General features: G+C 40.9%; 2 protein-coding genes, 8 long non-coding RNA genes, 6 pseudogenes and 7 gene segments (V, D, J or C); 15 read left to right on the top strand and 8 right to left on the bottom strand.

Moving 5' to 3' along the window:
- Positions 1 to 140,989: 140,989 nt before the first annotated feature.
- LOC309866792 (T cell receptor alpha variable 22-like) lies at positions 140,990 to 149,072 on the top strand. The segment is given in 4 exons: positions 140,990 to 141,359; positions 141,546 to 141,841; positions 145,947 to 146,066; positions 146,420 to 149,072.
- A 3,818-nt stretch (positions 149,073 to 152,890) lies between these two features.
- On the top strand, positions 152,891 to 154,642 carry LOC309866790. Its single transcript, XR_014312806.1, has 2 exons — positions 152,891 to 153,070; positions 153,703 to 154,642. It is a non-coding gene; the product is annotated as an uncharacterized lncRNA (long non-coding RNA).
- A 70,991-nt stretch (positions 154,643 to 225,633) lies between these two features.
- Positions 225,634 to 233,038, top strand: LOC309866789 (T cell receptor alpha variable 9-2-like). The segment is given in 3 exons: positions 225,634 to 225,743; positions 227,631 to 227,710; positions 227,832 to 233,038.
- Positions 233,039 to 233,473: 435 nt separating this feature from the next.
- On the top strand, positions 233,474 to 234,789 carry LOC309867497 (malate dehydrogenase, cytoplasmic pseudogene; annotated as a pseudogene). The gene has a single exon. The product of its transcript is annotated as a malate dehydrogenase, cytoplasmic pseudogene (transcript).
- Positions 234,790 to 250,678: 15,889 nt separating this feature from the next.
- LOC309866598 (MOB kinase activator 1A pseudogene) lies at positions 250,679 to 251,533 on the bottom strand (annotated as a pseudogene). Its single transcript has 3 exons — positions 251,501 to 251,533; positions 251,123 to 251,319; positions 250,679 to 250,927 (listed from the first exon to the last, which is right to left on the bottom strand). The product of its transcript is annotated as an MOB kinase activator 1A pseudogene (transcript).
- A 26,621-nt stretch (positions 251,534 to 278,154) lies between these two features.
- On the top strand, positions 278,155 to 294,034 carry LOC309866779 (T cell receptor alpha variable 9-2-like). The segment is given in 4 exons: positions 278,155 to 278,281; positions 278,452 to 278,494; positions 291,243 to 291,325; positions 291,447 to 294,034.
- A 52,428-nt stretch (positions 294,035 to 346,462) lies between these two features.
- Positions 346,463 to 350,542, bottom strand: LOC309866597 (MOB kinase activator 1A pseudogene; annotated as a pseudogene). The gene is made up of 3 exons: positions 350,481 to 350,542; positions 347,867 to 347,941; positions 346,463 to 347,064 (listed from the first exon to the last, which is right to left on the bottom strand). The product of its transcript is annotated as an MOB kinase activator 1A pseudogene (transcript).
- A 152-nt stretch (positions 350,543 to 350,694) lies between these two features.
- On the top strand, positions 350,695 to 351,197 carry LOC309866596 (T cell receptor alpha variable 9-2 pseudogene; annotated as a pseudogene). The gene is made up of 2 exons: positions 350,695 to 350,740; positions 350,863 to 351,197. The product of its transcript is annotated as a T cell receptor alpha variable 9-2 pseudogene (transcript).
- A 29,079-nt stretch (positions 351,198 to 380,276) lies between these two features.
- On the bottom strand, positions 380,277 to 381,190 carry LOC309866778 (3-hydroxyacyl-CoA dehydrogenase type-2 pseudogene; annotated as a pseudogene). Its single transcript has one exon. The product of its transcript is annotated as a 3-hydroxyacyl-CoA dehydrogenase type-2 pseudogene (transcript).
- A 56,223-nt stretch (positions 381,191 to 437,413) lies between these two features.
- Positions 437,414 to 439,082, top strand: LOC309866785. The gene is made up of 2 exons (XR_014312802.1): positions 437,414 to 437,541; positions 437,682 to 439,082. It is a non-coding gene; the product is annotated as an uncharacterized lncRNA (long non-coding RNA).
- A 5,626-nt stretch (positions 439,083 to 444,708) lies between these two features.
- On the bottom strand, positions 444,709 to 445,313 carry LOC309866595 (MOB kinase activator 1A pseudogene; annotated as a pseudogene). Its single transcript has one exon. The product of its transcript is annotated as an MOB kinase activator 1A pseudogene (transcript).
- Positions 445,314 to 558,228: 112,915 nt separating this feature from the next.
- On the bottom strand, positions 558,229 to 1,047,529 carry LOC309866788. Its single transcript, XR_014312805.1, has 2 exons — positions 1,047,474 to 1,047,529; positions 558,229 to 558,424 (listed from the first exon to the last, which is right to left on the bottom strand). It is a non-coding gene; the product is annotated as an uncharacterized lncRNA (long non-coding RNA).
- On the top strand, positions 604,272 to 610,228 carry LOC309866782. The gene is made up of 3 exons (XR_014312798.1): positions 604,272 to 604,648; positions 607,440 to 607,561; positions 607,748 to 610,228. It is a non-coding gene; the product is annotated as an uncharacterized lncRNA (long non-coding RNA).
- Positions 636,463 to 637,472, top strand: LOC309866781 (T cell receptor alpha variable 12-3-like). The segment is given in 3 exons: positions 636,463 to 636,629; positions 636,835 to 637,008; positions 637,291 to 637,472.
- On the top strand, positions 641,418 to 645,763 carry LOC309866784. Of its 2 annotated transcripts, XR_014312800.1 has the most exons (4): positions 641,418 to 641,672; positions 643,894 to 644,184; positions 644,297 to 644,411; positions 645,519 to 645,763. It is a non-coding gene; the product is annotated as an uncharacterized lncRNA (long non-coding RNA). The 2 variants fall into 2 exon arrangements; XR_014312801.1 differs by lacking the exon at positions 645,519 to 645,763 and having other exon boundaries at positions 644,297 to 644,578.
- LOC309866783 lies at positions 667,848 to 668,804 on the top strand. Its single transcript, XR_014312799.1, has 2 exons — positions 667,848 to 667,990; positions 668,206 to 668,804. It is a non-coding gene; the product is annotated as an uncharacterized lncRNA (long non-coding RNA).
- LOC309866786 lies at positions 684,772 to 685,302 on the top strand. Its single transcript, XR_014312803.1, has 2 exons — positions 684,772 to 684,897; positions 685,085 to 685,302. It is a non-coding gene; the product is annotated as an uncharacterized lncRNA (long non-coding RNA).
- Positions 742,590 to 1,084,186, top strand: LOC309866777 (M1-specific T cell receptor alpha chain-like). The segment is given in 7 exons: positions 742,590 to 742,712; positions 742,886 to 743,171; positions 1,041,306 to 1,041,358; positions 1,080,446 to 1,080,700; positions 1,082,156 to 1,082,200; positions 1,082,874 to 1,082,981; positions 1,083,634 to 1,084,186.
- LOC309866776 (T cell receptor delta constant-like) lies at positions 896,128 to 1,000,859 on the top strand. The segment is given in 7 exons: positions 896,128 to 896,310; positions 896,490 to 896,792; positions 993,489 to 993,559; positions 997,360 to 997,638; positions 998,226 to 998,291; positions 998,616 to 998,747; positions 999,920 to 1,000,859.
- On the bottom strand, positions 964,183 to 965,699 carry LOC309866787. Its single transcript, XR_014312804.1, has 2 exons — positions 965,625 to 965,699; positions 964,183 to 965,256 (listed from the first exon to the last, which is right to left on the bottom strand). It is a non-coding gene; the product is annotated as an uncharacterized lncRNA (long non-coding RNA).
- On the bottom strand, positions 994,689 to 1,005,978 carry LOC309866780 (T cell receptor delta variable 3-like). The segment is given in 5 exons: positions 1,004,920 to 1,005,978; positions 1,003,748 to 1,003,998; positions 1,002,486 to 1,003,532; positions 1,001,625 to 1,001,849; positions 994,689 to 995,267 (listed from the first exon to the last, which is right to left on the bottom strand).
- Positions 1,084,187 to 1,095,291: 11,105 nt separating the features above from the next.
- Positions 1,095,292 to 1,117,046, bottom strand: DAD1 (defender against cell death 1). Its single transcript, XM_082734710.1, has 3 exons — positions 1,116,648 to 1,117,046; positions 1,105,933 to 1,106,107; positions 1,095,292 to 1,095,526 (listed from the first exon to the last, which is right to left on the bottom strand). Exons 1-2 carry the CDS (start codon positions 1,116,856 to 1,116,858, stop codon positions 1,105,977 to 1,105,979), a joined length of 342 nt encoding a protein of 113 aa, XP_082590836.1. The 5' UTR covers positions 1,116,859 to 1,117,046; the 3' UTR covers positions 1,095,292 to 1,095,526; positions 1,105,933 to 1,105,976.
- Positions 1,117,027 to 1,146,904, top strand: ABHD4 (abhydrolase domain containing 4, N-acyl phospholipase B). 9 transcript variants are annotated; one of them, XM_082734703.1, is made up of 8 exons: positions 1,127,503 to 1,127,565; positions 1,130,452 to 1,130,521; positions 1,131,189 to 1,131,277; positions 1,132,503 to 1,132,875; positions 1,133,003 to 1,133,157; positions 1,135,419 to 1,135,530; positions 1,138,281 to 1,138,467; positions 1,139,155 to 1,140,667. In XM_082734703.1, exons 1-8 carry the CDS (start codon positions 1,127,550 to 1,127,552, stop codon positions 1,139,242 to 1,139,244), a joined length of 1,092 nt encoding a protein of 363 aa, XP_082590829.1. In that variant the 5' UTR covers positions 1,127,503 to 1,127,549; the 3' UTR covers positions 1,139,245 to 1,140,667. The 9 variants fall into 9 exon arrangements, with proteins under 9 accessions (XP_082590835.1, XP_082590833.1, XP_082590828.1 ...); XM_082734701.1 differs by lacking the exon at positions 1,139,155 to 1,140,667 and adding an exon at positions 1,146,669 to 1,146,904 and having other exon boundaries at positions 1,127,505 to 1,127,565; XM_082734705.1 differs by having other exon boundaries at positions 1,127,529 to 1,127,676.
- The last annotated feature ends 6,529 nt before the right edge of the window (positions 1,146,905 to 1,153,433 follow it).

Below are 1,153,433 nucleotides of genomic sequence, written 5' to 3'. Positions count from 1 at the left end.
CCCCGTCCCAGGACCTTGAGATTATGATCCGAGCCAAAGTCAAGAGTCAGCTGCTCAATCAACTGAGCTGCTCAGTTGCCTTTTAAGATACTATATTTAATAAAGAAACAAAGAGAGAATGAAAAAGTTTGTTTAAATTAAACCAATGTTAAAAAGTGTATATTTTAAAAGTTCTAATTTGAACATAGTTAGCGTATAGTGTTTCCTTTTCTTTTGTTGATTTTTTAAAAGATTTTATTTATTTATTTGAGTGCATGAGGGAGAGGGAAAGAGAGCAGAGGCGGGAGAGAGACAGAGGGAGTGGGAAAAGCAGACTCTGCTGAGCAGAGAGTCTGACTCTGAACTCAATCCCAGGACTGGGGGATCAAGACCAAAGCTGAAGGCAGACACTTAACCAACTAAGCCACCCAGGCACCCCTGTTGCTTTTAAAATTCTCTCTTTATCACTACTTTCTGCCATTTTAATAACTGTATGGCTTGGTGTGGACCTCCTTCAGTTGATTTTGTCTGGGGGCTATCTGTGCTTCCTGGATCTAGATTTCTGTTTCCTTCCCCAGATTCAGGCAGTTTTCAGTTATTATTTCTTCAAATAAATTTTCTTCCACCTTTTCTCTCTCTTCTCCTTCTGGGAACACTATAATGCAAATATTACTACACTTGATAGTGTCTCTAGGTCTATTTTCATTTCTTTTTTTTTTTCTTCCCTCTGTTCATCTTGATGGCTTTCCATTACTTTTTCCTCCAGGTCACCTATCTGCTCTTCTTTTCCTCTAATCTACTATTTATTCCATGGCTAGGTTTTTTTTTTTCTTCTTCTTCTTCTTCTTATTTAAATTCTATTTAGTTAAGACATGGTTGTCCCATTTTTTTCCTTAATGGCACATGCCAAAACTGTAATTATACATCCATTTCTTTATTTACTTGTTTCTCCTCGTTGGGTTATTATAAGATCTATAATGGTAGTAACTCAATCAGTTTCTTTCACTAACAACACATTCAGTTACAACCAGAGTACTTAGCACATAGTAGGTACTTAATAAAATCTATTGAATAATAAAATGAATAAATAAACATATATTACTAGTCAGCCACTTGTAGAAATATTAAAGATGGATCCTAACTCACATCTTACAAAGTAAATTCTCAGTGAACTAAAAATTTAGAAGTTAGAACAATGTAGCTGCAGAATTTTCTGAGTTAGATAGTAGTAAATATTTAAAACCTTTGGTGTGGTTTTTCTTTGTCAGATTTCTTCCTCTTCCACCTCTTCTACTTTTTCATCTTCTCCTTCTCTTTATATACCTTCTTCTTTTTGTTCTATTTTTAGGATGGAGACATAAAAATCATACTCATTTAGTATCTTTTTTTTTTTTAAGATTTTTATTTATTTATTTGACAGAGAGAGATCACAAATAGGCAGAGAGGCAGACAGAGAGAGAGAAGGAAGCAGGCTCCCTGCTGAGCAGAGAGCCTGATGCGGGACTCGATCCCAGGACCCTGAGATCATGACCTGAGCCGAAGGCAGTGGCTTAACCCATTGAGCCACCCAGGCGCCCCTCTTTAGTATCATTAAAGAATACAAAAATACTGTCCAAACAATGAAAGTTCATTTGTATTCCATCCATCCATTTACTTCCATGCCCCACACAAACCAAGATAATATTTTTATTTGTTTTTCATTTGAGAAAAGCATTCTGTAAATGGACCAGAAGCTGAAATCATACTGATGAAAAATACTGCTAAATTTTACTGTGTATAAAATTTAAAATCAACTATGCATCAAACCTTTTATAAGCAAACTTAAAAGGCAAATGCAAACTTGGAAAAGTACTTTCAAGTCATGTTAAAACCATTATGATCTACAATGGACTAAATATGGCAGCACATTCTGTCACTCCTCCTTTGAGCCAGAGTATATATATTTCCCACCCTCTTGAATATGGCCCAACTCTGATTTTGTAACTAATAGAAGGTGGCAGAAGTGCTGCTGTGTCAGTTTTGACCTAAACCTTAAGAAGAAGCCCACCAAGCCTTAAGAAACTTCTACTTACTGTGCTTTGGAGAATACTGAGCTTCTGTGGAAGCAGTATAATTACTTTTCTGGAGAGCTACATGAAGAGACCACCTGGAGAAGCCATGTGGAAAGGAGAGGCTCTGAGATCTGATGCTATAGTGAGAGGAAGAGAGGGCCAATTCCACTCTCTAAATGACTCCAACTGGAGACAGCATCTGATGGCATCCTTGTGAGGGATCACAAGCAAAAGCAGTAGAATTATCCTTCCGAGCCCAGTCAACCCTAAATTCAGGACCATAATAAAATGATTGATATTTAAGGCAGCAATCAACAACAGAAATGTTGTTGGTATCTCTCTTAGTCTACTTGGGCTCCTATAAGAAATACCCATGACTATGTGGCTTATAAACAACAGACATTTATTTCTCACAGTTCAGGAGATTGGAAGATCCAAGATCATGGTGTTGGCACATTCAGTGCCATGTGAGGGCTCACTTCCTAGTGCATAAGCCTTGCCTTTTAGCTGTAACCTCACATGGTAGAAAGTGTTAGGAATTTCTACTGGGTCTCCTTTATGAGTACAAATTCTGTTCATGAGCTGCACCCTTATGACCTAATCACATCCCAGAGACCATTGATTTGGGCATTAGGTATCAACATATGAATTTGTAAAGGAAACAAACGTGTAGTCCGTAGCAGTAGCTAAAAATGCTACTGAATGAAAAAATCTAAAATGTGTAATATTGGCTTTGAGCCTGGATTAGAGACCAAAGCTGAATTGACCTCAAGGAGATTATAAAAGTTGGTTGATCATAAACTGAATTATATTCCCACATATAGCATAGTGTTCAGAAAATTGTATAGTTGCTAAACATACATCTGATGGTAAACAAATGAGGGGCTATAAACAAGTAAAACAAATACTCCAATTTTAAAAATGGGCAAAGTGAATAAATAGGCATTTTACCCAGAGTACAGATATCCAGTAGGTACATGAAAACTTCCTCAATTCCATTAATATTTAAAGATATGCAAGTTGGAATAGTATTCTAGCTGGGTGTTTGTTTTGCCAATCAACCTGACCAAAATAAAATATGTTATACTAGGAAGACATGTGCTCTTATATTTGTAGTGTTAGCAGATATTGATGTGTGTTTTTGGAGAGCAGTTAGCAATAGGCACAGTATGCTTCAAAAATGCATATGCTCTTTGAACCACCAACTTAATTTTTTAAAATTTCCTAAGAGACTAAGAATTGTACAAAGCTTTAACCATAAACATCTCAATGCAGCATTTTTTATCATAATAAAAATTTGTTTATGACTCTCTGACTTGAGATGAAGTAAATTGTGGTGTAGCAAAAATGATATTGCAAAATTATATTATTGGCTTGAAAAGCTGTTTGTGATACATTTTTTTTTTCCCCTTAAAGACTTATTTATTTCTTTTGGAGTGAAGGGAGGAGCAAAGGGAGATAGGGAGAGAATCCTTAAACAGAATCCCTGCTGCGCACGGAGCCTGATTCAGGGCTCTGTCCTAGGACCCTTAGATCATAACCTGAGCTGAAGCCAAGAGTCAGCCCCTCAACTGACTAAGCCACTCGGGCATTCCTCATGATACATTTCTGAGTTTAAAAAAAGCAGGTCACATAAATGAAGGGTTTGGTATGATTTGATTATTACTGAAAGATTATATAATATATAATATAAAACATATAATTTAAAATTTTCACACATATGAGATAGATACCATATGTCATATATATGACTTTATGTATGTGATACATATTATGATATGTGATATATTCCATATATCATATATGTGAAAAAAGTCAGAGAAAGCATCTGAGGGAGTGTTAACAAGTAGACTGTGCAGTGTAAGTGAGGCTGGAGAAGCATGCAGGTATCATTCAGAGCTTTTAGTTGCTAATACAAATTTGGTTACTTTCCCAACAGCAGGATGGAGCCATTGTTAAGATTTTAAAGCACATTAACAGATCTGGTTATAAAGGTTGCTGTAGGGAATATTGGAAGTAAGCAAAAATAAACCCCAAACAAAACAAAACAAAAAAATCCCAAAAACCCAAAAAACAAAAAACCAGCTGTAACTCAGTGACTAAGAACTTCGACCCCGCAACAAGACAGTCTGGAGTTGAATCCAAGCTACCCCACTTAAAAGCCATGTAGCTTTGGACAATGGATTTAATCCCTCTAGACCCCAGGTTTCCTCTTCTATAGAATGAGGATAATAGTGATTATCTCCCAGGAAGGTTATGAAGATTAAGTAATACATTAGAAAGTGTTCAGAGTAGGACTTAACACCTACTAAGCTCTATATGTTACTACTGTAACCTCCCACCCACCCCTGACTTTTAAAATAAGGAGACTTGCAGAAATTAAATAACTTGCTCGGGTGCCTGGGTGGTTCAGGGGGTTAAGCCACTGCCTTCAGCTCAGGTCATGATCTCAGGGTCCTAGGATCCAGTCCCACATCAGGCTCTCTGCTCAGCAGGGAGCCTGCTTCCCTCTCTCTCACTCCGCCTGCCTCTCTGCCTACTTGTGATCTCTCTCTGTCAAATAAATAACTAAAATCTTTATAAGTAAATAAATAACTTGCTCAAGACCATACAACTGTAATTTTGCAGTAGTGGTGTAACTTCAGTTGATGATGAGGTGGAATGATTATATGTTCCCGGGGTTATAGTATGGCTCTCTACATCACTAATTAGTATCCCAAAGGGAAAGCAGCTATGTTAAAGATGTGATAAGTCATGACTGTACTTACAAATACATACTTGATTCCAGGTATGGAAAGATATATAAGACATGAGTGGAGTTCTGCTTTTTTGAGATGATTGTAAATATTATTTATTTTTCATCAAAGTGAAAACTAAGTACAAAGATAAACTAAGTGTTCTGTATCCTGAAGTGTTTTACCTAATCTATCTGATTCGCTCCTTCCAATGGAATGCGTCTATTCCTGAAGTGGGGGGAGGAGGGATGAATTTAAAATGGGGGAAGGAAACATGGTGATGTATACTCCTCCTGCGGGATTTAATACCTCATCTGCCTAACTCTAAAGTTTATGCTTAGTCCATTGATTTATAGGCTTTTTCTTCTGTTAAAATGCATTGCTCCTGTTGATTTAGAATTCCCAAGATAACATTAATGAGCATCTCAAATCTCCTTGGTTACTGCAAAGTGATGCTGCCCAAAATGGTTTACTAACAGGGCTGGCTGCTGATAGACTTATCAAGTGGGTAAAGTTGGGGAGCCTAACCCTTTGGGAGCTTTCGGCCAGTTTATTTGTTCACATCAACTTGTTAACTCCCTGAGAACATACTTACTCCGCATCTTCCCTCGCCTAAACCTCATTTCATTGGAAAGGGCATTGTGACCAAGTTTATCAAATTAACCTGTGCTGATGAGTCAGTGGTGCTAATGGGCTATTTCATGTCGTTGTGCATTCAAGTAAAACAACCAGGAAATGTTTAGGCTCTTATTGTTCATTCAGTAAATATGCAGTGAACATCTATTATACTTTAGGTTCTTGGGGGGGAAAGAGCAATGAACAATCCATAAGACTTTAGTGCTGTGTAGTAGACTTTGATGCATTTTTTCAGACAGGCATTGTGAACACCTAGGAAGAATTTCTCCTCCATCAACTTCTTGATTCTAGTGCTTCTTTTTTTTTTTCTCCCCAGTAGTTGCTTTCCCTCCCTCTCTTTTTATTATTAATTCTCCATTGTGTGTCATAGGAAAGGCCAGAGGTATTGAAGTTTTTTGTCTCCCTTAGCAGTGGATTAAGGTATTTTTAGCTTGTACACTAATTGATCACTGTGCTTACTACCTTTATCTCTCTTCCTTAGAGGGAAATATTTTAATTCCCAAAACCTTATCAAGATCTTCCCAATTTAGCCTATATTCATTATTGATTAGTCCTTTCTTCTCCACTCATTTCCAGATAACAGCTAAACCTCACTTAAGACAATTTGTGTGTCTCAGGGACCTAGTGTATGTACAAGAGTCCTAAAATGTCATTTTTTTAAACCAGGTTAAGAATGCATTGGTAAAATTTCAGATATCCTAACAGAGCCAAATAATGAGAAAGATTCATGTTCAGAAAAGGAATCCAGTTGGCTTAACCTCCTAAAACCTTTCCTGGAAACAAATAAAAGTAGTGGCTATAAAAGACTAGAGAAGTTAAGAAGCCTCTGCTTCTTTTGTACGATGATAACACAGCAAAGGACCTGGAAAGATCATAAGGCAGCAGTAGTCCTCTGCTGGGAGCAGTAATGCCACTTGGGGACATTTTTAGTTGCGACCCCCCCATGCCTGGGGTTGCTTCTGGCATTTAGTGCCAGGGGCCCAGAATGCCCGCAGCACATTGCTTACCCAGAATATAAGCAACACTATTAGTTCATTTCTTTGCCAAGGGGAAGGAAATACATGGTGGAATAGTTGCCCCAAGGTCATATACCCAGCTAGTGCATAGCTACAGATAGCTTAGAACTCCATTCTGGGATTTTTCCCACTAGACCAACTTTTGTACATGACTGCTCTCTATACAGCCAAAGGAAAATTGTTCCATTCAAAGAGTTTCTTTATTTTTTTTTAAATCTTTTTTTTTTTTAAGATTTTATTTATTTATTTGACAGAGAGAGAGAGAGATCACAAGTAGGCATAGAGGCAGGCAGAGAGAGAGAGGAGGAAGCAGGCTCCCTGCTGAGCAGAGAGCCCGACGTGGGACTCGATCCCAGGACCCCGAGATCATGACCTGAGCCGAAGGCAACGGCCTAACCCACTGAGCCACCCAGGCGCCCCTTGTTTTTAAGATTTTTATTTATTTATTTGACAGAGAGATCACAAGTAGGCAGAGAGGCAGGTAGAGAGGGTGGGGAGCAGGCTCCCCGGCCGAGCAGAGAGCCCTAGGCGGGCCTCGATCCTAGGACCTCGAGATCATGACCTGAGTCGAAGTCAGAGGCTTAACCCACTGAGCCACCTAGACACCCCCAAAAGAATTTCTTTAAGGTGTAATCTCATTCTCCTTAGATGTATTCCTCCCACTCTAAATCCTTTGGGATGATTTTTCAGTGACATTTCAAAAACTACATAAGAAAACCAATCTCATTCTGTTGTAGTGACTTTTTAAAAAAATACATTTTTGGAGAGGGAAGGTAAGTTACATTGTTTATGCCCTCAAAAGTGCTTTTATTAAAACTTGATTATTTGCTTTTTTCTCTACTTAGTCCAGGTAAATTTTGACCAGTTTAGGAAATCAAACCTATCTTCAAATGTATATATAATGTGTTGTTTTTAAACATTGAAAGGAATGAACATTCAGTTTTCATTCAGCACATGGCATTCATTACAAGAGTAGCATTCCCAGATGTTATGTTAGTTTCTGTGGGTGCAGGAGATACACTGTGAGCAGAAAAGAAAAGCATGATTTCTCCCTCAGACATGTGAGAAGATAGGTCTAATATAGTGGTTATAGTGACCTCATGGGATGCTGTATGAATGTTGAGAAAGGGCACTTGAAGCCCGATGTTGGCAGTTAGATAGGCCTTCTGGAGGGTTGATGTCCCAGTTGAGAAATGAGTGGTAGCAGATGATAATCAGACAAGTGGTAGGAAGAAGAGGGTTGGAGTAGGAAGAATAGAAGATGGAAATCTGGACAAAGAATAGCATCTGGAAAGGGTTAAACAATGTGTTGCAACTGTAGAAAAGCAAATAGCTTACTTTGGCAGAAACATAGATAAGCTTGTCTGTCAGTTGAGAAATGGAATGAAAGGGATAAAGAGGCAAAGATGAGACTGGATGGGACAGATAAACCAAGCCAAGGAGTTTGGGTTCTATTTTGAGGGAAATAAGTAACCACTGAATGGTTTTAAAAAGAGAATTGATAATTATAAAAATAGAATTTTCAAAAAATCATTAGCTTCTAAAAGTCAGAGATTCATAGGATACACTTATTAGATATGGTATATTCTTGTTGACATTCTTGTGGAAATCATCTTCACCACTCTCATTGATGTTGTAAAACATTTCCGATCCTGGAGTAAGTTTGGCTCAGATCCTATCTTCTACTCTAAGTAACAAGTCTCTGTTCCCAACCAGAACTCCTAATTAGTGCACATCAGTGCTGGGGACAAATGTCACAGTAAAGAATGAAGAGACGTTAGTACAGAGTGCACAAAAACAGTGTCAAAGAGGAAGAATTACATTATTGTACATACAATGCAATTAAATATTAATGAAAAATGGTACGTTTCCTGTCATTACCAGGCTTTTGTTTTGCAAAGATAATCTACTAGATCAAAAGGTGGAAGATATATAGAATTACTTCTATCTGAATGAATGTTGGAGATGTAATTAACAATGTCTTTTGAAAAATGTGTTTTCACAAATCTCTAAAGAATAGGTAGGCAAAAAGTGTCCACTGTATATAAATGCAGTAATGACAGAAGTAATTTGAATGTTGACCAAGAAACTGTGCAACAATAGTAGCACTTTTTTGACTTTTTTCTACATGAAATTAAAGCCCCAACCTTACTCACATGTTTACTTTGTAGAAGTTACTAAATTTCACATGCTGATATACAAGTGAAAATTCAGTTTAAATGGCGATAAAATTTAAGTAAAACATTCTTCAGAAGATTGACTATGAAAAAAGTAATTAACATGGTAGGAGTGAAAGACAAAAGGTTTTCTCAAGATTGAAGACTTTTGTATTCACTTAAAATCAGACAGCAAGAAGACAGGTGGCAAGAGATTAAAGATACTGGAGAAAGGAAAAGAAATGGGACATTTGTTTTTCTCTAAGACAACATAAAGGAATGAAAGAAAATGAATTGAGACATAAGAACATACAGGGAATTGGGTGAGAAACAGAAAATTATTGTTTATTAATAGCCTCCTCTGTTTTCTAAAAGAATTTGATTTTGAGGCAGCTTATAAAAAAAGGACACGGGAATAATAAAGTTAACAAATGTAAAAAAAAAAACTGAGGACTCAGAAAGGAGGAAGAAACAAGTATGATATCATGAGGTTTAATATAGTTCAAGCAATTGAGTATCATATTTGGCTCTGAAGTTTTTGGCAGTTGAAGAAAAGGCAAAAGTGATATGCTTCCAGTTACATATAACAAGCTACCTCACATCAGTGACTTATAACATTAATGATCATTTATGATTATCTCTTATAGTTCTGTGGGTTGCTTGTAGTTCAGCGTGGAGTTTCTGGCTCTTGGTCTCTCATGCAGTTGTAGTCAGTGGCCTGGGGTTTGCATAATCTGAAGACTTGCTTGTTCACATGTCTGGTACCTGAGCTGGAAGACTCAAACAGTTAGGATGGAATAGCTAAGGCTCCTCAGGTGTCTTCATATTTATGTGGTCTCTCTAGCATGGCAGCTTCAGGATACTTCCAAAGGTACATGGTCCAAAAAAAGGCAAGCAGAAGCTGTATTTATTTCCTTTGTGACCTAGCATTGGAAGTCACTCAGCGTCACTTTTTCTGCAGTTCTTTAGAAGCAAGCGTCTAAAGCTGATCCATGCTTGAGTAGGGGGAAGTTAGACTTACCTTTGTGAAGAGAGAAAACGCCAAATAATTTGTAGTGTGTTTTAAAACTACCACGTGATGCAACAGATTTCTCATTGTTCAAAAAGCAGTAGTGTGTCAGTTATCCAAGTTAACACCTGATGTTGTCAGTCTGTTTTAGACAAAGTAAGGGGGAAGATCACCAGTGGTTAAGAGTAGAGATGAACAAAGAGTAACATTAAGGAGAAAGGTGTGTGTTTGGAATTTCTCTATGTAGGAGCATGTGACCCCAGCATAGTAGTACCTTGCTTCTCAGAGCATGGTCTAGGACCAGTAGCATCCGCACACCTAGAACTTGTTTGAAATGCAGAATCTTGGCCCCTACCTCAGACCTACTGAACCAGAATTGCATCTGAACAAGATGCGGGGGATAAAGTTGTTTTGTTTTGTTTTGTTTTTTAAAATATTTTATTTATTTATTTGACAAAGATCACAGGTAGGCAGAGAGGTAGGCAGAGAGAGAGAGGGGGAAGCAGGCTCCCTGCTGAGAAGAGAGCCCGATGTGGGACTTGATCCCAGGACCCTGGGATCACGACCCAATCGGAAGGCAGAGGCTTTAACCCACTGAGTCACCGAGGCTCCCCTAGAGTAAAGTTTGAAAAGTGCTGCTCAAGAGGACCAGTAGAATCGTTGGGTCATGGGGAGCACAGGTTATTCCTGTGCACATACTAAGAGTGGGCTGTGCATCATCCTTAATGGGACAATAATAGAATATGAGTGGGATAAAAAAAGTACTAAATAGAAGTCATATTTGAGAATTCCACACATTCATTGACCGTTGTGTATAGGGTGAATGTTAGGTATTTGGGAAGAACTGAAACGGGAATAAGATCTAAATGGATTGGGGAAAGAGGGGTGCAGTTATGCAGGATGAAAGCTGAAATACTGTTGCAGAAGTATAAATAGTGTTACTTAAATAAATGGCAGCCAGAAAGGGAAGATACCAAGTTAGTTTTCAGAGATAGATAAATATTATTTTGGTGCACTGAAATTGTGTTATATGAAATGTTACTTGAAGCAAGTAGGTTACTGAGTGAGGCATAACCTTTGTTTTACAGAAATATCTTCAGTAATGACATTTATTATCTTGATAAACATCCTATATATAGAGTTAAGGACAGACAGCCAGCAGAATGGTATCAAATATTAGCAAATTTCAGTCCATCATCACTGATATTTCAAACTGTGGTTTGTAGAGAGAGTGTAGAGCTTATAGAGTGTAGAGATCCTTGGAGAAATGACCCAATTCTGGGCCAGGAAATGCATAAAATATGTCTGGAATATCTTGTCATATTGAAAGACAAGTGGGTTATTGTAACAGGTGGGTTCATGTCTAATAGAGGGTTGCAGTTGCCCAAGATGGGATGGTATTTGCAATGAAAAGAATAATAATGATAATGGATTGAGACACATCAAGTATCTTAAAATCCATTAGTTCTTAATGGTATTTGTACACAAAAACTCTCATTAGTCACCTTTGAATATGCTATGGAATCAACACTTTATTCTGAAAACTGGTAAATGAAGTGAAACCAGCATTTATATCACATTTCTTGTAAAATAGTATTTAAAGGTGCCAAATAATTAATTAAGGAAGGACTTTCTGAAAGAATTTCATTGAATATGGAAGCAGTGGCAGAATTAGAATATCACCATTGAACTCCTAAAGAAATAATGGATTTGGGCCATGATCATCAGTGGCTATTAAAACTATTCGGTGATTTGCTTATGGGGAGCTTTGTAATGGTGGAGCAGGCTGATAACTGCAAACCCACTGTCCAGTCCTAATGTCACAAAATTAAAAAAACTACTAGGTATTATGTGTCTCCTAATGGAACTACACAACACTCCTCTAAAATAGTCTTGCCATAAGTCCAGGCTGAATCTGATCAAGCCTTTAGGTTCTCAGAAAATATAAGAGCCAGAAAAATGTATGAAAAAACCCCAGAGGGAGACAATCAGCAAAGTATAGAAGGTGGAAGTCTACTTCCTTCAACAAACTTGTGAAAGAAGAAAAACTGAGGGAGAATGTACTGATTAAAATATATATAAGTCGTACATTTTGGGTTCCAGTTCTGACAAGCAGAGAACTGAGAAATCATCACTTTCATTCTTACAACAAGACAAAAATGCTGAAAAAAGACCCATTAGAGAACTGAGGTTACAGAGCAACTGCCACCCCCAAATCTGGAGAAACAGGTGAACCAGAGAATCTTGGCCAGAAGCAGCTTACATGGAGCAGAAGCCACTGGATCCAATGATAAAAGCACTTAAATGGTAATTTTGATGAATTCCTGGAGGCTTATTGTGGACAAGGTCCAGAGTGAGAAACTACTGGTACAGGTTTAGGGGGTCCCCCAAATTTGGGAGTTTTAGTTCCAGAAATCTACCAGGTTTTCTAGGTATAAATCTGGGAAAAAAAATTTTGGGGTGTAGGAAGAGGGAAAATTAATGATTTTGAATTATGCCCATGGGAAAAGTAACCACTTGAAATACTCCCAGAGTGGACTCCATGACAAAGGGCTGTCGTTCTTACTTACCTTAAGTGAAAATACTTTATCAGACCCTCATTTGACCCAGAGGCAAAGCAATAAGCCAACTTTAGCCTCTCTAGCTTTCTTGTCTTACCTAAAACAAGAAAAAAGAGACTAAGAAACATTTATGAAGGTCACAGCCCAGGGACATATATTCTAAAAAGACCCTAGAAGGACTAAAAGCCTGAGATAAAATCAGAAGATTATAGAACACTTCCCCTTCCCATACCTTACCATCACATCAACAGGGCATTGGTATATTAACAGTGGATTACAAATGAGAAAGCTGAAAGACACAGACTTAATTTAAGAAATGGGTATTAAGAGGGCATGTATTGCATGGAGCACTGGGTGTTATACATAAACAATGAATCTTGCAACACTACATCAGAAACTAATGATGTACGGTATGGTGACTAACATAACATAATAAAACATAATTTTAAAAAAAGAAAGAAATTGCATTTAAAGAACCACCCCCCACTCAAAAAAGAGAAGAGAGTATCTTAGAAGACACTAGAAGAAACCAAAGCCTTTGTCACCTACAGCTATAGTAAACTTTCAGCACAGTCCAATTCCTTGTTAGATCACCATAAAGCCTCACACTACAGGCCTGTTTATTTCACAATTCCTGTTTCTCAGTATATCGTGACCTGTTTTCAGCAAGGAATTGCAAGGTATTCTAAAAGGCAAGAAAAAGAACGGTCTGAAGAAACAAAGCAAGCTTCAGAACTAGACTCATACGGCACAGATGTTAGAAATATCAGACAGGGAATTTAAAATAACTATGATTCATTGATTAATATATGAAGTGATCCAGTGGGAGCAGAAGATAGCATGAAAGAAAAGATAAGTAATGTAAATCGAGAGATAGAAACTCTAAGTAAAAATTGAAAGGGTATGTTAGAAATCAAAAACAATGAGAGAAATGAAGAATACCCATCTGTGCTCATCAGAGTGGGCATAGCCAAGGAAAGAATCAGTGTCCTTGGAGATAAATCAGTAAAATTTTCCAAATTAAAATACAAATAAGAAAAGAGTAATAAAAGAACAGAATATCAAAGAACTATGGGACAATTACAAGTTATAGAACATATGCCTAATTGGAATACTTAAAAAGAAGAGATAAAAGAGCGGAAGAAATATTTGAAGTAATGGCTGAGGTTTTTTTGTTTGTTTGTTTGTTTTAATTTAATTTAATCTTTTTCAATGTTCCAAAATTCATTGTTTATGTACCACACCCAGTGCCCCATACAATACGTGCCCTCCATAATATCCACCACCAGCCTCACATAACCCCCCACTCCTCTCCCCTCCAAAACCCTCAGTTTGTTTCTCTAAGTCCAAAGTCTCTTATGGTTTGTCTCCCCCTCCGGTTTCCCCCAATTCACTTCTCGTGAGGTATTTTTTGTTTTGTTTTGTTTTTGAAATTTTTGACACTGATGACAGAAAAACCACTATAGATCCAGGAAACTTAGAGAACACACACACACAGACACAAAAGACATATCAAGTGACATGAAATCAAAGATGAGAACATTTTGAAAGAAGTCAGAGGAAAGCAAAACACGTTACCACTAAATAAACAGTGATAAGAATTACAGTGGCATAAACCAGGAACCATACAAGGAAAAAAGAGATTGGAGTAAAATATTTAACATGTTGAGTGAATAAAAAACACCAACTTAAAATACCGTATTCATCAAACTTTTCCTTCAAAAGTGAAAGAGAAATAAGTACTTAGAAAACTAAAAGCTGAGGAAATTTATCAACAACACATTTGCCCTGCAAGAACTGTTAAGGAAGTCCTTAAGAGGAAAGGAAATAGGATATAGGACAGAAACTCAGATCTACATGAAGGGCCAGTGCAACAGAGAAGAAATAAATGAAAATAAAGTGTATAATTTTTCCTTTTTTTCTATTATTTTTTCTATTATTCAACATAGTAATTGTAACAGATGATTATGGCAAGTGGATAAGTAAAATGAATCACAGCAGTGTTCTAAGCATGGGAGGGAGGATTCAGAAATATTCTTGTAAGGTACCTCTGCAACCTGTGAAGTGGAATAGTGTTATTTGAAAAGTAAAATTAGATGAGCTGTAAATAGTGTACACTGTAGGGGAACCACAAAAAACGGGGGGAAAAGTAGTGTAATTTATTTGCTAACAGAGAGAAAAATGCAATCATGTGAAATGCTCAATTAAAAACAGAAGGAAGAAAAAGATTTTTAAGAAAGGAGCAAAGAACAGATGTAATATATAGAAAACAGTTACAAACCTGGTATATATTAATTCACCTATATCAGTAGTCACTTAATACACCAATTAAATGATGGAGATTGTTATGATAGATAAGAGCACGAGGCCAACTTTGATTAGAGACACAGATAAGTTAAAGAACATGAAAGGACATACCATGATAACACTAATCCAAAAAAAAAAAAAAAAAAGATGGAGTAGTTATTGTTAATTTCAGACAATTCAGACTTAAGAACATGGAAAATTACCAGAAATAAAGAGGATATTACATAATGATAAATCATTCAGTTCTCTAAGAAGACATAATAATGTTTAACATGTTTGCTTCTTAGAACATTAAAATACATAAAGCAAAACTGACACAATTGCAAGGAAATATAGATATCCATAATTATGATTGGAAACTTCAACATCCCTTTTTCAGTAATTGATAGATCTAATAGAAAATCGATAAGGATATAATTGAACTGAACAGCACCATCAATCTAATTGATTGCATCTAATAGATTGAACTGCATCTAATTGATATGTATAGAATATTTTCTCCAATAACAGCATTGTACATGTTCTCAAGCTGATGGAACATCCATCATAATAGGTCATGTTCTAGACCATAAACCACACCTTAAATTTTTAAACAATTGAAGTCATTCAAATTATGTTCTCAGACCAAATGGAATCAAACTGGAAATCAATCAAAGCAATACAAATATAGATTCAACAACATATTTCTAAATAAATAACATATCAAAGAATTGACTTATAGATATTAAAATATTTTAAACTAAATGAAAATAAAAATACATCTTTTCAAAATTTGTGGTTATAAGAAAAACAATGCATAGAAGGAAATTTATAGCACTGAATGCATGTATTTTTGAAAATAAGATACATCTAAAATCATTTTAAACTTCCACATTAGGAAGATATAGAAAGAATAATAATAATCAGCCTAATCCAAATAAGGACCAGAAATAATAAAAATTAAAGGAGATATCAAATTGAAATTGAAAATGGTGGTTTAATAAAGAAGGTTCTTGTAAATAAAATAAAAGCTGATTCTTTGAAAAGAGCAATAAGATTGATAAACCTCTAGCCAGAGTAACCATGAAAAGAGAGATGATGAAAATTACTAATAACAGAATGAAAGAGGGGGTATCACTACTGATATCATGGACATTACATGGATAATAAACAAATATAATGAACAACTCTGTGCCCTAATTTTGATAACGTAGATAAAATTGACCAATCACTTGAAAAATACTGTAGGGGAGGAAAAACATTTACTCATTTTAGCTTCTCAACTGTAACAAAAACACAGATTAACAAGAGAAAAGCAGTAAGTTTTTTCACATGTGTACCTCATATTTACAGGGGAAAAATTCAGAGATGAGTAACTTAAAGAAGTAGTTAATATAGCTCTGACTTATATAGCACCATAACCAAAGAACAATACATCTTTAGAAGAGTGGTAAGACAAAGGAAAATAGTTTTAGGCTTCCAGTGTGGCAAACTGTGGGAAGGTAAAGACATGGGAGGAAACTAATGGAGTAGGGTTTTTCTTTTGACTCCTATGGTGCCATTTTGGGCTGATCAGAGTCTAGGTTCATCTTCAAAAAATGCAGATATATACCCTGCCTTTAGGGAGAAAAAAGCATAGAGAGAGCTTTCCCTATGTTTACTGCTTCTTATTTGCCTTCATCTCAAAATAATCTGTATGTCAAAGAGGCATGTTTTAGGGTGACATATTCTAATTGTCTTCAATACAAACTATCAAAATGCGTTACAAGGAGAATAGATCATCTAAATAGGCCTATGTTAAAGAAATTGTATCAAGAATTTATAACCTTCAAAAAGGAAAGTACCAGGCCCAGTTGGTTTCACTGATGAATTCTGCCAACTATTTAAGGGAGAAAGGATACCAAGGCTCTACATTCTCTTTTAGAAATAAGCAGCAGAAGGAATAGTTCTTAGTTTATTCTAAAGGCCAGCATTATCCTGATATCAAAACCACATAATGGCATTACAAAAAGAAGATTGCTGACCAATATCTCTCATAAACATAGATGCAAAAATTCTCAACAAAGTATTAGCAAAAGGGATCTAACAGTGTTTAAAAAGAATTGTACACCGTAACTAAGCAGAATGTATTCTAGTTATTTAAGGCCAGCTCAACTCAAATATCAGTTAATGTAGTCCACCACATCATCAGGCAAAGGAAGAAAAATGTTATATTGATGATGCAGAAGAAACAATTGACAAAATCTTATACCCATTCATTAAAAAACTCCCTCAACCCTAGTTGACAGACAACTACCTTGTCATAACAAGTACAATAAGAAAAGGAAAGGAGATAGGCACTATATAGATTAGAAGGAGGGAATAAAAACAGTTCTGGTTTGCAGATAATATAATTGTCTGCCTAAAAAGTCACAATGAATTAAAAAACAATTAAAAATCAATCAATCCTGGAACTAAGTGATTATAACAAGATCATAGGACATAAGGCTAATCACGAAGTCAGTTGCTGTCCTATATACCAGCAACAAATAGGTGGACTTTGAAATTTAAAAACAGTTCCATTTCCATTAGCATGAAGTACTTGGCATACAAATAACAAAATATGTGATAACAAAATGTCTAAATGAGAAAAACTACAAAACTCTTAAGAAAGATTTCGGGGATGCCAGGGTGACTCAGTTGATTAAGCATCTGCCTTTGACTCTGGTCATGATCTCAGGGTCCTGGGATGGAGTCCTGCATCAGGCTGTCACTGCTCAGCAGGGAACCTGCTTCTCCCTCTGCCTGCTCTACCTGCCGCTCCCCCTGCTTGTGCTCATGTGCTCTCTTTCTCTCTGACAAATAAAATTTAAAAAGAAAGAAAGAAAGATATCAAAGATCTAAATAAATGGAGAGATATTTCATGTTTATGAATAAGAAGGCTTAATACTGTTAAGATGTCAGTTCTCAACTTGATCTATAGATTGAATTTAATCCCAATTGAAGTATTAGTATGTTATTTTGTGGACACTGGCAAAATGATTCTAAAGTTTATATTGAAAGACAAAGACCCAGAATAGCCACTATAGTACCAAAGAAGAATAAAATTGGAGAACTGATACCATCCAACATCAAGACTTACTATAAACCGACAATAATCAAGACTATGTATAGTATCAGTGAAAGCACAAATAGATCAATGGGTGAGTATAGACAGCCAAGAAATAGACCCACACAAATGTTGTCAGCTGATCTTTTACAAAGGGACAAAGACAATTCAAGGGACAAAGGGTAGTCTTTTCAAAAAATGGTAGTGGAACAAGTAGACATTCACATGCAAAATAATCTAGACACAGACCTTGCACATTTCAAAATGGATCATAGACCTAAATGTAAAACAAAACTAGAAAATGGGCAGTTTTTCTCCTCAAAGCCCATAACCCTTGCCTTATCATGATTAAAACTTAATTTCTTTTTTTTAAGATTTTTTATTATTTTATTTATTTGACACAGAGAGAGAGATCACAAGTAGGCAGAGAGGCAGACAGAGAGAGAGGGGGAAGCAGGCTCCCTCCCCGCCAAGCAGAGAGCCCGACGCAGGGCTCTATCCCAGGACCCTGAGATCATGACCTGAGCCGAAGGCAGAGGCTTAATCCACTGAGCCAACCAGGTGCCCCTAAAACTTAATTTCTAATAGAGGGGCATCCTGCAATATCTGACCAGTACTCCTCAAAATTAGCAAAACTTTAAAAACAAGGAAAGCCTGAGAAACAGGGAGCAATTTTTGTTAAGTGTTGCCTTTTATTTATATGTGTTACTTCAAAAAAATTATTTCTCCTAATGAAACTGTTCATGTCATTTCGATTTGGACTTGACTTTTGTTCTTAAGTATAGGTCACATGTTTCTGTTTCTTTGCATGTCTACCAGGTTTTGACTGGATTCCTTCTATAGTAGACATAGAGTGATTTTTGTTCTAGTCAACACTTAACCTTGGCTCCAGACTCAAACTCATACTCTTTCCTCTCTGCAGTCAGTAGCTGACATTTCCCTCAGATCTGTGATTTTCAGACTCTGGTTTTGTTTTGTTTCAGGGGAGTTTTTGTTTTTACTAGTTCCTCTGTGGTCTCTCCTGTGAATGTTAGTTTAGTGGTTGCCCAACACTTTCAGGTCAATATTGGGTGCGTATCTGGGGACTCATTCCCTATATGGTTCTTCCCTTCCAAACTCTTTTCTATAGCTTTGTGTTTGCTCCTCCGTCCCTGAACACTGATCTCCTGTCCTTCAGAGCCCTAAGGCTTTGGCATTCTGCTGCCTTAAGCTGCTGTGCAGTTTGGGAATTTTCCTCAGGCAAGAAACTGCAAATTCCCCATTGTCACCAGGTGCAATTCCTGTTTTACCGGAGTAGATTTTCTTCCAGTTTCTACCTGCTTTTGGTTGGTCTTTAGTGTCCCCAAATGGATTTTCTTCTTAAATAATTTTGTTCAAATTTTAAAACTTTAGTATGTGGTCCATTCGGTCCAAGCTGCTCTATCATTATCAGATTGAAGAACCAGTCCATGAACTCCTTTTGGAGGTTCAGCAAAGTTTAGCTAACTTTAAAATGAGAACTCTGTCTGCCCTATTTCTTGCTTATTTTTATTCCGTAAGTATTTATTTAGTGCTAAGTACCAGGAACTTTTCTGAGTTCTTTGCAAATACGAACCCATTTATTTCTTACAGACCAGCCCTGTGGAAACTGCTATTATTCCCATTCACCAACAGAAAAATTGAAGTAAAGAGAGGTTGTTACTTGCCAATGTTTACCCAGCTGGCAAATGGGCTAATTGCTGAACCCAGCCCACTATTTAGCCAGAGCTCATTCTTCTTCTCCTTTAAAAAAAACAAAGGTTAAAAAAAAAAAAAAAGGTTGATGCAGGGATTCTGAATGCCCCTCAAATCATGCTATCATGCTGCCCTTTATAATTTATGGGCGTAAATAAAATAGAAGCCTATATCAAGATACCCTGATTGTAGGGGCTGGTTCTTGCATTAATTTTACACATGACTTTGATATATCATGTTTCTTATCTCTCAGCCCCAGTTTTCTTATCTATAAAGTGGAGTGGTAGTAAATTTAACTCTAGCAGTGTATCCCAAAAGATCGGAAGACAGTGTCATCCACCTGACACCAGAACCTGCACGTTATACTACTCTGGAGTATACCATAGGTGGAGAACTTCTGTGGCATGAAGGTGAAGGTCATTGGTTTTGAGAATTTTGAAGAATTGTAATGTCAAGGTGATAAAAGGAATATTCACATGGAATTTTTTTTTTTTAAGATTTTTATTTATTTATTTGACAGACGGAGATCACAAGCAGGCAGAGAGGCAGGCAGAGAGAGAAGGAGATGAAGCAGGCTCCCCGCTGAGCAAGGAGCTGGATGCAGGGCTTGATCCCTGGGATTAGGACCTGAGCTGAAGGCAGAGGCTTTAACCCACTGAGCCACCCAGGCACCCCAATCACGTGGAATTTTTTTTTTTTTAAGAATTTATTTATTTATTTGACAGAGATCACAAGTAGGCAGAGAGGCAGGCAGAGAGAGAAAGGAGGAAGCAGGCTACCCGCTGAGCAGAGAGCCCGATGCGAGACTCGATCCCAGGACCCTGGGATCATGACCCGAGCCGAAGGCAGTGGCTTAACCCACTGAGCCACCCAGGCGCCCCTCACGTGGAATTTTTTTAAAAAAAGATTTTGCTTATCTCTTTGACAGAGAAAGAGAAGCAGGGAGAATAGCAGGCAGAGAGAAAGGGAGAAGCAGGCTCCCCACTGATTAAGGAGCCCAACTTGGGGCTTGATCCCAGGACCCTGAGATCATGACCTGAGCCAAAGGCAGATACTTAACGGACTGAGTCACCCAGGCACCCTTTAGCCTGGATTTTGTAATTGCCTGTTAATTGTCTACATTCCCTGCTAGAGGGAAATCACCCTGGAGAGAAGAACCTATCTCTCTTTCACATGTCATACCTAATGCCTAGAAAGTACCTATGAACAATATATCAGTAGTAGGTGCTCCATAAATATTTATGGAAAGAAGTAAGGAAGAAAGGAACTTCCAAGGATCTATCAGAATTCCAAAAGATCTATTTTAGGCATTACCCTCATTTTATCAAGTGTATTTTAAGTTTCTTAAGTGTGTATGACTTTCTTTTCCTCTCAGTTATTCTGGCACTATCTATAATCAGTGTTTAATAAGTAATTATTGACTGTCTGCAGTGTCAGAAAAATTAATGAAAGACTTTGAAATGGGCACTCATTCCAGTTGTCTCTGCCTTTCAATGTTATTTGGCTATTTTACAACTCAATGAGTTATATAAAATTAATAGTAATACAAATTATTTTGTCCATAGAAATGAAAATTAGTTGTATCTGGTGGAATGTAATTAAGTGTTGATCCATTTTATTTTGGCATTCCTTATCTGACTAAACACATTTGTTCTTTGAATTTTCCTTTGTACAGGTTACAAGAACTTAACTGGTTTTCTCTTAATTAATGAGTTAAGTAAGATCTTTGGCACAGGGTCATTTTATATCTGTTTATGAGTCATAATTATACCCTCTTTTAGCAACTATCCTTTAACAAGACAAAACACACAATTTGCTTTTTGTTTTTGTTTTTGTTTTGTTTTGTTTTCATTGACAGCCACATTTCTTCTTAGAAATGAGAAATAGTTTTTGATATCTCTAGATCCACTCATTCAATTATGAGGACCCACCTTGAGTAGTTTGTTTGGGGTTAAGCATTGTGTTTTTGCCTAGTTGAGGCACGTCCTTTTTAAATTTTAGCCCTTCCACAATTTTTAAACAAGTAGGCAGTCCCGATAGAAATTTACACTACCTTGCTAAACATGTTAGGACTCTGTCCACCAGATGTCACCCTTACGTCTTGGGCTCCATAGAAAACAAAAGCTAACTTTCCCAAGTAGGTTATTTTTTTGATAGTGCATATATAAACTGGTGGTATTTAATTTTCTAATATACTGAGGGCTGAGATGGGCAGGATTGGAGACAAAATTCCCGTCTTCATGCTTCTCCACATTCCTGCTTACCTGACAGACACTTTCCCATATAACATTGCAAATTTTTCTTTCACTACTTAGCTATGATATACCTTTTTATAATTATATAAAATATATAATTATATAAAAAGATATAATCTTTCAATAATTAACATGTGGTTATTTACAAATAAGCCTAAAATTCATGGTTACTTTCTGGATCATGTAAGAGTTCTCTTAATTCTAGAGTGGTATCCATTCAAACATCATCCATAGTAACAGTCTTTGAGGATTATGACAAAGACTCTCTTCTGGATCAAAGGTTAGTCAGACTCCTCTGAGCCATCTTTTCACTTAGGTCTTGTCCTGGGGTTTTGTCTTTGTCCCATCAAGTCCATTTGTAGTAAGAATCCTGCAAACTTGGGATGCCTGGGTGACTCAGTTGGTTAAGCATCTGTCTTTAGCTCTGGTCATGATCCCAGGGTCCTGGGATTGAGTCCTGCATTGGGCTCCTTACTCAGCAGTGAGCCTGCTTCTCCCTCTGCCTGCCAGTCTTTCTGTTTGTGCTTTCTCTCTCTCTTCTCTTTGACAAATAAATAAATAAAATCCTTTAAAAAAAAAAAAAAAGAATCTTGCAAACTCAGTTCAGCGAGAATCCCCCACCCTTTATATCTGATCACCTTGACTTGCCTTCAGCAAGAATCCTCTTAGTTGGTTTAGCAAAAATCTCTCTACCCATGATGCTTCCTTTTTGTAATTTTTTACCCACTGACACCTCACTCTCCTCCTTTGCTATAAATTTCCAGTTTTCTTTGCTATATTTGGAGTAGAGCCCTATCTCCCATTTTGTTACAGTGTTGACACCTATTGCAATAGTGCTAAGTGAAATCTTGTTAAAAATGTGTGTGGTCTTGGGGCGCCTGGGTGGCTCAGTGGGTTAAGCCGCTGCCTTCGGCTCAGGTCATGATCTCAGGGTCCTGGGATCAAGTCCCGAATCGGGCTCTCTGCTTGGCAGGGAGCCTGCTTCCCTCTCTCTCTCTGCCTGCCTCTCCGTCTACTTGTGATTTCTCTCTGTCAAATAAATAAATAAAATCTTTAAAAAAAAATGTGTGTGGTCTGTAATGAGAACCTACGATGGGCCTTACTCATCAGACACTTTCCATCATCTTCCAAAATTTGCATTTCAGCATTTTAATATTTTACATTAATTTTCTGGCTTTTCAAGGCAAATGATACCAAAGACAACTAATCCATTTATTTATTAGGATTCATTTATTAGGAAAAAAGGAAGTACACAAGGACAGAGAACCAAAATTTCTATAGCATTTACTATATGTCAGAAACTTTACATGTGTAAGTTATATGTTAGTTAAATTCTCTGGAGGTTTTTTTTTTTTAAGATTTTATTTATTTATTTGACAGAGAGAGAGATCACAAGTAGCCAGAGAAGCAAGTGGGGGAGGGGGAGAAGCAGGCTCCCTGCTGAGCAAAAAAGCCTGATGCAGGGCTCGATCTTGGGCCCTGCGACCATGACCTGAGCTGAAGGCAGAGGCTTAACCCACTGAGTCACCCAGGCACCCCTCTCTAGAGTTTTTTGAGATTTGCGTAAGATGTTAGAAAACCCTGTGCCATACCACCTTGGTGGGGGAGGGTCCAAGGTGTCTCATTTTTCGTTTCTTTATCTCTGGCTCTATCATCCTCAATTCTTTTTCTTTTTTTTTTTTTTTTCTTAAGTTACACTTTTATTTGAGTTACAGTTAGTTAACATACAGTGTAATATTGTGTATAATGTATTCAACACTTACATACAACACCAAATGTTCCTGAATTCTTGACCTTCCTGGTATTTTTCTTTCTAGGATTATCCTTCTCTATGCTGTTTAAAGACCCAGTATGAAATATAAAATGTTTCCTTTTATTTCCCTTCAAATGCTAGTCATACAGAAATTCAGAAAGTTTAATAATTTGCTTAACATACAGTAATAGCACAGAGACATATCTTCAAGGTTGTTTGCCTTCAAAACCAGAGCTATTTCTGTTTACTTTTCTTTCTGTAATATTTGCCAACTACATACGGTGGGCAGGGAAACTACTAACATAAAGTGTATTTGACTTATTGTTAGATAGGAAGCCTCATGAAATGATGAGATTTACATATGTATTTATTTTTTAAGTAGGTTCCATGTCTAGCATGTAGTCCTACATGGGACTTGAACTCCTGACTCTGAGAATCAAGTGTCAGATGCTTAGCCGAGTGAGCTACCCAAGCACCCATATAAATTTTAATTTGGAAGGAAAATTTCTGTTGTTTAAGGCAATGATTCTTATATCAGTATTCATTAATTGATGTGGTTATTCTTACCAAAGGTTTTGTAATAGTTAATTATATATGAAATAATCTAACATTCTAACATGTGCAAAGAAATTCTGCATTCCCTAATTCTATAAGAACCTGTCACCTCTCTACCAGTGACTATACCCGAATGGGCCACTAGGTGTCATTCTGGCACAGAAATGATCTAAAAGGCCCTCAGAAAAAAATGAGCTCACTTGCAAGGTAGAAAGATGCTCTATTTTGCCCTTTCAAGTATGGTACATGAATTTTATGTCCACTCAACCCTGGATATACATCTGTGCTAGGGAAAATTAAAATTATTTCACTGAAGTAAAATTATTTTATTGCCAAAAGAAATGTAATAGGTAGCTTTTGATAGTCAAAGTAGGGTTAGTCCTAACAGGTTTAATAATAAAGAAAAATCTCTTTTAGAGTAGTAACAAAAAATACAGTACACTAAGGAGTAAACCTGACAACAGTGTGCAAAACCTATATGAGAAAAACTTTATAGCAGTCTTGAAAGACACAATAGACTTGAGCAAAGTTTGAGCAAGTCAAAAGACTTGCTCAAGTTTGCTCAAAGGCATCCCTTCTTTCTGGATAGGATGTGTCAGTGACATGTAGACGTCACTTCTCCTCAAGTTAGCACTTAAATTTAGTGCTGTCCCAAATGAAATATCACAAGTATTTCTAAAGCAAGAGAAATTGATTTTAAGGTTCATATAAGAAAATAAGTTTGCAAGAATAGTTGTAAAAGTCTGGTTTAAATAAAATGAGGAGGAAAAAGTAGGTCTAGCCCCACCAGATATTAAAACATACTATAAACCCTCTGTAGTTAAGGCAGCATGGTATTGGTGGATAAGAGAGACTAGTGGAGAAATAAGTCTAGAAATATACCAAAGTATATGTAGAAGTATATTATGTATTACATGTGGCTTCTCAAATCCCTGGGGGGGGGAAAGATGAGCTTTTAAATAAATGACAGCTTGGCAACTTGAAAGTCATTGGATCACCCTAGATAATACCAAGAATGAACTCCAAATGGATCAAAGGTATCAATGTAAAAATATCATATAGCTTAGAAGGAAAGTTTAAGTTAGAATAAAATAGTAGGTAGAAAACTACCCTGAAGAAATTTACCCTGAAGTGCCCATCTATTAATACGAAACAAAACAGACCCATGGCTACTTGTTGCAGCATTTTTACTTCTAAGCACAAGAGATTGGAAATAACTTTAATGTCCCTCCTCAGGAGAATGACTAAATAAAGTACAGCACATCCACACAATGCCAAAAAATTTGTGGCCAAAAAATAAAACGGGGAAGATACTTCGAAATGGAAGATCTCTGATATGGAGTGTTTCCAGATATATTTTTAAGTTGGAAAAGGAGGTATAAAAGAGTATATACAACATACTAACTGTTGTATAAGAAAGAAGGGGATATAAAGATAAATACAACTATTTTTTGTTAAGGGGGTAGGAATAATAATACAGGAATTATGGACCAGAAACTCTTGAAAAATGGTTACTTAAATGGGTAGAGTGGGAACAGGATGAAACTTCTCTCTGTTACCCCCCCCCCCGTTTTTTAAATATAGTTTTGGCCTTTGACCAAATTTTTGCAAAACAATTGCTCTGGCCTATAAAAATAGTAATGTCATAAGAGACAAAAATAGTTGGGGAACTATTCTAGCTTAAAGGAAACTAAATAACTTTTTTTTTTTTTTGTAAGTGCAGGAGTTATAATGAAAAGCCAAGCACTTTTGATGTTTGCACTTAAGTGAAACTTCAACTTTAAAAGTCTTCAGCCTTGGGGCGCCTGGGTGGCTCAGTGGGTTAAGCCGCTGCCTTCGGCTCAGGTCATGATCTCAGAGTCCTGGGATCGAGTCCCGCATCGGGCTCTCTGCTCAGCGGAGAGCCTGCTTCCCTCTCTCTCTCTCTGCCTGCCTCTCCATCTACTTGTGATTTCTGTCAAATAAATAAATAAAATCTTAAAAAAAAAAAAAAAGTCTTCAGCCTCTATGACGCCTCCAGAGAACACTGTGAAGGAGCATCCGTAACCTTCTCTGTCCCACCTCATTTTGATACTTTTGAGTAGTCATCAGTTCTGTAATAACTAGAAGACATGGAAAATAATCCTCCAATATAAAAAAGAAGGAAAAAAAAGCTTCCTATTGCTGTGAGATGCCTCATGTCCTCTTTTCAAATTTGATCTCAAATCTTTGAAATTCAGTAGATTAACCTAATTTTTATAAGGCACTTCGCTTCAGCTAAACATAAAAATCATATTGGAATTATTGCTTAAACTGAGAAAAGAGGTGCCTGGGTTGTAGGAAACAACACATTAGTTACTTTAAGGAAAGTACCTGCAAACGGTTTTTTACTTTCCTCAAGTGAAAAAAATGTGTTTCTATGTAAAGTTGGAAGTTAAAATCCATTACTGGAAAATAATTTGAGCATGTATTATTTGTTTGTTAAACTGCAGATGGTATTACCTGATATTTTTGCCTGTAACTTGAGGTAAGGACAAATTTGTTAGATGATATTTGTGGAAGAAAATTGCTCTTTTAGGAGAGTGTGAGAAATCAGTGTGTTAAGTACTCCTGTGCAATCCCTGAACATCATAAGACAGATCATTTTTAGTTATCTAATCCATCAAATTAAAAAATTTGATTCTTAACCATATTTAGCATCCAGAAAGGCCATTGAAGAGTTCAAATAATATATTAATATTTATTATGGTAAATTTCAAACATGTGTACAAGTAAAGGGAATAATATGAATAATAATTTTCAACCCATGTCTAATTTGTTTTATCTATACTGACCTCCATGTCCCCTACTCTGAAATTTTTGAAGCAAATCACAGACATCATTTAAAGTTAGATTATATATTATTAGGATCTTTATAGCTATATATATATATATAGCTATAGCTATTATAGCTATTCCTGTTATTCCTATTATTATAAAATGGATGCATCTAAGTACTAGATCTAACATTAGTAGACCTCAACACATAAAGTAATATGTTTCTATAGGTCTTTAGTTTATTAATCTGTACTAGTACTTTGTGACATGTGTCACATGAACTTGACAGCTTCCCGTAATCTAGTTTTTTTCTTTAATGAGATCCTTTTCTATAACAAATATGGTTTGTTTTATTGTATAATAAAATGTCAATTTTGGAGGCACCTGGGTTGCTCAGTGGTTTAAGCCTCTCCCTTCGGCTAAGGTCATGATCTCAGGGTCCTGGGATCGAGACTTAAAATAAAATAAAATAAAATATCAAGAACTTGACTTTTTTTTCCTCATTGTTAATAGCACAGAAACACAATGGGCATTAAAGAAGAAAGGCTGCATTACTATCACCTAGAAAGGCAGGCCAAAGGATATTTGTTTCATTTCCATTTAAGTTTTCAAAAATGCAGGGCCTTAAAAAAAAAAAAAAATGCAGGGCCTTGGTTTGCAGATTTGGAGGAAATAGCTGGAGAACTAGAATTATAAATGGAGGCAGAAGATGGGATCAAATTGCTACAAGCTTATGATAACTTAAATGAATAAGGAACTCATACTTAACAGCTGGACAAGGAAAGTAGTTTCTTGAGATGGCAGCTATTCCTGGTAAAGCTGCTGTGAAGATTGTTGAAATGACACCAGAGGATTTAGAATATTATATAAACTTAGTCAATAAAATAGCAGCAAGGTTGATGGAATTAACTCCAATATTGAAAGTTCTACTGTGAATAAAATGTCATGAAACAGTGCCATATGCCACAGAGAAATTGTTCATGAAAGGAAAAGTCAGTCCACACAATGAAGTTCATTTTTGTTTTACTTTAACAAATTGCTACAGCCCTCTTGATCTTCAGCAACCAGACCCTAATCAGTCAGCAGCCATCAATATTGAAACAGGGTTTTCCAGCAGTCAAAAAATGACTCTCTGAAATCTGACATATTTTCACATAGGCCTCTATTCTTTTTTTCTTTTTCTAGTTTTTATTTAAATTCCAGTTAGTTTAAAAATAAATAAATAAATAAATAAATACCAGTTAGTTAACATACAGTGTAATTTTAGTTTCAGGTATAGAATTTAGTGATTCATCAGTTACATACACTACCCAGTGCCCATCACAACAAGTGCCCTGCCCAATACCCAATACCAATACCAATACTCACACATTCAACCCATCCCCCCAATCCTCCTCTCCTCAGTAACCTTCAGTTTTTTCTCGATAGTTAAGAGTCTGCTTTCTGGTTTGGCTCTCTTTTTTTTTTGCCCCCTATATTCATTTGTTTTATCTCTTAAATTCCACATATCAGGGAAATCATGGGGTATTTGTCTTTCTCTGACTTATTTCACTTAGCATAGTACACTCTAGCTCCATCCATGTCATTGCAAATAACAAGATTTCATTCTTTTTTATGGCTGAATAATATTCTCTCTCTGTGTGTGTGTGTGTGTGTGTGTGTGTGTGTGTGTGTGTGTTTTATCTTCTTATTCCATGTATCAGTCAGTGGACATCTGGGTTCTATCTGTAATTTGGCTATTGTTGATAATGCTGCTATAAACATTGGGGTGTATGAATCTCTTCAAATTTATATTTTTGTATCCTTTGGGTAATTACCAAGTAGTACAATTGTTGGATGATAGGGTAGTTCTATTTTTTATCTTTTTGAGGAACCTCCATACTGTTTTCCAGAGTGGCTGCACCAGTTTGCATTCTTGAGTTAAAAAAAATCTTGTTGGGGCAGCATGTGGGTGGCTCAGTTTGTTAATCATCCAACTCTTGGTTTTGGCTCAGGTCATTGTGTCAGTGTCCTGAGACTGAGTCCCACCTGGGCCTCTGTGCTGGATGTTGAGCCTGCTTAAGATTCTCTCCCTCCTTCTCCCTCTGCCCCTCTCCCCGCCAAGAAAATCCTGTTCGGAATAGGAATTCAACTTGGTTGGTTACATTTTGGGGCCGGAGGACAAATAAAAGAACCAGATAGTACTTTTGTTTTATTTCCTTTCATTTCTAACCATAATTTATGGGCTACAGATTGAATTTGACTTGCCTTGGAATTAATTTTTTTTCATTCTTTCCATAGGACAACCTTTCTGACTCTTACCCAGGGTTGTCACATATTAAAAAAATATTCTCCTCCAAAACTTAGATACAAAGCAACTTTTATATTTTAAATTCTTTTTATATATTAAACTGAAACACAGCTTAGTGTTTGACTTCCCTTATCATAATTGGAAAAATACATAGAATATGAAAGGAAAACATAATGAAGCTATCAGATAGAATTAGAAATTATCTATTTAGGAATTAATTAAGACATTTTTACTTGGAATTAAGACATTTCCACTTGTTGCTATTTGTGTATACGAAATTGATTAAAGATGGAAGAGTCTTCCTAGCTGGACTCTGAGGATCTTTGAAATGGTAGCTGTCATTATGTTTTATTAGCCCGTTGCCTACTCAGCAAGTGAAACACAGAAAGTACTATTTGTTTAATTGTAGAGTAAAATTGACTTTATTTAAAATGTACTTTTCCTCTAATTTAAAAACCTTTATTCTATAAGCTACATAATTTATTTCATTATATAGCATAGATATTAATTAACATGTTACATAATGTATTATTTGGGGGAAAAATAAGATAGCTATCTCGTCAGGATTGATGCATTACAAATCCACAGAGTTTCCTTGTAGATAATCCACTTTTTCTAACAGTTTTAAATTTTTTTCCCCTTTATCCTTTGGTAAGAACAGGAGCATTTTTGTTACTAATTTTAATTAAGGAAGGTGGTTAATTTAAGTGGTAATATAAACACAGTCTCCTCCAACCCAGAAATCCTCTTCATAGAGTTAGTTGATAAAGAAGATAATTTACTGTTGAGTAAACGTTAAAACAGAATGTGATGTGCATCTTAGGTGATCAAGTAAGAGGCTGCAAAGATGGAAAACCTGCATCCCCACCCCACCTTTATACAGCTAAGCAGGCACAACCCATTACATACAAGTTCTCAGGATAAACAATAGCTAATCCTCAAGTAGGCGAACTTGACAATGCAATTTGTCACACACAATTCATCCTAACCTTACATGGTGTTGGGGTGACCATTTGTGATAACTGCTTAGCCTTATCCAGAGGAAAACCAAACTTTTCATGTCTTTATGGCAAGAGAGAGTTTTGCAAGGTGTACAGGGATGTTACCCTTCTACAGAAACTCACCAGATGCTGGTGCTATCTTCCTTGATTTTTACATTTCAAACAGATGGCTCCAAGTCTTCAAGAAAGGCATTCCTAGATCATAAAGCTGGCAAATGGTGATGTAAAGTTAAAACGGTTTTATACCTTTCAAAGTAGATGGTACTTAAAGTCATAATTTTCTAAAGTAAATGCTCAAAGAAAAAAGAGGAGAGGGAAATCTCTTCCTTTATTCTCAACAGAGAGAATTAAGCCTCTATTTTTTATTTGTATTTGTCCCTCTAATACCTACTCTCTGGCTATTTGATGCAGGTGTTTATGGCAGGTGAGTGGGGTGGTGAAGAGAGGGAAGGAACACTATCCTCGTCTCTCTCATATCTTGCTTTGTTTGCTTTTGCTTGTTTGCTTGTCCTTTTTCTCATGTTTGGAGTGTTAAACTTTGCACTTTTTGACCAAGCCATGACTTGAAGTAATTATAGCCCTGCAAATGAAAAAGGTTTCTCTAAGTTTGCTCCTCAAGATCCTGGCATGCTGACATTTTTGGGAACAGCTTTCTCAACTTCCTCTTCCTTGGTCTCAGATTTTGAAGCCCCCAAATCAACCTGTGGTTAATAATAGCCAACTTAGTAAATAAAAAGATTAAATTGTCTCTTTTCATTATCCAGATTATTTCTCTTTTTTTTTCCATTTTGCCCTCCTTTTACAAAATCATTCTTTATATTGCTTATTTAAAACTTGTTTGCATTGGTGGTATGAGCCGCTAAAAGGCATGTTAGTGAATGTGTTTGAAAAAGCTTTCTTCTCTTCATCCTGCAATGTTGCACTCTTCTGGTTTTCCTCTTGTGTCACTGGCTACAACTTCTTGGTCTCCTTACAGGCTATTTTTTCTCTACTTGACCCCCAAACGAAGGAGAGCATCTGAATAGAGCCTCATGTTCTCTTTGTTCACTCCATAGGTGGTTTCTTCTCAACCCATGGGTTTAATACCATCTGATATTGATGAGTCTAAGTTTATATCTCCAACTTTTATATCTCCTATTAGTTCCAAAGCTTTATACCCAATAGAGTACTTGAAAACTTGATCAAATAGCTGAAAAGCAGCCCAGACTTTATATGTAGAAGTAGAATCTTGATTTCTCCATTCCTCTGGCCTTCTTAATTCAATAACAAACACCAATTTTCATTCAACTGGTCAAGCAAAACAAAAAACAAAACAAAGACCTAAGAGTCAGTCCACTGACCTACATGATTTATCCTAAGCTTTGTTAATTATACTTCTAAAATACGTTTTAGGGTGGTCTGGGTGGCTCAGCCAGTTGAGCAGCTTCCTTTGGCTTGGGGGTCATGACCTCTGGGTGCTGGGATCAAGCCCCACATCAGGCTCCCTGCTCAGTGGGGAGCTTGGTCTGCCCTCTCTGCCTGCCACTCTACTTGTACTCTCTATCTCTCTGTCAAATAAATAATAAAATATTTTAAAAATAATAATAAAATAAAATACATTTTATATTCACTTCCTCTCTCAATTCCTATAGCCTCCAACCCCAGTTCATGTACCATCCTTTCTCAGGAAAGAATGAAAAACTGGTTTAACCTCTTCTCCCATATATCAGCCACCATGATCTTTTGAGCATGGTCTTATTACTTTGGTAATTTTATGATAAACCTTTAAGAACTTTCCATTGCACTTAAATTAATTCCCTTTTTAAAAAAAGTTTTTATTTAAATTCCTGTTAGTTCACATACAACATAATATTAGTTTGGTTGTACAATGTAGTGATCCAACACTTTCCTACTGTAAGGGCCTATTTAGCCAGAGCAATTCCATCCAGTTAAACAATGACTTTGTTGTTTATACAGTAAAACTTAAACTGTCGCTGCCCCCCTTTCCCCCCAGGGGACTTACTTAAAAACAAGTACCGGACCCAACTATATAAACCAATTAATAACAAAATCAAAGAAACACATCAACAATAATACAATAATAGTAGGGGACTTTAACACTCCCCTCACTGAAATGGACAGGTCATCCAAGCAAAAGATCAGCAAGGAAATAAAGGCCTTAAACGACACACTGGACCAGATGGACATCACAGATATATTCAGAATATTTCATCCCAAAGCAACAGAATACACATTCTTCTCTAGTGCACATGGAACATTCTCCAGAATAGATCACATCCTCGGTCCTAAATCAAGACTTAACCGGTATCAAAAGATTGGGATCATTCCCTGCATATTTTCAGACGACAATGCTCTAAAGCTAGAACTCAACCACAAAAGGAAGTTTGAAAAGAACCCAAATACATGGAGACTAAACAGCATCCTTCTAAAGAATGAATGGGTCAACCAGGAAATTAAAGAAGAACTGAAAAAAATCATGAAAACAAATGATAATGAAAATACAACGGTTCAAAATCTCTGGGACACGACAAAGGCAGTCCTGAGAGGAAAATATATAGCGGTACAAGCCTTTCTCAAGAAACAAGAAAGGTCTCAGGTACACAACCTAACCCTACACCTAAAGGAGCTGGAGAAAGAACAAGAAAGAAACCCTAAGCCCAGCAGGAGAAGAGAAATCATAAAGATCAGAGCAGAAATCAATGAAATAGAAACCAAAAAGACAATAGAACAAATCAACGAAAGTAGGAGCTGGTTCTTTGAAAGAATTAATAAAATTGATAAACCCCTGCCCGACTTATCAAAAAGAAAAGAGAAAGGACCCAAATAAATAAAATCATGAATGAAAGAGGAGAGATCACAACTAACACCAAAGAAATACAAACTATTATAAGAACATACTATGAGCAACTCTACGCCAACAAATTTGACAATCTGGAAGAAATGGATGCATTCCTAGAAACATATAAACTACCACAACTGAACCAGGAAGAAATAGAAAGCCTGAACAGACCCATAACCAGTAAGGAGATTGAAACAGTCATTAAAAATCTCCAAACAAACAAAAGCCCAGGCAGACGGCTTCCCAGGGAAATTCTACCAAACATTTAAAGAAGAACTAATTCCTATTCTCCTGAAACTGTTCCAAAAAATAGAAATGGAAGGAAAACTTCCAAACTCATTTTATGAGGCCAGCATCACCTTGATCCCAAAACCAGACAAGGATTCCACCAAAAAAGAGAGCTATAGACCAATATCCTTGATGAACACAGATGCGAAAATACTCAACAAAATACTAGCCAATAGGATTCAACAGTACATTAAAAAGATTATTCACCACGACCAAGTGGGATTTATTCCAGGGCTGCAAGGTTGGTTCAACATCCGCAAATCAGTCAATGTGATACAACACATCAATAAAAGAAAGAACAAGAACCATATGATACTCTCAATAGATGCTGAAAAAGCATTTGACAAAGTACAGCATCCCTTCCTGATCAAAACTCTTCAAAGTGTAGGGATAGAGGGCACATACCTCAATATCATCAAAGCCATCTATGAAAAACCCACCGCAAATATCATTCTCAATGGAGAAAAACTGAAAGCTTTTCCGCTAAGGTCAGGAACATGGCAGGGATGTCCATTATCACCACTGCTATTCAACATAGTACTAGAGGTCCTAGCCTCAGCAATCAGACAACAAAAGGAAATTAAAGGCATCCAAATCGGCAAAGAAGAAGTCAAATTATCACTCTTCGCAGATGATATGATACTATATGTGGAAAACCCAAAAGACTCCACTCCAAAACTGCTAGAACTTATACAGGAATTCAGTAAAGTGTCAGGATATAAAATCAATGCACAGAAATCAGTTGCATTTCTCTACACCAACAGCAAGACAGAAGAAAGAGATAGTAAGGATTCAATCCCATTTACAATTGCATCCAAAACCATAAGATACCTAGGAATAAACCTAACCAAAGAGACACAGAATCTATACTCAGAAAACTATAAAGTACTCATGAAAGAAATTGAGGAAGACACAAAGAAATGGAAAAATGTTCCATGCTCCTGGATTGGAAGAATAAATATTGTGAAAATGTCTATGCTACCTAAAGCAATCTACACATTTAATGCAATTCCTATCAAAGGACCATTCATCTTTTTCAAAGAAATGGAACAAATAATGCTAAAATTTATATGGAACCAGAAAAGACCTCGAATAGCCAAAGGGATATTGAAAAAGAAAGCCAACGTTGGTGGCATCACAATTCCGGACTTCAAGCTCTATTACAAAGCTGTCATCATCAAGACAGCATGGTACTGGCACAAAAACAGACCCATAGATCAATGGAACAGAATAGAGAGCCCAGAAATAGACGCTCAACTCTATGGTCCACTCATCTTCGACAAAGCAGGAAAGAATGTCCAATGGAAAAAAGACAGCCTCTTCAATAAATGGTGCTGGGAAAATTGGACAGCCACATGCAGAAAAATGAAATTGGACCATTTCCTTACACCACACACAAAAATAGACTCAAAATGGATGAAGGACCTCAATGTGAGAAAGGAATCCATCAAAATCCTTGAGGAGAACACGGGCAGCAACCTCTTCGACCTCTGCCGCAGCAACATCTTCCTAGGAACAACGCAAAAGGCAAGGGAAGCAAGGGAAAAAATGAACTATTGGGATTTCATCAAGATCAAAAGCTTTTGCACAGCAAAGGAAACAGTTAACAAAATCAAAAGACAACTGACAGAATGGGAGAAGATATTTGCAAAGGACATATCAGATAAAGGACTAGTGTCCAGAATCTATAAAGAACTTAGCAAACTCAACACCCAAAGAACAAATAATCCAATCAAGAAATGGGCAGAGGATATGAACAGACATTTCTGCAAAGAAGACATCCAGATGGCCAACAGACACATGAAAAAGTGCTCCATATCACTCGGCATCAGGGAAATACAAATCAAAACCACAATGAGATATCACCTCACTCCAGTCAGAATGGCTAAAATCAACAAGTCAGGAAATGACAGATGCTGGCGAGGATGCGGAGAAAGGGGAACCATCCTACACTGTTGGTGGGAATGCAAGCTGGTGCAGCCACTCTGGAAAACAGCATGGAGGTTCCTCAAAATGTTGAAAATAGAACTGCCCTATGACCCAGCAATTGCACTATTGGGTATTTACCCTAAAGATACAAATGTAGTGATCCAAAGGGGCACATGCACCCGAATGTTTATAGCAGCAATGTCCACAATAGCTATACTATGGAAAGAACCTAGATGTCCATCAACAGATGAATGGATCAAGAAGATGTGGTATATATACACAATGGAATACTATGCAGCCATCAAAAGAAATGAAATCTTGCCATTTGCAACAACATGGATGGAACTAGAGCGTATCATGCTTAGCGAAATAAGTCAAGCAGAGAAAGACAACTATCATATGATCTCCCTGATATGAGGAAGTGGTGATGCAACATGGAGGCTTAAGTGGGTAGGAGAAGAATAAATGAAACAAGATGGGATTGGGAGGGAGACAAACCATAAGTGACTCTTAATCTCACAAAACAAACTGAGGGTTGCTGGGGGGAGGGGGTTTGGGAGAAGGGGGTGGGATTATGGACATTGGGGAGGTTATGTGCTTTGGTGAGTGCTGTGAAGTGTGTAAACCTGGTGATTCACAGACCTCTACCCCTGGGGATAAAAATATATGTTTATAAAAAGTAAAAAATTAAAAAAAAAAAAAAAGTCCCAGAAACCAGTCCCAGGTAACAAAGCCCAAATACAAGGGTGGGTCCGGCCAGATGGAGACACCCAAGGAGTATGGGCCCCACCCTTTGGGTGCCTTTTGGACGCCAATTCTGACGAAGGTGATAGGCTAGTTCAAATATCTACTATAGGGTAAATTGTTATTCAATTGATCACTTATCTGTGACCTAGCATGACTGTGCAGCTTTCTCTGTGTGTTACAATCTCATTGGCCACCTGTGCATGGCCAGGCCCAACCACATGGCCTTTGCCCTTAAAAACTAGTCTGTAAGGCAGAGAGGGGTCGCCCTCTCTGTAAGAGGTGACCCCAAGCGGTAGATTTGATTCTCAATGCTTGGCGCAAAATAAAGCTTTGCTTGACCTTCACTATGTATCAGTCTCGTTCCTTTGACCATGGACCCAACACATACTACACTTGCTGCTCACCACAAGTGCACTCCTTAATCCCCATTACCCATTTAACCCATAAACCCAACCAGTTCCCTAGTGGGAAACATCAGTTTGTTCTCAGTAGTTTTGTATCTATTTCTTGGTTTGCTTCTCTTACTTTTTTTTGCCTTTATCCTTTGTCAGTCCGAGAAAGACAGATACCGTATGTGTTTACACATATGTGTAATTTAAGAACCCACAAATTAAAAATCTTTATTGGGATGTTCTTCACACTTTTTATTCAAGTGCCCTTAGGTATTTAAAAGTTGACAGCTAAGAATAAATACTGGAGATAATTTCTTTGCATTATTAAAAAAAATATTTTAAAATAAAAAAGTTACATAATTCTAAATATATTTAACTACTTAGTTATTAAATATAACAAGTGAAATTGTTTTGTAAAATCATCCGTTAGTGAGATAACATATGGGAATTCTCTTCAATTAGATCATATTTCTGTGGATTGTAACATTTTCTTATAGCTAGAATAAGACAGGGTTCAAGATCCAGCATTACTTCTTTTCTTATTGTATATTTTAGGTTTTTTTTGCATAGCCAGATTTCAATTGTATAGGTCACTCGCCTATACCTTCATAAGTGTGATAGAGAGATGTGCCCTGAAGAATTATTATATATGGTTACATTTGTAATTTCATTTCATAGTTAAAACTATTAATTTATAATTATGCATTTGATGTAACAAGCACATCCTAACAACATCCTAATTGGCCAAAGCTGGTTTTCTATAGTTCAGAACATGTAATTTGAGAACATTTTGCTGCACTCATACTTAAGTTAATATTTAGTCTTCTTGAATATTATGAGTGCAATTTAATCAACTCTGCAGAAATTAATAGCAAAGAAGAGATAGTATTAGTCATCATCAAGTTTGTGTTTATAAAATGTGTACTGTTTACAGAAGAGCCTATAGCATATTCCTGTTAATTTAAATCTCAGATGTTAATCACAAGAACATATTAAATACTGGATAAGTGGCTGAATGACAGCAGTGGGAAGCTTTCAACCAAGTAAAGTAAATATGGCCTTATAGTACTAAGTGATCTTTTGGCAAAAGTTAGTGAGATTTTTTTTTTTCAACTCTGAGTAAATATTAAGAAAATACTTTAAACCTCTAACTTTTTTCTGATATATGTATGTTTTTCTTTATAATGTAATGCTGAGTGGAAATAAACTTAAAAAAAAAACTTTGACTTTGGGGTGCCTGGGTGACTCAGTCAGTTTAAGTTTCCCACTCATAGTTTTTGCTCAGGTTATGATCTTAGGGCTGTGGGATCTGTCCCTTATCAGGCTCTGCACTCAACTTGGAGTCTGTTGGGTTTCTCTCTCTCCCTCTACTCCTCCCCCTACTTGCAATCTCTCTGTCTCTGTCTTTCTCTTTCTCTCTGTCTCTCTAAAATAAATAAATAAATCTTTTAAAAAATCTTTGCCCTCTTCCTTAAGATCATGCAAAACATGCAGCTGAGACACTGGGTCGTAGCAGTGTACAATATCACTTTGGCTATTCTACCAGATTCACCCCAAATTATGGCCTTCTTGATCTGGATCTAAACTGATTCATATATAATATGGAATCTGTAGTCACTGTTCTTCCAGTATAAATCATACACAGATTTCAATATACTTGTTTCTCTTTAGTTCTTTCTAAAAAGGCTTATAGTTAGTTTCTTTTTTTTTTTAAGATTTTATTTATTTATTTGACAGAGAGAGATCACAAGTAGGCAGAGAGGCAGGCAGAGGAAGAGAGAGGGAAGCAGGCTCCCACTGAGCAGAGAGGCCGATGTGGGGCTCCATCCCAGGACCCTGAGATCATGACCTGAGCCAAAGGCAGAGGCTTTAACCCACTGAGCCACCCAGGTGCCTCTAGTTAGTTTCAATTGATACCATGATGTCCTGTTTAATTTTTCCCACTTAAAGGGTCAATATTTCTTTCAGAAAAATGTAACATTTAAAAATCCGTCCTTTTTAAAATGATATATTTTCCCCAGAAAAATATTAAAATTAAAATAGAATTGGTTAATGATTTTAAAAAGATAAAGTGGCTTCATTATTACTTTTTTCAAGTCACATACTTCATGGGACTATGTGGGTTTTTTTTTTCCTAGTTTAATTCTTTTGAAAATTGTGATTCATGTTGCAGATACAGTTAGAACTGGCTATCTTTCCAAGAAATAGGTCATTCCATCAGGACATGCAGTTTCCTGTTCTCTAAAAACAGTCTCAGCAAGAAATGCGCAATGGAATTTTACTGATAACAAGGCAGAATTCTATAAGACAGTTGTAATTTGGGGATATATCTTGTACACCACCTTGAATTTGGTATATTGATCCTTTAATACTATTTTTCCATATGACAAACAAGAAATATGGATGACCTTACATTTCTTTTCATTGTAAAAGTAAAGTATGCTTATCATATAAAAAGGGGGGGAAGCCAAAGGAATAAAATACCATATCTTTGACAGTATGTGTACGGTAGGAACACAGATTTTAGTGTTTAATTGGCTAGATTCAAATCCCATCTGTGCTGCCAACTAACTGCATGATGCTGGGAATGTTACTTTACTTGTCTCTGCCTCAGTTTCTTTATTTGTAAAATAGAGATGATGTTAACAGTAACTCTGCTCTAGGTGTGCTATGAAATAAAATGAGCAATTTAGAAAAACCTTCTGATTCCAGGAACTATTCATAGTTAATATTAGCTAATATTATCCAAGACAACCACTTTTGAAGATTTGCTATTATGCTTTTTCTTACATATTTTCAACATTTATTATAATAATTATGAATGTGCATCTTGCTTTTCTTCTGAAAGTAATTTTTAATAGTTTTTATGACTACAAAATTGTTATACATTCTATGTAGCCAAAACCAAAACAAAACAAAAACCTTACAGATACATTGACTCAAATATTGCTCTGATCATGGGAGCCATTTAAAATGCTTTTTCTAGAGTATCTTGGAACAGTGGTATAAACAGCTGAGGATAGCCCTCCTCATCTGTGAGAAAGTATAAGGTAACTGAAAACTGAATGTTTGTCCCAAGGATAATTAGACACCCTTCCCCACAATGTGTCTTTGGAGGCCACTTATAATGGGGTCCTTATGCTGTGACAGTATGTGACTTAAAGCCACTGTCTCCAAGGGAAACAGTCCCATTTACCACTCATCACCAGTTGCTATGTTGTTTCTCTCAGGGTGGAGTACCCAGAAGACTTCTTCAGCAGGGAAGAAGATCTAACATATTGGGGAACAGAAATATTAAAAGATTCCTACCTTAGTCAGTCCGGGGTCTATAACAGAATACCACAAGTTAGGTGGCTTCAGCAGCAAAAATTTACTTTTCACAGTTTTGGGGGCTGAAAGTCTAAGATCAAGGCTGTTGACAGATTAGGTTTGTGGTGAGAGTTCTCTTCCTGCATGGCAGATGACCACCTTTTGAAATAGAACTAGACAGAGGAACAGAGGGACACAGAGAGATCTCTATTCAAAGGCTATATTCCTATCTGATTAGGGCTCTGCCATTGTGATCTTGTTTAACCTTAATTACCTCCTAAAGACCTTATCTCCAAATATAGTTATTGGGGGTCAGGGCTTCAACATATGCATTTTGGGAGGATAGCAATTCAGTTCATAGTAGCTCACATGCACTGTGCAGGTGAAGAGGAATTCAGAGAATGTCAATCCTACATTCTGAGTTTGCATTTTCTTTGCCCTGTCATGCAATGGGAAAGGACTTTCTCTGTTTAATATCTGTTATCATCATGGAGACTTTTAATGAACATCTTCGTGGGTGCTATGAAGCACACAGTATGTTGTGTCCTGGGGCATGAACTGTTCTTCAGAAAACCCATTGCCTCCTTTTGTAAACTCATGCTGTGTATCAGGTCTCTGGATGATTTTCACTTTATTCGTTTGACCAGACTTACCTCTCACATAATACTCCAGTTTGAACCACTCACTGTACTTCGTTTCTTCATTCTGCAAATGCTTCTGAGTGCCAGTCACATGCTGGGTATGTCATAGGCATTGTGGATGCAGAGGTGATGTAAACTAAGTTTCTGCTTTCATTAATTTTAAAGCCAGTATGGGGTTCAGACAATGAACAAACAAAATAGCATGCTATCAGTTAATAACTCTTATTGTGACAAAACAATAAGGACAGGAGGCAAGAGAGCAGTTTAGGAGAATATATGTGCTATTTTGGAAAGGATGGATAAGGAAGCTTTCTTGGATCATGTGGGCATTTGAATAGAGACTTGAATAATTGAGGGAGGAAGTTGTCTGACTATTTAGAGGAAGGGCATTTCAGGCAGAGGGTAGAGCAAGTGCAAAGTTGTTGAAGTGGAAACATGCTTGAGGTATTTGTGAAATAGTGAAGCTGACCAAAGGGGACAAGTGAAGTAAAGTAGGGGGAAGAAAGACTAAGAAATGTAATTGAAGAGATAACCAGAGCTCGCGAGATTGGGGGTGGGCATGGTAAGCCTTTGACTTCCAAGTAGGTAGGAAACCCTTGGAGTAGGAGATGGGGATTGGTGGCTGTGTTGGGAATGGGAGTTGGCCATCAAGTGTGGAGAGAAGAGGTACTCTGCTCAAGCAGTTATCCAGTCTAGAAGACTCATCCCTGCCTCACTGGTAAGCATCCCTTAAGCATCGCTGCATTCTCGCTTCCCCATCTTTACACATCTCCTTATTCAGCGTCATTCCATTCCTCTTCACTTAATCAGTCCTTTGTGATCCTCAGCTCATCTCATTGACTGACTTCATCACGTTCAATGTGTTTTACATTTTATTTAATATTGTAGGTGACTTCTTTTCACACCTATAACATTCTTGGTTTCTGCCAACTAAATCCATTATTTTGAGAATGATTCCCTAAATCTGTATCATTCTATCTTACTAAAGTAATGTTATTCTTACGTGGAGTGTTCTAATGACAAACTTTTATCTAAATGGAATGCACAAGAGAATCCAGAAAAAAAAGCCTCTGGTCTGCCAAAAAAGACACCCCAAATCCATGCCCTAAAATTTGCATGTTTTCCTCTTACAGTTTCATCTCCACAAGTGACCTTTAGAAGGGATATATAATAAATGCCCATGGCATATTGTGGCAGGAAGTTTCTCTCCTTTTTTATTTCTGGGGATCCCACTTATTATCTCACTGAGTGTGAAGGAGAATTTGTTTTCCCCCAGCTGACAGGATAGACCACTCAGTTCACTCAGCATGATGTAGGGTAAAGTCAGTCCCATATACCTAAACCACTCCATCAACAGGAAATAGTTGGGATACCCCCAAAGAACTGAATAGGACATTTTGACCAGAAGGAGGAAGAATGTACCTGACATTTCTTAAAGTTTACAAGTTAGAGGTCCCAGGGTGGCTCTAGTCGACAAATTAAGAAGCATTTCTAGCTCTTAACTGTTCTGTTATTCTCCTCCTCTTCCATTTCTTTCCACTGTCCACTTACACTTTATCTAACTCATTTCCATTTCTGTACCTGGGGGAAAAGAGGGTAGATTTTGTATATCAGTCTATCTAATCAGTTTATCTAATCAGTTTATTATTTAAGTACCAGAGAGAAACTTCTGGAAATAAGGAAAAACAAGACAAAATACTTGGAGATATCTCAGAAATGCCTGCCAACGCATTAGTCTTTTTTTTTTTTTTAAGATTTTATTTATTTATTTGACAGAGAGAAATCTCAAGTAGATGGAGAGGCAGGCAGAAAGAGAGAGAGGGAAGCAGGCTCCCTGCTGAGCAAAGAGCCTGATACGGGACTCGATCCCAGGACCCCGAGATCATGACCTGAGCCGAAGGCAGCGGCTTAACCCACTGAGCCACCCAGGCACCCCGCATTAGTCTTTTTAATGGTGATTGCATAATACATTTATTTAAGTTTGGCATCTATTTCTTGTGTTGTAGAGTTAGTACTTGAGTTAATTCAAGAATAATGAGCTGGCCCTGAAAATAATGAGCAGTGTCTAAACAGCTGTGAAATAGGTTTTCAATGAATGTCTCCTGAAAAGAGTTGCAATTTCAATACTAATCCGTCCCATTAAATGAATATATAAATCCGGAGAAAGACAACTTGTAAACCCAGCTCATAATTATGTCAGCTATGAAAACATAGGAAGGACTTGGTTGACTCCTTAAAAACAGTGAAATGGATCTTTTACTCAGGTTTCCAAGGGGCTGTTCCAAACAAAAGATTCAAGTCCCTACTGTCAGTTTTGAAGCGGGGGGGGAGGGGGGGGACACTTTATTGATATAAAAAGCCAACAGAAACAGGAAGAAGAAAAGGAAATCTGCATGTAGGTGAAGGCCACAGTAAGCACTGAGGGACAGGAAGTCAGAGTTACATCAAATTGTTGTACTTATAACATGCAGCCTCATTAGCTAGGGAAGCCCGATGAAGGCAACCTGGTTGGAGTCCCATTTGAGAGGACTGGGCAGTGTCCTCACCTCAAGTGAGATTTCCAACTGACCATCCCCATAAGGGCCATATTTATAGGGCAAGTGATGGGGGTCTGAAGTTAAACATTTATTTGCCTATGTGCAGTTTGGAGCAAGCTGCATTCCTATGTTATCATGTCTTTTTACATATTCAAGCCTGGGCTAGGTGGTCTTTCCTCTCCTCCCAGATTCCATTCAGGGGGCCAGCCCAACCTGGAGCCAGGAGGATGCAAGGCAAAATTTACTGCTCTTAGCATCCAGACCAGAAGGGCCAATTCTGACCAGGAGGCCAGCTAATGTCAACTAACCAGGCTCCCAACATCCCTTATGCAGCAGAAGTCTCACAAACAACATTCTTAAGCCTCACAAGTGCAGGTTTAGGTGGTCGGTTATACAGGAGAAATCACAGAAACCTCCATGCAAACAATACAGAGACCCCTAAACTTGGAGAGATCTGGCTTGAAACTTGCTATTCCCAGTTATCAGCTGCATGAGGCATAATTTTCCTAAGTCTCTATTTTATCTATAAAATAGTTATAATGATTGGCACCCCTGTCACACTTTGACAAGAAAGATCCCTGGCCTAAGTGCTACCCTGGTCCTTTTCTGACTATGGCCCTCCACAAAGTGTGAAGAGTTAGCAGGGCCAAGGAGATAAGAGGCTGCAGTGCTGCAGCTCTTTCCCATAGCCCAGCCCTGAGCATTGAGGCCTCCAGAATTTTAGGCTTGTGGGGCTCTGAGCCTGCCTGAGATGACTAAGGAGGGGCTGCTTCAGAGGTGGAAGAGATATGTTCTACTGGGGATCCACAATGTGCATTTCAGGTGTCTTGTGCAGGGTATGTGGAGCCTGAGGTATGAAAAGAGGGGTGTACCTGGCATGGGTACTCTAGGGTAAAAAACCCCAAGAGTAACGTGATGCCCCCAGTTTTATTTTTGTTTTTCAACATTTCTTTAGCGATTCGGGGTCTCTTCTGATTCCATACAAATTTTAGGATTATTTGCTCCAGCTCTTTGAAAAATACTGGTGGAATTCTGATTGGAATGGCATTAAAAGTATAGGTTGCTCTAGGCAGTATAGACATTTTAACAATGTTTATTCTTCTGATCCAAGAGCATGGAATGGTCTTCCATCTTTTTGTGTCTTCTTCAATTTCTTTCATGAGTTCTGTAGTTCTTCGAGTACAGTTCCTTCCCAGGTATCTTATGGTTCTTGGTGCTCTATCTAGTAAATGGAATCAATTCTCTAATTTCCCTTTCTGTATTTTCATTGTTAGTATAAGAAAGCCACTGATTTCTGTACATTGACTTTGTATCCTGCCACATTGCTGAATTGCTGTATGAGTTCTAGTAGTTTGGAGGTGGAGTCTTTTGGGTTTTCCTATAATCATGTCATTTACGAAGAGAAAGGGTTTGGCTTCGTCATTGCCAATTTGGATACCTTTTATTTACTACAACGCTGTGATCACCAAGACAGCATGGTACTGGCATAAAAACAGACACATAGACAGTGGAACAGAGTAGAGAGCCCAGATATGGACCCTCAACTCTATGGTCAAATAATCTTCGACAAAATAGGAAAAAATATACAGTGGAAAAAAGACAGTCTCTTCAATAAATGGTGCTGGGAAAACTGGACAGCTATATGTAGAAGAATGAAACTCGACCATTCTCTTACACCGTACACAAAGATAAACTAGAAATGGATAAAAGACCTCAACGTGAGACAGGAATCCATCAGAATCTTAGAGGAGAACATAGGCAGTAATCTCTTCGATATCAGCCACAGCAACTTCTTTCAAGATACGTCTCCAAAGGCAAAGGAAACCAAAGCCAAAATAAACTTCTGGGACTTCATCAAAATCAAAAGCTTCTGCACAGCAAAGGAAACAGTCAACAAAACAAAGAGGCAACCCATGGAATGGGAGAAGATATTTGCAAATGACAGTACAGACAAAACGTTGATATCCAGGATCTATAAAGAACTCAAACTCAACACACACAAAACAGAAAATCATATAAAACAAATGGGCTGAAGATATGAACAGACACTTCTCCAATGAAGACATACAAATGGCTATCAGACACATGAAAAAATGTTCATTATTACTAGCCATCAGGGAGATTCAAATTAAAACCACATTGAGATATCACCTTATACCAGTTAGAATGACCAAAATTAGCAAGACAGGAAACAACATGTGTTGGAGAGGATGTGGAGAAAGGGGAACTCTCTTACACTGTTGGTGGGAATGCAAGTTGGTGTATCCTCTTTGGAGAACAGTGTGGAGATTCCTCAAGAAATTAAAAATAGAACTTCCCTATGACCCTGCAATTGCATTACTGGGTATTTACCCCAAAGATACAGATGTCGTGAAAAGAAGAGCCATCAATACCCCAATGTTTATAGCAGCAATGGCCACAGTCGCCAAACTGTGGAAAGAACCAAGATGCCCTTTAATGGACGGATGGATAAGGAAGATGTGGTCCATATACACTATGGAGTATTATGCCTCCATCAGAAGGGATGAATACCCAACTTTTGTAGCAATAAATAAATTATTTATTTATTTAAAAATAAATAAATAAATTTTTTTAAAAAGAGATAATACAGAGGGATCTCTTGTACACTTTGCCTAGTTTCCCCCAAAAGGTAACATTTTGCAAAACATAGCATGTTATCACCACTGCCAAGATATTAGCATTTATACAATCCAAAGATCGTATTTTGATTTCCCCAGATTTACCTGTACTCATTGTTATGTGTGTGTGTATTAGGTTCTATACATTTTATCACTTACCTAGGTCTATGTATTTGCTACCATAGTCAATACACTTGTCATATCACAAGGACTCCTTGTGGATTTATTACTTCTAAATATAAAAACAGGTAGAATGTCCCAACAAATGAGGGGAAGTGTATTAAAATTAAATATTTGGTCTAGGCTAAAATAAGAATATGTAATAGATCACAATGGAGAACACTTCTGAAAAGGAAAACGCTTCCTGAGACAAAATGCTACTATTAACCCCATCATTCCATTAGGAGAGGTTTTTCTCCCACCTGCATTTAGAATGGAATTGTGAGAAAGATGTGCTTGAAACTGCTGCCTCTGATTCTTAGGCCAGGCTCTTTCTCAATTCCTTATTGCTTAACAACCCCTATCTGCATATTGTTTGCTCAACATTCCATTTGTTCTTTTTTTTTTTTTTAAGATTTTATTTATTTATTTTCAGAGAGAGACAGATCACAAGTAGACAGAAAGAGAGGGGGAAGCAGGCTCCCTGCTGAACAGAGAGCCCAACGCAGGGCAGGATCCCAGGATCCTGAGATCACGACCTGAGACAAAGCCAGTGGCTTAACCTACTGAGCCACCCAGGCGCCCCCCTCTTGTTCTTTATTGCTCAGTACTTTTGTCCATGAACACAGGAAAGCTGACACTGTATAACCCTCATATTTCAGCAAAGCTCTTGGGCTTCCTGGGAGCCCTGCTTCCTATAGAGTTTATAGAAAGGTTGAGCACCACCTGCTAATCTTATGAGGACCTATAAACTTCTCAGGCTTACACTGTACCCTGGATATAGACTTTTTGGGCAACTCATAAGGCATAACTAATAAGGCGAACTCACGTTCTACTGGGGCTTTTAAACAAGGCAGAAAGGAATTTTATTATCTGTTAATAGTGGGAGTTATTGTTGAAAGGTGTAGAAAAGGAGAAAACGTTATGACAGGAAGAGATAAAAAGCAAGACCCTCATGGAACATAATCGAACGGAGTTAGGTTATGTTGGGACTTAGGTTTAGAACAGTTCCACCCTTGAACTCCCTGGAGCTTGTCCCAGATGTTCTGTGGTCTACCCTGGAATCCCTGTGATGGTTGGCAGGAGCCCCCCTCTACCCGATACAGCCTGTTGGATAGCTGACAGGCTGGCTCATTCTTCAAGCTCTTCTCTTCCAGTCCTTTGGCTTCTAAGTCTCTGCATTTTCAGCAGTTGGTTGACTCCTTGCAGGAGCCAAGACCTAACCTGGGAATGAAATCAGGACCTAGGACATCCAAAAAAAGGCAAAAATTGGCCGTGAAAATAAACCTAGTACTTCCCTGGGGATTCTAGTATGTTAACAGTGTTATAGAAACAAACCCGTTATTTTGGGGTCTGAATTTATGTATGTGTATATATACAAACACACACACACACACGCATAAGTTTATATATATATGAAGTCAAAGAAGTTTAAGAAAGATAATTTCTGATCTTCTAGGGAAGGAGCTCAATAGATAATGTCCAAAATTATGAAATCAAGAAGTAGCGGCACTGTGAGTTATAAATAGAGCCTCCCCTAAGGTATGTAGAATGCAGGATAATACTTCCATGGTGTCTTTTTTTTTACATAAATAATTCAATTTAAAACATGTGATAAAGTTCACGGGCCCATGTAAAATATCTGGATTTGATTAACTGCAGATGTAGAGAAAAGAGAGCTTTACATTTAGTATTGTGTTCTTTATTGTCAACCATGACATCCTTGCCTAATTTTAGATCTCCCCACCCCCCTGAGAAAAAAAGATAGCAAGGGTTTTATTACTCGTAATGCAATTATTTCTTCAAAATCTATTTGTATTGAAATAATATAAATCTTGCTTTGCAGTTCTCTAATTCCACTTATTTAATGACGGTTAAATTGTTACCTCTGTGAATACTGGTTTCCAGAGATTCTGAGAAGCTGCTAGTGTCTTATATTGATAATGATCACAAATGCAAATCTTACCTAAAGTACACAGGAATATGGGAATGAAAAGTCGTTTTCTGGTCTTGTTAAATTTACAAATCAGAATTTCATAATATAACGGTTTAACAACATCCTTCCACCTGTCTTCTCTGGAATGCTTTAAACTACAGTGCCCCTCTTCCTAGGATGTGATCTATTTTGACGGCCACATCTCTATTTTCTATCCACCATCACCAGCAAAAGTAAATAAGGAAAGTTACGTGGAGGACGAAGAATAGCCCCATTCATAAACAGACTGTCTGCCTCTTGTCTGGCACAGCTGAAGCCTGACCCTGGAGCATGCTACCTCTTCATCCACTGGACACAATTCGTGAAAAGGGATGAGAGGGGCCTGATGGTAGTGTGGAGCAAGAGTCTCAGGAACTCTGAAGGAGATGGCCCAGCAGTTCTGCAGGGCTGCCTGACAGTGGACAGCACCAGTGGCAAGGGCATCCAGGCTAAAGAATTCCTGCCATCACCACCAACACCACACACCCCATATTCATGCTATATTCCTGAAGGGCTGGATAATCAGAACATGGATGGCTGAGATCCCTGGCATGAACCTGTGTATGTGGCTCTAGGCCAAAGTTCAATAGTAGAAAGTTGGTAGTCCAGGGTCTGAACTCATCCTGTATCTGAAAGAAATGAAAGAGTCACCCCCAAATCAGCAAGTAAGTACCATCCTGATGGTTCAGTCTTAGAAGATCCCAAGAAAGAAATACTTGTGTTGTCTAGCAAGAATGATCTGATATTAGGCCACTGTCCTCCTGTAACTAGATCCATGCCTGGTCTAATGGTGGCAGTGTTCTGAAACATGAAGGCAAATGCAAGAAGAAACAGTTAAGGAATGTGAGTATTCTTTATTTCTGATTTATACTTAGAGAAGAGCTAGGGAGGAAGAAAGGTAGGTCAAAGGATCACTGGTTTTCATAACAGATCTTGTACTAGTATATTACTTTTTAAGTTCTATACATATATTACTTCCAAAAATAAAAATTAAAAAGAATATACAAAAACAAAATAAAATTCATTTATGGTATGTTGGCTTTTTTATAATCTGCCTTTTCTATCTAATGCTGTACGTTGAACATTTCCCCATATTCTTATAAAATATAACTTGATGATTAAATTGTATTCTACCACATAGGTGTGCCATAACTGATTTAACCATTTTCTTATTCTGAATATTTAAGTGATTTCCAGTTTGTCTTTGTGGAGTGGAAATCAGCAGGAATTCGGCACGGCACTTCCACATTCAGTGTCAGATGAACTTGCTAAGAATGACTTTGCATTCTGTCTGTTGCTTCCAGCCCTTGCTGTTTCTGGAAACTTGCTGTAGACAGCCTCCTCCCCTTTTTCCATTAGGGCATAGACCTTATTATATGGCAGTGTAGCTAAGAGTGTGGCTGCAGCAAGGACAGTTGGACAGTTGGACCAGGTTCAAATCATAAACCTTCTATTTTTTAGCTCTCAAAGACTCAGTTATCTTATATTTAAAATAGGGTTACTAGAAGAATTACGTGAGACGTTGGATCTGAACTTACGGAGTTGCTTAGTTGATAATAGTATTATCATTTATTGGCTCTTCTTTGACATTTCTTTATTGAGTGTTTTAATGTGGCAGGTATTGTGATAGGTGCTGAAGATGCAAGGATGGGAGAAATGAGGGAGCCCTGGCCTGTGGCTTTACACTATTGCATCATAGAAAATCACCAAATGGGCATATTTTTAAAAATTCAAAATTGCTGCTATGCCAAATGCCCAGATAGAGAGAGAGAGAATTGGTGCAATGAGTACATGTCTGAGGGGATTCGATGTAGTCAGAGAGGGGCCTTGTGTTCTCAAAGGCGTTTTAGTCTTTGCCCTGTGATTCTGGACAAGAAGGGGGTGCTGCAGGAAGGTTGGAAGACACAGTAGCTGGTCTATGATTTTTTTTTTTTTTTTTTTTTTTTTTTTGGTCTTCATTCTCACAGGAACAGAAACTCAATGAATGTGACTTTGCAATGAAATGCTGCAGACCGGAAGCCGTGGGACATGTCTTTAACTCTTTCCTGCCCACTGTGCATAGCCTTTCATGATTTTTTTTTTAAAGATTTTATTTATTATTTGACAGAGAAAAACACAGCAAGAGAGGAAACACAAGCAGGGAGAGTGGGAGAGGGAGAAGCAGGCTTCCCCCTAAATAGGGAGCACAATGCGGGGATCTTGTGGATCCTGACCTGAGCCGAAGGCAGACATTTAATAACTGAGCCACCCAGGCACACCAGCCTTTCATCATCTCTCCAGTGTATAGCATTTGTGCTCACCTAGCCTTTGCCTCACATAGCATGTGCCTCCAGGGTGGACCATTGTTAATATGCTCCTTTGACCAAGGTCTGTTGTCTTCCAACTTCTTCAGTGTGCCGCTGCCCTGGCAGTCTTTGTATAGGGTACCTGACACACAATAGTTTCTCACCACATGCAGAGCAGGTTGACTTAAATCTAATGTAAATATTTCAGGGCAGGAAAGACCACACCTGCTCAGGAAGATGTAGGGAGGAGAGAAGGGACTTCTGGTCCCTGAATATAATAGAGCCCTAAGACAGTTCAGTGTGAAAAGGAGTGGAAGGACACTATGAAGAGGCAGCTGCTAGAAAGGGTTCAGTGAGAAAGGTGGAGAGGGAATTCCAGATGGGAAGAGAATACGTGAAGTACATAGGGAAGAAAGGATGTACAACATTGTCTGCAATAGGAGTATCACTTTACGGCTGTGCCAGGAGCAGGGAGAGGCTGGGGAGAGTCTGTTAGATAGATCAATAGAAGATAACACTGGAAAAGTAGTTGGAGCTGAGTTCTGAAATGCCTTCTGTCATTAATATCAGAAACAGTTTTTTAAATAACAGGGTGGAGAAAAGCGGAGAGCTTTAAAAAGATAGAATTTAAGTACTGCTAATTATCTGACCTCTTAGAAAAATAACACAGAGCAAAACAAATCCTCCCAATGGTCACTAGCATGCTTGAGGATCTTGAACTTCACAAGCCCCTCAGGAACTAAAACTCCCATGATCCCAGAGTTAATATCATCTTCAGTGGGTGAATATAAAGGGGATCTTTAGACCTGAGAAATATTGCATCTTATTTTTTGATTTGTGGTTAGTTTTTGCATCTTTATTTTTTTTTCTCTTTATTTTTAAAATACATAAACAGTAAGGTGTTTAACATGACTTCATGAATAAATTCCTTATTATTAACACATTTCTTCATACACCAAGAGCTTCGGAAGTTTATTTGTATAAACTTTCAAGTTTATGCAAGGAAGTAAGAAATCTGTTACTGAAATAGATAGGGGCTTAATATGCTTGCTTCCATTCCATGGTCTATGGATTGCATGTTACATATTCCTGAGTGTAGAACTGTGCTTCCCGGGAACTCATTTCATTACCTGTCATCCTAATTTCTAGGAAAACACATTTGGGTTTATATTGACTGTGCTGTGAGACTGCTGGCTATCTAATTCTGGTCCCTCCTGCCGGCTATCTAATTCTTCTGGACCTTTCTTGGATTCAGAATTTAAGACCTTGTCCAGAATAGGTTATATCAACCAATGGACAGTCAGAGATTTTGCCATCAAACATTCTGATTTGGTGTCAGGCCTGGGGGAAAAAAAAAATGTATATGAACAGAGTCCTAGAAAACAGAAGTCACAATTCAAATTAGGATTATTTGACAAGGCTTTATTTTTGAGGGCCTAATTATCAAAGTTCAAAGGACTGAAAGTCATATAGAATTTTCTAAGAGCTGGGTAAGTCCTTTCATGCCCAGCTTTGCATATCATTGTCTATTTGGAACATAAAATGTAATGAACCTGTGTGCATATGCCAGTTATCTTACATACAATTAAAAATGAATCAAGGAGTAGAAAAGACTGAAGAAAACCTATCATGGCAGTCAGAATGTGTTTGTAACCAAATCCAAATTGTGGCTCTTCAGTTTAGAATACTGTGCCTTCTCTGAGAGCACAGTTCTGGAGAAAAGCAGCAAGTTCTTTCTGCCTCCATGCGCACCTGTCCACTGCTGGAATGCACCAATGGCATCTTCATTCTCTGTTTCCAGCTCAGCTAAGTGTCTGCCTTATGGATTTGCTGCCCACCCAGCCAGGAGCTGATGTGCCTTCTTGAAAAACCCAGTTGTTCATGGTAAGTTTTCACTGGTTTACTAAGCAGTATAAACATTTTAATCTTAAACAGCACTACTGTGCCTGCCCTCCTACTTCAAATGAACCTCATTTTTTTTTAAGATTTTATTTATTTATTTGACAGACAGAGATGACAAGTAGGCAGAGAGGCAGGCAGAGAGAGAGAGGAGGAAGCAGGCTCCCCGCTGAGCAGAGAGCCTGATGTGGGGCTCGATCCCAGGACTCTGAGATCATGACCTGAGCCGAAGGCAGAGGCTTCAACCCACTGAGCCACCCAGGTGCCCCAAATGAACCTCATTCTTGTTCTCAGTCCTAAGTCTGGGATTTTCACTGGCTGAGGTGGATGCTGTAGTTTTAGCTGCCCTGTTCTACAAAAGAGGTGCGAGGCAACACCACCTAGCACACAGAGACCATTAGGAGACCGTGGGAGAGGGAGGTGACAATCTCTGCTGAAAGTTTTAACATTTTACTTTTATAAAAGAAAATTTACTTAATGTCACTGGGCTTTGTGTACAATGTGAGGTAGGGATCTTATTTCACTTTCTTTTATATGAAAATTTCTCTCAGCACCTTTCCACATAGATTTGCAGTGCCACTTTTTAGGGATCACTTTTCTTTATATTTGCTGGTAAGATTCTGAGCTCTGGACTCTGTTCTACTGGTCATTTTATTTCTACATCAATGCATTCCTATTAGCTCTCTAAACTAATTTAGCTTAATAAACCTTGCTATTTTGTTAGGTAATGTTTCCTCCTTTAATCATCAGGTTTTTGTAACATTTTTTCATTTTTTTGGCTGTTCTAAAAAATTATTAAATTGGCTTATAATTTTCCATGAAAAAATAGTTTTAGGCTTTTCATCAAATTACACACATTTATTGAAAATCTCAGTAGCTTTACAGTATCTTCTTAATATAATATAAGCATGATATATTTATCCATCATTTGTCTTTTTCAATACTTTCAAAATTTTTATAATTTTTGTAAAATTATCCACATATGTCATTCATTCATTTACTTATTTTTTTAAGAAGCTTATTTTTCAAGCTACAATACTTGCTAACACACTTGTATCATTTTTTATTTTAAAGTAATGTGGTTTTTTTTTTTTAAGTCATTACTAGTGATGTTTACTCTAGGTTTTTTAAGGTATGTTTTAATAGGTTAAGTAAAGTTCCCTTTTAGACTTAATTTTTACTATGGATAGATGTTAAATGTTATTGAATGCTTTAATTCATCTATTGAGATGGCTGTATGGTTTTCTTCATCATTTGGAAAATTAGGCTAATAACTAATTGTTTTTAAGATTTTTTTTTTTTTAATTTATTTGACAGAGAGAGACACAGTGAGAGAGGGAACACAGGCAGGGGGAATGGGAGAGGGAGAAGCAGGCTTCCCGCTGAACAGAGAACCAGATGTGGGGCTCCATCCCAGGACCCTGGGATCATGACCCAAGCTGAAGGCAGATGCTTAACGACTGAGCCACCCAGGCATCCTTAATAACTGATTTTCTAATAAACTATTCTGACATCTCTAATATACATTTAAGTTGATGATGATGAACTGTTTTTATATATTTATGTTTGTCTTGATATTTTATTTCAGATATGTGCATTACTTTGTGAGAGGGATTACTCTGTACTTTTTCATTTTCATACTGTTCTTATCTGATTTTAGGTCAAGTTTTGCTACCCTCATAAAATAATTTAATAAATTATGAATAAATTATAAATTATAAATAAATTATAAATAAAATAATTTAATAAAGATTTGCTCATTCTTTGTTCTTGGAAAAGTTTATAAAAACATTTGAACATTTGGTATAAATTACTAGTAAGTAATTTATAGGAACTTTAAAGTTTGTCTAGGTTTTCAAATTCATTGGCATAGTAATTAAAAACATCCTCTTGCTATCTTAAAAACCTGATTATATCTCTGCTATGACCTTTTTTAATTCCAAGTATTTTATATGTGTCCTCTATTTTTTCCATGATTTCTAAAATATGTATGATATGTATATATGCATGTATATATGGCCATATGTATATGTATAGTTGTGTGTGTGTGTATGGTTTCTGTGTGGGGGTATGCGGGGTTTTTTTTAATTTTTATTTTTTAAAATTTCTTTTCAGTGTTCCAGAATTCATTGTTTATACACATCCAGTGCTCCATGCAATACCTGCCCTCGACAATACCTACCACCAGGCTCACTGAACCTCCCACCCACCCCCCCAAACCCTCAGTTAGTTCTTCAGAGTCCACAGTCTCTCATGGTCTGTCTTTCCCTCCAATTTTCCCCAACTCCCTTCTCCTCTCCATCTCCCCATGTCCTCAGTGTTATTCCTTATGTTCCACAAATAAGCAAAACCATATAATTGACTCTCTCTACTTGACTTATTTCACTCAGCATAATCTCTTCCAGTCCCATCCATGTTGATACAAAAGTTGGGTATTCATCCTTTCTGATGGAGGCATAATACTCCATAATATATATGGACCACATCTTCTTTATCCATTTGTCCATTGAAGTACATATTGGTTCTTTCCACAGTTTGGCAACTGTGGCCATTGCTGCTATGAACATTGGGGTACAGATGGCCCTTCTTTTCACTACATCCTTGGGGTAAATACCCAGCAGTGCAATTGCAGGGTCATAGGGAAGTTCTGTTTTTAATTTCTTAAGGGATCTCCACACTGTTTTCCAAAGTGGCTGCACCAACTTGCATTCCCACCAACAGTGTAAGAGGGTTCCCCTTTCTCCACATCCTCTCCAACACATGTTGCTTACCATCTTCATCAAGATCAAAAGCTTCTTCACAGCGAAGGAAACAGTCAACAAAACAAAGAGGCAACCCACGGAATGGGAGAAGATATTCGCAAATGACAGTACAGACAAAGGGCTGATATCCAAGATCTATAAAGAACTCCTCAAACACAGTACATGAACAGACACTTCTCCAATGAAGACCTACAAATGGCTAACAGATGCATGAAAAAATGTTCATTCATCATCACTAGCCATCAAGGAGAGTTCAGATCAAAACCACACTAAGATACCACCTTACACGAGTTAGAATGGTATGTCTTCTTTTACTTGAAAAACCTGGCTCTCAACAATACCACATTTATCTATTTGTTCAATTCTATAATACATCTAAAGTAATATTAGAACTGCTTCACTATACTCTCTAGTGACAATTATTCTTATTAGTAAGAATGCTTTTGTTCCTAAAGTTGGTTTTGTCTGGGGGTGCCTGTGTGGCTCAGTTGGTTAAGCATTTGCCTTCAGCTCAGTTCATGATCCCAGGGCCCTGGGATCAAGTCCAGCATCGGTCTTCCTGCTCAGCCTTGAGTCTGCTTCTCCCTCTCCCTCTGCCCCTGCACTCCTGCTCATTCTCTCTCTCTCTCTCTTTCTCTCAAATAAATACAATATTAAAAATATGGTTTTGTCTGACAAAAATATAGATTCACCAGCTTTTATACTTTTGCCCTCACCCTTTCAGTGTCTACATTTTAGCTTTGACTCCTATGAATAGCTTTTGAATTTTATCTGTTGTGACAGTCTCTGTTTTGAACCTGTTATTTTACCTCATTTAATTCATTATGATTATTGGGTCAGGTATTTGGGATTATTTCTAATATTTCTAGTAATTATATAGTGCTTATGATGATGCCTCTTTTTTTTCTTTCTTTCACTTCTCCCACTCCTATCTTGCCTTCATTGAATTGATACATTTTTTGCTTTCTTGTTTGGAAGTTAAATATGTATTATGTTTTTTTTAATTTTGTTTTTTAAAGACTACTAGTCAAATTTTGATATACATATGTAGTTTAGTAATATCAAATATTAATTAATAACCCTATATGAGAACTTCAGGACACTTAACTCTAATCAGGAGCTTTTCATTCTTTTTTTTTTTTTTAAAGAATTTATTTATTTATTTGAAACACAGAGATCACAAGTAGGCAGAAAGGCAGGCAGAGAGAGGAAGGGAAGCAGGTTCCCTGCTGAGCAGAGAGCCCGATGCGGGGCTCGATCCCAGGACCCTGGGATCATGACCTGAGCTGAAGGCAGAGGCTTTAACCCACTGAGCCACCCAGGCTCCCCAGGAGCTTCTCATTCTAAAATGGTATTGCTAGCAAGTATTTTATTTCTGCCCTGTCTTTCACTGTTTTCTCCCACCCATTAAGACTCATATCTCTAGGTTTATGAAAATTTCAAGTATTTCCTATGATTTGTTTCTTGCAACCATATGAACTTTTAAAGTATGAAAGAGCAGCTTGTCCAACTTCGCAAATTGGGTGTCTCAGCTAAGATCCCACTCCCTCAACACTATGTAAAAACCAGTAATTGATATTATTATTTTTATTATTAGGCATACAGAATTGGTTTTGCCTAATGAAATTATACTCAGAGGAAAGAGAATGCATGTTCAGTATTTTAGCTATACCAACAATATGCTGAGAACATTTTCCTGTTACTCTAAATTTCAGAGAATTCTCTCATTAGAATTTCAGCTCCACCAAAGAAAGATGATGTGTTGAACTAAGTAATTCATTGATAGCTTGCTGTGAAGGAGTTTATCAGTATTCTATGGAAAGCCATAAAGTGAGATCTGCTTCTGACCAAGTGAACTGTAGATCTAGAGTCACACTGAGAAGCAGCATGGAGAAGAGAAAGCCAGGAATAGAAACCTGTGAGACTTGAACAGCCGTAACCCAAAGTACTGGGCACCAGAGGTGGACCCTGAGGACAGGATTCAAAATGGTGGTGAGAAGCAAATGGTTAACATAACCTCATTCTGCCCTGATGACCAGGTCTTACAGTGCTTGTGTGATTCTTCCATCTGCCTTATGGGTCCCATTTTGGCTATGGATCAAGGCGTTAAGGAAGTATCAGTGTGAGCCCTCAAGGCTGAGATGGGAGGACAAGGAGGAACAGATTTGAATGAGCAGGATCCATAATCTGTGAGCAGAGTAGAGTAGGGGGTCCAGCAAAATGTATTTCTAGATGCCAGTATTCCAGTGCAATAATCTTAAGTGTGAGATTCAGAGGGTCAGTCCAGGGTCAAGCCATCAGAAGTATGCAAGAAATCCAGGAGCTCAGGTGTTGGTGAAAAGTATAGATGGTTTGCTTTCCATTGCCTTTTTTTGATGACCTAGTGCATGCCAAGTAATTCATATATATTATTTCTAATGTGCTCAAGAATCTTGGGAAACTGGGGTATTTCCAATCCCTATTCTATATGAAGAAACTGAAAAAGCTTAAGAGACTTGATCATTTTACATCTATCCATCAGTAGAACTTGGGTTTAAATACCAGTTTATTTTACCACAGCATCTGCTTTTTTCACTACAGCCTTTCTATCATCATCTCTCAGTGAAATGAACTCCTGTTCTTTTCAACTGGGTCTTGACAGCTCCAACCATGGTTAGACTGGAAAACATGCATTTTTCTTTCTTTAAAATATATTGTGGATGGATTTTCTTATTCTGTACTCACTTCACATCCTATTTCTCATTTTTTATTATGCATAAATCTGGAGGCAACTAATAGACGTTTAAAAAGTCAGGTCAAAAAATAAGATAGCTGAGAACCAGTATGTGGAAAGTTTACCTACTGTATTTAATTTTAAAAAGTTTATAGTACCTGTGATAGCTGGGTACTTTCCACAAGATGCCCTAGGAATAGTTTTGTGATTTTGGTTTGGGGAAAATTATTTTCTTATTAAGATCTGTGTTCTTATTTAATAGGAATTAGTGCTGAAAGATTGTCACAGGTCTTATGTAGATTTGCACCACTTGCCAGAGACAGTAAATAAGATTGTTACTGCAGCTGATTAATTTTCAGGACAAAATTTTCATCTCCTCTCTACAGGGATTTTGTTGCCATGGTGTTGTTATGACATCAAGCTTTGCACAGAGGGTTGCTGTTTCTTACCTGTAGACTTTGGCTCTGATATGTCTGGACCATTTGGGGAAATTTTTTATATATGTTAAAGCCAGGGTGTGAGGGTAGAGAAATGTTCATTAAGATGTGGACTCAGTGACTGTTATAATATCTCTTTCTATTTTGATGCCCATTGTAATATTCTGAATGAGCATAAGTGAGAACAACAAATTATACACTTGTATTTGGATAAATTTAAGCTTCCAGTAAGGTTTTGTTTTGTTTTTTGTTTTTTATATTTTTACTCTAGAAAATGTACTCTCCTTTGAAGATTTCATTTATTTATTTGACAGACAGAGATCACAAGTAGGCAGTGTTAGGGTCTGTGATCAAAAGAACAAGACCAACAAAAAGCTTAAGTCAAGCAAAGCTTTATTTGGTGCCAAGCATCCAGAATCAAACTGACCAGCTGGGGCCATCTCTTACAAAGAGGTGACGACGACAAGGACGACGACGAGGACGAGGAGGAGGATGACACTGCTCCTGACAACCACAATACTCCCAACAACTATGATCCCGACTGATGCCACTCCCGATGACTATCCCAACGACTAATACTCCCCCACACCAGCCTCACAGACTAACCTTTATAGAGGTGGTTGAGCCCGGCCCACACACAGGTGGCCAATGAGATTGTGACACACAGGGAAAACTGCACACTCCTGCTCTGTTGGTAATACGGGTGACCAATTGAATTCCAATTCACCACAGTAAATATATGCGTGCCCCACTGATTAGATGTCTCCATCCAGCCTGGCCCGCCCCTATATCCGGGAGTTTGCAAATAAGTTCCTCTGGGAGGGGCAGGGTCAATCCAAGTTTACAATGAAATGGCTCCCTCTGGCTAACCAGGCAGAGAGGCAGGGACAGAGAGAGTGGAGGAAGCAGGCTCCCTGCTGAGCAGAGAGCCCAATGTGGGGCTCAATCCCAGAATTCTGGAATCATGACCTGAGCTGAAGGCAGAGGCTTTAACCCACTGAGCCACCCAGGCGCCCCCCCAAAATGTACTCTCCTTTGTAAGAAAATTGCAATCATTGCACACTGGAAAGAATATTGACTTTAGGGTAGGAAATAAAATTAAAGTCCAGTATTACTTTTTGCTATGTGACTTTTAATTTTATCCCCCTGAATTTTGTTTTGTTCATTTATAAACTGTGAATAATTTTAGCTGTTGAGAAGACAAAACACCACTTTTCAGGAATAAAGTATCATCATAGGTGAATTTTCTGACAATACAGCATCCTGATTTGCCATTGGGAAAATATTCTCTGCTATTCTCAGTCCATGATGTTCAGATGAGGCCGACAATTTCCTCAGCTGTTGATGAGATTGTGACTTAGAACTGGGCAATTATAGTACTGTTTCCACTTGGTCATAATAAATGGCTCAGGAGGGACTCGACAGAAGCCAAGCCACTGAGAACCCTTCTTGAAATTTCAGTTTATCAAGAGAACTATGCTCTGTTTTAGGCATAGTTGCTTTGCTGTAGGATATAAGCCTGATTTAATAGACATCTCTGTTACCAGTTGAGGATATTCAGAGTAAAAATGAATTTGACTTAGAAAAACAGCAGAGAGAGTAGATGACACATTTTGACCACTTGAACCCAGTAACATCTACTCCTTAACTTTTCAAAAATTATATGAGGTGACTTATTGCTTAAGCCAATTAGACCTGGGTTTCTCTCCCTTGAAACTGAAGAAATTCTCAATACCGGAATCATCTATCTACTCTTACATATATACAGATTATTTTTAATTTAAAATTTTGCTAAATACCTAGAATTTTGCACAAAACTAGAATGGTCAGAGATCAATCTTCACTGACTTTTCTGTCCTATCCTTTTGGATGTTTCTCAGTTGAATTTTTGTTTTGTTTTTGCTATTTTTTGTACTTTTGTTATTTTAATATTTCTATTTTAGAGAAATGAATTGGGTCAGTTATTTGGTAAATATAACTTTTTCTCTTTTTTGTGATGTTTTTATTTTACTGATTTTTTTTTAACAATAAGTAATGAAATAGTAAGACTAGTGATATTGCTCTTGGAGAGGCCAATGGGCAGGAAAAGGAAAACTGATGTCAATGTTCTGCATATATGGAGAAAGAAGAGACTATAAGGGAGAATGAAAATAATGGTGAAGTGTATAGTCTCAAAGTCAAGAGAGTAAATGAAAGATTTCAGGAATGAATTAAAAGTCTGCACATTTATTTTTTTTTAAAGATTTTATTTATTTATTTGTCAGAGATAGAGGGAGAGAGAGCAAGTGAGCACAGGCAGACAGAGAGGCAGGCAGAGGCAGAGGGAGAAGCAGGCTCCCTGCCGAGCAAGGAGCCCGATATGGGACTCGATCCCAGGGCGCTGGGATCATGACCTGAGCCGAAGGCAGCTGCTTAACCAACTGAGCCACCCAGGCGTCCCAAAAGTCTGCACATTTAAATATAACATAGCAATCTTTGAATTTGAGAAATTTACTTAATTTACACATTTATAAAAAAGAGAGTTTAGTATTTGCCTTATAGAATTGTGTGAAGATTAAATAAGATAGTATTTTAGGTTGCTCACAAAACCAGGCATATTCACATATTAATATGTTGACAGTTAATTTGCTTTAAGGTGCCTTTAGGACGTTTTAAAGAATAGCATATATTGTTTACATCCTAATCCAATTTATTTTCAGAAATAATGTTTCCAGTAATTCTGAGTTCTTTTAGGAGGAACCTTTAGTTATGCCTTGATGATACATAATATCCAGACTGAAAGAGAGTCAGGAATATCTCAGAACACCTTATCAGGAGAACAAGGCTCAATGACTGTGATTACATGAGCTAACTCCAGAGAAGTCCAATCTCATAGGGTAGGGCCCAGCTATAGAGCTGAGGATTGAGAATAGCAGTACTGGAAAGACCTTTACAGAGCCATTGTCCTAGCCTATGGGGACTTGAGTGTCATGATGTTAGGACCAAAGTAAATGCCCAAGGAACATGTATCTGAACCCATAGTCAAAAAAGAACACTCAGCTAAAGAGATCTCATGCTAAAACTTTGAACTACTTAATTTTCCAGTGACCAAGTTCAAGACTGATCTTAGAATTTGGAGCAGAGTTGGATTTGCAGGATTTTAACTTTTCAGCAGTTATAAGTTTGGGTCAAGAACTATGGAAGATGATGTCAAATGAACCTGGCTAGCAAAAAGAGATCATAAAGCAGGAACCAGGCAAGAGATTTCACTGGCTAATTTTCTACATTTTTCTCTGGAGGAAGGCCTAGAGAAATTGACTTAAAGACAGGGACTACCCAATGGTACAAATAGCAAAGATGAAATAATAAGGTTAAACATGGACCATGTGGGAAGATAGACCTGTGTTTTCTTTGCCTACTTAGTACTTTGCTTCCCTAATCCACATACGTGGTTTGCATGAATCTGAACTTCCAGTGAAACAAGTAAACATATAATCAAAGTTGGACCAATCAAAGCACTTCATAACCTTAAAGTAATTGAGTATGGGCATGTGACATTTCATCTTAGTTGTCATATTAATGGTCGTAAATTTTTTTTATAATTTATCACTTTTTCAGTGTCTATTGGATCTCTGTTGAAATTTCTCCTTTCATCCCTGATGGTAATTTCTGTTCTTTCCCTTAATATCTCTCTCTCTGTGTCTCTCTGTCTGTCTCTCCCTCCCTCTTCCCTTCATCCCTCTCCTTCTCCCTCCTTATCCCCTCTCCCCCATTCCTTTTTCTTGGTGAGTCTACTTAAAGGGTTTTAACCATTTTGGATTTATTTTCTCTGTTTAAAATATTTTCTTCTGGTACTCATTTGTGATTGAAAGTGGAAACCAAGTTACCTGCTTTTTGGGTAGTTAATGCTGAAATAGAGAAAAGAGTATTAGGTATATGAGTAAGTTGTTGGAAATCTCATTGGAACTTTGAAGGAGTCTTTTAGAGAGAGGAAGGAAACTATAATTCTCTTAAGAAAGAGAACAAACTGAGGGTTGATAGAGGGGGGTGGGTGGGGGATGAACTAGATGGGTGATGGATATTAGGGAGGGCACTTGTGATGAGCACTGGGTGTTCTGTGTAAGTGATGATTACTAAATTCAACTCCTGAAACCAATATCACACTATATGTTAACTAAATAGAATATAAATAACAATTTGAAAAATAAAAAGGCAATCTTTTAATACCTGATTTGCCCTACAATGCAGTGGTTTAGCATGTAAGAGAAAGATAAGAATATTGTACTCAGATGAACACACATACCAAGCACATCCAGGTTTATGAACCTTGACTCCTGCTTCTATGCTGTGATTTGGTTGATGCCTCCAGCTCCCTCAGGTATGTGTATTTGGTAGGAGCTACTTGCCTGGACTCATTTCTGAAGAATTTATTCCCCATCATGGTCATGCAGCAAGGGATATTTGAATTACAGCAATGTAAAGTTTATTAGACAGAGTAATTTTAAATTTTGGATGGGAACATTTAAACTGAGGAACATGTTTGAATCCTAAACGATTTACATTGGTGTTGTGGGTTTTTTTTTTTAATAGTTACTGTCATAAGCAGCGTTTTTACGAGGAATTTGAACTAATCTGCATTAAAAAATGAGCAATTTCTATTTTACTTGCTTGACAGTCAAAGAAGACAGGAAATAAGATAGAAGAGGAAAAAAAAAGAATTTAGAATAAAGGATGAAATAGCATGGTGGGATACTGGAGCCCAGGTTGTAGATTTTTTTAAAAATCAAAAGCAGTGATAGGAAGGAAGAAAGAGGGGAAGAATAAGGAAGAAGGGGTATTTGAGGGGAGCCTGAGTGGGTCAGTGGGTTAAAGCCTCTGCCTTCGGCTCAGGTCATGATTCCGGGGTCCTGGGATCAAGCCCCTCCTTGGGCTCCCTGCTCAGTGGGGACCTGCTCCACCCCCCCCCCCCGCCTCTCTGCCTACTTGTGATCTCTGTCAATTTTTTAGAAAAATCTTTAAAAAAGAAAAAAGAAGGGGAATTTGAGAAGAAAGCACCCAAATATTGAGTATTAAGGGGTTTTTTTGTGTTTCTGTGATGTAAATACTTCCAATACCTCAAATCTTCCTGGGTGGCAGGGGGAGTCCTGGGGTGTGGCTCAGGGGTCCCTGATCTGGAGGGCTTGGGGGCCAGGGATCTAGGGATGGAAGTCTGAAAACCCAGCATAGGGTCAGGGTTAGGGCCTAGGGGCATGGCAGGCCCCATCTGCTGATGCTGAGGTGGGCTTCCCAGTGGGCTGAGTAGAAGGCGGGGGTTGCCAGCTTTCTGTGGCAATTCAGGAGGCAGGTGCCCTGGCATTTAGAGCTCTTTCCCAAGAGGTTTGGACTACAACCACTCTAGACCACAGGGCAGCCCCAGACAGCTCCCCTGTGTGCCCCTGTCATGGGAAGCAAATTCGCTGGGAGTTTCCGACCAATTCTCACAAGCTTTCTGCCCAAATCAATATTGATTTGGACAGAGAGCACGTGAGAATTGCCCAGCATTGTGCAGCGATTCAGGCCACTCATGCGCCTGGTGTTTGTAGCATTTTCTCCCTAGGTTTGTGAGGCCGGGCCCACATGACTCCCATGAGGTCCCCTGCTTAGGCGAGCTCCCTGGGGGCAGAGTTGAGGGTGGGGGTCAGATGGCACATCAGGTTCCGGGTTATACCCCAGAGTGCGCTGAAGGTGGGGATGGCCTCAGGGGCATGCAGGTTTTTCCCACTCTTGAGGGTTCTGCACAGCTCCAAATGCATGGCTTCCTCCTGGGTGGCACTCGGAGTCCTGCAGTGTGGCTAAGGGGTCACCAATATAGAGGGCTTGGGGGCCAGGACTCTGGACACAGAAGCCTGGGAACCTAAACTAGGATTAGGGTTGGGGCCTAGGGGCATGGCAGGCCTGATCTGCTGGGGTGGGCTCCCCAGGGGGCTGAGTTGAGGGTGGGGTCAGGCAGTGCATCAGGCTCTGGGTTTGTGGATAGGGGAGACGCAAAAGGTGCGGGTACCCTCAGAGGGGCATGCAATTTCCTCCCACTCTGAGGTTTTTGTGCAGCTCCAACCAGCATGCTTTCCTCCTGGGTGGAAGAAGAAGTCCTGGGGTGTGGCTGAAAGGTCCCAAATCTGGAGGGCATGAGGGCCAGGCCTCTGGGGATGAAGCCTGAAAACCCAGACTAGGGTTAGATTAGGGTCCAGGGGCATGGCAGGCCTGATCAGCCAGCGCTGAGGTGAGGTTCCTGCAGGGCAGTGGTGGGAGATGGGGGGGCTTGAGGGTGGGGGTCATGCTGCTGGGTGTCAGGCTGTGGATTTGTGTCCAGGGGGCCATTGAAGGTGGGGGTGGCCTCAGGGAATCATGGAGGTTTCTTCCTCTCAGATGGTTTCGTGCAGTTCCCAATGGCACAGTTTCCTTCTTGGGGGCAGTTGGAGTCCTGTGGTGAGGTTCTGGTATCCCCAATCTGGAGGGTTTGGGGTCCAGGACACTGGGGACAGAAGCCTGAAAACCCAACATAGGGTTACTGTTAGGGTATAGTTGCTTGGAAGGCCTGATCTGTTGGCACTGAGGGTGGCTCCCCAGGGGGCTAAGTTGAGGGCATGGGACAGGCTCAGTGTCAGTGGACCTGCTGATATTTGTGTCCAGGATAACTTTGAACATCTACCCCCTTGGCAACTTTCAAGTACAAGTCTTCCCCACATTTCTGAAAGTTCATGGTAAGACACTTGGTTTTTTGGAGAGACCTACGTTATTATCCAGCTCCAGTAGCAGGAAGAAACCTGAAGAGGATTTCTCTCTTACGAAAAATGTCAAAGAGTGGGCATCGCATTCAGCATCTGTTTTGTGGGGAACCACCACAGAGGCAGCGTGCACCCCAGCCAGCTCCTTCCTGGGCACTGCTTTCCACATCCAGCCACCAGTGCTTTGAATTGTGTCTGTGAGCATCTACTGTGTTTTATCTCCATTTATTTGGGGCATCCCTTAGGATGTTGTGTCCTGCAGCCTAAGAAGAGCCAAAGAGAAGGAACTTTTGGTGTCTGAGCATGCTCACTCATTTTTCTGTAGAAATGAAAGGTCATTCCTTTTTCCATTTACACCATTTCTGCTGTGAAAGGTTTCCTAGCAACACTGTACTTTCAATTAGTGGGGGAGCCTGTTCCCCAACCTGCTTAAAAGGTTGGCTTATAAGGGTTTGATGGTTTCTTTTGCCATGCAGAAATTTCAGTTTGATGTCCTTCCACTTGTTTATTTTTCCTTTTGTTGCCTTTGCTTTTGGTGTCTGATGTAAGTCTCTTCCCCAAAACCAGTACTGAGAAACTTATTACCTGTGTTTTTTTCTTGGAGGCTTATGGATTCAGTTCTCATGTTCAGGTCACTCATCCATTCATAATGCGCATGTGCAGTGTAAGAAAGTGATCCAGTCACATTCTTTGCACCTAGTGTCCAGTTTTCCCAGTACCATTCACTGAAGAGACAGTTCGTTCCTCATTGTATATTTTCTGCGGTCTCATAAGCTAAAACCATAAATGTGTGGTTAGTTCCTGAGATTTCTTCCTCCCTCCCTCCCTCCACCGCCTGCCTGCCTGCCTGCCTTCCTTCCTTCCTTCCTTCCTTCCTTCCTTCCTTCCTTCCTTCCTTCCTCCTTTCCTTCCTTCCTTCTGGTCTTACAGTTTATTTGTTGGGGAAATATTTTCCGTCAGAATATGTGCAGTGTGGACTTCATTGATGATGTCTTCATACTTTGTTAGGACATTTCTCTGACATCTGTGTTTTTGTACATCTTGTGTTTTTGAGTAGCTTTCAACAGATGGAACATTTGGTAGTATTCTGTTCTTAAGTAGTATTCTGTTCTTCCATCAGACACCAGATTGTGTCTGATTGTCTTTTTCTGTGATATTCTCAGTTGTGATGATGGATATCTATATTTCCTTTTCTGTGGTAGGTTTATTAAAGTGAATTTAACTTTTCTTACAGGTGTGGATACTAAATCATCCTCATTTTATAATATATATTTATCTAAAACAGCATGTTTAAAGAAATGCATTTATTGGAAGCAAACATTGGAACAGGACAGCAATATTATTAATTCCCATTCAGAGTTAATAATTCCTTCAGAGCTACATTTAAAGATGCCATTAATATACGCCTGAGTAAACCTTGCTGAAAGTACTATGATTATCAGTTTCCGAGCTTTCCTTTGTGTTCCATTGTCCTGTGTCTGTTTTTATGCCAGTACCATACTGTTTTGGTGACAACAAATTGGAATTTGAAATTGGAGTGTGGTGACTCCAGGTGGCTTAGTCTCTTGTTTGCTTTCTCTTTCTTGTTTTCTTTCTTTCTTTCTTTCTTTCTTTCTTTCTTTCTTTCTTTCTTTCTTTCTTTTCTTTTCTTTTCTTTTCTTTTTCTTTCTTTAATAAATAATGAGATTATTTATTTATACTTAGTTTACATTTGCATTCGAAATGTTTTTCTTTCACTTCTTTTTTATTATGATCATATAACGTGTTATTTGTTTCAGGGGTACAGATTTGAGATCCTTCTGTTTTACACAGCACACAGTGCTGACCACAGCACATAACCCTCCCCATGCACATCACCAACCACCCCATTCCCCCACTGTCCTCTCCTTCAGAAAACCTCAGTTGGTTTCCTGAGATTAAGTGTCTCTTTTGCTTTGACTCCCTCTCTGGTTTTGTTTTGTTTCCTTTTTCCCTCCCTCCCCCTATGATCCTCTGTCTTGTTTTTTAAATTCTACATATCAGTAAGATCATATGATAATTGTCCTTCTCTGATTGACTTATTTCACTTAGCATAGTACCCTCTAGTTCCACCCATGTCATTGTAAATGGCAAGATTTCATATTTTTATGGCTGCATAATATTCAGTGGTATATATACCGATATATATCCATTCATCTGACTATGGACATCTGGGCTCTTGGCATACTTTGGCTCTTGTGGGCATTGCTGCTATAGACATTGGGATGCAGGTGCCCCTTCCGGTCACTCCATTTGTATCTTTGGGGTAAATATCTAGTAGTGCATTTGCAGAGTAGCTCTATTTTCAACTTTTTAGGAACCTCCACACTATTTTCCAGGGTGGCTTCAACAGCTTGCATTCCCACCAACAGTATAAAAGGGTTCCCCTTTCTCCACATCCTCGCCGACACCTGTCATTTCCTGACTTGTTCATTTTAGCCATTATCACTGGTGTAAGGTTGTGTCTCATTATGGATTTGATTTGTACTTCCCTAATGTCGAGGGATGTTGAGCCCTTTTTAAAGTGTCTGTTGGCCATTTGGATGTCTTCTTTGAAGAAATGTCTGTTCATGTCTTTGTTCTATCATGTCCATATCTTGATTGGGTTATTTGTTCTGTGGCTGTTGAGTTTGGTAAATTCTTTCTGCCTTTAGTTCAGGTCATGATCCTGGGGTTCTGGGATTGAGTCTGGCATTGGGCTCACTGCTCAGCAGGGAGTCTGCTTTTCCCTGAATCTCTGCTGCTCTCCCTCCTTATGCTCTCTCTTTGTCTCTCTCTGTGTCAATAAATACATTCTTTAAAAAAAAGAAATGCAACATGTCTCTGTATATTGACTTTGTATCCTGCAGCTTCACTGAATTTGTTTATTCTAATTCATTCAAATTTGTTTATTTGTTAACAAGAAATTATTTTTCTTTTGTGGACTCCTTAGGGATTTCTACATCAAGTATCATGTCATCTACAAATAGTGACCATTTTCTTTTCCTATTTAGATTTCATATCTTGTTTTGTTTTTTTGTCTAAATGGTTTGGCAAGGGCTTTCAATACGATGATGAATGAAAGTGGTAAGAGTGCACATCTTTATCTTGTTCTTGCTGGTAGTGGGAAAGTTTTCAGCATTTCACCCTCAGGTATAACATCAGCTCTGGGCTTTTCATATAGAGCCTTTGTTTGGTTGAGGTATAGTCCCTCAGTACCCATGTAGTTTAGAGTGTTTATCATAAATTCATATAGAATCTTGTCAAGTGTTCTTTCTGCATCTGTGGTAACAATCCTAGAATCTTTATCTTTTATTTTGTTAAGGTGGTGTGTGCTATTGCTGAATGTGCAGATGTGGAATCATCCTTGCATCCCTGGAATAAATCCCACTGGATCATGTTGTGTGATTCTCCAGATGGATTGTTGAATTGATGTTGCCAATAATTTATTGAGGATTTTTGCATCTCTGTTCATGAGGGATGTTGGCCTTTCGTTTTCTTGTAGCATCCTTGTCTTGTTTTGGTAGCAGGGTAATGCTGCCTTCATGAAATGAGTTTGGATGTATGCCCTTCTCTTCTTTTTTAAAAACAATTTGGGAAGGGTTGGTATTAATTCTTCTATCATCTGGTTATAGCTCCTCAGTGCAACTGTCTGGTCTTGGGCATTTGTTTCCTGGGAGAATTTGACTATCAAACCAATCTTTTCACTAGTGATCAGTCTGTTCAGATTTTTTCCCATCATTCTTCATTCTATGTTGTTGTTAGGAACTTAATCTATTTCTTCTAGGTTGTCCAAGATGCTGGCCTCTACTTGCTCATAGTACTCTCTGATGATCCTTTGTATTTTTGTGGTATTCCTTGTAATAGCTCATGTTTCTTTCTTTTTTTAAAGTTTTTCACATTTTTTAATTTAAATTCAGTTAGCCAAGGTATAGTTTTCGATGTGATGGTCAATGATTCATTAGTTGCACATAACACCTAGGGGTCATCACCACATGTCCCCTCCTTAATACCCATTACCCAACTACCCTGCCCCACTATACCTCTCCTCCAGTTTATTTCCTATGATTAAGAGTCACTCATGGTTTGTCTCTGTCTCTGATTTCTTCCCATTCAGATTTCCCTCCCTTCCCCTGTGGTCCTCCACACTGTTCCTTGTGTTCCACATATGAGTGATACCATATGATTATTGTTCTCTGCTTGATGGGTTTCGCTTAGCATAATGCCCTCCAGTTCCATCCATGTCGATGCAAATGGGATGGGCATTTGTCCCTTCTGATGGCTGAGTAAAATTCTATGGTATTTTTTTTTTTTAAAGATTTATTTATTTATTTATTTGACAGAGAGAGATTACAAGTAGGCAGAGGCAGGCAGAGAGAGAGAGGAGGAAGCAGGCTCCCTTATGTATCATATCTTTTTTATCCATTCCCCTGTTGAAGGACATCTCAGCTCCTTCCACAGTTTTGCTCTTGTGGACATTGCTGCTATGAACATTGGGGAGCATGTGCTCTTCTTTTCACTGCATCTGCATCTTTGGAGTGCAATTGCTGGGTCATAGGGCAGCTCTATTTTTAACTTTTTGAGGAATGTCCATGGTGTTTTCCAGAGTGACTGCACCAGCTGGCATTCCCACCAACAATCTAAGAGGGTTCCCTTTTCTCCACATCTGTAACAACAGTTGTTTCCTGTCCTGTTAAATTTAGCCATCCTAACTGCTGGAAGGTGGTATCTCATTGTGGTTTTGAATTCCCCGATGACAAGTGAGGTGGAGCATTTTTTCATGGTCTGTTGTCCATCTGTGTGTCTTCTTTGGAGAAGTGTCTCTTCCTGTCTTCTGCCCATTTCTTAGTGGTTTCTTTGTTTCTTGGGTGTTGAGTTTCAGCAGTTCTTTGTAGATCTTGGATTCCAGACTTTTATCTGTCATGCCTTTTGCAAATATCTTCTCCCATTCTGTAGGTTGCCCTTTAGTTTTGTTAATTATTTATTTTGCTGTGCAGAAGCTTTTTATCTTGTTGAAGTCCCAATAGTTCAGTTTTTCTTTTGTTTCCTTGACCCTTAAAGACATGTCTTGCAAGAAGTTGCAGTGCCCAAGGTTGAAGAGGTGGTTGTCTGTGTTCTCCTCTAGGATTTTGATGTGAGACAGGAATCAATTGTCCTTTCCTGATTGTATTTGAGCACTCTTTCTTGGTGAGTGTAGCTAAAAGTTTGTCAGTGTGGTTTATCTTTCAAAAAATGGCAGTTCGTATTTTCATTGATCTTCTGTCTTTTTAGTCTCCATTGGATTTATTTCCACTTTCCTTTTTGTTTTCTTCTACCTACTGATTTCAGGCTTTGCTTTTTGTGTTTTTTTTGTTTGTTTGTTTGTTTGTTTTCCATTTCTTTCCCATTTATATTACATTGGTTATTGGAGTGCTTTCAGATGAATTGATTAGGATCTGAATTTCTATGAACTTCCCCCTTAAAGCTACTGTGAATGCATCCCATAACTTTTTATAGGTTCTCTTTTTCATTTGTCTCAAGATACTTTTAAATTTTCTTTTGGTTTCTTATTTGACTATTGGTTGTTTACTAGCATGATGCTGCATTTCACATATATGTGACTGTCCCATTTTCTTTTTGAGACTGATTCCTACTTTCATACTATGGTGATTGGACAAGATTTGAACCAGAGCATGAAAGGAACATTCAGTTTAAAGGTTAGTTTCCTGGGGTATTTTCTGAGGGCAGGCCATGACTTCCATGGGAACAGAGGAAGGTTTTGTGAGACTGGGGAGATGGTGGTCAACCCATGTTAAAATTACTGATTCCTACCTTGCCAGCTGTGTACCACTCTTCATACTGTAGCCCTGATGGACTTGTACTTCCTTAGAAACATCTTCCAGGAGGTGCAGGGTGTCATTCTCTAAAAAGGTGCCATGTGGGTTCATGGCATGGCCCCAAGTCAGCAACCAAGATGTATGGTAAATTAGGGGATCAGAACCCGACTTTCTGTTGACAGAAAGTGACAGAAATGGGGCATGGTGAGTTTCATGACAATAGCCGAGGTCCTGAGTGACCCACTGCATGTTGGTAGTGGGTGGGGTAGTGGGGCCTGTGGATCTGTCTCATCAGAACTTGTGGAATTCAGGGACACCTTCCTATTTGTTGAGTTATGTGAAGACAGGTAGACAGCTATCTCTGGCCAGGCATGAGGGTCACACTAGACTACCACCAGAGGGATGTGTGTGGTGGGAGCCAGTGCTTGGTTTCCACAAAAACTGATCAGGATCTGGTGACTGTGATTCCTAGCAGAAGCATTGGGAGAGGAGGGCAGTGGTGATGCAACACTTCCTAGGGATGTGGTTGGGACTAGTCTGGAGTCCACTGAAGGGAACCGTGCCTGGCACAGAAGGCACCCAGTCACTGTAGCTATGGGCACTGTGCCTATGGCAGTTTCATGCCAGGGGCTCCCATGCTACTGCTTCCTATTTTTCATCATCTTCATGGTCATGAGCCTCTGTTCTTGGCCCATGGTCCCCCAGGGTAAAATTTCCCTCCCTCCATCTGGCCCTCATCCTCTGCCTTGTGCAACCCAATGCCAGAGTAGCCTTCTCAAGAGGCAGCTCTGTCAGTGTCAGCACTTCCTTGGATCCCCTGTGAGATGAGGATGATGCCCTGCCCTGGAAGGAGGCTGCAGGTCCCCAATCAGGAGAGCCATATCTTCCTTTTCAGCCTGGCCTGCCCTCCCCTCAGTGCTCCTCAGGGAAGCTGTCATACTTCATCAGGTGACACCTCTGACCTTAAAAGCCAATATGTTTTCTGTTTCTCCATGCCTTAGTTTATCCATGGCATGTCTTTTGATCCTCTCAGTGGGTTTTCAGCAGTCCTGTAGGGCTGTCTGCTCAAAGAGGGGATGACCTCGGAGGGCCAGCCTTCCATGCCACTGACCTCTGCATGTCCCTGAGCCCTGGAGCCAGCTGCCCCACTGAGTACTGAGGGACCTGAGCCAGCCCATCCTGACCCCAGGCTGTGTCAGCAGTGTAGACTGATGTGTGTCAGGTACAGTGGGCAGGTGGCATGAGCCAGCTGCAGGCAGTTTCTCTTTCTCATTACTTTCCCCCGCCCTCCAGAGGTAGCTCAGAGCAGCCCTCATGCTCTGCATCATGAGATCCCTTGACCTGTGCCTCCAGCATTCAGCTGGTGAGCTTAGTGGCTTCCCGTTGCTTCTGTCCCCCATACCTGCACCCTGGATCAGGGGAGGGATTGTACCTTGTCTGTACTTGACCCTGTTCCTATCCCACACTGAGCCCACTCACCTCTGTATCTTCCACAGATGTTGCTTGGAAACAAGCTTGTCCACAAGAAATCTAGTAGCCAAATGGATCCAAGTAATGACCACTGAATTATTGATCCAGGATAGAGAACAAACCGGCTCTGAAACCTGTCCCACACTCTGAGACCATCTCATACTAAAAAAGAAACAGTAACAGAACAGTAATAGCTTTCTGGATTATGACATGGCATCTTTCTCTACTTACACTCCCTTGAATGCATAGGTGCTGATCCTGGATGAAAAGGGACCATGGCTCCTCTGGGCTAGGATTAACAGATGAAATATAAGAAATCAGCGAAATCTGAATTCCCAGCATGGAGTGAATAATTATTGTCAAGGAAACACTCCCAAGTAGGGCATATGAACATTGTGTGCCAAAGCTTTTCCAAATAGTTGACTGAAAGAAAAATCTTTTTTATAGTTTAATTCCAGTCAAGTTAACATACAGTGTTATATTAGTTTCAGGTGTACAATAGTGTGAGTCAGTAATTCTGTGTATTACTCACTGCTCGTCAAGAAAAGTGTACTCTTGGGGCACCTGGATGGCTCAGAGGGTTAAAGCCTCTGCCTTCAGTTCAGGTAATTATCCCAGGGTCCTGGTATCAAGCCCCGCATCAGGCTCCCTGCTCGGCAGGGAGCCTGCTTCCTCCTCTCTCTCTCTGCCTGCCTCTCTGCCTACTTGAGATCTCTGTCTGTCAAATAAATAAAATCTTCCAAAAAAAAAAAAAAAGTGTACTCTTAGTCCCCTTCATCTATTTCACTCATGCTTCCATTCACCTTACGTTTGGTAATCATCAGTTTGTTCTCTACTTAGGAATCTATATTTTGGTTTGTCTCTTTTTTCTCCTTTGTTTATGCATAGCCTGTTTCTTCAATTCTACACAAAAGTGACATCATATGGCATTGTCTTTCTCTGACTGATTTCACTGAGGATAATCCTCTCTAGATCCATCTGCATGGCTGCAAATGGCAAGATTTCATTCTTTTTATGGCTGAGTAATATTCAACTGTGTGTGTGTGTGTGTGTGTGTGTGTGTGTGTGTGTGTGTGTACACATCTGTCATCTCATTTATCACTTTATCAGTGGACACTTGGGTTGCTTCCATATTGTGATCTTGTAAATACTGCTGTAAGAAACATAGGGGTGGGGTGCTTGGGTGGCTCAATAGGTTAAAGCCTCTGCCTTCAGCTCAGGTCATGATCCCAGGGTCCTGGGATCGAGCCCCACATCAGGCTCTCAGCTCGGCAGGAATCCTGCTTCCCCATCTCTCTCTGCCTGCCTCTCTGCCTATTTGTGATCTCTGTCAAATAAATAAATTTTTTAAAATCTTTAAATAAAAAAAAAGAAAGAAACATAGGGGTGCATGTATCCTTCTGAGTTATTGTTTTCTTATGCTTTGAGTAAATACCCAGTAGTGTGGTTGCTGGATCCTAGGGTAGCTCTATTTGTAATGTCTGGAGGACCCTCCATACTGTTGTCCAGAGTGCCTACAGCAGGTTGCTTTTCCACCAACAGTGTATAAGGATCCCCGTCTTCCACATCCTTCCAGCACCTGCTGTTCCTTTTGCTTTTGATGGGAGCCATTCTAACAGTATGTGGTAATATCTCATTATACTTTTGAATTGCATTTTCCTGAGGTTGGGTGATGGTGAACATCTTTTCATGGGACCATTGGCCATCTGTATTTCTTCTTTGGAGAAATATCTGTTCATGTCTTCAAACTATTTTTTAACTGGATTATTTGGTTTTTGAGTGTTGAGTTGTATCCATTCTATATATTTTGGACACTATCCCTTTACAGCATAGGATATTTGCAAATAGCTTCTCCATTTTAGTAGGTTGTTTTATTATTATTACTTCTTCCTAGTTCTTCTGCTATGCAGAAACTTTTTATTTTGATGTAGTCCCAGTAGCTTATTTTTGCTTTTATTTCCTTTGCCTCAGGAGACAATCTAGAAAAATGTTGCTTTGGTCCATGTCTGGATACTGTCTGTGCCCTCTTTTAGGATTTTTATGGTTTCAGGTCTTCCACTGAGGTCTTGAAACTATTTTGAGTTTATTTGTATGGTGTAAGGAAGCAGAGTAATTTCATTCTTCTATGTGTAGCTGTCTAGTTTTCCCAACACCATTTGTAATAGAGACTTTCCTTTTCCTTTTCGATATTCTTGCCTGCTTTGTGGAAAGTTAATTGGCCACATAATTGCAGATTTAATCTGAGTTTCTATCCTTTTCCCTAGGTTTCTGTGTGTATTTTTGTGCCAGTGCCATACTGTTAGGATGACTACACCTTTGTAGTATAACTTGAAATCTGGAATCATGACTCCTCCAGCTTTGTTTTTCTTCTCAACATTGTGTTGGCTGTTATACATCTTTGGTGGTTCCGTACAAATTTTTAGGAGTGTTTGCTTGAGTTCTTTTTGTTCAACTTAAATTCAATGAGCTAACCTATAGTACATCACTAGTTTCAGATGTAATGTTCAATAATAGATCAAGTGCATATAACAACCAATGCTTATTGCATCACGTGCCCTCCTTAATGTTCACCACCCAGTTACCCCATCCCCCATCTAACTCCCTTCCAGCAACTCTCAGTTTGTTTCTGTAATGAAGAGTCTCTTGTGGTTTTTCTCCCTCTTTGATGACTTCCCTTTCAGTTTTCCCTCCCTTACTCTCTGATCCTCTGTGGTGTTTCTCCTATTTCACATATGAGTGAACCCATGTGCTGATTGTCTTTCTCTGATAGACCTATTTTGCTCAACATAATACCCTCCAGTTCCATCCAGGTGGATGTGATGGTAAGTCTTCATCCTCTCTGATGGCTGAATAATACTCCATTGTAGATATGAACCACATCTTCTTTGTCTATTCATCTGTCTGTGGACATCTGGGCTCTTCCCATATTTTGGCTGGAGTGGATAATGCAATGAATGTTGGGGGGCAGGTGCCACTATTTTTCACTTAATCTGTATCTTTGGGGTATATACCTAGTACTGCAATTGCTGGGTCATAGTGTAGCTCTATTTTTAAGTTCTTGACGAAACTCAGTAACATTTGGCAGATTGGCTGTACGAGCTTGCATTCCCACCAGCAGTGTAAGAGTGTTCCCCTTTCACCACGTCCTCGCCAACACTTGTTGTTCTCTGCCTTGATAATTTTAGCCATGCCAACTGTTGTAAGGTCATATCTCATTGTGGTTTTGATTTGTATTTCCCTGATGGTTCTTGATGTGGAGCATTTTGTCATATGTTTCTTGGTCTCTTGTATGCCCTTTTTGTAGAAAGGTGTGTTCATGTTTTCACGTATGTCTTAAGCTAGGATTAATGTAGTCCCAGGAGCATGGAAGGGGTGATCTGCTTAGATATGGAGACCTTCAGAGACATCTGAATTGAGGGCTAGAGTTAAGGAGAGTATCAGGCTCAGGCTTTGTAGTCAGTATGGTATGAAACTATAAATAAGCAGGAATTGGTTCAAGATGTCATTCAGCTTTCTCCTGCTCCAAATCCTTTCTGGAGTTCCAAAAGGCATAATTTCTGACTTTGTTGAGGGATGAGCCCTCTGCTTTGCATAGGTATCCCCATTCCCTGGGGACTTGGAGCCAGTCCTCTGGTTTTAAAAAGCCAACCTAAGGTTGGGAGTGGGGCCTAGGATCATGGGAGGTTCAACCAGCTAGCTTTGTAGCAAGACTCATAGAGGGTGAGTTGAGGGTGTCAGTCAGGGTGAGTGTCAGGCCCGAGGTTTGTGTCCAGTGGGCCACTGAATGTGGGGGTGGCATCAGGTGGGCATGCAGATTTCTCCTTCTCTGAATCATTTCTGGAGTTCTGAAGGCCATGGTTTCCTTCTGGGTGGCAGGTGGAGTCATCTGGAATTGCTCAGGTATCCCCAGACCCTGGGGCATTGTTGCCAGGTCTCTGGGGACAGACCCTTCCCAGCTCAACCTAGGGTCAGTATTGGGGTCATGTTTAGGGTCAGGGTTTAGGGTCACACAGGTAAAGGTCAGGGGTTAGGGTTGGGGTTTAGGGTTTGCTAGGTTTAATTTATTTGCCTTTTAATACAATATGTCCATGCTTAAATAAGACATTTTATTAGAGTATTTTATAGTGATTAAAGGTTAGTCTGTAACCCAAATAGTTACAGAGAAGAACCAAATGTTCCAAGGCAACACTTAAGACAATATTTGCTGACATTTATGTTTTATTGTTAAAATAATTAAAAATCGAGTTGCTCTGTGACTCTTCTCCCTGTCTTTCTGGTTTTGGCTAAAAGCATCTTTTCAGTGGGCTTCCTTAATGGGCCTCTCTGAATAGAATGGCTCTCTGAGCCCTCAGCCTGCATTCCTTCCTATTGTTGATCCATTGATTATATCCCATGCTCTTTGCAAACTCTTAGGTGGGACTAAAGCTATACATTTGCACTAAGTAGATACTCTGTATATATTTACTAATTGAACAAGTATGGCTTTCTTTTTAATCAAAAATATCCATGTTTTATCAGTGATTTTTTTTTTAACCATTTCAGAATATATTTGGAGAAAGCTCTTGTTCCATGAACATTCTTTTGTCAAGGCTGTGGCTTTATTTTATCTTGTGTTATGCTTCCCTCAGCCAGCCAGAGCCCTCATAACCCATCCATGAAGCTCAGCTTCAAACCTTAGGGGTGAACTCTGTGACAGCATTGTGGGGCATTTGGGGGGCTTGCCCTGCTGGACACCACTGTGTCATCTGGGGCCAGATGTGACTTGTCCACCCTCTCTTTCCCAGGATTTTTCCATCTTCCTCTACCCTCTGTCAGCATGTGGGTTTCCCACCAACCATATCTTTGCAGACAAACTCTGAGATGGCCTATGGCTTGGGACTCCATTGACATCCCAGAGTCTCACTGTAACCAGTGTTAGAGGTTTCTGTGGCACTGACATGGCCTTTGTTCCCAGAATATGCCCCCATGACGAGTCCCATAAGAGTCTGGGAGTCCAGGAAAGATCAATGGGTGGTTGCAGCTCTAGCTAAAGCCACTCTGGGGAATCATGCTGGAGGCTATCTCCCATCTCAGTCTGGGTCTTTCACTGATTGTCTACATGACCTAGGAGAGTCACTTCATTGGAACTTGAGGCTCATGCTTTCTAAAAGGAGGAAATGTTTTTAGATGAATTGATTCCTCCAAGACTATGGAATGAACTCCTAGGAAGTTCTGGGCAGTCTCCAAGATGGATTCTATTTCAGGAGTTCTGACTCCCATCGTCCCCACTCCTATGCAGTTCCCCCCACTGGACCTAAAGGCTGTTCCATGGAGATTCCCCAGGGCAACACTGGATTAGCAAGTGTCTTCAGGGTGTGCCCCCAGACCATCTGATGTGGCTGAGGGGCCAGGAGCAATTCTGAATCCAAACCAAGGTTTTGGCTGTGCTGTCTTCCTTGTACACAATTAGCAGTGCCTGGGTCAGGCCTTCACTGCAAGCACTGAGCCGGCTTAGTGAGGACCTTGCCCAGGACACTAGCCCCATGACACTGTGAGGGCACTTGGAGTCCACAGTTAAGTCATGCAATGCAACTGGTGGTTCTACACTAGGGTAGATGATGCAGGGGAAACAGCAAACATGACAAAAAACATTTCAGTGGCAGAATAGTGTGTAGTTAAATGTACTCTACACAATGGTGGTGATGGGAAAAGTGAAGGATGGGGTCAGAAAGGGGAATGGCAGTTACGAGAAGCTGGCTGGAGTCCTCAGGGCGTAGGGGGTGTCTCCTGGAGGAAGGGACCAGGAGGCTTGTCACGGGTTACAACAGTGCAGCATCCGGGTGGCATTCTGCCTGACACAGGACCCCCAGGGGCATTGGGGGCATTCAAGCTCTAGAGGATCTACAGAAATGTAAATTGGCCTGAGCAGAGCCTTCCTGCATGTGGCTCTTTCTCTGTTTCTTGATTCTCCTTTTGTTTTCCTCTGAGCTGCACTATTTTTTATGGATTCAGTGCTCTTAGTTGACACAAATTCTTGCTAAAAAGAAATGGAATAGAAGCCATTGTTCTTTCCTAAGTAGGCCTGAATAGATTCCATAATAGCCCTTTCCCAGGTCCCTGGGTCTTCATGTGCTCTCCAAGTCTGAGATTTTAGAAAACATCTTCTATTCTTAACAGGTTGAAAAAATTAGTATGGCTTTTATAAAATTCAGCAAAGTCACACTTTTCATCGTCTATACAATAACCTGTAAACATTGAATGAACAAGGCTTGACAGGATGAAGGAAGAATGGGCTTTGCAGTGGGGTTTGGGGGCACTGTTGACTCCCTGTTGCCCCTGTGTGGCCACTCTCCAGATAGCATGTGGCCGAATACGTTGGATTTACCAGATTCAAGGGAGAATAAGACAGAAGGTTGGTCTTTAGCCCCTAAAAACCATCCTCTAATTTATAAGCAATATGCTAAATCAAGTACATCCTAACTAGATAGTAGAGTTAGGGTCAAGGTCAAGTTATACCCATTAACTAGGAACAGCTTTTTGTATGTCAATCTTACCTGCCTAAGGGTTTTTTTTTTTTAAATACAGTGGGAGAAAATATAGTCACCAAAGCACTGAGGATGTGACCTGCCCCTGGAAATAGGTCACTACACATAATGATTGTTTCATCTTAGCTGAGGACCAGGAGCTTGTCCTATAGGTACTCGGCAGGTAGCATCTGTGGCCAGCTGGCCATCTCTCCCTGACAGCTACACTCAGCTCAGCCCATCCTCTGCTCTGCTCAAGGGCAGCAAACAGACAGATCAGGTGCACGTGGGACTCCCTCCTGTCAGGCATGGATCACTTCCAACAGGTAGAGAAGTGGACCTGCTCACATGCACATGTCGTGTTCCCTTGGTTCCTTGCTGTCGGCCTCCCCTTTCTGTTACCCTGGTCCTGAACCTTTAGCTCCTGTGAGAACTTGGGTTTGCAGATTTCTGTTGACATTTCGAAGTGTAGATCTGTGTTGCCTTTGTTCCCTGTCCTTGGGTCAGAGATGAAAGCGGGAAAAGTTGTCAGAGTGAGATAGAGTCAGAGAGAGAGTATGCAAGTGGACAGAGGCAGAGGGAGAAGTTAAGAGAATCTTAAGCAGGCCCCACACCCAGTGTGGAGCCTGACGTGGGGTTAAATCTCATGACCCTGAGATCATGATCTGAGCCAAAATTAAGAGTCGGATGGTTAACCAACTGAGTCACCCAGGTGCCCAGGACAGATTTTTAATTTTGAGGATATTATTATATCTAGTTTTTTCTTTCCCTTCTTGTGTTTTGGTCTCAGATAAAAGCATTGCTCCTTCCAAGGTTATGAAGATTTATCCTCATTTGTTTCTTCTAGAGTTTATAATTTTATCTCTTACATTGAAGTCTTTAACTTATTTTGAGTTAATGTTTATATGTGGTGTGAAGTAAGGGTCCAGTTCCATTCCTTTGTACATGGATAGCTGATTGCCTAGCACCCTTTGTTGAAAAGACCATTCTGTTACCCCAGTGTAATGTTGTCCACTCTTGTCAAAACTCAGTGGACCATAGATGAAGTTAAATCCCACTGATCTGGGGCGCCTGGGTGGCTCAGAGGGTTAAGCCTCTGCCTTCGGCTCAGGTCATGATCTCAGGGTCCTGGGATCGAGCCCCGCATCGGGCTCTCTGCTCAGCAGTGAGCCTGCTTCCCCCCTCTCTCTCTGCCTGCCTCTCTGCCTACTTGTGATCTCTGTCTGTCAAATAAATAAAATCTTTAAAAAAAAATAATCCCACTGATCTGTATGCATACTTAAAAAAATTTTTTTATTTAAATTTTTTTTGTAAATTTAAATTTAATTAATTGACATATAATATATTATTTGTTTCAGGTTGTATGCATACTTTTATGACAGTATCACAATGTCTTATTTACTGTTGCTTTGTATTAAGACTTGAACTTTGGAAGTATGACCTTTCACCTTTGATTTTTTTTTTTCAAGATGGTTGTGGCTATCGTGTGGTTCCTTAAAATTCCATATGACTGGTAGAATTAGCTGTGCATTTCTTCCCAAAGGCCTTTGTGAAATTTCTTGGGAGCACTTTGAACTTCCACATTGCTTTGGGTACTGTTGCCATCTTTACCAATAGCATGTATTTTTCATCACCATGGGGTGTCTTCAGATTTATTTATGTTTCCCTTACTTTCTTTTAGCAATGTTTTGTTATTTTTGGTGTACAAGACGTACACCTTGATTACTTCTATTCCGAAGTATTTTGTCAATGTTGATGTTCCTTCAAGTGGAATTGTTTTCTTAAATTCCTTTTTGCATGATCTATTGCTAGTGTATACAAATAAGAGAGATTATTACGTATTGATATTTTGTCCTGTCACTATGTGGAATTAGGAAACTGGCTATGATCATTTTTTGTTGATTCTTTAGGAAGCTTTCTATATGAGATGATGCCATCTCTGGCCTCTGAATAGACCTAGTTCTGTTTCCTTTCGCATGTGCATTTCTTATTTCTTGCCTTATTGTTCTGGGTAGAACTTTCAGTACAATACTGAGCAAGGAGAGAAAGCCAGCATGATGGACTTGTTTGTGATTTCAGAGTAGAGCTGTCAGTCCTCAAAATTGAGCATGATGTTTGATTAGGGTTAGGGTGGGGTTAGGGTTAGGGCTTAGGGTTAGGGTTTCCGTGTCCTCTGCTGTACAGAGCCCATTCTTCCCAGGTAACCAGCAGAGTGATCTTTCCTGAACAGAACCTTGAGCCTCTCTGTGATCTCTCCCTAGCTGTCTGTCCTCTCCAGCCTTACCTCTCTCACTGTATCCCCAGGGTTTGCCTGGGAGCTCGGCACAAGGGGAGTGTTCGTGGCTCCAGCATCATGACTGTGGGGCTGGTTTTTCTCCTTTGAAGCCCCAGGTTCTCCTTTATATTATAGGGTGCTGATGGCCCCCATCTCTGGGAGGAGAAGGTAGGGAGGCCCCATAAGCAGACTTGCTCAGGCCAGGCTGGGAGAGAGGCTGTTGCTTAAAGCAGCCCAGGGCCTGCCCCCTTGAAGAAGATGCACACACCCATGTCCAGCTCTGGGGTTCTGCTGCCAGCCTCTGACTGACCCTCCTCCTGCCTTGTCTCTCTCTTCGTGGATAGATGGTCTTCCTGGAGCTATACCTGCAGAGTACAGAGAAGAAGCCCATCATGCTGGCACACAGGAACACCTACTAGGTCCTCACCAACCAGCAGGCTGCTGGACCTGTGTGCCCCTCTGGGAGGGCTGGAGGCGATGGTCCTCAAGGTCCCTGGTACCCCGCACTAGCAGAATGTGTCCATGCAGCACATGGTCAGGTGCTGTGAGCAGCACTTCCTCTGTGAGGTGAATGACCTGGTGTGTGTGGATGTAGACATGAAGTTCTGTGACCATGTGGGCATGGATATCCTGTCCCCCCCTCTTTGGCATGCTGCACCCCAGATTCTACCATGTATCCTATGAACACTTCAGCTACCAGTGCCAGCCACAGCCCCAGGCCCACATCCCCAGAGACTAGGGCAATGTTTACTACATGGGGGCCTTTTTTGGGCATTGGTGGTGGAGGTTCACTGACCTTGGCCTGTCACCAGGTGATGGGGGTCGACACGGCCAGTGGGATTGAGGTTGTGTGGCATGACAAGAGCCACTTGAACAGGTACCTGCTGGACCACAAGCCCACCAAGGTGCTATCCTTGGAGGACCTGTGGGACCCGCAGCAGCTGGGCTGTCCTCCCCACCCTTCATGAATAATCTGAGATTCGTGCTGTGCCCAAGAATCACCAGGACATCCAGGACCTGTGGGGCCCGTGGCTGCTGAGCCATCCCCTGGAGGACCTGTGGGACCCATGGTGCTTGGGCTGCCCTCCCCGACCCTTCATGAAGAAGCTGAGATTCAGGCAATGCCCAAGAATCACCAGGACATCTGGGACTCATGAAGGGCTGTCCCTGTCTCCATCAGGGGGTGGTGTCCTGAGCAGAGCTGTCAGAGCAGGTTCCTACTTCTCTCCCCTTGAGGGAGACGATGGAGCTCAGCCCTGCTGACACAAGCATGTCCAGGGCCCTCAGCTGCACCTGCACACAGGAGGCCTATCTGGGAACACAAGGTCCCGTCTTTGTGGTCACTATATTTTGATAACTTCTGGGTCATTTGCAGCTGTGAACGGCTCCAGTTTTATGTCAGATGTTTTTCTGTGTCAATGCTGAGCAACCATCTTTAAAAAGAACAATCAAGGGAAAAGGTTTTCTTCCTGGTTCTAGACAGACATCTTCTGGTAGGGCTGGGAGTGGTCCTGCAATGGCAGTAGAGCCAGATGGCCTCTGGTCGGGTCTTCCCTTCCAGTCCCTGCACCTTGCCACTGCCATGGCAACCCACTGAGCCACAAAGGCACCCCTAATTTAATTAATTTAGAGCCACCCAGGCACCCCTAATATAATTTAATTTAAATTTTAAAATTTATATTTATTAACCAACATATAGTACCTCAGTAGATTTTAATGTAGTGTTCACTGATGCATTAGTTGCCTGTAACACCCAGTGCTCATCACAATATGTGCCCTCCTTAATACCCGTCACCCGGCTACCCCATCTCCCCACTCCCTTCCTTCTGTAGCCCTCAGTTTGGTTCCCAGAGTCCAGAGTTCCTCATGGTTTGTCTCCCTCTCTGATTTCTTCCTGTTCAGTTTTCCCTCCCTTCCCCTGTGGTCCTCTGCTTATTCCTTATGTTTGATGTATGAGTGAAACCATATGATTATTGTCTTTCTCTGCTTGACTTATTTCACTCAGCATAATCCCCTCCAGTTCCACCCATGTCGACGCAAATGGTGGGAATTCATCCTTTCTGATGGCTGAGAAATATTCCCTTGTATAAATGGACCACATCTTCTTCATCCATTCATGTGTTGAAGGACATCTAGGCTCTTTGCACAATTTGGCTATTGTGGACATTGCTGCTATGAATATTGGGGTGCAGGCAGCCCTTCTTTTCACTACATCTGTATCATTAGGATAAATATTCAGGAGTTCAGTTACTGGGTCATAGGGTAGCTCTACTTTCAACTTCTTGAGGAACCTCCATACTGTTTTCCAGAGTGACTGCACCAGCTTGCATTCCCACCAACAGTGTGAAAAGGTTCCCTTTTCTCCACAACCTTGCCAACACTTGTTGTTTCCTGTCCTGTTAATTTTAGTCATTCTAACTGGTGTAAGGTGATATCTTATTATAGTTTTGATTTGTATTTTCCTCATGTAGAGGGATGTTGAGCAATTTTTTATATATCTGTTATGAGCCTCCTCAGTCTCCTCTGCTCCCCTCATTTTGCTTCTCAGCCTGAAGATGGTCCCAACCAATCTGCAGCTTTGAAGACCAGTTCAGTCCAGATGCCAGGTGAGGTCTTAACCTCACCTACCCCATCTGTCCTGTCCACATCAGGTGCCTGCAACCCCCCACCAAGCTGGCCACCTGCTCCTCTCACAGATGTCTCCATCTCAGGAGAGGGAAACACCAAGTCCAGACCCTTGGATTCCTCTGTGACTTGTTGCTTTCCAACAACTTTCCCAGTAGTGAGGTGGCTACTGGAGGATAGTTGATGTCCAAACCATTTAAAGGCATATGTGAGTCTCTGCTGCCTAGGGCAATGGATAAGACTTGGGGCAAATAGAAACCAAGAAGAATCACTGGAAGAAAGGCCAAGTGATGTGGAGCTTTAGGGAAGAAGGTCCTGGAAGCTCTGACCTATTCCCAAGCCCCTGGGACACTGCATGCGTGGGCTGGGTGCCTGCCCAGGGCTGACCTGAGAAGGCCCTAGGCTCTGCCCCGTGGTGATTGTCAGACTTGGCAAGTAGGAAGTGAAGGCTAAGGCAGAGTGCTAAGAGGCCTGGATGGTGCTTGAAGGTGTATCCCAACATACACACACCCAGAGCCCTCCTCCACATCTGCGAAGACTGGAAGTTTTTTTTTGTTTTGTTTTGTTATGTTGTTTTTGTTTTTGTTTTCAGAAGGAAGGCAGTTTCCAGATGTCTAATTAAATCTCACCCAGTCTACAGTTGACTACTACATTCACAGACCAGACACTTCTGTGGCCCCATATGACAAGGGATACAAATTTGACAAAATCAGTTTAGAAATGTCACTAAGCCAACAGAAGAACTTCAGTGAGAGGAGCAGCAGCAGTGAACCCTGGGGAGGGGAAGAACTGGTATTTGACTTGCTACATTACACTAATCACAGTGTCCCTGATCCAAAAACAGAGAGATGAGTGGTGGTGACACAGGAAAGGAATGTAATTCAGAGCAGCTGATACTGGAAGACAGGACTGGCATGGCTTCAAGGTGTTGAAAACATTCCTGGGTTTTTATAGGAGGAAAATCTAGGACAAAGGTCGGTGGGCATGTGCAGGGGGTTAGTAAAGTTTCAGTCAATCATTGTCTTGGGGTCTATCACGTGGGGTCTTGCTGGTGTCAGGCAGTGGTTATTGTTTGAGGGGTCGTTTTGGTGCCTGCTGGATCTTTGACTTGAGTTACCAGATGAGCCTGAAGGAGGGACATTATCAGTTAGGAAGTACAGATGAAGGTCAGAGTGGAGGTGGATAAAGTCGTGTTTCACTCCGAGAGCAGGGGAGCTCCGAGCCTCTGCTACACACCTTACCCTGCTCATCGCTTCCAGCTGCCTGGTCCTGAGTTCTGTACTTTTAATGAACTGGTCATCTAGGAAGTAACGTGTTTCTCTGAGTTCCATGAGCCACTTGAGCAGATTATTCAAACCTGAACATAAGGTTGTGGGGCCCTCCAATCTGTAGCCATAGTTCAGAAACATGGGTGACCTCTCTGCCCAGCCACTGGCTGACCGCTAAGTTAACAGTAAGGGATTCAGTGGCCACACATAGCAAAGAACACAGACTTGACAAAATTAGTTCAGAAAAGTCAGTAAGCCAACAGTAGGAACCACAAAGAGCAGCAATAATGAAGCCTGGGCTGGGGAAGGTCTGATATTCAGGGTGCTTCCATTATAATATACATCTTCACACCCTTGATTTGTCAATGGGGCCAAGTCCCCTGGCTGGGGGGTCAGGTAGCTTCCTACATGTTCCACCTGCCTCGCCCTGGCTTCCCCAGCCCTGCACAACCCTGTGGTTATGAGCAGTTTTAACCAAGGTCAGGAAGGGGGCATGGATTTTCCTGACTCCACCAGCCACCACCACCACAACCCCTCCCCATCTCCCACCTCCACCCAGGGCTTTGAGAGAGGAAAGTTTTCTTAAACTCATCTTAGGGTCCCTGGCTGGGTCTGGAAATTGACAAAGACAGATGAACAGAAGAAAAGCTGACAAAGTGTATTGATTTTTTTGCTGGGAGCCTCACAAGAACATGGAGACCAGCAGAGGCAATTAGAGCAGACAATTCTACGTTTTAGGCAAAGAAGCAATAAATGTGTGAAGAATTGAGAGACACAGGGGTTTGAGCTAGGGCTGGTAAATGGTAAAAAAGTAACTAGGAAGATAAAGTTTGGTTTAACCAGGTTTGTTCCGATAACCTTTGGGGTCCTAAATTCCTTGACTCTGATGATAAGCTTGTCCTCCCTGTGGTCTGGGGAGATAAAGTGCCACATGGGAGTATTCTGACCTGCTTCAGGGAAGAAGGGCTGATGGTTGGGGATCAGAGGTTTCTTCCTGTTTCTGCTCTATGGAAAATTCTTTCAGATTCTATATTTGCCAAGGTGCCATATTTGGGGTAATGTGTCCTGACCCTCACTGGCCCGGTGCTGTACTCCATCTCCTAGTATCCAGGACAGTGAATGCGCTGCTGTGCTTCCAGGGGAGGGTTGCCTACGACTTCCCACCCGGGTGCCCTGTTGCTAAGGGTGGCCGCCCCCTCCTCGGGGAGATTGGGTCAGAGTGCGCAGATCTTACTTCGAAAAGCGGACTTCATTTCCTGAAAATATCTACCCATTAGTGGAATCATAAAGGAGTTCTATTTTTAGTATTTGGGGGAAACGTCATGCCTTTCCCAACATGGCTGTGCCAACCAAGGTCAATTCCGGCCGATTTTACCTATAAACCAGAGACTTTTCAAGAACCTTTCCAGCAGAGAACATGAGGAGAATATTTTCAGGGCCTTGCAAATTATACTAACCATAGGATCAAACCAGTAACTCAGAAACTATTGAAATGAAGAACTGGTTCTACTTCTTTCATTTTGGCTAGTGTGCTAGTCTGTGGCTCGATCCCACCTCAGGCAGCTGGAAGGTTGACCTCCCAGGCTGACTGCCACTGAGATGGCTACTGTTTCCAGAAATTCTTTGGGATGTGGCCTGGTTTCCCCACCAGTGTACAGATCAAGTTGGTGACCTCTGACAGTGGAGCCATGTGTCCTCCAGGCATGGTCCCTCCCCTATCCCCCAGTGGAGCCATCACACTGAGGATTTAGGGGGATGGAAGCTGCCCCTAGGCAAAACCACTGGAGATTCCCATTGTTCCTACCTGACCTTCAGATGTTCCTCAGTTACTTCTGTGCCTCTGGTGTCTTCCTGGAACCCTGACCTGGCTGTTTTCAGACAGCTTGTCCAGCAGAACCCTCATTTTCAGGGAGGGAGATTTACTGGAATCCGCAGTGTGTCCTGCTGCCCCACCTGGACTGCTTTTGAAGGCACATCATCTGGGCTGTTGGAGGACACAAGACTGTGGGTCTGTGATCTGAAAGGGTTCTGAGCGAAGTTGGTGGGATGGGAGGGCTGCAAGGCACAGAGGCAGGTTTCCAGAAAGCTGTCTGGGGTCCCTGGCATCCTACCATTTTTGAATCAAAGCCCTGAGATCTTTAAAATGCCAGCAGTGTTACAGCATGGGCCAGAAAATCACATGTCTCTGTGTGCGCAACACCACCTAAACTATTGGCCATTCCTTCCCCTTGAGGTGAGTGCAAAGGATTGGGAATAGGAGCTTGGGGGGAGGTCCTGGGCCAGACTTCATGTTTGAGGACACAGGCCATCCAGCTAAACTTGTGCTGAGCATCAGGACGGGGCCTCTGTGGAAACCCAGCTGCAGACACTGCTGTCCACTGATGACCCCTCAGTCCACCTCCGTGCACTTGCTGCTGGGAGAGCGCCTGCCTCCTCCTCTCTACCTAAGGGCTCTCTTCTGCACCAGCCGTGCCCCTCCCCTGCCAGTCACTGCCAACCTGCAGCCTGGGAGGGTGGATACCCCGATGACCTCTGCCCTGGGGACAGATCCAGTGCAGATGGGACATGGTCTCCCAGCAGGTCTGAGCACCAGGCCCCCTTGGTGCTCACTCCCTTCCTGGGGCCTCACTGTGCCACATCCTCCCTCAGGCTCCCTGGGCCCAACTCCTCCTCCACTCAGGGACCACTCTTAGCTCAGGTTCTACATGCTGGGACTGGGTGCAGGCTGTCTGGACCTTCTGGACTCGAACTTCCATGCCCATGACATGGGAGCACCCAGACCTTGCACAAAACATAAGGCTCATGGATCCCAGTGTGGGATGTGGGCACCCAGCCAAGGGGATGTGGAATCCTGGTGAAAGTGGCCCTGGTTGGGGGAGGGGAGACCACAGAGGGGTCGCAGAAAAGTCAGAGACAAGGAAGATGACAGGACAGAGCTTTGCAAGGAGGTCGATGGAAGAGTCAGAGGATCATAGAGACCCTTGGGAAAATTCGGAGGCCCTGTAGATGTTGGCTGAAACATTGTCATTTGGTCAGAAAAGTTGTCACAAACCCCCAGTCGACACTGGATGATTATACTCTTTGTTGCTTCTAGGAATCAGGGTGTATAGGCCATTAGCACTCACACTGTATGAAGTCTAGGGTATATTTATTTTTCATCACTTTCTAGGACTAGATTTTTCTAGAGGAAGTGCTAAGCATGGGTTTCTCCATTCTTTTCTTTGTGCAACTGGTCTCTGTTTTCAGGAGCAGGTTCCTGGTGCTCATCAGCACTGCTAGCCCTGAAGATTGCCCCCTTCATCTCCCACAGTGGACATGACCACATGGTTGGGGGAGTGCTCACTGATGAAGCCCCAGTGCTCAGTACAAAGCAGATACCCCGGATCTTCTGATGAATAAAGGAGGACAAGAGGGAGGGAGGGAGGGGAGGGAGGGTAAGGAGGGAGGCAGAGAGTGTGATGGAGTAGGCAACGGAAGGGAGGGGTGGAGGGGAAGGAGAGAGGGAGTAATGAATGAGACAGTAAATAAATGAGGTAGGGAAGGAGGGAGTGAAAGAGCAGAAGTCTGGTCCATGTATCAGGAGCCATTATTGGGGGGTGAGGTCCGAGGACATCACCTCCTGGGCCCTGGATGGTGGCTCAGGGCACATCCATCTGTCCTCCCAGTGCTGACCTTCCTTCTCCTTGGTCCTACTGTCACCCTGGATCCTCTCTACCTCTTCAAACAGTTCTGAAATTTCCCGGGAGCAGGGTGGCAGGAGGGGTTTCCCAGATCCTGTGCCTGGACGACCCTGGGACGGTAGCTACAGGACATTCTTTCATGAGGGCTGGGACCGTGGATCCCATCCATCTCCTTGAGCATTAGCGTTGTTCCATTCCCTGCTCTCTCCACCGCCACTGTGCTGAACACTTGATGATCCATCTGTGAAAAATCGTGCCAGACTTTCTGGGGCTGAGTCTGATGCCAAGCACTGCTAGGTGATGGGTGCACCTGCAGCCTGGGATGGGTGCTGCTCACTGTTCTCCCAGACAGGGGTGCCCATCACCCTTCTCTCCAGGGGACCTGCATTGGACCTTTGGTTCTTCACATTCTCCCCAGGGCTGCCGCTCTGAGGGTGACCAGCGCTGCCTTCCTAGTGTTTCCTTTGCCAGAGCCCTTCCCAAGGAGCTCCCACATCTCTGACACATACTTCCCACATGCCTATCCCCCCCTCTGAACTTGCATGCATTTTGGTCTCTGTCCCTGTGGAACCCCGTGACTTGGAGCCTGGTTTGGAGCGGAGTCAGGTGAAAGTTTTCTCTTGGGTTTCTCTGGCCTTGGGTTGTGAGCGATGTGTTTGCCCTCTGTGATGTGTCTTCCAGCTTTCTGCATTTCTCTGGTTTCTGTGTGGGCCACAGGAGGAACCAGCTATGTCCTGTCTGGGGTCAGGCTGTGGTGTCCCAGCAGGAACAGGGGTCTTGACTCTGACATTGTGGCCATAATTCCTAAAGGGGTCTTTATGATTAGATATCATCTGTAATCCATCAGGGCTTTCAATATTGAATAAGGGAAATTCTATGTCACATAAACACAGAAAAAAAAAAAGTCCCTTTTGAAAATAGGTGTGCAGACACAAAGGCACATATTGTGTGATTCTACATACAGAAACATCCAGAACAGGTAAAGGAATAGAGAGAGAAAGCAGCTTAGGAGTTGTGAGAGGCCGGGCTGGAGGAGAAATGGGCAAGGAGGGCTTTGGGTTCAGGGTCTCCTTTGGGGAAGGAGGTATCCTGCAGCAGTGTTCTGTGGTATGGTGGCACAGAGTTGGGATGTACTTAACGCTTGTGATGTGTTCAAGTGAAAACAAGCCATTTTATTTAAAGCAAATTAATAAACAGTATGCAGACCATGGAAAGATGAAGTAACAGTTAATATGTACCAAAGAGAAAGAATATACAGGTAGGGGACGAAACATTCTTGCAGGTCATCAGGGTGGGGGGCTGGAACAAGGGATAATTGTATGAGGATCAGGGCTGCAGGCTCTGGATGTGGCTCTGAGAGCCCTGCAGGAGCAGGGGCAGGGGTTGAGATAGGGGCGGGGCAGGAGTGTGGGCAGATGCAGGAGCACAGGCTGGGGCAGGGGAAGGGGGAGTGGCTCTGGCAGGGACAGTAGCAGGAAAAGGAGCAGGGGCTGGGGCAGGGACAGGAGCAGGAACTATAGCAGGGGCTGGGCAAGTAGGCGCCAGCTCTTCCGCGACAGCATCAGACTCTATGTGGGCTGATGGCTCACTTGCTGGCTCCTGGTCTCCTGCTGAAGTCTCCCCAGGCACCATTCCCCGCCCCCTCTGGAACTGTGGATGAATTTGGGGCCAGCTCTGGCTCTTCAGAGCTAGACCCAGGTATCCAGGCCCCCACATTCCAGAGACAGCCCCCTGCCCAGCTCACCTCATTGGAGATCCTGGAATGAAGAACATGTTTTCACGCCTTTGCAGAGATAGCGCTTAGTCCAGGGCCTCCCAGAGAAGCTACAGCCAGGAAGGAACCCTCACCGGAATATCTCACCAACCCGCTGGTTGCTCTGAGCCCAGTCCTTGGTCCTGGCCCCACACCAGCCTCTGGGGTCTCCTGCCTGTGGGGCCTAGCACCGACCCATCCCCAGACACCCACAAACATTCAGCCCCGGTCTTCTCACCCTCAGGCTCAGGGTTCATGGGCTCCAGGTCCTGAACCACAGTCCGGTGTGGTACCAGCAGGGACAGTGGCCTGGGCGGTGTCAGAGACCTGGCCCAGGCAGTCCCCAGTCCCTGCTCCTGGAGAGCCCCCTACAGTCACTCCCTGTGTCAGGAGATAGAGCAGGTGTCCGCCGGCCTCCTCCCTGTTTCATCCTCCCTGGTGTTCTGCAAAGACAGGGACCAGTGGCCAGCCCGGATGCATCACAACACATCACAGCCCTGCCCGTCCATCCTCACTGTCCTCCTGCCTAGTCCTCCTGCTGCTCCAGATCAGCAGCCCCACACTTGGGACAGGGACCCATACATGCAGGACACAGGATAAAATAACCCCTGGGGGAGACGCTCACAGCCCCCCACACCCTGTCCTACCCAGCCAGCCTTGACCTGGAGTGTGAACATGACCTGCCCACCAGGCATCTGACCCCTCGTCAACCTGCTCTTGAATGGGGTGGGCGCACCCCTCATGAGCCTTCTTTACCAACACACACACACACACACACATACATGCATGGGGAGGGGACCTGGGGCTGCCCAGACTGGACCAGAGCATATGGGGCTGGGGGCTGGCTCTGGGCCTCATGGTGTCACCTTTCTGTACTTCCAGCCAAATGACCAGAGATGTCGGGCAGTCCCGATATGACATCCCCAGTGAGGTAAAGTGTTTTCAGGGTGTGCTTTCCTCAGCCTGCAGCCTCCAGACTTTGGAATGCAACACATAAGCATGTTCTTCTTTCAAGGATCTCTAACAAAATGAGCTGGGTAGGGGGCTGTCTCTGGAATATGAGTGCCTGGTTACCTGAGTTTCAAATTCTGTTGGGCTCTGTTGTCAGGGAAGTACCCAACTTTCTCCACACACCAGAGCCCTTGAGGGCCTCCCTTCCCAGCTTCTCAATGCTCACGCTGTACCCAATGCCCTGTCCCTACAGTGAAACCCACACAGCCTACCCACAGGCCCATGAGGCCTGGGTGCAGACGGTGTCCCTGCTGTGAGGACACAAAGCTGGGCTCAGACTAGGCTCCTGCTCATGCCGAGGACTGTGACCCTGAACAGACTCTGTGCCTCTCAGGGCCTCCCCAGGCTCCCCATCTGCACAATGGAGTCTTCTGGCTTCTACTTCTAGGGATGCCATCAAAAGTAGGAGCTCTACATACATTCCTGCTATCACAGGAGGCTGGGAAGGATGAGTTGGGGGCTAGGTGGGGCACATAACACAGCTCAGAGGGGTCTGGGTCTGCTCTGGGATCCAGGCAAAGCCACCCTCCTCCTGCCTGTCTCCCAACCCCCATGGGAAGGTTTCAGTGAACAGCTTCTGACCTTGTCCTCTCACAACACAGACTTCCAGGGGCTCCCATTGGTTTAGGCTCAGTCTCAGGGCCTCGTCTGCACCCATGTGCTGGGAAGTCCCCACAGTGGTTCCTGGCATTCCCGAATCCTGGTCACACATCCCTGTGGAATTCTCTCCCCTCCAAGGTGGATGGCCTGTGTGGCTGCGCTCTAAGAAATAGAATGGAGCATAATGATGGGATGTTGTTTCCAACCTGATTGAAGAAAGTCTGTGACTTCTGGTTCCCTCTATTGTGTTCATTCTCTGTCTCTGTCTTCTCTGTGTGTCCCCCAGGAGCAGGACCTGGGAGCTCTGGGGGTGATGTGAGAAACCTCAGAAACCTACCTTCTCCCCATTTCCCTCTCTTGTCCTGGTGCTTGGTTCCTTTCTAAGGCCTCCTCACCCTGACCAGAGCACTGACTCTGGAACCTCTTTCAAATGGGGACCCTGAGGCTGCAACAGGGAGGGTCCTGGCCTTAGTCCCCAGACCAGTGGTCCAGTGTTCTGCCATATTCTGAAAACCAAGGTCCGCAGCCCCCCCAAATCCCCAGGCTATCCTCTACTCAGAAGGACCTCGAGGGAATACAAAGCCTTTTCCCAAGACTGGGAACACAGTGGGTCAGGGATGAAGATCCAAGGCCAACAGACATTTCTACAAGCCTGTGGGACCCTAGGGATACCCCATCTCTACGGCCCAGTTGACAGAAGAATAAGCTGAGGCCTTTTGTGCTCATCTGGACTTGGGGAGTATCTCTTCCTACTTCCAGTAGCCCAGGATGGTGGTGGGCACCAAACCCCAGACCTTGTCCTCTCCCAGTGCCCTGGCAACCCCCCAGGGCCCTTTGGGGATCCCGTGACCATCAGCCTGGCCTGCATCCCATTCCCAAGCTATGGATCTGGGTTCTTGCCAGGGTCCTGATGCCCCTGTCCTATGGCCCAGCTCTCTCCCCCTCTTTCTTCTTTCCCCCTTGTCACTCACTTCACTCCCAGGGTGTCCGCCCCTTCTGACCCTGAGCTGGGCAGTCATAGTGGTGTGTGTGTGTGTGTGTGTGTGTGTGTGCGTGTGTGTGTGCAAGTGCACATGCCTCTACTTGCCTGGGGATGCCCAAGGTCATGTGCCCACATGGGACAGGGTGGGTAGTTGTCCCTGAGGATCTGAGGGGCTCTCACACCCAAAGCGAACCTTTTGGGAGGGTTGGGGCTGGGACTGGAGAGCAGCCCAGCTTCTTGGACTCTGTACCCCTCATTTGTCCTGGGCGAGTCCCTGCCTCTCTTGAACCTAGGTTCCCAACTGTCCCTGAGGGTTGGACATAGAAATGTTTAAACTTGGTCACTCCTCCAGGGGTAGGTGAGGGACAGGTGCATCAGGCACACAGGCCTCCCTCCTGAGAGGGCCTGGTGTACACAGGGGACCTGCACACAGCACCTGTACCATGACCCAGTCCTGTGGTGGACGTGTATGACACCCGTGGCTCCACACCTTACCGGTCCCCCGTGTTTCCTCAACACTGCCAAGGGCGCTGTGACCCCAAAGTCCGCTTAGCCCCAGAACCATGCTCATCCTTGGCAGCAAGCCTCAGGGTGCAAGGCCAGGTGGGTTAGACATCTGGGGACACAAAGGTCACTGAATACCATCCCCCAAGCTGGCCAGGAATGCAGACTGCCTCCCAGGGTCTAGCTACGTGCAGGGCTGGGCCAGAGGACCTGGAGGCAGCAGTGGAGGCCGACTCAGGGCAGAGAGAGGATCAGTCCACTCCATTCCCTTTCTCTTCTCCTCCTCCTTCCTAGTGTTCCTGGTAGGACCCTGAGACAGAGGTCCAGCCTGTCCCTGGCTGCATCCCTGGCTGGAGTCAGAGGTGTGGGAAGGAGGCCGGGGAGGAGGGGCCCACCGCCAGATGTCTGAGTGTGAGGGTGTTGTTGGCAGACCCCCTTTCCCTGGATGGGAATCCTCCTATCCTCAGAGCTTCCTTCCTGCTGGTTTCAGTACCAAGGGAGAGTCTGTGATGTGGCTTAGAGGGCTCCACCCCAACCTCCCTCCTTCTGCACACATCACTGCTCCCCAAGAAGCAGGGGCTGCTGCTCCCACATGCCCTACACAAGGCTGGTTTAAGGCACTCATTCTTTCCAAGACCCAGCCACTCTGGCTCTGTCGCATGTACAGTGGCCACAGCTGCCTGGCTGGGCCAGGAGTCCCAGGAGAGCTCTCCTTTCCCAGGATCAAGGTTCAGAGTCCTGGCCAGAGAAAGAAGTCCCATTTGTCCTCTGCTAGAGAAGGTGACTCCCTGGGCCGGGTGGCCTCAAGTGCCTGAGAACATGGGAGTCCCCTGGAGAGAAGGGTGGTAGGCACCTCTATCTGAGAAAACAATGAGCAGCACCCATCCCAGGCCACAGGTGCACCCATCACCTAGCAGTGCTCGTACTCAGACTCACCCCTGGAAACTCTGGCATGATTTTTCATAGATGTATTTTTAAGATGTATTTTTCATAGATGTATTTTTAAGAGTGTTCAACACAGCGGTGGTAGAGAGAGCAGGGAATGCACCAATACCGATGCCCAAGGAGATGGATGGTGGCTCAGTTGGTTAAGCCACTGACTGTTGATTTTGGCTCAGGATGTGATCTCTATGGTGTGGGACTGAGCCCCACATAGGGTCTGTGTTCAGTGCAGTGTGGGCTCACGATTCTCTCTTCCACCTCCTGCCTCTCCCACGACTCTTGTGCCATGCTCGCTCTCTCTCTCTCAAATAAATTAATAAAATCTTTATAAAAATGGAATCATACAGAAGTACTTCTAAAAAATTGTAAAAAATCCCAACATTGATTTTGCCATTTTAAACATTTTCAGTATAAAGTCCAGTAGTGTTAAGCATATTTACAGTGCTATGAAACATATCTTGAGAATATTTCATATGAAATCTGAAATTCTTTTCTCATTTTCTATGTTTTCATGTAGAAAGCATTTTATTTCTTTATTTTATTATGTTCAGTTAGCCAACATATAGTACATTATTTTTTTACATAGTGTTCAACAATTCATAAATTGCATATAACAACAAGTGCTCATCACAACATGTGCCCTCCTTAATACCCATCGTGCTGTTACCCCAACCACCCCTCCCTTCTATAATCCTCGGTTTGGTTCCCAGAGTCCAGAGTCTCTCATGGTTTGTCTCCCTCTCAGATTTCTTCCCATTCATTTTTCCCTCCCTTCCCTTATGGTCTTCCACACTATTCCTTACATTCCACATATGACTGAAACCATATGGTAATTGTCCTTCTATGCCTGGCTTATTTCATTCAGCATAACTTCCTCCCATTCCATCCATGTCGATGCAAATATTAGGTATTCATCCTTTCTCATAGCTGAGGAATATTCATTCCATTGTAGATATGAACCACTTATTCTTTATCCATTCATGTGTTGAAGGTCATCTCAGCTCTTCCTGCAGTTTGACTATTGTGGACATTTCTGCTATGAACATCGGGGTGCAGTTGCCCCTTCTTTTCACCATGTCTGTATCTTTGGGGTAAATATCCAGTAGTGAAATTTCTGGGTGGTAGGGTAGTTCTATTTTTAACATCTTGAGGAACCTCCATGCTGTTTTCCAGAGTGGCTGTGGCAGCTTGCTTTCCCACCAATAGTGTAGGAGGGTTCCCCTTTCTCCCCATCCTTGCAAACATCTGTCATTTCCTGACTTGTTCATTTTGGCCATTCTAACTGGTGTATCTTCTTGTGGTTTTGATTTGTATTTGTATTTCCCTGGTGGCAAGTGATGTGGAACATGTTGCCATTTGTCTGTTAGCCATTTGTATATCATTTGAGAAATGTCTGTTCATGTCTTCTTCCCATTTCTTGAGTGGGTTATTTCTTTTTTGGTTCTTGAGTTTGAGAAGTTCTTTATAGATCTTGGATACCAACCCTTTATATTACATGTCATTTCCAAATATCTCCCATTTTGTGGGTTGCCTCTTTGTTTTGTTGACTGTTACCTTTGGTATACAGAAGCATTTTATCTTGACAAAATCCCAATAGTTCATTTTAGCTTTTGTTTCCCTTGCCTTTGGTGATGTGTCTACAAAGAAGTTTCTGTGGCTGATGTTGAAAAGGTGACTGCCTATGTACTCCTGCAGGATTTTGATGGATTCCTGTCTCACATTGAGGTCTTCCATCCATTTTGAGTTTATCTTTGTGTGTGATGTAAGAGAATGTTTGAGTTTCAATCTTTTGCATGTGGCTGTCCAATTTTCCCAGCACCATTAATTGGAAAGACTGTCTTTTTTCCATTGGATATTTATTCCTGCTTTGTCAAAGATGAGTTGACCATAGAGTTGAGGGTCAGTTTCTGGGGTCTCTATTCTGTTCTATTGATCTATGTGTCTGTTTTTGTATGAATACCATGCTGTCACAGCTTTGGAATATAGCTTGAAGTCAGGCATTGTGATGTCCCCAGATTTGGTTTTCTTTTTCAACATTTCCCTGGCTGTGTGGGGTCTTTTCTGGTTCCATACAGGTTTTAGGATTGCTTGTTCCAGTTCTATGAAAAATGCCAATGGTATTTTAATAGGGATGGTGTTGAAATTGTAAATTTCTCTGGGCAGCATAGACATTTTAGCCATGTTTATTCTTCTGATCCATGAGCATGGAATGTTTTCCATCTTTTTGCATCCTCCTCCATTTCTTTCATATGTGTTCTGTAGTTTCTAGAGTATAGATCCTTTGCCTCCTTCATTAGGTTTATTCCAAGGTATCTTACAGTTTTTGGTGCTATTGTAAATGGAATTGATTCCCTAATTTCTCTTTCTATAGTTACATTGTTAGTGTATAGAAAAGCAACAGACTTCTGTGCATTGATTTTGTATCCTGCCACATGACCGAATTGCTGTATGAGTTTAGTAATTTGGGAGTGGATTCTTTGGGGTTTTCCACATAAAATATCATGAAGAGATAGTTTGACTTCTTTGCCAATTTGAATGTTTCTTATTTATTTGTTTGTTTGTTTATTTATTTATTTATTTATTTATTTATTTTGTAGTCTGATTGCTGAGGCTAGGACTTCTGGTACTATGTTGTACAATAGTGGTGAGAGTGGGCATCCCTGTTGTGTTCCTGATCTTAAAGAAAAAGCCATCAGCTTTTCCCCATTGAGAATGGTATTCGCTGTGGGCTTTTCATAGATGGTTTTTATAAAGCTGAGGAATGCCACCCTCTATCCCTACACTCCAGAGTTTTAATCAGAAAAGGGTGCTGTATTTTGTCAAATGTTTTTTCTGCATTAATTGAGAAGATCCTATGGCTCTTGTCTTTTCTTTTATTAATGTGCTCTATTATGTTGACTGATTTGCAAATGTTGAAGCACACTGGTATCCCAGGAATAAATTCCAGCTGGTCATGATGGATAATCCTTTTAATGTACTGTTGGATCCTGTCGGCTGGAATCTTGTTGAATATTTTGGCATTCATATTCATCAGGGAACTGGTCTGTAGTTCTTCTTTTTGATGGGGTTCTTGCCTAGTTGTGGGATCAAGGTAATGCTGGCCTCATAGAACAAGTTTGGAAGTTTTACTTCTGTTTTTTTTTTTTTTAAATTTATTTATTTGATAGACAGAGATCACAAGTAGGCAGAGAAGCAGGCAGAGACAGAGAGGAGGAAGCAGGGTCCCCACTGAGCAGGGAGCCCAATGTGGGGCACGATCCCAGGACCCTGGGATCATGACCCAAGCTGAAGGCAGAGGCTTTAACCCACTGAACCACCTAGGCACCCCTGTTTCTATTTTTTGAAACAGCTTCCGAAGTATAGGTATTATTTCTTCTTTAATGATGGTCTTTCTGGATAGGTATTCTTGGCTAGATGTTCTTCTAATTTAGTATCCTGAATATGTCTTGCCAGCCCTTTCTGGCTTGCCAGGTCTCTGTGAACAGGTCTGACATTATTCTGATGTTCCTCCCTCCATTTATAAAAAACTTTTCCCCCAGGCTGTTTTCTGAATTGATTTCTTGGTTCTAAGATTTGTGGGCTTCCCACTTTTAATTCTAATAGTGTACTTATAGACTATTTTATATTTTCTGTGTACACCCTCATATTATCTATGAATTGTCACAATTAATCCCTTAATTCTTATTCTTTTTGTTTCTCTTGCCTTATAACATTTGTAGATTCTCCAATGCAATGTTGACTAGAGTAGCATGTTTGAAGATTTTAATATACGTTTCTCAATATCTGATAGAAAACACAGATGAAACACTGGTAACAAATGTGACCTAACTGACATATATGGAACATTACACATTAAGTACAGAATACATTATTTTCAAGTGGTCCTAGATATTTACCCAAGTAAATATCTACCCAAGTAGAAGAAATTTTGGGCCATGAAACAAGTCTACATGTTTTAAAGCCTGAAATTAACTAGATTATATTCTCAGCCCACAGGAGAATTGAGCTATAGTCATAATGAAAAGAAAACCACAAGTCTCTCAATGTTTAAAAATTAAATGTAACTAAGGGTCAGAGAGGGACTCACAAATGAAATTCTCAAAATTTCCTACATCAGAGCTTGTAGACAATGGCACTCTGTCTGGGAATGAGCAGTGTAATTAGCTAGACAGGAGTTGAGCCTTAAGTCAGAGTTCTGCCTGACCCAGCCTTGGCCTGTGGTCCACCAACAGCTTCCCTTTTTAGTAGCCCTGAGCTAAGAGGGACAACATGGCCATATGGAAATGGGAAGCTTCCCACTCCTAGTGATGATGGTGGCCCTGCCCAAGCTGCCCTTTCTGGTGGCCCTGAGCTAAGGGGGACAACATGGCTGTATGGAAATGGGAAAGTGCACACTCTTAGTGATGACGGTGCTATTATATTGTCCTCACCAATCCAACAGCATGTTTCCTGAGTGAAATATGACACAATAACATGTTCTTGACCTTCCTTAAGGTTTGAAAAACATCTTGAGTCAGCTCTTAGAAATATGGATTCAAGAAAAAAAAAAAAAAAGAAAGAACTATGGATTCAACATGCATTCTTTCTTCTGGAAAAAGAAATAGACCCCAATAGTAATCATGGCTTCCTGAACACTTGTTCTTGAGAGCCATCACACCGGCTCTTAGTGGAATTCGCCCTCTTAAACTTCCAAACTATGATGTAGCTATTATTTTCTGGGTAGTTAAACAGGGCCTCAGTGGTGACTCAAGTCACAGAGGATTTGAGTGTCAGAAACCTAAGTGGGATCCCCAAACTGATTCCAAATCCCTTGTTATTACATACATGGTACTATTTCCCTCTTATCTCTGGTCTTCTTGATCTGGAAACATCTCAAGTCTCAGGATTTTCTTGTGTGGTTAACTGGAATGAATTTAGCTGGCCCTTTTACCTCTGCTGATCATGATCATAAAGAGTGGAGGAACCTTTGAGTAAGATACACAAAGATACCTAGGAATAAAGACATTATAATATTTTTCTGATAATAAAGTTACTGAAGGAACTATCTTTTTAAACTTGATTCAAGTTCTGGTATGTTCAGAGTGTGCCCTAAGACAGGTCTGAAATAGTATTTTTTAAAACACTCAGCTTCTTCTACAAAGTGAGAAAATGCTTATAAACATTACTTAACTATTCCCTTACCCATAATCACTTTCTTCCCAACCATCGAAGTATTTATATGGTATGACTGTGACTTACATTAGTCAAAATCTGCAGGGAAAGAACTAAGACAGTGTATCCAAGCTATTGGGGAACTTCATGTTTAAATTAGTGTTGTGACAATGAGCTACTCTGTTTTATTCTGTAGTCCAAGGGAATGGTGCCAGACATCTCTAAGATGTCAGAAAGTTCTAAAATCCTTACTTTAAATTATCTGTGTGCTTCAGAGATTTGGGCAGGAGAAAGGGAGGAGACCATCTTCTGGGAACATCTCTGTTACCTGTGCTGACCATGGAACAGGTAAACTTCTGTAGGCATCATTTTGATTTCTCAGTAGGATTGTTACAGGTGCTTTTGTCTCAAGTTCCTCTCTTTAGTAGTAATTAGAATAATAATGGAAACTTTTGTCTTTTACCATCCATGGGCCCAGATCCTGGGCTCCCAGGGAAGCTATCCTTTAACATTTAACCAAGCTCAAAATGACAGGGCAAAACCTCAGAGAATGGGCCCTATTTCTGCCCTTAGCATATGTTGTAGTTCTCCTCCAAGAAGAAAAAGATAACCAAAAAAATGCCATTGCAAACATAAATATAAGAAAAACAAAATGACCTCTCCTGCTCTCATTAAAGTCATACTGACTTGCACATATTGAAAACATAAGAAAAAGTCTGTAACTTTCTGGAATGTTCTTCCTCATGGTGATGTGTAACTCTGTTTGTAAAACAGAACAGACGGAATATAGAAACCTGCCCCAAATGTTCCTCCCACAGAGCACTCCCTTCCTTGTGAAGATTGTGTCTCCCAGGCAGCTGTCTTGACTTAGGTTTGAATAAAACTCTCTTCTTTTCTCTCTAAAATGTTCAAAAGTGTTTACTCCTTTATGTGTCAACAATAGCAATATGTTTTCTTTTTAAGTGAAAAATCGATGTTCCTGGTTCACAACTCCAATAGCACGGAAGGGTAGTTGTTCTGGTGCATCCTGGAGCTTCCCTGCAGAACCAAGCATATGTATATACATTCCAGCACAAAAGGGCTCATCCTAGAAAGATGTTCCAAAGGTATGAGAAGCACTATCCACTCCCTGGGTGAGACCAGAAGGTGAAGTTCCTCCCATATAGAGCATTACTTTGGGTCTTAAAATTGCCTTGGAAATGTGGGAAACCATTGCATTTCCTTTTTTTTTTTTTAATTTATTATTTGTCAGAGAGAGGGAACACAAGCAGGGTGGAGTGGGAGAGGTGAAGCAGGATTAAAACGGAGCAGGAAGTCAGATGCAGGGCTGGAGACCAGTACCCTGTGATCGTGACCAGAGCTGAAGGCAGACACAAAAACTAAGCCACACAGGCGCCCCAACCATTAGATTTCCTAAAGCCCAAGCCTGGGAAGGTCTGAGAGCAGCTGGCCTTGCCAGGAGCCAGGAACAATTCCGCAGGCAGGGTTGGTGCAGGAAGGGCAGGGGCAGGTTTCTGAAGGTGGTCTGCAGCCAGAGTGGTCTCCAAAAGGGGCCAGATGTCTGGGGGAGGGGCGTCCTGCCCAGGACAGGCCTATGCCTGCCCCACAGAGCCAGGTGTTCCAGCGAGGAGGTGCTGCCTCCAGGAGTATGTGCAAAAGTGGGGAGGTGCGGCTGTAAGGGCGGGTCGCCCAGCACAGGCAGGCGCGGCATTCAATAGGCTCAGAGCACAACCCTCCGCGACCAATCAGCACGTAGGGGTGGAGCTATGTCCTCTATGGGCGGACACAGAGCTGCCTTAGGATGCAGAGGCGGGGTAGGTAAAGCAGCAGTGGGTGAGATCCTGGGCAGGGGTCCTGGCTTGGTGAGTGCAGGCTGTGTGCTGGCGTGGGGGATCCTGGGGTACAATCCTTGAAGGGTGCATGAAGCGAGTTCATTGTGGGGACTCAGATGGGTTTTCTTTTTCCCTTGAAAGTCTCTTTTACCCAATGTCCACCAACTGGCCCTCTCCCCCAGATCCTTGAACTCCAGGGCACCTACTCATCCAAGATTTTGTGGGATGGGTTGCGGACATTTCAGGGTTTCCCGTGTTCCCCAGGAAGAATGCGTGTAAAGACAGTCTATGGTCCCCAACTTCAGTGGGGTGCCTCCCGTCCCCTAGCACAGTGCAGGTAATGGACCTTGAGCAGCACCCTGAGTTCAGTAGGGTGTCCCCTGTCCCCCATCCCCCACAAGTGTGGTGCTAACAAGCCCCCAAACAGTTCCCCAGCTTCAGCATTTTGCACCCTGTCCCTGGGGTTGGTGGTCATGGACTGTCAGGGTTGTGTACGGGGTTCTCCAGGTTCCTGCCCCCGTCCCAGGCATAGGTGTGGTGGTAACAGCCCCAGAGCTATCCCCCAATTTTAGCATTGTGCCCATGTCCCAGGGGATGGTGGTTGGGGAGTATCAGGATCCTGCAGGAGCATCCTCCAGGTGGGGGCCTGGGAGCTGGAGGAAAGCAGACCCCACTCAAGTTGCATGGGGAACAATTGAGTTGAGGTGCTCATTTGGAAGGATAAATTCACTTGTCAAAAAAAGACAAAGACAGTGGTGTACTTTTGAATGTTGATAATTACTACTTAAGAAACAAGTATGTGTGGGGCGCCTGGGTGGCTCAGTGGGTTAAAGCCTCTGCCTTTGGCTCAGATCATGATCCCAGGGTCCTGGGATTGAGCCCCACATATGGCTCTCTGTTCAGCAGGGAGCCTGCTTTCCCCACCCCCACCCCCCACCCCCCGCCTTCCTCTCTGCCTACATGTGATTCCTCTCTGTCAAATAAATAAAATCTCTAAAAAAGAAAGAAAGAAAGAAAGAAACAAGTATGTGTTTCCAAAAAGAAAGAAAGAAGAAAAAGAAAAAATTATGTGTTTTCCATTCTCCCAGGAACAGAAGAAGATGTGCCCGCCTTAGGTCAGAGGTCCCTTCTTATCCCCACCTGACAACACTTCTCTGATCTGGCTCCACAAGACCCAACGTTTTGAACAACAGCGTCTGAGTCAGTCATGCAGCTTGTTACAGGATGTCAGTGTTCCGAGAAAGCAGCAGGTAATTGGGCCCAATGTTACTAACGTTTCAGGACTGGAGGTAAGACTTCTTTTTAAGCCAAAACATCTTGGGCTTTTCTCTTTTCTCTAGTTGAGCCACAGAGTAAAACTTAAGTAGCTGTCAGCATTCTGGATTTGGTGCAAGAATTACTTCGTTTCCCTGCAGGTAGAACATCGCAGGGAAACCATTTTCTCTGTTCATTTACTGGTTACAAAATATAATCTGCACATCTGTTTCCTAAGAAATCACTTGTATTAGAGAAGGAAGATGATATTTACTCTTTGTGTGGTTTTAACATAAAATTGGATCCTTCATCTAACAGCGTGTATTCACTTGGGCCTGGAGTATGGTCGAATAGCAAACATCAAGAGTTAGGTGGCTTTTTGCGGCCAGATACAGACATGGATGATGTCTTGTCATTTGTCAAAGGTGATGTTTCATAACTGATTAGTATTTTCATCTAAAGAGTTACAGTTAAGGTATAGAGAAGAATCAAAATGATTCAAAGTAAGCTTTTACCATTTAAAAGTAAAGCTTAACTTTCTAGTTTGACTAAATGTATCATCCAGATATTTTGACATGTCGTACTTTCTTTGGTGGTGGAGTCAGGAGAGTCTTAGGGAATTCTCCTGGATAGAGGCATGCTGGTGGCCTCAAGGGGCTTGGTGGACGTCAGGAACCCTGGGGTGAATTCTGGAACTGCTTGCCTGATGCTGGCTGAGTTAGGTTATCTCACAGAGCCTTTCCATAGATATTACCTTCAGCAATTTCTTCTCATGAAATTTTTACACAGAAACTTTCAGGCTAATGAAGAGCAACTGAAAATGAGGTGATTTGGGCTGTATTATTCTATAAATAATAGTATTATCACCCCATCATAGGCTATGGTATTTTATTGCACAAGGGTCCTCAGAAGTCTACAATGAAAGACTCAGATCTCAGAGCATGTTCATGTCCCATTGATGCGCTACTTACAGTTTGCCCAGGTAGGATGGTGAGTTGAGAGGAATACGACACATTCAGGAAAGCCTTGGGCCAGTGTCATTTTGACAAGAGAGGGGAATCCTGGATCTTTGCAGCAGACAGGGGAGTTCCAGGTCTGGGGAGAGCTGACAGAGGTCCCAGAGGAGAGCGGAGTGCATTCTGCAGGAGGGTGTGGGCAGGGCTGGCTCCAGGGGTGGCACTATGTTTCCCATGTGACAGTCTTGACAGGTCAAGGCTATGAGCAGGCTAAGGACAGGTGAGACCCGGGTGGAGAGCTGGCAGAGCCCCTTCTTCTGTGCTACCGCCTTCAGCCAAAACACATGAGCTCTTCGTCTGTCCCTGCTCCTCCAATTCAGACTTGTGTGTGTTGCCAGGCCAAGATGTTGGTTTGGGCTTCTTTCTTTGAGTGTATGTGGAGTTTCAGAACCTAGATGATGAAATGACAGGTCATCAGAATATCTTCCTCTTGAATTTCCTGCTCTCCTCTAAGTCACCGCAGTGAGTCGTACCTGCTAGTGGCAGGAGCTATCTGTGCATTTTTATTTCCTGCTTTAATTAAACAATGGGGAAAAATATTCTGAAATATTAAAAGAATTCTTTGTGGGTGTTCCTGTTTTTCTCTTCCGTGAACCACATTCCAATATTAGAAAATATTTTTTAAAGTAAAGCATAGGCATGGGGCTCTAACAGGGCGCAGTGGCCTTTGTGAGGACACATGGAGAAGGAGGATAGGTTGTTGAGTAGCTCATGGAGTGGCTCCTTGTGCTCCCAGAGAACAACTACCCTTCCCTGGGGGTGAGGGGTGGCTGCTTACTTGCTGGCCCATCATGGGCCCTGAAGCCTGAGCCAGTGAGTCCCTTGTGATTTGAACTGGGGAATGGATGAAGAAAACAGAATGAGCCCTGGAGGGGGCCTGCATCCTTTGCACTCGGACAACTCCACGGAGCAAAGGAACTCATCACCCGTGACACGTGTCAGTATCCCTGAGGATGTGGGCTTCGCTGCCTGGGAAGAGGCTGTGTCTTCATCCTTATCCAAACTAGAGCCATGTTGTCTGGTTACAGAGATCTAGACCTTTATGTGACCATATCATTATTATTCTTGTTATTTTAAGAAACCATTCAACACATCGGCTTCGAGATCTTAATGCCAAAAGGAAAAACACAAGGTCAACTATATATATGAGGACTGAACTTGTGGTGCCTCTCATTAGTATGGGTGACGTCGGGCTGCCTGTATGAGAAAGAACACGGAATTCTAGTTGGATAGAAGTGTGCTGTGCACATGTAGTGTTTTATTCTATCCTTTTCCTTACTTCTCTGAAGGGAAAATAGAGTGGTGACTGGAGCCTGGTTTCTGAGTTGAAGGAATTGGAGACAAGAGATTTGAAAGAGTAGTGTTCATGCTGATGTGATGCTCCGTGCCCCGTGAGTGAGGGTTTGAAGCTTGGACTTGGAAGCCTTGATGTTCAGGGAGGATGTAGTCTGAGTTTCCTGCACACACGGTCGCTCAGCTGGTCTGCCTAAACAGACCTGTTCCTGGGTGCCTGGGTGGCTCAGTGGGTTAAGCCGCTGCCTTTGGCTCAGGTCATGATCTCAGGGTCCTGGGATTGAGTCCCGCATCGGGCTCTCTGCTCATCAGGGAGCCTGCTTCCTCCTCTCTCTCTCTGCCTGCCTCTCTGCCTACTTGTAATCTCTCTCTGTCAAATAAATAAATAAAATCTTTAAAAAAAAAAAAAAAACAGACCTGTTCCTGCCTTTTGAAGGGCAGCTTGACGGTGGGAGACTATGAGGCCATGGCAGTGGGCTTTCACTCTGGTGCACAGGCCAGCTTGCTTCAGGGACAGGACTCTGCTCCCTGGCCAGGCCTCCTGCTGCAGATGTGAAAGGAAACTTGCTTCCTGTTGGGTTCCCCAGCCTTCATCTCAGCAGAACACTTGGTGGGAAGCAGTCCACAGACAGCATTGTGGATTCTTGCCCAGTGTGCCCCTTGCTTCCTCGGACGAGGCACCACAGATGTCCTCTGCCTGGTGCCTGTGAACTCTGCCAGCAGAAGCACTTCTTCCAGAGCCACACCCCTGAGAAATCCTCCAATTTCCTGTGCTTTGTGGAAGAGACCAGTATCCATTTGGAACTGAAATCTCAGCTCCTGCCATTAGGTTACAAGGCCAAATGACACACCAGTCTCCTTGAAGCTCTGGTTCCACGTAGGGCCTGACATGCGAGACTGAGGCTGATCCTGGGTGGCCTGCTGCTGCTGCTGCTGCTGCTGCTGCAGCTTCCTTCCTGAGAAGTGTGCAGCAAAGCCTGGTTTGTGATGGCGTCCCAGGAAAGAGGGACAGGTGCACCATTCTGCCTCAGCACAGGAGGATGCCATATGGCTGGTGCAGGGAGGAGAGATGTCTGTTTCCCAGCATCTTGGCCAGAGGAAGATTTGGACCCTGGGATGCTTTTCTGCTCACCTTCCTCAGATGAGCACATCTGGCAAGGAGGGTACATGTGTGTGCTCACCTGGAATCCAGCAAGGTGTCTGGTTTCAGGTTTCATGTGCAAGTGGATTCCTCTTATGGCTTATTTTCCTGATGGTCTTTAGGGTGCCATAGGGGGACCCATTGTCCTGGGCATCCTGACTGCAAGAGCTCTGGTTACCTTTTCCCACAGGTCTCTGGACTAGGAAATTGGAGGGACCCCGTGGTGGAATCATCCGAGCAGGGCTGTTTCTCCTTTGCCAACATGTCCTGGTAACTGTGATAACTGCTCTGGAAATAGAAAGCAGGAGACAGGGCTGGGGTGCTGAAGGGGAGGTGGTGGTGGTACTTGCTATTCACCAAGGGGCCAGGTAGGTCTTCACTAGAAAGGTGATGCTGGAGTCAAGTTCAAATGAAGGTGAGTGATATCACATCAAGAGCCTTCTGAAAGGAAGGGAAAGCATATGCAAAGGCCCTGGGGCAGGAGCATACTAGATATGTCCAGGAACTGCAAGAAGGCCCTGTGGCCTCAGCAGACAGCTTAAGACATGACCTCAAGGAGGCAATAGTAGGGTTCAGGGTCATGACTCCATGGGATCCTGTTTCACTGGACCATCCTGGAAATAGTGTTGAGAACAGATGACACAGGGTTGAGGATGGGCAAGGGAGGTCAATGACGAAGCTTTTCCACGAACTCAGGCAAGAGATGGGCTCCAGTGTGGACCAGTCAGATGGCTTTGGAAGGAGAGGTTAGTGATATTCTGGGTACCTATTGAAGATAGAGCTCTCAAGGCTTCCCAAATAGTTTGATTTGGGGAATAGGTGAAAGGAGGAAGTGAAGTAACTCTGAGATCTTGTTGATTGTCCCACGCAAGGTGAAGGTGAAGGTTTCTAGGGTAGTAGGTAGTCCGTGTTCCACCTGCTGAGGAAGATGCCTTTCACAGGGGACCTGCTAATGTTTGTGTCTGGGAGATCTCCGAACTTCTACCCCCTCAGCAACTTTCAAGTACAAGTCTTCCTCACTTTTCTCAAGGTTCATGTTAAGACACTTGGCTTTTTGGAAAGATCTATGTTATTATGAAGATCCATTAGCAGAGAGAAATCTGAAGAGGATTTCCCTCTTATGAAAAAAGTCAAAGAGTGGGCATCGCATTCAGCATCTGCTTTGTGGGCAACCACCACAGAGGCGCATGCACCCCAGTCAGCTCCTCCCTGGGCACTGCTCTCCACATCCAGCCACCAGTGCTTTGAATTGTATCTGTGAGCATTTACTGTGCTTTATCTCCATTTATTTTGGGTATCCATTAGGATCTTATTTCCTGTGGCCTAAGAAGAGCCAAAGAGAAGGAACTTTTGGTGTCTGAGCATGCTCACTCATTTTTTCTGTAGAAATGAATGGTCATTCCTTTTTTTGTTTTCACCATTTCTGCTGTGAACGTTTTCCTAGGAACACTGTACTTTCAAGTAATGGGGGAGCTGTACCCCATCCTGCATGGTTAGCTTTTGTTTCCATACCACAGAACATTCCATGACTTGTGGATTTTATCACTCAAACGTGCCACTTTTGACCAGTTTCCCCCCACCATCCCTGAATCTGGCAACTACTCATCTGTTCTCATTATCTATGCCTTCAGTATTTTTTTTTTTTTTTCCATGTGGAATGTCCATGAGAACCTCTGGTGTTTGTCTTTCTGTGTCTGAGTTACTTAGCATAGGGCTCCCAAGGTCAATGCTTCCATGTCTGGTTGTTGTGAATAATGCTGCCGTGAACATGGGAGCATCATCTCTTTTGGAGTGTGTTTTTGTGTCTCCAAGGAAATACTCAGTAGAGAAATTACCATGTCGTGTGGTAGTTGTGTTAATTTTATCCAGAAACTCCATAGCATTTTTCACAGTGGCTACACCCATTTCTATTCCCACCAACAATGCACAGGGTCCCCTTGTGTACACACTCTTGACCACACCTGGTGTGATGTGATAGCTGATTGTGGTTTGACTTCTGTTTACCTGACGACAATTAGTGATGCGGAACAACTTTCTCTTTGTCTGTTGGCCACCTGTATGCCATCTTTGGAAAGTATCTATTCACATATTCTCTCTAGTTTTTATTAGTTTTTGTTTGGATTTGAAGGAGTGTTTTGTGTATTTTGGATATTAGCTTGTTCTCACACATAGGACTTGCAGATATTTTTTCTAATTAGGAGGTTGACTTTTAAGGATTTGATGGTTTCTTTTGCCATGAAGAAATTTCAGCTTGATGCCCTTCCACTTGTTTATTTTTCCTTTTGTTGCCTTTGCGTTTGGTGTCTGATGTAAAAGTCTCTTCTCCAAAACCAATATCAAGAAATTTACTACCTGTGTTTTTTTCTTGGTTTATGGATTCAGTTCTTATGTTCAGATCACTCATCTATTCGTAATGTGCATGTGCGGTGTAAGAAAGTTATCCAGTCCATTCTTTGCACTTAGTGTCCAGTTTTCCCAGTACCGTTCACCGAAGAGACAGTCCTTTCTTTCCCCATTGTATATTTTCTGCAGTCTCATAAACTAAAACCATACATGTGTGGGTTAGTTTCTGGGGTTTCTTTCTTTCCTTCCTCCCTTCCTTCCTTCCTTCCTCCTTTCTCTTTCTCTTTCTTTCTTTCTTTCTTTCTTTCTTTCTTTCTTTCTTTCTTTCTTTCTTTTTCTTACAGTTTATTTGTGGGGAAAATATTTTTCCTGTCAGAATATATGCAGCACGGACTTCATTGATGATGTCTTCATACTCTTTGTTAGGACTTTTCTCTGATATCTGTGTTTTTGTACATGAGTAGCTGGATCTGTACCTTTCAACAGGTTGAACATTTGGGCAGAACTACTTAAGTAGTATTCTGTTCTTCCATCAAACACCAGATTGTATCTGATTGTCTTATTTTTGATGTTCTCAGTTGTGATGTTGGATACCTACAATTTCTTTTCTGTGGTAGGTTTATTAACATAAATTCAATATTTCTTAAAGGTGTGGATTCTAAATTATCCTCATTTTATAATATATATTTATTTAAAACAGTATATTTAAAGAAATGCTTTTATTGGAAGCAAACGTTGGAACAGAACACCAATATTATTTCCATTCAGAGTTAATAATTCTTTCAGAGCTATGTTTAAATATACCTTTAATATATGAATGAATAAAGTTTGCCAAAAGTACTATGATTATCAGTTTCTGAGATTTCCATTGTGTTCCATTGACCTGTGTGTCTTTTTTTTAATGCCAGTACCATACTGCTTTGATGACAACAGCTTTGTCGTCTAGCTTGAAATTGGAGTGTGGTGACTCTAGGCCGCTTAGTTGCTTGTTTGCTTACTTGCTTGCTTTCTTACCAATGAGATTATTTATTAATTTATTTTAACTGAGTTTACATTTGCATTCTAACTGTTTTTCTTTCACTTATTTTTTATTATGATCATATACTGTGCTATTTCAGGGGTACAGGTTTGAGATCCTTCGTTTTACACAGCACACAGTGCTCACCACAGCACATACCCTCCCCACACCCATCACCCAGCCACCCCATCCCCCCACCTCCCTTCCCTTCAGAGACCCTCAGTTTGTTTCCCGAGTTTAAGTGTCTGTTATGCTTTGTCTCCCTCTCTGGTTTCATCTTGCTTCCTTTTTTCTTCCCTTCCCCTATGATCCTCTGTCTTGTTTCTTAAATTCCACATATCATCCATGAAATAGGTCAAACAGAGAAGGACAATGAAAATTATCCTTCTTTGATTGACTTATTTCGCTTAGCATTATAACCTCCCATTTCATCCATGTCATTGCAAACGGCAAGATTTCATTTTTGGATGGCTGTATCATACTCTATTCTTTGTTCTAGCTATTCATCTGTTGACGGACGTCTAGGCTCTTTGCATACTTTGGCTCTTGTGGGCATTGCTGCTATAGACATGGGGTACAGGTGCCCCTTCAGAGCACTTCATTTGTATCTTTGGGGTTAATACCTGGTAGTGCAATGGCAGGGTTGCAGGGTAGCTCTATTTTCAAATTCTTGAGGAACCTCTACACTGTTTTCCAGGGTGGCTTCACCAGTTTGCCTTTCCACCAACCGTATAAAAGGGTTCCCCTTTCTCCACATCCTCGCCAACACCTGTCTTTTCCTGACTTGTTCATTTTAGCCTTTCTGACTAGTGTAATGTGGTATCTCATTATGGTTTTGATTTGCATTTCCCTAATGTTGAGGGATGTTGAGCACCTTTTTAAAGTGTCTGTTGGCCATTTGGATGTCTTCTTTGCAGAAATGTCTGTTCATGTCTTTGGCCTATCTCTTAATTGGATTATTTGTTCTGTGGGTGTCGAGTTTGGTAAGTTCTTTCTAGATTTTGGATATGAGCCCTTTATCTGATATGTCACCTGAAAATATCTTATCTCATTCTGTTCATTGTCTTTTGGTTTTGTTGACTGTTTCCTTTGGTGTGTAAAAGCTTGTTATCTTGAGGAAAACTCAACAGGTCATTTTTGGTTTTGTTTCCCTCTCCTTTGGAGATGTGTCTAGCAAGAACTCAAAGACCTTTGGCTGAGGTCAAAGAGGTTGCTGCCTCTGTTCTCCTCAAGGATCTGAATGATTCCTGTCTCACGCTGAGGTCTTTCACCCATTCAGAATCTATATTTTGTGTATGGTATAAGGAAATGGTCCAGTTTTATTCTTCTGCATGTGGCTTTCCCATGTTCCCAGCACCATTTGTTGAGAGACTTTTCCCCCCATTGGATTTCTTTCCTGCTTTGAGGAAGATTACTTGACCCTAGAGTTGAGGGTCCACTTCTGGCTTTTGTATTCTGTTCCATTGATCTGTGTGTCTGTTTTTTGTGCCAGGACCATGCTGTCTTGATATCACAGCTTTGTAATACAGCTTGAATTCTGCAATAGGGCTGCTACCAGCTTTGGTTTACTTTTCCAACTTCCATTGGCTATTCAGGGTCTTTTCTGCTTCCATACAATATTGTGGATTATTTATTCCAGTTTTGTGAAAAATGTGTATGGTATTTTGATATGGATTACAATGAACCTGTGGATTGTTCTAGGTAACATAGGCATAGAATTTGCCTGCGTTGTGCATTGACTTGGAACAGCACTCATGCCCGGTGTTTGGAGTGCTTTCTTGCTAGGGTTTGTGGCCTAAAGGGGCGCCCAAGGTGGGGGTGGCTCAGGAGGACATGCAGGGTTCTCTTACACTGAGGACTTTGTGCAACTCCAACTGGCACAGTTTCATCCTGGGTGGCAGAAGGAGTCCTAGGGAGTGGCTCAAGGGCCCCCAGTCTGGAGGACTTAGGGGCCAGGCCTCTAGGGACTGAAGTCTCAAGACACAACTTAGGGTTAAGGTTGGGGCTAGGGGCATGGCAGGCCCACTCTGCCTGTGCTGAGATGGGTGCCCCAGGGACTGGGTTCAGGGTGGGGGTCAGGTGGCACGTCAGAATCCGGGTTTGTGGCCAGGGTGGCAGCCGACAGTGGGGGTGACCTCAAGGGGACATGTAGGCTTCTTCTACTCTGAGCTTCCTGCACAGCTCCATGACACAGTTTCCTCCTGGTGGCAGAAGGAGTCCTTGGGTGTGGCTCAAGGGTCCCCAATCTGAAGGGCTTGGGGGCCAGACATCTGGGGACAAAAGCCTGAAAACCCAACCTAGGGTTAGGGCTAGGGCCTACGAGCATCCCAGACCCGATCTGCCATGGCTGAGTTGGGATCCCCAAACGGGGCAACTGAGGGTGATGGTCAGGCGGCACATCAGATTCCGGGTTTGTGCCCAGCCAGGCCATCAATGCTGGGGATGGCATCACAGGGCATGCAGGTTTCTCTGGCTCTGAGCATTCGGCTTAGCTCTAAATGTTTCCTCTAAAGGTTTCCTCCTGGTAGGCAGAGCATGGGGTGGCTCAGGGATCCCCAATCTAGAGGGCTTGGGGGCAGGACTCTGGGGACAGAAGCCTGGAAAAACAGGCTACAGTTAGGGTTAGGGCCTAGAGGCATTGCAGGCAGATTCTGTTGATGCTGAGACAGGCACCCTGGGGGGCTTGGTTGAGGGTGTGGGTCAGGCATTATGTTAGAATCCGGGTTTGTGGACGGGGGGACACAAACAGTGGGGGTGGCCTCTGGGGGGCATGCAGGTTTCTCCCGCACTGAGGGTTCTGCGCAGCTCTAAATCACACGGTTTCCTCTGGGTGGTAGTCAGAGTCCTGTGGTGTGGCTTAGGGGTCCCGGATCTGGATGGCTTGGGGGCTAGGCCTCAGGGGATGGAAGCCTGAAAATCCAACAAAGGGTTATGATTAGGGCCTAGTGACATGGCAGGCCGATTGTTCCAGTGTTGAGGCAGGATCCCCGGGGGGCTGAATTGAAGGAGGAATACAGTTTTCTCCCACTCTAAGGATTCTGTGCAGCTCCAAAGGGCCCGGGTTCCTCCTAGGTGGAATGTGGATTCCTGTGGTGTGGTTTAGGGGTTCCCAATCTGAAAGGCTTGGGGGCCAAGCCTTTGGGGACAGAAGCCTGAAAACCCAACCTAGGGTTAGGGATGGGGCCTAGGGCATGGCAGGCCCAATCTGCCTGCCTTGAAGTGGTATCCCCAAGGGACAGAGTTGATGGTGAGGGTCAGGCAGCCCCTGGCACTATGGGTTTGTGCCCAGCTGGGCTGTCGATTCTTGGGGTGGCATCAGGGGGCATGCAGGTATCTACCGCTCAGAGGGTTTTGAGCAGCTCCAAATGACAGAGTTTTCCCCTGATGGCCAAATCCTACAGTGTGACTCAGGGATTCCCAATCTGGAGGGCTTAGGGGCCAGACCTCTGAAGACAGAAGACTGAAAACCCAACCGAGGGTTATGATTAAGGCCTAGAGGCATGGCAGACCCAAACTGCCTGCAATGAGGGGGGTTCCCCAGAGGCCTGAGTTGAGGGCTAAGGTAAGGGGGTGCTTCAGACTCTACTTTTGTACTGAGAGGGGCCTTCGATTCTGGAAGTGGCCACAGAGGGGCATGCTGGCTTCTGCTCTAAGAGTTCCCTGCAACTCTGAAAGGCATGGTTTCCTCCTGGGTGGCAGATGAAGTCTGGCGTTGTTCCCAGTCGTCCCCACTCTGGAGGGCTTAGGGCCAGGCTTCTGGGGATAGAAGCCTGAACACCCAATTTAGTGTTAGGGTTAAGGCCTAGGAGCATGGCAGAGCTATTCTGCGGGTGCTGAGACGAGTTCCCCAGGGGGCTTGGTGAAGGGCATGGGTTAAGCATTGCATCAGCCTCTGGGTTTATGTCCCAGTGGGCCTTCAAAGCTTGGGGGGCTTCAGAGGGGCATGCATGTTTCTACTGCCCTGAGGATTCTGCACAGCTCTATATGGCATGGTTTCCTCCTGGGTGGGAGGCAGAGACCTGTGTTGTGTCTCAGGGGTCACCAATACAGAGACAGAAACCTGGAATCCCAAGCTAGGGTTAGGGTTAGGGGTTGGGGCATTGCAGGCACATTGTTAGGATTAGGGCCTAGAAGCATGGCAGACCCATTCTGCTGGTGCTGAAGTGGGCGCTCCTGGTGGCTTGTTTGAGGGCATGGAACAGGCATCTCGTTAGAATCGAGTTTTGAGGACAGGGGATAGGCAGTAGGTGGCGTGATTTCAGGGGGGCATGCAGGTTTTTCCCGCACTGAGGGTTCTGGTAGTTCCAAATGGCATGGATTCCTCCTGGGTGGCAGGTATACTCCTGTTGTGTAGCTCAGGGGTCCCCAGTTTGGAAGGCTTGGGGGCCAGGACTCTGGATACAGAAGCCTGGAAACACAAGCTAGGGTTAGAGTTAGTGCCTAGGAGCATGGCAGGCTCAATCTCCTGGTGCTGAGACGTGTGCCCCATGGGGCATAGTTGAGGGCATGGGTCAAGGGGCAAGTCAGTCTCTTGGTTGGTAACCAAAGTGATTGTCGATGATGAGGATAACCTCAGAGAGGACATGCAGGTATCTCCCGCTTTGAGCATTCTGCACAGCTCCAATCGACATTGTTTCCACCTGGGTGGAAGTTCTGGGTACAGAATCATGGAGACCCACGCTAGGTTAGGGTTAGGGGCTAGGAACACAGCAGGCCCATTATGCTGGCACTGAGGCAGGCGCCCCAGGGGTCTTGTGTGAGGACATGGGTCAGGCATCTTGTTAGAATCTGGGTTTGTGGACAGGGGTTATACAATGAGTGGGGGTGGTTTCAGAGGGGCATGCAGGTTTTTCCTGTTCTGCAGGTTCTGCACAGCTCCAAATGACACAGTTTACTCCTGGGTAGCAGGCGGAGTCCCACAGTGTGGCCCAGGGGTCACCAATATAGAAAGCTTAGGGGCCAGGACTCTGGACACAGAAGCCTAGAAACCCAAGCTAGGTTAGGGTTAGGACCTAGGAGCATGGCAGGCCCAATCTCCTGTTGTCTCCCCCCAGTGTCGGCAGAGCGGGCCTGCCATGCAAATAGGCCCCAACACTAACCCTAAGTTAGGTTTTCATGCTTATGTCCTCAGAGGTCTGGCCCCTAAGCCCTCTAGATTAGAAACCCCTGAGTCACACCGCAGGAATCTGCCAGCCAGCCTGGATGAAACAGTGTTCTGTGGGGCTGCCAGAAACCCTCAGAGCCAGGGAAAACTGCATAATCCCCTGAGTCCAACCCTGCATCAACTGCCCGGGTGGCCACAAACCCAGAGTCTGAGGCACTGCCTGACCCATGCCCTCAACTCACCCCTGGGGAGCACACCTCAGTGCAGGCAGACCAGACCTGCCAAGCCCCTAAACCTTAATCATAACCCTAGGTTGGAATTTCAGGCTTCTGTCTTCAGAGGTCTAGCCCCTAAGCCATCCAGGTTGGGAACCCCTGTGTCACACCATAGAACTCTGCCTGCCTCCCAGGGAGAACTGTGTCATTTGGAGCTGTGCAGAACCCTCAGAGCGGGAGAAACCTACATGACCCACTGAGGTGAGCTTCAAAAGCCCCCTAGGAAAAAAACCCAGAATCTGAGGGGACGCCTGACCCTCACCCTCAACTCTGTTCTCCGAGAGCCCGCCAAAGTGCAGGCAGAGTGTGTCCCAACCCTAACCCTAGGCTAGGTGTCAGGCTTCTATCCCCAGAAGTCTGACCCAACACCCTCCAGAGTGGGGACAACTGGGAACAACGCAGGATTTCATCTACCACCCAGGAGGAAACCATGCCCTTCAGAGTGGCACTGAACTCTCAGAGCAGGAGAACCAGCATGCCCCGCTGTAGCCACTCCCAGAATCAATGGCCCCTCTCAATACAAAAACAGAGTCTGAAGCACCCCCTGACTTTGTCCCTCAACTCACTCTCCCGGGGCGCCCGCCTCACCGCAGGCAGATCGGACCTACCATGTCCCTAAACCTTAACCATAAACCGAGGTTGGGTATTCAGGTTTCTGTCTTCAGACGTCTGGCCCTCTGAGCCTGCCAGATTGGGAACCCCTGAGTCACACCCCAGGACTTGGCCTGCCACCCAGGTGGAAACCGAGTCATTTGGAGCTGCGCAGAACCCTCAGAACGGGAGTTACTTGCATGCCCCTCTGAGGCTATCCTCAGCACAATGACCCCTCTACTCACTAACCCAGAGACTGACATGACCCTTGACCCACGCCCTCAACTCTGCCCCAGAGACTCCTGTCTCAGTGCCAGTAGAACAGGCCTGCCGTGCTCCTAGGCCTTAAGCCTAATCCTAGCTTGGGTTTCCTGGCTTCTGTGTCCAGAGTCCTGGCCCCCAAGCCCTCCAGATTGGGGGCCCCTGAGCCACACCCAAGGCTTTGCCTACCACCCAGGATGAAACATGCCATTTGGAGCTAAACAAAATGATCAGAGCAGGAGAAAACTGGGTACCCCGTGATGCCACCCCCAGTATCGACAGCTTAGCTGGACAGAAACCCAGAGTTTGAGGCAACTCCTGACTGTTGCCCTCAACTCTATCTCCCAGGGAGCCCTCCTCAGCACAGGCAGAGTGGGCCTGCTATGCCTCTAGGCCCAAACCCTAACCTTACCTTGGGTTGCCAGGCTTTTGTGTCCAGAGTCCTGGTCCCCAAGCCCTCTATATTGGTGACCCCTGAGCCACACCGAGGACTCCGTGTGCCATCTGGGAGGAAACCATGCCATTTGGAGCTGCACAGAACCCTCAGAGTGAGAAAAACCTGCATGCCCCCCTGAGGACCCCTACCTATTGTGTGCCCCTGTCCACAAAACCGAATTCTAACAAGATGCCTGACCCATGTCCTCAAACATGACCCCTGGAGCGCCCCGGGGGAGTGAGTTGAGGGACAAAGTCAGGGGGTGCTTCAGACTGTTTTTGTACAGAGAGGGTCCGTTGATTCGGGCCCTCTGTCCCCAGAGGTCTGGCCCCCAAGCCCTCTATATTGGTGACCCCTGAGCCACACCACAGGACTCTGCTTGCCACCCAGGAAGAAACTGCCATTTGGAGCTATGCAGAACCCTCAGAGCAGGACTAACCTGCATGACCCTCTGAGGGCACCCCAAGCTTCTAAGGCTCCCCAGGACACAAACCCAGAGGCTAATGCAATGCTTAATCCAGCCCTCCACTAACCCCCTGGGGCACCCATCTCAGCACCTGCAGAATGACTCTGCCATGCTCCTAGGCCTTAACCTTAACTCTAGGTTGGGTGTCAGGCTTCTATGCCCAGAAGCCTGACCCAAAGCCCTCCAGAGTGGGGATGACTGGGAACAATGTAGGATTTCGTCTGCCACCCAGGAGGAAACCATGCCCTTCAGAGTTGCAGAGAACTCTTACAGCAGGAGAACCAGCATGCGCCCATTTGGCCACCCCCCAAATCAATGGCCCCTCTCAGTACAAAAACAGTCTGAAGCACCCCCTGACTATAGCCCTCAACTCAGTCCCCCGGTGAGCCCGCCTCAGTGCAAGCAGATCGGGCCATCATGCCCATAAACCTTAACTGTAACCTGAGGTTGGGTTTTCAGGCTTCTGACTTCAGAGGTCTGGCCCCTAAGCCATCTAGATTGGACACCCCTGAGTTACACAGCAGGACTTGGCCTGCCACCCAGGTGGAAACCGAGTTATTTGGAGCTTCGAAGAACCCTCAGAGCGGGAGTTACCTGCATGCTCCTGAGGCTACCCTCAGCATCGATGACCCCTCTGCTCACTAACCCAGAACCTGATGTGCTCCTTGACACACGCCCTCAACTCTTCCCCCCAAGGAGCCTGTCTCAGCACCAGTAGAATGGGCCTACCATGCTCCTAGGCCTTAACCCTAATCCTAGCTTGGGTTTCCTGGCTTCTGTCCCTAGAGTCCTAGCCACCAAGCCCTCCAGATTGGGGACCCCTGAGGCACACCCAAGGCTCTGCCTACCACCCAGGATGAAACCATGCTATTTGGATCTAAGCAGAATGATCCGAGCAGAAAAAATCTGCATTACCCATGATGCCACTCCCAGTATCTACGACCTGGCTGGGCACAAATCACCAGTCTGAGGAGACACCTGACTGTTGACCTCAACTCTATCTCCCAGGGAGCCTGCCTCAGCGCAGGCAGAGTGGACCTGCCATGCCTCTAGGTCCCAACCCTAAACCTAGCTTGGGTTTCCAGGCTTCTGTGTCCAGAGTCCTGGCCCCCAAGCTCTCTATATTGGTGACCCCTGAGCCACACCGCAGGACTCTGTGTGCCATTTGGGAGGAAACCATGCTATTCGGAGCTGCACAGAACCCTCAGAGTAGGAAAAACCTCCGTGCCTTCCTGAGGCCACCCCCATGTATTGCATGGCCCCTGTCCATAATCCCGGATTCTAACGAGATGCCTGACCACACCCTCAAAAAAGACCCTCAGGGCGCCTGCCTCAGCGCCAGCAAAATGGGTCTGCCATGTTCCTAGGCCCTAACCCTAACAATGTGCCCGCAATGCCCCTAAACCCTAACCCTAATCCTACCTTGGGCTTCCAGGCTTCTGTCCCCAGAGGCCTGGCCCCCAAGACCTCTTTATTGGTGACCCCTGAGCCATACTGCAGTACTCTGCCTGCCATCCAGGAGGAAACCATGCCATTTGGAGCTGCACAGAACCCTTAGAGCAGAAGAAACCTGCATGACCGTCTGAGGGCACCCCAAGCTTCTAAGGCTCCCCGGGACTCAAACCCAGATTCTGGGGCAACACCTGACCCTCGCCCTCAACTCTCTCCCCCAGAGGGCCCGCCTCAGTGCAGGCAGAGCGGGCCTGCCATGCCCCTGGACCCCAACCTTACCCCTAGGTTGGGTGTTCAGGCTTCTATCCCCAGAAGCCTGACCCCAAGTCCTCCAGATTGGAAATGACTGAGGGACAACGCAGGACTTAATCTGCCACCCAGAAGGAAACCACGCCCTTCAGAGTTGCGGGGAAATCTCAGGAGAAACCAGCATGCCCCCATGTGGCCAATCCCAGAATCGATGGCCCCTCTCAGTACAAAATCTGAGTCTGAAGCACCCCCTGACCTTAGCCCTCAACTCAGCCTCCTGGGAAGCATGTCTCAGCGCTGGCAGATGGGGCCTGTCATGACCCTAGGCCCTAAACCCAACCCTAGGTTGGGTTTTCAGGCTTCCATCTTCAAAAGTCTGGGAACCCCTGAGTCACACCTCAGGACTTGGCCTGCCACCCAGATGGAAACCCTGTCATTTGGAGCTGTGCAGAATCCTCAGAGCAGGAGGACCTGCATGCCCCGTGATGCCACCCGCAGTATCAAAGGCCCGGTTGGGCACAAACCCAGAGTCTGAGGCGACACCTGACCCTCACAATTAACTCTGTCTCCCGGGACCTGCCTCGTCACAGGCAGAACGGGCCTGCCATGTCTCTAGGCCCTACCGTAATCCTAGGTTGGGTATTCAGGCTTCTGTTTTCTGAGATCTGGCCCCTAAGTCCTGCAGATTGGGAACCCCTGACTCACAATGCAGGACTAGGCCTGCCACCGAGGTGGAAATCATGTCATTTGGAGTTGTGCAGACTCCTAAGAGCGGGAGATACTTGTATGCACCCCGGAAGCTACCCTCACCATCGACGACCCCTCTGGTCACTAACCCAGAGAGTGACATGCCCCTTGTCCCATGCCCTCCACTATGCCCCCCATGTTGAACGTCTCTACACCATGAGAATGGGCCTGCCATGCTCCTAGGACCTAATTCTAACCCTAGCTTGGGTTTCCAGGCTTCTGTCCCCCACCATAGGACTCCGATTGCCACCCGGGAGGAATCCATTCCAGTTGGAGCTAAGCAGAACCCTCAGAGCGGGAGATACCTCCATGTACCCTGGAGGCTACCCTCTGCAACGACGAACCCTCTGGTCACTAATGCAGAGACTGACATGCCCCTTGACACTTGCCTTCAAATATCCCCCCAGGCTGCCTGTCTCAGTGCTAGGAGAATGGGGCGATGTTCCTAGACCCTAACCCTAATCCTAGCTTGGGTTTCCAGGCTTCTGTCCCAGATCCTGGCCCCTAACCCTTCTAGATTAGGGACCCCTGAGCTACACCATAGGACTCCATCTTCCACCCAGGAAGGAAACCGTGACTTTGAAGCTGCCAGAACCCTCAGAGCAGGAAAACCCAGCATGTCCCCTGAGGCCATCCCCACTTCTTGTGTACCCCCTTCCACAAACCCAGATTCTAACAAGATGCCTTACCCATGCCCTCAAACAAGCCCCTGGGCACGTCTTTCTCAGTATCAATGCAATGTGACTCCCATGCCCCTAAACCCTAAGCCTAACACTAGCTTGGGTTCCAGGCTTCTGTCCCTATAGGCCTGGCCCCCAAGCCGTCTATACTGATGACCCCTGAGCCACACCGCAGGACTCCGACTGCCACCCAGGGGGAAACCATGCCATTTAGAGCTAAGCAGAATGATGAGAGCTAGAGAAAACTGTATGCCTCCTGATGCCACACCCAGCATCGATGGCCCAGCTGGGCACAAACCTAGAGTCTGAGGCGACGCCTGACCCTTGCCCTCAACTCTGTCCCCCAGGGACCCTGCCTTAGTGTGGGCACAGTGGAATTGCCATCCCATTGGGACCCAACTGTAACCCTAGGTTGGGTTTTCAGTCTTTTCTCCCCAGAGGCCTGACCCCAAGCCTCCCAGATTGGGGACACCTGACTTTAAATGCAGAACTCCACCTGCCACCCAGGAGGAAACCATGCCATCTGGAGCTGCGCAGAACCCTCAAAGCAGGAGAAAGCTCCATGTCCCTCTGAGGGCACCCCAAGGTTTGAAGGCCCCCTGGGCCACAAACCCAGAAGCTGACAGGACGCTTATCTCCCGCTCAACTAAGCCCCCTGGGGTGCCCATCTCTATGCCAGCAGAATGGCTCTGCCATACTCCTAGGCCTTAACCCTAACCCTAGGTTGGGTGTTTAGGCCAGAAGCCTGACCCCAAGCCCTCCAGATTGGGGACCACTGAGGATCAATGCAGGATTTTGCCTGCCACCTAAGAAGAAACTTTGCCCTTCAGAGTTGAGCAAAACCCTCAGAGCCAGAGAAACTAGTATGCACCTCTGTGGCCACCCCTGGAATAGATGGCCCTTTTCAGCAGAAACCCAGAGTTTGAAGCACCTCCTGACCCTCGCCTTCAACTCAGCTCCCCGGGGAACATGCCTCAGCACAGGCAGATCCAGCCTACCCTGCCCCTAGGCCCTCACCCTAACCCCAGCTTGGGTTTTCAGACTTCTGTTCCCAGAGGCCTGGGAACAAAGCCATACAGATTGAGGACCCCTAAGCCACAGGGCAGGACTCCACCAGTGACCCAGGAGGAAACTGTGCCATTTGGAGCTAAGCAAAAAGCTCAGAGCAGGAGAATCCTGCCACCTCCCACCTACAGCTTACCCCTGGCCACAAACCTGGATTCTAATGGGATGCCTGACACATGCTCTCAAACAAGTTCCCTGGGGCGCCGGTCTCAGCATCAACAAAATGTGCCTGCAATGCCCCTAAACCCTAACCCTCACTATAGCTTGTTTTTTCAGGCTTCCATCCCCAGGGTCCTGGCTCCCAACCCTCCAGATTGGGGACCCCTGAGCCACACCACAGGACTCCGCCTGCCATCCAAGAGGAAGCTGTGTCATTTAGAGCTGCACAGGACCCTCAGAGCAGGAGAAACCTGCCTGATCCTCTGAGGGCATCCCAAGCTTCTAAGGCTCCCCAGGACACAAACCCAGAGCCTGATGTGTCGCCTAACCCACGACTTCAGCTAAGCCCATGGGGCGCCCATCTCAGCATCTGCGGAATGGGCCTGCCATGCTCCTAGGCCCTAAACTTAACCCTAGGTTGGGTTTTCAGGCTTTTGTCCCCAGAAGCCTAGCCCCCAAGCTCTCTAGGTCAGGGACCCCAGAGCCACACCCCAAACTCCACCTGCCACCCATCAGGAAACCATGACATTTGGAGCTCATCAGAACCCTCGGCACATGAGAAACCTGCCTACCCCTCTGAGGACACCCCCACCTTTTGTGCCCCCCCTGTACACAAACCTGTAGCCCGATGTGCATCCTGACCCCTGGCCTCAGCTCAACCATCCATGGATGACATGTGCTGACAGATGGGACCCCATGCCACAAGGCCCTAGCCATAATACTAGGTTGGCTTTTCATGCTTCCATTCCCAGAGGAATGGAACAAATATTATGAAATGTCTATGCCCCAGAACAATTCACAGATTCAATGCATTCTCTATTAAAATGCCATCCATATTTTTCACAGAACTGGAATAAATAATCCCCAAACTTGTATGGAAGCAGAAAAGACCCCAAATAGCTAAAGGGATGTTGAAAAAGAAAACCAAACTGGTGACAACCCAGTTGCAGACTTAAAGCTCTATTACAAAGTTCTGTACAAAACTGTATGGTCCTCTTTTGCAGAAATGTCTGTTTATGTCCTCTGCCCATTTCTTGATTGGATTATTTGTTCTTTGGGTGGTGAGTTTGCTAAGTTCTTTATAGATTCTGGACACTAGTCCTTTATCTGATATGTCGTTTGCAAATATCTTCTCCCATTCTGTCAGTTGTCTTTTGATTTTGTTAACTGTTTCCTTTGCTGTGCAAAAGCTTTTGATCTTGATGAAATCCCAATAGTTCATTTTTGCCCTTGCTTCCCTTGCCTTTGGCGTTGTTCCTAGGAAGATGTTGCTGCGGCTGAGGTCGAAGAGGTTGCTGCCTGTGGTCTCCTCAAGGATTTTGATGGATTCCTTTCGCACGTTGAGGTCCTTCATCCATTTTGAGTCTATTTTTGTGTGTGGTGTAAGGAAATGGTCCAATTTCATTTTTCTGCATGTGGCTGTCCAGTTTTCCCAGAAACATTTATTGAAGAGGCTGTCTTTTTTCCATTGGACATTCTTTCCTGCTTTGTCGAAGATTAGTTGACCATAGAGTTGAGCGTCTATTTCTGGGCTCTCTATTCTGTTCCATTGATCTATGTGTCTGTTTTTGTGCCAGTACCATGCTGTCTTGATGATGACAGCTTTGTAATAGAGCTTGAAGTCCGGAATTGTGATGCCACCAACGTTGGCTTTCTTTTTCAATATCCCTTTGGCTATTCGAGGTCTTTTCTGGTTCCATATAAATTTTAGCATTATTTGTTCCATTTCTTTGAAAAAGATGGATGGTACTTTGATAGGAATTGCATTAAATGTGTAGATTGCTTTAGGTAGCATAGACATTTTCACAATACTGATTCTTCCAATCCAGGAGCATGGAACATTTTTCCATTTCTTTGTGTCTTCCTCAATTTCTTTCATGAGTACTTTATAGTTTTCTGAGTATAGATTCTGTGTCTCTTTGGTTAGGTTTATTCCTAGGTATCTTATGGTTTTGGGTGCAATTGTAAATGGGATTGACTCCTTAATTTCCGTTTCTTCTGTCTTGCTGTTGGTGTAGAGAAATGCAACTGATTTCTGTGCATTGATTTTATATCCTGACACTTTACTGAATTCCTGTATAAGTTCTAGCAGTTTTGGAGTGGAGTCTTTTGGGTTTTCCACATATAGTATCATATCATCTGCGAAGAGTGATAATTTGACTTCTTCTTTGCCGATTTGGATGCCTTTAATTTCCTTTTGTTGTCTGATTGCTGAGGCTAGGACCTCTAGTACTATGTTGAATAGCAGTGGTGATAATGGACATCCCTGCCGTGTTCCTGACATCCAGATGGCCAACAGACACATGAAAAAGTGCTCCATATCACTCGGCATCAGGGAAATACAAATCAAAACCACAATGAGATATCACCTCACACCAGTCAGAATGGCTAAAATCAACAAGTCAGGAAATGACAGATGCTGGCGAGGATGCGGAGAAAGGGGAACCCTCCTCCACTGTTGGTGGGAATGCAAGCTGGTCCAGCCACTCTGGAAAACAGCATGGAGGTTCCTCAAAATGTTGAAAATAGAACTGCCCTATGACCCAGCAATTGCACTATTGGGTATTTACCCTAAAGATACAAACGTAGTGATCCAAAGGGTCACGTGCACCCGAATGTTTATAGCAGCAATGTCCACAATAGCCAAACTATGGAAAGAACCTAGATGTCCATCAACAGATGAATGGATCAAGAAGATGTGGTATATATACACAATGGAATACTATGCAGCCATCAAAAGAAATGAAATCTTGCCATTTGCGACAACATGGATGGAACTAGAGCATATCATGCTTAGTGAAATAAGTCAAGCAGAGAAAGACAACTATCATATGATCTTCCTGATATGAGGAAGTGGTGATGCAACATGGGGGCTTAAGTGGGTAGGAGAAGAATCAATGAAACAAGATGGGATTGGGAGGGAGCCAAACCATAAGTGACTCTTAATCTCACAAAACAAACTGAGGGTTGCTGGGGGGAGGGGGTTTGGGAGAAGGGGATGGGATTATGGACATTGGGGAGGGTATGTGCTTTGGTGAGTGCTGTGAAGTGTGTAAACCTGGTGATTCACAGACCTGTACCCCTGGGGATAAAAATATATGTTTATAAAAAACAAAAAATTAAAAAAAAAAAACTGTATGGTCCTGGCACAAAAAACAGACACACAGATCAATGGAACAGAATACAAAAGCCAGAAATGGACCCTCAACTCTAGGGTCAAGTAATCTTCCTCAAAGCAGGAAAGAAATCCAATGGGGGGAAAAGTCTCTCAACAAATGGTGCTGGGAACATGGGAAAGCCACATGCAAAAGAATAAAACTGGACCATTTCCTTATACCATACACAAAATATAGATTCTGAATGGGTGAAAGACCTCAGTGTGAGACAGGAATCATTCAGATCCTTGAGGAGAACAGAGGCAGCAACCTCTTTGACTTCAGCCAAAGGTCTTTGAGTTCTTGCTAGACACATCTCCAAAGGAGAGGGAAACAAAACCAAAAATGACCTGTTGAGTTTTCCTCACGATAACAAGCTTTTACACACCAAAGGAAACAGTCAACAAAACCAAAAGACAATGAACAGAATGAGATAAGATATTTTCAGGTGACATATCAGATAAAGGGCTCATATCCAAAATCTAGAAAGAACTTACCAAACTCAACACCCACAGAACAAATAATCCAATCAAGAGATAGGCCAAAGACATGAACAGACATTTCTGCAAAGAAGACATCCAAATGGCCAACAGACACTTTAAAAAGGTGCTCAACATCCCTCAACATTAGGGAAATGCAAATCAAAACCATAATGAGACACCACATTACACCAGTCAGAAAGGCTAAAATGATCAAGTCAGGAAAAGACAGGTGTTGGTGAGGATGTGGAGAAAGGGGAACCCTTTTATACGGTTGGTGGGAAGGCAAACTGGTGAAGCCACCCTGAAAAACAGTGTAGAGGTTCCTCAAGAAGTTGAAAATAGAGCTATCCTGCAACCCTGCCATTGCACTACCAGGTATTAGCCCCAAAGATACAAATGGAGTGCTCTGAAGGGGCACCTGTACCCCAATGTCTATAGCAGCAATGCCCACAAGAGCCAAAGTATGCAAAGAGCCTAGACGTCCGTCGACAGATGAATTGCTAGGACAAAGAATAGAGTATGATACAGCCATCCAAAAATGAAATCTTGCCATTTGCAATGACATGGATGAAATTGGAGGTTATAATGCTAAGCGAAATAAGTCAATCAAAGAAGGATAATTTTCATTGTCCTTCTCTGTTTGACCTATTTCATAGATGATATGTGGAATTTAACAAACATGACAGAGGATCATAGGGGAAGGGAAGAGAAAAGGAAGCAAGATGAAATCAGAGAGGGAGACAAAGCATAACAGACACTTAAACTCAGGAAACAAACTGAGGGTCTCTGAAGGGAAGGGAGGTGGGGGGATGGGGTGGCTGGATGATGGGTGTGGGGAGGGTATGTGCTGTGGTGAGCACTGTGTGCTGTGTAAAACGAAGGATCTCAAACCTGTACCCCTGAAATAGCACAGTATATGATCATAATAAAAAATAAGTGAAAGAAAAACAGTTAGAATGCAAATGTAAACTCAGTTAAAATAAATTAATAAATAAACTGGACCAAGAAAGCAAGCAAGTAAGCAAACAAGCAACTAAGCGACCTAGAGTCACCAAACTCCAATTTCAAGCTAGATGACAAAGCTGTTGTCATCAAAACTACATGGTACTGGCATAAAAAGAGACACACAGTTCAATGGAACACCATGGAAAGCTCGGAAACTGATAATCATAGCACTTTTGGCAAGGTTTATTCATTTGTATATTAATGGTATCTTTAAATGTAGCTCTGAAAGAATTATTAACTCTGAATGGGAATTAATAATATTGATTTCCTGCTCCAACGCTTGCTGCCAATAAATGCATTTCCTTAAACATTCTGTTTTAGATAAATATATATTATAAAATGAGGATGATTGGGGGGAGACAAGATGGCGGGGAAGTAGGAGGAGGTGCCATTTCACCTGTACCCTAAAATGAGCTGATTACCTACCAAAGAACTCTGATCACCCATGAAATCAGTCAGAGATTAGAATTATACACTTCTGGATCTCTATGGGGGCAGAAGACGCCAGTGGGCAGAAGCATTCCAGGGTGTACCTTGCCTGCACCATGGTCGATACATTCAGCTACACATCTGTTCAGACATCTCTCACCAAAATGACTAGGAGGAGGAATGCCCAACAGAAGAAAAATTCAGACTGGGCCTTCTGCAACAGAGCTAATGGATATGGACATAGACAATATGTCGGAAAAGGAATTCAGGCTAACAATTATCCAGGCAATAGCTAAGTTGGAGAAAGCCATGGATGACAAAATGGAATTGATTAGGGCAGAAGTGAAAGCCACCAGGGATGATGTTCACAATGTTCTCAATGAATTCCAATCTAATCTAAGTTCTCTAACATCTAGGCTAACTGAGACAGAAGATAGAATCAGTGATCTGGAGGACAAACAGATAGAGAAAAAGGATCAGGAGGAAGCCTGGAACAAACAGCTTAGAGGCCATGAAAACAGAATTAGGGAAATAAATGATGCCATGAAACGTTCCAATGTCAGAATTACTGGAATCCCTGAGCGGGAGGAGAAAGAAAGACTAGAAGGTATAGTTGAACAAATTCTCCGTGAAAAACTTCCCAATCTTGCGAATGGAACTAGTGTTTGTGTACTAGAGGCAGAAGGGTCTTCCCCCAAGATAATAGAATCTAGAAAGACCTCAAGACACCTGACAGTGAAAATGATGAATCATAATTGTAGACAGGAGCTCTTGAAAGCAGCTAGGACAAAGAAATTCCTTGCGTACAGAGGAAAGCCCATCAAAATAACGTCAGACCTGTCCACAGAAACCTGGCAAGTTAGAAAGGGCTGGCAAGACATATTCAGGGCACTGAATGAGAAGAACATGCAGCCAAGAATACTTTATCCAGCAAGACTAACATTCAGAATGGATGGAGAGATAAAGAGCTTCCAAGACTGACGAGGTTTAAAAGAGTATTTGACCACCAAGCTGACACTGCAGGAAATATTAAGGGCGGGGGGGGGGGGTTCTATAAAAGAGGAAAAATCCTAAGAATATCATTGAATACATAGTAGTGTCTGAGTGGCTCAGTCAGTTAAGCATCTGCCTTCGGCTCAGGTCAAATTCAGAGTTCTGGAATCAAGTCCCACGCCGGTCTCCCTACTCAGCAAAAAGCCTGCTTCTCCCTCTCCCTCTGCCTGCTGCTCCACCTGCTTGTGCTCTCCCTCTATCTCTCTTTCAAACAAATAAATAAATAAAATATTTTAAAAGAGGTTTATATAGAAGCCATCTCTGAATTACTTCTGAAGAGAACAAGATCTTTCTCTTTTATTTCTCTTCTCTTGCCTTGCTCTCATCTCCTATTTTGCCTCTTTTTAATGTCTCATTTTTCTTTCCTTCCATCTTCACCCAAAGCTATGCTTTTCCTTCTCTTTTCTATTTATTTTCCCCATTCCTATTAAAAATTTTCTATTTTCCTTCTGTCTCTTATGCTATCTTAATAGAGCATAAACTACTTAAAGCTTGGTCCATTCAACCTGTATTTTTTTCAACTTTGATTCACAAGCTCCTGTTTATTCTCCTTGAACACCAAATTCTCCCTCTGTGGCTCATGGAAAATGGGAACATCCAGAGAAGTCCGGTTGTGTGATACAACCTGGAAGCTCTGGCTACTTGATGCTACAGTAACCCCACTCTGTGTGTGGGTGCTAGGGGTTGCTACAGTGTGATGTTTGTCCCAGGTGCAAGAAGAGCAGCAATCTGGCTCCCCACAGAGCTTTGAGGAGTCTAGGCCAAGAGCTTGCTCAACAGAAAGAAGACACAGGTGCCAGGAAGGAATGGGTTCCCTAAAGAAGGAACCCTGTGCTGACACAGGGGTGCTGGTCCCTGTTCAAGAGCCCATTCTCCAGGGTGGGAATTTATCTCCTGTGGAGTTGGACAGCTTAGCATAAACCATGACCTCTGCGTGCATCTTAACACTTGGGATTCTCTTCGCACTGAGTACAATTCCTTCCCATTTACCACTTGTGTTACCCAAGTATGTGCTTTTCAGCAGCTTCACTGATGGGGTATGAATTCCTTACCAGGTGGACCGAGAGCTCCGTCGGTGTCACAGCGAATCAGGTTACTGTTGCTGAATGGAATCCACTGACTGAATTGCATCTATTCAGTTTCTGGAAGCCCTTATCTCTTTTGGTACGTCCAGTATCCCAACCAAGGTCTCCAGTTTCTTCTGAAATACATCACTGGGAACAACCTGATTAAAGGGAGCTATGGTTTTAAGGCTGAATTTAATAAGTCAAACCTCTTCCCATGTGAAGAAACCATCTGTCCTTGGGAGGGAGTTCACTGTGTACTTCTGTGTGGTGGCAGACATGTGGTGGGGGCTTCAGGGACAGCTAAATACAAACCCCTGAATACCACAGTACAACTGTTTTCCTGAAGACTTTATATCGCTCCACCAGAGGGTGGTGTGGTTTCAGGATACATGACTCATTATAACTAAACTACAATTTCAAGGGGCACCTGGGTATTTCAGTTGGTTAAGTGGCTGCCTTTGGCTCAGGTCGTGATCCCAGGGCCCTGGGATCAAGTGTTGGGCTCCCTGCTCAGCGGGAGTCTACTTCTCGCTCTCCCTCTGCTGCTGCCTTTGCTGTGCTCCTTCACACTCTCTCTCCAATAAATAAATAAAATCTTAAAAAAAAACCCTATAATTTCAAGCCACAGAATTTGTTCATTAGACAAATGTTTATGGATCCTTATGTGTTCAGTACTGTGCTGGAGGTGAAAGAAACTGTCATTGATTTCAGTGTGCCAGGTGTGATCCCAAACATTTATGAAGCCATGTAAATCTAGCAACTGTTATCATGAGCTTTATTTTGAAGATGAATGAACTAAGGCACAGAGAATTTAAGTTCTCACTTGAGTCACAAAACTATTGAATGGGAAACTGAAACCTAGACAATCTGCCTCTCAGGTGTGTGGTCTAATGGCTCCACTTCTCTGCCAGCCTAGAGGCACCCTGAGGGCATGAGACTGATTTTGATGATGGTGTAGCCTTAACTCCTGGGATAGTTCCTGCCGAAAACAGTGCTGGCTGTAGAATGAACAAACCAACAACTCAGAACAGGTTAGCAAGTGCCAAGACAGAGGACTGCACAACATGTTGTATGAGATCAGGAAGAGGGGGTAGCTTAGCTGTAAAGGAAGGAGAGAGTGAGGTCATAAAATAAGGAGAATTTGAATCAAAGGGGAATTTAAACATATAGTTTAAATATGTAGACTGCTTCTGGCTCCTCTGCTCGTATCTGCTTATATATGCCCTTGAGGGACTGAACTTGATGCCCTTCTCTCTTTCTCCAATTTGGAATATCCTAGTAAATCTCTGGTTAACTCTGTGAGTCAGGTATTCTTCCCTGGACTAACCAGCAGTGACTGTGGATTTAGGCTTCTAGGATTAGAGACCAGCTTGGCTTGCACACTTGGCCGATTAATGAGTGGCTGGAGGGATGACTTCAGTTAATGAGTGGCTGGAGGGATGACTCCAGATGCTAGCATCTCTGCTTTGAATCACATGACTAAAAGGACTACATCCTCAAAGAAATTGATTTTTACATAGGGTCTTACATTTATTTCTCCCAAATTCACAGTCAATAGTAGTAATACCACTTAATTGAAAAAATTTCTTCTTGTCCCATAGCTTTGATAAACTACATTTATAATACACTAAGTTCCCATATATACCTGGATCTGTTTTTGAACTCTTTATTATAGTTTTGGGCTGGAGGGTGTTGCTTCAAGCAGGGTCACCCTGGTCACTCTGGCTTACACAGTGTGATCTACTCCTTTCCCTTCCCTCCCCTCCCCTCCCCTCCCATCTTCTTCTCTCTCTCTCTCTCTCTTTTTTTTTTTTTTTTGGTTTTATTGATTTATTTGAGAGAGACACACAGAGAGAGAGACAGTATGAGATGAGGGAAGGGCACAGGGAGAAGGAGGAGCAGACTCCCTACTGAGCAGGGATTCCCCACTTGGGGCTTGATCCCAGAACCCTGGGATCATGACCTGAGCCTAAGGTAGATACTTAGCTGACTGAGCCACCAGGCACTCTGACTCCCCTTCTTTTTCTATCCCTAACTCCACCCCATATCTTGAAGGGCTTTCTTTATACACAAGGATGTGGACACCTTAGTCCATGTGCCTGCATTCTCTGCAAAGAGTCATCCATTGGCCACCCTGTGGGCCTAGGGTTGTGTACACTAGTGAAATATCTGTTTTTAGGAAGATGGTCCTTGGAAGAGGTCCATGCAGATATTAAAAATGGATTTGGGGACAGGTGTGCAGGGAATTCCAGGATCCCAGGTACCCAGGGCATGGTCTGGAAGAGGTTCTTAGACTCCAGAGGACCATGACCCCATGGCTGTGTGGTTTTCTCACAGGGAGTAGAGTGGAAGCAGGTGGAGGATGGCTGGAGTGGAGTATTTTAGGATGCAGGATCCAGAGCTGGGATGCTGCTTACTCATGTTTCAGAGCGGTTGTGTTGTGTATCATTATTGCCTGACATACATTGTGTTCATAAAATGGCGTCAGTATCTTAGGTTTAAATATATATTTGCCATACCTGCAGGCAAGCCCTCAACCCTCACCATTGTTCTGCTCCAAAGGGATTCATACCCAGAAGGCTATTCTCAGCACACTGTACTGATCAACTTGGCTCTGTGATCTGTTTCTGCCTTTGAGACTTTGAAGTAGGGTTTATGCAAGTCGTGAAAGGGAAAGAAGGATGTTCACACAATCACAACTCCTTCATTCATTTACCTACTCATTCAACAATTATTTGTTGCATGCTCACTGTGTTCCAGGTGTTGTTCTGGTTATTAGGAATACAGTGGTAAACAAAAGCTTCCCATCTAGTCATTGTCCAGACTTGAAAAGTGTTGATACCATTTCCTTACCCAAACAGAACTGTTTCTTGGTCAAAGGCACACAACTCTCAAGAATATTGCTTTTTCAGGAAGAGGCTCTCAGATGTTTGTTTTTGTCATGTGGTGTGAGGGGAGGAAGGTCATGGAGGGAATGGGAATCTATATTTTCCCCATTTTTTTGAGGTGGCTGAGAGGGAGCAACTATGGTTCTTCAGATGTTCTGATTCATCATTTGACTCTGGTCATTGGTCTGTTTTACTTTTAGGAGAAAAGTTAGCAAGTATTCTTTTATTCCTATGCCTGTTCGAAAATATTCCTATAACCAGGTAACATTTAGGCAAAACTAGTAATTCAGTAGGGTTTCTTTTCATAATATTCATTTTTTACCTCCTCTTTTATGTAAATATGTGACATCAGATAAGCCATTTAAAATCTATGAGCTTTGTCTTTTAATTCATAAAATTGAGATAATTGAAAGGATTGTTGTGACGATACTTTATATGTAAAAATATATCTGAGACCCCAAATAAAAGGGGATGTTGAGAGTGGCATAGACATCAGATACTTAGGTCACTACCACAGACTCTCCAGTACAAATTCATGTGTTGAGGCCTAATCCTTAGTGTAATGGCATTAGCAGATGATGCATTTGGGAGGTGATTAAGTCATTAGAGTGGGGCCCTTATGAATGAGATTGGTGCCCTTATTTAAAAGAGCTTAGAGGGGTGCCTGGGTGGCTCAGTTAGTTGAGCATCCTACTCCTGATTTTGGCTCAGGTTGTGATCTTGGGGTGTTGAGATCAATCTCTCAGTCTTGAGATTGAGTTGGATCTGAGCTCAGTGGGGAGTCTGCTTAAAATTCTCTCTTTCCCTCTCCCTCTGCTTGCCACTACCCCTGCTTGTGCTCTCTCTCTCTCAAATAAATAAATAAAATCTTTAAAAAATATATTTATGCATAGACTAAAGACTTAAAAGAAGTATACACAAATATTATCAGTGGTTTTTCTGGGACATGACATTATACATGGTTATTATTTTTTATACTTTTCCATAGTCTCCAAATTGTATATTTAGAATTCATTATTTTAATAACCAAAAAAACTCTCTTTAAAAAATTTTAAAATATTCCTCTGGTTGGTTTCTCTTCCTATGGGACACAGTTTTCTATCTTAACCTCAGGAGCTTTCTAAAATTTGCTTTAACAATGGTTTTAATTTCTAATATAATATATATAACAAATAACATTAATGTATGTGATACTCCTGTTTACTCAGATCTTTTGAAAACCAAAAATGTTTCCCAAAGGAGTAAATATTATAATATCAAACATAAGTATTGGCACCATGTAATAGTTTGCTAGGGCTGCCATAACAGAGTACTGCAAACTGTGGGACTTGAACAACAGAGAGATATTATCTCATAGCTCTGGAGGCTTCAAGTCCAAGGTCAAGGATGGTTCCTCCTGAGAGCTATAAGGAAGGATATGTTCCAGAACCCTCACCTTGGCTGGTAGGCAGCCATCTCCTCTCTCTACTTCTTTACATTGTTTTCTTTCTTTCTTTCTTTTTTTCTTTCTTTCTTTCTTTCTTTCTTTCTTTCTTTCTTTCTTTCTTTCTTTCTTTCTTTCTTTCTTTCTTTTTAAAGAGTTTCTTGATTTATTTGACAGAGAGAGAGAGACAGTGAGAGAGGGAACACAAGTTGAGGGAGTGGGAGAGGGAGAAGCAGGCTTCCCACTGAGCAGGGAGCCTGATGTCGGGCTGGATCCCAGGACCCTGGAATCATGACCAGAGCCAAAGGCAGACACTTAATGACTGAGCCACCCAGGTGCCCCCATTGTTTTCTTTTTATTCGTGTCTGTTTTTGTGTCCAAATTTTCCGTTTTTATAAGGATACCAGTCATACTGTATTATAGTCCACACAAATACCTCATTTAACTTGATTCTTTCTGGGGGAACCTGGTTGGATCAGCACTCAACTCTTGATATTGGGGTTGTAAGTTTGAGCCTTATGTTGGGTGTAGAGATTACTTAAAAATAAAATCTTAAAAAAAAAAAAAAAAAACTTGATTACTTCTCTTGACCTATCTCTAAAAAGGTCACATTCTGAGGTGCTAAGGATTAGGACTCCAACATCTTTTTGAGGGGGTGGGGAGGGACAGAATTCAACCCATAACACCACAGCTATTAATGATTACTTTCATTCCAGAGACTGATACATGTGAAAACTTCTAGTGTTACTTCCTCTAATTGCTTGATACCCAGGAATGCCCTCCCAAGTGAGATAACAGATAGCAACATAGAAATATCAAGATACATTTGTTGACCTGAACAGTGATATCATTTTGGTCTTGCGATCTCCTATGGTAAACATAACCTGCATCTGTGGTTTAAAAAGAACCTTCATATGCTCATTTAATTGATCTTCGTAATCTCTCTCAGAGAGACGAAGAGAATAAATGTTTTGCACAAAATATGATGTGCGACTAGCAAATTCGGAGAATTGCTTACAGTCCAGTTTGTCTAACTCCTCATTCAGGGTTTTTTCCACCGCATAAAATAAACTAAGCCAAACTGCCTGCTACTGTATTTAACGAAGAAGTATAATGTTCCATAAGTTGCAGGGTCTGAGACCTATTCACTTTTGGGAAACATTTCTTCTGTCCAAGTATAATTACTACATGGGGTCACTGTTGTAATTAGTCACCTCTAAACTAGTAACCTTTTATGCTTTATTTCTATCAAAGTTTTCTAACATCTTTAGCTCCCTCATAAATATTTCCTTTCTCCTCTACTTGCTACTGAGGGCAAGCTGGTTATTTACTCATTTTTTACTATTTGTTATTTACTCATTTTTTACTATTTTTTAAATTAAAATTAAATTAACTAACATATAATGTATTATCGGTTTCAGAGGTAGAGGACGGTGATTCATCAGTCTTATATAACACTCAGTGCTCATAACATCATGTGCCTTCTTAATGTCTATCACTCAGTTACTTCATCCTCCATTCACTCTCCCCTCCAGCAATCCTCAATTTTCCTATGATTAAGAGTCTCTTACCATTTTTTTCTCTCTCTGATTTTATCTTATTTTATTTTTTTCCCTCTTCCCCTTTGATTCTTTGTTTTGTTTCTTAAATTTCACATATGGGTGAGATAATATAATTGTCTTTCTCTAATTGACTTTGTTTTCTTAGCATAATACCCTTTAGTTCCATTTACATCCTAGCAAATGGCAAGATTTCATTTTTTTGATGGCTGGGTAGTATTTCACTGTATATATATATATATATATATACCACATATTTTTTTTAATTTTTACTTAGATATTTGAGAGAGAGCACAAGTGAGAGAGAAAGCATGGGGGTAGGGAGCAAAGAGAGAGGGAGAAGTAGATTCCCTACCAAGCAGGGAGACTGAAGTGGGGCTCAATCCCAGGACCCTGGGGTCATGACCTGAACCAAAGACAGACGCTTAACCAACTGAACCACCAAGATGCCCCCTCACATCTACACGCTTAACCAACTGAACCACCAAGATGCCCCCTCACATCTACTTTATCCATTCTTCTGTCAGTGAACATCTGGGCTCTTTCCATAGTTTGGTTATTGTGGACATTGCTGCTATAAACTTTGGGTGCAGTTGCCCCTTTGGATCGCTACCTTTGCGGCTTTGGGGTAAATACTCAGTAGTGCAATTGCTGGGTCATAGGGAAGTTCTATTTTCAACTTTTTGAGGAAACTTTGTACTGTTTTCCAGGGTAGCTGCACCAAGCTGGTTATTTATTCCATAACTTGTGGTATTTACTCTGTCAAAGTGTTACTAGAAATCATTAGCGCTCACTGATCTTTTACTTGGGGAAATGGAAAAATTGTTCACTCAGAATACATTGGGCAATTCTAGACCTAAAAGAGGCAGCTCCCAAATATTTTCTAGTGATATTCCATTTCCATATTATAAGAGCAAAGTACTCACAACACATTTATGTGAGTATCTAACATGTTTTGGTTATGGCAATTGGCTGATACAATTAACATTGTGTCTTTTGGATTTGTCTCTTTTCCTAAATGATGTTTTTTGTTGTTTTGTGTCTGGATGTGTGTTATTATTATTAAATTTACATTACATATGTCTTGATGGGAGAGTGAATGGCATTTAAAAAAAAATCATGTATATAACCTTGCACAATTACTTTCTACGGGACATAGTACTTGGCATGTGATTCAGATGATAAGGATGGAGATGCAGAAATCAGAGGAGTGAGTTGTCCAAGGTTAAAAGGTGGCAGAGCTAGGATTTGGATTTAGGTCTGTCTGACTCTGAACTTGTGTATCTTTCTCACTTCATTCCTCCCTGGTTAGTTGGATGATTCTGCCTCAAATGTTCCACTCTCACTGGTCAGGAGGGACTAGTGAGGGAGCTGGTCCCCTGTTACACATTTGTTAAAATGAAGACTGAAAAGCAGATGTAGGTGTGGGCTTCGATTATTAAAGGATCCTAGAGTGTCAGGAGATGAAAAGTCTAGTTCAGATGGGCTCATGTGCTCTTTTATGGAATAAGATTAGTGTTCTCTGCTCATTTGGCTGCATAAGACCAGTGGTAAGGATTTTCAGGCATATAGTACTAGGTCAGGGGTGTTAATCTCAGCTCTATGAATATCAGACTGACTACAGTCAATGACCACCTTCTGAGACTGTGGAAAAGTGATGGGGAATAAGGAGCCCACAGAATCTACCCTCTGATGTATTTGCTTCATTTGGACCAAATCTATAAGGAGTTATACCTTAGCAAAGATCTAAAAAGAAATCCAAGTTGCTATGTTGTTGTGCTGGAAGCTTTTACTTTTTTTTCTTTTTTAAGATTTTTAAAATTTGTTTGAGAGAGAGAGAGAGAGAATGAGCCAGGGGGCGGGGGCGGGGGGGTTGCTAAGGGAGAAGGAGAAGCTGGGAGCCCAACACGGGGCTAGATCCCAGGACCCTAAGTTCAGGACCTGAGCCAAAGGCAGATGCTTAACCACCTGAGATGCCCAGGTGCCCCTGCAAACTTTTACCTTTCATTCTTCCTGAGTGCTCAGTTGAACCTTCAGGGGAGGCTCATTCTGAGAAGGTACTGTCCCTGCTCTTGGTTTGCTGCTGGGGGCGGCCCCTGGTGACAGCTGACAGTGAGGGCTCTGGCTCTTTCTGCTGTGCCTCTTTCCCAGTTTGTATCCCAGTCCAGGTTCAGACTCCACAACAGAGCCTAAACCCTGGGTCCTTGTTTAAACCTAGAATATGAGCAAGTGACAAAAGTGGCTGTGCTCCTGATTTTGGGTGAGTTGTTTTGGAATTACAAGGAACTGGGATGTGGCCTGGACTGGGATCAGGAATCTTTCCTGCCAGCATTGCTCTGTACTCAACATGTCAAGGGCTGGCTCTGGGGTCCTGTATTTCTCTATGTAGAACATTACCATTTATTCGAGGGCAATAAAGGACAATAAAGTATATAGTCACACAAATTGTGCACACTTCCTTGGCCATTTTGAAGCATCTGTGAGGAGGTTTCTGAGTCTCCTGTGTGTTTAGATCTCTCCCTCTCTTTGTGGCCCCCGTCTCTCTTCCTTCATCTCACTCCCCGATGTGGGTTGCATGGCAAGGAGAATGGAGATGATGAGAGAGGAGGGAATGGGGAGCGTTTTAAAATTCTGACTGATATGATGGACTATTTTTACAATATGAGACAGAAACAGACATTGTGAGTTATGATCACTTTCCAGAGTTGGGTCCTTTGGGGTCCAAAGGGAGACAGGAATAATGACAAAGTTCCCAGGAATCTTGCTAGTGCTCCTGTGGCTTCATCAGGACTATAAGGGTATTATTATTGTCAATGATTTTGACAATGAGGAAAGTAATATTTGATGGCATTTTCTATTGAGACCGATAGACCATAGAATGGAAGAGTATTTCCGTCTAGCTCATCTTGGGGTTTGGTGGAGAAGTGGTATTATTGGAAAACAAAAGTTACAGAGCTTTAGAGCCCATAAACTCATGTTTGTTGGCTGACATCTTTCCAAACAGGGGCGAGGAGCCTGCTGAAGGGGAAGCAATATCCTGGGTCACTGAATGCTCAGGATATAGCCAGCCCTTCTCTCAGGTGCACTTAAGAAGACTGATTTCCCTGTACAACATGTATTACAGATAATAGCTGGGAAAAAGCCCAGAGTTTCTGGTTTCCATAATCTTGAATGGACAAAAGGAGGAAAGGAGATTCACAGCATTTGAACAAAGACAAGTAACACACTTCTCTGCACATCACAGATTTGAAGCTTGGAGACTCAGACACCTATGTCTGTGTAGCAAATTCAGAGTGACTTTTAAGTCCCCAGAGCTTCTGCCCAAACTAGCAGCAGAGAATCAAGCCACACTCTTGACTTGAGACTTGAGAGGGTTGGGTAGATGGGAATCTTTATAAAGTTCCTATGAAAGTAGATACCCATATCATAGCTGAGAGGTCATGTGTGATTATCTAGGGAAGACATTAGACTATTCTGTGGATTACTGATCCATGAAAGGAAATTATAGGTGGAATTCTGACCCAGAAAAATCTTCAAAAAATTCTATCCTCATTGAAGTCTCATTCTTGTTCATGCAGCTAGGTGATGCCTTGGTTGTAGTTAGGAGAAAAAGAGCCCTATCTTGGAGATAGAGGAACTAGGAGTGTGGTTTGTGTTCTTTCAAGGAGTCACTGACTAAGCAATCAACACAATTAGGTTTGAAGTTTAAGTTCTAGTTTTATAAGTGGGAATCTGCATGTTGAACAGTTTGAAATAATAGCCACTGAGGGGTGGTAGAAAAAACAGCAGGATTAGGAGCAGTGAATTCAAATCCTAGTTGTATTTCATCTTTGCAACTTGCCCTCAGGTAACAAAACAGAGTGATAATGAATAAGCTGTAGAGGCAGGCATTTCTGGATTTGAATCTCAGATGTTATTCTTTGGTCAAATTCTTAATGGTATCTTAATGCTATCTTCCAGGGTTATTATGAAGTTAAAATAATAACACACTAGGGGTGTCTGGGTAGCTCAGTCAGCTAAGTGTCCAATTCTTGATTTTGACTCAGGTCATGATCTCAACTTTGTGAGATAGAGAGCTGTGTCAGGCTCCAAGCTCAGCATGGAGTCTGCTTGAGGTTCTCCCTCTTCCTCGTCCCTCTGCCACTCCCACCCTCATGTGCACGCTCTTTCTCTCTTTCTCTTTCAAATAATAAGGAAGTAAGTAAATAAAATCTTTAAAATAAAAATAAAATAAAATAATAAAAATAAATTTAAAATAGTGTCACATTAAATGTCCAGCACTTAATCAATATCTGCCAGACAAATGCTATGAATATCCCATATTATCATTTCTGTCTAATGAGGTTATGAAACCTGATCTGCCAACCCTATAAAACTGGAGGATGACATAAAATCTTGTGGGTTCAGACTCTTCATAAATTAGAGAAGACCTAAAGAAATATAAGAAATTGGGGCGGGGAGATAAAATTCTAGGTCTTGTTATCTTTGACTTAAAAAAAAAAATCAATAAATCAAATAGCTGTTTTTCTGTAGAAAGATCACATGACTTTTTTGCAAAATGATCCCCAAGGCATGGCTTTCAAAAAAGTTCAAGTGGATAAATGATGGTTCATGGAATGATTGGTGACTGGACTCCCAGGATGGATGGGTGACTCTCTGCCTCCCGGCTGAAGATAGTGTGTGTAAATAAATGATTATGTTCAGACCTTTGTATTGCAAAAACCAGGATGACTTTTTGTCTGGGTTTCTGACAGTCAGTAGTTTATCAAAGTACACAACCCTGTTCTGATTTAGCATTATGGCTTCCATCATAGCGAGCAGAGCAGAAGTATTCATTAAGTACTCATGAGAGCAGGGCTCTGGCTTAAGTCTCATCACTGCACTAAGCACATTACAGGCACGTAGCCTGTGTTACTCAGATGCATTTCCAGACTCACATATGCACACACACAATTTCTCCTCAGCCTTCTCAGGGGTTCTTGTGCTATGCCACTTAGCTTGGAGGACAATATTTCTTTTCTTAGAAAGAAGACAGAGGAAATGCCCCAGGGCCCTGTCTATGAATACTTTTCAAAGAATTCTTTCTTCCTTTCTATATATCTCAACTTCTCTTATAGGCTGGAGGCTGGTGAAGGGCTTAGGGTTTCAGGAGAAATTTATCACTCTTACCAAGACTTGTTAGATATGCCTAACTTCTTAACTTAGATTTTATAGAAATTTTATAGAAATTTTTCCATATTGACCTCTGTCTTAGATGAAGTTATGAAAAACAGGAATACTCACTGCTTAATTAAGTTGTTACTAACCATTTGTTTCCCACAATGAAAGCTCATTTATATTATGTTTGATAGTTATATTACTTTTTACTTCTGTCTTTTAAATAAGATCCCTAGCCTCTACCTACTGGTCCATCATGTTAGTCAGTGTGTTCACTCCTCTCAAATGTAAGGCAATGTAGAGAGAATATTTCCTACTCTAGATAGTCAATGTCAAGGAGCCTGGCTGCCTCAGCTGGTAGAATATGCGACTCTTGATCTCTGGGTTTTAAGTTTGAGGTCCATGTTGGGTGTAGAGATTACTTAAAAAACAAAAACAAACCAGTGCCATAGCTGCCCCCCCACCCGAAAATTCCTAGCATCATTAATTTGGTTTTCTTTTTCTTTCTTTTTTTTTTTTTTTAAAGATTTTATTTATTTATTTGACAGACAGAGATCACAAGTAAGCAGAGAGGCAGAAAGAGAGAGAGGGGGGAAGCAGGCTCCCCACTGAGCAGAGAGCCCGATGTGGGGCTGGATCGATCCCAGGACCCTGAGATCATGACCTGAGCCGCAGGCAGAGGCTTTAACCCACTGAGCCACCCAGGCGCCCCAGGTTTTCTTTTTCTAAATTCCCTATGTTCTTTAAAATAATTTCACATTTTTATCACCTCTTTCTTGTACATTTTTCCCTCTGCAGTTTCTAATTATTTTTTTTAAATTTTTACTTTTGTGGAAAAGAACAACATAATTTCATTTTCTCATTTTTTAATATTCTTTTAAGTACTTATCTACTAAGAAGAACCTACCTTCTTTTATTTTTTACTTTTTAAACCTTTTTTGGCTTAAAACTCCCAGTTGTGGGAGTTTTGATTAGGGATTCTGCTTGTTCCTTTGTGAATCCCTTTCCAATGACGCCTGAAGTAACAATGGACAGGACAAGGCTTACTAGAAGAACTACTTATGTTTGGCCTCCAGAGGGCGATGTTGTACAAACGAGAAACAAAGTTGAAGCTCCGCTTCCTTCCTTTAGCTCCTCCTTCCCAGAGTTGACTTGAGGAGTCCAGATGGAGCCACCTCTTTGCAGACAGTAGCATATGAAGAATTTAGAAGTCGAATTTGTCAAGGAAAGAACTCTTCCAAACTCTCTGGAATGTGCTTATTGTGCTTATTCTGGAATGTGCAAGATTCTGGACTCACTGACTCAGCATTGATGTTTCAGGAGGAACTGGAGCCCAGTCGGTGACCCAGCTGGATGTGCACGTCACTGTCTCTGAAGAATCCCCTCTGGAGCTGAGGTGCAGCCACTCATCTTCTCTCCAGTCCTATCTCTACTGGTACGTGCAGAACCCCAACCAAGGCCTCCAGCTTCTCCTCCTGTACATATCAGGGGACACTCTGGTTAAAGGCATCATAGGTTTTGAGGCTGAATTTCGGAAGACTAAAACCTCCTTCCACCTGAGGAAACCCTCAGCCCATGGGAGCAACACGGCCAAGTATTTCTGTGCTGTGAATGACACAGAGTCTGGGACTGCAGGGAGAGATGAACACAAACTTCTGGAGAATGTGAGACTTCAAGTGAGTCAAAGGGACCAACCTGGGCCATTTTCAATAAGATCTCATGTTCTATTAAGACAAGAGGGCAGAGGGGACTAAACTGCTTAGCTCTTGGTGCAGACATGGTGGTACTCTTCAAAGAATCAGGATTTGTGAGGAAAAGACAATTCATGAGAAAAACACAGTGGCTCCAACAGACTGGAGGCTGGAACTTGTTCAGACGATCACTTCCCATGGGACAGTGATTTTGTGTGGTAATTGCCCATCTGACCAGTGACCAGGCAGGAGAGTACCATGACAGTCTATGTTGATAGTTTTAATCCATTAGGGGGGACTCTAGGCCTCCCCCTGACTGAGCAACTTTTCTTAAGATACTAGATAATTCCATCTGTGTGTGTCAATATTTGAAAATGGAAAATGAAGGTTAACAGTAGAGGAAGGGACTGAGGAAAATGTGAGAAAATAAGATCACTAAGCATACAGGGAGAATATTTACTGAAAGTTTCTGTCATTTACTCAGCTCTTCCATTTTAATATAATCTCAAAGAGGTGGAGCTCTGATCTCCATAAGTGCATTAATGGATCAGGTTGAGGGGGACCAGGACTGTGCTAATAAGACAGAGAAGATTACTGGAGTGCAGTTGAGAATAGGAATCTGTTAAATCCAAGTGGGCTGGAGGCTCCAGTAGAAAACACTTATATTTTCCTTTTCTCCTAATTTTTATAACTAAAAATTCTTAAGATGAACTTCTAACAAAGGAGATTAACAAAAAGATATGCACTCTGAAACAGTTTTCCTTTGTTATATATTCCATATAAATAAATTCTCCATTCTCTGTTAAAGTACATGTGTTGATCCCTGTTTAGAAAGCAGCCTCACTGCAGTTATCTCCCAGGACGTATTGACCCAACAGGGTCCCTATTTCTGTCTGAGTTGTCATCTCACTTTCCTTACCCTCTGTTCAGACTTTCCATACCTAAAAGAGTTCTGAAAAACAAAACAGAAAGACTGGGAAAGTTAGATATCTTCCTTTAGTCCTTCCTCTCTCCCCTCCAGCCTGAATCCTCCACCTCCAACACACGCACACCCCCGAGAAACCTTACACACTCAGCCAGGGCTGGGCCATCATGGGTAGAGTTTCCTCTTAAGAAGGAAAATGACAAAGCTCAAATGTGAGCGTGATTGGTGTTTTGTGATTGTGGTGGAATGGACTGACTGTAAGAACACAACTTATCTAGACCCAAGACGCTATACTCTGCACAGAAGGGGTGTTGATAACTAAGCAACTAGACAAGGAATCATGAGAAGACACTGCGGAGCACTGCTGGGGCTCCTGTGGCTCCAGGTTTGCTGTGAGTAGGGATGTTCCAGATGGGGCTGGGGCTGGGGAGTGGTCCACAGCTGGAAGGGGTGGGGGGAGCTGACACTGAGCTCCTAGAGTCCTACATCCTCAGGGGTGTTTCTTGGGATACTTCACAGGTTTAAAAACTACATCTATGACTCCCCAGTGATATCATTGTTTTTCTCTTTCCACGCAGGGGTGAGAGGGATGAATGTGGAGCAGAGCCCTTCAGCCCTGAGCCTTCAGGAGGGAGCCAGCTCTACTCTGAAGTGCAATTTTTCTAGCAGTCCATACAGTGTGCAGTGGTTCCAACAGCACCCCAGGGGCGGCGGCCTCACCCGGCTGTTTTTCATAGCTTCAGGGATGCAGCACAGTGGGAGGTTAAACTGCACAGTGAATACTAAGGAATGGTCCAGCACCCTCTACATCAGGGCCTCTCAACTGGAAGACTCAGCCACCTACCTGTGTGCAGTGGAGGCACAGTGCTCCCAGGTGATCTGCAGCCTGCACCCAAACTGCAGCTGCACCTGCAGCCCCCCCGCCCTTCCCCCAGGAGGCCTTGTACAGCAGCGATGTGTAGCCTTGAGTTTCCTTATTCGTTTGGTCAGTCTTTTCCTTCTCTCTATAATTATAGACCTATACTGCTAACATGGAGCCCTTAGAGATTCTAAAAACAATGGCAAGATTCAAATCCATGTTTAAGGAAACAGTAGAAACATCCAACTCAGGGTCAAAAGCTAGAGCTTCAATGAGCAGACACTAAATAAGTTCTTACGGTGTGAACCCCACCCATGTTGTGTGCGGCAGGTACAACGGACCTGTTAATATGAACGCATAGCTCAGCTTTGGAGAAGGGTGAAAAAGAGCCTAGTTTTATTTGGCCCTGCTTAAGCCTGTGACTTTTAGTTCCTGGAGGTTCTGAATAACAAATATAATAGCAAAGTAGCTATGTAGCTAATAGCAAATAGCTAACGTTTGGATAACAGCATGTGCGGTGAGCATTGTACAAACATCTTTAGTATCATGTCATCTCCTTGACACCTTATAGTGCAGGTGTTGTGTTATCCCCACCCCCATTTTTTTACAACAAGGGTTAGAAGCTTAAGAAATAAAAAGGTAACTGACTTTAAAAAGCCAAATTCCTAATCCACAGGCCCACTCTTGGAAGAGAAGCAATCTGACTTCAGATCCCATGTTCTCAATCCCTACACTCTGACTACCTTCTCAGAAACTTAAAAATCACATTATTTACAGTGATAAATATGCAGAATGTTTTCATAAAAGTCAAGGAATAAAGAAGCATATTTTGATAATTTTCCACTAGTGACATCAAAGGAAAAGCTGGTTCGAGGTCCCTTATGAAGTGAGGACTCACCTATTATCCTCAGTTCTACAGAAGCACCCACTGCCTCCCCCAGAAGGTCTCAGTGACCCAGGCAGCAGAGGCCAGAAGACAAATGAGACCAGGGTCATCCCAGGATTCAACCCTGGACCTACCAGGCCCTACCGGGGATCTGCTTTCTTCTAAGAGAGGTAGTCAAAATTATTTCATTCCGAGATCATCCAGATGTGCATTCACTCAACAAATATTTATTCTGTAGTGTGATGTGATAGGCACCAGTATCTGGTTGAAGATATCTAATTCCACAGTACAGATAAGTTTCCTGTATGTGTGGAATTTTTATTCTACTGTGGGGAGATAGGACAAGGAAACAATTGCATAAATTACTTCAAGATTTAAGTGACATTAAGAAAATAAAATAATATGAAAGACAATCACAGTGATGACATCTGAGCTCTCTGGAATGATGACATTTGAACTGTGTTCAATGACAAAAATGACAAAAAAGCAAGGTGATAAAACCTAGGAGAAGGAAGTTTTCAAATGCAACAATGGCCATGAGGCAGAAGCAAAATTGATATATTTGTGACAGAAGGCTCATGTTCCTAGAAGGTAGTGAGGGGGGAGTGGTAGTGATATGTCAAAGAGATAGTTAAGGGCCCTATCATATGTGGCCTTCTACCATTGTGTTTACATTCATATATTATTCTCTATGAAATGGGAAGCATTTGAGGGCTTTTAAATAGGTGCTCTAATCTGATTTATGTTTCAGAAGGGTCATAGTCCATGTTTGGGGGAACAGCTCATAGGGGGACATGGGGGCCAAGACTATGGCACAAAGACAGGAAGAGCTTCCAAGACCCAATAAAATTTGATGGAGGCCAAGTTCTGGGAGGAGTCCTATAATACAGTCACATTTTCTGTATCTGAAAATTTTGGAAGTAAGCTATTTTAAGATCAATTGGACAAAACCAGTCTTTTTCCATGCTAACTACACCTCTGCCGGGCTTGCCCTTGTTTAGGTGGTGTTGGAGTGGCTCCAAACATTTTTGGGAAATCTGGCAGAGGTGAGATTGAGTTGAGGACACATTTAGTTTACATTAGTGAGATATATTTAGCGTGATTTATAGTGATTTCTATATATAGTTAAGTTTCTGCTAACCATTCCTAGTGTGGAATTGCTTCCTGGACTGTTCCTTCTGCCTACTGTTGTCCACTCACTCAGTATTAGGATGTGAAACTGCAAAAAACTAGCTTGGGTATGTCCTATGGCCCTCAGTACTTAAGGATGTGGGTAGAAGAAGAGAATCAAGGTTTGAGATATTCAGAGATGTGTCATATAATTAAGTAATTAGCCTGTTCTAGGTACCTTCTATCAGTGGAACGAATCGTAATATTTGTCCTTTAGTGTCTGGCTTACTTCGCTGTAGCCTATTTTCCAGATTCATCCATGTTGTAGCATGTCTCAGTATTTCATTACTTTTTAAGACAGAATGATGTTCTGTTATAGAGATATATGAAACTGTGTTTATCCATTTGTCATTTGATGGACATTTGGGTTATTTCCACCATTTGGCTATGATGAATAATGCTTATGAACATTCATGTACAAGTTTTTATAAAAATATGGTTTTGAATCTGAGACTTGAAGAATAAAAAACAATTGGGCAAAGCCAGCAAATTCAGGGGAGTGAGAATCAGAAGTATAAGATAGTATCAGAAGTATAAGGTAGGAGAAGTAGTCTGGGGCCAGATCTTGCGGATCTTTGAAAGGAGTATAGTTTTTATTCTAAATATAATATCAGAGTCATTGACTAAATAAGAGCTCCACATTGACATGATCTAGTTTATGTTCTAGTACTGTCTTGCTGCTATGTAGTGAGTGGGTTGTAGAGGGCAGAACTAGGAAGGAGACCAGTTAGAAGACTATTGCAACAGTTCAGGTGAAGGCAGATAATAGCCTGGATTAAGGTTATGGTGGTGAATATTGAAATTTGTGACTGCATTCAAGATGTATTTACTAGTGGTTGCCTGAGGGGAGAGGGTGGAGGAGGGGCAACACGGGGGGGAAGGGGAGCAGGAGATACAGGCTTCCAGTTATGGGATGAATAAGTCATGGGAATAAAAGGCACAGCGTAGGGAATATAGACAGTGATACTGTAGTAGCACTGTATGGTGCCAGATGGGAGCTACACTTGTGGGGAGCAGAGCATAATGTTTAAACTAGTCAAATCACTATGATGTACACCAGAAACTAATGTTAACATTGTGTGTCAACTACACTAAAAAAAATAATAAAAATTATGTATGTATTTTTCATCAGGTTTTTAAAAAATTGATATAATTGACATATAACACTGTGTAAGTTTAAGAGAGAGAGTTGGGGGAGAGGACCAGAGGGAAAGGGGCAAGCAGACTCCATGGTGAGCACAGAGCTCTAGTCGGGGCTTGATCCCACAGATCTGACATCATGACCTGAGCCAAAAGCAAGAGTCAGATGATTAACTGACTGAGCCACCCAGGTGTCCCTATATACTACATCTTCTTTATGCATTTATCCATTGACATTTTCCTGATTTCAAGTAGACTAAGCCTGTTGAAAAAATGTGGGAAACATGTAACTTCTTCAAATTTATTTAAAATGACTCAATACTGTGTTGAGAAGATGTAATGGAATTCTGAACCCTACCTTCTCACTATGCTTGCTTTCTGCTAATCCACATAACTTCTGATTGGAGACACACTCAGAACTGTTGTAACACAACCCAGATCCTCACCAATGTGACTGGAGTCATGTCGAATCCTGTGAGAAAACTCCACGAGATGGAGGGCAAGAGTCTTCCTGGGTCAAGGCCAGATTAAACATGGGAGGATCCCTGGAGTGTTTTCTTGTTCTCCTTTAGATGGATCTGATAAGTGTGGAGAATCCTTAACTTGCTCTTGTCATTTAAAGCTAAGAGATATTATCACTGAAAGCTACAAGATAATGGTTGTTCACTTGTCTCACTTGATTGCCTGCACGCAAATCGCATCTCACATGTAGCCCACATCTTGCACATAAATCTATATCCTGTTTGTAATTGGATCTTGTGGAAGTTATAAAAGAAGTGATTGTAAGAAATAAAGACATCTACTGATCATCAGTTGGTAGTCCCCCCCATCACTTCAGCTCCGATCACCAGGATCCCCACTGTGAAGGTGACAAGAACTTAATTTATTTAATCTATTGCTGTTTTGTTTGTTCCTCTCCCATAGATACAGGGAGAAAAGAGGATTGGACCAGCTGGTTTTGCAGTTGGGCACCCGACCACAAGATGGCGAAGCATCTCTGCTGATGCAGATTATGTGAAAGGGTCCTTTTGGTTGACTGTGAGAGTAAGTTAAAGACAGAAGCAGATGCCTGTGTAGACAGTTTAAGAAACCACTGTGTATTTGAGGAAGGAAAGAAATAACCTGGTATTAGAAGTAACTTTCCTGGCTGGAGATTGCAGATCCCAGCTGGAGGAACAATGAAGACACTTATTGGAATGTTCCTGTTCTTGTGGCTGCAGCTGGACTGTGAGTGGAAAACTTTCGGGTAAAGGGTGTCTTAGTATTAGAAGTCTGAAAAGGAGATTAGCTTTTTCCAGACTTCCTGAAGTTGCTGCAGCAAAAAAGAAACAAAAACTCTGGAGAATGATGACCTAATGATTTTGTCTGACCTTTTTTTTTTTTGTTTTCCCCCACAGGGTTTAGTAGAGGAGAAGAGATACAGCAGCACCCTTCTTTGTTGACTGTCCGGGAGGGAGGCAGCTTTGTTATCAACTGCACTTACACAGACAGTGCCTCCGACTACTTCTTTTGGTACAAGCAAGAACCTGGAAAAGGCCTCCAGTTGCTTATATATACTCTTTCAAATGTGGTCAAGAAACAAGAACAAAGACTCACCGTCCTACTTAATAAGAAGGACAAGCATCTTTCCCTGCAAGACACAGCCACCCATCCTAGGGACTCAGCCACCTACTTCTGTGCAACAAGAGCACAGTGGTCCCCAGGCACCTGCAGCCTGCCCCCAAACCTAAGACTGGGGTGGAAGCCCCACTCTTTTTCCCTTTGTCACCAGCCTTCAAGCCAGAGATTTTGCCATATTCCATCTTAAATAAACATTCTTTTAAAAAAATATATATATGTATAAATATTCTAACTGATCTTAAAGAATGTCAGTTTCAGAATGACCCAATAAGTGTAAGAACATTTGGAATGAACACTTAAGGGAGTTAGTGATTTCTTAGTTAAGTATCTGGGCTTTAAGGTTCATGTTTTGGGTACTGTTCAGAGTTACACTTTACAAAGGACAATGTCAGGGAGTACTCTGCTTGATGGAAAGATTTTTTACCTTTTATTTGTTTAAAAAGATTTTATTTATTTGACAGAGCGAGAGAGAGATCACAAGTAGGCAGAGAGGAAGGCAGAGAGAGATGGGGAAGCAGGCTCCCTGCTAAGCAGAGAGACCAATGCGGGGCTCAATCCCAGGAGACCAATGCGGGGCTCGATCCCAGGACCCTGGGTTCATGACCTGAACTGAAGACAGAGGCTTTAACCCACAGAGCCATCCAGGCGCCCTGGTTTTTTACCTTTTAATAATAGCATTCATTAACTTTTTCTGATTATAGAAATGTTAACTCCATGTTATAGGAGGAAAACGAAGAATATATATATAATAGGAAGTTCAAACATAACGCTATTATCCAGATAAATCATGGCTAACATCTGGTATACCTTCTTTATTAAACTCTTGTTAAAGATTATAAGCACAAATGGGGCGCCTGGGTGGCTCAGTGGGTTAAGCCTCTGCCTTCAGCTCAGGTCATGATCTCAGGGTTCCGGGATCGAGCCCTGCATCGGGCTCTCTGCTTGGCGGTGAGCCTGCTTCCTCCTCTCTCTGCCTGCCTCTCTGCCTGCTTGTGATCTCTCTCTCTCTCTCTGTCAAATAAATAAATAAAATATTAAAAAAAAAGATTAGAAGCACGCAGACTGGTATTTGAACTTACTTCCACTTAACATTATATCATAATCTGAGCATTCACGTTTATCAAATCTTAAGAAATTGAACTTTTAATGATTTTATGAGTGATTTTATGTCACCATTTTATTTCTTCTTTAATCATTTCCTTATATTTGTGGGAATGATTAAATACTTTTCTTAATTCAAATGTTACCCTTTAAATAGCTTGTTATATGTGGTAGCCAATAATGATAATACCAATATAAATGATAGTAATAACTAGTACAAAGACAGTGGAAAAACAAGGAATGGACTTGAATATGAAAGACTTTGAATAAAACAAAAGAGGAATTCTAAATTATGGGGAAGAACAGGATTATCCTCAAATTCTGTTGAATCAATTGTTCAGATAAGAGGTTCTCATACTTTCTCCTGAAGCATCCCTACAGGGGAGGGCCACCAAACATGACCTTTTCCTTCTTGAAATCTGGATGTGTGGGCAGAGTCGCCCAAAGTAGTCTGATGAAAGTACAAGCAATCTCATGTTTACTTTAAAATTTTTGAGTTATCATCTTTATTTTACTGCATTATATATCCATGTTAATTTTAACGCGACATAATCTTGTAAATAATTTACCTATTCTCCAATTTTTCAGTAATAAAAGTGCTCCTAGCTGATGCATGATATTTATTACATTTTATCTTGAGGCAAGAGTACTCTAATTTGAAAAGCACAAAGTTGACTATTTGAAAACGAAAGTGTTGCAAAATCAATAGGCAATCAATAAATATTGGTTGGGCAAATAAATGAAGTACCTCACATGATGAAATAAATTCCAGAGAGATTAAAGTAATTAAATCAAGAGTTGTTAGTAAAAAATATGAATGTGTGTTAGTCAACAAACTGAAGAAGAATTTTCTAAACTTAAGAACAGTGAATGAAATCATGGGAAAAATAGAATAATTAATTACATAAATATTAAAAACTAATTTATTATATGAAAAAATGACCAAAATTACATTCAAACCAGTTTACTGATAACTTGCTGTTAATCTCACAAAAGATTAATAATTCTTCTGCATAATTTCTATATGCTTAAAAAGGAAAACATTAATATCGAAATAGGTAAATATACAGAAGATGTGATGAGGACACTTGCACAGGAAAAAAATAAATGGTTCAAAACACATGGAAAATGTTTAAACCCACTGGTATTCTTAAAAATGTATAGAAATAACTTTAAAAAAACATTAGGGAGTTGTAGGAATAATTTAATAGCAATATTAAAGAACAGAGAATTTGAGCAAAATGTTGTGAAATAAACATACACTAGTGGGAGAATAACTTTGTAAGCTATTTTGGAAAGTAATTAAAAAACATGACTTAGTAAAAACCAGATTAATTTCCTTGTAATTTTTTTCCCTGGAAAACTTGTCTTCAGGAAAACCCTCCATGCATATGAAAATAATTATTTACAAAGTTATTTGGGAAGTTATTTATATTACCCCAAATTTAAAATGAAAATGTCTAATCTTAAAGGGAAAGGCTTGGGGTGCCTGGGTGGCTCAGTCAGTTAAGTGTCTGACTCTTGATTTCTGCTCAGGTCGTGATGTCAGGGTCCTGGAATCGAGCACCATGTTCAGCTTCCTGCTCAGCAAGGAGTCTGCTTGTGGATTCTCTCTTTCTCTCCCTCTGTTCCTCCCCCTGCTCTTTCTTTCTCTCTCAAATAAATAAATAAACCGTTAAAAAGGGGGGGGGGGAAGGGCTTAGTCGTCCAAATGGAATATTATATAGCAAATAAATGGCACTTGTAAAGAGAATCTATAATGGTTATCAAGATATGAGCTGGTGTGATTGCTATTTTTTTTTTAAAAGAGACTATTTATTTGCTTATTTGCCAGGCAGAGATCACAAGTAGGTAGAACAGCAGGTGGGGGGGTGGGGGGAGGGAAGCAGGCTCCCTGCTGAGCAGAGAGCTTCATGTAGGGCTCAATCCCAGGACCCTGAGATCAGGACCTAAGCCAAAGGCAGAGGCCTAACCCACTGAGCCACCCAGGCACCCCGTGTGATTGCTACGTAGGGAAAATACGAACAGCACAAAGTTTGGAAAGTAATTCACAAGATATTGATAATGTATATCCTTGCTTAGCAGAATAAGCAGTGATTTTTCTCTTTTCATTCTCGTTTTTTCCATTTTCTAGTTGATTTAAGGTATCTCTAATCCTTATCTGCAAATTCTCTAAAATTCCTCCTAGCCCTGAAGCTCAGTGAGCTGTGGCTCACTGACTATGGTTCACAGTGTGAGGGCTGGCCCAGCAGCCTGCGTTGCATCCCTTTACTTAGACAGTTCCCATTTACTGCGTTCTTACTGTGTGCGATGTATGTACAAAGAGTTTTATGTACATTAGTCCATCCAGGTCTCCTCATAACTTCTGATAATATTTCTGTTTTATACACAATTACATTAAGTAGCTTGCCCAAGCTCAGCTAGAGATTAAATGCAAAAGTGGGTTTCAGAGCCTGGACAGCTTAAGGCTGGAACACAGTCCACAATGCCGATCAACCTCTGTCTCCAAATTTCTCCTGTGGACAAGCGTCCAGGTTAAATGTATAGGACTTTTATAAGATTACTTACTTGCTGAAAAGCCTCTGTAGGGTTTTGTTGTTGTTGTTGTTGTTTGCTAATAGATAAGCTATAAACTCAAGCATTCAAAATCGTTTGCTATCTAGACCCAAACTCTCCTTCCAGCTTTATTTCTCAGCATATACTAGCCCATTCTCCTTTCTTCCTTCCATGCATTTATTTGCCTGTCTGTCCATCTATCCATCCCTCTATTGTTAAAGCCACAGAATGGCTTAAATGTATTTGAGGAAGTGACAACAATACAGCCACCATGTCATTAACAAAGTAGGAAAGAAAGAAATTCTGATATACGCAATCTGTTGTATTAAAAAAAAAAAATTGACCTTCCAGGGAGTATGGTTCTGCATGAACTGGGAAACTTCCCTGATTTGAGTTTCTGCTGGATTTTAAGTGAGTATTTATTACACTATCTCAACAAGATCAAGAAGAAAGATCTCTTGAAGTCAAAGTGTTGGGTCCCCCAATAATGGGTCCATGATTAAAGGAGAGAGACCGATACAAAGCAAAGGTCAAGCAAAGCTTTATTTCGTGCCAAGCATCAAGAATCAAACCAAGGGGGATGCCTGGGTGGCTCAGTTGGTTGGACGACTGCCTTCAGCTCAGGTCATGATCCCGGAGTCCCGGGATCGAGTCCTGCATCAGGCTCCCAGCTCCATGGGGAGTCTGCTTCTCCCTCTGACCTTCTCCTCGCTCATGCTCTCTCTCACTGTCTCTCTCTCTCAAATAAATAAAAATAAATCTTTAAAAAAAATAATCAAGTCTAGGGGCGCCTGGGTGGCTCAGTGGGTTAAAACCTCTGTCTTTGGCTCAGGTCATGATCCCAGGGTCCGGGGATTGATCCCTGCATTGGACGTTCTGCCTGCATTGGACTTTCTGCTCAGCGGGGAGCCTGATCCCTCCTCTCTCTCTCTCTCTCTTTGCCTGCTTCTCTGCCTACTTGTGATCTCTGTATGTCAAATAAATAAATAAAATCTGTAAAAAAAAAAAAAATCAAACCAAACATTCGGGGCACACCTCTTACAAAAGAGGGCGACCCTTGTTTGTTTCACAGACTTTTATACAGCAAAGGCCACGTGGTTGGGCCCGGCCACACACAGGTGGCCAATGAAATTGTAACACACAGAGAAAGCTGCACCATTATGCTAGGTGACCAATTAAATTACAATTTACCCTAGTAGACATTTGAACCAGCCTATCACCTTAGTTAGAATTGGTGCCCAAAGGGCGGGGCCCATACTCCTTGGTAGCTAGGAGACAGTATGCACCCCCACTGATTGAATACCTCCTCCTGGCCTGACCCACTCTTGTATTTGGACTTTGTTACGTGGGACTGGTTTCCAGGACTTGTTTTTAAGTAAGTTCTCCTGGGGTGGGGAGCAGAGTCAATTTAAGTTTTACAACAAACTGGCAGTTCAACCTGGGTGGGGCCACTCTGGCTGAATAGGCTCTTACAAAAGCCATAATTTTCCTGCCTGTGGGAAGGCCAGGAGGAGTGAAGAGAGGAGGTTCACTCCCTGGATCTGAGCACTTTTCCTAGAATTCAGGCACGTGCTCTCCTGTGCTTTACATTATCGACAGCTGGTGACATCCTCTGGCTGTTGTAGAAAAAGAATAGTGAGGGCGGTGGAACTGAACCCTTTGGAAATGTGATCATTTGTCCTGTATCAAATCTTAATACTGCAAATTCCCTTTTCTGGACCAAGACGAGCATTCATATAGTCCTGCTACTTCAGGTAGAGGCATCGGCATTGCCAGGAATCTTGTTAGAAATATAGACTATCCAGTCCCACTGGAGACCCAACTGTGGGAGCCATAGACTGGCTGCCCCAAAATGGGTCACTTTGGCTTGAAGGTTATTTTCAGTTAAAAGGCAATCAAAATCCAGAAGATTCAGGAAAAACTCTTATCCACACACCACCACCCCCCAGCCTAATAAGAATTGAGATAAGCTATCTGCTCCAGGAAGACAACTATCACTGTAAATAACTACATTATACTGTGAATTAAGTATGGTAGACAGGGAGGAACTTAGCAAAGTCTGTCTGATCAAAGTCCTCTATGTCCCATTGTCTCTGAGTTCTCCAGCAAACATTTGCTTAGCAAATATTTACTTTTACATCTTCTTGTGAATTACTTCCTTCCCTTTGAAGTCCCAGACCCCTAACCCCTTTTCCTTAGTTCAGAATGACGTAGAAACCTCATTTTGTCTTTGAAATTTCCATGTCTGCGTAGATTCCCTGTAAGCACATCAGATTTAATTTTCTCTTATTAATCTGTCTCATGACGATTTGATTCTTAGTCTGGCTAGAAGGATGTTGTAAGGAACAGGATAGTGATAGTGTTGATCTTTGACATAATGAAAAACAATCTGTATTTTAGCAAAATCCCTAGGTAATTTGTATGCACAGTGAGAAGCACTTGTCTTCAACACACTTTGTTATTGTAAAAACCTTCTGAACACAAGATGGCGCTCTTTCCTATCTATTTGGCTCCTCCCTCAGCTTTGAGCCCTGTTCACTCTAAAGCTGGATGAGGTCAGTGAGTGTCTGCAGAGGGCTCTACAAGCTTGTCACTGATTGGGTAGGAAGCAGAAACTTCCTCCCACAGATGAACTCCAGTGACACCCACCAGACTAAAGGGAATGGCTTTTTGTTTCAGGAGAGTGAGTCCACATGCCAGGCCACAGCTGGGGAGAAGAATGAAACTGTTCCTGGGAGTTATTCTGGTGATTTTGTGGTTTCCAGTGGACTGTGAGTTGGAGGCTTCCTGGTGATGAGGGCAAAGAGATCCAGGCACCCAGCCCGCAGGATAGAGATGGGAAGGGCTAAGATCCATTCTGCTTCTTTGGTTATATCAACGAAGAAGTTGTGAAAAGAAAAATATGATACTTTAAAAAAAAATTATTTATTTTAAGGGTGCCTCGGTGGCTCAGTCATTTAGCATCTCCCTTTGTTCAGGTCATGATGCCAGAGTCCTGGGATAGAGACCCCATCAGGCTCTCGGCTCTGCAGGAGCCTGCTTCTCCCTCTACTACTCCCCCTGCTTGTCTTCTCTCTCTTGCTATGTCTCTGTCAAACAAATACATAAAATCTTTAAGAAGAAAAAAATATTTATTTATTTTAGAGAGAGAGAGAGCGAGAGCATGTGAGTGATCCAGAGGTGGGGCAGAGGGAGAGGAAGAGAGAATCCTAAAGCAGACTCCCTGCTGAGCACTGAGCTGAGTGCAGGGCCTGATCCCAGGACCCTGAGATTATGACCATAGCTGAAATCAAGAGTCAGCTGTTCAACCGACTGAGCCACCCAGTTGCCCCCCAAAAGAGACTCTTATGAGTGTCAATGTAGTGACTAAACCTCTTGTTTCTGGTATTGTGTTTCTGCCTAGGGGTAAGCAGCCAAAAGATGGAACAGAATCCACAGTCCCTGAGCATCCAGGAGGGTGAGAAGGCGGTGCTGACCTGTAACTACACGAATTATTCTCCAGTGGTCTTCCAGTGGTATCGACAAGATCTGGGAAGAGACCTTGTCTTCTTGCTACTAATACGTGAAAATGAGGGTGAAAAACAGACAGGAAGACTGAGGGCCACCTTTGATAAGACCCTCCAGCAGAGTTCCTTTTATATCACGAAGTCCCAGCCTGCAGACTCAGCCACCTACTTCTGTGCTGCAGACACCTGCTTCCTGCACCCAAACTCTGCCAGTGGCTCAGTCAGCAGAGCTGCTGGCAGAGCTGCTGGCTGTGCTGACCTCAAGGGCTGACCCCAGCTCCAGGCCGAACAAGTGGGGGCCACTTGAAAGGGTTAAAGGCTGTGAGCCAGAGCCCTGGATCTACCTCCAGCCTGAGTCTCTCCCTGCTGATACCGCTGTGTGTCTATGAGCAGCTCCTGAGAATCGCTGGTCTCATTTGCCTCATCGGATCATGAAGGGCTTACCACATGATTCTCAAGTTTGTCTCAGCAATGAAATCCAAACAGTCTAATTTTTTAGGAAAAAGAAATATGCCCTGAAGAATGCCAGAGATCAAGAAAAGAGGATTTATGTGATGCATGCACATGTTTATATATATGTGTATCTGTGTGCATGTTTAAGGACAATTAATTCTGCCCAGTTTTTGTGACTAGGCCAGAATAGCCTGAGACATATACAGGGTTAAACACATTCCTTTTAAACATTAACTGTATATTCCTCCACATAAACAACAACAGCAAACAAACCAGTCTAAACATTCCTGAGACCCTTTTAAACTGAACCTCAAATAATGATATAAAAAATTGACCTGTGTTTAAAAAAAAAAAAAATTCAACCAAGTAAAATTGAAGATCTAATTGTTTTTGTTAAATGATTCTTGCACTGAACAACATTCTATCCAGTAAGTAGAGGAAAGCTCTGCAGAGCTGCAGGAAAGGAAAGGTTTTTTTAAAGGCTGAGAGAAGGCATTAAAAAAAAAAAAAAAAGCATTTATTAGGAAGGAATCCAGTGTTTAGGCAAGGTTGCCCTCCTAAGAGGGGTGGAGCCTTTCAGGAGACTGCCTCTGGAAAATTCCAGCTTGGCCCGTTAAAAGTCCATTCCTGAGGGGGTTGAAACTGTAGTCAGGTTAGTTATTAAATCTTGGTTTACTGATTGGGGCCTTAAGTGGCTCTATTATGGATATGTGGTTTTTCTTTTGAACACCTATATTCTTTGATATTACTCATCTTGTGAAGGAAGGGCCAGACTATACTGGGCAACATGCCATAAGTCATGAACACCACAAAGATGGATTTAGTGCTGTAGGAAAGACATTAGGGTTCGAAGCTGACAGCCAAGAAAGAGCTCTTGAGATGTTATGCACAAAAAAGATGGTTTCATCGAAGCACAGGAATAGGGCCCATGGGCAGAAAGAGCTGCACTGGGGTCCTGAGGAGTGGCCCATTATATACTTTCAAGTTAGGAGGGAGTCAGGGATAGGGTAAGTCCCTAGGGAATTTGGAAGCAAGGTTTCCAGGACCAGGAGGGGACTAGCTGTTGTTAGGAAAAGATCGTGTTTTACTATCCGGTCAAACCTTGGTCCTGAGACCCTTCAGATGTATAGTGTGGGTTGTATGCTTGGGAGGTGACTGCCAGTATGCATCTTGGGGGTGGGAGTAGAGATAAAGGAAATTTCCAAAAGAATTTTTATATGTTAAAATGACTTACAGGATCTGGGGTTTGGGCTAAGATTGGCTTTGTCCTCAGCAAAGTTTTAACATGGAGGCAGCTGAGTTCCTGGAGGAATGGCATTCTGCCTGTTTCAAGGACTTGTCAATGGGCTGTAGGCAGTAAGGAAATAAAAATATTTTTCTTCTACCTTTGTCTCCCACATCATTTAGAACCTTTGTTTACTATGTATGTGGTGTCAGTGAGTGTGTCTAAGTATAACTTAGAGGTGATGAGGGAACAGAAGGCTGGCTGAGGACAAAGCAAAAGCTGACACTCTGCAACCTTCTCCCACCCCCACTCCTGGGTGGGACATTTGTGACATTCTTTGGGAATCTCCCAACTACCTTAATGTTAATTAAGATTAATGTTAGTCCCCTTGCTAAGAAGGGAAAAAATGACCCTGACACTGGCAATGCCTCTGGTGTCCAGTATCCTGTAAGTCTTCTTTAGCATATGAAAATTTATTGAAACATCCTTTTTCCCTAACCTCCCCTAATCCCATCATATAAAACCTGCCAGCCCTTGTAAGAGCCTATTTAGCCAGAGCGATTCCATCCAGTTAAACAGTGATTTTATTGTTTATGCAGTGAAACTTAAACTGACCTTGCCCCCCACCCCCACCAGGGGAACTTACTTAAAAGCAAGTCCAGGAAACCAGTAAAATATGGTCGACCAGTCCCTGATAACAGAGCCGAAATACAAGGGCAGGGCAGAGCAGGTGGAGGCAACAGAGCCCAAATGCAGAGATGAATCGGGCCAGGTGGAGACATCCAATGAGTGGGGGCACATACTGTCTCCCTAGCTACCAAGGAGTGTGGGCCCCACCTTTGGGGTGCCTTTTGGGGGCCAATTCTGACCAAGGTGATAGGCTAGTTCAAATAGCTACTATGGGGTGAATTGTAATTCAATTGGCCACCTGTGTGTGACCTAGCATGACTGTGCAGCTTTCTCTGTGTGTTGCAATCTCATTGGCCACCTTTGTGTGGCCAGGCTCAACCACATGGACTTTGCTCTTAAAAGCTAATCTGTGAGGATGGGAGGGGTTGCCCTCTCTGTAAGAGGGGGCCCGGAATGGTCACTTTGATTCTCAATGCTTGGCACAAAATAAAGCTTTGCTTGACTTTCACTTTGTATCAGTCTTGTTCCTTTGACCATGGACCCAACACCCTCACAACCCAGGGCAGCAGCTCTTTCTGCCCAGGAATCCTGTCCTCAAGCTTTAGTAAACCAGAATTTTGCACCAAAGATGTTTCAGGAATTCTTTCTTGGTCACCCACTCCCGACCTCACCCCACCAAACCTCACTTATATTCTAAACTTCATCAGAGGAAGCTTGCACTTTCTCACATTTGGCATGGGTTCCAAGTTGAGGACCTCTCTATTTTTTTTAACTTTTTTTTTTTTTTTTTTTAACCTTGCACTGACATTCCTGTGGAAAAGGTGAGGCAGATAGAGACTCCCTGGCTCCAGTCCCTTTCCACATCTGGCTCTCCTTTGCTCCTGGAGAGGCCCAAGAAAAGACCAAATAGCCATCCCATTTGGTTAAGATAAGATAACAAGTCATTGCTCCTGCTGAGACAGAAGAAAAAGACCAGTTGCCAGTCTTGTTTGATTAAGAAAATAAAAAGAAGTCCCCTGGGGTGATTTAGCACTCTCCTGAGACACCTCCGCATAGATTTTATTTCCACATGAAGGGGCCATTTGGCCTTGAGAGACTCGGAAAACACCCCTTAAGATCCCCCATCACCCGTAACCATAAAAACTTACTCTTAGCCCTGTTGGGTGCTCAGCCTTTGGGATATGATCCGGCTGGTCCTGCCTGCAATAATAAAGCTAAGCTTTCCCTGCTTTCCCTTGTGCCGCTTGAGTTTCCTCAGCGCTTCAGATTTTCCAAAACAAAGGAGCAGAATAAAGTTCTAGAAAATCTTATCAATAGAGAAGGTAGCAACTTAAATCTGCATAGTCACCATGACCTTTGTTTACTGTGCTTTGCCTGAAAACCTCCCATAACTAGCCTATCCCTCACCTGCTCCCCCCAACATCTTTCTTTTGTCTTTAGCTGAAGAAGAAGGTGTTTAAGGTGATGGCTTGGACCCTTTTGGGAAGTTACCCAGTTTTCCTGGATCTCTCCCATTCATGAGGGAGTAGAAGGCAAGCTGAGCACAAAGCAGGAGCTGACACCCTGCAACTCCTCCCCTACTCCCCAAATCCTGGGTGGGACAAGTGTGACATTCCTCCAAGGAAGCTTCCAACTATCTCATCACTAGAACTAGTGATTCAACAATTGTTTTTTTAAAGATTTTATTTATTTAAGAGAGAGTAAGAGCTAAAGAGAGAGCACACAAAGAGGGAGAGGAAGAAACAGACTCGGCCCAATGTGGGACTCAATCCCATGACCCTGGGATCATGACCCGAGCCAAAGGCAGATGCTCAACAAATTGAACCACCCAGGCATCCCACAATTCAACAATTTTGTACATTACTCAATGCTCATCATGATAAAGCTACTCTTAATCCCCATCGCCTGTTTGTCTCATCCCCAGCGCCCCCCCCATCTCCCCTGTGGTAACCCTCTGTTTGTTCTTTATAGTTAAGAGTTTGTTTTATGGTCTGTCTCCCCTTTTCCCCCCCTTTGTTCATTTATTTTCAATTTTAATTCTACAAATGAGTGAAATCACATGGTATTTGTCTTTTTCTGACTGGCTTATTTCATTAAGCATTATACTCTTTAGATCAATCTCTGTTGTTGCAAATGACAAGATTTCATTCTTCTTTATGGCTGAGTAATATTCCATTGTGTATGTATACACCACATCTTTATCTTCTTGGGTTGCTTCTATAATTTGGCTATTGTGGATACTGCTGTAATAAACAGGGGGATATATATATATATATATATATATATATATATATATGGATTATATATATTACATATAATGTATATATGGATATATACATATATCCTTTTGAATTAGTGTTTCATATTCTTTGAGTAAATACCCAGGAGTGTGATTACTGGGTCATAGGCTCATTCTATTTTTAATTTTTGGAGGAATCTCCATACTGTAGTAATGTTTCATTTATTTTTTCTTAATGATTTTCTATTCTTAGGTTTGGGTGATGATATCTAGCTCAATTTCCTCATTGTGATGAAGTTCTAGAACATAGGTGAGGATCAGTGGGGTGAGGTCCGGAGCCGATGACCAAGAAAAGAATTCTTGAGACATCTTTTGTGCAAAATGGTGGTTTATTAAAGCATGGGGACAGGACCGTGGGCAGGAAGAGCTGCTGCCCACTATCCTGAGGAGTGGCTGATTATATACACAGGAGTTGGGTAGTTTAGAACAAAGGGGGTGATGTTTGTCTCTAAGGAATTTTGGAAGCAAAGTCTTCAGGACCTTGAGGGGCTAGCTATTGTTGGGAGAAAGGTTATTTATTACTAGTAGTAAAAATCTTCTTGTGAGACCCTTTAGATGTATATCAGTGGGCCATATGCTTGGGAATGATTCTCAACACTATCTTGGAGATCTAGAGATTTCTCCTATCAAGTGTCCTTGTTAGTGAGATTTGGGTTTAGAAGAAATTTAACTTTATTTAGGGCTTGAGGAACTGAGTTATTTGCCTCTGGAAATTGTGCTATTGTTAAGATAGCTTCTTTGTTATAAATCTCTAGGACATTGGTAAACCAAGGGACTCCTGCCTTGCAGGATTGTGATCTCTGCAAGTTAACTATTTGTTTTCCTTTTAGGGCAGTCAGGGTTGCCTGAAGAATGTCACACATATTACCGAGGGGAGTGGGTGGAGAGGGAGTGCAAGGTGCCAGCTTTTGCTTTGTCCTCAGCCAGCCTCCTGCTCCCTCATCAACTGGGGACTGTCCTTTTATTCATAAATTCCTAAATAACAACGTTTTCATTATTTTAGGAGGGAACAGTGGAGACACGGTGACCCAGACAGAAGGTTCTCTTAACCTCCCTGAGGGGACACCACTGACTCCGAACTTCACCTACCAGAGTATCTATTCCATTTTTGCTTTCTGTTATGTCCAGTACCAAAACAAAGAGCCTAAGCTCCTCCTGAAGAGCTCATCAGAAAACCAGAGGGTACAGCATCACAGTTTTCAGGCCCATCTTAAGAGTAACAAGCCCTTCCACCTGGAGAAACACTCCATGCAAATGTCAGACTCAGCCCTGTACTACTGCGTGCTGGGAGGCACAGTGAGAGCAGCAGCAGGGGTAGCTGAGAACAAATCATAGGGGCACAGGAGGGGCCTGGATGAGGGCAGGCTGGAGGGCAGAATGATGATTTCTCTGGAGTCAGTGTGCTGGGCTGGACGCAGCTAGAGGGGAAGAGACGAATTCCCTCTCGGATGCCTCCACACTCAGGAATTCTGGCATTTCTTTGAGCTAGGAATGGAAAGAGCTAGGAATGAAAACTTGATTTATAATTTCCAGAAAAGTTCCTGTTTTCAGTCAGGATGCTGTTTTTTCATGCCAGATTAAAAAATATCCCACAGTAACCATTTACTGAAGTTCTGTGAGGCTCTGCTGCCTAGTAAGCATGTGGATTTCCTGAAACTGGAACACTTCAAGGATCTCATAGTTTTTAGGAAAAATAGCTTATAGACTAAATGAGATAGCAGGAATCTTGTCCCACTGATTTAGTTTCTTTATGGATAATTGTCTTACAACATTGTGTAAGTGCTAGGTGTACAGTGTGTTGATTTGATACACATACACATTGCAAAATGCTTACCTCTATAGGATTAGCTAACATCTCCTTGCAGTCACATAATTATCATTTTTTGTGTGTGTGGTGAGAACATTCAAGATCTACTCTCTTAACAATTTTCAAGTATATAATACTTTATTATTAACTGTAACCACAATGTTATATATTAGATACCCAGAACTTCTCCATTTTTTAAACTAGAGGTTTGAAGCCATGGCCAACATCTCCCTAGTCCCCACCCTGGTGCCCGATAACCACCAGTCTACTCTGTTTCTATGAGTTTCACTTCTTTCGATGTCATATATAGGTGATGTTAAACATTATTTTTCTTTATCTGTCTGATTATACGGTAAGGAAGCCCGATCTCTTTGGAGTACTGTTCTATCTCAACTACAGGTCCTCCTCCCAGGAAAGATCCTATAGTGTCAATGTGTATAAAAACATAGACAAGGGTGAATTGTCTTTCTTCGTGGTTGGCGAGTCAAACTAACATAATAGTTCTGTGTTTCTCAGGCCCAGGAAACAGAGAAATAAGTCCCTTACCATAAACTGGGCACACATTTTGGATTCCAGCATTGAGACCCTAATTGGCTTAAGGATACTCAGAGAAGACCCTGGGAGCTGCAGAGGTGACCTTTATGACTTTAGCTGGGTGTGATGATTTATATAGAGAGGGGTGGGAAAACCTAGGCAACATTCCCTACAATGCTGTAGATATCAATTATAGGGTTTCACATGGCTTTTAACATGATTTCAAAGACTCACGAAGCTAATGATTGAAAGACTTGATGTTGGACTGAACTGTGTCCCCACAACCCCTACTCCTCGACCCACATGTTGAAACTATATTTGCCTGTAAGGAAGTCATTAAGGTTAAATGAGGTAAAATTTTCATCAGATCCAGTGATTATGGTATCTTTAATATTTGGTAGGTTTTAAAGTTTGGTAAATAAAATACCCCTTAAAATTTGGATTCTTTTACAACAAAACCAAACCCAGGCTTGTAGGTATAGAGAACAGATTGGTAGGTGCCGGGAGGGTTGGGGTTAGCAGAATGGACAATGAGGGTCAAGAAATACAAACTTCCAGTTATAAAATAAGCAAGTCTTGGGGATATAATGTGCAGCATGGGAATACGTCAGTAACATGGTATTAAATTTGTAAAGTGGCAGATGGTAACTACACTTATTGTGGTGATCACTTCCTAATGTGTATAAATATTGAATCATTAGGTCATTCTTTCAGTTATATTATTACTTTCAGTTATATCTCAATAAATGTACAAAATTGTCATTTTTATAGACCAAAAGTGGTTTAATAGAGGCAATTTTATTTGGCTCAATCTAATACATAGATTACATTAAAATTTTGGAATTCTTTTAAACTTGTATATCAGTATAATAATTAAGCACAACTTTGTCTAGTTTATGGCCAAGGAAATACGCAGCTTTTTAATCCCCCTGGAGGAAGCAGAGGAGACTTGGTGACCCAGATGGGAAGCCAAGCGACCCTCTCAGAATGGGCTTTCCTTACTGTAAACCACTCCTATGCTCCCACAAAAGTGCTCCTCCCTCTTGTAGTGTATTTGATATCTTGGCGAAATTTTGTAGCTGTCTTGAGAACCATAAAAGAAAATGAGATGGAAGCAGCAAAGGCTTTGAATCCACAAATTAAAAAAAAACCCCACCTTTCACATGAAGAAACTTTCAGTCCCTATGCCAGACATGGCTGTGTGCAGCTATGCTGAGTGAGGACACAGGGAGAAGCTGCAGAGGAGCCTGGCACAGGCCCTCAGAGGGCCAGGCAGGACCCATCTGCTGAGGACCGTTCCTCATGATTCATTCTGGTTTCAGGAGAGTCTAGTTTATAATTCTAGTTTTTCAAATAATTTTTCATCAGCACCCTCTTTTTAAATATTTATTGATATATATCAATATTGATATATTGATATATTAGTGATGCTAAAAAATCTGATGTCAGTGTGATTGGTTCCCTCCCACCTGCCCCCGCCATAGGTAGTCCTTTTGACTTTACTTTCCATACACTTAAAAAAATATATTTATTTATTTATTTGTCAGAGAGAGAGAGAGCACAAGCGGGAGGAAAGGCAGAGGGAGAGGGAGAAGCAGGACCCTCCCCTCCCGGCACTGAGCAGGGAGCTCAGTCACATGGGCCAGGATCGCCACCTGAGTGAAGGCAGATGCTTTACCTACTGAGCCACCCAGGTGTCCCTCTTTCTATATACTTTTAGGATTTTTTAAATTCTTGGTGTTTAAAAGTTTTGCAAGGATGTGTTTAAGTGCCTTTTTTATTCAGCAATATTTATACTTTGGGGGTATTTTAATCTAAGTATAGGATGTCCTTTAGTTGTGGGAAATTTTGTTCTATCATTTCCTTGATAAATTTCTTTCTTTTCTTGTTCTGTAGGACAGATATTATTTGCTTATTTTATCACCTAGATTGATTTTTCTGTGTAGTATTATACACATATTTTTGATTCTTTGTCTTTTTCTTCTGTGTCCTGAAAGATTTTATTTTTGTTTTTCAAACCATTTACTGATTTTTAAAAAAGATTTTATTTATTTATTTGTCAGGGAGAGAGAGAAAGAGAGAACAAGCCAGGGGAGTGGCAGGCAGAGGGAGAAGCAGGCACCCCACTGAGTAAGAAGCTGGATGTGGAGCTTGATCCCAAGACCCGGAGATCATGACCTGAGCCAAAGGCAGACACTTAACTGACTGAGCCACCCAGGTGTCCTCCATCTATTGAGTTTTAAAAGGGGCTGGCAACAATATTTTTAGCTTCTAAAAGCTCTTCCTGATTGTTGGATCTTTGTTGTTGAATTTTTTTCAATATATGTTAATTAAGATATTTTTGAAATTCTCTTTCATTCTTGGAATTCTCTGTTTCCTTTTCTGTCAGGTTTTCTGACTTTTTGTTTCATTTTGTTTTGTTCTGATATTTGCCATTTGTACTGGAAGGAAGGAAAGATTCCTTATCCTTCAAAGTCTTCCAGCCAGACTAATAATTAAATTTACATGGGACAGATCAGCAGGAGAAAAAACCCAAAGTTTTATAATAGGCACATGGAGACCCAATAATGAAATTGAGACTGAAAGAAATGTCCAAGGTTTTTTATACTTTTTAGACAAAGAGACAATAAATCTGAGAGGAATTGGCTACGAAGATTTAACTTTAGGAGCGTCAATAGGTAAGGAATTCTAAATGGAATTTGGGCTGGGTAGTAGATTAGTAAAAAGCAACACATGTTGCTTTAGGGCATACTTGTCTCTCACTTTCCTTTCCGTGGTGCTGAGGGTCTCTCTAGCTCCTGGTATAGGAGGGGCACCTTTCACCTGGGAGGTTTATTTCCTGCTCTCAGGGGAACAGAGAATGTCTGAGTGTCCTTCTTGCACAAACTGTCTCTTAAGTAATTTTTATTTAAAATAATCAATATACCAAAACAGTACATTACAACTGCTTGCTTTACACTTATGGCTAATCCTTCCTGCTGTCCCTTCTATTGTAAGAATGAAGGACTCTGAGGTATTAGGTATTTTTTGTGCCATTGCTTAAGTTGGTCTGTTTTTGTTTAGTATATTGCTTTGCAGATAAGATTAAGTGAAGGACTTTGAGGTAGGAGTAGCACCCTGGATTATTCAGGAAGACCCAGTCTAATCACATGAGCAGTTAAAATTGGGGGGACTTTGCCTGCTGTGGTCAGAGGAAGATGGGACTATGGAAGAATGGTCAAAGACAGGAAACAGTGCTGGCTTTGGAGATGAAGAAGGAGGCCATGAGCCAAGGAAATGGGCAGCCTCTAGCACCGGGAAAAGTAAAGAACAAAACAAAATATTTTTAGGCCAAGAGGCTTCAGGAAAGAAGCAGTCCTGCCGGTGTCTTGATTTTAGCATCCTACCACGTCCTCCTCCCAGGCTGCTGCTTACTGCCAGCGAGGCCATCCAGAGCTCAGCCTGGAGATGCTGATCTGATTATCCCTGCCTAAAGAATGGCCCCGACACTTTTACAAGAAGGTTCGCGCGGATTCTGAATATTCTATTCAGATAGACGCACTATTCTATTCAGATAGACGCGTCTATTCTGATAGACGCACTGTGTAATCAGTTTCTCTGAAATTATGCCTCTACTTTACAGGCTTTATTATTCATAGAGGCAAGGATTAATATTACTTACTACAGAAGGCGATATATGATATGTTAGGAAAGAAAGAAAATCGGTTCAGTGGGTTTTTGATGTATCTCTAACTAGAAGGAAAGCACGGATGAGCTTCAGGTGCGGAGTCTGGATGGGCTCTCTGTCCGCTGTCTGGCCTCCAGAGGGTGATGCTGTACCAGCTAGAGCCAGCTCAACATCTTCCCCTCAGCCCCTCCTTCCTGCTGCTAAGGGACTGGAACATGCTTGCTGAGTTCTTTGAAGTTGAGACAAGTGAGATACTTAGACGTCAGAAAACACTCAAGAGCATCGGAGCAGTTTTTGCATTTTTAACTCAACAAGGGACTTTATTTAGGAAGGATTCTGAGAAGTAATTGTTCAGCAGTTGGAGGTTGATTAGAGTCGTGAAAGGCTCAGAAAACTGTCATGGCCATGTTAGTTTTGGCAACTATTTATAAATAGTACAGGAAATTGAAGAGTTGGAATTCATCAGTGTTTGTTCAAAGACTTTGTCTCAACTGTAAATGTAGCCTCCTATTCTTTCAGGAGCTCAAATTCTACAATCTACACCAAGTATTTATGGATATAATCTCTTTTGCTGCTTCCAGCTATGGACATTTTTTTTTCCTGTCATTCTTTTCACCCTGTTTTTGTTTTATTTCACTGCTGAATATTAGAGATTGATTCTTACATGTTAATACCATTACAATTAATTATATAGTAAATTTAGCCATGCCAAACTCTGCTAGAAATACTGAAGAGAATTGTAGTGGACCCTATGGGTCACTGAACCTGGTATAAACTTAAAACCCTGTATAAACCTGTTTTGTGTAGGACGGAAAGAACTGCATAAGAAACTTTTATGGTCCTTGTGTCCTTGAGGGCTTGAGAAAAACAAATACTCCAGAAAAAGGGAAGGAGAAGGAGGGAGCTTTCTAGCTACTTTTTGGCTTACTCTATAATGTATAGAAAGATACACAGGAGCCCTCAAATTATAGAGAGAATAAGTACATCATAATAATGGCACATCAGGAAAACAATAGTAGTTTTTATGACACAGTGATACGGTTACATGTAATAAAGGTGTTTGAGTGATTCCTGGAAGCATATAAGGAAAGTAAGTGGGGTGTTAGCAGATATAAAGTCTGGAATAACAAATGTGTATTCATTTAATGTCCTTCTCCCTCCCTCCTTACCTTTTTATTTTTGGACCATAATCTCTTCTACCTCTATTTCCAGGTGACTCACTGTCATCAGCTCAGCTACATTGCCCAAAGGGACTGTGGTGGGCAATTTATGCCCACCGACTTCTTTTGATTCTGAACTCAAGTTGAGCTTGAAGAAAAATAAATTTTACACCAAGGACCCCAAGTAGTTGGGAGATCACACCTGTACCTCCCCAACCCTAACTCTGCCTGAGAAATCCAAGTATCTTGCCTCCCTCCCTCCCTCCCTTTCTTTCTTTTATTAATAGTTTGTTATTTGTTTGTATGATTATATATGATTTTTATGAGAAACTTTCCACAATAAAGAATTATATTAAGAATAAAGTGGAAATCCTGGGTTATTTTATCAATCAAACAGATAATTCTGACTTTTCATGTGTAATTCACTGGTCTTACCACAAAATCTACCACTCAGAAACAGCTAGCCCAATAGAAAGGTGGACTATCATACTGAAGACTGAATTACAATATCAGTTGGGAGACACACTGATTGGATGGGGCTTTGTTTAATAGAATTAAACATGTGCTTCAAATCAGAGACCATCATTTGTTACTGTCTTTCACAGAGCCAGAATCCATGGAGCCTGGAATCAAAAGGTAGATGTGTGAGTGACTCCTCTCACTAATACACCTAATAACCCACTAACAGACTTTGAGATCCCCATCTTGGCCACTTTATGCTGTGTTGGCTTGGAGATCTTAGTCTTCAAGGAAGAATTCTTCTGCCAGGGGACAAAAAATGGCTCTACTCAATGGATGATGAGAGTAACTCCCGGACATTTTGGGCTCTTCAGCTGTTGAACCAACATGAAGGAAAGTATCTATTGACTGGAGTGGTAGATCCTGACTGACAAGAAGATACTGTGTTGCTTCTACACAAGGGAAGCAAGGAAAGCAAGGCATACTATCTGTGGAGCTTCTTAGTACTTTTATGCCCAATGGTAAAGCTTAATTACAAAAGCCAAACCAGAAAATTGAGAACTCAGATCTTTCCGGAATAAAGTTTTGGGTCACTCCAACAAGCAAAGGTTTTGGCTGAGGGTAGGGAAATAGAGAATAGAGATGTTTGAAGAAAGCCATAGGTACCAATTAAAGCCTGTGACCAATTACAGAAGCAAAATTGTAGTAATTTTTAAAGATGAGATATAATTAACCCATGTTATATTAGCTTCACATGGACAGCATATTGATTGAACAAATTCCATACGTCACTCAAAGTTCCCTATGGTAAGTGTAGTCAAAATTGTAGTACTTTTGCATATTTTCCATTTGCTTGTTATGTATATGTGTGTACTAGTATATGCTAGATCTTTCCTTCTTCTCTCCTTCACTTTTCATTTCATATACAAATTATTGGAAAATAACTTTACAATTTTGTATATAGGTAACAGAATTTTCAGAGGGACTCTAAATTTGAAGAGTTTATATTAATGGCACAGTTGCAACTAGGCATCTCCTAATTCTGGGGAAAAGGGATGAGAAGTTCTTCACATTAACAAGGATAACTATAGCTCGAAGGAGGTAGAAATATTGAGCTGTTTTATTGTTCTATTGGTTTCAAATATGTGTCTTAGAAGGTTACATATAGAAGATGAGTTGTCAAAGGGGGGGATCAATTTGTTGATTCTCACCTGCAAATTCATCTTTTGTTTGTTCTTGAAGATACTTTTGGGCCTTTCCAATATGTTTCTTTGTCAGTTGGCACATTAAACTTCTCAGGAGAGAGTGCAGGGGGAAAGGGTTTCCCTTCCTGGTCTCTGTGTGCTCTGTTGGCAGGACACTGCAGCATGGGAGGTTGCTCCAGCGATGAGCTCATGACGTGCATCTGCCCCGGGCTTCTGCAGCACAGTGGTCAGCAGCACCTGGGGGACAGCAGCTTCCCCCAGAATCCCCATTTTCAGGGGCTTTATAGAAGAGTGCTTCCAGTGAGAGACTTCCCTGTGAACATCTTTTCCCAGCATTCTAAAGGATATTTTCCTGGCAAGTTCTAAAGGGTGGATTTCTATCAAGTGCCACTGTTACAGCACGATAGTGACTTCTCTGCCATCCCAGGTTGCTACAAGCATGTCTTCTTCATGTACTGAGTCTCAGGACTGGAGTGGAGTGGGGACCTACCTCCTCTTTGCATGTTCTATCCCAATCATGGGAGTAGCTGCTATGTTTACAGCTGCTATGCCTACAGAGGTCTCTTTTCTTCCTATTAGCCATTCCCTTCTTACTCCAGTACTCTCTTATGGTTAATAGTTCTTTATACTAAGCTTTCCCTATTCAGTTTACCATTCAGTTTCTTTCTCCTGATTGGACCAAATTTGTTCACTCATCAGGGAACTCAAGCAGCTGGAGAGCATTCCCTATTTTTCCTTCCCCAACTCTGCCTGAGAAATCAAAGTAGATTATGCTTATTTATTGTTTTATATGATTATTATATAATTATGAGAAACTTCCCATGATAAAGAATTAAATTAAGAGGAACTTTGAAATATTATGAGTTATGTGAATTATCAGTGAACTTAATTTTAATTTTTCACATTTTGTACATATTTCACACAAAATTTCATTATACAATGGAGGTAAAATATAATCACATTTTAACAATATTTTATTTTATTTATTTAAAAAAAGATTTTATTGGGGCACCTAGGGGGCTCAGTGGGTTGAGCCTCTGCCTTTGGCTCAGGTCATGATCTCAGGTCATGAGACTGAGTCCCACATCGGGCTCTCTGCTCAGCAGGGAGCCTACTTTCCCCTCTCTCTCTGCCTGCCTCTCTGCCTACTTGTGATCTCTCTCTCTCTGTAAAATAAATAAAGTCTTTGAAAAAAGATTGTTTTAAAGATTTTTATTTAATTATTTGACAGACAGAGATCACAAGTAGGCAGAGAGGCAGGCAGAGAGAGGTGGAAGCAGGCTCCCTGCGGAGTAGAGAGCCCGATGTGGGGCTTGACCCCAGGACCCTGGGATCATGACCCGAGCTGAAGGCAGAGGCTTTAACCCACTGAGCCACCCAGGCGCCCCTGAAAAAAAGATTTTTGAGAGAGAGCATGAGCAGGGAGCAATGCACAAAAGAAGAGGGGAAGAATCTCAAGCAGACTCCAACATGAGTGCGGGGTCCCAGTGTGGGGCTGGACTTCACCACCCTGAGATCACGACCATAGCTGAAACCAAGAGTCAGACACTCAGATGATTGAGCTGCCCACGTGCCCCAGCAAATTTTGTTTTAACTTTAAAGACAAATGAGCATTTATTCAGTAATGATAATGTGTCTGGAGATTATAATTCCAAGTCATCTTATTGCATGTAATTCCCTTAATTTCTCCCTAATTTCTGACCTTTTCTGTCTTTAAAATGGGATGGAGGGAACACCTGTGTGGCTCAGGTGGTTAAGCGTCTGCCTTCATTCAGCTCAGGTCTTGGGATCTCAGTGTCCTGGGAAAAGTCCCACATCAGGCTCCCTGCTCAGCGGAGAGTCTGCTTCTCCCCCTGCCTGCTACTCCCCCTGCTTATGCTCTCTCTCTCTCTCTGACAAATAAATAAAATTTTTAAAAAACAAAAACACAAAAAAATGGGATAGAAAAGCAAAGATATTTTTTTTGAAGATTTTATTTTTAAATAATCTCTACATCCAGGCCAAACCCACAATCCTAGAGCTAACAGCTCCATTGACTGAACCAGCTCAGCGCCCCAGGGCAAACAATAATTTTAAAGTGATCTGAGGGCAGAATACTTCAAACACCTGACAAGGTTTCATGTGTTCCTTTCCAGTCACTCCCTTCCTGAAGACAATGACGGTTCTTATTGTTATCACTGTAGATTTATTTTAACTGTTCTATAACTTAAAATCAATGGAATCATATAGTAGGTACATTTTTGTCCATGGTTTCTTTCATTAAGCATGATTCACTTATGTTCTTGTGCGTATCATTCATTTATTACTTTCTACTATGGAGTATCCTATTAAATGAATATATCACAATTGCTTTGTGATATATACAGCATTCAGCTGCATCCACCACTGGGTGGAAACAAGATCTGGTTAAGAGTGAAAACTTTAATTCCATTTCATAATGTTTCAAGGTATAGACTACCCTAGATTTTTATATTCTTTTGATGCAAGAGTAGAGTGTGTCTCTAAAATATTTTGGCCAAAACCTATATCTTAGATACATTTATTTAAAGACCCATGTTGGACACCTGACTGGCTCAGTCAGTGGAGTATGTGACTTTTGATCTCAGGGTTGTATGTATATTTTTGTCTTCCCCACTAGACTGTAAACTATTGTCTCTCTTGATTTCAAACCCCATGTTGGGTGTAAAGATTTCTTAAAAACCAAACAAAACACAACAAGATAAAAACCTATGCTAACATTCATTTTGTTATGTAATATGCCACTACTTTTACTAACCCAAACCTAACATATGGTATGCTCTGTTATTTAGTAACGTTTCAGGAATTGATCAAGATGTGGATAGGTGAATTGTAGTTTCTTGTGTCATGGCAGTCTATTAGAATGTGAGCTGATCACTCCTGACATTTGCTTTCTTGTCTAGGACAAGAGTTGAAGAGTTGAAGCTTAATTTAAGTGGCACACATGATATTTTATTGCCTGTGTTGACAAAGTTTTAATGTAAATTACACATCCTAACACTTTGATGTGTTGACCCTTGTCAACATAGCTGACCATTGAACAGGATGGGGAAGGAGGCAGTGTATGGTCACTGACTCCCTGCCTAATGCTCCTGACCTTCCCTCTGCCTGGAATAATTTTCACCAACTAGTCTCATGAATCATTCCTTCACTTTTTCCTAGTCTCAGCTCTTAGAGAAACATGTGCACATGTGAATAAAGAAGAATGCTCAGAAGGGTTTATTTTTGTGTGGTGTTTCATAGATTAAAAAAAATCAGCACCTTAACATTTCATTAATAGAAGAAGGGATGTATAAATGGTTGTATATTCATAATATGGAATACAATGCAACAGAAAGATATGTGTGTGTTAACATAATAAGACCTACAAGATTTATTATTGAGTTTATAAAGCAAGTTACAGAAAGGTATGCACAGTATGTATCATTTTGTATTAAAACACTGTAAATAAAACTACACTATATATTTTCTGTGGATTCATATGTTTGTTGTATGTGTATGATCTACAGCAAAACACCTGGAGGCATCAACTCCAAATTGAATAATGGAAAGGTAAAAATTGAGAGTGGAAGGCAAAGGGGCTTTTTGGCTTTATGTAATATTTTATTCCTTTAAATACATTCAAGAATTCCTGTTAATGTTATTATTAATAACAAGTAATAAGCTATCATAAAAGTTTATGTTGTCCTCTATTCTTCTCATCAAAAAAGAGGAAAAGAGAGAATGATCACCTTTTTCATAAAATTTTGTCCAACCACCCCACACATAAAATATTTCTCCCTCCCGTAGATCATAAAGCTTTTAATTCATACTCTTCTTATGGTCCTACTTTTTGACTCTACTATAGTTATGTATATTTTTGTCTTCCCCACTAGACTGTAAACTACTGTCTCAACCCTTTTACATATTCTTAACACTTGGTGAATTACCTCATTTATGGTAAAACTTCAGCAAATGTTTATGGATTTATTTTGAACTATGTAAAAGAAATCAAATAGCACAAGATGAGAATTGCCAAATTATTTTATGATATTGATTTCCATTAAATTCCATTTTAAAAGTAGGATTTGGTTCAATTTTACTCCCCATCCAGTATAAACAGTTACTTTATTTTCTGATCATATGTCTCATCAAGAAGCATGGAATGATTACACGGGGCTGGACTTCTGTGCTGAGTCACTTGGTTTCAATTGGTCTTCTTTATGTTTTAGTCCACTAGGGAGCACTCTAGGCTTTACAAGAAATGAAGATCCACCCCCACCCACCCCCCTCCAGGCCCTTTGTAAGAGAGAATTGAACAGTTAGGAGAGAACAGAAAATATGTGAGCCAATCAAATTATAGATAGCAAAAGGGGGGGGGGGAGGAGCCACCCTGTTTGTGTGAAGTTCATCTTAGGTTTTCAGTTCTGTCATTCCATATCAACTTCAAAAAGTTGGAATCTGTATCTCTATACATCCACTGTGAGGATGATTCTCTGAGCAGAGGTATGGGAATAGGAATATTTCTGGGCACTTGAGTATAAGTTCAACAGAAAGTGTCCCATTGTCTGTTTTCAATTTTTTAATTGTTATAAATAAAATATCCCAAACCCACTGATAATTGAGAAATTATCTCAATACTCTTGCTATTCTACCGTTTCATATATCTTGGTTGAGAATGGAAGGAACAAGAATGAAGAGAAGAAAAAAGGAAAAAAACAAAAGGAACAAAAAGAGAAGGAAAGGGAGAGGACACTGTTGACTGTGACCAGCAACTGTGGCCTGGTCAGACTCAGCTGTGTGGGTTAGCAGGGTGTCCACCAGTTGCACACGAGAGGTGGAGATGTGGAAATTAAATCAGAGACAGCATTATGCAGACATCCTATTTTTCACCAACCAACTTCTGGTTGGAATCATTTTCTATGCAGATGGCGACTGTCTTGGTTTCTAGAACTCTCTTGATTTCAAGAAGCTGTATTTACTTCTACAATATACAATGCATGCTATCAGATAGTTTTCCTTTATCATTGTTTTTATTATTTTATTTTAAATATTTTATTTATTTATGAGAGAGAGAGAGAATGAACAAGAGGAGAGGTAGAGGGAGAGCCAAATTCCCTGCTGAGCAGGGAACCCACCCTGCCCCCTCTCAGGACCCCAGGGTCATGACCTGAGCCAAAGGCAGATGCTCCACCTGCTGAAACACCCAGGTGCCCCATCAGTATTTTTATATAATTGAATTCTCACATTGTCTATCAAACTATGTAATTTGGGGAATGGAATCACTCTTTGCTATGATGCTTCAAGGTTCTGAGTAACTCCCTTTCCGCAGTGACTCTAGAAAATATTATTCACTTTTCCTCACATACTAACGTACACATTTCTTACATAAAGTGTTTTAAGGAAAAAAATAAAACCTTATATCTTCCTAAATTGGAAATATTACTCTTACCTCCCTGCACTGCAGGCAAGCACCATTTTGGAGAGTTTACTCTGTACTGTCCAGGGCCACTGTGGGTGGAGTCTGGAGTTCTGTGAATGAGAGGGCTGAGGTGTGGTTGTTGCTCAGTGGTTCTGTTGGAAGGGATTGAGGGTAAGACTCAATTTCTCTGATTCAAGACTCTACATTCTGCTTGTAGGGGCATCAGAAACTCAGCAACTACACAAGGAATCATGAGGAGACACGGGGGAGCTCTGCTGGGACTCCTGTGGCTCCAGGTTTGCTGTGAGTGGGGGCGTTCCAGATGGGGCTGGGGAGTGGTCCACAGCCAGAAGTGGTGGGGGAGCTGACACCGAGCTCCCAGAGAGTTCTACATCCTCAGCAGTGTTTCCTGGGATTTTTTTTTTTTTTTTTTTTTTTTTTTTGCAGGTTTGAAAACTGGGTCGGTGACTCTCCAGTGATATTATTTGTGTTTGTTTTCTTCTTTCCACGCAGTGGTGAGAGGGGTGACGGTGGAGCAGAGCTCTTCAGTCCTGAGCTTCCAGGAGGGAGCCGACTCTACTCTGAAGTGCAATTTTTCCCAAACTGCGCGCAGTGTGCAGTGGTTCCGACAGCACCCCGGGGGCGGTAGACTCACCAGGCTGTTTTACGTATTTTCCGGGATGCAGCAGAGTGGGAGGTTAAACTGCACAGTGAATATTAAGGAACGGTCCAGCACCCTCCACATTGGGGCCTCCCGACTGGAAGACTCAGCCACCTACCTGTGTGCGGCACAGGCACCGTGCTCCCCCGTGATCTGTAGCCTGCACCCAAACTGCAGCTGTGCCTGCAGCCCCACCAGGAAGCCTTGCACCGCGGTCTCACACAGCATGCTTGGACCATCTGGGGCTCTTCTGGGGTCCAAAGCGGGTGACACTAAACTTTGACAATAAAGTAACTACAAAATAAAAGTGTGTATGTTGACATTGCATAAAACACATTGGAGGGATATTAGCTATTTTTTTTTCAAAATTTTATCTATTTATTTGACAGACAAAGATCACAATTAGAGAGGCAGGCAGAGAGACAGGAAGGGAAGCGGACTCCCCGCCTTGCAGAGAGCCGGATGCCGGATCATGACTCTAGCGGAAGGCAAAGGCTTTAACTCACTGAACCACCCAGGTGCCCCTGGAGGGATATTACTTCTTAAAATGTTTAGAAACTCTAGTTTTAAAAAATTACTGCAATGTTGGAAAGCATGTATCGGTAGGCTTAGAGATAGAAATTTAAGGTAAAGGTAATAGCTTTGGTGGAAAAGAATACCATTTTTAACACAGAGGGTAATCTGAAATTAATTTGTCTCGTCACTTAAGGCATAATAAGATGCATAAACAAGCATTCTGAATTATATACAAGTCACGAAGCTGCTTTTTAGTTTCCTATACACCCTCCAAAAGTTATAGAAAATGTCAGAGAAAACAATAAAGTGTTGCTGTATAAATTTACATTTGAATTTTTTCAAGATTTTATTTTTTTTATTTGACACATGCAGAGGGAGATCACAAGTAGGCAGAGGGCAGGTAGAGAGAGATGCAGAAGCAGGCTCCCCACTGAACAAAGAGCCTGATGGGGGGCTGGATCCCAGGATGCCGGTCCTACGACCTGAGTGGAAGGCAGAGGCTTAAACCTCTGAACCACCCAGATACCCCTAAATTTACATTTAATATTAAATTCAGATTTAGATGAAACTGATTGGTATGATATTAAATAATTTAGAACAATTATTCCACTAGAGACATCAGCTCTAGATTTACTTTATTTATATTTCAACTAATTTATCAGATACTTATTCTAATTTTGTCATAGCATATAAAATATCCTTTAAAATCTGCAATATCGGTTGCACCAACAGAAATACACTTCTCAAAATTAAAAGTGATCAAAAATTCTGTTTGCAGCATTGTATTTATCTACAGCAACTGACATTGCTTTCATAATTGAAAGCAGTCAATATAATTATTGACTGAAATGAAGTTACTAAAAGTATTAATTTTGGTAGCCACATAATTTTCCTACAAAATTAATTTGTAGGAAAGCCAGCCAGAAAAATATTATTAAGATATTATGCTACCAAAGTATTATTTATTGTATTATACAAAATTTTTAAATGTAATTTTCTAACAGTTTTTTTTCAATTTGTAAATTTATTTATTTTTAAGATTTATTTATTTATTTTATTTGACAGAGATCACAAGTAGGCAGAGATGCAGGCACAGAGAGAGGGGTTGGGGAAGCAGGCTCCCTGCTGAACAGAGAGCCCAATGGGGGGCTCGATCCCAGGACCCTGAGATCATGACCTGAGCTGAACACAGAGGCTTTAACCCACTGAGTCACTCAGGGGCCCTGCAATTTGTAAATTTATATCTTTACTTATGTACCATTGAAGTTCTATTGTGTTTTATAAGTAAAAGGATTTTTACTTTTTTTTTTTTATTTTTATAGCTTCTATTTATTTATTTGAGAAACAGAGGGAGAGAGAAGGAGCAGAGGCAGAGGGAGAAGCCGACTCCCCACTGGCCAGGGAGCCTGACATGGGACTTGATCCCAGCACTCCGGGATCATGACCTGAGCCCAAGGCAGACGCTTAACTGACTGAGCCACCCAGGTGCTCCAATAAAATAAACACTTTTAAGAGAGCTTTATATTTTATTACAGAATGTAATATTTTTTTCTGCTTTTTGAACATGGGGCCCCAGATTTTCCTTTGTCATTGTGGACCACAAATTATATAGCCATCTCTGTCTGGGAATTTTGAGCACCTGACTTAAACTTGAATGAGGGAGCTAGAAGCTGGAAAACAATCAGGTCCTTTGAGAAAGTAATTTTTGTTTTTACATATGTATGAGTAAGCTTATCTACCATGGAGCCAACCGTATGTCACTGCCTATGGTGAATATTATACTCAGTGAGTAAAGTTCCATTTTATTCCATTTTCCTGTAGATTTAGATCCTCCTTGATCCAACTTTGGTCTCATAGAAGAAAAGAAAACCCAGAGAGAATCTTACCCTGAAGACTCTCTCTCTGCTTCTGAAGAGGCCCTGGGGTTGGTTAGAGTCAACCTCAGACCCACTAGGTCACATGTGGCTGTGAAAATGAGAGTATCACTAATATATTGTTATAAAAATGTAACCACTGCAATTGAGAGGCTAAGGGAGAACATTGTCCTCATGGTGGGCATCCATGAAGGTATTAGAAAAAAACCTTTAGAGGTCAACAATTTTTGACGATGAGCCAGGCAATATTCAATGAAATAATCATGGACTGTATGGTGATTAACATAACACAATTTTTAAAAAAAGATTCTGTCTCTTCTCCCTGCTCCTGCCCTTCCTCATTATAAATAAATAAATAAATATCATGAAGGAATCATGATTCACTCTCTTAAGCAAAGAAAATGGAAAACCTTCCCTTTCTCCCAATCTACCACCCTTATTTGCCTGCTGTGGAGAAAAACTCTAAAAGGGACACAGAAGCCAAAGATTACATATTTCCAATGCCTCTGATCTCAGACTCTGCTTCCTTAAGCTGGTTTCACCAGTGACCTTGCAATTTCCATAGAATTGACAACACCAACAGACAAAATGTGGATTCTTCCCTCAATTAAGATGACAATATAAAAATTTCAGTGATAGAGAGTGGGATGGAGCGGGGGATTGCTTTCCAGTCACCTGCTGCCTGCACTCAAACCTGGGACTGGGGCAGTCCCTGTCCTCTGACACAGACTTGCAAGGATAGCTTTTGTGCTGTTGTTTATCCACAAGTGGAAGCTAACATATTAGACATTAAAAGCTTATAAGAGGAAGAGTAAGTTCATGATGACCTGGACAGAGTTAGAGCATTTTGTTAGATGACTGTTGCTTAATGGATTCTTGAAGGCAGTTAGTACTGTTTTATTTTGAAATCTGGGTTTTAAAGATGACTTTACATTTGGTATTCAGACTCCTTTCCTATAAATAACTCCTTAGTAACAGTATAACAGTCCTTATTATGGATGGACTCAAACACTGTGTTTCAAAAGTAGCATTTATGATATTTCTGATTCTGAAGGATAATTGGACATTTAGAAATATGGAAAGTACAAATATGAAAATGAAAATTTTGTGATCACATAATATTCCCATTACCTTTTAGTCTCTAAAAATCCTTATTATAATTATTATTGTGATTTTTTCACTTTATATATTTTGATTTGAGCTTGCCCCTTTCATCAGTTTTTTTCTCAAAGATCTGCTTTATTTTATTTTTTAAGTTAGTCATTTAACATGTGTTTTAAAATAGCTCTGTGAGATATTTTACTTAATTACATTTTCATATTAATTTTGTTCCTCTGTATTCCGGGCAAAATCTGAGAGCCATTTCTATGTGCTTTGATTACTTTCTTGTTCAGAAATTTTGTCACGGGTTTTCCTTTAGCGCCCAGGGATGGTAAGTAATATTTGTGTGTTTGAGGGAAATCAAGCAGGGAGTGGTTTGACAATGTGAGCTTCAGATAAAACTCAGAAATTTATTCTCATTTACAAAAATTCCATATATGTTCACAATAACACTTTCATAGAATTTAGGAGACAGAATTTTGTATTTCATTCACTGCTCTATTACAGTAGGTAGAACAAACTTTTTCACATAATTCATTATCAGTAGATGTTACTGAAAGAAGGAAAGAAGAATTCTGCTACCCATAATTTAATTTAAGCTTTATGATTGGATTGAATTTGTAAATTTATTTGTGACACATAAAGGTTCTTGAAGTATATGTCTGATTATTTGATCATTTTATTGACATACTGTTTCTTTCCATTTATATATGTCTTTAAAAAAAAAAAAAGATTTTATTTATTTATTTGACAGAGAGATCACAAATAGGCCAAAAGGCAGGGGGAAGCAGGCTCCCCACTGAGCAGAGAGCCTAATGTAGGGCTTGATCCCAAGACCCTGAGATCATGACCTGAGCTGAAGGCAGAGTCTTAACCCACTGAGCCAACCAGGAGCCCCTATATGTCTCTTTCTTAATAGCGCTCAGTGGTTTGACGATAATTCCATTTTTCCTGGACTTGTAATTTTTTGTTACCATTATAATGAAAACTTTTCTCTCTGAGATATATTGGAAAATATTTTTATGTATGTATTAGCCACCTTACTAATTTTTTAAAGATTTTATTTATTTATTTGAAAGAGAAAGAGAGAGTACAAGTAGGCAGAGAGGCAGGCAGAGAGAGAGAGAGAGGTGGAAGCAGGCTCCCCGCTGAGCAGAGAGCCTGATGCGGGGCTCAATCCCAGGACCCTGAGATCATGACCCGAGCTGAAGACAGAGGCTTTAACCCAGTGAGCCACCCAGGCACCCCTAAAGATTTTATTTATTTATTTGTCAGAGAGAGAGAGAGCCCAAGCAGGGGGAGGAGTAGGCAATGGAGAAGCAGGTTCCCTGCCAAACAAGGAACCTCAGGTGGGACTCAATCCCAGGACCCTGGGATCATGACCTGAGCAGAATGCAGAGGCTTAGCCAGTTGACCCAACCAGGCAAGGCTCATCCCCCTTACAATTATTAGTAGATGGCACAAAGGCATTTGGAGTAAAGGCTAATGTAGAAATGACATGTTACCAACCTCCCTCTGCATATATTCACATTTCATGAAATTAAACATTGTTAATCACAACCTTCTTTTTTAAAAAAGTTATTTCTCTAGTGTTGTAGAGACATCAGTGGAGCTAATGAAGTTGTGTAAATACTTAATTCTCTCATTCTCCCACCTCTGCTCAAGGGTAGACTCCTTACAGTGTTCCCCCAGGTCTTCCTCACTAAGGATGGCTATAATTGGCCATTGTCATGGTGAGAGTGGTTTCTCTTAGCGGAGTTAGAGTTGTGCGTTATTTGCTCACTGGCTTTTTCTTATTAGGAAATGCATCAAATTAGATTCAGCTTATCACATCTGACCAAAGGAGGATAAAACTGTAGCCCAACACGTCAATGGGCTTGATTCTTTCCCTCCTTATACTGCCAGGTCCTGTGCAGTAGAAGGAAGATGATTCCTGGCGGGTGCCTTTCCTCCAAGCCCGATAATGGAGTCAGAAGGAAGCATGCTTCTATATTCATTTGTTTCCTCTTAAGTCCAGTTAGAAACAAGAGAGAGGGTGCAGTTCTTAGAGGTTTGAATGCTTGATCATACTGAGGTGAGAATTGATGCAGGGGAAGAAAACAAGTGTTTTAGCCTGAGTGTGCACTGAGTCTCGATCCAGACACATTCAGGTTTAAACCTTTATCATGTTTGGTCTATTTGTTTCCTACGTGCTGGAACAAGGAAGTACAGACTTTAAGGCCTTCTCTTCATCCTGTGAAGCCAGACTGGGTGCTGAGAGTCTCCCTTTTGTTTGCTTTCTCTAGGATGGTGCTGACTGCATTTATGTGATTTCTCCCAGTCTGGCAGAGTGGGGCAGCCTTCTGCACAAGCTCACTAGTCCCCTCACTAGCTCCAAAACCTCACTGTTGTTACCGCCTTGTGTGCACTGTTGGGAGGTCACTGGGTGGGATGATGTATGGGTGAGAGACTGAGTGTTTTGTGTACTCATGGACCATTTGTGGGGGTTTGCAGACAACTAACTCCAGTTGCTCAGGGACAGATGCCATTTTATTTTATTTTATTATGTTATGTTAGTGACCGTAGAGTGGATCATTAGTTTTTGATGTATCATTCCATGATTTATTGTTTGCGTATAACGTCCAGGGTTCCATGCAGTCCTGCCCTCCTAAATGTCCATCACTGGGCTATTCTCCTCCCATCTGAAACCCTCCGTTTGTTTCCAAGTGTCCATAGTCTCTCATGGTTCATCTCCCTCTCTGATTTCCCCCCCTTTATTTTTCCCTTCCTCCTCCTAATGTCCCCCATGCTATTCCTCATGTTCCACATATGAGTGAAACCATATGATAATTGTCTTTCTCTGTTTGACTTATTTCATTTAGCATAATCTCCTCAAGCTCCATCCATGTCAATGGAAATGGTGGGTATTGATCCTTTCTGATGACTGAGTGATATTCCATCGTGTATATATGGACCACATCTTCTTTATCCATTCATCTGTTGAAGGTCATCTCAGTTCCTCCCATATTTTGGCTTGTGGATATTGCTGCTATTAAGATTGCAGTGCACATGACCCTTCTTTTCACTACATCTGTATCTTTGGGGGTAAATATCCAGTAGTGCAAATTCTGGGACATAGGGTAGCTCTATTTTTAACTTTTTGAGGAAGCTCCACACTGTTTTCCAAAGTGGCTGCACCAACTTGCCTTCCCACCAACAGTGTGAGAGGGTGCCCCTTTCTTCACAACCTCTCCAGCATTTGTTGTTTCTTGCCTTATCAATTTTCTAACTGATGTAAGATGGTATCTCAATGTGGTTTTGATTTGAATTTCCCTGGTGGCTAATGATGTCAAACATTTTTTCCATGTATCTGTTAGCCATTTGTATGTCTTCTTTGGAGAAATGTCTGTTCATGTCTTCTGCTCATGGACAGATTCCTATTGGAGGTTGTGTGGTGATTTGTAAAGTCCATGTTGTTTTACTGTCCTACAGAAGCCCTGCGTTCTGTTCTGTACAAATACAAATCATTGGTTTTTGGGACTTCATTAAGATAGAGAACTTCTGCACAGCAAAGGAAACAGTCAACAAAACAAAGAGCATAGTGGTGAGAATTCTTTTCTAATCACCTTAGATGGAGCTGTCCATTATGCAGTTACATGTTTTTTTCCTAGGATATTATGTGTACAGTTGTCATGGACTGTCTGCTTTTGCTGATTCTCCAGAGAACCTCAGTTTAAGGTCTCTAATATGAGTAAATTTTCCAATTTCTGTCAGTGAAGAATGTAGGTTGTCATATTATTTGATAAACATGTAACCAAGGATCCATTTCCTCTACTTTATCTGCTGAATTAGTAATGAGTGGTACCAAAAGTTTATTTCACAGTTCTCAATGACAGTTTTTTTCTGGGATTTTGTTCAGTACACCAAAGGTTTAGGTCATGTAATGGTGATGAAATGAGTGTCCACAGAGCAGCCTGTACCTGTGAGGAAAAGAAGAATGTCAAGGCTTTACTATCTAGTTCAATAGTTTGGGAAGGCTGGAATTCGTGTGGTTTGGGACATCTGAGTTATGTGGGCTACAGTGACCAGTTCAAAGTGAGACAGCCTAGGACTTTGTAAGGGAAGACACAGGGCCACAAAGGCTAAGGCTGTACCAGACCACAGTAGTTCAAGGGTAACTGCTACAATAACTCATTTCAGTTTAACATTGCATTTGTTGTTTCCATTTTTCCACAGGTGTGATAGGAGAAAAGAAGTTTCTATGTGAGTCCTAACTTTACCTAACTTTCCCAGAGACTTTTGCTCCACCCTCTAGAGAGTATTTGAAATGGTATAGGCATTAAACACAAAATCCAACTGATATTTGACTCTTAAAAAAAAAAAAACTTATTTATTTACTAGACAGAGAGAGAGAGAGCACAAGCATGGGAGTGGCAGCCAGAGGGAGTAGGATGCCGGACTCGATTCCCGGACCTCAGGATCAGCACCTGAGTTGAAGGCAGACACTCAACCGACTGAGCTACCCAGGCACCCCTGATATTTGAATTTGTGATTGTTGAGGCTTTCAGGAAAGAGAATGGTTCAATCCATGTAGAAAATAAAATACTATTACCCATCCAACACTCTTAGCTCATGCAGGGAATGCAACTGTGTTAGATCCCTTTGGAGATACTCAAATGTTTCCTTAGGACAGTATTTCAGAGCATATCCCACCTTTTCAGATTTTTTGGGATCTCATTGACTCCCAGAAAGGCATGGAAAGCCCCATTGTCTACCATCCTAGAAAAGTCTCCCCACTAGTGTTTGGTTTAATGTTGCATCCAGTATATTCCCAGTGTGAAGTGTTGTCTCTGCTGGATTGTAGCAAGTGTTCGTTGGTATCATTTGGCTGCACTAGGCAGCTGTCCTGGCTTTGCTACATCTTGTTCTCATGGATCATCAAATCACTCATTCATAGTGATTCTTTACAAAATTTAGTGCCCAATATTCTACAACCAAGATAGAATTAATTGAACTTTTCCTTGGTTTTGTTTTTATGTTTTTAGAGAAGTGCTTACATAAGGGCCATCTTGGAATTCATATTTATCATGATCTGCTCAAGCACTTTTTCTTAGCTTCTACCAGTGTCTTTTTAAATCTGAGACTTTTTTTTGATGACAATTTTAAAAAAAATTTTCTTGAATACATGAAATAATTAATGTATTTGCTGTTTCTTTCTAGTAGAATGCAGGAGATACACAAAAGGGTTCAGAAAAATTAGAACCTTAAGAAAGCTCATTGTCTTTATAGTTTTTGGAAGCAGTGACCTACCTTAAAAACATATTCACTGACACCAACTATATGATTTTTTGTAAATTGACAGATCCAAGAGATACTCATTAGTTCAGCTACTTGATTTAATGATGCTTCACAAGGAACTGGATTTTGTAAAGAGGTCTGGAGTAGTAACTGCACGAATAGTCTGGGGTAAGAATTCTGGACAACAAGCACCTATTTTAGCCCCTGTCCACCAGGGGGTGCAGCTTCCTACCACAATCACATTTCCTGTGTGAAATGTGGGCTTCCACTGATCATTTCTCTGTCACTCCAAACTTGCTTGATGGTAAGAATGAAGAACATTATTTAGGTGACGCTCCAGAGATGAAGTGTTCTCCTGGCTTCGTGACTGTGGTACTCTTAATGCTTGGTAAGTAAAATCCTTCTTAAAATTTGGATTCTTTTTCTTTTGTATCAGTAAAAAGTTGAACTATAATTTATAGTTCAAGGTGAACCGGAGGTGACACAGGTCTCTTTTCTTTTTCCTCAGGACAAACCCGTGGAGACTCAGTGACTCAGACAGAAGGCCAAGTGACCCTCTCAGAAAATGCTTTCCTAACTATAAATTGTACTTATTCAGCATCAGGGTATCCTGTCCTTTTCTGGTATGTCCAGTATCCAGGAGAAAATCTACAGCTCCTCCTGAAAGCCTTGAAGGACAAGGAGAAAGGAAGCAACAAAGGATTTGAAGCCACCTACGACGGCAAATCGAAATCCTTTCACTTGGAGAAACGCTCAGTGCAAGCCTCAGATTCAGCTGTGTACTACTGTGCCCTGAGGGACACAGTGACAGGGACTGCAGAGAGAGCTGAACACAAACTCTGAGCAGAACAGGGGCCTGGAAGCTGAGTGTCTCTGCTTGATCCATTCTGGTTCCAGCACAGTCTGTGGTTGTTTGTCCCTCAGTGTCTGGTTGATACAAAATCATACAGAGAACAAGAGCATAGGAGCCAGAATAACATTCCCCAACCCCAGGTGTTCCTTAGTGCCACTGAAAACAGTTTGATGCCAAGAGTTCCTCAGCCAGAGTGTAACTAATTTCAAGGTAGAGTCACAAAACAATGAAGTGGTCTTGTGGTCATCCTTGCAGTGAATGTCCAGCCCCACAAGTTGTTTATGGCACCCTGGTAGGTGTTTCTGTGTCTATGATACATTTAGAGACACACGGTGTGCCTGAAAGGGTGGTGATGCCTAATGTCTTCCTGACAGAGTATAGCAGGAGAGGTGATGGAGATGATCAGCCCCAAACTAGGTTTTAGTAGAGAAAGAAGGGAAAGGAAGAAAAGAGGAGGAACGCATGTACCTGACCGAGGAAAAGAGAGGCCAGAAACCTCTGCCCTGCTTTTTTTTCTAGTAAATCAGGTGATAGACTCAGGATGATACTTGACTTGAAGGCTTGGGGGCAGAAACAGAATGGAGGAAGTGGCTTATGTCTTGGGCAATTAAATAGATCAGTTGAATTTCTGACAGTAAGAACTCAAGGGAGATAGCTTTAGTGCCCCGGAAATATGGTGAGAAAAAATGCTCTTGCACTGAGGTTTCCTAAAGATATAGATAGAGAGGTGACACTGGGAGAGAAATCTTATTGATTTCTCTAACTCTTGTTTTGCAACTTCTCAGAGAGAGCCACAAATCATGGGATTGGGAAAATGTATGGGAGAGAGTGAAGATGTACAAAAAATAATAGAAAAAGCAATGTCTATTTTGCAGTGCAAGACTTTGCCAGTATTATTTCAATCTTCTTTAATTACTCTCTCCTTATTTGCAGAGTTTACATATGAGCTCTGATCAGAATATCAATATATTCCTTTACATATTTGTTAAATATTCTTGGTTAGTTAATTTTTATTTAATTAGTTTAAAATGAATATTTTATATTTAAACCTCTGTAAATATAAGTGCATGTAAATATGTACTTTAAAGTATTCAAAGGATATAAAATAAGAGTTTTCTAAGACTTCTGAGAAACATGGCAGACTAGGAGTGCCTGGATCACTCTGGTTTGAGCTGGAATTCTGGTTCTCTGGGTTGTAAGTTTGAGTCCATTTTGGGTAGAGATTACTTAAAATTGAAATAGAAAATAAATAAATAAATACTAATGGTCCATTAATAATACATGTTTATGTCTTGATTTCTTTAATACTCTTTTTTTGAAATCAACTATTTCTTTATTTGATGGAGAGAGTGCAGGAGCACAAGCAAAGGGAGAAGGGGAGGGAGAAGCACACTTCCCACTGAGCAGTGAGCCCAGCAGGGGGCTGGATCCTAGGACACCGAGATCATGATCTGAACTGAACTTAGAAGCTTGACTGAATGAGCCACCTAAGCCCCTCTAATACTCTTTTAACTTTAGCAAAGCTATCCTAAAGGGCAGAAAGCTGAAAACAGAAAGCAAAACAGGAAGAACCTATCAGCAGACTGTGCCATCAATAATTTAGAAAATGAGCTATATATGGATGGGGTGAACTTGTATGAGAGACTAAATAAGGAGAAACTCAGTCCTGGTGTAGAAGCACCTCAGTGTGTGCTGTGCCCTCCAGGAGGGGTTGGGGAAAAGGAGCACCACGTATTTTTAGATAATTGAGGAATACAACACTGCCCATGTTGGTACACATGTGTGTGTGTACGGGTGAGCCCGTGTGTATGTGTGTGTTGAGGGTATTGGGGCAGAAGGAACAATACAAGTAGATGGAGTGGTCACCTTGGGTCTCAGAGCTGAGCATATGATGCTTGGAAGCTTACTGTGGTTCAGATGAGGCAAGGGAAACACAAATTCAAAGGACTGATAGCTTATGATCAAAATTTGGTGTCCATTCTGGACTTTCTGAACAGTGCTGAGCTGAGCTGTGGAGACAAAACAATGAGAAGGAGACCTTGGTGAGTGGATCTATTGTCTGAGGGCCACAGCTTGAACCCTTCAGCAGAGAATGATCAGATTTTTCTGCTTTTGGCTCCAACATAGGCATCTGAACAGACATAGGTAGTGAGGAGGACCACAGGCATAACAATAGGTACATTGAAAGAGCTACAGTGATTAGTCTAAATGCTTTGCCTTCTTATCATAGTGTGATTTATTTCTACCTTAAATAAATCACACAGTGTGAACATACATGACCCTTACAACCCTTTCTTCATAATTCTTACATTTTATGTTGTTTACATAATTAATTACAAGCAGTTTTTAAAATTATGGAATGCTTCAGGAATTTGCATGTCATTCTTGCACAAGGGTCATGCTAATTTTTCTCTGTATCATTCTAATTTTGGTATATGTGCTGCCAAAGTGAGCCCTACCTGTCATATTTTCAGTAAGTGCCATCCCCCCACTATTATCACAGATGCAATGAATAAATATATCAAAGTTCGCTAAACCATCAATCCACAATCCTCATTTCAATATAAATTTTACTCATGTATATTTTCAGTTGTAATGTTTTTAGTTAAAATTGCTTAATGCCCACTGGGTGCTGTCCACAACTGATGAGTTGTTGAACACTACATCTGAGACTATGTGAGGTACTATGTGTTGGCTAACTGAATTTAAATAAGAAAAAGTTGCCTAATGCAAATGGATTTGGGGTAGTGAGTCTCTCAGCTAGAACACAGAGAATTATGACAGGACTCACACAACTTGCTATACCAGGAAACCCCTGTTTCCCGTTCTGGGGCCACAGCAGCACATAACCAGCAATCCTTCCCTCACCCAGTCAGGTTCTTCTCACAGTGCTGAGCCCTGAAGTTGAAGGGGAAGAAGACATTTTCCTTCTAGTGGGAGAACTCAAACATGGTGCTCTCCAACCTTCTCAAGGTGGTCATGGCTTCTGTGTGGCTAGGTAAGGATGGTCCCTGTGGGAATGTGTCTCCTCTATGACTTAAAATCCAGAGAGTTAGGCAGGATCTTTTGCATACCTTGGGAAGAAGGGATGACAGTGTGTAAAACAGAAGTTCTTTGTGCCACATCACGTATTCCAGAAGTCTCTGATTCTATGTTTGTTTGTTTTTTTTTTTTTTTCCCTTCAGGATCCAGTATTGCCCAGAAGATAACTCAAGCCCAGCCAGCAATGTTAGTGCAGGAGACAGGGACTGTCACTCTGAAATGCACATATTCCACCAATGAACCACGTTATAGTCTCTTGTGGTACAAGCAGCCCAGCAGTGGGGCAATGATTCTCCTTATTCGTCAGGATTCTTACAACCAGCAAAATGCCACTGAAGGTCGCTACTCACTGAATTTTCAGAAGACAAGAAATTTCATCCAACTTGTCATCTCAGCTTCACAGCTGGAGGACTCTGCAGTGTATTTCTGTGCACTGTGGGAGCCCACAGTGAGAGGCATGATGGAGGGAAGTATACACAAATCCCAGGGCTCTTATTGATGCATCTCCCTGCAGTAGGGCCCAAGGGGGACAATTGCCATCCCACACAGGAAATGGCACAGGTGCAGGCTTAGATTGAGAAATTCACTCAAAGAAAATACCACTCTGGTAATAGATAGTTGATAATGGGTCTTGCATCAAAGACCCTCTTTTATTTGTTTGGAAGGCAGATTTGTAGAGTAGAAATCTTAAGTATCTCCTCAAGTTTCTTTAATTAGAGAATCTGACCATTTTCACATTCATTTTTACCATTTGAGAATATTTTGAGTGTATAGTTCAGGGTTATGAAATACACTTACATTGTTGTTCAATCAGCAGCACCTTTCATTTCTAGAATCTTGTCACCTTGAAAAACTGAATATTTGGACTCATTAAACAATAACTCCCCTTTATGCCATTCCTCCACTTTTTCAGAACTACTGTTCTGCATTCTCCTTCCTTGAGCTTAAGCTCTTTAGCTCTCATAGAAGTGGCATTATGCAGTATTGGTCATTTTCCAAAATTTCGTTTGACGTACTGTCCCCATGATGCATTCACTTGCATCGTGTCTTAGAATTTCTTTACTTTTTAAAGTTGAACACTGTTCCTGTGTATGTAATACACCATTTTATTTATCCATGTCTATCTGTTGATGGACTTTTGGGTTGCTTCCACTTTTTGGTAGAAACGAATTCAAAAAATCTCAATATTTACAGAAATATCAAAATTCTTTCAATTTTTGAGTATATATCAGAAGTGGATTGTTGGGTCATAAGGTAATTCTATTTAAAAAAATTATACACATTTATATTGGTTATTTGGAAAAACTATGCTCTAGACTGCAGTATCACAAACAAGTTTCAGGGAACAGAAAAACAGTGATCACGAGTCGTGAATGGAGCTCTAATATATTGGTGAATCAGAAAATCCTAGAGGAGTTTGTCACTCTAGCTACAGTGCGTTGCTTGTTTCAGGTATGAATAATTGGTCTGGATGGAATGGTGAAGCCACTACCCACTGGTCAGCTCCTGGATAGCAGTCTGAGTATCCATCATTTCTTTCCTCATTTGGTAAAAATCCAAACTTGCAATTATTGAATTTTTTTTAGTAGTTCCAGTTGCATAAATAAAGAGCCTGTGAAAGACTCCCATAAAATATTTTAAAGGCTTAGGAAGAAGTCTTTTGCTACCCATTATCTTTCTCTGAAATTTGACAATCTATACTGTCAAAAGGAAGTAACAGGCTTTTGCTATCCCAGCTCTGTGTTGTAATCTATTAGCTTTGCCATGAACTTTCTTGATACTTTTGAGCTTTGTTTCATTATTTGTAAATTTATTATTATAAATTTATTATTAGGAGTAAATTTTTTATTAGTAGTATTATTAGTATTTTGTTGTGACAATTTATCAATAATAAACCCAGAGAGATTGACAAATAGCAGATAAGCAATTTAGGAGGATAATCTTTTTTAAAAAGATTTTATTTATTTACTTGAGAGAGAGAGAGAGTGAGAGAGAGCATGAGAGCAGAGAAGGTCACAGGGAAAAGCAGAATCCCCATGGACCTGGGAACCTGATGCTGGACTTGATCCTGGGATTCCAGGATACTTACCTAAGCTGAAGGCAGTCACTTAACCAACTGAGCCACCCAGGTTCCCCAGGAGGATAATCTTAATAGGTACAGAAAAAGCATTTGACAAAATTCAGATCCATCCCTGATTAAAACTCCCAGCAAATTACACAAAATTGAAGGGAATTTCCTCACCTTAAAAAAGGGCTTAACAAAGAGTCTACATCAAATATCACACTTGATGGTGAAAGCTTAATTGTTTTCCCCTTAGTTTCAGAAATAAGGGGAAAGTTTTGGCTTCACCACTTGTATTTAATATTGAAGTAGAGGTTCAAGACAATGTAATAAGGCAAGTAGAAGAAACAAAAGCAGTTTAGAAGGGAAGAAGTGAACTTCTCTCTACTACCAGAAAGCATATTTGTGCAGAAAATGCAAGAGAATCTACAAAACACAATGAAAGAAACTACTAGAACAAATTGGTTTAAGAAAGTCAAATGTACATCTACCATGTGATCCAGCCATTCTACTCCCAGATATGGGCCCAGGAGAAAGGAAAGAATAGGTCTATAAAAAAATCTTATATGCAAATGTTCATAGCAGTTTTGTTTGTAATAATCCGCTGGGACTATTCTATACGGCCAGCAACAGGTGAACAGACAAACTGTTTTATAGGCACATGATAAGATAGTACACAGCAACAGAAAGAAACAAACCCTTTTTTAAAAAAAGATTTAATTTATTTATTTGACTGACGGAGATGAAAAGTAGGCAGAGAGCCACGCAGAGAGAGAGGGGGAAGAACGTTCCCCACTGAGCAGAGAGCCCTATGCGGGGCTTGATCCCTGGACCCAGGGATCATGACCAGAGCCATAGGCAGCGGCTTTAACCCACTGAGCCACCCAGGCGCCCCAGGAAACAAACTCTTGATAGTATGACTATGGAGGAATTTTTAAATAATTATATTGTGAAGTGCCAGATAAAGAGTACATATAATTCCATAATTCAAAATTATACACACTAAAGCATGACAGAAGCATTCCCTGCAAATGGGAGTGATGAGGGTTGACAGAGGGGTTGCCAAGGGACATGAGGAAACTTTTGGGATGATGCATATGTTCATTATCTCGAATGTAGTGAGTGCTTCACAAATACAAATGTCAAATTATATAGAATTGTCTAAGGTGCAGCTTATTTTAATGTAAAATATGCATCAAGAAAAGCCATTAAGTATCCATATTTACTATGCAGTATCTTTCCTCAATGACTTGCAAGTCCTCCGTGTGACACAGAGTGCAAAATATTTCTCCTTTGGTTTTCATTGGCCTGAATGTTTTTTTCTAAAGGTATGGATAGGGACGCCTGGGTGGCTTAGTCTGTTAAGTGTTGGCTTTTGGCTCATGTCGTGATCCCAGGGTTAGGACTGAGTCCTGCATGAGGTCCTTGCTCAGCAGGGAGTCTGCTCCTCCCTCTGCCACCCTCCCCCTGCTTGTGCTCTCTGTGTGTCTGATAAATAAAAAAAAAAAATGAACTGTTTAAAAAACTAAAGTTACAGATAATGACTTTCTGCTTCCATGTGCTATATTGTTTATTTTCTTTTTTAATAAAGATTTTATTTATTTATTTATTTATTTATTTATTTAAGAGAGAATGATAGAGTCATAGAGACTAAGAGAGAGACACACAGAGAGAAAGCAGATTCTGAATGAGTACAGAGGCGCATTCAGGGCTCTGATCCTGAGATATGACCCTAGTCATAACCAAGAGCCTGAAGCTCTACCAGCTGAGCCCCCCTGGTGCCCCATGTTTATTTTCAACCATTATCATTCTAACTTTATGGGATTTCCTTTACATATCTGGATACAACTTTGCCTTGGTTTGTCCCAAATTCCTTTCTAGTATACTTCCGTGGCAGGACTGACAATGTGATTTGGAAGGTGGAGGGGAAGCTAAGGGACACATGAACCCAAACAGTATCCAGGCCAGAATTTCTTACTTCTCTCTGCATTTGGGAAAGTATTTCCATGTTGGCTTTGGACTCATGAACCTCCTGGATCTGAATCTCTGGAGAGTGGCCTCCAAGATATAGCTTGGGCTAAGCTTCCATCTATGTGTCTAGAGATAAATGTTTACAGAGCTTTATAGAAGATGTGCTCCTTTCTAGAACTTTTTCTTGATAGTCCTGATTTCTTGACTTGTGGGAAAAATTATTTGATTATTGTTTGGCAACGAAATGTGACAGATAGATGGTAATAGAAAGCATCCTTAAGGCTAAACCTGTTAAGAGTAGGATCGATATTTTTTGCTTAATACATATACACTAGTCACCTGATGTTGGTGCCAACAAAATATTGAAAACTTAATTTCAGATGATTCTATAGGAATTTGATGACTCCATGTATGATGTTTCTTCTGTCTGTATTTGCTATTTTTCACCTTTTAATGATTCTGAAAATCAGTAATATTTGACTATTAAAATGGTTGAATAACAAATAGTGTGACTTCTGAAAACTTTTATTAAAAAATAGTATTTCTAGCAATTGCTAATAGTTTAGGAATAAGTCGACACAGTAGTTCAATTAAAGGTCATTTGTTCATTATTTTTGTTTGATTTAGAAAACATTTAAAGAGTACATAAAAAATGACAGTCACAGTTCTACATTCTAAATATTGGGGTAAAGTGCCCAGAGCACAGAATCAGTCACTAATGACTTGGCTTCCTCTTACTTTTTCCATATGCAACTTGAACCCCATTTCTGGCAGTCAGTGGGTTTTGGGCTGGTCTACATGGACATATGAGAATATGAAGTACTGTAGTAAGATGCTTTAAGAAGTTTTGTTACCCTCCCAGCCACAGAAATGCCCTGGGATGCTGTGTGAAAGAACTTCCACATCAGGCAGTATCTTAAGAACAAAGCAGAGGTAATTGCTGTTGTTCAGACTTCCCAGGGTCACCTGAAGACTGACATGTGCCTCGTGAGGTCAGGGATGAAACAGATGGCTGACTTGGGGAGGATTCTGGGCAACATGCACGCATTTCAGTCCCTGTCCACCAGGGGGTCCTACCACAGTTACATTTCCTGTGTTAAATGTGGGCATCCACTGATCATTTCTGTCACTCCAACCTTCTCCAAGGTAAGAATGAAGAACATTATTTAGGTGATGCTTCAGAGATGAAGTGTTCTCCAGGCTTCGTGACAGTGGTACTCTTAATGCTTGGTAAGTACCATTCCTCTTACAATTTGGATTCTTCCTTCTGTGATGTTAGCAAAACCTTTAACTATTATTTATCTATGAGTTTTGTGCCCAAGGTGACATAGATCTCCTTTCTCTTTCCTCAGAACAAACCCGTGGGGACTCAGTGACTCAGACAGAAGGCCAAGTGACCCTCTTAGAAGAGACTTCCCTGACTGTGAACTGCACTTATTCAGCATCAGGGTCCCTTACTCTTTTCTGGTATGTCCAGTATCCCGGTGAAGGTCTACAGCTCCTCCTGAAAGCCTTGAGGGGCAAGGAGAAGGGAAGCAACAAAGGATTTGAAGCCACGTTTGACAGTAAATCGAAATCCTTCCACTTGGAGAAAGGCTCAGTGCAAGCCTCAGATTCAGCTGTGTACTACTGTGCCCTGGGTGACACAGTGACAGGGTCTGTAGGGGGAGCTGAGCACAAACTCAGAGCAGACCAGGATCCAGGAAGTGGAGCATCTCTGCCTGATCCATTCTGGTTCCAGCACAGTCTGTGGTTGTTTGTCCTTCAGTGCCTGGCTGATACAAAAATCATACAGACAACTAGAGCTTAGGAAACAGAAGTAACATTCCGCAAATCCAGGTGTTCCTTAGTGGCACTGAAATCATTTTGATGCCAAGAGTTCCTCAGTCAGGGTGTAACTAATTTAAGGTAAAACCACATAAAAATGAAGTGGTCTTGTGCTCAATTCTTTTTTTTTTTTTTAAAATATTTTATTTATTTATTTGACAGAGAGATCACAAGTAGATGGAGAGGCAGGCAGAGAGAGAGATAGACAAAAGCAGGCTCCCTGCTGAGCAGAGAGCCCGATGCGGGACTCGATCAGAGGACCCTGAGAGCATGACCTGAGCCAAAAACAGCGGCTTAACCCACTGAGCCACCCAGCGACCTTGTGCTCAATTCTTGGAGTGAACATTCAGCCCCACAAGTTGTTCATTACACCCTGGTGGGAGTTCCTGTGTCTTATGATAGTTTTATTTATTTATTTATTAAATATTTACTTATTTATTTATTTGACAGACAGAGATCACAAGTAGGCAGAGAGGCAGATGGAGAGAGAGGGGGAAGCAGGCTCCCCGCTGAGAAGAGAGCCTGATGCAGACCTTGATCCCAGGACCCTGAGATCATGACCTGAGCAGAAGGCAGAGGCTTTAACCCACTGAGCCTCCCAGGCGCCCAATCTTATGACAGTTTGAGAGAGACATAGTGTGACCAAGAAGGTCGTGATACCCAATGTCTTCCTGACAGAGTATGGGAGGAGAGGTGATGGGAAAGCTTCAGCCCCAAACCTATGTAATGGGTACATGTTGGCCAGAATCCTCCCCAAGTCACCCATGTGCTTCATTCCCGACTTCATGAGGCACATGTCAGTCTTCAGGTGGCCCTTGGAATTCTGAAGAACAACAATCCTCACCTCTCAGGTCTGTCGTTCTGATTATGGGGTAAGAGTCATCAGTGGGAGGGACAGAGAGGGAGGGAGAGAGAATCTCAAGCAGATTCCTCAAAAAGCATGGAGCCTGACATGGAACTTGATCTCATGAACTGATCATGCCTTGAGCAGAAACCAAGAGCCAGTTACTTAACCAAACTACTGAATCACCTAGGCACCCTATGACCTTTAATTTAGTAATTAAATTATTAAATTTAATAATCTCCTTATCAGTAGATTTTATGAATGAGCTATGATCAGAATATTAATACATTTCCTTATATATTAGTCATATATTCTTGGTTTAAGTTAATTTTTTTAGTAATTGGTTTAAAATATAACCTTTTATTCATACCTCTATAAATATAAAAGCATATGAAAATGTACTTTAAACAATTAAAGAGGGCATACAATAGAAATTTTTCTCTGACTTTTAGATAAACATTGTAGATTAGGGGTGCCTGACTGGCTCTGTGGGTAGAGCTGGGACTCTGGATCTCAAAGTCATAAATTTGAGACCCGTGGTATGTGTTGAGAATACTTTAAATCTCTATGGAAAAAAATTATAGATTAATAATACCATTTATCTCTCGATTTCTCTAAAACGGTTTTAAAAAGATAGTGCAGATACTCCAAAGGGCAGAAAGCAGCAAAAACAAAGAGAAACAAGAAAGAAGCTATCAGCAGACAGTGACATCAACCACTTTTAGAAAATAGGCTCTTTATAGATAGGGGCACACTTGCAGGAAAGACTAGATAAGAGGACACCGGAGCCTACTGGGAAAGCACCTCAGTGTGCGCTGTGCCCTCTGGAAAGGGTCAGGGAAAAGAAGCACCACATGATTTTGGGTAATTGAGGAAGATGTTGCCCACGCTGGTGCATGGGTGGGTGCGTGCATGTGTTTGCATATGCTGAAGGTATTGAGGTGGAGGGAAGTAAAATATGTGGACCCAGTGAGGCAATTTTCCAAGTCACAGAACAGCTATGCATCCACGACCCTATAAGAAACAATGATCATCTTCTAAACCCAGCAGAAAATGGGATTTTGGTCTTTGAGGAATTGAGAAGAGGACATAAAACATTTTCCCCAAATATTGTGCATTACAGAGCTTTTTGATTTTTGCTCACCAGTTCAACTTTCCTTTACTTAAAGATGTTCTTCTGTTCCTGCCTCTAATTCCTAGCAACCACTGGTCTTTTTACTGTCTCCATAGTTTTCTTCTTCTAGAATGTCATATTTTGGGTGTCAAATATAATGTAGCCTTTTCAGATTAGCTTATTTCTCTTTGAAGTATGCATGTAGGGCTCCTGGGTAGCTCAGTGGATTAGCCATCTGCCTTCAGCTCAGCTCATGATCTCAGAGTCCTGAGATGGAGTCCCAGGTCAGGTTCTCTGCTCAGCAAGGAGCCTGCTTCTCCCTTCCTTCTGCCTGTTGCTCCCCCTGCTTGTGCTTGTTCTCTCTGTCAAATAAACAAATAAAATCTTAAAAAAAAAAAGAGGAAAATATGCACATAAGTTTTTTCCATGTCTTTCCATGACTCGATAGCTCATTTCTTTTCAACACTGAATAAGATTCCCTTGACTGGCTGTACCATAGTTTACTTACCCTTTCTTCTACTGAAGGATGTCTTGGTTGCTTTCATGTTTTGGCAATTATGAATAAAGGTGCTATAAACACTTGTGTGTTGATTTCAATTCTTTTTCATAAATACTCAGAAGTGGGATTACTGGATCATATGGTAGTTCTATTTTATACTTTTTGAAGAACTTCTATACTGTTTTCCAGGTTACAGCATTGTGCATTGCCTCCAACAGTGAACAAGTGTTCCAGTCTCTTCACATCCTCGACCACACCTGAATTTTATGTTTTTGAAAATAGCATTCAATTTTTTTTTGATCTTTAAAGTATGGATGGTACCAGAGAATTTATTGTAAATGTAGAGGCAAATACATTGAGATAAAATGAACTAGAAAATTACACATTTAAAGTATTTGCTTTTTATCTGCCACGTTCAATTTGTGGCTAGTACCAACATTTTATTTTATTATATTTTATTTTTAAACTATTTACATGCAATTACTTAACAAAAAATGTAGTTTCAGAGGTACAAGTCAGTGATTCATCAGTCTTATATAACACCCAGCACTCATTAGATCATGTGGCCTCTTTGATGCCCGTCACCCTGTTCACCATCTCTCCACCCTACTCCCTTCCAGCAAGTGAGTTTTCTATGTTTTCTATGATTATGAGTCTCTTATGGTTTGTCTCCCTCTCTGGCTTCATCTTGTTTTATCTTTCCCTCTCTTCCCAGATGCCCTGTTTCTTATATTCCTCATATCAGTGAGATCATAAGATAATTGTCTTTCTCTGATTGACTTATTTCATTTAGCATAATACCTTCTAGTTTCAACCATGTCATTGCAAATGGTAAGATTTCAAATTTTTGATGGTTGTGTAATATTCCATTGTGTCTATGGAACAATAGATATAAGTTTTGATTCAATTCAATCATTCCTTTTTATCTATATTTTGATTACTGATATATTTGAACTTATTTCTAATATTTTGGTTTTGCTACATATGCTTTTGTTTCTTTTCTTTCCTTTTATGTTGCACTGACAGAATTAATTTTCTCTCTTTTTTTTTTTCTACTGATTTGGGAAAAGTAAAGTACCTTTCTGTTTCATTGACAATATCCTCAAACTGTATGTGTATGTACATGTGCAAGTGTGTACATTTTTTCAATGTCTAATTTTATTCTGTAATATGTTTTCCTTGTATATACCATGGCTTCTCCTTGGGTGTGCTTTTTCTCTTGCTGATTTAGTATATTTGGAAAACCTCAGTGCCTGATTGAAGCAAACTATACACTATCTCTATATCAGGACAGAATTTCAGAAAGAGTTTATCAAATGGGCTGATAAGCTCCAGTTTTAATGCACATTAAGGAAAACACAGAAAATAAAAATCTTCCAGCACAATAATGAGAACATGAGTTCTCTTCATTCTTCTTCAAGCCCTTTGTCCCTGACTTTCCTCCACCTGGAGTAATTTTCACCTGCCAGCCTCAGGGCTTATTCTTTCATTTCCTCCTAGTCTCTGTTCCTAGAAAAACATGGGCTTATGTGAGGAATGCTTATAAAGTTTATTGTAATGTAGTATTTCCTAGGTTAAATAAGATGTTTTAGCCTTTAATCAGTAGAGGAAAGGATGTATAAATGGAAGTATATCCACAATAATGATAATAATGGAACAAAGGATGTTGATGGGTTAATGTAATAAGACCTACAAGATTTACCATTGAGGTTATAAACAAGAAATGTATATTTATATTATAATAAAGTCTAAATAAAATGCTGTGTATTTTATGTTGATTCAAATCTAGTAAAACATCTGTGAACACCAACCCCAAATTGTCAAGATGAACAAAGAAATAAGGTAATAAGTGATGAAAGTATCAGAATTGAAAGTGGTAGTCAAAAAGGATTTTACTCTATGGGTAACGTTTTATTACTTTTGTAATTCACATATTCACAAATTTCTTTTATTGCTAAAAGCATTGAGAATCATAAAGGCCATCATAAAGGCTTATCTGTATTCTCCTCTTTTCTTGGCACCAAAAAGAGGAAAGGAGAGATGACCACCTTTTTCATAACATTATGTCCACTGACCTAAACTATGCATATTTCTCTGGGGTCACATAGTTTTTAGTTTTCATTTCACTTAGTGTCCTATTCTTTGACTCAATTATAATTGTATATATTTTCGTCTTTCCCTGTAGATGGTAAACTAGTATGTGTTCCTCTTTGTCTATTTTATTTATATATGTATTGTTTTAATTTTATTTCCAGTAATTAACATACAATGTTATATTAGTTTCAGGTGTATATATAGTGATGCAAAACTTCCACAGATCACCCGTGCTCATCAGGAACAGAGCACTCCTTCATCCCCTCACCTATTGAACCCATCTTCCAACCCTATCCATCTGGTAACCATAAGTTAGTTCTGTTTAATTGAGTTGTTTAATTGATTTATTTTTGTCTCATTTTTTTCCCTCTTGCTTGTTTGGTTTGTTTCTTAAATTCCACTAGAGTGACATCATAAGGTAGTTGTCTTTCTCTGACTGACTTATTTCCCTCAGAGTTATATTCTCTAGTTCCATCCATGTCATTGCAAATGGCAGAGTTTCATTTTTTGATGGCTGAAGAATATTCTACTACACTTTATATATTCTGAGCATCTAGGAAATTATCCCTTTGAAGAAGCTCAATGAATACTTATGGATTTCTTTCTTTTGAACTCAGGTAAAGAAATAAAATGACACAAAGTGAAATATATGAAATTTATTTTCTGATCTCAATTTCCATGCAATTTCATTTTAAAAGTAGGATTTGGTTTACCTGTAATACCCATTCAAACTAAGCAGTTATCTTCTTTTCTGACCATCTGCATTTCTTTCACCAGGAAAATTGGAATGAAAGGGGCTGGGGATTTGAATCTGCTGAGTGGCTTGTTCTAAGAGGTCTTTGCCACCAGCTTCATTCCTCTAGGGGGCACTCTAGACCTTAAGAGAAACCAGACTTCATGATGGGTGGAAGGTTGAATAGATACGCAGAACAGAAATCATGAGAGCCAGTCCACTTAAAGATAGCAAAGATAGGGAAGAAAGAGGACAGGGTTTTTTGTAAAGACCCTCTCAGATTTTCAGTTCTGCCATTGCATATCAACTTCAGACATCTGGAGGCCATGTCCCTAGAAATCCATTATGCAGATAATTCTTCACAGGTACCAGCATAGGAATATTTCTGGGCATTGTGAGTATGGAAACTCAACAGAAACTATCCCATTATCTGCTGTCAATTGTTATGAATAAAATCACCCAAATTTACTGGCCTTGAAACCATTTCAATACCCACATATCCTACCTTTTCATGTGCTGAGAGTGGAGGGAAACAAAAATGAAGAGAAGAGAGGAAACAATAAAGAACAAAAGGCAAAGGAAAGGGAGAGGACAATATTGACTTTGGCCAGCAACGTGTGGCTGTGGGTGAGCATGGTGTCTAGCAGTAGCACAGGAGAGTTGGAAAGGTGGAAATTATATCAGAGAGGACATTAAGCACTACATCCCATTTTTCATTGACCACATTCTGATAGGAATCATTTTCTTTACAGACAGTGACTGTCTGTCTTGGTTTCTAGAACTCTTTTGATGAATTGTATTTATTTCTGCAATACTGAGTGGATGCTATCAGATAGTTTTCCTTTTTTTTTTTTTTTTTAAAGATTTATTTATTTATTTATTTGGCAGAGAGAGAGAGAGAGAGATCACAAGGAGACAGAGAGGCAGGCAGAGAGAGACAGAGACAGAGAGGGAAGCAGGCTCTCTGCTAAGCAGAGAGCCCGATGCAGGGCTCGTTCCCAGAAAGGTGAGATCTTGACCTGGGCCGAAGGCAGCGGCTTAACCCCCTGAGCCACCCAGGCGCCCCCAGATAGTTTTCCTTTATCAGTATTTTTACCTAACTGAATGCTTACATTGTCTGTCAAACTATGCATTTTGGGGAATGAAGTCATTCTTCCCTATGATTCTTCAAGATTCTGGGTAATCCCCATAGGCTCTGACTCTTCTAGAAGAATTATTCACCTTTCTTCACACACTAACCTGCACTTTTCTTACATAAAGTGTTTAAAAAAAAAAAAAAAACCTTACATCCTCCTATATTGGAAATATTCCTCCTACCTGCCTGCACTGCCCATAAGCACAGTTTGGGAGAGATTCCTGTGCAGTGTTATAGGGCCACTGTGGGTGGAGTCTCAAGTTCTGAGAATGACAGGGCTGAGGTGCTATTGGTGCTCAGTGATTCTGGTGGGAAGGATTCACTGTAAGAATACAATTCTTCTCCACCCAAGACTACACTCTACACAGTAGAGGTGAAGGCACCTTATTAACTAGACAAGAAGACCCTGGGGAGCTCTGCTGGGGCTCCTGTGGCTCCAGGTTTGCTGTGAGTGGGAATATTCCAGATGGAGCCTGGGGAGTGGTCCATATCACCCACAGTGATGGGAGGAGCTGACACTGAGCTCCTAGAGTCCTATATCCTCAGGGGTGTGTCTGAGGATATTTTATACATTTTCAAACTACATCTGTGACTCTCCAGTGATATAATCTGTGTTTGTTTTCTTCTTTCCACACAGGGGTGAGAGGGATGACAGTGGAGCAGAGCCCTTCAGCCCTGATCCGCCAGGAGGGAGCCAGCTATACTTTGAAGTGCAATTTTTCTAGCAGTCCATACAGTGTACAGTGGTTTCGACAGCACCCCGGGGGCAGCGGCCTCACTGGGCTGTTTTACATAGCTTCAGGGATGCAGCAGAGTGGGAGGTTAAACTGCACAGTGAATACTAAGGATCGGTCCAGCACCCTCCACATCACGGCGTCCCGACTGGAAGAATCAGCCACCTACCTGTGTGCAGTGGAGGCACAATGCTCCCCGGTGATCTGTAGCCTGCACCCAAACTGCAGCTGTGCCTGTAGCCCCTCTACCCACTTACCCAGGGCGGCCTTTGCTCCCATGCAGGCTTTGCACATTTTCCGATTTTCAGATTTATGTAATAGTGTCTTTTCCCTCCTGAAATTAGACCTAGCAGTGCTCTCATTTCACTTGCTTTTCTTGCTCTTTTTCTTCCAAAAAGCTCTTTGCTGGTAAAAAGCTCTACCATGGAAACTTTGGAGCAAACAACAGAGATGCCCATATCCATGACCCTGGGAAGACAGAGGTCCTGGTAGCTAGCATATAAATTATATATAAATTACTTAAATGGAAAACCCTAAAAAAATAGATGGTCATGAACAAACAAAAGACATGACATAATTTTTAAGTTTTGTACATTATTTTTCAATGAAATGTAAAGAGACCATGTAGAATGTTTTTTCAAATCTGTATTCAGTTTTTTTTTACAACTAGAAATAGATATGTAATAAAATAATTTCTTCAAGGGTCACTCACTCTATTTATCTTATTACATTTATTTTCTTTATCAGTATGATAAGACCCTGTAAATAAGTACTTTCATTTTATGCATGAATAAAGGGAGGATTTTAATTTTTTTTTTAAAGATTTATTTATTTATTTATTTGACAGAGATCACAAGTAGGCACAGAGGCAGGCAGAGAGAGAGGAGGAAGCAGGCTCCCTGCCGAGCAGAGAGCCCGATGTGGGACTCGATCCCAGGACCCTGAGATCATGACCTGAGCCGAAGGCAGTGGCTTAACCCACTGAGCCACCCAGGCACCCTAAAGGGAGGATTTTAGAGTATAAGTGACTTGGGGGAGCTCATATTATTCCAAAGTTGGTGAATCTGAGGTGACACAAATGCTTATCCTCTGAATACCAATATAGGAGACCCTACAGAATCACAAAATCTCAATGATTTCTATTGATCAGTTTGTATGATGTGTTGACATTTATCACTGACAGAAGTAACCATTTCAGTCATTTCTGAATAGCACCTTGTGTGGATGAGCTCATGGAAAAATTCATTCTGTTCTATGAAAATCATTGTTCTCCCTTGCATTTTGAAGGAACCTATTTTCATGATCTTGCAGCATCATTCCCAGTTTGGAAAAGGGAGCAGAAACCCTCCAGGACAACCCAAAAGAACCCTACTCTGTTGTAGACTGCTGACTGCTGACCTCAAACCCAGAGTTGAAAATTGCATGTGGAAGATTCCATCACATACTGAGTTCCAGTCTGCACTGGTTTTTATGTTGAGAAAAGGGCATTGATAGGAAGGCCTGTGCCCCTGAAATTTCAGATAGAGAAAGATGGGCAGATTTCCTGAAGCTGAGAGAAAAGCCAGCTTCCTGAACATGGCACCTGTGCAATTACACAGCCCCCACTCTCCCCACGAACCATGCCCTTGGTTTAATGCTGTGCCCTCACTGTCTTGAAATTAATATTAATTTTATATTTGTCCCTGTCTATTATAAGTGAGTCCCGTAAGTGGGGTAATAAGTACCTGAGCAAAGAGATAGGTGTGGCAGCAGGATTCAGGCAGGAACACATGCAGGCTCAAGTTCTGGGTCACAGCGGGCTGTGTGTGTGAGCTGAGCAGTTGTCAGGGCCACCTGTGGTGTCTGTGCCTGCTTTAGACTAGCTGGGGTTTTGACATTTGATATTGTTAGGAAATACTCCAAACTGAATGTGTGTACCTGACCATTTCAAGAAAGCAGTTTGTCAGGTTTTTTTTTTTTTTAACAGAATTAAACATACTCTTACCTCATTGTCCAGCAATGGTCTTCCGTTGTATTTATCCAAAGGGTTTAAAAAGTTATGTGTACAAACAGACTTGTACACAGGTGTTTTATAGAGGTTTCATTCATAATTATCAAACTTGGAAGTAAGCAACCTGTCTTTCAATAAGTGAATAAATAAGTAAATTGTGGTACATCCAAATGATGGAAAATGATTTGGTGCAAAAAAGAAATGAGGCATGAAGTCATGAAGAGATAGGGGGAAATTGTATGCATTTTACTAAGTAAAAACAACTCATCTGAAAAGGCTATAAGGTATGATTCAGACTCTATGGCTTTCTGGAAAAGACAAAACTCTGGAGGGAGTAAAAGATTGTTGTTGCTAGGGGTTGAGGGGAACAAGAGGCATCAGTGTAGCTCAGAGCATGTTTAATGTAATGACTTACTCTCTATGATACTGCAATGGTGGATACATACTTTACACATTTGTTCAAACCCAAAGAACCTACAACAGCAAGAATGAGCTCTAGAGAAACTGTGGGCTTTGGGTTTCATGATGTGGCAACATAGGTCTTCCACGGGGAAAAGGTCATGGGGAAGGTGATAATGCGAAGGTGATACCCGTGTGGGGTCAGAAGGTATACAGGATACCTCAGCACAATGTCCTCCTTTTACTTTGAACCTGGTTGTGGTGATTGAAAAGAAGAAAATCTTTAAAAAATGAAATTGGGAGACATGAAACTAATACGTATGAAGAGTTAAAACATTTTAGATAAATGATTCCCCTAGAAACATTACTTAATGATATATTTTAACCTGGTGTTTGAATTATGTTCCCAAGTTTTCATTTTGAGATGATCTCAAAAATTGTAGAGGCATCCCTCGTTGGAAATTTTGAAACTGTGAACTAAGGATTCAAAGAGAAAGCCAGAATCCATAAAGCAATTAGGCTGTTTTAAAAAGTGCATCTCGCTTTCTATATTAGTAAGCTCATGCACCTCCCTTAAGTTGTCTCAACTGCAGAGATTCTTTCTTTTTTCATAAGGTACATAAGTTATATGAAAATATATTTATAAGAAATTGAAACTCCAAAAGAACTTCCTACTTACCCATCGTTCAGTCATAGTGCACCCTCATCTCAGTGCCTGTAAAGGACTCCACTCAGTGAATAAATTCCCATTTTATTTAATGTTAATTTGGGTTTATTTCTCCTTGATACACTAGTGATCTCAGAGAAGAAATGAAAACCCAGATAGTGATCTCAGGGAAGAAACAAAAACCCACCCTCAGGGTGGGTTAGGATCAACCTCCGACCCACTAGATCACATGTGGTTGTGAAAATGGTCCTGGGGTTGCATGATGCAGGCAATTTCACCCAATCTGACATCAGTCCACATTGCACACAACCAGTCACCAATAGATATTTGCTTTGTTATATAGCATAAAAGAAATTAAGAGCTAGAAGGGTCCTTAGAATTTCTTAAGTCCAACTTCATTTTACACATCTTTACTGTTTCCAAGATGACTATATGGAAAAATTAGGTAGTGAATGAGCTGGAGGAGAAAGACACTGGGTTTCCTAATTTCCTCTTTAGCATTCATTCCCCTGCCTCCTTCTTGTAGGACCATCGTGCTGAGTAAAGAGAAAGTGTCTAATGCAATCCCAGGCATTTATCTCTGTGCTTTGAGTCTGAGAAAGTTGTGGTCCCATCAGTTTGAAACCCTGAATGGAGAATTCCAATTTGTGTAAATGTCTGAGACATTGGACAGGAAGGGAGACTCAGGCTGAGCCACTGTGATTTTACCAGCAAACTCATGCATCACTCACTGTTTTTATAGGAGTAAGCCAAAGGTGATGGCACCATGTGAACACCTACATGTATTTCTAAGAACTTTCCTTTAAAAAAAAAAAAACAAATATATTTAATATCCCAGTTGGGCATCCCTTGAAGGCATGAACAGCATAACGTGCGTAACTCACACATTGTCTGTAAAAAAGATCACAGGAATTGGAAGACTTATGTAGCTGGCAGTCCATGAAGATGGTAGATGAAGGCTTTCTAGGCCAACATGAGGATCATGCTAAAACATGTGTCTAGGAAATAATCAAGGAGCTGGAAATTTTGCACAAGGGATGGCCTTATCTGTGCAATAGTTAATAAATGGAAAAGTGTTATTATTTAAAAAAAGTCATATTCAGACCATTAAATTCAGCTCTGTGTGTCATGCCTAAAAAGTGCAAATATTGACCTAAACAATCTATGTTGGAGAAGAGGGAAATTTACCTGGAGAAGTGTGAGAATTCTTACTTTATGGAGAATGGGTGTAAGAATGGAAGATTCTCAGAAACAAGAAGTTTTCCATACATTAAAACATGTTTCATATACACACATATATTAAGATATTGAGTTGATGTTCTGATAGCTGTCTTTACATTTTTCAGGGTAGAACAGGCAGAAGGAAGATGAACTGTTTTCTTTGCCATTTCAGAGGCTCCATGAGTAGGATTCACAGGAAAGGGGCTTCCATTTTTGGAAATGAGGTAGTCTTGGTTTCCCAGAGACCATTTCTCTTGATCAGTTCTTTAGGACCAGTTTCCTGTTGGTACCATCCCCAGCACACACAATATTTATGGTTTCCTGGATTTTTTCCTCACAGAAGTCATCAGAAGATTCCAAGAAACTCATAGGAATGAGAAAGGGGTTTTGGAAGAGAGAGAGATAATTCTGGAAACTCACAGGACTAGAGAACTTTATTAATGAGTCCTGGGGAAAGAACACTATAGTGGAGTTTAGGAGAAATATAATGGAGTATGGAATGTGAAGCAGTGTTGGCCAGGAAGTGGGAAGCATGACAGGACAGATGGCTAATACTTTAGTGGAAATTCTCCTTAGGCTGTGAGTCAGCCAATTGCATTAGAGGACATGCCGTGTATTTTGATTTGAGAAAAGGAAATCACATCAACGATAAACTTACATATGGTTATACTTTCTGAGATTGTAGCTTGATTTTTTTCTCAGAATTTCTATTGAGATTCTACTAAATCTACTGTCAGATTTCTCTATATAAATATTAGTGCAATATTAGGTCAAAATTTTCCCATAGTTGAAATAGTAATAACTGATGGAAGTTATCCCTGCTCCCTTATCATTTAGATTTGGTCCTTTACTTTATGTCATAGTCATCTTAACTGAAGGGATAGTCTCCATAGTGACTGTTAGTACTGTCAATCCTCTGGAAAAACAAAGTCAGGCAAGACCATCCAGGAGGAGCAGAGCCTGGGATCAGAGGCATTTGAAATATCAAATGATCTTCTCTCTTACTGTAATAATTGGTTACATTTTCCTTTTACAAAAGGTTTTTCTCCATAATAGACAATTGAGGACAGGGGATTTGGTAGAACAGAAAGGAAGTAAACCATGATTCCTTCCTGATTTCAAACATGTACACCAGAGTCATCACTGAATAAATAGCAATAGCATCTACCTCTTCCCACCTTACTAACAGTGACTCAGTAGTGTGCAGGCATGTAAACATTGATCTCCATATTCTTACTGTGCCCTTCATCACTGATCTAAGATATAATTTGCTTGACTGATTGCTGCCTTGATGCATGTGAGTCCCTCAGAGGCACAGGCAAAGAGAAGAGCATTTCCCCAGCGAGTTCAGTAGAGATGTGACCACAAGAGGGTAGTGCACCTGTGCTGATGCAGAACATTTGGAGGGTTCATTTTTGTGTATCTGGGACTATATACCATGGCAGCAGCAGAGTCTTTTTCTTATTGGCTGGTAGACAATGTGGGAAGTTACTCTGTTACAGGAAAGAAGGCATGCCCTGATAAGAAAAGGAGCTGAGCTGGCTGGAGGCTGCAATTCTGAACGTGAGTTGAACTGGGAAGAACCATGAAGACATCCATGGGGGCTTTAATGATGTTCTTGTGGCTATAGCTGAACTGTGAGTTGAGTGTTTATGGGCAGCAGAGTATATTAATGGATATTCTTCAGAGGGTCAAGACTGGCTTTATTCATGGTTCCTCCCATTGTGTAGAAAAAGAGAATTTTGAAGCACAATAACCTGGAATCTCTTCTCCTTTCTCTGACCTTTTCTTTCTGCACAGGGTTCAGCCAGGGAGAGAATGTGGAGCAGCATCCTCCTACCCTGAGTGTCCAGGAAGGAAGCAGCTCTGTTATCAACTGCAGTTATTCAGACAGTCATTCAGAGTACTTCCCTTGGTATAAGCAAGAACTTTGAAAAGGCCCCCAGCTCCTTATAGACATTCATTCAAGCATGGCCGCAAAAGAAGACCAAAGTCTCACTGTTTCATTGAATAGGACAGCCAAACGTTTCTCCCTGCATATCAGAGACACCCAGCCTGAGGACTCAGCTGTGTACTTCTGTGCAGCAAGCACACATTGCTTCCCAGTTACCTGCTGCCTGCACTCAAACCTGGGACGGGGACAGCCCCCTGTCCTTTGACACAGACCTCCAAGGATGGGCTTTGTACTATTGTTTGTATGTACATGGAATCTAATGTTTTAAAATTTTTTAAAATTTAAATTCAGTTAGCTATCATATAGGATATTATTTGTTTCAGGTGTGGTGTTCAGTAATTCATCCATTGCACGCAACACCCAGTTCTCATCACATCACATGCCCTCCTTAATGCCTATCATGCAGTTACCCCAGAAGTTAATATTTTAGACATTAAAACCAAATTATATAACTATTATGATGGCAATAACCCAAAAAGGGTTAGAACACTTTGTTGGGTGACTAGTGTTTAATGGGTTCTTGATTAGTAATGTTTTATTTTGAAATTCAGGTATTGAGGAACTCTACATTTGCTATTGAGACTCCTCTCCTATAAATAACTCTTTAGTACCAATTTCATAGTTCTTATCGATGGTCACTTAAATGTTGTATTTAAAATTAGTGATTTTTCAATAAATGGTGCTGGGAAAACTGGACAGCTATATGTAGAAGAATGAAACTCGACCGTACACAAAGATAAACTCAAAATGGATAAAAGACCTCAACATGAGGCAGGAATCCATCAGAATCCTAGAGGAGAACATAAGAAGTAACCTCTTTGATATCAGCCACAGCAACTTCTTTCAAGATATGTCTCCAAAGGCAAAGGAAACAAAAGCGAAGATGAACTTTTGGGACTTCATCAAGATCAAAAGCTTCTGCACAGCAAAAGAAACAGTCAACAAAACAAAGAGTCAACCCACGGAATGGGAGAAGATATTTGCAAAGGACAGTAGAGACAAAAGGTTGATATCCAGGATCTATAAAGAACTCCTCAAACTCAACACACACAAAACAGACAATCATATCAAAAAATGGGCAGAAGATACGAACAGACACTTCTCCAATGAAGACATAAAAATAGCTATCAGACACGTGAAAAAATGTTCATCATCACTAGCCATCAGGGATATTCAAATTAAAACCACACTGAGATACCACCTTACACCAGTTAGAATGGCCAAGATTAGCAAGACAGGAAGCAACATGTACTGGAGAAGATGTGGAGAAAGGGGAACCCTCTTACACTGTTGGTGGGAATGCAAGTTGGTGCAGCCACTTTGGAGAACAGCGTGGAGATTCCTCAAGAAATTAAAAATAGAACTTCCCTATGACCCTGCAATTGCACTACTGGGTATTGACACCAAAGATAAAGATGTAGTGAAAAGAAGGGCCATCTGTACCCCAATGTTTATAGCAGCAATGGCCACGGTTGCCAAACTATGGAAAGAACCAAGATGCCCTTCAATGGACGAATGGATAAGGAAGATGTGGTCCATATACTTATGGAGTATTATGCCTCCATCAGACAGGATGAATACCGAACTTTTGTATCAACATGGATGGGACTGGAAGAGATTATGCTGAGTGAAATAAGTCAAGCAGAGAGAGAGTCAATTATCATATGGTTTCACTTATTTGTGAATAAGTGAATGCTGAAAAGAAAAAAAATTCCATTAATCACAAAAAAATGTAGCGATTATGATTTTTCTGATTTTAAAACATTTCATGCTAAATATAGAAGGATTTAAGATGCAAATATAATTGTCAATTCTGTAATCATATAATATTGCTAATATACCTTTTAGTCTCAAAAATTCTTATTATAATCAGGATCATGATTTTTTCACCTCACGTGTTTTGATTTGAGTATTCCCCACTTCCTCAAGTCATTACCTCAATCATTTCCTTTATTTTAATTTTTTTTGTTTTCATTTAATCTGTGTTTTACAGTAGCTCTGTAAGATATTTTAATTATTTACAGTTGCATTTTCATTTTGTTATCCTTTATTTGGGGCAAAATATGACAGCCATTTCATGTGTCTTTATCACTTTCTTGTTCAGAAATTGTGTTACAAGATTTCCATAAGAACTCAGGGATGGTGTGTGTTATTTGTGTGTTTGAGAGAAATTAAGAAAGGGAGTCATTTGACAATGTGAGCTTCAGATAAATCTCAGAAAAAAATTCTCACTTACAAATTCTGTCCATATGTGTCACTATAATCTCTCAGAGGATTAGGAAGATAGATTTTTATATTCATTTGGTGCTATATTTGTAGTGCCTAGCACAATGTTTTCCACATAATTGATTATCAGTAGATGCTAGAGAAGAAAGAAGGGATAATTCTGTTACTGACTGATAATTTTAATTTAAGCTTCTGTTTGAATTATATTTATAAATTGATTTGTGAAAAATAAAAGTCCTTAAAGTATATATGTGATTATTTGTTTGAGAATATACTGTTTCATTCCATTTTTATGTCTCCCTTTCCTAATGATGCTCTGCTCTTAGAAAACTATTCAATTTATTCTTGAACTTGTAATTTTTTGTTATCATAATAAAAGATTTCTTTCTGAGGTATATGAGAAAACTTTTGTGTGCATGTGCAGGTACCTTACTATTATTAGTAGACTGCACAAAGGTATTGGGACTAGCGGCTAAGGTAGAAATGATGTGCTACCAACCTCCCTCCACATTCATGTTTGACTGATATAACATTATGAACCACAACGTATATTAAAAAATAAATTTCCTAGTGCTGCAAAGAAATAAATGGAATGAAACAAATTGAGTAAATATTTAATTTCCTCATTCTCCCACCCCTGCTCAAGGGTAGTAGGCTCCTTTCAAGGTCCCTCCCAGTCTTCCTAAATAGGGATGGATATAATTGTTAGGGTGGATGTTATAATTGTTTGAATGGATATAATAAATAGAGTGACAGTGGTTCCGCTTAGCTGAGCTATGGTTGCCAGGTATTTGGTAAATAGCTTTCTCTTCCTGGAGAAGTCCCCAGACTAAATTCAGCTTATCACATCTGACCAAAGGAGGTTAGAACTGTAGCGCAACACGTCAGTGGGCTACTTTCCCTCCTTACACCTCCAGCTCCTGTGCAGTAGAAGGAAGACGACTCCTGATTCATGCCTTTCCTCCAAGCCTGATAATGGAGTCAGAAGGAAGCATGCTTCTATATTATTCATTTGTTTCTTCTTAAATCAATTAGAAGCAAGAGAGAGGGTGCAGTTCCTACAGGTTTGAACGCTTGATCAGACAGAGGTGAGGATTGATGCAGTAGAAAAAAACAAGTGTTTTAGACTGAGTGTGCACTGAGTACATAGCTCAGATCCAGACACATTCAGGTTTAAACCTTCATCATGTTTGGTTTATTTGTTTCCTACATCAGGGGACAAGGTAGTACAAACTTTTAGGCCTTCTCTTGATCCTGTGAAGCAAGACTATGTGCTGAGAGTCCCCCTTTTGTTTGCTTTCTCTAGGAGGGTGCTGACTGAATTTGTGTGGTTTTTCCAAATCCGGGGGAGTGGGGCTGCTCTCTGTGCATGCTCACTAGCCGCTTACAAATGCTTACTGTGGTTGCCTTCCTGTGTGCACTGGTGGGAGGCCACAGGATGGAATGATGTATGGGTGAGGGACTGAGTGTTGTGTGTGCTCATGGACCATTTGTGGGGGTCTGCAGGCAGGCCACCTCCAGTGGGTCATGGGCAGACTCCTAATGGAGGCTGTGCCATGGTGTGTAGGGTCCATGTTGTTTCACTGCCCTCCAGGAGCCCTGGGTGCTGTTCTGCTAGGAGGACCCCACTCCCCAGTGAGCAGTACACCTCAGTGTTCTGGATGGGGTTAGAAAGAGGTTCTTCTTTGGGAACATCCTTCAGAGGTGGAGGCGCATGTTTTCACTTACATGTTTTCACATCCCTCTACAGTACAATCACAGGCTGGGAGGTTCCTCTTGGTTGGGAGCTGTGCCATGCGCAGGGGAGAAGAAGGTTAAGTGAAATTGTTCTTCGTGCCATCCTTAATCTGTCAAAATCATATTATTTGTTGTTGTTGTTCCACAGTGTTCTATGTGTTCTCTGTTGGACTTTTTCATAGGTACTCTTTTTAGTTTAATGTATGACATTGAAAAGCAGTGGTTTTAGGGAGGAGTGGATATGGTACAAAATTTGTTTTACCATTTTGATCTCAGTGTTTAAATTTTTTATTTTAAAATAATTATTAGGAAAAACTGACTATTTTTGATGTGCAGTTCTATGAAGTTTGAATATTAGTACATTGTATAGATCATGTAATGATACAAGATCATGATACAGAATATATCATTGCTCCCCAAAAATTCCCTTGAACTAGTCTAACGCCATCTCACACTTCCATATTCCCCATTCCTTGAAAACATTGGTCTATTCTTATTTTTTTTTTTAAATGTCATAATGATTGGAACATACAACCCATAATCTTTGAGAACTATGTGTCTTTGTGGGAGGAAGCATATGCCACAGGGCACATGTATGACCTCACCCTTGTCACCCATCTCAGTGCTTCCTACCCCTGAGGTTTTGAAAGTTGAAGTTATTTTTATAGGAATAGTTCATCATTTCAAGCATTTGAATTCCTTTTGACAGTTGATTTATGGTTCTACAAAATATATTTAGGAATTTATAAAACAGAATTGGTGTTGAAGTTTGGATAATCTAATAATAAAGTTAAGTCATGAACCAGCTCTACAGGAAATATTGAAAGGGGTCCTCTAAGCAAAGAGAGAGCCTACAAGTGGTAGATCAGAAAGGAACAGAGATCATATACAGTAACAGTCACCTTACAGGCAATACAATGGCACTAAATTCATATCTCTCAATAGTTACCCTGAATGTTAATGGGCTAAATGCCCCTGTCAAAAGACACAGGGTATCAGAATGGATAAAAAAACAAAACCCATCTATATGTTGCCTCCAAGAAACTCATTTTAAGCCCGAATACACCTCCAGATTTAAAGTGAGGGGGTGGAAAAGAATTTACCATGCTAATGGACATCAAAAGAAAGCAGGAGTGGCAATCCTTATATCAGATCAATTAGATTTTAAACCAAAGACTATAATAAGAGATGAGGAAGGACACTATATCATACTCAAAGGGTCTTTCCAACAAGAAGATTTAACAATTTTAAATATCTATGCCCCCAACGTGGGAGCAGCCAACTATATAAAACAATTAATAACAAAATCAAAGAAACACATCAACAATAATACAATAGTAGGGGACTTTAACACTCCCCTCACTGAAATGGACAGATCATCCAAGCAAAAGATCAGCAAGGAAATAAAGGCCTTAAATGACACACTGGACCAGATGGACATCACAGATATATTCAGACTATTTCATCCCCAAGCAACAGAATACACATTATTCTCTAGTGCACATGGAACATTCTCCAGAATAGATCACATTCTCGGTCCTAAATCAGGACTCAACCGGTATCAAAAGATTGGCATCATTCCCTGCATATTTTCAGACCACAATGCTCTAAAGCTAGAACTCAACCAAAAAAGGAAGTTTGAAAAGAACCCAAATACATGGAGACTAAACAGCATCCTTCTAAAGAATGAATGGGTCAACTGGGAAATTAAAGAAGAATTGAACAAAATCATGGAAACAAATGATAATGAAAATACAACGGTTCAAAATCTGTGGGACACAACAAAGGCAGTCCTGAGAGGAAAATATATAGTGGTACAAGCCTTTCTCAAGAAACAAGAAAGGTCTCAGGTACACAACCTAGCCCTACACCTAAAGGAGCTGGAGAAAGAACAAGAAAGAAACCCTAAGCCCAGCAGGAGAAGAGAAATCATAAAGATCAGAACAGAAATCAATGAAATAGAAACCAAAAAAACAATAGAACAAATCAACGAAACTAGGAGCTGGTTCTTAGAAAGAATTAATAAAATTGATAAACCCCTGGCCAGACTTATCAAAAAGAAAAGAGAAAGGACCCAAATAAATAAAATCATGAATGAAAGAGGAGAGATCACAACTAACACCAAAGAAATACAAACTATTATAAGAACATACTATGAGCAAATCTACGCCAATAAATTTGACAATCTGGAAGAAATGGATGCATTCCTAGAAACATATAAACTACCACAAGTGAACCAGGAAGAAATAGAAAGCCTGAACAGACCCATAACCAGTAAGGAGATTGAAACAGTCATTAAAAATCTCCAAACAAACAAAAGCCCAGGGCCAGACGGCTTCCTGGGGGAATTCTACAAAACATTTAAAGAAGAACTAATTCCTATTCTCCTGAAACTGTTCCAAAAAATAGAAATGGAAGGAAAACTTCCAAACTCATTTTATGAGGCCAGCATCACCATGATCCCCAAACCATACAAGGATCCCATTAAAAAAGAGAGCTATAGACCAATATCCTTGATGAACACAGATGCGAAAATACTCACCAAAATACAAGCCAATAGGATTCAACAGTACATTAAAAGGATTATTCACCACGACCAAGTGGGATTTATTCCAGGGCTGCAAGGTTGGTTCAACATCCGCAAATCAGTCAATGTGATACAACACATCAATAAAAGAAAGAACAAGAACCATATGATACTCTCAATAGATGCTGAAAAAGCATTTGACAAAGTACAGCATCCCTTCCTGATCAAAACCCTTCAAAGTGTAGGGATAGAGGGCACATACCTCAATATCATCAAAGCCATCTATGAAAAACCCACCGCAAATATCATTCTCAATGGAGAAAAACTGAAAGCTTTTCCGCTAAGGTCAGGAACACAGCAGGGATGTCTATTATCACCACTGCTATTCAACATAGTACTAGAGGTCCTAGCCTCAGCAATCAGACAACAAAAGGAAATTAAAGGCATCCAAATCGGCAAAGAAGAAGTCAAATTATCACTCTTCTCAGATGATATCATACTATATGTGGAAAACCCAAAAGACTCCACTCCAAAACTGCTAGAACTTATACAGGAATTCAGTAAAGTGTCAGGATATAAAATCAATGCACAGAAATCAGTTGCATTTCTCTACACCAACAGCAAGACAGAAGAAAGAGAAATTAAGGAGTCAATCCCATTTACAATTGCACCCAAAACCATAAGATACCTAGGAATAAACCTAACCAAAGAGGCACAGAATCTATACTCAGAAAACTATAAAGTACTCATGAAAGAATTTGAGGAAGACACAAAGAAATGGAAAAATGTTCCATGCTCCTGGATTGGAAGAATAAATATTGTGAAAATGTCTATGCTACCTAAAGCAATCTACACATTTAATGCAATTCCTATCAAAGTACCATCCATCTTTTTCAAAGAAATGGAACAAATAATTCTAAAATTTATATGGAACCAGAAAAGACCTCGAATAGCCAAAGGGATATGGAGAAAGAAAGCCAACGTTGGTGGCATCACAATTCCGGACTTCAAGCTCTATTACAAAGCTGTCATCATCAAGGCAGCATGGTACTGGCACAAAAACAGACACATAGATCAATGGAACAGAATAGAGAGTCCAGAAATAGACCCTCAACTCTACAGCCAACTAATCTTCGACAAAGCAGGAAAGAATGTCCAATGGAAAAAAAGACAGCCTCTTCAATAAATGGTGCTGGGAAAATTGGACAGCCACATGCAAAAAAATGAAATTGGACCATTTCCTTACACCACACTCAAAAATAGACTCAAAATGGATGAAGGACCTCAATGTGCGAAAGGAATCCATCAAAATCCTTGAGAACACAGGCAGCAACCTCTTCGACCTCAGCCGCAGCAACATCTTCCTAGGAACATCGCCAAAGGCAAGGGAAGCAAGGGCAAAAATGAACTATTGGGATTTCATCAAGATCAAAAGCTTTTGCACAGCAAAGGAAACAGTTAACAAAATCAAAAGACAACTGACAGAATGGGAGAAGATATTTGCAAGATATCAGGTAAAGGACTAGTGTCCAGAATCTATAATGAACTTAGCAAACTCACCACCCAAAGAACAAATAATCCAATCAAGAAATGGGCAGAGGACATGAACAGATATTTCTGCAAAGAAGACATCCAAATGGCCAGCAGACACATGAAAAAGTGCTCCATGTCATTTGGCATCAGGGAAATACAAATCAAAACCACAATGAGATATCACCTCACACCAGTCAGAATGGCTAAAATAAACAAGTCAGGAAATGACAGATGCTGGCGAGGATGCGGAGAAAGGGGAACCCTCCTACACTGTTGGTGGGAATGCAAGCTGGTGCAGCCACTCTGGAAAACAGCATGGAGGTTCCTCAAAATGTTGAAAATAGAACTGCCCTATGACCCAGCAATTGCACTATTGGGTATTTACCCTAAAGATACAAACGTAGTGATCCAAAGGGTCACGTGCACCCGAATGTTTATAGCAGCAATGTCCACAATAGCCAAACTATGGAAAGAACCTAGATGTCCATCAACAGATGAATGGATCAAGAAGATGTGGTATATATACACAATGGAATACTATGCATCCATCAAAAGAAATGAAATCTTGCCATTTGTGACAACATGGATGGAACTAGAGCGTATCATGCTTAGCGAAATTAGTCAAGCAGAGAAAGACAACTATCATATGATCTCCCTGATATGAGGAAGTGGTGATGCAACATGGGGGCTTAAGTGGGTAGGAGAAGAATCAATGAAACAAGATGGGATTGGGAGGGAGACAAACCATAAGTGACTCTTAATCTCACAAAACAAACTGAGGGTTGCTGGGGGGAGGGTGTTTGAGAGAAAGGGGTGGGATTATGGACATTGGGGAGGGTATGTGCTTTCGTAAGTGCTGTGAAGTGTGTAAACCTTGTGATTCACAGACCTGTACCCTTAGGGATAAAAATATATGTTTATAAAAAATAAAAAATTAAAAAAAAATAAAGTTAAGTCATGTTCTGTATACAAGTTATGTTTACAAACTCCATTCTAAATTTTTATTAATAGATACTTTCTCACATTTTGAGAGTAATTTAATTAATGAAGTTTTATTCTAGCCATACCAATTAGAGTATGATTATTATTTGGCTTTTCCAGGAATTGATATGGAATAATATATCCAAAAATTCTTACACTTATAGTATTCGCAACATCGTGCAGAGTTGAACTATAACAATAGAGTGGGTATTATGTCAAATAAAGGCCATACCCATGCAAGTTATTTTATTAGTAAGAGAACAAAATCAGAATAATCAGAAACATATAATATTTTACCTTTATAGGTGGAAAGTACCTCTAAAGGGATAAAAATAACCTGAAAAGTTCCATCCACCTCATTGCAAATGCAAGATTTCATTTTTTGATGGCTGCATAGTATTGCATTGCATATATACACCACCTCTTCATTATCCATTAATCTGTTGATGGACATCTAGGTTCCTTCCATAGTTTGGCTATTTTGGACATTGCTGCTATAAACATTGGGGTGCAGTTGCCCCTTCACATCACTACATTTGTATCTTTGAGTTAAATACCTCGTAGCCCAATTGCTGGGTCATAGGGTAGCTCCATTTTCAACTTTTTGAGGAACCTCTGTTTTCCAGAGTAGACTCACCAGTTTGCATTCCTACCAGCAGTGTAGGAGAGTTCCCCTTTCCCCACATCCTCTCCAGCATCTGTCATTTCCTGACTTGTTCATTTAGGCCATTCTGACTGGTGTGAGATGCTGTCTCATTGTTCTTTTTATTTGTATTTCCCTGATGTCGAGTGATTTGGAGCACTTTTTCATGTGTCTGCTGGCCATCTGGATGTCTTTTTTGCATAAATGTCTGTTCATGTCCTCTGACCATTTCTTGATTGGATTATTTGTTTTTTGGGTATTGAGTTTGATAAGTTCTTTATAGATTTTGGATACTAGTCCTTTATCTGGTATGTCATTTGCAAATATCTTCTCCCATTCTGCATGTTGCCTTTTGGTTTTGTTAACTATTTCCTTTGCTGAGCAAAAGCTTTTGATCTTGGTAAAGTCTCAATAGTTAACTTTTGCCCTTGCTTCCCTTGCCTTTAGAGACTTGTCTAGCCAGAATTTTCTGAGCCAAGGTCAAAGAGGTTGCTGCCTGTGTTCTCCTCAAGGATTTTGATGGATTCCTGTCTCACATTAATGTTTTTCATCCATGTTGAGTCTATTTTTGTGTGTAGTATAAGGAAATAGTCCAGTTTCATTCTTCTGCGTGTGGTTGTTCAATTTTCCCAATACCATTTGTTGAAAGACTGTTGTTTTTCCCCTCGACATTCTTTCCTACTTTGTTGAAGATTAGTTGACCATTGAGTTGCGGGTCCATTTCTGGGTTCTCTATTCTGTTCCATTGATCTATGTGTCTATTTTTGTGCCAGTACCATAGTACCAGTACCAGTACCAGTACCCATCTATTTTTGTACCATAGCCTGCCTTGTTGATGACAGCTTTGTAATAGAGCTTGGGGTCGGGAATTTTGATGCCCCCATTTTTGGTTTTCTTTTTCAACTTTTATTTGGCTATTACAGTTCTTTTTGGTTTCATATAAATTTTAGGATTGTTTATTCCAGCTCCATGAAAATGTTGATTGTATTTTGTTAGGGATTGCCTTGAATGTATAGCTTGCTCTGGGAAGTGTAGACATTTTCACAATATTTGTTCTTCCAATCCATGAGCATGGAAACTCTTCCCATTTCTTTGTAAACAGTTGCCTTCTTATCATAACATGATTTGTTTTTATGTTAGGTGAAAGAGCAGCACATAAAGTGTGAGGATACATAATTCTCAACCTTACATTGTTTTCATGGTCCCTTACATACAGAAGTGTTATGTAATTTAACCAACCCACTTCCATCACAGATGCAATGAATGAACATTTTCTCTGACAATTAGTAATGGCAAAAACTGAGAACAAGCTTTTGATATCATCCTGCTCTGTGTTCTAAACTATTAGCTCTGAAACAAATTTCTTGATACTTGGGAGCTATGTTTCATTATTTGCAAAATGGGAAAATTATATCTTCTTTATATTTTGTTGTGACAATTTATCAATAATATTAAAGAGATTGACAAGAAGCAGATAAACAATTTGGGATGGTATCTCAATAGATACTGAAAAGACATTTGAAAAATCCAATCAATTCCTGATTAAAATTTGATTAATTTGTTTACTGATTGCTGCCCTGATGCTTGTGAGTCCCTCAGAGGCGCAGGCTAAGAGAAGAGCATTTCCCCAGTGAGTTCAGTAGAGATGTGACCACAAGATGGCAGTGCACCTGTGCTGATGGAGAACACATGGAGGTTCATCTTAGTGCATCTGATGGGCTAGACTATGGCAGCAGCAGAGTCTTTTCTTATTGGCTGGTAACAATGTGGGAAGTTACTCTGTTAGAGGAAAGAAGGGACAGCCTGATAAGAAAAGGAGCTGAGCTGGCTGGGGTTGCAGTTCTGAACCTGAGCTTAACTGGGAGGAATCATGAAGACATCCATGGGAGCTTTAATCATGTTCTCCTGGCTGCAGCTGAACTGTGAGTTGAGCTTTTCTGAGAAACAGAGTATATTAATGGACTTTTTCAGAAGTCAAGACTGGCTTTATTCAATGTTTCCTCCACTTAGTGTAGAAAAAGAGAATTCTGAAGCACAATAACCTGGAATCTCTCCTCCTTTCTCCAACCTTTTCTTTCTGCACAGGGTTCAGCCAAGGAGAGAATGTGGAGCAGCATCCTTCTACCCTGAGTGTCCAGGAGGGAAGCAGCTCTGTTATCAACTGCAGTTATTCAGACAGTTATTCAGACTATTTCCCCTGGTATAAGCAAGAACCTGGAAAAGGTCCTCAGCTCCTTGTATACATTCTTTCAAGCATGGCCACAAAAGAAGAACAAAGACTTACTGTTTTATTGAATAAGACTGCCAAACATTTCTCCCTGCATATCAGAGACACCCAGCCTGAAGACTCAGCAGTGTACTTCTGCGCAGCAAGCACACATTGATTTCCAGGCACCTGCTGCCTGCTCTCAAACGTGGGATTGGGGCAGCCCTGTCCTTTGACATAGACCTTCAAGGATAACTTTTGTGCTCTTGTTATCCACAAGTGGAAGCTAACATATTAGACATAAATAGCTTATAAGAGAAAGAGTAAGCTCATGATGACCTGGACAGAGTTAGAGCATTTTGTTAGATGACTGTTGCTGAATGGATTCTTGAAGGCAGTTAGTAATGTTTTATTGTGAGGTTTGGGTTTTAAAGATGATTTTACATTTGCTATTCAGAACCCTGTCATACAAATAAATTTTAATACTTTAGCACATCCTATTATGGATAAAGTTTTAATTCTTGTCTTTCAAATGTTACAAATGTCACTTTTCCCTTGTTATAAAACACAACATGCTAAATACAGAAAATATTTAAAATATAAATAGTGAAATTGATAATTCTGTACCCAGATAATTTATTACTAATGTTTGGTTTGCTCTCTTCTTAAATCTAATGTAAGTAGGATTCTGATTTTTTTTTACTTAATGTTATATCATATAATTAAGTTATAACTTGATGTTATATCATATAACTTAATGTTATATATATTACATTAATGTTATACTCAATGAATTGAGTATTCTCAATTTTAAGTCTCCTCCTCCAACACCTGCTTTTTAATAGCTCTGTGAGAGATTTTCAGAAATCACAATTCTGTTTTAAATTTTCTTCTTCTTTTTCTATATTTCTGGTAAAATTTGAGAGCCCTTTGTAGGCGTTCTGATTATTTTCTTATTGAGAAAATGTGAGTTGGAATTTTCTTTAGAGCCCAGTGATTGTACATATTGTTTATATTTTTGAAAGGAAATTAAAAGAAGTGATTTATTCAAGAATAGGATCCTCTTCAAAAGAGGATTAGACTCTTCAAATTTTGTTAGTATGTGTTCACATTTACACTCATAATTTAGAAGTAAAAGTTGTACCTTATATAGTACAAACTTTTTTTCTAATTATCATTTGTTCAAGTGACTGTCTTTTTTCCATTGCATATTCTTTCCTGCTTTGTCGAAAATTAGTTGATAATAGAGTTGAGGGTCTTTTTTTGGCTTTCTATTTTCTATTCTGTTCCATTGATTTATGTGTCTGTCTTTGTGCCAGTACCATACTGTCTTGATGATGACAGCTTTGAAATAGAGCTTGATGTCTGGAATTGTGATGCCAACAACTTTGGCTTTCTTTTTCAACATTCTTCTGAGCATTTGGGGTCTTTTCTGTTTCCATATAAATTTTAGGATTATTTGTTCCATCCCTTTAAAAAAATTGTTGGGATTTTAATAGGGATTGCATTAAACCTGTAGATTGCTTTAGGTAACATAGACATTTTCATAATATTTTTTCTTCCAATCCATGAGCATTAAACACTTTTCCATTACTTTGTGTGTTCTCTAACTTCTTTCATGAGTACTTTATAGTTTTCTGAGTACAGATTCTGTGCCTCTTTGGTTAGGTTTATTCCTAGGTATCTTATGGTTTTGGGTGCCATTGTAAATGGGATTGACTCCTTCATTTCTCTATCTTCTGTCTTGTTGTTGGTGTATAAAAAGGTAACTAATTTCTGTGCATTGATTTTATATCCTGACACTTTACTGAATTCCTGTACAAGTTCTAGCAGATTTGGAATGGAATCTTTTGGCTTTCCCATATATAGTATCATATCATCTGTAGAGTGATAGTTTGACTTCTTCTTTGCCTATTTGGATGCCTTTAATTTCTTTTTGTTGTCTGATTGCTGAGTCTGGGACTTCTAGAACTATGTTGAATAGCAGTAGTGATTAACACAAAATTTTTAATATAATTGTTCATCAGTAGATATTTATTAAAGAAAGAAGGAAAAGGTGAATTCTGGTATATATTTAAAATTTTTATTTAGGCTTTGAGATTAAATTAAATTTATACATTAAATATATGAATTTATAAGTTAACTTGTGATTAATAAAATCTTAGGGGCACCTGGGTGGCTCAGTGGGTTAAAGCCTCTGCCTTCAGCTCAGGTCATGATCCCAGGGTCCTGGGATCAAGCCCTGCATCGGGCTCTTTGCTCAGCAGGGAGCCTGCTTCCTCCTCTCTATCTCTACCTGCCTCTCTGCCTACTTGTGATCTCTGTCTGTCAAATAAATAAATAAAATCTTTTTAAAAAATCCTAAAAGTCTGTATTTGGTTACTGAAGAACATAGTGTTTCCTTCTATTTATCTATGTCTTTCTCAATAAAGCTCAATTGTTTTAAGTAGATAAGCTAATTTCTAACCATTTAATTTTTATTGTTACTTATCATTAAGTATTCTTCCTGGTATATGTGGGAAAAATTTTATACACATTTATCATGCACCTTATTCAAGTTTTACTAGTGGACTGCAGAAGACATTGCGATTAATATTTATTGCAGATATAGCTTGTTACAAATGTCCCTGTCTTATCTTCATGTTTTGACGGAATTAAATACTACTTCTGCAATTTTTAAAAAGTAATTTTTTAGTGCTGAAGATTAAATTAATGTCAGGAAAGAATTTGCATAAATAATTGACTCCCTAATTCTCCCAACCCTGCTCAGGAGTAGGCTATTTTCTATATATCTTGTATTTTTCCTATGGATGGATATAACTGGTGATTTGGTATGATGAGAACGATCTCTCTTAGCGGAGTTATGGTTGACAGTTATGAGCTACCTGGTTTGTTCTTCTAGAGAAAGTCATTAGGTTTAATGCAGTATAAACTATCTGAATAAGAGGGGCACCTTGGTAGCTCAGTTGTTAAGCATCTGCCTTCACCTCAGTGATCCCATAGTCCTGGGATCAAGCCAAGCATGGAGCCCTCCCAACACACCCCAACACTCCTCCCCCCCCATAACCCCTCCCAGCCCCACATCATGTTCCACACTCAGCAGGGTACCTGCTTCTCCCTCTCCCACTATCCTGAATGTATTCTCTCTCTTGTTATATTTCTTTCTCTGTCAAATATATAAATAAAATTTTTAAAAAATATCTGAATAGGAAAGGTCAGTGCTGTAGCCCAACACCTCAATCAGCTTTGATTATTTGATTACACCACTAGCTCCTGTCTAGTAGAAGCAAGGTGACTGTTGATAGGTCCATTTCCTCCAAGCTTGATAAAGGAGTTGGAAGGAGGCACGGCTTATATTCTACTGTTTTATTTCTTCTTAAACCAACTTGGTTGAGAAATTGGGTACAGCTATTGTTAACTTAACTGCTTTATCATACTTAGGTTAGAATGTATTCAACAGAAGAAAAGACAATGCTTAGTCAGAGTGTGCAGAGTCAATACATAGCTTAGATACAGACACATTCAGGCTTTAAGATTTTTATCATGGCTAGCAGATTTGTTTCCTACTGTCTCTGGGCAATTTATCACAGGCCTGTTGGCTTAAAGCGACAGAAATTCTTTCTACCATTGTTCTGAAGGCCAGTAGTTGAAATTATTTTCACAGGGCTGATATCATGATGTCAACAGATCTATACCCACTCCAGAGGCTCTGGGAAAAAACTTTTCCTTGCCTCTTTGGCTCTGGGTGTTGCTGGCCTTTTTTGGCTTGTGATCACACCACCTAATCTCTGCTTCCATGGTTTCACTGATTTCTCTTTTCTCCTGTCATCAAGCCTCCCTCTGCTTCTTTCTTAAGTATATATGTGATTGAGTTTGAACCCATATTATCTAACCATCTGAGGATCCTTAACTTAATCATATTTTTAATTATTTTTGTTTTGTTTTCCTTCATTTTTCACCTGACTTTTGTTGTTGTTCTTACCATTTTGCCTATCACAGTTGGCATGGCTGGTGTTTTCTTTTCCAAATGAGAAAATAACATATATATATATATATATATATATATATATATATATATATATATATGGCAGTGCTGAGTCATGAAAATAGAACCCACATTAGTTGTTTTATTTTCTCAGTGTTTGAAGTTTTTATTAAAGAAACTATATAGAAAAATGGACTATTTTCATGTACAATTATATCTGTGAATATTGAATTTTAATATCTAGTATAGATTCAAATAGCCATGATACAATCATGATAGAGAACAACTTCATTGCTCCACACAAATCCCCTGTTCCATAACTTTGTAATCATACTCTCTCCCATCCATAACTTTTTATACATCTTGTTTGTTCTTTTATATTTTTCTCCTTTAAACATGTCCTATGAATGGAGCACAATACCTAATCACTCTGTATCTTAGGGATAGGAAGCACATGCCTTGGGCACAGGTATTATCTCCACCCCTGCTGCCACTCTCAGTGTTTCTAGTCTTGATTTTTTGAAACTTTATGTTATTTCATAGAAATAAGCTATCATTTCAAGTGTTTGCATTGGGTTTAAAGATTTAATTTATAGTTCTAGAAAAGAAACACTGTAGCAATCGATAACAGAATGGTTCAGTGGAGTGGTGAACCAATGCTCCATATGAGATGTCATATATTCAGGTTGAGACATGTTCTTCATATAAGTCTCATCATACCAACTCTATTCTAAAATTTTCTAACATTTTAAGACAAATTTTACTGATCAAAATTTCCTTCAGTCATTCTAATTTGGGTCTGGTTATTATTTGGCTTTTCCAGGCGTTGGCACAAAATAACATGTACAATAATTTTACTTTTGTTGCACTACCAATGGCTTAGTAAAGATGAACTACAGCATTAGGATGGGTATTGTCTCGAATAGAGGCTATACTCAAGTTATTTTATTAGTAAAAGAACAAAATCAGGTAATTCAGAAATATGTAAGTATTATTAAAATGGGAATACATTCCTAAAAGGACAAAGAAACAAAAGAATCTACAGAAGAGTATGATAATCAGTGTTGCCAAATATCTGCTATCTCTTCTAATGGCCTTGGATGGAGCTATCTGCTTCATGCTGTAGATGTTTGTGTGACATTTCTTGGGTCAGCACTCACTTTCATGAACTGCCTGCTTCTGCTGATTCTCTTGAGAACCTCAGTTTAAGATCTCTAATGTGAGGGGCACCTTGGCGGCTGTCGGTTAGGCCTCTGACTCTTGATCTCAGCTTAGGTCTTGATCTCAGGTTGGTGAGTTCAAACCTTGTGTGGGGTTCTACACTGGGCATGAAACCTACTAAAAAAAGAAAAAGAAAATGAAAGAAAGAAAGAAAAAGAAGGAAAGAAAGCAAGCAAGCAAGCAAGCAAAGCTTGCTCTATTATGAGCAACATTTCCCATTCCTGTCAATGAAGGCTGCGGGATGCCATACTAGTTGGTACACACGTAACCAAGGTTCCATTTCTGGTAGTTTATCTGCTGAACTGGTAATAAAAAGTGCATAATAAGGTTATTTCACATGTCTCAGTCTCAGTATTTCCCTGAGATTTTGTTTAGAGCTGATTAAATGAAAGGCCAGGAGAGTAATCTGTGCCTTCAGTTTTTGAAGGGCTAGGTTATGTGGGCTACAGGGAACAGTTTATGGTAAGACAGCACAGGACTTTATGAAAAAAGGATGTGCTACAACTAACATTACTAGGCCACAGTAGTCCAAGGGTATCTGCTACAGTAACTCATTTCAGTTTTCATATTCTATTTTTTGTTTCCATTATAAGAGAGGATTGGGGACAAAGGTGATAGGAAAAGTGAAATTTTTATGTGAGGGCTAAACTGTTCCAGAGAAGTTTTTTTCCCACTATAAGAGATTAATTAAAATGGCACCAGTAGTAAACACAAAATTCAGTTGATTACTTTTTCAAAGATTTTATTTTTTATTTGACAGAGAGGAGAAAGAGAGAACAAGAGAGAGAGTGAGAGAGAGCACAAGCATGGGAAGCAGCAGAGGGAAAAGGAGAAGCAGGCTCCCCACTGAGCAGAAAGCCCAATGAAGGGTTCAATTCTAGGACCTTGAGATCATGACCTAAGCCAAAGGTAGACACTTAACTGACTGAGCCAACCAGGTACCCCAAAATCCAGTTGATTTTTAACTTTTGTGATTGGTGTTATTTTCTGATGGGAGAGAGCTTCAATCCATGCAGTAAATAAAATACTATTATTAGTACATACACGTAGATGATGAAGGGAATGAAATTGTTTAAGATCCTTTTAGAGATACTCAAATACCTCCTTGGGACAGATTTCCAGACCATATTCCACGTTTCCAGATTTTGTGGGATTTTGTCAGTTCCAAGAGAGGTATGAAGAGCCCCATCATCTGCTATCCTAGAAATGTTTCCCCACTGATGTTCATTTAAAGTTGCACCCGGTATGATCCTACTGCGATGTCTTTGGCAGATTTTAGTAAGTGTTCACTGGCAATCATTTGCCTCTATCAGGACGCTATCCTGACTTTGATATATCTTGTTCTCATGGATCTCAGTCATTTTTCGTGATTCTTTACAAAATTTGGGCCAAATATTCTACATCTAAGATGCAATTGTTAAACTTTTTCATGGACTTGTCTTTATGTTCTGTAAGAGGCTCTTGCATGAGAACCTTGATCTGAAAAGTATGCTTGTACAATAACCTCATGTTTCCTTGCTTTACAGGGTCCTTTGTATTGTGAGATTTTGTCTTTACTGCAAAAATTTTTTTGAGTACCATGAAGACATTAAAAAAAATTCATGTATTTTCTGCATTAGAGGGTTAAGGAACACTAGAAAGTTAAGAAGCTTTATTATCTTTATAGTATTTGGAAGCTTTGTCCTACATTGAAAACATATTGACTGTCACTGACTACATAATTTTTTAAAAATGGTGCACCTGAGAGATATCCGCTAGTTCAGCTACTAGAATTAATGTTGCTTCTGCTAAGAGACTGGGTTTTATAAAGCAGTCTAGAGTACTAATTTCATGACCAGGCTGGTATTGTCTTCTTCAATGTTTAACATAAAATTATTTTTTAAAAATCTGTTAATTCAGAATTTGATGCCAGAGTATCCAAAAGATCTGTCCAGCACATGGGCACTTCGTGAATGACAGAAGCACAATTGTGAGATTCCTTTCATTGAGAAATATATTAAAGTTGAATGATAGAAGGAGAGATTAGTATTTCCCATTTACTCAGCTAGTTGGGCGTTTTTAGATAGTTATAGTCTATCCCTTAGAGAGGAGACCAGTTTTCCCTGTACGTGGTTCCATCGTACTTCATGCAGACATACACAACACAAGTTCTGACGATGCTTCAACCAATTTAGCTGGGGCTACAGTGGTGTTGAGGCAAAGATGTTAAGCCTTGGCTACTATAATCAAGAGACAGACAATGATAGGCAATGGATATTTGCTGTTTGCTATGATGTGGAGGAATATCATTAGGGCACAGCCTTACTTTTAACATATGTACACAGAGAAAGTTCTATTACAATCAATTATTATATGATCAACAATTCTGTGGAGGAGTATGGGGTAACCTAGAGTATATTCCCTTTAGAACTGAAAATACGAACATGGAAGCTTACTGTGTTTAGCTGAGGTAAGGGAAAAACATAAATTCAAAGGATTGATAACCTAATGACCAAACTCTGGTGTCTATTCTGGCCTTTCTGAACAGAGCTGAGCTGTGGAAACTGAACAATAAGGAGAAGACCTCAATGACAGGTCTATTGTCTGGGGGCTGCAACCTGAACTCTTCAGCAAAGAATGATTAGATTTTTCTGCTTTTGGCCTCAACATAGGCATCTGAACAGATATGAGTAGTGAGGAGAAACACTGGCATAACAACAGGTACCTTGAACGAGTTACAATGAATGTCTAAACACTTTGCCTTCTTCTCACAGTGTGATTTATTTCTACCTTAGGTGAGAGAGCAGCATATGTAATGTGAGGAAACATGACTCTCAATCATATGTTGTTTTCATAATCAACTACATGGAGTATTTTTTTTGAAGATTTTATTTATATATTCGACAGACATCACAAGTAAGAAGAAGTAGGTGGTGGTAGGGAGAAGGCTCCCTGCAGAGCAGAGAGCCTGATGTTAGGCTCGATACCAGGACCCTGGGATCATGAACTGAGTCAAAGGAAGAGGCTTTAACCCACCGAGTCACCCAGCGCCACACATGGAGTATTTTTAATTAAGGGCCACCCACCCATATTCATCACAGATGCAATGATTGAACATAGCATAGTTAAACCATCAATCCTCATTTCAATATAAAATTTTACTCATTCTTTTTCAGATATAATTGTTTCCAAGTTAAGGGTTATTGAATGCAAAAGGATGTAGGGTAGTGAGACTCTCACTGGGACATGAGAATTATGACATGACCCACACACTTGCTACACCAGGAAACTCCTGTTTCCTATTCTGGGGCCACAGCAGCAGATACCCAGCAATCCTTCCCTCCCCTGTCAGGCTCCCCTCACAATGCCAAGCCCTTATATTGAAGAAGAAGAAGACATTTTCCATCTCATTGGAGAACTTGAACATATTGCTCTCCAGACTTCTGAAGGTGGTCATGGCTTCCATATGGCTAGGTAGGAAGAGGCCCTGTGGAAATGTGCCTCCTCTATGATCTAAAACAGGGGATAGAGGCAGTTTTGTGGATATTGTGGGAAGGAGGCGTGTTTCCACCTGCAGGAAACAGCCTGTGCTAAACTTCCTCTATGTGTCTGGAGATAATGTTCATAGTGCTTTACTGAAGATGTTTCCCTCTCCAGAACTTTAATTCTGATTATCCTTAGAAGTGATTTTACTTTGTTTTGTTTTAAAAAATAAATGATCATAAAATGGGAGCTAAGGAAGTGCTTGTTTTTGTCTTTGGTGTATTGTAGAAAAAGACCAGCTTTTAAAAATTTGTTTAGTCACAGGGATGTTTTCCCATGCAGACTCCAGACCTTCTTCTCTGATATTTGATGACCATCTTTGTTGGAGTGCAGTTATCACAAATGAAATCTCACAAACTGCTTTGGGACTGGGTATGACAAAACCATGGTGGGGAGTTTTTAAAAAGTTTAAAAAATTATAAACTTGTGGGTCCCAATCCTGCAAAATATAAGTCTTGGAGTTATTGGTGGGATCATAATATGTGCAATTTATTTTTATTTTTTTTAATTTTATTTATTTATTTGACAGACAGAGATCACAACTAGGCAGAGAGGCAGGCAGAGAGAGAGAGAGAGGAGGACGTAGGCTCCCTGCTGAGCAGAGAGCCTGACGCAGGGCTCCATCCCAGAACTTTGGGATCATGACCTGAGCCGAAGGCAGAGGCTTTAGCCAACTGAGCCATCCAGGCGCCCCATAATATGTGTAATTTTAAATCACTGGTACATTGGTTTTACTATCAGCTACTGTGTGGATATAAGCTGTTATGTCTTTAACAATTTGAAAAGATGGGGAGAACGCAATCCTAAATCATGCTCCAGGCATTTGGTGCAAATCCACATGTTCAAGGTTCCCTTCCCTGTGGAGGAAAATTATTTGATTAACATATGGCAACATAATGATACACACAGCAACAGTGAAAAGCATCGTTGAGGCTAGATATCCACCTAATATATGATTGATACTTGTTGCCTGATTCACATGTACTAGTTATATTAGAATCATTGAAATTGTGGAATAAGGTATTGATCTCAGATAATTTCTATAGGAATTAGATAACTGTGATTATGATTTTTTTCTGGCTAAGGTTAATATTTTTCATTTTTGAAATGATTTTGCAGGGATATTTGAATATTGACAAGGTAATGTGAGTTTTTCATCCTAACAAGCTTTAATTAAAAATATTGCATGCCTTACAACTGGTACAATTTAGGACTGAGGGAATATTGTATTCTAGTAGTAGTGATTCCTCAATCAAAAGCTATTTAATTATTATTTTTGTTTAATTTAGCAGATATCAGTGAGCATGTTATGAATGACAGTCCTTGTTCCACATGTGGGGTGGAGATCTGAAAAGTGAACAATAAGGATGTGAATTCTTATTACTTCCTTAGATTTCAAGTTAAAACCCTTTTATGACATTCTATTGCATTATTGGCTGGCTCTGAACGGATATATAAAAATATTAAAAAAAACAAAAACTGTTCTAAAATGCTCAAGACAATGGGTATCTTCTCAGCTACAGAAATTCCCTGGGATGTGTGTTAAAGAATTTCCATATCAGGTAGAGTATTAAGAACAAAATAGACCCGAGAGGTCAGGATTGCTGTTGTTCAGACTTCCAAGGGCCACCTGCAGCCTGACATGTGCCTCATGAAGTCAGGGATGAAACAGATGGCTGACTTGGGGCAGATTCTGGCCAACATGCATGCATTTCAGTCCACCAGGGGGTGCAGCTTCCTACCACAATCACATTTCCTGTGTGAAATGTAGGCTTCCACTGATCATTTCTCTGTCACTCCAACCTTTCTTCATGGTAGGAATGAAGAACATTATTTAAGTGATACTCCAGAGATGAAGTGTTCTCCAGGCTTTGTGACTGTGGTACTCTTAATGCTTGGTAAGTAAAATGCCTCTTAAATTTGGCTTCTTTCTTCCATTGTGTCAGCAAATTGTTTAACTGTAATTTCTTGAAGAACTTTATATGTAAGGTGACACATGTCTCTTTTATTTTCCCTCAGGACAAACCCATGGAGACTCAGTGACTCAGATGAAGAGCCAAGTGACCCTCTCAGAAGAGGCTTCCCTGACTATCAACTGTACTTATACAACAACAAGTTACCCCACTCTTTTCTGGTATGTCCAGTATCCAGGAGAAGGAATAGAGCTCCTCCTGAAAGCCTTGAGGGACAAGGAGAAGGGAAGCAACAAAGGATTTGAAGCCACCTACGACAGCAAATCCAACTCCTTCCACTTGGAGAAAGGCTCAGTGCAAGCCTCAGATTCAGCTGTGTACTACTGTGCGATGGCTGACACAGTGACAGGGACTGCAGGGGGAGCTGAGCGCAAACTCTGAGCGGAAGAGGGGCCTGGATGCTGAGTGTCGCTGCCTGATCCACTCTGGTTCAAGAAGTCTGTTGTTTGTCCATCAGTGTCTGATTTATACAAAAATCATACAAATGACTAGAGCATAGGAACCAGAAGTAACTGACACTGAGAACAGTTTGATGCCAAGAGTGCTTCAGCCAGAAAATAAGTAATTTCATGGTAAAACCACAAAACAATAAAGTGGTCTCTTGCTCATCCTTGCAGTGAACTTCCAGCCCCACAAGTTGTTCAGGGCACCCTGGTGGGTGTTGCTGTGTCTATGACACTTTCAGAGACACAGTGTGCATGAGAAGATGGCCTCTCTCTGCCCAGTCTTCCTGACAGAGTATGGCAGGAGAGGTGATGGGAGAGCTTCAGCTCCAAACCAGGTTTTAGTAGAGAAAGAAGGGAAGGGAAGAAAGGAGGAGAAACACATGTACCTGAGCAAGGAAGAGAGAGACCAGGAACCTCTGCCCTTTCTTTTCTAGTGAATAAGGTGGCAGACTTGGGCTGATATTCAACATGTAGGCTTGGGAGCAGAAACAGAGGGGAAATTATGGCTCATGTCCTGACCAGTTAAACAAATCAGTTGGCTTTCTGATAGTAAGAACTCAAGTGTGATTGCTCTCAGTGCCCAGAAATTATGGTGAGAGAAAATGCTCTTTCACTGATGTTTCCTAACAATATTGATAGTTAGGTGACATGGGGAGGGAAATTCTGTTGATTTCTCTAACTCCTGTTTTGCAACCTCTCACAGAGGACAACAAATCATGGATGGGAGAACGTACGGGAGTCAGTACAGTTGTGTAAAGTATAATAGAAAAGCAATGTCTATGTCACACTAACCTACTTTGCCAGTATTGTGGCAACATTTTTAAATTATCATCTCCTTATCTGCAGATTTTATGAATGAGCTATGATCAGAATATTAAAATACTTCCTATTGTACTAGTTATATATTCTTGGTATAATGTAATTTTTTGTAAATTGGTTTTAAACATAAATTTTATTTTCAAACCTGTATAAATATAAATGCATGTGAAAATATAAACAATTCAAAAGGGTATATAATAAGAGTTGTCCTCAGATATTTGGATAAACATGGTAAATTGGGAGGGCTGTCTGGCTCTTTCAGTAGAACTGTGACCCCAGATCTCATGATTGTAAATTTGAGACCCATGGTGGGTGTTGAGTGTTCTGTAGTTCCTCGAGTAGAGATCCTTTACCTCTTTCATTAGGTTTATTCTCAGATATCTTATGGTTCTTGTTGCTATAGTAAATGGAATCAATTCTCTAATTTTCCTTTCTGTGTTTTCATTGTTAGTGTATAAGAGAGCAACTGATTTCTGTACATTGACTTTGTATCCTGTCACATTACTGAATTGCTGTATGAGTTCTAGTAGTTTAGGGGTGGAGCCTTTTGGGTTTTCCATATAAAGTATCATGTCATCTGCGAAGAGAGTTTGACTTCTTCATTGCCAAATTGGATATGTTTTATTTCTCTTTGTTGTCTGATTGCTGTTGCTAGGACTTCTAATACTATGTTGAACAAGAGTGGTGAGAGTGGGCATCCTTGTCCTGTTTCTGATCTCAACAGGAAGGCTGTGAGCTTTTTCCCAATGAGGATGATATTTGCTGTGGGTTTTTCATAGATAGATTTGATGAAGTTCAGGAATGTTCCCTCTATCCCTATACTTTGAAGTGTTTTAATCAGGAACAGATGCTGGATTTTTAAAAATGCTTTTTCTGAATCAATTGAGAGGACCATGTGGTTCTTCTCTCTTCTCTTATTGATTTGTTCTATCACATTGATTGATTTGTGAATGTTGAACCATTCTTGCAACCGAGAGATGAATCCCACCTGGTCATGGTGGATGATCTTTTTAATGTGCTGTTGGATCCCATTTGCTAGGATCTTGTTGAGAATCTTAGCATCCATATTCATCAGTGATATTAGTCTGAAATTCTCCTTTTTGGTGGAGTCTTTGCCTGGTTTTGGGATCAAGGTAATGCTGGCTTCATAAAAAGAGTCTGGAAGTTTTCCTTCTGCTTCAATTTTTTGAAACAGCTTCAGGAGAATAGGTGTTATTTCTTCTTTGAGAGTTTGGTAGAATTCCCCCAGGGAATCCTTCAAGTCCTGGGCTCTTGTTTTTTGGGAGGTTTTTGAGCACTGCTTCAATCTCGTTACTAGATATCAGTCTACTCAGATTGTCAGTTTCTTCCTGGTTCAATTTTAGAAGTTTATAGTTTTCCAGGAATGCATCCATTTCATCTAGGTTGCTTTACTCATTGGCATATAACTGTTGATAATAACTTCTGATGATTGTTTCTATTTCCTTGGTGTTATCTGTGATCTCTCCCTTTTCATTCATAATTTTATTAATTTGGGCCGTCTTTCTTTTCTTTTGGATTAGTGTGGCCAATGGTTTATCAATCATATAGATTCTTTCAAAAAACCAGCTTCTAGTTTCATTGTTGTGTTCTACTCTATCCCTAGTTTCTATCTCATTGATCTCTGCTCTAATCTTGATCATTTCCCTTCTTGTGTGTGGAGTTGGCTTAATTTGTTGTTGATTCTCCAGCTCTTTAAGGTGTAGAGACAGCTGGTGTATTCTGGGGTTTTCCATTTTTTTTGAGGGAGGCTTGATGGCTATTTATTTCCCCCTTAGGACCAACTTTGTTGTATCCCATAGGTTTTGGACTGAAGTGTCTTCATTCTCATTTGTTTTCGTGAACCATGTAAGTTCTTCCTTGATCTCCTGGTTGATCCAAGCATTCTTAAGCAAGGTGGTCTTTAGCTTCCAGGTGTTTAAGTTCATTCCAAACTTTTCCTTGTGGTTGAGCTCCAGTTTGAAAGCATTGTGATCTGAGAATATGCAGGGAATAATCTCAATCTTTTGGTATCAGTTGAGCCCTGATTTGTGACCCAGTATGTGATGTATTCTGGAGAAGGTTCCTTGTGCACTTGAGAAGAATGAGTATTCTGTTGTTTTAGGTTGGAATGTTCTGTATATATCTATGAGGTCCGTCTGGTCCAATGTGCCACTCAATGCTCTTGTTTCTTTATTGATTTTCTGCTTGTATGATCTATTACTGAGAGTGGCGTGTTAAGATCTCCTACTATTAATGTATTCATATCAATATGACACTTCATCTTGATTAACAGTTCTCTTATGTAATTGGCTGCTCCCATATTGGGGGCATAAATATTTACAATTGTTAGATCTTCTTGGTGGATAGTCCCTTTAAGAATTATGTAGTGTCCTTCTATATCTCTGACTACAGTCTTTAGTTTAAAATCTAATTTATCTGATATGAGAATCACTACCCTAGCCTTCTTTTGAGCCCCATTGGCATGAAAGATGCTTCTCCATCCCTCCACTTTCAGTCTGGGTGTATCCTTAGGTTTGAAATGGGTCTCTTGTAGACAACATATGGATGGGTCTTGTCATTTTATCCAATCTGCAACCCTGTATCATTTTACGGGCACATTTAGGCCATTCACATTGAGAGTGATTATTGAGAGATACGTTTTTATTGACATCATGTTACCTGTGAAGTCTTCATATCTATAGATTGTCTCCCTATATTTCTGTTCAATGCTATTCTTAGGATTTTTCCTCTTTTATAGAACTCCTCTTAATATTTCCTGCAGCATTGGCTTGGTGGTCAAATACTCTTTTAAACCTTGCCAGTCTTAGAAGTTCTCAATCTCTCCATCCATTTTGAACATGTCTTGCTGGAGAAGGTATTCTTGGCTGCATCTTCTTCTCATTTAGTGCCTTGAATACTTCTTGCTAGCCCTTTCTGGCTTCCCAGGTTTCTGTGGACAGGTATGATGTTATTCTGATGGGCTTTCCTCTGAACATAAGAAATTTCTTTGTCCTAGCTACTTTCAAGAGCACTTGTCTACAATTATGATTCATCATTTTCAATATCAGGTGTCTTGAGGTCTTTCTAGATTCTATGATCTTGAGGGGAGACTGTTATGCTTCTAGTACATGAACGCTGGTTCCATTCACAAGAATGGGAAAATTTTCATGGAGAATTTGTTCAACTAAATCTTCTAGTCTTCTTTCTTTCTTCTCCCCACTCAAGGATTCCAATAATTCTGACATTGGAATGTTTCATGGTGTCATTTATTTCCCTAATTCTGTTTTCATGGCTACTAAGCTGTTTGTTCCAGGCTTCCTCCTGATCCTTTTTCTCTATCTGTTTGTCCTCCAGATCACTAATTCTATCTTCTGTCCCAGTTACCCTAGCTTTGAGAGAATTTAGATTAGATTGGAACTCATTGAGAACATTGTGAACATCATCACTGGTGGCTTTCACTTCTGCCCTAATCAATTCCATTTTGTCATCCATGGCTTTCTCCAACTTAGCTACTACCTGGATAATTGTTAGCCTGAATTCCCTTTCTGACATATTGTCTATGTCCATACTCATTAGCTCTGTTGCAGAAAGCCCATCCTCTGAATTTTTCTTCTGTTGGGCATTCTTCCTCCTAGTCATTTTGGTGAGAGATGGCTGAATGGATGTGTAGCTGAATGTATTGACCTTGGTGCAGGCAAGGTTCACCCTGGAAAGCTTCTGAGCAGTCAAGAGTTCCCACCCAAAAGAAAGAAAAAAGAAAAGAAAAAGAGGTGGGGGGAAGAAAGATAAAATAAAAGAGAAGGCCAAGCCCAAATGTGCCCCAAGGTAAGATTTATGAAGTATACAAACAAAAACAGAGAAGCATAAAGACTGCCAAAAGTGGATGACAAGAGAAAAAAATATATATATAAAAACCAAACCAAACAAAAGAACCTCATCAAAAAGAGCCTCAAGTGTAAGATTTATATACTACCAGAACAAAAACAAATACACAGAAACATTGGTGGAAGAAAAATATGGGGGAATGGTTTTAAATTCTCAGTGGTCAAGAAAGGTTATTTTGATTTTTCCTGGATATAGCTTGATATCTTTGTTAAAGGACTCAACTTTCCTAAGATAAAGGGGGATTAAAAACTGGTTTATCTATAGGGATAGCATTGATTGGGGAAGGGGATTACCTTGAAGCTTAACTCTATATGAATATTTTAAAAAAAAGGATAAACTAAACTAAACTAAAATAAAATCTAAAAAAATTAAAAAATAGAAAAGCAAAAGAGAAACACAGGTATATGTATCAAAAAGTTCAGGTTAAAGGGTTATTATGGCATTTGATGTACTGGACATCTCACTGTGATGGTAAATAGGTTAAAAAGTTATATATATTAAAAAAATAAACCAGAATTGTGGGAACGAATTAAAAATGAAAGTTGTGAATTCCGCAGTAGAGGTGACCCGATTCCCTGAGGCTCTTTTTACAGGTGCTGGAATTGTTCGCGCTCTTCTTAATCATGTCTGAACCAATCAGAGTCCTTGTGACTGGAGCAGCTGGTCAAATTGCATATTCCCTGCTGTACAGTATTAGAAATGGATCTGTCTTTGGTAAAGACCAGCCAATAATTCTTGTGCTGTTGGATATCACACCCATGATGGGTGTCCTAGATGGTGTCCTAATGGAACTGCAAGACTGTGCCCTTCCCCTCCTGAAAGATGTCATTGCAACAGATAAAGAAGATGTTGCCTTCAAAGACCTGGATGTGGCCATTCTTGTGGGCTCCATGCCAAGAAGGGATGGCATGGAGAGGAAAGATTTACTTAAAGCAAATGTGAAAATCTTCAAATGCCAGGGTGCAGCCTTGGAGAAGTATGCCAAGAAGTCAGTTAAGGTTATCGTGGTGGGGAACCCAGCCAATACCAACTGCCTGACAGCTGCCAAGTCGCCACCATCCATTCCCAAGGAGAACTTCAGTTGCTTGACTCGTCTGGATCACAACCGAGCTAAAGCTAAAGCTCAGATTGCTCTTAAACTTGGTGTGACTTCTGATGATGTAAAGAATGTCATTATCTGGGGAAACCATTCCTCAACTCAGTACCCAGATGTCAGCCACGCTAAGGTGAAACTGCAAGGAAAGGAAGTTGGTGTTTATGACGCTCTGAAAGATGACAGCTGGCTCAAGGGAGAATTCATCACCACTGTGCAGCAGCGTGGTGCTGCTGTCATCAAAGCTCGAAAGCTCTCCAGTGCGATGTCTGCTGCAAAAGCCATCTGTGACCACGTCAGAGACATCTGGTTTGGAACCCCAGAGGGAGAATTTGTGTCCATGGGCATTATCTCTGATGGCAATTCCTATGGTGTTCCTGATGATTTGCTGTATTCCTTCCCTGTTACAATCAAGAACAAGACCTGGAAGATTGTTGAAGGTCTCACTATTAATGATTTCTCACGTGAGAAGATGGACCTGACTGCAAAGGAACTGGCAGAAGAAAAAGAAACTGCTTTTGAGTTTCTTTCTTCTGCCTGACTAGACAATCATTTTGATGTTACTAAAGGCTCTAAAGCTGAAGAATCTAAATGTCGTCTTTGATTCTAGTACCAAATAACAATAATGTTAAACTTAAATTACTTGTGAAAAACACCACATTTGAAAGATTGTGTGCTTCTTGGTATAAATTTGTGACAGTTTATCATCATGCTGTTAGTGCCGCATCCTAAATAAAATATATATTCAAATGAAAAAAAAATGAAAGTTGTATCTATGAAGTAGTGGTGGTTGTCCTCTTTTTTTTTTTTTTTTTTTTTTGGTTGGTTTTCTGGAGAGGGACCTGCTTCGTGGGTTTTCAGGCAATGTCCCTAGAGTTAAGTCCTCCTGCCCCCCATCAAGGGGGTGGGCTCTGAGGAAACCGGTTTTTCAGGCTTTTGTGCTCTGGAGGTTTTTTTGTTTGTTCATTTGTTCTCTCTCCCCTTGGCAGCTTTTGATGGTTTTTGGAGGTTTAGTGGGAAGTAAACTTCATCCAGACCTCCCTCTCAGCGAGAAGCCTCAGTCTGTTTTCCTCTGGGTGCTCCAGAGCACATAAATTCGCCCTGGGCCGGTGGCAGAGCATGTTCTCAGTACGGTCTCTGGGGTCACAGGAACTCCCGCTTGTACCCAAAATGACGATAGCCGTTAGCCGCGGCTGTCTGGGTAGCTCCAGACCGCCAGAGAAGTCCCAAGCAGGGATAGCGCCCTAAGATTTTCCTGCTGGCCCAGGCTGGGAGTGCTCAGACTCTCTGGGGTCCAAGAGAGTGCTGGCTGATGCCTGCACGCACCAATCTCAAGGGGGAGGAGGGGTGTAAGGCGGGCCTCAGGCTATGGCCACAGGGCATGCGGAGAGTGCTGCTCTTCTGCCCCAGTAGAGATCCAGAAGTGTATAATTCTAATCTCAGTCTGATTTCATGGGTGATCAGAGTTCTTTGGTAGGTAATCAGCTCACTTTCGGGTACAGGTTCAAACAGCGCCTCCTCCTACTTCCCTGCAATCTTGTCCCTCCTCCATACTCTATTTTGATTGCTCCCAGTTTATGAACTGTCTATTTGGTGTGTGCACATGACACTTTTATTAATTACCACTTTGGTGAAGTTCACTGCATTGACCTGGGCTATTCCTAAGTTTTTGACACTAACATTTGGTGGTATTAGTGTTTTAGATTTTGGCCATTGTAACAGGTGAGACCTGTAGGGTCTTATTTTTTTAAATTCAATCTGTAAAATATAAAGAACACTTACCATGACACAGAACCTCTGGAATTTTTAAGTGTACAGTACATGATTGTTGGAATGGGTACAATGTTGTAGAGCAACTCTCTATTCTTTCATCTTGCTCGTGCATCAGTAACTTCCCATTATCCTGTCCCCAGAGCCCATGGCAAACTCTTCTTTGATTCACTCTTTGATTATTTGAGTTTGACTATCATAGATACCACATTTAAGTAGAATCATGCATTATTTGTCTTACTGTGACTGGTTTATTTCAGTTAGCATAATGGCCTCAAGATTCATCCACATGTTTGCATATTTCAGGATTTCCTTTTTTTTTTTTTTTTTTTTGGTTCTCTTTAAGGCTGAATAGTACTCCACTTATGTGTTGAGCACACTTTTTTTTTTGAGCACACTTTCTTTATCCATGAATCAGTTTTTGGACATTCAAGTTGCTTCCCTAATTGACTATTGTGAACAGTGCTGTAAAGAACATAGGAGTGCTTAATATCTTTCCAAAATCCTGATTTCAATTTTTTAAAAAGATTTTATTTGACACATACACAGAGAAAGAATAAGCACAAAGAAGGAGCAGCAGAGAGAGAGGGAGAAGCAGACTCCCTGCTGAGCAGGGAGCCCAATGTAGGAATCAATCCGAGGATGCTGAGATCATGACCCTAGCCAAAGGCAAACACTTAACTGCCTGAGCCACCTAAGTGTCCCTCTTTTTTTTTTTTTTTTTGAGAGAGAGAGAGAGTTGGGGGTGGGGAGGGTAGGAGGAAGAAAGAGAATTTTAAGCAGGCTCCGCGCTCAGCACAGAGCACACCATGGGGCTCCACCTTAGGACACTGAGATCATGACCTAATTCCACATCAAGAGTGAGATGTTTAATCAACTGAGTCATTCAGGCAACCCTAAATTCTTTTTTGATAAATACTCAGAAGAAGGATTTCTGGATCACATTGTAGTTCTATTTTTAACTTTTCAAAGAACATCTGTACTGTTTTCCATGGTTACACCATTTTGCATTCCCACCAACAGTGTGCGGTGTTCCAATTGTTTCAAACATAAAAGCCATCATACAGGTTTATCTGTGTTCTCTTCTATTCTTTCACCAAAAAGGGGAAGGGAGAAAATGATCACATTCTTCATAAGATTTTGCACACTGACCCAAAGTACACGCATTTCTACCTCCTCTGGAATCAGATAGTTTTTCCTATTCATTCCTCTTAGGGAGGAATGATTGATTCTATTATAGCTAAGTACCTTTTTCTTTCCCCTGTAGACTGTAAACTAGTATATTACCCACTTTTATGTATGAACTTTTTAAAAATTTCATTCATTCATTCACTCACTCACAGATTTTATTTAAATTCCAGTTACTTAACATAAAATGTTGTATTAGTTTCAGTTGTATGATATAGTGATTCAACACTTCCACAGAACACCTGATGCTTGCTCATTGGGATAAGGGCACTGCCTCATCTTCTCACCTATTTAACCAATCTCCAGTCTCTCCCTCTGGTAACCATCAGTTTGCTCAGTTTAATGATGAGTCTTTCTTGATTTATCTCTCTCTGTCTTACTTTTTTTTCCTTTTCCTTATTTGGCTTGTTTCTTAATTTCCACATGAGTAAAATCATATGGTATTTGTCTTTCTCTGACTGACTTATTTCCCTTAATATTATACTCTCCAACTCCACCCATGTTGTTGCACCTGGCAAGATTTCATTCTTTTACACTGATGAATAATATTGCATTACTCATTTATATATTCTTAGCTCTAGTAAATTACTCCATTGAAACTAAAGGCTCAATAAGTATTGGATTTCTTTTGAACTAAAGTAATGAAATCAAATAAGTAGCACAAGATGAGACTTAGCAAATTCATCTTTTATATCTATTTCCATGAAATTCCCTTTTAAAAATAGGATTTGGTTCACTTTTAATCCTCACCAATCTAAGCAGTAATTTTATTTTCTGACCATGGGCATTTCCTTCATCAGGAACCTGGGAATGAATGGGGTTGGAGGTTTTGTCTGCAGAGCTGCTTCATCTGAGGTGTCTTTGCTGACAGCTTCATTACTCTAGGGGGCACTCTAGGCTTTACCAGAAATAAAGATTTTTCTGATGGTCCATGGTTGAACAGTTAAAAGAAAGAACAGAAATCATGTGAGCCAGTCCAATTATAGAAAGCAAAGGTTGGGGAGAAGGGGAATGGGGTTTGTGTAAAGTTCATCTCAGGTTTTAGGTTCTGCCATTTCAGACATCTGAGGCCATGTCTCTAAACTCCACTAAACAGATAATTCTTCACAGGTACCAGGAAAGGAATATTTCTGGGCATTGTGAGCATGGAAACTCAACAGAAAATACCTCTTGTTACTTAATATGAATAAAATACTGAAATTATTTCAAAACCCCAGATATCTCACCTTTTTATATATCTCTTCTGAGAGTGAAGGGAGAAAGAATGAAGAAAAGAAGAGAGGAAACAATAAGGAACACAAAGAGAAGGAAAGGAAGAGGACAACATTGACTTTGAACAGCAATGAGTGGCCCAGTCAGACTCAGCTGTGTGGATGAGCAGGGTCCATGAACTGCAACAGGAGAGATGAAGATATAAAAGTTAGGACATTGTGCAGACCTCTTATTTTTCATCAGCCAAATTCTGATTGCAATAATAATCAATACAGATTGTGACTGTCTGTCTTCGTTTCTAGAACTGTCTTGATTTCAGAAATTATGGTTACTTCAGCAATATATAATGCATGATGTCAGATCTCTTTCCTTTACCAGTATTTTCGTATAGTGGAATTCTCACGTAGTCTCACAAACTATGCAAATTGGGGAATGGAGACACTTTCACTGTGATTCTTCAAGGTTTTGTGGAATCCCCATTAGGCCTTGAATCTTTTAGAAATATCATTCACTTTTCCTCACACACTAACTCACAAATCCCTTAAATAAAGTGTTTAAAAAAAAAAAAAAACATTTATCCTCCTATATTAGAAGTATTGCCCCTACCTCCCTGCACTGTTGGCCAGCACAGTTTTGAAGAAACGACTGTGTACTGTCCTGGGCCACTGTGGGTGGAGTCTGGAGTTCTGTGAATGACAGGGCTGAGGTGTGATTGGTGCCCGGTGGTTCTGTTGAAAGGGATTGACTGTGAGACACAGTTTCTCTGAATCCAAGACTCATTACTCTGCACAGTGGGCAGAAGTACTTTATCACATAGGCAAGGAATCATGAGGAGACACGGGGGAGATCTACGGGGGCTCCTGTGCATCCAGGTTTGCTGTGAGTGGGGGCGTTCCTCATGGGTACTCGGGTGGAGTCCACAGCCCACAGCCCACAATGGTAGGGGAACTCCAAGAGGGTCCTACTACCTCAGCGGTGTGTCTTAGGATATTTTGCAAGTTTCGAAACTGCATCAGTGATTTCCTGGTGGCATCACTTGTGTTTGTTTTTCTCTTTCCACACAGTGGTGAGAGGGATGATGGTGGAGCAGAGCCCTTCAGCCCTGATCCTCCAGGAGAGAGCCAGCTCTACTCTCAAGTGCAATTTTTCCCAAACTGCGGGCAGTGTGCAGTGGTTCCGACAGCACTCCGGGGGCCGCGGTCTCACCGGGCTGTTTTACATAGCTTCAGGGATGCAGCAGAGTGGGAGGTTAAACTGCACAGTGAATCCTAGGGATCGGTCCAGCACCCTCCACATCTGGGCCTCCCAACTGGAAGACTCAGCCACCTACCTGTGTGCGGTGGAGGCACAGTGCTCCCCAGTGATCTCCAGCCTGCGCCCAAACTGCAACTGCGCTTGCAGCCCCCACCCTTCCCCCGGTTGGTCGGGCATTTGCACCACAGCAGTCTTTGCAGATTTCCAGACTTTCAGATTTATGTGACAGCCTGTTTTTCCTTCTAAAATTAGACCCATCGCCAGTTGTCATTTCACTTTTCTTGTCCGTTTCTTCCCCCAAAAAGCCCTTTGCAGGTAAAAAGCTCCACCATGGGACCGTTGGAGCAAGTGACAGAGATGCCCATTTCCAGTACCCTGGGAAGACAGATGTCCCTGCAGCTAGCATATAAATTATTTGTAACTAGTCAAATAGAAACGTCTTGAAAAATTAGAAGATTTTGAACAAACAGAGGAATCTGAGTGAATTTTTTAGTTACCGGAGATTTTTTTTATTTTCAAAGAATGGTAAGGAGAATGTATATAACATTTTTTATGTTTGTGTTCAGCTTTTTCACTATGGGAAATACAAACATAATAAAATAATTGTATTGAGGGTAAGGCACTCTACTTGTCTCCTTATATATATTTTCTATTTCAGTAAGGTAATACATTATAAATAGGTATGTTCATTTTACTCACAAATAAAGGGAGGATTTTAGAGTATAAGTGACTTGGTGGAATTGAATGTTAGTGAATCTGAGGTGACATGAGAGCTTATCCTTTGAGTACCTCATCTAGAAGACTGTAGAATCATAAAATCTGAATGATTTCCTTGAAGTATTTGTATGATGTGTTGACATATATCACTGACAGAAGTATCCATTTCAGTCATTTCTAAACAGCACCTTGTGGAGAAGAGCTCATGGAAGTTTTCCTTCTGTTCCATGAAAATCCATTTTTCTTCCTTCCATTTTGAATGAATCTATTTTCATGATTATGTAAAATCAGCCCCAATTTGGAAAAAGGAGTCAAAAGCTTCCAGGACAACCCCAAATGATCCCCTTCTCTGTTGCAGCTATAGACAAAGACTGTTGACCCCAAACCCAAAGTTGAAATTTGCATATGGAAGATTCCAGCACATACAGAGTCCAGCCTGCACTGGGTTTTATATTGAGAAAAGGGCATTGATAGGAAGGTCTGTGCCCCCTGCAAACTCTGAACACGATAGATGGGCAGACTCTCTGAAGCTGGGAGCAGAGCCAGCTTCTTGAGCATGGACCGTACACAGCTACACAGCCCCCACTCTCCCAAAGAACCCTGCCCTTCGTTTAATGCTGTGCCCTCACTGTCTTGAAATTAATACTAGTTTTATCTCTGCTCCTGTCTTTTATAATTGAGTCCCATAAGTTGGCGAGCAGGTGCCTGAGCAGAGAGATAGGTGTGGCAGCAGGACACAGGCAGGAACACATACAGACTCAGGTTCTGGGTCACAGAAGCTTGTATGTGACTTGAGCAGCTGGCGGGGCCACCTGTGGTATCTGTGCCTGCTTTGGAGTAGCTGGACTTTGATTCTGCAAAAGGTGTTGTAAATTCTGTCAAGAAATAACTACAAATGCAGTGTTTACATGGACATTTCAATTATGTGGTTTGGTTGATTCTTACACAACTAAACCTACTCTTATCCTATGACCTAGCAATGGCCTTCTTGAGTCCTTTTACCCAAAGGGTTGAAAACATATGTCCACACACAAACCTGTACACAGGTTTTTTTTTTTTTTTTTTAAGATTTTATTTATTTGACACACACAGAGAGATCACAGCAGGTAGAGAGGCAGGCAGAGAAAGAGAGAGAGAGGGAAGCAGGCTCCCTGCCAAGCAGAGAGCCTGATGCGGGCCTTGATCCCAGGACCTTGAGATCATGACCTGAGCCAAAGGCAGAAGCTTTAACCCACTGAGCCACCCAGGTGCCCCCTTGTACACAGGTGTTTTTTGGCAGTTTATTCACATTTGCCAAAGCTCTGAAGAAAACAGCATGTCCTTCAGTAAGCAAATGAATAAACAAATGGTGTTACATCCAAAGAATAGAATATGATTTGCTGCTAAAAAGAAACAAGCCATGAAGGAGTGAAGAGATAGGGGAACCTTAAAAGCATTTTACTAAGTGAATACAGCCCATGTGAAAAGGCTATGTAGGGTATGATTCTGAACCTATGACTTTCTAGAAAAGGCAAAACTATGGAGGGAGTAAAAGATTATGGTTGCTGAGGATTGAGGAGAGCAGCAGGGATCAATAGGTCACAGAAAATACTTGCTGTATTGAGCCTAGTCTCTATGATAATATAATGGTGGCTACATACCTTATACACTTGTTCACACCCACAGAATGTCGAACAGCAGGAGTGAACCCTAGAAAAACTGTGAGCATGGGGTGACATGATGTGGCAGTGTAGGCTCATCCATTGTGAAAGAGTCATGGGGAAGATGATAATTGGAAGCCCATACCTGTGTGGGGGTATGATGTGGACTGAAAGCCTCAGTACATTGGCCTCATCTTTCTTTGAAACTGGTTGAGATAGTTGAAAAGAAAAAAGGTCTTTGAAACATTAAAATTAGGGACACCGGGGTGTCTCAATGGGTTAAAACCTCAGCCTTCGGCTCAGGTCATGATTTCAGGGTCCTGGGATAGTGTCCCACATCGGGTTCTCTGCTCAGCAGGGAGACTGCTTTCTCCTCTCTCTCTGCCTGCCTCTCTGCATATTTGTGATCTCTGTCTGTCAAATAAATAAATAAATAAGTCTTAAAAAACATTAAAATCAGAGACATGAAAGTAATATGTATGAACAGTTAAAGATTTTTATATTTTTAATTATTTTTTTTTAGATTTTTTTTACTTGTTTATTTGACAGAGAGAGAGAGAGAGAGCACACACAAGTAGGCAGAGCAGTAGGCACAGGGAGAGAGAGAAGCAGGCTCCTCACTGAGGAGGGAGCCTGATGTGGAGCTCTATCCCAGGTCCTTGAGATCAGGACCATAGCCAAAACAGAAGCCTAACAAACTGTGCCACCTAGATGCCCCAAGTTAAAGAATTTTATAAAAATGTCTCCCCTTGCAACATTACCTAATGACACCTTTTCACTGGTTTTTGAGTAAAGTTCCCAAATTTTCATTTTGAAATGATCTCAAAAATGGTATACACATCCGTGGCTGGAAATTTTGAAACTCCAAACTAATGTTCTACAGAAAAGCCAGAATTCAGAAAGCAATTAGGATGTTTTAAAAAGTACTTCTTGCTTTCCATATTAGTAAGCTCATCTGCCTCCTCTAGTTTGTCTCAATTCTGGAGATTCTTTCTTTTCTTCATACAATACATAAGTTATATGTAATATATATAAGAAATATGTTTCCAAAAGAATATCCTGCCTACCCATGGCTCAGCCATGGAGTCCCCTGTCCCACGTCCTGTGAGGAGTTTTCAGTCAGTGAATAAACTCCCATTTTATTTCATGTTAATATTGATATAGTTCTCCTTGATACATTATTGATCTCATAGAAGAAAGGAAAGCCAAGATAGGATCTCATTCTAAGGACCATGTCTCTGAAGAGTCCTCAGGGTCAATTAGGATCAACCTCCAACCCACTAGATCATATGTGCTTGTGAAAATGGTCTTTGGGTTCCATGATGCAGGCAATTTCACCCTCTCTGACACCAGTCCACAGTGTGTATAACCAGTCCTCAATACATATTTGCATTGTTATATAGTATAAAAGAAATTTACAGGTGGAAGAGTCTGTAGAAATCCTTCAGTTCAATGTAATTTTACACATCAGAGACTGTATCCAAGATGACATTATGGAACAATTAGTTAGTGAATAAGCTTGGCAAGAAAGGAAGTGGGTTTCCTCACTTCTGGCTTAGCATTCTTTCCCCTGCCTCCTTCCTGTAGGGCCATAGTGTTGGGTAAAGAAAAAGTGTCTAATGCAAGCCCAGCCATATAACTGCAGCATTGCTCTGAGAAAATTATGGTCCATTTAGTTAGAATGCCTGAATGAAGAGTTCCAATTTGTGTAAAACTCGGGAACTCAGGAAGGGAGACTCAGGCTGAGCCACTGTGATTCTACCAGCAAACTCATACATCACTCACTGTTTCTGTAGGAGGAAGCCAGAGGTGATGGTGTCATGTGAACACCAACATGTATTTCTAAGGACTTTCCCAAAATAACAAATATTTATTATCCCAGGTGCACATCCCTTGAAGGCAGAGTGAGTATAATGAGCATAAGTCACACACTGTCTGTAAAATGATCATTGGGTATTTAGGGTTCCTGCAGCTGGCAGTTCATGAAGATGGTAGATGAAGTTTTCTTAGGACATAAGGAAAAGTATATTCTATGAAAACATGATGGAGATGGAATTTTACACAAGGGATAACCTTATCTGTGCAACAGTTAATCCATGGAAGAGAGTCATTCATATGAATGGTCACATTAAATTCTGAAGGTCACACCTAAAAATTGCAAAAATTGACCTTCCCACCAGGAGAGGGAATTTTGCCCAGAGAAGAATTTGAGAATTCTTACTTTATAGGGAGTGGAGGACGGAATGGAAGAATCTCAGAATCAAGAAGTTTTCCACACATAAAAACACATTTCAGGGACGCCTGGGTGGCTCAGTTGGTTGGGCAGCTGCCTTCGGCTCAGGTAATGATCCCAGCGTGCTGGGATCGAGTCCCACATTGGGCTCCTTGCTCAGCAGGGAGCCTGCTTCTCCCTCTGTCTCTGCCTGTCATTCTGTCTGCCTGTGCTCGCTCTCTCTCCCTCTCCCTCTCTCTGACAAATGAATAAAATCTTTAAAAAAACCACATTTCATATATATGCATATATTTATATTTTGAGTTGATATTCTTCACTATACCTGTCTTTAAATCTTTCATGGTGGGATAGGAGGATGCACATGACTTTTATTCTTTGTACTTTTGTGGATCTAAGAGTAGGTTTCACAGAAATTAGGAAAGTCTTAGACTTGGAAATGAGGTAGTCTTGGTTTCCCAGGGACCATTTCTCTTGATCGGTACTTTAGGACCAGTTTCTTTTTGGTACCATTCCCTGGGCACACACAATGTTTATGCTTCTCTGGATTTTTTCTCACAGACGTCATCAGAAGATTCCAAGAAATTCATGTGAATGAGAAAGGGGTTTTGGAAGGAGAGATAATTCTGGAAACTCACAGGATTGGAGAACTTTATCAATGAGTCTTGGGGAAAGAACACTGTCGTGGCATTTAGGAGGAATATGGAATGTGAAGCCGTGTTGACCAGGAAGTGGGAAGCATGACAGGATGAATAGTGGATTCTTTAAAGGAACTTCTTCTGAGGCAATTAGTCAGCATTGCTTTGGGGGGCATTCCATCTATTTTGATTTGGGAAAATGAAAGCACTTTAAGAATAAACTCATATAATTATATTTTCTGAATTTGCAGCTTGATGTTTTCTCAGAATTTCTACTGCATCTTTCAATAGTTTGCATTATATAAGACACATAACATTCAAGTAGATTTCTTAAAGCATGTCAGATTTCTCTATGCAAATTTGTCCCTCAGAGGCACAGGCTAAGAGAAAAGCATTATCCCAGTGAGTTCCCTAGAGATGTGACCACAAGACATCAGTGCACCTGTGCTGATGCAGAACATGTGGGGAGTTCATTTTAGTGCATCTGATGGACTAGACTATGGCAGGAGCAGGGTCTTTTTCTTTCTTTTCCTTATTGGCTGTTAGACAATGTGGGAAGTTACTCTGTTGAGGAAAGAAGAGATGCTCTGATAAATAAATAAATAAATAAATAAATAGTAGCTGAGCTGGCTGGAGGCTTTAATTCTGAACCTGAGCTTAACTGAGAGGAACCATGAAGACATCGATGGGAGCTTTAATCATGTTCTCGTGGTTGCAGCTGAACTGTGAGTTCAGAGTATATTAGTGGATATTCTTCAGAAGTCAAGACTGGCTTTACTCAGGTTTCCTCCTGTTAGTGTAGAAAAGGAGAATTTGAAGCTTAATAACCTGGGATCTCTTCTCCTTTCTCTGACCTTTTCTTTCTGCACAGGATTCAGCCAGGGAGAGAATGTGGAGCAGCATCCTCCTACCCTGAGTGTCCAGGAGGGAAGCAGCTCTGTTATCAACTACAGTTATTCAGACAGTACCTCAGACTACTTCCCCTGGTATAAATAAGAACTTGGAAAAGGTCCCCAGCTCCTTACATACATTCGTTCAAGCATGGCCAGAATTTTGTATTTCATTCACTGCTATATTTTCAGTAGGTAGAACAATCATTTTCACATAATTTGTTATCACTAGGTGCTAAGGAAAGCAGGAAAGAAGAATTCTGCTACTCATAATTTAATTTTAGCTTTATGATTAGATTGAATTTGCAAATTTATTTGTGACAAATAAAAGTCCTTGAAGTATATGTCTGATTATTTGTTTGTTTTACAACACACTGTTTCTTTCCATTTATATGTGTCTCTTTCTTAATAGCGCTCAATGGTTTGAAGATAATTCCATTTTTCCTGGACTTATAATTTTTTGTTACCATTATAATGAAAACTTTTCTTTCTGAGATACATGGGAAAATATTTATATGTATGTATCAGCCACCATACAATTTTTTTTTTAAGATTTTATTTATTTATTTGACAGAGAAGATAGAAAGATCACAAGTAGGCAGAGAGACAGGAAGATAAAGGAGGCGGGGGAGCAGGCTGCCTGCTGAGCTGAGAGCCTGATGCAGGGTTCAATTCCAGGACCCTGGGATCATGACCTGAGCTGAAGAGAGAGGCTTAAACCCACTGAGCCACCCCTAAAGATTTTATTTATTTATTTGTCAGAGAGAGAGAGCCCAAGCAGGGGGAGGAGTAGGCAATGGAGAAGCAGGTTTCCTGCCAAGCAAGGAGCCTCCTGTGGGACACAACCCCAGGACCCTGGATTCATGACCTCAGCAGAAGGCTGACGTTTAACCAGTTGAGCCACCCAGGCGCACAAAGTCATTTGGAGTAATGGCTAATGTAGAAATGACCTGTTACCAACCTCCCTGCCACATATATTCACATTTTATGGAATTAAGCATTGTTAAGCACAACCTTCTTTTTAAACAAAGTTATTTCTCTAGTGTTGTGGAGATATCAGTGGAGCTAATGAAGTTGTGTAAATATTTAATTCTCTCATTCTCCCACCTCTGCTCAAGGGTAGGCTCCTTACAAGGTTCCTCCATGTCTTCCTCACTGAGGATGGCTATAATTGGCAATTGTCATGGTGAGAGTGGTTTCTCTTAGTGGAGTTACAGTTGTGAGTTATTTGCTCACTGGCTTTTTCTTATTGGGAAATGCATCAAATTAGATTCAGCTTATCATATCTGACCAAAGGAGGTTAGAACTGTAGCCCAACATGTCAATGGGCTTGATTCTTTCCCTCCTTATACCGCCATCTCCTGTGCAGTAGAAGGAAGATGACTCCTGATCGGTGGCTTTCCTATAAACCTGATAATGGAGTCAGAAGGAAGCATGCTTCTATATTATTCATTTGTTTCCTCTTAAGTCCAGTTAGAGGCCTGAGAGAGGGTGCAGTTTCTACAGATTTGAATGCTTGATCATATTGAGGTGAGAATTGATTCAAGTTTAAACCTTCATCATATTTGGTATATTTGTTTCTTATATCCTGGGACAAGGTAGTACAAACTTTTAGGCCTTCTCTTGATCCTGTGAAGCCAGACTGCGTGCTGAGAGTCTCTCTTTTGTTTGCTTTCTCTAGGACGGTGCTGACTGAACTTGTTTGATTTCTCCCAATTGGGGAGAGTGGGTCTACTCTCTGCGCCTGCAAAAGCTCACTGTTGTTGTCATCCTGTCTGCACTGGTGGGAGGCCACAGGATGGGATGATGTATGGGTGAGGGGCTGGGTGTTGTGTTTAGGGTTTAGTCTAATTCGGTTTGGTTGTTGTGGGTCATCCATACTCACATTTACTTTCTGAAGGTCTACTCTATAATGTAGTTTGTACTAGTATTTGTTCCTTCTTATTCACACCTCTAGCATAGGTGTGCTCAGTTTCCACACTGCAGGTTTACTTGCTTCCCACCAGTCTTAACCACAAATGCTCATAATTAGGAGTTCTTATGGGAACACTGTAAAGGAGCAGAATGTGAAATTTCCACTTCGTTCCTGTCCTTGACTTCAACACTCCTTCAAAATCACTTTTTGCCAACACCTGGCTCAGTTTGCACACTTCCCAGCACTGTTTGTTTAATGTTCCACACTCCAAAATCCTCATTCTCTCCATTTCCCTCCTTCCACCTCTAACCCCATTCCTACAGTGCCTTAAATTTTGGATGGTGATGGATGATTGATAGTTGGTCTTGCATTCTAACATTCTCATATTTGATCTGAAGGCTGATGTATAGAGTAGAAATCTTAAAAAGAGTGTCTGAAAATATTTTTAATTATAAATTTTTACCATTTTAAGATACAATTTACCATTTTAACAGTTTTTAAGTGTACAATTTACAGGTATGAGATACATTTACATTGTTGTTCAAGAGCAACACCATTGATTTCTAGAATTCTTTTGTCTTGAAAAACAAAATATTTGTAGTCATTAAACAATAACTCTCCACCACTCCATCCCTCCAGTCCTTGGGAACTACCATTCTGCTTTCTCTTTTCATGAATTTGACTAGTTTAGATATCTCACAGAGGTCGATTCTGCAGTATGGGTCATTTTGTGACATTTTATTTAACATTATCTTCTCAAGATTCATCTATGTTGCAGCTTGTGACAGAATTTATTTCCTTTTCAAGGCTGAATAATTTTCCAGTGTATGTCATATCCCATTTTGTTTATCCATTCCTATCTGTTGATGGACTTTGGGGTTGCTTCCACTTTTTGGTAGAAATAGGAATTCAGAAACATCTCAATATTTTTGGTATATAAGCAAATTCTTCCCATTTTTGAGTATATACCAGAAGTGGATTGCTGAATCATAAGGCAATTCTGTTTCTAAATTTTTGAGAAAGGTTTATACTTGTTAACTGGAACAACTATGCTCTAGACTAGGTTACCACAAGCAATTGTTAAGGAATAGAGTGATCACTAGTCATGAATGGAGCTCCAATATCACTGAATCACAAAATCCTAGAATGGTTTGTCCCTTTTCCCACAGTCCAATGCATAGATCAGGTGTCAATAATTGATCTGAATGGAATGGTGAAGCCTAAACTCAGGAGTCAGTTCCTGAATAGCAGTTTGGGTATCCATTATAATATATTTCCTTTCCAGTTTTGGTAAAGGGGCCAAACCTGCACATATCTGAATCTCTTTCTTAGTTCCAATTATATAATAAAGAGCCTGTTAAAGAGTGTCTTAAAACATTTCAAAGGCTTTGGAAGAAGTCTTCTTGCTACCCTCCAGTCTCTCTTCCAATTTTTCTCTGTCAACAATCTTTTTAAAAAATATTTTATTTATTTATTTGACAGACAGAGATCACAAGTAGGTAGAAAGGCAGGCAGAGAGAGAGAGGAGGAAACAGGCTCCCCGCCGAGCATAGAGCCCAATACAGGACTCAATCCCAGGACCCCTAGACAATGACCTGAGCCAAAGGCAGAGGCTTAACCCACTGAGTCATCCAGGTGCCCTCTGTCAACAATATTTAGTGGCAAATACAGGAAATGGGTTTTTTTTTGGGCTTGTTTGTCTGTTTTGTTTTATTTTTCATTTCAAAGAATAGTACTTTATTGAATAAGTTTTGTTTGCAAAAAAATAAGCTTCAATCTTTGATGATGGCCAGATTATATGGTGGGAAGCAATTTCCTTTGTTATCCATACTGATGGAAAGGTTTCTACTAAATGAAAAAAAGTTATACAAGTTTATTCACACATATAGCATCTATCTCAAAACATTTCACATGATTATTCACATCACTCATACAATGACAAAATATCATTCTTTCAGATTGATTTGATAAAATATACTAGTAGTGAAAAAAATATAAAATCTTCTAACAAAAATTAATAAAAATGTACAAGACTGTCCTTATATACCTTAGAGAAATTATTTCTTATATACATACTCATAAAGTTTGGATTGGTTTACATGAATAAAATACCAAGTAAAGATAAAAAAAAAGTCATTTTAGAAATAACTCTGGTTACTCCCATACCACACAGGTCATATGAGGATTTGAACAGCAACTATGGATTTAAATATATATATACATATATATATGTATATACATATACATATAATCTTTATATAACCTTACCTATAAAACAGCAGTATACAAACTTCAAACTAAAAAGTTATGCAAAGTAACACACAAATGTCCTAAATTTTTAAAAAGATTTTATTTATTTATTTGACAGAGAGAGACACAGCAAGGGAAGAAACACAGCAGAGGGAATGGGAGAGGGAGAAGCAAGCTCCCCGTGGTGCACGGAGCCTGATGTGGGGCTCCATCCCAGGATCATGGGATCATGACCTGAGCCAAAGGCAGATGCTGAATGACTGAACCACCAAGGCATCCCCAAATGTTCTAAATCTTTTTTTTTTAAGATTTTATTTATTTATTTGACAGACAGAGATCACAAGTAGGCAGAGAGGCAGGCAGAGAGAGAGGAGGAAGCAGGCTACCCGCTGAGCAGAGAGCCCGATGTGGGACTTGATCCCAGGACCCTGAGATCATGACCTGAGCTGAAGGCAGCGGCCTAACCCACTGAGCCACCCAGGCGCTCCCAAATGTTCTAAATCTTAAGGAAACTTTAAAATACCTCTTCTATTTGTAAATAGAAGCAGAATAAAACTGATCTGATTGCCTTATTAGGAAGTTTATTCTGGAAACTTGTTAATAAATTATTGGTGGGAATTCTCAATCTTCATTATGCTGTTACCGGAAGTACTCAATCATTTTCTTCAGTAAAGGAATAAGTAAATGAATAGACTACATATTAGTTAACACATATTATAACCAGTCTAACTCTGACAATAACAGGAGTGACCACAAAGTGCCTCAGAGTCAGCTGTGTCTTGAATTTCTCACTGAAGGATTGGGACAATCTACATTTGGAACAATTTTATTGGTAGACAGAAACAATGAATGCCTTTTATCCTGTTTTCTTAAAGTCCATATCACTAGTCTTTAACAGATAACAATGAGATAGCTCTAGCAGATGAAGCAGGAAGGGAACTATGTTCTAGAAGAAGCATTTATCTGTCTTTGATACAAGCTTCTCAATTAATTCCTGAAGAGGTGCCAACTCATGCCTATCAATCAGATTAAGCTCCTGAACAAAGAAAATAAAGGGCTTAAGGGAGGTGTTGAGGTAGACCTTTTTCCACAGATGCATCACAGAATCAAACTGCTGGTGATAAATATGCATAAACCCAGAACAAATGCTTTAAATGGTCTTTGCCATAGACATAAAATTTTTTGGAAAGGGAACACCAATCTTGGAAGGCAAAAGACTTTCATCATCAAGCTGATCTTAACCCAAACATTTGATTGACTTTTTGATATTAGTACCAATTTCCCAATAGATATTCATATCTTGCACCTGCAGACATGACTGGACAGCTTGCTTCACTGCAGAATTCTGTAATAATTCCATACAGTAAGTTGATTGGTTGAAGAAATCTACAGTGTTAGCTGAAATCCATTCACCTAGGTCCTCTCCCTCTGTCAACAGAAGAGCTTGTCTCAGATTTCCACTTCCTAGCGTTGCTTCTGCCTGTTTTAAGAGATGATGAGAGCTGGAGAGAGCTGATGAGAGCCTTCAGGCATATTCTTTGGTTTGAATACTTGAGAGGAGTGGCGGCTGAAGAGATAGCTCAACTTCTATCCTCAGAGGAGAGGGACTGCTGGTCCCCAACACTGTCTGCATTTAGAGTCCAGGCAGGAATCACAAGGAAGCAAACAGTCCTCAACTCTTTGCCCACAAAAGTACTGGGTGCCCCTGCTATGAACCACAGGTCTAGCAGGAGCAAGTTGCTACGCAGGCCTCCCCCACCTTGCTGACCTGAAAATCAGGGAACAGGTATTTTTCTGTCATCTATCTCTGTGTTCAGAAGTATTAGCTCTGCCATCAAGTTCTTGATACTTTTGAGCTTACTTTATTTTTATTTATTTTTAAATATATATTTTTTATTTTTTAGAGGAATATATGATTTTTTTAAAAAATTTATTTTCAGCATAACAGTATTCATTGTTTTTGTACCACACCCAGTGCTCCATGCAATCCGTGCCCTCTCTAATACCCACCACCTGGTTCCCCCAACCTCCCACCCCCCCACCACTTAAAACCCCTCAGATTGTTTTTCAGAGTCCATAGTCTCTCATGGTTCACTTCCCCTTCCAATTTCCCTCAACTCCCTTCTCCTAACTCCCCATGTCCACCATACTATTTGTTATGCTCCACAAATAAGTGAAACCATATGATAATTGACTCTCTCTGCTTGACTTATTTCACTCAGCATAATCTCTTCCAGTCCCATCCATGTTGCTACAAAAGTTGGGTATTCATCCTATCTGATGGAGGCATAATACTCCACAGTGTATATGGACCACATCTTCCTTATCCACTCGTCTGTTGAAGGGCATCTTGGTTCTTTCCACAGTTTGGCGACCGTGGCCATTGCTGCTATAAACATTGGGCTACAGATGGCCCTTCTTTTCACTACATCTGTAGTGAAATTGCAGGGTCATAGGGAAGCTCTATTTTTAATTTCTTGAGGAATTTCCACGCTGTTCTCCAAAGTGGCTGCACCAACTTGCATTCCCACCAACATTGTAAGAGGGTTCCCCTTTCTCCACCTCCCCTCCAACACATGTTGTTTCCTGTCTTGCTAAATATTTTACTTATTTAATTGAGAGAGAGAGACAGAGAGAGACAGAGACAGAGAGGGAGAGAGATACAGAGCACAAGCAGAGGGAGTTGAAATCTCCCTGATGAGCAAGGAGCCACATGTCGGACTTGATCCTAGGACCTGAGCAGAAGGCAGCTGCTTAACTGACTGAGCCACCCAGGTGCCCCTTGAACTTGTTTTATTACTTGTAAATTTGGGAGAATGATATCTTCTTTTAATATTTTATTGTGACAACGTATCGGCAATATATCTGAAGAGATTGGCACGTAGCGAATGAGCAATTTAGGAAGGTACCTCAATAGGTACAGAAGAAGTTTCTTCTGTAAAAGAAGATTCAGTGTAAGATTCAGATTCATTCCTGAGAGAAACTCCCAGTGAATAAGGAATTGAAGGAAATTTCCTTAATGAAAAAGGGCTCAACCGAAAACCTACATCAGATGTCATAGTTGGTGGTGAAAACCTCAATGCTTTCTACTTAGTTTCAGAAATAAGGCGAGAGTTTTGGCTATCACCACTTGTATTTCATATTGAAGTAGAGGTTCCAGCCAATGCAATACAGCATGGAGAAGAAACAAACGCCACACAGTCTGGAAAGGGGGAAGTGAACTTATCTTTTAACAGCCAACATAAACGTCTGAGCAGAAAACTCAAGAGAATCTGCAAAACAGCTACTAGAACAGATTGGTTTAAGAAAGTCAAATGTATGCCTACCATATAACTCACCTGTTGTACTTCAGAAATTGATCCAACAGAAATGAAAGCACATGTCTATAAAACATCTTATATACAAATATTTATAGCAGCTTTATTTGTAAGAGCCTTACTGGGATTAATCGAGATGGCCAGCAACATGTGAATAGACAAGTTGTTTTAAAGGCACATGATGGGGTACTGCACAGCAACAGAAACAAAGTCTTGATAAATATGACTACGGAAGAATCTCATAATAATTATGCTGAGAAGAAGCCAAAGAAACACATGATTCCATTTACACAAAATTATAAAACATGAAAACTAATTCATGACAGGAAGTTCCCCTGGAAATAGGGATGAGGAGGGTTGAGAGGAGGATTACAAAGTGACATGAAGAAACTTTAGGGGTGATGTATATGTTCATTTTCTCAATTGTAGTGATGGCTTCACAAATACATACATCAAATCATATCGAATTGTTGAATTTGCTGCACTTTACTGTCATGTAAATTATGTATTAACAGAGCCATTCAATATCATTCTATGCACTATTTTCCCTCACTGTGGTGCCAGTCTTCTTGTGTAATGTAAAATTCAAAATATTTCTCCTGTAGGCTTTCATTGACCTGAAACTATAGATAGATAGATAGATATAGATATAGATAGATAGATATTTATTTATTTTTAATTTATGCCTAATGACTTTCTGCATCCAAGTGTTATACTGTTTATTTTCTTTCTTTCTTTTTTTTTTTAAAGGTTTTATTTATTTGACAGACAGAGATCACAAATAGGCAGAGAGGCAGATAGAGAGAGAGGGAAGCAGGCTCCCCGCTGAGCAGAGAGGCCGATGCGGGGCTCAATCCCAGGACCCTGGGACCACGACCTGAGCCAAAAGCAGAGGCTTTAACCCACTGAGCCACCCAGGTGCCCCTATACTGTTTATTTTCAACCAGCATCATCCTAACCTATTTAGCATTGTCCCAGCAGATTCTTTTTTTTTTTTAAGATTTTTATATATTTGACAGAAATATTTTTATATATTTGACAGAAAGATACAGTGAGAGGGAACGTAAGCAGGGGAAAGGGAGAGGGAGAAGCAGGCTTCCTGCTGAGCAGGGAGCCTGAGGTGGGGCTTGATCCCAGGACCCTGGCATCATGACCCCAGTGGGAGGCAGACACCCAACTAAAGAGCCACCCACGGGCTCCATCCCTGCATATCTGAAGAGAAGTTTGTAGTGGCTTGTCTAAAATTGCATTCTAGCATAATTTTGAGGCAGGTTCTGACAATGTAATTTGGAAGGGGAAGGGGAAGGGAATGGATACTTGAATGGAAACAGTATTCAGGCCTGAATTTCTTTACTTGTATCTGGGAAATCATTCCCATGTTGACTATGGGCTCTGATGTTCCTCAACCTGAATATTTGGGGAATAGCCTCCAAAAAACAGCTGAGCTAAGCTTCCTAATGTGCCTAGAGTATATGTTTACAGGACTTTAGAGAAGATTTGGCCATTTCTAGAACTTTTCTCTGATAATCCTGATTTCTTACTTTTTGAGAAAAATTATTTGATTAATGTTTAACAACAAAATGTGTCAGATGGATGATAATAGAAAGCATCCTTGAGGTTAAACCTATTAAGAAGATAGGATTAGTATTTGTTGCTGATTCACGTACACTAGTCACCTTAAGTTGGAGTCAATAAAGCTGTGAGAACATAAACTCTCAGATGATTCTATAGGGATTTGATGACTCCGTGTATGAATTTATTCTGTCTAAAATTCCTATTTTTCACTTTTTAATTATTCTAAAAATCAGGAATATTTGACTATTAGATAGTGTGACTTCTGAAACTTTTTATTAAAAATAGTATTTATTGCATTTGCTAATAGTTTAGGAATAAGTAAATACGGCATTTTAAATAAATGCTATTTGCTCATTATTTTTGTTTAATTTAAAAATATTTATTGAGTACTTAATAAATGACAGTCACAGTTCCAAATATTGCGTGAAGTGCCAAAAACACAGAATCAGTCACCAATGACTTGACTTCCTCTTACTCTTTCTGTATTAAACTCCAGCTCCCTTTCTGGCAGTCAGTAGGTTATAGGCCAGCCCACATGGACACATGAATATGAAGTACTGTAGTAAAATGCTTCTGAAGATTGTTACCCTCCCAACTACAGAAATGCCCTGGGATGCTATGTTAAAGAAGTTCCATATCAGGCAGTATCTTAAGAACAAAATAGACCTGGGGAGTTAGGATTGCTAGTTAGGATTTTTCAGACTTCCAAGGGTCACCTGAAGCCTGACATGTACCTCTTGAGGTCAGGGGTGAAACAGATGGCTGCCTTGGGAAGGATTCTGGCCAACATGTGTATATTTTAGTCCCTGTCCACCAGGGGGTGCAGCTTCCTACCACGGTCACATTTCCTGTATGAAATGTAGGTTTCTACTGATCATTTCTGTCACTCCAACCTTCTCCATAGTAAGAATGAAGAACATTATTTAGGTGACACTCCAAAGATGAAGTGTTTTCCAGGCTTCGTGAGTGTGATACTCTTAATGCTTGGTAAGTACCATTCCTCTTAAAATTTGGATTCTTTCTTCCACGGTGTCATCAAAACCTTTAACTATCATATATCCATGAGTTTTATGCCCAAGGTGATACAGATCTCCTTTCTCTTTCCTCAGGACAAACCCATGGAGACTCAGTGACTCAGACAGAAGGCCAAGTAACTCTCTTAGAAGAGACTTCCCTGACTGTGAACTGCACTTATTCAGCATCAGGATCCCTTACTCTTTTCTGGTATGTCCAGTATCCCGGTGAAGGTCTACAGCTCCTCCTGAAAGCCTTGAGGGACAAGGAGAAGAAAAGCAACAAAGGATTTGAAGCTACCTTTGATGGCAGATCGAAATCCTTCCACTTGGAGAAAGGCTCAGTGCAAGCCTCAGATTCAGCTGTGTACTACTGTGCGGTGACTGACACAGTGACAGAGACTGTAGGGGGAGCTGAGCACAAACTCTGAGCAGGACAGGGGCCTGGAAGCTGAGTGCCTTTGCCTGATGCACTCTGGTTCCATCACAATCTGTTGTTTGTCCCTCAGTGTCTGGTTGGTACAAAATCTTACAAAGGACTAGAGCATAAGAACCAGCAGTAACTTTCCCCAAACCCAGGTGTTCCTTAGTGACGTTGAAAACAGTTCAATGCCAAGAGTTCCTCAGCAAGGGTGTACCTAATTTCAATGTAGAATTACATAACAAAGAAGTGGTCTTGGAGTGCCCACTAGGTTAAGTGTCTGACTCTTGATCTTCTCAGGTTATGATCTCAGGTTTGTGTGATCAAACCCCAACATCAGTCTTCCTGCATGTTGGTTTGGAATTCTGCTTTTCTCCCTTTTTCCCTGTCCTTCTGCCCTCTCCCATTGACTAGTTTAAATAAATCTTTAAACTAAACAAACAGTTATGGATGAATTGGTCTCTTGTTCATCTTTGCAGTGAAATTCCAGGCTGAGAAGTAGTTCAGGCCACCCTGGTGGGTGTTGCTGTGTCTATGACACTTCTAAATACACACAGTGTGAATTGGAAGGTGGCTTCTGCCAAATATCTTCCTGACCGAGTATAAGCAGGAGAGGTGATGGGGGTGCTTCAGTGCAGAGCCAATTTTATTAGAGAATAAAGGAGGAGGAACACATGTACCTGAGCAAGGAAAAGAGAGGCCAGCCACCTCTCCTGTGGTTTCTTTTCTAGTAAGTCAGGTGATAGACACAGACTGATATTCAACATGAAGTGCTGGGGGCAGAAACAGAATGAAGGTAGAGGTTCATGTTCTGGCCAGATAATTAGCTCAGTTGGTAAGAACTCAAGTGAGATCATTCTCAGTGCCCAGGAAATATGGTGATAGAAAATGCTCTTGCACTGAGGTTTCCTAACAATACAGATTGATAGGTGATACTGGGCAGAAAACCTATAGATTTCTCTCACTTCTGTTTTGTAATGTCTCACAGAGAGTCACAAATCAGGGAATTGGGAGAATGCAAATGAGTCAAGAATGTCATACAGAAAGTAATAGAGACCCCAGTATGGAGCCTCAACTCTATGGTCAACTAATCTTTGACAAAGCAGGAAAGAATATCCAATGGAAGAAGGACAGTCTCTTCAATCAATGGTGCTGGAAAAACTTAGCAGTCACATGCAGAAGAATGAACCTGGCCCACTCTCTTACACCATACACAAAGATAAACTCAAAATGGTTGAGAGACCTACATGTGAGGCAGGAATCCATCAAAATCCTAGAGGAGAACATCAGCAGAGTAACTTCTTCAACATCGGTTCCAGCAACTTCTTTCAAGGTAAGTCTCCAAAGGTAAGGGAAACAAAAGCAAAAATGAACTTCTGGGACTTCACCAAGATAAAAAGCTTCTGCACAGCAAAGGAACAGTCAACAAAAGTAAGAGGCAACCCACGGAATGGGAGAAGATATTTGCAAATGACATTTCAGATAAAGGGCTGGTATTCAAGATCTATAAAGCACTTTTCAAACTCAACCTCCAAAAAATAATAATGAAGTCAAAAAATGAGTGGAAGACATGAACAGACATTTATTCAAAGAAGACATACAAATGGGTAACAGACACATAAAAAATGTTCAATTTCACTAGCCATCATTGAAATACCAATCAAAGCCACAGTGAGATACCACCTTACACCAGTCAGAATGGCAAAAATTAACAAGACAGGAAAGAACAGTGTTGGTGATGATGGGTGAAAGGGGAACCCTCTTGCACTGTTGGGAATGCAAGCTGGTACAGCCACTCTGGAAAATAGTTTAGAGGTTCCTCAAGACATTAAAAATAGAGCTAACCTACAACCCAGCAATTGCACTACTAGATTTTTATCCTAAAGATAAAGGTGTAGTGAAACAAGCGGCACAGGCACCCCAATGTTCATAGCAGCAATGTCCACAATAGCCAAACTGTGGAAGGAGCTTAGACGTCCTTCAACAGATGAATGGATAAAGGAGATATGATTCATATATATAATGGAATATTACTCAGCCATCAGAAAAGATGAATACCTACCATTTGCACTGAGATGAATGGAACTGGAAGGGATTATGCTAAGTGAAATAAGTCAAGCTGGGAAAGACAATTATCATATGGTTTCACTCATATGTGGAACATAAGGAATAGCCTGGAAGACCACAGAGGAAAGGAGGGAAAATTGGATGGGAAGAAATCAGAGAGGAAGATAAACTGTGAGAGACTCTGGACTCAGGGAAACAAACCAAGGGTTACAGAGCAGAGGGATGGGGTAACTAGGTGATGGGTTTTAAGGAGGGCATGTGTTGTGATGAGCACTAGGTGTTAGATGCAAGTAATGAATCCTTGAACACCGCATCAAAAACTAATGATGTACTCTATGTTGGCTAACTGAATATATGAAAAAACACAATAGAAAAAAGCAATGTCTGAATTGTGCTGCATCACTTTGCCAATATGGTTGCAATCTTCTTTGTTTTTTAAGTATTTTTTTAATGACTTCTTTATTTTAGGAGGACTTACAGAAAGGTATACCCAAAATGTTTATTTGTGTTATAACAATGTTTAAATAAAATACGGTCAATTTCCTAGAGATTGAAATCTAGTAAAATACCTTGAAACATCAACTCCAAATTATCAAGATGAGGAACGACTTAGGCTAGTAAGTGAAAAAGGGTCAGAATTGGGATTGTTAGTCAAAAGGTATTTTAGTTTATAGGTAGTAATGACTTTAATATATTTAATATATTCCCAAATTCCCAGTTTTGTTAAAGGTAATAAAAAGTCATAAAACCTTTCATAAAGGTTTATGCATATTCCCTTCTATTCTTGTCACCAAAAAGGGGAAAAGAGAGAATGGTCAACTTCTATATAACATTTTGTCCAGGCACCCAAAGTACAAGCATTTCTCCCTCCTCTGGGATCAGATAGTTTTTAGTGTTCACTCCTCTGAGTCCTGCCTCTTGATCCTATTAGAGTTATGTGTACTTTAGTTTTTACCCATAGATTGTAAACTAGTTTGTTTTCCCTTTTATATATTCTTTTAAAAATTCATTCATTCATTCATTCATTGACTCACAGGTTTTGTTTTTTCACTTTCAGGAAAGATTCATTTTAATTGGTTTCAGACTCATTTACCATTACCTTCTGAATCAGCTCTTAATGCAATATTCAAAAGAGTGCATTTCTTTTGCTTGTGAACTGCCTGATCTAGGGAATAGTCCTTTGTTCTTTGTGAAAATCTCCCCACCAATTCTTTCTACATTCTGTCCATCTAAGTTTGGGTAATTAAATGCACTTATTGTTATTTCTTGGCCTAATGTTACTGCTTCTCCAGATTTTTTTTTTAAATTAACATATAATGTACTATTTGTGTCAGGGGTACAGTTCTGTGATTCATCTGTCTTACACAATTCACAGCACTCACCGTAGCACATACCCTCCCCAATATCCACTCCCCTTTATCCCATCCCTCCCACCCCCTTCCTCTCCAGCAACCCTCAGTTTGTTTCCTGAGATTAAGAGTCTCTTATGTTTGTCTCTCTCTCTTTCTGGTTTTGTCTTGTTTCATTTCTTTCCTCCCTTTCCCTATGATCCTGTCTTGTTTCTCAAATTCCTCATATCAGTGTGATCATATGATATTTGTCTTTCTCTGATTGACCTCTTTTGCTCAGCATGATACCCTCTAGTTCCATTTACGTTGTTGCAAATGGCAAGATTTCATTTCTTTTGATGGCTTCATGGTATTCTATTGTTTATATATACCACACCTTCTTATCTATTCATCTGTTGATAGACATCTAGTCTCTTTCCACAGTTTGGCTATTGTGGACAGTGCTCTTGTAAACATTCAGGTGCACAAGCCCCAAGCCCCTTTGGATCCCTACATTTGTATCTTTAGGGTAAATACACAGTAGTACAGTTGTTGGGTTGTAGGGTAGCTCTATTTTCAACTTTTTGAGGAACCTCCTTACTGTTTTCCAGAGTGGCTGCACCAGCTTGCATTCCTACTAGCAATATAGGAGGGTTCCCCTTTCTCTGCATCTTCACCAACATCTGTCTTTTCCTGACTGGTTAATTTTAGCCATTCTCACTGGTATGAGGTGGTATCTCACTTCACTTTAGTTTTTATTTAAATTCCAGTTAGTTAATATATGGTGTTATATTAGTGTCAGGTGTACAATATAGTGATTCAATACTTCCACAGAACCCCCAGTGCTCATCAGGAGTAGAGCACTGCTTCATCCCCTCAGCTACTGAACCCATACCCCAACCCTCTCCCTTTTGGTGACCATCACTTTGATCTCTCTAATTAAGAGTCTGTTTTTTTATTTATCTCTCTCTTATATTTTTCCCCTTGCTTGTTTGGTTTGTTTCTTAAATTCTGTATGAATTAACATTATATAGTATTGTTCTTTCTCTGACGGACTTATTTCTCTCAGCATTATACTCTCTAGCTCCATCCATGTCATTGCAAATGGCAAGATTTCACCCATTTTTTTGGCTGAATAATATTCCATTATACTTTTATATATTCTAAACATTTAGTAAATTACCCCCATTGAACCTAAAAGCTCAAGAAATATTTATATTTTTTGACTAAAGACAAGAAATTAAATAAGTAGCACATGATGAGACTTACTAAATTATTTTCTGATATTAATTTCCATGAAATACCATTTTAAAAGTAGGATTTGGTTCACTTGTAATCCCCATTCAGTCTAAGCATTTATCTTATCTGCTTTTCCTTCATCAAGAAGCCTGGAATGTTCCTTCTATCCCTATACTTTGAAGTGTTTTAATCAGGAACGGATGCTGGATTTTGTCAAATGTTTTTTCTGCAATTAAGAGGACCATGTGGTTCTTCTCTCTTCTCATATTAATTTGTTCTATCACATTGATTGATTTGTGAATGTTGAATCATCCTTGTAGCCCAGGAATGAATCTCACCTGCTCATGGTGGATAATCTTTTTAATGTGCTGTTGGATCCTGTTTGCTAGGATCTTGTTGAGAATCTTAGCATCCATATTCATCAGTGATATTGGTCTAAAATTCTCCTTTTTGGTAGGGTCTTTGCCTGATTTGGGGATCCGGGTAATGCTGGCTTCATTGAAAGGATCTGGAAGTTTTCCTTCTGCTTCAATTTTTTGAACAGCCTCAGGAGAATAGGTGTTATTTCTTCTTTGAAAGTTTGGTAGAATTCCCCAGGGAATCTGTCAGGTCCTGGGTTCTTTTGTTTTGGGAGATTTTTGATCACTGCTTCAATCTTGTTACTAGATATCGGTCTATTCAGGTTGTCAATTTCTTCCTGGTTCAATTTTGGGAGTTTATAGTTTTCCAGGAATGCATCCATTTCATCTAGGTTGCTTAGCTTATTGGCATATAACTGTTGATAATAACTTCTCATGATTGTTTCTACTTCCTTGGTGTTAGTTGTGATTTCTCCATTTTCATTCATAATTTTATCACCTTACACCAGTTAGAATCGCCAAAATTAGCAAGATAGGAAACAACATGTGTTGGAGTGGATGTGGAGAACGGAGAACCCTCTTACACTGTTGGTGGGAATGCAAGTTGGTGCAGCCACTTTGGAGAACAGTGTGGAGATTCCTCAAGCAATTAAAAATAGAGCTTCCCTATGACCCTGCAATTGCACTCCTGGGTATTTACCCCAAAGATACAAATGTAGTGAAAAGAAGGGCCATCTGTAGCCCAATGTTTATAGCAGCAATGGCCATGGTCGCCAAACTGTGGAAAGAACCAAGATGCCCTTCAACGGATGAATGGATAAGGAAGATGTGGTTCATATACACTGTGGAGTATTATGCCCCCATTAGAAAGGATGAATACCCAACTTTTGTAGCAACATGGATGGGACTGGAAGAGATTATGCTGAGTGAAATAAGTCAAGCAGAGAGAGTCAATTATCATATAATTTCACTTATTTGTGGAGCATACCAAATAGCATGGAGGACAGGGGGAGTTAGAGAGGAGAAAGGAGTTGAGGGAAATTGGAAGGGGAGGTGAACCATGAGAGACTATGAACTCTGAAAAACAATCTGAGGGTTTTGAAGGGGCGAGGGGTGGGAGGTTGGGGGAACCAGGTGGTGGGTGGGTATTAGAGAGGGCACGGATTGCACAGAACACTGGGTGTGGTGCAAAAACAAGGAATACTGTTATGCTGAAAATTAAAAAAAAAAAAAAAAAAAAAAAGAAGCCTGGAATGAATGGGGCTCGAGTTGTTTCTCTTGACGGCTTGATCTGAAGTGTTTTTGCCAACCTCGTCAGTACTCTAGGGGCACTCTAGACCTGAAAAGAAACAAAGACTTTCTGATGGTCTAACCTTAAAAGTTAAACAGAGAACAGAAATCATGTGAGTCCGTCCAATTATAAATAGCAAAGGTGGGGAAGACAGGGGACAGAGTTTGTGTAAAGTTCACCTCAGGCTTTCAGTTCTGCCATTTCATGTCAACTTCAGACATCTGGAGGCCATGTCTCTAGAAATCTGTCATACAGATAATTCCTCACAGGTACCGGGATAGGATTATTTCTGGGTATTGTGAGCCTGGAAACTCAACAGAAAAATCCCATTACATGTTGTCAATTGTTATGAATAAAATCTCCCAACTTACTGGCCTTGGAACTATCTCAATATCCCAGATATACTACCTTTTCATCTATCTCTGCTGAAAGTGGAAAGAACAAGAATGAAGAGAAGAAGAGGAGAAGAAATATTAAGGAACACAAAGAGAAGGAAAGGGAGAGAACAACATTGACTTTGAACAGCAACAAGTGGCCCAATCAGATTCAGTTGTGTGGATGAGAAAGGTCCATGAATTGCACAGGAGAGGTGGAGATGTGAAAGTTATCTCAGAGAGGACACTATCCTACATCCTATTTTTCACCAAGAAATTATGGTTGGAATAATGTTCTATGCAGATGGTGACTGTCTGTTTCGTTTCTGGAGCTCTCTTAATTTCAAGAAGGTGTATTTACTTCTGTAATACATAACACATGCTATCAGATAATTTTCCCTTATCCATTGTTTTATATAATTGAATTCTCACATTGTTTGTCAGACTGTGTGACTAGGGAAATGGTGTCATTCTTCCTTAGGATTCTTTGAAGTTCTAGGTAACCCCCTAGGCACTGACTCTTCTAGAAATATCATTCATCTTTACTCACACACTAACTCACAAATCTCTTACATAAAGTATTTTAAGAAAATAACCCAACCATTTATCCTCCTATATTAAAAGTATTGCCCCTATCTCCCTGCACTGTTGAGCAGCACAGTTTTGGAGACAAAAGTGTGCCCGTCCTGGGCCATTGTGGGTGGAGTCTGGAGTTCTGTGAATGACAGGGCTGAGGTGTGATTGGTGCTCGGTGGTTCTGTTAAAAGGGATTGACTGTAAGACACAGTTTCTCTGAATCCAAGACTCTATGCTCTGCACAGCAGGCCGACGTACTCATCAAGTAGACAAGGAATCATGAGGAGACATTGGGGAACTCTACTGGGGCTCCTGTGCATCCAGGTTTGCTGTGAGTGGGGGCGTTCCTCATGGGTACTGGGGTGGAGTCCACAGACCGCAGTGGTGTGGGGAGCTCCAAGAGGGTCCCACAACCTCAGCGGTGTGTCTTAGGATATTCTGCAAGTTTGGAAACTGCATCAGTTACCTCTTGGTTACATCACTTGTCTTTGTTTTTCTTGTTTTCACACAGGGGTGAAAGGAATGACGGTGGAGCAGAGCCCTTCAACCCTGAGCCTCCAGGAGGGAGCCAGCTCTACGCTGAAGTGCAATTTTTCTAGCAGTCCAGACAGTGTGCAGTGGTTCCGACAGACCCCAGGGGTGGCAGGCTCATGGGGCTGTTTTTCATAGCTTCAGGGATGCAGCAGAGTGGGAGGTTAAACTGCACAGTGAATACTAAGGAACGGTCCAGCACCCTCCACATTGGGGCCTCCCAACTGGAAGACTCAGCCACCTACCTGTGTGCAGCGGAGGCACAGTGCTCCCTGGTGATCTGCAGCCTGCACCCAAACTGCAGCTGTGCCTGTAGCCCCCACCCTTCCCTGGGGCAGGCATTTGCCCGACTGCAAGCTTTGCACATGTCCAGACTTTCAGATTTACCTTAGGGCATGTTTTTCCTCCTAAAATTAAACCCATCAGGGTTGTCCTTTCACTTTCTTTTCTTGCCCTTCATCTTCTTAGAAAAGCCTTTGCAGGTAAAAAAGCTCTTCGAAGGAGCTATTAGATCAAGTGACAGAGATGCTCCCATCTAGTGCCCTGGAAAAACAGATCTGCTGGAAGATAGCATAAAATGTGTATGAAAATGAAAATGGTTTGAAAAATAATACTTTAATTAAGCTTTAATTTATAATTATTTATTAATGCTTTAGCATTTATTGTTGTGCTATCACTTTCTTGAAAATAATACTAGATTTACCTTTGTACCTGTATTTTAAAAGTGAGTCCTATAAGTGGGAAGAACAAGTTTCTGAGCAGAGAGATACATGGGGCACCAGGACACAGGCAGGAACACATGCAGGCTCAGGTTCTGGGTCACAGCAGGCTGTGTGTGAGCTGAGCACTTGGCCGGGCCACCTGTGCTGTCTGTGCCTGCTTTGGACTAGCTGTGGTTTTTACATGCAACAAAAGATGTAGTAAATACTGTCAGGAAATTAATGCAAAGTGAAAGTGTATACCTGGACATTTCAATAAAACAATTTGGCCATTTCTTGTGGAACTTTGGCCTCCTGAGTATTTTCACTGAAAGGATTGGAAACTCTTGTCCACACACAAGTCTCTTCACAGGTGTTTTATAGCTGTTTCATATATAATTACCAACGCTTGGAAGTAGCAGCATGTCCTTCAACAGATAAATGAATAAATAAATGGTGTTCCATACAAGCAATGGAATGTGATTTGGTGCTAAAATGATCAGGGCTATGAAATAATAAAGAGATAGGGGAATCTTATATGCATTTACCAAGTGAAAATAGCCTATCTGAAAAGCCTACATAGGGTATGATTCTGATCCTATGACTTTCTGGAAAAGGCAAAGCTATGGAGGGAGTACAAGATTGTGGTTGCCTAGGATTGAGGGGAAAAGCAGGGATGAAGAGCACAGAGAATACTTAGTGTAGTGAGCCTATTGTCTCTGATACTATAATGGTAGATACATGCCTTAAACAATTGTTCACGCCCACAGAATGTACAACAGCAAGAAGGAACCCTAGATAAACTGTGGGCTTTGGGTGATATGGTGTGGCAGTGTAGGCTCATCCATTGTGAAAGGGTCACGGGGAGGTTGATAATGGGAGAAGCTATACCTGTGTGGGGACAGGAGGTACATTGGAAGCCTCAGTACATCTGCCTCATTTTTCTTTGAACCTGGTTGAGATGGTTGAAAGGAAGAAAGTCTTTAAAACATTAAAATCAGAGACATGAAACTAAAATGTATGAAGAGTTAAAGCATTTTACATATATGATTCCCTTAGAAATATTACCTAATGATATCTTTTCCCTCCTTTTTGCATAAAGATCCCAAATTTTCATTTTGAAATGATCTCAGAAATTGTTTATGCATCCTTGGCTGGAAATTCTGAAATTCTAAATTAAAATTTCAAGCAGAAATCCAAAATTCAGAAAGCAATTAGGCTGTTTTAGAGAGAGTGCTCCTTGCTTTCCATATTAGTAAGCGCATCCACCTCCTCTAGGGTGTCTCAATTGAGGAGTTTCTTTTCTTCATATAATATGTAAATTGTATGAAATAAAAATATATAGGAAATATGTCTCCAAAGAGCATCCTGCTTGCCTGTGGTTGAGCCATGTTATCCATCGGTCTCACTACCTGTGATTAAAGTCAGTGAATAAAGTCCCATTTTTTCCAGTATTAATATGAATTTATTTTCTCCTTGATATATTATTGATGTCATAGGAGAAATGAAAACCTGATATAATCTCATCCTGTGTCTCTGTTTCTGAAGAGGCTTCAGCCATTGGTTAGGACCAACCTCAGAACCACTAGATCACATGTGGCTGTGCAAATGGTCTTGGGGTTCATGATGCAGGCAGTTTCACCCCACTCTGACACCAGTCCACATTGCACAAACCAGTTCTTAGTAAATGTTTGCTTTTTATATAGTTATATAGTATGAATGAAATTTGGAGCTGGAAGTACCTTTAGAAATCCTTTAGTTCAATTTAATGTTATACATCAGAGACTATAACCAAGTTGGCTGTAAAAAACAATTAGGTAGGGAATGAGCTGGAGGAAAGAGAAAGTGGGTTTCCTCACTTCCTCTTTGACATTCTTGCTCCTGCCTCCTTGTTGTAGGACCATTCTGCTGGGTAAAGAGAACGTTATCTAATGCAAGCCCAGCCACTTAGATCTCTGCACTTTGAGTCTGAGAAAGATGTGGTTCAATCAGTTTGAACACCTGAATGGAGAGTTCCAATTTGTGTAAATGCCTGAGACCATGGGCTGGAAAGGAGACTTGGGCTGAGCCACTGTGTTTCTACCAGCAAACTTATCCATCACTCACTGTTTCTGTAGGAGAAATCCAGAGGTGATAGTTTCACCTGAACATCTACATGTATTTCTAAGGAAGTTCCCCAAAATAGCAAATATATTTATTATGCCAGGTAGACATCCCTTGAAGACAGGATGGATATAATGAGCATAACTTACACATTCTCTGCAAAATGATCATAGGATTTGGAAGATTTCTGCAGTGCAAAAACCAGGAAGCTGTTTGACAATGTTTTCTAGACCAATACTTGAAAATAAGTAAAGTAATATTCTGTAAAAACATCGTGGAGCTGGAAATTTTGCCCAAGGGTTGGCCTTATCTGTGAAACAGTTAGTCCATGGAAGAGATCCATTCATATGAACGGTCACATTCAGTTCTGAGTCACACCTAAAATTGCAAAAATTGATCTTCCCATCAGCAGAGGGAAATTTGCCCAGAGAAGAATCTGAGAATTCTTATTTTATGGGGAATGGGGGAGAGAATGGAAGATTCTCAGACTCAAGGAGTTTTCCACACATAAAAACGCATTTCATATATATGCATATATTTATATATTCAATTGATTTTCTTCACCGTAGCTGTCTTTGAATCATTCATGGTGGGAGAGGAGGATGAAAATGAGTTTTACTCTTTGTTTTTTCTCAGATCTGAGAGTAGGCTTCACAGAAAAGGGGCTTCTCCTTTTGGAGGTAGTATTGGTTTCCCAAAAATCATTTCTCCTGATCAGCTCTTTAAGGCCAGTTTCTGGGTGGCACCATTCCGGGGGATGCACAGTATTTGTGCTTCCCTATTATTCCCCTGCTCCCTTATCATTGAGATTTGGTCCTTTAATTTTGTCACAGTCGTCTCAACTGACAATGATTCCACATTTTGACTGTTGGTATTATCTCTGGGAAGAAATTCAAAGTCATGGGCAAGAGCAAGTAGGAGGAGTAGAGTCTGAGGTAAGAGATACTTGAAATATCAAATGATTTTCATTCTCTTACTCTAATTCTTGCTTCCATGTTCCTTTTAGAAATAGTTTTACTCCATAATAGACAACTGAGGACAGTAGATTTGGAAGGAAGGAAATGTTTTCTGTTTTCTTTGTTTAAGGGAGTAAATTATGATTTCTTCCTAATTTCAAACATGTATACCCAGCCCATCCTAAAATAAACAACAATAGCATCTACCTCTTTCCAATGTACTAACAGTGACTCAGTAGTGTGGAGGCATGTAAATCTTGATCTCCACATTCCTACTGTACAGTTCATCCCTGATCTAAGATATAACTTGCTTGACTGATTGCTGCCTTGATGCATGTGAGTCCCTCAGAGGTGCCAGCTAAGAGAAGAGCATTTCCCCAGCGAGTTCAGTAGAGATGTGACCACAAGACATCAGTGCACCTGTGATGATGCAGAACATGTGGAATTTTCATTTTAGTGCATCTGATGGACTAGACTATGGCAGCAGCAGAGTCTTTTCTTATTAGCTGTTAGACAATGTGGGAAGTTAACCTGTTAGAGGAAAGAAGGGATGGCCTGATAAGAGAGGGAGCTGAGTTGATTGGAGGCTGCAATTCTTAACATGAGCTTAACTGGGCGGAACCATGAAGACATCCATGGGAGCTTTAATCATGTTCTCGTGGTTGCAGCTGAACTGTGAGTTGAGTGTTTATGGGCAACAGAGTATATTAGTGGATATTCTCCAGAATTGAAGACTGGCTTTACTCAGGTTTCCTCCACTTAGTGTAACAAAAGAGAATTCTGAAGCATAATAAGCTGGAATCTCTTCTCCTTTCTCCGACCTTTTCTTTCTGCACAGCGTTCAGCCTGGGAGACAATGTGGAGCAGCATACTTCTACCCTGAGTGTCCAGGAGGGAAGCAGCTCTGTTATCAACTGCAGTTATTCAGACAGTGCCTCACATTACTTCCCCTCATATAAGCAAGAACTTGGGAACAGTTCCCAGCTCCTTATAGACATTCGTTCAACCATGGCCACAAAAGAAGATCAAAGACTCACTCTTTCACTTAATAGGACAGCCAAACATGTCTCCCTGCACATGAGAGACATACAGCCTGAAGAATGAGCTGTGTACTTCTGTGCAGCAAGCACACATTGCTTCCCATGCACCTGCTGCCTGCACTCAGATCTGGGACTGGGGCAGCCTCCTGTCCCATGACTCAAACCATCAAGGATAGCTTTTGTGCTGTTGTCTGTCTATAGGTGGAAGCTAATATGTTAGACTATTAGGATTGAGATGACCCAAACAGGGTGAAAACATTTCATTGGATGAATCTTGTTTTTGGATTCTTGCTGTGATTTAATAATGTTCTATTTTTGAAATTCAGGTCTTCAAGATGACTTTACATTTGTTCTTCTGACTCTCTCTTATAAATATCCACTTAGTACTGATTTTACAGTCCTTTTTGTGGATGGGCATTTAACCATTGTGTTTCAAAAGTAGCCATAATGAATTTTGTGATTCTAAAACATTACATGCCAACATGGAAATATGGAATAGAGAAATGAAAGTGATAATTCTGTAATCACAAATATTGCAGATATTCCTTTTAGTCTCTAAGAATTCTTATTGTAATGAGAATCATGAAATTTTCACCTTGTGTATTTCAATTTTAACATTCCCTTCTTCACTAATTCTTTCCCTCAAACATCTGCTTTTTAAAATGTTAATTTTGGGTGGGGGGTGTCAAGATGTTGGAGAAGTAGCTGGCTGAGTTGACATCAGGTAGCAGGAGAACAGCTAAATAGTTTATCAAACAATTCCAAACACCTACAATTCCAATAGGAGATGGAAGAGAAGAAGAGCAGCAATTCTAGAAACAGAAAATCGACCACTTTCTAAAAGGTAGGACCTGAGGAGAAGTGAATCCAAAGTGACGGGAAGATAGACCGCGGGGGGAAGGGCCGTCTCACAGCAAGCGGCAGAGCAATGGAGCACTAAATCAGAACTTTTTTTTTTTTTTTTAAGATTTTATTTATTTGTCAGAGAGAGAAAGGGAGAGCAAACGAGCACAGGCAGACAGAATGGCAGGCAGAGGCAGAGGGAGAAGCAGGCTCCCTGCCGAGCAAGGAGCCCGATGTGGGACTGGATCCCAGGACGCTGGGATCATGACCTGAGCCGAAGGCAGTTGCTTAACCAACTGAGCCACCCAGGCGTCCCTAAATCAGAACTTTTAAAAATCTGCTCCACTGCGGGCCATCGCTCCAGAGGCTAAGTCAGGGTGAAGCCCATGTGGGGACAGTGTGGATTCATGTCCCATGGGGTCACAGTAGGATCGGGGTTCTTGAGTGTCACAGAGCTTGCAGGTATTACAGCAGGGAAGCTAGCTGCAGAGGTGGAGCTGTGGAGTGAGCTCTCAACTCGGGGTTACCTTAAACTGTGGTCCGTGTCACAGTCAGACCGCTGCTCTGTGAGCACAGAGCCCACAAGATCCGGGGAGATCCACCTGGAAATGTGCAGGGATCTGCTGGTTTGGGAGACTCCAGGAGGGGCTGTGTGCCAGACACAGAGACTCTTGGTCACAGGCTGGATGAGCTTGGAGCACGGCTGGAGGCCAGGGAGATGGGAGTAATTGAGCGCTTTTCTTGGAGGGTGCACTGAGGAGTGGGGCCCCCAGCTCTCTGCTTCTCCAGGACAGAGATTGGGAAGGTGCCATTTTCATTCCCATCCTCCAGAACTCTACAGAAAACAATCAGGGAACAAAAGCTCCAGAAAGTGAACCTGAACCCAAGCAGATTACTTAGCCTGGCCCCTGGTAAGGGCAGTGCAATTCTGCCTCAGGCAAAGACACTTGAGAATCACTACAATAGGCCCCTCCTCCAGAAGATCAGCAAGAAATCCAGCCAAGACCAAGTTCACTTACCAAGGAGAACAGCAGGATTCCAGAGGAGGGGAAAGCAAAGCATGGAATTCAAGGCTTTCTCCCCATGATTCTTTAGTCTTGTGAAGTTAATTAATTTTTTTAATTTTATTTTTTTCTTATGCTAAAATTTTTTTTAACTTTTAGTCTTTCCTCTTTCAACGTTTTTTAACTAGTTTAGCTTAACAATACCTTCCATAAAAAAATCTTTTTTGAGCCTTCATTATCATAGTCATATTTTACCCTTCATTGTATGTAACTTTATTTTTTGTATATACATAGGGTTTTTTCTTCTAAAAATTTTTTTGGGATAGAGCTTCTTCTAATACATCAAAATATACCCTAAATTTAGTGCAGGGCTTTGTTCTAGGCTTCAGCCTGAGCAAATTCTCTTCACTTTCTTTTTCTTTATTCTCCCAACGAACTTACCTTATCAACACCTCTTTTAGAAATTAAAAAAAATTTTTCTTTATCTTTATACTCATATCCCATCCCTTCATCGTGTTTACCCTTAGTGTGTACCCTTAGTTTACCCTTAGTGTATACCCTTAGTGTGTGTATATATATATATATTTCATTCTTTAAAATTTTTGGAGGTAGTTTCCTCTAAGAGACCAAAATAATCCAAAATTAATTGGGTGACTCTGTCCTATTCAATCGTCTAATATATATTTCTTTTTTATATTTTTTCTTTATTTATTTTAAATTTTTTCATTTTATTTTATTTTTTTTCAGTGTCCCAGATTTCATTGTTTATACACCTCATCCAGTGCTCCATGCAATATGTGCCCTCCATAATACCCACCACCAGGCTCACCTAGCCCCCTAACCCACCCCTCTAAAACCCTCAGTTTGTTTCTCAGAGTCCACAGTCTCTCAGTATTTATAACACTTAACAAATTTCTTATAATGGCCTTTTTCAAAAGAAATTTAGTTTAAAAAAAAAGAGAATAAGGGAAATGGTCTTAAGTAAGCATATGCTACCATTTAGGTGTTTGTATGCATTATTTTTTAATTAATTTAAAAATTTTTTATAAACATATAATGTATTTTTATCCCCAGGGGTACAGGTCTGTGAATCGCCAGGTTTACACATTTCACAGCACTCATCATAGCACATACACTCCCCAATGTCCATAACCCCACCACCCTCTCCCGAACCCCACCCCCAGCAACCCTCAGCCTGTTTTGTGAGATTGAGTCTTTTATGGTTTGTCTCCCTCCCAATCCCATCTTCTTTCCTTTTTTTCTTTTCATACCCCCAACCCCCCACATTACATCTCCATTTCCTCATATCAGGGAAATAATATGATAGTTGTCTTTCTCCGATTGACTTATTTCGCTAAGTATAATACCCTCTGGTTCCATCCATGTGGTCGCAAATGGCAAGATTTCATTTCTTTTGATGGCTGCATGGTATTCCATTGTATATATATATATATACCACATCTTCTTTATTCATTCATCTGTTGGTGGACATCTAGGTTCTTTCTACAGTTTGGCTATTGTGGACACTGCTGCTATAAACATTCAGGGACACGTGCCCCTTTGGATCACTACATTTGTATTTTTAGGGTCAAAACCCACCAGTACAATTGCTGGGTCGTCCGATAGCTCTATTTTCAACTCCATGCTGTTTTCCAGAGTGGCTGCACCAGCTTGTATTCCCACCAACAGGTAGGAGGGTTCCCCTTTCTCTGCATCCTTGCCAGCATCTGTTGTTTCCTGACATGTTAATTTTAGCCATTCTGACTGGTGTGGTTTTGATTTGCATTTCTCTGATGCTGAATGATGTGAAGCACTTTTTTATGTACGTGCTGGCCTTACCCAATAATTCTTATGCATTTTTGAACTAGCATTGTCTGTGCAGAGCTGAACTATAACACTAGGGTGGGTATTGTCTCAAATAAAGGCTATACCCATGCAAGTTATTTTATTAGTGAAAACACATTCAGGATAACCAGAAATATCTAAGATTTTACCATTAGAGTGAGAAAATATGTCTAAAAGGATAAAAATAACCTCTAAAGGATACAAAGGAAAGTATTAAAATCGGTGGTTCCTAATATCTAGGAGAATTCTTTTCTTCTTTTTTTATCCTTAACTTTTATTCAGTTCCTTTTTTTAAATTGTGTTATGTTAGTCACCATACAATACATCAATGGTTTTTGGGACTTCATTAAGATAAAGAATTTCTGCACAGCAAAGGAAACAGTCAACAAAACAAAGAGCCTGGTGGAGAGAATTCTTTTCTAATTGTCTAGGATGGAGCTGTTCGTCATGCAGTTGCATGTTTATTTTTCCTACAGTATTATGTGTACAGTCATCGTGGACTGCCTGCTTCTGCTGTTTCTCCAGAAAACCTCAGCTTAAGACCTCTAATGTCAGTAACTTTTTCAGTTTCTGTCAGTGAAGAATATATGATGTCATAGTATTTGATAAACATTAACCAAGGAGCCATTCCCTATACTTTATCTGCTCAATTAGTAATAAATTGTACATATAAGGTTATTTCACAATTCTCAATGACAGTTTTTTTTTTTCTGGGATTTTGTTCAGGGCACCAAAGGTTTAGATCATTTAATGGTGATGAAATGAATGTCCACAGAGCAGTCTGTATCTGTGATGAAAGGAAGAATGACAAGGCTTTACTATCTAGTTCAATAGTTTGGGAAGGCTGGAATGGGTATGGTTTGGGATATCTGAGTTATGTGGGCTACAGCGACCAGTTCAAAGTGAGACAGCCTAGGACTTTGTAAGGAAGATACAGGGCCATGAAGGCTAAGGCTGTACCAGACCACAGTAGTTCAAGGGTAACAGCGACAGTAACTCATTTCAGTTTAACACTGCATTTGTTGTTTTCACTTTTCCACAGGATCTGGGTGTGATAGAAGAAGAGAAGTTTCTATGTAAGTCCTAACTTTACCTAACTTTCCCAGGGACATTTGCTCTGCCCTCTAGAGAGTATTTGAAATGGTATAGGTATGAAACACAGAATTCAACTGACATTTGACTATTTAAAAAAAATCTATTTATTTACTTGACAGAGAGAGAGCACAGGCAAGGGAATGGCAGCCAGAGGGAATAGAAGCAGGCTCCTTGCTGAACAGGAGGGGACACTCGATTCTAGGATCTCAGGATCAGGACCTGAGGTGAAGGCAGACTCTCAACCCACTGAGCTACCCAGGCGCCCCTGATATTTGAATCTTGTGATTGTTGAGGCTTTCAGGAAAGAGAATGGTTCAATCCATGTAGAAAATAAAATACTATTACCCATCCACACTCTAAGCTCATGCAGGGGATGCAACTGTGTTAGATCCCTTTGGAGATACTCAAATGTTTCCTTAGGACAGTATTTCAGAGCATATATCACCTTTCCAGATTTTTTTGGGATCTCATTGACTCCCAGAAAGGCATGGAAAGCCCCATTGTCTGCCATCCGAGAAAAATCTCCCCACTAGTGTTTGGTTTAATGTTGCATCCAGTATATTCCCAGTGTGAAGTGTTGTCTCTGCTGGATTGTAGCAAGTGTTCATTGGTATCATTTGGCTACACTAGACAGCTGTCCTGGCTTTGCTACATCTTGTTCTCATGAATCAGCAAATCAATCATTCATAGTGATTCTTTACAAAATTTAGTGCCCAATATTCTACAACCAAGATAGAATTAATTGAACTTTTCCTTGGTTTTGTGTTTATGTTTTTAGAGAAGTGCTTACATAAGGACCATCTTGGAATTCATATTTATGATGACCTGCTCAAGCATTTTTTCTTAGTTTCTACCAGTGTCTTTTTAAACCTGAAACATTGTTTTGATGACAATTTAAAAAAAATTTCGTGAATACATGAAATAATTAATGTATTTGTTGCTTCTTTCTAGGAGAATGCAGGAGATACGTGAAAAGGTTAAGAAAAGTTGGAAACTCTAGAAACCAGATTGTCTTTATAGTATTGGGAGCAATGACCAACCTTAAAAACATACTCACTGACATCAACCACATAATTTTTTGTAAATTGACATATCCAAGAGATACTCATTAGTTCAGCTCCTTGATTTAATGATGCTTCTCAAGGGACTGGATTTTGTAAAGAGGTCTGGAGTAGTAATTGCATGACCAGTCTGGTCATGTTTTTCAGTGTTTAAGGATTCTGGCCAACAAGCACCCATTTCAGCCCCTGTCCACCAGGGGGTGCAGCTTCCTACTGCAATCACATTTCCTGTGTGAAATGTGGGCTTCCACTGATCATTTCTCTGTCACTCCAAACTTATTCATGGTAAGAAAGAAAAACATTATTTAGGTGACACGCCAGAGATGAAGTGTTTTCTGGGCTTTGGGACTGTGGTACTCTTAATGCTTGGTAAGTAAAATCCTTCTTAAAATTTGGATTCTTTTTCTTTTGTATCAGTAAAAAGTTGAACTATAATTTATCCAAGAGCTTCATGCCGAAGTTGACACAGTTCTCTTTTCTTTTTCCTCAGGACAAACCCGTGGAGACTCAGTGACTCAGACGGAAGGCCAAGTGAACCTCTCAGAAAATGCTTTCCTGACTATGAATTGTACTTATTCAGCTTCACGGTACCCTGCCCTTTTCTGGTATGTCCAGTATCCCGGTGAAGGTCTACAGCTCCTCCTGAAAGCCTTGAAGGACAAGGAGAAAGGAAGCAACAAAGGATTTGAAGCCACCTACGACAGCAAATCCAACTCCTTCCACTTGGAGAAACGCTCAGTGCAAGCCTCAGATTCAGCTGTGTACTACTGTGCCATGAATGACACAGTGACGGGGACTGTAGGGGGAGCTGAGCGCAAACTCTGAGCAGAACAGGGGCCTAGAAGCTGAGCGTCTCTGCCTGATCCATTCTGGTTCCAGCACAGTCTGTGGTTGTTTGTCCCTCAGTGTCTGGTTGATACAAAATCATTCAGAGTACAAGAGTATAGGAGCCAGAATAACATTCCCAACCACAGGTGTTCCTTAGTGACATTGAAAACCATTTGATGCCAAGAGTTCCTCAGCCAGAGTGCAACTAATTTCAAGGTAGAATCACATAACAATGATGTGATCTTGTGGTGATCCTTGCTGTGAACGTCCAGCCCCACAAATTGTTCATGGCACCCTGGTAGTTGTTTCTGTGTCTATGACACTTTTAGAGACACACGGTGTGCCTGAGAAGGTGATGCCTAATGTCTTCCTGACAGAGAATAGCAGTGGACATGATGGAGACCATCAATCCCAAAACAGGTTTTAGTAGAGAAAGAAGGGAAGGGAAGAAAGGATGAGGCACACATGTACTTGGCCAAGGAAAGAGAGGTCAGGGACACCTGCCCTGCTTTTTTTTCTAGTAAATCACGTGATAAACTCAGGATGATACTCGACACTAAGGCTTGGGAGCAGAAATAGAATGGAGGAAGTGGCTTATGTCCTGGCCAGTTAAATAGATCAGTTGGCTTTCTGACAATAAGAACTCAAGGGAGATAGCTTCCAGTGCCTCGAAAATGTGGTGGGAAGAAATGCTCTTGCACTGAGGTTTCCGAATGATATGAATAGATTGGTGACACTGGTAGGGAAATCCTACTGATTTCTCTAACTCCTGTTTTGCCACCTCTCAGAGAGAGCCACAAATCACGGGATTTGTTAAATGTCTGGGAGAAAGTGAAGCTGTACAAAATAATAATAGAAAAAGCAATGTCTATTTTGCAGTACAGGAATTTGCCACTATTAGTTCAATCTTCTTTAATTACTATCTCCTTTTTTGCAGAGTTTACGAATGAGCTATGATCAGAATATTAATATATTCCCTTAACATATTTGTTAAGTATTCTTGGTTAGTTAATTTTTATTTCATTGGTTTAACATGAAAATTTTATTTTCAAACCTGTGTAAATATAAATGCATGTGAATGTACTTTAAAGTATTCAAAGAATATATAATAAGAGTTTTCCTAGACTTCTGAGAAACGCAGTAGACTAGGGGTGCCTGGCAGACTCTGGTTTGAGTTGGAATTCTGATCTCCAGGTTGTAAGTTTGAGCCCATTTTGGGTAGAGATTACTTAAAATTGAAATCTCTAAACAAAAAAAAAAACCTCATGGTAGATTAATAGTAAGTGCTTATATCTTGATTTCTCTAATAGTCTTTTCTCTTTGAAATCAACTATTTATTTATTTGAGGGAGAGAGTGCATGAGCATAGCAGAAGAGGAAGGGGAGGGAGAAGCACACTTCCCACTGAGCAGTGAGCTCAACAGGTGGCTGGATTCTAGGACATGTAAATCATGATGTTAACTGAACTTAGAAGCTTAACCAAGCCCCTCTAATAGTCTTTAAGAACTTTAACAAAGCTGTCCTAAAGGGCAGTAAGCTGAAAACAGAAAGCGAAACAGGAAAGAACCTATCAGCAGACAGTGCCATCATAATTTTAGAAAATGAGCTGTATATGGACAGAGGGGAACTTGCATGAGAGACTAAATAAGGAGAAACCCAGGCCTGGTGTAGAAGAACCTCATTGTGTGCTGTGCCCTCCAGAAAGGGTTGGGGAAAAGAAGCACCACATAATTTTAGAAAATTGAGGAAGGTGGCATTGCCCCTGTTGGCACACGCATGTGTGTGCACAGGTGTGCTTGTATTTGTGTGTTGAGGGTATTGGGCAGAAGGAAGAATACAGTAGACAGAGTGGTCACCTTGGGTCTCAGAATTAAGCATATGATGCTTGGAAGCTTACTGTGGTTCAGTTGAGGTAAGGGATACACATAAATTCAAAGGACTGATAACTTACAACCAAAATCTGGTGTCCATTCTGGCCTACCTGAACAGAGCTGAGCTGAGCTGTGGAGAAAAAACAATGAGAAGGAGACCATGGTGAGTGGATCTGTCATCCGAGGGCTACAGCTTGAACTCTTCAGCAGAGAATGATCAGATTTTTCTGCTTTTGGCTCTAACATAGGCATCTGAACAGGCATAGGTAGTAAGGAGGAACACAGGCATAACAATAGGTGCATTGAAAGAGCTACAGTGATTAGTCTAAATGCTTTGCCTTCTTATCATAGTGTGATTTATTTCTACCTTAAATCACAGAGTGTGAACATGCATGACTCTTACAACCCTTTTTTCATAATTCTTACATTTTATGTTGTTTATATAATTAATTACAAGCAGTTTTTTAAAGTTATTGAATGCTTCTGGAATTTTCATGTCATTCTTGCACAAGGGTCATGCTGATTTTTCTCTGTATCATTCTAATTTTAGTATATGTGCTGCCAAAGTGAGCCCTACCTGTCATATTTTCAGTAAGTGCCATCCACCCACTTTTATCACAGATGCAATGAGTAAACATATCACAGTTCGCTAGATCATTGATCCACAATCCTCATTTCAATATAAATTTTACTCATGTATATTTTCAGTTGTAATGTTTTTAGTTAAAATTGCTTAATGCCCACTGGGTGCCATATCCAACTGATGAATTGTTGAACACTACATCTGAAACTATGTGAGGTACTATGTGTTGCTAACTGAATTTAAATAAGAAAAAGTTGCCTAATGCAAAAGGATGTGGGGTAGTGAGACTCTCAGCTAGAACACAGAGAATTATGACAGGACTCACACAACTTGCTATACCAGGAAACCCCTGTTTCCCGTTCTGGGGCCACAGCAGCACATAACCAGCAATCCTTTCCTCATCCTGTCAAGTTCTTCTCACAGTGCTGAGCCCTGAAGTTGAAGAGGAAGAAGACATTTTCCTTCTAGTGGGAGAACTCAAACATGTTGCTCTCCAACCTTCTCAAGGTGGTCATGGCTTCTGTGTGGCTAGGTAAGGATGGTCCCTGTGGGAGTGTGTCTCCTCTATGACTTAAAATCAAGAGAGATAGGCAGGATCCTGTGCGTACCTTGGGAAGGAGGGATGACAGTGTGTAAAACGAAGTTCTTTGTGCCACATCACGTATTCCAGAAGTCTCTGATTCTGTGTTATTTTCCCTTCAGGATCCAGTATTTCCCAGACGATAACTCAAGCCCAAACAGCAATGTTAGTGCAGGAGAAGGGGACTGTCATTCTGGAATGCACATATAACACCAATGAACCACGTTAGAGTCTTTTGTGGTACAAGCAGCCCAGCGGTGGGACAATGATTCTCCTTATTCATCAGGATTCTTACAACCTGCAAAATGCCACTGAAGGTCACTACTCACTGAATTTTCAGAAGACAAGAAATTTCATTCAACTTGTCATCTCAGCTTCACAGCTGGAGGACTCTGCAGTGTATTTCTGTGCACTGTGGGAGTCTATAGTGAGAGGCATGATGGAAGGAGGTATACCCATCAACAGGGCTCTTGTTGATGCTTCTTCCTGCAGTAGGGCCCAAGGGGGGGCAATTGCCATCCCAGACAGGAAGTGGCACAGGTGTAGGCTTAGAGGGAGAACCTCATTTTAAGAAAACACAACTCTGGATAAGAGTTATCATTCTTCAAACACTTCCTAATCCCTGAAAAGTTGTGCTAAAATTATTTTTTGGAGACTAGAGTAACCATAATAAATAATTTGCCATTTTGCAGTTAGATTCAGCCAGAGAATTGGCTAAGGAAGTGTAGAAACCTTTGGCTCAAGGTCAGCAATAATGTGTGTTAGTTGTTGGATTTTTCAAATCACTTTGTTCAGTAAACATTTACTGAGCTTGTATTATTGCTCAACTATTATTGAGCATATATTATGTTACAGACATTGTAAAATATGATAGGCCATGAAATGTCTCTGTGGATATGTGTGTGTGTGTGTGTATGTGTGTGTGTATACACTTTATGCATATGTGTATATATATACACACATACATTCATATGTGTATATATATGCACATAATGCTGTTTTATACCATTTAGTGACAGTTTAATTAGGTTTGTTTGCTGTGAGGCAATTGTACTCCTATTTAGTTTCCAAGGAGTCTGCTCTACAGTGTAGTTTTTCTCATTTTGTCTTATTAACACCACTAGGATACTTGTACTCAGTTTGCATACAGGAGGCTTACCTGCTCTCCACCAGACGTATCCACAAATGCTCATAATAAGGGGTTCTAGGGGGACACTGTGAAGGACAGAGTGTGAATTTGCCCCTTTGTCAGCTCCTGCCCTTCACTTCAACCTTTCTCCAAAGTCTGTTTTGTTATTTCACCTTCCTGGTTCCAGCGCTCATAGCATCTCCTTCCCCATTCTGTTTAATTTGAGTTGGTGAGACCACTTGGGAAAACATTGTGGATGTTCCACAAGAAATTAAAAATAGAGCTACCCTATGACCCAGCAGTTGCACTACGAGGTATTTACCCCAGGAAAGAAGGGCCACAGGCACCCCAATGTTCATAACAGCAATGTCCACAATAGCTAAACTGTGGAGGGAGGTAAGATGACCTTCAACAGAGGAATGCATAAAGAAGATGTGGTCCATAAGTACTCAATGAACTATTACTCAGCCATCAGAAAGGATGAATACCTACAATTTGCACTGACATGGATGGAACTGGAGGAGATTATGGTAAAAAAAATAAGTCAGACGGAGAAAGTCAATTATCATTTGGTTACACTTATTTGTAGAACATAAGGAATAGCATGGAGGACATTAGGAGAAGGAAGGAAAAAATGAAGGGCATGGGAATCCGTGAGGGCGATGAACCATGAGAGACTATGGAGTCTTGGAAACAAACTGAGGGGTTCAGAGGGGAGGGATTGGGGGTTGGGTGAGCCCAGTGACGGGTATTAAGGAGAGCACATATTACATGGAGCACTGGGTGTTATACACAAACAATGAATCATGGAACACTACATCAAAAACTAATTATGTACTCTATAGTGACTAACATAATGTAATATATGATATATAATATCATATATCATAATAATAAAAAGCTATTAAAAATCATGAGAGACTATGGACTCTGAAAAACAATCTGAGGGGTTTGAAGTGGCTGGGGGGTGGGAGGTTGGGGTACCAGGTGGTGGGTATTATAGAGGTCATGGATTGCATGGAGCACTGGATGTGGTGAAAAAATAATGAATACTATTTTTCTGAAAATAAATAAATAAATTTAACTTAAAAATCATCTATATTTAAAAAACAAAAAAGCACATTTTTTTGGCCAACAGATGAGTTAGTTTCCACATTTCCCAGCCATCCTTTTTGATCAATGTTCCACACTCCAAATCTTCATTCTCTCCATTTTCATCCTCCCAGTTCTAACCCCAATGACCTAAGGCCTTAAAATTGAATGGTAATAGATGGTTGATAATTGGTCTTGCATCAAACACCCTCTTATATTTGTTTGGAAGGCAGATTTGTAGAGTAGAAATCTTTTTTTTTTTTAATATAATTTTTTATTTTTTATAAACATATATTTTTATCCCCAGGGGTACAGGTCTGTGAATCACCAGGTTTACACACTTCACAGCACTCACCAAAACACATACCCTCCCCAATGTCCATAATACCACCCCCTTCTCCCAAACCCCCTCCCCCCAGCAACCCTCAGTTTGTTTTGTGAGATTAAGAGTCACTTATGGTTTGTCTCCCTCCCAATCCCATCTTCTTTCATTTATTCTTCTCGTACCCACTTAAGCCCCCATGTTGCATCACCACTTCCTCATATCAGGGAGATCATATGATAGTTGTCTTTCTCTGCTTAACTTATTTCGCTAAGCATAATACGCTCTAGTTCCATCCATGTTGTCGCAAATGGCAAGATTTCATTTCTTTTGATGGCTGCATAGTATTTCATTGTGTATATATACCACATCTTCTTGATCCATTCATCTGTTGATGGACATCTAGGTTCTTTCCATAGTTTGGCTATTGTGGACATTGCTGCTATAAACATTCGAGTACACGTGCCCCTTTGGATCAGTACGTTTGTATCTTTAGGGTAAATACCCAATAGTGCAATTGCTGGGTCATAGGGCAGTTCTATTTTCAACATTTTGAGGAACCTCCATGCTGTTTTCCAGAGAGGTTGCACCAGCTTGCATTCCCACCAACAGTGTAGGAGGGTTCCCCTTTCTCCGCATCCTCGCCAGCATCTGTCATTTCCTGACTTGTTGATTTTAGCCATTCTGACTGGTGTGAGGTGATATCTCATTGTGGTTTTGATTTGTATTTCCCTGATGCCGAGTGATATGGAGCACTTTTTCATGTGTCTGTTGGCCATCTGGATGTCTTCTTTGCAGAAATGTCTGTTCATATCCTCTGCCCATTTCTTGATTGGATTATTTGTTCTTTGGGTGTTGAGTTTGCTAAGTTCTTTATAGATTCTGGACACTAGTCCTTTATCTGATATGTCGTTTGCAAATATCTTCTCCCATTCTGTCAGTTGTCTTTTGATTTTGTTAACTGTTTCCTTTGCTGTGCAAAAGCTTTTGATCTTGATGAAATCCCAATAGTTCATTTTTTCCCTTGCTTCCCTTGCCTTTTGCATTGTTCCTAGGAAGATGTTGCTGCAGCTGAGGTCGAAGAGGTTGCTGCCTGTGTTCTCCTCAAGGATTTTGATGGATTCCTTTCTCACATTGAGGTCCTTCATCCATTTTGAGTCTATTTTTGTGTGTGGTGTAAGGAAATGGTCCAATTTCATTTTTCTGCATGTGGCTGTCCAATTTTCCCAGCACCATTTATTGAAGAGGCTGTCTTTTTTCCATTGGACATTCTTTCCTGCTTTGTCGAAGATGAGTGGACCATAGATTTGAGGGTCTATTTCTGGGCTCTCTATTCTGTTCCATTGATCTATGGGTCTGTTTTTGTGCCAGTACCATGCTGTCTTGATGATGACAGCTTTGTAATAGAGCTTGAAGTCCGGAATTGTGATGCCACCAACGTTGGCTTTCTTTTTCAATATCCCTTTAGCTATTCGAGGTCTTTTCTGGTTCCATATAAATTTTAGAATTATTTGTTCCATTTCTTTGAAAAAGATGGATGGTACTTTGATAGGAATTGCATTAAATGTGTAGATTGCTTTAGGTAACATAGACATTTTCACAATATTTATTCTTCCAATCCAGGAGCATGGAACATTTTTCCATTTCTTTGTGTCTTCCTCAATTTCTTTCATGAGTACTTTATAGTTTTCTGAGTATAGATTCTGTGTCTCTTTGGTTAGGTTTATTCCTAGGTATCTTATGGTTTTGGGTGCAATTGTAAATGGGATTGACTCCTTAATTTCCCTTTCTTCTGTCTTGCTGTTGGTGTAGAGAAATGCAACTGATTTCTGTGCATTGATTTTATATCCTGACACTTTACTGAATTCCTGTATAAGTTCTAGAAGTTTTGGAGTGGAGTCTTTTGGGTTTTCCACATATAGTATCATATCATCTGCGAAGAGTGATAATTTGACTTCTTCTTTGCCGATTTGGATGCCTTTAATTTCCTTTTGTTGTCTGATTGCTGAGGCTAGGACCTCTAGTACTATGTTGAATAGCAGTGGTGATAATGGACATCCCTGCCGTGTTCCTGACCTTAGCAGAAAAGCTTTCAGTTTTTCTCCATTGAGAATGATATTTGCGGTGGGTTTTTCATAGATGGCTTTGATGATATTGAGGTATGTGCCCTCTATCCCTACACTTTGAAGAGTTTTGATCAGGAAGGGATGCTGTACTTTGTCAAATGCTTTTTCAGCATCTATTGAGAGTATCATATGGTTCTTGTTCTTACTTTTATTGATGTGTTGTATCACATTGACTGATTTGCGGATGTTGAACCAACCTTGCAGCCCTGGAATAAATCCCACTTGGTCGTGGTGAATAATCTTTTTAATGTACTGTTGAATCCTATTGGCTAGTATTTTGTTGAGTATTTTCGCATCTGTGTTCATCAAGGATATCGGTCTATAGCTCTCTTTTTTGGTGGGATCCTTGTCTGGTTTTGGGATCAAGGTGATGCTGGCCTCATAAAATGAGTTTGGAAGTTTTCCTTCCATTTGTATTTTTTGGAACAGTTTCAGGAGAATGTTTGGTAGAATTCCCCCGGGAAGCCGTCTGGCCCTGGGCTTTAAATGTTTGGTAGAATTCCCCCGGGAAGCCGTCTGGCCCTGGGCTTTTGTTTGTTTGGAGATTTTTAATGACTGTTTCAATCTCCTTACTGGTTATGGGTCTGTTCAGGTTTTCTATTTCTTCCTGGTTCAGTTGTGGTAGTTTATATGTTTCTAGGAATGCATCCATTTCTTCCAGATTGTCAAATTTATTGCCGTAGAGTTGCTCATAGTATGTTGTGATAATTGTTTGTATTTCTTTGGTGTTAGTTGTGATCTCTCCTCTTTCATTCATGATTTTATTTATTTGGGTCCTTTCTCTTTTCTTTTTGATAAGTCAGGCCAGGGGTTTATCAATTTTATTAATTCTTTCAAAGAACCAGCTCCTAGTTTCGTTGATTTGTTCTATTGTTTTTTTGGTTTCTATTTCATTGATTTCTGCTCTGATCTTTATGATTTCTCTTCTCCTGCTAGGCTTAGGGTTTCTTTCTTGTTCTTTTTCCAGCTCCTTTAGGTGTAGGGTTAGATTGTGTACCTGAGACCTTTCTTGTTTCTTGAGAAAGGCTTGTACCGCTATATATTTTCCTCTCAGGACTGCCTTTGTTGTGTCCCACAGATTTTGAACCATTGTATTTTCATTATCATTTGTTTCCATGATTTTTTTCAATTCTTCTTTAATTTCCCGGTTGACCCATTCATTCTTTAGAAGGATGCTGTTTAGTCTCCATGTATTTTGGTTCTTTTCAAACTTCCTTTTGTGGTTGAGTTCTAGCTTTAGAGCATTGTGGTCTGAAAATATGCAGGGAATGATCCCAATCTTTTGATACCGGTTGAGTCCTGATTTAGGACCGAGGATGTGATCTATTCTGGAGAATGTTCCATGTGCACTAGAGAAGAATGTGTATTCTGTTGCTTTGGGATGAAATGTTCTGAATATATCTGTGATGTCCATCTGGTCCAGTGTGTCGTTTAAGGCCTTTATTTCCTTGCTGATCTTTTGCTTGGATGATCTGTCCATTTCAGTGAGGGGAGTGTTAAAGTCCCCTACTATTATTGTATTATTGTTGATGTGTTTCTTTGATTTTGTTATTAATTGGTTTATATAGTTGGCTGCTCCCACGTTGGTGGCATAGATATTTAAAATTGTTAAATCTTCTTGTTGGACAGACCCTTTGAGTATGATATAGTGTCCTTCCTCATCTCTTATTATAGTCTTTGGCTTAAAATCTAATTGATCTGATATAAGGATTGCCACTCCTGCTTTCTTCTGATGTCCATTAGCATGGTAAATTCTTTTCCACCCCCTCACTTTAAATCTGGAGGTGTCTTCGGGCTTAAAATGAGTTTCTTGGAGGCAACATATAGATGGGTTTTGTTTTTTTATCCATTCTGATACCCTGTGTCTTTTGACAGGGGCATTTAGCCCATTCACATTCAGGGTAACTATTGAGAGATATGAATCTAGGGCCATTGTATTGCCTGTAAGGTGGCTGTTACTGTATATGGTCTCTGTTCCTTTCTGATCTACCACTTGTAGGCTCTCTCTTTGCTTAGAGGACCCCTTTCAAGATTTCCTGTAGAGCTGGTTTGGTGTTTGCAAATTCTTTCAGTTGTTGTTTGTCCTGGAAGCTTTTAATCTCTCCTTCTATTTTCAATGATAGCCTAGCTGGATATAGTATTCTTGGCTGCATGTTTTTCTCATTTAGTGCTCTGAAAATATCATGCCAGCTCTTTCTGGCCTGCCAGGTCTCTGTGGATAAGTCAGCTGCCAATCTAATATTTTTACCATTGTATGTTACAGACTTCTTTTCCCGGGCTGCTTTCAGGATTTTCTCTTTTTCACTGAGACTTGTAAATTTTACTATTAGGTGACGGGGTGTGGGCCTATTCTTATTGATTTTGAGGGGCGTTCTCTGAACCTCCTGAATTTTGATGCTTGTTCCCTTTGCCATATTGGGGAAATTCTCCCCAATAATTCTCTCTAGTATACCTTCTGCTCCCCTCTCTCTTTCTTCTTCTTCTGGAATCCCAATTATTCTAATGTTGTTTCATCTTATGGTGTCACTTATCTCTCGAATTCTCCCCTCGTGGTCCAGTAGCTGTTTGTCCCTCTTTTGCTCAGCTTCTTTATTCTCTGTCATTTGGTCTTCTATATCACTAATTCTTTCTTCTGCCTCATTTATCCTAGCAGTGAGAGCCTCCATTTTTGATTGCACCTCATTAATAGCTTTTTTGATTTCAACTTGGTTAGATTTTAGTTCTTTTATTTCTCCAGAAAGGGCTTTTATATCTCTCGAGAGGGTTTCTCTAATATCTTCCATGCCTTTTTCGAGCCCGGCTAGAACCTTGAGAATTGTCATTCTGAACTCTAGGTCTGACATATTACCAATGTCTGTATTGATTAGGTCCCTAGCCTTCGGTACTGCCTCTTGTTCTTTTTTTTGTGTTGAATTTTTCCGTCTTGTCATTTTGTCTAGATAAGAGTATATGAAGGGGCAAGTAAAATACTAAAAGGGTGGCAACAACCCCAGGAAAATATGCTTTAACCAAATTAGAAGAGATCCAAAATCGTGAGGGGGGATAAAGGGGATAAAAAGTGGTTCAAAAAGGAAACAATAAAAAAAAAAGAAAAAAGAGAAAGAAAAAAAAAGAATTTTTTAAAAAAAGAAAACACCTAAGAAAAATATAAAAAAGAAAAAAATATATGTATTAGATAAACTAGTAAAAAATCGTTAAAAAAGAAAAAGGTAACAGTTAAAAAAAAAAATTTTACCCGAAGGCAAAAAAAAAAAAATGAAAAAGAAAAAATTAAATTTACTGCAAGACTAAAAAAAATCACAGGGAAAAAGCCATGAGTCCGTGCTTTGCTTTCTCCTCCTCTAGAATTCTGCTGCTCTCCTTGGTATTGAAACCGCACTCTTTGGTAGGTGAACTTGGTCTCGGCTGGATTTCTTGTTGATCTTCTGGGGGAGGGGCCTGTTGTAGTGATTCTCAAGTGTCTTTGCCCCAGGCGGGATTGCACCGCTTTTACCCGGGGCCGGGGTGAGTAATCCGCTTGGGTTTGCTTTCAGGAGCTTTTGTTCCCTGAGCGCTTTCCGTAGAGTTCTTTCAGAAAGTGGTTGTTTTTCTGTTTCCAGAATTGCTGTTCTTCTTCTCTTTGATCTGCTGATGGATTTGCAGGTGTTTGCAATCTTTAGATAAGCTATCTAGCTGATCTCCGGCTAGCTGAAGTGGTCTCGGCCTGCTACTTCTCCGCCATCTTGACCTGTAGAGTAGAAATCTTAAGTATCTCCTCAAGTTTCTTTAATTAGAGAATCTGACCATTTTCACATTCATTTTTACCCTTTGAGAATATTTTGAGTGTATAGTTCAGGGTTATGAAATACACTTACATTGTTGTTCAATCAGCAACACCTTTCATTTCTAGAATCTTGTCACCTTGAAAAACTGAATATTTGTACTCATTAAACAATAACTCTCCTTTATTCCATTCCTCTACACCTTCAGAACTACTATTTTACATTCTCCTTCTTTGAGCTGAAGCTCTTTAGCTCTCATAGAAGTGGAATTATGCAGTATTGGTCATTTTCCAAAATTTCATTTGACATACTGTCCCCATGATGCATCCACTTGCATTATGTGTCAGAACTTCTTTACTCTTTAAGGTTGAACAATATTCCCGTGTATGTAATATACCGTTTTATTTATCCATGTCTATCTGTTGATGGCCTTTTGGGTTGCTTCCTCTTTTTGGTAGAAACTGGAATTCAAAAACATCTCAATATTTATGGAAATATCAAAATTCTTTCAATTTTTGAGTATATATCAGAAGTGGATTGCTGGGCCATAGGTAATTCTATTTTAAGAAATTTAGACACATTTATAATGGTTATTTGGAAAAACTATGCTCTAGACTGCAGTATCACAAACAAGTTTCAAGGAACAGAGAAAGAGAGTGATCACTAGTCATGAATGGAGCTCCAGTATGTTGGTGAATCACAAAAGCCTAGAGGAGTTTTTCACTCTTACTACAGTACATTGCTTATTTCAGGTCTGGATGGAATGGTGAAGCCACTACCCACTGGTCAGTTCCTGGATAGCAGTCTGAGTATCCATTATTTCTTTCCTCATTTGGTAAAAGATTCAAACCTGCAATTATTGAATTGTTTTTTTAGTAGTTCCAGTTGCATAAATAAAGAACCTGTAAAAGACTCTCAAGATATTTCAAAGGCTTAGGAAGAAGTCTTTTGCTACCCACTAGTCTTTCTCTGAAATTTGACAATCTATACTGTCAAAAAGAGGGAATAGGCTTTTAATATCCCAGCTCTGTGTTGTAATCTATTAGCTTTTCCATGAAGTTTCTTGATACTTTTGAGCTTTGTTTCATTATCTGTAAATTTATTATTAGCAGTAAATTTATTATTATTATTAGTAGTAGTAGTAGTATTTTGTTGTGACAATTTATCAATAATATACCCAGAGAGATTGACAAGTAGCAGATGAGCAATTTAGGAGGACAATCTTTTTTTTTTTTTTTAAGATTTTATTTGTTTACCTGAGAGAGAGAGGGAGAGTGAGAGAAAGCATGAGAGCAGAGAAGGTCCGAGGGAAAAGCAGAATCCCCACAGAGCCCAGAACCTGATGCAGGACTCGAACCCGGGACTCCGGGATCATGACCTGTGCTGAAAGCAGTCGCTTAACCAACTGAGCCACCCAGGCTCTCCAGGAGGATAATCTTAATAGGTACAGAAAAAGCATTTGACAAAATTCAGATCTATTCCTGATTAAAACTCCCAGCAAATTACACAAAATTGAAGGGAATTTCCTCATCTTAAAAAAGGGCTTAACAAAGAGTCTACATCAAATATCACACTTGATGGTGAAAGCTTAATTGTTTTCTCCTTAGTTTCAGAAATAAGGGGAAAGTTTTGGCTCCACCACTTGTATTTAATATTGAAATAGAGGTTCAATCCAATGTAATAAGGCAAGTAGAAGAAACAAAAGCCATAGAGTTTGGGAGGCAAGAAGTGAACTTCTCTCTATTACCAGAAAGCATATTTGTGCAGAAAATGCAAGGGAATCTACAGAACAGAGTGAAACAAAATACTAGAACAAATCAGTTAAGAAAGTCAAATGTACATCTACCATGTGATACATCCATTCTACTCCCAGATATGGGCTCAGGAGAAAGGAAAGAATGGGTCTATTAAAAAAAATCTTATATGCAAAAGTTCATAGCAGTTTTGTTTGTAAGAACCTACTGGGACTACTCCATATGGCCAGCAACAGGTGAATAGACAAAATGTTTTATAGGCATAGGATGAGATACTACACAACAACAGAAAGAAACAAACTCTTGATAGTTATGACTATGGAAGAATATTAAAATAATTACATTGTGAAGTGACAGATAAAAGAGTACATATAATTCCATAATTAAAAATTATAAATTATGCAGACTAAAGCATGACAGAAATGTTCCCTGGAAATGGGAGTGGTGAGGGTTGAGAGAGGGGCTGCCAAGAGACATGAGGAAACTTTTGGGATGATGCATATGTTCATTATCTCAAATGTGGTGAGTGCTTCACAAATATAAATGTCAAATTATATAGAATTGTCCAGTTGGTGCAGCTAATTTTAATGTAAAATATGCATTAGTAAAAGACAGTAAGTATCCATATTTACTATGCAGTACCTTCCCTCAATGACATGCAAGTCCTCCGTGTGACACAGAGTGCAAAATATTTCTCCTTTGGTTTTCATAAAGTTATGGATAGGGATGCCTGGGTGGCTCAATCGTTTAAGTGTCTGCTTTTGGCTCATGTCATGATACCAGGGTCCAGGGACTGAGTCCTGCATGAGGCTCCTTGCTCAGCGGGGAACCTGCTTCTCCCTCTGCCTCCTGCTCCCCCTGCTTGTGCCCTTTCTCTCTCTCTCTGACAAATAAAAAAGTAAACTGTTTAAATGATTTTTTTAAAAATATTTATTTATTTGTCAGAGAGAGAGCGAGCAAGAGCGAGCACAGGCAGACACAGTGGAAGGCAGAGTCAGAGGGAGAAGCAGGCTCCCTGCGGAGCAAGGAGCCCGATGTGGGACTCGATCCCAGGACGCTGGGATCATGACCTGAGCCGAAGGCAGCTGCTTAACCAACTGAGCCACCCAGGCGTCCCGAAAGTAAACTGTTTAAAAAACTAAAGTTACAGATAATGACTTTCTGCATCCATGTACTATATTGTTTATTTTCCTTTTTAAAAAAGCTTTGATTTATTTATATATTTTAGAGAGAATGATAGAGTTATAGAGACTGAGAGAGAGACATAGAGAAAGCAGACTCCAAATGAATGCAGAGGCCCATGCCGGACTCTGATCCTGAGATCATGACCCTAATCATAACCAAGAGCCTAAAGCTCCACCAGGTGAGCCATCCTGGTGCCCCATGTTTATTTTCAACCATTATCATTCTAACCTCCTTGGAATTTCCCTTGCATATCTGAATACAACTTTGCAGGGGTTTGTCCAAAATTCCTTTCTAGTATACTTCTGTGGCAGGCCTGACAATGTGATTTGAGAGGTGGAGGGGAAGCCAAGGGACACATGAACCCAAACAGTATCCAGGCAAGAATTTCTTACTTCCCTTTGCATTGGGGAAAGTGTTTCCATGTTGGTTCTAGACTCATGAACCTCCTTGATCTGAATCTCTTGGAGAGTGGCCTCCAGGATATAGCTTGGGCTAAGCTTCCATCTATATGTCTAAACATAAATGTTTACAGGGCTTTACAGAAGATGTGTCCCTTTCTAGAACTTTTTCCTGATAATCCTGATTTCTTACCTTGTGGGAAAAATTATTTGATTAATGTTTGGCAACAAAATGTGACGGACAGTAATAGAAAACATCCTTGAGACTAAAGCTGTTAGGATTATAGCATTAATATTTTTTTCTTAATTCATACACACTAGTCACCTTGTTGGAGTCAACCAAATATTGAAAACTTAATTTCAGATGATTCTATATGGATTTGATGACTCCATTTATGATGTTTTTTCTGTCTGTATCTGCTATTTTTCACTTTTTAATGATTCTGAAAATCAGTAATATTTGACTATTAAAATGGTTGACTAACAAATAGTGTGACTTCTGAAAACTTTTATTAAAAAATAGTATTTCTAGCAATTGCTAATAGTTTAGGAAAAGTAAATACAGTATTTCAATTAAAGGTTATTTGTTCATTATTTTTGTTTGATTTAGAAAACATTTAGAGAGTACTTAAAAAAAATGACAGTCATGACAGTCACAGTTCTAAATATTGCGGTAAAGTGCCCAAAACACAGAATCAGTCAATGACTTGACTTCCTCTTACTTTTTCTGTATTCAACTCGAACCCCATTTCTGGCAGTCAGTGGTTTTTGGGCTGGTGCACAAGGATGCATGAGAATATGAAGTACTGAAGTAAGATGCTTTAAGTTTGTTACCCTCCCAGCCACAGAAATGCCCCAGGATGCTGTGTTAAAGAATTTCCATATCAGGCAGTGTCTTAAGAACAAAACAGACCTGAGAAGTCAGGATTGCTGTTGTTCAGACTTCCCAGGGTCACCTGAAGCCTGACATTAGCCTCATGAGGTCAGGGATGAAACAGATGGCTGACTTGGGGAGGATTTTGGCCAACATGTATGCATTTTAATCCCTGTCCACTAGGGGGTGCAGCTTCCTACCACAGTCATATTTCCTGTGTGAAATGTGGGCTTCCACTGATCATTTCTCTGTCACTCTAACCTTCTTCATAGTAAGAATGAAGAACATTATTTAGGCGATGCTCCAGAGATGAAGTGTTCTCCAGGCTTCGTGACTGTGGTACTCTTAATGCTTGGTAAGTAACATTCCTCTTACAATTTGGATTCTTTCTTCCATGATGTCAGTTAAACCTTTAACTATTATTTATCCATGAGTTTTATGCCCAAGGTGATACAGATGTCCTTCTCTTTCCTCAGGACAAACCCGTGGAGACTCAGTGACTCAGACTGAAGGCCAAGTGACCCTCTTAGAAGAAGCTTCCCTGACTGTGAACTGCACTTATTCAGCATCAGGGTCCCTTACTCTTTTCTGGTATGTCCAGTATCCCGGTGAAGGTCTACAGCTCCTCCTGAAAGCCTTGAGGGGCAAGGAGAAGGGAAGCAACAAAGGATTTGAAGCCACGTTTGACAGCAAATCGAAATCCTTCCACTTGGAGAAAGGCTCAGTGCAAGCATCAGATTCAGCTGTGTACTACTGTGCGGTGACTGACACAGTGATGGGGACTGCAGGGGGAGCTGAACACAAACTCTGAGCAGAACAGGGACCTGGAAGCTGAGTGTCTCTGCCTGATCCACTCTGGTTCCAGCACAGTCTGTGGTTGTTTGTCCCTCAGTGTCTGGTTTATACAAAATCATACAGACAACTAGAGTTTAGGAACTAGAAATAACATTTTCCAAATCCAGGTGTTCCTTAGTGACACTGAAAGCAGTTCAATGCCAAGACTTTCTCAGTCAGGGTGTAACTCATTTAAGGTAAAACCACTTAATAATGTAGTGGTCTTGTGGTCATCCTTGCAGTGAACGTCCAGCCCCACAAGTTGTTCATTGCACCCTGGTGGGAGATCCTGTGTCTTATGACAGTTTTAGAGAGACACAGTGCGACCAAGAAGGTGGTGATACCCAATGTCTTCCTGACAGAGTATGGGAGGAGAGGTGATGGGAAAGCTTCAGCCCCAAACCTATGTAATGGGTACATGTTGGCCAGAATCCTCCCCAAGTCACCCATGTGCTTCATTCCCGACTTCACGAGGCACATGTCAGTCTTCAGGTGGCCCTTGGAATTCTGAAGAACAGCAATCCTCACCTCTCAGATCTATCATTATGATTATGGGGTTAAGAGTCATCAGTGGGAGGGACAGAGAGGGAGGGAGAGAGAATCTCAAGCAGATTCCTCAAAAACCATGGAGCCTGACATGGAACTTGATCTCATGAACTGATCATGCCTTGAGCAGAAACCAAGAGCCAGACATTTAACTGAACTACTGTATCACCTAGGCACCCTATGACCTTTAATTTAGTAATTAAATTATTAAATTTAATAATCCCCTTATCAGTAGATTTTATGAATGAGCTATGATCAGAATATTAATACATTTCCTTATATATTAGTCATATATTCTTGGTTTAAATTAATTTTTCATGTAATTGGTTTAAAATATAAACTTCTCTTCATAACTCTATAAATAAAAAAGCATGTGAAAATGTACTTTAAACAACTCAAGAGGGTATACAATAGAAATTTTTCTCAGACTTTTAGATAAACATTGTAATCTAGGGGTGCCTGACTGGCTCTGTGGGTAGAGCTGGGACTCTGGATCTCAAAGGCATAAATTTGAGACCTGTGGTGTGTGTTGAGAGTACTTAAAATCTCTAAGAAAAAAAAAAAACCCATTGTAGATTAATAATACAATTTATCTCTTGATTTCTCTAAAACTGTTTTAAAAAGATAGTGCAGATACTCCAAAGGGCAGAAAGCCACAAAAACAAAAAGAAACAAGAAAGAAGCTATCAGCAGTCAGTGACATCAACCACTTTTAGAAAATAGGCTCTTTATAGATAGAGGCACACTTGCAGGAAAGACTAGATAAGAGGACACCGGAGCCTACTGGGAAAGCACTTCAGTGTGTGCTGTGACCTCTGGAAAGGGTCAGGGAAAAGAAGCACCACATGATTTTGGGTAATTGAGGAAGATGTTGTTGCCCACGCTGGTGCATGGGTGGGTGCGTGCATGTGTTTGCATATGCTGAAGGTATTGAGGTGGAGGGAAGTAAAATATGTGGACCCAGTGAGGCAATTTTCCAAGTCACAGAACAGCTATGCATCCACGACCCTATAAGAAACAATGATCATCTTCTAAACCCAGCAGAAAATGGGATTTTGGTCTTTGAGGAATTGAGAAGAGGACATAAAACATTTTCCCCAAATATTGTGCATTACAGAGCTTTTTGATTTTTGCTCACCAGTTCAACTTTCCTTTACTTAAAGATGTTCTTCTGTTCTTCCCTCTAATCCCTGGCAACCACTGGTCTTTTTATTGTCTGCATAGTTTTCCTCTTCCAGAATGTCCTATCTTGGATGTCAAACAGATGCACTCTTTTCAGATTAGCTTCTTTCACTTTGAAGTATGCATGTAGGCCCCCCTGGGTAGCTCAGTGGATTAACCATATGCCTTCATCTCAGCTCATGATCCCAGAGTCCTGAGATCAAGTCCCAGGTTGGGGTCTCTGCTCAGCAGAGAGCCTGTTTCTCCCTTCCCTCTGCCTGCTACTCCCCCTGCTTGTGCTTGCTCTCTCTGTCAAATAAACACATCTTAAAAAAAAAAAAAGGAAAATATGTATGTATATTTTCTCCATGTCTTGCCATGGCCTGGGTTCTCATTTCTTTTCAGCACCAAATAAGATTCCCTTGTCTGGCTGTACCATAGTTTACTTACCCTTTCTTCTACTGAAGGATGTCTTGGTTGCTTTCATGTTTTTGGCAATTATGAATAAAGGTGCTATAAACTTTTGTGTGTTGATTTCAAATCTTTTTGATAAATACTCAGAAGTGGGATGACTGGATCGTATGGTAGTTCTTTTTTATACTTTTTGAAGAACTTCTATACTGTTTTCCGTGGTTACAGCATTGTGCATTGCCTCCAACAGTGGACAAATGTTCCAAACTCTTCACATCCTCGACCACACCTGCATTTTGTTTTTGAAAATAGCATTCAATTTTTTTTATCTTTAAAGTCTGGATGGTACCAGGGAATTTATTGTAAATGTAAAGACAAATACATTGAGATAGTCACCATTAAAAAGGAATAGAAAATTACATATTTAGAGTATTTGTTTTTTATCTGCTACCTTCAATTAGTGGTTAGTACCAACATTTTATTTTGTTTTATTTTTAAACTATTTAAATTCAATTAATTAACATATAATGTATGATTATTTTCAGAGGTACAGGTCAGTGATTCACCAGTCTTATACAATACCCAGCACTCATTAGATCATGTGGCCTCTTTGATGCCCATCACCCAGTTAACCCATCCAACCACTCCATTCCCCTCCATCAATTCTCAGTTTGTTTTCTATGATTACGAGTCTCTTATGGTTTGTCCCTCTCTGCCTTCATCTGGTTTATCTTTTGCTCTCTTCCCTGATGATTCTCTGCCTTGTTTCTTATATTCCTCATATCAGTGAGAGCATAAGATAATTGTGTTTCTCTAACTGACTTATTTCATTTAGCATAATACCTTCTAGTTTCAACCATGTCATTGCAAATGGCTAGATTTCAAATTTTTTGATGGTTGTGTAATATTCCATTGTTTATATGGAACAATAAGTTTAGTTTTTGATTCAATTCAATAATTTCTTTTTATCTATGCTTTGATTACTGATATATTTTAACTTATTTCTAATATTTTGGTTTTGCTCCATATGCTTTCACTCCTTTCTTCTCTTTCCTTTTTTGTTGCATTGATAAAATTTTCTCTTTTTTTTCCCGATGATTAGACAATATCCTCAAACTATTTGTGTGTATACATGTACAAGTGTGTACATTTTTTATGTCTAATTTTATTCTGTAATATATTTTCCTTGTATACACCATGGCTTCTCCTTGGGTGTGCTTTTTCTCCTGCTGATTTAGTATATTTAGAAAACCTCAGTGCCTGACTGAAGCAAACTATACACTATCTCTATATCAGGACAGAATTTCAGAAAGAGTTTATCAAATGAGCTGATAAGCTCCAGTTTTAATGCACATTGAGGAAAACACAGGAAATGAAAATCTTCCAGCACAATAATGAGTACATGAGTTCTCTTCATTCTTCTTCAAGCCCTTTGTCCCTGACTTTCCTCCACCTGGAGTAATTTTCACCTGCCAGCCTCAGGGCTTATTCCTTCATTTCCTCCTAGTCTCTGTTCCTAGAAAAACATGTGCTCATGTGAGGAATGCGTATAAGGTTTGTTGTATGTTAATTACTGGAAATAAAATTAAAACAATACATATATAAATAAAATATACAAAAGAGGAACACATACTAGTTTATCATCTACAGGGGAAGATGAAAATATATATAATTATAATCAAGTCAAAGAATAGGACACTAAGTGAAGGGCAAACTAAAAACTATGTGACCCCTAGATTAAATAAGTCGACGTAACCTTTAATCAATAGAGAAAAGGATGCATAAATGGAAGTATATCCACAAAATGGAATATAATGGAACAAAGGATGTATACGGATTAATGTAATAAGACCTACAGGATTTACTATTGAGGTTGTAATCAAGAAATATATATTTATATTATAATAAAGTCTAAATAAAATGCTGTATATTTTATGTTGGTTCAAATCTAGTAAAACATCTGGGAACATCAACCCCAAATTGTGAAGATGAACAAAGAAATAAGGTAATAAGTGATGAAAGCATCAGAATTGAAAGTGGTAGTCAAAAAGGATATTACTCTATGGGTAACATTTTATTACTTTTAATAATTCACATATTCACAAATTTCTCCTATTGCTAAAAGTATTGAGAATCATAAAGGCCATCATAAAGGCTTATCTGTATTCTCCTCTTTTCTTGGCACCAAAAAGAGGAAAGGAGAGATGACCACCTTTTCATAACATTATGTCCACTGACCTAAACTATACATATTTCTCTGGGGTCACATAGTTTTTAGTTTTCATTTCATTTAGTGTCCTATTCTTTGACTCAATTATAATTGTATATATTTTCGTCTTTCCCTGTAGATGGTAAACTAGTATGTGTTCCTCTTTGTCTATTTTATTTATATATGTATTGTTTTAATTTTATTTCCAGTAATTAACATACAATGTTATATAAGTTTCAGGTGTATATATAGTGATGCAAAACTTCCACAGATGACCTGTGCTCATCAGGAACAGGGCACTCCTTCATCCCCTCACCTATTGAACCCATCTTCCAACCCTATCCATCTGGTAACCATAAGTTAGTTCTGTTTAATTGCATTGTTTAATTGCTTCATTTTTGTCTTGTTTATTTCCTCCTTGTTTGTTTGGTTTGTTTCTTTAATTTCACTAGAGTGATATCACATGGTAGTTGTCTTTCTCTGACTAACTTATTTCCCACAAAGTTATATTCTCTAGCTCCATCCATGTCATTGCAAATGGCAGAATTTCATTTTTGATGGCTGAATAATATTCTAGTACACCTTATATATTCGGAGCATCTAGGAAATTACTCCTTTAAAAATGCTCAATGAATACTTGTTGATTTCTTTTGAACTCAGGTAAAGAAATAAAATAAATAGCACAAGATGAAATTTACCAAATTATTTTCTGATCTCAATTTCCATGCAATTCCATTTTAAAAGTAAGATTTGGTTTACCTGTAACACCCATTCAAACTAAGCAGTTATCTTCTTTTCTGGCCATCTGCATTTCCTTCACCAGGAAGATTGGAATAAAAGGGGCTGGGGGTTTGTGTCTGCTGAATGGCTTGTTCTAAGTTGTCTTTGCCACCAGCTCTGTGCCTCTAGGGGGCACTCTAGACCTTAGGAGAAACAAAGACTGTGATGGTTGGAAGGTTGAATAGTTACAGACAACAGAAATCATGTGAGCCAGTCCACTTATAGATAGCAAAGTTAGGGAAGAGAGAGGAGAGGGTTTTTTGTAAAGACCCTCTCAGGTTTTCAGTTCTGCCATTGCATATCAACTTCAGACATCTGGAGGCCATGTCCCTAGAAATCCATTATGCAGATAATTCTTCACAGGTACCAGCATAGGAATATTTCTGGGCATTGTGAGTATGGAAACTCAACAGAAAATCTCCCATTATCTGCTGTCAATTGTTATGAATAAAATCACCCAAATTTACTGGCCTTGAAACCATTTCAATACCCACATATCCTACCTTTTCATGTGCTGAGAGTGGAGGGAAACAAAAATGAAGAGAAGAGAGGAAACAATAAGGAACAAAAAGGAAAGGAAAGGGAGAGGACAATATTGACTTTGGCCAGCAACGTGTGGCTGGTCAGACTGAGCTCTGTGGGTGAGCATGGTGTCTAGCAGTAGCACAGGAGAGATGGAGAGTTGGCAATTACATCAGTGAGGACTTTAAGCCCTACCTCCTATTTTTCACTGACCACATTCTGGTAGGAATCATTTTCTTTACAGACAGTGACTGTCTGTCTTGGTTTCTAGAACTCTTTTGATGGATTGCATTTACTTCTGCAATACTGAGTGGATGCTATCAGATAGTTTTCCTCTATCAGTATTTTTACATAACTGAATGCTCACATTGTCTGTCAAACTATGCATTTTGGGGAATGGAGTCATTCTTCCCTATGATTCTTCAAGGTTCTGGGTAATCCCCAATAGGCTCTGACTCTTCTAGAAGAATCATTCACCTTTCTTCACACACTAACCCACACTTTTCTAATATAAAGTGTTTTAAGAAAAAATAATAACCCTTACATCCTCCTATATTGGAAATATTCCTCCTACCTGCCTGCACTGCCCGCAAGCACAGTTTGGGAGAGATTCCTGTGCAGTGTTATAGGGCCACTGGGTGGAGTCTCAAGTTCTGAGAATGACAGGGCTGAGGTGTGATTGGTGCTCAGTGATTCTGGTGGGAAGGATTCACTGTAAGAACACAATTCCTCTGGACCCAAGACTACACTCTACACAGTGGGGGTGAAGGCACCTCATTAACTAGACAAGGTATCATGAGGACACCCTGGGGAACTCTGCTGGGACTCCTGTGGCTCCAGATTTGCTGTGAGTGGGGACGTTACAGATGGGGGCTGGGGAGTGGTCCACAACCCACAGTGATGGGAGGAGCTGACACTGAGCTCCTAGAGTCCTATATCCTCAGGGGTGTGTCTTAGGATATTTTACACATTTTCAAACTGCATCAGTGACTCTCCAGTGACATCATTTGTGTTTGTTTCCTTCTTTCCACACAGGGGTGAGAGGGATGACAGTGGAGCAGAGCCCTTCAGCCCTGAGCCTCCAGGAGGGAGCCAGCTATACTCTGAAGTGCAATTTTTCTAGCAGTCCATACAGTGTACAGTGGTTCCGACAGCACCCCAGGGGCAGCGGTCTCATCCGGCTGTTTTACATAGCTTCAGGGATGCAGCACAGTGGGAGGTTAAACTGCACAGTGAATACTAAGGAACAGTCCAGCACCCTCCACATCACGGCTTCCCGACTGGAAGACTCAGCCACCTACCTGTGTGCAGCCCAGGCACAGTGCTCTCTGGTGATCTGCAGCCTGCACCCAAACTGCACCGGGGCCTGCAGACCCGCCCTTCCTCGGGGCGGGCCCTTGCTCCCATGCAGCCTTTGCACATTTTCAGATTTATGTAACAGTGTCTTTTCCCTCCTAAAATTAGACCTACCAGTGCTCTCATTTCACTTGCTTTTCTTGCTCTTTTTCTTCCAAAACGCTCTTTGCAGGTAAAAAGCTCTACCATGGGACTCTTGGAGTAAGTGACAGAGATGCCCATATCCAGTACCATGGGAAGATAGAGGTCCTGGCAGCTACCACATAAATTATTTATAAATTACTTAAATGGAAAACCCTCAAAAAAATAGATGGTCATGAAAAACAAAAGACGTGACATAATTTTTAAGTTTCTTGTAGGTTATTTTTCAGTGAAATATGAAGAGATCATGTGGAATGTTTTTTCAAGTCTGTATTCAGCTTTTTTTTACTCCTGGAAATGGAAATGTAAGAAAATAATTTCTTTGAGGATCACTCACTCTTCTTATCTAATTACACTTATTTTCTTTTTCAGCAAGATAATACCCTATGAATAAGTATTTTCATTTTATGCATGAACAAAGGGAGGATTTTAGAGTATAAGTGACTTAGTGGAGCTAATATTATTCCAAAGTTGGTGAATCTGAGGTGACACAAATGCTTATCCTCTGAATACCGATATAGAAGACCCCACAGAATCACAAAATCTCAATGATTTCTATTGATCAATTTGTATGATGTGTTGATATCTATCACTGACAGAAGTAACCATTTCAGTCATTTCTGAATAGTACCTTGTGTGGACAAGCACATGGATATTTCCATTCTGTTCCATGAAAATCATCACTCTCCCTTGCATTTTGAATGAACCTATTTTCATGATCTTGTAACATCATTCCCAGTTTGGAAAAGGGAGCAGAAACCCTCCAGGACAACCCTAAGAGAACCCTACTCTGTTGTAGTCATAGACAAAGACTGCTGACCCCAAACCCAGAATTGAAGCTTGCATGTGGAAGATTCCAGCACATACTAAGTTCCAGCCTGTGCTGGTTTTTATGTTGAGAAAAGGGCATTGATAGGAAGGCCTGTCCCCCTGAAAATTCAGATAGAGATAGATGGGCAGACTCCCTGAAGCTTGCAGAAAAGCCAGCTTCCTGAGCATGGGACCTGTGCAATTATATAACCCCCAACTCTCCCAAAGAACCCTGCCCTTAGTTTGATGTTGTGCCCTCACTGACTTGAAATCAATACTAATTTTATCTTTGTACCTGTATTTTAAAATGTTGTCCCATAAGTGGGAGAACAAGTGCCTGAGCAGAGACATGTGGGAAGCAGGACTCAGGCAGGAACACATGCAAGCTCAGGTTTTGGGTCACAGCAGGCTGTGTGTGAGCTGAGCAGTTGGCATGGCCACCTGTGGTGTTTATGCCTGCTTTGGACTAGCTGGGGCTTTGACATGCAGCAAAGGGGCTAGTAAATGTTGTTCGGAAGTTACTACAAATTGAATATGTAGGGCGCCTGGGTGGCTCAGTGGGTTGAGCCGCTGCCTTCGGCTCAGGTCATGATTTCAGGGTCCTGGGATCGAGTCCCACATCGAGCTCTCTGCTCAGCAGGGAGCCTGCTTCCTCCTCTCTCTCTGCCTGCCTCTCTGCCTACTTGTGATCTCTGTCTGTCAAATAAATAAATAAAATCTTAAAAAAAATTGAATATGTATACCTGGTCATTTCAAGAAAGCAATTTGGCAGGTTTTTTTTACAGACTAAAACATACTCTTACTTCATTACTACATTGTCTAGCAATAGTTGTTCCTTTGTATTTTTCCAAAGGATTTGAAAAGTTATGTGTACACACATACTTGTACACAAGTGTTTTATAGAGGTTTTATTCATAATTACCAACCTTGGAAGTAAGCTACCTGTCTTTCAGTAAGTGAATGAATAAATAAATTGTGGCACATCCAAACAATGGAATATGATTTGGTACCAAAAAGAAACGAGGTATGAAGCCATGAATAGATAGGGGGAAATTGTATGCATTTTACTAAGTAAAAACAACCCATCTGAAAAGGCTATAAGGTATGATTCAGACTCTATGGCTTTCTGGAAAAGACAAAACTCTGGAGGCAGTAAAAGGTTGTTGTTGCCAAGGGTTGAGGGGAACAAGAGGTATCAGTGTAGCTCAGAGCATATTTAATGTAATGACTTACTCTCTATGATACTGCAATGGTGGATACATACTTTACACATTTGTTCAAACCCAAAGAACATACAACAGCAAGAATGAACTCTAGAGAAACTGTGGGTATGGGGTCACATGATGTGGCAACATAGGGTCTTCCACTGTGAAAAGGCCATGGGGAAGGTGATAATGGGAAGGCGATACCTGTGCGGGGTCAGAAGGTATACAGGATACCTCAGCACGATGTCCTCCTTTTTCTTTGAACCTGGTTGTGATGGTTGAAGAGAAGAAAATTTTTAAAAAATTAAATGGGAGACATGAAACTAATATGTATGAAGGGTTAAAGCATTTTAGATAAATGATTCCCATAGAAACATTACCTGATGATATATTTTAACCTGGTTTTTGAATTATGTTCCCGAGTTTTCACTTTGAGATAATCTCAAAAATTGTAGAGGCATCCCTGTTTGGAAATTTTGAAACTATGAACTGAGGATTCAAAGAGAAAGCCAGAATCCATAAAGCAATTAGGCTGTTTTAAAAAGTGCATCTCACTTTCTATATTAGTAAGCTCATGCACCTCCTTAGGTTGTCTCAACTGCAGAGATTCTTTTTTTCATACAGTACATAAGTTATATGTAAAAGATATTTATAAGAAATTGAAACTCCAAAAGAACTTCCTGCTTACCCATGGCTCAGGTCATAGTGCACCCTCATCTCAGTGCCTGTAAAGGACTCCACTCAGTGAATAAATTCCCATTTTATTTAATGTTAATTTGGATTTATTTCTCCTTGATACATTAGTGATCTCAGAGAAGAAAGGAAAACCCAGATAGTGATCTCAGAGAAGAAACGAAAACCCAGGTAGGATCTCATCTCATCTCATCTTGCTGAAGAGGCCTCAGGGTGAGTTAGGATCAACCTCAGACCCACTAGATCACATGTGGTTATGACAATGGACCTGGGGTTCCATGATGCACACAATTTCACTCAATCTGACACCAGTCCACATTGCATACAACCGGTCATCAATAAATATTTGCTTCGTTATATAGCATAGAGAAAATTAAGAGCTAGCAGGGCCCTTAGAATTTCTTGAGTCCAACTTCATTTTACACATCTTGACTGTTTTCAAGATGGCTGTATGGAAAAATTAGGTAGTGAATGAGCTGGAGTAGAAAGACACTGGGTTTCCTAATTTCCTCTTTAGCATTCGTTTCCCTGCCTCCTTCCTGTAGGACCATCGTGCTGAGTAAAGAGAAGGTGTCTAATGCAATCCCAGGCATTTATCTCTGTGGTTTGTGTCTGAGAAAGTTGTGGTCCCATCAGTTTGAAACCCTGAATGGAGAGTTCCAATTTGTGTATATGTCTGAGACCTTGAGCAGGAAGGGAGACTCAGTCTGAGCCACTGTGATTTTACCAGGAAACTCATGCATCACTCACTGTTTTTGTAAGAGTAAGCCAAAGGTGATGGCACCATGTGAACACCTACAAGTATTTCTAAGGACTTTCCTTAAAAAATAAACAAATATATTTAATATCCCAGTTGGGCATCCCTTGAAGGCATGATGAACATAATGTGCATAACTCACAAATTGTTTGCAAAAAAGATAACTGGAATTGGAAGACTTGCAGAGCTGGCAGTCCATGAAGATGGTAGATGAAGGTTTTCTAGACCAACACTAGGATCATACTAAACCAAGAGCCTATGAAATAATCAAGGAGCTGGAAATTTTGTAAAAGGGATGGCCTTATCTGTGCAAAAATTAATAAATGGAAAAGTGTTATTATAAATAATGGTCATATTTGACCATTACATTCAGTTCTGAGTGTCACACCGAAAAAGTGCAAATATTGACCTAAATAATCTATGTTGGAGAAGACGGAAATTTTCCTGGAGAAGTGTGAGAATTCTTACTTTATGGAGAATTGGTGAAAGAATGAAAGATTCTCAGAACCAAGAAACTCTATACATAAAAACACATTTCATATATACACATATATTAATATATTGAGTTGATGTTCTGATAGCTGTCTTTAAATCTTTCAGGGTAGAGCAGGTAGAAGGAAGATTAGTTGTATTCTTTGTCATTTGAGAGGCTCCATGAATAGGAATCATAGGAAAGGGGATTCCATTTTTGGAAATGAGTTAGTCTTGGTTTCTCAGAGACCATTTCTCTTGATCAGTTCTTTAGGACTAGTTTCCTGTTGGTACCATCCCCCAGCACACACAATATTTATGGTTTCCTGGATTTTTTCTCATAGAGGTCATCAGAAGACTCCAAGAAATTCATATGAATGAGAAAAAGATTTTGGAAGAGAGAGATAATTCTGGAAACTTGCAGGACTGGAGAACTTTATTAATGAGTCCTGAGGCAAGAACACTGTAGTGGAGTTTAGGAGAAATATAATGGAGTATGGAATGTGGAGTAGTGTTGAACAGGAAGTGGGAAGCATGACAGGATGGATGGCTAATACTTTAGTGGAAATTCTCCTTAGGCTGTGAGTCAGTAATTGCATTGGAGGACATGCCGTGTATTTTGATTTGAGAAAAGGAAATCACCTCGAGGATAAACTTACATGTGGTCATATTTTCTGAGTTTGCAGCTAGATGTTTTCTCGGGATTTCTACTGAGATTCTACTGCTGATTGCACTACTGCTGATTGCACTAATTTGTATAGAGGTATCTGACAGATTTCTCTATACAAATTAGTACAATATTAGGTCAAAAAGTTTCCTACAGTTAAAATAGTAATAGCAGATGCAAGTTATCCCTGCTCCCTTATAATTTAGATTTGGTCCTTTACTTTTTGTCATAATCATCTTAGCTGAAGGGATAGTCCCCATTTTGACTGTTGGTATTGTCATTCCTTTGGAAAAAACAAGGTCAGGCAACACCACCCAGGAGGAGCAGAGTTGAGATCAGAGGCATTTGAAATATCAAATGATCTTCTCTCTCTTACTGTAATCTTTGGTTACATTTTCCTTTTACAAAAGGGTTTTCTCTGCAATAGACAATTGAGGATGGTAGATTCGGTAGAACAGGAAGGAAGTAAATCATGATTCCTACCTGATTTCAAACATGTACACCAGGGCCATTTCTGAATAAATAGCAATAACATCTACCTCTTTTCAGGTTACTAACAGTGACTCAGTAGTGTGTAGGCATATAGACCTTGATCTCCACATTCTTAATGTGCCCTTCATCAGTGATCTAAGATATAATTTGCTTGACCAATTGCTGCCTTGATGCATTTGAGTTCCTCAGAGGCACAGGCTAAGAGAAGAGCATTTCCCCAGCGAGTTCAATAGAGTTGTGACCACAAGACGGCAGGGCACCTGTGCTGATGCAGACCACATAGAGGGTTCATCTTAGTGCATCTGATGGACTAGACCATGGCCGCAGCGAAGTCTTTACTTATTGGCAGGTAGACAATGTGGGAAGTTACTCTGTTAGAGGAAAGTAGGGATGGCCTGATAAGAAAAGAAATTGAGCTGGCTGGAGGCTGCAATTCTGAACGTGAGCTTAACTCGGAGGAACCATGAAGATATCCATGGGAGCTTTATTCATGTTCTCATGGCTATAGCTGAACTGTGAATTGAGCATTTATGGGCAACAGAGTATATTAGGGGATATTACTCAGAGGTTAAGACTGGCTTTACTCAGGTTTCCTTCACTTAGTGTAGGAAAAGAGCATTCTGAAACACAGTAACCTGGAATCTCTTCTCCTTTCTCTTACGTTTTCTTTCTGCACAGGTTTCAGCCTGGGAGAGAATGTGGAGCAGCATCCTCCTACCCTGAGTGTCCAGGAGGGAAGCAGCTCTGTTAATAACTACAGTTATTCAGACAATACCTCAGACTGCTTCCTCTGGTATAAGCAAGAACTTGGAAAAGGTCCCCAGCTCCTTATAGACATTCGTTCAAGTGTGGCCACAAAAGAACAAAGAGTCACAGTCTCATTGAATAGGACGGCCGAACATCTCTCCCTGCCCAACAGAGACACCCAGCCTGAAGACTCAGCTGTGTACTTCTGTGCAGCAAGCACACATTGCTTCCCAGAAACCTGCTGCCTCCACTCAAACCTGGAACTGGGGCAGCCCCTGTCCTTTGACATAGACAAACAAATTATGTTTTGTGCTGTTGTTTATCCACAAGTTGAAGCTAACATATTAGACATTAAAAGCATATAAGAGGAAAGGTAAGCTAATGATGACCTGGACAGAGTTAGAACATTGTGTTAGATGACTGATGGTTATGGATTCTTGAAGGCAGTTAGTAATGTTTTATTTTGAAATCTGAGTTTTAAAGATGACTTTACATTTGCTATTCAGAACCCTGTCATACAAATAATTTTTAATACTTTAGCACAGCCTCTTATGGATAAACTTTTAATTCTTGTTTTTCAAATGTTACAAATGTCACTTTTTCCTTGTTATAAAACATTACATGCTAAATACAGAAAATATGTAAAATATAAATAGTGAAATTGATAATTCTGTACCCAGATAATATATTACTAATGTTTGGTTTGTTCTCTTCTTAAATCTAATGTAAGTAGGATTCTGATTTTTTTTCCACTTAAATTTATATCATGAATTGAGTATTCTCAATTTTAAGTCTCCTCCTGCTTTTTAATAGCTCTGTGAGAGATTTTCAGAAATCACAAATTTGTTTTAAATTTTCTTCTTCTTCTATATTTCTGGTAAAATTTGAGAGCCCTTTGAATGCATTCTCATTATTTTCTTATTGAGAAAATGTGAGTTGGAATTTTCTTTAGAGCCCAGTAATGGCACATATTGTTTGTATTTTTGACAGAAATTAAAAGAAGTGATTTCTTCAAGAATATGAGTTGAGAATTAGACTCTTTTCAAATTATGTTAGTATGTGTTCATATTTACACTCAAAATTTGGAAGAAAAAGATACATATACAGCATGAACTTTTTTTTTTATTACCATGTAATGTATTATTAGCCCCATGGGTACAGTCTGTGAATTTTCAGGTTTACACACTTTTTTTTTAAATTTTTTATTTTTTATAAACATATATTTTTATCCCCAGGGGTACAGGTCTGTGAAACACCAGGTTTACACACTTCACAGCACTCACCAAAGCACATACCCTCCCCAATGTCCATAATCCCACCCCCTTCTCCCAAACCCCCTCCCCCCAGCAACCCTCAGTTTGTTTTGTGAGATTAAGAGTCACTTATGGTTTGTCTCCCTCCCAATCCCATCTTGTTTCATTTATTCTTCTCCTACCCACTTAAGCCTCCATGTTGCATCACCACTTCCTCATATCAGGGAGATCATATGATAGTTGTCTTTCTCTGCTTGACTTATTTCGCTAAGCATGATGCGCTCTAGTTCCATCCATGTTGTTGCAAATGGCAAGATTTCATTTCTTTTGATGGCTGCATAGTATTCCATTGTGTATATATACCACATCTTCTTGATCCATTCATCTGTTGATGGACATCTAGGTTCTTTCCATAGTTTGGCTATTGTGGACATTGCTGCTATAAACATTCGGGTGCATGTGCCCCTTTGGATCACTACATTTGTATCTTTAGGGTAAATACCCAATAGTGCAATTGCTGGGTCATAGGGAAGTTCTATTTTCAACATTTTGAGGAACCTCCATGCTGTTTTCCAGAGTGGCTGCACCAGCTTGCATTCCCACCAACAGTGTAGGAGGGTTCCCCTTTCTCCACATCCTCGCCAGCATCTGTCATTTCCTGACTTGTTGATTTTAGCCATTCTGACTGGTGTGAGGTGATATCTCATTGTGGTTTTGATTTGTATTTCCCTGATGCCGAGTGATATGGAGCACTTTTTCATGTGTCTGTTGGCCATCTGGATGTCTTCTTTGCAGAAATGTCTGTTCATATCCTCTGCCCATTTCTTGATTGGATTATTTGTTCTTTGGGTGTTGAGTTTGCTAAGTTCTTTATAGATTCTGGACACTAGTCCTTTATCTGATATGTCGTTTGCAAATATCTTCTCCCATTCTGTCAGTTGTCTTTTGATTTTGTTAACTGTTTCCTTTGCTGTGCAAAAGCTTTTGATCTTGATGAAATCCCAATAGTTCATTTTTGCCCTTGCTTCCCTTGCCTTTTGCGTTGTTCCTAGGAAGATGTTGCTGCGGCAGAGGTCGAAGAGGTTGCTGCCCGTGTTCTCCTCAAGGATTTTGATGGATTCCTTTCGTACATTGAGGTCCTTCATCCATTTTGAGTCTATTTTTGTGTGTGGTGTAAGGAAATGGTCCAATTTCATTTTTCTGCATGTGGCAGCAATCAGACAACAAAAGGAAATTAAAGGCATCCAAATCGGCAAAGAAGAAGTCAAATTATCACTCTTCGCAGATGATATGATACTATATGTGGAAAACCCAAAAGACTCCACTCCAAAACTGCTAGAACTTATACAGGAATTCAGTAAAGTGTCAGGATATAAAATCAATGCACAGAAATCAGTTGCATTTCTCTACACCAACAGCAAGACAGAAGAAAGAGAAATTAAGGAGTCAATCCCATTTACAATTGCATCCAAAACCATAAGATACCTAGGAATAAACCTAACCAAAGAGACACAGAATCTATACTCAGAAAACTATAAAGTACTCATGAAAGAAATTGAGGAAGACACAAAGAAATGGAAAAATGTTCCATGCTCCTGGATTGGAAGAATCAATATTGTGAAAATGTCTATGCTACCTAAAGCAATCTACACATTTAATGCAATTCCTATCAAAGTACCATCCATCTTTTTCAAAGAAATGGAACAAATAATGCTAAAATTTATATGTAACCAGAAAAGACATCGAATAGCCAAAGGGATATTGAAAAAGAAAGCCAACGTTGGTGGCATCACAATTCCGGACTTCAAGCTCTATTACAAAGCTGTCATCATCAAGACAGCATGGTACTGGCACAAAGACACATAGATCAATGGAACAGAATAGAGAGCCCAGAAATAGACCCTCAACTCTATGGTCAACTAATCTTTGACAAAGCAGGAAAGAATGTCCAATGGAAAAAAGACAGCCTCTTCAATAAATGGTGCTGGGAAAATTGGACAGCCACATTCAGGTTTACACTCTTCACAGCACTCACCATAGCACATACGTCTCCAATGTCCATCACCCAACCACCCTCTCCCTACCCCCTTCCCCCCGGCAACCCTCATTTTGTTTTGTGAGATTAAGAGGCTCTTATGGTTTGTTTCCCTCCTGTTCCCATCTTGTTTCATTTATTCCTTTCCTACCCCTCAAACCCCCCACGTTGCCTCACAACTTCCTCATATCAGGGAGATCATATGATAATTGTCTTTCTCTGATTGACTTATTTGGCTCAGTATAATACTCTCTAGTTCCATCCATGTGATCACAAATGGCAAGATTTCATTTCTTTTGATGGCTGCATAGTATTCCACTATATATAGTGGAATACTATATATATATATATATATATATATATATATATATATATATAATAATGTCATATATATATATGTCATATATATATATGGATAAAGAAGAATATAAAGAATATAAGAAGAATATAAATATATATGGATAAAGAAGAATATAAAGAAAAAAATTATATATATATGCCAACTCTTCTTTATCCATTTGTCTGTTGATCGACATCTAGGTTTTTTCTATAGCTTGCTTATTGTGGACATTGCTACTATAAAATTTGGGTGCATGTGCCCCTTGGTTCACTACATTGGTATCTTTAGGCTAAATACCCAGTAGTGCAATTGCTGGGTCGTAAGGTAGCTCTATTTTTCAACTTTTTGAGGAACTTCCATGCTGTTTTCCAGAGTGGTTGCACCAGCTTGCATTCCTACCAACAGTGTAGGTGGGTTCCCCTTTCTCATCCTTGCCAGCATATGTCATTTCCTGACTTGTTAATTCTAGCCATTCTGATTGGTGTGAGGTGGTATCTCATTGTACTTTTAATTTGTATTTTCCTAATGCTGAGTGATGTGGAGCACTTTTTAATGTGTCTGTTAGCCATCTGGATGTCTTTGCAGAAATGTCTGTTTACATCCTCTGACCATTTCTTTTTTGTTGTTGTTGTTATTTTTTTTTTTATTTTCAGCATAACAGTATTCCTTGTTTTTGCACCACACCCAGTGCTCCATGCAATTGTCTAGTGTGAGGTGGTGTCTCATTGTGGTTTTGATTTGTATTTCCCTGATGCTGAGTAATGTGGAGCACTTTTTCATGTATCTGTTGGCCATCTGGATGTCTTCTTTGCAGAAAGGTCTGTTCATGTCCTCTGCCCATTTCTTGATTGGATTATTTGTTCTTTGGGTGTTGAGTTTGCTAAGTTCTTTATAGATTTTGGATACTAGCCCTTTATCTGATATGTCATTTGCAAATATCTTCTCCCATTCTGTTGGTTGTCTTTTGGTTTTGTTAACTGTTTCCTTTGCTGTGCAAAAGCTTTTGATCTTGATGAAGTCCCAATAGTTTATTTTTTGCCCTTGCTTCCCTTGCCTTTGGGGATGTTCCTAGGAAGAAGTTGCTGCGGCTGAGGTTGAAGAGGTTTCTGCCTGTGTTCTCATGGATTTTGATGGATTCCTTTCTCACATGGAGGTCCTTCATCCATTTTGAGCCTATTTTTGTGTGTGGTGTAAAGAAATGGTCCAGTTTCATTTTTCTGCATGTGATTATCCAATTTTCCCAACACCATTTGTTGAAGTGACTGTCTTTTTTCCATTGGATATTCTTTCCTGCTTTGTCAAAGATTAGTTGACCATAGAGTTGAGGGTCTATTGTTACTTATCATTGAAGTATTTCTTCCTGGTGTATATGGGAAAAATTTCATACACATTTATCATGCACCTTACTCACATCTTCCTAGTGGACTGCAAAAGACATTGAGATTCCCACCAACAGTGTAAGAGGGTTCCCCTTTCTCCACATCCCCTCCAACACATGTTGTTTCCTGTCTTGCTAATTTTGGCCATTCTAAGTGGTGTAAGGTGGTATCTCAATGTGGTTTTAATTTGAATATCCCTGATAGCTAGTGATGATGAACATTCTTTCATTTGTCTGATAGCCATTTGTATGTCTTGATTGGAGAAGTGTCTGTTCATATCTTCTGCCCATTTTTTGATATGATTGTCTGTTTTGTGTGTGTTGAGTTTGAGTTCTTTATAGATCCTGGATATCAACCTTTTGTCTGTACTGTCATTTGCAAATATCTTGTCCCATTCCGTGGGAGCATACCTTTGTTTTGTTGACTGTTTCCTTGGCTGTGCAGAAGCTTTTGATTTTGATGAAGTCCCAAAAGTTCATTTTCGCTTTTGTTTCCTTTGCCTTTGCAGACATATCTTGAAAGAAGTTGCTGTGGCTGATATCGTAGAGGTTACTGTCTATATTCTCCTCTAGGATTTTGATGGATTCCTGTCTCATGTTGAGGTCTTTTATCCATTTTGAACTTATCTTTGTGTATGGTGTAAGAGAATGGTCGAGTTTCATTCTTCTACATATAGCTATCCAGTTTTCCCAGCACCATTTATTGAAGAGACTGTCTTTTTTCCACTGTATATTTTTTCCAGTTTTGTCAAAGATTATTTGACCATAGAGTTGAGAGTCCATATCTGTGCTCCTTACTCTGTTCCACTGGTCTATTTGTCTGTTTTTATGCCAGTACTAGCCACTTTGGAGAACAGTGTGGAGATTCCTCAAGAAATTAAAAATAGAGCTTCCCTATGACCCTGCAATTGCACTCCTGGGTATTTACCCCAAAGATACAGATGTAGTGAAAATAAGGGCCATCTGTACCCCAATGATTATAGCAGCAATGGCCATGGTCGCCAAACTATGGAAAGAACCAAGATGCCCTTCAACGGACAAATGGATAAGGAAGATGTTGTCCATATACACTATGGAGTATTATGCCTCCATCAGAAAGGATGAATACCCAACTTTTGTAGCAACATGGATGGGACTGGAAGAGATTATGCTGAGTGAAATCAGTCAAGCAGAGAGAGTCAATTATCATATGGTTTCACTTATTTGTGGAGCATCCCAAATAGCATGGAGGACAAGGGGAGTTAGAGAGGAGAAGGGAGTTGAAGGAAATTGGAAGGGGAGGTGAACCATGAGAGACTATGGACTCTGAAAAACAATCTGAGGGTTTTGATGGGGCGGGGGGTGGGAGGTTGGGGGAACCAGGTGGTGGGTATTAGAGAGGGCATGGATTGCATGGAGCGCTGGGTGTGGTGCAAAAACAATGAATACTGTTATGCTGAAAAAGAAAAAAAAAGACATTGAGATTAATATTTATTGTAGATATAGCTTGTTAAGAATGTCCCTGTCTTATTTTCATGTTTTGACTGAATTAAATAGTACTTCTTCAGTTTTTAAAAAGTAATTTTTTTAGTGTTGAAGTTTAAATTAATGTAAGGAAGGAATTTGTATAAATAATTGATTTCCTAATTCTCCCACCTCTGCTCAGGGGTAGGCTATTTTCTAGACATCTCGTATTTTTCCAAAGGATGGATGTAATTGGTGATTTGGCATGATGAAAATGATCTCTCTTAGCTGAGTTATGGTTGACAGTTATGAGCTACCTGGTTTGTTCTAGGGAAAGTCATTAAGTTTAATTCAGTTTAAAGTATCTGAATAAGAAGGGAACCTAGGTGGCTCAGTTGTTAATATCTGCCTTCACTTCAGGTCATGATCCCATGGTCCTGGGATCAAGTCAAGCATGGAGCCCTCCCAACACACCCCCCAACCCCCCCCCCATAACCCCTCCAAGCCCTGCATCAGGCTCCGTGTTCAGCGGCATACCTGCTTCTCCCTCTCCCACTCCCCTGCTTGTATTCACTCTCTTGCTATCTTTCTTTTTCTGTCAAATATATAAATAATTTTTTTTAAATATCTGAATAAGAAAGGTCAGTACTGTAGCCCAACACCTCAACAAGTTTTGATTATTTGATAACACTACTAGCTCCTGTCTAGTAGAAGCAAGGTGACTGTTGATAGGTCCATTTCCTCCAAGCCTGGTAAAGGAGTCGGAGGGAAGCACAGCTTATATTCTACTGTTTTATTTTTTCTTAAACCAAGTTGGATGAGAAAGTGGGTACAGTTATTGTTAACTGCTTTATCATACTTAGGTGAGAATGTATTCAACAGAAGAAAAGACAATGCTTAGTCAGAGTGTGCAGAGTCAATACACAGCTTAGATACAGACACATTCAGGCCTTAAGATTTTTACCATGGCTAGCGGATTTGTTTCCTACCATCTTTGGGCAATTTATCACAGGCTTGTTGGCTTAAAGCGACAGAAATTCTATCATTGTTCTGAAGGCCAGTAGTTGAAATTATTTTCACAGGGCTGATATCATGATGTCAACAGATCTATACCCACTCCAGAGGCTCTGGGGAGAAACTGTTCCTTGGCCCTTTGGCTATGGTTGCTGCTGGCATTTTTTGGCTTGTGACCACACCTCCCAATCTCTGCTTCCATGGTTTCACTGATTTCTCTTTTTTCCTGCCATCAAGCCTCCCTCGACTTCTCTCTTAAAAGTGTACATGTGAGGGGCACCTGGGTTGCTCAGTGGGTTAAGCCTCTGCCTTCGGCTCAGGTCATGATCTCAGAGTTCTGGGATCAAGCCCCACATCAGGCTTTCTGCTCAGCAGGGAGCCTGCTTCCCCCTCTTTCTCTGCCTACCTGTGATCTCTCTCTCTGTCTGTCTGTCAAATAAATAAATAAATAAATAAATAAATAAATAAAATATTAAAAAAAGTGTACATGTGACTGAGTTTGGATCCATATTATCCAGGATTAACTACCCAACTGAGGATCCCTAACTTAATCATATTTTTAACCATTTTTGGTTTTTTTTCTCCATTTTTCACCTGATTTTTGTTGTTGTTGTTGTTACCATTTTGCCTATCACAGTTGGTATGACTGTTTTTTTCTTTACCAAAATGAGAAAATAATATACATATATTTTTTTCATGATTCAACTCCGCCTAATATATTATATATATTAGGTTATATTAATATATAATATATATATTATATATATTAGGCAGAGTTGAGTCATGAAAATAGAAACTACATCAATTATTTTTTTCTCAGTGTTTGAAATTTTTATTAAAGAGACTATATAGAAAAATGGACTATTTTCATGTACAGTTGTATCTGTGAATATTGAATTTTAATATCTAGCATAGATTCATATATCCATGATACAATTATGATAGAGAACAACTTCATTGCTCCACACAAATCCCCTGTTCTATAACTTTGTAATCATACTCTCTCCCATCCATAACTTTTTTACATCTTGCTTGTTTTTTCATATTTTTCTCCTTTAAACACGTCATATGAATGGAGCACAATACCTAATCACTCTGCATCTTAGGGATAGGAAGCACATGCCTTGGGCACAGGTATAACCTCCATGCCTGCTGCCACTCTCAGTGTTTCCTAGTCCTGATTTTATGAAACTTTATGTTATTTTATAGAAATAAGCTATCACTTCAAGTGTTTGGATGGCTTTAAAGATTTAATTCATAGTTCTAGGAAAGAAACACTGTAGCAATCAATAACAGAATGGTTCAGTGGAGTGTTCGAGCAATGCTCCATATGAGATGTCATATATTCAGGTTGAGATATGTTCTTCATATAAGTCTCATTATACCAACTCTATTCTAAAATTGTCTAACATTTTAAGACAAATTTTATTGATCAAAATTTCCTTTAGTCATTCTAATTGTGGTCTGGTTATTATTTGGCTTTTCCAGGCATTGGCACAAAATAACATGTCCAATAATGTTTTACTTTTGTTGCACTACCAATGGCTTAGTAAAGGTGAACTACAGCATTAGGATGGGTATCGTCTCTAATAAAGGCTATACTCAAGTTATTTTAGTAGTAAAAGAACAAAATCAGGTAATTCAGAAATATGTAAGTATTATTAAAATGGGAATATATTCCTAAAAGGACAAAGAAACAAAAGAATCTACAGAAAAGTATGATAATCAGTGTTGCCAAATATCTGATACCTCTTCTAATGTCCTTGGAGCTATCTGCTTCATGCTGTAAATGTTTGTTTGACATTTCTTGGGTCAGCAATCACTTTCATGAAATGTCTACTTCTGCTGATGCTCTTGAGAACCTCAGTTTAAGATCTCTAACATGAGGGGCACCTTGGCGGCTGTCGGTTAGGCCTCTGACTCTTGATCTCAGCTTAGGTCTTGATCTCAGGTTGGTGAGTTCAAACCTTGTGTTGGGTTCTACACTGGGCATGAAGCCTACTAAAAAAAGAAAAAGGAAAGAAAGAAAGAAAAGATTACTCTAATATGAGCAAGATTTCCCATTCCTGTTAATGAAGACTGCATGATGCTGTACTAGTTGGTACACACGTAACCACGATTCCATTTCTGGTAGTTTGTCTGCTGAACTGGTAATAAAAAGTGCCTAATAAGGTTATTTCTCATGTCTCAATCTCAGTCTCTCTCTGAGATTTTGTTTAGAGCTGATTAAATGAAAGGCCAGGAGAGTATTCTGTGCCTGGGATGGAAGGAAAAGTGTCAAGAGTTTATTTATCTAGTTAGTTTGTGAAAGGTTGGGTTGGGACATTCTGAGTTATGTGGGCTACAGGGAACAGTTTATGGTAAGACAGTGCAGGACTTCATGAAGAAAGGATGTGGCTAAAGCTAACATGTACTAGGCCACAGTAGTCCAAGTGTATCTGCTAACATAACTCATTTAAGTTTTTATATTCTATTTTTTGTTCCCATTATAAGAGAGGATTGGGGACGAGGGTGATAGGAAAAGTGAAGTTTCTATGTGAGGGCTAACTGACCGAATTGTCCCAGAGAAATGTTTTCCACTACATAGAGATAAATTGAAATGTCACCGGTATGAAACACAAAATTCAGTTGATTACTTTTTCAAAGATTTTATTTTTTATTTGACAGAGAGGAGAGAGAGAGTGAGCACAAGCAGGGGGAGCAGCAGAGGGAAAAAGAGAAGTAGGTTCCCCACTGAGGAGAGAGCCCAATGAGGGGTTCAATTCTAGGACCCTGAGATCATGACATAAGCCAAACATAGACACTTAACTGACTGAGCAAGCCAGGTACCTCAAAATCCAGTTGATTTTTAACTTTTGTGATTGGTGTTATTTTCTGATGGGAGAGGGCTTCAATCCATGCAGTAAATAAAACACCATTATTACTACATACACATAGATGATGAAGGGAATGAAATTGTGTAAGATCCTTTTAGAGATACTCAAATACCTCCTTGGGACAGATTTCCAGACCATATTCCACATTTCCAGATTTTATGGGATTTTGTCAGTTCCAAGAGACATATGAAGAGCCCCATCATCCGCTTTCCTAGAAACGTTTTCCCACCAGTGTTCATTTAAAGTTGAGTCCAGTATGCCCCTACTGCGATGTGTTGTCTCTGACAGATTTTAGTAAGTGTTTGTTGGCAATCATTTGCCTCTACCAGGATGTTATCCTGACTTTGATACATCTTGTTCTCATGGATCAAACAAATCAGTCATTTTTAATGATTCTTTACAAAATTGGGGTCAAATTTTCTACACCTAAGATGCAATTATTAAACTTTTCCATGGACTTTGTCTTTATGTTCTATAAAAGGCTCTTGCATAAGAACCTTGATCAGAAAGGTGTGTTTGTACAATAACCTCCTCATGTTTCCCTGCTTTACAGGGTCCTTTGTATTGTGAGACTTTGTCTTTATGGCAAAAAAAATTTTTGAGTAGCATAAAGACATTAAAAAAATTCATGTATTTTCTGTCCCTTTCTAATAGAATGCATGAGAGGGTTAAGGAAAGGTAGAACATTAAGAAACTTCATTATCTTTATAGTATTTGAAAACTGTGTCCTACATTAAAAACATATTGCCTTAAACTGACTACACAATTTTTTTTGTTTAAAGTGGAGCACCTGAGAGATATCCACTAGTTCAGCTACTAGAATTAGCGTTGCTTCTGCTAAGGGACTGGGTCTTATAAAGGGGCCTAGAGTACTAATTTCATGGCCAGGCTGGTATTATCTTCTTCAATGTTTAACATAAAATTATTTTTTTTTAAAGATTTTATTTATTTATTTGACAGAGAGAAATCACAAGTGGGCAGAGAGGCAGAGAGAGAGAGAGAGGAGGAAGCAGGCTCCCTGCTTAGCAGAGAGAGCCCGATGCGGGACTCGATCCCAGGACCCCGAGATCATGACCTGAGCCGAAGGCAGCGGCTTAACCCACTGAGCCACCCAGGCGCCCCAACATAAAATTATTTTTAAAAAATCTATTAGCTTGTAATTTGATGTGGGAGTGTCCAAAAGATCTGTTCAGCACATGGGCACTTCTTGAATGACAGAAGCACAATTATGAGATTCCTTTCATTGAGAAATATATTAAAGTTGAATGATAGGAGGAGAAATTAATAATATTTCCCATTTACTCAGCTAGCTGGGTATTTTAGATAGTTATCATCTATCCCTTAGAGAGGAGGCCACTTTGTACGTTATGTGGTTCCATCATGTTTCATGCAGACATATACAGTGCGAGCTCTGAAGATGCTTCAAACAATTTAGCTGAGGCTACAGTGATTTCGAGGCAAGGATGTTAAGTCTGGGCTACTCTATCCAGAGACAGACAATAATAGGCAATAATAGGCAATGGATCTTTGCTGTTTGCTATGATGTGGAGGAATGTCCTTAGAGCACAGTCTTACTTTTAACATACATACACAGATAAAGTTCTATTACAATAAATTATTATATGATCAACAGTTCTGTGGAGGAGTATAGGGTCACCTAGAGTATATTCCCTTTAGAACTGAACATACAAACATGGAAGCTTACTGTGGTTCAGCTGAGGCAAGGGAAAAACATAATTTCAAAGGCTTGATAACCTAATGATCAAACTCTGGTGTCTATTTTGGCCTTTCTGAACAGCTCAGAAAGCTCAGCTGTGGAAACTGAACAGTAAGGAGAAGACCTTGGTGACAGGTCTATTATCTGAGGGCTGCAACCTGAACTCTTCAGCAAAGGATGATTAGATTTTTCTACTTTTGGCCTCAACGTAGGCATCTGAACAGATCTGAGTAGTGAGGAGGAACACTGGCATAACAACACGTTACCTTGAAAGAGCTACAGTGAATGTCTAAACACTTTGCCTTCTTATCACAACGTAATTTATTTCTACCTTAGGTGATAGAGCAGCATATGTAATGTGAGGAAACATGATTCTCAATCATATGTTGTTTTCATAATACATTACATGGAATTTCTTTTGAAGATTTTATTTATTTATTTGACAGAGATCTCAAGTAGGCAGAAGCAGGCGGGGTGGGGGGAGAGGGTCCCTGCTGAGCAGAGAGTCAGATGTGGGTTTGATCCTAGGACCCTGGGATCATGACCTGAGTCAAAGGCAGAGGATTTAACCCTCTGAGTCCCCCAGGCACCCCACATGGAGTATTTTTAAGTAAGTGCCACCCACCCATATTCATCACAGATGCAATGATTGAACATAACATAGTTAAACCATCAATCCTCATTTCAATGTAAAATTTTACTCATTCATTTTCAGATATAATTGTTTCCAAGTTAAGGGTTGTTGAATGCAAAAGGATGTAGGGTAGTGAGACTTTCACTGGGACATGAGAATTATGACATGACCCACACACTTGCTCTACCAGGAAACCCCAGTTTCTTATTCTGGGGCCTCAGCAGCACATACCCAGCAATTCTTCCCTCACCCTGTCAGGCTCCTCTCACAATGCCAAGCCCTTATTTTGAAGAAGAAGAAGACATTTTCCATCTCGTGGGAGAACTTGAACATGTTGTTCTCCAGCCTTTTGAAGGTGGTCATGGCTTCCATGTGGCTAGGTAGGAAGAAGCGCTGTGGAAATGTGCCTCCTCTATGATCTAAAACAGGGGAGATAGGCAACTTTGTGGGTATTGTGGGAAGGAGGCTTGTTTCCACCTGCAGGAAACAGCCTGAGCTAAGCTTCCTCTACGTGTCTGGAGATGAATGTTTATAGGGCTTTAATGAAGATGTGTCCCTCTCCAGAACTTTATTCTGATAATCCTTAGAAGTGTTTTTATTTTCTTTAGTTTTTAAAAATAAATGATCATAAAATGGGAGCTAAGGAAGTGCTTGTTTTTGCCTTTTGTGTATTGTAGAAAAAGACCAGTTGTTAAAAATTTGTTTAGTCACAGGGATGTTTTCCCATGCAGACTCCAGACCCTCTTCCCTGATATTTGATGACCATCTTGGCTGGAGGGCAGTTATCACAAATGAAATCTCACAAACCGGTGTGGGACTGGCTATGACAAAACCATGGTGGGGAGTTTAAAAATTTATAAACTTGTGATTATATTATTATAATAATTAGATAACTGTGATTATATTTTCCTAGGGTTAATATTTTTCACTTTTCAAATGATTTTGAAATGCAGGGATATTTGACTATTGTAAAGATAATGTGAGGTTTTCCTCCTAAAAAGCTTTGATTAAAAATACTGCATCCCTTAAAATTGGTATGATTTAGGACTGAGGAAATATTATATTCTAGTAATAGTGATTCCTCATCAAAAGCTGTTTATTCATTATTTTTGTAATTTAGCAAATATACAGTGAGTGTGTAATGAATGACAGTCCTTGTTCCACATGTAGGGTGCAGGTCTGAAAACTGAAGAATAATGATGTGACTTCTTATTACTTCCTTTTATTTCAAGTTAAAACACTTTTATGACATTCTATTGGATTATTGGCTGGCTCTAAATGGATACATGAAAATATTTTTTTTAAAAAGCTGTTCTAAAATGCTCAATAAAATGGGTGTCTTCTCAGCTACAGAAATTCCCTGGGATGTGTGTTAAAGAATTTCCACACCAGGTAGAGTAAGAAGAACAAAATAGACCTAAGGGGTCAGGATTGCTCTTGTTCAGGCTTCCAAGAGCCACCTGAAGCCTGACATGTGATGCATGAAGTCAGGGATGAAACAGATGGCTGACTTGGGGCAGATTCTGGCCAACATGCACGCATTTCAGTCCCTGTCCACCAGGGGGTGCAGCTTCCTACCACAATCACATTTCCTGAGTGAAATGTGGGCATCCACTGATCATTTCTGTCACTCCAACCTTCTCCATGGTAAGAATGAAGAACATTATTTAGGTGACACTCCAAAGATGAAGTGTTCTCCAGTCTTTGTGACTGTGTTACTCTTGATGCTTGGTAAGTAAAATACCTCTTAAAATTTGGATTCTTTCTTCCATTGTGTCAGCAAAATGCTTACTTGTAATTTCTCCAAAAGCTTATACATAAGGTGACACAGGTCTCCTTTCTTTTTCGTCAGGACAAACCCATGGAGACTCAGTGACTCAGATGGAGAGCCAAGTGACCCTCTCAGAAGAGGCTTCCCTGACTATCAACTGTACTTATACAACAACAGGTTACCCCACTCTTTTCTGGTATGTCCAGTATCCAGGAGAAGGTCTAGAGCTCCTCCTGAAAGCCTCGAGGGACAAGGAGAAGGGAAGCAACAAAGGATTTGAAGCCACCTACAACAAAGATTCCAAATCCTTCCACTTGGAGAAAGACTCAGTGCAAGCCTCAGATTCAGCTGTGTACTACTGTGCCCTGAGTGACACAGTGACAGGGACTGCAGGGGGAGCTGAGCGCAAACTTTGAGCAGAACAGGGGGCTGGATGCTGAGCTTCTCTGCCTGATTGACTGATTCCAGCACAATCTGTTGTTTGTCTGTCAGTGTCTGATTGGTATAAAAATCATACAAATGACTAGAGCATAAGAACCAGAAGTAACATTCCCCAACCCCAGCTGTTTCATAGTGACACTGAGACCAATTTCATGCCAAGAGTTCCTCAGCCAGAGCATAAGTACTTTCAAGGTAAAGCCGCATAACAAATGAAGTGGTCTCTTGCTAATCCTTGCGGTGAACATCCAGCCCCACAAGTTGTTCATGGCACCCTGGTGGGTGTTGCTGTGTCTATGACACTTTCAGAGACACACAACGTGCCTGAGAAGGTGGCCCCTGCCCAGTGTCCTCCTGACAAAGTTTGGCAGGAGAGGTGAGGTGGGAGCTTCAGCTCCAAACCAGGTTTTAGTACAGAAAGAAGGAAAGGGAGGAAAGGAGGAGAAACACATGTACCCGAGCAAGGAAAAGAGAGACCAGGAACCTCGGCCCTGCTTTCTTTTCTAGTGAATAAGGTGGCAGACTTGGGCTGATATTCAACATGTAGGCTTGGGAGCAGAAACAGAGGGGGAAGATATGGCTCATGACCCGACCAGTTAAACAGATCAGTTGGCTTTCTGACAGTAAGAACTCAAGTGTGATTGTTCTCAGTGCCCAGAAAATATGGTGAGAGAAAATGCTTTTTCACTATTGATTTCTCTAACTTCTGTTTTGCAAACTCTCATAGAGGGCCACAAAGTATGGGATTGAGAGAATGTATGGGAGTCAGTACATTGTGTAAAGAATAATTGAAAAGAATAAATTGAAAAGAATAAATATTGTGAAAATGTCTATGCTACCTAAAGCAATCTACACATTTAATGCAATTCCTATCAAAGTACCATCCATCTTTTTCAAAGAAATGGAACAAATAATTCTAAAATTTATATGTAACCAGAAAAGACCTCGAATAGCCAAAGTGATATTGAAAAAGAAAGCCAACGTTGGTGGCATCACAATTCCGGACTTCAAGCTCTATTACAAAGCTGTCATCATCAAGACAGCATGGTACTGGCACAAAAACAGACACATAGATCAATGGAACAGAATAGAGAGCCCAGAAATAGACCCTTAACTCTGTGGTCAACTAATCTTCGACAAAGCAGGAAAGAATGTCCAATGGAAAAAAGACAGCCTCTTCAATAAATGGTGCTGGGAAAATTGGACAGCCACATGCAGAAAAATGAAATTGGACCATTTCCTTACACCACACACAAAAATAGACTCAAAATGGATGAAGGACCTCAATGTGAGACAGGAATCCATCAAAATCCTTGAGGAGAACACAGGCGGCAACTTCTTCAACCTCAGCTGCAGCAACATCTTCCTAGGAACATCGCCAAAGGCAAGGGAAGCAAGGGCAAAAATGAACTATTGGGATTTTATCAAGATCAAAAGCTTTTGCACAGCAAAGGAAACAATTAACAAAACCAAAAGACAACTGACAGAATGGGAGAAGATATTTGCAAACGACATATCAGATAAAGGACTAGTGTCCAAAAATCTATAAAGAACTTAGCAAACTCAACACCCAAAGAACAAATAATCCAATCAAGAAATGGGCAGAGGACATGAACAGACCTTTCTGCAAAGAAGACATCCAGATGGCCAACAGACACATGAAAAAGTGCTCCATATCACTCGGCATCAGGGAAATACAAATCAAAACCACAATGAGATATCAGTCACCAGTCAGAATGGCTAAAATCAACAAGTCAGGAAATGACAGATGCTGGCAAGGATGCGGAGAAAGGGGAACCCTCCTACACTGTTGGTGGGAATGCAAGCTGCTTCAATCACTCTGAAAAACAGCTTGGAGGTTCCTCAAAATGTTGAAAATAGAACTGCCCTATGACCCAGCAATTGCACTATTGGGTATTTACCCTAAAGATACAAACGTAGTGATCCGAAGAGTCACGTGCACCCAAATGTTTATAGCAGCAATGTCCACAATAGCCAAACTATGGAAAGAACCTAGATGTCCATCAACAGATGAATGGATCAAGAAGATGTGGTATATATACACAATGGAATACTATGCAGCCATCAAAAGAAATGAAATCTTGCCATTTGCAACAACATGGATGGAACTAGAGCATATCATGCTTAGCGAAATAAGTCAAGCAGAGAAAGACAACTATCATATGATCTCCCTGATATGAGGAAGTGGAGATGCAACATGGGGGGTTAAGGGGGTAGGAGAAGAATAAATGAAACAAGATGGGATTGGGAGGGAGACAAACTATAAGTAACTCTTAATCACAAAACAAACTGAGGGTTGCTGGAGGGAGGGGGGTTGGGAGAAGGGGGTGGGGTTATGGACATTGGGGAGGGTATGTGCTTCGGTGAGTGCTGTGAAGTGTGTAAACCTGGCGATTCACAGACCTGTACCCCTGGGGATAAAAATATATGTTTATAAAAAATTAAAAATTAAAAATTAAAAAAAAGAATAATCGAAAATCAATGTCTATGTTGCACTAAAAGACTTTGCCAATATTGTGGCAAGCTTTTTAAATTATCATCTCCTTATCCACAGATTTTATGAGTGAGCTATGATCAGAATATTAATATATTTCCTATTGCATTAGTTATATATTCTTGGTATAATGTAATTTTTCTTTAATTCTTTTAAAGCATCAATTTTATTTTCAAAGGTGTATAAATATAAATGCATGTGAAACTATACTTTAAACAATCCAAAAGGGTATATAATAAGAATTGTCTTCAGATATTTGGATAAATGTGGTAAACTGGGGCGGGGGGGTTGCTGGCTGGCTCTTTCAGGAGAACTGTGACTCCAGATCTCATGGTTGTAAATTTGAGACCCATGTTGGGGGTTGAGGTTGCTTAAAAATATAATCTTTAATAAAACTCCATTATTAACCCATATTAATAATACACATTTACCTCTTGAATTCTTTAAAACAGAACAGACACTTCCAGTCTCCTCATGATATAAGCTGCTTTTTAATAATATACCCCCGAGCCTCTTCCTATAGCCAAGTTTGATTGCTTACAGTTCGTGAACTGTCTATATGGTGTGTGCACATGACACTTTTATTAATTACCACTTTGGTGAGGTTCACTGGATTGATCTGGGATATTCCTAAGTTTTTGACACCAACATTTGGTGGTACTAGTGTTTTAGATTTTGGCCATTATAACAGGTGAGACCTGTAGGGTCTTATTTTTTTTTTTTTAATTTAATCTGTAAAATGTAAAGAACACTTACCATGACACAGAACCTCTGGGATTTTTAAGTGTACGATATGTGATTTTTGGAATAGGTACAATGTTGTTCAGCAACTCTCTATTCTTTCATCTTGCTCATGGATCAGTAACTCCCCATTATCCTATGCCCAGAGACCATGGTAATCTCTTTTTTGATTCACTCTTTGATTCTTTGACTATCATAGATACCACATTTAAGTGGAATCATGCATTATTTGTCTTACTGTGACTGGTTTATTTCAGTTAGCATAATGGCTTCAAGATTCATCCACATGTTTGCTTATTGTAGGATTTCCTTTTCTTTTTTTGTTCTCTTTAAGGCTGAATAGTACTCCACTTATGTATTGAGCACACTTTCTTTATCCATACATCTGTTTTTGGACATCCAAGTTGTTTCCCTAATTGGCTACTGTGAACAGTGGTGTAATGAACATAGGAGTGCTTAATATCTTTCCAAGATCCTGAGTTCATTTAAAAAAAAAAAGATTTTATTTATCCATTTGACACATACACAGAGAAAGAATAAACACAAACAGGGGGCAGCATAGAGAAAGGGAGAAGCAGACTCCCTGTTGAGCAGGGAGCCCAATGTAGGGCTCAGTCACAGGACACTGAGATCATGACCCTAGCCAAAGGCAGACGCTTAACTGCCTGAGCCACCTAGGTGTCTCTCATTTTTTTTCTTTCCTTTTTTCTTTTTTTGAGAGAGAGAAAGGTGGGGGTGGGGAGGGTCAGAGGGAAAGAGAGACTCTTAAGCAGGCTCCACGCTCAGCACAGAGCCCACCATGGGGCTCCACCTCAGGACACTGAGATCATGACCTCATTCCACATCAAGAGTGAGATGTTTAATCAGCTGAGTCATTCAGGTGCCCCTCAATTTTTTTTGACAAATACTCAGAAGTAGGATTTCTGGATCACATTGTAGTTCTATTTTCAACTTTTCGAAGAACCTCTATACTGTTTTCCATGGTTACACCATTTTGCATTCCCACCAACAGTGTGCAGTGTTCCAATCTCTTCAATCATAAAAGACATCATAAAGGTTTATCCATGTTCTCATCTATTCTTTCACCAAAAAGAGGAAGGGAGAAAATGATCACATTCTTCATAAGATTTTGCACAATGACCCAAAGTACAAGCATTTCTACCTCCTCTGGGATCAGATAGTTTTTACTTTTATTCCTCTTAGGGTCCCACTCGTTGATTCTAACTATGTACCTTTCTCTTTCCCCTGTAGACTGTAAACTATTATATTATCCACTTTTATGTATTATCTTAAAAAGTTCATTCATGGGGGCACCTGGGTGGCTTGATGGGTTAAAGCCTCTGCCTTCGGGGGCACGTGGGTGGCTCAGCTGGTTGAGTGACTGCCTTCGGCTCAGGGCATGATCCTACAGTCCCGGGATCGAGTCCCACATCAGGCTCCCTGCTCGGCAGGGAGTCTGCTTCTCCCTCTCATCTCTCTCCTCTCATGCTCTCTCTCTCTCTCCCAAATAAATAAGTAAAATCTTTAAAAAAAAAAAAAAAAGCCTCTGCCTTTGACTCGGGTCATGATCCCAGGGTCCTGGGATTGAGCCCTGCGTCGGTCTGTCTGCTCAGCGGGGAGCCTACTTCCCTTCTTCTCTCTGCCTGCCTCTCTGCCTACTTGTGGTCTATCTGTGAAATAAATAAATAAAGTCTTAAAAAAAAATTCATTCATTCATTCACTCACTCACAGATTTTATTTAAATTCCAGTTACTTAACATACAGTGCTGTATTAGTTTCAGGTGTACGATATAGTGACTCAACACTTCCACAGAACACCTCGTGTTTGCTCATTGGGACAAGGACACTGCTTCATCTCCTCACCTATTTAACCAATCCCCAGCCTCTTCCTCGGGTAACCATCAGTTTGTTCTGTTTAATGACGAGTCTGTTTCTTGATTTATCTCTCTCTGTCTTATTTTTTTCCTTTTCCTTATTTGACTTGTTTCTTAAATTCCACATGAGTGAAATCATATGGTATTTGTCTTTCTCTGACTGACTTATTTCCCTTAATATTATGCTCTCCAGCTCTATCTATGTTGTTGCAGATGGTAAGATTTCATTCTTTTAAACTGCTGAATAATATTTCATTACTCTTATATATATTCTTAGCTCTAGTAAATTACCTGAATTGAAACTAAGGGCTCAATAAGTATTTATGGATTTCTTTTGAACTAAGGTAATGAAATCAAATAAGTAGCACAAGTAGAGACTACCAAATTATCTTTTATATCCATTTCCATGAAATTCCCTTTTAAAAGTAGGATTTGGTCCACTTTTAATCCTCGCCAATCTAAGCAGTAATTTTAGTTTCTGACCATGGGCATTTCTTTTGTTAGGAACCTTGGAATGAATGGGGCTGGGGGCTGTGTCTGCAGAGTTGCTTCCTCTGGGGTGTCTTTGCTGACAGCTTCATTACTCTAGGGGGCACTCTAGGCTTTACCAGAAATAAAGATTTTTCTGATGGTCCAAGGTTGAACCGTTAAAAGAAAGAACAGATATCATGTTAGCCAGTCCAATTATAGATAGCAAAGGTGTGGGAGAGGGGGGACTGTGTTTGTGTAAAGCTCATCTCCGGTTTTAGGTTCTGCCATTTCATATCAACCTCAGACATCTGAGGCCATGTCTCTAGAAATCCACTGTACAGATAATTCTTCACAGGTACCAGGAAAGGAATATTTCTGGGAATTGTGAGCATGGAAACTCAACAGAAAACACCTCTTCATTAATATGAATAAAATACCCCAAACTTACTGGTCTTGAAATTATTTCAAAACCCCAGATATCTCACCTTTTTATATATCTCTGCTGAGAGTGGAGGGAGCAAGAATGAGGAAAGGAAGAGAGGAAACAATAAGGAAAACAAAGAGAAGGAAAGGAAGAGGACAACATGACTTTGAACAGCAATGAGTGGCCCAGTCAGACTCAGCTGTGTGGATGAGCAGGGTCCATGAATTGCACAGGAGGGATGGAGCTGTGAAAGTTAGAGAGGACATTGTGCAGACCTCTTAATTTTCATCAGCCAAATTATTATTGCAATAATAATCAATACAGATTGTGACTGTCTGTCTTGGTTTCTAGAACTGTCTTGATTTCAGAAATTATGGTTACTTCTGCAATATATAACACATGATATCAGATCGTTTTCCTTTACCAGTATTTTCATATAGTGGAATTCTCACGTAGTCTCACAAACTATGCAAATTGGGGAATGGAGACACTTTGCATTGTGATTTTTCAAGGTTTTGGGGAATCCCCATTAGGCCTTGAATCTTTTAGAAATATCATTCACCTTTCTTCACACACTAACTCACAAATCCCTTACATGAAGCGTTTTAAGAAAAAAAAAATTATCCTCCTATATTAGAAATATTGCCCTTACCTCCCTGCACTGTTGGCCAGCACAGTTTTGGAGACATAAGCGTGCCCTGTCCTGGGCCACTGTGGGTGGAGTCTGGAGTTTTGTGAATGACAGGGCTAAGGTGTGATTGGTGCTCGGTGGTTCTGTTGAAAGGGATTGACTGTAAGACACAGTTTCTCTGAATCCAAGACTTTACGCTCTGCAGTAGGCAGAAGTACCTCATCACGTAGACAAGGAATCATGAGGAGACATTGGGGAGCTCTACTGGGGCTCCTGTGCATCCAGGTTTGCTGTGAGTGGGGTGTGAGTGGGGGCGTTCCTCATGGGTACTCGGGTGGAGTCCACAGCCCACAGCCCATAGTGGTGGGGGAACTCCAAGAGGGTCCTACTACCTCAGCGGTGTGTCTTGGGATATTTTGCACGTTTGGGAATTGCATCAGCGACCCCCAAGACACCTCACTTGTGTTTGTTTTTTCTCTTTCCACACAGGGGTGAAAGGGATGACGGTGGAGCAGAGCCCTTCAGCCCTTAGGCTCCAGGAAGGAGACAGCTCTACTCTCAAATGCAATTTTTCCGAAACCGCACGCAGTGTGCAGTGGTTCCGACAGCACCCCAGGGGCGACGGTCTCATGGGGCTGTTTTACATAGCTTCAGGGATGAAGCAGAGTGGGAGGTTAAACTGCACAGTGAATACTAAGGATCGGTCCAGCACCCTCCACATCGGGGCCTCCCGACTGGAAGACTCAGCCACCTACCTGTGTGCAGCGGAGGCACAGTGCTCCCTGGTGATCTGCAGCCTGCACCCAAACTGCAGCTCGGCCTGCAGGCCCCGCCCTTCCCCAGGGTGGGCACTTGCTTCAACTGCAGCCTTTGCACATTTCCAGATTTTCAGATTTATGTGACAGCATGTTTTTCCTTCTAAAATTAGACCCATCGGGGTTGTCATTTCACATTCCTTGCCCGTTTCTTCCCCCAGAAAGCCCTTTGCTGGTAGAAAGCTCTATCATGGCAGCATTGGAGCAAGTGACAGAGATGCCCATATCCAGTACCCTGGGAACACAGATGTCCTTGCAGTCAGCATATAAGTTATTTGTAAGTAGTCAAATGGAAATGTCTTGAACAATTAGAAGATCTTGAACAAACAGAGGGATCTGACTGAATTTTTTACTTACTGTAGATTTTTTTTATTTTTAAAGAATAGTAAGGAGAATGTATGTAACATTTTTTAAGTTTGTGTTTAGCTTTTTCACTATGGGAAATACAAATATAATAAAATAATTTTATTGAGGGTCAGGCACTCTACTTGTCTCATTACATATATTTTCTATTTCAGTAAGGTAATACACTGTAAATAGGCATGTTCATTTTACTCGCAAATAAAGGGAGGATTTTAGAGCATAAGTGACTTGGTGGAATCAAATTAGTGAATCTGAGGTGACATGAGAGCTTATTCTCTAAGTACCTCATCTAGAAGACTGTAGAATCATAAAATCTGAATGATGTCCTTGATCAATTCATATGATGTGTTGACATATATCACTGACAGAAGTATCCATTTCAGTAGTTTCTAAACAGCACCTTGTGGAGAAGAGCTCATGGAAGTTTTCATTCTGTTCAATGAAAATCTATTGTTCTTCCTTGTATTTTGAATGGATCTATTTTCATGATTATGTAAAATCACTTCATGTTTGGAAAAGGGAGTCGGAAGCTTCCAGGACAACCCTAAATGATCCTCTTCTCTGTTGTAGCCAGAGACAGAGACTGTTGACCCCAAACCCAGAGTTGAAATTTGCATGTTGAAGATTCCAGCACACACAGAATTCCAGTCTGCACTGGTTTTTATGTTGAGAAAAAGGCACTGATAGAAAGGCCTGTGCCCCTGAAAATTCAGATAAAGATAGATGGGCAGACTCTCTGAAGCTGGGAGAAAAGCCAACTTCCTTAGCATGGGACTTGTGCGGTTACACAGCGCCCCATTCTCCCAAGGAACCCTGCCCTTGGTTTGATGCTGTGCCTTCACTGTCTTGAAATTAATACTAGTTTTATCTTTGTACCTGTCTTTTATAAGTGAGTCCTATAAGTGGGGGAACAAGTGCCTGAGCAGAGAGATAGGTGGGCAGCAGGACTTAGGCAGGAACACATGCAGGTTCAGGTTCTGGGTCACAGCAGGCTGTATGAGAGCTGAGCACTGGGCGGGGCCACCTGTGGTGTCTGTGCCTGCTTTGGACTAGCTGGGGCTTTGACATGCAGCCAAGGGTGTATTAAGTATTGTTGGGAAATTACTACAAATGCAAAGTGTTTACCTGGACATTTTAATTAAGTGGCTTGGTAGTTTCTTACACAACTAACATACTCTTATCCTATGATCTAGCAATGGTCTTTCTGAGTCCTTTTATCAAAAGGGTTGAAAACATGTCCACACACAAACCTTACACAGGTGTTTTTTGGCAGTTTATTCACATTTGCCAAAATGCTGAAGTAAACAGTATGTCCTTTAATAAGCAAATGAATAAATAAATGGTGTTACATCCAAACAATGGAATATGATTTGCTGCTAAAAAGAAATGAACCATGAAGGAGTGAGGAGATAGGGGAAACTTAAAAGCATTTTACTAAGTGAATACAACCCATCTGAAAAGGCTACATAGGGTATGATTCTGGTCCTCTGACTTTTTGGAAAAAGCAATACTATGGAGGGAGTAAAAGACTGTGGTTGCCAAGGGTTGAGGAGAATAGCAGGGATCAATAGAACACAGAATACTTAGTGTAGTGAGCCTTGCCTATATGATACTATAATGGTGGATACTTGCCTTATACACTTGTTCACACCCACAGAATGTCGAACAGCAAGAGTGAAACCTAGAAAAACTGTGGGCTTTGGGTGACATGATGTGGCAGTGTAGGCTCATCTGTTGTGAAATAGTCATGGGGAAGGTGATAGTTGGAAGCCCATACCTGTGTGGGGGTATGAGGTGGACTGAAAGCCTCAGTACATTGGCTTCATTTTTTTAAAAAGAGATTTTATTTATTTATTTGACAGAGAGAGATCACAAGTAGGCAGAGAGGCAGGCAGAGAGAGAGAGAGGAGGGAGCAGGCTCCCTGCTGAGCAGAGAGGCCAACATGGGGCTGGATCCCAGGACTCTGGGATCATGACCTGAGCCGAAGGCAGAGTATTTATCCCACTGAGCCACCCAGGCATCCCTGCCTCATTTTTCTTTGAACCTAGTTGAGATAGTTGAAAAGAAAAAGGTCTTTAAAATATTAAATTTAGAGACAAGAAACTAATATGTATAAAGAGTTAAAGCAATTTATTTTATTTTTTAATTAATTTTTTAAAGATTTTTTTCACTTTTTTATTTGACACAGAGAGAGATGGAGAGAGAGCACACACAAATAGGTAGAGCGATAGGCACAGGGAGTTGAAGAAGCAGGCTCCCCTCTGAGCAGAGAGCCTTATGTGGGGCTCAATACCAGGACCCAGAGATCATGACCTGAGCCAAAGGCAGAAGCTTAACCAACTGTGCCACCCAGACTCCCCAAGTTAAAGAATTTTAGAAAAATGTCTCCCCTTGAAACATTACCTAATGACAAGTTTTCCCTGGTTTTTGAATAAAGTTCCCAAGTTTTCATTATGAATTGATCTCAAAAATTGTATACGTATACCTGGCTGGAAATTTTGAAACTCCAAACAAGTTTTAAGGAAAAAGCCAGAATGCAGAAAGCAATTAGGCGGTTTTGGAAAGTGCTTCTTGCTTTCCACATTAGTAAGCTCATCTGCCTTCTCTAGTTTGTCTCGATTCTGGAGATTCTTTCTTTTCTTCATACAGTACTTAAGTTATATGTATAGATAGATATATATTAGAAACACATATCCGAAAGAATATCCTGCTTACCCATGGCTCAGCCATGGAGCCCTCTGGTCTCACTGCCTGTGAGGAGTTTTCCATCAGTGAACAAAGTCCTATTTTATTTCATGTTAATATTGATATAGTTCTCCTTGATACACTATTGATCTCATAGAAGAAATGAAAGCCAAGATAGGATCTCATTCTAAGAAACATGTCTCTGCTTCTGTCGAGTCCTCAATGTAGGCTAGGATCAACCTCAAACCCACTAGAGAATAGTCTTGGGGTTCCATGATGCAGGCAATTTCACCCACTCTGACACCAGTCCAGAGTGTGTACAACCAGTCCTCAATACATATTTGCATTGTTATATAGTATAAGAGAAATTTAGAGTTGGAAGAGCCCTTAGAAATCCTTTAGTTCAACTTAATTTTACACATCAGAGACTGTATCCAAGATGACATTATGGAACAATTAGGTAGTGAATAAGCTGGGCAAGAAAGGAAGTGGGTTTCCTCACTTCCGGTTTAGCACTTTCCCCTGCCTCCTTGCTGTCAGGCCATTGTGATGGGTAAAGAAAAAGCATCTAATGCAAGCCCAGCAATATAACTGCAACATTGCTCTGAGAAAATTGTGGTCCATTTAGTTAGAATACCTGAATGGAGAGTTCTAATTTATGTAAATGTTTGAGACCTTGGGCCAGAAGGGAGACTCAGGATGAGTCACTATGATTCTACCAGCAAACTCATACATCACTCACTGTTTCTGTAGGAGGAAGCCAGAGGTGATGGTGTCATGTGAACACCAACATGTATTTCTAAGGACTTTCCCAAAATAACAAATATTTATTATCCCAGGTGCACATCCCTTGAAGGCAGAGTGAGTATAATGAGCATAAGTCACACACTGTCTGTAAAATGATCACTGGGTATTTAGGGGTCCTACAGCTGGCAGTTCATGAAGATGGTAGATGATGTTTTCCTAGGCCATAAAGAAAACAATATTCTATGAAAACATGATGGAGCTAGAAATTTTACACAAGGGATGGCCTTATCTGTGCAACAGTTAATCCATGGAAGAGAGTCATTCATATGAATGGTCACATTAAGTTCTGAAGGTCACACCTAAAAATTGCAAAAATTGACCTTCCCACCAGGAGAGGGAATTTTGCCCAGAGAAGAATTTGAGAATTCTTACTTTATGGGGAGTGGAGGATGGAATGGAAGAGTCTCAGAATCAAGAAGTTTTCCACACATAAAAACATATTTCATATATATGCATATATTTATATTTTGAGTTGATATTCTTCACTATAGCTGTCTTTAAATCTTTCAAGGTGGGAGGGGAGGACACACATGAGTTTTATTCTTTGTCCTTTTGTGGATCTAAGAGTAGGTATCACAGAAATTAGGAAAGTCTTGATCTTGGAAGTGAGGTAGTCTTGGTTTCCCAGGGACCATTACTTTCTTTTCTTTTTTTTTTTTTAAGATTTTATTTATTCATTTGACAGACAGAGATCACAAGTAAGCAGAGAGGCAGGCAGAGAGAAAGGAAGAAGCAGGCTCCCTGATGAGCAGAGAGCCTGATGCAGGGCTCAATCCCAGGACTCTGAGACCATGATCTGAGCTGAAGGCAGAGACTTAACCCACTGAGCCACCCAGGCACCCGGGACCATTTCTCTTGATCAATTCTTTAGGACCAGTTTCTTTTTGGTACCATTTCCTGAGAACATACAGTATTCATGCTTCTGTGAATTTTTTTCTCACAGAGGTCATCAGAAGATTCCAAGATTATCACACGAATGAAAAAGGGGTGTTGGAAGAGAGAGATAATTTGGAAACTCACAGGACTGGAGAACTTTATCAATGAGTCCTGGGGAAAGAACACTGTCGTAGCATTTAGGAAAAATATGGAATGTGAAACAGTGTTGACCAGAAAGTGGAAAGCATGACAGGATGGATAGTGGATTCTTTAGAGAATATTCTTCTGAGTCTATGAGGCAGCATTGCATTGGAGGACATGCCATCTATTTTGATTTGGGAAAATGAAAACACTTTAAGAATAAACTCATATAGTTATATTTTCTGAGTTTGCAGCTTGATTATTTCTCAGAATTTCTACTCTGTATTTCAATACTTTGCATTATATAAGACACATAGCATTCAAATAGATTTCTTAAAGCATGTCAGATTTCTCTATGCAAATTTGTCCCTCAGAGACACAGGCTAAGTGAAAAGCATTTGCCCAGCCAGTTCAGTAGAGATGAGACCATAAGAAGGCAGTGTACCTGCAGAACACGTGGAGGGCTCATTTTAATGCATCTGATGGACTAGACTATGGCAGAAGGAGAATCTTTTTCTTATTGGCTGGTTGACAATATGGGAAAGTCCTCTGTTAGAGGAAAGAAGGGGCAGTCTGGTAAGAGAGGGAGCTGAGCTGGCTTGAGGCTCTAATTCTGAATCTGAGCTAATGGTGTGGAATCATGAAGACATCCATGGGAACTTTAATCATGTTCTCGTGGCTGCAGCCGAACTTTGAGTTCAGAGTATACTGGTGGATATTCTTCAGAAGTCAAGACTGGCTTACTCAGGTTTCTCCACTTAGTGTAGAAAAAGAGCATTCTGAAGCACAATAACCTGGAATCTCTTCTCTATTCTCTGACCTTTTCTTTCTGCACAGGGTTCAGCCAAGGAGAGAATGTGGAGCAGCATCCTTCTACCCTGAGTGTCCAGGAGGGAAGCAGCTCTGTTATCAACTGTGGTTATTCAGACAATACCTCATAATTCTTCACCTGCTATAAGCAAGAACTTGGAAAGGGTCCCCAGCTCCTTGTGTAAAGGCCTACTTAGCTAGAGCAATCCCATCTTGGTAGAACAATCATTTTGCTGTTTATGCAGTGAACTTAAATGGACCCTGCCCCTCCAGAAGAACTTACTTAGAAACAAGACTGGGAAACCAGTAAAATGTGGCCAACCAGTTCCTGATAAAAGAACCCAGATGCAAGGACGATTCAGGCCAGGTGGAGGTATCCAATCAGTAAAGTGCACCTACTACCTCCCTAACCACCAAAGAATGTAAACTCCGCCTTTTGGGTAATCAAACTAAGGCGCTAATTCTGACCAGAGTGATAGGCTAGTTCAAACAGCTACTAAAGGGTAAATTGTAATTCAATTGGCCACCCGTGTATCACCTAGTATGACTATGCAACTTTTTCTGTGTGCTATAGTCTCATGGGCCAGGCTCAACCACATGGCCTTTGCCATATAAATGCTGGTCTGTGAGCCTCGGGGTGGGGATTGCTCTCTCTGTAAGAGACGGCCCCAACCAGTCAGTTTGATTCTTGGTGCTGGCATGAAATAAAACTTTGCTTTAACTTTGCTTTGTATCAGTCTCCCTCCTTTGATCATGGACCCCAACATTTGGGGGCTTGTCCAGGATTAAATGACGAGACCTGAGCCAGCATCAGAATATCTGGGAAAAGCCTCCGGAGGTAAGATCTCAAGATTTTATTCTGCGAGATTCTTTCTGTCTGTCTGCTTGTGGAGCTCCAGGGTTATAGCCCACTGGGGTGAAGCTGGATGCAGCATTGCTCCCCAAGGCTGGAGTGGATGTAGGGATGCCTTATTCCTCCACTGGTAGATCGCCAGGGGGTTTAGGTCCCCCTAGGCGGTCAGGGGACTGAGAAAATCCCCATCAGTGGCAGGTTGTGTTTTTGAGTTGGGATTATATCTTGCACATCATTAGACTTGATATCTGGTCAAGTAAGGGCCGCTGGGTCTGCGGTTGTCTTTGTCTTGTCTATTTGTTGTCTGTTGTATTGTTTGTTGTGTTTGAAGAAATGGGGCAAGTGGGGAGTAAGTGACACCCCTATGACACACCTCTGACACCCCTAAGTCTTGTTTCTCAGCATTTCAAGGATTTTCAGGGTAAAGCTACCCAGCTGGGTGACAAGATTTACCAAGGAAAACTAAAAACACTCTGCCAGTTAGAGTGGCCCACTTTCTCCACAGGGTGGCCACCAGAAGGAACATTTGCCTTGGCTCAAATCTATTGTACCCAGAGTAAGGTTTCCGAACGCCATCGAGACCAAATACCATACATCATGGCCTGGCGATACCTGGTGGAAGAGCCACTATCATGGCTCAAGTCTCACCTTTTCCCTACTAACAAAAGCATTTTTCTCCCTCTAAGGCAGGTAAGATCACCACAACCAGAACAGAAAAATGAGAGGGAACCAGGCAAGAAGACTGTCCTGCCTCTGTCAGATGTGGAGGACATGGAACTTTCCCCACCTTATCTGTCCCCTAAACCTTACTCTTGGTCCCAAGATACCCTTACTAGTCCACCTCATATGCTGTCGGGATCCACCTATGGCACCACCAAGCAGAAAGACCGCCCCAATCCTTCCCCTTCCCTCTACCCCCCTCTGCCACCCTCTACCTCACTGGTTCCATTGGCACCAATGCTGCCTCTCTGTGAGGTTGCTCTACCAGATGGGAGAGAGCGCCCCCACCTAACCTATATCCCTTTCTCCTCTTCTGATATCTATAACTGGAAGGCCCAACATAAATCCTTCTCTGTCAATCTCAGGATTTAATTAGTCTCTTGGAGACTATCTTTCTTACCCACCAGCCCACTTGGGTGTATATTCAGCAGCTCCTTATGGCCCTCTTTAATGCAGAAAAGAGGGATTGCATTACGTGAGAAACCTATAAAGTGATAAATGAGAGACTTGGCTGGGACCTCGATTCCTGGCAAATGAAGGACTACTGCCCAAAGGAACCCCCCAACTGGGATCCAAACTCCGATGAAGGTAAGGAGAGCTTACGATCTACCGCCAGGCTCTACTGGGAGGTCTCTGTGTGGCTCCAAGGAGACCTATAAATTTATCTAAAATTAGTGCGGTGACTCAAGGTAAGAATGAGTCCCCGGGGGCTTTCCTAGAAAGGCTTATTGAGGCCTATAAAATGTATAGTCCGATTGACCATGAGGTGCCTGAAAATCAGAGGCCAATAAATTTTGCTTTTGCCAGTCAGTCAGCCCCAGACATAAGGAAGAAACTTCAGAAAATTGAAGTTTGAAGGGAAGATTTGAAGGGAAGAATCTGATTGAGTTAATGGAAATAACAGAAAAGGTGTTTAACAATAGGTATGCACAGGAAGATGGAAAACAGACCAATAAAATAGTTAAGGTTTTGGCATTACATGAGGCAGGAAAGAGACAGGAGGCAAGAGGTAATTGTAAAGGGAAAAGGCAGGTAGGAGATGGTCAATGGAAAGAAAAGCCTAAGCACAGAGAAAACAGGTGGGAAGACTTAGATGCAGACCGGTGTGTTTACTGCAAGGAAAAACGACACTGGGCCAAGGAGTGCCCCCAAAAGAAGGCAGCAATGCGGGGCACCAAAGACAGAAGGGACCATGGTTCAGAGCCCGTCCCCAAAACTCATGTCAAAATTGAGGTGGAGGAGAAATCAATTGATTTTTTGGTGGACTTGGGAGCCCAATTTTCATCACTACTTAAACCTATGGGAGAACTATCTGGAGAGGAAGTCTGGATACAAGGGGCAAATGACACAGAAAGTCATAAATGGACAGCAGAAAGGACTCTAAATTTGGCCTTGGGAGTAGTCAAACATTGATTCTTGGTCCTCCCTAATGCCTCATATAACCTGATGGGAAGAGATCTCCTCCACAAACTATGAGCTGGCATTCAGTTCTCAGAAGGAGATAGAACTGTAACTTTGAGAGAACCCACTGTGCACATGCTTGTGGCAGCAGTAGATGAATACCTTCTTTACAAGCCAGACTCAAAACCAGAGGAGACGGTGGGTGGGTGAGGGAGACCTTCTCCAAACTCTACAGGTCAAATTTCCTGAAGTCTGGGCGGAAGGGAAGCTCCCTGGCTTGGCCAAGGGACAGCTTCCAGTGGTGGTACGGTTAAAAGCGACGGCTACAGCCATTCGCATCTGGCAATACTCCCTCCCCTGGGAAACAAAGGAAGGGATCAGAAAACACATTAACCACCTCCAAGGAGATGGGATCCTAGTTCCTTACAAGTCTCCATGGAACACACCTTTGCTACCCATCAAAAAGGCTGAGACTGGGGAGTACCGACCCATTCAGGAATTGTGGGAAGTTAGTAAATGGGTTGAAGATATCCACCCGACAGTGCCTAACCCCCATACCCTACTCTCCCTCCTGGGCCCCAAAGAACTATGTATACCATCTTAGATCTCAAGGAGGCATTCTTCTGCATACCTTTAGCAAGGGAGTCTCAGCCCCTTTTTGCTTTTGAATGGTCTGACCCATAGGAAGTGTTCCAAGGCCAGCTTACCTGGACAAGACTTCCCCAAGGATTCAAGAATTCACCCACTATCTTTGACGAGGCCTTGCACAAGGATTTACATGAATACAGAACCTCTAACCTGGGAGTCACTCTGTTACAGTATGTTGATGACTTGCTAATAGTCACTGAGGACTATAAGTCATGCTTGCTGAGGAGTAGAGCCCTCTTACAGACTCTGCAGGAAAAAGGGTATCGGGTGTCAGCAAAGAAAGCACAGCTTTGTCAGAGCCATGCCACTTATTTAGGCTTTGATCTCCATGAGGGAGTGCCTTCACTCTCTGAGCCCAGGAAAGAGGTGATCACCTGATACCCCCACCCCACCATGCCCTGACAAGTGGGGGAGTTCCTTGGGATGGTGGGCTACTGTAGGCTATGGATACCACGGTTTGAGGAGATTGTCCTACCTCTCTACAAACTGATTAAAGGAGGACTCACTCAGCTGAGGCAGAAGGAGCATTTCAGAAATTACAAACAGCCTTACTGAGTGCCCAGCATTGGCCATCCCAGATGTTACCAAGCCCTTCCACTTGTATGTGGATGAAAAGGCAGGGGTGGCCAAAGGAGTTTTGACTCAGGCTCTGGGACCTTGGCAAAGGCCAATAGCCTATTTTAACAAGAAACTAGATCCAGTAATGGCTGGGTTCCCCCCTTGCCTCTGCATAATTGCTGCCATGACCCTCCTGGTCGAGGATGCAAGTAAATTGTCTTTGGGTCAAAATCTCATCTTGACCAACATTCATGCTATTGAGGGCCTTCTCTGGACTCCACCAGATTGATGAATGACAAACGCCTGAGTGATGAGTATCAGGCCCTCCTCCTCAATAAACTGAAAGTGACTTTCTGGCCCCAGGTGGTGCTACATCTAGCAACGTTGCTACCAGAGGAGCTGGCTGACCACCCACATGACTGTGGGGAAGTCCTCACCCAGGTCGCAGGAATAAGGCCAGATCTCAGAGATGCTCCCCTCCCAGATGTAGAAATGACTCTGTTTACAGATGGGAGTAGCTACATGGTTGATGGAAAGAAGTATGCGAGGGCTGTGGTGATTTCTCCTGAGCAGGAACTCTGGACAGTAGCCCTGCCATGAAACCTTCCCACTGAGTGGGAAACTTGGAATATCTCTGGAAGGAACCATTTACTGTCATCCTGACTACCCCCACGGCAGTAAAAGTGAGGGCATTGGGGCCTGGATTCACTTGGGTCAGGTCAAATGAGCCAAGGACGAGGATGCCCCCCAGAGATGGATTCCACTGCCAATGGATCCTGCCGATAATGGACTAAAGCCAAGACTCAAAAAACAATGAGTTTGTTGAGTTAATTGTTGCTCCTATTGTTACCTATTTATGTAAAAACTTCTGAGTCACCCATCAGACAGAAAAGTATAGATGGGAAATTAGACAAATGGAATTAGTAGAAGTAGAAAAGGTTATACAAAGCAGTGAATGGCTAACTCATCAGCCAACTGTGCATTTAATGTAACCATATGTCAACTGGCACCCATAACCCCCTGCATTGCATACACCCCTTATTACATGTGTCCTAATACAGGGGTCCATACAGAATATGGGGGGCTTCAGACTATTACTATGCATGATGGGGTTGTGAGACAATAGCCTCTGACTGGGGAACAAACCATGATCCCCATATAACTGTAGTACCCACCAGAACGAACAACTGTGTAACACAAAAAAAATTTGTCAGGAATTTGGCTGTGGGGATCTTCCCCTAAACCAAGTCCTGGCAGTATAGGAGGTTTTGTGCAAATATATCTATCACAATCATCAACCCCAAAGACCGTCTTTGGGAGTATAGCCAATCTTGGGGCCTCAGATATTATAAAGCTGGCACAGACAGAGGCGGGCAATTCACCATCCAAAAAATAAAGATTAGAGAACCACCCCAGCCTATAGGGCCAAACCCAGTTTTAAATCCTCCCAAGCACCAAAATCAACCAGACAACTCATCACCCCAACTCCAAAAGAGGCTGTCGTGGAGGATAAAAAAGAGAGTGTTGACAATGACAACAGCACCACCAAAGTTTTACTCCCATTGGTAGATTCAATGTTTAGCTTTTTAAATACTTCGGATCCTAATATTACTTGGGACTGTTTGCTATGTTTAACTACCCCCCCCATATTATATTGGAATGGGGGCCAACCTTACCATAGGGATTCGGAAGGGACAGATTAGGAATGAAAGTTCTTATGACCCTTGTGAATGGGGAAAGGTGCCTAGACTAAACCTAGGGGATATAGAAGGAATGGGACTTTGCCTTGCGAAACAAAAAGGAAAGCAAGCTTCCCAATATAAGGACCTATGTGAGACCATAATAGCCCCTACTGTCTTTACTAACTTCCTTAAGGCTCCCGCTGGGGCCTGGTTTGCTTGCAGTTCAGGGCTCACGCCATGTCTTAATCTTGCTTTGTTCCCAAACTCTTCCTGGAATGAACCCTGTATAACTGCCCACATCCTTCCCCAAGTAGATTATTACGGAGGAACCGAGGGGTTTCATCATTTACTGCAGGGATAGAACGGACAAAGCATATGGTTCCCATCCTAATTCCAGCACTAGTGGTGGCAGGGATAGCAGGTCCCACAGCAGTAGGAACCGCAGCCTTAATAAAGGAAAAAGTAGATTTTGAGGCTCTTGGGTCCCAAGTAGATGCTGACAGATGCTATATGCATGAAAATATAGACAAACTAACTGATTCCTTGAGCTCTTTAGCTAAAATAGTACTGCAAAATAGAAGAGGGCTTGACATACTATTCCTAGAAAAAGGGGGCTGTGCATAGCCTGGGAGAGAAATGCTGCTTCTGGGTAAATCACACCGGAGTCATTAAAAACAGTCTGATAGCCATTAAAAAAAAAAAAAAAATAGATGAGCGCAAACAACAACACAGAACCCCCCAGGGATGGTATAAAAGTTTGCTCAACTGGTCTCCGTGGATGACTTCCCTAGTATCAGCAATTTCACGCCCCCTAGTTTTACTATTACTAATGTTACTTTTTGGCCCCTGCATTATAAACACCCTAATGTCATTTGTACAGAAGAGAATTGGGGCAGTAAAAATGTTAATCTTACAAGCTCAATATAACCTCTTACAACAGGAGGACATAGAACTGGCTGAAAAGTCAAGTATTTGACTAATCTCCAAAGAAAAGGGGGGAATGTAAGGGCCTATTTAGCCAGAGCAACCCCATCTCGGTAGAACAGTCATTTTGTTGTTTATGCAGTGAACTTAAATTGGCCCTGCTCCCCCCCCCCCCCCAGGAACTTTCTTAGAAGCAAGTCTGAGAAACCAGTAAAATATGGCTGACCAGTCCCTGATAAAAGAGCCCAGATGCAAGGACGATTCAGGCCAGGTGGAGGTGTCCAATCAGTAAAGCGCACCTACTATCTCCCTAACCACCAAAGAATCTAAACTCTGCCTTTTGGGTGCCAAACGAAGGCGCTAATTCTGACCAGAGTGATAGGCTAGCTCAAACAGCTACTAAAGTGTAAATTGTAATTCAATTGGCCACCCGTGTGTCATCTAGTATGACTATGCAACTTTCTCTGTGTGCTACAATCTCATTGGCCAGGCGCAACCACACGGCCTTTGCTCTGTAAAAGCTGCTCTGTGAGCCTGGGGGTGGGAGGTTGCTCTCTCTGTAAGAGACGGCCCCGAATGGTCGGTTTGATTCTTGGTGCTGGCACAAAATAATCTTTGCTTGACCTTCACTTTGTAACAGTCTCGCTCCTTTGATCATGGAACCCAACACTTATATACATTTGTTCAAGCATGGCTACAAAAGAAGGCCAAAGACTCACTGAGATTCAATGAGACAGCCAAACATCTCTCCCTGCACATCAGAGACACCCATCCTGAAGACTCAGCTGTGTACTTCTGCACAGCAAACACACATTGCTTCCCAGGTGCCTGCTGCCTGCACTGAAACCTGGCAATGGGGCAGCCGCTGTCCTTTGACACAGACCTTTAAGGATAGCTTTTGTGCTGTTGTTTATGTACAAGTGGAAGCTAATGCATTAGACATTAAAAGCATATAAGAGGAAGAGTAAGCTCCTGATGACCTGGACAGTTAGAACATTTTGTTAGAAGACTGTTGCCTAATGGATTCTTGAAGGCAGTTAGTAATGTTTTATCTTGAAATCTGGGTTTTAAAGATGACTTAATATTTGCTGTCAGACTCCTTTCCTATAAATAACTCCTTAGTAAGAGTATAACTGTTCTTATTATGGATGGACTCAAACACTGTGTTTCAAAAGAAGCATTTATGATATTTATGATTCTGAAACATAACTGGACATATAGAAATATGGAAAGTATAAATATGGAAATAAAAATTCTGTGATCACATAATATTGCTAATATTGCTTTTAGTGTCTAAAAATCCTTATTATAATTATGATTGTGATTATTTCACTTTATATATTTTGATTTGAGCTTGCCCCTTTCATCAATTTTTTCCCTCACAGATCTGCTTTATTTTATTTTTTAAGTTAGTCATTTAACATGTGTTTTAAAATAGCTCTTTGAGATATTTTACTTAATTACATTTTCATATTAATTTTGTTTTTCTGTATTTCAGGCAAAATTTGAGAGCCATTTCTATGTCCTTTGATTCCTTTCTTGTTCAGAAATTTTGTCACAGGTTTCCCTTTAGCGCCCAGGGATGGTAAGTAATATTTGTGTGTTTGAAGGAAATTAAGCAGGGAGTGGTTTGACAATGTGAGCTTCAGATAAAACTCAGAAATTTATTCTCATCTTCAAAATTCTGTATCTGTTCACAAAAACATTTTCATAGAATTTAGGAGACAGGATTTTGTATTTTATTCACTGCTATATTTTCAGTAGGTAGAACAAACATTTTCACATAATTCATTATCAGTAGATGTTAACAAAGGAAGGAAAGAAGAATTCTTCTATTCATAATTTAATTTAAGCTTTATGATTGGATTGAATTTGTAAATTTATTTATGACAAATAAAATTCCTTGAAGTATATGCATGATTATTTGATTGTTTTACAACATACTGTTTCTTTCTATTTATATATGTCTCTAATAGTGTGCAGTGGTTTGAAGATAATTCAATTTTTCCTGGACCTGTAATTTTTTGTTATCATTATAATGAAAACTTTTCTTTCTGAGATATATGGGAAAATATTTATATGTATGTATCAGCCACCTTACTATTTTTTTAAAAGATTTTATTTATTTATTTGACAGAGAGAGAGTGAGAGAGATCACAAGTAGGCAGAGAGGCAGGCAGAGAGAGGGGTGGGGGAAGCAGGCTCCCTGCTGAGTAGAGCCCAATGTGGGGCTCAATCCCAGGACCCTGGGATCCTGACCTGAGCTTAAGACAGAGGCTTTAACCCACTGAGCCACCCAGACGCCCCTAAAGATTTTTTATTTATTTATTTATTTATTTATTTATTTATTTGTCAGAGAGAGAGAGAGAGAGCCCAAGCAGGGGGAGCAGCAGACAGGGGAGAAGCAGGTTACCTGCTAAGCAAGAAGCCTCATGCAGGACTCAACCCCAGGACCCTGGGATCATGACCTGAGCAGAAGGTAGAGACTTAACCAACTAAGTCACCCAGGTGCAGCTCAACCCCCTAATTATTATTAGTAGATTGCACAAAGGCATTTGGAGTAATGGCTAATGTAGTGATGACCTGTTACCAACCTCCCTGCTGCATATATTCATAGTTCATGGAATTAAACATTGTTAATGACAACCTTCTTTTTAAAAAATGTATTTTTCTCTAGTGTTGTAGAGACATCAGTGGAGCTAATGAAGTTGTGTAAATATTTATTTCTCTCATTCTTCCACCTCTGCTCAAGGGTAGGCTCCTTACAATGTTCCTGCAGGTCTTCCTCACTAAAGATGGATATGATTGGCAATTGTCATGGTGAGAGTGGTTTCTCTAGGCAGAGTTACAGTTGTGAGTTATTTGCTTACTGGCTTTTTCTTATTGGGAGATGCATCAAATTAAATTCAGCTTATCATATCTGACCAAAGGAGGTTAGAACTGTAGCCCAACACATAAATGGGCTTGATTCTTTCCCACCTTACACTGCCAGGTCCTGTGCATTAGAGGGAAGATGACTCCTGATCGGTGCCTTTCCTCCATGCCTAATAACGAAGTCAGAAAGAAGCATACTCTATATCATTCGTTTATTTCCTCTTAAATCAATTAGAGGCAAAAGAGAGGGTGCAGTTCCTACAGGTTTGAATGCTTGGTCATACTGAGGTGAGAATTGATGCAGTGGAAGAAAACAAGTGTTTTAGCCTGAGTGTGCACTGAGTCTCGATCCAGATACATTCAGGTTTAAACCTTCATCATGTTTGGTGTATTTGTTTCCTATGTCTTGGGACAAGGTAGTACAAACTTTTAGGCCTTCTCTGGATCCTGTGAAGTCTGATTGGGTGCTGAGATTCTTTTGGTTGCTTTCTCTAGGATAGTGCTGAGTGAACTTGGGTGATTCTCCCAGTCTGGGAGAGTGGGGCTGCTCTCTGCGCATGCTCACTAGCCGCTTACAAAAGCTCGCAGCTGTTGCCCCCGTGTGCATGCACTGGTGGGAGGCCACAGGGTGGGAAGAGTATGGGTGAGGGGCTGAGTGTTGTGTGTAGTGTTTAGTGTAATTAGATTTGTTTGTTGTGCGTCATCTGTATTCCCATTTAGTTTCTGAGTGTTCTGCTCTGTGGTGTAGTTTTTACTAGTGTCCTTTCCTTCTTATGAACACCTCTAGCATTAATCCTCCACACTGGAGGTTTACTTGCTTCCCACCAGTCTTATCCACAAATGCTCATAATTAGGAGCTCTTAGGGGAACACTGTGAAGGAGCAGAGTGTGAATTTTCCACTTCGTTCCTGTCCTTGACTTCAACACTCCTTCAAAATCACTTTTGGCCAATACCTGGCTCAGTTTGCACACTTCCCAGCACTGTTTGTTTAATGTTCCACACTCCAAAATCCTCATTCTCTCCATTTCCCTCCTTCCTCCTCTAACCCCATTCCTACAGTGCCTTAAAATTTGGATGGTGATGGATGGTTGATAATTGGTTTGCATTCTAACACTCTCATATTTGATTTGAAGGCAGATGTGTAGAGTAGAAATCTTAAAAAGAATCTCTTAAAATGTTTTTAATTATAAAATTTTACCATTTTAACATACAATTTACCATTTTACCAGTTTTTAAGTGTAGAATTTACTGGTATGAAATACATTTACATTGTTTTTCAATAAGAAACACCATTGATTTCTAGAATTCTTTTCATCTTGAAAAACTAAATATTTGTAGTCATTAAACAATAACTCTCCACTACTCCATCCCTCCAGTCTTTGGGAACTACCATTCTGCTTTCTCTTTCCATGAGTTTGACTAGTTTAGATATCTCATAGAAGTCAATTCTGCAGTATGGGTCATTTTGTGACATTTTATTTAACATAATCTACTCAGGATTCATCTATGTTGCAACATGTGACAGAATTTCTCTCCTTTTCAAGGTTGAATAATCTTCCAGTGTATGTCATATCCCATTTTATTTATCCATTCCTATCTGTTGATGGACTTTGGGGTTGCTTCCACTTTTTGGTAGAAATAGGAATTCAGAAACATCTCAATATTTTTGGTATATAGGCAAATTCTTCCCATTTTTGAGTATATACCAGAAGTGGATTGCTGAATCATAAAGTAATTCTGTTTCTAGGTTTTTGAGAAAGGTTTATACTTGTTAACTGGAACAACAATCCACTGGACTGGGTTACCACAAGCAATTGTTAAGGAACAGAGTGATCACTAGTCATGAGTGGAGCTCCAATATCACTGAATCACAAAATCCTAGAATGGTTTGTCTCTTTTGCTACAGTCCATTGCATAGATCAGGTGTTAATAATTGGTCTGAATGGAATGGTGAAGACTCTACTCAGGTGTCAGCTCCTCAATAGCAGTTTGGGCATCGGTTATAATGTATTTCCTTTCCAATTTTGGTAAAGGGGCCAAACCTGCACGTGTTTGAATTTCTTTCTTAGCTCCAATTATATAATAAAGAGCCTGTTAAAGAGTGTCTTAAAATATTTCAAAGGCTTTGGAAGAAGTCATTTTGCTACCCTGCAGTCTCTCTTCCATTTTTTTCTCTATCAACAATCCTTAGTGGCAAATACAGGAAATGGGTTTTTTTTTGTTTGTTTGTATCTGTTTCATTTTAAAGAATAGTACATTATTGAATGAAAGTACATTATTGAATAATGTACTAATAAGTTTTATTATCAGAAAAATAAGCTTCAATCTTTGATAATGGCCAGATTATATGGTGGAAAGCAATTTCCTTTGTTTTCCATACTGATGGAAAGGTTTCTACTAAATGAAAAAAGTCATACAAGTATATTCACAAATATAGCATCTATCCCAAAACATTTCACATGATTATTCACATCACTCATACAATGACATAAAAATCTGTCATTCTGTCAGATAAGATAAAATATACCAGTAATGAAAAAAATGCAAAATATTCAAACAAAAATTAATAAAAATATACAGGACTGTCCTGACATACCTTAGGGGAATTATTTCTTATATACATATTCCTAAAACTTTGGATTGGTTTATGTGAATAGCATACCAAGTAAATATTAAAAAAAAAAAAAAACCAAACAACTCATTTTAGAAATAACTCTGGTGAGGTGCCTGGGTGGCTCAGTGAGTTAAAGCCTCTGCCTTCAGCTCAGGTCATGATCCCAGGGTCCTGGGATCGAGCCCCACATCGGGCTCTGCTTGGCAGGGAGCCGCTTCCTCCTCTCTCTCTCTCTGCCTGCCTCTCTGCCTACTTGTGATCTCTGTCTGTCAAATAAATAAATAAAATCTTTAAAAAAAAGAAATTAAAGAACTCTGGTTACTCCCATACCCCACAGGTCATATGAGGATTTAAACAGCAATCATGGATTTTGAAAAAAAATGTATATGTATATATAATTTATATATATATAATCTTACCTATAAAAACAGTAGTATTCAAACTCAAAGGTTATGCAAAGGAACACACAAATGTTCTAAAATTTTTTTAAGATTTTATTTATTTATTTGACAGAGAGAGACACAGCAAAAGAGGAAACACAGCAGAGAGAGTAGGAGAGGGAGAAGCAGGATCCCCGTGGAGCAGGGAGACTGATGTGGGGCTCCATCTCAGGACCCTGGGATCATGACCTGAGCCAAAGGCAGATGCTGAATGACTGCGCCACCCAGGCACCCCCAAATGTTCTAAATCTTTTTTTGTTGTTGTTAAGATTTATTTATTTATTTATTTATTTGACAGACAGAGATCATAAGTAGGCAGAGAGGCAGGCAGAGAGAGAGGCAGGAAGCAGGATCCCTGCTGAGCAGAGAGCCCGATGTGGGGCTCGATCCGAGGACCCTGGGATCATGACCTGAACTGAAGGCAGAGGCTATAACCCACTGGACCACCCAGGCAGACCCCCCCCCCAAATGTTCTAAATCTTAAGGAAACTTTAAAATACCTCTTCTATTTGTAAATAAAAGCAGAATAAAACTGATCTGATCGCCTTATTAGGTAATTTATTCTGGAAACTTGTTAATAAAGTATTGGTGGGAATTCTCAGTCTTCATTATGCTGTCACCTGAAGCACTCAATCATTTTCTTCAGTAAAGAGTAAGTAAACAAATAGACTACATGTCAGTTACCATGTGTTACAACCAGTCTAATTCTGACAATAACAGGAGTGGCCACACAGTTTCTCAGAGTTGGCTGCATCTTGAATATCTCACTGAAGGATTGGGCCAATCTAACTTGGAACAATTTTATCAGTAGACAGCAACAATAAGTGTCTTTTTATCCTGTTTTCTTAAAGTCCATATCACTAGTCTTTAACAGATAACAATGAGATAGCTCTAGCAGATGAAGCAGGAAGGGAACTATGTTCTAGAAGAAGCATTTATCTGTCTTTGATACAAGCTTCTTGATTAAATCCTGAAGAGGTGCCAACTCATGCCTATCAATCAGATTAAACTCCTCGAGAAAGAAAATAAAGGGCTTAAGGGGGATGTTGAGATGGGCTTCCTCTCACAGCTGCATCACAGAATCAAACTGCTGGTGATAAATAGGGACATAAACCCAGAACACATGCTTTGAATGGTCTTTGCCATAGACATAAAGTTTTTTGGAAAGGGGACACCAAACTTAGAAGGCAAAAGACTTTCATCATCAAGCTGATCCTGAACATCAGATTCGCTTTTTGATATTAGTACCATTTTCCCAATGATATTCATATCTTGGACCTGCAGACCTGACTGGACAGCTTGCTTCAGTGCAGAATTCTGTAATACCATACAGCATGTTGATCTGGTTGAAGAAATCTACAGTGTTAACTGCAATCCATTCACTGAGATCCTCTCCCTCTGGCAACATAAGAGCTTGTCTCAGATTTCCACTTCGTAGAGTTGCTTCTGATGAGAGCTGGTGAGAGCTAATGAGAGCCCTCAGGCATATTCTTCTTTGGTTTGAATATTTTAGAAGAGTGGCGCCTGAAGAGGTAGCTCAACTTCTATCCTCAGAGGAGAGGGACCGCTGCCCCCCAGTGCTGTCTGGATTCAGAGCCCAGGCAGGCACCAGAAAGAAGAAAACAGTCCTCAACTCTTGGCCCATGAAAGTACTGGGTGCCCCTGCTATGAACCACAGGTCTAGCAGGAGCAAGTTGCTATGCTGGCCTCCCCCACCTTGCTAACCTGAAAATCAGGGAACAGGCTTTTTTCTATCATCTATCTCTGTGTTCAAAAGTATTAGCTCTGCCATCAAGTTCTTGATACTTTTGAGCTTGCTTTATTCATTTTAATTTTTATTTATTTTTAAATATTTTACTTATTTAACTGAAAGAGAGAGAGAGATACAGAGCACAAGCAGAGGGAGCTGCAGGCTCCCTGCTGAGCAAGTAGCCAGATGTGGGACTTGATCCTAGGACCCCGGGATCGTGACCTGAGCAGAAGGCAGCCGCTTAACTGACTGAGCCACCCAGGTGCCCCTTGAGCTTGTTTTATTATTTGTAAATTTGGGAGAATGATATCTTCTTTAATATTTTGTTGGACAACGTATCAGTAATATATCCAAAGAGACTGGCACATAGCAGATGAGCAATTTAGGAAGGTACCTCAATAGGTACAGAAGAAGTGTCTGACAAATCCAGAAACTCACGGTGAATAAGAATTGAAGGAAATCTCCTTAATGAGAAAGGGCTCAACCAAAAACCTACATCAAATGTCATAGTTGGTGGTGAAAACCTAAATGCTTTCTCCTTAGTTTCAGAAATAAGGTGAGAGTTTTGGCTCTCACCACTTGTATTTCATATCGAAGTAGAGGTTCCAGCCAATGCAATACAGCATGGAGAAGAAACAAACACCACATAGTCTGGAAAGGGGGAAGTGAACTTATCTTTTAACAGTCAACATAACCATCTGAGTGGAAAACTCAAGAGAATCTATAAAACAGCTTCTAGGACAAGTTGGTTTAAGAAAGTCAAATGTTTGCTTACCATATGACCCAGCTGTTGTACTCAGAAATTGATCCAAGAGAAATGAAAGCATATGTCTATAAAACATCTTTTACACAAATGTTCATAGCAGCTTTATTTCTAAGAACCCCACTGGGATTAATTGAGATGGTCAGCAACAGGTGAATAGACAAGTTGCTTTATAGGCATATGATGGGGTAGTACAGAGCAACAGAAAGAAACAAAGTCTTGATAAATATGACTAGGGAAGAATCTCAAAATATTTATGCTGAGAAGAAGCCAGGCAAAAGATACATATGATTTCATTTATGCAAAATTGTAAAATATGCAAACTAATTTCTGACAGAAAGGTTCCCTGGGAATGGGGATGAGGAGGGTTGAGAGGAGGATTACAAAGTGACATAAAGAAACTTTTGGGGTGATGTATGTGTTCATTTCTCAATTGTAGTGATGGCTTCACAAATACTAAATACATCAAATCCTATAGAATTGTTGAATTTGCTGCACTTTATTGTTATGTAAATTATGTATTAATAACAGCCATTCCATATCATTCTATGCACTATTTTCCCTCACTGCAGTGCCAGTCTTCCTGTGTAACATAAAATGCAAAATATTTCTCCTATAGGCTTTCATTGGCCTGAAAGTACATGTTTTTTTTAATTTATGCCTAATGACTTTCTGCATGCAAGTGTTATACTGTTTATTTTCAACCAGCATCATCCCAACCTATTTAGCATTGTCCCAGAGATCTTTTTTTTTCCTTAAGATTTGTATTTATTTGATGCAACATGGGGGCTTAAGTGGGTAGGAGAAGAATAAATGAAACAAGATGGGATTGGGAGGGAGACAAACCATAAGTGACTCTTAATCTCACAAAACAAACTGAGGGTTGCTGGGGGGAGGGGGTTTGGGAGAAGGGGGTGGGATTATGGACATTGGGGAGGGTATGTGCTTTGGTGAGTGCTGTGAAGTGTGTAAACCTGGTGATTCACAGACCTGTACCCCTGGGGATAAAAATATATGTTTATAAAAAATAAAAAATTAAAAAAAAAAAGATTTGTATTTATTTGACACAGAAAGATACAGCGAGAAAGGGAGATAAGCAGGGGAGAGGAAGAGGGAGAAGCAGGCTTCTGAGCAGGGACCCTGATGTGGGGCTTGATCCCAAGACCATAGGATCATGACCCCAGCAGAAGGCAGAGGCGCAACGACAGAGCCACCCACGCGCCCCGTCCCTGCATATCTGGAGAGACATTTGTAGTGGCTTGTCTAAAATTGCTTTCTAGCATAATTTTGAGGCAGGTTCTGACAATGTGATGTGGAAGGTGAAGGGGAAGGGAACGGATACATGAACGGAAAGTGTCCAGGGCTGAATTTCTTACCTCACTATATATATGGGAAACTGTTCCCATGTTGGCTCTGGACTCTGATATTCCTCCACCTGAATGTGTGGTGAATCACCTCCAGGAAACAGCTGAGCTAAGCTTCCTAATGTGTTTAGGGTATATGATTACAGGGCCTTACAGAAGATGTGTCCCTTTCCTGAACTTTTAACTGATCATCCTGATTTCTTACCTATTGAGAAATATTATTTGATTAATGTTTGGCAACAAAAAGTGTCAGATGGATGATAATAGAAAGAAGCATCCTTGAAGTTAAACCTGTTAAGAAGATAGGATTAGTATTTGTTGCTGAATTCATGTACACTAGTTACCTTATATTGGAGTCAATAAAACTGTGAGAACATAAGACTATCAAATCATTCTATAGGGATTTGATGACTCCATGTGTGAGTTTATTCTGTCTGAAATTCCTATTTTTCACTTTTTAATTATTCTAAAAATCAGGAATATTTGACTATTAGTGTGACTTCTGAAAATTTTTTTTTCCACTTTTTTTTTTGAACTTAATTTTTTTTATTTTTTTTATAAACATATATTTTTATCCCCAGGGGTTTAATAATTTTTATTAAAATAGTATTTATTGCAATTGCTAATAGTTTAGGAATAAGTAAATACGGCATTTCAAATAAATGCTATTTGTTCATTATATTTGTTTAATTTAAAAATATTTATTGAGTACTTAAAAAATGAGTCACTGTTCTAAATATTGCATAAAGTGCCAAAATCACAGAATCAGTCACCAATGACTTGACTTCCTATTACTTTCTCTGTATTCAACTCCAGCTCCTTTTCTGGAAGTCAGTAGGAGGCCAGCCCACATGGACACATGAGAATATAAAGTACTGTAGTAAAATGCTTCTGAAGATTGTTACCCTCCCAGCTACAGAAATGGCCTGAGGTACTGTGTTAAAGAACTTCCATATCAGACCTGATATGGAAATAAGAGAACAAAACAGACCTGAGAACAAAACAGACCTGAGAAGACAGGATTGCTGATATTCAGACATCCCAAGGCCACCTGAAGACTGACATGTGCCTCATGAGGTCAGGGATGAAACAAATGGCTGACTTGGGGAGGATTCTGGCTAACATGCACGCATTTTATTCCCTGTCCACCAGGGGGGTGCAGCTTCCTACTGCAGTCACATTTCCTGTATAGAATGTGGGTTTCTACTGATCATTTCTGTCACTCCAACCTTCTTCATAGTAAGAATGAAGAACATTATTTAGGTGATGCTACAGAGATGAGGTTTTCTCCAGGCTTCATGACTGTGGTACTCTTAATGCTTGGTAAGTACCATTCCTCTTAAAATTTGGATTCTTTCTTCCATGGTGTCAGCCAAACCTTTAACTATTATTTATCCATGAGTTTTATGCCCAAGGTGACACAGATTTCCTTTCTCTTTCCTCAGGACAAACCCACGGAGCCTCAGTGACTCAGATGGAAGGCCAAGTGACCCTCTTAGAAGAGGCTTCTCTGACTATGAACTGCACTTATTCAATATCAGGGTCCCTTACTCTTTTCTGGTATGTCCAGTATCCCGGTGAAGGTCTACAGCTCCACCTGAAAGCCTTGAGGGACAAGGAGAAGAAAAGCAACAAAGGATTTGAAGCCACCTTTCACAGCAAATCGAAAGCCTTCCACTTGGAGAAAGGCGCAGTGCAAGCCTCAGATTTAGCTGTGTACTACTCTGCCCTGAGTGACACAGTGATGGGGACTATAGGGGGACCTGAGCACAACCTCTGAGTAGAACAGGGCCCTAGAAGCTGAGTGTCTTTGCCTGATGCAGTCTGGTTCCAGCACAATCTGTTGTTTGTTTGTCAGTGTCTGGTTGGTAAAAAATCATACAAATGACTAGAGCATAGGAACCAGCAGTAACATTCCCCAACCCCAAGTGTTCCTTTGTGACATTAAAAACAGTTCAATGCCAAGAGTTCCTCGACCAGGGTGTAACTAATTTCAAGGTAGAATTACACAACAATGAAGTGGTCTTGGCGTGTCCACTAGGTTAGGTGTCTGACTCTTGATCCGCTCAGGTTATGATCTCAGGTTTGTTTGATCGAGCCCCAACATCAGACTCCCTGCATGCTGGGTTGGAATTCTGCTTCTCTCTATTTCTCCCTGTCCTTCTGCACCCCCCCCAACTGACTCTCTCTCTCTCTCTTTCTCTCCAAAATAAATAAATCTTTAAATAAACAAACAGTTATGGATGAATTGGTTTCTTGTTCATCTTTGTGGTGAAATCCAGGCTGAGAAGTTGTTCAGGCCACCCTTGTGTGTGTTGCTGTGTCTATGACACTTCTAGATACACACAGTGTCCCTGAGAAAGTGGCCTCTGCCAAATACCTTCCTGACTGAGTATAAGCAGGAGAGGTGGTAGGAGAGCTTTAGTGCAGAGCAGAGTTTATTACAGAAAGAATGGAACAGAAGAAAGGAGGAGGAACACATGTACCTGGGCAAGGAAAAGAAAGGCCATCCACCTCTTCCATGGTTTCTTTTCTAGTAAATCAGGTGGTAGACACAGACTGATATTCAATATGAGGGTTGGGGAAAGAAACAGAATGGAGGAAGAGGTTCATGTTTTGGCCAGATAAATAGCTCAGTTCGCTTTCTGACAGTAAGAACTCAAGTGAGATCATTCTCAGGAAATATGGTGAGAGAAAATGCTCTTGCACTGATGTTTCCTAACAAGACAGATTGATAGGTGATACAGGGGGAAAATCCTGTAGATTTCTCTAACTCCTGTTTTGCAATGTCTCACAGAGAGCCACAAATCAGGGAACTGGAAAATGCAAAGGAGTCAGCAAAGTAGTGCAAAAAGTAATAGAGACCACAATATGGACCCTTAACTCTATGGTCAACTAATCTTTGACAAAGCAGGAAAGAATATCCAATGGAAAAAGGACAGTCTTCTCAATCAATGGTGCTGGGAAAACTGGACAGTCACGTGCAGAAGAATGAACCTGGCCCACTCTGTTACACCATACACAAAGATAAACTCAAAATGGATAAGAGACCTACATGTGAGGGAGAATCCATCAAAATCCTAGAGGAGAACATCGGCAGAGTAACTTCTTCAACATCGGTCACAGCAACTTCTTTCAAGATAAGTCTCTAAAGGTAAGGGAAACAAAAGCAAAAATGAACTTTGGGACTTCATCAAGATAAAAAGCTTCTGCACAGCAAATGAAACAGTCAACAAAAGTAAGAGGCAAAAAAAAAAAAAAAAAAAAAGAAGAAGAAGAAGAAGTAAGAGGCAACCCATGGAATGGGAGAAGATATTTGCAAATGACATTTCAAGTAAAGGGCTGGTAGTCAAGTTCTATAAAGCACTTTTCAAACTCAACATCCAAAACATAATAATCCAGTCAAAAAAGGAGCAGAAGACATAACAGACATAACTCCCAGAAGACATACAAATGGCTAACAGACACATGAAAAAATGTTCAATATCACCAGCCATCATTGAAATACCAATCAAAACCACAGTGAGATACCATATTTCATCAGTCAGAATGGCAAAAATTAAGAATATGGGAAAGAACAAGTGTTGGTGATGATGTGGAGAAGGGGAAACCCTCTTACACTGTTGGGAACACAAGCTGGTACAGCCACTCTGGAAAATAGTTTATAGGTTCCTCAAGACATTAAAAATAGAGCTAACCTACAACATAGCAATTGCACTACTAGAGTTTTTTTTTTTAATTTTTTATTTTTTATAAACATATATTTTTATCCTCAGGGGTACAGGTCTGTGAATCACCAGGTTTACACACTTCACAGCACTCACCAAAGCACATACCCTCCCCAATGTCCATAATCCCACCCCCTTCTCCCAAACCCCCTCCCCCCAGCAACCCTCAGTTTGTTTTGTGAGATTAAGAGTCACTTATGGTTTGTCTCCCTCCCAATCCCATCTTGTTTCATTTATTCTTCTCCTACCCACTTAAGCCTCCATGTTGCATCTCCACTTCCTCATATCAGGGAGATCATATGATAGTTGTCTTTCTCTGCTTGACTTATTTCGCTAAGCATGATACGCTCTAGTTCCATCCATGTTGTTGCAAATGGCAAGATTTCATTTCTTTTGATGGATGCATAGTATTCCATTGTGTATATATACCACATCTTCTTGATCCATTCATCTGTTGATGGACATCTAGGTTTTTTCCATAGTTTAGCAATTGTGGACATTGCTGCTATAAACATTCGGGTGCATGTGCCCCTTTGGATCACTACATTTGTATCTTTAGGGTAAATACCCAATAGTGCAATTGCTGGGTCATAGGGCAGTTCTATTTTCAACATTTTGAGGAACCTCCATGCTGTTTTCCAGAGTGGCTGCACCAGCTTGCATTCCCACGTACAGTGTAGGAGGGTTGCCCTTTCTCCGCATCCTCGCCAGCATCTGTCATTTCCTGACTTGTTGATTTTAGCCATTCTGACTGGTGTGAGGTGATATCGCATTGTGGTTTTGATTTGTATTTCCTTGATGCCGAGTGATATGGAGCACTTTTTCATGTGTCTGTTGGCCATCTGGATGTCTTCTTTGCAGAAATGTCTGCTCATGTCCTCTGCCCATTTCTTGATTGGATTATTTGTTCTTTGGGTGTTGAGTTTGCTAAGTTCTTTATAGATTCAGGACACTAGTCCTTTATCTGATATGTCGTTTGCAAATATCTTCTCCCATTCTGTCAGTTGTCTTTTGATTTTGTTAACTGTTTCCTTTGCTGTGCAAAAGCTTTTGAAATGAAATCCCAATAGTTCATTTTTTCCCTTGCTTCCCTTGCCTTTTGCGTTGTTCCTAGGAAGATGTTGCTGCGGCAGAGGTCGAAGAGGTTGCTGCCCGTGTTCTCCTCAAGGATTTTGATGGATTCCTTTCGCACATTGAGGTCCTTCATCCATTTTGAGTCTATTTTTGTGTGTGGTGTAAGGAAATGCTCCAATTTCATTTTTCTGCATGTGGCTGTCCAATTTTCCCAGCACCATTTATTGAAGAGGCTGTCTTTTTTCCATTGGACATTCTTTCCTGCTTTGTCGAAGATTAGTTGACCATAGATTTGAGGGTCTATTTCTGGGCGCTCTATTCTGTTCCATTGATCTATGTGTCTGTTTTTGTGCCAGTACCATGCTGTCTTGATGATGACAGCTTTGTAATAGAGCTTGAAGTCTGGAATTGTGATGCCACCAACGTTGGCTTTCTTTTTCAATATCCCTTTGGCTATTCGAGGTCTTTTCTGGTTCCATATAAATTTTAGAATTATTTATTCCATTTCTTTGAAAAAGATGGATGGTACTTTGATAGGAATTGCATTAAATGTGTAGATTGCTTTAGGTAGCATAGACATTTTCACAATATTGATTCTTCCAATCCAGGAGCATGGAACATTTTTCCATTTCTTTGTGTCTTCCTCAATTTCTTTCATGAGTACTTTATAGTTTTCTGAGTATAGATTCTGTGTCTCTTTGGTTAGGTTTATTCCTAGGTATCTTATGGTTTTGGATGCAATTGTAAATGGGATTGACTCCTTAATATCTCTTTCTTCTGTCTTGCGGTTGGTGTAGAGAAATGCAACTGATTTCTGTGCATTGATTTTATATCCTGACACTTTACTGAATTCCTGTATAAGTTCTAGCAGTTTTGGAGTGGAGTCTTTTGGGTTTCCCACATATAGTATCATATCATCTGCGAAGAGTGATAATTTGACTTCTTCTTTGTTGATTTGGATGCCTTTAATTTCCTTTTGTTGTCTGATTGCTGAGGCTAGGACCTCTAGTACTATATTGAATAGCAGTGGTGATAATGGACATCCCTGCCGTGTTCCTGACCTTAGCGGAAAAGCTTTCAGTTTTTCTCCATTGAGAATGATATTTGCAGTGGGTTTTTCATAGATAGCTTTGATGATATTGAGGTATGTGCCCTCTATCCCTACACTTTGAAGAGTTTTGATCAGGAAGGGATGCTGTACTTTGTCAAATGCTTTTTCAGCATCTATTGAGAGTATCATATGGTTCTTGTTCTTTCTTTTATTGATGTGTTGTATCACATTGACTGATTTGTGGATGTTGAACCAACCTTGCAGCCCTGGAATAAATCCCACTTGGTCGTGGTGAATAATCTTTTTAATGTACTGTTGAATCCTATTGGCTAGTATTTTGTTGAGTATTTTCGCATCTGTGTTCATCAAGGATATCGGTCTATAGCTCTCTTTTTTGGTGGGATCCTTGTCTGGTTTTGGGATCAAGGTGATGCTGGCCTCATAAAATGAGTTTGGAAGTTTTCCTTCCATTTCTATTTTTTGGAACAGTTTCAGGAGAATAGGAATTAGTTCTTCTTTAAATGTTTGGTAGAATTCCCCTGGGAAGCCGTGTGGCCCTGGGCTTTTGTTTGTTTGGAGATTTTTAATGACTGTTTCATACTCCTTACTGGTTATGGGTCTGTTCAGGCTTTCTCTTTCTTCCTGGTTCAGTTGTGGTAGTTTATATGTTTCTAGGAATGCATCCATTTCTTCCAGATTGTCAAATTTATTGCCGTAGAGTTGCTCATAGTATGTTCTTATAATAGTTTGTATTTCTTTGGTGTTAGTTGTGATCTCTTCTCTTTCATTCATGATTTTATTTATTTGGGTCCTTTCTCTTTTCTTTTTGATAAGTCGGGCCAGGGGTTTATCAATTTTATTAATTCTTTCAAAGAACCAGCTCCTAGTTTCGTTGATTTGTTCTATTGTTTTTTTGGTTTCTATTTCATTGATTTCTGCTCTGATCTTTATGATTTCTCTTCTCCTGCTTGGCTTAGGGTTTCTTTCTTGTTCTTTCTCCAACTCCTTTAGGTGTAGGGTTAGGTTGTGTACCTGAGACCTTTCTTGTTTCTTGAGAAAGGCTTGTATCGCTATATATTTTCCTCTCAGGACTGCCTTTGTTGTGTCCCACAGATTTTGAACCATTGTATTTTCATTATCATTTGTTTCCATGATTTTTTTTCAATTCTTCTTTAATTTCCCGGTTGACCCATTCATTCTTTAGAAGGATACTGTTTAGTCTCCATGTATTTGGGTTCTTTCCCAACTTCCTTTTGTGGTTGAGTTCTAGCTTTAGAGCATTGTGGTCTGAAAATATGCAGGGAATGATCCCAATCTTTTGATACCGGTTGAGTCTTGCTTTAGGACTGAGCATGTGATCTATTCTGGAGAATGTTCCATGTGCACTAGAGAAGAATGTGTATTCTGTTGCTTTGGGATGAAATGTTCTGAATATATCTGTGATGTCCATCTGGTCCAGTGTGTCGTTTAAGGCCTTTATTTCCTTGCTGATCTTTTGCTTGGATGACCTGTCCATTTCATGGAGGGGAGTGTTAAAGTCCCCTACTATTATTGTATTATTGTTGATGTGTTTCTTTGATTTTGTTATTAATTGGTTTATATACTTGGCTGCTCCCACGTTGGGGGCATAGATATTTAAAATTGTTAGATCTTCTTGTTGGACAGACCCTTTGAGTATGATATAGTGTCCTTCCTCATCTCTTATTATAGTCTTTGGCTTAAAATCTAATTGATCTGATATAAGGATTCCCACTCCTGCTTTCTTCTGATGTCCATTAGCATGGTAAATTCTTTTCCACCCCTCACTTTAAATCTGGAGGTGTCTTCGGGCTTAAAATGAGTTTCTTGGAGGCAACATATAGATGGGTTTTGTTTTTTTTATCCATTCTGATACGCTGTGTCTTTTGACAGGGGCATTTAGCCCATTCACATTCAGGGTAACTATTGAGAGATATGAATTTAGGGCCATTGTATTGCCTGTAAGGTGACTGTTACTGTATATGGTCTCTGTTCCTTTATGATCTACCACTTGTAGGCTCTCTCTTTGCTTAGAGGACCCCTTTCAAGATTTCCTGTAGAGCTGGTTTGGTATTTGCAAATTCTTTCAGTTTTTGTTTGTCCTGGAAGCTTTTAATCTCTCCTTCTATTTTCAATGATAGCCTAGCTGGATATAGTATTCTTGGCTGCATGTTTTTCTCGTTTAGTGCTCTGAATATATCTTGCCAGCTCTTTCTGGCCTGCCAGGTCTCTGTGGATAAGTCAGCTGCCAATCTAATATTTTTACCATTGTATGTTACAGACTTCTTTTCCCGGGCTGCTTTCAGGATTTTCTCTTTGTCACTGAGACTTGTAAATTTTACTATTAGGTGACGGGGTGTGGGCCTATTCTTATTGATTTTGAGGGGCATTCTCTGAATCTCCTGAATTTTGATGCTCATTCCCTTTGCCATATTGGGGAAATTCTCCCCAATAATTCTCTCCAGTATACCTTCTGCTCCCCTCTCTCTTTCTTCTTCTTCTGGAATCCCAATTATTCTAATGTTGTTTCGTCTTATGGTGTCACAATCTCGAATTCTCCCCTCGTGGTCCAGTAGCTGTTTGTCCCTCTTTTGCTCAGCTTCTTTATTCTCTGTCATTTGGTCTTCTATATCACTAATTCTTTCTTCTGCCTCATTTATCCTAGCAGTTAGAGCCTCCATTTTTGATTGCACCTCATTAATAGCTTTTTTGATTTCAACTTGGTTAGATTTTAGTTCTTTTATTTCTCCAGAAAGGGCTTTTATATCTCTCGAGAGGGTTTCTCTAATATCTTCCATGCCTTTTTCGAGCCCGGCTAGAACCTTGAGAATTGTCATCATGAACTCTAGATCTGACATATTACTGATGTCTGTATTGATTAGGTCCCTAGCCTTCGGTACTGCCTCTTGTTCTTTTTTTTGTGTTGAATTTTTACGTCTTGTCATTTTGTCCAGATAAGAGTAAATGAAGGGGCAAGTAAAATACTAAAGGGGTGGCAATAACCCCAGGAAAATATGCTTTAACCAAATTAGAAGAGATCCAAAATCGTGAGTGGGTAGAAAGGGGATAAAAAGAGGTTCAAAAAGGAAGAAAGGAAAAAAAAGCAAAAAGAAAAAAAAAAGAAATGAAAAGAATTTTTAAAAAAAGAAAACACCTAAGAAAAATGTAAAAAAGAAAAAATATATGTATTAGATAAACTAGTAAAAAATCGTTAAAAAAGAAAAAGGTAACAGTTAAAAAAAAAAAAATTTACCCGAAGGCGAGAAAAAAAAAATGAAAAAGAAAAAATTAAATTAACTGCAAGACTAAAAGAAATCACAGGAAAAAAGCCATGAGTTCCGTGCTTGGCTTTCTCCTCCTCTGGAATTCTGCTGCTCTCCTTGGTATTGAAACCGCACTCCTTGGTAGGTGAACTTGGCTTCGGCTGGATTTCTTGTTGATCTTCTGGGGGAGGGGCCTGTTGTAGTGATTCTCAAGTGTCTTTGCCCCAGGCGGAATTACACCGCCCTTACCCCGGGCCGGGGTGAGTAATCTGCTCGGGTTTGCTTTCAGGAGCTTTTGTTCCCTGAGCGCTTTCCATAGAGTTCCGGAGGACGGGAATACAAATGGCGGCCTCCTGGTCTCCGGCCCGGAGGAGCCGAGAGCCCAGGGCCCCACTCCTCAGTGCGCCCTCAGAGAACAGCGCCCAGTAACTCCTGTCTGCCTGACCTCTGGCCGCGCTCCGAGCTCACCAAGCCTGCGACCAGTTCAAGGTAACACCGAGCTGCGAGCTTACTGTCGGCTCTGTCTCTGTAGCCGGCTTTCCCGTTCCAATACCCGCAAGCTCTGCGACACTCAGACACCCCCCGATCCTTCTGTGACCCTGCGGGACCTGAGGCCACGCTGACCCCATGTGGGCTTTGCCCCGGGTAGCCTCTGGAGCGATGTCCCTCAGCGGAACAGACTTTTAAAAGTCCTGATTTTGTGTGCGGTTGCTCCGCTGCTTGCCGGGAGCCGGCCCCTCCCCCTGGGGTCTATCTTCCCGTCGCTTTGGATTCACTTCTCCGCCGGTCCTACCTTTCAGAAAGTGGTTGTTTTTCTGTTTCCAGAATTGCTGTTCTTCTTCTCTTCAATCTGCGGATGGATTTGCAGGTGTTTGCAATCTTTAGATAAGCTATCTAGCTGATCTCCGGCTAGCTGAAGCAGTCTCAGCCTGCTACTTCTCCGCCATCTTGACTCCTCCCCGCACTACTAGATTTTTATCCTAAAAACAAAGGTGTAGTGAAATAAGGGGCACAGGCACCCCAATGTTTATAGCAGTAATGTCTACAGTAGCCAAACTGTGTAAGGAGCCTAGATATCCTTCCACAGATGAATGGATAAAGAAGATACGGTATAATGGAATACTATTCAGCCATCAGAAAAGATGAATATCTACCATTTGCACTGATATGGAAGGGATTATGCTAAGTGAAATAAGTCAAGCTGAGAAAGACAATTATCATATGGTTTCACTGGTATGTGGAACATATGGAATAGCCTGGAGGACCACAGGGGAAAGGAGGGAAAATTGGTTGGGAAGAAATCAGAGGAGCAGATAAACCGTGAGAGAGTCTGAACTCAGGGAAACAAACCAAGAGTTACAGAACGGAGGGGTGGGACAGCTAGGTAATGGGTATTAAGGAGGGCATGTGTTGTGATGAGCACTGGGTGTTATATAAAACTAATGAATCCTTGAACAGCACATCAAAAACTAATGATGTACTATATGTTGGCTAATTGAATATAAGAAAAAACATAATAGAATAAACCAATGTTTGTATTGTACTGCATCACTTTGCCAATATGGTTGCCATCTTCTTTGTTTTTTAAGTATTTTTAATGACTTATTTATTTTAGGAGGACTTACAGAAAGGTATACCCAAAATGTTTATTGTGTTATAAGAAAGTCTAAATAAAATACTGTCTATTTCCTAGTGAAAGCTAGTAAAACACCTTGAAACATCAACTCCAAATTTTCAAGATGAGGAACGACTTAGCGTAGTAAGTGACAAAGTGTCAGAACTGGGGTTGTTAGTCAAAAGGGATTTTAGTCTATAGGTAATAATGACTTTAATAATTCACATATTCACAAATTCCCACTTTTGTTAAAAGTAATAACAAGTCATGAAACCCTTCATAAAGGTTTATGCATATTCCCTTCTATTCTTGTCACCAAAAAGGGGAAAGGAGAGAATGGTCAACTTCTATATAACATTTTGTCCAGGAACCTGAAGTACAAGCATTTCTTCCTCCTCTGGGATCAGCTATTTTTTGGTTTTCACTCCTCTGAGTCCTGCTCCTTGACCCTATTACAGTTATGTATAGTTTTTGTTTTTACCCATAGATTGTAAACTAGTGTGTTATCCCCTTTCATATATTCTTTTAAAAATTCACTCATTCATTCATTCTTACATTCATTCACAGTTTTTTTTCACTTTCAGAAAAGATTCATTTTAACTGGTTTCAGACTCATTTATCATTACCTTCTGAATCAGCTCTTAATGCAATAGTCAAAAGAGTGCATTTCTTTCGCTTGTGAACTGCCTGTTCTAGGAAATAGTCCTTTGTCCTTTGTGAAAATCTCACCACCAACTCTTATTACATTCTGTCCATCTAAGTTTGGGTAATTAAATGCACTTATTGTTATTTCTTGGCCTAATGTTACTGCTTCTCCAGACTTTTTTTTAAAAAATAAACATATTATGTATTATTTGTGTCAGGGGTACAGTTCTGTTGATTCATCGGTCTTACCCAATTCACAGCACTCACCGTAGCTCATACCCTCCCCGATGTCCACCCCCATCATCCCATCCCTCCCACCCCCTTCCTCTCCAGCAACCCTCGGTTTGTTTCCTGAGATTAAGATTCTCTTATGGTTTGTCTCCCTCTCTGGTTTCATCTTATTTCATTTGTTCTCTCCATTTCCCTATGATACTGTCTTGTTTCTCAAATTCCTGATATCAGTGTGATCATATGATATTTGTCTTTCTCCTGATTGACCTATTTCACTCAGCATGATACTCTCAGTTCCATTCATGTCATTGCAAATGGCAAGATTTCATTTCTTTTGATGGCATATACCACATCTTCTTTATCCATTCATCTGTTGATGTACATCTTAGTCTCTTCCCACAGTTTGGCTATTATAGACATTGCTCCTGTAACCATTGGGATGCATGTGCCCCTTCGGATCCCTACATTTGTACCTTTAGGGTAAATACACAGTAGTACAGTTGCTGGGTCGTAGGCTAGTTCTATTTTCAACATTTTGAGGAACCTCCTTACTGACTTCCAGAGTCTTGCATTCCCACCATCAATGTAGGAGGGTTTCCCTTTCTCTGCATCCTCACCAACATCTGTCATTTCCTAACTGGTTAATTTTAACCATTCTCACTGGTATGAGGTGGTATCTCACTTCACTCACAGTTTTTATTTAAATTCCAGTTAGTTAATATACAGTGTTATATTAGTGTCAGGTGTACAATATAGTGATTCAATACTTCCACAGAACACCCAGTGCTCATCAGGACTAGAGCACTGCTTCATCCCCTCAGCTTTGAACCCATACTCCAACCCTCTCCCTTCTGATAACCATCACTTTGATCTCTCTAATTAAGAGTCTGTTTCTTTATTTATCTCTCTGTGTCTTATTTTTTCCCCTTTGCTTGTTTGGTTTGTTTCTCAAATTATGTATGAGTATCATTATATAGTATTGTTCTTTCTCTGACTGACTTATTTCCCTCAGCATTATACTCCCTAGCTCCATCCATGTCATTGCAAATAGCAAGATTTCACTCTTTTTTTATGGGCTGAATAATATTCCATTATACTTTTATATATTCTAAACAACTAGTAAATTACCCCACTGAAACTAAAAGCTCAAGAAATATTTATATTTTTTGACTAAGGTAAAGAAATTAAATAAGTAGCACATGATGAGACTTACTAAATTATTTTCTGATACTAATTTACATGCAATTCCATTTTAAAAGTATGATTTGGTTCACTTGTAATCCCCATTCAGTCTAAGCAGTTATCTTCCTTTCTGACCATCTGCTTTTCCTTCATCAGGAAGCCTGGAATGAATGGGGCTGGGATCTGAGGTGTTCTTGCCAACCTTGTCAGTACCCTAGGGGGCACTCTAGACCTTAAAAGAAACAGAGACTTTCTGATGGTCTAACCTTGAAAGTTAAACAGAGAACAGAAATCATGCAAGCCAGTCTAATTATAAATAGCAAAGGTAGGGAAGATAGGAGACAGAGTTTGTGTAAAATTCACCTCAGGTTTTCAGTTCTGCCATTTCATGTCAACTTCAGACTTCTGGAGGCCATGTCTCTAGAAATCCATCATACAGATAATTCCTCATAGGTACCAGAATAGGATTATTTCTAGGTATTGTGAGCCTGGAAACTCAACAGAAAAATCCCATTACCTGTTGTCAATTGTTATGAATAAAATCTCCCAACTTACTGGTGTTGGAACTATTTCAATATCCCAGATATACTACCTTTTCATCTATCTCTGATGAAAGTGGAGAGAACAAGAATGAAGAGAAGAAGAGGAGAGGAAACAATAAGGAACACAAAGAGAAGGAAAGGGAGAGAACAACATTGACTTTGAACAGCAGCAAGTGGCCCAGTCAGACTCAGCTGTGTGGATGTGCAGGGTCCATGAATTTCACAGGAGAGGTGGAGATGTGAAAGTTATCTGAGAGAGGACAGTATCCTACATCCTATTTTTCACCAAGAAAATTATGGTTGGAATAATTTTCTATGCAGATAGTGACTGTCTGTTTCATTTCTAGAGCTCTCTTAATTTCAAGAAGGTGTATTTACTTCTCAATACACAATACATGCTATCAGATACTTTTCCCTTATCCATATTTTTATATAATTGAATTCTCACATTGTCTGTCAGACTGTGTGACTAGGGAAATGGTGTCACTCTTCCTTAGGATTCTTTGAAGTTCTAGGTAACCCCCTAGGCACTGATTCTTCTAGAAATATCATTCACCTTTACTCACACACTAACTAACAAATCTATTACTTAAAGTATTTTAAGAAAAAAAAAAAACAACCATTTATCCTCTTATATTAGAAGTATTGCCCCTATCTCCCTGCACTGTTGAGCAGCACAGTTTTGGAGACATAAGCATGCCCTGTCCCGGGCCACTGTGGGTGGAGTCTGGAGTTCTGTGAATGACAGGGCTGAGGTGTGATTGGTGCTCGGTGGTTCTGTTGAAAGGGATTGACTGTAAGACACAGTTTCTCTGAATCCAAGACTCTACACTCTGCAGCAAGCCAAAGTACCTCATCACGTAGACAAGGAATCATGAGGAAACATGGGGAAGCTCTCCTGGGGCTCCTGTGCATCCAGGTTTGCTGTGAGTGGGGACGTTCCTCATGGGTACTCAGGTGGAGTCCACAGCCCACAGTGGTGGGGGAACTCCAAGAGGGTCCTACAACCTCAGTGGTGTGTCTTAGCATATTTTGCAAGTTTGGAAACTGCATCAGTGACCTCCTAGTGACATTACTTGTGTTTGTTTTTCTCTTTCCACACAGGGGTGAGAGGGATGACTGTGGAGCAAAGCCCTTCAGCTCTGAGCCACCAGGAGGGAGCCAGCTTTACTCTCCAGTGCAATTTTTCCCAAACTGCGGGCAGTGTGCAGTGGTTCCGACAGCACCCTGGGGGCGGCGGTCTCACCAGGCTGTTTTACATTGCTTCAGGGATGCAGCAGAGTGGAAGGTTAAACTGCACAGTGAATACTAGGGAACGGTCCAGCACCCTCCACATTGGGACCTCCCGACTGGAAGACTCAGCCACGTACCTGTGTGCAGTGGAGGCACAGTGCTCCCTGGTGATCTGCAGCCTGCACCCAAACTGCACTGCACCTGCAGCCCCCGCCCTTCCATGTGGCTGGCATTTGCCCCACAGCAGATTTTGCACATGTTCAGACTTTCAGATTTACCTTAGGGCATGTTTTTCCTCCTAAAATTAGACCCATCGGGGCTGTCCTTTCACTTGCTTTTCTTGCCCTTCTTCTTCCCAGAAAGCCCTTTGCAGGTAAAAATTTCTTCGAAGGAGCTACTGGATCAAGTGACAGAAATGCTCCTATCTAGTGCCCTGGAAAAACAGATCTTCTGGCAGGTAACATAAAATGTATATGTATATTACTCAAATGAAAAAGGCTTGACAAAATAATGCTTTAATTATGCTTTAATTTATAATTATTATTAGTGCTTTAACATTTATTGCTGTGCTATCACTATCTTTTTTTTTGTCTTTTATATATTGATCTTGTATTTGGCAGCTTTATTAAATTTGTTTATTCAAAATTTTTTGTGAAGTTTTTAGGATTTTTTTACATGTAAGTTCATGTTATCCAAAAAAAGAAAATTTTACTTCTTCCTTTTTTTTTGGAGTCTTTTATTTCTTTGTGTTCCTTGTTTCTCTGGCTAGGACATCCAGTACTATATCAAATGAGAGTAGTGAAAGTGGACACACTTGTCTTTTTTCTGATCTTTAAGGGAAAAACTTTCAAACTTTTTTGATTGAATATGAGATTAGCTCTGGGCTTGCAATATGTGTTTTTTCTTTAATGGATTTTTAAAATTATTTTTTAAAATTTTTTATAAACATATAATGTGTTTTTATCCCTAGGGGTACAGGTCTGTGAATCACCAGGTTTACACATTTCACAGCACTCACCATCACTCACCATAGCACCTGCCCTCCCCAATGTCCATACCTCAACCATCCTCTCACAACACACCTCCCCCCAGCAACCCTCAGTCTGTTTTGTGAGATTCAGTCTTTTATGGTTTGTCTCCCTCCCAATCCCATATTCTTTTATTTTTCTTTTCGTACGCCCGAAACCACCTATGTTGCATCTCCACTTCATCATATCAGGAAGATCATATGATAGTTGTCTTTCTCAGATTGATTTATTTCACCAAGCATAATACCCTCTAGTTCCATCCATGTCATCACAAACAGCAGGATTTCATTTCTTTTGATGGCTGCACAGTATCCCATTGTACATATATACCACATCTTATTTATTGATTGATCTGTTGAAGGACATTTAGGTTCTTTCCATAGTTTAACTATTGTGGACATTGCTGCTATAAACATTTGGGTGCATGTGCCCCTTCAGAATGCCACGTTTGTATCTTTAGGGTATATATCCAGTACTACAATCACTGGGTCATAGGGTAGTTCTATTTTCAGCTTTTTGAGGCACCTCCACGCTGTTTTCCAGAGTGGTTGCACCAGCTTGCTTTCCCACGTACAGTGTAGGAGGGTTGCCCTTTCTCCACATCCTCGCCAGCATCTGTCATTGACTGACTTGTTCATTTTAGCCATTCTGAAAGGTGTGAGGTGGTATCTCATTCTGGTTTTGATTTGTATTTCCCTGATGCCGAGTGATGTGGAGCATTTTTTCATGTGTCTGTTGGCCATTTGGATGTATTCTTTTTTTTTAATTTTTTATTTTTTATAAACATATATTTTTATCCCCAGGGGTACAGGTCTGTGAATCACCAGGTTTACACACTTCACAGCACTCACCAAAGCACATACCCTCCCTATGTGCTATCACTATCTTAAAACTAATATTAGTTTTATTGTTGTACCTGTATTTTAAAAGTGAGTTCTACAAGTGGGGGAACAAGTGCTGAACAGAGAGATATGTAGGGTAGCAGAACACAGGCAGGAAGACATGCAGGCTCAGGTTCTGGGTCACAGCAGGCTGTGTGTGAGCTGAGCACTTGGCCGGGCCACCTGTGCTGTCTGTGCCTGATTTGGACTAGCTGTGGTTTTTACATGCAACAAAGGGTGTAGTTAATATTGTCAGGAAATTACTACAAAATGAAAGTTTATACCTGGACATTTCAATAAAACAATCTGGCTGTTTCTTACAGAACTATGGCTTTCCTGAGTATTTTCACTGACAGGGTTGAAAACTCTTGTCCACACACAAGTCTCTTCACAGGTGTTTTATAGCTGTTCATATATAATTACCAAAGTTTGGAAGTAGCAGCATGTCCTTCAACAGATAAATCAATAAATAAATGGTGTTCCATACAAGCAATGGAATATGATTTGGTGCTAAAACAATCAGAGCTATGAAGTCATGCAGAGATAGGAGAATCTTAGATGAATTTTACCAAGTGAAAATAGCCTATCTGAAAAGGCAGTGTTGTGTATGATTTGATCCTATAACTTTCTGGAAAAGGCAAAACTATGGAGGGAGTAAAAGATTGTGGTTGCCAAGGATTGAGGGGAAAAGCAGGGATGAATAACATGGAAAATACTTAGTGTAGTGAGCCTACTCTCTCCGATACTATACTGGTAGACACATGTCTTATACAATTGTTTACACCCACAGAATGTACAACAGCAAGAAGGAACCCTAGACAAGCTGTGGGCTTTGGGTGATATGGTGTGGCAGTGTAGGCTCACCCATTCTGAAAAGGCCAGGGGGAGGTTGATAATGGGAGAAGCTATACCTGTGTGGGGACAAGAGGTACATTGGAAGCCTCAGTACATCTGCCTCATTTTTCTTTGAACCTGGTTGAGATGGTTGAAAAGAAGAAAGTCTTTAAAACATTAAAATCAGAGACATGAAACTAAAGTGTATGAAGAGTTAGAGCATTTTACATATATGATTCCCCTAGAAATATTACCTAATGATATCTTTTCCCTCCTTTTTGCATAAAGATCCCAAATTTTCATTTTGAAATGATCTCAAAAATTGTACATGCATCCCTGGCTGGATATTCTGAACCTCTAAATTAAAATTTCAAGGAGAAACCCCAAATCCAGAAAACAATTAGGCTGTTTTAGAGAGAGTACTCCTTGCTTTCCATAATAGTAAGCGCACCCACCTCCTCTAGGGAGTCTCAATTGAGAAGTTCCTTTTCTTCATATAATATGTTAACTGTATGAAATAAAAATATTTAAGAAATATGTCTTCAAAAGAGCATCCTGCTTGCCAATGGTTGAAGGATGGTACCCCTCGGTCTCACTGCTTGTGAAAGAATTTCAGTCAATGAATAAAGTTCCATTTTTTTTCCATTGTTAATATCAATTTACTTTCTCCTTGATACATTATTTATGTCATAGGAGAAATGAAAACCTGAGAGAATCTCATCCTGTGTCTCTGTTTCTGAAGAGGCTTCAGCCATTGGTTAGGACCAACCTCAGAACCACTAGATTACATGTGGTTGTGCAAATGGTCTTGGGGTCCATGACGCAGGCAGTTTCACCCCACTCTGACACCAGTCCACATTGCACACAACTAGTTCTTAGTAAAGTTTGCTTTTTATATAGTATAAATGAAATTTGGAGCTGGAAGTACCTTTAGAAATCCTTTAGTTCAATTTAATGTTATACATCAGGGACTATAATCAAGTTGGCTGTAAAAAACAATTAGGTAGGGAATGAGCTGGAGGAAAGAGAAAGTGGGTTTCCTCACTTCCTCTTTGACATTCTTGCTCCTGCCTCCTTATTGTAGGACCATTCTGCTGGGGAAAAGAGGACATATCTAATGCAAGCCCAGCCACTTAGATCTCTGCACTTTGAGTCTGAGAAAGATGTGGTTCAATCAGTTTGAACACCTGAATGGAGAGTTCTAATTTGTGTAAATGTCTGAAACCATGGGCTGGAAAGGAGACTTGGGCTGAGCCACTGTGTTTCTACCAGTAAACTTATCATCACTCACTGTTTCTGTAGGAGAAATCCAGAGGTGATAGTTTCACCTGAACATCTACATGTATTTCTAAGGACGTTGCCCAAAATAGCAAATATATTTATTATGCCAGGTAGACATCCCTTGAAGGCAGGATGAGTATAATGTTCATAACTTACACATTCTCTGCAAAATGATCATAGGATTTGGAAGATTTCTGCAGTGCAAAAACCAGGAAGCTGTTAGATGATGTTTTCTAGGCCAATACTTGAAAATAAGTAAAGTAATATTCTGTAAAAACATCATGGAGCTGGAAATTTTTCCCAAGGGTTGGCCTTATCTGTGAAACAGTTAGTCCATGGAAGAGATCCATTCATATGAATGGTCACATTCAGTTCTGAGAGTCACACCTAAAAATTGCAAAAATTGACCTTCCTGCCAGCAGAGGGAACTTCACCCAAAGAAGAATCTGAGAATCCTTATTTTATGGAGAATGGGGGAGAGAATGGAAGATTCTCAGACTCAAGAAGTTTTCCACACATAAAAACACATTTCTTATATATGCATATACTTATATATTGAATTGATTTTCTTCACTGTAGCTGTCTTTGAATTATTCATGTTGGTCCAAAACCATAAGATACCTAGGAATAAACCTAACCAAAGAGACACAGAATCTATACTCAGAAAACTATAAAGTACTCATGAAAGAAATTGAGGAAGACACAAAGAAATGGAAAAATGTTCCATGCTCCTGGATTGGAAGAATAAATATTGTGAAAATGTCTATGCTACCTAAAGCAATCTACACATTTAATGCAATTCCTATCAAAGTACCATCCATCTTTTTCAAAGAAATGGAACAAATAATGCTAAAATTTATATGGAACCAGAAAAGACCTCGAATAGCCAAAGGGATATTGAAAAAGAAAGCCAACGTTGGTGGCATCACAATTCCGGACTTCAAGCTCTATTACAAAGCTGTCATCATCAAGACAGCATGGTACTGGCACAAAAACAGACACATAGATCAATGGAACAGAATAGAGAGCCCAGAAATAGACCCTCAAATCTATGGTCAACTCATCTTCGACAAAGCAGGAAAGAATGTCCAATGGAAAAAAGACAGCCTCTTCAATAAATGGTGCTGGGAAAATTGGACAGCCACATGCAGAAAAATGAAATTGGACCATTTCCTTACACCACACACAAAAATAGACTCAAAATGGATGAAGGACCTCAATGTGCGAAAGGAATCCATCAAAATCCTTGAGGAGAACACAGGCAGCAACCTCTTCGACCTCTGCCGCAGCAACATCTTCCTAGGAACAACGCAAAAGGCAAGGGAAGCAAGGGAAAAAATGAACTATTGGGATTTCATCAAGATCAAAAGCTTTTGCACAGCAAAGGAAACAGTTAACAAAATCAAAAGACAACTGACAGAATGGGAGAAGATATTTGCAAACGACATATCAGATAAAGGACTAGTGTCCAGAATCTATAAAGAACTTAGCAAACTCAACACCCAAAGAACAAATAATCCAATCAAGAAATGGGCAGAGGACATGAACAGACATTTCTGCAAAGAAGACATCCAGATGGCCAACAGACACATGAAAAAGTGCTCCATATCACTCGGCATCAGGGAAATACAAATCAAAACCACAATGAGATATCACCTCACACCAGTCAGAATGGCTAAAATCAACAAGTCAGGAAATGACAGATGCTGGCGAGGATGTGGAGAAAGGGGAACCCTCCTACACTGTTGGTGGGAATGCAAGCTGGTGCAGCCACTCTGGAAAACAGCATGGAGGTTCCTCAGAATGTTGAAAATAGAACTGCCCTATGACCCAGCAATTGCACTATTGGGTATTTACCCTAAAGATACAAATGTAGTGATCCAAAGGGGCACATGCACCCGAATGTTTATAGCAGCAATGTCCACAATAGCCAAACTATGGAAAGAACCTAGATGTCCATCCACAGATGAATGGATCAAGAAGATGTGGTATATATACACAATGGAATACTATGCAGCCATCAAAAGAAATGAAATCTTGCCATTTGCGACAACATGGATGGAACTAGAGCGTATCATGCTTAGCGAAATAAGTCAAGCAGAGAAAGACAACTATCATATGATCTCCCTGATATGAGGAAGTGGTGATGCAAGATGGAGGCTTAAGTGGGTAGGAGAAGAATAAATGAAACAAACCATAAGTGACTCTTAATCTCACAAAACAAACTGAGGGTTGCTGGGGGGAGGGGGTTTGGGAGAAGGGGGTGGGATTATGGACATTGGGGAGGGTATGTGCTTTGGTGAGTGCTGTGAAGTGTGTAAACCTGGTGATTCACAGACCTGTACCCCTGGGGATAAAAATATATGTTTATAAAAAAAAAAAAAGAATTATTCATGTTGGGAGAGGAGGATGAAAATGAATTTTACTCTTTGTCCTTTCTCAGATCTGAGAGTAGGCTTCACAGAAAAGGGGCTTCTCCTTTTGAAAATGAAGCAGTCTTGGTTTCCCAAAAATCATTTCTCCTGATCAGTTCTTTAAGGCCAGTGTCTGATTGGTACCATTCCGGGGATGCACAGTATTTATGCTTCCCTGTTATTCCTCTGCTCCCTTATCATTGAGATTTGGTCCTTTACTTTTGTCACTGTCATCTCAACTGACAAGTGATTCCACATTTTGACTGTTGGTATTGTCAGTCCTCTGGGAAGAAATTCAAGCCATGGGCAAGAACAAGTAGGAGGAGCAGAGTCTGAGGTAAGAGATACTTGAAATATCAAATGATCTTCATTCTTTTACCCTAATCCTTGCTTCCATGTTCCTTTTAGAAATAGTTTTTCTCCATAATAGACAACTGAGGATGGTAGATTTGGCACAAAGGAAAAGTTTTGTTTTCTTTGTTTAAGGGAGTAAATCATGATTTCAAACATGTATACCCAGCCCATCCTAAAATACACAAAAATAGCATCTACCTCTTTCCAACTTACTAACAGTGACTCAGTAGCGTGCAGGTGTGTAAATCTTGTTCTCTACATTCCTACTGTACAGTTCATCCCTGATCTAAGATATAACTTGCTTGACTGATTGCTGCCTTGGTGCAGATGAGTCCCTCAGAGGCACCAGCTAAGAGAAGAGCATTTCCCCAGCGAGTTCAGTAGAGATGTGACCACAAAACATCAGTGCACCTGTGATGATGCAGAACATGTGGATTTTTCATTTTCGTGCATCTGATGGACTAGACTATGGCAGCAGCAGAATCTTTTCTTATTGGCTGGTATTCAATGTGGGAAGTTACCCTGTTAGAGGAAAGAAGGGATGGCCTGATAAGAGAGGGAACTGATTGGAGGCTGCAATTCTGAACGTGAGCTTAACTGGGAGGAACCATGAAGACATCCATGGGAGCTTTAATCATGTTCTCGTGGCTGCAGCTGAACTGTGAGTTGAGTGTTTATGGGCAACAGAGTATATTAGTGGATATTCTCCAGAATTGAAGACTGGCTTTACTCAGGTTTGCTCCATTTAGTGTAGAAAAAGAGAATTCTGAAGCATAATAACCTGGAATCTCTTTTCCTTTCTCTGACCATTTTCTTTCTGCACACAGTTCAGCCAGGGAGAGAATGTGGAGCAGCATCCTTGTACCCTGAGTGACCAGGCAGGAAGCAACTCTGTTATCAACTGCAGTTATTCAGACAGTGTCTCGTGTTACTTCCCCTGGTATAAGCAAGAACTTGGGAACAGTTCCCAGCTCCTTATAGACATTCGTTCAACTGTGGCCACAAAAGAAGACCAAAGACTCACTCTTTCATTTAATAGGATGGCCAAACATCTCTCCCTGCACATCAGAGACACACAGGCTGAAGACTCAGCTGTGCACTTCTGTGCAGCAAGCACACATTGCTTCCCAGGCACCTGCTGCCTGCACTCGGATCTGGGACTGGGGCAGCCTCCTGTCCTATGACACAGACCATCAAGGACAGCTTTTGTGCTGTTGTCTGTCTATAGGTAGAAGCTAATATGTTAGACTATTAGGATTGAGATAACCCAGATAGGGTGAAAACATTTTGTTAGATGAATCTTGTTTTTGGATTCTTGATATGATTTAATAAATTTTTATATTGAAATTCAGGTCTTCAAGATGACTTTACATTTGTTCTTCTGACTCTCTCTTATAAATACCCACTTAGTACTGATATTACAGTCCTAATTATAGATGGGCATTTAACCATTGCATTTCAAAAGTAGCCATAATGAATTTTGTGATTCTAAAACTTACATGCCAACATGGAAATATGGAAAATAGAAAAATGAAAGTGATAATTCTGTAATCACAAATATTGCGGATATTCCTTTTAGTCTCTAAGAATTCTTATTATAATGAGGATTATGAAATTTTCACCTTGTGTATTTCAATTTTAACATTCCCTTCTTCACTAATTATTTCCCTCAAACATCTGCTTTTTAAAATGTAAATTTTGGGTGGGAGGTGTCGAGATGGTGAAGTAGCTGGCTGAGTTGACATCAGATAGCAGGAGAACAGCTAGATAGTTTATCAAACAATTCCGAACACCTACAATTCCAACAAGAGATGGAAGAGAAGAAGAACAGTAATTCTAGAAACAGAAAATCGACCTCTTTCTGAAAGTTAGGACCTGCTTTGAAGTGAATCTAAAGCGAAGGGAAGATAGACCGTGGGGGGAGGGGCCATCTTATGGCAAGCGGCAGAGCAATGGAGCACAAAATCAGAACTTTTAAAAGTCTGCTCCATGTGGGCCATCGCTCCAGAGGCTAAGCCAGGGTGAAGCCTATGTGGGGACAGTGTGGTCTCATGTCCCATGGGGTCACAGTAGGATCGGGGTTCTTGAGTGTCACAGAGCTTGAAGTATTAGAGCAGGGAAGCCAGCTACGAAGATGGAGCTGTGGAATGAGCTCTCAACTCGGGGTTACCTTAAACTGTGGTCCGTGTCACAGTCAGACCGCTGCTCTGTGAGCAGAGAGCCCACAAGATCCGGGGAGAGCCCTCTGGAAGAGTGCAGGGATCTGCTGGTTTGGGAGACTCCAGGAGGGGCCATGTGCCAGATTAGAGCCTCTTGGTCACAGGCTGGGTGAGCTTGGAGCAAGGCCAGAGGCCAGGGATATGGGAGTGATTGAGCACTTTTCTTGGAGGTTGTACTGAGGAGTGGGGTCCCCCAGTGGGGTCTCTCCAGGCCAGAGATTGGGAAGCTGCCATTTTCATTCCCATCCTCCAGAACTCTATATAAAGCATTCAGGGAACAAAAGCTCCAGAAAGTGAACCCGAACCCAAGCAGATTACTTAGCCGGGCCCCTGGTAAGGGCAGTGCAATTCCACCTCATGCAAAGACACTTGAGAATCACTACAACAGGCCCCTCCTCTGGGAGATCAGCAAGAAATCCAGCCAAGACCAAGTTTACTTACCAAGGAGAACAGCAGAATTCCAGAGGAGGAGAAAGAAAAGCTTGGAATTCAAGGCTTTCTCTCCCATGATTCTTTATTCTTGCAAGGTTAATTAATTTTTTTAATTTTATTTTTTTCTTATGCTAACTTTTTTTTACTCTTTCCTCTTTTAACTTTTTTTAAACTAGTTTACTTAACAATACCTTCCATAAAAAAAAAAATCTTTTTTAAACCTTCATTATTATAGTCATATTTTATCTTTCATTGTATGTAACTTTATTTTTTGTATACCATAGAGTTTTTTCTTCTAAAAAATATTTTGGGGGAAGCCCACGCGGGGTCAGCATGGTCTCACGTCCTGCAGGGTCACAGAAGGATTGGGGGTGTCAGAGTGTCGCAGAGCTTACAGGTATTATAGCGGGGACGCCAGCTACAGAGACAGAGCAGACAGTGAGCTCACAGCTCGGGGGTACCTTGAACTGGGCACAGGCTCAGTGAGTTCAGAGCGCGGCTGGAGGTCAGGCAGACAGGAGTTACTGGGCGCTGTTCTCTGAGGGCGCACTGAGGAGTGGGGTCCTGGGCTCTCCGCTGCTCCCGGCCAGAGACCAGGAGGCCGCCATTTGTATTCCTGTCCTCCAGAACTCTATGGAAGGCGCTCAGGGAACAAAAGCTCCTGAAAGCAAACCCGAGTGGATTACTCAGCCGGGCCCCTGGTAAGGGCGGTGCAATTTCGCCTTGGGCAAAGACACTTGAAAATCACTACAACAGGCCCCTCCCCCAGAAGATCAACAAGAAATCCAGAGAAGACCAAGTTCACCTACCAGGAGTGCAGTTTCAATACCAAGGAGAGCAGCAGAATTCCAGAAGAGGAGAAAGCAAAGCACGGAACTCATGGCTTTCTCCCTATGATTCTTTAGTCTTGCAGTTAATTTAATTTTTTTTCTTTTTTATTTTTTTTCTCTTCTCCTGCTAAAATTTTTTTAACTTTTGCCCTTTTCTTTTTTAACATTTTTTAACTAGTTTATCTAATATATATATATATATATATATATATATAAATATAATTTCTTTTTATACTTTTCTGTATTCATTTTCTTTTTTAAATTCTTTTCTTTTCTTTTTTTTTCTTTCTTTCTTTCTGAACCCCTTTTTATCCCCTTTCTCCCCTCTCATGATTTGGGATCTCTTCTGATTTGGTTAAAGCATATTTCCCTGGGGTTGTTGCCACACTTTTAGTATTTTACTTGGTCCTTCATATAATCTTATCTGGACAAAATGACAAGGCGGAAAAATTCACCACAAAAAAAAAGAACAAGAGGCAGTACCAAAGGCTACGGACCTAATCAATACAGATATTGGTAATATGTCAGATCTAGAGTTCAGAATGACAATTCTCAGATTCTAGCCAGGCTCAAAAAAGGCATGGAAGATATTAGAAAACCCCTCTTGGGAGATATAAAAGCCCTTTCTGGAGAAATAAAAGAACTAAAATCTAACCAAGTTGAAATCAAAAAAGCTATTAATGAGGTGCAATCAAAAATGGAGGTTCTCACTGCTAGGATAAATGAGGCAGAAGAAAGAATTAGCGATATAGAAGACCAAATGACAGAGAATAAAGAAGCTGAGCAAAAGAGGGACAAACATTCACGAGGGGAGAATTCGAGAGATAAGTGACACCATAAGATGAAACAACATTAGAATAATTGGGATTCCAGAAGAAGAAGAAAGAGAGAGGGGAGCAGAAAGTATACTGGAGAGAATTATTGGGGAGAATTTCCCCAATATGGCAAAGGGAACAAGCATCAAAATTCAGGAGGTGCAGAGAATGCCCCTCAAGATCAGTAAGAATAGGCCCACACCCCATCACCTAATATTAAAATTTACAATTCTTAGTGACAAAGAAAAAATCCTGAAAGCAGCCCGGGAAAAGATGTCAGTAAGATACAATGGTAAAAATATTAAATTGGCAACAGACTTATCCACAGAGACCTGGCAGGCCAGAAAGCACTGGCAAGATATATTCAGAGCACTAAACGACAAAAACATGCAGCCAAGAATACTATATCCAGCTAGGCTATCATTGAAAATAGAAGGAGAGATTAAAAGCTTCCAGGACAAACAAAAACTGAAAGAATTTGTAAACACCAAACCAGCTGTACAGGAAATATTGAAAGGGGTCCTCTAAGCAAAGAGAGAGCCTACAAGTGGTAGATCATAAAGGAACAGAGACCATATACAGTAACAGTCACCTTACAGGCAATACAATGGCCCTAAATTCATATCTCTCAATAGTTACCCTGAATGTGAATGGGCTAAATGCCCCTGTCAAAAGACACAGCGTATCAGAATGGATAAAAAAACAAAACCCATCTATATGTTGCCTCCAAGAAACTCATTTTAAGCCCAAAGACACCTCCAGATTTAAAGTGAGGGGTGGAAAAGAATTTACCATGCTAATGGACATCAGAAGAAAGCAGGAGTGGGAATCCTTATATCAGATCAATTAGATTTTAAGCCAAAGACTATAATAAGAGATGAGGAAGGACACTATATCATACTCAAAGGGTCTGTCCAACAAGAAGATCTAACAATTTTAAATATCGATGCCCCCAAAGTGGGAGCAGCCAACTATATAAACCAATTAATAACAAAATCAAAGAAACACATCAACAATAATACAATAATAGTAGGGGACTTTAACACTCCCCTCACTGAAATGGACAGGTCATCCAAGCAAAAGATCAGCAAGGAAATAAAGGCCTTAAACGACACACTGGACCAGATGGACATCACAGATATATTCAGAACATTTCATCCCAAAGCAACAGAATACACATTCTTCTCTAGTGCACATGGAACATTCTCCAAAATAGATCACATCCTCGGTCCTAAATCAGGAATCAACTGGTATCAGAAGATTGGGAACATACCCTGCATATTTTCAGACCACAATGCTCTGAAGCTAGAATTCAACCACAAGAGGAAGTTTGGAAAGAACCCAAATACATGGAAAACTAAACAGCATCCTTCTAAAGAATGAATGGGTCAACCAGGAAATTAAAGAAGAATTGAAAAAGTTCATGGAGACAAATGATAATGAAAACACAATGGTTCAAAATCTGTGGGACACAACAAAGGCAGTCCTGAGAGGAAAATATATAGCGGTACAAGCCTTTCTCAAGAAACAAGAAAGGTCTCAGGTACACAACCTAACCCTACACCTAAAGGAGCTAGAGAAAGAACAAGAAAGAAACCCTAAACCCAGCAGGAGAAGAGAAATAATAAAGATCGGAGCAGAAATCAATGAACTAGAAACCAAAAAACAATAGAACAAATCAATGAAACTAGAAGCTGGTTCTTTGAAAGAATTAATAAAATGGATAAACCCTTGGCCAGACTTATCAAAAAGAAAAGATAAATGACCCAAATAAATAAAATCATGGACGAAAGAGGAGAGATCACAACTAACACCAAAGAAATACAAACAATTATAAGAACATACTATGAACAACTCTACGCCAACAAATTTGACAATCTGGAAGAAATGGATGCATTCCTAGAAACATATAAACTACCACAACTGAACCAGGAAAAAGTAGAAAGGCTGAACAGACCCATAACCAGTAACGAGATTGAAGAGACTATGGACTCTGAAAAACAATCTGAAGGGTTAGAAGTGGTGGGGGGGTGGGAGGTTGGGGTACCAGGTTGTGGATATTATAGAGGGCACAGATTGCATGGAGCACTGGGTGTGGTGAAAAAAATAATGAATACTGTTTTTCTGAAAATAAATAAATTAATTAAAAAATAAATTTAAAAAAAAAAATCTCTAAACAAACAAAAGCCCAGAGCCAAACAGCTTCCTGGGGAATTCTACCAAACATTTAAAGAAGAACTAATTCCTATTCTCCTGGAGCTGTTCCAAAAAATAGAAATGGAAGGAAGACTTCCAAACTCATTTTATGAGGCCAGCATCACCTTGATCCCAAAACCAGACAAGGATCCCAACAAAAAAGAGAACTATAGACCAATATCCTTGATGAACACAGATGCGAAAATTCTCACCAAAATACTAGCCAATAGGATTCAACAGTACAATGAATGGATTATTCACCACAAGCAGGTGGGATTTATTCCAGGGCTGCAAGGTTGGTTCAACATCTGCAAATCAATCAATGTGATACAATACATCAATAAAAGAAAGAGCAAGAACCATATGATACTCTCAATAGATGCTGAAAAAGCATTTGACAAAGTACAGCATCCTTCCTGATCAAAACTCTTCAAAGTGTAGGGATAGAGGGCACATACCTCAATATTATTGAAGCCTTTTATGCAAAACCCACCGCAAATGTCATTCTCAATGGAGAAAAACTGAAAGCTTTTCCGCTAAGGTCAGGAACACGGCAGGGATGTCCATTATCACCACTGCTATTCAATATAGTACTAGAGGTCCTAGCCTCAGCAATCAGACAACAAAAGGAAATTAAAGGCATCCAAATTAGCAAAGAAGAAGTCAAACTATCACTCTTTGCAGATGATATGATACTATATGGGGAAAACCCAAAAGACTCCACTCCAAAACTGCTAGAACTTGTACAGGAATTCAGTAAAGTGTCAGGATATAAAATCAATGCACAGAAATCAGTTGCATTTCTCTACACCAACAACAAGACAGAAGAAAGACAAATTAAGGAGTCAATCCCATTTACAATTGCACCCACAACCATAAGATACCTAGGAATAAACCTAACCAAAGGGGCAAAGAATCTATACTAAGAAAACTATAAAGTACTCATGAAAGAAATTGAGGAAGACACAAAGAAATGGAAAAATGTTCCATGCTCCTGGATTAGAAGAATAAATATTGTGAAAATGTCTATGCTACCTTAAGCCATCTACACATTTAATGCAACTTCTATCAAAGTACCATCCATCTTTTACAAAGAAATGGAACAAATAGTCCTAAAATTTATATGGAACCAGAAAAGACCTCGAATAGCCAAAGGGATATTGAAAAAGAGAGCCAAAGTTGGTGGTATCACAATTCCGGACTTCAAGCTCTATTACAAAGCTGTCATCATCAAGACAGCATGGTACTGGCATGAAAACAGACACATAGATCAATGGAGCAGAATAGAAAACCCAGAAATAGACCCTCAGCTCTATGGTCAACTAATCTTCGACAAAGCAGGAAAGAATGTCCAATGGAAAAAAGACAGCCTCTTCAATAAATGGTGTTGGGAAAATTGGACAGCCACATGCAGAAAAATGAAACTGGACCATTTCCTTACACCATACATGAAAATGGACTCAAAACGGATGAAGGAACTCAATGTGAGACAGGAATCCATCAAAATCCTTGAGGAGAACACAGGCAGCAACCTCTTCGACCTCAGTCACAGCAACATCTTCCTAGGAACATCGCCAAAGGCAAGGGAAGCAAGGGCAAAAATGAACTATTGGGATTTTATCAAGATCAAAAGCTTTTGCACAGCAAAGGAAACAGTTAACAAAACCAAAAGACAACTGACAGAATGGGAGAAGATATTTGCAAACGACATATCATATAAAGGACTAGTGTCCAAAATCTATAAAGAACTTAGAAAACTCAACATCCAAAGAACAAATAATCCAATCAAGAAATGGGCAGAGGACATGAACAGACCTTTCTGCAAAGAAGACATCCAGATGGCCAACAGACACATGAAAAAGTGCTCCATATCACTCGGCATCAGGGAAATACAAATCAAAACCACAATGAGATATCATCTCACACCAGTCAGAATGGCTAAAATTAACAAGTCAGGAAAAGACAGTTGCTGGCGAGGATGCGGAGAAAGGGGAACCCTCCTACACTGTTGGTGGGAATGCAAGCTGGTGCAACCACTCTGGAAAACAGCATGGAGGTTCCTCAAAATGTTGAAAATAGAACTGCCCTATGATCCAGCAATTGCACTACTGAGTATTTACCCTAAAGATACAAACGTAGTGATCCAAAGGGGCACGTGCACCCGAATGTTTATAGCAGCAATGTCCACAATAGCCAAACTATGGAAAGAACCTAGATGTCCATCAACAGATGAATGGATAAAGATGTGGTATATATACACAATGGAATACAATGCAGTCATTAAAAGAAATGAAATCTGCCATTTGCGACAACGTGGATGGAACTAGAGCGTATGATGCTTAGGGAAATAAGTCAAGCAGAGAAAGACAACTATCATATAATCTCCCTGATATGAGGAAGTTGTGATGCAACATGGGGCTTAAGGGGGTAGGAGAAGAATAAATGAAACAAGATGGGATTGGGAGGGAGACAAACCATAAGTGACTCTTAATCTCACAAAACAAACTGAGGGTTGCTGGGGGGAGGGGGTTTAGGAGAAGAGGGGTGGGGTTATGGACATTGGGGAGGGTATGTGCTACGGTGAGTGCTGTGAAGTGTGTAAACCAGGCGATTCACAGACATGTACCTCTGGGGATAAAAATTTATTATATGTTTATAAAAAATAAAAAATGAAAAAAAAAACAAAGATTTTGGGATAGAGCTTCTTCTAATACATCAAAATATACCCTAATTTAGCACAGGGCTTTGTTCAAGTCTCCAACCTGAGCCAATTCTCTCCGCTTTCTTTTTCTTTTCTCCCAACCAACTTATCTTATCAACTCCTCTTTTAGAATTTAAAAAAAATTTTTTTCATATTCATATCCCATCCCTTCATCGTGTTTACCCTTAGTGTGTGTGTGTGAGTGTGTGTCTGTGTGTGTGTGTGTATTTCATTCTTTAAAATTTTTGGAGGTAGTTTCTTCTTTTTTTTTTTTTTTTTTGTTTGTTTGAGAAATAGAGACTTTATTAGGCACGGGGTGTGATAGCTAGGCAGTTACAAGATGGCTGTGGGGCTTCCTCCCAGGTTGCTGTAAAGTACTCCAAGGGAAGCAAGGAATGAAGAGCGTGGGTTTTCTCTGCCCTCTCCCTTCAAGGCTGCATGTGAATGGCCCCATCCAGCCGGATGACCTCTCCATTGATGAATGGGTTCTCAATGATAGCTTGTACCAGATGAGCATACTCAGCGGGATCACCCGTCAACTGGGGAAGGGCACCTGGCTGGCTAAGAAGTTGCGTACTTTTTCTGGGAGGGTGGTGAGCAGCGGGGTGCCAAACAGGCCTGGAGCAATGGTCATCACTCGGATGCCCATGGGAGCCAGATCCCGAGCAATTGGCAGGGTTATGCCCACTATGCCCCTCTTGGAAGCAGAGTATGCAGCTTGTCCAACCTGGCCCTCAAAGGCAGCCACGCTGGCAGTGTTGATGATGACCCCACGTTGGCCTCCCTGGTCTGGTTTGTTCTGGCTCATCTCACTGGCCACCAGGCAGATCACATTGGAGATTCACATTAAGAACTCGCTGGAAATCCTCCAAGGAATGGGCCTGATTCTTCTTTAAGTTGTATGTCTTCATGGCCACTGCAATGCCTGCACAGTTGACTGCCACATCCACACGGCCAAATTTTTCTTTTGCTAGAGTCAGGGCTGCTTGCACGTCCTTCTCTGAGGTCACATCAGCTGGGGCAAAGGCGCAGCTCTTCCCTAACTTATTGGCTTGGACCTCCCCATCTGAGTTGGGCAGGTCTACAAGCACAGCAGTGGCCCCTTGCCCCACCAGTCGCTCTGCTGTGGCCAGACCTAGACCAGAGGCTCCTCTGGTTATTAGAGCAACCAGGCCCTTGACTCCCTGACATGTCGCAGCCATCTTGCTCTGAACTCTCCCGGAGGTAGTTTCTTCTAAGAGACCAAAATACTCCTAAAATTAATTGGGTGACTCTGTCTTATTCACTGGTCTAATATATATATTTTCTTTTTTATATGTTTTCTTAATTTTTCTTTTTTTAAATTTTTTCATTTTATTTTATTTCATTTCTTTTCAGTGTTCCAGGATTCATTGTTTATACACCTCATCCAGTACTCCATGCAATATATGCCCTCCATAATATCCACCACCAGGATTACCTACCCCCCCAAACCTCCCCTCCAAAACCCTCAGTTTGTTTCTCAGAGTCCACAGTCTATCAGTATTTATAACACTTAACAAATTTCTTATAATGGCCTTTTTCAAAAGAAATTTAGTTTAAAAAAGAGAATAAGGGAAATGGTCTTAAGTAAGCATATGCTACCATTTAGGTGTTTGTATACATTTTTTTATTAATTTAAAAAATGTTTTATAAACATATAATGTATTTTTATCCCCAGGGGTACAGGTCTGTGAATCACCAGGTTTACACATTTCACAGCACTCATCATAGCACATACACTCCCCAATGTCCATAACCCCACATCCCTCTCCTGACTCCCCACCCCCAGCAACCCTCAGCCTGTTTTGTGAGATTGAGTCTTTTATGGTTTGTCTCCCTCCCAATCGCATATTCTTTCCTTTTTTCTTTTTGTACCCCCAAACCCCCATGTTACATCTCCACTTCTTCATATCAGGAAATAACATGATAGTTTTCTCTCTCCGATTGACTTATTTCGCTAAGCATAATACCCTCTGGTTCCATCCATGTGATCGCAAATGGCAAGATTTCATTTCTTTTGATGGCTGCATAGTATTCCATTGTGTGTGTGTGTGTGTGTGTGTATACCACATCTTTATCCATTCATCTGTTGGTGGACATCTAGGTTCTTTCCACAGTTTGGTTATTGTGGACATTGCTGCTATAAACATTCAGGGACATGTGCCCCTTTGGATCACTACATTTGTATTTTTAGGGTTAAAACCCACCAGTGCAATTTCTGGGTCATAGGGTAGCTCTATTTTCAACCCCATGCTGTTTTCCAGAGTGGTTGCACCAGCCTGTATTTCCACCAACAGTGTAGGAGGGTTCCCCTTTCTCTGCATCCTTGCCAGCATCTGTTGTTTCCTGACATGTTAATTTTAGCCATTCTGACTGGTGTGGTTTTGATTTGCATTTCTCTGATGCTGAATGATGTGAAGCACTTTTTTATGTATGTGCTGGCCTTACCCAATAATACTTATGCATATTTGAACTAGCATTGTCTGTGCAGAGCTGCAATATAACACTAGGGTGGGTATTGTCTCAAATAAAGGCTATACCCATGCAAGATATTTTATTAGTGAAAAAACATTCAGGATAGCCACAAATATCTAAGATTTTACCATTAGAGTGAGAAAATATGTCTAAAAGGATAAAAATAACCTCTAAAGGATACAACGGAAAGTATTAAAATCGATGGTTCCTAATATCTAGGAGAATTCTTTTCTTCTTTTTTTATCCTTAACTTTTATTCAGTTCCTATTTTTTTAAATTGTGTTATGTTAGTCACCATACAATGCATTATTGGTTTTTGGGACTTCATTAAGATAAAGAATTTTTGCACAGCAAAGAAAACAGTCAACAAAACAAAGAGCCTGGTGGTGAGAATTCTTTTCTAATCGTCTTAGATGGAGCTGTTCGTCATGAAGTTACATGTTTATTTTTCCTACGGTATCATGTGTACAGTCATCATGGACAGTCTGCTTCTGGTGTTTCTCCAGAAAACCTCAGTCTAAGATCTCTAATATGAGTAACTTTTTCAATTTCTGTCAGTAAAGAATGTAGAATGTCATAGTATTTGATAAACATGTAACCAAGGATCCATTTCCTCTACTTTATCTGCTAAATTAGTAATAAGTGGAACCTATAAGGTTATTTCACAATTCTCAATGACAGTTTTTTTCTGGGATTTTGTTCAGGGCACCAAAGGTTTAGGTCATGTAATGGTGATGAAATGAATGTCCACAGAGCAGCCTGTACCTGTGAGGAAAGCAAGAATGTCAAGGCTTTACTTATTTAGTTCAATAGTTTGGGAAGGCTGGAATTCGTATGGTTTGGGATATCTGAGTTATGTGGGCTACAGTGACCAGTCCAAAGTGAGACAGCCTAAGACTTTGTAAGGAAGGCACAGCGCCGTGAAGGCTAAGGCTGTACCAGACCACAGCAGTTCAAGGGTAACTGCATAGCTACTCATTTCAGCTTAACACTGCATTTGTTATTTCCACTTTTCCACAGGATCTGGGTGTGATAGGAGAAGAGAAGTTTCTATGTGAGTCCTAACTTTACCTAACTTTCCCAGAGACATTTGCTCTGCCCTCTAGAGAATATTTGAAATGCTATAGACATTAAACACAAAATCCAATTGATATTTGACTCTTAAAAAAAAAAAACTTATTTATTTACTAGACAGAGAGAGAGAGCGCACAGGCAAGGGAGTGGCAGCCAGAGGAAGTAGAAGCAGGCTCCTTGCTGAGCCAGATGGGGGACTCGATCCCAGGACCTCAGGATCAGGACCTGAGGTGAAGGCAGACACTCAACCGACTGAGCTACCCTGGTGCCCCTGATACTTGACTCTTGTGATTGTTGTGGCTCTCAGGAAAGAGAATGGTGCAATCCATGTAGAAAATAAAATACTATTACCCATCCACACTCTTAGCTCAGGCAGGGAATGCAACTGTGTTATATCCCTTTGGAGATACACAAAAGTTTCCTTAGGACAGTATTTCAGAGCATATCCCACCATTCCAGATTTTTGGGGATCTCATTGACTCCCAGAAAGGCATGGAAAGCCCCATTGTCTGCCATCCGAGAAAAATCTCCCCACTAGTGTTTGGTTTAATGTTTCATCCAGTATATACCCAGTGTGAAGTGTTGTCTCTGCTGGATTGTAGTAAGTGTTCATTGGTATCATTTGGCTGCACTAGACAGCTGTCCTGGCTTTGCTACATCTTGTTCTCATGGAACATCAAATCAATCATTCATAAGTGATTCTTTTTTTTTTTAAGATTTTATTTATTTATTTGACAGACAGAGATCACAGGTAGGCAGAGAGGCAGGCAGAGAGAGAGGAGGAAGCAGGCTTCCTGCGGAGCAGAGAGCCCGATGTGGGGCTCGATCCCAGGACCCTGGGATCACGACCTGAGCCGAAGGCAAAGGCTTTAACCCACTGAGCCACCCAGGCGCCCCCATTCATAGTGATTCTTTACAAAATTTAGTGCCAAATATTCTACAAACAAGATAGAATTAATTGAACTTTTCCTTGGTTTTGTTGTTATGTTTTTAAAAAAGTGCTTACATAAGGACCATCTTGGAATTCATATTTATGAGGACCTGCTCAAGCATTTTTTCTTAGCTTCTACCAGTGTCTTTTTAAATCTGAAACTTTGTTTTGATGACAATTAAAAAAAAATTCGTGAATATGTGAAATAATTAATGTATTTGCTATTCCTTTCTAGTAGAATTCAGGAAATATATGAAAGGGTTAAGAAAAGTTGGAAACTTAAGAACCAGATTGTCTTTATAGTATTGGGAGCAATGACCAACCTTAAAAACATACTCACTGACATCAACCACATAATTTTTTGTAAACTGACATATCCAAGAGATACTCATTAGTTCAGCTACTTGATTTAATGATGCTTCTCAAGGGACTGGATTTTGTAAAGAGGTCTGGAGTAGTACTTGCATGACCAGTCTGGTCATGCTTTTCAGTGTTTAAGGATTCTGGACAACAAGCACCCATTTCAGCCCCTGTCCACTAGGGGGTGCAGCTTCCTACTGCAATCACATTTCCTGTGTGAAAGGCAGGCTTCCACTGATCATTTCTCTGTCACTCCAAACTTATTCATGGTAACTTATTCATGGTAAAAAACATTATTTAGGTGACACGCCAGAGATGAAGTGCTCTCCGGGCTATGTGACTGTGGTACTCTTAATGCTTGGTAAGTAAAATCCTTCTTAAAATTTGGATTCTTTTTCTTTTGTATCAGTAAAAATTTGAACTATAATTTATCCAAGAGCTTCATGCCGAAGGTGACACAGGTCTCTTTTCTTTTTCCTCAGGACAAACCCGTGGAAACTCAGTGACTCAGACGGAAGGCCAAGTGACCCTCTCAGAAAATGCTTTCCTGACTATGAATTGTACTTATTCAGCATCAGGGTACCCTGCCCTTTTCTGGTATGTCCAGTATCCCGGTGAAGGTCTACAGCTCCTCCTGAAAGCCTTGAAGGACAAGGAGAAAGGAAGCAACAAAGGATTTGAAGCCACCTACGACAGCAAATCCAACTCCTTCCACTTGGAGAAACGCTCAGTGCAAGCCTCAGATTCAGCTGTGTACTACTGTGCCATGAATGACACAGTGACAGGGACTGCAGGGGGAGCTGAGCGCAAACTCTGAGCAGAACAGGGCCCTGGAAGCTGAGTGTCTCTGCCTGATCCATTCTGGTTCCAGCACAGTCTGTGTTTGTTTGTCCCTCAGTGTCTGGTTGATACAAAATCATTCAGAGAACAAGAGTATAGGAGCCAGAATAACATTCCCCAACTCCAGATGTTTCTTAGTGACATTGAAAACCGTTTGATGCCAAGAGTTCCTCAGCCAGAGTGTAACTAATTTCAAGGTAGAATCACATAACAATGATGTGATCCTGTGGTCATCCTTGCAGTGAACGTCCAGCCCCAGAAGTTGTTCATGGAACCCTGGTAGGTGTTGCTGTGTCCATGACACTTTTAGAGACACACGGTGTGCCTGAGAAGGTGGTGATGCCTAATGTCTTCCTAACAGAGAATGGCAGTGGACATGATGTTGACCATCAGCTCCAAAACAGATTTTAGTAGAGAAAGAAGGGAAGGGAAGAAAGGAGGAGGAACACATGTACTTGACCAAGGAAAGAGAGGCCAGGGACCTCTGCCCTGCTTTTTTTTCTAGTAAATCAGGTGATAGACTCAGGATGATATTTGACATGAAGGCTTGGGACTAGAAACAGAATGGAGGAAGTGGCTTATGTCCTGGCCAGTTAAATAGATCAGTTGGCTTTCTGACAATAAGAACTCAAGGGAGATATCTTTTAGTGCCCAGGAAATGTGGTGGGTAAAAATGCTCTTGCACTGAGGTTTCCTAATGATATGAATATATAGGTGACACTGGGAGGGAAATCCTATTGATTTCTCCTAAATCTTGTTTTGCCACCTTTCAGAGGGAGCCAGAAATCATGGGATTTGGAAAATGTATGGGAGAAAGTGAAGCTGTACAAAAAGTAATAGAAAAAACAATGTCTTTTGCAGTACAGGAATATGCCAGTATTATTTCAATCTTCTTTAATTACTATCTCCTTATTTGCAGATTTTATGAATGAGCTATGATCAGAATATTAATATATTCCCTTATATATTTGTTAAGTAATCTTGGTTAGTTAATTTTTATTTCATTGGTTTAAAATTAAAATTTTATTTTCAAACCTGTATAAATATAAATGCATGTGAATATGTACTTTAAAGTATTCAAAGGATATATAATAAGAGTTTTCCTAGACTTCTGAGAAACGCAGTAGACTAGGGGTGCCTGACGGACTCTGGTTTGAGTTGGAATTCTGATTCTCCAGGTTGTAACTTTGAGCCCATATTGGGTAGAGATTACTTAAAATTGAAATCTCTAAAAAACAAACAAACAAACAACTCAAGGTAGATTAATAGTACATATTTATCTCTTAATTTCTCTAATACCCTTTTTTTAAAATCAACTATTTATTTATATGAGGGAGAGAGTGCATGAGCACAGCAGGAGAAGAAGGGGAGGGAGAAGCACACTTCCCACTGAGCAGTGAGCCCAGCAGGTGGCTGGATCCTAGGACATGGAGATCATGATGTTAACTGAACTTAGAAGCTTAACCAAATAGCCAACCAAGCCCCTCTAATAGTCTTTAAGAAATTTAGCAAAGCTATCCTAAAGGTCAAAAAGCTGAAAACAGAAAGCAAAACAGGAAAGAACCTATCAGCAGACAGTGCCATAATAATTTTAGAAAATGAGCTGTATCTGGACAGAGGGGAACTTGCATGAGAAACTAAATAAGGAGAAACCCAGGCCTGGTGTAGAAGAACCTCAGTGTATGCTGTGCCCTCCAGAAAGGGTTGGGGAAAAGAAGCACCACATAATTTTAGAAAATTGAGGAAGATGACATTGCCCATGTTGGCACGCACATGTGTGTGCACAGGTGTGCATGTGTGTATGTGTGTGTTGAGGGTATTGGGCAGAAGGAAGAATACAAATAGACAGAGTGGTCACCTTGGGCCTCAGAACTGAGTATGTGACCCTTGGAAGCTTACTGTGGTTCAGTTGAGGTAAGGGAAACACATAAATTTGAAGGACTGATAACTTACAACCAAAATTCGGTGTCCATTCTGGCCTTTCTGAACAGAGCACAGCTGAGCTGAGCTGTGGAGAAAAAACAATGAGAAACAATGAGAAGGAGACCTGGGTGTGTGGATCTGTCATCCGAGGGCTTCAGCCTGAACCCTTCAGCGGAGAATGATCAGATTTTCTGCTTTTGGCTCCAACATAGGCATCTGAACATACACAGGTAGTGAGGAGGAACACTAGCATAACAATAGGTACATTGGGCGCCTGGGTGGCTCAGTGGGTTAAGCCGCTGCCTTCAGCTCAGGTCATGATCCCAGGCTCCTGGGATCGAGTCCTACATTGGGCTCTCTGCTCAGCAGGGAGCCTGCTTCCTCCTCTCTCTCTCTGCCTGCCTCTCTGCCTACATGTAATCTCTCTCTGTCAAATAAATAAATAAAATCTTTAAAAAAAAATAGGTACATTGAAAGAGCTACAGTGATTAGTCTAAATGCTTTGCCTTCTTATCATAGTGTGATTTATTTCTACCTTAAATCATAGAGTGTGAACATGCATGATTCTTACAACATTTTTTTTCATAATTCTTACATTTTATGTTGTTTACATAATTAATTAAAAGCAGTTTTTTAAAATTATGAAATGCTTCTGGATTTGCATGTCATTCTTGCACAAGGTCATGCTGATTATCTCTGTATCATTCTAATTTTAGTATATATGCTGCCAAAGTGAGCCCTACCTGTCATATTTTCAGTAAGTGCCATCCACCCACTTTTATCACAGATGCAGTGAATAAACATATCACAGTTCGCTAAATCATTGATCCACAATCCTCATTTCAATATAAATTTTACTCATGTTTATTTTCAGTTGTAATGGTTTTATTTAAAGTTGCTTAATGCCCACTGGGTGCTGTCCGCAACTGATGAATTGTTGAACACTACATCTGAAACTATGTGAGGTACTATGTGTTGCTAACTGAATTTAAATAAGAAAAAGTTGCCTAATGCAAAAGGATGTGGGGTAGTGAGACTCTCAGCTAGAACACAGAGAATTATGACAGGACTCACACAACTTGCTATACCAGGAAACCCCTGTTTCCCGTTCTGGGGCCACAGCAGCACATAACCAGCAATCCTTCCCTCACCCAGTCAGGTTCTTCTCACAGTGCTGAGCCCTGAACTTGAAGAGGAAGAAGACATTTTCCTTCTAGTGGGAGAACTCAAACATGTTGTTCTCCAACCTTCTCAAGGTGGTCATGGCTTCCGTGTGGCTAGGTAAGGATGGTCCCTGTGGGAATGTGTCTCCTCTATGACTTAAAATCAAGAGAGATAGGCAGGATCTTGTGCGTACCTTGGGAAGAAGGGATGACAGTGTGTAAAACAGATGTTCTTTGTGCCACATCACGTATTCCAGAAGTCTCTGATTCTGTGTTGTTGTGTTTTTTTTTTTTTTTCCCCTTCAGGATCCAGTATTGCCCAGAAGGTCACTCAAGCCCAGCCAGCAATGTTAGTGCAGGAGAAGGGGACTGTCACTCTGGAGTGCACATATAACACCAATGAACCACGTTATAGTCTTTTGTGGTACAAGCAGCCCAGCAGTGGGGCAATGGTTTTTCTTATTCGTCAGGATTCTTACAACCTGCAAAATGCCACTGAAGGTCGCTACTCACTGAATTTTCAGAAGACAAGAAATTTCATCCAACTTGTCATCTCAGCTTCACAGCTGGAGGATTCTGCAGTGTATTTCTGTGCACTGAGGGAGGCCACAGTGAGAGGCATGATGGAAGGAGGTATACCCAAACCCCAGGGCTCTTGCTGATGCTTCTTCCTGCAGTAGGGCCCAAGTGGGGCAATTGCCATCCCAGACAGGAAGTGGCACAGGTGCAGGTTTAGAAGAAGAACCTCACTTTAAGAAAATACCACTATGGACATTGGGGAGGGTATGTGCTTTGATGAGTGCTGTGAAGTGTGTAAACCTGGTGATTCACAGACCTGTACCCCTGGGGATAAAAATATATGTTTATATAAAAAATAAAAAATTATAATTAAAAAAAAAGAAAATACCGCTCTGAATAAGAGTTATCATTCTTCAAACACTTCCTAATCCCTGAAAAGTTGTGCTAAAATAATTTGTTGAAGACTAGAGTAACCACAATTTGCCATTTTGCAGTTAGATTCAGCCAAAGAATTGGCTAAAGAAGTTTAGAAACCTTTGGCTCAAGGTCAGCAATAATGTGTGTTAGTTGTTGGATTTTTCAAATCACTTTGTTCAGTAAACATTTACTGAGCTTATATTGTTGCTCAAATATTATTGAGCATATATTATGTTACAGACATTGCAAAATATGATAGGCCATGAAATGTTTCTGTGGATATATGTGTGTGTGTGTGTATGTATGCGTGTGTATTCACTTTATGCATATGTGTATATATATACACACAGACATTCATATGTGTATATATATGCACATCATGCTGTTTTATACAATTTAGTGACAGTTTAATTGGGTTTGTTTGCTGTGAATTAATTGTACTCCCATTTAGTTTCCAAGGAGTCTGCTCTATAGCGTAGTTTTTCTCATTTTATCTTATTAACACCACTTGTTAATACTTGTACTTAGTACAAGTACAAGTCCTTAGTACTAAATACTTGTACTTAGTTTGCATATAGGAGGTTTACCTGCTATCCAATTATCCACAAATACTCATAATTAGGGGCTCTAGGGGGACACTGTGAAGGACAGAGTGTGAATTTTCCTCTATATCAGCTCCTGCCCTTCACTTCAATCTTTCTCCAAAGATTTTGTTATTTCACCTTCCTGGTTCCAGCGCTCATAGCATCTCCCTCCCCCTTCTGTTTAATTTAAGTTGGTGAGACTACTTTGGAAAATATTGTGGATGTTCCACAAGAAATTAAAAATAGACCTACCCTATGACCCAGCAGTTGCACTATGAGGCATTTATTCCAAAGATACCGAGGTAGTGAAAAGAAGGGTCACAGGCACCCCAATGTTCATAGCAGCAATGTCCACAATAGGCAAACTGTGGAGGGAGGTAAGATGACCTTCAACAGAGGAATGCATAAAGATGTGATCCATAAGTACTCAATGAACTATTACTCAGCCATCAGAAGGATGGATACCTACCATTTGAACTGACATGGATGGAACTGGAGGAGAGTATGGTAAATGAAATAAGTCAGACGGAGAAAGTCAATTATTTTTTGGTTTCACTTATTTGTGGAACATAAGGAATAGCATGGAGGACATTAGGAGAAGGAAGGAAAAAATGAAGGGCATGGGAATCAGTGAGGGTGATGAACCATGAGAGACTATGGATCTTGGAAACAAACTGAGGGTTTCGGAGGGGAGGGATTGGGGGTTGGGTGAGCCCAGTGATGGGTATGAAGGAGAGCACATATTATATGGAGCACTGGGTGTTATATGCAAATAATGAATTTTGGAACACTACATCAAAAACTAATGATGTGGGGCGCCTGGGTGGCTCAGTGGGTTAAGCCACTGCCTTCGGCTCAGGTCATGATCTCAGGGTCCTGGGATAGAGTCCCGCATCGGGCTCTCTGCTCAGCAGGAAGCCTGCTTCCCTTCCTCTCTCTCTGCCTGCCTCCCTGCCTACTTGTGATCTCTATCTGTCAAGTAAATAAATAAATAAATAAAATCTTAAAAAAAAAAAACCTAATGATGACTAACATCATTAGTGGTGATGGTGACTAACATATGTAATAAATGTTGACTAACATAATGTAATAAAAAGCAATTATGGTGCTAACATAATGTAATATGGTGACTAACATAATGTAATAAAAAGCAATTAAAAATCATCTATATTTAAAAAACATAAAAGCACATTTTTTGGCCAACAGATGAGTTAGTTTGCACATTTCCCAACCATCCTTTTTGATCAATGTTCCACATTCCAAATCTTCATTCTCTCCATTTTCATCCTCCCAGTTCTAACCCCAATGACCTAAGGCCTTAAAATTAAATGGTAATAGATGGTTGATAGTTGGTCTTACATCAAACACCCTCTTATATTTGTTTGGTAGGCAGATTTGTAGAGTGGAAATCTTAAGTATCTCCTCAAGTTTCTTTAGTCATAGAACCTGAACATTTTCACCATTTGAGAATATTTTGAGTGTATAGTTCAGGGTTATGAAATACACGTACATTGTTGTTCAATCAGCAGCACCTTTCATTTCTAGAATCTTGTCACCTTGAAAAACTGAATATTTGGACTCATTAAACAATAACTCCCCTCTATTCCATTCCTCCACTCCTTCAGAACTACTATTTTACATTCTCTTTCCTTGAGCTGAAGCTCTTTAGCTCTCATAGAAGTGGAATTATGCAGTATTGGTCATTTTCCAAAATTTCATTTGACATACTGTCTCCATGATGCATCCACTTGCATTATGTGTCAGAACTTCTTTACTCTTTAAGGTTGAACAATATTCCTGTGTATGTAATATACCATTTTATTTATCCATGTCTATCTGTTGATGGACTTTTGGGTTGCTTCCTCTTTTTGGTAGAAACTGGAATTCAAAAACATCTCAATATTTATGGAAATATCAAAATTCTTTCAATTTTTGAGTATATATCAGACGTGGATTGCTGGGTCATAAGGTAATTCTATTTTAAGAAATTTAGACATATTTATAATGGTTATTTGTAAAAACTATGCTCTAGACTGCAGTATCGCAAATAAGTTTCAAGGAACAGAGAAACAGAGTGATCACTAATCATGAATGGAGCCCGGAACCTGATGCGGGACTCAATCCCGGGACTCTGGGATCATGATCTGAGCCAAAGGCAGTCACTTAACCAACTGAGGAACCCAGGCTCTCCGGAAGGATAATCTTAATAGGTACTGAAAAAGCATTTGACAAAATTCAGATCCATTCCTGATTAAAACTCCCAGCAAATTACACAAAATTGAAGGGAATTTCCTCACCTTAAAAAAAGGGCTTAACAAAAAGTCTACATCAAATGTCACACTTGATGGTGAAAGCTTAAGTGCTTTCTCCTTAGTTTCAGAAGTAAGGCAAAAGTTTTGGCTTCACCACTTGTATTTAATATTGAAGTAGAGGTTCAATCCAATGTAATAAGGCAAGGAGAAGAAACAAAAGCCATACAGTTTAGAAAAGAAGAAGTGAACTTATCTTTATTACCAGAAATCATATCTGTGCATAAAATGCAAGGGAATATCCAGAACAGAGTGAAACAAACTACTAGAACAAATTGGTTTAAGAAAGTCAAGTGTACATCTACCACGTGATACATCCATTCTACTCCCAGATATAGCCCCAGGGGAAATAAAAGAATAGGTCTATAAAAAATCTTATATGCTAATGTTCATAGCAGTTTTCTTTGTATGGACCCACTGGAACTACTCCATATGGCCAGCAACAGGTGAATAGACCAACTCTTTTATAGGCATACGCTGAGATACTACACAGCAACAGAAGAAAACACTCTTGATAGTTATGACTACGGAAGAATTTTAAAATAATTATATTGTGAAGTGCCAGATAAGAGCATAAATATAATCCCATAATTCATAATATAAGTTATGCAGACTAAAGCATGACAAAAGCGTTCCCTGGAAATGGGAGTGGTGAGGGTTGAGAGAGGGGTTAAAAAGAGACATGAGGAAACTTTTGGGATGATGCATATGTTCATTATCTAGAATATCTTTTTTTTTTAAATCTTGAATATCTTGAGTGCTTCACAAATACAAATGTCAAATTATATAGAATTGTCTAATTGGTGCAGTTTATTTTAATGTAAAATATGCATTAATAAAAGCCAGTAAGTATCCATATTTACTATGCAGTACCTTCCCTCAATGACATGCAAATCCTCCGTGTGACACAGAGTGCAAAATATTTCTCCTGTAGGTTTTCATTGACCTGAAATTTTTTCTAAAGTTATGGATAGGGATGCCTGGGTGGCTCAGTCCATTAAGCGTCTGCTTTTGGCTCATGTCATGATCCCAGGGTCCAGGGACTGAGTCCTGCATGAGGCTCCTTGCTCAGCAGGGAGTCTGCTTCTCCCTCTGCCTCCTGCTCCCCCTGCTTGTGTCCTTTCTCTCTCTCTCTCTCTCTCTCTCTGACAAATTAAAAAAAAATAAACTATTTAAAAAATTAAAGTTACAGATAATGACTTTCTGCATCCATGTACTATATTGTTTATTTTCCTTTTTAAAGAAGATTTTATTTATTTATTTTAGAGGGAATGATAGAGTGATAGTACGAGAGAGACACAGAGAGAAAGCAGACTCCGAATGAAAGCAGAGGCCCATGCAGGGCTCTGATCCAGAGATCATGACCCTAGCCATAACCAAGATCCTAAAGCTCTACCAGGTGAGCCATCTTGGTGCCCCATGTTTATTTTCAACCATTATCATTCTAACCTCCTTGGGATTTCCCCTGCATATCTGAATACAACTTTGCAGGGGTTTGTCCCAAATTTCTTTCTAGTATAGTTATGTGCAGGACTGACAAAATGATTTGGAAGGTAAAGGGGAAGCAAAGGGACACGTGAACCCAAACAGTATCTAGGCCTGAATTTCTTACTTCCCTCTGCATTTGGGAAAGTGTTTCCATGTTGGTTCTGGACTCATGAACCTCCTTGATCTGAATCTCTTGGAGAGTGGCATCCAGGGTATAGCTTGGGCTAAGCTTCCATCTATGTGTTTAGAAATAAATGTTTACAGGGCTTTACAGAAGATGTGTCCCTTTCCTTATATATTAGTCATATATTCTTGGTTTCAATTAATTTTTTATGTAATTAGTTTAAAATATAAACTTATCTTCATACCTCTATAAATATAAAGCCTGTGAAAATGTACTTTAAACAATTCAAGAGGGTATGCAATAGAAATTTTTCTCAGGCTTTTAAATAAACATTGTAGACTAGGGGTGCCTGACTGGCTCTGTGGGTAGAGCTCGGACTCTGGATCTCAAAGTCATAAATTTGAGACCTGTGGTATGTGTTGAGAGTACTTAAAATCTCTAAGAAAAAAAAACCCATTGTAGATTAATAATACTATTTATCTCTTGATTTCTCTAAAACCGTTTTAAAAAGATAGTGCAGATACTCCAAAGGGCAGAAAGCCACAAAAAAAAAAAAAAAAAAAAAAAAAAAAGAGAAACAAGAAAGAAGCTATCAGCAGTCAGTGACATCAACCACTTTTAGAAAATAGGCTGTTTATGGATAGAGGCACTCTTGCAGGAAAGATTAGATAAGAGGACACCTGGGCCTACTGGGAAAGCACCTGTTTTTTTTAAGATTTTATTTGTTTATTTGACAGAGAGAGCAAGCACAAACAGGGGGAGTAGCAGGCAAAGGGAAGGGAGAAGCAGGCTCCCTGCTGAGCAGAGAACCCCATCTGGGACTTGATCTCAGGACCCTAGGATCATGAGTGTGCTCATGTGTGTGCTGTGTGCTGTGCCCTCTGGAAAGGGTCAGGGAAAAGAAGCACCACATGATTTTGGGTAATTGAGGAAGATGTTGCCCACGCTGGTGCATGGGTGGGTGCGTGCATGTGTTTGCATATGTTGAAGGTATTGAGGTGGAGGGAAGTAAAATATGTGGACCCAGTGAGGCAATTTTCCAAGTCACAGAACAGCTATGCATCCACGACCCTATAAGAAACAATGATCATCTTCTAAACCCAGCAGAAAATGGGATTTTGGTCTTTGAGGAATTGAGAAGAGGACATAAAACATTTTCCCCAAATATTGTGCATTACAGAGCTTTTTGATTTTTGCTCACCAGTTCAACTTTCCTTTACTTAAAGATGTTCTTCTGTTCTTCCCTCTAATCCCTGGCAACCACTGGTCTTTTTATTGTCTGCATAGTTTTCCTCTTCCAGAATGTCCTATCTTGGATGTCAAACAGATGCAGCCTTTTCAGATTAGCTTCTTTCACTTTGAAGTATGCATGCAGGACCCCTGGGTAGCTCAGTGGATTAGCCATCTGCCTTCAGCTCAGCTCATGATCCCAGAGTCCTGAGATCGAGTCCCATGTCGGGTTCTCTGCTCAGCAGTGAGCCTGCTTCTCCCTTCCCTTTGCCTGCTACTCCCCCTGCTTGTGCTTGCTCTCTCTGTCAAATAAACAAAATCTTAAAAAAGAAAAAGAAGAAAATATTCACACATGTTTCCTCCATGTCTTTCCATGGCTTGATGGCTCATTTCTTTTCAGCACTGAATAAGATTCCCTTGTCTGGCTGTACCATTGTTTACTCACCCTTTCTTCTACTGAAGGATGTCTTGGTTACTTTCATGTTTTGGCAATTATGAATAAAGGTGTTATAAACATTTGTGTGTTGATTTCAATTCTTTTTGAAAAATACTCAGAAGTGGGATTACTAGATCATATGGTAGTTCTATTTTATACTCTTGGAAGAACTTTTATACTGTTTTCCATGGTTACAGCATTGTGCATTGCCTCCAACAGTGAACAAGTGTCCCAATCTCTTCACATCCTCGACCACACTTGCATTTTGTGTTTTTGAAAATAGCATTCAATTTTTTTTTGATCTTTAAAGTATGAAAGGTACCAGGGAATTTATTGTAAATGTAGAGGCAAATACATTGAGATAGTCATCATTAAAAAGGAACTAGAAAATTACACATTTAAAGTATTTTCTTTTTTACTGCCACCTTCAATTTGTGGCTAGTACCAACATTTTATTTTATTATATTTTATTTTTAAACTATTTAAATTCAATTAATAAACATATAATGTATTATTAGTTTCAGAGTGATTCACCAGTCTTATATAACACCCAGTGCTCATTACATCATGTGGCCTCGTTGATGCCCGTCACCCAGTTACCCCATCTCTCCACCCCACTCTCCTCCAGCAACCCTCAATTTGTTTTCTATGATTATGAGTGTCTTATAGTTTGTGTCCCTCTCTGGCTTCATTTTGTTTTATCTTTTCCTCTCTTCCCTGATGATTCTTTGCCTTGTTTCTTATATTCCTCATATCAGTGAGATTGTAAGATAATTGTCTTTCTCTGATTGATTTATTTCATTTAGCATAATACCTTCTAGTTCCAACCAAGTCATTGCAAATGGCAAGATTTCAAAATTTTTTTTTCTTCAAAGATTTTATTTTTTTGACAGACAGAGATCACAAGTGGGCAGAGAGGCAGGCAGAGAGAGAGAGGAGGAAGCAGGCTCCCTGCTGAGCAGAGAGCCCAATGCGGGGCTTGATCCCAGGACCCTGAGATCATGACCTGAGCTGAAGGCAGAGGCTTAACTCATTGAGCCACCCAGGCACCCCAAGATTTCAAATTTTTTGATGGTTGTGTAATATTCCATTGTTTATATGGTCAATAGGTTTAAGTTTTGATTTCTTTTTGATTTATTTTTATTTATGTTTTGATTACTGATATATTTGAACTTATTTCTAATATTTTGGTTTTGCTTCATATGCTTTTGCTTCTTTCTTCTCTTTCCTTTTTTCTTGCACTGGTAGAATTTTCTCTTTTTTTTCTGCTGATTTGGGAAAAATAAAGTACCTTTCTGTTTCATTGACAATAGCCTCAAACTGTTTGTGTGTGTACATGTGCAAGTGTGTACATTTTTTCTCTAATTTTATTCTGTTATACGTTTTCCTTGTATATTCCATGGCTTCTCCTTGGGTGTGCTTTTTCTCCTGCTGATTTAGTATATTTAGAGAACCTCAGTGCCTGATTGAAGCAAACTATACACTATCTCTATATCAGGACAGAGTTTCAGAAATAGTTTATCAAATGAGCTGATAAGCTCCAGTTTTAATGCACATTAAGGAAAACATAGAAAATGAAAATCTTCCGGCACAATAATGAGAACATGAGTTCTCGTCATTCTTCTTCAAGCCCTTTGTCCCTGACTTTCCTCCACCTGGAGTAATTTTCACCTGCTAGCCTCAGGGCTTATTCTTCATTTCCTCCTAGTCTCTGTTCCTAGAAAAACATGTGCTCATGTGAGGAATGCATATAAGGTTTGTTGTAGTGTAGTATTTCCTAGATTAAATAAGTCGACATAACCTTTAATCAATAGAGAAAATGATGCATAAATGGAAGTATATCCACAATATGGAATATAATGGAACAAAGGATGTATATGGGTTAATGTAATAAGACCTACAAGATTTACTATTGAGGTTATAAATAAGAAATTTATATTTATATTATAATAAAGTCTAAATAAAATGCTGTATATTTTATGTTGGTTCAAATCTATATACATATATATACATATATACAAATCTAGTAAAACATCTGGGAACATCAACCCCAAATTGTCAAGATGAATAAAGAAATAAGGTAATAAGTGATGAAAGCATCAGAACTGAAAGTGGTAGTCAAAAAGAATTTTACTCTATGGGTAACGTTTTATTACTTTTAATAATTCACATATTCAAACATTTCTCCTATTGCTAAAACTATTGAGAATCATAAAGGCTTATCTGTGTTCCCCTCCCTTCTTGGCACCAAAAAAGGGAAAGGAGAGATGATTACCTTTTTCATAACATTATGTCCATAGACCTAAACTATACATATTTCTCTGGGGTCACATAGTTTTTAGTTTGCCCTTCGCTTAGTGTCCTATTCTTTGACTCGATTATACTTATATATATTTTCATCTTCCTCTGTAGATAGTAAACTAGTATATGTTCCTCTTTTGTATATTTTATTTGTATATGTATTGTTTTCATTTTATTTTCAGTTAGTTAACATACAATGTTATATTAGTTTCAAGTGTATATATAGTGATGCAAAACTTCCACAAAACCCCCCTGCTCATCAGGAACAGAGCACTCCTTCATGCCCTCACCTATTGAACCCATCTCCCAACCCTATCCATCTGGTAACCATCAGTTAGTTCTGTTTAATTGAGTTGTTTAATTGATTCGTTTTTGTCTTGTTTTTTTCCTCCTTGCTTGTTTGGTTTGTTTCTTAAATTCCACTAGAGTGACATCACATGGTAGTTGTCTTTCTCTGACTGACTTATTTCCCTCAGAGTTATATTCTCTAGCTCCATCCTTGTCATTGCGAATGGCAGAATTTCATTTTTTGATGGCTGAAGAATATTCTACTACACTTTATATATTCTGAGCATCTAGGAAATTACCCCTTTGAAAAAGCTCAATGAATACTTATGGATTTCTTTCTTTTGAACTCTGGTAAAGAAATAAAATGACACAAAGTGAAATATATAAAATTTATTTTCTGATCTCAATTTCCATGCAATTTCATTTTAAAAGTAGGATTTGGTTTACCTGTAATACCCATTCAAACTAAGCAGTTATCTTCTTTTCTGACCATCTGCATTTCTTTCACCAGGAAGATTGGAATGAAAGGGGCTGGGGATTTGAGTCTGCTGAGTGGCTTGTTCTAAGAGATCTTTGCCACCAGCTTCATTCCTCTAGGGGGCACTCTAGACCTTAAGAGAAACCAGACTTCATGATGGGTGGAAGGTTGAATAGATACACAGAACAGAAATCATGAGAGCCAGTCCACTTATAGATAGCAAAGATAGGAGAGAGAGAGGACAGTTTTTTTTGTAAAGACCGTCTCAGATTTTCAGTTCTGCCATTGCATATCAACTTCAGACATCTGGAGGCCATGTCTCTAGAAATCCATTATGCAGATAATTCTTCACAGGTACCAGCATAGGAATATTGCTGGGCATTGTGAGTATGGAAACTCAACAGAAAATCTCCCATTATCTGCTGTCAATTGTTATGAATAAAATCACCCAAATTTACTGGCCTTGAAACTATTTCAATACCCACATATCCTACCTTTTCATGTGCTGAGTGTGGAGGGAAACAAAAATGAAGAGAAGAGAGGAAACAATAAGGAACAAAAAGCAAAGTAAAGGGAGAGGACAATATTGACTTTGGCCAGCAACGTGTGGCTGGTCAGACTGAGCTCTGTGGGTGAGCATGGTGTCTAGCAGTAGCACAGGAGAGATGGAGACGTGGAAATTATATCAGAGAGGACATTAAGCACCACATCCTATCTTTCACTGACCACATTCTGGTAGGAATCATTTTCTTTACAGATAGTGACTGTCTGTCTTGGTTTCTAGAACTCTTTTGATGAATTGTATTTACTTCTACAATACTGAGTGGATGCTATCAGATAGTTTTCCTTTATCAGTATTTTTACATAACTGAATGCTCACATTGTCTGTCAAACTATGCAATTTGGGGAATGGAGTCATTCTTCCCTATGATTCTTCAAGGTTGTGGGTAATCCCATAAGATCTGTGTCTTCTCGAAGAATCATTCACCTTTCTTCACACATTAACCCACACTTTTCTTACATAAAGTGTTTTAAGAAAAAAATAAAAAAAAAAAAACCTTACATCCTCCTATATTGGAAATATTCCTCCTACCTGCCTGCACTGCCCACAAGCACAGTTTGGGAGAGATTCCTGTGCAGTGTTAAAGGGCTACTGTGGGCGGAGTCTCAAGTTCTGTGAATGACAGGGCTGAGGTGTGATTGGTGCTCAGTGATTCTGGTGGGAAGGATTCACTGTAAGAACACAATTCCTCTTGACCCAAGACTACACTCTACACAGTAGGGGTGAAGGCACCTCATTAACTAAACAAAGAATTATGAGGAGACACTGGGGAGCTCTGCTGGGAAACCTGTGGCTCCAGGTTTGCTGTGAGTGGGGACGTTACAGATGGGGGCTGGGGAATGTTCCACAATGCACAGTGATGGGAGGAGCTGACACTGAGCTCCTAGAGTCCTATATCCTCAGGGGTATGTCTTGAAATATTTTGCAAATTTTCGAAGTGCATCAGTGACTCTCCAGTGACATCATTTGTGTTTGTTTCCTTCTTTCCACACAGGGGTGAGAGGGATGACGGTGGAGCAGAGCCCTTCAGCCCTGAGCCTCCAGGAGGGAGCCAGCTCTACTATCAAGTGCAATTTTTCTAGCACAGTATACAATGTGCAGTGGTTCCGACAGCACCCCGGGGGCGGCAGCCTCACCAGGCTGTTTTACATAACTTCAGGGATGCAGCACAGTGGGAGGTTAAACTGCACAGTGAATACTAAGGAACAGTCCAGCACCCTCCACATCATGGCTTCCCGACTGGAAGACTCAGCCACCTACCTGTGTGCAGCCGAGGCACAGTGCTCTCTGGTGATCTGCAGCCTGCACCCAAACTGCACCTGGGCCTGCAGACCCGCCCTTCCTCTGTGCGGGCCCTTGCTCCCATGCAGCCTTTGCACATTTTCAGATTTATGTAACAGTGTCTTTTCCCTCCTAAAATTAGACCTACCCATGCTCTCATTTCACTTGCTTTTCTTGCACTTCTTTTTCCAAAAAGCTCTTCGCAGGTAAAAAGCTCTACCATGGAACCTTTGGAACAAGTGACAGAGATGCCCATATCCAGTACCCTGGGAAGACAGATGTCCTTGCTGCTACCATATAAATTATATATAAATTGCTTAAATGGGAAATCCTAAAAAAAAAAAATAGTCATGAACAAACAAACAAAAGACGTGACATAATTTTTAAGTTTCCTGTAGGTTATTTTTCTGTATAATGTAAAGAGACCACATAGAATGTTTTTACAAGTCTATTCAGCTTTTTTTTTTTTTTCCAACTGGAAATAGAAATGTAATAAAATAATTCCTTAGAGGGTCACTCACTCTACTTATCTTATTACATTTATTTTCTTTATCAGTAAGATAAAACCCTGTAAATAAGTACTTTCATTTTATGCATGAATAAGGGAGGATTTTAGAGCACAAGTGACTTGGTGGAACTCATATCATTCCAAAGTTGGTGAATCTGAGGTGACACAAATGCTTGTCCTCTGAATGCCGATACAGAAGACCCTACAGAATCACAAAATCTCAATGATTTCTATTGATCAATTTGTACAATAGGTTAACACACCACTGACAGAAATATCCATTTAAGTCATTTCTAAATAGCCCCTTTTGTGGTTAAGCCCATGGAAATAATCATTCTGTTCCATGAATATCATTGCTCTTCCTTTCATTTTGAATGAATCTTTTTTCATGATCTTGCAGCATCATTCCCAGTTTGGAAAAGGGAGCAGAAATCCTCCAGGACAACCCTAAAAGAACCCTTCTCATTTTCGCCATGGAGCAGGACTGTTGACCCCAACACCAAAGTTGAAACTTGCATGTGGAAGATTCCAGCACATACTGAGTTCCAGCCTGCGATGATTTTTATGTTGATGAAAGGGCATTGATAGGAAGGCCTGTGTCCCTGAAATTTCAGATGAAGGTAAGTGGTCAGACTACTAGAAGCTAGGAGCAGAGTCAGCTTCTGGATCATGGGACCTGTGCAGTGACACAGCCTCCAACTCTCCCAAGGTGGTCAAATGGTGTGCCCCCATTGTCTTGAAACTAATACTAGTTTTATCTTTGTACCTGACTTTTAAAAGTGAGTTCCAAAAGTGGGAAGAACAAGTGCCTGAGCAGAGAGATATGTGGGCAGCAGGACTCAGGCAGGAACACATGAAGACTCAGGTTCTGGGTCGCAGCAGGCTGTGTGTGAGCTGAGCAGTTGGCTGGGTCACCTGTGGTGTCTGTGCCTGCTTTGGACTAGCTGGGGCTTTGACATGCCACCAAGGGTGTAGTAAGTATTGTTGGGAAATTATTACAAATTGGAGGTGCATATCTGGACATTTGAAAAAAGCAGTTTGGCAGTTTTACAGACCTAAACATACTCTTACCATATTGTCCAGCAATGGCCTTCCATTGTATTTTTCCAAAGGGTTTGAAAAGTTATGTGTACATAGAGACCTGTACGCAGGTTTTTATAGAGGTTTTGTTCATAATTACCAAACTTGAAAGTAAGCACCATGTCTTTCAATAAGTGAATGAATAAATAAATTGTGGTACATTGAAACAATGGAATAGGATTTGGTGCAAGAATGAAATGAGATATAAAGCCATGAAGGGTAGGTGAAAATTGAATGCATTTTACTAAGTAAAAACAACCCATCTGAAAAGGCCTTAAGGTATGATTTAGACTCTATGGCTTTCTGGAAAAGACAAAACTCTGGAGGGAGTAAAAGACTGTTGTTGCCAAGGGTTGAGGGGAACAAGAGGTATCAGTGTAGCTCAGAACATATTTAATGTAATGACTTACTGTCTATGATACTGCAATGGTGGATACATACTTTACACATTTGTTCAAACCCAAAGAACATACAACAGCAAGAATGAACTCTAGAGAAACTGTGAATATTGGGTCACATGATGTGGCAACATAGGGTCTTCCACGGTGAAAAGGTCATGGGGAAGGTGATAATGGAAAGGCAATACCTATGTGGGGTCAGAGGGTATACAGGATACCTCAGCACAGTGTGCTCCTTTTTCTTTGAACCTGGTTGTGATGGTTGAAAAGAAGAAAAACTTTAAAAAATTAAATTGGGAGACATGAAACTAATATGTAGTAAGAGTTAAAGCATTTTAGATAAATGATTCCCATAGAAACATTACCTAATGATGTATTTTAACCTGGTTTTTGAATTATGTTCCCAAGTTTTCATTTTGAGATGATCTCAAAAATTGTAGGGGCATCCCTGTTTGGAAATTTTGAAACTATGAACTAAAGATTCAAAGAGAAAGCCAGAATCCATAAAATAATTTGGCTGTTTTAAAAAGTGTATTTCGCTTTCTATATTAGTCAGCTCATCCCCCTCCCCTAGGTTTTCTCAACTGCAGAGATTGTTTCTTTTTTCATACAGAACATAAGTTATCTGTAAAAGATATTTTTAAGAAATTGAAACATCAAAAGATTTTCCTGCTTACCCATGGCTCAGGTCATAGTGCACTCTCATCTCAGCGCCTCTTAAGGACTCCACTCAGTGAATAGCTTCCCATTTTATTCGATGTTAATTTGGATTTATTTCTCCTTGATACATTAGTGATCTTAGAAAAGAAATGAATACCTAGATAGTGATCTCAGAGAAGAAACGAAAACCCAGGTAGGATCTCATCTTATTTCATCCTGCTGAATAGGCCTCGGGGTGGGTTAGGATCAACCTCAGACCCACTAGATCACATGTGGTTATGAAAATGGATCTGGGGTTCCATGATGCAGGCAATTTCACCCAATCTGACACCAGTCCACATTACACACAACCAGTCATCAATAAATATTTGCTTCGTTATATAGCATAGAAGAAATTAAGAGCTAAAAGGGCCCTTAGAAATTCTTGAGTTCAACTTAATTTTACACATCTTGACTGTTTCCAAGATGACTGTATGGAAAAATTAGGTAGTGAATGAGCTGGAGGAGAAAGACACTGGGTTTCCTAATTTCCTCTTTAGCATCCATTCCCCTGCCTCCTTCCTGTAGGACCATCGTGCTGAGCAAAGAGAAAGTGTCTAATGTAATCCCAGGCATTTATCTATGTGGTTTGGGTCTGAGAAAGTTGTGGTCCCATCAGTTTGAAACCCTGAATGGAGAGTTCCAATTTGTATAAATGTCTGAGACCTTGGGCAGGAAGGGAGACTCAGGCTGAGCCACTGTGATTTTACCAGCAAACTTATGCATCACCCACTGTTTTTATAAGAGTAAGCCAAAGGTGTTGGCACCATGTGAACACCTACATGTCTTTCTAAGAACTTACCTTAAAAAGAAAAAACAAAACAAACATATTTAATATGCCAGTTGGGCATCCCTTGAAGGCATTATGCGCATAATGTACATAACTCACACATTGTCTGCAAAAAGATCACTGGAATTGGAAGACTTGCAGCTGACAGTCCATGAAGATGGTAGATGAAGGTTTTCTAGGCCAACATTAGGAACATACTAAAACAAGAGTCTATGAAATAAGGAGTTGGAAATTTTGCATAAGGGATCGCCTTTTGTGTGTAATAGTGGATAAATGGAAAAGTGTTATTACACAGAAGGATTATATTCATACCATTACATTCAGTTCTAATAGTCATGCACTATGACTATAAAAGTCACTTTTTATGACTAAAAAGTGCAAATATTGACCTAAATAATGTATGTTGGAGAAGAGGGAAATTTACCCAGAGTAGTGTGAGAATTCTTACTTTAGAAGAATGTGTGAAAAAATGGAAGATTCTCAGAACCAAGAAGTTTTCCATACATAAAAACACATTTCATATATACACATATATTAATATATTGAGTTGATGTTCTGAGAGCTGTCTTTAAATCTTCCAGGGTAGAACAGTAGAAAGAAGAAGAGTTGTATTCTTTGTCATTTGAAGGCTCCATGAGTAGGAATCATAGGAAAGGGGATTCCATTTTTGGAAATGAGGTAGTCTTGGTTTCTCAGAGACCATTTCTCTTGATCAGTTCTTTAGGACCAATTTTCTGTTGATACCATCCCCCAGCACACACAATATTTATGGTTTCCTGGATTTTTTCTCATAGAGGTCATCAGACGATTCCAAAAAATTCATATGAATGAGAAAGGGGTTTTGGAAGAGAGAGATAATTCTGGAAACTCACAGGACTAGAGAATTTTACTAATGAGTCCTGGGGAAAGTACACTGTATTGGAGTTTAGGAGAAATATAATGGAGTATGGAATGTAGAGTAGTGTTGACCAGGAAGTGGGAAGCATGACAGGATGGATGGCTAATACTTTAGTGGAAATTCTCCTTAGGCTGTGAGTCAGTAACATTGGAGGACATGCCGTGTATTTTGATTTGAGAAAAGGAAATCACCTCAAGGATAAATTTACATGTGTTCATATTTTTCAAGTTTGCAGATTGATGTTTTTTTCAGAATTTCTATTGGGATTATTCTAAATATACTGTCAGATATCTCTATATAAATATTAGCGCAATATTAGGTCAAAAAGTTTCCTATCGTTGAAAAAGGAATAACAGTCGGAAGTTATCTTTGCTCCCTTATCATTTAGAGTTTGTCCATGACTTTTTGTCATAGTCATCTTAACTGAAAGGATAGTCCCCATTTTGACTGTTGGTACTGTCAATTCTTTTGAAAAAACAAGGTCAGGCAACACCATCCAGGAAGCAGAGTCTGAGATCAGAAGCATTTGAAATATCAAATAATCTTCTCTCTCTTACTGTAATCTTTGGTTACGTTTTCCTTTTACAAAAGAGTTTTCTCTGTAATAGACAATTGAGGACAGTGGATTTGATAGAACAGAAAGAAAGTAAATCATGATTCCTTCCTGATTTCAAACATATACACCAGGGCCATCACTGAATAAATAGCAATAGCATCTACCTCTTTCCAACTTACTAACAGTGACTCAGTAGTGTGCAGGTGGGTAAACCTTGATTTCCACATTCTTACTGTGCCCTTCATCCAGCATCTAAGATATAATTTGCTTGACCAATTGCTGCCTTGATGCATGTGAGTCCCTCAGAGGCACAGGCTAAGAGAAGAGCATTTCCCCAGCGAGTTCAATAGAGATGTGACCACAAGACGGCACTGCACCTGTGCTGATGCAGAACACATGGAAGACTCATCTTAGTGCACCTGATGGACTAGATCATGGCAGCAGTGAAGTCTTTACTTATTGGCAGGTAGACCGTGTGGGAATTACTCTGTTAGAGGAAAGATGGCCTGATAAGAAAAGGAGCTGAGCTGGCTGGAGGCTGCAATTCTGAACGTGAGCTTAACTGGGAGGAACCATGAAGACATCCATGGGAGCTTTAATCATGTTCTCATGTCTACCACTGAACTGTGAATTGAGCGTTTATGGGCAACAGAGTATATTGGGGGATATTACTCAGAGGTCAGGACTGGCTTTACTCAGGTTTCCTTCACTTAGTGTAGAAAAAGAGCATTCTGAAGCACAATAACCTGGAATCTCTTCTCCTTTCTCTGACCATTTTCTTTCTGCACAGGGTTCAGCCTGGGAGAGAATGTGGAGCAGCATCCTTCTACCCTGAGTGTTCAGGAGGGAAGCATCTCTGCTACCAACTGCAGTTATTCAGACAGTAACTCAGACTTACTTCCCCTGGTATAAGCAAGAACTTGGAAAAGGTCCCCAGATCCTTATGATATACATTCTTTCAAGCATGGCCGCAAAAGAAGACCAAAGACTCAATGTTTCATTGAATAGGACTGCCAAACAAACGTTTCTCCCTGCACATCAGAGACACCCAGCCCGAAGACTCAGCTGTGTACTTCTGTATAGCAAGCACACATTGCTTCCCAGGCCTGCTGCCTGCACTCAAACGTGGGACTGGGGCAGCCCCCTGTCCTTTGACATATGCCTTCAAGGATAGGCTTTGTCCTGTTGTTTTTCTGAATCTAATATTTTATTATTTTCTAAAATTTAAATTCAGTTAGCTATTGTATAGGACATTACTTGTTCCAAATGTAGTGTTCAATGATTCATCCGTTGCATGTAACACCCAGTTCTCATCACATCACATGCCCACCTAATGCCATCTTCTAGTTACCCCAGAAGCTAATATTTTAGACATTAAAAAACAAATTATATAACTGTTATGATGATAGTAACCCAAAAAGGGTTAGAACACTTTGTTGGATGACTAGTGCTTAATGGATTCTTGAATGGAGTTAGTAATGTTTTATTTTGAAATTCAGGCATTGAGGAGCTCTACATTTGTTATTGAGATTCCTCTCCTTTAAATAACTTTTCAGTACCAGTTTCACAATTCTTATTATCAATGGTCACTTAAATATTGTGTTTCAAAAGGAGTGATTATGATTTTCTGATTCTAAGACATTGCATGCTAAATACAGAAGGATTTAAGATGCAAATATAAATGTCATAATTCTGTAATCATGTAATATTGCTAATATACCTTTTACTCTCAGAAATTCTTATTATTATCAGGATCATGATTTTTTCACCTCATGTGTTTTGATTTGAGTATTCCCCAATTCCTCAAGTCACTACCTCAATCATCTCCTTTGTTTTAATTCTATTTTTTGTTTTAATTTATGTTTTACAGTAGCTCTGTGAGATATTTTAATTATTTACAGTTGCATTTTCACTTTGTTCCCCTTTATTTGGGGCAAAATATCACAGCCATTTCATGTGTCTTCATCACTTTCTTGTTTAGAAATTGTGTTATGAGATTTTCATAAGAGTTCGGGGATGGCATGTGTTATTTGTGTATTTGAGGGAAATTAAGAAATTTGACAATGTGAGCTTCCGATCAATCTCAGAAAAATATTCTTGTTTACAAATTCTGTCCATATCTATCACAATAATTCTCTCAGAGGATTTATAAGACTGAATTTTATATTCATTTATTGCTATATTCGCAGTGCCTAGCACAATCTTTTCCACATGATTGATTATCAGTAGATGCTAGAGAAGAAAGAAGGGATAATTCTGTTACTGACTCATAATTTTAATTTAAGCTTTCTGTTTGAATTATATTTATAAATTGATTTGTGAAAAATAAAACTCCTTAAAGTATATATGTGATTATTTGATTGTTTGAAAACATACTGTTTCATTCCATTTTTATGTCTCTTTCATAATGATGCTCTGCTGTTAGAAGATTATTCAATTCATTCTTGACCTTGTAATTTTTTGTTATCATAATGAAAGGCTTTCTTTCTGAGGTATATGGGAAAACTTTTGTGTGCATATGTCAGCTACCTTACTATTATTAGTAGATTGCACAAAGGTATTTGGACTAATTGCTAATGTAGAGATGACATGCTACCAACCTCCCTCCATGTTCACGTTTGACTGATATAACATGAACCACAACAGTTATTAAAAAAAAAAAATCCCTAGTGCTGCATAGAAATCAATGGAATTAAACAAATTGAGTAAATATTTGATTCCCTCATTCTCCCACCCCTGCTCAAGGGTAGTAGGCTCCTTTCAAGGTCCCTCCAAGTTTTCCTAAATAATGATGGATATAATTGTTAGGGTGGATGTTATAATTGTTCGGATGGTTATAATAAGTAGAGTGACAGTTGTTCCTCTTAGCTGAGTTATGGTTGCCAGGTATTTGGTGAACGGCGTTCTCTTCCTGGAGAAGTCCCCAGACTAAATTCAGCTTATCACATCTGACCAAAGGAGGTTAGAACTGTAGCGCAACACGTCAGCGGGCTACTTTCCCTTCTTATGCTGCCAGCTCCTGTGCAGTAGAAGGAAGATGACTCCTGATTCATGCCTTTCCTCCAAGCCTGATAATGGAGTCAGAAGGAAGCATGCTTCTATATTATTTATATTTCCTCTTAAATCAATTAGAAGCAAGCCAGAGGGTACAGTTCCTACAGGTTTGAATGCTTGATCAGACTGAGGTGAGAATTGATGCAGTGGAAGAAAAGAAGTATTTTAGCCTGAGTGTGCACTGAGTCTCAGATCCAGAAATATTCAGGTTTAAACCTTCATCACGTTTGGTATATTTGTTTCCTACGTCAGGGGACAAGGTAGTACAAACTTTTAGGCCTTCTCTTGATCCTGTGAAGCCAGACTGGGTGCTGAAAGTCTCCTTTTTGTTTCCTTTCTCTAGGATGGTGCTGACTGAATTTGTGTGATTTCTCCCAGTTCAGGATAGTGGGTCTACTCTCTGCGCATGCTCACTAGCTGCTTACAAAAGCTCTCTGCTGTTGTTATTCTGTGTGCACTGGTGGGAGGCCACAGGGTGGGATGATGTGTGGGTGAGGAACTGAGTGTTGTGTGTGCTCATGGACCACTTGTGGGGGTTTGCAGGCCATCTCCAGTGGGTCACAGGCAGATTCCTAAAAGAGGCTGCGCCATGGTGTGTAGGGTCCGTGCTGTTTTACTGCCCTCCTAGAGCCCTGGGTGCTGTTCTGTGAGGAGGACCCCACTCCTTAGTGGCAGTACAGCTCAAGTATTCTGGATGGGGCTAGAAAGAGGTCCCTCTTTGGGAGCATCCTCCAGACCTGGAGCGGCATATGTTCACTCACATATTCCCACGTCCCTCTATGGGGAAATCACAGGCTGGAAGGTTCCTCTTGGTTGGGAGCTGTGCCATGTGCAGGGGTGAAGAAGGATAGTGAAATTGTTCTTCATGCCATCCTTAATATGTCAAAATCGTATTTGTTGTTGTTGTTCAACAGTGTGCTACGTGTTCTCTGCTGGACTTTTTCATAGGTACTCTTTTTAGTTTATGATTTTGAAAATCAGTAGTCTTGGGGAGGGGTGGAGATGGTAAAAAATTTCTATTTTGCCATTTTGATCTCAGTGTTTGAATTTTTCATTTTAAAATAATTATTAGGAAAAATGGACTTTGTGTGTGTGTATGTGTGTGTTTACATGGCTCTATTTCTTTTTTTTATTATTTTTTATTTATTTTTAGCATAACAGTATTCATTATTTTTGCGCCCCATCCAGTGCTCCATGCAATCCGTGCCCTCTATAATACCCACCACCTGGTACCCCAACCTCCCACCCCCCGCCCCTTTAAAACCCTCAGATTGTTTTTCAGAGTCCATAGTCTCTCATGGTTCACCTCCTCTTCCAATTTCCCCCAACTCCCTTCTCCTCTCCATCTCCCCTTGTCCTCCATGCTATTTGTTATGCTCCACAAATAAGTGAAACCATATGATAATTGACTCTCTCTGCTTGACTTATTTCACTCAGCATAATCTCTTCCAGTCCCGTCCATGTTGCTACAAAAGTTGGGTCTTCATCTTTTCTGATGGAGGCACTATTTTTGATGTGCAGCTCTGTGAATTTTGAATTTTAGTACGTTGTATAGATCATGTAATGATACAAGATCATGACACAGAATAGTATCATTACCCCCCAAAACTCCCTTGAGCTAGTCTAACGCTATCTCACATTTCCATATTCCCCACTCCTTGCAAACATTGTTCTATTCTTATTTTGTGTTTTTAAAAATGTCAGAGTGATGGAAGCATACAACCCATAGTCTTTTGAGTACTGTGTGCCTTGGTGGGAGGAAGCACATGCCACAGGACACATGTATGACCCCACCCTTGTCACCTGTCTCAGTGCTTCCTACCCCTAAGGTTTTGAACTTTGAAGTTATTTTCATAGGAATAGTTCATCATTTCAAGTGTTTGAATTCCTTTAGACAGTTTATTTATAGTTCTACAAAATATATTTGGCAATTGATAATGCAGAACTGGTGTTGAAGTTTGGATCATCTTATATAATCAAGTGGAGTCATGTTCTGTATACAAGTTCTATATACAAACTCCTTTCTAAATTTGTATCAATAGATACTTTCTCACATTTTGAAGGTAATTTAATTAATGAAGGTTCATTCTAGCCATACCCATTAGAGTATGATTATTATTTGGCTTTTACAGGAGTTGATATGAAATAACATATCCAAAAATTCTTATACTTGTAGCATTCACAATGTCTGTGCAGAGTGGAACTATAGCAATAGGGTGGGTATTATGTCAGATAAAGGCCATACCCATGCAAGTTATTTTATTAGTAAGAGAACAAAATCAGAATAATCAGAAACACATAATATTTTACCATTAAAGTGGGAAAGTACCTCTAATGGGGTAAAAATAACCTGAAAAGTTCCATCCACCTCATCACAAATGCAAGATTTCATTTCTGATGGCTGCATAGTATTCCATCGCATATATATACCACCTCTTCATTATCCATTCATCTGTTGATGGACATCTAGTTTATTTCCATAGTCTGCCTATTGTGGACATTGCTGCTATAAACATTCAGGTGCAGGTGCCCCTTCAGATCACTACATTTGTATCTTTGGGGTAAATACCTAGGAGTGAAATTGCTGGGTCATAAGGTAGCTCTATTTTCAACTATTTGAGGAACCTCTATTTTCCAGAGTGGCTGCACCAGCTTGCATTCCTACCAGCAGTATAGGAGGATTCCCCTTTCTGCACATCTTTGCCAACATCTGTCATTTCCTGACTTGTTAATTTTAGCCACTCTGACTGTTGTGAGATGCTATCTCATTGTGGTTTTGATTTGTATTTCCCTGATGCTGAGCGATGGTGAGCATTTTTGTGAGTATCTGTTGGCCATTTGTATCTTTTCTTTGGAGAAATTTCTGTTCATGTCTTCTGTCCATTTCTTGACTGGATTATATGTTCTTGGTTGTTGTGTTTGATAAGTTCTTTATAGATTTTGAATACTAACCCTTTATTTAATATGTCATTTGCAAAATCTTCCCCCATTCTGTAGGTTGCCTTTTGGTTTTGTTGACTGTTTCTTTCACTGTGCAAAAGCTCTTCATCTTTATGAAGTCCCAATAGTTCGTTTTTGCCCTTGCTTTTCTTGCCTTTAGAGACTTGTCTAGTCAGAATTTTCTGGGCCGAGGTTAAAGACATTGCTGCCTGTGTTCTCCTCGTGGATTTTGATGGATTCTTGTCTCACATTTAGGTTTTTCATCCATGTTGTGTTTATTTTTGTGTGTAGTGTAAGGAAATTGTCCAGTTTCATTTTTCTGTGTGTGGCTGTCCAATTTTCCCAACACCATTTGTTGAAAGACTGTCTTTTTTCCATTGAATGTTCTTTCCTGCTTTGTCGAAGATTAGTTGACTGTAGAGTTGAGGGTCTATTTCTGGGCTTTCTTTTCCATTCCATTGATCTATGTGTCTGTTTTTGTGCCAGTACCACACTGTCTTCATGATTAGAGCTTTGTAACAGAGCTTGGGGTCAGTAATTTTGAGACCCTCAATTTTGGTTTTCTTATTCAACTTTTCTTTGGCTGTTACAGGTCTTTTCTGGTTCCATACAAATTTTAGGATTGTTTATTCCAGCTTCGTGAAAATGGTGATGGTATATATTTCACTGACTGTATATCTTGCTCTGGGAAGTGTATACATTTTCACAATATTTGTTCTTCCAATCCATGAGCATGGAAACTCTTCCCATTTCTTTGTAAACAGTTGCCTTCTTATCATAACATGATTTATTTTTACCTTCAGTGAAAGAGCAGCATATAGAGTGTGATGATACATGATTCTCAACCTTACATTGTGTTCATGATCCATTACATACAGATTGTTATGTAAGTGCCACCCACCCACTTCTGTCACAGATGCAATGAATGAACATTTTCTCTGACAATTAATGATGGAAAAAACTGAGAACAGGTTTTTGATATCTTCCTGCTCTGTGTTCTAAGCTATTAACTCTGCCACAAATTTCCTGATACTTGGGAGCTATGTTTCATTATTTGCAAAATGGGAAAATTGCATTTTCTTTATATTTTATTGTGACTATTTATCAATAATATTAAAGATATTGTCAAGAAGCCGATAAGCAATTAGGGATGGCATCTCAATAGGTACTGAAAAGACATCTGACAAATCCAGATCCATTGCTGATTAAAATTTGATTAATTTGCTTTACTGATTACTGCCCTGATGCTTGTGAGTCCCTCAGAGGCACAGGCTAAGAGAAAAGCATTTCCCCAGCGAGTTCAGTAGAGCTGTGACCACAAGATGGCAGTGCACCTGTGCTGATGCAGAACACGTGGAGGGTTCATTTTAGTGCATCTGATGGACTAGACCCTGGCAGCAGCAGAGTCTTTTTCTTATTGGCAGGTAGACAATGTGGGAAGTTACTCTGTTAGAGGAAAAAAGGGATGCCCTGATAAGAAAAGGAGCTGAGCTGGCTGGAGGCTGAAATTCTGAACCTGAGCTTAACTGGGAGGCACCATGAGGACATCCATGGGAGCTTTAATCACGTTCTCGTGGCTGCAGCTGAACTGTTAGTTGAGTGTTTATGGGCAACAGAGTATACTACTGAATATTCTTCAGAAGTCAAAATTGGCTTTACTCAGGTTTCCTCCACTTAGTTTAGAAAAAGGGAATTCTGAAGCATAGTAACCTGGAATCTCTTCTCCTTTCTCTGACCTTTTCTTTCTGCACAGGGTTCAGCCAGGGAGAGAATGTGGAGCAGCATCTATCTACCCTGAGCGTCCAGGAGGGAAGCAGCTCTGTTATCAACTGCAGTTATTCAGACAGGGCCTCAGAATTCTTCCCTTGGTATAAGCAAGAACTTGGAAAAGGTCCCCAGCTCCTTACATATATTCGTACAACATGACCACAAAAGACCAAAGACTCCCTGTTTTATTGAATAGGATGGCCAAGCATTTCTCCCTGCACATCAGAGACACCCAGCCTGAAGACTTAGCTGTGTATTTCTGTGCAGCAAGCACAAATTGCTTCCCAGGCACCTGCTGCCTGCACTGAAACCTGGTACTGGGGCAGTCCCCTGTCTTTGACATAGACCTTCAAGGATAGCTTTTGTGCTGTTGTTTATCCACAAGTGGAAGCTAATGTATTAGACATTAAAAGCATATAAGAAGAAACGTAATTTAAGGATGACCTGGACAGAGTTAGAGCATTTTGTTAGATGACTGATGCATAATGGATTCTTGAAGGCAGTTAGTAATGTTTTATTTTGAAATCTGGGTTTTAAAGATGACTTTACATTTGCTATTCAGAACCCTGTCGTGCAAATAATTTTTAATACATTAGCACATCCTATTATGGATAAAGTTTTAATTCTTGTCTTTCAAATGTTACAAATGTTAACTTTTTCCTTGTTATAAAAACATTACATGCTAAATACAGAAAATATGTAAAATATAAATAGTGAAATTGGTAATTCTGTACCCAGATAATTTATTACTAATGTTTGGTTTGCTCTCTTCTTAAATCTAATGTAAGTAGGATTCTGATTTTTTTTCACTTAATGTTATAACATGAATTGAGTATTCTCAATTTTAAGTCTCCTCCTCCAACACCTGCTTTTTAATAGCTCTGTGAGAGATTTTCAGAATTCACAATTCTGTGTTTAATTTTCTTCTTCTTCTATATTTCTGGTAAAATTTGAGAGCCCTTTCTACACATTCTGATTATTTTCTTATTGAGAAATGTGAATTAGAATTTTCTTTAGAGCCCAGCAACGGTACATATTGTTTGTATTTTTGAAGGAAATGAAAAAAGTGATTTCTTCAAGAATGAGTTGAGGATTAGACTCCTTTCAAATTTTGTTAGTGTCTGTTAACATTTACACTCATAATTTAGAAGTAAAACTTGTGTCTTATATAGCACGAACTTTTTAAATTATTATTACCATGTAATGTATTATTAGCCCCAGGGGTATGGTCTGTGAATTGCCAGGTTTACGCACTTCACAGCACTCACCATAGCATATACCTTCCCCAATGTCTATAACCCAACCACCCTCTCCCTAATCCCCTTCCCCCCGGCAGCCCTCAGTTTGTTTTGTGAGATTAAGAGTCTTTTATGGTTTGTCTCCCTCCCGTTCCCATCTTGTTTCATTCATTCCTTTCCTATTCCCCAAACTCCCCATGTTGCTTCTCAATTTCCTTATATCAGGGAGATTATATGATAATTGCCTTTCTCTGATTGACTTATTTCGCTCAGCATAATACCCTTTAGTTCCATCTATGTGGTCACAAATGGAAAGATTTCATTTCTTTTGATGTCAAAGACAGGGGACTGCCCCAGTACCAGGTTTCAGTGCAGGCAGCAGGTGCCTGCATTTCTTTTGAAGCATAGTAACCTGGAATATATATATATATATATATATACATATATATATATATATATATATATATATGCACACACACACACACCACCTCTTCTTTATCCATTCATCTGTTAATGGACATCTAGGTTCTTTCCATAGTTTGCCTATTGTGGATATTGCTACTATAAAATTTGGGTGTACGTGCCACTTGGATCACTAAACTTGTATCTTTAGGCCAAATACCCAGTAGCCAATTTCTGGGTTGTAGGGTAGCTCAATTTTCAATTTTTTGAGGAAACCTCCATGCTGTTTTCCAGAGTGGTTGCACCAGCATGCATTCCCACTAACAGTGTAGGAGGGTTCCCCTTACTCCTCAACCTTGCCAGCATCTGTCATTTCCTGACTTGTTCATTTTAGCCATTCTGACTGGTGTGAGGTGATATCTCATTCTGCTTTCAATTTGTATTTCCCTGATGCTGAGTGATGTGGAACACTTTTTCATGTGTCTGTTGGCCATCTGAAAGGTCTGTTCATGTCCTCTGCCCATTTCTTGATTGGATTATTTGTTCTTTGGGTGTTTAGTTTGATAAGTTCTTTATAGATTTTGGGTACCAGCCCATTATCTGATATGTCGTTTGCAAATATCTTCTCCCATTCTGTTGGTTGTCTTTTGGTTTTGTTAACTGTTTCCTTTGCTGTGCAAAAGCTTTTGATTCCCTTGCCTTTGGGGATGTTCCTAGTAAGAAGTTGCTGCGGCTGGTATCAAAGAGGTTGCTGCCTGTGTTCTTCTCAAGGATTTTGATGGATTCCTTTCTCACACAGAGGTCCTTCATCCATTTTGAGCCTATTTTTGTGTGTGGTGTAAAGAAATGGTCCAGTTTCATTTTTCTGCATGTGACTATCCAATTTTTCCAACCCCATTTGTTGAAGTGACTGTCTTTTTTCCATTGGATATTCTTTCCTGCTTTGTCGAAGGTTAGTTGACCATAGAGTGGTCTATTTCTGGGCTTTCTATTCCATTCCATTGATCTATGTGTCTGTTTTTGTGCCATTACCATATTGTTTTGATGATGACAGCTTTGTAATAGAGCTTGATGTCTGGAATTGTGATGCCACCAACTTTGGCTTTCTTTTTCAACATTCCTTTGGGTATTTGGTCTTTTGTGGTTCCATATAAATTTTAGGATTATTTGTTCCATTCTTTTGAAAAAAAAAATAGATGGGATTTTGACAGGGATTGTATTAAATGTGTAGATTGCTTTAGGTAGCATAGAAATTTTAACAATAATTGTTCTTCCAATCCATGAACATGGAACGTTTTTCCATTTCTTTGTGTCTTCCCTAATTTCTTTCATGAGTAATTTATACTTTTCCTAGTACAGATTCTTTGCATCTTTGGTTAGGTTTTTTCCTAGGTATCTTATAGTTTTGGGTGCTATTGTAAATGGGATTGACTCCTTAATCTTTCTATCTTCTGTCTTGTTGGTGGTGTATAGAAATGTAATAATTTCTGTGCATTGATTTTGTATCTTGAGACTTTACTGAATTCCTATACAAGTTCTAGCAGATTTGGAGTAGAATCTTTTGGGTTTTCCACATAAAATATTATATCATCTGCAAAAAGTGATAGTTTGACTTCTTCATTGAATATTTGGATGCCTTTAGTATCTTTTGGTTGTCTGATTGCTGAGGCTAAGACTCCTAGTACTATGTTGAGTAGCAGTGGTGATTAGCACAAACTTTTTTACATTATTGATCATCAGTAGATATTTATTAAAGAAAGAAAGAAAAGGTGAATTCTGCTACATATTAAAATTTTTATTTAGGCTTTGAGATTAAATTAAATTTATACATTAAATTTCTGAATTTATAAGTTAACTTGTGGTTAATAAAATCCTAAAAGTCTGTATTTGGTTACTGAAGTACATAGTATTTCCTTCTAGTAATCTATGAATTTCTCAATTAAGCTCAATTGTTTTAATAAGCTAAATTCTAGCCATTTCATTTTTATTGTTACTTATCATTGAAGTATTTATTCTTGGTATATGGGAAAATTTTATACACTTTTATCATGCACCTTACTCATGTCTTGCTAGTGGACTGCAGAAGATAGTGAGATTAATATTTATTGTAGATATAATTTATTACAAATTTTCCTGTCTTATTTTCATGTTTTGACTGAATTAAATAGTACTTATTCCATTTTTAAAAAGTAATTTTTTAGTGCTGAAGATTAAATTAATGTAAGGAAAGAATTTGCATAAATAATTGATTCCCTAATTCTCCCACCCCTGCTCAGGGGTAGGCTATTTTCTAGATATCTTGTATTTTTCCTATGGATGGATATAACTGGTGATTTGGTATGATGAGAATGATCTCTCTTAGCTGAGTTATGGTTGATGGTTATGAGCTACCTGGTTTGTTCTTCTAGGGAAAGTCGTTAGGTTTAATTCAGTTTAAAATATCTGAATAAGAAGGGAACCAAGTGGCTCAGTTGTTAAGCATCTGCCTTCACCTCAGGTCATGATCCCATGGTCCTGGGATCAAGCCAAGCATGGAGCTCTCCCAACACCCCCCCACACACACACCCCCGTAACCCCTCCTAGCCTGGCATCAGGCTCCACGCTCAGCGAGATACCTGCTTCTCCCTCTCCCACTCCCCTGCTTGTATTCACTCTCTTGCAATCTTTCTTTCTCTGTCAAATATATAAATAAATTTTAAAAAATATCTGGATAAAAAAGGTCAGTACTGTAGCCCAACACCTCAACAAGATTTGATTATTTGATAACACCACTACCTCCTGTCTAGTAGAAGCAAGGTGACTGTTGATAGGTCCATTTCCTCCAAGCCTGAAAAAGGAGTCAAAGGGAAGCACATCTTATATTCTACTTTTGTATTTCTTCTTAAACCAAGATGGAAGAGACCGCGGGTACAGTTATTGTTAGCTTAACTGCTTGATCATACTTAAGTGAGAATGTATTAAACAGAAGAAAAGAAAATGCTTAGTCAGAGGGTTCAGAGTCAATATATAGCTTAGATACAGACACATTCAGGCTTTAAGAATTTATCATTGTTAGTGGATTTGTTTCCTACCATCTCTGGGCAATTTATCACAGGCTTGTTGTCTTAAAGCGACAGAAATTCTTTCTACCATTGTTCTGAAGACCAGAAGTTGAAGTTATTTTCACAGGGCTGATATCATGATGTCAGCAGATCTGTACGCACTCCAGAGGCTGTGGGGGGAAACTGTTCCTTGCCTCTTTGGCTCTGGTTGCTGCTGGCATTTTTTGGCTTGTGACCACACCACCCAATCTCTGCTTCCATGGTTTCAATGATTTCTCTTTCTTCTTGTCATTAAGCCTCCCTTGGCTTCTCTCTTAAGTATACATGTGATTGAGTTTGAACCCATATTATCTACCCATCTGAGGATCCTTAACTTAATCATATTTGTAATTATTTTTGTTTTTTTTCCTCCATTTTCACCCAATTTTTTTTTGTTGTTGTTACCATTTTGCTTATCACTGAGGCATGGCTGGTGTTTTCTTTTCCAAAATGAGAAAAAATATATATATATATGGCAGAGTTGAGTCATGAAAATAGAAACACGTTAGTTGTTTTATTTTCTCAGTGTCTGAAATGTTTGTTAAAGAAACTATATAGAAAAATGGACTATTTTCATGTATAGTTGTATCTGTGAATGTTGAAATTTAATATCTGGTATAGATTCATATAACCATGATACAATCATGATAGAGAACAACTTCATTGCTCCACACAAATCCCTTGTTTTATAACTTTGTAGTCATCCTCTCTCCCATCCATAACTTTTTATACATCTTGCTTGTTCTTTCATGTTTTTCTCCTTTAAACATGTCATATGAATGGAGCACAATACCTAATCACTCTGAATCTTAGGGATAGGAAGCACGTGCCTTGGGCACAGGTATAACCTCCACCCCTGCTGTCACTCTCAGTGTTTCCTAGTCCTGATTTTTTGAAACTTTATGTTATTTTATAGAAATAAGCTATCATGTCAAGTGTTTGGGTGACTTTAAAGATTTAATTTATAGTTCTAGAAAAGAAACACTGTAGCAGTCCATGACAGAGTGGTTCAATGGAGTGTTGGACCAGCACTCCATATAAGAAATAACATATTCAGATTGAGACATATTCTTCATATAAGTCTCATTATACCAACTCTATTCTAAATTTTTCTAACATTTTAAGACAAATTTTATTGATCAAAATTTCCTCTAGTCATTCTAATTGGGGTCTTGTTATTATTTGACTTTTCCAGGCATTGGCACAAAATAACATGTCCAATAATATTTTACTTTTGTTGCACTACCAATGGCTTAGTAAAGATGAGCTACAGCGTTAGGATGGGTATTGTCTCTAATAAAGGCTATACTCAAGTTATTGTATTAGTAAAAGAACAAAAATCAGGTAATTCAGAAATATGTAAGTATTGTTAAAATGGGAATATATTCCTAAAAGGACAAAGAAACAAAAGAATCTACAGAAGATTATGATAATCAGTATTGCCAAATATCTGCTATCTCTTCTAATGGCCTTGGATGGAGCTATCTGCTTCATGCTGTAGATGTTTGTTTCACATTTCTTGGGTCAGCACTCACTTTTATGAACTGTCTGATTCTTCGGATTCTCTTGAAACCTCAGTTTAAGATTTCTAACATGAGGGGCACCTTGGCGGCTGTTGGTTAGGCCTCTGACTCTTGATCTTATTAGGTCTTGATCTCAGGGTGGTGAGTTCAAACCTTGTGTGGAGTTCGACACTGGGCATGAAGCCTACTAAAAAAAGAAAAAGAAAAAGGAAGAAAGAAAAAAAGAAAGAAAGAAAGAAAGAAAGAAAGAAAGAAAGAAAGAAAGAAAGAAGGAAGAAAAGAAAGATAACAAGCTTGCTCTAATATGAGCAACATTTTCCATTCCTGTCAATGAAGGCTGCAGGATGCCATACTAGTTGGTACACATGTAACCAAGGCTCCATTTCTGGCAGTTTATCTGCTAAACTGGTAACAAAAAGTGCCTAATAAGGTTATCTCACATGTCTCAATCTCAATCTTTCTCTGAGATTTTGTTTAGAGCTGATTAAATGAAAGGCCAGGAGAGTATTCTGTGCCTGGGATGGAAGGAAAAGTATCAAGAGATTATTTATCTAGGTAGTTTGTGAAGGGTTGGGTTGGAACAGTCTGAGTTATGTGGGCTACAGGGAACAGTTTATGGTAAGACAGTGCAGGACTTCATGAAGAAAGAAAGTGGCTAAAGCTAACATGTAGTGGGCCACAGTAGTCCAAGTGTATCTGCTACAGTAACTCATTTCAGTTTTCATATTCTATTTTTTGTTTCCATTATAAGAGAGGATTGAGGATGAGGGTGATAGGAAAAGTGAAGTTTCTATGTGAGGGCTAACTGACCAAACTGTCCCAGAGAAATGTTTTCCACACAGAGATTAATTGAAATGGCACCAGTAGTAAACACAAAATTCAGTTCATTACTTTTTAAAAGATTTTATTTATTTATTTGACAGAGAGGAGAGAGAGCGAGCAAAGAGAGAGTGAAAGAGAGCACAAGCAGGGGGAGCCGCAGAGGGAAAAGGAGAAGCAGGCTCCCCACTGAGCAGAGAGCCCCATGAGGGGCTCAATTCTAGACCCTGAGATCATGACCTAAGCCAAACATAAACACTTAACTGACTGAGCCAACCAGGTACCCCAAAATCTAGTTGATTTTTAACTTTTGTGATTGGTGTTATTTTCTGATGGGAGAGGGCTTCAATCCATGCAGTAAATAAAATACTATTATTATTACATACACATCGATGATGAAGGGAATGAAATTGTGTAAGATCCTTTTAGAGATACTCAAATACTTCCTTGGGACAGATTTCCAGACCATATTCCACATTTCCAGATTTTATGGGATTTTATCAGTTCCAAGAGATGTATGAAGACCCCATCATCTGCTTTCCTAGAAAAGTTTCCCCACCAGTGTTCATTTAAAGTTGCATCCAGTATGCCACTTCTGCGATGTGTTGTCTCTGGCAGATTTTAGTAAGTGTTCATTGGTGATCATTTACCTCTATCAGGATGCTATCCTGACTTTGATATATCTTGTTCTCATGAATCAAAGAAATCAGTCATTTTTAGTGATTCTTTACAAAATTGGGGCCAAATTTTCTACATCTAAGATGCAATTGTTAAACTTTTCCAGGACTTGTCTTTATATTCTATAAGAGGCTCTTGCACAGGAACCTTGATTAGAAAGGTGTGTTTGCTATTGGGTATTTACCCTAAAGATACAAACGTAGTGATCCAAAGGGGCACGTGCACCCGAATGTTTATAGCAGCAATGTCCACAATAGCCAAACTATGGAAAGAACCTAGATGTCCATCAACAGATGAATGGATCAAGAAGATGTGGTATATATACACAATGGAATACTATGCAGCCATCAAAAGAAATGAAATCTTGCCATTTGCGACAACATGGATGGAACTAGAGCGTATCATGCTTAGCGAAATAAGTCAAGCAGATAAAGACAACTATCATATGATCTCCCTGCTATGAGGAAGTGGTGATGCAACATGGGGGCTTAAGTGGGTACGAGAAGAATAAATGAAAGAAGATGGGATTGGGAGGGAGACAAACCATAAGTGACTCTTAATCTCACAAAACAAACTGAGGGTTGCTGGGGGGAGGGGGTTTGGGAGAAGGGGGTGGGATTATGGACATTGGGGAGGGTATGTGTTTTGGTGAGTGCTGTGAAGTGTGTAAACCTGGTGATTCACAGACCTGTACCCCTGGGGATAAAAATATATGTTTATAAAAAATAAAAAATTATATTAAAAAAAAAGAAAGGTGTGTTTATACAATAACCTCCTCATGTTTCCCTGCTTTACAGGGTCCTTTGTATTGTGACACTTTGTCTTTATGGCAAAAAATATTTTGAGTAGCATGAAGACTTCAAAAAAAATTCATGTATTTTCTGCCCCTTTCTAATAGAATGCATGAGAAGGTTAAAGAAAGTTAAAATGTTAAGAAACTTCATTATCTTTATAGTATTTGGAAGCTGTGTCCTACATTAAAAACATATTACCTGACACCGACTACATAATTTTTTTTTTAATGGCGTGCCTGAGAGATATCTACTAGCTCAGCTACTAGAATTAGCACTGCTTCTGCTAAAGGGGTCTAGAGTACTAATTTCATGGCCAGGCTGATATTGTCTTCTCCAATGTTTAACATAAAATTATTTTTTTAAGAACCTATTAATACGGAATTTGATGCGGGATGTCCAAATGACCTGTCCAGCACATGAGCACTTCTTGAATGACAGAAGCACAATTATGAGATTCCTTTCATTAAGAAATATATTAAAGTTGAATGATAGGAGGAGAAATTAATAATATTTCCATTTACTCAGCTAGCTGGGCATTTTTAGATATAGTCTATTCCTTAGAGAGGAGGCCAGTGTGTATGTTATGTAGTTCCATCGTGTTTCATGCAGACATATACAATGCAATTTCTGAAGATGGTTCAACCAATTTAGCTGAGGCTACAATGATGTTGAGGCAAGGATGTTAAGCCTTGGCTGCTGTATCAAGAGACAGACAACGATAGGCAATGGATCTTTGCTGTTTGCTATGATGTGAAGGAATATCATTAGGGCACAGCCTTACTTTTAACATACTTACACAGGGAAAGTTCTAATACAATCAATTATTATAGGATCAAAAGTTCTGTGGAGGTGCATAGGGTCACCTAGAGTATATTCCCTTTAGAACTGAAAATACGAACATGGAAACTTACTGTGGTTCAGCTAAGGCAAGGGAAAAACATAAATTCAAAGGCTTGATAACCTAATGACCAAACTCTGGTGTCTATTCTGGCCTTTCTGAACAGAGCTGAGCTGTGGAAACTGAACAGTAAGGAGAAGACCTTGGTGGCAGGTCTATTGTCTGAGAGCTGCAACCTGAACTCTTCAGCAAAGAGTTATTGGACTTTTCTATTTTTGGCCTCAACATAGGCATCTGAACAGATATGAGTAGTGAGGAGGAACACTGGCATAACAACAGGTACCTTGAAAGAGTTACAATGAATGTCTAAACACTTTGTCTTCTTATCACAACGTGATTCATTTCTACCTTAGGTGAAAGAGCAGCATATGTAATGTGAGGAAATATGATTCTCAATCATATGTTGCTTTCATAATCCATTACATTGAGTTTTTTTTTAAAGATTTTATTTATTTATTTGACAGAGATCACAAGTAGGCAGAAGCAGGGTGGGGGGAGAGGAAGGAGGCTCCTTGCTGAGCAGAGAGACTGATGCGAGGTTCAATCACAGGACCCTGGGATCATGACCTGAGTTAAAGGTAGAGGCTTTAACCCACTGAGCCACCCAGGTGCCCCACATGGAATATTTTTAAGTAAATGACACCTACCCATATGCATCACAGATGCAATGATTGAACACAGCATAGTTAAACCATCAATCCTCATTTCAATATAAAGTTTTACTAATTCATTTTCAGATATAATTGTTTCCAAGTTAAGGGTTGTTGAATGCAAAAGGATGTAAGGTAGTGGGACTCTGATTGGGACATGAGAATTATGACATGACCCACACACTTGTTCTACCAGGAAACCCCTGTTTCTTATTCTGGGGCCACAACAGCAGATACTCAGCAATCTTTCCCTCACCCTGTCAGGCTCCTCTCACAATGCCAAGCCCTTATATTGAAGAAGAAGAAGAAGAAGAAGGAGAAGGAGAAGGAGAAGGAGAAGGAGAAGGAGAAGGAGAAGGAGAAGGAGAAGGAGAAGGAGAAGGAGAAGGAGAAGGAGAAGGAGAAGAAGAAGAAGAAGAAGAAGAAGAAGAAGAAGAAGAAGAAGAAGAAGAAGAAGAAGACATTTTCCATCTCATGGGGGAACTCAATCATGTTGCTCTCCAGGCTTCTGAAGGTGGTCATGGCTTCCATGTGGCTAGGTAGGAAGAAGCCCTGGGGAAACATGTCTCCTCTATGATCTAAAACAGGGAGAGAGGCAGCTTTGAGGATATTGTGGGAAGGAGGCGTGTTTCCACCTGCAGGAAACAGCCTGAGCTAAGCTTCCACTACGTGTTTGGAGATGAATGTTTATACAGCTTTACCAAAGATGTGTCCCTCTCCAGAACTTTATTCTGATAATCCTTAGAAGTGTTTTTACTTTGTTTAGTTTTAAAAAATAAATGATCATAAAATGGGAGCTAAGGAAGTGTTTGTATTAGTCTTTGGTGTATTGTAGAAAAAGACCAGTTTTTAAAAATTTGTTTAGTCACAGGGACATTTTCCCATGCAGACTCTGGACATTTACCCCTGATATTTAATGACCATCTTGGCTAGAGGGCAGTTATCACAAATGAAATCTCACAAACCGGTGTGGCACCGGCTATGACAAAACCATGGTAGAGAGTTTTTAAAAAGTTTAAAAAATTATAAACTTGTGGGTCTCAATCCTGCAAAATATGAGCCCTGGAGTTAGTGATGGGATCATAATATGTGTAATTTTAAATCACTGGTACATTGGTTTTACTATCAGCTACTTTGTGAATATAAGCTGTTATGTCTTTAACAATTTGAAAAGCTGGGGAGAAGGGAATCCTACATCATACTACAGGCATTTGATACAAATCCACATCTTCAAGGTTCCCTACCCTAAGGAGGAAAATTATTTGATTAAAGTGTGGCAACATAATGATACACACAGCAAAAGTGAAAAGCATCCTCAAGGCTAGATATCTACTAAGTATATGATTAATACTTGTTGCATGATTCACATATACTAGTTATGTTATATTAGAATCATTGAAATAGTGGAATAAGGTATTCCTACCTTAATAATTTCTATAGGGATTAGATAACTGTTATTATGGTTTTTTTCTGGCTAGGGCTAATATTTTTCACTTTTCCAATGATTTTGAAATGCAGAGATATTTGACTATTGCCAAGATAATGTGAGGTTTTTCCTCCTAAAAAGATTTGATTAAAAATATTGCATCCCTTACAATTGGTATGATTTAGGACTAAGGAAATATTGTATTCAAGTAATAGTGATTCCTCAATCAAAACCTGTTCATTCGTTATTTTTGTTTAATTTAGCAAATATACAGTGAGCGTGTAATGAATGACAGTCCTTGTTCCACATGTGGGGTGCATGTCTGAAAAATGAAGAATAATGATGTGACTTCTTATTACCTCCTTTGATTTCAAGTTAAACCTCTTATGACATTCTATTGGATTATTGGCTGGCTCTGAATGGACATATGAAAATATTTTTTTTAAAACTGTTCTAAAATGCTCAAGAATATGGGTATCTTCTCAGCTACAGAAATTCCCTGGGATGTGTGTTAAAGAACTTCCATATCAGGTAGGGTAAAAAGATCAAAATAGACCTTAGAGGTCAGGATTGCTGTTGTTCAGACTTCCAAGAGCCTCATGAAGTCAGGAATGAAACAGGTGGCTGACTTGGGGAGGATTCTGGCCAACATGCACGCATTTCAGTCCCTGTCCACTAGGGGGTGCAGCTTCCTACCACAATCACATTTCCTGTGTGAAATGTGGGCGTCCACTGATCATTTCTGTCACTCCAACCTTCTCCATGGTAAGAATGAAGAACATTATTTAGGTGACACTCCAAAGATGAAGTGTTCTCCAGTCTTCGTGACTGTGGTACTCTTAATGCTTGGTAAGTAAAATATCTCTTAAAATTTGGATTCTTTCTTCCATTGTGTTAGCAAAATGCTTAACTGTAATTTCTCCAAGAGCTTATACATAAGGTGAAACAGGTCTCTTTTATTTTCCCTCAGGACAAACCCATGGAGACTCAGTGACTCAGGTGGAGAGCCAAGTGACCCTCTCAGAAGAGGCTTCCCTGACTATCAACTGTACTTATACAACAACAGGTTACCCCACTCTTTTCTGGTATGTCCAGTATCCAGGAGAAGGTCTAGAGCTCCTCCTGAAAGCCTCGAGGGACAAGGAGAAGGGAAGCAACAAAGGATTTGAAGCCACCTACAACAAAGATTCCAAATCCTTCCACTTGGAGAAAGGCTCAGTGCAAGCCTCAGATTCAGCTGTGTACTACTGTGCCATGTACGACACAGTGATGGGGACTGTAGGGGGAGCTGAGCACAAACTCTGGGCAGAACAGGGGCCTGGATGCTGAGTGTCTCTGTCTGATCCACTCTGGTTCCAGCACAATCTGTTGTTTGTCCCTCAGTGTCTGGTTGATACAAAAATCATACAAATGACTAGAACATAGGAACCAGAAGTGACATTCCCCAACCCCAGCTGTTTCTTAGTGACACTGAGACCAGTTTCATGCCAAGAGTTCCTCAGCCAGAGCATAAGTAATTTCAAGGTAAAGCCACATAACAATGAAGTGGTCTCTTGCTCATCCTTGCAGTGAACGTCCAGCCCCACAAGTTGTTCATGGCACCCTGGTGGGTGTTCCTGTGTCTGTACACTTTTAGAGACACACAGTGTGCCTGAGAAGGTGGCCTCTGCCCAGTGTCTTCCTGACAAAGTGTGGCAGGAGAGGTGATGCGAGAGCTTCAGCTCCAAACCAGCTGTTAGTAGAGAAAGGGAAGGGAAGAAAGGAAGAAAAACACATGTACCCGAGCAAGGAAAAGAGAGACCAGGAACCTTGGCACTGCTTTCTTTTCTAGTGAACAAGGTGGCAGGTTCAGGCTGATATTCAGCGTGAAGGCTTGGGAGCAGAAACAGAAGGGAAGATATATGGTTCATGTCCTGACCAGTTAAACAGATCAGCTGGCTTTCTGACAGTAAGAACCCAAGTGCGATTGTTCTCAGTGCCCAGAAAATATGGTGAGAGAAAATGCTCTTTCACTGATGTTTCCTAACAATATTGATAGTTAGGTGACATGGGGAGGGAAATCTCATTGATTTCTCTAACTCCTGTTTTGCAACCTTTCACAGAGGGCCACAAATCATGCAATTGGGAGAATGTATGGGAGTCAGTACAGATGTGTAAAGAATAATAGAAAAGCAATGTCTATGTTGCACTGACAGAGTTTGCGAATATTGTGGCAATCTTTTAAAATTATCATCTCCTTATCTGCAGATGCTTTGAATGAGCTATGATCAGAATATTAATATACTTCCTATTGTATTAGTTACATATTCTTAGTATAATGTAATTTTTTGTTAAATTGATTTAAAACATAAATTTTATTTTCAAACCTGTATAAATATAAACGCATGTTTATATGCGTTTAACTATACTTTAAACAATCCAAAAGGGTATATAATAAGAGTTGTCCTCAGATATTTGGATAAACGTGATAAATGAGGGGGGTGCTGAATGGCTCTTTCAGTAGAACTGTGACTCCAGATCTCATCATTGTAAATTTGAGCCCCATGGTGAGGGTTGAGGTTGCTTAAAAATATAATCTTTAATAAAACTTCATTATTAACACACATTAATAATACACATTTACCTCTTGAATTCTTTAAAACGGAGCAGACACTCTCGGTCTCCTCATGATATAAGATGCTTTTTAACTATATACTCCTGAGCCTCTTTCCATATCCTAGTGTGATTGCTCCCAGTTCATGAACTGTCTTTTTGGTGTGTGCACATGACACTTTTATTAATTACCACTTTGGTGAGGTTCACTGGATTGATCTGGAATATTCCTAAGTTTTTGATACCAGCATTTGGTGGTATTAGTGTTTTAGATTTTTGCCATTGTAACAGATGAGACCTGTAGGGTCTTATTTTTTTAAAATCAATCTGTAAAATATAAAGAACACTTACCATGACACAGAACCTCTGGAATTTTTAAGTGTATGATACATGATTGTTGGAATGGGTACAATGTTGTAGAGCAACACTCTATTCTTTCATCTTGCTCATGGATCAGTAACTCCCCCTGTCCCCAGAGCCCATGGCAAACTTTTCTTTGATTCACTCTTTGATTCTTTGAGTTTGAATATCATAGATACCACATTTAAGTGGAATCATGCATTATTTGTCTTACTGTGGCTGGTTTATTTCAGTTAGCGTAATGGCCTCAAGATTCATCCACATGTTTGCATATTGCAGGGTTTCATTTTTTTGTTGTTGTTCTCTTTAAGGCTGAATAGTACTCCACTTATGTATTGAGCACACTTTCTTTATCTGTATAACTGTATTTGGACATTCAAGTTGTTTCCCTAATTGGCTATTGTGAACAGTGCTATAATGAACATAGGAGTGCTTAATATCTTTTCAAGGTCCTGATTTCAATTTTTTAAAAAGATTTTATTCATCCATTTGACGCATACACAGAGAAAGCATAAATATAAACAGGGGGAAGCAGAGAGAGAGGTAGAAGCAGATTCCCTGTTGAGCAGGGAGCCTGATGTAGGGCTCAATTCCAGAATGGTGAGATCATGACCCTAGCCAAAGGCAGACACTTAACTGATGTGCCACCTTGGTGTCCCTCTTTTTTTTTTTTTTTTTTTGAAAGAGAGAGAGAGTTGGGAGTGGGGAGGGTCAGAGGAAGAGAGAGAGTCTTAAGCAGGCTCCACGCTCAGCACACAGCCCACCATGGAGCTCCATCTTAGGACACTGAGATCATGACATAATTCCACATCAAGAGTGAGATGTTTAATCAACTGAGTCATTCAGTCGCCCCTCAATTCTTTTTGATAAATACTCAGAAGTAGGGTTTCTGGATCACATTGTAGTTCTATTTTCAACTTTTCGAAGAACTTCTTATACAGTATAAGAACCTCTATACTGGGGCACCTGGGTGGCTCAGTTGGTTAAAGCCTCTGCCTTCGGCTCAGGTCATGATCCCAGGGTCCTGGGATCGAGCCCCGCGTCGGACTCTCTGCTCAGCGGAGAGTCTGCTTCTCCCTCTCTTTCTCTCTGCCTGCCTCTCTGCCTACTTGTGATCTCTGTCTGTCAAATAAATAAAATAAAATCTTTAAAAAAAAAAAAGAACCTCTATACTGTTTTCCATGGTTACACCATTTTGCATTCCCACCAGCAGTGTGCATTTTTCAATCTCTTCAATCATAAAAGCCATCATAAAGGTTTATGGGAGTTCTCATCTGTTTTTTCACCAAAAACAGGAAAGGAGAAAATGATCACATTTTTCATAAGATTTTGCACACTGACCAAAGTACAAGCATTTCCACCTCCTCTGGGATCAGATAGTTTTTCCTTTTCATTCCTCCTAGGGTCCCACTCATTGATTCTATTATAGCTATTTACCTTTTTCTTTCCCCTGTAGACTGTAAACTAGTATATTATCCACTTTTATGTATTATCTTAAAAGGTTCATTCATTCATTAACTCACTCACAGATTTTATTTAAATTCCAGTTACTTAACATACAGTGCTGTATTAGTTTCAGGTGTACGATATAGTGACTCAACACTTCCACAGAACACCTGGTGTTTGCTCATTGGGACAAGGGCACTGCTTCATCTCCTCACCTATTTAACCAATCCCCAGCCTCTCCCTCGGGTAACCATCAGTTTGTTCTGTTTAATGACGAGTCTGTTTCTTGATTTATCTCTCTCTGTCTTATTTTTTTCCTTTTCCATATTTGGCTTGTTTCTTAAATTCCACATGAGTGAAATCATATGGTATTTGTCTTTCTCTGACTGACTTATTTCCCATAATATTATGCTCTCCAGCTCCATCCATGTTGTTGCAGATGGCAAGATTTCATTCTTTTAAAGTGCTGAATAATATTCCATTACTCTTTTATATATTCTTAGCTCTAGTAAATTACCCCATTGAAACTAAAGGCTTAAAAACTATTTATGGATTTCTTTTGATCTAAGGTAATGAAATCAAATAAGTAGAACAAGATGAGACTTACCAAACTATCTTTTATATCCATTTTCATGAAATTCCCTTTTAAAAGTAGAATTTGGTTCTCTTTTAGTCCTCATTCAATCCAAGCAGTTATTTTATTTTCTGATCATGGGCACTTCCTTCATCAGGAATCTTGGAATGAATGGGGTTGGGGGTTGTGTCTGCAGAGCTGCTTCCTCTGAGGTGTCTTTGCTGACAGCTTCATTACTCTAGGGGGCACTCTAGGCTTTACCAGAAATAAAGATTTCTCTGATAGTCCAAGGTTGAACAGTTAAGAGAGAACAGAAATCATGTGAGCCAGTCCAATTATAGATAGCAAAGGTGGGGAAGAAGGGGGACGGGGTTTGTGTAAATTTCATCTCGGGTTTAACATTCTGCCATTTTATATCAACCTCAGACATCTGAAACCATGTTTCTAGAAATCCACTATACATATCTCTGTTGAGAGTGGATGGAGCAAGAATGAAGAAAAGAAGAGAGGAAACAATAAGGAACACAAAGAGAAGGAAAGGGAGAGGACAACATTGACTTTGAACAGCAACAAGTGGCCCAGTCAGACTTAGCTATATGGATGAGCAGGTCCATGAACTGCACAGGAGAGATGGAGATGTGAAAGTTAGAAAGAACACTGTACAGACCTTTTATTTTTCATCAGCCAAATTCTGATTGCAATAATAATCAATACAGATTGTGACTGTCTGTCTTGGTCTAGAACTGTTGTAATTTCAGAAATTATGATTACTTCAGCAATATATATAACACATGATATCAGATGGTTTCCTTTATCATATTTTCATATAGTTGAATTCTCACATGGTCTAACAAACTATGCAAATTGGGGAATGGAGACACTTTTCACTATAATTCTTCAAGGTTTTGTGGAATCCCCATTAGACCTTGAATCTTTTAGAAATATCATTCACCTTTCCTCACATACTATCTCACAAATACCTTCTATAAAGTGTTTTAAGAAAAAAAAATTTTTCCTCCTATATTAGAAGTATTGTCCCTACCTCCCTGCACTGTTGGCCAGCACAGTTTTGGAGACATGACTGTGCCCTGTCCTGGGCCCCTGTGGGTGGAGTCTGGAGTTCTGTGAATGACAGGGCTAAGGTGTGATTGGTGCTCGGTTCTGTTGAAAGGGATTGACTGTAAGACACAGTTTCTCTGAATCTGAGACTCTACGCTCTGCAGTAGGCAGAAGTACCTCATCAAGTAGACAAGGAATCATGAGGAGACATTGGGGAGCTCTCCTGGGGCTCCTGTGCATCCAGGTTTGCTGTGAGTGGGGGCGTTCCTCATGGGTACTCAGGTGGAGTCCACAGCCCACAGTCCATAGTGGTGGGGGGAACTCCAAGTGGGTCTTACAACCTTAGCGGTGTGTCTTAGGATATTTTGCAAGTTTGGAAACTGCATCAGTGACATCACTAGTGTTTGTGTTTCTCTTTCTACACAGGGGTGAGAGGGATGACAGTGCAGCAGACCCCTTCAACGCTGAGCCTCCAGGAAGGAGCCAACTCTACTCTGAAGTGCACTTTTTCTAGCACTCTAGGCAGTGTGCAGTGGTTCCGACAGCATCCTAGGGCCAGCAATCTCACCAGGCTGTTTTACATAACTTCAGGGATGCAGCACAGTGGGAGGTTAAACTGCACAGTGAATACTAGGGAACAGTCCAGCACCCTTCACATCGGGGCCTCCCGACTGGAAGACTCAGCCACCTACCTGTGTGCAGGAGGCACAATGCTCCCTGGTGATCTGCAACCTGCACCCAAACTGCAGCTGCACCTGCAGCCCCCACCATTCCCCGGGGCTGGCATTTACCCCACAGCAGGCTTTGCACATGTTCAGACTTTCAGATTTATCTTAGGGCATGTTTTTCCTCCTAAAATTAGACCCATCTGGAGTGTCATTTCACATTTCTTGCCTGCCTCTTCCCCCAGAAAGCCCTTTGCAGGTAAAGAGCTCTACCATGGCAGCATTGGAGCAAGTGACAGAGATGCCCATATCCAGTACCCTGGGAAGACAAATGTCCTGGCAGCTAGCATATAAATTATTTGTAACTAGTCAAATGGAAATGTCTTGAAGAATAAGAAGATCTTGAACAAACAGAGGGATCTGACTGAATTTTTTAGTTACTATAGATTTTTTATTTTCAAAGAATAGTAAGGAGAATGTATGTAACTTTTTTTTTAAGTTTGTGTTTAGCTTTTTCACTATGGGAAATACAAATATAATAAAATAATTTTTTGAGGGCCAGGCACTCTACTTGTCTCATTACATATATTTTCTATTTCAGTGAGGAAATACACGGTAAATAGGTATGTTCATTTTATTCACAAATAAAGGGAAGATTTTAGAGCATAAGTGACTTGGTGGAATCCAATGTTAGTGAATCTGAGGTGACAGGAGAGCTTATCCTGTGAGTACCTCATCTAGAAGACTGTAGAATCACAAAATCTGAATGATTTCCTTGATCAGTTTGTATGATGTGTTGACATATATCACTGACAGAGGTATCCATTTCTTGTGGAGAACAGCTCATGGAAGTTTTCATTATGTTCCATGAAAATCCATTGTTCTTCCTTCCATTTTGAATGAATCCTTTTTGATGATTATGTAAAATCATTCCCAATTTGGAAACGGGAGTCAAAAGCTTCCAGGACAACCCTAAATGATCCCCTTCTCTGTTGTAGCCAGAGAAAAGACTGTTGACCCCAAACCCAAAGTTGAAACTCGCATGTGGAAGATTCCAGCACATACTGAGCTCCAGCCTGCACTAGTTTTTATGTTGAGAAAAGGGCATTGATAGGAAGGCCTGTGCCCCTGAAAATTCAGATTGAGATAGATGGGCAGACTCCCTGAAACTGGGAGGAAAGTTAGCTTCCTGAGCATGGAAACTGTGCAGTTATACAGCCCTCCACTCTCTCAAGGAACCCTGTCTTTGGTTTAATGCTGTGCCCTCACTGTCTTGAAATTAATACTAGTTTTAGCTTTGTACCTGACTTTTATAAGTGAGTCCCATAAGTGGGGGAACAAGTGCCTGAGCAGAGAGAGAGGTGGGCAGCAGGACTCAGGCAGGAACACATGCAGACTCAGGTTCTGGGTCACAGCAGGCTGTGTGAGAGCTGAGCAGTTGGCTGGGCCACCTGTGGTGTCTGTGCCTGCTTTGGACTAGCTGGGGCTTTGACATGCAGCAAAGGGTGTAGTAAATACCTACAGGAAATTACTACAAATGCAAAGTGTTTACCTGGACATTTCAATTAAGTGGTTTGGTAGTTTCTTACACAACTAACATACTCTTATCCTGTGATCTAGCAATGGCCTTCCTGAGTCCTTTTACCCATAGGGTTGAAAACTTACGTCCACGCAAAAACCTTACACAGGTGTTTCTGGGCAGTTTATTCCCATTTGCCAAAACTATGAAGTAAACAGCATGTTCTTTAATAAGCAAATGAATAAATAAATGGTGTTACATCCAAATAATGGAATATGATTTGCTGCTAAAAAGAAATGAGCCATGAAGGAGTGAGGAGATAGGGGAACCTTAAAAACATTTTCTTAAGTGAATACAACCCATCTGAAAAGGCTACGTAGGGTATGATTCTGATCCTCTGACTTTCTGGAAAAGGCAATACTATGGAGAAAGTAAAAAACTGTGGCTTCCAAGGGTTGAGGAGAGCAGCAGGGATCAATAGAACACAAAGAATACTTAGTGTAGTGAGCCTAGTCTCTATGATACTATAATGGTGGATACTTGCCTTATACACTTGTTCACACCCACAGAATGTCCAACAGCAGGAGAGAACCCTAGAAAAACTGTGGGCTTTGGGTGACATGATGTGGCAGTGTAGGCCCCTCTGTTGTGAAATAGTCATGGGGAAGGTGATAGTTGGAAGCCCATACCTGTGTGGGGGTATGAGATGGACTGAAAGCCTCAGTACATTGGCCTCATTTTTCTTTGAACCTGATTGAGATAGTTGAAAAGAAAATAAGTCTTTAAAACATTAATATCAGGAGTGCCTGTGTGGCTCAGTGGGTTAAAGCCTCTGCCTTTGGCTCAGGTCATGATCTCAGGGTCCTGGGATCGTGTCCCACATCGGGCTCTCTGCTCAGCAGGGATCTTGCTTCCACCTCTCTCTCTGCCTGCCTCTCTACCTGCTTGTGATCTCTGTCTGTCAAATAAACAAGTAAAAAGTCTTAAAAAATTAAAATCAGAGACATGAAACTAATATGTATGAAGAGTTAAAGCATTTTATGTTATTTTTTTAATTAATTTTTTTTAGATTTTTTTACTTGTTTATTTGACAGAAAGAGAGCACACACAAGTAGGCAGAGCGGTAGGCACAAGGAGAGAGAGAAGCAGGCTAATCACCGAGCAAGGAGCCTGAGGTGGAGCTCAATTCCAGGACCCTGAGATCACGACCTGAGCCATAGGCAGAAGCTTAGCCCACTGAGCCACCCAGGTGTCCCAAGTTAAAGAATTTTAGAAATATCTCCCCTAGAAACATTACCTAATGACAGCTTTTCCTTGTTTTTTGAATAAAGTCCCCAAATTTCCATTTTGAAATGATCTCAAAAATTGTATACACATCCCTGGCTGGAAATTTTGAAACTCCAAACTAAGTTTTAGGAAAAAGCTAGAATCCAGAAAGCAATTGGGATATTTTATTTTATTTTATTTAAGATTTATTTATTTATTTGACAGAGAGAGATTACAAGTAGGCAGAGAGGCAGACAGAGAGAGAGAGGAGGAAGCAGGCTCCCTGCTGAGCAGAGAGCCCGATGCGGGACTCGATCCCAGGACCCTGGGATCATGACCTGAGCCAAAGGCAGCGGCTTAACACACTGAGCCACCCAGGCACCCCGCAATTGGGATATTTTAAAAAGTGCTTCTTGCTTTCCATGTTAGTAAGCTCATCCACCTCCTCTAGTTTGTCTCAATTCAGGAGATTCTTTTCTTCCTACAATAGATAAGTTATATGTAATAAATATATATAAGAAATATGTCTCCAAAAGAATATCCTGCCTACTCATGGCTCAGCCATGGAGTCCCCAGGTCCCACTGCCTGTGAGGAGTTTTCAGTCAGTGAATAAAGTCCCATTTTAGTTGATGTTAATATTGATAAAGTTCTCCTTGATACACTATTGATCTCATAGAAGAAATGAAATCCAAGATAGGATCTCATGCTAAGAACCATGTCTCTGCTTCCAACGAGTCCTCAGGGTTGGGTAGGATCAACCTCAAACCCACTAGATCATATGTGCTTGTGAAAATGGTCTTGGGATTCCATGATGAAGGCAATTTCACCCACTCTGACACCAGTCCACAGTGTGTACAACAAGTCCTCAATACATATTTGCATTGTTATATAATATAAGAGAAATTTAGAGTTGGAAGAGCCCTTAGAAATCCTTTAGTTCAACTTAATTTTTCACATCAGAGACTTTATCCAAGGTGACAGTCTGGAACAATTAGGTAGTGAATAAGCTGGGCAAGAAAGAAAGTGGGTTTCCTCACTTCCGGTTTAGCATTCTTTCTCCTGCTTCCTTGCTGTAGGGCCATTGTGATGGGTAAAGAAAAAGTGTCTAATGCAAGCCCAGTCATATAACTGCAGCATTGCTCTGAGAAAATTGTGGTCCATTTGGTTAGAATGCCTGAATGGAGAGTTCTAATTTGTGTAAATGTCTGAGACCTTGGGCAGGAAGGGAGACTCAGGCTGAGTCACTATGATTCTACCAGCAAACTCATACATCACTCACTGTTTCTGTAGGAGGAAGCCAGAGGTGATGGTGTCATGTGAACACCAACATGTATTTCTAAGGACTTTCCCAAAATAACAAATATTTATTATCCCAGGTGCACATCCCTTGCAGGCAGAGTGAGTATAATGAGCATAAGTCGCACACTGTCTGTAAAATGATCACTGAGTTTTTAGGGTTCCTGCAGCTGGCAGTTCATGAAGATGGTAGATGCAGTTTTCCTAGGCCATAAGGAAAAGTATATTCTATGAAAACATGATGGAGGGCGCCTGGGTGGCTCAGTGGGTTAAGCCTCTGCCTTCGGCTCAGGTCATGATCTCAGGGTCCTGGGATCGAGTCCCGCATCGGGCTCTCTGCTCAGCAGGGAGCCTGCTTCCCTCTCTTTCTCTCTGCCTGCCTCTCTGCCTACTTGTGATCTCTCTCTGACAAATAAATAAATAAAATCTTTAGAAAAAAAAAAAAAAGAAAACATGATGGAGATGGAATTTTACACAAGGGATAACCTTATCTGTGAAATAGTTAATCCATGGAAGAGAGTCATTCATATGAATGATCACATTGAGTTCTGAAGGTCACACCTAAAAATTGCAAAAATTGACCTTCCCACCAGTAGAGGGAATTTTGCCCAGAGAAGAATTTGAGAACTCTTACTTTATAGGGAGTGGAGGACGGAATGGAAGATTCTCAGAATTAAAAAGTTTTCCACACATAAAAACACATTTCATATATATGCATATATTTATATTTTGAGTTGATATTCTTCACTATAGCTGTCTTTAAATCTTTCATGGTGGGAGAGGAGGATGCACATGAGTTTTATTCTTTGTCCTTTTGTGGATCTAAGAGTAGGCTTCACAGAAATTAGGAAAGTCTTGGTCTTGGAAATGAGGTAGTCTTGTTTTCCCAGGGACTATTTCTCTAGATCAATTCTTTAGGACCAGTTTCTTTTTGGTACCATTCCCTGAGCACACACAATGTTTATGCTTCTCTGGATTTTTTTCTCACAGAGGTCATCAGAAGATTCCAAGAAATTCATGTGGATGAGAAAGGGGGTTTGGGAAGAGAGAGATAATTCTGGAAACTCACAGGATTGGAGAACTTCATCAATGAGTCTTGGGGAAAGAACACTGTCATGGCATTTAGGAGAAATATGATGGAGTATGAAATGTGAAGCAGTGTTGACCAGGAAGTGGGAAGCATGACAGGATGGATAGTGGATCCTTTAGAGAAAACTCTTCTGAGGCTATGAGGCAGCATTGCATTGGGCGACATGCCATCTATTTTGATTTGGGAAAATGAAAGCACTTCAAAAATAAACTCACATAGTTATATTTTCTGAGTTTGCAGCTTGATGATTTCTCAGAATTTCTATTCTGTCTTTTAATATTTTGCATTATATAAGACACACAGCATTCAAATAGATTTCTCAAAGCAAGTCAGATTTCTCTATGCAGATTTGTCCCTCAGAGACACAGGCTAAGAGAAAAGCATTTCCCCAGCGAGTTCCCTAGAGATGTGACCACAAGATGGCAGTGCACCTGTGCTGATGCAGAACACATGGAGGGTTCATTTTAGTGCATCTGATCGACTAGACTATGGCAGCAACAAAGTCTTTTTCTTATTGGATGGTAGACAATGTGGGAAAGTACTCTGTTAGAGGAAAGAAGGGACAGTCTGATAAGAGAGGGAGCTGAGCTGGCTGGAGGCTGCAATTCTGAACCTGAGCTTAACTGGGAGGAACCATGAAGACATCCATGGGAGCTTTAATGATGTTCTTGTGGCTGCAGCTTAACTGTGAGTTCAGAGTGTATTAGTGGATATTCTTCAGAAGTCAAGACTGGCTTTACTCAGGTTAGTTGGTGTAAAAAAGAGCATTCTGCAGCACAATAACCTGGAGTCTCTTTTCCTTTCTCTGACCTTTTCTTTCTGCACAGGGTTCAGCCAAGGAGAGAATGTGGAGCAGCATCCTTCTACCCTGAGTGTCCAGGAGGGAGGCAGCTCTTTTATCAACTGCAGTTATTCCGATGGTGGCTCAGACTACTTCCCCTGGTATAAGCAAGAACTTGGAAAAGGTCCCCAGCTCCTTATATACATTCGTTCAAGCATGGCTACAAAAGAAGACCAAAGGCTCACTGTCTCATTGAATGAGACGGCCAAACGTTTCTCCCTGCACATCAGAGACACCCAGCCTGAAGACTCAGCTGTGTACTTCTGCGCAGCAAGCACACATTGCTTCCCAGGCGCTTGTTGCCTGCACTCAAACCTGGGACTGGGGCAGCCCCCTGTCCTTTGACACAGACGTTCAAGGATAGCTTTTGTGCTGTTGTTTATCCACAAGTGGAAGCTAACATATTAGACATTAAAAGCATATAAGAGGAAGAGTAAGCCAATGATGACCTGGGCAGAGCTAGAACATTTTGTTAGATGACTGTTGCCTAATGGATTCTTGAAGGTTGTTAGTAATGTTTTATTTTGAAATCTGGGTTTTAAAGATAAATTTACTTTTGCTATTCAGGCTCCTTTTCTATAAATAACTCCGTAGTACCAGTGAATAGTCCTTACTATGGATAGACTCAAACACTGTGTTTCAAAGGTAGCATTTATGATATTTCTGATTCTGAAACATAATTGGACATTTAGAAATATTGAAAGTACAAATATGAAAATGAAAATTATGTGATCACATAATGTTGCTATTATTATTTTTAGACTCTAAAATTCCTTATTATAATTAAGATCGTGATCTTTTTACTTTATATATTTTGATTTGAGCATGACCCTTTCATCAATTTTTTCCTCAAAGATCTGCTTTATTTTATTTTATTTTTTAATTTAGTCATTTAGCATGTGTTTTAAAATAGCTCTGTGAGATATTTTACTTAATTACATTTTCATATTAATTTTGTCCCTCTGTATTTCAGGCAAAATTTGAGAGCCATTGCTATGTGCTTTGATTGCTTTCTTGTTCAGAAATTTTGTCACGGGTTTTCCTTTAGAGCCCAGGGATGGTATGTACTATTTGTGTGTTTGAGGGAAATTAAGCAGGGAGTGGTTTGACAATGTGAGCTTCAGCTAAAACTCAGAAATCTAATTCTCATTTACAAAATTCTGTATCTGTTCAGAAAAACGCTTTCATAGAATTTAGGAGACAATTTTCTATTTCCTTCATTGCTATATTTTCAGTAGGTAGAACAAATTTTTTCACATAATTCATTATCAGTAGATGTTAATGAAAGAAGGATAGAAGAATTCTGCTACCCATAATTTAATTTAAGCTTTATGATTGGATTGAATTTGTAAATTTATTTGTGACAAATAAAAGCCCTTGAAGTGTCTGATTATTTGTTTTTATTTTTGTATTGTATTTTATTTTATTGTAATTATTTGATTATTTAATTGTTTTACAACATACTGTTTCTTTCTATTTATATATGTCTCTTTTTTAATAGTGCTCAGTGGTTCAAAGATAATTCAATTTTTCCTGGACTTGTAATTTTTTGTTATCATTATAATGAAAACTTTTCTTTCTGACATTCATGGGAAAATATTTATATGTATGTATCAGCCACCTTACTACTTTTAAAAAGACTTTATTTATTTATTTGACAGAGAGAGAGATCACAAGTAGGTAGACAGGCAGGCAGAGAGAGAGGAGGGAAGCAGGCTCCCTGCTGAGCAGAGAGCCTGATGCAGGGCTCAATCCCAGGACCCTGGGATCATGACCTGAGCTGAAGATAAGGTGCCCTTAAAGTCTTATTTATTTATTTGTCATAGAGAGAGAACCCAAGCAGGGAGAGCAGCAGGCAGGGGAGAAGCAGGTTTCCTGCTAAGCAAGGAGCATCATGTGGGACTCAATCCCAGGACCCTGGGGTCATGATCTGAGCAAAAGGCAGAGGATTAACCCACTGAGCCACCCAGGTGCAGCTTAGCCCCCTTATTAGTAGTAGTAGATTGCACAAAGGCATTTGGAATAATGGCTAATGTAAAGATGACCTGTTACAAACCTCCCTGACACATATATTCACATTTCACAGAATTAAACATTGTTAATCACAACCTTCTTTTTTAAAAAAAGCTATTTCTCTAGTATTGTGGAGACATCAATGGAACTAATGAAGTTGTGTAAATATTTAATTCTCTCATTCTCCCACCTCTGCTCAAGGGTAGGCTCCTTACAGTGTTCCTCCAGGTCTTCCTCACTAAGGATGACTATAATTGGCAATTGTCATAGTGAGAGTGCTTTCTCTTAGCGGAGTTACATTTGTGTGTTATTTGCTCACTGGCTTTTTCTTATTGGGAAACACATCAAATTAAATTCAGCTTATCACATCTGACCAAAGGAGGTTAGAACAGTAGCCCAACACATCTATGGGCTTGATTCTTTCCCTCCTTATACCGCCAGGTCCTGTGCAGTAGAGGGAAGATGACTCCTGGCAGGTGCCTTTCCTCCAAGCCCGATAATGGAGTCAGAAGGAAGCATGCTTCTATATTATTCATTCGTTTCCTCCTAAGTCCAGTTAGAAGCAAGAGAGAGGGTGCAGTTCCTTGAGGTTTGAATGCTTGATCATATTGAGGTGAGAATTGATGCAGTGGGAAGAAAGGAAGTATTTTAGCACAAGTGTGCACTGGGTCTCAGATCCAGACACATTTAAGTTTAAACCTTTATGCTTGGTGTATTTGTTTCTTACGTCCTGAGACAAGGTAGTACAAATTTTTTTTTAATTTTTTATTTTTTATAAACATGTGTTTTTATCCCCAGGGGTACAGGTCTGTGAATCACCAGGTTTACACACTTCACAGCACTCACCAAAGCACATACCCTCCCCAATGTCCATAATCCCACCCCCTTCTCCCAAACTCCCTCCCCCCAGCAACCCTCAGTTTGTTTTGTGAGATTAAGAGTCACTTATGGTTTGTCTCCCTCCCAATCCCATCTTGTTTCATTTATTCTTCTCCTACCCACTTAAGCCCCCATGTTGCATCACCACTTCCTCATATCAGGGAGATCATATGATAGTTGTCTTTCTCTGCTTGACTTATTTCACTAAGCATGATATGCTCTAGTTCCATCCATGTTGTCGCAAATGGCAAGATTTCATTTCTTTTGATGGCTGCATAGTATTCCATTGTGTATATATACCACATCTTCTTGATCCATTCATCTGTTGATGGACATCTAGGTTCTTTCCATAGTTTGGCTATTGTGGACATTGCTGCTATAAACATTCGGGTGCACGTGCCCCTTTGGATCACTACGTTTGTATCTTTAGGGTAAATGCCCAATAGTGCAATTGCTGGGTCATAGGGCAGTTCTATTTTCAACATTTTGAGGAACCTCCATGCTGTTTTCCAGAGTGGCTGCACCAGCTTGCATTCCCACCAACAGTGTAGGAGGGTTCCCCTTTCTCCGCATCCTCGCCAGCATCTATCATTTCCTGACTTGTTGATCAAATTTTTTTTTTAAAGATTTTATTTATCCATTTGACAGAGAGAAATCACAAGTAGACAGAGAGGCAGGCAGAGAGAGAGAGAGGGAAGCAGACTCCTTCTGAGCAGAAAGCCCTATGCGGGACTCATCCCAGGACCCTGAGATCATGACCTGAGCCAAAGGCAGCGGCTTAACCCACTGAGCCACCCAGGCACCCCAAGGTAGTACAAATTTTTAAGCCTCTTCTTGATCCTGTTAAGTCAAACTAGGTGCTGAAAGTCTCCCTTTTGTTTGCTTTCTCTAGGAGGGTGCTGACTGAACTTGTGTGATTTCTCCCAATCGGGGAGAGTGGATCTACTCTCTGCGCATGCTCAATAGCCCCTTACAAAAGCTCACTGCTGTTGTCACCTTGTGTGCACTGGTGGGAGGCCACAGGATGGGATGATGTATGGGTGAGGGGCTGGGTGTTGTGTTTAGGGTTTAGTCTAATTCAGCTTGGTTGTTGTGGGTGTTCCATACTCATATTTACTTTCTGAAGGTCTACTCTATGAGGTCGTTTGTACTAGTGTTTGTTCCTTCTTATTAACACCTCTAGCATAGGTGTTCTCAGTTTGCACACTGGAAGTTTACTTGCTTCCCACCAGTCTTACCCACAAATGCTCATAATTAGGAGCTCTTAGGGGAACACTGTGAAGGAGCAGAGTGCAAATTTTCCACTTCGTTTCTGTCCTTGACTTCAACACTCCTTCAAAATCACTTTTTGCCAACACCTGGCTCAGTTTGCACACTTCCCAGAACTCTTTGTTTGTTTAATGTTCCACACTACATCTCTAACCCCATTCCTGGAGTGCCTTAAATTTTGGATAGTAATGGATGGTTGATTATTGGTCTTGCATTCTAATACTCTCATATTTGATTTGAAGGCTGATGTGTAGAGTAGAAATCTTAAAAAGAATCTCTTAAAATGTTTTTAATTATAAAATTTTACCATTTTAACATACAATTTACCATTTTAACAGTTTTTAAGTGTAGAATTTACTGATTTGAAATACATTTACATTGTTGGTCAACAGCAACACCATTGATTTCTAGAATTCTTTTCATCTTGAAAAACAAAATATTTGTACTCATTAAACAATAACTCTGCATTACTCCATCCCTCCAGTCCTTGGGAACTACCATTCTGATTTCTCTTTTGCTGAGTTTGACTAGTTTAGATATCTCATAGAAGTCGATTCTGCAGTATGGGTCATTTTGTGACATTTCATTTAAAATTATCTCCTCAGGATTCATCTATATTGCAGCTTGAAATTCTTTCCTTTTCAAGGTTGAATAATCTCCCAGTGTATGTCATATCCCATTTTGTTTATCCATTACTATCTGTTGATGGACTTTGGGGTTGCTTCCACTTTTTGGTAGAGGTAGGAATTCAGAAACATCTCAATATTTTTGATATATAGACAAATTCTTCCCATTTTTGAGTATACACCAGAAGTGGATTGCTGAAGGCAATTCTGTTTCTAGGTTTTTGAGAAAGGTTTATACTTGTTAACTGGAACAACTAGACTGGGTCACCACAAGAAATTGTCAAGGAATATAGTGATCACTAGTCATAAGTGGAGCTCCAATATCACTGAATCACAAAATCCTAGAATGGTTTGTCCCTTTTGCTACAGTCCATTGCATAGATCAGGTGTCAATAATTGGTCTGAATGGAATGAAGCCTCAACTCAGGAGTCAGCTCCTGAATAGCAGTTTGGGCATCCATTATAATGTATTTCCTTTCAAATTTTGGTAAAGGGGCCAAACCTGCACGTGTTTGAATTTCTTTCTTAGTTCCAATTATATAATAAAGAGCCTGTTAATGAGTGTCTTAAAATATTTCAAAGGCTTTGGAAGAAGTCATTTTGCTACTCTGCAGTCTCTCTTCCATTTTTTCTCTGTCAACATCTTTAGTGGCAAATACAGGAAATGGTTTTTTTGTTTGTTGGTTTGTTTGTCTGTTTTGTTTTGTTTTTCATTTTAAAGAATAGTACATTATTGAATAAGTTTTATTATCAGAAAAATAATCTTCAATCTTCAATGATGGGCATATTATATGGTGGAAAGCAATTTCCTTTGCTTTCCATACTGATGGAATGATTTCTACTAAATGAAAAAAGTCATACAAGTATATTCACAAATATAGCATCTATTTCAAAACATTTCACATGATTATTCACATCACTCATACAATGACATAAGAATCTGTCATTCTGTCAGATTGATTTGATAAAATATACCAGTAGTGAAAAAATACAAAATCTTCTAACAAAAATTAATAAAAATGTACAAGACTGTCCTTGCATACCTCAGGGAAATTATTTCTTATATACATACTCCTAAAACTTAGGATTGGTTTATATGAATAGCATACCAAGAAAAGATGAAAAAATAGTCATTTTAGAAATAACTCTGTTTACTCCCATACCACACAGATCATATGAGGATTTAAACAGCAATCATGGATTTTGAATATATATATATATATATATATATATATATATATATATTCTTTATATATATAATCTTACCTATAAAAAACAGTAGTATACAAACTTCAAACTAAAAAGTTTATGCAAAGTAACACACAATGTTCTAAATATTTTTAAAGATTTTATTTATTTATTTAACAGAGAGAGACACAGCAAAAGAGAAAACATAGCAGAGAGAGTGGGAGAGGGAGAAACAAGCTCCCCGTGGAGCAGGAAGACTGATGTGGGGCTCCATCCCAGGACCTTGGGATCATGACCTGAGCCAAAGGCAGATGCTGAACAATTGAGCCACCCAGGTACTCCCCAAATTTTTTAAATCTTAAAGAAACTTTAAAATACCTCTTCTAGGGGCGCCTGGGTGGCTCAGTGGGTTAAGCCGCTGCCTTCTGCTCAGGTCATGATCTCAGTGTCCTGGGATCGAGTCCCGTGTTGGGCTCTCTGCTCAGCAGGGAGCCTGCTTCCTTCTCTCTCTCTCTGCCTGCCTCTCTACAAGTACAAGTGTACTTGTAATTTCTCTCTGTCAAATAAATAAATAAAATCTTTAAAAAAAAAATAAAAAATAAAAAATAAAATACCTCTTCTATTTGTAAATAAAAAACAGAATAAAGCTGATCTGATCACCTTATTAGGTAATTTATTCTGGAAACTTGTTAATAAAGTATTGGTGGGAATTCTTATTCTTCATTATGCTGTCACCTGAAGCACTCAATCATTTTCTTCAGTAAAGGAATAAGTAAATGAATAGACTACATGTCAGTTACCACGTGTTACAACCAGTCTAACTCTGACAATAACAGGAGTGGCCACAAAGTGCCTCAGAGTTGGCAGCGTCTTGAATTTCTCACTGAAGGATTGGGTCAATCTACCTTTGGAACAATTTTATCAGTAGACAGCAACAATAAGTGTCTTTTTATCCTGTTTTCTTAAAGTCCATATCACTAGTCTTTAACAGATAGCAATGAGATAGCTCTCGCAGAAAAGCAGGAAGGGAACTATGTTCTAGAAGAAGCATTTATCCATCTTTGATACAAGCTTCTCAATTAATTACTGAAGAGGTGCCAACTCATGCCTATCAATCAGATTAAACTCCTGAACAAAGAAAATAAAGGGCATAAGGGAGGTGTTGAGGTGGGCCTCCTCTCACAGCTGCATCACAGAATCAAACTGCTGGTGATGAATATGCATAAACCCAGAAAAATCCTATGAAGCATCTTTGCCATAGACATAAAGTTTTTTGAAAAGGGGACACCAATCTTAGAAGGCAAAGACTTACATCATCAAGCTGATCCTGAACCCAAACATCAGATTGGCTTTTTGATATTAGTACCATTTTCCCAATGATATTCGTATCTTGGACCTGCAGACCTGACTGGACAGCTTGCCTCAGTGCAGAATTCTGTAATAGTTCCATACAGCATATTGATCAGGTTGAAGAAATCTACAGTGTTAACTGCAATCCATTCACTGAAGTCCTCTCTCTCTGGCAACATAAGAGCTTGTCTCAGATTTCCACTTCTTAGAGTTGCTTCTGCCTGTTTTAAGAGCTGATGAGAACCCTCAGGCATATTCTTCTTTGGTTTGAATATTTTAGAAGAATGGCAGCTGAAGAGGTAGCTCAACTTCTATCCTCAGAGGAGAGGGACCGCTGGCCTCCAGTCCTGCCTGGATTCAGAGCCCAGGCAGGCACCAGAAGGAAGCAAACAGTTCTCAACTCTTGGCCCATGAAAGTACAGGGTGCCCCTGCTATGAACCACAGATCTAGCAGGAGCAAGTTGCTATGCAGGCCTCCCCCACCTTGCTGACCTGAAAATCAGGGAACAGGCTTTTTTCTATCATCTATCTCTGTGTTCAGAAGTATTAGCTCTGCCATCAAGTTCTTGATACTTTTGAGCTTGCTTTATTCATTTTTATTTTTATTTATTTTTAAATATTTTACTTATTTAATTGAGAGAGAGAGAGATACAAAGCAGAAGCAGAGGGAGCTGCAGGCTCCCTGCTGAGCAAGTAGCCAGATGTGGGACTTGATCCTAGGACCCTGGGATCATGACCTGAACAGAAGGCAACTGCTTAACTGTCTGAATCACCCAGGTGCCCCTTGAGCTTGTTTTATTATTTGTAAATTTGGGAGAATGATATCTTCTTTAATATTTTGTTGTGACAGCATATCAGTAATATATCTGAAGAGACTGGCACATAGAAGATGAGCGATTTAGGAAGGTACCTCAATACGTACAGAAGAAGTGTCTGACAAATCCAGATTCATTCCTGAGAAAAATTCCCAGGGAATGAGGAACTGAAGGAAATTTCCTGAATGAAAAAGGGCTCAACCAAAAACCTGCATCAGATGTCATAGTTGGTGGTGAAAACCTCAATGCTTTCTCCTTAGTTTCAGTACTAAGGCGAGAGTTTTGGCTCTCACCATTTCTATTTCATATCGAAGTAGAGGTTCCAGCCAATGCAATACAGCATGGAGAAGAAACAAACGCCACACAGTCTGGAAAGGGGGAAGTGAACTTATCTTTTGACAACCAACATAACTGTCTGAGCACAAAACTCAAGAGAATCTACAAAATAGCTACTAGAACAAATTGGTTTAAGAAAGTCAAATGTATGCCTACCATATGACCCACCTGTTGTGCTCCCAGAAATTGATCCAAGAGAAATGAAAGCACATGTTTAATTTATACACAAATGTTCATAGCAGCTTTATTTCTAAGGGCTCCATTGAGATTAATTGAGATGGTCAGCAACAGGTGAATAGACAAGTTGTTTTATAGGCATATGATGGGGTAGTACAGAGCAACAGAAAGAAACAAAGTCTTGATAAACATGACTAGGGAAGAATCTCAAAATATTTATGCTGAGAAGAAGCATACGATTCCATTTATGCAAAATTATAAAATATGCAAACTAATTCAAGACAGGAAAGTTCCCTGGGAATGGGGATGAGGAGGGTTGAGAGGAGGATTACAAAGTGACATGAAGAAACTTTTGGGGTGATGTATGTGTTCATTTTCTCAACTGTAGTGACGGCTTCACAAATACATACATACATCAAATCCTATAGAATTGTTGAATTTGCTGCACTTTATTGTTATGTAAATTATGTATTAATAACAGCCATTCAATATCATTCTATGCACTATTTTCCCTCACTGCAGTGCCAGTCTTCTTGTGTCACATAAAATGCAAAATATTTCTCCTGTAGGCTTTAATTGGCCTGAAAGTATATATTTTTTAATTTATGCCTAATGACTTTCTGCATCCAAGTGTTATACTGTTTATTTTCAACCAGCATCATCCCAACCTATTTAGCATTGTCCCAGAGATCTTTTTTTTTTCTTAAGATTTCTATTTATTTGACAGAGAAAGATACAGCGAGAAAGGGAGATGAGCAGGGGAGAGGAAGAGGGAGAAGCAGGCTTCCTGCTGAGCAGGGAGCCTGATGTGGGGCTTGATCCCAAGACCATAGGATCATGACCCCAGCAGAAGACAGAGGCGCAATGACAGAGTCACCCACGCGCCCTGTCCCTGCATATCTGAAGAGACGTTTGTAGTGGCTTGTCTAAAATTGCTTTCTAGCATAATTTTGAGGCAGGTTCTGACAATGTGATTTGGAAGGTGAAGGGGAAGGGAACGGATACATGAACGGAAAGTGTCCAGGCCTGAATTTCTTACCTCACTATATATATGGGAAACTGTTCCCATGTTGGCTCTGGACTCTGATATTCCTCCACCTGAATGTGTGGGGAATCGCTTCCAGGAAACAGCTGAACTAAGCTTCCTAATGTGTCTAGAGTATATGTTTACAGGGCTTAATAGAAGATGTGTCCACTTCTAGAAATTTTTTTCTGATAATCCCGATTTCTTACCTTTTGGGAAAAATTATTTGATTAATGTTTGGCAACAAAAAGTGTCAGATGGATGATAATAGAAAGCATCCTTGAGGTTAAACCTGTTAAGAAGATAGAATTAGTATTTGTTGCTGAATTCACATACAGTAGTCACCTTATGTTGGAGTCAATAAAACTGTGAGAACATAAACTCTTAAATCATTCTATAGGGATTTGATGACTCCATGTATGAATTTATTCTGTCTGAAATTCCTATTTTTCACTTTTTAATTATTCTAAAAGTCAGGAATATTTGACTATTAGATAGTGTGGCTTCTGAAACTTTTTATTAAAATAGTATTTATTGCAATTGCTAGTAGTTTAAGAATAAGTAAATATGACATTTCAAATAAATGCTATTTGTTCATTATATTTGTTTAATTTAAAAATATTTATTGAGTACTTAAAAATTGAGTCACTATTCTAAATATTGCATAAAGTGCCAAAAACACAGAATCAGTCACCAATGACTTGACTTCCTCTTACTTTTTCTGTATTAAACTCCAGCTCCCTTTCTGGCAGTCAGTAGGTAATAGGCCAGCCCACATGGACACATGAGAATATGAAGTACTGTAGTAAAATGCTTCTGAAGATTGTTACCCTCCCAGCTACAGAAATGCCCTGGGGTGCTGTGTTAAAGAAGTTCCATATCAGGCAGTGTCTTAAGAACAAAACAGACCTGGGAAGTTAGGATTGCTGTTGTTCAGACTTTCAAGGGCCACCTGAAGCCTGACATGTGCCTCATGACATTAGAGATGAAACAGATGGCTGACTTTGGGAGGATTCTGGCCAACATGCATGCATTTTAGTCCCTGTCTACCAGGGAGTGTAGCTTCCTACCACAGTGACATTTCCTGTATGAAATCTGGGTTTCTACTGATCATTTCTTTCACTTCAACCTTCTCCATAGTAAGAATGAAGAACATTATTTAGGTGATGCTCCAGAGATGAAGTTTTCTCCAGGCTTCGTGACTGTGGTACTCTTAATGCTTGGTAAGTACCATTCCTCTTAAAATTTGGATTCTTTCTTCCATGGTGTCAGCAAAACCTTTAACTATTATTTCTTCATGAGTTTTATGCCCAAGGTGACGCAGATCTTCTTTCTCTTTCCTCAGAACAAACCCATGGAGTCTCAGTGACTCAGACTGAAGGCCAAGTGACCCTCTTAGAAGAGGCTTCCCTGACTGTGAACTGCACTTATTCAGCATCAGGATACTTTACTCTTTTCTGGTATGTCCAGTATCCCGGTGAAGGTCTACAGCTCTTTCTGAAAGCCTTGAGGGACAAGGAGAAGAAAAGCAACAAAGGATTTGAAGCCACCTTTCACAGCAAATCGAAAGCCTTCCACTTGGAGAAAGGCTCAGTGCAAGCTTCAGATTCAGCTGTGTACTACTGTGCCCTGAGTGACACAGTGACAGGTACTGCAGGAGGAGCTGAGCACAAACTGAGCTGATCAGAACAGGGGCCTGGAAGCTGCGTGTCTTTTCCTGATGCAGTCTGGTTCCAGCACAATCTGTTTTTTGTCCATCAGTGTCTGGTTGATACAAAATCATACAAGTGACTAGAGCGTAGGAACCAGCAGTAACATTCCCCAATCCCAGGTGGTCCTTAGTGACATTGAAAACAGTTCAATGCCAAGAGTTCCTCAGCCAGGGTGTAACTAATTTCAAGGTAGAATTACACAACAATGAAGTGGTCTTGGAGTGTCCACTAGGTTAGTTGTCTGACTCTTGATCTGCTCAGGTTATGATCTCAGGTTCGTTTGATCGAGCCCCAACATCAGACTCCCTGCATGCTGGGTTGGAATTCTGCTTCTGTCTATTTCTCCCTGTCCTTTTGCCCTCTCCCATTGACTCTATCTCTCTCTCTTTCTCTCCAAAATAAATAAAACTTTAAAATAAACAGTTATGGATGAATTGGTCTCTTGTTCATCTTTGTGGTGAAATCCAGGCTGAGAAGTTGTTCAGGCCACCCTGGTGTGTGTTGCTTTGTCTATGACACTTCTAGATACACACAATGTCCCTGAAAATGTGACCTTTTCCAAATATCTTCCTGACCGAGTATAAGCAAGAGAGGTGATGGGAGACCTTCAGTCCAGAGCAGATTTTATTAGAGAAAGAATGGAACAGAAGAAAGAAGGAGGAACAGATGTACCTGAACAAGGAAAAGAGGGCCAGCCATCTCTGCCATAGTTTCTTTTCTAGTAAATCAGGTGATAGACACAGACTGATATTCAACATAAGGGCTGGGGAAAGAAACATAATGGAGGAAGAGGTTCATATTATGGCCAGATAAATAGCTCAGTTTGCTTTCTGACGGTAAGAACTCAAGTGAGATCATTCTCAGCGCCCAGGAAATATGGTGAGAGAAAATGCTCTTACACTGATGTTTCCTAACAATACAGATTGATAGGTGATATGGGAGGAAAATCCTATAGATTTCTCTAACTAGAGACTAACTCTAGATTTTTGCAATGTCAAACAGAGAGCCACAAGTCAGGGAATTGGGGAAATGCAAAGGATTCAGGAATGTTGTGCAAAAAGTAATAAAGACCCCAGTATGTACCCTCAACTCTATGGTCGACTAATCTTTGACAAAGCAGGAAAGAATGTCCAATGGAAGAAGAAGTCTCTTCAATCAATGGTTCTGGGAAAACTGGACAGTCACATGCAGAAGAATGAACCTGGCCCACTCTGTTACACCATACACAAAGATAAACTCTCATCAAAATGGATGAGAGACATACATGTGAGGCAGGAATCCATTAAAATCCTAGAGGAGAACATTGGCAGAGTAACTTCTTCAACATTGGCCACAGAAACTTCTTTCAAGATAAGTCTCTAAAGGTAAGGGAAACAAAAGCAAAAATGATCTTTTGGTACTTCATCAAGATTAAAAGCTTCTGCACAGCAAAGGAAACAGTCAACAAAAGTAAGAGGCAACCCACGGAATGGGAGAAGATATTTGCAGATTACATTTCAGATAAAGGGTTTGTATTCAAGATCTATAAAGCACTTTTCAAACTCAACATGCAAAAAATAATAACCCAGTCTGAGGGTTGCTGGGGGGAGGGGGTTTGGGAGAAGGGGGTGGGATTATGGACATTGGGGAGGGTATGTGCTTTGGTGAGTGCTGTGAAGTGTGTAAACCTGGTGATTCACAGACCTGTACCCCTGGGGATAAAAACACATGTTTATAAAAAATAAAAAATTAAAAAAAAAAAAGATGAGCAGAAGACATAACAGACATTTCTCCCAGAAGACATACAAATAGCTAACAGACACATGAAAAAATGTTCAATATCACTAGCCATCATTGAAATACCAATCAAAACCACAGTGAGATACCATCTTACATCAGTCAGAATGGCAAAAGCAAACAAGACAAGAAAGAACAAGTGTTGGTGATGATATGAAGAAAGGGGAGCCCTCTTACACTGTTGGGAATGCAAGCTGGTACAGGAACTCTGGAAAACAGTATAGAGGTTCCTCAAGACATTAAAAGTAGAGCTAACCTACAACCCAGCAATTGCACTACTAGATTTTTATCCTAAAGATAAAGGTGTAGTGAAATAAGGGGCACAGGCACCCCAATGTTCATAACATTAATGTCTACAATTGCCAAACTGTGGAAGGAGCTTAGATATCCTTCAACAGATGAATGGATAAAGAAGATATGGTTCATATATATAATGGAATTTACTCAGCCATCAGAAAAGATGAATACTTACCATTTGCACTGACATGGATGGAACTGGAAGGGATTAAGCTAAGTGAAATAAGTCAAGCTGAGAAAGACAATTATCGTATGGTTTCACTCATATGTGGAGCATATGGAATAGCCTAGAGGACCATAGGGGAAAGGAGGAAAAATTGGATGGGAAGAAATCAGAGAGGAAGATAAACCATGAGAGATTCTGGACTCAGGGAAACAAACCAAATGATACAGAATGGAGGGGTGGGGTAACTAGGTGATGGGCATTAAGGAGGGCATGATGTTGTGATGAGCACGGGGTGTTATATGCAAGTAATGAATCTTTGAAGAGCACATCAAAAAAACTAATGTTGTACTATATGCTGGCTAACTGAACATAAGAAAAAACGTAATAGAAAAAAGCAATGTCTGTATTGTACTGTATCACTTTGCCAATATGGTTGCAATCTTCTTTGTTTTTTAAGTATTTTTAATGACTTATTTATTTTAGGAGGACTTACAGAAAGGTGTACCCAAAATGTTTATTTGTGTTATAACCACGTCTAAATAAATACTGTCCATTTCCTAGTGATCAAAATCTAGTAAAACACCTTGATACGTCAACTCCAAATTATCAAGATGAGGAACGACTTAGGGTAGTAAGTGACAAAGGGTCAGAACTGGGATTGTTAGTCAAAAGGGATTTTAGACTATAGGTAATAATGACTTTAATAATTCATACATTCACAAATTCCCGCTTTTGTTAAAAGTAATAAAGAGTCATAAAAGCCTTCATAAAGGTTTATGCATATTCCCTTCTAATCTTGTCACCAAAAAGGGGAAAGAAGAGAATGCTCAACTTCTATATAACATTTTGACCAGGAACCTGAAGTACAAGCATTTCTCCCTTCTCTGGGATCAGTAGTTTTTAGTTTTCACTCCTCTGAGTCCTGCTCCTTGACCCTATTAGAGTTATGTATAGTTTTGTTTTTACCCATAGATTGTAAACTAGTGTGTTATTTTCTTTTATATATTTTTTTAAAAAATTTATTCATTCATTCTTTCATTCATTCACAGTTTTTTTTCACTTTCAGAAAAAATTCATTTTAACTGGTTTTAGACTCATTTACCATTACCTTCTGAATCAGCTCTTAATGCGATAGTCAAAAGAGTGCATTTCTTTTGCTTGTGAGCTGTCTGTTCCAGGAAATAGTCCTTTGTCCTTTGTGAAAATCTCACCACCAACTCTTATTACATTCTGTCCATCTAAGTTTGGGTAATTAAATGCACTTATTGTTATTTCTTGGCCTAATATTACTGCTTCTCCAGACTTTTTAAAAAAATTAACGTATAAAGTACTATTTGTGTCAGGGGTACAGTTCTGTGATTCATCGGTCTTACCCAATTCATAGCACTCACCGTAGCTCATACCCTCCCCAATACCCACCCCCATCATCCCATCCCTCCCACCCCCTTCCTCTCCAGCAACCCTCAGTTTGTTTCCTGAGATTAAGATTCTCTTATGGTTTGTCTCCCTCTCTGGTTTTGTCTTGTTTCATATTTTTCTCTCCCTTTCCCTTTGTGTATATATACTATATCTTCTTTATCCATTCATCTGTTGAGATATGTCTAGTTTCTTTCCACAGTTTGGCCATTGTGGACATTGCTCCCATAGCCATTGGAGTGCACATGCCCCTTTGGATCCCTACATTTGTACCTGTAGGGTAAATACACAGTAGTGCAGTTGCTGGATCATAGGGTAGCTCTATTTTCAACTTTTTGAGGAACCTCCTTACTGTTTTCCAGAGTGGCTGCACCAGCTTGCATTCCCACCAGCAATGTAGGAGGTTCCCCTTTCTCTGCATCCTCACCAACATCTGTCTTTTCCTGACTGGTTAATTTTAGCCATTCTCACTGGTGTGAGGTGGTATCTCACTTAACTCACAGTTTTTATTTAAATCCCAGTTAGTTAATATACAGTGTTATATTAGTGTCAGGTGTACAATATAGTGATTCAATACTTTCACAGAACACCCAGTGTTCATCAGGACAAAAGCACTGCTTCATCCCCTCAGCTATTGAACCCATACCCCAACCTCTCCCTTTTGGTGACCATCACTTTGATCTCTCTAATTAAGACTCTGTTTCTTGATTTATCTCTCTATGTCTTATATTTTTCCCTTTGCTTGTTTGATTTGTTTCTTAAATTCTGTATGAGTTAATATTATATAGTATTGTTCTTTCTCTGACTGACTTACTTCCCTCAGCATTATACTCTCTAGCTCCATTCATGTCATTGCAAATGGCAAGATTCCACTCTTTTTATGGGCTGAATAATATATATTCCATTACACTTTCATAAATCCTAAACATCTAGTAAATTACCCCATTGAAACTGAAAGCTCAAGGAGTACTTTATTTTTTGACTAAGGTCAAGAAATTAAATAAGTAGCACAAGATGAGACTTACTAAATTATTTTCTGATATTAATTTCCATGCAATTCCATTTTAAAAGTAGGATTTGGTTCACTTGTAATCCCCATTCAGTCTAAGCATTTATCTTCTTTTCTGATCATCTGCTTTTCCTTCATCAGGAAGCCTGGAATGAATGGGGCTGGGAATTGTTTCTCCTGAATGGCTTGATCTGAAGTGTTTTTGTCAACCTCGTCAGTCCTCTAGAAGGCACTCTAGACTTTAAAAGAAACAAGACTTTCTGATGGTCCAAACTTGAACAGTTAAAGAGAGAACAGAAATCATGTGAGCCTGTCCAATTATAGATAGCAAAGGTAGGGAAGACAGGGGACAGAGTCTGTGTAAAGTTCACCTCAGGTTTTCATTTCTGCCATTTCAGGTCAACTTCAGACATCTGGAGGACATGTCTCTAGAAATCTATCATACAGATATTTCTTCACAGGTACTAGGATAGGATTATTTCTGGGTATTGTGAGCCTGGAAACTCAACAGAAAAATCCCATTATCTGTTTTCAATTGTTATGAATAAAAACTCCCAACTTACTGGCCTTGGAAGTATCTTAATATCCCAGACACACTACCTTTTCATGTATCTCTGCTGAAAGTGGAGAGAATAAGAATGAAGAGAAGAAGAGAAGAAGCATAAGGAACACAAAGAGAAGGAAAGGGAGAGAACAACATTGACTTTGAATAGCAACAAGTGGCCCAGTCAGACTTAGCTGTGTAGAAGTGCAGGGTCCATGAATTGCACAGGAGAGGTGGAGATATGAGATGTGATGTCCTCTATCTCAGAGAGGACAATATCTTGAATCCTATTTTTCACCAAGAAATTATGGTTGGAATCATGTTCTATGCAGATGGTGACTGTCTCTTTTGTTTCTGGAGCTCTCTTAATTTCAAGAAGGTGTATTTACTTCTGCAATACACAATGCATGCTATCAGATAGTTTTCCCTTGTCTTTATTTTTATATAATTGAATTCTCACATTGTCTGTCAGACTATGATATTAGGGGAATGGTGTCATTCTTCCTTACGATGCTTTGAAATTCTAGGTAACCCTGTAGGCAATGACTCTTCTAGAAATATCATTCACCTTTCCTCACACACTAACTCAAAAGTATTTTTTTAAGATTTTATTTATTTATTCAACAGACAGAGATCACAAGTAGGCAGAGAGACAGGCAGAGAAAGAGGGAGAAGCAGACTCCTGGCTGAGCAGAGAGCTGGACACGGGGCTCGATCCAAGGACCCTGGGATTATGACTTGAGCTGAAGACAGAGGCTTTAACTCACTGAGCCACCCAGGCGTCCTTCTTCCATAAAGTATTTGAAGAAAGAAAAACCACCATTTATCTTCCTATATTAGAAATATTGCCCCTACCTCCCTGCACTGTTGGCCAGCACAGTTTTGAAGACATGATTGTGCACTGTCCTGGGTCACTGTGGGTGGAGTCTGGAGTCCTGTGAATGACAGGATTGAGGTGTGATTGGTTCTTGGTGGTTCTGTTGAAAGGGATTGACTGTAAGACACAGTTTCTCTGAATCCAAGACTCTGCTCTGCATGGTAGGCAGATGTACCTCATCAAGTAGACAAGGAATCATGAGGAGACATTGGGGAGCTCTCCTGGGGCTCCTGTGCATCCAGATTTGCAGTGAGTGGGGATGTTCCTCATGGGTATTCAGGTGGAGTCCACAGCCCACAGCCCATAGTGGTGGGGGAACTCCAAGAGGGTCCTACAACCTCAGAGGTGTGTCTTAGGATATTTTGCAAATTTGAAAACTGCATTAGTGACCTCCTGGTGACATCACTTGTGTTTGTTTTTCTCTTTCCACATAGGGGTGCAAGGGATGACTGTGGAGCAGAGCCCTTCAGCCCTGAGCCACGAGGAGGGAGCCAGCTCTATTCTCAGGTGAAATTTTTCCCAAACTGCGAACAATGTGCAGTGGTTCTGACAGCACCCTGGGGGCAGCAGTCTCACCGGCTGGCTATTTTACATCGCTTCAGGGATGAAGCAGAGTGGGAGGTTAAACTGCACAGTGAATACTAGGGAACGGTCCAGCACCCTCCACATCGGGAACTCCTGACTGGAAGACTCAGCCACGTACTTGTGTGCAGCCCAGGCACAATGCTCCCTGGTGATCTGCAGCCTGCACCCAAACTGCGCAGCACCTGCAGCCCCCGCCCTTCCCCCGGGCGGGCATTTGCCCCACAGCAGATTTTGCACATGTGCAGACTTTCAGATTTACCTTAGGGCATGTTTTTCCTCCTTAAATTAGACCCATTGGGGCTGTCCTTTCACTTCGTTTTCTTGCCCTTCTTCTTCTTCCCAGAATGCCCTTTGCAGGTAAAAATTTCTTCGAAGGAGCTACTGGATCAAGTGACAGAGATGCTCCTATCTAGTGCCCTGGAAAAACAGATTTTCTGGCGGGTAGCATAAAAGGTATATGTATATTACTCAAATGAAAAAGGCTTGACAATACTTTAATTATGCTTTAGTTTATAATTATTAATAGTGTTTTAGCATTTATTGCTGTGCTATCACTATCTTGAAACTAATATTAGTTTTATTGTTGTACCTGTCTTTTAAAAGTGAGTCCTATAAGTGAGGGAACAAGTGCCTGAGCAGAGAGATACCTGCGGCAGCAGGACTCAGGCAGGAAGACATGCAGGATCAGGTTCTGGGTCACAGCAGGCTGTGTGTGAGCTGAGCACTTGGCGGGGACACCTGTGCTATCTGTGCCTGCTTTGGACTAGCTGGGGCTTTGACATGCAGCAAAGGGTGTAGTAAATACTATCAAGAAATTACTACAAAATGAAAGTATCTACCTGGACATTTCAATAAAAACAATTTGACCATTTCTTATGAAACTATGGCCTTCCTGAGTATTTTCACTGAAAGGGTTGAAAACTCTTGTCCACACACAAGTCTCTTCACAGGTGTTACCAAAGCTTGGAAGTATCAGCATGTCCTTCAACAGATAAATGAATAAATAAATGGTGTTACATCCAAGCAATGGAATATGATTTGGTGCTAAAACGATCAGAACTATCAAGTAATGAAGAGATAGGGGAATCTTATACTCATTCTATCAAGTGAAAATAGCCTATCTGAAAAAGCTACGTAGTGTATGATGCTGATCCTATGACTTTCTGGAAAAGGCAAAAGTATGGAGGGAGTAAAAGATTGTAGTTGCCAAGGATTCAGGGGAAAAGCAGGGATGAGGGCCACAGAGAATACTTAGGGTAGTGAGCCTATACTCTCCGAGAGTATACTGGTAGATACATGTCTTATACATTCATTCACACCCACAGAATGTACAACAGCAAGAAGGAACCCTAGTATGGGTGACATGATGTGGCAGTGTAGGCTCATCCATTGTGAAAGGGTCACGGGGAGGTTGATAATGGGAAAGACTATACCTGTGTGGGGGCAGGAGGTACACTGGAAGCCTCAGTCCATCTGCCTCATTTTTCTTTGAACCTGGTTGAGATGGTTGAAAAGAAGAAAGTCTTTAAAACATTAAAATCAGAGACATGAAACTAAAATGTATGAAGAGTTCAAGCATTTTACATATGTGATTCTCCTAGAAATATTACCTAATGATATATTTTCACTGCTTTTTTGCGTAAAGATCACAAATTTTCATTTTGAAATGATCTTAAAAATTGTATATGCATCCCTGGCTGGAAATTCTGAACCTCTAAATTAAAATTTCAAGGAGAAACCCCAAATCCAGAAAACAATTAGGCTGTTTTAGAGAGAGTACTCCTTGTTTTCCATGTTAGTAAGCACATCCACCTCCTCTAGGATGTCTCAATTGAGGAGTTTCTTTTCTTCATATAATATGTAAATTGTATGAAATGAAAATATATAATAAATATGTCTCCAGAAGAGCATCCTGCTTGCCCATGGTTGAGGCCATGGTACCCCTCCCTCGGTCTCACTGCCTGTGAAGGAATTTCAGACAGTGAATAAAGTCCCATTTTTTCCCATGTTAATATCAATTTACTTTCTCCTTGATACATTATTGATGTCATAGGAGAAATGAAAACCTGATAGAATCTCATCCTGTGTCTCTGTTTCTGAAGAGGCTTCAGCCATTGGTTAGGACCAACCTCAGAACCACTAGATCACATGTGGTTGTGCAAATGGTCTTGGGGTCCATGATGCAGGCAGTTTCACCCCACTCTGACACCAGTCCACATTGCACACAACCAGTTCTTAGTAAAAGCTTGCTTTTTATATAGTATGAATGAAATTTAGAGCTGGAAGTACCTTTAGAAATCCTTTAGTCCAATTTAATGTTATAAATCAGAGACGATAACCAAGTTGGCTATAAAAAACAATTAGGTAGGGAATGAGCTGGAGGAAAGAGAAAGTGGGTTTCCTCACTTCCTCTTTGACATTCTTGCTCCTGCCTCCTTGTTGTAGGACCATTCTGCTGGGTAAAGAGGACATATCTAATGCAAGCCCAGCCACTTAGATCTCTGCACTTTGAGTCTGAGAAAGATGTGGTTCAATCAATTTGAATGCCTGAATGGAGAGTTCTAATTTGTGTAAATGTCTGAAACCATGGACTGGAAAGGAGACTTGGGCTGAGCCACTGTGTTTCTACCAGCAAACTTATCCATCTCTCACTGTTTCTGTAGGAGAAAGCCAGAGGTGATAGTTTCACCTGAACATCTACATGTATTTCTAAGAATATTCCCCCAAATAGCAAATATATTTATTATGCCACTTAAACATCCCTTGAAGGCAGGGTGAGTACAATGAGCATAGCTTACATGTTGTCTGCAAAATGATCATAGGAATTGGAAGAATTCTGCAGTGAAAAAACCAGGAAGATGTTAGATTATGTTTTCTAGGCCAAGAAAACAATAGCATGCAGGACAAGGGGAGATGGAGAGGAGAAGGGAGTTGGGGGAAATTGGAAGGGGAGGTGAACCATGAGAGACTATGGACTCTGAAAAACAATCTGAGGGGTTTGAAGGGGCGGGGGGTGAGAGGTTGGGGGAACCAGGTGGTGGGTATTAGAGAGGGCATGGATTGCATGGAGCACTGGGTGTGGTGCAAAAACAATAAATACTGTTATGCTGAAAATAAATTTAAAAAAAAGAAAAAAAAATTTAAATTAAAAAAAAAAGGAAGAACTTGTACAAGGACACTCATACCCTCCTCGAAGCCCCTGAAAGCAGGAAACAAATCTCCTATATGAAAAATATCTTTCTTATACTAAGAAGTAAAAAGACTCCTTAACCCCAGAAATGGGAACTTTAAATCAGAGAAAACTATAAAAATAAACTTCGTTGTTTTTCACACACACAAAAAAAGATTAGTACATTGTAAAGATCCTCACCTGTATATAACCATCATAAGATCATGAATCAAAATAGTTTAATTACCCTCCAAAAGTCCTTTGTGCTATTCTTTTGCCATTACACAATTCCATATTCCCAAATCCTTACAAATACTTTCTATTCTTATTTTTGTGTTTTAAAAATGTCATATTGATTGGAGCATGCAGCACATGAGCTTTTGAGAACTGTGTGTTTTGGCGGGAGGAAGCATATGCCACAGGCACACACATGACCACACCTCTGTCACCAGTCTCAGTGTTTCCTACCTCCAAAGTTTCGAAATTTTAAGTTATCTTCAGAGGAGGACGCTCATCATTTCAAGTGTTTGAATTCCTTTAGAGAGTTGATTTATAGTTCTACAAAATGTATTTGGCAATTGATAATGCAGAATTGGTGTTGAAGGTTAGATCATCTCTCATAATCAAGTTGAGTCAAATTCTGTACACAAGTTGAGTTGTACAAACTCCATTCTAAATTTTTATCAATAGATACTTTCTCACAGTTTAAGGGTAATTTAATTGATGAAGATTCACTCTAGCAGTAGTGTTAGGGTATGGTTATTATTTGGCTTTTTGAAAAGTTGACATGAATAACATATCCAATAATTTTTTTTTTTACTTTTCCTTCTTTAATTAATTAATTAATTACCCTATAATGTATTATTTGCCCCAGGGGTACAGGTCTGTGAATCGTTAGGCTTACACATTTCACAGCACTTACCTTAGCACATACCCTCCCCAATGTCCAGAGCCCAACTACCCTCTGCATACCCTCCTCCCCCCAGCAACCCTCAGTTTTTTTTGTGAGATTAAGAGTCTCTTATGGTTTGTCTTCCTCCTGATTTCCATCTTGATTCTTTTTATTCTTCCCTACCCCCCCAACACCCCCACTTTGCCTTTCAAATTCCTTGTATCAGGGAGATGATATGATAATTGTTTTTCTCTGACTGACTTATTTTGCTCAGCATAATACCCTCTAGTTCCATCCATGTCATTGCAAATGGCAAGATTTCATTTCTTTTGATGGCTGCATAGTATTCTGGTGTGTGTGTGTGTGTGTGTGTGTGTGTGTGTGTGTATACACCACCATTGTGTGTGTGTGTGTGTGTATATATATATATATATATATATATATATATATATCACCTCTTCTTTATCCATTCATCTGTTGGTGAACATCTAGGTTCCCTCTACACTTTCACTATTGTGGATACTGCTGCTATAAACATTTGGGTGCATGTGCCCCTTTGGATCTTTAGGGTCAATACCCAACAGTGCAATTGCTGGTGCAATTTACTCTATTTTCAACTTTTTGAGGAACCTCCATACTGTCTTCCAGAGTGGTTGCACCAGCTTGCATTCCCACCAGCAGTGTAGGAGGGTTCCCCTTTCTCTGCATCCTCGCCAGCATCCATCATTTCCTGACTTGTTAATTTTAGCCATTCTGACTGGTGTGAGGTGGTATCTCATTGTGGTTTTGATTTGTATTTCCCTAATGCTGAGTGATGTGGAGCACTTCATGTGTCTGTTGGCCTTATCCAATAATTCTTAAACATTTTTGCACTAGCATTGTCTGTGCAGAGCTGAACTATAACACCAGGGTGCATATTGTCTCAAATAAAAGCTATACCCATGCAAGTTATTTTATTAGTGGGAAAACATTCAGGATAACCAGAAATATCTAACATTTTACCATTAAAGTGAGAAAATACGTCTAAAAGGATAAAAATAACCTCTAAAGGATACAAAGGAAAATATTAAAATCGGTGGTTCCAAACATCTAGGAGAATTTTTCTCTTCTTTTTTTATCCTTAGCTTTTATTCAGTTCCTTTTTTGTGTGTGTGTGTTATGTTAGTCACCATACAATGCATCATTGGTTTTGGGGACTTCATCAAGATAAAAAGCTTCTGCACAGCAAAGGAAACACAGTCAACAAAACAAAGAGCCTGGTGGTGAGAATTCTTTTCTAATTGTCTTTGATGGAACTGTCTTTCATGCACATACATGTTTTTTTCCTAGGATATTATGTGTACAGTTGTCGTGAACTGTCTGCTTCTGCTATTTCTCCAGAGAACCTCGGTCTAAGATCTCTAATATGAGTAACTTTTTCAATTCTTGTCAGTGAAGAATATAGGATGTCATTTTATTTGATAAACATGTAACCAAGGGTCCATTTCCTCTACTTTATCTGCTGAATTAGTAATAAATTGTACATATAAGGTTATTTCACAATTCTCAATGACAGTTTTTTTTCTGGGATTTTGTTCAGGGCGCCAAAGGCTTAGGTCATGTAATGGTGATGAAATTAATGTCCACAGAGCAGCCTGTACCTGTGAGGAAAGGAAGAATGTCAAGGCTTTACTTATCTAGTTCAATAGTTTGGGAAGGCTGGAATGGGTATGGTTTGTGATATCTGAGTTATGTGGGCTACAGTGACCAGTTCAAAGTGAGACAGCCTAGGACTTTGTAAGGGAAGACACAGGGCCACAAAAGCTAAGGCTGTACCAGACCACAGTAGTTCAAGGGTAACTGCTACAGCAACTCATTTCAGTTTAACACTGCATTTGTTGTTTCCATTTTTCCACAGGATCTGGGTGTGATAGGAGAAGAGAAGTTTCTATGTGAGTCCTATCTTTACCTAACTTTCCCAGAGAAATTTGCTCTGCCCTCTAGAGAGTATTTGAAATGGTATATGCATTAAATACAAAATCCAATTGATATTTGACACTTAAAAAACTTATTTATTTATTTGACAGAGAGAAAGAGAGAGAGAGAGAGAGAGAGAGTGAGTCAGCACAGACAGGGGAGTGTCAGCCAGAGGGAGTAGGAGAAGGAGGCTTCTCACTGAGCAGGATGCAGGACTCAATCCCAGGACCTTGCGATCAGGACCTGAGGTGAAGGCAGATGCTCAACAGACTGAGCTACCCAGGTACGCCAGATATTTGAATCTTGTGATTGCTGTGGCTTTTGGGAAATGGTTCAGAATTTCAGAATGGTTCAATTCACGTAGAAAATAAAACACTATTACCCATCCACACTCGTAGCTCATGCAGGGAATGCAACTGTGTTAGATCCCTTTGGAGACACTCAAATGTTTCCTTAGGACAGTATTTCAAAGTTTATCTCACCTTTACAGATTTTTTGAGATTTCATTGACTCCCAGAAAGGAATGGAAAGCCCAATTGACTGCCATCATAAAAAAGTCTCCCCACTAGTATTTGGTTTAATGTTGCATCCATTATATTTCCAGTGTGAAGTGTTGTCTCTGCTGGATTGTAGCAAATGTTCGTTGGTATCATTTGGCTGCACTAGGCAGCTGTCCTGGCTTTGCTACATCTTGTTCTCATAGATCATCAAATCAATCATTCATAGTGATTCTTTACAAAATTTAGTGCCAAATTTTCTGAAATCAAGATAGAACTGATTGAACTTTTCCCTGGTTTTGTTTTTATGTTTTTAAAGAAGTGCTTACATAAGGACCATCTTGGAATTCATATTTATGATGACCTGCTCAAGCATTTTTTCTTAGCTTCTACTAGTGTCTTTTTAAATCTGAGAATTTGTTTTGATGATAATTTTAAAAAGTCGTGAATACATGAAATAATTAATGTATTTGCTGTTCCTTTCTAGTAGAATGCAGGAGATACATGAAAGGGTTAAGAAAAGTTAGAAACTTAAGAAACCTCATTGTCTTTATAGTATTTGGAAGAAATGACCTACCTTAAAAACATACTCACTAACATCAAGCACATGATTTTTTGTAATTTGAAATATCCAAGAGATACTCATTAGTTCAGCTACTTAATTTGATGATGCTTCTCAATGGACTGGATTTTGTAAAGAAGTCTGGAGTAGTAGTTGCATGACCAGTCTGGTCTTGTTTTTCAGTGTTTAAGGATTCTGGCCAGCAAGCCCCCATTTCAGCCCCTGTCCACTAGGGGGTGCAGCTTCCTACCACAATCACATTTCCTGTGTGAAATGGGGCTTCCACTGATCATTTCTCTGTCACTACAAACTTTTTTCATGGTAAGAGTAGAGAACATTATTTAGGTGACACTCCAGAGATGAAGTGCTCTCCGGGCTATGTGACTTTGGTACTCTTAATGCTTGGTAAGTAAATTCCTTCTTAAAATTTGTATTCTTTCTTCTTTTGTATCAGTAAAAATTTGAACTATAATTTATCCAAGAGCTTCATGCCCAAGGTGACACAGGTCTCTTTTCTTTTCCTCAGGACAAACCCGTGGGGACTCAGTGACTCAGACGGAAGGCCAAGTGACCCTCTCAGAAAATGCTTTCCTGACTATGAATTGTACTTATTCAGCTTCACGGTACCCTGCCCTTTTCTGGTATGTCCAGTATCCCGGTGAAGGTCTACAGCTCCTCCTGAAAGCCTTGAAGGACAAGGAGAAAGGAAGCAACAAAGGATTTGAAGCCACCTACGATGGCAAATCCAACTCCTTCCACTTGGAGAAACGCTCAGTGCAAACTTCAGATTCAGCTGTGTACTACTGTGCCATGAATGACACAGTGGCGGGGACTGCAGAGGGAGCTGAGCGCAAACTCTGAGCAGAACAGGGCCCTGGAAGCTGAGTGTCTTTGCCTGATGCACTCTGGTTCCAGTACAATCTGTTGTTTGTCCTTCAGTGTCTGGTTGATACAAAATCATACAAACGACTGGAGCATAGGAGCCGGAACACATTCCCCAGCCCCAGGTGTTCCTTAGTGAGATTGAAAACAGTTTGATCCCAAGAGTTCCTCAGCCAGAGTGTAAGTAATTTCAAGGTAGATTCACATAATAATGAAGTGGTCTTGTGGTCATCCTTGCAGTGATCATCCAGCCCCACAAGTTGTTCATGGCACCCTGGTAGGTGTTTCTGTGTCTATGACACTTTTAGAGACACACGGTGTGCCTGAGAGGGTGATGATGCCTAATGTCTTCCTGACAGAGTATGGCAGTGGAGGTGATGGAGACCATTAGCCCAAACCAGGTTTTAGTAGAGAAGAAGGGAAGGAAAGAAAGGAGGAGGAACACATGTACCTGACCAAGGAAAAGAGAGGCCAGGGACATCTGCCCTGCTTTTTTTTCTAGTAAATCAGGTGATAAACTCAGGATGATACTGGACTTGAAGGCTTGGGGGAAGAAACAGAATGGAGGAAGTGGCTTATGTCCTGGGCAATTAAATAGATCAGTTGACTTTCTGATAGTAAGAACTCAGGGGAAATAGCTTTCAGTGCCCAGGAAATATGGTGAGAAAAAATGCTCTTGCACTGCGGTTTCCTAACGATATAGATAGAGAGGTGACACTGGGAGGGAAATCCTATTGATTTCTCTAACTCCTGTTTTGCAACCTCTCAGAGAGAGCCTCAAATCATGGAGTTGGGAAAATGTATGGGAGAAAGTGAAGACGTACAAAAAATAATAGAAAAAGCAATGTCTATTTTGCAGTGCAAGACTTTGTCAGTATTATTTCAAACTTCTTTAATTACTATCTCCTTATTTGCAGAGTTTACAAATGAGCTATGATCAGAATATTAATATATTCCCTTACATATTTGTTAAATATTCTTGGTTAGTTAATTTTTGTTTCATTGGTTTAAAATGAATATTTTGTATTTAAACCTGTGTAAATGTAAATGCATGTGAATATGTACTTTAAAGTATTCAAAGGCTATATAATAAGAGTTTTATTAGACTTCTGAGAAACACAGTAGACTAGGGGTGCATGGCTGACTCTGGTTTGAGCTGGAATTCTGGTTCTCCAGGTTGTAAGTTCGAGTCCATTTTGGGTAGAGATTACATAAAATTGAAATTTCAAAAAAATAAAAAATAATGGTCGATTAATAATACATGTTTACCTCTTGATTTCTCTAATACTCTTTTTTTGAATCAACTATTTATTTATTTGAGGCAGAGAGTGCGTGAGCACAAGCAAAGGGAGAAGAAGGGGGAGGGAGAAGCACACTTTCTACTGAGCAGTGAGTCCAACAGGGAATTGGATTCTAGGACACTGAGATCATGATCTGAACTGAACTTAGAAGCTTAACTGAAAGCGCCAACCAAGCCCCTCTAATACTCTTTTAGAACTTTAGCAAAGCTATCCTTTAGGGCAGAAAGCTGAAAACAGAAAGCAAAATAGGAAAGAACCTATCAGCAGATAGTGCCATCAATAATTTAGAAAATGAGTTGTATGTGGATAGGGGTGAACTTGCATGAGAGACTAAATAAGGAGAAACCCAGGCCTGGTGTAGAAGAACCTCAGTATGTGCTGTGCCCTCCAGAAAGTGTTGGGGAAAAGGAGCACCACGTATTTTCAGATAATTGAGGAATACAGCATTGCCCATGTTGGTACACACGCGTGTGTACCACTGGTGAGCACATGTGTATGTGTGTGTTGTGGGTATTGGGGCAGAAGGAACAATACAAGTAGATAGAGTGGTCACCTTGGGTCTCAGAACTGAGCATATGATGCTTGAAAGCTTACTGTGGTTCAGCTGAGGTAAGGGAAAAACACAAATTCAAAGGACTGATAATTTACGACCAAAATTTGGTGTCTATTCTGGACTTTCTGAACAGAGCTGAGCTGAGCTGTGGAGAAAAAACAATGAGAAGGAGACCTTGGTGAGTGGATCTATTGTCTGAGGTCTACAGCTGAACCCTTCAGCAGAGAATGATCAGATTTTTCTGCTTTTGGCTCCAACATAGGCATCTGAACAGACATAGGTAGTGAGGAGGACCACAGGCATAACAATAGATACATTGAAAGAGCTACAGTGATTGGTCTAAACTCTTTGCCTTCTTATCATAGTGTGATTTATTTATACCTTAAGTAAATCACAGAGTGTGAACATACATGACTCTTACACCCTTTTTTCATAATTCTTACACTTTATGTTGTTTACACAATTAATTATAAGCCGTTTATTAAAATTATGGAATGCTTCAGGAATTTGCATGTCATTCTTGCACAAGGGTCATGCTGATTTTTCTTTGTTTCATTCTAATTTTAGTGTATGTGCCACCAAAGCGAGCCCTACCTGTCATATTTTCAGTAAGTGCCATCCACCCACTTTTATCACAGATGCAATGAATAAACATATCACAGTTCACTAAACCATCGATCCACAATCCTCATTTCAATATAAATTTCACTTATGTTTATTTTCAGTTGCAATGTTTTTAGTTAAAGTTGCTTAATGCCTGCTGGGTACTGAATGCAACTGATGAATTGTTGAACACTACATCTGAAACTAGTGATGTACTATGTGTTGGCTAACTGAATTTAAATAAGAAGTTGCCTAATGCAAATGGATGTGGGGTAGTGAGACTCTCAGCTAGAACGTAGAGAATTATGACAGGACCCACACAACTTGCTATACCAGGAAACCTCTGTTTCCTGATCTGGGGCCACAGCAGCACATAACCAGCAATCCTTCCCTCACCCAGTCAGGTTCTTCTCACAGTGCTGAGCCCCAAAGTTGAAGAGGAAGAAGACATTTTCCTTCTAGTGGGAGAAGTGGGAGAACTCAAACATGTTGCTCTCCAACCTTTTCCAGGTGGTCATGGCTTCTGTGTGGCTAGGTAAGGATGGTCCCTGTGGGAATGTGTCTCCTCTCTGACTTAAAATCCAGAGATGTAGGCAGGATCTTGTGCGTACCTTGGGAAGGAGGGATGACAGTGTGTAAAACAGAAGTTCTTTGTGCCACATCACGTATTCCAGAAGTCTCTGATTCTGTGTTATTTTCCCTTCAGGATCCAGTATTGGTCAGAAGGTCACTCAAGCCCAACCAGCAATGTTAGTGCAGGAGAAGGGGACTGTCACTCTGGAATGCACATATAACACCAATGAACCACGTTATAGTCTTTTGTGGTACAAGCAGCCCAGCAATGGGGGCAACGATTCTTCTTATTCGTCAGGATTCTTAACCAGCAAAATGCCACTAAAGGTCGCTACTCACTGAATTTTTAGAAGACAAGAAATTTCATCCAACTTGGAAGACTCTGCAGTGTACTTCTGTGCACTGAGAGAGGCCACTGTGAGAGTCGTGATGGGGGAGGTATACCCAAACCACAGGGCTCATGTTGATGTATCTCCCTACAGTAGGGCCCAAGGGGGGCAATTGTCATCCCAGACAGGAAGTGGCACAGGTGCAGGCTTAGAAGGAGAAACTCATTCTAAGAAAATACCACTCTAGATAAGAGTTATCATGCATAAAACAGTTTCTAATCCCTGAATATTTGTGCTGAAATTATTTATTGAAGACTAGAGTAACCACAATAAATAATTTGTCATTTTGCAGTAAGATTTAGCCAAAGAATTGGCTAAGAAACGTTTGGCTCAAAGTCAGCAATAGTTTGTGTTAGTTGTTGGAGTTTTCACATCAGTTTGTTCAGTAAATATTTATTGAGCTTATATTATTGCTCAAAATATTATTGAGCATATATTATGTTACAGACATTGTTAGAGTAAGATAGACCATGAAATGTCTCTTGGATATATATATATATATATATATATATATATATATCTACGTGTGTGTGTATACACATCATGCATATGTGTATATCTATACACATACATACAAATGTGTATAGATATGCACATCATGCTATTTTATACCATTTAGTGACAGTTTAATTAGGTTTGTTTGCTGTGAGTCAATTGTACTCCCATTTAGTTTCCAAGGAGTCTGCTCTATAGTGTAGTTTTCTTCATTTTGTCTTATTAACACCACTAGGATGCTTGTGCTCAGTTTGCATACAGGAGGTCTACCTGCTTTCCACCAGTCTTATCCACAAATGCTCATAATTAGGGGCTCTAGGGGGACACTGTGAAGGAACAGAGTGTGAATTTGCCCCTTTGTCAGCTCCTGCCCTTCACTTCATCCTTTCTTCAAAGGCATTTTTTGTTATTTCACCTTCCTTGTTCCAGCGCTTATAGCATCTCCCTCCCCCTTCTGTTTAATTTAAGTAGGTGAGGCCACTTTGGAAAACATTGTGGATGTTCCTCAAGAAATTAAAAATAGAGCTCCTTACGACCCAGCAGTTGCACTACTAGGCATTTGCCCCAAAAGATACAGAGGTAGTGAAAAGAAGGGCCACAGGCACCCCAATGTTCATAGCAGCAATGTCCACAAAGAGAAAACTGTGGAGGGAGCCAAGATGACCTTCAACAGACAAATGGATAAAGAAGATGCGGTCCTTAAATACTCAATGAATTATTACTAAGCCATCAGAAAGGATGAAAACCTACCATTTGCATTGACATGGATGGAACTGGAGGAGATTATGGTAAATGAAATAAGTCAGATGGAAAAAGTCAATCAATTATCATTTGGTTTGACTTATTTGTGGAACATAAGGAATAGCATGGAGCACATTAGAGGAAGAAAGGGAAAAATGAAGGGGATGGGGAATCAGTGAGGAAGACGAACCATGAGAGACTATGGACTCTTGAAAACAACTGAGGGTTTCAGAGGGGATGAATTGGGGGTTGGGTGAGCCCAGTGATGGGTATTAAGGAGAGCACATATTACATGGAGCGTTGGGTGTTATACACACACAATGGATCATGGAACACTAAATCAAAACCTAATGATGTACTGTATGGTGACTAACATAATGTAAGAAAAAGCTATTAAAAATCATCTATATTTAAAAACAAAAAAGCACATTTTCTTGCCAACAGGTGAATCAGTTTGCACATTTACCAGCCTTCCTTTTTGATCAATGTTCCACATTCCAAAATCTTCATTCCCTCCATTTTCTTCCTTCCAGTTCTAACTCCAGTGACCTAAGGCATTAAAATTGAATGGTAATAGATGGTTGATAATTGGTCTTGCATCAAACACCCACTTATATTTGTTTGGAAGGCAGATTTGCAGAGTAGAAATCTTAAGTATCTCCTCAAGTTTCTTTAATCATAGAATCTGACCATTTTCACATTCGTTTTTACCACTTGAGAATATTTTGAGTGTATAGTTCAGGGTTATGAAATACACTTACATTGTTATTCAATCAGCAGCACCTTTCATTTCTAGAATCTTGTCATCTTAAAAAACTGAATATTTGTACTCATTAAACAATAACTCTCCTTTATTCCATTCCTCCACTCCTTCAGAACTACTATTCTGCATTCTCCTTCCTTGAACTGAAGATCTTTAGCTCTCATAGAAGAATTATGTAGTATTGGTCATTTTTCAAAATTTCATTTGATGTACTGCCCCCATGATGCATCCACTTGCATCATGTGTCAGAATTTCTTTACTTTTTAAGGTTGAACAATATCTCTGTGTATATAATGTACCATTTTATTTAACCATGTTTTCTATGTGTTGATGGACTTTTGGGTTGCTTCCAATTTTTGGTAGAAACTGGAATTCAAAAAATGTCAATATTTTTGGAAATATCCAAATTCTTTCCATTTTTGAGTACATATCAGAAATGGAATGCTGGGTCATAAGGTAATTCTATTTTAAAGATTTGACACATTTATATTGATTATTTGGAAAAAACTATACTCTAGACTGCATTATCACAAAAAAGTTTCAAGGAACAGAAAAACAGAGTGATCACTAGTGATGAATGGAGCTCTACTATATTGGTGAATCACAAAATCCTAGAGGAGTTTGTCACTCTAGCTACAGTGTGTTGCTTCTTTCAGGTATGAATAATTGGTCCAGATGGAATGGTGAAGCCACTACCCACTGGTCAGCTCCTGGATAGCAGTCTGAGTATCCATTATTTCTTTCCTCATTTGGTAAAAATCCAAACTTGCAATTATTGAATTGTTTTTAGTAGTTCCATTTGCATAAATAAAGAACCTGTAAAAGACTCTCTTAAAATATTTCAAAGGCTTAGGAAGAAGTCTTCTGCTACCCGCTATCTTTCTCTGAAATTTGACAATCTATACTGTCAAAAGGAAGTAACAGGCTTTTGCTATCCCAGCTCTGTGTTGTTGCTTTGCCATGAACTTTCTTGATACTTTTGAGCTTTGTTTCATTTTTGTATACTTATTATTGTAAATTTATCATTAGCAGTAAATTTATTATTAGTAGTATTATTAGTATTTTGTTGTGACAATTTATCAATAATATACCCAGAGAGATCAAGTAGCAGATAAGCAATTTAGGAGGATAATCTTTTTTTTTTTTTTAGAGAGATTTTATTTATTTACTTGAGAGAGAGAGTGAGAGAGAGAGCATAAGAGCAAAGAATGTCAGAGGGAAAAGCAGAATCCCCATGGACCCGGGAACCTGATGCAGGATTCGATCCTGGGACTCCAGGATCATGACCTGAGCCGAAGGCAGTAGATTGACCAATTGAGCCACCCAGGTGCCCCAGGAGGATAATCTTAATAGGTACAGAAAAGGCAATTGACAAATTCAGATCCATTCCTGATTAAAACTCCCAGCAAATTACACAAAATTGAAGGGAATTTCCTCACTTTAAAAAAGGGTTATCAAAAAATCTTAATCAGATGTCACACTTGATGGTGAAAGCTTAATCTCTTTTTCCTTAGTTTCAGAAGTAAGGCAAATGTTTTGGCTCGGCCACTTGTATTTAATATTGAAGTAGAGGTTCAAGCCAATGTAATAAGGCAAGTAGAAGAAACAAAAGCCATACAGTCTGGAAGGGAAGAAGTGAACTTCTCTTTATAACCAGAAAGCACATTTGAGCAGAAAATGCAAGGGAATCTACAAAACAGAATGAAAGAAACTACTAGAACAAATTGGTTTAAGAAAGTCAAATGAACATCTTCCGTGTGATCCATCCATTCTACTCCCAGCTATAGGCCAGGGGAAATGAAAGGATAGGTCTATAAAAAAAAATCTTATATGCAAATGTTCATAGCAGTTTTGTTTGTAAGAATCTGCTGGGAGTACTCCATACGGCCAGCAACAGGTGGATAGACCAACTGTTTTATAGGCGCACGAGATACTACACAGCAACAGAAGGAAACAAACTCTTGATAGTTATGACTATGGAAGAATTTTTAAATAATTATATTGTGAAGTACCAGATAAAAGAATACATATAATTCCATAATTCAAAATTATAAATTATTCAGACTAAAGCATGACAGAAGTGTTCCCTGGAATGGAAGTGGGGTTGGTGAGGATTGAGGGAGAGGTTGCAAAGAGACATGAGGAAACTTTTGGGATGATGCATATGTTCATTATCTCGAATATCTTGAGTGCTTCACAAATACAAATGTCAAATTATATAGAATTGTCTAATTGGTGCAGTTTATTTTAATGTAAAATATGCATTAATAAAAGCCATTACTTATCCACATTTACTATGCAGTACCTTCCCTCAATGACGAGCAAGTCCTCCGTGTGACACAGAGTGCAAAATATTTCTCCTGTAGGTTTTCATTGGCCTGAAGTTTTTTCTAAAGTTATGGATAGGGATGCCTGGGTGGCTCAGTCCATTAAGCGTCTGCTTTTGGCTCATGTCATGATCCCAGGGTCCAGGGACTGAGTCCTGCATGAGGCTCCTTGCTCCGCGGGGAGTCTGCTTCTCCCTCTGTCTCCTGCTCCCCCTGCTTGTGCCCTTTTTCTCTCTCTCTGACAAATAAAAAAAGTAAACTGTTTAAAAAACTAAAGTTACAGATGATGGCTTTCGGCATTCATGTACTATATTGTTTATTTTCCTTTTTAAAAAAAGATTTTATTTATTTATTTATTTATTTATTTATTTAAGAAAGAATGATAGAGTCATAGAGACTAAGAGAGAGACACAGAGAGAGAAAGCAGATTCTGAATGAGTACAGAGGCCCATGCAGGACTCTGATCCTGAGATCATGAGCCTAGTCATAACCAAGAGCTTGAAGCTCTACCAGCTGAGCCATCCTGTTGTCCCATGTTTATTTTCAACCATTATCATTCTAACCTCCTTGGGATTTCCCCTGCATATCTGAATACAATTTTGCAGGGGTTTGTCCCAAATTCCTTTCTAGTATACTTCCATGGCAGGACTGACAATGTGATTTGGAAAGTGACAGGGAAGCGAAGGGACACATGAACCCAAACAGTATCGGGCCAGAATTTCTTACTTCCCTCTGCATTTGGGAAAGTGTTTCCATGTTGGTTCTGGACTCATGAACCTCCCTGATCTGAATCTCTGGAGACTGGCCTCCAGGATACAGCTTGGGCTAAGCTTCCATCTATGTGTTTAGAGATAAATGTTTACAGGACTTTACAGGAGATGTGTCCCTTTCTAGAACTTTTTCCTGATAATCCTGATTTCTTACCTTGTGGGAAAATTATTTGATTAACGTTTGGCAACAAAATGTGACAGATGGATGGTAATAGAAAGCATCCTTGAGGTTAAACTTGCTAAGAGTATAGCACTAATATTTTTGGCTTAATTCATATACACTAGTCACCTGATGTTAGAGTCAACAAAATATTGAAAACTTAATTTCAGACGATTCTATATGGATTTAATGACTCCATGTATGATGTTTCTTCTGCCCATATTTGCTATTTTTCACTTTTTAATTATTCTGAAAATCAGTTATATTTGACTATTAAAATGGTGACTAAGAAATAGTGTGACTTCTTTTGAAAACTTTTATTTAAAAATAGCATTTCTAGGGGCACCTTGGTGGCTCAGTGTGTTAAAGCCTCTACCTTTGGCTCGGGTCCCGATCCCAGGATCCTGGGATTGAGCCCCACATCGGGAATCTCTGCTCAGCAGGGAGCCTGCTTCCCCTCTCTTTCTGCCTGCCTCTCTGTGATCTCTGTCAAATAAATAAAATCTTTAAAAAAATAGTATTTCTAGCAATTGCTAATAGTTTAAAAAAAGTAAATACAGTATTTCAATTAAAGGTCATTTGTTCATTATTTTTGTTTGATTTAGAAAACATTTAAAGAATACTAAAAAAAATGACAGTCACAGTTCTAAATATTGGGTTAAAGTGTCCAAAACACAGAATCAGTCACCAATGATTTGACTTCCTCTTACTTATTCCATATTCAACTCAAATCCCATTTCTGGAAGTCAGTGGTTTTTGGGCTGGTCCACATGGATACATGAGAATATGAAGTACTGTAGTAAGATGCTTTAAGAAGTTTGTTACCCTCCCAGGCACAGAAATGTCCCAGGATGCTGTGTTAAATAATTCCATATCAGGCAGTGTCTTAAGAACAAAACAGACCTAATAAGTCAGGATTGCTGTTGTTCAGATTTCCAAGGGCCACCTGAAGCCTGACATGTGCCTCATGATTTCAGGGATGAAACAGGTGGCTGACTTGGGGAGGATTCTGACCAACATGCACGCATTTTAGTCCCTGTCCACCAGGGGGTGCAGCTTCCTACCACAATCACATTTCCTGTGTGAAATGTGGGCTTCCACTGATCATTTCTCTGTCACTCCAACCTTCTCCATGTTAAGAATGAAGAGCATTATTTAGGTGACACTCCAGAGATGAAGTGTTCTCCAGGCTTCGTGACTGTGGTACTCTTAATGCTTGGTAAATACAATGCTTCTTAGTATTTGAATTCTTTCTTCCATGGTGTCAGTTAAACTTTTAACTATTATTTATCCATGAGTTTTGTGCCCAAGGTGATACAGATCTCCTTTCTCTTTCCTCAGGACAAATCCGTGGAGACTCAGTGACTCAGACGGAAGGCCAAGTGACCCTCTTAGAAGAGGCTTCTCTGACTGTGAACTGCACTTATTCAGCATTAGGGTCCCTTACTCTTTTCTGGTATGTCCAGTATCCCGGTGAAGGTCTACAGCTTCTCCTGAAATCCTTGAGGGACAAGGAGAAAGGAAGCAACAAAGGATTTGAAGCCACCTACGACAGCGAATCGAAAGCCTTCCACTTGGAGAAAGGCTCAGTGAAAGCCTCAGATTCAGCTGTGTACTACTGTGCCCTGAGTAACACAGTGACGGGGACTGTAGGGGGAGCTGAGCACAAACTCTGAGCAGAACAGGGGCCTGGATGCTAAGCATCTCTGCCTGATCCATTCTGGTTCTAGCACAGTCTGTGGTTGTTAGTCCCACAGTGTCGGGTTGATACAAAATCATACAGACAACTAGAGCTTAGGAACCAGAAGTAACATTCCCCAAATTCAGGTGTTCCTTAGTGACACCGAAAGTAGTTTGATGCCAAGAGTTCCTCAGTCAGGGTGTAACTAAATTAAGGTAAAACCACATAATAATGAAGTGGTCTTGTGCTCATCCCTGGAGTGAACGTCCAGCCCCACAAGTTGTTCATTGCACCCTGGTGGGAGTTCCTGTGTCTTATGATAGTTTTAGAGAGACACAGTGTGACCAAGAAGGTGATGATGTCCAGTGTCTTCCTGACAGAGTATGGCAGGAGAGGTGATGGGAAAGCTTCAGCCCCAAACCTATGTAATGGGTGCATGTTGGCCAGAATCTTCCCCAAGTCACCCATGTATTTCATTCCTGATTTCATGAGGCATATGCCAGTCTTCAGGTGGCCCTTGGAAATCTGAAGAACAGCAATCCTCACCGCTCAGGTCTGTCGTTATGATCACGGGGTCAGGGACATCAGTCGGAGGGGCACAGAAGGAGGGAGAGAGAATCTCAAGCAGATTCCTCAAAAAGTATGGAGCCTACATGGAACTTGATCTCATGAACTGATCATGACCTGAGCAGAAACCAAGAGCCAATCATTTAATCAACCTATTGAATCACCCAGGCACCCTATGGTCTTTAATTTAATAATTAAATTATTAAATTTAATAATCCCCTTATCAGTAGATTTTATGAATGAGCTATGATCAGAATATTAATACAGAATATTAATATAATTTTCTTATATATTAGTCATATATTCTTGGTTTCAATTAATTTTTTTGTAATTGGTTCAAAATATAAACTTTTCTTCATACCCTTATAAATACAAAAGCATGTGAAAATGTACTTTAAACAATTCAAGAGGGTATACAATAGAAATTTTTCTCGGACTTTTAGATAAACATTGTAGTCTAGGGGTGCCTGACAGGCTCTGTGGGTAGAGCTCAGACTCTGGATCTCAGGGTCATAAATTTGAGACCCATGTTGTGTGTTGAGAGTACTTAAAACCTCTAAGGAAAAAAAAAAACCATTGTAGATTAATAATACCTGTTATCTCTTGATTTCTCTAAAACTGTTTTAAAAAAGATACTCCAAAGGACAGAAAGCCACAAAAACAAAGAGAAACAAGAAAGAAGCTATTAGCAGTCAGTAACATCAACCACTTTTAGAAAATAGGCTCTTTATGGAGAGGGGCACACTTGCAGGAAGGGCTAGATAAGAGGACACCTGGGCCTACTGGGAAAGGACTTCAGTGTGTGCTGTGCCCTCTGGACAGTGTCAGGGAAAAGAAGCACCACATGATTTTGGGTAATTGAGGAAGATGTTGCCCACGTTGGTGCATGGGTGGGTGCATGCATGTGTTTGCATATATTGAAGTTATTGAGGTGGAGGGAAGTAAAATATGTGGACCCAATGAGGCAATTTTCCAAGTCACAGAACAGCTATGCATCCACGACCCTATAAGAAACAATGATCATCTTCTAAACCCAGCAGAAAATGGGATTTTGTTCTTTGAGGAATTGAGAAGAGGACATAAAACATTTTCCACAAATATTGTGCATTACAAAGCTTTTTGATTTTTGCTCAGCAGCTCACCAACTTTTCTTTACTTAAAGATGTTCTTCTGCTCCTGCCTTTAATCCCTGGCAACCACTAGTCTTTTTATTGTCTGCATAGTTTTCCTCTTCCAGAATGTCCTATCTTGGGTGTCAAACAGAATGCAGCCTTTTCAGATTAGCTTCTTTCACTTTGAAGTATGCATGTAAGGCCCCTGGGTAGCTCAGTGGATTAACCATCTGCCTTAGGCTCAGCTCAAAATCCCAGAGTCCTGAGATCAAGTCCCAGGTGGGGTGGGGGGGGAATCTCTGCTCAGCAGGGAGCCTGCTTCTCACTTCCCTCTGCCTGCTTGCTGCTCCCCCTGCTTGTGCTTGCTCTCTCTGTCAAATAAACAAATAAAATCTTTAAAAAAAAAAAGAGGAAAATACACACGTATATTTACTGCATGTCTTTCCATGGCATGATAGCTCACTTCTTTTCAGCACTCAATAAGATTCCCTTGTGTGGCTGTACCATAGTTTACTTACCCTTTTTTCTACTGAAGGATGTCTTGGTTGCTTTCATGTTTTGGCAATTATGAATAAAGGTGCTATAAACATTTCTGTGTTGATTTCAATTCTTTTTGGTAAATACTAAGAAGTGGGATGACTGAATCATATGGTAGTTCTATTTTATACTTTTTGAAGAACTTCTATACTGTTTTCCATGGTTACAACATTGTGCATTGCCTCCAACAGTGGACAAGTGTTCCAACCTCTTCACATCCTCAACCACACCTGCATTTTGTGTTTTTGAAAATAACATTAATTTTTTTGAACTTTAAAGTATGCATTGCATCAAGGAATTTATTGTAAATGTAGAGACAAATACATTGAGATAGTCATCATTAAAGAGGAACTAGAAAATCACACATTTCAAGTATTTGCTTTTTTTCTCCCACCTTCAATTTGTGGCTAGTACCAACATTTTATTATATTTTATTCTAAAACTATTCAAATTCAATTAATTAACATATAATGTATTATTAGTTTCAGAGGTACAGGTCAGTGATTCATCAGTCTTATATAACACCCAGTGCTCATTATATCATGTGGTTTCTTTAATGCCCGTCACCCAGTTACCCCATCTCTCCACCCCAATCCCCTCCAGCAACCCTCAGTTTGTTTTCTATGATTATGAGTCTCTTATGGTTTGTCTCCCTCTCTGGCTTCATCTTGTTTTATTTTTTCCTCTCTTCCCTGATGATTCTCTGCCTTGTTTCTTATATTCCTCATATCAGTGAGATCATAAGATAATTGTCTTTCTCTGACTGACTTATTTCATTTAACATAATACCCTCTAGTTCCAAACATGTTGTTGCAAATGGCAAGATTTCAAATTTTTTGATGGTTTTGTAATATTCCATTGTGTATATAGAACAATAGTTTTGTTTTGATTCAATTCAATAATTTCTTTTTATCTATGTTTTGATTGCTGATATATTTGAACTTATTTCTAATGTCTTGGTTTTGCTCCATATGCTTTCACTTCTTTCTTCTCTTTCCTTTTTGTTGCACTGATAGAATTTTCTTTTTTTTTTTTCCCTGATGATTTGGGAAAAGTAAAGTACCTTTCTGTTTCATTGACAATATCCTCAAACTGTAAGTGTGTGTACATGTACAAGTGTGTATATTTTTTCTATGTTTAATTTTATTCTGTAATATTGTAATATTCCTTGTATATACCATGGCTTCTCCTTGGGTGTGCTTTTTCTCTTGCTGATTTACTGTATTTAGAAAACCTCAGTGGCTGATTGAAGCAAACTATACATTATCTCTATATCAGGACAGAATTTCAGAAAGAGTTTATCCAATGAGATGATAAACTCAGTTTTAATGCACATTAAGAAAAACATAGAAATGAAAATCTTCCAGCACAATAATGAGAACATGAGTTCTCTTCATTCTTCTTCAAGCCCTTTGTCCCTGACTTTCCTCCACCTGGAGTAATTTTCACCTGCCAGACTCAGGACTTGTTCTTCATTTCCTCCTAGTCTCTGTTCCTAGAAAAACATGTGCTTAGGTGAGGAATGCTTATAAGGTTTATTGTAATGTAGTATTTCCTAGGTTAAATAAGTCATATTAGCCTTTAATCAACAGAGGAAAAGATGTATAGATGGAAGTATATCCACAATATGGAATGTAATGAAAACAGGATGTATATGGGTTAATATAATGAGACCTACAAGATTTACTATTGAGGTTATAAACAAGAAAGGTATACCCTAAATCAATATTTATATTATAATAAAATTTAAATAAAATGCTGTGTATTTTCTGTTGATTCAAATCTAGTAAAACATCTGGAAGCATCAACCCCAAATTGTCAAGATGAACAAAGATACAAGATAATAAGTGATGAATGGGTCAGAATTGAGAGTGGTAGTCAAAAAGGATTTTACTCTACAGGTAACGTTTTATTACTTTTAATAATTCACATATTCACAAATTTCTCCTATTGTTAAAAGTAATGAGAATCATAAAAGCCATCATAAAGGCTTATCTGTGTTCTCCTTCCTTCTTGTCACCAAAAAGGGGAAAGGAGAGATGACCACCTTTTTCATAACATTATGTCTGTAGACCTAAACTATATGTATTTCTCTGGGGTCACATAGTTTTTAGTTTTCATTTCACTTAGTGTCCTATTCTTTGACTCTATTATAATTATATATATTTTCATCTTCCCCTGTAGATGATAAACTAGTATGTGTTCCTCTTTTGTATATTTTATTTATATATGTATTGTTTTCACTTTATTTCCAGTAATTAACATACAATGTTACATTAGTTTCAGGTGTATATATAGTGATGCAAAACTTCCACAGATCACCCGTGCTCATCAGGAACAGGGCACTCCTTCATCCCCTCATTTATTGAACCCATCTCCCAATCCTATCCATCTGGTAACCATCAGTTAGTTCTGTTTAATTGAGTTGTTTAATTGATTTATTTTTCTCCCCCTTTTTTCCCCTTGCTTGTTTGGTTTGTTTCTTTAATTCCACTAGAGTGACATCGTATGGTAGTTGTCTTTCTCTGACTGACTTATTTCCTTCAGAATTATATTCTCTAGCTCCATCCATGTCATTGCAAATGGCAGAATTTCATTTTTTATGGCTGAATAATATTCTAGTACACTTTATATATTCTGAGCATCTAGGAAATTACCCCTTTGTAAAAGCTCAATGAATACTTCTGGATTTCTTTTGAACTCAGGTAAAGAAATAAAATAAATAGCATAAGGTGAGATTTATGAAATTATTTTCTGATCTCAATTTCCATGCAATTGCATTTTAAAGTTGGATTTGGTTTTCCTGTAATCCCCATTGAAACTAGGCAGTTACCTTCTTTTCTGGCCATCTGCATTTCCTTCACCAGGAAGATTGGAATAAAAGGGGCTGGGGGTTTGTGTCTGCTGAGTGGCTTGTTCTAAGTTGTCTTTGCCACCAGCTCTGTGCCTCTAGGGGGCACTCTAGACCTTAGGAGAAACAAAGACTGTGATGGTTGGAAAGTTGAATAGTTACAGACAACAGAAATCATGTGAGCCAGTCCACTTATAGATAGCAAAGATAGGGGAGAGAGAGGACAGGGTTTTTTGTAAAGACCCTCTCAGGTTTTCAGTTCTGCCATTGCATATCAACTTCAGATATCTGGAGGCCATGTCTTTAGAAATCCATTATGCAGATAATTCTTCACAGATACCAGGATAGGAATATTTCTGGGCATTGTGAGTATGGAAATTCAACAGAAAATATCCCATTATCTGCTGTCAATTGTTATGAATAAAATCACCCAAATTTACTGGCCTTGAAACTATTTCAATATCCACCTATTCTACCTTTTCATATATCTCCGCTGAGAGTGGAGGGAAACAAAAATGAAGAGAAGAAAGGAAACAATAAGGAACAAAAAGAAAAGGAAAGGGAGAGGACAATATTGACTTTGGCCAGCAACGTGTGGCTGGTCAGACTGAGCTCTGTGGGTGAGCATGGTGTCTAGCAGGTGCACAGGAGAGATGGAGACGTGGAAATTACATCAGTGAGGACATTAAGCACTACATCCTATTCTACACTGACCACATTCTGGTAGGAATCATTTTCTTTACAGATGATGACTGTCTGACTTGGTTTCTAGAACTCTTTTGATAAATTGTATTTACTTCTACAATACTGAGTGGATGCTATCAGATAGTTTTCCTTTATCAGTATTCTTACATAACTGAATGCTCACATTGTCTGTCAAACTATGCAGTTTAGGGAATGGAGTCATTCTTCCCTATGATTCTTCAAGGTTCTGGGTAATCCCCAATAGACTCTGACTCTTCTCGAAGAATCATTCACCTTTCTTCACACACCAACCTGCACTTTTCTAATATAAAGTGCCATAAGGAAAAGAAAAAAAAAAAAAAACACCTTACATCTTCCTACATTGGAAATATTGCTCCTACCTGTTTGCACTGCCCACAAGCACAGTTTGGGAGAGATTCCTGTGCAGTGTTATAGGGCCACTGTGGGCGGAGTCTCAAGTTCTGTGAATGACTGAGCTGAGGTGCGATTGGTGCTCAGTGATTCTGGTGGGAAGGATTCACTGTAAGAACACAATTCCTCTCGACCCAAGACTACACTCTACACAGTAGGGCTGAAGGCACCCCATTAACTAGACAAGGAATCATGAGGAGACACTGGGGAACTCTGCTGGAAATCCTGTGTCTCCAGATTTGCTGTGAGTGGGGACGTTCCAGATGGGGCTGGGGAGTGGTCCACAATGCACAGTGATGGGAGGAGCTGACACTGAGCTCCTAGAGTCCTATATCCTCAGGGGTGTGTCTTAGAATATTTTACACATTTTCAAACTGCATCAGTGACTCTCCAGTGATATCATTTGTATCTGTTTCCTTCTTTCCACACAGGGGTGAAAGGGATGAATGTGGAGCAGACCCCTTCAGCCCTGAGCCTCCAGGAGGGAGCCAGCTATACTCTGAAGTGCAATTTTTCTAGCAGTCCATACAGAGTGCAGTGGTTCCGACAGCATCCCGGGGACAGCGGCCTCACCCAGTTGTTTTACATAACTTCAGGGATGCAGCAGAGTGGGAGGTTAAACTGCACAGTGAATACTAAGGATCGGTCCAGCACCCTTCACATCACGGCATCCCAGCTGGAAGACTCAGCCACCTACCTGTGTGCTGTGGAGGCACAGTGCTCTCTGGTGATCTGCAGCCTGCACCCAAACTGCAGCTGTAGTTTGGGGCTACAGCCCCTCCACCCACTTACCTAGGGCGGGCCTTTGCTCCCACTGCAGCCTTTGCATATTTTCAGATTTATGTAACTGTCTTTTCCCTCCTAAAATTAGACCTACCAGTGCTCTCATTTCACTTGCTTCCCTTGCTCTTTTTGTTTCAAAAAGCCCTTTGCAGGTAAAAAGCTCTACCATGGAACCTTTGGAGAAAGTGACAGAGATGCCCATATCCAGTACCCTGTTAAGACAAATGTCCTGAAACCTAGCATATAAATTATATATAAATTACTTAAATGGAAAACCCTCAAAAAAAAAAAATAGATGGCCATGAACAAACAAAGGATGTGACACAATTTTTAAGTTTCCTGTAGGTTATTTTTCAGTGAAATGTAAAGAGGCCATGTAGAATGTTTTTTCAAGTCTATTCAGCATTTTTTTTCTCCTGGAAATTAGAAATGTAATAAAATAAAATAAAATAATAATGTAATAAAATAATGTAATAAAATAATAATTAGAAATGTAATAAAATAATTCATTCACTCTACTTATCTTATTAAATTTATTTTCTTTATCAGTAAGTAAGATAAGACCCTGTAAACAAGTACTTTCATTTTATGCATGAATAAATAGAGGATTTTTAGAGCATAATTGACTTAGTGGAGCTCATATTATTCCAAAGTTTGTGAATCTGAGGTGACATGAATGCATATCCTCTGAGTACCTGATGTAAAAGACCCTACAGAATCACAATGATTTCTATTGATCATTTGTACATATTTGTTAACACACCACTGACAGAAGTCGCCATTTAAGTCATTTCTAAATAACGCCTTTCATGGGCAAGCTCATGGATATATTCATTCTGTTCCATGCAGATCATTGCTCTTCCTTTCATTTTGAATGAATCTATTTTCATCATTTCCAGTTTGGAAAGGGGAGCAGAAATCCTCCAGGACAACCCTAAAAGAACCCTTGTTGTTGTGGCCATAGACAAAGACTGCTGACCCCAACCCCAAAGTTGAAACTTGCATGTGGAAGATTCCAGCACATACTGAGTTCCAGCCTGCACTGGTTTTTATGTTGATGAAGGGGCATTGATAGGAAGGCCTGTGCCCCTGAAATTTCAGATGAATGTAAGTTGTCAGCCTACTAGAAGCTAGAAGCATAGCTAGCTTCTGGATCATGGGACCTGTGCACTTACACAGCCTCCAACTCTCCCAAGGTGGTCAAATGCTGTGCTCTCATTGTTTTGAAACTGATACTAGTTTTATCTTTGTACCTGTCTTTTAAATGAGAGTTCCATAAGTGGGAAGAACAAGTACCTGAGCAGAGAGGTATGTGGGCAGCAGGACACAGGCAGGAACACATGCAGATTCAGGTTCTGGGTCACAGCAGGCTGTGTGTGAGCTGAGCAGCTGGCAGGGCCACCTGTAGTGTGTATGCCTGCCTTGGACTAGCTGGGGTTTTGACATGCAGCCAAGGGTGTAGTAAGTTTTGTTGGGAAATTACTACAAATTGAAAGTGTATACCTGCACATTTCAAGAAAGCAGTTTGGTAGTTTTTTACAGAACTAAACATACTCTTACCATATTGTCTAGCAATGGCCTTCTGTTGTATTTATCCAAAAGGTTTGAAAAGTTATATCTACAACCAGACTTGTACACAGGTGTTTTATAGAGGTTTTATTCATAATTACCAAACTTGGAAGTAAGCTGCCTGTCTTTCACTAAGTGAATGAATAAATAAATTGTGGCACATCCAAACAATGGAATATGATTTGGTGCAAAAAAGAAATGAGGTATGAAGCCATGAAGAGATAGGGGAAAACTGTATGCATTTTACTAAGTAAAAACAACCATCCGAAAAGGCTATAAGGTATGATTCAGACTCTATGGCTTTCTGTAAAAGACAAAACTCTGGAGGCAGTAAAAGATTGTTGCCAAGGGTTGAGGGGAACAAGAGGTATCCGTGTAGCTCAAAGCATGTTTAATGTAATGACTTACTCTCTGCAATGGTGGATACATATTTTACATATTTCTTCAAACCCATAGAACCTACAACAGCAAGAACGAACTCTAGATAAACTGTGGGCCACATGATATGGAAGCATAGGGTCTTCCACTGTGAAAAGGTCATGGGGAAGTTGATAATGGGAAGGTGATACCTGTGTGGGGTCAGAAGATATACAGGATACCTCATGTCCTCCTTTTTCTTTGAACCTGGTTGTGATGAAAAGAAGAAAATCTTTAAAAAATTAAATGGGGGAAATTGGAAGGGGAGGTAAAACAATCTGAGAGGTTTGAAGCGGCGGGGGGTGGGAAGTGGAGCGAACCAGGTGGTAGGTATTAGAGAGGGCACGGATTGCATGGAGCACTGGGTGTGGTGCAAAAACAATGAATACTGTTATGCTGAAAATAAATAAATTTTTAAAAAATTAAATGGAAGACATGGGGAACTAATATGTATGAAGAGTTAAAGCATTTTAGATAAATGATTCCCATAGAATCATTGCCTAATGATATATTTTAACCTGTTTTTTTTTTTTTTTTTTTTTTTTTTTTTTTTTTGTCAGAGAGAGAGCAAGCAAGAGCGAGCACAGGCAGACAGAGTGGAAGGCAGGCGAGTCAGAGGGAGAAGCAGGCTCCCCGTGGAGCAAGGAGCCCGATGCGGGACTCAATCCCAGGATGCTGGGATCATGACCTGAGCCGAAGGCAGCTGCTTAACCAACTGAGCCACCCAGGCGTCCCTTAACCTGGTTTTTGAATCTAGTTCCAAGTTTTCGTTTTGAGATGATCTCAAAAATTGTAGAGGCATCCCTGGTTGGAAATTTTGAAACTCCAAACTAAGGATTCAAAGAGAAAGCCAGACTCCATAAAGCAATTAGGCTGTTTTTAAAAGTGCATCTCACTTTCTATATTAGTCAGCTCATCCACCTCCCCTAGGTTGTCTCAACTGCAGAGATTCTTTCTTTTTTCATACAGTACATAAGTTATATGTAAAAGATATTTTTAAGAAATTGAAACTTCAGAAGATTTTCCTGCTTACCCATGTTGGTCATAGTGCACCCTCATTTCAGTGCCTGTAAAGGACTCCACTCAGTAAATAAATTCCCATTTTATTCCATGTTAATTTGGATTTATTTCTCCTTGATACATTAGTAATCTCAGAGAAGAAACGAAAACCCACATAGGATCTCATCTCACTCTGCTGAAGAGGACTCAGGGTGGGTTGGGATCAACCTCAGACCCACTAGATCACAAGTGGTTGTGAAAATGGTCCTGGGGTTGCATGATGCAGGCAATTTCACCCAATCTGACACCAGTACATATTACATACAATCAGTCATCAATAAAGATTTGCTTCGTTTTATAGCATAGAAGAAATTAAGAGCTAGAAGGGCCCTTAGAAATTCTTGAGTCCACCTTCTTTTCACACATCCTGACTGTTTCCAAGATGACTGTATGGAAAAATTAGGTAGTGAATGAGCTGGAGGAGAAAGACACTGGGTTTCCTAATTTCCTCTTTAGCATTCATTCCCCTGCCTCCTTCTTATAGAACCATCGTGCTGAGTAAAGAGAAGGTGTCTAATGCAATCCCAGGCATTTATCTTTGTGATTTGGGTCTGAGAAAGTTGTGGTTCCAATTTGAAACCCTGAATGGAGAGTTCCAATTTGTGTAAATGTCTGAGCCCTTGGGCAGGAAAGGAGACTCAGGCTGAGCCACTGTGATTTTACCAGCAAACTCATGCATCACCGACTGTTTTTATAAGAGTAAGCCAAAGGTGATGGCACCATGTGAAGACCTACATGTATTTCTAAGGACTTTCCTTAAAAAAAAAAAAAAAAATATATATATATATATATATATATATATATATGCATATTCACACATTGTCTGCAAAAAAGATCACTGGAATTGGAAGACTTGCAGAGCTGGCAGTCCATGAAGCTGGTAGATGAAGGTTTTCTAGGCCAACACTAGGATCATACTAAAACAAGAGTCTATGAAATAATCAAGGAGCTGGAAATTTTGCGCAAGAGATGGCCTTATCTGTACAATAGTTAATTGAAAAGTGTTATTATAGTAATGGTCATATTCAGACCTTTACATTCAGTTCTAATAGTCATGCCTAAAAAGTGCAAATATTGACCTAAATAATCTCTGTTGGAGAAGAGGGAAATTTACCCAGAGAAGTGTGAGAATTCTTACTTTATGGAGAATGGGTGAAAGAATGGAAAACTCTCAGAACCAAGAAATTTTCCATACATAAAAACACATTTCATATATACACATATATTAATATATTGAGTCGATGTTCTGATAGCTGTCTTTAAATCTTTCAGGGTAGAGCAGGTAGAAGGAAGATTAGTTGTATTTTTTGTCATTTGAGAGGCTCCATGAGTAGGAATCATAGGAAAGGGGATTCCATTTTTTGGAAATGAGGTAGTCTTGGTTTCTCAGAGACCATTTCTCTTGATCAGTTCTTTAGGACCAGTTTCCTGTTGGTACCATCCCCCAGCACACACAATATTTATGGTTTCTTGGATTTTTTCTCACAGAGGTCATCAAAAGATTCCAAGAAATTCATACGAATGAGAAAGGGGTTTTGGAAGAGAGAGATAATTCTGGAAACTCACAGGTTTGGAGAATTTTATTAATGAGTCCTGAGGCAAGAACACTGTAGTGGAGTTTAGGAGAAATATAATGGAATATATATGGAATGTGGAGCAGTGTTGACCAGGAAGTGGGAAGCATGACAAGATGGATGGCTAATACTTTAGCAGAAATTCTCCTTAGGCTGTGAGTCAGTAATTACACTGGATGACATGCCATGTATTTTGATTTGAGAAAAGGAAATCACCTCAAGGATAAACTTACATGTGGTTATATTTTCTGAGTTTACAGCTTGATATTTTCTCAGAATTTCTACTGAGATTCTACTAAATCTACTGTCAGATTTCTCTTTACAAATTAGTGCAATATTAGGTCAAAGAGTTTCCTATAGTTGAAAAAGTAGTAACAGATGGAAGTTATCCCTGCTCCCTTATCATTTATATTTGGTCATTTACTTTTTGTCATAGTCATCTTAACTGAAGGGATAGTCCCCATTTTGACTGTTGGTACTGTCATTCCTTTGGGAAAAACAAGGTCAAGCAACACCATCCAGGAGGAGCAGAGCTGAGATCAGAGGCATTTGAAATATCAAATGATCTCTCTTACTGTAATCTTTGGTAACATTTACCTTTTACAAAAGGGTTTTCTCTGTAATAGACAATTGAGGATGGGAGATTTGGTGGAACAGAAAGGAAGTAAATCATGATTTCTTCCTGATTTCAAACATGTACACCAGGACCATCACTGAATAAATAGCAATAGCATCTACCTCTTTCCAACTTACTAACAGTGACTCAGCAGTGGGCGGGCATGTAAAGCTTGATCTCCACAACTTACTGTGCCCTTCATCGCTGAACTAAGATATAATTTGCTTGACCGATTGTTGCCTTGATGCATGTGAGTCCCTCAGAGACACAGGCTAAGAGAAGAACATTTTCCCAGCGAGTTCAGTAGAGCTGTGACCACAAGATGGCAGTGCACCTGTGCTGATGAAGAACACGTGGAGGGTTCATCTTAGTGCATCTGATGGACTATATCATGGTAGCAGCAGAGCCTTTTTCTTATTGGCTGGTAGACAATGTGGGAAGTTACTCTGTTAGAGGAAAGAAGGGATGGCTTGATAAGAAAACGAGCTGAGCTGGCTGGAGGCTGCAATTCTGAACCTGAGTTTAAGTGGCAGGAACCATAAAGACATCCATGGGAGTTTTAATCATGTTCTTGTGGCTGCAGCTGAACTGTGAGTTGAGTGTTTATGGGCACCGAAGTATATTAGTGGATATTCTTCAGAACTCAAGACTGGCTTTATTCATGTTTCCTTCCACTGGTGTAGGAAAAAAGCACTCTGAAGTACAATAACCTGAAATCTCTCCTCCTTTCTTTGACCTTTTCTTTCTGCACAGGGTTCAGCCAGGGAGAGAATGTGGAGCAGCATCCTTCTACCCTGAGTGTCCAGGAGGGAAGCAGCTCTGTTATCAACTGCAGTTTTTCAGATGATCGTTCAGACTATTTCCCTTGGTATAAGCAAGAACTTGGAAAAGGTCTCCAGTTCCTTATATACATTCGTTCAAGCATGGCCACAAAAGAAGACCAAAGACTCACAGTTTCACTGAATAGGACGGCCAAACATTTCTCCCTGCACATCAGAGACACCCAGCCTGAAGACTCAGCTGTGTACTTCTGTGCAGCAAGCACACATTGTTTCCCAGGCACCTGCTGCCTGCACTCAAACCTGGGACTGGGGCAGCCCCCTCTCCTTTGACATAGACATTCAAGGATGGGCTTTGTCCTATTGTTTGTCTGTACATGGAATCTAATGTTTTATTATTTTCTAAAATTTAAATTCAGTTAGCTGTCATATAGGACATTATTTGTTTCAGGTGTGGTGTTCAGTGATTCATCTGTTGCATGCAACACCCAGTTCTTATCACATCACATGCCCTCCTTAATGCCTATCACCCAGTTATCCCAGAAGCTAATATTTTAGACATTTAAACCAAATTATATAACTATTATGATGGAGTTAACCCAAAAAGGGTTAGAGCACTTTGTTGGATGGGTAGTGCTTAATGGATTCTTGTGGATTTAGTAACATTTTATTTTTGAAATTCAGACATTGAGGAACTCTACATTTGCTATTGAGATTCCTCTCCTATAAATAACTCGTCAGTACCAGTTTCACAGTTCTTATTATTGGCGATCACTTAAATATTGTGTTCCATAAGGAGCGATTATGATTTTCTGATTCTAAGACATTGCATGCTAAATATAGAAGGATTTAAGATGCAAATATAAATGTCATAATTCTGTAATCATGTAATATAGCTAATATTCCTTTTAGTCTCAAAAATTCTTATTATAATCAGGATCATGATTTTTTTCACCTCATGTGTTTTGATTTGAGTATTCCTCACTTCATCAAGTCATTACTTCAATCATATCCCTTGTTTTAATTTTATTTTTTGTTTTCATTTAATCTGTGTCTTACAGTAGATCTGTGAGATATTTTAATTATTTTACAGTTGCATTTTCATTTTGTTCTTCTCTACTCGGGGCAAAATATCACAGCCATTTCATGTGTCATCATCACTTTCCTGTTCAGAAATAGTGTTATGAGATTTCCGTAAGAGCTCAGGGATGGTGTGTATTATTTGTGTGTTTGAGGGAAATTAAGAAAGAGAGTCATTTGACATTGTGACCTTCAGATCAATCTCAGAAAAATATTCTCATTTACAAATTCTGTTCTTATCTGTTGCAGTAATTCTCTCATAGAATTTAGAAAACAGAATTTTATATCTCATTCTGGGCTATCTTTGCAGTGCCTAGCACAACCTTTCCCACATAATTGGTTATCTGGGGATGCTAAAGAACGAAAGAAGAGATAATTCTGTTACTGACTTATAATTTTAATTTAAGCTTTCTGTTTGAATTATATTTATAAATTGATTTGTGAAAAATAAAAATCCTTAAAGTGTGTGTGTGATTATTTGATTGTTTGAGAACATACTGTTTCATTCCATTATTATGTCTCTCTTTCTTAATGATGCTCTGCTGTTAGAAGATTATTCAAAGAGATTACTGCCTATGTTCTCCTCTAGGATTCTGATGGATTCCTGTCTCACGTTAAGGTCTTTTATCCATTTTGAGTTGATCTTTGTGTACGGTGTAAGAGAATGGTCGAGTTTCATTCTTCTACATATAGCTGCCCAGTTTTCCCAGCACCATTTATGAAGAGACTGTCTTTTTTCCACTGTATATTTTTTCCTGTTTTGTCGAAGATTATTTGACCATGGAGTTGAGGGTCCATATATGGGCCTTCTACTCTTCCACTGGTCTGTGTGTCTGTTTTTATGCCAGTACTATGCTGTCTTGGTGATCACAGCTTTGTAGTAAAGCTTGAAATCAGGTAACGTTATGTCCCCAGTTTTATTTCTGTTTTTCAACATTTCCTTAGTGATTCGGGGTCTCTTCTGATTCCATACAAATTTTAGGATTATTTGCTCCAGCTTTGAAGAATACCGGTGGAATTTTGATCAGAATAGCATTAAAAGTATAGAGTGCTCAAGGCAGTATAGACATTTTAACAATGTTTATTCTTTTGATCCAAGAGCATGGAATGGTCTTCCATCTTTTTGTGTCTTCTTCAATTTCTTTCACGAGTGTTCTGTAGTTCCTTGAGTACAGATCCTTTTCCTCTTTGTTTAGGTTTATTCCCAGGTATCTTATGGTTCTTGGTGCTATAGTAAATGGAATCGATTCTCTAATTTCCCTTTCTGTATTTTCATTGTTAGTGTATAAGAAAGCCACTGATTTCTGTACATTGACTTTGTATCCTGCCACGTTGCTGAATTGTTGTATGAGTTCTAGTAGTTTGGGGGTAGAGTCTTTTGGGTTTTCCATATAAAGAATCATGTCATCTGCAAAGAGAGAGAGGTTGACTTCTTCATTACCAATTTGGATAAATTTTATTTCCCTTTGTTGTCTGATTGCTGTTGCTAGGACTTCTAATACTATGTTGAACAAGAGTGGTGAGAGTGGGCATCCTTGTCGTGTTCCTGATCTCAACGGGAAGGACGCAAGCTTTTTCCCATTGAGGATGATATTTGCTGTGGGTCTTTCATAGATAGATTTGATGAAGTTCAGGAATGTTCCCTCTATCCCTATACTTTGAAGCGTTTTAATCAGGAACGGAGTAATCTCTTCGATATCAGCCACAGCAACTTCTTTCAAGATATGTCTCCAAAGGCAAAGGAAACAAAAGTAAAGAAGAACTTTTGGGACTTCATCAAAATCAAAAGCTTCTGCACAGCAAAGGAAACAGTCAACAAAACAAAGAGGCAACCCACAGAATGGGAGAAGATATTTGCAAATGACAGTACAGACAAAAGGTTGATATCCAGGAACTATAATGAACTCCTCAAACTCTGCACACACAAAACAGACAATCATATCAAAACATGGGCAGAAGATATGGACAGACACTTCTCCAATAAAGACATACAAATGGCTATCAGACACATGAAAAAATGTTCATCATCACTAGCCATCAGGGAGATTCAAATTAAAACCACATTGAGATATCACCTTACACCAGTTAGAATGGCCAAAATTAGCAAGACAGGAAACAGCATGTGTTGGAGAGGATGTGGAGAAAGGGGAACCCTCTTCCACTGTTGGTGGGAATGCAAGTTGGTGCAGCCACTTTGGAAAACAGAATGGAGATTCCTCAAGAAATTAAAAATAGAGATTCCCTGCCATTGCACTACTGGGTATTTACCCCAAAGATACAGATGTAGTGAAAAGAAGGGCCATCTGTACCCCAATGTTTATAACAGCAATGGCCACGGTCACCAAACTGTGGAAAGAACCAAGATGCCCTTCAATTGACGAATGGATAAGGAAGATGTGGTCCATATACACTATGGAGTATTATGCCTCTATCAGAAAGGACGAATACCCAACTTTTGAAGCAACATGGATGGGACTGGAAGAGATTATGCTGAGTGAAAGAAGTCAAGCAGAGAGTCAATTATCATATGGTTTCACTTATTTGTGGAGCATAACAAAAAGCATGGAGGACATGGGGAGTTAGAGAGAAGGGGGTTGGGGCAAATTGGAAGGGGAGGTGACTCATGAGAGACTATGGACTCTGAAAAACAATCTGAGGGGTTTGAAGTGGCAGGGGGGTGGGAGGTCGGGGTACCAGGTGGTGGGTATTATAGAGGGCACGGATTGCATGGAGCACTGGGTGTGGTGAAAAAATAATGATACTGTTATGCTGAAAATAAATAATTGCACAAAAAAAGATTATTTAATTTATTCTTGGACTTGTAATTTTTTGTTATCATAATAAAAACTCTTCTTTCTGAGGTATATGGGAAAACTTTTGTATGCATGTGTCAGCCACCTTATTATTACTAGTAGATTGCAGAAAGGTATTTGGACTAATGGCTAATGTAGAGATGATGTGCTACCAACCCCCCTCCATGTTCATGTTTGACTGATATAATATTATGAACCACAACATTTATTTTAAAAAAATATTTCCCTAGTGCTGCAGAGAAATCAATGGAATGAAGCAAATGGAGTAAATATTTAATTCCCTCATTTTCCCACCCCTGCTCAATGGTAGTAGGCTCCTTCCAAGGTCCCTCCAAGTCTTCCTAAATAATGATGGATACAATTGTTAGGGTGGATGTTATAATTGTTCAGATGGATATAATAAATAGAATGACAGTGGTTCCTCTTAGCTGAGTATGGTTGCTAGGTATTTGGTTAATGGCTTTGTCTTCCTGGAGAAGCCCCCAGATTAAAATCAGCTTATCACATCTGACCAAAGGAAGTTAGAACTGTAGCCCAACATGTCAATGGGCTTGATTCTTTCCCTCCTTATACTGCCAGCTCCTGTGCAGTGGAAGAAGACTACTCCTGATGGTTGCCTTTCCTCCAAGCCTGATAATGGAGTCAGAAGGAAGCATGCTTCTATATTATTCATTTGTTTCCTCTTAAATCAATTAGAAGCAAGACAGAGGGTGCAGTTCCTACAGGTTTGAATGCTTGGTCATACTGAGGTGATAACTGATGCAGTGGAAGAAAACAAGTGTTTTAGCCTGAGTGTGCACTTAGTCTCAGATCCAGACACATTCCAGTTTAAACCTTCATCATGTTTGGTATATTTGTTTCCTACATCCTGGGACAAGGTAGTGCAAACTTTTAGGCCTTCTCTTGATCTCATGAAGCCAAACTGGGTGCTGAGAGTCTCCCTTTTATTTGCTTTCTCTAGGACAGTGCTGACTGAATTTGTGTGATTTCTCCCAATCTGGGAGAGTGGGGTTGTCTCTGTGCAAGCTCACTAGCTGCTTACAAAAGCTCACTGCTCTTGTCATCCTGTGTGCACTGGTAGGAGGCCACAGGGTGGGATGATGTGCGGGTGAGGGACTGAGTGTTGTGTGTGCTCATGGACCATTTGTGGGGGTCTCCCAGTGGGTCATGGGCAGATTCCTAATGGAGGCTGTGCTATGGTTTGTAGGGTCCATGTTTTTTTACTGCCCTGCAAGAGCCCTGGGTGCTGTTCTGCTGGGAGCACCCCCACTCCCCAGTGAGCAGTACACCTCAGTGTTCTGGATGGGGCTAGAAAGAGGTTCCTCTTTGGGAGCATCCTCCAGACTTGGAGGGGCATGTGTTCACTCACATGTTCTCACTTCCCTCTACAGGGAAATCACAGGCTGGAAGGTTCTCTTGGTTGGGAACTGTGCAATGCACAGGGGTGAAGAAGGTAAAGTGAAACAGTTCTTCATGCCATCCTTAATCTGTCAAAATCATATTTGTTGTTGTTGTTGTTGTTTTTCCACAGTGTGCTATGTGTTCTCTGCTGAACTTTTTTATAGGTACTCTTTTTAGTTTAATGTATGACATTGATCATCAGTGGTTTTGGGGAGGAGTGGAGATGGTAGAAAATTTCTATTTTGTCATTTTGATCTCAGTGTTTGAATTTTTTATTTTAAAATAATTATTAGGAAAAATGGACTATTTTTGCTGTGCAGTTCTGTGAAGTTTGAATTTAACATTGTATAGATCATGTAATATACAAGATTATGATACAGAATATATCATTGCTCCCCAAAAGTCCCTTGAACTAATCTAACGCCATCTCACGCTTCCATATTCCCCATTCCTTGCAAACATTGGTCTGTTCTTATTTTGTGTTTTTAAAAATGTCATAATGATGGGAGCATACAAACCATAATCTTTTGAGTACTGTGTGCCTTGGTGGGAAGAAGCATATGCCACAGGGCACATGTAAGAGCTCACCCCTGTCACCAGTCTCAGTGCTTCTTACCCCTGAGGCTTTGAATGTTGAAGTTACTTTCAAAAGAATAGTTCATCACTTCAAGTGTTTGAATTCCTTTAGACAGTTGATTTATAGTTCTACTAAATACATTTGGCAATTGATAATGCAGAACTGGTGTTGAAGTTTGGATCATCTCATATAATCAAATGGAGTCATGTTCTGTATACAAGTTCTGTATACAAACTCCATTCTAAATTTTTATCAATAGATACTTCCTCACATTTTTTTAAATTTTTAAATTTTTTATTTCTTTTCAGCATAACAGTATTCATTGTTTTTGCACCGCACCCAGTACTACATGCAATCCGTGTCCTCTCTAACACTCACCACCTGGTTCCCTCAACCTCTCACCTCCCACCCCTTCAAAACCCTCAGATTATTTTTCAGAGTCCGTAGTCTTTCATGGTTCACCTCGCCTTCCAATTTCTCTCCACTTCCTTCTCCTCTCCATCTCCCCTTGTCCTCCATGATATTTGTTATGCTCCACAAATAAGTGAAACCATATGATAATTGACTCTCTCTGCTTGACTTATTTTACTCAGCATAATCTCTTCCAGTCCCGTCCGTGTTGCTACAAAAGTTGGGTATTCATCCTTTCTGATGGAGGCATAATACTCCATAGTGTATATGGACCACATCTTCCTTATCCATTCGTCCATTGAAAGGCATCTTGGTTCTTTCCACAGTTTGGTGACCGTGGCGATTGCTGCTATAAACATTGGGGTACAGATGGCCCTTCTTTTCACTACATCTGTATCTTTGGGGTAAATACCCAGTAGTACAATGGCAGGGTCATAGGGAAGCTCTATTTTTAATTTCTTGAGGAATCTCCATTCTGTTTTCCAAAGTGGCTGCACCAACTTGCATTCCCACCAACAGTGGAAGAGGGTTCCCTTTCTCCACATCCTCTCCAACACATGTTGTTTCCTGTCTTGCTAATTTTGGCCATTCTAACTGGTCTAAGGTGGTATCTCAATGTGGTTTTAATTTGAATCTCCCTGATGGCTAGTGATGATGAACATTTTTTCATGTGTCTGATAGCCATTTGTATGTCTTCATTGAAGAAGTCTCTGTTCATATCTTCTGCTCATTTTTTAACACGATTATCTGTTTTGTGTGCATTGAGTTTGAGGAGTTCTTTATAGATCCTGGATATCAACCTTTTGTCTGTACTGTCATTTGCAAATATCTTCTCCCATTCTGTGGGTTGCCTCTTTGTTTTGTTGACTGTTTCCTTTGCTGTGCAGAAGGTTTTGATTATGATGAAGTCCCAAAAATTCATTTTTGCTTTTGTTTCCTTTGCCTTTGGAGACATATCTTGAAAGAAGTTGCTGTTGCTGATATCGAAGAGGTTACTGCCTATGTTTTCCTCTAGGATTCTGATGGATTCCTGTCTCACGGTGAGGCCTTTTATCCATTTTGAGTTGATCTTTGTGTACGGTGTAAGAGAATGGTCGAGTTTCATTCTTCTACATATAGCTGTCCAGTTTTCCCCACACCATTTATTGAAGAGACTGTCTTTTTTCCACTGTATATTTTTTCCTGTTTTGTCAAAGATTATTTGACCATGGAGTTGAGGGTCCATATATGGGCTCTCTACTCTTCCACTGGTCTCTGTGTCTGTTTTTATGCCAGTACCATGCTGTCTTAGTGATCACAGCTTTGTAGTAAAGCTTGAAATCAGGTAACGTTATGTCCCCAATTTTATTTTTGTTTTTCAACATTTTTTAGCGATTCGGAGTCTCTTCTGATTCCATACAAGTTCTAGGATTATTTGCTCCAGCTCTCATTAATGAAGGTTCATTCTAGCCATACCAATTAGAGTATGATTATTATTTGGCTTTTCCATGGGTTGATATGAAATAATACATCCAAAAATTCTTACACTTGCAGCATTCGCAATGTCTGTGCAGAGTTGAGCTATAGCAATAGGGTGGGTATTACATCAAATAAAGGCCATACACATGCAAGTTATTTTATTAGTAAGAGAACAAAATCAGAATAATCAAAAACGCATAATATTTTATGATTAAAGTGGTAAGAGATAAAAATAACCTGAAAAGGTCCATCCACATCATTGCATATGCAAGCTTTCACTTTTTTGATGGCTGCATAGTATTCCATTGCATATATATACCACATCTTCTTTATCCATTCATCTGTTGATGGACATCTAGGTTCTTTCCATAGTTTGCCTATTGTGGAAATTGCTGCTATAAACATTGAGTTGCAGGTGTCCCTTCAGATCACTACATTTGTATCTTTGGGGTAATACCTACTAGTGCAATGGCTGGGTCATAGGGTAGCACTATTTTCAAATTTTGAGGAATCTCTGTTTTCCAGAGTGGCTGCACCAGCTTGCATTCCTACCAGCAGTGTATGAGGGTTCCCCTTTTTCTGCACCTTTGCTAACATCTGTCATTTCCTGACTTGTTAATTTTAGCCATTCTGATTGGTGTGAGGTGGTATCTCATTATGGTTTTGATTTGTATTTCCCTGATGCTGAGTGATGGTGAGCATTTTTTTCAGTGTCTGCTGTCCATTTGTATGTCTTCTTTGGACAAATTTCTATTCATGTGTCCTGGCCATTTCTTGACTGGATTATATAATCTTGGGTGTTGTGTTTGATAAGTTCTTTATAGATTTTGGATACTAACTCTTTATCTAATATGTCATTGGCAAAAATCGTCCCCCATTCTGTAGCTTGTCTTTTGGTTTTTTTGACTGTTTCCTTCACTGTGCAAAAGCTTTTGATCTTGATGAAGTCCCAATAGTTCATTTTCAGCCTTGCTTCCCCTGCTTTTAGAGACATGTCTGCTAGAATTTTCTGGATTGAGGTCAAAGAGGTTGCTGCCTGTGTTCTCCTCAAGGATTTTGATGGATTCCTGGCTCACATTTAGGTTTTTCATCCATGTTGAGTCTATTTTTGTGTGTAGTGTAAGGAAATAGTCCAGTTTCATTCTTCTGAATGTAGTTGTCCAATTTTCCCAACACCATTTGTTGAAAGGCTGTCTTTTTTCCAATGGATATTCTTTCCTTTTTTGTTGAAGATTAGTTGACCATTGATTTGAGGGCCTATTTCTGGGTTCTCTCTTCTGTTCCACTGATCTAATTGTCTGCTTTTTTTTGCCAGTACCATACTGTCTTTATGATTACAGCTTTGTAATAGAGCTTGAGGTTGGGAGTTTTGATGTCCCCAGTTTTGGTTTTCTTTTTCAACTTTTTTTAGCTATTACAGGTCTTCTCTGGTTCCATACAAATTTTAGGATTGTTTATTCCAGCTCTGTGAAAATGTTGATTGTATTTTGTTAGAGATTGCATTGAATGTATAGCTTGCTCTGGTAAATGTAGACATTTTAACAACATTTGTTCTTCCAATCCATGAACATGGAACCTTTTCCCATTTCTTAGTAAACGGTTGCCTTTGAAACCATATGATAATTGACTCTCTCTGCTTGACTTATTTCACTCAGCATAATCGCTTCCAGTCCTGTCCATGTTGCTACAAAAGTTGGGTATTCATCCTTTCTGATGGAGGCATAATACTCCGTAGTGTATATGGACCACATCTTCCTTATCCACTCATTCGTTGAAGGGCATCTTTGTTCTTTCCACAGTTTGGCGACCATGGGCATTGCTACTATAAACACTAGGGTACAGATGGCCCTTCTTTTTACTACATCTGTATCTTTGGGGTAAATACCCAGTAGTGCAATTGCAGGGTCATAGGAACTTATCTTTATTAATAGCATCGTAATTTTCTGAGCAGAAAACTCAAGGGAATCTGTGAAACAGCTAATAGGAAAAATTGGTTTAACATGTCAAATTTACACCTACCATATCATCCAGCCATTTTATTCTCAAATATGGACCAAGAAAAATGAGATCATATGTCTATAAAAAACCTTATACACAAACATTCACAGCAGCTTTATTTATAACAGCCCCGTGGAACTAATGGATATGGTCAGCAACATGTGAATAGACAAATTGTTTTATACGCACATGATGGCATACACCACAGCAACAGAAAGAAACAAACTCCTGATAATTGCAACCAATGAAGTCTCTCAAAACAATTATGTTGAGAAAAAGCCAGATGAAAGAGTACAATTTGTGAAAAATTTATACAAAACTTTAAAATATGCGACTAATTCATGGCAGAAGCATTTCCTGGAAATGAGACTGGTGAGGGTTGAGAGAAGGATTACAAAGAGACATGACATTTGGGGTGGTGCTTATGTTCATTATCTCCAATGTGGTGAGGACTTTCCAATACATACATACGTCAAACCTTATAAAATTGTTTATTTTTATTTGGTACAGTTTATTTTTATGTAAATTATGCATTACAATAACCATTAAATATCCAAATTTACTATGTGATACCTTCCCTCAATGTTGTACCAGTCTTTTTGTATGATCCCAAATACAAAATATTTCTCCTATAGGCATTAATTGGCCTGAGAGTATTTTTTTAAGTTATAGATAATGAATTTCTGCATCCAAGTGGTACTGTTTCTTTCTTTTTTTAAAAAAGATTTTATTTATTTATTTATTTGAGTGTGAAAGAGAGAGAAAGAGAGTGTGCAATAAGACTAGGGGGAGAGGTGGAGAGAGATGAAGAGGGAGAGAATCTTTATCAGACCGCTTATGAACTAGGAGCCCCATGTAGGGCTTGATCCAACTACCCTGAAATCATGACCCCAGTCAAAACGAAGGACCTGAAGACCAACAAACCAAGCCCCTATTTGCCCCCTGTTTATTTTCAACCAGCATCACCCCACCTCTTTGGGATTGTCCCTGCATATCTGAATACAAATTTATAGTGGCTGGTCCCATATTCCTTTCTAGCATAGTTTTTTTTTTAATTTATTTTTTATTTTCAGCATAACAGTATTCATTATTTTTGCACCACACCCAGTGCTCCATGCAATCCGTGCCCTCTATAATACCCACTACCTGGTACCCCAACCTCCCACCCACCCGCCAATTCAAACCCCTCAGATTGTTTTTCAGAGTCCATAGACTATGCTTTCTAGCATAGTTTTGTGGCAGGTTCTGACAATGTGATTTAGAAGGTGGAGAGAAAGGGAAGCAATACATGAACCTGAACACAGTCTTGAGTTTCTCACTTCACTCTGCATCTGGGAAAGCATTTCCATGTTGGCTCTGGGCTCATGAAGCTACTTGATATGAATCAGTGTAGATTCCATTGATTAGCTCCTTTAACTAAACTTCCATCTATGCATCTAAAGATAACTGTTACAGGGCTTTATAAAAGATGTGTCCCTGACTAGATCTTTATCCTGATAATCTTGATTTCTTACCTTTTGGGGCAATTTTTTTTTTTAAATTGAATGCTAGCAACAAAATATGACAGATGCATGGTAATGATTAGCATCCTTGAGGGTAAAGCCTGTTAAGAGGATAGCATTAGGGGATGGGAAGTTGGGGTATCAGGTGGTGGGTTTTATAGAGGGCACGGATTGCATGGAGCACTGGGTGTGGTGCAAAAATAATGAATACTGTTATGCTGAAAATAAAAATAAATTTTAAAAAAAGAGGATAACATTAGTATTTGCTGCCTGATTCACATAGACTTGTCACCTGATGTTGGAGTCAACGAAACAGTGAGAACATAAAATAAGAATCTCAGATCATTCTACAGGGATTTGAAAACTTCATGCACCATGATTCTTCTATTTAGAATTCCTATTTTTAATTTTTTAGTGATTCTGAAATTTAGGAATATTTGACTATAAAATACTGTGGTGTTTCTTCTATAATGCTTTTATTAAAAAGATAATATTCCTTACAATTGGTATTATTTTAGAACTACATAAATGCTGTATTTCAAGTAAAGACCATTTGTTCATTTGTTTAATTTAACAAATATTAATGAATGCTTAAAAAAATAACAGTCATAGTTCTAAATATTGGGACACAGTGTTGAAAAGAGACAGAATCACTCAGCAATGACTTGACTTCTTATTACTTTTTCTGTATTCAACCCCAACCTCTTTTCTGCCAGGCAGTAGGTTATAGGCTGGCCCACATGGATACATGAAAATATAAAGTAGGGTAGTAGAATGTTTCGAAAGATTACTATCCTCCTGCTACAGAAATGCCCGGGATGTGTGTTAAAGAATTCCCATATCAGGTAGTGTCTTAAGAACAAAACTGACCTGAGAAGTCAGGATTGCTGTTGTTCAGATTTCCAAGGGCCACCTGAAGACTGACATATGCCTCATGAAGTCAGGGATGAAACAGATGGCTGACTTGGAAAGGATTCTGGCCAACATGCACGCGTTTCAGTCTCTGTCCACCAGCGGGTGCAGCTTCCTACCACAATCACAGTTCCTGTGTGGAATGTGGGCTTCCATTGATCATTTTTTTCTGTCACTCCAACATTTTTTCATGTTAAGAATGGAAGACATTATTTAGGTTAACACTCCAGATATGAAGTTTTCTCCAGGCTTCATGACTGTGGTACTCTTAATGCTTGGTAAGTAAAATGCCTTTTAAAACTTGGATCCTTTTATCTATTGTGTCAGCAAAACTTTTAACTATAATTTTATCCAAGAGCTTTATGCCCAAGGTGACACAAGTCTCTTTTCTTTTTCACCAGGACAAACTCATAGAAATTCAGTGACCCAGAGGAAGGCCAACCGACCCTCTTAGAAGAGGCTTCCTTGACTTTGAATTGTATTTATTCAACAACTATGTTTCACACCTGTGTAAGTAAAAAGGCATGTGGAAAATATGCTTTAAACAATTCAAAGGGTATATAATAAAAGTTTTTCCAGACATTTGGATAACCATGGAAGATCAGGAGTTTCTGACTGGATCTGTGGTTTGAATTGGACTCTGGATCTCAGAGTTATAAATTCAGGCCCATGTTGGGTGTATAGATTATGTAAAAATAAAATCTGTAAAAAAAAAATTCCACGTTAGATTAATAATAAACATTTATCTCTTGATTTTGGAATATCTTTTTTTAAAGATTATTTATTCATTTGAGAAAACAAGTGCATGAGCATAAGTAATGGGAGGGGTAAAGGGAGAGACATACTCTCCACTGAGCAAGGAGACTGCTGAGGGGCTTGATCCTAGGACCCTGAGATCATTACCTGAGCTGAAGCCAGAGGTTTAAATGGCTGAGCCACCCAGACACCTCTCTAATGCTCCTTAAAAATTTTAGTAAAGACATCCCAAAGGGCAGAAAGCCACAAACAGATAAAGATGAAGGGGGCTATCAACAGACAGTGATTAACCAATTTAGAAAATGAGTTGTATGTAGATAGGGGTGAACTTGCATGAAAGACTAGATTAAAGAAACCTGGGCCTATTGTAGAAGCACCTCAGCTGTGCTGTGCTTTGGAAAGGGTCAGGGAAAGGAAGCACTTCATATTTTTGGATAATTGAGGGAAATGGCATTGTCCACATTGGTGCACACATGTGTGTGCACAGGTGTGGTTGTGTGTGCATGTGTTGAGGGTACTGGAGGAGAGAAAGTATAAAAGAAGACTGAGTGGTCACCTTGGGTGCTCAGAACTGAGCATACAAAGCATGGGAGGTTATTGTGGTTCAAATGAAGTTAGGGGAAAACATAAACTCAAAGGATTAATAATCTAATGAACAAATTCTGGTACCTGTTCTGAGCTTTCTGAACACAGCTGGGCTGTGGAAACTAAACAGTGAGGAGGAGACCTCGATGACAGATCTGTTGTCTGAGAGCTGCAACCTGAACTCTTCAACAAGAAATGATTAGATTTTTCTGCTTTAGGCTTCAACATAGGCATCTGAACAGATAATGAGTAGTGAGGAGGAACACTGGCATAACAATAGGTACACTGAAAGAGGTACAGTGAATGTCTAAATACTTTGCCTTCTTGTCATGTGATTTATTTCTACCTGAGGTGAAATAACATACTGGGAGCATACATGATTCTTACAGCTTTTTTATTTTATTTATTTATTTTTTTTAATATAATTTTTTATTTTTATAAACATATATTTTTATCCCCAGGGGTACAGGTCTGTGAATCACCAGGTTTACACACTTCACAGCACTCACCAAAACACATACCCTCCCCAATGTCCATAATCCCACCCCCTTCTCCCAAACCCCCTCCCCCCAGCAACCCTCAGTTTGTTTTGTGAGATTAAGAGTCACTTATGGTTTGTCTCCCTCCCAATCCCATCGTCTTTCATTTATTCTTCTCGTACCCACTTAAGCCCCCATGTTGCATCACCACTTCCTCATATCAGGGAGATCATATGATAGTTGTCTTTCTCCGCTTGACTTATTTCGCTAAGCATGATACACTCTAGTTCCATCCATGTTGTCGCAAATGGCAAGATTTCATTTCTTTGGATGGCTGCATAGTATTCCATTGTGTATATATACCACATCTTCTTGATCCATTCATCTGTTGATGGACATCTAGGTTCTTTCCATAGTTTGGCTATTGTGGACATTGCTGCTATAAACATTCGAGTACACGTGCCCCTTTGGATCACTACGTTTGTATCTTTAGGGTAAATACCCAATAGTGCAATTGCTGGGTCATAGGGCAGTTCTATTTTCAACATTTTGAGGAACCTCCATGCTGTTTTCCAGAGAGGTTGCACCAGCTTGCATTCCCACCAACAGTGTAGGAGGGTGCCCTTTCTCTGCATCCTCGCCAGCATCTGTCATTTCCTGACTTGTTGATTTTAGCCATTCTGACTGGTGTGAGGTGATATCTCATTGTGGTTTTGATTTTTATTTCCCTGATGCCGAGTGATATGGAGCACTTTTTCATGTGTCTGTTGGCCATCTGGATGTCTTCTTTGCAGAAATGTCTGTTCATGTCCTCTGCCCATTTCTTGATTGGATTATTTGTTCTTTGGGTGTTGAGTTTACTAAGTTCTTTATAGATTCTGGACACTAGTCCTTTATCTGATATGTCGTTTGCAAATATCTTCTCCCATTCTGTCAGTTGTCTTTTGATTTTGTTAACTGTTTCCTTTGCTGTGCAAAAGCTTTTGATCTTGATGAAATCCCAATAGTTCATTTTTTCCCTTGCTTACCTTGCCTTTTGCGTTGTTCCTAGGAAGATGTTGCTGCGGCTGAGGTCGAAGAGGTTGCTGCCTGTGTTCTCCTCAAGGATTTTGATGGATTCCTTTCGCACATTGAGGTCTTTCATCCATTTTGAGTCTATTTTTGTGTGTGGTGTAAGGAAATGGTCCAATTTCATTTTTCTGCATGTGGCTGTCCAATTTTCCCAGCACCATTTATTGAAGAGGCTGTCTTTTTTCCATTGGACATTCTTTCATGCTTTGTCGAAGATGAGTTGACCATAGATTTGAGGGTCTATTTCTGGGCTCTCTATTCTGTTCCACTGATCTATGGGTCTGTTTTTGTGCCAGTACCATGCTGTCTTGATGATGACAGCTTTGTAATAGAGCTTGAAGTCCGGGATTGTGATGCCACCAACGTTGGCTTTCTTTTTCAATATCCCTTTAGCTATTCGAGGTCTTTTCTGGTTCCATATAAATTTTAGAATTATTTGTTCCATTTCTTTGAAAAAGATGGATGGTACTTTGATAGGAATTGCATTAAATGTGTAGATTGCTTTAGGTAACATAGACATTTTCACAATATTTATTCTTCCAATCCAGGAGCATGGAACATTTTTCCATTTCTTTGTGTCTTCCTCAATTTCTTTCATGAGTACTTTATAGTTTTCTGAGTATAGATTCTGTGTCTCTTTGGTTAGGTTTATTTCTAGGTATCTTATGGTTTTGGGTGCAATTGTAAATGGGATTGACTCCTTAATTTCTCTTTCTTCTGTCTTGCTGTTGGTGTAGAGAAATGCAACTGATTTCTGTGCATTGATTTTATATCCTGACACTTTACTGAATTCCTGTATAAGTTCTAGCAGTTTTGGAGTGGAGTCTTTTGGGTTTTCCACATATAGTATCATATCATCTGCGAAGAGTGATAATTTGACTTCTTCTTTGCCGATTTGGATGCCTTTAATTTCCTTTTGTTGTCTGATTGCTGAGGCTAGGACCTCTAGTACTATGTTGAATAGCAGTGGTGATAATGGACATCCCTGCCGTGTTCCTGACCTTAGCGGAAAAGCTTTCAGTTTTTCTCCATTGAGAATGATATTTGCAGTGGGTTTTTCATAGATGGCTTTGATGATATTGAGGTATGTGCCCTCTATCCCTACACTTTGAAGAGTTTTGATCAGGAAGGGATGCTGTACTTTGTCAAATGCTTTTTCAGCATCTATTGAGAGTATCATATGGTTCTTGTTCTTACTTTTATTGATGTGTTGTATCACATTGACTGATTTGCGGATGTTGAACCAACCTTGCAGCCCTGGAATAAATCCCACTTGGTCGTGGTGAATAATCTTTTTAATGTACTGTTGAATCCTATTGGCTAGTATTTTGTTGAGTATTTTCGCATCTGTGTTCATCAAGGATATCGGTCTATAGCTCTCTTTTTTGGTGGGATCCTTGCCTGGTTTTGGGATCAAGGTGATGCTGGCCTCATAAAATGAGTTTGGAAGTTTTCCTTCCATTTCTATTTTTTGGAACAGTTTCAGGAGAATAGGAATTAGTTCTTCTTTAAATGTTTGGTAGAATTCCCCCGGGAAGCCGTCTGGCCCTGGGCTTTTGTTTGTTTGGAGATTTTTAATGACTGTTTCAATCTTTTTACTGGTTATGGGTCTGTTCAGGCTTTCTATTTCTTTCTGGTTCAGTTGTGGTAGTTTATATGTTTCTATGAATGCATCCATTTCTTCCAGATTGTCAAATTTATTGCCGTAGAGTTGCTCATAGTATGTTCTTATAATAGTTTGTATTTCTTTGGTGTTAGTTGTGATCTCTCCTCTTTCATTCATGATTTTATTTATTTGGGTCCTTTCTCTTTTCTTTTTGATAAGTCGGGCCAGGGGTTTATCAATTTTATTAATTCTTTCAAAGAACCAGCTCCTACTTTCGTTGATTTGTTCTATTGTTTTTTTGGTTTCTATTTCATTGATTTCTGCTCTGATCTTTATGATTTCTCTTCTCCTGCTAGGCTTAGGGTTTCTTTCTTGTTCTTTTTCCAGCTCCTTTAGGTGTAGGGTTAGATTGTGTACCTGAGACCTTTCTTGTTTCTTGAGAAAGGCTTGTACCGCTATATATTTTCCTCTCAGGACTGCCTTTGTTGTGTCCCACAGATTTTGAACTGTTGTATTTTCATTATCATTTGTTTCCATGATTTTTTTCAATTCTTCTTTAATTTCCCGGTTGACCCATTCATTCTTTAGAAGGATACTGTTTAGTCTCCATGTATTTGGGTTCTTTCCAAACTTCCTTTTGTGGTTGAGTTCTAGCTTTAGAGCATTGTGGTCTGAAAATATGCAGGGAATGATCCCAATCTTTTGATACCGGTTGAGTCCTGATTTAGGACCGAGGATGTGATCTATTCTGGAGAATGTTCCATGTGCACTAGAGAAGAATGTGTATTCTGTTGCTTTGGGATGAAATGTTCTGAATATATCTGTGATGTCCATCTGGTCCAGTGTGTCGTTTAAGGCCTTTATTTCCTTGCTGATCTTTTGCTTGGATGATCTGTCCATTTCAGTGAGGGGAGTGTTAAAGTCCCCTACTATTATTGTATTATTGTTGATGTGTTTCTTTGATTTTGTTATTAATTGGTTTATATAGTTGGCTGCTCCCACGTTGGGGGCATAGATATTTAAAATTGTTAAATCTTCTTGTTGGACAGACCCTTTGAGTATGATATAGTGTCCTTCCTCATCTCTTATTATAGTTTTTGGCTTAAAATCTAATTGATCTGATATAAGGATTGCCACTCCTGCTTTCTTCTGATGTCCATTAGCATGGTAAATTCTTTTCCACCCCCTCACTTTAAATCTGGAGGTGTCTTCGGGCTTAAAATGTGTTTCTTGGAGGCAACATATAGATGGGTTTTGTTTTTTTATCCATTCTGATACCCTGTCTCTTTTGACAGGGGCATTTAGCCCATTAACATTCAGGGTAACTATTGAGAGATATGAATTTAGGGCCATTGTATTGCCTGTAAGGTGGCTGTTACTGTATATGGTCTCTGTTCCTTTCTGATCTACCACTTGTAGGCTCTCTCTTTGCTTAGAGGACCCCTTTCAAGATTTCCTGTAGAGCTGGTTTGGTGTCTGCAAATTCTTTCAGTTGTTGTTTGTCCTGGAAGCTTTTAATCTCTCCTTCTATTTTCAATGATAGCCTAGCTGGATATAGTATTCTGGGCTGCATGTCTTTCTCATTTAGTGCTCTGAAAATATCATGCCAGCTCTTTCTGGCCTGCCAGGTCTCTGTGGATAAGTCAGCTGCCAATCTAATATTTTTACCATTGTATGTTACAGACTTCTTTTCCCGGGCTGCTTTCAGGATTTTCTCTTTGTCACTGAGACTTGTAAATTTTACTATTAGGTGACGGGGTGTGGGCCTATTCTTATTGATTTTGAGGGGCGTTCTCTGAACCTCCTGAATTTTGATGCTTGTTCCCTTTGCCATATTGGGGAAATTCTCCCCAATAATTCTCTCTAGTATACCTTCTGCTCCCCTCTCTCTTTCTTCTTCTTCTGAAATCCCAATTATTCTAATGTTGTTTCGTCTTATGGTGTCACTTATCTCTCGAATTCTCCCCTCGTGGTCCAGTAGCTGTTTGTCCCTCTTTTGCTCAGCTTCTTTATTCTCTGTCATTTGGTCTTCTATATCACTAATTCTTTCTTCTGCCTCATTTATCCTAGCAGTGAGAGCCTCCATTTTTGATTGCACCTCATTAATAGCTTTTTTGATTTCAACTTGGTTAGATTTTAGTTCTTTTATTTCTCCAGAAAGGGCTTTTATATCTCTCGAGAGGGTTTCTCTAATATCTTCCATGCCTTTTTCGAGCCCGGCTAGAACCTTGAGAATTGTCATTCTGAACTCTAGGTCTGACATATTACCAATGTCTGTATTGATTAGGTCCCTAGCCTTCGGTACTGCCTCTTGTTCTTTTTTTTGTGTTGAATTTTTCCGTCTTGTCATTTTGTCCAGATAAGAGTATATGAAGGGGCAAGTAAAATACTAAAAGGGTGGCAACAACCCCAGGAAAATATGCTTTAACCAAATTAGAAGAGATCCAAAATCGTGAGGGGGGAGAAAGGGGATAAAAAGTGGTTCAAAAAGGAAACAATAAAAAAAAAAAGAAAAAAGAGAAAAAAAAAAGAATTTTTTAAAAAAAGAAAACACCTAAGTAAAATATAAAAAAGAAAAAAAATATATGTATTAGATAAACTAGTAAAAAATCGTTAAAAAAGAAAAAGGTAACAGTTAAAAAAAATTTTACCCGAAGGCAAAAAAAAAAAAAAAAAGAAAAAGAAAAAGAAAAAAATTAAATTAAATTAACCGCAAGACTAAAAAAAATCACAGGGAAAAAGCCATGACTCCGTGCTTTGCTTTCTCCTCCTCTAGAATTCTGCTGCTCTCCTTGGTATTGAAACCGCACTCTTTGGTAGGTGAACTTGGTCTCGGCTGGATTTCTTGTTGATCTTCTGGGGGAGGGGCCTGTTGTAGTGATTCTCAAGTGTCTTTGCCCCAGGCGGAATTGCACCGCTTTTACCCGGGGCCGGGGTGAGTAATCCGCTTGGGTTTGCTTTCAGGAGCTTTTGTTCCCTGAGCGCTTTCCGTAGAGTTCCGGAGGACGGGAATACAAATGGCGGCCCCCTGGTCTCCGGCCCGGAGGAGCCGAGAGCCCATGGCCGCACTCCTCAGTGCGCGCCTAGAGAACCGCGCTCAGTTACTCCCGTCTGCCTGACCTCCGGCCGCGCTCCGAGCTCACCAAGCCTGCGACCGGTTCAAGGTCACCCCGAGCTGCGAGCTTACTGTCGGCTCTGTCTCTGTAACCGGCTTTCCCGTTCCAATACCCGCAAGCTCTGCGACACTCAGACACCCCCGATCCTTCTGTGACCCTGCGGGACCTGAGGCCACGCAGACCCCGTGTGGGCTTTGCCCCGGGTAGCCTCTGGAGCGATGTCCCTCAGCGGAACAGACTTTTAAAAGTCCTGATTTTGTGCGCGGTTGCTCTGCCGCTTGCCGGGAGCCGGCCCCTCCCCCCAGGGTCTATCTTCCCGTCGCTTTGGATTCACTTCTCCGCCGGTCCTACCTTTCAGAAAGTGGTTGTTTTTCTGTTTCCAGAATTGCTGTTCTTCTTCTCTTTGATCTGCTGATGGATTTGCAGGTGTTTGCAATCTTTAGATAAGCTATCTAGCTGATCTCCGGCTAGCTGAAGTAGTCTCGGCCTGCTACTTCTCCGCCATCTTGACTCCTCCCCCTATTTTATTTTTTTTACAATTCTTACACCTTATGTTGTTTACATAATTCATTTTAAGCAGTTGTTAAAAATCATGGAATGTTTCAAGAATTTGCGTGTCATTCTTGAACACAGCTATGCTGATTTTCTCTGTATAGTTTGGATTTTAGAAGATGTGCTGTCTAAATGAGTCCTACCTGTCTAATTTTTCAGTAGTGCCATTCACCCACTTTTATCATAGATGCAATGAATGAACATATCATAGTTAGCTAAATCATCAATCCTCAATTCTAATTTCAGTACAAATTTTACTCATGTTTCTTTTCAAATGTAAGGTTTTCAAAGTTGCATCATGCAAAAGAATTTTAGGTAGTGAGACTCTCACTGGGACATAGAGAACTATGACATGACCCACACAACTTGCTACACCAGGAAACCCCTATTTCCTATTCTGGGACCAGAGTAGCACATAACCAACAATCCTTCCCTCACCCAGAATCCCAGTGCCGAGTCCTGAAGTTGAAGAAGAAGACATTTTCCATCTTGTGGGAGAATTCAAACATGTTGCTCTCCAACCTTCTCAAGGTGGTCCTGGCTTCTGTGTGGCTAGGTAAGGATGGTCCCTGTGGGAACGTGTCTCCTCTATGACTTAAAATCAGGAGAGATAGGCAGGATCTTGTGGGAGCCTTGGGAAGGAAGGATGACAGTGTGTAAAACAGAAGTTCGTTGTGGCACATCACATATTCCAGAAGTTTCTGATTCTGTGTTTTTTCCCTTCAGAATCCAGTATTGCCCAGAAAATAACTCAAGCCCAACCAGCAATGTTAGTGCAGGAGAAGGAGACTGTCACTCTGGAATGCATATATAATACCAGTGATCCACGTTATATTCTATTTTGGTACAAGCAGCCCAGCAATGGGGCAATGGTTTTCCTATATTCATCAGGATTCTTACAACCAGGAAAATGCCACTGAAGGTCGCTACTCACTGAATTTCCAGAAGACAAGAAATTTCATCCAACTTGTCATCTCAGCTTCACAGCTGGAAGACTCTGCAGTGTATTTCTGTGCACTGTGGGAGCCCACAGTGAGAGGCATGATGGAGAGAAGTATACACAAATCCCAGGGCTCTTATTGATGCATCTCCTTGCAGTAGGGCCCAAGGGGGGAAATTGTCATCCCAGACAGGAAGTGGCACAGGGGCAGGCTTAGAGGGAGAACCTCACACTAAGAAAATACCACTCTGGTTAAGAGTTATCATGCATTAAACACTTTCTAATCCCTGAAAATTTGTGCTATAATTATTTATTGAAGGCTAGAATAGCCACAAAAAAGAATTTGTCATTTTGCAATTAGATTCAGCTAGAAAAATTGGCTAAGGAATTTTAGAAACATTTGACTCAAAAATCAGCAATAATGTGTGTGAATTGCAGACTTTTTCAGATCAGTTTCTTCAATAAATATTTATTGAGCATATATTATGTTACAGACATTGTTAGAATAAGGAAGGTCATGAAATGTCTCTGTGGTTTTCCTTTTTTTAATATCATGCTGTTTTATACCACTTAATGTTTTATTTTAATTGTGTTTGTTTGCTGTGAATCATTGTACTTACATTTAGTTTCTAGGGCGTCTATTTTGTGATATGTTTGTATCCATCTTATTAACACCTCCAGGATAGATGTGCTCAGTTTGCATACAGGAAGTTTACCTGCTTCCCACCAGTATTATTCACAAATATGCACAATTAGAGGTCCTGAAGGGGATATTATGAAGGAGCAGAGTATGAATTTTTCCAATAGTCTGTTTCTGCCTCTGACATCAACACTCCTTCAAAATTACTTTTTGCCAACACATTGCTCAGTTTGCATACTCCGCAGCACTGTTTATTTAGGGTTCCACACTCCAAAATCCTCATTCGCTCCATTTCCCTCCTTCTACCTCTAACTCCATTCCTACAATGCCTTAAAATTCAGTTGGTAATAGATGGTTGATAATTGGTCTTGCATTCTAAGACACTCTTATATTTGCTTGGAAGGCAGATGTATAGAGATCTTAACAAGAATCTCTTAAAATGTTTTAATTACAAAATTTTACCCTTTTAATATCAAATTTACCATTTTAACAATTTTTTGTATTTCTTTTTTTTAATTAAAAAAAATTTATAAGCATATAATGTATTATTAGCCCCAGGGGTATAGGTCTGTGAATTGCCAGGTTTACACACTTCACAGCACTCACCATAGCACATACCCTCCCCAATGTCCATAACCCCACCACCCTCTCTCTACCCTCCTCCCCCTAGCCACCCTCAGTTTGTTTTGTGACATTAAGAGTCTCTTATGGTTTGTCTCCCTCCTGATCCCATCTTGTTTCATTTATTCTTTTCCTAGCCCCCAAGCCCCCCACGTTGCATCTCCACTTCCTCATATCAGGGAGATCATATGATAGTTGTCTTTCTCTGATTGACTTATTTCACTAAGCATAATACCCTCTAGTTCCATCTATGTGGTCGTAAATGGCAAGATTTCATTTCTTTTGATGGCTGCATAGTATCCCATTGTATATACATACCACACCCTCTTTATCCATTCATCTGTTGATGGACATCTTGGTTCTTTCCATAGTTTGGCTATTGTGTACATTGCTGCTATAAACATTCAGGTGCATGTGCCCCTTTGGATCACTACATTTGTATCTTTAGGGTAAATACCCAGTAGTGCAATTGCTGGGTCATAAGGTAGCTCTATTTTTCCAATTTTTGAGGAACCTCCATGCTGTTTTCCAGAGTGGTTGCACCAGCTTGCATTCCCACCAACAGTGTAGGAGCATTCCCCTTTCTCTGCATCCTCACCAGCTTTTGTCATTTCCTGACTTGTTAATTTTAGCCATTCTGACTGGTGTGAGGTGATACCTCATTGTGGTTTTGATTTGTATTTCCCTGATGCCAAGTGTTACGGAGCACTTTTTCATGTGTCTGTTGGCCATCTGGATATCTTCTTTGCAGAAATGTCTGTTCATGTCCTCTGCCCATTTCTTAATTGGATTATTTGTTCTTTGGGTGTTGAGTTTGATACGCTCTTTATAGATTTTGGGCACTAGCCCTTTATCTGATATGTCATTTGCAAATATCTTCTCCCATTCTGTCAGTTGTCTTTTGATTTTGTTAACTGTTTGCTATGCTGTGCAAAAGCTTTTGATCTTGACGAAGTCCCAATAGTTCACTTTTGCCCTTGCTTCCCTTGCCTTTGGTGATGTTCCTAGGAAGAAATTGCTGTGGCAGGGGTCAAAGAGGTTGGTGCTTGTGTTCTCCTCAAGGATTTTGATGGATTCCTTTCTCACTTGGAGATCTTTCATCCATTTTGAGTCTATTTTTGGGCGTGGTGCAAAAAAATGGTCCAATTTTATTTCTATCACTCTTTGCAGATGATACGATACTATATGTGGAAAACCCAAAAGACTCCACTCCAAATATGCTAGAACTTGTACAGGAATTCAGTAAAGTGTCAGGATATAAAATCAATGCACAGAGATCAGTTGCATTTCTTTACACCAACAACAAGACAGAAAAAAGAGAAATTAAGGAGTCAATCCCATTTACAATTGCACCCCAAACCGTAAGATACCTAGGGATAAACCTAACCAAAGAGGCACAGAATCTATACTCAGAAAACTATAAAGCACTCGTGAAAGAAATTGAGGAAGACACAAAGAAATGTAAAAATATTCCATGCTCATGGATTGGAAGAACAAATATTGTGAAAATATCTATACTACCTAAAGCAATTTACACATCTAATGTAATCCCTATCAAAATCCCATCCATTTTTTTCAAAGAAATGGAACAAATAATCCTAAAATTTATATGGAACCAGAAAAGACCTTGAATAACCAAAGGTATATTGAAAAAGAAAGCCAAAGTTGGTGGCATCATAATTCCAGACTTCACACTCTATTACAAAGCTGTCGTAATCAAGACAGCATGGTACTGGCACAAAAATAGACACAAAGATCAATGGAACAGAGTAGAGAGCCCAGAAATAGACCGTCAACTCTATGGAAAACTAATTTTCAACAAAGCAGGAAAGAATGTCCAATGGAAAAAAGACAGCCTCTTCAACAAATGGTGTTGGGAAAATTGGACAGCCACATGCAGAAAAACGATTTTAGGTGTAGAGCCTACTGGTATGAAATACATTTACATTGTTGTTGGACCAGCATAACCATCCATTTCCAGAGTTCTTTTCATCTTGAAAAAATGAGCATCTGTACTCATTACACAATAACTCTCCATTACTCCACCCCTCTAGTCTCTGGAATCTTCCATTTTGCTTTCTCTTTCCATGAGTTTGACTAGTTTAGATCCCTCATAGAAGTGGAATTCTGCAGTATTGGTCATTTTGTGACATTTCATTTAACATAGTCTCAGGGTTCATCCATATTATTAATAATATATCCAAAGAGATTGACAAGTAGCAGATGAACAATTTTTGAAGATATCTCAATGGGTACAGAAAAAGCATTTGACAAAATTTAAATCCATTTCTGATTAGAACTCCCAGCAAATTATATAGAATTGAGGGGAAATTCTTCAACTTAAAAAGGCTCAACCCAACACTGACATCATGGACCATAAATACTATATTTTAAATAAAGGCCATTTGTTTAATTTTTTTTAAAAGATTTTATTTACTTATCTGACAGAAAAAGAGAGATCACAAATAGGCAGAGAGGCAGGTAGAGAGAGGGGGAAGCAGGCTCCCTGCTGAGCAGAGAGCCTGATGTGGGGCTCAATCCCAGGACCCTGAGATCATGACCTGAGCTGAAGGCAGTGACTTTAACCCACTGAGCCACCCAGATACCCTCATTTGTTTAATTTAATAAATATTTAGTGAGTGCTTAAAAAATTATGGTCATCGTTCTAAATATTGGAGCACAGTGCCAAAAACACAGACTCACTCAGCAATGACATGACTTCCTGTTACTTTTTCCATATTCAACTCCTACAACTTTCCTGGCAGTCAGTGAATTATAGGCTGGCCCACATGGGCACATGAGAATATGAAGTACGATACTATAGTAAGATGCTTTAGAAGATTGCTATCCTCCAGCTAAAGAAATGCCCTGGGAGGCTGTGTTAAGGAACTTCCACATCAGGTAGTGTCTTAAGAACAAAGCAGACCTGAGAAGTCAGGATTGCTGTTGTTCAGACTTCCAAGAGCCACGTGAAGATTGACACATGTCTCATCAAGTCAGGGATGAGACTGATGGCTGACTTAGGGAGAATTCTGGCCAACATGCACGCATTTCAGTCCCTGTCCACTAGGTGGTGCAGCTTCCTACCACAATCACATTTCCTGTGTGAAATGTGGGCTTCCATTGATCATCTGTCACTCCAACATTTCTTCATGTTAAGGATGAGAACATTTTTTAGGTGACACTCCAGAGATGAGGTGCTCTCCAGGCTTCGTGACTGTGGTACTTTTAATGCTTGGTAAGTACAATGCCTCTTAAAGCTTGGATTCTTTCTTCCATTGTGTCTGTAAAATTTCTAACTATAATTTTATCCAAGAGCTTTATGTCAAGGTGACACAAGTCTCTTTTATTTTTCCCCAGGACAAACTCATGGAGACTCAGTGACTCAGACGGAAGGCCTAGTGACTCTCTTTGAAGAGGCTTCCCTGACTATAAACTGTACTTTTTCAACAACACAGTACCCTGCCCTATTCTGGTATGTCCAGTATCCAGGAGAGGGCCTAGAGCTCCTCCTGAAAGCCTCGAGAGACAAGGAGAAGGGAAGCAACAAAGGATTTGAAGCCACCTACAACAAAGATTCCAAATCCTTCCACTTGGAGAAACGCTCAGTGCAAGCCTCAGATTCAGCTGTGTACTATTGTGCCATGTACGACACAGTGACAGGAACTGCAGGGGGAGCTGAGCACAAACTCTGAGAAGAACAGGGGCCTGGGTGCTGAGCATGTCTGCCTGATCCACTCTGATTCCAGAACAATCTGTGGTTGTTTGTCCCTCAGTGTGTGGTTGGAACAAAATCATACAAACCACTAGAGCACAGGAATCAGAAGTAACATTCCCCAAACCCAGCTGTTCCTTAGTGACATTGAGAACAGTTTGATGCCAAGAGTTCCCCAGCCAGAGCATAAGTAATTTCAAGGTAGAATCACATAACAATGAAGTGGTCTTGTGGTCATCCTTGCAGTGTTGTTCAGGGCACCCTGGTGTGTGTTGTTGTGTCTATTACACTTTTAAAGAGACACAATGGCATCTCCTCAGTGTCTTCCTGACAGAGCATGGCATGAGGGGTGATAGGGAACTTTAGCCCCAAGCCAGGTTTAGTAAAGAAAGAATAGAAGGTAAGAAAAGAGGAGGAACACATGTACCCAAGGAAGAGAAAGAGAGGCCAGAGACTTCTGCTCTGCTTTCTTTTCTCGTAAATGAGGTGGCAGACTCAGGCTGATATTCAACATGCAGAGGTAGGTGCAGAAACAGAATGGAAGAAATGGCTCATATTCTGACTGGTTAAATAGATCAGTTGGCTTTCTTTTTTTTTTGAGAATGATTTTTATTTTATATAGCTGTATCTGTATATGCATACATATGTGTATGTGTATGTGCAAACACATTTATACAGAGTGGAGGTTTTTTTTAAATTAACATATAAAGTATTATATGCTTCAGGGATACAGGTCTGTGAGTCATCAGTCTTGTATAATACCCAGTGTTCATTAGAACACATACCCTCCCAAATGTCCATCACCAATTTACCCCATCTTCTTACCTCCCTGCCTTCCAACAACACTCAGTTTGCTTCCTGTGATTAAGAGTCTTTTATGTTTGTCTCCCTTTCTGGTTTCATCTTCTTTCATTTTTATTTCTCTTCCCTGATGATTCTCTGCCTTGTTTCTTAAATTCTTCGTATCAGCAAGATCATATGATTATCGACCTTTTCTGATTGACTTATTTCACTTAGCATAATACCCTCTAGTTTCATTTTTGTAAATGTCAAGATTCAATTTTTGCTGGCTGTATAATATTCCATTGCGTGTGCACACACGTGCGCGCGCACACACACACACACACACACCACATCTTCTTTATACAATCATTGGTCAATGGACTCTTTTCATAGTTTGGCTACTGGACATTGCTGCTATAAACATTTGGGTGCAAGTGCCCTTTTGGATCACTATATTTGTGTCTTTGGAGTAAATACCAGTAGTGCAATTATTGGGTTATAGGGTAGTCCTATTTTCAACTTTTTGAGGAACCTCCATGCTGTTTTATAAGTGGCTACATCAGCTTGCATTCCCATCACTGTAGGAGGTTTCCCCTTTGTCTGCATCCTCACAAACATCTGTTGCTTTCTGACTTGTTAATTTTAGCCATTCTGACTGGTGTGAGGTGGTATCTCATTGTGGTTTTGATTTGTTATTTCCCTATTGCCCAGTGATGTTGAGCACTTTTTCATTTGTCTGTTGGCCAACTGCATGTCTTCTTTGCAGAAATGTCTGTTCATGTCTTCTGCCCATTTCTTGACTGGATTATTTTTCTTTGGGTGTTGAATTTTATAAGCTCTTTATAGATTTTTGGATACAAACTCTTTATCTGATATGTCACTTACAAATAACTTCTCCCATTCTGTTGTTTGTCTTTTGGTTTTGTTGACTGTTTGCTGTGCTGTGCAAAAGGTTTTTATCTTGATAAAGTCCCAATAGTTCATTTTTGTCTTTGTTTCTCTTGCCTTTAGAGACATGTCTAGCAAGAAGTTGCTGCAGCCAAGGTCAAGGAGGTTGCTGCCTATGTTCCCCCTCAATGATTTTGATGTATTGTTGCCTACTTTTAGGTCTTTCATCCATATTGAGTCTTTTTTTGTGTGTGTGTATGGTAGAAGAAAATGGTCTGAGTTCATTCTTTTGCATGTGGCTGTTCAATTTTCCCAACACCAGTTGTTGAAGAGACTCTGTTTTCCATTGGATATAAGTTGAACATTGAGTTGAGGGTCCATTTCTGGGTTCTCTATTCTGTTCTGTTGATATATGTGTCTATTTTTGTGCCTGTACCATACAGTCTTGATGATTACAACTTTGTAATAGAGGTGGAGGTCAGGAATTGTGATGCCCCCAGCTTTGGTTTTCTTTTTCAACATTCCTTTAACTATTTGGGATCTTTTCTCATTCCATATGAATTTTAAGATTTTTTGTTCCAGCTCTGAGAAGAAAGTTGATGGTATTTTGTTAGGGATTGGTTTGAATGTGTAGATTGCTCTAGGTAGCACAGACATTTTAACAGTAATTGTTCTTCCAATCCATGAGCATGGACTGTTTTTCCATTTCTTTGTGTCTTCTTAAATTTCTTTTATGAGTATTCTATCGTGTTCTGAGTACAGATCCTTTGCATCTTTGGTTAGGTTTATTCTTAGGTATCTTACAGTTTGGGGTGCAATTGTAAATGAGATCAACTTCTTAATTTCTCTTTCTTCTGCCTCATTGTTAGTGTATAGCAATGCAACTGATTTCTGCGCATTGATTTTATATCCTGCCACTTAACTGAATTGCTGTGTGATTTTTAGCATTTGGAGTGACATCTTTGGGATTTCTGCATAGAGTATCATGTCATCTGCAAAGAGTGAGAGTTTGATTTCTTTGCTGATTTGGATTCTTTTTACTTCTTTTTTGTTGTCTAACTGCTGAGGCTAGGACTTCTAGTACTGTCTTGAACAGCAGTGGTGATAGTGGTGATAAATAGCAATGGTGATAGATACTGTTGTGTGCCTGACCTTAGCGGAAGAGCTCTCAGTTTTCCCACACTGAGAATGATATTTGCTGTGAGTTTTTCATAGATGGCTTTTATGGTATTGAGATATGTACTCTCTATCCCTTGATAAAAGAGTTTTAATCAAGAAAAGATGCTGTACTTTGTGAAATGCTTTTACTGCATCTCTTGAGAGGTCAGATGGTTCTTGTCCTTATTTTATTTAGGTAATGTATCACATTGATTTATTTGTGGATGCTGAACCAACTTTGCAACCCAGGAATAAATCCCCCTTGGTCATGGTGAATAATCCTTTTAATGTACTATTAGGTTTTATTTCCTAGTACTTTGGTGATAATTTTTGCATCCATGTTCATCAGAGATATTGATCTATAATTATTTTTGTTGGAGTCTTTGTCCAGTTTGGGGATCAAGGTAAATCTGGCCTCATAAAAAGAGTTTGGTGAGACTGGCTTTTCAGTGCTATGCTGGATAAAAGTAGTGACACTGAAAAAAAAAAATAAAAATAAAAATCAGTCAGTCAGTCTTATTTTTTTTTTTAAGTTTGGAAGTTTTCCTTCCATTTCAGTTTTTTGAAAAAGCTTCAGAAGAATAGGGATTAATTCCTCTTTAAATGTTTAGTAGAATTCTCCTGGGAAGCCATCTGGCCTTGGGCTCTTGTGTATTGGAAGATATTTGATTACTGCTTCAATTTCCTTGCTGGCTATGGGTCCATTCAGGTTTTTTATTTCTTCCTGGTTCAGTTTTGGTAGTTTATATGACTCTAGGAATGCATCCATTTCTGGCAGATTGTCTAACTTTTTGGCATATAGTTGCTCATATGCTTTTATAATTGTTTGTATTTCTTCAGTAATGGTTGTGATCTCTTCTCTTTCACTCATGATTTTATTTATCTGGGTCCTTTCTCTTTTCTTTTGGATAAGTCTGGCCAGGGGTTTATCAATGCTGTTCTTTCAAAGAACAGCTCCTACTTTTGTTGATCTGTTCTTTTGGTTTCTATTTTATTGATTTCTACTCTACTCTTTATTATTTCTCTTCTCCTGCTGGGCTTAAGGTATATTTGTTGTTCTTTCTTCAGCTTCTTTAGGTGTAGGGTTAGGTTGTGTATTTGAGACCTTTCTTGTTTCTTGAGAAAGGCTTGTAGTGCTACATTCTTTCTTCCTGGACTGCCCTTGCTATATCCAAAAAAATTTGTTGTGTTTTCATTTTTGTTTCTATGATTTTTTTTTTAGTTCTTTAGTTTTCTGTTTGACCCATTCATTCTTTAGTAGGATGCTCTTTAGCCTCCATGTGTTTGAATTCTTTCCAACTTTATTCTTGTGATTGAGTTCCAGTTTCAAAGCATTGTGGTCTGAAAATGTGCAGGGAATGATCCCAATCCTTTGGTACTGGCTGAGACATGATTTGTGACCCAGTATGTGATCTCTTCTGCAGAATATTCCATGTGCACTAGAGAGAAATGTGTATTCTGTTGTTTTGAGATGAATGTTCTGAATATATCTTGAAGACTGTCTGTTCCAGTTTGTCAATCAAAGCCCTGACTTTCTTGTTAATCATTTGCTTAGATGATCTGTCCATTGCAGTGAGGAGGTTGGTAAAGTCCCCTACTATTATTGTATTATTGTCGATGTGTCTCTGATTTTGTTATTAATTGGCTTATATAATTGACTGATCCCATTTTAGAAGCATAAATACTTACAAATGCTTGATCTTCTTATTGGGTAGATCTTTTAATTATGATATAGTGTCCTTCCTCATCTCTTATTACAGTCTTTGGTTTAAAATCTAATTTGTCTGATAGGATTGCTACCCAGCTTTCTTTCTCTCTTTTTTTTAAAGATTTTATTTATTTATTAGACAGAGAGGGAGAGAGAGAGAGAGAGAGAGAGAGAGAGATCAGAAGTAGGCAGAGAGGCAGGCAGAGGGGGAAGGGGAAACAGGCCCTCTCCTGAGCAGAGGGACCCATGCAGGAGTCGATCCCAGGACCCTGAAATCATGACCCAAGCTGAAGGCAGAGGCTTAACCCACTGAGCCACCAGGCACCACCCTCCAGCTTTCTTTTGATGTCCACTAAGCTTTCTTTTGTGAGGGGTTTTCCATCCCCTCACTTTCAATCTGGTGGTGTCTTTGAGTCTAAAATTAGTCTCTTGCAGAAAGCATATCAATGAGTCTTGATTTTTTTTTTTTTTATCTAATCTGATACCCTGTGTCTTTGATTGGGACATTTGGCCCATTTACATACAGTGTAACTATTGAAAGGTATTAATTTGCTGCCGTTGTATTGCCTGTGAGGTGACTGTTACTGTATATTGTCTATGTTACTTTTAGGTAACAAAGGTCTATGTTACTTTTAGGCTCTCTCTTTGCTTAGAGGACCGCTTTCAATATTTTTTGTAGGGCTAGTTTGGTGATCACAAATTTTTCTAGTTTCTGTTTGTCCTGGAAACTTTTTACTGCACTTTCTATTTTGAATAAGATCCTAGCTGGATAAAGTATTCTTGGTTGCATATTTTTCTCATTTAGCACCCTAAATATATCATGCCAGTCCTTTCTGGCCTGCCAGGTATCATGAATAGGTCTACTGACAATCTAATGTTTCTACCCTTGTAGGTTATAGACCTCTTGCCTCAAGCTGCTTTCAGGATTTCCTCTTTATCCCTGAGATTTGTGAGTTTCACTATTTTATGTCGGGGCATTGATCTATTTTTATTGATTTTGAGGGGTGTTCTCTGTGCCTCCTGGACTTTGATGCCTGTTTCCTTCCCCCAGGTTAGGGAAGGTCTGCACTATAATTTGCTCCAAATATACCTTCTGCCCTTCTCTCTTTCCTCTTTTTCTGGGATCCCACTTATTCTAATATTGTTTCACTTTTGGTATCACTTGTCTTTCAAATTCCTCCCCTCATGATCCAGTAATTGTTTATCTCTCTTTTTTTCTCAGATTCTTTATTCTCCATCATTTCATCTTACATATCATAAATTCTCTCTTCTGCTCCATTTAACCTAGCCATTAGAACCTCCATTTGTGATTGTATCTGATTAATAGCCCTTTTTATTTTGACTTGGTTAGCTTTTATTTCTTTTATTTCTACAGAAAGGGATTCTTTACTGTCTTCTATGTTTTTTCCAAGCCCAGCTAGTATCTTTATAATTATTATTCTGAACTCAGTTCTGAATTCTTACTAATGTCCATATTGACTTGGTCCCTGGCAGTCAGTACTGCCTCTTTTTCTCTTTTTTGAGGTGAGTTTTTCTGTCTTTTCATCCTGTCCAGAGAATAATAGATTATGAGAGAGCAAAATACTAAAATGGCAACAATGACCCTAGAAACATATACACTAAACAAATCAGAAGAAACCCAAAACTGGAAAAAAAGAAAGAAAGTAGAACAATATAATCAGACAGCTGAACAGAATGGAGCAATACACTGGATTCTGTGTCGTTTGGGTCTGTTTTTTAGAAAACCAGATCTCAGAATTATAAAGAAAGAAAAACTTATATATGTACAAAAATAAAATTAAATACAATGAAAGGATAGAATGTAACTGTAAAAAGGGGAATTGAAAGACAAAAAAAAAGAGAAAGAAACAACAGCAACAAAAGGGATATAAACAGACAAATGAATGGAACACTATCTTCTGAGAGTATTTTCAACAGTTTGTAAGAGGAAATTACATGTCAAAATTACAAAGGAAGGAAAACTTATAAATACAAAAATAAAATTGAGTACATTGAAGTGATAGAACTTAACTATAAAGATGAAGATTAAGAAAGATTAACAAAACAATTTTTAAAATGGAGGGGAAAAAAAAAGAATATGATCAGGTGAATGAATAGAACAGAGCCATACACCAGATTTGGGGTGGATTTTGGTCTGTTAGAAGAAACTGCATCTCAAAATTCTAAAGAAAGAAAGAGAGAAAGAAAGAAAAAAAGAGAGAAAGAAAGAAAGAAAATTATATATATATATATATATATATATATATATATATATGTATACACACATATGAGATTAAATACATGAATAGATAGAATGTGACTAAAATTTTAAAAGATTTTTTAAAAGAAGTTGATAAAATGAGAAGCTGGTTGAAACAGAAAAGAAGAAAAATTTTAAAAAAAGAAAAAAGCAAAGAAATTTTTTTTTAAAGTTGAAAGATTAAAGAATCACGGGGAAAAAAACATGTGCTCCATGTGCTGTATTCCCCTAGAGCTGGAGTCATTGATCAATAATCTTGGTCTTCACCGGATATTCTTGCTGATCTTCTGTGGGAGGGGCCTGTTGTGTTGATTCTCAAATGTCTTTGCCCAAGGCAGAATTGCACTGCTCTTGCCTGGATAAGTAATCTGTTCAGGTTTCCTCTATATGGCTTTTGGTCCCTAAAGTCTTTCTTAGCAGCTTTAGAGGATGAAAATGGAAATGGCAGCCTCCCAATCTTCAACCTCAGAGCCAAAAGCTTGGAGCCCCACTTCTCAGTGTGCCCTCAGGAAAAAGCGGTCCCTCACTCCTGTTTCCCTGGTCTCTATCTGCACTCTGTGTTCACCCAGCCTGTGACCTAGCATTTCTACCTCAGGCACACCACCCCATTTTGAGCCTCCAAACCCAGCAGACTCCTGCAGTATGCTCTCACACCACTCCTCATGGGGGAAAAAAGGGGGTCTTGCAGGTTTAGCCATTTGTTGGGACGCTGCTTGAAGAACAGTGGCCTGACTTTGCTGTGGATCACAGTGTATGGTAACCCTGAGCTGAGAGCCCACTCCTGGGCTCATCCTTTGCAGCCGGATTCTCCACTCCAATACCTATGAACTCTGCCACACTCAGGAACCCTCAGGTTTCCTGTGACCATGAGGATCCTGAGACCACACTGTCCCACCCAGTGAGTGTTCTACCACCTGCCCCCCCCCCCCGCCCAACTCAGCTGCCTGACCAAAGTCCTTCACCAGAGCAGACTTCTACAAATTCCAATTTTGTGCTCTGCTGCTCTCCCTTGATGGGAGATGGTTGACAGAGGCCCCCTCCCCCTGCAGTCTATCTTCCCAGATATCACCTTGGATTCACTTCTTTGGACCTCCTACCTTGCAGAAAGTGGTGGCTTTTCTATCTGTAATAGAGTTACAGCTATTCTTTTCTTTGATCTCCAGTTGGGTTTGCAGGTGTTCAGAGTGGTTTGATAGCTATTTAGCTGAGCTCCTGGGACCTGAAGAAGTTAAGACCTCTTATTCCTCAGTCTTCTAGGACTCCTCTCTTAGATCAGTTAGCTTTCTTACAGTAACAACTCAAGTGAGATTGTTCTCAGTGCCCAGGAAATTGGTGAGAGAAAATGATCTTGCACTGAGGTTTCCTAACAATATAAAAGGAAGACACTGGGAGGGAAATCCTATGGATTTCTCTAACTCCTATTTTGCAACCTCTCATAGAGAGCCATAAATCACGGGATTGGTAATATGCATGAGAGTCAGAGAAGTCATGTAAAAGATAATGAAAAAGCAATGTCTGTATTGCACTGCCAGAATTTGCCAATATTGTTGCAATCTTCTTTATTCTTAAAATACTTTTAAGTATTTTTTAATTTATCTTAGAGACAGAGGGAGAGTTGGGGGGTGAGTAGAGAAGGAGAGAGAATCTGAAGTGGACTCTGTGCTCACACTAGAGCACAACAGGGGGCCAGATCTCATGACCCTAAGATCAAGACCTAAGCTGAAACCAAGAGCCAGTTGCTTAACTGAGTGTGCCCAACAGGTGCCTGCAATCTTTTTAAAATTATTATCTATTTATTGGTAGATTTTATGAACGAGTTATAAGAATATTAATATTAGATTTCCTTATATAAGTTATATTTTCTTTATTTATATTAGTTTTCTATTTAATTGGCTTAAAATACAAAATTTTTCAAACCTCTATAAATGTAAATCCATGTCAAAATGTGTCTTAAACAATTCAAAAGGGTATATAAGAATCTTCCTCAGATATTTGGATAAATGTGGTAAACTATGGGTGCCTGGCTGGCTTAGTTGCTAGACCTACAACTCTTTTTTTTATTTTTTTTAACTTATACAATTGGCAATACTGTGTACATTTTGAATTAAGCACTGTAGATAATTTGTTTGCAAAAATTCTAGATATGCTACCTAAAGCAATCTACACATTTAATGCAATTCCTATCAAAGTACCATCCATCTTTTTCAAAGAAATGGAACAAATAATTCTAAAATTTATATGGAACCAGAAAAGACCTCGAATAGCCAAAGGGATATTGAAAAAGAAAGCCAACGTTGGTGGCATCACAATTCCGGACTTCAAGCTCTATTACAAAGCTGTCATCATCAAGACAGCATGGTACTGGCACAAAAACAGACCCATAGATCAATGGAACAGAATAGAGAGCCCAGAAATAGACTCTCAACTCTATGGTCAACTCATCTTCGACAAAGCAGGAAAGAATGTCCAATGGAAAAAAGACAACCTCTTCAATAAATGGTGCTGGGAAAATTGGACAGCCACATGCAGAAAAATGAAATTGGACCATTTCCTTACACCACACACAAAAATAGACTCAAAATGGATGAAGGACCTCAATGTGCGAAAGGAATCCATCAAAATCCTTGAAGAGAACACGGGCAGCAACCTCTTCGACCTCAGCCGCAGCAACATCTTCCTAGGAACAACGCAAAAGGCAAGGTAAGCAAGGGAAAAAATGAACTATTGGGATTTCATCAAGATCAAAAGCTTTTGCACAGCAAAGGAAACAGTTAACAAAATCAAAAGACAACTGACAGAATGGGAGAAGATATTTGCAAATGACATATCAGATAAAGGACTAGTGTCCAGAATCTATAAAGAACTTAGCAAACTCAACACCCAAAGAACAAATAATCCAATCAAGAAATGGGCAGAGGACATGAACAGACATTTCTGCAAAGAAGACATCCAGATGGCGAACAGACACATGAAAAAGTGCTCCATATCACTCGGCATCAGGGAAATACAAATCAAACCCACAATGAGATATCACCTCACACCAGTCAGAATGGCTAAAATCAACAAGTCAGGAAATGACAGATGCTGGCGAGGATGCGGAGAAAGGGCAACCCTCCTACACTGTACGTGGGAATGCAAGCTGGTGCAGCCACTCTGGAAAAAAGCATGGAGGTTCCTCAAAATGTTGAAAATAGAACTGCCCTATGACCCAGCAATTGCACTATTGGGTATTTACCCTAAAGATACAAATGTAGTGATCCAAAGGGGCACATGCACCCGAATGTTTATAGCAGCAATGTCCACAATAGCCAAACTATGGAAAGAACCTAGATGTCCATCAACAGATGAATGGATCAGAAGATGTGGTATATATACACAATGGAATACTATGCAGCCATCAAAAGAAATGAAATCTTGCCATTTGCAACAACATGGATGGAACTAGAGCGTATCATGCTTAGCGAAATAAGTCAAGCAGAGAAAGACAACTATCATATGATCTCCCTGATATGAGTAAGTGGTGATGCAACATGGAGGCTTAAGTGGGTACGAGAAGAATAAATGAAAGACGATGGGATTGGGAGGGAGACAAACCATAAGTGACTTTTAATCTCACAAAACAAACTGAGGGTTGCTGGGGGAAGGGGGTTTGGGAGAAGGGGGTGGGATTATGGACATTGGGGAGGGTATGTGCTTTGGTGAGTGCTGTGAAGTGTGTAAACCTGGTGATTCACAGACCTGTACCCCTGGGGATAAAAATATATGTTTATAAAAAATAAAAAATTAAAAGATTTTATTTATTTATTTGACCCAGGGAAGAGATCACAAGTAGGCAGAGAGGCCAGCAGAGAGAGAGAGGGAAGCAGGCTCCCTGCTGAGCAGAGAGCCCGATGTGGGGCTCCATCCCAGGGCCCTAAGACCATGACCTGATGTGAAGGCAGAGGCTTAACCCACTGAACCACCCTGGTGCCCCATGAATGACTATTTTTATCATTAGATATTTATGATTTCTTAAAATTTGCTACTAATATAAATCATTCTGTAATGAATATCCATGATTGTACTTTATTTTAAAATGCAACTTGAATTCTGGTTCTGCCATTTAGAGTCCTTGATAAAATCATTTATCCTATCTGAGGATTATTTTTATTTCTTCATAGATAAAATAGAGACAATAATTGCTATCTACAGTATTATTGTTATAAGGAGTAAATTAAAGTATATTGAAATCTCCTGGCTCATGGTAGATGTTCAGTGCATTTCCTGAAAGGGTTTTGTAAAAGTAAGGTGAATATTTCTTAGTGTTCTGTTTTCAATTTTCTGTGTTTTTCCATAAAAATTACTGTAATTAAAACAAACTAAATTTAGAAGTACTAGGATATTTGAAAGTGCCAGTAGTAGTAAGTGAAAAAGTCTAATAAACTTGAAATATGGAAAAAAAAAATTCTAGAGTGAAAGCTCTTGAATTTCATGTTTCCCCACCTTTTCCCCAACGCCACAGTTCTAAGAGATAGCTGGCACTCTTTTTATTGCCAGAGCAGTGTATAGCTGGAGCTGCTACACTGGTAAGCTGGAAGAATGGAAGAAACAAAAAATGTTTTAAAGAATTTATTTATATATTTTTGTGGGAAAGGGGGAGAGAGAGAGAGTGTGTGTGTGCACAAGCACAGGGTGGGAAGGGGCAGAGGGAGTAGTAGAGTCTCCACTGAGCAGGGGCCCAGATGTGGCCCATGACCTGAGCCAAAGACAGATGCCTAATGGACTGAGCCACCCAGTCACCCCAAACAGCAACTCTTGATCTCAGGTTTGTAAGATTCCACCTCATGGTGGGTGTTGAATTACTTAAACTGAAGCTTTTCAAAACAATTCATGGTATTAATTATATATGCTTTTCCCTTGATTTGTTTAAAACTCTATTAATAAGATAGTAAAGACATCCCAAAAGGCAGAAAGTGACAAACAAAAAGAGAAACAGAAAAGAAGCTAATAGCAGACAGTGAGGCCAACCAATTTTAGAAAATGTGTTGAATACAGAGAAAAGCAAACTTGTATGGAAGACTAGAAAACTTGGCCTAGTGTGGAAGCACCTCAGGGTGGTCTGTGACATCTGGTAAGAGTTAGGGAAACGAAATAACACATAATTTTGAATAATTGAGGAAAATGGTGTTGCCAAAATTGGTACGTGTGTGTGTGTGTGTGTGTGTGTGTGTGCATGTGTTGAAGCTAGTGGTGTGAAGGGAAGTAAAATAACTGGACTGAATGAGAAAATTTATAAGTCACAGAAGAGCCATGCATCCATAGCCCATTATAAGAAGCAATGATCACTTTCTTAACCCAGCAGGAAACTGGATGTTGGTCTTTGAGGACCTGAGAGGAGAACATAAATAATTTCCCCCAAATCTGTGTGTTACTAAGCTTTTTTATTTTTGCTCAAGTGTTAAACTCTCATTCCTTAATGAAGTGCTTCAGTTCCTCCCTCTATCTCCTGGCAACCACTGATTTTTTTTACTGTCTCCATACTTTTTCTTTTTCAATAATGTCACATACTAGATATCAAAGAGAATGTATTCTTTTTCGGATTGGCTTCTTTCACTTAGAAATATGCATGTAAGTTACCTCCCTGGCTACCCATTGCTTGATAACTCATTTCTTTTAAGCACTATCAGACTTTTTGTCTGATCTATAAAGAATTTTTCAAAATCAACAACCCCCAAAATAAAAAAGAAATGGGCAAAAGAATGAACAGACATTTCTCCAAAGAAGAAATACAAATAGCCAACAGACACATGAAAAAATGCTTAACATCACTCAGCATCAGGAAAATACAAATCAAAACCACAATGAGCTATCACCTCACACCAGTCAGAATGGTTAAAATGAACAATTCAGGAAACAACAGACGTTGGCAGGGATGTGGAGAAAGGGGTACCCTCTTACGCTCTTGGTGGGAATGCAAACTGTTGCAGCCATTCTGGAAAACAGTATGGAGTTTCCTCAAAAAGTTAAAAACAGAGCTACCCTATGACTTAGCAATTGCATTACTAGGTATTTATCCAAAAGATACAAACATGGTGATTTGTAGGGGCACCTTCGCCCCACTATTTATAGCAGCAAGGTCCACAATAGCCAAACTATGGAAACCATCCAGATGAAAGGATAAAGAAGATGTGAGATATATACATATATCAAACACACACACACACACACACACACACACACACACCATGGAATATTACTCAGTCATCAAAAAGAATGAAATCTTGCCATTTGCAATGACATGGTTGGAATGAGAGGGCATGATGATAAGTGAAATAACTCAGAGAAAGACAAATACCAATGATTTCAGTCATATGTGGAATTTAAGAAATAAACATATGAACATAGCGAAGAGAAGGGAAAATAAAATAAGAGGAAAACAGAAGGAGGCAACCTCTAAGAGACTCCTAATTATAGGAAACAAACTGAGGGTTGCTGTAGGGGGCTGCATCGTAGACTGGGGTAACTGAATGATGTGCATTAAGGATGGTACTTGATGTAAGGAATACTTGGTGTTGTATGCAACTGATGAATCACTGAATTCTACCTCCAAAACTAATAATACAGTATATGATAATTCAATTGGGTTTAAATAAAAATTTTTAAAAATACAACTTTGAAAAAAAAAAAAAAAAAGACTCCTTTATCTGGATATACCATCCTTTACCTGTTTTTTTTTTTTCTTTTTCTTTTTCTTTTTCTTTTTCTTTTTCTTTTTTTTTTTTTAACCTTTTCTTCTACTGAAGGTCATCTTCCTTTCTTCCATATTTTGGCAATTATGAATAAGACTGCTATAAATATTTGTGTGCAAGTTTTTATGTACACAGTTTTCTAGCCATTTGGGTAAACACCAAGAATTGTCATGGCTAGATCATATGGTAGGAATCTGTTTAGTTGTGTAAGAGCCTACTAAATTTGTGTTCCAATGTTGAGGTACCACTGTGTATTCCTGTCAGCCAAGAAGGAGGTTTCCTGTTGCTGGACATCCTTCCTGTGCTAAAACAACAACAAAACAAAACAAACAGACAGACAGACAAACCAAAAAACAGATGAGCCTTGAAATTTCCCTCCCTGAGCAGACAAAATCAGTGTAGTCCTACTGATAAAGTTTAATTTAGTTTATTTGCCAGACTATCTTGACCTGCATCATTTTTTGCTATGCTTCTGGAAATCAAAGCAAAATTTGAACTATTTTCCAAGTTTGATATGAAGTACCCACTGAACGATATCTGATATCATTTATAGCAATTCTGATATTATAACTAATCACTGTGAATAATAGACATTCAATGTCTCCTCACTTATATAAGCTGCTTTCTAACAATATATCCCTGAGCTTCATTCCATGTTTTGGTTTGAGTGCTCCCAGTTCATGAGCTGTCTTTTTGGTGTGTGGACATGACACTTTTACTTATTACTACTTTGGTGATATTCACTGGATTGATCTGGTCTATTTCTAAGTTTTTGACACCAGCATTTTGTTGGTATTAGTGTTTTAGATTTTGGCCATTCTAATAGGTGAGATCTGCCATGTCTCTCTCTTTTTTTTTAATTTAATTTGTAACATGTAAAGAATACCTAACATGAGATAAAGCCTCTTAAATCTTTAAGTGTACAGTACATGATTGTTGGAATGGGTGCAATGTTGTACAGTAACTCTCTATTCTTTCATCTTGCTCATGGATCAGTAACTCCAAATCACTCCATCCCTAGAGCCCATGACAAATTCTTCTTTGGTTCACTCTTTGATTCTATGAATTTGACTATTTTAATGCCAATTTAAGTGGAATCGTGCACCATTTGTCTTACTGTGACTGGCTTATTTCAGTTAGCATAATGTCTTCAAGATTCATCCATGTGCTTGCAAATTGGAAGTTTTCCTTTTTTTTCTTTTTAGGCTGAATAGTACTCCACTTTTTGAAGAACGTCTATACTGTTTTCCATGGTTAGAACACTGTGCATTGCTTCCAAAAGTGTACAAGTGTTCCAATCTCTTTACATCCTTAAGAATACTTCCCTGAGAATATTTTGTGATTTTGATAATAGCTATATATTTTAATGTATAAAATATGGATGTTATTAGAGAATTTATTGTAAATGTAGTGGCAAATACATTAAGATTGTCATTACTAAAAAGGAACAAGAAAATTACACATGTTTATAGTATGTACTTGTTTCTGCCACCTTTGTAAGTTGTGGCTAGTACCAACATTTTAAATACTGAAATATTGAATGGATTGGTCCATTTTCACATACCTGCATGACTGTGTGAGGTGATATTTCACTGGAACTTTGATTTGCATTTTTCTTATAATTAGTGATATTAAATATTTTCTCACATACTTGTTGGCCATTTGAATATCTTCTTTAGGTAACTGTCTATTCTAGTCCTTGGACCATTTTTAATTGGCTTATTAGTGTTATTTTTTTAAGTTATTGTTGTGGGAGTTCCCTATACCGTTTGGATACTAGCCCCTTATCATATATGTGGTTTGCAAATATTTTCTCCCACTCTGTAAGATGACTTTTGATGCTGTGGATTGTTTCCTCCATTTACTGAACTTTTTAGTTTGAGGTAGTGCCCCATGCTAATTTTTGCTTCTCTTCCCTGTGCTTTTGAATGATCATTGATCATTCCCAAAACCAGTAACATAGAACTTTTTTCTATGTGTTCTTTTCAGAAAAATAACTCTTAGGGGCAGCTTCATGGCTCAGTCCTTTAAGCCCCCAACCATTGATCTCACCTCAGGTCATAATCTCAGGATAGTGAGATTTAGCTCCTTCTTGGGCTCTGGGCTGAGCATGGAGTTTACTTAAGATTCTCTTTCTCCCTCTCCATCTGCCCTTCCAAACCACCCCCACCCCCAGCTTACATGGACTTTATTTCTCTAAACAAACAAACAAACAAACAAATAAACAAAAAAACAGCTCTTAATTTGTGACTTTTTCTATTGTTTTGCTATTTCTGCTGTAACTTTTGCTATTTCCTTCCTTCTCTAGACCTTGGACTACTTCATTCTTGTCCTAGTTCCTTGAGCTGTAAATTAGGTTATGTAGTGGGTATCTTTTGTTAGGATGTTAGACCTCTATACATAATTCCTAGGGGAATATCTAAGACAAAAGAACACTTTAATCTAGGAAACAATGCACTAAAGCATGCATTTAAAAGATAAACTATTAAAATGATTAAGATATTTATATGTGTGGGTATGATTCCAAGATTGCTTTTTGTGATACACTTCATTTAATAGGATACTAAAATTGTCCCTCTAGTAAATAAATGTGATGTTCATAAACAAAACAGTTGAAGTCTCCCTTGATTCAAATTTGCACTTGATTTCTTATGCAGAGTATGATTATACACAATTTTGATGATGGTTTCTCAACTTCTCTTAATGGGTTTTTAGAGGCATTAGCAATGTGTGCTTTCAATAGCTCTTAATGCATTCCCAGTTGTGAAAGAATTGATATTTGGGGGACCACTGATGAGTGTGTAGAGGCTCACACTTGTTTTTATCCTGTGCTCTATCAAGATGTGAAATTTGCTCAATTTTACTTTCATCCTTTTCTGTAAGTCTCAATTTATTCTTGGTATTTCCTCTCTCCCAGTTTTCTGTTTTCTCTCCTATTTAATATTAAATGCTTTAATGTCTGTCTTTTCTTTCTTAGTTCTTTGCAGGTATTACCTTAGTTTGCTAACTAGGTGTTCTCCCAACTTTGACAGCTTCTTCCACAGAACTGACATTCTTTGGGATCTCTCTGGTGGGTGTGGTGGGGTTAGCAAGTGAAGAGGAGGCTTTGGTCTTTGCACAGAGAGGCAGCAGGAAAATCCCATCCTATCTGCTCACATTTCTGGGCTGTTTTCTTTTAAGTTTGTCTCTAAATCAATACATAGCAAGATTTTAAAATTTTGCTTCAATCCAATAATTTCTTTTTTAGTATGTTTTGATAACTGATATATTTGAAATAATTTCTAATATTTTGGTTTTGCTCCATATGCTTTTGTTTCCTTCTTTTCTAGACTGCCCTCTGTTGCACTGGAGAATTTTCTTTCTGTTTTAATGACAAATATCCTTAAATTGTGTGTTTGTGCTTGTGCAAATGTGTATATTTTCTCTATGTCTAATTTTATTCTGTAACATATTTTCCTTGTATATACCACTTCTTTCTCTTGGTGTGCTTTTTCTCTTGTTGCTTTACTATATGTAGAAAACCTCAGTGTCTAGCTGGAGCAAACACTACATTAGGTACCTATCAGGACAGTAATTTAAGAAACAGTGTCAAATGAGCTGATAAACTAAAGCTGAAATGCACATTAAGAAAAATAATAGGGGTGCCTGGGTGGCTCAGTCAGTTAAGTGTCTGCCTTCAGTTCAGGTCATGATCCCTGGGTCCTAGAATCAAGCCCTGCATCAGGATTCTCGCTCAGCAGAGAGGCTGCTTTTCCTTCTCCCTCTGCTGCTTACACACACACACACACTCTCTCTCTCTCTCTCTTTCTGCCAAAAAAAAAAAAAAAATCAACAAAATCTTTTTAAAATTCTTCATAAAAAAGGAAAAATAATAGAAAAAAATCAAACACGATAATCAGAACATGAGCTCTCTCCATTCTTTTTCACACTTTTTGTCCCTGGCTTTCCTGTGCTTTGAGTAATTTTCACCTAGTAGACCCATGGCTTGTTCCTTCAGTTCTTCTAGTTTCTGTTCCTAGAAAAACATGTGCACAATATGATGAATGCCTATAACATTTTTTTGTAGAATAATATTTTATAAATTTAAAAAATCATCTTAACTATTACTCAGTAAGGGAGGTATAAATGGAAGTACACCCACAATATGAAATATAACGGAACAAGGGATGTGTATGGGTTAGTATACTACAAGATTTGCTATTGCATTTATAAAGCAAGTTACAGAAAGGTATACCCAAAATGTGTATTTGTATTATAACAAAATCTAAATAAAATACTGTCCACTTCCTGGTGACTGAAATCAAACAAAACACCTGGAAACATCAACTCCAAATTGTCACAATGAAGAAAGAATTAGGGTAATAAGGGACAAAATGGTCAGAATTGGGGGTGATAGTCAAAAGAAATTTTAGACTATAGGCAATAATAGTTTTAATGATTCATATATTGGAGGCACCTGGGTGATTTAGTAAGTTAAGCATCTGTCTTTGGCTCATGTCAAGATCCAAGGATCCTGGGATTGAGCCCCATGTTGGTGGGGAATTTTCTTCTCCCTCTCCCTCTGCCTGCGCTCCCCTTGCTTGTTCTCTCTTTGTGTGTCAAGTAAATAAATAAAATATTTTAAAAAATAATTTATATATGCACAAATTCCTCCTATTGTTAAAATTATTTAAAATTAATAAAAGCCATCATCAAGGATTAGGCATATTCTCTTTTGCTCTTTTCACCAAAAGATTTTGTCCATCCACCCAAAGTGTAAACATTTCTTCTTCCTGGTGTCCCACAGTTTTTAGTTTTCACTCCTCTTAGACACTATTATAATTATGTGTATTTTTGTCTTCCCCTGTAGATAGTAAACTTGAGTGTTTTCCACTTTTAAATATTCTTTTAAACATTTCATTTATTTATTTATTTATAATTTTTATTTGAATTCCGGTTAGTTAATATACAGTGTTATGTTAGCTTCAGGTGTACAATATGGTGATTCAACACTTCCACAGAACACCCAGTGCTCATCAGGACAAGGGCATTGCTTCATCCTCTCAGCTATTTAACCCATCCTCCACGGCTCCTCTCTGGTACCCATCATTGTGGTCTCTTTAAGTGTTTGTTTCTTGATTTACCTCTCTCTATCTTGTTTTTTCTTCCCTTTGCTTGTTAGGTTTGTTTTTTGAATTCCACATGAGTGACATCATATGGCATTTGTCTTTTTCTGACTGACCTTTTTCCCTTAGCATTATACTCTCTAGCTCCTAGCATGTCATAGCAAATGGCAAGATTTCATTTTTTATGGATGAATAATATTCCATTACACTTTTAGATATTCTGAACATCTAGAAAATTAACCCACTGATACTAAAAGCTCAAGAAATACTGATTTCTTTTGAACTAAATGAAGAAATGAAATAAATAGCACAAGATGGGATTAACCAAATTATTTTCTGATATCAATTTCCATGAAATTCCATTTTAAAAGTAGGATTTGATTCACTTGTAATCTCCATTAAATATAAACAGTTATCTTCTTTTCTGATCATCTGAATTTCATTCATCAGGAAGCTTGGAATGGCTGGGGGTTCTGACTGTTGAGTTGCTTGGTCTGAAGTGTCTTTGCTGACCACTTCGGCCCTCTAGGGGGCACTCTAAGCTTTACCAGAAACAAAGACTTTCTGATGGTCCAAAGTTGAATGGTTACAGAGAGAACCGAAATCACGTGAACCAGTCCAATTATAGATAGCAAAGATTGGGAGAGAGTGCGGACACGATTGGTGTAAAATTCATCTAAGGTTTCCAGTTCTGCCATTGCATATTAACTTCAAACATCTGGAGGCCATGCCTCTAGAAATCCATTAAACAGATAATTCTTCACAGGTACCAGGATAGGAATATTTCTGGACATTGTGATGGTGGAAACTCAACAGAAAGCTTTCCATTACCTGTTGTCAATTGTTATGAATAAAATCCCCAAACCCACTGACCTAGAAATTATTTCAAAACCCCAGATGTCCTACCTCTTCATACATCTTGGCTGATTGTGGAAGGAGCAAAAATGAACAGAAGAAGGAGAAAAAAAAAAAAAAAAGAAAGAAACAAAAAGTGAAGGAAAGGGAGAGGACAGTTTTGACCTTGACCAGAAATGTGTTGCCTGCCCAGACTCAGCTGTGTGGGTGAATAGAGTGTCCACAAGTTGAACAGGAAATGTGGGGAGGAAATTAAATCACAGGGGACATTATGCAGACATGTATTTTTCACCAACCAAATTCTCTTTGGAAACATTTTTAATGCAGATGGTGACTGTCTGTCTTGGTTTCTAGAACTCTCCTGATTTCAAGAAATTATAGTTACTTCTGTAATACACAATACATGCTATCAGATAGTTTTCCTTTGTCAGTATTTTTATACGAATGAATTCTCATTTTCTGTCACACTATGCAATTTGGGGACTGGAGTTACTCTTCCCTAAGATTCATCAAGTTTCTTTGTACCCCCAATGAGACACTGACTCTTCCAGAAAGACCATTCAGCTTTCCTCACACACTAGCCCACAGATTTATTCCATAATGTGTTTTAAGAAAAAAAAAGAACCTTTATATCTTTCCATATTGGAAATATTGCCTCTACCTGCCTACACTGTTGGCAATCACAATTTTAAGAAAGATTGCTATGAGTGTCACTGGGCCACTGTGGGTGCAGTCTGGAGTTCCCTGAATGACAGGGCTGAGGTGTGATTGGTGCTCAGTGATTCTGGTGGAACTGATTGGTTGTAAGAATACAATTTCTCTGAAAACAACTCTACTGTACTCTCTGCAGACTTAAGGTCTTGGTAATTCAGCAACTAGACAACGAAGAATGGAGACACACTGGGAAACTCTGCTGGGGCTCCTGTGGCTCCAGGTTTGCTGTAAGTGGGGCATTCCAGATCGGGGCTGGGGAGTGGTCCACAGCCCACCGTGGTGGGGGAAGCTGACATGTGCTCCTAGAAGGTACTACATCCTCAGGGGTGTTTCCTGGGATATTTTGCAGGTTTGAAAATGGCACTGGTGATTCCCTAGTTATGTCATTTGTGTATGATCCTTTCTTTGCACACAGTGGCGAGAGGGATGACGGTGGAGCAGAGCCCTTCAGACCTGAGCCTCCAGGAGGGAGACAGCTCTACCCTGAAGTGCAATTTTTCTAGCTTTGTGAACAGTGTGCAGTGGTTCCGACAGCATCCCGGGGGCGGCAGTCTCACCCGGCTGTTTTACATAGCTTCAGGGATGAAGCAGAGTGGAAGATTAAACTGCACAGTGAATACTAAGGAACAGTCCAGCACCCTCCACATCAGGGCCTCCCAACTGGAAGACTCAGCCACCTATCTGTGTGCGGGGGAGGCACAGTGCTCCCCGGTGATCTGCAGCCTGCACCCAAACTGCTGCTGTGCCTGCAGCCCTGGCCTCTCCCTGGGGCAGGCATTTGCTCCCACATCAGCCTTTGCATATTTTTAGATTTATGTTACAGCATATTTTTCTTCCCAAAATTAGACCCATTGGGGCTGTCATTTCATTTGGTTTTGTTCCTCCTTTTCTTCCCAGAAAGTCTTTTGCTGGTAAGGAGCTCTACCATGGAACCACTGGAATAAGTGATACAGGTGTCCATATCCAATACCCTGGGAAAACAGATATCTTGGCCGCTAGCATGCAAATTATATGTAAATTACTCTGATGGAAAAGGCTGAAAAAGTAGACTTTGTCAACAAATACAGATTACTAAATTTTTAGTTACCTGTTGAAGTTTCCATTTTCAAAGGATAGTAAAGAGAACATGTGCAGGGTTCTTTCAAGTCTGTATTCAGATTTTCTCTCCTGGAAATACAAATATAATAAAACGATTTTATTGAAGGTCAAGCACTCTACTTACACTATTACATTTATTTTCTTTTTCAGTAATTTAATACACTATAAATAGGTACTTTTATGGACAAATAAAGGGAGGATTATAAAGCATAAGTGACTTGGTGGAGCTCATATTATTCCTAAATTAGTCAACTGAAGTAACATGACTTATCCTCTGAGTACCTGATATAGAAGACTCTATAGAATCACAAAATCTAAATGACTTCTTTTGATGAATTTGTACATTGTGCTGCCATATACCAATGAGAAAATGATGCTTTTAAGTCGTTTCTAAATAGCACTTTGTGGGGAAGAGCTCATGGAGATTTTCATTCTGTTCAATGAAAATCCATTGTTCTTCTTTGCATTTTGAATGAACCTATTACTTATAATTTTATAACATCATGCCCAGTTTGGGAAAGGGTGCAGAAATCTTCCAGGACTACTATAAAAGAACCCTTCTCTGTTGTAGCCAGACAAAGACTGCTGACCCAGACCCAACTTGAAACTTGCATGTAGAAAGATTCCAGCAATTTTGCATTCCAGACTGCACTTGCTTTTATGTTGAGAAAATGGCATTGATAGGATAGCCTGTGCCCCTGAAAATTCAGATGGAGGTAATTGGGCAGACTCCCTGACGCTGGGAGTAGAGCCAGCTTCTTGAGCATTGGACCTGTGAAGTTACACAGCCCTCAACTCTCCCAAGGAACCCTGCCCTTGGTTTAATGTTGTGCCCTTACTGTATTAAAATTAACACTAGTTTTTTCTTTATACTTGTTTTTTTATAGGTGAGTCTCATTAGTGGGAGGAACAAGTGCACGTGCAGAGAAGTACATGGGCAGTAGGACTCAGGCAGGAACACGTGCAAACTCAGCTTCTGGGTCATAGCAGGCTATGTGTGAGCTGAGCAGTTGGCAGGGCCACCTGTGGTGTCTGTGCCTGCTTTGGACCAGCTGGGGCTTTGACATGTAACAAAGTGTGTAGTAAATATTGTCAGGAATTACTACAAAGGAAAGTGTTTACATGGACAATTCAATTAAGTAGTTTGGTAGTTTCTTACACAACTAAACATACTCTTATCCTATGATCCAGCAATGGCCTTCTTGAGTATTTACCCAAAGGGATTGAAAACTCATGTCTTCACACAGTCTTTACACAAATATTTTATAGCAGTTTATTCATAATTGTCAAAACTCTGAAGTAAAAATCATATTCTTCAATAAGTGAATGAATTAATAACGGAGGTATATCCAAAACAATGAGATATGATTCAATGCTAAAAAAAAAAAAAATGAACTATGAAGCCATGAACAGATAGGGGAATCTTATATGCATTTTACTAAGAGAAAGAAGACCATCATTATTAGCCATTAGGGATTCAAATCAAAACCACATTGAGATACCACCTTACACCAGCTAAAATGACCAAAATTAACAGGGCAGGAAACAAATGTTGGAGAGGATGAGGAGAAAAGGAACCCTCTTACACTGTTGGTGGGAATGCAAGTTCATGCAGCCACTTTGGAAAGTGGTGCAGAGATTCCTTAAGAAATTAAAAATAGAGCTACCCTATGACCTAGCTATGGCACGACAGGGTATTAACCCCAAAGATAGAGATGTAGGGAAAGAAGAGCCATATGTACCCCAATGTTCATAGCAGCAATAGCCACAGTCACCAAACTGTGGAAAGAGCCTAGATACCCTTCAACAGACAAATAGATAAAGAAGATATGGTTCATATATACAATGGAATATTATGCCTCCCTCAGAAAGGATGAATACCCAACTTTTGTATCAATATGGACAGGACTGGAGGAGATTACGGTGAGTGAAATAAATCAAGCAGAGAAAGTCAATCATCATATCGTTTTACTTACTTGTGGAGCATAAGGAATAACATGGAGGACATTAGGAGAAGGAAAGGAAAAGTGAATTGGGCGAAATGAGAGACTGTGGACTCTGAGAAACAAACTGAGGGTTTTAGAAGGGAGGGGGGTTGGGGAATGTGTGAGCCTGGTAGTAGGCATTAAGGAGGGCACATATTGTATGGAGAACTGGGTGTGGTGCATAAACTATGAATCTTGGAATGCTGAAAAAATAAAATTAAAAAATAATAAACTTACACGTGGTTATATTTTCTGAGTTTGTACCTTGCTGTTTCATCAGAATTTCTACTCTACTTTCAGTGCTTTCCAGGATTTAAGACACACAGCATTCAAATGGATTTTTTCAAGCACACCAGATTTCACCTTGCAAAGTTGTCCAATCTTGGTTCAAACAGTTTCCTGTTGTTGAAATACGAATAACTGATGGAAGTTTCTCCCATGCTCCCTTATCATTGAGATTTGGTCCTTTACTTTTTGTCACAGTCATCTTAACTGGGGGAAGATTCCACATTTTGACAGATGATACTTTTAATCCTCTCCAACAGCAAGGTTATGAGAAACACCAGCTAGGAATGAGCACAGTCTGAGATCAGAGACATTTGAGATATCAGATGATCTTGACTCTGTTACTCTAATCTTTGGCTACATGTTCTTTTTTTTTTTTTTTTTAAGATTTGTTTGACAGACAGAGAGGGTACACACAAGGGCCACATGAGTCAGTGGTGGGATGGGTTGGGCAGAGAGAAGGAGAGGAAGAGAATCTCGAGCAGTCTCTACATTGAGTGTGGAGCCAGGTGTGGGGCTCCAACTCATGACCCATGAAATCAAGACCTATGAGATCACGACCTGAACTGAAATCAAGAGCTGGCTGTTTAAGTGACTAAGACACCCAGGCGCCGTGCTACATGTTCTTTTTACAAGGAGTTTTTCTACATAACAGACAATTGAGGGTGGTAGATTTGGTAGAAATGGAAGACCTTCTATTTTCTTTGTTTAAGGAATGGAATCATGATTTCTTCCTGATTTTTTAAAAAAGATTTTATTTGTTTATTTGACAGAATGAGAGAGATCACAAGTAGGCAGAGAGACAGGCAGAGAGAGAGGGGCAGCAGGCCCCTGCTGAGCAGAGAGCCTGATGTGGGACTCAATTCCATGACCCTGAGATCATGACCTAAGCAGAAGGCAGAGACTTAACCCACTGAGCCACCCAGGCACCTCCCTTCCTGATTTCTAACATGTACGCCAGGGCCATCACTGAATAAATACCAAAAGCATCTACCTCTTTCCAACTAATAACAGTGACTCAGTAGTGAGCAGAGATGTAAATCTTGATCTCCACATTCTTCCTGTGCACTTCATCTCTGATCTAACAAATAATTTGCTTGACCGATTGCTACCTTGATACATGGGAGTCCCTCAGAGGTACAAAGAGAAGAGCATTTCCCCAATGAGTTCAGTAGAGATGTGACCACAAGACGGCAGTGCATCTGTGATATGCAGAACACGTGGAGGGTTTATTTAGTGCATCTGATGGACTAGACCATGGCAGAAGCAGAGCCTTTTTCTTATTGGCTGGTAGACAATGTGGGAAAGTACTCTGTTAGAGGAAAGAAAGGATGGCCTGATAAGAGAAGGTGCTGAGCTGGCTGGAGGCTACAATTCTGAACCTGAGCTTAACTGGGAGGAACCATGAAGACATCCATGGGAGCTTTAATCATGTTCTCGTGGCTGCAGCTGAACTGTGAGTTCAGAGTATATTAGTGGATATTCTTCAGAAGTCAAGACTGGCTTTACTCAGGTTTCCTACCATTAGTGTCGAAAAAGAGCATTGTGAAGCACAATAACCTGGAATCTCTTCTCCTTTCTCTGACCTTTTCTTTCTGCACAGGGTTCAGCCAGGGAGAGAATGTGGAGCAGCATCCTTCTACCCTGAGTGTCCAGGAGGGAAGCAGCTCTGTTATCAACTGCAGTTATTCAGACAGTGCCTCAGACTACTTCCCCTGGTATAAGCAAGAACCTGGAAATTGTCCCCAGCTCCTTGTATACATTCTTTCAAGCATGGCCACAAAAGAACAAAGACTCACTGTTTTATTGAGTAAGATGGCCAAACGTTTCTCCATGCACATCAGAGACACCCATCCTGAAGACTCAGCTGTGTACTTCTGCGCAGCAAGCACACATTGCTTCCCAGGCACCTGCTGCCTCCACTCAAATGTGGGACTGGGGCAGCCCCTGTCCTCTGACACAGACCTTCAAGGATAACTTTTGTGCTATTGTTCGTCTGTAGGTGGAAGCTAATATGTTTGACATTAAAAGAGTTTAGTAAGACTATTAGGATGGAGATGATTCAGAGAAATTTAGAATATTTTGTTGGATGACCATTTTTTAATGGATTCTTGATTGGAATTAGCAATGTTTTATTTTGAAATGCAGGTATTAAGGAACTCCACAATTGCTTTTGAGACTCCTCTCCTATAAATAACCCCTTAATACTAACATTACAATCCTTGTTATTGATGGGCACTTATAATATTGTGTTGCAAAAGTAGCATTCATGGTTTTTTGACTTCTAAAACATTACATGCCACACATAGAAATATTTAAGGTGCAAATATGAAAGTGATCATTCTATGAAGAATTTTGGGTAGTGAGACTCTTCTGGAGCATAGAGAACCATGACATGACCCACACACTTACTACACCAGGAAACTGAAACTCCTGTTTTCTGTTCTGGAGACACAGCAGCAGGTACCCAGCAATCTTTCCCTCACTCTGTCAGGTTCCCCTCACTATGCTTAATCCTGAAATTGAAGAATAAGGCATTTTCCATCTAGTGGGAGAACTCAAACATGTTGCTCTCCAACCTTCTCAAAGTGGTCATGGCTTCCATGTGGCTAGGTAGAGAGAACCCCTGTTGCAATGTGCCTTCTCTATGACCTAAATCAGGGGAGATGGACAGTGTCTTGTGGGTTTTGTGGGTAAAAGGGATAGTAGCACATAAAATAGAATTTCTTTGTGCCAAATCACTTATTCTGACACCACTAATTCCATGTTTTTTCCTTTAGGATCCAATACTTCCCAGAAGGTAGCTCAAACCCAAGCAGCAAAGGTAGTGTATGAGAAGGGGGTTGTCATTCTGAAATGCACATATGACCCCAGTGATCTAAGTGATAGTCTATTGTGGTACAAACAGCCCAGCAGTTGGGTGGTGTTATACCTTATTCATTAGGATTCTTAGAACCAGCAATACACCACAGAAGTTTGATGCTCATTGAATTTCCAGAAGACAAGAAAACCCATCCAACTTGTCAACTCAGATTCATAACTGGAGAACTCCACAGTCTATTTCTGTAAACTGAGGGAGCCCACAAGAAGAGGCATGATGGAGGGAGGTGTGCTCAAACCCCAGGGCTCTTGCTGATGCCTCTCCCTTTTATAGGGTCCAAGGCAGGGAATTGCCATCCCAGACAGGAAGTGGCAAGGTTTAGGCTTAAAGGGAAAAACTCACTCTGAGAAGATACCTCTCTAGATAAGAGTTACCATGCATCAACAATATCATTATCCCTGAAATTTGTGTTGAAATTATTTATTGGTGACTAGAATTTGCACAATAAACAAATTACCATTTTGCAATTAGATTCAGCTAGAAGAATTGGCTAAGAAAGTTTAGAAAGATTTGACTCAAAAATGAGTAATATTGTATGTGAGTTGTTATATTTCCAGATCAAATTTGTTCAGTATGTAGTTATTGAGTATATATTAAGGTACAGACCTTCTTTAGAATCAGAAATGAGAAATGTCTCCAGTTTTCCTTTTTCTGTTTTATTTCATGCCATTTTATACCACTGAATGATTTAATTTAATTAGGCTATTTTACTGTGAGTCATCTCTACTCACATTTAGTTTCTTTTCCTTTCTTTCTTTCTTTTCTCTTCTTTTCTGTTTCTCCCCCCCCCCTTTTTTTTTTTTTTTGGTTTTTGCATGTCAGCTTGGCTTGTTTTATTTTTTTTATCTGTTTTAAAGATTTTATTTATTTATTTGAGAGAGAGTGAGAGAGAACGTGAGAGGGAAGAAGGTCAGAGGGAGAAGCAGATTCCCTGCAGAGCTGGGAGCCTGATGTGGGATTTGATGCCGGGACTCCAGGATCATGACCGGAGCTGAAAGCAGTGGATTAACCAACTGAGCCACCCCGGCTTGTTTTATTTAAAAAATTTTTTGCCCATAGAGTTGAGAGTAATCTCGACAAAGCAGGAAAAATTATACAGTGGAAAAAGACAGTCTCTTCAATAAATGGTGCTGGGAAAATTGGGCAGCTATATGTAGAAGAACGAAACTCGACCATTCTCTTACACAGTACACAAAGATAAACTCAAAATGGATAAAAGACCTCAACGTGAGACAGGAATCCATCAGAATCCTAGAGGAGAACATAGGCAGTAATCTCTCCGATATCAGCCACAGCAACTTCTTTCAAGATATGTCTCCAAAGGCAAAGGAAACAAAAGCGAAAATGAACTTTTGGGACGTCATAAAAATCAAAAGCTTCTGCACAGCAAAGGAAACAGTCAACAAAACAAAGAGGCAACCCACGGAATGGGAGAAGATATTTGCGAATGACAGTGCAGACAAAAGGTTGATATCCAGGATCTATGATGAACTCCTCAAACTCAACACACACAAAAGAGACAAGCATATCAAAAAATGGGCAGAAGATATGAACAGAGACTTCTCCAATGAAGACATACAAATGGCTATCAGTCACATGAAAAAATGTTCATCACCACTAGCCATCAGGGAGATTCAAATTAAAACCACATTGAGATATCACCTTACACCAGTTAGAATGGCCAAAATTAACAAGACAGGAAACAACATGTGTTGGAGGGGATGCAGAGAAAAGGGAACCCTCTTACACTGTTGGTGGGAATGCAAGTTGGTGCAGCCTCTTTGGAGAACAGTGTGGAGATTCCTCAAAAAATTAAAAATAGAACTTCCCTATGACCCTGCAATTGCACTCCTGGGTATTTACCCCAAAGATACAGATGTAGTGAAAATAAGGTCCTTCTGTACCCCAATGTTTATAGCAGCAATGGCCATGGTCACCAAACTGTGGAAAGAACTAAGGTGCCCTTCAACGGACGAATGGATAAAGAAGATGTGGTCCATATACACTATGGAGTATTACGCCTCCATCAGAAAGGATGAATGCCCAACTTTTGTAGCAACATGGACAGGACTGGAAGAGATTATGCTGAGTGAAATCAGTCAAGCAGTGAGAGTCAATTATCATATGGTTTCACTTATTTGTGGAGCATAACAAATAGCATGGAGGACATGGGAAGTTAGAGAGTAGAAGGGAGTTGGGGAAAATTGGAAGGGGAGGTGAACCATGAGAGTCTTATGGACTCTAAAAACAATCTGAGGGGTTTGAATTGGCGGATGGGTGGAAGTTTGGGGTACCAGGTGGTGGGTATTATAGAGGGCACGGATTGCATGGAGCACTGGGTGTGGTGAAAAAATAATGAATACTGTTATGCTGAAAATAAATAAAAAATAAATTTAAAAAATTTTTTATTATGTTATGTTCGTCGCCATACAGTGTACATCATTAGTTTTTGATGTAGTGTTTCATGATTCATTGTTTGCTTATAACACCCAGTGCTCCATGCAATATGTGCCCTCCTTAATACCCATCACCAGGCTTATGCATCCCCCACTGCCTCCCCTCTGAAACCCTAAGTTTGATCCCTGGAGTCCATAATGTCTCATGGTTCATCTTCCCATCTGATTCCTGCCCCCCTTCATTTAGTTTCTAAGGGGCCTGCTCTATGACTTAGTTTGTACTAGTTCTCATTCCATCTTTTTTTTTTTTTTCCATTCCATCTTATTAACACCTCTAGCATAGGTGTGCTCAGTTTGAGCACTGGAGGTTTACCTGCTTCTCACCAGTCTTACCCACTAATGCTCAAAACTAGGAGCTCTAAAGGGAACACTGTGAAGAAGTAGTGTGAATTTTCCTCTTTGTCTGTTCCTGCCCTTCATTTCAACAATCCTTCAAAAGCACTTTTTGCCAGTATGTGGCTCAGTCAGCACACTTCCAAACCCTGCTGGTTTGAACAGTGTTTCACACTCCAAAATCATCATTCTCTCCATTTCCCTCCTTCCACCTCTAACCCCATTTGCCCAGTGTCTTATAATTTGAATGGTAATCGATTGATAATTGGTCTCACATTCTAACACCCTCTAATATTTGATTTGAAGGTAGATGTGTAGAGCAGAAATCTTAACAAGAATCTCTTAAGATGTATTAATTACAAAATTTTACCATTTTAATATTAAATTTACCATTTTAACAATTTTTAATTGTACAATTACTGGTAAAACACATTTACATTGTGTTCAACCAGCACCACCATCCATTTCCAGAGTTGTTTTCGTCTTGAAAAGCTGAATATTTGTACTCATCAACAATAAGTCTCCATTACTCCATCCTTCCAGTCCTTGGGAACTACCATTCTGCTCTCTTTCCATGAGTTACTACTTTAGGTATCTCATAGAAGTGGAATTATGCAGTATTGGTCATTTTGTGACTTACACTTTTTTGGACATAACGTCCTCAGGGTTTATCCGTGTTGTGGCATGTGACAGATTTCCTTTTCAGTGTTGAATAATACCCTACTGTATGCACATTTTGTTTATCCACAACCATCTGTGTATGGTCTTTTGGGTTATTTTTGCCTTTTGGTGGAAATCAGAATTCATAAACATCTCAATACTTTCATTAAATAAAGCCAAATTCCATCCAATTTTGAATATATGTCAAAAGTGAATAGCTGGATCATAAGGTTATTCTATTTAAAAGTTTTTGGGAAACATTTGTAGTAGTTAACTGGAACACCTATGCTCTAGACTTTGTTTTCAAAAGCAAGTTTCAAGGACAAGAGAAAAAGAGTGATCGCTAGTCATGAATAGAGCTCCAATATTTGGGTGAGTCACAAAATTCTGAAAGAGTTTGTCACTCTTGCTACAGTGCATTGCTTAAGTCAGGTGTCTAGTAACCACTCTGAATGGAATGATGAAGCCACGCTCCAGTGATCAGCTCCTGAATAGCAGTTTGGGCATCCATTATAATACGTTTTCTTTCTTATTTTGGTAAAGATCCAAACTTACAATTACTTAATTTTTCTTTAGTAGTTCTATTTGTATAAAGAAAGTACCAGTAAAAGACTGTCTTTAAAATATTTCAAAACTTGGGAAGAAGTCATTTTGCTACCCTCTAGTCTCTTTCAGTTTTTCTCTGGTAACCATCTATAGTAACAAAAACAGGGAACAGGCTTTTGCTATCCCAGCTCTGTGTTGTAATCCATTAGCTCTGCTGTGAACTTTCTGATCCTTTTGAACTTTGTTTCATTCTTTGTAAAATGAGAAGCGGTATAGTCTTTAGTATTTTGTTGTGACAATTTATTAATAATATATCCAAGAGATTGTGAAGTAGGAGATGAGCAATTTAGGAGGGTATCTCAATAGGTACAGAGAAAGCATTTGAAAAAATCCAGATCCATTCCTAATTCAAGCTTCCATTAGATTATATAGAATTGAAGGAAATTTCCTCACCTTGAAAAAGGGCTAACAAAAGACCTACATCAAATGTCATACTTGAGGGTGAAAGCCTAAGTGATTTTTCCTTAATTTCATAAATAAGGGAAGATTTTTGGCTTTCACCACCTGTGTTTAATACTGAAGTAGTGTTCCAGATAATGCAATAAAACACATGAAAGAAACAAAAACTATAGAGTTTGGAAAGGAAGAAGTGAAATTATCTTTATTAACAGCCAGCATAACTGGCTCTCTGAGCAGAAAATGGAAGAGAATATACAAAACAGCTACTAGAATAAATTGGTTTAACAAAGTCAAAAATGTACCTAGTATATGATCCAGCGTTCTACTCCCAGATATGGACCCAAAAGATAGGAAAGCATATTTTTATAAAAATATTATATACAAATGTTCACAGCAATTTTATTTGTAAAAGCTCCACTGGGACTAACCAATATGGTTAGCAAGAGGGGAATAAACAAATTATTTTGTAGGCACATGATGTGACACCACACAGAAAAAAAAAAAGTCCTGATAATGATGATCAATGAGAATTTTTAAAATAATTAGGTTGAGAAAAAGCCAGACAAAAGAACACATATGATCTCATTTCATAAAATTATAAAATACCCAAACTAATTCGTGACAGAAGTGTTGGCTTTAAATGGGGGTAGGAGAAGGTTGAGAGGATTACAAAGAAACATGAGGAAACTTTTGGGGTAATGCATATGTTCATTATCTCCATTGTGGTGATAGCTTCACAGATAAATATATATGTCAAATCTTATAAAATTATTCACTTTATGGGGAGCCTGGGTGGCTCAGTCATTAAGCATCTGCCTTCAGCTCGGGTCATGATCCCAGGATCCTGGGATGGAGCCCTTCATCTGTCTCCCTTCTGGGTGGGAAGCCTGCTTCTCCTTCTCCCTCTGCAGCTCCCCCAACTTGTGTTCCCTCTCTCATTGTGTCTCTCTCTGTCAAATAAATAAATAAAAATCTTTTTAAAAATAAAAGCAAAAGTCTTCCTTTAAAAAAAAAGAATTGTTCACTTTAATTTGGTAGTTCATTGTTATACAAATTATGTATAAATAAAGCCATTAAATATCTAAAATCTACCAAGTACTATCCTCCCTAAATGTGCAAGTCTTCTTGTGTGACACAAAATGGAAAATATTTCTCCTGTAGGATTTCATTGGCATGAAATGTTTTCTTTTAAATTCTAGATAATGACTTTCTGCATCATGAGCTACAATGTTTATTTTCAACCAGCATCATCCCAACCTATTTAGCATTGTCCCTGCATATCTCAATAGAATTTTGTAGTGGCTTGTCCCAAATTCCTTTCTAGCATAATTTTGAGGCAGGTTTTGACAATGTGATTTGGAAGGTGGAGGGAAAAAGGATACATGAACCCAAATAGTACCCAGGACTGAATTTCTTACTTCACTCTCCATCTGGGTAAGTGTTCCCATGATGGATCAGACTCATTAAATCTGTGCAGAGATGCCTCCAGGAAATAGCCTGAGCTGTTTCTGTATGTGTCTAGAGATAACTGTTACAGGGCTTTATAGAAGATGTGTCCCTCTCCAGAACTTTATGCTGATAATCCTGATTTCTTACCTTGTGTGAAAAATTATTTGATATATGGATGATATATGGATGTGACATATGGATGATAATAAGAATCTTTGAGCTAAAACCTGTTAAGAGTATATATACTGTGAGTATGTGTTGCTTGATTCATATGCAATAGTCACCTTATGTTGGAGTCACTAAAACTGACAATATTAGAGTCTCAGATCATTGAAAACTTCATGTATGGTGTTTCTTTTGTCTAGAATTCCTGTTTTTTACCTTTTAATAATTCTGAAAGTCAGGAATACTTGATTGATAAATGCCTGCCTATGAAATAGTGTGACATTTCTTCTGAAAGCTTTATTAAAAATAGTATTTAATTATATTAGTAATTGCTAATAATTTAGAAACAAACAAATATGGTATATATCAAGTAAAGGCCATTTGTTCTTTTTTTATTTTTTGTTTAATGTAAAAATTATTCAGTGAATACTTAAAAAATGATAGTCACAGTTCTAAATGTTGGGGCACAGTGCCAAAAATCACAGAACCACTCAGCAATGACTTGACTTACTATTCCTTTCTCTGTGTTCAACCTCAACCCCTTTCCTGGCAGTCAGTGGGTTTGGGGCTGGTCCACATAGACACATGAGAATATGAAGTACTGTAGTAAGATGCTTTAAGAAGTTTATTACCCTCCCTGTTTCAGAAATGCCCTAGGATGCTATGTTAAAGAACTTCCATATCAGTCAGTGTCTTAAGAACAAAATAGACCTGAAAAGTCAGGATTGCTATTGTTCAGACTTCCCAGGGCCACCTGAAGACTGACATGTGCCTCATCAAGTCAGGGTTGAAACAGATGTCTGACTTGGGGAGGATTCTGGCCAACGTGCATGCATTTTAGTCCCTGTCCAACAGGGGGTGCAGCTTCCTACCACAATCACATTTCCTGTGTGAAATGTGGGCTTCCACTGATCATTTCTCTGTCACTCCAACATTTCTTCATGGTAAGAATGAGGAACATTTTTTAGGTGACGCTCCAGAGATGAAGTGTTCTCCAGGCTTCGTGATTGTGGTACTCTTTATGCTTGGTAAGTAAAATGCCTCTTAAAAAATTTGGACTTTTTCTTCCATTGTATCAGAAAACCTTTAACTATAATTTTATCAAATAGCTTTATACACAAGGTGACAGGTCTCTTTTCTTTTTCCCCAGGACAAACCCAGGGAGACTCAGTGACTCAGACGGAAGTCCAAGTGACCCTCTTAGAAGAGGCTTCCCTGACTGTGAACTGCACTTATTCAACAACTGTGTTTCCCACTCTTTTCTGGTATGTCCAGTATCCCGGTAAAGGTCTACAGCTCCTCTTGAGCTCCTCGAGAGACCAGGAGAAGAAAAGCAACAAAGGTTTTGAAGTTACCTTGGACAGCAAATCCAAATCCTTCCACTTGGAGAAAGGCTCCGTGCAAGCATCAGATTCAGCTGTGTACTACTGTGCCCTGAGTGACACAGTGACAGGGACTGCAGGGGGAGCTGAGCACAAATTGAGCAGAACAGGGTCCTGGGTGCTGCACAGTCTGTTGTTGTTTGTCCCTCAGTGTCTGATTGGTACAAATTCATACAAGTAACTAGAGCATAGGAAACAGAAGTAACATTCCCCAACACCAGCTGTTCCTTAGGAACATTGAGTATAGTTTGATGCCAAGAGTTCCTCAACCAGGGTGTATGTAACTCATTTAAGGTAAAACCACGTACAATAAAGTGGTCATGTGCTCATCCTTACAGTGAAGGTCCAGTCCCACAAGATTTTCATGGCATCCTGGTGGGTATTACTGTGTCTATGACACTTTTAGAGACACACAGTGTGCCTGAGAAGGTGGCCTCTGCCTAGTATCTTCCTGACAGAGTATAGCAGGAGAGGTGATGGAGATGATCAGCTCCAAACCAGGTTTTAGTAGAGAAAGAAGGGAAGGGAAGAAAGGTGGAGAAACACATGTACCCGAGCAAGGAAAAGAGGCCAAGGACCTCTGCCCTGTTTTTTTTTTTTTTTGGTTTTGGTTTTTGTTTTCCTAGTAAATCAGGTGATAGACACAAGCTGATATTCAACATGGAAGGGTGGGGACAGAAACAGAGTGGAGGAATTGGCCTAAGTCCTGGCCAGTTAAATAGATCAGTTGGCTTTCTGACCATAAGAACTCAAGTGAGATTTTTCTCACTACCCAGGAAATATGGTGAGAGAAAATGCTCTTGCAGTCATGTTTCCTAACAATGTAGATAGATAAGTGACACCGGGAGGGAAATCCTATAGATTTCTCTAACACCTGCTTTGGAACCTCTCACAGAGGGCCACAAATCATGGGATTGGAGAATGCATGGGAGTAAGTGAAGTTTTGCAAGGAACAATAGAAAACACAATGTCCATATTACACTGCCAGATTGGCCAGTAATGTTGCAATCTTCCTTATTTTTAAAATATTTTTAAGATTATTTATTTAACATAGAGAGCTAGGGAGATTGAGGGGGGAGGGGTGAGGTGGGGGGGAAGCAGAGAGGGAGAAATTTATCTGAAGCAGATTCTGAGCTCAGCCTGGAGCCAGACAAGGGGCTGATCTCACCATCCTGAGATTATTACCTGAGCCAAAACTAATAGTCAGTCACTTAGATAATAGTCAGTTGCTTAGCCAACTGTGCCAGCCAGTTGCCCTTTGATCTTTACATTATTATCTCATCAGTATATTTTATGAATAAGCCATGACCAAAATATTAATATATTTCTTTATATAGTAATGATATATTCTTGGTTTAAATTAATTTTTATTTAATTCTTTAAAATATAAATTATTTCAAAGCTCTAGAAATATAAATGCATGTCAATATGTACTTTAAGCAATTCAAAAAGGTATATAATAAGAATTTCCCTGACATTTGGATAAACAATGTAGAATAGGGATGCCTGGCTGGATCAATCAGTAGAATTGCAACTCTTGATCTCAAGGTTGTAAGTTCTAGCCCCACAGCATGCTATGAGATTACTTAAAGTTTTTTTTAAAAAAAAAATCATGGTAGATTCTTGCTCATCTATTGATTTGTCTAAAATTCTATTAAAAAAATAGTAAAGACATCACAAAGGGCAGGAAGCCACAAACGTAGAGTGAAACAAGGAAAGAAGCTACTAGCAGAGGGTGACATCATCCAATTCTAGAAAATGTGTTGTATATGGAGAAAGCAAACTTGCATGAAAGACTAGCTGAAGAAGAAAACCAGGCCTAGTGTAGAAGAAATTAATTGTGTGCTGTGCCCTCCAGAAAGAGTCAGGAAAAAGAAGCACCACAGAATTTTTGATATTTGAGGAAGATGGTGTTGCCAGCATTGATGTGTGCTTGCATTTGTGTGCTCTGTGTGCCTGTGTGCATGTGTTGAGGGTAGTGGGGTGAAGAAAGTAAAGCAAGTGGACTGAGAAAACTTATAACTCACAGAATAGCCATCCATCCATAGCCCATTATAAGAAGCATTGATCACTTTCTTAACCTAGCAGGAAACTGGACATTGCTCTTTGAGGAACTGAGAGGAGCACATATATAAATTCCCCCAAATCTGTGTATTAGTAAGCGTTTTAATTTTTGATCACCAGTTCAACGTTCCTTCCTTAAATAAGTTATTCAGTTCCTCCCTCTATCCCCTGGCAAACACTGATCTTCTTACTGTCTCCATACTTTTGCCTTTTCCAGAATGTCACATTTTCACATATGAGAATGCAGCCTTTTCAGATGGGCCTCTTTTACTTAGAAATATTCATGTAAGTTTCCTTCATGTCTATCCATTGCTTGATAATTCATTTCTTTTTAGCACTGAATAAGATTTTTTTTATCTGATCTATAAAGAACTTTTCAAACTAAACACCCCCAAAACACAAAAAATACCATCAAGAAATGGACAGATGAATGGACATTTCTCCAAAGAAGACACACAAATAGCCAACAGACACATGAAAAAAATGCTGAACATCACTTGGCATCAGGGAAATATAAATCAAAGCCACAGTGAGATACCACCTCACACCAGTCAAAATGGCTAAAATTAATGAGACAGGAAATGACAGATGTTGGCGAGGATGCGGAGAAAGGGGAACCCTCCCACACTCTTGATGGGAATGCAAGCTGGTGTAGCCACTCTGGAAAACAATATGGGGGTTCCTCAAAAAGTTGAAAATAGAGCTACCCTACAACCCAGCAATCGCATTACTGGGTATTTACCCTAAGGATACAAATGTAATGATCTGAAGGGGCATGTGCACCCCAATGTTTACAGGAGCAATGTCCACAATAGCCAAACTATAAAAAGACAAACTATGGAAAGAACTTAAAAGTCCATCAACAGAAGAATGGATAAAGAAGATGTCACACACACACACACACACACACACACACACACACACACAATGGAATATTATGCAGCCATCAAAAATGAAACCATGCCATTTGCAACAACATAAATGGAACTAGAGCGTATTATGCTAAGCAAAATAAGTCAATCAAAGAAAGACAATTATCATATCTCTCTGATATAAGGAATTTTAGAAGCAGGGTGGGCATCATGGGGGGAAGGGAGGGAAAAAATGAAACAAGATAGGACTGGGGAGAGAGACAAATAATAAGAGACTCTTAATTTCAGGAAACAAAGTGAGGGTTGCTGGGGGGTGAGGGGAGGATAAGGTGATTAGGTGATGGACATTGGGGAGGGTTGTGCTCTGGTGAGTGCTGTGAATTGTGTAAGACTTGTCTGTACCCCTGAAACAAATAATACATTATATGATAATTTTTTAAAAACAAGCACAATGAGACACCACCTCACATCAGTCAGAATGGCTAAAATTAACAAGTCAGAAAACAACAGATGTTGGTGAAGATGCAGAGAAAGGGATATCCTCTTAAGTTGTTGTGGGAATGCAAACTGTTGCAGCCACTCTGGAAACAGTATGGAGTTTCCTCAAAAAGTTAAAAATAGAGTTATCTTATGACCCAGCAATTACTTTACTAGGTATTTATCCAAAAGATACAAACATAGTGATTCGTAGGGGCACCTGTACCCCACCGTTATAACAGCAAGGTCCACAATAGCTAAACTGTGGAAAGAGCCCAGATGTCCATGGACAGGTGAATGCATAAAGAAGATGTGGCACTTGTGTGTGCGTGTGTGCGCACACACACACACACACGAATATTACTAAGCCATAAAAAAGAATGAAATCTTTGGATCACTACGTTTGTATCTTTAGGGTAAATACCCAATAGTGGAATTGTTGGGTCATAGGGCAGTTCTATTTTCAACATTTTGAGAAACCTCCATGCTGTTTTCCAGAGTGGCTGCACCAGCTTGCATTCCCACCAACAGTGTAGGAGGGTTCCCCTTTCTCCGCATCCTCACCAGCATCTGTCATTTCCTGACTTGTTGATTTTAGCCATTCTGACTGGTGTGAGGTGATATCTCATTGTGGGTTTGATTTGTATTTCCCTGTGGGTTTGATTTGTATTTCCCTGATGCCGAGTGATATGGAGCACTTTTTCATGTGTCTGTTGGCCATCTGGATGTCTTCTTTGCAGAAATGTCTGTTCATGTCCTCTGCCCATTTCTTGATTGGATTATTTGTTCTTTGGGTGTTGAGTTTGCTAAGTTCTTTATAGATTCTGGACACTAGTCCTTTATCTGATGTGTCGTTTGCAAATATCTTCTCCCATTCTGTCAGTTGTCTTTTGATTTTGTTAACTGTTTCCTTTGCTGTGCAAAAGCTTTTGATCTTGATGAAATCCCAATAGTTCATTTTTGCCCTTGCATCCTTTGCCTTTGGCGTTGTTCCTAGGAAGATGTTGTTGTGGCTGAGGTCGAAGAGCACCCGAATGTTTATAGCAGCAATGTCCACAATAGCCAAACTATGGAAAGAACCTAGATGTCCATCAACAGATGAATGGATCAAGAAGATGTGGTGTATATACACAATGGAATACTATGCAGCCATCAAAAGAAATGAAATCTTGCCATTTGCGACAACATGGATGGAACTAGAGCATATCATGCTTAGCGAAATAAGTCAAGCAGAGAAAAACAACTATCATATGATCTGCCTGATATGAGGAAGTGGTGATGCAACATGGGGGCTTAAGTGGGTAGGAGAAGAATAAATGAAACAAGATGGGATTGGGAGGGAGACAAACCATAAGTGACTCTTAATCTCACAAAACAAACTGAGGGTTGCTGGGGGGAGGGGGTTTGGGAGAAGGGGGTGGGATTATGGACATTGGGGAGGGTATGTGCTTTGGTGAATGCTGTGAAGTGTGTAAACCTGGTGATTCACAGACCTGTACCCCTGGGGATAAAAATATATGTTTATAAAAAAATTAAAATAAAAAGAATGAAATCTTACTGATTTGCAATGATGTAGAAGGAACTAGAGGGTATTATGCTAAATGAAACAAGTCAGTCAGATAAAGACAAAAAACATGATTTCACTCATATGTGGAATTTAAGAAATAAAACATATGAAAATAGTGGAAGGGAAGGAAAAATAAAGTGAGAGGGAGGCAAACTCTAAGAGACTCCTAACTATAGGGAACACACTGAGGGTTTCTGGAGGGGAGGTGGTGGGTTGAGGCAGAACTGGGTGATGGGCACTAAGGAAGCACTTGAAATAATGAGCACTGGGTATTATACGCAACTGATAAATCACTGAATTCTATCTCTGAGATAAATAATACAGTATATGTTAATTAAATTGACTTTAAATAAAAATTTTTTAAAAATACAACTTTGAGAAAAAAGAAGTCTCCTTTATCTGGATATGCCATAGTTTATTTACCCTTTCTTCTACTGAAGGACATTTTGATTGCTTCCATCTTTTGGCAATTATGAATAAGGCTGCTATAAATATTTGTGTGCAAGTTTTTGTGTAAGCAAGAGTTTTCCAACCATTTTGGTAAACATGTAAGACTGCCATTGCTCGATCATTTGGTAGAAGTCTGTTTAACTGAGTAAGATACTGGTAGTCTTGTGTTCCAGTGTGGTGGTACCATTGTGCATGAGGTATCCTGTTGCTGGACATCCTTCCTGGTATTAAATTAAAAACAAAAAACAAAACAAAACAAAACAACAACAACAACAACAACAAAAACCAGATCAACCTTGAAAATTCCCTGGGCATTGGGGAGGGTATGTATCAATTAAATCCTTCAAATAAAGCTTAATTTAATTTATTTGGGCGGACTACCTTGGCCTGAATCATTTTTTGCTGTACCTTTGGAAATCGTAAGTGAAACTTGAACTATTTCCCAAGTTTGGTATTTGGTGTCCACTCAGCATCTTCTGATATTGTTTACAGGAATTCTGATATTATAACCAATGCTGCCTGTGAAGAGTAGACACTCCCAGACTCCTCACTATATCAACTGCTTTCTAGCAATATACCCCTGAGCCTCATTCCATGTTTTGGTTTGAGTGTTCCCACTTCATGAACTGTCTTTTCAGATGTGCACATGACACTTTTATTATTAATTACTACTTTGGTGAAATTCATTGGATTGACCTGGGCTATTTTTGAGTTTCTGACACCAGCATTTGGTGGTGGTAGTATTTTGGATTTTGGCCATTCTAACAGGTGAGACTGCGCTGTCTTTTTTTTTTTTTTTTAATGTAATTTGTATTGTGTAGCAAACACTTACCATGAGATATAGCCTCTTGAAATTTTAAGTGTACAATATGGGATTGTTGGCTATGGGCACAATGTTGTACAATAACTCTGTAATCTCTCATATGCTGCATTAGTAACTCCCTCTTACCCTGTATGCAGAGCCTATGGCAACCTTTTCTTTGATTCACTCTTTGGTTCTATAAATTTGAATATTTTAGATACCACATTAAGAGTGGAATCACATACTATTTGTCTTCCTGTGACTGGCTTATTTCAGTAACCATAATATCCTCAAGATTCATCCATGTGGTTGCATATTGTAGGATTTTCTTTTCCTTTTTCTTTTTAAGGCTGAACAGTACTCCGCTTATGTATATAGCACACTTTCTTTATCCAGCCATCTGTTGTTGGGCATTCAAGGTTGTTTCCCTATCTTGGCTATTGTGAACAGTGCTGCAATGAGCATAGGGGTGCTTAATAACTCTTTGAGATTCTGATTTCAATTATTTTTAAAATATTTTATTTATTTATTCATTCATTCATTTATTTATTTATTTATTGTCAGAGAAAGGAGGAGAGTACAGCAGGGGGAGGAGCAGGCATGGGGAGAAGTAGACCCCCCACTAAGTAGGGATCCTGGGATCATGACCTGAGTCAAAGGCAAACATCTAGCTGACTGAGTCACAGAGGTGTCCCCTGATTTCAGTTCTTATTATTACATACCCAGGAGTGGGATTACTGGATCATATGTTAGTTCTGTTTTCAACTTTTGAAGAACCCTTATATAGTTTTCCATGGTTAGAGCATTGTGCATTCCCACCAAGAATGCACAAGTGTTCCAATCTCTTCACATCCCTGACAACACTGTTGTTTTCTATTTTTGATAATAGTCTTCATTGTTTAATGTATAACATATGGATGATATAAAAATTTGTTGCAAATGTAGTGGCAAATACATTGAGATAGTCATCATTAAAAGGGAGTAGAAAATTACACATGTTTAAAGTATGTGCTTTTTTTTGCCACCTTTAGGTTGTGGCTAGTATCAACATTATATACTGAAATATATAATGGAATGGCCCATTTTTACATATTTACATGACTCTATGAGGTGATATTTCACTGGGACTTTGATTCATATTTTCCTGATCATTAGTGACATTGAGTATTTTCTCACATACTTGTTGGCAATTTGAGTATCTTCTTTGAAGAAATGTCTACCTAGTCCTTAGACCATTTTTAAAAGTTGGCTTATTAGTATTTTTTAAACTATTATTATAGGAGTTCCTTTTATCATTTGGATATTAGCCACTTATCATATATATGTAGTTTTCAAATATTTTCTTCCACTCTGTAGGATGACTTTTGATGCTGCTGACTGTTTCCTTTGTTGTACTGAGTTTGATGTGGTCCTTCTTGTTAGTTTTTGCTTTTGATGTCACATCATTGATCACTGCTAAAACCAATATTGTGTAACTTCTCTCCTATGTTTTCTTTCCAGAAAAATAACTTTTAGGGTTGCCTGGGTGGCTCAGTGGGTTAAGCATTAGACTCTTGATCTAGGTTCAGGTCATGACCTCAGGATTGTGAGACTGATCCTTGTGTCAGGCTCTGGACTGAATGTGGAGCCTGTTTAATATTCTCTCTCTCCCTCCCCCAGCTTGCATGTACTCTCTTTATAAACTAACAAAAAAAAATTCTTAGTTTGTGACTTTTTCTATTGTTTTGCTATTTCTGCTGTAATTTTTGTTATTTCCTTCCTTCTCTAGTCTTGGAACTTACTTTATTCTTTTCTTAGTTCCTTGATCTGTAAATTAGGTTATTTAGTGGGGATCTTTTGTTAGGATATTAGATCTATATACATAATTCCTAGGGGGGAATATCTAAGACAAAGTAACACTTTAATTTAGGAAGCAATGCATTAAAACATGCATTTAAAAGATAAACTGTTAAAATGATTAAGATATTTTTATGTGTAGATTGCTTTTTGTGATACATCTCATTTAATAAGATACTAAAATTGTCTCCCTATTAAATAAATGTGATATGCATAAACAAGACAGTCAAAGTCTCCCTTGATTGAAATTTGCACTTGATTTCTCATGCGGAGAATGATTATAGACAGTTTTGATGATGGTTTCTCAACTTCTCTTAATGGGCTTTTAGAGGCATTAGCAATGTGTGCTTTCAATAGCTCTTAAAGCATTCCCAGTTGTGAAAGAATGGATATATGGGAAACCACTGAAGAATGTGTAGAGGCTGTTACTCACACTTGTTTTTATCCTGTGCTCTATCAAGATGTGAAATTTGCTTAATTTCACTTTCATCCTTTTCTGCAAATCTCAATTTACTCTTGATATTTCATCTCTCCCAGTTTTCTCTCTTCTGTTCTCTTTTCTACTGGAATATTAAATGTTTTAATCTCTTCTTTTCTTCTTTAGATCTTCCCTTTGCAGGAGTAACCTTAGTTCACTAACGAGGTGTTCTCTTAGGTAGCTTTGACTGATTCCACAAGACTGACCTTCCTTGGGATCGCTCTTGTGGGTGTGGTGGGTTAGCAGTTGAAGGAAGGGCTTTAGTCTTTCCACACAGAAGCAGCAGGAAAGTCCCATCCTATCTGCTCACCTTTCTTGGCTGTTTTCTTTCAGCACTTCCACAGATCACCTGGTGCTCATCAGGACAAAGGCACTTCTTCATCTCCTCACCTATTTAACCAATCCCCAGCCCTCTCCCTTCTGGTAACCATCAGTGTGTTCTGTTTAGTTAAGAGTCTGTTCTTCCTTTATCTCACTCTGTCTTATTTTTTCCCTTTATCTTGTTTGGCTTGTTTCTTAAATTCCACAGGAGTGAAATCATATGGTACTGGTCTTCCTCCAACTACATTATTTTCCTCATTTTCCCCTCATTATTATACTCTTTAGCTCTGACCATGTTATTGCAAGTGGCAATATTTCATTCTTTTATATGGCTGAGTAATATTTCATTACTCTTCATATATTCTGAAATCTAGTAAACTACCCCAATGAAACTAAAAGTTCAATGAATATTTGTGGATTTCTTTTGAACTGCAATAAAGAAATCAAATAAATAGCACAAAATGAGATTTACCGAATTATTTTCTGATATAATTTTCTTTAAAATTCCACTTTAAAAGTAGGTTTAGGTTTACTTGTAATCCACATTCAATCTAAGGAATAATCTTCAATTCTGACCATCTGCATTTCCTTCATCAGGAAGATTGGAATGAATAGGCCTGGGGATGTGTGTCCGAGGAGTTGCTTGGTTGGAAGGCATCTTAGTTGACCCCTTCAGTCCTCTAGGGGGCACTCTAGGCCTAACAAGAAGCAAAAACTTCCTGGTGGTCCAAGCTTGAACAATTAAAGAGAGAACAGAAATCATGTGAGCCAGTCCAATTATAGATAGGAAAGGTGGGGAGAGAGTGGGACCAGGTTTGTGTAAAGCTCATCTAAGGTTTTCAGTTCTGCCATTGCATATCAACTTCAGACATCTGTAGGCCATGTCTCTAGAAATCCATTATAGAGATAATTCTTAGAGACAGGTGACAGGATAGGGATAGTTCTGGACCTTGTGATCAAGGAAATGAGACAGAAAACATTCTGTTACCTGGTATCAGTTGTGAATAAAAGCCCCTAAACCTACTGGCATTGAAATTATTTCAAAATCCCCAATATCCTACCTTTTTATATACCTCTGCTCAGAGTGGAGGGAACAAGAAAAAAGGAAAAAAAAAAAAAGGAACAAAAATAGAAGGAAAGGAAGAGATCAATATTGACTTTGACCAGCAACATGTGACTTGGCCCGCCTCAGCTATGTGGGTGAAAGAGTATCCACCAGTAGCACAGGAGAGGTGGAGAGGTGGAACTTAAATCAAAGGGGGCATTATGCAGAAATGTATTTTTCACCAACAAAATTCTGGTTGGAATCATTGTTTATGCAGATGTTGGCCGCCTGTTTTGGTTTCTAGAACTCTCCCGACTTCAAGAAATTGTAGTTACTTCTGCAGTACACAATGCATGCTACCAGATAGTTTTCCTTTATCAGTATTTATACATAGCCTAATTCTCACATTGTCTAAGTATGCAATTTGGGGAATGGAGTGTCTCTTCCCTATGAGTCTTCAAGGTTCTATGTAACCTCCTTTGGGACATTGACACTTCTAGAAGGATCATTTAGCATTCCTCACATGCTAACCCATAAATCTTACATAAAGTGTTTTCAGGAAAATCCCTTATATCTTCCTTTATTGGAAATTTGGCACCTACCTCTCTGCCTTGCTGGCAAGCATACTTTTGGAGAGATTACTGTGCACTGCTACTGGGTCACTGTGGGTGGAGTCTGGAGTTCTGTGAATGACAGAGCTGAGGTGTGATTGGTGCTATGTGGTTCTGTTGGAAGCGATTGAGGGTAAGAACACAATTTTTCTACACTCTGCAGACTGGAGTGTTCCTAATAAAGCCACTGAAAAAGAAACATGAAGACAGACTGGGGAGCTCTGCTGGGGCTTCTGTGGGTCCATGTTTGCTGTGAGTTGCATTCCTTATGGGTATTGGGAGGAGTCCACAGCCCAGTGGTGAGGGGAGTGAGCGGACAGAGAACTCTAGAACCCTACATCATTGGGATTGGTTCTTTGAATATTTTACAGGTTTGAAAATGGCACCACTGACTCCCCAGTCATATCATTTGTGTTTTTCCCTTTTCACACAGGGGTGAGAGGGATGACGGTGGAGCAGAGCCCTTCACACCAGAGCCTCCAGGAGGGAGCCAACTCTACTCTCAAGTGCAATTTTTCTAGCCCAGTGAACAGAGTGCAGTGGTTCCGACAGAATCCTGGGGGCGGCGGCTTCACCTCATTGTTTTACATATTTTCGGGGATGAAGCAGAGTGGAAGGTTAACCTGCACAGTGAATACTAAGGAACAGTCTAGCACCCTCCACATCACGGCCTCCCGACTGGAAGACTCAGCCACCTACCTGTGTGCGGGGGAGGCACAGTGCTCCCCGGTGATCTGTAGCCTGCACCCAAACTGCAGCTGCACCTGCAGCCCCCGCCTCTCCCTGGGGCTGGCATTTGCCCCCATAGCAGCCTTCGCATATTTTTAGACTTAAGTTACAGCACTTTTTTCCCTTCTAAATTAGAACTACCAGTGCTCTCAATTCACTTGCTTTTCCTGCCCTTTTTCTTCCAAAAAGCCCTTTGTAGGTAAAAAGTTCTACCATGGAACCTTTGGAGTAAGTGACAGAGATGCCCATATCCAGTACCCTGGGAAGACAGATGTCCTGGCAGCTAGCATATAAATTATTTGTAAATAGCCAAATGGAAAAGGCTTGAAAAAATAGATGGTCATCAAAAATAGAGAGAGTTGACTAAAATTTTTAGTTACCTGTAAATGTTTTACTATCAAAGGATAGTAATGAGAACATGTGTAATGTTTTCTCCAGTCTGTATTCACCATTTTCCCCTTGAAAATACAAATAAAATAAAATAAAATAATTTTACTGAGGGTCAGGCACTCTACTTACCTAATTGCATATATTTTTATTTTAGTAAGGTAAACCCTGTGAATAAGAACTTTTATTTCATGCAAGAATCAATGAGGATTTTAGAGCATAAGTGCTTTAGTGGAGCTCTTATTATTCCGAAAGTTAGTGAATCTGAGATGATATAAGAGCTTATCCTCTGAGTATCTGATATAGAAGACACTTTAGAATCACAAAATCTTAATGATTTCCATTGATCAGTTTTACAATATGTTAACATATCACTGACAGAAGTATTTAAGTCATTTCTAAATAGTACCTTGTGTGGACGAGTTTATGAGAATTTTCATTCCACTCCATGAAAATCATTGCTCATCCTTGCATTTTGCATGAATTTATTCCTCATGATTTTATAACATTATTCCCAGTCTGGGGAAGGGAGAAGACAGCGTTCAGGATTACCATAAAAGAATCCTTCCCTCTTGTAACCAGAGACAAAGACTGCATGAAATACATGCAGAAAGATTCCAGTAAAAATGGGATTCCAGCCTGCACTGGCTTCTATGTTGAGAAAAGGGCATTGACAGGAAAGCCTGTGCCCCTGAAAATTCAGATGAAGGTAAATGGGCAGATTCCCTGAAGCTGGGAGGAAACTCAGTTTCTTGAGCATGGGACCTGTGCAGTTACACAGCCCCCCAAATCACCCAAGGAACCCTGACTTTTGATGCTGTGCCCTGTCTTGAAATTAATACTAGTTTTACCTTTATGCTTGCCTTTTATAAGTGAGTCCTATAAGTGCGAAGAACAAGTGCCTGAGCAGAGAGGTACATGCGGCACCAGGACACAGGCGGGAACACATGCAGGCTCAGCTTTTGGGTCACAGCAGGCTGTGTGTGAGCTGAGCAGTTGATGGGGCCACCTGTGGTGTCTGTGCCTGCTTTGGACTAGCTGGGGCTTTGACATACAGCCAAGGGTGTAGTAAATAATGTTGGGAAATTACTACAGATTGAAAGTGTATATCTAGACATTTCAAGAAAGCAGTTTGGCAGTTTCTTATGGGACTAAACATATTCCTATGACTTTTTGGAAAAGGCAGAATGGGAGAAGATATTTGCAAATGACATATCAGATAAAGGACTAGTGTCCAAAATCTATAAAGAACTTAGCAAACTCAACACCCAAAGAACAAATAATCCAATCAAGAAATGGGCAGAGGACATGAACAGACATTTCTGCAAAGAAGACATCCAGATGGCCAACAGACACATGAAAAAGTGCTCCATATCACTCGGTATCAGGGAAATACAAATCAAAACCACAATGAGATATCACCTCACACCAGTCAGAATGGCTAAAATCAACAAGTCAGGAAATGACAGAGGCTGGCAAGGATGCGGAGAAAGGGGAACCCTCCTACACTGTTGGTGGGAATGCAAGCTGGTGCAACCACTCTGGAAAACAGCATGGAGGTTCCTCAAAATGTTGAAAATAAAACTACCCTATGACCCAGCAATTGCACTACTGGGTATTTACCCTAAAGATAGAAACGTAGTGATCCGAAGGGGCACGTGTACCCAAATGTTTATAGCAGCAATGTCCACAATAGCCAATCTATGGAAAGAACCTAGATGTCCATCAACAGATGAATGGATCAAGAAGATGTGGTATATATACACAATGGAATACCATGCAGTCATCAAAAGAAATGAAATCTTGCCATTTGCGACAACATGGATGGAACTAGAGCGTATCATGCTTAGCGAAATAAGTCAAGCAGAGAAAGACAACTATCATATGATCTCCCTGATATGAAGAAGTGGTGATAAAACATGGGGGCTTAAGTGGGTAGGAGAAGAATAAATGAAACAAGATGGGATTGGGAGGGAGACAAACCATAAGTGACTCTTAATCTCACAAAACAAACTGAGGGTTGCTGGGGGGAGGGGGGTTCGGAGAAGGGGGTGGGGTTATGGACATTGGGGAGAGTATGTGCTTTGGTGAGTGCTGTGAAGTGTGTAAACCTGGCGATTCACAGACCTGTACCCCTGGGGATAAAATTACATGTTTTTAAAAAAATAAAAAATTTTAAAAAAATGAAAAATTTAAAAAAAAGTACTTCTCTCTTTCTGTATTAGTAAGCTCATTTACCCCCTCTAGGTTGCCTCAACTGCCAACATTCTTTCTTTCTTCTGTAGGATATATAAATTATATGTTTTATATATATATATATATGTGTGTGTGTGTGTATGTGTGTGTGTATGATATATATATATATAATATATATATATATCATATATATATAAGATACATCTCCAGAAGAATATCCTGCCTTCACATGCCTCAGCCATGAATCCCCCTGATCTCACTGCCTGTGAAGAACTTTCACTCAGTGAATAAATCCCATTTTATTACATTTTCATATGGATTTAACTCTCCTTGATACATTATTGATCTTCTAGAAGAAATGAAAATCCTGATAGGATTTCATTCTGAGGATCGTATCTCTGCTTCTGAAGATGCCTCTGCCATTGGCTAAGATCAACCTCATACATACTCGGTCACCTGTGGCTGTGAAAATAGTCTTGGAGTTCCATGATGCAGGCAATTTCACCCACTCTGACACTTGTCCACAGTGCACACCACCAGTCATCAACAAATATTTGTTTTGTTATATAGTACAAAAGAAATTTAATGCTGGAAGTGCTCTTAGAAATTCTTGAGTCCAACTTCATTTACACATCAGAGACTGTAACCAAGATAACAGTAAGAAACAATTAGGTATTGAATGAGTGAAGCGAGAAAGAAAGTGGGTTTCCTCACTTCCTCTTTGACATTAAACATATTGACTGTTGGTACAGTCAACTCTCTGGGAATCGCAAGGTCTGGAGCAAGACCAGAGGAGGAATAGTCTGAAAAAAGAGGCATTTGAAATATCAAATGACCTTCTCTCTCTTACTCTAATTTTGGGCTTCTATGTTCCTTTTACAAATGGTTTTTCTCTGTAACAGACAAATGAGGACAATAGGCTTGGCAGAAAGGGAAGGGTTTCCATTTTCTTTGTTTAAGAGACTGAATCTTGATTCTTTCCTGAGTTCAAACATGGACACCAGGCCCATCACTGAATAAATAGCAATAGCATCTACCTCTTTCCAAATTACTAACAGTGACTCAGCAGTGTGCAGGCATGTAAACTTTGATCTCCATGTTCTTACTGTACAGTTCATCCCTGATCTAAGATATAATTTCCTTGAACGATTGCTGCCTTAATGCATGTGAGTCCATCAGAGGCACAAGCTAAGAGAACATTTCCCCAGCAAATTCATAGAGATGTGACCACAAGATGGCAGTTGACCTGTGCTGATGCAGAATACATGGAGGGTTCATTTTAGTGCATCTGATGGACTAGACTATGGCAGAAGCAGATCCTTTTTCTTATTGGCTGGTAACAATGTGGGAAGTTACTCTGTTAGAGGAAAGAAGGGACAGCCTGATAAGAGAAGGTGCTGAGCTGGCTGGAGGCTACAATTCTGAACCTAACTGGGAGGAACCATGAAGACATCCATGGGAGCTTTTATCTTGTTCTCGTGGCTGCAGCTGAACTGTGAGTTCAGAGTATATTAGTGGATATTCTTCAGAACTCAAGACTGGCTTTACTCGGGTTTCCTCCACTTAGTGTTGAAAAAGAGCATTCTGAAGCACAATAACCTGGAATCTCTTCTCCTTTCTCTGACCTTTTCTTTCTGCACAGGGTTCAGCCAGGGAGAGAATGTGGAGCAGCATCCTCCTACCCTGAGTGTCCAGGAGGGAAGCAGCTCTGTTATCAACTGCAGTTATTCAGACAGTACCTCAGACTACTTCCCCTGGTATAAGCAAGAACCTGGAAAAGGTCCCCAGCTCCTTACATACATTCATTCAACTGTGGCCACAAAAGAAGACCAAAGACTCACTCTCTCATTGAATGAGACGGCCAAACGTTTCTCCCTGTGCATCAGAGACACCCATCCTGAAGACTCAGCTGTGTACTTCTGTGCAGCAAGCACACATTGCTTCCCACGCACCTGCTGCCTACACTCAAACCTGGGATTGGGGCAGCCCCTGTCCTCTTAGACAGACCTTCAAGGATAGGTTTTGTGCTGTTGTTTGTCTGTAGGTGGAAGCTAACATGTTAGACTATTAAGATGGAGATGACCCAAACAGGGTGAAAACATTTTGTTGGATGATTCTTGTTTTTGGATTCTTGAAGTTATTTAATAATGTTTTATTTTGAAATTCAAGTTTTCAGGTTGCCTTCATATTTGCTATTCAGACTCCTCTCCTACAAATAACCAGTAATACAGTCCTTATTATGGATGGCTACTTAATACTGTGTTTCAAAGCAAAATTTATAATTTTTCAATTCTAAAACATTACATGTCAAATAGAGAAATACAGAAAGTGCAAATATGAAAGTGATAATTTTGTAATCACATAATATTGCTAATATAATTCTTATTATAATTAGGATCATGATTTTTTTCACTTTATGTATTTTGATTTGATTATTCCACACTTCATCAAGTCTTTCCCTCAAACATCTACTTTTTTTAAAACTACTTTTATAAGTTTTCATTTAACATGTGCTTTAATATAGCTCTGTGGTATATTTTAATTAATTACACCTTCAAATCAATTTTGTTCCTCTGTATTTGGGGCAATATTTGACAGCCATTTCTTTTTCTTAAAAAGATTTTATGTGTTTATTTGAGAGAGAGAGAGAAAATTAGAGTGCAAGTATGAGTCGAAGGAGGGGCACAGGGAAAGGGAGAAGCAGATTCCTCTCTCAGCTTGGAGCAGGATCCTGGGAACCTGAGATCATGACACGACCTGAAGTCAGTTGCCTGGTTTACTGAGCCACCCAGGCACCCCTGACCACCATTTCTATGTGCTTTGATTAATGTCTTGTTCAAAAATTGTGCCCCAGTTTTTCCAAGCACACAGCTGGTAAGTACTATTTGAGTGTATAAGGGGAATTAGATAGTGATCTGACAATGTGAGCTTCAGATAAAGCTCAGAAATCTGTTCTCATTTACACAATTCTGTATGTATCTGTTCACAATAACTCTCTCATACAATTTAGGACACATAATTTTTTATTTTATCCATTTCTATATTTTCAGTACCTAGGAAAACTTTTCCACATAATTGATTTATCAATAGATGATAACAAAAGAAGGAAAGGACAATTCTGTTACTGACTCATAATTTTAAGCTAAGCTTTCTGTTTGAATTATATTTATAAATTAATTTGCAAAAAATAAAAGTCTTTAAAGTGTATGTGATTATTTGATTGAGTACATAGTGTTTCTTTCCATTTTTATATCTCTCTTAATGATGTTCTGCTGTTAGAAGATTATTCAATTTATTCTTGAACTTATAAGTTTTTGTTATCATAATGAGAGCCTTTATTTCTGAGATATATGGGAAAATTTTTGTATGCATGTGTCAACCGCCTTACTATTAGTAGATTGCACAAAGGCATTTGGACTAATGGCTAATGTAGAGATGACATGCTACCAACCTCCCTCCACATGTTCATGTTTGACTGAATTAAACATTACTAACCGTTACATATATTTTAAAAAATCATTTCTCTAGTGTTGCAAAGAAATCAACGGAATAAAACAAACTGAGTAAATATTTAATTCTCTCATTCCTACCCCCACCCCTGCTCAAGGGCAGGGTCCTTTCAAGGTCCCTCCAAGTCTTCCTAACTAACGATGTATATAATTGGTAATTGGTAAGGTGACAGTGGTTCCTTTTAGCTGAGTTATGGTTGCTAGGTATTTAGTAACTGGCTTTCTCTTACTGGGGAAGTCCCCAGATTAAATTCAGCTTATCACATCTGACCAAAGGAGGTCAAAACTGTGCCCAGCACATCAATGGGCTTGATTCCTTCCCCCTTATACCGCCAGCTCTTGTGCAGTAGAAGGAAGATGACTTCTGATCGGTGCCTTTCCTCCAAGCCTGATAATGGAGTCAAAAGGAAGCATGCTTCTATATTATTCATTTATTTCCTCTTAAATCAATTAGAAGCAAGACAGAGGGTGCAGTTCCTACAGGTTTGAATGCTTGATAGACTGAGGTGAGAATTGATGCAGTGGAAGAAAACAAGTGTTTTAGCCTGTGTGCACTGAGTCTCAGACCCAGACACATTCAGGTTTAAACCTTCATCATGCTTGGTGTATTTGTTTCTTACGTCCTGGGACAAGGTAATACAAACTTTTAGGCCTTCTCTTGATACTGTGAAGCCAGATTGGGTGCCAAGAGTCTCCCTTTTGTTTCCTTTCTCTAGGAGGGTGCTGACTGAATTTGTGTGATTTCTCCCAATCCAGGAGAGTGGGCCTACTCTCTGTGCATGCACAGTAGCTGCTTACAAAAGCTCACTGCTGTTGCCCCCTGTGTGCACTGGTGGAAGGCCACAGGATGGAATGATGTGTGGGTGAGGGACTGAGTGTTGTGCGTGCTCATGGACCATTTGTGGGGGTCTGCAGGCAGGCCATCTCCAGTGGGCCATGGGCAGATTCCTAATGAAGGCTGTGCCATGGTTTGTAGGGTACATGCTGGGTACTACCCCTCAAGAGCCCTGGGTGCTGTTCTGCTGGGAGCACCCCACTCCCCAGTGAGCAATCACCTCAGTATTCTGGATGGGTCTAGACGATGGTTCTCTTTGGCAGCATCCTCCAGAAGCTGGGGAGACAGATGTCACTCGCGTGTTCTTACTTCCCTCCGTGGGGGATTCACAGGCTGGATCTTCCATATACACTCATCTCTGGCTTCTGCTGATTCTCTAGACAACCTCTTAAACTCTAAGAGTTTAAGATCTCTAATATGAATAAATTTTTCAGTTCTTGTCAGTGAAGGGTGCATGATGTCATACTAGTTAGTAAACATGCAACCAAGGATCCATTTCTTATACTTTATTTGCTGAAAAGATAATACATAGCACCTAATAAGATCATTTCACTGATCTCAATGGCAACTTTTTCTGGGATTTTGTTCAGAGCACCAAAGGTTAAGATCTTGTAAAGGTGAATAAATGAAAGGCCAGGAGAGAAATCTGTGTCTGAATAAAAGGAAAGGACCAAGGGCTTTCTTACCTATTTTAGTTTGTGATGCTGGAATAAGTATGGGTTGGGACATCTGAGTTATGTGGGCTACAGTGAGAAATTTATGGGAAGACAGCATAGGACATTGTGAGGGTAGGATGCAGGGCCACCTGGGATAAGGGTAACATGTACCAGACACTAGTAGCTGTGAACTACATTAAAAACGTATTGACTGACACTGACTACATCATTTTTTGTCAATTGGCATGGCCAAGAGATATTCACCAATTTAACCACTTGAATTAATTTTACTTCTGGTTAACCCTACACCTAAAGGAGCTGGAAAAAGAACAAGAAATAAACCCTAAGCCTAGCAGGAGAAGAGAAATCATAAAGATCAGAGCAGAAATCAATGAAGTAGAAACCAAAAAAACAGTAGAACAAATCAACGAAAGTAGGAGCTGGTTCTTTGAAAGAATTAATAAAATTGATAAACCCCTGGCCAGACTTATCAAAAAGAAAAGAGAAAGAACCCAAATAAATAAAATCATGAATGAAAGAGGAGAGATCACAACTAACACCAAAGAAATACAAACTATTATAAGAACATACTATGAGCAACTCTACGGCAATAAATTTGACAATCTGGAAGAAATGGATGATTTCCTAGAATCATATAAACTACCACAACTGAACCAGGAAGAAATAGAAAGCCTGAACAGACCCATAACCAGTAAGGAGATTGAAACAGTCATTAAAAATCTCCAAACAAACAAAAGCCCAGGGCCAGACGGCTTCCCGGGGGAATTCTACCAAACATTTAAAGAAGAACTAATTCCTATTCTCCTGAAACTGTTCCAAAAAATAGAAATGGAAGGAAAACTTCCAAACTCATTTTATGAGGCCAGCATCACCTTGATCCCAAAACCAGGCAAGGATCCCACCAAAAAAGAGAGCTATAGACCAATATCCTTGATGAACACAGATGCGAAAATACTCAACAAAATACTAGCCAATAGGATTCAACAGTACATTAAAAAGATTATTCACCACGACCAAGTGGGATTTATTCCAGGGCTGCAAGGTTGGTTCAACATCCGCAAATCAGTCAATGTGATACAACACATCAATAAAAGTAAGAACAAGAACCATATGATACTCTCAATAGATGCTGAAAAAGCATTTGACAAAGTACAGCATCCCTTCCTGATCAAAACTCTTCAAAGTGTAGGGATAGAGGGCACATTCCTCAATATCATCAAAGCCATCTATGAAAAACCCACCGCAAATATCATTCTCAATGGAGAAAAACTGAAAGCTTTTCCGCTAAGGTCAGGAACACGGCAGGGATGTCCATTATCACCACTGCTATTCAACATAGTACTAGAGGTCCTAGCCTCAGCAATCAGACAACAAAAGGAAATTAAAGGCATCCAAATCGGCAAAGAAGAAGTCAAATTATCACTCTTCGCAGATGATATGATACTATATGTGGAAAACCCAAAAGACTCCACTCCAAAACTGCTAGAACTTATACAGGAATTCAGTAAAGTGTCAGGATATAAAATCAATGCACAGAAATCAGTTGCATTTCTCTACACCAACAGCAAGACAGAAGAAAGGGAAATTAAAAAGTCAATCCCATTTACAATTGCACCCAAAACCATAAGATACCTAGGAATAAACCTAACCAAAGAGACACAGAATCTATACTCAGAAAACTATAAAGTACTCATGAAAGAAATTGAGGAAGACACAAAGAAATGGAAAAATGTTCCATGCTCCTGGATTGGAAGAATCAATATTGTGAAAATGTCTATGCTACCTAAAGCAATCTACACATTTAATGCAATTCCTATCAAAGTACCACCAATCTTTTTCAAAGAAATGGAACAAATAATGCTAAAATTTATATGGAACCAGAAAAGACCTCGAATAGCTAAAGGGATATTGAAAAAGAAAGCCAACATTGGTGGCATCACAATTCTGGACTTCAAGCTCTATTACAAAGCTGTCATCATCAAGACAGCATGGTACTGGCACAAAAACAGACCCATAGATCAATGGAACAGAATAGAGAGCCCAGAAATAGACTCTCAACTCTATGGTCAACTCATCTTCGACAAAGCAGGAAAGAATGTCCAATGGAAAAAAGACAGCCTCTTCAATAAATGGTGCTGGGAAAATTGGACAGCCACATGCAGAAAAATGAAATTGGACCATTTCCTTACACCACACACAAAAATGGACTCAAAATGGATGAAGGACCTCAATGTGCGAAAGGAATCCATCAAAATCCTTGAGGAGAACACAGGCAGCAACCTCTTCGACCTCAGCCGCAGCAACATTTTCCTAGGAACAACACAAAAGGCAAGGGAAGCAAGGGCAAAAATGAACTATTGGGATTTCATCAAGATCAAAAGCTTTTGCACAGCAAAGGAAACAGTTAACAAAATCAAAAGACAACTGGCAGAATGGGAGAAGATATTTGCAAATGACATAACAGATAAAGGACTAGTGTCCAGAATCTATAAAGAACTTAGCAAACTCACCACCCAAAGAACAAATAATCCAATCAAGAAATGGGCAGAGGACATGAACAGACATTTCTGCAAAGAAGACATCCAGATGGCCAACAGACACATGAAAAAGTGCTCCATATCATTCGGCATCAGGGAAATACAAATCAAACCCACAATGTGATATCACCTCACACCAGTCAGAATGGCTAAAATCAACAAGTCAGGAAATGACAGATGCTGGCGAGGATGTGGAGAAAGGGGAACCCTCCTACACTGTTGGTGGGAATGCAAGCTGGTGCAACCTCTCTGGAAAACAGCATGGAGGTTCCTCAAAATGTTGAAAATAGAACTGCCCTATGACCCAGCAATTGCACTATTGGGTATTTACCCTAAAGATACAAACGTAGTGATCCAAAGGGGCACGTGTACTCGAATGTTTATAGCAGCAATGTCCACAATAGCCAAACTATGGAAAGAACCTAGATGTCCATCAACAGATGAATGGATCAAGAAGATGTGGTATATATACACAATGGAATACTATGCAGCCATCAAAAGAAATGAAATCATGCCATTTGCGACAACATGGATGGAACTAGAGCATATCATGCTTAGCGAAATAAGTCAAGCAGAGAAAGACAACTATCATATGATCTCCCTGATATGAGGAAGTGGTGATGCAACATGGGGGCTTAAGTGGGTACGAGAAGAATAAATGAAAGAAGATGGGATTGGAGGGAGACAAACCATAAGTGACTCTTCTTAATCTCACAAAACAAACTGAGGGTTGCTGGGGGGAGGGGGTTTGGGAGAAGGGGGTGGTATTATGGACATTGGGGAGGGTATGTGTTTTGGTGAGTGCTTTGAAGTGTGTAAACCTGGTGATTCACAGACCTGTACCCCTGGGGATAAAAATATATGTTTATAAAAAAATAAAAAATTATATTAAAAAAAAAATTTTACTTCTGGTAAGTGATTGGATTTTAAAAGGAAGTCCAGAGTAGTAATTGCATGATCAGTCTGGTATTGTCTGTTTCAATATTTAAGATAAGATTATTAAAAATCTATTAACTCAGAATTTGGTCTGAGAGTGTTTAAAACGTCTGTCCTGGACATGGACACTTCTTGAATGACAGAAGCAAAATCATGAGATTCTCTACACTGAGAAATCTATTAGAGTTGAATAATGGGAGAAGTAATGAATATTTCACACTTATTCACCCAACTGGTAGAAAAATGTTGGGTGTTTTTAGATAGTTATAGTCTATCCCTTAGAGAGGAGGCCAGTTTGTACTGTATGTGGTTCCATCATATTTCATGCAGACATATGCAATGCAAGTTCTGAAGATGCTTCAACCAATTTGCCTGAGGCTACAATGATTTTGAGGCAAAGATGTTAAGCTTTGGCTACTTTATCAAGAGACAGACAATGATAGGCAATGGTTCTTCGCTGTTCGCCATGATGTGGAGGAATATCCTTGGGGCACAGCCTTACTTTTAATACATACACAGGGAAAGTATTATTACAATCACTTATTATATCATCAAGAGTCCTATGGAGGTATATGGGGTCACCTAGTGCATATTCGCTTCAGAACTGAGCACACAAAGCATGGAAGCTTACTGTGGTTCAACTGAGGTAAGGGCAAAATGTAAAGTTAAAGGATTGATAACATAGTTACCAAACTCTGGTGTCTATTCTGGCCTTTCTGAACACAGCTGAGCCGTGGAAACTAAACAGTAAGGAGAAGACCTCGGTGACAGGATCTATTGTCTGAGGGCTGCAACCTGAACTCTTCAACAAAGAATGATTAGATTTTTCTGCTTTTGGGCCTGTACATAGTTATCTGTAGAGACATGGGTAGTGAGGAGGAACACTGGCATAACAATAGATACACTGAAAGAGCTGCAGTGAATGCCTAAACACTGCCTTCTTGTCATGTGATCTATTTCTACCTTAGATAAAAGAGCAGTATACATAGTGTGAGGATACATCATTCCTAATCCTATGTTGTTTTCATAATCCATTACATGAAGTATTTTCATGTAGGTGCCACCCAACTACTTTCATCACAGATGCAATGAATGTACATATCATAGTAGGTTAAACCATCAATCTTCATTTCAATATAAAATCTGATTTTCAGATGTAATTGTTTCCAAGTTAAGGGCTGTATAATGCAAAAAGGATGTTGGGTAGTGAGACTTTCCCTGGCACATTAAGAACTATGACATGACCCACACAACTTGGTACACCAAGATACCCTGTTTCCTGTTTTGGGGCCACAGCAGCACATACACAGCAGTCCTTCCCTCACCCTGTCAGGCTCCCCTCACAATGCCAAACTCTGATACAGAAGAAGAAGGAGAAGGAGGAGGAAGAGGAGGGGAAAGAGGAGGGGAAGGGGGAGGAGGAGGGGGGGAGGAGGGGGAGGGAAAAGAGGAGGGGGAGAAGGGGGAGGAGAAGCTAGAAGAGGAGGAGGAGAGGGGGTGGGAGGAGGGGGAGGGGGAGGAGCGGGAGCGGAAGGAGGAGGAGGAGAACTCAAACATGTTGCTCCCCAGCCTTCTCAAGGTGTTTGTGGTTTCCATACGGCTAGGTGGGGAGAACCCTTGTTGGAATGTTCCTCCTCTATGTCCTAAAACGGGATGATGGGCAGTGTCTTGTGGGTGTTGTGGGAAGGAGGGATAATAACATGTAAACTACAATTTCTTTGTGTCACATCACTTATTCTGACACCCCTAATTCCATGTTTTTTCCTTCAGGATCCAGTATTGCCCAGAAGGTAGCTCGAGCCCAACCAGCGAAGTTAGTGCTAGAGAAGGGGGCTAACATTCTGAAAAGCACATATGACCTTAGTGATCTAAGTGATAGTCTATGGTGGTAGAAGTAGCCCAGCTGTGGAGTGATGACATTCCTATTCATCAGGGTTCTTAGAACCAGCAATATGCTATCCTCCTAAGGAGACTAAAGGGCCTCTTCTCTGTTCGTTCCATCTTATTAACACCTCTAGCATAGGTGTGCTCAGTTTGCACACTGGAGGTTTACCTGCTTCTCACCAGTCTTATCCACAAATGATCATAATTAGGGACTCTTAGGGGGACACTGAGAAGGAGAAGAGTATGAATTTTTCTCTTTGTCTGTCCCTGCCCTTGACTTCAACACTTCTTCAAAAGCACTTTTTGCCAACATGTGGCTCAGTTTGCACACTTCCAAACCCTGGGGTTTGAACAGTGTTTCACACTCTCAAATCCTCATTCTTTCCATTCCCTCCTTCCACCTCTATAACCCCATTCCTGCCTTAAAATTTGGACAGTAATGGATGGTTGATAATTGGTCTTGCATTGTAACACCCTCTTATATTTACTTAGAAGGCATATGAGTAAAATAGAAATCTTATCAAGAAACTCTTCAAACTTTTTTAATCACAAACTTTTAACATTTTAACCTACTATTTACCATTTTAACAATTTTCAAGTGTACAAATCAGTAGTATTAAATACATTGACATTGTTGTTCAACCAGCACCACCATTGATTTCTGGGATTCTTTCCATCTTTAAAAACTGGATATTTGTGCTCATTAAACAATAACTCTCCATTACTCCATCCTTCCAGTCCCTGGAAACTGCCATTCTGCTTTCTCTTGCCATGAGTTTGACTGCTTTAGATAACTCACAGAGGTGGAATTATGCAGTATTGGTCATTTTGTGACATTTCATTTAACGTAATGACTGCAGGGTTCTTCCTTGTTGAATCACATGACAGAATTTCTTTCCTTTTAAGGCTGAATAATATTCCAGTGTATGTCATACCACATTTTGTTTATCTATTCCTATCTGTTGATATACTTTTGGGTTACTTCTACCTTTTGGTAGAAACAGGAATTCATAAACATCTCAATATTCTGGGTATATAGCCAAATATTTCAATTTTTGAGTATATACCGGTTGTGGATTGCTGGATCAACGAAGGCACCCAGGTGCCCCCCAACTCTTGGTTTTTGGCTCAAGTATGATCTCAGGGTCTTGAGATGGAGTCCTGCATCAGACTGAAAACTTGGCATGGAGTCTGCTTTCCCTCTCCCTCTGTCTTGGGCCCTCCCCTCTTTCTTTCCTCTCTCTCTCCCTCAATAAATACAAAACTATATTTTTTAAAAAGAATCTGAGATCATCTTGTGGGATTCAACTTCACTTATGATGTTTCTTCTATCTAGAATTCATATATTTCATTATTGAATGATTCTGATTTTCCAGAATATTCAACTATTAAAATTATTGACTATAAAATAGTATGACTTTTACTCTGGAAAACTTTCATTAAAAAGATAGTATTCCTTACAATTGTTAACTTTTATGACCAAGTAATATGGTGTTTCAAGTAAAGGCCATTTGTTCATTTTTGTTTAATTTAACAAATATTCAGGGAGTGCTTTAAAAATTACAGTCACAGTTCTAAATATTGTGGTACAGTGCCAAAAACACAGAATCACTCAGCAAAGGACCTGGTTTCCTATTACCTTTTCCATATTCAACTCCAACTCCTTTCCTGGCAGTCAGTGGGTTATAGGCCCGCCCACATGGACACATGAGAATATGAAGTAAAATGCTTTAGAAGATTGCTATCCTCCAGCTACAGAAATTCCCTGGGGTGCTGTGTTAAAGAACTTCCATATCAGGTAGTGTCTTAAGAAGAAAATAGACCTGAGAAGTCAGGATTGCTGTTGTTCAGACTTCCAAGGGCCACCTGAAGCCCGGCATGTGCCTCATGAAGTCAGGGTTAAACAGATGGCTGACTTGGGGAGGATTCTGGCCAACATGCACGCATTTCAGTCTCTGTCCACCAGAGGGTGCAGCTTCCTACCACAGTCGCATTTCCTTTGTGAAATGTGGGCTTCCACCGATCATTTCTCTGTCACTCCAACCTTTCTTCATGGTAAGAATGAGGAACATTTTTTAGGTGACGTTCCAGAGATGAAGTGTTCTCCAGGCCTCATGACTGTGGTAGTCCTAATGCTTGGTAAGTACAATGCCTCTTAAAATTTGGATTCTTTCTTCCATTGTGTCAGCAAAACCTTTAACCATAATTTTATCCAAGAACTTTATGCCCAAGGTGACACAGATATCTTTTCTTTTTCCTCAGGACAAACACATGGAGACTCAGTGACTCAGACTGAGGGTCAAATGATCCTCTCAGAAGAAGCTTCCCTGACTATAAACTGTACTTTTTCAACAACATGGTCCCCCACTGTTTTTTGGTATGTCCAATATCCAGGAGAAGGTCTAGAGCTCCTCCTGAAAGCCTTGAAGGACAAAGAGACGAAACACAACAAAGGTTTTGAAGCCACCTTCAACAGCAAATCCAAATCCTTCCATTTGGAGAAAGGCTCAGTGCAAGCCTCAGATTCAGCTGTGTACTATTGTGCCATGAATGACACAGTGACGGGGACTGTAGGGGGAGCTGAGCGCAAACTCTGAGCAGAGCAGGGTCCTGGATGCTGAGCATCTCTGACTGATCCATTCTGGTTTCAGCAGAGTCTGTGGTTGTTTGTCCCTCAGTGTGTGGTTGGAACAAAATCATACAACTAGAGCACAGGAACCAGAAGTAACATTCCCCAACCCCAGCTGTTCCTTAGTGACATTGAGAACAGCTTGATGCCAAGAGTTCCTCAGCCAGAGCATAAGTAATTTCAAGGTAAAACCACATAACAATGAAGTGGTCTTTTGCTCATCCTTGCAGTGAGAATTCAGCCCCACAAGTTGTTCATGGCACCCTGGTGTGTGTTGTTGTGTCTATGACTCTTTTAGAGAGACATGGTATGCCTGAGAAGGTGGTGATGCCTAATGTCTTCCTGACAGAATATGGCAGGAGAGGTGATGGGAGAGCTTCAGCCCCAAACCAGGATTTATTAGAGAAGGAAGGGAAGGGAGGAAAAGAGGAGGAACACGTGAATCTGAGCAAGGAAAATAGAAGGCAGAGACCTCTGCCCTGCTTTCTCCTCTAATAAAATCAGGTGACAGACTCAGGCTGATATTCAAAATGAAGCGGTGGGTACAGAAACAGAATGGAGGAAGTGGCTCCTGTCCTGGCCAGTTAAATAGATTAGTTGACTTTCTGACAGTAAGAACTCAAGTGAGATCCTTCTTAGTACCGATGTGAGAAGTGTGAGAGAAAATGCTCTTGCACTGAAGTTTCCTAGCAGGTGACAATGGGAGGGAAATCCTTTAGATTTCTCTAACTCCTGTTTTGCACCCTCTCCCAGAGGGCCATAATCATGGGATTGGGTAAATGTTTAGGAGTCAGTGAAGTTATGTAATGAATAATAGAAAAACAGTGTATGTATTGCAGTACAATACTTTGCCAAAAATGTTGCAATATTCTTTATTTTTAAAATATTATTTATTTTACTAAAAATTTTTTTGAAATATTTTTAAGAATTTATTTATTTATTTTAGAGCAAGAGTGAAAGATAGCCAGAGGCTTGGGTGGAGTGGGTGTGGGAGAAGGAATGAAAATCTCAAGCAGAGTGGGAGGAGTAAGGATGGCTGAGAAGTAGCAGGCCGAGACTACTTCAGCTAGCCGGAGATCCTAGATAGCTTATCTAAAGATTGCAAACACCTGAAAATCCATCAGCAGATCGAAGAGAAGAAGGACAGCAATTCTGGAAACAGAAAAACAACCACTTTCTGAAAGGTGTTTTCTTTTTTCTTAAAATTCTTTTCTTTTTTATTCTTTTTTTTTTCTTTTTTTTTTCTTTCTTCCTTTTTGAACCTCTTTTTATCCCCTTTCTCCCCCCTCACGATTTGGGATCTCTTCTAATTTGGTTAAAGCACATTTTCCTGGGGTTGTTGCCACCCTTTTAGTATTTTACTTGCCCCTTCATATACTCTTCTCTGGACAAAATGACAAGACGGAAAAATTCAACACAAAAAAAAAGAACAAGAGGGAGTACCGAAGGCTAGGGACATAATCAATACAGACATTGGTAATATGTCAGATCTAGAGTTCAGAATGATAATTCTCAAGGTTCTAGCCGGGCTCGAAAAAGGCATGGAAGATATTAGAGAAACCCTCTCGAGAGATATAAAAGCCCTTTCTGGAGAAATAAAAGAACTAAAATCTAACCAAGTGGAAATCAAAAAAGCTATTAATGAGGTGCAATCAAAAATGGAGGCTCTCACTGCTAGGATAAATGAGGCAGAAGAAAGAATTAGTGATATAGAAGACCAAATGACAGAGAATAAAGAAGCTGAGCAAAAGAGGGACAAACAGCTACTGGACCACGAGGGGAGAATTCGAGAGATAAGTGACACCATAAGACGAAACAACATTAGAATAATTGGGATTCCAGAAGAAGAAGAAAGAGAGAGGGGAGCAGAAGGTATACTGGAGAGAATTATTGGGGAGAATTTCCCCAATATGGCAAAGGGAACGAGCATCAAAATTCAGGAGGTGCAGAGAACGCCCCTCAAAATCAATAAGAATAGGCCCACACCCCGTCACCTAATAGTAAAATTTACAAGTCTCAGTGACAAAGAGAAAATCCTGAAAGCAGCCCGGGAAAAGAAGTCTGTAACATACAATGGTAAAAATATTAGATTGGCAGCTGATTTATCCACAGAGACCTGGCAGGCCAGAAAGAGCTGGCATGATATTTTCAGAGCACTAAATGAGAAAAACATGCATCCCAGAATACTATATCCAGCTAGGCTATCATTGAAAATAGAAGGAGAGATTAAAAGCTTTCAGGACAAACAACAACTGAAAGAATTTGCAAACACCAAACCAGCTCTACAGGAAATATTGAAAGGGGTCCTCTAAGCAAAGAGAGAGCCTACAAGTGGTAGATCAGAAAGGAACAGACCAGGGGGGGAGGAGTCAAGATGGCGGAGAAGTAGCAAGCTGAGACTGCTTCAGCTAGCCAGAGATCAGCTAGATAGCTTACCTAAAGATTGCAAACACCTAAAAATCCATCGGCAGATCGAAGAGAAGAAGAACAGCAATTCTGGAAACAGAAAAACAACCACTTTCTGAAAGGTAGGACCGGCGGAGAAGTGAATCCAAAGCGACGGGAAGATAGACCCCGGGGGGAGGGGCCGGCTCCCGGCAAGCGGCGGAGCAACCGCGCACAAAATCAGGACTTTTAAAAGTCTGTTCCGCTGAGGGACATCGCTCCAGAGGCTAAACCGGGGCGAAGCCCACGCGGGGTCAGCGTGGCCTCAGGTCCCGCAGGGTCACAGAAGGATCGGGGGTGTCTGAGTGTCGCAGAGCTTGCGGGTATTGGAACGGGAAAGCCGGCTACAGAGACAGAGCCGACAGTAAGCTCGCAGCTCGGGGTTACCTTGAACCAGTCGCAGGCTCGGTGAGCTCGGAGCGCGGCCAGAGATCAGGCAGACGGGAGTAACTGGGCGCTGTTCTCTGAGGGCGCACTGAGGAGTGGGGCCCTGGGCTCTCGGCTCCTCCGGGCCGGAGACCAGGAGGCCGCCATTTGTGTTCCCGTCCTCCGGAACTCTACAGAAAGCGCTCAGGGAACAAAAGCTCCTGAAAGCAAACCCAAGCGGATTACTCACCCCGGCCCCGGGTAAGGGCGGTGTAATTCCGCCTGGGGCAAAGACACTTGAGAATCACTACAACAGGCCCCTCCCCCAGAAGATCAACAAGAAATCCAGCCGAGACCAAGTTCACCTACCAAGGAGTGTGGTTTCAATACCAAGGATAGCAGCAGAATTCCAGAGGAGGAGAAAGCCAAGCACGGAACTCATGGCTTTTTTCCTGTGATTTTTTTTTAGTCTTGCAGTTAATTTAATTTTTTCTTTTTCATTTTTTTTTTTTTCTTTTTCTTCTCGCCTTCGGGTAAAATTTTTTTTTTTAACTGTTACCTTTTTCTTTTTTAACGATTTTTTACTAGTTTATCTAATATATATATATTTTCTTTTTTACATTTTTCTCAGGTGTTTTCTTTTTTTAAAAAAATTTTTTTTCTTTTCTTTTTTTTTCTTTCTTTCTTTTTGAACCTCTTTTTATCCCCTTTCTCCCCACTCACGATTTTGGATTTCTTCTAATTTAGTTAAAGCATATTTTCCTGGGGTTGTTGCCACCCTTTTAGTATTTTACTTACCCCTTCATTTACTCTTATCTGGCCAAAATGACAAGACGTAAAAATTCAACGCAAAAAAAAGAACAAGAGGCAGTACCGAAGGCTAGGGACCTAATCAATACAGACATCGGTAATATGTCAGATCTAGAGTTCAGAATGATAATTCTCAAGGTTCTAGCTGGGCTCGAAAAAGGCATGGAAGATATTAGAGAAACCCTCTCGAGAGATATAAAAGCCCTTTCTGGAGAAATAAAAGAACTAAAATCTAACCAAGTGGAAATCAAAAAAGCTATTAATGAGGTGCAATCAAAAATGGAGGCTCTCACTGCTAGGATAAATGAGGCAGAAGAAAGAATTAGTGATATAGAAGACCAAATGACAGAGAATAAAGAAGCTGAGCAAAAGAGGGACAAACAGCTACTGGACCACAGGGGAGAATTCGAGAATTAAGTGACACCATAAGACGAAACAACATTAGAATAATTGGGATTCCAGAAGAAGAAGAAAGAGAGAGGGGAGCAGAAGGTATACTGGAGAGAATTATTGGGGAGAATTTCCCCAATATGGCAAAGGGAACGAGCATCAAAATTCAGGAGGTGCAGAGAACGCCCCTCAAAATCAATAAGAATAGGCCCACACCCCGTCACCTAATAGTAAAATTTACAAGTCTCAGTGACAAAGAGAAAATCCTGAAAGCAGCCCGGGAAAAGAAGTCTGTAACATACAATGGTAAAAATATAAGATTGGCAGCTGACTTATCCACAGAGACCTGGCAGGCCAGAAAGAGCTGGCATGATATTTTCAGAGCACTAAACGAGAAAAACATGCATCCCAGAATACTATATCCAGCTAGGCTATCAATGAAAATAGAAGGAGAGATTAAAAGCTTTCAGGACAAACAACAACTGAAAGAATTTGCAAATACCAAACCAGCTCTACAGGAAATATTGAAAGAAATCCTCTAAGCAAAGAGAGAGCCTACAAGTGGTAGATCAGAAAGGAACAGAGACCATATACAATAACAGTCACCTTACAGGCAATACAATGGCACTAAATTCATATCTCTCAATAGTTACCCTGAATGTTAATGGGCTAAATGCCCCTGTCAAAAGACACAGGGTATCAGAATGGATAAAAAAACAAAACCCATCTATATGTTGCCTCCAAGAAACTCATTTTAAGCCCGAAGACACCTCCAGATTTAAAGTGAGGGGGTGGAAAATAATTTACCATGCTAATGGACATCAGAAGAAAGCAGGAGTGGCAATCCTTATATCAGATCAATTAGATTTTAAGCCAAAGACTATAATAAGAGAAGAGGAAGGACACTATATCATACTCAAAGGGTCTGTCCAACAAGAAGATTTAACAATTTTAAATATCTATGCCCCCAACGTGGGAGCAGCCAACTATATAAACCAATTAATAACAAAATCAAAGAAACACATCAACAACAATACAATAATAGTAGGGGACTTTAACACACCCCTCACTGAAATGGACAGGTCATCCAAGCAAAAGATCAGCGAGGAAATAAAGGCCTTAAACGACACACTGGACCAGATGGACATCACAGATATATTCAGAACATTTCATCCCAAAGCAACAGAATACACATTCTTCTCTAGTGCACATGGAACATTCTCCAGAATAGATCACATCCTCGGTCCTAAATCAGGACTCAACCGGTATCAAAAGATTGGGATCATTCCCTGCATATTTTCAGACCACAATGCTCTAAAGCTAGAACTCAACCACAAAAGGAAGTTTGGAAAGAACCCAAATACATGGAGACTAAACAGCATCCTTCTAAAGAATGAATGGGTCAACTGGGAAATTAAAGAAGAATTGAAAAAAATCATGGAAACAAATGATAATGAAAATACAACGGTTCAAAATCTGTGGGACACAACAAAGGCAGTCCTGAGAGGAAAATATATAGCGGTACAAGCCTTTCTCAAGAAACAAGAAAGGTCTCAGGTACACAATCTAACCCTACACCTAAAGGAGCTGGAGAAAGAACAAGAAAGAAACCCTAAGACCAGCAGGAGAAGAGAAATCATAAAGATCAGAGCAGAAATCAATGAAATAGAAACCAAAAAAACAATAGAACAAATCAACGAAAGTAGGAGCTGGTTCTTTGAAAGAATTAATAAAATTGATAAACCCCTGGCCCAACTTATCAAAAAGAAAAGAGAAAGGACCCAAATAAATAAAATCATGAATGAAAGAGGAGAGATCACAACTAACACCAAAGAAATACAAACTATTATAAGAACTTACTATGAGCAACTCTACGGCAACAAATTTGACAATATGGAAGAAATGGATGCATTCCTAGAAACATATAAACTACCACAACTGAACCAGGAAGAAATAGAAAGCCTGAACAGACCCATAACCAGTAAGGAGATTGAAACAGTCATTAAAAATCTCCAAACAAACAAAAGCCCAGAGCCAGACGGCTTCCCAGGGGAATTCTACCAAACATTTAAAGAAGAACTAATTCCTATTCTCCTAAAACTGTTCCAAAAAATAGAAATGAAAGGAAAACTTCCAAACTCATTTTATGAGGCCAGCATTACCTTGATCCCAAAACCAGACAAGGATCCCACCAAAAAAGAGAGCTATAGACCAATATCCTTGATGAACACAGATGCGAAAATACTCAACAAAATACTAGCCAATAGGATTCAACAGTACATTAAAAAGATTATTCACCATGACCAAGTGGGATTTATTCCAGGGCTGCAAGGTTGGTTCAACATCCGCAAATCAGTCAATGTGATACAACACATCAATAAAAGTAAGAACAAGAACCATATGATACTCTCAATAGATGCTGAAAAAGCATTTGACAAAGTACAGCATCCCTTCCTGATCAAAACTCTTCAAAGTGTAGGGATAGAGGGCACATACCTCAATATCATCAAAGCCATCTATGAAAAACCCACCGCAAATATCATTCTCAATGGAGAAAAACTGAAAGCTTTTGCGCTAAGGTCAGGAACAGGGCAGGGATGTCCATTATCACCACTGCTATTCAACATAGTACTAGAGGTCCTAGCCTCAGCAATCAGACAACAAAAGGAAATTAAAGGCATCCAAATCGGCAAAGAAGAAGTCAAATTATCGCTCTTCGCAGATGATATGATACTATATGTGGAAAACCCAAAAGACTCCACTCCAAAACTGCTCGAACTTATACAGGAATTCAGTAAAGTGTCAGGATATAAAATCAATGCACAGAAATCAGTTGCATTTCTCTACACCAACCGCAAGACAGAAGAAAGGGAAATTAAGGAGACAATCCCATTTACAATTGCACCCAAAACCATAAGATACCTAGGAATAAACCTAACCAAAGAGGCACAGAATCTATACTCAGAAAACTATAAAGTACTCATGAAAGAAATTGAGGAAGACACAAAGAAATGGAAAAATGTTCCATGCTCCTGGATTGGAAGAATAAATATTGTGAAAATGTCTATACTACCTAAAGCAATCTACACATTTAATGCAATTCCTATCAAAGTACCATTCATCTTTTTCAAAGAAATGGAACAAATAATTCTAAAATTTATATGGAACCAGAAAAGACCTCGAATAGCTAAAGGGATATTGAAAAAGAAAGCCAAAGTTGGTGGCATCACAATCCCGGACTTCAAGCTCTATTACAAAGCTATCATCATCAAGACAGCATGGGACTGGCACAAAAACAGATACATAGATCAATGGAACAGAATTGAGAGCCCAGAAATAGACCCTCAACTCTATGGTCAACTCATCTTCGACAAAGCAGGAAAGAATGTCCAATGGAAAAAAGACAGCCTCTTCAATAAATGGTGCTGTGAAAATTGGACAGCCACATGCAGAAAAATGAAATTGGACCATTTCCTTACACCACACACGAAAATAGACTCAAAATGGATGAAGGACCTCAATGTGCGAAAGGAATCCATCAAAATCCTTGAGGAGAACACAGGCAGCAACCTCTTCGACCTCAGCCGCAGCAACATTTTCCTAGGAACAACACAAAAGGCAAGGGAAGCAAGGGCAAAAATGAACTATTGGGATTTCATCAAGATCAAAAGCTTTTGCACAGCAAAGGAAACAGTTAACAAAATCAAAAGACAACTGGCAGAATGGGAGAAGATATTTGCAAATGACATAACAGATAAAGGACTAGTGTCCAGAATCTATAAAGAACTTAGCAAACTCACCACCCAAAGAACAAATAATCCAATCAAGAAATGGGCAGAGGACATGAACAGACATTTCTGCAAAGAAGACATCCAGATGGCCAACAGACACATGAAAAAGTGCTCCATATCATTCGGCATCAGGGAAATACAAATCAAACCCACAATGTGATATCACCTCACACCAGTCAGAATGGCTAAAATCAACAAGTCAGGAAATGGCAGATGCTGGCGAGGATGCCGAGAAAGGGGAACCCTCCTACACTGTTGGTGGGAATGCAAGCTGGTGCAACCTCTCTGGAAAACAGCATGGAGGTTTCTCAAAATGTTGAAAATAGAACTGCCCTATGACCCAGCAATTGCACTATTGGGTATTTACCCTAAAGATACAAACGTAGTGATCCAAAGGGGCACGTGTACTCGAATGTTTATAGCAGCAATGTCCACAATAGCCAAACTATGGAAAGAACCTAGATGTCCATCAACAGATGAATGGATCAAGAAGATGTGGTATATATACACAATGGAATACTATGCAGCCATCAAAAGAAATGAAATCTTGCCATTTGGGACAACATGGATGGAACTAGAGCGTATCATGCTTAGTGAAATAAGTCAAGCAGAGAAAGACAACTATCATATGATCTCCCTGATATGAGGAAGTGGTGATGCAACATGGGGGCTTAAGTGGGTACGAGAAGAATAAATGAAAGAAGATGGGATTGGGAGGGAGACAAACCATAAGTGACTCTTAATCTCACAAAACAAACTGAGGGTTGCTGGGGGGAGGGGGTTTGGGAGAAGGGGGTGGTATTATGGACATTGGGGAGGGTATGTGTTTTGGTGAGTGCTGTGAAGTGTGTAAACCTGGTGATTCACAGACCTGTATTCCTGGGGATAAAAATATATGTTTATAAAAAATAAAAAATTATATTAAAAAAAAAAAGAAAGAAAGAAAATCTCAAGCAGACTCCTCTCTGAACAGGGAACCTAACTCGGGGCTGGATTTCATAATCCTGAGATCATGACCTGAGCCGAAAGTGAAAGTGAGTCGCTTAACCATCTGAGCCCCCCAGATGCCCTGTAATCTTTAATTATTATCCACTTTAGTAGATTTTATGAATGAGCTATGATCAAAATATTAATATATTTATATATATATTAGTATATATTCTTGGTTTAAATTAATTTTTTGTTTAAATGGTTTAAAATATAAACTTTTAAAAACTTCTCTAAATATAAATGCATGTCAAAATGTACTTCAAACAATTGAAAAGAATATATAATAAGAATTTTTCTCTGACACTGGGATATAGTGGCAGACTAGGGGTGCCGGCTGGTTCAGAAGGCAGAGCTGCAATTCTGGATCTTGTGGTTGTAAGTTAGAGACCCATGTTGAGTGTTGAGACTACTTAGAAATAAAATATTTTTTAAAAAACCATGGTAGACTAATAATGTATGTTTACCTCTTGATTTTTCTAAAGCTCTATTAAAAAGATAGTAAAGACATCTTAAAGGGCAGAAAGCTGCAAACACAGAGAGAAACAGGACAGAAGCTATCAGCAGGCAGCAAAGTCAACCAGCTTTAGAAAACGAGCTGTTTATGGAGAAAAGCAAACTTGCATGATAGACTAGATAAGGAGAAACCCAGGCCTCCTGTGGAAGCACCTCAGTGTTTGCTCTGCCTCCTGGAAAGGGTCAGGGAAAAGAAGTATCACGCATTTTTGGATAATTGCGGAAGATGGTGCCGCCTACGTGGGTGGGTGTGTACATATGTGAGTGTGTGTGTGTGTGTGTGTGTGTGTGTGTGTTGAAGGTATAGGTTGGAGGGAATAAACTAGGTGAGCCACGTGAGAAAATTTTAAGTCACAGAACAACCATGCACTACACAGCCCTTTATAAGAAGCAATGATCACTTCTAATCTCAGCACAAGACTGCAAGTTGGTCTTTGAGGAATTGAGAAGAGTACATAAAAACTTTCCACACATCTTGTGTATTACTAAGCTTTTTTAATTTTGCTCACCAGTTCAACTTTCCTTTTCTTTCTTTCTTTTTTTTTTTTAAGATTTTTTTCTTTATTTATCTGACAGAGATCACAAGCAGGCAGAGAGGCAGGCAGAGAGAGAGGAGGAAGCAGGCTCCCTGCAGAGCAGAGAGCCCGATGTGGGGCTCTATCCCAGGACCCTGGGATCATGACCTGAGCCGAAGGCAGAGGCTTAACCCACTGAGCCACCCAGGTGCCCCTCAACTTTCCTTTTCTTAATGAAATTCTTCCCTTCCTCCCTGTAATCTCTGACAACCACCGATATTTTACCTTTTCCAGAATGTCATATAGTGGATATCAAACAGAATGCAACCTTTGCAGATTGGCTTCTTTCACTTAGAAATATGCATGTAATTTTCCTCCACGTCTTCCCATGGTTTGATGGCTCATTTCTTTTCAGAATTGAATAAGATTCCCTTATCTAGCTGTGCTATAGTTTGCTTACCCTTTCTTTCACTGATGACATCTTGGTTGCTTTCATGTTTTGCCAGTAATAAATAAAGCTGCTACAAATATTTTTGTGCAAGTTTTTGTAGACAGAAGTTCTCCAGCCATTTGGGAAACACTAAAGATTGTCATTGCTAGATGATATGGTAGGAGTGTGATTAGCTATGTAAGAACCTTCTATGCTTGTGTTCCAAGAAGGCTGTACCATTGTGCATTCCCGTCAGCCACAGATGAAGTTTCTTGTTGCTGGACATCCTTGTCCATGTTAAAATAAAAACCAAACTAGGCAGCCTTGAAAGTTCCCTGGGCAAAGATTACTTCCCAAATCAGCTTAGTCCTACAAATAAAGCTTAATTTATTTTATTTTGTTGAATTAACTTTACCTGCATCATTTTTTGCTCTGCTTCTGGAAATCATAAGCAAAACTTGAACTGTTTCCCAGGTTTGATGTGAGGTACCCCTGACTAATTTCGGATATCAATTACAGCAACTCTGATATAACTAATCACCAGGAAGAAGATAGACTCCTGGTGTCCTCACTATACAAATTGCTTTCTAACAATATACTCCTGAGCCTCATTCCATGTTTTGGTTTGAGTGTTCCCACTTTATGAACTGTCTTTTTGGTGTGTGCGTGACGCTTTTACTAATTAACACCTTGGTGTAAGTCATTGGATTGACCTAGGCTATTTCTGAATTTTTGACACCAGCATTTGGTGGTATCAGTGTTTTGGATTTTGACCATTTTGATACCTGTGGTTTCTTACTTTTTTTTAAATTTAATATGTATCATGCAAAGAACACTTACCATGAAATTTAGCCTCTTAAAATTTAGGTATACAATACATGATTGTTGGTGTGGGTACAATGTTGTACAGCAACTCTGTATTCTTTCATATGCTGGATTGGTAATTCTCCATTACCCAATAGCCAGAGCTCATGGCAACCAAATTTTTATTCACTCTTTCATTCTATGAATTTGACTATCACAGATACCACATTTAGGTGGAATCGTCCACTATTTGTTTTACTGCTACTGGCTTATTTCAGTTATCATAATGTCCTCAAGATTCATCCATATGGCTTCATATTGTCAGATTTCCTTTTTCTTTTTCCTCTTAAGGCAGGGTAGTACACTACTTCTGTATATACACCACATTTTCTTTATCCATTCTTCTGTCTTTGGGCATTGATGTTGTTTCCCCATCTTGGCTATTGGGAAGTGTTGGCAATGAAAAAAGGAGTGCTTAATATCTCTTCAAGATCCTGATTGAAATTCTTTTTGATATGTCCTCAGAAGTGGGATTACTGGATTATACGGTGGTTCTCTTTTTAACTTTTTCACAACCTCTTATATTGTTTTCCATGGTTGCAGCATTGTGCATTCCCACCAACGGTGTGCAAGTGTTCCAATCTCTTCACATCCTCGGCAACACCTGAATTTTGTGTTTCTGATAATAGCCATCAATTTTTTTAAAAAAATATAAACTATGAATGATATAAAAGAATTTATTGTAAATGTAGAGGCAAATACATTGAGATAGCCATCATTAAGTAGAGGCAAATACATTGAGATAGACATCATTAAAAGGAACAAAATTACACATGTTTATAGTATGTATTTTTTTCTCCCATGTTTAAGTTGTGGCTAATACCATTTTAAATACTGAAGTACCAAATAGGGTGGTCCTTTTTTACATAATTGCATGACTGAGGGAGGTGATATTTCACTGCAGCTTTGATTGCATTTTCCTGATAATCAGTGACATTGGGTATTCACTCACACACTTGTTGGCTATTCGAATGTCTTTTTAAAAGAAACGTCTATTCTAGTCCTTAGACCATTTTTAATTGGCTTATTAGTTTTCTTAAAAACTATTATTGTAGGAGTTATTATATTGTTTGGATATTAAACCCTTATCATGTATGTAGTTTGCAAATATTTTCTCCAACTCTGTAGGATGACTTTTGATGCTGTTGATTGTTTTCCTTCTTATGCTGACTTTTTTAGTTTTGTTTGTGTTTTTAGACTTTGTTGTTTTTTCTTAAATCTTCTCTTTGTAAGGGCTAATTAGTTTGCTAGCTAGGTCTTCTCTTAGGTGCCTTTTGACTGTCTCTTGGGCAGAACTGACAGTTCTTTGTGTTCTTTCTTTGGGTGTAGTGGGTTTAGTAGATGAGGAGAGGACTTCAGAATATGCACGCTGGGACAGCAGGAAAATATCATCTTATCTGCTCATGTTTGTTAGTTGTTTGCTCTCAGGTTTGTTTCTTAAGCAATATGGAGAAATGGTTTTAAATTTTGATTCAATTTGGGGCATCTGGGTCACTCAGTCAGTTAAACAGCTGCCTTCGGCTCAGGTTGTGATCCCGGGTTCCTTGGATCAAGCCCGCCATTAGGCTCCCTGCTCAGTGGGAGCCTGCTTCTCCCTCTGCCTGCCACTCTGTCTACTTGTGCGCTCTCTCTCTCTGTCAAATAAATAAATAAAATATTTAAAAATTTTTGATTCACAATTATCATACAATCTCTCTCACATGAGGAATAATTTCTTTTTAATCTATGTTCTGATTACTGAATATTTGAACTTGTTTCTAATATTTTGGTTTTGTTCCATATGCTTTTGCCTTTTTCATTTATTTTCCCTTCTGTTGCATTGACAGAACTTTCACTTTTTCTCTACTGATTTGAAAAAAGCAAAATGTGCTTCCATATTATTGACAATATTCTCAAATCGTGTGTGGGGGTGTGTGTGCAGATGTTTACATTTTTTCTGTGTTTAATTTTGTTCTGTAATAGTTTTTCCTTATATATACATACCACTGCTTCTCCTTGGGTGTGCTTTTTCTCTTGCTGATTTGCTATATTTGGAAAACCTCAGTGAATGGTTAGAGCAAACTATATACTACCTCTGTATCAGGACAAAATTTCAGAAAGAGTTTATCAAATGAGCTGATAAACTCCAGTTTTAATGCACATTAAGAAAAAAATAGAAAATGAAAATCTTCTAACACAATAATGAGAACATGAGTTCTCTTCATTCTTCTTCAAGCCCTTTGTCCCTGAATTTCCTCTACCTGGAGTAATTTTCACCTGCCAGCCTCAGGGCTTATTCCTTCATTTCTTCCTCATCTCTGTTCCTAAAAAAAACATGTGCTCATGTGAGGAATGCTTAATAAGCTTTATTGTAGTGTAGTATTTCCTAGATTAAATAAATCATTGTAGCCTTTAATCAATAGAGGAAAAGATGTATAAAAATATGTACACTATATAGAATATAATGGAACAAAGGATGTATATGGGTTAATATAATAAGACCTACAAGATTTACTACTGAGTTTATAAAACAAGTTACAGAATAGTATACCTTAAATGTATGCTTACATTATAATAAAGTCTAAGTAAAATACTATATATTTTCTGTTGATTCAAATCTAGTAAACATCTGGAATTATCAACTCCAAATTGTAAAGATGAAGAAAGTATTACGGTAATCAGTGATCTAAGGGTCAGAATTGAAAAAGGTAGTCAAAAGGGATTTTAGTCTATAGGTAATGTTTTATTACTTTTAATAATTCATATATGCACAAGTTCCTCCTATTATTAAAAGTAATAAAAATCATAAAAGCCATCATAAAGGCTTATCCATATTCTCTTCTATCCTTAAGGCCAAAAAGGGGAAGAAAGATTTTCGCAAGATTTTGTCCAAGGACCTAATGAAAATGTATTTGTTCCTCCTCTCAGATCAGGTAGTTTTTAGTTTCCTCCTCTTATGGTCCTACCCTTTGATTCTATAATTATGTATATTTTTGCCTTTCCCCACAGACTGTAAACTAGTATGTTTTCTAATTTTATATATGTTTTTATTTTATTTTCGGTTACTTAAGGTACAATGTTATATTAGTTTCATCTGTACAATATAATGATTCAACACTTCCACAGAACACCTGATACTCATCACGACAAGGGCATGCCTTCACTCCCAGACCTATGGAACCCATCCCCCAGTCCTATGGAACCCATCCCCCAGTCCTCTCCCTCTGGTAACCATCAGTTTCTTCTCTTTAATTAAGAGTCTGTTTCTTGATTTATCGCTCTCTATTATATATTTTTCCTTTGCCTGTCTGGTTTGTTTCTGAAATTCCACATGAGTGAAATCATATGGTATTTGTTTTCTCTGACTTACTTATTCCTTCAGTGCTATACTCTCTAGCTTAATCCATGTCATTACAAATGGCAAGATTTTGTTCTTTTTTGTGGCTGAATAATATTCCATCACACGTTTAGATATTCTGAATATCTAGGAAATTACCCCAGTGAAACAAAAAGCTCAATGAATGTGGATTTCTTTTGAATTAAGTTAAATAAATCAAATAAAAGCACAAGATGAGATTTACCAAATTATTTTCTGATATCAATTTCCATGCAATTCCATTTTAAAAGTGGGATTTGGCTCACTGGTAATCCCCCATTCAAACTAAGCAGTTATTTTCTTTTCTGATCATCTCCATTTCCTTCATCAGGAAATTTGGAATGAAAAGAGCTGGGAGGTTCTTTCTGTGGAGTTACGGTCTGAAGTGTTTTTGCTGACCGTTTCAGTCCTCTAGGGGGCACTCTAGGCTTTACCAGAAACAAAGACTTTTTTTTTAATCTTTTGTTTTTTTTTTCAGTGCTCCAAAATTCATTGTTTACGCCACACCCAACAAAGACTTTCTGATGGTCCAAGGTTGAGCCACTAAAGGGAGAACAGAAATCATATAAGCCAGTCCAATTATAGACAGCAAAGTCAGGGGAGGCAGGGATGGACAGAGTTTGTGTAAAGTTCATCTCAGGTTTTCAGTTCTGCCATTCTATATCAGCTTCACACATCTGGAGGCCATGTATCTAGAAATCCATTATACAGATAATTCTTGGAGCATAGGTGACAAGATAGGATTATTTCTGGGCATTGTGACCATGGAAACGCAACAGAAAACGTTCCATTACCTGTTGTCAGTATCAATAAAATCCCCTAAATTTACTGACCCTGAAATTATTTCAATACCTCAGAAACCCTACCTTTTCATATATCTCTGCTAAAAATGGAGGGAACAAGAATGAAGAGAAGAAAGGAAAAAATAAGGGACAATAAATAAGAGAAAGAAAGGGAGAAGACAATATTGCCCGTGACCAGCAATGTATGGCCTGGCCAGACTCAGCTATGTATGTAAACAGAGTGTCCGCTAGCTAATGGCAAAGGAGAGGTGGAGAGGTAGAAATTAAATCAGAAGGTACATCATGCAGGTATTTTACTTTTCACCAACAAATTCTGGTTGGAATAATACTCTATGCAGATGGTGACTATCTGTCTTGGTTTCTAGAACTCTCCTGATTTCAAGAATTTGTAGCTACTTCTGCAATACACAATGCATGCTATTGATAGTTTTCTCTTATTAGCATTTTTATATAACCAAACTCTCAGCTTGTCTGTCAAACTATGAAGTTTGGGGAATGGAGTCACTCTTCCCCATGATTCCTCAATCTTGAGTGCAACCCACTGAGACACTGACTCTTCTAGAAGAATCATTCGCCTTTCCTCATACACTAACCCACAAATTTCTTATATGAGTGTTTAAGAAAGAAACCTCTTATATCTTCCTATATTGGAAATATTGTCCCTACCTCACTGCACTGTAAAAATCACAATTTTAGAGAGATTGTTAATGAGTGTCACTGGGCCACTGTGGGTGGAGTCTCGAGTTCAGTGAATGACAGAGCTGAGGTGTGATTGGTGCTCAGTGATACTGGTGAAAAGGATTGAGTGTAAGAACACAATTTCTCTGAATCCAAGACTACACCCAGCACAGTAGCATTGTCAGTAATTCAACAACTAGACAAGAAATCATGAGGAGATATTGGGGAGCTCTGCTGGGGCTCCTATGGCTCCAGGTTTGCTGTGAGTAGGGTGTTCCAGATGGGGCTGGGGAGCAATGCACAGCCCACATTGGGGGTGGGGGTGCTGACACTGAGCTCCTAGAGGGTCTTACATTTTCAGTGGTGTGTCTTGGGATATTTATTTTACAGGTTTGAAAATAGCACCAGTGACTCCCCAGTGACATCACTTGTGCTTGTTCTTCTCTTTCCACACAGGGGTGAGAGGGATGACGGTGGAGCAGAGCCCTTCACACCGGAGCCTCCAGGAGGGAGCCAGCTCTACTCTCAAGTGCAATTTCTCTAATGCAGTGAACAGTGTGCAGTGGTTCCGACAGAACCCCGGGGGCGGCAGTCTCACCCGGCTGTTTTACATAGCTTCAGGGATGAAGCAGAGTGGAAGGTTAAACTGCACAGTGAATATTAAGGATCGGTCCAGCACCCTCCACATCGGGGCCTCCCAACTGGGAGACTCAGCCACCTACCTGTGTGCAGTGGAGGCACAGTGCTTCTTGGTGATCTGCAGCCTGCACCCAAACTGCAGCTGTGCCTGTAGGCCCCACCCTTCCCTGGGTTGTACATTTGCCCCCAGAGCAGGCTTTGCACATTTTCAGACTTTCAGATTTATGTTAGGGCACTTTTTTTCTCTCCTAAAATTAGACCCATCAGGGCTTTCATTTCACTTACTTGCCCTTTTTCCTCCCAGAAAGCCCTTTGCAGGTAAAAACCTCTACCATGGAGTCACTGGAGCAAGTGATATAAATACCCATATCCAGTACCCTGGGAAAACAGATGTCCTAGCAGCTAGCATATAAATTATCTGTAAGTAGTCAAATGGAAAATACTCAAAAAACTCAGTGGTCATCAGCAAACAAAGAGATGACTAAATTTTTTAGTTATCTGTGGGTGGTTCTTTTTCAAAGAATGTAAAGAGAATATGCACAATGTTTTCTAAAGTCTGTATTCAGCTTTTTACTCCTGGAAACACAAATACAATAAAATAATTTTATTGAGGGTTGGGCACTCTACTTATATATTTTCTTTTTCAGTAAGATAATACTCTGTGAATAAGTACTTTACTTTTATGCATGAATAAAGGGAGGATTCTAGAGCATAAGCTACATTGTTGAGATCATATTATTTCAAAATTAGTGAATTTGAGGTGACATTAGAGCTTATTCTCTGAGAACCTGGTATAGAAGACCCTACAGAATAATAAAATCTAAATGATTTGTACAATGTATTGACATACATCACTGACAAAAGTATCTATTTGAGTAATTCTAAATAGCACCTTGTGAAGAAGAGCTCATGGAAATTTTCATTCTGTTCCATGAAAATCTATTGCTCTTCCTTGCATTTTAAATGAATCTATTACTCGTGATTTTGTAACATCATTCCTAGTTGGGGAAGGGAAGCAAACAGCCTCCAGGATTTCCCTAAAAGATCCCTGTCTGTCTGTCTTTGTATTTGAGGTCTGTTGTAGCCAGACCTCAAATACAAAGTCGAAACACAAAGTCAAAACTTACATGTGTAAAGATTCCAGCACAAACTGAATTCCAGCCTGCAGTGGCTTTTATGTTGAGAAAAGGGCATTGATAGGAAGGCATATGCCCCTGAAAATTCAGATGGAGGTAAATGGGCAGACTCCCTGAACCTGGGAGGAAACTCAGTTTCTTGAGCATGGGACCTGGAAAGTTACACAGCCCTCCACTCTTCCAAGGAACCCTGACCTTGGTTTGATGCTGTGCCCTCACTGTCTTGAAATTAATACCAGTTTTACCTTTATGCTTGTCTTTTATAAGTGAGTCCAATAAGTGGGAGGAACAAGTGCCTGAGCAGAGAGGTACGTGGACAGCAGGACATAGGTGGGAACACATGCAGGCTCAGGTTCTGGGTCACAGCAGGCTGCATGTGAGCTAAGCAGTTGGCAGGGTCACCTGTGGTGTCTGTGCCTGCTTTGGATTAGCTGGGGCTTTGACATGCATCAAAGGGTACAGTAAATATTATTGGGAAATTACTACAGATTGAAAGTGTGTACCTGGACATTTCAAGAAAGCAGTTTGGCAGTTTCTTACGGGACTAAACATACTCTTACCATTTGATGCAGCAATGACTTTCCTGAGTATTTTCCCAAAGGGTTTTAAAAGTTATGTCCACACAAACTTGTACACAGGTGTTTTATAGCAATTTTATTCATAATTGCCGAAACCTTGAGGTAAGTTGAATGTCTTTCAATAAGTGAATGAATAAATAAATAGTGGTACATCCAAATACTGGAATATGATTTGCTGCTTTAAAAAAAAAAAAAAAAAAGGAGCTGTGAAGCCATAGGGCAACTTCATATGCATTTTAGTAAGTGAATACAGCCCATCTGAAAAGACTACATAGGGTATGATTCTGATCCTATGACATTCTGGAAAAAGGAAAACTAGGAGGGAAAAAAAGATTGTGGTTGCCAAAGTTTGAGGGGAGCAGCAGGGATAAAGAGCACAGAGAATACTTAGTGTATTGAGCCTAGTCTCTATAATAGTATAATGGTGGATACATTCCTTATACACTTGTTCATACCCACAGAATGTACAACAGCTGGAGTGAACCCTAGAAAAACTGTGGGCTTTGAGTGTTAGGATGAAGCAGTGAAGGCTCATCCATTGTAAAAGGTGTCCTGGAGAAGTTGACAATGGGAGTCTGTACCTGTATGGGGGCAGGAAATGCACTGGATACCTCAATATGTCTGCCTCATTATCTTTGAACTTAGTTGAAGTGTTTGAAAATAATAAAGTCTTTAAAAAATTAAATTGAGAGACATGACACTACTATGTATGAAGAGTTAAAGCATTTTAGAAAAATGGTCCCTTAGAAACATTACCTAGTGACACATTTTCCCTGTTTTTTTAATAAAGATCCTACATTTTCATTTTGAAATGATCTCAAAAACTGTATAGGTATCCATGGCTAGAAATTTTAAACCTCCAAACTGAAGTTTTAAGGAGAAAGTCAGAATCCAGCAAGCAATTAGACTGTTTTAGAAAGTGCTTCCCACTTTCCATATTAGTAAGTTCATCCACTTTGCCTAATTTGTTTTTCTTTTTGACTCCAGAAGAACATCCTACTTACCCATGGCTCAGCCATGGAGCCCCCTGGTCTCACTGCCTATGAAGGACTTTCCACTCAGCGAATGAAGACCCATTTTTTCCCCATGTTAATTTGGCTTTAGTTCTCCTTGATACATTATTGATCTCATAGAAGAAAGAAAAACCCAAATAGGATCTCGTCCTGAGAATTGTGTCTATATTCTGAAGAGGCCTCAGGGTGGGTTAGGATCAACCTCAGATCCATTAGATTACATGATATTGTGAAAATGGTATTGGGGTTCCATGATGCAGACAACTTCTCCCACTCTGACACTAGTCCACATAGCACACAATCAGTATTCAATAAATATTTGTTTTGTTATACAGTATAAAAGGAACTTAGAGATGGAAAAGCCCTTAGAAATCCTTTTGTCCAACTTTGTTTTACAAAATAGAGACTGTATTCTAGATGACAGCATGGAACAATTATGTAGTAAATGATCTGGGTGAGAAAGAAAGTAGGTTTCCTACTTCCTTTAAAACATTCTCTCCCTTGCTGTAGGACCATCCTGCTGTGTAAAGAGAATGTGTTTAATGCAAGCCCAGATCTCTGCAGTTTTGGTCTGATAAAGACATGGTCCTATCATTTTGAAACCCTAAATGAAGAGTTCCACTTTGTGTAAATGTCTGAGACCTTGAGCAGCAATGACATTCTGGCTGAGCTACTTTGATTCTACCAGCAAACTCGTGCATCACTCACTGTTACTGTGGGAGAAAGCCAGAGGTGATGGTGTCATGTGAACACCAACAAGTATTTCTAGGGACTTTCCCCAAAATAGCAAATATATTTATCATCCCAGGTGGAAATCCCTTGAAGGCAGTTTGAGTATAATGAGTATAATTCACACATTGTCTGCAAAATGACCATTGGAATTGGAAGACTTGTGCAGCTGGAAGTCCACGAAGATGGTAGGTGAAGGTTTTCTAGGTCAGCACTTTAACAAAAGGAAAGCAATATTCTATGAAATCATCATGGAGCTGGAAATTTTGCTCCAGGAATGGCTGTTTCTCTGCAATAGTTAATTCATGGAAGAGAGTTGTTCATATGAATGGTCATATTCAGACCATTATATTTGTTGTTAGTGTCACACCTCAAAAGTGCAAATATTGTTTTTTTGGTCTCTGAGAAGAGGAAAATTTGCCCAGAAAGTGTTTGAGCATACTTATTTTATGGGGAATGGGTGAAAGAATGGAAGATGCTCTGAATCAAGAAATTTTCCAAACATAAAAACAATTTCATATATACACATATATTTATATATTGAGTTGATTGATATTCTTCACCATAGCTATCTTTAAAGCTTTCAAGGTGAGAAAGATGGAAGGAAGATGAGTTTATTCTTTGTCATTTAAGAGGATCCATGAGTAGGAATTAGAGGAAAGGGGCTTCTTTTGAAAATGAGGTTGTCTTGTTTTCCCAAAGATCATTTCTCCTAATCAGTTCTTTAGGACAAGTTTCTTGTTGGTACCATCCCCAGAGCACAGGGAATATTTGTGATTGCCTGGATTTACTGTCACAGAGGTCATCAGAAATTTCCAGATAATTAATGTGAATGTGAAAGGGGCTTTAGCAGAGAGAGAGATTTCTCGATACTCACAGGGCCACTGAGCTTTATCAAACACTGTAGTGGCGTTTAGGGGAAATATGATGGCATATGGAATGTGAAGCGTGCTGGGCAGGAACTGGGAAGCATGACAGGGTAGATGGCTAATACTCAAGAGGAAATTGTCCTGAGGCCATGAGTCAGTAATTGCATTGGAGGACATGCCATCAATTTTGATTTGAGAAAAGGAAATCACCTCAAGGATAAACTCACATGTGGTTGTATTTTCTGAGTTCGCAGGTTGAGGTTTCATCAGAATTTCTACTGGGTCTTTCAGTACTTTCCCGAATATAAAACACATAGCATTCAAATAGATTTCTTAAAGCATATCAGATTTATTTATGTAAATTACTGCAATCTTGGGTCAAAGTGTTTCCTGTAGTTGAAATATTAATAACTGATGGAAGTTATCCCCACTGCTTATCACTTAGATTTAGTCCTTTACTTTTTGTTATAGTCATCTCAAGTGAGAGAATAGTCTACATTTTGACTGTTGGTACTGTCAATCCTCTGAAAAAAGCAAGGTCATGGGCAAGACCAGCTAGGCGAAACACATCCTGAGATCAGAAACATTTGAAATATCATATGATCTTCTCTCTCTTATTCTAAGCTTTGGGTTACATGTTCCTTTTACAAAGAGTTTTCTTCGTCACAAATGAGAATGATAGATTTGGCAGAAAGGAAAGTTTCTCTAATATCTTTTTTAAGAGAGTGAATAATGATTCCCTCCTGATTTCAAACGTGTGCACCAGACCTATCATGGAATAAATAGCAATAACATCTATAGCTTTACAACTTATAAACAGTAACTCGGTAATGCACAGAGGCATAAACCTTGATCTCCACGTTCTCACTGTGCCCTTCATCCCTGACCTAAGATTTAATTTGCTTGACTGATTGCTGCCTTGATACATGGGAGTCCCTCAGAGGCACAGGCTAAGAGAAGAGCATTTCCCCAGCAAGTTCAGTAGAGATGTTACCACAAGACGGCAGTGCACCTGTGCTGATGCAGAACATGTGGAGGGTTCATTTAAGTGCATCTGATGGACTAGACTATGGCAGGAGCAGAGTCTTTTTCTTATTGGCTGGTACATAATGTGGGAAAGTACTCTGTTAGAGGAAAGAAGGGATGGCCCAATAAGAGAAGGTGCTGAGCTGGCTGGAGGCTACAATTCTGAACCTGAGCTTAACTGAGAGGAACCATGAAGACATCCATGGGAGCTTTAATCATGTTCTCGTGGCTGCAGCTGAACTGTGAGTTCAGAGTATATTAGTGGATATTCTTCAGAACTCAAGACTGGCTTTACTCAGGTTTCCTCCCATTAGCGTAGAAAAAGAGCATTCTGCCTGGAATCTCTCCTCTTTTCTCTGACCTTTTCTTTCTGCACAGGGTTCAGCCAGGGAGAGAATGTGGAGCAGCATCCTTCTACCCTGAGTGTCCAGGAGGGAAGCAGCTCTGTTATCAACTGCAGTTATTCAGACAGTACCTCAAGTTACCTCCCTTGGTATAAGCAAGAACTTGGAAAAGGTCCCCAGCTCCTTATAGACATTTTTTCAAGCATGACCACAAAAGAAGACCAAAGACTCACTGTTTCATTGAATAAGACGGCCAAACATCTCTCCCTGCACATCAGAGACACCCATTCTGAAGACTCAGCTGTGTACTTCTGTGCAGCAAGCACACATTGCTTCCCAGGCACCTGCTGCCTGCACTCAAACCTGGGACTGGGGCATCCCCGTGTCCTTTAACACAGACCTTCAAGGATAGCTTTTGTGCTGTTGTTCGTCTGTAGGTGGAATCTAATATGTTAGACATTAAAAGAATGTAGTAAGACTATTAGGATGGAGATGACCCAGACTTGTTTAGAAAATTTTGGTGGATGACTGTTTTTTAATGTATTCTTGAATGGACTTAGTAATGTTTTATTTTGAAATTCAGGTATTAAAAATGTCTTTACATTTGCTATTCAGACCCCTCTCCTACAAAGAACCAGTAATACAGTCCTTATTATGGATGGGCACTTAATATTGTGTTTCATAGGTGGCATTTATTATTTTTCTGATTCTAAAACATTACATGTCAAATATAGAAATATGGAAAGTAGAAATATGAAAATGATAATTCCGTAATCAGATAATATTGCTAATATTCCCTTTAGTCTCTACTATATTTATTAGAATTACATTCACGATTTTTTCACTTTATGTATTTTGATCTGAGCATTCCCCACTTCATCAATTCTCTCCCTCAAAGGTCTTTTTTTTTTTTTTTAAGTTTTCATTTAACATTGCTTTAAAATATCTCTGTGAGGTATTTCCATTAATTGTAGTTTCATATTAATTTTGTTCATCTATATTTAGGGCAAAAGTTCATCTATATTTAAGGCAAAAGTTGACTGCCAAAAACTTCTATGTGCTTTGATCACTTTCTTCTTGTGTCATGGGTTTTCCTTTAGAGCCTAGGGATGCTATGTATTGTTTGTGTGTTTAAGGGAAATTAAGATAGGGAGAGATTTGACCATGTGTGCTTCAGATAAAACTCAGAAATCTCGTCTTGTTTATAAAATGTTGTCAGTCTCTGTTCACAATCACCCTCTCATAGAATCTAGGAGACAGAATTTTGTATTTCATTCACTGGTATATTTTCATTAAGTATCACAAACTTTTTCACATAATTAATTATAAGTAGATGTTAAAGAAAGACGGAAAGGAGAATTCTGCTACTTACTCATAGTTTTAATTTAAGCCTTATGATTGAATTAAATTGATTTGTGAAAAGAAATGTCCTTATTCTATATCTGAGTATTTGATTGTTTTTACAATATACTGTTTATTTCTACTTATATGTGTCTCTTTCCTAATAATGCTCAGTTGTTTGAAGATAATTCAATTTATTCTTGGACTTGTAGTTTTTTGTCATCATTATAATGAAACTCTTTCTTCTGAGATATATGGGAAAATTTTATATGCATGTACCAGCCACCTTACTATTACTAGTAAATTGCACAAAGGCATTTGGACTAATGGCTGATGTAAAGATAATGTGATATCAACCTCCCTGCCACGTGTTCACGTTGACTGAGTTAAACATTATTAACTACAACCATCCTTTAAAAAAAAAAAAGTTATTTCTCTAGTATCTTGAAGAAGTCAAAGGAAATAAAGAAGTTGTGTAAATATTTAATTTTCTCAATCTCCCACCCCTGCTCAAAGGAGTCTCCTTTCTAGGTCCCTTGAAGTCTTCCTAACTAACAATGGATATAATTGGCAATTGGCACAGTGGGAATGGTTTCTCTTAGCTGAGTTATGGTTGTTAGATATTTGCTAATGACTTGTTTTTACTGGGGAAGTGTTCGGATTAAATTCAGTTTAAAACAGCTGAACAGAGGAGGTTAGAACTGTAGTCCAACACGTCAATGGGCTTGATTCTTTCCCCCTTATACTGCCAACTCCTGTGCAGTAGAAGGAAGATGACTTCTGATCGGTGCCTTTCCTCCAAGCCTGATAATGGAGTCAGAAGGAAGCATGCTTCTATATTATTCATCCATTTCCTCTTAAATCAATTAGAAGCAAGACAGAGGGTGCAGTTCCTACAGGTTTGAATGCTTGATCAGACTGAGGTGAGAATTGATGCAGTGGAAGAAAACAAGTGTTTTAGCCTGAGTGTGCACTGAGTCTCAGACCCAGACACATCCCAGTTTAAACCTTCATCATGTTTGGTGTATTTGTTTCCTACATCCTGGGACAAGGTAGTGCAAACTTTTAGGACTTCTCTGGATCCTGTGAAGCCAAACTGGGTGCCAAGAGTCTCCCTTTTGTTTCCTTTCTCTAGGACGGTGCTGCACTAGCCACCTACAAAAGCTCACTGCTGTTGTCATCCTGTGTGCACTGGTGGGAGACCACAGGGTGGGATGATGTGTGGGTGAGGGACTGAGTGTTGTGTGTGCTCATGGACCACTTGTGGGGGTCTAGGCAGGCCATCTCCAGTGGGTCATGGGCAGATTCCTAATGAAGGCTGTGCCATGGTTTGGAAGGCCCATGTTGTTTTACTGCCCTCCAAGAGCCCTGGGTGCTGTTCTGCTGGGAGGACCCCACTCCCCAGTGAGCAATACAGTTCAGTATTCTGGATGGGGCTAGAAAGAGGTTCCTCTTTGGGAGAATCCTCCAGAGCTGGAGGGTCATGTGTTCACTCACATGTTCTCACGTTCCTCTATGGGGAAATCACAGACTGGAAAGTTCCTCTTGGCTCGGGACTGAGTCACATGGGCTGGGGTAATGGAGGTAAAGTGAAATTGTTTTTCATCCTCTCCTCAATGTATCCAATCTCAAATTCATTTTGTTCCACAACTGCTGTGTCTTCTTTGCGGGACTTCTTAATAGGCACTTTCTTTTAGTTTATTGTATGACTGTGAAAATTGGTGGGGGGGGGGGTTGGGGAGGGGTGGCAGAGATGGTAGAAATTTCTATTTTGCCATTTTGATATCAGCGTTGAAATTTTTATTTATTTATTTCTAATACCTCAAGTGAATTTTTAAAAGATTTTATTTATTTGAAAGAGAGTGAGACAGAGGGCGTGGGCAGGAATGGTGGGGTTGGGGGGGCAGTGGGAGAAAGAGAAGCAAATTCCTGGCTGAATAGGGATCCAGATGCACGGCTGGATCTCAGGACCCCAGGATTATGACCTGACCTCTCAGAAGACCTTTAACCAACTGAGCAACCCAGTTGCCCCTAAATTTTTTATTTGAAAATAAGTATATAGAAAATTCACATTTTTGGTGTATGTTCCTGTGAATTTTGAATTTTAATACATTGTATACATCATGTAACCATCATACAATCAGTGTACAGAATAATTTCTTTGGTCTCCAAAACCCCCTTGTGCTATTCTCTTACCTTTACACAATTCCATATTCCCCACTCCTTGCAAACATTGGTCTATTCTTATTTTTGTGTTTTAAAATGTCATAATGATGAGAGCATACAATACATGAGCTTTTGAGAACTATGTGTCTTGGTGGGAGGAAGCACATGCCACAAGCACATGCATAATCTTACCCTTTCACTACTCTCAGTGTTTCCTACCCCTGAGGTTTTGAACTTTGAAGTTATTTTCATCAGAATAAGCTCATCATTTCAAGTGTTTTGAATATCTTTAGAGACTTGATTTATAATTCTATAGAATGTATTTGGCAATTGATAAGGCAGAGATGGTGTTGAAGTTTGGGTCAACTCATAATCGAGATGAGTCACATTTTGTACACAAGTCTTATTGTACAAACTTCATCTTAAGTTTTTATCCATAGATACTTTTTCACATTGTATGAGCAATTTAATCGGTTAAAATTCACTCTAACAGTACCAATTAGGGTATGGTTATTACTTGTTTTTCCCAGGAATTCATTTGAGATAACACATCCAATGATTTTTTTTTAAGTTAATTTATCTATTTTAGAGAGAGAGCACAAGTGAGAGGAGCACAAGAAGAGGGAGAGAGAATCTCACGCGGTCTGCCTGCTGAGCATGGAGCCCAACACAGGGCTCAATCTCACAATCTTGAGATCAAGACCTGTGATGAAACCAAGAATCCAGTGCTTAACCAGCTGTGCCACCCAGGCACCCCTGCAATAATTCTTAATCTTTGTTACACTAGCAATGTCTGTACAGAGCTGAACTATAACACTAGGGTGGATATGTATTGTCTCAGGTAAAGGCTATACACGTGCAAGTTATTTTATTAGTAAAAGAACAAAGTCAAGATAATCAGAAATATGTAACATTTTACCATTAAAGTGGGAAAGTACCTATAAAAGTATAAAAATAACCTCAAAAGAAGCAAAGTATTAAAATTGGTGGTTCCAAAAATCTAGGAGAATTCTTAGATTCCATCTCTTCTAATGGCTTAGGTGGAAATCTGCTTTAAGCAATTACCTGCTTATTTCAAGGCTCTTGCTTATACACTCATCTGTGGACTATCTCTTTCTGTTGATTCTCTGGGGAACCTCAGTTTAAGATCTAATATGAGTAGCTTTTTCAATTCTTGTCAGTGAAGGATGCACAATGTCATATAATTGATAAACCTGTAAGCAAGGATTCATTTCTCATACTTTATCTGCCAAACTGGTAATAAATTGTACTTATAAGCTCATTTCATACATCTCAATGGCAATCTTTTTCTGGGATTTTGTTCAGAGCACCAAAGGTTTAGGTCATGTAATGATGATGAAATGAATGGCCACAAAGCAGTCTGTACCTGTGATGAAAGGAAGAGTGTCAAGGGTTTATTTATCTAGTTCTATAGTTTGTGAAGGTTAGAATGTGTATGGGTTGGGACATCTGAGTTATGTGGGCTACAGTGAACAGTTAAAAGTGAGACAGCCTAGGACTTTGTAAGGGGGAAACAAAGCCATGAGGGCTAAGGCTGTACCAGACCACAGTAGTTCAAGGGTAACTGTTATAGTAACTCATTTCAGTTTTAATATTCCATTTGTTGTTTCCACTTTTCCACAGGATCGGGGTGTGATAGGAGAAGAGAAGTTTCTATGTGAGTTCTAACCTTACCTAACTTTCCCAAAGAAATTTGCTCTGCCCTCTGGAGAGTAATTGAAATGGCATAGGCAGTAAACACAAAATCCAGTTGATATTTGGCTCTTGTGATTGCTGTGGTTTTCAGGCAAGAAGGTGGGCCAATCCATGTAGGAAATAAAATACTATTACCCGTCCACACTCATAGCTCATGGAGGGAATGCAACTGTGTTATATCCCTTTGGAGATACTCAAATGTTTCCTTAAGACTGTATTTCAGAGCATATTCCACATTCCAGATTTTATGGGATTTCATTGACTCCCAGAAAAGCATGATTAGTCCCATTGTCTGCCATCCTAGAAGTCTGCCACTAGTGTTTGTTTAATGTTGCAACCAGTATATTCCCAGTGTGAAGTGTTGTTTCTGGTGGATTGTAGCAAGTGTTCATTGGAGATCATTTGGATTAATTGCACCAGGCAGCTGTTCTGGCTTTGATACATCTTGTTCTCATGGATCATCAAATCAATCATTCATAGTGATTCTTTACAAAATTTAGTGCCACATTCTCTTTTTTTTTAAATTTAATTTTTATTTATTTTTTATTTGAGAGAGAGAATGAGGGAGAAAGAGAGTATAAGCAGGGGGAGAGTCAGAAGGAGTGGCAGACTCCCCGCTGAGCAGGAAGAATGAGTGGGACTCGATCCCAGGACTCCAAGATCATGACTGCGCCGAAGGCATTTGCTTAACCAACTGAGCCACCCAGGCGCTTGGTGCCAAACTTTCTGTAATTAAGATGGTATTATTGAACTGTCTCATGGTTTTGTCTTTCTGTTTTTAAAGAGATGGTTACAGGGATGCCTGGATGGCTCAATGTGTTAAGTGGCTGCCCTCGGCTCTGGTCACGATTCCCAGGGTCCTGGGATTGAGTCCCGCATTGGACTTCTTGCTCAGTGGAAAGCCTGCTTCTCTCTCTGCCTCTGCCTGCTTGTGCTTTCTCCCTCCCTCTGACAAATAAATAAGTAAAATATTTTAAAAGAGTAAATAAAAAAGAGGTGCTTACATAGACTCTTACTTGGAAATGTATATTCAGATAACTTACTCAAGCTTTTTTTCTTAGCTTCTACCTTGTCTTTTTTACTATGGGATTTGTCTTTCTACAAAACTATTTTGAATTACATGAATTCATCAAATATTCATGTATTTGCTGTGCATTTCTAATAGGATGCAGGAGATATGTGAAAGGGTTAAGAAAAGTTAGGAAGTTAAAAAACCTCATTGTTGGGTGCCTGGGTGGCTCAGTTGGTTAAGCATCTGCCTTCGGCTCAGATCATGATCCCAGGGTCCTGCATCATCAGGCACCCTGCTCAATGGAAAGTCTGGTCCTCCCTCCTCTGCTCTCTCTCTCAAAAATAAATAAAATCTTTAACACAAAAAAGGAAAGTCATCTTCTTTATAGTATTTGAAAGTTGTGACCAACATTAAAAACATATTGACCAACACTGACAACATTATTTTTTGTAAAATGAGATATAAATGAGATGTTCAGTAATTCTGCTACTTGAATTAATGTTACTTCTCCAAGGTTTGGATTTTATAAAGGGGTCTGTAGTAGTAATTTCTTGACCAGTCTGGTTTTGTCTCAGTGTTTTAACGGACTCTGGCCAACATGCACACATTTCAGTCCCTGTCCACCAGAGGGTGCAGCTTCCTACCACAATCACATTTCCTGTGTGAAATGTGGGCTTCCACTGATCATTTCTGTCATTTCAACATTTCTTCATGTGAAGAATGAAAAATATTGTTTAGGTGATGCTCCAGAGATGAAGTGTTCTCCAGGCTTCGTGACTGTGGTACTCATATTGCTTGGTAAGTAAAATGCCTATTAAAATTTGGATTCCTTTTTTCATGATGTCAGGAAAAAGTTTTAAGTATACTTTTATCTAAGAGCTTTATGCCCAAGGTGACACAGTTTTCTTTTCTTTTTCCTCAGGACAAACACATGGAGACTCAGTGACTCAGACAGAGGGCCAAGTGACCCTCTCAGAAGAGACTTCCCTGACTATAAACTGTACCTATTCAGCAACTGGGTATCCAAATCTCTTCTGGTATGTCCAGTATCCAGGAGAAGGTCTAGAGCTCCTCCTGAAAGCTGTGAGGGACAAGGAGAAGGGAAGCAACAAAGGATTTGAAGCCACCTACAACAAAGATTCCAAATCCTTCCACTTGGAGAAAGGCTCGGTGCAAGCCTCAGATTCAGCTGTGTACTACTGTGCCATGTACGACACAGTGATGGGGACTGTAGGGGGAGCTGAGCACAAACTCTGGGCAGAACAGGGGCCTAGATGCTGAGTGTCTCTGCCTGATCCACTCTGGTTCCAGCACAATCTGTTGTTTGTCCTTCAGTGTCTGGTTGATACAAAAATCATACAAATGACTAGAGCACAGGAACCAGAAGTAACATTCCCCAACCCCAGCTGTTTCTTAGTGACACTGAGACTAGCTTCCAAGAGTTCCTCAGCCAGAGCATAAGTAATTTCAAGATAAAGCCGCATAACAATGAAGTGGTCTCTTGCTCATCCTTGCAGTGAACGTCCAGCCCCACAAGTTGTTTATGGCACCCTGGTGGGTGTTGCTGTGTCTATACACTTTTAGAGACACACAGTGTGCCTGAGAAGGTGGCCTCTGCCCAGTGTCTTCCTGACAAAGTGTGGCAGGAGAGGTGATGGGAGAGCTTCAGCTCCAAACCAGGTTTTAGTAGAGAAAGAAGGGAAGGGAACAAAGGAGGAAAAACACGTGTACCTGAGCAAGGAAAAGAGAGACCAGGGACCTCTGCCCTGCTTTCTTTTCTAGTAAATCAGCCGGGGGGTGGGGTACAAGCTGATATTCAACATGAAGGGGTAGGGAGCAGAAACAGAATGGAGGATGTGGCTCACGTCCTGACCAGTTAAATAGATCAGCTGGCTTTCTGACAGTAAGAGCTCAAGAGAGATTGTTCTCAGTGCCCAGAAAATACAGTGAGAGAAAATGCTCTTGCACTGAGGTCTCCTAAAAATATCGATAGTTAGGTGATACTGGGAGGAAACTCCTATAGATTTCCCTAACTCCTGTTTTGCAACCTCTCACAGAGAGCCACAAGTCATGGGACTGGGAGAACGTCTGGGAGTCAGTGCAGTTCAGTAAGAATCATGACAAAAGCAATGTCTGTGTTGCAGTGCAAGACTTTGTTAATATTGTTGCAATCTTCTTTAATTATTATCTACTTATCTGAAGGTTTTATGAATGAGCTATGATCAAAATATTGATACATTCACTATTATGTTACTTATATATTCTTCATTTAAAATATTTTTATTTAATTGGTTTAAAATGTAATTTTTATTTTGCAACCTGTATAAATATAAATGCATGTAAAAATATAGTTTAAACAATTTGAAAGGTATTTAATAAGTGTTTTCTCAGACATTTGGATAAACACAGTAGACTAGGGGTGCCTGGCTGGCTCTGTGGATAGAGCTGGGACTCTGAGTCTGAAGGTTTTAGTTTGAGCCCATGTTGAGTGTAAAGATTATGTAAAGGTAAAATCTCTAAAAAAAAAAAAAAAAAACCATTGGTAGATTAATAATATATATATTTATCTCTTGATTTCTCTAATGCTCTTTTTTTGTTGTTTTTGTTTTGTTTTTGTTTTTGTTTTTTTTACCATTTGTAAAATTTTTATAAACATATAATATATTTTTATCCCCAGGGGTACAGGTCTGTGAATCGCCAGGTTTACACATTTCACAGCACTCCCCATAGCACATACCCTCCCCAATGTCCATAACCCCACCCCCCTTTCTCAACCCCCCTCCCCCCAGCAACCCTCAGTTTGTTTTGTGAGATTAAGAGTCACTTATGGTTTGTCTCCCTCCTAATCCCATCTTGTTTCATTTATTCTCCTCCTACCCCCTTAACCCCCCATGTTGCTTCTCCACTTCCTCATATCAGGGAGATCATATGATAGTTGTCTTTCTCCAACTGACTTATTTCGCTGAGCATGATACCCTCTAGTTCTATCCACGTCGTCGCAAATGGCAAGATTTCATTTCTTTTGATAGCTGCATAGTATTCCATTGTGTATATATACCACATCTTCTTGATCCATTCATCTGTTGATGAACATCTAGGTTCTTTCCATAGTTTGGCTATTGTGGACATTGCTGCTATAAACATTCGGGTGCATGTGCCCCTTCAGATCACTACGTTTGTATCTTTAGGGTAAATACCCAGTAGTGCAATTGCTGGGTCATAGGGTAGTTCTATTTTCAACATCTTGAGGAACGTCCATGCTGTTTTCCAGAGTGGTTGCACCAGCTTGCATTCCCACCAACAGTGTAGGAGGGTTCCTCTTTCTCTGCATCCTCACCAGCATTTGTCATTTCCTGACTTCTTAATTTTAGCCATTCTGATTGGTGTGAGGTGATATCTCATTGTCGTTTTGATTTGTATTTCCCTGATGCCAAGTGATGTGGAGTACTTCAGTGCTCTTTTTTTTAAGGATTTTATTTTTTTGAGAAAGAGCGTGCATGAGCACAAGCAGTGGGGGAGGGCAAAAAGAGAGGGAGAAACTTCCCACTTAGCAGGGAGCAGGAGGCATGGTTCAATCCCAGGACACTGAGACCATATCCTGAGTTGAACTCAGAAGCTTAACTGACCGAGCCACCCAGGCACCTCTTTAATACTCTTTAAAATTTTTAGTAAAGACATCCCAAAGGGCAGAAAGCCATAGACACAAATAGAAATATGAGAAAAGCTATTATCAGACAGTGACATCAACCAATTTTAGGAAATAAGATATATATGGAGAAAGGGAAACTGGCATGAAAGACTAGATAAGAAGAAACCTGGGCCTACTGTGGAAGCACCTCAGTATGTGTTGTGCCCTCTGGAAAGGGTCAGAGAAAAGAAGCACCACATGTTTTTAGATAATTGAGGAAGATGGCATTTCCCATGTTGGTACATGTGTGTGCACGGATGTGGTTGTGTGCACGTGTGTTGAGGGTATTGGAGGAGAGAAGGTATATAAGAAGGTTGAGTGGTCACACTGGGTGCTCAGAACTGAGCATACAAAACATGGGAGGTTACTGTGTTCAAATGAGGTAAGGGAAAAAAATAAATTCAAAGGATTGATAACCTAATGACCAAATTCTGGTGTCTATTCTGGCCTTTCTGATCAGAGCTGAGCTGTGGAAACTAAACAGTGAGGAGAAGACCTCCGTGACAGGATCTATTGCCTGAGGGCAGCAGCCTGAACTCTTCAGCAAGAGTGATTAGATATTTCTGCTTTTGGCTCCAACATAGGCATCTGAACAGACATGAGTAGTGAGGAGGAACACTGATATAACAATAGGTACATTGAAAGAGCTACAGTGAATGTCTAAACACTGCCTTCTTATAAAGTGATTTATCTCTACCTTGGGTGAAATCATGTAGTGTAGACATACAAGATTCTTACATTTTTTCATCATGATTCTTACATTTTCATTGCTTCCATAATTCATTATATGTAGTATTTAAAAATTATGGAATGCTTCATGAATTTGCATGTCATTCTTGCACACAGGCCATGCTAATTTTCTATGTATCATTCTAATTTTAGTATATGTGCTCCCAAAGTGAGCCTTATCTGTCATGTTTTCAATAAGTGCCACCCACCCACTTTATCGCAGATGTGATGAATGAACATCAGTTAGTTAAACCATCAATCCTCAAATCCTCATTTCAATATAAATTTTACTCGTGTCTATTTTCAAATGTAAGGTTTTCAATTAAAGTTGCTTAATACAAAAGAATTTTGGGTAATGAGACTCTCACTGGGACATAGAGAAGTGTAACATGACCCACGCACTTGCTATACCAGGAAGCCCCTATTTCCTGTTCTGGGGCCACAGCAGCACATAACCAGCAATCCTTCCCTCACCCTGTCAGGATCCCCTCACAGTGCTGAGCCCTGAAGCTGAAGAGGAAGAAGACATTTTCCCTCTTGTGGGAAAACTCAAACATGTTGCTCTCCAACCTTCTCAAGGTGGTCATGACTTCCGTGTGGCTAGGTAAGAATGGTCCCTGTAGGAACGTGTCTTCTCTATGACCTAAAATCAGGAGAGATAGGCAGGATCTGGCAGGAACCTTGGGAAGGAGGGATAACAGTGTGTAAAATAGAAGTTCTTTGTGCCACATCACGTATTCCAGAAGTCTCTGATTCTGTGTTTGTTTGTTGTTATTGTTTTTTTCTTCAGGATCCAGTATTGCCCAGAAGATAACTCAAGCCCAACCAGCAATGTTAGTGCAGGAGATGGGGACTGTCATTCTGGAATGCACATATAACACCAATGAACCAAGTTATAGTCTTTTATGGTACAAGCAGCTCAGCAGTGGGGCAATGGTTTTCCTTATTCGTCAGGATTCTTACAACCAGCAAAATGCCACCGAAGGTCGCTACTCACTGAATTTTCAGAAGACAGGAAATTTCATCCAACTTGTCATCTCAGCTTCACAGCTGGAGGACTCTGCGGTGTATTTCTGTGCACTGTGGGAGCCCACAGTGAGGGGAGTGATGGAGGGAGGTATACACAAACCCCAGGGCTCTTGTTGATGCTTCCCCTGTGTTGGGCCCAAGGCAGGGGGAAATTGTCATCCCAGACAGGAAGTGGCACAGGTACAGGAGTAGAGGGAGAAATTCACTCTAAGAAAATACCACTCTGGATAAGAGTTATCTGCATCAAACACTTCCTAATCCCTGAAAATTTGTGTTGAAATTGTTTTTTGAAGACTAGTCATGAAAAATAATTTTATTTAGCTAGATTTAGCTAGAAGAATTGGCTAAGGAAATTTAGAAACATTTGACTCAAAAATCAGTAATAATGTGTGCAAATTGTTGGATTTTTCAGTACATATTTACTTGTTCAGTACATATTTATTGAGTATATATTATGTTACAGGCATCTCTTGAATAAGAAAGGTCGTGAATGTTTCTGTGATTTTCCTTTTTTGTTTTATATCCTGATATTTTATGCCATTTAATGATTTAGTTTAAAATTAGGTTTGTTTGCCATGAGTTATCGTATTCACATTTAGTTTCTAATGAGCCTGCTCTGTAAGGTAGTTTGTACTAGTGTTCATTCCATCTTACTAACACCTCTAGCATAGATGTGCTCAGTTTGCATAATGGAGGTTTAGTGCATCTCCCCAGATTGATCCACAAATGATCATAATTAGGGACTCTTAGGAGGACACAGTGAAGGAGCAGAGTGTGAATTTTCCCCTTTATCTGTTCCTGCCCTTCACTTCAACACTTCTTCAAAAGTACTTCTTGTCAACATGTGGCTCAGTTTGCACACCTCTGAGCCCTCCTTGTTTGAACAGTGCTCTACTCTCCAAAATCCTCATTCTCTCCATTATCCTCCTTATATCTCTAACCCTATTTGCCCAGTGCCTTAAAATTCAGATGGTAATGCATCCATTACCATCTGAATAATTAGTTGTACATTCTAACACCCTCTTATATTTGCTATAAAGGCAGATGAGTAAACTAGAAATCTTAACTAGAATCTCTTCAAATGTTTTTAATTGCAAACTTTTATGATTTTAACATATATTTTTACCATTTAAAAAAATTTTGAGTGTACATTTCAGTGGTATTAAATACATTTACATTGTTGTTCAACTAGCAATACCATCCATTTCCAGAGTTCTTTCCTCTTGAAAAATTAAATATTTGCACTCATTAAACAATCACTCTCCATTACTTCATTCCTCCAGTCCTTGAGAACTATCATTCTGCTTTTTCTTTCCATGAGTTTGACTACTTTAAGTACCTCATAGAAGTGGAATTATGCAGTCAAATGCCCTACCACTGAGCTGTACCCCCTCTAGAAGTGGAATTATGCAATGCTGGTAATTTTGTGACATTTTATTTGATATAATGTCTCAACATTCACCTCTGTTGCAGTGTGTGTGAGGATTTCTTTCCATTTTAAGGTTGAATAATATTCCAGTGTATGTACATAGCACATTTTGTTTATGTACATCTATTTGTGGATGGACTTTAAGGTTGTGTCCACCTTTTGGTAGAAATAGGAGTCCATAAACATTTCGATATTGTGGGTATATAGCCAAATTCTTGCCATTTTTGAGTAGAATCTTAAAGTTGAATGTGGAGGTGTTCTTAGAAAATATATTGTAAGCCCTAAGGAGCGACTGTGGAAGCAGCTGAAATGTCAACGGCATTCCAGCTCTCGAAATATTGAAGGCAATAGTCCAGTAGGAGTAGGATAAGATCCCCAGGGGCAGAGCATAAGTTAGGAGGTATGAAAGAATTCCACCCTCAGCCCCCCCTTTCTGCACCTGGCGATTGCTAGCCCAAACATTCGGCTCCTCCCTTACCCCATGACTGACTGGCTGTGTTCCTACTTGTAGGGGGGAGTACAAACCTGCTTCAAGTATCTGCCATCCCATTTTAATCCTTTCCCATGTTTTGAGGAGTCTTTTTTTTTTTTTAATTAAATGGAATACTATGCAGCCATCAAAAGAAATGAAATCTTGCCATTTGCGACAACATGGATGGAACTAGAGTGCATCATGCTTAGCGAAATAAGTCAAGCAGAGAAAGACAACTATCATATGATCTCCCTGATATGAGGAAGTGGTGATGCAACATGGGGGCTTAAGTGGGTAGGAGAAGAATCAATGAAACAAGATGGGATTGGGAGGGAGACAAACCATAAGTGACTCTTAATCTCACAAAACAAACTGAGGGTTGCTGGGGGGGGGGGTTGGGAGAAGGGGGTGGGGTTATGGACATTGGGGAGGGTATGTGCTTTGGTGAGTGCTGTGAAGTGTGTAAACCTGGCGATTCACAGACCTGTACCCCTGGGGATAAAAATATATGTTTATAAAAAATAAAAATTAAAAACAAAACAAACAAACAAACAAAAGCTATGTGCAGGATTCAGCTGCTGCTGCTCTCCCTTGCAAAGGCAGTGCTGCATGACTTCTCAGACTGGTGTCTGAGAACTTTATTTCAGTGCATGATGACAGTTGAACTTCTGGATTATAAGGCCATTCTATTTCACAATTTTTCAGAAACTTTTATACTTATTAATCAGAACAACAATGTTCTAGACTGCCTTATCACAAACAAGTTTCAAGGAACAGAGAAAGAGAGTGATCACTAGTCATGAATGGAGCTCTAGTGTATCAGTGACTCACAAAACCCTAAAAGAGTTTGTCAATCTTGCTTCAGGGCATTGCTTAAATCAGGTGTCTAATATTTGGTCTGGATGGAATGGTGAAGCCACTAGCCACTGGTTAGTTCCTGAATATAAGTTTGGGTACCCATTGTTCTATGTTTTCTTTCCTCTTTTGGTGAAAGAGTTAAACTTGTCATTATTTAATTCTTCTTTATTAGTTTCATTTGCATAAATAAAGATCCTGCTAAGGTGTGACTTAAAATATTTCAAAGGCTGGGAAGAAGTCATTTTACTACCATATAGTCTCTCTCTCAATTTTTCTCTGATGACAATCAAAGTAGCAAAAACAGGGAACAGGTTTTTGCTATCATTGAGCTCTGTGTTCTAAACTATTAGCTCTGTCATGAAACTTCCTGATCATTTTGAGCTTTGTTTCATTATTTATAAAATGGAAAAGTGATATCTTTTTAAATATTTTGTTGTGACAAATTTGACAGCTATGTATCCAAAGACTTTGACAAATAACTTTGATGAGCAATTTAGGAGGGATCTTGACAAAGTCCTGATCTGAACCTGAGAGAAAGTCCCAGTGAATTAGATAGAATGGAAGGGAATCCTCACCTTTAAAAAGGGCTCCACAAAAAGTTTGCATCAAATGTCATACTTGATGGTGAAAGCTTAAATGTTTCTCCTTAATTTGGGATGTAAGGAAAGAATTTTCATTTTCACTTATCTCTAATATTGAAGTAGATGTTCCAGCCAATGCAATAAGACACGTGGAAGAAACAAGAGCCATACAGTTTGGAAAGGAAGACGTGAACGTGTCTTTATTAATAGGCAGCATAATTGTCTGAGCAGAAAATGCAAGGGACTCTACAAAATAGCTACTAGAACAAATTGGTTTCCGAAGCCAATTGTATACGTACCATATGACCCAGCCATTGTACGCCCATATATGGAGCAAGAAAAATGAAAGCATATGTCTATAAAAAAGTCTTATACACATATATTCACAGCAACTGTATTTGTAAGAGCCCCTCTGGGACTAATGGGATATGGTCAACAACAGGTGAATAGACAAATTGTTTTTTACGCACATGATGGGATACACCACAGCAACAGAAAGAAACAAACTCTTGATAATTATGATCAATGAAAAAATATATCAAAATAATTATGTTGAAAAGAAGCCATACAGAAGAGTACAATACAGAATTTCTACAAAATTAAAAATATGCAGACAAATTCATGCAGAAATATTACCTAGAAATGGCGGGGGGAGTGTTGAGAGAAAGATTACAAAGAGACATGAGGGAACAGTTGGGGTGATGCATATGTTCATTATCTCAACTGTGTTGAGGGCCTCATATGTCAAATCTTATAGAATTGTTCACTTCAAATTGGCACAGTTTATTTTTTTTTACAAAAATTACCCATTATTAAAGCCATTAAACATCCAAATTTACTAGGCATATCTTCCCTCAATGCTGTACAATTCTTTTGTGTGAACCAAAAGGCAAAATAGTTCTCTTGTACATTTTCAGTGGCCTAGAAATACTTTTTTTTACTAGGAGTTATAGGTAATGACTTTCCGCAACCATGTGCTAGACTGCTTATTTTCAATCCAGCATCATTCCAACTTATTTGGTATTCTATCTACATGTCTGAATACAAGTTTGCAGCTACTTGTCCCAAATTTCTTTTTAACATAGATTTTAGGCAGTTTCTGATAATGTGATTAGAAGGTGGAAGGGAAGAGAAGGAACATGTGAACCCAAGAAATATCCAGACCTGAATTTCTTATTTCACTCTGCATCTGGAAAACTTCCCATGTTAGCTCTGGACTCATGAAGTTCTTTGATCTGATTGTGTGGAGAGTAGCGTCTAGGAAACAGCTTGAACTAAGCTTCCATCTCTGTTTCTAGAGATAAATGTTTATAGGGCTTTACAGAAGATGTGTTCCTTTCCAGAACTTTATGCTGATAATTCAGATTTCTTAGCTCATGAGGAAAATTTTTTTGATTAGCATTTGGCAACAGAATGTGGTAGATAGGTGGTAATAGAATGCATCCTTGAGGCTAAAACCTGTTAAGGGTATACAGCGTTAGTGAGCCCCTGGGTGGCTCAGTCAGTTAAGCATCTGCCTTTGGGTCAGGTCATGATCTGAGTCCTGGGATGGAGCCCCATGTTGGGAATCCCTGCTCAGCAGAGAGTCTGCTTATCCCTCTGCCCCACTCCCCCTGCTGGCTTGTGCTCTCTCTCTCTCTCAAATAAATAAATCAAATATTTTTTCTTTAAAAAAAGGAGTATAACATTAGTATTTGTTACCTGATTCACATACACTATTCATCTCATGCTAGAGTCAACGAAACTGTGAGAGTATAAGATAAGAATCTCAGATCAGTCAATTAAGCATCCAGCCCTTGGTTTGGCTCAAGTAGTTATCTCAGTTTTGTGAGGTTGATCCTCATGTTAGACTCTGTGCTCAGCCTGGGGAGTGTTTTCCCTCTCCCTCCGCCCCTCTGCCCATCCCTTGCTCTCATACTCTCAAACATAAAAAAAAATAAATCTTAAAAAAAAGAAGAATCTCGCATCATTCTATAGGTATTTGACAACGTCATTTGTGATCTCTCTTCTGAATACAATTGATATTTTCCATTTGTTTATGATTCTGAAAATAAATATTTGACTATTAAAATGGTTACCTATAAAATAGTGTGACTTTTATTCTGAAAAACATATATTAAAAAGATAGTATTCCTTAAATTGCTAATTTTTATGACCAAGTAATACAGTGTTTCAGGTAAAGGGCGTTTGTTCATTTTTTTAAATTTAACATATATTTAGGGAGTGCTTAAAAAAAAATGATAGTCACTGTTCTAAATATTGGAGCACAGTGCCAAAACAAAACAGACACAAACGAATACAGAATCACTCAGCAAAGACTTGACTTCTAATTACTTTTTCCATACTCAACTCAAACCCCATTTCTGGCAGTCAGTGGGTTTGGGGCTGGTCCACATGGACCCATGAGTATATGAAGTACTATAGTAAGATGCTTTAAGAAGTTTGTTACCCTCCCAGCTACAGAGATTCTCTGGGATGCTGTGTTAAAGAATTTCCATATCAGGCAGTGTCCTAAGAACAAAACAGACCTGAGAGGTCAGGATTGCTATTGTTCAGACTTCCAAGGGCCACTTGAAGACTGACATGTGCCTCATCAAGTCAGGGATGAAACAGATGTCTGACTTGGGGAGGATTCTGGCCAACATGCACACATTTCAGTCCCTGTCCACCAGAGGGTGCAGCTTCCTACCACAATCACATTTCCTGTGTGAAATGTGGGCTTCCACTGATCATTTCTCTGTCACTCCAACATTTCTTCATGGTAAGAATGAAGAACATTATTTAGGTGACACTCCAGAGATGAAGTGTTCTCCAGGCTTCGTGACTGTGGTACTCTTAATGCTTGGTAAGTAAAATGTCTCCTAAAATTTGGGATTCTTTCTTCCATTGTGTCAGCAAATTGTTTAACTGTCATTTCTCCAAGAGCTTTATGCACAAGGTGACACAATTCTCTTTTCTTTTTCCTCAGGACAAACACATGGAGAGTCGGTGACTCAGACACAGGGCCAAGTGACCCTCTCAGAAGAGGCTTCCCTGACCATAAACTGTACTTTTTCAACATCATGGTCCCCCACTCTTTTCTGGTATGTCCAGTATCCAGGAGAAGGTCTAGAGCTCCTCCTGAAAGCCTTGAGGGACAAGGAGAAGGGAAGCAACAAAGGATTTGAAGCCACCTACAACAAAGATTCCAAATCCTTCCACTTGGAGAAAGGCTCAGTGCAAGCCTCAGATGCAGCTGTGTACTACTGTGCCATGTATGACACAGTGACGGGGACTGTAGGGGGAGCTGAGCACAAACTCTGAGCAGAACAGGGGCCTAGATGCTGAGCGTCTCTGACTGGTCCATTCTGGTTTCAGCAGAGTCTGTGGTTGTTTGTCCCTCAGTGTGTGGTTGGAACAAAAATCATACAAACAACTAGAGCACAGGAACCAGAAGTAACATTCCCCAACCCCAGCTGTTCCTTAGTGACATTGAGAACAGCTTGAGGCCAAGAGTTCCTCAGCCAGAGCATAAGTAATTTCAAGGTAGAATCACATAACAATGAAGTGGTCTCTTGCTCATCCCTGCAGTGAACATCCAGCCCCACAAGTTGTTCAGGGCACCCTGGTGGGTGTTGCTGTGTCTATGACACTTTTAGAGACACACAATGTGCCTGAGAAGGTGGCCTCTGCCCAGTGTCTTCCTGACAGAGTGTGGCAGGAGAGGTGATGGGAGAGCTTCAGCCCCATACCGGGTTTTAGTAGAGAAAGAAGGGAAGGGAACAAAGGAGGAAAAACACGTGTACCTGAGCAAGGAAAAGAGAGACCAGGAACCTCTGCCCTGCTTTCTTTTCTAGTAAATCAGGTGGGATACACAGGCTGATATTCAACATGAAGGGGTAGGTTTGAAACAGAATTGAGGAGTTGGCTCATATCTAAATCACCCATTGTGTCCTTCCTTTTATTCTCGGCAAGTACATGGATCATTAACCTTCTAACAAGTAGGCCTTGAGTGAAGTGGTTTTTCAGTGCCAAGGAAAGTTGCACCATACATACTCGTCTCTATACCCCTGAAGCCCTGTTAAAAAAGTGGTAAGGAAATTATAAAGAGAACAGACAAAAAATGACAGTGGACAGTGATGTTAGAAAAACTTTAGAGGGTGAGGTGTATGCAAACTTGCTCAGCAGACCAAATAAAAAAGAAACCAAGGAGAAATTAGGAGAGAAGCATCTCAATGTATGGTGTATCCTTGGAATGGGTTAGGAATAGGAGGCATCAATTACATTTTAATAATTATGGCAAGTACTCTGTGTGTGTGTGTGTGTATGTGTGTGTGTGTGTGTGTGTGTGTGTGTGTTGGGGACATTTGGAAGATCTTAGGAGGACTGAAGAGAAAATATGTGAGTAATAGACAACCCAGGCTATTTACAGAGCCTATATAATAAGCAGTGATCACTTTTCAAACCCTGCAAAAGATGGAAGGTAGTCATTAAGAACTGAATAACTGCGCATAAAAAGTCCAAAGGTCAAGGAGCACCTGGGTGGTTCAGTCAGATGAGCCTCTGCCTTTGGCGCAGGTTATGATCTCAGGGTCCTGGGATGGAAGCAGGTATGGGGCTCCCTGCTCGTCGGGGAGCCGGCTTCTCCCTTTCCCTCTGCCCTTCCCCCTGCTCATGCTCCTGCACTTGGGTATGCATGTTCTGTCTCTCTCAAATAAATAAATAAAATCTTTAAAAAATGAGAAAGGCAAAATAATTAAAACAGAAAAATATGATGATTAATTATTCACTTCAGAGAAAATAAAATACTACTCAGGAAAGGCACATACTCATAACAGTCCATATGTTTCAACCAAATTGTCTTCTAGATAAGTTTTAGTAATATGTACTGCTAATAATGGTGATTGGGCAGAAAACATATTACACCTTGTGTATTACTGAGATTTTCAACTTTTGTTTGTCAGTTAGGCTTCCCTTATTACTAATAGTTTCTTTAATTTATGTATGTGATGGAGTTTCATCTCGTGTATTTAAAAGCTGTTTACATTTTTTCTGTACAAATTGTCCACATATATATCTGCCTATTTCCGGTTATGTTACTGTCTTTTAAATAAACATATTTTAAGGAACATTGTCTGTGTTAAGAAAATTGTAATATGACTGTCATATATATGTGCCTTTTTAAAAATGTCTATTATTATCCTCTTGACTTTCCAGGGTTTTCTTGCTACCCAGAATTTTTAAAAATAGTATATAGTACTTGGTACACTAAAAAAAAGAATATTAAGCTACCTGATTATTTTTTACATCCATTACTTATCTTTTTTCATAGGTAAATTCATCTCTCAGAGAATTAGCATATGATTCCCCAGTAAAGACAAAATGTCAATTTTCTTTAGCATATCAACTGTATAAAATAATAATAAAATTATTCTTAAAATCCCCTGAAAATAGTAAATAGTAAATTTAATGAATTTTTAATGGAGTCTGAGTCATTGCATGCTGCTTAATAATCCTCAGCACTCTAAAATGTAACTTTTTTTCCTTTTTTTAAAAATTAACTTATAATGTATTTTTAGCCCCAGGGGTACAGGTCTGTGAATCGCCAGGTTTACACACTTCACAGCACTCACCATAGCACATACCCTCCCCAATGTCCATAACCCAACCACCCTCTCCCTCCCCCATGCCACCCTCAGCAACCGACAGTTTGTTTCCTGAGATCAAGAGTCTCTTATGGTTTATCTCCCTCCCTATCCCATCTTGTTTCATAAAATGGTAACATTTTATCTCATTTTTTCTTTAGTTTCTCCCAAATTATTTTTATTTTTAAATCTCTCACTTGGATGTGTGAGTATAAGATGTAAGCTTGAGGTTCAAGGCTTTCTCTTTCCCTTAATTTTGTTTGTTTAGTTTGAAGCAACTAACCAGGCTCAACATCCACTCTTGAATGACTAATTATTCTTCATTGATATTAAATGTTCTCTTTGGGGTTTTTTCCACTTATAAATTTTTCCTTATTAAGGTTTTCAACATAGCCACGGTGTTTTCATCCAAAATTATACTTGAATATTTTGGTGCTTCCAATAGCTTACTGAATATGTAAAGAATATATATGTCCATTCAGCCTGGAGCCCATTCTAGAACTTAATACAGAGAAGATGTTGTGAATGGAAGCAATGCCATTAGAGAAGGAGGGAGAGGTAAACCCAGCCCATGACTTGACAAGATGTGTAGTGAGAGATCCTTTCAGGCCATGTGAACCAATCACTGGTTCTTCTGACTCTGCCAGTCATTTTGGATTGAAAAGACCCAAAGTACCTGATGCTATGCTCACAAGCGATTCACCCAAGAATGGAAGTAGACAGCCAAGTTTGAAGAATAAGTACAACTTTGTAGCTCTTGTGTCCTTCTTTAAGCAGAGGAATTAAATAACCAAGACTTGGTTTTGGAGTTCAGAAGAATCCCAGCTACTTGAAATGCTTTGAAAGCTGATGCTGCCTCAGTGTTTTGGATCCTGTTACTGTTTTGCAGGAAATTTCCTAACTTTTCTTCTATTACTGTATATGCTTCTTGATGAAGTTTATGAAAATCCATTGTAGTAACAATCATTGCCTCTCTTGAGGGTGCTGTTCAAAGTACATTTTATTTCAAACAGAGTGCGTTTATTTTCAGCAGAATGAGTATGGAATGTTCTATTGTCTGAGACTCTTTCTTTCTTCCTCTATCCTCTCCTCTCTTTCCTCAGCTTTCTCCCTCCCGAGTTTGTTGGACCGATTCTGTGTTTTAGTTCTTCCTTGAAGTGAGTTTCTCTGAGGGATCAACCATTTCTTGGGGCTACAATATCTTCACCATCGATACTTTTTATTAAAAATCATTTTACTGTGAAATCCAACAAATTTCACAAAAGTAGACAACACAAACACACCATCTGTATTACTTAGGGGTATACAAATTTAAGACTGATTTTTTTGAATATGAAATTTCTTCATTAATTTTTAAAATTACTTTCTGTATTAGGGTTCTCCAGAGAGACAGAATCAATAATATCAACAGAGTGTGTGTGTGAGGCTGTGTGTGTAAAGAGAGAGACAGACACAGGGAGACAGAGATTTTAGGAATTGGTTCATGTGATTGTGGAGACTGGCAAGTCCAATTCTATAGGGCAGGTGGGCAGGCTAGAGACCCAGGGAAGAGTTGATGTTGTAGCTTGTGTCCAAAAGCAGTCTGGAGGCAGAATTCCTTCTACCTCCAGGACCTCTCATTTTTTTCATAAGATCTTCAACTGGTAGGATGAGACCCACTCATGTTATAGAGAGTAATCTGCCTTACTCAGTCTATTGACTTAAATATTAATCTCATCTAGAAAATATCTTCACGGGTGCCTTGGTGTCTCAGCTGGTAAAACATACTGTCTCAGTTGGTTAAACATATGACTCTTGCTTTCAGCTCCGGTCATGATCTCGAGGTCGTGGGATGGAGCACCATGTGGTGTGGAGCCTGCTTGGGATTCTCTTTCTCCCTCTCCTTCTGCCTACAGCTCTTGAAAGAGAACAAAACAAAACAAAAATGAAAAAACATTCATAGTGACTTCTAAACTGATGTTGGAAAATATCTGCATGACCTAGTCAAGTAGACACATGAAATTAACCATCACACCTTCTTTACCTCCAATAATTCTATATCTAAAGCCTAGTTTGTTTTCTATGCATTCAGTATGCCAAGCTTTTTTTTTTTAATAAGGGTTTGCATGGTCTATTTCTTTCCATCTTTTGCATTCAGCCACTGTGTGTACTATATCTCAAACTTGCAATGAAACCTCATATATATACACCCTCAACTATTCATTGAAAAAAATAGAAGCAATAAGAAGAGAATTTTCACAAGCTTCTAAACTTACAATTTACCAGTATCTATGCTCAAATATTCTGCCTTTCCTCTTACTAGATTGTAATTCCATGAGAGCAGAGTCTTTGCTTATTCTCAACATGTACAAGCATACCTGACTAACAGTAGGTCTACAAAAAAATTGTTGAATTACAAATGAGTAATAAAAAATACCACCATCAGTACTAGAGCAAAAAATTATCATTAATTCATTCAAGGAAACCTTGTTATGTTCCCATTGTTACAAACTGACGGTATAGTAGAGAATAGAACAGATATCCTAAGGAGTTTATATTTTAGTTAAGGGAATAAACTATTCCCGGCTGTAGGCACTTTATATGCATTTTCTGTTTTGTTTAAAAATTTTTCCAGCTTTTCTGATGTAAAGTTGCCTATATATAGGCATATATATTGTCTAAATTGTCTAAATATAGACAATAAAATTTTCTAAATTGTCCAAATATAGACAATAAAAATTGTCTATATTTAGGGTGTCCCACATAATCTTTTGATGTATGTATACATTATGAAAGGATTACCACAACAAAGCTAATTAACATATCCACTATCTCACATAGTTACGTGTGTGTGTGTGTGTGTGTGATAAGAACACGTACGGTCTGTCTATTTTCTTAGCGAATTCCAAGTATGCAGTGCTATTAACTATACCCTAACTAATATCCTAATATCTTAGATATTAGGTCTTCAGAAATTTCTCACCTGGCATGACTGAACCTTTATTTCATCCTTTGACATACATCTCCCCATTTTTCCCCACACCCAAACCACCTTAACACCACCATTCTACTCTCTATTGCTGTGAGTTTAACTTTTTAAGATTCCTCATACAACTTGATTCATGCAATATTTTTCTTTCTGTATTTGGTTTATTTCATTTACTGTGTGTCCTCAGGTACATCCTTGTTGTCACAACTGGCAGGATTTCATCTGTTGGTGGACATGTAGATTGTTCTCCATACCTTGGCTGTTGTGAATAATGCTGCAGTGAACATGGGAGCACAGATATCTTTTTGAGTTACTGATTTCATTTCTTTTGGATTTATACCCAGAAATGGGATAGCTGGATTGTATGGTTGTTCTGCTTTTAACTTTTTGTGGGACTTCCATACTGTTTTCCATAGTGACTGTACCACCAACAGTGCTCAAGGGCTCCCTGTTTTCTTTCTTTCTTTTTAAAAAAGATTTTATTTATATATTTGACAAAGGGAGAGAGAGAATACAAGCAGGGAGAGCTACAGACAGAGGGCAAGGGAGAAGCAGATGCCCCGCTGAGTCCCACTTGGGACTCAATCCCAAGACCCTGGGATCACGACCTGAGCTGAAGGCAGACACTTGACTCCCAGTCACCCAGACACCTGGCTCCCTGTTTTCTACATCCTCACCAACATTTGTTATCTCTTGCCTTTTTGGCAATAGCTATTCTAACAGGTGTGAAGTGGTATCTCATGGTGGGTATTATTTGCATTTCCCTGATGATTAGTGATGTTGAGCCCCTTTCTATACACCTGCTGGCCATTTGTATGTCTTCTTTGGAGAAATTTCTATGTAGGTTCTTTGCCCATTTTTAAATAACTTGTTTTCTTCTTGTTGAGTTGCTTGCGTTCTTTATATAGTTTGGATGTTAGTTTCTTATCAGATGTGTGGTTCACAAATATTTTCTATAATCCCATATGTTATCTTTTCACTCAGTTTGGCTATTTCCTTTGTCATGCAGAAGCGTTTAATTCAATGCAATGTAAGGGTCTATTTAGCCAGAATGATTTTATCTCGGTTAAACAGTGATTTTGTTGTTTATGCAGTAAAACTTAAACTGACCCTGCCCCCTCCCCCGCCCCCCCACAGGGGAACTTACTTAAAAGCAAGTCCAGGAAACCAGTAACATGTGGCCCACCAGTCCTTGATAACAGAGCCCAAATACAAGGGCGTGTCAGGTCAAGTGGAGATAACAGAGCCCGAATGGAGGGATGAGTCAAGCCAGATAGAGACATCCAATCAGTGGGGCGGGCATACTGTCTCCCTAGCTACCAAGGAGAGTGGGCCCTGACTTTTGGGCGCCTTTTGGGCGCCAATTCTGACCAAGGTGATAGGCTCGTTCAAATAGCTACTATGGGGTGAATTGTAATTCAACTGGCCACCTGTGTGTCACCTAGCATGACTGTGCAGCTTTCTCTGTGTGTTGCAATCTCATTGGCCACCTGTGGGTGGCCAGGCTCAACCACATGGCTTTTGCTCTATAAAAGTTAGTCTGTGAGGCTAGGAGTCGCTCACTTTCTCTGTAAGAGGTGGCCCCAAATGGTCGGTTTGATATTTGATGCTTGGCACGAAATAAAGCTTTGCTTGACCTTCACTTTGTATCAGTCTCGCTCCTTTGACCACGGACCTAACAGCAATCCCACTCATTTATTCTTGTTTTTGTTTTCTGTGCCTTTGGGGGTCATATCTTAAAAAAAATAAATAAAAAATAGCTAACTGAGAGGCTTAAGCTCTGACTGTCTTTCAGTGCTCTGTATGAGGTGAGATAGAAACTGGCTCATGGAGGGTGGTTGGAATTACCAAGCATCAGGCCTCCTGCCCTTCCATCCCTTCCTTGTGGGGGTAAAATCTTGGTTCTGCACCTATTCCCAATCTTGCAAACCATACCAGTGGTAGAATGATGCCTTTCTTTTACTTTTGTTCCCAGCTGTCCTAACAGATTGGGCTCTACCTGTGGTTCTCCACTGGTATAAGGCAAAATAGAACCCAGCCCCACAGAGGGGGCCCCAAGAGGCTGGGAAGCCAGGTGTGTGCTTGATTCTTACTCCCCACTCTCCAAACACCTACTTCTCCGTGGAAGAAATCACGGGCCCAGGCAATTGTCTTGGTACTGAGCTAACTTGATGGGGTGGAAGGACAGACCTGGGTTCAGTGAAACTGGTCTTCTTACCTGGATCAATGTAGCTATTCTCAGTTTGTGCTCCTCTGAGGTGCTTTTAATTCTTAGCTGGATTCTGAATTTGTCTCCAAGGTACCAATATCATTGTTAAATCAGTGTAGTGGTTCTGTGTAGGGAGAGATGGTCTGCATCGTGCCTTCTAAATCTTTCCAAAATTGTCAAAGAACTGTTACTACACTTATTCTTAGATAAGAAAGCTGAGGCTTAACTCTTCAATCCAATATCCGCTATAGCCAGAATTCAGACTGAAGTGTTCAAACATATATTTTAAGTATATGCTTATACAGACACATCAGGGCTTATATCCTACACTATATTGCAAATGGCAAGGAGAAAACCTGGCAAGAAGGTTAATCAGAGCGGGTCACCTAGGTGGCTCAGTGGGTTAAAACCTCTGCCTTCCACTCAGGTCATGATCTCAGGGTCCTGGGATTGAGCCCCAAATTGGGGGGGGGGGGTGGTCTCTGCTCAGTAGGGAACTTGCTTCCCCCACCCTCTCTCTGCCTGCTTCTCTGCCTACTTGTGATATCTGTCTGTCAAGTGAATAAATAAATAATCTTTTTTTTTTTTAAAGAAGAAGAAGAAGATTAATCAGAGCTTTTGAGGAACTGTAGCTACAGCAGCAAGATGGCAGTGTTTTCAACCACCTTGCCTATAGAAAGACTGTGTGTAGGAGGGGCGTGTTGTCTCTGATTGGCTGATCATAACCCCTGTGAAACCCTTTGTTTACTGTTTAAAAAATGTTGAATAGATGAGTCAGCTTTTGGGGGCAGCCCTGTGCAGAAGAAGGATGGAGAAGCATCTGAGAACCCTGTTGGTGGTTTTGTGGCTCCATTTTTGTTGTAAGTTAATGCCGAGTTTTAGCCAGGTTGATGCAGGATGTTTAGGGAACATTCTCTTAGGATTTTCAGCAAAAGTGCATTGCATTGGGATAGGATAAGGGAATAAAATGGGGTCATTATATAGTTTACCTGGGATTCAGTGGAGAGAAGGAAGAGTGGCAGATTAAGAAGCATTCAAATGGTTATTCTATGTCTTAAATCTCACTTTGCTTTCTGGATAGGGGTGAGTGGCAAAGACCAAGTGGAACAGAACCCTCAATCCCTGGTCATCTTGGAGGGGGAGAACTGCACAATTCAATGCATCTATTCAGTGACCCCCTTTGGCAGCTTAAGGTGGTACAAGCAGGGCACTGGGAGAGGTCCTGCTTCTCTGATAGTCATGGATAATGATGACGGCAGAAAGTCCAATGGAAGGTACACAGTGACTCTGGATACAACCTCCAAGCACAGCTCCCTGCACATCAGAGCCATCCAGCTCAGCGATTCAGCCCTCTACATCTGTGCAGTGAGCGCACTGTGTTCCCTGGGCACTTGCAGCCAGTACCCAAATCTGCACCTGCAGGTTGTTAAGGAAGTTTAGGAGGTGAGTGGAGCATTGTTGTTTTTTTTTTTTTTTATGTCATTTATACTTTCACAAATGAGCTGATACTTCTTTCTTGCATATTATTTTGAACTTAAACTGGGATGTCTACAAAGCATAAAGTTATCTTCATTCAACACATAAATTTAACTGCCACATCTAGCTATTCCCAAAGGTAAGACTGTCATATTGCTTTACTGCTGTTGAAGTAAATAATAATTTTGCTTTAAAGGGACAGATCAGCTCTGTCTGGTGTCTGGCAATTAGTAGAATGTCAACCAAGTGGAAAAGCAACAAGTTGATGGGGCTGAGGACAATATCTGATAAGCTTCCTTCCCCATGAAAGATTTTAGCCCTCACTTAATGGCTATTCAAGTTCTGAGGAAGTATTCTGTGGGGAGAGATATGCTTTACCAATTTATCCATGCTCCATATCAAGCCACCTTTCCAGATGCACCCCCAACTCATTTATTGCCTTTTACAGCTGCTCCTTCCGAGAATGTCTCTGCTCATACTATTATGCCAACATAATACTGGCAGGCACAGTCACTCTGAGACAGCGGGGCAGCCGTCCCAGGCTCTTCAACTAATAGTATTTTAGAAAATAAACATAAGGGACAGAATGTCTTCACGCTAAAGTCTTAGATTGCACAAATTAGCTACGATGTTCTTTTTTGAGAGACTTTGAGAAATTTATATATGGTTTGAGAGTTAGATGAGATAAATATTTGTTTTATTTGAAACGTAGATATTAACTGAGAAAAAGAAAGAGAAGAATATATAATAAGATATTTAAAAAGGTAATCTCTGAGTGCTAAGAATAATTTTATTTTTATATCTTTTCTTGTTTATATATCTAATTTTCTATACTTCACAGGTTCTGCTATGTCAAAATAAAGGTCATAAAAAACAAAAACTTGGGACTTCCAGTTTCTTGTTCTGTGTGTAAGGAGCTTAATTTTTTATTTTTAAGATTGCTTGATTGGTTGATTAGTTTATGAGAGACAGACAAGCAGGAAGGGCAGAGGGAGAGGGAGAAGGAATCTCAAGCAGACTCCACAGTGAATGCAGAGCCAGATGTAGGGTTGGACCTCAGAACCCTGATTTCAACACCTGTCTGAAACCAAGAGTCAGATATTGAACCGACTGCACCACCCAGACAACCCTGCACGTAAGGAACTTTAAAGTTACCACTTGTCCTAGCAAGTAAAGAGTTGAACAGGCTGAAAAATTGACAACTGTCCTTGGATATGTAGAGGAGGAGAACACAGGACAAATTGCTGTCCCTTTTGGAGAGACAGACAGTGGAAACATAGTTGCAGCTTATTAGAGCAAAGACTCATGAGCATAAACTGCATGGGGAACCAGTGCTGGACAAGAAATCCCAAACTGTAATTGATGAATAGCTGGAGGCTTAGTGTGGACAAGTCTGAGAATTAAAAACTCCAGGGCACACAGTCATAGGGGAACCCTACAATATTGTGAGATTACATCCAGCAGCTCAATCAGGTACCCACAGTATATTCTGGAGAAAAATCCCCTAATGCTCTGCAGAGAGGGGTGGGGGAAGAACTACTTGTAAATGCACTAGAGCAATCTATTCTTCCTTCACAAGGCTTGCCCTCAGAGGAATAGTTAACAGGCACTTAACCTGCTAGGGTCCTATCAGAGCCTAACTAACCTAGGGGAAAGGAAATACCCAACTCTGGCCAGTTTAGCCATCTTGTCCCTCCTAATGAGGGAGAAAGAAATAGAAAAAGAAAACTTGAGAAGTTCAAAATCCAGAAGTACAGGCTTAGTCTTCCACTTCCCTTTAGCAGGACCATGAATGCTTCCCCTCTTCCCATCTCTCACCACCACCTTCCCAAAGGTTTATTTCAACAAATCCTTTTGCCCAGTACATCTTGTCTGGCTATTAAGGAAAATGACATGGCAGACCAAAAAACAAAAAGCACACTTTGGAGAAACATAACAATAAGACGTGGCAGAGATGTTGGAATTATAAGACCAGGAGTTTAAGACAACTACAATTAATATGCTAAGCCCTCTAATGGATAAAGCAGACAGCATGCAAAAACAAATGAGCCATTTCAGCAGAGATAGAATCACAAGAAAGAATCAAAAAGAAATGTGAGAGATCAAAAGCACTTAGAATAGAAGCACCTGAAGAAAAAAATCTCTGAACATGATGGTAATGGTATCTCAACAGAAACATCTAAAATTGAAAAGCAAAGAAAACAAAGATTGGGAAAAAAAAAAAAAACAGAGTATCCTAAAGACATGTCACAGCTACAAAAGTTGTAACATATGCCTAAAGGAAATATCAGAAGAAGAAACAAGAACAGTGAGAGGAAAAGAAGAAATAATTGAAACAGTAATGGCTACTTATTTCCCTCATTTAATGTTAGACACAGATTTGGGGAACTCAGAGAACAGCAAGCAGGATAAATGCCAAAAAAAACCCAAAAACAAATAAATAAATAAACGACACTTAGGCATATCACTATCTACATAGATAGTGATTTCTATCATACATAGAAAATCAAAGGTAACACCCACAACAACAAATCCCTAAAAAATCCAAGGCAAAAAAAAAAAAAAAAACCCTGCCTATAGAGGAACAAATATAGGCATTACATCTGACTTCTTTTAGAAACTACACAAGCAAGAAGAGAGGGAAGTGAAATGTTTAAAGTCTGAGAGAAGGAAAAAAACCCACCAACCTAGAATTCCGTACCCTGTGAAATCTTCTTTCAAAAGTGAATGAGAAATAAAGGCTTTCTCAGACTAACAAAAATTGAGGGGATTTTTTTCTGCTAGACCTGCTTTGCAACAGACATTTAAAGTTCTTTAGAGAGAAGGAAAAGAATATAGGTCAGAAACTGAGACTGACATGAAGCTGTAGGGGCCTGGTTAGCCAGAGGGAGCCATTTGGTTATAAACTTAGATTGACTCCACCCCTCCCAGAGGAACTCATTTGCAAACCCCTATACTGGGGTGGGCCAGGCCGGATGGAGACATCCAGTCAGTGGGGCGCACATGTATTTGCTATGGTGAATTGGAATTCACCTGAACATGACTGTGCAGTTTTCTCTGTGTGTTGTAATCTCATTGGCCACCTGTGTGTGGGCCGGACTCAATCACCTCTATAAATGTTAGTCTGTGAGGCAGGGGAGTAGTAGTAGTAGTCATTGGGGGTAGTCGTGGGGAGTATCCGGGTCATGGGAAGCTGCATCGCTGGGAGCAGCGTCCCTGGGAAGGGTTGTCATGGGGTAGCGTCGTGGTAGAGTCATTATCGGGTAGCATGGTAGTGTCAGGAGCGTTGTTGTCGGGTAGGGGAGTTGAGAGCAGCGTCATTGAGGTCGGTTTCCTTGTCGTCATCTCCTCTTTGTAAGAGACACCCCGACCGGTTGGTTTGATTTTCTATGCTTGGCATGAAATAAAGCTTTGTTTGACTTTCGCTTTGTGTTGGTCTCGTTCCTTTGATCACAGACCCTAACAAAAGCAAGGGAAAAAAGGCTAAGTGAAGGTAAAATAGAAAGTTTCATTTTCATTTTAGTCATAATTGATCTAACAGACACACATTGATTTTATTTGTTATACAATTATTTATTGAACACACAATAAGTGACAGATGTTTTTGTAGATATAATGTAGAGTACTGAACAAAACAGACAAATGAAGATACCAAAAGACCTTCCCTAATGAGGTGTGAATCTAGATTGGTCTATGATGTTTACTTTCTTTTAAAGGAATATACTATTAAATTTATTTTCCAACATATGCATTTTCTTTGCTTGCTTTCTGTAACTGGCATGTTTCATGTGCTGATGAAAGACATAGACTTTGAAATTTGCACTTACTAAATGATGTGATGACAAAATTACTAAACTTAGAGCACCTATATTTCATTATCTATAACAACATATAACCTCATCACAAAGTTGTAAGGATTCAATTCAATTAATTAAATTAAAATAATGGCATTAGCAGAAAATGATTTTTCAACTAATGTTTATTTGTGGACATAGATGGAATGAGACAGTGAAGATAATTTAAGAAAAAAATAACAAAAAATATCAAATATAAACTAAGGCTTAGGTTTCCATCATTCTACTATTGATTATGTTATTTTCCTATGGTGATGGCTGGGAGTCTTCCTCTATTTGACATATCCCATCCAATTATCTCAACAGACTGTAATGGCTTTCTTGGGTTTGTTTTTGTTTTTGTTTCATAGGTGTTATGCCCAACAAAATCACAATTTCTTGCTTCTAGTGTATTTTTTTTTTAAGTAGGCTCCATGTCCAGTGTGGAATCCAAAATGGGGCTTGAACTTACAACCCAGAGACCAGGACCTGAGCTGAGATCAAGAGTTGGATGCACAGCTGACTGAGCCACCCAGGCACCCTACTGCTAGTGTATTTAATGTAAATTGTAAGACGGATCCACAGGACTTTATGAGCAGGGGTTAGATACAAGATCACTGTACTGAGCTACAGTGTCACTAGGTAGGTTCCTATGCAGGGGCTCATTTAGTAGATTTCTGCACTGAGAAAAGAGAAAAGACCCTCTCTAGGTTTTCCTTGGTGGAGGGATGCCTTTTTTATTATTCAATTTATAACTTGTACATGATACATGCTGAAGAATTTTATAAAAGACAAAAGGAAAGAAAACAGTCTAGGGGACAAACAATAGGTGTAGCTCTCCAACTAATCTGCACTTGGTCTTGACATGGTGCTCTTCCCTTATGATCTCTTCAGAGGTCAGGAGTAGCTGAGTGAATATGTGCCCAGGCAAATGGATCTAATTCTGGGACTCTCTCTGCTTCCTGTGACAACTGAAGGATAAATGAGGCTTGTATGTCTGAGAGCTCTCAGACTCCAAGCTGAGTCCTCTAAAGTCTGAACATAGGAAAATGGAGAAGTCCTGGGGAGTTTCATTTGCTACTTTCTTTGGCAGCTGTGCTGTGAGTTTTGGGGCTTTGGAGATATGAACCAAAAGATCAGATCCTAGTCGTTTTTGCCATAAATCTGCAAGCTAGGGAAGGGTGGCTAGAAGTACCAGGTTCAGCTGGAGGGATTGTGAAAAGACACTCTATTCTTGCAAAAATAATCAGCCATTAATAAATCTTTTCTGTGGTTCTATTTAACCACAGTTGAGCAGCTCATATACATTTGAATAGAACCCTTCATTCCTGAGTATCTAGGAGAGAGCACACACCATTCTTAATTATACAACTTCCATTGGTTCAAGCAGGATTCTGGGAAAGGGTGTGCATCTTTAACTTTAATTCAATCGAGCTGAAAAAAAAAAAAAAAAAAAAAAAAAAGAACAGGCAGGCAAAAATTTTAAAGAACTTCCTGGAAAGGAGAAATTGTATAGAGTTTTGCATATTCCAGCCTGTCATCCTGGAAATTAGACCATCTACTTCTGTTTTTATGGTCCAGTGCTCTCTGAGCACAATCCAAGAGCTGGGCCTCTTGACACAAGTGGGTGTGAGCGAACCTGTTGCCTTTATTTATAGAGGGAATTTTCCGTATCATTTTTGACTCCAAACAGAGGTGAAGGATAATATACCAACTCCCTTATGTGATGAATCCGAATTTATATTGACTTCAATTTCCTTTAGTTGCTACTGAAATTTCATTGCTCACTGCAGATTATATTGATGCTGGACCTGGGTACCCACAGAGTGCCTTCCACTGCTGTTACTGGAAGAGGGCAGACTCTTTTGTGGTTCAGGCTGTCATTCCTTGAAGCAATTTTTGCCAAGTGGCACCCTCACCAGCAGCATTTTACTCATTTGTTTATAATCTTCATGACATCTTCTATATCCATGTACAGTTTATATCATTATTTAATAATTTAATACTAAATTGACTTTTATATTAAATAGACTTTTAAAATAACTACATAAAAATAATGTAGCTTGTTTTAACTGACGCCATCTGTGAAACCGTGTATTTGATGTGCTCATATTTTTTTATTACAGATTAAAACAACATGATTTATATATAACAAATAAAAATATACTACCTAACAAATTTCTAGTATCAATCACACTTTAGGAAATACTGATTCAGCCATACCCTTTATTTAACAGACGGAAGAATTAGGATCTATCGGCATTGCATGACATACTCAAAGCATGACTTACAGCAAAATGGAAGGTAAAGGTAGAACTGAGACAGTTTGACCCCTTATCAATTGCTTCTTCCACTAAAGATGCAAAGTAGGATCTAGAATTTGAAGGAATGAGTTATGTGTCTTAAATTTAAATTAAATTTAAAATTTTATTATTTAATTTCCATGTTGACCATAGATTAGTTAGGAGATATAAACCCCCCTTCCAAAACAGAACAGTCCCATAATTTCATAATATAAAAATGGTAACTATTACTATTTTTCAATTTTTTGTGAGTCCACACATACAGCTATATTTTTCTATGAAAGGTACTTACAATGTACCTGGTATTTATTAGCACACTTCTTTCTCTCAATATCATAATAAGGGAGGTATTTCCCTGCCAGGAAACATATATGCATGTGAGATACTATATATATATATATTTTTTTTTTTTTAAGATTTTATTTATTTATGTCACAGACAGAGATCACAAGTAGGCAGAGAGGAGGCAGAGAGAGGGAAGGAAGCAGGCTTCCCACTGAGCAGACAGCCCGATGCGGGGCTCTATCCCAGGACTCCAGGATCATGACCTGAGCCGAAGGCAGAGGCTTTAACCCACTGAGCCACCCAGGTGCCCCGACATATATATATATTTTAATAAGTAATCTCTATGCTCAATGTGGGGCTTGAACTTATGCTCCTGAGATCAAGAGTCACATGCTCCACCGACTGAGCCAGGCTGACAGCCCCAGGAAACACAGGAAACATCTATTAAGGGCTGGGTTTCCATTATATAGATGTATTTTTTAAGATAATCACTTTGTTTCCTCTTTTAAAAATTTAATTTAATTTATTGTTTTTTTTTTTAAGATTTTATTTATTTATTTGACAGAGATCACAAGTAGTCAGAGAGGCCGGCAGTGAGAGAGGAGGAAGCAGGTTCCCCGCTGAGCAGAGAGCCCAAAGCGGGACTGGATCCGAGGACCCTGGGATCATGACCTGAGCCGAAGGCAGAGGCTTTAACCCACTGAGCCACCCAGGCGCCCTAAAATTTTAATTTAATTTAATTATAATTCTAGTTTTAGTTAACATGCAGTGTTATATTAGTTTCAGGTATACAATATAGCGATTCAACAGTTTCATACATCACCCGTGCTCATCACAAGTGCACTCTTTAATTCCCATCACTTATTTCACCCTAAATTAACCACTTTTTGATATTATTTCCAACCATCCAGTACGACAGACAATGCTTTTATGAACATCATTAAAGCTGTAGCTTTAATGGAATTGAAATTGCTTGGATAAGGGAAAAGACATGACACTGAATGTCTGATTTCTCTGAAGAATTTTGTAACTGAGCTATGACTTCAATAGGAGTATATGAAGCTGCTGATTTTCTAACACTTTACCAGATAAGGATATTATTATTTTAAGGTGGTTTCCATTTTACTAAGTGAACATTTTCCGTGTTTTAATTTTCTCTTCTTTTAACCTGCAGGTTTATGCATTTTGTCATTAAAAAATAAGATTGGAAAACACCAGGGTACACTACACAGTTAGAATAAATATCCTTTCATAAAACATTAAACAGGATTTGAAAACCACTCTTCTGGTCCAAGCTACCTTCTAACAGGTCTTTTTTCTCTAAAAGAAAGTCTATTTCCTACATATCTGCTACTCAAAATGTGGATCAGCAGTATTGCAACTTGTGCAAAATCTCGGGCTCCACCTTAGATTGATTGAATTTAAGTCTGCATTTTACCAAGAGCCCCGGGTAATTCTATCACTTAAAAGTTTGAGAAGCAGCAGCCTGATGGGTAGCCAGAGGGATTGTTTAAAGCATAAGTCAAAAGTTGTCTCTCCGTGCCTAAAATGCTTCAGTGGTTTTCTATTAACTCCTACAGTAAAATACAAACTCCGGGTTGTGATATACAAGGTTAGGCATCATTTGAATCTCTCCTGACCCCTCAGTCTCAGCTCTTAGCTCTCCTTCCCGGCCTCTCTGTGCCACAGCGACACCGAGCTCCTCTCAGTTTTCTGAATTTGCCATACCCTTTCCCACATTTGGTCTCACTCTTTCATCCATGTGAGAGGCTCTTCCCCTACACCTCAGCAACCTGACTCGTTTTCATCTCTCAGCTCAGATGCACGACTGTAGAAAAAGCCTTCTGACTTCTGCTGGTCTCTCTGACTAATGCGACCCCCCCACAGACCTCCTCCTAACTCCCCGTCCCAACGCCCCAGCTACTTCCCTGGTGGTAGTAACCTCCGCGTGCATTATATGGTTGACTTATGTATCGATGTGGTCATTGCCCATATCTCTGATTAGAATACAAGCTCTGTGAGGCCAGAGGTATTATTTATTTAGTTCATGGGTTTGTTCTTAATGCACAGAATAGTGACTGAACCCACAGTTGTCAATTATATGAGGCAGAAGAAAACTCAGGGAGCTTACTGCTCCATCATTCTACTGAATGAATGCATAAAGAAATGGAGGAACGAATGAATGTTTTGGCTCTCCTTTCTGTCCCCCTTTTTCATTCTTCTCATCCCCAACCCAACATTCTCTATATTCTCTTTGCTTAAATATGTGGTACAATTTAGTTCTCTGTGGCCCTTATCCTCCCCATTCAGATCCTGGCCTTACTCTGCTCAGTGGGGTCTGCCAAATAATTATATCCACTCGGAGTCTCAGCCTGTCTCCACTCAGCTGAACTCACTGTAACTCACTGTATAATCTGAATGAGCTGAGCCAGCTCAAAGGCTAGTCATGCCATAATGAAACACCTAAAAAGAAAAAGAAAAAAAGACATATCCAAAAGGCTTTGGAAAGTAGAAAAGTGAACTCAAGTCAAATAATCATGAGCACATGTCAAAGTTTTATTTCAAATTATTGCAAGAGGAAAGTTCCTCAGGAAACAAGTTCAGATAATCAGCCTTGTTAGAGACATTTCGTAGGAGACTAGATTTTTTTAAAAGCGGCTGCCTTCGGCTCGGGTCATGATCCCGGCGTCCTGGGATCGAGTCCCACATCGGGCTCCTTGCTCGGCGGGGAGCCTGCTTCTCCCTCTGCCTCTAGCCTGCCACTCTGTCTGCCTGTGCTTGCACTCTGTATCTCTCTCTCTTTCTAACAAATAAATAAAAGTCTGATTAAAGATCATTAGTATGGTCAAAGGACTGGTTCATTATTATTCTATTTTTGAATGTCTGTGCACTGAATATTAGGTTCCTCAGATTATTAATAATCATTTGAGTGTGTTAACACTAATTTCCCAGAAGGAGTTTATTTCATTAAAGTAAATCAGAAAATTGCTCTAGCATTTTATCAGAAATTATAAGTCCCATATGGGGCTATACATTACATCCTTCAAAAAAAAAAAAAGTCCATTCTAGACCAGTTTGGGGAAACGTATCTTTCTCAAAGGCATTCAAATCTTTACTATAGTATTTATAAATGTGGGAGAGAAGGAGTTTGGCAGGACTTGGATGTTAACCTTCTTACAAGCTAATAATCTTATTGTTTCTTTGAAGATGCAGGACTCCTAGGTCAGAGACAAAGCATTTTATTTTTGCAAAGCAAGAACATTGGCATATTTGTTTCAGTTGCCTTTGCTCTTAATTTTCACAGGGTGATATAATGGATGCACAGGGAAGTTATGCATGCAGTGGGATTATGTCATAGCTAAGGAACACTGAGCTTGGGGAATTTACTGCTTTTTTAGCAAGCAGCAAGCAAGCTTGTTCTTTGTCTCCGAGAAGACATTACCATATTGCTCAAGGTTGCTTGCTGCAAGCACAGTGCTAAAAATTGGTTCAGGTTGAGTGGTCATGACCTTACATCACTGGCACACCCAGCAAGATATGTAGAAGTATGAAAGATTCATGGTGGATAGTCTTTCAACAATAACCGCTCCATGTTCTTACACTGTGCATTTCTAGAAATGTTTCTCATGAATATGCCAGTCCATCAGCCATGCTGATTAGTCTGACTGAAAGAGACCAAGACTAAATCCATTCAATTTGTCTTCAACAGCAGTTGATTCAAGCTACTGTTGGCAGAACTCTAAGCAGCATGATGACACCAATTTGCAACATTAACCTCAACCATGCCTCCTAGGATCCCAAATTCAGTCATCTGTGATTAAGTCCCAGGATACAGACAGCTAGGATATAAGTTAATATTCATTATGATCTATGCGAGGGAGTTTAAACTGACACACAGATCTTTGGTTTAATTGTCCAAAAAAAAAAAAAAAAAGACAAAGAAACAACCACGTTCCCGATAAAACAGTGTTCTCTGGCCCTTTTCTCCCCAGACATCAACATATAACCCAAGAAATCACAAGTTAACCCAGTTAGGGATTTATTTTTAAACTCGATGAAAGTCAACATTCCATCACTTTGGTTAAGCTATATGAGCATTGTTACTGAGTATTTGCAAACTTTAACACTTCATGAGGCATAGCTCAAGACTGCTTGGATGTCAGAAGCATATATGTTGGTACCAGTCAGATTGGTACCAACATATATTTATATTTATATTTGTGTGCACATGTGGGGATAGGACTCCATGTTGAGAAGCTTCCACTGATGGTGTCAGACACAGCAGAATAGTTCAGGACAGGCCATATTCATTTCAGTTTTTCTGTTTTCGCAGAATGTGCAAGAGGATGCCCAAGCAGAGGAGGTCAAATTGCCAACTGCAGCTGTTGCTTGGCCCCAGCAGCCCACATGGTTGTCTTGCCAGGTGGCAGTCCTGGATCTAGCACACAGAGACAGCATTCATCCCTCACCCTTCCTGGCCTCTCAAGGTCTAAGGTTTTCCTTTCTCAGGTGCCAGGGCTGTTGTTCTTTTTCTACTACCACAAAACTGGAGATTTTTATATGCACGGAAACACATCCGTCTTTACCCATTGTGTGCTCGTTAACATCACTGTATTGTTTATGTACTTGACTTTTAAATCGTACAAAAAAAAAAAGAGGAGATACAAGCAATGTATGGCACTGCCATGTCATCAGTACCCAGAACGTGGACCTGACGCACATTTGAAATAGGTGAATTTAAATGGACACAAAATTATACTAGCATTTTCAATCTGAGATAAATCCCCTTTGAATGGAGGCTGCTCTGCAGTCCTTTGAGGTTCATAAGACATATCTTAAAAATGTACTAGTGTCGAAAATGAAGACTACTTAAATCAAATGAGAGAGGGACTGTGGATTTCCTTTTTGATTGATTTCTCAGCACCATCCTTCCATCATCCGAAGCAGTTCCATATATTCTTTAGACAGCATTAGGCACGGAAGCTTCTGCAGGCAGGACAGCGCTGATACTATGTGGATTCTGTCATTCTGCCAGCACGGATATGGCTTTGCAGCCACCACAGTATTAAGTCTATTGGAAATTGATATTCATTTTTGTGACAAATCTTAAAAAAGGGTGGAGTGCTTCATATAAAGACTTTGCTTCAGGTCCACGTTCTATTTTTAAGGCTTTGTATTTGGTGTTCATAAATTTCCCAAGACCATGTATGGTTGCTAATTTCTGTGGCTGTCCCATCTCCTTTGGTTTTTACCTTTACTGAGAAGTGACTATGTGGTTTCTGTCCAGTGGAGTGTACTGTTAGAGAAGGGATTCCAATATTAGCCTCTTTTCCCTCATTCTGTTTCTGCCACAGTTTGGGAAGGGCCTGACCAGTCTCTTTTGTCTGGATACTGATTGCATGACTACATGGCCCTTGAACGGAAGAGGACTGTGCCACTGCTCATCCGTAGCCACCAGCTTCTGTGAGGACACGTGACACGTGACAGGCTATGGAATAGGAAGGATAGCTATTGTCTGTGATTGTTTCTCTGTAGCCCTAGGGAAGCTTCTGGCATACATTGCCCTCAGATAAACCTGGTTTGCTGGCTAGGATAGGATGGATCTGCATAGAGTGCAAGACCAGATCTGCAACTTTTGGAAATGAATCCCTAAATCCCTAAATACTGAAGCCTTATGCAAGAAAAGGAAATAAGAAGAATTAGGAAAATGTACATGTACACTAGGTTTTATTTATAGTTTACATATTGAAGTCAGATCCGTCTCTATAGTAATAATGATAATAATAATGGCAGCTATAGTAAGCACTATTTTGACACACATGTGTCATTGATGCAAAACAGTATGAAGAATCGCAAGTTCCTCTAGCCCTTGGCCTTGCTAAAAAAAATACTGCCCAAGTTTTGAGCTGGAAACATGTTTATTTGATCAGATTTCACTGTCTTGAAAGGATCCTTTTGATTTAGAATACATTTCTTTAAAAATTGGAGATGAGGGAATGAGATAGGAAGTGTCTGGCCTGATGTGGAAAAGAGTACACAATATAAAATCCTCCTTGAATCACACGAACCTCACGGGGCTTCTAAAACAGAATCCTCTGACTGCTTTTTCAGTGCAGGAAAGTGGCTGTTTTCTGTAACTGCTTTTGCTCAGACAAGTGTTACCATTTTATGTAAAATACATACACATCTCCCTCTCCCCACACACACTGACTTGAACCATGTGCTTCTTAAAATTTTAATTTTACTAAAGTGGCAGATTTTTACTCTATCAGTTCATATAATAAGGATCTGCATTTTGAACATTTCTTTGATGACTATCATGAGTCCACAAGATGGCAGTGTTTTCTCAGGGAGTGAAGAAACCTCAGGTGTGTGTGTTTGTGAGAGAGAGAGATAGAGAGTCGAGAGGAGGGGCTTGGTGTTGTAGCAGGGGTGGTGAAAAAGTCTCTTTTTTCCTAATTGGTAGGAAAGCAGAAGAATTTGAAATGTCTGACCTAGACTCACTTTTTTAGGGCTTAAAATCTGAATCCTCAGTGAACCTGGGGAAGAAAGAACGATGAAGTCCTCAAGAGTTTTACTGGTGATCCTGTGGCTTCAGTTAACCTGTGAGTTTGGGGCATCTCTCTGGGAATATAAAGTCCAGTATTTGGAGTTATCATCTATTCTGGGCCTGTGGGTAAAAACATGAATGATTTCCCCCACTAAGGGAGGGGTGGGCTAGGAGGCCTGTGAAAATTCATTTAAATTCTGGAGAGTAAGCATCCACTACCCAAAGACTATCCTTTGACTGACCCCTGTCTTTTTTCATAGGGATGAGGAGTCAACAGAATAGAGTGGAGCAGAGTCCTGGATCTCTGAGCCTTCGGGAGGGAGATGCTGCCTCTCTCAACTGCACTTACAGCGACAGTGCTTCCCAGTACTTCACGTGGTACAGACAGTATTCCGGGAAGGGCCCTGAGTTGCTGATGTACATGTACTCCAAAGGTAACAAGACGGAAGGAAGATTTTCGGGACAGGTTGATAGAACAAAACAGTATGTCTCCCTGCTCATCAGAGACTCCCAGCTCAGCGACTCAGCCACCTACCTCTGTGCAGTGAGCACACAGTACTTCCCTGGCACCTGTTGTCTGTACCCAAACCCTCTAGGATCCCAGCACTGTCTGATATAGAGCCTAAGCTTCAGGGTAGAGAAATTCTCTTTGCTCTCTAGAAGCACACAGGAATTAAAAGCATTAGCCATGGCCATAAAACGCCTTATACCCACAGGCAGAGCATGGGAGCACAGAATGACTTCAGATTTCCTGAGAAAAATCGCCAAGTAAGTATCTAAAAAAGTTCCAGACACTGAGGAGTTTTGTTATAGTGATTAAAGACCTGCATGGATCAATTATGAAAATACCACATGGTATTGAAGATGATGTCTTAGAAAATGTTGTTAGGGAAGGAAGTTGATAACACCAAAGATTATACCAAAAGACCCTTCCTCTGGGGGGGGCGCTTGGCTGGCTCAGTGGGTTAAGCCTCTACCTTCCGCTCAGGTCAGGATCTCAGTGTCCTGAGATCGAGCCCCACATCGGGCTCTCTGCTCAGCGGGGAGTCTACTTACTCCTCTCTCTGCCTGGCTCTCTGCCTACTTGTGATCTCTCTCTGTCAAATAAATAAATAAAATCTTAAAAAAAAAAAAACCCTCCTCTGGAATTGCCCTACAACTTATGCCCAAGTCCAGGAAAAATGTTTCTGGCTTGATAGAATTAAGGCCTTGTGGTAGATGTTACAATTACAGGGGAAGAATGTAAAAGTCACATTTACTATAAAGCTGAAGACGTGGCCCATTAGACAGGACACTGTTTATGTAGTCTAACGTGTGGGAAAATCTGGAAATGGGGAGTTAAGATTTCTGTTCATTTTTGTTCCCATAATCACTGATAAAAAGATGCAACCTGGAATTTCCTCTCATTTCCAGTATGCTGGCTGTACTCCATCCAGCTTTACAGAGTTCATATAGATTCACTATTTGAATGTCGTATTTTTCTTACAATTATAATTCTGCTCACGTTTCTGGTTTTTTTTAGTGTGAGGCCTCCATCATTTGGCAAAATTTATCAGTCTGTTCTGGCCACTGACAATAATAACAGGACTCTCCCTTTCTCCACTTAAACATAGGGTGCCCAGGTTACTCTCTCATAGCATAAACACACATCAAATGTGTTCCCCTGAAACCAAGGAATCTTCTTCACAGTTTCTACCTGACAAAGAAAAGTACTGCCTTTGTAAGTCGGCACTGATTAGATAATGTCACATGTTCCAGGCTAATTTTAAGTATCATCCAGCAACACAAGGCCATATGAAGCTCAGCTCCACTGAGGCAATTGATTTTAGTCCTTCTGCCTGATGAATGGCTTTCAAAAGTAATATAAAGCCTCTCAAGCCTACTCCAAAGCAGAATATTCTCTTCTGTGACTAATTTCTCAGTGAAGTAGATTACTCTTCTATTTTTACAAAACTCCCATTTCTCCCTTATTTTGAGACTAATACCATGTACTACAGAAGGTGACGTGATCACAGATTCAGAGAGGAAGGAACACTTTCTGTTGAAGTTCTGATGACCACCTCTCTGAAATGAGAACAGAAGACAGCTAGCTCTCTCAGATCCTTGGTCCTGCCAGTGTTGGCAGAGTGTGATGCTGCACAGAAGAGACGTTTGTTCTGGTTCCAGGTCCTCAACAGACACTAAGCCCCTCCTCCCTGCAGCTGGCTGACGTTGTGCAGGGAAGAAACCATGACAAAAAGAGGCCAGAAGAGGAAGACTCCTTACAGTCATTGAAACTCATCAAAGCCACGGACTTGTCCAGCCCCACCTCTCCATTCTTCCTGTAGCTCTGAAGGCTCAGTGATCTCGGCTACTGCCCCACCTGCTCAGGAAGCCCAGAGTGTCTCCACTGCTCAGCCATGCTCCTGCTGCTCATCTCAGTGCTTGATGTGATTTTTGCCCCAAGTGAGTAACATTCCCTTGGACCATGAGTAACATGATGTGATTTTTGCCCCAAGTGAGTAACATTCCCTAGGACCATGTTCTAACTGGATGCGGAATAAAGACACCTTCTCTTACCAGGTAAGTCTGTCTTGGACTCACTGATTCGGCATTGATGTTTCAGGAGGAACCGGAGCTCAGTCGGTGACCCAGCCCGATGCCCATGTCACTGTCTCTGAAGAAGCTGCTCTGGAGCTGAGGTGCAACTATTCCTATAGTGGAACTCCTTATCTCTACTGGTACGTGCAGTACCCCAACCAAGGCCTCCAGCTTCTCCTCCGGTACTTTTCAGGGAACACCCTGGTTAAAGGCATCAAAGGTTTTGAGGCTGAATTTAGGAAGACTGAATCCTCCTTCCACCTGAGGAAACACTCAGCGCATGGGAGTGACACGGCCGAGTACTTCTGTGCTGTGAGTGACACAGCGTCTGAGACTGCAGGTGGAGCTGAACACAAACCTCCTGAGACGCTGGGACTTTTTGTGACTCAGGACCTCAAGAGAGAGTTTCCCCAGATCTCTTCCTCAGTGAAGAAATATAGGGCAAGACAGGCTGGGCTCTGGGAAACGCTTTACTCTTGAGTAAAGCTTTCACATTACATTACTGCTTCAGCAGTAATGCTCTGCTGCATTAAGATAGACTTTGTTCCAGATGGAGGTCTTCTGATGAATTTCTCCAGGACAGATGCACTTCCACCAATTCCCCACGCCACTCCCACTCTGAGTATGTCATGAAGTGTCAGAGTTCTGAAGTGGAAAAGGCAAGAGCGTTTTAAAAAAATCACTTTTAGCATTCATTAAAGTAATTAGCACTGCCTCAGGTGTTGATCTCCATGTGGAAAATGGAAGTACTTGGTTATGATGTTAGCGGACAAGTTGGGCCACGTATGTTCTCAACGAAGGCAACGCGTACAGCGTAGATTTTTATTCAGTGCAATATAGTCTCCACCTAGATTTGAAGCTTAACTGCTAGCACCTAAATATCCAACTGTGTGACACTGACATACTTTAATGTAAAATAGACATCACAATACCTAGGTTTCCATTCTTGTGTAACAGAAAGCCAGTGAACCTAATTTATATGATTCTTAAAGCAATATTGAGAATCTAAAAGCCACCCAGTCATAATTGTTTTCTGAAATAGTTATCCCAGTGATTTTTGAATTGAAAATTTAAGGCTCCTAACCCATAAAAGGATATCAAAAGTAATATCTGCTGAAAAACTCTTAGGTATTTTGTAAAAAGCCACACTAATTCATGATATAATGTAAAATAGCATATTCAACAAAGATTTCTAGTCTTTCAAACCACATTATCAAAGTTCATAGGAAAATAGATCTCCATGACCAACGCTCACGATGTCAAACAAAGATTACATTAATTCTAATAGGGGTATCCAAAACCAGGGAATATTTTTATTTCCTCTGAAACAGCTGTATCAAAGAGCTCATATGTTTAAGATGTTTTATATACACGATTATAACTCTAAATTATTATATGTGATTTATGTGATTTTAAAAATTGCCCCAAAATGTTATAAAAGTTTGTACACACCGGAATTAAGCCTCACAGAGCAGAAATTCATTTTGAAAGTAGTAATAAGTAAGCAATTATACTTCACGTCCTCCAACTTCTTTCTACATCTCTGTTCACCTCCTCTTTTTTTCAAAGATTTTATTTTTAAGTAAGCTCCACACCCACCGTGGGGTTCAAAGTTACAACCCAGAGATCAAGAATCACATGCTCCTCCAACCAAACCAGCCAGGCACCCTATCCCCCCTCTTTTATTTTCTTCTGGGAAACATCTCTAGTCTACTCCCAAAATAGTATCTCTACTTAATCTACTGATAACATTTCTTTCTATCTTTTCTGGGAAAAGGACAAAATGATCATGTTCTTATTAAATCTTTATCTAACTGTCCTCTGTTATAAGAAATGTCTCCTTATTTCTGGGTTCATTTTGTACTTTTCCGGGATGCTATTTGGGATATGAATACACACACACTCACATGTTTGTCTTTCCTGCTATACCTCAGTGTCTTAAGAATAGCGACAATGTTTCATTCAGTTTTTGATTTCTTAAGACCTAGCACAAGATCTAGTTTAAGAAGACCTTCAATAAATTGCTGTGGAATTATTTTTAAATAGATTGGAGAAATTACATGCAACCTTGAAGTTTCAATTTGACAAGATATTTTAAGACAATAGCCTTCATTAAATGGCATTTTGACGAAGAAACCAGTTCACTTAAAAAAAAAAAAAAAAAAAAAAAAAAAAAAAAAAAATCCCCAGCCTGGTTTTCGACCAGTAGGGGCACTCTAGGCATTACTCTAAATGAGCGATTTTTTCCTTCTAGTTCTGAGATAGTTGGATGTTAGTGAAAATTTGAATGAGAGCTAGCAGCAGTTGGGAGGGCATCTGAACTAGTCATACCTTTTCAGGACAAGGAGATCGCCATATATTCATCTGTGAGAACGGTCTGCTGCTGTGATGGGTGTGACAGAGAGGACTCCAAGCAGAACTGAGCATCATCTAGAACAAAGGGAAAGCTGGAAGCTCCAGGAGAAAACATTTACAATACTTATTTGCCATTTTGATGTTTATGACTAAAAATTATAAAGTATGAGCCTTTATCCTCACTTCAAAATTATTCCAAAGATTTCTACTTTCTGTTATACCTCTTCTGAGATTAGAAAAACAGTATAAAAAGGAGATGAGAAGATGAAATGGGAGAAAAATAATGAGCATATGTAGAGAGAGAGGAGAAAAGAGAGTGAGGAGAAGAGAGATTGGGGAGAAAGAAATGGACACTTCAAAATGTGGCCTATATGTCATAGTCACAGAGCAGAATCGGCCAGGTGTACCTGCAGGGTATACAGGGAAAGTGTTGGAAAAGAGATGAAGGGAGATAAAAATGAGATCAGGGTGACCATCATATACATGTTCTATTTCCTTCCATCAACCAAAGTCTTGTTGGAGACATTGCATTTGTTCATGATGACCACAAGTCTGAGATTTACAGAATTCTCCTAATTACATTTAATTATGTTCACTTCTTTAAGGGGATTTAATAAATTAACAATGCATTCAATGATGTATTCCTTCTTTGACACAGCTTTCCTTTTTCTTTTTTCTTTAAGATTTTATTCATTTATTTGACAGAGATCACCAGCAGGCAGAGAGGCAGGCAGAGAAAGAGGGGGAAGCAGTCTTCCTGCTGAGCAGAGAGCCCGATGCAGGACTTGATCCCAGGACCCTGAGATCCCATGACCTGAGCTGAAGGCAGAGACTTAACCCACTGAGCCACCCAGGAACCCCATGACATAGCTTTCTTATAAGTGAATTCTCAATCACTTTTCAGAGTATGTGTCCTGATTTTCGGCTAAGGAAATTGGGTCACTGACCCTGATCATTTTTTCAGGCTGTACTTGACCCAGATGAGGACTTTATTTCTCTCTGAAGCTTCTTTTTCCTTTCTTTACTCCCCTTTGACAAGTCTGATTACTGAGGGCAGGCTATGTGGAGGCGATCCTATGAGAATGATAAGCCTAGATGTTTCTGTGCCCTTGGTCAGCCGTGTAGCAGTCAGCAGGGCAACGTCAATACCCTGCTGAAAAAACGAGAAGGAAACTTTTTTGCTCTCTGATCTTCTTGTACTCCTCTTCATTAAGGACAGACTCGGCTTACTTATTACTTCCTTTTCAGCTATTTGGGGGCTAGAGGATAGGCTTTCTCAAGAGAAAAGCTTCCTTCTCAGAGGCCCAGTGATCTTGGCAGGCCAAGCTCTCTCAGTGTTCCATAGTTTTCTCCTCTTCATCCTCGAGTTCCCTGATATCTGACCCCAGATTTATATGTGACTCCACATAGGATTCCCCACTTGAGCTCTCTCGGCATAACCTGGCTGGTCACCACTCTTTGGCAAAGCACAGGGAGTCAGGGACACTTTCAGTCTATCATCTATCTAGAATTGCCTTCTTTCTAAGCTAAATGGGTGTTTATTTTTATTAACATATAATGTATTATTTGCCCCAGGGGTACAGGTCTGTGAATCATCAGGCTAACACACTTCACAGCACTCACCATAGCACATAACCCTCCCCAATGTCCGTCACCCAGCCACCCCATCCCGCCCAGGCCCCTTCCCCTCTAGCAACCCTCAGTTTGTTTCCTGAGATTAAGAGTCTCTTATGGTTTGCCTCCCTCTCGATCCCATCTTGTTTCATTGTTTCCTTCCCTACCTCCCAAACCCCCTACCCGGCCTCTCAAATTCCTCATATCAGAGAGATCACATGATAATTGTTATGACCTGTTTTTTAAAAAAAACTTGTAGAACTTAAATTCTAAAGCGCCACTTCTTGATGTAGGGAAGGTCAGAATCAATGATGATGGATGGAAAATCTCTTGATCTGGTAATGTTTAAACATTTCATTAGCATACTTGCACAAAAGTTTCAATTTCTATGAAATGTGATCTATCAATATTTTCTATTATGCTTTCTGACTGACATGCTTAAGCAAACTATAACATCCTAAATTTATTAAAAAATAGCTTCTCTTTTATTTTATTTTAAAATGTTAAGTATTATCTCACTTGGAATTTATTTTGTAACAGATACTAAGGTAGCTGTCCACATTCGTTTGTTAATTTCTAAATGACTCTCCATTTATCAAGGCACATTTAATTTTTTTTATCTTACCTTTCCCCATTTTTGTTACAACTAAGTTTCCATCAGTAATTTGTATGTTTGAACTTTCAATTCCATCCCATTGATCTATGTGAACCTTTATAGTAGCACACTTTTTCAATTAGTAAAGCATTCCACTTTGTTTTATTAACTGTAGAGGAAAATGTCTCTTCATTCTGAGAATGTCAAGGCTTCCTGAAAGACCAAGATCACCTGCAGTATCCAGTTTTGCCTCTAGAGGAGGACGTTACACAAATTGAACTTCACAAAAGCCAGAAACCAACCAGGTCTTTGAAGAAGAGCTTTCACTTTACATACCGATAAACTCACTTACCACTCTGTCAGTGTCCATGTGGCTGAACTGTTTGCATAAAAGAGCCCCGGTTTCTCTGCAGCTCTGACATGAAGGCCACCCTCCTCTCAGTGTTGGTGACAATATTCACACTCGGTGAGTATAATGCCTTTTTATTCTCTTTCTGGGGTCTTCCTGATTTAGAATAGTTGAAAGGAATATTCCCCTCAGTCTGCAAGACTTCTCTGATGTTAATTTGGTGTTACAGGAGGAACAAGAGCTCAGACAGTGACCCAGCCTGAGGACCACATCTCTGTCTTTGAAGGGGACTTCGTGCAGATCAAGTGCAACTACTCGTATTCTGGGAGTTCCATACTCTTCTGGTATGTCCAGTATCCTAAACAAGCCCTCCAGTTACTCCTGAAACAGATCTCAGGAGAGAGTACCAAAGGCTTCGTGGCCAACCTTAACCGAGATGAGACATCTTTCCATCTGAAGAAACAATCAGCTCAACAGGAAGACTCAGCCATGTATTACTGTGCTCTGAGTGACACAGTAACTGGTTTCATAAGGGAAGCAGAGCACAAACCCTTTAGGAGTTACAGAAAGTAACCTGAGCCAAAATCAAGAGTCTGACACTTAACCGACTGAGCCACCCTGGTACCCCTCTTCATAAGTTCTCTATACGGCCATGGTGGGGTATTCTTTCTCTGGAGACTCACATTGAGTTTACCTCTTAGATATAATATCATTGGTTGTCAGTTAGCTATAGATTAATCTCAAAAATTTGTCCAAGGAAATTCTCATTACCAACTCTGTTTAATTAGTTTTAAAGATATAAGTGTGTTTCTTCTGTCTAGTAGTACCTGGAAAAAGTACTTCTGAAATAAACTATATAGCACAGCATAAAATTTTTTTTTTTCTAGGCCCAAGACAACTCTCCAGTGGGTTGGGTCTCACCTCTCCAACTCCTCTGCCACCCAATCCCGCCCCATATATGTTCATCACCTTATACCTAAGCACAGTTCCTTGAAGGTACTCTACTGTTTCATGGCATGTGAATGCCTTTCCTGTCATGCACTTCACAGACTCCTACTAACTCAACCAGAAGAAAAAAGAAACCCACAGTAATCCAAATCTAATCAGTAATTATTAATACAAATAATTAAAAAGAACTCTAAAGAACATAGAAATAGCATATGTAGGGAGAAGCTTTTACCTTAGGATTAGGCCAGGGTTCCCAAGGAAGTGACATATTGTAATACCGTACTCTCCAAGGATTCTGATCTCACTGGGGAGTGTGTGGCTGCAACTTGCAGAATGGTGGAGAAGTGTGCTGAGGTGCCAGAGAAAAAGGCTAGCAAGTAGAAAAACACCCACCAGGGTTCCAACAAAGTTATAGGAAGCTAGAAAAGGAGCAAAACTTGCTCTGGGGACTCAGCAGTCTTGCCAGGAAGCTGATGTGTGGCTGTCACTGAACCTTACTGCAGGTGAATCCCGCTGCATGTCCCTCAGGCTGGCTGGACAAGAACTTCAGGAACAAGAAATGCAAAGACATACCAGCACCAGGAAAAGAAGCTTCTCCCTCCTGCCTTTCCACGTTCCTCTTATTGGCATAGCTTGATATCATGCCAGCTGGTGAAGGAGAATGTTCCATGGAGCGGGTCCAATATCGCAAAGGGGGCACTGATTTGGCAATAAGAAAGAAAGGCAATAAATCAATGACTGGCACACTTTATTCTTATGGTTACTTATCTTTCATAGGTACCTCTGCATGCACATTTGAACTTCTAAACAACAATGAAATGACTATGTTACAATCTAGCAAGCTAAAACTGTCCTTTGAACAAGAGAAGTTCTTAACCTTTCCCCAAAATGAGACCTGTAGTCCCAACAGTCATTAGCCCTCTCTTGCTGTATTAATCATTTCTAAAAATTCAGAGGAAATTCCTTTGAATATGCTGTTATGCACAGACTAAATCACAAAACTAATCTCTGACAATTTATATATAGTGGTGAGAAGGAGGGAGAAAGAAGAAAATGACAACATATACAGAAGAACACACACGTATAAAGAACAAAGGGAAGACAGAGAAAGTGACCACGTTCTTGGAGTCCAGATTTTGTCAGGGGGCTGCAGGTGACACAGCTCCGTTTCCCTGCCCAAAGCCAGAACTCTGCTGGATTTGGGTTGTTTGCCTTGAAAAGTGACCCCAAACTTCATTCTCAAAGGATCTGAGCCCTAAATGATCCTGCTTTTTCATATATTGCTCGGGTGTTCCATTAACATTTACAATGAAAAGTTTCCCTTTCACCCCAGCTAGCTCACCTCCCAGTTCTTTCCAGAGGTCAGTAATGTTTCCGTTTCCTTTTTTTTTTTTTAAGATTTTATTTATTTGAAAGAGAGATCATGAGTGGGGGAAGGGAAAAAGGGAGAGAGAGAAGCAGACTCCCCCTTGAGTGGAGACCCGAATGTGGGGTTCCATCCCAGGACCCTGGATCATGAGCCGAGCCAAAGGCAGATATTTAACTGACTAAGCCACCCGGGTGCCCCTCTGTTTCCTCTTCCTGCTTCTCAATATACTTTTCCTGTATACAGCCAAATAGATACAAATAATAATGGAGCTAGATTCTTGTGAAGCGGTGGAAGAGTCACTTAATTTCTTAGAGCCAGGGATCATCTTTTAACCACTAGTAAAAAATTTCATCACAAATTTTTCAAAATTATGTAGCAGAGACCAGACAGATTAAAATGTAAACTCCTTAAATTACATCAGTTCTTGCTCAGAAAGCTTTACTCTTTCTTTGTCGCATAGTGACAAACACCCAGGTTTGCTGTGGTAGTCACCCAACACAAACCTTCTTCTAGAAGTACCTCCTAGCACTCTCCAATCTCCAGCCAACAACCTCTCCCCTTCTTCCTTTCTTTCCTGTCTTCCTTATGTGTCTTCCTTCCCCTCTTCCTCGTCTCTCTAGTTTACACACAGAAGGTCTTAAAGTCAGTTTTTGAAGCCATTTAGAAAATACTCTAGGGGGTGTTTGCCATTCTTTTTTACTGCTCAGCATCAGGAACCATTTTCTACATTGTAACAACAATAATTTTTGAGTCATTAGTAAATGTCAGGCTCTGCTTTAAATAGTATTTTATTATCTCATCAATCATTTCCAGAACTCTAAAAAAGCAATATTATTATTACTCATCATCCACATTTTATAGTCAAGAGAGTACAGGCACAAATGATATAAACAAGTACTGAATGGGTAGATCTAAACTTGACCTCCCTGGCCTGATTGCAAAGCTGGTTCTCTTCCTGTACCCTACCGATTGCTTCCATAGAAACAGAAATATCAGATACTCATTATTAGGAGATGAATTGTCTCCCCACCCAAATTTGTACGTTCCTAGCCCCCCCCCCCAGTACCTCAGAATGTAACTGTATTTGGAGTAGGGTTATTAAAGAGGTAATTAAGTTAAAATGGAATCATTAGATTGGGCCCTCCTCCAGTATGACTGCTGTCTTTATGAGAAGAAATTAGGATTGGACCACAGGCACAGAGGGAGGACAGTGACGTCACGGCAGGAAGGTGGGCATCACTGCTTTATAATGGTTTCTGATTCGTCCTTTTTTCCTTTTAAGAGTACATTCTATCAGGGAGCCTGGGTGGCTCGGTGGGTTAAAGCCTCGGTCTTTGGCTTGGTTAATGGTCTCAGGGTCCTGGGATCGAGTCTTGCATCGGCTTTCTGCTCGGTGGCGAGCCTGCTTCCTACTTTCTGTCTCTCTGCCTGCTTGTGATCTCTGTCTGTTAAAGAAATAAATACAATCTTCAAAAAAAAGAGAGAGAGAGAGAGAGAGAGAAAGTACATTCTATCAGCAATATGATGCTGCTACCACAAGATGGCAGGGTCTCTCCCCAGACTCAATAGGTTTGAAATCAGTTTGTGTGTATTGAAAACGATTGGGTTGGCTTCTGATTGGCCAGGTAAGACTCCAGCATCCAGACAGAACAGATAAATATACGCCACAGAAACAGCCAATGTTTTCGATTGAGTATCCTGGCCGCATTTCAGTCCATAGAGCCGAGTCTGCTGTGATCCCAATAAGGAAGAAGAATGGAGAAACTCCTGGAAGTGTCTTTGCTGATACTATGGCTTCAACTGCCCAGTAAGTTGGGGCTCTTGGTAATGGAAACGGGGGTGGGGTGGGGGGATGGGGGAGAACCACATTTATAGGAACAGGGTGACCTATGCTCAGAGCCCTCAAGACTGAGTTTGGGCAAACTCTTCTTGTTAAGTTGAAAATGTACCCGAAAATTATGGTAAGAAATGTAAATACTAAAGAGTAAAAGTACAATGACTGACTCTTGGTGTCTGGCCTTCTGTTTTTGCCTAGGGGTGAACAGCCAACAGGAACAGCATCATCAGGTCCTGAACTTCCAGGAGGGTGAAAATGCCACCATGAACTGCAGTTATAAAACTTCGATAAGCAACTTACAGTGGTATAGACAAGACTCGGGTCAAGGCTTTGTCCAGCTGATTTTAATACGTTCAAATGAAAGAGAGAAATACAGAGGAAGGCTACGGGTCACCCTGGACAACTCCAACAAAAGCAGTTCTTTGTCCATCATTGCTTCCCAGACTGCAGACTCTGCTACTTACATCTGTGCCACAGGACACAGTGTTAACCAAGCACTTGCAGCCTCTGCACAAACTCTGCCCAAGCTGCCCCTTTGAAGCCCCACAGTGGGTAGCATTCGTGGTTAAGTCTTCACAGGAAGGAGAGTTTATAAAGAGCGGGCAAGATGAAAGACGGACCCTCTCAAATTCACGATTTTTTTGGAAGCACCTTGTACCAAGGCGAAGGGCATGAAGTTTAAAGTGAGAAACTACAATGCCAGGTTCAAATCTGCTAATCCCAGTTCTATGGCTTTGGGCAGAGCATCAGCACAGCAGCCTTCCCTTTCCTCAATGGATATGAAGGACTTGGAATGACAAGCCCGAAAGCTCTAATTTTATCAGGGAAGAAGCTAAGCTCTGGACACTTATAGAGGATGAGGAAGGAATTCTCTGTATTAGAAGGTCTCATATGTTCAATCCTCTGGTGACCCAGATGGCCCCTTGAGATGTATGTGTGAGATTACTATCACCTCCCTCCAATTCCTGTATAGAAAAAAGAAGTAGAAAGGATCTTGGAACTCTTTCAGCCAAATTTTCCAATTTAAATCTGAGGAATGGAAACATTGTACCCATAGAAACAAAACTGCAAATCTCATTCTGCGTTTACTAGTCCTGTGATTTCCAAGCCTCAATCTCCCCACGAATCAAAGGAGAACTTACGAGATAAAGGCAGAGCAAGTGGTTCTCCCCACTTGGGTGAGAGATGTATGTTCCCCACTGCCACTGCCCTGAAATTTTGTTTTTAAAAATTGGGCACTTCTATTATCAAACACATAGCAGTTTTCATTTATGTCTCTTCGTAATAGTAAATAAATGTTGCCTATAGTTGTCAAGTATAATTCAAGTATCATTAACATACAGTGTTATATTAGTTTCAGGTATACAATATAGTGATTCTACAATTCTATACATTACTCAGTGCTCATCATCATAAGGGTACTCTTAATCCCCCTTGCCTATTTCACCCATCCCCCCATCCACCTCCCCTCTGGTGACTACCAGTTTGGTTATTTATTTATTTATTTATTTATTTATTTATTTATCTATTTCTGTGTTCACTTGTTTTGTTTTGTGAATTCCAAATATGAATGTAATCATATTGTATTTGTCTTTCTTTGACTAATTATTTTGCTTAGCATTATACCCTCTAGGTCCATCCATGTTGTTGCAAGTAGCCAGATTTTATTCTTTTTCATGGCTGAGTAATATTCCATTATATTCATCTCTAGCTATGTCTATAGATCTCACATCTTCTTTACCCACTCATCATCAATGCATACTTGGATGGCTTCTACATCTTGGCCATTGTATATAATGTTACTATAAACATAGAGATGCACATATCTTTTCATATTAGTGTTTTCCTTTTCTTTGGGTAAGTATCCTGTAATGGAATTACTGGATCCTATGGTTTGATGTAGCTTTCTTAATTAAATTTTGATACTACTGGAAATGTGTTTGTGGAGAAAATTGGGAATTTCTATTTATGTACATGTTTGGTGAAAAAGGTGGGGGAGGATAGAGGAATGTTCTACAGGGCAGTGGTTCCCAAATGCCAGACTTCAACCATCAGCATCACCTGTATCAGAATCACCTAGAGCACCTTTGAAGATCTGAAGTATTAGGCTCTATACCAGCTTACTCCCTCGGTCTCTGATGGAAACAATGAGTTTGTGTTCTTAATGAACATTTTCTGTATCAGTTTAGAGATTCGTTCCGGCTCATGTCACAGAAAACTCAAGTGATAATATTTTTAACAGGCTGGAATTTATTTTCCTCTCACACAAAGAAGCTCTATCATATGCAAGGGTGGTATGCTGGCTTCATCACGTTAGGAAGATCAAGTGTCTTTCTAGTTCACTGCTCTCATCCTGAAGGTGTCACTGTTGGTTTTATACTTTAAAGAAACTGCTAGAGATCTGTCCATTTTATACACCCTCCAGGAAGAAAGAAAGAGAAAATCAGAGGGCAAATGGGCACATGATGGCTAAGTTAATCTTTTCCAGAAACTATACCCAATGGCTTCTATTTCCATTTCATTTTCCTGAGTTTTATTTAATGTCTCTACCTCTCTCCCATCTGCAAGTGAGGCTGAGATATCAGGACTATCTTTTGTCTTAACATGTTGCCACCCACGTTAAAATCAGGATTCTATTAGTAACAAAAAGGAGACAATGAGCATGACAGAAGGAATGAGCAGCTTCTGCCACAGCCTCACACTGTGGCAGGTGTATCAAGGCTCATATGCCTTGTGGTGTATCAAGGCTCATATGCTTTTTACTTATTCCTAATTATTTATTTTTGAAACACCAAAACCAATCTATCTCCCAGTTCTGTCAAATTTCTCCTAAAAGTCTTCCAGAAGACATCACAACCCCCACAACCTCTCAGACTCTACTCCACAATCCTAATTACAAATCCACCTTGATCCTTCATTTCCCCACTCTTAGCACATTTAGCATTTGACCTCATGAATCCTCAGTGTAATCCTTTGGGGTCTGGTCAGAGTGCAAATTTGACAAGGTCAGTCACCTGGATCTACACCTGCTCTTAGAATAAAGAAAAACTTCTTAATGACCTACAAAACCTTGCATGATCTAGGATCTTGCTACTTTGACAAGTTCATTCCACAGTATCTCTAATCTCTCTCCCTTCTTCCCACTCCCTGTCTGCCTATCTCGGTCTTCACAAATACTGGTGTTATTTAGTTCCTTAAAAGCACTTTGTTTCTCCTATATGACCCTTTCAGAGCAACTTTAGGTGATTTTCTCATTCTTTTTCCCTCTCTGAAAATTCTTTTCCCTCCCTTCAAAAGAGTAAAAATTACCAAATGTCTGCTCTTTCTTGTACATCTGGTGAAGAGTAACTGAAGAAACTTTGATGTGTACTCTTAGAATCATAGGCCCCTGCCTTTTCAAACTTGTAGTTTTTCTTTTATTTCTTTGATTATTTTATTAAAAGCTATTTCCACTACTACTCCGTAAGCTCCCTAACAGCAGGGACTATATCTGAGTTTTTACTCCTTAATCCTCAGCACCAAAATATCTTAGGCATTAAGATCATCAAGTCTCCTTCTTCTCCTTTCTATTATTTGCTTATTTAATATCCTCCCTTTATTTTAAGCATCCTCAAAGATAATATTGATAATATTGCAATGAAAGGACAAAAAATGAACACATGGCTGAGTCTCTCAGACTGTAACCTGTGGGACTTTGGAGGTTTTGGGGTAAATTCCCAAGGCTAAGTAGGGGTTGGAAAACTACAGCCCACAGGTCTAACCTGGCTGCCACCTGTTTTTATAAATTAAGTTTTATTGGGAAAAGAGCCATGCCCACTTTTTGTGCACTGACTCTGGCTGCTTATACTGTGACAGCAGAGTTGGGTATCTGCTCAGAGATATGACTTCAAAGCCTAACATATTTACTATTTTACAGAAAATTCTGGCAACCCCTGAAAATAGGAATTACTTGAGAATTTTTATATTTGTGGAGTTTTCTGTTTGATGACAACAAAATAAAACAATAATAGCATATTTCTAACAGTCTGTATGACCAACTTAGAATACTCTCCTTGGTTTTGATACTTTTGTTCTTTGTGTCACTTTTCCTAAATTAAAGACAAAAGAATTAATGACATTTTACAGATAAAGACATCACAGTTGTTTAAATGGAGAAAATGGCTTGAGAAATTTTGGTTATGATATGGCACGTGGTACTAAACACGGGCCAGACTCCCAAGAACCTATGTTACCATGGTTACCACAATGTTTCCATTGGAAAAGGGTGAGTCACTCACACTCAGTGTTTGAATATATCAACATACAATTCAATAGATTTAAGAGTATTAAAAAATGCATAATGTGTTTTACTTTTCAGTAGTGAATTTTGGGAGTTTTATTACATTATTTATTTTACTTTTGTAAAGTGGTAAGTTAAATGACTGTTTTTGAATAGGAAAAGTAAATGTATTTGGAACAACTGATTATAATAATCCAGACAATAGTACATGAAGCTCCAAATCATTTCAATCCAGTCAGTTATTGAACTACACATATCTTTAGTATTCCTCTAATGAGTCTACACCAATCCTTTAGTTTCAACAGAAGATCATCCTTCATGTTATTTGAACTTGAATTTGATTGATTTTATATTTTGTTTGCATTTTTTGTTTGGTGTGGTTGATGAAGTTCTAGAACCTAGGTGAGGTCCGGAGCCGATGACCAAGAAAGAATTCTTGAGACATCTTTGGTGCAAAATGGTGGTTTATTAAAGCACGGGGACAGGACCTGTGGGCAGGAAGAGCTGCTGCCCTGGGTTTTGAGGGATGGGGTTATATACCTTTTCACTGGGGAGGTGTGAAGAGAAGGGAGATTCTTGGTGGGCTGTTATGATCCTGCTATCATTTACATTCCCTTCTACCTCAGCCTCCTCCAGTTCATGGTCGGGAGAGAGACATTAGGGCTTCAGGAACTGAGAGTTATTTGCCTCTGGAAATTTGTGCTATTGATAAGGTAACCTCTCTGTTTGTAGATCTCTAGGACATCTGTAGAGCAAGGGAGATTCCTGTCCTGCAGGATTGTGATCTCTGCAAGTTAACTATTTATCGTTTTATGGCAGTCAGGGATGCCTGACTGCTCTCCATATTACGGAGAGGAGCGGGTGGAGAGGAGGGTGCAAGGTGCCAGCTTCTGCTCTGTCCTCAGCCAGCCTCCTGCTCCCTCATCATGGTAATTGTGTAGACCTATGAGCCTAAAACATTTATACTAAACTTCATTTCGGTGTGTATTATGGCATCATAATATTTTTTTTAATAGCATAAGAATGGTTCCTTATATGAAAATCTGTAACTTACTCAATTTTGAGAAACACTGAATGCACCTGTTATTGAGGTCTGGGATCTGACTCTGGAAAAAGTTGGTAACAGGTTTCACCAGCTTACGCTTCATAAGAAGATAATTGTACCTACCAGACATATCCACTCATTCATTAATCACTCATTCTTAAGATATTTTTTGAGCATCTCCTAATGGCTTATATATTTTGAGAAACTGGCCACTGAGACTAATGAGATTAAGTTCCTGATCTCAGGAGCACCAAGTCTAGTTTGAAAAACAGAACACAAATGATTCTACTATGAGGTAGTAATGACAGTGTAGATAGATATGTAAAGTGGGAACAGAGAGGGCCTCCCTTGAAGACCTGGGGGTGTCCTTTTGCAAGGAAATGCTGTGTAAGTTGGTTCTTAAAGAATGAATAGAAGTTACTTAAGCAAAATCAGGGGAGAAAGGGAGCACATTGTCAGCAGAAAGGCTCTTCCCTTGGCTGGAGGGGGAACAGTGGATGCATGTGTCAAGGAAAGTCTCAGATCATGCTTTTTTTACACTCTCAGTATATCCTAAGTATACTAATATATCCTCAAACTAGCTTAATACTCAGCGTCAAGAGACACTAGATGCTAGGATTAAGGAGATTTAGGGAGCCATGGTGTCCTGCATCTTAGAGAGGGTGATAGAGGTTTACCCATTGTCTCAGCCTCAGGCACCACCTTGCAGTCTGCAAAAAGTCCTTCCAGGAGCCCTCCTCCTCCCCCTAAAGTCATATTTCCTTTCTATGTCTACAACTTCAGCTCTGGGCCAGGGTAAATACCAGTTCAGTTGGAAAGTGGCAGGGAGGATCACGGGGGAACCACAAGAGGGCGCTGCTCTCTTCAGTCTGTGGTTTGACACAAATTCATCTTCCATTTCTGAACACATCTCCTTTTTTAGAGCCTGTGAGATGAACTTGCAGGGCAGTTTGTCTTGCTAAACACATGAACCCAGATTTTCTAAACAAGTCCACTAAAGGATCAAGAAACTAGAGGAACGGCCCTCTCAGCTTTGGATGTATCCCCAGATAAAACCTTCTGCTGCTTCTTCACAAGCCATGTTGTCTACTTCTTGCTCAGGACTTGTAATCCTGCTGATACTGAGTAAGTAACATTTATTCAAAATTCCCAAGATGTTCTATTCTTTGGTTTTAGGATGACTTTTTTTTTTTTTTACCCTTCCTAAAATGGAAACTATCCTTTTTATATTATCAATATAACAAAGTCTTTACTTCTTTTTCCCCTAGGAGGGACCAGTGGAGACACAGTGACCCAAACAGAAGGTTCTGTTACCCTTCCTGAGGGGACACAGTTGACCTTGAACTGCACCTACCAGAGCAGATACTCGGTTGTTGCTTTCTGGTATGTCCAGTACCAAAACAAAGAGCCCAAGCTCCTCCTGAAGAGCTCATCAGAAAACCGGAGGGTAGAGAATCACGGTTTTCAGGCCAGTCTTAAGAGTGACAAGTCCTTCCACCTGGAGAAACGCTCCCTGCAAATGTCAGACTCGGCCGTGTACTACTGTGCCGTGGAAAGCACAGTGAGAGCAGCAGCAGGGGGAGCTGAGCGCAAACCCAGAGGGGCACAGGAGGGGCCTGGATGTGGGCAGGCTGGAGGGCAGAAAGATGATTTCTCTGGAGTCAGTGTGCTGGGCTGGACACGGCTAGAGGGGAAGGAACGAATTCCAGCTCAGGTGCCCCGCGCTCAGGAATCCTGGCGTTACTCTGGGCTAGGAATGGAAAGAGGTGATCTAGGTGAAAATGTAGGTTATAGATATGCTTGTAAATAGAATCCTATAGCACATGGCCTTTTGTGTCCACCTTCTTCACATAGCATCATCTTCTCAAGGTGTATCTATGGGTCAGTACTTTATTACTTTTATGGCTGCACAGTAATCCATTGTATGGACACCTCATATTTTCTTTTTCCATTCATCCTTTGATGGGCATTTTGGTTGTTTTCACTTTTTGGCTATTGTGAATAATGCCGCTATGAACATTCATGTACGGAGTTCTGCTCTTTTAAACTCTAATATATTGGTTAGAGGTTTCTGAATATTTTTGGTTTTTTGATTTTGCTTTTTTTGGTACTAACATTTCTTTGTGGATATAAAATGAACAAATATATGAGAAAGTGCTCCTTACAAATAACGATTTATACCAAAGTAAGATATTATTATTCTAAGGTATAGCTACAGTCATTCAAGAAAATTTCTAAACATCTACTCATATGTGCCAGTTATTTTAATAAGTATTGGGAATACAGTTTAGGTAACAGAGTTTCCTGTCTTAGAATTTTATAACAGTGCATTCAAATACTGCATAAGTCTTAAAATAATGGCTTTTTTCACAAATCATTTTATTCATGCACTGACTTCTATTTGTTCCCAAATATTTATGGTGCTTACAGTTTTATAGGCATTGGGCCAGGTACTTTAAATTCCTCTCCACCTCTCTCTAGATACTACCAAATTCTCATTTTACAGATGACAAAATTGAGGTTTAGAAATGTTAAGTGACTTAAGGTTACAAAACTAGCTGGGAGCAGTAGTTGGTCTAGGCCCAAATCTGATATGTGACCAATATTCTTAATAGCTAATTGATTGAGCCTTCTAGAAATCTGTCCTTTTTTTTTTCTCCCAGAATACTATTATAATCTTAGATTTCATAATTGTCCATGTTTTCCTTTGGTGGAGAAGAACCCAATGCAATAGTAAAAGCTGTAGTTTACTCAACTGGCAATCACAGGAGTCTATATTCATGCTTACTGAAGACAACACAGTCACCATCTTTGACGTTCTTGAACCACAAGGCTGCTCATACACTGTCTGACTGAATAGCCTGGCTATTTGAGGAGTCACTGTTGAGCCCCAGGGGTTGTTATCAGGAGACATACAGGTATTTAGCATGGAAATGGGGGCTATATTTTCCAAATACAAACAAAAATACTGGATGTGGCAAATACATCTAGTCATTGACTGCAGGACACAATACTTTTGCTTTTGCTACTGTGTAATATCTCATTTAAAAATTCTTTTTCAAATAATTAGTAAATGCAGGTATAATGTCAATATGATGTGAAAGTTTTGATTCTCATGGACTTTTCCAAACACACTGAATAATTATTTCACATCAAAGAACTATGAGGGGCAAGTTTCTCACTACAAGAAAACCTGAACTCTAGTTTAGTGTCAGCTGAGCTTGTTTTAGTGGTTTTAAGAATTCCTAGGGTTTTTAAGGTAAAGTTACCATATGAAGCTGAGAGTGAGAATAAAAGGACCAGGGCGCTATCGTCACCTCTTGTGTTAACAATTCTGATTTATGAAGAGTAATAATATCAAAAATGTTGAAGAACTGACTCTCAAAGAGATACATATTCTCATGGACCTAAATCTACAGAGGCAAAACACAAAAGTACCAATATTTAAGGCTGTGAAGAGTTTACTGACTATAATGCAAGTGCCAAATGCCAACAGATATTGAATTCCACTGCTATTTTTGCTAAAATTTCTGTTGTTTTTGAAAATGCTGTGGCTACAAAGTTGTATGTTATTAGGATTTTCCCTCTTCTGTTTTCCACCATAATTTATGTCTGTAGTTTGGAAGAGCAGGGCTATTTCAGAAATATGTGTATTGAGTTATTACAGAAATTCCCAAGCTTAGGCACTGAGTAGCATTTTCTAGACAGTAGCTCCTGTGTCTACTGAGAGGTAGGCAGGGCCACTTTATTTCCCTTAACTAAATAATTTAAGGTATATTTCCACATATTTGCTGACAGTCTAAAGAAGAAATGTTCTAAGACGTGAGCAGTAATCACACCAGCCTTCAAATTGTATTTGATCAGAATTGTTAACACAAAAGGTTTCAACCTTGAGCACTACCAGAATAAACATCATCAAAGTTCCACATGTCAAGACAAAAGCTAACAAGGAAATGGCACTTTCCCCTGAGGAAATATTCAACTCATAGGTAAGTTGCAAGACACTAAATCTTTATAGGTTATGGTGGGGTTTTTTTCCCTTCTTATTTTAAGAGTATGTAAATATTTTTTGATACACCTGAAATATGACTGACGAGTGAACTTTCCCCAAGATGAGGTCATAGTTGGCAAAGAGGATATTCTCATCCTCTAACCAGTTAAAATGCAAGCTGCCTTTCTAACCTGCTTGAAGAAACTAGGAGAAAGTATCGTCCACTCCCAGAGCACGAGACAGTCTCTCACTCCTCTACTCATCAACAGGAATATGGATGGTACTTTGGTCACTGGCCTGTCTCTACTAATAGTGTTGCCATCGCACCAGATGCCCTCTCTGCCTCTTTGTGGCCAACGACCTGTTTGTATACACCTCTGCGGATCATACTTGCTGGAAGGAAAATGGGGAGCACAGCAGGAGACAAAAAATATGTTTTGCTGCTGGAATATATGGCCTAGGCACCGAATCCCTGCCATTTCATCATTTCTTAAAATGTGGAGTAGTCTTGGAGAATAGTCAGTCACCCTTCTCACCTTACAAGGCCTAGGTCTCCTTCCAAACACAACAGATGTAATCCCTCCTCTAAACTTTCCAATCATGGAATGCCTGGGTGGCTCCGTAGGTTCAGCATCTGCCTTCAGTTCAGGTCGTAATGCTGGGCTCTATTATCCGGCTCCCTCCTCAGTGGGAACTGCTTCTCCCTCTCCCTTGGCTGCCCACACCGTCCTGCTTATGCTTGTTCTCTCTCCCTCTCTCTCTCTCTCTCACTCTGTGACAAATAAATAAATAAAATATTCATTAAAAATTTTTTAAAAATCAAATAAATAAACTTCCCAATCACTCCTTAAGCCTTCTTGGTACTTGCCACTCGATACTTTGTCTTGTGGTCCTGAAAATTCGTATCTAGAACGACACTACAAACAAAGTGGGTAAAGTGAAGAAGACATGGAGTGTCTACAAGAGCATGGAGCAATGGGGGTTCTCAGATGCCACTGGAGGCAACGTGAACTGGTACAACCTTGCGAACCATTTGACAACACCTACTGAAGCGGAACATATACATAACCTGTGATCCAGCAATTACACTTGTAGGTATATACACAACAAAAAAATGTGACCCCTGTTCATTCAGAATCAATGTACAAGAATAAGAACACATACAGCATCAATAATTGTAGGATCCTTAAGCTAGAAAACAACCCAGGGGTCCATCAGCAATTTCAAGGGTAAATAAATTCTGATAACTGACTACACAGCAAGAGAATGAATAACCTTGCTATGAATAGAGTGAAAAATGTCAGACACTAAAGAAGCTGAAAAATCAGTCAGACTAATCTAAGAAATGATAAGTCAGGAGAGTAGAGGTGGTGGTTATCCTTATGGGGAGATAGTGACTCAGAGATTGAACAAAGGAGGTTTCTAAGATGTTGATAACATCCAGGACTTCAAACTGGGTGTTAGTACTATGGGTGAGTTCACTCTGTGAGAATGCACCAAGTCCTACACTTAAGTTTTGTTTATGTACACATAATACACTTCAATAAAGTTTTTAAAGGTATACATTATTTCTCCATTAATTGGATTCTGAGAACACAATTCATAGTCAATCTATTTTCATATCCCCATTGTCCCTCACACTATGCCCTCATTTAACAGATGCTTAATAAAGGTTTGTTCAGTAAGACTGAGCTACTTTGGATATGTATTTGCAAAGATTCTTTGCTTCCAGTTCCAGGAATACAACATGCCAGGTGGACTTGAACTTCCCTCTAGAGCTTTCTTCTCCAGAGGGCTGCCCAAGTTGAGACACTCAGCTGCTCACATCCGGTTTTCTGTAACAGCCTTTGAACTTGCCTTCCTTTTACCAAGGTCTCCTCCCTGGATCCTACTCCATATCTCACAGGATAATGTATCCTTTTAAAAAACACAGCATTGATCACAGTAATCCTCTGTTTAACGACCTTCAGTGACCATCCTTTGTTTGCAGTATTAAGGTTAAAGCTCTCCGTGTGACTCTCAGTGGCCTCTAACAGTTTTGTCAGGAACTTTCTGCTTCAGCAGATTAAGTCTGACTCAAGAATGAAATTGGGGAACACTCACTGTACTCTTTAAATAGCCCTGCCTACAGCCTGTTTCTCCCATGATCACCTCTAACTGAGTGCTTGCCATTTCGATTCCTCCCAATCCTAGAGATCTTCTCAGACCCTTCCTGCCTCATGAAGAATTTCCTGGTCATTCCAGCTCACGGTGACCTCATCTTTCCTGTGAAAGCCCTGCCACTAATTATTGCCTCTGATAAATTAACTGGTATTTTAAAAATATTTCAATTTTACCACCTAACTTTACAATGCACTTTCATAAGCATTATCTCATTTACCCCTCCTAATAATGTGAGTAAGCCATGGAACAGAGAGTTAATCTCATTTTCCAGTTTAAAAGCCCTAAGGTTCAGAGAGGTTAGGTGACTTAAACCAGTGTGCTCAGCCATGGGTACATCCCAGGCTCATCCAAGCTCTCTATACTGAATTACCTGGCTGTGGATGTATATAATATCACCCCAGAAAGATTATACATTTTTTGAAATGTGCTTATACTTTTGTATCCTTCAAGCACTGGACAAGGCATTTAGGGGCTCAGCAATTCTACCCCCACATTGTCCCCACTCAGTTCTTCTACCCCCACATTGTCCCCACTCAGCTCAAGGACTGATAAAAACATGCTACTTTGGCTCTATGAGACTTCTGTAGCAAAAGTTGAAGAAACACATCATTTCATCTTCAAAATATTTAGCTTTAGGGAGTAGGGAGAAGGGAGGAGCCCTTCTAATGCCAGGCAGTCTTAATTTTACCTCTGTATCCTAGGCTGTAAATTGGGAAAAAAAAAAAAAAAAGGTTCAAAGGAAGCCAGTTGAAGTAGTAGCAATGAACTTCAAGAACCTCAGTTTAATCACAATAAAATAAATTTCAAATTGATTGCATTCCAGATATCATTTCTCAAATAATTCAACTTTCAGGCAAAATGGAGAGCTTTTTAATTCTGAAACTCAGTTTTAAAAATTTTAAGATATGTCAGGGATGCCTGGGTGGCTCAGTGGGTTAAGCCTTTGCCTTCAGTACAGGTCATGATCTCGGGGTCCTGGGATCGAGTCCTGTGTTGGGCTCTCTGCTCGGTGGAGAGCCTGCTTCCCCCTCTCTCTCTGCTGGCCTCTCTGCCTACTTGTAATTTCTCTCTCTGTGTGTGTGTCAAATAAATAAAATCTTTTACAAAAATTTTAAGATATATCAATTAAAAAAGCTTAATTTTATTTATGCCATGGATAGACAATACTAAATCTTTCCGGAAGCAAGTCAGAGAACTAATGTGATGAAATGAGAGGGGAGAAGGATTTAGGCTATGTTTACACACGAACCCTGAAGGTAAACACTTCCTTAACATTCTGGACTCCTTCACACTGGGTATTAGATACCTGAGGAGCGAAGGTTAAACATCTTGATAAACAGGCCAAAGAAAGGGGTAGGGAGACAGAAAAGCAAAAATAAATCTAAACACTAGAAATAAGATATTCAAACAGGTTTCATTCACCCAGTGATAAATGCATCAGCTATCTTGTTGGGCTGGCAGGAAGGGCTACTAAATATGGTAAAAGTTCCCGCCACAAGACCTGAGGAGAACAAAGGCCCAAGCAGGAATCTGAGACCCCCGCCCCGGGCTCCTGTGGACCAATGGGATCCCGATGAGCGGCGGGATATCCAAATAAGGAAAACTTGCCAAAAGACCCCTGAGCTTTCCCCAAGACCCCTTAAAAGCCCCCTCCTCTCTGCCTTGGGCGCGACTTCCGCCACTCTGCTTTCCAGAGTCGCAGAACCTCGCCCGTGGGTGCCCACCTCCTCCTGGCGCAACTTTCCTGGCTCCCCTTCTCCTGAGCCCTGAAACTTCGCCGGAGAGTGTTTTTAATAAATCTTGCCTTGCACCCACTTTGCCTGGTGTTGTGTTTATCTCGCCGGAAAAAACTTTACATATCTAATACCTGTCTGATCCCTCATTCCACCTGCCTAGGCCTGGGCTACAAGGGAGTACAGGCAGGAAATAGAATTTACTCTACTTATCTGATCTTTACCAATTGAATGCAATTTGAGATAGGAATCACATCTTGTTTTGGTTTATATGCTCTTCATGGTGTTTTGCACATCATAGATATCTGCAAATTTCCAGAATGAAAGCTTGAGCTTAGGGATTCCTGAACATGCAGAATAGATTAAGAGCAGGAAGGTGATATGCTTAGCTAGAGAACCTTGCCAACATAACTCTACTCAAGACCCTAATTTTAGTAAGAGTTAAAACAAAGTTAATTTTAGTTGGTGACAAAAATCTATTCAAAGTGAATATTTATCATCTGAAGAAGAAGAATCATTCTTGTATTCACTGATTTGATCATAGTAATTTTTATTATGTAAAAGACACTATCCCTCAGAGCCTATGTAAGAAAATATCACAGCTGTTTGTTCACAATAAAAAAAGTCCCAATGCCTAAAAATTACATAAGCCGGGAACACTGTTTTGACTTCTTACTATAATACAATCATACCCTGCATAAAGCAAACCCAATCTGCAGAAATATAGAAGCAACAAGCTATGGAAGTGACCCTTCTAAATCTGCTGGGTTTGTTTCATTAGCACAAGTAATTACAAAAGAAACTAAACAAACAAACCAACTGAGACCTTAATTGATATTCTTGAATTCTGTAATAAAATAACATAGCAGCAGACAGCTAAATACTATATGCATGCCTCTGGAATGAAGAGAACCTGGCTAAGAATATTAAATCTCTAAGCCTGGCTTTCTAAAAGAAAATACTGGGGTGCCTTGGCGGTTCAGTTGGTCAAACGTCTGACCCAAAAATATGACACAGGAGTTGGAAAGATCAGACATGTACTTTAAAATAATTATAGTAGGGGTGCCTGGGTGGCTCAGTTGGCTAAATGGTTCAAATCTTGATTTTAGCTCAGGTCATGATCCTAGAGTCCTGGGATCAAGCCTTGTATCTGGCTCCCTATTGCTTGGACAGCCTGCTTCCACCTCTCTACTGCTTGTGCTCTCTTGTGTGTTCACTCTCTCAAATAAATAAATAAAATCTAAAAAAAAAAAAAAAATTTTCTCTCCTGTCCCATCCTCCCATTCATGCTTGTTCTCTCTCTCTCTCTCTCAAAAAACAAGTAGTAAAGTAAAATAAAATAAAATAATTATGGTAAAAATGCCAAAGGATTTAATAGAAAATGTAAACAATACACATGCAATGATGTAGAAATTTAGGAGAGGTTAAAAATATGCATTAAAAAAAGGAAGTGATTAAAATGAGCTAAATAGAAACTTGGCAATAACAGAAGAAAAGATCAGTGAACTTGAAGACAGGTCAATAGAATTATCTCAACTAGAATAAAAGAGGTAAAATGGTATTAATAAATAAATAGAACAAATTTTTGAGATCTGAGGGACATAACAAATGGCCTAACAAGTGTATAATCAAAAATTCCCACAAGGAAGGGAAAGGATGGAGCAAAAAGTATATATTTGAAGAGATAATGGCTGCGAACTCTCACATTTTTTTCAATTAACATATAATGTATTAATTGCATCAGGGGTACAGGTCTATGATTCATCAGTCTTACTCAATTCACAAACCCTCACCATAATGTCAAGAACTTTCACATTTGAAGAAAGCTGTTAATGGACAGATTAAAGAAGGTCAGAGAATCCCAAGTGTGAAAAATACAAAAGGAGACCCATCTAGGCACATCACAGACAAAAATTCTGGAAAACAAAACAAAACAAACAAACCAAAAAAAAACAACTTAAATGAAGATCAGATCTTAAAAAGCAGTCAAAAGAGAAAGATAGACCCATTATCTGCATGTAGGAACAAAGATACAAATGATAATTAACTGGCTACTAAAAACAGTAGAAACAAGAAGACAATAAAACAACATTTTCTTTTCTTTTTTTTTTTTAAGATTTTATTTATTTGACATAGATCACAAGCAAGCAGAGAGGAGGAAGCAGGCTCCCCACTGAGCAGAGAACCCAACGTGGGGCTTGATCCCAGGACCCTGGGATCAGGACCTGAGCCGAAGGCAGAGGCTTTAGCCAACTGAGCCACCCAGGCGCCCCTAAAACAACATTTTCAGAGTGCTGAAAGAATCAAAATATGATCTCCTAGAATTCTCTTATTTGCAAAAATATCCTTTAAAAATAAAGGCAAAATAAATATACTTTCAGAGAGACAAAATCAAGGATTGTTTGTCTCCAGCTGATGTGCAGTCCCAGAGATGTTGTAGGTCTTCATGTTATCATATGGAAATGCAGATTCACAAAAAGAAACAAAAAATATCTGAAAGGGTAGATACCTAAGTAAATTTTTTAAGTTTTTTTTGGTAATTATAATAACTTCACTTACTTTAAAAAGCTACTATTTCTGGGGTGCTTCCGTGACTCAGTTGGTTGAGCATTAGACTCTTGATTTTGGTTCGGGTCATGATCTCAGAGTCGTAGATCAAGCCCCATGTGGGGCTCTACACTGGGCATGTAACCTACTTATGATTCTTTCTCCCTTTCCCTCCACCTCTCCCCAACGCCAATTCACTTTCTCTCTTACTCTCTTTCTCTCTCTCTCTCTCAAAAAAAGAAAACAAAACAAAACAAAACAAAACTGTTTCTTTAAAACAACATAAAAACAATGTGTTGTGGTCTTACAGCATATTCAGATGCAGCAAGAACACATTTTCTTCATAAGGAGAAATAATTTTATTTAAAAACAAGCTAGGACAAATTAAGATGTTTGTTTTCATCTCAAGAGTGCTACTCCTAAAACTTGCACAAAACAGCAGAGAATATCTTTGAGACCTCAGAGCAGGCAGCGATTTCTTGGCAAGTACAAAATACACTAACCATAAAAGAAAGTCTGAGAAGTAGGACATGAGCAAAATTTAAAATTTCTACTCATCAAACAACAATAGTAAGAAAATCAATAAGCTATCTAAAGTCTAGACAGAAGTGATGAGGGAGCAGGAGGCTGGTTGAGGACAAAGCAAAAGCTGGCACCTTGCACCCCATCTCCACGCGCTCCCCTTGGTAATATGTGTAACACTCCTCAGGCACCCCTGACCACCATAAATGAGAAACAAATAGTTAACTTGCAGAGATCACAATCCAGCAAGACAGGAATCTCCCAACTATCTTGATGTTAATGGCTTGCTAAAAGACTGCCTTGGTCTCTCGGCACCATCCAGGCCCTCCTTAGCATATGAAAACTCCGTTGAAACCTCCCTTCCCCTCACCTTCCCCCAACCGCAGGGTACATAACCTGCCATCCCTCACAACCCGGAGCAGCAGCTCTTCCTGCCCACAGGTCCTGTCCCCGTGCTTTAATAAACCACCATTTTGCACCAAAGATGTCTCAAGAATTCTTTCTTAGTCATCGGCTCCAGACCTCAGCCCACCGAACCTCAGTTCTAGGCTCTAGAACTTCATCAGAAGTATTCCAGAAAGAAGTATTTGGAAAACAATTATTTCCAGAATATAAAAAGAACCCTCATAAATCAACAATAAAAAGATAACACAATAATAAAATACAAAAAGAGGATTACTAGTAAGTAATAGCTCAACACTATTAATCATTAGGGAGATTCTGATTAAATTCATATGCAGATACTATTTGCCCCCCACACACACACACACTAAAAGGCCTAAAAACAAACCATAGGACAACTTCAAATATTGGCAAAATCATGGAGCAGCTGGACTTTCCATGTACTCCTGGTAGAAGGGAAGTTGGTACCATCACTTTGGGGAACAGCTATGGCCCAAAAAGTCCTCAAATAGATATTTACTGAAGAGAAGTGAAAACACAGCCCAACAAATGACCCATACAAAAATGTTTGTTGTGGGCTTATTCAGATTTGCCACAAACGGGAAACCCCAACCTAAATGTCCATCAACAGAAGAATAGGTAAACAATTAATGGTATGTAAGGAATCTTACTCTGCAGTAGAAAAGAATGAACCACTGACTGATACACACAAAAATAGGATGGATTGCTAAAATCTATAGTAACTGACAGAAGCCAGGTCCTTCCTTCCAAATGCTGTATGATTCCATTTAGATGAAATTCAAGAACAGAAAAAAAAAAAAACGAAGCTTGATTGAAAGTAGAAAGGCGGTGTCCTCCAGGGAGGACAGTTTGACCAGAGAAGGTCACAAGGGGACTTCCTGGGGTTAAGTAAATGTTTTCAATTTTGTTTGGGTGGTGATTACATGGGTATATAAAATTCTCAGACTCATTGAAATGAGCATATAGACACTGTGCATTGTTTTGTAAAGAAGTTATATTTCAATAAAAAGAACCAATATACGGGCGCCTGGGTGGCTTAGTGGGTTAAGCCTCTGCCTTGGGCTCAGGTCATGATCTCAGGGTCCTGGGATGGAGCCCCACATTAGCCTCTCTGCTCGGCAGGGAGCCTGCTTTTCCCTCTCTCTCTTTGCCTGCCTCTCTACCTACTTGTGATCTCTGTCTGTTAAATAAACAAATAAAATCTTTTAAAAAAGAACCAAGATAAATAAAATAACCCATACATGGAGAAGTGTGCACCTGAATAATTACAGAGCGGGGTGAATTGTCACATACTGGAAACACCCAAGTAACCAGCACCAATATGGAAAAACAGGACATTACCCACGTACCAGGCCACTTCTGTACCTTCCCCCTGTCTCTACCACCCTCGGTAAGCACTATCCTGACATCATTTGAACAGAATAGTTTTCTCTGCTTTTGTACTCTGTGCAAACAGAATCAATTAGCATGTACTCTCATAGCTGGCTTCTTTCATATAATCTTACCTTTGTGAGATTTATTCCTATAATTAACTGTAGCTGCCGAGGTCTTTATTCTGAGAGCTGTATTCCATTTTGTATAATCATCTCATTTGTATATATTTAGCCTTTCAGCATAGTCTTTGTCGCTTCCTAGTCTTGGGTGGTTGTCAAAAAGGTTGGGAGTATGCTGTAATCACAACAGACAGACCACAGCTGTTCTGTAACAATTAAAAAATATAAATAAATTTCTGCAACACCTACAGAACATTGGACAAATTAATTTTCTCTGTACACATTTTATTTTACTGTGGTTCACTTTTGTTTATTGAGGTATAATTTTTTTCTGCAATAAAATGCATAGATCAGTCTGGTGTGTCTCGAGAGTTATATATATCCAAGGAACAAAACAATATATAAAATATTTCCTTCACCTCAGAAGTCCCCTTGTGCCTCCCTCCAGTCAAACCTCTCCTCTTGGAGATAACTATTTTCTGATAGTTGGACCATCCTGGACTCCTAAAAAACTCTTTTCTCACAATATAACATGGATGTTAGATGTCACTAAATTGATATATTCTCTTCAGGAAGAGAAAATAAATAGGTGATTAAAAGCTGCAGTTGACTGAGTCCCAGTCATAAACCAGCACATTGATGCCAAGCAAATCAGACACAGACTTCCTCGCTATGAAAATAGGAAGCTATTGAGCTACTGTTTCTAGTGAAACTTCTGAGCCACAGCTGCTGCTGCAGAAAGCTGAAGAGATATTTGCAATTTTTGAGTGGCTACATTTTTGATATAAGAAAATAAGAATGCATAGTCTGGTGAATTTGACCTTGTTTCAACTGTAGGGTGCAATATTCAAAAGCAAGATTTTTCTAACACTCTTACTATTGGTTGCTGTTAGACACGTGCTGCTGGTCACATTTTGTCAATCACAAAACTTGCTGTGATAGCATTAAAAAGACAAGGAACTTTATCCAGTGGAAATTTCCTCAGAACCCATGCCTTGGAGTGCATGAAGAAAAGTTATGACAATTGAGGGTGAATAGTTTTCGCTTCTTGTCTGGAAGAAATTTCTGTGAGTATATTTTATTGTAGACTTTGGCTGGAGATAAAAAAAAAAAAAGAAAGCATACACTGTACAAAAAGATGGATGACTACTTGTCCTTAGAAGTCACCATAATCATAAGTAATTGTATTTCTTTTGGAAACTTACCAGTCCATCATAGATGCACTGGCTAAAGATGGCAAATGGTTGCATCCTTAATATCCTACAATTCAACTTAATTCATATACATGTCCAGATATAATGGTTGCGAATTAAATTACAAAAAGACTAAATAAACAAGTTAGACTCCATCCCCACCATGTAAACAAGCCACACATGACACAAGCCCACGGGTATTTCCTGTTGTGGCACAGAAGTTTCTTACAGCTCAGTAACAGTGTGTGCACCCTGTGAGGCACAGGGCAGGCATTTAGATCTGAATTTGAGGCAGAGCACAGCACATTTCACTCAGAGGAAGTGCTCCAACATGCTACTCCTTAGCCTGCTGAGAGCAGTGATAGCCTCCCTCTGCCTTGGTAAGGCTAGTAAGGATGGCCACAGACATAGATTCAAGCTCCTCTGAGTCCTGAGTCCGGGGCTAGAGGCAGGTGGGGTTATTATTATCTGGTGGGGTATAGGAAGGGAAATAATGGTCAGGGAAATCAGAACTCTCAGTCCTACATGAGTTCCTTAAAACCCTAGAGATACTACCAGAGGAATCAGCCTCATTCTCTCTCTTTTCTTTTTGCAGGATCCAGCATGGCACAGAATGTAACTCAAGCCCAGCCTGCCATCTCTACACTGGAGAATGAGACTGTGACCCTGGATTGTGTATTCGAAGCTAGTGGATCGACTTATTATTTATTCTGGTACAAACAACTACCAAGTGGGGAAATGATTTTCCTTATTCTTCAGGAGTCATACATGGAGCAGAATGCAACAGAGGGTCGGTATTCTCTGAACTTCCAGAAATCAGACCATTCCATCAGCCTCACCATCAGAGCATTACAGCTTGCGGACTCAGCAGTGTATTTCTGTGCTCTGAGAGACACCACAGTGATGCAGCACCAGAGGGAGCCCCACAAAAACCTCAGATCTCCACAGGAGGTATCCCCCAGCTCTGAACACCTGGGGAGTGGCGAGTGGAAGGAAGAAGCAGGGGCTGCACTTAATGGGGGTGGGGATTCTGAGGTGGATGCTTCACTGGAAGGAAAATACTATTTCTCTGGCTCAGAAAGCATATGGAACAGTGTCATTCAACAAAAGCATCTTTATCTTCAATTCTTTACCTTGCAGTAGATCATTTAGCAACAGATTAAAAGGAATTTGTTGGTGATGATTACATTAAAATGGAAGACCCCAAATCTAAATGGTTTCCTTGTTTCAATCCGTAGTGCCAAACGCAGTCATATGGTGCCTAAATCTGTCTTGGGGTTGGAAAGGGGGTCTCTAGGAGGCTTCATTTGAAGGATCCAATGTCTTCCACAACCTAAAGCTAAATGTGCTTCTCTGTCATGGATATACTTGTGCTCTGCAGAACGTCCCCTCCTTATGCCCTCTTCTGGTCACTAACTGCTCTTCCAGAGAAACCACAATCCCATAGATAGATTCATTTTGCCTGGTTTTGAACTTTATATAAATAAAAGACTCAAGTTTGTGTTTTTTCTATCCCATCTGGATTCTTCTCTTAGTACTCTATTTCTGAGATTCAGCCATACTGTGTATAGTCTAGTTTTTTTGGTTTTGTTTTGTTTTTGTTTTTGTTTTTGTTTTAATCACCGTGTGATTACATTACAGGTTAGCCATCTGCTTAAATGGTTATTTGGATTTTTCTAGTCCTTGGCTATTACGAGTAGTGTAGCATGAATATTCTTATAGTGTTCTTTGGTGAACATAATTACATACTGCTTTTGGGCATATATGTTGGAATTTCTGGATGATTCCTATAACTGTAGGCTCCACAGAGTAAGGAAGACTGCATGTATTACATGTACAGAATACTTGGCACATAGTGGCTCCATATTAAGTATTTGTTGTTTGACGAAGAATAAATTGATAACATCAACAGATAATGAGTTTCTAGACTTGGGATGCATATGATAAGTATGGGTTAATTATTTCTTGTATTTGTCCATTTCTATGACCATGAGAACACTCCTTCTGTTTGCCATAAATTCCCTTTCTTTTCCTACAGATTTTTCTCACATGACACTGTTTTCCAGGTTTGCAATTTAGATGGTCTCTAATTGTTAGCATAGATGCGGGCATCTTCATCACCTGAGTGAGGATATAGAAAGGCATATATCTTTTTCAGTTTCTTGTGGCCTAGATGCCTCTTATATATGTGTGTGGATTCTTCTTGGTTTAGGCTAGTGTTTTATCCCTTCTCTGGTTTGATCTCCTGGGTTTTTATCTTAGGATTTGAACCTTTATATTTACTGTGGCTGGAAATAGGAGTCCTATAAAACTAGGGGTGATGATGGCAGGGGGTGTGTGGTCTAGGCTGAAAGAAAATCACAGCTAACTCAGTTCTCTCTGTGTCCCCATATTTTTCAATTTCATCCTGATTTCTGGACCATAAATGAAATGACCTTTATACTACAGGTGTTCTCCACACAATAGATAGTGTCCTTGTATATAATTGTATTGTCTCAAACTGTCTATTGCCCTTTGTCTTTACTCTTGCCATCGTGTGTTCTACTTCACTGTATATTTTTTCTTTCAAGTCTAGTGACCTAGTTGATTTACTTAGCTTTTGGGTAGACATTTCTGTTATTGGATGTCTTAATCTAAGACTTAAGGAAATGAGCTTGTTTTTCTAATTTCCTGATGCTGATTCCAAGTGCTGAATTATTTCAATCAAAAATACTTTAAAGCTCCTAGATTCTTAGCCATTAATAAAACTTTTAAGATAAAATTTAAAAGTTTATATTAAGGGCTAATAAAACTATTAAGCCCTTAATAAAACTATTATCCTCAAGTGTAATACTGGTCTTTTCAAAATCCTCTCATGAGAGCAAAATCATCCCTGTCCCTGAGATAATAGGAAGAAAACATCACCACATCCTGGAGGAACTGAGATATTTGGTCTTGGAAATGTGTCTGTGGAAAAAGGTAGATAAAAGAATGTGGTTTTAGTGAAAAGTAATAACAAGAAGAGAATATTCTTTTCTTCAAGAAACATGTGCCCAATTATCAGAAAAGAAGTTAAAGACAAGGAAGGAGATTCCCACTTTTAGTTCAGGTTAAAGTTCAGACTTAAAGATGATAGATGGGTATTTTTCTCAGAGAATTTCAAAATTAAAAAAAAATGTGAATGTTAGGCAATATTACGGTTACCCTTTGTCATGTGACCACTTAGCAAACTTATACTAGAAAACATTTGAGAGCCTGATGAGGTGAGAAAAGTTTGATTTAGGAATCATATTTTTAAATTTACCTTTTAGGTAGAGAAATCATGGTAAGTATAAAAAAAATTGCAAGCTCACTCCTCTGTGAGAAGTCTTCAACTTACTTTTTGGGTATGCTGCTTTAAGCTAGTTACATGATCAGAGCAAATTGGCAAAGCTCCAGACAAAGATAAGGGCACATTCCTCTTTTTAAAAGAATCTTTTAAAAATTATAAAAAGTTAACTCAAAATGGATCATGGACTTAAATGCAAAACATAAAACTATGAAACTTTTGGAAGAAAACATAGGAGAAATTCTTCAAGATTTGGAGCTAGATATAATACTAAAGTTCTAAGATTTGACACTAAAAGTACCACACATACACATACTTAACTACATCAAAATTAAAAACTTTTCCTCTGCAAAAGATCCTGTAAAGAAGATGAAAAGATAAGCTACAAATGGGGGGGGGGATGGTAAACATTTACACACCATGTAAAGTTGTAAGGCATAGGGCTTATATCTAGAATATAAAAAGAATCCTTACATCTCAACAGTAAAAAACAAATAAACAATTAGAAAATAGACAAAAGAGTTGAATAGATATTTCACCAAAGAGGATATAAAGATTGCTAATAAGGAAATGAAAAGATGTTCAACATGATTAGCCATCAGACCAATGCAAATTACACCAACAATGAAATAGCACTATGCACCTACAACAGTGGCTAAATTTTTTTAAAAAATAGTGATAACACCAAATACTGGCAAACATGTGGAGAAACTGGATCATTTATAAATTGCTGGTGGGAATGTAAAATGATAAGGTACTCTGGAAAATAGTTTCATAGTTTCTTAAAAACTAAGTATGTCCTACTATATGATCTAACAATTGCACACTTGGGTACTCATCCTAGAGAAATGAAAGCTTATATCCACATAAAAACATAGACATGAATATTCACAACCGCTTTATTCATAACAACCAAAATTTGGAAACAACCCAAATGTCCTTCAGTGGGTGACTGATTAAGCAAGCTGTGGCATATCCATACCATGGAATACTACTCAGAAATAAAAAGTAACCAACAGGTTGGATATACCCAATATCTTGGATAGATCTCACACTTTTATTACTCATGTGGAGTGAAAAAAAAATCTCAAGAAGTTATGACTATGCAAGCCTATTTATACAACATTATTGAAACAAAATGGTAGAGATGAAGAACAAACAGATTAGTGATTGTCAGAGCTTAAGAGTGACATGTCAGATGTCATGCTACAAAGGGGATAGCATGAAGAAGACTTGGGGTAGAAAATCGTGCATCTTGATTGTGGCAGAGGATCTATACATATAATACACATGAATTTATCTATCTGTATATGTATAAAATTACACAGAACTACACATACACACATACAGTCAAATGAGTGAATGCAACACTGTGGAAACCTAAATAAGCTCTGTGGATTGTACTGACATTAATTTCCTGGTTTAGATATCACTGGAGCAGACTCGGTGAAGAGTACGTGTGACCTCCGTGTAGGTTTTTTGAAGCTTCCGTGAATCTATAACCATTTAAAATTCAAGATATTTTTAAAAATTTCTATGTTATTCATTCATTCATTCATTCATTGCGAGCACACAAACAGGGGGAGGGTCAGAGGGAGAGGAACAGTCTCAAGCAGACTTCCTGCTGAGCACAGTGCCCGATGAGGGGCTCCATCCCATGGCCCTAAGATCATGACCCGAGCCAAAGCCAAGAGTTGGATCCTTAACCAACTGAGCCATACAGGAAGCCCCCCAAATTTAAAATGTTTTCTAAAAATTTAACAAAATTTCCATCAAACTCACAGTTGTGAATTAACTTCTCTGGCTCTATTACACATCACATATTCAGCTCCCCGGTTCTTGTCATTCCTGTCCTCCACAGAGCTCCTGCTCTAATTTTGCAGTCATCTTTTCTTTTTTTTTTTTTTTTAATATTTTATTTATTTATTTGAGAGAGAGACAGTGAGAGAGAACATGAGCTAGGAGAAGGTCAGAGAGAGAAGCAGACTCCCCGTGGAGCTGGGAGACCGATGCGGGACTCGATCCCGGGACTCCGGGATCATGACCTGAGCCGAAGGCAGTCGTCCAACCAACTGAGCCACCCAGGCGTCCCTCATCTTTTCTTTTTCTGGGGCACACATATTCAGTGACAGAGAAAAACTGCCTTTAAATATGATTTGTACAAGTCAGAGTTTGCTAAGTCTGACTAGAATAAATCATATAAGTCAATGATAAATTGTATACAGGTTAGTGCAGTGACTTTTAGATCACTAAGAAATTATCTAACTCTCAAATAAAAAGCCAAAAAAACAATGAGCGTTGTACTGTTAGTACTACACATTCTGTGAAGCTCATATTTTCTGGTTACTGAGTGAGAGGACAACGGATGGAGTGACATCAAAGCAGTGCATCAGAGAGTTGATTTTTTTTTCTGGGGTGCAAAGTATGCCATTTGGACAAGTCTGAAGAGAACTCATACAAATGGTGATTAATGCAACAAGATAATGCATATTCAATGACAAAATACAATGGCATGTCATAGAATCAAACAATTAGACAATACTTGTTTTGCCACAGATAGCCTAGCTTAGTGTTACTAATTTCAATATTAGTATTGAAATATTAGTTACCCTCTAAATTCAATAGCTCTTGTTTTTTGTAGTAATGTGATACTGTCTAGAACATGATTACTTTGAAATTTTTACCATATTTACTTAAAAACAGACATGCTGCTTCTAAAACTCAAGTGAAAACAAAATGTGCAGAAAATCAGAATCAAGTTTGAAACAGAAGAATGATGGGGATGGAGTAGACCCAAAACTCTATCAACCATCAAATATTATAAAGCTGGAATAATTAAAAATAATTAGTACTAGCAAATGTAGAACTAGAGAGACTATGGAAGAGAAAAGAGAAGACAAAAATAGAAACAAATTATGAATAGGAAATTACTATAACACAAAGTACTGCTTATCAGGGAGAAAACAATGAAGGAGCAGATAATGTTGGGGCAGTGAACTAGCCACTTGAGAAAAATTGGCCCCAAACCTACTCCTTAGATCAAAGTAATTCCATGTGGTAGACTAAAAATACTAAATTTTAAACATAATAGGAAATTTCAGGACTCTTTAAAAACAATCTTAGCAAGAATAAGGACTTTCTAAGCATGACTCAAATTTCAAACTTCAGGCAGAATGAACAACAAATATTAATAATAAATAAGAGCACATCAAAGCAAACATTTCTACATGGCAAAAACTTCATCAAAAGCCAAAATCAAGTGCCAAAATGGAATAAAAGGATTCAAAACCAGAGAAAATATAACTTACTATATAAAGAGCTTTTTAAAATCAATAGGTACATTAACCCTCCAAAAGAAAATTGCAGCAATAATAGCTACACTTAATCAGGTATATTTACTATGTCCTAGCCATTATTCTAATTGCATATAACTATATAAATATATACGTAATCTATCCGTCAATACATATTTCAAATGATACAGCAATTCTAGAAGGTATGTACTAATCTTTCTCCACTATTCAGAAAAGCAGGAAAAAGGAGGCTCCCCACTAAGCAGGGAGCCCAACACGGGACTTTATCCCAGGACCCCGGGATCATGACTAGAGCTGAAGGCAGATGCCTTCACCCAGCTGCCCCAGTAACACTTACTTTTACCATATATCATTTACTTATGTAAAATGTTTGTGATTTGCATGGATAATAGTTACCCTCCCCCAACACAGTGGTGACCTTCTGTCTCCTTTGAGATCTAGAAGTGGAGAGGTCTTTTTTCCCCTCTGTTATGCTCTTCCCTCCCTTCTATAAAACTCTCAAGTTTGTGACCCTGAGTTTTGGTCACAGTTGGTCCCTAGAGCCAGGCATAAAATTATTTGAAGAAATGGATTTCTTATATTCCCTATCTCTAATCAGTGAGGTTTCCAGACATTGCCACACCCTATTTGATTTCCCTCTTTTTGAACTCAGGTCCTTTTAAGTGTAAGTTTCTGCTAAGATTCTTGTGTATTATATGAAGAAACACAATCCATTACACCTACACTTGGGTCCAACTCTTTTATAAACTCTGGTAGCAGTTTAAAGGCTATTCAAGGAACAATGAAGTAACTAAAAGTGTAAATAAGAGAAGGCTTTTCTGACTCTTTGAACCTCATAGACACTATGCTCCCCCAAAGCAAAATGTCCTTCCCTCAATCTTTTCTTTGTGGGCTGCATGGAGTGGGTGCTGTGAGATTGTGTTGTTGACCAGGAGGTGGCAGTGGTTCCATTCCTCTCCTTCCTTGATTCTTTAAACATCAAAAGCATGAAAGTTACTCTTGATTGGCTGAGTCACTAAGAGAAAGGCTCTCTCCCGACTGTCAGAGAACAAGAGCCAAGCCCCAGAGACAGCGCCTCAGAGAAGATTTGGAATCATTACAAATTGTACCAAGACTCAGACGTCAGGATGGAGAATATGCTGGAATGTGCATTCATAGTTTTGTGGCTTCAGCTTGGCTGTAAGTTGGCGATTAAGAGAGCCACCAAGGACACATTTATCCAAAGCTGGGGAGAAGAGATAGGGGTTCCGTGTCCACTCACCGCTGGGTTTTTTCAAAAATGTTGTACTAAAGGCTTTCTATCATTTCTGATTTTGTTTTCCTGAACAGGGGTGACTGGAGAAGACCGGGTGGAGCAGAGTCCTCAGACCCTGAGACTTCAGGAGGGAGACCGTGTCCACCTCAACTGCAGCTACACGGTCAGCGCCTTTAACGGGCTACAGTGGTATAGGCAGGATCCCGGGCAAGGCCCAGAATTCCTCTTTGTCCTATATGCAGTTGGTGATGAGAAACAGAAAGAAAGACTAAGAGCCACACTATTAAAGGAGGGAAGTTCTCTGCACATCGAAGCTTCTAAACCTGAAGACTCAGCCACTTACTTCTGTGCCGTGAAGACACAGTACTCCCAGGCAGCCTGGGAGCTGTACCAAAACCCTGCAGTTGCACTCTGGAATAAGGGCATCTCTGCTGTTCCTCTTCCTCAAGGAAGTACTTAGCATTCAGAGCCTCTTTCCAAGTGGTCCTGTGGAGAAAGAAGTCTTGTGACACAGCTTAGATGGCATGGATTACTGTTCCTTCTGTTCTGGTCTTTAGGATAGTTCCTTTGTGTGTTCTGTATCAGTCTGCTCTTTGAAACAGCTCAGGGCTTTCCTCACCTGAATACAGAAGGGATAGCTGTGCAATGGACAGCCTTGGTTTCTTGCTTTGGGTCACTTGAAAAGAGACTGACCAGAAATACACACTCTTCCCAGAAGTTTTTTTTTTTTTTCTTTTTTCTTTTTTTTTTAAGTGCTTTATATTCTCTTACAATAATCTGGTCACATCTTTATTAAATGAATCTTTCCCATTTTAATACAGTCTTCTCGAAGCCCACATCTTCACCAGCCATATTTCTACATTTCTCTTCTCCTTAATCACCAAATTAATGGAAGGAATTTTCCGTACTCACTGTGTCCATTTCCTCAACCCCCATTCTTCACCCCTGCCAGAATCTGGCCTCTGTTAGTATCAGTCCAACAAAATCTTTAGCCTTCACTCCCATGACTTTGGTGTTGTTGAAACCGATGGATTGATGTTTTATCCAGTCCTCATTCTGTCTGAAATTCACAGCAGTCTCTCTTCCTTTCTTTTTAAATATCTTTCTTTTCTTCTCTTTTCTTTTTTTTAACCACAATCATACTTCATATATTTACAAAATCAAATAGCACCCCTTTTTGGTCCCCACTCCTCCACATACTTCAGTCCTCCCTCCCTGGTGGAAATGCTTTTAATTCTCAGGTGGTGGCAGTGATATTCATTTCAATATTTTTAAATGCTGTTTCTTTGGGGCACCTGGATGGTTCAGTCAGTTAAGCATCCGACTTGGTTCAGGCTCAGGTCATGGTCTCAGGGTTCTGAGATGAGTCCCAGATGGGGCTCTCTGCTCAGCAGAGAGGCTGCTTCCCCCCTCTCTCTCTCTCCCTCTACCCCTTCCCCCATTCATGCACATTCTTGGTCTCCCTCTCTCACATAAATAAATAAATCTTTTAAAAAAAAAATAAAATTTTCTGTTTCTTGTTTTTTTCCCTCTTTTTTTTTGTAATTGAGTTACAACACGTATAACCAAGTGCACAAAACTTAAAACCTACAGCTCAACAAACCTTTACACTTCTTTATAGCTATGTAATACCATCCGGATCTGCAGAGTGAATATACCTGTTGCTCCAGAAGATTTTCACATGCCCCTTCCAATTCAATAGCCCTTCTTTCCACTCTCCACCCTGAATAACCACTGTTCTGACTTCTGTAATCCATTCTGGAACTTCACTGCCTAGAATTGTGCAGGATGGTGCAGTATGTATTCTCATATCTGGTTTCTTTCACTCAGCATAGTTATCTTTGCAATTCATTGATTCTGCCCTGTGTATCAGTTGTTTACTCTTCCTTATTGATGTGTAGAGTTTCTTTGTATGAATAAACAACAATTTACTTCTCCATTCTCCTTGAAATAGACGTTTGGGTTATTTGGATTGTTTACAGTTTGGTGCCATTATGAAAAAGTCTGTGTTTTGGTGGACAGATAAACTCATTATTTTTGGATAATTCCACTAGAATGGACTTACTGGGTCAGAGAGTAGGATATATTTAACTCTAGAGCCAGCTGATAAACATTCTTCCCAAAGCATTGAACCAATGCATGAGAGTTCCACTTACTCCATATTCTCACCAAAAATTGATATGAGTTTTCATTTGTTTTTAATTTAAGCCATTCTGGTGATGTATAGTGGTATCCATAAAATTGTGGATTTAATTTTATTTTCCTGAGGAATATTGATGCTGAGCACCTTTTATACGCTCATTGGCCATCTGGATATTCTTTTGTGGCCAGTATGTGTTTCAAGTTTTTGCCCATTTGTATGTTTATTATCCACATGCATACATTCTTTATATTTTCTGGCTATGGACTCATGTTAAAATTCTGTACTGTGAATTCCTTCCTAATCCACTGTTTGGCTGTTCACTTTCACAATGATATCCTTCAATATACAGATATCCCTAATTTTAATAAAGCACAGCTAGTCCTTTTTTCCCCATATCGGTTAATATTGTGTGTGTGTGTGTGTTCTATTGAAAAATCTTTGCCTACTTCAAGGCATGGACATGTTTTTTCATTTAGGTCCATATTCCACCTCACACCAGTATTTGTGATAATATGCAATAGGTGTCAAGGTTCCAGTTGCTTCGTAACCATTAAGAGAAAAGATCATCCTTTCTCTCCTAGAATTGCAGTGGCATTTGTGTCACATATCATGGACCTTACATATGTAGGTCTCTTCTTGCACTATCTTCATTCCATCTATAGAACAAAGTGTTTATTAATATAGTCTATAAAATTTGAAACTCATTGTGTTTTTCCTTCATCTTTGTTCTTCTCCAAATTATTTTATCCATTCTAGGTCCTTTGCAATTCCACACAAATTTTAGAATCGATTCCTAAATTCTAAACCTTTTTCAATTTTCACAAAATTTCTGTTGCAATTTTGATTGGTTTTGCATTAAATCTATGAGATCATTTTGGGGAGAATTGATATCTTAGCCACACTGAGTTTTATGTTGTAAATTTAGACTATCAATTTATTTAGGTCACCTTCTATTTCTCTAAGCAATATTTTTTTGTTTCTTTTTTATTTAAATTTAACTAATTAACATGTAGTATATTATTAGTTTCAGAGGTAGAGTTCAGTGATTCATCAGTTCCATAAGATGCACAGTGCTCATTCCATCAGGAAATGGTTTTAATTTTTAAGATAGTGATCATACACTTCTTATGTCAGATTTACACCCATGGATAGAGATCTCAAGCAATTTTTTAAAATGTTATTTTCCAACTGTTGCTTATGTATAGAAATACAGCTGGTTTTTATATTGACCTTGTGTTCACTGAACTTGCTAAATTTAGTAGTTAATTCTAACTGTTTGTGAATTTGTTTGGATTTCCTACCTCCATAATGATGCTACTTGCAAATGAAGAAAGTTTTATTTATTTTCCTTGCTTTATTTGCCAGCCTTGTGGCAGAGTCAGTTTCCTGGAAATACTGAGATCTGCTTATTATGACAGGTGGGCAAAGATTTAAAAATGCAAAGGATATAAACAGACCGAGTGGAGTCTGGAGGCCTACCTTATCAGTTAGACCAACAATTGATCTCCTCATAAACGGACTCTGAACAACAGACTCAACTGTCCCATCCCTGTCTTGTGGAGAGGGGATGGGGGAAGGACTAGAAATCAGGGAAGCAGAAATGCAAGCTTCCTGATTTAGGGAGAGAGACAGAATTATTCTTTTATCCACATCACCTGGTTTTGTCCAATTTTAGCCCATTGGGTTTATAGCTTTACAGTTTTACCCAACATAGAGAATAATCCCAGGATTCTTGTTTTAATCTGCCCTCATCTTTCCATCCTCATTGTGACCACTGTTGCCTTTATTACCATTTATTGAACATTTAGCATATGCCAAGTACATTGCCCAGCACTCTACTTACTCATTTCATAATACAAAAAACTGTGAAGTAGTATTAACACATTTTCAGATAAGGAAACTGAGACATACTGGGTTGAAAGGTGAAGGAATTTCTGAGATAAAGGATAATATTCTGGGCACCGTAACATGAAATTTAAAAATAAGAATGCCTGAGCTAACCAGCTGGACAGTACTTCTCAAATGTCTGGATATTTAAGAATCACATGAAGACTTTTTTCAAAAGTACAGATCTGATTCTGATCAATAGATTCTGAGTGAATAGGTCTGGCATGAGGTCAAGGGCCACATTTTGGTGAGTTGGTGGTGATTTGGGTTTAAGGGACTAGAAAATCTTACCTTGAGAAACCACTGTCATTGTGAGGCTGCTGCCTTTCAGGAGGATGGGTGATACAGACTTGCAGGTATTGGGGGTAAACGTAGATGAGAAGTGCTGAGGGATCCTCAAGCCCTACTTTGACATGCCTGAGTGCAGCTCACACCTTATTTCTGGTTAAGCCATATCCTATTTTAGTTAGTAGAAAATTTCCTTCTTAATGATAAAAAGACAATAATTTTTTTTCAACAACAAAAAGAAAACTATCCAAGGTTTGAAAAGCAGCCAAGAGGAATAATGGACAGACAAGCCTTCTGGTTGCAGACTTAACCAGAAAAAAATGGCCAGAACAACTTATTCCACTCTCCAACATGGATAATAGTTTATTCGTTCTTTATATTTTTTTAGATTTATTTATTTATTTATTTGAAGGGGGCAGCAGAGAGAGAGAGGGAAAGAGCATCTCCAGCAGACTCTGCACTGAGCACAGAGTCCCACATGTGGCTTGATCTCATGACCTTGAGATCAGGACCTGAGCTGATAATCAAGAGTCAGACGCTTAACCAACTGAGCCACCCAGGCACCCTTATTCTTCATTTTTAATTAAAAATTAAAACCTCTCTATATGTTAAAGGCCATAAGTCAATTATCCCTTAATATTTTCTCCTCTCTTCCAACATTTAAATATATTATATTTAATTTATTTTAATTAATCTTTTTACTCTTTCTGGATTCTTTCAAACATTTTAACTTCATATTAAAGAAAGCTGGTTACAACACTCATAAAGATCTGCTTGCTGCAGAATATAGCACACTAGTTCTCTAATCTCTGCCTTTATAGTTCTCTTATTAATTTCCAGCAATCGCTTCTCGGCCTTTTGGCTAAGATCAAGTGTAGTATCTTATTAATTTCCAGTAAAGACTACAAGATAATGTATAACCGTTTCATGACCATGTTTAAACTTTTGCCATATCCTTATAGTCAGGCTTTCCCTTTCCAATATTTATGTTGAATTTTGGTTAGTGTGAGGTTTATTATTTAATTTTGTCCCCCAAACTTACCCAATATTAATAGAACAGTCTTAATGCTCCTAATATTATTGGAATATATAAGATATATTTATTTATATATTTATAATCTATATAATATTTATACATCCATATATATTTTATAATATATTATTATGGGATATTTATATTATATAATACATAATTATGAGATCATATGTATATATATTTTCATATTGTCTTTTGAAGAATTAGAAATCTTTATTTAGAATCATCTAGGGGTGCCTGGCTGGCACAATTGGTTAAACCTTGGACTCTTGTTTTAGGCTCAAGTCATGATCTCAACATGGTAAGATAAAACCCCACACAGGGCTCTGCTCAGCGTCAGGTCTATTTGACATGATATTCTCTCCCTCCCTCCCCCTCTGCCCTCCCCCCTTTCCCTCTGCCCCTCCCCTTGCTCGCATCCCTTTCTCCCTCTAAAATAAATACATAAAATCTTTTTAAAAATAAGATAAAGAATTGTCTATAGAATTAAATTGTCTATAGAATTAAATATTCTTTTTCCAGTTAGATGAATAGTATGTACTGAAGGGCATTTTCCACTGCCACAAATTTGGCAGCTAGGACCCAAAACTAGGGACCAAGAAGGCTTAAGCATCTACCACTTCCCGTTAAGAAAGTCTCACAGCCAGGCACTTCCTCTAGGATTTATGAGAAATGAGTGAATAGGCGCTATATCCCCCAACCTCCAACCTTCGCCCCCTTAAGCTGATATGAAGAATGGGAGGAGCCAAGAGGGAAAAAAAAAGTGTTCCCCTTTCCCCAAAAGCCACTTGAGGAGTCTGCTTCTGAAGCAGATTGTGATCTATGTTTATACCTGCTTAACAGAAGACAAGGAAATTGGAGAAAGGTGGTGGAGTGGGGAGAAGTAGCAACCTTGCTGCCTGGGTTTCTCCACTAGGCTTGGTGAGGACCAGCGAGGATTCATCTGGGCAAGTGGTGCCTCTGAAGGCAGCAGGGCCTGCACTGTCCTGCAGCGCTCCCAGCAGAAGAAAAGAGCTCGAGAAGCTGAGGAGAACGCCCCCCGAGTAGGGACTCTCTGGGTGGGGACCATCAGCAAGGGGAGAACCCAGGCTTGAGGAGGCCCCTCTGGGTCCCCTGGTCTCTCATGGGGATGCCTGCCTCATGGAGGCCATCTAGAAAAGATGAGAAGGAAGTGAACAGAGTAGCCAAACTGACCTCACTGTAGCCAGGGGCCAAGACTCAAGTTCAGAGAGCAGAGAAGAGATGGCAATCTATGGAAGATATAAACAAGACTACGCTGAGATATATTTAATAACTGAAAATGGCCCAGAGGTTTTGCCGTTTTCTTTCCAGGAATTCTTTAAGGGAATAAGGTCCAGCATCCTTCCAAAGCACCCGCCAATACTTTAAGCCTCTTCACTTGTCTTTGATACTCTTTCCTCTCCCCTTAGAAAATGTTTGCACCACCTAGAAAATGTTGATTTTTTTCTTGGTTAAGTAAACTTGCATTATATCTTTGTAACATCTCCTAAATCTACAGTTGTTTCAGATCCTCCCATTTGTCCATACGGCTGAAATTTTGAAATAAAATGACTAACAAGGCATCTGTATTTTCTTTTTCCAGCTGTGTGTCCTGTTCTTGAACTGATGAGCCGACAATTACACCACTGTCTGAAAGGAAGATCATGTGGGTTTTTTTAACAATGAAAAAAAAAGCAAAAACTCTTAATATTCCAAAAATTGTCCTGTCTCACATGATGATCATCCTGAAACCACAAATGACCAAAATTGAAGTCCTTTCTTTCTTTTTTTGGAAAGATCTTATTTATTTACTTGACAGAGATCACAAGTAGGCAGAAAAGCAGGAACATAGAAAGGAGGAAGCAGGCTCCCCGCTGAGCAGAGAGCTGGATGCGGGGCTCAATCCCTGGAATCATGACCTGAGCCTAAGGCAGATGCTTAACCCACTGAGCCACCCAGGTGCCCCAAGTCCTTTCTTTAACATCATAAAAACATCTCAGCGATTCTCCTCCAGGTCTATAAAGCAACTTTACTAAAGCAGACTGTTGGACTTGGCCGGGGTGGGAAGGAAGGCCTTCATGTGTTTAGTCACAAGAGGGGGATGGATGCTCTATTGTCAATAGCATCCCTGATCCACTGGGGGAGAGAGTGTTTGGCTAGCATTCAATATTGAGGTTGTACAAAACTGTGACAAATGATATATTTTATTCTCTTCATTATAAGCAGAACAGTCTGTGCACAGCTTCCAACATTCAGTGATTCCTGGCCTTGTCCCAATCCATTATGAAAGGTTTTCATTCCACTTAAAATAGGACAACAGAGGAAGATGGGAAGTGGCTGTGCCACTTTCGAGCATAAATAATCTATTTTTATCAATTTTTTGCAATGATAGAGAAAAGTAGAATTTGGGGGGTAGTGGGAAGGAAATTATTTTATTCAATCTATTTCAGTTCTCTTAAATTTGGGAAGATAACAGGAAGAAATGTTCAAGGTCACTCCTCCTCCTTTCTTACAGAGCTTTTCCTCTCCCTCCTTTCTGTCCTCCTCTGTAGGTCAACTGTGTGTGATCATGAAACACACACAAACACACACACAGAGAAGGAGGAAGGTGGGTTTTGAGCCGGTTTGTGCAATATAAAAGGGGGTGCCATTCCAGGTCTCTTGTTTTCTTTATACCAACTTGTGAAGTCTCTGAATGCCCCCTAGAGAGACATGATCCCTGGCGGTATTTTAGGAGACCAGAGAATCCGAAAACCTGCCTTCTAGATCAGGCTCTGACCTTCACCTTCCCAGTCAGTTTGAGCACGTCACTTTGTGCATCTGAGTCTCATTTGCTGATTCTTGTCATTTATCTGGGCTTTCTTGGTCCTCTGATGTACATTATCTGGTGGTTTTCCTGAACATAAAGAAAAATCCTTGGAGCTCCCCAGACCATCAGTTTATTGATAAGCTGTATTCTCTCTTGGGTTGTGAAAAGGCAGTAAGAAATGGATTCTGGGCGGATGCGGTCCTTCTTTTCCTCTTTCAGACTCATCTTCTTAGAGTTTAAATTCATAAATCTCCTCAAGAGAACCCCTGAGTTGAAAGTGGATGCCTTTGTTCATGTTGTTACCCTGGTTCCAAGGACAACACTAAACCAGGGACCTGTTGTCAACCAAGAAACTACTATCTCACCTGCTACTGGAGGCCTGGAATTCCCCAGCACGACAGCCACCAAGGGAGGGGCTGCAGTGACTCAGCTGGTGTGTCTGTTGTCTTACCTGTTACCTGATGGGTGAGAAATGATATAAAATAATATAAAGGGGGGCGCCTGGGTGACTCAGTGGTTTAAGCCTCTGCCTTCAGCTCGGGTCATGATCTTAGGGTCCTGGGATCGAGCCCCACATCGGGCTCTCTGCTCAACGGGGAGCCTGCTTCCCCCTCTCTCTCTGCCTGCCTCTCTGCCTACTTGTGATCTCTCTCTGTCTATCAAATAAATAAATAAAAATCTTTAAAAAAAATGATATAAAGGGACTTCTCAAGAAGGTGTGAGCCGAGGAAAGCCAGCACTTCCGGGCTGAAGTGGCAAGAAGAGGGAAGTAGTTCTAGGAATCTAAAGAAAGCAACAACAACTGGATAGTAAAAACTTAGATTTCTTTTCTGACATAAGCATTTATAATTTGCGTTTTTTTCTATGCACGGATATTTGGCAGTCGACACATTTGGTATTTAAAACTTTGTTGTCATTCAGGAGGAGGAAGAGAGAGAAAACATTTCTCTGGCAATGCTGGGGTGGGTCCTCAGATGGCAGTGTTTCCATTTCTACCTCCTACTCTTTGCAGATCAGTATGGGGTTGCGGGTGGTGAGTGCAGCTGTGTGAGCATGTGACCTTCCTCCGTTTGGCTGGGCTGATGCTGTTTCCTATAAATGTTTGAACATATGTGGCAGCAAAGCAGATTCTTTATCTTGTGAGACCTTGTCAATACTGCAGAAACAAGAACAAGTTTCAGTAACTCTAAGTGGCAGAAAGAATGGACAAATCCCTGGGCTTGCTCATCCTTTGGTTACAACTAGACTGTAAGTTAAAGAGATTTGGAAATGGGCAAAGAACAGACAGACCCCAGGGCATTTCTGCTGGGGGTGGGGGAGATAAGGACTTGTATCCAGTGTGATGTTTTGCATAGATTGAAAAAGCAAAATCAAAAGTAATTTCCAAAGAAGAGTTAGCCACTAACCCGCCTCTCTGTGTTCTCTTTCTGGGCAGGGGTGAGCAGCAAACAGGAGGTGAAGCAAAGTCCTGAAGCTCTGAATATCCGAGAGCAGGACAGTGTGGTTCTCAACTGCAGTTACACGGATGGCACTCTTTATTCCGTTCGGTGGTTTCGGCAGGACCCCGGGAAAGGGCTCACATTGCTAATGATAATTCTGTCAAATCAGAAGGAACAAACAAGTGGAAGAATTAAAGTCTTGTTGGATACCCGGGCAAGACAGAGCTCTTTATACATTGTAGCTTCTCAGCCCAGCGACTCGGCCACCTACCTCTGTGCAGTGAGGCACAGTGTGCAACAGGCTCCCCCCACCAGTACCCAAACTCTGCAGCTGGGGCTCCAACCACATGTCCTGTCTTGAAGCTGAGGGGCCTTTCTCCATCTAGGGGTTTTCTAAATTGACTCTCTCCCCAGATAGAAGCAATTAAATATGCAAAACCTGCTCTATATATGTACCATACATAGATACACACACATACATATATGTTTGTGTACATACATATATGCATATAATACACATATGCATCTGGAGTTAAATTTAACCTTTCATTTTTTTATCAACTTCAATTTAAATAATAGCTTTACTGAGATTAATTCCCATGTCATACAATTCACGCTTTTAAAATGAACCATTAAGGGGCGCCCCGTTGGCTCACTTGGTTAAATGACTGTCTTTGGCTCAGGTCATGATCTCCCGGTCCTAGGATGGAGTCCCGCATTGGGCTCCCTGCTCAGCGGGGAGCCTGCTTTTCCCTCTTCTACTCCCCCTGCTTGTGCTCTCTCTTTCTCTCCTTTTGTCAAATAAATAAAATCTTTTAAAAAAATTTTTTAAAATACAATAAACCATTAAGTGTCATCTAGTACATACACAGTGTTGTGTAACCAACAACTCTACCTAGTTTTAAAACCTTGTCATCAGCCTGAAAGGAAACCACATACCCAGTAAAAGGTTATTCACCCTTCTCTACTTCCCCCACCCCCTGGTAACCTGCTTTCTGTCTCTATGGGTTTGCCTATTCTGTCCATTTAATATAAATGGAGTCATACTGCCTTTTGGGTATGGCTTCTTTCACTTAGCCTATTGTTTTGGAGGTCCACCCAACCCAGGATCAGCTGGAGAAAGGCAGATATTCACCACTACCCAATCACACAGGATGCCTTACTTCTAGTTAGGTTGCTACATCTTCTCCATTTTTTTTCCTTGTTTTGCTAGAATCTTGTCAGTTTTACTGAACTTTTTAAAGAACCAGTTATTTGTTTTATTGATTTTCTCTACTGTTTTTCCATTTGCTATTTAACTGTTTTCTGCTTTTTTTATTTCCTTCCTTACACTTGTTTTGGATTGATTGTTGTTTTCTTTTTCTGGATTTTTGAGGTGAGCCCTTAGATGATTGATTTGAGACCTTTATTCTTTTCTAATATTTGTGTTTAGTGTTATAAATTTCCCTCTCAGCACTACTTTGGCTATGTCCCCCAAATTTGGATATCTTGCATTTTTATTTCCATTCACTTCAATATACATTTGATTTCCTTTGAGACATTCTTTATGACCCTTAGATTAAGAATTGTGTTATTTAGTTGTTAAGTATTTGGAGATTTTCCTGTTATTTTTCTGTTACTTATTTACAGTTTTATTCTATTGTGGTCAGAGAGCACACTCTTTATTATTTTTATTCTTTTTCATTACGCTTATTAAAGTTTGCTTTATGGCTCAAGATATGGTTTTATTTGATATGTATTTCATGGGCACCTGAAACCAATGTGTGTTCTGCTGTTGTTGGGTAGGGTGTTGATGGGTAGAGCTGGCTACTAGATTCTGCTGATTTGTGGTGGTATTGAGTTCTTCTATATCCTTGATGATTTTCTGGCTAGTTGGTCTCTCTTGTGGACAGAGAGATATTGATGTCTCTATAATTCTAGATTTGTCTGTTTCTCCCTTTAGTCCTGTCAGTTTTTGTTCCACTTATTTTTCAGCTGTTGGTGGGTGCATACACATTTAGGATTGCTATGTCTTCTTAGTAATTTACCCTTTTTATCAGTATAGAAGCTTCCTCTCTGTTTCCGGTAAATTTTTTTGTTCAGAAGTCTATCTACTTTATCTGATATGAATATAGCCATTACTCCTCTCTTTTCATTAATGATGACATGATATATCTTTTTCCATCTTTTACTTTCAACATACCTGTGTCATTTAAAATGAATTTCTGGGCGCCTGGGTTGCTCAGTGGGTTAAAGCCTCTGCCCTCAGCTCAGGTCATGATTCCAGGGTCCTGGCATGGAGCCCTGCATCGGGCTCTCTGCTCAGCAGGGAGCCTGCCTCACCCCTCTCTCTGTCTGCCTCTCTGCCTACTTGTGATCTCTGTCTGTCAAATAAATAATTAAAATCTTTTAAAAAAATTAAAAAATAATAAAATGAATTTCCTGTAGAGAGTTATTATTGGATTATGTTTTTTAATCCACCTTTTTTTTTTTAACTATCTTTTCATTGGTATATGCAGGACAGTTTCTGTATCTTAACTGATATATAATTTGCATTTAATGTCATTGATATTTTATAGATAGATCTGCCATTTATATATTTATTTTTTTGTTCTCATTGTTTTTTGTTTTCCTGTGTTCTTTCTTTTGAAATTCTGTGAGTTACTTAGCATTTTCTAGAATTCAATTTTAGTATATCTACAGTGTTTTAGATGTATCTTCCTGTATAGTTTTTTTTAGTGGTTGCTGTAGGTACTACATTGTATATACACAACACAGTCTACTAGTGATGTCATTTCACCAATTTGAATGAAGTCTAAAAACACTGTCTCCTTTTTACACCCGTTTATCCTCCCTTATTCAGAGTATAATTTTCTTTAATATTTCTTATATATATATATATACTTAGAACATCGTTAGACATTGTTACAATTTTTGCTTAATCCATTAAATGCAATTTAGGAAACATTTATCTGTATTTTTGTTTACTGTGTTCTTTCTTCCTTCCTGATGTTCCAAGACTCCTTCTTTTATCATCCATTTTTCTGTTCTAGATTGACAGCTCTTCTGTTTCAGCAATTGAAAAACATTCGTTTACTTCCTTCTGGCTTCCTTGGTTTCTGTTGAGAAATCCACTGTCCTTGGAATTGTTTTTCCTTAGGTAGGGTGTCATTTTTCTCTAGCTGTTTTCAAAATTAATTTCTTTCTTTCTTTCTTCCTATCTTGCTTTCTTTCTTCCTTATTGAAGAAATTTTTCTTTTCTTTCTTTTCAGATCTTACTGTGATGTGTTTGGGCATGAATTTCTTTGTTTTCTGATTACTGTGAATCTGATTACTCTTGAATCTGCATGTTTATGTTTTTTAAAGAAATTTGTAAGTGTTTAGTCATTACTTCCTTGAGAATTTTTCAGGCCTACTCTTTCTTTTCTCTCTTCCTGGAATTCTGATAATTCAGATACTGGATCTTTTGGCCTAGTGCTACAGGTCTCTGAGGCTCTGATCACTTTTTTCAGTCTGCTTTTCTCTGTTGCTCAAATGGGCAGTTTCTATAGTTTTATCTTCTTGCTCATTGATTTTCTATTCTGACCTATCCATTCTGCTGCAGTGCTCATCCCCTGAGTTTTTCATTTTGCTTTGCATTTTCAGTTCTAAAACTTCCATTTAGTTCTTCCTCATATTTCTTTGCTGAGTCTTTCTTTAAAAAAAAAAAAAAAAAAAGATTATATTTATTTTATTAGAGAGAGGGAGAGAGAGAGAGAGATCATGAGCAGGGGAAGAGGGGTAAGAGGGATAAGCAGTCTCCTGCTGAGCAGGGAGCCCAATGTGGATTCAATCCCAGGACCTAGGATCACAACTTGAGTGGAAGGCAGATACCCAACCAACTGAATGACCCAGGCACCCTCTTTTTTTTTAAAATCTATTTTGAACATGTTTATTGTTGCTTGTTGAAGCACTTTTTATGATGGGTGTTTTAAAACACTTGTCAGATAATTCTAACTTCTGTTAGAATGAGTGAGGTGTTGGTGTTGATTGTATTTTCTCATTCAAGTTGAAATTTTCCTTGTTCCTTCTATGGTGAGTGATTTTTAGTTGCAGCCAGGATATTTTGAGTATTATGTTGAGAAACTATGGAGCTTATTGAAACTTTTTGTTTTAGATGGATTTTTCTGACGTCACTCTGTCAGAGGAAGAGGAGGTTCAACCTCATTATTGCCAGGTAGAAGTAGAAATTTAGGTTCACTCTTCAGCCTTCTTGATACCCAAGAAAGATAGTGCACTTCATGACTGCTGGGTAGGAGTGGGATCTCCAGCTCCCCACAGGATCTCCACTAACACTGTGGAGGTGGCCTTGTTACTATTGGGCCATAGTGAAAGTCCTGGCCTGTATTATCTCTATTAGACCACTCCCGTGGGGGAAAGGGAAAGGCACTTCACTACTCCTGGTGACAGTGGAAGTCTAGACTCCCCACAGAATCTCCACTCACACCTAAAGAACAAAGTAAAGTTCATTACCAGAAGGCAGGAATTAAAGTTCCCATTCTCTATTTGTCCTTCTCTGACACTACATTAGTAGAGGCACTAAAGGTGCCTCTTTATGTTTGGAAAGCAAAAGTCTAGGCTCCCCACTTGGTATTTGATTGTGATGGTATGCATGGGGTCACAGTTTTTCCTGTGGTGTTTGGTTAAAATATAGTGTTTATCGTCTAAACATTTTCTATCTTGTTAAACAAAACCCTTTTCTGGCCCTTGGACTAGAGAAAGCAGGCTTTTTTAGGTCTTTTAAAGGTAATATTCTCTGTAATATTTAGACCTTTTCACCTGGATGAACCATGATGTTCCCTTCAGGATGAACCATGATGCTTAGAATTTGCCTAGGTTTGCAATGGAATGATTGTCAGTATGCACGAAGATGAGGTCGTGGCCTATGTAGTAGAAGGCATCTGTTTTTCCAGCTAGGATTCATTCCTACTTTTTTTAGTAATTATACTTCATACTTGCTTTGAGGCACAACTCCTCTTCCACTTTAAGTATACGTGGTTTAGGTGAGGTTCTAATGTTGGCTTTAGTGATGGAGTCCAGGCTGATCAGTGGACTGAATCTCTCTTGGCCAGGTTTTTCAGCCTTGAGAGCCCATTAGAACAACCCTGGGGCTTAAAAGAGCACTGAGGGGTGCCTGGGTGGCTCAGTGGTTAAAGCTTCTGCCTTCAGCTCAGGTCATGATCCCAGGGTCCTGGGATCGAGCCCCGCATCAGGCTCTCTGCTCAGCGGGGAGCCTGCTTTCTCCTCTCTCTCTGCCTGCCTCTCTGCCTACTTGTAATCTCTCCCTGTAAAATAAATAAAATAAAATATTTAATAAATAAATAAATAAATAAATGAGCACTGATACCTGGGTCCATCTCAGGCAATTAAATCAGGTATCTTTGGGTGGTTCCCCAAAACTGAAGCATTGTGTTTCTCTCTGTCTCTCTCTCTCTCTCTCTCTCTTTTTTTTTTCCCCCAGCTGTCCCGGATTCTAATGTGCAGCAGTGATAACAGCTGGATCCAGATACAGTTACTGGAGTAAGTGGAGGCTTGTGGCTCAAGTCTTGAGAATTAGCTCAATTCTATACAGACAGTGACTGGTTCAAGGGTGAGATATACTTTGAGGGTTTTGTTTTTTGTTTTTTGTGTTTTTTTTGAGATTTTTATTTCTTTATTGGGTGCCTGGGTGGCTCAATGTGTTAAGTGTCTGGCTTCAGCTCAGGTCATGACCCCAGGGTCCTAGGATCGAGTACCCACTGGGTCCCCTGCTTGGTGGGGAAACTGCTTCTCCTTCTCCCTCTGACTGCTACTCCCCCTGCTTGTGTGCGCGTGCTCTCTCTCTCTCCCTCAAATAAAGAAATAAAAAAATTTTTAAAGATGTTATTTATTTATTTGACAGAGAGAGAGAGCAAGTACAAGCAGGGGGAGGGGCCAGTGGAGAGAGAGAAACAGACTCCCTAATGAGTTGGGAGCCCCACATAGTGTTCAATCCCAGTACCTTGGGATCATGACCTGAGCTGAAGGCAGATGCTTAACCTACTGAGCCACCCAGGTGCCCCAACTGGGGAAGTTTATTCAAGTGAGAAGTACGCTCTCAAGATAGGAGAGAGAGTGAGCTCCGGAGAGAGCTGCACTGCAGGGCTTCCTGACTGAGCTCATGGGTGTTTCCTGATTGTCAGCTTCCTCAGCTCCAAATCTGGAATGAGACAAAAAGAAAAACCCAGGAAACGCACCATGTTATTCCTTCTCAGGTCTCAAAGTCACTAGTTGGTTGGACTTCTTATCGCCACCATTTTTTATTTTATACACAATGTTTAGGGATTTTAATCATACAGGACTTAGAGAAAAGTACATCTATTCCATGCTCCCAGTAGTGAAAGTTCATGCATTTAATTATCAGAAGAAGTTCATAACATTGTGTAATTATTTAAGCTTCTTTTCCTGCAGTTCATATTTATAAACCTTATGGCATTACATAGTTCTGCATTTAAACAGATTTGAAAAAACAATAATAGTATCATGGATGCAGAGAGAAACATAGTATTAAGTCACTCAATTTTGTTATTCATGTGATCATTTATAGTTTCTATTTGTGTTTAATATAAAATGGAGTGAACATTATAAGGGGTAATTTTTAAGTGCAAATTTAAGTCACAGACAAATCATTTATTGAATTTGAGTAATATTCTAAAAATTGAAATACCTTCTTCATTAAATTGTTAATTACTTACATAAAAACTAAAGACTGAATCAAGAAAGTAAGTCTTCTCCCAAATATACCATAACTATTAAACATTTTTGTGTATAGTGGAGAAGAGTCTTAAACTTTTAACTTAAATCTTAAAGTTAAACTTTGTTTGATCCAGATGTCAAATAAGCTAGTCATGCCACTAGTCACGGGCCAGAATTTTTCCATCATTGAAGTCCAACTTTGTCAGATGGCGATCATCTGTTCTGATTTCTCTCATTTGGATACTCCCACCAAATCTGTTCTTTAATAACATTTGATCCTCCAGCTCCTTCCTGTCTTCAGTTCCATCCTCTATGTTCTCTTCCTTCTCATCCAGCATTCTCCATGGCATATTTCTTCAACTGCTTTGTGTTTGTATTTTCATCTCATTTCATCCATTTGTTATCCTATGACACTTGTATTAGTCATGGTTCTTCAGAGAAACAAAATTAATAGGGTATACAAATAGATAGATAGATAGATAGATAGATAGATGGATAGACAGGTAGATAGGTTGACTGATCGATTAAAGGAATTGGCTCACCCATTATAGAGGCTGATAAGTCCCACAGACTACCATCTGCAAGCTGGTAGGAAAGCCAGTGGTATAATTGAGTCCCTGTCCAAAGGCATGAGAAACAGGAGCTCCATTGTATGACAGCCGAAAAGATGGATGTTCCAGCTCACGAAGAGAGAAGAAGTAAGAGGGAGAGAATTTGCTCCTCCTCCACCTTTTTATTCCACTCAGACCCTCAGTGGACTGGATGATACTTGCCCACATCAAAGAGAGCAGATTGCTGTTCATCCCACTCAGTTAAATGCTATTCTGTCCTGGAAACACCCTCAGAGACATATGCAGAAAGAATATTTTACCAGCTATCTGGGCATCTCTCAGGCCAGTGAAGTTTGACACAGAATTAACCATCACAACACAAGTGCTAGATTTCCCTTCTGGGCCAATCATAATTTTTAGTCATATTGCTTGATTGGTGAGCATAGTTGGTAAAAGTTATATAGCCATACAGAAGGTTGTCTCCATATAGTTATGGTTTTTAATAGCAATTGTACATGAAATGGTGCATGAAGGTATTTTATGTTTCTGTAATCTGCTATCATCCCATACTCCGCAATATATCCCTTGAACCTCTACACTGCCAAAATGATGTATCCACCACCTTTTGATTAGCCATGGTGGATGACCATAAAGAGAATTGATATCAATAAATGAATTATCTTCAACTTTCTGCATCCCAACTAAAATTTTGCTGCTTTTTATACATATAATTTACCCCCCCCATAATAATGTAAAAGTCATCCCTCTTATTTTGAAGCAGTACCTTGTGCCCAAACTCTTTATCCATACCATTCTGTCTCACTTCTTGGGCACCTTAGCCCACTCTAATTACCCAAACTCTATAGTCCTTTTTTTGGGTGGGGGGGCACTGTTTCCCTTTCATCATTTAAAATATTCATGCTTTCTCATCTTAAAAAAATACCTAAACTACTCCCCAAACCCATACATGCCTCTCCTGCCACCAATCCATTTCTTGGCTCCCTGTCCCTTTACTTGGTTCCCTGTCCCTGAGTCATAAATGCTCCCATCTTGTCACCTTTCATTCCATACCTCCGTTCATTTTGGTTTTTGCCCCAACCCTTCTTCAAATCTGTTTTCTCAAAAGTCATCAATGACCTCTTCATTGTTAAATCCAAAAGCCATTTTTAAATTGCATTAAAACACTAGGTGAGTATTTCTCAAATTTTAACGTGCACATGAATCTTACTAAAATACAGATTCTGATTCGGGAAGTCCAGTTGGTGTCTGAGATGGTACATTTCAGAGTAGTCCCCAGTGATGCCCATGCTACTTACCGCATTTAGAGCAGCCACTTCCTACAGTGTTAGCCACTGTAGGAAACTTTTTGGAAACTTTCTCACTCTGGTACTCTGCACTCCCACTTAAATATTATAGATCTGGGGCTTTCTCACTCTGGTACTCTGGACTCCCTCTTAAATATTAAAGAACTGGGGACACCTGGGTGACTCAGTTCGTTAAGCGTCTCCCTTTGGCTCAGGTCATGATCCCAGGGTCCTAGGATGGAGTCCCTCATTGGGCTCCTTGCTCCTCCCTCTGCCTGCGTTTCCCTGCTTGTGCTCACTCGCTCTCTCTCTGACAAATAAATAAATAAATAAAATCTTTTTTTAAAAATTCAAGATTTGGGTGATCTTTTGCATGGTCCTTTTATACTAATCTTCTTTGATTATTCTTCATCATGAGCCTTCTTCCTGCTATAAGCCCTCTTTCTCTCTCAATCCATATGCTGTAGTTCAGAAATTCCATCTACTCATCTGGCTTCAATTAGGCTTTCAGCAGCCTAGGAGACTAGAAATAAGACCGGGTTCTGGAGTTCAATCTAGATTATAATTCCTGCTCTGCTACTTAAAAGTACAGTGATCTTGTACAATTTCACTTAACTTCTCTGAAGCTAGGTTTACTCATACTAAAATGAAGAACAAAATTAGTAACCCAACAGATTGTTACATTAAGATATTCCTTATGAAGTATATAGCTGACAAATAATTCCTAAATAATTGATTGTTGATTGTTCATTGATTGAAAGCAGATTTAATGTGGGGTTAATCAGGTTTAAACTTCAGGGCCCCTTATTTGGTTCTTTCCAAGACCCTGGGAAGGGTCCGAGCATTGTGCTCATGTGTCATGCATTTTGTAATGCATGACAATCTTATTTCAAAAAATAAGATTATAACCACAGTCAGTTAAGACTCTTGCTGTTACATTCCAGCTTGCTCTCATTGCAGTTCTACTCCTGTCAGGTGCTGATAAACTGGCCACAAGCATACTTTTGTCTAGCATACTCACTGGCTAAGGTGAGTTTGAATTAAGGATACATTTAATTTGGATTTTGTGGGGCCTATGGAAGTGGTTCAGGGTCACATCAGTATATTTTTAAGTGTCTAGCAAGATCTCACAGGCTAAACATCAGAGACAAATTTTGAGCAAAATTTTTGTTTGACACTAATATTAATTATTTTATATTACATTATATTGCTGTTCCTTTGTTAATGTCCATTAACAAGTCTTTGTTTCTTTAAAGGCCTGATGGTCTACTGTTGGCAACTTTCCAGTGTTTAAAACTATATCCTACCTTCCTAGCTGGTTCCAATCCGCTTTCATAGTTTTACTGCCTCCTGTTACTGTATCTGGGTATGCCACTCTATATAAACTTGATTCCCTACCTTTTGCTAGAGGATGCCTTTGTTTATGTTTTCCTTTGGTATAAAATGGCCTTACCCAGTTGTATCTATTAAGGTTTTTATTAATTTCTTGCTGATTGGTTATAAACTTTTTATATTTATGGGAATAATGTAAAACTTATAATACACCAGAACAATGAAGACATTAGCAACTGTGGTAGGCAAATTCTAAGATAACACCTAAGATGTCTGCCCTCTGGTGTATATGTCCTGTACAATCTCCTCCTCTTGAGTGTGGGCAGGACCTAGACTATGATGGATGCCACTTCTGAGACTAAGTTCGGGATATGGCAAAAGTAAAGAGATTCTGCAGACATAGTTAAAGCCCCTAATCTGAGTTTGATTTTGAGTTAGTTAAAAAGGACATTATCTTTTTTGGGTCTGATCTAATCAGGTGTGCTCTTTACAAGAGGGCTTAGGCTTTTGCTGAGATCAGAGAGATTCTCCTGTTAGGCTTGAAGAAGCAAACTGCCATGAGCTCTACAAATATAAGGAAATGAATTCTGCCAACAACTACATGAGCTTGGAAGAGGACCCCCACACTTCAGACAAGAGGGTGGCCTTAGTTGACTTCTTGACTGTAGGCTTGTAAGTTCTTGTGTAACTGTGCCTACACTTCTGACCCACAGAAACTGTGAGATAATAAGTAGGTATTGTTCTAAGTCACAATGCTTGTGGTAATTTGCTACACAGCAGTAGGAAACTAATATAGACTTAATAAACTGGTTGATGAGTATCATCAGTTCATAGAAAACTTGAAATGTAGTAAAATCTTACAGTAGTACATAGTAACTTAATAGATGTTTTCCAAAATTTGACTATAATCTTAAAAATTTATGTAGCATTATCATAATGCACTGTGAATTAAAAATTTTTGTGATCAATCATGCTAGGAGTAAAGACTGAATTATCTTTTTTTTCTGTCTAGGAAATATTACAATTTGTTGTCAAATGAAGGGAAAACTAAAAAGCATGGAGCCAAAAAACAAAGGAACAAAAAATATTACATAAATACAAAAAGCATTACGTAAAGGTATTTATGTATTTATTATTACATAAATTACATAACAAAATATGTAATTTTCTAGATTTTATGATGTTGGTGGTATTCATTTTATAAAATTTGTAATTCGTTGTGATTTTAGATTCCATTCTAAAAAATTATTTTGTGAGGAAGGTTCGCGAAAAAACATGAATGTGTCCGTAGCGCCACTTGGCCCCTAGAGGGCGCTGTTGCCTAAATTGGAAATGTTTTTCCCGTGAAAGCTCCCAATAGCCCACGAAAACCTTCTTTCCCTGCAGCTTAAAGAGCTGTTCTGGTGACAGTGTTAGACAATGACATGCAAAGAATCTCAGACACTGGGGGCAGACAGTTTTGCCCAGACAGCATCTCTTCGTTACAGTCCCTAAGAAAAAGGAATCTAAATCCCCTATCACTCCTCCTCAACCTCAGAGCCATGTGGATTCAAGTACCGGAGGCATCAGATCTTATTTTATTTATTTTATTTGTGAGGAATTTTCCAGAAAGAAATTCCCTCCTTCTTCAGTGTTCGGCCACGACCTTCATGTTCATCTTGACGCTTGGGGTGCTTCTGTTCCTAAGTAACATTCCTTTTGACTCCCTTGTCCGCAAATAAAACATTTTTCTTTTAGCAGAGTTCGCTGACTCAGCGTTGATGTTTCAGGAGGAACTGGAGCTCCAGTCAGCGACCCAGCTTGATGGCGCAGGTCACTGTTCCTGAAGAATCCCCTCTGGAGCTGAGGTGCAGCCACTCATCTTCTTTCCAGCCCTATCTCTACTGGTACATGCAGAATCCCAACCAAGGCTTCCAGCTTCTCCTCCTGTACATATCACGGACACCCTGGTTTGAGACATCAAAGGTTTCAAGGCTGAATTTAAGGGCAGTGAAACCTTCCATCTGAAGAAACCCTCAGCCCATGGGAGTGACTCAGCAGTGTACTTCTGTGCTGTGAGAGACAGAGCGTCTGGGACTGCAGGGAGAGCTAACACAAACCTCCTGAGACATTGTAACTTAAAAGACTCAGGGGGTGCCTGGGTGGCTCAGTCCTTAAACCTCTGCCTTCAGTTCAGGTCATGATCCCAGGGTCCTGGGATTGAGTCCCACATCAGGCTTCCAGGGAGCCTGATACTCTCTCTCCCTCTGCCCTTACTCCTGGCTCATGAGCAGGCATTCTCTCTCTCTCTCAATCTCTCTCTCTCTCTCTCAAATAAATAAATAAAACTCAAAGAAAATTTTTTGAAATAGTGATGGGCAAAGATTGTTTGGGGTTGGCCATGTGAGTTGGCATAAGGCAAATCAGAGAATTGCTCTGCAGAAACCCAGGACAATTGCTTATGTCAACCTGTATTATCTCCAGAATATTTTACTAGTATCCTGAGAAGCTTCTTTCAAGAACTCAACACTGGGGCACCTGGGTGGCTCAGTGCGTAAAAGCCTCTGCCTTCGGCTCAGGTCATGATCCCAGCGTCCTGGGATCAAGCCCCACATTGGGCTCTCTGCTCAGCAGTGAGCCTGCTTCCCTTCCTCTCTCTCTCTGCCTACTTGTGATCTCTATCAGATAAATGAATAAAATCTTAAAAAAAAAAAAAGTCAACACTATGACTAAAGTATTTGAGAATGGGCCTAATTAAAGCTGATATTTTAAGGATACATACAGGTGACCTTTAGAACGAAGGGAAAAGGGCCTTCTTTATTCAGTGGTCCTTGGAAACAGACACCCTAAATCAAACACACTGTCCTGTTGGAGTTCCATGCGAAATCTTGGGTTTCTTTGTTCTATGAGTGACCAGCCTTTCTTTATCAATAGACACCCCCAGGTTACTGCTCCCCTCTTTTTCTTTCCTCTAATTCAATTTCTCTAGTACCCGTTGAATGCCTAATAATAATTAGTGAATCCTTCGTCATCTTTTCTTTCCTATACTTTTTCTCGCAGTACCATTGATAAACATTTGCACTATTCTTGAGCAAGTCACCCGATCTTCTGTGTCTGCAGATCACTTCACTTCAGTAAAAATATGGAGACCCTCATTTTCCATTCCTTGAACCTCCAAATCCATCTGTTATTTATAGAGTCTGAGATAAGAGCACAAACTAAAATTATATTTATGTTTTGAAACTTATTATTCTTTTAAAATTATCAAAGCTAAAAAGCAAAGTACAAAAAATAATAATCAACATTTTTAATAAAAGGTATTTAAAACTGAAATTTTATTTAAAAATTTTAAGCTTAGTTATATATTTTTTTACAAAAATAAGGTTATTCACAGTTTTGGTGTCAATGTTCATCTAGTTGCTAAAGTAAATAACACCACTTTTTATGTAGGTTTGGCCTAGAATAAATATGCATCATTTTGAAGTAGTATTGGTAAATTCTTCAAAGTGTTCCAACCATCATGAGCAACTGTTGTGAGTCCCATATTGATGTGAGGAGCCCTCAGAGCCACAGCTGTGTACATAGAGAAGCAAGAAAATGGATACTCAGTGCTCCCAGGAAATAATATTTCATTATGCAAGAACTTGTTATATCTATGCCATCTGAAAGGAAAGACTGGGTTAGTTCACTGATTTTTTTTTTTCTTTTCCCTCAAATCCACTCAATTCCAAATCAAAATTTGCAGCAGCATAGTTCACAAATTTTTCTGAGAGTCAAATGCAGTTTCAGAGGCAGCCATTAAGGTATGTGAATAAGCCTTTTCCCTGAGCCTAAATGGAAATTAGTAGTGATTTAAGGTTGCAGACTGTGCCCAGATCTGAGTGACAGAGATGTCTGAATACTTTGATACGTGTGTGTGTGTGTGTGTGTGTGTGTGTGTGTGTGTGACCAGTGGTCCTGTCCACATACTTGCTTATCTTCACTGTTCTTTGTATTTAAAGAGCGGACAACCCTTCAAAGATTGCCCATTTTTGCTTTTGTTACTCTCCACTCTTGTCACCTGCATAGAAAGCATACGGTATCACATCCTACACTGAGCTCCCGCCTATAATAGAGATGTAGAGTAGTTGTTGTGGTGTTGGTGTTCGTGTAGTATTTATGGCATGCTTTTACTGCTGTGTCCTCTAGACCTTTATTACAATTGAGAGATGTTTGTCTCCCTCACTATGATCATAAGCTCTCTGAAGGGAGATCTAGTGGCTAATTCATTTTTGTATTTTCCCAGATCTGGAATGCTCTTCAATACATTGGCTAAACTGCATTGAATCACATTGGAGGGAAAATCACATTGGGGGCTTCATTTTTTATAAGTTCCTAGCTAAGAATTAATTAAGTAGACTGTTTTCATAGCATTACCTAAAATTATATTACACGAAAGTATTTATTTTCATAAAAAGGCACTGGAGGGGATTCATGGTCTAATCCATGGTTCTCTCCATCCTTGTGTACACTTCTGTGGTTTCAAGTCAATCCACAGGTACACCCCTGACAAGGATGGCTAGGCTGAGCTATGTACACCTACTGAGTAAGAGGTGTTTCTTTTTTAAGATTCTAGCCCATTAGGAGGCACTATAGGCTTTTCTTAAACCAGGACTACGCTCAGGGATCTAGTTGTGAATAGTACTACTAACAAGTAGTAGAGAAAGCAAAATAATTCTGTTTGAGGAAAAACTAAAGCATGTAGGAAACATGCTTTTAGCTGAATATTCATTTCAATTAATAGCTCTGCCTTATTCCCTGATTCAAGTACCAGAAGTTTCTAGCTGTAATGCATATATTTGTGTTTACAGTGTTAGGCTCTTTATCTGTATCATTACCTTAATCTGCCTCTATCAGAAAAGACTTTTAGGGGCCCGTGGGTGGCTCAGTGGGTTAAGCCTCTGCCTTCCGCTCAGGTCATGATCTCAGGGTCCTGGGATCGAGTCCCACATCTGGCTTTCTGCTCAGCAGGGAGCCTGCTTCCCCTCCTCTCTCTGTCTGCTGCTCTGCCTACTTCTGATCTCTCTCTGTCAAATAAATAAGATCTTAAAAAAAGAAAGAAAGAAAGAAAGAAAAAAAGAAAGAAAGAAAGAAAGAACTTAGATTTGAGAGTCCTATAAAGCAAAAGGGAAGATGAAGAATTCCAAAGTTCAGAAATCAAATTTTTCTGATTTGTTTCATTTTTGCTGCCTAAGAATTTTCTGGATCAGGGGAAATAGGAACTTCTGGTCACAGATCCAAAATTATTTCTAAATCATCACATGCCACCTTTTCTTTAGTATTCTGTCTCTTTCCTATAACTAGGAAACTAAAAAGAGGGAAGACAGAAAAGCTAAGAAAAAAAGGAGAAAACGAGGAAGTAGAAGCACACTGAGGAGAAAGATGGAAGGAAAAGAGAAAGATAGAGAAATTAGAAAAAATATTCACAGAATTGCAAGTGTGAATTACAGGAAAATTTACAGCAAGAATTAGAAAAACAAAACATTATGCAGCAAAGTGAATATGTAGAAATAATGTCCAAATTGACCCTATTTTTTCCCTCACAATTTACAGTCTTATTAGGTTCATTCCCCATAATAATATTTACCACCAGTCTTGGTAATTCCAGGAGAGTCTCAAGCCATAAATATTTCACATATTCCAATAATAGGAACTCATTAAGTATGTAATATATAACATTTATGTTTTTATTATTTGGCACGACTGAAATGACTCTCATATAATTAATTCATAGGTGAGTAAACATCTTTTTGTCAGAATACTTGCTTTTCAGATTTTAAAATGTGGAGATTCTTTCTGTGATCTCCCTCCCCCATTAGCTTAGATGAAGCCAGCTTCCCAGGGGGCATCCTCTTTCCTTCTCCCCTGCTGTGATTTCCAGGATTACCAGCAAATGTTTCTGAAGTATCAGAGTAATGCTCTTTGTCATACCCACACAGCCCCTTCTCAGTGGGCTGGGGGTGGGGCTTCGTGTCCCAGAGGTCAGGCCAGAGCAGTGCGTGGGTGAGGATGATTGGTCGCAGAAGCAGAAACAGTTCAGATACTAGCTTTGACACTCACGCTCCAGGGTTTAGTAAAATATATCTGGAGGTAAAAATGTCCTGGTCAACAAGGAAAAGCATCATCGAGAAGCTCTCGGTCACTGTGCTGGGACTTTTGTGCACCCAGGTTTGCCGTGAGTAGGGATTGTCCCCCGTGGGATTCTGAAAGGATTTAGTAGCTGCAGTATTATTGAGGGAGGAGGGAAGGGGCTCACAAGTCTTATAGACTTTCTATCCACATAATCTACGGGGATGTTTTCCAGGTTTTGTAGGTGTTACAGTGACCATCACCCTGACCGTGTCTCCGTTTCTCATCAGGTGTGACAGGCGCGGAGGTGGAGCAGAGGCCCCCAACCCTGAGTCTCCAGGAGGGAGCCAGTGCCACGCTACAGTGCAATTTTTCCACCTCTGCCTCTAATGTGCAGTGGTACCGCCAGGATCGTGGGGGCCGCCTCATCCTCCTGTTTTACATTCCTTCGGGGACAAAGAAGAATGGAAGGTTAAGCTCTACGACAGTCGCTAAGGAACGCCGCAGCTCTCTGTACATTTCCTCGTCCCAGATCACAGACTCAGCCACTTATTACTGTGCCGCAGAACCACAGTGCTCCCCAGGCACCTGCAGCCTGTGCACAAACCGTCAGCTGTTCTTGGCTCCTCCTCCAGCCGCCTCCTCCAGCAGGAGCCCACCACGCAGCACCTGCACAGCTTACTACTCTTTACTCTTGGTAGAGCTGGAACCAGATACTTTTTGGTCCTACAGATTTGGGACGTTGGTCTTCATCTTCCCTTCTCAACCCGGTATCTCTTTCTCTGCACTATAAACCACTATAAACCTCTAACTTGGAACATGCAGAGTAGCTAATAAGAAGACAGAAATCAATATTTAAGCCACAGGAGGATGGACTCCAAAAGGGCAAAAAGTGAAAGGAATCAAAAGGGGGAAAAGAAATCACTCCAATAAAGATGTTACTAGACAATGATCCCCCTTAGCTCGGTGTCTCAGGAGTATTCAGGTCTGTTTCAGCAGAATGTGTCCCAACAGACAATTGCACACAGTTGCATTCCATCCTACTAATGCAGCAAAACAACAAAAAAATCTTCTGCTGAAAGTTCATATATGAACTTGGTCACTGAACACAAAACAGCTTTTTTTTTTATAGTTTTGGACTCAACATGTCTAAAATTAGTTTCTCAATCTAGTAAAAGTTCTTGGTAGCGTTGAGTTCTTTTGAAAGCTCTGGAGGATAACCCATTTCCTTGCCTTTTCTAGCTTCTAGAGGCCACCTGGATTCCTTGGCTCATGACCCTTTCTTGAATCATTCTAGATTCTTGCTTCTACTACTGTATCTCTTTCCTCTTCTGGAGCCAAATCTCCTACCTCATTTTTATAAAGACACTTTTAATTCTATTTTGGTCCTACTCAGAAAATCAGGGATAGTTCATATCAGGATCCTTACATTAATCACATATCCAATCCCTTTTGCCATATTTGTTCACATGTTCAGATACCCAGCATATCAGGACCTGGATATCATTGGGGGCCATTATTCAGACCACATGTAGTATAGCAACTTTAAATTTCCATTCCCCACCTCCTTTAGGGCTTGTTTTTGTTTGCTTGTTTATTTGTTTGATGACCTGACTTTTTCAGTTAAGCCGATTTTCCCCATGGTATGTGGCCTCTGACATTGGTCCTAGGAGAACAGTGTTGGGTATATGCCCAGACATGCAGGTATGACAGTGGTTTTAGCGAGACACTCTTTAGTAGTCCTTTTCCCTGATCTATAGTAAGTAAAGTCCCTGCCCCTATTTGTATGGCACCTTGCAATTAGCCTCAATTAAGTGTCAGATGATTGTTCTGTCATTTTCAACAATGTCTCAGTGGGCATAAATTGCTTCAAGCCCCTTCACAGAGGTAGTCTTTGAGATTTATTATTGAGGCTTGTTCTGATGCCTGGAGCATACTTTCTCTCTCCCTTTCCTGTTAAATTTCTAGCCAGTTCATGATTTAGCTTATTGCTGTCCTTGAGCTACCTGCCTTTTATTAATTGCTTACAACCAAAATCTCCACTGTTTCAAAAGCACCCTTCAACTTGAACTTCCCGATGCTCTGTTCCAGATGAAGTGTTCTCTAGGGGAGAGTTCTGTTCTTACAGCTTCTTCTCTCCCTGGGCATAACCTCCATGCCACTACTCTGGAGTTCTGAGAAAGGACAGTGGTATGCATTTCTCAGAGTGATATTCCTGCTTTATGAGCAGTGTGCTAAGGGCAGTAGTTTCTGGTCTTCTGGACAATGTCCAGAGACTTTAATTTTTTAAAAAGTAATTCCACCAATTTTGATTTTCACTAGTTATGATTGTTTTGCTGGGGGCAGTATCCATGAATCTGATGTGGGAAACAAAGGTAGAAAGAAATGTAGATAAAAATGTCTTTATAACCTGCAGCCCATTGACAAATACCTGAGGCAAGCAGAGTATAATGTTCCTCCAGGAAGCTCCCAGCTATCTTAATGTTAACACCTTAATTGAGGGAAAAACAAGCTTTGCTTGACAATAGCAAGGCCTCCAGAATCCTGAAAGTCACCTTTAGTGTATGAAGATCCTTTTGGAACTTCCCTTACCTTTACTTCCCCCAACCTCAAAGTATATAATCAGTTGCTCCTTACAATCCTGGGGCAACAGCTCTTTCTGTCCATAGGTCCTGTCCCCATGCTTTAATGAAACCACCTTTTTGCATCAAAGACATCTCAAAAACTTTTCCTTGGCCGTCGACTCTGGGCCTCACCTCACCAACATTCCAAAACTACCTCAGATCTACTCACGCTGCCATTCTGGAATTTACAGCCTCCTATTCATGCTACTAGCACATAGAATAGGCCTACAAAGAGAATAGTCAAAAGTTCAGCTTTTCTTTGAGATACATTGATTTTCTCTATTGAGAAAGAAACCCATCGTCTTGCTTTTAGCCTAACCTTGCCCCAGATATAATTAATCAAATACACCCTGTATCGTCATCGTAAAACAACCATGGTTGGAATACCATATCTTTTTTCAAATCAAAAAGCACTAGTTGTGCTTAGAGCTATTATCCAAAATAAATGAAAACTAAGGCTCATCTCTGAGTTTCTGACTCTTTTTTTTAAAGATTTTTATTTATTTATTTGACAGGCAGATATCACAAGTAGGCAGAGAGGCAGGCAGAGAGACAGGGGGAAGCAGGCCCCCACCAAGCAGAAAGCCCGACGTGGGGCTAGATCCCAGGACTTTGAGATCATGACCTGAGCCAAAGGCAGAGGCCCAACCCCTTGAGCCACCCAGGCACCCCCGAGTTTCTGACTTTTTAACAGAAAACAGCATAGTGTTGATTTTTACAAAGTCCAACAGTGTAGGTATAGGTATGAGGTAGGAAAGGGTTGGGGCTCAAAGCTAACAGCCAAGAAATAATTCTTGAGATGTCTGCAGTGCATAAAGGTGTTTTTATTAAAACATGGGAACAGGACCTGTGGGCAGAAAAAGCTGCACTGGGGTCATGTGGAGTGGCCCATTTTATACTTTCACGTTGGGAAGAGGTTGGGGATAGGAGAAGTCTCTAAGGAATTTGGAAGTAAGGTTTCCAGGAGCTTGAGGGGGCTAGCTATTGTTAGGAAAAGGTCATTTATTACAGTCTAATAAAACCTTAGTCACGAGGCCCTTCAGATGTATATGGGTGGGTCATATACCTGGGGGATGATTGCCAACATATATCTTGGGGATAGAGATAAAGGAAGTTGCCAAAGGAATTTTTATGTGTTAAAGTAGACTTTCAGGATCCTGTGGGGTTGGGATAATGTTAAGCTAAGATTGCCTTTTGCCCTCAGCAAAGTATTAATATAGAGGCAGCTGAGCTCCCAGAGAGTCACTCTGCCTGCTTCAAGGACTTGTTAACGGGCTGTAGGAAGTAAGGACATTTAATTTTTTCTCTTGTCTTTGCTTCCCACATCAGGTACATCACATCTATTGAAGATATCACAATTATAAGACTACTATATGATTATTATATAAGACAATTATATGACTATATTTTCCACCAATAGAAAATAATGAACAATTTAGATACCCATTGTCTTTGGTTCTATTCCCCAGAGACGCACCTTGAGATGAGGATTTGTGCACCTGAAAAGGAAAAGGTCAGATTTCAGATGATGTTCCCAGATATTCCATCAGCCTGATTTTGTGGAGAGCTCTACAGCATAAATCCCACCACAATTTGCCTTATTCTTTGATGGCAGTTGGTGCATATTTTCTTGTGAACTATTTGGACTTGGGCAATTAAATTTTTAAAAAATCTTTTACTATCTTTTTCCTGCACTCCACAACAAACCTAACATCAAAGATGTCTGTTCTTGTTTGAAACTCAATATCAGCAGTATTTGACATGATATCAGAACTCATAAAATCATCAACATTTATGATTATGGGAAAACAAATTTCTCTTTGCAGCTCATTCTAGTCAGAATTATGATGTTTACTGCTCTGTACATCTGCTAAGTTGCTGGTTCCAAAGTCAGATTTTTCAAAGCAGTTGTGGACTGCTTTGATGGGTGATTTTGTCCACATGGCAGTAAGATTCTTCATTGAATCACGAACACAACATTAAAAAAAAAAAAAAACCCTCTATAAAAGATAAATTACCCAGTTTAAAAATGGGCAAAAATATTTGAGTAGACTTTTCACAAAAGTTATAGGAAAAGACCAAAAAGCACATAAAAAGATGCTCTACATCAGGGGTCAACAAAATATGGCCCACAAACCAAATCTGGCAAGCCATCTATGTTTGCAAATAAAGTTTTATTAGAACGAATCAATGCTCATGTATTTTTGTATTATCAGTGGCTTCTTTCATTCCACAACAGCAGAGCTGAGTAGTTGTGGTAGAGACTGAATGGCCTGCAAAGCCTGAAATATTTACCATTTGGCTCTTTATGGAAAAAGTTTACCAAACTTTCTACATCATTAGTCATCAGAGAAATGCAAAGTAATACCACAAGATCACTATACAACCATTATGTTAGCTGAAAAAAAAAAAAATAGCTGACTATATCACATTTTGGCAGAGATGTAGGACAGTTATCTACATTAGAATTTATTTAAGGACATGTTCTCTTCCATATAAAGGGCTCTCCCTGATCTGATATGGTACTATAGGAGGAAGGAGAGCCCACGCAGTGACCCAGTTGAGGGCCAATTTCTGCACCTGAAAGGACCCTAGGACAGGTGAGATTGACAGGATCCCTCTTGCCTCTTGGTAGGTCCAGCCTCACAACCAAGACACCCCCAGGTCCATCTGAGATAAACCTCAGTAAACAAAAGCAAGCGTTTCATAGGGGAATCCAACAAGAACAAAATCTCCTCCATCTGAAGAAATCACTGGCTCAAGAAGAGTCAGCCACTTACTTCAGTGCTCTGACTAATCCAAGGATTTCTGAACACAAACCTTTAAGCAGCTGCGCAAAATTGTTCAGTGTAATTTTCTATATGGCCACCAAGAGGCAGTGCTACTTCAGAGAAAATTAACCTTGGTCTCACACAGGATCAACTCACCAGAATTTTTAATCTTTTAAAAATTTAATATATGTCTTCTGCTTTGCTTCAATTTGTATCTATCAGTCATCTATCTATGTATCTATGTAACTATCTGCCTACCTATCCATCCATCTACCTAAACAATATCTGTGTTTATTCTAGTCTAATAGTTTGAAAAATATTACTTTGAAAAGCAACATTTTTAAAATAATATACCTTGTCCTTCAAGGTCAGGACCATATTAACAACTTTAATATGAATTTATGTTGTTTTCACCATACACAACCAACCTCCAGTCACTGAGTTAATGTGTGCCTAGAATTCTTTTATCCCATTATTTTTACTGGGAAACCTATAATGAATTAAGTCCCAGTTCAAGCGTCTCCTCCATTTGAACTCTCCTCTTTCTGGGCCCAGAGACAGAATTCATTATTCTTTTCTTTGTCACATTGTATAGATACACCGTTCTCTTTTGTAAGGCTTTATTTGGCTAGACTGGAGTACTGCTAGGTTGACTAAAGATCAGGACTGTGTCTCTTTCATGAGTGAGACCCAAGTGTTGCCAACTTAGTAGGCAATTAGCAGGCACTCAACAGGCACTCTGTTATATATTTTGGAAATATGCATTAATGAATGAATAAATGAAAAAGAAAAAAACACATCACAAATTCAGCAAAAAATAAAAAAAAAATCTCTTCACGGCACTGGACTGGAATGAGATTAGATTGTAGAATGAGGAATGGGAACTCTTAACATTGACTCCTGTTGGACTGTGATATACTTATTTTTTTATTAGATTTGAGATGATATCAAATACAGATATAACAAAATTTTCTCTGTGCTTCAGGAAAAGAATATGTGCTTCTTAGTTCTTCTAATTTCTATTATTTATAATGCAGATCACCCCCATTTTTAGGACTGTTTTGGAGTTTATCCTCAATTTCTGTCTCTGTGTCCTGCTGTGTTAACATCTAAAGCCAAATTGGTTCTTTGTATTTTCATATTTTACCCATAAAGACAAAGTGTGGAGAAGTTTCATGTGTGTTCAAAGTCAGGTTCAGCACTACCAAAAATGCTACACCACTGGATGGCCAAGGCCCCAGATCTTTTGAAATCTTTCCATTCAGAATCTTTCCATTCTGTGTACCCATTTGGAGATCAAAGCTCCTGAAGGACAGATAATTCTAGTACTTCCTAACTTCTTTCCCCCAGGCATATTCTTAAAGACATTTAATTTACCTAATTTCTATTTTAGAAGAAATATAAAGAAGTTGAAATTGATTTAATTACTTTCTATCATTTCTTCGGCTCATATAAAATATGGACATATCTGAAAAATTGTAATAAAATTTAAGTTCCCTAAGGGGAAAGGGACCACATATTCTTTATGCTCTGCTCCATTACCCTAGCTGGTAAGGGGATATTGTACATTTTGTGTGTCTTTAATAGGCTTTAATTAGCACTTGTAATAAAAAAAGAAATGCCCCCATACAAGCTGATCTTGTGGCTTCATAGGAGTCCCTCTCTTCCCCACCATAAATGTAATCTTTATTGACATATTATAAGTCATATATATATGGTTTGGTTTATGATTTTTAACATTTTAGGAGGTATGAGGAAAAGAAAGGGGGATTTTGAAGGAAAGATATTCTAAATGCATCCTGATCTGTGTGTAAAGAGGAAATCTCTGATTCCCAATGAAAGTATTTTCCACCATTCTAAGTTAAGACAAAATGAGGAAGTGCTTTCTTTGACAGAAATAGTTTCAAGTGAACTCACTTGTGAAGGGGCGGGGACTGTTGATGGAATTAAAAGCGGATGTGAACTTTAGGTTAGAGTCCTAGCAGGCTAGGAAGACCAGAAGACCAGCTGAGTTGTCACTGAGCTTTGGTATCAAGAGGAATGGCCAGGATCCTGAGAACACCTATTTTAATTCTATGGCTTCAACTAGGCTGTGAGTTGTGGAGGAATAACTCCAGGATATGTCATTAATCTGGGGGCGGGGGGAGGGGGGATGAGAACTTTGGTATACAGACAACCTCATGCAGGTAGGGAAATATAAATTTGAGGACCTAATGACTTTTTGTTATCTTTTTAAGCAGGGGTGAGTGGCCAGCAGAAGAATAAGAGTGGCCAGCAGCAAGTGAAACAGGTTCCTCAATCTCTGACAGTCCAGGAAGAAGAGATTTCTACTCTCAACTGTACTTTTGAGAACACAGCATTTGACTACTTCCTATGGTACCAACAATACCCTGGTAAAGGCCTTGAATTATTGCTAACCATGCTGTTGGGTGGGAGTGCAAAGGAAGATGGAAGATTCAAAATTTCCCTCAATGTAAGTGCCAAACAGTTCTCATTGCACATCACGGCTCCCCAGCCTAAAGACTCAGCCACCTACTTCTGTGCAGCAAAAGCACAGTGGTTCCCAGGCACCTGCAGCCTGGCACCAAACCTGAAGCTGAGGCTCCAACCAAACCCTACTGTGTAGAGGAAACACACACACACCCACACACACACACACAAATTGTTTGGTCACAAAAAAAATTTCGATCCATTTAAAAGGACTGAAATTTTTATAGAATTTATTCTCTGACCAAAGTGAAACTGATTGAGAAAATCAATTGCAAACAAATGTCTATAGAAACTTATCTAAAGACAGTAGAAATTAAAATTTTATTAAGAAAAATTATGCTGAGCCAGTAAGTTTTTAAAAACTATGAGAAAAAGGAACAGCTTACTAGACAAAATATATTATCAAAAAATACATATTATCAAAAAAACATTAGTAATAGAAGGGGAATTTTAGCCTGCATGGGAACTTCACTACAAAATTAAAAATGAGATGAAGGATGTATTTGTAACCATATAACCAAGAAAATACTAGAAATTATGGTTACATAGGGAACTCCTAAAAATAAATAAGGCAAACATCCAATATAAAATAGGTAAGAATATAAAAATACCCTAAGAAGAGGAACTAGACATATGAATGAAGTGAATATATAAAACATCAACTTCTATAGTAATCAGGGGAAATTAAATTAAATTAAATTAAATTGAAAGAAATTACTATTTCATTTCTATCAGGTCAACAAAGAATTAAAAGTTTGATAAAAGTATGTTGACAAGAATACAGGGAGATGAGGACTCTTATCCCTTTTCAATTGGAGAAAACCACACAGAGAACAATTTATTCAAACACTTAGGAGAACAGTTTGCCTAACATAATAAAGAAGATATACATATCTAAAAAATCCAGCAGTTCCAATTCCTGATATCTACACTAAAGAAATTCAAACATTTGAACAAGGAGTCATCTACAGGGTACTCAAGACAGCACTGTTTTAACATAAGAATAATCAGTAATGGCCATAATCGATAAATAGTGGAGTATTCACACAATGGAAGTATAACATAGCTATTACAAGCAAATAAGCAGTTCTATGCAGATTTTCTTAAATGTGTCTTTAAAAAAGGGGTAGAATGGGGTGCCTGGGTGTCTCAGTTGGTTAAGCAGGTGCCTTCAGCTCAGGTCATGATCCCACTGTCCTGGGATCGAGTCCCACATCACACTCCTTGCTCAGCAGGGAGCCTGCTTCTCTCTCTGTCTCTTCCTGCTACCCTGTCTGCATGTGCTTGCTCTCTCTCTGACAAATAAATAAATTAAATCTTTAAAAATAAATAAATAAATAAAAATTTAAAGGGGGCGGAGTGTAAAAAGTACCATGACATGTATTGCATCACACTTATTTATGAGAAATGTCAAAATACAGAGTGTGATATATTGTTTAATGATATGTATCTGTAAGGCTAAAATTTTAAAAGACATGCATGGAATATTCCTAATAGTGATAACTACTTTAGAAACAGGAGAAGGAACAGGGGTCACTCTTTTAGTTCTGTTTGTAATGTTTGAGAGAGAGAGAGAGAGATCTGTAGAAAACATAACAAAATTAAATATTTGTTTGTTCTCATTGCCAGGGCAAAGATGTCTCCTAGACAATTTTTATACTTTTCCATGTGAAAATTACTTAATAATTTTTTTCTAGCTCTGCCAGTTCATAGAATGGAGAATGCAATGCTTATTACCTTACAACCTCACCAGATGTGTTCCCAATAGGCTAAATAAATGCCAATAAAAATTTCAGTAGAAAAATCTTTCAATTGGCTTGGGAGTTAAAAGGTATTCAACCTGAAATAAACAACACGGAGACTTCCTTCCCCAGTTCACACTGTGCATGTTTTCAATACATAAAAAGGGAAAGTGGAGGGAAAAATCAATTGGCTCAGCAATGAGAGATATGCCACAAGATGTCAGTATATGTTAGAAATAATATATGATTTCAATGAAGTTGTGGGGTACAAAATCAATATACAGAAACAAGTTGTGTTTTTATATGCTAATAACAAACTCTCAGAAAAAGAAATTAAGAAAACAATCCCATTTACAATTGCATCAAAAAGAATAAAATGTCTAGGAATAAATTTAACCAAAGAGGTGAAAGACCTGTATAATGAAAACTATAAGACACTGATGAAAAAAATTGAAGAAGACACAAATAAGTGAAAATATATTTTATATTCATGGATTGGAAAAATTGACATTGTTAATACAGTCATACTATCCAAAGTAATCTTCGGAATCAATACAACCTCTAGAAAAATTCCAATGGCATTTTTCACAGAAACAGAATAAACCTAAATTTGTATGGAACCACAGAAGACCCTAAATAGCCAAAGCAATCTTTGGAAAGAAGAACAAAGCTGGAGGCATCACACATCCTAATATCAAACTATATTACGAAGTTGTAGCAATCAAAACAGTATGGGATTGGCATAAAACAGATAGAAATATAAATGGAATAAAACAGGGATAAATCCATACATATTTGATCAATTTATTTGTTATAGAGGAACCAAGAATATACAACGAGGAAGGATAGTCTCCTCATTAAATGATACTAGGAAAAGTGGACAATCACGTGCAAAAGAATGACACTGGACCCATCCATTTATTACACCATACACAAAATTCTACTTAAAGTGGATTAAAGACATGAATGTAAGACCTGAAACTATAGAACTCCTGAAGAAAACGTAGAGGATAAGCTTCTTGACATCAGACTTAGTAGTGACTTTTTGGATTTGACACCCAAAGCAAAGTCAACAATCAAAATGTACATCAAAAGATGAATGAATAAAAAGTACTTGGTATATATATGTACAATGAAATACCATTCATCCACAAAAAGGAAGGAAATCCTGCCATTTTCAAAGAATGGATGGAGCTTGAAAGCATTATTCTAAGTGAAAAAACTCAGAGATAAGACAAATAGTGTATAATTTCACTTATTTGTGGAATCCAAACAATAAGGGCAACAATAACAACAAACTCATAGATACCGAGGACAGGTTGCCAAGAGACAGAGATTGGGTTGGTGGGCAAAATGGGTGAAGGTGGTCAAAAGATATAAACTTCCAGATATAAGATATACAAGCCTTTGGGATGTAATATACTGCATAGTGCAGTAAAAATTATAAAATAAATATACTATATAAGGTATATGAACTCCCCTAGTTCTCAAAGTTTGTTTGGCTTCTTTTTCTAGCAGTCTGCAAAGTTGGATAAGAAATATGGAAGAGTATATATGTATGACTAGAGTAGCTTTCATTGGACTGAAAGAGATGAGATTGAAAGAAAATAATGCCCATATTAGAATGTATGTGCAGATCAAAGGATAGCCATTGTCAAGGATATAAGAAGGAGGGAGGACAGGGAAGATGTGGGACCCACAATAGTGATTCTGTGGCATCATATGATATGTGAGTTTGGGGATCTCTGTAACAAAACCAAGGAGAGTCTGAGGACAGTTTATCATAAAATAATTCAATTATTCTCATTTGTGTTTCTTTATTAGGTGGCCAAACAAAAATAAAATTGGGGGAATTTGATAATTTGACATAAATCCCTTCACAATAGGATAAGATGGAAAACAACCTTTAGTCCTTCAAGGTCTAGAGAGGGGAAATACTTTCACTTTGAAAAATATTTATACTATTAATAACTTGGGAGGTTCTCACTGATAAAACAGCATTTGGGGAGAGGTTTTGTTTTCACAATAACTATAATAAGGATGGTAGAATTGCACCAAACATTACCTGTGCACTCCTGGCAACAATGTGGCCAAATTTATTTGAATTTAGAGGACTCATAGATTCTCCCTTCCTATGCTTTTTGTTTTGTTTGTTTTGTTTCTTTTTTTTTCTTCCTATAACTTCTAATAATTAAGCATAGAGTTACATCACAAATGAATATGATTTTACTGCTGTTACATTTGGTATTCCAGTACACATCTGGAGAGGTTACAGAAGTCAGAAGCATATTTTGATATCATTTGTCTGAGCAATGTTTGCTGTTGTGAAGTTACCAGTTCTCATGGTTTGGTGGTAAGCAGGAAGGAAAGGAAGTCATGATTTCTCATTTTTCTCATGGAGGGAAGCCAAAGTTTCAGTGAGCCCATTTCACCTTAGAATCAGTTTGGAGGCAAGAGAAGAATCAAAAGGTGAGTAAGTTTTTGCAATCAGAGCCATGGTTTGAAGTAAATTTGTTTCAGGTAAGCCTGTCAGATCTTATCTTAGATTAATTTACTAAACTTGGAAATTTTAAGTAATAAATATCCTTCTCCTTATTCCTTAGGTATTAAGCTTGAGGCTTGTTCTTTACCAGATATAATCATTTATTGTTAAATCATGAGGAAAGACGCAACAACATTTGGGACAGACCGAGTGGATGTCATAGCACACTCAAACTTGATCCAGCCAGAAATCACATTTCAGAGGCCACTGCTATATGCCACTAAGGGACCTCTGCCTCTACTATCAGAAATACAGCAGGGCCATTTCAACAAGAGGGAAATCTTGCCATCATGCTATTCCCCAGACTAACATGCCTACAGCACATGGTCTCCTTTGCTAGGTTACAAATAATTGCCCACCAAGGCATCAGTTACCTGTAAGCACTCAAAGGTGCGATGGGACAGAAGGGTGGATGTCTCAACTGAGTATAAACTCTCTTCCCTGCAGCACTCATATAAGTTACTTGGACCTTAGAATCAAAGAACTGCCATTGTTTTAAAGACCTTGTCTGTACTTTCATATCTAGTTATTCCCCTTTGGTACTTTTTGATTAATTCATTCATTTAAACAATGAAACCAAATAGAAGAATGATGGCTACATTCCATATGGTCAGTAACAGGATATAAAACTTCAACCACTGTCTGGTGTTGACATGTCCTAAGTGTGTACGACCTATAGATGTCGCATCTGTAGGAGCATTGCATCACTGAGAGATCTAACATGCTTATCTTGACTTTATTTTAAAGAAAAAAAAAAAAAACCCCACAGAATTTAGTAGGTGAGACCAAACACTCTGGACCAATGAGAGAAAATGGGACATCAGGGAAATTCTCGGACACATAATCTAGTAAGTACAATTCTACTCATGGAGGCAATAAGTTTGAATATACTGATCCTTTTCTGAGTCTAATAAGTGAAATTCAATGTCAGATTTCAAATGAATAATATTTTATTTGTTTTAATTTCATGAAAATAAACTGAATGGATTCGGAAAGTCAGAGGGCTGATTATTTTTGTCATTTGATTTTGAAGTAGCTTTATTTACTCTAAAAGTTAAGTATAGCCTTAGGAGTCAATAAGGAAGAAGAAAAAGAGATGCACTCATTTCTTTGGATAGGATTGCCTTTCACTCTTTCACTGAGAAACCAAAGATCTCTGAGTGTTGGTATATTTTGATTTTTGTTGTTTTTTTTTTTCCTAAAGATTTTATTTAATTATTTGACAGACAGAGATCACAAGTAGGCAGAGAGGCAGGCAGAGAGAGAGAGGGGTTAGAAGGCTCCCCGCCAAGCAGAGAGTCTGATGCGGGACTCAATCCAAGGACTTTGAGATCATGGCCTGAGCCGAAGGCAGAGGCTTCAACCCACTGATCCACCCAGGTGCCCCATTGGTGTTTTTTTTTTTTAAATCATTAGGTTCTGGGTAGACAAAAGTACGGATCAATTAAATTAACAACCAGTAAGTATATTTACAAGGAAAGTCCACAAGCCACAATAAATTCTATTTCCAATGGGCCCCTAAAATTATTCCTCTGCAGATTATCAATGTTACATCAACTGGTTCAATCTTCATTTCCCCTCAGCTCAAAACTTCAATGCTAGTTGCTTTTTCCATGTCCCTTTTCAGGTACTGTCTAATTTAACTATCAGGGAAAGACCAGTAGACAAAGTAAGGGTTTGGAGTGAGCCAGACTCTTATCTGTGCATGGACCATGTGGTTGATGAATATAAGAAACCCTCTTTCCTATTTGGGGGAATAGCATCAGAACTCGGGAACTCTGTGTATGTGCTGCCAGGAACTCAGAGACATACCTCTCAGCCTGAGCAAAGCTAAACACATCTGTACCAGGGAACACAGCCCACATGCTGCTCCCCAGCCTGCCAAGGGTATTCGTGGCCTCCATCCACTCTGGCATGGATGGCTCCAGACAAGAGTAAACATGTTAAGAATGAAAGAACTGCATGCTGGTGTATGGTACTTCAAGTGCCTTTGAGGAAGGAAGGAAGACTGGAGAAAAAGAAACATTACATATTATTATTTCAGTTTGGTTTGTCTTTGGGTCCTAAATTAGTCTAATTCTCTATCCCTCTCTCTCTCTTTTTATCTTCTAGAGAGAGAGGTATGGATCGGGGTAGAGGGAAAGAGAGTATCCCAAGTAGGCTCCACACTCAGCATGGAGCCTGACACAGGGCTCAATTTCTTGATCCTGAGATCATGACCTAAGCTGAAATCAAGAGTCAGAGGCTTAACAGAAAGAGCCACACAGGCACCCCAAATTTGTCTAATTCTTTTTTTTTTAAGATTTTATTTGACAGAGAGATCACAAGTAGGCAGAGAGGCAGGGAGAGAGAGAGAGAGAGAAGCAGGCTCCCTGCTGAGCAGAGAGCCTGATGCAGGGCTCGATCCCAAGACCCTGAGATCATGATCTAGGCCAAAGGCCAAGGCTTAACTCACTGAGCCACCAGCGGCCCTCAAATTCATCTAATTCTTAACCATATTTTATTTACTACATCAGCTCTGTTGTCTGATTTTCCCTTCAGGATCCTGTATGGTCCAGAAAGAGACTCAAGTCCAGCCAGCCCCATCCATGTGAGGGGGCAGCCATCCAGTACCCTGAAGTGTCTGTGTGAAACAAAACAGAGCACATACTGTACTTTTGGGGACATGCATTTCCCTGTGGAGAGATCACTTTCCTTGTTCATCAGAAGAATTCTTTTGACCAGAACGCAGAGAATGGTTGCTATTCTATAAACTTCCGGACAGTAGCTAAATCCATCAGCTTCACCATTTCAACCTTACAGCTGGAAGACTCAGCAAAGCATTTCTGTGCTCTCCAGGAACAGAGTGTTTGAAGTGATAACAAAGCTGAACAAAAACCCCAGAGCTCAATGAGAGAGAGACCCCCTGCTACAGGAGCCAAGCCGAAATGCATACCTGAAGATCCCAGAAAAGAAATGTTAGTGAGTGTGGTAGCTTAGTCTGTGGTCTGAATCAGATTTAGTTCTAAGTTAAACCTTTTTCTATCTAATTTAGAAGCTCGTGTCCAGAGTAACTTTCTTCTAATACATTCTCAGTCTTGAATTTTTGACTTAAAGTCAGTCATACAAAAAATGTGCAAAGTTGTCTGAAGTTCAATAAATTTGCCCCATAATGATTTAAAGTGGCAGTATCACTTAAAGATGTTTACATCACAAATCTGGGTCCACTTATCTGGAATCATCATGAAAACCATCTCCTTAGACTTTTCCTTTTAGGCTTTATGTCAGTTAGGGTATAATCAGAGATGCAGAACCACCAATCACAATGAGTAGTGTAGAATCAGAGATCAGTTATAAAAAGGTGACCTCATGCAATTGTGATAGCTGGTGGGGAAGTCTATGCCGAAATGCATATGCAAAGCTGTTGTCTATGCACCTAGTTTTGAGCCTGAATTTACTGGATGTCAGTTAGAGTAACATTTGTGAAGGAAATGTGGATGAAAGCAAAGTCATGGACAGACTTGTAAGAACATACTAGAACTTGTGAAGACAACTGTAACCCACAAAGACAAACTAAAACTTGCCTATCTCCTACCTCCTTCAATGGTGGTGGCTGACCTTCAGGAGGGGTGGGTATGCTACCTGCATAATTGGCCCATGACAAAGAGAAGCTGAACTTGGAGCTGTGGTGGGAAGTGAAGGAGGTAAGAGCCAACAGTAAGAGGAGCCAGTGAATTGGCAGCAGCATGTGGGAGTTGCCACAGTGCCTGGAGCCCTACAGCAACCTGCAGAATGTGAAAAATATGGCTGCTGCGTCACAGCTACCTTCTGATCTTGCACAAATGTCTTTTGTGGCTAACCCAGAACAGTACAAGGAAGCAAACTCTGGGAGACATACCTCCCGCTTGTTAAGATGAGACAGTACAAAGCTACCACAGTACCCTTCTTGTGGACCTGGCATCCATATGTACCTCTTCTAACAACGCTTAACTTTCAGTGAAGACAATAGCAACATCACGCCTTCTGCTATTATAATGCAACTATTCTTCATCCAACCAAAACCAAGATAGCCTTCTCCCACACTGAAGATACAAAGCTTATTTATTGATTTTTGGGCGGTGTTCTTTTCCTCTTCCATTTGAGTCACACTCTGCTAGTCATATCCTGTAGCTTAACTACTGAGATAAAATGAGATATAAGATTAATTTATGTTACCATATCTTACGCTACTATGTATAAGCAAATGGGAAAAAGAGGAGTAAAAAAGGTTAATATATAAATATATGCATATAAAAGGGAAAAAATAAATTCTCATAGGTGCTGCTGTTTGTTTCTGTAAATGGTCATTTGATCGTAGTTGGTATTCATGACCACCTTTTCCATCACCCGTTCCATAACCTTTTTGTGTATAGCAAGCACTTCCACTCACTGTTATACTTAGCTTTCTATAATACAAGTTCCTTATTCAGCAGCAACTTTATGTAGAATTCCACAAAGTTGCATAAAAAATTCTGTAAGTAGGAGTGCCTTGGTGACTCAGTCAGTTAAGCATTTGACTCTTGATCTCAGGGTTATGAATTCAAGCCCTGCATTGGGCTCCATGCTGGGCATGGAGCTTACTTTAAAAAAAAAAAAAAAAAAATCAGCAAGTCTACCACTGTGGCTTTGGCAGAAGCATTGCAGTCACTGAAGGCAAATCCATATTCAGAGTATCTATTAAGTGGGGGGAAAAAATCTTGTGATACCCTGAGAAACTTGATACATTGTGTTCTAGAAAACATCCTTAAGAATGATACCTGACTTATCATCAGAACCAATAGAAGATATCAAGAGAAAACATTTTTAAAGTCCTTAAAGAAAACAAAACTTTTAAACTGGCTTCCTATGAATATGAAAGTATATTTTGATGTTTCTTTACTTTTAAATTGAAGTATAGTTGTCATATAATATTATATTAATTTCAGGTGTACAACATGGTAATTTGACAATTACATACATTATTAAACCCGATGATGAATGTAGTCACCATCTTTCATCATATGAAGTTATTATAATATTATTGACTACATTCCCTATGCTGTACTTTCTATCTCTATGACCTGTTTATTTTATAATTGGAAGTTTGTACCTCTTAATCCTCTTTGCTTAGATTGTCTTTGTTAAAAATCACTTCTAAGAAGGTGAAAAGTCAATGCACACTGGTAAATTATATTTGCAATGTATATTTCTGGAAAAGAATTAAAATGCAGAATGTATAAAAATCTCATATGATTCAATAAGAATACACAACCAATAAAAATGACAAAAACGTGAAAAGTCACTTCAGAAATATGATATCCAATAGCTAACAAACCTACAAAAAAAAACCTCTTAATAGTATTACTTGCTAGGAAAATGAAAAAAAAAAAAAAAAAAAACAAAAACCACTTGAGTATTTCATTTGCCCTGAGTATATGAATGTAGCTAGGTGGAAATAACCCGAATAGAATAGCAGGGAAAAAATGACTACCTCTCAGGAAACAGGCAAGTGAGTGAATTTCCTAGAAGCTTCTGTCACTGAACCCATGTAAAGAGAAGAAAAAGCAGTAACAGGTCACAGACCTGGACATTGAATTAAAGGCAGGCTTTACTAGGAAAAAAGAAAATTGTTATTTATTAAACTTTTTATATGTTAGGCACTGCAGTATGCATTTTAAAAAGATTTTATGTATTTACTTATTTATTTACTTAAGAGAGAGAGCACAAGCAGGGGAGGGAGGCAGAGAGAGGGGAGAAGAAGCGGACTCTCTGCTAAGCAGGGAGCCCAGATGAAGAGCTCCATCCCAGAAGGCCAGGATCATGACCCGACCTAAAGGCAGACTCTAAACTGACTGGGCTACCCAGGCATCCCTGCAGTATGCATTTAGATTCACTATCTAATTTTCACATTGCAAACCCTTTGAGATAGGTTATATTGTTCCCAGTTTTTAATTTTTGTTTTAAAAAAATTTTAAGGATAGTGGACATACGTGTTCCCATTTTTTATATTTAGGAAATAGACATAGCTTTCCTAACTTTAAGAGCTTCTCTAACTTTTATTGTCAGCCAGGGTGTAGCATCTTACAGGGCTCCTACAGAGTAAAGTTGGGAATATGGAGAAGAAACTGGCCCCAGAAAAGGGTAGCTGCGTTTCCCAGCAATGGTGACATTACTGGTTTCAACTGGAACTCAAAAGGAGCTGGAAAAGAAGATAACGAAACCAGCTACAAATTGCCCTATGATCAATAGATGAAATCATCCACTAACCAGTTAATAGCACTGAACGCTTTAGCAAATCTCTCATACAACAGTGTTCTGGGGATAATACAGGGCTCCAGGAAAAGAAGAGATATTGTTCCTTAAACACTCAAAACATGTCTCCATATAAAGTTATGCGCTGCTTGCCTTTGCCCTCTCTGCCTGTAATATTCTCCCCTCCAGATATCTGCATGGAGTATCTCTGAACTTCCTTGACATCCTTATTCAGATGTCACCACTTTGTGAATCTTTTCTCTCTCCATTTTTCTACCGGGAGAACCAGGTTCTAGTATACCTCCAGTAGCAAGAACAAAAGCAGGTCTTTGCTGAAACTCTGCCACCTGGTGTTCGCTAAAATACTCTGTGACACTGACCAGCTCTGCCCTCCAGGGATGACAGACAAGTTAAATTGTGGTGAAGACTAGTCCCACTGGGAGCCACAATGGCTGAATCAAAGTCAGTAAACTTCCCATTGCAGTAATCATGCAAGAGAAGAAGAGCAGGGCTGGCTGATTTTTAATCTTTTGCCTCGCCAGTTGTAAAAGTGATTGACTTTAAATGATAAATACAATATGTGGGATGATTGGGGATGGAGAGTAATAGGCTATCATGAAAATAAAGCTTAACATTGTTGCAGAGGTTGGGAGGTTTTTCTTTGTTAAGTGAAATTGTGTTTACTGCTCTGTCCTTTATTGTAGTATGGAAATATCCTGAGAAGCAGGAGCAAGAGTCAGTGATGGAAAAAAATAATAATTGCATTGTAGGGAATCATGCTTGATTTACTCTGTTCATGTTATAACATGCCACCCAAACTCCCAATACGACATCATAATGCCCTGACATCCCATTAACGTTAAGAAACATGATGGACCAGGGATACTTACAGTAATACCTGAAATAGGCTATGGAAATTACAAAACACATCTCAGAAATACTGAGCTTTATCTTGTCAATAAACTCCACTGCAATTTTAGATTGTGTTCTCCCAACTCTTCAATATTTTATACATTACATGCATCTGGTTGAGTGCCTAAGGTAGGGAGGTTATTATACTAGGTGATTTGCATGTGTGTTCTCATTTAATTCTTATTGGAACAGGTCAAGATTGGCTGCATCATCCTTTCAGGAGGCAGTGTAGCTATGTGCTTGAGACCGTAAACCTGGGTTGGATTTCTAAATCTTCCATTCGTTAGTTAAGATCTTGGGCAAATTACTTAATAATTTTTATGCTTTAGTTTCCTCATCCCTACAGCATGGGTACTGGTGGGAAGTAAATGAGATGATGCATGCTAAACCTCAGCCCAGTGCCCAATAGAAATACACTAGCTACTTACAGAAAAGAAACTTGAATATAAGAGAAGTTAAATACCTTGCCATGTAAGTGACAGAGTGGAGGCTTCCCTCCATATCCTATGTAGAGCAGATAACTTTTCCTCACCCCAAAAGTAATTTTCTATTTCAGTATAGTATTATATATTCTTTACAGTGCTCATCACTATTTAAAATTACATTATTTTTAAACCTGTTTGTTTAATTTTTTTTCTTTTCCCACTGTACCTTGGGCCTTTTCTGTCCTCTTCACCACCGCTTCTTCCCTGCCTTAATGATGTCTAGCCCAGAGGAGATACAATCAATATATATTTGTTGAATGATTATGCAAAACATGAAATTACAGATGACCCTTGAACAAGTTGAACACTGGGGACATGGAGCCCCGCACTATTGAAAATCCGTGCTTTTAAATTTTGACTCACCAAAAAACTGCTGAGAGCCTGCTGTTGACCAGAAGCCTTACTGATAACAGTCAATTAACATATATTTTGCTTGCTATATACATTATATAATGTATTATTACAAAACTAAGCTAGACAAAAGAAAATGTTATCAAGAAAATCATAAGGATGAAAAAATACATTTACTGTATTTATTGACACTGTAAGTTTACATTGTCCATTTACAAGATAAGTTGTCTGTCGGTATCTACATCGATATTGTCTTATAGGATACAAAACACCATAGATGCGATACATATTACTGACATTAGACGTCAAAAGTGAAATGATAATGTGAAAAAGAAATTCATATTTATTTACCGGTATAACAGCTCATGCATTGATAATGAAGAAGCAGCAATATGATTGCATTATGGAAATCTAGTGTAATTGATATGACTGTTTCCCAATCATAGTGTGTAGCCTTTGCGTATAGCCAGAGTGTAATGATTATGACTCATCATCACTAGGGTATAGCCTCGCCTCTACACTGATAAACGAATCATTATAAAATCTTTATGGCATATGGGACCACAGTCATATTTATAATATGGTATTGGAAACATGGTTACATTTTTTAAAAACCATTTACCAAATCCACAGTTTTTCCAATAAAGAGAGAGAGAGGAATACTTTACAGTAATGCAATTCTTTGAAAGCAAAGTAATAAAACGGTAAGAAAACTAGTGATTTACTAATTTTATATGAACTCTCACTTACCTATGCCTCTATAAGGATACGCTGTGAATGGTTCCATGTACAGTAAGTATTTGTGTGCAAAAGTTTTGATCAGTTTTGACTTTTATAATACATTGGTGTGTATTTTATAGTAGTAAATGGTAAAATAGACTAGTATCTTCTTATATTTTGTACATGGACATATCTAACTTTTTCTTAATTTTTCCCATATTTCTAGTCTATCCAGTTCATCTGCAAGTTTTCCAAATTATTGTAAATCCCCCACAATTTTCTAATATATTTATTGAAAATAAACCTCTATGTGGTCCTGCACAGTTCGAAGCTGTGTTGTTCAAGGGTCCACTTCATGTCTAGAGTCCTTGTGATTCCAGTACTAATGTAAAGGATCAAACTGGACTAATTCTCCGTGTTTTTTATCTAGAATTGTCAAGATTTCTACCCTGCAAGTCGTTTAAGACACGATTTAATCTATGCAAGGTATCTAGTGGTCAGTTGGCGTGGCTTCTACTTCAGGCAAAATAGGCAGTGATAGCTTGCAGATTTGGCCTTACTGGGTATGGGAATACTCCTCCTCTTCCAGGTACCCCTTTCTTGTTAAGGATGTTGTCCCTCCAACGTGTGAGTGAACTTAGCAGTGAACCAGTATTTTCATCAGATACAAACTTCACAGCAAGTTGTCTTTCTGAGTAGTGAGGCCAGGTGTTCCCTCTAACTGAGGCATCTGAATGCCAGGATCCAAAGAAAAAAGGAGCTTGACTTGGAATGGCCTTTGTTTATCGCACAGCCCACCCCTAGCTCTAGCCCTTACACTTCTAAATCAGGAGACATTTCCAGGATTCTCTTTTCTTAGAGAGGAAAACTCTAAGTTAACCATCGAGATGCCTTTCCAGCCTATTCCATTTTTCAGAATACGGTTTGAGTATGTGGAAGGCACTCTCTTCTAGTATTAGCCACTAATAAAATACTGTTTCCTTTGCTTATTTTAGTTGTTTATAGAAAAGGTTTGAAGTCAACTTATAGCACTAATTTCCCAGAGGTAGGTGTATATTCTGAATAATCTTAATTAATGCTATCTTAAACTATTAAATTTTTCCTGGACATATCTTGTTTCTCCAACACATTTTCACAGACAGCAGAGAATGTTGCTTTTGTAATTTTCAGAGCTTGGAGGGAAATTCTAGACACAAAAATCACTGTTTAGGCAAATATGTGTCTGTTAAATCAAACTAAAATTATACCTGGACTATGACACAGGCAAGACAGACCATAATTACTATTTACTTTTTAAAACAGCTTTATTGAAGAACAGCTTATGTTTCATAAAACTCATCCATTTTGAATTTATAGTTCAATGGCTTTTAGTAAACTGACTTATAAAACCGTTACAATCGTCCCTTTTTAAACATTTTATCACCCTCAAAAGATCCTTCATTCCAATTACATTAAATCCTTGTTTCCATTCCTAGTCAACCACTGAATCTACTTTATCTCTCTCTAGGTTCCTCTTCTGAATAGTTAATATAAATGGAAGGATTGACTAGGTTCACTCTTGTATCTGGCTTCTTTCCCTTAACATATTTTTTAGATTCATCTATGTTTAAGCATATAGTAGTATTCAACTCCTTTTTATTGTTGAATAGTATTCTGTTGATGAATATGCCACATTTCATTTATCCATTTTCCAGCTGTTGGATATTGGGGTTTTCCCTCATTTTTGGCTACAAGGAAAAATAATCGCAATACAGATGCCCGTTATTCTTAGAACATATATTCTCTAACATTTAAAACATTTATAGGGCATCAAAAATGTAGGTGGCACGACAGATTCCAAAATTAGACTCCAGAGAGAGATAGATTTATGTTCTCATTCTTATTATGCCACTTACCAGATGTTTGACCTTGAGTTAATTAGTTAAACTCTTTGAACTTTAGTTTCCTTGTTTGTACACTGGGAATAATAATACTCTTGTGTGACTTTTGTATTAGTTTAGCACCTAGTATGGATAAACATTCACAATTTGGGGTGATTTGCAAGTTCTAATTTTTTTTTTAATTCATAGAAAGATTTCTAACCAAAATGCTTCTCCTAACCCCTAGATTGCTATGCACCTGCCACTCTCTCTGCAGCTGAGTAATGGCAGTCTGTGATGAAACAGATGAAACGCCGACTTCTGAAGGGCTGTCAACTCTCTTTTTGTTACGAACCCATGGGTCTTTCTTCAACACTTTTGAAGCTAGCTGGACTCAAGACAACAGTTTGAACCCCAGGAAACTGAATCTAGGGCAGAGTTGGTTGGTGTGTTTCCAAGACATTTATATGAACTTGTCTCTGATTGGCTGGGCAACCAGATGCAGAATTCTGTTTTCTGAAGCAGAATATTCCACAGACCTGGGCTGCAGGCCGTTTCCTCTGCTGAGATCCTTGCGCGGGAGAAATGGAGAAGAGTCCTTTGGCAGCCTCGCTGCTAATCCTGTGGCTTCACATTGGCGGTAAGTCCTTGGAATTTGGAAGACCTTTTGAACGTGGATGATGACAGAGAAGGGGGGGGGGGGGAGATGCAGTCAGGCACCCCTAGGTTTTACTTGGGAAAGTGTGAAGAAAATGGAAACTGTAGAGAGACCAATTTCTATGCGTGACTCTGTCTTTCTCAACAGGAGTGGGCAGCGTATCGAATGTGGAGCAGAATCCTCCATGGCTTCATGTTCAGGAAGGAGAGAACACCAATTTCACCTGCCGTTTTCCTCCCAGCAATTTCTACTCTTTACACTGGTACAGATGGGAACCTGCAAAACCCCCCATGTTCCTAATTTCAGTTACTTTAAATGGGGATGAAAAGAGGACAGGACGAGTAAAAACCACTCTTAATACACAGGAGGGTTATAGTTCCTTTTACATCAGAGGATGCCAGCCTGAAGATGCAGCCACGTACTTCTGTGCCATGACACAGTGCTTTTCAAACAGCTGCAGCCCATACCAAAACCTGCAGCTGATGCTGCTCTGGCACCAGCATTGACAAGGGCCATGTGTGGGGCACCGGAGTGGTGCAGCTGGTGAAGCTTTGACTCTTGGTTTCAGCTCAGATCCTGATCTCATGGTTATAAGATCCAGCCCCAGGTCCCTGGTGCTCAGAAAGGAGTCTGCTCGAGATTTTCTCTCCCTCTCCCTCTTATTCTCCCACTCATGCTCTTCCTCTCTCTTAAAAAATAAGTCTTAAAAAGAAGAGCCATGTGTGGGTAGAAAAGGCAAATTCATTGAATTATAGTGTTTTCAATAATAGGGGAGAGTGAAGACATAGCTAAACAAGTCTTCTAGTCATTGTAGCTCCCTCAACTAACTGGACTGTTACTGAGCACAACGAACCTCAACACCCAGCAATATATCAGCCACATCACTGAGTTAGATCCCTTGCCTCCTCTTGGCACAACCAATTTCAAATGAACTAGATGGTTACTCCGCCCTATCTAAAATAATCTGGTTAAACTAGGGTAATATTTACTCCTCATTGTTGCTCCTCATTCTGTCATATCTCTTCACATGTGTGAATGGAGCATGTAATATGCACTCTTCTCACTGCTGGCATGGAGATCTGAATGTTTCATACCAGAACAGGCAATACTGTCTCTGTTAACTCACTGAGGGTTTCAGTTTTGGTTCAGTTCAACCTTTCCCCTACATGATGTTCTCCTACATGAATATCTGGATTTCATTCCTTCTTATATGTGGCTATTTGCATTTTCGGCCATTTGCATTTATTTATTTATTTATTTATTTATTTATTTATTTATCGTAGCCTCCATGGTCCATGTGTAGCCCAACATGGGGGCTTGAACTCAGGACCCTGAGATCAAGACCTGAGCTGAGATCAAGAGTTGGCCAACTGAGCCACCCAGTCATCCCTGGCCATTTGTATTTTTTTAAAAATCACTTGTGAAATCTGAAAGGAGAACTGATAAGGGACGTTTACTAGGACACTTGGTCTGTCCTCCAGCTTATACTGTGATTGTGGTAAGTACCTGAATGCTGTGATGATCTAAGTTTCTTCATTTGTAATTTCCAGGCATAGGAGGTGAATGGAGTATCTGGAGACATACATATGGAAAGATTGTTTTTCCAAAAATCATTCACAGAGTAGTAATAAATTTATTTGACCATCTGACTAGGAATGGTTGAATCTGTTATGTCATTGGCATGTGTGTAGAATAGGAAATGTGCAATACAACACTGAGTGAGGAGAACCTACAGTCCACTGCACACTAGTGTTGGTGGAATAAAACAACACAGAAGAAGACCAGTCGCTGTTCAGCTGTGGGTCAGCTTCCCAAACAAGATCTCCATCATTATTGGCATAAAGATCAATGGTAGGAATTTAGAATATTTTTAGTAATGATCCTGTGGCTTTAGCTAACTGAATTGGTAGAAACAAAAGACAAAGGAAGACGTCAAGGACAGAGTTTGGTTCATTTGTGCATTGTTGCAATACAAGACTTCACAGGCTTTTCTATGTAATAGGCCATAGAGAAGTAGATTATGTTTACACAGTGCTTCCAAAAAGAATGCCACTTGGAACTGGTCCATGACTCCAACTTACCTGGGCCCCTTGCTTATCTTTGGATGTGAGGCAAGAAAGCTCTCTACACACATGTGATCAATTCCTGGATACAGTGGCACATAATTTGGAAAATCTACTGTTAAAAGTATGAGGGGAAATGTAAAATCTGGAATGCAGAGTCCTTACAAAAAAAATCCATGTCTTTACAAAAGTCGTGTGTAACCAAGGAAATATGAATAAAAATTCTCAGTCTCTGTTCTAAAGTTGATCTGAAATTGAAAATAAATCTGTTAAACTTTGATTATTCACAGAAATACAGGCATGTTCTTGTAAATAGTCCCCACAGTTTTGGGGGGTTTGTTTGTTTGTTTTTTAGAGTTTAGTAAATGGAATGAGAAGAACAAGTGAAGTATAAAAATGACATTGAACAAGAAAACCTTCCATCTCCCTGTTTTTTTAGGGCCCCAACTTGAACAATTTGCCACCTGTTCCTGGGGCTGTGGAGACCCAGAGCTCACATTATACCCGAACATTGTCACCATGTCTTCTATGCCAGAGCAGGAGCCCAAGGACCATATTCGAAAAGAAGTTTGGTGAAATAGGCAGCTGTTCCACGTTGAGCTATTAGAGACCATCAGGAATCAGATAGTGGAAAACATTTTAATTCTTGCCAATTTCCCCCAAGTCCTCAACAAGAATCTGCAAAGGACTTCAGTGCCACCCGTAGTTTGCGGCATAACAAACCGCCCCAAAAACTCAATGGTTTTAAACAGCTACCATATTACTATCTCATAATACTTCTGCTCCATGTGACATCTGAGGATTGACTGGACTGAAACACCCCCAAATTGCTCAGTGACATATCTGGAGCCTTAGAGAATGTCCGGAAGGCCGGGCTCAGCTGTGACTCAATTAAAATGAATCACAAAGCTTGCCCAGATTCACTGTGGAGGGGGAACATGGAATTCAGGAAGCACGGACATTGGGGGCATCTTGCCAAAAAGCTAAAGGAATAAACACATTCCTTATGACAGATAGGTACCAGAGTGCTAATGACGCACAACACATATCCAATAATTTTCAAGGTCATGTCATTTTGATCTCTCAAGCAGCACTCATAGCCATTTCCTTATCTTTATGCTCCTGCTACTGTCCTAATTCAGGCATTCAGCATCTCTCACTTGGATGATTGCTATGGCCTCTTAATCATGTGCTGCCTCTAGTCTCAACTCTTTGAATCTCACCACACAGCCTCTAGAATTATTAAAAATATATATATTTGATCAGATCACTTCTTGTTAATCTTTGGGTAATGAAGAACCATTAGAAGTTGTAAAGATCAATCTTATATTAAAATATATGAAGCCATTCATCATTTTCCCCTAAGTTATCTTCCTTTTTTTAACTTATTTAAAAAAATTTTTTTTTTTACTTATTTGGGAGAGTGAGAAAGGGAAAGAGTGATAAAGGGAGAGAGTGAGAGAGAGCACAAACAGAGGGGAGGAAGATTTGCTCGATCCCAGGACTCTGGGATCATGACCTTAGCCGAAAGCAGTCACTTCACTGACTGAGCCACCCAGAGATTCTCCCTCTAGTTATTTTCTAATTTCACCTTCCACGCTCTCTCACTACATACTCCAGATGCATATTAACTATTTAAAAAGTCTAACCATTTACGCACACACTGAACTCTTTCTTAAATCTGTGTCTTTGCCTTTGCTGCCCCTTTTGCCCAGATTATACCTTCCCTATTGTCAAATGCACACAAATCTATGCGTCCAATGTGTCCCAGTTCAGACAGCATTCTTGATTTCTTTCTTTTATTTTTTTACTTTTTAAAAAAGATTTTATTTATTTATTTGACAGAAAGACAGTGAGAGAGGGAACAGAAGCAGGGGAGGTGAAAGAGGGAGAGCAGGCTTCCCACCGAGCAGGGAGAATGATGTGGGATTAGATCCCAGGACCTTGACCTAAACCCAAAGGCAGACCCTTAAAGACTGAGCCACCAATGCATCCCTGGCATTATTGATTTCTTATCTGAAGGATATCCTTTCATAAGATAACGCATAACATTTTAGTAAAAATAAATATTCTTGAATCTATCCTCCCTTCTGATAGCTTTAACAAGAATATTTGTTACTTTGAGCTATCTTATATTTATATTCAGTGCAAGCATTTCCTACCAGGAGTGTAGAGATTCCTTCTACTCCTTCTGCCAGTGCATGGTCAGGTCCTCTTCTCCTCACTTAGCAAATTTCTACTTCAGGCTGATGAACCCAGAGAGAGGTTACACCAGAGACTACAGTTTGTGTTAGGGAAGAACGCCAGAATTCCCTGTGCCAGGTTACACTTCTGTAACATTCTGTGACAGAACGATGAATACACTTGCAGGTGCCCCTTCCCCACTTTCTGCTCTTGGGGACGGAAAGGAGTCTACCACCACAGCACTGATAGCTTTGTCTTCATTTTGGGACCCATGTCCAACACTCCTGTTGGGAAGAAAAAGTATTCCATAGCGTGCATGTCCAAAGGTTTATCTTAACCCATAGGATTTTCATTTTCTGGCACATCCAGAGACTGCCTCTTGTTCTGTTTCTGTATTACGCGTCAATTCAAATTCAGATCCACCTTTGATTCTAAATGAAGTGTTGAGATTTTTACTATTAAAACATTTACATGGCAATACTTCAAAGACATGAAAACTCCTATAGTGGGCTAACCGCTGGGCCCCCAAAAGATAAGCCCACATCTTAATCCATGGACACTGTGAATATAACCTGATCTGACAAAGAGCCTTGCAAATGTAATTAGGTTAAGAATAGCAATATAAGATCATCCTGGATTATCCCTGTGGTTATAAATCATAAATGGCAAGTGTCCTTTTAAGAGACACACAGATGAGAAGGCCTTGTGACGCATTCTTGCTGGAGGTAAGAGTTTGAGGGATGCAGCCCCAAGCCAAGGAGTGCCGGGGACACCAGAAGCCGGAGGAGGCAGGGAAGGATTCTCCCCTAATGCATTCAGAGGGAGTACTGCCCTGCTGATGTCTTGATTTCATGCTTCTGGCATCCAGCACTGCTAGTAAATAAGATTTTGTTCTTTTGAGCCACCACATTTGTGGTAGTTTGTTATGGTAGACATAGGAAAAGAATAGTTTCTCCCCCAAAGTAACATTTCTTAGAACATGAGGAAGTGGGGTGCAGAGGAAAAAACAGACTCCCCACTGAGCAGGAAGCCCTACCTGGGCCTCTGTCCCAGGACCCCAGGATCACAACCTGAGCTGAATCCAGATGCTTAACTGACTGAGCCAATCAGGCACTCCTCCAAACTAACATTTCTAAATAGCTACAACCAACCCTTGATTGTTTACCTTCATAGAAGGATACATTTAGATTGGTCTTTGGAAAATTTTGAGTTCAAACTTTCACATATTGTATATGAAAGCAACACATTAATTTATCATTTAACAAATATTTCAGTATCTACTCTTTGCCAGGTGTTAGAATAGTTTCTGCGAACATTGAGATGAATAAAGACAAATATTGACTGAGTGACTATCACATGTCAGGACTTTACTCGTGACCCATCAGTGAACCAAACAGACAAAATTCCTTGTATTCATAGACCCCACGTTCTGGAGTAGCATGGTCCAACAGAACTTCCCGACATGGTGGAAACGTTCTATACCTGTGCTACTATACCCACTAGCCACTAGCCCTATGTGGCTACCGAGCATTTGAAATGTGGCTCATACAGCTGAGAAACTACATTTTAAATTTTTTTTAATTTTAGTTACTCTAAGTAGTCTCGTGTGGCTAGGACAGCACAGTTGTTGAGGATGATACAGTACATACCCTCAAGATATACGAGGCAGCTCAGATAATGAACAGATCATTATAAGACAGGACAGTTAAGTGTTATGGTAAGTGAGAGTGAAAATCTATGGAAACATATGGAGTTATTCTACCCAAGTGTTGTGTTTTATGGAAGCCTTCATAGAGAAATTCATGTCTGCTATTTCAGACATTTTTTTCCAAATTATATTTATTTTTTAAAAAATCCCTAATATGTGAGAAAGTAACATAGTGGGGCAGTAGAGATGACCTCTAAATTGGGTAATTAACAACCAGGGTAATCTGTATGACGACAGAGAATTCGGTACTTTTTATCTTCTCCTTAGAGATCATGAGTGACCTAACAAAAAAAAAGTGAGTCTTTTCCCCATTTATTAAAATATTTGTGGTCTCGTATGTTCCGTTAACACACGCATAGACCCATGCTACATAATTCTGGATGAAACTGGAAATGACAAATGGAATTTTTTTTTCTTTTCACACCCCAGTTGTAAATCACAGAATCCATTTTTAAAAGACAAAGTATTCCTCCCTAAACAATATTAATATCATTAAACTCTTGTTTCCCCAAGTCTTGACAAATATATATACCATTGGAATTAGAAACAGTGTGTAAGAAATCAGTTATAAAATCAGCAATTCTCGAGTCCGGCCACAGGGAGGCAGCATCTGTAAGCATAGACCCTCCTCCAAAAGTGGCTGAGGAAAACGGTCCGATTGGCTGTCTTAAAATTACAGTCACTTCTTTCCCCTACCCTCCAAAAGGTAGCGGTAGACTACGTTTCTTTGGGTCTGGAAGACGCTTGTGCAGGGGAAACATATTTAGGAGCACCCAGATTAGTTCACTCTTTCTGAAGAGGGAGGAGAGAGATGTTACTTACAGTACCAGTGCTGATCTTATGGATGCGAATATCACGTGAGTTTGAGATTTCCCTCATTGTTTCCCGAGAATCCAATAAAGTGGATTATTATCAGCAGGCACCTGCAGGAATGAGGTTTTCTGATTGAGAGCAAAACAAAGGAAGGGGGAAACTAAAAAAAAAGAGAGAAAGAGGGACTTGGGGAGGGAGACTTGGAAAGGAGAATATTAGGCAAGAGTGAGAGGCCATTGTAGCTCAGAGAACGGGGATCCAATGCGATTTTCTCCCCCCCCCTCTCCTTTTTTTAAACAGAAATAAATGGACAAGAGATAAAGCAAAATCCTCAATTTTTGCTTCTACAAGAAGGAAAGGACTTCACCATTTCCTGCAATTCCTCAAGCATTTTAACCAGCTTCCAGTGGTACAAACAGAGGCCTGGGGGTGGTCCTGTTCTCCTGATCTCGTTACTTAAGGGTGGAGAAGTAAAGCAGAAAAGACTGACAGCTCGGTTTGGAGAGTCTAGAAAGGACAGTTCTCTGCACATGGAGGCCTCCCAGACTGCAGATGCAGGAACCTATTTCTGCGCAGGGACACAGTGCTCTCAGAGCACCTGCAACTGGTCCCCAAACCTTGATGTAGAGATCCAGGAACAACCCTTCTTATCTGTCCTTAGGAAGAAGTCATAGAAAGCTGAAGTCATGGGGTGTCTGGTGGCTCAGTCAGTTACGTGTCTGCCTTCAACTCAGGTCATGATCCCAGGGTCCTGGAATGAAGCCCCACATCTGGCTCCCTGTTTCATGGGGATCCTGCTTCTCTCTCTGCCCTCCCTCCTGTTCTGCTCTCCTTTGTTGTCTCTCCCTCTTAAATGAATAACTAAAATCTTTTTTAAAACGCTGAAGTCAAAATGTGAAAAACTAAGTGTTAAATAATAATAATAATAATAAATCTCTAGACTCAAATAGCTTAATTGGAGAATTCTATTAAAAATTTGAAGAGTTAGCATAAATTTTACAGTTTCTTCCAGAAGATAGAAAGAAAGTAATTCCTAACTCGTTTTAAGAAGCTGGTATTTCCCCGATACCAAAATCAGGCGAAGACCATACAGAAAAGAAAACGGCAGAGAAATTTCCCTTGTGAATATAGGCACAAAATTTCTTCACAAAATATTAGCAAGTAGAATTCATCAATTTATGAAAATAATAATACCAAATGCAAATGGATTTTTTTTTTCAGAGACTCAAGTCTGCTTCAATGCTTGGAAATTAATTGATGGAATCCACCACATTAACAGACTAAAAAAGAAAAATCACATAATCATGTTAATCTATGCAGAATTTTTTTTTGGGGGGGGCCATAATTCAATGCTCATTCATGGTAAAAACTTTAGTAACATAAGAGTAGTGGGGGACTTCCTCAATAGCTAATGGTATGCTCACCAGTAAAATACTATACACTTTTGCACTAAGATCAGGAAAAAGATAAGGTTATTCACACTTGTCAGTTTAATTCAACATAATGCTAGATGCTCGAGCCAGTGCAGTAAAGTAGGTACAAGTAAAGACAATCATATAGATCAGAAAAGAAGTAAAACTTCCACTCCTTGTAGATAACATTATTGTCTAATGTAGAAAATTCTGATGTATATACAAAAAATATCCTAAAACTATTCAGTGGGTTCAACAAGGTCATGGGATACAAGATAAACATACAAAGGTTAAATGCATTTCTATATGTTAGCAGTTAACATGTAAACACATAAATTAAAAATATAATGCAATTTACAATGCTTCAAAAGGATCCCAAACTCGTAGGTGTAAATCTAATAAAACATTTATCAAAATTTTGTGCTGTAAACTCCAAAATGTTGATGAAGGAAATCAAAGAAGACAAATGAAGACACCTCCTGTGTTTGTAAATTAAAAGGCTCAAAATGATAGATATGTCAATTCTCCTCAAAATGACAAATACATTTTACATAGTTCCTGTTGAAATTCATACAGGGTTTTTTATACATATATGCAAGATTATTCTAAAATTTATATGAAAAGGCAGAATACTAGAATACCTGGAAGAATCTTGAGAAAAGAAGAATAAAGTGGGAGCAATCAGTCTATGTGGCTTCACACCACAGCTACAGTAATCAAAATGATGTGTTAATGGTGCAGAGATAGAGATATAGATCAATGTAAAAACTAGAGAACCCATAAAAAGATCCACACAAATATACAAGACTGATTTTTTTTTCTTTTACAAAAGTGCCAAAGAAACTAAATGGAGGAAAGATAATCTTTTCCATCTATGGTTTTGGAGCAAGTGGACCTCCATCGGCAAGAAAAATGAAACTTGATTTAAGCTTCACACTTCATAAAAACTAAGTTAATAAAATCAACCTAAAGTGTATCACAGACAAATGTAAAATGTTAAATTGTAAAACTCTTAGAAAAAGCATAAGACAAAAAATTTTTTATTGTGTTATGTTAGGCACTGTAAAATACATCATTAGTTTTTGATGCCGTGTTGCAAGATTCATTGCTTATGTATAATACTCAGTAAAGGTCTGACAAAAGTATGTGTTTTTATCTAGGAATGTTGATAACTAAAAGAACATCCAGGTTTTGTTTAGAAGGATCAAGAAGTAAATTCACTATTTGTAGGGGACAAGCAAAACCATCCATAACCTGAAAAGACTCTCATGGCATCATGGTAAATTATGTGGTCAATGCGATTTGTTAGCCAACACCTTTCCCAAATTAACAGTACCCTAGAATCTAGTGTGTGGTTCCAGTTTGTTATGATGGTGTATGAGGGAGTTCAGCCAGTCTTTGTATTTGGCAGGATGTTGCAATGGAAGAGAGAGGAATGTGTTGCTTGATGGCGTCTATAAAAGAGCTTTGGAATTGTTGCCTTTGGGCTTCATGTTAAATAGGAAGCAAAAGAATATAAGAGAGGAATGATGTTCAGAAACAAAGTAGGAGAGTCAGGTCCTTAACACCAACAGAAATAGATGGGAAAGAAAGAAGATTCACAGTCATCCAGAATAGACATCCCAGACTCTCCTTGCACATTACAGCTTCTGTTGCTGAGATCCAGGCAATTATGTACAAGCAATGAGGGCAGCGATAGTGGAACTTCAGGGACTGTGCTCCAGGTGTGTCCTCTGCCACATGCGTTTTGAATGGGAGGTAGACATGCTTTCCTCTAAGGCTTCTATCTATAATTAGAAGCAGATGCAGATTTTGGAGTGGGATGCAATGCAGTGTATGAGAGCTGATTCAGCTAGATAGCCAAATTTTGCTGATTCTTGACACCTGCTGAGAGACTTGAGCACCAGCTAATCTTACTGTGGCTGTGATTCTCTGTACTAAGACCCCTTGCAAGCACATCCAGTCCTTCCTGTGATCAACTCTTTCCAGAGAGGAATGAGGCCCCAAGGGATCTTATTTTTTTAAGCTGACATAACTGTCTCTTACCCTCCAATGAAAAGTTTCTGCTGTGTCCTCTAAATTCCCAATCTGTTGCAAACAGACATCCAGTAGCCCCTGTGGAACGTGCTTCCACGCCTTAACCAAGCGTGACTCTTTCTCTTGTGGTTGCTCCTTATTCTCCCTCATCTAAAACACCTCAGATTTAGAGAGAACAGCATTCTCTTCACCACCACCCACAAAACCCAGACCATCGTCTCTATACCTCTCACCCCTACTTTCCCCACTTCTTTTTGCATCTTTATAAACACCAGATACTTTTCCTTATATATTGAAGGCTATAACACAGTTAGGAGCCCAGTGTAATCTAAAATACCACATGACTTAAGTGTCCACAAGGGCCATTCAGAGAAAGCCTGAATTAATCAATTTTAAAGACTGTTAATTAGAATCCCCTTTAGCCATTAATTCCTGTACCCACACTCTAGAAATATCCCGTGATAATTCTCTGGTTAGATATTGTTCCACCAATGAAATCTTACATCAGGTCTAAAACCTCACATACTTACTTTCAGCCATATCCACTGGCTTATTCTTTGGCTATATATGACCATTTGGTTCCTGGATCTCTTTAATGTCCTGTTATTTCTCAGAAGCATTTTTTTTTTAATTCAGAGAAAGAGCAAGAGGGGTGAGTGAGGGTGGGAGGGGAAAGGGAGAGACTGAATCCCAAGCAGGCTCCACACACAGAGCAGAGCCCCACAGAGGGCACAATATCATGACCTGAGCAGAAATCAAGCATCAGGCACTTAACTGACTGAGCCACCCAGAAGCCCCCTATTTTTCATTTGCTTATCTACACCATCTGAATTCCATGGCCTTACTTCAATCATATTTTAGTCATTACCCAATTTTTTCTCTCCCCAGTTCTGTGTCCTGTCAGTGGCTTTATTAATTCCTAATTATGGATCAGTATCTGCTTTCTCCTAATGTATGCTTTATCTGATAAGCAGAGTTCAAAATAATCAGTGTGCAGACTGGTGCCATTAAGACATGCTGTCATCTTTGACACTAACCAGGCCCCCAGTGTTGCCTCAGAAGTATTCTCTGTAATCATCTCCCGCTGTCATTTCCTATAACTATTTCAAAAATTCTCACACTCCCCAGACTTTTTAATCCAGAACTTCCTCCATTTGTTTTCTTGGGAGACACTTAATTTCTATTTATAAGAACAAATAAGATTCCATTAGAAATTAATAAACATTTCAACTTTCTGCTGTCACACTTTAAAAACTTGTTACAATCTAAACAGATCCTGTCCTCCTCCTTTTCAATAAAACTGGAAATAACTATTTCCCCTCTTATCAAAACTTGATCCTTCTACCTTTGGTACATATTCCAATGTTTTCTGTCTCATCAGAAGTTTGATCCATTGCCTTGAGGACATGTAAATAGATCCTAATCTTTAAAATCTTTAAAGACCCAGCCTTGCAAGAGATTCTTGGGTCTCCATAAGCCTGAAGGCAGAAGTCTTCTACTTGGAATACCCCACTTAAAAGAAACAATTTACTGCATATTGGATAATATTTTTAATATTTATGAATCCTCTCCAAGAGGGTCATGTTTGTGCTTCCACTCATAGATCCAAGTGACACCATTTACAGTTTGTGTGAATGATGATTGGCAAAGAGTGGAGCTTATCTCTGATTATGTTCATAACAACACACATCATTCTATTTCTTGAAGTTTAAGATCTTGAACTTAAAGCATCTTAGGTTTGGTTACTCAGCCAGAACCAATGGAAAAGACCCTGGCGTCTGCAGCTTGATCTTGAGGCTTCGCCTTGGATGTGGGCACCGAAGCTGTCAAAGACTTTCCCAACAGGCTAAGGGAAGTAACATAGTCATGCTCATTTGGGATCATTCAGGGTTTCCTGCAAGAAGGGTACAAAAACGGTCTAAATTCTCTAGTAAGATTAAACTTAGATGTCTTATGCTGCCTTGCCAATCAACAGGGAACTGGGTTCTTGAACTCCGCATGTCAAAGCAGGAGAGAGGTTGAAGGTGCTATTCCTGTTTCTTTGTATATTTCCCAGGTATAAGCAGAATCCCAGGAAGGATGGCCAATATCCTATTTGTAATAAATTTAATTTGGGTTGGAAAAGAAGGGAGAAACTAAGAGCTACCCTTGCTAAGAAGGAGACTCAAAAGCTCCCCGCACACTTCTGCCTCCCAGACTCTGTGTTCTGTGTCCTTTAGAAACCTGCAGCCTGTTTCCCATCCTGCTGCTGGGGTTGTGATCCGATGTTGAGGCAGCAAACTTGTCTTCAACAGGTGTTTTGAAAAATCTCACAAAACAAACTGAGGGTTGCTGGGGGGAGGGGGTTAGGGAGAAGGGGGTGGGATTATGGACATTGGGGAGGGTATGTCCTTTGGTGAGTGCTGTGAAGTGTGTACACCTGGTGATTCAGACCTGTACCCCTGGGGATAAAAATATATGTTTATAAAAAATAAAAAATTAAAAAAAAAGCAACCCCAGTGAGTCAAATATTTTTGAGTCTGAAAAAATTATCTCAGAATGTAAATATATATATTTGATAATGTAGCTACCTCTGCCTTAATTTGTCAACTTCTCTTCCTCTGCATCAGCCATGTCAGTAACTCAGTTTATCCTCTCATTTTTTGACATTACATAATGTGATGCTTTAGATTAATCAGACCTACACACTGAGTTATAGTAATGGTTTTTCATAATTTCCCATCTCCTAAATGTTGGTTATATCAACTTATTTCCCACCCTTGCATGAATGGGACTTGCAATGTGAATATTTTACTTTTTTTTAAAGATGTATTTATTTATCTGAGAGAGAGAGAGAACATGAGCAGGAGGGGCTGAGGGAGGGAGCATCTGAAGGAGACTCTGCTGAGCCCAACACAGGGCTATATCTCACATCCTTGAGATCATGACCTGAGCAGAAACAAGAGTCAGCCACTTAACTGTGTGTACCACCCGAGGTGCCACGTGAGCATTTTACTTTTGCTCTGGTTTCTTCCATACCTACATGGACATTTCTTTCTCTGTCCCATCTCACCATTCCCTTTTTCTGCTTTTCTGTGGTACCTAAAACGAAGATGCAAGAGGAAACTGACTTTTGACTCTTGTCTATTCATCCCTAATCTGCAATCATAGACAGATTTCCTCCTCTACTCTGAAAAATCTAAAATGTATTCTAAAATTAAGATGTCTTTGGGGAGGGTATGTGCTATGGTGAGTGCTGTGAAATGTGTAAACCTGGCGATTCACAGATCTGTACCCCTGGGGATAAAAATACATTATATGTTTATAAAAAATAAAAAATTAATAAAATTAAGATGTCCATTGATCAACTAATAAGAAACTCATAAAGAATTATAAAAATGATGGGATGAGTCTCATTGTGTGGGTAGTGTAAAATGTACACTATTTCTGAAATGGATTGGATAAAAAATTGCAATCTGGTCAATGTACAGTTATTCATATAAAACAGAGTTAGAGACAGTGGTGTTGATGAGTCAGCTAGAAACAGAGGCCAGTTAATTAATTAATAGCACCTGTGAACACACAAAGGCACTAAATCCTAGACCCCAAAATGAAGCTCTAGCTCTGCACAGAAAGCACCTTCAGAACTGTGTAAAGTTACAAGTTGACGTGAATAAATTGAGCAAGATATGAGATGTTTTTCTTGGAAAGAAAAGATGTAATCTCAGCCTTGGATAGAAAAGATTTCCCTAGGCCGAGATTTCGGAGATAAAAACACAAGATATCTCCAGCATCCACATTACAGACTTAAGTTAAGGGAATAAAAATATCTCAGTGGTTGAGTTGTGAAAGCAAGTCAAGGAGATGAATATCTACAGCTGCTTTAAGAGGAAATATATATTAGAATATTCATAAATTCAAGGTAGTTTTATAGCTAAGTGTATATTATTTTTCTTGAATACACCATGATCCTTGGATGCATATTTATTTTCTACAAAGAACACAATGATCTGGAGTGGTCACTCTACCACTTCCTTATCAGAGGTCTTCAAACTTTGATCATGTGGGGATCTTATTAAACTACAGACTATGATTCAGTAGGGCCTGTAGATCTGCATTTCTAACAAGTTCCCAGGTGATGCTCTTGGTCTGCTGACCCCCTCGTGGCCAAGTTCACACAACCTGAGAGACAGTAATCTAAGATGGTCAAGTTTATGCAATTTTTAGCATAGATTCAAATCTGCCTAGATTTGAAGCCTGACTGCTTTATGATCTTGGGGAGCTTCTTATCCTCTCTCTACCTTAATTTGCTCCTCAGTAAAAATGAGATTAATATTAGCTACCTCCTAGTGTTGTCAGTGGGATTAAATGAGTTGATTTATATAAAGTTTTTAGAGGGGTTGATAGCACTGCTAGTTGTATGCATAGTTTATTAAGTTTACCAAATCAAAAATACGCCTTTTGATCTACCTGGATATTTTGTATACCAACTGATTAAAAAGGGAAAGGTGACTAATTGGATCTTGTGTGCTTATCCTACCTCTTCACATGACCCTTGTCAGAGGGCAGGATGTTCACACATTCTGGGTGTTTTCAGTTAGGATGATTGTGACATGCTCTTGGATTTTTCTGAATAAGGACCCAGCTGGACCTTTTGCTAAGACCTATTGCAGAGGAATATGAGGAGTAGAGATGTGCTATAGGGAATCCTCTAAATAGGTTGATTGAAACACAGTCTGATTTATGTACATAATCCCAGTGTATCCTCAAGACATACACATGGAATAAGTAATGTAAGCCCCATTCTACTGCATAGGAAGCTATTAGATGAGTGGGTGAAGTAAACCGATGTCACCTTACTGGCAAATGGCAGTGGTGCAGTATCAATCTAAATATGTCTGATTCTGACATCAAACATTTAGTCAGAATGTATTCCTCTATCACCAAAAGATTTTGTATAATTTGTTTTTAATATTCAACATGCTATCTGTTTTAATGAGTTCTAAGCTCCCTTGAGAAACTTTGTGGCACCGAAAAGAATACAGAACTGGCACCATGAACTCTGTTTCATTCTACCACACTTCTTCTGCAGGGCGGACCCAGGAGAGAACCATCCATATGGGCCAAAAGGCTGTCATGGCTGCATGCCTTTGAGGGACTCAGTGGTTCTTTTTAAGTTCTGAGAAAAGGGGGGAACACCCTGGGGTCAACAGTTGACCTCAGCCCTTTCCTCTCTAGCTTCAGAGCACTATTCTAGTTCTCATGCTTCTCACTTAACTCTTTGTGTGTAAAAGCAAGTGGGCAAGCTCCCCCCAAACAAATCTTTGTTGGGCTACCTCTTTAGACCTTTAATAAAATCTCTTGGACAAAAGTCTGCCTTCTCCCAGGTGGCTAGCCTCCTGAATAAAGTTCATATTCCTTTTCAGTCAAAACTCATCTCTTGAGTACTGGACTTTTGTGAAATGGGCAGCTGAACTTGAAGATCAGTAACAATTATACGTGAGACAGATCATCGTGTTGTTTGAGCATGACTAGTTTTTATTTTCATTTTAATGTATGATTACAAACAGATCCATTTATAATGGGCATCAAAAGAAACATTTCTTCGACGACTAACTGAGGTTGATAGTAATTCCATTTTACTTCAGAATATGAGTAGTTATGCAAGCTGATTCCCTCTCCAGGGGGCCTGCTCGTGTCCCTCTTCAGGAAAGTTACAACCTGGAAGAAAATCTGGCATGCTTGTGGTTGCTGGTGGAGAGAGCATTTCTGTTTCCCTTGTCTTCCTTTGGCTGTGTACACTCACTCCAGTCCCTTCCAGCTCGATTGCGTCCCCTCCTCAAGCTCATGCTGATGTGTCCTCTCTCCTGACGTGGACCAGAGGCATTGATGTGCAGCAGATTTCTTTAGTCATCAACTATGACCTTCCCACCAACAGGGAAAACTATAACCACAGAATAGGTCCTGGTGGATGATTTGGCCCTAAGGATGTGGCTATTAATATGGTGACAGAAGACAAGAGGACTCTTCAAGACATCGAGACCTTCTACAACACCTGCATTGAGGAGATGCTCCTCAGTGTTACTGACCTCATCGGAGGGGCTGTCCTGCTACTTAGCCCCACCCAGGGTACAGTCTGGGGGGCTGAAGAGGAGCAGCAGAGGGGAGGGAAGGGATCCAAGGGATGGGCATCTTGACATTTTTTCCTTTTTTTTTTCTTTGAATAAATGTCATTTTTTGAGGCAAAAAAAAAAAAAGAATATGAGTAGTTAAATAGTGTGGCTTAGTTCTATCAAATTATGACTAATATAACTCATGACAAAAGGATGATGTAGTACTTAAAACTCAGTAGTACTAGATGGAGCATACGATGGCAGAGAAGGAGGAAAAGCATTCACCTGGACACCCTTCATACCAAATAAAATCTCATTATACTTGGATACAACTAGTCACATGGCCAACACCAGTGATCTTTACCAATGGGTGTGAGCAGTAGCTAAAACAACCATGATGCTATTTACCCAAGATTTTATGAGATCTGAATACATACTACATTCACATCACAATATATACATACTTGAATCACTAGATTAATGTATACACACTCTCTCATGCATTCATTCAATAGTTTGTTAACTATGTATCAACATTTTTCTGCCTAGCAATTGCTAAGGCACAAAAGTGAAAATGGTACGATCTTTTTGTCGAGGAACTTGTAGGGGAATCCAACAAATGCAATCACAATACTATGTGTTGAAGACTTTGCTGATCATAAGTCAGGGACCTAATGGAAGAGTAATGAAATAGGATATCAGAAAAGTATTCTTAATTAAGTAATATACAACAAGGTTGGGGCACCTGGGTGGCTCAGTCAGTTAAGCGTCTGCCTTCGGCTCAGGTTGTGATCTCGGGGTCCTGGGATCAAGTTCCCCAACAGGCTCCTTGCTCAGTAGGGAGTCTCCTTCTTCCTCTCCTCCCTGTTACTGACCTCCCTCTCTCTCTATCTCTGTCTTTTTCTCTCTAGTAAATAAGTAAAGTCTTAAAACAAAAAGTAATATATAACAGGGTTATTCATCTTTAATTTGGCGAAAATGGGTTTATGACCGGGTGCTTACCTATGCCATATTGACCTAAAAAATATACTGTAGTTTAAGGAAGTGGTGATGCAACATGGGGGCTTAAGTGGGTAGGAGAAGAATAAGTGAAATAAGATGGGATTGGGAGGGAGACAAACCATAAGTGACTCTTAATCTCACAAAACAAACTGAGGGTTGCTGGGGGGAGGGGGTTTGGGAGAAGAGGGTGGGATTATGGACATTGGGGAGGGTATGTGCTTTGGTGAGTGCTGTGAAGTGTGTAAACCTGGTGATTCACAGACCTGTACCCCTGGGGATAAAAATATATGTTTATAAAAAATTTAAAAAATTTTAAAAAAAACTTAAAAAATATATACTGTAGTTTCAAGCACAATACAACACAGACACACACACGCACACACACACATCTAGAAATACAGTTTGTGGACACAGTACTGCTCACATGCTTGTTAAGGATACCAGAAATGGTAAGATGATATTTCCTTTATCGCTGTTATTCTGTCTGAAAATGATTTTTTGAAGAATGTGTTTTCCGTTTCTGAAAAAGGTCATTAGACTCTACTTAAATCTTGATTTTTGTGCATACCCAATGAAATTGAGAGAAAGAGAAACATTATTGAAAGTAAATCACTTTCCCATCTCTCCACAGGAGGGTACTATTTCAAAAGGCAAAATCCTTCCCAGAGTCAAAGCAGAGTGTGAAGGTGGAGGAAGGGGAGGCTGGGGGGGGAGTGATTCGATTGGCTGCCACACAGAGACCTCTGCCTTTTTATCCAAAGCAACGTGGGTGGCAAGAGTTAACCCAGCTCAAAAAAGCCTCCTTCAGGAGGGGATCTAAAGTCCGTGACCAAGGCCATCCTGTGACAGGAAGAAGAGATGCTCCTGAAATGCTCAGTGTTGGTCCTTTGGATTCAATTGGCATGTGAGTTTGACAAGTTCCCGGTTATATTAACTGAAAATCCAAGGGAAAATTAAAGGAAGAAAGGGAGAGAGTGAGGGAAGGAGAAGGGGGATAGGAGCAAGGAAAAATCTTATCAGGCTGGGAAAGAGGCCCCAGGGCCCTTCCCCAGCGCCCACTGCTTTGGTTTTAAACAGGGGAGAGCACCCAGCAACTGGAACAGAGTCCTCGCTTTCTAAGCATCCAGGAGGGAGAAAATTTCACTGCCTACTGCAACTCCACGAGCACTTTCACCAGCTTTCAGTGGTACAGACAGAGGCTTGGGGAAGGTCCAGTCCACTTGATGACATTATCTAAGGGAGGAGAAATGAAGAAGCACAAGAGACTAACAGCTCGGTTTGGTGAGATGAGAAAAGACAGCTCCCTGCTCATCACTGCAGCCCAGCCTGTGGATGCCGCCATCTACATCTGTGCAGGCGCACAGTGCTCTCAGGGCACCTGCCACCTGCTCCTGAACCCTGCTGCAGGCTCTGTCACACTGTGTTCCCTGGTTCCTCCTCCCACATCTCTTGACATGAACAGTGGTAACAATCTCAGCCCCTTGTGGAATCATCTCCGCTTTCTTTCCAGGTATTTCCCACATACACTGGAGAAGACGATTCCTCTGTTATAAGATGAACTTCTAGAAATGCAGCTCACTAATTGCACCAGTAAAAATATGGGTCTACAGCTCCCTGGGAGGGCAGTGAAGGAGGAAGGAAAGGAGTTGGTACAGAGGGACAAATGGGAGATCTCAGCCACAGCGCATCCTAATTCCAAGGAGTCGTTCCATCTTCCTAAAGACCAAGGCAGGGATGGTTTGTAACAAGGAGACAGAAGTGAATGATTCTGCAGCTTTATTCTAGTAGAGCTGATAAAATTGCTACCTCCCAGTCTATTAAACTAAAATAAAAGGATAGTAAAAAGTAAGTAGAAGAAAGTTGGTACTATTTTGGGCAGGAAAAATGTCTAACATATACTCCAGTAACATCCAACTGTGATTTCAAAGTAATATCCCCATTTGGTGGCTCTGAACTGTTTCAACATTAACTACAATTGCCTGTATTTACACAGGATTTGCTTGGCGATTATTACACTTTGAAAGGCAGATATCAATAACTTCCACTTCTCTAGGCTGAAGAAGATAGGATATTTTTGGTTTTTAAAAAAATCCTCTATTTGAGTGTAGCTGACACACAACGTCACATTACTTTCAGGTGTAGAACATGGTGGTTCTACAAGTTTATACATCTTGCTATGATCACCATAAAGATAACTACCATCTGTCACCATACAATGCTATTAAAATATCATTGGCCACATTCTCTGTTATGTCTTTTATTCTGGTGCCGTGCCTGTGCCTCTCACTCCCCTTCCCCCTTGTTGTTTACCCCTTATCCCCAGTTTGTTCTTAAGAAGTTGGAAGCTGATGGTTCCCTCCACCTGGCAAGCCTCCCACTGGCCCAGAACTCCTATTTGTCTCTAAAGCAAGATGATATAATGCAAAACACATGGGTTTTAGAGTTATCAAAGCCAGGTTCAATTCCCACGTGCAATTTTCTAGCTCTGTCTCCTTAGGCAAGTATTCGTCTTCATCCAAGCTTCCTATTAATACATGAACTACCCATCTTGTTGAACTTCTGTGACTTAAATGAGATAAAATGTGTAAAATTATATGAAGACCCAGGTGCAACTTATATACTCAACAAATGACCTATAAATACAATGATCACTGCCTCTAAGGAAATGTGATCACTACTCTGAAATTTTTACTGACTTCTCAAGGAGGAAACACTTCATCTCTGCCCAATATTCTGAACCCCCACCTTAGTGGTCAAGAAGGCAGACACTGCAAGTTGCCAACCTAATCACCATTGTCTTCTGCCTCCTTATTAACAAACCATCAGTGTCGATTTGGACTATCTCCCAACTATCTCCTCACCTCAAGAAAAAAATGGGGAGTGGCACCTGGGTTTCCCAGTCTGTTAAGCATGGGACACTTGGTTTTAGCTCAGGTCATGATCTCAGGTTCATGGGCTCGCTCCACATCAGGCCCCACACTTAGCAAGGGTATGCTTCTCTCCCTTCTCCCTCTGCTCCTCCCCACACTTTTGTGCTTTCTGTCTCTGTCTCTTTTGTCTCTGTCTCTATCTCAAATAAACATATAAATCTTTAAAAACAAATAAACAAACCTGCACTATGTCTCACATCCTTTCTTACAACTAAGGGTTGCACATAACACAGTTCTGACCTATGAGATATAATCAGAAACCTGCTAGGAGTTTCCTGTAATGGTTTTGCTGACCTGGTACAGAACTACATTTTCCTGACCCCTTCCCAACTATTTTCTTCCTGCAACACAGAAGTGATAACTTTATCAAAAAAGCATCTGTCTCCTCCCCAATCCCACATGTGTCCTTTACATGTCAAGTCAAATACCTCCCCCATATTTATTTGTGTATGAAAATTGAAAATGTTTAATAAACCATTATTTGGTTGAATTTTCTGTTACTCACAGCTAAACTGTAGCAGGATTGACAAAAAAATGAGTTTGTGATTTTCGGGGTTCATGTGTAAATGCAGAAAAAAGATGTGAACAAAGTACTGTGTTTACACAAAGAAGGAACCTGCATTTATATTGATTATATGTACTTCTTGAAGTATTAATGTTCTTATAATTTTTTTATTAGGAAAAAAACCTTCATCTTCCACAGTAAGTGGCCTCATTTAAAAATTTCCATCAATTTCCTACACTCATGGGAGACTATGAAATTCAGTTACTCATCTGGTCTTTTAACCATAGATGATATCAGCTTCCATGTAAATAATTAATAACTGTAGTCTTATATTTTTGCCCCTTTTAGATTCCAAAGGTTCTTTTTTGTTGTTGTTTTAAATTCTGTATTACTCCAGGAACCTATTCTAAAGAACTCCCTGAAAGTTTTATCATATGGAACTCCTTCATCTTGAAGATTGTAAGGGCAATTATAAATTAAAGCTACAAATATGTTCTAATTCTCCCAGTATAAAAAGGGAAAGCACTCTCCCTCTCCTTTTTCTTAAAGTATTTACTTTAGAAAACTTGTAGTTATAAATTTCTCTGTCCCTTTGAGATGTATAAATCTTTTAAAAAGCTGAATAGATCTCTTGCCAGTTTTATAATCCAAGAATATTTTTCTCAAGCACCTGGAAGCCATCTCTTTGAAATGGAATCATCAAGAATGACGGCACTCCTCTCTCTCTCAGTTTCTGTGGGAGGATAGGAGACGGAGCTCCACAGACACCTAGCTCTAAGTTGCAAACTTGCCTTCTGTCATAAGGATATGAGAAATTCTTCTTTCAGATAAAGGCAATTAGCCAACACAGGTGCTATCCCAATTACCAGGTAAATTAAGGAGGAACTGTGACAAATGGCCCTGTCAAGTCCTTTTACCTGAGGACCAGTTATTGTTTATTTTGAGAAAATGCTTATAATGGGTTGTTTCTGTGGGGCGATATAAAGGGGTAAAATTTCTTGCTGTTTGTTCGCAATCTCTTTAATGGATTGCTCATGGTGCCTGTCACCTCTGGCTTAATGATTCTTCAATAATAAATCTGTTTTCTTCTCTCTCTTCCTTTGGGGAGAGGTGTTTTGGACTAGCAGGAGATTTTGTTTTTATTGTCCCAGAAGATGGCTCCCGTGCCTTTCCATAATCACTGTTCTTCACTGGCTGTCTCCCTGAAAGGTGACCAAACACTGGGAAAAGTACAAAGCTTCTCATGGCTCTTCCGCTTAGTGGCTGTGTAACTTTGGGCATTTTAGAGAGGAATGATTTTCTCCCAAGTACCTTGGAAGTAAGCACAGTACCTACAGTGTCATCATGAGGATTAACAGTGTTTTGTGACTTGCCTAGCACAATGGATTAAAAATGAAAAAACTGGGGTGTAGGAACCACAGCTTGGAACTTCACTGTGTCCTGGGATATGTTCTGTGTATATCAGGGAATAAAGAAAGGGCTGTTCCTGTCTTGGGACAGAGGAACCCCCTGTCTTGGGGACAGAGGGGCGTTGGCCACAGCCATCATGCTTGCGAGACCTAGAAGCTGAAGAATCCTCTGCCCTACCACCGCCATTCAGAGCAATTATTTCGAAGAGCACTTGGGCCACTCATCATGCTCCGGGAGCATTCTAAAACATGCTGTTTTGTTTTGCTTTTTAGAATTGAAAAGGACTTTGTTCACTTTTTTAAACTACATAAATTTTTTTTATTTTTTATTTTTTATTAACATATAATGTATTATGTGCCTCAGGGGTACAGGTATGTGAATCATTAGTCTTACACAGATCACAGCACTCACCATAGTACATATCCTCCTCAGTGTCCCTCACCCAGCTGCCCCATCCCTCCAACCTCCTCCCCCTCCAACAAACCTCAGTTTGTTTCCTGAGATTAAGAGTCTCTTAGGGTTTGTCTCCCTCCCGATCCCATCTTGTTTCATTTTTCCCTCCCATCCCCCCACAGACCCCAGCCCTGACTCTCAAATTCCTTATATCAGAGAGATCATAACAAAATTGTCTTTCTCTGATTGACTTATGAAACAAGCTGTTGATGCCAAAGGCCACACTCAGAAATCCTGGGTCAGGACTGCATTGCTCCTGATACATGGTGTCAGCACGAGGTTAGTCCACAAGGGAACACTTGACCCTGAGAAAAGTACATTTCAGCTTCCAGGATCCATTGCTGAATGAAGAATGCAAATCCCTCAAACAGAAAGACAGCTACTAATTTAAGCCAGGGCAGCGGAGGAGGAGAAAGAAATAGGTGGGCCAGAGAACTGTTAAAAACATACATGATCCTGCTTTCTCATCACCCCTTTTCTTTTTACCTCCAAAAGTCAGAATGAAGCTGGAGATTAAAACAAGACAATTTGTTTCGTTCTTCTGTAACTTCTGGGATTCATGAATCCATATTTTTTAACATCAGGGACCACTATGAGCTTTCATTTATTCGTGTAGAAATTGTTGTTCTTCTCTAAGCCTTGCCTATACCTCATGTAAGATCAGAAATGGAAGGATCAGAAAAATAAAAACAAAGAAAGAGGCCAAGAAAGAAGAGGTAAGGTACCTAAGGGCAGAAGCAGATGGAAAAACAAAAGGTAAAAGAAAATGGCTGAGGGTTGTTTGAACTGAAGACCATTGTCTACATAAATCTCTCAGCAGAGCATCAGAAACACTTAGGGCCAAGGGATTTAGGGCAAGTGGCTGTCCTATGCATCTTAAATATTTAATAGCATCCTTGGCTTCTACTTAGTAGATGCCCGTGGCAACTGTGGAGGCCGAGAAAAATTAAGGCCATCCCACCTTAGGTTTAGCCTTAGCGTAAGTACTGCCATCTTAGTTTCAGCAGCCATCTCAGGCCCAAGGGCTGAACTTTCTTTTAGTTCCAGGGACCCCCACCCTGCTTTAGTTCTAAGAAAGTACCCCACCCTGCAACACCCCGGCAACAACTAATCCGCTTACTGCAGAAAAGTCTGAAACTTCTCCTCCTCCCCCTGCAAACCTCTTGTAATGACCCATAAAAAACCCTGCCTTAACCAGCCTCAGAGTCCAAGTCCCTACTCCGCCGCTGCATCGGGCATACTTGGGCCCAAGCTTAAGCACGTCATCTCGGGGTCCAAGTCCCTACTCCGCTGTGTTGGGTATACTTGGGCCCAAGATTAAGCTTGTCAATAAACCCTCATGTGATTATATCGGTGTTGGCTCCTTGGTGGTCTCTCAGACACGAAAACTTGGATGTAACAGCAACCCCCTCCCCTCCCCAGTTGTGACAATCAGAAATGTCTCCAGGCATTGCCAGATATCCCCTGGAGAGCAATAGTCCTGATTAAAAACTAATTCTCTATATGTTAAATTGATAAAGTGGAAATTTTCAGGAAATAGATAAATGATAGAGATGATAGATATTTCAGGTATTGTGTACACACACACACACACACACATATATATATATCTCCTAAAAGTATTTGCTCTATCAGTTAACTTATAGACTATTTAACATTTACTTCCTCGATCCTTTTCACATATATGTAAAATATATATGAAGTGTGTGTGTGTGTATACATACATATATATGAAAAGGACTGAGGAAGTAAGTATTTTTCTTTCTACTATTTTGATAAATTTCTTATTTCTATAGTGTTCAAATGTCCTGACCTCTTATTCTATCATTTGACTTTCATAAATTCAACAAATAAGATACATGGAATGTAAAAAAGGTCAATTGGTTATATATATTTGTAATATTTATGCGTATCTATATATCATGTATATATATAATTCATATGTATATATGTATATGTGCATGCATATATACATGTATATAAAATAAGTCATTCACAACTGAGAAAATTTTCTCAGTCTGATCATGTCTCAGGTTTCTGTTCTGTCAGTATCTCTTCCTCATAATATATAAACTGTTTGTCTATTCTCCCACTGAGCTAACATTTTTCCCATTTTTTAACACAAATTATGCTACATAAACTCAGAGTTTAAAGAAAAAAATATTCTTAAATGCTGGAAAGACAAATCCTCCATTATCCTCAACACACACACACACACACCCTTACAGTGTGGGAAGGTGCCCTAAGCCACAAGTAGGTGGAGCTTCCCTTTACAAAGCTGAGTGACAGTGCTTTGGAGTGGCTGCTGCCAAATCTATGAAATGAGAGTGACAGGTTCCAGAACCAAGTTAGCTTCAAATTCCAGGTATGATGTATACCATTATTTAAAGGGACTTGATGAAAGGAATATCCATACAACAGAAGAGTCAAGAACCATGCAGACACAAATGGGAGTCCTGCTGGGCCTCCTGTGGATACAAACTTGCTGTGAGTTAAGAAACATCCCAGAGGGAACTTGAAGAAATTTCACAACTGACCTTGGAAAGAAGCAAAAGAGGGAAAGAGAAGTGGAGGAAAAGAGGGAACACCAGTCTCTTGGGCTGTGTCCTCTACCATGAGGATGGAGGCTAGGGGAAAATATCCTACATTTGGGAACAGTAAGTCATTTTGCAGTTACCCTCACCCATGCTTATTTTTCTCTTTCTCAACAGGGGTAAGAGTACAGATGAAGGTGGAACAGAGTCCTAGGGTCCTGATCCTCCAAGAGGGCAGAAATGCCTCTATGATGTGCAATTATTCTATCTCCATGACCAGTATGCAGTGGTTCCAACAAAGCCCTGAAGGACACCTCACGTTCTCGTCGTACATTGCTTCTGGAACGCAGCAAAAAGGAAGACTAAAATTCACAGTCAATATCAAGGAACGTAACAGCCACCTATATATCACAGACTCCCAGCCTGGGGACTCAGTCACTTATTTCTGTGCTGTGGGGGCACAGTGTTCTCCAGACACCTGCAGCCTGTACATGAAGCCAGAGCTGAAGACCTACCCAACCCATGGAGTGGGAGTAAGTGCTCAGTATGATTTGAATTGCATGTCCATTGTCTTGCATCTCCTGATTTATGCAGAAAGCAATTCTAAATGAACCACAACTTGGCACTACAGTGCAGGCATGTGCATGGTTTGTCCTGAGGTCCCTGTGGCAATCGTGGTACTAAGTAAATACTACAGATTGATCCACTCTCTCATACCTGATTCTCTTTCTGGACAGGAAGGAGCAGTCAACTTCAATGTGGACAGAGCCTCCCACTTCATCTCTATGAGCAAGAAAACACTGATCTCACCTTTATCTCTTCTAGCTTACAATCTGGAAAAAGCTCCATGATCCTTTTTCTAATATATTTAAATGGGGAATAATAAGAGGAGAAAAAACAAAGGACCACTATTAGAAGGATGGGCAGAGCTTTCCACATCCCAGACCAGAGATTTAGCCACCTGCTTCCATGCAGTGGACACACAGAGCTTCCCACCTGAAGCCTGAACCCAGGAGTGTGACTATAGTCCCTGAAACCAGCAACACAGGAGAGATGTTTGCATGCTTTCACTCGCTTCTACCATGATGTGGAGAGCTGCACATTTGATCAAAGTGATTCCACTTTCAAGACACTTGGAAATACTGATGAATATTCAATGTAGTGAGCATCTCTGTCCTAGATTAAACCATGCCTAACATCCTAATCCCTAAATCAGGGAACCAGTGAATTAGCAAATCCAGTTAGAAGATCCCTGAAACCCAATTATAAGGCTTATGTTAAATGGGTATTTTCAATGGGTATTTTCACCCTGAAAGCTGATTTCTTCCCTATAATATAGCACAAGCTCATGTATGAAGGGAAATCATAGAAGAGTCAAACCTACGACATAAGGAAGTATCAAAGAAAGAGCAATGCTATGCTTTGTATTCCTTCTCTTGTTTTTTGTTCCAGCTTTTCACAGTGCATTTAATTCTTCATTCTGTTTATATTTAATACTACCTATTTATATCATTTCCCTCTCGGTTGTTATTTGGAAATCCATTGGAAAAAAAGCTAATTTTCAATAGCAAGTATGCTATATCATCTGGGGTGAATAAGTCACACTTTTTGTACCTCAGCATTTCCTCATTTAGATGAGGACAGTGTTTTCTGCTGCCATTACTCATACTTCCATACATTCAATTATTCAGCAAATATTTATTGAATACCTGTGAGATCCTGGATAGGCACTTTGATTAAATGAAGAGTTCCTTTCATTGAACAAACAGTTTAGTAAAGAATGCATTTTTGCTACCATAATGTTCCTGCAAACTAAGAGAAGAACTGAATTAGGAGAGAAAAGGATATTATGAAACCAATAGCTGTCTGTCAGTGATAGCTTTCTGGAGTGTGTGACGCCCCAGCCTGAAACCTAATAGTTTAATAGAAGTTCATCAGACTGAAGGATGGAAGAGGGTGGGGAAAAGTGCTTCAGGTCAAGGAAAACTGTGGGTGGAGTGTGTGTGTGTGTGTGTATGTGAAACAAGGTAGATCATAGCAAATTTAAATCCTAAAATATAATTTGTGAATGATAGGACACCATATATGGGTGACTCTCATGCTATGAGAGGCTTAAAATAAACCTGATCCTTGAAATAAGTTGTCTATATATTATAAGACAGTAAGGTGAAGGGTATTGGGAGCACTCAGCATGCCTACATACTTACAGAGCATGGACAAGGATAACTGCATTGAGGACTAATAAAAAGAATTGTGAAACTAATTAATGATAAGAAACCTTGCTTTTCTAGAGACCCTGATTCCTTTTTAAATGTGAAGCCATTTCTAAATAAGCTGCACAGATATGATAAATATGATACATAAACATGATACATTTTGACTATCGAATAAAATGGACAATTGCCTTTAAAGAGAGGAAATATGTGAGAGTATTATCTTAAGAGAAAAAGATTTTCTGTTCTTGCAGTATAGCTGATAGTGGAATTATCTTCTAGCCGTAAACTACTATAAAATTGGAAAACAAAAGGAAGAAGTGTTTTCAAGGAGTGCAGACCATGAATGCTTGCAATCCTTGGGAGAAAGCAAGCCCGCAAAGGGACTCCCCTGTGCACTCAGTGTTCTCTCTCCTGAGACTGTTTTCTACACCTTAGCACAAGGACTTGGAGCCCAGCAGAGAGCAGGAGGCTTGCTGAATGGCAAAACAAGAGATGATAATCAGGGTTGTTAATATAACTAGGATCAGCGGGAAACTGGTATTGGAGAGAAATGAGCCTCATATAATAGGACTGTGACATCGGTACAGGGGTTTTTCTGAGCCTACACATAAACTGTGCATGCACAGAGAAAAACATTGGAAAGCCTGGCAGAAAACAGCATCTGAGGGTCTAAAAGCTCCAAGGAGATTTCAGAGGTTGCACTATGCTGAGAAAACACTGAAGCTCTGGCCTTTCCAGAGCAAAGAGGTCTTGCTCAGCACCTTAGACTTTCAGTTGAGTTACCAGAATAAGGACTGAACACTAGGAGAAGGGCTGTGACTAAAACAAAAAGAAAATTGAATAGAAAAATATCTCTGCTGTAGCAGAGGTTAAAGTCAGCCTCAACAGAATCTAAGTGATCTGATAGTAATATAACAAAGTTAATATTTTTTAGAGGGAGACAAAATAATCCAGGGTTTCTGCAATTATTACCCACATTATGTAGCACACAATAAAAAATATTAAAAATGTTATGAAGCAAGAACAAGGGTTACATAATGAATAGTTGCAGACCCAAACTGATTCACATTTGGAGTTCACACACAAAGATTTCCAAAATAAATATGAGTGCATTGTCCAGCACTGTCTCCTGTTGCTGACTCTAGTGACCAACCACTACCATCTATCTGGCAATGGACTCATGGGGATGATAACCAGATGGGGCAGTAGCTTCCCTAGATCCCTCCACAAACTTCCCCTCAAGTCACACTTCCACAGCTAGATGTGCTTGGTTCTTAGATTGACTGGTTAGGGATTCCTTCTTTGACCATCTAGCTGCCCTTAGACCTTCACTACGGCTCATGTCACAGTCGTGTAAGATGGATTTCCTGGAACTTACCTTTATCCCACAGCACTTATGGTAACTCTGCTTCGCTGACTGTACCCTAATTGATATCCTAGGCAAGAATGTAAGTGTATAAAATGAGAATCTTTTTCATTTTCAAGAAATGTGTGTCCAGATACAGATTGGAAGAAGTAATAGAAACTAGTATATGTGCTTGCTAGAGCCACCATAACAAAATAACCATTGTGTTTTCCTCAGTAAGAACTCTTACTATCATGTCGTGTTGTAAGGATGTACCTTCACAGTAGTCATCCAATTTAGACCAACAGGTATATAAGATCGAAGATTGTTCCATAACTCTGTCTGGAACCTTAAACCAAACATAGTGCCAGGTACCTCATAAATAAATGTTGATAAAATATTTATATACATGAATGAATCAGAGAACATTCCTTCACTAGAAAGTTTGAATTATGAGGGTTTAAACTATATAATATGAAACACAGACAACTTATCAGATTGTCCTGAATTGGTTGGTTAGTGTGACCTGGAATGTTAGTTTCATTATTATTCAAATAAAACTTTAAAATGTTTCTTTAAAAAAAAAGATTTTATTTATTTATTTGACAGAGAGATCACAAATAGGCAGAGAGGCAGGCAGGGAGAGAGGGGAAGCAGGCTCCCTGAGACCAGGACCAGAGCCAAAGGCAGAGGCTTAACCCACTGAGCCACCCAGGAGCCCCTAAAATGTTTCTTCCCCTATAAAATATGCATTGAAAATTATTTATCTTGTGTTCTGTGTCTTTGCTCAAATCAATTCTAAAAAATTATTTTGAGATTTATCATTAGCTGAAATCATTAGTTGCCCTACTGATTAAGCATTGAAAACACAATAAATTCTTCTTGCCTAGTCCATTGGATTCAAATGAGGAGACATAAGCTATTATATAGATCAAGAGTGAATATAAACAAACATGCTGCCCTTTGGCAACTTCTGGTGCCTTTCAAGATTATGGCTTCATGCTGTTTATAAACTTCACAGGATCATGTAATGTTTTCTCACTTGACAATAAAGAATACACGAAATGATCACATCTCAGTTCTAAGAGAGACAATCCAATGCAGAGGATGATTTAATACAGAGGATAGATTCTGTTGTGTTGATTTGTGTTTTTAAGAGAAGTGTCCAGAATTTATATGAACATTAATTGCCTTGTGGCATTTATTTATTCAGGGCAAGTATAGACAGCCTCATGTTACAATGCGATTACATTAAAGGCTAAGCTATCAAAACTCCCTGTGTTCTAAATCTGTAACCATGATAAAGACATCCTACCCCGTGTTCTCCCAAAACACCACCACTCTCTTATTTTAAGGTTTTTACGAGACAGGGATTGCAAACTGATTGTTAGGAACAGAGAAATGCATTTTCAGATTTTTCTACATGAGGACTAAAGGGGGCAGTGCTCTCTTTCATAAAGATAAACAGCTAAAAACAAGGTTGTTCATATGCGGAAATAGGAGGCTCTGGGGAAGAAAATGAACAAAGTGCAGGAAGTTTAAGTCAGATTTATGGTTGCTTGGGCAAAAGAGAAGACAACTTGAGTCCACAGGAGAAATGGACAAGCTCCTGGGAGCATCACTCTTGATTCTGTGGCTTCAACCAGACTGTGAGTTCTGGGCGGGAGGTCTGAATCTGGCAGAAAACCTCCACGAGGCAACCCAAGGCTGGGAAATGGCATAATTGGGAAGTTGTGTTTTATTTTGTTTTGTGCTCTGGCTTATGATGTTTTTCTGTGGGGACTTTAAAAGTAAAATCTAAAATCTCTTATTCTCTTTCTGAACAGGGGTGACTAGTCAACAGAAGGGTGACCAGCAGCAGGTCAAGCAAACTCCATCCTTAAGTGTGCAAGAAGGAGAGATTTCTATTCTGACCTGTGACCACAATAATGATTTATTTGATTACTTCTCATGGTACAAAAAATATCCTGCTAAAGGTCCCAATTTCCTGATATCGATACGCTCAGTTATGGATAAAAATGAAGATGGAAGATTCACAGTCTTCCTCAACCAAAGTGCCAAACATCTGTCCCTGCACATTGCAGGCTCCCAGCCTGGAGACTCAGCCTTGTACCTCTGTGCAGCAAGTGCACAATGTTCTCCAGGCACCTGCAGCCTATACCCTAACTTGCAGCTGGGTCTTTGCCTCTTTGGGGTCTCTACCAGGAGGCACCTACTTGCTTCCATTTACGCACAGCAGGGAGAGAGGCTGTGCTTTAAAGTAGGTGAGTCGGATGAACTTTAAAGAAGACTAGACATAGCAAGTCCTACAAATGAGTTAAGAATATTCCTTGGGTTTTAGGGTGTCAAAAGTCTAATCAGTCCCACTTTTAGAGAGAGGCTACTATTTAGCTAAAGCACCCATCTCTGCTGATGTTTTGATCCCACCAGACCCTGGAATGAAGATATAGTTTTCCCTGTAGTTCAGGGAAAAATATTCCGTCAAGATGAGGAAACAAGAGCCTACTGCAAGTTCTCCCAGTGAATGTTTGTGTATCTTTAAGTACTAGCAATTATGTGCTTCATTTTTGTGTCAAATGAACAAAATAATCTCTAATCATTGCTTTTGGATAATTGTACCTTTACATTACATGCGTTTGAGGATGTACATGTTATAAGTCACAATCATTCATTGTTTCATCACTCACAAGATACTTCCAAGCATTGCTTCAGTAAATCACTTACTGTGTTTTCTTTTCCTGAGGAAGACATTGAACTATTTGACACACTGTTCATCAGTAAAAGGTGCTGCCCTGTGGATCATGATAATAAATAAAAGCATATCATGAAGACGGTCAGCTGCAAGGATCTTGTTTAGAGTAGCCATCCTGATTCCCAGATGAGATGGTTACATCACATTTGAGTATGTAGGATGCAGTTCAAAGTGTGAAGAACCAGGCCAAGATCATTCTAAGACTTAGAAGATGTAAGAAATGCCCCAAATATACCAAATGTGTATTAATCAGAGGAGTCTCCAGTAGCTTTTCAGTTAATCAAAAACATAAGCAGTTTGCAGCTTCAGACTTAAGTGATCTGACTGGCCCAAGTTACTTACCTGGGAGTCCCTTTTCTAACAAATGAGTGGTAATGAAATGAGTGTCATAGCTAATAAAAAATATCCTGGTGTTTTATATTCTAACTTCCCCACTGTCAATTTTTATGACTTTAGCAATTTTATTAGTCACTAAGATTTCTGTGAAATACAGGCTAGAACAAGTTGATACTGCAGTCCACTGAGAGTACATGATTCCACTCAAATGTTTACTGACCACGGTTTTTTTTTGTTTGTTTGTTTTTCACTTATGTGATGAATAGAAGGAAATTAGTCAACCTAAATTTCTATGAAAATAATTTTTTCTTCATGTCTTGGATTCTCAGTCCCTTAAATGTAGAATTTCAAGCTGAAAAGAGAAAAAAGATGCCAACTATTAGAAAGAAAAAGAAATATGATGAAACACCCATAGCTCTCTTGAGAAAACAAGAGACTACTTGTGTACATCATGTATGTGTAGTGTAGTTTGTGTACGTGTGTGTGTGTGTTTAATATTTGCAAAGGAACTTTCTCCTGATTCTTCAAAAAAAGCTAAAAGAATTCCTGAAATATTTTTCTTTTCTTCCACTTTATCTTGCTTGTTTGATTTTATTTTTTTTAAATTAACATATAATGTATTATTTGCCCCAGGGGTACAGGTATATGAATCATCAGGCTGACACATTTCACAGCACTCACACATAGCACATACCCTCTCCAATGTCCATAACCCAGCCACCCTATCCCTACCCCCCAACTCCCAGGAACCCTCAGTTTGTTTTGTGAGATTAAGAGTCTCTTAATTTTTTGTCTCCCTCCTGAAATATCTTTTTAAGAATAAAACCATGTGGCCATTGAAAGTGGTCCCTGAGTCAGGAAGCTATATTACACAGGAGATAATTTCAACAGTCATTCCATTTTGGATGGGTTCAGAGATTCCAGAGCTCTGGAACCATGAGACATCTAATCGTGGAGTCAATACAGAGCTCACTAGAGAGCCTACCTATTCTCCTGTAATACAACATATGTTTATCTTTTCAAAGCCACACCACAGGCTGTTCAACTAAGTACCCACATCTCCTGCTATATCTGTAAGTGACTGTTACAATAATGGTGCATAACTCTAAAACTGAGATACTTAAAACAGCAAATCCTTTCACTCATAAATTTGTGAATTGACAATTTAGACTGGGCACAGATGAACACTTCCAGGCTTGGCCGAGCTCACTGTTATGTCTGAAGATTGATAGGCAGTTGGATGGTCTGGAATCGCCTTGTCTGGGATAACTAAGACTATTCAACTCTTCTCCACCTGCCTTATCCTCCAGCAGCCTAGGTCAGGCATATTTCCATGGCAATCATGGGGGAGCAAGACTTGAAACATGAAAACATCTTTTAAACCTTTACTTCCATCACTACTTGCAATACCAAATTGGCCAAAGCAAGTCTCAGATTCCTACCACACTATATCACTATATATTGTACATATATAATGTTTATATATATATATTTCTCATATGTATATTCCACAACAGCAAGAGCTGGCTGGGAAAATATATATATATATATATAACAATAGAATATTATATACTATTTTATATAGCACATACTATTTATCTATATATATTTTAATATTTATTATATGCTGTCTATTATTATGGATTAAATTTTTTATCATTTATTTTTTATTTTTTCCTCAACCTCTCCCTATTTATTTTACTGCTCAGCTCCTCACAACCACTTTTCTACTCCTTTCTGTAAGTTCAACTTTTTAAAAAAGATTTCACATACAAGTGATTCTGTGCAGTTCATTTAAACTTCAAACAATATGGAGATATGGATTATCAGTCTAGTTATTGCACATTCCTGTTCTTAACAAAACTATTTCTAACATCCTAAGCCAATAAGCCAAATACCTTTTCTCATCTTCAGTTAGATTTAACATGATTTATAAATTATTCAAACTTCGTTATAAGTCCCATTACAATGGACATTTTTCACTCTGCTTGTCATTTATATTTACCTTATTCCATGTCTATGTATGAGGGAGGCTATAACGCAGTTTAGATTGATACCTTTTCTACATTCCTAAGAGTACCGAAAACACCATGCTAAAAAGGAATGCTATATACAATCTCATCCATATTATTTTTGGTCAAGCTCTATTTCTACAGTGTTCACATTTATTCAATCCCACGCTCATCAATCTATATGCTTTCCTTATTTGATATACTTGAGAAGTGACATTGATAAAGAGTTGCTTTCTACCATTAACCTAGCCATGAGCATGCCAGGTCGTCTTGAACAAATGATCAACTTCTTAGCATCTCATATCTGGACACATGTGTAGTGCAAGGTTAATAATTACCAGCTAATGTGGCTCTCGGACTTTATTCATTCAAAATCAACCAACAGTTAATCATTGAGTACCTGCTAAATTCTACATATGTGTTACATGCTGGGAAAAAAGGAGCTATGAGAAAATAAATAGTATCTTCTCTCACTGAATTTGTACTCTAAAATGAGTCAAGAACTAAGCTTAAGACAACAAAGGCTGATCTGAAGGCATATAGATTCCACCCCCACTCAGCCTTAGTAGTGAGTCAAAAACAGTGTAGAGTCTGTGATGTGATGCCTAAGCTGAGGCCTGGAGTTTAGTAGGAGTTAATCAAGTTGAAGAACAGTAAAGGTGGGGAAAGTGATCTTAAAAATAGGAACAGCACAGGGGTACCCAGGTGGCTCAATCAGATAAGTGTCTGCCTTTGGCTCAGGGCATGATCAATCCCAGGGTTCTGGAGTCCTGGGATCAAGTCCTGTGGGCTTCCCACCCAGTACAGAGTCTGTCTGTCCCTCTCCCTCTGCTCTCAGCCCCACCTCCCCACAAACCAGACAGTAAAGATCATAGTGAACTTTAGAACAGAAAGCCAAGGTTATGTCATGAATAAAATTATATATTTATCTATTTATATTTTTCATACTAACAATGCAAAGTAACCATATTCTCAATTTTACAAATGAGTAATCATATTCTTTGTGAAGTTGCCAAATGTCTTCTCTCTACTTGAGATTCTTCTAATAGTTCATGTATTGGACACCTGATACGTACCTTAGGCTTGAATACAGGAGATTCAATCAAAAAGAAATCGGCATTGTGTCTGCCTTTAGGAAACATGTAATATTGTGGAGTGTATTACAAAATAGTGTGATCAAAGCTACCATAAGAGGCAAGTGAAATAAAAACCACCTAACAGGCATCTAAATTGGAAACAGAGTGCAATGAATGGAAAGCTACCTGGGACAGGTGTTGTCTTACTTAGAAAACATTTATCAAAGAGGGAGTCAGGAAAAGAGTATTACAGAAAAAGAGAAATAGAATATCCAAAAGTATAAAGACAAAATGAGTTTAGGAGAATTACATTAAAGTAATTCAGAATGGCTGGAGCATACAACTCCGAATGGGCAACAGTAAATATAAAATGAAAGCAATAGGCAGAAATCACTTTGTGAAAATAATTATAAGCCATTATAAGATGCCTGTACATTATCCTGAAGGCATTAATGAGCACTAAAAGGGATCTGAACAAGCAAATGTGCAATGAAATGTTATACTATTTAAAATATTATTTTGTTTTCATATATGCAGATATATGTTTATACATAATAGTATATATATTTTCCCTTAATTTTTCTTTTTCCTCTTAATGTTGGAGTAATTCTCTCTCTAACACAGTACATTGAGAGGCTCTTCCTCATAGCAAGAAAAGGACATATCTTGGATGTAAACTTACTTTAAAAGGATTCTATCTAGATGTATGTAATTCCAGGGGAAGAGTGAAAGTGTTGTGATGCCTCTCTGATTGGCTGTCCTCCAAAGCTGCAGCGTTCTGGAAACAATTGCAACGGGCCTCACTCTGAGCTCCAAGGTTAACTGCTGCTTAGGAAGCCCATCAGAAGCTGACCTAGCCCACTCTCCTGAAAGGGCTTTTGAGCACGCTGTTGTGTCAGTTGGCCTATCAGTACCTGGTTCGGTCTGGGAGAGGCTTATAACTGTGACAGTACTCTGAGGGCAGGAACTGAGTCATTTTTCTGTCCTGGGAAGGATCTTTTTGAGAAGCAGACACAAGAGGAAGTGTGGGCCACATTCTGTAATCTGTGATTATGTTTATTTGGAGTAAGGAAGGAGGGGAGGAAATCACCCTTCCTTTTATGAGATTGAGATATCATGAAGGTTTTCTAGGTTCTGATCAGGTATGAGAAGCCAAGAAGTGGAGCAGAGTCCTCAATCCTCGATCATCCAAGAGGTGCAAGACTCAAAGATTTGCAATTCCTCAAAGACTTTATAATCCTTACCCGTATGGGCAGAAGCATGGTGAAGCTCCCATCTTCTTGATGATGTTGCTGAAAGGTGGTGACAAAAAGAGTCATAACAGAATAGGTGCCACATTGAATGGGAAAAAGCAGCAATACTCCCTGTACATCATGGCCTCCCAGCCCAGCCACACATATGAAAAAAGCAAACAGAAAGTCGCTTTGAGTTGGCGCAAGTTATTGAATTTAGCAGACAAATATAAAGTGCTAAATAAATATGTACAAAGAACTAAAAGAATATGTATTCCAAAAATCGAGTTCTTAATAAGTGAACAGAAAGAAAATCTCAACGGAGAAACGTAAAACCACAAAAAAGGAAACAAAAGGAAATCTTAGAATTTAGGACTGTATCAACTAAAAAATTCATGGGATGGCCCAACAGCAGATTGGGCGTGGCAAAAGAGAGAACACATACGTGAATAAAGAATAACTAATAAATTCACAAAATTGAATACAACTCAGTAACAAAAATAAATGGCTGATTCATTCATTCAGGTGGAGGAATGTTTCATTATCCTGAAAAAAAGAAGCTAAACACAAAAGAGTATCTCATCCATTATTTCATGTATATGAAGTTCCAGAAAAAGGCACTCCTAATCTGTGTTGACAGAAATCATGTCAGTCGTCAGGGGCTGGGGATGGAAGGAAGGCACTGACCACAGTGGATCAGAAGGAAACTGGTAGGGTGATAAAAATAACCCGTGTATTAATTGGGGTCGTGGTTATGCGGGAGTATACATTTGTTGAAACACCCGAAGTGTTACACTTGAGATGGGACGCATTACTTCATGTAATTTATATCCAACAAAAGGACGTTAAAAAAATAAGGTGGATAAAAGCTGTTTAGGTACTAGATCTCTCAACATCAGCAACAGTTCTTTCAACTCAGCAGTTAAGTAAATTTTCTGTTTCAATTTAGAAGAAAACATGAAAGAAAGAGAAGCAGAAGGTGAAGGAATCTAACAAGAAGTAGCATGTAATAATTAAAGCTCAGGCTCTTAAAAATTTTTTAGGTCCCAAGTCCACCATTTACTAGCTCTGTGGTCTTGAGCAAATGTCTGGGTCTGTCTCCCCTCTATAAAATAGGAGGGATGGGGGAAATAACAAAGTTCACCTCTCCCAGAAGGTGAGGATAAAGTAGGATTATGTGCATGAAGTTCCTAGAACATGCTAAGTGTTCAGTAAATTCTACCAACTGTTTTTATTGTTAATCAAACGTGATCATTTCAAGTCGGTCTAGCTTGTTCAAATGAAATTGTGGGAGATGATCAATATGGTATGGTGGGTCCAAGATTTCTTGATTTTAGTTGTCAGTGTGAGGGGCTGGAGTTGAGGATAGAGGAAAAAAAAAAGGTAATTCTTGCCTAATCTCACAGATTGGCTAGCGACCTGGAATCATGGTAATAACATTTCATCATAGAAGTGATCTTCTGTTATAGCTGAGCCCAGCACAAATAACATAGAATGAAATGGAAATTTTCTTTTGCCTAATGAAATGTAATTATTTAGATCACAACCAGAAGTCCAAGACATTCAGAAAAGGGAGTGGACTTCAAAGCAAAGTGTTTGAAAACATGAACCAAGAAGGAAAGGAAACAGAAAAGAATGCATGGCCACCAGTAATCCATGAAATTCTTTGTGGAAAAGAATCTTATCTATCCCCATACAAGGATATAGAGCCTTAACTGCATTTCAGTTTAAAGTATCTTTTCTTTATTTGGGAAAGAAAACACTGGTATTGTATTTTTTTAATGTCATACTAAATCTGTGAATAAATTTACACGGTCCCCAAATTTCTGGAGAACAACTTTTTCAGGAGGAAAGTGGCTATCCTAAATACGACTAATGGCTCAACTTTGTCTATGCAAGTATGAGCAGGATATGGTCTGACAGCATTTCTTTACCACATGCTTTGAGACAACGGCAAACAGAGTAAGACTGAATTCCAGGCTCAGAGCAAGAGATTATTTTCCTAGAGACAGAGATGCCAACATGACTCTTCTCAGCATGTTATAGAAACTGATAGCCTCTGTCTTCCCTGGTAGGAACAGTTGCTGATAGTGAAGCTGAGGACAGTCTAGAATTGAGGGGAGATTGTGGGAAGGGGGCAGTGGGATAAACAATGGCTAATTATGATAGACACTCTTGGGAGAAAAAAGGAGAAAAAGAAAGGAACAAGATTTTTTATTCCTTTTGCTTTGACTGAGGCTTTTACTTGTGCCTTAGTAACCAACTCCCTTACAGATCAGTTCAGCCCATCAGTCTTGTTATTTCTTCTGTCTAGTATGTTTAAAAAGGTCATTCAATCACAACCAATAACATCAACCAATAAGACCAAAGCAATCTCAACCAATAACATCAAACCAATAACATCAATCAATAACATCAAAGCAATAACAACCAATAATCATCAAAGATGGAATGATTGGACATCATTCAATCTCAACCAATAACATCAAAGCAGTGAAACTGGACTCTTTATATGGTGCCAGGGGTATATATTATGTGTTGTATTGGTACAGAAGGCCTCCCAGTGGGGAGATGATTTTCCTCATTTCCCAGTACACAGATACAGAAACCAATGCAACACAGGGTCAATAATTTGTGAGTTTCCAGAAAACAACTAAAATGATCAGGCTCATCATAAAACTGTCACATTTGGAAGACTACAACATATTTCTCTGGTCTCAGAGAGGGCCTTACAAAAAGTCCTGAACTCAACCTGAGACAATTGCCTGTTCCCATATTCTCAGAAAGTCTCAAACCTTACCCAGACTTTTGTTAGTAGCAGGTGGTTAAGGTGTGTAAGATAAGATCTAGAAAGAAAGCTGTTGAATTCATTCCAGGAAACACTCCTTCACAGCTGGCACAGGGACCACTCAGAAGCATTTGCAAAAGTCATACTCTTCAGATACCATCATATTTCTTACTTCTTCCCATGGAGTATATAAATTTTTTAAAAATCAGCATATGAAAGACAGTATTTTAAAATTATACTTGATTGTTGCTGATTTTATACCTGCGCAACTCAATCTTTTGGGGCAAATAGTTCTTTTTGGGTTCCTGGACCCAATTCCAACATGAGAGAGAGAGAGGATTCCCATAACACCAAGCAGTTCTCCAGACACTAGCTGGGTGTCCTACAATTCACCAACCCAGAAGATCTTTGAACCCTGTCCAGATAGTTCTGACACTATCTGGAAATAGAACTCACTGGTTGAGGACTCAGTCCCACAAGACTGTTCCCCCACAACTTCAGATGCCAGTTGAAAACCCAAGTTTTACTTGTACTTCTGACACACTGGCTACATACTGGAGGTTCCAATGAGCCCCTTCAACTCAGCAGTCCAATCACAAGACCAGGTTTTTACCTGTACTTCTGACCAACTTGCTATAGGTAAAGGACTCCAACAAAACCTTCCTTAGACTTCTGGTTCCAGGTGCAAATCCAGGTTGCTATCTGTACTTTTGACAGGCTGGCTATATATCAGAAGTTCCCATGACCCCATCCTCAGGACCAATTAATTTGCCAGAATTATTCACAGTACTCAAAGAGATGTTTTACTTATGAGATTACTGTTTATTATAAAAGGATGTAAGGAATTCAGGAACAGCCAGATGGAAGAGTTGCATTGAGCAAAGTATAGGGAAAGGGTGTGGAGCTTCCATGCTCTCTGAGAACACCACTTTCCCAGCACCTTCCTGTGGTCACCAACCCAGAAGATCTTTGAACCCTGTCCTTTTGGGTTTTTATGGGGGCTTCATTACTTAGCCATGATTGTTTAAATCACTGGCCATTGGCAATTGATTCAACCTCCAGCCCTTCTCCTCTCCCTGGAGGGTGGGGGTGGGTACTGAAAATTCCAAAAGAATCACATGGTTGTTTCCCCAGCAACAGCCCCATCCTTAGGTTGCCTAAGGGTTTTCCAAAAGTCACATCATTACATAAAAGACAACTTCTTTGCACTTATCCCAGAAACTCCAAGGATTTTAGGAGCTCTGTGCCACAAATGGGCTTAAAGACCAAATACATATTTCTATTAAAAATCATTAAAGACACTGGGGAAACTAAGCACACAAAACAGAGATTTATTTGCTGAAATGCCTAAAGCCTGACCAGAGAAATGGAACTTCTGCTGAGATTATAGACAGAAGTATATCACACCATGTAGTAGAGTAACACGTTCTGGACCACTTTTTCCTATCACCTTGGCCACATTTCCTTCTAATTCTTGCCAACTCCAATTTGGCTTACCATGCCCTTTGATTCTCATGCTCCATATAGCTGGGTTTCTTGATTGGAGTCCCCCTAAAGTCACATACCTGTCTCAAGTTTAATTAATCATGACAGAGAAAGGATGAATGTGGTGAGACACTACTACAGACACCGGAGTCTGAAGTTGATCCCATAGCCACCTGACTTGTTCATAGGAAACAAGAAACCAGACCGTGGTTTCTAAACCAGGTATTTTTTTGTTTTGTTTTGTTTGTTTGTTCGTTTGTTTTTAATTCAGATGCCTATTTCCCAACTGTTTCTATCAAGTCCCCAGGACTAGTTTTTCAGTTCTGATGAGTCATTTTCCTTGCCTTAGGAATTCCCTAAAATCCCTCTTAGGACTTCTCTGCTAAAGATAATGAATGGCCCCTATCTCACATGTCTGCAGGTCTGACACAGTGCCAAATCCTTAACTTCCTTTCTTCTTAATCTTATGCCCTGAACCAAGGCTTTGACAGCTTATCAGAACCAAAAATGAAATACATAAAGTATCAAATCTTTTGTGGTTGTTCCCCATTGCTGGACAGTTTGGACATTCCTCCCCTGAAACTGTATCTGTGTATACTTAAAGTAAGATTGCTATGCTTGTTAAATACTTACTCCCATTGGTTTAGTCAGTCACTTGTTCACTCAGGTCACATGTAAAATCTTTCAGTTGTTTCTAATTGCTTTAAAGGAAATGTCTATGTCCGAGTTCCCTTGTGTATATTACAAAATGTTCCTCCTTATGATCTTTGGATCAAGACCAAGGTGAATAAGAGAGGATGTTCTTTGGATATCTAAACTATCCATAAGCTCATCTTCAAGTCCTATTTTTAAAGATTCCAGAAAGAACCATCTGGGCCAGAATAAACTACCATTACCTGATTCCTCAGCCTTGCAGCTGGGATTTATTCTTGTTGGGTCCTGATTTACTTCCCTGATTCCCAACCTAGCTGAAGCCACAGAATCAGCAACAATGCATTCTGGAACTTGCCTATTCCTCCCTCAGCAAAGCTCCAATAAAGATTCTCATTTCAATGATATTATTAAAAATAAAGTATAAATAAAAAAATAAAGTATAAATAGGCTCAAAATACAACCAGCAGAAGGTAAAACAGTGCCATCTTTTTCTGATTGAATAGGCAGGAGATATTTCAATTATGAACTGTGATTTACAATGTAATATGCGTTGCAGTGCTGCATCCCTTATACCAATATTTCAATTTTAGGTACACTGGAATATGGACAGAGTTCCAATTTTGCACAGGATATACAAAGCATGAAAGAGGGCCACTTTCACCCTATCTTATAAAACCAGATAAACAGCAAAATCATAAAATCATTGCTTTTACTCAGAGACCTGAAGTCACAGGAAAACCAATTAAGCTGGACTCCAATGAGGAAGAGGCTTCTCAAAGAATAGTTAGGCATATGGACTGACACCACATTAGCAGAGCATAGGTAAAACAGGTGCTGACTGTCATACAAGCAAGAGGAAATCAGCCAAAAGACTAAGACTGAGTGAGGGGTCTCATGACAATGTAGAACTGTAGGGAGTCACAGACTTAAGAGGAGTCTGCATTCACTGGTGGGACCATTTTCACAGACTTCTGCTATATGTTCACAAAAATGACTGGGAGCAGGGAGGGTGACAGAGGGAGCCCCATCAGAGATGTTGGTCTGCATAATGTGATTGGCTGTGACTGCAGGAGGCAGGAGCCTAGGGACCTTGCCTAGATCAGTCTTTCACATAAAGGAAAAGTGTGAGGCTGTTGGGCATGAAGATAAAGAGCAAATTCTTCATATGCGTGTGCACATGTGCATGGGCAAACACACACACACACACACATACACACACACACACACACACACACACACATACACACACACACTCCTAGGGCACAGATAAGATCCACTGCAACAGAGGGAATAGTCAAGGAAAAAGTCCATTACCTTTGGTTAAGGTAGAAGGGCAGGAAAACATTCTGAGCTGAAAACCCTGTAACAGCACCATTAATCATTCTGCTATTTGTAACTTAACTAGCGTGAGTTCCCTCCCTTGGAGTTACAGATGGAGACTACACAGAGCAGGGAGTTGTCACACAACATAATCTTTATTTGCAGTAAACAGGGAGATCATGGGGAATAATTTCCAAAGCCATGACGCCCCAAACAACAAAATTGGGAAGTTTTAAGCCTCGGGTGCATGTGTATTCAGGAAGGGCTTGGCAAAGGAGAGTTCAGTGTAGAATTGTGGCAGAAGCCATCCTCAAGCTGACAGAGTCCAGGTCCCAGTTGACTGAAGTCATGAATGCCAGCAAGGGTCAGTATCTTCAATTCTCTGCTGCAGTCAGTCTGGTGTTTGAGGCTCAAAGGGGTTTAAATCCTGCAGAAACAACTCAAGAACGTGTGTTAGGTCAATCCTTACTTTGGAAAAAGCATGGGGACTTTTACCACTGACTTACCATCTTTGTATGTTAGGCTCTCTCCGGGCTTAGTAGAGACTGCTAGTTTTTGCATTCCCTTTGTTTCTTTACAGTCCTTAACTGTGGAGGGGTTTTGCATTCTTTTGTAATTCTAACACCTCTTAGGAAGCTCTGCCAGCGATGTGCTTATGCAGGCAGTCCCACTGGGCATAACTCATAAAAATAGATGAGGGCCTGAAATAATTTCTCTCGTGTCCTGAAAGCTGTGCCTCATCTCTCTTTTTCTGAGGATCCCTCTTTCCGCTTACACAATGTGGAAGAGGCAGAAAATCTTGCACAAGAGGCACAGAGAAACATGGCAATGTTTAGCCTCCACACAGAAGAGAACACAAATGCTGAGAAAACCTTACATCCAAGATCCAGGTACACGGACCCATCTAAATTGACAGTGGATCAAGACAACAGGGTCTACCTGCCCACACAGTAAGCCTAGCAAGCTCTGAACGACAAACAGCGTGTCTGATGCTGGGGGAGGAGAAAGGGAGGAGAAAGGGCACGTAGAGAGATCTCATTGCCATGGAAATTCAGGGACAGCTTCAAGGTGGGGATGGAACTAAAAGTTTAAAGTGGAGTACTCCAAAAGAAGGAGATTCCTCTTTAACATAACTGCAATAGAGTTATTAAATTTATATATATTAACAATAATTTGAGAAGCTAGAGTTTCGCTGGCTCCTGAAGCAGTAAGATTGTTTCAGGAAAACTTAGATCCTTAAGTCAGGGTAGTCTTAATGTAGAACTCTCTATATTTTCAGGGCTTCTGCTTTCTGTTCCTAGAGATGACATGACTGGACACTCCTGTCAGTGATGTTAATTCATACACTTTTATTCACTAGGTATCATTCTGAAGGAGCAGGTTTAAAAAAAAAAAAAAAAAGGATGTTTCTTGTTAATATTTTCATCTGTCCAAGATTTGTCATAGACGCTGACACTCTAAGTGCAGGGGTTTCTGGAAAGAGCCATCACAAGTCTGGGAAAGAAAAGGGTCATTCTGGTTCTCAAGTTTCCTATAGACTCTAGAAATAAAACGTAAATTCAAAAATTGTCCAGTAACCCATCTTCATTGTCTCAACAGGGACAAGTGACCAAAAAAAGGATGTGGTACAGAGTCCTTCAATCCTGAATGTCTGGGAGAGAAAAATGGCTTTTATCAACTACAATCACACTGAGAAGACTTTGAGGTTTTTTCTTGGTAAAGGAAAGAAACTGAGAAAAACCCCTACTCCTCTAACAGAGATTCACCCGAATGTGGATAGAAAACAGGACAGGAGATTCACAGTGCTATTGAATACAAAAGTTAAATGTGCCTTCCTCCATATCACAGCCACCCAGCCAGGAGACTCAGCCTTGGATTTCTGTGCAATCATCACACACAGAACTTTCCAGGCACCTGCAACCTGCAGTGAGGGACCCAGTCACATTCTTTGTCCTTGAATTGGTTTGAGGTTGAAAGACTTGCCATCATGTGTTTGTTTCCAACTTGAAATGAATGCAGAGCTCTAATTATTGTGAATATAAAAAACTCAGTTTCCAATGACTCAAGATGAGCTACTACAATTTGTATTAATTCCAATATATTCTAGAGGAGAAATGATAGTGTGTTAAGTAGATATGTAAATTGTAAGGGTAACCTCATTGGGATATTTAAGGTTCTCTGATTGAAATCCTGCATGTTTCATAATGTGCCAAAGAGATCTAAAAGTTTTCCAGGTGACAACGTGGGTGGCTTTCAGAAAAAAATATCTATGTTGTCTTAAAAAATTATTGTAAAATCAACACATATTCATCATGGACACTTTTGAGAGTATAGAAAATGTAATAGAAAAATTAAAGTCATTTAAAATTCTGCTGTCTAGCGATGATCATTTGCCACAAATATTTTTACTCTAGGTGTCCTGCATGTGTCTTCATATCAACTTAACATATAAAATATACTTTTCTTTTAAAAGTTGTTATTATTTTATTTATTTGAGAGAGAGAGAGAACAAGGAGGGTGGAGGGAGCAGAGGGAGAGGAAGAAGCAGACTCCCAGCGGAGCAAGGAGCCTGACATGGGGCTCCACACAGCGCTTGATCCCAGGACCTGAAGATCATGACCTGAGCCGAAGGCAGACACTGTAACAAATGAGCCACACAGGCTCCCCTAAAATATATTTCTCATGTAACATCTATATCCCTTTGCCTCTGTACAATTCATCTTCAAAGTTGTGGATGCTTGGTTCTAAAAGATACAATTCAAATAACAATCAGAGGAATTCCTGCAAAGTTTTTCACATTGCGACTATTCCGTATTCAACAAAAATTTACTGTCTCTATCCGTCTGACACTGGTTTTGGTGCTAAAGATTGAGCAGGATGAACAGAATGGGATAACAACATTTAACTCGCTTTTGCATCTCTCCTCTGATGAATGTTTGTTCAACAGAAATCACCGAGAAAATTTTTGACCAAAGTGTACACCCAGGGTTCAACTGATACTACTCGAGAGTACTGAGATTTTGCCCAAACATACCACCAATCCCTCCATAGCTCATAGGTCTGTATATACATCAGCAACAGTATGAAATCTTTAAGTTTTTCCCAACGTTCTTTCTTGAAAGGAAGAAAATAGCTATTGTACATAAATGATTCAAATGAGAGAGGAATAAATTTAACCAACTCCTTTATACAGCCAAAATAGTAATTAATATTTATAAAGGAAAATTAAGAGCAGTGAAAATAATTGTAATACAAATTATCCTTGGGTTTTGGAATAGGTTATAAAAACACAAAGTAGAAAATAAAAATTATATAAAAGAAATATAATGAGGGGTGCCTGGATGGCTCAACCAGTTAAGTGTCTAGCTTATGAATTCAGTTCAGTCATGGGATGAAGCCCCATGTTGGCTCTGTGCTCAGCAGGGAGTCTGCTTGGGATTCTCTCCCTCTACCTCTGTCCTTCTCCTGACTCATGTTCACTCTCTTTCTCTCAAATAAATAAAAATCTTTAAATAATTTTTTTTAAAAAGGAAATATAGTATACCTGTCACCTTTATCCCCACTATCCCCAGCAGCCTAGGAATACCACTGTTAAAATTAAAATTTTCGGGGTGCCTGGGTGGCTCTGCCTTCAGCTCAGGTCATGATCCCAGGGTCCTGGGATCGAGCCCCACATCGGGCTCTCTGCTCAACAGGGAGCCTGCTTCCTCCTTTCTCTCTGCCTGCCTCTCTGCCTACATGTGATCTCTGTCAGATGAATAAATAAAATCTTTTTTAAAAAAATTAAAATTTTCCTTGGGTTATTTGGTTCCTATAATCCTTAAGTTATACAAGTTCTTTATATATTTTGGACTCAACCCTTAACAGGTATACAGTTTACAAACAGTTTCTTCCATTTAAGGGGTTGTCTTTCGCACTTTCTTAAGAGAATCTTTCAAAGCAGAAGAGCTTTTAGTTTTGATGAAGTCTAATTTATCTATTTTTTTTCTTTATTGTCTTGTGCTTTGATGTCATGTTTTAAAACCATTGCCTGATTCAAGGTCACAAAGATTCACATCAAAGTTTTCTTCTAAGACTTTTAGAGTTTGGGTTTGCATGTTGAGGTCATGGATCCATTTCAAGTTAATTTTTTAATACGGTGGGAGGTAGAGATACAATTTCATTCTGTTGCATATGGATAACAAGGCAGTTGGAGTCCCTAACCAAAAGAATCCTATGTAGCTATACTGATATCAGATGAAGTAGACATTAAACCAGGAATTATTACTAGAGATACAGAGCAACACTTCAAAATGATTAAGTGCACAATCTACCAGGAAGATAAAACAATTCTATTTTTATACACACCTAATAGCATGGCTTCAAAATATATCAAACATAAATCAGTAGAATTAAACTAGTAGAATTCGTTTATTTAAAAAATCAATAAACAAATATACAACTGCAGTGCCAGGCATTAACACACATCTCTTAATAGAAATGGAGAGAAAATGTGACCAAGACAATTAATATTCTTTACCTAATTCTTTACCTAGAATGCTTTAACCCCCAAAACAGAATATATATTCTTTTTAAATGTACACAGACTATTTATCGAAGTTGACTATTTCTGGATCTTAAAGCAAGACTTAACGGCAAAGGATTTAAATCATTCAGAATATAGTTTCTGATCACAATGACATCAAGTGAGAATTCAATAACAAAAGGATAATTAAACTTCATATTTGTACCTTGCTGGATATAAAAGCCATTCTTCAAATGTATTGCTACAGAAGAACATCCAGGCAAAACAGAGCTTTGCAGTGGGATAGATTTTCAGTCTCTGAATAGAACAGTGTAACACCCTATTTGCAAACTTCACTTCCTGTGTTGGGGCAGAAACATCTTATACCCCCAGGAACTCTAGTCTCAGGCATTCAGATAAGGGCCAGTCTCTGGACTGGAGTGAGAACAAGAGAAATTTCAATGAGAAGAAGAATTTCTATCATGCTCTGCCCTGGCCTGCTGTGGGCATTTGTAGCCTTCTTTGGCTTCAGTAAGTGTGGCCCAAAACATGGGGCTCAGCTTTCTCTTGGAGTTCAAGAATGGGACTACACAAGTTGTAACTGACTGGGGTATTAAGAGGGAAGGGAGATGGGGAAGTGAAATGTTGTGTGATTCTTTGTCCTTGTGTCATAAATTAATCTAGTCCTCATGACCCATCTGAGACATTTCAGAGAACCAACCTTGCCTTTTTTCTCCATAGGATCCAGCACTGCTGAGAAAGTCATCCAGACTCAGCGTACATTAACAATACAGGAAGGAGAGTCGGCCACCTTTTACTGCAAGTATGAAACCAGTTGGAGTAATTATTATACTTTGTATTGGTACAAACAGCTTCCCAGTGGAGAGATGATTTTCCTCATTTACCAGGATGAAAGCAAGCCAAATGCACAGCAGGGTCGTTTATCTCTGGACTTTAAAAAGGCAATAAAATTCATCAGTCTCACCATCTCTCCCTTAAAACTGACAGACTCCGCCATGTACTTCTGTGCTTTGGGTAGCCCCACAGTAATAAAAATAATAGTGGAAGATGAACAAAAACCTTAGCTCCATAAAGGCAGACACCTGCCCTGGGGCTTAGGGAAAACCCGAGAGCCACCGACAGGAAGAAGGCAGGAGTGTGGTAGCCCAGTTGAGCCCCCCTAAAATAAACTTCCCTTCTATAAAAAAAAAAATGTTCTCATAATTAAGCTCAGTGTATAAAATAGCATTGTTTCCTGAGATTTCCAGGTATTAGGTTTATATCTTGGGTGAAAATAAACCACAAAGTGGTTTTTCAAATGATTCCTTAACAGTTAGATTTGTTTAAAAATAAAAAAGAAAGAAAGAGAAAGCTCAAAATGGACTCATTTGTGCTAACACCCATATCAGTAAACCAAGACTTAATTCCTAACCTAACTATAGTTCCAACCTCCCAGGAATGTGACCATTGACCTGTCAACATGGAATTACCTGGTCAGCACTAGTGAGATAACCTGCGGGAGAGAGTCCTCTCTCTTCCTCTTAGGAAGGTAACCTTGCCTAAAACGATGCATTCTTTGCTAATAATTTCTTTTTCCTGCTCCCTTTCTACCAAATCCCATGCCAAACAATTAACAATGTGGACTTTGGCAACTGCCTTCAAACACAGGAAGAACAAAGCCCTAAGGAAAGTAAAAGGAATTTGGTTGAGAGGGATTTTTAGAACTACTTCTAGGAGAAAAAATATCATAGAAATAGTTCTAAAATCCCCAATGACTGAAAATAATTCAGTTTTATAATCTCTTAGTATTGTGGTAGAAAGCTCTTCACTGAGCCTTGCCACTAGAGGGAGGTAGCATATACAAGGTATTTATCTTTAGACCTAAAACACAAATCTTGAAAAGAAAGAGAGGAACAGAGAAAGAGAAGGAGAGGAAGGAAGGAAGGAAAAGAAAGAAGAAAGAAAGAAAGAAAGAAAGAAAGAAAGAAAGAAAGAAAGAAAGAAAGAAAGAAAGAAAGAAAGAAAGAAAAGGAAGGGGGGGGAGGGAGGGAGGGAGGGAAAGAGAGAAAGAAGACGGAAGAAGAGAAGAGAAAGAAGGGAAAGGAAGGGAAGGGAAGGGGAGGGGAGGGAAGGGGGAGGAGAGGAGAGGAGAGGAGACAGGCTGTGGAAAGACTTGGTTCCTAGTTCTAAGTAAAGGAGTTTGTACATGCAGTCACAAGAGGGAGCTGTTACACCTGCAAACAAATGCTCCTTCGAGAGTGAGAGGAAGGTTATCACAGAGTTGTGCAAAAATTTAATTTTCCTCCTTTTTGTCACCGTACTTCATAATCTCACATGGAGTGTGTGCACAGCTTCAAGGATGCAGGCAAACCTCTTCCCCAATACAAAGAACTGACCACTCCTAGGAAGATAAGAGAGAGGTGACTAAGTTTAATTTTTAATGGCCAAACATTGGTTCCTATAGTAGAGTGATAAGCTTAGTTATTATAGCAGAGAAGGATGCGTAATTTTAATTTTATTCATTCCATTTCTTTAACAACAACTGTTTTTTAGAATAAACAGGGAAACTCTTTAATGTTTATTTCCCCTTATCTTGGGAAATGACTTCATATCAAATCATCTCTTCTCATTCCTTCTTTCTTTTTAGTGGCCTCAATGCATTCCACAACCAGGCATGGGCATGGAGATGAGAAAATATGTGTTAAAGAGGAGCTCTGGTGGGACAGGAATAAGTTTCGCTCAAGTCATTGGTTCCTGTATCAAGACAAGAAACCTCCAACAATGCCTGTCTGGAAGATATTTAAAACATCATTCTCGAAGCCAACGTGGGAGACCTGCATACCAGGCACCTTGGCTCTTAGACTGGATTCCAATTTTACTTTTTCCTGCTAGACTGAGTATAGTATGATCATAAAGCTATGAAGTTATTTTTGTCACACAGTTGCAAATATTTTCTTCTTATTGGATGTTTAACTCATTTATGATTTTTTTTTTAACCAGGAAGAAATCTCTAACTTTTGAAGTTAAATTGTCTATTACTGCTCTTGAGATGTACTTGCTCTGGCTAGGAATATGGATAGGAATTCTCTTCTTCCCTTTGCAGTCCAGGGCTCAACATAGTTTTCTTAGATTAAAGGACATTTCATACCAACTCAATGGAACATCAAGCCACCGATTAGTGATAGGTTTTGCCGCGTATCACAAATGAGAGATGGACAATCTCTTTGGGGATGATTTTCCTCATTCAGGTTCACTCAGACCTGTTTGAGTTTAAACCTTGAAGAGGATCTCAGTGTAAACCCTCTGAATTAAGGTTAGACACTGGGAAAATATTCTTAGCTCTCTTTTCAAAAATTTTTTTAATCCTAAGCGTGGGAGTAGACCCAACCAAGATACTGTTCCATCCTTAACCAATGCTAGGCAGGGGAACACCCAGATTGAAAGCTGCCTGATATAGAGCTGTGCTAGTGGGTGCTGTGCTGTTCCTGGGCCCTCCCCCAAAACTAGGTTAAGATGTAAACCCGAGCTCAGAGACCTGGGACCCTGGTTTGCACTGGAACTATGAGATCACTAACAAAAATCACTATTCTCCTAACTTTAGGTAAGTGATCTGGGTCTAATAAGGATGACACTGTATCTGCTACTTCTCCTTCTTCCACTGTCTTTACTACACTGTTGGGAAAAAAAAATGCATCTATACTTTTCTCTGTGTCTATATGATTCTCTATAGAGTCTGAGTATCATTGTGAGGGCTGATCATATCCACTCTTCACAGAAGGTCTCCTGAGTCTCACAGCTCTCAGGCTTGTAAGGAGGTTTGGGTTCATTGAGCCCAATGGTCATGGAACGCAGAAACTTATCTTTGGCCTTGTGGCTCTAGATGGCTCAATAATGAATACCAGTAATATTTCTCTTGTCCTGTGATGCAAAAATGCTTAAGTTTTGGTCTAAAGCCAGATAGGAGAGTTCTGGGAGTGCTTGTGAAGCTGACCTTAGGGATACCCACATTTGACAAGCCAGAGCTCATCTATTGTTTCTCAACCCCTCAGGTATTATGAGCGATGCTGACCCCACACAGCCAAATGCAATGGAGGGTACTGAAGGAGAGCCTGTCCACCTGCCCTGTAACCACTCCACAATCAGCGGAAATCAGTACATATATTGGTATCGGCAGATTCCTAACCAGGGTCTGGAGTACATGATTCATGGTCTAAAAGACAATGGGACTGAAGGAATAGCCACTCTGATCATCACAAGAGCTAGGAAGTCCAGTACCTTGATTCTGCCCCGGGTTACCCTGGGAGATGCTGCTGTGTATTACTGCCTCCTGAGAGAGGCACACTAAGATAGATGGGGCTGCCCCCATACAAGATCTGCCCGGTGGGGGGAGGGGAAGGAGCAGTCGCCTTCTCCAAAGGCCACCGCACAAGAATGAGTGGGAGCCTGCTAGGAGAGAGAAGTAACACAGAAAAGAGTAAAGAAATGAAGATAGTGAGGGAATCAAAGAGGAAAGAATAGAAGGAACAAAGGGGATGAGGAAGAAGAGTTTACGTTATTAAAGGGAGGGACTAAAAAGCTCACAAGAAAACTGAGAGACACAATTGGAAACCTGCAATAAAGGGAAAAGGAAATGAGAATTTGCCATAGCTCTTAGTCTTAATCAAATGTTGCTTTCTAAATAGGTCTCCCTAAAATAGATGAGAGCAACCACGGGGTTGTCCCAAAGACTTTCTTCATTCAGACCCAAGAAGGTGCCTAAGCTCTGGATATCGCGTCATATCAGTCCTTCCAACTCCTCAAAAATGGGAATGAATTTCAGAAACTGATTCATTTGCTTATCTGTAGCACACACATCATTGTGCTAGCGGGTGTTGTGCTGTTGCTGGGACCTCCAGCAATAAAGACAATTTGGTGGAAGAGAAAATAAGAGACACATATGTGGATATTAATTTCATTTCTAGAATTTATGCTGAAATATTATTATTACACACAAAAACCACACAAATATTTTCTCATTGTAAAAGACTCAAGTTATTACATAAGGATGTAGAGTAAAGCCTAAAAGCCCAGTCTGAGTTTCCCCACTTCCTCTCCATTCCCTTTTCAATCCTACAATAACCTATTTTGACAGTTTGGAGTATGTCTTAACAATCACATTCTTTTTCATTTATCAGAATGCTCATGTAAATACCCAATTTTCTCACACAAATTGGATCATATCAGGTGTATTTTTCTGCAGTTTGTTTGTATTTTTTATTTAAAAATGTATTTTTAACTTTTTTAATTTTTTATTTTTTTATTATGTTAGTCACCATGCAATACATCATTAGTTTTTAGTGCAATGTCCCATGATTCATTACTTGCTTATAACACCCAGTGTTCATTACAACATGTGCCCTCCTTAATACCCATCACCAGGCTACCCCATCCCCCCACCCCCCTCCCTTCTGAAACCCTCAGATTGTTTCTCAGAGTCCATAGTCTATCATGGTTTGTCTCCACCTCTGATTTCATTTTAAAGATTTTATTTATCTAGAAAGAGAGAGAGAACATGCAAGCCAGCAGAGGGGCAGAGGGAGAGGGAGAAAGAAAATCTCAGGCAGGCTCCCTGCTGATGCTGGAGCCTGACATGGAGCTCAGCCTCATGACCCAGAGATCAGGACCTGAGCTGAAATCAAAAGTCTGATGCTCAAACGACTGAGCCAACCTGGCATCTCTAAAAATGTATTTTTGAAGTGTGTTCATATACATACACATTCACATATGGACTTTATCCTATGTATAAAACTTCAATCAACTTGCACACATCCTAATAATATTTCAATTTTTTACTTCTCTTAGGTCTCATAATCAGAATCACAAATAAACAAATATATATATACATATGATTTATATACAGATATTTTTATATGGATGAATTCTTAGAGATAAAATTGCTGGGTCAAAGGATAAACCTAATGTTATATCTTTACAAGTATTGAAAAGTTGCCTTCCAAAATGGCTCTAACACTGCAAAACACAACATATGGGGAACCTACTTCCCTGCATCTTGGTTAACACCATTATCAGTCGTTTTTAGATTTTAGACAACTTGAAAGGATTTTGTTGGTTTCATTTGCATTTTCCTGATTACGAGGGCAGTTGAACAACTTACTCTGTACATTTGCACTGTTATAGATTGTCTTTTCCTTGTTTTTTTGTAAAAATTATTTTAATACAATGAACATTACTTTGCCTGTTACATGCATTACACACACTCCAAATATACTGTTTATTTTATGCTTGTTTATTCAGTGATTATCAGGGATGTTTTTATTTTTATATTGTCAAATCCAAGCCTTCTAAGAAGACTTTACCTATTCCAAGTTGATAAATCAAAATTCTTACAAGGTCTCCTAATCAAGGACATTCTTTTAATCAGCCTGAGAGTGATTGGGAGAAAGAGAGATTGGGAGCTCTGCTAGGTTTAGATATTTGACAAAGGGAGACAGGAGTCTCAGTCAAAATGACAGACTCCACAATTCTGCACTTCACTGTAGAAGTGCCAATGTACAAGGTGAATTTTAAAAATTAAAGAGTAACAGGCTTACTGATTAAAAAAAAAAAAAAAAAAAAAAAACTGGGCGCCTGGGTGGCTCAGTGGTTAAGCCGCTGCCTTCGGCTCAGGTCATGATCTCAGGGTCCTGGGATCGAGTCCCGCATCGGGCTCTCTGCTCAGCAGGGAGCCTGCTTCCTCCTTTCTCTCTGCCTGCCTCTCTGCCTACTTGTGATTTCTCTCTGTCAAATAAATAAATAAAATCTTTAAAAATAAAAAAAATTAAAAAAATTTTAAAAAATTAAAAAAAACTACTTACTGTTTATTAGGGGTTGAATTGTGCCCCCCACACACACACATACATCACACACACACACACACACACACACACACACACACACACACACATTGCAGTCCCAACCTCCAGAACTTCAGAATATGACTTTATTTGGAAATAGGGTCTTTACAGAGATAATCAGTTAAAATCAGATGATTATGGTGGGCCCCCACCCAACATGACTTCTATCCTTATAAAAGACAAAATTTGTGTTCATGGATTAAAAGACTCATATTAAAACATTAGTTCAAGAGACTTGGGTGCTGTAGTCAGTTGGGCATCCAACTCTTGATTTCAGCTCTGGTCATGATCTCTGGGTCATAAGATCAAGCTCCAGCTCTGTGCTCAGCATGGAGTCTACTCAAGATTTCTCTCTTCCTCTCCCTCTGCCCCTCCTTCTCATTCTCTTTCTCTCCCTCAATCCTAAAAAAAATGTTAATTCCCTCCAAATTGATTTATAGATTCAATGTAATATCAATAAAAATCCCAGTAGGAAGTTCTGTAGAAATTGTCAAAAGGATTCTCAGATACACATGAAAATTAAAAAGGACTATGTTAGTAAAAATATTTTGAAGGGAATAACAAATTTGAAGAAATAACACTACTGATATTAAATTGTTTTTATGAAGATATAATTGAGAAATTATAGGATTGATGTAAAGATAGATAAATACAACGTTGGAACAGAATAAAAAGTCCAGAAATAGACTCACACATATAAAATCAGTTGATTTTCAATAAAAGTACCATAACAATTCAATGAGGAAAAAATCTTTTTAATAAATCATGCTTGAACAGTTGATAGCCATATTCAAAAATATAAACTCTAACCCTCAGCTCTCACTATATAAGAATTTGACGCCAAATAGACCATAGATCTAAATGAGAGGGCTAAAACTATGACCTTCTAGAATAAAACATTGGGGAAAATCTTAGATACCATGGGTTTGGCAAAGATTAATTATGACACAAAGGATACATGACGTAAGATTTCAAAAATCTACACAAATTAAAAATAGAACTACCATATGATCTAGCAACTCCATTTCTGGGTATATACACAAAGGAACTGAAATCAGGATCTCAAAGATATCTGTATTCCCATATTCATTGCAGCATCATTCACAAGAGCCAAGGCACGGAAACAAGCCAATGTTCATTGACAAATGAATGGATAAGGAAAATGTAGTGTTTATATACAGTAGAATATGATTCAGCTTTTAAAAAAGGAAGAAAACCCTGTCATTTGTAATAACATGGATGAACCTGGAAAACATGATGTTAAATGAAGTAAGCCAAACACAGAAGAAAAAAATACTACCTGACCCCTTATATGATAAATCTAAAATGGTCAAATTCATAGTGGCAAAGGATAGAATGGCGGTTAGTAGGGGTTGGTCGAGAAGAAATGCAGAGGTGTTGATCAAAGGGTATAAAGTTTCAATTATGCAACATGAATGTATGCTAGAGATCTACTATACAGCACAGTGCCAATAGCTAACAATATTATATTGTATACTTTAAAATTTCCAGGGGCTGGAAATTTTCCAGGGACTGGCTGGCTCAGTTCAGCAAAGCATGCAACTCTAGATCTTGGGGTTGTAGGTTTGAGTCCCACTTTGGGTATAGAGATTACTTAAAATAAATAAAATCTTTAAAATAAAATTTGCTAAGAAATTTTTTTAAATCCTATGTTAAGGGTTCCTATCACAAAAAAAAATTAAATTTAAAAATAGAGAGTAGGAAGAAACTTTTGGAGAAAACCACGATATTAATTGTAATGCCAGTTTCATAAATATAGTCTTGTCTCCAAACTCATCTAGTTGTACACATTAAATATATACATCATTTTGTATGCCAATCATACCTCAATAAAGTGGATTTTTAAAAAATCAGTACTCAGGACTTCACAATATTAAAAATATTTGCTCTTTAAAAGAAACTATTAAGAAAATAGAAAACTAAAGCCAGAGACCAGGAGAAAATCTTTACAAAATGTTTATCTAAAAAAAAGACCTGTATCTAGAATATATATTTTTAAAACTCTTACAACTTAGTAGGCACTCAATTTTTTTAATAGGCTGGAGATTTGAACAACAAAAACAACAAATCCCTATGTATTGTAAATAAACATGAAAAAATGCTCAGCATCAATATTCTTAAGGAAAATGCGAACTAAAATGATAAGATTCCACTACATACTTACTAGAATGGCTAAAATGTAAGTGACTGACCACACCAAGTTTTGGTGAAGTTTGGGAGCTACTGGAACTCTCAACATACTGCTGTTGGGAATGTAAATGGTACAATCACCTTTACTAAAAGGTGAAACATGTTAAACATGAACCTACCATATAGCCTACCAATTACACTCCTGGATACTAACCCAAAAGAAATAAATGTTTATGTCTACACAGACGGTTATAAGTGTCTTCATAATAGCTTCGAAAACAGTAATTGGAAATAACCCAGAATTCCCTTAGCAGGTGAATGGATAAATAAATTGTGGTACAGATAAACAATGGAATACTAGTCAACAATTAAAGGAATGAATTACTGATAAATGTGACAATGTAGATGAATCTCAAAATAAATATGCCAAAAGAAAGCAGACAAGAGAGAGTATATACTACTATGAGTCTATTTACATAAAACTCTAGAAAATGCAAACTCATCTATAGTAAAAGAAGGCAGACCAGTGATTGCCTGGGCTGAATGGTGGGTGGAGGGATGTGCCGGGAAATTATAGAAGAGGGGTTCAAAAGGATACAATGAATAGGATCAAAAGGGGATCTAGGGAGGTAGTGCATATGCTCACTACCTAGATGGTGATTATGGTTTCACATTTGTATTTCCATGTTAAAAATGATCAAATTGTACATTTTATTTTTTTAAAGATTTTATTTATTTATCAGAGAGCAAGCAACCACAAGAGGAGGAGTGACAGGCAGAAAGAAAAGCAAGCTCCCTGCTGAGCAAGGACCCTGGGATCATGACCTGAACCAAAGACAGACGCTTAACTGACTAAGCCACCCAGATGTCCCCAAATTGTACATTTTAAATCTATGCAGCTTATTATATGTCATATTGGGTATGCCTCAATAAAGCAGTTTTTTATAAAACTAAAATCAAAAGTAGGCAGAACTAAATGTTGAAAAATAATTAGTTCTAGAGAGCAGAATCTTTCACTTTCTTTTCATTATAAAGAGGAAACTGTTTCAAACATGCAAAAGTAGCAAGGTATTTTCGATATCCAATAATAAATACCATACTCATTGCAATAAATAAATGTACCTCATCTGTCTGTATAAATTGATTCTAGAAGTCATCCATTATTCAGTATTTCTCAATCTGGCCAAAAGGTGGCAGTGTTAAAAAAAAATTTGAGTTCAGGTTTGCAGTGCTGGAGGAACTGGAAAGCAGGTCTGGTCTTTCTGATTGGTGCAGCGTTCTACACCAGTGAGACCCCACTGAGCTCAAGTAACCTGTGCTAGGGAAGCTCATTCGAGAACACCCAACTGGGCTGTCTCCTGAGGAACCAGAGGATGGAGACTCTCCTGCAAGTACTCATCGGGATATTAGAGTTGCAGGCTGCCTGTAAGTATGGGGTTAGTCTAGGAGAGTTAGGGGTTGCTGACAGTCCCTGGGGTCAAGGACTGAGTCATCTTCTGCCCTGCCCATCTGAGAGCCAGATACATGCTGAAAAGATAGACAATATTCTATGTTGTTGTGATAGTGTTGCTGCCCCAGAAGAACTGAAGGGTGGGGGTGGGCAGAGAAAACCCATCCCTTCCATGAGCATGAAGATCTGATGTGGCCACCTACATTTTCTTTACACTGTCTTTTTGAACAGGGGTCAGTAGTCAAGGACTAGAGCAGAGTCCACAGTCTCTGATCGTCCAAGAGGGAGAAGATTTCACCATAAACTGCAGCTCATCAAAGCCTGTGTATGCCCTACACTGGTACAGACAAAAGAAGAGCAAAGGTCTAATCTCCTTGATGATATTGTGGAAAAATGGGGAAGAAAAGAATCATGAAGAAACCACTGCCACATTGGATGATAAAAAACAGCAGAGTTCTCTGCATATCAGAGCCGCCCAACCCAGCCACTCAGGCACCTACCTGTGTGCAGCAGATGCACTGTGATCTCCAGGCCTCTGCAGGGTGTCCCCAAACCTGCCGCCAGGCTGCAGGTGCTCTGCCAACACAGGGCTCCTGAGCAGTGCTGGGACATTTGCCAAGATGAGAAGCTTGAAGAAGAGGCAGTAGTCTCATCGCAAAAAAAAAAAAAAAAAAAACACCAAAAAACCAAAAAACAACCCCCCCCCCCCAAAACGAAAGGTTCTGGAGTGAGAATAGGAGAAGTTCTACCTTTATTTCCAAGTTCAATTTGACTTTTTGTCTTGGTAATTATTGCTTTCTAGTAGGTAGAAACCTCAGCTTGGGATAAGGATGGCATGAAGTTCAGTGATTTTTGCAATCACTGTGCACAGATCTGGTGACTTTATTGCTCCAAGGAAACTTTCTCCCTTCTTCTACTCATTTAGCTTGTTAATAGAAAAAAATCTGAGTCATTTAGATTTCTTGTGGCATTTTAGGACTATACTGTGAGCAATATTGTCACACTGGGAGGAGTCAGGGGCAGTGGTTTTTCCCAAGTTTATATTGTAAGCATAGAGATACACAAATGGATGCATATGTAGATAATAAAGAGGGTTCTAATCCAGTCTCAGCCCACCCCTCACTTCAACAACATGGCCTCACCTGTTCACACTGCCCACCACCTCAGCCACACCCAGTTTGCCCCTCACCTCTGATGTAGCTTCCAAAAGAAACAGATTATATTCAGTCCTTGTGGCAGAGCTCATCTTGCAGATTTTGTTTTCACTTGTCTTGCCCACTATCCTTGATAAAAAGATGTGCACTGGGGTGCCTGCGTGGCTCAGTGAGTTAAAGTCTCTGCCATCAGCTTAGGTCGTGATCTCAGGGTCCTGGGATCGAGCCCCAAATTGGGCTCTCTGATCAGCGGGGAACCTGCTTCCCTCTCCCCCTCTGCCTCCATGTCTGCCTATTTGTGATCTCTCTTTAAAAAAAAAAAAAAAAAAAAAAAAGATGTGCACTTAGAGCCAGATAGAGCACGCAAAGATTTTGTCCTTATTTCTTCCACATGCCAGCACCTTTATTTGCCTCCTTCCTGAGGCTGCTCCTGCTCCCTCCCTCACTCCTAATGGTACTCTGTGACCTTCAATACCCTTTTGCCCACCCAAACCCTAATGTTTTCTAGTCATCGATTGCTTTCCAAAATCTTCTCCCATTTTATTGATTCCATATCCATTTCCCAGCTCACTCTCCAAAATGGAGTGGTTTGTAACCTAACTCATATCTCTATGCAACATTCCAGATTAGCTCTCCCTGGATTGCTTATATTTGAAAGGGGAATGTTGGAGGAGACTCAGAGGAAGTCACCTCAACTGGTGCACTTTTACTTATGGTGACAGTTGGAGAGGAAGGATGTTTCATAGCATTTTGCTATTTCCCATGCGGCTAAACCATCATGTAGGCCACCTGCCTGTATGTAGGGCAGTTCTCGTGGGCAAGAGGTGCAGACACCACACTGCAAGCATTGGTTAAAAATACATTATTACTCAAATCTGTTTAGAAGGATAATACGAGGGGCACCTGGGTGGCTCAGTGGGTTAAAGCCTCTGCCTTCGGCTCAGGTAATGATCCCAGGATCCTGGGATCAAACCCCGGATTGGGCTCTCTGTTCAGTAGGGAGCCTACATCCCCCTTTCTCTCTCTGCCTGCCTCTCTCCCTACTTGTGATCTTTATCAAATAAATAAATTAAATCTTAAAAAAAAAAAAGGATAATATGATCCAGCAAAGAACAAGGTCAGAGATTCTAATGCTTGATACTACACATAATAATTTGCAGCATGGGTTATCTAAGATAGACTCCATCTCCATACAGTTGTTGTGATGGGATGTGTGATACCCCACACTGAAACCACCATACCCACTTAGAGTTAATACCATAAAAGGCACAGACTGGCATATATAATTATCTGCATTTTACTTATAAGAAAACTGAGAGTGAGAAGAAATTTCCATCAAGGAGTTCTTTTGAGAACTTGAATCCTGAGGAAGCACATTGGAGGCCACAGACACTCCAGACACACAGAAGCCACTTGCCTCCCACTCGCCTATAACGTGGTGCATCCTCACCTTGCCTGCTTCCTTTCAGTCGTGCCATTGAACACATTTTCTCGTGGTCTCTGCCCACTGAAGCCAGGAGGCAAGCCGTGCTTTGTACTCACTTCTGTAAAATGCCGTTCAGAAAATGATGGAATCCGGTCACTCTGCTCCTGGCCCTACAGGAGAACTGAGCTAGACCTTTGTTGTGTCTCAGATGTCTCCCCTGGGACAATAAATGCCGCCCTAGAGCTGTGTCATTTTCCAGTACTTAAAAGTGGCCCTCTGTATTTACTTCCTTTTGTTCTGTTGGGGTCCCTGATTGGCGTCTTCCTTCTCCAACTTTATATAGTAATAATCCATTCTTTTATGGCAGAGTTTTCTTTCTGCACAAGCTCACTATAGCCACTTGTTAACCTTGATTTTCCGGCATACTAATTATAATTAGAAAATCATCCGGACATTTAAGTTAGAATACATAGCAACCATATTTCTTAGGTTGCTGTAGAGACACAGAGGAGTCTTAAGACCTGTATGCATCTTCTGATTAAGCTCAGTGTTTTTAAAAATTTCCTTACAACCTCCTCCTAACACCCAGGAGAGTGAGGCTATATTCGTGTTAGGCCTGGGAGATGTGGTCTATATATATGATATTTCTTTGAAATCTCATGTTCTACCTAAAATTCACATGTTGTGTTCTGTAATATGCCCTCATTTGTTCCAATATGCAAAAAAAAAAAAAAAAAAAGGCTTTAAATTCATGATCCAGAAATGTATGCCATGTTTATCTCAATGCCAACTGTCATCCTACTTAGGCTACTACCTGGCCTATTGCTCTGTTAGAGAACAGAGATGGACTACCAGAATTCTCAAGAAAATGGGGACACTCTCAGGGCTGAGACAGTAGGTCTTCATGGAGAGTGGAACAGCTGCTCAGCATCAGGGAGACTATAGCAGCAACCATGATGATCACAAGGGGACAGTAGATCTAGTGGTAAACTTGACCTATTACCTCTTTGCCTCCCACGTGCCATAGAGTATCAGAGTAATGCAAATTTGTTCGTGTATTGTGTCTGTGTTCTTATTGGATTTATTTTTTTCTCTCTTTTTTAAATTTTCTTATTGACATATAATGTATTATTAGCACAAGCAGTTCAGGTCTGTGAATCATCAGGCTTATACATTTTACAGCATTCACCATAGCACATACCCTCCCCAATGTCCATAACCCAATGCATATTTGTTTTTTTCTAAAAGGAAATGTCTTGGTTTTTTGTTTATTCTGTTTGCTTTTTTTTTTTTTTAATGCATTACTTCAATAAAATGTTGCAGAGTCATTAAAAAAGAAAGAAGGGCCTCCTGGTTGGCTCAGTTGGTAGAGCATGTTAACTCCTGATCCCAGGGTTGTGAGTTTAAGCTCCATGTTGGGTATATAGCTTGCTTGGAAGGAAGGAGGAAGGAAGGAAGGAAGGAAGGAAGGAAGGAAGGAAGGAAGGAAGGAAAGAAGGAAGGAAAGAAGGAAGGAAGGAAGGAAGGAAGGAAGGAAGGAAGGAAGGAAAAGAATGATGTCAGGTTATCAGTATTTTTGCTTTAGGAAATATACTCATTTGGTAGGAACACAGAAGAAACAAGATAAATATATACACAGAGGTTACTCACTGGCAAACCTAGACCTAAATTAGCATTGACCCTAGAAGGAGAAAAGGAGACTCAAGAAAACAGAAAGCCATTTTCCTATTCTTCCAAGTCTGAGAAGCCCAGTGGGATAGAACATGGCGGTCAGGACCTGGTAGAAGCTCATTTATGTAAATTAGGACAGAAGCTTCAAGGCATTCCTCAGGTACTTCCCCCAGATCCTAGGCATTTGAAACTCTAAGTTGCCATTTCAATTTTTTTTTCTTAAAGATGAAACTTCCCTCTAAAATTCCATTCCATAATAATGATGTTTTGCTATTATTCAGAGTTTTGTCTCTTTAAAAAAAGGAGTTAGAATTTCACAGGACTATGTTAATAAGCAACAGTAACCTTCCTGCATTGTCTCTGTCAGGGTCCTTTTCCCTTTTTGTTTTTGTCTCTACCTTTCATGTTAAGGCAATCTTTTCAAATGCCTAGTGATCCCAGATGCTCATTTATACTTAGTGGGATATAAATCTGGGATTTGAGCAAAGGGAGGACAGCTCTGGTTCCTCAGTTTTTAAATGTTTGCCTCTCTTCACTCTCAACTGAGCTTATCCCAGGCTCTTATATGCCTCCTTATTCAATATCTTCAGAAAGCACGAAAGCAGGTGGGAAGGAGCGGACACCTGACTTTTCCAGGTCAGGATGGGAGATCTGAGAGTATAACAGTACTTAATACTATTTTACTTTAGACCTGATACATTCTGTTTAAAGTCCTCTTACTCCACATTCCTCATTCTGATCTTCTGAGGTATCAAGAGCCCAAATTCTTGAGACTCTCTGAGCACCTGGATTTTTTTTTTTTAGCATTCCCCTCTGTGGGCCCTTAGGATTCAACTTTCTTCAGTTGACCAAACCAGTTACCACTTGTTCATTCACTCTCAGGTCCCAAAACAGCTTATGGATGTCATCCTTTGTCTGTTCTTTATGTCCTTTGGGGTTCATAACTTTAAAAAAAATGTTTACTCTTATTTCAGCGGGTTATGAGAAAGGCACAGAGAAAAAAAATGTCTTTAAGTCACCATGCTTAATCCTAAATCTGTCGTAATCCTAAATCTGTCTTATTCATGTCTTTCTATGTCCTAGCAGATAGTGGTACTCAATAAGGCTTCATCAACTGAATGGGGGAAATAGGATTATTTTTTACAATTCTCCAAGAGTGGCATGAAGGAACAGCAATCTACTGACTAGTCATAAGAGGGCAGTGTCTCCATTCATAGTTCACCTTCAAGATTGGCTCAAAACTCAGAGAAGCCTCCAGTTAAAAATCAGATTGGCTGATAAACAGAATGGGTATTTTCACACCACAGCGGTATTTATAGTGTTACCCTAAGCTCAGAGGAGTTTCTTGAAGCAAAAACCCTTTAAGGAAATAATTCTCTCAAGGACGTGTGATGACCATGCCCCTTGTAGATTTATTAATATTCCTGTGGATGCAACTGGCATGTGAGTCTTGGGGGTTTCTGAGTCTCACAGAGAGAATTTCAAAGGGGTGGAAATTCTCAGAAGGCAGAAGGTGAGGTTTTATTCAGGTCCATGAAAAGAGAGACACAGGAGAAAAGCTTTAGAAAGGGAGGGAGGAAAGAAAAAAGCACAGCTGTATGGCTGGGAGTTGGAGTTAGGGAAGAGTCCATCATGGCTCTGACAAAGGTGATCTAAAAATGATTTTGAATATCTTCATTTGTCTTCCTACACAGGGGCGAGTAGCCAGCAGTTGAATCAGAATCCTCAGTCTGTGTCCATTCAGGAAGGAGAGGATGTCTCCATGAACTGCAATTCTTCGAGTATGTTCAATACCTTTCTATGGTTCAAGCAGGATCCCAGGAAAGGCCTTGTCCTCTTGATAGCCTTATATAAGGCTGGTGAATCAATCAGAAATGGAAAACTGACTGCTCAGCTCAGCGGAACAAGAATGGACAGCTTCTTGACCATTTCAGCCTCCGAGATGAAACATTCAGGCACCTACTTCTGCAGTGGGAAGCACAGTGCCCCCTGAGCACCTGCAGCCTGCACTCAAACTGGCAGCTGAAACCCCAGTCACTATGTTGCCTCCAGCAGCTGCTCCTCTTGGCGTGAAATAAGATCGTGCCACTATGTATCCTGCTCTCCCATTACTGCAAATTCTCACGCATCCAAGGCTTTATCTTCCAAAGATTGTGCTCTTTGCTTAATGAACACAAACCCATATATATATATATACACATATATATGTATATATGTATATGTACATATATATTTTTTACTTACTCTGTCAGTATATAAGGAGAAATGATCAGTACATAAATCACAGTAGATTTAATACAGCTCTCTTTAAATGGGTGGATATTAATGAAATAGAATTGAGAGTTTGGGACTAAACCCGGACATCCAAGGGCAATTGATTTTCAACAAGGGTGGTAAGACTATTCAGTGGGAACATAGTGCTAGGACCACTGGATAGCCTCATGCAAGAGAATATACACATATTCAGATATTAACTCAAATGGATCAAAGACCTAAATGTAAGAGTTAAAACTATATACTCTTAGAAGAAACTACAGGCAAAATTTCAGTGATCTTGGACTATGAAACTGTTTCTTAGATATGATACCAAGAACACAGCAACCCAAAAAATAAATAAAGTGGCCTTTATCAATACCAAGAACTTTTTCAAAGACCACAAAGTTTTCCACAAATGAAAGTGAAAATACAACCCACAGAATGGAAGTCTGTTTGCAAATCATATATATATATATATATATATATATATATATATATATATATATAAACTTACAACTCAATAATAAGAAGGCAAATATCAATTTAAATATGAGCAGTGGATTGCAAATAATGGACTATTACTCAGTCATTTAAAAAAAGAATGAAATATTGCCATTTGCAACACCATGGATCTAAAGGGTATAATACTAAGTGAAATAAGTCAGTCAGGGAAAAACAGATAACCTATAATTTCATTTATATGTGGAATTTAAGAAACAAAACAAACAAAAAAAGAAAAGAAGAGCAAACCAAAAACAGATTCTTTTTTTTAGTTCTTTTTTAAATTATATTCAATTAGCCAATATAAAGTACATCATTAGTTTTTGATGTAGTGTTCAGCAATTCATTAGTTGCATATAACACCCAGTGCTCATCACCACATGTGTCCTCCTTAATATCCATCACTTGGTTACCCCATCCTCCCACACCCCCCCTCCTTTCTGTAACCCTCAGTTTGGTTCCCAAAGTCCAGAGTCTCTCATGGTTTGTCTCCCTCTCTGATTTCTTCCCAATCAGTTTTCCTCCCTTCCCCTGTGGTTCTCTGTGCTATTCCTTGTGTTCCATATATGAGTGAATCATATGATAATTTTCTTTCTCTGCTTGACTTAATTCATTTAGCATAATCCCCTCAAGTTTCATCGATGTCAGTGGAAATGGTGGGTATTCATCCTTTCTGATGGCTGAGTAATATTCCATTGTATATATGAACCACATCTTCTTTATCCATTCATCTGTTGAAGAGCATCTCAGCTCCTTCTACAGTTTGGCTATTGTGGACATTGCTGCTATGAATATTGGGGTGCATGTGCCCCTTCTTTTCACTATGTCTGTATCTTTGGGGTAAATACCTAGTAGTTAGGTATTGCAGGGTAATAGTGTAGCTCTCTTTTTAACATATTGAGGAACCCCCACACTGTTTACCAGAGTGGGTATACTCATTTGCATTCCTACCAAAACTGCAAGAGGGTTTCCCTTTCTCCACATCCTCACCAACACTTGTTGTTTCCTGTCTTGTTTAATTTTTGCCATTCTTACTGGTGTAAGGTGGTATCTCACTGTGGGTTTTTCTTTTTTTTAATTTTTAATTAAATTTTTAAAATAAACATATAATGTATTTTTATCCTCAGGGGTACAGGTCTGTGAATCACCAGGTTTACACACTTCACAGCACTCACCATAGCACATACCCTCCCCAATGTCCATAACCCCACCCCCCTCTCCCAACCCCCTCTCACTGTGGTTTTGATTTGAATTTCCCTAATGACTAGTGATGATGAATATTTTTTCATGTATCTGTTGGCCAATTGTATGTCTCTTTTGGAGAAGTGTCTGTTCATGTCTTCTGTCCATTTATTGACTGGATTATTTGTTTTTTGGGTGTTGAGTTTGAGAAGTTCTATATGGATACTGGATACCAGCCCTGAAATGTCATTTGCAAATATTTTCTTTTGGTTTTGTTAACTGTTTCCTTTGTTGTGCAAAACTTTTTATCTTGATAAATTCCTAAAAGTTCATTTTTGCTTGTGTTTCCCTTGCCTTTAGAGACATGTCTTGAAAAAAATAACTGTGGCCAATGTCAAAGAGGTTACTGCCTATGTTCTCCTCTAGGACTTTGATGTATGGAACTGGAAAAGACTCTGAATCACCAGGGGATTGTTGAAAAAGAAAACCAAGGCTGGGGGCATCACATCACCCGATTTCAAGCTATATTATAAAACTGTGATCATCAAGACAGTGTGGTACTGGCACAAGAACAGACACATAGATCAACAGAACAGATTAGAGACTTCAGAAATGCACCCTCAACTCTATGGTCAGCTAATCTTCGACAAGGCAGGAAAGAATATTCAATGGAAAAAAGACAGTCTCTTCAATAAATGATGCTGGGAAAATTGGACAGCCACATGCAGAAGAATGAAACTGGACCATTCTCTTAGACCATACACAAAAATAAACTCAAAAAACAGACTCTTAAGTATAGAGAACAAACTGATAGTTACCAAAAGGGAGGTAGATGGGGGATGGGATGAAATACATGAAGAAGATTAAGAGTACAATTATCATGATGAGCACTGAGTAATATATAAAATTATTGAATGACTATATTGTATACCTAAAACTAATATCACATTGTATGTTAACTATATTGGAATTAAAATTAAAAAAACATAAAATAAAATAAATAATAAATAATCTGGTTAACACAGTTAAGAAAGGGAAATTAAAGAGAAATTTCATTTATGAAAATAACTGAAAAAAAAATTAAAAAATCAACAAATATAAACTAGCAATGAATATGTGATATAATATAATATGAGTAATTAGAATTTATCTTAGAAAGGTGTAGAAGGCTTAACATTAGAAACATCTATTCATGTAATTCCAACATTAGCAGATTAAAGGTGAAAATGACAAGGGCATCTCAGTAGATAATATTTTTAAATTAATGTTTTGTTATGGACATTTTCAAGGGTTCACAAAAGAAGAAAGAAGAATATTATAAATATGTACTCATCATCTGAATTCAACAATGATAAATTATCACTCCATGACCAATGTTTTTTCATCCATATTCCTCATCTCTCTCTCTTAAAGCAAATTCTAAACATTAGTCATCCTATCCATAAATAATTCAAAATTCATCTCTGGGATAGATGTATTTTTAGCATAACCAGAAGTACATGATCACAGCTAGAATATGTAGCAATATTATTTGTTTGTCAAGGATAAGACCTTGATCATACTGATTCCTTGAGATTTGTGCAAATATGCTTTAGGTCTAATATTTGGTTAACTTTTTAAAGAAGATTTTGTTTATTTGAGAGAGAAAGAAAGAGGGAGAGAGAGAGAGAGAGAGAGAACATATGCAGGGGGTGGGAAGAGGGAGAGGGGGAAGCAAACTCCCTGTAGAGCAGGCAACCCAACCTGGGGCTCCACCCCAGGACCCCCAGATCATGACCTGAACCAAAGGCAGATGCTTTAACCAACTAAGCCACCGAGATGCTCCAATATTTGGTTAATTCTTTATTATCTACTTGTGCTTCAGAAGAAATATTCTCTCATTTTTTTGTGCAGAGTTCTATATATGTCAATTAAATCAACTTTGTTTGGATATTCTATATGTTAAATAATGTTTTCTCCTTGGCCTGTCAATAATTGATAGAGATGTATTGAAATATCACTGTAAGAGTGAACTTTTCAATTTCTATCATTCTATCAATTCTTGCTTTATGCATTTAATATTGAATGCATGAAAGTTCAGAATCATTATGCCATATTGGAATTAATTAAAACTTTTATTATGGTTTAAAACCCTTTCTTATCCCTAAAAATGCTTCTTGCCTTAAAGTCTCTTTTTTTTTTTTCCAGTTATTAACATAGATTTATAAGAGGTTTTTGTTTAGGATTTTCCTGAATATATTTTTCCATCCTTTACTTTCCCAAACTTGCTTGACTCCCATGTTTAAGTTGTTTTCTTCAAAAAAACCTGTGATCAGATTCTGGCCTTGTATCAATCCTACAATCTCTCTTTTTAATCAGTGAGTTCCAATTACATTTGTTATAATTTTTCAGGATTAGGACTTGATTCCATCATCTAAATGCGTACTTTTTATTTGTTTTCTCCTTTTTTCCCCATTTTGTATGTGGTGAAGGGTGATTCAATTTGTGTCTTTTTTGTTGTTTTGTTTTGTTTTGCTTTTTTCTTATTCCATATCTCCCTCTATTGGTTTAGAAATTACATGCTCCTTTTAAAAATAATTCTTTAGTATTTATCTTTGAAGTTTTACCTTGCATACTTAAAATCTGAAGTTAATCTATGGCTTAACCATGTTTCTGAAAAATTTAAAAACTGTAAGATACTACAGCTTAGATCAAACTATACTGGCTTACATGCTATCATCAGCCAATGTTTTAGAAACTGACTTGAAAAGACATTATTAAAACTTTTACTGTTATTGGATTTTTACTGCCAAGATTTATTTAGATTACCCCTGTATTGCCAATTCCTTTGCTCACTATCTCTTCTTGCTTCTCAGACCTTCCCTGAGATCATTTTGCTCCTTCCTCAGATACATCCTTTAGAATTGAAAGTCTGTTGGGAATAAACTTCTGTAGCCTTCGTTTCAGCATCATCCTTGCAAGATCGTTTACTTAAAATTCTAGTTTAGTAGCCATCTTCTGTCAGCATTTTGAAGGTATTTTCCAGTGTATCATGCTTCCACTGTTGATTTTAAGAGGTCTGCTCTCGGTGTTACTGCCCTTCCTTTGTCAATAACCTCTTTTATTTTCTTACTGCTTTCAAAACCTTTACTTGACAGTATTTCTAAAACTTGGTGATTTATACACATAACCTGTATAGTCATCCATTTGGAAATAAAAGATTAAGAACAGATGAATACAGTTCATTCCTTCTCTCTTTTTCATGACATCTAAACTAATGTTGATTGCAAAGATACTCTTGGTAGACATCCCAATGCAATTTGCTAGAATATAAATGAGAGTGTTTTAGGCACTGTTATGAACTTACTCTGCCATGTTATGTTAGAATTGGTTGGGGATTTTTTTGTAATGAAGATTGAAATTTAAGAATTTGTAGATGTGGCTGGCTGAAGAATGGAAATTAGTCATGCAGCCCATCTAGCTACGTATCCAGAGAGATGCAAGAACTAAAAGAATCCCAAACTAAATGGTAATGTTGTGCTAAGAATCCCTTACAATAGAAATTCATTACTAAAAGAAAGAAGGAAATTAGAAGAGTCCTAAATCTATTACTAACTAAAACTTCACAATATACATGATGGTAGAGAAACTAGGAGTTATGTGTTCAGCACTCAGTAAGTGACGAAATAATTGTATATCTATACTACAGAATACCATCCAATCATTAAAGAAAAAAAAATAGTACACCTCCATGTAATGATGTGGAAATACATTTAAGGTAGACTGTTCAGGTGAAAAACAAATAAGTTACAGAATAATATAAAATAAAATTTTATTTTCTTTACAATTCATGTTCCCTTGATCTGAAAATCTAGCCATTTTATCTTCTTTTGCTCTCATTCAGCCCATTATGGGTTGGGTCGTGAGAAGTCACCTTGTCTGGTAGGGATTGTAAATACCTCATCTTCCCTAGAACTAAAGAAAATAGACTCCATATTTCCTGTTCGTAAAGCATGAAGTTCTGCTTGAAGGAGCACAGAGATTCTTCCAGGAGAAACAAATGAATAAAAAAGAAGATAATGAGACTTTTGATGTAAAGGGATAAAGAGGATTTTAAGGGAAGTCAGGGGAGGCTGGAGAGTCAGGCTGCAATGTCAAGTCCTTGATGCCAGAAAGGACTTAAGAATGGGGCACGAGGCAAGACACAGCTGCTAAGGACACAGTTTAAGTGCCCAAGAGCCATGCTAGTCCATGCCCTTCACGACCCACTAGCTCTTATTCCAGGCAAATCTCCAGAAGTTTGGTGGCCCATAGAGCCTGTTCTAGGTGAATTTCCACACTTCACACAAGTGACCACTTCTCTCTCTCTGCAGCAAGAACCCTCTCGAGCCCTCAGTCAAACTTGAATGCACCACCTTGCAGTGTCTTTAAACAGCTCAAGGCCAATATGTTGTCTTGGACACTTAGCAGGATGGTTAGGAGATTCTCCAGCAACCATGCACTTGAGTGGGAAGGCAAGGTGGACACCAGAGTTGAGTACCTTAGATTAGATTATATGAGCTGGGACAGTTAGGGGAGGAGCCACTATGTTTCCAAATGTTGAGCAAACATTCTATCTATCCTTTTCAGCTCTGCTTAAAGTCTACAGTGCTTCAGAAAATTTTAGAAAAATGAGAAAAGAAAGCAACTTTATTTTGACAAATCTATGATGTATTTTGTTGATGAAAAAGAAAAAAGTTCTGGATGGAGCTATGTTGAAGGTAGAGGTTAGAATTGCAGGGGATTTATATTTTCTTCTTTGTGTTTCCCTATAGTTTCCAAATGTTCTGCAATGTCCATATATTTCTTTAATAATTAAAAAAATGTATTTGCAAAGAATAAGTAGAAATCTATTTTTTTTTTTTTTTTAGCTTAAAAAGAGGAGATAGTGGCACCTGGGTAGGTTCAACCAAGAGTCTGACTCTTGATTTCGGGTCTTGATCTCAGGGTTGTGAGATCGAGTCCACTCTGGGTATGGAGCCTGTTTAAGATTATCTCCCTCTCTCTGCCTCTCCCCCTCTCAAGAAAAAAAAAGGAAGAGAGACTCATATCACAATTTTGTGTAGGAATACGTACCCAAAAATACATGGACAGATACACCTTAGTCATACACAGTACAAAATGTGTTCCCACCATTGCGTTGTCACCATCTGGAAAGAAAATGTATTTAGCACAGGACTTCAAAGAAAATAGAAGTCTATAGAATGGATAAATGGAATAAACAATGGATTTGTTAAATTAATTAATTTATAATTTTCTATTTTATTTTGCCCTTGAATAATCTTTTTCAAATTTTTATTTGAATTCTAATTAGTTAACATAGAGTGTACTATAGGTTTCAGGAGTGGAATTTAGTAATTCAACACTTACATACAACACCTCGAGCTCATTGCAACAGGTGCCCGCCTTAATACCCATCACCCATCTAGCCCATCCCCACCCACCTCCCTCCATCAACCCTCAGCTTGTTCTCTATTGTTAAGAGTCTGTTATGGTTTGTTTTCTGTCTCTCTTTTTTTTCCCCTTCCCCTATGTTCCCCTATGTTCCTATTTTATTTCTTAAATTCCACATATGAATGAAATCACATGGTATTTGTCTTTCTCTGTTGTATTTCGCTTAGCATAATATACTCTAACCACACACACACACACTATATCTCACATCTTCTTTTTTTTTTTTTTAAGATTTTATTTATTTATTTGACAGACAGAGACCACAAGTAGGCAGAGAGGCAGGCAGAGAGAGAGAGAGAGAGAGGGAAGCAGGCTCCCTGTGGAGCAGAGAGCCTGATGCGGGGCTCGATCCCAGAACCCTGAGATCATGACCCATGCCGAAGACAGCAGCCTAACACACTGAGCCACCCAGGCGCCCCAATCTCACATCTTCTTTATCCATTCATCAGTCAATGGATAACCAGGCTCTTTCTATTGTTTGGCTATTGTTGATAAAGCTGCTATAAACATCAGGGTGCATGTGCCCCTTCAAATCTATATAGTTTTGCATCATTTGGATAATTACCTAGTAGTGCAATTGCTGGGTCATAGGGTAGTTCTATTTTTAACTATGTGAGGAACCTCGATACTGTTTCTCATAGCAATACACTCTGTTTTAAAATACCAAAATCCAAACCAGGTGAAACTGCATTTTGTGGTTATTATCTGACACTCACATTTAGCTGGAGTACAATGATTCACTATACATGACCAAGTGACACAGCATTAAAACAAGATGTTTTTATTGCTAGTCCTTCAAATCACTGTGGACTAATGCTCCCTTAAGTTGGGAAGGTGCAAAAATTACAAAAAGACCTACTTCTGATAACTGATTTTAATGATTATTCCCATACGTGGTGTGCTTAATGCCCCATCACTGTAGGCAAGGGAAGACAGCAAAGGAAGATGGGGCTCGTGAGTTTGTTAGGAAGTGTGTTGCAATTGAAACTAGTTTACAATGCACCGTCAAGGAAATGAGATAGTGCAGGGAAGGGGCAGGTAGTTTTTCAAGGAGAAGAGAAGAAATCTGATGCAAATTCCTACAATGTACCTGCCAGTTTTCAACTTTCACATGCCTCTGCCCATTTTCTTTCCTTCTCTCCTTTTCTGTCTACTCCAAGAACCAGAAACCAGGAAGTGGAGATGACAGGAGAATCCAGCTTTTCTTTAGGTAAGATTACAAGATAGAAGTGGGAAGTCCTGTGTAAGTCTCCCAGCATTTTTTTTAAGATTTTATTTTATTTATTTGACACAGAGAGAGACAGTAAGAGCAGGAACACAAGTAGCAGGAGAGGGAGTGTGAGAAGCAGACTACCCATGGACCAGGGAGCCTGATGCAGGGCTTGATCCAGGACTCTAAGATCATGACCTGAGCTGAAGGCAGACGCTTCACGACTGAACCACCCAGGTGCCCCATCCCCAGCATTTCTAAGGCAAATATTGTAAAGTGAACACAACAGAAGAAGAATGTATTTGTTACTTATTTCTTCATTTGAAGACCTAGGAAGTAAAGATTTAGAAGACTAAATAACTAATCACTCTACAGGTGTCCATCCTTAATACACCAGGTATGTTCCTCGAAAGTTGTGTATATACTGGATTTATTATCTTATCACTCCCTCCTTCATCCTCAAGATTTGTACAGGGCCAGAATTGAAAAATTAAAAAATCACAATATCAACCCTAATTATTCACTGCAAAAATCATCTTACCCTTAGCAGTTAATAGTGTGCACGCCCTCAAGCTCTCCCATACACAGTAGCTGCTAAGAGATTCAGTTCCAGTGTATTTAAGATAGATATAAAGATTTCCCTAACGGCATGTTAAAAATTATGACTGAATTTTAACATATATTAGATTCATATAGCATGTAAACAAAGTCTATTAAATTATTTTATCCAATTTTCAATCTGCTTAAAATATTTCGTAATGTTAGATATTGGTTTCGTACATGGTAGAGAGGGATCTTAAGAGATTTCCCACATATGGCTGAATGCACTGGGATGTGGGCTTTGACCCAGTCAAGCTCACTATCATCTTTGACTACAACTCACAAGGGTAAAAGTGGGCCCTTTTCTCCCTTAGCAGATGGCTGTGTAAATGGCTGGGAGTTTTGACCCATGAATCCCATGCCATTTTTCCTAAGGAGGAAATTTGTTAAGAGAACCACCACCAGGGGCACCCGGGTGGCTCAGTGGGTTAAAGCCTCTGCTTTCAGCTCTGGTCGTGATCCCAGGGTCCTGGGATCAAGCCCTATATCAGGCTCTCTGCTCCACAGGGAGCCTGCTTCCTCCTCCCCTCTCTCTCTGCCTGCCTCTCTACATACTTGTGATCTCTGTCTGTCAAATAAATGAATAAAGTCTTAAAAAAAAAAAAAAAAGAGAGAACCACCACCACAACAACAAAAAACAAGAAATTTCAGATGTTGTCACCCAAATTTTACAATAAAGTAAATAGTCAGCCATAAGATTGAGCCATCAGTTTGTTAGATTATGTTTCAAGATAAGAAAACCTCTAAAATATAAAGATTATGAAGTGAAATAGGAAGTGCTTATAAGGTAATACTAAGTTAAAGAAACGGGCAATTCTGTCACCCCATTCCCCAAGCATTCTCAGTGTTGTGCCCACTAAATCCATTTGTTTCTCTAAGTGTCTGTCTCAATAATTATACGTTTCTTATGCAACAGGGTTTTTAAGGCTCTCCTCACCACCTTCCTCTTTTTGTCCTCACCTGACACAGCTGGATCCAGAAGAGCCCATATCTCTTCACAAATCACCTGAAAGTCCTCAGGAGATACACTCAAAAAATAAATAAAAGTGCATATTTTTATAGGCTTCCAAGGCCTTGAGCTTATACCTCAAAGCTCATGTGTCTGGGGGTGCCTGGGTGGCTCAGTCAGTTAAGCGTCTGCCTTCAGCTCTTGTCATGATCCCAGGGTCCTAGAATCAAGCCCTACATTGGGCTCTCTGCGCAGGGGCACCCTACTTCTCCCTTTGCCACTCCGCCCATGCTCATGCCCTCTCTCTTTTTCTCTCTCTCTCTCAAAAAAAGAAAAAAAAAAATTAACCAGTCGCAGCCTCGGTAAGCTCGGAGCGCAGCCAGAGGTCAGGCAGACAGGAGTAACTGGGCGCTGTTCTCTGAGGGCGCACTGAGGAGTGGGGCCCAGGGCTCTCGGCTCCTCCAGGCTGGAGACCAGGAGGCCGCCATTTGTATTCCAGTCCTCTGGAAAGCTCTCAGGGAACAAAACCTCCTGAAAGCAAACTGGAGCGGATTACTCAGCCCGGCCCCTGGTAAGGGCGGTGCAATTCCGCCTGGGGCAAAGACACTTGAGAATCACTACAACAGGCCCCACCCCCAGAAGATCCACAAGAAATCCAGCCAAGACCAAGTTCACCTACCAAGGAGTGCGGTTTCAATACCAAGGAGAGCAGCAGAATTCCAGAGGAGGAGAAAGCAAAGCACAGAACTCATGGCTTTTTCCATGTGATTTTTTTTTAGACTTGCAGTTAATTTAATTTTTTTCTTTTTCATTTTTTGGTTTTTTTTTTTTCACGACTTCTGGTAAATTTTTTTTTTAACACTTACCTTTTTCTTTTTTGACGTTTTTTAACTAGTTTATTTAATATATATATTTTTTCTTTTTTATATTTTTCTTATTTGTTTTCTTTTTTTAAATTCTTTCCTTTTCTTTTTTTTTCTTTTTTCTTTTTCTTTCTTTCTTCCTTTTTGAACCTCTTTCTATCCCCTTTCTCCCCCCTCACGATTTGGGATCTCTTCTAATTTGGTTAAAGCATATTTTCCTGGGGTTGTTGCCACCCTTTTAGTATTTTCCTTGTTCCTTCATATACTCTTATCTGGACAAAATGACAAGACCGAAAAATTCAACACAAAAAAAAAGAACAAGAGGCAGTACCGAAGGCTAGGGACCTAATCAATACAGACATTGGTAATATGTCAGATCTAAAGTTCAGAATGACAATTCTCAAGGTTCTAGCCGGGCTCGAAAAAGGCATGGAAGATATTAGAGAAACCCTCTTGAGAGATATAAAAGCCCTTTCTGGAGAAATAAAAGAACTAAAATCTAACCAAGTTGAAATCAAAAAAGCTATTAATGAGGTGCAATCAAAAATGGAGGCTCTCACTGTTAGGATAAATGAGGCAGAAGAAAGAATTAGTGATATAGAAGACCAAATGACAGAGAATAAAGAAGCTGAGCAAAGGAGGGACAAACAGCTACTGGACCACGAGGGGAGAATTCGAGAGATAAGTGACACCATAAGACGAAACAACATTAGAATAATTGGGATTCCAGAAGAAGAAGAAAGAGAGAGGGGAGCAGAAGGTATACTGGAGAGAATTATTGGGGAGAATTTCCCCAATATGGCAAAGGGAACAAGCATCAAAATTCAGGAGGTGCAGAGAACACCCCTCAAAATCAATAAGAATAGGCCCACACCCCGTCACCTAATAGTAAAATTTACAAGTCTCAGTGACAAAGAGAAAATCCTGAAAGCAGCCCGGGAAAAGAAGTCTGTAACATACAATGGTAAAAATATTAGATTGGCAGCTGACTTATCCACAGAAACCTGGCAGGCCAGAAAGAGCTGGCATGATATTTTCAGAGCACTAAACGAGAAAAACATGCAGCCAAGAATACTATATCCAGCTAGGCTATCATTGAAAATAGAAGGAGAGATTAAAAGCTTCCAGGACAAACAACAACTGAAAGAATTTGCAAACACCAAACCAGCTCTACAGGAAATATTGAAAGGGGTCCTCTGAGCAAAGAAAGCCTACAAGTGGTAGATCAGAAAGGAACAGAGACCATATACAGTAACAGTCACCTTACAGGCAATACAATGGCACTAAATTCATATCTCTCAATAGTTACCCTGAATGTTAATGGGCTAAATGCCCCTGTCAAAAGACACAGGGTATCAGAATGGATAAAAAAACAAAACCCATCTATATGTTGCCTCCAAGAAACTCATTTTAAGCCCAAAGACACCTCCAGATTTAAAGTGAGGGGGTGGAAAAGAATTTACCATGCTAATGGACATCAGAAGATGGGAGCAGCCAACTATATAAACCAATTAATAACAAAATCAAAGAAAAACATCAACAATAATAAAATAATAGTAGGGGACTTTAACACTCCCCTCACTGAAATGGACAGATCATCCAAGCAAAGATCAACAAGGAAATGAAGGCCAATATTTCTGACCAGATGGACATCACAGATATATTCAGAACATTTCATCCCAAAGCAACAGAATACACATTCTTCTCTAGTGCACATGGAACATTCTCCAGAATAGATCACATCCTCAGTCCTAAATCAGGACTAACTGGAATCAAAAGATTGGGATCATTCCCGGCATATTTTCAGACCACAATGCTCTGAAGCTAGAACTCAACCACAAGAGGAAGTTTGGAAAGAACCCAAATACATGGAGACTAAACAGCATCCTTCTAAAGAATGAATGGGTCAACCAGGGAATTAAAGAAGAATTGAAAAAATTCATGGAAACAAATGATAATGAAAACACAACGGTTCAAAACCTGTGGGACACAACAAAGGCAGTCCTGAGAGGAAAATATATAGCGGTACAAGCCTTTCTCAAGAAACAAGAAAGGTCTCAGGTACACAACCTAACCCTACACCTAAAGGAGCTGGAGAAAGAACAAGAAAGAAACCCTAAATCCAGCAGAAGAAGAGAAATCATAAAGATCAGAGCAGAAATCAATGAAATAGAAACCCTAAAAACAATAGAACAAATCAATGAAACTAGGAGCTGGTTCTTTGAAAGAATTAATAAAATTGATAAACCCCTGGCCAGACTTATTAAAAAGAAAAGAGAAAGAACCCAAATAAATAAAATCATGAATGAAAGAGGAGAGATCACAACTAACACCAACGAAATACAAACAATTATAAGAATATACTATGAGCAGCTCTACGCCAACAAATTTGACAATCGGGAAGAAATGGATGCATTCCTAGAAACATATAAACTACCACAACTGAACCAGGAAGAAATAGAAAGCCTGAACAGACCCATAACCAGTAAGGAGATAGAAACAGTCATTAAAAATCTCCAAACAAACAAAAGCCCAGGGCCAGATGGCTTCCCGGGGGAATTCTACGAAACATTTAGAGAAGAACTAATTCCTATTCTCCTGAAACTGTTCCAAAAAATAGAAATGGAAGGAAAACTTCCAAACTCATTTTATGAAGCCAGCATCACCTTGATCCCCAAACCAGACAAGGATCCCATCAAAAAAGAGAGCTATAGACCAATATCCTTGATAAACACAGATGCGAAAATTCTCACCAAAATACTAGCCAATAGGGGGCGCCTGGGTGGCTCAGTGGGTTAAGCCGCTGCCTTCGGCTCAGGTCATGATCCAGGGTCCTGGGATCGAGTCCCACATCGGGCTCTCTGCTCAGCAGGGAGCCTGCTTCCTCCTCTCTCTCTACCTGCCTCTCTGCCTACTTGTGATCTCTGTCTGTCAAATAAATAAAATCTTTAAAAAAAAATACTAGCCAATAGGATTCAACAGTACATTAAAAGGATTATTCACCACGACCAAGTGGGATTTATTCCAGGGCTGCAAGGTTGGTTCAACATCCGCAAATCAGTCAATGTGATACAACACATCAATAAAAGAAAGAACAAGAACCATATGATACTCTCAATAGATGCTGAAAAAGCATTTGACAAAGTACAGCATCCCTTCCTGACCAAAACTCTTCAAAGTGTAGGGATAGAGGGCACATACCATCAAAGCCATCTATGAAAAACCCACCGCAAATATCATTCTCAATGGAGAAAAACTGAAAGCTTTTCCACTAAAGTCAGGAACAAGGCAGGGATGTCCATTATCACCACTGCTATTCAATATAGTACTAGAAGTCCTAGCCTCAGCAATCAGACAACAAAAGGAAATTAAAGGCATCCAAATCAGCAAAGAAGAAATCAAACTATCACTCTTCGCAGATGATATGATACTATATGTGGAAAACCCAAAAGACTCCACTCCAAAACTTCTAGAACTTGTACAGGAATTCATTAAAGATTCAGGATATAAAATCAATGCACAGAAATCAGTTGCATTTCTCTACACCAACAACAAGACAGAAGAAAGAGAAATTAAGGAGTCCATCCCATTTACAATTGCACCCAAAACCATAAGATACCTAGGAATAAACCTAATCAAAGAGGCTAAGAATCTATACTCAGAAAACTATAAAGTACTCATGAAAGAAATTGAGGAAGACACAAAGAAACAGAAAAATGTTCCATGCTCCTGGATTGGAAGAATAAATATTGTGAAAATGTCTATGCTACCTAAAGCAATCTACACATTTAATGCAATTCCTATCAAAGTACCATCCATCTTTTTCAAAAAAAATGGAACTAATAATCCCAAAATTTATATGGAACCAGAAAAGACCTCGAATAGCCAAAGGGATATTGAAAAAGAAAGCCAAAGTTGGTGGCATCACAATTCCGGACTTCAAGCTCTATTACAAAGCTGTTATCATCAAGACAGCATGGTACTGGCACAAAAACAGACACATAGATTAATGGAACAGAATAGAAAGCCCAGAAATAGACCCTCAGCTCTATGGTCAGCTAATCTTCGACAAAGCAGGAAAGAATGTCCAATGGAAAAAAGACAGCCTCTTCAATAAATGGTGTTGGCAAAATTGGACATCCACATGCAGAAAAATGAAATCGGACCATTTCCTTACACCACACACAAAAATAGACTCAAAATGGATGAAGGACCTCAATGTGAGAAATGAATCCATCAAAATCCTTGAGGAGAACACAGGCATCAACCTCTTTGACCTCAGCCACAGCAACATCTTCCTAGGAACATCGCCAAAGGCAAGGGAAGCAAGGGCAAAATGAACTATTGGGATTTCATCAAGATCAAAAGCTTTTGCACAGCAAAGGAAACAGTTAACAAAACCAAAAGACAACTGACAGAATGGGAGAAGATATTTGCAAATGACATATCAGATAAAGGACTAGTGTCCAAAATCTATAAAGAACTTAGCAAACTCAACACCCAAAGAACAAATAATCCAATCAAGAAAAGGGCAGAGGACATGAACAGACATTTCTGCAAAGAAGACATCCAGATGGCCAACAGACACATGAAAAAGTGCTCCATATCACTCGGCATCAGGGAAATACAAATCAAAACCACAATGAGATATCACCTCACACCAGTCAGAATGGCTAAAATTAACAAGTCAGGAAATGACAGATGCTGGCGAGGATGCGGAGAAAGGGGAACCCTCCTACACTGTTGGTGGGAATGCAAGCTGGTGCAACCTCTCTGGAAAACAGCATGGAGGTTCCTCAAAATGTTGAAAATAGAACTACCCTATGACCCAGCAATTGCACTACTGGGTATTTACCCTAAAGATACGAATGTAGTGATCCGAAGGGGCACGTGCACCCGAATGTTTATAGCAGCAATGTCCACAATAGACAAACTATGGAAAGAACCTAGATGTCCATCAACAGATGAATGGATGAAGAAGATGTTGTATATATACATAATGGAATACTATGCAGCCATCAAAAGAAATGAAATCTTGCCATTTGCAACGACATGGATGGAACTAGAGCGTATCATGCTTAGCGAAATAAGTCAAGCGGAGAAAGACAACTATCATATGATCTCCCTGCTATGAGGAAGTGGTGATGCAACATGGGGGCTTAAGTGGGTAGGAGAAGAATAAATGAAACAAGATGGGATTGGGAGGGAGACAAACCATAAGTGACTCTTAATCTCACAAAACAAACTGAGGGTTGCTGGGGGGAGGGGGGTTGGTAAAAGGGGATGGGGTTATGAACATTGGGGAGGGTATGTGCTTTGGTGAGTGCTGTGAAGTGTGTAAACCTGGCGATTCACAGACCTGTACCTCTGGGGATAAAAATATATTATATGTTTATAAAAAATAAAAAATAAAAGAATTTTTAAAAATATTTAAAAATAAAACAAAACAAAGAGCAAAACAAACAAACAAACAAAACAAACAAACCAAAAAAAACACCTCACCTTGATGGAACGGCAAACTTCATGACCAAAACCTCTTTTGGAGGATGTGAACACTTTTCCCTGCACTGGTTCAGAGCTGCACAAGGAGGACACTTACAAAACCAAATCCTTCCTAATTCAGGGAGAAGAGGATCCAATTCCTGATATGCCAGAAGGGAGTCAGGGACAAGACTCGCAAGTGATGACACTGAAAGGAAAGGCTCCTGAGACCTATTCCCAGCCATCCTGTACATAGTAGGTGTTCATTGAGTGTGTTTAGTATTACTTTGTTTTATTACAGTAGCTACATTGTACCTAATGGGCTCTTCCCACAGATGCTATTCCAGGCATTGACTTCACTTAAAACTCCACAAGCAACAGATCTCCCCACTTAAAGCCAGTCAGACCAAAAGTGTCCAGCTCTCCCTTTGGACTCAACTATTCCAAACTATGACCTCCTCTACTTTTTTCTTTTCCCACTTTGATGGGTTTAGTTATACTTTAAAAAAAGAAAACACTGGTGGTAGACTTTTTTTGTTTGCTTGCTTGTTTGTCTGGTTTTACAAGAAGACCTGTAAGATACAGAGAAAGCGTTAGTCCTCCTGTGGCTGGTCCAACCAGGCTCAGGGGTATGGAGAATTTACAAGTCAGACACCAGAGGCTTAGCTGTCCTGGAGGGGGTCTATGTAGCTGGAGGGAGGACAGCTTCTTTTTCACTCTTAATTGTTCCCTGCTGTAACAAGAACCAAAGAGAATTTACATCTCAAAAGAGTAAACTCTTACCAAAGTAACACTCTAATTGCAAGACTAAAATACATTTGTTGCAAAAGAAAAACAACAAATTGAGGGAACATTTATAACTTCAACCTACAGAAATTACCACTGTTAATTGCTTAGCAATACTCTGCATTTCACTGTGTTCAAGGACATGAAAAAAAAAAAACAAAAAAACAAAAAAAAAAATAGATCTAGAGAGAGGTGGGGAATTCACATTATTTCAAAGAACAGGTGCTTCTCAAAGTTACTGCAAGGAAATATTTCTGTCTCTATATAGTTAAGTTGAGCTCCTCCCATTTCTGACCTGTGGGTCCTGGTAAAAACCCTCCAGAAATCCCTTTCCCACTGAGTTGATGATGAGACACTATCAGTTTGAAACATCCCCTGGATAATGTACATTCACTAATGAGCCATCCAGGAGAAACAATGGATATCAAGTTCACTTTCACATCATTGCTAGCACTGCCCTCAACCACCCCCCCACCCCCAGGTAATTGAGCCCCATCCTGCACCCTGAGCTGCCCACCTGGATAAGCCAGCTTGAATGGCGCTTGGCTGATGGGTGTTTTATGTTGCAGGGCCTGGGACAGCAGGCTGGATCAGACCCCAAGGGGCAGAAGTTATTGGAACAGAGGGGAAGACTATGGACCTCTTTTGTAAATATGGTGCTTCTTCTCCACACCTTGTTGATCTCTACTGGTTTCAACAGTATCTAGGCCAGGCACTGGGATATAATCACTACAGAGGGTGGGGATGCTCTGGAAAAGGAGATGGCCAGTTTTGCCATAGGAAGGTTTTATTCAAAGCATGCAGTAAGGGCAACACATTTGTACATCAGAAATCTGGTGCCTGCGGACACTGACCTGTATCACTGTGCTCTGAGAGAGATGGACAAGGAGAATGTCACGTACAAGAACACCAGTGCACAGGAGAGGGGAGGTCAGGGCACAGCCAGGCACACCTATGCTTTTTCTAAGGTGGTAATTAGGAGATACTGGACCTGGAAAAGTCTGTTCTAACACTATAATAGCTATTTAATTGTAGGCAAATAGCTTGAGCCTTTGGAATTTCTATTTCCTGAAATCAGAGATAATTATTTAATAAGCTGTTATAAGACACAGCTTCAACACATGGGTTAAGCGCCTGGCATGTCCTGTGTGCTCAAGAAATAGTAGATTCCTTTTTGCTCTTTCTCAATAACTAAATTTGGCCTCAAAGACCTTTCTATCAATATCTGAGGATCTCTTTTACACCACACTGGTAAAATAATAATAATAACAATAATAACCCTAAAAGCACACATCCAGGACCCATGCCATCACTAGTCACCATGATATGCATTGAAGAGCATGCTCAGCAAATGCAAGGGTAAAAGGACAAAAGGACCCTGAGGCATTCATCCCTGAGCTCATGGCCAGGGGCAGACCTGCCCACCTGTGCCGCCCAGCCTGCCATGGGCACTTGTGGCTCCCTCTTCAGCAGAGACTGAGCCACCATTGGGGCTGAAGGTGGGGAGATGGACCTCAGGGAACATGTGCCAGATGCTTTGGGGCCAAGGAGAAGGAGTGACAGAAGCCAGGCTGAGCGCTCTCCTGATGTCCTGCCCATCTTCTTCAGATGTTCTAAATGGTCTTTCAGGATCATCTAACTGTGACTGACAGATCCAACCTGCCCTGTACTTGCTCATTGTCATGTCCTCTGCAGAACGCAGTAGCACCCAGAGAATCACTCAGTCTCAACCCGAGATATTTACAAGGGGAGTTTGTGGCTCTGAACTGCAAATACTTTACAAGTAATTCCACTTAAGTTCTTTCATGGTTTGGGTGCCACCCCGGTGGGGAGATGCTTCAAATGATTTTTTCCAAAGAAGTTCAGGCTCCTCCAGGAACGGACAGTTTCCTGGGAGACGGCAGAAAGCAGCCAGGACCATCATTCTCATCATCTTGGCTGTGAGGTAAGGAGACTTGGGAAGTATTTCTGTACATTCAGGTTGCCCATGGCAGGAAGAATTAAAAAAAAAAAAAAAAAAAAAAAAAAAGCTGGTGTTATAAGTGAGAGAAGGAAGGATAACCAGTTTCCTAGTGGAAAAGAGAAGATTGATAAAGCAAACCATTAGCAAATATCGGGAGAAATTAAAACCCATTCCTGTTTTTATGCCATGACTTAAAATACCTGCATCAAACCAGTAATATTTAGCTCTTTTTTGGACATTATCATGTTCTGCTTACTGGCTTAAAATCCTGTGCCTAGATCATGTTGCTTTGTTTGGAGTAAGTTTTTATGTAATAAATAAGAAAATTCCTGGGGTGCCTGGGTGGCTCAGTGGGCTAAACCTCTGTCTTCAGCTCAGGTCATGATCCCAGGGTCCTGGGATCAAGCCCCGCATCGGGCTCTCTGCTCAGCAGGGAGCCTGCTTCCTCCTCTCTCTCTGCCTGCCTCTCTGCTACTTGTGATCTCTGTCTGTCAAATAAATAAATAAAATCTTTAAAAATAACTAAATAAAAAAATCTTTAAAAAAAGAAAGAAAGAAAAGAAAATTCTAATTTTAATCTTTTTCAAATGTAGTTCACAATTCCAGGATATTTGTTCTATCTTATTCATTTTGTCTGGTTCAAACAATGGAATTCTGATTGGAATCAGAACATGGGGACGTTTGACATTTTATTTTATTTTATTTTATTTTTATTTTATTTTTATTTTTTTAAAGATTTTATTTATTTATTTGTAAGAGAGAGAGAGAGTGAGAGCGAGCACAGGCAGACAGAGTGGAAGGCAGAGGCAGAGGGAGAAGCAGGCTCCCTGCGGAGCAAGGAGCCCGATGTGGGACTCGATCCCAGGATGCTGGGATCATGACCCGAGCCGAAGGCAGCTGCTTAACCAACTGAGCCACCCAGGCGTCCCACGTTTGACATTTTAGGACATTGTGTTTTCCTATATAGAAATGTTATCTGTCAGTTAATTTATTTAGGTCTTATTTTAGCCCTTCAAAAGTAAATTTTGCTCATTTGTTTTCAGAAAAGTTGAGGAAATGAAATGAATCATGATTAAGTGAAGAGCAAATATCTCATCTTCTGTCTTTGCTTCTCTCTCTGAGCAGGGCAGACAGCCAACAGAAATTGGAGCAGCATTCCCAGCCCACAAGGACCTAGGAGGGAGATGATCCTATTTTTAATGGCAGTGACACAAGACTATTGGTTTTTATGTTCCAGACACAATGCTGGGAAAGACCTTGTTCTTCGAGCTTTCCTTATGCCGGAGCTCAAGCAGAAAGCAAGAGTGAGAGCCCCAAACAGTAAGAGGAACATGGCTCTCTGTGGGACATAGACACAGATACCAAGTTCTGCCCTACGATCACAAGGACCCTGGCACCTTCAGTGACCCCACAAGAAGGCCACTGACTTCCGCTACTAATCAGCACAAAATGTTTTTCATGTTTATAGCTGAGGCTTTTCTGTTTCCTTCTCTCTACGCACTTTGTTAGGTAATAGAAAATATTTTAGGCATAAGGCCTATACCCAGCTTACTATCTAATAGACATGAGAATATCTCACTTGATATAAGCAGCAATTTTTTTCTTACCAATAAGCATTCACCTAATGAGAGCTGAATGAAATGATGGCCCATGTGTGGAGAGGCATATTTATAGCCAATGGTTAGAATTTATATGGAAACAAATTTCAGCTAGAGTTTTTTTCAAAACAAAGTTGAAAACTATGAAGTATAAAATATGTCTCACTACAGAAAATATTCAAAGAAAAGTGGAATGTCCACTTTCCAGTGATATTATAGAAAGAATTACATATGATGTGATTTTGTGCAAAATTAAGAATTTTAAGTTTTGAATGGGGAAAATGCCATAAAAGAACCAAACAACTAAAATACTTGTAAAATTCACCATCAATAAAAAAAAAATTACTTCCAGATTCAGGGAAACTGGAAGTGGAGTTTGTATTCGAAGCATATGTAGTAATTTAAATGAGGGGCATTCTAGGTAGGGTAAACCTATTAATGGCAAAATCAAGAAATAATAAGCAAGAAAACTTTAGGAAATTAAAAGATTTTAATATTACTAAAAAGGATAATTTTTATTGGGTAGTACTGTGAGATAATATGAAATGCTAGCTTGAGGCAACTATTAGTCCAAGAGACTACACAGAACCGGGTTTCCTTTCAGACAAAGAAATCAGATTATCTGTCTTTACCACAAACAAAATTAAGGAATAACTTAAAATTGTTTTTCAGAATGATCTGCTCATCTACACTTAAACTGTTAGGTAACATTAAAGATTTAATTTATAAGCACATTTCTAAATGTATGGAAATATTAGATTTCCATAACAATCCATTCAAAGAACAGATAAATTTTCTTTTCCCTGAGCAATTCAATCAGCAACTAATAGTCCATATTGGAGAAAACGAAAAATCTAAACATTTTCCCAAATGTGTTTCCATTTTATGATCACTTTCCAGCCTGAGTTTCATTCGTGGGAAGGGGAGATTAACCACCTCTCCCCATTCATTGACCTCATAAAGAACAAACTCCTAAATCAAATATACAGACCAAAAAAATAAAACATAGCTACATTCTGCTTCACTTTATACTTTGTTCTCTTCCTTGTCTGGCTGCAAAAGCCCTTGCATGATTTTCATTGAAAATAACTCCTGAATTCACATGGGATTTTACCCTCCTTTGAACCTGTACTGATGTGGTTCAGCTATGTTCCCATCTACGTTCTTGCTGTTCAGGGGATTAAATTGCCATAAGGATAAAACAAGCAGAAAGTCCTTAGATGTTAGGGTTAAATTCTAATTTGCCCCCCTGTGTCTTTCTTTTATGAACATGAACATGTTTGGTGTCTAATTTGGTTTAATCTTAGAAAAATATGGTTTGGTATACATAAAACAGAATGGTTCTTTAAGCAGCAATATGCTAAGTTTTTAGGGATCTTGTAGCTCTGTTTTTCTACTAAATGGTGCAGCTTTTGAGAATCAAGTAAACACTTTAAAGAGTAGACATTAACATTACACTAAAACTGATATGGTGGTTCCGTTTTTTTGGTGATTCTATCTTATTTCCACATCATTCAGGAGAGAAATGCATTCTTTAAAATTAGAAACTGACAACAGTGAGAAAAAGAAATCTATGTTATCAAATGGCAGGCTTTCCATAATAATATTCAGTGATGGATGAAGGAAGCTTTCCATCAAAGTTTGCACCATTTATTTTTATGAATATCTACAATCTACCCTGGAAAAGCAAGCAGTAGAGTTAGAAAAATCCCACTCACTCCGGAACCTCTGTTCCTGTCAAGGGAAGATTTTTCTCGGTGCAGAATGCTGGGTGATGCTAGACTAGACTCATTTTGGATCTTGAATGGTGGAAGAGAACAAAGACAATTCAGAAGAAAGAGAGGAGAAAGAGCCACAGGCCATGATGCACAGAGAAGATGTGTCCAAAAGGTCACACTCAAGATTTGTTATTAGAATAAGCTTACAGCATCTCAAAACTAGAAACCAGTGTGGAAAAGAGGGTACACACAAAGATGCAAGAAATAAGTTAGTATAACTGCTTTGCAGACAGATTTCTTTAAGTGGACTACGGTGTCTTTCATACCCCCCCCCAATATTTTTGTGAGTTGTGTAAGTTATTAACTGTACATGTGGGAGCATCGTTCATATCTTAGTCTAAGAGGCAGAGAAAGACAATGCTGAGATATGAAGAAAGACAGTTTTCTGAGAGCAACATCTGAGTCTGTAGATTCAGTTCTACTTGAAGCTGTAAAAGTCAAAATACTGTCTTTGGGGAATGACCCAGATGAGTCAAGATTCTGTCATTCATAACCAAAAGATCTATAAGTATTACAGCCAAAGTGGGGGAGAAACTTCTGCACTATTTTATGAGCTGAAATCATGGTGCATGTAAGCATTTTCTAGCCAAAATAATTAGAATTATATAAAGGCAGATAATCATCCACTTATCTTCATTATACTGAATATGTCATGTTAATCCTAAGTATGTTTACAAATTTCTGGCTGGAAAATTTTGGAAGAATACTGAAAACATTCATAGCTCTGCCACAGAAATAAGCGCTCATTTTTACTTGTTTCTCTTTCACTTTTTTGCTCATTATTACATCATATGGTAGGAACAATTTTATGTTCTTTTATTAGCAGCTTCATTTTTGTCCTTTAATACCTTGCATTCATAGTTTAAGCTGATTGATGATCTACTACTCTACACCATAGGCATGCCACACTTAACTTTATAATTTTCTTGTTTGGGGATATTTTGGTTCTTTATTTCTAATTTTAAATCACTTAAAATAGCATTATGGTAACCATCTTAAATCTAAATTTTATTCATTCATTCATTCATTCATTTATAAGCAATCTCTACACCCAATGTGGGGATCAAACTCACAACCCTGAGATCAAGAGTTGCATGCTCCATGGACTAAGCCAGCTGGGTCCCCCCTAAATCTAAATTTTAATTTAAACTTTTCATCTTTTCATTAGGACAGCATCCTAGAACCTGACTTAGGTGTTCAATGGGTAAAAACAGTTAACACCCTTTTTGTTCCCTGCCTTTCTAATAACAAAACTCCCTTAAAACGTTTTCTAAATTTATTATCTCTACACTCTACCCCCTGTATACTGAACCCACTCCTGTCAGATTTCATTCCTACCATTTCTCTGAAATTACTCTTGCTAAGGTCCCAAATGGGTTTCTGATTAACAAATCCATGATCCATTACAATTCCCTATTTTACTGAATCTCAGAAAAACGTGACATTGGGGTTACACTCTCCCTGAAATCCATCTTTGCACGAATTCTGGGACTCTGTGCTCTCCTAGTTAGCCTTCCACTTCACAAACCACTGCTGCCCAGTCTCCTTCTCCAGCCCTCCCCACTTCTTGCTGACCTCTACACATTGCATTGTCTCAGCGTTCAATTCTAAAATATACTCCCTATCTATATTCATCGTCTTTTTTTCCCCAAGATTTTATTTATTTGTTTGTTTGTTTGTTTATCTGAGAGAGAGTGATCAAGAACATGAGTGAGGTGAGGGATAGAGGGGGAAGAGAAGCAGACTCCCTGCTGAACAGGGGGCTTGATCCCAAGACCCTGAGATCATGACCTGAGCCGAAGGCAGATGACTAATCACCTGAGCAGACCAGGCACCCCAACATTCATCCTCTTTTTAAATAATCTTGAAGGGGCTCAAGACATGCCACTCAAAAATATGCCACTTTGACATATTGGTATTTTGAGCTGAAGGCACTTAGAAAACAGCAGGAGCAAGAAGAGCTTTCTGACAATCCCCTCCCCCACCACACACACCTCTTTTTCTTCCTAATAGCATGGGGTGAGACTCCTCTATGAAAGACACCCTCCCTATCCCAGAAAAGAAGCACTTCCAACACCAGAGCTGGAAGCTGTGCAGACAGACCTTGTCAAATCATTCTTATCTTCCCCTCTTATCTACCCGTATGTCCTAGTTCTTTGTCTGTAGTTGCTACTCTTTGTTCAATTCAGCATATAAGAGCTCAGGCCTGGCTGCTCCTTGGTCCCCATCTTTCCACAAAATCTTCCATGTACATGTGCACATTATTAAATAAAACCCACATGCTTTTTCCTCTGTTAACCTCTTTATTTTAACCTAATTTTCAGGCCCAGCTGGAGACCCTACGAGGGTGACAGTATGGCTCTACCTGCCCTATGATCTCACCTAGAAATATGGCTTTAACTACCACTGACTTATCCACTGATGACTCACAAATTTATGTCTTCAACCCAGCCTTTTCTGTCAAAAGCCAGGCTCATACCTACTGTTATCGGTATAGCATCTATACTGATGTCTAATTGGCATCCAATATTTAACATATCCAAAGCATAATGCCTGATTCCCTCCCAAAGGCCCTTCCCTTGCTCTTCCCCATCACAAAACAAGAAAAAAGAAAGCAGTATAATGTACCTAGTGATTAGAGCTAAACACCCTGGAGTCTTCCTTAACTTTTCTCTTTTCTTCATACCCCACGCTGTCAAACAAATCAGCCACACACAAATTATTTCAATTCAAATAATAATAATGCTACCTGCTAGGTTTCAGTAAAAATAATGGGGGTCGTGGCAGGCCACCCCAAATTATGCCATTATGGCATTATGGCATATTGATTACTTTGAATTAAAGTCACTTAAGAAGCAGCCAGTGCAAGAAGGACAGTCTGAAGCTCCTCTCTTCCCCTGAAAGCAGGAAATAAGTTCCCCATGTGAAGGGGTACACTTCCTGCACCTGGAGAGTAAAAGCTATTGTTATTGCTGGAGATAGGGAATTTAAGGCTCAGAAGGCTGCCTAAACAAAACTTATTACTTCTTTACTAATTTACTACTTCAAACCTAAACCCCTTTGTCTCGTCAATTCTTGATAAATGTATTATTTCTATGGATAAAAGATGGAAAAACTGGCTTTGTTCACTTCTTTGAGACTCATATATCTTTGAGCTCCTCTGTGTACAAATAAATGTTTTCCTTCTGTTAATCTGTCTTATGCCAATGTAATTATTACACCAGCCAAAAAACCTAAAAAGGAAGAAAGGGAAAAGTTTCTCTTTTCCCTGCAAAAACCAATTAGTTTCTAAATGCTAATTCTAAGTTGATAGATAGATAGATAGATATAGATAGATAGATAGATGATAGATAGATAGATAGATATAGATAGATGCAATGAATCTTGTCTTGAGGTTGTTGCCTAGTTGAACTATATCCCTGTCTTATTATAGTTCTTGCCTACCTGTTAAAGAATTCTCCCTCTGAAGAAACAACGAATTATCTACTTGTGTGGTACTTTGGAGATTTTGGCACTCTGGAGTAATATACCATAGTAATAAGATTTGGCATGGTTGAAACGTACTTTTTTTTTTTTTTTAAGAGAAGGGTAGAGTGGAAAGGGAAATGGGAAAGCTGCAGTATGACATTGGGATCTCAAACATGTTCTAGGGCAGAGCAGTTTGAAGAAAATCATATACACAGCTAGATTCCTTTAGATATTATCTATGCCTACATAACCCCTGGGAAGTCTTTGTACAACTCTGAGAGTACATGAGCCCCAGTTTGAAGACTACTTCTTTAAAATGGGACACTATCACAACCTAGTAGAAGTATCTAGAAGAGATACAAGTTCTTACAACATATGGAGAAGTCATCCTTTCCACCACTACACACACACTGATTTGAGATGCTGTCCATCATGTACTAAATATTCAAATACAGTTGGGCCTCTTTATTGCCCTGCCATTCCATTTAGTTGACCCATCTGCCTCCTCTTAGTATGCACTTAAGAATTTTCCTTCCTTTCTCTTTCTTTTTACTTTGATGCAATAGAAGATATGCTCTTTTCTTCCACATGTTCTTTTAACTGTTTCTTGGTTTTGTGTATAAATGCTGTATTTAAGTTTTTGTTTATGTTATAGCCTGTCTTTTGATAGTGGTTTTTTTCTTCTCTTTTAGGTACTCTGGTATATAATCATTTCATCTGCAAGCGTGCAGGTGATATTTTACTTCTTTCTTTCCAATTCTTATGTTTCTAATTCTTTTTCTCTGAGCAAAACACATTATCTAGTAGCTCCAACACAATGTAAGATAGTGATAAAGATAGCGGATTTTGTCTTTCTCTTAAATCTCATAGGGAAGTTCCCAGCATTGCCCCATAAGTAGATGCTGGTTTGGGCATGTGCATTTTTTTTTAATGTTAAGGAATTCATTAATAACTTTGTTAGTGTTTTTAACATGAATATGTGTTGTACTTTGTCACACAGTTTTTCTTCACATTGGAGATGTTCATATGATTTTTTTTCCCTAGCTCTTATGCCAGTTGTTAAGCTCTTAAGTCAGTTATTAAGCTACCTAGCTCTTATGCCAGTTATTATTAATACTTATCTCTTGCACTTTGCTTATATTAAGTGCTGATGCTATCACACACTGCCCCCTAGAGTTAGTGAACTTTCTATGTGTTTTTCCAGTCTCCCCAACAGTATAATTTGAATATTTTATTTTGTAATATTTAATTAAACATCCTCCCAGGGTTAAGTTGAATGGACTTCTGGTAGCAGGCACTCAACAGCTGACCTACTACAACCCCTGTATATCATTTCTCTAGAAAATTGTCAGTCCCCTTGAACTAGACACATTCTTGTGTCTAGAAAACTAATTCCAAGGGAAACTCTCATATAATTGTTACTTCTTCCAAATAACTGAAACAATTCCTTCTATTCTTCCCAGACTAAATTCCTACCTTTGAGAACATTCCTGGTAAGTGTCCTTATCAGTAGAGAGAAAATTTCAAGAAATACACCCAGAAGTTTGGCTAGCATTACTGTGTTTCCAGAGTTGGTTCCAGAAATCGGAAGACAGGGGAAGGTAGAGCACAGTTCATTTTTGACTCTGCCTCTCTGAGAGGGAGCTAACTCCAATCTGAGTTACAACTGCACTGCTCTTCAGGAAAAATATTGAAAGAAGCAGTCTCTCCATTGTACATAATTTCATACATGAAGAATGGAAGACCAATATCCACAATTAACATCAGGGAAGATCACAGCTCTTTACTCATCACCAACTCTCAGCCACTTATCTCAGACCCACAGCAAGAAGTGAAGGAGAGAAGGATGAGGGGAGGTGTGCCCGGGCCAATGCTTTGTCCAGGGAATAAAGCCGAGGAAATCTGGTTAAGTGGTAGGTGCACAGAATCATCAGAGTGAGGACTGGATGCAAAGAAAAGAAGAGAACTTTCTTCCTTAATCTCTTTCTTCAGTTCCTAATCCTTTCTGTAAATATAGGAAACCAGAAAATAGGGTTTCATATAACTAATATGTAAAAACTAATAGGAGAAATTGCTGGAATTTGCACAGATGTCCATCAAAATACAAGAAATACGCAGATTTTTTGCAAAAGCACATTTTTTTTAAAAGCACGTTTTTAAAAAGAATTTTCCTTATTAAGCACCTGGGTGGCTCAGTCAGTTAAGTGTCTGCCTTTGGTTCAGGTCATGATCTCAGGGTCTTAGGACCAAGCCCCAAGTCAGGTTCCCTGCTCAGTGGGGAGTCTGCTTCTCCCTCTACCTCCACCCCTCCCCCTGTTCATGCTATCTCTCTTCCTGAAACGAATTAATAAAATCTTTAAAAATGAAAATAATTTTCCTTAATTATTTTACGTTCCTTGGAATAAACCCCAGAGGGACGCCTGGCTTCCCTGTAGATTTCATTTCCAGAGCTACATCATACCCCTCGCTTGGCTGTTCCCCTCCCCCTCACTCAGGTTAGCTGGACACACAGGAGCATTTTCAGCATGAGCCAGATACCAGATTGCTTTCTCACATCTGAGAACATATTACAAGAAAAGATATTATATTTCTTTTCTTTATATTTTCAGAGGGAATTTGGAAATGGTCTAACTTTTTCAGCTAATTTAAACCTGTTCAGATTGAAAGACATAACAAAGCCATGGCAGACACTAACCAACTAAGGGAAAGGATCAGAACTTTTCTCAATTTTTGATTTATGCCCCTAAGAATATAGTCAGGAGTCATACAGGCAAAGAACTTCATAGATTTCCATTAAAGGTGGGAAGTGGGAGGAAGAGAGTCCCAGGCACAAAGAATATTCAGACAGTCATCCCTGAAGAGCATTTCGGCATTATGTTTTGTTGTCTTCCTTTTTTGTTTGCTTTTCCCTCTCCATATGGTCTATCTTCCTTTGATCTACCAGAAGGAGTTACATCGTATTGTGGAAAAAATGGAAAAAAAAAAAGTTTAATAAAAAAAGTTGAGACCACATGGGGGCAGTGGTTCCATGGGTAGAAGTGACTGGCTGGGAATTAGAACTGTGTGATAGGAGAAGCAGGAAGGAGGATATTCAATAGTGAGTTTGACATGACAGGTCAGATTTTGATTGGTTGTGAAAACAGAATGAAGATCACCCAAGCTTCCAAGCCAAAAGAAGCAGAAGAATCTACAACAGCGAACCAGTCCCACGGAACATGGTCAGCTCCAAGTCTCCAAACTGAATCCTCAGAGAGTCCAGGAAGAAGCAGGAATGGAGATGCCCCTGAGAGCATCACTGACCTTCCTGTGTGTCCAGCTAACCTGTGAGTGATGGGGAGGGGAAGGGCCAAGGGCGGGATATGGTGCAGCTCTGGAAATGAAATCTACGGGGACCCCAGGGATGCCTCTGGGGTTTATTCTAAGGAATGTAAAATAATTAAGGGGAATTCCCTTAAAAATAAAAATGAAAAAACAGTTTCTCATGTATGAAAATCTTCTCACTCCTTCTGAACAGGGTCAAATGGACAACCACCAATGGAACAGAGCCCTCTTGACCTGAAAGTTCAGGAAGGCAAGAGCTTCACAGTGAACTGCAGTTACAGAGAAAACACTTTGGGTTTTTTCCAATGGTTGAGGCAGGATCCTGGGGAAAGTCTCCACATTCTGATAGACATGCGATCAAATGAGAAGGAGAAGATCAGTGGAAGATTCAGAGCCAGTCTTAACAGAGAGGATCAGTACTTTTCCTTGCACATAAACGATTCTCACCTCCAAGACTCAACCACGTTCCTGTGCGCAGCGAGTAGCACAGGGCTGTTCAGACACCTGTGTCCTGCACCCAAACCCTGCTCAGACCTGCACGCCCTTCCACAAGGGCTCCAGGGCACTGACTCTAACTTTGAGCAAAGGGAAACACGAGGGGCTTTTTAATAACCTGATGTCAAATATTTCATTTGAAGATCATGGGCAAAGGGGTGATGTTTTCAAATACCATCTAATGTATTTTGTTTCTCAGTGTGAGTCTTTCCTCTGTTAAAACTAGTCCCAAATCCTGAGGCTCAATATCAGAAAGGAGAGAGAACTAAAGAACAAAGAGAGAACAGAATAAAATTTTTGCCCTTGAGCTCTTTTGTAGACTTTTACAAATATACCGAAAATACAAAATCTTAAAAGCCATGACCATCAAATTCAGTAGTGAAAGAAAATAGATTTTGACATTATGAAAAGATTGCCTTAGAAGATCAAGCACCCAAAGCTGAGGGAAAATGGTATAAAGTTTATAAAGGGCAGAGTGTAAAGATAGCACAGTGTGATTGAAAATCTGGTTCCTCCTGAAAAGAGGATAAAAGTCCAACTGGCAGGCTAGGGAAGAGTCTAAGGGGGTATAACCAGAAGTTATAAGCCAGCGGTCTTTGGAACGTGCCCAGCATCTGCTCTTCTCTAGGGTCAGAACCCTGAGCAGGTGAATGGGAGGAGGGCGAGTTCCACTTGGGGTGACCATGAACTGAGGAGCAGTGAGTGTAAGCACAGTGTTTGGATCACTAGGTCTCACATCAATACCCACCACAAAGCATCCACCACAAGGAAGTGTCCAATAATCACGTGGACAAGAGGATCCATCCAGAGAATGTCACCAGCCTGTCTCTCGTCTATTTCAATGCTTAAGCAGGTTTGTGAACAGATTAACCCAAGGTGACAGTAGTTCACCATGAGCCCAGAAGCATGGGTTTTCTCTCACTACATCAGCTTTAGCTCTTTTGCTGCCAAATATCCAACCTGTCAACAGCAGACACAACACTTAGTTTTCAATACACAATAGCCTCTCGGGGAGCCAGCCACTGGTTGCCAAATTGATTACACTGGACCACTTCCACTCTGGAGGTAGCAGAATTCTCTTCTTACCAGGGTTACCTGGGCATGATCTGCCTTCCTGCCACACTGCCACACATAGCAGCATGAACTGAGGGCTCAGGGGGGCTGCTTGATTATCATGATGATTATAGAATTTCAAATCCCTTTGCATCAACAAATCTACTTAACAGCAGGGAGGTGTGACAATGGACATGTGGGATACTGATGGTCCTACAGTATTATCCACAAACCACACTTAAAGGTCAGGGAAATCCCCAGTTAGGGACATTGCTCTGAGAGCTTAGAGAGCTATTCTTTATGATGCTATGTTCCTATTAGATCAAATACATGGGTCTGGGAGCCAAGGGGGTAGAAGTAGGACTATCTCCCACTAGCTCTCACCTTCAGTGACACACTTGGATGTTGATGCTTCCTGTTCCCACATCGTTCTGGACTAGAGGACCTATTTCCCTTTGAAGGGAAAGGAAAGGGGGATACTGCCACCAGGGAAACACAGAGAAGTTTTCACCTCATCTAAAGTTTTATATACCACTTGGTCATTTGGAGGTCTTCATGCCAGAAGACCATAAGGCCAAGAAAGGAGTTACTACTCTGGCAGCGGCAATCAGTTTTGATCATCATGAGGATACAGGGTAGTTGCTACCCAATGGGAGCTGGGAAAATACGGCTAAATCTCAAGGGATTCACTGGGATGACTTTTAGTGCTTTTGTGGCAGTGATTACTATAAGTAGGCAATTGTAGCAACTATGACCTGACAAAAGAAGAATAATGAGGGGCTTAGACCCTTCAGGGATAAAGATCTTGGTTATGTCACTGAGATAGAAATTTAGACCAAGGGGCGCCTGGGTGGCTCAGTGGGTTAAGCCTCTGCCTTCAGCTCAGGTCATGATCTCAAGGTCTTGGGATCAAGCCCCGCATCGGACTCTCTGCTTAGCAGGGAGCCTGCTTCCCCCTCTCTTTCTGCCTGCCTCTATGCCTACTTGTGATCTCTCACTCTGTCAAATAAATAAATAAATAAATATTTAAAAAAAAAAAAAAAGAAGAAGAAAGAAAGAAATTTAGACCAAGAGATGTATTAGCGAATGTTTGGGAGGATCAAGAATGAGTGGTGTAGAAGATAGATGGAGAGAGATACTAAATATGAATTACAGCCATGAAATCAACTATTGCAATTATAATTTGTCTCATTAATCCTCCTGTTAATCTTTTTTTTTTTTTTAAAGAACTGGTGATCTGAGTGGATTTAACATAGAGCCTAAGTGGATCTCAGCAGTGCAAGGGATGGGTTGTACAGATACTATTGGTGTTCTCCTCACATCCCTCTTGACAATCACCTCTACATACTGAGAAACCCAGGAGCTCTAAGAACTGTTTTCTGGTCATGGGAACAGATGTGGCCAGTGTGTGCAAGGCTAGCCAGATGGGCTGGAGAGTTAATGCCCCCGCAGTAGCCCTCACTCAATGATGGACAATGAGTATATGGATTAATTCTCCAGGTCCTTCATGGATCCCTTGGAATAACTCCAAAGAGTGTGCTATGCTGTCTTCCAGAGTTACCGGCTAGATTAAGCTCCAACTGGCAATAGTAATAATTGTCTTACTGACAACACCCTGTACTGGCTTCTTTCCTTCCCTGATTCACTTCCTACCAATGTTTCCTGGAATGACCTGCAAATAAACTGCTTATACACAAATCCTTGTATTGGACCTGCCTTTCAGGGATCCAAAACCAAAGTACAGGAATTCAAATCAGGGGCAAGGATAGAGATGATCTAGAAAAAATAGGTTTGAGGGCTCTAGAGATTTTCACAGCCTCATTCAGGGCTGGTCCCAATGTCATGACTCCCTGCACATCTCTCTGAGCGGAGAGACTTGACCACTAACTTCTGTGTCACAGAGAACCTGTGCTCCTCATACACTGCCCCCTCTGTCACAGGACCCCATTTATACTCCGGCTTGGGCACTCCAACTCTGGAACTACATGAACATCTCTGTCACTCCCTTTGAAAAAGCAAAATTCTAAGGGATCATAGTTCAGTGTTTTAAATGTTCTTTTTTCACAACATTTCCTCAAGATAGAATGAGAGTGAGGAGGACAGCTCTTTATATGAGTTATGAAAGCCAGCTCAGTGCTGTGAGAACTCCTACAATGGTGTTTGTGGAGTTTCCTGGTGCAGCACAAACAAGGGCTTATTTTTTTAAGAATCCATGGAAAATAGGAGCACACTCAGACAGGACATGTCCCGCTTCTGAGTCTAGTCAGTGCTCTTTTCCAGTTATAGACATTGATCTTTTTCTCATTCTCTCTGTGAATAAATTGTAGAAATATAAAAAATGAATACATTCGTATAACAAAGGTATAATCACCACCTATAACTAATTGTACATATTTATCATACTTGTTCTGTCATTTTTTGTTTTTTTTAAGATTTTTATTTATTTATTTGACAGAGAGAGATCACAAGTAGGCAGAGAGAGAGAGAGAGAGGAGGAAGTAGGCTCCCTGCCGAGCAGAGAGCCCAATGCAGGACTCTCTGAGATCATGTTCCTCTGAGATCAGGACCCTGAGATCATGAACTGAGCTGAAGGCAGAGGCTCAACCCACTGAGCCACCCAGGTGCCCCTCGGTCATTTTTGTTTTTGAAGAAAAGAAAGAAAAATTACAGCGTTTGCTATCGTTGTCAAGGAGACCCTGCCACTTCTGCCCATCATCCCAGGTCCGACTCTCCTCCCCAAGACTGGGGCATATCAGAAATAAATTTGCTGGCTCCGTTCTCCTTTATTTTCATCCCAGAATAGAAGAACTCAGGAAACATTTTACATTTTCACTTGAAATCATATAACCAAAAGCCTATTTTCTGAAAGGGAGACCAAAAAAGTAAAACTTTAAAAAAAAAAAAAAGCAAACTTTCCTCAGTGAGATAAAATAAGGCACCCACCTGTCAGATCATTTCCGGCTCTGAAGCAGAAGTGCCACCCAGTGCAGAGGAGGGCCCAGATCAGAGCACAAGACCCCTCTTCACCCTCCAGAGGAGAGCTGTGAGCATGCCGCTTGTCAGCCTGCTGTGGGCAGCCGTGGTGTCCACCTGGCTTGGTAAGGAAGGTGTAGATCTTTGTGTGTAGTGTTACCTAATGGGACTGGGAAAGAGAGAGACCTAGCGCTGGAACTGCCTCATCTCAGAGCCCAGCCATGGAGAAGCAGAAAGCAGATATGTTCTGCCTGGGGTTTGGATCAAAGGCGGCTGGGGGATGAGACTAGCTTGTGAGTCTGCCTGCCTTATCTGCCTGGTGTGAGATACCCTCTCCTCTTTCCCACAGGATCCAGCACAGCCCAGACGGTCACTCAGACTCAACCAGACACGTCTGTGCGGGAGACAGAGACTGTGACCCTGCACTGCACGTTTGACACTAGTGACACTAATTATTATTTGTTCTGGTACAAACAGCCTCCCAGTGGGGAGATGAGTTTCATTATTCGCCAAGAATCTTATAATCAAAAGAATGCAACAGAGGATCGCTTCTCTGTGAACTTCCAGAAAGCACAAAAATCCTTCGGTCTCAGGATCTCAGACTCCCGGCTGGAGGATGCTGCGACATATTTCTGTGCTTTCACTGGTGGCACAGTGACATGAGCCACGGGGAGAGGCTTACAGAAACCTCAGACCTCAGTGTAGGTGTGGAGGTTGGGGGAGTGGTGGGTGATGGCTAGGGTACTAGGAACATAGAAAATCATTGACTCCTTTTGAAATAAAAGCTCTTTCTTTCTGAATAGAAGAAACACAAAGAGATGGATGTCTGCAAGCTATAATCCTTAAAACAACGGTAGAAATAACAATATGGGTACTGCTTTCCAGTTATCGTCATACATTCCGTCACATGTAACCCTCATCACTTTGTATGGTATATGTAACAGATCAGACTTCCTAACCATGTTTTCTGTCCAGCAAATCTTTGTTATTTGCCTGGGAGCTCGTACCTCCAAAATTCTTAAGTTTTTTCCATTTTGCTAGTTGGTGAGTGTTTTTTTTTTAAATTGCCATTTATGTCCAAAACTGAATCTCTCTGAACAAGATACCTATTCTAGAACATGAAAGGTAGGGGTGCCTGCGTGGCTCAGTCAGTTAAGCATCTGCCTTTGGCTCCAGTCATGATCCTGGAGTGCTGGGATCAAGCCCTGCATCCAGTTCCCTGCTCAGCATGGAGTCTGCCCTCTGCCCTGTATTCTGCTTGTGCTCACTTTCTCTGTTTCAAGTAAATAAATAAAATCTTAAAAAAGAAAAAAAAAAAAGAAGAACACAAAGAGTGTAACAGTTGAAAGCATAACCAGGGAAGGGGTCTACTGGTCCTATCATGAACCTAAAAGAAGACCTAGACCCATGGTACCCAGGTCAGACAACTTAGAGGATGATAGAATGGCCTGTTAAAGGCTCAGTTAAGAAGCCAGCTCAACAGCATCATCCGTAGTGGTTGGAATGCTATAGTCCCAGAAGCAATAATATTCATTAAACTGGTGACTGATAAGGTGACTGGCACCTTGGTTAAAATACACAAACTTAGAAATGAAGGAATGAAAATATACCAGACTCTTCTACTCTCACACCCTGTACTCATTTCCAGAATTTGTGTTTTGCTTTCCCACAGCCCTAGCTCTGCTGGATTAAGGTTCCCAGGACCCAGGGGAAGAAGGCTTCTCCCAGAGGCTTCAATGAGGGTTCCACTGAACGTGCAGCTGTGGCTGCTACCAAGGCCACTTTGAACTCCTCATGCCAATGGTCCAGAAGGCAAAGAAAGGAGGGGTAGTTGACTCTGATTTTCATGAAGCATCAGGTTGTTACTATACAGTAAGGGCAAGGAGGGACTCTAAGAGTTTCACTGTGGGTATTTCATGCTCAATAAAAACAGCAGGTGGCAGTTGTGGCCTGAAAAGGACAAAGTGATGAAGAACTGAGACGCCTCTGCAATGAAGGTCTGGGTCACCCTATCCAACCAGCAATCTAGGTACACTTTATCAGTCACCCTGTCAGGCCAGCAATCTAGGTCCACTAAAGTGCTATCCAATGGCAGGATATCTAGAGAATGTGGTGGTGGAGCAAAGAGACCATCAAGGAAGATAACCTTGGTACCAGTTAAAGAAGTGGGGCCTGGACGTCCTGTGGTGCAACCCCCCTCTATTGAGTGTTTCAGATGGATTTCAGCCAGCCATGACCTTGAAGACTCAGTGACACAGTGAAAATAATACAGGGCAGGCCCCCATCTGAGTAGAGCAAAGAGAATATTGTAACAAAGATGTCATGTGTTTTGTGCTCACATGCAAATGCCCAGCTCTGATTTTATCAGTAGGTATGTAGATCATTCTATGGACACTCGGGCTCCTTCTCCGGTTAATAACATCCAACATGACACCTGCACTATGTACTTTTTTAATTTCCTACCCCAGAGCCTCTTCTGACTCCTCAGGAGTTTGCTCAGGCCACAGGGAAACATAGCCCAGAAGTAGAGGAGAATTACCACCTGTGCTGGCAAGGCTCAACCAGTGGGGAGAGAGGACCTGCATGCCCTAGCTTCCTGCCCTCCAGCAGACAGTCTCTGAGAGGCATCCTATGTGCTTGCCGGAAGAACCTGGCAGAATCAAGCCCCCAATCTCATGCTATCAATTTTCTCACTCCTGCTTCCTCAGATCTCTTCCTAAACAAACTACCTTCACCCAAGTCCTTGCTTCAGGCTCTGTTTTGGGGAAGACAAAATTAACATATTCTTTGAAAATTTAATAGAGAAAGAACAAAAGAGAGTTCAAAGCAAATTTTCCTGGGCTGATTGCTAATAACAGCAGGTGGGTACTCGAGCAATTAATTGGAAACATAGAAGATGTCACCTTATTTTTTCAAAAGATGGTGAAGCAGATCACATTCATGAAACTCCAGTCTCTGCAGATGTGTGATCATGTCTTTTCAGTGCAGGAAAACTTTACGTACCAAATCTACACTCTCCTATCATTATCCCTTTCCCTGTGTCTGTTCACCCTCTACTAGTTAAACCTCATTCTTGCTTCATCCCCAAACATCGCTCTATTCCAGTCCATCTAGCCTCCTTACTGATCCATAAACACTCTACGCTCTTGAATTTCTTGCATTTTTGGAATTTTCAAGTTCTCTTTGTTGAGTATAAACAGAATTCTGAAATTTATATAAAGAACAAATTTCTTGACTGAACAAACCAAGTTCTTTTCTGTGTAGAGAAATAAATTATACTAATTGTGTCAATTATTACTACTTTGGCCTAAAGAGGGCACTGCTTGCATTCGTTGATAACAGTTTTTTACAAAAACCTGTCTCATGTTCCAGCACCTAAGTTCCTCACACATACCAAAAAACTGGAACAAACACATCTTTATCTGAAGAATCTAAGTCAGATGTCCACATTCTGGAATCAAATCCTCTCTGGGCTTACGAAGGCCAAAACATAAATGAACTTCTAGAAGCAATATTTATGATCTAGTGGCTTCAGATGGGATGTGTGCTGGGAGAACTTATGTCATCAGGAAGCCAGAGGACCCAGAAATTTTCAAGAACTAGCCTCTGTCTTTCATAGAAGGGACTCAAGGAACAAATGAATTTTTGCAATCCACTCTTCAACATTTCCTTTTTAAGAAAATTAACCTTCAAATGAAAAAAAAAAAAAAAAAAGTCCTTCCTAAAATGGACCATTCAAGAAGGAAAGAATTTTAATCTTTACTATAATTACTTGCATAGTATTTTAAATCCAGGGGTATAGTATGGAAAGCATCTATAATAAATCTGACACCTTGGTTTTTGTTCTGGTTAAACAGGGCTTTGGGGCGCAAGGGATGATTAGCAGCCTTCTCCCATATTAGTTCCAGCTCCACCACTCCCTGCACATCCAGACTGCCCACTCGACAGACTCAGCCATCTCTGTCTGCGCTGAAGGAAGCCCATGGTCCTCAGAGAACACTCGAGTGACCTGGGCCTTATCCCTGCACTGGAGCCACCTCTTGGGAGCTAGTAAACAATCCCCATCACCATCTCTGACAAAAGAAAATTGTAAATGAATACAATGGTACACATCAACGTATAAAAAAAATTTTTTACAAGCTTTTTGTTCACTGTATTTTTAAATAAGTAAATGATATCATGAGAACACTAAACACCAGATGTTGAAGGTGATTGGGGCTGAGACCCTCATTGTTCTTCAGTCAAGATCCACCCAAGCAAGAGGGAGTATCTTGACGTCTAGAGCAGCTTCTCCCACTTGGGCCATTAATTGTTGATGTGCCTTAGTTTCTGCCTCTGTAAAAGTTACCCCGTGACCACATGGGAGTAGTCATGTGATGTCCACATATTTTCTTCTAGTTCTTACTCTTTAGAGTCTAACTAGCTGACTCTCATATAGTCTCACTAGCTAACTCTTGGGAGAAATGACAGCAGTTGCCAGATCCTGTTGATATCCCAAGGGAGCACAGTAGACCTTCTCAGACTGCCCCGGTGGGGCACTCCTTTTTGTTTTTTAACCTCTTCTCCTATTCTTTTCGCCCTTCCTTTCTGTTTAATATTCTATACTCCTCTTTGCTCACCATTTTCTATGGATTTCCTGAATGACCCTACCAAATCATTGTTCTTATTTCAAACAAACAAAAACCCCCAAAATAAAAACAAGGATCATCTGGACATAATACCTATTAAAAAAAAAAAAAAAAAAAAAAGGAGGAGGAGGAGAAAGGAAAAGGCCGCTTTCTCCCCAGCCCCATATTTGCCCACGTGAAAGCTTTTGCTTATGCATTATCTTGTTCAATCTTCAGAGTTCAACAGTCAGATCAGCTGTGGCAGCTGGGGACTGACTGGATAAGGATAGAAAATACTAAAATTCTTATTGGTGGGGCTCAGAGGAGCAGAAAAAGATCTAAAATACAGCAAGAGAGGCCCTCTGTTTTGGGATCCCCAAACATCATTATGTGCACAATAATGGGGGTAAGAGGTAAAAACATTCCCTCCTGAGATCCTCATTTGTGAGTTCATAGCTTCAAGGAGACTGTCATGGAGAAAAAAGACAGTCCATCATCTAGAGTTTTCTAAAAAGGCTGAAGAGAAGAAGGGAGAAATTGTAAAATATATCACATTTTACCAATGTTGTGGGACTCTGACCAGAAAATGGTAGGCATGGCAGAAATTTAATCACTAAACACATAGGAAGAAGAAAGGGGCCATCTACAGCAATTTACCAGGCTGTACAATAAGAAGTTTTCTGGGGGCACCTGGGTGGCTCAGTCTGTTACATGTCTGTCTTCAGCCTGGGTCATGATTCCAGGGGCCTAGGATCGAGCCCTGCTTCAGGTTGCCCACTCACTGGGGAGTCTGCTCATTCTTCCTCTGCCCACTCCCCACCCATGTTCTCTCTCTCTCTCTCAAATAAATAAATAAAACCTTTAAAAAAAAAAAAAGATTTCTGAGGTCAAGAGTGGTGTCTGTGGTGAAATGTCTTCTGTTTACCACATTTCCCAAGTGGAAATCATAATAAACAGGTTGGGGGAGTTGAGGCTACCATTCCCTAGACAGCAAGACAGCTTTTGCCTTCTCTTTTTTTCTCCCTTCTTTAATGCTAAGGAAAAGTTTGCATAAAGTTGGACCACAGAGATGGCCTTTTCTAAGATTGGATGACAGAAACTCAGTAGGAAGTGAAAATTAATGCAAATGAAGGGCTCCTTGCATCGTGAGTTTTCATTTTTGTTCAACTGCCTCCTCATAGGAGAATGCATGCATGAGGAAAAATGACATGGCAGTGAAACACTGTCAAGTGTGCAATATGGAGTGCTCCCAAGTAAGTTGTATATCAACTGTACTAATTCTTCGTTCACACAAGCTATGTACACAAAAATCCTTGCAGGAACATTTGCCACCAGTACTGGAGAGTTGTGGAGCTCCATGACACTCCCTAAGTGAGGTATTCTTTTTTTTTTTTTTTAAGAATTTATTTATTTTACGAAGAGAGAGAGTATGTGCAAGAATGCAGCCGGGAGGGGCAGAGGGAGAACGAGAATCCCAAGCAGATTCTCACTAAGCATGGGGCCCAACGTGGAGCTCCATCCCAGGACTCTGAGATAATGACCTGAAGCCAAGAGTTAGCTGCTCAACCGACTGAGCCCCTGTGCGGCCCCCTAAGCCAGGTATTCTTAAAGGAGAAGAAGGAGGAGGAGGAGGAAGAAGAAGAAAAGGAGGAAGAGAAAGAGGAGGAGGAGGAGGAGAAGTCTTCAAGCAAATAGCAGTTAGTTATCAAAATCCTGGTTCCAGTTTTCTCTAGACCATCTGAGCATTGCTGTTGTCTTTATTACTGTTTGGAAGTTTGGAGGAATCAAGACCTGAGTTATGGCATCCCAGAAACCATTATGATATTGGCTTCAGGACTTTAAAAAAGAAGAGAGAGAAAAAGCAAGCTGACCGAGAAAGCCAAAGTCATTCCATTAGCTTTGCCTGCCTTTTCCCCACCCACCCCATCCACCTCTCTTAGATTAGGTCATGGCAAAAAAAGTTTTGCAGCTTCTTCTCTTCTTGATTTTTATCTCAGAATAAGTTACAGTTCTGTCCTCTCTTTTCATGTGGCACTATAACCAAACTTTTATTCTCTGAAGCCAAAGACAAAAAGCCTTGACAAACTTTGAGCAAGGCATAACCAACCACCCACCTGACATACTGCTTCCTGTCATGGAACAGTGAGGTCACCGAGCACAGCTGATATTCAAGATTCAGATCAGAACAGGAGCCTTTTTCACCCTGCAGGAGAGAGCTGCTGACATGGCTTGCCCTGGTTTGCTGTGGGCACTCGTGATTTTCACCTATCTTGGTAAGGAAGACACAGCCTTTTGCTTTTACTATTACACAACATGACTGAGAATTAGGGAGAAAGATTACAAACACAGGCATTTTACCTCTCGTTGATTCTGGCAATTGGGGGGCAAAGAAGCTGATGGATATTGCCTGAAGTTTGATCAAGAAAAGGCTGGGGGATGGAATCTGCCTGTGCATCTGCCTGCCTTATCTGCCTGGTGTGAGATACCCTCTCCTCTTTCCCACAGGATCCAGCACAGCCCAGACGGTCACTCAGACTCAACCAGACACGTCTGTGCGGGAGACAGAGACTGTGACCCTGCACTGCACGTATGACACTACTGATACTGATTATTATTTGTTCTGGTACAAACAGCCTCCCAGTGGGGAGATGAGTTTCATTATTCGCCAAGAATATTATAATCAAGAGAATGCAACAGAGGATCGCTTCTCTGTGAACTTCCAGAAAGCACAAAAATCCTTCGGTCTCAGGATCTCAGACTCCCGGCTGGAGGATGCTGCAGTGTATTTCTGTGCTATCACTAGGGGCACAGTGACATGAGCAGTTGGAAGAGGTTTACAGAAACCTCAGACCTCAGCATAGGTGTGGAAGTGGGGGTGGGGCAGGGGATAGGGGGAGTGTGTGGGGTACCAGGAACACAGAAAGGATGTCTGTAAGTCCTAGTTCTCAAAATAGTAATGGAAATAATGAATGTACACAATGTGTTACATGTTCGCAGAGTACCTTCACGTGCATTTGTTTCATTTAACCCTGATGGCCCCATGTGTTATACAGACCAGGTCAGACATTCAATTCAGTGATTCTCATAGCTAGAACCAAAGCTACATTCTAGAATCGTGCCTTAACCTTTTCACAGTGTATGTTACTCATTTTGCTATTCATCTGAACATCTGATCATACCAAAGGCAGCATATCCAAAATTAAATTTCCCCACGAATCTTTTTTTTTTTTTTTCCATTATTTTTCCTCCTCTGCCTCTCTCAGGATTCAGGCACACAATAGACCAGCCGCCACTGAGTCTGGAGAATTTCTCCACCCTCCACCTCCTATCCTAGGGTATCTGACTTTTTTGCATGTGTAACACATTATTCCTTTCTAATTACAAAACTGAAAAAAAAAAAAAAAACCATCATGTCTATCTCATTGTTTCCCAATTGCTCCATCAGCCATTCTCCCTGACTTGAATCTAATTTTACCCTGTATTTCTTAAACATCTTTAATGCACCACTGGTCCAACCTAAGAAAATGAAGAAAACAAACAATTGTCAAATAGAATTTCACATGCTGTTAACACTCATCAGCAAATGCCTAAAAAAGGGGGAAAAAAGGCAAAATTCTAGTAATGCTATCTCTTCTTCTAATGGGGCAACTTGGGAGGAAGTGGACCATTTAGAAGAACCAAATCCCAAATCACCAGAATCACCACCCCAAATGCCTTGAGATGTGGGGTGTGTCTGGACCTTGAGAGAAGTCCATCTTGCTTATGCAAAAGAAAAACAAAAACAAAAAACAGGGCACCTGTGTAGCTCCGTGGGTTAGGCCTCTGCCTTCAGCTCAGGCCATGGTCTCAGGGTCTTGGGATGGAGCCCTGCCTCCTGCTCTGTGCTCAGCAGGGAGCCTGCTTCCCCCCTCTCTGCCTTCCTCTCTGCCTACTTGCGATTTCTCTTTCTCTGTCAAATGAATAAATAAAATCTTAAAAAAAAAAAAAAGAAAGAAAAAAAACAGTCGGATAAAAAAGGTAATTCCAGCATCTCTTTTTAAGTCCATAATTCCCTTAGTACATAGTGTTTATTGTTAAGACCCTTGCAGAGTATTTAATTCCATCTGCCCACCTTGAGTGAGTGGGAGAGACTTGGATAAGATATTCTGTGGCTGAAACACTTAAGTCTGCTGAGTGGGTCTGGAGCTGAGGATGGAGGAGTGTTTTGAAGGAATGGTGGAAGTTACTAGAGCTAGGAGATGCCAAGGGGAACCAAAGCCAGATTGCTAAATAACAACTAACAGCAAGTATTCACAAGAATACCTTGTCACCCGTGAGTTATCAGTACTAGCATGAAGAACTCAGTACCGAGACTAAAACCAGAGCCAGTGCTGGTGACATGCAGAGGAGCTTTGGGATTCCTTGTGCCTTCTCCACAGTCTTCTTTGAGATCTTCTCTACTGGCTGCTTTAGGCCAAGACCCCATAGCTCAGGGCCCCACTCATAGTCCCATCGAACAACTTGGAGTTGTCTGGAACACCCCCCTTTAGTTTCACATGCTGGAGCCTGAGGGCAAGTCACGTCTCCCATGCCCCCAAATTCCATCCCCTCTGATCACTCACTGTAATCACATTCCTTTCAGCCTCAGCTCCCAGAACACCACAACCCAGCACCGGCTCACACACCTGGAAACTCAGTGAAAGAATTATGTCTCACACAAGTCAGATAACACTGGGCCATTCAAGGTTACCCTCTCCTATATCCCTCTTAGGTCCAAGTAGTCACCAAGACTTACAGATTCAGGCTAATTGTTAAGTTTCGTATCAAAGTTTGCTTTCTTCTTCTTCTTCTTCTTTTTTTTATTTATTTGAGAGAAAGAGAGACATACAGTGACAGAGATAGAAAAAGAGAGCACAAACAGGATGAGGGGCCGAAGGAGAAGCAAACTCTCCACTGAGCAGGGACCCTGACATGGGGCTCGATCCCAGGACCCTGGGATCATGACCTGAGCCCAAGATAGGTGCTTAACTGACTGAGCCACTCAGGTGGCTGAAAGTTTTTTCCATTGTTGCTGCCAGGGCCTTCACAGAGCTCCTCTTGGTTGAATTAATTAATTGTCATCTAGGGGTACACATCAGAGGGGCAAACCTAATACTTTATGGGACTTACATGTGTTTTTTACTGTACCCCCACTGAAGTGCAAGCTTTAGTTTTCAGAGACTGTTTTATTCATTCCAATAGCAACAGTACCTACAACATTACTTAATTCACAGATATGATTTTTTTTACTTTTTTTAAAATGAGGTTAATTAATTGATGCATTTTCCTCATTAAACAGGATAAAATAAAAGTTGATTCTGGGCTAACTCAGAGGAAACAGAGACTATGGTATACAGAAAATTACTATTATTAGTAATAGTGATATTACTATCAATATTGAATAGTAGTTGACAATATTGTATTAATAATAATAGTAGTAGTAGTAGCTGATACTTACTGCACATGTCTATGTGCCCTATCCCACATGCCTGTACCCCATAGGTACAGAATATGAATTGTTTCACTTAGTAGTTTCAACAAAACTATGTTGTAGGTAATACTGATAACCCTATTTTGTATGAAGAAATTAAACTCCAAAGAGGCTAACTTGCCTAGAATCACACACACTGTATGTATGTCTCATTAATCACTGAAGCCTCTGCCTCCCCAGAGAATAGCAAATGCTACAGCCTCTCAGTCTTACTAATTTGATAGACACATAGATGATGAGAAAAAAAGAAATGCACAATAACAGTACTATAATGTGCATACACTTATAACTGGCTCTCACTTTTTCCAGGTTATAATTGAATACTGCTTGATTTCATTTATCTTTGTTAGTGAAGTTGAAAGTAGAATTAACAGTATTATCATAATTATCATGATTGTGTTTCTACATACAGACTTTGTGCCTTAATACTAGTTTATAATTATTTTGCTTGGAAATTTTCGATATTTTAAACTTCAAGGTATTTTTCAATATCTTTTTAAGTTTAAAACACAGTTTTTAGCACAGGTGTTAATAAGTGTTCCAAGTGCCATGTTGTGTCATTCAGTGAAGAATGTCGTTAAAAAAACTTTTTTAACGTTTCCAAATTATTATAGGAAAACTTTTTTGTAACTTTTTTGAACTGTTGGGTGTTCCTATGAATGTTCTGTTCCACATTTTTTCCTCTAGTGAAAAACTATTATATTCTAAATACTTTCCCACATAAATAAACAGTTCTTCCATTGCACGAGTTCCCGTGGCTATAAAATTTTACATCTTTGGGATATACTTTAGTTTACTCAATCAGTAATTTCCCATGGCTAAAAATTTTACATCTTTGGGATATACTTTAGTTTACTCAATCAGTGAACATTCATATATTGTTACCAAACCAGGACTATTCTACGTAAAATTGAGACAGTAAAGAAAAATATTTGTACATAAAGCTGTATACAAGTAAGAAAGAGTCCAGTCAAAGAAGTGGAAGCAAAAAACAAAAAATTTGTTGACTAAAAAAATTGAAAAACCCAGGCTTCAAGAAGTCTGGATCCAAGTACTCAAATGATATTACCCAGAACTTGCCTCTCACAAGGCTCTTCTTTATTTTGGCTTTATTCAGAAGTAATCTGGCCAGCTGATGGCAGAAACGACCACCAGCAGCCTCAGACTCATAACTTGTTCATTTCCTGTTGTTGCTGAAACAAATAACCACACATTTAGTGGCTTAAACAATAGAAATGTATTATCTTACCTCCTGAAAGTCAGAAGTTGCACTGAGCTAAAATCAAGGTGTTGGTAAGGCTGCATTCCTTCTGGAGTCTTGGGATGGGGTGTAGGAGGTGAGGTGAAACCTTGAGCCTATTCTGACATCCAGAGGCTGCCACACTCCCGGCTCATGGTTGTTTTCTGTCTTCAAACCCAGCAGTCATGTCGTTTTGACCTCTGCTTCCACCATATCTCCTTTTCTGTCTTGATGTTTCCATTTACAAAGACCATTGTGAGTTCATTGGCCTCACCGAGGTATTCCAGGATAGTCTCCCAACTCGATACCCTTAATTCAAACCTTAAGGTTCCTCTCTTTGTGTGTCTTCATTAGCCTGCACGGCTTTCTCTCACCTAGTAGACTCTCTGTTCTAGAATGATATTGTATATATTGTGTTTGATGTAGGAAAGATGTTAGGGCTCCAAGCCAACGGTCAAGAAAGAATTCTCGAGACATCTTTGGTGCACAAAGGTGGTTTTATTAAAGCACGGGTCAGGACCATGGGCAGAAAGAGCTGCACTGGGGTCATCAGGAGTGGCCCATGATATACTCACAAGGATAGTGTAAGCCTCCCAGGAATTTTGGAAACAAGGTTCCCAGGATCCTGAGCAGGCTAGCTATTGTTAAGAAAGGCAAGTTATTACTGTTTAGCAAAAACTCAGTCATTGAGACCCTTCAGATGTGTATCAGTGGGTCATATGTTTGGGGGATGACGCCAACATGTATCTTCGGAGGGCAGAGGCAAAGGAAGTTTCCAAAGGAATTTTTATAGGTTAAAGTAGACTTGCAGGATCCTGGGGGGCTGAGATAATATTAAACTAAGATTCCCTTTTGCCCTCAGCAAAGTATTAACGTTGAGGTAGCTGAGTTCCTAGAGGAATGTCACTCTGCTTGTTTCAAGGACTTATCAGTGGGCTGTAAGTAATAAGAAAATTTAATAATTTTTCTTCTGCCTTCATTTCCCACATCAGTGTTTCCTTCCAGGCAAGGAATGATATTAAAAATGTCTAGCCTAACATCTAGTACCCTGTTTGGATTTGATATGAATATCAGAATAGACACAGGTTGGGAGGAGATGGTCATAGTGTTAGAACAGAGTCCTGTTGGGGACCCCTTACTCTGCCAGGCATTTGAATTGAAAGGTCCATCCTGTGGTTGGCTCCTCTGCCACCAGCCCCCATCCTTAGGTGCTTTCCCAAAGTCACCTCATTAAAATAACCAAAGTCACCTCTATCCCTTTCACCAAATGAAATTCCAAGAGTTTTAAGTGATCTGTACCAAACAAATGTGGACACAGACCAAATATGTATTTCTTATTATAAGTCACAATATAATAGGTGCCTATATTAATCTTAGTCTTTGCTTAAGAACTTGGCCAGAGTAGAACCTTTAGGTGTGGAGATTGCAGTAGTTAATCCTGATGGATATTTTGCTCCTTACTAATGTGCTTGCTTCCTCTTGATGCCTGCATTGGTGGTAAACAAAAGCCAGCAACATGGAGCTTTAATGCACTCTCCCCTGCACTTGGGTTCTTGTTCTTAGGTCGACACCGCTCTTTGGCCACTTTATTCCTACAACACCAAGAATCAGTCATTGTAAGCAGAAGTTTCAATCTCTTGGCAGGAGGAAACACTTTCTGTTCATGGGGAGGCTGAGGCAGACAACCTTAGATACTGCAGAGACAGTATCTCAGGATGACAGCTTGATCATTTCTTGCACAGAATGTCTGCAAATTTAGAAGGATGAATGCTGTCAGATCTAAAAGTCCCTTGTTCTGTCTTATTTTGTTCAGATTCACATTTAAGGAGAAACATTCAAGAAGTTGCATGAATTTCCGTTATATTTTCCACCAGTCTGTAGAAGATACAAATTTAAGGAATGGCTAATGGATTGCACATACATATCTGATGTGGGAAGTAAAGGAAGAAAAGAAATTATTAAATTTCCTTACTAACTATAGCCCACTGACAAGTCCTTGAAATAGGCAGAGTGACATTCCTCTGGGGACTCAACTGCCTCGATGTTAACACTTTGCTAAGGGCAAAAGTCTCTCCTAGCCTGAACCCCTACCCAGGGATCCTATAAGATCCTGAGTGGCAATAACCACTCAGCCCCCAGCATACGACCCACTGATACATATCTGAAGGGTCCCATGACTAAGGTTTTATTAGACAGTAATAAATCACCTTTTTCTAACAATAGCTGGCTCCCTCAAGGTCTTAGAAACCTTTCTTCCAAATTCCTTAGAGACTTACCCCTAGCAACTTGTAAGTATATAATGGGCCACTCCTCATGACCCTGGTGCAGCTCTTTCTGCCTACAGGTCCTGACCTGTGATTTAATAAAATCATCTTTTTGCACCAAAGATGTCTCAAGAACTCTTTCTCGGCCATTGGCTTCATAACGTCTTTCTTACATCAATATCCATTGATAATAATTCTGCATGCCATCAAAGCATGTTCTTGTTTGTAGGCCAACCAGCACATTAGACTAATGGCAGCCAAACTATGTGACCACACATTTTTAAGATGACTTCTAAAGTATCTTATCATTACTTTAAATAGCCATGGAGGTCATGAATTTCCCTGTATTATAAATATTATAAATATATTATAAATATTGACATTTTCAAATAAAATTATATAATAGCTTTTAAATATATGCAATGAAATCTTAATATGAGGTGATTTGCTACCCATAAACATCCAATTAAAATTTATGAACAAACTCTTTGTTAACTATTGAAGATTTTATTTTGCTCCTTTCTTTCCTCAAAATCATATTTCCATTCAACTTCTACAGATTGAATATAACATATTTTTTATTAAAAGTCTTTTGTTGACTTAAAATTTCTGCAACAAAAACATGTATGAGATTGAATTTTTTTAATTTAATGCTCTAAGCATAGACAATAGAATTAAACCATAATTCTCTAATTGTTCTTTTATTTCTGGGTTGAATTGTAAATAGAACAGTTAATAATGCACATTTGATGAAAACTATTTGGATATGCTACAATTTTAAAAAGATTTTGAAGATAAAGGACAAAGCTTCTTTGGAAATGCATTTCTTTAAAAAATGACAGGGATCTGTAATTATTTGCAGGTGTTTTCCTTTACACACAAAAAGAAGTGCTCCTTCTTTAATGACCCCGAGGTCTCAAACTGAACAATAACACTGCAAAGAAAGATTCCTTCTTGTGTAGAGTTGGAGAAGCACACTTGTGAAATAAGAGTCACGGTCAAGTTCTCAGGCACATCGTTTTTAGGAAAGGACACATAGAGAAGTTGAGGATCTAGAAGTTGATTCCCTCAAAATACATCTCTGTTCTTTAGTTTGAAGATCACTGCATTAGACTGCTCTCAATATTACTGACTCATCCTTGGTAAGACTTCTTTCAGTCATGAGGTTTGAGGAAAATCCACAGGAAATTTGAAGGAAAGTGTCCTCAACTTCAATAAACCTGATAAATTTCCTAAAATCTGTTTGACATTTGTGCATTGGAAGAATAGCTACTGATGAGTCGGAAAACAACGGGGACTGAGCTCTTGCATGACACAGGTCATTCTGTACACTGACACTGTTTGATATGATTTCAAATCCATTTGTTCATGAGTTAAGTGAAGTGATGTTTATTTTTATGATGCAGTCATGACTGGTCATGATCTCAGGTTCCTGGGATCCAGCTGCACATTGGGTTCCTTGCTCAGTGGGGAGTCTGCTTCTCCCTCTTCCTCTGCCTGCTCATTCTCTCTTTCTCTCTCTCTAATAAATGACAAATAGAATCTTTAAAAACATATATATAATTACCAGGATCTTGTGAGGAGTCTCTGAGAGTCTTCAGTCTGGACAAGGAGATTCTGCTGTTCTAAAAAGGTCTCTGAAAAGCTTGGGATAATTAGCTTCTGCCAAGATAAAGACTCTTCCACCAGCAGTGAGGAAAGCCATACAGTGGATTCATGAAGAAGATCATCTTGACCCTCAGCATCAACTCCGTCATTCCCTAGCAACATGCTGTAGCAACGGGGGACTTTTACTTTGGAGCTTGGAGCTGGGCACCAGCTCTTGGCTGGCTAAGACCACCTCTCCCAAGTACCAACTCCTATAAAGGTACATTTAACTAAAGAGGGAGTTTGTTCCTTTCATCTCCCCTTGTCTGGTATAATAGTATGATTAATCCATCATTGTCTTGGAGTATTTTATTTATTGGCTTATTAAGAAATATTTTCCTGCCTGCTATTGGCTTGTGAAATTCCACAGCAGATCTGTATTAAATACATTGCTGGCAAAGGCAAATCAGTCTCTGAGCATAATTTGTCTCCTCAAAACAAAATACACATGTATCTTTATCTGGGAAAAGCAGTTTTAAATGCCATGGTCATTCATTAATAACATTGTGGAAGAGGAAGTTGTTCCCTCTTGGATGGAAAAAATGATTATAGCTAGAGCTCTCTTTCTCTATCATGCAGAGGATTTTCCAGTAAGAACTCACCTGATATTACTAGGGAACAGAACTTTGTTGTCACAGCGTATTTACCTAGCAATCCATAACTGAGAAAGGCTCATATGGTTTATACTCCTGTGTATTGGAGGTTAACCCACAGAAACAGAGGAGGTTTTTGAGTTCATAGCCTGGAAGAAAAACTAACCTCAAACTGTTCGATCAACTCTACCAATACTTTATTTTGCTGTCTGTACATTTTTTCTTTCCTCCTATAATCACTCATGGATTCAGCTATTTTTATTATGAATGTTCTTTCACCAAAAACTTTAATAAAACTTAGACACAGGCTCACTCTTTATTTTATAGGACATTTAAGGGCATTCTGGTTCTGAATCAGATAATTACTTCCTAATACCAAAACTATAAAGTCTTGGTTCCATCTATATCTAGGTTGGATGAGAAGGTAGCTGGCCTTTTTTAGATTTAATTTGATATCCTGACATTTAAAGATTTCTTTGTCAGAGGGAGTCTAATGGACCAAGTGTCTTGAAACATTCTTAATTATTTTTCAGTAGTCTGAATTTAGCAATGAAGTTCAACAAAAGTAGATAATTCATTTATAGTAAGAATGTGAAATCCCATAGACTGTACATATATTACATATACATTTCTCCACAACCATGTGGCACATTCTGGCTTTGAACACCAGCTTCACAAAAGCAGAATGCAGACATAGAGATCTTTTGTGAGAAGAAAACTCAAATTCATATCTTCCTCAAAAAGTTTCAGAATTCTAGGCCACAGTTACTCTTGGAGATGAAGAAAGTCTATCAAACGCCAGCAGGAAGTCATAACTAATGTTATCTTGATACCCTGAATACAAAGCCCACTCTGATAGCTAGGACATGCTAGGAGTACATTGGTCATTTAATAATTCCAAAGTATGATTTCTCAAAATTCTCCAGGTTTTTCTCTGACCTTCCTAGCCACCCCTACTTTCTTCTTCCTTTGAAGGCTCTACAGTCTCTAGCAACTACTTGACTTGTGGGGTTCCTAATCCCACTTCTAAAAGGGAGAAAATATGTCACCTCAAAATGTGCCACTTTAGCATGTGGATTATTTTGAGTGGAAGTCAATCAAGATGCAACAGACTTAAGAAAAACTTTCACCTTCTCCCTTAAACTACCTAAAAGAATTTAGATGGGGGCCTGGCACAGGAGAGGAATTACCAGAGACAACTTTTTATTTGAAGAACCTATTTCTCTGGCAGGGCAAACATCCCAATCTCCATATATCTGATTTTTGTATCATCCTGTGAATGCCTGCCCCTCTCCCTGTTAAAGTTCTGTACCCTTATCTCTTTAGCTGAGAATGGTATGTAAGCCTCAACTTCTTACCTTGAGTCCTTGTCCTTGAGTCTCCAGTCTTTGAGGCTCCCATACACACTGAATTAAATTTGCCTTTCTCCTGTTAATCTGTCTAATGGTTAGACCAGCCAAAGAACCTAGAAGGGAGAATGTTCAGGTGCTACACTATACACAGATTCTAAGCCATCTCATCAACTCCTAAACCCCAATCACCTGTTGACTGGTCTATACTGACAAATTGGTGTCTGTAGCCAAGACCCTTCTCAGTACAGACCCACCTAGATGCTTCAGTTTCAACAGGCCCAAAATTGAGCTCATGATTTCACCAGTATAGGTTGTCATCCTCCAGAGTCCCCATCACAATAAAGAAAATCATCACTCCCTCTAACAAATTTTCTTCACTATAGCCAGTTGCCATGTAAATATGCAAATGAGATCACTTCACTCCTGCTAAAAATTAACTAATAACTGCCCATTTCCTGCAGGGCAAAATCTAAAATCATCACCAAGGCTCACAAATCTTCTTTGCTCTGGGCTTCCTTCTCTGGCCTCTTCTCCCCCCTCTCAGCTTCCCCCACACTGGATTGTGTGTTTCATATCTCCTGTTCATGCTTCCACGTCCTCTCTCCATCCTTCTGCACCCTGCTCTGCTTCCCAGCGGGCTGACCTGTAGGGACTGCATCAATGGGCTCTTTAGTTGATTTGGGCTCAAGGGGAGCACCTGCAGAGAGAAGGGAGAAGGGGAGCATAAGGTCAGGATATCTAGGCCCCCAGCTTCTTCTCTGTGAGATAGACATGGGCTGGCGTTAACCCTCTATCATGAGATCAGCTCTTTAAGACAATCTGTCCAAACAGCCGCTCTAGCTCAGATTCCAGGAATCACTCTCTCGGTTCCATTTAAGGTCTTGACTGATCCTCATCTCAGATTACAGCACTATCCCTTAAATGTTTCCTATATCCTACTTATGCTTTTATGACTAGTGCCTCATTAAACTCTACTTACATTTTGCAATTTTTGCATATATGGGTTTCCTGCTAGAGGCCTGACTGATGCTTCTGCTTTCAGATCCTAAAACATGCCTATGTTGACTTAAATGTTACTTCTTCAAGGAGGTCCTTCCTAGCCTCCTGATTCAGGTATAATCACCTACTGAATCTCCTGCAGCTCGCTGTACTTCTCCTGTCACACATCCTCCAGGCTTAGGGGCAATCACCCAGTTTGGTCATGTCACCTTCTCTAGGAGGCTGCACATTCCACTGATCAGGGATGGAGTCTGTCTTGCTCATTACCGTAGCCTAAGAGCTCCACTTGGGATCCAGAAGATTCTTAATAGCGATTTGTTGAGTTCATAAATGAATGGATGAACTCATGAATGAGTCCACTTTCATTCAAAAACAAGACTGCATCAGAAAACGATAAAACAAAATTTGTTGGAAATATAAGAATAATTTGACAATATGCTAAGTATGCGATATTTTAATATAAATTTCTCAGAGAGAGAAAGAGAAAGAGGGAGATGAAAAATAACCTTGTGTTTTATATATATATAAAATTTACCAAAATATGAGCATGTATTATGACCCAAAGAAGCAATAGGAAAGATTCATAAAAATTACATCCTATGAACACAATGCAATAAAGCTAGAAATTAATAATTAAAAGATAGTCAATAAATGACTGGGAAGGGAATTAACCAGTTATGGTATTCTAAATAATTTCCAGTTCAAAGAACTAAAAGTTAAAGCTGCAGGTCATTAAAAATTAACACTAATGATAACACTACATATAAAAATCTGTGGATTTGTTCAAAGCTAAACCCATAAGAAAATGTGCAGCCTTGAATACATTTATTAATAAACAGTCAAATAATGGAGCCAAGTCTTCAATTCAAGAAATTTTTAAAAGATAATAAGCAAAATAAACCAATATGAAGAAGGGAAAAGTCTAATAATAAAAGTAGGAAGTAATTGAAAAGCAAAATAAAAATTATAATTTATTAAGCCAAAAATTCAAGAAAATCTGTTAAGAAAAAGAGAGAAAACACAAATACACATTAAGAATGATAAAGGTGATACACTACCATCTCAAGAAGGAATTTTTAAAATTATCAGTACCTTCTGTAAATAGATATCAATGAAATGGATAATTTTTAGAAATATGTAACTTTTTCATTTGAACTTCTTTATAAAAATGTATATTATTTTATAATTCCAGAGTCTGCATTGAATCATTAGGAAAAAAATCCTGAAATCTGTCTCTTCAACATTCCCCACACACTCAGCACACAATTGCTACACATATAATTCCTCCTGCCAAGCTGAAAGGAATGCTCCCCATTATTGGTCTTCCTTGCCCTTTGTCCCATCCTGCCAACTCCCAACCACCCTCTATACCACTGCCACACCCTTCTTTTTATATCACTTCACTATTCAAAAATCTCATAATAATTCCTATTTTTCACACAAACGTAAACTCCTTTGACTAGTTTTCAGTGGCCTCCACCATCCGTTCCTCATTGTACCAACCCAACCTCATTCCCAGAGGCTACTTTCCAGCCTCTGTTTCCTATGTTAGTCAGACCATTCTTGTCACTTTTTCACAAACTCATCCTCCTCAGCCTACCTCCCTACATTCCATGCAATGCCTCTCTCTCTGTGTCAAACATTATATATTCTTCAATTCTCAACTCCTCCAAAATGACTGCACCAAGTCCCTGCAGCCTTCTGTAATCTTTCTCTTCTTTCTGAATTTATATAACCTATATTCCCCCATCTTCACCTCCCCCACACACAAAAAATTCATCCCTTTCACTTTTAACTTTTGTTCTATACATGTTGTTTTAATCTTCCTCACTTACAACTCTATTCAGACCAAGACTAGATCCTGTGAAATTATATAATACTCCCATCCCATCATTTATCACATTACCTGACCCTTGGTGGTTGCTTGGTATACACATTTGACTATAATGTGATTGAATGGTTCTATCGGTTATGGAGAGTTCATGCAGGGGAGGGAATTTCAGTGGGAGCTTGACTGAAACAGTAGAGGATTGAGTTTAGGATTTTTAAAGATAGAGAAAGTATATGCATGAAGCTGTCATGGGGCTTCATGACTTCCATGAAGTTAATGAATGAAAAATCACTGCCCCCAAATCCTAAACAGAAACCTGTTACACAGAAAAGCACAAGATGAGGCCTTAGCTCAGTAGTTAGACAATGGGGTTGGAATCCCACTCCATCACCATACCAGCTGCATGATCTCAGTATTAACACTTATCCCCTCTAAATCCCACTTTCCTTCTCTGTAAAATATATGTTCTGAGGAGCAAGTGAGATTGTTCATTCATTTACCACAGTGCTTGAGTATAGTGCAGCTTGATACATATTAATTATTATTATTATTATCATATGTTGTCTTTTTTCCACAACTTGTGTAAGAGGTATTTGAGGACTTGAAGAGGCTGTGATGGTGTTCTCCAAAAGTTAATGTGAGTCAAAAGATATACACTACTCTTAGGAGGGCAAAATAATTCAGAAACTATCCCAGTTCATCAGAAGTAGCCAATCACATTTAGGGGAGTCCTAAAGAAATGAAACCTTCCCACCTTCCCAATCTCCACCCCCACCTACAATAATCCATACAGTTGAGACAGCACTGTGGTGGTGGGCATCTACTGTTTTGTTCATTTAGAATGGTAACTCCCAATTTACTTCCTCATCTCTTCAGGCAGACATTCTACCATCTCACATTATTACAGGAGGTAAAGTCAGCTATATCTCCTGATCTTGAAAGTACTCATTTATGAGAAGTCCTGTGATGGTCAATAGCACAATGTCCCCTGTTCACCATAACTAACATTTCAGAAAGAAGATATGATCAAGAAGAGTGGGAAAAGCAAACTCCATTCTAATCCTGGAGGATGGAAAATAGAGGAGAAATAAGAAATGACCTTGAAGGAGGAAGGATGTCAGGCAAGCACATGTCCCTATGTCCCTTCCTAAAACTCCAGCCTACATAAAGGAATTTAATACAATCCTTACATATTTAACCTTGCACCAATGGCTGCTTCTCAGATGACCCAGGCTAACAGAGAGGTAAATTGCTGTGCTGTTGACAACACTGCTTCCCCCATTCATGTTTCTTCAAGTGATATTTAATAAAATGTCCAATTCTCTCAACGAAAAAAAAAAAGTAACTCCCAGTAAAGGATAAACTCTAACCATGTGGTTTTGAATGGAGGCTGCCATCTTACTTATAGCCACCAGAGACACACCCTCCCAATGACCCAGAGGTGGCCACATGATCTAGCTGAAACAAACACGTCGCCATACACTCTGCTGCAGTCATAAACTGACCCCTGAAGGAAAAGCTGACTCAAACTACTGTAAGCAAAACATCACCCTAAATTTTTTTAATTTGGGAAGGGAAAGTGGGATTCTCAGTCCTTCCTTAGTGGCTATGCTGGAAGATGAACTCTAGCTAGAGAATGTTTGCAGTGTGGTCCTAGTGAATAAAGCTAAAATACAGAAAGCCATGGAATGAAAAAGGAATCCTTGCAGGATTCAGTTCCCTGACACCTTGGACCCATGAAGCCCATATGTACCTCTGCACATGCCAAGGTTACACAAGCCTAAGCTTACTGGTGTGACATTTCTGTCATTTGACTAAATCAACCAGATTTTTTTTTAATTTTTTATTTTTTATAAACATATATTTTTATCCCCAGGGGTACAGGTCTGTGAATCACCAGGTTTACACACTTCACAGCACTCACCAAAGCACATACCCTCCCCAATATCCATAATCCCACCCCCTTCTCCTAAACCCCTTCCCCCCAGCAAACCTCAGTTTGTTTTGTGAGATTAAGAATCACTTATGAAATCAACCAGATTTTTAAAGATTAATTTGTTAAGAAATTTTGAGAAACACCTTTCTGGCTTACAAAAGGCAAATTCTACTTGTGTATACAATAATTCTGTGGGTTAATTTTTCGGTAATTTCTCTTAGCATCCTGAAAAGGACACTGTTCCATATGCAAGTGCGCACGTATCAACACACACACACACATCAACTTCTGTCCAAAGTATTTTTTAATTTTTATTTTTTAACATCTTGATTTTTTTTTCAGTGTTCCAAGATCCATTGTTTATGCATCACAGCCAGAGCTCCATGCAGTACGTGTTCTCCCCAATACCCAAAGTATTTTTTTAAAGGAAGAACTGAATGAATTGCATGAGGTGATTGTAAGTGGTTAGAACATCTGCTGAAATGGTGCTTCCATGGAGAAAGAAAAAAAAGCTATTAGTAGTGACTCTTTGGCTTCATCTAGACTGTGAACTGAGGGTTTACTGGACAGGGAACCATGGGGTTAATGGAATTGTCTTACAACGTTCACGGATGGAGACAAGGTTCAGTGTGACTCATCCAAGGTTTGCTTGGGGAAGAACTGGATCATAGGGATAATTACACTCCTCTTCCTGAAATGTTCTTTTGGATAGGGTTAAATGCAGAGATGAAATCAAAGCAAAGCTTCTGTCCCTGAACATTCAGGAGGGAAAAGACTGTACCACTTGGGTGCAGTTACTCGAGCACTACTTTAGACAGACTGCAGGAGATCTGGAGAAGACAAGATCTGGAGAAGAGCCTGGAATCTGTTTTTATTGGTATCAAAAAGATCAATGAAGCAGGAGGATGATTTCCATCTCCTCTTGATAGCAAAGCCCATGGCAGCACCCTGCATGCCCCGGCCTCCCAAGTGGCCTCTCTGCCACCTACTTCAGTGTCATGGATATTTGGTGTCCCTGATGTTTTCAGTCTGTACCCAAACCTGAGCTGCAGTTCTGGTCATCCCTGCTGCAAGGACCACAGTTATGAGGCTTATTTAATGGTCTCTCTATCTCTTCCTGCAAGGGAATTCTGAAATGGTGGTTTTCTCTATTTCTTGACTGTGAAAATTTTCTTGAAAACAAAAGGGGGAGGAAAACATCCTAAAGTTGTCTTTTTTGAGAAATGAAGTTTCATCCTTTACCACCTCATAGTCAAAATGCGCCAGCCTTCCACACAGAATGATTTCACATTATGCAACTGTCACATATAATTCCTATGAAACATGGACCCATTATTTGTTTTAGATATAAACTTAACATATAGTATTTACCAATAGATGGAGAAAATAAATGCTTTATAAAAGAATCTTCTTTTTTTTTTTTAAATAAAAGAATCTTCTATAAAAAGGTCCTTCCCTAGTTTTTCCTCCCAAAGTACTGACTACAGTTGTCAGGTAATAGCCTGATTCAGATATTTATTTAACCCAATGTGTGAAGAGATTCTTATTAGAGGACCTTAAAGAAAAGAAAAAGGCTAATTAGAAAAAGCAGACCTCATGCTATTTAATGGAAACATTATGCATATATATAGCCTATAAACCCAGGGTACAAATACCCTCAGGTCTCTTATTTTCCCAGCGAATTATTAGAGCAACAACCTGTCAAATAAGCAGCAAGTTTGTCATCTCCCTCTTGAGGCTTTCCCCACACCTGTCCCTGACCTCTCAGAATGGAGAGACTTAGGCAGTGCAGAAAGGACTAGTCCCGGGGCGACTGGGTGGCTCAGTGGGTTAAAGCATCTGCCTTCACCTAGGTCATCATCCCAGGGTCCTAGGATCAAGTCCCACATTGGGCTCTCTGCTCAGCAGGGAGCCTGCTTCCTCTTCTCTCTCTGCCTGCCTCTCTGCCTACTCATGATCGCTGTCTGTCAAATAAATAAATAAAATCTTAAAAAAAAAATAGAAAGAAAGGACTAGTCCCACTCCCACCTCCAGGCAGTAGGCCCCTCTTCATGGACTCATGCTTTGTTTCTTACTTGCACCCAGCAAGAAGAGTGACCCCACTCCTTCAATGTCAGCTTGGCCAAGAGAAGCCTCATGCCTTGATTACAGAGCCCTGCACTCATCTTCATAGACACACAACCATCATCCAAATCCTGGAAAACCAAAGAATGCTTGGTTCAGAGTAATCCTGGCATTCATATGATGGGTTCAAACATCCTCTCTTCCGTCTTCCATGGAGAACCTTAGCTAAGTGATAAGTATCTTTTGTTTTGCATGTCTCAGCCCTTATCAGTCTGATTCCACTCACTTTATCTAGAATGACTGTAGGGTTAGGCACTGACCCTCTTAAGGAAAGATACTCTTAATAACCCCTGAGGATTCTGCAGCCCCTCTCCAAACAAGGGTACCTTCAGTGACTCAGGGGTGATTTACCCCCCAAATGAGATTCTCCAAGGTAACCTATGCCAGTTTTCTCAGAGGGCCACCCAAAATGATTCCATAGTATCAATACTTTCTTTTCTAAGGGATGCTAGCCTCAGTGAATATACAATGGTTTTCTGGGATCTTCTTACCAAATAATAGAACTAACTCAAACTTTGCCACTGGTAGGTACCCTACAAGATGCTTTTGTGAAATGAACTGAGCACAATTTAATACAATGACAAGAAGTTACACATTAAGCTCTAATCTCCCTGCTAAGAGATTGTTGAAAACAAATTACTTTTTTGGCGAAGTAAGTGGTATCTACTTTGATAGAACCTAGGTTTATCTTTCTCTAGGTCCTGTTGTACCTCTCCTTGTCTTATAATACTCTTGTCCCAAAATAGTTTGCAATGAGAGGTCACCCTTATGAAATTTCAGGATATTTCTAGTGTTTACTTACTCACCTTCTCAAAGTCATAATATCAATTCTTTATTGTTTTTGAGGCTTTGATTCCCTCTAAGTATTTTGCAAAATGTCCATGCCTGCCTTTCTTACCACCCAGGAGTGATGGCACTGTTACCAGCTCTGCTCCCTCCTGTGCCAGCAGAGTCTATGTCCTGAGTCTGGTGGTTTGTTCTGTCCCCTCTTCTCTGTTGAGTAATGCTTGTTAGTGGGCTGGTTTAGTTACTATCTAAAACCCAAGTTCAAATCAGATTCCTTCACTATGTAGAAAGATAGATCCCATGACACTTAGGTGAACATCAGTAAAATCCTCATAGGCATAAAAGGTCAGAGATGTTACTTCTTGGTCATTGTAGATGCAATAGTGTTTGTATCTGTGACCTGTTATCCATTTTCTTCATCATTCAGGAATATATAAGGAGCAATATACAGCCACACATATAAAATACAGATTTTTTTATACCATACATTGGCTTTGAAGTTCAGTCCTTGAATAAAAATTGTAAGACAACACAGCAGGACTACTTGGTCCAAAGACATCAATGTGTCCTTTTTTCTATTCTTTTTCCTGTTTTCTCATTGGAGCTTTATAACAAAAGAACATTATTTTTTTTTTTTATGTGAATGAGAGACCCCCACCTTGTTGGTAAATTCTGAGTAGGAGACTCAGCTTACTGACTGGGTACATAAGAGAAAATATGCCACACAAAAGAAGGAACTTTTGACTAAAAAGTTCCCTGATAATCCCGAATTCATAAATATGAAGACCCCAGAAATGACACAGTGGCTTCAATTCTGCTGTGAGTTGCAAAGATACAGGGATCTGTCCCATTCAGCTCAAAGATCTTATAGAGGTTGTGAGAAAAGAAATAAAGTCAGAGATTGATGCACAAATGACTTATCCTGCATGCGTCACTGTGACTCTAGGAGCAAAAATGAACATGCAGTGGGAAACAGAAAGAACGTTATGATTTGCCAAAAATACTCCAGAAGCATTTTAAATAGACTTCTGTGAAATAAAGTCAGGAGAGAACCTACCAGCTACTTTGGTAACTTTTTAAAAGAAGGGATTGAGTAAGAGAGCCATCCATAATGAAGCCTTTCTTATTAAAGCAAATCCAATTTTTAATAACTTTTCACCTTTTTCCTGGGGGAAGTGACAGGGGATGGAGAATAGAAGGAATATAAGAACCCTGAGCATGGTGGTGTTTCACCTCAGACCAACCAAAGCCAAGGAAAGACAACAGAGTTCTCTGTAAACACCAGCAGTGACTGTCTCTGAATGGGGACTTTATTGTTTTCCATCCTCCACTGTTCCCACATCTATAAGATGGGGTCAATAATTGAGCAGCTTTCTCAGTCCTGGGAGTGATTTTGAAAAAATAAAATGTTCCCTGAAGTTATCAGTCAACAAAACTGTACTTTTTAAAATTCTATCTAAATGTAGCTGTTTCTTGCCATGGTTCCAAGCTCCCCAGTGCATACAACACCTCCTACAGAAGTAGCAGGGTAGAGTCTCAGAAAAATCTAATTTGGGGATCTTACCTGGATTTGCCTGGAGACTAAGTATATCCTTGCCAATCCGAAGAACCTACTTTTTTCTTATTACCTGCCAGTTCCCTTTCCTTCTCCTTCCATTTTTGTTTGTTTATTATTTTGTTAAATTGTGAAATCTACTTATACTTTGCCCTTTTCTCTCTGGATGAGAATAAATTTCACTGTCAGGAAAATCATTCTATAAGAATGAGCTCTGGGGGTGCCCTGATGGCTCAGTGGGTTAAGCCTCCAATCCTTGGTTTCTGCTGAGGTAATGGTCTCAAGGTTGTGAAATCAAGGCCTACATCAGATTCCATACTCACTGCGTAGTCAGCTCAGATTTTCTCTCTCTCTTTATCCAAAATAATTAAACCTTAAAAAAAATTATATAGATTTGTATAGAAATCATTGAGAACAAGTTTTCCTGATCTACCCAGAGATGGAAAAGGCTTAATCAGTACCCTCAGATACTGGTTTCCTCAGATTTTCCTCCAAAACCCCTAAAAAATAATAATCTTGATTCGGTCAGGCTTTTAGGTGAAAATATTCCAGAAATAACAGTACAATGTAAAACCTGACCTTAACATTTCAATATTTGGAATCTCTTAAGCGACAGCACATTTTAAAAAAGAAAAGAAAAGAAAAATCTTATTTCTCCAAATAGCCCCAGGATCTTCACAAGCTAATCAGCATCCACAGCAACTGGCTGGCAGGATAAGAAAGGTCAGCTCCAGCAGAGTATAGACCAAAAGCTCCTTACACTGCCCAGAACCTACAGCACTGACTATAACAACTTCCAGATTTAAACAAAATGAAATTTGACTTGAAGAACTAACTTAGTTCCATCTTCTGAGTCAAGCAGAGGCTTCACTCTTACGAATTAGGCTGAAAGAATGTTGACCTTGTGTGTATAAATATTCATAATGTGTCTTGAATTTCAAGTTTCCTGAACTGCTACAAAAGTGAGCTTCCTTATTGGTGACTTCTTGTGGGGAAGCTTTGATTTAGCATTTATGAACTCACTCTTGGCATCATTATGTAATCAGACAATGGTTTTTCTCTCAGAGTTCCTATAAGCTTTCTGTAACATTAACGTCGTCACCACAAGCGGATTTTGATGTTGACAACAGTTTCACAAGGAAGCCACTCGTGACAAAAAGAAAAAAAAAAATCATTGCTTAATCTATTGGAGTTACTTCAGTAAACTTGAATCCCTAAATCTCCTCCTAAGTATAGGGGAATCAGATTCTGAGATTAACTTATGAATCTTTTTAGGGCAAAGAATATAAGCAAATCCCAAAACAGATGAATATGAGTCAGCCATTTTAAAGATAGCCATTAATTTGACATTTAAAATATAAACACTAAGGGGGTGCCTGGGTGGCTCAGTTGGTTAAGCCTCTGCCTTCAGCTCAGGTCATGATCTCAGAGTTCTGGGATCGAGTCCCACATCGGACTCTCTGCTCAGCAGGGAGCCTGCTTCCTCCTCTCTCTCTCTCTCTCTTTCTCTGCCCACCTCTCTGCCTACTTGTGATCTCTATCTGTCAAATAAATAAAATCTTTAAAAAAATAAATAAAGCACTAAGTTCTTCTCACCGCCCCTACTGACCCTTCACAATTTATAAATACACAGATTTTTATTTTCTTTTTCTCATATCACCTAGTTTTACTAAAAATATATCATTACATGTTATCCTAAAAGATATAGATCCAGGTGGTCAAAATTGAACCAGTTGATTTTAAGGGTATGATGGTATAATAAGAAAATATTATCAGAGCTGAAGACATCACCAACACACCAGACCATGTAAAACTGAGTACATTTGCCCTGGGGGGGGGGTTCCCATAAATGCTTCTGGTGATGTTGATCCCACCTTCCAGCAGTTGCTGCCAACAACTAGAGCTTTTACTAACAAGATCCATATATACTCAGAGCTTCATGATCAGATGCACCAGTTACCAACTTTGCTCATTCTAAGGATTAGGAAAGGAGAAATTTTTCTCAATTATGCTATTTATGCCTTATATTCTTCCACTCTGTCTCATAGGTTTTGGTGTGAACTATTCTTTTTCTTTGTTTTTGGCATCCTAGGTTAATTTTAAGTTTGACTCTGCTCCAAGGTTTATCCAGAATTCATTTCTTCATTTCAAAAGTTAGTATTTTCTACCTTTTTATATTTTTTATGTTAATTGGATTATGATCAGAGAATATGCCTATAAAAGCTCTACTTTTCAAAAAAAATTTTAAGGTCTACTTTGAGGCCAAGTACATAACCATAATTAATTTTATTTGAAAGATATGAATTTATATATGCATGGATAACTACGTACTCCACTTTTTTTATTGTATCATTAAATTCTTTTATGCCCTTGTTTTGTTTTCTACTGAATCTGTCACATTCCTAAAGAGGGCTGTTGAAATCTTCTACTTATTTTATCAACTTCTTGAAAATTGCTTTTGTTTCATTTATTGAGCTTGTGTGTTTTTTGGTGAATATGGTTTATGACTTATATCCATAAAGTCTCTCTGTTTAGCATAATGTCCAGAAAATCATCTATTTCTTCTTCATCCTGTGTCATAAATACAGCCTGCTACTTCCCCTCAATATCCATTCTGCTCTCTTTCCTTCCTTTACTCTCCCTTAGAATAAAATCTGTGTTGCCCAGTCTTCCTTGAAGCTAGATATGACCATAAACAAAGTTCTAGTCAATGTAAGTATCATATGGTAGCTTCTAGGAATTTCTCTAAGACTCCGTGTGCAAGCTCTTCAGTCTCTCCCAGCCACCCTGACTCCCAACTGCTTTCTTATTAGAGTTGTTGATCCTCGAAGATACACCCATGTCCTTCACTTGGTCTGTGCATCATGTACCTTCCTTAATTAGGTTCCCTCGGATGAGCACAGTAATTCTCAATTTCCAGCTACCTTCCATGAACTCCTTCAGGCAAGCATAATATTTTCAGATATTTTTGAAAACCAGTATTTAAATAGACCATAGTATTATTTCTACTCTTATATGACTGAAATGTGTTGGGGTGCATCATTTTACAGAGCTGGGTCACCTCAGAATTCCAGACAGAAAGCAGAAAATGTCCCCTTTGCATTGGATAGCCATTGTCCTGTGTGGTTTGTTTATTTGTTTGTTTCATCACCAGCATTACTAGCTCAGGGTTTTAGACTCAGAATTCAGGATCAAAATTGCCCCCAGGGCACCTGGGTGCTCCATTGGTTAAGCACCTCACTCTTGATTTCAGCCCAGGTCATAATCTCAGGGTTGAGATCAAGTCCCATATAGGGCTCAGAGCTAGGTGGGGAGCCCGCTTAAGATTCTCTCTCCCTCTACCCCTCCACCCCCTCCTCTCCCTCTCTCTCTTTAAAAAAAAAAAAAAAAAAAAAAAAGCCCTGAAACATCAGGCTTTGCCCTTGACATATAAATTTTCAAAACAAAAAATGGTCAGGTGCCTAGCTCTTGCAACTCAAACATGCTTTCATTTTTAGGATGTCTTCTCCTCTTACGACTTTTAAAGTCTATTTTGAAAACCAAGGTCAAGAATTTGAATCTTTGGTCTCATTGGATTCTTTTGCAATCTCCTTCTCCTGGATCAATAAAATTCATTCCCAGAATTTATGGCAAAAGGGTTACGGGGGTGGGGGAATGAATTTTAAAAAAAAGAAAATATGTCAGACGATATTTGAAACTCTTATCCCACTGCATATAGAATTGGAAACTCTAATAATATAATAGCATGAACACCAGATTTGATGTCAGAAGGAATTTGTTGATATTCAGACTTACTATGAGCTCAGTGCCCTTAGGCAGGTTACATAATATACCTAAGCCTCATTCTTCTCATCAAAATATATGGAAAAATAATAACCACTTGCCAAAGTTTTTATGACATTTAAAATGAGATGGAATATATGTCAAGTAAACAGTACAAATACCAGATCTCCTAGAACAGTGTTTATTGAAGGAAAGTCACAAAGATAGAAGAAGGGGCAGGTCTGGTTTCCCCAGAGGCAGCACATACCCCCACATCCTGGGGAAACACATGGCACTCTAGCAGGGCCAGACTCCAAGAACAAGATCCCTGTCTTGAGCCATGCAGATTTTAAGCTGCTTTATCGGGAAGCACCAGACCTTATCCCAGCATAAAGGTTGGGCTCCAAACTCTGTAATTACAGCAATAGAAAGTATGGAAACTGGCCTTCAGTGCTGATCTATCACCCCAACACTATTCCGAAATTGACTGACTTAAGCGCGGGGCTGGAGCTCTTCAAGCCAACTTTCCCTCTGGAAGACCAGCCTGTAGGGAATCCGTTATCTTTACCTCTCCGTCTGTGAAATCCACAAGCACAGTGCCTGGCACAGAGCTGGTATAAATGTAGAAAGAATGTGTGTGGCCACGGGGACAGGTGTAATAATAATATAGGAAGTATGTTTGTTCTCAGGTTAAATATCGGGTTCACAAGCGCTTTATGAAATGTCCACTCTATACCAAGCTTTCTTCTAGGCACTTGTGATATACCTGTTAAGGAAATGCTCAACAATATCAAATTTATGGAGATTTCATTCTTTCTTTTTTAAGATTTATTTATTTGTTTGAGAGAGAGAATGTGCAAGGAGGGGATGAGCAGAAGGAGAGGGACAAGCAGACTCCTCGCTGAGCACAGAGCCTGAGGCAGGGCTCAATCTTGGGACCCAGAGATCATGACCTGAACCAAAATCGAAAGTCCAATGCTTAGCCGACTGAGCCACCCAGGCACTCCTGGAGATTTCATTTGAATATGCATTAAACATAAAAAGTAAGTATTAAAATATAAGTATGTAAAGATAAGCATCAAGCAGGGTGAAGGGTAGAGGGATTGCAGGGAGGGGGGGCTGGGGAGGACCGTTCCCTTTGTAATTATAGGCAAGGTGGTCAGAGTAGGCTCACTGAGAGGATACCATTTGAGCAAAAATGTGGAGAAGATAAGGCACCGGGCCTTAAGGATATCTGGGTAAGCTTTCCAGGCAGAGGAAAGAGTCCAGTTTTAAGTCAGAAGTGTCCAATGTGTTCAAGGACTGGGCAAAATGAGGAGCCACAGGAGAGTTCTGAGAAAGGAACAATAGGATCTGACTTGCATTTAACAATCTCAGAGCGGCTGCTGCATGGAAAGCAGACTACAGGTAGATGAGATGAAAGCAGGGAGGATTGCTTGCTGCGTAAACATCAGAACCATAGTGTCTGCTGCGCCCCTGAGCTCAGAGGCTTCTCAGATGCTTCTTCAATAAGAGCAGCTGGTTCAGGAGCAGCTGTGGTCTCTGCTCCTGCTGATGGAGAGGTGGAGATGCACTTGATAGCCTTACTAGGAGTCCTCAGCAGTGGACAACTGTGCGCTTGGGAGAAAAGGGTAAGAAGGAGACGTGATTGCAGATACCAGAAGGCTTGTTGCCAAGACATCTCCCTGAAGACACATATTTGAGTCTTGTTCTGTTGTGTCAGACCCCGTCCTCAAAGTCGGGCACATTAAGGACCTTAGAAAATTGTACTGGGGCCCCTGGGTTGCTCATTGGATTAAAGCCTCTGCCTTTGGCTCAGGTCATGATCCCGGGATCCTGGAATCGAACCCCGCCTTGGGCTCTCTGTTCAGCAGGGATACTGCTTCCTCCTCTCTCTCTGCCTGCCTCTCTGCCTACTTGTAATCTCTGTCTATCAAATAAATAAATAAAATCTTAAAAAAAAAAAAAAAAAGAAAAGAAAATTGTCCTGTGATGATGAGGGTGATATGAAACTGAAGGTGTTATGAAGCAGAGAGAGTCAAAATGCCTGGGAGTAAGTGTCTCTGCTGTCTTGTTACTCTGAGCAGGGGCCAGTGACCCACAGTGGAGAAGAATGCTCAGTCCCAAGCTCCCCGGAGAGGAAGGCCTCTAGCAGGACTCTCTGAAAAATTGGTATGACCCAGGGCCAAGTGAAAAATGCAGGACCCCTTGTTCAAACTTATGAAGAATTTCAAGACGGCAGCAACAAAATGTTAGACTAAGTAAACATGGGCCTGCAGAGCGCTGGGTCTCACGAGGATACACATTTTTCAAACCCAGGAAGACAGTCCTGGCTTTAGTTTGAATTTCTATTAGCCAAAAAAAAATTGTCCAGAAATGGATGATACAGACAGGAGCATGGGGAAGACCTTGTGTTAATTTAATAAAAGTTAAGTCTCGGGCGCCTGGGTGGGTCAGTGGTTAAGCCGCTGCCTTCAGCTCAGGTCATGATCCCAGGGTCCTGGGATCGAGCCCCGCATCGGGCTCTTTGCTCAGCAGGAAGCCTGCTTCCTCCTCTCTCTCTCTGCCTGCCTCTCTGCCTACTTATGATCTCTGTCTGTCAAATAAATAAATAAAATCTTTAAAATAAATAAATAAATAAATAAATAAATAAAAGTTAAGTCTCATGGAAGGCACACTAAAGGCAAATTAACTGTGCCATTTTGCGTGGCACATTGCCTCTTTCAGAAACTTCTGAGCTGGTGAGGTGCCCAGTTCTCCTGGCATCTGAAGACTGAATACAATCTGTTTAACTAGACACAGACACAGAGACCTAGGTAGTTGGAAAAATCCATCTGCAAAGGGAAATAGTATAATAAAGGGATTATTAGTGCAAACAAACAAGAGGCTTACCTTTACTATGAGCTTTTTTACAACTTCAAAGTAAGAAGCATCCGCTGCCCTTACTCCTAGGTGCTGTCTAGGCCGGTATTGGAGAAAGTCATTGAGAGAATATGACTGGTGGACCTGGGCAACTGGAGGCTCCTCACCCCCTCCTTTGTCTTTGGAATATGCGTTCTGCCTGTTGTTCCCACAGTAGGAGCCATTTTCAAGGACACAGCCTTGAGAGAGCAATGAGTTGTTGAGACCATCTGGATGGTATACTTGACTGGACCCCAGTAAAGCTTTTATAAATGTTAAGATTTTGGCAGGTAGGAATGGAGATGTCTAAGATAAGGAAGATTTCTACATGGCATCACAAGTCACGCTGTGGCCACCCAAGACCAGCCTCATATGTAAATTCCCTGGTTCGTTACCTGCCACCCACCACCCTGGAGTGGTCTGCCTCTTTCTTCCATCTTACCTGCCGTCTGCATATGGGGGCCAGTTTTTGAACCAAGAGCAGACTCCCCCACTTTGTCCCTCCTGATATTATTTCAGAGTTCTACTCTAACAGGAGTAGATAGCTAGAGCTTCCTGAGACATACTAAGGGCTGGGCATTGAACCAGAGGCTTTGCATACATTAATCAATATGGCTACAAAAGTGGATGTTGGTACAGTTGTCATTCCCACTTTACAGATGGGAATTACTATTCATTACTATTCATTTGTATTGATTTAACTACATCATCATTAAAAAGCATTTAACATAGCCAACCTGCAGCTTTTTACTGAAAGCCTTGGTTGTCTTCTCTTCTAGGGCAAGGAGCAAAAATGTAAACAAGTAACCCTTAGGAAGGGTCTATATTCTAGTTAAACGGCCAGGCTTTGAGAGCAAATAATTATTCATTCTTCATTGATTGAATCATTCATTTATTTGACCAATATTGAACTTCTTGTATAATGACAGTCTTGTATAATGTCTGAAGTCTAATGAATATCCATGGAATGAACTAAGAGCAGATACACAAAGCCCATGGGCTCAGACCTAGGAGAGGCAGACCTAGTGTTGAGTAGTGTGTGACCTTGGACAATTTATTTAGCCTCTCTGATCACCAGTTCTCTCATCTGTAAAGTGGGAATGACAACTGTACCAACATCCACTTTTGTAGCCATATTGATTAATGTATGCAAAGCCTCTGGTTCAATGCCCAGCCCTTAGTATGTCTCAGGAAGCTCTAGCTATCGTCATTACTATTCATTTCTATTGATTTAACTAGACACAGAGAGGGCAGCATGCGTCTCACAAACCAGAACTTCCCTCTTCTTGTCACTAATTCAGTAAGAATTATGAGGAATGTTCACTTCCCTACTACCCATGGTAGGGTGCCATTCTGTTTTACTTTGTTTTGTTTCTTCCTTAGTGCTAAAACACTGGCATGCCTTGGCATGTCTAAGATAAGGAAGATTCCTCCCTGGTTTCACAGGTACTTCTATACTCATACCTCTAAGGACCAGGAGATACAGTAGGTTCTTAGATACATGTAAGAGAAATCACTGCTCAAAGAACCAGTCCCCAAGGTCAAAAGGAAGGATGTGCAGCATCCCTGCTACAGGTTAGCAGCCTAAACCCTCACCTGTGCTGTGTGGCTCATCCAAGACAAGGCAGGTCTTGAGATCCAAGGAATCCATGATCCTTTTTCCAAGGAGAAACTGCAGGCTCACTTACAGCAGCCGGATCTGTGCTTCTGCCAGGATGCCTGAGAGCTTATTACCCTCTGGTGAGCAAAATGACAGTTCGAAACTCTGGTTGGTTCTGTCATTTCTCTTACCTCTTATTCTATTAATTGAATTCAGTGCTGTTTCTACTCAAACAAAACAAAACAAAAACTTGGTTCTTTCAGGAAAGACCATTGGAGACTCTGTGACCAAGACAAGGGGTACACCTGACATTGAAACACGCACACAAAACCAGTGGTTCCCCATTCCTCTTTTGGCATGTCCAGTATCCCAAAGAGACTTTAGAGTGCCTCTCTGACGCATCAGGAAAAATGTAGAGAAAGATCACAAAGGTTTTCAGGTCCATCAGGTTAGACACAAAACTTTCTAGCTACAGAAATCCTATATCCAAGCAACAGACAAAACTGTTGTACTGTGTGTTCCTAAAGACACACTGAGGGGGACCAAAGGAGCAGCCAACAGTAAATCCCAAGGGGGTGTAGTGGGAGCTGAGTGTGTACCGTTGTGGGTGTGCAGTTTCCTTTTCCCTTGGGACAGAGCTCAGTAGTGTGGGGGCATTTCCAGGAAGGTGGACAAATCTCATGTTTGACTATCCTGGGTAAGAACCGTTGTGAGACTGCTTTTTGAGAATGGAGAAGGGAAAGATTCTCAAAATCCTGCCCAGACCAGGCAGAAAGCAAAGCTTTGTTTAATGTTAGTTCATTGATCAAAACTATAAGCCTAACAATACAGTGAAGGAAGTTTCTTTGCCATCAGTTATTTTAAAATATGCACCATGTGATTTTCTGATAATATCATTGTAATTAAAATGTCCTTATAAATCAATAATAAAACATTAAGATGAAAACTACAGCTTAGGGAATATAATCAATAATATCGTAATAACGTTTTATGATGATATGCCTACGTTGTACACCTGAAACTAATATAACATTGTATGTCAACTCTATTTCAATCATTAAAAAATAACAATTAATATCTCTGGGGGTGTAGAAATGTACTTTACAAAAAGAAGTACAAATGGCCAGTCAATTTATAAAAGGTATACAAATTCTTTAGCCATCAAAGAAACAAAATAGTTACAGGGTGATCCATTTTTCCACCTTCAAAATGGTGAAGATTACACACAAACACACACACACAATCATGGAATTTCTTCCCATTCCTTCTTTGTTACTCCAAGAACCTCCCCAAACTCTCCTCAAACGCTCACCATTGGCGTTGAGCTACCGACTCTATAACCAGAGATAAAGACGACAAATACTCAATTCTTAAGCCCAATTACATCTAGTCTCAGTGCAGGATTGTATACACAAAGAACAATTTTTCTAGTTCTAAGAAACTAGATTAAATGATGCCAGGGCTGAGGAAGAAAAAACAGGGAGAAAACAAGCAAGAAAAACAGAACAATGTTAAGTGTAAAAACCACATTGCAGGAAAGACAACTTCAATGAACTTGCACCAATTTTAAAGTCCAGGTGCAAAGGGAATGAATGTACCACTGGCATGACCCTCTCTTAAAAGAGCGAGCCAAAAAATATCTTGCATTACTACATTTTCAATACAAAGCTTTGCAAATGTGAAATAGAGTGATAACAGGGGCAAATAATAGTCCTGAAAAGCTATTCTTCCTGTACTGTAGCACTAAATTTTTAAAATGTGAATGCCAAAACTTTTAATAATATAATTACAATAATAATTAAATTTTGAATAAAATTTTGCATTGATTCTTGTTTTACTGAAGTTAATTCTACTTTATTGATATTCAAGTTCACCTTTAGCTTTGGCCAAATATTGACTTTGAGCATCTGGTCAAAATGTGTTTCCAGTTACACCATATCTTAAGGGAATAATAGGTTGGATGAATGAAGTTTATGTAAGCACATATTTGTCACAGCATTGTTTATTTAAAACTGGGGGGAAAGATGGAAACCACTTTATCTAAAATACTGAAGTTGGGCTAAGTTCTAATGGAAGTTATTCTCCCATAGAATATGTGTCCTAGAAACAACAGACTTATTAGGGATGCAGTAACTCCCCTTTGCACTTAAGAACAAATTTATACCCAACAGGTTCATTAAGAATGAGGACAGTGGGGTGCCTGGGTGGCTCAGATGGTTCTGCAGCCCCAGTACAGATCCCTTCTCAGCGGTGAGTCGGCCTCTCTCTCTCTCTCTCTCTCTCTGCCCCTCCCCCTGCTTGTCATCTCTCCCTCTCTCTTAAATAAATGAGTAAAATCTTAAAAAAAAAAAAAGTAGTGAGGACAAAAAGCAGATTTTTGAATCAAAGATTATTTTATAACCTGTTCACGGACTTGTCACATGGGGGCGCTGTTCGCTAAGACAGTCATCATTTCTGCGTGAATTCTGAGCAGAGCTGTGATCTCTTTGTTTCTTCATTTCAATAATGATCCTTTCCTCCAATAGACCAGACACAGGAACATGAATTCTTCTCTGGGCTCTCTGATTCTGATCTTAATGTTTGGTAAGTACATCTTACTGAAATGTTTTTTATTATTTCAAAATAGTGAAAACTTTTTTGAAAAGATGTAACTCTGGTCAAATTCATGAAACAAACGCTTTTTTTTCCCCCCCTTTTCCTTGCAGGAGGAACCAGTGGCAATTCAGTCCAACAGACAGACCAAATTACTGTCTTGGAAGGAGAATCTGTGACTATGAATTGTGTATACACATCCACACAGTACCCTACTCTTTTCTGGTATGTCCAATACCCCAACCAAGCTCTCCAGTTTCTTCAGAGAGAGACAATGGAAAACAGCAAGAACTTTGGAGCCAGAAATATTAAAGACAAAAACTCCCCTATTACGAAATCCGCAGTCCAGATGTCAGACTCAGCCGTGTACTACTGTCTTCTGAGAGATACGCACAGTGACAAGGGCACGGAGGGGGAACTGTACAAAAACCTCAGAGACCTGGCTGAGGGAGGTAGTTGGGCTGGGAACCCCAAGCTGAGGAGCCTTGTTCTCTCACTCATAGACAGTCCTGTTGGAACATTGTTAGAAGGTAAAGAAAGGCAAAATCAGCTGCAACTCCCTCTAATTCCAGAGGCACAGTGGTTCTTTTACTGAAAAAGGAGGTGAGGGGGAAGGGAAATTATTCCATCAAGCAGAATAATTTTTGAACTGGAAAGAACAAATCAGAAAGTATAAGTGAAAAGCTACTAAGACATAGATGCTTTCAATATAATCAAGCCTCCTGGATCATTTAAATTAATTTCCAAAACACAAAAAGAATTTTCTGGCGCAATTTGAGAGATATTGGGCCATATCTTTGAAAGCCTAAGGGGAATGAAGGAAATCCCAAGTGCATAAATGTGGAAGAAATGCATTGATATCCAGCAATGCTTTCAAGCATATTATTAACAGATAATGTGTGTGTTCTTAGAAAATAATGCAGTAATCAGTATGAGCTAGAATGAGTTCACTAGAGATATTTTTTAAACAAGCTTGCTAAATCCAAGGTACTTCTTTAGACTAAAATAGTCTCAAATATTTGCAAGTCACTTGATTAGTTTGCTTCTCATTATATCGTTAGGAAAATAAGTATTATCATATATCTCTTGTTGAGTGATGTATTTATCACAGACCCTATTGTCCTATTAAAAACAATAATAGGTAGCATTATCAAGTGCCTAATAGATCTGAAGTTTTGTTTTAAATGCATCACATACATTTACTCATTTTATCTTCACTACAACCCCGTGAAGCAGGTACAGTTATTAGTCCCAAGGAAACTGAGGTACAGAGAAATGACCTAACTCGCCCATGAAGTTAGTGAGAGGAGAGCTATTGTACCCATACAGGGAGATCAGCCCAAAGCCTGCACTCTTAACTGCTGGACTTTGTTAACTGCCAGCGTCATCTGCGACCCTCACCACAAACCACAAGCCTGTGTGCTGGTATCCCCATTTTACAGAAAACTGAAGACTGGAGCATTGGGATAACTTCTCAAGACCCAAAATCTAGTAAGTGGCAGGGCTGAGACAAACTGAGGTCTATCTGACTCTCCGAATCCTATTCACCTTTCGTACTGCTCCTCTGCATAACGCTACTATCCATGGCCCTTGGCGGAAAAAAGGGCCTAGAGGTAAATATTCAATGGAAAGAACCATCTCTATTGTTGTATCACATGATTTTATCTTTCATCTTGACCTGTTCGTATTCATCTTACCTGAATTCACATAAGGTATGTCCATCAAATGTGCAAATAGTACAATATTGAGGTAGGTAGTTACTATATCGGGTCATATTAAACGAACTGAAACAACCAAAATGGAATTCATTGGGGATAACTATATATTTCTGCATGTAGTTTTATAAAAATAAATTCCAATAGATCCTCCAAGGGACTATGAGTTTACAGTGTTTTTTGTGAAAATAATGTGGGCATGTAACTCACAAGAACCTAGCTCAAGGATAAGATTTGCTGAAAGGACACAGAGGAGTCTCATAAAATCTATTTGTGAAAAATACCACACCTGAGCTTCCCAAGAAGAGCACCGCCAATTGGCTATTCTTTCTGAACCACTTCTTTATGAATATATAATCACTTCTCCTTTTAGGAGACCAGATTCCATGGTAAGCCTGTTAAATTCTACTCCACAATAACCCGAGTTCGAACATAACCAGCTTTGCCAAGGGTTGACTCTGGTTCAAACCCAATAGGGTTTTATAGCTCTAATGACTAATGATATATAACAACTGTTTGTATTCCTAGTCCAAATTAATAAGCCCAGTATATACCCAGATCCAATAAGCTATAACCAGGGAAAGGAAAGCACTTGTTACAAACATGACCTCTAGATGTGTTCCTTAAGGGGTACCTCCAATGGAGGGGCTGGAAAGGAGGCCCCAAATTAGAAAATGACTGTAAACTCAAAATAATTCGGCAGGGTGGTAAAACCACTGAAATGATCATAGGGAACTCTCACAGATGAGTGGAACTCGGTTGAATAAAGCAATACTCCCTCAAGGCAACAACATCTGAAACATCTTTGGATAGGTGTGGACAAAAAAGAACAAGAAGACTAAGAAAGAAGTCTGCAGTCATATGATATGGAGAAACAGGGATGTTATGCAAAGAAACCTGAGATATTTATAAGAAATACCTTTAAAAAACAGAACAGAACTGTCCTTGGGTTTTTAGAACATAGACAGACTGGAACCGCCAGCTGAAGCCAAAGAATCATCAGACATCTCTTCCCCACCCTACCCCTCCACCCCTACCCCCACCCCAACCCCACCCCAGGGACTCCTAGTTGGGTGACGCTAACCTTGGTTCTTAGATTTGTCTTGGCTTTTCCCTGGTGCTTGACTTACCTAACAAATTGCTGTGCATTTTGCCACTAGGTGGCAATGTGGGCATTTTATTTAAAAAATCAGGAAATGTACATTGGGCAGCTAGCTCTATAAATAGAGCAAATGTGCATTTGTGCGGTCTCTGATGGGCTGGGAATCCCATTTGATTTCTAAAGTAAATGTACAGAAGATATAATAATAAAACACTCCTTTGACCAACTAACATATATTCCAAACCCTGTAAGAGAGATACCGTGTGAGACTTAACTGCAGTAATAATGGTGAAGACCCAGCAAGTTTTGTTGGCTACTCTGTGGCTTCAGTTAAGCTGTAAGTTGGGGGGTTGGGGGAATATGGGAACAGGAAGACTAAGTGGATATTCTTTCAAAAGTCTTTTTATTTTTTTAAGGATTTATTTCGACAGAGCACACATGCACAAGCAGGGAGAGGGGCAGAGGGAGAAGCAGACTTCCCACTGGGCAGGGAGCCCAAGGCAGGGTTCGATCCCAGCCCTCTGGGATCATGACCTGAGCCAAAGGTAGACACTAAACTGACTGAGCCACCCAGGCACTCCTATCTTTCCAAATTCTGAGGAGGGGAGGTATGGGCCTCCAAGTAGCTAACCTGGAGTACCCTCTGGGAAATCCAGAAAGGAAAGAAATTTGTAGAAATGTTGTAATAATACTGATATTCTGTGCTTGACGGTGTCTTTGAGAATAGGGGTAAGTGGCAAACCTGGAGTGGAGCACAGTCCCCAGTACCTGACCGCCCAGGAAGGAGACTCTGTCACGATCACCTGCAGTTACTCCATAGGAATGACCGCTTTACACTGGTTGCAGCAGAATCCTGGAGGACACATTGTCTCCTTGTTTATACTGAGCCTAGAGATGAAGAAGAAGGGGAGAGTGAGGGCCACGATAAACACAGAGGAACTCCACAGCTCTCTGTACATCACAGCCTCCCAGCCCAGAGACTCTGCCACCTACCTCTGTGCTGTGGGACACAGTGTTCAACAGTCATCTGGAGCCCGTACACAAACTCTGCAGCTCAAAGACACCATTTCCCCCTCATTCTCGTGTTTCTAAACTTACCTGTCTCTCTCATTGGACAGATGATGTCATTTTAAGTTGTGAAAATGTAATATTTTTCCCCTCTTGACCATCCCTAACCCACAAAGCCACATATCCAAGTACTTTAACCAGAATAACGCATGACTTATTATACTGGGAGTAGCATATACAGCCTCTGGAGCTAAATTGCCAAGGTACAAAAACCCTGATTCTACCACTTAACTATCTGGATGATCCTAGCCGAGTTACTCTTTTTCTGTGCCTTGGTTTTTCCTCAACTATAAAAAAGAGAAAAGAGAAAACTTAAAAAAAAAAAAAAAACTATAAAAAAGAGAAAACCATGTACCTAACTCCTATGTGGAAATTACATGAATTAATAAATACATGCAAAGTGCTTAAGAGAGTCCCAGAATAGAGTTAGCATTACACAAATGGTAACTATCACTAATATTTGGTTTAGATGTACCATGAGTTGGCTAGTACTCACTGATGGGTTAATATCTTATGTCTTTGGAGAAATAAATAAATAGGATATAAACAACAAGCACTAATAGTAATTTTAGTTTCCAAATTATTTCCTCACAATGCCCAACAGTCATCAACCTTTTAAAATTGTATTAGGAAAAACAGAGAGGGCCTTTAGAAAACCCGGTAGACGACGGCACTAGGATCTGGTTTGAGTGTTGAGTTAGATGGGTAAGAAAGCTTTTAGCAAAGCTCAGGGACTTCCTTTGGAGAAAATGCAGTTCTAATTCTCACACCTGGGGTCCCTCATAGAGACTTGCCTTTCCAGCAATTCGTGAAACAAAATATCAAACCCAGTGGGTCTCGATCACTGGGTCTCTACTTTTCATTCACCAAAGATTTCTTCCATTATTATTCCCCACCCCGTGGGAGTTCTTATGTTGAAACAGAAGTATTACTGTTCACTTGGTTCTTGTTAGTCAGCAAAATGAATTGCACATATTAACTTATAACAAGGTCTTTTTCTTTTAAAATCAAAAGGGTTCTTTTGTGGTTGTTGTTCAAGAACTATCTGCACATATCTAAAAAGTCATTAGTGTTAAAAATGTCTGTTCCCTCAGGCTCCCCCAAAACAGCAATGCCATGCTCTGCTCCCAGTTTCCAAACCAATGCTGTTTTAGCAAGTTCTAAATTATATGTTTACCCTTGATTTATCAATATTAGACTTTATCTATTTACTCTTTCTATGGTCACACACCACACTCTCACCTTCTGAACATAGTTATATCACAGTATGGAATTAAATCAATAGTCAGACGTATATGATTATGACCATGTAAATATTGTCACTCTCCAGCCAAAGTGAGTATTATGATTACATTTCCTTTCTGGTACCATTTGTTTTTAGTTAATAATTGCCTCGTTTTTTCATTTATTCTATATCCATATCCTCACTTTTGTTTTTGTTTTCCTGAGTTCTATAGCAGAGTTCTAAAAACTTGTTAATCATTTCCCCTAAGCACATCAAGGTGATTATCCATTTTTTTCCTTTTTACCCTAGAGATTCCCTGCTCCAGGACCTCTATCCTTTGGCCTGTGCAAATTGATTGTTCTTAAGTCCTGGTGCACAAATGTTATTCTAGGACATTTTACAGTTTTTGCTATCTTGCATCTTGAATTTCAAACATCTTTATTTCTTGGTTTAGTCTTTGTTTTACTAAAACATATTCTCCAAAACTTCTATAATAAAGCATACATAAGATTTTTTTTTCAGTCAGTCTTTGCATATTTGAAAATACCTTTATTCTACCTTCATGCTTGATTGCTATTTTCACTGAATATAAAATTAAAAGTTGAAATGCCCTCAACATTTCCAGTATTGGGGCAGCAAAGTATTTTTACTGGCTTTTTTTCTTTCTTTTTTTTCTTTTCTTTTTTTTTTTTTTTTTTTTTTTTTTGAGAAAAAAATGTGGAGAGCACTCATTTCTCCCTCAGTATTTTGAAGGTGTAATTCCCCAACTTCCTAATATCCAGGATTGCTGTTTAGAAGGGTAGTACCATTTTGAATCATTCTTTTATGACCTTTTTATTCTCTCTGTACAAGTTTAGGATTCTGTATTTTCTCCCTGATATTCCAAAATTCCAATTTAGCAAATATATATGAGTAACTGGGCAGAAAGCATTTCTAAGCTCCATGTGTATAATATGCCTGAGACACTGTGGTTGCCGCAGAGGAATTTGTAACTGGTACTACTTACTGATCATCCCGAGTTATGTTCACTTCATATATGTCCATATTTGCCCTGGATGAGATTATCACCGAGGGCAATAGACAGGCACAGCTTGCTTTTCTGAGTCTATCACATCAATAAAAAATTGATAAGAATAAAATATTTCCTCAACATTAAAGGAGAGTTCTCTTCATTAAAAAGCCAAGAAAAGTGATGTTGTACCATCTTTCCCAAATGGGAGTGGGAACGTGCTGTTTTCTCAGAGATGCTGGGTACATTAATCATGCTGTTTTATTCATTTGTTAACTTAATAAATATTTATTGTGGGACCCTGAAGGGCCAGACATTATTCAAGACACTGGGTACACACCAATGAACAAAACAAGCAAAGTCCTTCTTATCATGAAGCCTATATCAATATATGGTACACAGAGACATAAAAATACAGAAATAAACAAATAAGTTCAATTATTCCACTTATATTTGTTGAGCACCTACTATTTACCAAGTGTGTTCTAAGTCCTGAGGGTATAGCAGTGAACATAATAAATGAAAAAAATCTACTCACATGGAATCAATATTCTAGTGAAGAAATAAACAAGGTAAATCAGATACTATAAATATTCAGAGGAAGATAAAAGAAGCTGAAATAATGGACTGAGAGTGGGGGACACTTGCATCAAGGGGACAAGGGAAAAAATACTCTGAGCTGATATTTGGGCTGAAACTCAAAGGAAAATAAAGACCAGGTTATGCTAAGATATAGAAAGAAAGCATTCTAGGCACAGGGAAAGAAAATATAAAGCCTTAAAATGTGGAAAGGGTCAGTGTATTCCAGAAAGAGGAATAATAAAGGAGAAGCCAAAGCACAGTGAATGAGACAAGTACAAAATGATTCCTAGAGGTATTGTGAGGCCTTACAAAAACCATGGTAATTTGGATTTGGGATTTATATCAGGTATACTGATAAGCCACTGGGGAATTACAAATAAGCCAGTGATATTTACTTTAGATTTATTTTTTTAGACAACATTATTTGGCTCCAGTTTGGAAAGTAGATGAGGAGAGAGGTGAGGAGGGAAAAAAAAAAAAAAGGAAAACAAACAAACAAAAAACAAGAACATTTAGTAGATTGCTGAAGTAATCCATGCAAAAGTGATGGTGTTTAGACTAGAATGGAACAATGGATATGAAAAAAACATTCAAATATAAGATATAATTGACAGTGAAATTAACAGAATTTGCTCATGAATTAAATGAGGAGTAGGGCAGAGGAAAAGGACCAGACCAAGATGACTTCTTGCTACATGGCCTAAGAAACTGAGTACATCTTGATATGAGTTCTTGAAAAGCCTGGAATAGGAACAGTTTCCAAGAGAAATCAAAATTTGTGTTTTAGCCATACTGGGTTTATGATGCCCATTAGAAACCCAAGTAAAGATGTCCTAGAGAAGTTAGATAAATTAGTCTGGAGACTAATAAAGGGATAGAAATAAAGCTTGTCATTGAAACGTGGGTGGTATTTAAGGCCAAAGGGCATGGGAAGATAGTTTTGCTAGGGAGAAAATATAGTGAAGGGATGAGAGCTTGGCTCGGACTTGGACACTCCAGAAGAAGGTGAGCAGAGAAGAAAGAAAGCAGCACAGGGGCCTAGAAGGAGGCAGGGGAAAGCCAAAAGGCCAGAAGAGTCAAGAAAAGGGCCTGTGAAGGGGTACTGGTCTACCAAGAGGTTGAGTACGACAACTGTGGAAAGGTGACCATTAGCTTTGCTGCAGGAAGTTTCTAGTGCATTTAAGAAGAGTTTCAGTGGGTGGTGGGAATGCAGATGAACTGAAATTGGTTGAGGAGTTAATGAGAGACAAAGAAATAAAAGCAGGAAAAAAAATAGTTCATTTCAGAAATTTTATTGGGAAAGGAACAGAGAAGTGGAACACTAGCTGAGGAGGAACCAGAGGTGAGGGAGCAATTTGTTGTTCTGTTGGTTGTTTCGTTTCTAAAACAGTAGACAACAGAGTTTGCTTTCAGAAGGTAGAGCTATTTTAAGGTGCTACTTTATTGTTGCTAGTGATAGAAACTCATCTCGAATTTATAAAATTGTGGATATTCAGGATTATATCACTAAATAAATACAAATGATTCACTTGCAGAAAAGTGACCTCTGGGGGATTGCCTAACATTCTTCCTTCTAATTTAAATGTATTTTTCTGCATCAGCCCTGAGGTTTGAGCAACTCAGGTTTGAGACTTTTGAGTTAAATTAGCATCTGGCCTGGTTACATTCCTTATTAAGGCAGTACCTGAATCTCTGATAGGGTAACAAATGTATAAAAAACTAAACGATGACTGTGGAAAGTCTAACATTGTGTCAGCCAAAGTGAAGTACTGAGGGGAAAGGAGAATTTTCAATCATTTTCCAAAAATCTCATGACATTCCTCTCTTGGTCTATAAGCACTTCAGAATTATATTTACCCTATTTGAAATCCCTGCAGTTGAAAGGAAAGATCTGTAAAGAAATCATGATTTAAGCAATAATAGCCACCTCGCTGTCTGTCACACAGGTGACACAAGAACCCCAGAGTCCCAAGACTCTACCCTCAAGACCTCCCCATTGCACTGCTTGAAGGGTAGCACTCGTGCTTTATTCTATGTGATGGCACCTTCAAGAATTTTGCAATACAAAGACTAAATCAACCAGCCATTGTTCACCCTAAGAGCATAGCCCACAAGCCTGAAAAAGCCCCTTAAAATCTTTAGCATGGGTGTGTACCCAAGAATTTCAGTTCGTGTCCTTCCCACTGACTTCTGTCTGTCCAGGCTTGGATTTGATTACTGTTAAATTAGATGCTTTTTTTAAAAAAGTATTCTTTCAGGGGCGCCTGGGTGGCTCAGTTGGTTAGACAACTGCCTTCAGCTCAGGTCATGATCCTGGAATCCCGGGATCGAGTCCCACATTGGCCTCCCTGCTCAGCAGGGAGTCTGCTTCTCCCACTGACCTCTCTCCTTTCATGCTCTCTCTCTCTCTCTCAAATAAAATAAAATCTTTAAAAAAAAAAACAAAACAAGTATTCTTTCAAAACAGACACTTGTAATGACTTGCAATGTGTTTGTGTACATGTATATGTGAGATTCAATGATATGAGAATTAAATTCCCTCTCTGTTCTGATTTTTAAAAAGGTTCTGATCAAGAAATAAGTTTTATGAATGAAGTATCTTTATTTTGTCCCTCTCCTAGAAGTCACAATGTACTCTCACACAGAAAAATTGGGCTATCAGAGAATATAAAAACTCATTTATAAGATTGTCTTGTCATTATAAAGTTTAGGAACATCACTGCTTGGAAGCTGCAGAATGTACAGAATGACCCTTAAATTTGTCTTTTAGTCATGAGTCAGAGACTTCATACATTACACACATACCCCAACACCACAGTCTATGATATGATGGGAAATTCTAGATGATGCCTAACAACTTCTCCCAGCCTGAAATGCTACATTTGTCCTCAAGTGTGAAGCACTTAAAAATACATCAACTAAGGATGAGACCAAAGATTCTGTGATCCCTAGAACTTGGAATAAAACTCAAAGCACAAATGAACGAGCAATGTTTTTCATTTAGGCAGGATGGTTGTAGAGTTTGTGAAAGCATATAGATAGCATTATTCCCTTAAAGGAAAGGAAAGACAAAGGAGTTATTTGCTGAAGATCTAAACTCAGGAGACAAGGAAAAAGAATGCACAAATGTTGCAACTCCATTTATTCAGACTATACCTGAGATAAATGGGTCCTGTCAGGCAATAAATAAAAGCATCTTCCAAAGAGATTTATAGTATTGGAGAAAAAAAAAAAGTCACAGGGCACTATTCCATACTAGCGTTCTGGAGATCATGGACATTTTCTGTTCCTGTGAAAGACAATATACATTTTCTTAGTTTTATGGTCCTTTCTTTGTGGAGATCTTATTAACAAAGCTGATCTATCCCTGAAGGAACGTATAGATCAGTGAAGGAGAAAAGGGACAACTGACCAAGGTCAGAAAGATCAGAAAAAAGACTTTCCCATCCAGCAATCCCATGAAATACATGATTCCAGGTGTCCCTAATTATTCCCTGGCTGCTCTGAACTCAATCACAAGAGCATGAAACATTTGTATTTCAAAAGATTAGACACCGGAAGAATTAGAGGTTAAAGTCTACTGACTGAAGTACAACTCCATCCATGGGCACAGGCTAGTCAATGGCAACAAGGCCAAATCTTCAGCTCTAAAGGTTTTTTTTATCCTGCCTCACATACCGCTTACAGAGACCATTTGGTTTCCAGGTGCAATATTATTTTTTTGTTTCCAGGAATGGTTTTAGCTATCACTCTTGTTCTGCCCTGGTACATTAATTGACATTCATTGACTCCATTTCCTTTTCAAACTTGGCAGGTCTTCTTGACTTGTGAAACATTGCTCCCTTTTCCTGTTAAAGAAAGATACAGACTCATCTTCTAAACCCCGTTTCCATGTCAAGGACAGATAGTCAACTGTCATCCATCAGACATATTTTCATTTCATTTGTTTAAATCTTCCACTATTTCAACTACCAATAAATGTTTAAATCTCTTCAGTGAGGCCTTAAGGTAATGAATCTTACACATATTTCTGCTGGGGAAGAGGGAGTTTTATAGCAAGTTGTTCAGACAAAGGCAGTAAGTCACAAAGATTGCCCTGATCCCATGCTCTGGGGAAGCCAACTGGGGGAAAAGACACAAGAGAATCAACTTTAAACAAGCAGACAACTTCCAAAATAGGACCCCAGTAGGAGCGAGAGTATCAATGGCAACCTAGAGGAATCCATCAAAGTCCTTTTACCACGTACCACCAGACTCTAACAATGCTTTCTCTCTTCTTTATCTTTTTTTCTTCCCTCTTTCCTTCTCTTCTATTTCTCCGTGAGACCCAACAGAGCTCTCCAAAAGCACAACAATCTCTACTGGCCTCAGGCCCGGCTCCATTTCCAAAGCCTTATTATATAGCCATACCAAGTCAATTCTAATTTCAAGTCCCCATTCCCTGGTGAGGAACCAATGTTGAAATTCCATGAGGTGTGAACAAACTTTGAGAACACCTTAGGTTTTATTGAAGTTGAAGTGGTAGAAAGCAGAAGCAGTGAGATTTTGTCAATGATGTCTTGGGGAGTGGATAATTAAAGCTGAAGTTGAAGAACCAAAAATGGTTCCTAGACCTAGACTGCAGGAAAATAACTAACAGCTAGGGCCCATGGTTTGGGACCATATAGGAACAAATACTTTGGGAAAAAGAAAAAGTGGCTTAAATCATATCCTCCTGTACATAACTTCATAACCCATCAGCCCCATCTTTTCTGTTGTCACTTATGTGACAACCAGGTTTCTGCAAGCTTCTTCTGGCTGGATGTATGCACAGCATGTCAGTGCCTCACCTCAGCTGGCCAGAGAGATATTTCTCTTATTTCCTGACCGGCAACTTCTCTGACATCAAGGTGTAGGATATCTTAGGAACCTGCTGGACACCCTTATCACACAGCCTAGAAGCACAGGGGGAATGAATGCTTTCGAGACTGCTTTTGAACAATGAGGAAAAACCAACAAATACATGGTTTTGCTTTCACCCCAACCCCCACCTCCACAGATGGAAAAGTCTGTGGCACATTCTGTAAGGCTCTTTAGAAGGTCCCGACAGGATCAAACACTGGTGTAACAATGGTAGCCAGCTCCACTGAAGGTGTGGTCTTTCCCCACTGTCCAGTTCCACTTCCTTTATCCTTCACTCCTGCTCCCAGAGATCACTTCCCAAATAGATGCCCTGCACATAAACCTTGGTCTCCAGCTCTACTCTTAAGGAAACAAAGACTAAGATACTGCTTTTTCTCCCATGGAAGGGACACAAAGCAGGAAGACATGAGCCCCTTCCCATCTGCTCTCAGGAGTGCCTCTTCCCCTTCAAAAGCCATAGATGCTGGCCTGTGTGCGATCTCAGCAGCCTCCATGTCATGATACTTGTTCCCAGCTTCAAGGACTGGATTCACCTAAATCACTTTGTGAAAGAAAGTAGAGTGATGAAGTCAGAAGGTCTATGTGGAATGACACAGTGAGACAGATGGAAGATGGAAGAGGATGGAAGAGATGGAAGAGGGAAGATGGAGAGATAAAGTGAAAAACCTATTCTTATCTGTTTGACAGCCCATTGGTCCTTCTCTAGAACCAAAAGATTCTTTCCATCTAATAAACCTACAAGTAACAATAAAGAGAAAACACAAACACGGATGAAAGTTGCCTCACAGAATTGACAAGATCATCCACAGAGACAGACTTCTGGGTCTCAATTTCCTCAGCATCTTCAGTGATGACTGTATGGAAGATACAAGCACAGAGTCTCAGGTGTAAAGATGTAGAAACTAACAGTTGTATCCAATAATTTCTGATAGAAATCAATATCCTCTTGTAGGCAGATGAATGAGCTGGTGGAAACTGGTCCATCAAAAAGCTGTCTTGGTTAACTTTTTCTCTCCTGTATCTGGTCCTCAGTCAGTAAATCAGTAGATACTTGTAGGTATGAGAACTGCAAGGGAACACCAGAACATTCTTTGAGGGAACTCAGTCTAGCCCAGTGTGTCTTACCTTAAGCCTCATTTTCATGAATCAGGCTGTTCCTGGAATTGAAAAATTACAAGCTCCATGAGGGCAGGAATCACATGTCATTGTCATTACTCTGTCCCAAGTGCTTAACAGAGTGCCCAGAGGAGGAAGGTTCTCATTGACCCACCCGGCTTTGTCATCTGTTTTGGTAATGAAAGTTTCTTGTGGCAGGGTTATGTTTTGTTCACTTACATATCCACAGAGTGATTAGCACTTTACTTTGCCAAAGGAAAAAAAAAAAAAAAAGCAATTGTGTGGAATCACATTACATTGCTTTCCAGTGACTGACTTGTTCCTTCTGATTTTTCTTTTACACCACCCTGTGTTGCCTCTTTGTTTGCTGACTTGCTGATTGTCTTTTTGCCCCAGGGAGAATTTAAGTAAGGACAGAGCCTTGAGTTTCTAGCTCACAGATGTTTCTCCTGTAACTAGCTGTTTGATATCTAGAAGGAGCACAATTAGTCGTTTTAGGAATAAGTAAATAGAATAGTTATTTCTAGGCTCCTATTGAAAAAACCTCTTTGCAAGGTTTAGGAGGCAAAGCACTGAAATCCTGGTCCCAGTAACCTGGGAGCATAACTTTAGAGAAACCACATCTTCAGTTCCTGTTCTTTCATCACCTGGAAAACTAGAATAATAATGAACACTCTTCTTTTATCAAAAGATATTAGCATTAATAAGCTAGATCGTGTACAAATATTTATGTTTCTAAAATGATTATGAGAACTTCATTTAAAAGAGAAGGAGAGGGGCTCAGAAGAGAAGGAGGGTGGCTCAGTTGTTAAGCGTCTCCCTTTGGCTCAGGTCATGATCCCAGGGTCCTGGGATTGAGCCCCACATCAGGCTCTCTGCTCAGCAGGAAGAGGGCCATCTCCCTCTCTCTGCTCATGCCGTCTATCTCAAGTAAATAAATAAAATATTAAAAAAATAAAAAATAAATGATACCCAAGGATGGCATTAACAAAAACAGTCATTAGTAAGCCTGTTTTTTTCTGATATCAATAGTACACTTGTCTTTAAAAACCACTTTTTATTTCTAACCCCTAAGTTCATTTACACATGGTTTCAGGTAAGGATAAATTCGAACCATGCTGATATTTATAACAATGTGATTTTGTATGATGTAAAGTCCTTATACTCAAATCACCTTAAAACCTCAGCTTTACTCAGTTTTTTATGATCAAGTTCATTACCCTGTCTATTGTAACATTATTAAATGACTAAATACTTTCTATAATTTCTCTCATTCTCTATCTAGTGAGATTGAGAATTTCTAATTCTTTAGAATCTTCCTTTTATTCCTTTAATCCTCTTTGTTGTTTTATCTCTTTGGGTATTCTTTTTTACTTTGAAGAATGACCACCAGTAATGGCTTCCAAAAAGACTCAAACATGATCCCCACATTGACAGTTCCACATACTGTGAATTCTGCCCAAGGTAGAAATGTTTTTAGTAACTAGATTTCCCAGGATCCCTTGCAACTGGGGTTTGGACCTAAGCCTTTAATTGGGAGATGAGCCACATGAAGGATAGTCTAAGCAGGGATATCCCTTTTCTTGCTGGTGGTGAGGAGAGGGGTGGGTAGCAGTGACCTCCTTACTGGGCTAGTTGGATGAGTGGCTTTGGCCACTGCTCCTAGAAGTCAGGCCCAGAGTGTTTCTCCAGCTTGCATGATGATTCTGTGAGTCATCTAATATCCCTCCCCAAATTCCTAGCTGCTTAGACAAAGTAAAGCAAATTACTCTTTCTTTCTTGTCATTTATCACATTGACCTTTCACATTGTCCATCATGGCTTTCATTCTAATATACTTCAAGCTGAGTATGAGAGATGCTTCACCATTTCACTGGGGCACACTTGGCTTATCCCAACAAGGAACAGGTCATAATGCTTTACAAGGATTTCCGGTTCCTTTCGCAGGCAGAACTGTGGCTATGCGTGAGAACAAAGTCGATTTTGATGGCTGGCCCAGGACATGTCATGGAATGAATGCACAGTAGATCTCAGGAGCTAGATTCCACAAGAACTAACCTCCTGAACATTACAAAGAGACTTCAATGCTACAGACCTGGAAATGACATGAATGGAAAACTTCCCAAAGCCTTCTCTTCTTGTAGTGTTTCTTCATGACTTCACTAAATAGCGTCACTCGATTTCTTTCTGACCCCCCAGAGTCAGTCAGGACCTCGGATACAAAGGATCTTTGAATTTCAAGTTTAATTAAGGAATATTTTCCTCATTTGGTGGGAGTGGGGAGGCGGTTCAGAGACTAAATTTAAATCTTACCTCATGCCTTTCTTACCAGCTCCTATCAAATCAGTTTCCAGTCATTTAGCTAATCTGTACCCATTCTTTAAATCTGGAATTAAATGTCACTTCCTCAATGAGCACTTTCCTGCCCCCGATCTAAATTTGTTTCTTCCATTTTATTCTTTCAAAGAACCCTGTAATTTCTATGAAATAGTAACCCAGGTTTGACTTTATAGGTCTTATCATAATTTCTGTGTATTTCTGTGATTATCTGTGTAACAAATATCTGTCTTTCCCATTAACCTCTCAGTTCTGCTGAATGCCCCGTGTTCAGAATAGTGCCTGCCACAGAGGAATGGGGTGGTTGATGAAGGAATGAATCTGATCCATCAGGCATCTGTCTTACTCTGCCCTGGACTGCTGTGTAAGTGTGGATGCTCCCAGTGACACATCCATTAACTCAAATACTCAAATGCCCAAAGAGGATTGGAAGCACACAGAACAGTGTTTCTGAGAGTGAAGCAATAGTTCACTATGAGTGAAGACAAAAAATAAAGACTTTAAGGAGAATTCGTTCACAAGTAAATGTCGACGTGGAAAACCACAGAGAGTATGTTTGTATGGAGAGAGGACACAGTAACAAAGTTAGACTACCCATTTCCAAACTTGAACCAGGTTGAGGTGAGACCCCCTCAGTGGGCCAGGCCCTGAGAGAGAAAACTTGGATTACTGACAGCGAGATTTGTTTACTTTTCCACTAAGTGCAGTTAAGGGATTTAACTTTGCCTGAAGACTGGACTTTGTCCCAGCTCCTGGGATGTAACTCATAAAACCTTGGATTTTCCTGAATCATAGTGATGAAGTTCTAGAATATAGGTGAGGTTCAGTGGGGTGAGGTCCCCAGCTGATGGCTAAGAAAGTCTTCTTAAGACATCTCTGGTGCAAAAAGGTGATTTATTAAAGCACAGGGACAGAACCTGCGGGCAGAGATGCTGCCCTGGGGTTGTGAGGGATGGCAGGTTATGTACCATGGAGTTGGGGGGAGGAAGGGAAACAGAGGCTTCAATAGAACTTTCATATACTAAAGAGGACCTACAAAGTACTGGATACCTGAGGCCTTGTCAGCTGTCAAGGTTGGTTTTCCAATAATCTTAGCAATCTACTAACATTAAGATAGTTGGGAGATTCCTAAAGAATGTCACATATGTCCCACCCAGGAATGGAGGGTGGGGGAAGATTGCAAGATGTCAGCCTTTTGGTTTGTCCTCAGCCAGCCTTCTGCTCCCTCATCAATAGGAGTATCTTTGTTGTAGATGGTGGGCCTCTCGGATCCCACCTGATAGTTGCTGCTAACAGGACAACTCTGCATGGGATTGGCTGCACCCAGCAGTCTCAGGTTAGGGGGTTGACCATGCACCAGAAAGACTGACCATATCACTTATGGTGGAGGCTTTGGGTTATATGGTGTTAATTAACCTTGACTGAGTTCAATCACATAGGCAATCAATCAATCACACCTACATAATGAGGTCCCAATAAAAATTTGGGATACCAAAGCTCAAGGAAGCCTCCTGAGTTGGCATACTCAGTGAATATTTGTCATATATCAATGCTGAGAATGTAACCTGCCTCTAAGGAGAATGGAAACTTTGAATTTGGAATTCTCCCAGACTTTCTTATGCACCTTTTACCTTGGATGTTTCAAATATTCTTTTTTGGTAATAAAAGTAACCATGAGTATAATACATTTCAAAGAGTTCTGTGAGTCTTTCTAGTGAATTCTGGAACCTAAAGTGGTTTTTGGAAACTCCTAAGTTTGTAGTTGTCAGAAGGAAGGACATTTTGTAGACGCTTTCCTTTAGCTATATAGTTGATCCCTAACTCCTTGCAGTTGGGGTCACAAGTTCTGCGTAGACCTGTCAGTCCCAGAGGTTTATGCCCTCAACCTCACAATGTGACCAAATCTGAGTGGCTATGTTTTGCATGGAGAAATTCCATGTGGATAAAATAAGGTGTATCTGTGTGATTCCTAGCAACTTATCAGTTAAATCAAGAGAGTGAGGAAAAAAAGTTGAAAGTTGACAATATGGGCAAAGCAACTGGAAAGGGAAGTAAAGGCCCATGCATGTTATATGGAACAGAAATGTATATGAGATAATTATTTTAAATGTTCTCAACACAGGAGCTGGCAACATCTAATAATAATAATTAGTATTTGTTAAGTGCTTACTATTGAAAGTTTCTGTTCTGAATGTTCTACATATATTAACTAATTTAATTCTTAGAACAACCCAAGTTATCAGCCCAGTTTATAGATAGGGTGGCACAAGGAGGCTTAATAATTTGCCCTGGTTTAAATACTCCCAGGATTTGAATCCAAACCATCTGACTCCTTAATTCATGTTCTCACCAGGGCCCCCATATGGTTTCTTAGTAGGTAGTAACTTATATTTTCTCTGATTTTGTAGAAAGGTGTCAGTAAACTGGTTATCTTAATTCCCAATCTTAATCATTTTTGTGACAAAGTAAGATTTTTATATGAGCAGATGTGTATTTTATTTCTGATAATCCCCTTTTGCCCGTGATCCCTTTTATGTTAGGCAGGAAATCCTGACATCCCGTACTGGAGGAGGGAGAACACAATGAACACAAAAGAAAAAAGAATAAAATCTTTGCTTTCAAACTTCAAAATAAAATTTGGAAACTTTCTCTAGAAACAGTACAATGAAAGAAAGGGGGTTGAGTTAGGGTTATGTATTTGGAGTTTTAAAAAAAAAAAACCTGTGACTTAGAAAGATCTCTAAGAATCTAGGTTGATACAAAGACCAATTAATGCAGCCCTAGATTTAATGCATTTTTTTGCTCTGTGGCAATTACTAGGGGTGATGGACACAAAAGCAAGAAAGTAAGACTTTGGTGACAATCTTTGTGGCCTACCCTTATGGGGTAGAAGGATCAATCATGAAGTCCCAAAGTAGTTTGTAAAATGTGAGAGTAGAAGATTTACAACTATTTCCTGTCAGAAAGCCTCAGTGACATATCCTTGCAAGTTTCCAGAGACAACTGGGTAATAGTGCCTGATAAGGGAACAGAAGACTGGCTGAGGACAAACAAAAGCTGACACCCTTGCAACCTTCCCCCACCCCCACTCCTGGGTGGGATATGTGTGACATTCTTTAGGAATCTCCCAACTTTCTTTTTATTATTATTATTTATTTGACAGACAGAGATCACAAGTAGGCAGAGAGGCAGGCAGAGAGGAAGGGAAGCAAGCTCCCTGCAGAGAAGAGAGCCCGATGTGGGGTTCAATCCCAGAACCCTGGGATCATGACCTGAGCTGAAAGCAGAGGCTTTAACCCACTGAGCCACCCAGGCACCCCAGGAATTTCCCAATTATCTAAATGTTAATACCTTGCTAAGAAGGGAAAGATGACCTTCACAATGGAAGGCCTCTGGTATCCAGTATCTTGTAGGTCCTCTTCAGCATATGAAAGTTCTATTGAAACCTCCCCTTTTCCTTACCTCCCCCAACCCCACCGTACATAATCTCCCACCCCTCACAACCCAGAGGCAGCAGCTCTTTCAGCCCATAGGTTCAGTCCCCGTGCTTTAATAAACCACCATTTTGCACTAAAGATGGCTCAAGAATTCTTTCTTGTCATCTGCTCGAGAACCCACCCCACCGAACCTCACTTGTATTCTAAACTTCATCAGTGCTGATGGGGTCAGAGAGCCCAAGACAGCCTGCTTCTGCTAGGCTGATGTCACTGCAGATAAATTTTCACATGCACACAAAATGCATGGGAATTAACTGAGAGAGCCTCTCAGTTGAATCTGGAGTGGCCTCAATTTTATGATAAAAAGGACACAGACCATGTGGATCAACAACCAGAAACTTACTCAAACATCTGGACAGATGACCCAATGTACTGCACCCTAGAACGTGCCAATGGGGGCCCGGTGCCCCCAAGCAATGCCAGGGACATTTAAGCCCTCTAGAACTTCTGTCATTCCCAGAAGGTGAGAGCTAGGGGGCGACTCGAACTGATGGAGAAAATCCCCAACGGATTTCAAAAATTATGATTTAATTGTGAAAACCTTCTATTTGCTTAACTCGGGTTTTTTGATACCAGGCAAGTGGTTGCTGGAATTAGAAATTCAGTTGTTAGAGAAAATAAAGCAGTCCTGTTTTGTACAGCTGAGTGGATGGCAAAATGTTTAGTCACAGCATCTCTATTCATCAGATCAGCCATATTCAATGTCTTCTCTGTTCCTACACAAATGACAAATGGCTTTCAAGTGTATTACTTCCCCCCTTGGGCCCACCAAAGTTCATATGCTCTTTCTAAGGCCAAGAAACCAAAACACTACAGCTGAAAAACCAGTATCTTGAATACTTACTAAAAGAAATAGTTTGGGTTAGTATGGAATTCGGTATCATTGTGAAATATGAGAATTTGTTACTAGAGGCACCAGGGAAAGACATTCCCTGTTAGGGGATCCTGCTGACAATGAAAAGAATGAAGGTGGTGATTGGCAAGCAGTCTTTTCAAAAAGGCACATAAACAAACATTGAAAAACAGTAAACACATAAGATAATTCATTTGGACACTTTTATATGCAGCATGTATAGGATTTAAAATAACATTCCCAAGTTAAACTGAAAACATTACTATGTAAATGCCACAACTAAGCCAAATGAAAGAGTAAATACCAGCCTTGCAAATTGGGCTCCCTTAAGGGCACTCAAAGCCTAGGACTGCACGCTGCTCTCTAAAGAAATGTCCTCCTCTCTATCCATCTTCTCTGTTCTGACAGCAAACCCATTGACCGGCATATGTTTTGGAATTTCTGAACAATTGACTTTCAAGGCCTAGTAAACACTCATTCTCCACCTTCGTAGAAACCTCATAGGAGCCACCATTGCCAATTAAAAACATCATAAATCTAACCCCAAAATTGCATTATTTCATAAGGAGAATGGACGTCTCCATTCCCCACGTTGTTTGTACACATCTGTGTCTGTCCTTTTGTTGACTAGGCCACGCCAGCAGGAGATCATCAATCAGCAGGTGTCACCAAGCTCAAGTACAGAATGGCTTAATAGGAAAATGGTGTAAGTTCCTTGTTGATCTCATCACACTGAGTTATGTTTTAGTAAAGTGCTGAAAAGACCCAGCCTGCACATATTCTGGAAGTTTTGAAATAATGTCTCAGTGAACAGATGTATACTTTCTCCCAGCAGCTCTTTGTGGAAATGAATTTTTATGAGCCCAAATCATCCTTGATTCGACCCCTATTAAAAGCCAAGTTAAAACTCAATACTTTTTTTAAAATTATATTCTTGAAAGAAGAAAGAAAGAAATATTAATTTGACAGAAATGTCAAGAAGTTATTGACACCAAGACTTTTGAGACTGAAAAACTCTGGGTTAACAATAAACCTTTGTTTAGTGAAAGAAATTTATAGTATAGGAGAGAGATAAAAAGCACAGGCTCCAGGTACAGACAATCTGCATTCAGATCTTTCATTTTTCAGTTCTGACCTTGAACAAATTACTCCACTTCTTGCTTCAGTCTTTTGGAAAAATTGGGATAGTAAATAATAGGTACCTCATAGGGTTGCTAGAGCCTGGCACGTCATAAGTGTTCAATCAATGCTAATTATTATTTGCATGTAGGTAGATAAGAGAAACAGTTAATGTATAGTTATATGCCAGTGACTGTAGAATGTAAGATTCATGCTTTGTACTTTATAAGGGCTTTGCTTATCTGTTCATCGAAAAGAGCAAACAACTTTCCTATAAAGAATTAAGAGCTTTTCCTATAATATTGAAAATACTATCCTAATGTTTCTAAGAGCTGTTACTAGGAATGTTACAGAAACCTCACTTGTGAGATGTTAGAAAACACTGACTATTGTAATTGTAAACTATGTTTACCATGGGAGGCTGTTCTGATTCATGGCTGGTGATTAGTAAGCACTAAATGTAGCATTGCTGATTTAGGTCTAATTTATTCAATCAATATAGAAGGACTGAGCAGATTCACCTAAATTTTGTAACATAGCTAAAGGCATTTCTCACTGTAAAAATAAATTTAAAAAAATAAGATGATTCGAACAGATTTACTTTAAAATCACATTGCAATTTCTTTTTTTGAGATGACAATTATCTTCTGTCTGACAGCATTCAACTCGCTTTCAGATTTATTCAGTGTTTTCTCAACTTCAAACACACTTGAAAACCCATAACGAAGGGAAAAAATATCCTTGTTCATTTTCAATAGTTACATGAAGCATGTTTTCCAAAAGTCATATTTATCGTGGCTTCCACAAGGAACCCTTACGGTACTCTGAGAGTGTGAAAGTGATGAGGAAGAAAAGTCAACACTGTTCCTTTCTTGTCTTTCACTGTGTGAAATAATGTAATGTGTCCTTTTCCTAAACTCTCTGACTCCACCAGGATGAGGAAATATGGAAGATGTGACTGAGGACTAAAGGGATCAGGAACTGCTAGGCCCAGGACGGTTTGACTGGTTTCCTATGGCCTGGAGTCTAAGGCTTGGGAGAGCAAAGGGGAGGGAGGAAAAGAGGGAGAGCCAATGCTAATGACCAGGGCTTTTTTTCCCATTGAAACTAGGCAATTAGCAGACAGCCAGATGTGCTCCTGCCTTTCACACTCAGTTTTGGCTTGGCTCTTAACTCCTACCCAACCCTCGCTAAACTCTGATAATTAATGTCCAGAAGAGCCCACACGAACTGAGTGAGGCACCAGATACCCCAAAGCAGCCTCCAGAAAAGACCCAGGGTCTCTCAGTGGGAAGCCTGCTCTTCCTACCAGGCCTGAGAACTAAAACCGGGTGCAAAAAACAAGGCCTATGTGATAGCCTCACGTTCTGGGCCTAGAAACAGAGAATAAACTTAACATTTCACTGTCTGAATTCCCGAAACTTACCCCCGGTGAATCACACTTTTATTCTTATGTCAATCCTCAGTAAGAGAGGTTCTGTCCCAAGCCCCATTTATTGTTGGGGGCGTCTCCACCTTTTTAAACATGGAGACCTCCTTTTTATATCCCAAAATTTTGCAGGTAGTAATAGATCTTCAAGATCTACTGACTGAAAAATAATATTATGAATACATTAATACTTTTAAATAAATGTGCTTGTTTTTTACTAATCACAATACATCCATGTGAATGTTTAACCTAGAAGGACAAGTATGTATAAAACAAACTTGTCGTAGCACCTGGATGGCTCAGTCGGTTAAGCATCCAACTTGTGATTTCAGCTTAGGTCATGATCTCATAGGTTGTGGAATCAAGCCCCATGTTGGGCTCCACACCAAGCATGGAGCCTGCTTGAAGTTCTCTCCCTCTGCCCCCCACATCCCCTAAACAAATAAATAAATCTTAAAAAAAAAAATAGGGGCACCTGGGTCGCTTAGTCGGTTAAGTGTCTGCCTTCCACTCAGGGCAATCCCAGAGTCCTGGAATGAAGCCCCACATCAGGCTCCCTGCTCAGTGGAGAGTCTGCTTCTCCCTCTTCCCCTCACCCCACTTGTGCTCTGTTGCTCTCAAATAATGTTTTTAAAAATAAAATGAAAATAAAACAAACTTTTCACAGACCGTGGCACAGTGAAAGGACTCAATAAAGGGTAGCTACTAAAGATGCTGCTAATGAACGACAGTGCTGTGTTCAAAGTATACTCAGTCCATCAGTAATACCTGGTGTACATGCGGATTCTGAGTCTTTACAGTTCCTCATTAACATAGGAGTTATACACTAGCATCCAAATTTTCCGTAACAATAACTTTATCTAATTCATATTTCGACACCAGCAGTATCGAGCACTGTGTCTTGCTTATAGACGATTCTTGATAAATTAATTGAATTGAATCTACTTCCCTCAAATGTCATGAAGAGATGAACTATCTTGGCTCTGCTTCTTGGCATTTTTAAACTACTCCATTGTTTTAAAAAAAAATTTATAGGTTTCTACTTCCTAAAAGAGAACAAGATGAAGAAGAAAATCGATCTGAATGTTATTCGTGTAAACTAAAGGAAAGTCTTTTTGGAGGACAGGTATGGCAGAGTTCTGCTGGAATTTGTTCTCAGCATAACTTGAGCAAATTCTACTCAAAGAGCCAGGGCACTGTCTAAGAAGGACTAAACTTCTGGTACCTTAAAATGGGTAACAAACAAAACTGGCCTGCTGGTTTCTTGCATAATCTGAGTTCCCATCCTTTCATAACAGATTGGCTTATGTACTAAAACAAAAGAAAAAAAATTATGAACAAATAAAATTTCACACCTCAGTAGAAACATGGACAAAAGCCATGAAAAGGCAATTCACAAAAGAAGCAATAAAAATGGTTAATAAGATTTTTAAAATAAATTCAACCCCAAGATAATGAACAAAATACAAAATCAAATAATGAGATGTAGCATATTTTTACTACAAATTTGAAGATGGGTCCTTCCTAGAATAGTGAAGTTGTGGTAAGACACATTCCCATACACTACTGATTAATGTGTAAACTAGTGCAAGCTTCTTAGGCACTAATTTTTATCAAAATCCTTAAGAAGATTAATACTGGTGACCTGACTACTGATCAATACTAGGTTGGCAAGCTGAATGATGGAATGTGTACATGTGGTAAATAGCAGAAAGGGGCACAATTGCATGTGTCTCCCACGGTCTTTGCAACCTGGCTGCTCTTCCTTGAAGAGGTAGATGCTATTTCTTCATCCCTTGAGTCTGGGCTAGACTTATGACTCGCTTTGGCCAACAGAATGTGGCAGAAGTGACAGTGTCCAAGTTTTGAGCCTACACCTCATGAGACCTTGCCTGCATGAGACTCTCCTGCCCAATCTTTTGAGTCTTCCGTTACTGCTGTGTGAATAAGCCCAAGCTAACCTCCTGCAGGATGAGAGACCATGTGGACCCCAGCCACATCAGCCCAGACACCCCGGAGGCCCTGGACATGTGAGAGAGCCCAGCCAAGATCAGCAAAGCTGACCTGCAGCTGATCACAGTGGACTTCAGATGTATGAAGGAGATCAACTAAAACTAAAAGAAGTACCCAGCTGAGTCCCGCTTACATTGCTGACTCAGAAATAGCAACTAATCTAGAATATCATGATTATTAAGTCACCATGAGAAAAAATATGTTGTAATGATATGCATTGGCCTGGGAAGATGTTTATGATATGCTTAATGGAGAAGAAAAGCTGACAAATATTGCTTATAGTAAGATTCAGTTTTCTGCAAGAGCAAAACAAAAGAAAACCTATATACAGTAGAACCTATATAGTAAGGCGCTGTGGCCATGCACTCCTGGTTGCCTCAGGGATGCTTGGCAAGAGAGGAGGAGCATGGGGAAGGAAAGAGGACTGGGAGAAGCTCTTTTTTTTTCCCCACCCATCTGTTATATAATGGTAACAGCCAGCATGAAATCGTTTTTGCAATTTAAGGATTTAGATTTTTAAGAAAAGTTACGGTGGCCAATGTTGAAGTGAAGGGCTAAGGAGAGCTTTGGAAAACCTGAAGCCTTCTAATTGAAGACACAGAGGTCCAGTGGTAGAAAAAACACGTACTTTGGAGTCTGAGCTTTGCTGCAAGGGACAGAGAGAGAGAAAGTGAGAGAGTTTATGTGCTTGTCTCATTAATTCTACTCCTGCAAATTTAATTCATAGGAATTAATCTAAATGTGCATAAATAATTATACAGAAGTATTTCATCGTACACTTTTTACTATGTCAAAAATTGGAAAAATATAAATATCTACCAGTTGTGGAATGATTAAATAAATCATGCCAATTTCTCTCCAAATGCAGCCATTAAAGCCGTATTAATAATCTGAAAATACTCTAGCCATTAAGAAAAAAATACAATAAATACAACTGAATATGCCACATTGTTACAATTCTGTAAATGCACATATATAAAGCTAATACACAAGTCAACAAAGCTTATCTCTGCATGTTTGATTTAGAAAGGGATTTTTATTTTCTTCATATTTTTTCCTGTGTTTTCCCAATATATTGAATGAATATGCATTCCTCTGAAGTCAGAATTAAAAAAACATACTATAAATATTTTTAAAGAATCCCGGGAAAGGGAGAAGAGGGACCCAACAGAGAAATAGGTGAGAAAATATAAGGACCCCTCCCTTTTTTTAACTACCATGATACTGAATTAAAAACTGCCAAACAGGAGATATTTTATGGGGTGAGGGAGTATGAGAAAACATTGATGGCAGAATTGATATACACTGACTGAAATGATCCATCAGGGAGAAATTGATAATGCAGAGGGAGAGCCTAACCTTATAAAGTCCTCGAGTTGGCAAAGGTGACAGGGTCCAAGGCATAAATGGAGGAGTCAGCCTTAAGATGAGCAAGGAGTATTCATCCATTAAACAGAAGGCAAGGCAGAGACCACGGGTTCACTGACTTAAAGAAAGCAGGTGAAGAAGTTGCGCTCTTGTCGCTTCTATTCTCTTAGGGAATAGTTTATTCCCTAAGAACTTCCTGGGAAGTGCGTTTATTAGTTGAATGTGAAGAATGGGAGGGAAAGTGTGAGAAGAGTCTATGTCCTGCCTGTTTTTCCTCTTTCTAACCTCCATTTATAATGTAGCAGAAAACCCCATGTTCAAGAAATACTTTCTAAGCACTCTTACTTTTTATCTGTTTCTAAAAGAAGAGAAGAAATGGGGTGGTAGAACAAGGTTCTGGACCGTGCTGAGCTCTCATGTTTGTGGATGAAATACAACACCTATGAGATAATAAGAAAATAATTCAGCCAACAAAAAGAGGCTTTTCAATCAAGACATTTACTAAATAAAAATGGTGCACCATTTACAGTACCAATGATAGTACCTTCACGTAGTAGACATATTTTTATTGTCTATAATTAGCCTTCTGAAAGCCAGTGTGGGATAGCCTCTAAAAGGGGGTTGTGTAGGTAAGGAATTAAGTCAGAGTGGCTGTGGGCTCAGAGCTGGAGTGATGTCCATATCTAAAAACAGAGAGTAGCCTTAAGTCAGCCTGTGAGAAAAGAGCCAGGTCACACCTCAAGCGCCTTCTGTAGCAAGACCCCTACTGGAAAGGAACAGACCTTCAGGGTGTTGGCAGAGCCCATGCTTGGGCAGCTCAAAACACAAGTAAGTCCAGAAGCCCACAGACGATCCCTGGCCCTTCTCGCATCTATTTCCTCTGCCTGGTACCTTCTCTCTCTAACCAGCACCTGCCACTCCCTGCCTCCCACCAAACGCACACACACCACGCACTCAAAACCATCATTAGATCCTAACATACACATCACTTCTGATGGGGATCCACCTACCAGACCAGATCTAAGCTGTGTGAGATCAGCAATCACGTGTCTCTTATTTACAGTACCTCCAGCACTTAGTACAAATATCTGAACATGGTGGGAACCCCATACTTGTGGAATCAGTGAACCTCAGTTCTCACTCACCCTGCAGCACAGTCAAGCCTTGGCCTGGAGAATATGCGACTGTCACTTTAGAGATGGGTCTGGAGGTATAAAAGCAGAAACAAGGAAACAAGATCAACAGGCAAGGATTTGACTAGATGCGCTGTTAGCCTGTCCTTCCAGAAACCCCACTTCCTCTTCTGTGACAGTAGCGCCAAATAGCTCCAGGGACTCTGAATATGACAGGTCAGTATCCCCAGCAGAAGGGATACTGTCAGGGGTGGAAGACACACCCGGTTGCTCTAGCTAGACCCGGTGCTGTTCCTCTTCCCAGTCCAGGAGGGCCCAGGCCTGGGGCGGGGTCACGCCTCAGGCTCAGCAGCCTTGGGAATGCAGGGAGATTATATTTGCCAGTGGTTTGGGACCTCTATAATGAAGAATTAACTTGCCCAAAGAGAAGTCTGGTCTTTATCCTCAGCCCCTGGGAGGTGATCTCAAGGCTGTGGAATGTTCTGCCTCATAGGGAGTATCCTTGTTTGCCTGAGGGCTTTGGCCACCATCTGTCTAACAAAGTGATTTATGATAAGGGCTTTGGAACAACATCTTTTGAGTTTCTTGACCTCCACAGGAACCAAAGACTAAAGGTATTACCCAGAACCTCCAGGAAATGTGTCCTAAGGCTAAAGGTCAGCCACAGGAGCAATATGTATGATCAGGCCCTAATAAAAACTCTGAACCTCTGGAAGCTTCCCTGTGCATGTCACATATCGTGGTCAGAAAGAAATAACACAATCCAGGTCTGCACAGGGGGAAGATGACCAGAAGTTTCATGTTCAGAGCCCTCCCAGATGTCACCCTATGCATCTCTCCCATTGGCTGATTCTGATTCTTATTCTTTTGCCATAATAAGCCCAATTGGAGCTTTAGCACTTTTCCTGAATTCTGTGAATGATTCTCTAGGACTATCAAACTTGAAGGGCTATGGGACTCTCTGAATTTGTAGCCAGCTGGTTAGAAACAAGGACGGCCTGAGGACCCAGAATTAGCAATTGGTATCTGAGGTGAATGCAGTCTTACAGAGGCCTATGCCCTTACCCTGGGAAATCTACCCTACCTCCAAGTAGTTGTTACCAGAATTTATTGGAGGGCTATTCTGAGGGAAGCATGGGAAATTGAACCAATGCTACCATTGGTTCCTAGGAGTCCCTAGAGTCCCGAGGAAGCCCATCAGGAGAGTCCTCAGTTCTCTTCTTTGACCCATAGGTCCCAGAGAGCCCCCAGGGGCCATCAACTCCAACAGCAATGTCTGTGCAGGTGAGGAGCTGCGATTCTAGTCTGGAAGAACACTATCTGTGTTATTGATTAAGATTCTAATGTTACAAACAGCTTCCCAGAGGTGGAAGATTTATCTTATTCTTCTGTGTAATTAGAATGATTGTTCAACAAATGGATGCTATTCAGTGAACTTCCAAGAAGAGGCTAAATTCGTCAACGTCATCAGCTCACAGGCCTGGCCAGGGACCCATATTACTGTGCTTCCAGAGAGTGCATAGAAAGCAGAGTTGTGGCAAAAAAAAAAGTTCCAGGCTGCAGGAGCCTGGAGATGCGCACGCACACGCACACACACACACCTGGAAAAGAGGAATTGTGAGTACTTGGTCCTCTGGTATCTGGGGAGGAAACTGCTGATTATATTTGAAAAACATTCCCACAGCAGGGCCCAGAAAAAAGAGACAGTCATGGTGCCCAGACCTCCTTCTGGGTAGCATTCTTCTCCCTGAATCTAGTACCTGAGATAACTGGGCAGCAGATGAAAATAGTATTTGCTCAAAACAAAGCAAGTCATTTTTTTAAAAAATGGCCAGCTGTCTGAGCTTTGTCTCCCTGTGGAACTCAGAAACCAAGCCAAGGCCTCTAGCTGACACACTGGTTGCATATCTCAAATGGAATATTTCTGACTTCATCTCTACCTCTCTCCTATCATGCAGGAAGGAGAGGGGCCTGGGACAAGCAATTAAGACAGCTGTTCCCCTCTGCTGGCTTTACTGCAGTCCCCCAGGCCCCTGATGCACGCCCAGAACCCTAAGGTTCTGCCCAGTGCAGCCAGACCAGTCTTATGGACCGTTTCTCTCCTCAGAACTGTCCCAAGATTCCTCCTAAGAGTAGCAGGCTTTCCCTGAAAATACAGTGTGCATTCCCACTTCCACACTCAGGCCATTCCATTTGTCTCAAGGACTCTCAACCCCCCATTTTCTAATACTGAACCCCTGATGCATGCCTGTCTAAAGACCATTTCCCTCATCCTCGCCCGCTCTAAAACTTCAGAACAATCATGTTGCTTTAGATTGCATTTGTTAGGGGACAGGTCGCGGGCACTGTGTTAGATGGCAAAGATACAATGCCCGACAATACCCGACAACGGGCCCCATATTGTCTAACAGGAAAGATAGGATAAACAGATACATAAACAAATATATATGCAAATTGGGATGAGTGTTATGAAAGCAATAAACAGGAGGCTGAGAGGAGATTAAAGAGTGCAATTCACATAGGGTAATCAGGAAATGCTTTTCCCTCCTCGGGAAGCAGTGAGTGAAAGGGTGGAGAAAAGTTAGAATTTTTACACTAATGAACATTCTACTGCTGGCAAACACAGAACAAGGGGAAAGGAGTTTCCACCCAACAGAGGGGTATGAGCACATCGATCACACGGTCTAGCGAATGACACTACTCCACAGGGAATGTAACTCAGATCGATGCCAATCCACAACACTTCCAAGTCACGCTCCTTAAGATAAGATGGTGTGTGTTTTCCCTGTATCTATCCAGGAAAATTGTATTCTCAGAAGAACAGAGCAAAATTTCACTGATTTTCATGGCCACCAGGGTTCTCTTTATAACGGTACTCTAGATAGCTGTGCTAATTGGCCAGAGATCAGAATGCATATGGGGGGATATCTAGTTAAGACACTGAACTTCTCATGTCCAGCCAGGTTCTAAGTTCCTGTTCAGCTCAGCAGTTCATTATTGTGTTCTTGGAGTTAGAACCCCAACATAAAAGATATCATCTGCATCTGCAATTGCCACTTTTTTTTTTTTTAAAGCAAAATCTATACGGACCTTAAGGGTGCAAATCTGAAAATCCCAGGGTATTTTCTTTAAATTTTCTAGGAGGGTTGATGGAAGTCAATTGGAAGACAGCAACGAATGTGGTGTGAGAATCTGAAGTTAGGCAACCTTGCTTTTCTTATGCAACCTTTTTGGAAATGTGTGATACCACATCCAAACCAAAATAGCACACATTTATTATCTCACAATCCCATGGGTCAAGAGTCTGGGCACAGCCTCGCTGGGCCTCTGCACGGGGTGTCACAAGGCTGCAGTCAAAAAGGTGTTGGCTGGGATGCATTTTTCATCTAAAGGCTTGACTAAGGAAGAATTCACTGCATGCTCATTCAGGATGGGGTCACAATTGATTTCCTTGCAGTTACATGACTGAGGAGCCAGTTTTTCTGCCAGCTGTCACCTGAAGGTACCCGCCACCCCCATCTTATTCCCTAGAGGCTGCCGAGAGTTTCTAGCAGTCTCCTGCAGTTCCTCGGGGCGTTTCCAACATGGCTGCTTATGTCATCAAACCAGTAAGGAGAGTCTCTCATTCTAATCTGCTGAGACAGAATCTCTTCTAATATAACATAAAAACAGAGGGATGGCCTATCATCTTTGCATATTGTGTCGGTTAGAAGCTAGTTACAGGTCCCTCCTACACTCAAGAGAGGGGATGTCCAAGGGCATGGACACTAGGAGATGGGGATTTATCTCTCTACCACAGTTCACCATCTGACCCCCCAAAGTTTATATCCCTCCTACTTGCAAAATACATTCACACACACCCCAAACATCTCAAGAGTCTCATCCAATACCACATCAGCTCATAGACAAAAATCTCATCATCTAAATTACGTACGAGTTCAAATGCAGCTCCTGGGTGTGATCTGTTAAGAACAGCTCGTGGGGCACAATTCCTCTCCATCTGTCAAACTGTGAAACAAGTGGTCTGCTCCCAACACCCAGAAAACAAAGTTAGAACAGACATAACCAGGCATAGGATAACAGCTATAGACATTCGGGTCCAAAAGTGGGCAAAATGAAAGGTAAAAAGGACTGACTGAAATCCACCTGGGCAAATGTTAAGAGCTCCTTGATTAGATTTGAGGCCTGGAAATAACTCTCAACTGTGCCTTCCTGCTTTTAAGTTCCACCCTGAGTCATCCCTCTTTGACGAAAGGTAACGCATGTTTGCAGTTAAGCAGTTTTATCAACCTGCTTCCTGCCAGTAGAGTCTTAGGGGTCTGACAGCCTTCTTTTATTTTTGTCCTTTGTCCCTCTCTATCCAAGCTGGTAGTGTTTCTGCTGAAATAATTTTCTCAAAAACTTCACGGGTCTCCCGTGAATTTCAATGATGTTTACTCCTTTAGGAAAAAAAATACACACCCACAGATCCTTTCCAGATAACCTATACCTGTGGCTCCTGCTCAGACAGCTGAGGGACCATCCTCTTAAGCTTCCTAGAAGTCCCATGGTTTGGTCGAAAGGCATATCCAAACCTCTTGAAAGAGCTCCTCGTGTGACTGAATACTCTCACCTTTCAGTCTTTCCTAGGTTTGAATGAAAACTTATACAGTCACGTTCTGTTTTCTTCGTGCCACACTCTTAATTGTAGCCTCTTTTTCCATTTGAAAAGACTGAGAACTTTCATATTCATCCAGCCCTGGTTCCTATTTGTTTAACAATTCTTTCCTCAATGGATCTCTCATCTCTTCATTTCATTATAAGCAGCAAGAAGAAATCCAGTGGTACCTCCATCCTTGGCGTCGAAATCTCCCCAGCTCTACAACCACATTCAGCCTCCCCCAAAACTATAGGAGGTGATTTCAAAAAGCTTTCTACCACCTAACAGGATTCCACCCCTCCAGTTCCCAATAACATAGTCTTCACTTCCTTCTAAGACTTCACTAACCTTATCCTGGAAGCCCAGATTTCTTCTAACCCTTAATATAGGGCAGATAGAGCTGTATCTAGAAACACATGGCCTCATTTCCCTTTCTGATGCACACCAGGAAGCCAGGACCCTGCAGAAAGTCAATTCATAACTTAAAGCCCATGAAGCATCAGACCTGAGAGTCTGAATACCTGAGAGGTATTTCAAGGACTATTTCTCTTCTCTCTCTCTCTATTTCCAACTGTTCAGCATCCACCATGTTTCTACATCCAGAAATAGAAACTCCCAGAAACAACTTAGGGAAAGTCCATAAGACGGCTAGCAGTGCTTTGCTTCTTTTAGGGAGAGACAGTGGGAGAAAAATTCTATGGCTATGACTAGAAATAGAAAGAATTCCCAGGTACTGTGAGCTGAGGATTTTCGGAGCTTTTGTATCCCATTAGTTCAGAGTATGAGAGGATGAGGAAATCATCAAGAAGAAGATATTTAAGTCTGGTAGTCATACTTTACCTTTGTTTGCCCAAACTAAAATGTTCTAATGGCTTTTTCCATATTGTTAAAATAAGGAAGTTAGGCTGGGTAGCCTCAAAAGTCCCTTTAACCCTAATTTTTGTGTGTGTGAATCTATGATTTAAAAAGATACAATTTAAATTAGTGCTGGTGTTGAAGTGTAACTCTCAAAATGCTAGTCCTGGCACTGAGGCCAAGCCCTTAAGGTTTAGCTGATAGCTCGGAGTTGTTGGCCCCTATTCCAGCCACCCAGAACTCAGAGAAAGCTGAGTGAAAAGTAAGTTCTAAGAATTAGGAGACCAACTTTGGTAATCAGCAGTCAGCTTATATGTGAGCACCTTTGTTTGAACATCACAAATACACACCGAAAAATCTGTCACACTCCAATTCCAGGTCTCAGTGTTAGATTTTATAAAATGAATTACCTCCCCCGACTGGAGGTAAGGTAAGCCTACAGGTAAAATACCACCTACCAGCATCTTTCATCTGCTCCGGTATATGTTTAGATTTATTTCAGAGCGGTCCCTTTCTTTGTCGTCTTATTTTTTCACTCAAGTGCAAACTTTAATACGGTGATACTGGAACGCATCCTCACAGTCCCAGGGGTCTAGAGCTCAGGACTGAGCACTTTTTGTTAAAACTCTTCAATTTATTATAATGTGCAGCCTGCCTTGAGAAGCACTGGCCTCGATCATTTTAAAGAGGCTGCTCCTCTGTCTGGCCTCTAGGGGGCAGTCCTGTCCACTAAAGCAACTCCCAGAACTATGGAACAGGCGGACACTCTCTGGGGACTCTTGAGAGTCCCAAGGCCAAACTAAGGGCAAAAAAAGGCTAGGGCTGAAAATTAGAAGCCTGAATAATATTGAGGTCATTGAGGATTTCTTTAGAATTCTCCATAACTTTGGGAAACTCTGTGAGCAACACTTTCCTTCTCCTACAAGTGCAATTTTCCCAAGGCCTATCTTATACCTTATCCCAGGTTTGTAAATCTCTTCATTGTGAGAACCTTCCCCATTTCATGATCATTTCTTTGGATACTGTTCACTTAATAATAAGTTCATCCTTTATTATAACCGCTCTCAGAAGAGTAACTTGGTCAGAAGAAGTTGTTCCTTGTCTTGAGGAGTTCACCTAAACTTTACATGTACCCATTGGTACTCATGTCATCCTTGACTCTTCTGTAATGACAATTGCAGCAGCCAGGATCTCAAGGTCCTCTGAAATATTTCTCAGAAATGACCTGGATAAAGGCCACAGAGGTTTTGTGGCTTAAATGTAAAGATATATCAAGGTAATGGTGAGTTGTGAAGTTGGGAGGGCCCATGTCATGAATTTTGTCATGAAACTCTTAGAAAACACTATAGAAATATTAATGTGTACAGTCCTTATAAGGGTAATTTGTTAATACATATAAAATTATTTTGCTCAACAATTCTACATCCATAAATTTATCTTTAAGAAATAGAATAATTGGGGCGCCTGGGTGGCTCAGTGGGTTGGGCTGCTGCCTTCGGCTCGGGTCATGATCTCAGGGTCCTGGGATTGAGCCCCGCATTGGGCTCTCTGCTCCGCAAGGAGCCTGCTTCCCTCTCTCTCTCTCTCTCTGTCTGCCTGCCTCTCTGCCTACTTGTGATCTCTGTCTGTCAAATAAATAAATAAAATCTTTAAAAAAAAAAAAAAGAAAAGAAAAGTAAAACATTAAAAAAAATAAAATTAAAAAAAAAAAGAAATAGAATAATTGACCACAAAAAAGCAAATCTTAACAAGTATTAAATAATCAATATCATACAGATCAGGTTCTTTTAGTACAGTGAATGAAGTTAGATACTATTAATAAATGGCCAAGTTCAAATAAAAAAATTGCACTCCTAAATAATTTATGAATCAAAAAGAAATTATAATTGAATTGTTAAAATATTTACAACTGAACAGTCATGAAAGATCCACATTTTAAAACTTATGTGATGTACTTAAGCACTACACAGAGAAAATTTTATAGCCTTAAAACTAGATCAAAACAGAAAGACTGAACGTAAGAGCTAAACATTCAATCAGAAAGTTTTAAAAGAGAATATGAGTATACAACAAAAGTAGTAGGAAGAAAACAGTAATAATAAGAGATGAAATTAAAGAAATAAAGACAAAGAAGCAAAGGAAAGAATCAATTTAAAATGGTTCTTTGAAAAGAATCAGAAAATGGATAATTCTCTGATAAGATTTGTCAAGGAAATAAATAAAACAGAAAAATGTGTGAAGGATGATTATAACTATGTAGTAAAAACTTAAATAATTATAAGACAATGCAAGAGATAAATTCATACAAATAAATTTGAAAATTTGAACAAAATGTAAAATTTTTTAAAAATTATAGTCTAGCAAAACTAACAAGAAAAATTTGAAAACTTGAAATTATATGTAAATTAAAGAAATTAAAAACTCTGTACATGCATATGGTTTCATAGGCAAGTTACAGCAAACCCAAGACCAATAATTTCCATACCTGAACACTGAGAAAAATGAAAATAAAAGACTACTACTCAACACATTTTATGAGACTAAGAGAATCACCATGACAAAAATAAACAGATGGATGATACATGAAAATTCTAGACCAATATTACATATGAAAAGCAATGACTACTCCTAAAAATATTACCAAACCAACATTACATATTAAAAAGTATTATCAGTGCACCATGATCGATTAAGATTTATTTCAGGATTATGAGGAGGGTTTAATATCAGTGCAAAGTACTGCACAGAAAAATATTAACTATAAAATTCTCTCACTAAAATGCAAGAAAGTGGAGTGCCTGGGTAGCTCAGTCAGTAAGCATCTGCCTTCAGCTCAGGTCATGATCCCAGGGTCCTGGGATTGAGCCCCACATATAGTTCCCTGCTCAGCAGGAAGCCTGCTTCTCCCTCTCCCACTCCCCCTGCTTATGTTCCCTTTCTCACTGTGTCTCTCTCTGTCAAATAAATAAATAAAATTTTAAAAAATAAATAAAATAAAATGCAAGAAAGTGATTTGGTCAAGTTTAACATAGTATTTATAATTAAAGTTTTATCACAAGCGAGGAAGAAAAGGCAACTTCCTTAACCTGGCAAAGGGAATCTTTGAATTCGTTTTCAAAATGAGATGTTAAAAGAATTCCCTTTAAAAAAAAAAAAAGATTTCCAATATTATTCTGTCTATTCTACATTTCACTAAATTTCTTAATGAGTGCAATAAAATAATAAAAACATTAGAACTGGAAAGAGAAAACACATCTACCATTAATCACACATGGCTGATTCCATTTCTAGGGGAAGAAGTGTACAAATGAGCTTAAAATATCTCTTCCTCCCTGAAAACTAGGAAACATCACAGACCACAGAAGAAGCCATGTCACAAAGACCAGCCAGCCAGACTGAAAGGATTTCTGCTGGCAAAGATGGGACAAGTCCCACATCAATAAGATAATGAATCCAATAGATTGAAACAGATGAAGTATGTGTAAATCCATGAGTTCATAAAAGAATCCTCTTCAGTTACTGTTGGGGATTTATCTTGGTTGTCTGAGATTTGCTTGGGACTATTTTGGTGTTAGTACTGAAAAACCCCATGTCATGAGACACCCCTCCATCTCATGCAAACAGGAATGGTTGGCCACTGTAAAGGTCACCAGCTCATTATCTTGAAAACTAATAAATGAATGGAAAGAATCATACACTTAACCTCAAGGAACAATCAGGTAATTACAGAATACTTCAGTTAATGAATGAAGTAGGAATGGTATCATCAGAATATCATCATTTTGCAAACCAACTCCTAATCAAACAATAGATCTAGTCATTGCTTATCAGGAGTCACTAACAAAACACACACATACACACACATGTGCACCCCAAAAGACAATCTGATATAATGCATCTCCGGAGTAAAGTACACAACCCCACAATGTTTGCTTTAAACTAACCAGAACTGGGAGAGGTATAGATGTGTAGAATGATGAGGGTATAGACTAAGAAGATTGGCTGTGAGGTGGTAACTGTAGAACCTGGGCAATGAGTGCACATGTTTTCATTACACTATTCTCTCTTTTGTAAATGTTTGAATTTTCCATAATTAAAAAATTGAAAACAACATGGTTAACATACAAATTGTCAGAAAGGCAAAGACTTACATTTACAATGTCCACGGAATCTTTTTGTTTTAAAGATTTTATTTATTTATTTGACAGAGATCACAAGTAGGCAGAGAGGCAGGCAGAGAGAGAGAGGAGGAAGCAGGCTCCCCGCAGAGCAGAGAGCCCAATGTGGGGCTTGATTCCAGGACCCTGGGATCATGACCTGAGCTGAAGGCAGAGGCTTTAACCCACTGAGCCACCCAGGTGCCCCTGTCCATAAAATCTTATTTAAACCAGTCAAAAGAGGAATCAAAATGACGTCAAACAATGATGCTTGAACAAATTCAGGTACCCTTATACAACAGAGTGTGAAGCTGGAAAAATCACATTTTCACATACAGTTGAATGACATACGACATCTTCATATACCTAATGTTAAACAAAAAAAAAAAAAATTAATTTGATGCCAATTCCATGAAAGTATCATATCTGCATCAAAAAATACTGAAAGAAATACAGCAAAATGTTAATATTTAACTCTGAGTAATGAGATTATCGTTGGATTTTATTGTCTACATTGTCCTTTTTGGTTATGTCTACATTGGATGGTTTTCTTTCATGATAAACAACATACACCATATTATAGATCAATTAGAGAAGAAAGGCCAGGAGGAAGAGGGGCAGACACAGCTGGCAGGAAGTGTGACTCAGCTTGCTTAGGCGGAAATCCCGCTTCCAGCTCTATAGAAGCAAGGCCACAAGGCCTCCCAGCTCCAGTGACACTGCAAAGGTCTTAGCAGGTGGCAGGCAGAATACATGCCACTTCACCAGCAGGAAGGACCCCAAAGATGCAGTCCAGACTGCCGGCTGTGTTGTGCACAGTGGTGGCCTTCATCCACTTTGGTAGGGAGCCCACCAACCCTTCGGCCAGGGCCCGAGGAAGGAGGTTTGGGAAAGAAGTTAGAAGAGAACATGATTATGCCTTTCCCCACTTTGTTTTCTGGGTCAAAACCTGGCTTTTTGTGACAACTTCCTTGGGAGCAATGGCAGCAGCTAAGTCCTATTTTTCTTCTTTCCTACAGGTTCCAGCAATGCAGACAACGTCCGTCAGTCTGCAAGTGTGCATGAAGAGGAGGGAAAATCTGTGACCTTGGACTGCAGCTTCACACTCAACTTTAACTACTATGTAATGTGCTGGTATCACCAGCCTCCCAATGGAAAGATGACTGAAATTATTAGTATGTTTTCTGATAGCAGCACCAACACGGGAGGACGATATACTCTGTCCTTGCAGAAACGAAGCAGAATCCTAAAGCTCACCATCACAGGCTTGATGCTTGCAGACACAGGCGTCTATTTCTGTGCTATTGGGGAAAATTTACACAGTGAGAAGAGTGACAGGGAGGGCCTTACAAAAACCCCCTGGGCTCAGCATGAAACAGCCACCTGCTCCAGGAGCATAGGAGAAAACAGCCCGCAGGACAGGAAAAGGGTAGACAGAAGGCACGGTGGGTAGCACTGGTGGGTTTAGAGATGAAGCTGATGAAAGTCCTAACAACAATCTTCCCACATCTGGTATCAAAGAGAGTTGTGGGTATAAGATCCCAGCCTCAAGAGCATTTTCATCTCGGATTCGTGCTGCCTAAGAATGATCACATAGCTGATCGAGATACACAGCTGTCTTTTCCACCTGTCCAACACCCAGCCCCCTTTTCCGGTGACAACACCTGGATTTTCTCTGGGTAACCAAGCCACACCCCCTCCTACCCATGTTTGGGTGTAGATGAGGCTGACCCCACCCTTGTGCCCCCTTGGCCAATTAATGTACTTCTCCTCTCCAATCACAGTTGGTTCAAGGATATGTACCTGACCCAAGCCCCCATCCCAGAACTTAATATGAAATTCTTGGGAGTACTGCTGGGCATGTAAAAGGCTAAGATGGAAACCTAGAGCTGCCAGCAGCCCTCCTCCCACCGCAAAGGAAAAGTATGATCCTGAAAAGAGAGGGTGAAACTGAGCTCCCACAACATTGCTTGAGGCCCTGGACCCTGCAATGATTATGGATCTACTTGGGAGTTTTCAGTTATACACCCCACTTGCCTTGGCTTATGTTCCCCCAGAAGAAGACAAGGATTCAAGTGCAGGTGGTTTAGTTGGGACGTGATCCCAGGGGCACTGGGAAGAGTGACAGGAAGGGAAGTGACCCAGTAAAAGACCTGTGTGTTCTCAAGCCAGCTGCCACTGTAGACTCCCAGAGTTCCATCCTACCAGGGAATCTCTAAGAACATGTGTGAGACTCCTGCCTCAACTTATCCCACCTGAAGGCCAAAAGGAGCTAAGGTTTTAATACTCCAAATCCTGTGTGTCGTGGGTAGAAGACAGGTCCTGGGGATTTGAGTGCTGATTCCCCAGGACTTAGGCCTGCCAAGAAGGCTGGACAGTAAGAGGAAGCCCTTAGGCCAAGCAACTCAATTTCTGGCAGGAGAAAGGGGACAGTGGGCACCCAAGTCATAAGCACGAAGGGATAGAAGGAAGACAAGAAAAACACAACACAACTATTTTCTCTTTTTTTATAAGTTATTTTGGGTTAGGTTTTCTATAACTTGCAATCTAAAGAGACCTAAATAGAAAAGATAACAATAAAGACAACATTGGGTAAAACAAATAAACCAAACAAAATACTTTAAAATTATTTTTATAAGCTTCTGGCTTGTTGCCGTTGACAAAGGTTACAACTCCTCAAACTGCTCAGATTAGATCAGTTGTTCACCACTTTCCTCCCACAAGATCCAGAGGACCAAGGAGGAGGGACACATCTAGCACCTGCACCTATTATTGTCCTGGGCATTTAACTGTTCCTCCCCTTTCAGACTCTTCCTGCTCAGGGTCACCTTGCTTAGTGCTGCCAGATGAATTGCCCTGTCGAGTCCATCTAAAGAATCTTGCTTGCTTGAAACTTCTGGATTCCCTGTGAGGCTGTGCTTTTCCCAAATCCAAAATTCTGCTTCATGCTGTTTGCCTCTCCTGCAATGTTTCCTTCCATTTCTACCTTTGGAACTCACCATCTCTCAAAATCTGTTTCATGCCTTGATGTTCCTGAGGATAGCACAGAAGCATTGAGCATGCCTAGATCTCGTATCTTGGTTTCTCCTTTTTTTTTTTTTTAAGATTTTATTTATTTATTTGAGAGAAAGAGAGAGCATGAGCAGGGGGAGGGGCAGAGGGAAAAGCAGACCCGCAGAAGTGCAGAGCCTGATAGGGGGCTTGATCCCACAACTCAGAGATCATGACCTGAGCTGAAATCAAGAGTCCGATGCTCAACTGACTGAGCCACCCAGGGACCCCCCTCATATCTTAGTTTCTAATATCATTTTTCAAAAAAGGGACCAGAGCTCCTTGGAGAAAGGGCTGATTCTAGGTTCTGAGGCAAGATGAGGCTGAAGCATCATAGAGTGTTCAAAAAAAGAAAACAATCACCATCATCCATGATGGGACTATGTTAAAGGGACATAGGAATCAACTGAGAAAGCTCACTGTGGCAAAAGCTGGAACAATTGGAGCAACAAAACAAAGTAGTATTGAGTAATAACCTAAAGTTTACAGTGAGTATCCAAGTGTCACTGACATAAATTACTGAATGAATAAATGAGGGAGAACAGGCAAATCTCCCATGCTGAAGAATTCTAAATAGGTAGACACTCCACACTTCCAAGTCCCTAAGTGTGTGCTGCACACAATGTCTTCCTTCTAAAAGGGACAGTATGGAAAGAGTGACAAAGGGTAACTTCACAGTGGAAAAAGCTGACAAACACCACCTTAGCCCAGTGATCACATTCAACATCAACAGAGATCATCCATGTTGGTAGCATGTCCGCTTGGTATGACATGACAAGAAAGGACAGTTTACCTCCATGGTCTTCCTCCCTAAATCCTATAACCCGAGTCTAATCATGAGGAAATTATCAGAAAAATCTCTATTGAAGGACATTCTACAGAATATCTAACTCATACTCCTCAAAATTGTCCAGATCATCAAAAATAAGAAAAATCTGAGAAACTGTCATAGCCAAGAGGAGCCTAAGAAGGCATAACTAAATGTAATGTGGTCTCCTACTGCGATTCTGCAGTAGATTAAGGACATTAGGTGAAATCAAAGTAAATCTCCTATAGTATGAATTTTAGTTATTAATAATGTATCAATATTGGCTTATTAACTGTGATAAATGTACCATTGTCAGGTGTTAATAATAAGGGACACTGGATGTACAGTGTATGGAAACTATGTGTACTCTCCTCACAACTTTCCAGTAAATCCAAAACTGTTCTAAAATTAAACATTTATTATAAAACTTTACAAAAGTGTAAGTTTCATAGGGTCTGCATTTTGTGAAGGGAGAATCCCAATTTTATGTATAGCCATATTATTATATGGACACCAGAAGAATCTTGAACTGTGTGTCCAAAACATAGCCACTGACTACATGTAGCTCTTGAACACTTGGATTGTGACTAGTCCAAATTGAGATGTGCTGTGAGTGTAAAATATACACCAAGTCTCAAAGACTTAATATGAAGAAAAGAATGTATACAGTCTCATTAGTTATCACTTTATTGACTAACATTGAAATACTATTTTGGGTTTCTCAGGTTAAATAAAATATATCTTTACAATTAATTTTATATATTTATTTATAGTTTCTTCTAATGTGGCTACTAAAAATTTAAATTATCTATGTGACTCACATTATATTTCTATTGATAGCAGTAGTCTAAAAGGATAGGCATGAAATGTTAACAATAGCTATTCCTGGTAGTGGAATTCAGGGTGATTTTTTTTTAGCTTTCCTTTTTCTAATTTTTCTTCAGTAAATGTGGGTTCCTTGTACCATAAAAAAGGTAATAAAAATAAAAAGACACAAAGAACTATTGCTATGAAATGTCACACTAAAAGACAGAAGCACAGAGCAGAAATGTCAAGCCATGGAGTACTTCATTAATTGATTATTCACCCACTCATTTGAATATACATATATTAAGTATCCCACACATAAGGCACTGGGATAGTTGCTAGGAATAGAAAGACACGCAAAAATGATGAGCTATAATTATTTCCTTCAAGTTCATAGTCCCCCTGGGAAATTAAGCTTGTAAATAAAATATTAGAACACTGTATGGTCAATGATACTATGGTGATTCCTATAGTCAATTCTCCTCTATTTCCTGCTTTAAATGCTGGTGTTTTTCCGGCTCCTACCTTAGTCTAATTCCTTGTCTACACCTTGATTGCAACTAATAACTATGTTCTAATGCCGCAAGCCTTGCTTTTGCTCTAAACCTATGTACACCTCCAACATCCTTTTGGTCAGAGGACCTTTGAGCAATATTAACCTAAAATTCATGATGTTTTCGCCTCCCCTACTCCAAACTCTTCTACCTCTCTGCGTCTTGTCTTTGTTAATGATATTCTCTTGTCTCCCACCTCTGTGTAAAAGGCAAATTTAGTGATTTTACTTCATTTCTCAAAAGTTTTTAGGCTTATCCTGGCATAAGCCCACATATGATTTCCCTTTAGCTACCAATTCAACCTCATTGCCTGACACACCTCTCACCAACGTTGATCTAGAAATAACAAAACACTAAATTCAGGAAATACCATGAGTGAACACTTCTCTTCCCTCCATCCTTCCCTCTACCCTTCCCTTTGTTTGGAGTTTCCATCCTCAACATCACGTCCTCGTCATGGTCTTCTGATACCTCTCGGAAGCCTTCTTTGATCTTTCAGGCAAATTTTAGGTCTCTCTCCTCTTGTTCCCTTTGAAATTTGTACATACCTCCAGAATAGCATTCATCTCCGTATATATTTATATATTTATTCCCTGCTTCCTCTAGGATACTCAATTCCTCAAGAGCAAGAATCATGTCTCTTTCACTTAATACCCCCAACATTACACAGAACATGAAAAGTAGAAGACTCTCAAGTTTACTGAATATTCCCCATCTTCCTTCACCTTTCTTACTCTATTGTGGTCACTCTTACCTCCCAGATTAGTTCCTTGAACGGCCCAAGCAACTTTCACCTCTGGGTTTTTTTTACTTGAATACTCTTGCTTCAAATGCTTTCCTTCACCGCTCAAATGCCACCTCATCAGAGAGGTCTTTCCTTCAGTCCTACATAAGATAGTACTCACCCAGCCCATCCCTCTTCCCCCTTACCCTGTCTCACATTTTTGAATGGCAGACATCATATTATATATTTGTTGGCAAATTTTTATCTGTCTCTCCACCAGAATATAAGCATCAGGAAGCCCAGGACTTTGTCTGAATTATTAAACAAATAAATAAAGATCTGATGCATGTATAAAAAAATAAATGATGTTATTTACACCTAGACATGACACTGTTTCTCTTATATTTCCCCTTCATCTGCTTTTATTCTCATCAAGCCATAAATCTAGGACAAATGAAGGATTAAGACACAAGACTCCAAGAATTGTCAAGTATAATAAAGCTGAGTAAGCAATAATATTATAACTTGCAAATGGGTGGTCAGCTAACCATTTATTAAATTTATTTCAAGAATGTGTTTTATCTTCTAATTCATTTATTCAACAAATATTTATGTCACATCTATCACTTGTTCTTTTTGAAAAGTTAAAAGCTGTCTCATACATTTGTATCACTGTTTATGGTTTACAAGGTCCTTTCTGACACTTACTCCAATGTATCCTCATAAACAATTTTTTTGAGGTAAGCAGGTCTTACGAGAAATGAGTTGGTTACCAGATTAAGAATCACTGGGTTGTAAAAATTTTCAGCTAGGAAAGTAGTCCATCATTTTATTGTTGATACAACTATGTACAGAAGCCCATTATCAATTTATTTATTTCACCTCTGAGGGCTATAATACACACATTGTCCATCAGTACCAGTCCATTAATTCTCACTTCTGGGATTCCCAGCTTGCTCTAAGCCTCAGTGTTAATATGAATATTTCACGGTACAGTGTACAAACTTTGAGGATAAATGCAAAGCCTTCTCTGTTTCTTCTACTTACTTTAAGGCCCTCACACACTGTGTGTTGCCCATAAATACTTGTTAGTAAAGAGAATAGTTATTAAAGTAAGAATTTGTCTATTTAGAAAGTTTTCAAGGCAACTCTAACAGCTAGTCTCCAAAGATGGTCCTCCTATGAACCGTGCCTCTCAGTAGTCAGACTCTGTGTCATCCATTCACCTTGAAATCTGGACTCAACTGTAACCAGCAGAATGTGGTAGAAATGATGTTAGGTGACTACTGAGGCACTGTTAGAAGCAGCGTTGCAGTTTCTGTCTTGGTTTCTTGGAACACTCACGCTGGGGGAGGGCAGTCATCATGAAGCTGTTTTGTTACTCAAATACTACCATGCTGTGAGGAAGCCAAATGAGAGAAAGATGCCTCATCAGCCATCACTGGATTCGGGACAGCATCCCCATCCCAAGCTCCGTCATGTAAGAAAAGAAGCCACAGAAGACGTCATACCCAGCTGAACCATCAATAGCCATCGGAAGCTATGTCACTTCATAGCTGACAGTGAACATGAAAGACCTTGAACAAGAACCACACAGCTGAGCCCAATCAACTCATAGCACTCTAAGAGATGAAAATAAAGTGTGCTTCTAAAGTACCTAAGTTTGGGGTAGTTTTTTACACAGCAGTTCTAACTTACCATTTTCCAGAACCCTCGTTGTGACTTCTGGTGAGAGAGCATCTATTTGGGGGACCAGGACCACCAGTCCTTCAGCTCTCTTTTTCTAGGCCCCTTTCAAAATTGGAAGCCTTTCAGATCACCCAATAGATAGGTCTAGGCTATAATAACACAACCAAATAAGGTATATGTTGCCTCCCAAATCCAGTGCAGCACACAAGGTATTATAACCCTTTCTTAACGATAGGAGAGACCAGATTTAGCAGCTTGACCTTGACCTTGACCCAGCAAGAGGTATCTCAACTTGTCTCAAATCATGGAAACCCAAAAAAGTTCATTGGGAGAGCTAGACCCTAAATTTTTCTGGGACGTATGTCCTACCTTCTGGCATATATGTATCTTACCAACGTGTCTAAAGTAGTTGGCCCATCAAGGTAGTGGATCTATGTGATGTCTTGTGGAATAGAAAGGCAATCAATTCCCTGTGGAACAGCACAGGACAAGGTGGGGAGGACTGATATATCCTTAAAGAGAAACAATGAAGGTGCTGGCCCTTCTGGGTGAAAAAAAAAAAAAAAAAAAGTTTCCTGTAGTCTTGCTAATATGCATATAGAGGAACAAAATTAATTTTCTATCAAGTCCCAAATCAAAGGATTTTTTTAATTTAATCCATCAATGAAACCACATCTAGAACAGCAGCTGCAATTCTATTCACCATTTGATTAAGTTTACAGAAAGCTTTTGTCATTCTTCAAGAGCCACCTACCTTCTACTCAGGCTGAATAGATGAGGTGAAGGAGATGTGCTGGGCCTACATCTTTTAAGTCCTTTATGGAGTCACTATCTCTACAGTTTCTCCAGGATGCAGCATTACTTCAGATCTACTGCTTTGGAACACAGAGGCAGTTCTAATGTCTTCTACCTGTCCTCATTTCACAGATCAGATAATGGGTATAGTGATTCTGCCCTTTGTTGAGCATATCTCTGTCAACTAGGTATTCTAGAACTTGGGAAATAACCATTAGGTGAGTTCAGAGCCCAGCTGGATACACTGTCAGATGGACCTGAGCCAAAATACCATTAATCATTCAGCTTTAATAAATCCCTATTCTGATTAATAGACAGAAGAGCATATTGGGTTTCCAAGACTTAATATTATTTCAGAGCCAGTGTCCAGAAATCCCCCAAAAGTCTAGGTATTTTCCCTTCCTCAATGCACTATCACCTTGGTAAATGGCTGCAGGTCTTTTGGGGGGAGGAAAGAAGGAAAATTTATAATTATTTAAAATTTTAAATATTTTAAAATTATATAAACTTAAAATTTTTAATTGTATAAACCTTTGGCCATACAAATATAAATTAGAAAAATCTTACAATTCTATTGGCACATATGACACCTCATTATTTTGTACTTGTCCCCTTTGGGCCTGCCCCATGTCTGGCTTTAGACACAAGAACAATGAAAGATGTTGAGGGTGTGTCTCAAGGAGTCTCAACATTTATCCAGACAATAGGTTATCACAGATTCTTCAAGCAAGGAGGAACTAAACTCCTCAGATGCGGAAGGAGGTTTGCTTCTGCAGAAAGGAGACTGAGGGGCTGCGAGGCCTCGGTTTCTTCAGAGTCGGCTCACCATTGCTATCTCAATTTTCAGGGACCTAAGTCAATCCCAATCAATGCCCTAATTTAAACCACAGGAGGCCTTGAATCAAATTAGAATTATCCAGCTACACAAAAGATTAGCCTTTGAGTTTGGTTTTCAGAAATATGCAGCTATGAGAAAGAAGAATTTCCATTAGGATAGTTACAGAAAGTTTCCAGCTCCTTGCTTGGAACTTGAGCTGAAAAGGTATTGCCCTCAATTCATTATTTTCCTTCTCCAATTTCTCTATGGCACTTAGAAGCAACCAATAGTCTTTATACTCTTTATTTGCACTAAATTGTCCTATGGCAACAGCTACCTGGTAAACTTAGTCCTTTTTTCTACAGGTATCTGATGTCAGAGATGACTAGTGTCCCATTTGCCATTGGCAATGGGATTGCTAATCCTTGTCAAATCAGAGAATCAAAGCTAAGTTCCCATCTTTAAGGTTCTGTTCCCCTCAATCAGTTTGAGGACAAATTATTGTTACCACTTAGAGGTCGGCCAGGTTAGCAGAACCACTGCTAGTGGAGTTGGTTACCACTGTGGCCTCTTCTATGGACCCACTGCTAGCCTCTGGTGATGGGCTTGTTGGTCAGCTGAGCCAAGAGACAAAAAGAGTAGCGGGACATAGAATGGAGGAGAACAAAGACAACAAGGGACCCGCTGAGTAGCTCTGCATCTATCCTTGGTCTGCACCTGAACACAGTGACCCTACAAGAGGAATTATAACCCTTTCACTTCCGCCTTCCAGATCACGTGTGATTTCATCTTTTGGGCATCTCTACTGCAGGACTACATGCAGAAAGGGATTCTGGGAAACAGAGTTGTCAGCTTAACCAAGTTGACCAGCACAGTCCAGCAGTCTTAAAGTGTGTGTCTTTTCTCAGATCTCAGAAGTCAGGGAACATGGGCAGAAGGAATAGTAGAGAAGACCCTGGAACTCACTGGTGATCTTGTGATTGCAGCTAGCCTGTGTGATTTGGGATATGCCTGGAGACAGCAGTCAAGGCACACAGGGAGCTTTCCTCTCAAAGATGAGAACGCCAATCTGGATCTACTGGGATTCTTTTTGGAGACAGTGAAACTAAAATGTACACTAGACGATATGAACAAAAGGCTCATTTCTTGTCTCAGACTCAGTCTTCCAAATAGAGGGGAATACCAAAGGCAGAGCAAACAGAGTCATTTGGGTCCCATAAATTCTAAATTATAAAGAACTTTGCTCTAAACTGTTTTCCACAGGCAGTGCCTGCTTGTCAGTGATTCGGGCAGGACCTCGTCAAAAGGCAGAAAGAGAGAAATGAAGCAGAAGATTTCTAACACAGCTCAGGAAAAATGCTGACCTCTCCTTGCACATCATGATTCCCAGCTCAGAGTATTGGCTCCCTACCTGTGTGTAACAGTTACCCAGTGCTCCCCAGCACTTGCCTCCTGCAACTAAGGGCTATGATGCGAGCCTCAGCCTCATCTCCTGCCAGGTGCTCTGGCTGCAGTGGTAGCACCAGAGAACAGAGACGAAAATATCTGCAAAAGGAGCCTCAGAGTTCCCAACCTGCCAGTGATGTCTCTGAACTGGAGGCAGATATATCTCCTTTAAAGGAGAAATCGTTTTCACAGACCCCAGTGTTAACTGCACTACTTTGAACATAATATTATGTAAACATGTAGAAACATAAAATGGTGTTTAAACTCTACGTGCTCGTCACTCTTATGCCAACAATAAAAAAACATAAGTTAAACATGTACAAAACTTCAGAACCAATAAAACTTTAAAGATTTTATTTTATTTTAATATACAGCATTAAGTTTTACTAAAACTAAATCATGGGGGTGCTTGGTGGCTCAGTCGGTTAAGCACCTGAGCCTTTGGCTCAGGTCATGATCCCAGGGTCTAGGGCTCAAATCCCACATCCGGCTCCCTGCTTCTGCCCCTCCCCCTACTCCTTCTCTCTCTCTCTCGCTCTCACTCTCATTCTCTCCTTCAAATACATAATCTTTAAAAAAAATTTTTTAAATAAAACTAAATCTTCAATTTTGAACTGAATAGATTTAAAAATGTATATATATGTGGTATTGGGTCTTATCAACTTGCTTCTTCTGATTTTGTGCATGATTTTCATCACTGTTATTTTTTCTTTGTCCAAAAATAAATTCATATTGAATCGTTACTCCAGTCACTGGATGATCCAATTAATTTATTCTGCATGAACAGCACAATATTGTAAGAAATATTTTTAACTTTTAATGAAACATTCCTTACTAAATTACTACTACTATACCTATGGTTAATCAATTGCAGTAAAAAGGCTTACACAATAGATGAGTTCCACACAGCACAGCCACACGAATAGTGAACACACTATTGATCATACATCGAGTTTTTCATGTTTACGGCATGCAGCTTGTGAGGATCCCACTTTCTTGTAATTATTTTCTATTGAAATCACCAGACATCATTTGACCTTCATTTTGTGTTAATATTACTAAAAAAGCAATGGACAGCATTGGAGTCTTGTGGCAGTATTTGCTTCTAAAATCATAGCCCCAACTTAGTTCAGTTGTATTTTATAAGAAATATATATTCCTTACAGTCTAGCATAATTCAGGATTGATTTCCCAATCGGGGAAAATGAGGAATTGGTTTACAGAGCCCATATATATACAAATTCATAACACGTTTCTGTTTTGATGCTGCTCTTTATTTTCTTAGCATTATCTATAATAGCAATTGATCTTCTTTATTTTTTACTATTTTTTTTAAGATTTTATTTATTTATTTGACAGACAGAGATCACAAGTAGGCAGAGAGTCAGGCAAAGAGTGAGAGGGGGAAGCAGGCTCACGGCTGAGCAGGAAGCCCGATGCGGGGCTTGATCCCAGGACCCTGGAATCATGACCTGAGCTGAAGGCAGAGGCCTCAACCCACAGAGCCACCCAGGCGCCCCAGCAATTGGTCTTCTTTAAATTAATAATAAAACATATCAAAGCAGTCATTTGGCCTTCCTCGTGGTGCCAAATTATTTAAGCAGATTTAAAAATCTGTTTAAAAGTTATGGATTAAAAAAAAATTATGGGGCACCTGGGTGGCTCAGATGGTTAAGTGACCAACTCTTGATTTCAGCTCAGGTCATGATCTCAGTGTCCTGAGATGGAGCCCATCATGGACGGGCATGGAGCCTGCCTAAGATTTTCTCTCTCCCTCTCCCCTCCCCCTACCAAAAAAAAAAAAAAGTTAATGTGTTTAGATGCACACTTTGCAGGATGAATTTTGGTACCAACGCTAATATAATGAGACATAAAGTACCTTTAGAAATTTTCTGTGACGATTAAAAATAACAGCAAAAAAGTAACCAATCTCTCTTATAGATGTCATCATGAAGCAAAAGGTAGAACACAGCGTGCTAATGAAGAATGTCCAGGTGTTTCCACTACAAGCCAAAGTGACGCCACCATGTGGCAGGAGTAAAAATAATTTATAATTCTTTTGGCTTGCCAACTGAAATTACACAAATCTTCATTTAAATTGTGTGAAAACCCAATATTACAAATTTTGCTCATAAACCATGGGTTATTAATTTTTATATCATACTACTTAAATTACATATAATTTATGCTGTACAACTGCATGTTTTAAACTATCACTCTATTGAAAACACATTCTTAATTCTCATAAAAATATGAAGACTCGTAAAACTTCCATAAATGATAAACACAAAATATAAAAAACTTTGAGTCCAATTTTAGAATAATCCATATTACTATTATAATTTCCATATGGGTCTAGGAAATGACTTAAAAGTAATGATAATTTTGTCTCTACAAAAAGAACGCTATTCAAAAAAGGGATTAAAAACTTAACAAAAATAGAATAGTGTCACTAACATATAAAATTCATAAGTACTCTGCTCTCTAAATCATTTAATCAGAAATTTAAATAACTTAAAATCTTAATATATTTAAGGCATAATTTTTTAACTTGTTTATTTCAAAACAGCATGATGTAACTGAATTGTTAAAATTAGTTATTACCAAATTATGATTTTTTTTAATCTCTAGAAAAGTATCTCTTAGTGAGTACTGAATATCTGAGCTATACATATAAGAGGAAAAGATCTTCAAAATGCATTATTAAGTGGGGAAAGAAGTTGCAGAACAATATATAGAGAATGATGCCATTTATGTTAATAAAAATACTTTGTATAAGGCAAACCCTAAATATTGCATAGTAAAAAGATACAGGTTTGCAAGTTGGCACCCAGATACATTTCATCCATATCTGTTCCTTTTGATAACTTTATTAGAACTAGCAGATTTTACTGAATCTTTTCCCAATCTTAACACATTATGTTTTGTAAAATAAATATGTTACATTTATTTTATTATATTTATTTATTTATATTACAAATATATTTGTAATATATTTATTTTACAAAACAAAGAAGCAGAAAGCAATTGTTCTCCAAATGGCTTTTTGAGATAGTGATAAGTTTGCTGCTGGCTAGAGGAATCTCTCTGTGGCAGAATAGCCATTGAGAAATTGGTTTTTAATTTATATGATTAAGAAAGTGCATAGTCTTAGTAGACCCAGAGGTGATTAGCCCACCAATGGCAAACTTAAGCTAGGGATGCAATTCAGACTTAAACCCAAATGCCAATAGATTTGCACTTTTAGTCTCTATGCAAGGAACTTCTTCCCTTGTTCATTATAATACCTTGGAAACAAAATTATTGATCACAAATTTGCTTGCTGAGAACATGGGAGTTTCTGTGGCTTAGGAGAAGGGATGTTAACTTTCCCCAAAGTTCCAACAAACCACCATGAAAAACCAACCTCCCAACAAAAACATCTCTCCAACAAATGGATTCCACAGGTATTCACAATCTTTTTTTTTTTTTTTTAAGATTTATTTATTTATTTGACAGACAGAGATCACAAGTAGGCAGAGAGGCAGGCAGAGAGGGGTGGGGGGAAGCAGGCTCCCGGCTGAGCAGAGAGCCAGATGTGGGGCTTGATCCCAGGACCCTGGGATCATGACCTGAGCTGAAGGCAGAGGTTTTAACCCACTGAGCCACCCAGGTGCCCCAGGTATTCACAATCTTAACATCCCTCTCCTCTAGACAGTACAGACAACTGTCCTCCTGTGAATTATTCTTTCCTTAGAGATAAAATGCCAGAGTCAAAGGGGAACCTCAAGCACTCTCCTTGCAGAAGTGGAAGGCATTATTGTCTCCTCTCTTTATACATTAATTTAATTAGGCAAACTTTCACAGTCTCTCATGATCAGCCTACAGTTTCCCTGCCTTCCCAATCCTGGCAGAAGCCTTATCACACTGAGAAAAATAGTACCGGATGTGCTACCTAAAGGGACTTCCTGTGCATCTTTGCAGCAAAGAGACACCTGGCTCCAAAGTCTGTTAATATGATCAACCTCTGATCAGAAGTCCCAATCAAATTTTCCTCCCAACCCAGGCTATTCTTCCTCCGTCCAAATTTTGTCCCCTCCCTCTGAAAAAGGAATTTCTAGAGTAAAGGCAGTAAACAAAATTATCAGGATATATACAAATACAGAAATTTGACTGCATAAAGTCAAAGGATTTCTAAATGTCCAAAAATGTTTTAATTAAAAGATTGATAATAAATTAGTTTTTTTAAAAAAATGAGTTGCATAACAGCCAAATGCTAATATGCTTAATATAGAAAATAGAGTTCCTATAAGTGGATAAGGAAAACATTAGCCTGATAAATATATAGGGAAAAACTAGACACAAAAATTATATATAAATTGCTAATGAAAAAGTCAACCACACTTAGAGCCAAAAAATTAAAATGAAAACAACTCTCGTTTGTACCAAATAATATGGATCTTTTTAACAATCGCACCTCAGTGCTGGTGAAATTGGGCACATGAAGGGCACCTACATCTGTTGCTGCTATGATTACACTATAACATAGCTATTAATAGCTAAACACTTTACACTCCCTAAAAGCAGAAAAGACAAAGAAATTCTCCAGGATTAAAAAAAAAAAAAAAACAACATCCAAAAAACTGTTAGAATAAACAAACAAAAACCACAAAAACAAAACAAAACAAAAAACCTCTTGTGCAGACAATCGAAGAATCACTGCCCTTTCCCCAACAAGAGGAGAGTGGGTAGTCACCCCCTGACTGGCCCCAGCAGCAAACCTGCATTCTAATCATGAGGCCCCCAAGCTCCTCATGAGATCTTGGCACTCTGTGATCTGTCTCCCATCCATAAGAGGAGGGAAGGGACTCAAAGACTAAATTTTCTGGCTCTAACATCTTATGAGTCTATGAGGAGCTCGGTCTTGGTGGCCCCCAGAGGCACCTGGAGACGGGGTTTAGAGAATCCAAGAATCCTGGCCCTGAATGAAGACATAGCTCCTCAGTGTGGAATTTTGGACCTTCTGCAAGGACTTTAAAATAATTGGTTGGTCCCTGAGCTATCTCTTAAAACTTTAATATTTACTTTATGACAAAGTGAAAGCTCTCATTAGTGGTTGATCCAAAGCAGTACCATTCTCTTTATTCATTCCAATGAGCCTATTTTACATTAGCAAGAAGAAGTTAGAGAGCTAGAGAAGCCCAGGGGGTATTTGTCTAGCCAAAGTGGATTTCAGATGGAAATACAGTTGAAAAGCATGAGCCAAGGAGTCTTCAAGAAGTGTGTCCTTGCACCTGACCTCCAGAGAGAAAGTGAGGTCCCAGGAAGTGACTTCCAGCATGCCTGCCCTGGTTCATCCTAGAGATGTCCACGGAGAATGGGGGAGGAGACAGCAGGGAAGGGAGGGTAAACAACAGGAGCAAAAATCTCTCCCATGCTTCTACTTCCTCAGAAGTCCAGCTCCCCTTAAGATCGCATTTTCTTAGTGACCTACCTCATTTGTGATGAGTATCCCAAAAAGGAACAACCCCCATGTAAATGTATGATATCTTCCAATTCATTTCCAATGGAGTAGGTCATGGTTCCGCTTAGAATATGCCCAGAGGCTCATTTCCCTTCAATAGAGGGAGTGAGCTCTCATCTCCCTGGAATAGCCATGACGTAATGGGAGGCCGGGAGCACACGTAGTCATTGGGCCTAAAGTAAGTGACGTCACTGAATGCGACACCCTCCTGCCCTCTTCATCTCCACGGATGTCTCCTGTTTCATCAGAGGCCTCTGGCTCCTTCTGAAATATCTGCCAGAGAACAATCTGGTAAAGCCCAGCAAAGGTTTTTGAGGATTAATTCTGTAAGAACTTCTTACACAGAAGGGAATTCTCCTCCAAGGGAAGATGCTGAGCTCTGACAGTCACGCCATCCACAGGGCCTGCGGCGGGAGAGCAAGCATCACCCACCTCCGCTGCTTCTCTGTTGTTCCAGGAAATGGCCAGAGGGACAACACGGCTGTGTCGGTTTGATGTTTTCTCTAACATCAAAACCTAAGCGTGATTTGCATTTCAAATTTTCCACAATGCCTTATTTTAGGTTGGGACTGGCCTTACCTGTAAGTTAGTTACATGGCTAAATAAATAAATAAATAAATAAATAAATTTTAAAAAATGAAAATAAAAATTCCTCCACTAAAAGGATTATGCCCCCACTCCCTCACTGTAATACTCGAAATCTCTCCACCAGTCACCCTTTGGAGTTTAGTCATTCAGAGTGCAGGTTAAAAATGCAAATTTGTTACCTGAAGAAGTATCTTACAGAAACTTTCTCAGTAAATAATGCTCCAGTATTGCTGGAACGTCAGACAAGGAAGTTTGGGTTAAAATCAACATACCAATAAATGAGGTCTAGCCATCCAAATATATATTTAATTTGTAACACTAGAAGGTAGTACCAGAAATAAATAGATTCAAGATCATTTTGGATCAATGAATCCATGACAGATACTTGATATTCTGTTCAGGGGAATTAGTGTGCTGTTACAGTTTAACCTCTGAGAGTAGAAGAGCTACTTCCCCTGCCGCCCATGTCAGAAGCAGAACATGAGCGGATTCCCCCTGGATCAGATTTAGTTTGTAATTCAGTGAAAGCAAGGTATATGATAGAGCAGAACAATCTGGTTTTGACTGTCTCTACTGCTTATACGGTGTGTGACCCTTATCAAACCACCGACCAATGTGAGCTTCAGCTTCCTGATCTACAGATATGGATATGGAAAAGAAAATGCATTGTAAATAAATCTAACTTTTGTTCCATTATTCTTCACTAAAGAATCTCTCCCTTTCCTCCATTCACACCACCCGTCAGGGAGAGGAGTAGGAGGGTGGTGCCGGCCACCACCTTCAGCAGACCTCTCCCAGAATCCTTGTTGGCTCTGAAATGGAACAGGCGTGTCACTCTTGTGCTTAATTTCTTGCTCACCCGTCCGAAACGTGCTGGTTTACAATGTTGGTGATAAGGTTACTTCCTGGGTAGGAAAGGATGACTTTTTGTTGCTTTCACAGTAGTCTCACAGTAGTCTGAACCATCTCATTGATTCAGACTGGAAAGGTCAAGAAGGCAGGATTTCTTGCCATTGAACGGAAGGAAGATGAGCCCACTAGAGAACCACACTTGAACAGGGACTAAATCGTCAATAACGCACTTGTGACACCATGATATTAAAGGAGATTTCTCACCAAAGAGACAGCTGCTTATCTCACTGAATTAGTAATTCCCATATCCTGTGAAAACAAAACAAAACTACAACCACCACCATACAAAGGAACCTGGGGGCGTTGGCTAAAGTGACTAAATACTCTTCCTCAGCCAGGGTGATTCTGGAAGTTTCAGAGCCTGGGAGGAAACCTCTCTGTGACCCCCTCACCCACCCACCCCCACATTTCTACACAAAGGACATCAAATTCCACTGAGTGACTACAGCCAGCTTCCAGAAGAAAGCAGAGCAAACAGCTTTGATTAGCTCCATAGGTGGTCTTCACCCCTTGAGCAAGGTTTAAACCAGTTTCAGGCCAGGAGCCCACTGTACCTCTGTGCTGGGGGGGGGGGGGTTTCACCCTTGTCCTAGTTCTGGTGATGCCTTGCTCTGTAGTATGACTTGTGTGGCCCCTTCCAGCCTCACAAACATTCGTGTCAATTCTTCCGACATGTTCCAAAACCAAACAGCCTGTTGTCAAAGGGCAGACTCCCTGCTGAGTCCCTGGGGTATGGCTGAGGCCTAGGAATCTGGGGTCACAGCCAACTTTGTCACCTCCCTCCTCCAAAGGGATGGAAGTCCCCAACACTTCACGGTCCCCTGTGATGGTGGGGATTCCTACATCCACTTCAGAGGAGCCCAGGAGAGACTGGAGCTGCCCAGTCCCTCATAGGAAAGACCTACGTGGTCACCTCACCACTGATTTTCTCACTCAGGTCTAGACTATCAGAGGATAGAGTGCCACAGTCAGACTAGGTATCTCCTTCGCCCTCTTCCCTCCTCCTCAGAGTAAAGGAACTGCTGTGACACCGGTTGGTTCTGACCCTAAGAACACTCAGCGTGACAGAGGGCTGCTGAGGACTGTGCTAGTGACTGGCCTGTCCCCTGCATCCTTCCTTGCCCAGCTACAACCACCACCATACAAAGGAACCTGGGGGCGTTGGCTAAAGTGACTAAATACTCTTCCTCAGCCAAGGTGATTCTGGAAGTTTCAGGAGTAGGGGTCCAGGGCCACAGGACACAGCCGAGGGGTCTTCCATGTCCACACCACTCCTTCCTCTGACAGACAGTGGCGGGCAGAGCAGGCAGGAGGAGAATGGACCTACCCTCTCCTCTTTGCTGCCTGTGGTTCCAGAACCTGCCTCATTAGCTCTAAGACTTTAGGGAACTCCTTGAACAGCCCATGGTCACCTCACTCATCGGATAGGAATATCACACATACCTCGCCTGGCTGTGAGAGCTGAGGGAGTCAGTGCTATAGTAAAGTTGAAGAAACACAGTAAACACTCAGTGACAAACTCCCTTGTCCACTTGCTGGTTTGTGCGTTTGCAGTGAAACTCACATATTCCCAGAGAAAACGTGATAGAGGTTAAGGGAGGAGGACAGCGTAAGGGTCGTGGCCCCCACTAATCCTCACCAGGCGTCACGTGACACGCTGCCCTCACAACTCCATGAAACTGAAAAGAATTGTTCTTCTGAGCTGTGGTATTTCCATAAATGAGAAAAGAGGGAACCCGAGGTATGGGGACTCCCATACTGGTTTTACTTTGGTTCCAAAGCCAGGAGATGATGGCATCTGGAGGGCCGTTTGCCTGTGCAGGGCTGCGGGGAGACCCCCAAGATAACTCAGCCCACCTTCAGGACTCCATGAAGTCAAAGAGCCTCTGTGCTCCTCACCGACGGGGAGGCATGAATTACTTGCTGCCTACTCTCGCCCAGCAGTCTCTGTCTCCTGAATATAGACCTCCAACCACACAACTGGCAAAGAAACGAGGCTCCAGGGTACATCTCCTAGAACCCCTCATTTCGTGAGGTTTCTTAAAAGGAAAAACAAGGCTTCAGGGGAGGGGAGAGGGACAGAAAAGGATGTCTATGGTTTTCCTACTAAAGGGAAGGTCTTACACGCACAGAGGAAGAGAGAGAGGGAGAGAAAGTTAAAGTACTAAAAGTTTTGTGAGTTCATTTACAACCCGGTTCAACAAATTGTATTTCCTACACAAACATTCTGAGGATTAAATGAACAATACAATACTTGTTTGAGCTCCTTGTCATCAAACGCTTTGCAGTACAAGTTCTGTTCCTGGAGAGTTGGTATCAGAGCTTCTTGCTCCTTGTCAGTAAACATAAGAAGAGGCTAAACCTGTGTAAATTTAAATTACATAAAACCTTTCCCCCAACTGCCTGGTCTCTTAACAGCCGCTTTTCACCAAGCTCCGTGGTCGCGGAATGTAAATATCTTTATCATAGCAGCACAGACTTTTGAAAATGTGATATAATGGGATTTTTTTCCTCACAAGGCATATCAAACACCATTGCAAACTAGAGTCTTTTTTATTCTTTACCAAGACTAAATCAAAGGGTGCTTTCTTTATTTTTAGACTTTCTTTCCCCACGACACATCAAGTGTCCTTGCTGTCCATCCTGCTGACCAGAAATCCTGCGAACCGGCCCAGAGTCAGCCCCAGAGACCAGAGTATGGCGGGATTGTGAAAGCAGGCAGCCACAGAGCTGAGCAGCATCTCTGTCTGAAATGCTTTTGGGGGAGCAGAACAGAGGGGATGACCACATGGGCAGAAACCTAAAAGCAAGAAAGAACCAATCGGTACTTCAACAAGGTGACCTAAGATGGGGACAAAAGTGACAATGATTTTAGCTCATCTCATCTGGTTCAGTGGCAAGCTGGTGTGAAAACTTAGAACTTTTTGTGGATTTCCTTCCAGAATCCTCAGGCTAGAACAGTATATGTTTCCTGAATGAATAAATGAAGGACACGCAAACCCAAGGAATGAACAGCAATGTCGAGAAAGGGAAGAAATCTGTTACAGATCAATGAACGGGGGGGGGGGGGGGGGGCTGGGAGATTCCCCTTAGTCTCCCTGTGTCTTCTGATCCAGGGAGAGTGGCCAGCCGCCGGAACAGAGTCCCTAGCTATGGGGACCTAGGTGGACCACACCTGAGAGAGCATGTCCGCCTCAGCCCCAATTCCTTGGGCAGTTTGAATCATGACCTCCATGATGTGCTCCCCCACTGTGGTAACCACCAGCCATCCCTCTCTTCTTGGAATCCCTACTTCCTGTGGTAGATGTTGTCCTCATTTAGGGAATCCATCAGTACTGCTCTAACTGCTTCTTCCTTCCTTCTCTAGATAACAAGCTCCTGAAAGGTTGAGACTGTGTCCTACGCTGCTGTTTGTGTCTACTTCGCTGCATATTCCAGAGCTGAGTAGTATGGAAGAATGAATCAATTAATGAACTTAACGAACACGTGCCAAGGCTGAAAGAAAAGGACATTAGCTGCTTGGCTTGGCAACAAAAAGCAACATCACTCTTTGTGTTCCAGTCCCCAGCCCGGAGATGCAGTCACCCTCCTCTCATGTCGGGAGCCCACGGTGATGCACAGGCACCTGCACCCTGTGCAGAAACCCTGCAGCTGGCGTGTGCCCTGTCTGCTCTCCGCTCACTCTTCTTGTGAGTTGTGGTGTGTTGCCCTGGGTCCCTCATCTCAGATACACACTCATCCCAGTATACCCGCCCAAGACCCAAGCTGAGGAGCAACGGCTAAAAACCCACTTCGGTGCTATCACAGGCAAGGCAGCCACTGTCAAACAAGGTTGGTCTTGGCGACCTGGGACCCTGACTTGAGAGCGTGGGACACGGACTGGAGCACTGGAGCGAGCCTCCACTTGAAAGGACTTGCAGCTGAAAAGACCCATGGAATTCCCCTGGGGCGCTGTGACTTTCTCCATCCCAGTCTCTGGGGATTCCTCAAGATGTTGGGGGAATTATCAGCAAGGCGGAGGTGGGACTCCGTCTGCCCCGAGTCCCAGAATTCACATTGGCTTTCGGCAAGACATGTTTAATGTGCCAGATTTTCAAGATTTAACGTTTAGTGTCTTGAAGATAAATTTGTAAAAAACACACACAAAAAAAACAGACGCCTTCTCGCCAGAGGGAGGCTCCAGGAGACAGTGCCAGGTGGTCTTGGGACCCTCTGCAACAACAAGGAGCCAAAGAGACCCATGGCTGTGTGGCTTATGTAACCTCACTCCTACTTCCCAGGCACCAGGACCTTCAGCGCCTCAAGGGAGACGACAATGCAGAGAAGGGGCCAGTGGCCACTAGATGGCAGCAGAGGGTAAGAAAAGTGAGTTCCAGGCTGCTGGGGTGTTGGGGGGAGGCATGGGGTGTGAGGTTTGCAGCCCCTCCATTTTGCTTTACATCTTTAATGAGATATGTGAAGAAAATGAGTCCCTTACATGCCAGACACAGATGCCAGAGCATATGGAGAGATGCCGCACAGCAATATTTCTCTGGTTATTAAACAGGAGGCACCTAACTAGTCATTCACTGCATCCTCATGCAGAGTCGTCCTTTGTGTCTTGGATGCCACTGTTGACAAGGTAATAACTGGAGAAAGCAGTTGAGAAGACTAATGTAGGGACGTGGGCCTCTGGGCTCGCAGCATCAGCCCTCGGGGGGGTGGGGGGAGGTTCCGGACGGGTTTCCAGTAAACGCCCTCAGCCCAGCCTACGGGGGCCACCTTGCCAAGGGACGTTGTGTGGCCTCCAGACTCAGTCCAGGCCTGGTTTGGCAGCTCGCTGGTCTCCCTGGCAGTCCCAGAGGCCTCATTTATTCAGAAACCGATTACCACCAGACAGCGCTGGAGTCTGACCTTTCACCACAAACCCCAAATGGAAATGGGAGCTCAGGACATTTTAAAGAGCAAGGCCTGCTTGCTTTTCTGGTGGAACTGAAGATGTATGGTATCATGAAAATGCATTCAAATGCACAGAGATAGGGGAACACTTTTTCCATGTGGCCTCAAAGAAAGGTGAGCAGTCCAGTCCCGCTGAGCCACGAAATATTTTCACTGACAGAGCAGTTTCTCCTGACAGACTGTGACCAGGACAGAGAGCAAGCACATATTACTCCATTTGGTTTCCGTATTCCATGTACTTTCCCACTCCCCACACTTGGCCCTAGCCCCGGCCACTCGGCCTGAACATTCTTTAGTTAATTCTCCCACCCTCCCAACCCAAGGTTGTATGCCGCCATTTTTCATAGAGAGAAACTGAGGCATAAAGCTGAGATACAGCTTTAAGTCTCCAGGTCCCCATCCCTTGCCGATAGGTTCCAACCTGTGACAGTCTCCAGTGGAAAAGTAATAGCAAAATTCACCCGCCACTATTTCCCTCCCTGTTCTGGAAAACAAGGCTCTATGCTAGAAATCCTCACTTCTCTGTGTGACCTCAGACAAGGCCCTTAACCTCAGTGCTTCATTTTCTCATCTGTGATGTGAGGGGCTAGAATCGGATGATGAGCAAGGCCCCTTCCAGCTCTACTACGATCCTGTGACTTTCATTTCACAAGCCTCTGCCAGCCCTCGAAGAGTGTCACACACGATGCTTTTTCCAATGACAGCCACGCTCACTGGGAGCAAGTAGAATTTCCTCCTCGGGCTGGGAAGAAATGTGGTCGGAGTCTCCGTTGGTGTTCTCTGTCCTCAGAGCAAGAGAAACGGGGTCGGGGACATTGCTGATGTTATTGACACTCACAGCAGGGTCTAGAGGTGGCCACGCTCTCGAGGAAGAGATCCCGCCGAGCTGTCTCCACGGGCGGTGGAGATGCATAGGCAAGACTGGAGGACGTTTTAATAACTATTTCTCAACCAAAAAAAAGACCTATTCTATTCTGCCCAGGGGTTTGGGGGCAAATCCAGGTCTCCCAGGAGGAAGCTACTCTCGCCCATAATGGGGGATTGGTTCAGCTCAGCTGCTCCTACAAAGGGTTGAATGCAGTGCGCCGTGCTGAAGGCAGCTCCCCACAGCTCCATGTGAAAATGACTCACAGCAGTTATGAATATCAAGCCTCCTTTGATGTATTCCCAGACATGAGGAAGAGCCACAGCGGGGAGGAGGAGGACTCTGGACGTGAGCTCTGCGGGGTGGTGCACAGAGGGCCTGGGCGCATCTGGCACCATCGCGAAGCTCCAGGAGAAATCCAAGCTGCCTCATTACCCCAGGACTTCTCAAGACCACAGAGCTCCCTTTCATCCAGCCCTCTCTCCCACTCTCTCTCTCACTCTTCCTCGCTCCGTCTCCAGCTACAGAGGAATTAGATTCTCCAAGAATTACAACCTGTTTTTATACCTTCACCCTTCCCGAGGGGATAACAATTCACTTCCCTGAATAAAACTGGTTTTATTGAGCGCAGAATGAACGTGCCCCCTCGCTCAGCATCTGCGCCGATTGCTTTAAAAGCCATAGACCTGGCCCCCGTCAGCCAAGCGGAAGGATTTGCCTCTGTAATGGCCATTTCTAGACACTTAGCCTTTCGAGTGGCTGCATGGCACCTTGTTCTCCTAATAGGTTCTCAACGATGATTAAAAACAAAGCCTCCGAGTCTCTCTTGTATTGGCGGCTCCTGACCCCAGGTCAGTCACAACTGTCCAGAGCAGGAAACCCAGCCATGCCGACTGTGTAGTAAGCACCCGGGCTCAAAGCAAAAGGGGAGGGTCAGTCATGGCCACCTCAGGCCTCTTGCAGGCAAGGGCTTTTATAGGAGCCAAGGGTCCTCTCACTCTGGACAGGCTTCAAGAGTCTGGTGGTTCCTGGATATCTGGGCAAAGTCTTTCCAGTTATAGAAAGAAGGAGCCAAGGGTATCCAGGGAGGGAATCTGCTCAACCCCACGCCTGCACATGGTTGTTTTCTGACATGGAGCTGATTTTCTCTGCTAGTTAAGTTGGGCTCTGACTGGAAAACTCTCACGCACCCACAGAGAACGGCACATGCACATGTAGGAGAATAAAACACCTCCTCTAACTGAGCACTGACCGTGTGCCAGGTGCAATGCCCGGGGCTGCACATGGACCAGCTCCTTGGAGCCTCCCAGAGGCCAGTGGGTGGGTGTGGGGGCAGATATTATTATCCCTGCTTCAAATAAACAAACAAACAAAAAAGGAAAGAGAAGGAAAGGGAAGGAAAACTGAATTTTAAAAACTTGGATTCAAGATTGCTGGATTTTAATGCATCATCTCCTAACCCCAGTGCTGTCGGGCAATCCATTTATCTTCAGGGGCTTACTGTGTCTGAGGCTCTGGAGTTCTGACGGAGAGCAGGAAAGGTGCAGTTCCTGACCTCAGAAAGCTTCTGTTGAACCAGTCAGCAGTGCGCACAGAGGTATTGCGGCTTATGTCCCCCAAGACTCTGACAACCCAGGAGTCCACATTCTGTCTTTGCCTGTCACACTGCTCTCAGCCCTCCTGCCCTCCATTCACAGTCTGAAGAGCATGTGTTCCACAAAGACCAGGGGCTTCTCCCTTACAGCTTCCAATGCTTGCCTTTTATAAGCAATTTTATAAGCATTTTATAAGCCATTGGACCACTGAGGTATTGTGCTACAGTTACTAAGCTCCTGAACTAGCCACTGCTTTTTAACTTGGTTGGGTGGTTTCTCTAACCCATACCTCTATATTTGCAGAGAAGCAGGGCAGAGGAGCAATAGGGAAGGGCCAGGGAAGATCTCAAGGGTGGAGGTCCAAGAAGCCAAGCGATAGATCAACCAGAAGAAATAGAGCCAGGTGGGCTGAAATGCCATTGCTTCCCACCTCCGAAGGGAAGAGATGACATATGTGAAGGACACTGGGATGAAGCAGAAAGAAGGAAGTGAATGCTCTACTAATTGCAGATTTTGCCAAGACCAGCTTGGTCGCCAAGACTACTTCAGCCTTGACCCACAGATCCATGATCTGGGAGACAGCACGGTGTCTGGCTGTGCTGGACATCTTCCAGGAATATCGACCCAACATGGCATGGAGGGGAGGACTTCCTGATGCTCAGAACCAGAAACTTCCCTCCAAAGTCGAGTTCCTGTACCTCCTACATGACTGACATGGGAGGACGGAGCAAGATCACTTGAGTCTCAAGAAGGGCGCTGAGAGCAGAGTCCAGGTCTACGGACTCCTAAGAGTAAGAGATTGAAATTCTTGAGGTAGTATTTGAAATAACATCTGTACCACGACAACCCTGCTGTAATTAATAACCTGCCTATCCTTAGCTGTCCAGGTCTACGGACTAGACCCCTTCACAAACTGAATTTCTCACAAGTTCATCACACACAAATTTGCATCTGATTTCCTTTTAGAAGATTCATGCTCCTTCCTGCATGGCCCATCAATCTCAAGAAATTCATTCGAGGTCAAAGTCTTCCTAGAACCTTGACAAGGGTGGATTGAGAGCACAGGGGGGACAGCTCGAGGCCACCACCCCCACCATCACCATTGCCACACTTACTAAACCCTGAGGCTGTCCCGTCGGCTTGTCAGCCAGTAATTACTTCTGACAAAACTCCAATTGAGAAACCCACGCGATCTTCTGTTTCTGGTTCTCTCTATGCATACCATTCAGGGACCCAGTCATTGCTGAATCTTAGTCCTCACTTTAGTTTCTCAGCTATGCCTTCTGGTTCCTACTTAGCCAGCCTCATCGGGGGCGGGCGGGGGCGGGTCGGGGAGCCAGTCCTGAGACCCCCTCATTAATCCACAGGCACCCATCTCACTCTAGGAATCCATCATTCCTCAAATGCCCATATTTGACCACTGGAGGGCAGTGCTGGACCAGCCAAACCTCTTCAAGAGCCTGCCCCCATCTTTGTCCCCACCAGGCTGGGGCAGAGCCCGATGCAGACTTTGGTTGGAAGCCAAAACCGAGGACCACTGGAGCACCCAGAGAGCAGTAACACAGCCAGGCCTATTACAACAGCTCCCCACACCTGGCGTCCCAGGAACAAAAGGCAATTCAATGGAAAGTGGATTTGGCTCCCAAGGGGACCCGATCCCCTGGGAAAGAGATTGAAAGGAAAACTTACCTCATCATGTCATTAACCAGGAACAATCTTGTTTTAGAACAGGAGTTGCAGAACCTTACCTTGCTCTACCCACTCAGGTGTAAGATCTTGGCAGCACACACGGCAATAAGGGTTTGCTGAAAGAGTGGATGCGTGCACGCATGTGTACATGTTCACGATTGAAATGGGCCATTTTCACATTTGCCGCTGTTTTCCAGCTCTTATGACATCTCAAGTTGAAGCCATCAATTAGCCGCTGAGCATTCTTGGTCCTGGAGACAGCTAAGGATAGCCAGGTTATTAATTACAGCAGGGTTGTCGTGGTACAGATGTTATTTCAAATACTACCTCAAGAATTTCAATCTCTTACTTTTAGGAAGTCCTTCATTATGTCACCCGGGTGTCCTCAGCCCTCACCAGGCTGTAGATGAAAAAAAATACAAACATTGTTTTCTTAATATCCAGCCCACAGAAACTGCAGTCTCTAATGAGAGAATATGGAGTGGCCATTCTCTCCGTGGGGGAATTTGTGGTGATTTTGTCCCACACTGGGGCCCCCTTGGGCTCGACAATTCCCCTCAACCAGAGCTCCTCCTCGGGCCACCTGGGATCATCTCCTGAGGCTCATCTCCAGCCTACTCTCCCCTCTACCTGGCCCTCAATAGATCCCATGTCTGTGTGGACACGGCCTGCTCCGTGATCATTTAGAGCACGGCTACATGCGTGAGAAGAGAAAGAAGTGCACATTTTGAGACCCCAAAACCAAACATGAGACCCTCCCTGTCTCCACACGGGATTTCACATGGCAGGGACCAGTCTGTGCCCCAATAAAATCTGCAAATATCCCCACATCTCCAAGTTCAGAGTCCGAGACTAACTCATTTCCTACCCCGAGTCGAGGGACAGTGGCAAAAGTAATATCCTACTGGGAAGTTCCCCCAACACGCTCTACTCTCTCAGGTGGAGTCTGGCCTTTATGGCCCTACAGGACAAACATGGTGTTATTAGATCCTAGAATATGGGGTACAAATGGCCCTGATTAAATTCGTACTGGGAAGGTGGTGGTGAAAATCTTCTCCTAATTCTAATTAGAAAGACACCAATTAACTTTTTTTTTTTTTTTTTTTTTAAAGATTTTATTTATTTATTTGACAGAGAGAAATTACAAGTACACTGAGAGGCAGGCAGAGAGAGAGAGAGAGAGAGAGAACGAAGCAGGCTCCCTGCCGAGCAGAGAGCCTGATGCGGGACTCGATCCCAGGACCCTGAGATCATGACCTGAGCCGAAGGCAGCGGCTTAACCCACTGAGCCACCCAGGCGCCCAACACCAATTAACTTTTAATCGAACACTTACCATCTTAGTGTCTAACCTCTGCATTTAGTTCTGTGATAACTTCATCATCTCTGCTACAATGAGAGGATATTTGTTTCAGATGTGAGTAGATTCATTCTCAACCTCATTCTAGTTTTCCCCACAAAAGAAGAGTGCTCCAAGCTTCACCTAGGGTGTCTGCTCTCCCGGTGGAACCCCAACATCCCCAAGGGCTCTCAAGGAACAGTTCTCCAGCCAAATGAGGGAAAATAAAAAGAAAAGCCCTCCCATCGTAAGTTGTCCCTTTTGTGAAAATTTCTAACCGAAATTTCACTATCCAGTTCACAGGTCCTCAGAGGATATGGCTGGTCCCATCCTTCTCATAAAAATGCTGTAAATCAAAGGATACCTTTCCTGAGAGCAAACAGAAACTGGAAAAAGCAATTCATTCCAACACAGCATTTTTCTCTCACTGTCTATGGGAGTTGAGTTGACTGTATATTAAGCGTATCCTCGCCTATGTACTTTGTCAAGATGCCTTCACTGTGATTAAGGGACAGGTCTCCAGAGTAGTGTCTCAGTTCTGTACCCAGAAGAAACCATGTAAGGAAATTTCTGGAAGAGAGGAGATTGACAGTCAATACATAAGAGAAGGATGGTCCCCAGGGTTAGCTCCTGCATTCAAATACAGACCTATGTCAGGCTCTCATTGCCAAATTCAGGTCTCTGGTGGGTGGATGATGCCCAAGGCCTTGATACTAGGACTGATGTCCAGATTTGACACTAATGGCAGGCTTGTAATTTTGAAAAATTCATAATCTTTCCCGAATTCTCAACCTTCTGACACCTTGTCCTAGGGGAGAAGTGTCTGAGATGGTTTCCTTGCAACCATAGGCCCTTCTTACAATTCCAGGGCCATGCAGCCCCGGTTCATAATGGATGGGTTTTATTTTTCACATTGCTCCAGCAGTGAGATCAGATATCAGGTTAATGTAAAAAGTGAGGTAGACAATGAGAGGGATCGGAAATAAGGACCTGGAAAGAGGAAAGAGATTCAGGAGACACTTCAAACGTGGACGAATGATGCAGAGGGCTGAAACAGAAGGGAGAGACTACCTCTTGCTGGTATCCTGGTGGTGTGCTGGAATATTCTTTCGTTCCCATGTTCTATGGCCTTTCCATCAGAAATTAGTTCTTTACTTTTTAGTACATGAAGGCTTAAGGTATCATTCCTCCTGAAAAGTTAGAACCCCTTTCCAGTAAAATGGCTTTGGGTGTCACGTTTCCCCCACCACCAGGGACAGCCTTCTCTCTAGGAATCTTTGGTAAGACTGTCTGCGGTCACCATGAGCACACATGTATCTTCCCAACCAGCTCCCAAACATCATTCATGCTGCTATGGTTGTGCCTCTGGAGGACCCCCGGCCACCCACTCACACCACCTGCTTGACAGGCACACCCACTGCTATGCCACCAGCCCCCACCTCCAGATGCCTCTGTGAGTGTGTGTGTGTGTGTGTGTGTGTCCTCAGCTGTCTCCAACTCTCCTCTGTGCCACCCCGAGTCCAGGCATTCTGGGATGAGTGTCTCCTTGTTTCTTTGTCCCTTGTCCCATTATGCCTTTAAAGTTGCTCATGAGACTATCTTGCAGAAGGATGAGATGTCTTGGGAAAAAGACAAGTAAAAAGATGAGGTAAGAAAGATGGGAGCAGAGGTGAGAGGAAAAGCTTGGATAAAGGCGATAAAAGAAAAAAGAATTCTTGACCTCCATCAGCCCTGACTCTCAAAATAAGATCGGCCCTAAAGAGAGCTTATTATTTATCCCAAATTAAAATTTCCTGGCTCTGCAGTCATTGTGTACACGATGAAAAGGAAGCCATCACACAAGAGATGCAGTTATCCTCACAGCTTGAACAATCGCAGCCAAGCTGATTCTGCTCCAAGAATAGAACGATAACAGTGCTAAGTCAGGAACTCCAAGACTTGGGAGCGTCAACAAATGGAATGATCTCTCGATAGGAAAATGGCGATAAGGGAAGGTCAATGGAAAAGGAACCCTCTGACTCTTGGGTGGGGTGTGGGTTGCCCGGGAAAACTGCAGTCTGCGCTCCTCCACAGTGAGCTCACAACCAGCTGTGTTGACTGGAAGAAAGCCCTGCCTGCACTTGGGCAGACCCCCGAGGCCCCTTGCCCCGCCCCTGGCCAGCTTCATATACATCACGTGATGGGCTGTATCTCCTTTTCTCACCTGAAGTTAAACATCATCATCATCATCATCAGACTTTTAACTCCACGGAGGCAGAAACTTGGGCTGGTTTCTGCCTCCATTGTGGCCTCCCTGCTCAGCAGAAAGCTTTGATACCATTGGCACTCAATGACTATCTAATAAATGAACATTTGCTTGATTAATCGATTAATGAAAAATGAACAGATTACTTCCTCTCTGTCTGGCTTCTGAGGCATGGGTCCCAGAAGCAGAAGCTGCCAGGTAGGCTACAAAAGACATAGGACATTCAAAAAACGGACTGTCTCTACCTTCCCTCATTCTTATGTGCACGTCAGATCCCTGAAACTCAGGAATAAGGACCCCAGTGACTGTGACCCCCCAAATGTCTTTCAACAAAAGACTATCTCCCTGGTTGTTTCCTTTCAAAGAATCAGCCTCCTGGGGCTGATAAGAGAACGGCACCATATGCTGGAGACACAGGCGCGGAGCAGCGGAGGGACACCAGCGCCTCCTCTACCAGAGCCTGTTAGATTGCTGCCTTTGAACGAATCTGAGTGTGTCTTTCGATAGCGCAAGCACCAACCACCCCCAAGGACCTCTTTCCTTTATTGCTGCCGCAATGAAGCAGCCACATGGCTCTTGCAGATAAGGTGGCCCAAGTACCTTGTGCATGCAAAGTAGGCTTCATGGTAAACAGCACAGAGAAGGACCGCAGACACACCGTGTTCTGGCTTCTCTGCCTTGTGCTGCCCTTCCTCTGTAAGTGGCTCCCAGGTACGTGTGTGCTATTTTCCCCCACTTCTCAGTCTTCATTTCCTATTCTTTTTCCTTTGCCAGATGGCTCCTACAGGACTGAAATTATACAGTCTTCCAACCTAGCTGCCATGATTGGGACAGATGTGACATTTCAATGCCAATATGATATTCTTGATGGGAATTATGACTATGTGTACTCGTATCTGCAAAGAGCCAACCAAAGGCTCACCTATATCAACCATACATCTCAAGGCACCATGGAATCGGAGCATTACCAGTTGTCTGTGAACAGAGAGCTGTCCTCCAGTACCTTAACCATTAAACATGTGCAGCCAAGAGACAGAGCCATTTACTACTGTGCTCTCCGACACCACGATACAGACTGTGCATCACCCTGAACAAAAACTATAAGCTTCAAGCAAGTTCAATGCTAAAAATCCAGACGGTCAACCAACAAGATAGAAGGTGTTCAGTGTCATCTTGAACTTCCCCCATTCATTCTTCAATTCATTCACTCATTCAAAACTAAGGGGCCCTTATGATTTACAAATGAATATGTTAAGTGCTACAGAGATACACAGATAGAAAACAAGCACTTCTCAAATAATAAAATATATTCAGCGAGTAGCAGCTCTTCACTTTTATCTTGCTAAACCACATTAAATACTGTGGAACTACTTGAATCTTTGACCTGACCAATAAAAGCATAGTCCCCAATACCCAGAGAGACAAATGAATTCGACGCACACACAGATTCAAAGCCAACAATCAACATCTTAATCACAGACCCTTGAAAACCTACCACCATTTCTAAAAAACTGAAAAAAATATATTAAATATACATATGTATGTGCCCGGGAGCTTAGATAAATGATAGATAGATAGTTAGATAGATGTAGAGTAGGCAATATAATACCAATGACTGAGCTCAAATTCAGACTTGAAATTCAGACTTCTTAAGTTTTGAATCCCAGATCTTCCATTTACTGACTTGCTAAGTATAGGATCTTAGGCAAGCTATTTTATGCCTTGCTATCCTCATCTATGAAATAATGATAATAGGCGTGCCTGGCTGGCTCAATTGGTGGAGCATGCAACTCTTGATCTTGGGGTCATGAATTCGAGCTCCATGTTGGGTACAGAGATTACTTAATAAAAAAATTTTTAACTTCTAATGATAGTAATCATAATTACTGTAGAGAATTGTTGCAAGAATTCAGTGAACCATTACACATCGTGCTCTTAGAGCTATGTTTGGCACACAGAAAGCACTCAGTCAGCACCAGCTACTTCGTTGGTGGTGGTGATGATATTGTGACAATAATTCTTCCAACACAGCCATGTCCTTACCACTGCGCTGGGTCAGGCCTTGAGGAGCTTGTTGATAAAAAAGAAGTCCATCTCTTGGGCAAGTGGGAATGAAATATCAATGAAAATTGAGAGAAATACAATTCAAAAGATCCTCAGGACCTTTTTCACTAGATGCTGATAAATTATTAAAGGCTTCTTACATAGAAAAAAAAATAAAAACCAGAGCAAAGTAATTTCTGCTTGACCCTCATAAAACAAGCAAATAGAGACTTTATGAGATATTAAAATACAAGCATGGCCCCCACTTATTAAATGGATAGTGGAATAATTTACAAATGTAGAGCCCAAAGTAAAATTAAAGCAGTTTATGAGCATAATTATAAATAAAGAATCGGTTCCATCAACATCACAAGCATATTACCTGACCTGAAAAATTTCTCACCTCCGAGAACATTGCAAATTAAGTCAAAGCACACCTGACCTTAGGACATCCTAAAAAACTATCAAATGAAAATTATCCCAAGGTTCTGAAAGTGCATAGGCTCTACAAAGACACATCCATATCGGACTCAGCTTATTCAAGGAACCATCCGGGGAACCTCCTTGGTGAGACCTGCTGAGCTCAGAACCGGGAGTAAATGGGACTGTCTTCCCAATCTTCTCTTCTGAAGATGCACATCTCCCACTGCTTCAAATGCTGTATTTATTCATCAATGGAAACCCTAATCCCCTGCTGTCTTGCTGGCTTTCTCATTTGCAGCCAACATATGGGCTCCTCAGCACTGGGGACCCCCAAGAGCAGCATTTAAGGGCACAGAATCACACAAAACAGGAGGACTTTCTTGGGATAAAGAACTGGAGAAAAACCCTTTGCACAATTTGGCTTTGGGAATCAGATTTCAAAGTCTTCACCCTGCCAGGATGGGCACAGAGCCAGAGAATGTCTGGGGAGGGAGCAAAGTCACTTTCCTCCTAGGCTTGCTCTTCTCCAGGGCACCTCAGGGTTATTGATGACACATCTGCAAAATTGCTGAATGTTGAATCAGAGAACCCAGGTTTTCTAAAGGACACTTACAACTCTAGCAGCCCTGCAGGGCTCTCTGCCCGTGGAAAAAACTATTCCATAATTCCAGGTCTCTCATTCTGCCATGTTAAGAGTCTCTGTGAGAGGAATTATCTTTCTTCCTTGACAAAACCCGCTACTATCAAAAAAGAGAGAAAGTCTGGAAGAAAAACAGTCATTAAAGAACTATGTGTGGACTGCAGAGTCTTTCCCAAGGGCCGGCTTCTGGGTAGTGATGAGTCCCGACCACCTCATCCTAACTGGAAGATGTCCAGACGGTCTCTCCCTGTGATCCTCGAAGGACAGTCAGAGAAAAAAAGGTGAGCAGGAAGATTAACAAGTGCTTGTCAAGCATGGATAAGCCTCACAGTATAGAATTGGCATGGTTCATTTTTTTTTTTTATTCAAAAGTATGTATCAAGCATCTACAATGTGCCAGACACCCCGCCAGAGGCCAAGGTTACTGAGTCACATGCCGCAAACTTTCTGCCATTCTGGAGTTCACACTGTAGTAGGGCTTCCAGGCCGGCGGAGGAACCAGAGGAGACGCACATGGGAGCAAGAGAGGTACTTAGTTATAGAGTGATGACGGGCGTGTTCCAGGATCAGCAAGCACGGATTAGAATGAGGATCTTGAGATTTCGGGATGCAATGAGAGATGGGAGCCAGGAAAACATTTTCAAGGAACTGAGCTGAGACTAAATATGGAAAAGTTTATTTATTTACATCTCGAGGTCCCAAGTCAGTAACAGAAGCAGAATTACAACTCAGAAAAGTCCCAGCTGGCCCCCGCGCTGCTCTGCGTGACAGCTGCTTCATTCAGCACTGTGCAGCTGGGGAAGCGAGCCGCAGATGGAACGGTGGCAGCCAAAATCTTTGTAGAGACAAATGACACTGTGATTTTCCTTGACACCCATTGAAATTCCTCACTAATTTCCAAAAATATCTTATGTTTGCTTTAAAACAACCAGTGGGGCTCAGACATTTCAGCTGAAACACATCTGAGAAACAAAGCAATCCCAGCCACCTGAGCATTCCGAGTCCGAATCGGCCAGGCCGAGAACCGCTTACTTACTGAAGGCCGACCCAGGACACCGGACTGCTGAGGTCCTGGCCAAGGGCAATGGGAATGGTGTTTTCTCTCTTCAGTCACCTCCATCCCTGTTCTTGGTTGCTTGCCCGACCAGCTGGTGCCAGAGCAGAGGAACCCAAGAGCAAAGATAGCAAGTGGAAACGGGGTGGACAGCCCATAACTACTGTGCCTGGACAGAGAGCAATCGTGGCCACACATCAGGGTCTGATTTTGTTATCCCTAAAGTTTTATGGGAGAGCTTGCAGGCTAATGAGGATTATATAACACAAGAAAAGAGCTTTCTTTCACTACAATTTCTCTCTTTTTTTCTCCCGAAAAACTCAAAGGGAATGGGGAAAGAATGGACATGTTCTCAAATGAAAGGCTAAGGAGCTCCTGAAACGTCCAATTAGAGAGAAAATCAGAAGTTCTGGCACTCTATCCCACTAAGATTTCAGTGATCCTATGGATAGATGCTTGATATAAAGGACCAAGAGTGACAGAGACCATCAGAGAGAATGACACTGGGCACGGGAACATAGGAGTCAGTGTGGGTTGATTTGATCTGACCGTGGGGTCTTTTTGTTTCTTCAAGTCTTCCTATTCTTTCTTTATCTCAGATAGACAAGAAAAAACAAACAAACAAAAAACCCACAAAAAACACAAAACAAAACAACAACAACAACAAAAACCACCAGGACTAGGATTCTGACTCTTACTGGCCTCTAGCTTTAGTGGCCCAGACTCCTTTGCCTAAGGGCATAGAAGCGAGTGACCCAGCTCCATTACCCTCCTCCACCTGCACGGCCCAAAGTCCTAACATAGCTCCTTCCTTCAGCAGAATGTTTTGAGCCACACTTGAAATTACAAGCTGTGTCTCCCTTGGTGACTATGTCTCAGGTACAGAGCTATGACTAAGGCCACTGTCCCAAGCATGGCAAATTAGAAGGGATGTGGCAAAGAACCAACATCTGGGGGTGCCTGGGTGGCTCAGTGGGTTAAAGCCTCTGCTCAGATCATGATCCCAGGGTCCTGGGATCAGGCCCCGCATCGGGCTCTCTGCTCAGCAGGGAGCCTGCTTCCCTTCCTCTCTCTCTGCCTGCCTCTCTGCCCACTTGTGATCTCAGTCTGTCAAATAAATAAATAAAATCTTTAAAAAAAAAAAAAAAAAAAAGAACCAACATCTGCCCTGGGCTTACCAGTGTGTGCCAGGCACCGGGTAAGTGTTTCACACGTTTTCTCTCATTTCAACTTCACACTTCGGGAAGGTAACTGCAATGACCCTATTTGCCGATGAGGAAATCAAGACTTGGGGATGTAACTTACTCAGCTACTGGTAAGTGTCAAAGGAAGATTAAAAAATCAGAGTCATTAGCCCTGCAAAGCCAGTGCTCCTTTTGCCTGTAGTTGACATGGGTAGTGATACCACCTAGCCACTCGTGGGTAATATCAGAATGTTGGCCACTGCAATGACAAACAGGGTCCAGCCAAGTGGGAACTATCCTGCTGCTGCAGAGGGCCCGCCTCTCCCTACACCTACAACAATGGATAGAAGACCTCCTTCCCCCAGGTTTTGGCAAATCTTTTCCTAATCCCATCCTTCACTAGATGAGCAATCCAGAATGTTCCTTGAGAGTCCGGAAACTCCATACAGAAATCCCACTTAGACTAGCAAATCTCTGCAAATCTCCTAATGTTGACAAGTCCCATGCTGGGAACTGAGAATGAGAACATAAATAAGATACAGCCACTGTTCTAAAGTATCTTAAAGTCCAGCGCAGAAAACAAGCAAATTACCAGATATTTATAATAGAGGTGGTAAGTGCCATGACCCAACAAGGCCAGGGAACCCAGGGGACACTTCCCTCAAGTTGGGGTGGGGAAGGAAGAAGAAAGGTCTGGTTTTTCCAGGAAAAAGGAGCAGCTCGTGCAAAAACTGAGAATATAAAGACTGTAATACATCTTTGAACCAGCAAGTAGCCTTTGTGCAGCTAGAGTACTGAGTGCAAGTGGTCAAAAGTGAAACTGGCCTTTTGACCAGTTTCAAAAAAGCAGATCATGAGATCATTAGAGCCATGAGATGGACTTTCATAGTCCCCTAAAGGCCAGGAACACTACTAAAAGAGTAGTCAGCAGAGGCATGACCCGATGTCCTCTGGTCTGGAGAAAAATTGGTATGACGGCTGCTTGGAGCATGGGTGAAAGCGGAGAGAGTCTGGAAGCAGGGAGACCTCTTGGAATAGTATGGTAATAGCTTGCAGCAGGTGAGGAACACCAGGACTGAAGCAGGTGGAGGAGACCAAAGGTAAAGGGACCCCTAACGGGAACTACAAGGGGACAGAATTACCAGGCCCCGCAGGCTGTTCGGCTCCCCACAAGCCCTTGCACCTTGATGATGCAGGGCCATTCCCGGGGAATGCCATCCAGAGGCATTCTCAACTCTCACAGCTCCCCCTCCAGTCAGCAGAGAGTCTTCTTCGTGTCCCAGGGCGGGGGGGTGGGGGGGCTGCTCCCTCAAAACTGAGTGTTTTGAAGACAGAAACCGTGTCTTTTTCAGCTCCTCTTCTCCCAAATAGAATCTGACCTGTCATAGTTAATTAGACGGGGTTTGTGGGATTAAAAAGTCCAACCCATGACCTTGCAGGCATGTCACCCCTCTCTCTAAGGAAGTGACTAACACCCACCCCCCTTGATAACAGACAGAACCTCTCAGGGGCAGACAGCGGCTGATCGGGGCCAGCCAGGGAGCACCTGCAGACTGCGCAGCTGTTTCCCAGAAGCCATGCTGTGGACCTATTCCCTCCTCCACCTCGCCATCTTCTGTGCCGGTAAGGATGAGCTGCTGGTCCCCTTACTCTTGGGGAAATGTGCTTCAGGAATGATTTACAGCAGAGGGAGGGGTCCATCAGGAGTTTCGGGGGGCGGCTATGACACCCATCCCCACGTGATGAAGGGTGTTCCCCACAGCCTCTCGACCTGGGCTTTCACTTTCAGAGGTCTCATTGGATATCGTTTTGGAACCAGATGCCAAAACCCTGACTGTTCAAGTCGGGGAGCCTGCCACCTTGCGCTGCAGTGTAACGGGAGGGGACTTGAAGAACTATCAGGTGAGCTGGTATAAGAAGAATGAAGATAACTCCCTGACTTTAGTATACAGACCAAGCAATAATACTAATGACGATTTAAGAAGTAATTTTAAAGGAAATACCAACCCTTCAAAGAGTCAACTCGACATTCAAAGAACAGCAGCAGAAGATGCTGGGACATACTACTGCGCGTGCGATATCCACAGTGCTCCAGTCCTGCTTCTGGTCGCCTCAGAAACTCTGGGTCAAACCAAAGTGGCAGGTCCAATTAGAGACCACCTGTGGTTAAAATGTGTACCATATCCAAGCTGAGACCACCTGACAGCCTCAACAGCAATATCTGATAAGAGATATAAGAACTAAGTTGGGGAAAGGACGTTATCTTTGTGGTTGGTTGAAAGTGGGCTTCTTTATCAGTCGAAGAGGGCAGAACGTTCATTAGGGCTTATGCAAAGAGACCAAGGGGCCCTTCCGTCTGCCTCTCAGGGACTTCTGAGAAAAGGTTGAAATGAACAACCTTCCACACGGAGGAGGTTTTCTTATTGTGGAGGCAGGCTGCGATGAACAGAATTTCTATCATGAGTGCTGTAGTTCACTCCAGAGTCTTTATTGCGAAAGCACTCGTGTGCATAAACTAGATAAAGCAAGGATGGTTTTCTATTACCACCCTAATCAACATTTCCAAAACTATTAGAGATAGCTTTAACTCTTAACTCTGTGAGGAAGGATGAATAGAGTCATTTTCTGAAATGCTCCATAACTATTTTAGGTATAGAATGTTTTAGATCATCCCTTAGCTATAGCGGAATCCTGGGGGCCCACGGGGATGGCCAGGGTGGGGTAACACCATTGCCTTCATGTCTGCTGCTAAGAGAGATCTTGGAGCTAAATACTTATGGCAATGTGGGATTTCTGAGTTGGTCATGAATCAACTGAATAAAATAATAATAATAATAAAGATCCCAAGTCCCACGTTGAAATGGGTGAGCCAAAAAGTGTCAAAAGTATATGAGTCTACAGGGAGCCAAGGCATGGAGGAACCCACTGAGCAGACTGACAGGCAGGAGGCCTTACAGAAACAAACATTAAATAATCATCAAGGGAGTGCTTTCTCCCTGTTGGCTCTAGTAACCAACTCTTTGCTTTTCTGCTCAAGTGTCTGGTCTGGAATCCTCTCTCCACATTAAGTTACAACTCGGGCATTAGGATGCAAAGTAGACATTGATTCGTGAGAACAACAGCTCTCCTGATACCTTTCTATTCAATATTCCTTCCAATGCAGTATCATATTCATCACACATTCATTTATAGGGCAATTATTGTACTTACGATATTGGGATAGGTCATGGGAATAGAAATAGTTGTAAGTCACGTTCTAGCCTAAGTTCTGTTCTCATCAGCATGTCTACATTTATTTTGGAGACAGAATTAGAATTACAATTAAAGATTATAAACAAATACAAAAATACAAGAAAGCACATACTACCTAACAATGAGTGCTATGGACTTTATATGTAGTGCTCTAGGAACTTATAAAAAGACAATCACTGTGAGAAAAATTTCTTAGAACAGCTAAGGCTTGAAAAAGGTAGGGTTTGGGTAAATGGGAAGGAAGATGAGGGTTATTTCAAAGTGGCTGTACAAGTTATTTATTGCTCTATTATTAACACAAAATTTAGAGGCTCGAACATTCGTTATCTCACAGTTTCAAGTCAAGAATCCAGGTGTAGCTTAGTGGCTTAGTTGGACTTAGCTTAGCTGTGTTCTTTAGCTTAGGGTCTCTCATGAGGTGTAATAAAGAGGTCAGCTGGGGGTGGCAGTCATCTCAAGCACTGACTGAGAAAGATCCATTTCCAAACTCACTCAAGTGGAGTTGGTGACCCTTACATGAGCATCTCCGTAGGGCTCCTTATAATATAGCAGCTTGCCTCCCTAGAGCACGAACTTGGAAAGAAGACTTCCAAGATGGAAGGCACAGTCTTTTTGCAACCTAATCTTGGAAGTGACATCTCGTTGTTTCTGCCATGTTCTATTCAGTAGAAGTGAACTCATAAGTACAGTTCACATTCAAAGGGAGAGGGTGATTACACGAGAACATGAATACAGGGAGGAGAGATCACTGGGGGCTGTCTTAGAACCTGCCTACCACAGGAGATTAACACAGTAGAACAGGGAAAGGGAGGGCTCAAAAAATCTGGTTGAGACCAACTTGTTTAGAGACCCCTGACCTATAAGGCTAAAGAGATTGGATTGGATCTCATAAGCCCGTATTTCTCAAACTTCATGGTGCATGGGAAGCACCTGGAGAGATTGTTTCTAATTATACTTTTAAGCCCCAGTTCAAAAATTCTTATTTAGGTTAGCTGGGGGCAGGCCTGGGAACATGTATTTATGACAAGTGCCCAGGTGATTCTGATGCAAGTGGGTTCAAGGACATGCTTTCAGAAATTCTGCTTTAAGCAACAAAACTCTCAGTTTGATACAAGGAAGATGTGCCCAGGTTCTCCTGCTCTCACTACAAAGAAATGGATATTAGATGTGGTTGGGGCATCACTTGAACAATAGCTCTCAATTCCAATTGCATATTTTAAATGCCTGGGGAAATGCTTTAAAAATACCAATGTCTGGAACACATCCTCAGAGATTCTGATTAAATTGGTGCAGGCATGGACCTCTGGTTTCCCAGGTAATTCAACCTCCCTCTCCAGTCCTCTCCACCTCCCCTCTCCAGTCTAAGATCTTGCTATTTCAAGTGTGGTCTCCGGATAGACAGCACCAGCATCACTTGGAATTGCGTCACAATGCAGAATCTTATGCATCACTCTGGATCTAGTGAATCAGAATCTGTATTTTAATAAGATTCTCTGGGTGAGTTATATGCATATTAAAGTTTGAGAAGCACCAGTCTAGCAAAGCCATCATTATTGAAAATTTCATAGAGGTGGAGAAATATAAATGTGTTTTTCCCAAATCCCACCCAAAAAATTCCATATTTGTAAGAAGCTCCTAAAGGGATGCTGATATGCAGCCAGGTGTGGGACTCACGACAAGCAATCAGTCATCCCCAAATCAGGTTACAGATTATTCATGTTACCAATATAATAAATATTCTCATTGAGTCATTGAGGTGCTATCATGTCCTTGTACTCTCCTTGGAAGAAGGCATTACATAAATTCCAGGTATGATCATTTCTCATTCATCCACAAGCAGATTAGGAAATGAATTAATATTTATAGAGCCAGTGTACTTTTTACCACACCACATGACCGTCATAGATTATCCACTGTAACCCAAAACCTTGTGCCACAGACCTTCAACTCAAGATCAAACCAGAAAAAAAGAACATGAATCATTAGGGTCTAATTAAGTCTGATTAGGAAGAAAAGGGACAAGAGTGAGTGCATGTGTCTCTAATTGTCCATTCCTTCTTCAGGGTAGATGAGAACATGAAGTTCTGATTCACGTTGGGGTGGGGCATCTCAGAACCTGAGACAGGCATGGGGTGAGCATGAAAAACAGCCTAGAGCAAAGGAAGAAGGACATCTTGGGAGAAAACAAGCAGACTGCCCAACAAAGATCTGAAAGAGTCTGAGCACAAAACAATGAAAAAGGAAACCATACATAAATTAAGATTAGAGACCTGGAGAACACCCTGAGAGTACTAGCATGTAATTGAGAAAATCTTTTATATACTACCTGGGGCTCCAGACTGAGGTAGGGCTAAGGCCACCAAAGGCCCTAGCATAATATAAATACAGACCAAGTGTTTCTGCAGAAATTCCAATGACAAACGAATGATGGGAGGGTCAAGTGATATTTTTATATTGTCCATGTTCTTCCCACTGCACTGGTAAAGCCAACTGATTGCTGACTGACATCGTATTATTGTTGTCCCCGTTATCCTGCTTTCTGTGATTCTTATTCATCATAAAAAGGGCTCACTTGAAAGAGTTCGGAGAAGTGAAGAGAAATCCCAGAGAGTGTCTGTTTAGGCTGTAAAAGGTCTTTAAGTTCAACTGTCAGGGGGGTGGTAATAGGCATGGTAATTCCACCAAGCTTCCTAGCAAAAGAGTCCTTAGGCATGCCCTGTGACTAGCAGTGGAAGATATGATTGCTCAAAGGCAGCAAGAAGGTGATAGCCTGTGTCTAGAAACAATGCCATCAACTAGCTACATGTATGAACAGGTCACCCAGCACCAGGGAACCATGGTATGGAGTGACTGGCAAGAGAAAAGAAGGGAATCAGGGTACACCTCTTCCTCTGCGTTAGAGGAGGCCACAGCCAGCAGAAGAAGGGAAGGTGATTCCTACCACACATTGTATTTTTCTGAAGGGGTCACAACCTTAAAGAAGTTACTGTTTACAGCACCCTGAAAGTGCCCAGGGAACATACAGATAGGGTCCAAGTAAGGAAATGGGCTCAAGGAAATCCAAGCTGTGACCTTCATTCTGAACAATTAGGGCTTTAAACAGAAAATTAGAGCCATTGAATGTGAAAGCCAAAAGGGATCTTAAAGCCCAAGTAGGAATCCTGCTATTCAATTTTTATGTTCATTAAATAATAATTGAATAAATGATCATCCAAACTCAATTAAAATATTTTCAATGACAGTTCTTATTTTAAAAAATCATCTCATAAGAAATTGAGGTCTGCTTTCCTATGACTTTTTTTTTGAAGTATAATTAACATAAAACATTATGTTAGTCTCAGGTGTAGAACATACTGATTTCACAATTCTATACATTTTTCAGTGCTCAGCATAGTAAGTGTGGTCACCATCAGAGAAGGGGAGGTGACTAGGGGAATGGGAGAAATAGATAAAGGACATAAAGTGGTCCAAATTTCCAATTATAAATAAATAAATCACAAGAGATGTTTCCTTGTAACTTTCTATGTTGGCATTTTTTGTGCCTTCTGAAACAACACTAAGTCCCTACCTTTATATTTTTAAATATTTAAAGACAGGTATCATATCTAACCTCCCAAGCCCTCATTTCTCTATACCCAATAGTTTTAACAATTCCTCATGGCTGTCTCATAAGCTTTAGGTCCTCAAGAGGAGATCCCAAGCACAGTATATTTTTCTGTTCCACACAATTCTCAATACTGACTCTCATGTGGTAGGGAATCAGTAAATATGAGTTAATGCATGAATACCTATGTGTTCAATGACTGTTCAGTGTGTCCACCTAAATGTCTCAAAGTCACTTCAACTTAACTCCAAGACTTAACTCAAAATCTTCTTTCCAAATATGGTCCTTTCCTGAGGTTGCCCATCTCAGTGAATAACATCACCATCTCCAAACCAGACTCCCCTCTCCATCTTCCACTGCCAACACCCTTGGTCCAAACTTCCATTTTCTCCTTTGAAATATTTCATTAGTCTTTCGAATGAGTTAGCTGGCCTCTGGGACCTTCAAGTATGTCCTCCCTACAGCAACCAGAGTGATTTTTTTCAACATACAAATACTATGTTATACCCCTGCTTCAAAATCCTTCAGTGACTTCCCATTGCTTACAGGCAAAAGGCCATACAAAATCCCCAAAGTGGCCTCCACAACCCTGCACAGTCTGACCCCTTTTCTCACCTATACCGCCAAAATACTTCTTACCCTCCTCCTTCATTTCCCATGCTCCTGTCAAACACACCTTTTTCCAGTTGCTGAAATGAACAGGTGCCCTCCCACTTTTGCACATTATATTACTCCCTCCTTGTGGAACACTTCTCCTATCTCTTCATCACCTGTTTAACTTCTATTCACCTTTGAATCAAAGTTTATACATCAGTTCCTCAGAGATGTCTTGATATCTCCCAGCAAGTTCAGATGTTTGTTTGAGGTTTTTAAAATCTGTCTGTGAGGGTAGAGGGGAGGTGGGGCAGAGAATTAAAAAAAAAAAGCAAAGAAAAGAAAAAGAAAAAGTAAATATGCTTTCATATATCAGTTTGTAATAATTTCATTAATTTTATTAATGTCTATTTTTCTAGTTTGTAAGCTCTGAGAGATCAGGGACTATATCTGCCTTTGCTAATCATTGAACCTGACAAATTACATAAATGCATTTGTATGAATAAATGAAGGACTCCAGGATCTTAAGATTTCCCCAAATTTGGTGCTCCTCACGGACTCTGGGTTGCAGTAAGGTCCCAACACTTAGCATATTCTCACTTTTCAGTGGTCTTGGAGACCCCAGAGTCACTCTGAGTTAGAAGCCAAGCATTCTCAGAGACCAAGGATTTTACCCATGCTCTAGTGGTCTAACATCCTAAGGAGCCCATTTTGGGGCACACAGGACAAGTGAGAGGTCAAAGGGTCCTGCATAGTTTTGAGCCAGTTACCACATGGGGATTTGGAACAGGTAAGCAAAAGCCACCCAGAGACACTGGCCAGCTATGAGGAAATCAAAGGAGCCGCTATGATTGTTATTTTCTCTGTGACTGGGCTTATGATGAGCCCTTTTGGTGTTTTGGATTTTGTGTGGATGTTTTCAGTAGCTATATTATTAAAATATGCAAGTCTGTAATTATGGGGATGCATAGCCTCATCCCTCAAATATGTACTGAGCACATATAATATTCCTGGTGCTGTGCCATATGCTGAGTTCCACAAACCACCAAAGCTCAATTCCTGTCCTCAAGGTGCTCTTTCCAGTGGGAGAAACAGACACGCAAACAGAGAATTATTAATGGAAGAAGGAGCGAACACCTGTGAAACGTAGAAGACAGTGATGGCTGGAAGCTGGGGAAGGCTTCTCAGAGGAGGTGACAGGAGCTCATCACAGAGAAAACACTTGCTTCCCTGAGGTAATGCACACTTGGAGAATTTTTAAGATGATCCACTAGGAAGATGAGCATTCTTAACCATTATACACACACACACACACACACACAGCTCTTCATCAACTATGTTCTCAATTTAAGTAAGTAAATAAACAAACTGATGGGAAAATACTGATCTTGGGCTAGGCACAATCAGCTCCTTTGTGAGGAAGCTAATGTCACAGGGGCTCCTTAACCACAGACGTAGCAAATTCCTTGCCTAGGAAAGCCTAGAAATTTCCAAAATGCTGCCACCGTACACATCACAAAACAGACAGCTCCAGGGTGGTGGTATGGGTTGAGAAGATAAGAAGTAAGCAAAGAGGAAGGGAGAGGGAAAGAGGACCGTTGTTTCCTTGGATAATGATCATCACTCCCTTTAACTTTTTGTTCTTATTTAAGAGCCCTCCCAAACCTGGGATTTCCCAGAATTTGCTTTTGGGCAACTGGCTGCCTCCTCATCCCACTGATGACAACTGTTAGGAAATCTGGAGAGGCTATTAACTAAGTAATGTGCTCTACAGGGAGCAAATAATGCTAGCAGGACTGGCCATGAACGTCCACTTCTGTGTGCTCTTTGATTTCATTCAGTTTGAAATATCGAGATTTCTTCTCAGATATACATCTATAAATCTTGATCTTGGCTGATTGAGTTGTTTCAATTCATAGAGTTGTTTTTAGTCAGAACAAGAGTATAACTTTTCTTCTGTAAAGTAGAAAAAATTTAGCTATCAACAGACCTCTTTTCTGCTTCTCCTCCGGAGTTGTCTCTCTTCTAGAAACTCTGGAAAGAAAGAGCTGTCACATTTATAAAAGCCTTGCATATTTTCCTCTTTGTATTAGTCAACTCTGTTGTGGTAACAAACAGCATCAATATTTCAGTAGCTTAAACTGTGAATATTTACTGTTTGCTCCTGCTTTTACTACAAGTCAGTGGCTATGAGGTGTCTGCTAAGCTCTGCTCCCAGTGTCTTCCCATTCTAGAATCCAGGCTCAAAGATAATCCACTGTATGGGATTTCCTCCTGGCAGAGGAAAAAGAACAAGAGAGCTGCTGGCAGAAACCCCAGATGCTCCTTAAAGCTTCTGTTCAATCATCATCGTCATCATGTCCACTCACATTCATCACCCAAAGCCCTTCCATGGCCAAGACCAATATCAGCAGGGCAGGGATTCACACCCTTCCCACAGAAGTTAATGCAAGACCAGCAACAATCAGGAAATGGTAATCTCACATGGAAGAGGGAATCAATTGCTTCACAACAGTAATCAACCTACCATTCCTTTTGACTCCACCCACATAATTTGTATCCAGTATAGGGACTCTCTCCCCCATCAACTAAAAAGAAATGTGATATGGTTTTTTTCCTCTTAGAATTGTTACAAAGCCCTAGGGCAACATTTGCCAAAATGGTTCTTCAGAATATTACTGTCCCTTGAGACGTTAACAATTGTGAAGCAATTAAAAAGGATTCCATGGTCAAATAAGTTGGGGAAGTGCTCTATATTAATTGCTCTCTCTTACCATTCACAATTCTTTATTATCAGATTAAATGTTCTGACAATGCCTGCTGTAAAGATACTTACTTAACCCAAGACTGGGATCACAGATTTCTGTCCAAAATAGCACAATTATTAATAGCTCATGAGATTCTAGTCACTAACACTGCCCTAAACGATTATGGGCGAACCACTCAGATGGATTCTTGTTTCTTCATTTGTGTGGCCAGATTGAAGGACACCTAATGATGTTGAAAGGGGATATGCACAAGGCCAACTCGTCTGTGCGGGCCCCCAGAATAAGGCTCTCGTTTCCTGCTAAGGTCAAACTCTGTGTTAGAAATCTGAAAACGCTCATTCAGATACTACCTTTTGCCTACTGAGCTAAGTATAATTATTGCAGACTGGCTTTGATGTCTTCCTTCCTTTATGCAACGAACACATCTTGAGTCCTTCTCCATGCCAAGTACCCTGCCAAACCCTGAGTACATAATGTGAACGAAATAAACACAGGTTGGGCGCCTGGGTGGCTCAGTGGGTTAAAGCCTCTGCCTTCGGCTCAGGTCATGATCCCAGGATCCTAGGATCTAGCCCTGCATCCTGTTCCTCTGCTCAGCAGGGAGTCGGCTTCCCCCCTCTCTCTGCCTGCCTCTCTGCCTACTTGTGCTCTCTGTCAAATAAATAAATAAAATCTTTTTAAAAATAAAATAACATAAACACAGGCCCTGCCCTCATGGACTGACCAGTATAGGAGGAGACAAACCTAAAACACACAGGCATACACAGCCAATGATCAGAGACCCTCTGTGCAGTGGATGACACAGGTATCCACCCTTTCCTCTTGCAATGCCTCCTGTGCATAGCTTCTGAATTGCCACACCTCCAAGATTTTCTTCTGCATCACTGGCCTCTCCCTTCTGCTCTCCTTGGCTGGTTCCTCCTCCCCCAGCTAGCTTCTGTACACAGAGGACCCAGGGCCCTTGCTTGGGTCCCTCTCGCCGTCTGTCCACCCCCCACCCCCCACCCATGATGATCTCATTCACTCTCACCACGTTAAACTCCATGTATGTGCTCCTGACTCCCAGATTCATATCTCCGTTGCAGAACTCCACTCTGAGGATATAACCTTCCCCAGTCAGACCACCTTAGCACTAACCTCTCTTGACTCATTTCACATGCTCTCTCTTCTTCCAGGATTGTTTGGATACTTCCTTTATACTCCTCCTAATTTATAAACTCCTCGAGGGCAGGGATCCTGGGTCTGTTTCATGTTCAGTTTCCAGAGCGTGTCACATAGTAAGTGTTTAATATCTGATTATTGAATTTAATGTTTGAACTGAATTTCTGCTTTAGGGATCACTGAGACACAGATGCAATGAAAGGGAATATTTTATTTCAAGAAATAATGCCTCACCCTTCTGTATTTCTAAATGAACAACCTCAGATGAGAGAATACAGCTCCATACATTGGCATGAGAGGAATACTTAAATTCAAAAATGCTAAATTGAGCCAGTATCATCCCTTGTGGTCGCAGAAACGGCCGGAAAGGTTTTATAAATTGCTTGAAATCCCGCACCCCATCTGGCAATGTTGGCATCTTACAGCCACGGATGACTAACTCTTCACAACAGTCCCCACTTGAATGCACTCCTTACTTTAAAATGAAAAGGTAAAAGAAAAGAGCTAGAGCTTGCCCCAGACTCTCCCGCCCAACCAGAGCAGATTCAACCACATAATGCTGACTCCTCAATTTAGACATCAGGCCGAAAGAGGAGGTCACAGACAAAGACACTCCTCCTCCCCCCCCCCCCGCCCCCGCATCCAGCCACCTGGGTGGCTCAGTCAGTTAAGCATCTGGCTCGATTTGGGCTCAGGTCATGACCGCAGGGTTGTGAGATCGAGTCCCATGTCTGGCTCTGTGCTGAGTGTGAAGGTTGCTTAAGATTCTCTCTCTCTCCCTCTCCATCTGTCCCCACCTCTAAAAGAAAAAAAAAAAAAAAAGACAAAGAGAGAGAAGAAGATCCCCTGCATTGCAGAAAGATATCTCCGCAGCACCTCTAACAATAGCATGCAGGACCTGCCCCTCTGAAGCTTCATCTGAGTTTTTATCCTGTTTTTATCAAGCCTCTCCCAAGGCCCCTTCCACCATTTGAAAGCAGCTCAGTTTTATACACCTTGGAAGAACAGAGGACCGATGGAAACTGAGCATTGTCTAGAGAAAAGCCAAGAACCTTTTTGTACTCGATGATTGGCACAAGTGAGAGGGGGTCCCCAATGGCCACACAGGGCAGCCCTGATTACAGGACACAGTCCTGGTGGCACAGCTCCTTTGTGGGTGTACAGAGAGGCTGCTGGTTCTTGTCTTGGCTGTCCTTGTTTGCCTGTGACAATCACACGCTTGAAACTTAGAATTCAATCTCTCAAAATAAGAAGAAAATTGTCTGGATTACATCTTTTCTGCAAAAATAAATATTTTTCAATGGCCGCAGCTTGCTTTTTTCTTTTTTTTTTAATAGCATTTTACTTGCTTTTTAAAAGAGTTTATTTATTTGACAGACAGAGATCACAAATAGACAGAGAGGCTGGCAGAGAGAGAGGGGGAAGCAGGATCCCTGCTGAGCAGACAGCCCCATGCGGGGCTTAATCCCAGGAGCCTGAGACCATGACCTGAGCCGAAGGCAAAGGCTTAACCTACTGAGCTACCCAGGCACCCCTTGCCATAGCATTTTAGATGGTCTTCTGTTTTCTGGGAGCATCCCTTCCCCATCACACTTATCCAGATAAACACATACTTATTAACAAGAGGTCCTTCCCTGGACAGACTCATATTTACTAACAAGGGGTGAGGTGGCTTCAGGATTTCGACAGGAGTTTGGGGTGCTGTCCAGCTGGGTCCCTGGCCGCACTAGGAGTCAAGACAAACACAGCAGATTGGGAGTAGAGGCAGCAGCTCCCTCCCTGGCATGCTACAGCTGTGACCCTCTGCTCAGTGTCTGGGTTACCAATCCAGAACTTGAGCTGGTACTTTTAAAAATAAAGTATTCTGACAGTGAGAGATCAGTATCAGCTGAGTCTTGCAAAAATCCTCTTTCCTGGTGCGCTTCAGGTCTGTCTTCTTGGCATATGCCATTCCCCATGCATCTTCGGTTATCCTACGTCCCCGATTTCTCACCACAGCCGGACACTGCTATCGGTTTAGACTGATACCGTGCGCTCTTTAGCTACCGTGATGTCCCTCGTAATGCTAGAGCCATTTGATAGATGCAGGTCATTTGCCACTCGGAGCAGCCTCGCTGTGCCCTCCTTTGGTAACTTTGCAAGTTCACATAGTCGCTGCTCCATCATGCCCACAGGCAAACTCTCAGACTGCTTGCCAGTTAAAGCCTTGCCAGCCTGAGAGCTTGTTTTGCTACTCCACAATCTTAGCTTTCACTCATACTGAGCGTTCATCACGCAGCCCCATGTTCACCGCACTTTCCCATGTCACGTCCACGCTCGTGTGTACTAGCACCCGCATCCCAAACTGGTCTGCCCCCAACAGAGCCGCAGCGATCATAAACACCCCCCCGGAACTGTGATGAGCCAGATGAGTGTGATCAACAATATCGTACTTACCTCCGCCTTTGCCCCTCTACCCATCTCCACTTTCCACCAAAGACTCACCACAAGCCACCAATAACCAACCAGAAAGTAAGGGGGGCTTGGGGTGTGGCAATGGGGCAGTGGCAGGTACAGAGTGGGCTGGGATCCTGGGACATAATGAGGGCACAGGGCTATGGGGACCCAAGCTGCTAGACCAACATCCACCCACTCAAATACTAATTTTTCCATTTCATTGGTTTGTTAAGTCTCTCATGCTAGCCCCCAAAGCCACCTTGAGGCCACTTCTTTGTATCTACACAGCTGCCTTCCCCAGAGCACTGGAGAATGGAACCACATTTCTCATGCATTGTTTCCTCAGTGAGCTCTGTCTCTTGAGAGCAGAGGCCATGTTCTAGCCATTCACACGCTTGAAACTTAGAATTCAGTCTCTCAAAATAAGAAGAAAATTATCTGGATGACATCTTTTCTGCATCTTCAGGCTCATTTCTTTGTTTCCTCCCAACCTGTGATAAAACTAAGCAAAGTAGTAATTGTGTTCGCTCAGAGCCCAAGAACTGGGAAATGACTGTGGAATGGTGTCTGGGCCAAATGTTCAACTACAAGAACCAAGAACCATGGAGTCTGCCAGTTGCTACTGGGGGCTGTGGAAGCCAGTGGCACGGAGGACCAAACTCTTAGGCACCTGGGCCCACCACATGCCTCTCCCAAGGAAAAGAAAGTGAGGCCTCCGCCATGTTGTCATTTGCCTTCCTGTGGCAACAAAACTCAACCCAGAGGATGGAGTCATCTCATTCTCTCCCCCTAGAGATAGAATAAGGAATCTCACTCCCCTCCTCTCCCTTTCATTGAAGGGTAAGGGGCTTTATTTGCTTCCCTGTGGAAGATCAAGCAGAGAATTTCTCTAGGGTTCTGGGAGAGTCCAGTTATGTTCTAGGGGACAACTGGCAGGTTGGCAGATACATGATCTGTATGATAAGATCTTTAATTCCACAACTGTATTGCTCCAGAAACACAGAGTTTGAGCCCCCTGTAAACACTAAAATAACTACATTCTACTTTTTCATAAGCTTCTATCACCAAAGGAATAAAAAAAGCATTTATCTTCTCCTTATCCTTGCCCTGTCCTCCAGCCCTACTCCCAACCAAGAACCTTAAGCAAAACATTTTTCTCCATTTCAGAGGAGAAAAGCAGGGAGTGCTTTTTCTAATGTTTAGAGAACTACTAAAAAGGAGAAGGGGCTTCAATTTAGCCCCTTTTAAACTAAAAGCCTATCTACTCCCAATCTAAGATTTTCCCCTTTTTCCTCTTTTGGGCTATTGTTGAATGGAAGGACAGAATTATCATTATTTCATTTTGGTTTTTTGTTTTGTTTTGTTTTTAAATAAAGAGACTTCTACCAACAAAGGCATAAGATTAGTCTCTTATCAGCATGAAAATCTCTGTTCTGGCCTCTCCATGTTCTACCTGAGGACCACCACGCACCCCCCCCACCTACACCCAGTTCTTCCAACAAGCAGGGGATTTCAAAGAGGATTTCCAGAGGCAGCAATAACTTTACATTCTGCCCATGGCTCTCTGTGTGTGGCAGCAAATCTTTGCTGTGAAATCAGCAATTCCAGGAAAGCAGAAGGTAATTCACCCCTTCCAAACACAGGTGGCCACTTCAGGACACTGGACATATTTTCACTCTTAAAGGTAGGGCTCCTTGGATGACTATGGTCCACTCTGAGCCTAGGAATTTCAGGGCAAAAACAAGGAAGGGAGGGTGGGAGGGAAGGAAAAGAGAACACAAAGTTGGAATACAGCAAAAACCCATTACATTCTGGGTCTGGTGTGCTCCAGGCTGCATTCCATCTCCTCTCTCTCTCTCTCTCTCTCTCTCTCTCACACACACACACACACACACACACACACACACACAGTGATTTGTTGTCCGGTGTAAAGAATCACAGTGAATGGGGTCCCCTGGCTGAATTCTGCCTCAGAGAAGGAAGCTGGGTGGAGCAGAATTTGGATCTCAAAAGTCAAGGTGGGGTTAAGAGGAGGAACAAGAACCACAGACTTAACCCATTTCAGTCAGCATATGACCTGGAAGGCCAAGGAACATAGTCCCTAGCAAAGATTTACTAAGCACCCAGTAAGTGCCCAGCACTGCTGCAGGGCCATCAGGAAAGCAGGGAGATGGCTGTTGCTAATGTAAGCAGGTCTTCCTGGCCTCTGATTCATAGGAGGCCGGTGGCAAGCAATCACCAGGGAAGAGAGCTGTTGAGGGTCTGTGCTGATCCTGGAGAAAGGGCAAGAAGACTGGCAGACCCCCTTGGTCACAGGCTTTGCCTTGTCTCCTGAAGACCACATTTTAATAAGCCTTGACTGCACTACAAGGCTTATTCTTTGACTAAATGGTTCTCTTAGACAATGGTTTTCAACCCTGGCTGCACGTCAGAATTGCCTAGGGAGATTTTCAAAATCCTGATGCCCAAACCCCATTCCCAGATCAATTAAATCGGACTCTCTGGGGGTAGCACCTTGGCTTCAGTATTCTTTAAACCGCCCCTGGTGATCCCAATGTGTGGCCAAGATTGAGAACCACTGCATGGAAGTAATTGTCCTAATTACTTCTCCAGCTTGTCCCTACCTCTACATTCCTCTCACCCAAGCTGTTATATTCTCTTTTATTTTTAGTTTGTTCTACTTTGTCCTTTCAGTAGATAATTCTATAATACTCCATTAAACTTTTTTTCATGCTTTAACTCTGCTTTCTCCCATTTAATTTTCATTGCCCGCTCCACTTATTCCATCTTCCCATTATGTGTGTTTTGTGTTTTCTTCAGTCCAGCATCAACATTTACAGGATGCTTGATATGGGCAGAGTACAGCAGTAGGCACTTAAGAGCTACTAAAAATTAAATCCAATGCATTTTCTAGTAAACTCTGTGCTACAGTTATGGGCTCCCGTCCCATGGAAGACAGGCACAGTGGCAAAGTCTATCTCCCTTCCTAGGAAGCAGCTCCCTTGGTATATCAACAAAAGATCCAAAATTAATATATTGCCATGAAAAATAAAAGGGACATCCACAAATAGGGGAGAAAGAAGGATTCAACGCTGTCCAAAGCTAAATAACATCTCCCCTGCCAGAAGCTTGGCCTCACTCTAGCAGGGAGATGCCACCATTTTCAGTAAAAGAAAAAGTCCCTAGGTGGCCTTAACCCCTGGTAGAGCTGTTCTCTGGGGCCAGAACGTATGCTGATTCAGGCTCATTTCCTCATTGTCCTGAGGCAAGCCTGAGAGCACACAGGAGTGACACTGAACCACTTGGGGCTGAGATATTGAAGAAAGGGCCAGAAGATGGTTTTGGAAGCTAAGGACTTCACTCCTCAAGAGAAGCCACACAGTGGATCTGCCTGCTTCTTCTCCTGCTGCCAGACTGCAAAAGCAGCCATGGAGCCTTGGGATAGTAGACCTGAGCAAGGTGAGTCCCAGAGCCTGAAGCATTGTCACCCCCAGAGAGCCCAGCCCAACCCTGAGCACACCAGAGAAGCTGATGGATGTTTGCCCAATAATTGGATGAATAAATAAATGGCTCCCTGAGGAAATTACTCCTGGTAGAGTTTGTGGAAGGACTGAAATTGGAAGGTGGCTCTGTAATCCCATCCTTGTACATTAGTCTCTTGATATTCCAACGTGGTTCTTCAATTTCGCCTATCTTCCTTTTCCCTTAATTTTGTTTTTCAGAAATCAAGCCTGCTGCCTTGTTGAAGTAGCAAGAGATGTTTGTTCCTTTTAGAGGAAGCAAAATTTTGCAGTGTAAAATCACAGGGGACAAAAATGAATAATTACACTATCTACTGATTTAAGAGGAACCAAGATGGCATCCTGAACTTTGTAATACCAACAAGGAGAATTCTTTGGCCCTGATCTCCAAAGTGATTTTACAAATAGATGTCAGTTCTCCCTGGAGATTCTTGAAGTCCCAGTAAGAGAGGAGGGGATGGATTATTTTGCTGCCCTCCCCCACAGTACTGCCCCTCTGCCTCCAGAGTCACAAACCAAAGCTCTGGCCTTCCACACTGACCAGCTGACCCCCAGTGCAGGTCCAACTGTAGATAAATCACAAGGTGTATTTACATCCATTATTTCATGGCCAGCGGAGGCAGTATTATCCCCACTTTCTTTTTCACCCAGAAAACCAAGGCCTAGAGAGGTTAAGTGACTTGCAAGTAAGTTGTGGTGTCAGAGGCAAACCCAGAACTTCCAAGCCTAAATCCAGTGGTCTCTCCATAACAGTACAGCTGTCTCTTGAGAGCTAGAGGGGACAGTGATAAAAGAGGATCCCCAAGTTCTGGAACCTGTCCAACCCAGACCATATTCTGCCTGACTCTTGCCTGAGCAGGGTAGGGTTACCCAGCTGCCTGTTTTCCACTGTCTGTGTCAAGTCAGAGAAATGGATTAGAAACTCAAGGATCGCTTGGATTCAAAGTCTTGCAAAGGTCCCTGTTGATGAGGGAACGGAAGGCTGGCTGAGGATAAAGCAAAAGCTGACACCCTGCAACCTTCCCCCACCCTCACTTCTGGATAGGACATACGTGACATTCTTTAGGAATCTCCCAACTATCTTAATGTTACTACCTTGCTAAGAAGGGAAAAACAACCTTGACAATGACAAGGCCTCTGGTATCCGGTATCTTGTAGGTCTTCTTCAGCATATGAAAGTTCTATTGAAACCTCCCTTTTTCCTTACCTCTCCCAACCCCATCGCACAGAACCTGCCACCGCTCACAACCCCGGGGCAGCAGCTCTTTCTGTCCATGGGTCCCGTCCCCGTGCTTTAATAAACCACCATGGTGGCTCAGTGGGTTAAGCCTCTGCCTTTGGCTCAGATCATGATCCCAGGGTCCTGGGATTGAGCCCTGCATTGGGCTCTCTGCTCGGCGGGGAGCCTGCTTTCCTTCCTCTCTCTCTGCCTGCCTCTCTGCCTACTTGTGATCTCTGTCTGTCAAATAAATAAGTAAAATCTTTTTTAAAAAAAATGCTAAGGGTTAGATTTGTCCCTTGATGTTTAAAAAAATAAACCACCATTTTGCACTAAAGATGTCTCAAGAATCCTCTCTTGGTTGTCAGCTCTGCCCACTCCCCCCACTCCACTGAACCTCACTTATATTCTAAAACTTCATCACTATCACCTTCAAACCTTTCATTCTTCCTTCTTTCTCCATGAGAGCAATAGACACAACTTCCTCTTTTGTCATGTGATCTAGCAATTGATTTGTCTGGGACTCCCAAGCAGCACCCCAGCCCTGAACATGAAATATTAATGACCTCAGCCTTACAGCCATTTCTAGCCATCTTACACTACCAGGGAAGCAGGAAGTGCCAGTGCCAATTTATATGTTGGGTCATCAGTGCCTTTGTCAACCCTCCCCTGTCTGGTAAGGCTGAAGGGAGCAGAAGTTCCTGTGATGATATGGCCTTTCTTTGGAGCCACAACCCAAAGATCTGGGCTCCTTCTTATTGGCTGCCATGTTGGGAATGCACTCCTCAGTGGTCTTCCTTTGCTCTCCTTGTATGGTATAGACAGCAATTCACTTTCAGGTCAGACATCCTGTGGGCAGAAGAAATCATTTCACTTCAAAAATAGAATTTTTGAGAATCAGTATGGGCTCAACAGGCACTTTAGAGAGATTACACAGGAGATAAAGACAGACCAATTAACAAGTGCAAGGCAGCATTCATACATCATAAAGCATAATATACAATGATGACTTCAGAACTTCTACAAATGAGAGGCTGAGGGGTATCTGTCTGGTTGGGAGAGGCCTCAGGACCTTGCCTTGAGGCTGTATTTTAATAGCACCTAAGATTGAGAAAAATGTTTAAGAACGAAGGACTGGTGGAGATTATGGGGGCAGCGGGGGCAGATAGGGAAGGTCCCTGAAGCACTCTTTTTGCCTCTCCTACAAATGGTTAATGTCTCAGGTATATTAATTTTTATTTTTACTTCTCTCTCTATATCTCTTTTTTTTTTTTTTCACCGTGGTAAGTAGTGAAAGAAGAGACAACTCCCAGGGCCCACGAAGCTATGGCTTAATTGGTGGTCTTGACACAGAAAGAATGACTGAGCACAGGGTACATGGGCTGCACAGAGCCTGAGAAAGGCAGAGTCCACTGTCTGGGCCCTGGCACATTTTTCACCTTCCATCTGGGCACCCCAGGTGGAAAATGCTTCATTTGTGCTCAAGTTCCAGCTTATTCCTGCCCTGCGCCCAAGCGCGGCTGTCCGCAGCAGGTGCCGGCTCTCCCCACCTGGGTGGGGCACGCCTTCTAGCCACCCTCTGTGCTAAGCTTCCGGCAGAGCATCACCTCTTCCCTGACCCTACTGTTTTCTACCTCTGGCTTTGATTTATTATTCATACAAACTCTGTCCTAGCCAAGCCCAGAGGAAGGTTGCTTTTGTCCATTAACAATAAGCTCTTAAAATTACTCCTAAGCTGTGGCAGATATAAATCACAGTCATAAACATAAGCACATTCTGGGGATTTTTCAGAACAACTTCTTGCATGATTTGGGATAGTTCTACAATAATTACCTAGCAAGACAGGCTTATTTGAGCCCTGCTAACTGTTCTTTTGATATTAACGCAGCTTTAAGCCCACAGCACTTCCTTCTGCCTTGGGGCTTGCTTTCTCTCTCTCTCTTTTTTTAAGTGTCCTAATTTCTTATTTTGAAAGTTTTTTCCCTACAAATACATCTATCCCTGGTGTATCAGGCGGAGTCCTAGCAGGAGACAGAGGGCGCTCTCGAAGGCATGATTAGGGGGAAAAAAAAAAATCTAACAAAAGGGACATTCAGAAGATGCTAACAGGTATTATGGATTTCATTGTATCCCTCAAAAAAAGATACATTGGGGTGTCCTGGAGGCTCAGTGAGTTAAGCAACTGCCATCGGCTCAAGTCATGATCTCAGGGTCCTGGGATGGAGTCCCGCTCAGGGAAGCCTGCTTCTTTCTCTCCCTCTGCCTGGCACTCCCTCTACTTGTGCTCTCTGTGTCAAAAAATAAATAAAATATTAAAAAAAAAAAAAAAAACGTGTTGAATTCCCAACCCCCAATACCCAGAAAGTGATCTTATTTGGAAATAGGATCATTGCAGTGGAGATAATTAATTAAGATTAATGGAGTAAGTTAAGGTCATACCAGAGTAAGATGAGCCTCCTAATCCAAAATGACTGATGTCTTTGTGAAAAGACAATCATGAAAAGACAGAGACACAGAGAGAACACCATGCAACCGCAAAGGCAGAGCCTGGAGTTGTGCATTTGTGAGCCAAGCCAAGGAACACCAGAGATGCCGGCAAACCTCCAGAAGCTAGGGAGAGTCAAGGAAGGGTGGCCCTACAAGTCTTAGAGGCAGCATGGCCCTGCTGACAACTTGATTTCAGAACTTGAGCCCTCAGAACTGTGAGACAATAAATTTCTCTTGGTTTAAGGCATCCCATTGGTGGTACTTTGTTTAGGCAGTCATAGAAAACTAACACAGCTGGGTTATGGGAAACCAAAAAAAAAGATGATAAATCACCCTTGGGTCTGGCAACAGAGAAGCCCACTACCACCCTAGGACCAAATCCTGGAGAGGAGGAGCCTTTCCTGAGACCTGCAGCTGCAAGGGAGTGACTGAGAGGAGCTGTGGCCTCCTGCAGAAAAAGGCAGGCGCTGCCAGTCCTGGCAGGAAGGGATCTGGGGTGATACCACTACACCTCTCTCTTTTCCTTCTTTCCAGTCTCCTGATGGTGCCTCCCATTGGCCAAACTAAATGGTATGCCAGAGAGCCAAGGAACTAGGCAAATGCTGTCTATTCAGGTCAGCCTCCTCAAGGATGAAGTAGAGTAGATCCAGAGGGACAGACACTATCTAGCAAGCCTGGACAACTTCTGTTTTTGAATCTCAGCTCTAAGGTCACTTCCTCAGGGAAGTCTTCCCTGATCTCCTGACCAGGTCCTGGCCCCTGTAACAAGCTCTTATAATCCCTATGCTTCTACAGAGTGCTTATCACAACTGCAGTAAAGGAATTTATTATGCAAATCATTAAGTGATGATTGGCTCCCATGTTAGAAAGAAAACTCCAGGAGAGAACCACATCCGCCATTTATCAGTGAATCCCAAGAGTCTGGTGCTTAGTAAAAATGACTGATTTCTAGGATGTGCCAAGAGCTAGGCAACCTGATATAAAAAGAATCAAGTATGGAAGTCCAGAGACTTCGTTGGCAACTTTCAAGGAACTGAAGAGAAAGAGAACCTACAGGTAGGTCGTGATGGTGTAATGTGTAATTCCAAAGAATGTGACCAGCTTAAGTAGTTGGTAATGGTCCTCTAGGAATGCTGGGTAAAGTGGGCCATTGGGTAATGAGATGATCCAGGATAGGAAGAGCAACCACCATGAGGTCAACTTAAGCTTTTGCTTCTATCAGAATTTCCTCAGGCCAGTCTGGTTCCAATCACACTGGAGAAAACAGAAACCTTAGGTGGGTGTCTCCTCTACTAGCATGAGAATGTATGTCACACACACACACACACACACCCCGCCCCCGCCAGGTGCTGGAGGCCACCTTTGCTCTGACCTCCTCACATACCAAGTGACCCTCTTCTCAGCTTCGGCTGCACCATTTAGTTTCCATTATTAATTTACCTGTTTTCTTCCAAAATTTCGTGGATTACTGGTCTTGAAATTCAAAAGTGTAACTCCCAAGAATTCACACATTCCTCTCCTTTGAAGTATATATATGCATGTAGGTGGTCATAAACTAGGATGGAGTGGTGGTTTTAAGTTTTTTACGATATTTTGCTTCATGTAATTCAGCTTAGGTGACCTAAGAACTCTTCAGAGTAGAAGATAGATGAGCCCAATAAAGATCGGGAAGCTCTGGCTCAAATGTGGAGACCGTGCTTCATTTGGATTGCTCTTTTACACTTGGGTGAATCACCCTTATCCAACTTCCCATGGAGGGAATTTGCAGTAAACACAGCGGCCATTGCAACACCCGCAGTCCTTGTGCACGTCCCATATTGATCTGCTTAGTTTTTGGTTCTTTTGATTATAGCTGTAAATATCAATAATTCTTCTTGGAATTAACTGTTAATGTCACCACAGAGCAGACAACATGTATATCTAACATGAAAATGAAGAAATAGCAACAAACTTAACTTCTAGGGCAAGAAGCAAAAACCTTGTCATCAATCAAATAAGCTGCCTTCACCTCCTCTCACCTATCTGGACCACATCATGGATCTTGAAGGTAGCCTTGTCATCCCATTAACAGGCAACAGGCTCTGCCAGCCTCCCGTGATTGGCAAAGTCCCTCCTGGGGAACAAAGCAGCTGCCCATGGGGGCCGGTTTTATCAGGCACAAATGCATCCCAGAGTTGACTCAGAAGAAGGACCAGGCAGAGGGCATGCTTCAGAGCTGTCCCTGGGGGAATCCTGTGGAGGGTATATTCCCTCATCCATCTCAGCCTTTTATGGCCAGGGGAGGCAGATACTGGGACCTCAACTAAGCAAGACTCAGCAACAATGAGGCATGGCGGCTGCCAGGTCCTCACACTCAGGGTCAGTGACCCTTCCACGGAGATCTCAGGCCCCAATCTCATGGATCCCCTCTCGTGTCTTTTCTCTCAAGAGTCAGGTCTGCTGTTACATTGGTGCCAGACCTAGTAGTGACTATGTGTGTCTGGCGGCAGAGGGAACTGCTATCCTCCAGGGCTCCATGGAAGGAGAAACCATCACTGACTACTGTATCAACTGGCACAGGAAGACTTGGAAGAACACAATGACTTTCAGATGTCATGAAGGACCATCTATTACCCTGGTTTTCAGGACAGGTTCTAAAATGAAATTGATGCTTCCAACAACCAGGCTCTACTTGAGATCCTTGAAGTCTCAGAGAAAGATAAAGGCTCTTCCTACTGCACCGGTGATCCCGCCATGCTGCAGGTCCACTTCTGAGTAGCTCAAAACCATGGTGGTCTACATAGAATGGCAGTTCCAACAAGACTGTGATTGTCTCTTGAAGAAATCATTTAAGAAATGGGGGCCAGATAAGGCTAGCATTCCTTGCCTTTCCTTCAGGCTCAGGTCATGATCTCAGGGTCCTGGGATCGAGTCCCGCATCGGGCTCTCTGCTCAGCAGGGAGCCTGCTTCCTCCTCTCTCTCTCTGCCTGCGTCTCTGCCTACTTGTGATCTCTCTCTGTCAAATAAATAAATAAAATCTTTAAAAAAAAAAAAACTGTTTTAAAAAAAAAAAAAAAGAGTCACACACTTCACCAGCTGAGCCACCCAGGCGCCCCTCCTATACTTTTAGTGGGGTGTTTTTTTGTTTTTGTCTTGGTTTTTGGTTTTTTGGTTTTGTTTTGGTTTTTTTTTTTTTTTTTTTTTGAGCTTCATAAAATATTTGACCACACACCTAAAGTGCTTAGAGCTTGGCACTTTCCAAAGTACGGTAATAGGTGATGTCCTGTTTCTCCCTAACCAGATTCACCAGAAATCTAGCTGTGCTATAGAAGGAGGCTGTGAAGTTGGGAAGACCTCTCCCTTCCTCCACCATTAGCAGTTTGCACCACTCATCATCTTGTCCAACTTGAAGGACAAGACTCCATCTCTAGCATTTACATTGTTTTCATGATTACTCAGTGGATATGTCGTTTGCTCTCCCTTGTACCTCTATCTCTTCGCTTCCTCTTGTCTGTGTGCTAGAGACAAAACATTGACAACTTTCTTCCACTGGCACTTCCTCCTCCTCCTTCAAACAGCTTAATTTAAACTCTACTTTAATCTTGAACAATGTACTTTTCCAGATTTAGGTGATGGACAGCCTATGCTGAGCCTAAACCTAAGGCCTTCCTTTCTGCGTCATCAAAGAAAACTACAACTCACCTTATGAAACACCTCATGGGAACTTCGGGTGATGATAGATATGATCGGCAAGTTGATTGAGGTGATGGTCTCGTGCATGTACAGGGATCTCAAAATTCATCAGACTGTGCACTGCAAATATGTGTGGTTTATTGCATGTCAAGTATAATTTGATAAAGTTATAAAAATACTTTTTAATTTAAAAAATACAATTTTTTAAAAGCTTCCTTGGACTACTTCAGTCAATGTCTAGGGAAAACTTTCTCCAACTAACGCTTCTAATCAAAGATACTGCCCTCCGCAGAATTATAAGGAGGCTGACAAGTGTTTACTAAACACACACAGTAAATTTCAGTCAGGGCCTCTCACTGTTCCATCGAGGGTCTTCACAATCCCCCCATCGTTCATAATTCTGCCTGAAATATATAGATATATATATAGATATATATATATAGAGAGAGAGAGAGAGAGGAAGGGAGGGAGAGAGACAGACAGGGAGACAGAGAGATAGAGACACAGAGACATATGATTAGATAGCTATAAACCCACATATATGAATATAAAATATATAAAACACTATATATAGTGATAAAGTGTAATCATTCTGTGTATTTTAGCCATTACTCCATGAGCTCTCACCATTTATCTCCCCAAACACCTACATTCCAACCCTTTAGGGAATCTCTCCTTTTCAATCTCCACTCCCACCCACTCATTCTGTCCTAGTGTCTTGATTTCAACACAGACCTGGGCCTGGCATCCACCTCTCCCTGTTGGGTTGCATCTTTAGCTGAATGGTCAGCAAGGCTCTGGGTATTGACTCTGCCCTTGGATAAAATCAAGTTCCTGGATCCTGATCTAGGTCAGGCATTCTGAGCCCCACATTCTGAGAAAGGAGCTTGCACCCAACCTTCCTAGCATGCATCTGTGTTACCACACAGGCCCTGTCACAACTCATCAAGCCCACTGCCTGCTACTCATTTCCAGTTATTTTTGTTTGAATTAACAGTAGGCAGGAAGGTGGAGTGCATCTCCAAGACTAAAAGGGTAAAATTCTTCTTACAGTTTGAAATCATGACTTTGCAAAAGAATGACATTTGGAAGCTAGTTTCACAGATGGTGTCAAAGTTTTGGAACCATGGTTTTATAAGGCCTGTAAGATGAATTCCTAGGAAGAGACCCAATGGGTCCTCCTGAAAGACACTAGGAAGACTGTCTTGGAGGAAGAGGAGAAAAACTATGTGGACTGATCCATAAACCTGCAGTTAGCTGTACTAAGTGCTAATATCTGTCGAATCTTACTGTACATCAGGTGTTACTGAGTACTTTACATGTGTTATGATTTAATCCTCTCAACAACTATGGTGCATTTTCTATTATTATCCCTATTGTTCAAATGAGGACAGAAAAGCTAAAACACTTGCCCAAAGTACCCCCTCTAGTCGGGGAGGGTGACAGGTTTCTGACTGTGGAGTCCTCTCGAGGACACAGTCTCTAATTCAGAGCAGGGCAGGTACCATAGAGGAGGCAGTCTCCAGGATGTGTCAGAAATAAGGAACAACAGAGGCTTGTGCCCTCACCACGAGACCTATTCAAACTGATGATCTGTGACCACTTGTCAAGAAACTGGGACAATGCAGCAGCGGTCCCACATGACTTCTCCAGTGTTTCTAATTCTGAGATTTTGTGATCCTGGCATACGCTTCACACTGTCTTCTAAAATCATCTGTAACTCTTCATCTTTGAAATGCAGATGATGTTTTCCAACTTCACTGTATTGTTGTAAAAAGTTAAGGATAGAAAGTAAAGTACACTACATGTAGTAGCTTCTCGGTAGTTACATTTCATAACAATAAATGATAAAATGGGATCATCAAGGAGAGAGCAAATGCAATTACTGAGGGCCAATGATAGGCAGCCACTTTGCAGGTGTGGATTCCCTTAATCCTTCCATCAGTCTGTGAGATCATTACTGTCAGTTGTGTTTTACAGATGGGAATACTGAGCCTCAGAGAGCCCAGGTGACTGACCTAAGGTCACAGAAGCAGAGCCAGGATCCAGGTCTGAGTTGAAGGCTGATGGTGCTGGCACTGGGGTAGGGGCTAGAAGATCTACTGATGAAATACATCACCTATTAACAATATCTGAGTTAAAGAATGGCTGGGAAAAGACGTGTGATGTCCAGTCATCTGGTGCTACAGACGTCTCTCCTTGTCCAGTCCTCAGAAGAGGGGATGAGGACAGGGGTATCTAACGCCTTCTACCTCCCATCTCTTGCTCCCTTGCTTTAAAACTCCAGTTGTAATTTCAGCTTCCAAGGTGGTCTCCAGTGATACCTCACCCTCCTGGCTGAAGGAGGACAGCTATTACCGCCTGCCACTTATACTCCTGAGCTCCACCCCTAGGACAGCAGCTTTCCTCCTAGGCCACAACACAGGAAATGGACCCATATATTTTTTCCTCCCCTCTGATGTTTGTCAAATGTAATGTCTTATTGGACTCCCTTAGAGTTTCTGGGGTGATAACATACTCCCTGTCTTCTCCTTTCCTTCTCGGGGCCTACCTGGAATGGCAGCTACCAGGGTCTGGGGCTAATGCGAAAAGAACTTTCTATGGATCTCTGGCAGATCCATGGGACGGCTAACTTTACCATCCATAGATATCTCCACTGCACAGCGATGTACCTGAGTTTGTCTCTTCCATTTTTTTTTTTTTTTTTTTACTTGTTATCCCTCATAGGAAGAGAGCAAAAAGGCTCAAGATCTGTCATTTCCAGTTCTCAGCATTCAAAATGAGCAAACTGACGCCATTAAGCCCTTCAGTGAATAAAGGCTTTAGGGAGGGCTTCAGCCTGCTGTAGGGGTCTCAGACAGGAAGTTCTTTAGGGAGGGTCTCAGACAGGAAGTGCTGTCTGATGACTCTTCCTCTTCCAGGCTAGCAAACTGAAGAGACTCCAGACTGGAGGCTTCTTTCCTACTCTTCCTTTCAATGTACTGCCCCCAAATATGAGTGGCAGTGAGAGGATTCGACATCTGTAATTGTTTTTGTCAGAGCACCTCATTCATTCCTCCTGCAAATACCACCTGTCCTCTCTGCTTACGTGTACTCGCAGCATTTGTCACCATTTAAGGGGTTGTGTATTTTTCTCACTTATTCATTTGTTTCATTCTCTGCTGGAATGTAAGATCCATGGTGGCAGGGATGTTTGTTGTCTGTTTTGTTCAGTGCCTTCACTCCGGCACTTAGATTTAAGTCTGGCACAGAACAGGTACTCCATAAACGCAGAGTGAGTGAGTGGGCACTATGTTCCTGGGCTGTGCTGGAGGCTAGGGGCATAATCATTCACAGACCTACTGCTAACTCTGCCTCCTGACATACTTTTTCCAAGCCTCGTGTGTCCACTAACAAAGTGCTATAAACTGTAATCAGATTTTCTGAGGGGTTGATAATAGTCATCTAGAACGCCAAATAACTTAGTTTTGGAGCGTGCACATTAAGGCTCCTCTGTTCCTTGAACATCCCCCATGAGAGGGATAAAAGAGAGAGCATGGCAGGCTTTCTCCTTTGACACCTTTTTTTCTTTTTTCCCTTTTAACCCTAAAGCCGCAGGCCTTGAGTCTTGAACGGGTAAACACTGAACACTTCTACTTGATTTCACAAAGGAATTTTGTAAACTTTCTTTCCAGTATGACCTGCAGGGAAAGTTTAGCATTTTGTAACTAAAAGCCACAGTAACCTATCTTCCAAAACAAAAGACCAGTTCCTAATTCCCTGTCCCCTCTACCTCCATCACAACTACTACCCGCCAGATGATTTTGTTATTCTTCAGGAATGCAGAATCCCCAGGGGTCTTATTTTTTTTAGCAATTCACACACAACATATGCATTGTGATTGATAACAGTATACAGTAATGGGTATCAACTCCTGAAGGAATTCTCTGGATGCTCAAGGACTTCCAAAACAGTAGTCAGCCTGGGGTGGGGGGAAGGGAGGGTGAAGAGCCTGTACCCCCAAGCATGCAGGACTCAATAGGAAAAAGATCTGATGAGAGGACAAAAGAAATCAAGCCAAAACACAATTGCTGGCAGTAATTTCAACAAGACAGCAGCTTCTCAAACTCTGTGTTTAAAGAAGAAATCTAATAGCCATACGTTTTTTATTTACCCGCATCCATGTGGGAGAATAGGGAAATTTAAGATATTTTTTTCTGGCTTAAAGGCAAAGCCTCATGAGTATTTATAACCTTCAGAGAAAGAAATGTCAGTATAAATATATTACTAGGGCAACAAATTATTAAGAAGGAAGACCGATACAAAATCCAGTTTGGGAGACTAAAGTTGCTTTCATAGAATGTGATGACATTCATCTGTTTCCTAAATAACAATTTATTGTACTTAAGTACCTACTATGTGCCACAGACTCATCTAGATATACCGAGACGGTCTTAAGTTTCTTAATCAGACGGTCTTAAGTTTCTTTTAGTGAAAATAAACACCAAAGAAGAGAAGAGATTTGTTAGGTGGTGGCAGTTGTCATGGAGAAGACTCAGAGGAAGAGAGAGAAGGTGTTTCCAAGGATATGGGGAGAGATAACTGCTTTAAATCAGGTGGTCAAGAAAGGCTGCAGTGAGAAGCTCACATTTCAACAAAAGCCCCAAGGAGAGCCAGGAGAGTAGTATTTGGAGTCTGAGTGTTTGCCAGACTTTTTGGCTAGAAGTGATAATTTATTTATTTTTTAAAATATTTTATTTACTCATTTAACAGAGAAAGAGATAGCAAGAGAGGGAATATAAGCAGGGGGAGTGGGAGAGGAAGAAGCAGGCTTCCCACAGAGCAAGGAGCCCAATGGGGGGGCTCAATCCCAGGACCCTGGGCTAAAGGCAGATGATTCATGACTGAGCCACTCAGGTACCCCAGAAATGATATTTTCATGTCCAGGTTTGTGACCCATAATAGTACCAGCTTTTCGGTAGCCTGGGGGAATAGGCAACAACAGCCTTTCCTTCTTACTTGTTAAGAGTTCTCTCACTAACAGTTCAGAGTTTCATTTTTCAAGACCAAGTGATAGAATTCCATTAAATAGCACAAAGTGGAGAGGAAGCAATCCTGAAAAGATCAAAACTTAGAAAACATAGAAAAGGAAAATGGCGGAACTGGATTATTGGCAAATGGAATATGGGACCTTTTTTTTCCTTCTGTTTGCCTTCTCTCCCTTATGTGACCACATCCTTTGGTTGGTGAGTGTCTCCTCCCAATCATAAAAAGAAAATACACAAATCCAATGATGCATTTCTCTTGATGGCACCCAAGAGGACCCTACACCAACATCCCCAGGAGAAGATCTGCAGCCTCATCTATACTTGCAGATCAATGTGCCTTCCAAAAAAACCATCCCAATAGACAGAGAAGCTAAATAAAACAAGTGTTCACCTCAATGAGGTTCTTGGTTTTTCCTCATCTCCAGGAAGCCAGCCACAGGTAAACCTGGGGGATTTGGAGTAACTGTAGAGAAAGGTGGAGTATCTTTACTATTTCCCTCAAAGCTTTTGGGATTCACCCTTGAGGGTTTCTGGGTCTGCTGGGGCCACAAGTCTCAGGATTGGCCCCAGAGTTGGTTTCCATCTTCACGCGCCACCTGACAGAAGTGAGCAACATTACTTAGAGGCAGTGAGAAGGAAAATCAACACCCACGGGGACAACACCAAGGAAACACAGTCCAAGTCTGCGCTATCAAAAAAAGTTCTGTCACATCGAAGGCTCCTCATGCATAAAGACTTGAAGTGTTTGCATACCGCATATTATAATCATGAGGGATGGATGGAGGATTAACTGTCTCAGTCATCTAATGAAAGACAGAAGGGTTTTTATTTGTTTTTTTTTTCATACACTGAGTTTATAAATAAGGACACAAAGAACCACAAAGGGGCCAGTGTAACTGGCACTATAAATTGAAATCAGAGCAATGGCACAGCAATTATATGCCTCCCTAGGAAGAATCAACTTGACAGTCTTTTGAGTTCACAGCCAGAAACCATTAAGTTCATGTGAAGGATATTCTTCCTCCTCAGTCCTTTAGCCCTGCCGCTACCCGCACCCTCCTCCCCTGGGCCCACAGAACACACACACACACATTAGAACAGTATGAAACTCTAACCACTTCCTGGTTCAACCTCTTTAGTTGAAGAAGTAGAAACTGAGGAATGGAGAAATTAAGTGACTTACAACCATCACATAGCCAGCTGAGTACAGGTGTCCCAACTCCTGGTCAAGTACTCCTTCCACCACACTCTGACCCCTGGTTACCATAGGAAAGCACCCCTGTATTTCCAGTCCACTCCCTGATGTGCTAATCTCCTCTCCTGTCAGCTAGAAAATCTTTCTCCTCCCAGCCAAGGTGAGCACTGTATAGCCCTTGCAGATGGAAGAGTAGGAAGTCTCTTCTGTGTTGTGGGAGAAAAGACCCCTCAAAGAATTCCAAAGGGCTTGACTTCAGTTCTACCTTTGCTTTCTACGTCTTTCTAAAGAAACTCCTTGAGGGACGCCTGGGTGGCTCAGTTGGTTAAGCAGCTGCCTTCGGCTCAGGTCATGATCCCAGCGTCCTGGGATCGAGTCCCACATCGGGCTCCTTGCTCCGCAGGGAGCCTGCTTCTCCCTCTGACTCTGCCTTCCACTCTGTCTGCCTGTGCTCGCTCTCGCTCGCTCTCTCTCTGACAAATAAATAAATAAAATCTTAAAAAAAAAAAAAAAAGAAAAGAAAGAAACTCCTTGAAATCTCCAACCCTGCCCTGGGTCCTTTTGCATTCCTGTGGGTGCCTAGCATCATACTGAGTGCACAGCAAGTTTGTGGCATAAAGAAGGAAGGCTTGGCTTCCTCTCACTCGTCTCAACCTAGGTAAACCTCACTCCTTAGGGCCCCAGCTCCTTACTCCCTGTCCTTTGTCCCCAGGCAATGCCTCTGATCCTCTCTGCTGAGGAATTGGTGAATCAATGGCCAGAGCCTGCCTTCAATTCAGACACAAATTCTCCCCTCTTTTATTTTTTTTTCCAAAATAAATGAGAGCCAACACTAGGATAATGTTGTTTAGAAAGAGAAAACCAATAGCAGGGTCATAGGGAAGCTCTATTTTTAATTTCTTGAGGAATCTCCTCAAAAGATACAGATGTAGTGAAAAGAAGGGCCATCTGTACCCCAGGGTCCAAAATGTGGAAAGAACCAAGATGCCCTTCAACGGACGAATGGATAAGGAAGATGTGGTCCATATACACTATGGAGTATTATGCCTCCATCAGAAAGGATGAATACCCAACTTTCGTAGCAACATGGATGGGACTGAAAGAGATTATGCTGAGTGAAATAAGTCAAGCAGAGAGAGTCAATTATCATATGGTTTCACTTATTTGTGGAGCATAACAAATAGCATGGAGGGCAAGGGGAGATGGAGAGGAGAAGGGAGTTGAGGGAAATTGGAAGGGGAGGTGAACCATGAGAGACTACGGACTCTAAAAAACAATCTAAGGGGTTTGAAGGGGCGGGGGGTGGGAGGTTGGGGGAACCAGGTGGTGGGTATTAGAGAGGGCACGGATTGCATGCAGCACTGGGTGTGGTGCAAAAACAATGAATACTGTTATGCTGAAAATAAATAAATAGATAGATAGATAGATAGATAGATAAAGAAAGAAAGAAGGAAGGAAGGAAGGAAGGAAGGAAGGAAGGAAGGAAGGAAAGAAAGAAAGAAAGAAAGAAAGAAAGAAAGAAAGAAAGAAAGAAAGAAAGAGAAAACCAATGAGGTGTTGGTGTTATGGGATTGTGAGAAGGACAGTGTTATACCCAGCACTGGTTAGTGCCTCCCTCAGGGGCACAGGACTGGCATGTTCCTGAGTTAATCCGAGTAAATCTTAGAAAAATTAAACAGTGTTGAACTGTGGCATGTGAAGAGTTATTAGACAATGGAAGAGAAACCTACTAGACTAGAAACTGTGTTCAAAACCTAGTTGTGCCCTATGAGTACTTGAGTACTTGACCCCATCACTTTGCTTTCCCAGCGTCACTTCTAGAAGGTGAAGGAGCTGGAACTGGTGCAGCCTGAGGTCCCTTCCAGTTCTTCCCCTCTATGACTCTATCGTCAGTTGTCCTCATTTCCTAGGAGCTGAGAAAAAGATAAAACATTCTGAGATTTCAGCAAAAAGAAGTTAAAAATGAGGATCTCCTTGAACTGAAAATAACCAACAACTATAATGAGGTACCGGTAATAAAAATTGATGGTATACCGTCATGCAGTACTTTTTGATATGCAAGTCACTGTTCAGCATAGTGTACAGGTTTTAATTTGTTTAATCTTCACAACAACTCATTGCCCTTATTATCCTTATTTTACATATGAAGGCACCAAAGCAAGGAAGGGGTAAGGCTCAAGGTCAGGCTGCTGGTGAGTGGCTGAGTTTGGACTCAAGCCCAGGAAACCTTACTCCAAAGGTACTGTGCCGCACAACTCAGGAGTCTCCGTTTCCTGGACTAAAGTAATTTCTTATTTTAAGAGTGAATTCTGAAATAACATCTGTGGGCAAAAAAGTGGGCCCAGTACCTTCCCAGTCTTTTCTGACTGTAGTAGGCTTTCCTCTGTAAAAGAAAGCTATACAAGGAGGGTAGAAATGTTTCCTATTAGGGACTCACAATTCTACCCTCACATGTTGCCCCCAGGACTGATAGCCTCTGTGTGTGGCGTGGAAGCCAGTCTCCAGCCTGGGCTATCTGCCTGGGCTGACCTTCCTTGTGGTGGTCCTTTTTGGCAAATGCATGAGTCATCATTTATGAGGCAGTATGAGGTCTGTGTCTGAAACTTCTTATCAGTGCTCCTTCTTTTGCAGATATCTGGTCACTAAATTCTCAGTTTTCAGAAAACTTTGCTTATCCAGGCTTGAGTATACTCTCCTGCAGGGCCTCCTCAGTCTTAGAGTAGATTTAACGTACTTTTTTAGGAATCGAGAGTCTTTTCCCATCCTTACAAAGGAACAAATGAAGCGGGGTAATTAAACTGTGATGGGTTACATTTCTCCGTCATCATGCTATCTATGCTGTCTATATGGAGTAAGTTTCCACTATAGTACTTGGCCAAGAAAACCAGTTCTCCTAAATGAATCCCAATGATAAATATCCTCTATTCCCATTTCCATGCTCTGTCTTCTTCTGTTAAAGAAACACATCTGTGCTCAAGTCAGAGGAGCTGGAAAGAAAAGCTCAGGAATCAAAGCTGTTCTTCTTGCCAGAAATGCATGTTCTGACAGGAGAAGATAGTGAAGGGTACCCTGTGCCAAATCACATGCTGGTAAGAAGTTGTCTGAGATCTGGGGAAACATCCACCTGCTAAGAGCTAGCAGCCTATTAAAAAAAATAAAATGGGAGTCAGAATTCTTACTTCTTTTCATATAAATTTAGATAATTCAGTTAACCTCTTTAAGCCTCAGATTCTCATCACCACAATAAAGAGTTTATATTTGATCTCTACGGTACTTTCAGCATGACCACCACCAAATTGTAGGTCCCCATCCAGCAAGAGAGAGAAGGAAGAAACCATCGGACAAAAGAGATCAAATTTGACAGATTCCCAAGATCGGGAAGCACAGATTTCTGCCTAGCTGATTCCTTTATGTGACCCCATAAGGGTAGAAATTTTAAAAAAGAACAAAATGAAATACACTCATGGTTAATCAAAGGGGATTGAAAGTCATTGCTAACCTCACACCTACCTTACTTCGCCTCCAGCTCACCTCCCTTGAGACACTTCTCCTTCTCTTTAATGCCTCATCATGATTCTCAAAAACTGTGATCACTCAAGGTTGAAGCTTTTAATCTCCCATGTATAAAAGGATATGCAAATAGAGTTCAGTTTCCTGTTGAGTCTCTGCCAAGGTCTTAGCCTGGCAGTTCTGGGAAAGGAGCCAAAGACCTCATATTTCTTGGCTGTTAACATTCTCCCATCTGTGCTCAAGTCAGCAGCCTGGGCTTCAGGCTATAGCTTGTCTTTAGACTTACACTTTCCTAGATTTTCTAAAGAAACTCTTTAGAATGTTTCTGGAAGAAAGTAACTTGGCTCCCAAGTAACCAGACAGAGGATTATCTGATTATATTTTGAGTCAGTAAGAAAAAGACCAGGAAGTCTATATTCCTATGTCATAGCCATAGAATCCAATTGTAAGCTACTTGAAGTACTGATATTAATTAGGTCTTAGGCAAGGCTTGCAAATAAATCATCTGTGTCTCCAACACAGAGTATCCCACATCATACATACACATGGTGAAAAAGGCAAGTCCCTCAGATGTACTAACAGCCCTGAACAGCCTTCACAAACAATAGACCTAGAAAACATAAGACATCTCAATGTGTTTCTGGGCTAAGAGGTTCTGCTAAACAAAGAATTGTCCCCTGTGTCTCCCTGATTGAACTCACACAAAATACCAGCTGCCATTTTTATTCAACACAAGGCATCCAGACCCAAGTTTACTGAAATGTTGTTACCAATATTCTGATGGAAGAGTACATGTTCCAAACTAGGCTAAATCTGACCATTCTCTATGCATGAAATTTTCTCTTTTTCTGTAAATGCTCTGGTCTTATTTGTATTTTCTAGTATTTCCCTTCTGAAGCTAACTCTCAAAGGGCTTTCCTGGGCATCCTTATTTCCTTCAGAAGGTCAGTATACAACTTAGGTTTCTGAATTTCTTCAGAAATCTCTATGGACAGGGCGCCTGGGTGGCTCAGTGGGTTAAGCCACTGCCTTCGGCTCAGGTCATGATCTCAGGGTCCTGGGATCGAGTCCCACATCGGGCTCTCTGCTCAGCAGGGAGCCTGCTTCCTCCTCTCTCTCTCTGCCTGCCTCTCTGCCTACTTGTGATCTCTCTCTGTCAAATAAATAAATAAAATCTTTAAAAAAAAAAAAAAAAAGAAATCTCTATGGACAGATTTTCTCTCTCATTTCTCTGTTAACCCAGGCAGTTACCTGGAGCAAAGAGTTCATGCTTGGACTACCTTGAGAAAGTACATTAGTAAAAAAATGTTCTCAGCGTTCTTGTTCCATACCAATTATTCACTTAATGTCTTCTGCAGCGTTGATTTCTAAATATCTTTCTCTAAGCTTGATCCTTCAGCTTCCTCTTTATAACATCACACTTTCCTCTTTGAAATCTGCTTATAAAAGTGTTGATGCTCTACAAACTTTCCATCCCTCAGTTTTTCCTTACAGCTCCCTCACCCAGAGCCTTACATCCCCCGCAATAATTGTTCCCAGATCATTTGCATCTCAACAGAGAAATGAGGCAAACCAGGTCCCTTCTAACTCTCCTTCCTCCTTCTCAACCCTAACCGCCTTACATTCCCCACCTTCTACCTCCTACCCCTACCCCCATGCACCCATGCCTGTAGTTCTGGAAAGTTAGCTCCACCTTGAGCCACTTGTGGGCGTTTTTCTCAGAGATCTGTCCCTGAAGCAGCATTTGGGGACAGAGCCTGAACTCCATTGACATTATGACTCTTGAAGATGCCTAACTTAGAAAGACTTGGCAGTTTCTACCTAAATCCTGGACCAGCTACTTTATCACTGTAATTTGCCACACAGATCAAAGGAAAAGTGTGGGCTATTTACATATCATTTCCTATAAAAGCTCAAAACTAAATCTTAGATTCTACAGGATTAATGGGTCCTATGAAACTCCAGGGCAAAGGCTTAAATGCACCAGTTCTGTGGACTGTAATAGGAGCTGTCCAGATCATTTGCTTTCATTGGAAGAAAGAAGCATTGTCACTTTTGACATCTCCAACTCTCTGGTCTGCATTTGTCTTCCTAATATTATACCTTCTATTGTGTATTTACAACAGATGTAGTCCACCCAGAGAAAATTGGAAAAAGTCATCATGATCTTGTGTTAGTCTGGAGGCTCAAACTAAAGCAAGTGAATCTGACTCCAGAGTAACATCTTCCTCTCTCTCTGATGCGAAGATTCCGAAGGCTATGTATAAAGCAGCGTTCTAATCACCTTATATTCCATTTGGATGTATTTTCCTAGCTTCTGTACATTGTTTCTGCTCATAGAGAATTCAGTGATGAAAACTGAAGATCTATCTTACATATACTAATTAACTCAACAATCAGTGCAGATTGATTGTAAAGGATGGGGAGATGATTTTGCACCGAGATTCACTAACCTCTATTTTAATAAGAAAAATAATAGAGAAACTTTCTTCCTACAGTGACTTTCTCTTGTTAGATTGTTTGCCAGGAGGGGGTAGGATGGTTCTGCTGTGGCTCTTTGATTTCCACACCCCAAGCCATCTGGTCTCCATCACATCTGGAGGAATGATCTCTTTGTTCAGCATTGTTCATATGCTCACACTGAGCCCAATAGTCAGAACTGACTATAAAGACTGGCTAATAAACCTGGACAAGCCCATGTTCTAAGGGAAAGAGGTGGAAAGCAGTGGGACGGGTGTGACCTGGTGCTAAGAAACTGCTCATGTCCACTGCTGACTCAGTCTTCTACCAGCTGTTTAATCCAACAGATGCATTTTTCTTATGAGGCATCAGAGACCCTGAACATCCACATCCTGTGGTTCCCTATACCCCTAACACCCCACTTTTGAGTTCCTTTCCAATTCAGAGAACAAAAGCCGCTGGCTTTGGGCCAGTTCACAACAGATGCTAGTTGCAACCGCCAACTACCCAGGACAGGGTATGAGAATCAGCTTCTTAGAAATTCCCATACTCTTGTTCCCATCAATCATCTAGCACCTGCTCAAAAACAGACTGGGAGACTTTCTCCTGAGCATCTTTATGGATTTAATGCATCCTATTGGGAATTAAGAATATTGAGTTTACTAAGATTTAAGAATACTGAGTTTAGGGGATCATTGGAAAGTAGGCATTACAATTCATATAGACTTAATGAAAACCTGCAAATCTATCCAAAACTTTGACATAATGCCTTCCTATACCATTGACCTTGCCGATCTCTCTCTCTCCAGCCCCCACATGGTGATTTCTCTCTGTATAGGTATTCAGAGCCATGAGCAGTAGGACCTTTCCTCTGTCCACATGCAAGACAATAGGAATGGAATTCTGCCAATCAGAGTATCATTACTGGTTGGTGCCAAGATTTGCAAGATCTTTTCATCGTACTGCAACTGTCTATATGAGATTGTACCCTGGTTTTCCCTAAGTCTGTAGATTTCTTTTACTACTTTTTTACATCAGGAAATGGTTCCTACTCTGCACCATTTAGTAAAGCTAAGAAAAATAAAAAGGACAGGGACAAAGTGCAAGGAAAAAAACAAAAGACATATACTATTGTTGACTCAAGAGTATTTATCATTTGAATTGATAATTAACCTGGATCTTCCCCCAAAAATATAAAGGTCAGTATTAAGATATGTATTTTCATAGGGTCGCTGAAAGAAAATATGAGAATTCGAGAAATGCAGAAGCCTTGAATCCTACAGAATCCACCACGCCCCCAAAAGTGCTTAGCTGTGCTCAGAATAATCCGAAGTCTTGGATTGATAGCTAGGAGTCTTTGTGATAAGAGTCTTGTTGATAAGACTTGGTGACAAGCTTGTCTTGGTGGTAGCTAAGAGAGACTGCTCCTGGCAGCCCTCTGCAAAGTATAATGTAGGTCTTCCATGGCTGCCCCATTCTCTTCTTTCTGTGCCTTTTCCTTGGGCGCGTCTCCCCATCACATTCTTCATATGGGTTTCGCTCTATTCCCATCAAAACCTGCTGTCAAGAAATGAACTGAAACCAATTCACACTAATTTAGTGAGGATGGAGGCTGAGTTCTTCTCAGGTTGGAGTGGAATGGAGGAAGCATTGTATGTTAAAGGGGATAATAGGATAATTGCTGTAAGCTAAAGACTAAGACAACCATGGCCAAATTTTCAAACTTCAGAAACATTGCCCAATGAAAGATGGAAGTTTGTTCTCCACTGGGAGGCTTAATGTGGATCATTCAAGGAAAGTCTGGAGTCTTCCCCGGAGAAGAGGCCCAGCTGGTGCACACAGCAAACATCAACCTGCCCATGCAGCAGAACCCAGAATTGGGGCGAAGAGGAAAAATACATATATATATGTCAATAGAGGGAATAGCTTTGTAATAGTTGACAGCCATTCAGCAGGGAAACAAGCATCCTAGTCAGAGAGTGGGTTCAGGTGGATGCCCACACTAGGAAGGTTGTTTACAATCTGGTTGGGTTAGAACTTAATGGTCTGAGCTCTTTTTCCTCCCTAGAATTCCTGACAGAAGTCTACATTGAAAGAAAATCAGGACCACAATCAAAAAGCAACCACAGCTATTATGTTGGTATATTCCTTCCCAGTTTTCTTTTTCAATGTATAGATTATTACTCTGTAAAAGTAATCATACTCCATATACACATTTCTCTTTCTTAATATTATGTAATCAATTCCTTATGCTATTAGTTCCCTTTCCTAATTAGCATTTTTACTGAACTACATTAATATTATGTCTAGGAACATACTACTATCTACTTAATCAGGTCTCTTATAATTGAGAATTTAGAGGGCTACTACATTTTTCCTAATAATAAAATGTTGTGATGACCATATCTGTATATATTTTTTTCATTATTTAAAGTTAACATATATGTATACGAGAAAAAAAATACATAAAAATTTTGTTTACAAATCTGAAGTAGTCTCCATTTTTCTCATTTAGAAGATTCAAAATAAAGGTTTTTAGCCAACTTGGATATATAAACCTTTAGGATTATAGCTGAAATTGTCAAATTCTACTTTAAAAAGTTTAATGTTCTGGGGGACCTCGGTGGCTCAGTGGGTTAAGCCTCTGCCTTCAGCTCAAGTCATGATCTCAGGGTCCTGGGATCGAGCCCCATGTCGGGCTCTCTGCTCAGCAGGGAGCCTGCTTCCCCCTCTCTCTCTGCCTGCCTCTCTGCCTGCTTGTGATCTCTCTCCCTCTGTCAAATAAATAAATAAAATCTTTAAAATAAATAAATAAATAAAATGTTTAATGTTCTAATTTAGTTACATGTACATATTTAAAATCACATATTATATGAAATAGATTCATTTGGAAATATTGCTCTTTTCCATCCTCATAACTCAAAAATTTTATTCAAATTCTTCACAAGCATCTCAAATCAATATATTTGTCCTCAGTAGAGCTGCTTCTTTTAATCTTCAAATATTTTTCCAGAGTATATCAACCCCACTTGTGTCTAAGTTGTTTGAATTATAGCACATTAGGAACCCATGGATTTATATGAGACTATGTATGATTTTGTCATTGAATATGAAACTATCACTGAAACATTTTTGAACGAAAATACCTATTCACAAAACATTAGAAATGTTGTCTTCTCATTTATCCTGTAAGCAAATATTCATGGTCTCCACAACAAAACATTTACTTTAAAAGACTGTGAAACAATAGACATTTAACCAATATTCAACACTTGCAGTTTCGAAGGCACACTCGCAAGAATAATTACTAAGTCCTTGTTAAATTACTCACTCATCTTTTTCGCAATCTCAGCTGTTGATTTTTGTAAGTAGCCATGAACTAGCATTAACTGAGATCATTCCAGTTAATGTGTCTTCTCTGAACTGTACTCAACCATACAAAATAAAATTGTGTAAAAGCATTGTAATACTGCCTTTTATAATTGTTTAAGGAATCAAATATAAGGGACTCTCTCTTCTCTGAGGTTAAGAAATCTCACTTTACATTCAAACATACATAACATTTTCCCTCAGTGAATTCCTCAAAGTGGAAATATTTCTTCAAACTAGTATGCATATTTTCACTCTCTTGATATTAAGTAACTGGCTTCCAATAAAAAATAATAATTTATATCATTACCAACATTTGCCAGTATTGGGAACATCACCTTTTCTGTAATTGTTCAACTCTCTGTCAGAGGGAAAAAATGGCTTGTTAACGCTTTATTTGCATTTTCTATTACTAGAAGATTAAGACATTTTTCCAAGTTTGTTAACCAGTGGCTGACTTTCTTTATTTGTTCTTTGTCTGCTTTTTTTCTGGGTTCTTAGTATTTTACTTACTGATTTTTGTGACTGTAATAATTTTGTGCCTCTGAGTTTTACAGCAATTAACCACAATTACAGCACTGGTGAAAGGAAATTTCTATTCTGGGTGGCAAAGTGCCAAGAAAAGGGAGGAAGAAAGAAGAGAGTTTTTGTATTGCTGTGTTTCACTGTGACGGGCCACCACAGAGGTTGAAGAGCTTTAAGCCTTTATTCAAAAACACCCAGTTGTAATCCTCTATGTATGTCTCAGCATCAGGAGGAATCTTCTGAGTGTTTCTGGGAGAAACTAATATATGAGCTTGCCTCTGACTCCCTTCTTTAAGGATTTACTCCATATCACCTACTGCAGTTGTTCCAGAATGTGGGCAAGAATCACCACAGTCATCAGTAATCAATAATTCCAACCACACATTTTACTCCATAGAAGGAGTAAAGAGAATGGAAGTAACAATGGCCATGAACCTGGCTATTGGGTGGCACACTTGTCAGTGATGATCTAGGTGCGCCCATGTCTGTCTAATTTACAAAATTCCTCCCTTCAAACAAATCAATGCCTAGTACAAAACAAAGCAAGTGCTTAGGAAGTGATTGTTGTGAATTGAATTTCATCTGGTTGGAATATGACATGCTTATAGAGTCCTTTTTTTGTTTGTTTTTTAAATAACCAGAAAGAAATCCACAAAATGAACCTCTGACACCAAATCCCCAAATCCTAACAGTTCATGTGTCTTGTTCAAATGCGAAAACTGGAGAATGGGGGAATAGAGATGACAAGAAGGCCGCTATCAGGCCGTCCTGGACAAATGGCCTAGGGATGTGGTGGAGAATACGGATTCTTCATGAATAAAACCTGAATTTTCAGAAAGTCACAAGTAAGTAAACAGATGGTGGCAGGGGAAATTTTGCAAGTAGAGTCAGCTGGGAAAAGCTCCTGGAGATGAATCCCGAGTTGGTCTTTGAAGCTAGTGAAAGATCTACCACAACTGGGAATATTATTTCTGAGTCAAGGAATCTCCTTCTGTGACGAAATGCCACCAAACAGTTTCCTCATTGCCGAGCAAAGGCACAATGTATCCCTACCCACTGAAACTGTGTTTTTTTGAAAAATATTTCCTGGGAACTAAGCAATATTTGCCAAGGCACAATGTATCCCTACCCACTGAAACTGTGTGTTTTTGAAAAATATTTCCTGGGAACTAAGCGATATTTCTTTTCACTTCAGAAAATCAGTCAACATTAATACTGTAGATCTGAGAGTTTACCAGTCCCGGGCTCTCCTTTGCTCTTCTCTTGACCCCGCGTATGTTTGATCCAAGAGCACAGGATTAATCCCTTCATCCTGGGATTATAATCACCAGTTAGCCCATCAAGCCCAATTGCTCTTTTTATGTCTAGAAGAGCAAAAGCATTGCACAGGGGGAATAAAATTAGACCCAGGCTTCCTCCCAGGTTGTGCACAATAACGAGGCTTATGGCTTAAAGGATAGAATACATCAACTCAATCCAAATAAAATCAGAAGAGCCCATTTTCAGGGAATATAAACAGTTCACCAAGATAACACTTAAATGAAATTCTTACTTTTACTTATTTTCTAAAAGCATAAACTCTTTTAGATATTAATTTTTCAGCATAGAATGATGAATTTTATCATTTCTTTCTGGTATAGAAGACTGGAGACATTCATAGCCACAGAAAGAAGAAATAGGATGAGTCTGCTGCTTCACGCAAGAAATCACGCAGAAAGAAATATTTCAAACAAAAAAATAAATAAATAAAGTTCTAAAACCCTTGAAAGTCTCAGGTTACTTGCTGGTTGCAATGGGAATATGTAACTTTACAAAAGATAGATTTTTCTGTCACCGTCTTATCCTAGGGATCGATCTTCGCCTCATTCAGTCATTATGTCCATCTTGGCATGATGCAATATACAAGATTCAGCCTCACCACACAGTAGTCCTGCCCCAAATCTGTAAATTCACTAAGCCTAAGCCAACCTTTAGGGACCTAGAAGAACAAGTTAAAGAATTCCACAAAGAAACAACAAGACAAATCCCAAAGTTGAAATATTCTACAGGACAATAAGCCCTGTCCCTTCAATAATCAACGTTATGAGAAGAAGAAAAAAAGCACAGTGGAGGGAGAGCAGTGGAAGGAGGATTGCCTCATATTAAAGAAACATAGAAGCTTTAGCACCAAATGAAATAATCTTTAACTAGATTCCTGTGTTGTTGTTCTTCTTCTTAAGATTTTATTTATTTATTTGACAGAGAGAGATCACAATAGGCAGAGAGAGAGGGGAAAGCAGGCTCCCTGCCAAGCAGAGAGCCCAATGTGGGGCTTGATCCCAGGACCCTGAGATCATGACCTGAGCTGAAGGCAGAGGCTTAACCCACTGCACCACCCAGGCGCCCCTGGATTCCTGTTTTTAAAAACCATTGGTAGAAGACATTTGGGGAAGAATTGGGAAAACTTGATCACTGACCAGCAACTAAATGGTTTTTAGGGAATTGTTAACTTTGTTAGGTGGGAAGTGGTATTATATTTATGCAGGAAAATACTTTAAAAAAATGCATCCTGAAATGTTTAAGAATGTATAGTCTTGGGGAGCATCTGGGCGGCTCAGTCGGTTAAGCATCTTCATTCTCAGGTCATGATCTCAGGGTCATGAGAGCAAGGCCTGAATCAGGCTCTACCCTCAGCACGCAGTCCACTTGAGATGCTTGCTAAATAAATAATACATAGATGGATAAATAGATAAACCTTTTTAAAAAATGAATTGTCATGATGTTTATAATTTATTTTTAAATACTTGACCAAAATATGAGTGCTGTGAAATGTGTAAGCCTGATGATTCACAGACCTGTACCCCTGGGGCAAATAATACATTATATGTCAATTAGGAAATAATAATAATAACGGGGCGCCTGGCTGGCTCAGTGGGTTAAAGCCTCTGCCTTCGGCTCAGGTCATGATCTCAGGGTCCTGGGATTGAGCCCCACATCGGGCTCTCTGCTCAGCAGGGAGCCTGCCTGCTTCCTCCTCTCTCTCTCTCTTCCTGTCTCTCTTCCTACTTGTGATCTCTGTCTGTCAAATAAATAAAATCATTAAAATAATAATGGTAATAATAAATAAATAAATAAATGCATACATACTTGACCAAAATAAATAGGAAATACAGCAAATATTAATCACTGTTAATCTAGGTGATTGAGCCTATAGATATTGATTCTATTAATCTCCTTTTTGTATAGTTCAAAAATTTATAATAAAATGTTTTTTAGCATTTTTATTTTCAAGTGACCAAGAAGTCTGCAGCATGTTTAAATAGGGGAAAAGTGAAATGCAGTATGTTTCTTATCCTAGAAAATTAGCATACCTCCTTAAAGAATACTACTCTGCCCAAAGAACTTCCTGAAGCTGGAGAATTAAAATGGTATGTTCATATGGCGTACTTTTCCCCCTCAGCTTCCCACCCCCATACGGCACATTTTTAAAACAACAAAGAACTCTCTTGCTGCTACATAGGTAAAATAAATAAGAAAACCACTTAATGGTGAAGTTGCACATTTTGGATTTTTCTTATTTGAGACATAGGCACAAGTGAGGTATCAAAAATCACTGCCTTGGGGTGCCTGGGTGCCTCAGTGTGCTGGGTATCAGAATCTTGATTTCAGCTCAGGTCATAATCTCAAGGGCATGGGATTAAACCCATGTTTGGCTCTGGGCTCAATGGGGCATCTGTTTGAGAGTCTCTCTCCATCTCCCTCTGCCCCTTCAACCTGCTCTCTCTCTCTATCTCTCTCTCTCTTTCAAATAAATAATCCTTAAAAAAAAAAAAAAAAAAAAACTGCCTTTCCAGATCAGAGAAAATGATGATAGCACAGGATCAAGTCTTCGTCTTGGGGGAGGGACACTTCCCAACTTCTACAGACGTACCAATGAACTCCAGTCAATTGATTCTCAAGCTTGCTTCTCCTGCAGTTGGGTGAGCATCCTAGAGGAGGTAAGAAAAGGTTTTGACAAAAATCAGGGGATGCCAGAGGTCTCTAAAAGAAGGAACTTGCCTAGACTTATCCATACCTTATATGACTCTCTGTTAAAATCCTTTCCTCTTTTCATCACTGTCCAGTTGCTAAGTATATCATTTGACCCATTAACCTGGCAAGCCGTGTTGCTCTATTCCTTCTCTTTGTGGTTTTGCCAGACACTCAAGTTACCGTCCCAACCACATGCCAGTTAAATAAGTGAACATTATTTATAATGGAAAGCCTGAAACAGCCACAGAAATGTTGGATGGACACTGAAGTCAATGCAGGCAGACTCTCCATCTTCACTGAGCCGTCCCTCTCTCACCAAAGTACAATCATCCTGGATCCAGCATCTGATCCCCAGATTACCATGATGAAGACACCAGTGGCAAGATGGCCTACAATCCATGGTCCTTGACTCTAGAGAATCCAACCAAAGTATCTGAGTCACCTTTATCATTTTTACAGAACTAGAGCCTGCTGCTCACAGCTTCTGACCATTGTGATGGTCAGATTCATTGATTAGTTGAAGCATCTGTTACAACTGATCTGCTAATCACAAGTCGAGAGTGCTGGAACCAGAGAGAAAGCTCAGGTCTTCCAGCTGCCACTGCAGCTTTGGCAGCACAAATATAGATGTAGAACAGTAAGCGGCTCCCAGGGTCTGCAAGACCTTTTCAAGGCATCCATGATGTTAGAACTATTTTCACAGTAATACTTGCCTTTTTCATTGTGTTGCTATTTATCCTGATGCTGCAAAAGCAATGCGAGGTGAAACTGCTGACCCCTCAGGATGGATCCAGGCAGGGGCATCAGTTCTGTATTAGTCGTCATTGTGTTCTTTACCATCGTGTCTCTGCAGGGGGGAAAAAGTCAGTGTTACTTTAAAGCATTATTGACTCTATTAGTTTGCTGGGGCTGCCATAGTAAAATATCACATACAATATGATTCAAACAACAGAAATCTATTTTCTCGTAGTTCTGAGGCTAAAAGTCCAAGACCAAGGTGCCTGCAGAGCTGGTTCCTCTGGAGACCTCTTCCCTTGGCTTATAGATGGCCAGTTTCTTGCCATGTCCTCACAGGGTCTTTCCTCTGTGTATTCATAGCACTGTGCTGTCTCTTCTCTTTGTGTGTCCAGATTTCCTTTTCTTATAAGGATGCCAGTTAGACTGGATTAGGGTCCACCCTAAGGATCCATCCTAATCCAATGCAACTGGCCTCTTTCTAGTTTAATCATACCTTTAAAAATCCTATCTCTAAAGACAGTCACTCTGAGGTAATGGGAGAGAGGACTTCAACATATGAATGGGGGGAGGGGGTAAGGGCACATAATTTAGTCCAAAACATTGACAAAGCAGGAAAACTATTAACTTTATTAAATCTCATCTCTTGTATGTGTGTCTTTTTAGTATTCTGTGACAAAAGAGGGAGTACACATAAAAAAAAAAAAAAACTTCTCCTGTGTTCTAAATTATGATAGTTATCTCAAGGGAAAACATTTGTGCAATAGGTTGAATTGCAAGCTGAACTAGCCACTTTTTCCATGGAACATCACTTTTGCTTGAAAATATAACTGACAGATAAACTGTGGTTATTCAGACTTGAGTATTTGGTAGGCATCTTCTTGAAAACGAATGAACTGAGCCTGTCACATCAAGATGAACAACTGAAAGTTGTTGCTAATGATAAAAATCTAAGCTTTTAGGTAAAAGGTAAAGTTTAGGAAAAATTCTATCTGTCACCATGAGCTGAATGGCCTCCCAATGTTTAAATACTTTTCTAATTTAAAGATACTGATGGTGACACTAACAACTATGATAGTTTGATACTGTATAATGAAATGTGTCAATGTGTGGAAGTTGCCTAAATCCTTGAACCAATTATCTCCCAAATAAACAAAGGCTAATGTTACAAAACCATGCCTGGGCGAAAGTTTTGCCTGAAATGCTAGCTAGACCGTGCTTGCTTCTGCAGCACATATACTGAAATGCAAGCTAGACCAATGGATTTTAATCAAACAGAATATGAGAAGTTCATTAATATGGTTTCAGATTCCACATGGCAACTAACATCACTTTTCAAACTACATATACATGTAAGGCCAGAGTTTTCTCATATCTTTTAACCAAACCAGCATATTGGAATAGATGGAATGCCTAAGTACACCTGAGAATCCAGCTGCCTTCTAATAAGCCAGCTCTGCCCTGACAGATACTTGAATATGATCAAACACCCCCAGTATCTCCCTTCCTTCCGTCTACACTTCCCCATGTTTTCTAGCAGTTCCTTCCTGTAGGGGATATAAAGTACTTTCAACAGCCTGATATTCTCCTTTGAATTCCCTGCAGTTTGTCTATAACCCTCAGAATACATGTCAATACACCGGGGTAGAAATAAATAAAGCTAGTTCAAAGTCCACAATCCAAAATATTTCCAACCTGCAGGAAGCCCCTGACCAACACTTACTTCATTTTTGCCTTGGTTTCCCATGAGTTTTCTCAAAGTGTCTCTAAGAGTCTCTAAGCATGGGACCTGGTCTTAGCTGGGACTGGAAAATACCATGGAAGCCCAATTTCTACACAGTTTCCAATTCTTCTGTTCCACACACACCCCGCCTACCCCCACCCTGAGAATGAGGTTGCCCAGCACAGAGAATGGGGCTCAGCATCCTTCCAGAAAGAGCTGAACTTTAAGATACACCCACTCTGTGTCTGTTCCTCCCCTTTCCCACATAAAAGCGTCTTATACGACACCGTGACACCACAGAGAAAAAGAAAATGACAGGTTGTCCAGCAGTCTCTGGCCACTTCAGGGAAGGAGGTCAGCTATGGGACTGAGATACTTTCAAATGATCAATGCCAAAACAAAAACCAAAAAAGACCAGGTACTGCCTACTGTGCCAAAAAATAACACAGGACTAGGCACTGGTGTATTTGATTTCTTGCATGCTTCTTTGAAACTAGGTCTCTTGGAGAAGTTATGAAGCCTCTCTGGGTCTTTCTAGACACTTGCACCTGAACACCCAAGGAAGTGAATATTAATGATCACTGAGGTCTCCCCAGCTCTGACCTTCCAGGCTTCCTCTCCAGAGACAGAGACACAAGTGATCCTTGATGACTCACATGAGTGGAAAAGAATGTGATTTGAATGTAGACCAGGTGAAACTCGTTTCTCTGTGACTTTAGAATATATTTCACGGTGTGCAGCAAATCACAACAAATTTACCTTCCCGATGATACTTAGCTCTGGCTAATGTTAAAAATCAACTTGCTTACAAGGAATGTTGCTAGGCTCCACTACACAAGCGTAAGTAGTATTCCATAAGGCAGGCTGGTGCCAGCGAGAGAGCAAGGGACCCAGAGTCAGGAATGTGTAGGTTCTGGCCATGGCTGTGTCACTTCCTCACTTATCCTCTCTGAACGTGAGTTGTTTCATCCTTAGCATGGATTCAGAAGACACTTTCTGAGCACTCACTGAGGCTCCGGAGATATACAGAGATGTACCAGACAAATCCCTTCTCTCAAGGGTCTCTACCTATTGAAAGAGAGAAAAATGATTTTGATGAACTCTCTTCTGCACACCTCTGTTGCAGGGAAACAGAGGGAAAGGGTGGGTATAACACAGTGCGGTCTTCTGTTATCAGAGAATTCACCAGCAAAGCTCAGGCCAGAAAATGAATAAGAGATAAGGAAGTGGGTAAGATCCAAATTGGCGACCCGAAGAAGAGCCAGGCTTTTCAGGCAAAAGCAATCGCATAGCAAAGGCAAAGAGGTATGAAAGGACATGGAGCTTTCAGGAAGCAAGTTGTTCAGGGAAGCTGAGTTCAAGGGGGCAAGTGAAAAGTACAAGATGTAGGCCTGATTGGCAGACAAAAGCCTGTGTTCCATACCATTTCATCCTGAAGAGAATGGGGAGCTTCCAATAATTTCAAGCCTTTAATTTCATAGCCAAGATCCCCCCTAAGGCTTGGCATCTGTATTAATTAGCTATTTCCACTGTGATGATGATCTGTAACAATCCCGAATCGCCAGTTGCTTACAACAACCAACATATATTGCTTTTGCTCGCTGTTCCGCAGTCCAGCTGGACCTGACTTCAAGATGTGAGTTGGATTCAGCTCTTCCCAGCATGTCTTCTTTTTAGGACCCAGAATGAAGCAGCAGTGACTCCGCAGAGCACACTGGTCTCGTCGCAGAAGAAAGCGGTTTAATAGTGCTGGTGAAAATCCATGATGGGACTTCTCTTGGAGCCTCGCATGCGGTCACTTCCGGCCGTGTTCTATCAGTCCAAGCAGGGCCAAGCCCCAAAGTCAACACAATGGGATGTATACTCTGCTTGTAGTAGGACTTGCAGAGTCATGGGGTAAAGTACCTGAGCACACACTTCTGTTGTAGGGAGGGAGTGAAGAGGTGGAAGCCACACAGGCACATTCTCATCAGGATTCATTAACCCAGATCTCTCTACCACAGCCAGGGGATTGTAAGATTCACTGCCCCAAACCCAGAAGGTTGCCTGGTTTAGGTTTTGATATTACTCCTAAGTTTCCTGCTTTTCCATCCCCAACTTTTTGTTTCCTATAACTAGTTCTATTCAAACCAGCTTTTAGTAGTTGCTTGGGAAAGCCTACACCAGCACTGGGAAGGGGTCAGTGGGTCTCAGGCGGGTTAACAAGTATCTTAATTCACGATCCCACACAGTTAACCACGCACCTCCTGCGGTTTCAAACCCTACCACCTAAAACCAGTTCTACTCAAGAGTTCAGGCTGTAATTCCTTATTCTCATCTGGCCTTCCCCATGAGCCCCACATTTCCTTGCTTTCTGTCCAAAGCCATCCCATTACATTAATACTGAGGGAGGGGCACCTGGGTGCCTCGGTGGTTAAGCATCTGCCTTTGGCTCAGGTCATTATCCCGGAGTCCTGGGATTGAGCCCCACATCAGGCTCTCTGCTCTGCAGGAAGCTTGCTTCTCCCTCTCCCACTCCCCCTGCTTGTGTTCCCTATCTCCCTGTGTCTCTCTCTGTCAAATAATAAATAAAATCTTTAAAAATATATACTGAGAGCATAACATTTCTTCTTTTTTTTTTTCCTCTTCACTCTTTGGTTTTTGGTTTTTGGGGGGGGGGTTGGCAGTGGGGCTTGTTTGGTTTTGTTTTGTTTTTCAACAAAAGAATGTTGGACTCTGTATATGAAGATGAAGTTGCTTGGAACTTATGGAACAGGAATGCAACCGTATGTAGGGTGGGAAGGAGTTGTCACAAAGATTATAAGCAGAATTGTGATGACTTCATCAAGCCATGGATTTGCATAAGATCTTCTAGAGAGAGTGCAAAAATAAACCTTTTTAAAATCTTGGTCCTGGGGCACCTGGGTGGCTTAGTCGTTAAGCATCTGCCTTCGGCTGGGGTCATGATCCCAGGGTCCTGGGAATGAGCCCTGTCAGGCTCCTTACTCAGTGGGAAGCCTGCTTCTCAGTCTCCCACTCCCCCTGCTTGCGGTCCTGCCCTCGTTGTCTCTCTCTGTCAAATAAGTAAATAAAATATTTAATAAATAAAAAAAATAAAATCTTGGTCCCTTTTGATAGCAACAGCAGCAAAATGCATACTTTCCTTAAATGTTTATCATTTAATAATGCCACTTTGTTTTCACAGTGATAGATACAGAGATCACAGGCAAACCAGGACTAGTGTGTAGAGGGCCCCAGAGGAGTTTTCAAAAAGGGAATAACTTGTCAAAACCCAGAGGTCAGACAAGAATATAAATAACAAGTATCCACTGAATTGGGCCAGCGTAGCCGTATCTTGTGGTATGGGCCCCGCCTTGCACAAGGACACTCAGCTGAAGGGACAAGCAAGGCTAAATTCAGCTCTCGCCCTGCCAGCCGAGCCAAGGCCCTGGTGCGGGGCTGCATCAGCTGGAGAAAGGGGTGGCTTTTATAAAGCACACAAAGGTGCCATCTGTTTGCCAAGCTTGAACCAGCCCAAGGGGCTGCCTCTGCATTTGCCCTGCATTTGTGGTTGCCTTTTCGGCATCACACAAAGCACCATATGGCCCACTGGCCCTGGATTTAGCAACCAGAGAGTCAATGGAGAGGATGAAATTTTAAATTTACATGATAGCCCTCTGTCAACTATATAACACTGTTCAGGTGTAAAGTGGGGCAGGCAGAAGTGAATGGGAGGCTTAGCAGGTCACAGAAGTCTCACCGACCACAGACATCTTCTGCCCAACCCACAGCATGTAGAATCCCTTTGAGACATCCAGAAGTCTGACCGATTCCTCTATGGGAAACCATCTGAGAGGAGACTGGCCAGAAAACACAGATGGGAACGGACGTGATGACTTCTGAATGAACATTCTGGTCTCAAACTCCAGGGCAGATCCAGCCAACAAGGCAGAAAAGCCTGAGACAGAAGCAACCAGGCAAGCCTGCCTGCACCCCCACCCCCCACCCCGCAGGCAGCCAAAACCCTTTTATCTTGCCAGCCTGACTTGAAGCAAACATCAGGCCCCAGGGGTGCTCAGAGGCCACATAGAGTGAAACCAAGGGAGGTTTTTGTAAAGCTCTGAAGCACTGTGATCGGTGGGATACCCACAGTGCTACAAAAGCCACAGAGACCCATACAAAAACTGCAGAGCATTTCCCTGGGAAATCCTCAGCCTGGCTGCCAAGCCCCAGGGGATGAGCACATCGGGGAGCCAACCCTCTTTACTCAGGGACTCAGGAAGGACACCAGGAAGTTGACTGGACCAGAAGGGACCCCCAGCTGCTGACCTCTCACTCCCCCGGATGAAACTGGCTTTTCAACATGTTCCCGCATCCGCATGTGGGGAACACAAAAAGGGTGTCTCTTCAGAACATGTCCTGGTTCATGTTGATTCTATGGTAAGAGTTATATGAGCCATCTCATATGGAATTTCTGAATCCAAGTCCCTAGAGAGATCTGCCTGAGTGCTCGGCTTTGCAGTTGAAGAAGACAAATTCAAAGAGAGATTGACTTGTTTTTAGGCAATCGCCAGCCATAGCTGTTCATTCCAGTGCTGACTGTACCATAAATCCCTGGCAGCTCATGAGGGCTTCACGCTGGTCCCTCACCCCTTGTTATGCCAGACCCTGTCTGTCCTTAAAGTAGCACTGGGGAATGTGAAGGCCTTGACTCTGGAACAGTCAGGAATCCAAGATCCATCTTCTTAGCAACGCTGGTTTTCCAAGACTGAGAGTTAGGGGTGGGTCTACAAGGGAGAGCAATCTAAAACAAGAGAAAGCAACAATTCAGAGGACGTCGTGAAACATACTATATTAGAAATGGTCGCTGTAGGAATACGGGCTCCTACCTGCCCCTCAGTCAACAGCCTCCCCAAGGCAAACACCCCCCCCCAACCACCGCGATTGATTAAATCATCATAAACCCATTGAATAAGCAATGAGGGGCATCTTTCTAAGAGCTGAGCCCTAAAGACCCTCCCATCCTAAAGGTGATAGGAGGAGGAGCTCCCAAGGAGGGCTGCTGAGGTTTTTGGAATGGCCTCAATTGCTGTGATACAAACAAGCTCTTCTTTGGAAAAGGAACTCGCCTCACCGTGGAAGCACGTAAGTAATTCATTTCTTTATTTTTCGAGTTTAGAGGCTCCTCCATTTACGGGGGGCAGAAATATCAGGAAATGTGATGGGTAGTAATAGCACCAAAATAGTGTCAAGGAGGGAAGAGGTGAACTATGGTTAGTCCCCTCGTCAGGAGTTAGGAGGAGGTTTGTCTGAAAAAAAAAAAAAAAAAATAGAGTCTGGGGGCACTAGGGTGGCTCAGTTGATTAAGCTTCTGCCTTCAGCTCCGGTCATGATCTCAGGGTCCTGGGATCGAGCCCCACGCCAGCTCTCTACTCAGCAGGGGACCCTGCTTCTCCCTCTGCCTCTGCCCTGGACTTGTGCTCACTCTCTCTCTCTCTTTCTCTCTAAAATAAATAAATAAAATCTTTAAAAAACAGAAGAGATAGAGAGAAAGAGTCTGGGCTGTGAAAGAACCCACACAGCTCTGGAGAAACTGAGAAAAAAACTGCCTAATCTGTGGGATTCCTGCCAGACTAAAGAGACCAGATTCATTGGCTTAACTCCCCTAGGAGAGAAGTGATAGGGAAAAAGGCTGATCTGAGTCTGTGATTCTATCAAAGTTCTCCAGATATAAATAATTCTGACCTTCTTCAGGCTGAGAATGAGAGAGAGAAAGAGCGCGCGCGAGCTCGGTGGCCATAGAAGGTGAGGCCAGAAGGTGGTCACTGGTGCTGCTACCTTTCTCTTCAGAAAAAAAGGAACCAGGCATCTGCTTCTAATTGATTGAGCTACAAATGGAAGCTAGGTTACTAGTGAGGAAGTGGGAACATTCTGGTTCCCAGTGAGACCAGATTCCAAGCAGAACAAAGTGAATGTGTAATGTTTCCAACTAAGAAATGCTTTAATCCTGTAGGAAGCAGACAGGACTAATCCCCTAAGGACTCATGGTGTTCATCTTCCTCACTAAGAAGATCTGGTGCCACTCACTAATTAACTGTTATAAAAGAATCAGTGCTAAAGTTGTCAAAGGATTGCACTCAACACAGAAGGCATCTTTTTGTGTCATATAAGTGACATTTGAATCCAACCTTGTCTTGCTTTAAAAAAAGATGCAGTCTCTATTTGGCAGTAGCTTCCAGTTAGATAGTGGATATTAATATTAAGCCAGCAAAGGTGAAAAACAAATACAAAACGCCATTCCAAAGGTCCTAGGGAAGTCTAACAGTGGGGTCAGTGGTCCCAAATCTGCCGAGGGGGCTACTGGACAAGTGACCACACACTCTGGCCTGGTGCCTGGCATTCAGCTTATGTTGTCCAAGGTAAGCATAGATTACAGAGAGGTGCAGAGGGACAATGTGATGGGGCGGGCTCCTCTCAAAAAAATGCGGAGGTGGATGAGGTGCAGGAGGAGAACCATTGAGGGCAGAGGAGGGAAAAGAAGGAGAGAAAGGGGCACCTGGGTGGTTCGGTTGGTTAAGCGGCTGCCCCTTGATTTCAGCTCAGGTCATGATCTCAGGGTCATGAGATCCAGCCCCGTGTCGGGCTCTGTGGTCAGCATGGAGTCTACTTCAGGATTCTCTTTCTCTATCTGCCCATCCCCATGCTCATATGCTCTCGCTCGCTCTCTCCCCTCCTCCTCTCTCTAAAAATAAATAAATAAATACTCAAAAAAAAAAAGGAAGGAGAGCAGGCTGGCCATTCCCAGACCACATACACACACTATAGGGAGAAGCAAGGTAGGGCTTTGCATCCAGAAAGAGAGAGATCCAAAGCTGTGCTAGCATGGTCAGAGCAGACAAATTCTAATTTTAAAAAACAAGAAAAAAAAATCATAGCAAAAGTTTGAAGATTCAGAGTGCCTGGGTGGCTCAGTCGTTAAGCTTCTGCCTTGGGCTCAGGTCATGATCCCAGGACCCTGGGATCTAGCCCCATATCAGGCTCCCACTAAGCGGGGAGCCTGCTTCTCCCTCTCCCACTCTCCCTGCTTGTGTTCCCTCTCTCACTGCATCTCTCTCTCTGCCAAAAAAAAAAAAAAAGGTTTGAAGATTCAACTACTTCAGCCCCTTGTCCTTACACCTCATTGGCATCAAAATTTCTCACTAAAATAATAGTTTATCCACATTCTCTGTGAAGTTAGTGACTGATTTCTCTAGTCTCCCTTTGTTCACCACATTCTTCCTAATAAATGACATCCTTCTGTTTCCTGAGGCTATGATCCAGTGTTTCCCTAAGTGTTGATGTACAACCCCTGATTCTATATGGTATATAGACTTACTTTTCATTTTAATTGTGTTATCTTTTAATGGATATCAAAATAGTGGCAACTAGTTTGTCAAACCCATGTGACTTAAAGTTTCCTTTTAATTATATTTTAAATTAAAAAGTGAACAAATTTAAATAAAACTATTAGGCAAATTATATGACCAAAAAAAAAAAATCCAGAGATGTGATTAATTGATGTTTGAGAAACACTGAGCTGATACGTTCCATCAAACTTTGAAATGAAAAGATAAGGGATACCCAGAGAGAGAAGGACCAAGAATATCTTTGAATGGTGTTTTCTTTTTTAGCCAACTAGTATGGCATTGAAGAGGCCTCACCGCAAACCCAGAGCCTTTATATTCTCAGAAGCCTACTTCCTTCTGAAGCTTCCTTTCCGTTGGATGCTCCTTTTGCGTCCTTATTTCACCAGTCCTTACCTCCTGGGTAGCACAAAGCTAACAGTAGGTCTACACAAACCCACAGCCCCAAATCCATCAAACTTTCAGCCCTCTGGTAGAGAAAACCTGGGGATGCCACTTAACTTCATAAAACAGAACCAGAGAACAGGACCAAAAAGCATGGACTAAAGAGCCACAATGTAAATGTGTGCTACTGACCATGACAATGACAGGAGCTTAGAAAAGACACATGGTCGTCAGGAGCATCTTCTTGAGATACACTTGGAACAACTTGTATTTTTATATGTCATCTCAACTACCACTTTCTGGGTGTCTACTGTGTATCAGGCCACTGGACGAGGCACATGAATGTCATTTTATGCACTTCTCACAATGACCATGCTGAACTATGACCCACCTGTTCACAGGTGGAGGGCAGGTTCACCAAGATCACAGAGCTTAGGAAAGGCAAAATGTGTATCATCTGTCTGATTCCAACACCTGTGCACTTAAGGACGTTTCTTTTCTGTGGAGACTCCAGTTTGATTGAGGCACCTGTGGAGGCTTTTCTCCCATGGCCCAGCTCCCTCCCCTCCCACCCTCTACACTGGGCTCCTTTCCAAGCCGCCAGCAGAGTCTGAGGTCACCGTTAGGCTGTTTCCCTTCCCACCACCATCTTCACCACCGTCCTTCACCAAGGGAAGCACTTCTGCCCCACCATACCAAAACCAGTTACCCAAAGAGGTATTCTCCAGGCAAGGCCCATTCCCCACACTATACCCCTGGACTCGAGGGTCCCTATACTCAGAAAGATCCAGGTAATGACCAAATGATCATCCTGAGAAAAAGGAGTCCAGAAAATCCCAGGCTCATCAATACGTTACCAAGAGATAACTTTCTCATTCTTGTCTTTGGCATTCCCTCTCACTCATGATGAACATCTCCCAGAACTGAGTGTATTTTTTTAAAATCTGAGTGTAGCTGACACACAATGTGACATTAGTTTCAGGTGTACAACATAGCGACTGAACAAGTTTATACATTACGCTATGTTCACCACAAGCATGGCTACCATCTGTCCCTGTACAACACTATTATAATATCATTGACTATATTCCCTCTGTTATGCCTTTATCCTATGCTACAGCTTATTTATTCTGTAACTGGAAACCTGTATCTCCTCTTTCCCTTCCCCCATTTGCCCTTTCCCCACCCCGCCCCTCTGGCAAGTATCAGTTTCAGAATGGAGCCTGTGGTCTACAGTGTCTTTGCCTGGTACCACTTTCTCCCAAAGCGCTCTCCCATTCCTTCTCCAGGTCTTTACTCAATGTCACTTCTAGTGACACCTTCCCCAACCAGCTCCTATAGTCCCCTTACCCTGTTTTAATTCTATATGCTCCTATCCACCCAAAACTTTCAGATGCTAATTGACCATCTGTCTCCTTTGTTCCCTGAGGGCAAGGACTCTGAGTCATTCCTCACTATATCCACAAAGATAGTGAAGGCACTAAATAAATGTCTATTGAATGAATGGATGGATGGATGGATGGATGATCAGTTGTGGCATAAGGCAAAGGGAAACAGAAATAAAAGCCTACTAGGAACCTGCAGAGGCAAAGCCTCATCCTAGCATCCTAGCTCCCCAACCTGTGACAAGTCCCTGTCCCTGTCGCCGGGCTCTCTTCTTGCTGCTGAGCGAATCAGCATGAACAAAGCAGACAAAAATTCATGCCTTACTGGAGCTTTCACTCTAATGGCTAAAGACAGATGGTAAACCAAATAAATAAATAAAATATATAGTATTATGGGTGGTAATAAGGCCCATGAAGGAAATAAAGCGGGAAGTGAATGTAAAAGATGAAAGAAGGGAGTGGTGTGCAGTTTTTAACAGAGGAGTCACACAGATAGCCTTCCTGGAAAGGTGACATTTGAGCAGAGACCTGAGGAGGTGACAGAGTGAGCCAGGTGCTGATATCTGGAGGAAGAGCACCTCTAGGTCGGTGATGCGAGTGAGGAGGCCTGTGTGACTGGAGGAAAGTGGAAGTGACAGGGAGAGAATTTGAAAATGAGGTCAGGTTGGTAATAGGCCTGGGAAGGGGGCAGCTCATGGGCCACCATTAGGACTCCAGTCCTTCCTGGGACTGGGAAGGGAAGATTGGAGAATGCAATGGAGGTCACAACTGACCTTGAGAAAAGACCAAGGGAGACAGAAACTTGGATTCCTGGCCTCACCCACAGCCCTAAAAAGTGAGCACTGTCATCTTAAGATCCAAAGAAATAGAATTCTGTTCTCTCTTGGTGACCTTTCCCTACCAGCCTGCCCCTGGGAAGCTCTGTGCTTGGGGAAATTACACCCCTTGCTTCAAGTAAAATGTATCTTCTCTGAGTCTAACATTAATGAACATTCCAATCATTCCACCAAGGCTTTCTAGTTTACAGAGTGCTTTATGTATACCCTCTCATTTCATCTTAGGAACCCCCAATATAGAAGATATTATCCTCATTTTATAAAGAAGGCAAATGAGGCTCCCTGAAATTGGCAAAGATTACACACCCAGTGAGCAATAGGGTCCAGCTAGATTTCAGGTCTTCTGATATCTTTCTATTACTGAGACCCACTTTCCATTTGAGTGATTTTCGAAGTATGATCTCCAGTCCTTTATGGACTGTAAACGGATCTGAAAATGTATACTCTCTTCCTGGTTCTCATAAGTGACATGGGCAATCTTACAGACTCTGATTTTTACAGATGACAGAGGCTAATTTAACTGTCACTTTTAAGGGTGAGTAGATCATTGAAAGCATGTTACAATGTGATATTCATGAGTATGTTATTAAAATGCACTGAAGACTCTAATTCTATTTTATACTAAGAAGTCTGGCTGTTGCACAATGCTGGACAACGATGCAAAGCTCTGACTGGACATGAAATGGAATTCTGCTAAAATGAGGAATGAGTGGGGGTTTTTAACTCACTAGATCTTTGTGCCACCTCGCTGTAGCCCCAAGACTGAGACCCACTACTCTATGACCAGCGTTCCACCTTTCTTCCTTCAGGATCAAACTAAGAAATTCCTTTCCGGTCTCTCTCATTCAGCGTGCGAGTTCATTCTCTCTCATTCAGACTGTAACATGGCACAGGCTCAGATTTCTATTTAACAAAGGAATCACCTCCTGCTTTGGTCCTGAAGGATAGCCGACAAGTCTGAAGAGCAAAGAGGTTAGTCGAGATGAGACAGAAATACCATCCAATAGTTATCACGTGACTTGGCAACTGGCTCCAGGATTGCCCAAAAAGAAAGCAAGGCAGTTTTTAGATGAGGTCTATCGGCTGTGCTGTCCAGCACAAATGATCCCCTGGTCTTTGGCAAAGGAACCTATCTGGAGGTGGAACCATATAAGTGACTCCTTTCTCCTTCTTGTGACAACAGGTTTAGTGATTATCTTTGTTAAATACTTTCCCAAGTCACCAGCTTGGGAAACACTTGAAAAGATCTAGCCAACATGTAATTTGGCAAGGAATGGTTTGAGGAGCAGGGACTCAGTCTCTGATAAGGTCCAGCGTGAAGTATGTGTTGCAGTGATCCTGGTGACCCACTATCTTTCCTGGAGAATATGTGTTGTCTTCCTTCCACCTGACTAACTTTAGATAACCAACTTAGCACCTGTGCATTCGCCATTTACAGATCCAGGTCATAATCAGACCTGCACTAAATACATCTAGCAAATGGGAAGTATGATGGTGAGAATGTCAGACCAAGAGTTCAAAGACCAAGATCCAGTCCTTATCTTTGACTGACAAGCTCTCTGACTTGACTTCACTGAACTTTAGTTTCCCTCTAGGTAAGCCAAGGGGTTTCTAAGGTGTCTTCCAGCTTTAGCACATGATGATTCTGATTACCATCTAAGACCAATTCTTAGGGAAGATTTAGTAGGAAAAGTAAAGAAGTCCAATGCTGTGAGTGTCTTATGACCCAGTAAGAATTCTGTGATTTTATTTTTTTTTAAGATTTTATTACTTGTTTGAGAGAGAAGCAGAGAGAGAGTGTGTGTGTGCTCAAGTCGGGGGAGGAGCAGAGGGAGAAGCGGGCTCCCAAATGAGCAGTGATTACCCTGGCATCATGACCTGAGCTGAAGGCAGATGCTTAACCGACTGAGCCACCCAGGCTCCTCCCTGTGATTTGATTTTTTTTTTTTTTTAAGGTACTGGAAAAGGAGTCAAAACTGTCCTTATGTTCTTATGGATCCATTAACTCAACCCACTTGCCAAGTCACATGTGTGTCATCACAGAGGTTTTGACAAGCGTCAAAGAGTGCTAAGGCTCCTCCCAGTCCTATCATCTATTACTTGGGTTCTATGTGTGGAAACTAGAGTCTGGAGACCTTGGAGTAAGGCCCAGCCCAGCCACTCACTACCTTAACCATACTTAGCTTCAGTGACTTTGTCTGTAAGAAGCATCTAATAATATCATCTCATGAAGTTTGTTGCAATAATGTTTGCTGAAGTAGTATAAACACAAGGCATTTGTAAGTAGCAAAATACTTATACAAATGGTAGTCATCTATGATTATTATGACCATTTGGGTGGCCTCCAATATTTTGTATCAATGGCTCTTCCTCCAACCATCGTGTTCTTTTACCTCTAACTGAGACATAGTCCTTTATGATTGACTTGAGCCTCATAGTTATGTTTCCACTAACAATAGCCATTTGTCAGCAAATTTGTTAGCAGAGCCAAAATGATTCCTTTCTCCCTTGGGAAAATATAATTGTGAAGCAAGTTTCGAGGGTAAGTGATGACGGGTTGAGGAGGTAATAGCAGAAAACCTAGGGACTTCCCTAAATGCCAATACTCAGAAGATAACACATATCAAACAAGCTGCCAGAATATAATGTTTAGACCTCAGAAACTGCTACAGAGTTTTATGTCTCCAGCTATACTCGTTCTGCTCTCCCCACTCCTTCCAAACATGGACTACGAAGAGGGCAAATAGGTAGTGAGGTTTTTCGTAATGATGTGTGAGGTGGTGTAATGAAGCACAACTTGTCTTTGGAAGAGGAACTTGACTCATCATGGAACCAAGTAGGTTATGCATTTTACCTCAGAGCATATATTCCTCTGGACTTGTAGCCTAATCCTGAATGAACGGAACTTCTTGGGAAGTCAGGAAGTTCCAAACTGGAAACCCACTGTTTTGTTGTTCCAGAGAGTCAAGGTAAAGTATGAGGACAAATTCATTAGGTTTCTCTTAGGAAAATATTCTATATATGCATGGAAACTCAGTTCTGAAGATTTATAGCAGTAAGCCTTCTACAACGGCCTGAACTCAGCCCTTGGTCAAGCTTTTGGTCCCCTCCCTCACTGGGAACAGGGAAAAGGCAAGCTCTAGGTGAGGAGAATCTTCCACTGTTTATGAGAACAGAGAGTCCTAGCCATGGTGTAAGAAGAGAGATGGTTAAAAAGAAGAAAAATATTATTAAGGAGGGAGTTAGATCAAAATAGTCTTTTCTCCCTCAGATAATAAAAGCCAACCTTGCCCTTGTGTCGATCCCCAACACCCCATCCTGGTCTGGGTCAGCCAAGAGCAGTTAATGGGCTCACCTCTTCTGTCAGCCCTGAATCCAAGGACTCTACATTGAATGTAGAATTCAGGAGACTACATCCAATGTAATCACAGCCACCAACTTCGGGACAATAGAGAAGTAATGGTGCTCTCCTAAGGATATTGTCCACTGATAATCTGTTCCAGGGCTTGGAGATCCAGGGGTGATATTCAAGTAGTTTGGGTGACTGCCGACAGTCAGTCACTGGGACCAGCCCAGAGAACAGTAGTTTTTCAGAAGCTTTTATAATTGCGGGCATTGCCCCTTACATGGTTAAATTTTATCTCAGAGGAAATAAAGAAGTGGAAAGTTACGTGAATGGAGCAAGGTGGACAGTCCTGAAAGCATCCAGTAGTGTCAACATGGCACCTGCCACTCAGAAGGAAACATAATCTTACAGGGGTTCTTGATTGCCTGTTGCTTCCAGGGAACTAGTGAAATTTGAGGAGTTGTCTCTGAAAGGAGAGAGACTAGAAAGAAAGAGGGAAACAATCGTGTTGTAGCTGATTGCAGTCTGATCGATGTTGGGCAAATTGAATCTGAGCACAAAGTATTGTGTTTCATTTTCCCTTTAAATCATTTCCACTTGAAATTCAGAATTATCTGCAGTGTTAGAATCAAATCTCTGAGGCTGTGCCTTTGGGAGCCTTAGGGAAGAAGGAAAGAGATGAAAGTGATGCTTAGCCCCTCTGCTGGGACGCTGACCCGTGCTCTTCAGCAATACTCCATTTACTTCTTTAGTTTTCTCTTCCTGCCATGATGGAGTGTAATATGATTACATGAGGCTCAGGTAGGGAAAGTGAGAATTTCAAGTCAAGCCCTCAATCCTTAAAGTTTTGACAGCAAATAATGGCCCTATCCAACTGTCATTCCCTTTGGCTCTAACCCTAGACTCTTGATTTCTGGTGATGAGACAGAGTAATCCATATGGTCTTAAAATTCTATTTCACATGATTATTGTATCCTCCTGAAGCTTGCATCTGGATCCAGAGACAGGAGAAATTATAAAATGAAAACAAACAGTCCAAAGCAAGCAGCGGCTTCCCTGACCCACATCCATGACCCATGGCACTACGGGGCTCCCTGTCGGCTACCAACTTCTTGTTCAACCCTTGGATCCTTCAAATGCCTTTTCCTGGGCTCAGGGAATTAGGAGACAGATTCCTTATTATTGTGAGACTCAGTCTGAGTGATGGGGAAGAAATTAGGTTTCTAATTAAAAAAGCAGAATTTGTGACCCAAGAGAAGGAACCAGAATATGAGAACGAGACCTGTGTCTAAGCCCTCTTCAGCCTGACACTTGTTATAAGAAATGTCACCAGTCAGTGCCCCATCCCTGTTCCCAAGTTATCATGTTCTTCTTGGGGAGGCCTTCCAATAAACTGGGAGTTAAATTTACCATCTTGAAGGCAGCTACCTGTACCTGTCACCTTCCTCTCTCCCTCTATTTCAGCCCTGTCTCCTGTCCCAATGCTTCCTGGCTGAGATTCTGGGCTCACAACCTCACCCAGCAAACTATTATTAGCTTCAAAAGGAACTGAGATGCTGTGCACTCAGCCCCTTGATCTCATCAAGGGCACCTTTGTAGTTCTCAGAGTTGTGGGGTCTCTAGGTTGAGACCCTGGCTGGGAAGGCAGGGCACAGATGTGCTCACCCAGGCCCTAGGGCCAGCCTGAGGCTGGTTAATTGTGAGGCAGCATTGCGATGTGCTCCTGGGACACTCGACAGATGTTTTTTGGAGCTGGCACCAGACTCTTCGTGGAGCCACGTGAGTTGCCTTTTTTCCCCTCTATTTCTGGGGATAAACTGAGTCCTGGCACTGGGGCTGCCATCCAGTTTACATTCCTTGGGAAAGTAGAACTAGATGGAGCACCCCAGGTGTGGGGGTAGGCCAGAGTAAAGTCACCAGGCTGTCACTGAAGTAGCTCTGTAACTAGTTTTGTTCTGAAAAAGCATATGTTAAAACTATAGCCTTGGGACGCCTAGGTGGCTCAGTCAGTCAAGCATCTGACTCTTGCTCTCAGCTCAGTTCTTGATCTCAGGGTGCTGAATTCAAGCCCGCATTGGGCTCCATGCTGGGTATGCAGCCTACTTCAAAAAAAAAAAAAAAGGAAAAGAAAAAAAACTACAGCCCCCACTTATTTCTGAAATCTTCAAAGCAGCCAAAAAGACCAGAAAAATTTTAGTAATTGTTGGAGCATATGAGGAGGTAAGGGATATGCAGGGATGCTTTGGCCCCAAATCTCCAGAGGGTTCTTTCATTCTAACCCATCTCTTTGGCTAAGAAGACTAGTATACATGCCTCATTGCAGCCTGCAGACAAATGTCCTATAGCTTAGAAGATTCAAAGGAGAGAGGTGGTTTACCAGGTCAGAGTAATCAGGTAGAGCAAAGTTGTATTTCAGTGTTCAAGTTAAATCTCATATTGCCAGAGATCCTTGAAATTGTGAGTGACATTTGTTACAGGTGGTACAATTCTTAGGGAGCCAGTAGGACTCTCTATGCAAATCTAAAACATAGATGATTTCCACACATAGAACTTAAGAAAGGGATATACTTCTTCTGGTATTGTTGACCAGCACATAACTCTAGCATTGAGTCGGTACTCATAAAAAGAGAAAGCCTGAAAGAAAACAGCAATTGTTCGAACAAATAGCACTCTGGAACCCACGATGATCTGAATTTATATTGGTGGGCCAAGAAGAAAGACTGGAAATTCTCAAAAAATAAACAATTAAATCTTTCAATTTTGGACTATAATAGTGCAAATTTTACCCAACTCCAGATTTTGGTTTAAGTTAAATATAAAATAGACTAGGTTACATATGGCAACAGTACAAAAAATGCGTTCCATTTTTTTTTTTATTTTAATTCAGTCAGATAACCTTTTTTTGTTGTTGTTACCATGATACCAAAGAATAGATTAGAAAAAAAAAAACTTTAATTTCAAAAAATTGTTTCCAGTAGGTAGGTATTCAATGAGAAAAAGAGTCTGAGAAAAACGTTTTGCCAAATGAATGCATTATGAGTCATCTGAAATGCTAACATTGACATTAAGAGCTCAATATCACAAGGGTATTACCTTCTGCAGACGTTTGTCTTGTCAGCTATATTACATTGTTCAAATTATTTAAACCAGGTCTCTCTAGCCCAGAGTGAACATTGATGACTGAATTAAAATCCCAAGCAAGCCTTAATTATCCAAGTAAATCAGGCTAGGATTGGGTCAAACTCTTAGGTAACCAAGGAGATAGGATTATTTTGTTTTGTTTCATCGTTTCTTTTTTAATGGACTAGTTTCCTTTCGCTGTACCTCATAACTCCCTTGAAACACAACCAGACAACATGTCACCAAGGTCAGTAGAGTGAGCAAGAAATGTCGCAAGTCTGAAGACAGGTGAACGAGCAGAACGTGTGGTTTTTCAAGCCGTTACTGCCAGAGTTATCAGCGTCTGTTATCAGTGGCTTCCCTGATGCTGGAAAGCAAAACAAAGAAAGTTTTCTCCCATAGGTTGAAATCAGGTTCCAGAAGAGCCCCTTGAAAAAAATCCCCAGCCCCTCTCTTGTCTAGACCTAAAGCCAAAAGTGTAAGGAACCAGATTCTTAGGAATGAGTTCCCTGCCCTGAGTGCCTGAAACAGAATCCAGTTTTTCAGCTGAACTCCAGGCAGAGAATAAAGTAGAGAATCTTGATGCTAGTGGTGTTTCTCTGAACAGCTGATACCCTAGGGAAGCTGTGACTGGCCATGGTCCATTTACAAAATGGTGACCAGCAGGAGCTTCCAGACTAGCAAACACTCCATCCCAACCAGATCCAACCAATTGATTGGGTTATAGCTCTATTACCGTGAGCTTTACAGCTAAAGCCCAAATCCAAATTCAGGACTGAACATTAGAAAAATCATTGCATTTACTCCCTCATTACAAAGACTTCTCATTTAGCACTACCTTGTGTCTTGATTGTAGATCATAGTAAATAAAAGCACACTGGAATTCCACATTCTTAATTTGATATCACAGGTTTTAAAAACTCACCTAAGGTTTGTTTTGTTTTGTTCTGTTCTGTTTTTGAGAGAAAGAGAGTGTGAGCAGTGGAGGGAAAGGGGAACAAGAGGGAGAAGGAAAGAACTTTAAGCAGACTCTGTACTGAGTGCAGAGCCCCAGGCAGGGCTCCGTCTCACCACCATAAGATCATGACCTGAGCAGAAATGAAGAGTCAGACACTTAAAGGACTGAGCCACTCAGGTGTCCCAAAAATCACCTAAGTTTTTGATATAAGAGCTGTAGTCACACAGCAATTAATATTGAAAATTAGCAGTTAAACTTGTAGTTGGAAATATATCTAGATCATCATTCAGAGACTGGTTGTCTCTCCTGATTTCAGGCATTTTCAGTTGCCTCCCTGCCACTTCTTTTTTAACAGTTATTTGAAGATCAGGGCACCTGGGTGGCTCAGTCAGTTAAGTGCCTGGGTCCTGAAATCAAGCCTCATGTCAGGATCACTGCTCAGCGGGGAGTCTCCTTCTCCTTCTGCCCCGCCCCCCCACCATGCATCCTCTCACTCTCTCTGTGGTTTCTCTCTCAAAAAATTAAAATCTTTAAGCAAACAAAAACAGTTATCAAAGATAGCCTAAGAATCCATGTTTCCATGGCCAAAATTTATCATAATTCAGAAACTTCAGTAAGTCATGATGGGAAAGAATCATTACCCCCCCCCCCCCCAAAGCTTTAAAACTTTCAGTTTCAAGGAAAGAAAATGATGCAGGTACAGAATGGCAAGTAGATCATAGAGCTCAGGGTGAGGCGTGAATGTAAGAGGAGACCAGGGGCACATAAAATAATGGAGACCAACATTCCACAGCTTCACTTAAAATAAAACAAGAATGGGGTTCAAACTGGTTTTATGTCTATAAGGACTTCCTGGGAATGACAGTTGTCATTTCTGATTAAAGACTCAAAACAAACTGCAGGATAGTCCCTTACAAAAGAATAAGTATCCACCTAAAGGCACAGAGATGTACTCCTTAACTTCAGCGGTTATCCTTTACTGATCTGTAAAATGGAGATGAGACCCTGAAGTGATCCCATCACTACCATCCTCAGAGTATTTGAACCAGTCAGCTAGTCCTTCTCAGACTTGTGTTTTTGATTGACACAATGCCAAGAACAAGCACCCAGCCTGCTCTCACTCCAAGGGCTGACACATTTAAAGTAAACCAACGATGCAGACAGCTACTCAGCCTGACTGTGATTGTCCAGAGGATTGATGAATAAAATATAGATAACTGAAACTCAGACGATCTAGAAACTTCTTTGTAGTTGTTCTTTTCCATCTCAGCTTCAGCCGTGTCACTTAGCAACTCCTACCTAGAAGTCAAACTGACTGCCTTTCATTTCCACTTCCCTTGGCCACACTTTGATGGGAGCACTAAGAACCCCAGGTCACTCACAGGATGCACGATTGTCTAGATTATAATGTTTGTCCCCAACGGAATTGAAGTAAACACCATTGTTTAACTCCCACACTTGTGGATAACCATCTTCCAAAATAAATTGATTATATTTACAGGAAGCCAGCCTCCTGCCAAACCATTCGTTTTCACCATGAAAAATGGCTCCACTGTTGCTTGTCTGGTGAAAGATTTCTACCCTAAGGAAATAGACATAAAGCTTGAAGCACCCAAGACTATAGTAGAATTTGACCCTGCTATCGTCGTCTCTCCCAGTGGAAAGTACAGCGCTGTCAAGCTGGGTCGGTATGAGGATTCCAATTCAGTGACCTGTTCGGTTGAACACAACAATGAAACCGTGCGCTCTACTGACTTTGAACCAAAGAAAAGTCCTTCAGGTAGGTCATATCTAGCTTCAAGGGGTTGGAATTGTAGGGATGAAGCGTTAAGGGAAAGGGAAGCTGGAGATTTAAACTCTTGACTGATCACTGTCAATATGGCATCACGCAGGAAACAAGGCTGAGGCCCAACTAGGCCCATCATTGACTTGGATTTGAACTCTGCATCCCCAAGCTGGAACCTGAGATAAAGCCCAGCTTATTTCACCCCCACCCCCACTTCTTCTTCATCAACCACTGTCTACTTTGTACTGATGACTGTCCTCCTACTGGGTTAAAAATTTATGTACAGTCTAATCCAGTGTGAATACCAAAACAAGGGGGCAGGCTGGCCTATCATGGGATTGAGAATCCTAGTTCTTCCTACAGATTAGAGGCATACCTGATTGTGGCACTCACAGTGTAACAAAACAAAACAAAATCCAGAATGGGAAGAATGCTGGCTATGTGAACAGCTGTCTGAACTTAACCAAGTCATACCCCCGGTCCTCAGTTTGCTTACTTAGAGTCTCCTCCACTTTTAAAACCTGAAATCCTTTGAACCTCTCGGTTGCCGGTAAATCCCTGACCACTGCTGTTTGTTCTAGATAACATAAAACCAACAGAACCTGGAAGCATGGAGCCAACTTCAGAGAACCTCTACGGGCGCAAAGGTTAGTTATAACCAAGGGCTAACTTCAGAACTGAGGGTTAAAGCAAACTCTGTCATTGTCAGATGGGGCCAAAAGTCACCATCTTTCAAAAGAAAACAAAAACCACACCCAAGCCCAGTAGGTTCCCTAGGAGTCTCTCAGCAGAGCTTGCCTGGCTGGGAGTGAGCAGCAGCAGGGGGTCCCAGAGGGCAGCCAGCTGGACTTGTAGACCAGGCAGAATGCTGGTGATGGGGGCGGGCTGCTTGGCAGTGTTGTGGGCTCAGTCTCTGGAAGGGAACTTAATCTCTTGCTAAAGCCACCGTCTTTACTCTTGTTCAACCACAGTTCACCGGAGCTCACAGTTCACAGCCGGGAAGGTGAACATGCTGTCCCTCACAGTGCTGGGGCTCCGAATGGTGTTTGCCAAGAGTCTTGCCATCAATTTTCTCTTGACTGCCAAGTTATTTTTCTTTTAAGGTAAGAATTGGCTATTTCTTATTCCTACCCCTACATGAACTATGCTACACAGGGAGAAAAGGAGTTTAGGAATGTAATGGGCCAAGAAGCCTTGGGAAGAGAAAACCACATAGGGACATATTATGATTTAATAAGGTGGGCCTCCTCAGATACTCATCATAACGCCCCGTCTCCTGTTATCCTCTTGTTTCAGAGGCTTGACTCTTGTTTCAGAGCCAGACTCAAATGCATTATGTAGTATAATGTGATACCAGCCAATAATCCCCACCTCCATCCCAGAAGCTAAAAAAAATTATGGAGCTAAATAAGGAGAAATAGTTTTCTTTATTTACTATTTTGTTTATCTGGCCAAGGGGCCAAGGGTTATTGGCAAGGCCGTCAGTAAAGCTTTGCCCAAGGAATTCCCAGAACCTGCCTTTGCCTAGACAAAAGGGATGCCAGCTCCCATTCCTTTATCACAGGACTCCAATGTGTAGACCAGCCCATCTTTGGGATGAACCTCCACCCCTATTAGTAGTGACCATCCCAGTGCTAGCTACTCACGCTGCATATGGAGTCACAGCTGAGACATTATTTGCCTGCTACTTATATTCCTTCTTCAGGTAATCTCAGACACGAAGTTCAAACTGGGGCCTAGGTTTGCCTACAAAGCCCCTTCCCAGCTCCCCCAAACACTCCTCAGTCCCAACTCCTGATCTAAGGACAACTGTGGATTTTGAATGTCAGACTGATCCAACCCAACCTGAAAACAATGTCCAGTCACTTCCAAATAGGTGACTGGTTCTAGGCGGTGTGACTATCTAGAAAGAACCCGACACTAGGAATCAAAAAAGATGTGGGTTTTCACCCTGACCTTGTCCCTAACACTCTGCTACCCTAGCCTGTTGGCTCCACTTCTTTGGGCCTGAGTATTTGTGTCCATAAAACAAAGGAGCTATGACTGAGGAGAGCAAATGGGTTCCATGGCTTATGCCAACATTGATGGGTTAATACTGACTGACTGCATTATGGCCATGTGCAGAAGGGAACCAGGCTACAAGAGATTAGTGACATCTGCAAGGATATAACCTTGGAAAGTGCTGGCCAGCCCCAGATGACATGAGGACCATGATTCCTCTCAGCCCTGGTGGTCTATGATCTATGACACTCTGACAACTGTCCTTCACTTGCAGGCTGACCAGCATGAGAAGACTCCATTATGAGACTCTCACGTTACGTCTTCACAAAAGCCTACAGGGTTGCTGTCTCCTAAGCTTCTGACTTCTTGGTGATTCAAGTCGACCTCCTGCAGCCTTGTATAAATGGCTGCTACCAAACCAGGTTTCCTTCAGAGACACAAACCCAGCTCATTTCCCAGCTGAGTGGAAAGACAAAAGTCCTGGGGAGTTAGGGAGGTTATTATTCTCCTAACAGCTCTATATGCTGCTTTCTAAAGAGATATAGGACTCATTTTCTTTTTTATTTTCTACAACTAATATGCTTGGGGAAAGGTGTTTTGTTCCTTTGACTTTCTTTGCCTTAGGAAGTAGAGAGTGGGAGCCAAGGATTCCCAGGTCCATGGTCTCTGAGGAAAACAGACCTTGGGGGTCGGAGAGCAGATGGCTCTGCCCAGCCCAGCACAGATTTGCCCCAAGCTGGCATTTCCAGCCACAAAAGCCCTTTCTGCTTTTCCCAGTACTTTACAAACAAAATCACATTTGAATTCCCATGCAGCTGGTGGGGTTTCTAAAACCTCATCCAAATGCTCTCTGAGCTATTAGCAAAGATCAGAGTAAAATACAGAGAAAATGCACTTATTTCTATTAACTGATTTAACAAACATGAATTAACTCTCTCTATTTTCCGGGCACTGTGCCGAGGGTACAAAGATAAGTAAGATGTGGGCCTGCTTTCAAGCAGCGAATTGTGCAAGTGTTTCTGGAGGGAGGGAAGAGGAATGAGACCCTTCAATTTCGGCTGTAAAAAGATTATCTTTCGAGGGGTTTGCCTGCCAGTCTGTGCACAGGGAATGTGAGGTCAGGGGACGATGATTCTTGCCTGCCCCGTGTTGTTGATGGTTTTCTGCCATTCGGTGTTGTTCTCTGTTGCATTTATTAAAGTGCATTGAGTGTGCCTTGCCTCTAGCTTTACTCATAACACACCACCGCAGGGGGTAAGGGGGGTGCTGCGAACTCTCTGTTAGGCAAAAAGAAGCCAAACTGAGCTTATAGGTCATGCTGTGGCTTCCTGAGCCCCAGACCTGCTGACTTCTTGGTGATTCAAGTCGACCTCCTGCAGCCTTGTAGAAATGGCTGCTACCAAACCAGGTTTTCTTCAGAGACAACAAGGCTCCCGCCTTGGGGACCCTAACCTGGGTTTCCAGCTGTCGCTGCTTTTCACAGCAATGACCTTTCTGTGGCCTATAAGCTGCACTACTCCCACCTCAACAAAGCTACAGCTTCTTCCAAGTGCACCCGCCCAGGCAGCAGAGCCCCTGCTCCCCAGTACTGTGGTTTCCTCAGCACCGAGGACACTATGTAGGGTACCAACTGGGGGTTTGTGAGGTCACAAATGAAAAAGCCACCCTCACTAATTCCCCCTGCCATCGCCATCTGCAGACTGCCAGGTTATGTTTTCACGGCCCAAAGTGAAGAAAGACGCAGTAGCACTCTGATTCAGTGGGTGTGGGACCATCTAGGTGGATAAGCAGGTGCACGCAGGGAAAACCATTAAAAAGGCTCCACACAACATCCCCTAGTCTGTGGAAAGAACACCTCCTTCCAAAACATTCCCATCTGTTACCTGGGGCAGCATGTTTCTGTGAGTGGCCAAGAACAAAAAGATCACACCCTCATTTTTTAGATGGAAAAAATATGCCTTCCGGAAAAGGTAACATACCTTGTCTGAAGTCATGCACTGAGGCAAGGACGGGGCTGTGGGCTGAACCACATTATCAAGAGCGCCAGCCCGAAGTTCGTTCTACTGGAGTAGAATGGCGCTGTCTTCAGGCTCCACCAGGGAGAGCACCCCCAAGGCAAGGACAAGGTGTTGATTTGATTTCAGCTGGACTGGACTTCAGGGTTGTCCTCTGTTTAGCATACAAATGAGCCACCCTCTGATCCACTTTGGTGAAGAAAAAAAAAAAAAATCCTAGTTTATCACAGGATCTCAAATTTCCTCCACCAAAAGGAGCCTCCAGAAAAGATAATTGGCAAGAGCCGGGCATGGGATCATGGCTGTCTTCAGGTCTGGGGAGCATCATCCTGCAGATTCTAGTTTCCTAGAGCTTCCACATACAGCACCTCATTTAAGCCCACAGCAACCCTGAGGGAGTCCTCCAGAAGACGGCTGCACACTCAGTCATGGGCAGAACAGAGACCCCGAAGGCTGAGTCAGCTGCCCACTGCCTTTGGCTCCCTCACCCATGCTCTCTATGTTCTTCTCTCTAGTGACTGTCTTTCACCCACCTGTTTTGTAGTAAACAGCTGAAGTAAAGCCTGCTGGGGCACCCCTGAGAGGGAGAGCCCTAAAATGTGGCACCTGCCCTTGGCTCTGTCATTAACCAGCTCTCTCTGACCTTGGGAATGAATGTCCCTCATGTCTCTGGGCTCCAGTGCTGCAATAGCTAAGGCTTCTACCCTCTCCTAGGTTAAGTCTCCCAACTCTACTCATTGTTTTAAGGCAGAGAATTCAACAGAAATGAAGGAAAGAGGGACCCACTCCCGGGGCTTAGGACTTTTCTATTTTGACATCACATACTTGGCTTTCCCTGAAGATGATGGTCTTCCTTGGAGACACTCTTGAGCTCCAGACTCAGGGGCTTTGAAGCTGGTGTTCTGGGAATCACAGACAACCTGCTGGGAGTATCTCAAGGCTCTCCAGTGAAAGAAAAATGTTCTCCAAATAAAGTAAATAAAATGGTGGTGTCAAAGAGCATTCGAGAAAAATAAGGTAACTATACAAGAAGGCGCAGGAAAAAAAGGTGAATTGGGAAATTTTTTGAAGTAACTTTGTGTCTAATTTTGAGTCTTCAAAAGAAAACAGAATGAATCACATTAAGGGATAAATGATGGAGACTAAAATAAAGACCCTCCTGATGAGCTCTCCCTAGCCTGGCCTTTCACATGCCCCATTCTAGTATCTTCACAGGACTCACAGCACGTACTTGTCAGCCCTGCTCTGTGAGGCATGAGAGAGCTGGGCACTGGGGACGCATAGATGAGAATTCTTCAGACATCTCTCTCCCCCTCTGCCACCACCAGGGCCCACTGAGTCAGAAGGGGGGAGGTGCTCTGCTCCATCTGAACCCGGGGGAAGCTGGCTTTTTATTATTCAGCAGACCCCCTGGGGCACCTCTGAAGGCCAGGCCAGGCCAGAGCACAAAATAACTGGAAAGAAGGATGGCATGTCTGGGGACATGAGCTGCCCTGAGAGGTAGCTAGAGGGGGCTGTGCCCGGGGTTTATGTTCAGACTTCCTGGGCACCTGAGACACTGTGGGGGGCTCAAGGCACAGAAGTAAGTGGCGCTGTCTTCAGGCTCCACCAGGAAGATCACCAAGTGGAAGGTTCTCTGGGACGGATTGTGCAGCACAGAAAACCGACCCCCAGTAAAATCTGCATTGTGGGATAGAGTTTTATCCCGGTAAAGGATAAACTGAAAGGAGTGATCTGGCCATATCCGGTACCAGTACAAATCAGGGTTTGATTCTGAAGTGTAATAGGTACAGAACAGCTTCACGCTACTGCCACTGGCCACTATCTGGTCTGGGGGGCTCTGGGTCACTTGGTCACACAGCACGCTCTCGTCTGTGAAGAGAAGAAAGAGGATATAGTGAGATCCCGCACTCCACAGGCACTGGGTCCCACATGGGCCCATCCAGAGGGAACTCCGTGGGCAGAGGCAAGAGGAGGAGAATAACTAGAAAACCAAGTATACAGAGAAACAGGACAGGCGCTGAAAGTGAGAGAAAGGGAAACAGGGTGGTAGGCTATGAGGAAGGTACACAAGTGAGTGTACTCACAGGAAAGCAAAAAGCTAAAGCCCACAAGAAAAATCATCTTCGCCTCCTATCAGGGCCGAGGCTGGAGAATAAACTGGGGCCCCTGAGGTCTCTGAGACCATCTTAGGGCTTCTGAGGAAGAAGGTGGGAGGGAATGCGAACAGGCAGGCACTGGGAGGGTCATGTGACTGAATGAGCTCTAGCTCTGCCAGCAACTGCTTCACCAACTGTTATTGTTCTTTTGGTCCTCCATCCATCTTGAAGGAATCCTCCTGTAAAACACAAAGAAGATGAATTAATTAAACACATACACAGAGAACTAGAACCTGCAAGCCCAAGGATCACATGCTTAGACATCCAACTGCTATATGAGAGGCTTTCCGCCCTGCCTGTATACTCGGCCCCAGACTGGGACCAGGCGCAGGTCCCCCAGCACCTGGCAGAGCCACACTTGTGCCCAAGAAATGCTGTTCGTCTTATCTCTTAGTCCTCCATGGAAGGAGGGAGGGAAGAGGATTGAATAAGATCGATTCTAAAATCTCTCCCAGCCCTGAATTCTAGAAATCTATCTCTGATGCCTGGATGCACACCCTGCCTTCCCCCCACACCCCCTGCCCCAGAGTGCTTCCTGCATGTCACACAGTGTGACTTTCCATCTTTCAGGAGGCCCCTTGCAGCCCACACGGGGCTCCAGCTGGCAGATGTTCCCCCAAAGCAGAACTTTCCACAGGCGGAGCTGCTGTGACTGGGTTCCAAGCTTACTGGGCCAGTGCCGGTTGGGAGCCCCTGGAACCGGCCCTTCCAGCCACACGCCAGACAAATGGCTTGTTCTCTATAGGCTAGGACATAACAGTGGCGGGAAAGCACTGCCCTGAGAAAGAGAAGACTGACTCCCTCACTGCCCCAAACTCAGGAGTGTTTGTGGGAGGGTTTGCGAGGGTATAAATCAGATGGTGGCAGCTGGACCCCTTTCCTGGGCCTGTAACACCCTTCAAATGGTCCTCCTGCTGCCTCCTGTCCAACCTCACGTCCCTCATACACACGCACACACACACACACCCCATAATGCCAGTTCCATGAGGGCAAAGACCTTCCCAGTTGGTCACTGATAAACCCTCAGCGCCTAGGATAATAATCGATCAGTAAACATTTGTGGGATAAAGGAATGCAGTATTCTTCACTTAAAAACTCACCATTGACGTGGATCAGTTTGCAGGACACCCAATTAAGTTCGGATTTCAAAAGAACTTTTAGTGATATTGAGGATGCATTTATAGAAAAAAAAAAAAATTGTTGTAAATTTCAGATAAGTGAGGAGTGAGGAGCCCAATGCAGGGCTTGATCACTGGGCACCCTGTATTCGATCTGGCAACCCCGGGCCTGGAAAAAGCAAACACTGGGCAGCCCCAAGTCCCCCACCATGAGCATCCCCAGTCCGCCCCCCCCCACCCCCACACCCCAGGAAGGGGTATGAGGATGGTTCAGTGACCACGCTGCCCTGGCCAGCACTGCCCCCTGCTGGCTGGGGTCCCCTCCACAGGAACCCAGCCCTCTGCTGGCAGAGGACTACCTCAGAGCCTCCAAGTCTCCCAGGTCCATGAGCTCTGCCAGGCCCCACCCAGATTCTGGGGTCTGTCCCTGCCCTAAAGGTGTCAGCAGCCTTGATATTTAAAAGAGAGCTGAGTGTTCCCTTCCTAATTTAGACAGTAGCAATTTTCAAATTTAGCTGCTCCTTGTCTTCCGGCTGCCCAAGGTCTATTCCCCCTGACCACAGCCAACAACCGAGAAGACGGTTTCAGACACCCTCCCACAGAGGGACGCCCCATGCCCTAATGCTTCTCCCAGAACATTCAGACTCTGAGACCTCCTTGGGGTGGTGTAGTCATGACTCTCCCCACCAGGCTGTCCTCCCAACAGTCTTTGAAGGCCTCCCTCCAGGAAGGGCACTTCTTGGAACAGCAGTGCAGTGTCATGATGAAGAATGACCTTCTGTCACAGAAACAAAGTAGAGTGGTTGTCACCCGGGGTCGGGGCAGGAGACAGGGCAAGATGCTGGCCCCCGGGGAACAAATTGCCAGTTAGAAGATGAACAAGTTCTGGGAATCTCATTTAAAGCCTGGTGATTATAGTTGATACCATTGTATTATATACTTGAAAGTTGCTAAGGAAATAGACCTTCAGTGTTCTCTCAGGGCACCAGCGTGGTGCAGTTGGTTAAGCATCCTACTCTTGATTTCGGCTCTGGTCATGATCTCAGGGTCCCAGGATCGAGCCCCTCATCGGGCTCCTCACTCAACGTGGAGTCTGCTGAAGATTTTCTCTCTCCCCCGTCCCTCCCCCCTTGCTCTTGCTCTCTCTCTCCCACTCAAATAAACAAATAAAATCTTAAAAATTTTTAAAAAGATCATAAATGTTCCCACCACAAAAAAAGTCATGGTGATTATGTCACGTGCTAGAGGTACAAGCTCACACTGTGTTGGTGACCATCTTGCAACAAGTGAAGACATCAAATCAAAGGTTGTACACCTTAAATGTACACAGTGCTATATCCATTATTTCTCAACAAAGCTGTAAGAGAATTTTTTTTCATTTTTAATGAAAAAAACAAGAGAGAAGTGGGGTTCTGGAGGCAGGTGCCTGGGTTCACTCAGCTCCAGCATTTCTTTGTTCCATGACCTTAAGTGTGACCTAACCCTTCCAAGCCTCAATTTCTCCCTCTGTAAAATGGAGGTGACAGTACTAGCTTTTTCACAGGACTGCTGGAATATTAAATGAAATAATGTATGCAAGACACCGGTAAATGATCTGGGATTAGCTTTGTTGTCGTTCTTGCAATGTTTGCTAAATGTACTGATAAATATAACTCCTGAGAGATTTATTCTCCTCAAAAATATTTAGAGAAAAGATGCTGAATAAATCTAAAAAAAAAAGTTGTGAAATCTGGTGAAAGTCACATTGTATCAATTAATGGTCAAAAAAAAAAAAGTGACCCATATCTTTAATTTTTTGCCCATTTTGCAAGCATGTCATAGAGCTCCGTGCCCTCCTGAGCCCTGAGACCACAGGGCTCTTCCCAAATCCTTAAGATCAGTGGGAGCCTGAGAAATGAACCTTCCAAGCCTGCTTGTATGTTTTCTAAATTTTGCAACAGGCTTCTTCATGAGAGACCACAATGCGCAACTGAGTACAGTCAAGTGACCCCCAACGTTTCAGGAGAAGAGAGACTCTCAGAATGTAATGACCGATTCCAGACTTCTCACCCTTGAATTTCTCTATCGCAGCCCCTTTAAACCTATGATGCCTGCAGCCTGAGCAGCTCCCCAAGGCCTCATGAGTGCCCCAGACTGCCTTTCATTAGCCTGAAACCACACCTCCAGAGCAGCCCTTGGACTTGGCGAGGTCCCTGGCGGGATTTGGTAGACAAGGCCATTCTTGTCCCACAGCTTGGCTCTTGGTCACTGCAGTCCTTCAAAAAAAGACTTTTCTCCCCGCTTCTGCCTAGGTGGGCGGCTCTGTTTTTGACCTTGCAGCGCCCTCTGCTGCTCTAATTAGCCCATCTCCATAAATAGGTCATTGGGGATGGTGATGGAAAACAGGTCAGGGGAGGAAAATATTCTTTGTTCACAACTTAAGTCAAAGCTGCTGCTTCTGTTCCCGTTTCGCCTTCAACCCCCCGAGCTGCAGCTGTTTCTCTGTTGGCCTATCCTCCCCAGTCACTCAAAGAGGACCTCTATAAGGATATAAGACGGTACCCTAAGAGGGTACATGGGCATTTTCTTGTCAACAAAAAGTGTAATCAGCAGTAGAGGCCATGGGGAAATGTCCTTGGGTGGATATGGACAAATGTATCTCTTTTTATGAAAGAATAGAAACGTGATCAAAAGGAAACGCTTAGAGACATCTGAATGTGTGGTGATGGGAGCTGAATGGTCTAGAGAAAGGGTTTTTCCATCACTTTTTCTCTGTACCACATTCTGTTCCAAGCCCCCCCAGGACAGACCTGGGCTGATGGGAAGTATGTCAGGGAATGAGGTCCCACAGATGCCGTTCACCCCCAGGCAGGGGGACCTCCCAGGACCTCCGTTTTGGGAAGGATCTTGCTGAAGGCCCTTTGGGCAAGAACTGGTGTGAAGAGCCCCAAAGCCAACGTTTGAAGGAGAGCTGCGAGGAAGAAGCGAAACTTCTGTGGCACTGCTGTTGCCATGTCTGGAGCCGCCTGTGAGAAGAACGGTCTTGGTCCAACCAGGTCAGTGACCCCTTTTGGGATGGGGCGGTGTGGGATCTGACTCTTGTCAGCCAGGTTTCACAAGACTTCTATAGGGTCTTTTCAGCAATCACTCCCCAGGGCGAGGAGGCTGGTAGTGGCTTTCTGGAACACTGTTCAGAAGGACTGTGAGGCCACATACAGACTCAGAGCTAAAGAGTGATGTGTCTATTAGCAAGATATGTCGTGGGAGCAGGAGCAGGAGGCAACACCACACGGTTTCGTGTTTGCCACCTTGCTCTAGATGTCATTCCTGTAATGAGTCCCGCAGAGAAAGGATAATCAGAGCCAACTTTCTGTTGGATTAGCCTTTTGGTAAAGAACAAATTTTTAAATCTCTGTCTTCCCTTTGGCTTCCCTGGAATCTCACGGACCATTTCCCCTACTAGCAATTGCTGGTGCCTGCAGCCTAAGAAATTTAAAAAAAAAATTTTTTTTTAATGAGTTATGATGCTCTCTCTCTTTCTTGAAATTATAAACTATGCACCAAAATCAACTGCCTTGTTTGTATGGCTTACCGACTGTTTAACAGGGATAACCATACCTGCGCTGGCCACAGAATTCCTAGGGAAGATCCTTATGCTCCTGAATCACAGGAAGGGAGCAGCAGACGCAGCACTGGGACTCAGGAGTCCTGAGTTTTAGCCCTAGCTCTGCCTTGACCTACCTACATGACCTTGAGCAAATTTATCTCTCAGGACTTCCGCTTCTCCATCTTTGAAATGAGGGCATTGGACCAGGAGGTCATTAAGCTCCCTTTCAGGTCTCACACCCTAGGATTCTAATATGAAGCCACAGAGCTGACCTAGGAGAGTTACTAGTTTATAGTCCTCCCATGCATGTTGCTTGAGGTCCTCATTGCCCAGCGAGGGGGAAAAAGCAAAGCAGGCTTCTTCACTGGGGAGTAACACAATTTCTTGATTCAATATGTGTGATTCATCAGAGCCTGGAGGTTCAGGCCCAGATGCCAACTTGGAATCTGGTTATTATTGCATCTGGGAGGCAGAAAGTGCTGAAAACAGCCTTTGGAAGAAACATCAATTTGGCCAAAAAAAAAAAAAGAAGAAGAAGAAGAAGAAAGAGGCATCTTTGCATAGTATGATAACATTTTGATATCTTAGTTATCATCTTCATCCCTGAAATCTACTCTGCTTTCTTCTGTGTCTGCTCTGAAAGAGGGAAGCAGGGCAGACCTTCCCCAGGGAAGATGGGGCACCTGCAGGGGACAGACAGGCATCTCAGTCTAGCAAGGAAACAGAACAAAGTTGATGCCACATGCCTTTCAACCGTGCTGATGCTTCTGGTTTTTGTAAAGGTGCTCACCCCTGTGGGAATGGGGTTAATAGGAAACTGACATTTAGAACCAAGACTAAAAAGAATCATGAAACTCAGCAAGTAATATCTGGCAGAATTAATTTTTTTTCATCTGAAAATTGTCAGAGAGATAGTCAAGTGTTCCTCGAGGACTAGGAACAAAAGATGAATGTTTAATACAATTCAATTTAACAAACATTTATTAAGTGCCCAGAGTTTTTCCCAGAGATCATCTGGGCCCGTTTCTGAGAAGACGTGATCAATGCCCTAAGGGAGGAGGGGGTTTTATCAATGGGCCAGAGGCTGGATGACCGGTGACAACAGATTCACTTTTGAGACCCAGGCATGGTTGAATGTGGACCTGAGTAAGAAGCTGAGCTTCAGAAGAAAAAATTAAAAAATGTGTACAACAGCATGGAAAATCTAAAACACGAGGTAATCAAAAATGTTATTTTCTGAAAGGCTTTAGCATGTATTCCATTATTTTCTAGGGCAGGCTTACTTTCCCAGTTGTAAGCTATCTTGAGCTGATCTATAAAGTCTTTGGGAGGAAAGTTTTTTAAGAATTGTACATTTCTGAAATTAGGCTCCCTAATTTTCTGTCTTTCTGATCATGAAAGAAGGGGCCTGGCCTCCCTCCCATACTGGATGCCCACGGGGGTCTCCTTCCCAGCTCTAGGTCAGAACCATCAGTGAACAACCAGGCAGTTCTGGGGTGGGCAAGAAAGAACAGCCTGCTAGGTGTTGAGGATAGGGAGATCCCAGCTGCCCGTGAAGCCAGAGAAGAGCTTTGGGCCATCCTAACAGGCTTGGTCCTGCTCTCCTCACAGCCTGCGTCCTGGGCTGCATGAGCAGGACAGGGCAACCCTAAATGACCTCATTATATATGGTGCCTCTGATTACACTAGAGGCAGGTCTGAGAATAGGAAGTGGCAACCTAGCACTAAGGAGGGACTTTTGGTAAAGGGCCTGGGCACTGTGTAAGGATGCTAAGAAACCCCACAAGGGGAAGGGGGTTCAGTCCATTGTCAGTGTAAGTACCTCCATTTCAGACCCAGTGTTAGCACCGAAACCCCTCAGTACCCTTAGAAAACTGAAACTCTTGGCTAGGTGATGAATTCCATTATCCTGTGGGAAAAGGCTGTAAAGATCAAACCACCTTTGCTGTGGGGAAGCAGGAGCCTGGAGTTTATGTAAAGTCGTCAGCTCCTGTGGGAAGAAAGGAAATAGGAAATTTACATTTGGAACCGGGACTGCTGTGAGAGTGAAACTTAGTAAGTACAAGCTTTGTGCCAAAGGTGTCGGTTTATTTGGTTTGGTTTCTGAATTATCTGGAAGCTCCAAAGAAAGAATACTTCTCCCCTGAGGATTCAGTTCCAAACTCCTGACTATAAACTTCCGAAAAGATTAAATGTTAAAGTAGATGGGAGGCCTGGAAAACGCTATTTCTCTATGTAATAAGTAGATACTTACCTTGCTTATTTATTTTGTTTAGGAAGTGGGGAGGAGGACTAGACACCCTTGTAATAGGGGGAGGATTGCACAGCATTTTTAGATAAATCCAGAGACTCAAATCAAAAACCATCAGCTCAGAAAGCCCTTAAAGACCACGTAAGTCACTTCTTGAATTTTGCAAATGAGGACAGGGAAACTCAGAGAGGTTGCAAACTTGCCCAAGGTCACACAGCTGAGCCTGGTCCAGGGCAAAGCCAAGACGGCTCATAGCTTTCACCCGGCCTGACCCAAGAGAGAAAAAAACACCTTGGTCTTTGGCCATAGCAGCTCCCTTTTGCACCCCAGACATTCTTTGTCCAAGACTTAATGAACTTCAAAACAGAACCCCAAACTGCCAAAGGGAGATAAAAATCATCGGTGTCTATTTCAGGTGAAGTAGGAACAATAGCCGAACTTGATATTTGGGGAAAGGCTCAGCCTTCTGCAGACTGGGGCAGGGACTGAAAAAGTCAAAATGAAAATGCTGGTCTTGTCTTCAGACAATCACCATGACCACGACCATCGAACACTACCTAAAAATACTGCAGAGCTCATTTCTTTCCCAGTGGGCGTTTTTATTCTATGAGACATTGCACCCATCAAGGCAACTGCTTCGGACCACAGAATATGTGCACAGCATAGGCTGGCTAACCCTTCTGGTGTCTTAAAGTGGCAAGCCTATCTCTGGATATAGCCCTCGGCCCCTGGACTACCAGAAAGAAATAGACTGTCACCCTATCCTGTCTTAGAGCTAAAGTTGAAGAAGTTAGTAAGCAATTCCTGGGAAACTCTGCAAAGCTGGGTTCATTATTAAGTTACACAGGTTTTCACAAAGCCCCTCATCATGGTGTTCAACAAACCAGTGGTTCTAAGCTGACGTTTGGGAAGGGAACTCAGCTCACAGTGCATCTTGGTAAGTGGAGGAGCATTGAATCCTCTTCTCAAATGTGCTTTGAGATCCTTTTGACTCCAACTAATGAAGAAAGGGCTTTTTGGCCCATCTCTGCTCATAATCTAATCCTGTCTGGCTAAAGGCTGCCCTCTCCACGTCCCCGGAAACGGTCCAACCATGAAGGTGCGCTCATGCAGCTTTTCCTAAGTTCTCACTAAATCACTTAACCCTTTATCAAACTGCCCAGCGGCTCCTCTGTTGCCCTTCAAAGCCCTGCTGGTCCATCCGTCAGAGGAAGACAGGTCATTTTATAGGTCATTGCGAAAGGAGGCTGTTGACATGTGTTTGCCTTCTGGGGCAAATAATGATTTCTTCCTTGCTTACTATGTGTTAGGCAATGGGCTGCGTGCTCTCCACTCATTAGCACATTCAGCCCTTATCCCGGCTCTGTGGGTTAGGTGCTATTATTACCCTCATTTTCTAGAAGAGAACTTTTTATATTTTTATATCTTATGTTTTTATAGAAACACAGAAAGGTTGAATAACTTGCTTAAACTGATTCAGTGAGAAAGAAGGCCTAGAATGTCATTCTTGGCACTCAGATTCCAGTGCTAAATGTTTCACTAGTTGGGGAGAGGAGGGGCTATTTGGGCAGGCGGGGAGTCACTGATGTCTGGTCTCTAACATTGCTAAAATAATGCCCAGGGAAGCATGCTCTCAGCACGTAAAGCCAGTGATCCATCAACAGGACCACCATCACGACCTACCTACATATCCTAATCCCCACAACAATATCACCCCGCAGTTATTATTCTCCCCCACTTTACAGACAGGGAAACTGAGGCATGGCACGTTAAGGACCTTGCCCTGGTCCCCAAAGCCAGAGCTATTTCAAATTAACTGCAACTGTCGGCCAGCTAGAATAAGCAATTAATTAATGACAAGCCATCTAGCTGGCTGCTAGGTAGAGAGTGATTCATTTTTTCCACGGTTCCTCTCCCTTTTCAGGAATAACCCATACAATTGTAAAATCCCGCCGCATTGTATCTCTGCCTTTGTGCCGCCCCTGGGAGAGCGGGAGGGGCCCCTGTTCCCAGCACCCCGTGTAAGGGCTTTGGCAGTGTTTGTAAAGAGGTCTGTGGGGGTGTTCCTCGGGGCGGATCTGAAAAACTCTTCTTTGGAAAAGAAATAAAACTGACAGTAAAGTCATGTTAAGTCTGAATAACGAATGCTTCCAAACTGCTCTCTGGAACCCCGCTTCCTAAATTCTCCATTCTGTTTTATAACCTAAGCCCAAACCACAGCAGTCCGTTGAGGGAATCCAGTCCAAACAACCACCGGTGTTTACCTACCCCGTGCGGGACGCGGCCGCTTGCTGCCTGGACTGGTACAGCTCACAGATGGCAATGAGGGTGCCTGTGGGTCACTGAACTAAGGAGTCGTTCTGAGAGAAGGCTTACTTGCTTATTAGAAATGGTGGGATTTCCGAGGAACTCTGAGAAATCAGTGAACTCTCAGAGCTTCTGTGTTCTTCCTCTGTGAAATGGGGGAGGCCCTCTCTACCCCTGTTCTACCAAAGCAGGGGTGCTGTGCGGGGATGTCCGCACACTTCCAGGAAAAGGAATGGGAATGCCTCAGGGGTCCCCAACCTCTGCCATCAGACCCTCACTCTAAAGAGCTGGCTTTATCAGGGGGAGTCTTGGGTGACAAGTAAACATTTGAGCAGATAGCAAGAGGTGATGAGCAACTGAGTTTTTGTAGGGTCGCGTGTCACTGTGTGGGAAGCAGTAATAAGCGGATATTTGGAAAAGGAACAACTGTGAGTGTTCAACCAGGTATGTTTTAAAGATGACTTATGTTTAAACATAAGCCACCATCCTTAGAAATTCAGGGGAAAATTACTGAATTACTCGCCCATTCTTAGTATCTTCAGGGGCTTGGTGCCCTGTGTCTTTCTGGTGACAAAGATGACAAGGACAGCCTCCAATGGAGCCCTTTTAGGACCTTTCTTCTTCCACATCTTTAAAGACTTGGAAATGTTGAGCTTGCTATTGTTATTGTTGGAATTGTGTGTCTAACAAATGGAACTGGACTCAAGGTTTTAGTGTGTAGGGGCAGAAAGCATCTAGAAAGAAAGAGAGGAGATTCTCTAGAAAGACAGAACAAATCAAAGTACTTAACAATGGCACTGTACAATGCAACTTGACCCAAAAGGAGACAGTGAGATGCAGCCCTATGGGTACAACCAACGCCAACAACCTCTCTCGCATTATCTGCCCTGTCTTCCCAAGGCCTCTTTGTCCATGCTACTAGGAAAAGAATCTTCTAATCTTTGTAACTCTCCAAATTTTGGAGCCCAGCTTTCTGGGTAAAGCCATATCAGATTTTCTGGTGTCAATACTGATGACAAGCTGATATTTAGGGAAAAGGTAAGAGTGAAAGCAAATATTCAAATTAGAAAGATCATAAACATCTGGAAACATGCCTCAAGGCGCTGTTAGGCACTGTGTTTCTGACTGGGATGTTTTCCTCCCTGCCTTTGTTGAGCCCCTTTGGACACCCACTTGTCTCTGTGCCCCTCAGTGAAAAACTAGCAGCTGAGCTTGGAAATAGAAGAGAAGCTCTCCCTAATCTAAATGTCATAACGGCCCTTTTCTCCAGCTTGCAATACCCACCGGGATATTTGGAGTGCCCACCATTCTCAAAACAAACCTAATTCAATTAACTTGAATGTAGTTGAAGACTGGAGACTCCTGAGAGAGTCTCCATTTACAAAAGAAGCTCATTCCAGACAATTTTTTGAGGCTAAGTTTTGTTTACAATTCCTAAGAGATTCCAACTACCCAATGAGTATTGGAAAACAAAACCTCTACTTCCGTGGTCCAATTATTATCTACCATAGAAAAGCTAGAATCAGGAGGCGCTAGCGAGTATTACATAAGCTCCAGAGGACCTTCCTTAAGTCCCTTATGCATCAAACAACGTAAGATTTAAAAAAATAAGAAAGTTGTTTCTATGCTGACCTATGTGTCCAGTCGCTAATGAGAGTCCAAAGGGCAGGTGCACCAGCAGCTATATTTCCAAACTCGTTTGGATATTTAGAACACCCCCCGCCCCGGTATTAGAATTGATCATTAGAAAAAGCATACACAATTCCATCTTTACTTATAATCTCATCTCTCCCAGAGAACTGTTATAAATTTTCTCCCAAAGGTGTTACATTCATCCTTCTTTTGGTTCCTTTATTTGTGATGTGTACAGAGATGAAATATTGGTTGAGATTCAAAAAAACATCCAGGAGATTTACCTTAAGCTTTGCCTGTCAGAGAAATTCTCAGAGCTAAAAAGATTGGAAGCTGGCATTTTGGAACTAGATTAAAAAGAAAATCCAAATTAATCCCAAGGAGCAATGATCAGTAGATAGTTATTTAGACATAAGCACATCAACCCCACAAGCCCAGTTGCTCACTTGGCTGGACTGCCCTGATCTTAGGTTCGCCCAGAGAAATAATAAGAGCTGTCCTGGGAAGAGAGAAATGTCAACCTCCAGCCCTAAAAACTCCTCATGAATTGGTTTATTTCGATAGAGTTTATCATTACACACAGTGTTCTGGAAGTAATAGGCAAGTGCATTAGATTCTCCTGCAAATGGAAATGAAATGTAAATTTAGATTGTAAATATATGACTGCGGTAAATAGATAGCAAGAAAAAAAAAAGATAAAGAGTTTAGAAACTTGCCACATTTCTCTAACCCCAAAGGGGATGTTTCTGTAAATAGTTTAAAAACTATTGAAGAGGAGTGGGGAGGAGGAGGAGGACAGAGGCAAACAAGAGGTAATCCTCTTCGCTTTGCAAAATTGGAAGTTGTTTTTCAACAGATTTCCACAGGCAAAGGAAGAAACCCTGTCTGATTTCAGACTAAATGGCCGTGGGTGGGTTTCCGCTAAAACCCATCTTGAGGAGGGCTCCCTGGAGGTGGCAAGTGTTGGCAGTGTCCTGCCCCGGGGCAGGGGGGGTGGGGGGGTAGGGAATGAGGGCAGAAGGGAGTCCAAGTAATTGTGCAGAGACAAGAAGGACTCACAGGGCAGGATTTCCCCTGGATTTCCTGCCTCGCCTCCTAACCTTTCCTGTCTTAAGCCGATGGATTAGGTCCCAGGCGATCGGGCCCTAGGATGCAAACCAGAAATTTTAAGGAGGAAGCCAGCTTGACTTCACTCAGGAGACCTAGCGTATTCTGTTTTCAAAGATCCTTTTAATCCAGCTGTTTTTAGGGGGAGCTCTGTAAAGGCAGAAGGAAAGGTTAAAACAAAAATGTTAAAATTCTATGAAGTAGAAAGAAAGACGTTAAATATTTGACTGGCAAAGAGATTAAATATCTGGGACATGTCTACAAAGGAGGCTAGAGGAGACTTCGTCAAGGAGAGCACAGGCAGCCTCAAGGAAACTCTGCCCCAAAACTTGTCCGGTTTTTTAGTTAGACTCTGGCCACTGTCGGCAGCAGCTGGGGTGCTAGGAAAAGCAAATCAGGTGTCCTCCTCAAGGGGGTAGGGGCCCTGTGTGCAGTTTATGTAAAGCCATCTGCTGTGGTGTGACTGGGAGCAGCAGCGAGAATTTGGTGTTCGGCCAGGGGACCAGGCTGACTGTCAGTCCCAGTGAGTATGAAAGGTGAAGCTACGCGGTGCCCTCTCCTTTTCAGGCCAGGCCTGTGGGCGCTCCCGGCTGGCAGAGCTCACATCTACTGGTTTAGCCTAACCCATCCCAGGGAAGCAAGCCAGGAACGACCAGAAAACCCTCAGACTGCTTCCTTCAAATTTGTCCCTGGAAAAACTCCTTGACTCCCCTTCCCTTTAGCAAATTGGTTTCAAGTAAACCAGAATCTAATGAGTTAATGTGAGCAATTTCAATAAAAAGTAGAGAAACAGCTCCAAAGTACAATAGAGTAGAAACTATGTGACTGCCAGGTTGGGGGGAGACCATGAAGGAAGAAGGAAAAGAAACAGATTACCCAAACTAAGGCAGCGCCTTTGTCAGAAAAAGAAAAGCAATTAAAAAAATTAAAAATAAGCAATGCATATATTTTTGGGGGCTCACTGCCCCATGGAGGCCCAGCTCTGCCTGCAGCAGCCCACTACTGGGCTTATTGTCCAGTAATGTGTAGTTTTAGCGCAGGGTTGAGGGATCAAGACCATTCTGAGCCCCAGGGCCCTTCTGCAAAGAGCAGCCCTATTCCTGTTTTTGTAAAGCCTTCCCTGACAGTGAGGAAGTAACACCTACAAACTCACTTTTGGAAAAGGAACTCTCTTAACGGTGAATCCAAGTAAGTTTGAAGGGACTGGTAGATAGGGGGAGTGCGGTGGGCAGATCAAAACCTTTCTTTCTTTGGATTTAAATTACTTGTCCACCCCCCCTCCAAAAAAAAATCCCAGATTATCTTCTACATCTCATGTTGTGTTGGGAGGATAGGATTCCCATCAGAGAGATTAGCACTCCATTGTACAAAGACTAAATTACCTCCAGCCCAAAGCATTCCTATCATCCATCTTAAAGGAGATTATTGGTACAGGGAGAAAAATTGAATACAGGATCCTGAGGGATTCCGCTAAAGCCAGGAAATGTTTGCCAAAAAATAGAGAGGAAATTGGCATATCGAGACGATGCAAATTCAGTAGACCAAAATAAATCTTCCTGACGTAGATACTAAAATCCTTACATTTATCTCCTGAAATAATGGGACTCTGTGATTTCATTAACGAAGGCAGGAAATTCTACAGGCAGATTTCTTTTCTACCTTTACCTCTAGTTCACCTCCTGTAAAGGAGCAGTTCTCAGTCCCCAGACCAGTCAGTGAGGTCTCGGTGAGTGGAAATGTCTGGTTAACTCAGAACATTTAACCCCACTTTTCTCTCCATTACGCAGATTACTGATGAGGCTGCCACTTTACTTAGTTCAGCAGAGGAGAGTGGGGGGATTTCATTTGTCCCCTGAGTCATGAGAATAGAGCAATAAGTTCTCACCATCAAATATACGCCCATCCTTTATGTAACAATAGTAATGTGTGTGTAAGTAGTTGGAAAAGTTTCCAATGCTACATAGAAAGGTAAGGAACTGTGGTTGCTACTTGAAAATCTGTGTTTCTGGTAGGCTGCTGACAGTGGTGCGAGGCACTAGTGCTGGGAAGGCTGACTTATAATAAAACTGGGGCAACGTGGAAATGGGGAAAACCTATTGAAGGGCCCCAGTCTCCTCTTGACATAAGCTGTTGCTGAGGGTCATTGATTCAGACCTGCTTTCTGGGATAAGGAGATGACACAGCGCTGGGAAAGACATGTTGCCAAACGCAGCCTGGTGAAAGTTCTTGAAAAGACCAGTTCGGGGAGGTGTAAATAATTCAGTGATCCAAGGTGCACAGCACTGAAGGAGTTAACATACTCTGGTCGGAGACAGCATGGCATGTTCTGGGATAGACCCGGCCTAAGGAACCCGCAGTGTGGTTAGCCATGAAGTTGTCAGGCGCAGAAGTGCCTTGCTCAGCAGGGACAAAACCAGCTCATGCCTACAACAACAGAAACAATGAATAATACATGATATTGTTAAATCCCATGCCTTCAGGAGTCTCTGAGGTCCTATCTAATTAAGGCTCCGAGGAGATTCGTATGAACGTCCCGGGAGACTCAAGGACGTCCCTTTTCAGAGGGTGGGCAGTCCAGCCTGGAGACCAGACAGGAGGTTTTATCTTTTGTGTCTTGCTCTTTCTGTGCTCGGGTAACAAGGCAACAAAGCTGGAATCCAAAGACGCGTGATTGAATTCTGTTTTCCTTCCATCAGCAGAGCAGAGATTACTGCCCCAGCCATGCTTGGGCGCCGTCTGAGGACGCAGCTGAGGGCAGGCCTCTGTTTTGCTCATGTCCTGCTGCCAGGGCGGCTGAAGTAGGGTGTGGGGAGCTCTGTGAGGCTGTAAAGTAGGGGAGAGTGGGGAAGGGTCATTAGAACTCCTACCTGCTGTCCTGCTATCTTAGCTAAAGAGTAGCTTTTCCTCTCCCCCTTGCTATATTGGTAAGCAAGCTAAATCTCTGCCCCCTTGCTAATTAGTTGCTCAAAGAGATGACTAGACAGATGCACAAATTCAGTCAAAACGGTTGAAAGACTTAAAAAGTTGAATGCAGTTACAGAGCTAAAATATTTGTTTTCCATCTTCTTTGAGGATAGAGCTTGGTCACCATCGTACCAGATAATGACACTGCCCCAACTTGGCTCCTCACACCTTTTGTGGCATCCACCACACTGCCAGGGGGACACCTGGTCTCCCTGTGCTTGTGAGGGTCAGCCATGGAAGCCGTGTCTGGTCAAAGGATGAAATTTATAGCAACCCCAAGTAAATATGCAAGAGCCTGTTTCTGACAGAGACCCCACTGCAGCCACTGGGCTCTGTGTGAGGTCGGGACACCTCTGGTGGGACAGTAGGGCGATCAGCTGTCCCAGTTTGACTGGGATTAAGGGTCTTCTGGGGACAGAGGTCTTCTTTGCTAACCCCAGAACAGCCCCCAGGAGAGTTCATCACCATAACAAAGTTCAGTGTAAACTTTCCGTGAGATACCACTAACATCTCCCCAAGTTCAAGACTGACAGAGAAGCCGCATGTGTGAAGAAAGTCTCAGATGTGCCCGTCATTTTCATTTCCCACGCTGGGGCATAAAGGGGAGCTCGGGAGATAGTGTTCCATAGAGCCAAAGCCTAAAACTCATCTAATTCTAGTCAGCCTCCACAATGCTGAACACTCTCCTCCTGTCTCCTTATCATCAATTCATTGTCATCAGAAATGTGTGACACCGCGAAGGGAGGGGAGGACATGTCTTGAAAATTGATCAGAGAAATTGTCCCGAAAATGATGCAGTAAAATGGAAATGAGACCTTTAGAAAGAGAGATGCTGAACATGAGAAATCAGTACGCCTCAGGATGGAATCCAGAGGAAATGGAGAGAGAGAGAGGGAGTAGGGCCCTCAGGGGATCCAACAGGCCAGTGTCCCAGGACCAGACATGGAAAGCTTCCTCTGGTCCGCAGTGGGGAGGAAGAGCCCCGCAGTCCAGGGTCACCTGTAGGTGAGTCTCTTTTCCCCAGAGTTAAAGAGGAAGATGTCTACGAGCCTCAGATCTGCCCCTGGGGTTTTTGTAAAGTCTTCTGTTACAGTGTTAATACTGGTAGCAGTGGCTCTGGAAAGCTGACATTTGGAAAAGGGACCATCTTGACTGTCCATCCAAGTAAGTGTAACAGGACCCAGCAGCATACTGGAAATTCTGGCATTTCACCCCTGGTATCAGGTTTGAGAGAAATGTATATTGTGTGGGCACCAGACCTTGCTTGAAGTCATCTTGAGGCCTCCAAGGTCCTGTCCCTTCTTTAATCTCAGTATTAACAGATTCCCTTTTGGCGCCTGAGCTATCAGGTCTATCTGATCCCTGCTGTTGAGTGAAGTTGACCTTGAGCCAGAAAAGGTAGAAAAGAATCTTTACTGCTTTCAGAGCCTTCTCTGGAGATGATGCCCAACTTTAGGGACAAAGTGCGGGGAGTTCACCCTTTGCCGTCAACACCCCTGAGTAACTCATTCTAACATTCAGTACTGCTTCCTGTCAGGAAGTTCTTCCTTGTATCAAGCTTAAATTCTTCTTAGCGCAGCTGAAGCCATTCCCACCGGCATCTTCCGCAGTGGAGAGGGATAATTGAGAGCAGAGTTTGAATAGGTACGTGGCATTCAGCTTAGAATGGGTTTTAAATGAAAGCAGAGAGGAAAAAAATGAAAACTGAATGGGAATCTGAGTCTTATTTCAAATCCCTCTATGTTCTTTGAATGTCTCCCACTGCTACTGTAGATGCAAAACTACAAAAAGAGAGAGAGAAAGAGAGAAATACACAGAATGGAAAGAATTGCAGAGCCACTGTGTCCATTCCTATCGCTGAAACCACCAGGCAAAGGATTACAATTAATTCCAAAGAGTTTCAGATACAAGGCTTAATACCTTTTTCCTCGTGGTGACTTGTATCCTTGCTGATAATTAGAGCAGATAGAAAGGTTCGGTTTTGGTGTGTTTGCTGTTGCACCCCGCTGGGAAGAGAGGAAAATCTCTAACTGGTTGGGGTTTTTTGTTGTTGGGGTTTTTTTGGTTGGGGGAGTTGGGTTTTTTTGTTTTGCTTTGTTTTGTTTGAGATGCATAAAGTTCCTTCTGTCAGTGGCTGTAAAACTCCCTGCTGCAGGGAGAAGCGTGACAGCTCTGAGAAGCCGATACTTAGGAGGGAGATGAGACTAACCGTGAAGCCAGGCAAGCTGGAAAGACCCCACACTCCGTGTCCCCCATGCATTTTTGCACGTTAGGCCTTTTGGGTCTTTTTTGCAGGGATTCTAATGGAGTCATTAGAAATAGAAATGGAGTGAAGAGAGTCTGGAGCCATGTGGGTGCTCAGAAATGAGAAATGGAAGGCATGAGAGACGGAAAGGGGGAGAGGTAACCAGGTAGGGATATATCTTTCATGGTGGCCTGATAAGACTAGGATGGGGAGGTGGGTCCAAGAGCAGGAAGGATGTCAGCACTCCCACTGGTATTTCGAGGTGCTCTGTTTTCCCAGGCTTTCCATCCAGGGCAGGGTCCCCCATGCCAAAGGGATGAGAGCAGAGACCATGTTTTTCTGTGCAGGTGTAGACTAGGAAGCAGAGAGCCCCTGCTTTGCATGTGCAGGGAAGATGGTCTGACAGCCCCGAGGCTATCTGCTCCACTGAGTGGCAGCATCTGTTCATGCCAGGTGGGTTTGGAGCTAGAATGTGCCGGCGCTATTCTAAGGCACAGGGTCGGGTTGGTATGATCAACCTGAATGAGCAAGAAGCCTGGTTCCAGTGAGTAGGGAGTCTGTTGGACCAACTGCCCAGGGTTTGTTGAGTTTCTCCAAGTCCAGACGTACGGGAGCCAAAGCTGAGAGGTTGACATTTGAGCTGGGGATGCTTTTGACTGAAATATGCCAACAGGGTCCGAAAGGCCCAAATTGCCTTCAGAGCTCTGCTTTGGTTGTGAACCTCCGGGCCCTTGTCATCTCAGCAAAACGCATCCACTTAGAAAGGTCAGCTCTTCATTAGCCAGACAAATGAGGACAACATATTGACCAGAGATAAGGAGCAAGGAGCCCACATCTCAGCCTCTGAGAGCCTGGCATTTCCAGTCTTCTAATCACGGTGCGCTGGGGAACGTATGCTGTCTCAGAGAAGGCAGATCGATGGTGCCTGAGGACCTGGTGTCACCAGGCTAGAGCTTGGAGATGGAAATGAGATGCAGATTGGGGTGTTTTGTGGAGGGGGCAGTGACAGAGAAGGGAGGAGGAGACCAGAGCTCACTGATGCTTTTTCAGACCCGCAGCGTGTCAGAAATTGGAATCCAAGGTGGAGAAGCACGCATTGGTAGCGAGTTTCCTACTGTTGCCTACAGAATATGGCCTAACTGCGGCCACACACTCACACATCCCATAGATACCTGAGATGCCTTTTGAAGTGGCAAAGCGAGATCGGGGTCTGAGATCTGTAAGTCACCTGCCAGTTATTGCAAAGGGTTGGGTGGCTGTGTGACAAGCTCTAACAACAAGCTGACATTTGGGCAGGGGACAAGCTTATCAGTCATTCCAAGTAAGTCTCCTTGGGACTTTGCCTGTGGAGTTTGGTGGGGCTAGTCATCACGTGCCTCAGAGGGCTATGCAGGTGGCATGGTGGCTGAGGGCCACACACAGAGAATCCAGGTATATTAACTCTAGTCAGACCAAAGAAGGTCGAAGAGTGGCAGATGTAGCTTTAGTTCTTAAAAGTTAGCATACAGAGCTTGGGGCTTGCAAATGGCCATTTGAAAAACATGTCACCAAGCTGTGTCCTCCCCACACAGCCTCACTGTACATGGGGGACAAGGTGGGGTGGAGGGATGGACAATGGATTGTGCATAACTGGGGTGTGCAGGGAAACAAGCAGGGTTGGAAAGGAGCTAGGTGATCAGAGCCTCAGGCTGAGCTAATCTGGAGACAATGGATTGTTCCCGAAATCTCACCAAGAAATAAAATCTTTCCCCGACTCAAAAGATGTAATCAAGAGACCTAATTAAAATTCACTTCAAAATCATATGATCATCAGGAGAGAAATTAAATCTTTAAAGAAAAAGAATTTTTTAAATGCCCAGGCATAAAACAAATGGCCTACACCTTTAATTAGGCAACGAGCATCACCAGACGCACATTAGCCTTTCCTCTAATCCCCTCTCGGGAGGGCTCAGTCCCTCCAGCAATACATGGTCACAGCTGCTCAAAGCCCTGAAGCTCCTTTTCCAGGAAAGCTTTGCTCCCACGCCTGCCTGCCGAGGGAGAGAGATGGTCTGCCCACCAGTCTGCCTGCTCCTAGGGCCGGCCAGCCGGGCAGGGCCCCAGGTGTGAGCGCAGGCTCTCTCATCTGCCCGGTTTTTGTTGAGCTTCCTATCACAGTGGAACACCGGTAACCAGAAGCTCTATTTTGGGAGAGGGACAAGTTTGACGGTCGTTTCAAGTAAGTCAAAGAAAATTTTCCATCACCATTGTGTTGAGCAAGGCCTTGAAATGCCAGCAAGAGTTGTCAAAAGTCTGCTCCTCTCTTTCTCTGCTGCCGGGGACAACTTTCTCTGGAACATAGCTAAGAGTCCCTCCCCTCCACCCCAAGAACGATTTATGGCTTGACAGGTCTTTATTTCCCCAGCCTGAAATCCCTGGGAGGGTGGGGAGGGGGAGCAAGCTGTCCCCTCGCTCACCGTTCACTTCCGCACTGACCAGAGATGTTCGGACCTCTGTGGCACAGGCCACAGGAACTGCAAATGGAGTCGGGGGCGGGGGGGGGGGGGGAACAGCTGTCAACTGAGAGGAAATGGGTCAGAAGGCTAGAGAAGGAAAATGAGACGATTTGGGAGAAAACTGAAATATGGGGTGGAGTAAAGATGACCAAGACAGCAGGGGAGTCCAGACTCATCACTGGGTTTGGACCTGAGGGGTCACTGACAGCACCCACAGAGAGAAAGAGGATTGCTGTTCTCTCCAAAGGAAAAGTTGGCAGAAAAATCAAGCCAGACCTCACATGTCAAGCCTTTCCTAATTACAGCCTTTTATCTCAGTTTCTCTCAGTTGCTCTAGCAGGAAAGGCACCAAAGAGTCCCTGGTGGCTTTGAGCCATAGAAGCATTGCATGGGGGGGGGGGGGGACATAAGAAATGGGGGAGGTTTACAGTACACTTTAAAGTGTTTGGTGCAATGGTTTTTGTAATGACTTAGCACACTGTGTGTCCAACTATGGAAGCAACAACTTAATCTTCGGGACGGGAACTAAAGTCACTGTTATACCCAGTAAGTACATTGTCCTTGGTCAGGTAATCAGTTATACTTTAATTTCCAGGTCTCCTGCGTAAGACTGGGGTGGGGGGGTTGGGGTACATACTAGACCATGCAGGCTCAGACATGAGAATTTCTATCTGTTTTTTCTCATAAGTGGGGTAGAGATGGGTGTCAACCAAATATCTGAGCTTTCTGGGGGAACTTCAGTCTTGAATCTTTAATTCAAAACTAGAAAATATGATTCACAATTCTGTTTTTGCTGCTGCCATCGTGCGCTAATGTGACATGTGAAGAGAATTCAGACAGGATGACTTCATCTTCCCTTTTATCTCGCATGATAATTTTCACTTTGAGTGCTGCATTATGTTTGGGAGAAACGGTAGAAATATAGGCTGTCAAAGAGACAAGCAGCCAGGAGACCCAGAGAGGCAGGCAGACAGAATGCCAAGCAGTATAATTTTACAAAATTGGTCCAGCGTGTGACTCTTTTTGCAGATGGCAAAGGTATTTGGAAAGGTGCTAAGAGCTGATGTTCTAGGTGGGGCAGGCTTACTCAATGGCAACCCTAAGTAAGCACTGATGCCAAGGGGAAAGTTTAAACTTGGAAAACTCAAGGGTTTGGGGTTTTTTTGTTTTGTTTTTTGTTTTCCGGTAGTTTATCAGTACAGCAGCACATCTGCATTTAGTAAATTACAGTTTGGGCAAGGCACAGAATTAACTGTTAAAAACAACTATGTCCAGAGGTGGGAGAAAGAGAGGGATACTAGATACACAGAGTAATGGGGGAAACATAGGGCACATACATTTCTTGCACCTGAAATTAAAAGCTGTGGAAAATTCGAATATGTTCACTTTGTAACCAAAGACAGTTTCACAAAATGGAAAGAAAAGCAGACCGCATAAAGCAAAAACCAAATGTATAGAGCCTTTCCAAGTCTGCATTTTCCAACTGTCTTAACGACTCATTTACCTAGAGGAATCTCCCTCTCCCTCTCTCCCCCCTCCCCACTCCCTTTTGCCGCATTAGACCTTAAAGGCACGAAATTGAGGATTTGGCTATTTGAGGCCCTTCCAATGCAAGGTATGTGATAAAACGCCTACCAGCTAGGCCAGTTGGAGCACCTTTAGACATCCAAGCTTTTTCTCCTCTCCTGTCCAGATAAGATAGAAAAAGCGGTACTCTCCTCATTCTGTATCCAGGGACAGGGAGCTCAGAGAGTGTCCCCAAGTTACAAAGTGAGGCCTGAGCAGTGGGATCTGGGGACCTGGAAATGGTCAATTGGCTCCCAGCCACAGATGCCATAGTAGCCAGAAGCGTTCAGGGAATCGTCCTGGGTCAAAACATAACACACTGGGGGGAAATGTCCCCCTTTGCTGCTTCGCTGAGAGCAACTCAGTGTAAGAATGCTGTACCCAGCAGGGGACAGTCAGAATGGCCCTAAACCAACTCAGAGCCCCAGTAGTTGAGAACTGGGTGTGGAAGCCAGCTCTGATGAGTTTGTTTCCAAGCAGCGCTTCCAGAAATTGTTAGTGGCTGGTAGTTTCTATGGGTTTTGAAATTAGAGGACATCACAGCAGAGTAGAATGGTTTGGAACAGGGTAGTATGATTAGGATTAATGAGATGAAAGAAAATTCTGGCTAGAGGGCTAGAAAGGCCCTGGAAGAAAAGATACACTAGCCCTTCAGAGTGTTCCTTTCAGTGAAGAATTGCAACATTTATCTAGGCCGAGGAGCAGAGAAGCCTAATTCCATACACAATCTACCTTTCCACATTTAAAAGTTTCTGCAGTTATTCCGACGTCCTTGTCTTCTTGGCCAAACACCAGCAGTTCCTAAAAGCAAAATGGAACAGTCCTCTGTTTCCAGGGCCAAGCCACTGGCCCCTACCCCACCCCACGTGCACCCACGCCCATGTGGTTTTTGTAGAAGAGGTTCATGCTGTGGGAAACAGGCCATCTTTGGCTCAGGAACCATTTTGACAGTCAAGCCTTGTGAGTATTAAACACATTCTGCCCCCCACCCCAACCCAACAAGAGTTTCGTCCCATATCTGGCTTAGAAATATTCGATTCTAAAGAAAGACAAAGCAAGATTTCAGGTGCTTAGAAATATTCGATTCTAAAGAAAGACAAAGCAAGATTTCAGGTGCACCGTAAGCACCTCTCGAGTGTGATTCGCTTAAGAATCACCAAGTGTGGCCTCTGAGAAAATCAATCACACCAGTTAACTGGTGTGACCCAGAGCTTTAAAGTAGAATTAAAAAAAAAAAAAAAAAATCTTTTTTAAGTGTTGGTGTCTCCATGGACCACGCTGCCTGCTGTTTTGTCTAGACTCCAAAATGGAAACCTTAGTGTGTAGTCTCCAGCTTAGTGACTTCTCCCAAGCCTGCGACTGAGGGCGGTGTGAGAGCTCGGAGGGCATTTCTGGGTCATGTCAGGGGAAAGCCAGGCAGATGGGCTGGCAAGGCGACACTCATGACAGGTGTCTGCCCTGTTTCTGTAAAGCTGCTGACAACAGTGCGAAGACTGGCAGCAGGGACAAGCTGACTTTTGGGACCGGGACTCATTTAACAGTCAGGCCCAGTAAGTCTAAGGGGATGTGAGGTATTTATGTCTTTTCCTATTATGCGTTCTAGCCTGACCTTTGAGTTGTCCTGTTTTAAGATTCCAGATAGACAAACCACGACGTCTTTCCGTGTCCCTTTAAATGTCTGTAAGTAAGGGTCTCCAGCGTTGCCATCCTCTCCTACATGACAGGAAAGATCTGCGGCCACGACCATTCTCATGACACAGTCGGTAGCTGGGTGATGGCACTCACAGTCCTCGTCCTTGGGCCCTTTCCCATGGACGTGTGTCTTTTGAGCTTTTATGAGAGCAACGAGGGAGGGGAAGAAATGACCAACAGCACCAGCCAGGCCTACGAGCTCTCCTCAGTGTTCGTGGGCTTCAGAGCTGCTGCGAAGGTTCTGAGAGCTTCAGGGCATGGGTCTCTGGCCGAGAGGTTTCTGTAAAGGGTTGACTCGGGGTGCCAATATAGGAGGGAGTGCTAACAGACTCACCTTTGGGAAAGGCACCCAACTCGTCATCCAGCCCTGTAAGTTCCTCTTCCTGGGATGCGGGGATCTAAATAGAGTCCCCACAGGGACATTTCCAACCACTGCTGATGAGTCTCTGGTACCACGGCCTTCAGTGGCACCGTCACACACAAAGAGGGGGGGAGCTGTGTAGGTGAGGGGATGCTACAGCCTGTGATCATCCCCTGATGATACAGCCTATGCTTCGGAGGACTCCTGGGTGTTTTTGTGATTGTGTTTGATTAAGAGGCCATTGGAAATTCTGGGCTTCAGCAGACAAAGGGTACCACTTAGGACAGGGGCAGAACATCCTCGGGCTGCTTTCTTAGCAGCACCTTTGCCGTGCGAATGATTTCCATAGGCATTGTGGAAATGGCTGTGCATGCGGAGGTTTGATTGCTTCTCTTTTTCTGCCGTCATGCCCTCTTCTCTGCCTGACTTCACGACCTTATATTAGAACAGTGATTCATCATTTGATTTCTGAGCCCCATCACTCATCAAGTCCGACAAGAGGGATCCATTAACATAAAACCCAGAGAGGAAAAGGACGAAGCGTTTAATTCCTAGAGTCTGCAGAGTTTAACTTGACAACTTTTGGGCTTGAATCAACTTGCCAGCACCCCACGATCAGTTGAGGCCAAAGAGGGCCACGGGCAGGTAGGGTGAGCCAAGCAGGTGTCTGACCAGAGCTCTGCAGCCCTCCTAGCGACCACAACTGCGGTGTCTGGAAAGTGGAATGGGTCCCTGAGGGCCCACCTGGCTGCGCATCTGGGAGGAGGTCATGGAGAGAGCTCTGTGTAAGCCAGGGAGGGTGGAGACCCGATGGAAACTCCAGCAGCAGGCTTTTGTTATGGAGCATCTCGCATGTGACCACGGACGGTGCTGGGAAATTCATCTTTGGGACCTGAACGAGGCTTCAGGTCACTCTGGGTAGGTGATGGGAGCCCTGAGGTAGCCTAACCGTGTGTTGCTTTAAAGCAAGGGGTAGTGGAGAGGGGCTGTCCTGGCAGGACGTAGTCCTTCCTTCCTTCCTTCCTTCCAGCAGAGCTGATCTCTCTGGGGATACCTGCGTTCAGTCAAAACCTGTGTTCTTTTTATTTCCATTACTGAATCTTTCCTTCCACCTGTGAAAACAGACTTCTCCTTGCTCCGAGCTTCTTCAGTCTTCACACTTGGTGTGTTTCCTTTGGAACAGTGGGTTTGGGAATTAATTCATCATCAGGACTTTGTCACTCCAGGCAGCTGAATGAAAGGGACTCTCAAATGGAGAATAGAGAGTCCTGCTTGTTCTGATAACTTCTCAGGGGTGATATGTTATAAATAAGAGGAAGTGGGTTAGATGACCTGCTAATGACTGCTTTGGAGAGACTCTAAGGAAACCTGCTGAACATCCTACACATTCCACTCCTGGGAAGAGTCATTTGGTTGGACCCTCAGTGCACTAAAAGCAAAACCGTGACCCTCCGAACACGTAGTCAAATGCCCACCCTCTCCCCGCAAGCTCTGCTGTGTGTCATTATTTGCCAATTATGAGATGATTACGTGATAATTCACGTGAAATTATATAGATGAGTAGCCTGAGTATTTTGAACCCGTAATTAAGATGCAAATTATAGAAGTTCTGGAGCGTTCCACCGGGCAGTACCTCATACCTAGTGGTCCCTGAAGACAAACAGTATGTTTGGGCATGATTTGTTTGTGGCATGGGTTTATACGCAGCTCAGGAACTTGTTTGAAAGCTGATTAGATGTCTCAGAGTGCCAATTTGGGGTCTCAATGAGCTGTGCTCAGTGAGCTGAGACGTGCCCACTTTTAGAGGCGAGAAGCCTGACAGCATGGCTGGGTTCCTCTCAGGAGAATAGGACTGTCCTGTTGTGTGGTATTGGTCGGTACCTCTCCCCATAGTGCCTGCAACGCTGGGAGCTGGTTGCAGGGCTGCCCCAGGAGGTTTTTGTTAAAGGGCGTGTGACTGTGTCAATAATTACGACCTTCGCTTTGGAGCAGGGACCAGACTCACAGTAAAGCCAAGTGAGTGAGGAGAACGGGGCGATCTCAAACACTGGGGAGAGTGGTGGTTGTCTTTGGTTCAGTTTTAATGGGATTAAGACACTGACACTGCCCCCTGGGTCCAGGCACCTCGTTTCTTTGGGCCTGAGCTGATGGGAAGTCTGCCAGTCGATGGAATTAGGCAATCCTCAGGACAGGCATGAAGAAGTAGAAGTTTTCATTGTTCTTTCTGGAAGGGAATCCAATGGGACCTGTTGAAACCCAGCTGAATTTAATTGCTTCATTTGGCTCTGGATACAAAGAAATGCTAAGGATAGTAGGCAACATCCCTATTCTGTGATAAGACAAATAAAAAGACCTAACAACCCAGAAATCAGGTTTTCCTCAGTAAGAACCCCTCCAGTCCAGAAGGAGTACAAACAGCTCTCTTAATGTGTCTTTTGGGTTTTGTTGGTTTTGTTGTTGTTTTCATTAATATTCTTTATTAGAACTATGGCTCTGAGAGTGGCATGGTGCTCCTGGTCCCTAAAATAATCACTCCTCCCCCAACCCACCCCGTGTTGGCCACCTGTGCTAGCTGGCATGTCTCTGCCTGAGCTTGTGATTGTTCCATGTGTCTCAGGCATGAGCAGGATACCAGTGTTCTGGGAGCAAAACGGGTAGTTTAAGATCCAGCTCAGATCTCTCTGCACAGTCAGCTGTTACTTTTAGAGGAATGTCCTAACCCTGCCAAGGATCTGGGAGCTGAGGCTGTGGAGTGCTGAGGCTCCCAGCAAAGGGGAAAGTGGCTTCCCTTGGCCAGGGTGCCTCTCAGTCCCCTCCCCCCTCCCACTGGTTATTGTAAGGCCCCATATGACTGTGTGAATTATGGAGGCGGCCAAGGAAGGCTCATCTTTGGAAAAGGCACTCAGCTCTCCATTAAACCAAGTAAGTGCTGGGCTGTGCGGGTCTCAGAAACTAAATCAGTGAGTGCAACTCGAATACCACCCAGAGTGAAGGAAGCAATATTCACCAACCCCTTTCTCTGGTGTCTTCCCACCCTTCACCCATGAGCCCCCAGAGCTGCTCCTGGTCCATGCTGCCTGCTGTGCTCAATCTAGACGGGCACTTCCCTCTGCTGGAAAACTCTGGACATCGTGACATGAAACAAGGTTCTTGGCCCTAGGAGGGCAGTTCTCGGGAGTGATTGCCCTCCTCACCGTGGTGAGTGGGTGACCTTCTCCGCAGCCGTCTTATGGACGAGCCACAGTCAGTGTGACTAGTGTGCGTTTGGTTTTCAGACATTAGAGTCAATGGAGAGCCACATGAGGGAGACAGCAGAGTGGTTACTGCAAAGGGCTTTTTGTTTAGGGAAAACACACTGTGGATCTCGGCAGCGGGTATAACCTCTACTTCGGCAAGGGCACCTCCCTTCTGGTCACACCTGGTGAGTTCTAGTGGTTAACTAATTGTTCTTTCTGGAAGGGAATCCAATGGGACCTGTTGAAACCCAGCTGAATTTAATTGCTTCATTTGGCGTGCAGTTAACTATGTCGGATGTGTGAGCCAGATATGAAGACGCGTTTCCCCAGAGGCTGGATTTGGTTATCAGGTCTATGGGCAGTTTGATAAATTGTACTAATACTGCAGGCAGTGTTTCTCGAAGGTCCACAGAGCGCGTTGAGGCTTTAGGAAAGAAGCAGAGATAAGAGGAAGAAAAGCGTTGTGATAGAGACAGAAACAAGCCAAAGGAAAGGGAGGTGACCCAAGCAGGAGTGTGGAGCCAGGGAAGTGTGTCCTTAACAGATAAGTGCTGGGGACCCAGTTGAGTTGATGCCCATGTCCCCTGGGGGTAGAACTGAAAAATCTAGCAAGTAGACTGAGGACTCGGGTGAGGGCTGGGAAGCACGGTTACAACTTCTCGTGGCTTTCCTCCTGTAGGAGAAGAGCAGAGGAAAACCTCCTCTGGAGACAGGATAGCCCCTGTTCGCCCCCGCCCCCGAGGACAAAGCCTAGCTGAGTTGACCGTGTGGGAGGAGCTGAGAACCCCAGGACCTTAGAAATCTCCCCAGCTCCACAGGGCTCTCTGTGTTCAAGCCAGTCATGCAGCTGTCAGGGAAGGAATAATAAAGATGGATTATAGAAAGCAGTATCGAAGAGGTACGGGCTGTCCCCACGCTTGCAGAGTTCAGTGGTGTGTGGTTTTGTTTTTTGTTGTTATTTTTCTCTTTCCTGTTAGAGTTACTTGCCACAAGGCCTGCCACTTTGCATTTCATAGTATTTCTCCTCAACAACCCTCTGTGCCTGAGGGAGGTGTGACACTGAGGTGATGGGGCAGATTTGTTAACAAAGAGAGTTGATATATTTAAATGTGTGGACCAGGCAATCCACTCTGCTGAAAGTGGCTGGTGGCTCCCTTCCGCTTTTGAATCTGCCCTAAAAGGTCAAAGCACAACCATTTTATTTTTTATTTTCTTTTTTTTTTTTAAGGGTATATTCTTTTTGTAGCATCCATGATGGCTTTATCTTTTGAAAGTGGATTTCATTTCTGTGAATAATCAAAAGCCTCTCAGAGCTATGATTTCTAAAGAAAGGAGGGACTCAGACCCGTTACTGGCACTATTTTGGTGCCAAAATGAGGTATGAATATAAAATCGGGTCATCGCTGGGTACATGTGGCTCATAAACTGATTCTCATGGAGAGTCCTAAAGGGACTACTTCAAAGGGGTCAACACTCATTTAGATGTTTAAATCCTGACATGTTTGTTAGAACAGCCTCTTAATAAATAAATACACTTAAGATAAACATAACATGAAATTGAGGAAGTTTTGCAAACTCAGACCTCATCAAAGCAGTGAAGATTTTCTCTTTAAATGGAGATATTATCTCAAGTAAATCCCTTTTAGAAAAACATGAGGACAGGACCTTCCAGTGGAGAAGAGCATACGATGTCCTACTTATTGACAGCAAAGCTATTCCAAGAAATGGTAACCTTATATGGGTTTATGTAGAGCCACATAACACTGTGACTAACATAGGAGGCAACCAGTATATCTTTGGCAAAGGCACTAGCCTGAAGGTTTTACCAAGTGAGTATACAGACAAGACTTTATTTTTAAAGGTGTTGGTGTTAGAGGGTCAAGAAAAGGTAAAATGAGGGAAATAGTCATTATTGCTAACCAAAGTGGAAATTCTGTGTCTCTCTACCCCAGACAGGGGCGGGTAAAGGAGAGTTCCGAGGCTCACTCTGATGGACTTATCACCATTTTCCTCAGAATTGTATTAATCATTGGAAAAATATTTATTAGCTAAAGAGATTGAGAGACCATCTAAATATAGTAGGAATTCTTTGTTTCGTATTCCCTTCTTTTAAAAACTGTATTCTCATCCCACACTTTTCACTTTTCTTACCTTTCTTTTGGCCTTTCGCCTTGTCCAACTCAACATTTCATGTGGGTATTCATATTTTGAGAAACTCTTATTTCCAATTCTTAGCCTGTCACTTAAGACTCTCTAAAACCTGGGCCATTTCCATTCTCTAAATTTATTCTCAGCTGCTCCCTTCCACAAATGCTCTGCTCTAGGCGAATGGGACACCTACTTCCCCTGAATGTTTACACAAGCCCACACCTATACTTTGTGTCCATAAATCAGTCATCATGGACCCACCACTATAAACAGACTTGCACACATGAAACAAATTGAGTTTCACAATGTCTTTGCCAGGACACCCAACAGAGGTGACACCAGACTTAATTTCATAGGAAGAGCTTGAGAAATTATAACCCTTTTTAAAAATTAAAGAGGCATGGGTAAGAGATCCAGCAGGCAAATAGCAAAGTAGGAAGAAAGGGGATCCTTTTGTAATGGGTGTGGGGGGGAGGGATGCGTCCACAGGAAGAGCTTCTCAGGAGGAGGAACAAGATTGACTAAATCCAAGTAGGAAATTTATGGACTGCCATATTACCTGCGTGTTACTTGCTTTCCCATCACAATGGCCAGTTCCTGATTGTTGCTTGTTAAGCCCCTGGTCCTCCAGGCAGCCAGAGGGGAGGAAAAGGGAGGCAACCATGCTGTCCCCTCAGCAGTGGTGCCCATGGAGCTTCCTTCTCAGATTTTCCTTCAGGTTACCTTCAAATTAAGAGAGATCCCAAAGGACCACCTAGACAGAATAAGAGAAGCTACCAATAAGAGAGAGATTTCATGCTAGTGTTACCTGGGGAAAGGGACAGAAAGAAGAGAAAAAGTTTACCCCAAGACAAAGAAGGAAAGTGTCCTTTTTCCAGTGACCCTCTAAGCAGGGAGCGATAAGGTCTGGAGTTGGAGTCAGAATCCAGGGCTGGCCAGTGCCTGCAACTGTCTCGAGCTCTTTGGAATGAGAAAAGGTGGGAATCTCCTTTGATGTTCCACAAGCTGGACCTCGGTCAGAGGTGTCTGATTCCAGCACCTTGAGGGGTGGACCAGAATCCTCACCCCTCCTGCCAGGGGTGCTCTAGCGGCTGCCCTCAGTCTCTCCCATGCTGATGACAGTATCTCTGACTGCTTGGGCTTGGTGCCATGGACACGATCCACTCCTACTTTGTCCAAATGATGAATATGATCCTCAGAACCCCCTGGAGAACTATTATCTAAAACACCAGAGGATCTGCTAGGGTTCTGGCCATCAGCATTCGGGACTTGGGCAGGAAAACTCCCTCTTTAGACTATTTAGAAAGAATATCCTTCATTTATCCAATGTGGAAACAGTCCTGAAATCCAAGCTGGTGCTAGGATTCTGTGCCAGGTTATTACTGTGACAATTACTTAATATTCTCTGTGCTCCTGGTATCGTTCCTTCCAGAAGATCTTTAGGGAAAACTTAGTACAGTTTCTAGGAGGTTTTCGCTGAGCTGAAGATCACTGTGTGAATAATAATGCAGGCAGCACGCTCACATTTGGAGGGGGAACAAGGTTAATGGTCAAACCCCGTGAGTATCTCTGCTGAATCCATAATGAATGCTCTAATTTCTAAAAGAAGCTGTAGCTCTGAGCTTCATTTGGGGGCTGTTTTCTCCACCCAGTTTTATTTTTTATGTTAATTCTGAGTAATTCTGAGATGATACAGTGTATACATATGCCGTAGGCACATGTGAACATGGGCACGTGTGTGGTCACCTGGCATAGGAACAAACGGGCTGGAGAGTAACAGATTCCTTGTCTTTTCTGTCTTAACCCTTAGGTCAGAAAGTTCTGACTGTGTTGAATGCAGGGATGGGTCAGCACTGGAGTGGGAGAAACCTTCTCCAGTGGGTTTACCGGGATTGCATCCCTCCTTGCTGGTCAGGGGGCAGCTCGGGCTGAAGGTGGAGAGACGAACTATTTAATCTGAGAGGAGCCTTTCCATCCGGCCATGCTATGAATTGACCACAATAATAAACAGTCTCCTCCGCTGCCTCTTTGGCCAGGGTCCCAGCTGGAGGAGCACGCTGCCTGGATTTGTGGATTGAAGGGGATTTCCTGATAGACATTGGCCTGGTCGGTTTCTATAAAGCTTCCTATGGCTGTGTAATATTGGCAACAACCGTAAGCTGATTTGGGGATTGGGAACAAGTCTGGCAGTAAATCCAAGTGAGTCTTCAAATTAACTCTCTCAAACCTGTCTGTGCAGTCTGAAATATCTCAGAAACTGTCTCCCTATTTGGGCCCTAATGTTTAAAATGTGCTCTCACGGGTAGTGTTCTTCTCTTGCCCACCCGAGCTGAGCCCTTGCTTACCCTTCAATCAAAATAACTAGATAGAGGGACCCAGAACGCTATGGTAAGAAGGCAGTTGGAGTATTTGATTGATTCCTCCTGGAGCAAACGGGAGGGCCCATTCCCAAAATAGTGCCACTAGGGAGCACTAGAAGTTGGAGAGGATGAGAACATGCACTATATGCCCAGCTTTCTCTGTCCACACAGTGCCATCATCACATGGGCCATTGTAAGTACTGTGTCCCACCTGCCAAAGATAAGTCAAGCACTGCTGGGAACTCCCAGGACTCAGGGCCATCCCCATGGCCACCCTGGAGAGCGCCTCCCCACCGTGGGCAATCCAGAATGACCCAGACTTGCCGTAGAATTACTGCCTCTCTCAGTCCTTTTTGGCTTATAAGCTTATAGTGGATTTGCTGAAGTAACAGGAGGGGAGTTGGTTTCATCCTAATTCTGGCCTCCCCCAAGAAGTTCTCTCCAGGAATCTTCAGGAACATCTTAGAGACCACCTACCCTGTTTGGAATTGTGCTTCACGGGACCAGGTTGTGTCCCCAGTGGTGTTTGCTGTGGCTTTGGCTGGGGCTAGCTCCCAGGACAGTTCTAGGCTTGGCGAAGCTCAGGGAGAAGAAGAGGAGTTTGTGGAGCCAAGAGGCTTCGGGAAAGGCATCTTTGATATAGGTGTTAATGAATTTCTAAATGAGTTTCTGTGTGTTAACCTGATAAGACTCTCCAGGGAGAAGGTCACCTTACCTTTGCAGCTCTAAATGTAAGACCTGTGTTGCAAAAAAAAAAAAAAAAGAAAGAAAAAAAGAGAAGAAAAGAAAAAAGGGAAATGTCAATTGCAGTGCCAAAATGAAGAGACTGGGTATAAATACTGAATCGGTTTTAATGTTCAGTTTATGAAATGTATGCCTTTTAGGAGAACAGGCACAGGGTACATTTAGTAGGGTCAGTGAGCTAAATATTTTTTCAATGTTACTGACATACACACTTCAAAGGAGAACCCCAAATAGAGAAAATGAGTAATAGTGTAGAGCTTAAGAACATGAATTTTAGAATCGAACTGCCTGGGCAAACCGAATTCTGCCATTTACTGGATGTGCTACCTGGGGCAGGCTATCTAATCTCTTTATGCCTCATTTTTCTCATCTGTAAAATGGAGATAATAATACTACTTAACTCACTGAATGGTTATGCAATTAAAGAGTTAACACCTACAAAGGGCTTTGCTTAGCGGCTGGAACATAGTAAGTCTTCAACAAATATCAGTTACTATTACTAGATCAAGTTACTGAGGGGAAGGAAAGGGGGAAAATTACATCCTTTAAAGTTTTTGTAGAGGCCAGCACTAGAGTGTGGCTCTGGCACCACAGGAAAACTCACCTTTGGGCAGGGGACAACTCTACAAGTAAAACCAGGTGGGTCTGAATGTTTCCAACTGAGGCACGGTTGCCTACTACAGTCGTGTGTTTTGGAGACTCTCCTCCACCTTCTCAGCTTCTAACCAAGGACTTTTACTGTTTGCTTCTATTCTCCTTCTGTACTGCTTAGTAGGGTGTATGTAATACCCAGCTAATAGAGTCTTCCTTAATCCATTTGGTTTCATCTAGAGGCAGAAAGAGGGGCAAGACTGGAGGTGAGCTGGGTCTGGAAATTCTAGACTCGAACTGAGAGAATATAAATCTGGCTGACCTTGGAGAAATAAAAACATCCAATGTGAGAGGGTCACAAGAACAAAAAGTGAGGGGGAGGCCTGGGTGGCTCAGTTGGTTAAGTGGCTGCCTTCAGCTCAGGTCATGATCCCAGGGTCCTGGGATTGAGCCCCACATGAGGCTCTCTGCTCAGCAGGGAGCCTGCTTCCTCCCCTCTCTCTGCCTGCTTCTCTGCCTGCTCGTGATCTCCGTCTGTCAAATAAATAAATAAAATCTTTAAAAAAAAAAAAAAAAGTGGCTGCCTTCAGCTCTGGTCATGATCCCAGCGTCCTGGGACAGAGTCCCACATCAGGCTCCTTGCTCGGCAGGGAGCCTGCTTCTCCCTCTGCCTCTGCCTGCCACTCTGTCTGCCTGTGCTCTCTCTCTCTCTAACAAATAAAGTCTTTAAAAAAAAAATTTCTAAAAAAAAAAAGAACGAAAAGTGATTTTTCTTAAGAGTTTACTAGAGTAGAAACCACCTATGTGGCCACTAGAATTCTCTAAGAACTGTTGTTCAGAGAGAAAACTGTCTTTCAAGCATGGAAATGGCAAGCTCTTTGTGGGAGGGGGGGATGGGGGAGGACAGAAGAGAAACTGTTGGGACTTGGATTTGATTTTTTTTTTTTTTTTTTTGGTCAAGAAACATGGAAGACCGCATTTTCCATTAGGATGGTTTTTAGAAGGCTGTCATCAAGTAGGAGTTGCAATGTGTATAGCTTTATGGAAGTCAGCTTTATAGAGGAATAAGAGGAAGGAAATTTAGCAGAGTACAGTTTTTGTACTGGGCAGAAACACTGTGCCAATTTCTGGGACAAACAGACTCGTCTTTGGGACTGGAACAAGACTCACCGTTATTCCCCGTAAGTCCTTTACCACCTGAGAGAAAGCCCTTAATCTAGAATGACCAGCTCTCACCTCCCAGACACCTAATGAATTTCCAAATGAGCTTCTGTGTGTTAACCTGATAAGACTCTCCAGGGAAAAGGTCACCCTTACTTTCCTGGCTCTAACTGTAAGGCATGTTTTGTAAGAAAAAATGGGAAATGTCAATTGCGGTGCCAAAACGAAGAAGGCGGGGTATAAATACAGGACCGGTTTTAAGGTTCAATTGATAAAATGTAACCCTTTCAGAAGAACCATTTCAAGGTACATTTATTAGTTTGTGTCTACACAGCACAGCTGTCCAGTTAATTTGATTAACGTCTGTAGCTGGTCCAGATATTTAGGCACTTCCTTGAGACACATTCTCTGTGCTCAGAATTGCCTGAATTGACTGTCACATGACCTAAATAATTGCCAGATCTGTTTTACTTTGTGCTGTATAGACTCAGCCTAATAAAAACAAATGCCGTTGTGTTTTTTTGCCGAGTCTGTCTCCTCACCACACAGAAAGTTTTCCTTCTATTCACACAAAGAAATACCCAGCACGCCATTTGACTTATTGCTGCTGCTATTTTGCATTTATATGACTCCTTTCCTTGGAAGAGATTAAGACACTTCATTCGACTTATTAGCTAAACAGATTGACAGCCTAATTAGAAAGAGAGAAGCAGACTTTGAGTATCTTTTTGTGGCTGCTATTCCTGCCCCCTCGTGTAGAACATTTGGTCAGATTGCTCTGTGATATAGGAATAAGAAGGGGAGATGAGCTTTGCCTGTAGTGGGGGCCTTCTCAGCTGTACGTGAGAAATGGTTACAGGAGGTAAGAACAGCCCTAAATAGGTCAGGGCAACCGACAGAGCCAGGAACATGTCTTTCCCCTAGAACTCGTGTGTTCCAGCAAAGCAGAGCATGACAGATTTTGACATCAGCTGTTGGTGTGTACCTACTCCTTCTTACTTGTCTCTTCAGGCCCTGTCACTCCAGGTCTGTTCCTTCCACCGCAAACTCCTTTCTCTCTTCTTGGATTCCTGGCTGCCATGCCCACCCTAGCCTCAACCCCGCCACATGCTGCCACCTGCCTCTTGGGCCTGGCAGCGGTATTCCTGAGGAGCTTCTTAGCTCTTTCAGTGATCCTCAAGTTGCTGAGGCACCCGAGGGAATCCTCCCTGAGGCCAGGTCCCAGCAGAGTCCCCACGGAGATGGAGGCTGCCACCTGGGGCTACCACTGTCTACGGGAAGGCCGGGGCCAGGGGGCCTTGGATGAGGAAGCGCCTGTGGAGGAAGATCTCCATGGAGTAAGGAACACCATGGTTTTCATGATACATGAGTCTGAATCCTCTCCTGTCTGGAACCTGTAGCTTCCTCCTGGGGATCCGGGACACGTGTCTCTGAAGAGCTGGCAGGCTTTTTGTAGTAGAGTCAACCACTGTGGACAGGCCAGGGGAATGTGCTGTATTTTGGGTCCGGCACTCAAGTGATTGTCTCACCACGTAAGTGTCTTTTTCTCATCTCTGTTCACTGGATGTCTGTGAATCCTTTCAAGGAATTCTGGTCTGTGCCCCCATTTCTCAGGGAGTTACTGAGCATATGGTTTCTGGATCTAGCTACACTGCCATTGACCATTAAGACGGTCAAATTTAGCTTTAAAAATAACTTTGACCGGTTTCATTTAATGCTGCTCGCAGACAGCAAAGGGAAATTAGCAAGTCAGGGAAGCTAATTGATGCTCATTCACTGCCTTGGGGAGAGGGGCTGGCATTTCTTTCTTATCTCCCTACCCCCACCCGGTCTGGCTGTGAGGCCTCAGAATTCAGTTGACCTTTTCCACGTCTCTGTCTTCTGGCAGATTAAGTGATCGTGTTTGCTAACTTTCTCGTGGAAAAACACATGAGTCAGATAGATTCTCCTTCAGTTTTTACTAAGAAAGCTTTTTGTTAGTGATTTTGACAATAAACTTCAGCTGCCATATTCCCTCCGGTTTGTGTTAGTAGTATCTTGGCTTCGACAAGCTCATTTCCCCCAGATTATTCAAAACGCGTTTCTCTGGTGTAACCCACTGCACTCCCTCCCGCCCTTCTATCTTCCCAACGCTCTCTAATAAGATAAACAGGGTCACACATCATCAGACGTATTTCACGGACACAAAAGCCAAAGCGCAGACAAGTTAAATAATTTAAGCCAAACCAAAAAAAAAAAAAAAAAAAAAAAATCAGAACTGTGATGAGAGCTTGAGATTCCCTCTTTTCTCAGGGTGAATTATTTTGTGAATTGAAAACAGTTAGCACAGGCCATAGGAATGCGCAGGGGATGAAATTTAACCAGAACGAAAATGGAGGACAGTTTCACCGTGTTGGTGTCTTTAATGTATCTCCAAATGTTTGCAGTTGGTCGTTATTTGGTGCTAGTTATTCGGTGCTTACTGGGCCCCAGGGGGGTTTTTGTAGACCTCGGTATCACAGTGTTACCAACAGCAACAGACTCTTTTTTGGGGCCGGAACCAGATTGCAAGTGATTCCAAGTAAGTGCTGGAAACTCAGCAGCGATTTAGAAAAGGTGGTTTCTGTCAACAGCTGACTTGCATTGGTACATATCCTCACATTACTGCAGACCACTGGACAGGGTAGGGCCGTCCACACCTCTGCCTCCCTGGGCCCCTGGTGTCGGGACTCCGTGTCTCACTCTATAAACGAAATCAGTTTAATCTATATGCGAATACCACGGTTCTGACCAGAATCTTATCAGCAGTGAAAATAAGACACTAGAGAATCAGATGCATTATGACTCCAAACAAATGATCTATTTCTGACTTTAGCATCTTTATTTAAAATATCAGGGAAGGTGAAGTAAGTTCAACTTCGCCAATCTGAAAACTTTATGAATTATGCTCCTCTTATATGCAGAGAGAACTAGATTGACTTTGGATGTTTAGTCATTCAATTTCACCATCTGTATGTGGAATCTGTAATGGCCAAGGGAATCAAATATAATTAAATGAGCAAATAATCTTCAGTAGTCAATATTCCTACATTGTTTTATGTGCTTTGCTCTGGACTTTTTATCTGGGATTTATCTCTAATAGGCTCCCCAGAAGGACAGTGAAGGTTTTTGTTAAGGTTTTTGTGTCTGTGTGGATAGCAACTATCAGTTGATCTGGGGCTCTGGGACCAAGCTAATTATAAAACCAGGTAAGTCTCAGAGATGCGCCTGTAAGGGAGAGGAGACACGAGTTGAATAATACAGGAAACATAGCATGCAAATTGTATTCTTAAGAACAATCCGGCTTGGTGGAGACAATGCACTCAACCCAAGTGGGGTTTTCACTCCCAGTGAGAGGCAATGTCAGCCACCAACTCTCTTGTTTGGTCTAGTTGTTTCCAGAATGAATAATATTTAACTAGCCCTCCAAGAGAGCAGAACTGGGTTGTTAGGGAGTATCTGATTCCCTCTGAAACCGTTAGAATGCTTTTCTGAGGATAGAAACAGCCTTATTCCACTGGAAGAGCAAATCCAAGAAAAGAGAATAGCTCACAGGCAAAGATAAGCCAGTGAAAAGTAGTGTGCCTGCAGCCATCCCCAGTCCTGGCCTCTGGCTGGGGTCTTGTGTTGCAAGCAGATGCCTACAAGCTTCCAGTCACTTGCTGGTGCAACACCTCGGGCTCTGGGCCTTAGTGCAAGTCCTACAAGGATCCAACTTAAAAGGCAGTATCAGTGCAGGTCAACGGAATACAGAGGCCAAAGGGATGGCTGGCAAGTTGGCCTCGGCCGGGGTGGGACCGAGGTGTGCTGAGCCTGAGAGACTAAGCTCATCCTCACCCCATCGTACCCTGCCCCTTCCTGTGGGTTCTTGCAAGGCTCTGAAAGGCTGTGTGAACTATGGGAGTGCTACAAACAAGCTCATCTTTGGGACCGGAACTGTGCTTTCCGTAGAGCCAAGTACGTGAGTAGTGGGGTTCTGTGTCCAGGGCAAGCTGGAAGTAACAGTCACTCTCATGAAAAGGAGGGCTGAGGGCCGACCCAGTAACCCCACGGTCACCCCTTTCCTACCATGATATGGCAGAGAGAAGGAAATGGTACGAATGTGAAAATAAATCCCAGGAGGGAAAACTTCGGTGCCAGTGTTTGTCCCATGTGGATGCTGCAGGCTCTCTGTTCTGCGAACCCCATTTCCAGGCCATATGTCAGCTCTAGTCATACCTGTCCCTGGGTAGATACAGCCTCTACTAGCCTATGTGTTTAATTGTGTGTCAGCTCTTCTACCGGCCACATCTTCTTCTTTTTCTACCAAAGGAGACTCCACAGCTACATTTGGGGAAGTTGCTGAGAAGTCAGGCAGAACTGACCCAAGGAGGCGGCTTAGGGTAGGTTAGTTCAGTTTTCAAACAGGAGCCCTTGTCAGACCTCCCCCGTATTTCCCACACCTTTCATCTTCTCTAGAATGAGCCCTTTGGGTTTGCTCTGGACCCCCACTGCTTCCAGGCTGAGAGGTCAAAGCATCAGTTTTGAATCCTTTCTCTTCAAATCTGAAGAATCAGCAAGTCACAGTTCTGTTGGAGACGAGATCAAGTCTCCTTCTCTCTCCAAGCTCACAGTTCTGTCACTCAAGCTCTACTTTTAACCAAGTCCTGGTATGGTTGACGGCTGTCTTAGAGGCTCACTTTCTCTCCTTTCTTTAATACCTGACGTATATTTCCATCCAGCCAAGGCTCAGCGTTGTGATGAAGGGGCTCCCGTGTGCTCTTACCCTTGCCTCTAGGGTATGCCTTTCCTTATAACAAAAAAGGTTCACTTCTTCCATTTATTTCAGGACCAGGCTTTCTTAAAGGGTAGGAGATGGTGTGTCATAACTCCCTGCCCTTGTCTGTCTAAAACATCATGGGTCCATGGTAGAACTTCTTTGGGAAACAATAGGACTATTTGCCTTTTATCACTCTTCGCTGGTGAAACATTTTCTTTGGCTACCACATAGACACTATTGCACAGTAAGAAAGCTTTGAAACAACTTGGCCAGTGAGTAGGACACAGGACCGTGAATTCAGATGCCTCTGTTGTGATGTGATTTCACATGCCTCTGTTGCTAGGAACCTTCACTATGGAGTAAGACTGCATCATACCTTCAGACCTGTGTGTCTAAGGCTGACCTCACACATGTGAGAGCAAGAATTAACAAATTGCTTGATTCAGCTTTGGCAGATTTAAGCCTAGAAATGCAAAAAGTTCTGAAATATCTCCTAAGTTTGGTCTTTTAAAATAAGAATGTATTGTTTTATGTGGCAGAACCATTTTTTTTTTCCTTCCAATCCTCAGAGACCAATTTCCAGAGACACAGGAAAAAAAAGAAAGCATAGGGAGTCCAACTGCCCCCTCACCAACGTGCCATGTTGGGTGGAGTTTTACTAGGGGTTTCAGTAAAGGCAGGAAATGCTGTGGCAATAATAATGCCAGAATCTTCTTTGGAACGGGAACCCAGCTGGTGGTGAAGCCCAGTAAGTGGCCATGTTCTATTTATATTTGACCAAACAAATAAATCCTGGGAAGTTAGTAGAGATTTAATTTAACATGTAGACAAATGTACCATTTGAAAAATGTCTTTTGCAAACACATGAAACATTCATGATTGTTGGGAATAGAGTAATAATGATAAATAAATGCAAAACAAGACCACCCCAAATTGCCTTTAATGTGGTAGCTTAGCTCTCTTTCTTCTGAAGAGATCTTGGGGCCATGAGTTATTTACAGCCACAGTCTCTCTTAAACTACATTCAGCAATGATTTGTGTGTTTACTGTGATTTTGCCCACCAAACTTGTCTTCCGTTCTATTAAAAATGAGAATCTATCTCATTTTAAATGTCACTAATATGTATAAGCTACCTTCTTTGTCTTTCATGCCTGCATATGTATTTATTCTAATAGATCCAGTCCGAAACCCACACATTTTCCCCTTTTGACAAATGTCCACATCTAGTCCCACACATGTCAGATTTTGCTAAAAACATAGCTTTACTATTCAAATGTAATGGGGGATAAAAACCATTCAGAGATGAATTGACGATCCCAGATGGCTTTATAAACACCTGAGAGGAAATTCAGAGTGAAATAAAATGGCAGGTGTGATGACAAGGCTTTTGTTTAATGATCAGTTCCTCCATAGGGAGTAAAAACTTTTAAACATGCCCCACAGGGGAGGAGAGAGAAAAGGAATTCAGGAGACTGGCCTTCCTGGGGGTGCACCTGCAGTGTCAGTTCCCCCATGGTGCCATTTTGGGAACAATGCGGCCCGCCCATCCAAATGTCCGTGAAAAAGTGAATTTTAAGAGGCATGTGTTGTCAAGTTGGCTGAATGCATTATTAAGCCCTACAACAAGTTAAATTGAAACTATGAAATGACCAGCCCAAGGAGCTTTAAAGTAGGATAGCCTGTTTCCGAATGGTTTAGCTGTGGGAAATGCCAAAGGACCAGGAACAAGCTAGATCACTCCATAGGTTTGCTTAAATCCAGTAAACATGACCAACCCACATGAATCCTTTTTAAATGACATAATAAACAGCATCTAAGGGTCAGTTAGACAATGAGGAGGAGACAGTAGGTCTTGGTTCTTTGTGAGTCAGAAAAGGAGCCCATCAGGGCTGATGGTGATGGCATCAGGTGTCCATCTCTTAGTGGTGAGAGACTATATCTGTGGACTGTGAAAGGAGAACATTTCCCAAAAGGCTAAGATCCCTCTGGGCCAAAATGAATGATCCCCACTGCCCCGGCACGCTCAGGGCTGTCATGATGAGTGCAGCAAACTACATGCTTGTCCTAGAATGAGGCATTTTTGGGGTCTGGTGATATGGCCACTCTAATAGAGCCAAGGGTCAGGTAAGGCCTCTGTAATGCAGCTCTGTTTCAGATGTGTGGCTGATGGGGCCTCTACCTGCTCCCATCTCTCTTTGGGCTCTGAAGAGTAAATTTCTCACCCAATGGTGGTTGACCTGCCAATTTTTGACTTCCATGATAGAATTGTGTTTGATATGGAAACAGAGTTTGCTGAATTGTTGCTTTCATAATTTGCCCTCTGTGTTAAATGAGGTCATCCAATTTCCTCTCTACACATTTGCAATAAGCAGCATAAAATTCAAGCAAAATAACCAGGAGACACAGAGAAAGATGGCTGAAGAGATAATGAGGCCTGTTTATTATAGTAGAAGATAGTGTGGAGATCTCTTAAGTCCCAGAAAGATGAAGTATCCATTAAGGAATGTGTAACTTTCGTGAAAAGAGTCACCAGGAGTTTTTGTTGGCACCCCAATCACAGTGTGAATGTTGCAAAAATCATCTTTGGAAAGGGGACTCAACTTCATGTTCTCCCCAGTAAGTGCATTGCTTGTGATTTTCTTATACTAACTCCCACTGAGCTCAAGGTGCTTTTGATATTGGGTTTGAACAGTTTATTGGGCTCAAAGACGTGTGGGCAGTGTCTAAATCCTGGGCCCTTCCGCTCTCATGGAGACCGGGTTCTTGGCCCTTCTGCAGCTTAGCCAAATACCAGTTCTTTCCCCATCAGAGCTGGAAAGTTGCTGCCAGTGTTCTGTTGCTGACATATCAATTATCTTTTTCATTGTTTGTCTTATCAAGAGTACAACATCACGAACCTTTGCCTAGAGTCTATCTTCAAGTCTCCCCCACAGGGCTTGACCCCAGTGAACTTTGTTTGAACACATTGTTAAAACCAGTGTGATTTCTGGCTCCATCCAAAGTGGTTTTGGAAGTAACCGCAGCCTATCTATGACCCTCTCCTTCCACTCTTCATAAAAGACCTACTTTTTCCTTGTTTGGCCTCTGCTAAGATTCCTGGCTCTGATGCTCCACGCCTTCTCATTTCCCTTGTTCCAGGGATGGGTGGGATATAGCTTTGTAAAGACTTACTTAAATGCCAGAGGCAATAAAGTTGGTGTGTCAGCCAACAGCAACAGCGTATGCTCAGCCTTCTTGCACTGTGCCATTTTCCAAATCCCTCTCTTCGTATAGGAAAAGGAGCCACTCCTTTTTCTTTCTAGCACAGCCAAGAGTTCAGCATGAGGCCAGAGACAGGGGTTTTCCTTTGGAACATTTTTCACAGGCTAACAATAAGCTGGCAGTTTGCGGGTTTCAGAAACGCACTCTTGGGCCCCGGCTCCATGTATGGAAGCTCGTGTAGCCGGTCAAAGCCAGGAGCGTCTTCATGGCACCACGTTTTATAGAGTATCTGGGAGAAGGAGGCAAAGACAGGCTAAGGGTAAACAAACCCATTGTTCATTGGGAAGAGTTTGGTCTGGGAAAAAGACTAACAAGAAGAAACATCCAGAAAAACCTGGGCCAGGCAGTTAGAGTTTTTGTCATAGAGGCAGTCACTGTGGGAATTCAGGAAACAGCCTGCCTGTCTTTGGAAAGGGCACAAGACTTTCTGTGATTGCAAGTAAGTGTCCCTGGCCATCCCTAATGTTGATCAGTGTGGCTTCTTCCCTTAATGATTTTTCAGTGTTCCTAGGAATGCTTTTGCACCCACCCCACCCCCACCTCCAAAAGGTCTGTTAAGAGCTAGGAAGTAAGTTCTGAGCAGGAAGATAAACAGGTTACTCTGGCTGGATTCAAAAGCCCGCCAGACAATCAGAGGCAAATTCGAGCACCTCAGTCGGGCCTCGGCACCTCCAGCTGACTCTCTGACCACACAGATTGGCCCAGTTCCCTCCTCTGGTCCCAGGAGACCAAAACCTTAGGATAGAAAACTGGAGACTCCTTGGCCTGAGGCACACAGGAAGGCTTGTCTGAGATCCAGGAGCCATTTAAAATATTAATGTTGTGATTAATTTTAATTTGTCTAAGTAATGCATGAAAATTTCTCATTGTAAAAACTATTCAAATTATGGATAAAGCCAATATTCACCTTGACCTACTTCCCTCAGTATGAGTTTTCACCCCTTAGAAACAACCACTGGGACTGGTGTGGTATGTTATGATGAGTTTCTACGGGGAGTTTGTTGACATGCAGTCTCAGGTCTTCAAGGAAGGAGGCTGGAGACACAAAGCACTCTGACTGCACCTTGCAGATTTCAATTAGATAAAGCACAGTTGCTTGAATGCAAAAAGGCTGTTGGCAAAGGAGAGCCACCTTCCCAGGAGCTCTCAAAGACTGGATGGGTCTTTGGTCAGAGAACACCTTGGCTGGAGACAGGAGGATGGACAAGATGGCCTCTGAAATCCAGCCAGGTCCCTGGGGATGGTCCACCCCATGGCCAGCCTCTGTCACAGCTCTTCTGCCCACCATCTGACTATTGTCACGGTCTCCGCTTTTGTCAGCACTGCTCCTGTGTCCTGAAGGCTTTGATTTCCTCAGTATCTGTGGGGTTTTTGCAAAGAAAGGAAACTCTGTGCATACTCTACGGGTGGGGGTTACGGACTCACATTCGGGAAAGGCACCAAGCTCCTGGTCACACCAAGTAAGTTCTTCTTTCTGGCTAATTATTCTTCCCAAGAAGCCTATCCTCCATCATGCAGAAGCTGTCAAAACACAGGTGGTGTTTTCTTTGCTTGGTTTGTGTTGGGTGGTTCGTGATACCAGTTGGAAAACAAGGTTATTAATGCATAGATTCCCTAGGGCATTGTGCTTGGCTTTCGCTATCCATGGAGTCTCTCCGTGAGAAAATGTGTGAGCCTCCGCAAGGAGGAAGGTCCAGGGAAAGTGGGGAGAAAAAAGACAGGAATTGGATGAAAATAGACAAAAGGCCTGCAGGAATAACAAATAAGAATAGGATCCCAGGAGACCAGCCTTAGCCGCATTGAGGGAATTTCCCAGGAGGTGCTCCTGCCAAGGCCCATTCTTTCAAGGAAAATTATGGCCAGTACAATCGGGCTGGAAAGTTGCTAGTTATTAGCATTCATTCCGCGTCCTAACCTAATTACAAGGAGATTGTTTTGGCCATGGGCAGTCATTTCAGGTTCTGTTTTCCTGCTTGCCTCCTCCACCTCCACCTGTCTTCCTAGAGGCCCCAGTCAAGGTTATTGCAATAGCACCGAGCACTGTGTAACACTAATGCAGGCAAATTAACCTTTGGGGACGGGACCACGCTCACTGTGAAGCCAAGTAAGTTGTGTTCTTCTTTGGCGGGGCCTTTAGGGGCAATCAATCAAATCATTAGTTTGAAAATACTTTAATCCTGTGCATCTGCTTGGGCTCTTTATTCATGTTCTTTCCCCAGGCCAAAGAGAGCTGGTTCCTTCTCTGCTTTAAAATGAGATGTGCACACACACACACACACACACACACACACAGTATCTAACTATGGCTCATGGTGAGGGGCTCTCAGGAGCATAGACAACACTTTCAAAGAAATAGAGGTATCAACAATCATTGAGCCAACGAGGATATCAGGAAGGACCTCCGGAGGGGAAACCAGGGCTATACCACCCCTAACAAGGCTTCCCTGCATGCACCCTGGCCATTTGGCATATGCTTCAGCTCCTTCTGATGTTCTGGGTCAGGAAATTCCACAGCGCCTCTCTGTAATCAATTCTGAAATTTAGCAAGCCTTGCTGCCAGAAAGTACTTTTTTGCATCCAGCTTTGACCACCACCACTAGCCACTGCCATTTAAATCTCTCAAAAGAATCGTTAGAACTTTGGGCATCTCATTTGGGAGCAAAATTCTTTCTGTAGAACGTGAGACTCAGCACTGAGTCTACTTCTGCAGCATCCCTGAGTGGCCTTGTGTTCCCTGGGAACATTTCAAACACAAGTATTTATGGATTAGGCACTATAGCATGAATTATAGAGATAGAAAATAGCTATAGAGATAGCTATAGAGATAGAAAAACCAAAATCCCAGTCCTGGCTCCACTACTTTGCTTGGCTGTGTGACCTTGGGGAAATTACTAAACCTCTCTGAGCCTCAATTGCCCCAACCATAAGATGAGGATTTAAAAAAAAAAAAAAACCTACCTTGTTGAGTTAGAGTAAGGATCAGATAAAAGAATACAGCTAAAGTATTTAGCATAGTGCCCAAGACATAAGAAGAGCTCATTAAGCCCTAGCTATTAATAATAATGATAAACATCATCTCCAACACACAGTCGAACTTCTGTTTTGCCCCTCGGGCTTCTCTGTCAAGACTCCGTCATGCATCAGGAGAAGAGCTGGCATGGGGGGAGGATGGAAAGTGTCAGCCTGTTCTATGAAATTCTTCACCTGGGATTTGAAAGTATCTAAGTGGAAAGAGAAAGAATCTTGGCTCATTTAAATACAAAATCATCCAAGTGTCAGAGGCAGGGGAGAAGTTTCTGCAGAGAGCTGCATGGCCAGAGCTCCTGAGGCTGCCCACAGGCCCTTGGAGCATGGGTGCACGCATGGTAGCCAAATCCTTCTGCCTCCCACCACGCTGACCCCCGTGTGACTTCCTCCAGAGTGCCCCAGGACACAGGCTTCCCATGTGGAGGGACAGGGACAGAGAGAGAATGGAAGCCCCACAGGAAGAAGCAACCTGTCCCCAAACTGTCCTCCTGCTCCTCTGGGTAACGAAGCTCGTGATGAACTATGGTACCTTCGAGGGGCTATGAAAATAGCCCCTCTAAGACAGTCTCAGGCCCAGAGATGGGGGATCAGTAAGTCCAAAGAGGCAAACCAGGGCAGTGAATATGGAAGCAAGAGGTGGAGGGGAAAGTAGAATCAAGTCACAGAACTCAGTCTGGGGTGGGAGGCATCAGACAGAAGCCGGAGGGGCTGTGTTCTCCAGCTCCACCACGACTCAGCCCACAGGATGCAGCTAATACTGCAAGAAGAAGGGAGTGAGGTTAGTGGTAAAACCTTCCTAATAGGTTTTTGAACAGTGAAAATGAGCTGTCAGGAGTAGTTGCCAGAGCACTTTCTCTAGAGGGTTTTGAAAAGAGATAGACACCCTCCTATCAGGGGTGATTGACATGTAGTTCTGCCTTGAAGCACAAGGAGAAATGAGAGAACCTCTTTAAGCCTCTTTCCAGACCCAGGAGTCTCTCTCCGGGAAAAAAAAACAAAAAAACAAAAAAACCCTCCGGCTCGTTAATGCAGAGCTGCAACCTTCAGGACACCAGGGTCACTGAGTTAAGTTTCAGAACCTTTTGCTTAGTGTGTCCCAAACCTGTTTTGGTCCTCAGGACTGGACAGGACAAAACAGGCTGGATTTTTCAGCCTACAGCTAAAAACACAGGTTCTGGGTCTTGGGTCTTGGGTCTTGGGTCCTGGGTCCTATGTCGTTTGTGGTGTTGAGATGAAGTCAGGGGAGTGCTTGGGGTTTTTGCAGAGCCCAGAGACACTGTGGGAATAACTATGGCCAGGGTTTGAGCTTCGGTCAGGGAACCAGATTGTCCGTCCTGCCCCGTGAGTACAGTTAACCGGGAAGGGGGATGAGCCCGGGCTCAGAGTGGGAGAGAGCCAGAGAGTCCAGAGGTCTGGGTCCATAGCGACCTCAGGAGTGGAGATGGGGAAGGAGGTAGAAAGGGACAATAAGAAGGCGGAGGGGTCCCTCATTCTGGGAAGAAAATCCCAGGTCTGTGTGAATAACACCAGAGGAAATGCAGGGGAGGTTTCCCTTCTCAGGAGGGTTTGGTGTGGAGGAAAGCTGAGTTGGCAGGTTTTTGATGCTGAGATAATCACTGTGCACAAGGACAAGGCTACTCTTTTATCTTTGGGAAGGGGACAAGGCTGCTTGTCAAGCCAAGTAAGTGGCATATAATTTGAGTTGTGTGCTGAATACTATTAACTCCAAAAGGAGGACCCGCTCGCTTTTCCGTGGGGGCCTCCTTAGGTCAAAAGAGCATTAAAGGGGTTGAGCAGACCAAGGTCCAGTGCCTGGCCATCTTCCTCATCTTTGAAGGAGCTCTGGGTGGGCTAGAGGGGAAGGAACCCGCCAAGACCCCACCAATATTCCAGTCCTGGGTTATGTCCACTCTCCCAGACTTCCAGTAAGTAAAACCATCTGATGGCAAGTCTTCCTCAGAAGGAGATTTCAGTAGAGTTCTCCCTACTTCATGGACTTAAAAACTGAGGCGAGTAGAGGCCAGTGGTGGATACAGTTCCAAGAGGCTCAGAGCCCAGAGTTCCTAGAACAGTTTTTCCAGGAGACTCCTGAATTCAAAGCACCAGGTGATTCAAAGGCGAGGGCATCAGTGGTGACGGGCTGTAATGTGAACTCCAGTGGTGCTGAGGTGGCATGAGGTGAACTCCTAGACATGGTGGGTTTTTGTCACTTAAGAGTCTAACACAAGGGCCTGGGCTTTGTTAACCCCAGAGGTGCTGCGCTCTGGCCCTAGAGCCCAGGAAGCACTGCTCTTGGGAAGTATCATCCTGGGCATCTTAAAAGAAGAGCAATTAGAGGAGAAGGGAGGGAAAAGCTTATATCTCATATCATGCAGTTACTTCATTTTGTAGCAAGATTGTTTCCCCACGAGCAGTTTGTCTTCATTTAGCAGCTGTCTTCTCTGGGGAAGCCATTTTGTAGAAGTGTTTGTCACCAGTGTGACAACTGATGGCTGGTGGAAATTGAATTTTGGAGCAGGGACCCAGGCTGTGGTCGCTGCAGGTAGGCCTGATTCCCTGGCGTCTCACCTGCCCTTAATTTTAACCCGCCGTGTGCCATGTATTTCTAGCCAAGGCCAGGAGAAACAGATTTGAAAGGAAGCCATTTCCCTGAGCAGCAACACCCAGAGCCATTAAGCAAAAATGAGAAATCGGTTTGGATAGAAACATTTTGGGATAAATAGGAATTCTCATTATTCTCTGTCAGTCCCCTGTGTAAGTACTTTATTCCCCTTATAAGAAAAAAGTTACAAGAAGTATAGCCACAATTCATGCTATGGTGGGAGAGAGATCTGCTGTGGATTTTTGGGTAGAGGATTAGAAATGTGTTCAGGAAGATTGGATGTGTTTTCGACAGGATATGTAACACAGTGTGAATTATAACAAGGGAGGGAAGCTTATCTTCGGACAAGGAACGGAGTTATCTGTGAAGCCCAGTAAGTAGAGAAGCGTATCCCTGGATTAAGCAATGTCTGTGGATTAGGGGCTGATTTAGACCCAATTATACACTATATGAAGAATGTTTAGAAAGGGTGAACGAGCATCACATAGAAGGAGGACAAAAGTCTTCCTGGCTAGGATCTGACATCTCAGTGCAAAATGGGCATGAGGGGGGTCCTGGGAATTGCTCCCAGAATATATGTGGTAAGACTAATGAGGTGCGACTGATTACTTGGGGTACTGGCTAGGTCCCATAGCCCTGGATTTATACAGTCATTGGTGGACAAGACTCCTAATTCCCTAGCAAGCCTCTAAGTCACTGTTCTTTTTGACTGAGATTATGTCAACTTATAGAAGGAACCTTGTAAATAATGATCATCGACCCAAATAACTGTGATTAGCCTCTGTTAGAGCCTGAAAATCACCTTTTTAAAAAATGTTTATTCCTATTTTAAAAATCACCTTTTTAAAAAATGTTTAATTTTTTAAAAAAAGGTGTTCAGTGGGACACCTCCTGTTTCTGAAGCTTTGGGCCAAATATTTGTATACCGTAGCCTTGTGGAGCAGAGAGAACCCTTAAAAAATCCCTTCTGACCACCTCCACTTACGATGGCACTAAGGCCCATGAAGGAGACAGATCATGGTCCTACAGCCTCTCTGTGCCTGAGCTGGAGCTAACACCCAAATCTCCAGTTTGCTGAGCTTGACTCAACCATTAATTCTCCTGATCTGAAGTTTGAGGAGCCCACAGGACTCCTCTGGCAAATATTTCTGTTCATCTACTTACTCTATGCTAGACTTGGTGCTCGGGCCAGGGACCCGCCAGGGAACAAACTCAATGTCATTCTGCCCTCAGGGTACCATATCCCCTGACCTTCCGGAGGTGGATCTCATTTGTTCCCTCGAATATGACAAACCATATTCTCATCCCTCCTGGGCATGACCCTTTGGTGCTATGCTCACTACTTCAGGAAATATTAAAAATCTGTTTTTCTTGCATTTTTTATGTCTTTTAGCAGCTAAATCAACATAGGGACCACCTCAGTCAGGAGAAAACAAATGACCTAAAAGTAAAATGGAAAACTAGAAATTTCCCCAATAATTTGGTCATTATAAAATTATTTTATCAGTGTCCAGCTAGCAGCCAAAGTAACTAGATAATGGCAGCTTTATACCTCATTTCCATCCTATAGACTCAGTCTGAGTATGACTCAGGAATTGATCCCTGGTTGCACAACTCAGCAATGCCCAGAGTGAAGGAGAAAGAGTCCCTGTCCTGGGCTTTGTGAGTCTTCTCAAATAAAAAGATGTGAGCCCTGGTTTAACATCGAAAAATCAGAGAGCACTTACTCTGTTTATATGCAAGCTTATGTTTGATGCTTAGAACTCTGTGGTAGAAAGTGGAAACCAAAGATTCCTTAGAAGACAGTGGGATTGTAAAGACAAGGATTTATTCATGATCTATAGATAGGCAGTATGGTTACTCCAACAGACCTAGGCTGACAGTGATATAAGGCCCAACCCGTAAAGGAATTGCTGACTCTTTCCTCTGTGCTCTGCCAGCCTGGTCTATTTGATCTGGTTTTTGTTGTTGGGCATATCACAGTGTTTATTCTGGTTCAGGCTGGCAACTGACCTTCGGATCTGGGACCCAGCTGACTGTTGTACCTGGTAGGCTGCCACGATCGAATACTATTTATGCTGGTTTAGTAATCTATAAATGTATACTGTACATACATGAAATTTGATGGGCCTGGGGCTGAGGGCATGGGAGAGACACCAGGAACACATCCTCAAAAGCGTAACGTAGGAAGAGAAGTATTTATTCATCAAAGGCCAAAGAGAAAGAGAAGCCTTTTTGCTATGTTTGGAAGGGGAGTTGATGAAAGTGAGGAGAGAAGAAGCGATCCCAACCTAGAAGAATTGCTGAGTAATAGGAACAGATTCCATAAAGGGAGCCTCTGTTTCATTCGAACCAGAGGAAATGCTACAAGACGGTTTGACCAGGAACTATCTTAAACCAACTCTAGCTGGCCAGCTCTATTTCTAGCCTATCCTAGCTTAATTCTACAGAAGTTGCTAAATACAAAGGTGCCTATTTAAGATACTTAAATGCAGCTCTATTTCTATAGCTCTCTGGTGCCCTTCCCGCAAAGTGCTCCTGTAACACCCTCCTTGTCATTTCTACAAGTAAGAACAAGTAAGCCCCTTGCCCTCCAGAACTGCATAAGTATTATAATTACTTGGCTTAGACGGAAGTCACCTCTATTTTATTTCTCGTAACTGTGTTCATTTGCTGAAAATTTGTTTAAATCCAAACTGTGTGGGCGTCTAACTGTTGGCACTGAGGTTTCCTTTCTGTTCTTATTGTCAGCAAAATATTTTGTTCATAAATAATGTTTCATCTAGACTTGCAAATGACAGCCAGCACTGTGGCCTCTTTTCTTTTCCCCTCGTGAAAGGGAACATATAGGCAGAAAGAAAAAAAAGAGAGAGAGCCAAATTATACAGTTTCATTGTGGGGGCTGGAAGGAGAATGTCAGTGTGGATGGTAAAGTACATTTGGTTATATAATGTAGGTACTTTGACAGATAGGATACAAGATCTTGGTAGATGATACATGCAGACAGACTACAGTTAACTAGCTGGTGTGGTTCAGGATATCATTAAAAGTAGCTCAGGTCAAGTTGTCAAGCACAATGCAGATCCAGGTACAGACTCCGGGAGAGAAGCTTCCAGATAGCCCTGGAACTAAAGGCAGTGTAAGGATCTTTCTCACAATCCAGTCCACCTGATGAGAATTTTCACTTATAATTAGGAAAAGAAAAAGGTAAAAAGCACTTACTGGGAGTGTCCTTGTTTCAAATATTGTATGTATGGAGCACAGAAGATATAAGAATGAACCCAAGCAGAAAACTAAAGAAAAGAAATCGATAAAACCACTGAAGAAAATCAGTTGCCCTTATCTTGCCTGTCTCTGATAATGAATGTGTCTTCTTGGCTCATTCCTCACTTTGGTTCTTGAACTTTCTAGGAAAATAGCAAGAATCTGGTGGGGCTGGTTTAGCCTTCACCTACCTTGGTTGGTTATCTGTGTTCAGCACGCCTCCCTATTAAGAAGACCCAGACTTTTTGTAATGATAACAAACACAGTGTACAACACTAACAGATTTTACTTTGGATCTGGGACCAAACTCAGTGTAAAGCCAAGTAAGTTATAATTATATACAAGTAAAGTCATCAACCTATTATCCTAAATTCCTCTTACCAGTTTATATTTGTTTTGAGCTCTTTCATTTTGTGTTTTGGGTTCCCACCTGTAATAACTTATCATTCCTTATTCATGTGTCTCTTAAACAGACATAAAACATAGTAAACAGATCCTGTGATTCGCTAAGCATTCTGAAGCTGCCAACCCTACTCTTGGGATGGTATCCGATGCAAAGAACATTCCCAAATTTTAAATATTGCTACTTTTACTAGTTGACGAAAGAGCATTTGGATAGAATTTGAAGTACCTATCAATGTCCCAGGTTTCAGAGAGAAGACGTGACAAACTAAAATTATATGTATTTTTTAAGAGAAAAAGAATTAGTTAATCTTGATCATAAAAAACTCTTACTGAATGTTTGTTGTATGCAAAGTGCTGTGTAAATGCCTCTCATACTCGAACCCATTTCACATTCCTAACAATCCCCTAGGATAGCTATTAGCATCCCCACTTTCACAGATGAGGGAATTGTATGAAAGTGAAAGCCAAAGCAAGAAGTTAAGATAGTTAATCCATTAGGGCATATAAAGGTAAAGCTAGACCATGAGGCAACCTTATGGTCTAGCTTTATGAGGTTTGTGTAGGAACACCTAGCACTGTGGCTAGTATAACTACAACTACATTTTTGGAGCAGGAATCACAGTATCCGTAAGAGCAAGTAAGTGAGAAGGAAAAAGTCAGAATAATTTTAAAACAAAATGGCAGTTATGATCACGGGCAATTTCACCTGGGAAACTCAATGCTCAAGCTCATTCCCAAAAGCCTTCTAGGTTTGCATGAGGTTCATAAACTATCTGCTTCACTTGTCTTCCTCACCTTCTCTTCTACCCCCAGAATGGCTCTCCCCATCAGATACGCCTGCCCAATGGCAAATATTTTGAGGGCCCAGGCTTCATGGTCAGATAAAAATCAAGCTAACTATCTGAGGCTATCTCCAGTCCCTAAAGAAAAAGTGAGAGAGGATGTCACTGGACTATATTGAGACAAGATAGAGCTCTTTTCAAATATTTGAGGAACTGGCATGTAGATGAAGAAGGGGTTAGTAGAGAAGGCAAAATCAAAACCAGTGGTTGAAAGGAGATGCATCTCAACCTCTTATGGAATCTTTTTGAACGAGTAGAACCTCCCCGCAGCAGAAAGGCTGCTTTGTGGAGTGCAGAGCTCCTCTTCCTTGGAGGTCTTCACGCTGGGTCCTTAAGGCCAAGCATTGGATGTTAGAGAAGGGATTTCTATACCATTTCAGCTATTGGAACAAATCATCTCTGTGCTCCCTTTCAACTCTTAAGTGCTAAGATCCGAGGATTCGAGCCTAGAGGATGAAAAGGTGAACCAGGCCCGTTCCTTCTATTTTTATTATTTTGATAGCCAAAGAAATAGGTCATCAAATTATTCATGAGCTAAAGGCTATTTGGGATTTTTAAGCCTAAAAGATGGTGGGGTATGATTTCCCAGTGCAGTAAATGGGAAAGCAAAAAGGGGATATCAGGAAGGAAAATAGAAAGAGGAGAAAAAAGAAATGCCTGGAAGGAGGACCAGAGGTTGAATGAGGAAAATGAGGTGATTTTGCAGAGGGCAGATCTAGTCTATCAAAGTTTTCACGAGTTCAGCTTTGGAAAGGGATCCAAACATAATGTCAATCCAAGTAAGTGAGCAGTCTTTTATACTGGGAAATAGGGCCAGGGAAGCAAAGTTCCTTCCAATTTAAACACTCTCAAAAGGACGGGTAATTGCTTTCTGATGGGAGGGGGCTCTGCAGGTGGGAAGGCTATTGTTACCACAGACCGTTTGTCCCTTGAGAGAGAGCCTCTAAGTACCGACTGTCCAACTAAGACTGCTGGCTGCACGAGAAAAAGACTTAAAGACACTTAAGAGAACATAGAGGTGGATTTTCAACCCCAACTCCAGGGCAGGGGAGAGAGAGGTTGGGGCACATTAGGACCAGGTTCATGTAAAGGGGGCCAGCACTGTGTCGATAGAGGCTCAGCCGTGGGGAAGCTGTTCTTCGGGAAAGGAACTCGGCTAACTGTACAGCCTGGTGAGTGGGTTGTTTTCTACTCTAGGGAAACATTGCTGTGAAGAAATAGAAAAAGGTGTTGAATGAATTCCCTCAGTCTTAAAACTAAGGGAACCTGAGTATTGCCCCTTCTGGAGACCCTCCTTCCTAGGTAGGTTGGGATGGGAAGGCAGAAGGAAGGTCAAGATAATCTCGGGTCTCTTTTAGGAACTTGCGAATCTAAAAGCAGACTGTGTTCATCCCCACCAAAGACAAAAAAAAGAGGGCAATCCCACTAGAGTATGTGATGCTTCTCAAAACACACACTCTGGTTCATACTGAATGACTGGGGAAGAATTTAGCCCTTGACCCAGAACAAGCATGCCAGATTGGAAGATAGGTTTACAAAGTTTATTTTCATGGAGTCCTATGATTCTTAGTCATCTCCCTGTTAGAAGCCACATCAACTATTATACTCCTTTCTTATCAAGAATGACTTCTCCATCACACTCTGTAAACTTTCCCCAAGAAGCCTCCTCACTCTCTTCCTTAATACTAGCCTCACCAAGTGGAGGCTCTAGAATAGCGAGGGAGTCTGGCTTGAGGCTTAGAGGAAAGTAGGGCTGATCCACAGTGCACAGCAACTCACAGAGCCTAGGTGGATACACGAATGTATCCTTCCTCTCTTCGACATCTTCTTTGAGCACTTTGAACATAGAGATCCTAATGTGCACACCTGTGTGTGATTGTGTTTATCAGCATTTCCACTCTGGAACATGAACGGCCTGATCCCAAAGGTTTCCACAGCTTATAGGGCTTCCTGTTCTCAGGTTCCTTTGTGGGTTAAAATGGTCAAATGGCCCCCAAACGAGGCTATGGTTGAGAGCTATTATCTTCACTCACAGATCTAGGCTTAAACAGCCAGAGCAGAGAAGTAAGGAAATATATGAGTGGTTAGACCCAAATATGTGCCCACATACGGGCATTCCACTCTGTAAGGCAGATATAGCATTAGCAGGCAGGATTACCTTAAACACCATACACACCCCCAACTTTGTCAAGGCTATAAGAAATGTCCTTTGTCAAGTATCTACAGAGTGTGATTTCCTTGGTCACCCATGGTCTTGATGGGCCTCAAGTCACTATGTGACTCACACCTCAGGAAAGAAGCTAATTTGGGGAGGAGAAACCAGGGTGTTAGTCAAACCCAGTAGTAGTGGGGCTTGAGCCACAGTCCTGCTTCTAACACTGAAGCCTAGCCATTAATGTGCTGTGTTGGCCCAAATTAATGTGTCTCAAACTTGTCTTAAAAATGTTTAGTCTTGCTCTTAAGCATAAGCACTTATGGATGCACAAATTCAATGTGGATAAAAGATGTTGCTACCCTGATATTTTCTGGAGTCCATTTTCTTAAGAGAGGGAAAACAGTTAAGGTACTTTTCTTATTTCTTCACATCTCTTATCTGATTGTCTCAAGAGGCAGAGGACAATGGAAAGTTGTGATTCTCTCTATTCAGAGCGGTTGAACATGGACACAATAGCAGGGCAAGGACTCATGTTTTCTAAGGTTCAGTATATTGCTGTCTGTACCAGGCTGCAACCTCAGTAACCAGCATCCTGATTTATCTCCTCATTTTTCCCAATTAATGCAACTGAAATATTGGTAACTCTTCTCTCCCAGCTCACAGAAAGCATGTGAGGATTGAAAAAACATTGCTCTGGGAAGGAGTTGAGCTGGAGCTTTGCTTGGGTTTTTTTGTGGGGAACAAGGGGTGACAGGGAGAGAAGTATTTTTGTAGCTGATGATATTGTCTGTTTCAATGGGGAAGGGAATAAGAGAGGAAAGAATATTTGAAAGGCATGGTGATGTGTTCAATACATGGGTGGGTACAAAATAAATCATGAAGCCATTCAATTAGGAGCCAGAAGACAATGTGGACCCAGCTCAGCCACTCACCTACTTTGTGGCCATGGGAAGACCATTCAAACTCCCTAAGCCTTAGTTGATCTGTCACATGGAGAGTATAATTCCAGCTCTGCCTAGCCCAAAGGATTTTGTGAGATTCAAATAAGATGGTGTGTGTGCAGTCCTTTGAAAAGTATGGGCAGTTGGATACTTCATAATTTAAAAGTCAGATATTGTGAAAAATTACATTGGAAGGTAAATCTGAGGGTCAGCAAGTTTAACAGATGTCAGTTATGGCAAAGAAAGGGTTGAACTGGCCTGTTAGGCGAACCTTTCCAATTATGAGTAAATAGAACATGGGAATTAGTGAGTAGGATTGTCCCTGGAGATCATCAGAAACCTGAGGTCACGTGTGTGAGACAAATGTGTGAGTTTGGGAGCTTGTAATCAATGGTTTCTGAGGTCTCCTAGCATTCCAAATAGTATGTGAGTTTAAGATCTTTCTTGAGTTTACCTAAGTATGTGCTTGTGTTGAGTTGGGTTTCAACCAAGTGATTTCAAGCACAGCAACCAAAAGATTGCTGTGCTTAAAAGTGAAGCAGCCTTTGGTTTTTGTGGTGACATAGATCACTGTGGTGACTCAAGCGCCCAGAAGTTGGTATTTGGAAGGGGGACCATGGTAAAGGTGGATATTAGTGAGTATCGCCATGTATTCTGCATTTGATTGGTTAAGGAGACATGTCATGAACTTTTTAGGAAATCTCAGTGGACTTCCTCATGTCCTCAGTTTATTCAGAATTACTGGGGAGCAGAGCAATCTCTGTGCCCTTCCCATCCTTACTGTAAGAGCTCATTCTGCTGGTAACAGTTTTCATTCTTTGCCAACTTAATAGGAATGCAGAATGGAAAGAGCCTCTCCCTCTCTCTCTTTAATTGAAATGAAGGTAGTCAGTGGCCAGCTCCATCAGAAAGACCTGCTATGAAATGCCAATGCCTTCTCTTCTGGTTGGCACCCTCTCACAGCCTTGATGCCCTCGATGGCCAGTGCTAGCTTCCAGTTACCCAGGTAACATCCCAGAGCCACTTTGGAAGAACCCCTGTCTTGCTTTATCCATTTTAACCAGGAATTCACATAGCAGAACTAGATATAGTAGTTCAGTAGAGAGCGGGCATGATCTAAGCATCGATGTCCATGGTTGACGCTGTGTGATTTGGATCCCTTTCAAGCCCTCAGTCTGCTTATTTGTCAGTGGAGGTGATGTTTAATTCCTCCATGCCTGGATCTCACTTCATGTCCCCTCCTCAGGGAGACCCTTCCTACTAGGCCAGTCTAACAAGCCACCAAACACAGCTGGTACCTGGTTATTCTCTCTCCCATTGGCCAGCCTGATTTTATTCATGTACTCTTATCACTTGACATGTATTTTCTATGGATTTGTTTATGTGTGTCACTCCCTGGACTGTGAGCACCTACGTGTGGTGGACGGGAATGGTGTCCAAGTGACCCTCCACTGTGTCCCTTGTGCCTGACACACAGAGGTATTCAGTGACTACTTACTGAGCAAGTGGAGGACCTACTACCATCTAGCCTCCTTCTCACAAAGTAAGGGAGCGTCGTTATTGCATATCCAAACCCTGAAAGCCCACTGAGCTCCTTGCAGAAGGTAGACAGAATACAAGTTTCATTGTTTTTGGTGATACACAAGGAGTGAGTAGGGTGAGTGGGTACCCGAGGTATTTGCAGGGCCTCATTTCACTGTGCCTACCAGTCAGGACGTACATTGACTTTTGGGAAGGGAACTAAGATATCAGTGAGCATCAGTAAGTACCAAGTTATTATTGATTATAATGCCTGAGCTTTTCCTGCAGTCTTCTATACTAAATGTGTCCTTATTCTTTAACTCAATGGGTATTGGTGTTTACTGATGAAAGCCATTAAAACAAAAGGAAAAAAAGAGATGCTATCCCCATCCCCAATACTCCAGCCATATCCCATGTTCTGCTCCATGCTCACAAAACTTTTTAAATACATTAAAATGATAAAAAAAAAAAAAAAAGGAAAGATTACCTACAGGGATAGAACCAATTTGCTAGCCACTGGTAAAACAAGATTGTGTGCAGGGGTTTGTTCCAAAGTACAAATGGGGATCAGAGCTGATAAACTTTGGCTGGTAAAAAAAAAACAAGATTACTCAGTGAAATTTTGCAGATCTTTTTGAAGGAAATGAGTGTCAGAATCGTCTAGAGACTATCACTTGGACTCTTCTTAGGCTTTCCTCTACGTCACTACTATTATACCCCCAAAAGAGGCTTTCATGGACTTAATTCCATGGCTTAGTCTTTATTTCAGTGATAGAAAAGGGGGAATCCCAGCCAGAGCTCTCAGAAGGGAGGGTGGATGCATGCTAATCACATTAATCTATTATCATGGTAGTTCAGGCATTGTCAGGAAGCACAGTGCTCTGGTTTAGAGCACATTCATCTTTGGGAGTGGGACACGATTATCAGTAAAACCCAGTAAGGAGGCAATATGTCATTAAAGTCGGAAGCTTAATGTGGCTACTGAGGCCCATTGAACTTATTGCAGTATTTGTAGGGCCCAAATGTCAAGAAATTAATGGTTTATGCAAACTTAAGTGCATTTGATGTAGAAAGAAATGTTAAAGAGGATAGGAAGATCTAGCTGTGGAGAAAAATAGTCATGTAGATGAACCAAAAATAACAGACTGGAACAGCCCAGTAGAGAGTTGATCCTAAAGAAAAAGGCAGAAAGTTTGGCTGAGCCTGTTCTAAATTTGGTAGGTTCTTAGTACAATCACCATTTTCGTGTGATCTGTAGCCATAGGCATTGGTAAAAACAACTCTAGGCCACAATGTCTTCACCTATACAATGAAAATATTTAGTATCACCTTGGTAATTTTTTAAAAGATTTTATTTATTTATTTGACAGACAGAGATCACAAGTAGTCAGAGAGGCAGGCAGAGAGAGAGAGCAGGAAGCAGGCCCCCCGCTTAGCACAGAGCCCGATGCGGGGCTCGATCCCAGGAGCCTGGGATCGTGATCTGAGCCGAAGTCAGAGGCTTTAACCCACTGAGCCACCCAAGTGCCCCTCACCTAGGTAATTTTAAAACTAAAATAAGATCATGTATTTAAAAGTAGTCTATAAATTATTAAATGCTATACATGTGTAAAATAATATGTGTCTTCAGAACAAAAAGGAAAGGCTAGGTCAGCTGGTATAATTCTTTCAAGGAATTATATATGTAGGATATATATGTAGGTTCTTAGTACAATCACCATTTTCGTGTGATCTGTAGCCATAGGCATTGGTAAAAACAACTCTCTTCTACAGAAGTACAGTGACTCAAATGTTACCCAAATATAAATGGCAGGAGAAAGGAAGTGATTTTATAAAGGCCTGAATTACAGTGAATACAGGGGGTAACCTAAAGCTTACCTTTGGAACTGGAACAAAGCTCCAAGTCACCCCAAGTAAGTCTAAACTATCAAGCATTTCTCTTTCCTTAGTCATCTCCTTTCTGATTGTAATATTCGAAGTACATGATGGGCTAGAATAGGCCTTTTCTGGCTATTTTCAGAATATTTAAATACAGATATGGGAGAAGGATAACCACGGCCGTCCTTTAAAATTCTGATAAAACTGTTCTGTGTGAGTTGGGTTCTTTCTCAATAGAAGAAAAAGCCAGGATATTGCTTGTGAGGCCAGTGGAAAACAGCAGATACGCAAAGGATAAGACCTAGAGAGAAGACAAGTGGTGTTTTTTACCAGAGCTGAAGTAGACAGGGTGTCCTTTAATCAGAAAGACACTCAGCTTTGCAGACAGAATAGGACTTGAGTCAGTAACAAGGCTGCCATTGAACCCACAAAACAAGTCAACTGGAGGGTGTCACTCATAATGATTTGGATGTTAGTCCCTGAAGTTTCAGACTGATTGAAGTTAAAATGAGGAGAGACACTATGGCAGGAATCTAAAAATGGATGACTGCAATGGAGACAACAGAGGACTAGATTTATCTGTTGGATAAATAGAGTTGAAAATCGTGAGTTTGATGGGGATAGACGCAGAGGTGTGGTAGATAGAGACTTCATTTTAAGTGTTGCCCAATAAATGCCTAAATTTCAGTCAAATGGCCTGTGTGTTCTGTGGAATATTAAAAGAAAGGGAAGATGGAGCCCTCTTTGTAGGTGAATGGACCCTACCTCTTGGTCTGGGGTAAGAGAAGAGTACGTGGACTTGTGGGTGTTTTTGGCTGACTAGGAAACAGTGTGGGAACGATGGAGGCTATAGGTGGAGTTTTGGGAGCGGGACTCAACTGCTGGTCAGGCCTGGTGAGTAGCATATCAGAGGGATAAGGGAAGGATTGAGGGCAAAATGTCTTCGTGTTTCAAGAAATGGTCATGGAGGGTGAGCTGGAGTTTTGGGGGATCACTGCTATTAAAGTTCTGACATCTGACTCTAGCAAGAGAATTAACCCCAATGGGTTAATTCTATAATCTCACTCTAAAAAGGACAAGAAGGAGGATTCTTCTCTTGTAGCTCCTCAAGATTTACCTGTCTTGTGCATCTGGGTGATTTCTGTCTTTTGTACAGTGTTGGTTCAAGCCGCTCAGCCTCAGATCACCTGTTCTTTATTTGTAAAATAAGAATAATAATATCTGAGCCCATGGCACAGCTGTGGCCTGAATGAAGTAATGTGATGTATGTAGGTTGTTAACCTGCTTGGCATGTAACAGAGTCTCCATAAATGATAGTTTTCTTTCCCCTTCTCTAAGTAGATCAGAGCCCAACACTATAGGCCATTTTGGTATGGTCGTTTACTATGGTGGGGAGGTAGGATACAGCAGACTCACCCTTGGAAAAGGGACCACACTTCTAGTCTCTCCAGGTAAATGTTGGCCCCCTCCTGCTCTTATTTCCCCTTCTCTGGTTTAAGGCCTCTGCATGTACTTACATGTGTTTTGCCCTTAGGGATGCATCTTCCTTGTTTTATCAGTCAACCTATGAATTTAAGACAGAGCCTTCGTGGGGGACATTAAAAATGAAAACAGGGGGAGGGTATGTGCTATGGTGAGTGCTGTGAAGTGTGTAAACCTGGCGATTCACAGACCTGTACCCCTGGGGCTAATAATACATGATATATTAATAAAAAATGAATTTTTTTTAAAAAAGGATGCATAACCAGAGGAAACAAAAAATGAAAATAGGGTAGGGTGCCTGGGTAGCTCAGTTGGTAAGCATCTGCCTTTGGCTTGGGTCATGATCCCAGGGTCCTGGGATCAAGCCCCATGTCAGGTTCCCTGCTTAATGAGAAGCCTGCTTCTCCCTCTCCCACTCCCCCTGTTTGTGTTCCCTCTCTCACTGTGTCTCTCTCTCTGTCAAATAAATAAATAAAATCTTTTTTAAAAATGAAAATAGGCCCTAAAAATTAAAATAGGTAATAGCAGAGTTGGAAATAACAGTAGAACCAATTCACTAGACCAGAATGGAGCAGAGACAAACACTCGAGATGATTAGGACAAACCTGGTATCTTTGGAAATAGCCTGGCCTCCTGTTTGAAGCCTGGCTATAATTTCTCCCCAGGCATCCCTCCCATTCCTCTTAGCCTTCATACTGCAAATTGAGCTGTGAAATCTTGGACAATCTGTGACATATACACTAAGGGAATCTTTCATTATTGAGAAGATCTTCCCATTAAAACTGAAAGATCCTTGAGAATAGATGCTCTTGTTCTCGCCCGGGAAGCATCTAATATGGTCCTTTTACCAAGCAAGTGCTTCATAAATTCTTGTTTAATGGAAATCAAGCACCCAAGGAAACCAAGCTTCCAGGCCAAAGGGAAGAAGAAATTAAGTAAATGCCGCTACATCCAGGATGTGGTGGAGAGAGGAAAACCTAGATTGGGAATCCAACGGACCCGTGCTTTGTCTCTGCTACCAACTAACAGCGGAACAGTGGATTTTCTGGCCTCTGGACCCAAGATTTCCGTCCTTTAAATGGGGAAGCGGGTCTGCATGACCTCTTTGCCCCCCTAGCACCAGCAGTCTATGAATGGGGGCTGTTTTTCTCTCCAAGAATATATTTAGTAGCTACGTGAAATCTTGAGTGTTTTCTAACTCATTAGGGTATATCAGGAAAAGAGGTGAAGTGACAGAATTTCTTGCGAGGCGTCAGACACCGTGGGACTGACTGGGAGAAATGACAGACTTGCCTTTGGGACAGGCGCCTGGCTGAACACGGGGCTGAGTAAATGGTAACTGCAAAATGTTTCCTGGTGACAGTGATCAGCTGAAAAGGAGTCGTCATTTGCATCATCTGTGCCTTACTTATAATGAGCTATGATCTAGTGCTGATGTATTAAGAATTGCGGCACCCAGAGAAATTAGTGAAAGTATTCCAAGACTATACAAGCATATTTTCTCCGTGGTGGAATTTAGCCAACGATTAAGACTTTTCCCCCAGATAGGAGGCTGGCAGAAGCTCTAATACCAGAGTGCCAGAGTGTTTAGCGCCAGCACTGAACTAAAGGGAGCTTGATTCAGGGGAAAAGCCAGAAGAGCAGAAAATTGCATGGCCTTGATCTAACAGACCCTTTCTACGTCCATGGCCATTGATTCAGAGACAAACTGGGGCAGAGAATATTCAAGGTCATTTTATCCATGCCCCCCAAATAAGCTATACCAAATTCACTCGAGGGATTGTGTCCCTTTACACCACACGTTGTTCGAGAAGAGCCAGTGAAGTGCAGAGAAAGGAGTTCAGGGCTGCTTGTTTCAATCTAGAGTTCTTAACTCGGCCCCAGCTGGTGGCGTGACATTGAATAAGTCATTGGGCCTCTGTGTGCCTTAGACTCCTCCACTGTGAGCTGAGTAGGGCAAAGCATTCAAAATCTGTGCTTCTGGGACCTCACTCCTATACTACCCAAGAGTTTATATGACTCAAGGGCTCAGACTGTCATGATTATTTCATAAACAAATATTTCTATAACCCTGAGAAAATAATCTTGTTAATCAATATTCTAACTTAACACAGAAAGAATAACTACCTTCCCAGGGTGTGTGGATGCAGTGCTAGGTCCATGACATGCGGTATTGTTTATCCTCAAACAATTCTAAGGAACAAGGAGCAGTGTCCCTATTTTACAGAAGAGGAAACTGAGGCCCAGAAAAGTAAATCCCCAAGATTCCTAGTGAGTAGGAAAGTCCACATTCAAACCAGGCTCTGATCTCAAAGCCTTCCTCTTTCTACTGCACTCATCATAGACCCTGTACCAGGGCTTACTTAGAAATGAGAGACAATGCCAATCATAGTGAGTAAGGAAAAACATGGAATTGATCTTTTCTATTCTTAAATACTGCCATGACTTAGAGATGGAGCTTTGGGAGATCTTGATTTGAATGCCCCAAATATCAAATATCCAAAGGATTCTCTTCCCTTTTTCATGAAGAGACAAAGAATACAGGGGCTACTGGGAGAATTTACCCTCATGAGGACAAGGGAGCTCCAGCCACCACTCCCTTGTCCTGACTCTCTCCCTTTGTTTCACTGTATCTTGTGTTTTCCCCAGGAAGACCAGTCACCAGTGTAACTGATCAGCAAGTGCCTGACACAGGTGTGATTTATAGAAAATACAACATTAAAGGCACTTTGGACATTGCTGGATCCCAGAACTTCTGCTCTGAAAGGGAGCTTAGACATCATCTAATTCAGAGCTCTTTGTTTTTCTATATGGACATTAAGACTCAGAGAGGTTGATTGAATTGTCCAACATCATCAAGTCAGTGAAAAGTAGGGCTGGGACTAAAGCCTGGGTATTCTGGTCCCCGGATTTCGTAGAATAGTGACTAGTGTTTGGTGAACCTGGTAGGAGGTGTGAGATATGTTCAACACGGGAAAAAAAACAAATGAGTTTTACTAGGGAAGTATAAAAAAAGTGTTCCTTATTATTAGCACCTTCCCATAGGCGCCCTGGGCCTGTTTCCCAAGCTGTGGTATAAAAATGGAAGGGGAAGGAAATGGCCCATTTTGTCATAGCAAAAATCACTGTGGGAAATAATGCAGTCTTCAAAATTGGGACAGGAACAAGACTATTTGTTAAAGCAAGTAAGTTCTATGAAATATCTCGATTTGGATTATAGTTGAGAGACATCTGTTCTCATTGATTTGTTTGAGGGGGTGTGCATGGTTTTGTCTGCTATTTATTTACTTATTTTTAATGATTTTCTTTACTTACTTGACAGAGAGAGAGACAGTGAAAGAAGGAACACAAGCATGGGGAGTAGGGGAGTGGGAGAGGGAGAAGTAAGCTTCCCACTGAGTAGGGAGCAGGATGTGGGGCTTGATCCAAGGACTCTGGGATCATGACCTGAGCTGAAGGCAGGTGCTTAATAACTGAGCAACCCAGGTGCCCCTTGTCTGCACCTTCTTAAATAAGAAGATAAGTTAGCAATGATAGAGTTGCATTTTTATCCATGAGCATCAGTAATGCAAGAAGCATGTCCTGAACACTTAGTAAGAATGGATAAACCCATAAAATTACCCTAGGTCCTGGCTAGCACTGAAAGTCTATAATTATATGAATGACTTTTTCAACCTGAATTTTCATGACCTTTTTTGTACAACATTTCTTATATAATCTAGTGTATATAAAGCAGAATCTTCTATTGGGTTCTGCCTTATTTCTTGTCATCTTCCGCTGGTCTTAGGAAAATGAAAGTTAAACAGTAAAATTATACACCTCCTCCCACTTTGGCACATGCACACAGATGCGGGAACATGCTTGGTATTTGACCTCTGAGTGACATAGGAATCCCAGACTAGGGTTCAGTTACAGAGTACCATTTTGTATAAGGTTATGTCAGAGTGTGAACACAGGCTATCAGAAGCTCATATTTGGAACCGGCACCCAACTTTTGATCAGCCCAAGTAAGTCAGATCTCCAGAAATATGTAAACCCACCTGCAATATTGGATTTACATTTTATATGTGGCAATTTAGCATGGACTATAATAGAATGTCATTATTAGTACTGCTGCTTTGTTATTATTGATCATAACAATGCTGCGAGCTCAGAATATGTATTTTCTGCCATGTTATTTTTCTTACCCTTTAAGGAGAATCAGTGTCATGTTGAGATATTAAGAGAAAAATGCTTGAGTTTTCTTTGGAACCAAGTAACTTGCTTGTTCATTCAGTTGCCCCCTCTCTGTTGAGGGTCAATATGAACCTCACAATCTTTGGGGTTTTACACTGCCTCCTTATTATCTGTCTTAGAAATGCTTGCTTGATTTTTTCCTGCCTAAGGACTTCAATTTTGAAGCTCACGTTTACCCAGCATATACTTTGCTTTTAGCCTCTCCCAAAACTGGCCTCTTTGTCCCAATAATTGTGCCCAGTAAAAATCAGTTCAATTCATTCAGTGATTACTGGGTATCATCAATAAGCCAGGGACCATAGTTGGTTTTAAAACAAAGAAAGAAACAAAAGAAGAAGCATAAGCCCCTGCTCTCAGGAACTTCCAGTCCATCAGGGAAACACCACTTACATATTAAAAGTCCAATAACAATGCAGATGTGAGGGTGACAAGATGGCGACTGTATGTGGTCACGCACATGCCCAGGGGCCTGGCAGAGACCCCACTGGCTGGGGACAGGACAGTGGTGACAAGGGTCAGTCCACATGCTCTGGCAGAGACCAAGCATGATTCTACCTGCGTGTTTCTGGAAAAGGATTTATGTCTGTTATCTGCTGAAATGTTTGACTTTCTTGAGGACAAAAAGCCCCCTTGGCAGAATCCTTGAGTGCTGTGAGGAGAGAAACAGCTATGAGCCCGGCGTGAGTCACCAAAACTCTGGCTCAGCGCCAGAGAAGAAGAGGTGACTGCGTCCTGCAGAGGCATGGTTTTAGCATGTGCCCCAGCGCAGCATACTGGAAATGCTCTTGCTCCTACTCTTTCTAGCAATACATTCGTGCATATGTCCCCCCAAAAAACTGATACCATCTCAGGTATGGCCGCTGAGGTGAGAAAATGCTCCCCCCAACCCCTAGCCCTGGCCTTGGTATCTTTAGAAACACACCCACTGGCCTCCGTAGGAGGCAGGTTTTTCACAAACTTTAGTGAAGGCTGTTTTTCCCAGAGAAGAAATAGCTAGAGGCTGTTTGTTGATAGCTGTGTTTAGGAAAAGGGGTGGGTGGGGGCTGCTGCCAAACCCCATTAGGCAGGCTCAGAGCTGGCATTATAGGGAAAATGTGCAGATCAGCCTTTCCAGGTCCCCAGCTTGTAGAGCTCCAGAGAAGGTTGTGTGTCCTCCATGAGACCATGCACAACCCCAGGACCTTTTTGTAATGCACTTACCCAGAGTGTAGCTATGGGAACAACAGGCTCACTTTTGGGAAGGGGACCCAAGTGATGGTTATACCAAGTAAGTAAGCTGGGGCCATCCTCTACGAAAGACCCCCTTCAAGACACCCCCAACCACTGCAACCACTGTGCCTACCCCCAGTGCTGGACAACTTCTTCCATCCATGGCGGGGGCGGGGGGGGGGGATACAATGTCATTCATCAGTGCCACAGCTAAGGTTCTTAGGCAGTCACTGTCCCAAACCTTTGCCTGTCCCTTGTTTCTTCTGCCCTCTGCTTCTCTTGGCATCTCTACGGACCACGCTCCCATCCTCTGTGAAAGTCTGCCTTGCTCTTCCCTGAGGCTGGGTTTCCAACTGAACAAAGACCCACAGACCATGAGAGGTGGAAGGGTCCTTGGGGACATCTTGCCCTTATTGTAGGGGAATCTGGAGGCCCAGTGTCTAAGCATCTGTCCTGGGCCACATGGTAAAGGCAGTGCAGGGCAGGGGCAAAGCCCCAGCCCCTCAATCCCAGCCCTGAGCTCAGCAGAGCCGCACAGCTCTTTGCTAACATGGCCCTCAAGCCCAGAGTGTGATAAGCTGAAGGCCAGCAGCACACACCAGCCAGGAGCTGATGGCTGAGCTCCCGCCTTGGTTCAGGACCTCGGCCCAGGCCATGCCTTCGAGAGCTTAGTTTCCACATCTCTGAAGTAGGGAGCATGGTCTCTGGTATTCCCCTATTTCAAAATTATAAGGAAACTCTTGTGATTTTTTTTTTCCTCTGTCCTATGTTTTCATAAAAGCCAGTCCCTGTCTGAATCAAGGTCATTAGAAAGACAGGAATCAGGGGCACCTGGCTGGCTCAGTCAGAAGAGTATGCAACTCTGGATCTGAGAATCATGAGTTCAAGTCCCACGTTGAGCATAGAGCTTATTTAAAAAAAAAAAAAAAAATCAAAGGGCTTTGGATGCTTTGGCCTAGCACCAGTCACTGGGAAGTGCCTGGATCCCGCTTGGAGTCTGTCCTGGACCCAGAGAAATGCAGGGACCAACCCCTAGGCCTCACACAGGAAGACACCTAGGAATGGGTAGTTCTAAAGAGCTAAGGAAGGGGGAAGACAGGACAGCAGCATTTCAGGAAAAGGAGGTAGACAGGCTTCAGCACGATAAATCATCAAGCCTCCTGGGCCCTCCAGCCTCACAGCCTTTCTGAAGCCCCTTGTATCTGACAGAAGAGTAGTGGGGTCAGACCCTTAGTGACCTGGCGAAGCAGGCAGGGTGTGGCGGTTTTGGAAGGTTGCTCCCCACTGCTCTGCAGACAGGAGTACGAGTGTTCTGGGTAAAGGAGGGTGAAGCACTCTTCAGCCCTCACCCCCAGCTCCCGACACCCCCACCCCTGACTCTATGGCTAGGAGCTGCAGGAGATTTCCTGCAACTCCCAGAGCGTCCACCAGTGGTTTTTCCCTGGATGGTTGCCCCAACACCACTGGGGCAGTGGGTCAATGGTGGTCACATAAGACAGGTTTTATCAAAGGCTTTCCTCACTGTGTGTATCAGGAGGAAACTACAGACTTACATTTGGAAGAGGGACCAGGCTTGTTGTTCATCCCTGTGAGTATTATAGAATTCTTATTTCGATAAGGGAAATGTGGTAGACAGGAATAGATTATGGAAGGATACTTGAATGATGAGAGCCCGTGATGTGGTCTGCTCCGTCGTTAAGAATCCTTGGTTGTCCGGGAGTAACTTAGCAGGGCATTGGGTCTAATGACATGGTCAAGGCTCTGCTGAACAAGGGTTTTGCAAACAGTACTTTTAGAAGACAAATCCTCAAGTTTTGAGTGGGGGGGGGAGAACAATAATTTACTCTTGGTTCAGTTTCAGAAGCAGAACTTTCTCCTTGACAGCTAAGGGGTCTACCCCACCCGTCAACCCTATGGCTGAGACTCTCTCTCAGCCATGAAATACCTGTCCTATGGGAGAGCATCCCAGCCAGGGTGGGGGCACTCAGGGGTGCTGGATGGGAGTGTGGGGAAGGGATGGGTCTCCTCGAGCTGCAAAAAGTTTCATGTCTTGCCCTTCGTGTGGAGCACTGCTGAATCATTACATTATAGCTACTATTGACTGAATGCTTGGCATACACCAGCGACTACTGCCTTTCACGAAGTTCTCACTCCATGTTCAATTTCATCCTCCTGTTAGGTAGCTGGCATCATGCCCACTTTACAGATAAGGAAACAGAGCTTCCCGTTAAGTAATGTGCCCAGGATTGCACAGCTAGGAATCAGAGAGTTATGAGTGGAACTCGAATCTATTCGGCTTCTATTTGACTAGTGTCTTCGTGTTATCCATGCTAATCACTGTGAGCGCCATCCCCCCTCCCCCCCATACTCTGAGAAGGAAGACCCCAGACCTGGGAGGCCACTAATTAGTCCTCAGTGTGCCCACCCTGAGCCTTCTTGCCATGGTGATTGTGGCAGCCTTGAGGCAGGGTTCGGCATTTCTGTAGAGATCAACCAAGTCATTGAGTTGGGTTGTCAGGATGTAGGGATGGCAGTGAGGGAAGTGGAAACCTAGAAGGACTGTCTACTGGGCATGAAGTGACATGGAAAGAGAAATTTATCATCAAAACCATAGAATAGGCTGTTTAATTTTTTTTTAAGATTGTATGTATGTATTTATTTATTTAGGGAAAGGGAAAGAGCAGGCGGGAATGGCAGCGGGGAGTTAAGGGAGCTTAGGGAGGGGGAGAAAAACAAGCAGATTCCACACTCAGCGGGGCTCGAACCCCACGACCCTGAGATCATGACCTTGAAATCAAGAGTCAGACGCTTAGCCAACTGAGCCACCCAGGCCTCCTGGAACATGCTGTTTAAAAGTTCTGTTCCCCCAAGAGGGAGTGCTGTAAACCTGTAGGGGACTGGGCAGCCACCCTGGGTGGCAGAGGGCAGGTATTTGTACTAGATCATACCACAGTGTGGACACAGGTGGCCGAGCACTCACTTTTGGGAGTGGAACAAGACTCCAGGTGCATCCAAGTAAGTGCCTGAACTGAGACTCTAGCCAAAGACACAGAAAGTCCCTTACTCTGCTTTCTTAGATGATGAATCTGCACTTTCTCAGCCAATTTCTCATGTTTCTTCATGAGGCTTGAATGTTTTGAAATTTTAATTTCCAGCCACTGGCTCAATAGCGGTTTATTTTCTAATGCTAGAAATTTCCCATGGGTATTGGCCTTTTCATCATTACTGAGACAGACTCTCTTGCTGCTTCTAGATTCTTTTGAGATGAGAGATCTTTTTCAGGAAAGAAATTATGACTGATTATGCCAAAAAATGTATTTTTGTTATCATCGAGTTTTCATGAAAGGTGGGAAATTAAACTTCCCAAAGACACTGGCCTTTGGACACACTCTCACAAAACTCCATATCTAATGGAGAGCTATAGGAAGAGCTTAAAGCCTAATTAATGGAATAAAAACAATAAAAAGTTTAGAAAAGAGAACCATACAGAACACAAAAGAGAAATGAAATAGTCCTAATAAAAGATAGACAGCAGGACTGCATCAAATAAATATTTACTAAGCAACTATTACATTCTAAACGCTATGCTAGATGGGAGTGAGAGGAAAGGAGGGAGGGCGGAGGGGAGGCAGAAGTCGGGCAGGCAGGCAGGAAAGATGGCAGTCTCTGCCATTCAGGATCTCCCAGCAGGTAAACGTCTATAAACAGACAACTGGGCTCCGTGTTACAATGTAGAGGAGACCCACGCAAGCTGCAACGGGAACAGAGAGGAAGGCATGCCCAACCTCCTGTCTTAGTTCCCTGGTACTTCCATGCATCCTGCCCTGCCCTGTAAGCTCAGTGAGGCCAGGACCCTCTCTCCTTCATCCTGACACCTGTACAGCCCAGCCCAATGTCTGGCACAGAAGTGTCACCAAACATGAGTGTTGAAAAAATACCTTCTGGCTAGGGGAGTGAAGGAAGGCCTGAGTGGAGAGGTAGGAACTATTCAGAACCTGTTGCTTTAGACAGTAGCAAGTATTCCCCAACGGACAGAGTTGTCATAGACTTCAAAATGGGAGATTAGAGAATCCATCCAAATGCACAAGGGTGAGAAAAAGCCCATCTCTCTGGGGAAAACGTCCGTGGCCTTTACCTGTTCATTTGGGCATTTTAGCAAAGACTCTTCCCTCCCAGGCTGCATTTGGAAAGCCTGACACCCAAGCTATTTTTCAAGAACCAGAGTTTCAGTGCATGTAAGAACCATAATGCCTGTGATATGGAAGTAGCACAAGAGGGTTTTAACAGGAAAAAGGAAAAACATCTCTTGATAAATACAGGAAGTCTACGTCTCCACTTGAGAGACCACCCAGGAAACTTCCCTCCATTTGTTCTAAGGAAACTTCTCCCTTAGGACCAAAATCTTCTTTGAGGTACACAGCTCCAAGGTGTGTAAGGAAGGTGGGTGGAAAGAAGACTGGTAAATTCACATTTGGGAAAGATTTTAAAGTTGCCGTTGTTTCTAGAAGGTAAACTCTGCAAAGTGTGGAAGCGTTGTGGTTCCTGCCTGTTGATTGCATCTGTGCCTGCCCTCGAGATGTTCCTGATGGCAGCAGGAGAATTCACTCTACAGCTGACTACATGTTCAGCAATTCCCCAAATAGAATGAAGCTGTTTTGTGATAATCAAAAAGAAATAATCAGAATCAAAAAGACCCCTAATCATGTCCACAGGAGCAGGCAGGAGAACAGATTCAGAACACAGAAAACTGAAGGATTAAAGTTTGGATGGAATTTTAAACTCTTGGAACTAGAAAAGGGACTTCCAAGGAATATATTTATATTTATATATACCCACATGTTCCACAGATCTTAAGTGTTTAAGTGTTTTAAGAAAAGAAGTTTACTAGATCAAGTAAATTTGAGAAGCTCTGGATTTCTTCACTGCAGGACTTCTCAGAGCCTTTAAAATTAGCTAATATGGCTTGTCAGTATAGAGTATAACAACACTTTTCAAACTAATTTGAGCTTAGAATCTTTTTTGCAGAAAAATTTAGGACTAGAGTTCTGTGAAACTCTCACCAAGAAGTACCTGTCTAAACCACTCTCAAACTTTGGAGATTTATTTTTTCCCCATACGGATGTCAACCCTAATCTTAGAAACCTCTGGAGAAAAAGATTCTGGGGCCCTGTATGTAACTCATTCCTGATTCTCACAACCATCAGAGTTAAGCAGTCCTCCCTGTGCCTTTATGTGACTATTCCTCTGGCAAGTTTAGCCTCTCTCTCTGCCCTCAAGGAATAACAGAACGCCTTTCTAAAAGAGCCTTGCACAGGCCTCGAGTCCAGGAGTTAGACGTCCCCTAGATGTGTCAGCTATTGCCAGGGCTCTGAATTCCCCCTCCAGATTCATTTCCCAATTAATTCCTGGCTCTTCTTCAGACACCTCCAATTTTCCTCCTTCGCTTTCAGTGTGGAACCCAGAAAGGGTGTCCACCCTCCAGGAAGGCCGACCAGCTCCAGTCTGGCTGTGAGGGAAAGGTCTGTGGGCTTATTGCATTTGAAAAACTGGGACTCGGTGAGCCAGACTTTTCTCTTGGGTCAGGGAAAGAGTGATTTGGAGGAATCTGTAGCATGGGAACAGAAGACATTGCTGCCCCCAGAAGGCTGACCCTGCCCAGCTTAGAGTTCTTGTAAAGCGCCCCGCTATTGTGTTGTCTAATAGCTACAGTCAGTTGACCTTTGGAGCTGGGACCAGGCTGGCTGTGAACCCATGTGAGTACGATCACGCATGAGTCTGGGGCAAAAGTAACCCTCGGCTTGTCTGTGAGAAAACCGGCAATGATTTACAGCAAACTCAGGGGAACAGTAAACACTTGTTTTCCATTTCCTATAAGCTCTCTTGGTGACTTAAAACATTCCCATTTCTCTTATTAAAGACAGAAGTCCCAAGAGCCAATTGAGTAAATGAAAGACCAGGCAGAATTTTACGGAATTTACAGAAATGTAGAAAGAATTCCAGATACTCAGCACTCTCAAACAAAGCCTATAATATCAGCACCAGATAATCAGAACATTCAGGAAATTAGCAACGTGCCCTTGTGGGGAAGGAATGACTTAATGGGCGAACCTGAATTCCCTCTTATTGCCTATCGCAGCCCTTAGTGGTGGCATTCCTTGTTGCAGCTAATGACGTGGTATGGGGATACCTGCTCCCAGAACCTTCTCTGGAGTTTAGGAGTCTCGAACCTCTCCCAGGGAAAAAAGGGACCCTGACCCTACCTAAAGAGCAGTTATATTTTGTGACATATCAAGGCACGGAGGCAGGATTTTATGGGCTTCACAGCAAACTTGACAGGTGGACAGATCTGGGGGAAATTCTGGCCCTACCCTCTCTAAAGTCTCTACTTCGTCAGCATCAAAATGCCAAGAACCACATCATAATAATATAAGACAATGCCCAGCAGATAGCAAGCAATTAATGAATAATAGCCTTTCTTTGTTTTTTGTTTTGTTTTGTTTTGTTTGCTTTTTTGGTTTTTGGTTTTTGTTTTATTATTAACATATAATGTATTATTTGTTTCAGGGGTACAGGCCTGTGATTCATCAGTCTTATACTATTCATAGTGTTTTTCTAGTGATAATTTCATTATTATTATTATTCTCCCCATCTTCATCAAGGCCTTGCTATAAAAGGTTTACATTATTGTAAAGGGGAGGGGTAAGAGCTTCCCTGAGAAATAGAAAATCTAAGAAACAAAGACCCAGGGAGACTTTTAGGATGGTGCTTTCGCAGCCTGTGGGTTCCAGTAGATTAATATCAAATACCTTAATATTAAATACCTTAGCTGCCGTGGGAATGAAGCAGAGTACCATGTTAATCTTTGGAGCAGGAACCAGACAGAATGTCCAGCCAAGTAAGTAAAGTGGAGGAAGGGTCAACCTTGACAACTAATTCTTCTTTGTCCAGGATGCTAAGTTGAGCCCAGGTATTTTCTTCTGTAGGATTCCTAATGGTTCTTTTCACCCATCCCCAGAAAATTCTCCCATCCAGCATTCAATGCTCAGGAAACATCTTTAGACTGAGACTAGGAATCTTGAGGCAAGTGATAAGTACATAGTCTTGGGCCCTCCATGAGAAGATCCAAGACACCGCTGCCCTGGACAGGGGTTGTGCCCTACTGAATTCTTGGTTTATTGAGATCACAGGGTACTATAGCAGGATAGGGCAGGGGGAAAAGGGCTGAAAAACCAAATCCTCAACACAAGAGAGCAAGCAGAAGGTCTAACTCTAGAAAGTGTGATTCTCTTGTCCCCTGGAGGAGATCAGTACTTCTACTGAAGCAAGAGGTAGATTTTGTGAGTTTCTGTAATGGTGTCACCTGCAGTGTGAATACTGCAGGAACTGTGGGCAAATTCACATTTGGAAAAGGATCCCAAGTGTCTATAATAGCTGGTGAGTCTTCCCAGGTGGCCCCATTTGCAATCCCATGGGCCAGTGAGTGTCTCTATTCCTTTCCTTGGGAATATCAGTCTTAACTATGGGGAGGCTAACTGTGTGTGTTACAGTGAATTGTCTTACAGAAGCCTCTGTGAAAGGAAAAGCCATCACTATCAATTTTGAAAATCTGTGTTTCTCTAGGTCAAACACATTAAAACTTGACTTTAATCGTTCAATGGGTATTTTCTAATGCCTTCTATGTGGCCATCACTCTAAAAAATGTTAGACTGACTGCAAAGAAGTCTAAGATAGATGACTGACCTATTCCCAAATTGGATAAGAACTAGCTAAAGGGACATAACTACTGTAAATTTAGCAAGCTGAAAACTATTTCAGTGTGAACAAATTGATGACATCAATAGGCACAATCGAGATTCAGAGGAATGAGTTTACAGCTGGAAGTTGGCCTAGACAGATAAGGTTTTATGCAGTAGAAAGGATTCACTAGGCCTGACGGATAGGTAAGATCTGTGTGGGCAAAGACTGGAGAGAAGGGGACTTTCAAGCATAAGGAACAACAATAAAAAAGGCAGGATCTTGGATGTGAATAAGGCATGTGCATTTTGGCCTAAGTAAACACATCTGATAATAAACTGGAAGCAGGGAAAAGCAAATAAAATGTCTTTTTAAACAATAGAGAAAAGGAATTCTAGACCCTTCAAGAGAATTCAGACAATTAGGGCCAAGGCTGGCCACTAGGAACCTGGGGATCCAATTTAGAAATGGAGACCAGATATGAATGTGAGAGGGGGCCAGCCCCTTCCCGGATGCCTCATGTCCTAGGGACCTCCCCTCTCCTTCTTCAATAGGCTCTTATGAGGTAGATTACCCCATTCCTCAGAGGAGGCGAAACCTAAGGGTTTCTGTAATGGAGACATTAGGTGTGGTATGAAGGTGTTGCCTCACGTTTGAAATTTGGCAAAGGAACCAGAATTTCCATAACTCCTGGTAAGTCCACCCAGGTTCATTGTTTCTTGATGCTCACCAGAGGCTCAGTGGGACCCAGAGTCAGGATTCCTAAGTGGGAACACTTCCGGGTTCCTAGTACCTAACTACAAAGCACTAATTTCACTGTTGTGCCCCAACGCGTCGGAAGCACTAGAGCTTTTGGACATGTGTCTCTGCAGTCAGTTTTGAATTATAATGAAAAGTTAGGATCTAGCAGAGCTGAACTTCCACACTGGAAACTTGATCCAGTCTTCCTAAGACCAACGTCTGAAATGTCATCAGTGGAAGGATGGGCATTGCTAAGGTGGAACAGGATAGGATGCGTCTCCTCCCAGGGCTCTGGCAGAGGAACCCCTAAAGACCTCCAAATTAAAAGTGATTCATTTCTCATCCTCAGACAAAAAGAGATGGTTGTGCCAGAGTTACATGGGAGCGGAAGTAAAAGGACTTAAAAGCAAGTTTAAGGATCAGTACCCAGCTTTTTTTACCAAAAAGTTCTGATAAGCAGGAAATTTTGCAAATCTGTTGGTTACTAGGCCATTTATGATCCAACAATTGTTTCTTGAGCACATACTACATGGCAGACACTAGGTGAACTTGACTTTTTTCTCTCAAGTCCCTTATGTGCCCTAGATGAGTAGGTCTTCACCTGAAAACTCTTTCTGTGGGCCTGCAGGTGAAGCTCTATTCATTTAAGGCACAGAAAGGACTTGAGAGAAGAAAATTCAAGCTCTCCAGATCATGACAGCCCCTGAATGTCATGCCAGGAAATTCAGACATTATTCTGTGGGCACTAGGGAGTCCCTGAATTATTCTGAACAAAAATGATGCAATCAGCTCTAGGTTTTAGACAAGTACTTTGGAGGATGAGCTCAAAAAAAGAGAATGGGGAGATAGTGGGGGTAGAGAGGGAAGCAAGAGAGGAAATCAGAGGTAAGGAAGCTGGACAGGAGAAACAACAGCAAAAATGCAGATAGGGAAGCCCAAAAATGAATGAAGTCTTGGTAAAAATGAGACTGGGGAGCAGCAAAAATCATCTCAAGTCTTCTGACTTCATTGATTTGCTATTTCATGTTGATTTCTCACTAGCTAGATTGAGCAAAAATTGGCCTTTCCCTCATGGAGTCACCCTCCCATCCTCACCGACTTAAAGATGGTTTTTAAGGCGCACAATCAGCCCTCAGTACCTTTCCTTGAAAAATCTCATATTCTGTAGCATAGCTCTCTCCAGACCAACACTGTCCAACAGGACTTTCTGGGATGATCGAAGTGTTCTATCAACCTGCACTGTCCAACACAGCAGCTACAACACTCTTAAAATGAAGTTTTAATTTTTAATTAAATTTTAATTTGATTTCATTTTCATTCATTTTAATTTAAATAACCACAGATAGCGAAAGACTATCACATTGGGCAGCATGCTAGACCTTCTCCAGCCTGACACTTAGTGGCTCTAGAACTTGATTTGAGTGTTTAACCACAACTCAGAGTTGGACATTGGGCCCCCACAGCAACCCCTCTTCCCCCACTAAGCCCAAACTGTTCTAGTGGCACCTTACCCTCTACCTTCTCCTCAAGACCACATTCTCTCAGCACCTTCATACCCTTCCACATCCCCATTCCCAGTCCCATCCATGACTCCCATCGAGGACTAACAAACCCATTGGGGTATGTTGGTGGCACATAATGGCTTTCGGTCTCTTTCTCTCCCTATAAAAGATTTATGCCCTAGGGCCTTAATCCACAGTGATGTCAGACCCTACCCCCAGCCCTAGATATGGGGACATTGAAGAGGAACAGGCAGAATTCCTCAGGGCCAGAGCTTTGGATGCCCCTCACATGAAACCATATACCCACCCGTGTTCTGCTGCTCCGGGGACAGCCCCACACCCTTGACTTGATACCCTTGGTGTGCCTTGACTCAGCAACCCAAGACAAGGCCAAAGGCTGGTGTCCCTGATTTCAGGTCCAGCTGGAAGTCTGCATTGCAAAGGCCACCCTGGCTGGACTCACAAGTGGGGTGCACCCCTGGTCTGAGAAACCTTGCATGCAGGGTGGGGAGCCGTGGGAGCAGAGAACCGCAGGGGCAGGAAACTCTAGTCCCATCCCTGCTGTAAACTCTCTGGGTGGCCCCAGTGTGTTAACCCTCCCAGCAAACCTCTGTTTCCTCTTCTAAAGGCAGGAGGTCGGAAAGAATAAACAACAAGAGTTATATTAAAAACACAAAATCCTACAGAAATACTGAAGAACGATTCTCAGCTCTAAGGAAAAGCCTCCACTGACCCCTATTTCCTGGGGGGAATTTTAAGGCACAGTTTCTATAGAGAGAAACTCCCCCTTTGATTTTCCATGGAGGACGTAATGTCTCCATTTTACAGATGAACTTCCTGACATTTAGGGAGCTGATGTGCCTTGCTCAAGACCTTGGATCTAATGAACAGTAGATCAAGGACTGGAAGGCAGGTATTTCGACTTAATGTCTAAAACTTTTACCAAGGAGAAATCTCCTCATTGTGATGTGACCGATCTTTCATCTTAATGCCAGCCGATAAGAAACCTCCAATTGCTGTCCACACCCAGCCTAATTTGGGGGAGGCCACCCCTGATTCCTAGATGTATGGTTTGCTTTGCTGGGCCTCTATTCTATTCTAAGCTTGCTTTGTCCTGTGAGAGCAGCGTTGCTGCTTACTAGTCCCACTGTGCTTTGGAAGATGTTCCTATTAAGTGAAAAAATGAACAGTATCATCAAGGAGCCCTACATTTCTGGTTTCCTTGAATGCCAGGCAGGGCCAGCCAGAGAGCCTCCACTGAGAACCTGGCCTCTTGGCCAGGACCCATGGCTTTTGCCTGGCCCTGACTTCCAGTCCACTTAGAACTGGTTTCCAGAATGTTCTTTTCTACCCAAAGCCTGAGAATGTGACTTGCCAGCCCCACAGAGCCTTGCTCTTGCCCATCACTGGCATCTGGACTCAGACCTGGGTTGGGGCAAAGAGGGAAATGAGCATCTCCTAACCTGGGTTCTTTTGGCCCACAGATATCACAGACCTTGACCCTGCCGTGTACCAGCTGAGAAGCCCTAAATCCAGTAACATCTCTGTCTGCCTGTTCACCGATTTTGGTTCTGAAACCAATGAAGAGCAAGCCCCAGAGTCCACGACGATGAAGCTAAAAAGTACCATCCTGGACATGTGGTCGATGAATTCCAAGAGCAATGGGGCCCTGGCCTGGAGCACCAGCACTGATTTTAAATGCAATGAGACCTTCCCTGAGGAATTCTACTCCAGCTCAGGTGAGAGCAGACTCCGTGCCTGTGCCAGCCGAAGCTTCCCACTTGGGAGATGCCTGGTTCTTCCCCTAAAAGCTGCTCTGATGGGTGGTCTCGGCCTCATCCACTGTCAGCGAAGCCCCTCCACTCCTGTGACTGAGCACCAGGGAGCTCCATCCTGGCATGTCCCAGGATGTCCTAGGCAAAGAGGGGATGGGGAGAAGGTGGTAGGAAAGGCACTGGCTTCTCACCTGCCCCGAATTCCCACCTCCCTGCCTCTGCTCAGGCCGTTTGCCCCCTCACTGCCCCATCTAATGCCTTTCTCCGAGATACCTCCCCTTGGTTCTGTCTCTCTGCCAAAGAGCCAACCTCAGCCAGTCATTCATTCACTCACTCCAGCCAGAGGCTGGAGTGAAGGAGTAAGTAAGTCAGATGAGGGGTCTGCCCTAAGCAAGCTCCACTACAGTTGGGGGAGGCCATCCATCAGCAAGCAGAAATCTAGAGAACTTCGGATTATAACATGTGCTTTAACTTGGGGATGGAGGAAGCAGCCAACTTAGGGACGGAGTCTGGGCAGGGCTCTCTGGGGAAATGCTAGGTGAGATGAGAGTTAAAGGAGAAGAAGGGGGCAGCTGTGCCAAGGGTAGATGGGGAGCCTGTGGAGGGCTGACACAGGGGCACAGCAAGGAAGGGGAAGAACAGCAGGCCAGGAGATGGACCAAGTAGGGAAGGGCCTCATCACAGGGCCTGCTAGGTCACGAGAGGGCAGCCACCCTCCTAAGTCCAATGAGGAGCTATTGATTGGTTTTAAGTAGGAGAATGACATCCAATTTGCTTTTTTAAAAGAGCACTCCAAGTGGAAAATGGGTTGTAGGAGCCAAGAGTGGAAGCAGAAAGGAAGCCATTGCCACAGACAGATAACGGGGGCCTGGACAGGGGGAGTAAAGGAGTTGAGTGGCCAACACGATTTCAGATTCAAAGGGAGAACCAGGCAGGGCTGCAAAGGAAAGAGGAGAGCCAGGAAGGCGGCTGGATTTCCTGCCCAAGCCGCTGAGTCGATGAGAGTGCCATCCACTGAGATGGTAACAACAAAGGAACAAATCTGAAGTGACTCCATGGGACACAGGAGGGCATCTATACCCCTCATGGCACTTTGTCACTGTGTGTGTCTTACTGCCTCTTTCAGACTCCAGACTAGAACCTACCCAAGGGCAGGATCTGTGTCTGATGGTTCCTCGTGGCCTTGTGTTGGGTGACAGGTCCTTTGCACAAGCAGCGTTTGTGAAGTGAATGTAGTAGTCCTCAGAAGCCAGGGCCCTCCCAGCGGGTGTCCATAGGCAACAAGTCCCTTCCAAATCTCTCCAGGAGAGCACATGGAAAACCTGTAGACAGAGGCTCATCTGCCCAAATCCTAGAAGGTCTGGCATGGGAGAGTCGGCTCACTCAACTCTAAGAAAATGTCTTTGTTTCTCCTTTTAGACTTTTCCTGTAATGCCACTTTGATAGAGAAAAACTTCGAAACAGGTAAGAGAGGGATCTAACCCAGCTTCAAGATGTACCCACAATCCCCCGGACTAGATAGGAGAGGCGGGAAGGGATATATGGATCTGGAATGACGTTAGGAAGAACGGGAATATTCTTGAATCCTCAGGCTCCTCTCACCATCTCTAAGGTGCTTTCCCCCTCTGAGGACTTTCAGGATGAGTCTCTAGTTTCCTAGAACCCCATGACTCACTCCTAGGTCTCTGGAGAACCAAAGAGAGCTTCTCGGTGGCCCAGCGGTGACATTTCCAACTGGCTTGTGCAGGGCCCTGAACTCACCAGCTCCTCCTGAGGGCGTGTTCCCTCTGTGCCAGTAGCTGGGCTTCTGCCTTCTTTCAAGAAAAGCAGCAGGATTCCTGGAGGCAGAATCTTGTCTCTCAGGATCCCCACCACTCCCGGCCACCTGCCCTGGGCCCATCCATTTCCATCTGAGTTGTTTTCACTGAATGGTCCCTCTTGGGGTTCAGGCGCCTGCTAGTCACCTGGGGACCCAGACCCAGGGGGTTACAGTGAGTTCTGAGCCCTGCCCCATCCCCACTCTTGAGGGAGACAGACATAAAATAAGGATTGAGTGCAGCTCGTGTTTTCCTTTGAAAAGAATGATACAAATAGGGTTAGGAAGGGATACGCATGCCAATAACCTCTTGTTTGGCAGATATGAACCTAAACTTCTACAACCTGCTCACGATCGGGCTGCGTGTCGCCCTCCTGAAAGTGGCTGGGTTTAACCTGCTCATGACACTGCGGCTGTGGTCTCGCTGAGGTGAGCGGGCATCTCAGGTGGGAGGGAGGGCTGTGAGGGTCTCCAAGCTCGGAAAGCAAACCTCCCCCCAGGACTTGCTTTTAGGTCCTATAGTGGGGCCCACCAAACCCCTGCTCTTTCTCTGCTTAGGGGTTACTATTGTAAATAACAGTGGCCTGGAACATTGGTAGGACTCCTCAAGGGACAAGAGGCACTTCCGCTGAGCCATGCCTCCCCTATAAATTATGAAGAATGGCTGTTATTCTCCTCATTTTGGAAAGAAAGACATTGAGGCCAAGTCACAGCAAAGGCCAGCCACTAATGAGTGGAAAAACATGAGAAACTCAGGACCCAGATTCGTTTACACCCCTGCCTTCCACATACTCCTTTCAATGCAAAACCTAGAGGGGCCCCCAATTCCTTTCCTCATGTCCTCTGCCCCCAGTACGACGCAAAGACGTTATATGCCTCTTATGCCCTAACCCTAGCTCTCTCCCCGTATCCCTGTCATCCTACTGACAAGTGCCTCCTGTTCCACCACCATCAACAGAAAGTCCAGTGTCCGTTCGCTCCTAGAACTCTACAAATGGAGGCATCTCTATCCACATCCCTAACTGCCCCTGACTCTGTCTCCTCGGTAGTCAGCCCTAACCACTGTGCTTCCTCCACCCAGGTCACCAAGAACATGAGAGCGCCTGGCACTCCCTCGCTCCTGGCTCCCCAGCATACCTCTTCCCTCTCTTCAAGCAGAGAGGCAGACTGTCTGCTCCCCTGAACAGATAAGAAGGCTCCGTCTGCCTCTCTGGCCCCACTGGCAATGGCCACCAGCTGGATCCCACCAGATACTCACCATCAAGGTGCTGAAGAGCTGCCAAACCCTGCCTCTGCCCCCTCGGTTCCCTCACTGCTGCTTGTCACCACTGGACGCTCACAGCAAAGTCAGGGGGCCGCTGCAGAGAGACTCCCTGTCCCTCCCGAGACTGCCTCTTACATCCCCTGTCCCCTATCCTCTGGGCGAGGAACCCCCAGTGGGTCCTCCTGGGCTCTAGCTCCCAGAGAAGGTTGTGAGGAGTTCGTTTTTTAAAATAATGTTCATAAATATGTATACCCTTTTCCCCAAGATGTGGGGGAAATTATTACGGAGACCCTGCTGTGCTGTGTATCTGAGCAGCGTTGTATATCCTGCTACCCTTGACTTCATTAAAGACAATTTGGAAGAGCCCAAATGTGCTCCTGTTTGACTGGGTTTGGTCAGGGTCACGTATGCTCAGCGTGCTATTGATCCCTGACTGGGCAGAAAGCAACCAAGGTGTTTGTCCTGATGTTGCTCAGGGTGCCTAATTCAACAAGCTGCTGAAGTCAATCTCATCCTGGAACAACCTCTAAAAAAATTCCACTTAGAAGGCTGAGCTGGGGGAGGCGGGGTGGGGGGCAGGCAAACCCACTTAATAGTTGAGGTCCCTGCTCTTCTGTCTTCCTGCCGCACCACTGGGCCACCCATAGTAGGAGGCCCATGCCCATGACTGATCAGGACTGGCCGTGGAAATCTGGCAGGCAGGGACCACACAGCAAGCATCCCCCAAATGCCACCCACTGTCTCCTGCCCTCCGGGACCATTTCCTTTCAGACTGGATTCTCACTGAAACCGGGCATGGCCCCTACAGATTCATGGCTGGGGACCACCCACCAGTCCACTGCCTGGGTCCCACCCCAATGCCACAACTTTGGGGTGTCTGGTCTAAGAGCAGGAAAAGGGAGTGAAGATTAGCCAGACTTTCTACTTCCTCCCTCCCCCCCAGCCTAGATATAAGAAATGAATCCTCTTTCCTCAAGCTCAGGAACTTTCCCAAGGAGGGTGTGTGTATGTCTTAAGCTTTTAGCAAGAGGACAGAAGGTAGGGCTCCCCAGGGTCCGCGGTATTCTGGGCCTGAGTGCCCTTCTGAGATGCAGCCATCCTCCTCACAATTACTGCCATCAAGCCCAAGGCTTATGGATTCCCAGGGGGAAGGGAGGGTCCTATCCCCAAACACCTCTATGGTTCACACATGTGTCTCCAACCACATCAGCCGGATATATGCAAGTCCTTCCAGCTACAAGTCAGGCCTGCTGCTTTTCACAGGGATCAAGCCCCCAGCTCAACAGGGGACTTGGGCATAGTACGGAGGGGCTTCCATAATTTCCAGGGTCACCGCCTATAAAATATCCTCTAGGACTGGGAAGCTGCCTCCAGCTCCACAGGCCTCTGACTCTGTAGCCTCTGTAAAGGAGGACGGTCACAGAATCTGCAGTTCTCACTGAGTCCCCTCACCTGCAGCCTAAATCCAAGTCCCTTTAAAGATCACAAAAAGGGACAGCCACAGAGGTCACCCCATCATCACGGGTCCCTCTCACACACAGCAGGACAGGTACCACCTTCCCAAAGGTAAGGTTCTGCCTCATCGCCCTGACAAGATTCCAGAGATCCCGCCATTGGGAATTTCTTTTAATTAAAGTATTCTCCTCTCCCGATTCAATGAACATGCCCCTGGGAGGGTTAATAGAGCAAGCCTTTATCAACCCTTAAAAACCTAAGGCAGATTAGTTGATCTTTTTTTTTCCTCCTAAAGTAGTAATTCACTCTGGTCTGTATACAAAAGACCCCGGTGGTCGGGGAGGCAGCTCTACTCCTGAGAGTTGGCAGCAAAGATGCTGAGCCTGAGGGGGACATGGGTGCTTAGAGCAGGGGACAGGAGCAAGGACCCTGGGAGGCAGTGGAGGGGCTAAAGACAGATCCCTCCAAGAACCTGGGAGGAGGCCAGGGGAGTCTGTGGAATCTTGCCATCCCAGGGCCCTCAGTTGTCAGGGCCCTGAAGTCATGGACCCCTAAGGCCACCCAAGGACCTATGAGGTGACAGGCAGTGGCTAGGGACCCACCCAGACCCACGAAGGGAGCAAGGGTTCCTCCTTCCCCGCCCAGCCCTAGCCAAGCCTCAGGCACATAGGAGGCCATCTGGAAAGCAGGGTCAACACACCCCTGAGACATTTCCATCTCAAACCAGGGCTTCTCGATCCCAGCCAGAACCTTCCCTCAAATCTAAGGCCATTAAGCCTAAAGCCAATTAGAGCCGAGTCAGAGGGCAGACCGGGAGCAAGTGGGTGTGCTAAGGGGGGTGATAAGGACACTCCACTCCTCTGTATCCACTCTGTTCTCACCTCTGGCCCCAGGCCCCACCTAAGGTGTCCAGAGGAATTAAAATACCCTTGCAATCCCAGACCAAGAGTTTCTGTGCCCCTTAGGAGGTCAGCACAGGGCCTAGGGGTCACTGCAGCAGAGCCCCTCAGGGCACTTAGGGACCAAGGCACTGCTCAGCCTGGAAGGAAGAGGCTGCTGAAGAAACCCGGTTACACCATCATCACATCCATACGAAGGCCCAGCCCTGGAGAACCCCAGGCCCCATGAATAGAGACCAGCCTCGAGGAGATAAGACCTCTGTCCCACTAGGGAATGTGTCACCAAGGCCAGCTGTAGAATGGATTTGTCTGGACAGATACCCAACTGCCCAAAGAGCTTAATTAAACACAGGCCAGCTCTGGAGGCAAAAGAATGAACCAAACGACTTCTCACAACCCCCGTTCTAAGATTCTAGAAGATTCTCTGACACTTCACCCAGAGACCTGGCCCCTCACCAGTGTAACTAGAATAACTGTCCCCTCAAGAGAAGGGGGCTGGGGTGCCTGGGTGGCTTTGAGGGTTAAGCCTCTGCCTTCAGCTCAGGTCATGATCTCAGGGTCATGAGATCGAGCCCTGCATTGGGCTCTCTGCTTAGCAGGGAGCCTGCTTCCCCCTCTCTATTCACCTGCCTCTCTGCCTACTTGTGATCGCTGTCTGTGTGTTAAATAAATAAAAATCATAAAAAAAAAAAAAGAGAGAGAGAGAGAGAGAAAGAGAAGAGGGCTAATCAAGGATGTGCTTCAGGAACACCCTAAAGTGGGATGGGGTCTTCAACTCCAACAGAGTGACCCCCTCTGCTATTACCCACCATTGGAGGGGCAGCCACATGAGTCTTGAAGGATTATCTTCTTGGTTTGACCATTAAAATCCCACTCCCCTGGGTCACATGGAAAGCCTTAACACTAACACCGTAGTTACCACATAATATCTTGGCAAGAAAGTCCACTCAACTCTGCACTCCTCGGGATGGCCAATGTATCTTGTTCATCACTGGGTCCACAACACCTAGCCCCATGGCTGGCACGCCACAGATGCTTAATAGACACTTAACTAGCAAATGAACAAATAAATACTTAGTGCCATTAGGCACTGGGAAGGAAGCCAGGTTGGTGGGGGCCGTAGGGGGAACATAAGAGAAAGGAAAAGAGAGATGAATAGAGGAGTCGGCTGGGTGAGCTGCTATTTCATGATTTTGCCAAGAGCTAAGAGTAACCTGTCAAGAACTATCAGGGAAAGAAAAACCTGAGTGATGGCCCACTGGCCAGTGAAGCCCCCAGGTAGGCAATCATCCGACAGAGTCTGGAGGATGTGGGAGGTGCCAGGGAGGCAGAACTTGGGTTACTGCCCAACTATTCCAAGACCAGGGGCCGAAGGTCACATTACCGGGGCAACCTCACTTTACCCACATGTCCTATCTTAAAAGCGCTTCTGCAGACTACTTCCTCAGCCAGGGTGTGGGACAGAGAGCTCCTGAGGGTGGACCTGGGGAGCAGCCAGATGGGGCCTGTGGGGTCACTCTGTTAAAAAGCACACTGACCCCTGAGGACTTTATGGAAGGCCACCTGGTTTCCACACTTCGTTTCACCCAGACACATGCATGCAGAAGGTTTCCTCTGAGCATCACAAGGAGAGCTGTATTTTGAAATTAATAAACAGGTCAGACACTGAGTCAGTAGCCAGAAGTAGGACAGGAAGTGGAAAAAGTCTCCCACTTCCCGCCAGGTGTCTGGGGGCTCAGGGCCTCCCCTCCCCATTTCCATGACGTCATGGTGGCCCCGAAGGGCAAATGGGGCACCTTTGAAGCTCTCCCGCAGAAGCCACATCCTCTGCAAAGAGGAGTTAAAAATACTAAGTTCGAGATAGCATCGCCCCAGGCCACGTGCCTGGGCCAGGCTGGCTGGGCCGTTACACCGCCACCGACCGCAGGTGCGACAGGAAGAGGGGGAGCTAAGAGGGCTGGCAGGCACCCAGCGGCGCTCGGGGGAGGTGCCGCATGCCCCGCTGCACAGAAGCCTCCCCGCCTCCGCCCCTGCTCTGAACCGAGCCCTAAGATCAAACCTTGACCACACCTGTTTAAATATTTGCTTAATACGGGGCAGGACTTCAAAAGCTTCCGTCCAGCCCACCTTCCCCCGAGGTCTAATAGGGGCCACATATGCTTGGGCTGGCTGGTTCTCCGAGGAAGACCCTTACTTCAGGACGCGGCTGAAGTGCCGGGTGACGGTCCTGACAGAAATCTGCCTCTCGGAGACCAGGAGACCAGGAGCCCAGGACCCAGGAGCCCAAGAGGCAAGGAAGGGTCCGCGAATTCAGACCAGAACCCAAGAGACGGAAAACGCGCCGAGTTTGCACGTCCCGCTCAGTGGTAGTATCCCCCGCCGCCCAGCTGGGGGCAGCAGCGCTCCACCAAAAAAAAAAGGCCCGTTTCTTCTGGGAAAGGAAAGCCCCCAGAACTTGGGGAAATCTCCTTCAGAGGAAGATAAAAGGGCAGATGACTTTCCTTCCGCGAACGGAGCCTTCGCCAGGCGCTGCACGGGGCTCCAGAGCTTTGGTGATCCTCGCACCTCCCATAGAGGGTAGTGGGGCCCCGGTCAGGCCCCGCAAGCAGCAGGGGGCACAACCCGCCAACATCATCAGGCTCACCCACACAGAGTGCTGAAGGGGAGGACAGGGCCGGGGGAGCTAGGGGGAGCCTTAGGAGAGAAGTGTGCATTCAGAATGGAGAGCCTGGGCTGGCACCCAGGGTCCTCTGCTGGTACCCAGGGTCCTCTGCTGCCCTGGCCTTGTGCCCCTGGGCAGGTCACTAACCGCCTGAAGCCTGTTTCCCAATGAGATCAGTGCTCTCTCCTAGGGTAGTTTAAGAACCAGGACTTTCTTTCACGTTGCATTCCTGCCACGTGCCAGACCCTGTGCCAGGTTCTGGGATTGTCTCTGTACAACTGGATGATTCCACACAGATGAAGTTCAAGTTTAGGCAAAACTAATCACCCGTGATAGAAATGAGAACGGTGGGGTAAAAGGATTGACTGGAAGAGTGCATGAGGGGTTTTAGGGTGATGAAAATTACCTATCTCGATCTGGGTGATCGTTATGTGGGTGTACACTCATGTCAAAATGCATCAAAATGGACACCTAAGGCTTATGCATTTTACTGTATGTAAATTTGATCTCAATAAAGTACTGTTCCTATTAAATACAGTTTTGGTCCTTAAGGAGTTAACAGTCCAGTATGTGGGCATGAAAGATAAGCATCTATTACTATACTTGTATGATGGAGGTTTCGGTTATCAGATTTGGGGGATGAGTCCTCAGCAGGAGTCAGGAGAACCAGTGGTTATCTGTAAGTATCTCACCTCCCTCCTCACTAATCTTCAACATTTGAGTCCCAATTTTTCATCAATCATGTGGATAAAATATAAAGTTGCCCGCCCGCTTCTTGATGCCAAAGGGATAAGGGTGTACAAGCTTAGTAAACACACATGTTCAGAGAAATAGCTGAGAAGAGGGACTGTGAGCCCACATGCTGACTGTCAGGGTGGCCCACCACGCTGACTGAGACCAGCCCCTGGCCAGCTCCAGGCTCCCAGGCCCCACTAGTGTATGCTGTTTCCCACAGTAGCGAACCCTCTCCCTTCACCATGGCCCCAGGAACTTCTCACTACACCAGCAGGCATGTTTTCTTGCTCCCTCCCTGGCTCCCAGCTTCCAGGAGAGCTTGAGGGAGAGCCTGCCAGAGACAATGGCAAGGCTGCGGTCCAGTTTCTGACAATAGACACCACTCCTAGCCTCAGAGCACTCTAGGGCTCCCCAATCACCCACCCCAAATACTTTTGGTTCTTATCTCCCCTCTCACCTTCTGGGGCCTATCTGCCCTCAGAAAGGTCACCAGGAGGCCCCGCAGAACACAAGGTCTAAAAGCATAAGGCAGACCTCTGCAGCACCCTCCCATGGGCTAGCTTCTCCGGGTGGCCATCTTCTTGCAGGCCAGAACACCCTAGGGGGCTCCGGGGGGCTTTCACCACCTTTGGGAAGAGCCCAGTCTTCCTGTTTGCTCTGGAAATGGGAGCATGTTTCCATTCCAGAGGCAGTAGTGTCCATGGGAGAGATCCCCCCCTTTCAAAAATCCCAATAACGGAGAAGAAAGTGCCCATCCACCCTTTCCCTGAACCACCCAAACACAATCCAGCCAAGGAGGAGAAAAGAAAATATTAGGGGAAACACCCATAAATGCAAGACAAGGCTGGCAGGACTTAAGAGAATTTAAGTAGATGAATGCGGTTTAGAGTGGTGAGCAACTGTCTCCATTTCATGCTTCCAGCCTTGATCGGGGGAAACTGGGTTAACCTTAAAAAGGATGTCTCTCCAAGGGAGACCTCAAGACACTATTTTTAGCAAGCTCAAGGGTGTCCTCACTTCTCCTGGCTCACCCGTTATTCCAGTGATTTACCAAGCAACATGGTGGTGCAGCACCCTTATCTAGAATCTTTCTGCACACTGGCCTCTTCTGACACCAAAGCAAACATTATCTCCTCTGATCTTTATGGTAAGCCCAAGCAGGAGGCAGAGTACATCTCCCCCTTTCACAAGGGAGGAAGCAGGTAAAGTAGCTTGATTGCAATCACAGAGCACTAGGCCCGCAGCAGCACTAAACTCAAACCCCCTAGTTTTGCACAAAGCACTGTGGATGCCCGGTACCACCTGGTTCCAGATGCTGTCATCAGAAAGAGTGGGAAAGGCCTGGGGTCCCTGGACTTCCCCAAGGCCTGTCTTGTATTCTGCCTGGATGTCCCTCCCTCTACTGGGACTGTTTGCTCCTACTTGATCCCCACTTTAGCATTGGACTAGAAGGCAAAGCAGAGGCCTGCACCTTTAGTTAGTCCCCTGAGGCAATACTATTCTGCACGTGCAGACTCCACAACTCATTCATATGGCAACACGAGTTAGCACAGTGATAACCAGGCTAGCCGGGCCCTCAGCTCTCTCAAGGGTCAGATCTCAGCCTAAATGTCACCATCTCAGAGAGGGCTTTCCTGACCACTGCTTCTCAGGAGCTCCCTCCCCAGCTCCCTTTACAACCACAGCAGTCTGTTGATTTCCTCCACTCCCCCATAGAACAAGATTCTATTTGTGTTCACCTGGCTCTCCCCCAGCTAGGACTTAGGGCTGAGAAAGGGAGGCACCTGGTCTCTTCCGATCACCTCTGTTTCGTACCTGACACAGAGGAGACATTCAGATATTTTTTAACTAAATAATGGAGTCATAGAAAGAAGGCACTCTCCCTCCAGATGTGTCTTACTAAGTAATAGCCTGAAACTAGATTGGGGGAAAATGTTGCTAATTGTTGAAGCTGAGTGTTGGGCATCTGGGAGTTTATTTTACTAGTCTTGTGTGTGTGTGTGTGTGAGAGAGAGAGAGAGAACATTTCAATAATAAAAAGTTAAAAGCAAAGCAGTTCATCCCAGTTATTTTAAAAAGCAGAGCAAGCCTGAACAGCTAACCCAATGAGGACTCCTAGCAAAGTCTCTTCTCCTCTAAGGAAAGAGGAAGGCCCACCCGGGCCACAGTAGTCCCGAGGCCCAAAGCTGAGGAAGAAAAATCAGTGTGTGAGAATGGTCCTCAGCATTTCTGATCACTGCCAGGAGAGTAGTGACACATTTGTGGAACAATTATATTAACAAGGTACTCTCACGTACATTTTGCTCGGACGTGTGAAGTAGTGTTATCCCTGTGCTTACTATTTTATTATTTCTCACAGCCAAAGCCTAATCCAAATGCTTTGGAATAAGACGGAAATAAGATTCAGACCCTAACCCTTGCAAACTGAATTTCCATTTCCTCCTCTGTAAAGGACCACCACCTCCCCTCCTCATGGGATTTATAGGGAAACATAAAAGGCAGGAGACCACTTCGTGGAAGACACAAGGCAGACATTGAGTGCTAGCCTCACTCACTTCTGGACAGTAAGGGCCATGTCTTATCTTTAATAATTCCGTGCACTGCGGAGTGCAGTACTTAGGTGCCTATTATTCACTAAGCTTTTTTTTTTTTTTTTTAAGATTTATTTATTTGAGAGAGAGAGCATAAGCGGTGGTGAGGGGCAGAGTAAGAGGGCGAAGCAGACTCCCTGCGGGGCAGGGAGCCCCAAGCAGGGCTGATCCCAGAACCCCAGGCTCAGAGGCAGAGGCTTAACACTGAGCCACCCAGGCCGCCCCTATTTACTAAATTTTAGGGGCACAGAAGGTCAATACAGACAATAAATGCCAGAACGGATTCTTAAATCAACACTCGTCAATCAAGCAAAATGCTTTGCAAAACGCTTTCTGCAACACCAGGCTGCCGGGGGCAGGGGCTGGAAAATATACCTCTTTTTCATCCCATTGACAGAAGTTTTGCAGTAACTTTGGACCCTCTTATTAACACAATGTAACCAAATAAAATGTGTTTTATTTTGCTCTTCAGGAGCTTCCTCCCACTCTTTTCTCATCTCCTCATCTAAGAAGCCTTGTTCTGGGAAATGCTGCCTTCCCTCACAGGAGAGATCCATTTTTGGTGTTTGATAAATTTTTTAAAAATTAAACGTAGTTACAAAGTCCTATAGCACTCAGCTTTCGTCTAGACACTCCAAGCCTCTGGTAACTGGCCAGTGCTAGCTCTCTTGAGCCTCCACAACCAGGGAACAGGCCTCTATGACCTCGCTGCATATTTTCCAACCATCATAACAGAAGTATTTTGAAGCCTGAGATGAAAGGGTATGATCAAAGAGGCCACAGGTATAAGCTTCTAAGAGAAGAAAACACAAGAGATGGTTTCCACGTGACAGGGTACAGGAAATGTGTGGGCAGGAGGTGCTCCGGGCTGGACTTCCCACGGCTGCAGAGAATGGCAGGGAACAGACTATGTACAGTGGTTGTGGCAAATGACTTCCGGCCCCACAAAAGCGCACAGAAAATAAAAATAAACCCACCTCATAAAGGGTGTTGAGCTAGAGGCAGCAGGAAATGCTGCTACTCTGTATACCATAGGACTCAATACCCACTCGTTCCACAGGCTGTATCGAGCACCCATGTGGAAGGTCCATGGAGAGGCAGCATTACAACACAGATGGTGGGTATTCAGAAAGGTCCAGAGAAAGGAAGAGGCATCTTATGAACAGATGAACTATTCTGGCTCAGTGCCTCTCATCTACCATGTCTTTAGCTACTTCAGCTAAAAAAATAAAACAAAACCCACCAAAGAATCTAACTCAATTAGGGGAGTGGTATAGGGGGTAATAACATTCCTTTGAAGCTTAAAGGAAGAGTTCCACAGCTAATTCTTCTGGATATACGGAGTTCAGAACCACTGAACAAGTCAACTGCAGCCTAAAAACAAATGAGTCACTTGTAATGAGCCTTTAACTAAATTTAAACTCAAACTCCAAAAGCATTCTATAGGCTTTTTGCCCTACTACAAATGTGAAAACACATAAAAAGATGGTCACTGGCTTGAGTAAATTATCTCTAGATAATCCAATAAATGCCCCACATATCTCAAGATCATTGAAAGACATTAACAAAACCTGTATATTAAAGGCTCTGAAAATTGTAATGTCTTCCCTGATAAACTTCTTTAAGATTTATTTGAGTGAGAGAGCAGGGGGAGGGCCAGAGGGAGGGATATGGAGAATAGCAAGTAGACCTCCCACCCCTCACGGAGCACAGAACCTGAATGCAGGGATTGATCCCACAACCCTGAGATCATGACCTGAGCGGAAAAACCCAGAGTTGGGCACTCAACTGACTGAGCCACCCAGGGGACCTTCCTTGATAAAATTCTTGTTCCCAGTTTACAACCCATTTGCCTCAGAGGTCATGCCCCTTTTTATACAAAATAACCTGTTTAACAATCTAGACTAAAAATAATCTAGAAGCCTCCTGATAAAGCTCTATCTGTATATGATTTAAAAGCAAATTATGTTGCACCGTCATAATTTTCGTGAACTAGAATTCCTAGGAATTGTGAAATACACCAAAATTTGAGAACCACTGCTCTGGCTCAATGCTTCTCAAACTTTAATATGCACATGAATCACATGGAACCATGTTAAAGACTCTGCTTCCACAGGGTCTGGGGTGAGGCTTGAGAGCCTCCTTCTCAATTAAGTCCCTGGGTGACTGCTCATCAGTGAACTCCATTTTGAGTAGCAAGAATCCAGACCAGGGCTCCTCCAGTCCGGCTGCACGTGAGAATCAGCTGGGTAGCTGTACAAAGTATGGATGTCCCCCTCAAAGATCTTCATTTAATCGGTCTGGGATTATGACCTGGGCATTGAGATCTCACGTTTAAGTTCCCCAAGCGATTTTAATGGGCAGCCAAGCTGGAGAACCTCTAGAGCATAACTCATCATCTCAGTAGTCAGCTAAATTTAAATAGGGGAATTCTCAGCATAACTTAGGTCCTATATATAGCACCCAAGATGGAAACAGGGTTCCTAGCATGATACATATAAATATGCCTTGACTTCAGCCAGCAGCTCTGTTGCTCTACACAAACTGTGTTGGGACTTCTGATCTTCACCAAGTGACAAACCTCATCTTCAATTCCTTCGCATATCTAATGAGGATTAGACCCCCAGAGACAGTTGCATTAACAAAATAAGAGAATATTTGGCAAGTGGTTTGGAGAGGACTGTGTCCTATCAACAAACAGATACACAAGTCTCACTTTTGCACTTGCTGACACTGCATATCACATATTTCACTTCTCACCACCAAAGCAAGTTGAAACAGATGTAAATGTGGAAGCACCAGCCTAGTTCAATTCCTAACAAAGTGCTTAATGATGCAGTTCTAGAAATGCATTGTGTCACACGCATAAAACCACCTGTAACAAGTGAAGGATTAGTAAAGGATTACCAGCCTCAGGGAAAAGACAAAGGACTGTCATTTCCCAGGGTTGTCAGCCCTGCCTTTCGTCATTAAATTCAGACATACTTAATGAAAACATGGAAGTAGATTCACATGCAAGTGATCAACTCCTAAAGAGCTTTGCAGAGGACTGAAGGGAAAGAAGGATTTTAATACCAATAAAGAATAAAAACAAAAACCAAAAGAGAGAGAGAGCCAGAGGCACAGGAAGGAGTGGCATGGAGTTTTTTTAATTTGGAAGCCAAAAAGGTTACATTTAATGGGAAGCAGAGGTCATGTTAATAAATGCTCATTACGAAGCTGCTCTAACACAGAAGCAAGGGAAATACTCTGGGCTCGCCACCTACAGTCCCAATCAGAGTCGGCAGGTCAGTATAAATCTGAAGAACACCCACATGTCCAAGTTGTCATCTCAAAAGCTCTCATCCAGGGGAAATCAAAAAGTGAACCTAAAAGAAAGAAGCAGAAAGGTAAGAGAGGCATTCAAGGTTTTTAGAAATGTCCTACAATACTACAAGACAAGGTCCTAAATCCTTCAATCTAAATTCTGAACCCACAAAGACAATCATGGGGTTCCCAAGTTCTAGACAGTAGTGAAGTCAGGCTAGAACAACCAAAATAAAGCAAATATTTTTCACCGAACATTTTATAATGGTATCCATAAAAATGAATGTTCCAGGGGCGCCTGGGTGGCTCAGTTGTTAGGTGTCTGCCTTCAGCTTGGGTCATGATCCTAGGGTTCTGGGATAGTGCCCCACATCAGGCTGCTTACTCAGTGGGAAGCCTCCCTCTCCCACTCCTCCTGCTTGTGTCCCCTCCGCCCCCCCGTGTCAAATAAATAAATAAATAAATAAAAATGAATGTTCCAATCTGAATCCCAGGCACATCAAGGTAAAACTTATTAGGAGTTGCAGGTATGGGTTCTAACTCCAGCTCTGCAATTAATAAAGTGCATGATCTTCTCTAAGTCACTCTGACCTCTCTAGCTCCCAAACTCATAGAGCTGAGAGGAGCTGCAACTTAGCCTCAAAGGCTTTTCTGGATCGAGAAAGCATACAAAGAACTAAATTTCAGTTGGAAAGTAGGGGGTAAAAGGAAGAAATCAGGGAAGGAAAAAGTAAAGAAAAATTCCCTATCTTGAATTTAACAAAGGACCAAAATAGAAGAAATAATTTCATTTTCATTGCAAGATAAGGTTATTTTTGGCAAGAAGAAGGTGGAGGATAACTCCAAGGGAAGCAGCCACATTGCTGCAGGCCACACGAGATTGCAATCTGTGCCTAGTGAGACAGAGCGCTCTCCCAGCAAACCCAGGCTTCCTTTCTAGTCCCTCCAGGAGTGCTGCTGGCCTAGTGCACAATACGGGTGCGGCCTGAAAGTGACTCCATAGTCTTAGGGGCGCCAATATTTCCAGCCATCAGCAGCCATTTTTCCTGCCATTTGCCATTAAAAGACTGCAATCTTCTTTGGGTGTCATGATTTGAAAAAAAGCTTGGAAAACACATCCTTTCAGAAGTGCTGGGCTACCCTGGCAGGTAAGAGGGCATCACTGTATTTTGCCTACTAGTTCTGGTGATCTGCAGATTCTAGCAACAGAGCTTAAAGGAAAGATCTTATTAGACTTCTAGCCAGAGTGCTTTTATTTTACTAACAACAGTACTCACAGAAATGGTACAGAATTGTAAAACATTCCTACATCAGAATTATAAGAAAAAGAAAGAACAAAAAACAAGGAAAGGAAAGCGTTCACAGTGCCAACCAAGAACAAACAGACCTATTAAAACTCACCTACTTATACTCCATCAAATTTCTTTTTTTTAAAGACTCTGTTTTTTTAAATTAAGTAATCTCTATAGCTAACATGGGGCTCGAACTCACAACCCAGAGATCAAAAATTGCATACTCCATGGATTCAGCTAGCCAGGCATCCCACTCCATCAGATTTCTTAAAGCAAACTCCCTGGCTACAGACTATGTACTATAAAGTGCTTCAGTTCTAATAGCCAAGGTGAGAGCAGACACACAAGGCCATTTCAGTGAGAAGCCTTAACAAAGAATTATAAAAGAAATCCTCGTTTAGTACAAAAGTCAAGTTTTGAGCTTCTCAGTATTAAAACAGTTAAATAAATCTCACATACTGGGGCTGGTCGATTTAGAAGGCAAAATGACTCATGGGATTAAGACTCTTTGATAGTGGTTTTCAGAAAATTCTATTCAACAAAGATGTGCTCCCTTCTTTTAAGACAAAACTACATTTACCAGATAGTATTCTAAAAGCAGAGGATCTAGGTTTCTTTGAAATGTTAACTCAACAAAACTGGACTATGCAACAGCTCAGAAGAATGCTTCCACTGCAAACCAGGGGATAAAGGTTTTAGGAAACTAATAAAATTGCTTCCCATGAGACCGAGACATGCAAAATGGGAGACACCTACTGAGAAAAGTTCACATGACTCCTTCAGTCTATTTCACCCATGCAGAAAAGACCATGCCATCTGATCAATCTGTTCTAATCATCTTAAAAGAAAACCAAGCACAAAGCAAAGTTAAAAACAATTATTCTCTGTATAGATATAAAAGACAGGGTCATTTCTATTTGGAATCTACATTCTTCTCTAGCAGTGTCTCTATTCAGACACCAGCACTAAGCAGATACACTCAAATACTGATTTTCCTTCAAATCAATTTCATCCTGGATATCCTGGTCACCCAATTAACAATGAAATTAGAGAAAATGTGAATCAAGACCATTCTGCAGAAATTCTAGGTTCCGAACTCAATCTGAATCATAATTTCAGAAGGCACAGATCATGGGTTTCAAAAGATGGCAGGAGCTTTTTGCACATAAGCTGCTGTGAGCCTCTCATTTTATAGATGAGGAAGTGATAACCTGGTAGGTTAACAGATCTGTCAAGAGCTGTGCTGTCTATGACTGAAGCCACCAGCCATACGTGGCTATTCAAATTTAGTTAAAATTAAGTAAAATTAAAAATTCAGTGCTTCAGTTGGTAGAATATTCGACTTTTTTTTTTTTTTTTTGAGCATTAACTTCATCTCAGAGCTGTAAATTCAAGCCCCATGCTGAATGTAGAGATTACTTAAAAATAAAACCTTTAAAAAAGCAAAACAAACAAAACTACATGACTAGTGATTACCGTACTGGATGGAGCAGACTTATAACACTTCCACACTGCCGACTTCTACTAGCAAGCACTGAGCCTATGTCATCCTCTCTAGATAAGGTCAGGTCTCCTGAGCTGCATTCTCTTGCATGTCTTCTGACCCCAAGATGACTGACTTTGCAGACATTTATTTTAATTTACATATATATGCAATCTCTATGCCCAATCTGGGGCTCAAACTCATAAACCCGAGATCAAGAGCTGCACGCTCTTCCAACTGAGCCAGTCAGGTGCCCCACAGAAACATTTTAAATAGCCTACCTTCATCTTTTCTTATCATCTCTCCTAAGTTTCTCCCATTGAAAAAATTTAAGTTTAATTTTTTTTTTTTTTTAAGATTTTATTTATTTATTTGACAGAGAGAGATCACAAGTAGGCAGAGAGGCAGGCAGAGAGAGGAGGAAGCAGGCTCCCCGCTGAGCAGAGAGCCCGATGCGGGACTCGATCCCAGGACCCTGAGATCATGACCTGAGCCGAAGGCAGTGGCTTAACCCACTGAGCCACCCAGGCGCCCAAGTTTAATATTTTTAATGAAAACCTTTTAACAAGACGTAGATATTCATCATCCAAGTCTCCGAACATAATAGAGGAGAAGGAATATAAATGTTCAGAATCAAAATGTCTGTTATCAAGTTCCCACTCGGTCACTTACTAGCTCCAGATCCTAGACAAGTTAATACAAATTTCACCAGAGTTGGAAGCCTGGCTGGCTCAGTCAATGAAGCATGGGATTCTTGATCTTGGGGTCATGAGTTTGAGCCTCATGTTGGAATGAGTATATTTTGATGGGTAGCTTCCTCATGTTGGAATGCTGGGTGAGATTTTTTTTTTTAAGATTCATTATTTTTTTTTAAAGATTTATTTTAGAGAGAGATGCTAGTAAGGCAGGGAAGGGCAGGAGAGGGAGAGAGAAACCTACTCCACAGTGCAGAACCCAATGCGGGGCTCAATCCCACAGCCCTGAGATCAGGAGCTGAGCCGAAACCAAGAGCTAACACTTAACTGCATCACCCAGGTACCCCCTTCACCAAGGTTTAATTACCTATGTGTAAAATGAGACTACTACTATTCAACTACCTCCCTCACAGGGTGGGCAATGAGGATCACATGAGTTAACATTTCTGGGAGTGTGAGTCCCATAAGCCTAGTAATGTGATAACTATAAAACATTTTATAAATGTTAATCTAATTTTGTAAAAGATCTTACACAAACATTGTGCATTTTGTTACATATGGCCACATTAACTTCCCACCCCCTGTGAATGGATGATGGAAATCTGGTAATACAGATAAAAAGCAACAACTCATGAAAAAAAAGAAAAAAAGAAAAGCTCGACTGAGGATCCACACAAATGGCACGAATCGTCTCAAATACAATGAGAGAACTATCACGAATTCTAATAATCACGGGATGTAGCAGCTTTAAGAGACTGATGGGCATCTAGGCCAATTCCCTCATTGTGCAGACAGGGAAACTAGGCCTCAAAAACAAGCTTATGTGTCCAATCAACTAGTTAACAGAGCAAAATCTACAATGCAAGTCTTCCAACTTCTAGTCTCATACTTGCACCCCACCCTACAGCCCTTCATACGAATTTTTTCCTTGGCTCCTTTCTTCCACAGCATTTTCCATGCGTTAGCATCCATGTAACTAATGACTTAGCTATTTCATAGCATTTTCTTAGGGCTGAAATTATTTATTCATACACTCATTCAACAAACATGCACAGTGACTGTTAGCCCTGTGCTAAGCCTACAGAGAATTCAAGGGTTCAGTGGGAGAGACAGGAAAGCAGATGAACAATTTCATTAACTATTGTTAAGTGCAGCATTAAAGGTGTACACAGTGGGCCCCAGAAGAAGTCCTATACAACTTGGGAGCAAGGATGACATGGAGAAGGAATCATGTGAGCAGCAATGATGGAGAAATAACACAAGGAATTAGGGTAGCAATGTACTTCATAACAATACTTGATATATTTTTTAATGGGTAGCTTTAAACAGACCAAATACAAAATAGAGCTCAATCACTAATTAGTCATTAATTAGTGGCCTTTTTAGTAAATAAAATAAGCAGACTCAGGGTTTTAAGAATAATGGCTTAAAGAATTCATCTCCCTCTCCGATTGGAGAAAAAGGGGGTAGTGAAAAAAAGATCATACCATGTGCTTAGCTCAAAAAACATTCCTCAAATTTAAAATAGTTCCCTTTTGGGGAACTTATTTGGTGGCTAGAACTAGTTCAACATAAGATGAAATGTCAAAGATAAAGTGGAATAAAAACTGAACAGTTCCCCACAAATAAAAAACTAAAGATTATTACTAGTGGAGGTCATGTTGGGAGCAAATAAGATCTAGAATGAACCAAAAAGGGAACTCCTGAACTGACAAGATAAGAAAAGAAATTAAAGGGAAAAGCAGTGGGTCTCCACGCACTTGAGGTCGTAACAAAATCCGTAGGCCACTTTCAGGTTGAATGACCTTTTGTGCCTAACTCCACACTGCCCACCTCTGGTGAGAATAAAAAGCAACCCCCAACCAGCATCTAAGCCCACTTGGACCTCTGCTGCCCTCAGGTGACTAGAAAGAAACTAGATTTTATCACAAATCTAGTTTGGTGGTTTCCCCCCACAACTCAACTTTTGCTTTGTAGTACATTCTCGGCAAATGAAATTACAACCCCACTAGGTGGCAGTAGAGCCTAAATAATAATATTTAGATTCCCTTCCACAGGTAATTTTCTAGGCCACCACACAATAGTACCCCCCGTATTCATAGTCACTGCAATCAATCACAGGAGAAGCAGATGACCCACCTTCTGACCTGTCAGGTCAATAATAGTCTAGCACTAGGTCACAATGCCTACATCATTCCCTTACTTGATCTCATCACATAGGCATTCTATCATCCCACATCATCACAAGATGGATGAACACAGGATAGTAAGATATTCTGAGAACACATTCACAAAACTTTAATTACAGTATAATATTATAATCGTTCTATTTTCTTAGTAGTTACTGTTGTTAATCTCTTACTGTGCCTAACTGATAAACTGAACTTTACTACAGGTATATATATATATAGGAAAAACACTAGTGTATGTAGGGTTCAGGACTACTGGTGGCTTCAGGCATCCACTGGGGGTTTGGAATATATCCCCACAGATAAGAGGGGACTACTGTACTTTACTGATAAAAAAATTCGAAAAGTCAACAGCAATTGTTTGTAAATCGCCCTGCTTGTCAGAGTTCTGTTCTGCCCAGCCCTGTCAGTCCCCTTGTTCCAGCCAGGATTAAACACTATGAATTTTTAAAGATCTGTGGGAGAATGGCCTCCATTATAAAAACAAAGCAACACTAACAAGATTTTAACATGAGCATTTGAACATTTGGCAAACAAAACTACCTCCAGGCTGAGCATATTCCCAAGCTCAGCTTGTCCCTTTGTGCCTGGTTCACTTTTCCTCAAATCCAGGGGCCATGTATGTCATCAGGAATTTTCCTTCCCAAACTTTGACACTATGTAGTTATGTCCCTCTTCTCCTCAATTCCCTTCAGAACCCCTTACATAAGCTGACAATTTTTGAAAAGAACTTCACAAAGAGACATGAAGAAACAACAGAAAATATTTAGATACTATGTAAATGTTAATATATTAAAATCTACTGAATTTCTGTGTCATACATTCATTCAAAACAGATACACAGCCACCTAAGTACCAGACACTGATCGGCAACACCAAAGCGCATGAGGAGTGTTTCTTCTGCATTTCCATTTTTATGATAATCTAAAAAATATCATGGGAAGAGCACCTGGCTGGCTCACTCAGCAGAACATACAACTCCGATCCCAGGGTCATGAGTACAAGCTCCATGCTGAGTGTGGAGATTGCTTAAAATAAAGGGATCTCAAAGTAAGTCTCATTTAAAAAATAAAAGTACACACACGTACACACACACACACACACCCTATCTCGTGAATTTACTCTTGGCCCTTGGAATAGCCACCTATATAAACCAGTGCTGCCAAATGAGCGGCTCTTTTACCACAGGATGTGTTTTCAGGAGACCACAAAGGCTGAAGGTTGGAAAAGGCTATGTTAACAGACCTAGGTTTTACATCAGGTCTGGGTGAAAGAAACTGTCATGAAGCTCAGGTCTTACAGCAGAAGGAAGGAACAAGGATTAGAGAAGGACTCAAAGGGAACTTGAGCTGAATCTACAATGTCTAATCTGTTCAAAACACTTTTTTTTTTTTTAAGATTTCATTTATTTAGCGGAGAGAGAGAGAAAGTGCAAGCACAAGCAGGGAGGGGAGAGGCAAAGGGAGAAGGAGAAGCAGACTTCCGCTGAGCAGGTAGCCAGACACAGGGCTTGATCCCACCCTGAGCTTAACCAACTGAGCCACCCAGATACCCCTAATCTACTCAAAATCTTAATTCCCCATAGTGATTGGTTACATTATTCTCTGTACTTTTCTGTGTTTTTTAAACTATCATAACAAGAACAATAAAGAATAATAATGAGAGAATGATAACTTTTTAAACATTTCTTTAACACTGAAATTGTCAAATACTTTGAAGTAAACAAACGAGCAAAAATGGGGTATAAAAATTTTTTTTGAAGTCAGACTGGATTATCAGACTTTCTTATCTATGAATGGAATGAGCAAACCTATCCTCATGAGGTTATTTTGAAAATAAAGACACAGAACAATAAGCATTTAAAGTCTGACCCATGGTGAGCTCTCACTGTTAATTTATTTGCTTCTCCTTGAATAAATTTATCTTTTCAACTCAATGCCATTTTCTTTTGATCTGCCTTTTTCAGAGTGGCCGCTGGTTTTAAATGTCATCCCCCAATTCATGCAAGAGCAGTACACTACAGATGTTTATTCTTTTTATACCCAACCTTCAATGTACTTGGCAAGTATGGAGAATGTTCAATCTGTTTTGTTCTACCTTCTAAGTTGGTATAAATATTGACAACTCACTTGGAAATTATTTTAAAAGTGTTTTGGCACACTACACACATAGCTGGGTTAGAAGCACATAAGAAGGGCAAAAAGATGTTATGTTTAAGAATTAAAAGCAGGACAATGTAACCTATGTCAAATGAAAGATCTCAGTGAAAAACCTTTTGGGCAGTGTCCCAGAGAGAAGGATTTTTCAATGAGCACATGCTCTAAAGAATGATTTAACACTGTAATCTGGCACTGGAGGATTTTGCTGTACCTTGGGCCCGTAATTCCCAGTGGAACAGGTGGCTGTAAGTTGTTAATATGGTCTGCAGTACACAGTTCCTGCTGAGCCTGCTTTTTTGTCTCTGTTTTTGTCATAATTTTGAAATACTGAGCTCTCTGCAGCAAAGTCCTCCTCCAATCATGACAGTCCTAGGAAATCATTTTCCATGCTTTGGTATCTCCCTGAGCCTAGAGAACATCCTTGAATTGTTTGTTCTGTTCCCTTCCTAAACACACATGACTCATCTAGAAAAAATAATTTTAGTAATCTAAAGTAAGGCAGTTAGACCTTAGGACCTTTCCAGCAAGGTTACTATCAGAGAGCCCAAAAGTGACTCATGAGGTTTGTCAAATGTAAGGTCAATGTTGATTTGGTTTTCTAGCTTTGCTCAAGGAGTTATCATTCTCAGACACCTTGTCTGCTGCTTCCGCTCCCAAAGAGCACATAGCTCTCTTTTCTGGACTCCCACAGCACTGTGTTCAGACTCCCACAGCACTCTGTTGTGGCTTTAACTATGCCGAATTTTAACTGGTGTGTTCATAGGCCTTCTCTCCTACTATCCTGGTAACAAGGCACTGAATGGCACATAGAAGGGGTGGTAAGGGGAGGGACGGGGGACAACTCAAGTCCTGATCAGGTGTCCAAAGAGCTAAATTTTATTAGAATGGTAGAAAGAGGGACACCTGTGTGGCTCAGGTGGTTAAGTATCTGCCTTTGGCTCAGGTCATGATCCCTGGGTCCTGGGATCAAGCCCCATATCCGGTTCCTTGTACAGTAGGGAGCCTGCTTCTCCCTCTCCTTCTGCCACTCCACCTGCTTGTACTCTCCCTCTTAGTCAAATAATTTTTTTTTAAATAAAGAATAGTAGAAAGAAGTACTTCTCAAACTTTTTCACTGAAATAAACCATTTCTGTTAACTTGCCACTACCAAAAATGAAACCTTACATGAATTAACAGAACTGTTTTTGAGGCGATTATCAATAATAGAAAGAACTCATGTAACGTAATACCAGTTAACAGATTCATTCATGCCAAAACTGATGTAGAGTCCTTGTCATGTTACTGCATACACTTTGTAAATGGTTGCTAATTCACATGTTATATTACTAACTAGTACAAAAATGAAAGAATTCTTTTTTTTTTTTAAGATTTTATTTATTTATTTGACAGAGCTCACAAGCAGGCACAGAGGCAGGCAGAGAGAGAGAGAGGAGGAAGCAGGCTCCCTGCTGAGCAGAGAGCCTGATATGGGTCTCAATCCCAGGACTCTGGGATCATGACCTGAGCCGAAGGCAGAGGCTTTAACCCACTGAGCCACCCAGGTGCCCCTAAAAATGATAGATTTCTAAGTAGTGACAGAAAAAAGAAAGAAATTCTTCCCCCAAAAAAGATAACATTTCCTAAAGTTCTTTCTTTATCTGCCGCCCAACAGCAACAACACTAAATTTTGTAGTGGAAAGGCACAGAAAAGAGCACATTCATCATCAGTAAGCTAGGTGGGCTACTAGAAGAGCACTAAGCCAAGAGCACCACTGTCTAAGGCACTACTTTGCAACCACTTTGCTGGCCACAGAAGGCCTCTGTTTTCTCATATGCAAAATAATAAGGTCAACATACAGATTGGAAAATACTCACATACTTCTTAGAGATTTAGGATTCTGCTTGGAAGGGAGGGATAAAGCGAAGTGCATATCACCCCTGAAAGAGAGGCCAAGCACAGAGGGCTTCTCAGCTATGTCAATGAGAACAACTCCAGCTCCACTGCTTGTTTTATAGACTGAGATTCTACGTAGGAGTTTATTTAGAAAAAAAAAAAAAAAAAAAAAGGAACTCTACTGTGAATAAAAGGAAAATGACAAATGAACCAAATGACATCTCATCGTAGATTTTAAAGTCTTCTCCCAGGCCAACCCAAATTCCCCATCTATTTCCACTTTAGTACACACATTATTAGTAAATGGCCACAGTCATTCATTCAGCATGTACTGGATGGCATATGCACCATATAAGGTATAAGCACTAGACTAGTTACGAGGGTGGACAATGGCCCCACAATTTAAGTTATCTGAAATCAAAATCAGAAAAAAATATGGAGCAAATCTCCAGGAAGAACCTACAGTTTACGTCTCTTCCAAGATCTTAGTTGTTTTCATGGAGTCATTGATGTAGAAATTAATGTATTAGCTACAGGCAAACTTATTTTCTGTTATCTTAATGATTTGCAAAACAGTGAGAAGGGAAGGCAATGACCAAAAGAGGCAGCACTGATGAATCATGATGATATTATGCATACTTTGCATTCTGACAGAAAATTCTGCAAGTGTCTTATCAGCAATATGGGAACCTTGGTAACCATAATCAAAACCAGCCACACTCAATTTCTATTCCTAAAATCAACATTATGGGGCAAGGGATATGATCAGTACTTACATTCTTCTAGTCTCCTACTCCCCAATTAAGTAAATGGGAATAATTCAGCCAACGAAGTTCATTACAACAAGGTGCAAGATGGTACTGGCAAAGAGAAAATCAGCAAAGGCTCGCTCTGGGGAGATGCCTTGGAAATCTGCCTTGTTCTGTGGGTTGATCTGTATCCTGAGGCAAACTGCAAAAGAAGCAAAACATGAAAATGATTATCTAGAAATATAAAACACATATACTGCTAATGAACACACCCCTACCCTATGTTTCAATAATTCTAATAGTAATGATACGTAAGTGCATCCAAAGGAATGATTCCCATGAGAGCCCCAAACTAAAAACACTCTAAATGTCTCTGAACAGTAAATGGGGTATAATTATGGCATATGCACACAATAAAATACTATACAGCAGTAAAAAAGAACTTCAAAATATGGATGCATTCCACAAATACAATGTTAAGTAACACAATTCAGACACAAAAAAGACACGCTGTATGATTCCATTTATATAAAGCTTAATGTGAGGCCAACCAATCTATAGTAACACAGACCAGGATAGTGGTATTTATCTTTCAGAGGAGGAGGAATGACTGTGAAAGTACAAGGAGGAGGCCTCTAGGTGCTGGGAACAACCTGTAGCTTGCTCTGTGTGCTGGCTAGATGGGTAAATTTAGGAATTCATGATTGTACACTTATGTTTTTATGCTCTTGTTAAAGAAAAAAAGTATGACTTCTCAGGCTAAAAACCAAAAGCGTACTCAGAAAAGATAGATATAACCAAAATATCTTCAGAACTATCTTATCTCCTGATTTCAGTTTCTAATTATACCTCAATTGGGATGCAGGTGAGGAAGTTACAAAGGGGCTGGGCTAAATGACACAATGTTGTAAAACTGTGGATTACTTTCTAATAAAATGTGTATAATATTGGATAGCACACAGTATAAATATAAGATTGCTTATCTATGAGGACCTCATAAATATAAGGTTTGATCTTAAAGTTCTAGCAGTTGCTCCTCCCAAAAAATGCAAGAGAACTAAACTATATAAACTTGACTGAGAACTCTCTCCTGCCTCATTCTACATCCTTGAAGATGCCAACCTGATAAATTCACTAGCCATGGTCACCATTTGAGACGAAAAGCAAGCTCCAGGAATACAATTCCCCAAAATGTCTTTATGCCTGTGTTAAATAATTATGCCACTTAAGAAAACCCAAATTTGCTTCAGGCTAGCATCCGCTCCATCACCAACCAAGAAAGAAAATGAACTGAGATCTAACCCAAAGATCAGAAAACTACCAGACCAGCTCTCCAGAGGCCATCACCACGGCAACAGTTTTCATTATGCTTAAGCATGTAAACACTGTGGAAACACCACTGATCTTTTCAAGCACCTGGACCCTTCAAAATAATGAAGGACATTGACTGAAGCAAGGGCAACCAATTAAAATCCTGCCGTGGAGAGTACACACTGGTTCATCCACTTGGGAGAACTGGCAATATGCATTAATATTTAAAATGTTTTTACTTTTTGAATAAGGAATTTATCTTACAGAACAAAGAATTTCTAACAGCATGTTCATAAAGTTGAAAAAAAAAAAAAAGTAAAAACAGTCCAAATGTCACCAAGAGAATTATTTCAATAAATTACACTAGACATGCAATGAAATCCCATGCAATTATTCAAAAAAAAAAAAAAAAAGACAAATTCTCTACAGCAAAGATATCCAAGATATATTAAGTTAAAAAAAAAAAAAAAAAGACAAAAAAATCATTCTATTCCAGGGGCACCTGGGTGAATCAGTCATTAAGCATCTGCCTTCAGCTCAGGTCATGATCCCAAGGTCCTAGGATCGAGCCCTGCTTATGAAGCTCCCTGCTGGGTAGGAAGCCTGCTTCTTCCTCTTCCACTCTCCCTGGTTGTGTTCCCTCTCTCTCGCTGTGTCTGTATCAAATGCATAAATAAAATCTTTTTAAAAAAATTATTCCATTCTGGGGCACCTGGGTGGCTCAGTGGGTTGAAGCCTCTGTCTTCGGCTCGGGTCACGATCCCAGGGTCCTGGGATCAAGTCCTGGGTCAGGTTCTCTGCTTGGCAGGGAGCCTGCTTCCCCGCCCCCTCTGCCTGCCTCTCTGCCTACTTGTGATCTCTGTCAAATAAATAAATAAAATCTTTTTTAAAAAAATTATTCCATTCCATATTTCTCTTAAGAAAAAAATAGGTATCATTATTTTCTCATTTCTTTTAGTTGGAACCTAGGAAAAATTTGGAGAATGAGATACCAAACTATTAACAGTGGCTACTGATATGGAGATTAGGGATAGAGTAGTGTTTCAGGAATTTTAACCGAACAAAAGAGAAGCTCCCCATGACGGTGAATAAGGTAATGAACTGAGGTGTACGGTTACCGTGGTCACAGTCACCCAGCTTATTTTAATGACAACATTAAGAGACCGATGGAGATGGAAAAGACCTTCGAGTTATAAAGACCAACACCCATTTTGATAAATAATGCCCAAGAGGAGGTGGGGGGTGAGCATTCTGGGGGAGGCTGCATGATCACCCGGGAAGTTTTCCAAAGTACACTCACCACTTCCCGAATCTGACAAGCATCCCCAGGTGGAGAATTACAAACCTTCCAGAACCTGTGTTACTGACAAGGGTGTCTTATTCCTCAGACACACTGGGATACAAAAATGGCCAAGAACATCTGTTCAAAAAGCTCCTCCACAAATGATCCTTCATTATCTCCCTAAACACTTCCAAAGATGGAAATTTACTATCTCCTAAGGTAGCTTGCTTCATTTAAACATCCTAATTTAATCTATCTCCTTAAATGTTCATTCATCCAGCATAATATTTACTGAGCATCTAGTATGTGCCATGCATCATCCCAGGTACTGGGAACATGGCACAATAACAAGAGTCTGGCTCCCAAGAATCTCACACTGTAGTAGAGAAAAACAAGTAAGTAAGCACTAAACAAGGGAAGTACACTTAGTAATAAGTGCTGTGAAGAAAATAAAAGAAGGTAATAAGAGAGTGACCAGGAAGCTATTTTATCTGGTAGTCACAGAAGATCTAAGAGATGTTACTTAAGACCAAAATCTGAAAGATAGGAGACAACCATGCAAAGATCTGGGGCCAGAGCATTCCAGGTAGCAAGAACAATCCTGACATATTCTAGGTATAGGTCAGACTAACTAGACTATAGCGATCAAGAGCAAGAGGGAGACAAGGGCCAAATCCTGTGGGGTTGTGTAAGCTTCAGGAAAGAGTCTGGAAGTAGTCTAAGTGCAATAGAGCATTTCAGAGTTTTGTTTTTTGTGGGTTTTTTTTTTTAAAGATTTTACTTGTTTATTTGACAGAGAGAGATCACAAGTAGGCAGAGAGGCAGGCAGAAGAGAGAAAGGGAAGCAGGCTCCCTACTGGGCAGAGAGCCTGATGCAGAATGCGATCCCAGGATCCTGGGATCATGACCTGAGCCGAAGGCAGTGGCTTAAACCCACTGAGCCACCCAGGCACCTGAGCATTTCAGAGTTTTGAACAGATGAGTAAAATAATTTGAATTATAATTGTTAAGGTTGCTAGAATTGCACCAGAGAATGGTTTATGGAGTTAAAGGAGCATAGGAACCACTTAGGAGCTGAAGAGTCATGTAATGGTAGTAAAAACAAACAGAAGTGAAGAGATACAGACTATATTTTGGAGAAGACAGGGCTTGCTGATGAAATGGATGTGACGTAGGAAATAACAGAAATAAGGGATCAAGGCTTTAACCAGCGTACTGACTGATGAAGAGGCAGATGGCTGGGCAGAAAGATTCAATTTGGAGTTTTATGTATCAGACATCAAGTGAAGATGTCAAGTGGGCAACTGGATTTACTAATTTGGAATACAGAGAATGGGTCAGAACTAAAAACGTAAATGTAGTAAATTACAGTTATATAGACATTATTTAAATTCACCTACGGAAAAAAAAAAAAATTAAGAGACCAGAGGAGGTCTAGCTCCATATCCTCAGAGTGCAAAGCACCCAGCACAAAGAGTAGGAAGGAAAAACCAATGCGGTGAGAAGGAACAACCAGGAGTGCTATAAAAGCCTCAAGAAGAAAGTCCACACAGAAGACAACAGCCAACAATATTAAATGCTAAATGCTGCTGGGCATTCAAGCAAGGTGAGGAAGATGGCCATTAGGTTTGTCAAGATGGTAAGTGTAGTTGAGCCAGAGTGGTGACAACAGACCACCACAAGAATGGGGTGAGGAATGAATGGAAAGTGAGAAAGCAGAAAGAGCAACTAGACTATTCTTTCATGGTATTCTCTGAGGATTGGAAAGAAACAGAATGGCAGCTGGATGGGCATCTAAGACCAAATAAACACTTTTTATTTTGGCAATATCATAGCATGCTTGTACCATGGGCATGATCCAGCAGAGAGATATTAATAATGCAGAATGGAAAGATGATCGCAGAGGTTGAGTCCCTGAGGAAGCAAGAGAACATTGGTTCTTCTACCCAAGTGAAGGCGCTGGCATTGGACAGAAAAGGGACACATCAACCATTATCAGGGGAAGTAAAAGAGTAGAGGTACAGGTGCAAATGAGCTGCTATATGACTTCTCACTGGGAAGATGAAAGGATTCCTGTCTACCTTTTTAGTAAAAAATTAAAAATTAAAATTAAAAAAATAAAAAGGTAAAACAAGATTATCAACTGAGAACAAAGGGAGAGAGGACATATGGAAAAGTCAAAAGAACTTATGATGCATATTTTGGAAAAGCTAAGATATTAGAGAATTATTATAGGACCACTGGGCAAAGCTGAGTGTCCATTTGTATTCCTCTTTTCACCAATACTTCTCCATCACAGCACTATAGCCAATTATCTGTATCTTCCACTAGATTACAAACTCTGGAATGGCAAAGACCATGTCTGTATGTCTCACAGCTCATCCTCAGTACCTTGGCAGAGAATCTGGCACATAATTGCTTAGTATTCATTTACTTATTATAGATGCACTCACAATTTAATTTTTACAGTGTTAAGCAGTTAACAATGCAGAGATGAAAAGACAGCCCCTATCCTCAAAGGGCTGACCTTCCAGAAGACAGACAGACACAAAAACAAATACATCGCAGTATCAACGTGCCACACCTCCCTCTCTTCCACCCTCTTTTGCCCCCGACAGGTAAAACATATAGGAAAAAAAGACCCAGATCTGCTGGAAGAGTCAGGGAAGGGTTCCAAAAGGAAGCAGCACTTGAGCTGAGTTGTCTAAGAAGTGAAGGAATTTCCCAGGCAGTCAAGCCAAGGTAAAAATAGCTTAAGACATCACAGTATCTTCAGAGAATACCAAGTTAACTCAATAAAGCAGGGGTATAAAATATAGAGGAAGCAGAGGTAAGAGGTGAAGCTGGAGATAAGAGCCTGGTGTCACAAAAAAGATTTTTAATTTTTCACTGGGAACACAAGACTGTATTTCCACAGGGAGAGGCATGAGCAGATTTGCAAGTCAAATCAAGCCTGGGGGAGAAATGAAGAAGATTATAGTGGTCTCGACAAGAGGTCGTGAGAGCCTGAGACACTGAGGATGGAAAGCGAGCAACAGCTATGGAAGATTTATAAATGAAAGATTTATAAACAGGACTCTCAGGCACAAGGTTAGCAAACTTCCAATCTCTTGGATAGCAGTTATGATAGATATTAGGGCCCATAAATCCGACAAATAACGTCCAAAGAAATGCTGGACCCCCAGTCCACATGGCCCAAAAGCTCCCATGAGAGAAAACACTCTGGATTAGGCGTCCTTGCCTTTCAAATTCAAACTGCTTTCGGTTTTGTAATTTGGAAGAAACAAAACTTTTTTGTTGTTGTTGTTGTTTCTTTTTAAATCCAAAAAGCTTGGATGCCTAGGTCGGTTAAGCACCCAACTCTTGATTTCAGCTCCAGTCTTGATTTCAGGGTGGTAAAATCCAGTCCCACATCTGGCTCCCTGGTCAATGAGATTCTCTCTCTCGCCCCCTCCCTCTGCCCGGCTCCTCCTCTCAAGCGCACATGCTCTCTCTCTCTCAAAAATATAAATTAATTTTTTAAAAATCCAGAATTAGGGGCACCTGGATGGCTCAGTGGGTCAAGCCTCTGCCTTCAGCTCAGGTTGTGATCCCAAGGTCCTGGGATAGAGCTCCACATCAGGCTCTCTATTAGGCAGGGAGCCTGCTTCCCCCTCTCTCTCTGCCAGCCTCTCTGCCTACTTGTGATCTCTCTCTGTCAAGTAAATGAATAAAATCTTTAAAAAAATAAAAAATAAAAATAAAAATCCAGAATTGTTTCTTATAGAAAATAAAATAGACGAAGTTGTAAAAATGACTTAACTGATTTCCAGATCAAAGACTTATTTAAAAAACAGTCTTCGTGTTTTCCACTTGTCTCTCCTAAATAGCACTCTGAATGAGCAGAAAGAGGGATTTCACTTAGGTAAAAAAGGAAACTAGAAGGGCTGCCAACACGGGAATGTTACTCTACCAAAGGGACAGATGTCCTCAGCTAGAGATATCTAACCATAAGATAAACAGTCTGCTGCTAAGGAAATCTGAAATTTGTCTCTTAAAGCTTACTATACTTTTCACTGTTGATCCACAAAAAAAACAAAAAAAAAAAGATTTCTCAATGGCAATTTTCTATCTCTGGCTCCTTCTTAAAATCATGGTAAGTCTCCCAGCCATAAGGGAATAGAAGAAAATAGATCATTTCCACTGAGACCAAATAACACCAGGCTTTTTAAAAGTGTTATTGCATTCTATATGGGTTAAAAATACACTGATCAATTTTCAAAGAGCATATGCTTAATTAACACATGCAGAAGGAATGTAAGAAAAAAGACTGCCAAAAAGAAATTAGGAAACCAAACTAAATAACTTTTCCCTCCAATTCATCTAGTGTAGGCTAACACCAATTCTAAGTCTCTCCCTTACTCAAATTAAAAAAAGAAAAAAAAAAAAGTTGGCAGGGGCGGGCTTGGGAGGGGAAGACGCCTGGCTGGCTCAGTCAGAAAAGCATGTAACTTTTGGTCTCAGGATTGTGAGTTCAAGCCCCATGTTGGGTATAGAGTTTGCTTTTAAAAATAAACTTTAAAAATAAATAAACTTTAAAAATTAATAAATTTTTAAAAATAAATAAAATTAAGGGCGCCTGGGTGGCTCAGTGGGTTAAGCCTCTGCCTTTGGCTCAGGTCACGATCTCAGGGTCCTGGGATCAAGCCCTACAGCAGGCTCTCCGCTCAGCGTCTGCCTGCATCTCTACCTATTTGTGATCTCTGTCAAATAAATAAATGAAGTCTTTAAAAATTAACTAATTGGGGCGCCTGGGTGGCTCAGTGGGTTAAGCCGCTGCCTTCGGCTCAGGTCATGATCTCAGAGTCCTGGGATCGAGTCCCGCGTCGGGCTCTCTGCTCAGCAGGGAGCCTGCTTCCTCCTCTCTCTCTCTGCCTGCCTCTCAGTGTACTTGTAATTTCTCTCTGTCAAATAAATAAATAAAATCTTTTAAAAAAAATTAACTAATTAATTAGATTTAAAAAATTTTTTAAACTCCTTAGATGCTTCCCTATTACCTACAAAATAAAATCCTTGGCCTGGCCCTGTCAAAGCTCTAGCATCCAGCACTATCTAAACCATCCTTATCTCCTACAATTCCCATTCTCCAGCTCAACAGGCCTCCTCCCTTCTCTTCCAACAGGACACAAACCACCAGAAAATGAGAAACCCAGCACCATAAACAAGTACAAGGCTTCCCTTCCCAATAATCACAACAAATAAACTCCAAATTTCAAAATTTCCCATTAACACATTCCCTGTTGAGCGTCTGAGCTAACAAATGGCACAAGAGTTAGGACCTAGTAAGGGCAATGCTGTCAAAAGAAATGCAAATGATACCCTTTGATGGTTAACTATGAATTGTCATAAATACTTCCTTTCCTGAAGCAACTTTCATTTCTCTGGCCTAACCTGTTATCTAACAGCTTTGGAAATCCCAATCCCCCTTACTGACTCCACTATTACTGTGCCCTTTTAGACATTGTCTTCAAAGACAAGCTAGGACTTTCCCACTGGGGAGGAGGGAAAGGAGTCTGCCAACTCATTTTTAGCTACAACAGCCTCAAAAACAAGACTTGGCATAAGAAAAAAATTATTTGGGGGTGCCTGGGTGGCTCAGTGGGTTGGGCCTCTGCCTTTGGCTCGGGTGATGATCTCAGGGTCCTGGGATCGAGCCCCACATTAGGACTCTGCTCACGGGGAGCCTGCTTCCCCTCTCTCTGTCTGCCTCTCTATCTACTTGTGATCTCTGTCTGTCAAATAAAATAAAATCTTTAAAAAAAAATTATTTGTTAAAAAAAATCTTCTGGCTTCATCACACTAATAATTTACAACTGTAGTCCACACCCACTCTTCAGTAAATCACACTCTCTTTTGTAGCCCTGAGAAGGCATTTTTTTTTTTTTACAGAGATCACAAGTAGACGGAGAGGCAGGCAGAGAGAGAGAGAGAGAGAGAAAAGCAGGCTCCCTGCTGAGCAGAGAGCCCCATGCGGGACTCGATCCCAGGACCCTGAGATCATGACCCAAGCCGAAGGCAGCGGCTTAACCCACTGAGCCACCCAGGCGCCCCTGAGAAGGCATTCTTAACCTTAAAAGGCTTATAAAGCCAGGGTGACTTCAGTAAGAAACATTCTTTTCAATCAACTTAGGCCCCACCCATTCCTAACCTTGCAGACATGGAAGACAAAATCGTCAAACAAAAGTCACTAGAGGTTCTCAAAATTCCTTCTCCAGTTTGAACAATAAAATTCTTAGTCTCAAACAGTCTGGGCAGGGGGAGTCATGGGGAGTGGGATAGGAGGTCAGGAATCTGGAGCAAAAAGGGTAGTGTATCTATCTGGTGTATACGACCATAGTATAGTAACATTTGAATTCCTGATATCCACAATGCTGCCACAGAGAACCAGGTCTTGGTCATCCAGGACAAAACTCAAAGATCATAATGAAATATCCAATTAACAGGCTAGTGCACAAATTATTAAGTCCTTGGGCTTATTTTAAGTTCTGAGAGAGAAGGCAGAGTACCTTTGGTATGAGTCTGAACTAGTATTTATGTAAAAAGCATCCTATAGCTCTACAGACAAAGAACCACTATAAATGAATAATTCTAAGGCTGTATTTTGTCTGTGCCCCCAACTAGACTATAAACTCACTGAAGACAAAAAACACAAATCTGATGCACCCCCCAAAGCTAGTACCTTGTATTAAGACTCAAAATACAATTGATGGTCTGACTTATAACAATCACACTGGAAGAAAAATGAGTTATGCTTGTTCTCAAAGTCAGAGGGAAGGCAATACCAGTGACCAGAAAGGCCCATCTGGTGGCCACCTATAAAGTGGACTGGCTATCTCTCACAGGCCAAGCCTGAACTTAGCATTCACTTGAGTTCCTACTGGGCCAGAAAGGTCAGATTTTGGCAAAAAAATTTATGGGACAGGGGTTCCTGCATGGCTCAGTGGTTAAGCAACTGCCTTCAGCTCAGGTCATGATCCCAGAGTCCTAGAATGGAGTCCTGCATCAGGCTCCCTACTCAGCAGGAAATCTGCTTCTCCCTCTCCCACTCCCCCTGCTTGTGTTTCCTCTCATGCTGTTTCTCTATCAAATAAAATCTTTAAAAAAAAAAAAAAATGGGGCGCCTGGGTGGCTCAGTGGGTTAAGCCGCTGCCTTCGGCTCAGGTCATGATCTCAGGGTCCTGGGATCGAGTCCCGCGTCGGGCTCTCTGCTCAGCAGGGAGCCTGCTTCCCTATCTCTCTCTCTCTCTCTCTCTGGCTGCCTCTCCGTCTACTTGTGATTTCTCTGTGTCAAATTAATAAATAAAATCTTTAAAAAAAAAATTTATGGGACAGTCAGCTCTTATTAAATATGGCAGTCTACAAGGTATCAAATGCTGGGATTCAGAATAATACTGCTAAAATAGAGTTCTGTGAATAAATATTGAGTTCAGCACAGAATAAAAGCTTCATACACACACACACACACACACACAAAGTAGGAGGGATGTTGGGGTGGCTCAGTCAATTAAGCATCTGCCTTCGGCTCAGGTCAAGATCCCAGGGTCCTGGGACCCTGCCCCTCATCTGGCTCTCTGCTCAGCAGAAAGCCTGCTTCTCCCTCTCCTATTCCCCTTGCTTATATTCCCTCTCTCGCTGTCTCTCTGTCAAATAAATAAAATCTTTAAAAAAAAAAAAAAAAAGGTGAGTCAACAAGCAAACCACCTATGTATTTCTTACGCTGTTCACAGAATCGTTTCACTAGCGGTTAGCAGTGATGAGGCTGAGGTGAGAGAGATGCTTCAGAGTTGGGTTTTCCATTTTAAAGGTCTACCAACTTTAAAGGTTATGTTAAGGCTAAGTGAAAAGGGAGTTTTCCTGGACCAATATGAAGTGACGTGGATCACCAAGTTGAACAGCAACATAAAGAGGTTTTCTCCAGAATTCCGGCTGTTTGACACTGGGCTTGTGGCAACCTTTCTGAGCCTCAGTTTCCCCGATCACAAAAGAGGGCAGGGCAGGCTCCTCTCATAACTTCACATGACGGCGATCTGATATAAAGGAGGGTGCTGTGGGAACAAAATCAGCGCACCAAAGTAAACACTGTTACTGCGATTACGTATAGAATCATTACCCGCTAGGATGAAGCTCCCCACACAAGAGATGAAGCCCGAGAGAAAAGAGTTGAAGGGGAAGGTCCCCACGAGGAGACAATAACCGAACTGCAGCGCTCCGGTCAGCAGTATGTACAGGAGGTACGCGTCAAGCAACTTCAGACGCTGAGGAGTGGAGCTCAAGTACTCTTCTAAGAACCGCGAGATGACCGACACTACCGACGCCGACATGACTACACACTCAGTTCTTCGGCCCGCGATCCCCGAACTCCCGTCCCAACGACGACCACGCCGGATGTAGTCTTGGCGCCTGCGCACCGCTATAACCCAGCTCCCCCCTCCCCGATTTGCCTCTTTGCGCAGGCGTACACGCGGGCCAAGGCGCGAAACAACTAATGCGCAGACGCAGAGTACTTCTACGGAAGAACGCTGCGGCCAGAGAAAATTAAAGCGCCTGCGCTATGGATCTGTCCCAGGGCTGAAGACGTGTACTCTTTTTGTCCTACTTCCGCGGTCAGGTTGGTGACGCCCACGGTTGCTCTAGCAACAAGATACTGTAGGAGGAAGAGGGGGACAGGTTTTACAACGGACTGCGTGGCTAACCAAGGGTTCCGGCTTTCTTTGGTCCACCCACGTCTTCAAAGATTAACTGTTTTGGATCTGCTGTGAGGCAATTCCTGGCTCTCTCCGGGTTGGGGACTTACGCAGCCCTGGCTTTGTTAGGGTCAGATGCCTGTCCCAGATCATTAGAGCAAGTTAAGTTCTCCCACAGGGAGAACAACCGCTGCTAATCACCATGCAGTCACCAGTTTAGACTTGGTTATGGGGGGAGGGAAGTGTGGAACGGATGGAGGGAGGAATCTTGACCTCTGCCTGGCCCTGAATTGGACTCGGGATCTAGCCTTGGGAGAGCTAACGAATAAGCGCGGTAGAATCCACAGGGATTCATTAATTTAGCATTATAGGGCGCCTCCTCAGGAGGTTGTGCCCAATTGTGGGTACCGTCCAGGGAGTCAGATTCGGTCTTGAAAGGCCCGGTGTTGGAGGTGGGCACTGAAAGAAAACATGCATAAGTCGATTAACATGCATACAATAAATGATCAAATTTAGCAACCTTGTACTCAACAAGCTGGCATCTTGAACACGGTGTAATATTCCGGGATATCAGTGCTGGAAGGCCCGTAAGAGCATTTCCTGGTTCACACTCTACTCCATCCAACTCATTTTGCAGAGGAAAGTGAAGGTTTATGGTTTTGTGTTTTAAACAAATGGAATTACCTCTTTATATTTAAAGTTTTAACTTAAAAAAAGAATAAGATCCACTTTAATTTCTGGCTTTCGCTGCCCTTTTAGTTTCACATTAATCTGACCTTCCAGCCCTACTTCTCTCATCTTTTAGTTGCATGTCCCATGTAACCATGTGCTTTTTAAGCTTATTAACAACTTTGAGCTATCCTAGGTACTCAGTCAAAATTCCTAAAGCAGCAAGTAAAGACAAAGGTCCTTCATTTTCACTTTTTTTTTTTTTTGAAGATTTTATTTATTTGACAGAGAGAGATCACAAGTAGGCAGAGAGGCAGGCAGAGAGAGAGAAAGGGAAGCAGACTCCCTGCTGAGCAGAGAGCCCCACATGGGGCTAGATCCCAGGACCCCGAGATCATGACTCTAACGGAAGACAGAGGCTTTAACCCACTGAGCCACCCAGGCGCCCCTCATTTTCACTTTCTATTTGTTAAAGTAGAAACTACATCAACGTCAACAAATGTACTGATTAGCAGTGGTGAGCAAAACTTTGCTTAGGGCCTAGAAAGAAGAGAAATAAATCACGTCCTCAGAAAGCTTTAGAATCTATCTGAAAAACAGATTCATAGTCACACCCACAGAGATTTGTGCTGCTATATGAACTTAAGTTCAGCCTAAACTCTCTTATGTTGCTGAGAAGGAAAGGAGGGGGAAGTGAATAACCTGTGGGTTCCTATTTCAACATAATAAGGCTGGAAGCTTCAGTTTTTCTGACAAGTTGAACCTTTCTCCCTGCTTCATCAGCAAGTTAGAAGGTAGCTTCCTTACCAGTATTCAACTTCAAACTTTAAAGTCTAGGCTGAAGCTTTTTAGTCATTCAGGAGTGGATTCCTCAGGGGCTTTCTATTCCATCAGCCAGGCTCCTGCCAGCGGTTTCTCCCTTATGTTTTGTCTGCCTTTGATCCATGTCAACTATCATCATTAGCATCTCCACAGGAACTCCCGAAGGGGGAAAGCAGAAGAAATGAAAAATATCAAATTCACTTACTGAGCGCATCCTTTTCTGAGACCTGCAAAGTCAAACACCAATATAATAAACTAAAGTTTTTCTGGACTACTTAAAACAGCAAGAAAAGCTCTTGTTCTTTGTTCACTTTATGATTCTATAATCACTGAAATATTTTTGACTGATCTGTCAATAGGAAATTGCTAATACTAGTACTGATTTCAATAGTTTTAAATCAGAATATATGTAAAAGTTCACATCCAGAATAATGGATAAGAGTGCTAGCTCTAGGGTCAGAGGGTCAGGGGTCTAAATCTTGATTCTGCTATTTACTAATTGCCTAATCCATAACAAGTTAGTCTCATTTTTCTTTTCTCTGAAATGGAAATAACAATACCAGGATGGCTGGAATGTTGTGTTAAAGAGAAAAGCACAGGCCCAAAATAGCACCTTAGGCTGAGTCCCCAGACCAGGAAATTAATATAGAATCTAACTGCAATTTCAACCTCTCCCAGAAATGTAGTCTTAACTAATCAGTCAGAAATTTTTCAGTCAGCACCAGTGAGTCTGCCACATGGGCCCTCTCCGTGCACCTAGGGAAGATAAGACCCCTTGCTTTAACCACCATGAAAAAGTAGTCTGAACAATCCTTCCCTTTGGCTAATAACTTTCTTGCCCTACCTTCTTTCTATAAAAGCCCTCCATTTTGCAAAACTCCTCAGAGTTCTCCTCTATTTACTAGATAAAATGCTCCTCAATTTATGAATCATTTTTTTTAAACCAATTAATCTTTAAAATTTACTTGGCTGGGGCGCCTGGGTGGCTCAGTGGTTAAGCCACTGCCTTTGGCTCAGGTCATGATCTCAGGGTCCTGGGATCGAGTCCCGCATCGGGCTCTCTGCTCAGCAGGGAGCCTGCTTCCTCCTCTCTCTCTGTCTGCCTGCCTCTCTGCCTACTTGTGATTTCTCTCTGTCAAATAAATAAATAAAATCTTTAAAAAAAAAAATTTACTTGGCTGAATTTTTTTGACAATTTTGAGGATTAAATGAGATGTTAATACTCAGCACTTAACATAGTATTTGACATACAGTAATGTTCTATAAACATTTGCTCTTAACAATCATTAATGCTGGTAATTAACTATGCTTCCTCTATCTCTGACTAAAAGTTGGGCAAACCACAGAGTCCCAATATTTTGGGCATGCAAGAAAGGACACTGAAAAACTGCCACTCAGATGGCTCAAAGGGGCAAAATAGATTTATAAATTGAAGCTGGAAGTCAGAATAGACCTTGGGAGTTTTATTATAAAAATATTGTTGGAGAAGAAAAAATTCCCTGTAACCATCTTGGTTTTATTGACCATGCAAATTAGACTAAAAAAAAAAGATTAACAAGAGAAAATAAGCAATTTTATTAACATATGCATCACATAGACACATGGGAATACTCAGTTATGAGTAACTCAAAGGGGTGGTTAGAACTTGGGCTTAAATCATGGTAAGAAACAAAAGTCAACTGAGTACATTTTAAAGATCTTACTGGCTTTATTTAATACTCATGAATCAGGCATATTCAGTCTAATAGAAAGGACTTCCAAGAAGCTATATAAAATGTAAGACTTTTATAGGCAGATGGGAGAAAGAACTAGGAAATTATACTAGATAAAAAGCAGATTGGTGGGGCGCCTGGGTGGCTCAGTGGGTTAAGCCGCTGCCTTTGGCTCAGGTCATGATCTCAGGGTCCTGGGATCGAGTCCCACATCGGGCTCTCTGCTCAGTGGGGAGTCTGCTTCCCACTCTCTCTCTGCCTGCCTCCCCCTCTCTCTCTGCCTGGCTCTCTGCCTACTTGTGATCTCTCTATATATAAAATAAATAAATAAAATCTTTAAAAAAAAAAAAAAGCAGATTGGTGATGTCAAGGTCATTTTCCTTTGGGGGATGGCAGGGATCTATCAGGCACATTTCCTGATGAAAGCTAATTAGGTAATTCCTGATTGATTCCATTTCTGGGAAAGCCAAAACTAACATTTGATGATGTGGGACCTATTATAAGTGACTCTATTTGGGGACTGTTGTTTTGTTTGTAGCAATAGCATTTTACCAAAAAAGGAATATACTTTCGAAGAAGTAACAATACAAAGGACTTTGAGTTTCTAGTGCACCAAATTGTGGAAAGGTAAAAATGTATGAGGGAATTAATAAAAATAAGGATTAGTTAATAAAGTTTATTAGGTAGATTCCTCTGGTACCCTCTCTGGATTGATAAGGATCTAGAGCTCTTCTTTTCTTCTCTTATAAAGGTTGGGGGGGGCACGTTTACAAAGTTATGTCCCACTTTTAGGCAAATAGGAAGAGGGCAGAGAGCTTTTCTTATATCTGTTTCTCAGTTACCTTCAGCTCAAAATAATGCTTATGCTACAAGTGATACATTTTGGGGTGGCATGTTCTGCTATTCAACACTCAACATTTTAAAACAATAGGAAAGTGGAGGGGCAAGAGAGTCCCCTTACAAGCAAAGGCCACATCTTTACAGTAAGAAATGAAACCCCCTTTCCTTTTATATTTTAACATAAGAAATGTGTAGTCTTCACTCCTTTTCCTGTGGGAGGGCTCCTAAAACCCTAGTAATTTCTTAAGTGATGATAAAAGCACTAGTGTTACAGGATTTCTTTTCCTTCAGTGCCTGCTGTTCCAGCTTCAAGGAATGAAGAGGTAGACCAGACAAAGGGTGGTGGGGAGCAGAGCAAAGTTTATCAAGCCATAGTAAAGTTTATTGGGTGATAGTACAAAGTTCCCAAAGAGGGAGGGGACCTGAGAGGGTTGCCCCAAGTGTCTAAAGTTTTGGGGGTTTTTTAAAGATTTTATTTATTTATTCATGAGAGACAGAGAGGCAGAGGGAGAAGCAGGCTCCCTGCTGAGTAGGGAGCCTGATGTTGGGATGTGGGACTGGATCCCAGGACTCTGGGATCATGACCTGACCCAAAGGCAGACACTTAACCAACTGAGCCACCAGGCACCCTAAGTCTAAAGGTTTTTATGGGCTTGTTGGTGAGTTATTTTAATCTGATTAATCCTCTGTGCACCTGTCACCCAATAAGGTTTTTGTCATCTATCTATCAAGTGGGAAAGGGTAGAGGACACCTTCCAGGGTGGTATAAAATCCTTTTAAGGGTGGTCTCCTTTTGGGGATGGGGGGGTACCACTTGTCACTGCCTGCCTCTCCTAACAACTATCCTTCATTACAAGAAGCATTATTTATTATAATATTTGGTTTTGTTCCCAGTTCCTGAAATAGCTCCAGAACAATAAAGGTGAAAGGAGTGCCTTTTGTTATTCATAACAAGCCCTTTTCAACCACATTTGAATATAAGTTAATAAAGTGACTTTTGGAAAGTCTTTAATAGTTGGACTGGTTGCCTGGGGAACCAACTCTATGATTTCAGGCTAGGAACTTTAAGCCACAACCCAAGAGGAGAGAGACGTGCTGGAGATTGAGTTCAATCACCAATGGGCAGCTGTTTAATCAATCATACCTATGCAATAAAGCTTCCATTTAGAAAGAAGGAAGGAAGGAAGGAAGGAAAGAAAGAAAAAGAAGGAAGGAAGGAAAGAAAGAAAGAAATGAGAAAACCTAACTAGAGGAGTTTGGAAAATTTGTGGGTTGCTGAGCACATCCAGGTGCTGGGAGGGTAGTACGACCGGGAGGACATGGAGGCTCTGTGCCCTTTCCCCCCAATACCTTGCCCTATGCATCTCTTCCATATCGCTGTGCCCAAGTTGTATCCTTTTATATCAAATCAGTGTTAAAAAATTCAACTGAGTAAATTTAAAATACTTTTTTTTATTAAACTTTATGCCCAACGTGGGGCTTAAATTCACAACTCTGATATGAAGAGTCGTATACTCCACTGCCTGAGCCAGCCGGGCCCCCCTCAACTGAGTAAATATAAAGATCTAGAGGTGCCTGGGTGACTCAGCTAGTTAAGCCTCTGCCTTTGGCTCATGTCATGATCCTGGGGTCCTGGAATCCAGTCCCATATTGGGCTTCCTGCTCAGCAAGGAGTCTGCTTCTCCTTCTCCCTCTGCTCCCCTCCTGCTTGTGCTTTCTCGGTCAAATAAGTAAATAAAATCTTAGAAAAAAAAATCTAGTTGGCATTATATGATAATTTTTGAATCACAGAGCATCCCATCTAGCAAATACAAGTGAGCTCCAAGGAGTCGTACAAAAACAGGTAGGTATTTTAGGCCGGAGGAGAGTAGGACAGGAAGCGAAAAGAGGATGATTTCAGGTAAGGTTACTTCCCCATAGGTGAAGTCCCAGGGTCTCAAGCAGATTACCTCACTGACCAGGAAGTTCCAAAGATAACAATTGCAGTTAAGTATTAAGTCTTGGTGGGGTCTTAGCAAAAGTAACTCCATTTTAGATCTTGTGTTTCTTTTTAACACCAGTAATATAGTAAGCTGTCTTCCTGGGTTCTATGAGCCATTTTAGCAAGTTACAGAACCTGAGGAGGGGGTTATGAGAACTTTCAACCAGAACTTCTGCCAGTTGGCAGAAGCACAGGTGACAACCTGGACTTGATTTTCTCCTGTTAATTTGTCCTGTCAGTTTGATTCTTTGTCCAGGTAGAAGGTCAGAGGAAGTTCTTCCTCCCTAACATAATCTTTGGGAGTCCCATAAAGAGAACCTCTCATTCTTTCACCCTAGCATCCAGAATCCAGTGTATGTCTTTCACAAGGGCAGAGCACTCCCCATGGTGTCATGGAGACTGAACCTATCACTGCTTGAGCAACATCATCCAACAGAATTTTCTGTGATGATGTAAATGTCTTGGTGCTGTCCAATATGGCAGCCACTAGATGTACATGGCTATTGAGCACTTCAAATACAGCTAGTTGTATCTAAGAAACTTTTTCATTTTTTTCTAATTTAAATCTGTTGTAAAAAACAAAAACAAAACCACAGGCCCAAAATGGTTTCACTTAGAACAAATTCCAATCCCAAGACTTAATATCTATTCTAATTGCAGTTTCATCCTCTCCCAGAAATGTAGTCTTAATGGGTTAAGAAAGAATTTTTCCATTAGTCCCAAGGAATCTGCCACATGGGCCCTCTTCCTCCCCCAAAAGAAGATAAGACCCCTTACCTTCCCTACTGTGGCACAGTGGCCAGACCAATTCTTTTGCTAATAGCTTTCTTGCTCACCCCCTTTCTGTAAAAGCCTTCCATTTCATAAATCTCCTGGCATTCCCCTCTATTTGCTAGATCAGATGCTGCCTGATTCATGAATTGTTTATTAAAGGCAACTGGACCTTCAACACTTAACTTGGTTAAATTTTGTTTTCTAACAAACCTAAGTAGCCACATGTAATTAGTGACTATCATGTCGGACAGAACTACTTTAGAACTATTCCACTCAGTTCCCATGTTTAATCTAAGGCTCATGTCTTGTTCATAGTTCATTCAAAAGGCAGTGACACGCATTCGAAACTGAAGAATGATCTATCCCTGCCAGGCCTGAGGTATCAGGTTACCAGCTCCACCCACTTCTAGAATATTTAATGTGACTTACAGGTACAGAAAAGAGGGTTTGTCAAAATTCATTTCCATCAATAAAGATCATATTAATACTTTAATCATCCATAAAATCACACATGATGGCAGTAAAAGGAAAATCTTTTCTTTTGTACTTACACAGTGTGTCTTGTCTTTAAGGAGAAAGAAAGTACCTTACATTTCTTTCTCCTCAGAGGCCTGCCAAGAGCAGGCACTGAGAGCCTTCTCCACTCTATAATTCTAGTAGATCCAGCACAATCCTAAATTATCCTAGCTCTGGGGATACCGTAAAGGACCTATTAACTTTGGTTATAAAAGGATTTTCTATACATACACGTTTCCTACTTCTGAGCGACCTCTTTTGTAAAGAATGGCTTAGCACATAGAAACATAATACACCACCTCCTGAGATGAAGTCTAGAGAGATACAACCAGTTCCAGTCAGGTCATCCTTGCTGCAAAAAATTCTACGTCTTACAGGTTTTCAGTAAAGAGATTTTGTTGCTCTATCTTGGAATGATGTAGCCCAGAATTTCCTATATGGTACAATTCAGAATACAGCTCCCCAAGCCCTTGACACTTAGCATATTAGTTTATAGGTCACTGTTCATAATATTAGTTTATAGGTCACTGTTCACACCCCTGCCTCCTAGCTAGACTTTGTATCCGTGTAGTCATCCAATAAGTAGACCCATGTATCTACTCTGAGCCATGCCTGCCACTCTGAGTCACCCTGTAGGTGCTGGCATCAGAGCAGAGAACAAAACAGACAAGGCCCCATGTGAACCTTAAGTTCTAGTGGAGGGAAACTGATAATAAATGAGTAAACAAAAAGTCACAATAATTTCAGATGGTGATCAGTGTTACGAAGAAAATACAACAGAATGGTGTGATAGAGTGACTGGAGATCTCTTTTAGACCCTGCGGTCAGGAGAGGCCTCAGAAGAGGGGAGGTCTGACCTGAGCTCAGAATCTAAAGTTGCCACTTCTGCAAAGGGACAAATAGCCTTGGGTGGTAGCAGATGATATTCTTAGAGCGAGCCTAACATAATGCTTGGCTTTGAACAAATAAATAATAATAATAATAAATTTTAGCTTAAATGTACTGTTCATTAGAATTATTTTGGTTAATCCTCACAACAAGACACAAGTCAGGGAAAGAAAATTAAGAGATGCTAAGTAACTTACCCAGGGGCATGTGGTGGGTATGTGGCAAAACCAAGATTACCCTTAAGCCAGACTTCTGACTCTAGAAACTATGCTTCTGATTAACCAATGAGTCTCACTGAACTCCAGCATCTGAAGGGCTTCCTAAAAATACAGTTTTTAGCATCAAGCCAAACCAACTAATTTAGAATCTGAGAGGTTACGAATTAGAAACCTGAATTTTTAACAAGGCCTTCAGATGACTTTTATTTATTTATTTGTTTTTAAAGATTTTATTTATTCATTTGACAGAGAGAGATCACAAGTAGGTAGAGAGGCAGGCAGAGAGAGAGAGAGAGAGAGAGGGAAGCAGGCTCCCTGCCGAGCAGAGAGCCCGATATGGGACTCCATCCCAGGACCCTGAGATCATGACCTGAGCCGAAGGCAGCGGCTCAACCCACTGAGCCACCCAGGCGCCCCTTCAGATGACTTTTATGCACACTAAAGTTTAGAATCACTGTGCTCTGTTGAAAGAATGAAATGAGACAAATCTTCTATTTGTACTGCTTTGCCCCACATCTTGCAAATTGCTAGGCCCCTAAACTCTATAAATGCCCATTCTCTTAAACTTTGAGCTCTTAGAGTGATAGAGCAATCTAACACTTACAAAACAGAAGAAATCTCAGAATCTAAGAGCTGCAAGAGGGTTAACCAAAAACACTTAGACAAACCCTTCCCCACGAGGAGTCTCCCACCCACCCTCCACCACAGTTTGGTTTCAACCTAAGCAAGGGGATGACCTGAACCCCAACAACTCCAGGGACGTTAGGACTTGTTTACCACTTCAAGTAAGTTCTGGAGCCAGCCTCAACATTTGGCTCCACTGCTGAACAAGCCTGAAGTACACTCAGGACCTAAGAGATAAGCCAGACGCCCCACACCCCATTCCAGCAACTTAAAGCAGCTAGGGCTTACAGGTCAGGGCCATTGATCCTCCAAATTTGGAAGCAGGAATCCTCCAAACAGGGACAGCTGGGATTGAGTCCATTATTTCCTGGGAACTAGGTTGGGAAATCTCCAGAGCAGAGGAACTGCATCTTGACATCAGTCGCTAAGGTTTAGGGTTGCCTGATAAAATTTCGGATGCCCACTTATGTCCCAAATATTGCACGGGATGTGCTTATTCTTTTTTTTTTTTAATTTACTTTTAATAAGTCTTTATTTATTTGACAGATCACAAGTAGGCAGAGAGGCAGGCAGAGAGAGAAGAGGAAGCAGTCTCCCTGCTGAGCAGAGAGCCGGATGCGGGGCTTGATCCCAGGACCCTGAGATCATGACCTGAGCCAAAGGCAGAGGCTTTAACCCACTGAGCCACACAGGCGTCCTGGGATGTGTTTATTCTTTAAAAAAAAAAAAAAAAAAAAAAAGTGTCTGAAGTTCAACTTCAATTTTAAGCATCCTGTTCTTTATTTGCAAAACCTGACAATTTACTTGTCAGGCCCCCGCCCCTTTGTAAGAAACATTCAACCAGTAGTATAGTTTCCACAAGCAACTTAAACATCACATTACAAGAAACTCCGGAAGGAGGCTATCAGAGGAGCTCTACGGGGAAGCCCAAACAGTTTTGTGAGCGTTCAGGGGTAGTGGGGTCACTTTTTAACTACGACAGACTGGAGGGCTGAAGAAGGTCCTGTGGGAGACCCAGCCCTCTCAGAACTGCCTGTCTCCCTCACTGTCCCCCCAAACCTGTGAGCAGGATTACCGTCCTATTCCGTGAGCCCCCAGAGCCCCCTCGGTGGGCAGGCGGAACCGGGCTGGACTACCAGCCGGGTTCAGAGCCCGCCTCCGCCCCCCGGCCATGGCCACGCCCCACTTTGTTATCCGACCCTTTTCTGGGTCAGCTGGTGCTGGCGTCAGGCGGAGGGATGGGCTGGCTCAGCTCGACCCGGCAGGGCTTGTTTACTATGGCTGATGATCTGGAGCAACAGTGAGTTAATCCTGTGTCTTTCTCTTCCTCTCTCTCTCTCTGGGCCATGATCCCGGGACTGTCGGTGACTGAGGAACAGTTGTAGACACCTTCCCGCCTTTCCTTTTTCAGGTCGGCTTCATGGGAGGGCCAGGGGTTGCGTTTGCTTGCTTTGCTTTTGCCCAGAAGAGGAGGCAGCAGAGCTCGGGGAGCGATGGTAGATAAGCTTGCCTACAGCTGAGTGACTCTGACTTGCCTTGGTAGTCTTCGCGATCGCTCCTCGCTCCTCTGGTAGCGGTACAGAGGGGTTACACTTAGTGGTGATGGCCCGGATCCCCCCAAGCAGCTTGTGGGATGCGGGCGCGGGGGTAGCAGTTAGCAGTCAAGTCTGCTCGTCGAGATTCCCCAGGACTGTTGGGGGCGGGGGGCGGGGAAGGGCCTCTCCTAGCCGGGCAGGGAGAGGGCCTGGGAAGAAGAAAAGGCTCCCGCGCTGGGATTGTCTGGAGTAATGGGCACGCAAGTTTCTTCCGCTCTCCACCGCTGAGACACTTAGCCAACCGCTTGCGATCCTAGTTGATAACGTTTTTAATCATCACAAGATCCTTAACGCCGTGGTTTCAGAATTACAGTTTTTGGGATTTGTTTTCACTGTCTCAAGGGCATCAGGTTTGGGATGCCACCTGTAGGTGGTGTGACTAGCAGTGCGCAGTCTGATAGAAGCAAGGAAAAGTTGCTTCCAGAAGAATGACTCAGCTCCCAGCCAAGCCTAGGTTTCACCAGAACAGGGCCTTTCCTGGATCCTGTGTTCCTGCTCCTCAGAGCTGCAGAACTGGCAGCTTGCAGCACTAATTAACTTTATGGCTGTAATAGCTTCCTGGGCTTGAAGGAACTGCTTAGGAAGAGTTTTGCTTTCTAAAGATGACCTTCCCAAAGGGAAATTTACAATGGCTACAATGACTTAGGGAAACACAGCTTAGAGCTGTTAGAGATGCAAGTAGCTCAGCTCCTTTTTACAGGTGAAGAAGTCAGGCCCATGAAAGTTAGAGCAGATTGCCCAAGTCCCAGAGGTCCAGAACAGGCTTCTGACCCAACACAGAACCCCTTCTGCCTCACCCACCACCAGGATAAAAGCCCTCTAGAGGGGAAGAGATCACTCTGGCCAGGCTAAGTTCATGGCTGAGTGGCTTCTCTGCCTCTTGCCTCAATTTCCCACCCTAGCCCTCACCTCCCCAGCAGTAGTGGGGAGGTAACAGTGCAGCAGGTACTATTTCCAGTGCTTTAGCTGTAAAATTTTTGGTGAAGAGAGGAAACTAAAGCTCCTCCCTGAAGAATATCTGCTGAGCAGCCCATGATACTATTGGCATCGGACATCTTGCCTCAGCACTCCTTTGGACAGGTACAAGGCAAGGTGGGGTCCACATGTCATGGTCTGACTTGTCACAGCCTCTGATATAGGGGAGAAAGTTCATCTTTTAAGACTGGCAAAACTCTGCAGTTTTGGTGCCCATGCTTCAAGTCTACGATAAGGAATTCCAGTAGAGTACTACATGGGTTGAGTATCTTCGTGGAATTGGATTGATTGCGACTGACAGCTCTCGTCTGGCAGAAGTCACAGAGACACCACTCTTAGCCGCAACCTCGGGATTTCTTATAGTCATTGACGAGTTGAATGGATGTAGGCAACTTACGACTTAGCTGGGGGAAAAGAACATTTGATGGGAGCTTATCTTATGTTAGGCATCATTCTGTGTGTTTCAGGGGCATAAGCTCATTTAATCTTTATACAGACCCTATGAAGTAGATACTGTTAACTACCTTTCTCTTAACGACAAGAACAGAGTGGCTCGGTAATGTGCCCAGAACCACATTGCTGGTAAGTGGCAGTGTCAGGATTAGAACTCTGGTCTTCTGATTTATTTCACACTTCCTTTCAGAAAACAGAGTGTGAACGTGTGGTTATATACCATGGGTTTGAAAAGCTGGCCTGGGGGCCCTGGCTGGCTCAGTAGAGCATGTGATTTTTTTTTCTTTTTTTTTTTTAGATTTTATTTATTTGAGAGAAAAAGCATGAGCAGGAGGGAGGGGCAGAGGGAAAGGGAGAAGCAGACTCCCTGATGAGCAGGGAGCCCAACTGGGATTCAATCCCAGGACCCTAAGATCATGACCTGAGCTCATGGCAGACATTTAGCCAACTAAGCTACTCAGGTACCCAGGCATGTGACTTTTGATCACAGGGTTGTGAGTTTGAGCCCCACGCTGAGTGTAGATATTACCTAAAAATAAGTCAATCAATAAATAAACTTTTAAAATAATTCTCCTTCGAAAATGAAAAAAAGAAAAAGCTGAGGCTAGAACTTCCAGAGGAACGGTACAGAGAAACCTGGATTTGAGATGTGGGCTCTAGCTCTGCTTCTTTTTCTAACTAGCCACTTAGCCTGCTGAGGCCTCAGTTTCCTCCTCTGTGAAATAAAGAGGCTGGACCAGATGACTCCTAAGGAGCCATCCTAATCTAAAATCCTGTGCTTCGAATGATGTATTGGGATGTCCAGTGTGTGGCAAGAGGGATAGGTAATGGTTCCTCTCATTCCCTCACAGAACACCCAGCCTAACTATGTTCACAGACCCTTCCCATAGCTGGTGGTATCCATTCTGTAATCCCCTTTATTCAGGCAGAGTTCAAGAAAAGAGAAATACCACATATGATGGACAAAGAATAATAAACTCACTTAGCACCGAATTTGTCCCAGGCACCTTCTGACCTGCCTTACATATCTAGATGCTCAAAGACCGGTTACGGTTATTTATCACACCAAAGCCATTTTGCTTGTAAATGACGATAGTGTGATGCAGAACCAGAGGGTTCCCCCACCAAAAAAAACCCTGGTGCTTTCAATCTCTGCCCTGCAGCCTTAAATTTTCTTGGGAATAAAAAAGACAACGGAATGGATTATCATCATTTTACTGTGTGCCATTGGAGGTAAGGACGTATGTGAACTTTGTACACATTTTGTAATCTGGAAAACAAGGCCAGAGGCAACCTGGCAAGGCAGTTCCAACAGAATTTGAACCCAGGTCTCCTGCCTCTGGCTCCCTTCCTGTCCCATCTTGTTGTTTCAGGCTGGACTGATTGACTGCCTGCGAGCCCAGCTGGGTACTAACCCCACTCTACTTCCAGGGGCTTGGAATAGGGCACACACAAACCCCAAGACCCTGCCAGGAGGGCAGGTGGCATGGGAATTTGTCCTACCCTAAAGGAACATACAGTCCTGGGCATGGCAAAAGATAAAGATAACTGAAACATTAGTTAATAGTTGGCTTTTTTTCACCCCTTGTGATCTTGAACATTATGATAACCAGTAACAAAGGGGAGTTATAAAGCCCAAATGAGATAATACATGTGAAAGAGCTTTGCAAACTGTAAAGTGGGATTCACATGGTGCCCTGAGTATCTGTTGAAACAAAGGGCATGTTGTTAATTGCCATTTGCTGGGGAAAAGTAACAGTCTATCAGGCAGCAAGGAATTGCTGAGTGCCATAGAGCTGGTCTCCTAAGCCTGGGGAACACCCTGATAAGTCCTGTAACTGTCAGCAAGGCTGGGAGCATCAATGTTGCCAGTGGGTATCACTGTGTTTCTTTGTCCCAGGCCTCAGGGCTGGCTGAGCAGCTGGCTGCCTGCTTGGCGCCCCACTTCCATGTCTCAGCTGAAGAATGTGGAAGCCAGGATCCTCCAGTGTAAGTAGAAGGGATGGCTGATCCCACCTCCATCAGGAGTCCCAAAGAGGATACAGGATATCTCCCCAGAGGTTCCTACACTGAGCCCACTGCTTCCTGACTATCAGCGCTTGGGGTGGAAGGAAAGGATGTCAGTGATCTGAGAGAAGATATTTGCATGGGGGACACCATATTGTATGATACTATTTCTCAACAGCTCCCGCCCTATCCATCATGCTAATTCCTGACACATCTCACAACTTCACTTCAAACCCAATACCAGCTATCTCCACAAAACACACACACACCACTACCCATTCTCCTTCTCTCCTTCTCCCCTGTTCCTCCCTTCTTCCTATTCTCCATCTTTCTTCTTCCAAACACACAAGCACTTCTCAGATTTACCACCTTCCTACCTAAGGGCCAGCAGCAGTCCTCTATTCTCTAATATGACCTTGCTTGTGTACCATCCAGTTAGGCCCACCACTTAACCTGGCTGCTACTGTGACTTGGGATTCCCACGGGCCAACTCTCCTGGGCAGTATTACGTTGGGGCAGGGCATCCCATGATTGGCAGCAGCTACAGGCTCAAACAAGACCCTGGGGCCAGGTCTGCCCACATCTCCCTTATGATCCTCCCTGCCCCGGACCCACTGCCCCAGCCATGGATACCCTCTCTTCCTATGGGCCTGCGTGAGCACAGCTGCAGAACAGCCACAGCTTTCAAGCCTCCTCCCGGGGTCCAGGCAGCTGCTCAGTCACGTGACTGTTATCATGCCCGCAGAGCAGCCACTGCCCACTGACTGTCTCTAAGAGGAATAAGCCTATGGCTCAGTCCATACCCATCTCCCCCTCTACCTGCCTCAGCTCCTGTCAGAAGCTATCCCCGCAGACACCCCCAGGGAGGATGCTTCTCTCCCTCTCTTGAGCCCTAAGCACATACAGGTACAAGAGTAATGGATACAGGAGCTCTGTGAGGTCAGTGGGGTCACTCCCATACTGGGCCCGAAAGGCCAGACATACGATCTGGAGGAGTAAGATGGCTCCTCTAATTTCCTAGAGACTAGATAGCCTACGAATCGCACTTGGAGTTGATCTCTTGGGACATGTGGTCAGAGGGTTACGAAAGGAAGGAGGTGAGGACGGTTGGGATGGGTTTGGCAATGGAGACAGGAAGCTGAAGGACACATGACAGTGCTGTCAGAAAACAGTCTTCTTGCTCTGCCCTGCGTTCCCCTCTCCCCAGGCCTCCAGAACAAGTTCCTGGCCCGATATGTGTCCCTCCCGAACCAGAACAAGATCTGGACAGTCACCGTGAGCCCGGAGCTGAGGGATCGCACCCCCCTGGTGATGGTGCACGGCTTCGGGGGTGGTGTGGGCCTCTGGATCCTCAATATGGATTCACTGAGTGCCCGCCGCACTCTGCACACCTTTGATCTGCTTGGCTTTGGGCGAAGCTCGAGGCCAACGTTCCCTAGGGACCCCGAAGGGGCCGAAGATGAGTTCGTGACATCCATAGAGACGTGGCGGGAGACCATGGGGATCCCCAGCATGATCCTCCTGGGGCATAGTTTGGGAGGATTCCTGGCCACCTCTTACTCTATCAAGTACCCTGAAAGGTAAGGAGTCACCCCTCTTGCTCATGACCTAATTCCTTATCTCACCGGCAACCTTCTTCCTGGGCAAGTTAAGGGCTATGGTTCTTCCAAGCCCATACAACTTGCCTTTTACTTTTTCTTCCTTTAGAGTTAAACACCTCATCCTGGTGGACCCATGGGGCTTTCCTCTTCGACCGACTGACCCCAGTGAGATCCGTGCACCCCCAACCTGGTTCAAGGCTGTAGTGTCTGTCCTAGGGCGTTCCAATCCCCTGGCTGTTCTTCGAGTAGCTGGGCCTTGGGGTGAGTAGCCTGCAGATAAAGAAATTTTCTCCTTACACCAAGGCCGTTCCGTTCTAGAAGTCCCACTCCCCATTTTAGACAACCCCACTGTCTAGACTCCCACCGTGCCCTCTTGTCCATGAGAACTAGGAATAGGCCTAGCATTGTTACTTATAGTTCTAAATCTGGACCAGATGTCTTTGTCTACAGTTTCAGAAGGTTCTTTTTTCCTTCATCCACATGCAAAAAGCTTTCCTATGTAGGGGACAGATGGAGTAGAACTAGGCAGAACTGTGCCTTGGCTAGACCGCCAGAGAGAGAGAACAGGGCCACGAAGGGACTCGTCCTCTGCTGAGGTCATAGGGTACATGTATGAGTTTATCGCAACCTGTTGGTGACTCACCGTGGTACCCGCCCTGCCATCAGATCCCGTCTCTGCAGCTCACCCAGCACCTGCAGGAGCCAGAGCCCCTAGCATAACCCACAGTGCTAGGCAAGCCCCTCTAAACCATGCCTATTCCAGTTCTGTGGGTGAGGAAAGGGAAGGAAAGGGGGGAGCCAGCCAGAGTAAGTAAAATTAGGAGATCTTGGCCTTCTGACCTCATACTGCCAGCACTCCTCCTTTCCGGGGGTCGGGGGAGGGGTACTTTTTAATGTGATGACGTAGAAAGCAGATTCCCTTTATAGAAAAGATAGGTGACCTCCTATCCTGTAATGATGGCTTTTGTATACCTAGTGAGGTATATGTAATGTAGCCAGTTACTGCAAGTTAATTACCAATGGCTGCATAAGAGTATCTCTCAAGGCCCTCCAAGAGAAACAGAGTAACTCAGGAAAAAGAGGAAAAATGGATTTGAGGAGAAGGTAGGAGTTTGGGAAGAAAGGAAAGTTTTTGAGACACATAGGTGCCAAAGAAGAATGATCAGAGAGCTGACCTTCCTAGCACTCACACTCCAGCCAACCGTCTGTAGTCCTTTTCCAGGGAGCAGCCCTGCTCTAAGCGTTCTCCCCTTCTCTGGACTTTGTGCACGGGCCTCAGAGCCATGATGGTTGAGCAGCTGGCTGGCAGCCACAGAGGAAGGCCAGGGCCCAGGGGATCAGAAGTTGACCATTAGGCCCAATTTCTAGTCCATTGTGGGTGCCCTCCTGCTTGTACGTGTGCTAGAAAGGAAGGTGAAAGGAACAGATTGCTCTAAAACCACGGCCCAAGTCTGAGATGCTGGACTTAAGTTCACGTCTCCACTCGCATTCTATTACATACAGGCCTGCACTTGAGAGGACTCTGGGCAGGTAGTCGAGCTTCATCTGTCACCTTCAGAAGAGTAAAAGGCCCTAAGGGTCTCGGAGTGCCTGGCTGACTCAGTCGCTAGAGCATGCAACTTTTTTTTTTTTTTAAGATATTATTTATTCATTTGAGGGAGGGGGGAGCACAAGCAGGGGGAGCAGCAGGCAGAGGGAGAACCAGACTCCCCGCTGAGCGGGGAGCCTGATGTGGAGCTCCATCCCAGGACCCTGGGATCATGACCTGAGCTGAAGGCAGATGCTTAACCGACTGAACCACCTAGGCGCCCTGAGCATGCAACTCTTGATCTTGGGACTGCGAGTTCAAACCCCACATCAGAGATATAGAGATTACCTTTAAAAAAAAAAAAAAATGCCTAAGGGTCCTAAGGGTCTTGGAGAAGCAACCTAGCTCAGACTGTTAAAAAACAAACAAACAAACAAAAAAGGCATCTCGGCCATGAGCTCTTTTCTTTTTTCTTTTTTTTTTTTTTTAAGATTTTATTTATTTGAGAAAGAGCGTATGTGCAGTTGGGGGAAGAGGAGAGTGGGACACAAGCACTCCCACTGAGCACAGAGCCCAACATGGGCTAGTCCCACAACCCCAAGATTGGGACCCAAGCCAAAATCTAGAGTCAAAAATTAGACATCCAGCTGACCGAGCCACCCAGGCACCGCTCAGCCGGGGCCTCTTACAGGGCTTGAGATCCTCAGAGGAAATGAACTTGGGACTTGATGGAGCTGAGACTAAGCTGGTTCCATTGGGCTGTCTGCGGTTTTTGGTAACCAGCTGACTCCCTTGCAGTCCTCTGGGGCTCCAGACAGCTCACACAGTCTGTCCGCCACTATAAAGTTAAATGTACAGAGCGCACATACCCATGGAGAAATAACATTTGGTGTAAGTTGTTCGAACATGCACATGCAGGGGGGCGGTCTTCCCACACCACCACCACCCCTGTCCCCCAGACTGGCTTCTCCCATGTTTTTCTCTCCCCTTCCAGGGCCTGGCCTGGTTCAGCGATTCCGGCCGGACTTCAAGCGCAAGTTTGCAGACTTCTTTGAGGATGATACTATATCTGAGTATATCTACCACTGCAATGCTCAGAATCCCAGGTGAGGGGCCTCCCAGGGCCAGCTCGGAGTGGACAGGTGTGGAGATGAAACTCCCAACTGCTGGCCACACTCCAGAACTGTCCCAGGATCATTCTCTGCTGCATTTCTTCTTGCATTCAATTAGGGAAACACGGGCGCTAGCAGGCTTCATTATTTCCAGAGACCTCCCAAGGGAGAGGCACAAAGGGATGGAGAAGATAATAGATTGCTTAATCATGCTGCCCATCTCTAGAGGAAGACTCTTAACTCTTCCCTGGAGATAGGCAGTTAGCCTGGCAGGGAAGAGTCTGGAAAACATTTTAAAAGTTTGTTTGTTTTAATTGAAAAAGTGAAATGAATATGGTATTTTTTTAAAAGTCAGGGGGAAAAAAGTCTTCTCCATTGCAGTCTGAAGTTCCACTAATTCTGTTGCTATTTCCAGTCTGAGATACTATGTGACACTGCTTCAGAGAACCTCTTTGTGTATCTTCCTTCACACACATACGTGCCTATATCTAAAATACCTTCCTACAAATAGAACCGCAGATGGAAAGAATGTGCATTTTAAAATTTCATTATGTGCACCTTGAAATACTCACTATTGGGATAGGAATTCCTTCCATACCCTTTTGAATATTGGGGGGGTTCCCAAATCTGGAGAAGTTTCAGTCTTTGACTGTTCACACAGCAGGCCCCACAAGCCCGCTGATCTGCAGTCTTGGCAGCTGAGAGGCGGAGAGGTTGTCTTCTACCCCAGGCAGTGCCCTGTGAGCGGCTGACACAGGAGGCTGTGTTGGTGGCACTCCTCTGGAAGCCTCACCCAGCCTGCTGGGAGGCGTGTGGTTCAGAAGTTAAGGTCACTGGAGCAGCAGCCCTACCCCGCCTCATTCCAGGCCTGGCCAGGTCACCCATGGTGAGCCCAAAGCTGTGAAGACAGTGGGGGTTGCATTGCAGCAGGTGCTGTCTGAGCACTAGCTTCAAACCCAGCGGGCTTTGGGGCAGCGTGGGAACTGTGTCCCCAGCATCCCGCAGGAGCTCAGCTAATTGAAGTGTCCCGCTTCAGCAGCGGCATTGAGACTCCGCTCAGCAGTCGAATCAGGTAGTCCCTGCTTCCTGCTCTCGACCCCTGTCTCAGCCCCCACCGGGCTCAGTGCCAGTCTTCCTACCCACTCAAGGCCCAACCCCAGCTCCCTGCTCAGAACTTCTCCAGTCCCAGACCTAGTTGTGTGGAATGAATGGCCTCCTGATGTCAGCCTCAGAATGAATAATCGTGCAACTCCTTCGGGTCCTGGGGGAAGCAGAGATGACATCAGTGGTCATCAGGCCTCTCCCCACAATGCCATCACTCAATTTTATAGCCGCCCACATGTTTCTGAGTTGTAACCCTGGCATGCTCATGGTAACTCTTACCCATTCCTTGGAAAGCATGAAATCCAGCCAGGGAAAAATATTTGGGGTTACCTACTTGGCTTCACCTCATCTTAGGGGCCTTGTGCATATTTTCATTTTCCTCAGTGAATAAATAAAGAGGATATAATTCTCTAATTTGTAGATAAAAAAATTAAAGTGTATTCTGGTTACCTGGCTTGCTAAGAAAACAGGTAGGATTTGAATTCACATCTCCCTAACTCCCAAAGTCCGTAATTCTCCACCATGCTGCTATGTCTTATAGAGGAACTCTGTTTTTTATGGTCTGTGCAAAACTTAAGCTCACCTTTATCCCAGGGTACGATACAGGAGGCTGGGAGACAATATCCGAACAGGCTGGGCCTGGAAGGCAGCTGTCTCCCAAACCTCCCGTCCCTCCTGCCTCCCACAAAAACTGCAGAGCAGCCCAGAAGGTCAGCTTTCGTCTCAGCCTTGCAGACCCCTCCTGCTGCTTCTCAGTCAGCGATGCCTAAGGAAGTGGCCAGGGAGCAAGGTAGATTAGATCAGCCCTGCTTCCCCCACTGTGTCCTCTGGAGACCAGTGTTCCATTCCAGAGTCTCGTCAGGAAGCCTTTGGCACTGCTCGTGTTTGCTCCTCACAGCGCCCCATACATGAACCCCTCTTCTCTCTCTTCCACCCCCAGCAAGCTTAACCCCCTTTGCCCATTCACCAGCCTTTCATAATTCTTGAGAAATACAAAGTTAAATAACCATATCATAGCTATTTATTTATTAAAAGATGTATTTATTTGAGACAGAAATAGCATGAGTGGGAAGGGCAGAAGGCGAGGGAAAGAATCTCAAGCAGACTGTGCCCTGGAGCAGGGAGCCCAATGCAGGGCTCAACCCCAGGACCCTGAGATCACGACCTGAGCTGAAACCAAGAGTCAGACACCCAACTGACAGAGCTCCCTGGGTGCCCCTTTATTTGTTTATTTTTAATAATTAGCTACGTAATGCCTACCTCCCTAAAGCATGAGAGAGTTGTGAGCACCGGCAGGGCCAGCACCACCTCTGTCTGACTTGGATGTCCTCACTCTCCACCCAGGGCATGACAGGGGAATATCTGTTGAGTAAATGTTAACCCATTGCATCTTTGGACAGCTGTCAGCGTCAGTTTTCCAGAGTGCGTCCCTAGCTGTCTCCTGTGCTGGGAGGTCTCGGCAGCTTGGGACCCGTCTCCTCGTCCCAGTATTTCCTGAGCCAGGTGCAGGGTCCCGGGAGGAGTACACACATGCCGGGGGTCCTGTACCCCCGTCCCCAGCCTCCAAAGAGCCTGCACGCGGACACCAGACGCAGCGGGGTTTACTCTGGGCGCGGTCTCACTGTGTTTTGCTCCTTCAGTGGGGAGACAGCGTTCAAAGCCATGATGGAGTCCTTCGGCTGGGCACGGCGCCCCATGTTGGAGCGGATTCACTTGATTCGCAAAGATGTGCCCATCACCATGATCTACGGGGCCAACACCTGGATAGATACCAGCACAGGGAAGAAAGTAAAGATGCAGCGGCCAGATTCCTACGTCCGAGACATGGTATGTTTGTTGGCCAGCCAAGGAGCTGGACTGAGGTAGAAGCGTGTGGTGAGTGCCGGCACACAGCAAGGAACTCTGGGCATAGAGGAGCCTCGGGGTGGGGCCGGGGGAGCCAAGAGTCAGGGGGCAAGAGAGCGGGTGGGTTCAGATTGTGCAGTGGATTTGGAAGGCTTGACTCTGTGATACTGTGATTAGGGGGCTCTCCCTTCTGTGGCGTCCAGTTCAGCTGAATGACAGGTTCTTGTTCAGTACTACCACACTGGACCCCCTGGGCCACCCCAAAACCAGTGCCATGAACAGTAGAGCAGGTGGTAGAGGCTGCCTTCATGAAGCCTTCCCTTTTTCTTGTCCCTCTCGCCCCTCATTTGCTAAGCAGTGTGCTTAATGAGGCTGGGGGCTACCTACAGGCCCTGGTGTACCAGACCCGTGGATGAAACAGGAGGCAGTGGGGCTGCATTGAAGGAGGTAGAATGAACAGTCAGAGGAGAACCAAAATGGGATGCTGGGATTTGTTGACCCCCACAGGAAAGTACTGAAATTCTAGGAGAAAGTTGGAATGTTATTTCTGATAAGTGCTCCCAGGCGATGGGCAAGCAGGTCTACAGGAGAAAGAAATGGTGTGCCAGCTGCCTAGTGCTTGGAATAAAGGGCCTTCCCACCTGTGTTGGGCTCCTTCTCTCTCCACAGGAGATTGAGGGTGCTTCGCACCACGTCTATGCGGACCAGCCACACATCTTCAATTCCGTGGTGGAAGAGATCTGTGACTCAGTTGACTGAGCTGCTGCCCCTGGAGGAAGAGGAGAAAGCCAGAGAGCCGCTCTCGCCTCCCTGTCCGCTTACTCGCCCCTGTGTCCTTTCCTCACCAACTAACATGTGCCAGCCAGGCAGTCTTGGGCTGTCCCCAGGGCAGGACCACAGTGAAGAAGAGCACTCCCGAACCCACACGAAGGGTTGGAGGCTGAAGCCGCACGAGGCCTTGAGCACCCCACCCCGGGGAAGAACATAAAGGGTTGCATAGTGCCACCCATTCTCTCCATGCCAAGTGTTACCCAGATGGTGGTTGTGACGGGATCGCACTGAGCCACGTTCCCTCCCCGTGCCAAAGGTGGGGGGTGGGGGGCGGCCTCTTCCCCCGGGTGAGGGAGAGGCTCCCGGCAGCCTTTCCCAGCTCTGGAATGCTTGTGGGGGTAGGTTCCAAGCAAAAGCATCCTCCTCCGTCACCCCCAGCCTCCATTCCATGCCAGTTTTGTCCAGAGTCTGGTTGGGAGCTAACTACCAACTAACTACTAACTTCTTAACTACCAAGAGCAGGCGTCAGAGCGCCCTTGACCTGTGAGGTCCCTCCCACGACCTAAGAAGTCCTGTCCAAAGCGCTCATTAACAGATGAGGAACAGGCCAGGGCAGGACATGGCTGGCCCATGGTGATACAGCTCTGCTCCGGGGGAGCTAAGGCTCGAATCCAGGTCTGCTGACACTCAGTACCCACTGTAGACTCCATTTTGCTAAAGTTCAAGGCAGACACCATTGCCATGAGGCTGGTCCTAGTCACTGGTCGAGGGTAAGCCCATCCCTGTCCCACTTTCTAGCCCCATTGTGCAGGCGTGCTATTGTCCGGCCGTGTGTCTCGGCCCTGGCTGCCTAAGCGGGGGACACTCAAGTGCTTCCTTCCCTGCCCCCTCATCGTCCCAACTGGGAGGCCTCTTGGCCTCCCTCTGTGCCTTGGGCCCTAAAGCCCCACCTGTAGGATAGAGCAAAGATGGCCCCTGGTGGAGAGATAAGGGAAAGGCCCTTCAACCCCAGGGCTGTGTCTGGATTCCTTGTTCCCACTAGTATCCACGGAGTTTTTCCACCCTGCCCATGGTCTGATGGAGAGCCTCAAGCCAGCAGTTCCCTGTCCTCATCAGCCACAGGATGGTTCTCACTGCCTGGCCCTCTATCCCTGCCATCTGTCCCATGGTCTTCAGCTCCTCCTGCCCCCGACCTACCTGTCACTGTCTCCCAGGGGCTGGTTCCAGGTGCTGCTCTGAGGTTCTGGGCCGTGGGCTGGGCCTGGCCCCAGAACCAGGGCAGCTTCTGTCTGTCCCTTGAGTTTTGTAAAGCCGACCCTTTCACCAGAATAGTATTAACTCCTGGTGCTTTGTACTACTGGTCCAGCTGCCTTGGGCTCCTTTTCTATATTAATAAAGAAATGCGTAAAAACTGGAGGCAGTGATGTTTGAAGCTCTGACAAGAGTGATGGGTGGTTCCTGAGTCGGAGAAGGGGGCCAGAGAGCTACCTGCTTCCACGCCACCCCCTCCTGTTTTTTTTTTTTTTCCAAGATTTTATTTATTTATTTGGCAGATAGAGATCACAAGTAGGCAGAGAGGGAGATGGGGTTGGGGTGGGAGGAAGCAGGCTCCCCACCGAGCAGAGAGTCTGATGCAGGGCTCGATCCCAGGACCCTGAGATCATGACCCAAGCCGAAGGCAGAGGCTTAACAACTGAGCCACCCAAGCACCCCTGGAAGTTCCATTTTCTGCTTACTCCAGAACCACTTCTCTTTGGGAACCTGCATAACATGCTGACCCGATTTTCTTGAACCCAACACAACGCAGACACATTCCTCAGGACCACAAGCAAGAAGAGTCTGAGAAAGGACCCCTACAGTACCCTGTTTACATTCCAGGCCCACACACACGTATGCACGTACACACACACACACACACACACACCCCACGCACACACATTCCATCTGACTGGGTCATTCCTAATGTTCTCAGGGCTGGGACTAAGAAATCACTATGACTCTCCCACTGTCTACACCTTTCCTGGTGGGTTCTAAGGATTTGGGGTACCGTTCACTCTATAACTTGAGTTGCTGAAAGGCCTAGCAGTCTGCAAGGAGAGATTCCACAAACAGACATAGAGGACTGAGAAACCCAAGATTGGGGAGGTCCTTCCCTATTCAGTGGCTAGCAGGGAATGTGCTAAATTTAACTTCCTTCTTGGGACAGACAACAAAATATGCGTGCTAAAAATGCAGTCTGGTTTTGTTGCCAAAAACATGGTGAAAGCTTGGTGAATACATCTGTCTGCTTTGACTATCACACGGTCAACCCATGAGTGCAGGTGCATGCAGTTCAGGACCAGAAAGAAAGTAACCCTACCGGCTGATAGCAAGCACAAGTTGCCATGGGCAGTGAGAAACGTCACTCCTCTCATCATGTGACCTTCCAATTCATACAGGGTCCTCCTGGATAGGGTCTGGAACGTCCTTTTTCTCCAATATCCCTCCCTTCTCTGCCTTCCCCCCAAAGTCTTCATCTATCTTGCAGAAGCAAGCCAGACATGAGATTTTTTTTTTTTAAAGATTTTATTTATTTGACAGACAGATCACAAGTAGGCAGAGAGGCAGTCAGAGAGGGAGGGGATGCAGGTTCCCTGCTGAGCAGAGAGCCCGATGCGGGGCTCGATCCCAGGAGCCTGAGATCATGACCTGAGCTGAAGGCAGAAGCTTAACCCACTGAGCCACCCAGGTGCCCCCAGACATGAGATTTTTGAGGGTCAGAACTGAAGCCCATCCGGATGAAATAGCTCAAAACAAACCATCTTTTCTCTTGTGAATGTCGACTGTTCTTCAGAGCATAAATTCAGCATTATTATGCTAGAAAAGTCTTTGTCTTTATCCTACTAAATATCACTCTTCAGGAGAGTTGAGGAGAAAAGACAATCCCATCCTGATATTTCCACAGGAATAATGCGTCCTTTGGTAGAGTACCCGGGAGGATTGAGTTTCATTGATGCCAACAGAGGCAAACAGCCCTCCCTCCAACCCAGGAGGATGAGACCCCATTCTTTTAGTTGGTAACTCTGTAAGGGGATAGGAGGCCAGCCCTGGCCTTGTGAATGATTAAGATCCTTCCCCAAGTTATTCTGAGGCCTGAGATAGAGCTTGTTGTAATTCGGCAACCTCGTATTTTAATTGAGCCATCTGAGAACAAATTATTCAAGCAAAAGAAACCTGGGACATGCTAGTTACTACAGAGGACTCTGAAGAACTTGTGGTTGTGGTGATATTTTCAACTACCCAATTTGAAGAGTGACTGGAAAAGAAAGAGCACGAGGCTGGACAACCTGACAACTAAGGCTAATGTCACAGACCAGGATTGTGGGGACTGCTTGTGGCCTGTGACAGAAGATTTATGGGCCTCTGATAAATGACAAGGGAACTAACACAAAGCCTGGGCATCATAGACCTCCTAAAATTTCGGAGGAAAGGGAAAAGCGTCCAAAGAGAACTGCAAAACCATATATTCTATCTGTGGTTTCCCACATGGGTCTGTGGACTGGAGCTGGATTTCAGGTCTACAATGAAATGGCACCTTTTTTCAATATTAATAAATTTTGAAATTAATTAATTTTGAAATTAAGTCCTTTCTAGCCTTTTCAGGATGAATTTATTGTTCTTCTATGAAAAGATAATGATATTCTAAGATTGTGTGGGGGTGGGAGGAACTGTCATTTCTTGTTACCAAACACATTAATTTGGGGGTTTTTCTCCCCAAAATTTTAATTAATTTTAGTAAAATCCTAAAGTCTGGGAAGTGCTATATTATAGAAGACCAGAATGGGGGGCGACTAGGTGGCTCAGTGGGTTAAAGCCTCAGCCTTCCGCTCAGGTCATGATCTCAGGGTCCTGGGATCCAGCCCCGCATCAGGCTCTCTGCTCAGTGCGGAGCCTGCTTCCCTTCCTCTCTCTGCCTGCTTGTGATCTCTGCCTGTCAAATAAATAAATAAAATCTTAAAATAAAAAAGAGGAAGAAGAAGAAGAAGAAGAAGACCAGAATGAGAATTTGAATTTTATCACAAGAAAATAAATAGATTATAAGGAGCTTATGACTGGTGGATGACCCAGGAAAGATAACAGGGCTCAGAGGAAGTAGATCTAATTACAGTTTTCAACAGTAGTGTATATGTCAAAAAGGAAATCACAAACCTTCCGAAAAGAAGCATTTGGCTGCGGATAAAAGAAGAAGCGAACAGGAAATAAAACCTGGTAGGAGTACAGAATAGATGCTAAAATAAACAGAGGACATGGGCAATGCTTTTTTAATTCAGATGGTAAATGTGATCTAAGGCAGGATACAGCTGTGCCAGAGGTCGCAAGCATCAGGACATCAGCTCTTTTTGCTAGAAGCAGAGCACCTAGTACATTTTTGCCCTGCTAACAATTTCACTTGCTAGAATGTTGAAGGAAGATGGCCAGATGCAATTTTTACGGATTTTGAGAAGTCAGATCTTAAAATGTTCCAAAGAAAATTACCTAAGAGGCCCGAAAGGGACGGCAAGCTCTCAAATGTGAAGTTCTAGTAGTTTTCTCCCAAAGGATCCTGCTGAGGAAGGAAGGAGGAAGGAGGGCTTCACCAATCAGGAAGCAGCTGCACACTCTGTCTTCTGATGTGATCAAACTGTGGGCAGAGATGAAGGTCACATCTCCTACATTAAAAAATGAACCAAACAAGCAAAGCAGGGACAGTTTGTATGAAAACATTCAACTAAAATGAAGGTTTTAGTGGACTGGGCGCTCCGTTTGAAGCAGTAAAGAATGAAGCTGCCAAGAACCCTAACATAATGGAAGGTAAATGAGACCTGCATTCATGGGGGAGACTCAATTAGGAAACCTCATTACTCCCTGATCTGAGAGGAGATTCAATTCCGAGAACATTTTGCCTTTTTTATGTGAACAAAACAATTTCATTGTTAAAAAAAAAAAAATGCTTTTTAGAAAAAGCATCCAGTGCTTGTTTCGGCAGCATACATACCAAAATTGAAACAATACAGAGATTAGTATAGCCCCTGGACAAGCAAATTTGTGAAGCAATTCATATTTTTAAAAGAATTAATTACTTAAAAGCCATCCATAATTTACTATGCAGAAATAACCACATTAAACATTTTGGAATACACACACACATACACACACACACACACACGCCCCTAAATGTTTTATCTTTGTGTATAGGATAAAAAATATGAATAAGTAGGGGCACCTGGGTGGCTCAGTGGTTAAGCCTCTGCCTTCTTCTCAGGTCATGATCCCAGGGTTCTGGGATCGAGCCCCACATCAGGCTCTCTGCTCAGCGGGAAACCTGCTTCCTCCTCTCTCTGTGCCTGCTTCTCTGCCTACTTGTGATCTCTGTCTGTCAAATACGTAAATAAAATCTTTAAAAAGTATATGAATAAGCCATTCACAAAAGATATACAGATAGCCAATAAACATATGAAAAGATTTCAACATCTCTAGTAATACAGTAAATACAAAATAATAATGAGATACTACTTTTTACATGAATATTGTCAGAAGAATTTTAAGACTGACAGCATCTGGCAGCTGAGTGGCTCAGGCAGTTAAGCTTCTGCTTTTGGCTCAGGTCATGATCTATGGGTCCTGGAATCAAGTCCTGCTGTGGGCTCCTTGCTGTGCAGGGTGTCTGATTCTCCCTCTGCCCCTCCCCCTGCTTGTGCTTGCTCTCTCTCTCTCACACTCACTCCCCTCTCAAATAAATAAATTAAATCTTTTTAAAATAATAAATAACTAAATAGATAAATAAGATAAAATGGCATACACCTTGAGCCATGAGTCCTAATAGTAGGAATTTATGCCAATAAATGTTAGCACCATTTAACAATCTGTGTCCACTGGCTATAAAAGTGACATATAAATTATATTATATGGTTTTATAGGTACTGACATGGAAAGACATTTTATTTTTTTTTTTAAGATTTTATTTATTTATCAGAGAGAGAGAGGGGGAGAGAGCGAGCACAGGCAGACAGAATGGCAGGCAGAGGCAGAGGGAGAAGCAGGCTCCCTGCTGAGCAAGGAGCCCGACATGGGACTCGATCCCAGGACGCTGGGATCAGGACCTGAGCCGAAGGCAGCTGCTTAACCAACTGAGCCACCCAGGTGTCCCTGGAAAGATATTTTAAAACATCAAGTAGTAAATAATTCATGTAACCCCATTCCATTTTTGTAGAATAAAAGCTACTTCTGTGTGGATAAATAGATGTATGTCCTATAAGCTTAAAATATATTTAACAATTTTTGTTGTTACAGAGTGGATGGAATTGGCTGGTGAGATTCCCATGTTTTACTTACGCACTTCCATCCTGGCTAAAATTTGGCAATGAGTGTGTGTTTTTACAATTAAAGACAAAAAAAGCTCTCCAGTCAAAGGTGATCCTAATTTTGATTTACATTCATGATGTCGGTTTCAGGGGTGAGCTCCCTTAGGCAGGAAGCAGGTCTGCTTGCCTGGCTTTATACATGGTCTAGCACAAATATGTACCTGGAGTTGACAAAGCATTATGGAAGCAAAGAGCGCTGTGGGACTGGGCTCCCAGGGCCAGTTGTATTAAGACAAATGCCAAAAAAAAAAAAAAAAAAAAAGTCTTAAGTCAATCAGAGAAAGACAATTATCATATGATCTCTCTGATATGAGGAATTTGAGAGGCAGGGCAGGGGGTAGTAGGGAGTAGGGAGGGAAAAAATGAAACAAGATGGGATCATGAGGGAGACAAACCATAAGAGACTCTTTTTTTTTTTTAAGATTTTATTTTTATTTATTTGACAGAGATCACGAGTGGGCAGAGAGGCAGGCAGAGAGAGCAAGAGGAAGGGAAGCAGGCTCCCTGCTGAGCAGAGAGCCCGATTTGATTCGGGGCTCGACACAGGGCTCCATCCCAGGACCCTGGGATCATGGGATTATGACCCAAACCGAAGACAGAGGCTCTAACCCACTGAGCCACCCAGGAGCCCCCATAAGAGACTCTTAATCTCGCAAAACAAACTGAGGGTTGCTGGGGGAGGGGAGTGGGAGAGGGTGGTTGGGTTATGGACATTGGGGAGGGTATGTGCTATGGTGAGTGCTATGAAGTGTGTCAGCCTGATGATTCACAGACCTGTACCCCTGGGGCAAATAATACATTATATATTAATTTTTAAAAAGAGAGGCTTAATTTTTGCTGCTGCAAATAAACAAAGAGACTTCCTCCCTCTCTCTTTTCTTAGACATTTTCTTGGAAAAAAAATTGTAAGTTCTTTATCAGTCTTTTTGAAATACATTCTATAAATCTTTTAGAAATCTGAATGAGCCTCTGGCCATTTTTGTAATCCACGGTGTTTTTCTTTTTTTTTTTTTTTTTTTTTTTTTTTTTCAGAATCTTAGGAAGATTTTATTAGAAGCCTTCTTGCAAGTTGGACCAACGTGCCCTGTTCCTCGGGTGGGGTCAGGGCGTGAGCACCTGCTGTGCGCAGGCACCCCCCTCCCCACCCCACAGTGTCTTTCTTAAGGACCTGGAAACCACATCTCCTTGAAGTGCCATCTTCAAGAAAGTGCGCTTCTCTCCTTTGCTCCCAAACAACCTCCTGTTATTAAAGTTAACTAGCTAACAGATGCTCATCCCAATTACCGAGTGATTATGGGATGAACTGGGCAACAAATGGTGCTATCAAGCCCTCTTACCTGAGGACTAGTTTTTGATCTTGACAAAATGTGTACAATTCTTCTTACCTGTTGGAGCGGTAGAAAAGGGTGGGATTTCTTCCTCTCTCTGCAGTCTCTGTAGAGGGTTGCCTGGGATGCTCAGCATGGAACAGGGACGGTACAGGGCTGCAAGAGCTCCTGACTCCAAGGATCCCAAACAGACCAGGTTCAGCCACTTGCTGCTGAAAAAATCCAAGGTCAGAGAACCAGTGGTGGTGACACAAGAAAGGAATTCATTTCAGTGAGGCCAACACCAAGAAGACAGTGAACCAGCACTAGTATCTCAAAGACCGTCTCCAAAGTGCTGAAAATCAGTTTATATAGGGAAGGTGCGGGGCTAAGTGTGGGGTGAATAGGTGCAGGTGGGCAATGAAGGCCAGATTGATCCTTGTCTTGGAGTCAGTCACAAGTGGGATCTTGCTGGCTCAGGAAAGTCCTCATTGCTTGAGGGGGTAGTCTTCCCATGGGGTGACTTTGCCCTCAGCGTCTTCCATCTGAGCCAAGAGCCGAGCTGGAAAGAAGAACCCAACTAGAAAGTTTGAGGTCAAAATGGAGGCAGCCGAAGTCCTCCTCTTTCAATCACATTCTTACTCATTAGTCAAGTTGTTTTCTTTCTCTTCTGCTTTTGGGGCGAGGTTATTGGGCTTGGCAGGGAACCTGAGCTGGAGCCAAGAGTCAGACATTCAACTGACTGAGCCACCCAGGCACCCCTTTTAATTATTTTTTTTTAATTGGGCCCAACCCAATGGCTCAAGTCCAAGCTAAGATTTCCATTTTTAAAAAGAATTTACTAAACCGAACATAGCTTCACTTTAATAACATATTTTGGGCATATCTAGTGGGAGAAAAACTAATGGAGGTTCCTGGAGAAAAATGGCTGGGAACCCAAAAAATTAAGACCCAGTCTTCTGCCTTAGTGGCATTTGCTGTTTCTTGGGGAAGACAGACCAGCACACCAAACCCACAAAAGATGAAGAGGCCTAAAAGGAAGATTGGTTTTCTACTGAGAATGGAAGTGCTTGGCTAAAGGTTCCCAGTAAGGATTTAGAAATATGTTGCTGATAAAGGATAATTGGAAGAAAGGCAGGCAAGGACAAGGGGCCCCCGGCCTTCGGAGAAAACCACCCTTCAAAGGATTTTGTACCACCCTGGGGAGCCCTCCATCCTTTCCCACCTGATAGATAGGTGACCAAAAATCTAATTGGGTGACAGGCCACCAACAGATTATCAGATTAAAACAGCCCACCAACAAGCCCATAAAAACCCCTAGACCTAGAAACTCTGGTGGCAACCCTCTCAGGTCCCCTCCCTCCTCAGGAGCTTTGTACAATACTTTAGCTATCCTTCAATAAGCTCCGCTCCGCACCACTCTAGTCTGGTCTACCTCATCATTCTTCCAAGCAGCATGACCAAGAACCTCAGGTACCAATGGAGCAAAAAACCCCTGTAACATTACTACTTTTACATCTAAACCCTGTCTGCTTTGGGAGGATTATCTGTCAGTTCAAATTTTTAAAATGTGAGAACTTTCAATGCAAATAAGAGCTGAGATGCTGAACACAGAAATGGCCAACAGCCAGACCACATATGATAGGACAACTCGGGCCCACGAACTCTGAAGCAACTAGGCAAGGAGAACAATCTACAAGCTGTGCAGTAGTCAGCCCAGAATGGTCAGGAAGGAAATGATAAACAAAATTCTGAACAATGGTTATCTCTGGGGTGGGAGGCAAGGCATAGGAATCGATAGGAATCGGTATATTAGTAATTCTTAGTTTTGGATTTGGGTAGTGGGCTCAGTGGCATTCAGTATATTGTAAAGCTTTATAATTTAGATTCTAATAAATATTGTGTTAAGTGACAAAATTTCAACTGAGTAAATTTTAAAGATCCAGTTGTCTTTATTAAATGATTCATGAATCTAGTAGTAAGTAGACAGGAGTCTGAAGGGATGCACAAAATGGAAGTTTTTTATAGAAGGAAGATGAGGAAAGAAAGTTATTAGCAAAAGCAAAGGATTATTCCAGGCAAGGCCACTATTCCTGATGGGGAGAAGTAAGGGGTCTTGTCACACAGATTACCTCATCCTCCTAAGAGAGACGGAGAGGGCTCATGTGGCAGACTCACTGGTGCTCAGTGAAAAACTCCTGACTGACTGGGCAAGACTACATCTCTGGGAGAGGTTGAAACTGCAATTAGATTAGGTATCAAGCCATGGTTTGGGGACTTCATCTAAATGATACCATTTGGGGTCTGCAGTTTTCTTTTTAACATGTTAAGTATATTCTTTAATGTATGCCAAAATTTATATTTAAAAAGATAATATAAATGTATGTGTATGTAAAGAAGATAGGGAATATGCCAAACTATTAACAATGGTAATTATTTTTTTAAGATTGACTTATTTCGGGGCACCTGGGTGGCTTAGTTGGTTAAAGCCTCTGCCTTCAACTTGGGTCCTGATCCCAGGGTCCTGGAATGGAGCCCCGAGTTGGGCTCTTTGCTCAGTGGGGAGCCTGCTCCCCACCCCCCAACCTACTTGTGATCTCTCTGTCAAATAAATAAAAAATCGCCTGGGTGGCTCAGTTGGTTAAGCAGCTGCCTTCAGCTCGGGTCATGATCCCAGCATCCTGGGATCGAGTCCCACATCGGGCTCCTTGCTCGGCCAGGAGCCTGCTTCTCCCTCTGCCTCTGCTGCCACTCTGCCTGCCTGTGCTCGCTTGTGCGCGCTCTCTCTCTCCCTCTCCCTCTCTTTCTGGCAAATAAATAAATAAAATCTTAAAAAAAAAATCTTTTAAAAAAAGATTCATTTATTTCGAGAAAGAGAGAGAGAGAAAGAATGCCTTCATGTGAACAGCGCGTGAGCAAACAGAGAGAAGGGAGAGGGAGAGAGAATCCTGAAGCAGGCTCCTTGCTGAGCGGAGAGCCCAACTCAGGGCTCAATTCCAGAACCCCAAGACCGTGACCCAAGCCAAAATCAAGAGTTGGCCACCTAACTGACTGAGCCACCCAGACAGTGGCAATTACCTACCTGATGGTAGGACTCTAAGCTAGAGTTATCCTAAAATAATATGTATGTGTAATTTAATTGTAGCTCTGAGAGGTAGGAGGGAAATGTACATGAGCAAGCACATAATAACCGCTGACTATGTAGAGGGGTCTACAATTGATTTGAGTCTTTGGAGATGATAGGAAAGCATCAACAGCCCTTGCTCTTCAAGACAAGTGGAAGAACCTGAGTTCAGGGAAAGTCACAGAAACAGAGGAAAAAATTATGGGAGAGCAAAATTACTTTCATAGGATATTTGCCCTGGACCATTAGTCTACACAGCAAACCAAATGCCAAGGAAATGGGTAGATTCCCGGGGTAAAGTCAAATAGGGCTCAGATAACCAGGTGGCAGGGCTGAACACTAGATAGAAGGGACCATGTGCTTGCCAGTACCAAGAGGTCTAGGGACTGGACAGGAAAAACAGAATACATCTATAAAGGAAAGACAGTAAAAGTCCTGATGACTGAAGTAACTTCTGCTCATCCCAACCAAACCAGAATTCTGTATCAGCCACTTCCACTTGGAATCTGTCCCCAAGACCTGTCCCCACATCCGTGCAGCCATGTCACATGGACAATCTCTCCAGCTAACTCGCTACGCACAAGGATCTTTCTTTTTTTTGAAAGCTTTATTGAGATATAATTTATAGACCATACCATCCATCCACTTGAAGTATGCAAATCAATAGCTTTAGTACATTCAGAGTTGTGCATTCATCACAACAATCAATTTAAGAACATTTTTTATCAACCTCCTCTAACCTCTGATAATTATTACTAATTATTAATTTACTTTTCGCATCTGTGGGATTTTCCTAGAAATGGATCATATATCACATGGTCTGGCTTCTTTCAATTACCCCAATGTTTTCAAGGTTCATCCATGTTGTAGCATGGATTATTGCCAAGGATCCTGAAGAAAGAATGTGGAAGAAGAAAAGGCCATGGCCTCAGGGAGAAGCCCTGACCCACCTAGGTATGGCAGACACACTAGCTTATACACACACACACACACACGGCAATTACTAAAAGCAGATATAGATAGATATCTATAGATATCGATATATCTAGATAGGTATCTAGATAGGTATCGATATCTATAGATATCTATCTATATAGATAGATATCTATCTATATATCTGAGTAGGGTACCCAAAGTGGGACTTGATCCCAAGATCATGACCTGAGCCAAAGACAGAGGCCTAACTGACTGAGCCACCCAGGAGCCCCTCTGGATAGTGCTTTGTCCCCTCTCCTGCTAGCATATTCCCTGCCCCGTCAGTCTTCTGTCCAATACCTGTAGCCCAGTCTTCATTGCTTCTTGGGAAGAGGAACGCCTCATTCACCTAATGGGCAACGATTACCATTCTGCTTCTCTCATTTACTCTTTCCATGTGCCCTCAATCCAACATGTACCACCTCCCCATCAGATTTCGTCAGAGACTGGAAGGCCAAGTGTCCGTAGGGCTAAACTTCTTCTGGAAGTAGAATCCTGCCAAGGGGCAATATCACTAGTGCACAGAGAAAACTCTGGACTTGGAGCCAAGAGAGCTGGTGTCAAGTCCTACCTCTTACCATCCTTACCATCACCTCACGTTTCTGGACATACGCACATGAATCCTCACCTGATAATCAAGGATAATATTATTTTCCCCATCTTTCTCATAGCCTGGTTGAGAAATCAGAATGGAAAATAATTCATATGAGGTACCTTATAAAATCACAAGATGTTGCCATTATTTCTAGAAGCTCTGCTATTCTGTAATTTTAGCAAAGAACAGATTCTGTTTTCCTTGTCCCTACTGAGATATTGACCATCCCGCCCAAATACCAATACATCTTGTCAGGCCATAGTGCCGACTCAATCAATTGTTTTCTCCTTGGACAGCATACAAAGGGAAGATACTCCTATACAGGAGAATTTTGCTTAACCCTGCTTGCCTAGGATTCCTGGAATAAAGAAACCAACGCCCTGTCCTCCACCATCTGCATTCTACAAAAGGATCAGTAATACTCAGAACAACTCTCACAGATGGAACTCAACAATACTCATATTTGCCTAAATGAGGCAGACTGGCCAGTCCCCAGCACGTCGTGCCCACAGGGTATTCCCAGGCTTGGGCACTGTCATGCTGAGGTTTCTACTGCCACAGGCAGACTCTGCACTCTCAGGGCCAAAAGGGACAACACAGGGGAATGGTCTCCTGTTTGGGGTCGTGCTTGGACCCCATGGGGAGGGGGAGTGGGGCAGGTTTGGCTCAGGTAGGAGCATGCACTTCCTGAGAAGGATACAATCATAGGGAGTCTTCAGGGACACAATTTACAAAGCTATCTCTGAACTGCCACTGCCTGAGCCTGATGACCTTTGAAGCCCATGTAGGAAAGAATACAAACCTAAACATGTGTACATGAGCAGGTACCAGAGTAGGAGAAGAGCCAAGATCAATACCACCAGACATACCTCAGAGAATCCCACAGGACACAGTCCTCCATCTGCCCCATCTCTAGTCCCATCATGACGACTGTTTCCAACTACGACTCCATGCTCCCCAATATCCTCTTCTGGAACATTCTAAAGTACTGCTATCAATATGCCAAATGTTAACTGATTTTCCACCATCCAAAAGAAAAAATGCCCGCTACTGATCCCAGCACTCAAAAGCGCCAATCCTGGACTCCCCGAGAATTACCTCCTAACCTCAGCTCCCACCTGATACACTCCATACACACCATTTATTTCCAACAAGCCATTATCTTCACCCTGCCCCAAATGGGCCCTGGGCCCCATGTGTCTTACCACTGGGAAAGTCTTCATACACCTAATTTCTAGAGCCCAGCTCTTGTCCCACCTGCTTAAACCTAAGCCAGGTTGTCCCTCTTTAGACATACTTCTCTTGCACTTGGAATCAGGAATCTGTAGTGTAGAACTTGAGTGTTTTTAATCTTTTCTTATTTAAATATAGCACATATAGAGAAATGCACAGAGAGCGTAAGCTCAATGAATTACCATAAAGTAAACACTCTCACGTGACCACCACCCAGATCAAGAGACAAAATTGCACTAGCATCCCAGCTGTTGCTCTCAACCTGCCTCCCTCCATCCCAAAGGTAACCTTCATCCTGATTTCTAACACCATGTGTTAGTTTTGCTTGTTTTTGAAATTCGTATAAATTGAATCATATAACATGTGTTGTTTTGTGTTTGACATCTTTTGCTCAACCTTATATTTGAAAAAATCAACCACATTATTTGTGACTTAGCTTCAGTGCTATCCACATGCACCCTCACACATGCACATTGTACACACACACTTGCACACACATGCACGTTTAGTTACCTAGCTTGAATAGGCCTCTGTTTTTTAAATTCAAAGTGTGATGGCTGAGG

This window comes from Mustela nivalis, assembly GCF_964662115.1.
Source record: "Mustela nivalis genome assembly, chromosome: 6".
Lineage (NCBI taxonomy): Eukaryota > Metazoa > Chordata > Mammalia > Carnivora > Mustelidae > Mustela > Mustela nivalis.
This window is presented reverse-complemented; position numbering and strand designations above follow the sequence as displayed.

Coding starts and splice junctions, on each gene's coding strand:
- DAD1 (XM_082734710.1), bottom strand. CDS start 1,116,858: ATGTCGGCGTCGGTAGTGTCGGTCATCTCGCGGTTCTTAGAAGAGTAC. Junction 1,106,108..1,116,647: donor GGGGAGCTTCATCCTAGCGG/GTAATGATTCTA, acceptor CTTCTTTTGCAG/TTTGCCTCAGGATACAGATC.
- ABHD4 (XM_082734701.1), top strand. Junction 1,131,278..1,132,502: donor GGAAGCCAGGATCCTCCAGT/GTAAGTAGAAGG, acceptor CCCTCTCCCCAG/GCCTCCAGAACAAGTTCCTG. Junction 1,133,158..1,135,418: donor TCGAGTAGCTGGGCCTTGGG/GTGAGTAGCCTG, acceptor CTCCCCTTCCAG/GGCCTGGCCTGGTTCAGCGA.